This window comes from Triturus cristatus, chromosome 5_1 (genome assembly GCF_964204655.1).
Source record: "Triturus cristatus chromosome 5_1, aTriCri1.1, whole genome shotgun sequence".
Taxonomy (NCBI): Eukaryota; Metazoa; Chordata; class Amphibia; order Caudata; family Salamandridae; genus Triturus; species Triturus cristatus.
The window spans coordinates 703,888,362-705,000,178 of record NC_140587.1 but is presented as its reverse complement, the minus strand read 5'-3'; the positions used below and the strand labels follow the sequence as shown (position 1 = coordinate 705,000,178).

General features: G+C 44.9%; 1 protein-coding gene across 2 annotated transcripts; it reads right to left on the bottom strand.

The window, feature by feature from the left end:
• Positions 1-147,831: 147,831 nt before the first annotated feature.
• On the bottom strand, positions 147,832-814,196 carry NOL4 (nucleolar protein 4). 2 transcript variants are annotated; one of them, XM_085605683.1, is made up of 12 exons: positions 813,720-814,130; positions 812,262-812,709; positions 564,780-564,929; positions 523,554-523,665; positions 508,072-508,184; positions 482,191-482,323; positions 366,262-366,545; positions 348,883-349,062; positions 348,023-348,214; positions 265,955-266,068; positions 185,623-185,803; positions 147,832-149,673 (listed from the first exon to the last, which is right to left on the bottom strand). In XM_085605683.1, the coding sequence occupies exons 2-12, from the start codon at positions 812,577-812,579 to the stop codon at positions 149,480-149,482; spliced, it is 1,971 nt and encodes a 656-aa protein (XP_085461809.1). In that variant the 5' UTR covers positions 812,580-812,709; positions 813,720-814,130; the 3' UTR covers positions 147,832-149,479. The 2 variants fall into 2 exon arrangements, with proteins under 2 accessions (XP_085461809.1, XP_085461810.1); XM_085605684.1 differs by lacking the exon at positions 348,023-348,214 and having other exon boundaries at positions 813,720-814,196.
• Positions 814,197-1,111,817: the final 297,621 nt, after the last annotated feature.

Below are 1,111,817 nucleotides of genomic sequence, written 5' to 3'. Positions count from 1 at the left end.
GAAAGTGACGAGCAAGTTTATAGATTTAGGCCTGTTGCTGGCAAAGTAGAGAGATCACTGCACACTGGAAATCAGCGTGAGTGCCCACTTTTTGGCGGTGGAGAGCGGAATTACTCAAATGGGCGCTGAGCGAAAGCACAATCAGGCTTCAACAGGCCATGCGGACTAATAATGAAAAAACACTGGAGGCAGCGAGGGCGTGGGAAGCGCTGGTAGTTGCATTACAGGTACCTGAGGTGGGCTCGGAGGTTGGCTCAGCCTTGGAAACCCTGACGGGTTCGCCATGCCCCATGGGAGTAGTAGAATAACAATGGACATACCCTGTGGTACAACTGTCGGACTCCAATAGTAATAGGTTAGCCTGTACTGTATTGCTGTTACTGAGTTAACCATAACGGAGGGATTAGATGTTCCTACACTTCTGTGCTACAAGTAGTTCGGGCACAACGGTGGTATGGGGGGGCGGGGAGGGTGTAGGGTGAGGATGGGCTTTAGTTTTTCTATTATATTATTCAGTTGTTGTATCATTTTTTTTTCTGTGCTCTTGATTGCTAACGGGAACTGGACTTATAACCAAGCGGAGGGACAATACACTGCTGGGATAGGGATGCCTATAAGTTTGTAGTATGTCTTTGAGCCATATTGGCATTGACATTGGGACAATAAGGCAAGAGAGATGGCTGTGTCATAGAATGGATATTTGTAATAATGGGTTATTTGCAGTGCTTAATTTGTAAAATATGAAGTCCAGGTGCTCAAATGTTTGTTGGAGGCCACACCTACTTTCCCCTGACTCCACCCACTCCCTCCACTAGCTCCACCCACTTTATTGACTCCACCCACATCCTCAACTGGCACTGCTAAAAGTCAGACGTAATAGCCTACGCCGTTTATAACTGTACAGTAATTTAGAGGTAAAACTATTGATCTGTTCTGATAGCGCTGCATGGATTCTCAGCCAAATTAATTGAAAAATCTGCAACCCCTATCCTTCTTCCTCCTCCTTCATTACTTTGGATCTGCAGCCGCTGGTCCATGCCCTGGTCACAGTCATTGTAATCTTTTATGAAAGCATGGTCCCAGAAGGCTCAGCCATTGCCCCACCTTCCTGGCATCACATCCAGTTCCCTGCTTAACTATGCCTACAACTTCCCAGATTGTGCCACTGGATGATTTCCAAAGAGACCCACCTTCATGTGGATAAAATAATTATTAAAACATGTGAAAAACAAATATCTGGAGGTGGGGGCTTGAGCCTTAATAAAAATGGTAAGATATCCATTTACCACGTTACCAAACTAGTTACAGGCTTTATGTCCTTTTAGGGTATTGATATTGCATGCCTTGCTGCACAAAGTGCACATTGACAACTCTTGTGCCCCCTCCCCCCCCTAGTCCCACAGCACCACAGACATCAAGTATCTGGTCACCACATTACTGCCACACTCTGCTAACTCTGCTCAAGCTGTAAACAAGTGAGCAAATATCGCCTCGAGCTACATGTTGATGAAGTGAACTTAGACATTTCAAACACAAGAAATTAGTTGCCGGATTCAGCGTTTTGCTGGCGTAACTCATCATGATACAGTCAGTGATCTTAGGAACTGGCAGCTCACAGTTTCAAGGTGTATTTCACCACATTATTCCATGAATTTGGCCATCACCCCTCACGCCTAAGATTAGGGAATCCACATCAGACAAAATTGTTTGATTTACAGAATGCACAGCTTCTTGGAAATGCTAATTATTCTGAGAGTGAATAAGCATTGTTTTTAGTTATTTATAAATACATCATTGAGCAACGTGAACATATTTCCAAGGCATCAATGTCTCATTCATGGACAGAACAAGTAATCCGGCAATCACTGCAAAGGGTCAGACACAGAGCGAGGTGCAGGTGCTAGATTGTACAGATTCATACTTGGTATATGACTGAGAATATTGGCGTGCCGCTACCTTACTGTTGTAACAGTGCAGTCACACTGTGTCAATTAAAACTTAAGTTACCGGTCGGTTCGGGCGGCCCGGGCCGGGGCACACACACTGACTGACTCAGTCAGTGCCAGTGCACAGCCTGCAGCCTTACTTAGGCTGCTGCACAGCTTTATTTTAACTGAATCTTGCAACCCACCACAGGATGATGAAGATACAAGACACTTGGAGCAGCTACTGTCTGGGGTGGGTGGGCTGAACTCAGTACCTCTCTGTACTAGTGCAGGGCGCTCATGTACAGCAGAAGAACGAGGCTTTCTATTGACCTCAAGGGTGTTACTTTGCTATGTTTAGTTAAATATGTGCACTGGTCATCATGAAAGGAATGCTGCAGGGCGTAATTTAAAGAGAAGAACGTAAGCAAGCACCCTAACAGATCAAAGCACCTTCTCTTAGCTGACGCCCCTACCTTATGGTACTCTCCATAACTATACATTAGCTGGTTCAGTCGGTTATGGTACTTCAGGCAAAAAACATGGGTGTGACCGTGGAGCATATAATTTCTAAACTCCTTGTTGCAGACAACTTTTCCTTCCATTCTTTGTTAAACGACTGATAGAATTGTGCAACAGTAACATCTGTTGTTTTTACTGTACCTTGGGCCTGCTGCCAGGCCCTGCCTCCTGGTGACGAGCTGTTACTGGCGGCACTCACTGGCCAGAATCAGATTCAGTGAGTACTGTAGTTTGTAGTACTCGCTGCTGGCAGCAGCTACGCCGGGCCCGGGCTGCTCCTCAACACCAACAAGTTACCAATGCAAGAGTACGTCGCACCGCAACAACGTAGTCTGGCCTGGCGGGCGTTCGCGCTTGCTACTGGTGCTAGTTAAATTTCACTTAGACTGACTAACTTACTTTCACTATTCTATTAGAACTTTTTTAGTGAACCCAACCGATGCTGCTGAACGGTCGTTGGTTCACCCCTGAAAACGTGAATGACCACGATGACTCGGACAGTGGTGGTGAGCCTGAGGCAGTGCGGGTATGCTGGAGTGTGGCAAAGCAGCGAATGAGCGCGCATTACAATGTGAAAACATCTGCACACGCTGCTTGCCACGCACAGCCCCAACCCCTGCAGATTTGTTGAACCAAAAGTAAAACTGAATCCAGGCAGCCCGGGCCGGCCTGTGCAACGCAACTTCAAACTAAGGGTCGCTGGTCCGTGGCCGCCGGCCAGCCTCGCCACCATCATCATTAGACATCATCAACATAAAACATATTTTTCTCAAGAGATGATTAGGCCTGCCGCCCTCATCTGGTGCTAAACTCTAGTCTCCGAGTCCACCTCAACGTCTCCAACGTCGTCCAGGTCACGCTACTGGCTACTTTGAACAGCGGAGGCGGCCGTTGAGCCACGATACGTGCAGGTGCGGTGGGGAGGTATGGCCGTGCGGGTATGCAGGTATGCTGGGGCATGGCAAAAGCAGAGAATGCGCGCGCATTGCATGCAATCTGAAAAAAATCTGCGCATGCTGCCGCGCACAGCCCCAACCCCCACAGAAGACCAGGCGCCCTGCCCAACTCAGTGTCCCGCCCACTGATCCGCGGCGCGGCTGCTGTGGCGCCAGTGCCTGATTGAGAAGAAGTTAACTCTTGAAGAACAGTGAGTGAGAAGAACTTTAAACTAACTTAAAGGTTGTGAAGACAGAATCGGAGTCACAAAGTAGAAGTGAAACAACAAGTTCTCCAACATCACCAGTCTCTGATCAACAACACAACCAGCACGTAACACAGCAGCAGCACTTCTTACGGGAGAGCAGCACAGCACACACTCTGTGCCACTGATTATAAATCAATTACTGACGTGCACTAAATGCGTGTAGCCCCGGCCCTGATAATTAAGTGCCGGTGCTAAGCACCGGCAAGCACCGGCACAAATTAAGCACTGGTTATTTGTCAGATGTTATTTGAAAACTAATAAAAATATATTTTTTTTTAAAAAGGCATTGGTGTTTCCATGATTGGCATATCTGAGTTACTAGTAAGTCCCTAGTACAGTGCACTGAGAGTGCCAGGGCCTGTAATTCAAATGCTCCTAGTGGGCCTGCTGCACTGATAGTGCCACCCACAGAAGTAGCCCTGTAAAGGTAACTCAGACCTGCCACTGTAGAGTCTGTGTGCAGTTTGTAACTGCCAGCTTAACCTGGCAAGTGCACCCACTTGCCAAGCCCCAATCTTCCCTTTCCTTACATATAAGGTACCCCTGTGGGCAGGGTGATGTGTATGTTAACGGTAGGACATGTACTGATGTATGTGGCATGTCCTGGTTGTGAATTACAGTGTAATTAGTTTTTCACTTTGGAAAGACTATCTGTCCCATAGGGTAGAATGGGAGTTTTGCTTATGGCATTTTAAAAGCAAAACTTCCCATTGGGACTAGATAGGGAAATGGAATTTACTATGTCTGGACTCAGAATGTAAAAATGCATCTTTTAGTAAAGATGATTTTTATGTTCTGTGTTTGAAAGTACCACTTTTAGAAAGTGGGAATTTTCTTGCTTAGCCATCCTGTGTGCCTCTGTTGGTTGGTGGATTGACTATCTGGCTTTTGAATGACAGGGGCTGGGGATGTGCATTCTCTCTCAGACGGCCCCAGGGGGGGGGCGTTGATGTGTGTCCTGCCTTTCCTAAATCAGTCAGGGCTGGGCTGAATAGACCTGGGCTGCATTCAGAGTAGTGGGAAGAAGTTTCACTAGTACCTGAATAGGCCTGGTCTGCATTTAGAGTTGGGGGAGAAGATTTCCCTTGCACCTGAAGAGGCCCTGTCTGTCTTGGACAATGCGGTCTCCACCTCCTACTGGGAAGCTGGGCAGAGAAGATCAAACTGGTTTGGACTAAGCCCAGACACTCTCTGCCTGAGAGAACAAAGGAATTTTGAGTATAAATGTTGGGGCCCAGACCCCAGAACTTTAGCACTCGCTGGAATCAAGAAACCTGACAAGAAGAAGAGCTGGAAGAGCTGCCAGGAGGAGTACTGCCCCCTTGTGTGTTGTGACTGTGTTGAGTTGGCCTGCAGTTCCTGCTTCTGCCTTGGGCAGTGAAAGGACTGGACTAAACGTTCTTTACTTGTGCTGAGTATCTCCAAGGGCTTGAAGTAGAGCTTGCCTCTTGTTCTGAAGTCTCAGGGATTTCAAAGACTTCACCAACCTCTGGGTACCGCTCCTAGATGCCACAGAGAGGGGAAAAGCAACCAGCTCCGTAACTGACTCCGTCACTGGCTCCATGTCCTGAAGGCACCGCAGAGGGCACCGCAGAGGGCACCGCTGCGTCTCTCACCGCAACCCTGATTTCACCATCGACAACGACCGCCGCCACCATCAAGCCGCTGCTTGCACCGTGAACTGTAGGGTCGTATTCCAGCTAATGTACTCCATTTTATATTCCACTAATAGTGAATAATATTACTCACTATTTGTATAATAATTTTTTTTACAGAAACCAGGCAAGTGGAGCTCCAACCAGTGTCCTTTAGGAAGAGTTGCCCCTGTGTTCCAGGCACTGATTTTACCACCTATGAGGCAAGGGGTCGCAAAAGCAGTGCCAGGGGTAGCAAGGGTCAAGCCAGGGGTCACATCTGCGACCCCTAAATGACATCAATGAGGACATCGCAGTGCTTAATTTGAGCCGGTGGTTATTTTTGGGGGCTGGCACTTATTTTTCTACATCAGATATTTACCCTGTACAAGAGAGAGAAAAACACAAACGGACTCATTTACAAGCCAATTGCACCGCTAGTACATTACTTTTTAGACCCACCAGCGGCACAGTCTACTTGCCCATATTTACAAGGCCACGTAAAGTCATCCTGCATGACTTTCAATAGACGTGTAAATAGGGGCCCCTTTCACGCATTACTCTGTGTGAAATGGGTGTTGCTATGGGTGCTGCTGTGGGTGCTCCCATGCAACTTCCTTGGAATCCGACACATTCCCAGAATTGCAATGTGTCATAAAAATGGGAATGCGTAAGAGTGGCGAAACAAGGAGAAATACTTTTATTTCTCCTCGTTTTTTGCTCCTTCTGTGTGTGCTGCGAAGGAGCATAACACCATTAATGATTGTCTTTGTGTAGAAAGGTGTCTCTTCCTGTGCAACAATAATCTTCCCTGCAAAGCAGGCACACTACCACAATGGTGTCTGCGTTGGTGCACGGCGGACGTTTGTGCACCAGCGCAGAATAGGAGGACAGTCATATGCCGTAGAGACGCCGCATTTCTGCCCTTTTATTTTGACGCACCAGCAGGTAGGCTTGCTGCGCTGCCGTGCATCAAAATATTGTAAATGAGGCCGCAGATTGGAAAGACGATCCGAAGAGAAAGACGGCAAAACCATCACAAAGGGAAACAGTTGGAACCTGCAAGAGCGAGATAACTGGCAGGAAGAGTCTGGTAGTGGATTAAAGACTACCCGCCTTGTTATTCAGGGCCCCTGCGTTTAATTGCACCGACGGCCGCCTTCTGAGCAGGGCTTCGTGCACCGGCACTCTTTCTTTCACAAATGAAGCAATAACAAAACATGACTATAGAGCTCCATTCGTACCCGTTTGAAAGTTGGTTTGTAATTACATGAGCGTGCTCAGTTAAAGCCTTGCATTAGGGTCTTCAGCTGCTTTTCAAACTCCCTGGAGTCACTGTCAGTTCTGTAGAGCAAGGAAGGTAAACAAACGCATGCTGCAGAAACGGCAGCGCCACGGACTGCCGTACACCTTGCTTCAGCCCTCTCCGTTCTCCGGGTGGCAGCAGGCGGGGACTCCTGGAAAGGAGGGTTGGTCAGAGTCTGGTTGAAAGCCAGAGGAGCAGCAGGCGGTCGGTGGTGCAGGTGCTCACCCTGTTGTTTATTTAACGACGCCGGCAGCTGCTCAATTACAAGAGACGTTGTTCGGCAGGTGGTTGCCAGGTGCAGACGCCAACGTCCCAGGTAGAACTGTGCTAACGGGCCGTTCATTATCTGGCTGCTATTACGTCTTTTGTGGGCTGTGACTGATAGACAGCACGATCTGTGCAGTTCAACTTTAAACCATACTTGGGAAAGAAAAGGCACACAGGTGACGCAGTGCTGTGGCGAAGGCACCGGAACAACGAGCAGCGTAGTGACGAAATTGCGACTCATTCCAGCTGACGGGTTACTGATGATTTCTTACGCACCCAGATGGCAGCATGCCAACTTACTGCCGTCCAATGGACTGCTAATGTATAATCTATTTCCTTGAGTCATTTGCATACGGTAACTGCTATTGGTGTCTAATAAAGACCTTTGGTTCAAGATATTAATTTTTGGAACTTTTAATTTCAGTTTCCATACCGGTATCAATGAATACAACAATTAATTATAGATAACAGTAACTGCTCTACTGGTTGCCCCGGTGTTTAGATCAAGCTCATGTTCAATGTACACACAACTTAAAACACACGTATACACCACCATTTTGTAAGGACGATAACATTAGACCATATAAATTGTGGGAGCTGATCTTAAATGCACTGGAATCTGGGCTTGTACTAACTCGTGTTGTGCTTACAATGTCCTCCATCTTGTTGTTTTCTCTCATTCCACTTTAAGTATCGCAAGACTGGTACTAATAGGCTGAAAACGGGTCCCAGATACCTCTTTGTTGTGTACCAAGGACGCTTCAACCGTCCCAGTTATGGGCATAAAAGGTATCCATAGCCTTGCCGAACTAACTGTGAGAATGTCAGCACATTCAATGTAATGCTACCAGGAGAGAATCCCTCAAATGTAGTCTGTATACATTGTTTCTTATTTCTTGTTCTCTATTGTTGCATATGAGAAATGTGTTATGTTAATTTAATTTATATAATGCACAAGAATCACTGAATATATGACTGTCTTTGTCTAAAGTTATATAAAAGGACATAGATTTCTCTGGCAAACAGCACTCCCCTTTTCCCACTCGCAGAAGGTGAATCTATGTCGGATTTTCATAGAAGTGAATTGAGTTCTTTGTACTAATGACTTATATGCTTGCTGCTAAATCGCCTAAAGACATATATTTTTTGTAACCTGCATATGATTCTTTATATAAAGCATTGAACCTACAACCCTGGTCTCTAATTCTTATTTGAATGTTTATCACCTATTACTGAATTTAAAGGAGAGACGACGCCAGCCGGAGAGTACCAAAGTCCGTATTAAGACTACACCACTCCCGGTCCTTGTTGTTGGTGCGCCCCATGAATCGTATTGAGGAGTAGAGAAAGTGCGCCCACAGAGCTGGTAGCAGAGGTGATGGTTTCGATTGGAGCAAACCCAAATTGACAATTTAATTGACTACAGAACCGGGTACTGCACCTTCATGGTCCAGACAGCTTGTCCCATGATCTAAATTGGCCCAGTCCGAGCCTGATCCTGGTTCCGGAAAGATGAGGTTACTGGAGGAGAGCAATGACGTGGGTACCAATAGGGGTTGCATGCAAAACGTGAAAATGAATTAGTTGTGGAATAGTGCATGTTGGAAACTGTTTAACAAGATGAGAGGCAACACACTTATGAACAATATGCTTAGGGTGTCAATTCAATATAAAAGTGAAATACAATTCAATTCAATACTCTGGTTGTTGGAAAACAAGTTTGTTGTTTATTATTCCTTTTTTTTTTCCTATCACAATTGATTAGACGATGCAGCCAACGCGTTTCGCCCTACAAGCACAGGCTTCTTCAGGGCACTCTAACTCATGTATCACCGATCTAATTCCTCATATGTGGTAAGCTAAACCGCTAATCACGCCCTTCAACTTGTGTTTCACACTTCTATATTGACACCCTAAGCATATTGTTTATAAGTGTATTGCCTCTCATCTTGTTGAATTGTTTGTAGTCAATCAATGGCCATGTGGCAGCTGGCCATTTGAGGTGGGCAACACTGAGATAAAGGGAACTTTATGAGTGACTAAGTTGGTTGGTGCAGTGGCGCCGCTATTTTCTCGTGTTGGAAACTGTAGTTGGCACATAGTGGTGGAATGCAGTGGATGAAATTTAAGAACAGTTATTATGTTGCTGTGATTGTTAAACTTGTCGGAGCAATAGTTATTGTGGTTCTGATGATATTTTTGGCCTTTTGAAGGAGGTACCTAAAGTTAGAACATTGAACTGGTGAACTTGCCAGCTAGGTGAGGTGTACTGTGAGCTGCTATCAGATACACCAAATCAGAGACGTCATCTTTTCTTGCATGAGTGCATTAATGGAGCTCGGTGCTGGTTCGTTCCTTGGTGCACAGGGAGTTGACATGCCAAGTAAAGTGACTTTCACAGGTCAAAAGTTCACTATTGTATGAAAGTAGGTAGTATTCTTGTAAAAACTTTTGCATAGTTGAAGCAGGCAAATGTTGAAAAAGATGTTTCAGAAGCAGTCTGGTGGCATCGGAGCCTTGGAGCCTTGCGTCACTAAGGCGCTGTGCAGTGATTGGCTAGCAGATATGTAGCTGTGGTGTAATTGTGTGACCTTTGACAGAGATACACTGGTATTGGTGGGAGAACTGTAAGCTTGTTGGTGTGAAAAAGGTGGGAGTTTGAACCAAGAAGGGAGTGAGAAAGTGTTGGAATGGGGAATCGCTTGTCAAAGAAGAAGAGGAAAGCAAATAGAGAGGAAAAGTTTCCTCCAGAAGGCACTCCAGCCAGGGAAATGGCAGCAAAGAAAGGGTTACACACATGCATGTGGCTTAACCAATGGCCCAAATATACCTCTAAGGACAGGCAACCCTGATTCCCATTGAATGGTACTTTTTACATCCCTCGAATAGAGAATATGAGGACGAGAATATATGATTTGAAGCCACAACCTAGGCCCACACAATTTAAAGCCCTAAACTTGTTGGAACAGATGGCAAACAAAAAGAAAGAAATATGTATTCAAAATACGCAGAAGCATTCATTCCTGGAGCAGCGCGCAGGATGAGGAAAGGCAGAGGAAGTGGAGAAAGGAAGGTATAGAGGCTGTTGGGGTCCACCCCCTGCTATAAAGCAAAGAGAAGGAAAGGGAAAGGGGATGAAAACAGAAAGCGAGGAGGAAGATGCTATCATGGACAAACTAGTAAGCATAAGACTACCCCCATATAATGTGGCAGCCGCAAACCTGAATAATGCTGCCCTGTTGTTGACTGAAACAGAAACAGCTGCATAGCCACCAATAGAGTCCTGCACACCTCCAAGTTATTCAGATTTTGCTGTTTTGACTGTTGCCCAGACCCCTGTGTCTGTCGCAATAAGCACCTTGCCGTCATCAAGTACCCTGACCGTTCCCCGGCTGAGGCATCTGTTAGTACCATCCAAAATCAACTGATCCCAAGTATACCTCAGGACTCGTCACTGAGACCTGGAGGGATTACATTAGTTCTGTGTGGAAATGTACCCAAAAGTGAGCACACTGGTGCAGGGTCACCCTCTTGTCCACGGGTCCAAAGACCAACAAAATAGAGATCGGCACTGGAGTTGAAATAAAATAACAAGTTTATTAATTACTCATGAGTGGGACCACATCCACACAACACTCTCAAGTGCTGCAGGAGATAGTACATTGAACTCACAAACCATCGTTCTTATATACTGGTTTTCAGCAATGTAAGCATGTGGACAGAAATGTAAAGAACAAGTTTAGAAATAGCTATCAGCAAACAAGGGCAGATGGATGACTACGTGGTCAGCAGATAGGGAGGGGAGCAGGAATGCTTATGGCAGCAGAAAACAGTCAACAGATAACATCTGAGACCAGGTGCACTGGCAGCTACAAACCCCCAGCACATACATTGCTTAGCCATGTCAGGAGGTCAACTAAAATAGATGACACAAGCAGAGTGAAAAGGCAAACAGCAGAGTACGAAAGAATTACAAAGGAAACGAAATGGACACCACAGCCAAAATGGCTGTTGCTTATGCTAATGAAAATATTACACGTTTCCACAGACGACCCTTTTAGCATAAGCTAAGGCATTTTCTTATCTCTTCAAAGGGGTACGATACACATAATTTCATAGATTTCTCGTTCTATTGCTAAACGGGTATTTGCATTTTGGACATTCGTTTTAGATGGTACATAAGTAGTACAAGTGGAAATACAGAGGGGACAGAGTATTGGCCCACATTGAATACATAAACAACAAGAGAAGAGAATTGCAATAATTATGAACAAGGCCAACAATATTTTCGGACCCCATACAGAAAATATGTTCCAGAACCATCCAGTCCAAGTCCATGTTCCTGAGTCTTGATGTATCTCAGTGGCTATTTTATGCATTTTGGAAATTACATCATAAACAGAAGGAGCGTGGTCAGGGATGAACACGCAGCAGCTACTCCTGATAATGCGACATGCTCCACCACGATCAGCTAAGATTACATCTAGCACCATTCTATTTTGCAAAGTCACAATTCTCGTAATTTGGAGTTCTTCTATAATATTTCCAAGAGGCATTGCTGTTTGATTAGTCACTGCCTCTACCACTCGGGTCAAGTGTCGTATTTTCCTACTGTTTAAGGCTGCACCAACAAAGAAAAAGTGTCCCAAATTAAAGTCAACATATGCTGTAATACAGTGTCAGTTTGATCCACTTCATCATTATTTATAGTTCTTTTGAATCGGTTCAAGGAAATGTCATTAAACAATTTTTGATCTTTATGATAAGATGCAGGTGCTAAGAACACAGGAGGAAGCAAGAAGGACACATAGCACATTCCAGACCATCCAATTGGTAGATGATAGTAACCTTTACTTCCACTAATGAAATAAGTGTTATGTGAGGATAGAAAACTGCTATTGTCGTCCCAGTTGTATTTAATACTGTAGTACAGTCACTTTTTTTGCCACAACTGCTCACACAAAGATTTGCTCAGGCTCTAGTAACAGCGATAACAGGAGGCCCGTTACCCTTGGCCGTTTAAGTGTTGGGGAAAACATAGCTTGTGGAGGAATCTCCTTTGTGATACTCCTCCCTTTCCCATACAGTTCCTTTGGCTTGTGGGTCCCCTTCCTCATCGGGGTAACAAGCCTTATTTAGTTTCGCATTAAGTCCTCCTACATCAGCTAGAGTAATGTTACTAATTTCAGAGGTTCACAACAGCGCAAACCAGGCTCTACAGGAGCCATTATGCGAGAATGGCAAGGGAATGAAAGTCGTTCCTCCCTTCTTCTGATGGGCTGGCATTATTCCACATACCCAGCAGTTGGTAGTGTTAGTAGCATTATGAGTAGGGCTCCCGGTTTTATGGTATTTATTTTCTTAACATTTCCGTCTGTATTTATCCATATTTATTTTTTGGTCAATTTTTCTGTATTTATCCACATTTATTTGTGTTGCAAGCAAAAGAAGACGCTGCAGCTAGTATTTTTCCACATTTATTTAATTAGACAATGCACACTCGAACTCGGTTTTTATAGGTGTATATATATATATATATATATATATATCAGTTGAATTGCTCCCCTGGCAGGGCTGCCTCCTCGTAGCCTCTGGTCAGAAAACACAAACACGGACCAACTTCTTCGTGCGATAATTTATTAGCTTAACTGCAAGTTTGTCGCCATAACGTTTCGGCTCCCCTTGAGCCTTGTTCACATGACAACATGCAAATACAAAACACTTCCTTAAATAGGAAGAATGGTACTCTGCACGTGATATGGTTCAACATGGATATAGAAAGCAGACTTCAGAAGTACAAGTCAAGAACCAAGACATGAATTTTGTACATAGGAGTGCCTTACAAAATCACAATATTATCTTAATCATGACATGCAGACATCACATTATATTTGGTATAATACCAACAGGAATTCAAGCAAAAATAATTTTTTTATATATATATATTGATGAATTTGATGCTGATGTAAATAGTCAAATCTATATATATATGTCAAATTAAATAAACATAATACATTCACTTGAAAACTTTGCCATTGTAGGACAAGAACATGTGTATTTCTAGAGACTTTGACGACATTGAGGCTCTTTCTGGTTGTTTTTTGCCTTTATGCCGTCTGGTCCCCGGACATTAGTACAAACTATTCAGAGTACAGACTGAGGGAGTCCCTAAGTCCTAGTTATCCATATGGTCTGTACAGCTTAACCCCGGTTAGGACTTCTGATCTACAACTTTATCAACTGTAAACACCCTTCACTTCATAGCAAAAGTAGTCCAGGGAACAGCGTGCAAGTGGCCTCAAGCTGCTTGTACCCGTTACATGAGCCGGCATTTCACTTTAAGTGATTTGCCCAGAATCACGGGATGGGTAAGTAAACACCAAGACTCAAATTGTACTTTAATTCCTCCCATTTCTTCATGCTTGACATGAGCGCCAGTCTGATTACACAAGATCACTCTAATTTCTACAGGCACTGGTAAATCAAGTTATTTGCCCAGGATCACCGGATGGTGAGCAGATTCAGAGATTTAGGCCTGGTTACTCACTTCAAGATAAATAAAAGGGCTCCCCGTGAAGGCCCAGTCTAAAGGGTTTAACCAAATGAGAGAGCCCTACTTGCCTATGCCCTTAAGCTGTCCCTTATTGGCAACAGTTTGAAGTTATTAAGAACTCCAGTAGAGGAACGACACTGTGTAGGACTCGAAGCCAGAGGGGATTTTTTTGTGGTGATGCTAGAGAGGTGTTGTAAATAAACCCTATTGCTTAAACAATTTTTTAGTGGGTCGGGACAGCACCCTGCGTTATGAATGTTGGCACAGGCACTCGAGGTGATATAATGACCTTTGCCCTCCTGGTATCGCTCTGTGCCCCCTGCACTCGACTTTGCGAATTGTCCAGGTTGAAAGTTTCCTTAGTGTCCTTTACTTGGCCGTAACATCACTAAGCCAGACACTGTGATGGCCCACGCCCACGCTGTGATTTTAGAGTGTCCCAGGGTCCCCTCCCCACTTACCCATGGTGCTCCCTCCTTTTCCTTTCTAGCGATCCACACAGGCACCATGTCCAGAGAAAGAGCCAGCTAATTCCAGCCTAAACAGCCGAGAGTGTGCATTCAAAAAAGCTGATAAGTGCTCCTGGCCTGCTGCTGTCAGGGCGGTAGAGGCTCCCTGGAAACAAATCAGTCTCACTCAGCAGGGGAGTGCTTAGGGTGATTTAGATGGAAGAATAGTGTGCAGGAGAATCTGGCATCGGTTTCAAATTTCTTCATGCAGCCCCTGTGAACCTCAGACACCGATTGACACATCGCCGGTTTGTCAGTATTTTTCCGTGTCTATTTATAAATACAGACAAAGGAAAAAATGTTTTCCGCCTGTATTTATGTGTATAAATCTGTTTAAACGGAAAACCGGGAGCCCTAATTATGAGTATGATGCAACATTTGTATGAAAGTGTTATTAAGATATGACATTCGGTGCTTCTTTTCATGATAGGGAAGAGTGAAATAATAATGTTCAGTGGGGACAGGAGTAGTAGCAGTCAGTAAGTTTCGAGCCAGAGTTACTTCCTCCACAACCCACATTATCACAGCAATGATGACAGCAGTCAGAGTTAGTCCAGTGATGAACATTGTTCATTTGCTACAGATTTTTGCAGCACTCGATTTCTTCTCCTCAGGCATGTTCATCTTGTCAGCAAATAACAAAACAGATGATTCCCTAAGGTCCTGGGCGGGCGTTGGTTTCTTCACTAACGTTGAGACGAGTAGTCACTAAAAGGCTACCCCCCTTTGTAGTCAGTCTTTAACCACCCAGGACAATGGCTCAAACAGTTTCTTTTTGTGATGAAGTGTTTTTCTTCCTGGATCGAAGCAGATATCTAGATGCACCAGGGATCGTGTGGTCCGGGAAGACTTCCCGGGAAGACTTCCTCAGGCCCTTCAGGTGATGCAGCTCGTCCTTTCTCGGTAACCAGAATGTCGCGGTAATCTTTCAGCGCAGTACATTCCACCAAGGTGAACTGAACTTTTCGGCAATGGCTGGCATGGACCCAGTTCTTCCTGTTGGTTACTCGCACTGCAGTTCTGGTAGCAAGAAGGACCTGCTCTGGGCCACGCCACCGAGGTGCCAAGCTGTTCGTTCGATGCAAGATTTTTGTCAGGACGAAGTCACCAGGACGCAGCTTGTCCTTCACGTTGCAACCTGTCTGGAAGAGCTTCCCGCACCTGTTGATAAATAGAAGACAAGCTGTCAGTTAACTGGGACAAATAGTCACTATACATGGGGAACATCATGTGTATATGCGAGGCTTAGGGACCCTCCCAAATATTCATGGGCCTTCCAAAGACAATTTCATGCGGCGTAAGTCCAGATCGTGTATGTGGTATTGACCTGATAGAAAGCAAGGCTAGGGGCAGTTCATCAGGCCATTTCAAACATGTGGAAGCCTGTATTTTAGCTAATTTCAGGGTGGAGTTGTAACGCTCCATCAGGCCTGCTGATTGTGGGTGAAAAGCGGCATAACATTTCTGCTTAATCCCCAACCCTTTCATTACATATTCTACAACTTGCCCTATGAAATGAGGTCTGTTGTCACTCCATGGGACCCGACAAATGCCGAATCAAGGAAAGAACTCCTTTAGGAGAACTGTATTGTCTTTAGTAGCATATGCCTCCATCCATTTACTGAAGGCGCAAACTACTATTAAGACGTATTTAAGATTGTTACAACACTCAAACTGAATGTAGTCCATTTGTAGGACCTCAAAAGGTGCAGTTGGTGTCACAAACCCTCCTGATGGAGTTTGCGTTCCCTTTCTAGGATTATGCTGGAGACAGAGCAGACAAGACTGGACTATCTTTTTAGCAGTGCTGGCAATATAAGGATGATCCCAAACTTGCATAAGTTGTATTACCATTGAGAATGCACCAACTTGTGCCGGCCCATGTGCCATGTGAATCAAAGGGTATAAGTATGCTGTGGGTAACTTCCATTTGGGAATATCTTTATTCCTCCAGAAGCCCTCATCATCCAGTGTTCCCTCCTTAGACCATTGGTCTAGTTCGTCAACAGAGGCAGATTGTTGCATGTCCAGCACTTTCTGCCTGGCATCATGCCAACGTTCAGCTTGTGACTTCACCACATACCTAGATGTGAGACTTCGCTGCATTGCGGTGTCACTAGCTGTGTGATCCGCAAAGGCATTCCCTGCTCCTTTTTTATCAGTCACTTTCTTGTGTGCACTACACTTAACAATTGCCACTTTCTTAGGATAGGTTAGGGAAGTAAGAAGATTATGCTCTAATTATCCATTCACTATCTGTGTCCCATGTGAGGTGAGGAAGCCCCTTTCTTTCCATAAGCGACCAAAATTGTGTGCCACCCCGAATGTGTACTGGCTATCAGCAAAAATAAGGCATTCTGACATTCAGTAGTCCATGGGAGGGGCATCGGAGTGTCTTTAGTCAAAAGGGCCAACAAAGGTTTAATAATGTGCGAAAAACTGGGGATCCACAGCCTACAAAAAGAAGCAAGGCCAATCAGTGCACGGACATCCTTCTGAGTACGGGGCACAGGAGTGTCTAAAATGGTCTGAATGCGATCTGGTGTGAGTGCACGTCCCTCCTTAGACAGGACGTGACCAATATAGGTAACCTTCTGTCTACAATATTGCAATTTCTTTTGCAAGACTTTGTGATTATGGGAGGCAAGAAATGAGAACAATAACAGCGTTCCTTCTTCACACTGCTCAGGAGTATCTGCAGCTAACAAAATATCATCGACATATTGGATAAGGGCCACTCCCTTTGGTACAGGAAAGGAATCAAGCTGCCTTTTTAATGCCTTACTGTAAATGCTAGGACTCTCTGTATAGCCCTGTGGAGCTCTACAGAACCGGAAGGATCTATTTTTCATTGTAAATCCAAATAGATAGCGGCTTTCAGGGTGAATGGGTATTGAGAAAAATACGTTCTTTAAGTCGATCACCGAAAATGTAGTGGCAGTGGGAGGGACCATAGTCAGAAGGGTTGTGACATCAGAAACTACCGGATATTGGGGCACTACAATTTTATTAACCTCCCGCAAATCAATAATGAATCTGTAAATTTTAGTGTCAGTGTCTTTTTTTCAAAATAGGAAGGATAGGGCTATTGCAAGTATTGTAGGGGGACTTCTTCCACTACCCCCACTTTAATCAAATCCTGAACAATACCTGCTAGTGCTTCTTCATCCTCTCGGGATATTTTGTATTGGGGCAGACGAGGCAATGAAACGCCTTTCTTTACTTGGATGTGCACAGGTGGAATTTCAATTTGACCCACATCAGTATCTAATATAGCCCACAAAGTACAAGGTAGGGACGCCAGAGCGACATCCTCATTGATAAGACAAGATCTCTCAACCATTGGATAATTGTCATTTAAAATAACACGCACACCTTCAGGAGAACAACGTATCGTAGCACGAAAATATTTAAGCATATCGATACCCACAATGTTGTCTGGCGTGTTAAGGGAAAGCAAAAATGGACATGCTGCAGTGAATTTGTCAAGTCCGAATTCAAGTGGTTGTGAAAGCGGGCTAGGTGTAGGTGTTCCATCGAACCCTATCGATGTTATCATTGTGCCAGACTGGGGAGCCCTAGGAACCAATCTTTTAGTCAGAGCACTATGGGTAGCCCCTGTCTCAACCAGAAAACGACCAGTAGATCCCAAGACATTTGCGTCAACACAAGGACCCATTTGATCTACTGGCACCTCAACCGGTCCCTTACCCCATCCTAGGCATCCCTATGCGTAGTCGGAATCTGCAAGTGCATCAGCAGAATAATCAGACATTTGGTATTGATTTCTTCTATCAATAGTGTTAGAGTAATTTGGTCCTTGCTCAACTGACTCAAACCTAGGACAAGCTCCTGTACCTCCCCTGTTTCCTGAATTCCCTGAGCATCCTCTCATACTTCCCCTTCCCCGCTGGTACTGTTGACCTCGCAAAAGATGGGGTCGGGCAAAGCAGCTTTAAGAGCCATAACATCTTCTCTACTCCAAGGAGTGTAAGCTCAATTATATATAAAATATCCCTGTGCATCATCTGAAGTTTTATCATCATTTGTTCCCGCACCCTTCGGAAGAACATACAGGGGTGCAGCTTAACACATTGGTTTCATAACAGAGCTTCACTACTACTGGGTTTGTCCGCATCTACCGAAGCATCTACTTTGTTTGCCTGAGATTACCTGCTTCTGCAACTTTATTTTTCCTAGCTAATTCTTGCTCCTTTCGTAAACGCAATGTTTCATTTCATAATTTGACCACTCGTCTAATCATGTCAGGTAAGTTCGAAAAAAGGAAAGTCCCATCTACTAACTGTTTATAATCAGTACTTATATCATCTGGCTCTGTTTCATTAGAAATATGCCGCCAACCATAAATTACCTCCCAAGAGAATTTTTCTACGAATTAAAATTGGTCTATATCTTTCCACTGTTGAACCATAGCTACAAGGATCGATGCAGTATTATTCCGATGAGCTTCCTCTCTAGCTGCGGTTTTTAATGTATCTTTTTCTGCTTTAGTCAAAGTAGAGCGAGTCTGTAGCCCACTTTGCTTGTCTTTATCTTTATCTTCTGAAGAAGAAAGCTCCTCGCCAGAAGCCTCATCCTCAGGGGCACTTGGAGCGGGGAATTCATACAGGGTGGGGGTCGTTCTAATGGGATGCAATCATCCTGAGGTGTATTACGTAGTGGATAGATAGGGCGCCTAATAGAATACTGGCCATTTACCTCTAATCGACCTTCTCTATCTTCCTTTTCTATGTTTTCCTTAATTTCTTTGTCTTTTAATTCCACCGCTTTTTGATATATCGTTTTTCGCTGCTCTTTCTCTGCTATAGCTTCCGCTCTCTTCAATCTCTCCTGTACTTCTTTATCCCACATATGTACACAATCAAACATATCCTGTCTACTTTTTCTTTTAGATAAACAGTGTTCTACATATTGAACCTTTTTAAAATCGAATGACCCATTTACTGGCCATTGTAAATCAGACTCTTTGTGTATTTGTTCCTCAATAAACCATACATTAAGGGAGAAATACCGTATTTGATATACATCTCTCTATTTGGGGTCCCCCCTGGAGGAGCCGGTTGACTTTGCTCTAAAGCTATCTTTGTACCATAAGAGCAGCAACACCACTTACAGAGTGTGCTGACAACAAGTACAAGTATATGTAAAATATTACTATTCCAAACAAATATTCCAAAAGGAGAAAAATCTCCACATTACCTGCTTCCAGTCTTTGCAAAGAATGAATACTAAAACTAAACCAAAAAAACAAACCAAGCAAATCAAGAGTGCCTCTTCAGCGACCTTACCAAACAGAAGTCTCCAACTCCCACCTGCCGATCTCTGGTCGACCTAATGGTCACTGCAGAATACGCCAAAGAAAGCCCCAGTCGAGACCGGCCACCACCCAGAGGGCCAAATCGGGAAAACCGGAAAAGTCACATCGGCCTGCAAAGACAAAGGTCTCCTCATGCAGTGCGTATCCTCAGTAATATTTCAATCCTCCATCGAGACCACTCCTTCGGACGGCCGTGTCTCCGATGGGGACCCACGTGTCGGGCACCAACTGTGGAAATGTAGCCAAAAGTGAGCACACTGGTGCAGGGTCACTCTCTTGTCCACGGGTCCAAAGACCAACAAAATAGAGATCCGCACTGGAGTGGAAATAAAATAAGAAGTTTATTAATCACTCATGAGTGGGACCACATCCACGCAACACTCTCAAGTGCTGCAGGAGGTAGTACACTGAACTCACAAACCATCGTTTTTATATACTGGTTTTCTGCAATGTAACCATGTGGACAGAAATGGAAAGAACAATCAGATGTCAATAACCTGATACCAAAGGATGACGAAAGCATGGAAGCCTTCCAGGAGCGCAAAAATCTGCTTTGTAGCGCAATCGACCTTGGCATGGCAGACTAAACTAAATAATTTGTGCTCTTTTGTCACAAAAGAAACGGGTGTGCTCTATCCGTACTAACACAAGCCCATGGGGAGACTAAGTGCCCCGTTGGTTACTTCTCAGCTACTCTTAATCAAGTGGCTGCAGCGTTGCCTGGATGTTTCAAAGCAGTTGCAGTGGTGAGCCTTAGCATATAGCAGGCTGAAGGGATTCTGAAAGGCTACCCATTAATTGACATCGTTCCCCACTCCATCGAGATCCTCATGACAAGCATAGAAGCTAACATTTGACAAATAGCCGCGTAATCTGCTATGAGAAAATCATTTTGGCAGCGGAAAATGTGTCTATCCAGAGATGTAATGCACTAAACCGTGCTTCTCTGTTACCAACTCCGGAGGGAGATGATAATAATAATAATAATACTGGATTTTATAAAGCGCGAACAGCTACCTCACGAGGAGGTGTCCCGGCGCTAGAGGAACCACAGAAGTCCTGGGGCAGAGATAGAAGACCTAGCGTGGCTGGGAGAAGAGCCAGGTCTTTAGCATCTTCTTAAAGCAGGGTTCAGATGGAGCCTGCTGGATTGCTTGAGGTAGGGAGTTCCACAGAACGGAGACGTTTGCTGAAAAGGTACGACCGCCAAGGCGGGCCTTTTTTGCTCGTGGGACAACCAGTAGGACACGGTCATTTGACCGCAATGCACGGTTTTGGGAATATCTTGGAAGGCGTTTTTTTAGGTAAAGTGGGCAGGAGCCATGCAAAGATCTGAACGCAAGCGTCAGAGCTTTGAATTTTATCCGGTTGACCACAGGGAGCCAGTGCAGGGTTCGAAGATGCGGAGAGACTGACTGCTTGAAAGGAATTCGCAGTAGCAGCCTCGCAGCCGCGTTTTGAACTACCTGCAGTTTATGGGTTAGGAATTTTGGGAGGCCCAGGTATAGACCATTGGCATAGTCAAGCCGTGAGGTGACCGTTGCATGGACTACCATTTTTCTGCAGCTCTCTGGTAGAAGTTTAAGAAATTTTCGGAGGTTTCTTAGTTTACTTAAACAGCAACCAGCCACTTGTTGGATATGGGAAGTGAAAGACATTTTATCATCCCATCTCACTCCAAGGTTTTTTGCCGAGTGACTGGGCAAGGGGGGGGGGGCCCATCTCCACCGGCCACCATAGCTCTGGGGCGGGGGTGGGACCCTTACCGAAAAAGATAACTTCGGTTTTATTGGCATTTAGTTTTAGTTTGTTAATATTCATCCAGTGAGCAATGTCCTGGAGACAGCCTTTAAAGTTTGCGAAGGATTCCTGTGTCATCTCAGAGTATGGAAATACCAACTGGGTGTCGTCGGCATAAGAAATTGCCTTAACACCCCAGTTGGCAATTAGCGTAAAAAGGGGGGCCAGATAGATATTGAACAAGAGAGGGCTGAGGGCCGAGCCCTGCGGGACTCCACAGTTGAGGGTTTTAGGTGTGGAAGAAATCGTCCCAAGTGCCACCTTCTGCGTTCTCTGAGATAGATAGGAGTTTATCCACCTCAACGCGTTGTCTTGAATGCCTATCTCTGCCAGCCGGCTGAGTAGTCTAGCGTGGTCCACCGTATCGAAGGCGGCCGACAGATCCAGGAGTACCAGCATAGCTGAACTTCCTGCATCCATCGACCACCTCACTGACTCGGCTACCTCTAGGAGCGCTGTTTCTGTGCTGAAACCGGGTCGAAAGCCAGATTGAGTTTCATGGAGAATGTTGTTGGTTTCCACAAATTTACTCAATTGGCGTTGTATCACTTTTTCCAGCATTTTTCCCGGGGCGGCTAGAAGGGATATTGGGCGGAGATTCGTGAGGTCATCTGGGTCCCCGTTTGGTTTTTTCTTTAGGGGAAGGAGAGTGGCATGCTTCCAAACGTCAGGGAAGATTCCTGACGTGATGGAAGAATTCCAGATACTTTGAAGTGTGGGCGCTACAGAGTCCGCTATGGCACTCCATAGTTTAGCAGGACAGGGGTCATCAGGGGAGCCGGATTTACAGCGGCTGAGTTCTTGCCTCACCTCGTTCAGAGGGATATGCGCGAACTGGGTGAGGGTTTCTCCTGTCTCGCCATTGTTCGCTGTGTCCTGTTTCACAGTACTTATTACTGGGCCAAAGGAGTCATATACTTTCTTAATTTTATGATCGAAGTATTCTGAAATTTGCTCGCAAAGTAATGGTGTGGGAACAACCTCTCTTTCAATGCATTGAGGTTTGAGGAAGGACTGTACTACTTTAAAAACTTGTTTGCTGGACTGTTCTGCCTGTATAATCGAGTCCGCGTAGAAGCGCTTTTTATTATTCCTAATGGCTTTTCGGAATTTTTTTGATGCTTCCTTATATCTAGTTTTTTCTTCTAAGCCGTAGTTTTCTCTCCAGAGTCTTTCCAGTTTTTTTACAAGCAGCTTTCTCCTCTCTAAGTTCCTGCGTAAACCAGGGAGCTGAGGGGGATTCTCTTTTTGACCACGATTGCATCAGCGTCGACAATTTGTCGACAAAACTGGGACTCGATATACTGGATGTCCCCTTACTGAATCTGACCATACCCTCTTTGTTGATGGGTCTTGTCTGAGGGACCAAAGCAGCATTTTAATGGATGCTTATGCTGTGTGTACATTGAGCGGGGTTGTGAAAGTATCTTACTTGGGCCATGCCGCGCCTGCACAGGTGGCTGAATTAATTGCCCTTACCAGAGCCTGCTGCACCTCAGAGGGCTCGCGAGTCACTATTTATACTGACAGCCAGTTTGGATTCGAAGTTGTGTACGATTTTGGTCAGTTGTGGTCGCAGGAAGGGTTTTTGGTGTAAGCTGGCACCCCTATTAAGAATGGACTGTACGTTTCAAATCTATTAGAAGCTTTACAAATGCCAAAGGAGATCGTTATGGTGAAGTGTGCTGCACATAAGAGCGGTAAGGATTTCATCACCAGAGGGCAATCGTTCTGCAGATGAGATTGACCGATACTTTGCTCTTAAGTCCAGCACCTTCCATTTGGATGAACCATGTTATGCAGAAGGAGAAATTGTATCCAACATGTTGCTGAATACCATACTTACATTTAACAAGTTGAGGGAACTATAGTACACTATCCAAGAGTTAAAAAAGGCAAAATGAGAAAGGATGGGATGAGTAGGAGATGCAAGTGCCATTTGGGTATCTGGAGAGGGAGAACCAGTTCTCCTTGATTCCCTCCTGCCTGCAATGTTACAGCACATGCATGGTCTGACCCATGTGGGTAGAGATAGGATAGTGTCCACTTTTCACACCTGTTGGCGCAAACCCGAATCCCCATGCCAGTTCAACTAAAATTGGATCAAGGAACCCGTTTCAAGCGCAATATAATGCAGTTGTTATGTACAGCTTTAGGGATTGACCAGAGATTCCACTGCAGCTACAGAGGCATCTTGTGCTGTCAAAAGACTTAACTGTATGATCAAAGCTAAATTGGCCAAAGCTTGTGCCGCCACATCCCTGAAGTGACTTGACGCTCTTCCTTTATTGATCATGAGCATCCAAAGTACCCCATGTAAAAGGACTGGCTTGTCATCCAGTGAGGTGCTGATGGGAGGAGCCTTGTGAATACCCTCTGACCAAGCATCCACCCGTGTGAATATCACACATGACCTGGTCCTCGTATACTGCAAGTGATTGTCTGATGTGGTGTGTTCTATCTCTCAATAACACAAAAAAGAAGTAGGAGTGAACGAAATTACGCTATAAAGTTGAGTGGCAAGAGTTGTCTGTTTGAAAAACTGACCTCACCCACAATTTTGAGGCATGCTTCATCATAGGGCTTGCTAAACAACACCACTGCGCAGACCAATGCCTGGAGTGAAGAAAAAGTGAGAGGGAAGACAATACAAACATAAAGAAAAGTATGGATCAATAAAGAAAATTATAAGTGCAGATTATAGAGTTTAAAACTGGCTCAGGAATATCCACTTTACTACTTTATTCCCGGATTTCCCAGTCAGGATTAAAATAGAATGAAGGATGGTGGTGATAGGGCTGATTAGTACCCTTTAACGCCTCCTATCTGCATGTATGTCAACATGCTTCTGCCGGTTATCGTGTCTTTGTGATATTCGTCAGGACCAAAAGATCCCCTCTATGTTACCCTCCTTTCCTACCTTACTTCAGTAGTTCGAGGTTAGACCCGCTTTGGTCAAGAGTTGTGTAATCACACTGCCGTAGTACCTGTAGGTGGAAATATAATCGTATAAAGAGGTAGTCCGTGTAAATCATGTCATATGCAAACACGATAGTGCCAATAATATTGCCCACTGCCAGTGCAAAATAAACCATGGGGTCTAGTTTGCATGCTCCCCTGATTCACCTAGGTTCACGTTCATGTATTTACCTGTATGTTGTAGAACAAGATATAGAGTTCACAACAGACACTATGTAAAGGCCATGTGATGACAGGGTACTGCGCTAAACTGGATAAAACACCGATACCCGCAAATACACTGGATAATAGATTTCTCTATGCAGAAATAATGAATACTATTTTATCAGATGTAGACCATGTTTTGCATGGATGGCCTGTACCCCACGACCTAGGGCATCCACAGATCACCCCTGTGTTGCCTTGCATGGGTGCATGTCAGTGAAAGGGGAAGTCCCAGGGTTTCCACAGGGTGGGGGACTATAGCAATCCATAGGATTGCTTTTCCTCAGGTGCACAAGGCATTCAGCATTCCCTTGCCTTTGCTGGCAGGTGTTTGTGCAGTGTGTACAGATCAGGGAAGGAACCCCAAAGGTGTAGGGGTGATGGAACCCACGTCCTGTTCCTCATGTTTCAGGGATCATTGGGATTATCCCCACCATGGTCTTCCACGCATGAGTGCCAGGTTGGGGGGAGCCATAGGGCTCTCTGAGCCCCAGTGTTAGGGTGCCCAGATATTTAAAGCCAAAAACTGTGACATTGCTCAAAAATTGGAGGAGGACTAGAGTTTTGCATCCACCGAGTGGTTCAGAATGAATGCGGTCATCAACATAGAAACACAGACGAGGCACTAAGGAAATTAATCAAATGAAATTTTTAAACCCAGTATCATACCTGTTAATTAAATTGTTTTCTGATAACAGCTGCTAACGAGTCCATCTTTGAAACACATATAAATGTGTCTCCCACGGCTTTCAGTTGACCCAAATTTGAACCAAATTATCCAAACTTTCAGCTGGGGAAAAACCAGGACTGTCCTGGCTAATTTTAGATGCCAGGTCACTATGCCCAGTGTGAAGTCATGGCTGGTTACTTACCAGTAAGCGTCATTACTCTGAATCACTGGCCTCCCTGTCACAGTAATTTACCTTCTGAGTAGATGCTCTTCCCACCAAAATAATCACCAAGTAGATGAGAAACACCTGTTTCTCATCCCTTTTGTGATGTCACTCAATACATTTTGTCACCAGGTATAAATAATAGTGCAATCACCAAACTCACCTCCTGAATTCCCCAAGCCTAGCTACATTGAAGCTGAAACCCAGGGAGGGAGGGATGGGAAACTGGATTGTGACGGGGAGGTCGTTAACTCAGAGTAATGAAGCTTACCATAAGTAACCAGACATTACCTCCTCGTTGGACCTCCCTGTCACAGTCAATAATCCCTGTACCCTCAACCACTGATGAACTGTGGGCTTCTCACTCGCCAGGAGTACATGCAACTCAGTTTGTAAGGTCTCTATCCCTGACTGTGGCAAAAAAACCTTCCTCAGATCTGTTCCGAAGTGACCACCAATGAACAGCAGATCGTGAGATTGAATCAACTGGGACTTCTCTTGGTTTATCTGTAGCCTGTGTTGTGTCACCACTCTGCACACCTCGGTCTCCACTTCAGCCTTACAAAAAGAAGATGACCAAATTAACCAGTTTTCCAGATACAGGAAGATTTAAATTCCCTTTGAATGCAAATATCCCACCAGTGGTGCAAACACTTTTGTAAACACTCTGAGGGAATAAGAAAGCCAAAAGGTAGTACCTGCAACTTATAGTTTTCTCTGTTCACATACAAACTTAAATACTTCTGTGAAACTGGATGGAATGCCACATGCAGATAAGTGTATTTTAGATCGATAGATGTCAAGAAGTCACCTATTGACAAGAACTGCAGGATCATCACCAAGGTCAACATCTTGAACCTTTAGTGGGGTATGAACATGTTCACTGATTTGAGATCCAGAACCAGTCTGAAGTCCCCGTTTCGTTTGGTTACCAGAAAGAGGATTGAGTAAGTTCATTCTCATTTCTGGTCTTCTGGAACCCTCACAATTGCCTTTTCCAGTAGCAATGTCTGCTCTCAAGAAAGCAGGGCCTCTTTTTTTACAAGTGACACTGGTACAGGGGTTATGCAAAAATGTTGTGAGGGAAAATCCTGGAATTCTATTTTATAACCTTCCCGAATAGTCAGTAGCATCCAAATGTCCTTTCTTGACTCCTTCTATACCTTCCAGAAAAACTTGAGGTGTCCTCCAACTAGCATAGTTTCCTGTACAGTGACATAGTCAGGACTTCTGGTTTGACAGACCTGGAGCCGAAGAACTTAGCTGCTGAATCTGCTCATTTTCAATGGGGATACACTTCTGCCGTTTCTTAGCTGTGAAGGGTTTTGGAGAACAGGAAAATGGCGCTCAAGCAGGAAAACGAACAGGTAAAATGAGAAGAGAGAAGAATTAATGCTTTACGGTACAAACAGGTTAGGGGAAGACCCAAAACCGCTGTGTAAGGTGTGGGCGAGAGCCCATGCCAGAACAATTATAGACAATTCCTGTGCACATGTTACTACTGGGTAAGATAATCACAGAAAGAACAACAAAGTTCAGACATCAATGTGAAGTAAGTGTTGTTTTAATTCAAGATGAGTCCATCAAAATAAAGGGCGCCAGCCGACACGTGTTTCGTCAACAGAAAATTTTCCGTGACTCTTCAGGGCAAGATGTCAAAATGGCATCTAGAGAATCCAAAGTACAATACGGAAATTCGAATAAAAAGCCGGTTCACGGAGGTCGGTAAGACCAAGTAGCGAAGGCCTGGTATAGGCGAATAGGAACAGGGATATCAGGCTGACATCCTAACTTAACCTGAAAGGATGGCCCAAACTCCCTTGAGAATTGGAAAATATTGTCATGGTGGTTATTGAACCGGACAACAAATTTCTATCCTCAGTAGATTTCTTAATCATAGTCTCTAACTGATCCCTAAACAGCTGAGAGACAGAAAAAGGGATTTTCATCAGTAAATTCTTCTTCGATACCTCCACTTTCATAGGCCTCATCCAAAGCTGCCACCGAAGAACCTACAGCAGCTTTAGCTGCACTCAAGGAATTATAGGAGAGATTTGCCAAAAAGCGCACCTGCTGCTCCATTGGTGCCAAATTGTCCGTAATGTTTACAATCTGTTGTACTAGGTCTGCTAGGCTTTCAAAGTCCTTCATCAATGACAGTACAACATTGCTGGAATAAGCTGCTGCCTGCTAGTGAAATTTGATGGTTCATAGGCTCTATTAATAGCCAAATCAATCATTTTATCAACAGCATCGGAAGAAACTGCATCCTACGAAATAATTGTACCTTGAGTGGACAGGTCTGTCATCAAGGAATCCACTGTTACCATTGTCAGGAATTCTTCTGCAAAACCTTGAAGAGGATACCGCTATGAAACAAAGCGTGGAAAGGAACGTTCATCTAGGTCATTCCATTTTCCTTCCAAAACATTCTGGACTGCTTTATGCTGTGGAAATGATTCTGGCTCCTTTCTCTGATAATGACCAAAAGAAAAAAATCTTCAATCTCATCGATGGCCGGGGACTCAGGGACAGCCCTATTATTCCTAATATACTATAAAATGTCATTTAAATCATTACCCTGAATAAATCTCCCCTTGACTTTCTCCTGCACATTACCATCATCTTCATCTGGAGGGTCTGGGGTATCCTGGTGGACTTTTTAAGAAAACAGACAAATCCCTTACTTTAAATACCTCAGCTTGTTTAATCTTAAGCTGGAAGCCTGCCATGGTAGGGATAACTTGAGAGGGCTCCCCCTTCTTCTCTGTCTCCAAATTCCAAATGCTTTTACCTTGACGCTCGTTTGCCTTTTTCCGTTGTGAATGGATCAATGACATAAGACTGTTGAAAACAATATCGATTCACAACAGCATCGGAACAAAATATGGTTTACAAAAATACCTCCATCATATACTTGATTAACAACAATACAAATATTGATGACCGAAATATCGCTGTTAAAAATACCTATTTCTAGTTACATCGAAATCACAAATATATTAAACAAAAATATTGTTACCTAAAAATAAATCTATAAAAAGTCAAAATTATCAAAAAAGCACAATATCAACTACACTATTATCGCAAAAGAAAAGCCAACTATTACAAAATAATATAATTACTCCATTTTTCTTTAAACGACAAATACAATTAAGCTCTACATAAATCAATAAATTATCTAACTACATTTTTTAACATTTATAGCAATAAAATACCTTTTAAACACATAATAAATAAAAATAAATTTCAAAACATCAAAGAATTAACAAACAAAAACTACTTTCTACAATTGAAGTAATATAGAAAAAATAAACATTAATAAATTAAATAAAACATAATACATCCAAAGTAACACAAAAAAACTGGAATATACTTTTCACATGAAAACAGAAACACTAATTTGCATTCAACATAAAAGGTAATAAACTGATAAAACACAATTCAAACTAAATGAACAATAACCAATAAAAACAACCCTAAGGCAGACTAACCAATACAAATAGGAAATTCATTAAAAAAAATATGTAAAAGGACCAGAAAATTTGCCCCAAAAATATTAAAGCTGCAAGACAATGACAATCCGCCGGATTGCCAAAAGAAAACAAAAAGAAGAAAAACTACATTCAGTAAGTAAAACATTATTTTTTAGTTGACAGAAACAAATGTAAAAACTGAAATAACTAACCAAAGTTTCTATTTTTATTTATCTACCAAACTCTAGGTACTACTGAAAAAGTACAACATTATCTACATCAACAAAATCCAACAAGCAAACACCTGGAAAAAGGCACATAAAAAGTAAGTCAAATCAAACCACTTCTAAATATCAGATACACCTTACCTGCAAAAACTAAAACTAAAAGCCCTTATTCCCTACAAACTACCCATAAATAAACATTTAAAATATAAATAATACAACTTCCCCCCCCCCAACAGATTATAAACCACCTGATTCACTGGATTTCCTCCAGTACCCTCCTTTTTTTTTTTTTTTTAAAGAAACCCTTATTTGACTTCAAAGAGTTACAGACATGGGCCTACAACCCCTTGGGCCGGCCGCTAATTAGTATGAGACGTGTAATTTCACCGTTGTACAGATTTGTCAATCAAAAGATCCCGTCAGTCCATCAGCACTCCAAGTGAAGGCAGCAGCAGTAGTTGAGTAACAATATTAAATACGGTTTCATCTTTCAATTTAAAACTTATAAACATTACACACAAACAAGGCAATATGCATTGTGAATATCAGGACGCGCTCCCCGGGGTAGGAAATCAATGACCTGCGGCAGAGAAGGGAGGGGGGCCTGGGAACAGAGGAAAAATCAAACTGTAACCTACTCATAACCTAACAGATGAGGAATGTTCAGCTAGCGGGACAAAGGAACATCCAATACAATTGCCAGAGGAGGGGCACAGATGTCTCCGCGATAAGAATTCCACGGACCCCATACCGTAGTCCATTTCCTAGGCTTGCCTCTCGCTACATACACCGTCTTTTCTCTAAACATGCACCAATCCATATTCTCCTTCCACACCGAGACCGTGGGCGGCCTCTGGGAACCCCATAACTGTGCGATGTTGCGTTTAGCCACCATATTTCCCAAAGTCGCCCACTGCGTCTGTGCCACATTATAATCGTTTGGCTCCCACACGTTCAGCAGACATCTCCTAGCTTCTGGAAACAGAGCAACATGAGTGACCTCTTCCATTACAGCATGCACCCGACGCCAAAAGCGAGCCACCTCAGGGCATTCCCATATGACGTGAAGGAAAGTACCCAGCGAACCACAGCCACGCTTGCACATCCCATCCACGGAGAAACCCATGCGCATCAGGCGGGGACCAGTGACATACACTCTATGGAGTATCTTTAGTTGTACGAACCGAAGGCGGGCCGGAATTGCCACCTCCCTCGGGGAGGCTATTGCCGAGACCCAGTCCTCATCATCTAATTCCAAACCGTCAGCCACCCAGACCTCCCTCAAGTGGGTCAACAGGTCTGCCCGTTCGTTGATAAGCTTTTTATAGATCAAGGAGATTGTGCTGTCAGGCACGTAGCCATCGAGCACCCTGTCCTCCAGTGGGGAATTTTCCGGGATAGCAGTAGCATCAGGGAAAACCGAGCACAACGCATGACGGACCTGAGCATACCGGAAGTACTCCCTATCGTTCAGCTTATATTCCGCTTTCAGCATTTCAAACGTTTTAAACTTCCCTTTCACCCAAAGATCACTCACCTTACATATGCCAATCATATCCCATTTCTCAAATCCTTTAGTTTTCCACAAACAGCCCAGCCTTTCTGAAGCATACAGTGGAGTCGCTCTAGTCAGGCGGTCCCTCCAACCCATCGCAGCATTCGCAGCATGCCACACACGTACCGCTATCTTTGTTGGGCCTGTCAACTGCACACCAGGAGACTTCGAATAGAGTGCTCTATTATAATCCCCCCCAGGCAATAGTATTTTATCCATCTCGAACGCCGGGTTCAGGGCCGGTCCGTACATCCCGTGGTTCACCACCACCAATTGGGACGCCCAATAGTATCGCTTGATATCGGGGAGTGCAATACCCCCATCATACCAAGGGAGTGTCAATTTTGTGAGAGCGATTCGCGATCGCCCGTCCCAAAACAACTGCCGCTGCAAACTCTCCACCTCACGGAAATAGCGGGCCGGTATGACGTCGAGTGTATTTTGCAGTGCATACAGGAATCGTGGTAGCGACATCATTTTAAACAACGCCGCACGTCCGAGCGGCGAAAGCGGAAGCCGTCACCAACCCGAGACGTCGGCCCTCAGTCGTTGGAGTTGGGGGAGTAAGTTCCGCTCATAACGGGCCACAGGGTCTAATGTTATGAATACTCCCAAGTATTTAAACCCTGACTGCGAAATCTGGATAGGGCAGCCACGCGGAAGGAGAGGAGCATCACCTGAGAGAACATAGACGCATGACTTGGCCCAGTTAATGACCAAGCCGGAGTTACGACCAAATGAGTTCAGAACATCAACTAGTACAATTAAAGACTGCCGGGGAGATGTGAGGTACAGGAGAATGTCATCCGCATAAAGAGAGATGCGGTCCTCAAATTCAGGCATCCACCTTATGCCGCGAAATGAGGGCTCCCATCGTAACCAGGCAGCCAGAGGTTCCATGGCAAGTGCGAAGAGGAGGGGCGACAACGGACAACCCTGCCGCGCGCCTCTTCCCAACGCGAAGGGTGTCGACACTCTGCCATTCACCACTACCTGAGCCAACGGTTCCTCATACAACAACTTTACCCAACCGATAAACCCGGGTCCAAAACCAAATTTCGCGAGCGCCGCCCAAAGATACGGCCATTCTAGAGTATCAAACGCCATTGTGGCATCCAAGGACGCCAAAACGGCCGGTTCACGTATGTACGCCGCTCTGGCGAGCACTCCATGAAGACGCCTCAGGTTCAGAGCCGTATTACGGTGAGGTATGAAACCGGACTGGTCCGGATGGATCAAGTCGCCAACGACCCTAACCAGACGATTAGCTAAAACCTTAGGCAGAATTTTGGGCTCAGCATTTAACAGTGAGATGGGCCTGTAAGAAATACACCGATCCCGTGGCTTCCCCTCCTTGTGAATCACGACTATTGTAGCGAGAAGCTGATCATAGGGGATGGAGCCCACGTCACGTGCTTCAAGAAACATTTCGCAGAGATGAGGTGCCATCTTGTCCGGACGCAATTTATACAGTTCGATGGGAAGGCCATTGGGACCCATGGCCTTGCCAGAAGCGACCGAGCGAATAGCCAAAGCAATCTCATCAGGCGACAACGTCGCATCCATCAGTACCCTATCCGCTTCTGACAAAGACGGCAACGCAATATCTCTCAGCAACAGATGAGAGTCATCCTCAAGGCAATCCGAGACTGGAGAATATACTTCGCGGAAATAAGTCGCGAAACATTCAACAATTTCCACAGGGTCAGTCACACGCACGCCATCCGTTCTCTCAATAACCGGCACCACTCGACTCGCTCTCTCTTTCCTGTCCAACCATGCAATCAATTTTCCAGCCTTATCCCCCACATCGTTTAAGCGCCCTTGTTGCTCTCTACTCATCACTTTGGCAGCATCAGTAACCAACGCTCTATAGTCAAGCTGCTTGAGACTGAGAACGTACAACTTATCATTCGTAACACCCAGCTCCAGGTCCCCCTCCAACTTGGCTATTTCGTTTTCAAGGAGGACCACCTCTTCAGTCTTGCTTTTCTTGGAGTGGGAAATTAGAGAAAGAGCTTGCCCACGGATCACTGTTTTGAAGGCTTCCCATAACGAGACAGCAGATGATACTGACCCCACATTTTCATTGAAATAGCGTTCAAGAGACTTGACCAGGTCCGCCCGGATTTTAGGATTACGCAGGTACCAAGGGTTAATCGGTGCTACCCTCCCCTCAGCCCCGGGGGTGACCTCAATGTGCAACAGTAGTGGGGAGTGATCAGAAATACCCCGGGCCAGATGTCTTACTTCCCTAACCATCACAGCTTGTGCCGCCGGCATAAGGACATAATCAAGTCTCAATAAACTTCCATGAGCCCCTTAGTGGAAAGTGTATTGCGCCTGCCCCAGGTGCATTAATCTCCAGCAGTCTATCAGTCCGAGGGTATCTATAAACCCACTCAGCCAGGCCTGTGCCCCAGGGAGATCCCTGGGAGGGTGACGATCCGCTCTACCGGATACGACAGAATTAAAATCGCCCCCCATCACCAGAACCCCCCCGTGAGTCTCAAGACCATTCGCCCCAAATCAGCGAAAGTTACGGTCTGCAATCCTGGTGGGACATAAACAGAAACGAGCGAGACGGTTCTGCCCTCCCATCGGCCTACAAGTGCAGCATACCGCCCTCTGTCATCATGAATCATATCGTCTACCTCCAACGGGAGAGAGGCTCTAATCAAGATGCCCACCCCCCGCGAGCCAGAAGTGAAACCAGAATGAACAACGAGACGATATCCCCGCCTATTCATAGCATGGCAAGAATTCCCAATTAGATGCGTTTCCTGCAGAAAGACAATTTCTGGCGACAGCCGTTTCAAAAACTGCAGCACTACTCCACGTTTAATCCTGTCCCCCAATCCATTCACATTCCATGAGAGTACTCTCAATCCCCTACCCCCATCCCAACCCCACGCACAACTCCCTCCCCCCAGAGAACACGACCCCAACCACCCGTCGTATAGCGTTACGTTGCCTTGTAGAACATTCAAACATTCCCCAACTCCCCCCCTCCCCACCAACATTTCCGTTACAACTCCCCCCTCCCTGCACCCCTGCGTGAGCCCATGTAGCCCCCCCAACTTGCAGTGTGCCTGTCGCCCTAGCATTAACTAATCTACAAAAAAGAAACCCCAGAGGAGGAAAGAGCCTCACTAAGCACCCCACAACCCCCGGGCATTTAAGGATAAGGCACTGAATAGAAACATCGAACCAAAATATGGAAGTGTCATCGCAATGTTCAGTCACCGGGAACCAAGAGTCTATTCCTGTCCAGCCAAGCCCACTCCGTTCTCCTCGGTCTGTCCCTCTCGACTTCGTCGCTGGGGCAGGGTATCAAGCCAATCTCCAACCTCCTCCGGCCGATCGAAGAAATGTGCCCGATCCTCAAACTCAACACGCAACCTGGCCGGAAAGAGCATCGCATATTTCAGTTCCATGTCTCTCAGTCGCCGTTTAACACCCCTGAACCCCTGTCGCTGCCTTTGGACCGATTGTGTGAAGTCCGGGTAGAAACTTATATTAGTGTTCTCAAACTTCGTCGGCCCACTCACCCTCGAGGCCTGCAGGAGAGCGTCCCTGTCCCTAAAATGAAAAATTCTGGCAATGATGGGCCGTGGGGGAGCGCCCGTTTTCGGCTTACCACCCGGAACTCTATGGGCCCGCTCGACCGCAAAGAATTTACTCAATCCTTTGGGTGCGAGATGGTTGATCACGAGGTCTTCCACGAAGAGGTCAGCCGCAGGGACCTCTGATTTCTCCGGCACCCCTATTATGCGCACATTATTCCGCCGAGCCCTACTTTCAAAATCCTCCAGCCGACGGACAGACAAATCATTAGACGTCAAACTATAGTATACAGTATCCCTCTAGACCTAAATTGCTTTTACTTTGTTGTGGGTTTACATGGAAAAAAGGCAACAACTGTGTGTTTATATTTTATCTATTTTATTCATTTTTTAATTTCTTTTCACTTTTTTAATTTCTTTTTTTACATTGTTCTCTCATATCGGTAAAATTCATCTCTTATCACAGAAAAGCAAACTATACAAAGTTAATTATTACTCCTCTGTGTATGCACAGCTCTATTTTCACTATGCCCACATATGTAGCAAGTATTTACAAATGCTTTAACATGAGAGAACTAAAATTGTACAAAATAGGAAACAAGGTTTTTATCAAAACATACAAGTCTCAACATTAATTTAAAAAATATCCCCACACCGATCACACCTCTAAGCATACTACATGCATGTCACTTTCATACATAACATTCACCCTACACCCCAGAGAGGCACGAATGTGCTCAAAAATGGCCAAACAGGGGTAAACTGCTCGGCACTCTAATGTTATGCTGGACACTGGGGTGTGTCACACAAGCTGGTCGACGCACGTTTCGGTGGCTTAATCTTCTTTGGATGCCACCTTCCTCAGGACCTGTTGCTACGTGTTTTTTATCACGGGCAAGGATGGGGAAACTGGTTTTCTGAAAGTCAATTGGATAATGTTAAAAACATGTTTTAGCCTAATATTACCATGTCTGTATCCCACAGGAGAATATACCATTTATCTCCAATATATAGAGTTAAAAAGAGTTTTCTTTACTATCAAGTTCGCAATAGTGCCACTGATTTTCATTCTCTCTAGGTTATATAAAGAACAGGTTTTAAGGAAATAGTAGGAGTGGATAAAACAGAAGAAGAAAGAAAGAACATGGATTCCTAACAGCCCCAGTTCTGCAACAGTTCTCATATATATCTAGAGACATTGTCACTTTATTCAGCTTGTTAGTATTTTGTGTGATAATACGGACTAACTTCTCCTTGTTCGTTCTGACTCTGAAAAGTAAAAGGCAATGTGGTCTACCTGTTCAGTATCGATGTTTTGATAGCAGTACTCGTTTTCTGTGGTAGTTTATCGTATAATTACTTTTTATATTCTTGATTTAACTGATACTGTGAAAAGATTTTTTCATATTGTCAGTGATTTGAGCTTATTATATTTATACACTCTTATCTTATATGTCCCAATCTTGCATAAGTTATATATACCTTGGTCGGACTGAATCTATATCTTCAGGTTCAGAAACGATGAGTCATCACGTGGTAGATGTTACGGGTCTTATCTCAGGGGGGCACAATTAGGATCAACCGTCATGTAGTCATTTTGTGCCTGCATATAACGATAAAAGTTGGAAGTGGTTACTATTTGCAATCGAGATTTCCAGGCAATGTGGAATAAGTTATCTGTTCCGTTCTTAGAAGATCGATCTATTTTTTAGTGACCTACTTGATCTATGCATGTCCTATTAACTCTCCCTTGTGATATTTTCTTTTTTCTTTTCCTTCCTCACAAGCCTCAGCGTTTGTAGATATCTGCATGGGGGTTGATGGTGCCCTTCTTATTAGTTGCCCTGGTCAGTAGTATGACAAAAAAGGAAATAATCACATTATATGGAGGCCTAATTAAAGTGACCTTGCAAACGAGTCCCGCGGTTGTTCGGAACTCTCAACTGTAGCGACAAACGCTGGCCATTATCTTTTTCGCTCATTGTGAGCAATATACAGTCTCTCCCCCACTCGCTCCCGCTGACGTCAGTTAAAAAGGTTTTACTTATATTGGTTGTCATGTTTACTCACCACCTAGAGTGGGAGGGTGTCTCACACACATCACAGACAGCACTTCTTCATCATTCTGGCTGTTCTAATCTTATTGCTGTCTTCGAAATGCAGATAGGATAGGACTAAGTTCCACTAGGAGGCTACTAACTATACAGTCTCTCAACAGGGCATCTTACCTGCCGATAATGGCATCTGTCCTACAGTCAAAATTCCCGACGTGGACCGGCTCCGATACACTGGCAAACGATGCTGTTGCCTTTTTATATTCTTGGTGGTCGTGATACAAGGTTGCTAATGCTAATCACCTGTGGCGCACTGTGGCGCGTTACGTAACGTAATTACTGACGCCCTCTACTCGTTAGTAACTGTGCTACTAGCGGTTCCATCTTGGAGTGGCGATTTAAGAGATGAAGTCTGTATAGATTATTTTGGTCTTTAAAATGTTACAGACCATTAATACTATTATTTGCCCGATATTTCAGGGATACAAAAAACAGGGGGTTAACTGTCATACTCATGTATTCGTGTTGCGCGATTTCATAATATGTCAGCCACCCATTTTTCCTTCGCGGAACATAGCCGCCATCTTGAACCGGGGTAATGGCGACTTCATAATATGTTAACTACTTAATTTGTATCGCGGAGCATGGCCGCCATCATAGGCCGGGGCAGAACTGGTTTGTTTGTTTCAAATGATCTATTTACTCTTGGTGATTCTGTCGAAGTACTGTGCGGTACATGGCCGCCATCTCAAGCAGGGCCAATGATTGTATACATATATTAAAATTCGACAGAGTGTAGGAGATACGTTAGGCACAGCACATACAGAACGCCTTAATCAAGGATCTTCATTTTTATATGCAAACAACCAAAATGCATATTTTCATATAGATACAAATGCCCCTCATTGCTTACACGGTCTCTCAATACCACCGTGTATATATTTGTACGTAGTGGGGTGACATATGCCATAGTAAACATTGCCATACCTTCCATGGATGCATTCAAAACTGCAACAGTCACCACATCCATATAGGTTCTCTGGTAGTTAGCAAAGGCCAAGAACACAAAACCGAGACCCTGTATATGATGCAAAAAGAGAGCCCCTATCTTGTGTGCCATATTATTTCTTCGTTTAGACCAGTTTTGACTGTATCCAGGGTGTAGATCCAATTACGTCCGCAGATTACGGACCTCGGTTTGCAGGTCAGACTCGACGTTGTCAGACCCAAGGATTTGACCGTTTCATTCGTTTGTGAAAGGTCCGCTCTGACTAGTTTAACGTCGATCAAAACCGTGTCCAATTTATGGGCCAAGGTGTCGAATTGCTGTCCGACCGCCGCTTTCATCTCATCGATGGCACCCATGACGTCCTGCAATGTTAGCTCCGTAGACGATCCCGGGCCATCCTTGGATCTCTCCGGTGACTTATGCAGGCCACTAGGGGACCCTTTTGACTGGGCATGGCGGTCCATAGCTTGGGTATAAGCTCCCCGCCTAGTCGTCTTGGATTTTTGTTTATCTCCGTCCAATCTAGCCGCCATTGTCTGATGGTCGCCAAGGTTGTCGTCCACCAACGCGATTAGTGATCCCCGGAGAGCCGATCTAGGGAGCCTCGGCGATCACGAAAGGTAGTCCAGACTAGTGTCCAAGATCCAGGCAGGATACCCGATCTTCCCACTATAAATGTGTGCTGACAATCCAGGGCCCCTCAGTCAGTTTCAGCGAGGAGACCCGAAACCGAAAGTGAAAGTATGGGGTGCGCACCGGCCCGGGTCCTGCATGCCGTTGTTGTTCACTTTCTGCCCGGGCACCATGCCAACTCGAATCCGGGGCAAGGTCAGGAGTAGGCCGCCAACTTAAAGTCGATGCTATCCCGGTTTCTGAAGTCCGATTTGAATTTGGACAACGGGTATCACCTCCGCGTAGGTTCGCCTGTAGAAGCCCGTCGATAGAATCAGGATATATTCAGGATAGACGTGGGAGGTTGTGGAGGCCCTCGGGAGGCCTGTGCCTACGCGGCCATCTTGGTTGCGTGCTAGGCTCCTCCTCTCTCCAGTACCCTCATTGTCTCTCTCTGGGGAATGTTGGTGTACAGGGCCTCGATGTCTAGGCCTAGTAGGAATTCGCTGTCTGGCTAGAAATCCATCTCTTTTATGACATTAAGGATATCCCGGGTGTCTAGTAGGTAGGCTGGTAGTTTTTGGACCAGAGGTCTTAATGACTACATTCCTTGGCACGCCCTGAGTAGGTAGGGGCCTGCCCCACTAATAGGCCCTTGGGACAAAATCCTATCACTAAATGAAAATAACAATAGATATCCCCGTAGCCTATATATGGGGAGCTCACAATTATTCCACCATTTAAAGGTCCGTTGTGAATGAGATTACATGATAGGTGGTGAAAAAAGATAAAACCTCCTTTTCATATAGAGGTGCCGATTAGGATCCTGGAAAAAATTTCCCCGTACGACTCGTATCCGGTCCTTTTACCGTACGAATCGTACAAGTGCCGCACAAACTGCCAAGTACGATTCGCATGGGAAAAAGTCCATACGAATCGCATTGGGAATAATTCCCCACACGTCCTCGGGTCGGAAAATGTGTCCGACACGTCCCCGGACGATTTACCATACAAATGTGAAAAGTGAAGTCCGACTGCGCAAGTACGATCCATCCCGTGCGTCCGATGTTACAACCGTATGGAAAATGCACCGTACGGACCGAACTCCCATAGCAACCATGGAGACATGTGCCCGCATACGCGCCGAACACCCCCCCAGCCCCCGTGAGTACATGCCGTACCCCCCCCAGCCCCCGTGAGTACGCGCCGAACCCACCCGTGTATGTACACCCGTGTACGTACGAGTCGAACCCCCACCCATGTATGTACACCCATGTACGTACGAGTCGTACCCCCACCCGTGTATGTACACCCGTGTACGTACGAGTCGTACCCCACCCGTGTATGTACACCCGTGTACGTACGAGTCGAACCCCCACCCGTGTATGTACACCCGTGTACGTACGAGTCGTACCCCCACCCGTGTATGTATGGTTCGACTCATACGTACACGGGTGTACATACACGGGTGGGTTCGGCGCGTACTCACGGGGGCTGGGGGGGTACGGCACGTACCGGGCCCCCTAATCTGGTCGTTTCGCGGCATACTTCGCTTTTCCGGCACTTTTTGGGTGCCGTAAAAATATTGCCGTCCGGACTACTGTCGGTTCGATTCGTACTTCCTGGGTCGTGAAACGCTGCCTGAAAGCGTCCCGACGTCACGTCGGAGCATTCCCGGATCACATTCGTATGTATATTTTCATCGGTCGGTGTTTTGTACGACTCGTACGGAAATGGTGTTTCCGTGTGAATCGTACTTCCATGTTTGTAATGTTATTGTCCCGGGTACGAGTCGGACGGAGAAAACGCTCCGACCGACTGTTCGTACCCGGTTTTTCCAGGATCCTAATCGGCACCATAGTGTCCTGAGAGGCATGAAGCAGTAATTTTTACCCTCTAAAATGCCTCTTACAGTGTTCATGGTACATCCAGCATCAGGTAGGGCAACAAGAGATAGTGAGTGGCTGATTGGAATGGGCTCCTGTGTTAGTGAAAACAGTGGACATCTCATCACTAATTTTGGGGGGGGAACCCACACATAAGGGGTGTCCATCTGACGCTCAACGTATAATACTCATCGCTTCCTCTTGTTCCCTCGGAAATGAGTAGGGCATGTCTGTATTAAGTTTTTACTGCCCCGCCACTTTTTTAGTGTGATTTTAGAGATAGATTTGAACCCTTCATTTATTTAATACAGCACGCTTTCACTATTTGTGGCCAATATTTCTCGCCACATATACCAACATGGATCGAACTGAAACTTCTCCAAACTTAGAACTATGGGCACCGTTAGCACGGCGGGCATAGCCTTGGGAAATGGGAGCACCCACAATGCATGCAGCGGTCCCAGAGACACAATTAGGATGCGACCGCCACACTGGCGGGCGCATGCCGCATTGTTAACATTGCGGCGGGCGGTGCAGAAAGCACCGCCCGCCACAATGCCAAGAAGGCATGTCGTGCACTTCCATGCACAACATGGCAGGCACCGCGCGGTGCCTGCCATGTTGTGCATGGAACTGCAGGGGATACCATAGATACCCCCCATGTGCACCCCTCACCTCCCAGGATCCCTGGGGGCCCGTTATGGGCCCCCAATGGCAAAAACCACCTGCCTGCATAATAATATGGATGGCGGTGTCTACCAGACACCGACACTATATAAAATGCTTTTCTGCCCGGTAGGCAATTGGGCGGATTGCCTACCGGCGGAAAACCGGCGGACGGTCTTCCCGTCTTCCGGGTTCCCCCCCACCATGGTAATGTGCCCGGGGGGAAATCCTAAGCATGCGGAGGTTTTTGGCAGGCAGATCGCCACCACCATACGGGCGGTGGCGATCCGCCCGTTATCCTAATGGTCCCTTAAGTGTTGTTTCGATAGAACCAGGACGCTAAGCGTCCCTCAGCCCACGCCGCTGGCAGCATGCATATCATCACGACAGACACGTGACCAGAAACCCCCCGCACCAGGAAAACATTTAGTAAGATCTCTCTCGCTGCTCTACTGTATCTCTACACCGCGGGAGCAGGCGAGCTGTCTACAGGAGGAGTACCCACCTTGAATTAGTAAGGAGTCGGGGCATTTCAGAATGGGATGCTACCGGTACCGCATGTGCACTAATGGGGAAGCTCCGCCCACCCGGGGCCATACATTTGAAGGCTCTCTCAGTGCCACAACCAGGGGTGAGGCATTTTCCAAGCACAATATCTCGAGGCGGATAAGTGCATGTCCAAGTACATAACAGCTTGATACAGTTTTTTGGCCATTATGGGGGCATATGCATGTCTTAGTACATTTTGGCTTGACTTTGGGTATAATTAAAACAATTTTGACCACAATGTACTCTGCATTTTGGCCATCAGGGGACACTCATTTGACAAGCGATGCTTACAACCACCACAGAGGTGATAACTAACACGCCTCTGAAACCCAACAGGATGTACTACTACCATTATCGTTAACTACGACTATGTTTTCTTTGTCTTTCCAACTTCTTCTTCCATTAGAGTGTGACTACAGGGGGACTCTCCTTGCCTCCCGCTAATTTTAGCATTGGTTAGGGGTAAACTCAGTAAATCAGGACACACTACAGACCGCATGTTTGAATGTACAACATCGTTCTTTGGTGCATTAAGTTGCATTGATCTACATCTACCCTGTGGGTAGGATAAAACTTATTGTTAATTACAAGCGACCAGCTTGACTCCTTAAAGAGGAACACGACAGGGGTGAATCGACTCCATTGTGTGGAGGAGCTTATGTTTTTACTATGTCTTTGTTAACTTTGAACCACGAAGGGGAACCTAATTTATTGAACACCGTTTCTGTTCTGTTGGCTCCTGTCCTCTTGTCCCCCCTTTAGTATACCAGCAGAGTACAGTCGAGGGGATGTTTTGGAGCCAGAACCCTCCTATCTCAGATTTTGAGGTGAGAGGTACATAAATATAATAATTCTGGGAACGGTAGAGTCCTAAGGAAGGCCGGCGTGCCCCTGAATGAGGGGCGCATATTCACGTCCGAAACATGTAGACGATTTGGCAGTAAGGAGGGGTGTAAGGAGCACATTACATCTCCCAATCACCACCATCCTTCACGTTTTTAATCCTGGCCGGAGGGTCCAGGAATAAAGTATAGGCACAGTGACACCTCTGAGCTAGTTTTAACCCACACTGCACTTTTCATTTCCAGTGATCCCAGTAACTTTAGACTTTATTGTTTTTCTTTTATGTTGTGGTTGTCTTCCCCCACCCTATTGCTCCACCCCAGGCGTTGGCTGCGCAGGGGTGTTTGGTAGCAGCCCTATAATGAAGCATTTCACACGACTGTGTGAGGGAGGGCAGTATTAAGTCACACAGCACGTGCCACCACAAAGAATAGAGACACTGTTTTTATCACTCCCTACTCCTTTAGGTGTTTGAAAGTATTGTCAGGGGGTCTGGAGTAGACGAGTCCATTACCCTCAACCCTCCCTTTTGTGTGAATTATGACATTTACTATTCCCACTCCAATCTAAACCATTTAGGGGAATATTTGGACACTAAAGTGGTCACATTACCTATTTCCAGTCTAATTGAAATTAATTTTTTTAAGTTTCTGAACACTAAGGTCCTGATTTAGTTCTTGGAGGTCTTACCACCATCCTGCCATGGTGGCGGTCCCAAGTACTCCATCGAGTTGACGGCAGCCTGCCTGCCATATTTAGATGTTGCAGCAATAAACAGGAGACCGCCGCGCCTGCAGTCCTGTCTGCTGGCTAGCAGTACTCTGTCGACGTCAGGCCGGCGGGATTGCTCCGATTTAGATGTTCCCGTTGTACTGGCAGTGTCCTGGTGGCGAAGTCCTGACGTAATGGGGCAATTGTGGTGTGGAGACAGGCAAGTACTACTTATTAACATCTCAATACACATATATGTTGTGTATATGTCAATATGTTCATGTATGTAATGTGTACTGGCCATTGTTTTTACATATAGGGGCCGATTCCGATGGCCGGTCGGACAGCTGTCCATAGCTTTACCGTGCGACCGACACGTACCCGGAGCCGGTCCATCCTGTATAGGAAGTACGATGCGCATAACTGCCAAAAACACGACCGACACGTAGGCTGTGAATCAAGCCCCATTCTCCGTCCGAGCCGTAACTCATAAAGAGGAACCGTGTCGCCCGGAAGCAGTATCCATAGCAGTTTCCGGCATGACAAGTACGATGCGTACTTCCTACGCGCCAGACGGGTCGTCACGTACGGCACGTCACAGCATCTGGAAAACAAGCATATCAGCTACGATTCGCGCCACAAATCAATTCATGGCTACGAGATGGACCAGCTTGCAGCGGGTACGAGACGGAGCAACAAGCAGCGTGTATGACACAATCACAACATGAATCCCATTGCGCAGGTCATACCAGTACTCTCCATCTATGACCGAATCAGGGACCAACGGCGCAGGCGGTAAGTCAGACACCTACCACATAAACAAATGACACGTACCCGCAAAATGGAACACACACACACAGGGGATCCATATCCTGGCCACTAACAACAGGCCACCATAGGGGTTGCATGGCCAGCCCCCCTGCCACCCCCACCCATAGGGACTATGTTGCCCATCACCCCTGCCACCCCCACCCATAGTGCTTATGTTGCCCATTACCCCTGCCACCCCCACTCACAGGGGACCTGTTGCCCATCACCCCTGCCACCCCCACTCACAGGGGACCTGTTGCCCATCACCCCTGCCGCCCCCACTCAGAGGGACTATGTTGCCCATCACCCATGCCACCCACACTCACAGGGGACCTGTTGCTCATCACTACTGCCACCCCACCCATAGGGACTAGTTTGCCCATCACCCCTGCCACCCCCACCCAAATGACACGTACCCACAAAATGGCACACACACACAGGGGATCCATATCCTGGCCACGAACAACAGGCCACCATAGGGGTTGCATGGCCAGCACCCCTGCCACCCCCACCCATAGGGACTATGTTGCCCATCACCCCTGCCACCCCCACTCACAGGGCTTATGTTGCCCATCACCCCTGCCACCCACACCAATAGTGCATATGTTGCCCATCACCCCTGCCACCCCCACTCACAGGGGACCTGTTGCCCATCACCCCTGCCACCCCCACTCACAGGGACTATGTTGCCCATCAACCCCGCCACCCCCACTCACAGGGGACCTGTTGCTCATCACTACTGTCACCCCCACCCATAGGGACTATGTTGCCCATCACCCCTGCTGCCCCCACCCATAGTGCTTATGTTGCCCATCACCCCTGCCACCCCCACTCACAGGGCTTATGTTGCCCATCACCCCTGCCACCCACACCCATAGTGCTTATGTTGCCCATCACCCCTGCCACCCCCACTCACAGGGCTTATGTTGCCCATCACCCCTGCCACCCACACCCATAGTGCTTATGTTGCCCATCACCCCTGCCACCCACACCCATAGTGCTTATGTTGCCCATCACCCCTGCCACCCCCACTCACAGGGCTTATGTTGCCCATCACCCCTGCCACCCCCACTTACAGGGACTATGTTGCCCATCACCCCTGCCACCCCCACTCACAGGGGACCTGTTGCTCATCACTACTGCCACCCCCACCCAGAGGGACTATGTTGCCCATCACCCCTGCCACCCCCACCCATAGTGCTTATGTTGCCAATCACCCCTGCCACCCCCAGCCATAGGATGGGTGATGCGCAACACATCCAGCATACGCCAACATCAGGTATGTCCGCAAAATACATCCCCCATGACATAATGACAACAGTCTGTGACAAATGCCCACAACAGTGATTATGGCTACGAGCATACAATGTAAGTAACAGCACATGTGTGACCAACACATGAGTGTGACATACACAAGGCAAGCATCACCAGAGCACTGTGGCAATGTAAAAGAACACCCCCTCACTGTGTACAGCAGAAGTTAAGTGGGGGCTCACAAAATGCTGCAGATGTCGAGCATTGTGGTGATGGGGACCAAACCCCCCTCAACACAGTGCCCAAAAGGTAAGTGTCATCATGGTCAAAGCTGCAAATAACAAACAGCATGTATGATCCCTGCTCCCAACACATCAAATACTTCTGGGGCACACTAGTGGTTGTGTCCCATACAGACAGAGATGTGGTGAGGCTAACAGTGCTCTGAAAACATAACACTCTCAGCTGTGTGTAGACAAGCACAACACATGGGGGCTAACAATGCACACAGCGTACAATGACACAACAGCAGAAGTGAGCATCACCAAGCATGCACACATCTCGAAAATTGACACACCAATCATAACAACATGTGTAGACTGTAGGTGTCAGCTCACAAACTCACATTCCATGCCAGCAATGGCACCCAACAACCAGGATGAATGTGCACAATGATGTGAAATGACTCACAGGGACAGCAGGGAAAATCACAGAAACAGCATCCAGACCAAGGCCCACAACAGCAATAACAATGCACTGGTGCAGATGCACAAACAGGCAAACTCACACTGCACATCGGCCACAACATGTGTGTGTGTGTGTCACAGTATCCCCAGGCAACTACACAACATATGAGGGGGGCTGAACCACAGTGACACAGATGTGGACACAGTGCCATACAAAAGTAAACCATCATTGGGACACCCTCAGTGGGCAATCAGGCGTTGAGAGATAAGAGGAAGCACAACAGACACATGTGACACAAGCTGGAATGAACACAAACTAACACAGCAAGAGATTGACACACAACACCACTACCCCCAGGGAACAGACAGTGGTGTGACACAAGCATGCATGACACCTCCACTGTGATGACAAAGGCAGATGTCGTACAAACTGGGAAACCCAGACACGTGTCCTGTGCCACAAACGTACATCACACATACACAAACACAAATCACTCAGCATGGCCCCTCATCCATGATCAAACGGGAGCTAGGGGACCATACATGCAAACATTCACATCAGTCCACCATCAACACCACACACCTGAACTGCAACAATGTGTATCTGTGAAGTCCACATGGACAGGTGACATTGCACATGCACCTATGACAAACACAGTAATGTTGCCAGGAACTAAGGTGCACACACACATCACACAAGGACTGTTTACAACCCTGGGGAATGACAGACATACTGCACAGTATGCGGTACATGGCATGACCTCAAAGCTCATGTAACCTTTAGAATCACTGCCACAGTCCCAGGACTATGCAGATGCCAAGGAGGAACACAAGGCACCCATGCTGACACCTGCCAGCATCGCTGCCATGAACCCGACAATTGGGAGCAGTCACACACACATACAAATGTCTCAATCACTGAAAACTACCACCCAGAGACAACTACATGATATTGCGAACAAACCTTGAGGAACCCTGACTGTGTCCCATCTGTGTCTGACAACATCATCACCACTCAGAACTGACAAATCACAATGATGATACACCAATTAACAGGAGTGTGTCATGCACCCACACATCTGGTAGCCCATTGGAAAAGTAGTGGGATGAACCCAGTACTACTCAGCAAGCATCGACAACAGGAACATATCAAGGGAACCCTGTCTGTGTATGAACAGGAATGTGGACACACACACATGCACATACAACACACACCATGGGCCCAGGCCATGTCACTGGACAACACACTAACTTGAGGGGACACAACTCCTGTGGGAGCCCAGCTGTGCCAAACATATTCAACGCAAGTCCCACTCATGTCTGCAGAACACTTGGTCAGTCAGCCATCAGTTACCACACAATGAAGGCTCTGGTCACAACAGCCTGGGTACGGGAGTCTCCCCTAAGTCAGCTTCACATACCCAAAACATATGTCTAGAAAGTTGCACAGAGGACCCAGTTACTCCTATTACAATGATGCCCACACCTGTAGGGTCAGTAGTGATAGTGATGAGCACGAAGTATGTGGAAGTGACAATTTGGACAATGGTAAGCACATCATATGTGCAGGGGTGCAAGCCACAGATGTGACCATGCCAATGAAATACTCACAGAGAGATGTACACAAATAGTTGATCCAGACACACCCAGGTAGCTGCAAAGGATGACATGGATACCCATCAGAATAGGATACATATCACATGGACCACAGGGAGTACCTCACATCAACACATCAGTATGCAACATTGTAAACCAAGCATTACAGGTGCAAGGGCATGTAAAACAACATCAACATGATGTACAGCTAAATCAAGTTCACAGGGACAAAGTAAAAAGCTTTATTCAGCATATGAAAAGTGAAACGTCTGTTCCAACAAAAGGCCAATGGCCAGTCCATGTCCAAATGGCAAGGAGTGAACTAGAGTGACAAATTCAGTATATGAAATGCTAAACGTCTGCGCAACCAAAAGGCCAATGGCCAGTCCATGTCCAAATGGCATGGAGTGAACTAGAGTGACAACTGTCACACCTTGCTTGCCTGCACTGCTAAGGACCGGGGTCATCCCCTCGGAGGGGCATACATGGGGGCAGGCCAGGCACCGCAGGGACAGGATCAGGGCGCAGCAGAAGGAGGCAGTGAAGAGGTGGGGGATGCAGGCGAGACACTTGCAACTGCAGTGGAGCTGACTGAAGTGGTGGGTGCTGTCACAACTGTGGGGCACAAGTCAGATGGGGTGGGTGCCGGCACAACTCCAGTGGGCAGGTCAGATGGAGTGGATTGGCTCACCACTGCAGTGCCCAAATCAGACAGGGTGGTCATGGACTCCAAAGCAGTGCCTACATCCATGGGAGCGGAATGGGGGACAGGTGAGGTCGGCAGGGCAGGGGGGGGGACATGGTCCCCACATCAGTGGCCTCAACTATCTGACCAGGTGTGGAGGAGCAAGTGCTAGGGGGGAATGGCCTTAGCATTTTGGGGATGGTCTATCTGTGTGTGGGGGAACCCAGGCAGGGAGTGGCGGCCTGGGGGATGGAGGACAGAGACCTTGCCTTGGAGCTGCGAGCTGGCGTGGGGGTCTTGCTCTTCTTGCGTCAGGGGGACTTGCGAGGTGGGCATCTCGGTCTGACTGCGCCTGGAGGAGGGTGTCCTGGTGTGAGGGGCACTCCCTTCTGTGTGTGGGGACTTCCTCTTCCCCTTGTAATCAGGATCTGCTGGGTCGGTGGGGAAGAGGCTATGGTCTCAGAGGAAGAGCTTCTGGGGGATGGGGTTGCAGGTGAGGCAAGGGAAGGGGGCTGGGAGGGAGAGGTCTCGGAGGACTGTGGAGTGGTTGTGGATGACTGTGTGTGTGTCAGCAAACCAGCCCCTGTGAGTGTGGAATCAGTCCCCTGCGCTTGCTTGTGTGAACGTCTAGCCCTTGGTTTGGGGGTTTCTGTGCTTGGGACAGGTAGTGTGCTAGGAATCGTGGGCGCTGCAGTGGTAGGAGGGGTGTGGGACTGTTGGAGGAGGGACACTGCTGCCGTCAGGGAGGAGGCCACGGACTGGTTGGTCCTCTGTAGGGCAGATATGCCCGAGGAAATGCCCTCCATGAATGACACCAGTTGTGTCAACAGACCTGTGTGTACATGGAGGACCTTCAGCATCGACGTCTGCCCTACATGGATCTGTCTAAGTAAGTCCACAGACTCCTCACTCAGGGCAGCAGGGGACACAGGGGCAGGGGGTGCGGTGCCTGGCACTAAAGAGACATGCTCACGAACACGGGAGCCCACAGGGACCTCTGGGATGGGAGCCGATGGGAGGGGGGTGGTGGTGGTGGTGGTGGTGGCGGTGGCGGAGACAGCCTCACTAGCTGGGGTTTGGTGGCTGCTGACACCGGCCTCCACAGGGGAGTCATCATCAGAGCTGCTGTGGCCTTCAGCTGGGGGGGGTTGGTGCTGACGACTCCTCTGTGTGGCTCAACTCGCCCTCCGTGCCACTGGGTCCACCTGACTCCTCTCCTTCTCTCCCTGTAAGGCTCTGTGGCTCCTCCTGGTCCGTGGAGCTGTCCCCTCCTGTGGCCGTGGACGTATTTGAATCGAAATAGGAAGTAACAGAACTACATCAGTCACCTGCACCAACTGCACACACCACAGTGAGTACATCACATCACAGGGCAAGCCCTGGCATCATCAGCTGAACACAGCTCAAAATGCCAACACTGTTTAGGATGAGACAAATGTAATTCTCAACATCAACCATGGCACACATATCCCTCCTTGACTTTCACACATATGTCCGTTGCATGTTGGATGCTAACACACCAATGTGCCAACATGCACCACCCACACATTAGTTGTACATGCAAGTGAACATGTAGGAGTATGTCACTAGACCCACAGTACATCTCTTGCGACTGACTCAGTACAGGTCTCCGGATGAAGGGATGGGCAGAGACTCATTTCACATGTTTGGGATGCATGCCAGCAACACACACTATGATTTACTCATGTCCTGATGGGCAAGGCCACAATAGGGTGCATGGTGCACACTTGAACACAACGCAGGCTCACTCATAGCAAGTTCAATGCCATGGCACTAGGATGCCCTGAAAGTCAGTCAACACTGTCTCCTGTCACAGGGGCAGGGCATCCAGACAACAACAATATGCACTGACTCACAATCCTAGCTCAGGGGTAAATCTGACTCTGCAGATGACCAGCGCACTTGCCCATCCCATGCAAACAACATATCCAGGACCCAGAAGACCCCACATCATGAAAATCATTCATATGAGTCTCAGCAAACACAAATCCATGTACATTGACACATCACAGTCTGCCATGCATATAACCCAGCTGCATGAGGGGCATAGTTGCATACACCATTGTGCGCAGTCAGATGATCACACACTGGATGTGTGCTGTGATGTGTCCATTCAGGTGGTGTGTACTCCACACTAGGGTAGTACTGCTAACTAGTGTTTGTGTAGGTGTTTTGCTACATGTTTTGTGCATGTGTATTGCATTTCTCTCCTGTTCGTCTGTGCTTTTGACTGTATCTTGTCTGTCCTTCCCAGTGTACTTTGCCTGTTGTGTGGTCAACACTGACCCCCAACACCCAGAAGCCAACACCAGTGTGGAAGTTGAGAATTCCCATCAACTGATGTACCACACAACCCTGGACTTCCATTCTCCAACACATCGTGAGCGTGTGTCCACTGTTACGTAGAATTACCGTGCAACTAGTGTGGAATAAACGTGTTGCTGATGTGTAATGAACCTGTGCTACGCTTTGTTATGTGCGTTGTCTGTCTTCCCACATCTGAGTGACAGCTGCTTACCTCACCTGTGGACTTGTTACCACTGACTGTGCTTGGTGTTGTGTCTGTGCATGCCAATGTGTTTCAGGTCAACATCATTGTGTGTGATGAGTAACATGGCCATGGTGAGTATGTGTTGTGTTGCCATAGAGGTGTGTCTCCCTCACATGTGTCACATCCCCATGACTCACGTTACGTTGGTCACATTGTTACAGTATTTGGCACGCACTGTGTTGTGTAGCAGATCGACTTCGCCCTGAACATGACAAGTTGGAATCACAACAGAGGCAAGTATGGTGTACTGGTGAGTTTATTCACAAACATGTGTGAGTGAAGTGCATAGGATGGTGGGTGCTGTATAGTGGTTTGGGAATCCAAAGTTCACATTGGAGTTGGAAGTGCTGGTAGATGAAATGTCCAGAGTAAAGTCCACAGTCGTCTGCTACATTGGCCCAACATGAACCCTCCATGTCATGTGGGCGAGTTGTGTGCGATTGGACAAGGTAAACGGGTTGCGCACAGAGAACATTGTCCAGAACAGGTTTAAAGGCCCTGGGGGATGTGCTGGGTCATCTGCCTCTCACATGTCCTTCTTCAGACGACCCCTCTTCTTCCGGGGGGGGGGGATCCTCATGTGAAGGCCTCTGCAGTGCAAGGGACTCTCTGCCAGAGTCCTCCTCCCTCCCTGTGGCGCTGGCAGATGGTGTTGCGACAGATATTGTGGGCACACAGGGGGGTGGGGACAGGTTGGTGTTGATCTGGCGGAGGCATTGTAGTATGTCCCGATGCACCGCAGTAAGGGCATCCCACTTTGCCTCCATGCGGGCATGGTGGGTGACCTGCTCATGTTGCATGTCCTTGAGGATCCCCACTACCTGGCCAAATCCTCCGGTGCTATCCTGGTACGCATCTAAGATGTGTGGCAGTTGGGGGTCATCATGCAGTCCAGGCCCCATTGCAAGGCGCGTCCTTTGCCTCCCACCCCTCCCAGCACCCCTCTCCACACGGGCAGGACCAGCGGTGGTACGCACAGGTGACACTGGGACCCCTTGGGTGGTGTTGCTGGTGGTGTTGGCTGTAGCTTCCGGGGGGTCCTGTGTCCCTGTGCTGTGGGTGTTAATTGTCCTTGGTCTGTCCGTGATGGCGGGCGTGCCCTGTCGGTGTCCAGATGCTGGAGGCGTGGGTACAGGGGGGCAGATGTTGCTGCTGCTGGTGCTGCATGATGACTCACACCGGAGGGGCCAGGTTGGTCGTCGTCATCCGAAGAGGACAGTGAGAGAGTCAGACCAGAGAGCTCACTGTCCACCAGAGTCTGGGGCGGGGTATCCTCGTCATTTGGCACTGGGTGCCCAGCACGACCTGTGTTTGAAAGAGGCACACAATGTGATTTATGTTTCTACATGCATCGTTGGTTCACAAACATGACCCTTATCTACTTTTCAAACAGATTTATGCCTGTACACTGCTTTTTCCCAGCTTGTCACAGACAGAGTTTGATCTTGTTTTTGGCCATTTGCCAGCATGGCCTTGTGTTCCCCACAACAGAGCCCAGTGTCAGACATCTTGTCAGTCCCTTCCCACTCCCTGTGAGGCGAGTATGGTTCAGGTTGATCTTTCTGTGCCATGTGGGTGGGTGTAGGTTGTCTGTGACTGCGAGTACCATCATACTCTTGGCTACACCCCCCTTCCCAGCATACCCATGCTTCCTCCCTCTTGACTCTGCTTCTGTGTGAGGGGGTATGACATCAATGGCAAGATGGCTGACTGTGAAATCCTGGTGTTTGTTTGGCTACCAGTCCCAGCATGGCCTTGTGCTACCCACAACAGAACCCAGTGTCAGACATCTTGTCAGTCCCTTCCCACTCCCTGTGAGGCGAGTATGGTTCAGGTTGATCTTTCTGTGCCATGTGGGTGGGTGTAGGTTGTCTGTGACTGCGAGTCCCATCATACTCTTGGCTATACCCCCCTTCTCAGCATACCCATGCTTCCTCCCTCTTGACTCTGCTTCCCTGTGAGGGGGTATGCCATCAATGGCAAGATGGCTGACTGTGAAATCCTGGTGTTTGTTTGGCTACCAGTCCCAGCATGGCCTTGTGCTCCCCACAACAGAGCCCAGTGTCAGACATCTTGTCAGTCCCTTCCCACTCCCTGTGAGGCGAGTATGGCTCAGGTTGATCTTTCTGTGCCATGTGGGTGGGTGTAGGTTGTCTGTGACTGCCGGTCCCATCATACTCTTGGCTACACCCCCCTTCCCAGCATACCCATGCTTCCTCCCTCTTGACTCTGCTTCCCTGTGAAGGGGTGTGACATCAATGGCAAGATGGCTGACTGTGAAATCCTGGTGTTTGTTTGGCTACCAGTCCCAGCATGGCCTTGTGCTACCCACAACAGAACCCAGTGTCAGACATCTTGTCAGTCCCTTCCCACTCCCTGTGAGGCGAGTATGGTTCAGGTTGATCTTTCTGTGCCATGTGGGTGGGTGTAGGTTGTCTGTGACTGCGAGTCCCATCATACTCTTAGCTACACCCCCTTCCCAGCATACCCATGCTTCCTCCCTCTTGACTCTGCTTCCCTGTGAGGGAGTGTGACATCAATGGCAAGATGGCTGACTGTGAAATCCTGGTGTTTGTTTGGCTACCAGGCCCAGCATGGCCTTGTGCTCCCCACAACAGAGCCCAGTGTCAGACATCTTGTCAGTCCCTTCCCACTCCCTATGAGGCGAGTATGGTTCAGGTTGATCTTTCTGTGCCATGTGGGTGGGTGTAGATTGTCTGTGACTGCGAGTCCCATCATACTCTTGGCTACACCCCCTTTCCCAGCATACCCATGCTTCCTCCCTCTTGACTCTGCTTCCCTGTGAGGGGGTATGACATCAATGGCAAGATGGCTGACTGTGAAATCCTGGTGTTTGTTTGGCTACCAGTCCCAGCATGGCCTTGTGCTCCCCACAACAGAGCTCAGTGTCAGACATCTTGTCAGTCCCTTCCCACTCCCTGTGAGACGAGTATGGTTCAGGTTGATCTTTCTGTGCCATGTGGGTGGGTGTAGGTTGTCTGTGACTGCAAGTCCCATCATACTCTTGGCTACACCCCCCTTCCCAGCATACCCATGCTTCCTCCCTCTTGACTCTGCATCCCTGTGAAGGGGTGTGACATCAATGGCAAGATGGCTGACTGTGAAATCCTGGTGTTTGTTTGGCTACCAGTCCCAGCATGGCCTTGTGCTACCCACAACAGAACCCAGTGTCAGACATCTTGTCAGTCCCTTCCCACTCCCTGTGAGGCGAGTATGGTTCAGGTTGATCTTTCTGTGCCATGTGGGTGGGTGTAGGTTGTCTGTGACTGCGAGTCCCATCATACTCTTGGCTACACCCCCCTTCTCAGCATACCCATGCTTCCTCCCTCTTGACTCTGCTTCCCTGTGAGGGGGTATGCCATCAATGGCAAGATGGCTGACTGTGAAATCCTGGTGTTTGTTTGGCTACCAGTCCCAGCATGGCCTTGTGCTCCCCACAACAGAGCCCAGTGTCAGACATCTTGTCAGTCCCTTCCCACTCCCTGTGAGGCGAGTATGGCTCAGGTTGATCTTTCTGTGCCATGTGGGTGGGTGTAGGTTGTCTGTGACTGCCGGTCCCATCATACTCTTGGCTACACCCCCCTTCCCAGCATACCCATGCTTCCTCCCTCTTGACTCTGCTTCCCTGTGAAGGGGTGTGACATCAATGGCAAGATGGCTGACTGTGAAATCCTGGTGTTTGTTTGGCTACCAGTCCCAGCATGGCCTTGTGCTACCCACAACAGAACCCAGTGTCAGACATCTTGTCAGTCCCTTCCCACTCCCTGTGAGGCGAGTATGGTTCAGGTTGATCTTTCTGTGCCATGTGGGTGGGTGTAGGTTGTCTGTGACTGCGAGTCCCATCATACTCTTAGCTACACCCCCTTCCCAGCATACCCATGCTTCCTCCCTCTTGACTCTGCTTCCCTGTGAGGGAGTGTGACATCAATGGCAAGATGGCTGACTGTGAAATCCTGGTGTTTGTTTGGCTACCAGGCCCAGCATGGCCTTGTGCTCCCCACAACAGAGCCCAGTGTCAGACATCTTGTCAGTCCCTTCCCACTCCCTGTGAGGCGAGTATGGTTCAGGTTGATCTTTCTGTGCCATGTGGGTGGGTGTAGATTGTCTGTGACTGCGAGTCCCATCATACTCTTGGCTACACCCCCTTTCCCAGCATACCCATGCTTCCTCCCTCTTGACTCTGCTTCCCTGTGAGGGGGTATGACATCAATGGCAAGATGGCTGACTGTGAAATCCTGGTGTTTGTTTGGCTACCAGTCCCAGCATGGCCTTGTGCTCCCCACAACAGAGCTCAGTGTCAGACATCTTGTCAGTCCCTTCCCACTCCCTGTGAGACGAGTATGGTTCAGGTTGATCTTTCTGTGCCATGTGGGTGGGTGTAGGTTGTCTGTGACTGCAAGTCCCATCATACTCTTGGCTACACCCCCCTTCCCAGCATACCCATGCTTCCTCCCTCTTGACTCTGCTTCCCTGTGAAGGGGTGTGACATCAATGGCAAGATGGCTGACTGTGAAATCCTGGTGTTTGTTTGGCTACCAGTCCCAGCATGGCCTTGTGCTACCCACAACAGAACCCAGTGTCAGACATCTTGTCAGTCCCTTCCCACTCCCTGTGAGGCGAGTATGGTTCAGGTTGATCTTTCTGTGCCATGTGGGTGGGTGTAGGTTGTCTGTGACTGCGAGTCCCATCATACTCTTAGCTACACCCCCTTCCCAGCATACCCATGCTTCCTCCCTCTTGACTCTGGTTCCCTGTGAGGTGGTGTGACATCAATGGCAAGATGGCTGACTGTGAAATCCTGGTGTTTGTTTGGCTACCAGTCCCAGCACGGCCTTGTGCTCCCCACAACAGAGCCCAGTGTCAGACATCTTGTCAGTCCCTTCCCACTCCCTGTGAGGCGAGTATGGTTCAGGTTGATCTTTCTGTGCCATGTGGGTGGGTGTAGGTCAGAGGTCTTCAAACTTTTGGATGCCGAGACCCCCCTGTCAACATTTTGAGGCGTAAGGACCCCCTCCTGACAAAAATGTCTAAACCTGTTGACTAAATTGCGTGGGATGAAAATGTAAATGAGGTTATGTGATGCCGCGTATTTTGGGATAGCATTACCTCATTATTTTGATATTTGTTACACACAGTAACGCTGAGGAAAGATTTCACCCAATCAGTACCCATTTATAACCAAAATACAGCAATTATCATCAGAAAGATTTCAAGTCAACCTTTGTTAAGGGCCTTCCACTCTGCAGCAGTACGCGCTGCCACATTAGAAGCTCACCTGGTCCTGACCGGAAGAAGCAGGGGTCCCTTAAAACCCTGGCGGTTTTGTGTAGAGTTAAGCCGTTTACCCATGCAGCTTTCCTCTCACCCCCTCCCTTCCATCCCTCTCTCCTCTCCTAACCCTGGATCCCTCTCTCACTTTGCAGGTCATTTTCTTTCACCCCTTTTTACAACTTCTGAACTCTCCCCATTCAACCTCTCACTTCACCTTTAATCACCTCTTGCCATTCTGTCCTTTCACTGCCCTCATCTCTAACAGTCTCTCACATTTATCTCATGGCCTCTCTGGCCCTGTCACCTCCCGTGCCCCTCAGCACTTCTCATTCACCTCGTCTCTTCATTCAAATTTTTGTCTATTTGTATCTTACACCTGTCCAGTCCCCCCATTCCTCTTTCACATCTCCCCTTTGTTCTAACAGAAGCCCTCACCTTTGGATCACACTCACTTCTTGCGTGTCCACACTTCTCTTCGGCAATTCACATTTCTCCTCATCCCTGACCTCTTCAATCAAATTCTCTCACTCCCTTGCTGTCCTTTCTCATTTTGGGTGCGGATGCAAGTTCAGAATGGGATGAATGAATGTATGATTACTGATGGGCTTGTTTGAGTGAGTTGCATATTGAGTAGTGAGGGGGACAGGTGAGTGAAGTGTCACATGAGTGCAGGATGAGTAGTGTACTCGTGTGACTGCAGGTTGAGGTATAGTGTGAGCAGGACAAGTGCATTTTGAGTGCAGAGTGATCACTGTGAGTGCAAGGTGAGCGGGTGAATGGTGCAAGTGCATGGTGATCAGTGTGAGTGCATTGTGATTGCTGTGAGTGCAAGGTGAGCGTGACAATAAAGGGCGAGAATAAGGAATGAGTTGTCTGAATGCAGGGTGCATTCCCAGACCCATGAAGTAACTCAGCATGTTATTGACGGGGGCGTAGACTTTAAGATCTAAGTTAAACTATTGCGGCATTAATCGGGGATCGAGGGTGAAGGAAATAAATAATGTGCTGATCCTGCAACAAACTTCCAGTCCTATGGTTAGGGTTACCAGCAGATTATTTTGATGGCCCAGTCGGTACAAAAAAAAGCTGTCACCTAAAGCGGTATTTTCAGCGCTTATCTGTGCATACTTCCCAGGGCCGGCTTTAGTGCTGGTGGTGCCCTGTGCGACAATGTTTGTTGGGGCCCCCCCAATGACCACCCCCACCCTGGATTCTCTCACTAGCACCCTTTAACAGTGACCAAGTCTCCATAACCCCACACTCTCAGATGCATTGAATTAGTTATATAGTGCCACTCATACCAGTGTAGGGTGTCCGAGCACTTTGCATCACACACACATTACACAGAGACAATCAATCATACGTGTGTAAATCAGTGTATAGGAAATGTTACATAAGCCAAAGGACTAAAAGTATAGGAGTCGCATGTCATCCATACTGGTAGGCAGTATAGTTCAGGAGTGCTTGGTGTGGAGAAGCACAAACTCAGAGTCGAAAAAGAAACAGCATAGTTGGGAGTTTCCTTTAATAATAAGAATTGATTTCTAGCCAAATTAACCCTTTTTGCAACATTAATCAATGGTCTAATAATGTATTCTTTGTAGTGTGCATGCTGTTCTAGGATGAAAGTTAATAGCTCACTATTCTATATTAGGACTTTAAGTTATAAATTGCAAGTAAAAAAAGGATGTCTCTTTTGAAAGCAGTAACCTGCTGATCTCTTCACATCATACCCACTCTGTAATCTACTTGGTACACGTTCTTTGCAGCAGGCATATTAACCCTCTGCACTAACTTCACCTAAGTCCAAACCTCAACTATACAAAATGCTGACCTCTCTCCAGTGAGATAATTAATCACACGAGTTATCTTGACATTTATGTGAGGCCTGGTAATTGCGGGGGAAAGAAACGCTGCAGCAGGTGCTTCAAAAGCACAATAAACTTTCACACACGGCGCCCCCAAGAAGCCAACTTTGTATTCCTTTCCATGAAATGCATTCTCACACTACGGCAGTGAATGTAAAATCCAAATGTAAGGAATAGGCACAGTGGGGACCCAGGGGGTACTGGAACCAGCAAAAAAACCTAAGCCTTTGTAACCAGTTTACAAAGGCATGTTAAAATGCAAATGGTCTTTAAAGACCTGTGAAAACACGGTGCCGGAGATAGGAATCCAGACACTGCCCAGCTGAGCCCCCAGCAGCTCAAGTTTCACTGCAGCAGCCCGGGCTGAGACACAGGACGGGGGAAGTGTGGGGGGGGGGGCTGAAGCCCTTGGGCCTGGGCAGAAGTGTGACTGGGAAGGCGCGACCCCCTTTGCATCACTCCACGGCCCCCCTGGGGGTCGCGCCCCACAGTTTGAAGACCCCTGGTGTAGGTTGTCTGTGACTGCGAGTCCCATCATACTCCTGGCTACACCCCCCTTCCCAGCATACCCATGCTTCCTCCCTCTTGACTCTGCTTCCCTGTTAGGGGGTATGACATCAATGGCAAGATGGCTGACTGTGAAATCCTGGTGTTTGTTTGGCTACCAGTCCCAGCATGGCCTTGTGCTCCCCACAACAGAGCCCAGTATCAGACATCTTGTCAGTCCCTTCCCACTCCCTGTGAGGCGAGTATGGTTCAGGTTGATCTTTCTGTGCCATGTGGGTGGGTGTAGGTTGTCTGTGACTGCGAGTCCCATCATACTCTTGGCTACACCCCCCTTCCCAGCATACCCATGCTTCCTCCCTCTTGACTCTGCTTCCCTGTGAAGGGGTGTGACATCAATGGCAAGATGGCTGACTGTGAAATCCTGGTGTTTGTTTGGCTACCAGTCCCAGCATGGCCTTGTGCTACCCACAACAGAACCCAGTGTCAGACATCTTGTCAGTCCCTTCCCACTCCCTGTGAGGCGAGTATGGTTCAGGTTGATCTTTCTGTGCCATGTGGGTGGGTGTAGGTTGTCTGTGACTGCGAGTCCCATCATACTCTTGGCTACACCCCCTTCCCAGCATACCCATGCTTCCTCCCTCTTGACTCTGCTTCCCTGTTAGGGGGTATGACATCAATGGCAAGATGGCTGACTGTGAAATCCTGGTGTTTGTTTGGCTACCAGTCCCAGCATGGTCTTGTGCTCCCCACAACAGAGCCCAGTATCAGACATCTTGTCAGTCCCTTCCCACTCCCTGTGAGGCGAGTATGGTTCAGGTTGATCTTTCTGTGCAATGTGGGTGGGTGTAGGTTGTCTGTGACTGCGAGTCTCATCATACTCTTGGCTACACCCCCCTTCCCAGCATACCCATGCTTCCTCCCTCTTGACTCTGCTTCTCTGTGAAGGGGTGTGACATCAATGGCAAGATGGCTGACTGTGAAATCCTGGTGTTTGTTTGGCTACAAGTCCCAAGTGAGCCCCGGTGCTTCACACAGCAGCACCCAGTACGGGGTATCTTTTGCTGATATTTCAATGAGGTGTGTGTCAATGCATTGTACCTGGTGAGTTGTGTGGAGTTTGTGTTGGGGGGGGGGTGTCTCCCCATGCTGATTAGTATGGTCAGGGCTGTCAGTCCTCCTTCCCATCATGAAACATGCTTCCATTGTAGGGCGTGCAAGTTGTCTTTCAGGATGTCAGTCAGTGGTGTCCTACTTCTGATTTGCACACAAGCCCTAGCAGGGCCTTGTGCTCCCCACAGCAGGAGCCAGTATCAGCCATCTTGTCAGTCATTTTCCACTCCCTGTGATGTGGGCATGTTTCAGAGGGGTCTTGATGGGCCAATCAGGAGGGGGAGCATTATCTGTGACTACAGGCCCCATCATGCTTTTGTCTACACTCACTTCACCTGCATCCTCACTATTCCTTCCTGACAGTCAGCTGCACTGTGAGGTGGTGTGTTTGTGGTGGCAAACTGTCTGGCTGGATGTATTTGGCTTAGTGCCAGTGGCTTGCTCTATTTGTTTGTAGGTTGGTGCATGAGATGGCAGGTATTGTGTTTGTGTGACTGGCATACACATCTTGGGTTGATTATCTATTGGTTAGTGTAGGCTTGCTTGGGGTGCATGGTTTCACTGTCCCCTTGCCACACAATCTTGGGTATGTTGTTTGTGTACTCAAACAAATGTGGCTCTACTCTGATGATCTCGCCTACCAGCACTTCTAACTCACTATCTGTGAACTTTGGATTCTTCTTTGGAGGCATGGTGATGGGTGGTGGTGGTGAGGGATGTGTGTGTGAGGGTGCAAGTGATGTTGATTTGGTGTTGGTTTTGCTGTGTGTATGTGTGTGTGTGGTTTTGTATGAGGTGCTGATGGTGTGTGAGTTGTGAGTGTGTCTGTGGTTGCTGTGTTCTGGTGTTTGCTGCTGGCTGTGTCTCCTGTTTGCAAGGGATGATGGTAGTGATTGTAGTCCTTTATATAGTTGGAATTGTGGGTGTGTCTTTGTCCAATTAATATTTTTGGGGTATTTATTGGCTTAGTCATTGCTTGTTTGGTCCTTTTTTGAGTTTTTTTCTTTGTGTTTTGTGGGCTTGAAGGAGACGTTCATGTGACGGAAACAGATGCTGCTGTTGTCTCGTGCAGGCTTCTCCGCCTCGTTCACGCTGCAGGTATTCTGTGTTTGGTACACGTCGTTCGCGGCGGTCTCTATTACTTGTGTGCCTGGTTGTCTGTGCATGTCGGTCGTGCGGCTTGGTCTCCGTGCGAGTCGGTCTGGTTTTACACGCATTGCATCGTACTGCGCTAATCATACATCGCGGGTACGGGTCGGTCGGGTTAATTCCGGGTTCGTGTCGGTCGGTGAAAATCGCGTTGGTTTTCCGTCCGGATCACTATTTTCCCTCCGGCTCGGTCATACGGCTTGTATTCAGTACGTGTCGGTTGTAATTCACTCGCGTTGCATCGTACTGCATGGGTCGTACGGCGCTGGTCCATGTTGGTCGGTATTCGGTCCGGGTCCGTGTCGGTCGGTTTGTTTTGCGGCCGAAATCGACCCAATAGTGTTTCACACATATTCACACGATTGACTGTACACGCACACCCACCACAAAAGCCTACCTTAGAATCAAGCGACAGCGAGGTGGCTGAGTGTCGTGGTCAAGGAGCAGCAGCGCAGCGAGGATCTGGACAATGGCATTGAAGAGAGAATCGGTGGTGGGACCCCGAAAAAGGTGAGTATTCAACTCTTTTTCTTTGTTTCACCCAACCTTAGTTTGGAGGTTTCCCCACCACAGTTGTCTTGGATGGAAAGGTACTTTATAATCTGGACTGCAGGAATCTTGGTGGGACTCCTTCCAATAGTCGCTTCAGCCTCTGATGCCGTCGATGCTGAAGACAGATCCTGGCGGAGTCCGCTGGACCGCAGTGGTCTTCCCTCAAATGCCCAGCCAAAATCTAAATCGAGCGTGCGGACTGCCAAGACGGCAGGCAGGAAGACCACCAAAAAAGTAACGGCGGGACCATTCCCGGCAAGATCTAAATCAGGCTCTAAATTTAACATATATTTAACACACCCGTGAAAAAAATTATTGTATTGAAATAATATTAATTAAAAATATCTATAAAAAAGTCATAAATATTTTGTATTTAAAACATTTATTAAAAGCTTACAAATCACACAATAATATGAAATTATATAACAAAAAGTAAAGTATTATTTAGTATATGAAATTCATATAAAATAATAAGCCTCACACACAATTAATAAAAAGTACATTAAAACACAACAAATAACTAAATATAGAAACAAAATACAGCCATCTTAATGAAAAAGATAAAATTATACAAAACTATGAATAATAAAAAAAATGTTTCATATACTATATAAAAAATAACATAAAAGTAAACCTATATAAATACACAGATATTGTATAATTCATTTAGTTCTCCTTCAACACATTTAGAAGCAATATTGTTCAAATAAATACATCTTTTTTTATCAAATATAAAAAGATTTCTAATTGAAAAGTAATAATGAAAAAGCTGTGAAATATTAATTAATATAAATATTTATAAATGATCTGCACCTGATATATTTAAATCTAAATATTGTTTTTCTAATGATTAAAATTATTAACAAAAGTAAAAATAAAGATAAAAATCTAATTAAAAAAAAATACATACATTTGTATACAATAAAATAAATGAATAAAATGTAATATAAAGCCATAAATATAAAATCCCTAACAAAATATATTAAAAATTTGACACAAAAATATCTGTAAAAGCTCATTAAAATCAAACATTTAAAATGTTGTCAAGATATATCAATAACGATAACATAAATATGAGAAAAGAGCAAACTAATATAACAACAAAAAAGGATGCCTAATTAAAAAAAAGAACACTATTTTTTTATAAAATAGAAAATATTACATTGAAAATTACACATTTAATTTTCAAAAAATGTCATATTATAACTGATGCATCAAATTTTACATATAAAATCATACAAACATATTTAAAAAATCTCTCCACCCTTATCCCGCTCCTATAACATTATAAAACTCATAAAAAGCACAAAATTCCTCTAATTAATACTTTAAACAATTAATTATAATACTTACAAATTATATTAAATGAATTATTAATGAAAAATTAACAAACTAATAAACATACAATACTAATTAAATACTACAAAAGCATAATAATATAATGATGCTGAATGCAATCATAATTTTGAAAACTATATTTGTACAACGATATTTAAAACGATACTTAAAACAATATTCTTACCGTCAAAATTTCTGCCAAAATATTTTTGACATCACAATATTGTTGACACAATATTTTTGTTTCACAATATTTTGTATTCAATATTTTGTCCAAACACCTTATGATTATGGAAAGGCACTGCAAGACTTTCTTAAATAAGTGGTTGCCAAGAAACCACTAACCAATGATCTGCCCAAAATCTGGCCTATGAAAGAAAATCCTGTTTGTTCTTGCAACCATATGCTGCTTAGGAACAACCAATCATGAAACCCAAAAAGCAGACCATAAGCCTACCCTGTTGCTACTTACAAGAGAGCATAATGCCGATCCCCGAGTGACACTGAGAGCCCCACTCCCTGCACTCCCTTGCACCGTGCAGGTCTCTTCTTCGACCGTTAAACAGATACCGAAAAGCAAGGATCGCTCATGGTGAACAAGAACCAAACTACATTTACCCCCTGAATGGCTCCACTTAGGTAGTAGCTCTCACTTCTGGAGTGGGCTGTCGCTGGGTCTTTTGTTCATTACCTCTTACAGACAGCTAAGTTATCACTCCGGCAAAAACAAAAAGAAATACATACTTACCATCTACTTGGCGTCCTCACTGGAGAAGAACCTTAGAGTAAAAGGAGCTAAAGGTGGAAAATGTATTGGAAACCTCATCATTAAATGCATACATATGGGGTGTGTGTCCTAATCATGCAAACAGTTTGGTAGTTTTGCATCTACTGGGAAAACAAATATATTCAGGCACTGTCTACTAAATATTTACATATCTCTCTTAATCTTCTCAGATCCAGAAAAAGCTTATGGGCCAAAGTAACACCAAGCTTGCAAGATTCTTTCTGACGATTTTCCACTCCACTGATGTGAGCATTGAAGAAAGACAGGCAGCTGTTCAGTGCTCTTAGACCCATCTGGGAGACTCTGATCCATCATTGATGAAACTTGGGTAAGGAGGGTGGCCAGCAATCTGTTGACGAATGTTTGGTAGAACTTGAGTATATGCAAGTGTATCATTTTCACTGGGTGTCTGATATGAATCAATTGAGAAATAAAGTGAGCACTTGGCAGTAGAATATGGTGACCATGATCTTGATTGGTGTGTTAACTTAATAAAGGGGGCAATCGCAGTTGAAGGGAGAAGTTCACAACACAATAATGAACTTCGTTTTATCCTTGTAGGTACGCTGACGATGTGTGTCTAATAAGGGCAAGTATTGCCACTGACCGGTTCCCTACCACATAATGATTATACTAGGAGAGAAGTGCTAAGAAGATATTATAAGGGATATGCATCCTGATGCATCCATATGGATGTCATCGGCCCTATCGGGCGGTATTTAAGGGCTGGAACATGTTGGTACAGCAGATAGAGTAATGGAGATGTTGCTTCTCCCATATACCCTTTAATTCCCTACCAATTGGGACCCAGGTGGGGCAGTTTTTACAACTTTTTGGGATTCCCAATAAGGTCCCTTCTCCAATTCCTATCTTCTTCTTTTTCTTTCCTTATTCGCCTTGGGGAGATCTGGCCCAAAATGTTTGGGGATATGTTTTTCGCTACCCATGTTCTGAGTCCTTTTCGTGTAGTGAGTTTTATAGATTTCTTGGGAGAGCGAGGAAAGGCGGAATCTCTTCTCCATTCTGTTTGTTTGAATCAGACTCTGATAGAGACCTAGAGTTAATTCTGCATGTTGTGGCAGCAGCTAAACGTTCAAAGTGCTAGAGAGTAAATACCCATCCTGAATTATGGCAAGCATGTGTAGCAAGCCTGGTTACCTCCAAGTTGAGTCTTTAGACTCCCCCAAAAAATAGTTCTCATATGTCTGCTAAAATGCCACATACTCCTAAGGAGGAAGAGACTTGATGGCAAAGCGGCGAATATGTCATCTATAATTTTCAGGTTGGATATGACGTTCATAAACATACCTCCTTTTTTATTCCCCTCTTTTGTGACACCCCACTCCGCTATATGACCTTCAGTTGACCATTAGTTGCATTTCCTCTTCTATTACACACAGACACAGTTCCCCCCTCTCTCTCTCTCTCTCTTGCTCCCTCCTTCTGTCTCTCTCTCTCTCTCCTTCTGTCTCTCTCTTTCTCTCTCTCTCTCTCTCTCTCTATCTCTCCCTCCCTCTCCCTCCTTCTCTCTCTCTCTCTCTCTCTCTCCTTCTGTCTCTCTCTTTCTATCTCTCTCTCTACTTCCATCTCTGCACCATAACGCAGTAATGGAGATTTCTTAGGTCTGGCATTGGCCAAAACCTTCTGAGTTTCCTAAAATTATATGTATAACACACTTACTTAAAGGTGCTTTCAGTTAGCTCTCTTCATCCATTGGTCTTTTGTTGTGTCATTCATATTTTGCTTCCTCTCACTACAGCAAACAGCATGGGACAGTAGGTCAGCCTTCTTCAGCCACCGGTGAAGTTCAATATGAGTGACTGCATTTTGCCCTTGGTGCCAGTGTTTGTGTTTTTACTTATCTCTCTAGTGTTGCCTGTGTGATAGCAGGACACTTTCTACCAGCGCTTCAAGCCCAGTGCACATTCTAGGTTTATCAGCTCCTATCTCCTGTTAGTGCTATTGTGTAAATTCTTTGATGGTGTCTATTTGAAACATATCTTTATAAATGTATCTTCTTTCTATTATCAGTGCAATGAAGTGCATTTATACCTACTCTTTTATGTCACGCTGGTAAGTATTTTATTTGATGGCTACAGTTATATCTGTTAACCAATTTAGTCTCTATGTCCTGCCTGTATGGCTTTGTAACCTATCTATCTATCTATCTATCTATCTATCTATCTATCTATCTATCTATCTATCTATCTATCTATCTATCTATCTATCTATCTATCTATCTATCTATCTATCTATCTATCTATCTATCTATCTATCTATCTATCTATCTATCTATCTATCTATTTATCTTTAGGCAATCATCTCTATTTATGCACCCTTCTCTATCAATCCAACCCTCTCTATATAGCTATATCTGTCTTTGTCCGATATCTATTTGTTTTTGCATATCTAGCTATCTATTTATGCAACCCTCTCTATTTATGCAACATTCTCTATTTTTGCAATCCTCTCTACTAAGCTATCCACATATGCATCCATCTCTATGCAAATGTCTGTCTGTCTATCCATCTGCCTTTGCAAACCTCTCTATTTATCTACCCTTTCAACCCTCCCTATCAATATGTAATAAAGATTAACTTAAATATTTTTTTTTTAAATAGCAAAGGCAAGAGTCTGCCAGACAATGGCAGAAAATTTGAAGCATTTTAGATCTGGTGTTAACCAAGACCTTTTGACTTTGCTAAAATGATGTGCATAACATAGTTGTTTTTAGAAGTCTTCTGCCAGACTTCATCCATTAGTCTGTTGTGGCATCATTTACATTTTTCTTGCACCCACTCCATCACACATGTTGAGTCTATAGGTCAGCCCACTTAAGCCATTGACTGACTTTACCGTAAGTTACGGCATGCGGCCCTTCAGAAGGAGCACACCCTCACACAAAAGAGTTCCCTTCAGTTACAGGGACTATTAATGTATGCTTTTTTTGAGTTTGAGGATGGCCCAGCAGCTTCCCCAACAATAAAGGTTTACAAAAATCATGAGAGAATACGACAAGTATTTCCAAAAGGCTGGCGGCCAGGGCCAAACATTTTTGCTTTGCCACTGCTTCTTTTCTTATCTGTCTTCTCCGCTCCCACTCTGTCTCCCAGCCTGCATCGTACTCTGCTCCAATCCTGCAACTCCCATTGATATTAACAGTGTTACTGGCCCACACTGAGCATATCACTCTGATTGCTAGAGCAGATCCTGCCATTAGCTAGCTGTCCTTCGGGGTGTGTTTGTACAGTGCTCTGGCAGCAGCACAGCAGGGAGGAGGGCAGTCATTAACCTAAATTGATTTTTACTTCTGTCTTTACAGTGCAACTGTCACCTGACCTTTTAACCTACACCAAGGGTATTGTACAGTTCTTTTCTTCCACACAAATAATTATCTATTCCTATGCTGTCTACGTGTAATGCTTCACATTACCATACAACATTCTTTTAAAGCCAGATCTATAAGCATGTTCAATGCTTGTTCAATCAATCAATCAAAATAGCTTTATTCGATTTAGAAATAAATCATAAAAGCGCATAAAATAATATACATATCCAATTAATTTACATAACACGTTAAGAACACACAGTCCATTAGATAATTACATCACATCAACATAATTTAAAAGCCTGAATTCCAGATATACCCAATTATTTTACATAATAAAACATACCTTTAAAATGAGGCAGCAAACATTTTAACATTTCATTACATAGGCTTTTATTAAATGTGTCAGGAACTTTATAGGCCTATGACAGTTTCACATAGAATTCCTGAACATAATGACAGTTCTTAAGAATAAGGCAACAGGCCTCATGAAAATTTCAGTATCCAGGGTTTGAAGCTTCAGAAAAGCTATACAACATTGTCTCAAACCTAGTGTTTTCAAAATAGGAATTATAAACCATTTCCTAGGGATTGAATAAAATTTACAAAATAGGACAGTGTGAATGGTAGATTGACTAGATGTATCGTCACATGGACATGGCACCAAGTTTCTCGACCAATCATTAACGGTTGGGTGACTGATAAGTCTGAAAAAAAGTCCCCAGACGAAAACGAGTCAGGAGCATTCGTTCAAAGCTACCCAGAACTTGCACCAGATATGGCTGAATGCCCGAACATGATAACATCAATTGATTATTCATGACAGTTACCTTTTTACTTTCTTTAGACCATCTCTTGTCTTGTAATTGGACCAGACAATCTACTTTCAATGCCTTTCTTGAGATACAAGCCATACTTTCAGGATTCTCAAAATATTCAGGATGGCCGATTTCACTAGCCAGAAGTTTGATATAACAAAGCCAGGGAATGGAGGAAACCTTATCCAGTTTCAAACAATCCTTAATGATGTCTCAATTGAAACTGGTCTCCTTAGACACCCACACCCTAGCAACATTGGGCTAATTCTAATCACATCCGAAATGAGTGGCAAATAAAAGTAGCAGTTGAGCTTGGGACAACCAGCAGATACCTTGTAAATGTATTCTCGGTCAGCTGCAGTGATTGCACATGCACAAAGCCCCATATACCTGCTCCATACAGGGCTATCGATAAACACTTTGACTTATAAATTTGTGATAGTTGAGGGACTGGTCTGCAACCTAATTTTCTGGCAAAATTAATCACAGCCCCTATAGCTCTGGAGAACAGCAGCAGACCCCATACTGTCAAAGTTAATCCCCAAATATGAGAATTTGGTAGTACGTTCAATTTTGTTATTATTAATAAAAATCTCACAGTACTTAGTGGTCTTCTTCCCACATTTCATTATATATGTTTTACTGGTATTCACGCTCAGACCCCTATCTTGCATAAAGGTATTGAAATTGGTCACTGTTCTTTGGAGCCCTATTTTAGTCCGTGCCATTAAAACAGCGAAATCCGCGTAAAGTAATACTGGAACTGGACTGTTGTTAATAATTGGGTGATCCTGACGATGATCTATTAAATACTGGCCGAGGCCATTAATATATAAAGTAAAAAGACAAGGAGCGAGGACACAACCTTGCCTCACTTCTTTTCTAATTGGAAATTTATCTGAGCATTCACCCTGCTTCCCAAACCTAACCCTCGCCCCTGCATCTCTATACAATTCTCTCATAAAAAATATTAATGACGAGTCAACGCTCATCTCCTCGAGTACATTCCACAACATCTCATGTCTCACACAGTCAAACGCAGAGCTAAGGTCTACGAATGACAAGAAGAGCCTTCCCTCCTTCGCCTGAGTGTATTTACTTATTATCAGGCTTAAGTTTAACCCCTGCTCAATGGTCCCAAGACCTGAACGAAACCCATACTGCAGGTTTGAAAGGACACTAGTCTCATCTGCCCAGGTCTGTAATTTATGTAGAATAACCCGCCCCACCACTTTGAGGTGGGAATCTAACAGAGAGATAGGACGATAGCATGTGGGTTCAATGCTTGTTAATTTGATTGGTCATTGATCGATACAGATGACTATAGGTGATGAATACAAAAAATAGCCATTGTTCAGTTAACTAGCTTCATAACTAAAACTTAGACCCTACAGGTGTCTGTCACATTCGGAACTTCCAAAGTTCAGCATTTATTTACTGAGAACTTTTCCCATGCCACTAAAATAACATTTGACCAAATAAACTGGCAGCTCTGATAAAAACAAAAGAAACGTTCCCATGTGTCATTTTACCATTTTTGGGCATCTGCACTCTAGACTGAGCCTGACACAATAACAAAGCCCCACTAAATTATCGTAAACCCTATGTATAATACTTCTACAACACAGCTGTTGACAAGTAGCCTTCTCAATCACTTGTGGTCTCCCTTCATGCAGCAAGAGAATGAATGAGGAAGTCATCCACGAATGTGAATTCTTCCTTCCAAAAACAAGGCAAAGGTAGAAGCCCTGCTCTAACAAGATAGAAGCTTGGGAAGATTACCCTTATATAAGTTAATTTTGTCGTGTTTTATTTTATTTTTCAGTTTTTAATGCAGTGCAGACTTGGCCCAGAGGCATTAGAGCATTTATAAGGGACCAAGAAGTAAGTTCTGGATAACAAACATCATAAAACAACCGATTATCACAAGAAAAACAAGAAGCAAGCAGTTCATACCAGCAAGTATGCTAACTATGATTGAAAATCGGCATCAGACCAAGAAAGCAGAGGGAAAAAACATTTAGTAACAGGAAATACAGGAGAAGCAAGCAACGATCCCTACTTTAACCAAAGTGCTTCTCAAATAATGAGATTTTGTGTTACCCTTTGAATGTGGAGCAAGAAGCTGGTGGGAGGGAGTTCCAAAGCCTTGTTGCACTATCAGAGAATGTCTGTCTCATGCAACTTTCTTAACTGACAGTTGGAGGTTCGATAACACAGGAACAGGACTCTGTGTTTTTTGATCCTCGTTGAGCTCAAGAGACTTTCAGTTTTCCAAGCAGGTAGAAGGGCTTGGACCTATGGAGGACTTTATTAGTAAGGTATGCCATCTTAAACTGGGCTCTTGAATCTATGGGCAGCCATTGCACGGTGCAAAGAATAGGAGAGATGTGGTCCAATTCCCTGTGGCCTGACCCAAAGCAGGCAACTGCATGGAGCAGTGCTCTCAGAGGAGCTAGATGTGCTTTAGGAAGACCAGGGAAGAGTGAGTTACCATAATTTAGCCTGGAAAGAACCAGTGCGTGGACCACAGGTGGCAAGTCTTGCTCAGACATGAACTGCCTTACGTCGCAAAGCAGTCTTGGCTGCTGGCATGTGCTCTGGTACCTGGCTTAAATTTGTCTCTTGGGGTCTATGCAGCTGTCAAGGATAAAGCCCAATTAAGTGATATTTTCCACAATGGCCAGACTGCTGTTTAGGGTACAGAAAGATTCCAGCCACTCTTGGATAGATTAGTGAAAAATTGGGTTGAGTTTTAACTGGAGGGTGGTCATCCTTTTTTACCATATGGAAGGTGGTGGAGAGAAGAAAGATTTCTTCAGGGGAAAATATCTTCAGGTAGATATGAGTTTCACCTGAATATTGATGGTAATTCCAGATTGATTTTCTCAAAATGTTACCAAGACGTTAAAGATATAGATAAACCAGAGTTGAGGAGAGGATAGAGCCCTGGGGACTCCTTGTTGTTAAGTTGATTCTGCCCGAGACAGGGCTCCCTATTTTTACTATTTATGAACCGTTAGACACATTGGAGTCAAACCACTTAGGACTAGCCCATTGCTGTCCATCCGTTCCTTCAGGTTACTAATCAGAGTGTGATGGTTCACTGTATTGAAGGTTGCTGAAAGGTCCAGGGGCACAAGTAAACAGGCTTTGCATGAGTCTGAGGAGGTGGAAAGAGTTGTCCACATATTTGCAGAAGGGCTGTTCCATGCCAATGAATGAATCAATTTGTATATTTATACAGCATGGGTAATCACCCATGAGGGTATCCAGGCGCTGTCCATGGGTACGGAGATTATGTGATTTGCCCAGAATCACGGGATGTTGATCTGATGCAAAGACGCAAACCCGGATCCCCAGCTCCTGATCCGGCAGCCCTGGCTGCTGTGCCACATCCTCTCCCTGCCTGAAGCCAGATTGGAAAACAATGAGGAGGTTCTTGGGCTGGATTTAGAGTGATAGCTTTGATGCTACACAGATTTCTAAAACATTTGCTTGAAAAAGTATTGAAATCTGTATAACATTGTTTAGGCCACTGGTGTAGGCATTTGGGCTGTTTTAGGATGGGTAAGACCTGATCGATTTTTAGACTGTTGGGGAAAACACCTTGATTCAGTGAGGAATTCACTACGGAGGATCAGTATGGAAGCAGCGTCTGCCATTTCCTTGCCCAGTGAGCCAGGCAAAGCATCGGAGAGGTGAAATCAGGCTTGACCTTAGTTAAAGTTTCCAGTAACTTTGATTCATCGATTGTGTTAAACTGTGACCAGGACCACTGGGCTTTGTGGGTTAGTATGCAATCCTCTGGGATAGTGGATTTGATTGTTCAATAGACTACTTTCTCTGGAACGGAAATTGCAAAATTTTCACTTTGTGATGCTGGTGTGGAGACTGTTCAAGAGGAAGAGTGCGAGTTTGATTGTTTGATGATATTAGACAGTAGCTTTGGGAGATGTTTAGCAGTGTCAGGCATGGAGCTCATGTGGCTAAATTTAGCTCTAAAGATGTTTGATTTGTAGTTTTACCTAGCGGCCCAGAGAATAGTAGGGTTCAAGGTTTTTTCAAGATGCTTTAGATTTCTTCTTTCGGTAAATTGGTCCTTTGGGAACGACGGACGAGAAGGCTTATGTTGTTCACTCTTCCGTTTCAGTACAGCATATTCATTAATTAGGTTTCCCGTGCAGCTGTTGTCTGTGGAATTGATGTCCCACTCAGGATCAGGAGTAGGAAGAATGACCTGAGCCTTGTTAGCCAGGTTGTTCATGCCAGTGTTTTTAGTGTCACACAACCATGATTTTTCTCACTTGAATTGGGCCAAGGCTTTTTGGTAGGCAACAAATAACTTGAAAGGAATTTGCAGTTAGTCAGACAAATCCACAGAAATGGGGTCTTGAGATGTCGGAAGTTTGCCCTTGCAGGTAATGAGGTCAGGAAGAGAGCCTCTGTAGTGTGTTGTCTTCATTGTCCCATAGAAAAGAAAAGAACGGATTAACAGGTTTGTTGTTATCTTCACCTCAGTGAGGATTTAAGTCTCTGAGAAAGATCAGAGCCACAGAGCATATCAGCTGTCATGATATAAACTCAATACATTCCTCTGCAAACGTTTTTATCATCAGAAGGGTGGTATATGATTATCGTTCTAAGATTGTAGGTCTTGCAGGACCAAATTTGAAAAAATAGGCATTAATAAGAAGGGATGTTAGCAGTTGGCAGTAGTTTAAGCTAAGCGTGTGCTCGTATAAATTACTGTGACACCACCAGTTTATCTAATTTTACAGTCACAGCAGATTATGGAATAATGTAGTGAGAGAAGAAGGTCTAGGACATGTTTGAAGCATCATTCAGCCAAATTTCTGTGAGGACCAGGAAATGAAGGCTGATGTACACATTTGTATTTGAAAGCTCCGGTTTAACTGTGGATCGGCAATTGTGTAGCATACATCATAGAGTTCAGAGAGTGGTCTTGGAGACTGGACAGTTTGGGTATTTAATATGAACCTGAATGAGGTTGATGAGTCCCTAACTCTTGGTTGAAGGGTATGATTGGGAAGGTCTGTGGTTCTGGATGTTTGGGATGGAGAATGCATCTTGAGCCCAGTTATGGATGGGCTTCTTGGGTGTCTTGATGTTCCCATAGCTTTTGATAAAATTATCATCATCCAGTGCAGAATGTTTTCTGTTGGGTCTAAGTTCACGGTTTCTTCTAGCTAGATTGACACCTAGGGGCTGTTCTTTGGGGAGTGAGTTCAGGTGAAATGTTTAAGTTAGTTGTTTGCGATGAGGGTGAAATCTGAGAAGAAAGTTTAGTAGTAGTGGGGGCTTGGTATTTGTGAGAGAATGGCTATTCTCCACTTCGCATACAGAGAGAATCTTGATTTAATTAAAGACAATGGAGGCTAACATTATACAATATCCTTTTATTGCTGCCCCATCATGCAGCCCTTTAAAGAACATAAAATACATCATAAACAAAACATTAATTTCTTAGAACTTTCAAGACAGTATATAACTCCACATTACTAAGCACAGTCCTCTTTTAGGCTATGACGAAAAACAGAAGATGCTCCTTGCTTTGACTGAAAAGTATTATTACTACAATGAGTTATCTGAAAGATAGAAGAAACCAAGTGATACCACAAAAAATTACTTAATTATTAAGGGAGTCAATAATGGTCGAAGCTAATAACGAACCTGACATTCATGTTTGTTTTCTACAGACATTGGACCGGACTGCAGCTGGTGCCTTTGTCATAATGACCATAACAATTTTGTATGGTTTTAAATTTTATTATTCTTCACTAATCGTCAGCAGAGTGACAACGTTAGAGGTCCTGATGAATGCCGCAAACTTTTAGTCATTTGGCAGAAACATGTTGACCGTTGACGATTAGGACATTTTTTCAGTCCTGTACATCACTTTCTTTTTAATCCTAGCCCACGGAGACATTTATTAAATTTCTTTTTGTCACCCAGGAGCTAGTTTTAATACACCTTTTTGCTCTTTATTTGCACTCTACCCCCCACTCCCAGTGCCTAAATTGGTAACCTTCTAAAAGACCTCACTCTCCTCTCCATTTTGAGAGTTGTAACCCACACTGTATACCTTGCGGTTGCAGTGTGCAAGAGGGGACCCAATGATGAAGCATGTCACCCTTGGGTGAGTGAGGGTTCTCGTCTTTAAAAGATAAGACTCCCCCTTCTCTCATCAGCATCCCATTACTTTGTTTGAGGAATAAACTATTAATATTGTTACACTTATTGATTATACCCATTTATAGATCCTATCAATCAATTCATGTCTGACATACAAAACAATCAAAATATCAGTCCAGTAAAGCTTATGTACATCAATGCTTGTAGATGTAATGAACAATTTAGCCCCAGTGGGCCAATAATTAATATACCTCATATATATATTTCATACAAGTGTACAACAAACGGTTCCACCCCAGTGGGCAGTAGATTCCACAGTAATGTTCGAATGCCTGGCCTGAATTTAAGAAAGTGCACCTCACCTAAAATGTGAAAAATGAAAAAAGTTAGTGATGATAAAACTGTTTAAAAAGCAGACAATTTCAGCAATAATTTTCAACAAAGACTTTTTTTCAAAATTATTTTAGCCAGACTTATTTACACATTGGAAGTAGTAAAGTTACTGAATTTTAATATCGTAGATGTACCGCTAACTCCTCACTTGAATTTAATCCTAAAAAAGTCATAGTTTCCAGATCAATAATATATCTAGACTCTAACTGGCGTAATGCCAGTTGTCTGTTTCCACCCCTTACATTAATTGGAACAGCGTCAATAACCACCATTCTTAGAAGTTTTTCATCTTGAAGATGATGGTCAAAGAAATGTCGGGCAACTGGATATTGTCTGTTGTTGTGACGTATCGCCCTGACATGTTCCAGTGCGCGTTTCTTTGCACAGTGAATCGTATTGCTAATATAGGCTTTGTTGCAGGGACAGATCAATGCATACATGCAATACATGGTGCTACACGTTAGGGCTTTCTTGATTATACATTCCCTCTCCATGCTTGCTATGACAAGTGTTGTACAGTCAATACTATTACTGCATACACAGTATCCCTTATGGAGAACTACTACGCGCTAAGCGCATTTGTAGTTCAGAAAGTAGTTATGTGAAAGAGAAAGAAATAATGGTCCACCGTTTTAAAGAAAGAGGATACAATACTAAAACTAAATCAGAGGCATGTAACAGAGTAGAATTAGTAACTCGTACACAATTGCTACATCCACCAAATTGTCAAACCAGTGCTGACAAACTGAGGTTTATTACTACTTACTCGGGACAAGCTCAAGATATTCGCCAAATACTTAAAAAACATTGGCATATCTTGCTAACTCATGTCAATCTTCGAAACCATCTTAACAGTTGTCCACAAATCACGTTTCAGAAAAGTAAATCACTCTGAGACGAATTGAGTCCTAACCATGTGATCCGGAAGGGTGATAACATTTGTACTAGCCAACCAGGCTTTCGATGTTGCAAGAAATGCAAGGCATGCAATAATAGTATTGACTGTACAACACTTGTCATAGCAAGCATGGAGAGGGAATTTATAATCAAGAAAGCCCTAACGTGTAACACCATGTATTGCATTTATGCATTGATCTGTCCCTGCAACAAAGCCTTTATTGGCAGTACAATTCACTGTGCAAAGAAACGCGTACTAGAACATGTCAGGGCGATACGTCACAACAACAGACAATATCCAGTTGCCTGACATTTCTTTGACCATCATCTTCAAGATGAAAAACTTCTAAGAATGGTGGATATTGACGCTGTTCCAATTAATGTAAGGGGTGGAAACAGACAACTGGCATTACGCCAGTTAGAGTCTAGATATATTATTGATCTGGAAACTATGACTCCTTTACGATTAAATTCAAGTGAGGAGTTAGCGGTACATCTACGATATTAAAATTCAGTAACTTTACTACTTCCAATGTGTAAATAAGTCTGGCTAAAATAATTTTGAAAAAAAGTCTTTGTTAAACATTATTGCTGAAATTGTCTGCTTTTTAAACAGTTTTATCATCACTAACTTTTTTCATTTTTCACATTTTAGGTGAGGTGCACTTTCTTAAATTCAGGCCAGGCATTCGAACAGTACTGTGGAATCTACTGCCCGCTGGGGCGGAACCGTTTGTTGTACACTTGTATGAAATATATATATGAGGTATATTGATTATTGGCCCACTGGGGCTAAATTGTTCATTACATCTACAAGCATTGATGTAAATAAGCTTTACTGGACTGATATTTTGATTGTTTTGTATGTCAGACATGAATTGATTGATAGGATTTATAAATGGGTATAATCAATAACTTTTTTAGTTTGAAATCAAGAGGAGAGTGAGGAACTAGAATAGCTAGTTCGTTTCCCCAAGGGATATGTAGTAATCAAGATGAGCTAGCTACAAGGTAGGTGTACGTGTTATATGTGTTTGTTTTGGAATAAGAAACGCTTGGTTTTCTTATGAAAGCCTCACCCACCAACCTAGTTGGTGGCATGCTTCATCATCGGGCCCCACCTGAGGCACCGAGTGTGCCTCAGGTGTGCTACGACGCCTGGTTACAGCGGAGCAGGTTTTGTGTCAAGTGAGTGTGCAGAGGGGGTGTATTGAGTGGGGTTTTAAAATACAGTCCTAGAGGTCCCAAAAGATTACTTTATTAGTGGGCCCTGGGCAGGGTTAAAAACAAGGCTTTTAGACGTGGTTGGAGAGACTTATGGTCTCCCACGTCCAGTGCGGTCAACTAGTTTCAGCCAGGCCTTATTAATTATAACTGGCTTTCTTCAGGACCTATGTGTGAGGGGGTGAAACAAGGAACTCCCATGTTGTCAGTGCCTTTATGTGGAGCACACGCTAAGGTGCTATAATTGTAGGAGGAGGTTTTCCTCTCGGTTTGTACCTGGAAGGAAAGGGACGAGACAAACACATAAACATATAAAATTTGTAACACGTAGTTTTTAGAGGCACATGATGTGTGGTGGCGAAGCCATGGTGCCTGAATGTGAGCGAATCAATCGACCGTGAATTTGCGGGAGTGTCGGTTGTGTGGCATAGGCCGGATAGTCATGCTATGCGATAGCGGTGCTAGTACCTGTAAGCGAGTAAAATATTATGATGACCAAGGTAAAGGTAATTCCTGATTAGAAGGAGAAAGCTTACTTCCTAAATTCGGAGGACCAACTTCATGAGTCTCCGGCGGGGGTCCGAGACGCTTATGCACTCTGGGAGGGAGGGGGGTTTGAGAGGGAGAGAGGGTTAAGAGGGTTAAGGGGAGAAAAAATCACTACGAGCGGTAAATAATGCGCATTCAGGAGAAGCCAGAGGCTATATCCTGGTGGCGGTACCGCGAGTGAGCATGGTTCTCCCCACTTACTTGGCGTTGTCTCTGGATCCTCTGGATCACCTGCTGTGTCCGGCCCGGAGCTCCGTGGATGCGGAAGCCGTGTGCCGGTGTGGCTTAAGTATGCATTGGCAAAATTGAGCAAGTGGCCAGGAGGAAAAAATATATAGGGAAAATAAATTCACAATAGAGGGCGGAATATTCCTCTATTGGTAGTACATAGTCCTGTTCTTCATACGCAAGCAATTCAACAAAAGAAACAATCACATACCAAAGATCACATAATTTAATTAGTGTAATCTAGGGATTACTTCATCCAGATTAAAGGTTTTTTTTTCTATGCAACGGACATATTTACATACATATACAAAAGACATGTTTTACACACATATATAACACTTATGTACAAAATGGCAAAAGGGAAAACACAGAATGTTAAGAATAGTAGTACGAATAAATAGCAACAAAATCAAGTTCCTAGCACCCAAATTATTGGAAAGGTAGTGTTCACCTATAACCTATAGGTAATACACTAGGAGGAAGTCTTATAAACACAATTGGCTCTAGGGTCACTACAGAGCCTCAATCAAAAAATTGTGCATGAATTCTTCTTAGAATAAATCATATAATTTTCTCATCAGACTCCTGGAAACAAAGTCTGTCGACGCGGGCGCGTTTCGGCCAAATGAAACATCACGGCCTCCTCAGGACAGGGGTGAAGAAAAGTGACCAGAATTCCATCTGTCAGCACTAATCCAAAAGAAATAAATCCAACTGCGGCAGAGGGGAGGAGCAACTCTTTGATCCCAATCAAAGGCACATCTCCAGGACCTCAAATAAACTATGTGGTGCCAACTTCATTAGGGAGACATAAATCTTCACACTAACGGGGACCGGCACGGACTAACGGACCTTACTTCGTCGTCTTGGCACGCTTATGCACTCTGGGAGGGAGGGGGGTTTGAGAGGGAGAGAGGGTTAAGAGGGTTAAGGGGAGAAAAAATCATTACAAGCGGTAAATAATGTGCATTCAGGAGAAGCCAGAGGCTATATCCTGGTGGCGGTACCGCGAGTGAGCATGGTTCTCCCCACTTACTTGGCGTTGTCTCTGGATCCTCTGGATCACCTGCTGTGTCCGGCCCGGAGCTCCGTGGATGCAGAAGCCGTGTGCCGGTGTGGCTTAAGTATGCATTGGAGCGCCGCAGCTGGAAATCGTTTACGCGGGGCGTGGCTCCCATCTGAGTAGCGTCATGAGGAAAGCGTCTGTGGTGGGAAGAGTAAACACAGAAGACACACTCCTATGGCATGCGAGTTCTAAAAAATAGAATCCAAGGTTGCCAGGATGTGAAGGCTAAAATTAAAAAGTAACAAGTAAGAAATGCGTGGTGTCGCTAAAGCGGCCCATGATGGTTTGCCTGGCAAACGGAAGGGGGTTTCCCAGGGCTGTGATGTTTGGGAGGCCATTGTTCATTAGAATGCTCTAACGACTAAGGAAAAAAGGAGAATGCTACCCCATGTGGAAGACGGGGGTAGAGAATGCCTGACAGTAAAAATGAGGACCGGGTGCATGTCCTGCCCCAAGTTAATGCGGGGGTGCCAGGGCTTGCTAGTGCATGTGATGTCACAAATGGTGGTGACTCTGAGAGCTATGACATACGATAGGTGTTATGTCTTGTGTATCAATTTATGTAAATGCGTGTGGCGGTGCCAGGAGAAGAAAGCCAGTGCTCAGCGACTGAGGCTACTCCACGGTATATTGTCATTCAGCCCATGGGTATGGGTTGAAAGTGTGTAGATCCAGCATTGCTCTTTGGTGAGGAGTGTTTTTTCATTGTTGGTCTGGTTGACTGGAATTTGTTCAATGACCGTCCATCGCAGATCATTGGGTATGTGCCCTAGTTGTAGATAGTGGTCCATGAGTCTACTGTTGGTCTTTTTGCAACGGATCGTGCTCCTGTGTTCCACAATTCTTGTCCGTACCTTTCTTGTGGTCATCCCCACGTATCGCAGTTTGCATGGACACTCTATGAGGTATATCAAGTTAGTGAAGTTGCAGTTAGTGTGTTTTAGTTGGTGCCATGTTTTGCCTGGCTCCAGGTTGAGGGTTTTGCTGTGTCCTGTGAGGTGGCAGACGCTGTAGTCACTGCAGGGGTAGTGCCCGACCACATTGGGTAGGCCCCATGCTGCTTGTAGTGTGTTTCTAGGCGGGGGTGTGGTAACCCTAGGGCGGGTTGACACTAGCTGGTCCTTTAAACTGCTAGATTTCTTGTAAGCAAACAATGGTTGGGTCCAGTTTCTGTTGCCGGTGCTTATTATTCTCCAATTTTTGCGAATAATTCTGGCCACTTGGTTGGATATACCGTTGTATGTTGTGACACAGGTCAGGGGAGTTGTCGTCTCCGGTCGTCTGGTTTCTTCCAGGAGTGCGTCTCGGTTCTGATTCCTAGCGCGCTTCCTGGTGGTTTCAATTATCCTCTTCGGGTATCCCCGTTCCTGCAGTTTATAATCAATAACTGTCACGATGTTAATAGTGCCACATCGATTCAATCATTTAATCATTTAGGATGGTATAAAAACTTTAAAGTCCAGTTATATCTGAAGAATATATGACAGTACTAAGATGGCTGACATGTTTTTTGGAGAAACTCACTTTGTGTTATAATTGTCCTTTTACTATGTTTAGTGCACTAATGAAACAAATAAAAAAGATACTGTCACTGCGTGACCCTCAGCGTGACCAAGGCGAAAGCTGAAGCGCTTTGCTGGTGCAGTCAGTATTATCTATACACTGCATTTCCAAGGTGTCCTTGCATTTTTGTTATACATTTTTGTTATATATTGTTTGGGGTGAAAAATATATTTTGGTTTAATTTAAGTAGTTGTTTTATGTGTTTTTGTACATTTATAAGTGATTATTTAGTCACTTTGGCAATATTATTGTCATTGATATTGTGCGTTTTGATATTTTTGACATATTATATTTTTATTTAAAGGTAACAATATTTTTGTATCCGATATTTTTTTGTTTTTAGAATTAAATCGTTTTTTATTAGCAGAACACAGAGTATGACAATACAGCGCATCTGTGCCTACAACCCAAGGGGCGGGCTGCAAGAAAATCAAAGAGAGAGAAAACAGGACTACGGACCCGAAAGATCCAGCATCTCTTTAACACAGCATGCCGCCTACAACCCACATGGTGCCGGCCGCGTTCAACAAAGAATAGCAGTAGACAAGTGCATTGCAACAAACAATGCTACTTAAAGATCCTAACAGCCTGGCAAACGCCTGAGAATGTAACAAAGACACATTGAAGCCCTTTTAGGGTGCGTAAGTCTGCTTTTTAGACAACAAAAAAGAAGAAAAACAAGCCTAAGGGCAACTAAGAAAAACAGACACCCCCTCCCCGCCACCTCCCCTCCTCTCTCTCGGTGAGCTAGTTCGCTGCCAAATGATCCTATAGGATCCCCCACAAGTATTGCCAGAGCCCTGGACAACTAGAGGGTTCGTCAAAAGTCATACTAGCTAGCTTCCCTCCTGGCTCTCATGGATCAGCTTAAGAGGCCTCAAATAGGCCAGGCAAGACAGCTCTTGGAACTCCAAGGATAGGATTGAGATAAAAGGGGCCCAGACCTTGGAATATGCGGACAGGTCCCCATAGACATGCGCTCCATACCCAGAAGGGACCACAGTTGCAACAGCCTTTGAGAGTGGTCAGGGATCCTGTCCGTCTTCCAGCCCGCCAACAAGACCCGGTGCGCAGCATTCAGAGCCAGGGCAATCTGCCTGCCTCTAACTGAGCGCAAGGGGAAGGTCAGCGCGTTGGGCAGCCCCAAGATAGTGTAAGTGGGGAGTCTCGGAATGGCAGTGTCAAAGGCCTTGTCAATTTCGTCGAGGATCTTCTCCCAGTACCTCGAAAGCTTTGGACAGTTCCACAATAGATGCAATAGGGTACCAGGGCTTCCACAGCCACGCCAACAAAGCTGTCACATTGAGAGTTCCACTTAGTGAGGCGAGCCGGGGTATAGTACCAGTAGGATACAATTGTGAGTGTGTAAAAAGGTGTGACCTATAAAAAATATCCTCCCATTCCTTATCAGAGAAGGTGCGACCTATTTAAGCCTCCCACCGCCTTTGTCCCACAGAGCGAACTCCCTGAGCACCCGGTGTCAGAAAGGTATAGAGTTCGGAGATAAGTTTGCAATCATCCTTTTTCAGGAAGAGCCATTTCTCAAACAGAAGCATTGGTCTGCTAACTAGGGGACGGACCAAGCGACCGGTAACCCAATGCAGCACTTGTGTATAGAAGAAAAGGTTTGAACCCCCCCAGGCTACAAACCTCCCGGAGCCCCTCAAAGTAAATAGGACCCTGCAAGTTAAACAAGTGTCCCAAACGCTTACACCCACCCTACACCCACCGTTTGCCCGCACTCCTGTCCATCCCCGGAGGGAAAGCGGGATTAAAAAAATTGGGGACATGGGGTAAGGGAAAGGGGTGAGATTGGGCGGCTTAGCCACCCTATCCCAAACTGTCATGGTGGGCTGGGTAACAGGTGATGAGTGAAGTCCCCAGTAGCGAGCATATCGAGGCAGCCATACCTCTCTCCAGATGTGACGACCTGCTACCGTCTGGTCCATGAACACCCAGTGCTTTTCTGTCATAGGACGGTTCCATTCTATAAGATGACGCAGTAGCGAGGCCTGGAAGTAGCGAGTGAAATTAGGCAGGGCTAAACCGCCTTCTTTCTTCGGCCGTTGTAGCAAAGTTTTCTGCAGCTTGGGTGAGGTCGGGCCCCGAATGAAGCGTTTAACCTCTGTCTGGATGTGTGAGAGTGTCTGCGGCGGGGTAGCAAGGGGAGTGTCTAGAAAAGGTACAAGGCTTGTGGCAAAACATTTGTTCTCACCGCGGGCAGTTGCCCAAACCACGACAGGGGAAGGCGCCGCCAATGGTCGAGGTCTTTCCGGATGCGATAGAGTAGAATGCTATAGTTCACCTCCGCTGTCTTAGCCAGACTGCTATGGAGGACTAGTCCCAGGTAAGTGATACCCTCTGTCACCCAGTCAAAGTCAAATTGGGTTTGCAGCGTGTTCACGGTAGTATGTTTCGTGGTAAGGTTCAAGATCTGTGATTTCTGCAAATTTATTTTAAAGCCAGAGACTAGGCTGAAGGCCTGCAACGCTGTTACTATAGCCGGCATAGAAGTCAGGGGGTGAGCCATAGAAAAAAGACATCATCAGCATACAAACTGATTAAATGGCGGTCCGCACCAAAAGGGACACCCTGCGCCTGCGGGTCGTTCAGGAGTCGCTGAGCAAAGGGCTCCATATAGAGAGCGAAGGGCAGCGGGGAGAGAGGGCACCCTTGCCTGGTGTCCCTCTCCACTGCAAAATCCCTCAAAAGAACACCATTGACCCTGACCGCAGCAACAGGAGCACTATAGATACTAGCAACCCATTTACGAAAGTTAGGCCCCACGCCGAAACACTCCAGCGTAGCAAACAGATATGGCCAGTGCACCCGGTCAAAGGCCTTTTCGGCGTCCACTGCCAGAAGGACAGCCTCCTCCCTCGACCTGTGCACCTTATCAATCAGATGGCATAACCGTTTTGTGTTATCTCCACATTGCCTATTTGGTATAAAGCCCGACTGATCCGGATCAACCAGACCGGGCATGAGAGGGCTAAGTCGATGGGCCAAGATACTCGAGAATAACTTTGAATCTATATTCAGCAGGGAGATTGGCCTGTCCATGTCAGCAAAGGAATTGAACAGCCGGTTGAGCAATGGGGCTAATTCCACGCAATAGGTCTTATAGAAAAGGGCGCTAAAGCCATCCGGTCCAGGCGCTTTTAGAGGCTTCAGCCGTGCAATAGCAGAAACCACTTCTTCGATTCAGATAGGAGCCTCCAACCCATCCGCTTCAAGAGACGGTAGAGGAGTAACTCCTGTGCCATGTAAGTATTCTAAAGGGTCAGTCCAATGACTGGGTTCGGCAGCACAGAGGTTTGCATAAAAAGCCCGAAAGGCCGCCGCAATTTCAGTCATCTGTGACCTCCAAGCCCTGGGCCCCTCGTATCGTTTTTACCGCCTGAGCCTGCTGTTGACTGCGGAGGCAATGTGCCAGCATGCGACCACCTCTATTAGAGACCACAAACTATTTATGTTTCACTGTGAATTCGGCTCTATCAAGATCTAATGTCTTCAGTTGGAGCCGTTCTTTTTCCAACTGGCGCCACACACGGGGGGCACCCGTGCGTTTGTGTATAGCCTCGAGTTCCTTGACGCGGTCCTCAAGGGCCTGTCTCTTAATGCGCCTATCTTTATTGTCATAGGCCGCTTAAGCAATGAGAGCCCCCCTAGCAACTAGCTTAAGCGCTTCCCAGACAGAGGCCAAGGATGTGGAACCGTCGTCGATTGCTAAATAGTCAGTCAGTGTGTGGTGGAGATCCTCTACCACTGACGGAGACCTTAGAAGGGAGTCTCGTAAGTGTCAGTGCGGTGAGGACTTTGGCTCGAGCGGGAGGCGCAAGGATAGAGTGATGGGTGCATGGTCCGACAGGGAGTGGGTTCGAACGTGCAGGCTTGGGTACACGCCTCCAGTGACCAGGAAGTGGTCCAAACGGGCGTACGATTTATGGGCAGCAGAGTAAAAGGAGTAATCCTGTTCATCGGTGTGCAGGCAGCGCCAGGCATCTCTAATCCCGCTATCATCAAGCCACGCCCTCCCGGTCTCGGATATGGTGCCAGCACCTCTGGATCTCAGACAAGAGCGGTCCATCCCTGCATTCATAACTAAATTCAAGTCCCCCCTACCCCCACCAGGGGATCAGGAGTGTGAAGAATCTCTGCCAGGGCGGTCAATAGAAACTTCTCTTGGTGCTCATTAGGGGAGTATAGTGAGGCTATAGTAATGCTGGAGGAACCCAGGCGTAGTCACATCGTGAGAAGGCGTCCCTTGATCTCTGCCATTGTGCCCACCACCGAACCTCGAAAGCATCTGAAAAGCAAGATAGCCACCCACCCCTAATGTTTCCCCAAAGACCAAAACTGTAATGGGAACCCTCTATGTTGCATGCGGTGTGTATCACTATGGAGAAGGTGGGTTTCTTGGAGCAGGCACACATCCCTTTCTGTATGTTCAAGTAACGAAAGCACTGCCTTCCTTTTAGTGGGGTTGTTAAGACCTCTGACGTTGAGCTATCCACTTGAACTGCCACCAGCTAGGATAAACCCACCCAGTCCTGTGACCAAAGCAGCAGGATCAACAAGGGGAAGCACATCCCAGAGGGGGGTGCTGGTGCAGAAACAGCTGAACAAGCCCTGACCAACGATTCTTAGAAAAAAAGCCCACCAGAGAGAGGTCCCACCAACCCAAAAACAAAAAAAAGGAATCCCAGAACAAGAAAACAACAACAAAGAAAAACATACCAAGTCCATTTTGAAAGGTGGGCAGACGACGGAGGGTACTGCTAAAGGAGTGACCAGCAGCCTCAGGAGGAAGCCCAGAAGTCCCTCCGCTCCCACCGACCCACAGGTGAAAGAAGAAAACAGCCCCTAAGGCATGTTACACTCAATTGATATTGTCCAAAGGTCCCCCTTCTGCGCCAGCCAGAGTCTGAAGAATGGCAGACCGCTCCGTGATGATGGTGGCCGTGTCCGGGCAAAGACATTCCAGCTCTTGGCCCACCCTGGGGCCGCACCTGGGAGGCCTCTGTGTACCCTGTTCTACAGTGTCTGAGTGGGAGGGCAGATCGTCAAGAGACAGGTTCAGGATCTTACAAGCCTCAGAAAGTGAAGGGACCTGGTGTAGCTTTCCGTCCAGCCTGAAGATGATGCAAAAAGGGTAGCCCCAGGCATATGAGATATTTTTCGAGCGAAGGTGGTTAATGATAGGATGGAAGTCTCTTCTCTTCTGGAGAGTGCTAGCTGAGGAGTATGGTCCCTGAATTGCAATGGTTGGCAAGCGCGGGCCGCTTTTAAGATCTCCTCCTTCACTGTGAAGCTGTGGACGCATATTAGGATATCCGCTGGAGGGCGATTCCGTGGGCGGGGTGGGCCAACACAGTGGCAATGATCAATCTTGACAGAGGACTCTGCCGAGGCGCCCAAAATGGTGCAAAAAAAAAGATCCTGGACAAAGCCCTCAAGGTCCTCGCCCTCCGCACCCGTTGGGTTCGCATGGATGCGGATATTATTCCTCCGTGACCTGTTCTCCAGTTCCTCGGAGTGCGTTTGGAGGTCTAATTGTTGGTCCCGCAGCCAGAAGACTTCTTGTTAGAGCGTCGCTATTTCCTCGTCCCTAGCGATCGCGGTACCCTCGAGCGCGGCCACCCGCTCTCCCACTGCATCCACATCTCACTGTACTTCCCGGAGATCCGCCTGCAAGTCCGTCTTGACCACCAAGATGTCTTCCCTTTGGGATGCGAATAAGGCTGCCAGGAACTCCCTTGTAACTGCGCCTTCGGGGCCCTCCCCTATGTGCACCGCACCAGAACTAGAGGCATCCCCCGTAGACTTCAGTAGGAGTTCCCGGACAGATCTATCCTTTTTGTTTTCCCTGCTGCCATTGTGTGAGTAGTATGCCGAGCCAACCGGGCAGAGTGCTGGACCTCCAGAAGGGGGAGCGTCAGTGCTCACTGTGTGACGGGGGAGTGCGTGAGCCAGGTTCCGTGGAACCATCATGGAAGGCCCACCTCCGATGGAAATAAAGAGCTGACCCTGTGAGGTACCACCGCTGAGACCGGGATCCAAGCACCGCAATCGCCTCTAAGGTATCGTCCCACCAGGCGGGCCCTAGTGCCAGTAGTCTCTGCAATGCATCAATGTCCGCCACAAATTTGGCTAGGAGAAAGCCCAAAGGGAAGCAGGATGGGCAACAAGATCCAGTCCCCCCTACTCCCAGGAGGCCTCACCTGCAATTAGGCCTGATGTGGCACCTCCAGTCCACCTGTGCTGAGTGGCTTCCCCCTCCTCAAAGCATACCCATCGCTGAGGGTGGGCTTCCAGGCCACCCCCGATTGCTCTCATGAGTGCTGTCCTCGTCTCTTGCGGGCTCAGTCTTACAGTCAGCCCCCAGGTGGGCCGTGAAGAGAAGTGCGTAGTGCGGGTGTGCCAGAGACCCCACAGGGCAGGAAGGGCTGGCCGTAACAGGGGCCCACTCTGACAAAGCCGCCGTATCCAGTTGGGCCCGCTCGCTCCAGGGGTCTGATGCAGGCCCTCTCTGTGGCCCGCAAGAGTGCGTGAGCTCCGGCGGCCGGCACAGGCCCAGACGTAGGCCCCATCGGGGACCGGGCACACCGCTCCTCCAGGCAGCAGCGAAATGATGCGGAGGGTAGACCTCTCAGGGTCGCGGTGCGATGCCTGCCCGAGAGTGCATCCAGAGGCACAACAGCCAAAATGATGAGCGACCGCCGTGTTCAGCCCCAGGCAATCTGCACAGCAGGCCCAGCGCCTCTCTGCTCACCGCGTCGGGCCTTCCAGGCTGCCGAAGTGCCCCAAAGTCAGCGATTCCGGGCGGCCAGGGCGCCCGCGGTTCACTGCCCCCGGCGCCGATCAATCCTGGCGGCGTGATTGTGGAATCTGGTCGCTGAGGCTGCTATAGGCGATGCTGTAGGCCGGCGGGAGCGGAGCGCAAGTAGAGTGCGACCGCTCACACCGCCATCTTGGTGTCATACACCCCTATTTTTTTGTTTTTGGTACAGTTAAAAATCGATATTTTTAGCAATTATATTTTTGCTCTCGATATTTGTGCTATTACTAGTTAAATATAGGAAATCTATACTTTTTATGATCGATTTTGAATTTCCGATAATTGTGTCTATCAATATTGTATGCATTGATGTTATGTCAGTTAATTCAATGGCGATAAGTCCTGCTCTGACTCTAGTGGTTAACAAAAATTTGAAACCCTCAGGGATAGTCATGGATAACTTGGTAGTGGAGTTTTTGTGCCACCAGATTTCCAGGTAAGATTGTTATGTGTTTAAATTTGCTATTCCTGATCTTGACATTCAAAATATACATGCCACCAAGCAATACCTATGCAGCTCCCCTCCCTCATCAAACCCTCCATGAAACACACATTTGCCTTACTGTAGTGGCCATCAAACACAGCAGTCAGTGCAACAGTACCAAGACAGCAAGAGCAACATCAAACAGAAAGGAGGAATAGTGACTGAAAATCAAGATATTCAATATCAGAATCGCTGTCAACTTCCAGGTTAGTAGTCTTATTCATCAATATCAGCTTCTCCTTTTCATCCATCTCTGACAGGATTCTCTAGGTCTTTACCTGGAAAGATATTCTCAATTTTGCTGGTTCGTGTTAGATGCCATTTGCTTAGATTTTCTTTAACGTTGTCAATCATTTGAGCTTTCATCTATTGTACATAGTCGTGCTGCTGAAGTCAGAAGTTAAGAAAAATGGACCTCCACAGTTATGGATTTGTCCGGGTGATGTATTACTTAAGAGAAAAGTTTAACATGGTGTAATTCCTAGGAGGTAGAAAGGGGAAATGGTGAGTGCTTTCACAATCTGCATACTCTTTGGTAAACTGGTGTCGAGCACCACCCAATTTAGAGGTCAGTACACCAGTTTGGATTCCCCTTAGCCCCAATGGGATGAAATGTACTGCACCCCCTTTGGAGAAAAGGGTAACAGACAAGTGTCTCTCACTCTTCTTTATGAAGAGTTAGGTTCCCACAGAGTCCTAGTATTATGAGTCGAACAACCCTGCAAGAGTTACTCCTACTTGCAAGGGTGTATATACATATATATGAGGGTGTGTGAACCCTCATCCCAGACCCTAACAAAAATAGGCATATACAGCTGTGGGTATTTTATAACAAAAGGTTATGTATTAACCTCTACTTCAGCCGGTTTTTGTTCTATCTCTGTAACTCATTGATTGACTCTAACCAGCACCTGTGAACTATATGGCACAATAAGGTCAAACTCAGATTTAGTTTCTTACCTTTGCAAATGTATAAGGATATTTATAGTGGTAAGAGTTGGTACCTGTTCTGCCCATGTGACACTCCCAGAGCATATCCGGGTATGGATCCTACCACCTTATTGCCCAGGTGGCACAGACACAAAGGTCACATTGTCCAGGATGGAATAACATTCCCATAGATGCTCTTCACATTCAGGCCATTGCACTATAGGGTGTTGATCGAGGTAACAGGGTCTCAACAAGATATTAATCTTCACCTATTTACCTCGCTGTATCGTACATTTTTAATTTTGTTGTATAAGAAATACTCTGCAGGAGATTTTTAAAAAAAGTTGCGCAAAACAGCGCAGCACCCCATGACGTTGCGTGACAGGGAGGGAGCAAGAGAGCCCCATATCTTCAGAGAAATGGCTCTCTCCTCCACTTTCCCTTGCGCCTGCACTGATTTCAGCTGCCATGCGCCATGCACACACCTTAGCGCCGCAGTGCTACGGTGTGTGCATGAGTATAGCATAGGTTTTGTACAGGAAGGGTACCCTTCCTGCACAAAACACTATGCAAGGCACGATGCAAAGCTTTTCCCACTTTGCATCTGTGCAGCAGAGTGCAGCACGCATGGAAAGTCCGAAAACCACGGAGTAATGAAAGCTTTTCTCCTGCTAGCGTCTCCTTTGAATGGTGATAACTTTTGGCGCCAAACCATGTTTACAAATATTTGTAAATATGGTTTTGCGTCAAAAGACATGGGTGGCTGCATGGGACCGCTCATGTACTACCCATGTCACGCCCCCTCGGTGCAAAGAAACGCAAAGCAGTGCATCGCAGTGCTTTGCACTACTTACAGGGTACTTTCCAGCGCAAAAAGAAAATAGCAAAACATACATTTGCAATGGTTAGCGTCACTTCTGTGACACTAAACCAGCGTAAAAGTTTTGAACATCTGCCCCTCTGTGTTATTGAGAACACTAAAAACTGAAAAATTACCCAAAAAAAATACAGGCGAGGAAAGCATAGGTCCAAAGGGTGGCACGGGAGGGGGAACCAAAGACGATTTGAGGATGTCAACTCGCTACAAAAAGAAACAGAGATAACAACTAAACACAGCAATGGGGCTGACACACAGGATGTTGTGAATGACAATGATTTAAAAATTGTTAACCTTTCAAACAGAACACTTGATACTGATGAGGAAAAACTACTCTGTAAGGGTCTTAACTTCTGTCCGACCCAGGATGGTGACTTAGTAGATTTACATGTTGACCTGTTTAAATTTATCAGAACTGTTAAATTAAAAGACTTTTTTCATGAGAAAATGCCCTCTTTATCTATGTCCACTCATACATCAACACCTACAGCACATACTGTAGCTGACATCAAGAACATACAACGTTTAGTTTTCTTGGAGGGAGATGAAGATGTTAATATACAGTCAATTCTTGATGAATTGAACATAACAGAGAACCTTAACACGGAGAGAGGCCTTAAGCCCAAATCCAAGTTTACACCATCGTCATCCTACCATCCAAATATTGACTTTTTTTGAAAAAGTTACTGAAGGAATACACACAATGGAGACACCCAATAGGTCCAGGATCAGGCCCCCCACACAATCTGACCTCCGGCGAAAGAAATGCCCTCACCAGACCTCAGAATGATCAGAATATTGTTATCAGGGAGGCAGATAAAGGGAGTATTGTTGTTGTGATGAACACTTCAGACTACATGGGTGAAATCATGTGGCAACTTAACAACATTGACTGCTATGAAAGGGTTGAGAACAACCCCATGGGTGAACTCACCAGGGACATAAACATGAAATTGACAGAATAGAAAGACATTTGTTTGTTATCTGACAATGAATACCGATATCTGAAGGTGGAAAGCCCCAAACACCCCTGTATTTATATCCTTAACAAGATACACACGGAAGGGACCTTCCCCCCCCGGGTAGGCCAATCATTTCAGGTGTAGGCTCCCCGACTGAGAAGCTTTCAGAATATGTGGACCTCAAACTGCATTCACATGTATTTAATTTGCCTTCCTATATTCATGACAGTAAGGATATCTTGACCAAATTCAAAGACTTTTGCTGGTCCTAGTCTACTAGACCTACTCTTTGTGACCGTTGATGTGTTTAGTTTATATACTTGCATTGAACACAGCTATGGACTCTCGGCGGTCAGATCCTTCCTTGACAGGGAGGGTGGTAATTGTTATGAACATAATGGAATGATACTTGAGATAATTGAGCTGATCCTGATGAGGAACTACTTTCTTCATGACGGCACTTGGTACCATCAAAAGCAGGGCACTGCCATGGGTTCCATGTTTGCTCCTTCGTACACCTGCCTCTTCATGGGGTGTTACGAGAGGGAGCATGCCTGGGGCAACTGTGCCTCCCCCTGGAGTGAACACATTGTATTCTGGGGGAGGTACATCAATGATATTATCTGTCTGTGGTCAGGATCAGAGGCTTCCCTGCATGATTACCTCACATACCTTAACAGTAACCCTTTCAATGTTAGCCTTACCATGGAATTCCACCCTGACAAAATGAATTACCTTGATCTACACTTTTATATCAAAGAAGGAGTGGTACACAGCTCCCTCTATCGCAAAGACATGGCCTGTAACAGAATATTACATGTGAACAGCGCCCATGCCAGCTCTGTAATTCGCAAAATACCCTTTGGTGAGATGGTCAGAATCAGGCGCAATTGCAGTGATGAAGAGACATTCACGAGGAACTTCACTGAGGAAAAAAAGAGATTTGGGGCCAATGGCTACACTGCTAAGACCCTTCACACAGCAGAAAAAAGGGCATACACCCTCAAACAAGAATCCACCCTATCTGAACGGACTTCAAACAGGATTGAGGGTGAAAATAACAGGAAGGTACGCTTCATAACCCAATATACATCCCACAGCGAGGAGATTTTTAGGTTGTTCAAACACAACTGGCATCTGCTATAAGAAATCCCCAGCCTCAAGGGCAATATCAGCAACAACCCCTGTATCACATTCAGAAAAGGGTCTACCCTCAAAACTAGGCTGTGCCCCAGTTATGTCACAACCACTAATAAGACAGGCAATTGGCTGCCAGAGAAGCCCAGCGAGTTTTACACCTGCACTTCCTGCAACATCTGCAAATTTGGGGTTAACAAAACCAAGAATTTCAATCACAATGGATCAAGTGAACACAAGATTAAACAGTTCATTAACTGTAATTCTGCCTTTGTGGTGTGTATATAATTGGTTGCCCATGTAACCTGAATTACGTTGGCAGTACAAATAGAAACCTCAAACTCCGTATTCAGGGACATCGGAGGGCCATACTGAATGGCGATACCAGATACCCCCTTGCAGAACACTTTGCGAGAACTCACCCTGGAGATTACACGTTCTGGTTCTATGGTATTGAACTTAAGGAATCAAGAAAGAGGGGTGGCAATAGGGAACTCCATCTCAGACAGTGTGAGGCTAAGTGGCTATGTAGGCTACACACTGTCACACTTGGGCACAACACTGATAATGAGATGCACTTCCTTCTCGATGACAACCCATTGCACCCTTCGCATAGCCTAGTTGACATGGCTTCATGATAATTTCATCTGTTAGCATTAATGATGTCATTGGTTGTTCAACTCTGTCTATATGTTATTGATTATTCTATTCTGCCTACATGTACCAGTTACCAAACTGCTATGACTCCATACTGCAACAATCTTTAATAACATGTTATTGTCCTTTGTGCCACTCACAACACTTTGGCGATTGATTTGCAATGTTTCATATCTCTTAATGATGTATCAGAAACACCAATTGAAAGTGAGACTGTATCAATTGTTCTGACTCTGATACTGAGTTTGTTCTTACACTGATTCCTGTGTATTCATAATTCTGTCAAGTACGACCCCACATGTCAGGCAGAGGTTTGCATTCTGTCTCTAGTATGTCTCATGAATGTGTTACCTGTCTCCTAAATTCTTCTCAACTATTAGTTACTTTCCCAGCGTGCTTCTAACACTCGATTTGAGCGCCATTGGATTTCCTCCACTCAGATACCTGGTACTCTACAGGGCATACCGGTCCCCGGGTTTTCACTCCCTTTGGCCATATTTATGCAACCGCTTACACGCATCTGATTGGACCATCATAATGGGTTAATACCCAGTGTTGAGATCACTTAAACGGACGGACTACAACTAAGACCTTATTTTTGGTCTTTGTTTTTACCTTCTCTCGTTCGAATTTTTAATCTCTGCGGACTAATATTACCACTTTGGGAATATCAGACACCCGCTTTGGCCTTTACCTAGCCCCCTCTCTTTTTTAGGTCTCACCTGAGCCAGCGCATGCGCTGCGCTGGTGAGACTTTTAGTAAGGGCTTCCGAAAATGCTACCACTGTGGCCTAGAGCTTGCGTGCACGCGTGCGTGCACGTGCGCAGCCGCAAGCTTTCAGCGCCCGAGGAGCCATCTGGAGCGCGATTACTTTTGCTGCTGCCCCGCGGGCACCACTCGCGTGCAGCGGCTTTCACTTTTGCCGCCGCGCGTGCACGCGCACCACTCACGTGTTTTTTTTTTATTTTACAGCGCGAAATCTAACTTTTCTTTCAGTGCCTGTTTTAATTAGCAGCTCTCTGTCAGTGGACATCACACTTTTTACAGTGACATGGACTTTGTTAGAAACCATTTTTCCTGTCTGCTATTCCCCGCATTTGTTAGCTATGGTCCCTACCACTGTCCGCTAGACCCTCCTTTTGTGTCTGCTCCCTTTTCTGCCGTTAACGTGTTACTGTTATTGCTGAATCCCGCCCTGTTGGCTCACTCTCTGGTATTTAGTCGCTCTTTGTTATAAGTTCTCTGTTTGCCATAGCTCTTTAACTCTCAGGGGCTCTTTTCCTCTCTGCAGAACTTTTTTTTATGAAGGGTCATTTACTCTCCATGATCCCTTTCCTTTGCTAGAAGTACCCCTCTCTTTAGTGTGCTGTTGCCCATTCGATGCAGCTGATCACCGGTCCAAATGTCCCTCTTATCGTTAATGTGAACTTAACTCTCCTTGGTTCTTTTTTCCATTAGATTACTTTAACTCTCCCTTCTCTCCGGTGAGTTCTTCAGTTGCATTGAGTCTCTACCCATAAGCTTCTCCCAAATCTCGGGTTCGTTGCTACCTACAAAGATATATCTTAGGGCCAACGAGCCCGAGTCCTAGTTTGCCTCTTTACCTTCATGTGCGGGCTGTTTCCATGTTATTGGGTCGTTTCCTCCCTTAATTTATCTTTACTTGCCCCAGAGTCCTTTCTTATCAACTGTATACAGCTCCCTACAATGAGCTCTTAACTCCTTGATACTTCCTTTCTTCAATTATGTCTGTGCCAGAGTCCTGCCCGATTCTCACCTGTATTGAAATTACTAGGTCCCCGCGATCTTAATGTTTGATTAGAATGAAACAGGCTTTTAAAGGTACAGTAATGTACTACAAATTACCTGCAATTTAGCATTAGCTGAGGAAACGGCTTTCGATTCATGATGTGTTATAAAGTGTCGAACTATAGTATTTGGCCATACATACACTTTAAGAGTAAAAAGTGTCACTCTCTCTAAAATGTAAACTTACATATGCAGAAAAATCTAAACGTACATATGTAGAACTTGAGAAACTTCCCTGTTAAGTAAGTCACCCTAATGACCACAAAATCTACATGTATCTACCAGTTAATGGACCTAAAATGAGCTTTGGCTCCAACTCTCTTTATCATAGTATTATTGCATGTTTGAGTTATCCCCTTTCTCAGAAACAAATACCAGTCATTTGTTTATATTTTGAGATCCTGAAGCGACCAGAAGCTGGTACTGCAAAATGTATTTTTAGTACAATGTAATGAACTAGATGTCTTATGGTTAGTTTGGACTGGTTCTCCTGCGGCACAATGCGATGTGAACGATGCAAAAAATGGGATCAAACATTTTTCGCAAGCAAAAGGAGTTTTACAGTAATGTGGATGCTAGCTAGCGCTGAACCTCTTTGAGTAGTGTGAGGCTCTTGAAAATGTATGTGACAACGGGAACAGCACAAATAGCCCTATGATTCTGCGGTTACATCAAGTAACGTGACTTGACTTAGCTTTGCATGTGGGACCAGCACCTAATTGTGTGATATTTCCACTTGCAGTAGGTGTACTTTGCGTGAAAATGATACTCTTACACAATGTACCACTGGGCAATCATCTGCATAAACAGACCTGAACCCCAAGGTGCATCTTGAATAAAAAATAAATGAAGAAACTGTTTGCTCTCTTTTCTCCATGGTGTAAACCTAAATTGTACCTAGATTGCATTTAGCGTTACATTGTATGTGTTTCATGGTTAATGACTTCATCAGCACTCAACAGGTAGTAAATTCGAGGTAGCTCAAATTTTGGATTGCTCGCCTTTTTGTATATCTGTAACAATGTATTTATTTTTAACATGACAATTTGGACTTCCTTTGCTTTAATGATCATTTAAGACTAGTTTAGACTGCTCTACAAGTCCCTTGAAGTGAATTCTTCTTGTATTTGCAGTTTTAAGTGTGTGTATCATATGTGGAAAGAATAACATTTTTTGCTGGTTTTGCCAATGTTCTAGTGGCTTAGGCGCCAAACGTGGCAGTGGGGCACGAGGTATTTACAAGACCAGATAAACCAGCACCATGGGCATTGAGATATTTACTATGGGAGTGAAGTATTTAACAGGGCTATTAAATTACCTCCTATTCAACACCTCATTATGAATGGCTCAGTGCTTGGGCCTATATTTATTGCACCCAGTGAAGTCTGGGTCGGAATTTATTGGTTGCCGTAAATAACAGCCAAATATAATTTTACCCCTGACAATGAGTAATAACATACATATTTTTGGGCTTACCACACCAGACTCTCCAAGACCTTGTAATTATCGGGTATCTGGGTATGCTTTTATCAGGCCTGACCTGCGGAAACACATCGGGGAAAACTACGGGTAGGTCATGTTAGCCTTCAAACGTTCCACGCCTTCTGTTAAATACAGGAACAGCAGTAACCGCGCATACCGGAATTATGAGGCCTTCATCTAATGAGGGACTCTGAGTTTACATTCTAACAAGCATTGGCATAGCCAATAGGTCTCACATTTGGGACCCTATAAGTGTTTAGCCATGCAACAGTTGATGTTGTTGCACTAAGGATATTGTGATGGATAACTAAACGCTTATAAGGTCCCAAAAGCGAGACCTATTGGCTATGCCAATGCTTGTTACTTTTTTCATTGGTTCTTGCCCTCATAATATGGCAGCTCTACAGCACTTTCTTTTTAAAACAGAGTGATTACCTATCAAAGATTCCCCTGGAATAGGGAAATCGGATTTCCTCACTTCTGATTGCCATAATCCGCGCTCTAGGCTATGTTTCTCGCCTTCGCACTAGCATGTAGTCACAACCTCGCTTTTGACGTCAATTACGACCACATCCCTTCTGGAACCTCTCCTTGAAATATGACATGGCGCCAACTTTCCTTTTCACCTACTTGGATGTGACACCGTCAACTTGAAGGTAAGGGGACTTGAGGGGGTGCGCAGTTCTTTAATCTCTCCATGACCTTGCGGTGTTGGGGATGTACTTGACCTGGGAGAGATGGACCCCTATAGACTTACCAACCGGTAAGCCCATCACGCAAGTTTTACAGTTTTATACGGCTGGATACAATCGGCTACCAAGACGGCGCGGCCAAAGTCTTTAGTCCATTAAGGTTTCCCTTCCAAGTTTCCCTTAATTTTTCCTCTGTTTGCACGTTGGCTACCCATACCCTCCAGTAATTGTACCCGCCTTTTTATACTTGTACATGACCGGAGGCCTGAGGATATTCTTTCACTTCAACTTTGGACTAGCCTGGTCTCCCTACATTACCGATACACAGGGGCACATGCTGCCTTTACTTAGGGTCGCCATAATCAGTGGGTTCACTTATGTTTATATTTAGGCACTCGTTACATTTCATCATGACAACCCGTGTTTATTTTCACATTAATGCATACTTTTTCATTGTACTTCCTGAGTTTTGTCATTGATTAAATTTTTTAGATTTGTTTTTAGGCCGACCTTGGGACATCCCGAATGCTTCCAGTGTCAATGCCTGGAATACCTACCTCACTCATCCTTTGCATTTCTTTGTTTTACCTTAGGTGAGGATTAATTTCCCCTGATTGTTTTCCATTATTCTTTTTGCAACTGCTCGAACTTCCTTGTAAATATTCACCTACCCTCTATTATCTTTTATGGATTACAGACCTCTTTGGTATAGGCCTTACCTGGCTCTTCTTACATCCTACATTGCGCCCACTAGACTCGTGTAGAGCGCATACCCATGTAGCGACCATACTTCATTGTAAAAGATACTCGCCTAATGAGGTGAGACATTATTCTCCGTCCGTTAACAGATCTTGCCGGCATTCGCCTTAGCCGTCTAGGTGGAGTGCACGGATCTATTGTCTTGCTCCTTTTCATTAGCCTCCTCTCTCTTTCTCGTCACTCTTCAGCCGCCGAACTTATTTTAGGCCTTTACTTGTGCATACTTCTACCTGTTAGTGAATATTACACACCATGGCTCCCCCTCCCGACTCCAGCTGGTTTTTAACCTTTGTATGACTCACGGCCTATGCCTTCGTCTAAACACACAGCCAGGATTTACACAACCTGTACGTGCACCTCACTTCCTAGTTTTTAGATAAACTAATTCTTTACTTCTGTTTTTTTGTTCTATCCTTTGCTCTACACTGGTTTATTTCACTTATCACACTCCGCGATACCGGGGCACCGTCAGAGGAGTGAGCACAAGTGCATTGAGCCCGCCAGTCACCTCGAGGAGGCCATACTTTGGCACTATTCAGTTACAGGTACCACTGACCTGTGACTCAGAAGAAGGGTGAGTTAATTACCTTCCCTCAAAGGGTGCTTACAAAATTAGCAATTTATTAATTCTTACTAGGTCCTGAAGAAAGCCCTCCGACCCCTCCAGGGCAATTAAATGGGGCTGAAACATGTCGATCTGACCTTTCACTAGTACCACCCGGTGTTATAGAACAGTAACATTTCTATATACAAACCACCATTCTTTTAACCTTGCCACCTCTTCTTTTGAGTAAAGTGTGTTTAAGAGGGAGAGCGAAGCAATTTTAACTCACTCAATTTTCCATTTTTTCACCTAATCTCTGATCACTACTGTCAAAACCAGTGGGTCAACCTCCAGGTGGAGGGCAGCCTTTTACAAAAATAAAACCCGATGATGATGCTTTCACGTTCTAAGAGAAGTGGAGAATCAAGATATACCGCTCTGGATGCTCCTGTACGTGAATGAGGGTTTTTAAAGTTGATTACCATATCTGACCCTGGGATTACAGGTACAAGTGATCCATTCCCCCATTGATTCTTTACTTTGCATAGGATGCTGAATGGATCACAGCTTCTTCCTCCCTCCTTTGATTACACAACACTCCGCGATACAACATGGAGTGCACTGTAAATACTTAGCATTGACCTTTTTTCTTCATGTATTTTAATTGTGATGTCATTGTGTTTTGCTTCTTTATTTTCCTGTACATGGTAAACTTGTGTCTTTCTCTACCCTTTCCTTCTTCCCTTCTGTTTTGTAATATATTTCATAATTTAAATTTATTTTTATGTTACTTTCAGCCCTGTTGAAGTTCCCCTTGTGAGAACGAAATGCGTTGGCTGACTATAAAACTCCAATTTCGTGAGAATTAACCGATTGAAAATAAAGACTCATTTTGAAACTCAATATTGACTTTCTGGACTTCGTTACTTGGCGCACGCCCAACCCCTGCCTTTATTATTGACTCATGTGTGCACTTTAGTAAGCTCATTATTTGCACTCCTTTAGTTGTACCTGATTTAGATTTAGGGCCTTATTACAAATACAGCAGTCCTCAAGACCGCCGTACTCGTGGTGGTGGTTCATTATTCTAAATGTGGCGGTCGGACCCCCACAAGACTGCTGGCTCTGTTGGGATCCAGGATCCCGCTGGGCAGGTGGTCTGCAACCGGCCTAAATATGCTGGTGGTGCCGGCGAGCATATTACGAGTTTCCTTTTCACTGCACTTTTCATTGCGGTAGCCCACCCACTATGAAAAGGGTTGCAGAGAGCAACTACGGAGGCCCTAACAGGGTCGGCTGCCAGATTTGAGCCTGAGGGTGCATGTGGGGGAGCACATGTGCCCCCCTGTAACTGCACCCCCATTCTTGTACAGCATGGCATGCATGCCACACCGTGCAGGAACGTGCTGCAGGCACTGTCACAGTGCGGGCTGTATGTTAGGCTCTCCTTTGAGCCTAACAGCCCACCGCTGTGAGATCGCCGCAGCAGTGCCCGAGTTGGATTACATTCTTAAGCTGGCAGGCGGGCGCACTACGGGCTTGGCGGACCTCCAATCGGCGCAGCGGTGGCGGGCCGACAGGAGGACCACCAAACTCTTAATAAGGTCCTTAGTGCTGATCGAAGGTTTGAAGGGTTATGATTGGGACATACAGTCTTCACAGTGTTCTTTGGTGAGACAGGTAACCCGGTTGACCAGCAGCCAACAAAGAGACTTAATACCAGCGACGGCCGGTATAGGGCGTGTTACTGGGGCGGTGACGTGGGGCAGAGGAGGGGCAGGGTGGGGGGTTGCAAAATGCGGCATGCGGCCGATTGCAGATAAGTTACGAAAACAATAAATAAAACAAATTTCGTTGCGCGTGCAGCATCGCCAAATGCGATGCAGCGCGTGCAACAAAATTTGTTTTCTTTATTTTTTTCGTAACTTACCTGCAATCGGCCGTATGCCGCATTTTGCAACCCCCCACCCTGCCCCTCCTCTGCCCCACATCACCGCCCCGGTAACACGTCCTATACGTGCCGTCGCTGCTTAATACTAGACGATCAACTGACGTCCAGTGTGATCCTGTGACAGTTGAAGTACCAGACTTTTCAGAAACAGGTATTTGAGCAATGAGCGATATTCTGATGAAATAGGTCACCCCAGACCTACCACCCCCCCCCCCCCCCAAGAGTATAATGGTTCAGGTGACTGCTGACTTTGCAGATTCAAAGATGACAAAAAATCAGAAAAGATTAACATTTTGTCAAATTCTTGCCATTGCAATAAGCATACCGAGCTGCAGCATGTGTATCCCAGCCTAGAAGAAACTTATAGATCAAAAAATGGCTCATCTATCACAGATCTGGCTCTAATGCTGAATAGGTGCAAAGAGCCATCCTCTTCGCTCGTAGTTTCAGTTTTGAAATGGATGCTCTTTACATACATTTTGACATGTTTGAGGTCAAGGAAAAGGTAGAATTGCTATACAGGCTTCTGCATCATAAAAATGTATGGCATTGGGACTGTGGTGTTGGGGGAGATAATTCACTAAAAAGCAAATTTAATAAATAACAGCTATATGCACAATGATTAACATGTAATTTAAAATGAAATGACATGCAGTTTAACTGTGCAAAATGGACTAAGCAGATATACTTATTAGAACTAAGTTTATAAATGTTCCAGCAAGGTTTCCTTTCAACTAGAAACCAAATTGACATGCTGAAACGTACACAATAGAAAAAGCTTGACCATCTTCTGACATCTTTAGAAATGTTTGCCAAATTTGCAGAATGTTCTTATTAAACAAATGTTTAATGCTTTGCTAAAGAAACACTTTATTGTGATAACAAGACTTCCTATTTCTCATACACCACATGTAATTATTTCTTGTTCGTATTAATTAAATGCATTGCTGTACAATATATTGCAAGCTGATGTTTCTTCTTTTATATAGTTCATTGTTAACACAATGAAATCAAAAACATTAGAAGGTTAGAATGTGATCGCTGCCTGTGGGAAAGGAGGTATATGAATCAAAAGGCCTCATATGTAGAACACAGTAACAACCTTCATAATAACACTTTGCAGGCTTCAATGGTGGGAAAGGAACAGAGGAACTAGCTCTCAGATGAATGCTGCAGACTGATGGGATCCGAAGAGGAGAAGCCTGCTGCACCTTGCAACTTTCTTTTTGCCTTTTTATATTAGTGCCTGTTCATAGAGTAGACACTCATTATGCGCAGCTATTCCCAGACACCCTTTCCATTCCCTTGTCCTCGACTGAATGATATTCTACTATTGATTCAAAATACAGCTTACTATTGCATCCGCAGGCTTATTTGCCTAATTGGTGAGACTCTATTGAGTTTCATGAACTACTCTTTATGGGAAGTTCTGCTGCTTTGTTTGAAGTTTGAGCTCATGCTCTCTTTATCTCACTCTTTTTCCTTTGAACTTGAACTCTTAATGAATTTTGCTATTTCCAATTCTGGTCTTTTCCTTTAGAATAGGGTATTTTTCGTTTATTGAATGCGCTTGATGCATTATTTGATAATTTCTTCTAGCCATACTTTTTATGATATTTCTGTAAACTTACTTGACCTAAACAACTAATAAGAATAAAAAGCATTTTTTTAATCTCTTAATGAGAAAAAAAGCTTTTAAAACTAATTCAAACTGTCATGAGTGACTGAACTTAGAGAGGTAATTTGTGATTTAACTTATTATGATGCATAACTCTTAACTCAAAACATGGTGGCAAAGGTCCATCGCCTGAAGAGATTATATTCCAAAACCAGCGCAGATCAGAGCTTAACCCTGTAAGTGATGGTAAGAAAAAGGTTGAACCATACTACTTAAATATGCCCAACTCTGTGCCATCTGTATGATTGTCATCAGTGTCTCAAATACCATCAAAGAGAGCATCTCTCTCAATCTTTGAATGCTTTTAAGCAGTGCCCTGCACCCCAGACCTGCAATGATAACATGAGTTTTTGCAAAATCACCAAAACAAGAATATCTGAAGCAGGCTCTCACAATGTGTCCCAAAAGAACTGCAAACAACTTCCCAACCGACCTACATTACATAGACTTGATTGTTCACTCCTCTGTGGTGGAGAGGACCAATCCTTATTGGCTATTGCTGTGATTGCACTGATGGTGTTTACTTGGAGACTATATGGGAGAGGGTTGACAAAAGTATGCAGCTGTGTGAGATACAGATGTTTGCTACATTTACCTATGAATGTCAAAGCGTGTTTCCATTCTTTCTAAACTGCCTGGACCCATTCCACCAACTGGTCACCAAACAGATTAAATACCAGAGGCGCAACTAGAGCCAAAGTTGGGGGGAGGGGCTAAGAAGAAATGTCGGGGGGGGGGGTTGATTCTTCAAGCACTAGGCAGAGTAGAGCACCTGCAGGGCCTTTAAGAAGGGGTGAAAAACAGCAATGTCTCATTAACAAGCGATTGGTCTTTTAAAGACCTGTGAAGTACTTGGGTGCGGCTGTGTGTGTGCCCGGGAAGCTGTCTCATCCCGGGCTGACACACACGATGGGGAGGGCTGAAGCCCTTTGAGTCCAATAGGCGTTGCGCACCTGCTAAATACGGCATTAATTTCAAAGACTGCACTGTTCTGTCCTGCAGTTATTTACCATTCTTTAGCAGCTGGGGTGAAACTGACTGGGATGGTTCATATCAGAGGTTCAAGCATGAATCTGCTGTTGTTTGAAAGCATTGGGAAACAGGCGACCTTCAAGCTGTGTCCTGATGAGCTTTAGGTAGGTATTTGCTATCCATGTCTAGATTATCTTTAGCAGGTTTTGAATCACTGAATGTCGTTCATAAGGGAGATTTTGAGTTAGAGTTAGGTGTCATCACTGTACTAGTAGTTCTTGATGTTATCAGTGAAGATTGCTTCTAGAGCATCAGAATGTGAGATCAACACATGCATGTTTCTTTGGTGTGCATCAGTGCATGAGGGTTGACTGGAGGCTGCATAGAGGTGGGGTAGGATCAGGAGGCATAGGTCAGTTCTGTCGCTGTTGAGCAGGACATCTTCGACTACTTGAAAACAGCTGTCTCTGTAATGCAGCATTGTCTGAAGCATGACTAGTAGTCCTTTAAAAGGTTGTTGTGACTGATCTGTTCCTGTAGCTGAATTGAGGCTACTTATTTGATGATTTGTCCTATAAAAGCTAAGTGGGTGGCGGGTGGAACTTGGTGAGATCATCTTGGTCCAAGTTTAGTTTATTCAGTACTGGGGGGATCTGTACAGTATTGAAGGCATCTGGTTATTGAGGAGTGGTATAAGGACATCTCCTCAAAGAAATGTAATGATGGAAGGAGGTAGAAAGTCATTTAGTGAGCTGAGGAGGTTGAGTTCCGCATGCAATAGGAAATAGTAGGCAGTCGACTTCATGGGTCATGGAAGGTGGAGTTGATATCTGTTTTGTATTTTCATTATGGGATCTGATTTTGTTGATCTTGTCAGTGAAGAAGTGGTTGATGGCATTGCATGTGCCAACTGAGGGTGGGATTGGTGGACCTAGTAAAAGACTGAGTTAGTGCTTGACATTATTGAAGAGTGCTTAGCTTCTGTTGACTCTTTTGTTGATAATAATCTTGTAGATGGAGATTGTCCCATCTTCAATTCTTTCATCGTCACAAAAAGTACTGCAGTAACTGGACTCTTACCTGTGTACAGTCCTGTAGTAAAATAACGTCAACATTCAAGCAATGTGCCCCAAGAAAGGTCCTTATGCTATCTCTATGTCCATCTCTGACTGACACATGAGTGTAGGGATCTTCACCAGTACTGAGGTGTATGGAAACAAGCCCAGGTGGGGCACAGGCAGGTTTTAATGGAAGTCGGCTTGCAGGTGAGGCAAAGCTCAGCAAAGAATGCCATTAGCGGCTACTGACCATTCAAACTGAGATTTAAAAAAATGCCTACTCCAAAGAGCATGCAGTGAGCGAGCTCCAACAGCCAAAGGAGGTTTCCACTAGAAAACACAGCAAACGAAAGACCCAAATGGGTGTACAATAACTGACGAAACATCTTAGGTTTTATAGGTATTTGCGAAGGGACTATTCTGAAATCTTCCAATTCTTTGGTGAAGAAGTAATCATAGCACTTTGAGCAGCCCTGAGCATCCCCAACCGGATTCACATTGTTTTTGTGAATTCAAGTGTGCCATGTACGAGGTTACTTATTGTTTTAATCATGTTTATTTAGGGATTTGACCCTTTGATGCATCAGTATCTTTGTGTGTATTCTGTAAATCAAAAATGGCAAGTGGTGGTGCAGGTCATCATTGAAGTGGCAGTGCCCTCTCAGATCTGTGAGTACATACACTGTATTAGCACAGGGTGAAGAAGGTCGGTGAAGAAGGTCGGTATTGTGGGCGAACTGTGTGTGGGTGATGATTATGCTGATTAGGGGATGTATGAAGTGTGATCAGCTACTTGGGGAAAGAAGTATCTTGGGGCTGAACAGGAAGGAGTAGCTGAAATTAACAACTCTGGTAATCCCCCCAAAATTATATGATGTTAAAAAATAAGAAAGTCTTCAGTTGTCGCCTAAAGGTGAACAGGTCGCTTTACACATGTAAAGGTAACAGTAGGGCACTGTGTGGAATCTGGAGCGAGGGCATGGTGGAGCCAGGCAAAGTTGCAGCCTAACCAGTAATGCACACGCTGTCTTCCCAGTGTTGTACAGTAGAAAGGTAGGTCACAGTACATCGACAAGGTGCCCACAATCAACCTTAAATGAATGTGCATGTTGATCATAGAGGACAACAGCAGGTGCCTTGTTTGCTGAACACCCAGTAAGCGAAGTGTTTGGATTCCTAGGAGAAAACAAACAAAGGCCCATTTCACGCAACACAGAGCAGCATGGTAAGCTTGAATAGGAGAAAGTTGAACTGGAATATATTTACAAAGATATGGTGCAGGAAGATGTGTCTTCCGGCACAAAAACTATTCTTAGATGCATACTCCTCATTGTATGTGTGCTACAGAATGCATGAAGTACAGAGGAGAAATAAAGATATTTCTCCTTCTTACTGCAGCCTCGGGTAGGTCCACCATTTTGGCACGAACCCAGGTTTACAGACTTCAGTAAATCCAGGTTTGCATCAAAATACAAGGGTCGTTGCATGGGAATGCCCATTCTCCATCCATGTTATTCCTGTTACCCATGTTGTTCCTGTTTTAATTAGGGATACGCCAAAAAAGTGTGGCATCCTTGATGCTAAATCTTAATGAAGCTGGCCCGATATATCTCTTCCAGAAGGATGAGCAACAGCTTATGAGGTAATGGTGCTTGTATAGCTGGGGGCTTTGCTGTTGTCTGTTGAACCTTTGGACACCAGACTGGTGGCCGAATACAATGGGTGGGCCTCCTGTTCCGGTGGAAAAGGCAAAAAATGTCGAAGTGATTATTGACTTGAAACTTTCTTTTGATGATCATGTTAGCAGGGTTGTCTCATCCTGTTTTTGTATGCTTAAATTTCTCCGTAGAATCAAATTACTCCTCCCAGAAGACTGCCTGAAAACTGCAGTCACTGCGCTCATTCTGTCACGGCTGGATTATTGCAACAGTCTCTACATTAACATCCAGAAAAAACATCTGTCCAGACTCCAGATCGTGCAGAATGCGGCAGCCAGGATGCTCACTGGTACACCCAGGTTTATCTCAGTAAGGGCGAGACACAGAACTCTTCACTGGCTCCCTCTGGCACTACGGATTCAGTTTAAGGCCATGTGTATAGTCTTCAAAGCCCTTAATGGCATGGGCCCCGATTTTCTGAAACACTCAATACAGTGGTATGTTCTGGGGAGAGCTTTGCGCTCCCTGCAAACTAAACTCGCTATTCTCCCCCGCTATAAAAAAACTAAAAAAACTAGCTGGGGTGGTAGGAGTTTTCGCTACTGTGCCATTAAGGCATGGAACAGCCTTCCTTTCCATTTCAGGAACTCAACAGAACTTTTTCCCTTCAGGAAGGGACTAAAAACTTGGCTATTTACCTAAATGATCTTCTCAGCCAATTGTCATAGTTTCCTCTTTGGTAGGTAGTGTACAGCGCCAGGACACCTCAGGGTAACAGAGCGCTTTAAAAATTTCAGTACCATAACATAGACTAAGCACATATTGCTTCTTGCTGTGCTGTCCGGCATCCCAGGGAAAGGGCAGGAATGGGCTGAATTTATCCAATACGGTACATTCCTGTCCTTACCCCGTGTGCTGGCTCCGTTTTGGCAGCATAACACCACACAAAAACAATCCTGAGACGCTTTTTCCTCTTTCTATGTATGCTGCATTCACACATAGACAGAGGAAAAAACAAGGAGAAATAAATAAAAAAAATCCTCGTTCTGCCTCTCCTGGGGAGGTGTATCTTTTTGGTGCATTCCCAGGTTTACTAGTCCTTGTAAATTCTGGAATGCATAAAATAGAATGGGAGTTGCATGGGAACACTGACCACAATGCTCACGGAACGCCTTTCTTGTTCAGAGTAAGGCAGCGCCACGATTTGCTCTATAGCATTACTCCAGATTTTTGAAGCCATTCAAAGCCATGCAAAGTGGCTTTGCGTGACTCAATAAATCTGACTTAGAGGTTTGCGTTGTGCATGTACCACGTTGCATGGTGCAAGCAGGATGTAAATCACTCATAAATACACCCCTTAGTGTGTTCGTATCCTTCCTTCTGGAGAGCCCTGGTAACATTTTCTTTATATTTTACCCTGCGGCGGCAGGGGCTGTACATAAACCTCTGAGTATGACACGCAGCCATCTTACAAGCATGCTTCATTTTTTTAATACAAACTAGAATGTTTTCTGGGTGTGCCAGTCAGAATGGAGACACTTGGATTTTTACATTGCATATATCAAGTATCCATAGCATATTAAAACATTGGCCAGTTAGTGTACCTGCCCCGTATATATACTGCCAAAACTAGACCCACATAAAGAGGGGGTACCACCCAGGGGTAAGGATATAGTGTATTTAGTGAGAAAGCGAGGTTGTAGATGCTTGGCCTATATTTTTGTATCTAGACCAATTAAACAAATTGAAACATCAGCGAATGCCAGTATTTTTTCCTTCAGTTTCTAAACTTAAAATAGCAATTTTAAAACATTTTAATGGGTGTTTTAGAGATGTAGAAAACCATTCCTAAATAGAAACGCAATTGCCATATTCTAAAAGAAAAAAGAGATTTAATTGAAACCCTTGCTCAAGTACTAGCTCTCGGCCCTTCTAGAATCTCAAAACATTAACAAACGGCCAGTATTTCTCAGTTAGAAAAGTGCCATCCTTATCCTTATAACAGCCGAACAAGAATGTGATTCCATGGATACAGAAAGTGGAAATCTGACAGAGGTTATGTACATGGTTCTTAGCAACACCTACTCAGGGAGCCTGTAACTCTTTAGAGAACTAAATAATATTAGCAAATTAAGTATATACACATAAAAAGCAAGATCTAAAATTAAAAAGTTCTAAGAGCTCTGTAAATATCAAGAAACTTGAAATTGGAGGCAAAAATTAGGGTGGTGTTCTTAGCTTGAGTCTTGAGAGGAGCAAGTACAGCAAAAAGTAGTATGGATGATTGCTTGCCTCCTTTCTGCATTATTGCACGATGCATTAGGAGCCAAAAAAGGATACATGATATGCTAGTGTTTATCATATCACTTTGGGTCATATTTATGGGTCCTTTTGCATCGCTCTTGCACCATGCAATGTGGTGCAAGAGCGATGCATATGAAAAATTAGAATTATGAAGCCACACAAGGCCACCTCGCTTGGCCCTGAGTGCCTTGATAAATCTAGCACAATCTAACACAACGCAGCTCAAATTATTGTGTTGCGTTACTCTGCACCAGAGAGGCATTTACATGGGTGCAACATCCACTGATTTAGACATATTCCCAGATTTATAAGAGCAGATAAACCTGGGAATGCACTAAAAAGATGTGCCTCCCCAGGAGAGGTGCAACGAGAAAAAAGAACTTTATTTCTCCTCGTTTTTTCCTCTTTCTATCTGTGCTGCATGCTGCAGCTCACATAGAAAATTGAAAATGCCTCTCTGGATTGTTTCTGTGCTGGTTTCCTGCACAAAAACAATCCTGCATGCAGCGCAGGCACCCTTGCACCATGGTGCCCATTTGTCTTTTAGAAATAAAACCCAATTGTGAAAAGCTCCAACCTTCCCATTCAAATTAAAATGTAGATTTTTGTATATTGTTTTTTTAGTGAGTTAAAAAAAATATGCCATAATTTGAGTATACTTGTTTCTGTAGTTTTTTTTTTTGGGAGGGGGGAGTTTCAAATTGTAGGAATTGCTTCGGCAGGGGTCGCCAGCTTCCAACAGTGATTCAGTGGGGGGTCCACAGAATCCAAAATGTTAAGGACCGCTGATTTATGCGCTTAGACTGATATACTCGATTGAAGGATACATTAGGCCTTGTTATTTGGACATTTGCTCTTAGCATCTCCATCAGTCAGAGAGAAAGATTGTATTCTCATGAATTTGAACAGAGACGTTTTAGTACAGTTTTTTGGTCACCAGAGGGCAGTGTTGAATAGGGCAAAGTTCCGAAGACTCGAAAGCTCATGTATGAGGTTTTTATATAGGGGAAGAATGGTTCATAGACTTTCTTTTTTACGCTTCCGGCATCCTATGTAACATCATAAGTACCTTAGCGGCAGTTTACTTAAGGGTAAAACTGCTTTACCGTGTTCTTTAACTACATGAAAAGGTCAAAGTATCCTTATAAAGGCAAGTATTAAAAAAACATCTATTTCAATACCTAGAGTGCTGAGCTCAGCAGGGAGTATACCAGACACACTTTTTTTTCAAAATAGTGCTAAATGGTGCATGCTGAACTTGTAGATAAGTGTTTAGAGACACTACGGGGCAGATTTACTAGATTCTCAGAGAGCGCAGTGCTCTCTAGCGCTGGCGCAGAAATATGCTGCAGTGCGCCCAGACACACCTTTGCACCATAGTGTAAGGATGTCTTCGTGAGTCTAGCATAGGTTTTGTACTGGAAGGGAAACCTTCCAGTACAAAATACCATGCTTAGAGTAACTTGAAATCTTTTCCGACTTTGTATGTGTGCTGTGCAGTGCACAAAACATACAAAGTCAGAAAAGAAAGCAGAAATTAAAAGATTTCTCCTTCATAACGCCTATTTGAACCAGGCACTATTTTCTCACGCTAAACCCTGTCAACATTTTTAAGTAAATAGGGCTTAGCGTCAGAAATCATGCGTAGTTGCATGTGAACGCCACCCATGGTAGGCCCACTTAGCGCTAAGTAAGGCAAAGAGGCTTTGCGTTACTTTCGAGTTATCTTCCAGCGGAAAACAGGTTTTACGCTGGAAAGTAAATAGGCAAACAAAGATTACGCACCATTTTGCATCACTTTTGTGATGAAAACACAGTGGGAAATCTTAGTAAATAGATCCCTTTAGAGCTTTTTTTGCCTTTTTTAAGTGATTGAAACTATGAATAGTAAACTAGCATTTACTGTATTGTGCAGTTCAAAATAGTTAGCAAATGCCATTCCCATTAATATATATTCACTGAAAAAGAAAAGGTTAAAATGAAGTTATGGTGAGCCTCGGTTTTAAGACCTTAACGTATGGCTTAAGTAAAAAAACCTTCAGACTTTCAATGGAAATACACACTTAGGGCCTCATTTACACACTTTTGACACACGGCTGTGCATCAAAGCAAAAAGGCAGGAATGCTCCGTTGCTACAAGATACGGTGCATTCCTGTCCTTCCCCCCTGGGCGGGCGCACAAACACCAGCCATGCACCAACGCAGGCACCTTTGCGTCACGTTGCAAGGTTGCCTGCATTGTGGGGATGATTGTTTTCGTGCAGGTAGGGATACCATTCTGCACAAAAACAATCATTGATGAAATGAGGAGAAATAAAAGTACTTCTCCTCGTTGTGCCACTCCTACCCCTCCCTTGGAGAGGCACAGGATTCTGACACATTCCCAGGTTCATGATTCATCGTAAATCTGGGAATGCTTCAGATTCCAATAGTGTTGCGTGGGAACACCCACAGCAACACCCATGGAACACACCTTCCACACATTATTCTGCACGAAAGGGGCACATATTTACAAGGCCATGGTAAGCCATGTAAAGTGGCTTTACGTGACATTGTAAATATGCTGCAGCACATTGTACCACTGGAGCGTCAAAAAAAAGACTCTCCGGCGGCGCAAACGTACCACTACTGCCTCGTAAATGAGGCCCTTAAAGTGCAGCTATATAAACTATAACTTTCATTCCCGTCATGCACTGCTTATGACCTTACATATTACATCACCCATGACCTTACATGTGACATCACCCATGACATTTTATATGACATCATTGGGTATATCACAGCTGAGGATTTGAGAATCCTGCCATAAAAATAAATTTTTAATGCTTGGGGTCAGGGTAGGTTTTATTGCTTTGGCCACGCGCTGCATGGGCCCGTGGCCCAGGGTAAGCCCATCCTGCCCCCTTAATCGATTTTTGTTTTTATTTTCTCCAACATGGTGCTTAGTGCACAGCACTGGGTATTGGCAGTTGCAACAGATATTTTTCTATGACAGTCGGCCAATCAGTGTGCTGAGGCTTCACAAACCCGCAGCTGGCTTCACAAACCCGAGCTGGCTTCGCAAACCCGCAGCTGGCTTCACAAACCCGCAGCTGGCTTCGCAAACCCGCTGCTGGCTTCGCAAACCCGCTGCTGGCTTCACAAACCCGCTGCTGACTTCACAAACCCTCATTGGGTGGTGGAAAAAAAAATTCAACTTAGTCCAAAATTGTGCCTTCATTTTTTTTAATTGGGTTTGCATATCCTCCATTACATAGTCCAAATATCTCGAAAATGTAACCTCTTTATGTCCAGACCTAAGCACTTCATAAGTGCATCTCTCAAACCACTGAGCGGATGTACACCAAACAAAGCACAGCTGCTTCCTTGAGTAAAGTTATACTTTCATGCCAAGTTCGGTGTAATTTTGCTTGGCCTTTTTTCTGTATCGAGGCTCAAAGAATCCTATAGGAGTTAAACTTGCCATGAAGAACCCAAAGTGTATCCACTTATATTTTTTTTCTTTTAAGTATCATGTAGATTTGTTGAACTGCACCAAAGTTGTTTATCAAAACAAAAAGGACTTTGCAATGGAGTATCTGACCCACATAAGTACCTGTGCTATTATATATATGGGAAAAAGTATCCCCTGCTGTACAGTACAATTACATTGCAATTCAACAAGGAGTTCTGTAACAATATAGAGGAAAGAGCCTGTAGGTCGAGTTCCTTTATAAGGTCATGGAACTCTGAGGTGACTAGGTACATCTTCAAAATGCACGTCAGAGGGTATCTTATTCCGTATTATGCATGGTTACACCATCACCCTTCAGTCCTTCCTGTCTTGCAGTTTCATATAAAACGAGATAGTATAGTTGCCGAAATGAACATTAAAAGCAGAAGTTAATGCAAATCAAACCCATTAAACAGCTGCTAGTAATTTGTTGCAAAAATATATCAGAACCAGTTTAACACTAGCCAGATCGCAACGGTGAGGCTGATAATGAGTAGATAAATGCAGAGATATTCTATTTTTCCTGTAATGACCTTTAGTGTGCAAAAAATAAATGTTCCTGTGAATGTCACAAGTTGCTTGTAATAAGGAAATTAGACAAAGGCGTTTTATGCGCGGATAGCAGGCTCTCCAGTTCAGTCAGTTCAGTATACTTATTCGACTCTTGTGTATTATATATATACTGCACAATGCCATTTGCAGTGGTTCAGATGTATGTCCTACTGAAAAGGCATTTTTTGATTTGCCTATAGCGTTTGATTCTGCAGATGCATGTTCACGAAACTTGGCAAATCACTAGGGCAGTCAACCTATGTCAATTGCCAATTTTCCAGCAAATCTTTGCAGGTGAAAAAACCTATGGGCCTAATTCACAAAGATAAACCTATATTTCAGACTAAGTTTATCTTTGTGAATTGAGCCCATAAACGTTAGGTCTAAATTTACCATTGTGAATTTGGGCCTTAGGGAGGAGAGGGTGAAAAAGGAATTCATTTCCCGTTGTAGCTCCTATAAGGAATTTTGCTCGAACCACTGAGCAAATTTGCAACAGATTTGGCAACAAAGTAGAACTTCACACAGAAGTCAAGCTTTTTTTTTTTAATCCTCATATGCCTCAAGAAAAGATAACCAGATTCCATTTGCACACCTAACTGGACATAGCCGTGGCCCTCTGTGCTTGCGTGCTGGAAAAACCGGAAACAGGAAGGGGAGGAGAGGATGCTCAGCTCTATCGCTTTATGGCCCGGGTTTTTGAGAGCATCGCAATCCACCTCGCCTTCCCGCTTTTCTCTCCACCGCATTCCCCCAAGCGTCTGAGCGCTGAACAGGAAGCATCAAATGGAGAAATGCCAAGGTAGCCGGACGAGGCTTAGCAGGCGTAATCATCGGATATTAGAAAGTGTTTGCTGCTCACAGAAGTCAAGCTTTTGTAGATTTTGTGTTAATTTGTTCAGTAGTTTTTGTGATATAAGCATTGAAAAAGTTGCTGAGTAGGCTTTAAATGTTAACATTTTTGTATCTCTGCTGTTTTAACTCTTGAGCCGTGACTCGTGGATCTTGTTAACCACATTTTTAATTCTTTATGAAATATAATTGGCTTGGACTGGGGTTCTGATTTTTTCAGCCATCTTGAACTCATGTGTTTCATGCTGTGGCAAATGTGACTGCCATTTTGTGAAAAATCACATGATGGATGTGACTTGCGAGTTTCAAACAGAGTGAAAAAATAGCAAAACAGCATGTTATGGACAGGAATAGGGATGTGGGCAGTAGAGGATAGCCCCCCAGAGCAGTTTGAGTGTGCTCAGCCCTCTTTGCGCACAGCTGCGGTTGGGTGCATGCAGAGCATTAGGTGCAGGCTGGCCTCTGGCTGTGCACAGCAGTGGTTGGGCACCTATGGCAGGTTGGAACCAGGGCCTGGCTGCATGACCTGCACTTTACGGGTTGCACGTTCGCAATAGGTTGGGTCGCCACAGGTAGGGATTGACAAGTAGGCACAGCATAAAACAATAAAATTCACAGAAAAAAAACTACAAGTGAAAAATAAGTTATGGCTCTGACTAAATTGTGAAAAACCACTGAACTTCACTAGTTATGGTCATCAACACACACCATAAATCGTGCCATCTGCCAGGCTCATAATACCAATTTGTAAATGGCACAGTCACACAAAAACAGCTATGATAAAAACAATGTGGCAGTTGGTTATGGCATGTCTTGTGCGTGTTGATAAGCATTAATCTTCCTCTTCAGACAAGACAAGAGCTATAAAATTATGAAAAAGTTTTTAATTAAACACATTTTATTGAAGTTTTGTATACATAAAATTACAGACTTTCTTCCTTGTGTCGCAAAAAGGGGTCATGCCCACCGGAGGGCGGATGCGACACCCCGCTGTAATATCCACAAACCAAGCCTTGTGTCGATGAGATAACCAAAGAAACCGCCACTCCAAGGTTGCATACAGTGACTTTATTTTACTCAGCGTAAAGAAACGCTACCAACGCGTGTCAGCTCTACGAGCCTTTCTCAAGGATGAGTAATGCTCGTAGAGCTGGAACGCTACTACAATTGTTTATTTGAGTCAGGTGCAGAAATACTGAAAGTTAATTTGCTTTAGTCCCTGATTTATTTCCTCTTTGCAGTCAGAAATCCCTTTGAATATTGTCTTCTAAAAAGATCTTACTCTGAACATTTATGGGGCTTGATGACTTGCAACTTTGTCTAGTCGCTCCTCCGGGCATAGTCACTCCCCTACAATTAGCATGGCCGTGGTGAGGGAGCTTCCCCTCCCCTTTTAAAGAAAGGAGGTACCCCTGGCCGGTCTTTAATACAACCACTGTTTCTGGACTCAGGAAAGACTTGGGGGGAGGAAAACAAAAAGGAGATTGTGGAGGCCTCTTAGCAGAGGATTGATTTGAGAGACCCAAGAACTTGCAATCAGCGAGTTAGAAGCCAAGTAAGTTGAGTAATATTGCCTTCCTTGTTGAACTTTTCTCTATTCTTCTGCCCCATGTGTTGGAGGGTATTTTTGAGACATTAAGACATTAAACCCTTCGGAGAAGAAGCTCAGTTAGAGGTTCTAATAGATAGGTGGATTGAATAAAGGAGTCTAAGTCGATCTGGCTGCCTTTTGCTCAGGTGAGGGCTGAGATTCAGGCAGAAGGTAGGGGGGCGAAGGAGTATATATCCTGAGTGTGTGAAGCAGACTGGCCCTTTGATCCGTGTCGGATTGGCTGGTTATTTAAGGACAACTTAAGCGCCACAAGTGCCAAAGAGTAAAAGGGCCTCCCTGCTACCAAGAAAATGCCCAGGTTACCCACAGAGGAATAAGACAGGGAGGCCATTCCCTGCTAAGAAAATGTCGCTTTGCCTCCCTACTGAAGGTCTGGCAGAGGGAAGGTCAAATGCAAGCTTGCCTGAAGATTTAACAGTGGGATAATGGCAATGGTAGACAAAAGCATCTTGCATCAACTTGAGACATCCCTCCCAGGACAACCCCCACCCCAGTTCGGGAAAAGCCTTGTGGTGGAGAGCAGGAGAGTTGGATGAGCAAACTCTTCAAGGAGATACTGTGGTGCAGGAGTCATCAACAGAGGGCACCTCAGCTGGGCAGGCACAGACTTAATCTTCAGGCCTTTAGAGTCCCAGAAGGAGGGGGCATTACGTTCTATTCTGTCTTCATTATATGGCATCCAATGGTGGGCCGGGAGCCAAAAACAAGGTGACAGGCTCGCCGCGTGCATATCACGCTCTCATGAATAAGGAAGTGGCTGACTCCAGTCAGGCTAAGAACGCGAGATGGGACAAGAATATGAGAGCTCCCCTTAACCTACCATCAATGGATTTTGGGAAATATTCTAGGTGTAATAAAAACCAGACCGAACAAGAGTCAGGTACACTCAAGGTTACAGGCAAGATTGATAATCCAGACACTTGAATGCCTCAAGCATCTCAAATGTTCCAAATTCCTAGGTCTGTGCCTAACCGACACAGTATTAGAGTCAGCTGAGATTGTTGCTCAAGCAACAGCTCAGAGCTCTAGCTTTAAAACTGAATCTTTGCTTACTACTATACTGAGGGATATACAGGAGATGAAACATACTCAAAGCTCTTTTGCCTCTTCACTGAGCATGATTCCAATTTGTAGGTCTTTCCGGATAATACCTTTGAGACGTCAAGCTGCCAGATGGAGCTTCGGCTTTTGATACCCTTGTTTGAAGCAAGCTACACTATTGCATCCTGTCAGACTTAAGGTGTTGGTAAATGGAAGGTTCAAGATCAAAAACAGAGGTACATTTCTAAAACGGAGGTTGGGTATTGAAGAGAGGAGAGAAATATGACACTGGAGATTGCGCGATTATGTCTAGGGAGGTCCCTAGTTCCTTTACGTCAAAATCTAATATTTGTCTCCTATGAATAGGTTTAGCGTCCTATGAATGTGAATGGTTTGAATAATAGAAGGAAATGCCAAGCAATCATGACCTGGCTAAATAAATAAAAATCATCTATAGTATTCCTTCAGGTGACACACATAGACAAGGAAAAGCTAAAGCTATTTAAATTGGCCCCCTTCCAATGGATGCAGCATTCTACTTCCTCTGCGGCTCACTATATTGGCCAGCAAGAGGTTTAGGGGCAATATACTAAATCGCTCACAGATAAAACCAGAAGATGGGTGATTGTAGAGATTTAACAAAAGATCAAGTACCAATTACATTAGTCTCTGTATGGGCTAATCCTTGATGAGCCAGAACTATCCAGTGGCCGCTGCTATAATTGCTTAGTGGTGGGAGGAGGGCTAAATAGAACCAAAATTAAAAGCACGATTAAAAATAATGAAAATTACACTTACCTGCAGCTCCCACAGCCGCCGCCTTGCTTCTCTCCTCTGGTCCTGGACTCTGACTAAGCAGGCTCCTAGATGACAAATCCCAGCACTTCTCTCATGCTGGGAATACTATTCCCAACACGAGAGAAGCACTGGGATTGGTCAGAGTGGCATTGTTTGCCGCTCAGACAGTGCATTGGAGTCTGGGGTGTTTTTCCAAACTTAAGTGCTCATGTCTGTTTGGCCGGCCTAAAACGCCTGGCCAAACAGCCATTCGCACTTAAAAGTGCCCACCACTCCTCCCTCTGCCGTGCCTGTCGGACAGGATTGCCTGGCCCCGTTGAAGACTCGTGTCGTCAGCTGTTGGACAGGCAAAAAAAATTATAATAAAATGCTTTTATTTAATTTTATTTTTCCTTCTTTTAGCAACGGGGCGGTGCTACTTCGCCATTACAGAGGAGCCGCCCCTGGATCTATCTATGACTTGATTTTTCACTTAGTGAGGGTTATTTTTTGAAGAAATGGGAAGAGGATCAGCTCTTTGTTGCAGACAATAGAGGCTCTTCATCGCTGGCAAGTGTCTGGAAGGCACATAAGATAACAATGAGGGGGAGGTTATAACAGTTGAAGGCACTCAGAAAGATCCAGAATTATTCATTCGAAACCCTCTCCAGTGCACTCTAGCTAGCTGAAACTAGAGGATACCCCCTGCAAAATAAGCAGAAATGTTTACACAGAGAGTCAACTAAGAAGGAACTTCAGGATTTCATGCTGGAAAATCAAATCATCTGTGCACAGACATAGGGTTATCAGCTATACGAGAAGGGAGAATTTAGTAGTAGGTTACTGGCTTGGCCACTTGGACCCAAACAGAGAGAAATAGTATCACTAGAAAAAAGACCCCAGAACAGGGATTATGGAAGTGTACAGTGACGCATATAATCTGTCTTTGTTGAGCGCTTTCGTAAAATATATGTGTAATATTTAAATTCCACGGATGAGGTTTTTATTATTTCTTTAGGTCAGGCTCAAATATCGTCACTGGCAGCAGAAGTAGTTGAAAACCTCCTTCACCCAATAGAAGTAGAAGAAGCAGTGAAGGTGATAAAAGAGCTCCCAAGATGTGCGGCCCCCATGAGAGGATAGATATCCATCTGAATGGGACTATTTTGTGCTCAAGTGTTTGAATAATCAATATCTCCAGAGGCACTAGACAAGGATGTCCGCTGTCGCCTTTATTTTTTGTCTTTTATTGAACCCCTAGCCTCTGATTTGAGGAGATTTGAAGGTTTTAGAGCTTCCATTCCTGATTCTCCCAGACTAAAATTCTATGCTGATGCTTTGGTCTTATACCTTCAGCCAGACCCTACAGCTATTAATACACTTTTTCAGCTATCAAAAAATTTTTCAACTTCTGCAGTATATAGAATTAATACAACTAAAACAGATGTTCATTTTTAATGCTGATGTGGAATCACTACCAGAATTTCGCCAGTGGGTCCACAGCACAGACCCTATTCGATACTTGGGGGCATATTTATCAACCAATCCCGCAGCGCAGCAAGTCACCTTGATGCGCTGCATGATAGGGAAAGGGCAAAAATGCACCATACTTAACATCTTTTCCCTGCATTGGCGCACAATGTGCTGTCTGGCATCATTGCACCATGGTGCAAGGGTGCCTTCATTGTAAGTAGGCTTATTTTCGTGCAGGAAACGACACCTTCCTGCACAAAAACAATCCTAGGAGGTATTTTCCTCTTTTTATGTGTGCTGTCTAATGCTGCACACGTAGAAAGATGAAACAACGAGGAGGAACAAAGATATTTCTCCTTGTTGCGCCTCTGGTGGGGAGTTGCACAATTCTGACGCATTCCTAGGTCTACCACTCTTGGTAAATTTGGGAATTCGTCAGAATAACTGGGTGGATGCGTGGGATCACCCACATTCCACTCATGTAACGCCCTCATCACACAGTGTAACTCAAGGCAGCGACTTGCGCTGCCTCGCCTTACGCTAGATTTACCAAGCCACGCAGGGTGGCCTTGTGTGGCTTGATAATCTTATTGTAGGATTCTGGGACAAGATTATAATGTTAATATGCACTGTTGTAGGAACCCCCGTTTTGCCGGACCCTAAATCAATCCTTTTAGGTAGGTCCAGACATTTAGGTCTGGAGACTAGAATAATCTGTGAGCGTGGCGGTAAACGTCAATTTTAATAGCTCGCTCGCTGATAGCTACTTATTGGAAATCATGGACACCACCAGACTTTCACTGTGGCTTAATCAGCAATATACAGTTTATTATAAGGAGTACATGTTAAAAAGGTGGAAGGGAGTGAAAAGATTTTTAAGAATTGGTAATGTTTTATGTACTTTCCCGAATACACTTTAAGGAATTGATTTAGCAGACTCACGCTTCCAATTTGTTAATCTGTTGGGATTATAGATAGCTGCACTTTCTCTCCGCACGTTAAATAGAATAATTCATTGCACTTTAACTGCGATTTTGCACTCATCTACAACTTCCGATATAAAATGCCTTACTTATTTTCTTCTGCATATTTCTTTATCTTCAATCACGATTGCTGGGGAAGAGTTACAAGACTTTACTTACATATTCTGCTGCAAAGGTAGGTGCATTTGGTGTGATATTATTTTTGGAATTATATGGTAATTCCTTTGCCAGTAGCTTTAGGTAGTATCAGAGGAGGCGTAGTAAATCCCCTTTATTTGTTTCAAGATTGCAGACGAGGTTTTGGCAGCTGGAAGTGAAAAGTTACAGGACTTTCCTTACATGAGGCAAAAGTAGGTGTGTTTGGTGTAAGACTATTTTTAGAACTGAATGGTCATTCTTTTGTCAGTGGTAATACTGGGTATCAGAGGAGGCCTGAATTTCCCTTTCATTATTCAAGTTTCATTTGATTCCCTATTCCTTCTATGAAAATGGTTTGCTATTTTTTTCCTCTCAAAATGACTCTTTTGACTGTGACTTTTTGAAATCTTTTGCTTTCTATATAAACCATTTGAATGTAAATGGTTGAAGGAACAGATATCATTACAAGGAACTATTTTCTTGTTTTTCCCCATTCTCAATTTTTGTACCTTTCTATAATTATTTTTCTGCCATAACCTTTGACCCCCATGTCTGCTTTTCTTCATTTTTTCTTAATTTTGCAAATGAATTTTAAACAGTTTATTTAAACATATTGTGACATTATATGTTCTTTATTTTTTACTGCATTGATGTTATGGCTGGTTTGTTATGCATAGCACCTACATCTAATTTCTGTCTGTCATTTTCCTCAGGCCTTGCTCTCTAGGATGAGGAGAGGTGACCTGTTTTGAAACCTATTTACCTTTGTGAACTGGGGGCCATTCACCAATAGTCCGGTTTCACATATCTCTTTTCAGCGAGTGGTGAGATAAGATTTGGTTGTTTTAATGAACATTTGTCTTACAGAATTGACGGTGTAAAGATGGAGTTCTGTTCTCGGTGTAAGTGGCACACATTTAGGGCCTTGTGCCAGCTCCTCCTGTGACAGTTCTCCTGTCCAGCTTGCCAGCAGTCTGCTACCCTCTACTGCCTGTCTACCTGCTGCCCTCCATTTGTGTCTCCTCTACTCCTTTCTTGCTCAATTTAGCTTTTCCTGGTCGTTTTCCTCCCCTTTGTTTTGCCTTTTTCTACTTGTCTTTCTGCCTTCTGTTGTCTTTTCTGCTTGTTTTCTGCCCTCCGTTTTGCCTTTTCTGCAAATTTTTCTGCCCACAGTTTTGCCTTTTCTGCTCACTTTTCTGCCCTCTCTTTTGCCTTTTCTGCTAGTTTTTGTCCTCTGTTTTGCCCTCTTCTGCTCTGTTTTGCCTTTTCTGCTCCCTGCTCTGCCTTTTCTGCTTGTTTTTGTGACCTGTTTTGCCTTTTTCTGCTAGTGTCTTCCCTTTTCCTGCCATTTCCCTTCTCCCGCCACTTCCCTTCTTCTACCACCCTGCACCCCGCCCTTCTGCCAGAACCTACTCAATGGAGGCCGCAGCGTGACACCATTGAGCGGGTCCTTGTGCCAGCTCCCCCTACAGCACTTCTCCTGTCCAGTTTGCCATCAGTCCCCTACCCTCTGCTGCCCATCTATCTGCTGCCCTCTGCTAGTGTCTTGCTGTTTTGCCATTTCTAATCAATTTTCTGCCCTCTGTTTTGCCTTTCTGCTCGTTTTTCTGCCCTCTGTTTTGCCATTTCAGCTTGGTTTTTTTACCTCCGTTTTGCCTTTTCTGCTAGTTTCTCTGCCCTCTGTTTTGGCCTTTTCTGCTCTGTTTTGCCTTTTCTACTAGTTGTCCTACTCTCTATTTTGCCATGCCTTTCTCTACTCATTTTCTACCCTCTGTTTGGCCTTTTCTGCTAGTTTTCTGTTCTTTGTTTTCCCTTTTCTGCTTGTTTTTCTGCCCTCTGTTTTGCCTTTTATACCCACTCATTTTTCTGCCCTCTGTTTTGCCTTTTCTGCTCGTCTCTTCCTGCTGTTTCCTCAAGACCTGGCTTTTTGATGGAGACCTCGCATCCCAATGCCCAGATACCCTCAGTGGTGACTGCTGCGCTCTACAAATGTTGATTGATTGAGCCAAACTTCCTTCTCTGGGGAAAAGATGACCTGGTGAGTCCATTTAGGAGACCTAACTTGATACCTACATCGTAGAAAATATTATTGAGAGCCTAGCTAATAGAAGAGATTTATTTTTAGATTTGTAGCCTTCATATAGTGTGTAGGGCAAGAATGGTCATCTTCGTTAAATGAAGTTGAAGCATGAAAGACAGCACACAACATAAATTACATAAAGTCGAAGACATCTTTGTCAAAGTTTTGAGATGCTTTTATAGACTTACACTAGATATTGGGAGTTAAAGGAGGGAGTGGGAAAATATGACACTGCAGGGACATCTGAGGGACCGTGTGATCTAAATGTACCACAACATACACTATGTAATGGTTTTGAATACTAGTGGCTGTCAAGACTCCAAGCTCAGACATTTTTAGAAAGGTGACCATTGGGTTCCAAGGATGTCCTTGTGGGTATCACCAGCATAGAAGCTGGACTATACCCTCCTGCAATTTGAATCAGGTGAGGTGAAGGTAAATCAAATTTGTTCCCATGTCCCCAAAGCTACTTCAAGAGAGATGGTCTCAGAACACCTAGACAGGTCAGTAGTTTTTTTCCAAATAGGAAGTTGGCTTGGTAGCGAAGTATAATGTTTAAATATAATGCAAAAGAAATTACAGCAAAAATATCAACTATTAACATATCGATAAGGTAGGTATATGTATGTACGAATATGTTTAATGTACTTAACTCTACATACATGTACCTTGACAAAATAAATATTTTTTTTTTTTTTTTTGAAAACCTTTATTGATATTTCAATCAATTACACGTATGGGCCTACAACCCCCGGGGCCGGCCGCTAAACAGTCAGGATAACAGAAAGCAAATCTATCACAGTCAGCACCTCGGGGTGCAAAATCTCGACGTTAGCATACTCTCAGTCTCTGAACGGCCCAAGTAGGAGACAAGGATAATAAAGGTTTACATTTTATAATAGAAGAGGATGGAAGGATCAGGCGCCAAACAGTTTCCCAGCAGCGAAAAATGGCAGGCAGAATGATGAACGTAAACAATAAACAGCAGTCTATCTAGGCAATGGCGCTGAAACAGGAAGTTCAGGATATGAAAGATTGACACGGCCATTTGCGCCTGAGACCCCCCTGCCCCAAGACCCAGGAAACTCCACGGAAATTATGGCACTCCGGAAACAGCAGTGATTAACAACAAAGGAGTTCTACCATGCTGATCCCAGAAAAAGACAGAGAAGAATAAGAGAAGAAAAGGAGGCCATAGAAAAAAGGGGTTAAAGACTAAAGAATCCCCCCCCCAACCCCCCACCCTGCACCTCTGCAGATGAGTACGGCCCCCCCCCCCCAGCAGTGTGCCTGTCGCCCCTGAACCAGACCCGAAATATAGAAGAAACAGAGAAAAAGAGTAGGAAAAGAACCCCCACCAGACGGGGGGGTAGAGAGAGTATTAATAAACTTGAGGAGGGCCTGTAAAACACGTCCCCGGCTTCTCCCTCCCGCACCATACGTTTTCCCGCAAAGCATACAATACAGAACACGAAATCGACCCTGTCAAAGTGAAGTAAGGAGCATTACGCACTTGGTACACTAACAGTTATGCCGTGAGAGCACACAACGCCCGAGCCCGCCCGCCTAGTAGATGACCATCTCTGAAGGGTCAGCCTCATCCTTGGCCACTCTTTGCAAACCCACCCATGCATACCCCTCGTCCCAGTGCCATGTCCAGTGTTACCAGGAAGAAAAGCGTCCAATAAAGATCAGGAAGCGACACACACAAGTAGGGTAGAGGGATCTGAAGGTCGACACAATCAGCTCTATGGAGGGTCATCTTTCCCAGTGCTGAGCCAGGATTTACACTGCACACCAGGCCCAGGAAGGCGGAATCAGGCAGAGTAGGCGACCGTTCCTTGGATGGTGCCTGAGTCGTCGGAGGCCGCGCACGGGACAAGGCCACCACCCCCCACTCAGGTCCGAAACCTCCGGAACAGACCAGATCCACAGCCAGCTGATCGCACGTTAATATACTGTCCGGAGAGTCCAGGCGTGCACTATTCACAGGGGCGGCCACTACACTGTCCCCTCGTGCGCGGTGTAAGAAGTCCCAGTGTACCTGGGGATAGGCAGGCGGCAGCTGTTCCAACGCTGATGTCACTCCATCGAGCTTGCTCCCCAACACCCAGGCGCCGTGAACCAAGGTGGAATGAAGGGCACCGAGGGCCTCGAGAAGTTCACCGTACCCCAGTACAGCTCCCGGCGCTTGCTCCGCTACGCTCCTCAGAGGCGCACCCTCCCAATCCTGCTGCAACCCAGTGTACAGGATAGTGGACACTGTCCTACTAAAATGGCCGCTGGGTAGATCCAACCCAGATCGGGACCGGGACTCAGGCCCAAGCGCCTCGGGTTCCATGTCGCTGGAAACAGGGTTCCGGGGGCAGGCAAATGATGTGTCCGGTGTGTGGTCACGGGCCACAGTTGTCCCCACCACGGACCAGCGCCCGCGAAAATCCGGGAGCAGCCCGCGAGAATCGGGGCGAGTCACGGGCGGCGTCCGGGCAGCTCATCGGCGAAGGCTGAGGCAATCACTGGAGAGTCTTGGAGTGGCCACCTCGGGCACGCACCCGTTCCGCTACGCGTAGTGGTAGGAACGACCACGGAGAAACGCAGGCCGACATTCGCACCACTCCGGCAGTCCGACTCCACCCAGTCACCGAAGGCCGCTGTTGTTACACTGCCGCCCGGCCACGGCGTCCACTCGAGGTCCCGGCTCCAGGGCTGCACAGGCCGCAAACTTCAGACGGACATTTCTCCGGCGGTATCGCTGCCAGAAACTTCGGGGTCACACGGTCGGTTGCCGCTCGCGTTCACCAACACGGGCAGATAGCGCAGGCTAAGGATCTCGTGCAGGATATCTGTGCGGGGTGCGGAGGTTCACGGAGCCGGGAGCCTACGCTGCCATCCCGGTCGCCATCTTGGCTCCTCCTCCAAAAAAAAATAAAAAATATTTTCAAGGTACGCATATGTGTAGTTAAATGCAGTAAAGTTATATTTACCAGTATATACTGTTGATATTTTTGTAATGATATTCTTGTAGTAGGCTATTTCTGTAGTTGATATTCTGAAATTCAATCACAAAGACACTGCTCAGACATCCTAAAAAAGGTGATGGGACTGTAGATGCCCCAGCTATCTGTAGGAGAACAAGAGTTGTCCTGTGAAGGCTTCTCCTAGTGGGAAATCCCTGAAGGTGCTTCTGGTGTTAAGTGGAAAGTGTCTCAGTGTCCCTGAGGAAACAGGCAGAGTGATTTGCCCATGCATCTCTGTAGAGGTGAGGGTTGCATCCCTGCAGCGCAGACACCCTTGCAAAATAACGCAAGGATGCTAGTTCTGAGGCATGGCAGCCAATTGTGCGCCAGGGCAGGGGAAAGCACAAGGGTGCATCATATTGTTGTTAATGTGACGCATCCCTGTGCTTTGAAAACAACGCAGCACGGTGCAGCTAAATGGCTTGCGGCATCGCACCATTTTCTTGTAGATGAGGCCCCGAGGCTCTCTCTGTGTACAGATAGTACAGGCAGGCCCCAGATTAGAAATGGCAGCTACAATGTCAATCTTCGAGTCAATCAGACAACACCTGCCCACTGGCAGGACTAGTGAAAATAGAGCCTGCATCCTGCCTTTTACTTTCCTCTGGACTACTTGAACTGTCATCTCTGGGTCAGTACCCTCCCAGCTCATCTTTGAGGGTCCTGAGCCACAGTTACAATCCCCTACTTAAACCAAAAAAAACTCGGGGCTTATTTACAAGCCCTTTGCGCTGCCAGTCTATCACTTTTTTGATGCACCGGCACCGCAATGAACTTGCCCCATATTTCCAAGGCCACGCAAAGTCACCCTGCGTGACTTTTCATGGCCTTGTAAATATGGGCCATTTTCACGCATACTCTGTGTGAAAGGGGTGTTGCTGTGGGTGTTTCCCCGCAACTTCCATGGAACTTGACGCATTCCTAGATTTACATCATTTGATAAAACTGGGAATGCGTCAAAATGGCAGTGTAAAACTGCACACACAGGCTGCAATGATAGGCCTGAGGCACGTTTGAAGGGCTAATAAAGTAGGTGGCATAATGAGTGCTGCAAGCCCACTAGAAGCATTTAATATACAGGCCCTGGATATACATAGTACCACTATATTAGGGACTTACAAGTAAATTAAATGTGCCAATTTGTGTATGCCAATTTCACAATTTTTAAAGGAGAAAGCACAAGCACTTTAGCACTGGTTAGCAGTGTAAAGAGTGTCCTAAGGTCAACAAATTCAGAAAACAGAAGGAGTGAAGGCAAAAGCGGGCCTATGTAAAAGTCCCTATTGCCATCAGAGTATCACTATTTTGACACTCCAGTTGCGATATACCCTGCACCACATTTGCATAGTGGCATCAAGCCACTCCTTGTGGCTTAACGCCGCTTTGTAAATATGCTACCCTTTCACGCAGGTATCTGCATGAAAGGGGCGTGCAATGGGTGTTGCTGTGGGCGTTCCACCGCAACACCCATTGCCTTTTGAAGCTGCCCCAAGGTAGCACCAAAAACTAATGCCATGCAGCACTCATAGAAAGAGCAAAAATCCATTTATGATTGTTTGTGTGCAGGAAGGTGTCCCTTCCTGCACATAAACAATCATTATATAATGACGATGTGTTACTTCTGTGCATGCTGCAGAATACAGCACACATAGAAAGTAACTAATAGCCAGAATGGATTGTTTATAATCAATCATTCCCTGCAATGCAGACACCCTTGCACTATCGTGCAAGGGTGCCTGCTTTGGTGCTAGGCAGCTACATTTAGCATCAACACTAAGGGAAACACAGGGGTACGCCTTATTCTTGTGAATACAGCACATCCCTGAGTTTTGAAAATGTCTGAGCACGATGCTGCCAAATTTGGCGCCGCTCAGTGCAACGACATTTTATTGTAAATATGTCCCAAGGTTTGGTGATGACCTGGCAGAGAGGGCCATGTCCATCAATTGTCATGCAAGCTAACATAGATTTGGAACAAGAAATTGAAGAACATGTAAGTGAAGTATCTGATGATGTGGATTCAGTCGAAGTGATGAATTCCAATGAAATATGGACTAGTAGTAGACATTTGATATTACATTTCTTCACTGGTCATTGATTAACTTGGGTTTATATATTGGTTTATGTATTTACCTTGGTTTTCAGAATTCAACAAATGTGTATCTTGACATCAGTTATTAACATAATTTCTGTTCACAAGAATTTAATACAGTCACTGGATTGTATAGTTTTATTCTACTAACTTATATAGTAGATACAATTATTGTTTGTTAAATGTTATAATGTATACATCCTTAATTGTATCCAATTTTTGCCAGCATTCACTGTTACTCTGTTCAGTCCACCACTACTCAACTATCTTAAACTTTCTGGGTTACAACTTTGCCCACGAGTGTATATATTATTTATTGTCATTATCTAATTTTAAAAGCAAATATTTAACTGTATGCTTTGGCCCTATCCTTTCATAGTCTTCATGGTATTGCTGTACCTATATTCTTTTCAAATACAGTCTTACTTCAGTATATCTCAATCTGCACTGTCATCATAGGCTAACATATGAAATGTTTAAGCAACACGCACTTAAGGCACACAAACAAAATAACAAAAGGTCACCTTGTTCTGATAATTTTTTCAGAAATCAGTCCTATGGAGCCCCACTGACTTACAATGCAGTTAGCCTTATTTTTATCAGTCAGATGTTTAGACGTGTAATATGACACATGCCCTAATATTGATGGTCACTATATCAACGTGACCTTTTGCAAGTGTGCATTCCAAATAATATAAACATTTGTATATCTTAGTGTTTTATTAGTGTTTCAAATGTATTTTTTAAAATTTATTATCTGATAAAATAACATTAGCTTTTGACTCTTGAAAGGCGATGTACAAAATGAATGCTTTCGAAATAAGCGTATTCACGCAAAAAGTATATGTTTGATATTTTGCATCTATATACACATTCATAGCTTTAAAATAAGAAGCTATGATGATGTTTGGAAATTACTCACATTGCACACAAACTGACTTAGCCTGAGTTGATATGTTGTTCTTACCTTCACAGGTTGACAATTGCACTGTGACCACAAAATACATTTGTTCTTATGAGTTCTTTGCTGACAGAGTTATTATTACACTTACACGTAGTGATGGAGACAATGCCATAATGCTTTATCATGTGTCAAATTATCCTTTTTTGAAAATATAAATGTTGAAGTTATGTATTCTACACAGGGTATGTTGTTCCACACTAATTATGATATAGAAATTATATTATATTTGAACAACTATTTATGGAATCAGTAACATTATTTCACATAAACACACTCATCATCCAGGAAAGTCACATGCACAATACGATCATCATGGCACTTGTATTACCTGAGGAATGAGCTGTAAGTCATGAATGGACTGTCTTTTTTTGTTAACAAGACATGATGTTGAAACTCTGGTACGTTAGAACCATGATTACAACCACATGACAATGCATATTTGTATTATCCATTCTTATTCAACATGAACAGAGTAATTTTGATTTTTCAACATCAATTAAATACACGTATTTGTTTAGGCATCACAAATTGTTCCTGCAGTGTCAGTTTTCTGGATTGTTTTAAAAATACTAGTTATAACTTGAATGTAATGTGTAGTTTGACTGGAAAGGCATCAACAACACATATGGATGGCCTACCTGACGCCAAGGACCTCAAAGTCGCAACATAGGGCTGCTTTTTTATTTGAGAATTATAAGATACACAATTATCCATTACTGTTGCTTTGTCAATCCTAAAAAGGAATTTGTGTTGGCTCTTCTTACAAAAAGTTATGCAAACACACTTACAAAACTTTAAGAATGAGGTCATGAGTGTTTAAATAACCTCATGGAGGCACACACAGCCAGGAAGGCTTCAATTGTTTATTGGAAGAAGTTAATGTTTAATATTTGAAAAACAATCAAAATGTGGTTCTCCCGAAAACTTTTCCCATTGATGATCTGTTCCTCTGTCAACACATTGTTGTCACTTTCTTCTTCCACTTTGCTCCTGTTGTTTCTCACCCACTTTGAACAAACGTACCTCATTTAAAATTGCTAGACTTTTTAAACAAATTATTTATTTTGAACTTAACTTCCCAGTTTGTTGATTTTTTAGGTGAGCAGCTAATTTTTTGCAAATTTAGAAAAGCCATTATATACTTAGGTCCAGATTTTCAAAGGGTTTGCATCATTGTTTTAAGACACAGTGCGGCATATGTACAATAGAATGACAGAGCGTGGCGTTAAGCAAAACTTGCTAACGCCATGCTCCACCATTTATTTACAAAGATACGGTGCACCCCTGCGTTTCCTCTAGCGCTGGTGCTGAATTGAGCTGCCTAGTGGGGGAATGATTGTTTATGCGCAGGTAGGTGTCCCTTCCTGCACATAAACAATCACAAATGGCAATTTGTAACTCCTATGTGTGCTGCATTGTGCAGCACACATAGAAGTTGCAAATCGTAATTTTTTTTATTATTGTTAATGTGCAGGAAGGGACACTTTCCTGCACATAAACAATCATTCATGGCATTTCTGTTTCTATGTGTGCTGCATTGTGCAGCACACATAAAAACAGGAAAAACGAGGAAAAAATTAAGCATTTCTCCATGTTAAGACCAGGTTTGCCTCAAGTAAGTACAACTTCAAATGGGCCAATGCTACTTGCCAGGCCGACTGCTGCCCAAATTGCCCGAGTATAGTGGAAACGGAGCCCCACTTCATGCTATTCTGTCCCTCATACACGAAGGTCCGAAATAAAATGACTGGTGGCTGTATGTAAGCACATGGGTGTGAGACACTATTGGGAAGCGGAGAGACTCTTCAAAAGTGACACTAGAGAGCCATTAGCTTTTGCGGTCTCTAAGTACTTGTATATCACTTGGGCATTAAGAAAGAAGGCTATTTGTAACTTTGAATCCCGTTAGAGAATTGCCTTATCTTCCCTCCCATCAAGTGTTTATGATTTGTTGCACATATTTATTCTGCTAACCCTTTCCTTCTGTATAGCCACCATGATAGCTATTTTGCACATTCTCCCTGTTATGACTACTTGAATATATTATGATTGATTGGAATGCTTCCCACCAAGATGTACAATTTGTTACCACGCCACGTCTACAATTTGTTTTTAGGACGACGTCCCGTCTTTTTCAGTTTTGATCTCGTCGCAATGTTTTTTTAACCGCTTTTATAGTAAGGCTCCTGTACCTTGATGTCTTATGTTTTTATGTTGTATAACTTTTTAAATTATCTAAAATGTATCTTCCTTGTATTGATCTGATGTGTTTTATGGGCTGTGCCCGAAATAAACAATTACTTCTAAGTATAACTTGTGCCCTAAGGTAACTATAAATTGCACCCTCTTCATGCTCAGCTAATTACCCCACCTATTACATCACTCATGCCACATCCTCTAACATCACTGATAACATCACTGAAACACTTAAAATAACATCATGATGACAAGAATGTGCATAGCGGGGGCGTAAGTAATAGTTACCTTAGGGCATGAGTTATATACACTAGAGATAAATATAACTTGTGAATTTCAGTGTTTTATTTTTTTAGTTTAAACATGTGGTTTATATATGTATATAAATGTGTGTGTGTGTTTATATGTATATAATGTCACTTTAACCTTTTTTTCAGAAATTTGTAAACACACAGTCACATAATTCACAATTATAATATAATTTATAAAATGAAACACATACCACAGTGGCCTCCTTGGATTTTTGGAAATTATGAGACCACTTTTATCTTTGATATGTAAACTGTCCACCCACACTTTTCTGGTTGTAGGATTAAGAAAATACACACCTGTGGGATTATGATTACTTTGATGTTGGCATAAAATGATTTGTGCGAACTATATGTTCAAACTACCAATACTGGTAAAATAAGCACAAGTGTGAGAGTAGGTAAGGCATTAAACCTTTACATACAACACTGCTTACAATGATCCTTATTTAGTTGTGGAACAAAATGTGCCAACACAATTTTGCAAGGATTTATCAGCTATTACAAAAAGATGATCATTGCTAGACCTTGCACCTTGGCGTGAGTCTCCCTTCCACTTTTTGTCGCTGTGCCTCATGTGTTTTGCTGGTGTTAGCTGCTCAGAGCACTGTGCCACTGCCAACCAGTGCCACAGTGCAAGTGCTCCCTATTTAAAATGTATATGTTGGTTGGATTCCATGATTGGCTCATTTTGTTTACTGTCAGACCCCAGTAAAGTGCACCAGGAGTGGCCAGGGCTTGTAAATACAAATGTCGCTGGTGGGCTTGCAGCACTGGTTGTGCCACCCACAGAAGCGGCCTGGTAAAATGTGTCTAAGGTCTGCCATTGCAGAACCTGCGTGCAGTCTGGTACTGTCATGCTGACTGGGCAAGTGCACCCACTTCTCAGTCCCTAAACCTTCCCTTAACTTCATATTAGTCACCCCTATGGTAGGCCCAAGGGCAGGGTGCATTGTAAGCATAAGGTAGGACAAGCCCTGATGTGTGTGGCATGTCCTAATAGTGAATTACAGCCATTTTTGTTTTTCACTATTGCAAGGCTACCTGTTCCCATAGGCCAGAATGGGCTGTTAGAATTGTTACATCCTAGGATCCTAACAGACCCAGGGAACATGGTACAAATTCGAGTTTAGTATGCCTGAACTCAGAATAATAAAATACATCTTTTAGTAAAGTTTATTTTAATATTCTGTGTTTGCAAATAACACTTTTAGAGAGTTGGTATTTGCTTGCCTAACCATTTCAGCCCACCTCTGCTATGATGTGTATCTGCCTGTCTGGTTTTTGTGAGTGACAGGGCTGGGGAAACCCAGAGGGCAGGGCTAGGTAGCCTGGTGGTGAATAGAGAGATTGACATCCAGATGGGTGGGAGGAGTGTACCTGGACTCTGAATAGGGCTGTGCTCTGCCACCACAATGCTGGCTCCACCTCCTGTGGAGTGGCTGATGTCTCTGCCCTGCACCCTGAATAGAAAGTCAGAGTCATGTCAACAAAGTGCTCAGGAACTGGTTTGGACTGGGCAAAGGCCCCTCTACCCCAGAGGAACAAAGGAATTAGGGGTATAAGTATTGCGACTCTGCTCCCAAGAAATTAGATCCTGCTTGACAAGAAGAACCTCTGCCTGAGGAGAAGGAACTGGGAAAGCTGTAAGGAGGAGTACTGTCCCTGATCTGGGGGATTGGCTTGCAGTGGTTGCCTTGCTGCTGAAGGAGAGGAGAAAGACTTCAAAGACTTTATTTCAACTTGTGCTTAAAAACATCTCCAAGGGCTTGGAATAGAGCTTGACTCCTGCTGAAGTCTCAGGAACAACAGACTTCACCCCCCAGCTCCCCAAAGTTCTTTGCAAGTGCCTGCTGCTGTTGTTGGGCCTTCTGAGGGACTGCGTGTCGCAAGGAGCTGGAAGCGCGACTCAAGGAGGAGAAGTGTGCCGCTGTCGGAGCTGTTGTTGTCGCATCACGTAAAGGGTGTCGCCGCTGCAGCATCGCATCGAGCGGAAGCGTCTCGCAACGCCGAAGAAGTGTGTCGCCATCGTAGCTGATGCATCGCACCGCATCAAGAGAAGAGTCTTGCATCGAGGAAGAAGCGTGTCGCCATCGCAGCCATCGTAGCTGTCGCATTGCACCACATCAAGAAAAGCGCCTTGCATCCACGGAGAAGCGTGCCGCCGTCGGAGCTGCTGTCGTCGCATCGCGTAAAGGGGTGTCGCCGCTGCAACATCGCATCGAGCGGAAGCGTCTCGCAAACGTCAGAGAAGAGTGCCGCTGCCAAGGCCGCTGTCGTCGCATCGCGTAAAGGGTGACGCCGCTGTAGCTGACGCATCGACTCGAGTCTTCTCGCAACATCGGAGAAGCGTAACGCATCTGGAAGATCTTCACGTCTTTATTTCTTTGCACCAAAAACTTCACTGCATCAACATCGTTGCAACACTTTCGTTGCCCTTAAGAGAACTAAGCAAAATTCTACCATCTAAAGTAACAGTATTGTGTATTTTTGTCGTTTAATGGTCTTGTGGTAACTCTATATAAAGAATCCTTATTTTTAATATAAAACCTGTGTGGTGTCCATTTGTAGTGTTGTCACTTGGTTACTGTATGTGTTCACAAATGCTTAACCTATAACGCTCTGAGATAAGCCTTGTCTGCTCGCGCCAAGCTACCTAGAGGGTGAGCAGGGGTTATTTTAGGAGTGTAACCCCTTATCCTGACTAGAGGAAAGGTTCCCTGCTTGTCACAAGTACCTACGTGGGCCAACCAGAGAACCCGGATTCTAACAATCATGGTGCATAGCTTATTGGCCATTGTGGTAATCCACTATTTTGTATTGCTATAACAGGAATAAATGACTTTTATATAGTGCCTATATATGAAGGGTAAAGACCCATGATATTGCAGATTTGAATGTTTGGTTATTATTCTAGTCAGGGTAAATATTTCAGATTTTTATTATGAACAACATGACATGGTTGACGTGATCAAAAATGTATTTCTAAGTTCAATAAATGCGTCACTATATGTAAATCTGTATTTCTCAATAACAATAAAAATATATTATGTATTAAATATCAGAGACTCATTTCTGGAGAGATGAAAAACATGATGAAACATAAGGGAAAAATAGACACACAAATGTCCGTACTTTTTTCTTTCCGACAAGGTAAGGCTTTCAGAAGAGTAAAATGTAAAAGTTATTAATTAAACAACGAAAATACAATAAGTGCTACAATAAATGTTTACAAACATAAAATTTCAAATTACCATTATCTAAGATGAAAGCTTGAGGAAAACAATATACGGGCAAAAAATACACTGTAACGTCAATACAGAACATGCATATTGAAAGGGAAAAGATAGCATAATGGCAATAACAGGACCAAGGGAATAACTGGTCATGAAAGTTAATTGGAAAAGATGCCATGATGGCAATAACATGACTAAGAGAATAACTGGTCATGAAAATCTCACTAATGTTAATTTAGCTACCTTGAGATGCACAATAGGGATTCCTACAGCTTCATTCTCTGATGATTCAGCATGTCTGCTCCTCACGATGTGCTGGAGGAACATACATAGGAGTTTGTATGACCAATGCTGAAGCACCAGAAGAAGTTGTAGACCGCATAGTACCTAAAACATCACTGAGTGCACTGAAGACTATAGTGGAATCTCTGGTAAGGGTCTTCTGTGTTTGACAACATTGCTGTGGAGGCCATTCATGATCAAGATGATGGATTCCATCTGAACCTCCGGTCCAATGATTGGGCAGAGATGTTCTCTAGCTGCTTTTCTACAGCACTACTAACAGAAGGAGAAGGCAGGGGTTTGCTTTTCTCCTTCATGATTTTAGCAATGTCATCTAGAAAATCATCAATTCCCAGGAGCCATGAATGAGTGTTTTTAACACCTGAGCCAATGTCTTGTTGGAGCTCAGACAACTCTGGACTCCTTCAAGAGTGTCCGTCAATGTCTCCATCCCTGACTTGACCTCTTCTACCAGCCTTTGCTGTGTTCTGTTGACTTTCAGCTTGAACTTTACTTCTGTCTTTTCTTCATCTGCAGGAACACGCTGAGCTGATGTTGGTTGGGAAGAAGTCTTTCTGGTTCATTTGGAGACCCACGCATGTTGTTGCCATTTGGTAAGATGGGAGGCAAACCATAATAATGAAACATTTGTTATGTTTGGATTTTAATAAATTGTGTACACATTTTTAAGATATATACAAAACCATAATATAAAACTTAATCATTTACATATTTTGTAAACCATTGAAGCATTACGCAAACATATTCAATTAATTGCAACTAATTAACATTATAACAACCATGCAGCTATATACAAGCATGACATCAGGGGCCACTTTTACAAATTTTTGGTTTGGTTTACCACATAGTTCGTTCTTCACACAAAGCACAGCACATTATTTTGTCCCTTTACAACGAACAGCAAATATCTATTTGTGTTGCTATTTCAGAAAAAGAAAAGCAGCACTGCCTTGCCTTATGTTTTGCCAGGGAGGCACTCCATGGGTGGTGCATGGACATTTGAGCGCATATACATGTAGATTTTGACACACATCCATATCAACAAATACTTGTAGAAATGGGTTTGCATAAAAATCCTGCACCTGTATGAGGCTGAGATAACCATGACAATATATTTGCAAAAGACTGTGGGCCTTATTTATGGAGGCCTGTGTCACTTTTGCGCCGCTGTTGCGTCACTTTTAGTGATGCAGTGGTGGCGTAAATAATGCGCCATGTTGTGTCATATTCACAAAGTTACGCATCTTGAACGATGCTTCACTTTGTAAACCCCTGCGCTACATTATACCTGCGTCAGGTGTAATGTATGCAGGGTGGGCATTTTCCCGTAAGAAAGGGTCGTAGGAGTGGGCCAGTGAATCTATAAGATTTCACTGCGCCACTTCTAGGATGCCAATGCATCAAAACCATATGCATGCCTCAGGCAGGTGTAAGGGTGACGCAGGCCCTTTCACATGGGGCTTGCCCCATGTGAAAGGAACATTGCTGGAGTTGCATCACGCTTCCGACACAACTCCAGCAATGCGCCACTGTTGCGCCGACAGATGTTGTATTGCTCAAGGGTGCCTGCATTGGTGCAAGACAGCACAAATGTGCCAGTGTATGGAAAGAGCAGGACTGAACAATGTTTGTGAATACATTGTGCAGTTGTGCTCTCTACAGGTGACCCTAAACAGCACATGATCAAACATGATCCCTCTAGCCAGATTTGCTTGCTCCACAGTGTGTGACAACTTATTTAAAATTAAGAAGTTATGTGTGCAAGGGAGAAAGAATCAAGACAGAGCTAGGTATGGTACATTTTGTTTTAAGATGATGTATTGATTGGTCCGTCAATGAAAGGTTAATCAAAAACAAAATATGGTGGTTTTGAATGCAGCACAAGGAAAACATTTATAATTACTTGCACATTGCTGGGGAACACTGTAATGGTAAAAAACATTTGATTTCAAATCACTTCATAGCCAAACTAGTTCTTAATGTCATAAATGTTGTGATTTAGGAGAACAAGTACTATATTAATCCGAAACATATGTTCACATGAAAACAGTGTAAGAACAGATTGAACCTCGATTGACATGATACATTAAGATGAGAGAAGACTCAATTACAGTTACCATGGCCTGTCATGGATGTGTAGTCAAGGTATGTCAAAGCTTTATTATATATTACACAGAGATGATCAGATAATTACCATATGTATTAGTTTCAGGGACCGCTGTGCACATGTTAGTAGTATCACACATATTAAACAGGCAATGCTCCATTTGGAATACATAACACAGAAACAATGTATCATAATAAATTATGTAATCAATCTACAAGGACCAAGAAAGCATACTTTAAAGACTAATTTGCATAATGTGAATTTAAGTCAACTAACTACAAATATAAAATTCAAAACACACATTTGTGACCTTGTATGTTCAAGATGAGCCCACTGCCTTACTAAGAGCAGGTCTCGTGATGAAGAAGAAACTATAAAAAGCTATTTAAAGACAAACAGCATAGGAAATAGTACATGCACATTGAAATACATCTAAATCTATTAAACATAGATTGAAAACTTTATGAAGAATTTTGAGTAATGAAATTGTGACTTACTTTGTGAGTGAGCAAACAAATCTTGGTAGTCTCCAATAAGACATCATAATAACATATCCTTGAAATAATATGAGCATCACAGAGATCAATGAAGAAGAGATAAGAAAAAGCTAAGCAAGAGGATTCATTTCCACCATCCATCTGCACAGGAAGTGACATCATTGGATTTTCCATCATCCATCTGCATAGGAAGTGACATTACTGGATTTCCCATCACCCATCTGCTCAGGAAGCGATATCACTGCTTTCCCATCATCCATCTACACAGGAAGTGACATCAGCTTTTTTCCCAACAAACTGTCTTTAAAAGAAGAAGCCAAACAAGAGGACTCATGTTGAGCATCCATTTGCACATGAAGTGACACCACTGGATTTTCTGTCATCCTGCCACATAGGAAGTGACATCACTCCTCCCCCTCCCAGGACCAACTTAATAATGGCTGCCGCACAAACGCGCAGCAGATGTGCACAGCGGGTATACCACTGGAGTGCCAAAAAGAAGCCTGTCTGGCCTGTCTGTGCCTTGGCCACACCTAGCGCCAGGGACCCTGGTCCTCCCCACTTCCACTGCTACCCCACTGCAACTCTCCATGCCCTCAACCTCGGCTACGGCTTCCTAAGCTTTGACCTCACTGCACCAACCAACACTGATGGAACTTTCTCCTGCGCTTCCTGCAAGTTTTCATGCAATTACCCACACCAAACACTCACCGTACCTGCACTGACAGCACCCAACACCTCACTCTCTCACCATCACACAGTCTTGCAACCACCCACACAACAGTGCTTACTTGCATGCTCCTCAACACCCGCTCACTCATCAAACACACCACAGAGATCTGGAACCTGCTACTTGACAATGCCTGGATCTACTTTTCCTCATGGAAACCTGGCTGAATCCTGCATCAGCACCTGACATTGCCACATCCATCCTTCCCCAGCTACAAGATCGCAAGGTAGGCAGACTTCACAAGCCCAGAAGCAGAATCACCATCATACACAAGAATACCGTGAGCTACACCACCTCCATAGACACCTCATCCTCCAACTTGAAACAGCTGTTGTTCAAGCTCCATGTCACAGCTAACTTCACCCTAAGTGGTGCTCTTAACTACAGAGCACCTGGCCTGCATACCAACTTCACCAACACCATCATAGACTTTATCGTACCACTCACTCTCAACACTAGCAATTACATCCTACTCAGAGACCCTAACTTCCACATGGATGACCACACTGACCTCAACTCAGAAGCACTCATCAAAAGCTTTGGAAGGCTTGGCCTCACCCACTGAATGAAGGGACCTACCCACATCGCCGGACATCTCCTGGATCCTATTTTCACCTCCTTCACCAACGTCCGAGTCAAAGACCCCACACCAGTCTCCTAGACAGACCACGCTCTTATCAAGTTCAGCATCCCCATCCTGACCCAATGCACACGCACCACTGCCAGACCAGCCTGCCAAAACTACAGCAGTATCAATGACAATGACTGGAACACTGCCCTCAACACCCACCGACCCAAACACAGGATCAGTCTCCTCAAAGCCAGTAAGAATTTCAAAAATATGATCACCTCCAGCGCCGACTCCCTGGTGAGTGTCAAACACAGCAATACAACAATATCTAGACCCCAGGTCAGTTGGCACACAGAGGAACTCAGGCTGATGAAAGACCACTGCAAACAACTGGAGTGCAAATGGAGAATGAGCAAGGAAAGTCAGACAGGAGACTTTCAAATCTGTCTTGAGACGCTATAACCAAATGATCTTTACCACCAAAAGTGCCGCTCCTGCAGACTTCATTGATGCCAGTACTAACAAAAGCAAAGAAATCTTCATCATTGTGAAGGATTTCACCTAATCGACATCCACCTCCAACTGGATCACCCTCTTGCAGATCCCTGCAACAATTACTTAATTCTTCAGCAACTAAATCATCGCCATGTACAGCAAATTCAACCTGCAACCAGATCCGACAGACTTTGCCAAAAGCCTCCTGATCTCATCCAAAGAAACACTGCTAACCACATGGCCCGTCATTACCACCATAAGTCCATCCACTCAGGAGCCCCATCAGACCCCTGACCCCATCACGCCTACTCCAGAGAACTGCAACCCATCAGCGCCATGCTCACACTCAGTCTGAACTCCTCCACTTCTTCTCCCACTGCTGAAGAAACCCTCTGCTGACCCTTCAAGGCTCACCAACTATAGATCAATCTCTCTGCTACCATTCCTGGCTAAGGTCTTTTAGAACATCATCAACAGACACCTCACTGAATACCCCAATGACCACCAACTCTTCAACACTACTCAGTTTGGTTTCAGACCCCACCACAGCATGGAAACTGCCCTCATCACTGCCATGGATGACATCAACATGACCCTGAACAGAGTAGACATGACAGCCCCCATCCTCTTGGACCTCTCTGCAGAGTCTGACATGATCTCCCACCCCATCCTCATCCAAAGCCTACATAACTTTGGAGTGCAAGGACATGCACTCCGATGGATCTGCACCTTCTTGATTGGAAGGACCCAGCCAGTTAGCCTGGCACAAACACCTTGGACGCCTGCAACCTCATCTGCAGAGTTCCGCAAGGATCCTTCTTGAACCTGACCATCTTCAGCGCATACATGGTCCCTCTAGTCAGCTTCATCTGCTCTCACAACATCAACGACCCTCTCTCATGCTGACGACAACACAGTTCATTCCCTCCCTTAAGGACAAGAAGCCCAGTACCGATTAAGTTCAATGCCTGCATGACTGAAATCGCCCACTCTATGAAGACTAACTTTCTGAAGCTGAACACCGACAAGAGCAAAATCGTGATCTTCGGGAAGAGTACTTCATTGTGGGACTTCACCTGTTAACCAACAATGCTAGACTTGACACCCATCCCCACCAACCACGGCAAGAACCTTGGGATTGTCACTGACAGCAAACTCAACATGACAATCAATGCCATCACAGCCTCATGCCTAAATCCCCAAAGATGCTGAGGAAGTTTATCAAATGGCTCCCAATCAGCTCCCAGGAAACCATCATGCATGCCCTTGTCACAAGCAAGCTGGACTACAGAAACATCTTCTATGCTGCAAACAATCAGTACTCAATGGCCATAATCAATCGCAACCTCCCATGCCGCAGTCACTTCACATTACATTTGAAGAAGCTCCAGTGGCTTCCCATACACAAACCAACAAAATTTAAACTCCTCACTCACACTTTTAAGGCACTATATAACACCGGCCCACCATACCTCAACAATTGCATCTGCTTTCATAAAGCTTCCAGACACCTCAGCTTGTCCGGACTCCTATGTGCACACCTCCCACGCATGCAGAAAATTAGATCCAGCGGTCCAGCCTTCACCTATAACACTCTTAAAGTGTGAAATGGCCTGCCGCTACACATAAGAGGCTCCTCCTCACTTCTTGAATTCCACAAGAAGCTGAAAACCTGGCTTTTCAAGTATTCCCACTAGGCCCTAGGTTTGGCTAGACTCACAGAAGGCAAAGCACCAGAATACCCTACCAGGTGATAATACGCTCTACAAATCTGTAAAACATAACAATGCATGACTGTTGGAAATGACAGCATACTTGGTATGGGTTGAGTGCCAGGCGATGCCATGCCCCCCAGAAACGCCAACAGCCACACACAACTCCGATGAGGAGCCACCTGATTGGCGATTCCCTGGTCACGTGAGACGGGGAGGTCTTGGTGGTCATCTTAGTGCCAGGTGCGGAGCCGCGCCTCGCTTAACAATCGATTCTTCCTCTAAACTAGCAACATTACATTTATCGCCCGATGTTCTCAGTCCTGTATTTCTAATAATCCTGCTTTCTTCTTTTTGTGCATCGCGGCAAGGGCCGCTCCAAGGCACTGAACCGTACCTTGCAATTCAAAAGGAACTAAGATAAGTTGGTTGTGATCAACAAGCGTGCTAGCGCATTGGCTTGCATGTAAAGCGCTTTTGCAAGACTTTCTGCTTTAAATATATTGCTTGGGAAATCCTTTATTTTACCACGAAGCTCTGCATTTCGGATTGTTACTTACATGGTTGTGGGTGTGTGAAACCAAGAGCCTTATTACCAAGAGCTTTATTACCAAGAGCCTTATTACCAAGAGCCTTATTACCAAGAGCTTTATCGTTCCTATGTTTTCCTGACCTCAAGCGATCTTAAGGCCATGTAATACCGAGCAATTCATTGGTATACTTTGTGGCTTGGCATTTCTATTCCTTTTTGATGTGTTTGCAGAAGTGTGTATGGAAAGGATTATAGAGTGAGTGAGCGGGTGAGAGTTTCCCCCACATACCCAGCATTGTGCTTGCATTGTGCTGGGCTCTGACTTAAGAGTTCCAGACCCCTTCTTATGCTCTGATTCCAAGAGCTTCTCCTGCTTCCTGAGTCCTTCCTACCCATCTAGGAACCTGAGTTAGATGTGTTTGGTCTTGAATTCTACGACAAGGCATCACGAACCAGCATGTACCATTAAGTTCCTGAACACTACTCAATTCACATAGTTCCAGGTAAAGGCTTCATGTGTTTATAGGTCACTATATAGTACACCATTAGTAGTATAGCTTATTTTCGTACACTTTTCTCTTTTGCAGGATCACGCGAGTCTCAGGCATATAGATCCTTCCACTTGGTATACGACACAGCAGTTTGCAAGCCTGCACCCGAGGGCGGACATTCGAGAAGTTTCTCTTCCCCCACTTACCTTGTTTTCTTCCTCCGTTTCCCCTCTGTGCTTCCTCCTAGTGGGACGTTTCTCGCTCATCATGGTGAGTTGCAGGGGGACAGCGGAGGACCGGACATCGGAACATCACTCCTGCTGGTTACGACATATACAGGTCAGTGTTGCTTTGGTTTCCTACATAAAACTAAGCTGTCTGAAAATAATGCACTCAATACATACTTACCTTATGCCAAACATAACACTAAATACAAAGTGCTTTAGAAAGTGCCAATTTAAAAAATTGTACATTATGGTCAGAGCAAATACCTCCGAATACCTGTATGTGGTAAATTCAGACTTAATAAGGACAAATTAGAGTTTTACATTTACCCTGACTTATTGGTAAGGTCTTGAGATCGTCAGTGTCTGTCACCTCGACTGCAGCAAACAACTCTGATCTAATGAATGCTGTCTAAGCTTCTACCTTAGGTTAAAGTTCTCATGGATTTCTGGTCCTCCACCTGTGCTCTTTGCAGCCTTCAGATTCCTGGCCAGTTTCTCACTAGTCCTCTGTGCTTATGATCAGGCCACCTTTTCTTGCATTGAACTACAGTCCTTTATATTGGTACTACAGCAGTAATTGTATCCACAATTAATTTCCATAAAGCATCATTCTTAGATAAGGATAATTTTGAGGCGACAAATAGATACTTTTCTTGCTTTGTCGTGTCACCAATTTAAATGTAATTTTCCTCTTCTGTAAAGTTTACTTTTCTCTTACTGCTACCCTCCAGAACAGCACCTCCATCAATTCCAAGATCCTCCTGGAGGTTAACGTCCTCATTCTTTGACATGTTCACAAATTGGAAAATGATGAACTAGAATGTCATCTTTTGTTGTAAAAAGTGACACAAATGCCTCTTGTGTGACAGAAATGCCTTTGAGTGGCAACTGTCTTGCATAATCCTTTTTGCCACTGAAAAGAGTCTTGCATCTTTGGTTATCAGTGTCTATTGGAGGTACTAGAGGCAAAGGCTTGCCCCCACTGGCATGAAGAGGGCCCACAGAGATAATGCAGAGTGCAGTGGTTAGTCCTCAGAGACGTTGCTGTTACATCTTAGCTTTAGTTGTTGCAGGCAGAATGTGCTACTTTTCCCCCTGAATCATACTCTGTTTGCATATCTGTTTCCAGAGGAAGTGGCCAGTCCACATGACTCCGATCAATGGACAGGATGAAGACTTTTACTTGAGCCTTCGGCTTCAGGTCCAAGCACTTTAGCCATGATCAATGCCACATTAAAAGACTGGTGTTTATTGTTCCAGGAGCCAAGTCACTGACGTTCCTGGACAATAGCACTTTGTGCTCCATAGCTTCCTTGCCCAGGTTGAGCATGAACTCTCAGTACTCTTCATGGGCACATTCCAAGACCAGGATTGCAAAGCAGTCAACACATGCCAGAGACAGAGACCATGGCTTGCCATAATGGCATTGACCTGTTACAGGGATATCTTCTTTCCATGCATCTGGCAGGGGGCTCCACAGGGGACTCATCCATATAGAAGGACCAGCAGGTGGGACTGGGATAAGGTCAAGGCTGGTACCTGGATTTGTACTGTAGTGGCAGCTAACCTAGCAGTTCTGGTGTCTAAGGGTGACCCTCAGGCTTTCAGAGCAGCACCAAGGACTGTGGAAGCTGTACCCGGACAGATATCGGCTGCAATGTAGTCAGTGGGAGCTGCACTGGCACCTTGAGAAGAGGGATCATTGGTCTCTGTGGCTTTCAACTTTGCACTCAGTGCATCCCAGAAGGAGTCTGAGGAAAATGTGGAGGACAATATGGTGGAAAACCCTGCTCTTGGCTCAAAGGGAGGATGGGAGGCTTCCGATGCCTCCTGGTCTGAAGGTTCAGATGTAGCATAAGCAACCTGATCTGAAGGAAGAAAGAGATAGAGGGGGGAAACAGCAAGAAAAGACCCAAAATAAATGACCCAAAAAACCCTGGGTGAGGTTATGCTAGGAAGTTGGTAATTGTGACAGAAGCAAGTTGCAATCAGCATTGATGGCTGGAAAAAAGAAACTTGAGAGGGCACGGATACATGCATGAATGGAGGTTCTCCCATGTGATAGACACATGGATACATTGTACAGGCATGTGAAAGCTCTGTATTAAACAGACGATGAAGCAATTTAAGGTCCCTCCTTTAAATGGCAGGGATTCACATAGGCTGAGAATTGGAAAGAACCAAGACACAAGGGTAGCTATTTTACATATTTATTAGTCAGGCCTGTCTGAACTCAAATACCCTTACTAGACTGGAGGGTAATTCATTTAGCTTCTCCACATTAATGCTGCTGTGACTTCCACAATGTTAACAGTTCAAATGCTTCCTTACAAAAAGGGCCTAAAGGGCAAGTTTTTTGGGGTTTAGCTCTCATTGCTGAATGGGTGTGAACAAACTGCGGTGACTGCTCATATTCACTGCAAGGGTGTACTGTAGAAACCTTGGTGTACCGTTTACCTTGGCTACAGTAACCTACAGGGTAAAAGACCAGTTATTGACACACAAGCAATGTCTTAGTTTAAAACAAGGGATACATTTGGTGTCAGTATAGGTTGTATTTTATTTTTAGTAGCTCCTTTCCACTAATTGAGTTTTCTGTCCGACAAAAGTCATCTGAAAGCTTTTGATAGGGTGGAGTAAATCCCACAGAACATTACTGACATAATTTTACAAGTTGGTGTATTTAGTGGGGGGAAATATTTAATTGCCAAATAATTCCTTATTCTAAGGTATTGCTGAATATTTTCATTCAAGGCTCAGCACAAATACTTGCAAGTGTTCAAAACGTGAAGTGAGGAAGATCACGTAAATATATTAATGTACACTTGTAATAGGGGGATTTCTCAGCCTTTCCACTTTCATTTCTTTCTTGGACACACCAGTAAGAAAAAAAGTTTTCAGAACTACGTTTCAGAGAAATTGAGCCTAGATCAGCAGCGGAATGCTTGTTGCTGGCTGTCATCATTTTGATCTTAGAAGCTTTAGCTTGAGACTGTTCTGAGGTTCTAGAGAATGCTGCTGATCGGAGTGGAATTGCTAGTTTACTGGAGTCATGGAAGCAAAAGTTAGACTGTAAAATGCTTTGGGAAATTAGCAAATCAGATAGCAGCTGGTTTAATGTATTGCAACACCATTTTAATCCTTGCTACAAGCAGTCAGAGTTGCTGGAGATCTTTTGCGACAATTCTTGAATGAAAATAACTTGGAATACCTGCAGTGTAACAGAAAAGCATCATGCGTCAAGGCTAGGCCTCTATTCTCTGAGAGTATCTAGGCTCACTTACTGATCGCCAAAGTAAATCATGATGTCTCTCCTTTCACTTTATTTTATTTATTCCAAGACTGAATCATAAGGAAGAGTTTGTATGAGATATATATCCCACTAAATTTATTTAATGAGAAAATCATCAATAAGACCCATTTGCTGATTTCATTTTAAGTGGCTCATATTGATACAAACAACCAAAAGTGAAATCAGCAAATGAGTTAGGCGTTGAGCTGAGGAGAGAACATTATATATTTTAAGCATGGCCACAGAAAATTAATTGATGAGATGATCAGGTTGATTAGATCAGAATAAGGGAATAACCATCTTTGGATCTGACAGATTTGATAAGTCGTGAAATCAGCATATAATACTAAAACTCTGCATATTCATTAGCGTTAGACTGGTAATCCAGAAGTATGACAATACCGTTGATGGTCTGATCATGGACACTCCATACTGTGATTTTTTTTATTGATTGGAGGATCAAGCCTGAGTTTTATGAACATCCCTATGAAGCCTAGAAATTACATTTAGCCAAAACGTTTGTCATATATGTTGCCTTATATGTCCTTTATAACCTCCCCCACCTTTATTGGGCATTTGCTCTTTTCTATATATCATTATTGATTTGTAAAAGCTGATGCATTTATTTATGAATTTACAAAAATGTACATTACACGCAGTACATCTAGGGAGTAGGTGTGGCCTAATAGCCAAAGCAGCCAAATTTTGAATGGTGGAACCAGGTTTGAGTACCAATGTAGGCTCAACATCGTGTTATTCTGGGCAAATCACTTATTTTCCCTGTGACTAAATGTAATAAAATGCTTCTTTTTGCATGATCACCCACAAGTTGTTGGACTTATGTGACTGTTTTTTTAACTTTGAAGTTGCCCTGAGTCCTGCCACACAGGCCTCATTGCCACTGCTCCGACCCTTAAAAAGGTATGTGTCTAATTGGCTCACCCTCAGTTGGCATAAGTTAACTTACTTATAAATTCCTAGTATATGGAACCAGGAGCCCCAAGGGCCTGTAAGTTAATGTCTCTCTCGTAGACTGCATGACTTATTGTGCTACCACGAGTGTGACAAAGAAAAGCATGACTCCCACCCTGCCATTGCTGGCTAGCACGGCGGTTTTTACACTGCTAACTCGACTTTGCCATCTAAAGTATTGGCAAAGCCCAATAACCTCTTTTTAATATTTACAAGTCACCCCTAAAGCAGACCTAATGAGCCCTAAAGGCAGGGTGCATCATATTAAAAAGTTAGACGTGTTCCTTACCTTAATATGTCTTGACGGTAAAAATCAAATGTTGTTTTCCCTGTGAATAGGCTAGTAGCCCCATTGGTGGATACAGAGTTGCATGCTGACAACTCAGCAGGGCTAACTTCTGAATGGGACTACTAAATATGATTTTTAAGGTATAAAAAGATTTATGGCACTAACTCCAACTTGATTGTCAAGTTGAATTTAACTTTTGTTGAACTCAAGACAGCCTTCTGCCCTCCTGGGGCAGGTGTGAATGACTCTCAGGAAGGAATAGAAAGCGACTGCAGTTGGAAGAGGTATGGCCTCCTCCTGGCAGGAAGGCCAAACAGGATGTGAGCTCTAGCCACAAATGAGAGGGGCTACTCTTTTGTTTTAAAAGACAGACTGGCACCCGCAACAAGGACAGGGAAGGAGATGCCATACCGTTTTTTCCGTGGGCATGTAGCCCACACTCAGCCATAACTCTGTTATGGGTTTGAGAGTCCACATGCCAAGAGAAGTGTTCTGGCATGATGGGAGTAGGCAGAATGACGCAATCTGGGCTAGCTAGATGTCACACTTCATAGGTGAGAAGGGAACTGGTAGCCATTTGTGGCCGCATCCCTGGGGGAAAGAACTGGGCATAAAAGTTACACCCAGACCTCAGCTAATGTCTGAATTTGAGAGAAGATTGAAGAAGGACTGCCCTGATGTTCCATGGACACAGCAGAGGCAGGCTGCACCAAAGACTGGACTGCACCTGCTGATCCTTGGGATAGCAAAGAGTGGACTGTGCTTGTTGTGCCTTTCTCAAGGAAAATTTGTTCCAGAGCCCCAGTCCAAAGAAGTGCCTCCAAGAGTCCCTTGGCTGACTTCCTGTTACAGCTACAGGGCCACAAAAGCTGATGAAGCCTGCTTTGGTGACTTGGTAGTGAAGAACGCCTTATTTATCACCTGAACTTGAAAATCTGTGATTTATTTTTTCTTTAAAAATTCATATCTTCGGAAACCTCAACTGGATTTCTGTTGTTATTTAAAATTAAAAATACAACCTATTTTTTTATAAATTGGTGTCAGGTTTTTATTATGTATTTTCTTCTTATTAATCTTAATGATTTGCATGTGTTCCTTGCAGGACTGCTCAGAGCAGGTCTGCTCAGCAGGACTGCTCAGGACTGCTTAGGGCCACAGAAACTCAGGGTTAAGAAAGGGTTTTTCAAACAAACCTGACTAGACCCAATACGGATTTGTACCTTTATTGCACAGTGAGGTTGCACCACCATACCATATAATAAACCATTTTCCTCACACATAAAAGAAAAGAAAAAATAATCTGACCTTATGAAATGCAATCTAAAGTGCTCTAATGCCCTTGTCCAACTTTGCGCTATATAAAACTTCAAAAGTAATGTACATGTTGTATGTTTTGATAGTATGCTTCTAGTTCAGTTATTCATGTATTCATTTGAATACATGGTTGCTTAGGAGAAAACAGAATAGCTTTAGATTTTCACATGAGTGCGCATGTGAAGTCCCACATTATTTCTCTCACCTTACATCGTGACACGAGGTTTATTTTTCCCAAATAAACATTCAAAATGGTTTATAATAGCCTTTTATAGCCCTCTTGTGGAGGGAGATGGGGACTTGATCAACATTCCAGTTACCAGAACAGCGGCTTCGAGGCGCGCCATCCAAGGCCTCCTGACTCTTTTTGTCTCATAATTCCCAGAAGAGACATATTTAAGCTTTACTTTGCAGACAACCTTGCAAACTGGCCAAACATAAACATAAATGAAGTGCAAGTACAAACGTGTTGATTCTACTGAAATACTGACCCGAAGTTTAAAATTACGCATGTAGGTAATGTAAAAATGTCCTCTACAGATTAGGATGCCACTTTTCATAATATTTACCTTTATTGTAAGACGTTCATTACTATTTTACTATTTCCCAGATTTTTGCAATTATTTTGTTTAATTTATTCTGAACTAAACTGGCTTAAAATAACACTTTCATGGTAATAGTGTGGGCATATTGTGAGTGTGTGTTTGTGGCAAAAAGATGACAGTAAATAAATACACAGTGCAGTCTCTGTCATTGTTATGTATCCAATACACACTATCCCCAGGTAATTTGAGTAGACGTATGGATGACGACTCGTTTGTTCCCTGAGACCATCACTGCTAAGTTGATCTTTACCTGTACTTTGCAAAGGGCCACAAGAAATCTACTGATTGTATTTACATAATATTTGCTGAAACATATCACCTTGAGATCAAATTCAATCAAAAATATGAATGAATCTGACTTAAGATAAACAGCAGATTTATTAAACTATGGGGTACATAAACAAATATTCCTTGCAATGCAGGCACCTTTGCACTATGACAGGGCTGAGCCATATTTTTGTGTAAATACAACGCATCCCTGCATTTTGAGGATGTTGCAGTGCGGCGTTTCCAAATTTGGCGCAGCTCATTGCTCCAACATTTCCCGGTAAATATGCCCCTATGTTTTCAACATCAAGTAATTGAGGAAAGAATTTATGATGTTGTCTATCCCTAATCAGAATTTATCTTAAGAATATATGAATGGGATCGGATGTCTGAAGTAATTTAGATAGTCTTTAAAATATTTTACATGTAGATGTGTGATATATAACATGAAGTTACATTATATATTTTCTGTAATAAATGACTTCTATATTAAAGAATATGTAGAACTTTTGTATACTAATATATAATCTATCACAGATATTCATGATTTCTCAGTGAATCCATTTAGTGGGGTACATTTCATCTTTATAACTTTCTCTATGATTCAATCTTGGAATAAATGAAACAAAGTGATAGGCGAGACATCATGATCTAATTTGAAGATCCCGGTAACTTGACACTACTGCCCTCTTCTTTTTTGTACAGCGCATTTCCATCCATTCTATCCACTATCTTAAATGAACAAAGGGTTATTACTACAAATAAGAGTCTTTTCTCGTGGCCTTTGAACATTCTATGCTTTGAATTTAACCTATTTAAAGACGTTTTGTCCCTCTAATGAATTGAACTGTTTAGTACATTTTTGGTGAGTGCTCTTTTCGTTTTTAGTTTATGCACTGTGGTGCGAAATGGCAAATAGTCTGTGCATTGTATTTGATTTCAAATATATGCCAAAAAGGTCAAATATAGAATTGTTTGACTTTCATCAGTTTTTTTTTTAAATTGTTTGAAATAATAAATGTAACTTTCTTATTTTCTTTGTAAGATCAGACTTGCTATAAGACGAAATACATTTATGCACAAGGTGGTTTGTAACATAACGTATTTTTCTTGTAGAAATAAACATGCTGCTCCAATGTCATCTTGCTTTATCCCAGATAAGCTAACACTTGAAAATGTGCTGACAAAATAGTATTTGTTGCTGAAAACCTATTCTTGGAGCAGGTATCAATTGGCGAGTTGTTAACACAAACCAAAGCCATTGTGACATGTGCCAGGTATTCCTAGAGAAGTGCATGCCTACTTTTTTTTTGAGTAGTGGAAATAACCCACTGCATTCCTTTGCCCACTGCATTCATTTGCCCATATTTTTAGGTCTTGCCTACAGACAGCTTTTAGCTGTCTGTTATCGAAGACTTATTGTGGACAATACTAACACTTACAATGCCGGGCCATTGCTTACCATTGTGAGGCCTTCTTGGCAGTCTCGTTCGCTTGCTTCTTATTTAATGGTTTTCCTTCTTCTTCTTTGGATTGTGCCTCCCCTGGAGCATAGCTTCTTTAACATACTTTGGGCTGGATGGACTGTATACTTACATTGCTCATATTCAATAAATTAATTGATTTGTTTTCATTTCAGCACTTTATAAGCATGCATGGTATTTCTTGCTCTCTCGTTGAGTACTGCTTCTCCATCAAATACCTACCCCGCACACTCCATGTACCTCCACCAATAACTTGTCCACTGCTTCCCTCCACCACTCCCTTGCCAGCTTTTTTGCTTTTTATTGTATTAATTGCTCCCCTCCTCAAGTGACTCACCTGCTCTCCCTGTTGACTTCTCCCCCATTGACTACACATTTGCTTCCTTACTCCTCTTACTAGAATCCTAACAAAAAACATTTTGGAGGGTCCTAAGAGAGGGATGAGTGTAGGTTGCCATAAAACTCATACAGTTGGGTTGGGTTGTGAAGGGCCCATTTCTGGCTAAACAATATACCCTGATAGAAGAGTAAATGTGAGATTGACTACTGTGTCTGTTGTGGCTCAAAAGAGAAATGTATGGTTCCAGGTGGTTTGAAAGAAGCTTCGAGTTGAATAAGTATACATAACATTTGCAGACGTCTGGTGCTGAGTTAACCATTTTAGGTCTGGCATTCGCCAAGACTTTTTACTTTTACTAAAATTATATTTAAAAGGTCAGTGATGTATTTATGTCATGAGTGTTACCCCAATTGCGCAAGTAGGATGAACAGACAACAACCTTGCTCTTGGTGGGGCAATCTGTGTGTATCTTGAATGTAGCCTGCTCCTTTGACTGATTTGACCATGTGCTCCTGTTATTAAATAATAACCCATCCTGTTTGAATGGCATGAATCCTGCCTGTCTCCCGCGCCTGATGGACTTCTATGGATTGCTACCCTCTATCTGTTGGCAGCCAACACCTGGGCACTTACCTCAGCACTTACCCAGCAATAGAGGGCCGTTTGCTCCCCCACTTCCATTGGCGGCTGCCTCGGAGCAGGGGTCGTGGGGTGAGGGTGTGGAAAAAAAAACCTTGCCACCGCCTCTCCTCCGTTCTCTTCTCTTGGCACTTGCAGCATGGAACGGAAGCACCCAGAATCCCAGACCCTCCCAGCCAATCACGACGGTGCTGTCACCAACATTACAGCAGCATTGTGATTGGTCTGAGAGCTGTGGTTCGGCGCTCAGACAGGGGTGGAAGGCTGTGCCTGTTCTCCATCCAGGCTGTGCATCACAGCCCGGTGGAGAACATGCAAAGTGCGCATGACGGTTTGGCCGACCCAAGAGGGCCGACCAAACTGTCATGCGCACTTAGAGAGTGCGAACCACTCTTCTCTATGCTCTGGCCTGCCCAGCCCAGCCCTGCCCCGCCCTAACCTGAGTCAGAGTTCGCACTGAAAAATAAAATGATAATAACGTCATGTTATATTTTTATTTTTTTGCACTGCTCAAAGAGCAGTGGGGCGATGTTCCTCCGGCTTAGTGGAGGAGCCGCCACTGGCCACTACAGTTATAAAACGACACATGTACATGGTGGATTTCTTCAAACTTTAACTTTCCAAATAATATTCTAATGTTTGAGAACAGTAGACATAAATCTGTTTATTTTAAGCAAACAAAACATCGGAAAATGAAACCAGCCCTCGTTTTGTTTCACTGAAAAATTTGTGAAGATTGGCTCACAGCTTAGAGGCGTTTCAGTGTTTGACTGCATACAGAATCTTTAAAATACTCACATTTCAATAGCTTTTCACATTTATATTTACCAACAGTATCACAAAAGTTCCCTCTTTTTACGTAACTGTAATCAACGTTACTTCTAAAAACACACGAGAAAAAAGCAGGGCAATTTCCACAGTTACAAGAAAAGTGCACATGACTTGGTCACAATCACAGCCAGTACTCTGAAAACTAGATGTAACAATTATATATAAAATATCACTGATGCCTTAAACTCATTGTCAAAAAATCGAATTACGCATATTTTTTTTTCCACATGAAATAAGGCAAATTCAGGAATGCACAAGGAACCTGATATTCAACAGAAGCTAAAACATCTGAAACGCATATCACACTAGCCAAGAATCAAAATACTTCTCTACTAACACATAAAAATAGGCTTGCCTTAGTGCACAAAGAAATACCATTCATGTGTATGAAGATTTTTAAAAATTGAAACGAATGAGCTGTGGGGACTAGGACAGGAGACGGGATATCAGCATTTGTGGCACCATCGTCCATTTTCAGTTTTTATACAGTACTGTCCCGAGACGGGTGAGGAAACTACGGTTCACACCAGAAGCGTGACATGGCCTTTTCTAAAGAATTTTTGTGTAAAACGAAAACTATACACAAGAGTGCAAATTTTCAGATTGTCACTTGCAACCTCTTCAACATTCAGTCATCTACATCCATTCGCTAACAAGAAGGACATTGTCAGTACATAACAGCAGCAGCAGCGATCATGGATCTCAACAAGCTAGATGACTGTGGAATGCATTTGTCTGTGATATGTATTTAGCTGTTGAGAAAAAAAATCCTTCATTGCTTTAAAAAAAAAACCAAAAAAAAAAAAAACAGAGGAAATAAATTACGTCACTGAAGTAAAAATAGTACGAGTTTAAAAGAAATCCATGTTATGGTCATGGATGTGGATGTGGGTTTACCCAGCATACAAGTTCATTTGCACCACAAGATTGTGCGGTCCATGGTGAAGATTAGGGTGAATCTAGCTCCTTTGAGCATTTTTGGAGGACCATTGAAGGCAACCGTGAAAGGAAAAAATCAGAATGAAGAAAAAATGTGCCTTTTCATATAAAATCAATTAAAATTTTATATATAAAACCCACGATCCTTAGATGTGTCTCTTAGCAGCAGGAACTTCTGGCAGCAGCGTGCCGTATACTGCAGTAGCACATTGCACGAATATTGCACTTGGATCGCGAACTTGGACTGAATGGCACTTCCTCTGCGTGTTCACATGATTTCATCCGCAGCCACGTTTTCCAATATCCAAGGTGACGCGCTTTATGGAAAAGTGAGGGTGGTAGGACGCATGGCAGTACCTCAAAAAGGTTAGAGGTCGAATATCTCTTGAGCCCTGGCATCACTTCCTGGATCAGACAGAAACAGTATGGCATTGTGGCGTTTGACTCGACTAGAAAAAAAACTGTGCGGCGACTTGAAATGTCACAGAGCTTATCAATACGTTAGTTCTTGCGGGCTCAGTTCTGCTGTAAGATTAGGGTTTCCAGTTCATCAGCTGATCGCAGCAAGAATGCGGCAGAGTCGCGGTAACCCGCCACCAGCTGCCGCACTGCATTTACTTCAGTTGGGTTGAGCTGGGCTCTAGAGTTGTTGTTGCTAGTGGATCCTGAGCTGGGCACTACCTGCTTCTTCATGCTGAGATCTGTTGGACCTAAAAATGACAAAAAGCAAGAGTGACAGGGTCAGAGTTTAGTGCTCAATGAAATGTCATTATGCCACTGTATTGTGGCGATTAGCGGTCTTAGCAATTGTGGCCTAGCTTCCCAGCCTGGCAGTATCGGAATTAGATTTAAGAGGTAATCATTTGAAAGAGAAATGAATGTGATTAGATTGCAGCTAATGGTCATAATAATGACGGCCTAGCAAGATAATGTATGCAAATCTTCTTTATTGCGTTGGCCTCCATTTTTCACACACACACAGTGCAGTATGTAATTCAGTTGTCCATCCAGTAGGTTTCACTGTTGCTAATAACAAATTAACACGCAGGACACATGTAAGAGATATCATGCAACACACTTGGCCGTTGTATTAAAATTGTAAAGGTTATAGCAGAGTAGTGAGGAACAGCATCTGTTTCTACAGCACTAAAACATCCTTGTTGTATGTTGAGTACGTATGTATCATAGTGTGTTGTTCCGGATTGCTTCATGCATAGAACTATATTTTATGAAGATTTTAAAAGCCCATAAAATAAATCTGGTCTGCTAGCATGTAAATGTTAAAACAGCATACAATAAGTATTCTGAAAAATAATGAAGGACCGATATATCCATGCACAAATTCATAGCCACTAACATTAACACTCTAACCTTTCAATCACGGAACTCCATGAATGTCTTTGAGGAGTAATTTTACAGCATGCATGAGGAGAAGGTTGATATTATTCTCTCTCTTTTTGAGCAAAAACGTGGTAGGGCGCATTTACATAATCAACCCAGGCCATTTTATTTGTGGTTTCACTACAGACAACTCCAGCTGACTGTCACAAAACGCATTTTATACAATACTCAACAGGGCCAATCCTTGCTCAAGGTTAGATGGCTTTCGTGCCAATCTCAGTTGCTTTGCTATTTATTAGGGGCTTTCCTCCCTATTCTGTGTTTCATCCACTCACATGAGCTTTTTGGTTTTACAGTTGTTAGACTTATCATTCATCCTGTTCCAAATGCAGTAAGTACTGTGTTTTTAAACAAGCATGCCACCTTGGGAAAGCAGATCCTGCTTTGTACTGTTCTGCTCTCTGTTTCTCAGTTCATGAACCTCATCTCTTCAAACACTCCGATTGTCCCACCGTGCAAAGAGAGCTGCACTTTTGTTCACTGTGGCATTAAAGCTAACTCAGGAATATCACGTATACAAGGAGATGCATTTAAGGCCTACACCCGTAGTGTTACCCCGTCTAGAGAGCATCTCAGCACACCTTTCGATGAGGTCCACCATCTCACAAGTGTGGACAGATTTCTGTTTTCCAAAACGATCCACTAACAGCTTATTGGAGTTGGGCTTCCCTGTCTCTATTTCTTTCCCAAAGTTACACAACAGTCCACAGGAATGTTTTTCTGAATCAAAATGCTGACAGACACCAAATAGGGTATGGGATCAAATGTTATCAGAGTTCTGTTGTGGCCTGTCAGCTAAAGGGGGTGTAGACACCTGATTGACCACTGGGTGCTGGAGGCTGATTAGCTCTTCACACTGGTGTAACGAAACTCGAGGGGGCCTCCGGGCTCAATCAGGAGCTCTGCAGCCCGAGTGCTGTGCTGAGGGGGACCCCTGGAGCTTGGGGCCCCCCCTGCACCACAGGGGCTGCAGGGGCCTGTGCTACGCCCCTGGCTCTTCAGTGTGAAGGGCAGTGACTGCCCCCAAGGAGGAGACATAAAAGGGCTTCTCGACTTCTGTATGGACTCCTTTGCTCTTTTCACTGGCATGTTATTGCGTCCTCCAGAGGAAGTGCTTGTTTTTTTCAGTGCACAGCAGGAAGATGGCACAATGCTTCATGATGCCATCTTTCACAGTTAGAGCAGTGCTACTGTTCCATTTCAAAACCACATTCACCTATTAAGAAGCAGTGGCAATGCCAATTGGTCTTGTTTGTATGTAAATACACCAGTGAGAGCGATTGGCACTGCCAATGTTTGTTGCACACTTTGCTTTGCAGTGTAAACGTTTCTCACTCATGCTTCTAGGCTCCAACTTTGAGCCTGAGAACAAGAAGCATGTAATGGGGGCTGTCTCCTCTCCTTCTGCTCTGACGCTGCTCACTTATGCCCGCCTAAGTGCACCTTTCCAAGGGTGGTATGGGAATAACTTTCTGGACCTGGGGCATGCCATGAAGTGTGCAGAAGCTCCTGCTGTGGCTACCATGCAACATGCTATGGCCATTTTAAATATTTAATAGGTTTACACGATGCCTCTTCGCATAATTAACTCCAAAATACCAAAAGATGTCACATGGTTTTATGCCACTAGTGATAAGGGTTATTTGTCCCCAATTTGATAGTTTGTGACATCCAGGAATCTTTATCTTCAGCTACGGGAACCGTGTCACAACAAACAGGGAGCAGAGACACATCTGCCATTACCCATCCGATTATGGCCTAGCTTGCTGGTAGAACCTAAAGTTGAGTAAGATCAATACTAGTCAAGAAGTTATTCTGATGTAGGACAGATGAAGCAGATAACTAAAGTCACTGGTATAGGAAACTTCTCTCGAGGAAATGTAAGCTGCCTTCTTCAGAACACCAAAGCTGCTGCAAGTATGAAGCAAATTCTAAGCCATCCCACAAAGTTCTGAGTCAAGGGGACGAAAGGTCACAGGATACCTGTCGTTTCACTATTCACTAGAATGTACTCAGACTTTTGGCATTAGGTCTTTAAATGTAGACTTCTCTAGATTTATTTTGGTTTTACATTGGTAATAAGACAAAAGGGGGCCTTTGTTTGACTTGTTCTTGCCATCACAAACTATGTTGAGTTTGTTATATTAGAATTTGAGCATTAGGAGTCGGGAATAGTTCTAAATCTTCTAATATTATGTCATCAAACATCACATGATCTAGCTAAATCAAGGAATGCGCTCATATTTTCATTTATTCACTTGGTGAAAAAGGTATGGGCTTCCAAATCCAACATGGGGAATGTCTGGGATTATTGGACTCGTTTCTGGACCAAGTTTTAAGATCATATATTTCAAACCTATAAATATGCTGTTTTCAGTGTTTTTTAACATAAAGAGAAACGTGAGGTCTTCTTGCATGAAATTAACATTTCTCTAACTAACGTGACGCTAATTTTAACAAATCCATCTCACAAACTAACGTGGGAAATTGAACAAAGGATTTGATGTGCGCAATGGAAACGATCCCACAGTAGCCTGGTCAGAGAGACCCCAACATCAAAGCCTCTTTTTCACTTTTAGTTAAAGAAATACAGACCCTCGTTAATTAAACTTTGTACGAGGACTCGTGCAAGGCAACGCAATGCAAATATTACTTACTCTTTTAAAGGACTGCCCACGCAACATTATGTTGCATTAACGCCCGTGCCAAGTTTAGTAAATGAGATTCACAGTTTTGTTAATTTTTATACAGGTTTTTTGCTCCACAGGCTATAGGTCCAGAGTGCCTACCAGATGCTACAATGTCCTCTGGTTTAAAACTTCACTTTTTTTTTAGTTACAGGTTCCTCTCTTCAGATTCTATTAAGAGATCTCATGAAGGGGGTTGAGACTCAGGGGCAGATTTAACAATACTTTGTGCCAGTGCAAAAACACAACACGTGACACAGGCTGGCAGAGTTGTTGGTATTTGTGCTGGAAAGTAAGCAAGACAGCGCTTTGATCTACTTTACGTCAAGGGAGAATAACTTAAGTGACACATGGGTGTGCACATTCTACCACCCACGGTTTTTGATGCAAAGCGCTTTGTGCTAGCAATGCTAGCGAGGGCTCAGCGCCAAAAAGTAACGCTTGCTCCAGGCAGGCGTAAACAAGGAGAACTCTTTCAATTTATGTTAATGTTTCAAACATTGAATGTGTGCTACATTATACAACCCTAATTAAATGTGTGCAAATCTTTAAACTTTGTCTAAGCATAGTGTTTTGTATTGGAATGGTTCCCTTCCGGCTAGGTAGCCTCACTGGGGAACGCTAGGGTAGACATGGCTCTGTTATGCTCTCTCCCCCAATGCAAAGCACCATAACACACCAAGGGGCATATTATCAAGAAACGGCGTTAAAATTATCGCAGAAAACTGCCGCTAAAGCGGCGATAATTTTAACGCCGTGCTTTTTAATATGCCCCCAACTTTGGTTATTGCTCTGTGTTGTGCTAGAAATGAGTAAATGTGCATCTTAATTTGCTTTCAGAACATGCCGCAGTTTGCTACAACATGCTTTTATCCACGGAACAGCCAAGATAAAGTATGACATTATTTGTATACAAAGATTGGATGTTCACATTTATAGGGGATCAGGGGAAATATAGTGCTTTTCAAAATATGTTTAACCAAACACATACTACTTTTTTTTTTTTTTTTTTGAAAAACCTTTATTTTATATCAGTTTCACAGCTATTCAGCCGACATCCCGGAGGTACGGCAGCTTGAGAGGTTCAACACATGCTTGCGTCCACATATCACTGACAGGAGAGCCAAAGGTTCTATTTTGCATAAACATAAATACAACCCTAAACACAAGCAAGGCGAAAGGTACTGTAAACACCAAGGGCCTCATGTAGGTAAATAAATTTTACCGGTTCTTAAATACCGAGCCGTACCGAATCGGTAAATTAGAATCGGTAAGTTATATGTAGGTAAAAATTCGGTAACAGTTACCGATTCGGTAACATTCGGTAATCACGAATCGGAATTCACCGAATCGGTAAATACCGAGGTGGTATTTACCGAATCGGAAAATACCGAGGTGGTATTTACCGAATCGGAAAATACCGAGGTGGTATTTACCGAATCGGAAAATACCGAATCGGTATGTACGGATTCGGTAAATAAAATCACATGACTTGACGAAACAGCTAATCCTGTGCAACGACAGCCCACCCAACCAGGAAGTGCCCACACCCAGGCAGGTGTACATAATTAGCCGAAGTGGCCACACCCAGGCAGGTGTACATAATTAGCCGACCCTGGAGAGGCTTGGAGTGCAGAAGAGAGGCAGGGAGCCGTTGCATGTGCGAGCGGGTAAACGAACAGCATGTCCAGCCAGAGAACACAGAAAGACGGAGGGGAAAGGAGGAGGAAGCTGAAATTTAGCCCCAAGGAACTCCAGGTGCTGGTGGAGGAGGTGGTGAAGCAGCACCAGAAGCTGTTTGGAAGGCAATCCCTGCAAGTGCCTGAGGCGGAAAAGCGCAACATATGGCTGGCCATCCAGGCGCAGGTCAATGCTGTGGGAGTGACCCACAGGGACATTGAGGTCCTCAAAAAGCGCTGGTATGACCTGAGGATTGTAACCAAGAGGAAGATGGGCGACATCCAGAAGGAGGCCAGCCAGACCGGAGGTGGAACCAACAGGGCACCTGCCCTCACCGAACTGGAGGAGCTGGTGGCGGCCACAATCCAGCAGGAGAGCGTCGTGGGTCTTGGGGACGCCGACAGCTCTGCCAGAGCCGCAACACACCAAGGTAAGACGAAAGCACAGCAATGTAGCCCCCCCTACCCCTATCCCACATCCCCCATTGTGAAACGAGAATCACACTGCAGTCCACACGTGTCAGTGCAGACAGGCAATGCATTCCGGGAGATGTAGTCAGGGCAACACTAACCATGACGTAAATGTTACAGGGCAACAAGGCATGTCACGCACTCGAGGCACAAGGAGACAGAGGACATATTGGAATGTGAAATGTTTTATTGTGACGCTTGCAATGCAGCCCTTCGGGGACACTGAGCCAATGTTGTATTTCTGTCCACAGATGTGACATCATGCAGGACAGGGCATGCTGCAGGAGAGACGGCACACCGGCCACAAGTATCACCTCTAGCCAGCACCAGTTCAGACCAGGGAGCAGGCCCACTGGCAGCCGCACCACCAACACAGCCAGCCTCGCCGCACCCAGAGCCAGCATCACCTCACCGAGAGCCAGCATCACCACAACCAGAGCCAGCATCACCACAACCAGAGCCAGCATCGCCACTCATGTTCGATTCACCGGCCACATCTCCGCTTGCAGGTGTGAGAATGAGGAGGCGTCCAGCAGCCAGGCTACGAGCCTTAGACACCTCGTCAGACGACAGCATGGGCCCAGAAGACCGCACCGGGCCCCAGGAAGGGAGCCATGCCACTGTGCCCCACACCTCACAGGCAGCACAGACGGGAGCAAGAGGGCGCCGCAGGTCGCGTGTCCAGAGTCCACCAGCACCCACTGACGGCCATGGTGTCTTCTTGGGTCTCGAGGGCCAAATGTTGAAGCAACAGCGCCTGCAATCAAAGGCAGTCATGTCAGTCCAGAGGCACATGCGGGTGATGAGGACAACATTAGTCAACATGGACAGTAACATTAGCGGCATGGCTGCGGGCATTCGGGACATGTCCCAGTCAATCCAGCAGTTGTGCAGCAAATTAGATGCTGACATCGAAGCACGGCGCCGGGAACGCCAGAGAAGGGACACTACCAGCAGGGCACTCAACCGTCTGGCAACTGCGACTTCTCTACTGTGCCGGCGCTCTGTGACGATGCAGGAGGGCCTAACACAGTGCTGCAGCGACCTGTCTCGGGGGATGGTGCAGGTGACAAGTGCACTAGGGGTGCTATTGACTAGTCAGGCGTCGACAACTGCTGCAGGGGATGCTGCGGAGAGCATCGACACCAGCAGCAGCATCACACCCCCCGTCCCAGAAGCACGCAGGAGCAGCAGGCGGCTTGGGGTTGGCTCTAGTGAGGATGCACAGGCCGTGCAATCCACCACTGCAGCGCGTATGCGCAAACATTGATGTAGCCCTGCTAAGCCACTTCCCATTGGGTGACGTAACCCTGGACATACTCCTTGTATAGATGGTATATTGCCTGATTGGCCTGTTCATGTGTTCATGGCGTGGTGCCACATTAAAACTACGTCAGTATTTCTCACAACTCGCTGTGTCCCCTCACTTACTCAGAAATAGTTGCATGTGATCTCTGCCCGTCTCTCTCTCCCATCGATTGCAGTTGGCACTCTAGCTGCGTTGCCCTCTGGCTGGCCTGACTCATCCTCGTTGTCCTCAAAATATGTTAGTTCCACATCTGTACCTTTTTTCGTGGCAAGGTTGTGCAGCATTGCACAAGTGGCAATAATCTTGCAGCAGGTGATGGGTTTGTACTGGCGTGCGCCTCCGCTCTTGTGCAGGCAGCGGAACCTGCTCTTCAGTAGTCCAAACGTGCGCTCCACCACATTGCGTGTTGTTTTATGTGCCACGTTGTATCGTCTCTCACTCTGGGTTGCTGGGTGTAGGTAGGGAGTGAGGATGAATGACCGGCATGCATATGCACTGTCGCCTGGATGAGTAAAAGGGAACCATCAGTAACATGCCTCTATACACTATGATTTGCAGGTTTCAAGGGGCGTCACTGTTATTTACCTAGCAGGTATCCCTCTCCGAATTCTCCGGCACTCAGTCGTGTGTAGATCCCACTATTCTGGAAGATGTAAGAGTCGTGGGTGCTCCCAGGAAACTTTGCAACAATATCTGTGATGATGTTCCCTGCATCACAGATCACCTGCACATTGATGGAGTGGGTGGACTTCCTGTTCCTGTAGATGTGCTCTGTATCAGCTGGTGGACAGATTGGGATGTGTGTACCATCAATACAGCCGATGACATGGGGGAACTGTGCCATGTGATAAAAGTCTGTTTTTGTTTTCTGCAGTGCAGCCTGTGTGTTTGGGAAGCTTATGTAGTGGTGCATTCTCTGCATCATGGCATCCAGGAACTTCCTGAAGAAACGTGACAGGCAACTCTGGGATACCCCACCCACCGCAGCTATCACCACCTGATAACTGCCGGATGCCAACAGATGTAGGCTGCAGAGCACCTGCACATGTGGGGGTATGGCGTGCGCCCTTCTTATTGGCTGGTCCAGGAGTGGGTGAAGGTCCCTGATTAAGTCCATGATGGTTTCGGGGTGTAGCCTGTACCTCTCATGTATCTCTGCATCAGTCAGCTGGAATAGTGTGATGCGCTGTCTGTAGATTTGTTCCTCCCGTCGCCACACCCTCAGTCCTGCTGCCTGTAGACGTAGGCACCTTGCAATGACGTACATGGCGGCCATGTTGTCCACGCTGTTGCATTTTGGGTTTGCCTATATGCATTGTTGATGGTTACCACCTGCTTTCAATCCGTGTTAATTACCGACTCTTATTTACCGATTTTCCTGGATTTCTTAATTACCGAGTGCTCCTACATGTCATTTTAAATTTTACCACTTCATATTTACCACTTCATGTTTACCGAATCGTTAATTATGTATTCGGTAAATCTGATTCGGTATTTTGGAATTCGGTAAATATGAATCGGTATTTACCGCCTCATATTTACCGAAAAGTGGTTTTTGGACTCCTACATCTCACTTGTCTGAATACCGGTCGGTAACGGCATATTTACCGAAAATCGGCCGTTACCGACCGGTATTTGGCTACCTACATGAGGCCCCAAGAGAGGTTCCCATCAGGGGGGACGAGCCCCATCACGTCCAACAGGCACTGATCTATAGTAAGGGAAAGGAGGGAAAGGCAGAGACTCCAGAAACAATCACATATCAGCGGGAAAGTCAAAGCCGGAAAAGGACTAAGGGGAAAGTTGCTCCTCAGGCGGATCCGGGTCGGGGGGGCAGGCATATGTCCCCTCTGTACTGGTTCCATGGCCCCCACACAGCATGCCATTTCCGAGGGCGCCCCCGAGCACAATACACTGTCTTCTCCCTAAACATGCTCCAGTCCATGTTTTCCATCCACGCTGTCAATGTGGGCGGCCTATTGGAGCCCCACAGCCGAGCGATATCGCGCTTGGCTACCATGTTCCCCAGGGTCACCCACTGAGTCTGTGCCGCGTTGTGGTCAGTAGGACTCCAGACGTTCAGGAGACAACATCGCGCCTCAGGCTGCATAACAATTCCTGTCACCTCCCCCATCACCTCATGGACTTGCCTCCAGAACTCCATAATCGCACTGCATTCCCAAATAATATGGAGGAAGGTACCCACCATACCACAGCCTCTCTTACATAGGCCCTCCTCAGAAAAACCCATGTGAACCAACCTGGGCCCCGTCACGTAGACCCTATGGAGTATTTTTAGCTGCACCAGCCGCAGGCGCGCGGGGATAGCGACCTCTTTGGGAGAAGAAACTGCGTACTGCCAATCCTCATCATCTAGTTCAAGGCCGTCCCTTATCCATTGGGCGCGCAACCCTAGGAGAAGATCCGCCCGAACATTGATAAGCTTCTTATAAATGAGCGAAATCGTGCTCTCTGGCATGTGACCATCCAGGATCCGATCCTCCAACGGGGAGGACTCGGGCACCTTCTCCCCCTCCACATGGACTGACCGCAAGGCGTGGCGCACTTGTGCATATCAGAAGGACTCCGTGCTCCCCAGCTCGTATTCCTTCTGCAGCTCCTCGAACGACTTTATCTTACCCTTAACCAAAAGGTCTCCAACCCTGGATATGCCGATCAAATCCCATTTCTCGAACCCTTTTGTGCGCCAAAGCTTCCCCAGAATCTCGGAGTCGAACAGAGGGGTGGCAAGGGTAAGCTTACCCCTCCAGCCCAGCGAGTCCGTCGCCACCTTCCACACATGGACGGCCACTCTGGTGGGCCCCGTGAGGGTGAGGTTCGACGATTTCGAATACAACGCTCTGTGGTAATTACCCCCACGGAGCAACCAGCGATCCATGGCGAAGCCAGGGCTGAGCGCCGGACCATAGACACCATGGTTAATCGCGCTCAACTGGGTGGCCCAGTAATAACGTCGAATGTCTGGAAGCGCGATACCACCGTCGTACCACGGAAGCGTCAACTTAGCGACTGCGATACGCGGACGCCCGTCCCATAAGAGCGCACGCTGGTGGCTTTCGATCTCACGGAAATAGCTGGCCGGGACCAGGTCAAGAGTATTCTGCAGGGCATAGAGGAAACGGGGAAGGGACATCATTTTAAACAGTGCAGCGCGGCCAAGGAGGGAGAGCGGCAATCGCCGCCAGCCCGCCACATCCCGCCGCAGACGCACCAAGGGAGGGAGCAAGTTCTTCTCGTAGCGCAAGATGGGGTCGGTGGAAATGTAGATCCCCAAATACAAAAAGCCCTGCTGGGCTATCTGGATCGAACAGTTACGCGGAACAGGCGGGACATCCCCACACAGGACGTACAAGTGTGACTTCCCCCAATTAATGACTAGGCCCGAGTTTCTACCGAAAGATGTCAAGACGTCACAAACCAGTATCAGAGATTTCTTAGGCGAGGCAAGATATAACAGAATGTCATCAGCGTAGAGTGAAATACGGTCTTCGTGGTCAGGCGACCAGCGAAGCCCACGTATATCCGGGTGCCACCGTATCCACGCCGCCAACGGCTCAAGAGCAAGGGCAAACAGCAACGGCGACAGGGGGCAACCCTGCCGGGTGCCTCTCCCGAGCTCGAAAGGTGCCGACGCCCGCCCGTTCACCACGACGCTTGCAAGAGGCCCCTCATAGAGCAGCCTCACCCACCCCACGAATCCAGGCCCGAAGCCGAATTTGGCCAGCACCGCCCACAAGTATGCCCACTCTACCGTGTCAAAGGCCATCGTGGCGTCAAGGGACGCCACAATAGCCGGCTCTCGTATCGTACCCGTCCTGGCAATCACTCCGTGGAGGCGTCTAAGGTTTAGTGCAGTGTTACGGTGCGGGATAAAGCCCGACTGATCCGGGTGGATCAAGTCGCCAAGTACCCGGACCAGGCGGTTCGCGAGAATCTTGGCAAGAATTTTCGGCTCGACGTTGAGGAGCGAGATCGGCCGATAGGAGCCACACCTATCCCGGGGCTTTCCGTCTTTATGTATTACCACGATCGTCGCTAGCCGTTGATCGAGCGGAAGAAACCCGTTCCTCCGCGCCTCCACGAACATGGCGGTCAAGTGAGGAGCAAACTTATCCGGACAAAGCTTGTACAGCTCTACCGGCAGACTATTTGGGCCCGAAGCCTTGCCGGAGCGCAACGCACGGATAGCACCTGCCACTTCGTCTACAGTGATATCACCATCGAGGTCCTCCCTATCAATGGCGGAAAGGCAGGGCAGAGCGATGTCACGCAGAAGATCACACGAGTCCTCAGTCGATCTTTCCGAGACCGAGGCGTATACCGTACGAAAATAGTCTGAGAAACACCGGACTATACCGTCGGGATCAGTGACAACCTCTCCCCCATCCGTCAACAACTCCGGCACCACACGATTAACACGCTCCTTTTTGTCCAGCCATGCCAGCAATTTCCCGGCCTTATCTCCAACCTCATACAACCGCCCCTGCTGCTCCCTGTGAAGGGTCTTGGCGGCATTTGTCACCAGATCCCTATACTCCAATTGCTTCAGGCTCAAATTGTGCAGCGTGGACGTCTCAACATCCCCTTCCAAGGCCAACTCTAAAGCCGCTATCTCGTCCTCCACTTGTATCACCTCGGCATCTCTCCGCCGCTTGGCAGCCACTACCAGGGACAAGGCGTCTCCTCTCAGTACAGCCTTAGAAGCCTCCCACAAGGACACCGCAGAGTCAACTGAGCCCTGGTTTTCTCGAAAGTAGTGGTCAACTGTCTTCAGCAACGCGCTGCGCAGCTTGGGGTCCTGAAAGTACCAGGGGTTAACGGGAGCCACCCTGCCCCCCGGCCCATGTCCAGACGTGCCCACACCGGTGAATGATCTGATATGCCCCGTGCCATGTGCCTAACCTCAGTTACCAAAGAGGCGTGTGCCGCCAGAGTGAGCAGATAATCAATCCGGGAGAGACTCCCGTGGGCCCCGGAGTGGAAGGTGTATTGTCGCTGAGTGGGGTGCCGCAGCCTCCAACAATCTACCAAGCCAAAAGTATCAATAAAGTCGGGAAGCCACTTCTGAGCCCCGCCGGTGTCTCTGGGCGGGTGCCTATCTAGCATTCCAGAACCAACCGCATTGAAGTCCCCTCCCACCACCAGCATCCCTTCGGGGAGTTCCAACAAGGCCTTGCCCAGATCAGCAAACGTGGAGGCCTGCAAGGCAGGAGGAACATAAACAGAAACCAAAACCAACGTTCTGCCCTCCCACCTCCCCGACACGGCCACAAAGCGCCCCCTATCATCAGCAATGGTGGAGTCAACCTCAAATGGTAGGGAAGCTCTGACAAGTATGCCCGCACCCCTGGAGCCCGAGGAAAACCCCGAGTGAGCAATGAATTTATAGCCCTTTCTGTTAAGCGCATAACACATATTCCCTATAAGGTGGGTCTCCTGCAAGAGGACCACGTCTGGCAAGGTCCGTTTAAAAAATTGCAGGACTATCCCCCGTTTTATACGGTCCCCTAAGCCATTAACACTCCAGCTGAGTACGTTTAAGCCCCTATCCCCCATCCCTGAACACAAAGAGACCTCCCCCCCCCCCAGAGAACCACAATCGGACAATTCTAACAGTCATTGCTACGCCTTGCAAGAAAAAACAACAACCCCAAACAACAACCCCAACATCCTGAAACCCCCCCCCACCCTGCACCCCTGCGTCAGCTTACAAAGCCCCCCCAACTTGCAGTGTGCCTGTCGCCCTACCAAAAACAAATCTACAAAAAGCACCCCAAGGGAGGAAAGAGCCCCTATCTTCCCCCCGCCGCCCTCCCATTACTGCAATAAGGTGCGAGTCACTGTCCAGGGCTGAATCGAAACAGGCCAGCACCGAGGGTATCACTTCTGTCCATCCCGGTCGCCTTCCACCCCATCCACGCTGTCCCGGCCGGGCTGTCGCCGAGGGAGTGCATCCAGCCAGTCCCCTGCCATGTCCGGCGATTCGAAGAAGAAAGTCCGATCCTCATATACCACACGCAGCTTAGCGGGAAAAAGCATGGCATACTTCAGGTCCATATCCCTAAGCCGCCGCTTCACCCCCAGGAAACTTTGCCTTTGTTTCTGCACCATCTGGGTGAAATCAGGGTAAAAGCTCACAGAGGCATTTTGAAAAGGCACCGGGCCTGTCACCCTCGATGCTTGCAGGATAGCGTCCCGATCTCGAAAGTGGAAGATCCGGGCGACAATCGGCCGCGGGGGGGGCTCCCACCTTAGGCCGTCCGCCAGGCACTCGGTGAGCCCGCTCCACCGTGAAAAACTTGCCGAGGCCCTTCGGCGCAAGATGATTCACCACCAGGTCCTCGACGAGGAGGTCCACGGAGAGCTCCTCCGAAGTTTCTGGGACCCCAATAATGCGCACATTATTGCGCCGGGCCCGACCTTCAAAGTCCTCGAGCCGGCGAGCAGAGAGGTCATTCGCGGTTCGTAGCTTGCGGACCTCAGCCTGGAGTTCCGAGACATCGTCCGCGAGGCCAGTAGTCTTGAGGTCCAGGGACTTGACCCGTTCATTGGTTTTCCCCAGGTCAGCGCGAATCAAGTTGACATCGACCAAAATCATGTCCACCTTGTGCGCCAGGGTCTCGAACTGTCGCCCAATCGAAGATTGCATCCCATCTATCGCCCCCTTGATATCCTGCAATGATAACTCCGAGGCTGGGGATGAATCGGCCTTCTGTGCTTCCAGCGACTGTCCCGATCCACCAGGCGACTCCTTCTGCTGGGCATAGCGATCCATATTGTTGGATTGGATATAGCCTCCCCGCCTGGTAGTCTTAGACTTCGACCTGTCTGCCTCCGATTTGGTCGACATCTCGGACAGCAGGACGGTCAGTCGCAAGAGGACGTCCCTCACTCAGGTAGAGGAGACAGGTACGACTAGGTCTTCAACAGCCAGTCAGGACCGGGTGGAGGTCTTCCAGACAACAGAGGATCTGCATGACGCACTCCCAACCCGGAGCAAACAAAGGGCGAGAAAGCGAAAGTGAAAGTGCCACGGCATCCGTCCGTCAGTTCACACCTCCCAAGGCCGCTGTTGTTCAATTAGTGGCCGGGCATCCTGCCAACGCAAGCCCCTGGCATCCTTCGGAGGTAGGCCGCAATCTTCCGCCGTGCACAACTTCGGTCCCCGGTGGGCGATCTTGGCCCGGACAACGTCAATCGCCCCAGCTGTGACTCATCTGCAGGATTCCGTGCATGAAAATCAGGATTTAGGACAGGATGAGTGCCGGAGGCCGCGAGGGTAGCGGGAGCTCAAGGCTCACGCGGCCATCTCGGTCAAGCGCTAAGCTCCTCCCCCACATACTACTTTTAAAACAATAGAGAAAGAGATTCAACATTATTTTTACATCACTGTCTTTAATAAAGTCAAGCCTTTTTGACTGTTCGGGTCTTCTGTCCAGACTCATTCACGTGTGTTTCTCAAATGGGAAAAAACATTTTTTAACTAGCCCATGGCCATTATACGAACTTGTGCTGCTTTTTTAAAAAAAAAGTATCTTCTGGGACCACAACAGAAGAAGAAGGTAGCCTCCCTGCTCCCCCGGCTTAGAGACTGCCAGTATGATTCCCAAAGTGAAATGTGTCCCACAGGGAATGCTTACCAATCAGATACCAACCCCTTTAAGGTGTCCATTTGTGATCAATGATTTGTGACCCCGGTTATAGTCGCAAAGCAGCCATACATTCCATTACAACTGCCAAACTGATGGGTCGGTGCCGTTTTCTCATCCCCTCCTATTTGTGTTTCATAATAGACATAAAATCACTTTTAAGGGTCAGAAGACAGACACGTACAAATATTTTTACAGGTCGAAAACAGCAGATTCGCAGAATCAGCCCATTTGCGAACGCAAAAAGGCTTTTTTACATATACAATGCCCAAATAGTGATTCAGTAACTTGTTACTAAATCGCAATTTGGGTTTTGTGAGTCAGTATTAGGAAGGGGCGTGTTAAGGGAGTCTCGCAGGTCGCAAAACATTTGCATTTTACCGTGTACTTCAAGTAGGTGGTAACCCAGTCGCAAACAGGAAAGGGTCCCCCGGAGACCCCTTCCTCATTGTGAATGGTTGAGAAAAAGTTGTCTAAGAGCAGGCAGTGGTACCAGAGACCACTGCCTACTCTTAAAAAATGAAACTGAAACATTTCCTTTTACTTTTTGAAACACATCCTGTTTTCCTTTAAGAAAAATGGGCTGCATTTAAAAAAAAAAAAATTGCTTTATTTAAAAGCAAACACAGACATGTTGGTCTGGTGTCTCCAGCAGTCCACCATCCATGGGTCTTTAGCAATTCCCAACAGGTCTCAAACTGCGACCCACCTCATGAATATTAATGAGTTAGGTCTATTTGCAACCAACTGTGAATCACAAATGAAACTCTAAAGAGTTTCATGTATTTGAAGTTGCGATTTCCTAATTGCGATTTGCACGGAATCGCAATTAGGAACTCGCAATTTCGTACATATGGCCCTTTGACTCATAAAAACATTTTTGAAGATTTCAAAACACTCTTTTACAATTGCTTATCATGTGATCTTGAGCACTGAGTTTACGACTGTCAAACTGTTTTGTACATTGGTCCCTTAGATCACTTTTTTGAAACTTTCAAAGTATTGTGCTGCTAGCATTCTGAAGCACAAGGCAGCCACTTATAAAGACAACAAGCATTTACAATGCAATGGTCTCGGCATTGTTAAAGTTAGAGCTATTGTCATTTCTGATGACATTATTTTTGTTTATGTTTTTGTTTTTAAAACATTTAAAGAAACGGCATTGTTAAATACAATGCCAATAGCTTAATCACTCTCAAATGTGAGACCTTTTGCATTTGCACCCACACAGAGAGCCACACACACAAAGCCACCCACACACACAGAGCCACCCACACACAAATAGAGCCACCCACACACAAATAGAGCCACCCCCAGAGCCACCTACACACACAGTTACCCACACACAGAGCCACCTTGCATAGAGCCACCTACAAAAAAAGCCACACACACAGAGCCGCCCACACACACAGAGCCGCCCTCCCACACACACAGAGCCTCCCACACACACAGAGCCTCCCACACACACAGAGTTGCCAGATTACTCAGTGTTAGAATGACAATGTTTCCGGGCCTGATTTTTAATCATGAAATCAACGGTTTCTACAAACCAAGTCATACACTGTTTTTAAATGCATAGCCCAATACTGTAGTGCTTGTGTACAGTCAACATGGAATGACCGGACTACCAGTTTAATTCGCGCAGACGTAGGGCCTTCTGGTACTTGTAGTAAGGCAAGTGAGGCATGTCCACCGCTCAAATTAATTTCATATTTCCCCACTAATCGTGCTTGGATTCTGGAGTAGCGTGCTACCCGGCGATAAGCACTTGAACACCTCTTAAGGGGTAGACCCCTGAGGGGGAACCGGAGAGTGCCGGGGACAAGGGACTCTAGATAGCTAAAGGCCCATGCACCCCCAAACCAGAGTGCCAGGCCGCAGCTGGCTAGCTGGCCGGCAATCCAGAGCCCGCGCCCCCCAGGGCAGGCCAGAGCAAGCACCAGTGTCACCCGCGACCACTCGGTGGGGTGGGTGGCGGAGGCATGTGGGTAGGAGGGGGGCATGAACGACTCACCGGCAACCTCCCTCAATGCTCCCACAGTCCTGGGGCAAAGCGAGCACGACGCAAGATGACAAGTACAGACGACGAGTTGAGATGGTGTGTCCGGCACGAAGAGAGGCAAACCCCTAGGTTTGTTTGCACTTTGCAGTTAATTGTTCGTGATGTTTTTCCCTCCTTCACTTACAGATTAACGCGGACACTTCCACTACTTTGAAAAACAAACGCCTCTCTGCGTGGCTTCCCGCCGGTGAGGGCGCGTTGCACCAGGGATCCCCATTGTCATGCGGGAATGTGCGAGGGACTAATCTACTCGAGGAGGCCAGCCGATGGGGGGAAAATGGCTGCATCGCACCACGCGAGTCTACAGCGTCTTGCTCATGCTGTCTGCACGCGCCAGTAGGCTCTCTGATTGGTTGACAAGGTCCACCAATCACAGTGCTTATTTGGTAGTTGCCAACCAATCAGAGAGCCGACTGGCGCGTGTTCAGTGAGTCCATCACTAGGACCTATATTGAAACAAAAAACAAAGAACACCAATGGGGTAAGTGCTAGGTTATGCCATATACAGATCAAAAGGGCTTTTGAACTACCCACTGCTGGGTAGAGACACAATTAAAAGTATTGTAACATTGGTACAGGGCGGCACTTACCTAATTTGGTTGATGTAGTTACCGCTTCTGTCCGGGGCTATTTTAGCCAGAGGTATGCATGCTAACCCAACCTGGAAAGGGGAATAGGTGGTGTCAGCAAGGGAGAAAGAGGAGAGCAGAGATCCGACAGAGCTCCGATATTCATTACTCAGAAATGGGGTAAACAGAGGGCGTCTGTTTTGTTCAAACGGAAGTACAGATATGGCCAGGATGATATCATAATGAGGGTCTGCTCTTAAAGGAGCTGTGTACAGAGTGACGTGTCACGGCAATATAGTGTAGCGTCAAAACAACCCCCCTATGTGTAACCCGGGGTAAGACTGCAACTATCCAAGGTGAACTCATGGATAAACCCAGGGAGGCTGCGCATGAGTGGACCCAGACAAGGTATGGGTGCCATTTGAGGGGGAGAAACCAGAAGGAACTGTGACCATACAAGTGAAAGCGAGAAGTGAAAACTGGAGCATCCATGTAGAGATAGAAGCCCCATTGTAGGACAGTGGAATGGCGAGCTTGCAGTGGCTCTGGGGAGCGTGTAAGAAGCTCCGGATAGGATGCTCAACCTTAATGGGGGCCCTGCACATGGGCAAGTGAATGCGGGGCCCAGTCGGGGAGTGCGTGGCACGACAAAGCGCTTCAATGGTGCGGTCAAGGCTAGGGTAGTTAAGCCGCCGCAGCAAGGAAAGTGAACTGGGGGATGTTCCCTGTCTACAAGTCTTGAGGCACGGCAAAGCCTAGACCAAGTAGGTCGCGGTTCAAGCAAGCCAGGGATTGTAACGCAACCCGGGCAAAATAGGCGAAGTAACTTACCGCTCTGATGTAGCGGTGTCTCTCTAGTGTGCGTCCAACCAGCAGGATACTCTGAGAAACAACTTGTTGTTTATTACGGCGCGTCCACTTCCGTGTAGATAAACCGGGGTGCTTGGGATTTGTAGTTTTTGAAAGCGCGCGCCAAGGGAAATGTAGTCCCAGCACGAGAAGGAAAACATCGATTAAATATCAGCATAGGGCACTGAACTCGATATAAGATGTAATGCAATAAGCTGGTCCAGTTGGAAATGGCTCATGAAAAAAACCATGATCAGCATAATGATATGTCGGCATGGGGCACTCAACTCGGGGTGAAACTGAAAGCTGGTCCAGGCGGAACCAGCTGCTGAAAAGAATATGGTCGGCTATGACCAAGGTCTAAATTGCATGTACAGCATTTCTGGGAGATAAATTGTTTAGCAAAATATTTTTTCTACAATTGAATAAAAACTGAATACCAATTTAAAAAACAGCCTCAAATTAGCCTGCAAAGTATCTAGGTTAGAGCCTCATTTAAAAGAATCGCAGATGGTCAGGCCCTTTTGCATAAGGCGTCTTCTTCACAGGATAGGCAGACAGGCAACAACATTCAAACACCAAAAGAATAACTTTCAAAGCTGCATGAAAATAAAATAAACCCCTGAACTAAACATAACCGGACCATAAATTAGAACAGTGGTCATTTCTGTAACTCATACTACCTAGAAGAAGCCCTTTTCAGCACTGTGCTGCCTCTCCATGCCCCTGGGTATTAATTAACACCTATGTCAACAGGGACGGACAACTCCAAATATGAAGCAGTATCAGTGACTTACCTTCCCTGCTGCTCTACCCCATTAGGAGTCGTCGAGGGAGCCTAGGGCTGGGAACAGAACAAGGGAGGGTATTCGGGTGTATGCAGTCTGTCCTTCACGTTAAGAGTCAGGGTAGCAATGTGATATAACGACGAGACAAGAGAACGAGGATGCAAGTTGGTGCAGAGGTCTCAATAAGATAAGAACACGAGAGAACAGTAAGCCCCAGTTGGGAATAACTCACAGCATTCGGAAACCGTAATCCTCTGACGGGGTTCAGGCTTCAGCAAGAAGATCGAGCATAAGAGAGGACTCAAAGGCAGACAGGACAGCAACTGGAACCATGGGGGTAGCAGGTCTCCATAATGGAGCAGTTGCAGATCAATTGACATTCGGCATAAAATATTGGCTCAGAACTATTACTCTTGGTATGGGTAAACTCTTTTGCATGTGATGGCAAGGATCATGAGAGCTCAACAGGCACTAAATATAGGTTATGGAACGGAATAGGGGACAGAAAGGCCTGTTCCCCGGTCTGTGGGAAGATGGTCAGTCGGGCCCTGTGAAAGGAACCCCCTCACCTAGGTGTGACCCTTTGTGGGGGGGTAAAATCGGGAGGGGGCGATATGCCCCAATAAAGTCACTAGGGAAGGGGTCGTCTCTCAACCGCTAGAAAGAGGAGGATGCAAATGTTCTCGTGTGAGATAATAGTTGCTTTTCGGAAGAGGGGCAGGCACCGGTAGTACCCCTATGGTGGGATTGTGGATCCTTCCTTTATGTGAAAGAGAGGCTATGCCGAGGGTGCGCTGGCCCTGGGGTCTTTGCAAATGGATTTTATACAAATGGAGACCCTGGTCTAGGGAGGGACTAAGCGATGCGGACACTAGGGTGCGGCGTGCATTGCCGGGGGGTGGGGGGTGCTGCTGCCAGAAAATACTCCAAGAGTCTGTCCGGTTCTGTGTGAGTGTGTGAGGAGAACAGAGCAACTGCTCCAAGGCCCGGCCCACCTCCCAGCATTCCGGCCAGCCATTGGCTGCCACACTCACCAGACTGCACACGCTGCCCAATCAAAGGGCTCGGTGGAAGCTTAAGCGTCAAAGATACGCAAGGCCGCTGTGGCACACCCGACGACACGGACAGAGGTAGAGCGAAAGATAGCAAGAAAGGGCAACAGAGCAAGAAGATATACATTTTCAAAGTCGATAATGGCATGTGTTTTAACAAGAAGGCGGCACCAGACACGGGAGCCGACAGCAGGCTGAGAGGACGCCAGGAACCCCACCGCCTTTCTCCGAGGTGAAGCAGAAATGCCTCGGAGAAAGGAAGCGGCGGTTTCGGATTCGGGGGCGTGTTTTTCTTTTTCTCTCCTCTTGCCATTGGCTGGAGGAGAGAAAAACATGCCCAGCGAAAAGTAACAAAAAAACACGCCCCCGAATCCGAAAAGGACGGGGCTTGTTTTGCGAGACGAGCCTCTTCTCCAGCATTTAAGAGGCCAGCCAATGGAGAAGAGGAGAGAAGAGGGGCGGGTTCAAGCCCCTCTTCTCCAAGTCATTAAATCTCGCGAGCGAGACTGCGCAAGCGCAGCCTTCGCTAGCCGAGACCTAAAAAGGCTGTAACACAAAGGACTGATACACGGCCTTCTCTTTCAAGTGAGCATCCCAAATGGGACCAAAGTAACAGAAACATATCACCTCTTCAGAACATTCCTGAATCTGGAAGAATTTCTGCAGTAAGAAAAAAAATTCGGTCTGACTTTCGAGGAAAGAGAACTAGAGGACACTGCTACTTAGGAATTGGAATTGCTCTCCAGAGATCAGTTATCTGGCCTCCTGTTCACAGCTACAGGAACACAAAAGGAAGTGAAATGTCACCCTGTGGAGCCCTCGTCAGCCACTGCCTATTGCCGTGCACCACGGACGGAAAATGAGAACCGAAAACGTGACAAAGGCCAAACACAGCACTTTGGACTGGTGTGAGGCAAAGAATCTATTCTTGCGACGAAGCAAAATCAACAGCTGTTAAATCTGACTTTCTCCACTTTGGAACTTTTGGCACCACAACAGTAGATTTCTCTGGGCGCTCATCAATGGCGTATCTGACTCGGAGATACTGTTCTGGGGTTTGCCTTTCTGCCTGACCCTGCTGAAGGAGTTTGAGGAGTGGAAATGTAACAAAGTCCTAAGGTAAGAATTTGAACGGGTGTGACCCCCTCCACCCCCCAGGATTACCTGACCTTTGCTCTATTGCAGTCGGTCTGAAATCACAGCTAGGTCTCAGTCTAGCACAAACATCGACTCTGGCGTGCTCTGTCTTCTTGGGACTTTTTAACTGACAAAAAACTATATCTATAGCTCCCCTTTAGTTTGTTTTTAAACAATTGTAGGACTGTTTGCCAATTGCATTTTTATAGATTGTTAGTATAGGAATTGTATTGTGTTGCAGTCTTAAGTGTATTCTCTTCACATTGGATAAGTATCTATTAAAACGTGCTACTTTTGCAGCTTTTTGCACCAGTTTTTATTTCTATCTTCTTGAATTCCAAAAATCAATGCACAGTAGTTATCTTCAAATTAAAAAGATGCAAATCCTTAAAATCAACATTTATTAGGGGAGTGACTGTGAAGGTCGACAAAAGGTCACTCGACCCAACAACAATCCCCTGAATTAAAGTCATGCCTCAATGAAATTATCTGTTGGCCAAAAGCACTGCAATGCGGTGGTGAATCAAATACCAACAAAGTGTGCTGCTCAGTCGTAGTGTCAGACCACCTATTAGCTGGAAATTCACAGAGGACTAATGGGCCTCTCTGACCTCAAGCCAGAGAAACATGGCAGCTGTCCAGTGCCCAGTGCGGAGATGACAGCACCATGAGTGCCCAATGACGGCACATGACAGAAGAGTTTCCATACACTGAAGGGCACTTATTATAGAGCGGAATGATGGCCAGCCCCATGAGACCTTGCTTGTAGGTATAAAGGGAGGTCATAGAGATGCAGAGATTGGAGCATCTGCTTAAGCAAGCCACACTGGGAGGGGGCTGCTAGGGCAACTTGGTGAGGCCCGACAGAGAGATGAGGAGACCACACGGGGTATATTAGCAAGGGCAATATCGCCGCTTTAGCGGGACCTTTTCCTGTTAAAGCGGTGATAATTCTATCGCCCTATCAGCAAGCTGTCGCTAACAGCAGTTAGCGACAGCTTTCTGACGAAAGCGACCGGTTTAGGTGTCGCTTTGCATGTCAGCGATCTTTATCGCTAATGACATGCAAAGTAGTTGTTCACGACCAACAGACCTGGTAAACAGCTGCTAACAGGCCTATCGCCTATTAGCAAGGAGGCCCGGGCCCCGGTTAGTGACGTGAAAAGTAGCGCTAACTGGGGTCATCGCCGTTTTTTTAACACCTGCTATTTTCCTGACTTAACAATACCTAACATGGGTGGTGGATCATGCTGATACGACCACAGGGTCGTATCAGCAAGGTTTTCCCCCTTCCCCATGCAACATCGCTGGTTTTGTCGCGATGTTGGCCCGTCCCTCCCGCTATTGCTGGAATATTTATCGCCATAGCGCTAATTGTTGCTAATACAGCGTCAGCGTGGTGATAGATTCCAGCGATAGCTGGCAATAAAAAACTTCGCGCTAAGTGCGGTCTGCGATATTTATCGCAGTTTGTTGCTAATATGGCCCCACACATTTCCTGGAGAGTGGCATCACAAGGCCAACTAAACCAGTAAGGTACAATGCGAATGAAGCGCTGACTCAGCACAACAAAACAGACATATTGCAGAAGCCAATACAAAAGGAGAGAGAAAGGAACAATATACATCTACAGAGACTGGGCTGGACTTGTGTATCACCACAGACTGAGGAGGGATGTAAGCAAGTGAGCCCAAGCAGTGCATTTGACTCCGGATGGTAAACCTGGCATATTGTGGGTAAGAACAAACTTACTGGAGGTGGAGAGGCAGGTACACTCGGTCATGCTAAACCAAACGTACCTCCTGGACATTTAAGGAAGTGGTGTGTGCTGTGCCTATGCAGGGTGGCACGGGGCGATGCAGCCATGACATCCTAATATGGATGCTCCTGGACCCTTGAAAGCTAAATTGCTGTCTGCTTGGTGGGGACTACCCAGCTAGGTATATTGGGCTAAAATGAGTTTATTTTTGGATTACTGCAGAGAGATTGACTGGAGGCCTGGGAAGAGGAAAGTGGAGGTCCTGGTAATAACTAAGGCATCCAATTTGGAAGATTTAGAACGCCAGCCTACCACTGGAGAGGGTCACATCATGGTGAATGATAAAGCCTGCCAGTATACTAAAAATAAAGTTATACAGTATACATTGGGGGTGGAAGGCACCGTTACAGAGGCTGCTGGACCCTCACTGAGCAGTCAGATGGATGCAAATACTCACTCCAAGATGCCTATTCTGAAAGCAAGAACCAAATCCTGCTCAGTCCTTGAGCACAAAATAGATACCATGTCCATGGAGATGACCTTCATAAGATCCTATTTTAAGAAAGCAGCAGCGAAAGCAAGGGCGAATGAGAAGGCAGTGAGTCACTCGCAGGTAATATGAAAGATATGCAGGTTACCATCATGAAGTTGCAAGAAAACACTCACAGCCTGGAGGCGAGGGAAAAGTATGCCAAGGGAAGGCCTAGATGAAACAACCTCCATTTCCCAGAGTGGTTGGAGAGCATCTCGCTGGAGTTGGTTCTACGGCCATGGATAACTGAAACCCTCCAGCCTAAAGGGCTTTCCAACCTCTTCTCAGATGAGAGGGCTCATTGGGCCCTGATGTCACAGAACTAGATGCACTGCTGGTAGTTATCATAGCTCGTTTTCTAAACTTCCAAGAAAGGGATTTGGTCCTGCAGGGAAGACAAAGTGGGGGCATTCCCACTTTAAAGGTGTTAAAATTCAGGTGTTTCCAGATTCTGCACATGCTATTCAATTCCAAAGTTGTTTGGTTGAAGCTGTCAAGAAATGCCTTCCCAAACAGGGGCTGAAATCTATGTTATTCTTTCTTGCCAAACTGGTGCCCATTGATGGCTGACCCTAAATTATTGCATCCCCTGAAGTGGCCTGCCATTCGAGTTGGGAGGATACTTGTGCATACATAGCAGCATGCGAAGTACAGGAACCCAAACCTCAAATGGGACGTCATCTAATGTCCGCCACTTAGTGACACAGATGCTAGAGATATGTCCAAGCATGGACATGTGTTGGGCAATGATGAAGGAACACTGCATGCTGAACAAAATGTACTGAATACGAGGGGGTGAAGAATCCACAAAGAGAAGTTTTTTTGAGCAAGAAATTCACAAATGTCCCCTATTGGTATTGCCGGACACAGCAATGGTATGCCCGAGCCCTCGACACTAGGGAGAGATGAGGCACATCAATTGCCTGTGTCCTCCATACACTGAAGATTTTTGTTCAGTTTCTGGACACTGTTGGGTGTATTCTTATAAGGTTGAAGTTGCTGATGGTTAACATATGTTGGGGACATAGAGTGGTGTCATTGGGAAGGTACAAGTCAAAATCGTGGAACTGTGTAGTTTTGTGTTTAGATCTACAGGTGACACAGCAGATTTAATGGTGGGGGAATCACATATCTAAAAAAGAATGACTTGTCTAATCGCATTGGTTAGATGGCGGAAAAGGTCAAGATAATAACATGGAATGTATTTAAGATGAATAATTATAAAAAAAATGCCACAGAGCTCTTGCCTATTTGAAACACCAGTGAGTGGAAACAACCTCCCTACAAGAGGCACACCTAAAATTAGTGGAATACACCTAAATGATGAAAACATGGAGGGGAGATGTACATTTGTTCTCATATCCCTCCTGTTCAAGAGGGGCATCGATATGGGTCACTACAGGGGGGAAACCCATGAGGGCACCAGTATGTTTGCTTGGTTAGTGAATATATCTTCAGCATCCCTAATATTTCTACCCAAGTTGATGGAGGTCGTGGTTCCGTGCTTAGACACCCCAATGTTGTGCTTATGAGACTTTAATTGTGTAACATATGGAGAAATGGATAGAAGGTCACCTAAAATAGAATGAATCCGCCCGCCTGACTGTGCAACTGAGGAAGATGACTGAAAGACTGTAGGTTGTAGATATATGGTGGGAGCATCAACCCTTGATAAGATTTACTCTTTCTTTTCAAGACCCACAAAATGACTACATATTTGAATTAAGTGATACAGACGGAAGCATATTATATAGGCAGACCTTGTCAGACCACTCTCCCCACTGCCTGCTGTATATTTGGCAATGTGCCAGACCAAGGGTACCTACCTAGTGAATGAGACTAGGGCCTTTACAAGATGCCAACTTCCAGGAGGATATCTGGCTAATCTTAATTGATTATTTCCAAATTAACTAGGAAACTGTGTCCTCCTGGCAAAAGAATGGAACATATTACAAATGTAAAAGGAGCACATGCAGGGGGAGGATTTATGGGATGTGTAGGCAGGTGCAAACAGACATAGATAAGCTCAATGTGAAGGTGTCCACAAGCAAATGGAGGTAGTGCAGGGGCTGGAATTCAATGAACTGGTAGAATGAGAAGTGTGGGGAATTTGATGAGTTCTCACACATGCGGTACCACCAACGTTATATAGTGAAGGAGACTGATCCGAAGACTACTGGTTTGGATCCTACACAAAGACATCAAAAGACACCCCAATGTACTGATAACAGATCACAATGGGTGTCTACATGGTATTTAGAAGGGAATCAATAGGGTATTTTATGATTTGCTGAGAAACTTGTACACTTGGGCTGGTTGTGATCCTGCCGCACCAGACTGCACACCACAGAAGGCACTGGATGCCTGAATTTGTTGTTGTCATCTTTGGAAAATATGAAACATTGGAAGACTGGACTGGACTGGATGGAATCTATACAGAATTCTCTCAAATGTAAGCTACTGGGCTGAAAATTGATCGTATTGTGCTGCTAGGGGTGGTATTGATTCCTTAGTTTGAGAACCCTCACTAACCTCCCTGAGAAGCCTGTGACTGCTGGCCTCGCATCAACTGAGAGTCAGATGCGGAAAGGGATATACTTGGCTCAGTTTGCAGAGCCATAGTAAGAGACCATGGGCAGCAGTGGCACAATGCCTTAACCCCCACAGTTGTGGCCCAATAGCCCCTTCCTGTCCTATGGCCTCCTGAATAGGGTCTGCCAATTGCTATTGAACATTTACTTAATGCAATATGATTCACATTGAATTGGTCACTTGGGCATTATGTTTTTATGCTTATTGTTGCTTCATTGATTTGTGCAGGTCTAAACTGAATGTTGCTTGCATTATATTTGAATAATGAATTTTTCTAATTTTAACTTATTATTCTATGTTTTACACTCATTATTTTGCCCACTAGGGCTAGACTGATGGCAAGCCTGATATTGACAATGATAAGATGACCATTAAAACCATACATACGATCATTTATAGACATCAAAACACACAGACTGTTTTTTTAACTGCTAATAAGCTGATCTAGTAGCACAGAAAATAATTGATGATTATTTTTTTTTTTAAATCTAATATTGAATAAACGTAATTTAATAAAATTAAATCAACATTTAAGCTTTCATTTAACTAATAAAAGTCAAAAGTAAAAAATTAAATAAAAACCAAATGCTGATGGGTTGGGTATTTTAAGTGTTTAAAACTTAATGTTTATATATTAATGCACATATTTAAAATATTTTATTATGCAATGAACATTCAATCTAACGAGTTAATGTTCTCTAACATTTTATTTGAACTGTTCTGGGATAATAATGCATATTTTAACTCATTAACCGAGGTGGAAATTCCACCGCGGTGCGGCCGTTTAGCAGAGTGGGTGGGGCCGCATCGGCCAAAGGACGTGCGCAGCACTATGGAGGTAGTGCTCACGACGGCCGTTGGCCGACGAACGTACGCAACGGGTTAAGTTATTTCACATTTACAGTAGTACATATATATATATATATATATATATATATATATATCACTGATGACATCACTGATGACATCATCCATGTGAAAATCTGATGCACCTCCTCACACCCGAATATAACCTTTGATACACTCACTCTAAAATACAGACTACCATTTTCGAAACCATAGACACACCAATACCAGTTACTATTTACACACTCACTGATTCCTAGGTCTACATACACATCCACTCATTCACCCATACAGTCACTTATACATGCAGTCACTCATCAATATAACACTATCATATGCACTCATACACCTATACAGACACTCACACACGGCCACTCATCCAGTTACTCACACACCTAGTCAGTCATGCAAAGAATCAATCACACTTTACTCACCTATACAGTTATACACACCACCTCACTTATTCATACAGATACTAACGCATACTTACTCTCTTATACAATCACCGACATAAGCACACACTCATCCATACAGCCACTCTCACAATCACTGACTCTCACATATAGTCATTTATATACTCCAACTCTCACATACACTGCCTTTTACATATGTAGTTACTTGGACATGTAACACTGAAACATCCATTCACTCACCAACACACCCATACACACACTCACCCACCCATACAGCTGTTTCCACATGCACTCTTGAACCCATTCACCCAGTGAATCAACCACTCACACATCTATGCACAGAGTCACACAGTTGGCTAGTTGGCCCCCAGGGACCCTCAGTATTCAAGGGGACTTAATCCCCCAACTTAGAACGCACCAGGGGGCGCGTTTGCAGAGTGCTGCAGGGAGAGGGCAGGGCCTCCGGCAAGTTCCCTGTTTCTTTTTTTTCTCCGTATATTATGGGAGGGGGGCTGCGTGGTCCCCCTTCTCTGGGCCACTTTTGGCCCCGGGGACCCCATCCCCGGGGCCTGTGCATTTTCTTTTTATTAAAAATCATACGGGAAGGGGGCCGCTTGGCCCCCATTTCCTGGGCCACTATTGGCCATGGGGACCCCATCCCCCGGTGCCCGGCCATTTTCTTTTTAATTAATGCAGTGGGGGGGCGTGTAGCCCCCCACCCGGGCCACTCCTGGCCCCGGGGACCCCATCCTCAGGGCCGGCCCTTGCGTTGGGGACCATGGGGGGAGCCCCAATGCCCCACGGTCCCGCCGGCTCCCCGCCTCCTGCAGGAGCCAGCATTGTTTTTAAGCAAGGGGAGCTGCTAACATGCAGATCCCCTTGCTCAAAAGCAATCTGCTTTGCTTCATTGAAGCAAAGCAGAGTTTGCTATGACAGGGCGGAATCCTCACGGCTCCTTCCCTGCCATTGCAAACGGCAATGTCCCGGGGGTGGGCACCCCGGGACATTGCAGGAGTCGGCCCTGGGGGGTGGCGGTCCTCAGGGCCATCAAGGGCTCCTGGAGGGGGGCTGCGTGGCCCCCCTCCCAAGTCGTTAAAGTTCCGGGGAGGTGGTGGTCCCTGGGGCAGCGTGGGGGTGATTGGGACCCCCCACACATTTGTTTTTTAAAGCCCCGGGTAGGTGGCAGTCCCCGGGGCTGCGGGGGGCCGCAGTGCCTCCGCATACAATTAAATAAGCCCCCGGGAAGGTGGCGGTCCCCTGGGCAGCAGGGGCTCCCGCAGGACCCAGCAAATTAATTGGTGAGTGCCCCCGGGACCTTTCCCACCCGGGGGCTTTCCAAAACAAAGCGCTTCGTTTTATTTTCTCGGCCGGATTCACGACCCCAGCACGAATTCAGCTGATTTTGTTTTTTTAATGCTTTTTTTGACCCTGGTGGTCCTTGTGGAACCCCCTGACAGGCCTAGGGGGTCAGGGTGTTTGTACCCTGCCCCCTTTTCTTGTTTTTTAACCTGTATTTCACTGTTTTCTTGTGACTCGGTTCCACTGAGTCACAAGATGGCTGCCAACACTTCCTGGTTTGGAGTGTTGGCAGCCAATCAGAGTGAAGCTCGTGCCCAGGAGGGTTCGCGAACCCTCCTCGGTGCTCAGATATCGAAACTTTTCTTTTTTAATTTCTCAGGAACTACTGAACGGATTTACATCATTTGAAACAAGACCTGTTCTTTTTGCCAAATTTGGTGTAATTCCGTTCAGAAGTTCGGGCTGTAGCTTTGTCTAAAGTTCCTATGGAAATTAACATGGGGAAAGCGCATTTTGGGACCCCCCTTTTTTCTCGGCCCCCGCTTGACGAATCACCCCAAAACTTTCAAGACAGGAGCTGACCAGAGCGCCCCATTAGTTTTGAAGATTTCGCAAAGATTCGTCAACCGGCGCCAAATATATTGGCAAAAGAAAAAACGCTTTTTGAATAGAAACAAGGTCATAACTATAGCTACCTACTGTCAAGCGCCAGTAGGTAATATGCATATATATATGTATATATGGTATTGTTTTGACTTATTCTGGGTGCTCCCTTGTGTATGGACAAAGCTAAACCTCTCTGAAGAGCTATATTCATAGAGAAACACTTGTAAGGGATTGCTTTATTCATTCCAGGTTGGCTTGGATGGTATTTTACCAATACAAAGCTGTTATAGTGTGTCTGGAGTGGTAAAAGGCTTCTGCTATTTTACAGCTCAGCGTAAATGGCATTGTGCTAATTTTATGCTTGAAGACTTTGCAGTAGAAATGGGAAAAGACTTAGGGCCCGATTACCATCATGGGGGTCAGACTGCAGCGTCAAGCTGGCGTCAACCCGACCACCGAATTACAATAAGACCGCTGGGCTGGTGGGGTGCCGGTGGTGGCTCAGTGTCAGTGGCATGCTACGGCTCACATAGTAAGCCGGAAGCAATGCCACAGCACTGCATTGCCTCCACTGTCATGCGTGCACTGGTAGCAAGCACAACATTGCAGGCATAGGGGAGCACAACATGTGCCCCACCACAATGCCTAATGGGCAAACAACCCCGGTGGCCCTGGTTGAGCCCTCTTTGTTGTCTTACCGCCAACCTGTTCATGGCAGGGTCCCCGCCATCAACAGCTCATCGGCAAGGCAGTTCGTCATCTGCATGGCAGTTCCGGAATCTGTACTTCTTTGGCAAACTGCTGCCTTCCCCACCACCACCTCGTCAGGATCCAGGATCCAGGATCCTGGCGGTGGTCTTCTGTCTGGCTGCTGGTGCTCAGACTGGTGGAATTGCGATCCACAGGCTGGCGGATGTCCGACTGCTGAAGCCTCTTTCGGGCCATTTGTCCCTAGCTTGGTGTGGATGGCACTGTGCTAATCCTATGCATACAAACTTTGCTAGAAAAGTATACATTTGAGGTGAGCACATTCAGAGTGTCGCTGATGTTGTAGGGTGCTCTATACAGGACCTGCTCTCTACCTAAACTTTGGAAGTACCCAGAGTTCACTGCTTCTTTTTTGCATTATTTATGTGCCACACTATGCCTTAAAGAGTATTGCTTTATGCATATATTTATATATAGCTTTAAATATATATATATATATCTACATATATATATATGTGTGTGTTTCTTTTTAAAAATAGTAAACTTTATTATATTTCTCTATACATTCTCACAGTAGCAGATATTTTTACCAGCAGATGAAAAGTAGCCGTACTCTTGTAAATTCTTTTGCAGAAAGCTCTCCTCTCAGAAGTGGTGAATATAAAAAAGTGAAGGGTTACATCTAGCTGTAGGAAGAGATCTACATGTGAGTAAATATATATTTGGATATTTATCTTTGTGAATTGGGCCTAAGAATATTTTTACCTGACGCTGATGCACTCTGTTAATTTTTTATAGAAAAAAACTATAATGCTATTATGTCCATGACTTCCTGTTTCAATTGCTCAAACTTAATCGTACCCTTATGCTGCTGTATTGGCTGTAATTTATTTAGGATCTCTGATAGGTCTGCAATAGATCTACCTATGTTTCCATACTTCCAAGCAATCATGTGTTATATTCTCATTTACATTCCTGATGTTTATGCTTTTATTACCAAGCAAACTCAAAAAAGAGTGGATAAGGACCACTTCCATGATGTTCTCTGGAGACTCTTAACAAATAGGTCTGAGCAGTTAATTCATAAATTACGAATCAATATATCCCAAGAGGATATTTGAGCATTAAGATCCCCCACAGGATGTAGTTTTAGTTTAGAAAATCTACCAGCTTAGTTTGAATTTTTGATTGTACTGCAATCAGATTACTTTTTTAAGAAATGTCCAGAAGAAGATAAAAATTAAATGCAATACATGGATTTGGTTTCTATATCAATTGTAGGTCAATTCCTATGGAACAAATTAATTTGTTTTTGTTCATTACCAAATCAATCAAGTGTATGGTCAATCCTCTGATTGTGTTTTCCCAAAGATTACTGAGAAGAGAACACTTGTGTTAAGCAAACAATGGAGGATACAAAATATGTCGAAAATCCTAGATCAATTTAGCATACATTTACACTATGAAAGAGGTGTATGCATGAAATGTCACACAGATCAATAGATTCACTATAAACATGATTTATGCATGTACTAAACAAGTGTTTCTTTAGCCTGGTTCTTGCTTTCTCACATGACACTGTTTGTGTGCCCATGAAATGGCCAAGCTTCTTTTTTCAACATGAGGCACAGAGTCAGACTGATTTGCATATGGCCATGTCTGAATTGGGGTGGTGGAGTGAGCTAAAGAATGATGATGGATTAAACCCAGATCAATTGACTGGGGGAGAGTGTTTGATTTGCTCAGGCGCTCCGTCCATCATCCCCTCTTTGGTATCGCTTTGTTTGCCCTAAGTTGGCAGGGTATGCCCAGACGTGGGTCCCTTGCTCACTTTGCCACTGGATTCAAGATAGCCTGGCTGATGAGGGTTATGAACCCAAAACCGGTCTCAGGATGCTTGTTTCCGGTCCAGGGAAGATATGGCTTGGCAGTTCGGGCTGGACTGTTCCCATGAGGCACAGGGTCAGACTGATTTGCATATGGCCATGTCTGAACTGGGGTGGTGGAGTGAGCTAAAGAATGATGATGGATTAAACCCAGATCAGTTGACTGGGGGTGAGTATTTGATTTGCTCAGGTGCTCCGTAAATCATCCCCTCTTTGGTATCACTTTGTTTGCCCTAAGTTGGCAGGGTATACCAAGACATGGGTCCCTTACTCATTTTGCCACTGGATTCAAGATAGCCTGGCTGATGAGGGTTATGAACCCGAAACCGGTCCCAGGATGATTATTTCTGGTCCAGGGAAGACATGGCTTGGCAGTTTGGGCTGGACTGTTCCCATGAGGCACAGGGTCAGACTGATTTGCATATGGCCATGTCTGAACTGGGGTGGTGGAGTGAGCTAAAGAATGATGATGGATTAAACCCAGATCAATTGACTGGGGGTGAGTGTTTGATTTGCTCAGGCGCTCCGTCCATCATCCCCTCTTTGGTATCGCTTTGTTCGCCCTAAGTTGGTAGGGTATGCCCAGACGTGGGTTCCTTGCTCACTTTGCCACTGGATTCAAGATAGCCTGGCTGATGAGGGTTATGAACCCGAAACCGGTCCCAGGATGCTTGTTTCCGGTCCAGGGAAGACATGCTGGGCAGTTTGGGCTGGACTGTTCCCATGAGGCACAGGGTCAGACTGATTTGCATATGGTCATGTCTGAACTGGGGTGGTGGAGTGAGCTAAAGAATGATGATGGATTAAACACAGATCAGTTGACTGGGGGTGAGGGTTTGATTTGCTCAGGCGCTCCGTCTCTTTGGTATCTCTTTTTTCATCACGTACAGACATTCAAGTTTCAACACATAGTCTGAATTAATTTACCATTGGATTGAAAGTCTCTGTTTCTTTTGTAACATTGTCAGTACAAGAATCTATCATTGCCTGGTTGAAACCTTACATGCCTTGTTTTTTGTGTGTGATTCAGTGGGTATGTCTATGCGTGCTTTTTGTCTTCACTAAGCCGTTAGCTTCCACTGTTTTTCTAGGAGCCTCTGCTGTTATAGCTCATTTATTTTCATTTAGAAGGCATATCTTTCAGGGGTTTTGAACTTCCATAACTTTGCCATTATATTTCCTTTCTTGGTCAACTCAATTGTTCTTAAAATAATCAATTTCTGGTTACATTTAATTAGATTCACTGAAAAGGTTTGAAAATATGTCCTCTTGCCACCTGAGCACATCTAAATGGTTATGATGCTTTGGATCTAAATTTGTTTTACCCCTATCCTAATCGGTATCATTACTTTTACTCATTTGTGTAGGAACATCAATTCTACTCAGATTATATTGACCTTGGTTTAGTAGTTCACCACACTCTTCCCTTTGAACTTGTTGCTATGCTAAGTTTCAATTTACTTTTCCAATTTTTAGCAATTGTAATATACAAGTTATTCTCAGAGGTGACTTCATCCAGCTCTCTACCCATCAACTTGGCTTTCATTGATACAATCATATGCAGAGCTCGGTAAAAGTCTAGGGACTGATTGTCCATAAGTTGAAACTGATAATGTTGCAAGCCTAAAAACGTTGAGTCCTCAAAATGTAACAAAGATTTTTTGATTACTAGATTAAAGTAATACATTTAAATATGTCAAAGAGCAACTACATAAAGAAGGTACTGAATGGCAAACAGTATATATTTCCTTACCCATACCTGGGTGTGGAACAGGGATATATGTTTTAAAAAATCATCCAACACATCTGCCAAAGTTAAATCATAAGTTGCTGTTGATGCCATGAGAACTTTTAAATCTAGAATGCCACCTGTTGATTGCTGATTTAACTTCAATAGACTGTCTTGACCTTTGATTTGCTGATAAGTCACCATCAAGATTTGTTTTCAGCAGAATCACTTATTTGTATTTTTTATCTTTTGTTTGCAAGAGTCAGTGGATTTGGATTGCTTTGTCCCAAAATTGACTTCAATAGATTTTAAATTAGATACGGTTTGGATTGGGCAAAAATTACCCGGTATTACCTTGAGTTCAAGATCATTTGGGTTGCTAAATCCTCCTTTATGTTCATATTTTATTACATTTTTCCTGGGTCGTATTTAACTCCTTGAAGCTCTGCCACCACTGAGTCTTTGAATTACATCTTGAAGGCTCTTTCCAAGAAATACATACATTTAAAAAAATTTAAATAGACATTTGGCCAGAATTCTAAGTCCCTGTCTCTCATCTCTTGGCAATAACATTTTTCTTATTTCTGGCACTGGAGGATCATTGATGCTGAAGAGGTGGAAGGCTCAATCGACAACCCAAAGGTGGTGGGGGAAATTCTAAACAGTGTCTGAAGTGCCATTATCCACTCAGGCGCCAACAATAATGTTATGATGCCTGGATCTACCCCTCAGCAGAAGGCTCTCTGGGTAAGTGCAAGAAAAAAACAGGGAGAAGAATACAACATGAAGAACAGTGCACTCTTCAGATTCTGGAAGGGCTAATTCAACACTGTGAACATGATTCATCGTCCCAGAAGATCTGGTGCGGTCACAACAATGGCAGATGATGTGCATTTTCAGCTCACACTTCTATTGGAGGAGAGATGGAATGAGCTTGATCTGCGGAAGGGGGCTTGTCCAGAATCATGGCGCTAAGCTTAAAATGACTTGCCTTTTGTACATCTTAATTTCTACTTTAGCTTTATATGTTGTACAGAGCACCTAAGATGGTGAGCATATCACTCATGTAGGGTGGATTGTTGGCAGTTATAGTTGTTACAGCAGGTGTTGTTTTTACAGAATGGGAACGATATGGACATAGTTCTTCAAAACTTTGATTAGATGTGCAGAAGCATGCCAGACATTCTTCAGCGGAGCCAGATGGGAGTCAGGAATGGTGGCAAGCAGGTCATTGCTGCCATCCAGGATGACGAAAAACCAAAGTTGGCATGTTGGTCTGAAAGTCTACTTTGGGTAGGTACGTTTTTTTTCTGTGGGGGGCGAATATCTGGCACCATGCTCTTAGTAATAAATCAATGTGGGTTTTGAAGAAGAGGTTGTTTTTTATGATGAATCAAAGACATTTTGTGTCTGTGGCAATTGTGGTGTTAATCAATCAAGGTTGACGCATGAAAGGTGCACTTGAATGCAGACTTGTTTGGAACTGTTGGTGATAAGGGTGAACTCAATCTTAGTGGGGTTCCATTTCAGGGAAGCACTTGGCATCCATAAATGGATGAGAGTCAAGCAATCTTTCAGGGGGTGACGTCCCTGCTCATGTAAACCAGTATTCTCTCCCCAAAGGCTTGATAAAATGGATGTAATTATCAGAATCTTTAAATAAAATGGATATGAGTTACAAAATGCAACAATCAAATTTGTCTGCATCACAAAGGTGTTTCATATTTTTGCAATTATTTTATATGATTAGCACCCTCCAATTGTTTGATGACTGTTGCTGTATGTAACGCGTAACGCGTGATGCAATGACAATGCACGGGCTTCTTAAATCTGACCCTGAGTGTCCTGCATCTACTATGACTGCCTTGCTGCATTGCAGAATTGTGATTGGCTTAGGGGAGCCTGTGAGATTCCGGACTCTTCAACAACGAGGAAGTAGAGACGGAGGTTGCTGCGTTGCGAGGAGGTAAGTGTTTTCTTTTTGAATATTTTGTCCCCCGCCGCGTTTTGCCCTTGACCCCTGTTTCCTGCCAGCCACAACTGGTTATCTCCTACTTGTTGAAAGCACAATCAAAATGAATACCAATTATCTATGAAAGTCCTGAAACAGGCCCTTTCAGACAAGACTTTGGACATCATGCCATAGCAATACAGCCACTTCCTAAAAGGATCAGGTGTGTCTTTTCGCGTTGAATAAGGCTTCATACCTAACATATGTTATCAAGCACATTTCCCCATCTTGCGCTTGAGGACACGTGATGTGGCGACTTGGCTAAACTTAGTAAGAACTAGATGCCATTAAAATATTGGCGCATTCCCTGCTGTGATCTCCGAGGTCCATAGGCCACTTTGTCTTCATCCCTAGGCTTCAGAAAAATAAACAGATACAAAGAAGAGTGAGGTGAGTATGGTCCATGGTTCACTTGAAGGCTCCACTGCTTGTGAGTTGCAGAACCTTTTCGCTTGGCAATCATACCTAACATGTGATACCACTATCGGTCACATGTATTTGATCCACACACAGTAGTGTACTTTTTCACACACTACAGCACGTAAAAACAAACTGGTACACAGACCACACACAGATACACATATAGGCCGCTAACACTGCTCACCATTGGTGGAAGCATCAGTCAAGTTGATGAGTCCTCCTCCTAAGCCCCTGTAACTATGGTAACTGTAGGTTCCATTTCCATTAATGTACAACACCTCCTGGGTGCTTGAGACAGCGGATGTTGAGAAGGTGACCTGGGTTGGTTCTTGCTTCAACTGTTTTTCAGCTACATCAGCTTCTTCCTGTAAAGACAAGGGTTGATTACAAGGTGACCGAACCTAGTTTTGTGGGTAAGATGAAGCACTGCAAATTCTTAAAGCATAGGTAATGGTTTGCAAATTAGTTCTCTGTTACAGAAAGATGGATGTTATCTTTCCCGTTAACATAACATGTTCTGCATAGTCACATAACAATACAAATAATTAATATTACATAATTATGACAGTTTATTATTAATAATATTAATATTATTGTATTCCTCTTTCTAGATGCATGGGGGAATGAAGGGAGCAGAAGGAGAAGGAGGAGGACAAAACACTGGGGCACCAGGGTTTCACGTGCCTTAAAGAAAGTTTAGTAGATGAATAGTTTAATTGAACAACTTCCAAAAGTTGTACAATTCCTGATCGAGAAAAGCATCTCATTAAGATGAGGCTCTGGAAGTGCATAAGAGGGCACAAAGGCATAACAGGGCCAGCTAAGAGGACTGTGCAGCAGCACTGTTATAGTAAGACTGTGATGACACGAGAGCCCATCAAAAGTTGTTGTATATGGTTGTGAAGTCGCAACAGTATTCAGAATACCCTCTGCGGCTGACTGCACTGTATTTATTTTTTGGGCATTTTTTCTGTATATATCCGCATTTATTTTTTCCTCAACCAAAAAACGACGCTGCAGTTAGTATTTTTCCACATTTATTTAAGGCTATCAACAGCTCAGTACTACCACAATTTATATTCACATTTTAATGCAAACTAATATGATCTTACAATAGTGTCAGTGTGTGTGGAAATCGGCCACAGTCATGTACTTGCCCTAGCCTTTAAGTGCAGTTACAACTTTGCAGCTGCCATAAGACATAGAAGGGGCCGTCATGGAGAAAATGATACTCATAAAATTTACTCTTTTAAGAGACCTGCCACAGTTTGCATGGAGCTAACAGAGATGAGGGATTGTCCCTCACTTGTGCAGAAACTGGCTTCTAAAAAAAAGTAAAAATATTAATACAATCGGGCTTTCAAAAGAACAAATATCCACAAATGAAGAAATCTTCGCGAGGCCGATGTGATACATGTTTTTTTACAGAGTGAGATGTTTTGGTACATTGAGACTCAAATAGGTCTGTGTGTTTTCACAAAACAGTGTACAGCTGTAGTATATTTTGTATTTCAACATATTACTTAATTTTTACAGTTCACTCCGACGTCTGGCTACAATCCCTCTTTTTTTCATTTCATGAAGTAACTTTCATTGCACAGCTTCTGGAACAGCTCCCGAGGCAGAGATAGACACCGACAGTATATGTGCTGGGTGCAGAGGGGCAGGTACAGTGTACTGCTCTGCACATGTGTTTTTGGGACGTGTTTGCGGTGCGCTGTGGACGTTGGGAGAGTGTACTTACCCAGCTTGGCTGTGAAGACGCAGTGACTGGAGTGTTTGCCGAGTTTGTGGCCAGATTGTTCTTGTAGCCAGGCGCGCAACACCCATTGGACTCACAGGGCTTCAGCCCTCCCCGTCGTGTGTGGCAGCCCGGGATGAGACAGCTTCCCGGCCACACAAAGCTGCACCCGAGCACTTCACAGGTTTTTACTTTTTTGCACTTTGGCCTTGTTGTGTCCTGGCCACACTGGAGTTGGTGAGCTTGTCCGTCAGTAGGTGCGGTGCCTGTTTGATGACTGTTTGGTCAAGATGGTGCTTGGTGGGGGCGAGGTGTACATTTGTGTTCAAGTCTGACATATCCACGACGCCCTGTTCAGAAGGATTCAAGCACTTTCTCTTCTGGATTGTTTAAGTGACCAGAAGCACACATGGCGTCAACGCACGAGAACAGATGCACATTGGGAACAAAGGTAGCACAATTAACCGATATGAAAACTATTTAACTCTAATCTTTGGTTCTGGAGGAGTGCGGTATTTGCTGCAAAGTGCTTCATCACCTCCTCAATTGTAGTAAGCGCTATACAATTACAATTTCCGGGTCCAATACTTAAAAAAAAAGTTAAAATAGCGTCTCAACAATTAATGTCTATTAGTGACACCCATGCACTTTATTTTATTCCACCGTTGTACCAAAGGAGAACACATTGCGTTATTACTTCCTGAGTTCTGATTAATATTTGACACAAATACCACATTTTTTTACATTCCTACAATGTCCAGTTTAGTTTAATTGATTGCGTTTTGTGTCCCCCAAAGGCTGTCTTCAGACAGCAAATAAACCCTGCGGCTCCCACCTGCGGTAAGTGTGTGGGCTAAGCTCAGAGTATAGGGTTTCACAGTGAGAATACAAGGGGGCTTTTGTAAGCCTCAGCTGCGTGTCTCGGTGCCACGCCCACTGTGTCCACGTGTACTTTCTTTCACACACTTCACATAATGTGGGACACCAGATTCAATCAGGCGCCTGGATGCCTTCATTGAGAGCGGTGCTAGGCGCGTGAGGGGAAGGAGGTGACAGAATCATAAACGTGCATTCATTTTGTAGCACAAGTTGTTAATATATGTTGATTCTTTCATTTAAATGATACTAGAGACGATGTGTGAGACTTTAGGAGAGCTAAAAAAACACTTAAAGCTGTGAAATAAATTTACTATAACAAACCCCCCTCCGAATTTTGACCTTCACTGGCGCTTATCACACTGAGGTCTGCTAGCCCATTTCTACGTCACACTTATAACCGCACTTCACCCCCACCCCTCCAACTCTCTTGTCTTTTAACACTTAGTTGGCTGTACGGTTGAGCAGTGTTCTTGTAGCGTCTGTTTCTTACCCCCCCCACACACACACTTTCTGCAATGCCCCCTTCTCTGGAATCCGGACGTCAAAGGGCAGCAGCCCAGACCTAAGGGGCGCATAGCAGTGTCTGGGGATGTGCGGTGCACACGCAGGCGCGCAACACCCATTGGACTCACAGGGCTTCAGCCCCCCACCCCGTCGTGTGTGGCAGCCCGGGATGAGACAGCTTCCCGGCGCACACAGCCGCACCCGGGCACTTCACAGGTCTTTAAAAGACCATTTGCATGTTAATGAGGCCTCGCTGTTGTTTCACCCCTTCTAAGAGCCCCTGCAGCTCCACTCTGCCTATGGCTTAAAAGATTCAGCCCCCGGGAACAGAGAACTGGTGATACATCCACACAGTGACGCCTGGCTCCAACCAGGATTGGCTCAGGGGGCACAGCAGCAGTTAAAAAACGACCCTAATTGGAAGGAATTTCCAGCAAACCACAAGCTGTAGGGCCCTGCAAGTGTTTTGTGTTACTGGTGGGCAGACACACCCCTAGAATCAGGGAGAGGGGCATGGCGAAGCAACTCAGCTGGAGCACGGCAGTGCAGCGAAATTTGGTAGTATTTTCCCGCTTTTAAATATAAATACAGACGAAGGAAAAAAATAATTCCGTCTGTATTTATATGTAAATATCCGTTTAAACGGAAAACCGGGAGCCCTAATTATAAGTCACTGCCTTTTCGAGCTCTACTCTCCCACTTTTCCTGCAATGAGAAGAAAGGTGGGAGGAGCAGAATACCAGCTGAAGCCTACATGTGAGAGCTTCGGAATGAGTGAGTCATTGCCTTGTTTGCTCTAATGGAATGAGTCTGGGAGAAGACATTAGGAACATAACAAAATTCTGTGTATGTTGGATGAAGCCACTAAGTGATCTGAGGGCCAGGGAGCGCACTGAAAACAGTCTTTTACATCAGCCATCTAGCAAAGGAGTCAAAGTAGATGGCAGGACACCCAGGGTCAGAGTTAAGAAGCCCTTGCATTGCCATTGCCTCACGCAAGGCGGCGCATGCAATGCAAGGGCTTCAGTGAGATTTACCAAACCACGCAAAGCCTCCTTGCGTGGTCCTGTCTGGCATAGTCAATCTGGAGCAACGCAAGGCAACTTTTGCGTTACTCTGCGCTATGAAGGCGTTCCATGGGTGGAGCGTAACTGTTCCCATGCATCCACCCATAGTCTTTGGTGCATTCCAAGGTGAGGCATAATGAGGAGAAACATCTTTATTTCTCCTTATTATTTTCTCTATTTGTGTGCATTCTGCAGCACACATAGATAGAGGAAAATGCATCAGAGCATTGTTTTGTGTTACTTCCTGCGCAAAACCAATCCTGCGCTTGGGCCCCTACATTAGCTCTATGCTGCACTCGGTGCTCCAAATTACAAATAAACAGAATGCTTCTGGAACCATAGATGACACCTTTTCTTATGCCTCACAAGTCCTTTTTATTGACTCTGGGCTTCAATTATTTTTCAATTGCTTTTTTGTATTATTTACATTAACGGTTTCCTTCACCATGTATATTACACCAATCCCTCAATACATTTCAAAAAAACATTTAACAATATATACAACACATATATACACTTTGTGATTTACAGCATAAAATTTTACACATATAAAACATATATAACGTCTTCTATTTCAGTTGTGACATTTCTTTAGGTTTACATACAAATTGAATCTACACTTTTTTTGTCCTACTATTTTACATGCATCCATCCATGGTCTTTGGTGCATTCCAAGGTGAGGCATAACGAGAAGAAATATCTTTATTTTTCTCATTATTTTCTCTATTTGTGTGCATTCTGCGGCACACATAGATAGAGGAAAATGCATCAGAGAATTGTTTTGTGTTCCTTCCTGGGTAAAAACCAATCCTGCTCTTGGGCCCCTACATTGGCTCTATGCTGCACTCAGTCCTATGCTATGTGTGGAAATCCGAATGCGCTGGAAGGTGATGCGGTGGTACTAAACAGGCGCTGCATCCATTGTTTTAGCCGCAGTCCAACAATGTGTTGATTCCTTCAGTCGCACAGCTAGTCCTTCATCGGAGTCAGTGCTGGGGTCTCAGACTTCAGAAACACGTAGGGATGAACACAGACTGTGGCGGTTTCTTCAGCCACAGGCAGGCGCTGCGTCAATTTCTTCGGCTGCATGCCAACAGTGTGTGAAAACTCTTCCCACATGATGGCGCTGCATCTAAAAAACAGGCACTAGAAGGGCGAAGCGTCGATTTTGAAGCTTTGTAGCTTTTTACAGAAGGAACAACCTTGGGGCGCGAGACTAGAATTGGCACCACTTTGCAGGTCAGAACTAAGCCTGTGTGTAGTTTGCGGAGTTTTGCTACAGAACACTCCGCGAAGTTACAAAAAACTCTGCGAAGTTCTGCAAGTGGCGGAGTGTAGTGCAAACTGCTGTTCATGCTGGTCTTCTTGCCGCTCTGGTAGAAATTCTACCCAATCAGCAGCTCGCGAACTTACAGTTCGCAAGCGCGAGCGGGGAAAAATCTCCGTTGCACAACACGAAGTGGAGTTTTCTGCACTCCGCAAGCTCCACGGAGTGAGGAGTGCAGAAGACTCCATGAACAGAGCGGAGTTCATCGCCCAGGCCGAGTCAGAACTCCCAGCAGTGGAGTTTAGGGATGCTGCAGGTGAAGTCTTTGATGGTCCTGAGACTTCTTAACAAGAGGCAAGCACACATAAGCCCTTGGAGAAACTTCACATGCAGGATACACAGCAAAGTCCAGTCCTTTTCTTCTCCAAAGCAGAAGCAGCAACTGCAGGCCAACCCAGCAAAGCAACACACAGAAAATGGACAGTACTCCTCCTTACAGCTCTTCAGCTCTTGTCCTTGGCAGAGTCTCCTCTTGATTCAGAAGTGTTCCAAAGGTCTGGGGTTTTAGGTCCAATACTTATACCCCTTTTGGCCTCTGAAGTAGGCATACTTCAAAGGATTGTCGTGGTAGTGCAAACGTTCTTGCCTTGCCTGGTCTTGGCTCTAGACACACTCCAGGGGGATGGAGACAACATTGAGAGGACAGACCCAGCCCTATTCAAGTGTCAGTGACAACTACCCACGGCTCTAGCTCAGGAAGGCCCAAAGATTTGCCGAACCTTGGCTTTATTAAAATTAATGAGGCAAGATTCTGTGCATTCTTGGGAATGACTATGAATCAGAGGATGAAGGACTACAAGAGACAGCTGACATCCAATGCTGCGTTCACAAAAGGCCGCCATGGTAGACAGTGTCTCTTACAGAGGCTACAATGATAACTGAAACAGAAGTGAGAAAAAGTATATGCTATGCCAAGAGACAAAATGTGCAGTACAAACTGTCTTTTTAGTGGAAAAACACACATTCGACCTATTCAAATCCTGTACTCAGGTTAACCAATATGTAATTGGAGCCTAGGCCTCTCTCTCAGTAGTACTTTTGAAGCTCTTTCTTGTTGATCACATAATGCCAAGGGCTCCGTTTGCTGGTGATAAAAAGGTCCAGGCTGTCATACCTTGCTTGTCTCTTCTCCTGCCGCCTGTCTCCCCCAGCCACCGCTGCCGTCCTTGCATCTTGGCGCGGCCGCAGTGAGGGGAGGACTACATCTCCCACCATCATTAGCGGCAGGAAGCCGCACACGCCTCTTCCGCGGCCGGAGGCGCATGTAACCTGATGAGAGCCCACGGGTCGCGGGACCACGCGCGGGTGGCGCCGGGCTAAGCCCGGCAAAGGGCAGGCCGTCTGTGGCCGTCAGGGTACAGAGGAGGCCGGGCTGGGCCAGCCCGTTAACATCTGTGATAAGGTGAGACATATTGACATAGCATGGGGAAGCATAAAACGATATCGGCCCTCAAACCTCCATCTGTGATCTCCATTGGATCTATGCTGACAGAAGCTGTTGATATTGTCTCGGCAGAGATCGAGCAAATGGAAAGGAGACTATCTATGAGTTTGCCGGCACTCAATCTACACGTTTTGGGCGGAGCGCAACTGGGTAACTCACCGACCTGCCATCCACTGACACCGGAAGTCCTGATTGCCACTCCTAGTCAGTGTGATTTGTCTTCTAAACCTCTTGAGACTGAGTATGTAAGCACCAACGTATACATAACTGACGCAGTCTGCCAATCGGGACGTCAAGATGATGCAAGTAGCGGGGACTTGTCCCACACTACTGCGGCCATCAAAATAGTGAGGGGTAAGGAGAATAAAGGAGTAATTAAACCCCCTATTTGTATTAGGAAAAAGTCACTCCGCTCGAAAACTCAACCAACCCCGCTAAGTATGTGGAAGCGCGGCCCGATTGTTGACATAATGGTCCTAAGGAGCAAACATTGAATAACTCTGAGGATATGACTGTGGATTTGACCACAGTTGCTGATGGTACTAATTCAGCTCTTATCCAAACCGATGCCATGATTGTATGTGGCTCTCAGGGAAGACTGGGCGATCCTTTTATTGACACCCTATCAAACTCAATCTATGATCAACTAAAAACACTAATGGATAAACAATTTAATGCTGTATTTAAATGGCTGGATAGACTGGAAAATTTGTTAAAAAGACTCGATAAAGGGAAAAACAATGTTAGCACTGTTGACAAAACCGCAGGGAGTACTAAACAAATGGGATCACCAACCCAGGCTATGCATAGGGTAACTAGTACTTCTTTGCCTCCCAAGGTTAACATTGTTTGTGATAAATGTGGTAATTCTAATGACAGCAATTTCCCTAAATCTTCCTTTTCATTGACATCTGTTCCAATTATAGTAAATGTTGGTAATGGTATTGTCAGTACTACCCAGTCTCAGATCTCAATACCAGCTACATTAGTTCCTCCAGCAACATTGGTGCCATTATCTACAGGCCGAGCAGTTGTCCTGAATGATACTCAGACTCTGGCCAAAGATACTCTTAATTTACCCCCTGAATCCTGCCCATATGTTATAATCTTAGCGGGCGTCCCTCCCTTGAAAAAGGACCAATCTGAATCTTGGGAACAACTTAAAAACAAGAGTATTGACTGGTTAACAAAATATAAAGGTCTAGGGATAGAGCACGCTAATGAGATCTTAATGGTGCGTCGCGTGGGTTGGGTAGGGTTCTCAGTAAAGAACATCCCAGGTGACTGCATAATTATTAATTTTAGACGCCCCCCTTTAGTGAAATGGATACTCCAAGCACAGGCTGATCATTACACTACCCCCACCAACATTCAATTGCTACCATTGGGTTTTTTCTATAAACCCCCATTAGGCCTTCGAGGCCCCCATAACCCCTTTATACCAACACAGGGCCCATTGAATAGGTTTACTGTTCTGCCCCGTTTAGAGAGTCCACGTAACCCTCCTCTGCCGACTTGGTATTCGCAGAACCGGTTCGCTGCATTGTCCGACCTGGAGAGTCAGGACTGACCATTAAACAGCCAACCGCTTTTTTCCCTTGAGGTAGCAGATCCTGCAATAATAAATGTAGACGCTAGTGACTCTACAGGCGCAGATCTGAATGTTCTAAGTTGGAACATAGCAGGTCTAAGATCTAAATTGAATTCTAAAGAGTGGGTTGACCTGGTTAATGTTTTTGACATTTTGATTTTCCAGGAAACGTGGTGTACAGACGAAGTGTTTTTAGAAGGGTATGCGTGTTACAATAGCATCGTAGATAAGCCAAAAACAGGGCGTCCATGTGGGGGGTTATCAATATGGGCAAAAACACTGGTTGAGGGTAGTATAAAACCTGTAAGAACAAATAATGCAAATATCCAAGCTATTATTTATACACGGGGGTCGTGATATGTTTAATTAATTTTTATAATAATGATTTTACGTCTCTGCCAAATATTAATTTTATTAAATTGTTTGAATTTATTGATGGATTAAATGATGAACAAAAATATGGTAAAATAAATGGAATTTTTTTAGCTGAGGATTTCAATGCTCGTCTGAGTAGCATTATTGATAACACTACTATTACCCCAGTTAGCGTGACCTCATGCAGAAGAGGGGAGCAACTTTTTAATTTTTTATCCCCTCGTAATTTGACTAATGTAATGGATAAATTTGGTGTAAACCCAATTCAAGGGCCACTGCCTACATATAGAGGACGTGGCAGTTCATCAATCATAGACTATGTTTTTATATCATCCACTTTGGAACAATTTTTAGTAAAGGCTGAGGTTCTACGTACTAGTCAGGAAGACCATAATCCCATTTTAACAACTATTAGGCTTTGTCCTAAATCTATTAGACAAAGGGAAATAGGGGCTAAAAATTTGCTGGTCTCTACTGACAAGCTTAGGCTGAGATGGAAGGGGATAGATAATAGAGCCCTCTTTGCACGCATGATAAGAACGCATTCCACACTTGTTGATACATGTTTGTCAATTGGCCCAACAGGCAGGGAGATTGTTGAGGCTTTTGGAGAATTATGCTCTGGCATCAAATTCATAATCTCCAATCCTATAAGCAATATAAATAAAAACCCGAGATGGTTCGACAATTGCTGCTCTCGGGCCAACAGAGACTTGCGCGTAGCATTAGCGGCCTCACCCAGGGATTCGAATTTAGTTAGATTATTAAGGGCCCGCTATAAGAAAGCCACTAAGATGCGCTCGGATGAATTATGGAAAGTACGCTGGGATAACTTGGCCAGGGCAGCTGATCTAAAGGACACAAATGGATTCTGGAAGGAAGTGAAAAATATGAGGTCCATGGACATAAACATTACCCCCATAAGCTGTAATATACCAAGCGAGCAATGGGAGGAGCATTTTGCGGGAATTTACACCGCCACCTCGCATACTTGTAACAACATCCCAAGTAAAGTCATGGAGGTTACCATAACAATATTTGAAGTTGAGGAAGCAATACACCAAAGTCTAGGGAAAAAAGCGCCAGGTCCGGATGGGCTTTCCATTGATCTAATAAAACATGAACCGGATTTTTGGGCCCCTCTTTTATGTAATGTTTTTAATAACCTGACTAATGCAACCATCCCAAGCACTTGGTCAACCAGTATTATAGTCCCTATATTTAAAAAAGGGGACCGATCCAACCCCAGCTGTTATCGCCCAATTTCCCTAATAGACAACACTCTGAAGATATTGGGCAGAGTTGTTTTCAATAGAAATAGGAATTGGGCAGAAAATAACTATATTTGAAATTGTTGCCAGCTGGGTTTTAGAAGTAATGTTGGAACACTGGAACAGTGCTTAAACTTGAATCTCATCTTGGGGAAATACACAGTTGCTAAAAAAGGTCCGCTTTATTTGGGTTTTATGGATCTATCCTCAGCATTTGATTTTGTAAATAGATCACGTTTATGGGAAATTCTTTTAAACTATGGGTTGGACGAAGCATTGGTCTATTCTTTGGCATATTTGCACAGGGATCTGAAGGCCCGGGTTAGAATAAGTAAAAATGGGGAAGTTTCTGGGGACATCACTGTTGTCCGAGGGGTCAGACAAGGTTGTGTTCTGGCCCCTCTGCTTTTTATTCTTTATATAAATGAATTGCACAACTCTCTTTCAAAAATTACCAGTGATGTACCCAAAATTAATGGTAAACTATTGCCCGTGCTTTTATACGCAGATGATGCGGTCCTTATGGGTCGCACGCACTTCGCACTTTAGTTATGGGATTTGTGTCTTTTATGGCAGATTTAGACCTCTGCACAAATTTTAAGAAATCTTATATAATGAGTTGTGGTCCTAAAAAACATCATACCAAATCAATCACAGTGGGCGGGGAACTATTGACATGCACAACCACTTTCCCCTACTTGGGTTTAGTTTTCTCAGAATCTGGCTCATGGAAAGCCCACCTGGCCCATGGAAGAAGTAAAATCGCTAAAGCGGTAAAATCTATTATCAGTCTTCGCCAACCAAGGCAATCTGAAGTAGTGGTAACATTGATCCAAATTTATAAATCACAATGTATACCGACGGCTACCTATGGAGCCGAAGTTTGGGGGCATGCTAATTGTGGTGGGATTCAAATAGAAGAAAATAGATTCTGTAGGAAAATTCTGGGTGCATTAATATCATCCACAAATTATATATGCCATAGGGAATTGAACCTACATTATGTGGAGGATTTTATCAGGTCACGCCCAGCGATATTCTGGTTGAAAATATGGCAGAACCCTGCAGCAATTTTAACAGAAGAAATAATAACAGACTGTCTCAAGTGTGATAAAGGTGGCCGCATACCATGGTTGGCTGCAGTGAAATAGAGTCTAGCTAGTGTGAGTATGGAGCATGCCTTTTCCTGCCCGTCAGCAGCAGAAGGCATAAACATAAGATCAACCAGGGGGGCACTGTACGACTTGTATCGCAAAGAAAGACAAGATGTTGAGCATGTTAGACCATCAATTGTTAGATATATGCCCCAACTGGAAAAATATTGTACCCAACATCACATGCCACAAGAATATCTTATGAAAAGCACAGGGAGATGGAAAAGAAGCCTACTTTATCGCCTCAGGGACGGAAGCATCAAATACTCACTTTGCTTCCCAATAGGCTTTAATAATAATCTAGAGCAAACGACCTGTCCCTGTGGCATTGGTGGCAAACAAACCCTGTTACATTTTTTACTTTTTTGTAAATTTTACGAAAAATACACTAAACAGTACCTTGTCCCATACTTCAGGGTCCATCCTATTACTGACTACGAACTTGCATACCTTGAGACATTAAGATTAGGAAGCGATGAGCTGATTTTTCGAGTAAGCACATTCCTCCAAGCCGCAGTGCGTTCCCGTGCCTCAATGTATGAATTTCTAATGTTGTATGTATCAATTACTCTGTTTAATTGTTATTTTTACATCCTAACGGCTGTTCTTAGCCTATACATCTCAGGATTCATCACCAAGTCACTGTGGTATGTTGGACTTTGATGCACTTTATGGGAAATTTATTACTGCACTTTATCTGAAACTTATGGCGGATTTGCACAAACTGTTATGATTCTTTTATATTTTTATAACTTTATTTTTAACTGTAAATTTTTAGATTGATTCAACCCCTTTTTTAGGTTTTGTTTTCAAAATATTACGTATTGCATGGATGATAATATATATTTATATGTTGATTTTTTGGGTGGAGATGAATTGTACTTTTATGGATATTTGTATCCGAAATAAAGAATATTTGATTGATTGATAATGCCAAGTAACAATTGCACTATCAATCATGTAGTTTTGTGTAGTCCTGGACATACTGCTCTCAAACACAAACCTGCACTCTGAAGTCTAAAGTTAATGATGGGAGGGGAGGTAACTGGGAATGCAATACATTTCTCATGACTGCATTCCACCCATCTCTGCTGTTGCCGGAGAGATGGAAACACAGTAAATTATCTAGTTATTTAGGACACTTTAACAGCATTACAATGTGATGTGTGTGCACCCTTGAAAATTCTGGCTCAGGCAGCCATGCTGAAGCTAGCTCAGGTATCAAGATAAATAAACAAAATAAATGCAGTTGTGTGGAAGGGAAGCATTTTTTCTATGAAAGCACACTTCTGACCAATCAAAACATGTACTCGTGGCTACCATCATGTAGGCGGAGCCCCTCTCTGTAGTACTCCCGAAAGCTCTTTATAGGTTGATTACATTATGTCCTGTGGCAGCTGTGCTGTTAAGGCAGACCTAAAAATGAGCACAATGAAAAAGGGACGTCAGGGAGCGCACACAGCGGTCCCACACACTTCTATCTCCTCCCCTGATGCCTGCAGCTGCAATTCACAGAGTGAGAACTAACCCTCAGAGACAATTTCCACTTTGAGAATGGGTTTCATACCCTTTCAGAAGTCTGTATGCTATTTGAGGATATCAACACCCCCCTGATCACAGAATAAGATGATATACTGGCTGCAGGTTCCTCCAATTTCCACTCTGTCATCTGATTCGACTCCAATGCATTCAACTCCACACCGGGATCCTCGGTGGCCATTTTGAACTGGCTCTTACCATTCCTCTGTGAACAAGTCAAAATCAGTCCCATCGACAAACTTTACACTAGCAACTTGAACCATCTTACAGGACTTCCAACAATAACAAGGGAGAATAGATAGTGAAGGAATACTTTGGTATACTGCTACTGGCACATGAAAGGAATTACTTTCTCCAATTCCTCTCCACTGGCTCCTGCCACCTTGATGTTCAGAACAGTGCTCTTCTGTGGGCTCCCCTGTCTTGCCATAAATTAAGCTTATAATCCTAGGGCAATTTCTACATGTAGAATCCAATGGTTTAGAATGAACACCTGGGTTATAACGGTTGGTAAAGCCCTCTGCATGAGTAATAGGCCAGAGCCACAGGGCCTTTAACAGCTGAAATAGCCTGAGGTAGGAAGATTATATAGCTCTTAGCACATTACACCGGCGGGTAGCATGTTCTACAAATAACCAGAGACAAACACAAAGCAAATACTGGAATGTTGGAGCAGAAGGTCTATACAAGCGGCGAGCCCCTGTTGTCTGTGAGCCACTTCAGTGCCTTCTGTGGAGCGCTCAGCAGTCTGATGCTCAAATATTTGGAAACAGAGCATGCAATTTGCTGATCACTCTGGCAGTAATTAATTCAATTAATTAGGCTCTCTAAAACAAGACCAGAGCAGGTTCTACACAGAGAAAATCAAGTCTGCCGAGCATAGTTCCCATTCTATCTTCCAGATCATGAAGTCTTTTACTTCACAGCTGTCCTGACAAATAGCTATCGCTCCCTCCCAAGAGCTCTGCAATGGGCTGGCAACATACTATGAAACCAAAATTTCTGATATTCAGAGAACTCTGCCGGCCCTGTCAGAGATCCCCCCATCTGTTGGTCTCCTTGATCCATCCAGGCTCAGCAATAGGCTTAATCAGTTTTAGCCCATTTGTTTGGGACAGCCCAGGGAAGTCATCCTGAAATGTAAATTAGGGTCTCCTATGGATGCACGTCCCCCTTTGCTGCTTTCTGAGGCAGTTGGTATTATCAATCCAGCGATCAACTCTATCTTCAATCCCTCCCTTGCGTCTGGGGTCCAGTGATGCACACAAGGGGTCAAGGGACTAATGGTGCAGGACAACTTGCAGGCTGGTGGCAAACTGTCATGGGACACAGCAAGCCACGGTGTACAGAGGGGCAATTCACAGGGGGCAGCAGTCTGCCCTGGCACTAAGCAAGACACAGGGGATAGCTAAAAGGAAAACATACGGAAAATATCGTCATGGTCAAAGATGGCAAATAGAGGTGATGCTGGTGATGGCAGGGTAGAAGCGATAGCTGCACACTGTCAGTTTTTAAGAAGTACATTTCAACTGTCCCTCCAAGAGGGTGTTCCCCACCTTGGAATATTTCTCCCTGCTCAACAAGCCAAATGCTTCCCAAAGATCTCAGTGGGGTCACCTGTCCTGCAAGCCTTTCCAAAAAGTTTTAATTTCCATTGATTTTAACCGAATATCCCCCTACAAAGAGCAGAATTCATCCTCCCGGGGGACATAACAAGTTGAGATATATGACCAATGTTTGAAGATAACTTCTTCAGCTGTCCTATACCTGGCTTGGAGCATGTACTTAATGACACACTATTCTTTCAGCATTTGTCTTTAGGGTCATGGCCTGAGACTAGCATGGACTGTACACTAATAAATGTGTACACAGGTTTTACAAAGTCAACCTTTCCATCCTGCATCCAAAAATAAGTCAACTCATGCTGGCTTGATGATCATCTTTAGGTTCGAGGTGCCTCATTGGCCCTCCGTACTGGTGTTTTCATCTACGGAGGCCTGAGAGCTACTGAAAGGGCAAACTAAACTATTTCTTTGTGCTTATGGTAATGGTTTATCGCCTTACTCCTCACTCTACTACAGGAAAAGTCCCCTCTGAGTTATTCAGGGGTCCTAATCCAAACACTTTCATGTTTCAGTCTTGGATGAGAGGAAACGACGAAGATGAAGTTCCTGATGTGTTGGCTCCTTGGAAAGATGTTCAAAATCTCAAGTCCATCAAGAGAAAGGAGAATTTTAATGTTAGGCACGCTGTTCCTCAAAGGTATCTGTGGGTGACAGAGTGAGGGTGTGTTTCCCTCAAAGGTTTGCTGTTACTAAATTCTCTCAACCTTTTAAAGTGACAAAACTGTTTCACAATGCTGTGAAGCTTAACGATGGGCGCATATGGGGGCAGATTTACAAGCCCCTTGCGCCATTTTTGCGTCATTTTAACATGGGAAAAGTGACGCAAAAGTGGCGCAAGGGGCTTGTAAATCTGCCCCATGGGATTTAGGCAGAATTGCTCCCATGCGTTCTTGTAGTCTGTCTAATGATGCCCCTGTGACACATTCTGATGTTACATCAACTTTACGCAGGAGCTCTCGCACTTCAAAAATCCCTGTAACTCTACAAGACTTTGTTTTACGATAAATGTTTTTTTTTACTTGTTCTTTAATAGTGTTGCGGGAAGATGTGTGGTATTCATATGTTGTTTATGTAATTCGTTCTTGAAGACTTTCAAGCTGTTGCTTTATTAGTGGAACCCTAAGGTCCTGGCAATATGCATCCTATGATCTGTTACCGGGAGCTCTGTTAGTCAGCCGCTGTTGGTGCTCTGTGCGGATAGGACGTTCCTGTTCACGAAGAACCTTCAATTAAAGAATAAATATTCCACTATGTGCTGTCCCTCTACCTCTTCGCAGCACCTCTTCCTCGATGCTTGTTTTAGACACTTCAACAGCCAACCCGCGCTTACTCATCTAGGACTTGGTTGATATAAAGGCATTATATTTGATCTTTCAGACACAATTTTTTACATGTTCTAATTATTTCAAGAGGTCAGCATAACATCAACTAAAATGCAAATGAATACAGTAACATTTTAACTTATGATAGTAGCACTGATGGTTAACAACTCATTAAACACAAACTAAACCGCATTATCGAAAGTCTTGCCAAACACTATTCTGCAGAGGGAATGGAGTCAGCCATCTCGGAGAGGGGTCGCATCAGAGAGTAACAGCAGTTGCATGCTTTGTTTAAAATATTTGTGTTGAACACACCCGGAGGGTTCTGTCTGTGGCATTTTGAGGCTAACACCTAGGGGCATATGTATCAACATCTCCATTTGCGATTCTCAAATAGCGATTTTTTGAGAATCGCTATTTGAGAATTGCAAAACGGGATGTATTTAAAAAATTGCACAACTTTTGCGATTTCTTAAAATTCCTTAATTGCGATTAGCAAATTGCGAAATCGCAATTAAGGAATACCTTCCCATTCATTCCTATGGGCCAGGAGGCCCATAGCTATGAATGGGAAGTCCTTCTCAATTTGCGATTCGCTATTTGCTAATCGCAAATTGAGAATAATTTCAAAGGTGCAAGGGTGTCATGATGACACCCTGATGCACCCCTGAAATCAGCATCTGTGCACATATGGCGCACATATATGCCCTAAGGGCATGTATGTGCACCACATGGCACTTTGAAATATGCAAAAAAGTGCATATTTCAAAGAAATCGCAATTTACCACCAACTTGAAGTTGGTGGTAATTTGCGATTTCTTAAGGAGAAATCGCACAACTTGGGTGCGTGTTACATTGCAATTAAGAAATCGCAATTTGCGATTTCTTAAATGCTTACGCAAACTTAAGAAATCGCAAATTTAGCGATTCCTTAAGATTGCGAGGCTGAAAAGCCTCATACATCTCCTTTTGCGATTTTGTATTCGCAAACGCTGTTTTTTTGCGATTCTCAGCGTTTGCGAATACAAAATCGGTTGATACATATGCCCCCTACTGTGCTTGTTCTAAGAATCGGCAGGCTATGGAAAGTTTAAACGCATGATTAAAAGTATTTTTCAGTAGAATTCCAACAGTGAAACACTAGCGAAGGATGCTTATTGGATTCCGACTGGTTCTGCTGAGCAGTGTGAGAAAATCTGCAGTGTTAAAACCTATGGCACAACTGGTTGTGCCTGCAGGAGTCAAACCGATTATGCAACTAACATGTTATTGATCTGTTTATAGTGCTCCACCCCGACTGCCCTTAACATTGTGAATGTTTTAATGATCTTTTAATGCCTATGCACACAACATGCACAAAAGCAGTTATGTACAGGCACAGGACGATGACAGTTCATGTTCTTGACATTGCATCCTCAGTTGCTAAGTAACCGCCTTCAAATAGAAAAGTAGGAAAAATGCCAGATGCTAATGTTCAGATGAGCACAAAATGACAAGGTTCATGACAATGGCTGCGGCTTTCCTACTGACAGTAGCCAGTTAAAGCATTTACCGAGGGTCCTTCAGCAATCACGTCAGCTGATAAATAACCCCCGGGGATGCAGGCCGCAAGCATATTATCACAATTATCACTGACATTTGAAAGCTGTGGTTCAATTTAGAAATGTTCTGCCTTGTGAAGTCCAGGTCATACATCCATTACAGCAGAGCAGGCATCCTTAAAATGGAGCACTCAAGGAGACGCTTCTCTGCTTGAGATGCTCTGGGCGCGGGACGTTGGGAGGCGAGGCATGGCTTCTGGCTGCTAGCGCTTCCAATGTGGAGGATCAGTCAGGTCTTGGCTAAGTACGCTTTGAATTCTCCAAAATGGGGCTTCTTTATGCTTAGCACCTATTTTTTGTTTAAATCTGTTTTTATTAGTTTTAATGAATAAAGCAGACATTCACATCACAGGTCATCATTTGCTTAGGCTACATCCACTCTTTTACAGCATACAGATTTAACTTTTTCATACATTTAATTTGTGCATAATAATCACAATGTACACATTAAGTACTCTGTCATTGTATCTTGCTGCGTGTAGTCCATTTGACCCCCATCTATAATGCCAGATGCTTAGCACCTATGATAGTAAACTGTTACCATCATCACCACCACAGGCATCTGTGCTGAGCTTTTAATTGCTATATTGCTTGATGCAGTGTACCCATCATAGGTCAAGGAGGACTGGAAAATTTTCAACAAAACTTAGCAAGCATTGGCAAAGCCAGTAGGTCTGGTTGGCTGTCAGCCTTTGAGCTTTGTCAATGGCTGTTCTGTTTTTTCATGGTCTTTGCAACACTTCATTGTTAGGGAAGCTTCTGGGTCCACTCAAAAAATATACATTGCTATAGTAGAGCTGGTTCCTGAATGGAACTACTTAGCGTGTAGATGCGCTTTTAGCGCAAGAGCAAAATGTGGTCACTTACGGTGAAGTTAGCCAGTGACTAATGTGGGCTGAGCCACTGCCCCATGCTGTATGCTATATAGTGCAGAAGAAAAGTGTAAGTGACACAATAAGAGATCAATGGATGATGAGTGCATTTTGAAAGCCCCTATAACTAAGTATATTATAAAAATTATTTTTGTAAAATCAAAAGCTTTTCCTAACAGCCAAGAATGGTCCCAGCGACTAAAATGTGTAATTTAGCTAAGAGCTTCAAGTCAGTTGTACATATCATTCCATTGTATTTAAGAAATTGCAGCCTTAAGATCTGGCAATATATAGAACAATCTCAGAGTCTCCTTAATAATAATAAAATAATATTAGTGAGTGCAATAATGGGTCGCCCTCCCAGATAATCCCAGTTCTCTCTCTTAGATACCTGCCTGGGCGGGTGACATCCCATTGCTTTATACAACCAAACTTAGAGGACATTGATTTAAATACATGTACATGCTTTAAAACTTGAGTCACCAAGGACCTTTCATTCTCTTATAATTTATTCCAGCACAGGGGGGATATTTTATTTTGGTCCTCTGCAGCCAGAGAATGGTACATCTTATTAAGAGAATCCCTGCCATATCAAGCCATGATGTAAGTCCTGCTCGCATCTTATTGGCTGAAACAGCACATTAGATAGGAGATTTAATGTAGCTTTATAATTCGATTCTCAATGTCATGCCAACATCTGCTAGAGCTCAAACCCTATGTAATAGGACACAATGTATTGACTTTGTTAAAGTGGAATGCTGAGCTGGTCTTTCTGGAATTCAAACTTGAAGACTCCGGGTCAGACAAGCTGTTAGTAGCACACTCTTAACTCAATGCGACATTTTATCACATCTCTTTAGCACAAAAGGGGGAAAATAAATCACTGAACAATGCTGAAGGTGATCTCCTTGGAGGGTCGGGCCTTTCCACTTGAGGACACCATGTACAGGGCATTATATAAAACACTACAGTTCATCATGGGTCCAGTGGCGTAGCAAGCGTGCCCTGGGCCGTATCACAACAAGCAAGAAATGCATACCTGGCGACAGGGTTGGACTGGGACAAAAAAAGAGGCCCGGGCACTAAAATTAAAGTAGCCCCATTAGTGAACCAGATAGATAAAAACGTGGCCTACATTTGCAAAAAGGGCAGTTTTAAACTTGTCAAGACGAGATGCGTTTGTAGTTTGTGATGTATGTGAGACATCTTGTATTTGTGTTTGCTGCAGGCAATGTTTGGTGTAATATCAGGGAAAATTACAGTAAATCTGGCTCATCAGGCCATAAAACAGGCCCTGCCTGGCAATTGGTTGAGCAGTAAAAGCCAACCACGAACTCCTCACATCACTGGGTCCGGTAGCCAATGCACCTGCTCCACTGACTATTATTTAGTGTCTTTGGCCCACATGCATTAACCTATTTTGCATTTGGAAACTGTGTGAATCACTACATTTGACCATTTGCGAATGCAAAATAGCCTTTCAAGATGTAGGAAGGACTTTGGCAGTGCTTTTGGGTTAATCACAATTTTTTGTGATTACCTAAGCACATATACCAATAATTTCCTAAATGTAAACTGGGCATTTAGAAAATGCTATTACCATCGACTCGATGGTAACCATGTGCAATTTTTGAAAATGCACAACAAAATTATTTTTCAAAGTGCTATGTAGTGCACACATACCCCCAGAGCATGTGTGCGCTTTACATGTGCACTTTTTTTTTTTGCAGGTCTTCAGGGGGGCCTTAGGACCTCAGGAATCCTTGGTTTTACATTTCCTAATTAGGTAACTGCAAATTCAGTAATGCAAAACCATTTGCACTTATGAATGAATGGAGTAGCATTTCCTAATAGCGATTCCCTAATTGCAATTGTGACTCTGTAGGAATCATTACTTACATACCATTTTGCATTCCCTAAATAGTGAGTACCTAACATTTTCGATTAAGGGAATGCAAAATGGAACTTTGATACGTGACCCATTTTTAAAAAAAAACTTTATTTATTGTTTTTCAATATTAAACAACAGGTTGCTGTTCTAATTCTCATTTGACAAATACACAATGCTTCAACATTATTGTACATTATTTACACGCCATGGCCACGTTTTTAACAGACGTTATCGCACTACATCTGTTTCTCAATAGACATACCCTCCTTGGCCATTGCGGGCAGATTTACAAGCCCCTTGCGCCTCCTCGCGCCGCTATTGGGTCACTTTTTTTGACACAACGGTGGCGCAAACAATGCAGCCAATTTACAACGTGATGCATCTAGGGAGATGCGTCACGTTGTAAAGCCCTGCGTCACATTATACATGCGTCAGGTATAATGTATGCAGGGTGGGCATTCCCACGCAAAAAGCCATGTAGAACTGACGCAGTGAAATTTACAACATTTCACTGCATGACTCTACGCCTACACTGCGTCAAAATCCCTACGCCTGCTCAGACCTGGCGTAAGGAATGACGCAGGGCTTTCTGAATGAGACTCCCCTATCTGTTGTGGCACATTGCTGGACTTACGCCACTTTCATGAGAAACTCCAGCAATGGGTCACATTTGGGTCAACAGATGCGTCAGAATTTCTGACGCATCTGTTAGTCCCTGCACCATGGGGCACTGTATTGTAACTACAGCACATTATATTGTGGCATAAGGACATTTGCCGCTGGCGCAAGGAAACTGACGCATCTATGCAGATGCGTCAGTTCCTTGTAAATCTGCCCCTGCATCTTTAAGGCGATATAATGGAGTCATTACCATGTGTGCTTGCGTTAGGGCAATCCTGCCCATCCACAGATGGAGACTCTTTCTAGAGATTGCAAATTGTGGGTGGTGTTCTTTTCTAGGAGGTATTGTTGCAGTGGCTGCCAGACGTCACGGGGTCTGGATGTGATAGGTTGTAACGTAGCATATAATTCGCTGTTTGCGTTGCAGTGGCTTAAGCTGTTTAGCCAAGCTTTTTGTTTTGGGGTGAATCTGCTGCCCCAGCCTTTTTGCCAGCAACAGGGCTATTGCGACAAACCGACGTACTGGCTTTGGGACCTCGCGCACATATCCCATCAGTGCCACTCCGGGCTGAGGCGTGATAGTAGAGTGCACCATCTACAATAAAACTGTGAAAATTTCCCTCCAAAAGCCGCCGATCTTGTCACAGTTCCAAGTCATGTGCGCAAAATTCTTATGTTGTGCAGGGCACTTGGGGAATGTGTGAGCAGGATTCGGATCAATTTTATGCAGTTTAGCTGGTGTCATGTATTCTCTCCATAAAAATGTAAAATTAATTAGTTTATGTCTATTGTTGAGGGATACCTTCCATGTCTGAGCGCAACAATATTCCCACTGAGGGTCTGGCAGCGGGTACCCGAGGTCCCGTTCCCATGCCTTGTGGAACTTGTTGTCCCTAGTTGGAACGAGAGCCATGCTGACCCTGTACAGTTGAGATATGAGATGTTCCCTCCAGAATTGGAGATTATTAGTGTTAATGGGGGTAATCTTTCGAGTTCTAATGGAAATCCAGAGATCTGGGATCGTAAAGCCCTCCGCAACCTACTAAGTATAAACTGATCCATGTATGGAGCCCCATGGAAGGGGGCGTCTTCCGTCCCTGAGTATACGTGCCCCCCACCCAGAAGAGGTCCCCCACTATGTTGAGAGAGTATTTTGTAAGTATGCACCGAACCAGCCCCTCTTGAGTGATGGGCAGCCATGGGTTATTAGCCAGAGGAATAGCCGAGGAGTACATGGATCATCAGCCTGCCAAAAGGGCCAGGTTTGTCCAGGCCCAGCTGGTCGTGGACACTGTTTGTATATCCTGGGGGTCTCTAGGGAGGCTCAGCGTTAGTACCGCGGCCAGGGGGGTTAGGTTATTTAGAAATTAGGGACACTAACCCCACCGTTCATATGGCAGGGTCATTGTGTCAGCTGGTCCTAAGTCTCCTACCCCCCAGACCAGCCTGGAGAGGGTGGTGCGTAGTTTTTGGAAAAACATATTGGTAAGTGGGAAGGGGATTTTGGGGAACAAATACAGGAATTTGGGCAGTACCACCATTTTGATGATGGCAACATGTCCAGTCACTGAAAGAGGGAGTTTTAGCCACATATCCACTTGTAACTCAAGTGTACTTAACGCTGGACCATAGTTCAGACATATTATCTGCTCGATCTCCCTATGTATATGTATTCCCAAATATTTAACAGATGTTTTGCACCATGTCAAGGGGAATTCGCAGTCCGTGCCCACCGTAGCAGTAGTTAAGGGGAACACTTCTGATTTATTCCAGTTGATGTGGAGCCCGATACCTGCCGAATCAGTTTACTTCTCTAGTTATTGATGCCAAGTTCTCACTGGGGTGGCGGACGTAGAGTATAATGTCGTCCACATAAAGTGTGAGCAGGACTGGACCCGTTTTAAATTGCAACCCTCTGTGAAGATGGCGTTCTTGTAAGTGCTGAATTAGGGGGCCGAGTGCAATAATGAAAAGTAGGAGAGATAGCGGGCTTCCCTGTCTCGTACCACGTGATAATGAAAAGGGAGGGGACAGGGTCCCGTTTATTCAGATATGAGCCGTGGGTTGTGTGTGGAGTAGTGCAATGAGCATTATAAAACCCTCTGGTATGCCCATCTTACGCAATGTGGCTAGTAGGAGCGGCCTCATAGGGAGTCAAATGCCTTTTCAACATCTAACAGTGTGGCAACCACCGGAACGTATGGCGAAATCCTGTGCAGTACCACAAATGAAGTGCACAGACTTAAGGCAGTTGATCTGTGCGGGACAAAACCTGACTGGGCTGGTGAGATTATTTGATCGAGTAGGAGAGACAGTCGCATCCCAATCATTTTTGCTAAGGATACATGTGACCCTTAGTTTTTTTTTACAGCAGAAATGTACAGACTGCAGCCCATCCATGTCGGCTAGGTGCGTTTTGTACGAATAACCATTATAACCAATGTTGGTATTTTTATATTTTTCTTTAAATCAAGAATGTGTTTCACAAGTTTCACAGAATCAACCTGTTGAAAGCATCTTGATGAAAAATTCCATTCTTCAGGCTGTTTCTTAGCTTTTAAGAGGGGTTCTCCCTCAAGTCTTCCTTCTATGCCCCTTGCACTATTCCCCCTCCCCCTAGACTTCTGTTTATTTTACAAACCGGCCACTCTCCTGCTTTATTTCGTTTTTTTAGCCACCCTCCTACTCCCCCTCCCACTTTAGTCCATATTTTTTTTACAAACTTCTTACCCCCTGATCCTGCATCACTCCCTTTTTACCCCTTACTCCTCATCCAGTTTCCCTCCTTTTTCATACATACCTTTCACGGCACTTTGCATTTTTTTACAAGCCCTTACTCAACCTTCTGCTTTATTCCCTTTTTTAATAAAAACCTTATTCCCCTCCTGATTTACTACCTTTTTTTAATAAACCCACTTACGCCCCCTCCTGCTGTACACCTGTTTTTTCTAAACCCCTAACCCTCCTCCGGCTTTACTCCCATTTTTTGCTTCTACTCTTGCTTTACTCCTTTTTTACAAACCCTTTACTCCACCTCCCCATCCACGTTAGTCTGTCCTGTATGCCCGCCCCCTTTTCTCTTCTTACCTCCTTGTCACACTGCCCTCTTCAAAAGAAAATGTATTACGTAATTTTATCTTTTCTCTAAAAGGAAGTTTTGTCAGCCTCTTTTCATCAGGCTTACAGTCTTCATTTTAAAAATTCGTCAAAATGTCGGATTAGCGTCCAAACCAGCATCTTTAGAAAGATGCAGCTCGTGCTTGGTGTGTCTGCCTTGACTGCCTACATTGAAAGCCTCTACTCACTTTACAGCTCTCATCCTCATCTAAATGCCCTTTCCATGCCCCACACAGATATCATTCAATCCCACTTTACGCTCTCCAAAGTGAAACGCCTCAATTGCACCCAAGCTAAGTCTACTTTACAAGATAAACATAGGTAAACCTGGCGATCCATAATCTAAATGGCCTGCTATTGTACCAACAATTGCATTTGCCTTCTATGCAGCCAATGTGTTTTTAAGTCAGGCTTGCCAGCAAAGCTCTCTGCATTACATGGTGCAACCAATTATTAAAAATATACATCGAGAGCTTTGCTTCCGCCCAGAGGAGTGTTACACTCTCACCTCACAGTATCGGCTTTTAGGGGGTATAAGTTAGCCTTCCAGGAAGTGCTTACATTGAAAGCAGGAGGGACTATTTTCCCTCTGAAAAGTATAGTCCGTCATCACAATGTTAGTCACCTTCAATTTTTTCTCTACAATTTGCGTTAATATTTTTTGTCACTTTTTCCCTAGCAGTGGCAAAGCCAATTTGGCAGGTTTTAATGTGATAAAAAGCATTCATGCACGCAATGCATGTACACAGCATTTGTAAATGCCTGTGTCTACATGTGTTGCCACATTAAAAAAAGACCTATTCGCTTTACCAGAGCTCGTTTTCATACGGTGGAGGAAGTTCATTAACCCTCCTACGAATTAATGTTGCCCCGTTAATCTAATAATTTGCACAAAGTCATTCCCTGTCAAATACAATACAAGATACAGATACAAAGGGGAATATTTATAAGCCCCTATCGTCACCACGTCACTTTTAGTGACGTTGTGGTGGTGATATGTGCTTTGCCTTATTCACAGTGTTTAACGCTGCCTTGTAAATGACGCATCCTTTATGCTGTACTTACCGTGAAAGGGGAGGGCAATGGGTGTTGCAGTGGGCGTTCCACCGAAACACCCGTTAATTTAGACGTTGGCCCCTATTTACAAGGGCAGCGTAAATAGGAGGCAGCATCAAAATTAAGACCAAGGAAAACCTGGTCTTAAACAGGCAAAAATACGAGAAATGCTATATTTTCCTCGTTTTTGCTGTTTCCATGTGTGCTGCGTTGTGCAGCACACATAGAAACAGCAAAAGCCCATTGATTGTTTATGTGCAGGAAGGTGACCCTTCCTGCACATAAACAATCTTTGGGGAAAAATGACATTTTGTAACTTCTATATGTGCTACATTAAGCAGCACACATATAAGTCACATAACACCATTTAAAGATCGGTTATGTGCAGGAGGGCACACCTTCCAGCACATAAACAATCTTTCCCTCAACGCAGACACCCTTGCACTATGGTGCAAGGGTGCCTGCGTTGGCGCTAGGCTGCTAAATTTAGCGCCAGCACAGGGGGAAACACAGACCTGCAAGATATTGTTGTAAATATGGTGCAGCCCTGCGTTTCTGAAGTGGCAGAGCGAGACATTAAGCCAAGGAGGCTAACGCCACGCTCCGCTACTTCGTTGTGAATATGCCCCATACTGCCAGGAATAACCCGAACCCTCCTTTTAAATGATTTCCATACTGTATGTTATGGAAAGACTTAATTTACTTCTATGCGAGGTCTATATCTTCACCTGCAGACAGCTATTCAGCTTCATCAATTAAAGATGATGCCTGCGTCGAAGCCAATAGGCTGAGAAAGATCATTCATCGCTCTTGCTCCGTGAGGCATGCATTGCACTTCTATTGAAGCGTCCATTTCTAAATCCATCAGGTAAGCCAAGCAAATTTTCTACCAAGATTATGGAATGTGCTGCAATGATTCCACTTTAAAATGTTCTGGAGGAAAATGCGTCCAGTGGGCCAGTCTTTTAATCTGTCAATCAGGATGCGGAACCTATACTGTCACAGAAATAGCCATGGTACAAGACCTAGTGCTCCTCTCATCCACTGTTGATCAGGGTAGTGGTACCTAATTGGGCCACTTTGAATAGCCTAGAATGTCATATGACGTAGTACTGCACTGCCATAATCATTTGGGCTGCTGTGCACCACTTTGTCATCAATGATTCCAGAGGAGAAGAGGTCTGCTTCTACTGTGAGGTTATAAAGGAGAGAACATATGAGCACAGTCAGGTCCCAGTTGCATGACAGAACCAGATGACAGATAATGGCAAGGAAATTACACGTCTGGTGGACTGATGAAAATACATATTTAGAATGTGACTTTTAATTTAAGCACACGTAATGTATTTAACGTTTATTGAGGTTAGGGGTTAAGAGGCTGAGGCACTGTGGAAACCAAAGCTCATTAATCAAGGGCACATTGCTGTTGTGTTTAGTACGTGGATGTGCAGGTGATTAATGGGAATATACATTAAGGAACATGTCCATTTTCTCAAGTTGGAAAACAGAGTCAGAAGTGAGCCAATCAGAAATTAAAGTTGGAGATCCAGGAACCAGTGAGAGTAGTACAGGGAATGGATTAACACCCCATGTGACATATATTTGAAGGATAATAAACCTGCGGTTAAAAATAAATTTCAGAGTCAGTTATCCTGGGTATGTGAGAATGTAATGAAGTAAGACAAGATGCTGTCATAGCAATGAACCGTATAATCCTTAATATATTTAACAAGGATATGAGCGAGTGGAATAGAGTTGAACTTTTAACATCACTGTTTAAATATATATACAGTAAATGAATTAATAATCTCTGAAAGACAGCGGTCGGAAGATAGACAGTGCTGAACAAATAAGCTTTAGTCAGTAAGATGAGATGTAGGCTCGAAGCCCCAGGATACCAATCCTTAGGGGAATAGTGTAGCTCTTTTATCATGAAAATGTTTACAATTTAGGAGAAAATTCTGCATGAGATGCAGGAAAACCGACAGCACTCTTGTTTCATTGTGTAAGAAAATACTTCCATAAACAAGATTCATTTTTTAAATTCAAAATATTTAACTTGAACATAGTGGAGAAACCTAGATTGAGTTAGAATAAATGTGCGAATGAACCCAGAAAGCTGACGCAAATCAATTCTCTTCGTGTGCAGCTCGAATTCACAGACTATTCGCGGAATGATGTGAGGATCGTGTCCAAGTAGAAGAAGAAGGTGCTGCTACTCACTTGATATGCCATCAAAGCGGTAATTATTGAACGCTATCAGCAAGTCTGATAAACAGAAATAATATGAATGTGTGTTTGTGTTTACTTGATGTAACAAAAGAGCAGTATTTCATCTATACACTTTCTATCAGGTGTAATTGAAGTAGGACCAATTCAGAACCCTTTATTAGAACATTGGAATGTTGGGAGCTCCATTGTAGACAATGGAGGGCTCCCTGCTTCTACGGGCAGAGCAACAGTCTAATGTCTTACAAAGGCCTCTCGGAGCTCGAGGGGAAATCCCCTTGCGGTTCGAGAGGTCTTTGTTTTATTTGTTAGAACATTCTGCCCTCCTGTGGCAGAATGTTCTAATAGCCTTATAGCCCTTCGTAGCAGGGCTATACCGCTATTAAAGTCCCGCTACCTTGTTAAAGTCACTCGCCTACGGCTCGGGCCTTTAACGCGGTAGCGGGCCTTTAATAGCCGGTATAGCCCGCTACGGCGGGCTATAAGGCTATATTAATGTTTCTGAAGAGTCCTGCCACTTTTTCAGATATCAGTTGACAGACGGTATCAGTAACGCAAAATATCAAGGCTATAGTATAAATAAAAAATAAATGAGACTGGCTAGATGGATGACATATGTATTCTCAGAAACTTAAATTCCTTACACATGGTACTTTCTGCTTATGTCAGTCAGCGTTTCAGTCAGCCGAATGATATGAATGTCATTATCAGAACTATGACGATGGAAGTCTAGAGCATCTGTGAACTGTATTGAAATAAGAACATTTACATCATTGTCTCAAGAAAGGCAAATATTTTCTAAATGGACAACTGTGGGAAATCAGTTAAATTTTAGTGTCACATGGTCTTCAAAATTGATGTGAAAATGTTCATGCTCCTTGAACCATAAATGCATGGTTGTGGTTCATGCTCTCCAATATACCTTATTTACCAAGCGATGCACATTCTACCACGCATGACATTACTGCGCCACTCAATCACTTTGAAACACCTGCTATCTGTCATTATATGTGTATGGTCATTTTTACATAATAATTTGTTTCCATTATCATCATAGTTCAGGTGCTTCTGTCATGTAAGTCTTTTTAACTTTTTACTTGTAGGCATCAATTTTTGGTATTTATGTATCGCCGTTTACCTTGATTGTATTTCTTTTTCACCAAATACAATAAAATATTTGAACATAAAAAGATGTTTTAATAGATTTTGTAATCCAGCGGCCTCTTTTGGAACCCAGTTCATGGAAGCTATATCTTTGAGTGACTGATAGGAAACCTCATCATGTCTGCATCTCTTTTATACCTTCATTTTCTCTTTTTTTTAAAGTTGAGGTCTTCTTTCATGGGAATGCTCTCCTGCTTGATGCAAACATGAAACTGACTGAATCGTTGGACTACTGTCTCTGCTAGGTTTGTGAGGGAAATATACATTTGTGTTCATCCATCCTTGTTTTTGTTTATCGTTGCTGCTCACATTAGACATGCCACTTACGAGTATGTTGTAATATATCCCTTAAGGTCCTCTTTATGTGGGACTTTTTTTTTTTATCCCTAAGCAATAATATTTGCACAGAGACCGGAATCATGAGTTTAGAAGCTATTATTGCATCCGTGCAATTATTCTCAGGTGAAATCAATTACCAGGAGAAAAAACGTCTGGTAAAGGTTATTCCCCATTTGGATGAAAAAACTTGTGATTGCAGGTATTAATTAATACGCCGGGTATCAGTATTTATCAGTCTTTATCCTGGCTGATAAATAACTCATCCTCCACCCGGGCATTCAGGGTCAATGTCTGCCTTTTGGTCAGACATTGAGTCCTGCCCACAGTGGCAATGGCGTAGCTAGGCCTTTTGCCACTTGTGACGGTCCCAGCCTTTGCCCCGCGGCAGCTGTAAGAGCGGGGGGCGGGGGTGGGGGGAAGCCGGCGCCCCCAAAACTCGTGCTACGCCACTGCACTGTGGCTAAGCAAAATAGTTGTTATTCTTATGCTATACACAAACACACACAAACGTATGCACACGCACACTCTCTCTCTCATGCCACTTTGTTTTCTACCATATCAGCAAATGAGATTGATGCGTATGATGTCCTGTGGGCTCCCATAAATGGAATACAAAACACATACCATAATTTGTATCCCTCTTTAGAATAAAAATAGTTCATACATCTCATTTATAGTGCAGTTGTGCACTTCAAATTTGAATGTTGCAGTGTTTTCTTATGTTATAATAAGACATCATGCCAGCTTAGCTTTTTTCTCCTACTGCATGGTTGTCGGGAGCAGTAGCTAATCGTATATGCAAGCTTCATGAAAACTCTATGGTGAACTGCATTACTGTAGCATGTAGAAACTCCCAATATTTGTGTATGTGCATTTTTTTTAGTCAGTTGTTATTTGGTGATTCCTACTGTTCCTAAAACTATACCAATACAAGAAAATCACATGATGCTGGCCTCTGTGGCCAAAGTTTCAGAACATTTTGTGCACCTAAATTGAATTCTGGTGCATATGTACAAGGAAATGGCACAGCACGGTGCTGCGGCAAATTTTGCAGAGCTGCGTCATTTAAAAAATGCAGGGATGCACCATATTTACAAGAATTAAGCGCACCCCTGTGATTTCCCTTGTGCTGGCGCTACAAATAGTTACCTAGCAGCAACACAGATGCTCCAAGGCTGGACTGGCCATGCTGGGCATCGAGCATTTACCCGGTAGGCTGGAGGCCATGGGGTTAATTTTCACCTTTTGGGCCTCTCTCACTGTAAGCTTGAATGGGACACAGTAATTTCAGCAGTGCAGTTCAATGAAAATACAAGCCTCAGTGCAGCTGAACGCAGCTGCCTGAGACTGTGAGATGACTGGTCCGACAAATTTTGCCAGGGCTGCTTTTGGCTCTCGGTCCGGCCCTGCCTCGCTCTATAGTGCAAGGATGCCTGCATTGCAGGGATGATTATTTATGTGCAGGAAGGGGTCCTTACTGCACATAAACAATTAGTAATGGCGATTTGCTTCTACTATGTATGCTGCACAATGCAGCACATCTAGAAGTAGCAAATTGCTATTATTTAATGATTGTTTTTGTGCAGGAAGGGGCACCTTCCTGGAGAAAAACAATCATTAATGGTGTTATGCTCTATGCAGCACACATAGAAAAAGCAAAAACAAGGAGAAATAGGAACATTTATCCTCGTTGCAGCAATCTAATGCCTGCTTTTGCATGGCGTTAGTTTTTGGACACATTCTCGTAAATCTGGGGCAGTGTCAAAAAGTAATGGGTGTTGTGGTGGAACGCCCACAGCAACACCCATTGCACGCCGCTTTCACACAGATACCTGCGTGAAAGTGTACCATATTTACAAAGCCGCATTAAGCCACAAAAAGTGGCTTAATGCCACTTTGTAAATATGGTGCAGGGCACTGCGCCACTGGAACGCCGACCAAAGTAATGTTCCGGTGGCGCATTTACCTTGTACAATTGCCTGAAAGTGTCATCTCTGAAAATGACAAATCAGGTCTGCCTATTTTTACAGTGCACATGAAAATTCCAGCTATGAAATGTCCACGAGGACTTTGTGAAAAGAGTCTGAAAATGGAAGTTCACGAGGTGAGGCAGTGAGTGACCAATGGAAGTGTTTGGAACACACCCACAAATTAAAATTGTGCACCCTGAACACCCCTATATTTTCAGGATGTGTAGGAGAAAGCATGTCTCTACATTGAAAATGTTTTCCCTAAGCTTGACAATTGTTTGAATGCAAATAATTAATACAAGTGTAACTACAGGAGGCAGGAATAGCGCAAATCTATGGTTACAACATTTTTGAGGGTTCTCCTAGGGGTTTAGAGAACCCCAAAATAAGAATATCTACTTACAATTAGGCCCAGGTAAAATTTGTGTTATGCAATCCCATGTAATTTCGGTAATAATGTGTTAGGCTTGTTTTGGGGGAAATTTCTGAAATCACCCTATTAAGTCACACATTCGTGGCAAAAATGAATGAGGAAATGAAAGCGAGCGCATGGTAACAAAGCGAATGACCAGAACACTAGTGGCTGCTGTTTGTGGCACTTGTTTTTTGTGCTAAAATAAAGTGTTAAATGCGGGTTTTCCATTTTGAGTAATTCCACATAATTTTGCATTGTTTTTCAGAAATGTCACAAAATTACGCAAAAACACATCTTTGAATTTTGCACACCCGTACTTACAAGTCGTAGATTTGCTCATATGTTTTAAGAATGGGCTCCCCTGTCTAGATTAAAACTGCCACTTCCTTTCATTTTAGCTACGTATTTGCTCACAAGTCGGTAGCATTAAGGTGGAATCTTGTGAGCCCTTTTAATTTCTTGGGCTTCTGAGCTATGATAAGGGTACTTAAAATGTAAATCAGTAATAATTCATTCTGTTTCTGGTAAAAAAAAAAGGGAAGCCATAAACTCGACCTGTTTCCACCACAGACCCACCAACTGTAAATTAATCTCACCCATGTTAATATTAAGAAAATACTGCTGAGCTTGAAATACTAAGATATCAGGGGCCTGGTGTACCAAAGGGTTTTGCCCTTTCTGTGTCTATAAGGGAATGAAATGATACATAAGGGCCCACGTTCACTCCTGAGCATATGATACTGAAAATCATGGGCATATTTATTTTGAGAATTCTAAAGTGTTGCCTGGTAATGCACCGTTCTTTAGGAAGAATGGAGCAAAATAGTTATACAAGTGTGATGAAAACAAACATTGGTAATGGCTAACGTATGTATGTATGTCTATGACACTTTTCAATTGCCTTGGTAACGCTGCAACAGTTGGGACAAATTCTGTATCTGATGCTGTGCCTGGTAACCAGTGCTTGATTTGTAAAAGTATGAGTGCTGGGTTTCCATATATTTGTTCACGAAGCTTTGACTCCATCTCATGCCTCCCTACTCCGCCACAAGTCTGTCCCTGAGGCTTTATCTCACTCCTACAGGTTCACTTTCATCCCTAATTTCTCCCTTGTCACTGTTTTCTCTTCTTTCGCTTTTGCCTTTGTTTGCCCTTTTTTGCCTTTCTCTTGCTTGTTCTAGATCACATTCTGATAGTGAAAAGGAAGTGACTGCCCCAATAAATGTGTACTGGTGTGCTCCACCTGCAACTGCCAGCTCATACTTAACCCCTTCGCTGCGGCGGAAATTCCGCCGCAGCGCTGGGGAGTGCGGGGGGGCAGCGCGGTGGCGCGGTGCTCATGACGGAGCCACTCCGTCATGAGCCACGGTTGGGCTGTGCTCATGACGGAGTGGTTCCGTCATGACTCCGCCCACAGCGCTAATCGCCCGCACAGGCGGGGAATTAGCGCTCGTGGGCGGCGCAGCCGCCAACGGCCGCAGCATGACGGAACCACTCCGTCATGAGCACACGGCAACCGTGGCTCATGACGGCGTGGTTCCGTTATGAGCACGGAACGAGTTAAACACCAAACTGCAGAAAAGTGTTTACAAATAAGAACAGCTATAATGCTTCCCTTCATCAAGTATCTGCCTCACTAAACCTTTTGTGCACTTATGTTTCACATAGGCTAGCAAAAGGGTCATTCTGAATGCAAATGACTGGCTTAGGTTCACGGAATCACTATCTGCTGATATTGATGATTATATGAGAAACTTATAACAGCAGAAAATGTATTTTAAGACTGTTAGACATGGCATCCTTGGCGTGGTTTATCCCACTAACCTTTTGCCTCCAACCCTCCTGTTTGCTCACTTCATTTTTGCTGCCTTAAGGAATCAGCACACTTTACCACTGCTGACCAATGCTAAAGTGCTTGTGCTCTCACCTTAAAACATGGTAGAATTGGCTTATACATAACTGGCATATTTAATTTACCTTTAAGTCCCTAGTAAAGTGGTACTATATGTGCCCAGGGCCTGTAACTTAAATGATACTAGTGACCCTGCAGCAATGATTGTGCCAACCACTGAAGTAGCACTTTAAACATGCCTCAGGCCTGCCATTGCAGCCTGTCTGGCCAGTTTTAAACTGCCATTGTGACCATTCAAAATAAATCCTTTGCCAGGCCCAAACCCTCCTTTTTAATACACATAAGTCACCCGTAGGGTAGGCCCTGGAAAGCCAAGAGGGCAGGGTACAATGTATTTAAAATGTTGGACCTGTACTTTTACGTTTTACATGTCCTGGTAGAGAAAAACTCTTACATTCGTTTTTCACTATTGCAAGGCCTACCTCTCCTATAGGATAGCATTGGAGTTACCTTATTACATTTAATAAGCTGTATTTTCTAAATTGGAACAGGTAAGCAGTTTATGCTTGGTGTCTTTGTAATTGTAAAGAAAGATCTTAATTTATGGTGAAGTCGGATGTTAAATAACAATTTTCAAAATGCCACTTTTAGAAAGTTGGTATTTTCCTGCCTTACCCATTTGGTGCCTGCAGCCTGTCTCTGGGTCACATGACTAGGTGTGGTTGACAGATGGGCTTTGTGTATTCCTCCTAGACAGCCACACACAATAGCGAGTTTAGATGTGCTTGGCTGGTCCATCACTGGCACGATGGGAGAGAGGAGCTGGGCCCAGCCCCGCTTACACTTGAATAGGTTGTGTCCTGCCTCCACTCAAAGGGCTTTAAACCCCCTGCAATTAACTTGGAGCCAGGCCCAGGAAGGCAGGGCATCTGTGCACTTGAAAAGGCTGCCTCTAGAAGCTTCTCCCCACTTCAAAGGCAACTCTGGGCCTTAATACTGGACCTCAGACACCAACCCTTCAGTACACTTCTCGGACTCCTGTGCTGCTGAGAGGGCTGCCACTCGGCTGGACTGTTGTTCTGAATGACTGCTGCCCTGCTGTGCTGACCTGCTGCCTTCTGGCCTGGGTAAGAAGTACTGGACCTGCATCTCTTGAACTGAGAACCCAAGAGTAGGACTAGTTGGCTGTCTCCTGATCTGAAACCTCAAGGACACAACATTCTTTCAACAACCTTGCATCCGCACTTGGACTCTTATCTGTGAGTCTACCCTGCTAAGTGGTACCACCCCAATCCTGGACCCTTGAAAGTGGGCTTAAGGTGCTCTGCCAGCCTCTGTGGATCCAGCTGAATTGATGCATCTCCTCTGCTGCTCAGCACAAACCCGAGCAGAACCAACACATTGCCACTGCTGCGCAGTCACTAAAGACCCAAATCACATCACAGCACATCAGAACAACCGCTGCGCGATGCATCCTCGGTGCAGCGCCTTGCATTTCTTGTTGACAGTAGCCTCAACAATTACATTAAACTCCACATCACAGCTTCCCGGAATCGATGCATCGCCTCAACCAGGCGACGCATCCTTGACGCTGGACACTGCATCACAAGCCCCGCCGATGGGATCCTCGATGACGCAGGACCTCACACCACAGCCTCCCCTCATCTCTGAACCGTTGCTTCACTTCGGCTGCGCAACGCATCTTTAATGAAGGTCCTAGCAATGTCCTGCAAACCAGGATATAAGGTAGTTTGCTCAGCTGACCTAACTGGGTCTCTGCAGTCGGCCTGTGCTCCACCACAGTCAGTCTGAACTTGTGACTTTTTCCCGGCCCAGCGTGACCAGATATCCACAGCTGACGCTTTGTGCTTTTTGGCACTATCTTCACTACAATCTTTGAACTTGAACATATCCGGTTCTACTGATTGGATTCTTGTCGTGTTGGTCTTGTTTTCTTTATTCAAAATAATTCTATTTTTCTAATTTGATATGAGATATTTTTTAGCATGTTATTTTCAATATATTACTGTTTGAAGTGTTGCACAAACACTTTACACATTGCTTCTAAGTTAAGCCTGATCGCTCTATGCCAAGTTACCAGAGGTTTGAGCACAGGCTAATTTAGGGTTGGCTTGTGCCTCACCCTGACAAGGATAGTGTTTGCTGCTTGACCAGGGCTCAAACCCAAGTCAACCAACAACCCAATTTCTTACAAAGGCCAGATCCTGAGCTGGTCGTACATTTAGGAAAAATTGGAAAAAGGGAGTTCACAGAAAAATCATGAGTTGGACATTGAGACTGTTAGGAAGAATCAAGTTAGTAGCTTTGTGGATATTCACAACTATTCCCAAAGAATTTCAAATTCTAATTCTACACCTACCCTTAGTAGAAGACGATGTTGCAGAATAGAGTTACACATAGAATTTCTCTACATGTTATGTAATAGATCTTCTGTTATAGCCCTTGGGGATGTTTGTGTATCCCAAGAAATATCTAATTAATGAAAAGTGGTACAAGACTACGTCTTACAGACATAGTAATTTTTGAACTTTTCTTTGTAGCCTCTGGCTGTCTATAATAAGTAAACATAGCTCAGTGTAACAAATCAGCTAAAAGAAGGCTGCTGTCATTTTATAAATTAACCTATGTGACCAAATTTTACCTGTTTTAACCTTTATCAATCCATACCGTTAGATGCAGTTGCTTACAGTAATTTCTGCTGTACCTTGATTTATTTCAAATACAATGTTACTCTCAATTTTAAACTAGTCCCGCAAACCCTACACCTGCATGCAAAATATCTGACAAAATGTCTTAGAAAGAGGACATTACAGCTTTGTGAGTTTGTGAGTGCAGTGTACTGACAGACCTGACATGGTGAGGTCATATTTGTAATGGTGTTATTGCTATGATTTGTTGGCTGCACTTACTTCTTCACGCTTGGTTATGCAGATGTATGATACACTTATTAAAGCTACACAAATTCAGACACTGGGAAGATTGGCAGTGCGTGATTAGTGTTGGCGCCATTTGGAGACAAGCTTTGCGCCTTCTTTGAACATACTATGCAAGATGCCTACGTTTAGTCAAGGAGCCTATATGTCCCACAAAGTCACAGGACTATCATGAGAGTTCTATACAATGACAGCCATTTTAAAGTCACAGAGTGTAAATTCTGCTTAGTACAGAGTGTCCATCCTCGGCAATTGAGATACATTATTGCTTCAGCCAGGACTACCAGAATCAAAAATAACATTGGAACAAGGTTCCAAGATTGAAAAAGATTGAACAAGCGACAGACAAATAGTCTTAGGAATCAGTTTCTGTGTAGGTTTGACTTTTGCTTCCAAAAGTACTGTTTCTTGAGCAATTATTTTCAGGATTATGAGCTCAGATTTACACACCTTGATTTGTCAATGTGAGATATGTAAAGGATCCTTATAACTTCACAGACCTTAATTATTTTTCTTTGACACACATATTACATGTGTATTTAATAAAATATAGCGATTTAGGCAGTGAAAGTGATTTGCTAGTTGCCAAGTGAACTTTATAATTTCAATGTGTGTTATTTACATTGCAGTTTATTAACCTGTAACTTTAAAAGAAATCCAGATCACACAGCGTGTTCTTCTAAGATTGGAGTTAGTAGTCTGTACTAATAAAAGTATAATATTAAATATTTCTGACATTCACTTTGAATATAACAATTGTGTTTCAGCTCTAAGAAGGCTCAGAGTTAAATCAAGTTTAGAGAGATGGAAACACAGAGATGTTCCAAAGGTATGTCAAATGCAATAGAACAGTGCTCCCCAAACTGTGGGTCATGACCCACTTGTGGGTTGTGAGCTGTGAAAGTCAAAGCTATAAATAAAGATAACTTTAAATTCTGTATTTATCCTGTAACATTGGCATATTTAAACAACAGAAGTCAAATGTCAGGCTATATCTTCTGGCAAGCATCTGCTTATTCTTTTATCAGGGGATTGGTATTTACTTTTATTTTTCTGATTGCAAAGTGAGGAGTTTTTAAAGCAAATTATAAGACAATCTTAGGATGTCTTTTTTTTGCAACATATAACAAAATGTAAATACTTGTCAAAGAACTGTATGCAGTCAGCAGTTAAGAAAGCAAAAATGTTTTTTTTTATTCTGAAGTTTGCTGGAAATAGGAATTTTAAAGGGATCAAAACAAATAAAGCCACTTTAATTTGGTATGCACAAATGATAAATATTCACAGAAACTTCATTTCCACTCATCATTTGTGTGCAATATACTTTTATCAGTAAAACTGTATGTCTGTGCAAAGCAAGCGGCCATTTCAATGAAAAATGTGCTGTCTGTAAATGACAGTGCGCTACCAAATAGTGCTTTAGTTAGACCCAAAACCCACCCTTCATGTCCATTAAAGGTAGGTGAGTCACTAGCATTTGCCATATTAAAAAGCGGGTTGTTGTTCTAAAACGTTTGGGAACCGTGCAATGGAAGACATTGGACGCTGGAGCAAGATTGATAAGACACTTACTCTTCTTAATTAAGTATCAATCCTCTACCATTGAAGGCAGTGCCCGGCAGAATGTCAAGCATTCATTTCCTTTCAATTTTAAACAACATATTCGTCGGTCGGTGCATGGTTTATAGTGGTTTTGAAGATGTGTGGAAATAGACATCGCTCCTGTTGGATCTGGACTATAAAGTTAGTGCTTTATGACAGGTACCTGTGAAAACTGCTTCGGTGCTTTTCTTTGACTGATTCGGTCTGTATAATTACAATATTGACCCTGACTGAGAAAACATTCTTAAGTTAATCACATTTAAAATGTCAAAAGTAGTAGCTTTAAGGACCAGTCTTCATTGAGTATTACTGTGAAGGTTCCCCTTTCGAGAAACAGCCTTTATCTCAAAGCTCGAACCACGCTGTGCCTTAACAGTGCGGTCAGAACACGGATGCGTCTTTACAATGTATTCCTTTAACACACAAGCCGTTAGAACGACTTGCCTTAAGGAAAGCATTGATGTTGGACCTTAAGTTTATCACTTTCCCTACTTTTGCACAGACTGGAGTTGCCATAGTAAATTATACTATTCCAACTCCAAGACTTTCCCTAAGGCAAGTCATTGTAACAGAACGCGTTGTAAAGGCGCTTTTGTTGTACGGATGGCGTTATTATGGCAGGCATGATTAATGCCTGCGTGGTTCCCACATACAACACTTATGGTGAAATTGGGCTCATTTGTTTTTTTGCAGGCACAGTTTAAACTTAATTTTCCTGTAAGTGACTGAAAATGATTGAATGGCCAAGGGCCAGGATAAACGGTAGCAGGGCAGCACCAGTATCCAAGAGTTTACTACACTTCTCTCAAGTGATCTTGAAGTGTCTGGATGGGCGACACCCTCCGGATTCCATCCACCTAGCTTACTGGCACATAACTAGAACTCTCAACTGTTGTTGGTATTAGTTCAGAAGAAGCATAGGTCATTTAGGCTACTGACTACAGTGAAAATTCCAAAATTTAGAATCTGAAAGGCAGTGACAATGCAACTGTCTAAATCATAGAGTCCGGGCACAACAGATTTTAATAATGCGAGCCCGCGAGTAACTTTTGTGCAGTTTAATGAGAATTTAGTAATTCATCTTGACTAAGGAAAGCTTTAAAGAACATGTGACAAGTCTCTTACCCTGCGTTTTGAATTATTTCCGCCTAGGTTAGTGGGAGCCAGTGGGTCAGGCGAGAGCGGCAGGACCTTAGCATGGCTGCCCGAAGTCCGACTGTACACGGAGGTTAACATATTAAGCATACAGAACTCCTGGAGTTCAGCAAACTGCAAAAATAATGAACATTCTATCGGGGAAATTGTGTTGTGAGAGGATTGGTCTTCAAAGTTGAAATGTGACGATTATGGTTTTTATCACTTGCTTCATTTTGGAAGAAGGGCTGCTTTCCAGCAATTAAACCTATTAGATTCTCGTGCTGGGGTACAGCAACTGGTTAGGTCCGCCAAAATAAATAATATAGACTGTGCAGGGGATTCTTAAATCGCTGCTGGGACATTATATTTGATATGTGCAGGGCAGAAATGGTCATTAAAAGTCAAGGCCTAATTTAGTCAAACTTTATCTGTTGAATTAGCAGAGCCGTATAACCACACATGGTCGCATATAGATCATATGAGTTAATGGCACAACTGGCCCCCCAGTGGAACCCATGTGTCTGATACAAAGACAGGCTTGCCGGCATCTCTTTGTCAGGAGAAGCTACATCAGTCCAATGCTTCCGTCACCTCAGCTACACCAGAGACGAAGTCTCCATGGTCTAACATGTTGCAGACTGCACAGAGGGCCTGCAGTGTCAGAGCTGCTGGGCTGCCCAGGTACTCAAAATGAGAGCGACAGATGTTCAGGGGTAGATTCAGCGCTTACATGTGGTATCATAGCTGTCCATGTGACCTCCTTCTTTGACAGAAACAGTGAGCTCTTAACTCTGCAATCTAGAGTACATCTTAACTATACCCAGGTGAGATAGCTGGGCTTTTCAGATTATTTTAAACTGGATCATGGTCCATAAAACAGTGTTATCACCGTGCCACAGTATGTTCATTATTTTTATACTGCAGTTTATTAAAGGAAGGTGCGCATTCTTATAAAGCACTCACATTCATGATACATGAATGATAGTAAACTGCAGTTTTCTCAAAATGTAAAGGCAGAGACTTGTAAATTCAAGTGAGGGAAATACATACTCCAGTACGTCTACCTCTTTTCCTTTGAGGGAATCATATTATGGTCTTATTATTAACGACTATGGAATTGACTAAAGATTGTAATACATTCCAATTGTTTATGAACTATGATCATATTTTTCTGCTTTGTCTTAATTTTGTTCTTCATTCTTTTTTTCGTCTTCCTCTTGTGGGTATTATCCCTAAAACTGGTAAAATCTGTACCACAGTCATGTGACAGCAAGGTAACTGCACTGACACTGATTAATGTGTCCAATATTAAAGATAAGCAATTTATAATCCTATTAGGAGACGTGTGGCCAAATACAAACATATCTTTACCATTAGCTGCAACTGCCTAACCTAGGGTTTCAGAAACGTGTCCCAGAGGTGACTAGATTGCAATCCTCAAGATTCAGGAATTCCATCCCGGGTGAAGGTTCCAATCAGAGACGCAGGGTCCTATAGAGGATGCTTTTACCTAAAGCTAACCCTAAAGTAAGAGAAAGACTCCTCCTTTTGCCTGTAGGATGATCCTGTGCTTCGCCAAAAAAAAATTCAGAGCCAAGTTGTTAGACCTGGCATTTCTTGGCGTGATTACCTCTGACTTTTTGCCTCAACCTCCTCTATTTTTAACTGGCTTAGATGCTTTGGGCACTTTGCCACTGCTGATCAGTGTCAAAGTGCAAGTGCTCCCTGTATAAAGTGTAATGGTAATTGGTTGTCCATGATTGGTATGTTTGCCTTACTAGTAAAGTCCCTAGTAAAGTGCACTACGTGTGCCAGGGCTGGTAATGCAACTGCTACTAGTGGGCCGGCAGCACTAATTGTGCCACCCACACAAGTAGCCTTAAAGAGGGAACTCAGGCCTGCCACTGCAGTGCCTGCGCGCAGTTTGTTAAACTGCCTTGTCCTGACAGTGAAATAATCTCCATTTCGTTTTTCACTGTGGAAAGGCCATCTTGCCCATAGGATGGAATGGGGAGGCTGTGTAATATGTTTTCCAGCCTAACTTCCCAAAGGCTTAAGATGGAGAGGTGAAGTTTAGTGTGCCTGAACTCACAATGTAATAACACATCTTTTTATGGAGGTGGTTTTTGCATTGTGTGTTTAGAAGCCACTCATTTAGAAGTAGCTGGGTTTTTGTGCTCTAAACATTTCTGTGTGTCTCTGCCTGGTTGTGATTGACTGTCTGGATTTGAAAGTGATAGGACGTGGGGAATGTCTTGACCCAGGGGAGGAGGTGAGACAGCAACAGGCTGACCTGCATCTGGAGTGTAGGGGGAGGAGTAGCCCCTAGAAGTGAAGAGGCCTGGGTTGCTGCCATAAAACAATTGTCCCATGTCCTGCTGCGTGATTGAGAATCCGGACCCCGACTAATCAAAGGAAGAAGGTGTCACTGGCAGAGAGGCACCCAGAAGTGGTTTGAACAGGGGTCAGTGCCCCCCTAAACACAGAGACTTCAAAGACATTTAGGGGTATAACTATGAGAGCTGAAGCCCCTGAACTTTGGATAAATGGCTTGATCAAGACTGAACAAGACTGAAGCTACTTCGTGGTCAAGTGGAACCTTTGCCAAGGAAGAAACAACTGAAGAGACTGAAGGAAAGGACGGACCCTTGCTATGTGTCTGGAGCTGGCCTACAGTTTGCTGTTTTAACCATGGAGAGGCTAGAGGGACTTTGCTGTGTGCTGTGTCCCCCTGCTTGAAAGGACTTTGCTGTGCTGTAACTTATCTCCAAGGGCCCAAGGTGAGCTGGCTCCCTGTTGCAGAAATCAGGAAGCAAAAGTTTCCAGGAGAGTCTCAGCGACTCTGTGTGTTTGTGCTTTTGGCAGCCTGAGTCCTTCGTGGGGATTGTCCTGTTATTGTGTGAACTGGAATCCAAGTGAGTCTCAGCGACGCTGTGTGCATGTGCTTTGTGCAGCCTAAGACCTTTGTGAGGATTGCCTTGTTATCGTGCACCCGGAGTCCATGTGAGTCTCAGCGACGCTGTTTGCGTGTGCTTTGTGCAGCCTGAGACCTTCGTGAGGATTGCCTTGTTATCGTGCACCCGTAGTTAAAGTGAGTCTCAGCGATGCTGTGTGCGTGTGCTTCGTGCAGCCTGAGACCTTTGTGAGGAGTGCCCGGTGATCGTGCACCCAAAACTCAAGTGAGTCTCAGCGACGCTGTGTGTGTGTGCCCTGTGGCAGCCTGAGATCTTCGTAGCAGCAGCGGACCGGAAGCCCCGGAGGAACTGAACCACCGGCCCGAGCCCGTCATTGCCAGAGCGGGACCTCAAGCCAACCTCGTCAAGGGAGGGCCCGAGTCCCACTGCCCGGAATTCACAAAGATTGCATCGGAGGCCCAAGTCGATGGAAGAGGAGAGGAGAGTGAGGTCGCAACCCCGCCAAGTAACATGTGTCGACTCCTGGGCCGGGGTACAGGCTCGGAGGGAGACGCTCTCGGCCTCTCCCATTCCTGCAGCGCGAGCCTCTGCTTCGGCTCGTATCGAGGCCCATACTTGCCAAAGGAGTGTCAATAACAGGGCCTGGGTGCGAGCTGCGCTTATTGTTACACCACACCGGTGTGGGGGCAACTGTTGACAGAGGCTGATTGCGAGTCAGCACAAGTGGCAGAGAGACCGCCTAAGGCACCGTGATCGGTGCTGGAGTGTATTACGTGATGGAGCAGGTAAAGCAAAATTTTGTATACCTCCTCTATTTGCATGAAAATACCAATTATATAACCTACTTATTATAATTTTACTAACGGTTTGCTGTGTTAAACTAAACCAACCATTTGCATACACCAATTACACGTGGGACTTGCTATTTGCATGGCAAAATCACTTTAATAACTAAATAATGTAAGCATATTAATAGTAGTACATGTGGTAATAGGATATCGCATGATTTATGTTGCTTTTGTGATGTTTGCGTTCCTGTTTTGGATCGTAAAGGTGAGTATCATTGCTTTAAATGTCGCTAAAAGCTATAAAAATACTAATACATAAAGGGATTAGTGAGGGTTTAACATTAGAATCTTAATTTCTTTGTATTAATTATTCTTTTGTGTTTGTTTCACTTAAGTTGACATTTGGGCCAACCAAAATATGGCATCCGAAATGGAGTTCAGAAGTGGCCACCGTCTTGTGAGCGCGATGCCTACTGCGCAGACTCGGATGGCTCCGTGAACTTCCCGACGACCCCAAGTCACAGTGTTCCTGGTCAAGGATAGGAGCATGGAAGACTGCCAAACTTCAGTCAGTAAAATCTGGTCTAAATGAACAATTGGGACATACAAGCAAATCTTCAACAATGTTGCATAAGGGCAACACTGACAGAGGAAATGAACCAGCAAAATCCATGAGAACCTCATAGAATAAAAATCGGACGTTCCCCAACCAGCCAATCACCGACTTTCTTAGCCTAAAAAATGTTTCATGTTATCTCGAAATTTATTATAAAAAGAGTAGTAGAGTAGGGAGGGTCGTTCTAGGCATTCCGCCGTTTCGATGACTGCACACCTCTATCGACCCCATAGACGATGACAGATGCTTGCACGATTTCTGGTCCTTTGGAGATCTTTGGGACTGTAATGTGCTGAGCAAAGAATTTTCGGACTTTGAGCTCTGGCCTGCTTTATTTGGACAATTTAACGGCTAAATTTGGTTATGCAGAGCCAAATGAATTAGAGAAAAATCCAGATAGCAAGAATAGGTAAATATAAAATGTCATGCGATTTGTATTAATTGAATAAAATTCTAAACTTTGACAATAAATGCTAATAATAATTGCAAATAATATTTAGATAAATATGATTAACAGAAAATTACGGGTTTGTGGGTTGTCAATGAAAAGAGTAAAGGATTCTGAGTTTAAAATGTGTTTTAGCTGGTTCTAAATCACCATCAACCAATCCAATTAATTGGTCCGTCGACCAAGTGGTGGAGTGCCTTTATGTTCAGGATTAGGAATCTATAGGTGGTGAATGCTAATGTATATTCTGTAAAATAACTTTTCTTCCCTATAGGCAATAAGGTACCCCCCCACATGTCCAGCGCGAAACCATCGTCCCTCCTGTGTGCAGACCCGTGAGTGGAAAACGTGTGAGTGTTGGTGTTATGGGCTCCACCAATGAATGCGTGTGAGAATGAGCTAGTGTGACAACGGGTCTGTGACGCAAGAAGGGATAGTTGTAAAATTTGCCTCCTTCTTTCACTCTTTTTCCCCGGTATCGCGCTGGATCATACGCATTGCATTATTTCTGCATAACGAAGTACCTGATTGTCGTATTACACATTGTATCATTTTTGCATAACGAACTACTTGATTAGTGTATTACGCATTGCATTATTCCTGCATAACGGACTACCCGATTAGTGTATTATGCATGGCATTATTTTTGCATAACAAACTACCTGATTGTCGTATGACACATTGCATTGTTTCTCCATAATGAACTACCTGATTAGCGTATTACGCATTGCATTATTCCTGCATAACGAACTACCTGATTAGTGTATTATGCATTGCATTATTTCTGCATAACGGAGTACCTGATTGTTGCGTTACGCATTGCATTATTTTTACTATTGCAAAGTGCCTGATTGTTGCGTTACGCATTGCATTATTTTTACATTGCAAAGTGCCTGATTCTAGCATTACGAACTGCATAACGTTGTATTAGGACTACAGTGGAACGTTTAGAAGTGCTCATTAATATCGCCAGAACTTACAAGGGCTGGTTGGCCTAACAACTGGCCAAAAGGAATATTACAAATACGCATATATTGTATTTATATCGTAGGGTCTTGTCTTATATCTTTTTATATATATTTACACTTGTTTTCTATGAAACTAGTGTGGAGTCCATTTGTCGTGTCATCATTGGGTTGCTGTGAGCGTGATTGCAAATACTTTACACATTTGCCTTGAAGATAAGCCTGGCTGCTCGTGCCAAGCTACCAAGGGGGTGAGCAGGGGCTATCTCAGAAGATGTTCTTCCTTTCCCTGACGTGGAACCGAGGGTCCCTATTTGGCCTAAGGTACCGACCTCAGCCAACCAGGGATCTTGGGTCTAACACAAGTAGTGTCCTGTATTGAAAGGAAAAATCGTCAAGCTGAAGAAAGTACCTTTAAAACACCCAATCAGTAAAGCGTTATTGAGAGACCCAATAAAGAAACAATCAGTGCATTCTCAATTTATTTATTTACTTGCTAGACCTAGGCTACACTACTTTTTTATTTTTTTACATATATTGTGCAGACAATGGCCAATGTCACATAATTATGCTAACTCCTCAAATCTACTGGAAAATCTTCAAAAAGCATATCAATACACAGACCTATAGCATGTGGCCTGTGCCATGTAACATTTCCTGCCAGTCCGTAAGTGCTTGGATGTTTTAGCACATACTTTCACCATCCAGCTGCAAGTCCCAGAATGCAATGTGCAGTCAGCTAAAAAGCCGGCAATGGTTCAATGTAGTGTCCTGGGAACGTGTCACTGCAGCCTCCTCTTCAGCAGGGCTGTCCCTACACTAGAACCCACCCATCAACCCATAGGCGTGCTTGAGGAGAATTGTATTAATTTCTCCTCGTTTTTTTTCATTATTACGTGTGTGCTGCCTTCTGCAGGATGCATACTAGGAGGAAAAATGTCTTAAAGCATAATTTTTGTGTATGAAGGGACCCCTTCCTGCACGAAAGTTATGCTGACCAGAGCGCAGACACCCTTGCACTATGGCGCACCTGTTTTGCTGCATGGCACCCACAAGAGTGCCAGCGCAGGGAGAGGGCAGACCTGCGCCACTTCTAAGGAGATACGGTGCAGTTCTGCTCTCTCTCGCCCATACACGCAACATAGCGATTTTACTTGCTGCGCTGCATTGCGTGAACTCTTTGTGACACCTGGCAACTTTTTCTATTTATTTTGTATACAAGTTTTCCTCCAGTTATAGACCCGAACAGCTAGGCTTCAGCACAAAAACACTCTCCAGCACCCCAATATGCAGTTTGTCTCTTGCTTTCCGTCTAACCAGTTTTTTTTAAGATAAAGTCAATAACACTTAGCGAAAACAGCCACAGAAGAAAGACTACAGGCCCTAACCATTCACTCATCTGAAAAGAAAAGCCCTCCTCGAGCTGGTTACATCTAGGTTGTAGTTTAGATATTCATGACATTCTTGCAGGACAGGCTTGCAAGCATTGGGCTCCGGATTGCGTCTTCCTCTCTTAATGGCGCTGCGGGCTGCACCCGGCTCTGAGCAGCTGGACAGCTCCAGTGTTAACAAAAGCGTGTTTGAAAAGCCTTCCCCTAGCAGCAACCCCGTGTTACCTGGCAACAGCATGAGACACCGCTCGCTGGCCAAAGGCAGAGCATTAAGGGAACCTCGCTAATCGGAATGCTTTAAAAGTGAATATTTTGACATTAGCCCTAAATTGAATGCGGAAGCTGCGGTGTCTCCTAAGTGGCAGACAGCGCTGGTGCACTTCAGAAGCTTTGCATTAGCGCCGAACTTTCCTTCCCTCTGCAGCGAGACCCTGCAGCCAGCAGCTCTATTCAGGCTGCTGCTATGACAACTGTCCCGAGGCAAATGTCAGGTCAGCTCCCAGCGCACGTATATGGGCTGTAATTGCTTTGTCAGAGACCTAATAACTGCTCCCCTCTGCGCCCGGAAATGCTGAGATCACCGCTGCTGAAATTACGTAATGAGGAGGACTTCTGTGCACCCCACGCCGACCGAAACAAAAAAATAGCTTTGGCAAAGCCAAAAATCTATTCTTGGGGACATATCCGCTCTGCCTACGCCTATGGCTCCTACTGTACAACATCGGCATGGTCAAAAGGAAAACAAGCATGGGCAAAGCCAATAGGTTTGTCATTTCTTTTAGACATGTTACACACAGTGGCGGCTGCCTTCAATAAAAAAATGGTAAGGCGCAACTCCCCATAGACTAGGACCTGGAGCGGAAGTGCGACCGCTGCAGCACTTCTCCCTTCCATGAGCAGGAAAAGGAAGGACTTCATTCCTGCTTGTGGAACGGAACTCCAACCAATCCTGGGGCTGCTTTCATAATGTGAAAGCAGCTCCAGGATTGGTAGGTGCAGGCTCACCCAGTGCTCATTTAAATGCTGGGGGCCTGTGCCAGCAATTCCCAGGCTGTTTTACAGCCTTTGGATTGGTGGGTCTACACTGCGTATGTCAGATAGGACGCCTGTAGACAGCTGGCCAATCCGTCATGCGTACTGTAGACCAGTGCTGTAATCCTGCATTTGCAGAATTGAGCCCCGCCTCCTCTCTCTCGTGCTGTACACAGCATGAGCCGGTGCGGTGGCAAATAAATAAAATAGCATTGAAATGCCATTTTATTTATTTGTGTTTGCCTGCTGCGCTCGCAGCAGGCAGGTGACGCTCCTCCGCTCCTGAGGTGGAGCTGCCCCTGGTTACACAGCAGCGTGGGCTGCTGTAAAACATGACAAAGTAAAATAAGGGTTATGACTCTGCCAGCGTTGACCACCTCGTAACGCTTTTTTCTTTAAGCCATGGTGCACAGTAGCCCAAGCTGCTGCGCAATGTGTTTAAAAATATTTTAAACAGATCCAAATAGCACTCACATCAGCAGGAGACATTTGGCTTGGCTTAATGTTTTTTGAGGGGAAGGGGGCAGGGGAACTGTGAGGGAGGAGATGGGGGTTAGTAACACAATGGACATGGGGAGGAGCGTGGGAAGCAAGCAACATGAGGGAGGTGTGGGGAGGAGGGAGGAAGCAGCAACACCATGGAGTGCAGGGGGTGCAAGCAACACGAGGGAGGTGTGGGGAGGAGGGAGGAAGCAGCAACACCATGGAGTGCAGGGGGTGCAAGCAACACGAGGGAGGTGTGGGGAGGAGGGAGGAAGCAGCAACACCATGGAGTGCAGGGGGTGCAAGCAACACGAGGGAGGTGTGGGAAGCAGAGAGGTTGCAGCACCACAACGGAGGGCGGGTAGGGGGTCAAGCAACATGAGAAGAAATGAACAGCAACAGATTGGACAGGGGGGGTGGAGGGTAAGAACATGGACGGTGGGAGGAGGGAGGAACTGGAGACACATGCACTTGTAGAGTACATGTAAATTCTTTTTAAGAAAGTATCTGCAGGAGCTTGCAGCCAGTGGAAGGACACTGGCCGCAGACAGTAAACTGTACTTAGTCCATGCTCCACAACAGGGACAAATACTTGAATACCCAGCAGGAAGTAGAAGGCGAGCAGGAGGCGGTGACCAATACTAGGTAACATGTGTATTTAAAAAAAAAAAAAACATAACATAAGTATTTTTTTAAAGTACACGATTACCCGTAGGCGTCTTGACGCTGAATAACAGATGTTTATTGTTACCTAACTCAATGGTACTCATTTTATCGACCTCAGATGGATGAAAGGCTGAGTGGACCCGCCAGGATTTTAACCTGTGACCATGAGGTCGAACACAGGCCCCTGCAGTGGCTGCTTTAGTCCACTGAGCCACCAGACCCGGATAAGGTAAGGAAACAAGAGTTTCATCAAAGCTTCTCAATGGTAAGTAATGGGGGGAGAGAAGCCCATGAGGGCTGCAGGTGGAAAACACAAGCACTCTCACTGAGTGCTTAAGCGAAAAGATAAAAAGTAGTCCCTAATAGTGAATAATGGATGTTCACAAATAAAGAGGCTATACTGCAAGAGAGGGACAAACACAAGATGAACAAGGCGAGCCATCGAATAAGAAGCAAGCAAATGAGACCGACAAAGTCAACCAATGGTAAACAATGGTGCAACTTTAAAGCCATTGTAAGTACTGGGTAAGCTGACAATAGGTCTTTTGCAACCAGACGTATGCTTGATCTAATACAGGCACGTCATTAGGAGGAATTCAGTGCATGCCACAACGATCAACCACAAACCACCCCCTCCTAAAAAAAGCACCCTCTCTTATCTGCCTTGCTGACTCCTTTAAAAATCAGCATATTAGTTAAACTATTTCTATGGTCTATGATTTGATAGTTTGTGCTCTGCCATGTACATATATCTGATATTTGGATTTTATAGTATGCCTTTCTTTTCCACTTTTTCCGTGTCTTTCTTGATCTCTTTTGTCTCTTGTGACCAGTGCATGCTTGATTAGCATTTTGGCAAGTGGTGGCATGGTGTAAGGATAACAAAACATTTTTGACTAGTGCATTTACATGCACTTTGTTGTAAGACGGTGCATGGTGAAAACAACTTTTATCACTGTATGATGAAAAACAGATTTGCGGAGGTGGTAATGTGTGACAAAAATGTTTTTACATATTTGTTGTATTGTGTTTTGTTGTGGTGGTGATGGGTTATGTTGGTGTTTGTATTGTATTTCCTGTTCTTGCAGTGTTGTGTTGTGCTGTGGCTGTTATAGTGTGTTCTGTTTTGAATGCTTTTCGTGCTGTGCCTTTGTTTTCATGATTGTATGCCACTTTTAATTATGGTTTTATGCTATGTTCTATTGTTTATGTTAGAGATGTCAACACATTCTACTACATATCCAGCCAAAATCAGCACATTCCTTCAAATTTCAGTAACAAACAACCATTTACCAACGTTTAAGGTTTACTGCTTTTCTATCTTTTAAACTATTTAAGATATCAGTCAGTCCTTAAACGTGGTAGAGGTCTATCTTACAGTAGCGCTTCAAGCGCACACTTTATGTGACACTATCAAACTGTTGTTCATGTGAGATGCCCCTGTTCTACATGAGAATAAATGTTTAATTTATGTACTCTTGAACGAGAAGTGCCCTACTGAAGAAGGGTTGGAGGGTATGAGGTTGGTGGGTGGATTCTCAGAAGGAGTAATGTGGGGAAAGGGAACAGACACTTTCTTGTTGTCACCTACACTTGGACTTAGCTATCTGTTGTCGAAGGCCTATTCTGATTAATAAAATTCACATGGTGAGCTTTGGGTCAGCCCCTTACTAATGGCCAGATGCTTTCTTGTCTGTCACTTCCCAGCCCCTCAATAAATAGATGTCCTACCTATGCTTGTGTTTGTCCCACCCACGGAGCATTTCGGTCTCACAGTGTTTTAATAGGATGACATGTATCCTTCCACTGCTGATGCCATGCCTTGCATTGCAGTACATACCAGGGACTATTTTCTTTCGCTTTCTATTTTTTCCTACTCCCCTACCCCCAACCACTTTCTATCTTTTCCTACTCCCCTACCCCCACCCACTTTCTATCTTTTCCTACTCCCCTACCCCCAACCACCTAATCCCTTCTTTTTATTAGAAAACACACAGGCACTAAAGGTAACTTGGCCCCGACAGCCCCCTCTTGTTCTGACTGCTGCCTCCCATTGTATCAGGGGAAGGCAATTGAAAAATATGTTTTAATCATTTCGAAATGGCCTCCTATGCCCCAGTATGTGCACGCATGTGCAGCAAGCACCTTTGAATACATTTCTCATGTGTTAAGAACATCTCTGCAAAGATGGCTGCCACAGATGGATGCACATCTCTGGCGTCCAACTAGGTGAGAAAGAAGGATTTGGCATTTCCAATATGTTTCAGGGGCAAGACTATTGCTTTGCTAATGCTTGTTCTTCTATTGAGTCACTGCTACTCAGGTAACCAGTGCAAGCATTAGTCACATGAATCCTTCTTAAAGATTTCTTTAAAAACAGATTATTTTTGCAAGTCGCATGCAACTCCCAGAACCTCACATTACAAGTGCAGGAGTTCATGGGTGGAGAGCAGGTCAATGCCCAGGTAAGAACAACAGTCAGAGGCAAGAGATGGCAGCACTCTGTACTTGGGGTTGCTTCAGTGGTTGCACTTGAGTGATAGATTGTGTATTAATGTTTAATAAAAGGATTTGGGGGTTTCCCCTAGACCTGCCCTGAGAAAACAGAATACAAAATAGGGGGCTAAATAGTACATTTTAGAACAAAGTTTCCAAAAACAATTGCTTGAAATGATTTTAAAGGGAATTGTGAAGGGGCACTTATAAAATATTTCAATTTTTGAATGTACATCGTGCTTTTGCAGTAGTGAATACCACAGGTGCATTATACACTGACCACATTTAACTGAGCGCCTAGCACCCGATGTCAATAATCATATATGAAGGAGTTTCCGTCACTTATCAAGATTTATGCCCCATCAGTGACTTAAATCTCCTGCGCTGGCTGTTTGAGAAGGAGATATTTAATTCATATGTTCGATATAATACTGGCTTGAACGGTGCGAATAAAAGAAATGAGTACATAAGCACACACACACCCACCCACACTCTCTCTCGTATACTTTTGGAAGTAGCAGCACAAATTCCTTTACAAACACAATAAGTTATCCTATTGCTCCAAACAACACGTAGTAGAGCGGGTTCCTGAAACAATATTTTCTGTAAAAGTATGCTGAAAGAAGCAATTTATATTGATGTATCCGAATTTTATTGACTCTATTTTCTAGGTTCAATGTGGTCTGCGGTTTCCTTGGACGTCACAAACATTAACGTGTATTGTGCTGTGACATTTGGGTTTACCCAAGCTATTGAATTGATGGCAAGTGGAGGTGCAGCTGAGCAGGAGCGCTATAGGAAAACGCAGTTTTTCCTTACCAAGGCGCCATTTAGTCTGGCAGATCAGAAGTATACAAAGAAGTGTTTGACTTGTTTGGCCAGAGGCTTACAGATGTGTAGATTCAGTGAGAGCTATCCAACAAGATATCCGACCATTCTTAGCAAAAAACAAAAGTAGACATCTTTGTCTCCACTGTAATTGCAGAGAAGGGAACAATTTCAGTCACACGAAGTGCTGAAATTGGGCCCAATGTTTTACTCAGAAGCCTGTGGCCAATGCTACCCAAGGTCGGGAAGCAGCATACCAAGCGACATAGTCTTGATTCCACTTCATGCCTCTTTAACCCACTGATATACACTCCTTACCCCTTTATCCCACTCTTGCAGGTTCCTGCTTTCTCCGCTTGTTACCATTTTACCGTCTCTATCTTCCTCCTTCTTTCCCCCTTTTGCTTTTCTCTGTCTTGCTCTGGGTCAAATTCTGATGAGGAAAATTAAGTGCCGGCAATGCTTAATTTTTGCCTGTGGTTTCTGGTGCTCGGCACCGGCACTTAATTGTCAGCACCGGCATTTATGACAGTCTACAACATGGTGGTGCTGTCAGTCTACTTTAGATTTCAACAAAGCAACAGTTGTTTATTCATTCTATATATACGAAAATTACTTATACCTGCCACCCAAGCCATTCTTATAGCTTTGGGCCCCTGGAATAGTCTGAATTGTCACACTTGTAGGCTAGTGGTTGTGTTGGTACTGTCACTGGCAGAGCCGGAAGAAGCAATGGGTGGTGCAAGCTGCATTGATCTCCTGACCTGGGCCCTGGCACTTAATGTTTTACAAATTAAGCACTGATGAGTGCTGGTCTTCAAATTGAGTGCTATTGAACCCTACCTGCAACCAGGGGCTCAAAATAAGCACTGGTTACATGTGCCTAAACCATTAAACACCTAGGCCCTGATTATGATGCCGGTCTGAGCACACACGAACAGGCCGTCTGTGGCTGACCGACTACCAACAGCCTTCGGTTCGACCACTGCATTTCAATGCAGATGGTTGGACCCTAAGCGGTCGGGCGAAGTCCTCCGCCAACGACACGATCATCTGATTCCCATGGGGCAGCAGTCAGAATTGCAATCCAGAATGGAGGCGGTGCCGAGGCAGGCACTGCCATCGGGATTACAATATCCCTTTCCGACAGCCATTTCATGTCTCTAAAACTGCCAAGAAAAGGCTGTCAGAAACGGCTTTGGGGGCCCCAAACAGGGCTCCTGTCCATCGTGGGCCACATGTAGTACCCCCACTCACCTTCATGCACCATGGTGCATGGCACACGTGCATGGATGTGCAGGAAGTGCTTCTTTGCAAGGTGGCTTGTGCTATGACCCTTTTCCTGAGCCGCAGCACAAGCCGCTGTATAAAGGAGCACTTTGCAACCGCAAGCTCGGCGGTCGCATCCTAATACGGAAGTCGGACAGCCACCTGCTTGTCGGCCGGTCTTCTGACCACTGTGATAGCGGGTGGCGGTCCAACTGCCTTCTATTGTAACCAGCCCCTTAGTGTGCACCCCATGGATTTTGGATAGTAACGAGAACACAGTTCATGAGTTGCTGCACAGTTCCAAGATTAAAGTGAGAAGCTTTGGCATGTGCACCAGAATTTATTGCTCTTTAAACATATTGGAACCAGTCATGAAGGGAATGTAGGCACACATTTGGAAGGACGTGCTCGCAGAGCCTCTTTAAGTCATATTCAAGCACAAGGACATAAATATTCAGCCAATTAGACAAGAAAAACATTTATGTGAAGGACAGGGTTCTATCTCTGCAAAGACATACATTGTACTCGTATTTACATGGCACTTTTCCTACCCCTCATTCGGCCTAAGGTGCTTTTCTGGGTGGCCCAAGTGCATCATTTATGTAGTCCTTCTGTGAGGTAAATCTAATGAAACTTAAAAAACCTCTACATCATGAAAATAATTCTGATATGTTCCCAGCACGTGACAAATTTCACCCCCTCTTAACCATGCAGTACAGTCCCCCAAAACAATTCTAACTGTATAAACATAACTGTAAATTTGGCTCTCAAATGAGATTGAGGCCCGTTATTTAAGTGGATTATCCCATTAAAGTGAATAAAGAATAAAACATATTTTTGGGGCGTGATGCAGGTTTTCAAAGAGGGGGGACCCAAATGAAGCCTACATAGGCATAATGCTTTTTAGGGTGATCTATGTTAATAAGAGGTTGACATCCGCCAAAAGAGGGTGAGCCGACAGATATGCAGGTGCTAGGGACATCGACTACGTCTCAGGCCTCGCTTCACACCCATGAACACTCTCAGCTCATACCCAATCAATGGAGTTCCCTAATCCTCGGAATACTTCCACCCATTCCAGTAAGCAAATCCTGGACACTCCAACAATGACCAACAAAAAAAAAAATTCTGTCTGAAATCCACATTACTTTTCATAGTGCTAGGGCTAAAGTTATGAGATATGTAACTACGATTCAGATGCATTTGTGAAGCCTATCGGCATCCACTGAGTACATTGCGCCATTTTGCTTTTCTCTGTCTTGCTCTGGGTCAAATTCTGATGAGGAAAATTAAGTGCCGGCAATGCTTAACTTTTGCCTGTGGTTTCTGGTGCTCGGCACCGGCACTTAATTGTCAGCACCGGCATTTATGACAGTCTACAACATGGTGGTGCTGTCAGTCTCCTTTAGATTTCAACAAAGCAACAGTTGTTTATTCATTCTATATATACGAAAATTACTTATACCTGCCACCCAAGCCATTCTTATAGCTTTGGGCCCCTGGAATAGTCTGAATTGTCACACTTGTAGGCTAGTGGTTGTGTTGGTACTGTCACTGGCAGAGCCGGAAGAAGCAATGGGTGGTGCAAGCTGCATTGATCTCCTGACCTGGGCCCTGGCACTTAATGTTTTACAAATTAAGCACTGATGAGTGCTGGTCTTCAAATTGAGTGCTATTGAACCCTACCTGCAACCAGGGGCTCAAAATAAGCACTGGTTACATGTGCCTAAACCATTAAACACCTAGGCCCTGATTATGATGCCGGTCTGAGCACACACGAACAGGCCGTCTGTGGCTGACCGACTACCAACAGCCTTCGGTTCGACCACTGCATTTCAATGCAGATGGTTGAACCCTAAGCGGTCGGGCGAAGTCCTCCGCCAACGACACGATCATCTGATTCCCATGGGGCAGCAGTCAGAATTGCAATCCAGAATGGAGGCGGTGCCGAGGCAGGCACTGCCATCGGGATTACAATATCCCTTTCCGACAGCCATTTCATGTCTCTAAAACTGCCAAGAAAAGGCTGTCAGAAACGGCTTTGGGGGCCCCAAACAGGGCTCCTGTCCATCGTGGGCCACATGTAGTACCCCCACTCACCTTCATGCACCATGGTGCATGGCACACGTGCATGGATGAGCAGGAAGTGCTTCTTTGCAAGGTGGCTTGTGCTATGACCCTTTTCCTGAGCCGCAGCACAAGCCGCTGTATAAAGGAGCACTTTGCAACCGCAAGCTCGGCGGTCGCATCCTAATACGGAAGTCGGACAGCCACCTGCTTGTCGGCCGGTCTTCTGACCACTGTGATAGCGGGTGGCGGTCCAACTGCCTTCTATTGTAACCAGCCCCTTAGTGTGCGCCCCATGGATTTTGGATAGTAACGAGAACACAGTTCATGAGTTGCTGCACAGTTCCAAGATTAAAGTGAGAAGCTTTGGCATGTGCACCAGAATTTATTGCTCTTTAAACATATTGGAACCAGTCATGAAGGGAATGTAGGCACACATTTGGAAGGACGTGCTCGCAGAGCCTCTTTAAGTCATATTCAAGCACAAGGACATAAATATTCAGCCAATTAGACAAGAAAAACATTTATGTGAAGGACAGGGTTCTATCTCTGCAAAGACATACATTGTACTCGTATTTACATGGCACTTTTCCTACCCCTCATTCGGCCTAAGGTGCTTTTCTGGGTGGCCCAAGTGCATCATTTATGTAGTCCTTCTGTGAGGTAAATCTAATGAAACTTAAAAAACCTCTACATCATGAAAATAATTCTGATATGTTCCCAGCACGTGACAAATTTCACCCCCTCTTAACCATGCAGTACAGTCCCCCAAAACAATTCTAACTGTATAAACATAACTGTAAATTTGGCTCTCAAATGAGATTGAGGCCCGTTATTTAAGTGGATTATCCCATTAAAGTGAATAAAGAATAAAACATATTTTTGGGGCGTGATGCAGGTTTTCAAAGAGGGGGGACCCAAATGAAGCCTACATAGGCATAATGCTTTTTAGGGTGATCTATGTTAATAAGAGGTTGACATCCGCCAAAAGAGGGTGAGCCGACAGATATGCAGGTGCTAGGGACATCGACTACGTCTCAGGCCTCGCTTCACACCCATGAACACTCTCAGCTCATACCCAATCAATGGAGTTCCCTAATCCTCGGAATACTTCCACCCATTCCAGTAAGCAAATCCTGGACACTCCAACAATGACCAACAAAAAAAAAAATTCTGTCTGAAATCCACATTACTTTTCATAGTGCTAGGGCTAAAGTTATGAGATATGTAACTACGATTCAGATGCATTTGTGAAGCCTATCGGCATCCACTGAGTACATTGCGCCACACATATCATGAAACGGAGGATACCTCTGAAGAATACCCGCAAGCATTTCTCTGATTCCCAGAATCCTGGCTTCCAGACCATCGGTGGACAGGGCAGAGGTCTCATGTTGGATATTTTTATCGACGGGAGTGGACAGCAGAAGAGACCTGAGGATGCCCCTTTGGGGTGTCGTCTTTCTGTCCTTAGGAACCCTGATCTCAGCTTTCTCATCCAGGGGTAACCACCAGTTCACTGTTCACAGTTATCTTAAATTGTTGATATTAGCAACTGCACAGAAAGCAACACATAGTGGATAACACACGGCGCCATTTGTCATGCGATACATGAATGTATGTGCCATGCCCTAAATGCATGCCTGCTCACTGACATCAAGGTGGGCTTTTATGTAGGGAAACAGGCAACTGCCTTTCTGAAACTGAAAGGCTGTCTCTCTGCCGCAAGGACAAATTAGATTTGAAATCATAAAGCCATTCTTCTTTTTCTAAAGAAGTCACAAAATTCATTAACCTCTGACCTAGGGCATACCGCGTTTAAATGCAGGGTTTAACGTTTATGTGCAGTAAATTGTCCTTGAGCACTGGGCAGCATCTGTTCCTACACACACCACTTCTGCTCTGGCTCCCACTTTCGTCCAATGGGGTCTTGGTGGGTAGATGACCACAGAAGGTCTCTTCCTGTGTTTCGCAGGGGAGTGGGGGTGCCAGATTAAAACAGGGTTTGATTGGTTGTGGTTTAAGACGGGGCAGGGTAAAGTGACATTTAGGGCTAGGCCAAGAGGGTATAGGGCCTCTTAAGCGAAAGGTGGGTAGCGAGCCAGACCTGTTGGTAGGCCTTAGGTTTTTGTAAATGGCTATAAGAAATGGGCATGGCTTGGGGCCTTTTGTGGTGATGCTGATTAAAAGTGGGGGGTTTACATGCTGGTCAGGTAGCCTTAATGGGTCAGGTGCATGTTTATATACACACAGATATTTTAAAGATATTTGTAAAGCTAAAATAAGTGGAAAGTTCCAGCCACTAATGGTGTATTGTGTAGCAGATGCTCCAATTTTCGGAACCAGGGTCTGGGGATGTAGTTATGGTTGGTCCCGTTAGTGGTCGGGTGGGATCAGCTCAAGTGGTGGGAAATGTCACTAGTTAAGAAGTCAGGATGAGGTTTGGTTACAAGATATTGGCATAGAGGGCATGTGGCAATGAGTGAAACTCGTTGGTAAAGGGGAATGGGGTTTAGCGGTGGTGGAAGAAGGTTTGGGGGGTGGACATAAATGTATAGCGAGGTTAAAATAGTTAGCCAATAAGGCTTGTGCCAGGGTTGTACTATTACATATGTGCATCAGCCTAATTTAAGCAGCCTTTTTCACACTACAGTGGTGTTTTTCATGGTTTCACTCTGTCGCACCCGGAGCTGGCTATGAGTGGGTCTTCGAACCAGTGGAGAACCAGCAGCCACACAGCGGACCAGAGGCGGGGGCTGCAACGCAACTGGCTCAAGCCCTGTTTGTGAAATACCTGAGTCACATGAGGCAAAGTTTCCAAGGCAGAGACTAAGCAGTGCTACACAGCCTGGAAAGGCGAGTATGCCTTTTTAGAGCCAGAGTAGGGCGGGATTAGCTGTAGTAGGCTGTCAGGGACAGAACTGGACCTTGACTGTCCCTAGCCACAGCATTGAAAGGCAGGGGCCAAAGCAGACTATCAGCTGAGCCCTTGATGCGACCGACCCATCAGCACGTGCTGTCCCAGTGAAGAGGGCCTTGGCTAGCAGTTGGTGAGAAGGGCACAGCAGCAGTAGCCCTATGCAGCCCTGACAAGGGTATCAGAGTGTGGCTGACCAAGGTCACGTAGGCGAGAGGTAGAGGACTACATCAGCAAGCCAGGGTGGTCCCCGATTCAGGCTGCCCCAGGGGCTCTTAGAAGAAAAGCACTCGTGGGGAGGTATGGGCATGCTGTATTGCATGATGGGGTGGTTTGTTGCTAGCAGTGAAGCACCTGCAGGACGGTGCTTGTGGACAAGGAGATGGACTCACATCAGGACCAAGGGGGGGAAACGGCCCCTGAAGATGGTGCTTGCTTGTCACTTTTAGGCACTAGTACATATTTTAAGGATACATTTTAAGATTGTATTTTATCACTGTTTTTTATAGAAATGCACAATTGAAAAATCACACTTGGTTAATGTTGCTTGGTCATGGAACTTTGCAATACACTTATATAACATTATAGCATAGTTTCCCTTTAAAAATAGGTGAATTCTCATACTTGTATGAATTCTTACAGCATGAGATGGGCAGTCATATATGCAGCGATCAAACAGAGGTTTGAGACTCGATGTGACTAAAATATAATTTTGTGGAAAAAACCGACATACCTTCTTGAATACAAGAATAAAGCTTGTATGCAATGACATTTTCGGCTAACCCGTGAAGAACCATCGATGACATGTTTATGAGCCACTTTCCAATGCCTGCAGTTTATTGTTTTATGCAACTTATATAGCGCCTGATAGCCTACTGTGTACGTCGATTCTAAACCAGGGCTTTCTGAGCAAGTTCGAATACCAATTCTTAAATACAAAAAACCCAAGGTTGCCTGTAATATATACGCTCCCCAAGATTCATAAAAGTCTTGAGAAACCCCCAGGGCGTCCCATTGTTTCCGGATGCGGGTCCATTCTGGAGCCACTTGGCCACTATGTCAACTTCTTCATTAAAGATTTCGTTCCCAACACCAACTGCTATATCCGTGACAGCATGGCAATGATAAATATGATAGAGAACCATCCATATGATCCTGAATCTAATACCCTATGCACCTTGGATGTTGAATCCCTTTATACTAATATACCGCAAAGGGATTCCTTACTCGTCATTGAAACCATTCTCAACCAAAGACCTCGCCCCCATGCAGTTCCGCCCAATTTTATATTGAAACTACTGGAAGTATGCATAACTAGGAACTTCTTCACCTTTGAAGATCAGTTCTTTCAACAGGTTAAAGGCACTTCCATGGGTGCAATTTTTGCACCTAATTTGGCTATTCTTTACATGGACGCACTGGAAATGGGACATATACTTACCACTGATAATCCTTTTTCGTCATGTATTTATAAGTGGAAGAGATACATAGACGACATATTCATGATTTGGCAGGCCGATGAGAATCTACTTGCGCCTTTTCTCCACTGGCTAAATAATAACTGCGGTGGTCTTAAATTTACCCTGTCACACGACAAAGAATCAATTCCCTTCCTTGATCTGACAATCAAGCATACGGATGGCTATCTAATAACTAGCCTCTTCCGTAAGCCCACTGAACGAAATACTTTACTTAGCTATAACAGCAGCCACCCTCGTGCCTTAAGAGATTCCCTGCCCTTTTCACAATTTTTGAGAATTCGCAGAAACTGCTACTTAAATACAGATTACTTTCATGAAGCTAAAATACTCTGCCAAAAACTGCTTAAAAGGGGCTACCCCCGTAGATGAGTGCGTAATTCTATGAAACGTGCATGGTATTGTCCCCGTGAAACTCTTTTAGAACCCAAAACCAAACCTGATTCCAATCGACTGGTCTGTCTCACGACATTCTCCACAGTCTCTAGTGTTATACGTAAAATTGGCCAATCTTGAACGCGGGCAATCTTTGCCTCGAACGTCCTTTGTTTGCATTCAAGAAAAACAAAAACATTAAAGACCACCTGGTCCGTGCAGCTCTACCTATAATTGCAAAGAAGAGTACTATGAACACTTTGAATGAGCTCTGGTCACTTCCACCATTAACTGGTCATGCTAAATGTGGGAACTGTGTTGTATGCTCATTGACTATTGAATGTAAAGAGTTTGTTTTTAGTGACATCAGAAACAAACTAAAATTGTTTACTAATTGTAATTCTACCAATGTCATTTATGCGATCTTTTGCCCGTGCGACAAAATCTATGTCGGTCAAACTACACAAAAGATCCGCCTACGAATTTCTCAACATAGGAGCAGAATCCGTTGTAAAATTCTCACAGCCCCCCTGGTTGAACATTTTCTAGAAAAGAACCACTCTGAGGACCAACTTCGCTGGACTGTGATCTCTGTCGTAAAGCTACCACCTAGGGGAGGTGACATTACCAAAATTCTAAACAAAGAAGAGCTCAAATGGATCCTTAAAACTGATAGCCTGAACACGGGATTGAATCGACTTGAGGATTGGACTACCATTACTTGATCCCTAAGTACATTCTCCCTCCAATTCTCCGATGCTCTGTGTGATTCCATCTAACCACCGTTATGTACAAATTATGTGCTAATGTAAATTCTTTCTCCCATTCTGTAACTTTCTGATCCTTAGAATGTTATCCCTTAACTTTCTGAGGTTCGTATTTTAACTGTACCCCTTGCACACTTTTCGTTTTTCTTTTCATCTTTTTGCAACTCAACCAATATATAACCTTACTGGTCCTTACTCCTTTTAGAACCTCTGTCTAATTAATTAATTTCTACTCCGTTTAATTTTCACATCCAGTTGGATGCCTTACTCACCCCTTGCCTTACTGAATCTACCTTTTTTTCTCTTTTCAATTTTGTCACTTCGATATTTTAACTGTCCTTCTGTTTCCTGTACTACACGCTCACCTATTCTATCTTATGTCTCCTCCTTGTCAGACATTGTTCTAAGTCTAATATATAGCCTTCATTGTATGATGCTTGACTTCATGTAATACTTAACTCACTATCTCAAGATGGCCGCTATGTTTACAATTCTGTCCGAGTCCCTTCACTCTTTCCATGATTTAGACGTAGCCCGGCCCACTATCACGCTTTAATACACTCGTGCACCCGTTGTTTGTTAGCAGCCGTACTGACGGTACATTGCTCCCGCATCGCCGGATTGTCCCACTATCGTACTAACTTTGGTGAGTGTGCCTTGCCCTTCCTCATCTGCGTTCCAGCCCTCCTTACTATCCGCACTTATCCTATAACTATGTCATCATTCCTTATTTTCGCAGTAACTTCCACGAGTTTTCGCCGACCTCTGTCAATTTAATTTAAGACGAGGTACACAATATCATTGCCCATCGGCTACGTTTCTCGTTTCATACCAACAGTAAGTTTTTACATTCCTTTCACGCTTAGCGCCCACGCTCAACACACATTGGTTTATTTATAATTATATAATTCGTCCCCTTGGTTTCCTCCAGATATCGTCCCTGATACAACCGCTGCTGCGGTAAGCGCCCTGTTCCTCTTCAATTGGTATTCTCACTCTGCTTCACTGGATTAATTCCCGTTCTAAGGCTGTAACGAGCACATTTTTAGGCATCTTTCACCCGATACCTTCACAACCTCGTATAGCATGTACTCTAATGCACACGCCCTGGCTGATAATTGTTCTCACGCCTGCCACACCGGCTTTAGCTCCGAAGCACGATTCATGCTTGACCACCATCTCAACAATGTTATGGTTCTGACTCATAAATATTGATTGTCAATAGCTACTTGTATAAATGCTATAACGTTTAGAGTTTTAAATCTTACTCTGTAATGTTTTACTATCGACTTGCCTTAATAATGTTCTGCACATGCGTTGATATCCACGTGATTGCTCCTCCTTCCTCTCTGAAATCACTATTAGCACATTGTACATTACGTAACGTGTAGGTTTTTAGTTGTCACCATTTTAATTCTTGACTCGCAAGAGTCCTTAATGTTCATAATCCCTTCTCCCTCTTCCTTCCCTTTCTCTTCAAGGTTATTCAGGTTGTACCTTACAGGCATTATTGTCTTTTGTCCTGATGATGATCCTTGCATTTCCTTAATAGGATCGAAACGCCGTCGACACTCACAAATACCCGATATGTTGTAAAAACCTTAACTGTGACACATAAGGGTGTTGTTCGTATTGTTTGTTTCTCCATTTTTATGCTACCTATAACAAACTATGTTTCATGCCTGAACCTTTTGCTTCTTTGTTCTAATGTATGTACTGGACACAGGCGTGTGTCCCACTTTATGAATCTTTGAAATTTTTGATATTATTACTATATTAGTAAAACTCATGACCTCTGTCCGGCTGGACAAGTCTCTCAAAATATAAGTACTGATTGGGTCCTTATTTATCACTACTGCTACTCTTTTCTTTCTAGGGACTATTGTTGCTTAGAATTACTTAATTCCCAGTGTCCCTGGTTGACTTTTTTCTGGGTGCCCTTGTTGTTACTAAAAATACTGTGTACGTCGAAGCACATGATCGGGCGGGTATTACGGTACAGTCGGGAGCGGTGGGGGAGAGGGATTTATAGGTTGGGAGGGTGTTCATTTGTTGATGTAAACGGTGTGAAAAGTGTTTTTAAATTCCAGCAGGGGTGTTGATGGTCCTCATTAGCGTTTGTTGTTAGCCTTAGTATATCACTGTGCGCCTTGCAGATAAGGTATTTATTTACTCCACTCTTCACTCGCGTGTGGAATTCAAGCCTGATGCGATGTAGTGTTGCTGCCTATGTACTTCTCAGTGCTTAATTTGAGCCAGTGGTTTCCGTGCTCGGCACCAGCACTTAATTGCCGGTACACCGGTACTTATGACAGACGGCCACATAGTGGCGCTGTTTGTGTGTTTTAGAAATGAGCAAAACATCAGTCGCTTATTAATTTAATATACATTAAAAAACCGGCGACCCAAGCCAATCTTACAGCTTTTGGGGCCATGAATAGTTTGAAGTGCCACGCTTGAAGGAGTTTGGTGTTGTAGGTGTGTTTGTACTGTCATTGGCAGCGCTGGCCGCGGGAATGGGTGGTGCAAGCTACAGAGGGCTCCTGACCACAGCCCTGGCGCTTCTTTATTTGCAAGTTAAGCACTGGTGCTTCTAAGAATGGTATCCAGAGTCTGTGCATCAGGGGCTGTCTGGGAGCTCCTGCCATAGATGGGCACGGCATGCCGCCTGTAAGCAATCTTTACACACAAAACTCTACATCCTTCAGACTCCTTGGCAGGGGTTACTCGGTGCTGTACCCGGGGCATCAGGCTTTATGGCTTGATTAAGAATGGGACTAAGGGGGTGGCACCAGCCGTTGTTCTGTGTGTACTCTTTACACTCAACACACCTGGCTGCTTTGCACGAGCATCAGCCTCATTCACTGGTTGAAGTGCATTAAAACAAGCATTTCCAATGCAATAGGTCTCGCATTTACGCGAGTTTCAGCTATTGACATTGCAAATAACAATGCCTTTTATGGCGGTTGCGCCGATCCCCGGGGCTTGGAGGAGTAGGGGGGTCGCCATGCGCACTGATGACCCGGTGCCGCACCTCCTCAGAGCGACCAATGGCTGCCCGGTGGGGGCGCGAACCGGAAGCACTTTAGTGCTTCCGGTTCAGCGTGATTCCAATACGTTGGGGAAGGCCGGTTTTGAATGGTCTGCCCTGCACACCCCCCCTTAAAAGGGGGCGAGGGGAGCGGGAACAGTCTATTGTTCTCTTGCGCCCCCAGACAGCGTACCCGGGCCATCAGAGGCCCGTAATTTGCTTTTCTCTCTTTGTGTTGCAGGTTACGAGAGAAGCCAGGACGGTTCAGGAGAGAAGCTTTTCGGTGGAGTCCGAGCGGGGGAGCTGCGGTTTGTTCGCCGGAAAAGCGCAGTCGGAATTGTGGTCTTTCGCCGGAGCGGCAGAGCAGCGGGAGTGCTCGGGACATCAGCTGTTGCTATTTGCCAGGTGAACGAGTGCACAGTCTAAAGGGGGTGTCCGCGTCTGGGGCACGTCCTAGTATTTTCAGCTGTAAACTGGTTGCGAGGTTACCGGGCGAACGCGCAAATAGTTTTAACGCGTCTGGAGCGCGCCCAAGTATTTTCTGTTGTTTACTAGTTGCTAGGTTTTCCAGGTTAACGTGCGCATTAATTTTAACACGTCTGGAGCGGTCCATCAGCTGGTGCTGGTTTCTGTTGTTTACTGGTGCCTAGGTTTTCCAGGTTAACGCGCGCACTGTTTTAACACGTCTGGAGCGCATCCAAATATTTCTGATTTAACTGGTTGCTAGGGCGCAGACGGGCTACGAGGGTGGTCTGACCAGCTGGGAGCATTATGGGGACATCAGCTGGTACCGGGGGAACACGTGCACAGCCTTTTTTAACATGTTTGGAGCATTTTGTTGTAGCAGGTGGCTAAAGGGCAAAATGGGCGGTATTTTGATCTAGTGTATGGTGGTCAGCTGAGGCAAATACAGCATGATAAGGCGACGCGCTACAACGTGGTCCGGTGCTGCTAGGTACTGGTAATTTTTAGTACCTCCTAAGACTTTTTCTCTGCCTTTACCCAAAAGAAGTAGGCCCAGGTCTGGCAAGAAAGGGCAAAAGAATGCCACAGGCCCTGCACCTAGGGAGGAGATGCCCCAGCCTACTGTCCCCATGCCAAGCCCGCAGGGCAATGTGGAGCCTTCAACGCCAACACCCACGTTGCCGGCAGGAGTCCAGCACAGGCTCCATTGGTCCCTCCATCGAGGGGCAGAAGGGGGGGCACGCCTTCCCAGCCAGACATAGTGACCAATCTGGCGGCAGTACTCCCGTGGCTTGAGACGGTAGGAAATTGGTCCCCGGCAGCGGGGGCATCAGGCAGCTGGGGCGATGCAATGGAGAAGGCCAAACAAATAATAGCACAGCTGGGGAAAGCAATGCCAAATGCGGGGCCGGCAGTACCGGAGGGCGGTGCTACCCCCCCTGGGCGCAGTGCCAGTAGGTGGTGGAGGTACAGTACCGAAGGAGGCTGACACAGCAGCACCAGCAGGTATAAATAAACCATTGCCACCATTAGGTTTGGGGGAACTGCACTCATCTAGAGAACAGTTGGGGTGGCATTTGTCTCAGGAAACAAAGGAAAAGATCTGTAAGGGTGCATATGTTAGCATTTTTTCTCTGTTAATAGATGAGGCAGAGAGGGAGGAGGCGAAGAAAAACAAAGAGTGGACGCACCCTAGGGAGTGGGCGAACATAATCTTAAAATATAGGGTGGAAGAAAATTTGGCTAATTGGGTGCAGGGCTTTACTATCTACATGGCAATCATGCTCAAGCGTTTTCCAGCGGTAGGGTCAGAGATGGTGTGTTACCAGAACAGAATCACTGCCGCTCATGTCTCACAGGGGGGCAACGGGTGGAAGGAATATGATAAGGAATTTAGAGGGGCAAAGGCACAGGATACATCTTTGGGATGGAGTCAGACGGACATGTTTATTCATCTGAAACACTTGGGTCAGGGGCAATCTGACAACCTCAGGGGGCAGGCGCAGGACAATGTTAGGTTCCAACCCTTTCATGCAGGCGCCTTGGGGAATGCGGGGGGCACCTCAGGAAAGGCGGGGTGCAAAGGAAAAAAGGGTGTGTGTTTTGATTTCAATAGACGAACCTGTAATAAAGCCGCAGGCACATGTAGGTTCAAGCACAGCTGTGGTTTCTGTCGTAACACATCCCTCCCCGAATCTAAGTCCTTCAAAAAATCCAGGGAAAAAGGAGTTAAAAACAGGAATGAGAACGCGCCCCTTGGTTGCACATGTACAATTGCCCGGATGCTGCAAGGACGATTAGGGAGGGTTTTTTAGAAGGCTTTAGGATCCCGGCGCCGGGTTACATGGGGTGGCACACTGCAGGAACCAAATCTCAGTCAGGTGCAACGAGGGTGTAGCAGCAGCAAAAATTGAGAAGGAAGTGAGGCTGGGCAGAGTGGCAGGCCCATTTGACGCTGTCCCAATGAAAGATTTTGTCTGCTCACCACTGGGGGTGGTTCCTAAGAAGGTGCAGGGTGAGTTCCGCTTAATCCATAATCTTTCGGCACCCAGGAGGAGTTTGTTGAACAAGGCGATTTCAGATACATTGTGTAGGGTAAAATATGCATCCTTTGATCAGGCAGTGGACATGCTTAGAAGTTTGGATCAAGGGACGTTGCTGGGGAAGTCTGACATTGAGTCAGCTTTCGGGCTTACTGCCAGTGCACCCACTGGATTTTCACCTGCCGGGTTTCCAATTTCAGGGGAAGTATTACGTGGACAAGTGTATACCAATGGGTTGTTCAGTCTCCTGTGCTTACTTTGAGAAGTTTAGCTCTTTCTTGGAGTGGGTTTTCAGGCGGGATACAGGCCACCAATGGGTATTACATTACCTCGATGATTTCCTCTTCTTGGGGGCGCCAGGATCGGGGGATTGCAGGGCAGCATTAGTGAGGTTCTGCGCTCTCATGCATGAGTTCAGGTAAGACAGTGGGCCCTAGACCAAAGATCGAATTCCTAGGAATTGAGTTGGATTCAGTGCAGGGGGTGTCTAAGCTGCCGGCGAAGAAGGTGACTGATTTTGGGATAGCCTTACAGCACTGCCTTACTAGGGAAAAGGTCACTCTGCATCAGTTGCAGCAAGTAGTGGGACAATTGAATTTTGCACTGTGCATAATTCCAATGGCATGTCCTTTCTCCCGCACCATCACACAGGCTATGTCAGGACTCAAGGAGAAGCACCATCACACCAGACTATCCAGCAAGGTCAAGCAGGATATTCTCATTTGGAATGCATTTCTGCACGATTTCAATGGTAGGGTGGTGTGGCCTAGCCCACCCAGGTCCAGTCCCGATTTGGGGTTGATGACCGACGCGGCAGGTAGCAAAGGGTTCGGTGCTATTCTGGGGTCTGACTGGATAGCGCAGCGCTGGCGGGCTGGTGGATAGACTCAGGGCTCACAAGTAACATAAGCTTCCTTGAGCTCTTCCCCATCCTGATGACACTGTTTGTTTGGGCAAAACATTTGAGAGATCAGTCTGTGATATTCTGGTCAGATAACATGGCGGTGGTGGAATGTATTAACAATCAGGCGGTAAAGTGCAAAATGATCCTGCGATTATTAAAAGAGATTGTATTACAGTGTATGAAATTGAATGCACTCTTTAGAGCCAAACACGTGCCAGGAGTATTAAATCATGCCGCTGATTCTTTATCTCGTTTTAAGATGCAGGCATTCAGGTCCCACCTCCCAGAAGCAGCAGAGAACCCAACACCTTTCCCAGAACAGCTTGGTGCCCCCCCGTTATTGGACCTTGTGGCAGCTAGCCTAGCACCCAGGACCAGGAGAGCTTACGAAGGGGTGTTCTGGTCATTTTGTCAGTTCTTGGGGGATAGTTGGGAACAAAAGTGGCATGATCCAGGGTTGGTGGTTGCTTATCGGAGGTTCATGAGGGATGAGGGGCGCTCAGTAGCGGGGGCCAGGCTTCACATTAAGGCCAGCTCCTTTTTTGCTAAGGCAAAGGGAAAAGGGGATCCAACAAGAAAGTTCATAGTGCGCCAGGCTTTGAAGGGGTGGCAGCGCTTGCAAGGGGTGCAGCCTGATAAAAGAAGACCCATAGAGTTGCTAACACTAGCTTAACTACTGGAAGCTCTGCCGCGGGTCTGTAACTCGGAAAGGGAGGTTACTTTGTTCCAAGCAGCATTCTGCCTGGCATTTTATGGCACTTTCAGGATAGGGGAGCTGGTGGCAAGGAACAAAAGGGACTGGAAGAGAGGACTGCAAGAGGACATGTGCAAATAAAGGGGGACTCGGTACTGATGTCCTTAACTAGGTCCAAGACTGATCAGGGAGGAAGGGGCGAGAGCATAGTGCCTCACAGGATTGTAAGTGGTACATGTTGCCCCTTTGCCGGACTAGAGGCCTTCATGGCACAGCGGACATGGGTCACAGCAGGGCCGCTTTTAGTACATGTGGACGGTTCACCCCTCACTGTCTTCCAGTTCAAGAGGGTCATGGGTTTGGCAATGCGAAATGCTGGCTTGGATTCATCTAGCTTTGGGACCCACTTCTTTAGGATTGGGGCTCTCGCGGAGGCAGTGGCCAGGGGTTTTAAAGAAGAGCAGGTTAAGAGGATTGGTAGGTGGTCCTCTAACTGTTACAAGTGCTATGTGCGGCTGCATATGCTTTAGGCAGTAGTGGGGAAATGCACTGACGGTTGGTTCTGTTTCTTGCAGTTTTTTTATCCTGTGACTCAGGGTAGAAGCTTGCATTGGTACACCATCACGATGGAAGGATGTCACATTGTCAACGGGCAGCACAGGTTATGGCCCAAATTCACTCTTGGGTCCAAGAACATCAGGAAATCTGGTTAATTGGTCATTCATATGTCCGTCGTTTAAAAACGTTCTTTTCAGGGGCCCATGAGGCCAGGGCGTGGCATTTGGGAGCAAAAAGTAGTGTTTCATGGACAGGGTGGACTACGTGTTAGGCAATTCAGAGAGCTGGTGAACCGCCCTTTAAAAGAAAGTAAGGGACCACCTGCAATCTGGATACTGCATTTAGGGGGTAACGACTTGGTACACCTGGGGCAGAGGGTGCTCGTTGAGGAACTGCTCACTGAGGTGGGATGGTTGGCAAAAAGGTGCCCCGATGCCATGATAGTCTGGTCTCACATGATCCCAAGGTTCCAGTGGAGAGGGGGTGAGTCAGTGCGAGCGTTGAATCACGCAATAAAGCAGATCAACACGAAGTTTGAGAAGTTGTTCAGGACCACTAAACTGAAGTAAATTGGACATGGGTACATCCGGGCGATCAGTTCTTTTTGCAGGATGGGGTCCACCTCTCGTCTAAAGGGAATCAGGCATTCATGGAGGACATCCTAGCATGGTTGTAGGGCGCAAGGCGCAGGACATGACCGCCTAGTGAGCTGAGGGGGAGGCCAGATAGTCGGGCAACTATGCTGGCCTATGGCAGTAAGGTCATGATTGATAAGCATAGTCTTCGGTCCTTAGCGGCCAGCACCATGGAACTCCAGGGGCAGTGACAGCCGGTCGGTAGGCTGAAGGGGTTCGGCGGCCAGGGGAGTCACTCTTTCCAGTAGGCTGGTCAGCCACCCTCGCACACGCATGCACATCAGGGCGCAAGTATGCAGAATTGCAGCCCCCGTCATGGAGTTAAGGCTCAGGGCATAGGGGGGGCCTGGGGGAATATCTCAGTCTGATAAGCGTCTCCTACGCAAGCTTACTCCGGTGGAGTCTTTGTAGTTTACCGGGATCTGGGGCTGCCAGTCATTGACCTTGCCGTAGGCTCTAGCGGGGACACGCAGAAAGTAAAGTATATACGTTTAGATTACGGTAGGAATGGTTATGTACTAGAAACATGTTAAGGTTAGTCAAGTGACATTGTGTATCTATTAATGTATCTGGACTTTCTGTGTAATTGTACATAACGTAAATAATAAGTAATGTTTTAATTATGTAATAAATACGGCCGGGGGTTACTCCCCCTAATCCAAAAGAGTGTGGTTTGAAATGCTTGCCTTGGAGGAGGGAGGGAGTCCACATCCAAGGGCGGTCATGGGTCTTAAAATAAAAGGGGACTTAGGCAGTACTAGGCCATAATGTGAGCCACATTTTTGGAACATTTTCTTACAGGTGGAGGAGAGGTGTAGAGCAGGCAAAATAACTCCCCCAATACCACTTTGGAAAGCCAGCTTCAGTAGAGATTTATTGTTTTTGTTTCATACTCTCTTGTTCGTTGACCCCCTACTTTCAGCTAAGAGCTTGGGATGAGAGGACTCTGTTGTTTAATGATGGCTACTCTCCTACTCCAGAGTTTGGGGGCCAGGAGTGAAGACCATGGTTTTCGATCAGACTTTTGTCGAAGCAAACAGAACTACAGGGTCACCGTTGAAGGTGTACCATTAAGACAAAAAAGCTTTAGTCTGGATTGCTTCTAATGAAAGGCAAGACCAGGCGCTGTGCTATCATTAGAGAGTATATCTTAATAGCTCTACAAGACGTAAATCCTGTCTGTCATTTGAAAACCTGTCACCGGACACCGAAGCTAACATGGTTGTCGGAGTGCCCTTGTTGATATCATCAATTTCATATCCTCTAGTGACATAAGTCACTCTTCCTTCTTCTACCAAAGAACACGCGCCCTCACCTGCCTTTCGTTCCCAGTTGGATTTCTGTACCTTCCGTTTACACGCGTTACCAAGCGACAGCCCAACCTTACACCATGTGTTTGACGTACACGAAAGTGGAAGTTGACTAGTGGTTGGAGGCCCTAATGACATAAAAGACAGACTAGCTTAGGGGCGTTCACGACTAAACCGTGGTTAACGTAGCGGCCATCTTACAATGTAGGCCTCAGTTGAATCGGCTACCATAAACAACTATGAGCAGAACAAGTCGGTTGATAAGAAACTTCCGTTAGTAATGTTATTAGTTAAGTGACTGTGTTTAAATATGGATAACATAATCAGCGATCTATCGTTAGTAACCTTTAGCCATGTATCTTTTTGCAGTCGACAAAGATAGATTTAGCTATACTGAAAAAAGCTACGGCCACCTCAATGCACATTTTGCTTTTCACGGTACAGTGTTTTTGACGCTGCTCATTGCCAAGGCTGCAGAAACACGCCAATCCGCTGTATGAGTTCTGCAGACAGATAACCCTCTCTTCCAATGGGAGCTGATAATAATAAAGGAGGACGTAACCCAAGACCACGAGCTCCTGAGGACGTGGTAGCGGGCGGGGGCAGGTCATAGACTTGCTTTTTCTCATCTGGATACTTTAGGGTCACTAACATTCCTACGGGCAAGACGCCTAGTGAGGCTGGAATGGTAGATGGACGGTTGGAGGCTTCGGGTTTGGTTAGAATTTATAGCTTTCTTCTTTAACTGCTGAGGGGAGCAAAAAGAGTCTGAGCCTGCTGCAGTGTTGGTAGTACCCCTCTTACGTTATCCCCAGCTACTTCCTGGCCCAGTCCTTTAAATGGCCAGTAACTGAACAATGTTACTTTAGAAGGGTCATAGCACTGAGTGGTGTCTGCACAGTGAGGCAAAAGGTTGAGGAATAGCGGCAAAGTGATTGTGGCATTGCCTAGTTTCACAGTCCAAAACAAGCCACGCCAGAGAAATAAAAGGCGTGGCAGCATAAGCTCCAAATAAAGTTACGGCGCGGCTAACTTTGCCCTCCGCCTCCGGAAGCCCATATAAAATGAAGAGCGCAACTGTGGGAAAAGGATAAACAAGGCGGAAGAGACGGGGATTAGTGACTTGCCCAGAATCAAAGAACGGTGAGCCGACTCCGAGACTGCTGATGCCGTGCAGGGTCCCCGGGAGCTTCCAAGATGATCTGGAGCCGACAGAGGGAGGGAGGGAGGGAAAGTGAAAGCGCGCCATGCGCGCGCTGTGCTGAAACGCCAAGGGAAGGAGGGAAAGTGAAAGCGCGCCATGCACGCGCTTTGCTGAAACGCCGCAAGCCCTAGGCGTGCACATCGCCTGCCTGGGCAGGCATGGCGAGCAGGAGACAGGGAGGCAACAAAACATGCCTCCCTCCCAATGAAAATCACGCATTTTGGACCCACGCCAATTAGAAGCATGGTTGGAGCTTCCACCCACGCTTAGGAAGAGAAATCGACGACAATAGATCTCGCAAGCATGCAGTGCATGCGCTGCGTCACTAGGTGAGTCCTAAAAAAGTATGGGAATTGTGATGCTCTGTGCAATGGGGGTGGGGTGAGTGGGCATGGTCAAAGACATGGCTAAAACATCAAAATATTCTGTAACTTTTTTCTGTCTTTCACCTTCAGGTTACTACATATAAAATACGCACAGCTTAGATGAAAATTAAATGCAAGTGATGTTAATCAGTGGGAAATGGACAATCGCTCATAATGAACCCTCTATTAATTAATGCACTGAGCCACAGAATTGAATCCGGGTTGGTGCCGTCGAAAATAGTGTCTTGTGTATGTTTAGTGCTACAAGGTCCCAGTCTGTGACAGAAAGCACTGTGCGCATTTAAGTCAGCATTTTAAACTTGCATTACACACAGTATAAGAAAGGCTGCTACGAACTTTTTAAAAAGGATTAAGATAAAGTGCTTCCAAAAAATAGATTTTAGTAATACCCAGTATGTATGTAGTGCAGTTGTTGTTTTACAACGGTCTTATAAAAACACACAGTTCACAGCTTAGCTGGTATCTCCCTGGCACCTCTCAAAAAAAGTAAAAGCGTGTCATCAGGAAGCTTCACGTGATTCCATTTGATTCAAGCCAATATCGGCTGCAATGCACCCTTTACATTTGCAGATTCACCAGTTGTGAACATTTACATTTCTTTCAGGGAAGCAGACACCCTGGTAAGAAGGCTAGTTTCCCCATCTGCACCCCGTTTGCTGTCACAGCACTACAGTGGCGGCTCGCAGAGGGAGTGCAGCGGGCGGTGGGGAGGGGCAGGGGCAGTGTGGGGGGGGGGTAGTGGAGTTGGACATACGACGGCCAGGAGTAAAGTAAGTAAATAAATAAATAAAACTATTTACCTTGTGCTCGCTGCATTGCCAGCTCGGGGATGCAGCGAGCAGAAGGTAAATAGTTTTATCCATTTATTTACTTACTTTACTCCTGGCCGTCGTATGTCTGACTCCACTACCCACCCCCCCACTGCCCCTCCCCGCCCCACAGCACTCCCTCTGCGAACTGCCTCTGCAGCACTAGATAGACTCCCTCCCGTCCGCTTCAGCTTAAGCATTTCAACCGTCTGAATTAACCGCCTGGGACGGTTGTTTTTTCCACAGAGTAGGGGAATTGTTTTTCTAAAACTAAAAATCATGGGCACCCGTGCCCCTCCGATTCTCCCCACTTCGATCACTGACCTCATTACTGGTGCAAACACAAAAAAAAATAACGCAAAAGCTATTTTTTTCAACTTGAAAGTAGGTGACAGGGTGAGGGGAAGCATAGACTTGCTTCTTCTCATCTGGATACTTTAGGGTCGCTAACATTCCTACGGGCAAGACGCCTAGTGAGGCTGGAATGGTAGATGGACGGTTGGAGGCTTCGGGTTTGGTTAGAATTTATAGCTTTCTTCTTTATCTGCTGAGGGGAGCAAAAGGAGTCTGAGCCTGCTAAAGTGTTGGTAGTACCCCTCTTACGTTATCCCCAGCTACTTCCTGGCCCAGTCCTTTAAATGGCCAGTAACTGAACAATGTTACTTTAGAAGGGTCATAACACTGAGTGGTGTCTGTACAGTGAGGCAAAAGGTTGAGAAATAGCGGCAAAGTGATTGTGGCATTGCCTAGTTTCACAGTCCGAAACAAGCCGCGCCAGAGAAATAAAAGGCGTGGCAGCATAAGCTCCAAATAAAGTTACGGCGTGGCTAGCTTTGCCCTCCGCCTCCGGAAGCCCATATAAAATGAAGAGCGCAACTGTGGGAAAAGGATAAACAAGACGGAAGAGACGGGGATTAGTGACTTGCCCAGAATCAAAGAACAGTGAGCCGACTCCGAGACTGCTGATGCCGTGCAGGGTCCCAGGGAGCTTCCGAGATGATCTGGAGCCGACAGGGGGAGAGAGGGAAAGTGAAAGCGTGCCATGCGCGCTCTGTGCTGAAACGCCAAGGGAAGGAGGGAAAGTGTAAGCGAGCCATGCGCGCGCTGTGCTGAAACGCCGCAAGCCCTACGTGTGCACATCGCCTGTCTGGGCAGGCATGGCGAGCAGGAGACAGGGAGGCAACAAAACATGCCTCCCTCCCAATGAAAATCACGCATTTTGGACCCACGCCAATTAGAAGCATGGTTGGAGCTTCCATACCCGCTTAGGAAGAGAAATCGACGACAATAGATCTTGCAAGCGTGCAGTGCATGCGCTGCGTCACTAGGTGAGACCTAAAAAAGTGATGCTCTGTGCAATGGGGGTGGGGTGAGTGGGCTTGGTCAAAGACATGGCTAAAACATCAAAATATTCTGTAACTTTTTTCGGCTTTCACCTTCAGGTTACTACATATAAAATACGCACAGCTTAGATGAAAATTAAATGCAAGTGATGTTAATCAGTGGGAAATGGACAATCGCTCATAATGAACCCTCTATTAATTAATGCACTGTGCCACAGAATTGAATCCGGGTTGGTGCCGTCGAAAATAGTGACTTGTGTATGTTTAGTGCTACAAGGTCCCAGTCTGTGACAGAAAGCACTGTGCGCATTTAAGTCATAATTTTAAATTTGCATTACACACAGTATAAGAAAGGCTGCTACGAACTTTTCAAAAAGGATTAAGATAAAGTGCTTCCAAAAAATAGATTTTAGTAATACCCAGTATGTATGTAGTGCAGTTGTTGTTTTACAACGGTCTTTCAATAACACACAGTTCACAGCTTAGCTGGTATCTCCCTGACACCTCTCAAAACAAGCATTTGCAATGCAATAGGTCTCGCATTTACTCGAGTTTAAGCTATTGGCATTATAAATGACAATGTGTTTTATTTATGTTCCAAAACCAAAACATAAATAAAAGGCATTGTCATTTACAATGCCAACAGCTCAAACTCACGTAAATGCGAGACCTGTTGCATTGCAAATGCTTGTTGCTTTATTTCCTTCTAACAAAAGCGTTGTACTGTTTCCAACCACATAACAGGTCGTGGTTGGGGACAAGGGGGAGGGAAAAAAGATAGAGGAAGGAGAGCGTGACAGCTGGACAAGGAGGGCGTAATGAACAATGAAGAAAACACGATGGTGGGCAACTGATAGTTTATGAGGAAATATTGCACGAATCTGTCTTTGATGAACATAGAAGTATATTTTTCTCCCATTCAACAACATGTGCCCTCCACCGCCCCTCCCCAGTCTCCTCATGTAGAGGATGTTGTTGAGCATTTTAGTTTGTAGGCAAAAGTGTTTTGATAGTTAGGCTGCTGGAATGCACGACGACAAATACTTCCTCGATAGCCTTGCGACTGACACTCTAATAGGGATGACGGACTTTCTGCCAAGCAACTAAAACGTGTAAAAATAATCCATAGCTGTTGCAAGTTACTTCTGTTGCGGCCAGAGAGATGCTAACTTGTTACTGAGCATGGCCTCGTGACTGAAAAACGTGTCAGTATTTCCCAGCAAAGAAAGCTTCCAGGCAAAGGGTCTTGTTTACATTGTCTCCAGTACGTGTATGCCGGCGGGATGCTTGACATGCCTGAGTCATGCTAAAGACAGAACGAAATAAAGCGGGATTCCCTTAAAAACACAACTGTGGCAATTAATGACTCAACCCCTGACAAGACAATAAACGCTAATCCTCTCCCAATTGGCGTCCTGGAGCTCATTACTTCCACGACTGCGCCTGTAAGTGCTGGTCGTTGAACGGTGCATCGGGTTACATTGTAACAAATTCACGGAAGAGGCACGTACCTGTTGGACTCCGGCAATTGTGTTGTAGGAATGCAGAACCAGCAGCAACGGAGCATGGACGTTTTTTCCTTTGAAAAGTTCAGGAGCTGGCAATAAACAACAAGCTGTCGCCATTGTGAGGGAAGTGGGATAAGGGAGGGGGTGGCAAATGGTGAGCTCATTTCGCGGCCGCTTTGATGTTCTCATCAAAGCGGCCGTGAAATGAGCTTTTGTAAACGGGGGATTTGAAAGTGCAAACTAGTGCTTTCAGGCTGCAAAATGGTGCGCGCGCCCGGCGCTCATGCACTGTATTTGGAGGCCTGAAAAGCACTGTTTGCACTTCCAGATCCCCCTTTTACAAAAGCTCTCGCGAGAGCAGCGCTAAAGCGCTGTCTCAGGGGAGACCTAAAAAGTAAAAGCATGTCATCAGGAAGCTTCAAGTGATTCCATTTGATTCAAGCCAATATCGGCTGCAATGCACCCTTTACATTTGCAGATTCACCAGTTGTGAACATTTACATTACTTTCAGGGAAGCAGACACCCTGGTAAGAAGGCTAGTTTCCCCATCTGCACCCCGTTTGCTGTCACAGCACTACAGTGGCGGCTCGCAGAGGGAGTGCAGCGGGCGGTGGGGAGGGGCAGGGGCAGTGTGGGGGGGGGGTAGTGGAGTTGGACATAGGACGGCCAGGAGTAAAGTAAGTAAATAAATAAATAAAACTATTTACCTTGTGCTCGCTGCATTGCCAGCTCGGGGATGCAGCGAGCAGAAGGTAAATAGTTTTATCCATTTATTTACTTACTTTACTCCTGGCCGTCGTATGTCTGACTCCACTACCCCCCCCCCCACACTGCCCCTCCCCGCCCCACAGCACTCCCTCTGCGAACTGCCTCTGCAGCACTAGATAGACTCCCTCCCGTCTGCTTCAGCTTAAGCATTTCAACCGTCGGAATTAACCGCCCGGGACGGTTGTTTTTTCCACACAGAGTAGGGGAATTGTTTTTCTAAAACTAAAAATCATGGGCACCCGTGCCCCTCCGATTCTCCCCACTTCGATCACTGACCTCATTACTGGTGCAAACACACAAAAAAATAATGCAAAAGCTATTTTTTTCAACTTGAAAGTAGGTGACAGGGTGAGGGGAAGCAAAAGAGATTGGTTGGGGGGACGAAACAGATGGTGTAAGCAACACAGGGGGAGTGGAAGCAACAAGGAGGGCACGGGAGGGCGGAAGCAACATGAGGGACTGGCAGGGAAGGGGCAGAGTAGTGACAGAACAACAGCAATGGGGTTGAGGGAAGAAGCAATAGGCAAGAAAGCAGTGTGAATGAAGGGAACACACAAAAGCACATCACGGGACCATGAGAAAAGCACACAGGCAAGTAAGCAGCTCAGAGAAAGGAAGAGAAGCACACCAGGGAGACAGCTGGAAACAACATACAGTCTTGTGGAATGCTTAAATAAAAGGGAAAAAAGTAGCATCTGAAAAAGGTAAGGACACAGTAATACATCCATGCTCCAGGGGCGGGAAAAAGATGGAGAGCCCAAACGCTTTAACTAATAAGACACAAGCAAATGATAGTGAGAATAAAGCCAACCAATGGTAGGAATTTAATCAAACTAAACTAATATGGTCTTCAAGGTTTTATGTAAGATACATTGATATTTGAAGCAGTCTTTGCCTCTTAAACATTAGCAATCACATTCTTTACGGATAAGGCTCTGAATAGTGTGTGTCAAATTACTTGCTGTAGTAGAATCAGCACATTACAGGACATGGTTGCTACTATGCCCCGATACAGAGGGTCGGGGCATATAGCGCCCTTAAACATGATCGTAATTGCTGGCTTACATTTTGTAGTTTAGAATCATGCTTTCATCACTACACATTAAAAATTGTTTCAGCACTGCCCAGACCCCTGCGAGAGCTAACTCCACAATTATGGCAAAGGGAAAGCTTCATAAATGATACAGATGTGCAAAGATTGAACATTCACCTGTAAAACTGGGAAACTTCACCCTTTCTGAAGGTGGGCAAAGATTCCTGATTTTTCCCCACTTTGCTCAAGATAGTGTTTTGTGATGACTTCCTGTAGTCTGACCACGAAGAATAAGACACCTGGCCTTGGGTGGCTGTAGTGGCACACCCAAGAAAAATTAGTAGCTCTGAGTTAGCGCATTTAATCAGTCATTCAGCAGCAGCTCCTTACTACTGAGCAGCAACAGTCCACCTGCTGCTGCCTGTACACTTGAGTGGGAGTTGGAATACTTTCCTGCAACTCCAATAGCCCGCTTAAACTGTCTGTTTTCTAAAACTTTGCGGACTTTACACTTAATGAAGCACCAAAGTTTAAAGAATATTTACATTAAGTTTTGAAGCAGCAAACATTCCACACCACAAGTAAACCACAAGTAAATATATGTCTATAATGCAGGGAAATCTGCAATCCCGGGTGGGAACCTCTGTCTCTAATTTCCCTATAATAAGCGACTTGTGACACACCTAGTCGCTGATTATATACCAAAGATGTCAGAACTCAACTTTAATGAGTTATCGCAGTCAAGTTCTGATGTCACAATGCCTGCTTGCCAGAGCCATCAGCCCAGTTTAAAGGCAGAACAGGTCACGGAGCAGCTGTTTAAAGCAACGAAAATGAAACATTGCTTTTCTTTTTTCTGCTTTATTTTTCTAGTTTACAGTGAATATCAGAAAGAACATGATAAGATGTTTTGCATTCCTTAGCTAATTATAGAAAAGTTGGAGTATTTCTGCATGTTTCTACACATTACGAGCTACTGCAGCTTTTTTTTTTAAAGCTGTCTTGCACTGTACTGTTTCTAATATCTTTTTTTGCAACAAATATCTAGCAGGTTTTTGCAGTGTCTAATTTTGCATTAGAGGTTCTAGTTTTATTACTCCTGTTTGCGGATATACTCCCTCTTTCATATGGGAGAACTACGTACCAAGGGTTTGAGTGGGTTACAGGAAAGGTGATGGTGTGACCATGTATTATATGGGATAAAGTCCCCCCTGGTCCCCTCGGAGTTCCATGACATTATAAAGGAATACAACCATCGGCCTTGTTCCTCTATATGGTTATGAACCTACTCAGTGACTTGCAATATTCCTATAATGCATCCCTTAAACATGTAGTGGTACTATATAGCGCAAAACTTGCTACAGAATACTGGAGCGCTTTCTTATAAAAAAAACCATGACAAGGGAGAGGAATCAGGATTCTGCGAAGCAGCAAGTAAGGGGAGAATGAAGTAATCTTGTCTGGCCAGCGTATCTAGGAGCCGGCACTTACTGACAGTCAATGTTATGCTCCTTTAAGAAGGAAAAGGTTTGACTTCTGCTCTCCTTCTTTGCGGACCTCTTCATATCACGCCTGGGATTTCATGAATCTTTGAGTGATGAGGCAATGTTAGAGCTCACCTTTCGCACAAGTCTTTTTTCTCTTCTGTCTGCAAATGGCCCAGCAATGGGTTCATGAGTAACGGCTATGTAAACGTGTGGCACCATTTGCTAAATCAGGAAACCTATAGCTCAACAGTTCCATACACATCAGATCAGGGCTGTCACTAAGATTATGAGTATATGAAGCGTTTTTTGGGAAAAGGTGTATCGCTTTTTGCTGCTCCTTAAATGGATAGACTGAGATTGAGTCAGCACGATTTAGTGGAAGAATACAGTACTGCAGAAAATAGGCCCTTTCCAAGATGATGCTCCCACTGAACAATAGTGGCATAGCGAGGGGGGCGGGCACGAGTTTTGGGGCGGCGGCCTCCCTCCAGCTCTTACCTGCTGTCTCGGGCAGCAATCACCCGTGACCCCCACACTCCTGCTCCTCAGTGTGGAGGTCGGTGGGGGGGCACTCCGAGGAATCACCAGCATCCCCCCGCTCCTCAATGTGGCGGCTACGGGGCAGTAAATGCAGGGACCGCCCTGGGCGATCAATGGTCTAGCTACACTACTGATGAACAATACAGGTTCCTTTTTGATTTGTTTTTATTGTAATCTTTTGATTAATAAAATTAATCTCCTACTATCCACTACTGAATACTCATAGTTAAAAAAAAAACAGTGATGAAGGGAATGCTTGAATTAATCTCAGCCACTGGTTACGCGTGGCTGCACGCCAGTCCATTCTTTCTTTTGCCCACCATGCCACCTCAGACTGGAACCAGTCATTTTCAAATCAACCTTGGCCCTGCTCCGATAGGAACAACCCAGCCCAAAATGCCTGACTAGGCACCCTCTCAAAAGAAACACAAGCAACCCCAACATCGGTTTCGGCCTAGTTGGGCCACTTCAGTAGAGCGTAGCTTAAGTCCAATGGCAAAGAGCGCACTGGAGACACATCTGGGCATGACTGTTGCACTAAAAGCATTGCACTGAAGAAAACATAAAATGATGGGTGGAATGCTTCAATTAATCTCAGCCACAGGTCATTAATCAGGCCACAACCTAGTTCATTGTTTTTTTCCCACCATGCAGAAGCCAGAATGCCATAGAGCATTTTCATAGGTATGAGCACCCCTGAGACCTTTAAATCTGAAGCTAACAGATGCATCGCTTGGTTGAGAGAGCTGGCCTTCCCAACGAAAGCCTAATGCAGCTAATGGCCAATAACAGCGGGCTGGTGTACGGCCTAGTTCGGACCGCGCACTCCTTGCAGCGCAACCTCAATACTACTGATCCTGATGCAGTGTGTAAATAAAAAGCATGAGGCCTGAGCATCCCACTGTTACATACACAATGCAGCGGATCGACACGCCACATAGAAAAAAGCGCGTGTCGCTGATCCGCTTCAAGTGAAAATACAAATATAACAGTGCAGGCCCGTGCACTACATAGGAAAACGTAGTCTCTGCACCTTACATGTAATCCATAACTGCACTCATAGCACCAGTGTATTAAATGGGCCGGTACTGTCCGGTACTGAGTAACTGCACTTTTTTATTTTGAGAGGGAGAGTACAGGCACGTCTCAAGAGAAATGCAATACTTTGAATTGGAAAATACCGGCACTTCTAAGAAACAAGCAGGTACTATTGTACCGAGTACCTGCACTTCTATTTTTCCATTTCAAGCACTGCATAGCACTGATCAAAAGAAGGTAAAGGGAGCCCGAAGAACTGGGCACCAAAACAACAGGAAGTGAAAGCGGTGGCAGTGTATCTTATGTGAGAAGGGGCGGTTTCTCCGTAAGAGAAATAAAGAAAAAGGCTTGGGTGGAGTGCCAGGAGTTTATAGCGGTTCCAATATATCAGGGTAGTAAGGGGATGAGGAAGGAGATAAGGGAATATTTACTTACATTCTCACATAGTACATTCTGCAGGATGCACTTTTTAGGTCAAGCGGTCACTATTCAACTAAAACATGGGTTCCACTCTGCTGTCTGCCTACACACACCCCTGCTGATATAAAAAACAAACAAACACAAAGGCATCAAATGGAAGGCCCAGAAAGAGCACGGTACCTGCGGTCTCTCCAGTCGCATCCTCTTTGCCGCGTTCCTACTTTCACTGTCGCACGCCGCGGCCAGGATGTTCTCCGCTACTGCTGAGGTGAGGTGGGAGGGAATAGGTCGTGACTAAAGAAGGAAAGGAGAAATAAAACATTAATATTCTCGTTCCCTGACCAATGGCTCTTGCACTGGCGGTGTGTCGTACGAGCAGAAGGGTTGAATCACTGAACTGTCTGCAATACGACATGAAAGGGCAAATACAGTAACGATTAAAGATGGCGGCGAGGGGAAGGGGAAGGCTGCGGCTGCGGCTGCTGCACAGATCTATCAGGGAGAACTGTCTTGGTTCCATTGTCCGGTGCATTCAATCTGCCTCATTACGCTGCGTTTTGAAGAGACAGTGGAATATCCACTTTGTGGCTGCCAAACACTAGCTGTCCGCACCTCCCCAACGCCGCTGGGACGGCTTTTATCCTTTACACTACGTGACAGAACCGAGCCGCTCTCAGGCCTGGAAGCGCAAGTGGTCCGGTCACAACATCATTCATAGTATAGAGAAGTGTCAGAACGGGTCAGGGTCGACTCAATCGTGAGACTACGGCAGGAATATTAACAGACTCGGTTACAATGGGATGTGCTGAAAGAAATCACATTCAGAAATAAAAAAAAACACAACCATGAAATAAAAACATTGAAACATCTCACTTGTTCCATCAAATACTGTCTCATTCTATTTTTTGTTTAATATGGTAGACCCTACAAAGGAGGACATGTCACCTTCACTGCCCTGAGAGATCAGTAGCGCTTGTGCAAGCTACCTGCATATTTTATTTCATAAGCATTTTTCCAATACCAGCTCCGTCGCTGGGTTCGAGACTGACAAGATCATTCTAGTCTTTTTGCCCATGCCACATATATACCCATAACTATCTTATCTATTAAGGTGACAAAATTCACTAAGATTGAATTCTAGTTCAAATAGGTAACACCTGCAGAGTTTCAAAGTAACACCAAATATCTGAAGGTGCCCAGAGGACCCCAGAGCTGCTCCTGAAGTTGTGCACGAGTTTACAATCACCACTAGCAGTGTGGGTGTCTCTCTAACATGGGTCTGTGCTGTCATCCTGTGGTTCCAGTGCAGTCACTTCCTTTGGTCCCTGTAACAGGACACTCAACAGAATGTCACCAATTTCAGCACCAAGGCTGACCCTATATCCATCACCTGTGGCATTGCTTAACCTGGGCGTTCCTCAGTGTGGAATGCAGTGATTCATCACTTACAACGCTTTGTTACATGCTTCCAAGGAGGAATTGGCCCTCTACTCCGTGGTCGTAAACCAACAACCACTGTGGGAGCGGCAGCACCTGAAGGATCATGACCATGCACGTTATTCTGTATCTATCATCATGACAGGTATTCATCAGCTTAAGGACTTGATCAGCCAGCTGATCAAACATTTACTTGACACTCATAAGCTAAACCCAGATTTCAACATTGGCTACATAATCCTGGTGATAAAAAGAATAGTGTTATTAAAGTTGCAGTTCGAACGATGTCTGTTTGTTGAACATTTGAGGTGGACTTGGTGTGGGGTGTTATTGGTGCTCTGGGGCCTTAGTGCTGCCTTTGAAACAGTGTATCACTCAACAATACTTCCTCTGTTTTCTGACACAAGCTTCCACGCGCGCAGTGTCCCTGTCTCTGGGTGTTTCTATCCTTGAGGTTACCAGTCCTATATTTCATCACCTTAGATAGGCCTGTCTTTGGACCTTACCTGCCCTAGGACCACTGTCCCTGAATTCCTAGACCACATGCGTTTTATTAGGAGGATTCGAGGTGTGTCTTATTCTGAAAGAAAGCCTTTTGCATTTTAGAACGCTATCTGTGTTGTCAGGTCAAAATCAGGGAACCGGCTGGCGGCATGCCTCATCTGCCTTGCCTGTGTGCTTTTCGCTGCCTCAGCGTCTCGCCGTCCGTACCCTTAACTGAGCTGAAAAGGCTCAGCTCAGGTTTCCCCAGTGAGTGATGCCTTCTGACATGGAGGGTTGTGGTTAAGTGAGATGTGGTCTGAACTGTGTTTTTGTATGGGACAATGTAGTGGGTTAAGTTCATGGGTGGATGATAGGCTATGGTATGGGGAGCTGTTGTGAGATGTTGTGTAATGTGATGTAGTGCAGTCGGCTGTCATCAAAGATAGTGTCAGGTGATATGGTGTTGTCTGATGGGTTTTCGTGGTTCAGTGGTGGTTGTTACAGTAGAGTAATGGTGGTGTGGGGTGATATGATGTGATCAGTGAGGGATGATATTTTGTGACGCGATATTGTTAGGTAACTTATAGTGTGGTACAATATGTGGTATACTGTGACAAGGTAAGGCATAATGTGGTATGGTCAGATGGGTGCCATATAATGTTTTACTGAGTGGTGTTAGGTGGTGTGCTGTCCTGATATGTGTTGAAAAGTTGTAAGGTACAGTATGATGTGACTGATGTTCACCAGTGTGTTTTGAAGACAGTGGTGGGATCTGGTGTGCTCAAACGTGTAATGGAGTGATGTATTCTATGCTTCCAAGTGGATTTATGTGGTCTAATCTAGTGTGATATGGAATGGAATAATTGTAGTATTATTTGGTGTAATGAGGTGTTGCGTGGTGTAATGTGAGATGGAGTGATGAAGTTTGTCATGGAGTAGTCTCAGATAGTGTGGTGTATTGAGGCCTGGTGTCATTTGCTAAGGTGAAGTGTTACATGGTGTGGTGGAATAAAGACAATCTGCTAGTGGGAGATGTGGTGTCATGTGATATGGTGTGGTTTTTGTGGTATACTGTGGTGTGTTGATGAATGGCATGGTATTATTCAATGTGGTTGATATAAAGATCTGTTTGGTGTGCTGTGGTACATTGGGCTTTGTTGATGTGGAGTGAAGTGTGGTGCTATGTAAAATAGTATGATATGAATGGTGTAGCGTGGTGTTATACAGTGTGGTGTGGAGGGATGTGGGGGGTGAGGGGCTGCATGTTGTACATTGCTTGATTTGTTGTGTAGTGACTAGGTGTGGAGTGTAATTGGCTAGTGTACTGTGATGTGGTAAGAAGTGACGTAGTGCAAGCTATTCATAAATAATACAGTATAATGTGGTGCAGCATGTATGGTGTGGTATGGTGTCATCTTGTGTGTCACAGAGTAATGTTCAGTGATGTGGTGTAGAATTTTGTTGAGAGTTGTATGTAAAGTGATTTGGTATGTTATGGTGTGCTATGATGGTTGTTGGGAACATTATGTAGTGGTGTGATATGACAAAGTGTAGAATATGGTCTAATGGAATAGATTTGTATGGTATGTTTAGATCTAATTTGAAGCATTATGGTGCAGTGTTGTGGTTTTGTCAGGTGTGCTGTGCTATGGTTCGCAGTGTGTAAGATATTGGGTTACTGGTTGAAGAGGGTGTGAAACCCTTCTTAAGCAGTAACCACAATTCTTTTCAGGGGGAAGTCACAAGTAAACGCTAAATTAACCTATGCTGAACCCTCGATTAGCTTGGCACAGACGAGTTAGACTTAATTCAGGAGCAATGTGTAAAGTATTTGTACAACACTTTAAACAGTAACACAGTGACAACACACCACAAATAGAGCCCACAACAGAGTTAGATGAATAGAGTAATATTTAATAAATAAAACAAGACCAGAAAGAGCCCACAGCCGGTGTTGCCGCGCATTCCAGTATTACTGTCTTTAGTACACCTCATGCTTTTTTTTTGTGCCGCCATTCCATTCCTGTCTCTTTTTCCCACTCTTACAGATTCTTTTTCATCCCAACAATCTTCCCTTTGTCACCGCTTTCCTATTTTGAATCTTTGTTTTTCTGGTTTCACCATTTTCAGCCTTTCTCTCTCTCTTGCTCTTGGTCAAAGTCTAATAGTAAAAAATAAGGCCTGGTCTAATAAAAAGAGTGCCGGTGTCCGCCACCTGTAACCACCTTCAGAAATTAAACACAGGTCTGAAGCCTGCATATTAGAAGCAAACCTTCTAAAGAGCTATTCAGGATCTACATCAAACTAATACATTTTTCACCCCAAGCACCTCCACCACCCCACTGCAAAAGCTATGGAACGACAGACTGTCCGTCCGACTGGAATAAAGTCACTACTCTTCAGGCCAGTTTACACTGATGGATAGATATTCAGGAAAAAAAAACTCTGCTTGAAAACTATCTTTGAGTTATTTTGAGTCTCTGAGCCATTGATAAAGATTGGAAATTATCTAAAATATTCTGCTCCAGACGATGACTCCAGGTTAACCAAATTGGATCTGCCTGTCTTCACCCCCATGATCAATAAGCTGGCAAATCTCTCACTGAACTGAAGGGCAGTACATAAAATGTTGTATTTTCTTAACACTGTTCCCACCCGGAAGTAAATCACTTCCCCAGCAACTTTCAGTCCAATCTCTTTCTCCTCAGGTGATAGAGACCCCCTTTAGGAATATTGTCGGTTCGAGAAGGAGACCACCTTTATGAATATTGACAGTCTGAAATGTAGGCTACCCTTGTGAATATTGGCCAAAACTGCTCAAGCCCAGAGAACAGCACCAAACCTGTTCATTGAGTCCGCTCAATCTTTGGTACCATTCAATGCCATCAACCGCAGTACCTTTGTCTTTCATCTCTCTGAGACTTGTACAGTGGTTGTCCTCATCTGTAGGTAGAATCTCGCATTAAATAAAGCTATTTTGCTACCCATCGTTCCTTACATCTAACTAGAGCGCACAGCATGTGACAAGAATTATTGTGTATTTAACAATTAAGGGCATAAGACAAAGACATTCAACATTTTTCAAGGTGATCAAAGTAGTACCCAAGGAACTCATGCTCATTGTAAACTATCAGGCGCTATCTTTGTAAGAAATATTTACGACCAGTAGACGAGCTACAAAATAATACACGCTTTGTGAAGACCCTCGTACAAAATGGGATTTTATTACATTCAGCTGAGCTGAGCACAACAATCGTGAACACTGGCTGCCCTTAGGGCTCGAGTAAACACGCATACAATTCTGATCTCTTTTATTGAGGCAGAATGGTAGCTGTGGGCTTTAGACACACTATGCTAGTGGCGGAAAAGTCCAGAATAAGACGTCTGTTTGAAGGTGTTCTTGGATGAAAACGCCTGAGAGTCCTTGTCCATTGCTAGGCAACAAAAGTGTATTTCTTTGAATGATACAGCATGCAGCCTTCTAAAAAGTACACAGATGGGTATTCTAAAGGCAATGAGCCCTTTCCACCAGGTTAAGCACATTGTAACAGATGCTTCCTAAACACTGTACATAAGAGTCATTTGCAAACATGGATTCAGTATAGGGTGTCATTCTATCTAACCTGGATTCACTCTTCTCAGTTACGGGCCCCGTGTTTGTGCTTCGGAATGCAAGTGGCATTGGTAAATAAGGATTGACAAAGCAAACAGGTCTGGCCTTGGTAATCATGCATTTTTCTTAATTTATTTTGTTTGCAAATATATGCAATAAACATTGAAAGTATAAATGCTTTACAAAGTACAAATGCTACCTTTTAAAGGTGGCATGAATATGCTTGAAAAAAATCAAGCACTGTAAAAAAGTTTTTTAAAAATCATGACACAGAAAAATAAATGGAAGTGGAGATTGGGCAACCTGACCAGGCACTGAAATGGACGGCCTTTTAGGGGGATAAGTACAATTGCAAGAGCAAAATGCTGTCACTCACATGAAGAGAGCGAATGGGTGAAGTAGGCTGACCACTGTCTTATGCTGTAGCCGCAGTGGGCAGAAATAAAATGTGAATGTCACTTGAACAGACCAATAGATGAAGATGGCTGATCAAAAGCCCTTCTTTGTATATTACATACTGGCAGTCGCCAGTAGGTAGTTATAGTTATGACTAAGTTTCCTTAGGAAGAGCGTTTTTTCATTTGCCAAATTCTTTGGCGTCATGTGACGAATCATCGCGAAATTTTCAAAACGAATGTGCCACTTACTTCAGGTGCTGTTTTGAAAGTTGTGGGGTGATCCATCAAGCGGGGGCCAAGAAAAAGGGGGGGGCAGAATGCTTTATCTTCATGGTAATTTCCATAGGAAACTTTAGACACGGCTACAGCCCGTACTGCTGAGCGGAATTATACCAAAGTTAGCAAAAAGTTAGCTCTTAGTCTAATAAGCACTCTTTTTGTTAAATGGTGTGAATCCGTTCAGTAGTTCCTGAGAAATTTTAGGATTTCTCAGATATACAACTGTGGCCGCGGTGGATCCCCGAACCCTCCCGAGATCTGATTGGCTGCCAACACTTAAAACCATGAAGTGTTGGCAGCCATCTGGTGACTCAGTTGAACCGAGTCACAAGAAAAAACAATTTGAAAAAAAGGGGGCAGGGTAGAAACACCCTGACCCCCTAGGCCTGTAACAGGAGGGCTAGTTGGCCCCCAAAGACCCTCAAGAGCCAAGGGGACTTCATCACCCAAATAGTAGTGCGCCAGGAGGTGCGTTCGCAGAGTGGGGGGGAAGGGAGCGTGGCCTGCTATCAGATCACAGCAATCCTGCTGTATAGGACTTACTGGAGGTAGTAGGAGGGGTAGTTGGCCCCAAGGACGTCCTTGGGGGCCAACTACTGTGGGGTTACCTCCAGACAGTCCGACACAGCAGGATTGCTGAGAAGTTTTCAGAGGCCATGCCCCCTTTCTCCACAACTCTGCAAATGTGCCTCCCAGTGTACTACTAGTTGGGGGATAAAGTCCCCTTGTCTCCAGAGGGAGCCAGAGGGCCAAGAAGTCCTATGCAGCAGAATTCCTGAGAGCTGCTCGGAGGACCAGACCCCTTTCTCCACCACTCTGCAAAAGTGTCTGCTAGTCAAAAAGCCTTAGAAATTCACAAAATAAACAAAGGTTATAGGGACGTTATAGTTAGGAATTAGCATTTAAAAATCCTTAGACATTCACCAAAAAAAACAAATGTTACAAGGATATTACAGTTAGCAAAGAGAATTTTAAAAAACTTAAAAATTCACAAAAAAACCAAAGGTTACAGGGACGTTATTGTTAGGGTCAGATTTTACTCATACAAAACCATTGAAATTTAGGCGTTAATGCTTTCTGAGTAAACTATAACTCACGCCCCCGCAATGCACTGCTCATGACCTCACATATTACATCATTCATGACATGGTCAGTGACATCACTGATGACATCGCTCATGACATCCCAAATGACATCACTGATGACATCAGTGATGACTTCATACTTGACTGTGAGTGTTTTTAAAAAGTTTATGAGTGTTAAATATGTATACCATGGTGTATTGGTGAATCAGTGGGTGTATGAGTGACTGCATGGATGACTGAGTGGGTGCTTGACTGACTGTATAAGTAAGCGATTAGGTGTCTCAGTGAATGGAGTAAGTAAATGGAAAAAGCAGGAGGAAGCAAGTTTGAAGAAGTGTGTCCAGAAGGACCACCAATGGTCAAAATGATTTACAGATTATGAGAGCAAATAATCAGGGTAGATGCTGTGTCCAAGCAAGCTTATTACTAAGCTTGAATACTGGGAGAGGACCCCCATTTCCCCCTCTGAGTGTGAATGTCTACACTGCTTTAAACATTGACATAGAGAATGGATATCATGTGCTATACCAAATATAAAGGTCAGCTGTTATTGCTGGCATTGCAGTAAAAACCTACCCCAATGTGCCTAATCAGATGCTCAAATGGGACCAGATAGAAGTTGAAAAGTGTAGTGCTCAATGCACAGCCTTCTGCAATATCATTACAAACTGGTTGAAACTTAGAATGAAAAAGGGGCCACTGTTTGTGTGCGCTCTTGAAGAAAAGAGAAGTGCCAGTCACCCGCTCTCCATAGAAGGGTAAAGAGGTAGGGGTAAAAGATAGAATCAAATGCAGGTGATAGGTCAAGGAGAAGCAAAACACCTGGTTCACCTCAGGCAAGAAGGATATGTAGATCATCAAGAGCAGCATTCATTCCTATCAGCCTTTCTACCCACAGGGTCTGTGGGTAGAAAGCAGGGCACCTTGATCAAGTGCTCTAGTTCTACAGCTCATTATGGACCATGAGACTGTGAAAGCAGTGGTTAGGGAGGGGTAAGACTGCTGATAGGGAGGTTTCAGTGATTTTGCTTCCGTTGATGTGAGGGGGCAGGCAGGCGGGCTGAGAAGGCCATGAGAGAGCTGGGAATGAAAATCTGGATTTTGGTATGATTGGACTAGACATGGAGGGCCATTGATAAATCTTTTCCTCATTTTCAAAGATAAAAATGATAGTGTCGTGTGAGCACTTAGTAGAGTAGGTAACACGCTGTGATAAGCATATAGAAAGGCAAGAGTTAAATAAATCAAGGGTAACTTCAGTCTCACGTCATTATTAACATTAAAATCTCCTAATAAAACAAATGAGCAAGTATTAAAGAAAAAAAGGCAGAATAAGATCAATCAATCTGGTAGATTTTGAAGGACAATGCCACTTCAAAGACAAATATTTGCCCTTTTATTGAACAAAGGATCTCCTAAAAAGTTAACCTTAAAATAGGATTTGTAGTCGAAATTTGTAGGATATCAGAGACATCATCAGTAGATGAATAATCATTGATCCAAGATTGAGTATTATGGCTACATTTGCTTAGCTGTTTGTAGGAAATGCTCAAAACATCAATAAGTGTCTTAACCAGAGAGTGAATGTTCATTAAACTATATGAGATAAGGTCTGCGGGGGTAATGTCTGAGGAATATGGCATTTGGTGAGAGGGGGGTTCTGACTCAGATTAGCAAATTTTAGTACTACAACCCCATCACCAATGAGAGAATGAAATGAATCCTTTGTATAATTATAATTCCTCCTCATAACGTATGGTAGTTGTGTGGCATACACCCATCTTGGTAATCCATCCATCTGTCCATCTGCCCATCTGTCCCGGCCATCAATCCATCCGTCCATCCATCCATTCATCCATCCATCCATCCATCCATCCATCCATCCATCCATCCTGTAGAGAGTGAAGATGCTGGCAGTTGTAAACTAGAGATACTGAGCATCGCGAGGCACAGGGAGCCGCTGTGCTCCCACATCTGTTAGCAAATGAGAGAGCAGAAGTGTAGAAGTGCAGCATCGCGGATTTTCTAACTAACAGGTTGAGTGTCATAACATGTACCAGGAGGCCATATCCCTCACTCATTTTAAGCTTTCAAATACTACCCAATTTGTTTAGATAAGTCATTACATCTACCAGGACGTATAAGTAGACAAACTCTTATTTACAACCAACATACTTTGGCTGAAACTAGTATGAATACGTTTTTCATAATCTAAAAGTTATGAAATGTAGCACTTAGAACACAAATACAGGTCTCCTCAAACAAGGAACTGATTCATTTATATACAGCAGAATTAGAAAGGTAGCAATGTGCAGCTCAATTCTCTCTACATCCATAGGGGCTTATTTACGAGCCCTTGTGTCACTTTTGTGCCGCCGGTGAGTCACTTTTTGTGACGCACCAGCGGCGTAAAAAATGTTGCGTCATATTTACAAAGTGGCGCATCTCGGTAGATGCGTCACTTTGTAAACCCCTGTGCCACATTATACCTGTATAATGTATGCAGGGTGGGCGTTCCGACGCAAGTAAGCCTCGTAGAAGTGACACAGTGAAATCTATGAGATTTCACTGCGCCACTTTTAGGATGCAAATGCGTCAATATCTAACGCCTGCCTCATAGCAGGCGTAAGACTGATGCAGGCACATTTGAAATGGGACTGGCCCATGTGAAATGACCCATTGCTGAAGTTGAGTCACTTTTGTGACACACTCCAGCAATGCGTAATTTGTGCGCCTACAGATACGTCAGAAATACTGACGTATCTGTAGCTCCTTGCAACATGATGTGTCATACTGTAAATATGACGCATCCAGCATGTCGCAAGGAGGGCGCAGTGAAAAGTGACGCATCCCTGTTTTCATGCAGCGATGCATCACTTTTCATAAATGAGGCCCATAGTTCTTAGGGCATACATCCTTATTCTACTCCCAGACCACTATTTCGCAATATGTCAGTGGGCTGCGTGTTCAGCTATTTTATTATATGACACTGAAGGACATCTTCTCCAAGGAGTATTAAGGCTTTTCACAGAGATTAGCTCCATACTTCAGAGCTGGTGAAAAACTCGTGCACGATGCACACACTGTGGAGGGACAAAGAAGCGTGACAGAGGCATGAGCATCCAAGCCTTGATGGCAGTTGGAGCTGGGGCTTGGTGTTCTTCATGGACAGAATTCATAAATGGCTTTTCTACCAAGGCGCGTGAATGGGACAGTGTAGGCAGATGGCTTCAACAATAGACGCCTGGAGACAAGCTCTTGAGGAACACTGTGTGAGATTGGAGATTCTCTAAACAATTTTATTTTAGTATGGTGGGTGTTACCGTTTGCATCATAATTTCCACATCACTGGTTGAATATTTAAAGTGCCTCACAGGATATATGATAGAGAGACAGGAGCAGTTTGTCCATACCATTAGCAAGAGTAGAAGATAACGCTGGGGCCAATGATGTCCTACCCTCCCGACGGAAGGGATTCTGAATCGATGAATGCCCCTTGGTTAGAGTTTGATCACTGCGCAAGGGCAACGGATGTCATTTCTCCTCACTGCACATTGGTGTGTATACTGTTCACATCTATGAAAAGACGAGCATGACTTTGAACATGATAATTCTGCCACAGTTTATTACCATTCACAGGGTTGAGGCAAACAATATCATTAGGTCTGGTTTGACAGTGCAGCTGTTGCCAGCTGTAATGTGATCAACCTTAAAAATGAGTTTTCAGGAGTGCTACAGAGAGGGGCTTTGGCTCCACCCACATGGTGGTAGCTAGGATTACATGTTTTGATTTGGCAGAAGTTGTGTACTTCCAGAAAAAAGTGCTTCCCGTCCATGCACTATTTATTTGGGTTGTTTATCCAGTTGCTTGAGCCAGCAGTATGGCTGTCTGAGCTTGAATGTTCAGGGGCAGAACCATGGCATTGTAATACTGTTGTCTTCGATAACTAGATCATTTATGGTGTTTGTTTTTCTCTGGGAACAGGACATATGGGTGGAGGGCAATCACGAGGAATGTATTATAGTTCCAGTATCATCCCATACCAAGAAGACACATGGACCCTTAGATTATGACAATATCTAGAATTATCCATGGGAGTCCTTAAAGCTACAAAACCCTGTACAAGAGGGAGATTTCACACACTCACAGCTTTTGCCTTGATTTTAAGATAAAGTGCCTTGATAAGGGTTTGCAAACAATTAGCACTACATCTGCTGCAAATTATCATAGCTGATTTCATATACTATTTGCTTACTATGTGATAGGTGGTTTAATTCCTACCCACCATATAATACTGATGATCTGTAAAGAGTACAGAAAGCGTCTGTCACTGCGGGCCATCATTGGAATGTGTCAGACTTTAGTTACATCCCATGATGTAAACTAAGAGGATTGGACTTTTGTTATGCTATGTTATGTTATCTGTATTTGTAAAGCACTCTATCAACGTGAGGGTTTCCTGGCATTGTGCAGGTGTATGAGGCTTGCCCCAGGAGCAAGAGATCTTACTCAAAGACCCCGGTCTTCAACTTCTTGTGGAATTCAAAAACAGAGGAGGAGGCTCTAATGTGTAGATGGAGGTTGTTCTGTACTTTAGAAGTGATGTACTAGAAGGCTCATCCTCCGGTTCTGCTTTTGTGAATGTGAGAAATGCGTGCTAGAAAGAGTCCGGCTGAACAGAGATGCATGGAAGGTTGATGGAAGAGAATGTGGTTGTGCAGGTAAGCTGGGCCTATGCTGTGTAGAGCTTTGTACGTGTGGGTGAGGAGTTTGAACTGTTCATGTTTGTGTATTGGAAGCCAGTGGAGCGCCCTCAGGTGTGGTATGATATGAGATTAGCGTAGGAGTCTGGCTGTTGCAGTCTATATGGTCTGAAGTCTCTTTGTGAGATCGTTAGTGACCCATGTGTAGAGAGAGTTCCTATAGTGCCTGCTGGTGATGAGGGCCCGGGTGACAATCATACTGGTGTTTTGTGATAGACACTTGTAGATTGTTTCAGCATCCTCAGAGTGTGGATGCAGGATGCTGTGACGACATTGACCTGGGAAGACATGTCTAGTTTGTTATCGACTATGATCCAGAGGTTTCTTGCCTGTAGGCTGGCTTTGGCACCAAGGTCTGTAGGCCACAAGGTGGAGTCCCACGGTGATGCATCCTTTCTGAAAATTACCACTTCTGTCTTGTCGGTGTTCAGCTTGAGGCATTTGGACTTCATCCACATGGCCACTTTGGTCAAGCAGGTGGTGAATTTCATTTGTGTGTTGGGGGATTGTCTGAGAGGAGGATGTTGATGTTGTGGACAGGCATGATATCGGCCAGTAGGATCATGAAGATAGTGGGGCTGAGTGAGGAGCCTTGAGGTACTCCACAGGTGCGTTCTCTTTCTTCAGAGAAGTAAGGTGCAGGTTCACTGTTTGAGATCTTCTGGTTAATAATGAGCCGATCCATTGGAGGGCGGGTCCCTAAATGCCAGCCCTGTGCAGCTGTCTGCTCAGGAATGGGTGTGAGACCATGTCAAACGCTGCAAAAGATCCAGTAGGATGAGGGCCACAGTTTTTTGACTGCTTAAGATCATCCGGATGCCATCTGTTGCTTATATGACAGCTGTCTCTGTGCTGTGGTTGGATCTGAATCTTGATTGTGTGGTGTTGAGGATATGATTGTTGAAGAGGTGTTTGGTGAGGCACTGTTGATGGCTTTCTCCAGGACCTGGGCTTGGCATAGTAGGAGGGAGATTGGTCAGTAATTTGCAAGCTTGTCCAGGTCTTCTGAAGGCTTCTTCAGTACAGCATTGGCAGCTATGTGCTTCCAGACTTCCGAGAATGTGACTATATCAATGAAAGTGTTCAATATGAGAGCAAGGGCTTTGCTGATGGGGTTAAGTCCATTTTTTAAAGGCATGGTGCTGGTTTGTTTATCATGATGTTATTGAATATGATGAATACAGGGTCCAGAATGTGGTTTTAGCACAGTGGGTGGGTTTGGTTACGTGTTGTGTGAGTCTAATGTTTCCAAAGCTTTCGAGGAGGGCGACTGAGTTGAGGTCGGTGAGGTCCTCTAAGTGAAAGTTGAGGTGAGGCGACGAAGTCCATTATGTTGCTGGTAAAATTAATGCTGTGTACTTACAGTTTTTAGGTCCGGGTGCCGCACATGGTGAAGTTTACTGTGATTCACAGCTGGAAGGAGAGGTGCTCTATGTAATTGGATTCGGTGTCGCTGGAAGTGCTGTTGGCGGTCTTATATGACGATCTTATATCCAGTGGAGATGGCAGTGGCTATGTCCAGTGATGATGCTGGGGTTAGCCAAGTCACTTATGTTAATTCATGAGGAAGTGGAGTTGTGGGACCCCGTCGTCCAACAGGTCCCAGATCTCTGTTGTATGTGTTGAGGAGCATGGATGAATGTTAGGTGTGGGTGGAGATTGGTTAGAGCATGCCTGCGTGAGTGGTGTGCTGGATACTGTTGGTGCGGTACTGGTGGGTATTGGAGATGTACGTGTGGGCATGAGAATGCAGGTGAAGAGGCTGGAGGCGCAGGCGAAGGGACGTGTTGTGTGGTGCGGCAGAAGTGCTGCCAGCGGCTTCCACGGTTGATAAACGTGGCTGGGTAGCGGTGTGTCAGGGGAGGACCAGGGTTCCTGGCACTCAGGGTGGTTGAGGTGCAGTGGAAGTGCAGACTGGTACAGAGGGGCTTGCCTTACAGTATGCCTTCAACGTTGAGGCCACCATGAAGAAGCTCCTGTGTAGGAGAGGAGTGCAAGAGCAGCAGTGGGGAGCCCTGAAGGCAGGAGGCAGAAGAGTAAGGAGCACAGGAGGAGGAGTGCAGGAAAACAGCACCGAAACATGAGGCAGAGAAGCAACGTAGGAAAGACAGAGAGAAGAAGCACAACAAAACGGGTCAAAGACAGAATGCATTTTTTCTACTGCGGCATACAGTGGGAGTTTCTCCCCTATTTTTTTGTTTTATCTATCTTATCACTGTATTGATTGTATGGAGTCATCTCCATTGGTGATCTATTACTCATACAGGCTTCAAGAGACAATTCAAGTTGCTTGTAATTAGTTCATATAATTGCAACAACAGTAATAATTAGTCCTATTCTTATTGCTATTACTGTAAGTTATTAATGTAACGTTTAACTATTATTATTGTCTTTTTTTTTTATTTGTTTTTATTGCAACACCACACAACCATCTTTAGACATAGTCATCAGATGAATGTTACATGCTACCCATGGGGCTATTTCACTAGTTACATCATGACAGTCTATCATTATTGTCTTTAATTATTAGCAATTACACTGATAATAATTTTGATGATAATATTGACGGTGATGATTATTATTACTGTTGTTATTTTTGCTATTATTATTTCTAATGCCAATACAATCGTTTTTAGGTCGAGCCTAGAGTCAGCGCACATGTGCTGCTCTGCGAGACTTGTTGCAGTGGAGTATGGAATAGAAGCCCCGCACACTCTCCATCCATATTTGTCATTATCTTGTGTCATTGTCCTTCGCAAATGCTGGCTTCTGATTCCTTAATAGGGTAGTTAGTCCCGCCATAGTACCGCCTTTTCTTCATTTGTAACCTCCCTTGGCGACTGGCCCTTTTACTTCGCTTGTTACACGGTACGCCTTCTTTAGTCTGTGAGCACTATTTTCATTAATGAGTTTCTCTTACTGCAGGCAGCACATGGGTGTCTGCTTTCAAAACCAAAACAGGCGCCCGCTTTCACTTTTACCCAGGTGCCCAGCATTATCTCAATCCCCCATCCACCTTTGTCGCCTTTGTGTATGTTTCCCCCCCCACCAACCAGACCTAAAGCCGTGCCTCCTCCACGTCTACATTGTCGCTATCCTTGCTAGTCTAAGTGAGAAATGAAGTGGGCTGTGTTTGCTCTTTCTGGGAGTCATACCTACTACGACTTGTAGGGCGCAGACATATCCCAGCAACAGGCACAAAACGCAACGAGCTATCCCCCGCTTTCCAGTTTCAGATGACCCCTTTCTTGCTTTGCGCAGCAGTGTGTTCACTGCAGCACCTTCCGCTTTTTAAGAATTTTCTCTTTTTTTCTGAGATTGTATTTTAAACTTGCTTAGTAGAATTGGGGCTAATGTGCACAATTTCAGGCACACAGTTGGTTCTAGCTTGACCCAGGGAGGGAGGTGGTCACTGTGGGAAACTCTTCCCCATTTCTCTGTAAGTGGTCGGGTGGATAAAGCCCCGTACCGGAGGGCAGGGCCGGACTGTCTACCGGGCGTTTTGGCATGCTGCCGAGCTGGGGGCGGATTTCGCTGATGGGGACCTGCGTGTGCTGAACGAAATTTGTTTTGCTTTGTTTATTTCGAAGCACACGCAGGTCTCCATCAACAAAATTAGCCTCCACTGCACTGACATCAGCCCCCAGCTCGGCAGCATGCCAAAACGCCCAGTAGGCAGTTCGGCCCTGCCGGAGGGTGGATGGCCAACATAGGTCAGATAAAGGATTACTAGCAGGGTGACTAGTCCCACCCACCTGCTGCCTCTCCATTTCCTTGTGCGTCCCCAGTCACTACTGCTGAGATAAGTGCAGAAGAGGAGCGTCAGCCCTAGGTTCACCCCAGCCATGACTGCGGGGGTACCCCTGCTTCCGACCACCCGGCTGGCGTGGACAAACGTGCCGTATCAGATATTGTAGGGCTTTATTTGTGCCGGAGGTGGGCACCAGCAGGGATAAAAAAGGAACCTGCTAAAGTAGCAGAAAGAGAAGTAGAGTGGTGGAAGAGAGAGGCATGACATGGAATCAAGACTAGGGGGGCTTGGCCCTGGAATACTAATATTATTATTATTTTCTTACAAATTAATCACTGCAGCTGTGTATATGAGGGAAGCTTGCATTGCAGCCGCTGGTGGTGTTAAGTAAGAGATGCATCCACCACAGTCACGTGTTTTGCAAATGTCCTTTGCTGACAGCAAAGTGTTTTTATCCTTTGCACGCTCTATTGTAGAAGCTTTGTGTGTGAAGGACGCTTGCCTAACGACCTCCAGTGATGTTTCTTTAAGGGAGCCATACATACTGTGCTCTGCTTATATGGAAGACTCAAGATTTCCTGTAGCATCTCCCTCCAGGGCCGGATTCCCACAGCTGTATGCATTTTGCACACATAAGTGAGGTCACTGCAGAGATGGTAGCGAGTGTGAGTGCAAAATCAACCGTGTTTTCCACACTATGTGAATTTTCACTTTTAAATGGATTTACACATAGATCTGACTTACCACAGCATGATTTAATATCTGTGCTATTAACGCCCTAAAGGGGGACACTGGGGGTGTTTCTGGGTGGTAAGAAACGCAAATGTTGATATAGACTTACATATTCCTATACATACATAAAACTTCATAGGCAGTTCTACCCTCTGAAAACATCTGTATGGTACTGCATCCCCTGTCACTACATCGTCTGACAGAACGCCCCCTTCCACTACATTACTCGCCATTATCTCATCTTTGGTGGTGGGAGGCCCCCAATCTATATTTTTTATTAAAATTTCCTTTAACCTGTTTTTATGTTTATGTTTACTTAAATAATCCCTACACCTATTTTATGTAACTTATATTTGACAATGTATGTCAGGCGATATAGTGGAGGAAATGTAGGGGGCCTGTACCCTCAATATGGTCAGAGATTTACTCCTGGTAACGCAGAAACAGGAGGTGGCGGGAGCAACCCCAAACTTGGGGGGAAGAAAAAGAAAAAAGTTAGCTAAGAAAAACACACTTATGTATTCAGTTTTCTCAAATGGAAATGATTTCTCTTAATTGTTTTGTAATGCACTGGCTTATGAATAGCACTGTTGTTGAGGGAATAGTCAGCCAGATCTAAGAACTGCCTTGTTTCTGAGTCATTCAGACACATCTGTTCCATTTCCAGATGTGTCAATGTTAACATGTTGGAACTCCTCAAAAGTTGTAGCACTAGGTGCCTCCTAGGTAGAACTAAAGGATTCTTTGTAAAAAGAGAGAAAGACAGAAATCTGCTCCAAAGGTAGCAGTAAACCAATGGGTGTCTTTGTGCTGTTCTAGTGAATTGAGCCAAATAAGTCCAAGGTAAACATTTTGTTGTATTAAACATTAATTGGTACTTGTAAATTGATTTACCAAAGCATAACATTTTGTCATATCACACAAACAGAAAGCCTGCAGTATTTTTATACTTTCTATTATTTAGTTCATAATATTTGATAGTTTTGGAACTATACTGTTTCTGGTCTTTTGCAGCTCTCCATCTGTTTCATCTGAACAATGTTATATTTGTAATTCCTTTTGAAATTTACCATGGCTTTTTACATGTTTAATATCTCCAGATATAAATATAATAGGTCGAATTCCCAAATAATGTACTAAGGGGCATATGTATCAAAATCTCCATTTGCGAATCTCAAATAGCGATTTTTTGAGAATCGCTATTTGAGAATTGCAAATAGCAAGATGTATTTAAAAATTCGCACATATTTTGTGAATTCTTAATATTCCTTAATTGCGATTAGCAAATTGCAAAATCGCAATTAAAGAATACCTTCCCATTCATTCCTATGGGCCAGGAGGCCCATAGCAATGAATGGGAAGTCATTCTCAAACTGCGGATCGCAATTTGCTAATCGCAAATTGAGAATAATTTCAAAGGGTGTCATGATGACACCCTGATGCACCCCTGAAATTAGCATGTGTGCACATATGGCGCACATACATGCCCTAAGGGCATGTATGTGCGCCCCATGGCACTTTGAAAAATGCCAAAAAGTGAATTTTTCAAAGAAATCGCAAATTACCACCAACTTGAAGTTGGTGGTAATTTGCGATTTCTTAAGGAGAAATCGCACAACTTGGGTGCGTGTTACATAGCATTTAAGGAATCGCAATTTGCGATTCCTTAAATGCTTACGCAAAAATAAGAAATCGCAAAATTGGCGATTCCTTAATAATGCAATGCTAAAATGGCTCATACATCTCATTTTGCGATTTTGTATTCGCAAACGCTGTTTTTTTGCGAATCGCAGCGTTTGCGAATACAAAATCGTTTGATACATATGCCCCTCTGTACCTCTGTACTTTGTTAGTCACAACCCTTTTCATTAGTGTGCATGGAAAGCTGTATGTATTAGGAGCAGGTTTCTTGATGTCCTTCTAGGAAACAATTGTATGATGAAGAGGTGCTTCCAAAGGGGAATATTTTTTTTAGACCATTTAGAATCAAATACATTTTCTTTGAAAATATTTGGTAGATACAGTTAAATGCGGAGCCTGGGATCTCAAGGTAGCAAAGACATTTTTCCTTTTTAATTTAATGTACAAGAGATAATTAGAAACCCAACAAAACAACCATTAGTAAATACATATACATTACACAGTGATTTATACTAACTGAATTGGACTAACTGACTGTCTTTTTAGGTTGAGTCTAGCGGCAGCGTGCATGAGCTACTCGCTCTGAGAGGCATGCTCTATTAGCGTATGCACTGGAAGCCCTGCCCACTCTCCGCCTATATTTGTCATTGTCTTGAGTCATTGCCCTTCGTAAATGCTGGCTTCTGATTCGTAAATAAGCTTGTTAGTCCCTCTTTGGTGCCGCCTTGTCTATATTTGTTACTGCCCATAACGACTAGACTTTTTACTTGGCTTGTTACACGGTCTGCATTATAAGTGGGTGAGCACTATTTTGTTTATTGACACTTTTTGGGACAATGGAGGCCGCTTTTCTTATAGAGCGCTATGCAACTCTAACTTGCATGCTGAGCGTGGCGCCCGATTTAGGGAAACCGCGCTCAGTTAAAAAAAGTTTTTTAACTTCAATGTTGAGCACGGCGCCCGCTTCACGGACACCACCTTCTGTTTATTTTTTTAAACTTGAATACTGAGCGTGGCGCCTGCTTCAGGGACACCGCGCTCGGTTTCATTTAAAAAAAAAAACACTTTAATAATGAGCGCGGCACCCGCTTCAGGGACAATGCGCTCTGTGTTTTTTTTTTTTACTTTAATAGTGAGCGTGGCGTCCGCTTCACGGACATCACGCTCTGCAATACAATAGGGAGTCCTATTTCATTGTAAATGCTTGTTCTTTCTTCCCATGAAATAAGGCCGGGAGTTTGGTTGGCTTACCACCAGTTCAGAGTAGCTCCTGATGGACAAATCCTGAAATAACCAAAAGCAAGTCATCAACTCACAGCCTCTAAAATATGCTCCAGATGATCACAACAAGCTTCTTAGAGCTGTTTGAAAATGCCATGAAACAAGTGGGTTCCAGTAAAAGTTAAGTAAAATGTATTCCCCTGACACAATCTGTTTCAGTGTGGTCTGTCACCGGAAGTCAAGACAAGCATTTGCAATGCAATCGATCTCGCCTTTGGGACCTTATACTTTAAAAGTGAGTGCAAACACGCAATTTAAATTAATCCAATTTAATTATGTACACAAAACATACTTGACCCCAAGGGTGTTACACAGGATTTACCCGGAGCGATCGGGGCAATGTCCCCGGTGTGGAGAAGCAGATGCTGAGTTCATGCCCTGAGCTGCAGGGGTACTGGGCGACAGTTCTTGAGGCACTGAGGGGAGCGACAGGTTGGGAGATAGCCGGGGAGATACGGGTGGTACTGCTGGGGTTGCCATTACGACCCAAAAAGAAGAATCTCAGTTGGAAGCTGGTCCTTTTAGGGTTGGTACTCGCAAAGAGACGGATTGCCGGATCATGGATAGGCCACCGTCTGCCCAGTGTGTGACAGTGGGTGCGGGATGTGCAGGAGTGGGCGACAGTTAAGGTGATTCGAATGCAGCAGACCCGACGGGATGAGAGTTTAGAAGAAGACGTCCAGGCCTGGAGGGCTATGGTGGCAGAGCTGATAAATACAGATATGGACGGAACAGTTGGTGACATGACCGAGAGAAGTGTACACTCAGGGCGGGAGACAGAAGGTAGGGAAGAGATGAGAGAGGTGGAGTAGCATGGTTATACCAGCAGGGGCAACAGACATAGAGAGACAAGGCCCGTCAAGGTATGTTATACGGATTATCCATCAGACATGGATGGGGGGTGGGGGGTAGTTTTGTTGAGGGAAAGGAGGTGGGAGGGAAGACAGGGTAACTGTTTCTTCGAGTTGAAGCCCGGGGGTGTGGGCCATGACAGAGGTTCTAAGGGGTGTTCATGACTGAGGCATTATATAAAAGATGTATACAAGAGAAGTAGGAGGAAGGGACACCTGGGGAAAAGTTTGTATAGCATTGTTGTTGTACATGATGCATGCCTTACGAGATTTGAAAGGTGCCCACTAGATGTGATATACCCCTGGCATGGTAAATGCTGATATTTGTACAACCTGTGTGTTCAAAAAAGGTCAATAAAGATATATATATAAAAAAGGCAGTTGCCAGAAATGTTTTAAAAAGATAGTCCCTCAGCAGAAAGCAATTCTGGTATTTTACTGACCTCTGCTGGTCGTTTTCTATAAAGACAGTTAAATAGAGGCAGTTGAACAGAAAAAAAGTCCCTAAGCGGAAGCAGACAAGTCCTAGGGCTGATCTCCAGAGCCCACAAAGTACATACACATATAAGTATATAATAAGTATATACTAAAGTATATACAAGATGTCTCTTCAAGATGGCTTGAAGAAAGCACCCACTGATCACTTTCTGAAGAGAGCACAAAAAGGGTGTATGTTCCTCGAGGAGAATACAGCGAGTGTACGCTCCGCGAGCAGAAAGATCACAAAGAGAGCATACACTCTTGGAACAGAATACAAAGTCTTCGTCTAGCAGCCCTGCAAATCTGGATTCGGCCACATTATTACTTGAGTGCTGATTACCTACCTCACATGTCCCTACCTGCATGAATTTTGCCATATAACACCTGCCCCAAATTATCCAGCAAAAATGCATGAATTCCAAGTTTTGAAACTCAGAAAGGTGTGCAACTTACGCACCCTGGAAATAATATATCCAAAAGTGTCCGTTTTTAGGGGGTGAACAGTTACCACCCAGGATTGTGAGGATATTTGAATGAGCCACATAATGGTAATCATAATTACAATATTTGGGATAGCAGGTATTACCACGAATATAGGAATTATTCGAGGGCTTGTAATCGAGGGCTAAGTATTTACACTGACACTCTAGGTGATGTGCCACACAATGTAGTGATCCTGTTTCGAATTGGGGTGTCTAGCAGCCTTACATGAATTCCATTATATCATTACAATTACATTGTTTGAAATGTACATCAGCACATTATTGTTGACATTTACTTTTGCACATCCAAAATTACATTTACATTGTCAACATTTGCATTGTCATTTTAGCTGAGTGTTACTTAGGGGTTTGGCTTATTATTATTAATATTAGAGACTTGTAAGGCGCACAGCTACCCTTAGGGGTTTCCTGGCACATGACAGAAAGGGAGGATGCAGAAGCAAAGTAGGCGGATTAAAAAAGCCAGGTCTGGAGGAGCCTAGCGCTTGACCAAGATGGCCGCGTGAGCCTTGAGCTCCCGCTACCCTCGCGCCCTCCGGCAATCATCCTGTCCTAAATCCTGGTTTTCATGCACGGAATCCTGCAGATGAGTCACAGCTGGGGCGATTGACGTTGCCCGGGCTGAGATCGCCCACCGGGGACCGAAGTTGTGCATGGCGGAAGATTGCGGCCTACCTCCGAAGGATGCCAGGGGCTTGCGTTGGCAGGATGCCCGGCCACTAATTGAACAACAGCGGCCTAGGGAGGTGTGAACTGATGGACCGATGCCGCTGCACTTTCAGTTTCGCTTTCTCGCCCTTTGTCTGCGCCGGGTTGGGAGTGCTTCATGCAGATCCTCTGTTGTCTGGAAGACCTCCACTCGGTCCTGACTGGCTGCTGAAGTCCGAGTTGACCCTGTTTCCTCTTGCTGAGTGAGGGACTTCCATTTGCGACTGACCGTCCTGCAGATCGAGATGTCGACCAAATCGGAGGCAGACAGGTCGAAGTCCAAGACTACCAGGCGGGGAGGCTATACCCAATCCAACAATATGGATCGCTATGCCCAGCAGAAAGGGTCCCCTGGTGGATCGGGACAGTCGCTGGAAGCACAGAAGGCCGATTCGCCCCCAGCCTCTGAGTTATCATTGCAGGATATCAAGGGGGCGATAGATGGGATGCAAACATCGATTGGGCGACAGTTTGAGGCCCTGGCGCACAAGGTGGACACAATTTTGGTAGATGTCAACTTGATTCGCGCGGACCTGGGCAAAACCAATGAGCGGGTCAAGTCCCTGGACCTCAAGACTACTGGCCTCGCGGACGATGTCTCGGAACTCCAGGCTGAGGTTCTTAAGTTACGAACCGCGAATGACCTCTCCGCCCGCCGGCTGGAAGACTTTGAAGGTCGGGCCCGGCGCAACAATGTGCGCCTTATTGGGGTCCCGGAGACTTCAGAGGAGCACTCCGTGGATTTACTTGTCGAGGACTTGGTGGTGAATCATCTTGCGCCTAAGGGCCTCGGCAGGTTTTTTGCGGTGGAGCGGGCCCACTAAGTGCCTGGCGGACGGCCTAAGGTGGGAGCCCCCCCCCGCGGCCGATTGTAGCCCGGATCTTTAATTTCCGGGATCGGGACGCTATCCTGCAAGCATCGAGGGTGACAGGCCCGGTGCCTTTTCAGAATGCCTCCGTGAGCTTCTATCCTGACTTCACTCAGATGGTGCAGAAACAGAGGCAAAGTTTCTTGGGGGTGAAGCGGCGGCTTCGGGAGATGGACTTGAAGTATGCTATGCTTTTCCCCGCCAGGTTACGTGTGGTGTATGACGATCGGACTTTCTTCTTCGAATCACCGGACATGGCAGGGGACTGGTTGGATGCGCTCCCGCGGCGACAGCCTGGCCGGGACAGCGTGGATGGAGCGGAAGGCGACCGAGATGGCCAGAAGTGATATCTCCGGTGTCGGCTGGTTTTTGATTCAGCTCCGGACAGTGACTCGCATCTTACTGCAGTAATGGGAGGGCGGCGGGGGGAAGATAGGAGCTCTTTCCTCCCTTGAGGTACTTTTTGTAGATTTGTTTTTTGATAGGGCGACAGGCACACTGCAAGTTGGGGGGCTGAGTAAGCTGACGCAGGGGTGCAGGGAGGGGGGGGATTCGGGATGTGGGGGCTGTTGTTGGGGGTTGTTTCTTTTTTCTTGCAAGGCGTAACAATGGTTGTCAGTATTGTCCGATCGTGGTTCTACGGGGGGGGGTGGAGGTCTCTTTGTGTTCAGGGATGGGGGATAGGGGCTTAAACATAATTAGCTGGAATGTTAATGGCTTAGGGGATCGTATTAAACGGGGGATAGTCCTGCAATTCCTGAAACGGACCTCGCCAGATGTGGTCCTCCTGCAGGAGACCCACCTTATAGGGAATATGTGTTATGCACTTAACAGAAAGGGTTACAAATTCATTGCTCACTCGGGGTTCTCCACGGGCTCCAGGGGTGCAGGCATACTCGTCAGAGCTTCCCTACCATTTGAGGTTGACTTCACCATTGCTGATGACAGGGGGCGCTTTGTGGCTGTGGCGGGGAGGTGGGAGGGTAGAACGTTGGTATTGGTTTCTGTTTATGTCCCTCCAGCCCTGCAGGCCTCCACGTTTGCTGATCTGGGCAAGGCCTTGTTGGAACTCCCCGAAGGGATGCTAGTGGTGGGAGGGGACTTCAATGTGGTTGGTTCTGAGATGCTCGATAGGCACCCGCCCAGAGACATCGGGGGTACTCAGAAGTGGCTTCCCGACTTTATAGATACTTTTGGTCTGGTAGATTGTTGGAGGCTACGGCACCCCACTCAGAGACAATATACCTTTCATTCCGGGGCCCACGGGAGTCTCTCTCGGATTGATTATTTGCTCACTCTGGCTGCCCACGCCTCTTTGGTATCTGAGGCTAGGCACATGGCACGGGGCATATCTGATCATTCACCGGTGTGGGCTCGTCTTGATAGTGGCCGGGTGGTGGGGGGCAGGGTGGCTCCCATTAACCCCTGGTACTTTCGTGACCCCAAGATGCGCAGTGCGTTGCTGAAGACAGTTGACCACTATTTTCAAGAAAATCAGGGTTCAGTTGACTCTGCGGTGTCCCTATGGGAAGCTTTTAAGACTGTATTGAGAGGGGGGGCCCTTTCCTTGGTAGTGGCCGCCAAGCGGCGGAGAGACGCTGAGGTGACACAAGTAGAGGACGAGATAGCGGCTTTAGAAGTGGCCTTGGGAGAGGATGTTGCAACGGCCACACTGCATAATTTGAGCTTGAAGCAATTGGAATATAGGGACCTGGTGACGAACGCTGCCAAGACCCTTAATAGGGAGCAGCAGGGTCGATTGTACGATGTTGGCGATAAGGCCGGGAAATTGCTGGCGTGGTTGGATAAAAAAGAGCGTGTTAATCGCGTGGTGCCGGAGTTGTCGACGGACGGGGGAGAGGTTGTCACTGACCCCGACGGTATAGTTCAGTGTTTCTCGGACTATTTTCGTACGGTATACACCTCGGTCTCGGACAGGCCCACTGAGGACTCGTGTGACCTTCTGCGAGACATCACTTTGCCCTGTCTTTCTGCCATTGATAGGGATGACCTCGATGGGGATATAACTGTAGATGAAGTGGCGTGTGCTATCCGTGCGTTGCGCTCCGGTAAGGCTTCGGGCCCAAATGGTTTGCCGATTGAGCTGTACAAGCTCCATCCGGATAAGTTGGCTCCTCACCTGCGCGCCATGTATGTGGAGGCGCGGGTGAATGGGTTTCTTCCGCTCGATTAACGGCTGGCGACGATTGTGGTAATACATAAAGACGGTAAGCCCCGGGACAAGTGTGGCTCCTATCGGCCGATATCGCTTCTCAACGCCGAGCCGAAAATCCTTGCTAAGATCCTTGCTAACCGCCTGGTCCGGGTGCTTGGCGACTTGATCCACCCGGATCAGTCGGGCTTTATCCCGCACCGTAACACTGCACTGAATCTTAGACGCCTCCATGGAGTGATTGCTAGGACAGGCACGATGCGAGAGCCAGCTATTGTGGCGTCCCTCGATGCCACGATGGCCTTTGATACGGTGGAGTGGGCATACCTGTGGGCTGTGCTAGCCAAGTTTGGCTTTGGGCCTGGATTTGTAGGCTGGGTGAGGTTGCTCTATGAGGGGCCTCTTGCTAGCGTCGTGGTGAACGGGCGGGCGTCGGCACCGTTCGAGCTTGGGAGAGGCACCCGGCAGGGCTGTCCCCTGTCGCCGCTGTTGTTTGCCCTTACTCTTGAGCCGCTGGCGGCGTGGATACGGTGGCATCCGGATATACGTGGGATTCGTTGGTCGCCTGACCACGAAGACCGTATTTCACTTTACGCCGACGACATTCTGCTATATCTCGCCTCGCCTAAGAAATCTCTGATAGTGGTCTGTGACGTCTTGACTTCTTTCGGTAGGAACTCTGGTCTTGTCATTAATTGGGGTAAGTCATACTTGTACGTCCTGTGTGGGGATGTCCCGCCTGTCCCGCGCAACTGCTCGATCCAGATAGCCCAGCAGGGCTTTTTGTACTTGGGGATCTATATTTCCACCGACCCCATTTTACGATACGAGAAGAACTTGCTCCCTCCCTTGGCACGTTTGCGGCGGGACGTGGCGGGCTGGCGGCGGTTGCCGCTTTCCCTCCTTGGCCGCGCTGCTTTGTTCAAAATGATGTCTCTCCGCCGTTTCCTCTATGCCCTGCAGAATACCCTTGACTTGGTCCCGGCCAGCTACTTTCGTGAGGTCGAAAGCCACCAGCGCGCGCTATTGTGGGAAGGGCGTCCGCGTGTAGCGATTGCTAAGTTGACGCTCCCGTGGTACGACGGTGGTATCGCGCTTCCAGACATTCTACGTTATTATTGGGCCACCCAGTTGAGCGCGATTAACCATGGTGTATATGGTCCGGCGCTGAGCCCTGGCTTCGCCATGGACCGATGGTTGCTGCGTGGGGGTAATTACCACAGAGCGTTGTACTCGAAGTCGTCGGACTCAACCCTTACGGGGCCCACCAGGGTGGCCGTGCATGTATGGAAGGTGGCGACGGATTCCCTGGGCTGGAAGGGTAAGCTTACCCTTGCCACCCCTTTGTTTGACTCCGATATTCTGGGAAAGCTTTGGCATACAAAAGGGTTTGCGAAGTGGGACCTGATCGGTATATCCAGGGTTGGAGACCTTTTGGTTAAGGGTAGGATAAAGTCATTCGAGGAGCTGCAGAAGGAATATGAGCTAGGGAACTCGGAGTTCTTCCGCTACGCCCAAGTGTGCCACGCCTTGCGGTCAGTCCTGGTAGAAGGGGAGAAGGTGCCTGAGTCCTCCCCGTTAGAGGATCGGATCTTGGATGGCCATATGCCAGAGAGTACGATCTCGCTCATTTATAAGAAACTTATTAATGTTCGGGCGGATCTACTTCTAGGGTTGCGTGGCCAATGGATCAGGGATGGCCTTGAACTGGATGACGAGGATTGGCAGTATGCAGTTTCTTCTCCCAAAGAGGTCGCGATCCCCGCGCGCCTGCGGCTGGTGCAGCTTAAAATACTCCATAGGGTCTACGTGACGGGGCCTAGGCTGGTTCATATGGGTTTCTCTGAGGAGGGCTTATGTAAGAGGGGCTGTGGTATGGTGGGCACCTTCCTGCATATTATTTGGGAATGCGGTGTGATCCTGGAGTTTTGGAGGCGAGTTCACGAGGTGATGGGGGAGGTGACGGGCATCGTCATGCAGCCTGAGGCGCGGTGCTGTCTCCTGAATGTCTGGGGTCCTACTGACCACGACGCGGCGCAGACTCAATGGGTGACCCTAGGGAATATGGTAGCCAAGCGCGACATCGCACGTCTGTGGGGCTCTAATAGGCCACCTACATTGACAGCGTGGATGGAAAACATGGATTGGTGCATGTTTAGGGAGAAGACAGTGTATTGTGCTCGAGGGCGCCCTCGGAAATGGCACTCTGTATGGGGGCGATGGAACCAGTACAGAGGGGGCATATGCCTGCCCCCAGACCCGGACCCGCCCGAGGAGCAGCTCTCCCCTTAGCCTTTTTCTCCGGCTTCGACCTCCTTGCTGATATGTGTTTGTCCTCTTGAGTCCCTGCATTCCCCTCCTTTCCCTTATTATAAACCTGTGTCTGTTGGACGAAACGGGGCTCGCTCCCCCTGTTGGGAACCCTTTTGGTGCTTAGAGTAATTATCGCCTTGCTTGTGTTTTGGTTTGGATTTGTGTTTATTTAAAACAGAACCTTTGACTACCCTGTCAGTGATATGTGGACGCTCGTATGTGTTGTGTTTCTAAAGCTGCCGTACCTCCGGGTTGTCGGCTGAATAGCTGTGTCACTGATTTGCGAAATAAAGGTTTTGGAAAAAAAAAAAAAAAAAGCCAGGTCTTCAGGCCCTTGCAAAAAGCAAGCAAAGATGTGCAGTTCCTCAGGGAGTCTGGGAGAGAGTTCCAAAGTTTCGGCCCTAGATACACAAAAGAGTGTCCTTTCATGTGGGACAGACAGAACCTTGGTACTGTTAACAAGGCCCATTGTGAAGATCGAGAAGCATGGCAAGGGAGAACCAGATCCTGAATGTAGTTAGGTCTGACCCAGGCTTTCGCCTTGAGCATATAGTGCTTTAAATTTGATGCGGTTCAAAATCGTAAGCCGGAGTAATTCATGAAAGAGATCCGAGACTGAGGTAAATTTGGGCAACTGATAAAGAAGCCTGGCAGCAGACTTCTGCACTAGCTGTAGTTGACAGATAGTAATTTTATCAGCTCCCAAATACAGCACGTGGCCATAATCAAGACAGGAGATGATAAGAGCTTGGATCCTCATCCTTTACGCCAAGACGGAGATCAACAAAATAATCTTTTTAAGCCACTTGAGCACTGCAAAGCAGGTGGACATCACCTTAGCTGCTTGGCTTGGATAACGAATCATCCAAAAGGAAGCCCAGGTTCTTAACTTTGAAGATGGCATGGGCAAAGCACCCAAGGAAGCAGGTCTATGTAGTGGGCCCCAGAGAGCAGGATTCATGTCCGGAATCATGACCTCAGTTTTATCCCTATTGAGATTGAGTAAGTTGCTATGCATTCAAGTGGATGGAGACCCATGATTCTGAGCAGATGACGTGAAGTGAGAGTGAAGATCTGAGTGTCATCTGCGTAAGAAACAAGGGACAGCCTGCTGCTCTCTACCTTATCTACCAAAGGGCAGATGTAGATGTTAAATAATATCAGGCTCAACACAGAGCCCCTCGGAACTCCAGAAGAAAGCGCTTGGGACTTGGACCTGGCAGTAGAAGAGAATACCTGAAAAGACCAATCTTTAAGAAAAGATCCGAACCACAGCCATCAAGACCAAGTGCCATCAGTCTTTCCATTCGAATAAAGTGAGACACTGTGTCAAAGGCAAACCTAAGATCTAACAAGATGAGCGCAGCTGTTTCTCCCTCATCCAAGCGCTGATTTAGAAGATCTGTTACCCCCAAGAGGGTAGATTCAGTAAAATGTCCAGCCCTAAAGCCAGACTGAGAAAGGTGAAGAAAATTCTGAGCTGGCCGTTATCATGTTTCTCCAGAATCTGGGAGGAAATGGGCAACAGAGAAATTGGGTGGAAATTAGATGGATTAGCTGGGTCAGATGAACTTTTTTTTAAAAGAGCAAGGACCATATCACGTTTCCACTCCTGAGGGACACCCCTTCACATAGGGAGGCATTAAGAAGATCCATAATTATTGATAGTAGGCTGGAGCATGTGAGGTGGTAAGGGATCCAAGGGGGAACCAGACTTGGACTGAAGAATACATTTCACAGATGTAATGTCCAAAGGGAACCCTATATTAAGTTTAGGTGATTGACTGGGGGTGATCTGAGAGCCTTGGCAAGCATCAAGGGAGTCATTCTGCGTGTCAGAAATTGCAACAGTATCGTTTCGTTGTAATCCCTGTAAGTAGTCACTTGTCCATTGGGAGTGAATCTTTTCCATGTTTTGAATAAAGAAAAGAGCAAGCTCCTCACGTTGGATTTCAGAAAGCAGAGGAGAGGAAGACAAATTCAAGGGTCAAATAATTATGGTTAGAGATGGCGCTCTGGGGTTACAATTAGGGGCTGGTGGTTAGGGGTATGGTATGGGTTGGGCAGACGGTGTAAGGGTTAGTGATCAGGGCTAGGGTTAGGTTAGATCTTGGCGTTAGGGACAGAATTAAAGATTTACGTTATGGCAACTCAAGATGTGAATAGACTTACAATGTAAATTGCGCTGATGTGGTGGTATAATATATGTAAATTATTTAATTCTGATGTGATGTAGTAGTGGGGTGAAGTGAAAGTAGATATAAATATTCACAGCATAGTGGTTGTAGGTTTAATGACATATATTAATGGTGCACATTACATGTGGCAATTATCTCAGCATCATAAGCACAGTCTGCCCGTTATATACCTCCATTCACTCCCTTGTAGGTGTATTACTAAATAGGGAAAGGTATGCTGCTCTCAGGTGCTGCCTGACATCCCAAAGGGGACTGGTTTGAAGCAGAGCAGCTGAGCCGTATTCTGCTAGCATCTCTAGTGTTTTTCCTTGTTTATGCTGCTGCAGTTACATCATCATTACACTTGTGACCTGGTGCGGCACACAACAGATGGCAGCTGACACCAATGCTTTCCTACAATGTTCCAGAAGCGACCGCCTTCACATGTGCTGACACAGTCCATCTGAGATGTTTGATTGTGATATGCACTTAGATATGTGGTGGTACGGGAACCTCTGTAACACCTCCTCATCAGGTTGTGATACAGGGTAACCTTCCATAGCAGCAAATGCATCCACTCCAGGATTACTATAGTAGGAAAATTGACTGTTCTTTGCACCAGATATTTCTGATGTTGGACTGATCTGAACTTTGGCTGCATCTTTGGAGTAGCTGGCCTTCAAAACAACACTTCCCTTCCATGTAAGCTGCCTGCTGTGCCATGTTTGTGCATAGAGTGCCAGTAATTCTCATGGCATTTCTATTCTGGCTGAGCTGCTCTGATGTGATTCATCGGTAGAACAGGAACAACAGTGGACCTATATATTTTATGATAATTAAGTCAGCTGTATACTACCAAAATGCTGCAATTTGGTTAGCTCCTAGCCGGTTGATTGCTACAGAAACAATTCATAGCTAGTACCCGAGACAAGCTTATTATAGCATCCACGCACACAGTGTTTAATTTGAGCCTGTGATTACCGGTGCTCAGCACCGGCACTTAATTGTGAACACCGGCAGTTATGACTGTCTGCCACATGGTAGCGCTCTCTGTATGAATTAGAGATGAGCAGAACAACAGCTGCTTATTAATTCAATATACATAAAAAATTATTAATTCCTGCCACCCAAGCCATTCTTATAGCTCTGGGGGACTGGAATAGTCATAGTTATCAGACTTGTAGGAGTGTTTTTGTTAATAGTTGCTTAGGTATTGTTGTCGGCAGGGCTGGCAAGTGGTATGGGGGTGGTTAAAGCTGCAGTGGCCTCCTAACGAGGGCCTTGGCACATATTTTATTACAAATTAGGCACTTCACCACGTAGCACTATGCCATCTTAACAGCTACCTGCAGAAATCACAGAGTTTTAATAAAGATCTAGAGTGTTCAACTAGCATATAAAAAAGTACCTCAACTGTGAGGCATGCTGCTGGAGAATAACTAATTAGAATCAATTACTTTTCTGTGCAGTACTCTGAATATGTACATAAAAATGGTTCTCATCTCTCCTGAAATGATTCACTGAAAACATTCCTTTTGATGTGTTTGTAATATGTATTTATTGTGTTCTCAGTTGGTGAAAATTGTGAATTCACGACAGTTTCAATGTGTTTTAAAAGAGTTGCCTTAAACGTTTTTATAAAACATTATGTATATTTATATTTAAATGTGTTGTATTATTTTCTCATATTTAATTTTCACACAGGAACACCTTCCTGCACAAAACAAATCCTTAAAGTAATTTTCCTCTTTCTGTGTGTGCTCATGAAAAGAGGCAATACGAAGGAGAAATAAGGATGTATTTCTCCTCGTTACATTTCACTTGGAAAGGCGTAGCATTTTGATGCATTCCCAGGTTTGCATATCTTGTAAATCGAAGAATCCGCAAAATCCATGGCTGGATGTATGGAAAAGCCCATCCTCCACCCATGGAACACCTCCCAACTTGAAATGTAACATAACACAGTGCAAGTGTCTGCCTTGCATTACATTTCTTTACACCTTGAGTGACGTAAGGACAATGCAAAGATTTCATAAATATGGGCCCTAGTTTGAAATAACATAATTCATCTGTTGCTTCTCCTTCGGCACATGCTATGCTCTAGCACTGTATGTCTTCGGTTACTGCATACTTAATTGTGCACAGTGGCACATTTGCCATAAAAATTTAGGACGCCTTGGAAATAAGGCTAATTAATGACCTAAATTAGTATTCCTAGTTCTTTATGAGGTGAGAATGCTGTTCACACCACTGTGATTGCTAGTTTGAGGAAAAGCATTTTACATTTTAAATGACTACATCTCATGTATGGTGTCCTATATTGTAAAACTTATCTCCTTATTGATGTGCTGCTCCACTTAAGGCTATATACAACTAAAATTGAAAAATTAAGCTTTGGAACATCATTATTAGAGTATTAACTGATGCGCTCATCACCGTTTCGTTTTCTGCTACTAAGATGTCACTCAAATGTTGACCCTACCCCTGGCAATGTTCAGTGGCTCCTTGATCACTTCTGCACTTCTGTGCCATATGACCAACAAAATAAATTATTTGTGACCACACCTAGAACTGCTGCACTATCCAGCATGTGATGCATGGCATTAAGACAAGCACAGCAGTTACTCTAGCTTTCAAAATGCCGTCACTGCAGTCAGTAAACAGATAATGTTTTATCACGTATTGTCAGGTCAATGACTGTTGTAGCAACAGGATGATGGCTGGGCCAGCCAACAGTTGCAATTGAATATTACCTCCTCGCCCCTCTTCCTTGTCCCAGTCCTTACCTAATGAGCATTCTTTCCATGTACAGACATTGTGACCTCACCAAGTCAAACATAAATCCTTCTCATCCTTCCAATATGGCTCCTCCTGTTACTAGAAACCTCCCATGACCTAGAAAAGGAGGAAGTTAACCTTCCTGTTCAGGACAAGGTCTACCTACCCTTCACCTTTATCGCTCAGTGAGAATTGTTTTATTATTTCTCTTCCATTTGTGTAACTGGTAACCAGATCTAGTGATTTCTTTTGTTGAAATACCATAAGAGAGCAACAAGGTCATTGCAATATAGCTCCAAGCTACATTACAAGGACCGTGATACAACTCCATGACAAAAATCTAAAAAATCTTTATTGTATGTCTAAGTTATTCAGGATCTGCCTTAGCTTACTTGTTCAAGCCCATGAATGACAGACAGCACTCACCTAAAAATCATTGTTGCATTAGCTAGTGCAATCATAGATCCGCCTTAAAACTGAACAATGAAAAGGCACCATGAGAAGGGACATTGCTCAAATTCTTCTAGAGCTTACTATGTGAAACTTGAGCTATCCCCTTCTCGAATTCTAATGATGGGGGGCATTCAACTAATGAATGAAAAAATAGTTACTTTTGTTTCTTTGGTGAGAGAAAATCCACCAGCCCCCTAAAAATACCCTTACCACTCTATACCACTACCTACCCCTAAACCCTAAACATACCTTTACCACTCTATACCACTACCCACCCCATAACCCTAAAAACACCCTTACCACCCTATACCACTATCCTCCCAAATCCTAAAAATACCGTTATGACTCTATACCACTACCCAACCATAAACCCTAAAAGTACCCTTACCACCCTATGAGGGTAAAGACTGCATGGTAAAAGCTGTTTACCCTCATACATAATTTGGCCTTTTCCAAAACGTTTGCCCACTAACAAGATGTTGATTTCATTCTTCAATACCAGAGAAAGGAGTTAGAAAGCCTTCAATATCATTGGACACTGCGGACCGTTTTGAGGCATGAGTGGAAAGAGGAAGAAAAGCATTGCTTCTCTCGTTTTCATGCCATACGATATCTGCTGAAGATCTTTGTTGGCAAATTTCCATTCATAGTGAAAGTTGATTCCCTAATGGCTGACCTTTCTTCACAGTGGACAGTCATTTTAGAAGAGGACTAGCCTGCAGAATCAGTAGATAAGATGGGCAAAGTAGTCAAAACAACATACTTTGTCTCAAACTTCCATTTTGAGCTTCAGCTTACACTACCTATACAGTTCAGTCATTACTAGAGGACTTTCAAAGGCTGCCTAGCAGGGTGCAGATTTCAGTTTAACTCTATTAATTAAGCAGCACCAGATCCGATCATTGTAATGTCTTCTTTGATTCGGTATGTGCAGCTGGTGCTGCAGCAGGGTCTTCAATTGCAGCTAGAAGGTACATATGAATGAGGTCATGGAATGTAGACACTACCCAGAATAATGTGCTTATGCAGCGTCCATTCACTGACTCAAAATTGTTTGGTTCCCAACTAGAGGAACTAGTAAAGAAAGTGAAGAGGACCTTCAAGCAAAGACTGTTTTTGCAATGCGGGAGGGCTTTAATAAAGCTTTTCCTCATAGAAACTCTGGTTAGTCCTTTCGAGAAATGTGGCACAGCTGTCGATGTCCTACTTTTGATAAGTACCAACTCCAGTCAGCAGTAGCTGCCAGTTCAACCTCTCCTCCTGCAAAAGCATACCTTTTCCCCAATCCTTCCACAGCTTCCTGTGTGTGTGTAGGAATTATTTATCTCTTGTAGGCATGGAGATCATCAGAAATGCATCAGACATTTTAGACATTCCCAATGGATAGGGTATTCAATTTCTAGATCCCCCAGAAAATTAGTTTTATCACACACCTCTTCCTACTCGACCTCTTTGTGGACAGGCTTTCGTAAGGGGGATTCAGGAATTGTTGGACAAAAAGCAATTATTCAGGTCCCATCAGCTCTGAAGGGCACATGGGAAATCTATTAATTTTCTGGTTCTAAAAGCATCAGGAAACGTCATGCCTGTATTGTATTAGAAAACAGTAAATTCTTTCATGCCGTAAGTGACTTTTTACATGACTTCCCTGCAGGCCATTTGCCCTTCATAAAAACTGGAGATCTCCCAATGTCTTCAGACCTGCTGGACTCAGACCTCAACTTACAATCCACCAACCATCACAGAAGTACTTACAATCCTGTGCTCAGCAATAAAAAATTTTAATCCTACATTCTTCCATTCGGTTTCACTTCAATCCCAAAGGTTTTTACAAAGCTCTTAACACCATTGGTGGTATGATTAATTGCAAGTCTTTCCACATTTAGATGCAAATACGCTCTTCTTTTTTAGGTTTATTAGCATGTCCATAAATATCTTAGGAGAGAAGGAGAAGCATCATGTGTCCAGAACCCACTCAGCTTCCAAACATATATCAACAAAAATCAAAAGAGAGTGGAATCATGTGTTCTGCAGAATCCCTTTTGGAAAAATCTGAGTGACCCTCAATAGTTATTTTCGATCAATGGTATATGCTTTGCCACTGACCTACTAGTAGCTGGTAGCATCATCATTGGGTCTTATTTCCTCCACCAAGAGGTAATCTCTCTAATCAAAGAGATTAGTTGGGATCCGCATCAGAATAATTAATTCAAAATTACCTCTTATCTAGATGAAAATGAGTTATTAAGTGCCTAGATAGGGACAAGGTTGAAAAGGAAGAAATTGGATGTGCATTTGAGATATATAATGTGTCTTTCACATCACATAGGAAAAACAGGTCTACATATTTCAGCCCACCTGCGCCCCAATGGGTCGGCGACTTATGTCAGGACTGATTGAATGGGGGATCCCTTTATTACCCAAGCTAGGTGGAACACTGTCCCCTGGATTTTATGTGGTCCAGTTCAATTTGTTCCAGATGTGGAAAAAGCACTGGTCTCTGCTGAAATGAGAAAAGACAGACAACATAGAATGTAGGCTTATCTGTCTTAATTCAGTACATTCGTATATACATTAAGGCATGCATTGTGCCCCCGATGGGTGCCAGTCGGAGCATTAAGTGTATCATCATGATATTGATACCTCGTGTTTATATTCAGTTCATTAGGAAATTAGTGCATTGCTTTTGCGCCGTATCCCTGTTCCCCTCTTATTTAGGTAAACCATCTTTTTTTGTCTTTTTGTAAGATGTTATCTGCTAAGGTGTAAGATATGGAATAACTCACTGATCCTGAATCGATTCATCTCGTAAACCCTCTATACAGTAAACCGTTATTGACTTACTTTTTGAAGATGCATGGTTATATACTATTCATATCTGGGAGCACACATTGTTTGTTCCACCAGCCATCTATCTCATGCTGTTGTCAATCATGAACTTCTCAAGATAAATATAACATGTTGTCAATCAAGAGCTTATCAAGGTAAATATAATGTGTTGTCCATGTGTGTGCGACAGCAATAGAGACTATGCGGTAATATACTTTTACATGCGCATGGATCAATACACTGGAGAGATACCTTAATTTTACCAGTGTTATATGGCCATTAGGGTCATTGTCGACATAGCTCTCCTCCATGTAAAGGTCTCTCTCCAAGTGTGTGTTTGAACAACATGCATCCCCATAATATCAAAGCACGAGTTTCCAGCAGTGCAGCTGTGTTTTTGTCTAGGTGCTAGGGACTGAACAGAACAGAATAACAAGGGACATTGTTTATCAACCTTGCACATCGTGTTCAGACTAAACTCCAGGAACTAGCAGAGAACACGAAAGGCAGACAGTTCACATGTGAAAGGCATAAACAGAGTCTTGCAAAATAAAGGCATGTAGTAACGTGCTCAAAAGCAGCACCATGGCAGCAGAGCTCAGACTAACTTAGCAATGTCGACAATGACCCTAATGGCCATATAACACCAGTAATGTAAGCAGGACCACTTTATCCTTCTTGGATTTCACAATTTTTGCAGAGGGTACTCACCTATGTAGTAGAACCTATCACAAACTGACAGATAAGAATAACTTACTTCAATTCGAGAGCTTTCATCTATGTTCCCTAAAAGAGAACCTACCCTACAGTCAATATCTACCTTTAAGATGCAACTGCAGCAAGAAACATTATATCAGAGTACAGGCAAAAGCACCAGCAAACGTGAATTCAGAAATTACCCAGTAAGCATTGGAAATAAATGCTACAAATGAGCAAAAAACCAACACAGTGACATACTGCTAATAGAAAAACAATTAACAGACAATGAAGAAAAAGTGACCTGTATCACAACATTCAGTGCTGCATCCAACCATGTAAAAAAACGAATCCAGAAAAATTGGAGCATTATCCCCACAGGCACTTTCGATTGGCCGAAACCACGATTTGCCTACAAGAGAGAGAAGCTTGAAAGACATACTTGTCTACATTTGACCTAAGGTGAGGCAGGACAAGAAACCATCACCACCGCAGGGGGTCTTCCCCCTGTCGTTGCCACCACCCATGTGGTAAATGCTCTGTATGCCACTTGACTACAGCTACAAAAATGATAGATCTAAAGATGGATGCCAAGTGAAAACTGAGGAGACATACCAATTGTAAAAGCTCCCATGTAATATATGTGATCACATGCCCCTGCAATTTGTGCTATATTGGAATGACCTGCAGAAAGGTCAAAACCCATATCTGTGAGCATAGAAGTAACATCAGGTGCAAAACCTCCACCACAAAGTAGAGTACCCACTTCCTTTCTGTAGGACATTGTGCAAATGATATTCATTGGGCAGTACTGGAGACCCTGGAACATGTCGACACAAATGCAGAAAGGAACCTATTGTAAAAGGATCAACAATGGATTTACCATCTGGGAACCTTTACTAATAGGCTCAATGATAATATTCCATGAAATCAAGTCACAAGATGAACATGGCTCTATAAAAACATGAGAATCTTGAAGATTTCTCTATGAAATTAGAGGATCAGAAAAAATTACAATGGGAGAGCTTGCAATACCTTTTGGCCACTCTATCAACATTGGACAGGAGTCATTGACCAATACCTTTGAGGGACAAAGACTAGCCCCACAGCAAACAAGTGGAGGCATCTCCATACGAAAAGAAATTTACAAGACTGAGAGGGTGATGAGATTAACATCAGCCGCTTACCCTTAATAACCATAAACATTTGTATTCTGAACCAAGAGGCACACACATTTTATAGGAAGAACATGTAATTCAGCATAGTAATAAATTCCTAAAATAGAGATACAAATACTTATCTTGATACCATCCAGTGGGATAATAAATGTACCTCGACATTCATACACCACAAGTTATTCTACTCATACACTTTTTATTTCCTTACTCAACAGGACCCCTGATGACAAATGAAAACTCGACGAAACACTTGTAGATTTTACACAATGCAGGGCTACGTTATATGGATGCATTTATTTGTGACTTTATTTACCACTCTAATAACATTCTGTATTCCCTTTTCTTTTAAGGAAGGCGGCCATACCCTCTCCCCCCCTGAGCCTATCTGGCCCATTAAAAAAAAGAACAGGTATTTTCTTAAAACTGATAATGTTTAGTTTCATAAACCTGTGTATTGAATAACACAGTCATTGAATGTTTCCCACAGAGTCCTTTTTGCAAGAATAGATCTTTTATAAAAAAACACTTCTTATAAAAAACTAACTAATTAAAACATTGGGAACAGACTCCTCAGCGTATGTCGAAGCTCCCACTTAAGGATAGTATATAACCATGTATCTTCAATAAATAAAGCAATTACTGTTTTCTATATGAAGGGTTTCTGAGATGAATAGATTCAAAACTGGTGAGTTATTCAATATCTTACACCTTAGCAGATAACATCTTACAAAGAGACAAAAAAAGATGGTTTACCTAAACAAGAGGGGAACAGGGATACGGTGCAAAAGCAATGCACAAATATGCTAATGAACTGAATGGAAACACGAGGTATCAATATCATGATGCTACACTTAATGCTCCGACTGGCACCCATCGGGGGTACAATGCATGCCTTAATGTATATACGAATGTACTGAATTAAGACAGATTTGCCTACATTGTATGTTGTCTGTCTTTTCTCATGTCAGCGGAAAACAGTGCTTTCTCCACATCCAGAACGAATTGAAGGGGACCACAAAAAAACCAGGGAACAGTGTTCCACCTGGCATTGGAAATAAAGGGATCCCCCTATTCTATTGGTCCTGACAAAAGCCGCAGACCCATTGGGGCGCAGGTGAGCTGAAACATGTAAACCTGTTTATCCTATGTGATGAGAGGGACACATTTTATATCTCAAATGCACATCTACTTTCTTCCTTTTTAACCTTACCCCTATCTAGGCTCTTAATACATCATTTTCATCTAGATAAGAGGTAATTTTAAATGTTTAATTCTGATACGGATACCAACTAATCTCTCCGATCAGAGAGATTACCTCCTGGTGGTAGAACAAATTCCCGATGATGACGCTACCAGCTACTAGTACGTCAATGGCAAAGCATATACTATTGACTGAAAATAACTGTTTAGGGTCCCACAGATTATTCCAAAAGGGATTCCTCAGAACACATGATCCCACTCTCTTTTGGCCTATCAGCATGTAACAGAAGTTTGCAATATCTTTGGTGTGGGGAAAGCAAGGGAACAAAAGCAGATGGCTTGTCTTTACTCCCTTCTGGGCACTAGCTCTTCAACAGCCAGGGAATGGATGAGGGTACAGGGCAACATGGCCACAAGATTGACTGTTCTCCCTTGTGCACATCCACACTTGCATTCTTTAGGGAACCACCTCCTACAATTTTGGGGTCCCAGGATTACAAGAGCAAAGTAACAGGGACATCAGTGGTTCACAATCCCTTCAGTGATGAGTGAGTTAGGACAATATAGAAAGAGGTTTTCCGTTAAATGCTCTACCTCCCAAGGTGGTGACAACAGTTGCCAGCGAAGGAAGGTGGGGCAACTTTGGATAACAATTCTGCTTTGGGCTTGTGGAGTTGGGATCAAAGAAAGACTCTGTCCATATGTAAAGTCCAGTTGGTTTTGTTTCACTGTGCTGCTTTTTTGAAAAGTCAGAATGTAAAGATCCGAACAGAGAATCAGGTTGTGCTATCACAAGTCAGTCATCAAGGGAGGCTGTAATAATTATGTTGCCCCAGGGCCTTCTTTATACTCTTCCCCAATTCCTCCGATACTAAATGTTTTGCAGAAAACATAGAAATCTCATGCAGAAGTGCTACTGAGTATAATGTGGAACCGTCATCCATAGTACCCTCTCATTCACCAATTATCAACTCAACCGCATTGCATCATTCCCATAGTTCTGTCTACATAAAGGTGTATGGAAGGTGTGAAGGTGAACATTCAGGGCTTACGATGATCATTAGAAGTACTATCCTACATTCATCAGACTTGACCTTCATCCACCTTAAAATCATATTTTCACCACTGGAAGAATATTGAGAGGTGGCATATATCGAAAAAACACGAAAGCCTGCATCTTGTGACCCATCAAAAATGTGGGATTAGTTAAAGGGATGGGTTTTGTTGGATCTAGCACTTTCCAATATTGTTAAGGCCTTTAGAGGCCCACAGTCTGGCCTACAGATTTCTGTTTTAGAGGTCAGGACATGGAGGAATTTCTTTTTATGCAGAACGGTTATTCATTCTCCAGTTCCATCTGGAGATTTACCTCTGGTTCTTCAAGATTGTAGTACCCACCGTTTGAACCACTAATGTCAGTAGAGTTTTGTTTTTAGTGGCAATATCTTCAAGCAGAAGGCGGGAAGGATGGAGGCTCTGTTAAGCTCAGAACCCTTTCCAAGATTGTTTTCAGGTAAGGTGGTTTTGCATCACGGTCTTAATTTTATTCTGAAACTCATTTCTCTTTTCGCTGTATTCAGGATTTCATATTGCCCATCTCTTTTCTGTCTCCGATTTCAAAAGAAGAGGAAAAACTACATGCACTTGATGTACATAGAGAGCTATCTGTCTAATTGTCTAGAACAGCTTCTTTTAGAAGAGTACATTTTCTGTTTTTCACTTTCAGCTTATAAGCAAGACTTGCTGCCTTCTTTGGAAACTTAAAGCAAGTTTAAAACCGATCATGATAATTTCCTATGAAAAAGATGCTAAATCCCACCGTACTCCCCCCTACACAGTCAATGCAGATAAACCCGGGGGCCGGGGGGGGGAGTTAAGATGGAAGCGGGATTCAGTTCCTTGGGCATCATTTAAAATAGCTTCAGTGACTGGCATTTGCAATCCTGTCACCTTGTCGTCCCCTCATACTTTCATTATTCACTAATAACTTCAACTTGGGGGAGATGTTTCATTCAGTTTTGGATCAAATGTTTTGGATTCAGTTGTGAACACTAATCTGAAGTGAGTAAATCAGTTTGTGTGCATTTATTCTGGAGTGTGCAACAGTTAGTGTGGTACATCCATGGTCACCAAATACCTTAGGTTTGAGTATAGTGTTCACTAGGTAAGGACTAGAATGAGAAAGACAGATGAGGAGGTAATGTCGCAGTTACCAGTTATCTTCATTGCTCTAGTGTCTTGCTATTACAAGAAGTATTTCCCCTTAGCATCCTTCTAGTAAGGGCCATGGGAGGGATCTACTTAGAGGAGGAGCCATATTGATAGAGTGAGAAGGATTTGTTTTTAGGACCATGACAAGGAAGACCATGACTCGCATTAATGAAGATTGCTGGTAAGTAACCAGGCCAATTCACCTTATGTGTACACCAAATTTGAATTTCACTTTGTATTGTTTTTAACATTTTTTGTTTTAATTCTAATGTTTTGCTTTTCATACTTTGTTTTAATCTAGCTATATTTAGTAGGTGGAATATATGATCACACATACAGAATGTATTGATTTTTATTTAATGATCTATTCTTGAATCTTTAAAATTTCATTGTCATGCTGCATTAACATTATGGGTTGTAAGAGCTGGTTTTCTTTTTGTAAAAGGCAGTGCACCATATCCATAGAAATATTTGTGCTGCACTGGGTTAATGCACTGAGAACAAAGGTAATTGGGTTTGCGGAATTATTAGCAATGTTGTCAGCCGTATTAAATAACGATCCGTTCCAAAAGGGCAAATTAGCATCAACATAACAACCATCTAAATATGGCCTCAAATGAATGACAAACACACACACACCTGCGTTAAAAACCTTTGCCCCCAAACTGAAAATCACGGGGAACTTCAGAGAAACCTAAGCAATGGCTAATTTGCTCTATGTGCACCAGAGGACATATACATATTCAATAGGGACGAAAAGGCTGTCAGATTAGAGTGTGAATGGGTAAACACGTGTCACATGACACAAACCATGAACAAAATAGATTGCCACGTGGGATTTTTCTTGATATTGTAACTGAAATGGAAAAGCAAAATACCTGCTCGGCGGAGACTATAAGCACAGTGCCGGTCTCCAAAACTCTGCTCAGAAGATCGCGCCGGTGCAATTAAATGTCTAGACTCAGCAACACAGTTCTGTTTCAGCTCTCAGGCACCACTCAACTATTTTGGTGAAAATAACTGTGAAAGAAGAGATATGTAGTACCTAAAGGAGACTGACACAAGATACCTCCCAGAGTACAATAGGAGCTCAATGCAGTGCTCTGCAGTGCATTGTGGCAACCTATAGCCTAAAAGCCTGCTCCGAGGGCTATGTCGGTTGTTCTAGCTCCTGAATATGAGGGTGATGGCCTTTAACAGAAGGTATAGCCCAAAACAGAAGGGATATATATTAACAGAAAGACAAACATTGTTTGAGCAGAAGACTTATACCAGGCATTATAAGTCTAGAGCCACTTCATGTCTTCAATGGAGGTCTTAACATTCCAATGCTCTAATATAGCCTTATAGCCCGCCGTAGCGGGCTTTCCCAGCTTATAAAGGCCCGCTCCAGCATTAAACAAGGGAGTGGAACTTTAATGCCAGTATAACACAGCTATGGAGGGCTATGAGGCTATTAGAACATTACGCCACTACAGGGCAGAATGTTCTAACAAATAAAACAAAGGCTTCAGGGAGCCTGATAGGATTGAAATCCCCTAGGGCTCTGTGAGGGTTTTGTTCACAGGAACAGCAGTGAAGGACAACATCAGAATGTTGGAACTCTGTGCTCCTACCGGCCATCAGAAGCCGGGAGCATTCCATTGTTTTCAATGGAGCTCCCAACATTCCAATGTTTTTTTGTTTTTTTCAAAAACAGATTAGCATATGTTGGTAAAAGGCTCCAGATCTATGAAGGACTACACAAGAGTGGGAGAAAAGTGAGGAATAGGAATGAGGAGGGAGCAGGAGACAATATAAAAGGGTAGTAAAGGACAAGGTTACGCTAGCATTTTATCGATAATAGAGAGCCAATGGGGAAAATAGGCACATTTACCAGTGGTAGTCTAGCACATTGCTGACTAACAGTACTCACTGGCCATGAAAGCCCCTGTACATTAAACTTAATAATTCTGCTGAAAGTGCTAGACATGTTAGCTGTTTTGCAAAATTTTACCAACACTGCCTCTTTCCCATATGATTCCTGGCCCCATGCCTGGTATGATGGCCAACCATCCACTTCTTTACTTAGTAAATCTCTATATGACCCGCATAATCAATATCAAGCACACACAGTTTATAGCTGAGGGAGAAAAATGGCAGACAAAAGGGTCACAAAGAGGTCGGTTCTCTGCTATATGCTAATCATTATGCCATCCATAAGAACTTAGGGCCTGATTTAAATCTTGGCGGACAGATTACCCTGTCAACAAGTTGCAGATATCCTGTCTGCCGAAATATACATCCATTATATCCTATGGGATTTATATTACAACATATGGGTACTCTGTCACCGTTGTGATAGAGTAACCCGTCGCCAAGATTTGAATCAGGGCATTAGTTATGTGCATCAAATCCTAACAACTGAGAAAGATTACTGAAATACTTCCTAGCAAACACTGCAAGTTTGAGACTACCATGCGTATGCTTCCAGCTTCAACAAATCTGCAGAGGTGGCCCGTCATTAAGGGCCCTGTCCCCGCTACCTTTTGCAAAGCATGATGAGTATCTATCAGGCTAAGCAAAGGCTAGCATGACAGACACTTACCATGGTCAGACATCAGGGTCAGACAGCTGGGCACTTTACATGTGCAAAATGTGCAGACGCCTGGCAGAATGAGCCAGACATTGCTGGGCTGAAGATTTCCCAGCCCTGAGGGCGTGCCCTCATAAGCTCAGAAAAGTATTTTGAGAGCCTCCCCCTCATGATGACAGAGAATGTTACTAATAGACTCAGACCTCGGCACTTCAGGTGTAAGCCCTGAAGTGCTCAGGGCCGACTGTCTATCAGGAAACAAAAAGCCTCAGGGAACCACCTAGGCCTTTTGTGCTTCTCCTTCCTTCCACCCAATGTCACTGCCATGGCCAGTTAGACCTTGTTGAATGCTGGAAGCTTGTGTGTAAGTAGGAAAGCATGTGTATGTGAACATGTGTGCTTATGAATGGTGGGTGTATAGGTGCTTGTTTTTGAATTGATGGATGTGAGTGAGTGTGCATGTGGATGTGGATGTGTGTGCTTTTGTGGAAGAAAGCGTGCATGTATGTGCCTGCCCTGCCACTGCTGCACATTATGGGCCACACTGCAGATCTGACATATTCAATTCAATCAGAAATATCCTGCTCGGTCAAAGAGGTAAGCTAGAGAACATACCAGTGAATGTTACTATAAAGCAAAATATATATATATCTTAGGGGTATAGGATCCAAAATGTCCAATGGTAGGGTCATACAAAAATCAAGAACAAAGACAAGGAAAAATGGCACATAGCTGAGAATGCAACTGAGGAACAACCTATACAGGTCTTCCAAACTTTTGATTGGACAGGTCTAGCTTTCCAAGAGCAGGAGGGAGGTAAATGAAAGGAAAGCCACATTGGAGGTTGTGCCCATAAGTGCAAATACAAAGAGGGACTCTCATTGAACACAGCCTGAATATGAGAATGTATAAAAATATCACAGCAATAGACATACATAGCTTCTGCCTACAAGCACAGGATTTTAAGATGTCACTCATGGTCTATGGCAGTAAGCCTCCTTACACAAGTGCACAAGGGGTAGCAGGCAGCACAATCATAAGTTGTTATGCCCCATCAAGTGACAACAGCTGCTTTGTGAAACATATATAACACACAAGCAAATATAGACACAATTCCACAAGCATGAGCAGTTAGACTATAGAATGGTTCAAATACCAAGAAACGTTATTTCTGATTCTGAGCCAAGATTTTCTGCTGACGCACATGCGAGGATCTCTTACAATAAAATCTGAATTTGTAACAAACATCATCAAGGCAATATGCATCCCTTACCGCATTACTATATGATAAGGGTTGCTACAAATTGGCAAATAATTGGCAAATAACGCTGACTATGTGCAATCATTATAACCATGTGGGACCAAAGTCAAGTGGCTTGAAGACATACGTAACATGTTGCGTCCCTCCATATCTCTTGATATTTTATATTTATTAAAGACGTTGTGTAGAACCGAATAGGAGCAAAGAAATGCTGACAACAATATGAAAACAGAAATGTTGCATTGTTAAGATTTCAAACAGAAATGCACAATTACACAATTCACCACACTCTTATTTCCTGATCTTACTCATTGAACACCAGTAGCCACCAGTAGCCTCTCCCAACTCCACACCCTCCTCCCCAAAAAGCCTCACACAGAATACGTATGCATGTATCTGCACTCCAACACTCACTCTTCTCCACATGGACTGCCATCCACAACACTGTAGATCTTTTCGCTCTTAGATGCTACAACACAAACACACACTATCATATCCAACAATATCCTCACAGACGACTCCAAAACAAAGCTCCACCTTGTACATGCTGTGAGAAACCATGATCTGTTTGCGGTGTCCCCCTCCCCCACATTGACTACTAGATGCTGGTTATCTGACTCTGAGTGTGCCCTGGACTCTGCTAATCAGGCCCAGGACCAGTGCTTTGATTAAAAGTACACAGCAGTTAGGTATAATTACAGTTAGTACTGACAACCTACCTGTACATTCCCAGTATTTGGTAGGGCATGTAGGTCTAGAGGCCCAGGAGATTTAGTGTACTTAAATAGGCACTACTGTGGTGCCTGCTGTCATTTGAAAAGCCAGTCCTGCCTTGCAGACTGCTTTTAAACTTAAAGTATGTGCAAATTCAACTTTGGAATTAAAAGTACTTCTAAAGTCTCAAACTACCTTATTTTTTACATATAAGCCACCCCTAAGGTCTCCCCTGGGTGCCCCAGCGGAAGGGTGACTTGTAACCATAAGCAGTGACATCATAGAAGATGTTGTATATGCCCTGGTAAGGACAAAAATGTCAGTTGTGTTTTTCCCCAATTGTATCTCAATGGCTCAATAGGCTAACATGGGTACACATTAGTAAAGTATAACTATTGAAACAAAGGAGCTAAATCTATACTTCAAAGTAGCACAACAATAGGAAAAATCCAACAACTTGCCACTGTTAGATTTAATATGACAGAAAAGAAGTTATAGAGCTTTCTTTTATGTAAGCCAAAATCCAGCCTACCAGCAGCCCCGCTCTGATTGGTCAGCTTCTGCCAGGCTGAGCCAAACTGTCTTAATGAGGTGTGAAGTGGCCTGACTAGAGACAACGGATTTCCCGTTGGAGGAGAACTGCAAACTGCAGAGCAAAAGGCAGGATGGGGGTGAAGTAGCCAAACTGGTCTTCAAAGAGGAAATGACAGTCTAGGGCAGCAAATTCTGCACCCCCATCCAGAGAGAAGCCCCTTTAATTATATTAGCAGAGGGTCTGAAAGGAGTGTTAGGGAAATTTAGCCACACCAGTTGGATGGCTTAGCCAGATCTTTACCTCCAGGAGAAAGTTTCTCTCTTTTGGATTTTGGAAGAATAATTCTTTCTGGGTTAAGATAATGCCACACTTTGAAGGAAGTGGTCATCCCTAAGGGTGGCACCCTGCTTGTCGCCCAGGAAAACTGGATAAAAAATAGAAGAGCAGCCTAGCGACTCAGATCCCTGCCTGAAACTGCAAGGAGAAGAAGGAATGCCCTGCCAGAACTCTGGCCTGCGCCCAAAGGATTACACTCATAAGGACCGCACCTGGTGCACACCTGGAACTACAGCCTTAAGGACTTTGCCTTGCTTCAGAAAGTGGAAAGAGTGGACTCCCTGAAAGCAACAGGTTTAAAGAGCTCCCCTACACCATCTCCCCCAAAACGTCCCAAGCCTGGAGTGGACTTTTAAGGATTGGCCAGGTGCATTGGGGGAATTGTAGTCCCAACATCCCGAGGACTATCTCACAGATTCTAGACCACTTGATTGGTGTTGTGGACACTTTGAACCCTCAAGGAGACCTTCTTAAAGGAGATCCGTAAGTATGGAGAATTTTTGTCAAAAAGCTCCATAATGTGATCGACATCTCAAGCCGCCGTTATGAAACTGTGACCCAGCCTGGATTTAAGGTTTGTCCCACTAAAAGCTCCAGAGCTTAAGGCTTCACGGATTTCACCTAGGCCTCACACTCAACCAAGCTGCCGCCGTCAACTCGAACCCTGGCCTGGCGAGGATCCTCGCTCTTTGCTGAGAGAAAAATGTCTGAAAAAAACAACTAAGGGAGAAGGTACATTTTTGACTGAGGCCTCCCGCTTAGTGTATCCGACCAGGGTTCTATTGCGGTAGGCCTCACACTTTGACTTTGTCCCTGACAAGCACGACCAGATGTCCCAAAGAGGCGCTTCGGGCTTTAAAGCACTAGAATGTGTTTATTCTTCAGAAATTCATATCTCCGGGTCCCTACATTGGATTTTTGTTGTTTTGGTGTCTATTTGTTAATAAAAATATAAGCTATTTTTATAAATGGGTGTTGGATTTGTATTGTGTTTTACTTATTAAATGTATTGGTGTTTTCAAATGCTTTACACACCTGTCTCCTAACTTAGGCCTGCCTGCTCATTGCCAGCTAACAAGGGTTGAGCAAGAGAGTAATTTATTGAGACCTTGACTGGACCTTTCATTGTGTTTGTGGCTAGTGGTAGGTCCCTTCTTATCACTACTAATGAACCACTTTCCAAAACATGGCCACTAAGTTCAAATCCACATGCTCCCTCCACACACATGTTACAGAATGGCCCTGTCTCAGGACACCATATACCTCCACAAATCCCGCCAATTTTGCACCTACAACAGAGGGTTATTGAGGACATAAAATGTAGAATGGCAGCTGCAAAGCAGATATCAAGAACTAACAAAATCATGCTATAATCTTTCAATAGCATTATACTTTTTTCAACTATGTCAAGTGTGGGAATCACTGACATTCCATTCTCATGACAACTCCCTTTCCTTGCTGACCTTTCCTTCTTTCTGCCCAGGTGCACATCCATGTGAGAATTCACTGGGTTATCCTGGGTTCCTCAGAACCAGGGCTACTTCTATTACAAATGCAAAAACAATTGATGGACAGAATGCAGAGAAATGTCATACATTCACCCCAGTACAGAGATCTGGGCCTAAATCCATCGTTTTTTGCTTCCCATGCCATTCAAGTTTGAACCCAGCCATATGCAAATCAGTCTTAACCCTGCGCCCAATGGGAACAGTCCAGTCCGACCTGCCAGGCCAGGTCCTCCCTTGACTGCAAACAAGCATCCTAGGACCGGTTTCAGGGTTTCACCCCTCATCAGTCAGGATAGCTTGACTCCAGTGGCATGGAGAGCACAGGACCTACGTCTGGGCATATCCGTCCCACTCGGGGTGACAAATGCAAAAACAACAATTGATGGATAGAATGCAGAGCAATGTCATACATTCACCTCGTTTTCTTGCTCCCCATGCCATTCCAGGTTGAACCCAGCTGTATGCAAATCAGTCTTGACCTTGCACCTTATTACAAAACAATATTGGTTCTGTTGGATCAATGATTTCAAATATTTAAAAACATATCTGGCGATGTCTAACAATCGTCCCACACATAAACAAAGGTTGTGCACTTCCATACCATAGGTGGAATGTATATTGTTATAATAGTTAGAAACACTTTATAAGCAATATATCTTTAGACAAATTGCTCCATACATAGTGACCGTAGAAGAAGTGCTCATGCAGTGTGTAATTACAAGTGGAATTACAAGTGAACAAAAACACTTGAAGATGTTTAAATAGTTATAGCCTGGATGCATCCAGTGGAAATGTCCTTCCCTTAGACAAGTACACAGTTCCGCTTTTCTGCATATATGTGTCCCACTTCGATTATGTTGTCCAGGCATATTCACATTTCTTTATCAATGTTTTGACACTTTGCAACTAACCCAATGTCCAAATGCATAGGCTTTATCCGTAATAAACATTAGGTTCCAATGAAGGTCGCCTGTAATGACGCAACACATTTCAAGAGATCACAGTTAGAAATTGGGTCTCTATTTGGCTGAGGTCTTCACCCTGCCCAAGTAGTGACCACAATCCTAGTCAGGGTAAGCTAGATACACACTTTAAATGTATCAGTGCTCACCCTATGGTAGCATGGCATAGAGAAGGCAGGCTTAACTTAAGAGGCAAAATGTAAAGTATTGGTGAAACATACACACACACAGTAACACAATGAAAACACCACAAAATTCTCCACACAGGATAAGAAGAATAGATAATATTTACCAGAGTAAAATAAGGCCAATCAGACAAAAATCTAATAAGTAGAAGATGCGCTATTAATTTTTTTAAATTAAATCCCAAAACAGTGCTTAGAAGTCAATAGCGCTAAAAGGTTACTTGAGGTTGCGCTGGACTGGTGTAAATCCAAATTTCAGGCTGACTATGATGGAGGGCAGGCCAGCTACAGGACCCAAGCACTTTCCGCAGAGAAATTACCTTGGATGAAGAAAAGCATCGTCATTGAGAGTCTGATACATTTATTTATTTATTTATTTATTTATGTGTCTTATATAGCGCCTGAATCACCCCATACGGGGTATCTCTGCGCTGAGACTGCTTGTGGCCATTACAAAGAGGATTAGAACAGTTCCGTTTTCAGAAGTTTTCTAAAGGCTAGGAAATTTGTACACTGGCGCATCTGTATAGGGAGTTGATTCCAGTACCGGGGGGCTAGGTGAGAGAAAGCTTTGCCTCCCATACGTGCCAATTTGATGCGGAGAGAAGTGCTTGATGGCTAGACCTAAGGGGCCTGGTCGGTGTATATTTGACCAACTTTTGGGATAGATAGCTGGGGCCCATGTTGCGTAATGATTTATACACCATGCAGCAAATCTTAAACTTGACTCTCTTTTTTATTGGAAGTCAGTGGAGTCTGCGGAGAAGAGGAGCAGAGGGTGTTCTAGGAGGTGCGTTGCTCACTAGGCAGGCTGCAGTATTCTGGACTATCTGAAGTTTATTTATGGATTTTTCTTTCGCAGAGATCAGTAGGTCATTACAGTAATCCAGGCGACTGATAATCAGTGCCTGGGTTAGTGTTTCTCGGGTAGCTGATGGTAGTAAAGGAAAAACCCTTCGAAGAGTGCCAAGAGTATGAAAGCAAGTCCTGGCTGTGATGTTTACATGTTCCTCTAGTGTTAAATCCTGATCAATTCGCACTTCTAGATTTTTTACTGTCTGCTTTGGGGGCGGGGTTGGTCCTAATTCCTCTGGCCCCCAATTAGGAGACCATCTTAATTTTGAGTCTCCGAATAACATGATCTCTGATTTTTCGGTGTTCAATTGTAGGAAATGATCCCTCATCCATTGTGCGATGCCTTTCATTCCTTCCGAAAAGATGTCTTGAATGTGTGTATTTGATTTGTCGAAGAAAAGAAGGAGTTGTGTGTCATCGGCGTACGAAATGGGAGTGAAGCCTGGTTTCCTTAGTAGTCCTGCCAAGGGGGTGACATAGATATTGAATAATGTGGGGCTCAAGCAGGAGCCCTGTGGGACCCCTTTGGTGATGATGGTGGTCTGTGAGCGATATGGGCCGAGGTTGATTGTTTGTGTCTTGTTGGTTAGAAAATCAGTTGGCGAGCTCAAGGCTTTACCCCGGATACCTATATCCTTGAGGCGTGTGAGCAAGACCTGGTGGGATATGGTGTCGAAGGCTGCCGACAGGTCGAGCAGCACCAAAAGCACTGCCCGACCATTGTCCGCTGCCATTCGGATGTTATCAGTAACCTCCACCAGTGTTGACTTTGTACTATGCTTTGGGCGAAAGTCGGACTGTGATTGGTCGAGGCGATGGGTGGATTCAATAAACTCAGATAGGTGTTTGTTTATATGTTTTTCTAAGAGTTTGCTGTATAGAGGAAGCAGAGAGATGGGGCGGTAGTTAGTGACATCCTCTGGTGTAATCTTCGGATTTTTCCTTATAGGAATAATCTGTGCTGCTTTCCACTCGGTTGGGAGGGTGCCTTCTTCCATGGAACTGTTAAGAATTGAACATATAGGCCTAGCAAGAGTATTGGACAAAGTGGCAGAGATCTTGTCAGGAAGAGGGTCTAATGGCGAACCAGATTTGGCGCTTTTTAAGAGAGAGTCTACTTAGTGAGAACTGGGAAGGCTTCTAGGGTGTGGGAATCTGCAGCAGTGGATGGTAGAACTATGTGGGGGTCTGAGTGATGAGCGGAAACAGAGGTGATTTTTTGGTATATTTTTTCAATTTTCTGGGAGAGGTGATTCGCAATGTTATCACTGAGACTTTGCGATGGAGCTTCTTCGGTATTACATGCTCTAGGATTAGTGAATGAGTTTAGTATCTGGAACAAAGTACGGGAGGAATTTTCTGCTTTATTGATCTGTTGAGCAATGTGTGATTTGTGAGTTAGTTTCAAATTTTTGTAGTAGGCCGCTAATGTACTTTTGTATCGATTTGTATCCAATAGGTTGTGTGAGAGGCGCCAAGTACGTTCTAATTTTTTGCAAAGGCATTTTTCTGTTCTGAGGGTGGGGGAGTACCATGGAGCATGAGTGCGTTTGTGAGGATTCAATTGGGGCTTTAAAGGGGCTGAGTGATTTATGGTGTCGAGAAGGTTGGTAGTTAAGGACGATAATCTTTCCTCTGTGCTATCAGATTCTTCATAAAGGGGTGAGATGAAAGATTCCTGGAAGGATTGTGGTGTGATTTTATGCCACTGTCTGTATTTCCTGGTGGGTTTGGTTTTGGGGCCATCACCTCCGTGTCGGCCCTGGATAGTAAAGTCAATCATATAATGATCAGACCACTCAAGGGGACTAGTGGTTTTGTAAATTATGTTGGGAGAATTAATTCCAGTAGTTGGGACGGGAAGTTGGATAGGGGCCCAGGAGGTTGATATACCAGGGCACCTTTCCAGCAGAGTTGTGGATGTATATCTGCTCTGAAGATTAATATCTTCATGGTATCGCTGCAGTGTTGATCAATAATAGATATCTTTATGGGGTCTTTATATATTATTGCTAGTCCTTCTCCTGCTTTGAGGGGTCTGTCTTGTCTTAGGATATGGTAGCCCTCTGGGAGTGCGATGGCAATGTTGGGATTAGAGTGGGGCTTAATCCATGTCTCTGTCAGAAACCCAATGTGGGGAAGAGTGGAGGATAGCAAATCCCAAATGTTCACGGAATGTTTAGGTAAGGAGCGAACATTAGCCAAGAAACAATTCCAGTCTCTGTTATTTTGATGGACCGAATTCAGGGGCTCATGCTGTACCCTGTTATCTTGTGTAAGCTTAGTGGCTTGGTGGGGCGTAACTGTGTCAGTTCTGATTCACACAGTCGAGTCTATGCATCAAAGTTAAGCCTCGCAGTCAGGTCCTTGAATCAGCACTGCTTCAGAGTCGACCCTTACTATCTGGACCTCGGATCGTTGATATGTCATCATTGAGCCAGGCAGGGATGTCTAAGGATCGGCACTGCGTTAGCGTGGAAGGGCACTGTGATGGATCCAATTGGAGCAGTGGTGACAATGCGTCAGTTTTGTAAAAAATTAGCTGCACAACCTAGTTCTGAGGCCCATGTCTGAAGGAGGCCCCCAGGTAAGGGTATGACTCACAGATGGATGAGTCTAGCAGCACCAGCAGAAATGCAGGAATACTTTTGTGTCCCTAAGACTTCAGAATACAGGATTCAAGCCAGCAAACCCTTGGAGATACTCTGGGTTCAAGTAAGATGGGTCCAGCCCTTGTCCTCAGCAGGGCGGAGATCAGCAAGGGCAGCTCAGCACAGCAGTGAAGAGGTTCCTTGGAACAGTCAGTCTTTCCTCCTTGTTCTTCATGGGTCCAGTAGCGTACTGTTTTGGTAGGGTCAGAGCCCCAGTACTTATACCCAAATGTGTCTTTGAAGTGGGGGGTGACTTCAAAGCAGCTCTTTGAAGTGCACAGTTCCTCTTTCATACCAGCCCTGACTGCCAGGCTATCTGTGGGGGTAACCAGCCCTTTGTGTAGGGAACAGGACATAGCCTATTCGGATGTAAGTGACCCTCTCCCCTTCCTACCCAGGAAGGCTATCAGAATGCAGATATATGCAGACAAGTCTTTTGTCACACCCACCCTTCCTGTGTTTGTGGCTATCTAGAGGGAATGCACAAAGTCAAGCTGTTACCCACCCTAGATGTGTACTGGAGACAGGCTGCAGGCGCACAGAGGTAAGTTACGAGCAGAGAAATCTCCACTTTCTAAAAGTGGCATTTATAAAATAGTAATGTTAAATCCAATGTTGCCACTAAAGAGGATGTATCATTACCTTTCTAAAGATACCAAACATGATTTAGCTACTCCTTTAGGATCAGCAATTACCGCTTAAAAGTGTTTCAACGAATTCACAATACTAGCCTATGTGAGGCATAGGCCTCACAGTAGTGAAAAACTAATTTAGCTGTTTGTCACAACCAGGACATGTAAAACTTAAAAGTACTTGTCCTACCTTTTAGTTACACAGCACCCTGCCCTTAGGGCTACACTGGGCCTATTTTAGGGGTGACATACGAGTAATAAAAGGGGAGTTTAAGGCTTGGCAAGTGATTTAAAATGCCAAGTCGAATCAGCAGTAAATGGCACACACAGGCACTTTAATGACAGGCTTGAGACAGGTTTGAGATCCTACTTGAATGGGTGGCACAAACAGTGCTGTCAACCCACTAGTAGCATTCAGATTACAGACCCTGGGGATATGGTATCCACTTTACAAGGGACTTATAAGTAAACTAAATATGCCAATCAGGTATACACCAATGTCACCATGTTTAGGGGAGAAACACATGCACTTTAGCACTGGTTAGCAGTGGTAAAGTGCTCAGAGTCCTAAAGCCAGCAAAAAGATACAGCACAAAGTGGAGGTAATCAGGCAAAAAGTTGGGGGAAGACCACCCTAAGGATGACATGTCTAACCATCACCTCTCATGTTTTAATAACCAATTCATTATGGAAGCCATGTGATGTATGAAAGTGGTCAGAAAATGACTAGAGATGATGTACACAAAATAGTTGGATTGGTAAGGTATTACCCAAGGAGCTTTCAAATGTGCACACCACAGGGCTGGCATTCCTTTCCGTTTATTATGCAGGGTGTCTCCTTTAACTGTCCTAAAAAAAAGACCTGACTAGATGTAGGAATTCAACACATATGTATTCAGATTGAAACTTCAACAATATATGCAAATTCGCCTGAACTACATAACCGAAATGGGGCACATAGATTCAGTAAATTGGATCTGTGTACTTACCCAATTAAAGGACATTTGTATTGGATGTAGCCAGGCTATAACAAATTAACAATTTTGAAGTGTTTTTGTTCACACATATTTCCATACTGCACAAGCACTGCGTCTATTGTCACTAAGCACAGAGCACCTTCTCTGAAGATATAATGCTTTTGAAGTGCTGTTAATTAATATGGACATGATGGATCATTTTTATAAATGCAAAATCAATTAAATTAACATTTAGAAATAAAACAAGAAGTCACATTTTTAAAAGTCAAATAGGAGCACAAGGCCTCCATATCTACCCAGGTTAAGTTAGAAATGCTTATGAATTCAGTTTTTCTTTCTTTTTATTCTACTGACCATAGGTCAACATTTTTACTATTGTGAAGATGTGCAGGTTCAATGATGAAATGTGCTGAACCAACATGGTTTAATACAAAAAGATAGTTTTCGGCCTTCCCAGAAACATATTTTTCATAGAATACAATAGAGTATTAAACAATTTAGTTACATTTTACTTAAATGTTTTTTCATGAATTAGATTTGTAAGTCAGAATCTGTAAGAAAAAGATGATTTAATTTATGGAATGACAGACCTAACTGTGAACTATTTAGTTGTTTGCATTAGGAGCCAGTGGGAACCAAACCACAGCTTGTACAATGTTGTCAACAATGTTACATATAACACTTCATATTTGTGAGTCTTTGTTTCAACACACCGTAGACGGTGGAAGATATTCGTTCCCATGAAGACATTATGCCTGTATTGGCTAAAGAATTGGATTGTTGCAACATTTGTTTTAGATGTAGATATGAACGTGTTATATTAGTGTGTGTCCCTAGACTAGAAATCATCATCTTCTTCATACACACTCTAAACGCTTTGATTTTCTATTCCTTTGAAGACCCAGACTCTCAACGCTCTGAAGCACATGCTTTGAGCAGAATCTAAGCTAAACTTCTGAGACTTTCTGAATTTCGTGAACTTCTCTTTTTGAGTAGTGCTATTTAAATTGCCTAAAGTTTATGCTTTCACCTCTTGTTTTAGAACTCTTTATGGGTTCAAGATACCTTTTTCATCCTAAGTTCAAGAATATGGATGTATTTCATATGGAAAACACTTAATGCTTTATGTTCTGGATTATTATTTGAAAGGAATTCATTGATGATTAATAAAGAAATACATTTTGAATCGTAAACTAAATATTTATCACAGTCCAATGCTCTACCAAATCTGGAAGCAGAGGAACGGTCTACGTAGTGAGAAAGAGGAGCTACAAAATTTAAAAAGTACCTAAGGTAGATAAAAGCTCAATGCATGTAAGCCCAAAGGCCGAGTATGAAGACTGATGGAGTGTGGTTTTCTGAGTCGGTTGCAGGAGCCGAATTGAAGGTGTGAGGGTTAATAGGGTTATGCGTTGCAATTTGTGTTGGTTATTGTGATTTGTTTAAGCGCTGATGTGTTGAACTGAATTAAGGTTTGAGATTTATGTGTTTTTGTTGAATAAAAGATAAAGAGGTTATTGGATAAGAAGTAGTCTAAGATCCCGGTATAGATAATTAAACAGAGTTGATTTTGGTATTTTTGTCTGTTAATGATTTGAATTGCAGGCCGTGAGATGTTGTACACTGCACAATTGAAACAGGGATTGTAACAGATTGCTGTGACTGCACTAATATTGATCAGAGTTAGTGGCACCTGATGCACAAAGGTGACACTGCATTGATTAGGTGATATCTTCATGGTCGAGATTCCATTGGTGTGCGTCAAAGTCTTCGTTAATTGAGAAAAGTCAGTGGGTGTAAAAAACAAAAAATTCTTGTTGTTGAATTCTTCTATCTGAATTCTTTAGAAGAAGCAGGCAAAGACTGTTATTTTATGTGCATAAAAATTGTAAAATTGAAGCTGTGTGAGTGTATGAAGAAATTGTAAAAGAGGGTGAGTTGATGCAATGAGCAGGTTGTTCAGCAGCTCAAGGAGCCGTAGGAGGAGCTTGAGTGACAGGCTTTATCCCAACTTCACACAATTCAAAGATTGTGGTCGGGACACACCCACAGACTATTCAGTCATTAGAAGGATAGAGATTAGTCTTTACAAAACATATGACACAGGTTGAGACAAACTTGTTAGAAGATGGGATTTTTTTCCCCATGGTTTGAGGAAGCTAGCACCAAGACAGAATGTGTGGGATATTCGGACGTTAGTCAGAATGAGGAAACAGAGAGACCAATAAATGTCCAGAAATTAAAAAATAGAATTAGAGGATGTTTGTAACTGGATTAAATTAACCACTATCAATCAAAAAGAATTGATTTGTGTATGCAAGGAGAGCAGCTACAATACACAAAAAACTGACTTAACTAGCAAATAATTATGAAGTAGATCTTTGATGGTGGGGAACATGGCGGCCGCTAGTTAGAGCCGGCCACAGGCTCTCTCTACTACTCCCGGCAAAAACAAATGTCTACTTACCGGTGTGGTTGTGAAGGGTCCCGAAGGTCAGTGTAGTGTTGCGGTAATGCGAAGCCCCTGACTTTCGGTCTATTTCGTCGTTTTTCTCTGTCCCTCGGGATTCCGCGATGACGGTTGGCTTTCCCTTGGCCCGGCAACAGCGGGGCCGTCGTGAGGCAGTGTGTGGGTGGAGGCTGTGACGCGGCTTGGCAGAGGCCGGCGTGCCACAGCAAGAATCGGCTTCTGGGGCAGCGGGGGCCGTGGAGCAGTGGTGTGTACTCCGGCCCACAACCCTCCAACTAGGCTCCATTCCAGCAGCAATATTAGAGCGGCAAGTGGGGCAAAAGTGGAAGATGCTGTACAGAGTCCCCCAATGACCCCGGTAAGAAGGAGGAGGAAGGGGAATTGGGGGTTTTGGGACCAGGCAACTGCGGGAGTGGTCCTATTTCAGAGAATTTGCAGGCCACAAGGAAAAAGGATCTGCCTGAGGCATCTATTGGAGGGTTAAATAGGTGTACCCTAAGAAGTGGGAGACACCCCGTCAGTATAACAAAAAATCCCACAGAAAAACTTTGATGCCCGGTCATCTCGCACTCGCCCCCGCCCTCACAAACAAAAAAGCATCTGCAGAAAAAACACCTCTGTCTATTGGCAGAAGGCAGCCCAGAAGTAAGCCTGAAAATATTTAAATCACACCCCCACTTCGTTCTTATTTTAAGGTCCAAGAGCAGTCTACCCTGCCTACTCAGTCTATCTCCATTGCTATGGCAGCTACGGCTGCTTGTTCTACTTCCACGTATAGCCCTGAGCTGCTCGGGCATGCAAGAGTTATGGATAATCCCGCTCCCAGTGGGGCTGGGAACAACACTCTTTGCCTTGAAAACAGGTTTACACTTCTGGCAGCAATAGAAGAGGACGGCACCCGATCTCAACGTAACCTCAGCTCTGAGAGCCCCCAAGCCAGATTCTTGAACAGAAAGAAGGGCCTAGCTCAATGGCCACAGCTGCCAGCCTGGGGGAGCACTCCTCCACAGAGGGTCTTCTAGCTACTCTGCTAACGGATATAAGGGAAAAGTTTGCAGTCTCCGAACTTAATCAGCAAAAGATCCAGGTGGCATGTGAAGTGCTAGAAGGCAAGATAAATAACATTATGGAAAGAGTCGGAGCAATGGAGGTAGCCTTTGAGGACCTCTCAAAACAAGTGGACACTAACAAGATTGAGATCATGAAGTTAAAGGATAGCGACAGAGAACTTCGAGATAAACTAGAAACCTTGGAAAATAGTGCCAGAAGGAACAACTTCAGGATCTTGAGTGTCCCAGAAGATCTTGAGGGAGGGGACATAAGGAGTTTTGTCATCAACCTTCTTGGAGAATTTTATGTCGATATAGAGAAGCAGACTTTGGAAGATGACATCCAGAGGGTACACCGAGACCCGTTTTCTAAAAAAACAGGGAGGAAAAACCAGAGAAGGATCCTAGTAAACTGCAAGACGTGTTTAATTAAAGAAAAGATCCTATCCTGGGGGCTCAAATTAGGAGCGTATAAGAAAAGAGAGTAGTCTTTCCGCATCAGGTCAGATATATCATGCGCCACACAAGCTAGGCAATGGGATCTAGGGAAGTTTATACAAGATCTGAGGGGGTTAAGTGCCACCGCCATCCTCCGGTTCCCTGCCTTCCTAAAGGTGATGTGGAACAATAGAATGTATAATTTCATGGACCCCTACGAAGTCAGCTCCCTGATCGCACAGATTAAAGCACATCTAAAAGATAAGTCCTAAATTCTGCCGTGATGTTGTGAGAGATTCCGAAGTAGAGGTACCCTTCGGTATACCTCTAGTCCTTTGGGATGGTTTCCTGGGGTGGATGGGTTGGGAGGAAGGGGTGGGGGGTCACACGCAAAAAGAAAATACAAAAAATGAACACATTTTGTACTGGCACTGGGTGGGGGAGCATGTGGGAAAAAAGAAAAAAAAATTGTCCTCATTTATCAATAAGACTCAAGTACACTTAAGTGTGTTGTATCAACCCGCTATCCTTTCAAACACATGTAGCACTCTTAGGCCTTTCAGGTCAGTTTGCATTCATCTATACTTCCCATGAAAGATTTAGTTAGGCCTAAGAAGCTGAAAATTCTATCATGGAATGTAAATGGCCTTAGGGTCCCTTCCCAAAAAAAAAAAAAATCCTAGAGTATTTGAGACTTTCTGATAGCGAGGTCATGCCCCCTACATCCCAGCCACAATATGCCAGTCATTATAGCGCGGAAGCTTTGCTTAGTATGAGGTCTTTGGGAACTGATTGTCGCTCGCACCTCTATCATGCCACGGAGCTTCCAGTGATCTGTCCAAGGTGCAAACAAACCCTCAAACCTACTCAGGTTTGGGATGTGAAGCAGGATTACTGTATGTTTTTGCTAAATTGCAGGTCCTTGCCAAAACACAGGGTGGAAATTGCCCTTTTGTTAGAGGAACGCATGCCAGATGCAGTTGGTCTCACTGAAACGTGGCTTGCGTCGGACTCTGACCCTGTCTTAGTGACAGCCCTCCCTCCAGGCTTCCAAATTACTCGGCTGGATCGTCCTGAAGGGCGAGGAGGAGGCCTAGCCATTATATATAAAGAGCAATTCCACTGTCGAGTAATTTCTGAAGTAATTCCAGAATGCGAGAGCTTAGCATTCAGTCTGGAATTTTCCCCTAACAACTGCTTCTCAGGTAGGTCATATATCCCCCCCCGGGACCCCCTAAACAGTTTCACAATCTTCTTCCGTCGATTGTGGCTGAACGGGTTAGCACTGCCTCTAATTATACTCTGCTAGGGGACCTTAATTTTCATTTTGATAATATTCTGGACCGCACTGCTATGACACTTGTTGACGATCTAGCTGCACTACAATTAGTTCAACGAGTGGAAACACCTACTCACATCAAGGGCCACTTACTGGACCCTGTGTTCAGTAACTGTACAGACCTTGTGGCCGGGTTGCCTATTTCCCTCCCTGGCACTGACCATCTACTTGTGCCTTTTACCTGGACCACATTCGAGCCACTCCCCTCTACACCCACTGTAAGGAATGCCAGATCTTGGGCGCGGCTACCCGTCGATGCCTGGGCAAGTAGATTAGCGATTGACCAGCCCTCTTACAATGAGGACCCATGCTTGGCCAATCAGGAATATGAAGACTGGATCACACAATCCCTTGAAGCCACTCTCCCCTTGGGTAAAATCACGTTGAAACGTTCTCATAAGACGGCCCCCTGGTATTCAGAGGCGCTTAGGGAAAAGAAACGCCACTGCAGGAAAATAGAAAGACGGTGGCGTTTAGACTACTCCTTGGAGGAAAAAGCCCGATATAGAGAGGCAATTAAAATCTACAAAACCGAGGTTAAAGTTGCCCAATCTGTATACTTCTCTGATAAAATCATACAAGCCAAGTCCAAGCCTAAGGAAATTTTTCAAATATTGAAAAATCTTACTAAACTTCCCTCTTCTAGCATGCATCAGGACATAACAACAGCCCACTACAATGACTTGGCAGAATTTTCCCACCAGAAAGTTAATAAAATCTATTCATCTTTCCCCTCTATAGCAATGGCTCCCATAGGTCAGGGCCAGACAAATTTGGGGGATACTCCATCTCAATCCTTGACAACATTGAATCACTTTCCACCACTAGACCCTGAATCTTTGGATTCCATAGCCCGCAAGGTAAAATCTGGGTCTCCGTGTGATCCAGCACCTCCAGAAGTCATGATGTTGGCATCCCAGGTTATCCTACCGCCCATCATGGACCTCCTGAATGCCTCCATCATCTCTGGTACTGTTCCTCCTGCCTGCAAGCGGGCCATGGTTCGGGCCCTGCTAAAAAAATCCTAATCTGGACCCTACTGATTTCAGTAACTACCGTCCGATTTCTCTACTCCCATGGGTGAGCAAAATTCTCGAGAGATACATCAACCTTCATCTGGTGAATTTTCTCGAGAACAACCAGCTGTTAGACGCCACCCAGACGGGTTTCAGACCCAGACATGGAACAGAGACTGCCCTACTGGCAGTCACTGAGGAAACCAGAAAAATCTTGGATCAAGGGGGAGCAGTGGTAGTGATCCTCCTTGATCTAAGTGCGGCATTCGATACGGTCAGCCACGACACCCTGCTGAGCCGCCTCTCGAGTGTCGGAATAGTTGATGGAGCATGGCTATGGCTCAATTCCTTTTTGAGTGACAGATCCTTCCAAGTTTTTGATGGAGATACAGTATCCACGAGCAGACCCTTGAGGTGCGGAGTCCCACAGGGCTCCTCCTTAAGCCCTGCGCTTTTTAACATCTACATGAGACCACTGGCCGAGATTGTCCGTCCGTTTGGGGTTAAAATAATTTCTTACGCGGACGACAGCTAGTGGTCTCCTTGGCGCAGGAGACTGGCCTGTCATCTTCAGGTGGGCTAACAAAATGCTTACAGGAGGTAAAGGGATGGATGACTTCCTCCTCCCTTAAGCTCAATGGGGACAAAACTGAGCTGATGCTCCTGGGTCCCACAAATCCCACCTTTTTCAGCTCCTTGTGGCCCTCTTGTTTAGGTACTCCCCCTATAACCAAGGACAATATTAAGAGCCTTGGGGTTTGGCTTGACAAAACCCTCTCATTTAACACCCAGGCTACTAAACTCTCGGCTACCTGCTTCGGACTTCTTAGGATGTTGAAGAAAGTCCTCCCTCTTCTACCTGTGGAGGCAAAGCAGGTGGCCATTCAAGGCTTGATTCAGTCCCGTTTGGACTTTAATAATGTCCTTTATCTCGGGGCCCCGGAATACACCTTGCGCAAACTACAGATAGTCCAGAATTGTGCGGCTCGCACACTGCTCCAGCTGCCGCGCAGACAGTCAGCCAAACCTGGACTGAGCAGGCTGCATTGGCTTCCACTGCGACAAAGAATCACCTTCAAGGCCATGTGTATTTCTCACCAGGCCTTTTGGGACACAGGACCGATGATTGTCCGGGACCTAGTAAAACAGTACCAACCCAGCAGAGACCTCCGCTCTAGCCAGGCATGTATGGCCACAGTCCCCAGAATAAAAAAGGTAAGAGCTGGCGGCAGGACGTTCGCCTACAATGCCACCAAGACATGGAATTCACTCCCTTTTTATCTTAGGTCCAATTCCAATCTCTTCTCTTTTCGAAAACAGCTGAAGACTTTTTTGTTTAATGCCCCTCATTAACTTCCTGCTATTCTTTTTCCTTCCTCTGGCAAGCAACTCACTCTGGTCTCTAGCGCTTGGACGCCTCTGGGCAGCAACCGCACTATATAAATTTACTTTTCATTTCATTTCCTGGTACAGGCGTCGCATCTGCGCAAGGAGGAGTGGGTGGAAATACTTAAAAAACAGAAATGGTTGGAACATTGCGTTTGCACCACATGTTCAGTGAAAGGGGTTGCCCTTCTCTTTAAAAGATTCACCCAAGCCATCCTTGGAGACTGTGCTGGCGACCCGCTCGGTAGGTACGCACTAGCCAGGGCCAAAATCAATTGTTCTTGGGTGACCTTTGTGGGCTATTACGGCCCTAATTTAGACAACCTGGTCCCGCTACGTGCTTTACTCCTTCAGCTGGTCGACATTAGAGAGCCTATTATACTGGGTGGAGATTTTAACGTAGTCCTGGATCCACTACAGGATTCAACCTCTAGGAAAGTAATGGCCGCAACTCACAATATGAGAGCTGCCCTGAAACAGTTGATGATAGATTTGGGCCTTTCAGATATCTGTAGAGTGATGGGAAGTAAGGCTGGGACATCAGGGGGAAACTTCACTTTCCATAACAAAAAATGTGGCCATCGTTCTAGGATCGATTTCTTTTTGGTCGACTCCTTTATTGGCAAGAACACGACAAGGGTCACCCATGTCGCTGAACATTTGTCTGACCATTCTGCCATTATCATGGAAATCCCCCTTGTGAGCAGACCCCACTCTTGCAGGTGGATCCTAAATTGCTCTTTACTTTTGGAACCATCGGCAACCGATAAGCTGAAAACTGCCACTAAGGAGTTTTTTATATTTAACGTGGATTCAGCCCCCTCACACATTGTATGGGATAAGTATAAAGCTTTTCTAAGAGGAATTTTAACTGCCTTGTCTGCTGCCCAAAACAAGAAAGTCAGAGAAGATATTAGTGCACTTGAAGCTGCAGTACATATTAACCAGTTAGTGCTAGAACAAACACCCAATAGGCTAAATGTAATACAAAAACTACATTTGGCAAAAACTGAGCTTGCCGACTATCTTGAAGGAATAGTCAGGAGGAAATGGGAATCCAACAGGCTGTCCCATCATGAATATGGGGAGGGGTGCAGCAAATTGCTTGCATGGAAAGCAAAAGCTGATCAGTCTAGGCATCTGATAAAAGATCTTAGATGTTCAAACTCCGGTAATATCATCTCCGAGGATATTGAGATTGAGAACGCTTTTGCCCAGTTATTCCAAGGTCTCTACAACAGTAAGTGGACAACTCTTGGAGGAGTTCCTCTTAGACCTGGAACTCCCTATGCTTCATGGCCCAGAGAAAGACAACTTAAACAGCCCCATTGGTCTGGAGGAAACCCTTCATACCATCAGCACCCTAAAAAAAAGGGAAAGCCGCGGGACCCGACTCTATTCCCAATGAAATCTATACTATTTTAAAAGTAGACCTTGCCCCAATATTGCTCCAGTTGTTTAACTCTGCCTTTATATCTGGCCAGGACCTCCCTTCATCCTAGGATGAAGCCACCATAACCATCCTCCTGAAACAGAATAAGAACCCGAGGTCCTGTGAGTCTTCCAGGCCTATTTCTCTGCTTAATAGTGACCATAAAATATTCACCCAGATTCTTACTAAACGTCTAGAAAAGGTGGCACGATCACTAATTCATTCCGACCAAATAGGCTTTATGAAGGGAAAGCAACTCCATGAGTTAACACATGATTTGATTAGGGTGATAGATATGGCAAGAGAATATGGGATCCTGTTGGCAGTAATGACCTTTGGCGCTGCGAAGGACTTCGATAGGGTCAGCCGGCCTTTTTCATACAAAATGATTCAACGTTTTAATCTTGGGGAGGTCTTCTTAGCAGCGGTCAGGGTCCTATATACAAATCCGTCGCCTAGGGTCCTGGTTAATGGGAATCTAACTAAAGCCAATAAAAATTGGTAGGGGAACCAGACAGGGATGCCCTCTCTCCCCCTACTCTTTAACCTTTACATCGAACCATTGGCATGTACATTAAGGGCATGTCGGAATATTCACCCCTTCGTTTGTAATGGTTGGGTGAAAAAAATTGGGCTATATGCAGACGATCTAATGATCCTGACGGGAACTTCAGCACTCACTTCCTGTGATATGGGAGCAGCTGGAGGGCTTTGGCAGAGTATCTGAATATTCCATCAACCAACAAAAAAACGAACTAATGAAATGGAACACCCCCTATAGGAGCGATTTAACGAAACAGGAGGTAAGATATTTGGGAGTCCTAATAATACACAATGTAGAGAAGATAGGCCAGGTGAATTTTGATAAAGTAGTTGTGGGAGTTAAATCACAGCTACGTGCATTGGGTGCTCTCCCACTTTCTTTCTTGGGTAGATCAAATCTCCTAAAATGTCAATCCTCCCAAAGTTTACTTTCTTCTTTAATGCCATCCCATTAGAATTTAGGAAGATCTGGTTTAAGAAGGTGCAGGGAGAGTTTTCTAGTTTTATTTGGGGAAATAAAAGACCTAGGGCCTCATGTAGGTAAATAAATTTTACCGGTTCGTAAATACCGAGCCGTACCGAATCGGTAAATTAGAATCGGTAAGTTATATGTAGGTAAAAATTCGGTAACAGTTACCGATTCGGTAACAGTCGGTAATTACGAATCGGAATACACCGAATCGGTAAATACCGAGGTGGAATCCACCGATTCGGTAAATACCGAGGTGGAATCCACCGATTCGGTAAATACCGAGGTGGTATTTAGCGATTCGGAAAATACCGAGGATACTACCACCTACCCTTAACCAAGTAGCCAATATCACAATCATGCCATCATAGAAGGTCTCTCAGGCTTGAATAGGGGACCCCATACCTCAAAGATCAGCTCAGTGAAATCACATCACAGGAGCATCAGGAGTCTCCTCGCAGGAAGGCTCGCCTTCGGTCTGAATAATAAACATGATGTCTGTGATATTAAAAGCACCAACTTTCAGGTATGTGCAGCTGCGCGTGTGCCATGGCTAAATCGTGGGTCGAACAACCCAGAGTGGAAAACATGCATTGTGTAAAATTCCAGACTGTGTGTCACAGCATGTACAGACCAAGGTCGCTGCGCAGTGCTTGGGATGGGAACAACATAATGCACTCGTCTGAAGGAATTTTCGAGTCATCAGTTTATTCAAGAAAGAACATGTAAACGCAGTGTCGTGTGCAAAGACACAAATATGGCTACATAACATTCAACGCGGTCATGCCAACTGAACAATGCATGTTCGTATGCAGGGAGAACTCGCTACACGCCCCCTTGAGCGAAGCAATATGTAATAGGCAAGAAAAGAGAGAAAGCAGAGTTCAGTTTGGTCAGAGCAGGACAGGGCATAACCAATGCAGCGCCAAAGTCCTACAGTCCAATTAATTGCAGCATACAATTGTAAAAAACACAATGCATATATAGTAAACAACTCAAGCAGACCATCAGGAAGAGAAAAACGAGAAATAAAAGAAATGAATGTCGCGCCAGGGTGCTGTCCAGTAGCACAGGCGCAATGGACGACTATCCAGTCAATCCATGAATGTATAGGCAGCATATGTGGCCACGGCTTCCAACAGCCAATCGTTTTCAGGGCCACTAAAAGTCTCAGCCATCCAATTGAGTAAAGAAAAGGAACATACGTGTGCTCCAAACAACGGAGCCTCTAGCACAATCTGAGGGCACCCGGAATGTTCCTCCAAATAGCTCATGGACAAGAAGTCGTAGGCTGCCGCTGAGATGTCCCAATTACCCAGGATACCAAGCGCCGCTCCACACTCCATGATCCGGACACCATAACAGGACAACTCGTGAGACACTAAGGGCCGCATCAGTCGATCGAAATCCGGCACCGGAGACAGCATGTTGGTCAAGCACAAATCCAGAGGCCATTCAAAGGGACAATCCAGGCAGTGCAATACAGGTTGTACGCAGGTGAAGTAGGAATACCTGAAGGATAATCCATAAGCCAGGCTCAAAGTCGCCAATGGCAAAGTACCATAGAAGTCAAGCATCCTATCACGAAGAAGATGCAGACGGGACAGGCGCTCGTGTGGCACAGAAGGAGCAGCCATTCCGTAGTATGAAAAGTTACAGCAGCACACCTTCCACCAGCGCCAGATGCAGCGGAACACCTCCAAAGATGCTCGGCAACAGTGAATGTGAAATGCCGAAATTACACAAATAATAGTGTGGAAGGAGGTCACGAGACCCGAGCCCCACATGTTCACACAAATTGAGCCCGGCCGGTCGTGGACGAGGCATTGATAATACATTGGATCAAAGAGCCGAAATGCAGGGGGAGGTCAGTATTCAGAAGCGCCTGTTCCTCAGTGCGCGTAGTAGCAACGTGAAGGACAAATATTTCACGAGGGAAGTCAGAGGCACCTGTTTGTGGGACAATGGAGCTCTATTCTGCTCAACTAGTTGGACTCTGCTTTCAAGGTTGGAATCGAAGGTCAGATGGAAACATCCCGCCGCCCATGCGGGGGTGGAATGAGAACAGTATTGCAGCAGACAACTTCATGCGAGACAGTTATGTACGGGATTACCACTCACATCCCGCAGCAAACATCATTTATCATATTTAAATGAATACCGTTTGCAAGCACAGCGAAAGAAGGTGTAATCACAGGCACTGGGATACCTCGTAGGACGCACGCCGAAATCGGGGCTTGTACATTGCATGCGCCGTGTACTTGCATGTGCCCATTGTCTCATGCATGAATCCTAGGAGTGAGAGTGCTAGTGCTAATATCTATAACGGCTTAGGCCTTCTCCATGTTCGCTTGGTCAATGGCTCTCAGTCTGGAGGCCGCCTCACTGTGCGACAACTTGCAGACCTCGTTGTAAATAGCATACGCGCACCTTTTAGTTCTGCCACCCACGGGACCTTTCACAATAACATTCCATTCGGTATGCACATTGATGGAGTGGGTGGACTTCCTGATCCTGTAGATGTGCTCTGTGTCAGCTGGTGGACAGAGTGGGATGTGTGTCCCATCAATGCAGCCAATGTAATGGGGGAATGAATTCCTGAAGGAACGGGACAGGCAACTCTGGGATACACCACCCACCGCAGCTGTCACCACCTGCGAAATGCCGGATGCCAGCAGATGTGGGCTGCAGAGCACCTGCACATGTGGGGGTATGGCGTGCGCCCTTCTTATTGGCTGGTCCAGGAGTGGGTGTAGGTCCCTGCTTAAGTCCATGATGGTTTCGGGGTGTAGCCTGTACCTCTCATGTATCTCTGCATCAGTCAGCTGGAATAGTGTGATGCGCTGTCTGTGGATGCGTTCCTTCCGTCGCCAAACCCTCAGTCCTGCTGCCTGTAGACGTAGGCGCATTGCAATGACGTGCATGGCTGCCAGGCTGTCCACGCTGTTGCATTTTGGGATTGCTGAGCTGCACTGCTGTTGGTTACCACCTGCTTTCCTTCCGTGTTAATTACCGACTCTTATTTACCGATTTTCCTGGATTTCTTATTTACCGAGTGCTCCTACATGTCATTTTGATTATTTCCACTTCATATTTACCACTTCATGTTTACCGATTCGTTAATTATGTATTCGGTAACTATGAATCGGTATTTACCGCCTCATATTTACCGAAAAGTGGTTTTTGGACTCCTACATCTCACTTGTCTGTATACCGGTCGGTAACGGCATATTTACCGAAATTCGGCCGTTACCGACCGGTATTTCGCTACCTACATGAGGCCCCTAGAATCTCTCTTGAAGAAGTTCAGAAGGAAGAAAGAACAGGGAGGTATCGCCAGTCCAGATCTCTACCAATACTGCTGCGCTTTCCATCTGAAGAACTTCCAACCGTTGTTGTTGGGAAGCTCCTGCTAGTCTCCACTCTTCAGGGCCCTTACGGTGAGCTCTCCGCATCAAGCACATTTCTTCCTTCTGAAGTTTGGTCATCCCAAATTCTTTAAGAAGGTGAGGTTAAAGGTCCTTTTAGCGGCATCTAAGGTCTGGTATCAGGTGAGAGCGGCTTTACAAATACCTTACTACTGTGATGCAGCGCCTATCTGGGACTCTCCTGGTACTCCGGATTGTCTATTGGATGCACTCGCAGCCCCACTTCGAGGCTGTGGCATCCTCAGGTGGGGGCAGCTTATTGTTGATAATAAACTAATTTCATGGCAGCGTCTTTCAGAGATCTCTGAAAATTCGGTCTCAAAATTCAAATACTATCAACTTCTAAGCTGGGTTAAAGCACTGGGGGAGGAGGGTAAAGGGAACATGGATTTGGCTTTCAAGATTTGTCTACTGTCCACTCCACGGAAAGAAGATGCAGAGTGGTTTTGGATGCTATTTCAAAATGTAGAAGAGATTCAAAACCCATTTCCAGAGATCTGGAGGAGGGAACTGCCAGGCGAAGACCTCGAATCCTTAGGGCAAGTATCTATGTCTCATTTGTGGTCAAAAGTGAAATCTGCGCCTTAAGGAAGAACCATCTTTTTACTGTCCATAAGGCATACTGGACGCCACAGAAACTATCGAAGCTGGGGAATGGCATATTGAAGATCTGCTCGAAATGTGGAGGAAACAACGCAAACGAGGCCCATATGTTTTGCCAGTGTCCCTCAATCCAGTTTTTCTGGCAGAAAGTGGGTAAGATTCTCTCAGGTAAAATGGGCCTCTAGATAAGGATGAGTTTAGCTCTTATGATGTTTGGAGTGGCCCGGGGGGGGGGGGTAGCTAGTTGGGGTCTCCTCAGAACCCATAAAGCTCTCATCTTTGTTTTTATCCTCATTGCACGAAGTGAGCTGTGTGTTAAGTGGATCCTCCCTTGTCCCCCTAATGGGGAACGAATGGATTTGTTCCATTCAAAAGGTCTTGCATCTTGACCGGGCTAATACACTTGTCAAGAAAATTTAATTTTGAGAACTTTGGGACAACAGGTTTAAGTTTTATGTCTCCAGTCTATCTCACTGAGCATGGAATCCCTCAAATTCTCCCCCTGTATCAGGTTTTCTTGGGCTTTTTCTCTCTTCACTTTATTTTTCCTGTTTATTTCTACCTACTTGTTTCTGCATGACGTATGTTTAAGCTTTTCTTCAAACCTTATGGTCCAATGATTAACTGTATGCTAGACAGGTTGCGCTAGTGTTTGGGTCACCTACTCTTCGCACCTGTATTTAGAGGAGTCAGTGCCACTGTCCATCCAGGAGGTATCATCTTCTCTGGCCCCGGGATACTTCTATCCCTCCTCCCTTGTGGAGAGACCGGGTGCTCCACTGCCTCTTTCTGGTTTGGTCTGACTTTGACTTTCTGAACCCAGAGCATTTTGACAAATGAGGACTAAAAATTTAAAAAAATGAAGTAGATCCTTCAAAAAGTGCCTCATTACAGAAAAGTTTTAGAATGCTAATAGATGACGAATCGATTGAAACCATGCGTTCTTCAGGAATGCGTTTCCACATTGTTGAATTAGTAGAAATTTTTCGCAAATAGAGTGATTTGAAAAATTATACTTTAAATGGGCGAAGAGACATGAAAAGAAAAAGAGTCAGGCAGAAACAGCTGAGGCTAAGCAAAAGTCACTTCTGGGTTCTCCAAATGATCAAAGAACTTCAGGATTTCCATTGAGAGAGATACCAGGTGGAGGGTACGTACATGTGCCTTGGATTAGAGGAGACTAGGCATTGTTTACAAACAATTTCCCCAAATTGAGAGAAAGTCCAATGCAATGGTATACGCAGATTGAAAGGTTTTTCATGATTTCAAAACTGCTGTGGATTTATTTGAACACCTTCTTTGACATTGTTGACTCAAATGATTTGTGGGCTGAATGCAAAGTTGCCGTACATTGGCCAGATGCTGAGCCACCAAGAGAATCTCGTACAAATCCACCATCACCAGTTGTAATGAATTCATGCAATGAGTTGATTACTTTTTTGAAGGGCAGAGTGCTTCCGAAAGGTTGGATTCTGTGAGGTTGAATAGAATTCAGCAGGAGGTAAAAGAATCCGTGCATGATTATTATGAAAGATTGTTAAAGGCATTTCAGCAGCATACAGGTCAGAAGCATCTTGAACCTGCTGATATGGGATTCTTTATTTTGCAGTTTGTGATTGGTTTGAGACCGGAGATTATTCAGCACATACAGCAAAATGTGATTTGTTGGCAGACTAAGCCATTAGATGAGATCTTGAAATATGCAAAGTATTGTAGTGATGAACAAGTGATGAAGCAGAAACTAAATAAAGAGAAATTCATGCAGGCTCAAACAAAATGAGCACAGAAAGGTTTTCAAAGTTAGTCTTGTGCAACAAATGTTAGTGCATTAAGAGTAGTGCTATGATTTGAGCCCAGGGGACTGGGTAGTCATAAATAAGCATGTGAGAAAGTCCTGTCACAAGGTGGAAAGGTCCATTTTAGGTGATTTTAATCACGAATACTGCTGTTAAGAGTGCCAGAGTGCCAAATTTTGTGCACGCTTCAACACCCAGAGAACATGAGATCCATACAAAGAAATTGTGTTCTGTAAGTCAGAACCGAGAACACCAGTGCATGTTTGATCACACTTGGCATAACAGCAAAGAAGGGGTGAAGAATGAAAGACAGGTGAAGTAAATCAGTTTCCTGATATCTCACAGAGTTGCATTGGAGACAATGGGGAAAGGGAAAGAGTAAATAATGCAGCAACAGTAACAGTCGAGACACTTTAGTTCAACAAGAAGATCCAGGTGAAGGCACCAGCATTGTGTCAAGACCAGAAAGAACTCTTAGTGCTGAATGGCCAAGCGAAAGAAGCTGAGATTAAGTGTGTCAATTGGATAAGTTCCACCCACAATCACTTAAGAAACAGAGTCAAGTGGTATATGCGACACTATAAGGGATCGAGTGCCAAAGAAATTCAAAAGAACAAGAGTACCTAGTTGAAGGTATTCTGCACCTGAATATTCTTATTCAAGTCCAAATTTGTGTCAAATGCTCCAATTTCAGATTTACTTGAATAGAGGAGAGAATTACTTGAACCCCCTTGAAACTGATGATTTTAAAGACTGAAAAGAAAAACCCAGTTGTTGACAAACTCATTAAATGAACTGTGCAAAAAGTCTAAAAGTTTAAAAATTAAAGAAGATTGCCTAGGCTCCAGGCTGCCGTAGAAGACTAGGGATAACATTTTAAAAGAACTCAGGTTAGGGTTATGAAAGGCAATACAAAGACTGTTGTAAATAGAATTGCAACAAACTATCTGAATTACAAAGTAAAAGAAGAAGAATAACTGCTTGCAAAATAATAACAAATATTTTAACTTGCTGCTAAACTTGTTGTTTAAGAGATTTGACTTTGGATAAACAAATGTATTCAAACCAGAACTAGGTGCAAGAGTACTGTATAAATTACATTTCTAGCAATTGTATTAGTAGCTATAGCATTATTTTTGGTCATATATGTTACACCTGACAAAGAGAAATCTGAAATTTCATCCACTAACATGACACTCACAGGATGTAGATGAGTTGAAAGTCTAATTTGTAGACTATCTGAAAGAACACTATTAAACTAACGATTATTCTAGATTAGAGTAAGAATATACACGTGCTATGAATGCTAAGGATTGGTATGTGTGTGCACATTTGCCTTCCTTGGCTGAGGAGGAAGTCACATACCATCACATTCCTTTGTCTTAAGCAATTTCATGCAGCATGCATTTACACTCAAAAGGGAAAGAAATGGGGACTGCTTGGTCTTATTTTAGACCCTATCTTCCTATTAACTATGTTAAAGCATTTGAAAATAATTTAACCTGCTTGATGAGACCATTAGAGAAAACATATATCATGATGTTAGAAAAAAGACGATCACACATTGCACATAATAAGACTCCAAGTGAGGATGTTTTAAGGATGCATGGAAAAAGAAAGAAGAAGATTTTAGGAAGACAATGACTTACCCAGAATTAAGGCTAAACAAGAGACAAAAAGGACAGTATGTGTTTTCAAAAGAACATTTCCAAATAGGAAGAGGCATGTAGGGATAAAAAATTGTGAACATACATTACAATTATCAGGAGGAGCATGCCCAAATTTACAGGTTGACGAACCAGCAATACCAGGAGTTTATTCTATATGTGAACAAGACATATTTTAAATTACCAACTGATTGGGATGGTATTTGCTATTTAGCCTTACTGTTTCCTAAGATGTATCATGTAAATAGTTTCAAGGCTTGAACAATGACACCTGCACGCAGCTATATTAGAAGTATAAATGAGGTAACACAATTGGTGTGAGAATATTTGGAGCTATTATTCCAGCTGTGGCAGTAAAATTAAATGATGAGAAAATTAGAAAGCTTTCAATAGTAGTAGACAGGCTTGCAACCAGGACATCTAGAGCTTTATTAGTCACAAACACTGAACTAGTAGCAGTTAGATCTATGGTTTTGTGGAACAGATATGCTTTAGACATCGTGCTGGCAGAAAGAGGCAGAGTCTGTAAGATTTTGAAGTCAGAATATTGTTGCACCTACGTACCTGACAAAAGTAAGAAAATTGAAGAGTACGCAAAGAACATTTCAAACATAAAACTGGACCTGGAACCCTTAGAAATCACTAGTATGGTAAAAAGCTCCACACAAGGAGTTTCTGCAATAGGAAACTGGATTACAACATCAGGACGAGGTATCCTCAAAACCATATTAATACCTGTATTAATCATAGTTGTTTGTTTCCTGACTTCACTAGGAATATAAAAAGCTATTAAATCTTTGCTACAAAAGAGAAGAAATAGGGAAATAAATAGGCAAATAAGAAAGGATTTAGAACTAAGTGACCACATTAACAAAAAATATAACAAACTAAAGGAGAGGGAAAACTTGAAACAAAAAAGGCAAATGTGCAGCAGCAGTATCGCCCACTTTTAACAGAACTCAACAGAAGATGAGAGTGAATTGTAAATTAATCTGTGAATATTGTGATGAATATAAGCATCAAACTGGGGAAGGACAAAGAACATTTTTATGAATGCAAATTAATGACATTAACAAGTCGAATTAACCTGTAGGCCTAAAACGAAAAGTCACATTTTTAAAAGGCAAAAGAGAGCACTAGGATGCCATATCTGCCCATGTTAAGTTAGACATGCTTTTGACCACAGTTTTTCTTTTTTTTTCCTTACCTTAGGGCAACACTCTTTGTAATGTGAAGAGGTAAAGAGTTTAATGAGGAAATGTGCTGAGCCAACATGATTTAAAAGAAAAAGATAGTTGTCAGCCTTCCCAGAAGCATATGTTTCATAAAATACAATAGAGCATTAAATAATGTAAAGTCAGACTATGGGAGAAAGAGATGATTACATTTATGGAATGACAGACCCATGAACCATTTTGTTTTGTGCATTAGGAGCTAATCAGAATCAAACCATGACTTGTACAATGTTGTCAATAAAGTTACATATAACACTTAATATTTGTGAGGCTTTGTTTCAACACAGCGTGGACGGTGGAAGATATCTGTTCCCACGAAGACATTAGCTGACGAGTTGGATTGTTGTAACATTTGTTTTAGTTGTAGATATCAAAATTTTATATTATTGCGTGTTTCTAGACTAGAGACCTCATCAGCTTCTCCATACACACTCTAGATGATTTGAGTTTCTAATCATTTGAAGAGCCAGAATCTCTATGCTCTGAAGCTTTATGCTTTCAGCAGAATCTATGCCATTATCTGAGATTCTACTGAATATTCTGACCTTCTCTTTATGAGAAGTGCTAATAAAATTGCTTAAACCTCTATGCTTCCACCTCTTATTGTAGAACTCTTTATGGGTTCAAGATACCTTTCTCATCCCATGATTTGGAATAGGGATTAATTTCATATGGAACATGCTTAATGCTTCATGTTCTGTATTGTTATTTGAAAATAATTCATTGATGATTAATAAAGAAATACTTACTAAAGATTTTAATAAAACCCTTTAAACTTTCATAAAAATCTCATAATTGATTCCGAAATAATTGACATCTAACTGTGATGAGTAATTTGAATTTTGAATTGCAGTTTAAGATTAATTCTATACCTGCATCCAAGTTCCGGAGACCAAGGGCCAAGTAAGAGCAGGGACTTTATATTTAGGTATGCTGAGACATAAATTTTGAATTGTAAACCAAGTATTTATTAAGGTCCCATGTTACACCAGACATTATACATTCCACCCATTGTAGTGTACATATGGGTGAACTGTTAGAAACTCCCAATAGAATAATTTAAAATATTTAAAATAGTTGATCCAACAGAACCACTATTGTTTATGTACCCTGTGCACACTAGCTCTTTGTGCACCTCACTACCAGTGAGGATTCTCTATGGCTGTCTCCTTGGAGCACTCTTCTTCACCCTAAATACAAACACTATCTGAGATCGTATATATCTTTTTTGGTTTCTCCTACCATATTTTGTGACACTCAAATCTACTTGTTCACAAACTCATCCTGTGTTCATTAATTAATGTACCATTGCCATCTGCTAAATAGTCACCAGCTTCTTTATTATAGACCCTGCAAGTACCAGAATTATCTACTTCTCTTTGGCCACTGCGCACAAACCATTCTATCTCACATGCCTTTCCCTCTCAACAGAACAATATCTTCTAACTAAGCCCACAATTTGAACTCAATTCAGAAGTGAAACGTAGCTGACCACCGTCATCACCTTGGGGAAATTTCTTACCATTATAACCTGCTCAATTTTAGTCACCTTTCACTCAAATCAAGACACCCTGATCAATTCTCTATTACTCGGTAAAATGAAATATTGCCACATATTTATCATGAACCTCTTCACTACTTCTTCAATACCATATAAAAGGTGCTGCACTTTGTTACTTCTACCTGTTTAACATCATTGAGTCAACACCACTTCTCCGTCAGGTATGGCGGAACACAGAACTCAAGAGATCCCTTTACAGATTGTTCATATTTGTTTTTAACTCCATCCAAGAAGTGGACTACTCACTTTAAGCATACAACCTTTTACACACATTCTCTGTATTATGTTATATGTGCTTTGTTAAGTGCAATGTTTAGCAACAGGTACCTCATATCATTTAAAGTGGGATAGAGCACCAACGTATCACACATAGATAGATTGGTGGGCGTTTTCAAAATGCATCTTAATGTCAATTTGTCCTCAGTATTTCTAGGTTGATGCAGGAGTGTTTCCACAAGTTTCCACAAGCATGGTGCATGTACTCAGAATGCCTCTTTTCAGCAATTGGCTTTCTTGTATTCAGGGATAAAAGTAAGCTGCTGATGATTCAAACAGAGTGAACTTGCAGGCAAGTATGAAATAAGCTCCTTGTGTCAGAAAGGAGGACGATGCTTCTTAACAGCCTATGTTCCAGGCATAAGAACTTGAAATATCACCCAGTCCAGGCATCTAATTGCCGTAGGTACATGCTCCTAGGCCTAGAGGGTTCTGCTAATGCAGATGGCTGTGGCCTGGTGCTCTGGGCACGTCATGAGCAGTCATGCCATTAGTCATGGCATAGAGTGTGACAAAGGTGGAGGGTGATCTGTGCTGATGTGCAAGTGGCTGCCACTGGCTTGTTCTTTGTCTTCATTATTGTGGAGATGGGTGTGACTGTCTACATGTCTCCATATGATGTACACACTACTCCTCACTTGAATCTGACCATGCTGCCATGTTTGGTATAGTTATTTGTGTCTTATATTTTTTTCTGCAACACAGGCCATTGTGGCAGGTTATGACACTGGGAGCTGTGTTTTCCTCTTCTCCACCTAGTTAGATTGGACAGGTTCATCAACAAGATCTTGTTTTTCTTTAAAGTCCTAATTTTCTACTTGGTTTCACGCAATAGGTCAACATTGTGTGACTGTAGTTCCTCTGTTAGGACATTCACCTCATCAGGGAGAAATTGAAGTCCCTAACCCTGCCATCTGATGAATGACTTAGCAGGAGGCCCGTACTCATGACTATTCTCTCATACATACTGATATGCGTTCTCAATTGATTCATGTGCTGTAAGAGTCATATTATGATACATGGTTTTGTGGCTTCACATAGGCGAACGGACAGCCAGTAGGAGCGAAGGAAAGAGAAATGCAATGTTAGTGTAATACTAAGCATAAAACATGTATGACATTGATGATGTCCAAATAAAAAAGTGCAGGCGCAAACTTCAAGATGAAGGGTGGTTCATGAAGTCTGCTAAATTCCAATTTCATGTCTCATAGGATGATGGATATGACCATTCAGGACACTTGCGGATGCATGGCCTAGACTGCTGGCAGGGCTAGTGAACCTCCATGAACAACTACAATGCAGAGAAGCAATAACACTTCACTGGAAATAGGCATAGGTGAACTACTGATGGCAATGGCAAAAATACACTCAGTAGCCATGAACATCAGTTGTAGGAAAGGGAAGAGGCCAGAGGGTCAATAACAGACCAAGCAGAATGGTAGCCCCATTGCATTATTAAAAGTGGGCCCATGAGCAGCCTCTGTATGACAGCAGAGTGTATAAAATAGGTCCAGCACAGGAGCACATTGTGGGGACAATTTTTGGGGATACTCCTGAATAGGCAGGACTACCTTATATTCTCACTTCTCTCTATACTGGTGCAAATGTTCACTGATAAGTACCTCAGACAACCAGAGTGGGAACAATAAAAGGTGCAATAAAATTTGACACAGCACTCCACAATGACAAAAGCGTAATTCAAATGTGGAGAGGGTTCTAAATCTGCCATGCCCAATAACTCAAAATGTGTCTGCTACATTGAAAGAGGAAATAGCACAAATGTCCTAGCTAGAAGCCTAAATAAAAAGTTAAACATATTGTGGCTTTTCAGCTATACTCTGTGGTACATTGGTAGAAACAGACACAACATTTTAGAATATTTGAGAAACACTAGAAAAGGGCATCACAAGAATCCAAAGTTGCGGTGGGTGGGTCGCCTAGTATCAGAGACTGGGCAATTGACATGGATAGAGCCATGATAGCCAAGAAAGATGTCTCCAAGCACAGGGGATGCCCTAAAAAGTGGGATCGCATGTGGGCAGCGTGGAACAAATATAGGGGGGACATTTGCTTGTCTCCAACAGTGGAACTGCGACATAGGGAAGAAAGATTATACGTCGAAGTTGATATGGTGGGGAAGTCACCGGTCTAGGAGTAAAATATGCTATTATTGTAATGTAAATCCATATATCCTCAGTGTATACCTAATGTAGGTGGGAACTGTAATGCATTGCTGTGCTGTTTGTTATATTCATTAATAAAATAGTTTATAAGAAAAAAAGAATCCAAAGTTGCTGAGGGTAGTCGATGGTGAAAACCTGAAGAGATTGGTGGAATTTCTTACAAAACAGGCAAAAACTTGATCTAAAAGGGCACCTTTATTGTATTGTATTGAGGCTTTTATATAGCACTTACTACACCCATGTGGGGCATTGAAGTGCTTGCTTACATTAGTAGCACGCTACATCATATACGGTTTGTGGTTGGAAGGATGTTATTTTTGTTTTGAGGCTATATGGAAAGTGTTTCCATGTTGTGCGTGATGACCAGCGAGGTGTGGTTATTGATATGGGATGCAACGAGGAGGAGTGTGTAGGATGATGAAGTGTAAGAGACAGGCACGTAGTTTGTTTTCAGCATGCAGGTAGCTTTGAACAGCTAGGCAGGTCCCTTTATGGTATTTCATATCATATAGTCTGCTTAGCTGGTATGCTGCACTTGGTTGTCCAATCTGAGATTGTGTGTATTGTTGTGGTCCTGAGATGGCATAGTTGGAGGGAGGGAAAAGTGGAGAGATCTGTTGGGATGGACATTTTTATTATCATTCAATATCTGAGTGTCTTTGTAAAATGTAAAGAAACAGTCAGATTGTATAGATATTTGGGACCTGCAGTGAATGGACTATAATAAAGTCCTCCAAAAGGTGATGTTTGGCTGTACAGTGCTGGTGATGGACAACTCTCACAGGAGATATGTTGTTTGTGAATTTTTACTATAGTTTACTTAGGTATAAGTTTAAATTGGTTGCTAACTGCTGTGTATTATGGGTTTAGTATTACTGTGGCCCATAACTATTAAATATGGAAGAACCTTACTATATAATACCACATCGAACCATAGGTCAGACCTTTTTTTGCTTACCTGTGTAATGAAAGCTGTTTGCCGATTTGGTTAATTCCAATTCATAGGTTGTAAGCTGAGGATTGCTCTGAGGATGCAATTGTTTTCTCGGCTCTTCTGAGCTGTATATGCTCCTGGGTGCTTCTAATGCTGGCTGGATGCGAGTTCCAGAGCTTGGCGGCTTGTACTGAGAACGCAGTGCCTCCTATGAAATTATTATGTTATGGCATGATAAGTGGTACAGGCCTGGAGTGCAGTGTTCTGTTTGGTGTGTATTGCTTCATTTGAACTTGTAGGTATAGTGGTCCTTTTCCTCACAAGGCTCTGTGGACAATGCAGAGTAACTTGAACATTACCCTTTTAGCTATAGATAGCCTGTGGAGCAAGTGCCGGACTAGAGTTATGCTTTCTCTTATCTGAAGGTGGAGAAGAAGCCTTGCAGCAGCATTTTGGATGGATTCTATATTGCATATAATGGGTGGAGATGTGCTAAGGTATAGGCTGTTGGCATAATCAAGCTTGAAGATTATGAGCGTGAGGATGGCTTGCAGTTCATGCTGGTATGCAAGGTATGGAAAGATCAGGTGTAGTGTTTTCATTGTGTAGAACACACTCTTTGTAAGATTGACAGCATGTGGAATCCAGGATAGGTGTGATTCCATGGATATTTCTAGGTTTCTAACTTCTCTTCATGGTGTCGGAGGGGCTTAACGTGCCTTGAGCCATAATGCGGCAGGCTGGTAGTTTTACCATTGTCCACATGTTACAATCTCTGTCTTTTCAGTATTGAGCATTATATGGTTGTCATCATCCATGTGATTGAAGCAGGAAGGCAGTCATCAAGTTTTAAATTGTAGATGTGTTTGGGGCTATCAATTTAAAAATGATTTGGGTGTTCTCGGCATAGTTGTAACAGACGAGGTTGTATGATTTAATCAGATTTGGTAAGGGATTTATGTAAATGTTGAATAATAGAGGGTATATTATGTGCCCCTTGAGAACATTACAGTGTGTGAGGAAGTCCTGTGAAAGGATGTAGGGACACTACACTTTTTCTGTCTATGAGATAAGAAGCAATCCATTGTAAAGCATTTGTATGCATTCTGATATTGAGAAGTCTTTGCAGTAGTGTGTGGTGGTGGACAGTGTCAAATGCAGCTGATAAACCCAGAAGCGATAAGACAAGTGCTCCATTTTGCCCACTGTGAGTTTTAGATCACCCAGATGGATATGATGGCTGACTCTGTGCCTCTGCCTGGTCTGAAACTGGACTGTTAGTCTGACAGTAAGTCATAATGTTTGGTTAAGTTAGAGAGTTAAGTAAACGCTGCTTTCTCAAATATATTTCTTAAGAATTGTCCATTTGATATAGGCCTGTAGTTTGCTAGTTCAGATGGCTGGAGGTTTTTCTTTTTGAGGAGAGGTCTGATGTAGGTGGTTTTGAGCTCAGGTGGGAATGATCCTAGTTTCAGAGACCTCTTCTGCACAGATTGACGGTGAGCCTGATGGTCTGGCTGCATGATAATATTGAAGAAATCTTTTTGTGCTAGGATACTGAAAATATGCGTTGATGGATGGCTACTGGTGTCTACCGTTGTGGTGCTTAGGTTATGCACTGTTGTGGTGAGGTCTGGGTTTTCTTTAAGATAATTTTCAATCTTTGTATTTTTTTGTATTAATTCATTGGTGACTGGGTCACAGGAGTCTTGTGATTGGGGTTTTTGTGTGTTTATGCATAATTCTGTTAGAATTTTATGATTTTCCTTGTAAGGGCAGTGGACTTCAGTTATGGGTCTCGAATAATAATATTTGTATGGTTCTTATTGCTCTTTTGTGGATTTTGTTATAGTGCCATAGCGTAATTTTGTCTGTTTCATCTCTTGATTTCCTCCATTTGCGTTGTACTATTTGAGTTGTGTTTTCATTCTTTGGATGCTGTCATCAACCTGTGTGATGTTCCTTTTGTAGTCAAATTTGGATGAGGTTTTGATTCCTATCTGTTTGTCCAGTGTAGTGGAGATCCAGTTGTAGAAAGTGTGCTTGCCTTTTGAGCCACATGTTTATCTGGGGTTTTTCAAGGTAGGTGTTGAGTTGCCGGATGGCTAGTGTGTAGATATTGAAGATGAGGATGTTGTGGTTCCTCCAGCTTACGGGAGTTGTCTGTAGCTATGGCTTGTCCTGAGGGTGTAAGTATGACATCTAGCATGTGTCCTGCTCAGTGAGTTGGGCCAGAAATGATCTGTTGTAGGTTAAAGGCTTCAAGGCTGGTTGTGATTGCTGTGGTTAAAATCTTTTTACGAAACCAAATTTTGAGGTCCCCTAGAAGATATAGGTTGGGTGGGCCAGATGGATGTTGGTTACTGTATCAAGTAGGAGATCTTCAATGTTGACATTGCTGTGGGGTGGTCTATTTATTAAGAAGAAGGAATAGGTATTAGTTGGAGTAGGGGGGCGTCTTATTATCAAAGATTCACAGCCACCCATGTTGGGATTTTTCACTGATTGTTATTTGTAGCCATTTTTATGGATAACAGCTAGGCTTCTCCAATTTTGCCAACATGATTGTTGTTTATGATGTGATAATCAGGAGAGATGACTTTATTTCATTTGGGTGTCAAATCTTCGCTAAGCCATGTTTCTGTAATGAAGGTGAGGTCCGGTGTTGTTTCTGAGAGCAGGATCTTGCATTAAAGAATAGGCATTTTAGTTATTGTGTTTCTTTCTTCATATCCTGTAACAAGGTTGGTGGTGGAAATGGTATTTTGATGTGGCTGGCTTGGGGGTGAATTGTGCTTGCGGCTTTTGGTGGCGGTGGAAGGGAGGTTGTTTGGTTAGAGAAATGTGTATGTTAAGATATGTGTGAGTGGTGGATCATGGTGTTGTAACTTCTGTGTTGTCTGGTGATTTGTGGAGAATTTTGGGGGTTGTTGTGGGAAGCCATTTTACACAAACACTTCTGAAATTGCCATAGAGAAGTGAAGTTCTGGACTCAACAGGTTAAATTACTTTTCTATGGATTCCTATAGAGCTGAAAGAGATAGGCATGTGATCCCTTTTCGTTGAGTCATTTGGCCGTTACTGGGCAGTAGCCTGTGTGGTTATTGTTGTTAACTATTACTTAGACAATGCCATTACTGATTCATGCCATTGACCACTGCTGCTCTCCTCCTCTGTGTTTGGTTGAAGGTGTGAGTAGAAAGTTGCACCTTTCAGGACATTCTATTGCTCCATCCGATGCACTAATTCTCTATAGAATCTGTTTCTGGAGATGTGGGTTTTCCCACCTGCTAGTGCTGGCAGGGAGTAACAGTCTGCTTACAAGAACATATCAGGTGTACAAGAGAGCATTCTGTGTATACACTGACCTCACAATTGGACTTTATTTTATCCTAGAACTAGCTTGTAACTAAATAATTACTCAGGCAATATATCCCTAGGAAATATTTACTGTCTACTCTTTAAGTATACTCCCTTTGAGTTTGACGATTCTGTTGCGTCCATGCTCCCCAAAAGCAGACCCATCCATCTCTATTTCCCTGTGCCCAGTTCATTAGCATCTGGTATAAATGTGGGTACCAACACAATCTTGGCCAACTTTACACTTGAATTGAATTTCAGAGCCCATACAAGCAATAGCCACTTCATCCTAATCCCTGCTGAGGACGTCACCATGAAGGTAGGTAAAGAAGAGTTCTCCAGTGGCATCACATCTATCATAATAATATGCTACTATGCATTTAAAGGAACATTGACAGGTAGTTAGGTGTGGTGGTAAAACGACCATGGTACACTAGGTATTCTTTTTACATAAAACAGGCGCAACAGAGATTGTGTAATTTCAACATGCATTCACATGTTCCAAACAATGCATGTGAAAGCTGTAGCCCACACAGCCCACATTTTCTGCCTATCATTGTAGCCTCAGAGGTTGACAGTAATGCATTGTATCGTCAGTATGAGAGAGCAGCAAAGTGCTTCTAAGCCATATGCCCAGCTCTGTGGTTTTCCAGTGACGGTACTGTGGAAAATATATGCATGTAAGATACACAGGATGCTGTTGCCCACTTTTGCCTCCATAGTCTTCGTCTCCATCTTGAGCGCGCCTATATTTTCTCTGCCATACAACACAGCAAATTACAATTGCCCAAGGCGTTTATTTTTTTCATTTGATGAACAAAGGGAATAAATTTAAGAAAGATGAAAGGATAAAAGAAAAAAAAATCTGACCTGACAATACTGTGGATAAAAAAGACACTAAGATGAAAAAAATGATAATAGTGTCATGGGTTCACGTATGAAGGAGGGTTTGGATGGAAACTAAAGCTGGGTTGTACGTCAAAACTCACCATCTCAAAACCACTTCTTTTCATCCGCCTGCAGGACTTGAGGTAAGTGCGTATGCGTTTCCTGGCGCGCTCCTGGTACTCAGGGAACTGCCGCCTGCATGAGTCAATGATAGCCTGGATCTTTTCTTTGGGCTGCTTAGAGATTGGGACCATGCGGTCCAAGTTTTCATCTACAAACAGCCTGACAAACATCTGCGGGCAAGAGGGAGACAGAGGAGAAGGGATTGGAGGGACTGCTCTCGTCTCTTTCTCACTTCCCCTCCTGATCCCTGCCACAGAAAGTGTCTCCTGTGCATGCCCGGAAGCCCTTTTATTGGGGAATTTGTAGCCCATCAAATTCTCCTATTAAGGGCGTACAGTTACGGACTGATAAGAGAGGCAAAAAAAAAAAGAATGTCCTTATTTTGTGGGTTACAAAATAAACCATGGCTAGCTGTAAAAATAATATTATATTGGAATTAGGTGCACTGTATTTGGTATTCACTATTGTATCAGGTTATTCGGAATATGATCATTTTTCTGTTACACCATGCACATTTACAAAAGACTTGATTCAGTACTGAAAAAAGCTAGGATAGAACTGGCAATGCATTATGAGATTCATGTAATCAACAGGATATGTTTGCAAACATTCACAACCCTTCTTAGAGGGGTATGAAACTGGCACCAGCCCTCACTATCCACCATCAATCACTGCCGAACTAGAGCTAGTGGGTGAGAGCATAGTGTACTTTAGAGCCCTTGGGTGAATTACTGCAATCAATAAGGCGTTTAAACCTTTGGAAAGGCTGGTAAGTAGCAATGTGAATTTAAAATGGGAAGCAGAGGCACAGTACTTCGGCAAATGAAGAAAGACTCACATTAAAAGCCTTCAAGCGCTCGGTCTCGACCCCATCGCCTTCATTAAGTCTGTCACTGTCATCAGGCTCATCATGGTCGTCGTCATCATCATCTCCTCGATTTAAGGAAAGGTCTTCCACACCTTCCCCAACGCTCTCATTCTTGCCTGAATCATAGCTCGACAAACTGTGAGCGGGAGACTGGGGAAAGGGAGAAGGTGGAGTTGAACTTCCAAATAAATATTACATCCCCTGGTACCATAGAAAACACTTTCTCACCAACTAAGTAATTATGTGTTATTTTTGTGATCATATACATTACAATGCCATAAAAAACAAGAGCGTGGAAAGCTAATAGGTCTCTCATGTGACACTGATTTATTTTACCAATGCTTTTTTTCCTCAGATGACCGCATTGTGTGTATCATATGGTTTATCTTTTCTTTTAAGAAATATCATGCAAAGATGGCCACAAAACTGCATGCGTAAGCTTGTCAGCCATCTTGGAATGAATTTCTTACAACAAATGAAAAAAACATCCCAACATGGCCACTGTGCACATTTTAAATCCATTCAAATGTGGCTATTGGCTGATACAGAGGAAGGGTGCTGTGACAGTGTGAGGGGGTAGGAGGGTAAGTGGATCAGAGGGGGTAATATTTTACAAAGTCAGCAGGAGCATGGAGGGGGAGAGGATCAGGGAGTAACACAGAAAAGGGGAGAAAAAAGTCCATCATCCACTGCAATGCAAAGTTGTGACATCATCATCGGAAGGATACAGTTAATCCAATCAAAACAGTGAGATTAAAATGGTCCTCGGTCAGGACTAACACAAGAAAAGGGAGGAAGCCATTGAATCAGGAGCCGGAAACTGAGAGGTAAGAAAGCTATTGAATCATGAGCACCAGGCAGACACAAAGCCCCCTCCAAGTCAATTTTTGATACAATGGTTTTGTTTTCTAACAGACAGCTGTAGGCACAAGCTAAAAGTGAGCAAACACACTGTTTTGTATTGTTAAAACATTCTGAGTAAGTTCAGAGTTCCTTTCCTGGATTGTTTTAAAGCAAAAATGAGCAAACACTGCTTTGCAAATTCTGGGAAATTTCAATGTTATTTTCCCTTGCCGTTTTAAAGCAGATTATTTTCAAAACAGTCTTTTCAGGAGAGCCATTGACAACAAAGGGACAGCACTAGCTGTACCAATCTGGCTGCAGAAAGCGCCATCTCTTTTTGTGAGTGCTAATGTGGTCAATACAGGGCCAGGGCATTTATCTGATGATTACCCTGACTATGCATTATGGTTTTAGTGATTTCTCAGAGTTGCCACTTACTACAAGTAAAACCACAGCAGAATTTGTATTTAGAGCTTGAACCTTAAACAACGTGAAACCGCACAGGAGTAAGTCATCATAAAAACGTGCATCTCCAATTAAAATGTTCTCATATGATTCATAAATAACATAAATGTCTTAATAAATATGTATATGAATAAAACCTCATCCTACATTTTTATAGCGAACACAGAAATTTTCTCTTAAAAAGAGGTAAAAACCAATTTAAAAAAGGCAGACTTCTAATAATCCAATAAGAAGCTTTTGACGGCAACCATAAATCTCCCTCAGGCAAAAGTCACAACTAAAAAACGCATATCCGTTAAAAGTGCCGCTGTTGCACATGGTTTCGGTTGACGCATTTAAAAAAAATAAAGCAGCCTTAAGATAGTTTTATGAAGGGTCTCCATAGAGCTCTGCACACATTCAAGCCTGATGCGCTGGCTTTGCCAGTGCTTCTTTTACGTAGACAATTATGGCAATGCTTATTATTTTACAAGCAATCGATTAGTTAAGAGGGGTCCCGCCCCCATCGTGTGATAATGGATTGCACTGGACGATTTGAGGCTGCTTCTGCAACAGCACACTAATTTATAAAGCTATAAGACCTAGATATCTAGGCAAAATGATGATCTTAATCTTCTCCAAAATAGTTCTTGTAAAATCCTCCAGCCAAAGGGGATGCGCAGCTTTAGGCATGGTATTGGAAACGCTGGGAGATGATGGGACTTCCCCAGATCCAACAGCATTGTTATTAGAATTCAGTGCGGCTGTTTGGCGGGCTTCCTTTTGACAGCTCCCCTAGTGGGTCTTCTCTCCATAAGGGGACTGATGTGATTCCCTTGGGAGCCTGTAATGTGCAAGTGGTGCCTTAGGTCCTCCTCCTCTGTGGGCCTGCCAGGACTAGGTAAGGAGATATGCGGATCAGACATACCAGACACACCACCAAAATAACCTGTGGTCAGCGACAGCCGTCTCTCAGTGAGATTTAGCTCCGTAGACACAACCCCTATTGCTCTTTGCAGCATCTTATCGATGGACGTTGTTTTGGGAGTGATGGGTGTTAGGGCATGTTTCCCTTGGCAGGTCTTTTTCCCCATGGCTGACCTATACAGGTCCTTATTAGACTTGTTATTAGACTTGTTAGTCGTCATTCGACTGTGAAGTCTCTGTGAGGTCTCTGGAGTTCTCCCGTGAGCCACCGATCTAGAGGATTCACCATAGCCTTATCTTTGAAATTAATAGTATCAGGCCATTATGACACTGCACATTGAGAGAGGTGGGGTCAAACAAAGTGTATTGGAAAGTGTTGGTCACTCACCCCTTGGCACTTAATCAGGGACGCGGATAGAAGGGGATAGAAGAAGAGTGAGCCAGCACTACAGGATCCCCACGATGATTGATAAGTGCGACTGGGCACAGACTGCACCCTAGCGTGGTCTCTTTAACCATCTATAATGTCTGCCAGGAAGGGTCCATGCATGGATCTGTTTGCGCTGTATGCCAGAGGTCAAAACCTACGCAGGGTAGATTAAGTGTTAACAGAGATAGGTGAAAGAGCCCCACACAATACCCCCTGCAGGAGTCTCCCAGGGATTTGCAGGCCTTTCACATCTGCCACGGAGAGGGGGTGAGGAAAGGGGGGCGCCCACTGCAACACGAGCCCCCGTGTGGTGAGGCTCTGCAGCGTGCACTGCGCCACCCAATGCACCTCCCCCTTAGTGCTCACCGGTCAAGGCGAGTAGGCAGGGACGCACGTCGTTGCACCAAGTTCCAATGCCCCCTCAGGAGGGTGGTCCAGTTGAAGACACAGTCCAAGCCAGTAGAGATGCAGGTGGATATCGGGCATGGAATGCTGGAGGCGGAGGCTTGAAGTACTAGTCACCAGGACCCTGCTGTAACATCAATTAATGGAGGCTTCTCAGCAAGGGGGGACTACAAGGACACGGTAGGGCAGCCCCAAGAGCCCCAACAGTAGGGCCCTAGGAAGGAGACCAATTCAAGGAGGGGGCCTAATCAACCCTCAATCATCTCCAGAGGTGGAAGGCCCGGTGTGCCCACCCTTAAGACGGGCATGCCACTCTGCAAAATCCCCCGAGCTGGCCTCCAGGTCCCTGCCACAAGGAAAAGGAGCGTCTTTCACCAAATACCATGGCAGGCACTCCCACAAGGGGATGCTGCTGCTCCGTGCACCAGATCGGCACCAGACCGCCTCACCAGTCTCTACAGTTACAGGCGGTCAATGACTGCCAATAGCAGCTCCGCAACTCTGATTGGTGGTGCTCTGACACTTGAATACCTTTCAAAGGGACAAGCACTGGGAGAAGAGCCTCCTGCCAAATGTATTTCAGCTTGGGACCCAATTAGACAGAGGAAGCTTTTTTTGTCCATTGTTTATTTTATTTTTTATGGCCAAGGCATTTGGTGATCTTTGGGTGATTAATGAGTTGTTCTGCAGGCCGATGGGAATAAGAGTATCATCCATGCTCATAGGAAATGGACTTGATTCTTAGCACCTGCCTAGGAGGGAGCATTCACACACTGAACAGTGACAATGACCGAAATAAGCCTTATCGACTGACGCAACTTAGTATATGATTTGATGAAACTGCAATTCAAATAGATACCTGTTAACTCCAATCACACTGGAATGATGACTTCCATGTCAAGGGCATGTTGGTACCATATGCCCATTCTTCAAGTATTTTAAGGGAATGGTGTGGTCCACTACATTAGCTTTCATGAGGTACAATATTATGTGGGTAAATTGTTTGCCTTCATTAAGGGTAATAAGACGTTCTTCACTAAATGTGGCAGGAGTGGTTTTAACAACTCTAATTGGTCTAAATGGAAACGAGTTACTCTTAAAATATTGTGATTTGTTCAGTGTGTCGTCGACTTTATTTTGTAAACTCTTTCTCAACAGCACAAGGTTCAAATGGTAAACTGGGGCTTTAATTTTTTTAAACTATGTTAATGATATTTTCCATAATAATGGGTTTGATTGATTTAATTATGTTATACTCCACCGCAGGAGCAGTGGAGGTGGTAGATGTAAATTCTGGACCAGCCAGGAATGCTTCTCAGATTTTTGCAATTTTTGATTCAGCGAAAGGCTTTAGAACTTTGCGGTGCTGTTGGGTAACAATTAGGTTATTTGTAATCTGTAATTGTCTGAAAATAGTAAAAGTTGTCTTTGCCTGATTTATTGCTTTATTGTTGGATAGGAAAGAAGGCTTTTTCTCATCTGATGGCCTTATAGTACGGTTTGCTGTGCATTTTGCAGTATTCTCATACGAATATGCTATTCTGATTGAGATGTTTGCATATTCGTTCCTATGCACACAGTGCCATAGGATCCAAGATGGGCTTATAAGGCCCCAACAGATAAGGAGTTGCTTGTGTTCCTGTACAGAGGGCACCTAGCCTAGCAGTTCAGGCTGGACAGTTGGGACTAGAGCAAGCCCAAAGCTGATAGACATATTGTAGGTCTCTGGCTGAAGCGGCATAGTAAGTAAACAATAGTCTGGAATTTGACCAGGGCAATTGCCAAATGACTGAGAATTTTTGCAAGCATTCCACTCATCACTCCTGTGTATTCCTTCTTTTAGCTTAAACACTTATTTTTGGCTTTCATGCTATTAATTTGTTTTTACTTTATCTGATGCTACTTAGAATTGCCTCCGGATCTGTAAAGTTATTATTGTCAGAAGCAAAAGAGTTTTAATTATCCTTTTAATCATCACTCCTTCTATTATTACATTGTTTCTATGCATTGGATTGCATTGTCGCATTACTGTTTGAAAGCACAAGGCGGCCAAGGTCGCCCATCATAATCTAGGAGCCATGTATCGTCATCCAATAAAGCACATGCTTCCCAACTGCTTCCTTGCATTTCTCTCTTGAATTATTGTTCGTTCTCTAGTCATTTCCTGAAACGAATATGTTGTCTAATTTCTCAGAAATGCCTCACATACTGACAATCACACTTATATCTATCTTCTTCCTGATTCTTAATCACAATACCTTCGAAGGTCACAAAGGGTGACTTTAACGTGATGTTTTTACCTTTGTCAACGAGTGAAGATAACTTTGCAGAACAGTCATTAAGACGTTTCCTTCCATAGCTCTCGTCTGGATGGGGTCAATGTCAGAGCGCCGAAAACATTTCTCACCATTAATACATTCTATGTTTTTGTTTTGCAATTTGACTCGTCTTTTCTTTCCACATTTCCTATCACTGGGCACCTGGGATACCATTTAGACATGCCAAGGTTATGTGGTATTTTTCTTTGTGTATGTTGTGCAGGATAATGAAGGTGGTTTGACAAGAAGACCAGTTGCACTCGAACATTAGCTGCAAACCAAGAGCGAGCTATCCAAACCAGATATTACACAAACCAACTGTATATTTGGAATAGCTGTAGTGTTGTTATTAAATGCTGACCATAGAGGAAATAGAGCTCCAGAAATGGTGGTAGGATGGAAATATTTGATTATTACATAAAACAAGAAAAAATGTTTTGGCAAGCATGGTGTAAAAATGCTCTAACCTCCTGATAAGAGAGCCTGCAAGTGTACATTATGTGTACCATACACAACTAGGGTGACAATGGACAAACTAGACAAAAGGTACCTCACAGACCTACAGCACAGCATGCAAACGGTCCATTCTACAGGTTCGAGGAAGGAAGTGCGGTAGAGCTATTTGGTATGCACCTGTACCCTCACCCCGGCTCTGGGGAGACCATATGACCCCTATCTCCCTTGGCTTCCAACTGAAGGCCCCACCAAACAGAATAGATATCTTTTTTAGTTCACTACACCCTCCATTGACATTATTAACCTGCTAGGGGTTGGGGGCAGTTTGAGGTACAGTCTTTATCCAGGCGCATTGTGGACACAGGGACGTATATTTTGTCCCAAAACTTATTAGAAGAAAAACAATTGATCTTTTTAACTTTTTTCTCTCTTTTTTTCTGGCGACTCTTGCCCCCTCCCACCCTCCCCTGCCTTTGCCCTGCCTCACCGCCTTACCGAGCTTACCTAAGCCGGCCGCCACTGCAGGGTAGTCGAACCCTTTACAAATAACAATAAAAATCTAGCATTTATTGTTATCCTTTACAATCCACGTTTTTTAACAATATTTTGGACAGTATTGCAACCCCTTTAGTGCTTATAACATGTTATAAAATTGTTCTCTATCCACTTCTGCGTCAAACAAACCTCTTGATATTTTCTCCAGTGTGTGTGTGTGTGCCAACATTATAATCTTAGATTTCTTCCTCCTAAGAAATTCAGGCAGCTTGACTCTTCATGTTCCATTTTGAAGGTTATTAATAATCTAACTACATATTAATAATTTCCACAAGGCTGGGACAATTTGAAACTTATGTGCGTGTGTGTGTTAAACAGTCTGAGAATGTTTAATGATAACAGAAAATCCTTACCTATAGATCTCTGTCATTTAACATACTTTTGCTTACAAAATTCGTCATTCCACTGTTTCCCATCCCCTTCTGGATCCTAGGCAAACCCTCTTTGCTCAATCAGGCCCAGACTGTCTGTAGCGGGCACTGGGTGTTTTCCCAGTGGACCGGAAGGGTGGGGGCCAGCTTTGGACCGGTGGGGGCTATTTTTGTTACTGGAGACCGATTTTGCAGCAGTGCTGCAATATCGCCCCCCTGAAACAAAAGCAACAGCAGTGTTTCTGCCCAGCATACCCCTCCCCCCTTTTAATTTTTTTCACTTTTTCATCTCCAGTCTAAGGCTGTGCTGGCTGCGGGTGGGCCAAGAGCCACCACAGATTGTGAGCTTATCAGCCAGATAGGCGGGGGTGCCGGGTGTGATGACTTTGTAGATGATGCAGCTGATTTGGAGATGGTGTGGGCTGGCAAGGGCAGCCAGTGGAGTTCAACAAAGGTGGGGGAGATTTGGTCATATTTCTTCAGGCCATTGTAGAGATGTTCTGCTGCATGTAGGATGCCCTTTAAGGGGGCCAATGTGGAGCCTGGGAAGCCATGGAGGAGGGCATTGCCATCATTCAGATGCAAAAGTATATGGGTTTGAACGTCAGTCTTGAAGTCGCTCTCTGGAGCAATGGTTTCACTTTGTTTAGTAGAGAGAGCTGGTATCAGGCCATCTTTGTTTTCTTGGTGGTGTTTTTTTTCTTGAATGTGAGAATGTGTGAATGGCGAGTAAAAATGAGAGATCTGCTACTCAGTGAAATTTGGGGTTCGAATCAGTTTGGGTTCAAGTCATTGAGGCAGGTTTGGCAATGTGGTTGCTTGCTGCTCTTGGCAAACAGCGGGAGTTCTATTTTAGTTGTGTTACGCTTCAGGTAGGTGATGTATCAGAAAAACAATGGTTCACTGTAGTTTCATTTTTATAATACAAACATGTATTTTCTAGTTGATGACAGCGCTATCCACTTGTCAATATCCTAATCTAGCGTTCACATACATAAAGAAAGTGCAAGTGTGAGAAATAAGTGAAAAAAGTGCATTCCAAACGAGTAAAAAGACGTATGACTCTTCAATCCTTCAATTACTTCTAGGCTTAGGGTCAGTAGGTAGGGTCTATATAGTCTATAGTTGACGGCGTCTTGACCTCTGGTTGTTAGGAGGTCATCATCAGAACAAAATAAGTTTAAATTAGGGTGCAGGGTTTTAGTTCGTATGGCATTCGGAGGGGAATGGGTAGATGGGCTAGTATTTAGGGCAGGGAGGTATGGGTGGGTTTTAGGGCAGTGGAAGGGGTTAGGATAGTTTAAGGGACAGCGCGGGGTAGGGAGGGGTGGGGCAGTGTAGGGTTTTAGGCCTAAGGGAAGTGCGAGGAGAATGGGTAGTTGGGGAAGTTTTTAGGACTGGGAGGGGGGTCGGGTAGGTTTTAGGGCAGTGGAAGTGGTTGGAGTAGTTTAAGGGACAGTGCAGGGGGTGCGGGGGGGTCAGGGCAATGTAAGTTAGGTGCAGGGTTTTAGGCCTAAGGGCAGTGGGAGGGGAATAGGTAGTTGGGTTAGTTTTTTGGGCAGGGTAGGGGTAGGTTTTAGGGCGGTGAAAGGGGTTGGGATAGTTAAAGGGACAGCGCAGGGCGGGGGGCGGGTAGTGTAGGGTTTTTGGCCTTAAGGCACTGAGAAGGAAATGGGTAGTTGAGGTCGTTTTTAGGGCTAGGAGGGTGTTGGAGTAGGCTTTAGGGCAGTGGAAGGGGTTGGGGTAGTTTAAGGGTCAGTGCAATGGGGCAGGGTAGTGTAAGTTAGGGTGCAGGGTTTTAAGCCTTAGGGCAGTGGAATTGGAATGGGTAGTTGAGTTAGTTTTTAGTTCAAAAATCAATTGGGTGGGAGAAAGAAGGGCTCAGATCCACTCAGCTTCCTTATTTCAATATCCAAAAAATCAATGGTAGAGTGGATCACTGGTCCTGGGAAACCAGGGTATTGCATGGACAGTACATTGTACCGTATAAGAAACCCTCATTCACGTTTTAGTTGGGATCGAGATTAGCGGTATATCTTGATTCTCCGCTGACTGTGGTCTTCAACGTGATCGCATAATCATTGGGTCAATCCAATGCTTCCTCCACCCGGAGGCTTTTAACCACTGGTTAATCACAGTAGTGATCGTGAATCAAAAAAAGAGGGATGAGGTGATCGTGATGAAAGAAAAAGTGTATTAAAATTCTCGTAAAACCAGTAGATTTTTTTATTGGTACTGGGTTCGAGACCAAGATAAAAAAGTATTGACGTTGTGCACGTATCTGACTGATTATGGTCAAGTGCACTGGTTAAAAACTGTGTCCAAAAAAGGTCGACATGTTTCAGCCCTCGTCAGCCCAAAAGGGTCTAGCGGGCTTTCTTCAGGACCTGGTGCAGAATGGGGGCCCGTGCTATGGGCTCCCTTGTGGATGTGCAGGAAAATTATCCAATTTGAAAGCACATTCAATCTTAATCCAATGGATTGAAAAAATGTTTGTGGGAGGAAGGGAAGAAAGAAAGAAGGAAAAAGCATAAAATCATTGCGAATTCATTCTATATGCAATCATAAAATGGCAAAGCTTTGTTAAAAGGAGACCCCCAGTGGGGAACCCCTGGTATGGCAAAGTTCGTCCCTCCTTTACTAGTAAGATGCAGATCTCGTACACAATCCATTTTGTCATATCCCAAAGCAATAGTATTTGATACTCCGACCAACTCCTCATGTCACAAACGATGTGTGTGCTCAATACACCCCTATGCGTCAAGTGAGGCTGAGGGGTTTTTCTTTCATCACGATCACCTCACCCCTCTTTTTTTGATTCACGATCACTACTGTGATTAACCAGTGGTTAAAAGCCTCCGGGTGGAGGAAGCATTGGATTGACCCAATGATTATGCGATCACGTTGAAGACCACAGTCAGCGGAGAATCAAGATATACCGCTAATCTCGATCCCAACTAAAACGTGAATGAGGGTTTCTTATACGGTACAATGTACTGTCCATGCAATACCCTGGTTTCCCAGGACCAGTGATCCACTCTACCATTGATTTTTTGAGTTAGTTTTTAGGGCTGGGGAGACGTGTAGGTTTTAGGGCAGTGGAAGGGGTTGGGGTAGTTTAAGAGACAGCGTGGGCGGGTTAGTGTAGGGTTTTAGGCCTTAGGGCAGTGAGAGGGGAATGGGTAGTTGGGGTAGTATTTAGTGTTGATGGGGTCGGTAGGTTTTAGGGCAGTGGAAGAGGTTGGGGTAGTTAATGGGACCGTGCGGGGATAGGGGTGGGGGTTGGTCAGGGGGAGAATGGGGTAGTGGCTACCTTAGTCACACATACCCCTTTACCATTCAAGCCTATACCACACACAAAATTTTGTGGTAAAGGAATGCGTGGTTAAGATGCATTTGTGGTTGGGCTGCGTGGTAGAGGCACACGTGGTAAAACCATTCGTGCTTCTATCATACAACTGGCCCCAGTAGTGCACATGGTTTGCTTCAGGGAGCCAAATGCTTTTTGGCAAGCCTCTGTCCAAATCGCATTTCTGGGCTGCTTCTTCAAAGTCAGCTCAGTTAGGAGGGCAACAATGGTGCTATAACCCTTGACAAACCTCCTATAGTACCGAGTAAGGCCCAAGAATGCTCTGACCTCAGTCTTGGTTTTGGGGGGCTCTCAGGCCATGATGGTTTCTAGCTTGGCCTGAAGGGGTTGCACCTCCCCCCTGCCAACCAGGTGTCCCATGTACACTACAGACCCCTGCCCTAACTGGGACTTACTGGCCTTCATAGTCAGGGCTGCCTGTTGCAGGGCCTGAAGCACTTCACGAAGATGGCAGAGGCGGTTCTCCCAACTGCTACATAAGACAGCTATGTAGTCCAGGTAGGCAGCAGAGAAGGCCTCCAAACCAGCCTCTGGAAGGTGGCAGGGGCTTCTTTAGTCCAAAGTGCAGCACCCTAAACTGATAGTGGCCTTCTGGAGTAGAGAAGGCTGACCTCTCCTTGGTTCCCTCTGTTAGGGATATCTGCCAGTATCTTGTTGTAAGATCAAAGGTACTCAAGTACTGGCCGGCCCCCAACCTACCATTGAGCTCATCCGCCCAAGGGATAGGATGAGCTCAGAATTGAGCCCTCTGTATTCCACACAGAACCTCAGTTCAGGTGTGTGCCGGGGGGCAGCTTTTGGTACCAGAACCACAGGACTGGACCAGGGGCTACTGGAGGGTTCTCTTCCCCCAACTCCAGCATCTTACGAGATTTCCCTCTTGATGCTTGTCCTCACCTTATCTTACAACCTGTAAGATTTATTCTTGACAGGGAGGTTGTCCCCTGTTTCCACATCATTGGTACATAGATCGGTAATTCCAGACGTGTAGGGAGAAGAGAGAGGAGTACTGTTCCAACACTTGGCAATAGTCCATCTGATGTTCAGGAGTCAGAGTGGGGGAAAGGATTACACTTTCCACAGACCCGCCCTTCTGCTTGGAGGCCCAGAGTTGAGGGAAAGATGTGTTCTCCTCTTCCTCTGCCCCATCCGTCACCATCAGCATGTGGAGCTTCGACCTCTCAAAGTGTGGCTTGAAGGGATTGATGTGAAGCACCTGGGGGGTTGCCTAGTGGTCTTAAGGTCCACCACATAAGTGACCTTACCCTTCTTCTCAATTACCTCATAAGCCCCAGTCCAGCAGTCATAAAGGGCACTGAGCTCCTCAGGTTCCATGACCCACACTTTCTGACCAGGCTGTAATTCCACAGTGGTAGAATTTTGGTCATACCACTCCTTCATTACAGCCTGGCTGGCTTCCAAGTTATCTGAAGCTTGCATCCTCAAAATAGTCAATTGGCTAAGAAAGGCCAGAATGTAGCTTACTAAATTCTGAGGAACTTTCATGGGAGCTTGCTCCCACCCTTCCTTCACCAAACTGAGAGGTCTCCTGACAGGGTAACCGTGCAGAAGATCAAAGTGGATAAAGCCCACTCCATTCTGTGGTACTTCCCTGTAGGAAAACAACTCCCAATTGTTCCTCAGGCCATTAGGCATACTTCTGTTCATTCCCTTTAGGGCCCTGTTAAATCTCTCAACAAGGCCATTTGTCTGGGGGTGGTAAGGTGTGGAGGACTTGTAAGTAGCCCCACACTTTTTCCACATTGACTGCATATATGCAGACGTGAAGTTTGTGCTCCTGTCAGTCACAATTTCCGTGGGGAAACCCACTCGGGTAAAACTCCCCATCAGCGCCTTTGCCAACGTAGGTGCAATGGTGGTCCCCAGAGGAATTGCTTCTGGGTACAGGGTGGCATGATCCAGCAGAACCTGGAAGAACCAGTTGCCTGAGGCAGTCTGGGGATCCATAGGCCCAACAATGACAATGCCTACCCTTTCAAAGGGGTTGCCAATGATGGGTAGTGGTTCCAGGGGAGATTTGAGCTTTTTCACTGTCTTCCCACTAGCCTGCAGAGCACAGAGGTTCTACAGAAAGCATCTGAGGATGTTCTGATCTTAGGTCAACAGAAATGTGGGGCAAGACTTACAAATGTCTTGTCTTGGCCCAAGAGCCCTGCCAGGGGTATTTAATGAGCAAGCTCCAGTAGAAAGGGCCTACCTGTAGCACTGGAGGACACTCGGGCTCTAAATGTCCCATGCACAGGAGCCTTAGGCTCACTGTAAAGGAGGTTGTCCTCCTAGTAAATGTGATAGCTCCCAGACACATCACCTGCTGCTTTGTATTCGGCCTGGCGCCTCATACCCTCAAGGGTTGGGCACTCACTCTGTGCCCTACAGAACTCCTCCCTGGTGGGTCCTCCTTTAACATGGAAATCAGGAGGTGTAGACAGGTCACCAAGGGGATCAATGTCCTCCTGAGTGGACTCTGGGGTGGCCACTGCAGGTGCCCCATCCATCTCACTGGGGGTACATTCAGCAGCTGGTTTCCCACACCCTCTGCCTTTCCCCTTTTTAGCAGCTGGCTGGGCATTATTCCAGGCAGCAGCCCTTTATGACTTCCTTCCCAGGCAGTCATGGACCTTGACGTTGGACAGATCCACTTAGGTAACCCCAACATCTCCACATGAGCCTTGAGCTCCACTTCTTTCCAGATAGTGTGTTCAAGATCATTACCCAACAAACAGTTCACAGGCCTTGCAGGGCTCACTGCAACTTTAAGAAGACCAGTAACCCCCCCCACCGCCACTCAAATAGAACAAAGGCCACGGGACAGTGACCCTCCCTGCTGTCAGTCACAACCACTTGGTGGAATGCATTACCTGCTCTGGGGATACCGTCTGGCATCGGTGTTTCTCAGAGCCTCAACACCTTGCTCATTAATGCTGACTCATTGTCTATACTTTGTAGTATTTGATGCCACATGGATCTTAGAAACCATCTCGCTGTCACCCAGGGACACTAGGGTAACCCCACTAAACTCCTCCCCATTAACTGAGACAAACTCCTCCCCCAGCACTATGCTAGCCCCCACTGGGTTCTTACCTCCATTGTGAGGGTGCACTCTTTTTGGACAGTTGGGATGCCCTTTCTAGTGTCCATACTCACCGCACTCATAGCACTTGGGAGTTTTAGACTGCTGACTTTTGTCAGGGTAGTTTTGTTTCTGGTGGTCAGACTGAGAATGAGAAGCAGACCCTTTCCCTGTGAGACATTTTGGGGGCCTTTAGACTCCTTATTTTTATCTCCCCCCTCTTTCTTCTCTTGGGAACTTTGACCACCCTTTTGGGAGTACCCCCAGGTACCTTCCTGGACACTGGTGCTGACCCAAATGACCGCTTCCTCAACATGCTTCCTAGAGTCGGTCATCATGCTATCCCCCAGATGTTGACGCAGCTCTGGGAAACAATTGTCAACAATGTGCTCCTTCAAAAATAGGTTGTACAACCCTTCAGAATCATCAACCTTGCTGCCTCTCACTCAGCCCTTCTGTGCCTTATCAGCGTAGTCAAGGAAATCCACCCATGTCTGTGTAGAGAGTTTGTGACTGGCCCTGAACCGAAGTCTGTACCTCTCAGGTGTCAAACCAAATTTCTTGACTAAAATGGCCTTCCTGGCCGTGTAGTTGGTCTAGCCCCCCCACCTCTAATGTAAGGCGTGTATCCCTCCCCACAGTGGGCACGTACCACCAAAACTAACCCCACCCCCCCAAGAACTTCTCTGGGACCCTGTGCACTTTCTTTTAAAGCCACTTCATAGGCTGCCATTCATTTATATATGTCATCCCCCACATTGTAACTAGGCACCATATCTTTGGGAATATGAAACCTGGGCTACTGTGAGGACACTGCAGGTATGCTGCCTCAATTATAGCTGTTGCTGGACCCCACTTGTAGGACTCTTATGTCCAGCTCTCTTAGGCTGTGCTCATGGGCCATCCTCCTCTCCTCCATCACCAGCCTTTTCTCCTCAATGGCTTAGTCCTTTTCTAATTTGGAAAGCTCAAATTTCAATTTCCTCTCCTGTTTCCTGTCCTCAAGCTTCTCTGGGGACAAATTCCTTGATGAGACACTGCTCCCTGCTCTGGGAAAAACTACTACAGCTGGCAAGTTGTTGGCCATTTCAACAGGCAGACCCAAACCCACATTGGCATCTAGAGTCAGCTCCTCACCCTTGTCAGAAATTTCCCACTCCTTGTCCAGGTCATCACCCACTGCACCTAGGGACTCTGCCCAGGCCCTTAGGGCTTTCTGCAGGTGCACCGTCCTGGTGAACCCCCTCAGTGAGACATGAGATTTCTTGCAAAAGACCTTTATCTGATACACAGTATAAGACTCCAACTGGGCCAGATCAAATTCTACAACTTCAGGTGCAGGTGCTGCCTCTCCAGATTGAGACATATTTTAGCAGAAAAAATCAAAAGCCAAATCAGGGAGAATTGAAAATTAAAAAATGGCAATTAGTACAGGCAGACAAAACATTTGCCAGCCAGGAGAACAAGGTTTGAATTGGTCTAAGTATATAGTTGTAGTGAACACTAAATTACTATAAGGTATTACACAAACACAAGCTCTATCCTAACCACTGATCACCAATGTTATAAATGGGGTCTCTAATTGGCAGAGGTTTGCACCCTGTCCAAGTAGAGACCACCACCCTAGTCAGGGTAGGTCAGATACACACCCTAAATTAACCTGTGCTCACCCCGTGTTAGCTTGGCACAGACCAGTCAGGATGCATGTAAGAGGCAATGTATAAAGAATTTGTGTAACACTTAAATTACACCCCAAAAAGATTCCACACAGGGTTAATAAAATAGAAAATATTTATCTGAGTAAACCAAGATTACAAAAATCCAATAAGTATAAGTCGAGATAAGAAGTTTTAAAGATCAAATGTGAAAACAGTGCTTAGAAGTCACTAGCGGTCAAAAGGTTACTTGAGGTCGCGAGGGACCAGTGCCCATTCAAAGTTCAGGCTGACAGCGAAGGAGGGCAGGCCAGCTACAGAACCCATCCAGGGTCTGCTGAAAAAGTACCTTGTATGGAGCAAAGCGTTCATGTTGAGGGTGCGATGCATCGATCTTTTCCACGCAGTCGGGTCACTGCATCATCATCAGTCTCCGTTGAAATTAAGGCAATGCGACGTCGTCAAGCCGCACAGAGCATCGTAATTGAGCCGCACAGGCTGTGATTCTTCGTCATTGAGCAGTCTCAATGTCGAATGGCGATGTGGTGGAAATTTGCACCCAGTGGAGGCAATGCGTAAGTTTTTGCAGAAATCAGCTGCAGAACCCACTTCTTAGGCCCAGGACTAGAGGGGACACCTCAGGCAAGGGTAGGACTCACAGATGGCAGAGTCCAGCAACACAGCAGGATTGCATGAAGTATTTTGTGTCCCTGAGACTTCCAAAAACAGGAGGAAAGCTAGCAAGCCCTTGGGGCCACTCTGGGTTCAAGTGAGAGGGTCCAATCCTTGTCCTTAGAAGGGCAGAGATCAGCGGACAGCAGGACTTCTCAGCCAAGCAGAGAAGCAGCTCCTAAGAACAGTTAGTCACAGCAAAGTGGCAATTCTTTCAGCAGTGTTATGTTATGTTAATAACACTTATATAGCATGCAAATACCACTGGTCTCTTGGTACATTTCCTTTAGTGAGAAATGATGCTAAATTCATTGACATCACTTCCTTTAGAGCGAGATGCTGGGAAATGCAGTTATGTTACTTTCTGTGCAGATGGAAGCTAGAATGAAGTCCGCTTCACTGGCTTTTAAAAAATATATATGGTTTTGGTAGAAACACGTTATGTCATTTCCTGTAGAGATGGATGCTGGAAATACAGTGATGTAGCTTTCTGTGGAGGCGGAGCATGGGGAATCTAGGAAATAGACTTTTATTCTGTTTGTGTTATTGATAGCATAGTTAAAACAGAAGTGACAGTGCAGCATCTTCTTGCTCTACACTCAGTAAAAAAAGACCCCATTCAGAATAACTTTAGGAACGGCTGGATTTTAGATATATGCTGCCACCTGGACTGCTGGGAACTCAGGGAGTCATTTCTGGCCGAGTTGGTGTTTTGTCATCTCCTCGATCTCAAACTGAAATTGGCAATATATATAAGGATTGAACCCAGTTTAGGAGCTGAATAGAATTCTTCACTAAAACATTATGGTTATTTTATTTGTAATTCAAATCAAAGGTTTACAAGTTTCTAGGTAAGTAAGTAAATAGATGAATTTGCAATAACAATATCAGACCTTGGCTACTTAGGGGCAGATTTACAAGAAACTGATATCCCTGCGCCTCCATACGAAACGTTTGCGCCACCATGGATGCGCCGTATTTATAATACGGCGCATCATGGCGCAAGGATTGATAGATGCGTCAGAAATTCTGACACATCTGTTGACCCAAAAGTGACACATTGCTGGAGTTGTTCATGAAAGTGACGCAACTCCAGCAATGCACCACAGCAGATAGGTGAGTTCCATTTAAAAAGCCTTGCGTCACTCCTTACGCCTGGTCTGAGCAGACGTAGAGATTTTGACACAGTGAGGCATAGAGTGACGCAATGAAATGTTGTAAATTTCACTGCGTCAGTTCTACATGGCTTTTTGCGTGGGAACGCCCACCCTACATATATTACACCTGACGCAGATATAATTTGACACAGGGCTTTACAACGTGATGCATCTCCCTAGATGCGTCATGTTGTAAATGCGCTACAATGTGGCACATTGTTTAAGCTGCCGCTTCGTCACAAAAAGTGATGCAACGGTAGTGCAAAAGTGTTGCAAGGGCCTTGTAAATCTGCCCCGTAATGTTTTGTGAAAAAGTTAGCTTAATTTTTTATTAGTAAGTTAAGGCATGATGGAGCTGAAAGAAGTGACAGGCTGGGAATCCATGGAGGCTCACAGTAGGTGACACTTCCAATCTAATCCACTGGACCCCATAATTTGGAATAAACAACAAATAGCCCCCTTAAAAATACCTTATGAATTTCCATTGGACAACAATAAATAAAAACATCTCAACGTGCTGCGGCTTGAGTCTACGTAGCCAGGGTCACAATGCAGATGCTGTGGGTATGTACATGCATATGGATGTCTCTGTCTGCCTAGCCTTTTCATATTTCACACTACTTGCCTTTCTTTCACAGAGAGTGAGCCTCCTTACCTTATTTCCGTTTTCCTGTGTTTCTGTCTCCATCTTGATGTCAGGCATCAGTAGGCTATTGTACGTGCTCTTCTCGTTAAGGCTCTGTTCTTCTATTCTGCATTCAGAGTTTGGCTGAGAAGAGACAGGAATGTCACTCAAGTTCAGAGGCTGCTCGTCTGGCTCCAACTTTGCCTGACCGTTAGTTGTGGGCTCGGTCGTCTCCTCCTGTGTTTCCCCTGGAGTAGTGGAGTTGGGTTGTCCAATGGACTCATGGCCATTAACACTCTCGGGAGCTGAATCATCTGTTAAGAAGGAGAAACACAAACATATTGCCTGTCAAATAACTGGTAGCTGGCACCTTGACATCGATCAAACATATAACAAAATTGATTTCTGGAATTCAAAGTTTTCCAATTTGCTACAGGTGAAACAGAGCCTGACCCCCCAGGACTTGCCCTCTTGCTAGATTGTGGTGGGTTACCACTCCATGGCTACTCTCCAGAACGGATCCTCCTCCCCCCACCCCAAGTGCAATGTCTCTATGTGGATGTGGAAATGGTGTACTCCATCTCAACAAGAAGAGGCCAATGCACCGATGACACTACCTCCATCTTCCTCACATTTCTCCAATGCATACTTGCTTTCACCCGCCAGCACCTGTTCCAACCTCCATGTGATATCTTCATGCACCTTCATCAAAGGTTACTGCATGACTGTTAAAAAGAGAGCTGTAGTCACCACAATGGAATGAAAGACTACACTCGTGGAGAAGTGTGGCTCAATGGTTAGAGCGGCAGACCCTGATGCGGGACCAGGGTTCAATTCCCGCCTCGGCGGCTCTTGGATTCAATTTCCCTGGACCTGATAATTCTTGCCTCGGTGCCTATTCTAATCATGGGTCCAACTGTGCAACTCTGGACAATAGCTTGCTTAATCTCCACAACGGCCCCCACAGCGCTAGGACGCCTGGCTTCACCTTGGGGGACATCTCACAGGAAAACCAGGAAGGGTTCCACAGCGGTATGAATACAGTGCTACGAGACCCCTGGGTAGAAGTGCGCTATATAAGTACAAATACATTTACTCCATGGAGTACCATCTTCTTATGAGGAGTAGTACATGTTAACCACAGCTGTCCATTCTATTTATCACCCTTACCACTGTAGATACTCAGCTCTTCTGCTAGATATGACACTATCATGTGAATGGGTACACTGTGGCTCAAAGGGCAGGCAAGGAGTGGTTTTGGAATTTTTGTTTCAGTTTCAGGCTTTCTGCATGTCAAGGGTAAACAAGTGCTACATGTGGCTCAGCTGGCTTTTCGAGCAGGATTTGACACTGCAATGTAAAATAGTATACTGACAGCCCTTTCATGGGCAATTTTCCAGTGCAGTTTCTTGTAGGGGTAAAGCTAGCCAAGTAACCCCTACATGCTTTTAAATATTTTTCCCACTTTATTTCCAATATGTAGATCACTTGATTACATTACTTTTTATTATTAGTTATTAAAAGGTTTGTACTATGCAGTCTGTTTTGTTGGAAAAAAGCTTGTATTTGTTTTCAAGTTGTTTGTATAATATATATATTAAAAGGAATGCATTTGCTTTACAGGCCCTAAACCCGTAGAATGTATATGACATAAATTCCAGATAAACATACAGTAACACAGTCTTATTCCAAGTTTCATTAATCTCCCACTCTGCTGTAACCTCCAAACCTACCTGGCCTTTTTCATGACATTTTTAAGGATCCAAGAACAACATTTTATTATCTGTGTTTAAAAAGTACTTCAGACATACAGTTCTACAACTTAAGGGTAAAAACAAATACCATGTGACCTTCAATGGACCTCTGAATAAAGTTTCCACAAAAGTGGATTCAATGACATGAAAGAAGAAGTAATAAACATAACATCATTGTTGTTCAAAAATGGCCTTAGTAAAACAAAAAAAAGTAGTAAATGACTGGGCCAAATGTGAATCTTAGTACACAATTCATAAGCCAAAGTAAAAGGGCATTTGAACAATTTGATCAAGCATAATATTCACCTGATGGCGATGGATACAATTGAGAAACAAGATGCTTCAGATGAAGGGTAGGCCTTGATGACACTCTGAGCATTAGTCAGAAAAGTAGAATGAGCCAGGTAACAGAAAAGAAAGGAGGAATGGCCAACACCCTAGCATGCAGTACAAAGGTAACAGACAGAGGGTTTCCCTAAGAAAAAATATTCCACCATCATTTTAACAGATGGCATCCAAATATCTTTGATGGATGTTCTCCTAATTAGTTTAGACTCAGTTTTGTCAACTATTATGCTAATTTCAGGAATAAGCGATTGAGCGACACTACAAAATTCCTTCGGCAGAAAAAGTCTACTATTTACATTTGCTGGTGTAATGTTTTAGTTGAAATAATATTTGCTTTGTAACATGAACATTTTGCAATTGAAACGTAAATACTGTGATGTACAGAACTGGTGTTTTCCTGGCATAGGCCGAACAAGGCATCAACTAGGTCTTGACTCCATCTTCGACTTCGAATGAACAATGTTTTCACTTCTCATCGCCACTACATGCAGTAAAATGTGCACTGTTGCTTTGCGTAGACATGCTGTTCCTGAAGAGCCTGGGGGGAAGTCTTCCTGCTCTGTATACTGTAGGTGTATTCATTCAAAAGGCTTCTATTGTTCATGAAACCAGATTTGTGCTCACATGTCTGACAACACTAGGTCAGAGGAGATTCCTCAAGATTGATTTAGGGGAATAGAGCTAGGATGGTGGTATTACATAATATTTTGTAATGATGTATTATGATTTGAAGGTGTGGTGATACATTTGCTCACCCTATGTTGATTGTGCAATTTCCATTGCTTTCTATAGTACATTTTGTTATAGAACGGATGTGTTTTCGGGCTCAGCCCGATGATCGTTTGGTCTCTTTCCTGTGCCCTAGAGAAGCTGTCCAATTTTTTTTATTGATTTGCTGTATATTCTGGACTTAAACTATTTTTCAGATTTTGCCATGCTGCATCTATTTTAAATGATTTATGAGCCTTATGCTTATGATTAAAATATTCATTTCATTTAACGTTCCTATATTTTTACCTTCTCTACTGCACTTTGATATTTTAATAAACCTTCACGGTTTCTAAATTACTGATCTCGAGCCTCTTTGAGTCAAGGTTTATTTTTATTGATTGCTATATGAAATGCTGTTTGACTCTTATCTTTAGTTACACATTTCCTCATGGTTCCTTGAGGACAAGAGCATGCCAGGCCAAGCATCTGACGTTTTATTTCGAACATGTCAGACTATCAGAAACAGTGCTACCAACTTTCAGGGCTTTCTAAAATGCGTCCTTGTTCCTAGGCCTTGACCTGAGGCAGCAAACAGCCAATAATGCTAGCAAACCTCTCAGAATTGGTTAGTCACCACTGGTGATTCTTTCTGTAATGCATGGCTCTCACAAACAGCCACTAGAGTTAACACTACATTCTAAATCTGGTTATTCACTGATATGAAGTAGCAAAAGTGGGTAACGAATGTTGTTAGCCCCGCTTCAATGTCATGAATTAATTCCAGACTGCTTTGACAGGCCTCTCTGAGAACCTGTCAGAGCAGCACTGCCTCTCTGCTCTGTGGGAGGGAAGTGGGCACAGGTTAGAGAGAGGGTTGAAAGGCACTGAAGGTGGTGTGTTGGGTGACTGGAAACTAGAGAGTGTTTTTAACATTCGGGCCAGGGACGAAAAGCCATAATATGTATGGCTTCCCTTTACTCCTTTGCACCTGCGTAGCAACTTAAAGCAGGGTCAGATAATGTTGGGGGCTATACATAGCATAAAATATATGGGTAAACAATGAATATGTTTTTCATCACTGGGTTCTGCATGACATCATAGACAACTTTGCTTTTGTTGCCTATTTAAGGTCAACCAGAACCTGTGAAAACATCCCCATTATTCATTATTTCCCATCTGTGAATTTATATTTTATTTATGGCTTCCATAGGAACCCGTTATTGTTTACACCAGATTCTAAATCTGATAATTCACTGCTATGACTTGGATACAGTTGATAACAAAACCCGTTACCCACAGTTGCTGTGCCATAAAGGCCTTCCAGTCTATGTAGACAGGTCTCTCTGCAGTGTGGCTTGCCTGGTTTGACTGAAAGCAGAAAGGAGGTTGAAAGAAGGTAGGGAAGGTAGTAGAGTTTGGTTAATGATTGCAGATCAGTTATTTTATTTCAAATTTGGGACAGGGAGGAGAGGCTATACTATGTATGGGTCCCACTTCACTCCTTTGCCTTGGCCTAGCAGTTATTGTATTCCCACGTGTTCCCCTATGGGGAAACACGACTGAAAGCGATAGAAATAGATCTCCATACATCTATCCGTAACTTACTTCGTCAAGAGTCCTTCCCCGCCGGCACACCTACTTGGCTTCGGTTCCCGGCTTTCGCGTTGGTATTGCGAAGGTGCCGGGTTTTTGTACTTCCGTATTCTCTGTGACACTGATTGGTAGGCGCTAGTTGGCGCGGTCACTATGACGTAATGGCACACATTACGTGTAGAGGATCATGGGACTTATAGTATTTAACTATGTCGGTAAAATCCAACAGAAAGCTAGATGTCTATATGCGGACATATTGTCACTGTCTTTCATCTGTATACATAAGGGCACTCAGTCATTCTAAAGCGCAATTCTTACGCGTCTAATTCAGTTTGTTGTATTTGAATGGTAAGTTATGGAATTCAAGGTATGTTTCTATGCTCTCTGACAGCGTAAAAATTTTTTTTACAAATAGAAAACACGTTTGATTAAACAAAACTATACATAAGTTTGTAATGTTTTAAGGAAATCGCCACTTGTATATATTGATATCAAATGGCTCTTGTTGATTGGTGGGCGCCAGTTGATGTACCGAGTATAATATACTGCCGAACGTTAAGTTCAGAGGATTATGGGAATTGTAGTATCCCACTAGAAAGAACAACTTGTACAAAGCCTATTGTGCATGAGTGTCACTGATTATATATCTTATCGGAAGATGACTGTTTCGGAATATACCCTTCTTGATTAGTTCTAAAAAAAAGGTCTTACTATTATGAGGTATCTCTAGTCCCCTTAGAATGGCCATTGGGGGTATGTGACAGGAGCTATTCCGTTCGTAGTGTTCACTGAGGTTTAACTCGTATAGGGACTGACACAGTGCGCTAAGATATACGATGATCACATTCATATATCTTTCGTCATGGATCAGAGGTATGATGCCTAGGATGGTATATTCTGGTACTGCTTTTTAGAAATGAATGTACAATTATATGACCACCTTGTTAAGGTTCCTAAGTTGGATATATAGTCTCAACATCACTCAAATGGGATACATCTTAACGTACAGGTATAAGGCCTGATTGTAATTAAATTCATTTCCTTCATCTGGTTAATTGGTTCCAAGGTATACAGTCATTTAGGCCCCTTTCGTGAGTTTTTAATCGGTGAACCCATCATTGTTCACGTTCCAGAAGTTTGCGTTGTAGGTTATTTACATTTTTAACTTTCTCTATAATGGTCCACTTGATCTCTGTATCCTTATGTTTTTTATCATTATAGTGTGCAGTAAGTTTAGTCGCTGTTATTGCACGTCGTATTGTGCTTCTATGTTCGCTAATGCGCACTTTTACTTTACGACTCGTCATCCCAATATACATTAGGTCACATGGGCACTTGATCATATAGATCACTGATTCAGAATTACAATTGGTATGTGATCTTTGTTCCCATGGTGAATGTAATCCTAGTTCTATTGTTTTAGTGTGTTCTGTGAAAGGGCATGCTACACATGAGCCACATGGATAGTGTCCAGTGACCTGGGGCGTTCTCCAAAGGGTTAGTTGATTAGTTGTTTTTGGTGTAAATGTATCAGTATGTACTAGTACATCTCTCAGACTTGTGTTCTTTTTAAATGAGAACATTGGTTTCTCAAATGATATTGTGTTAGATGTCAAAATGGACCACTTCTTGTTTATTATCTTCTTAAGATCATTAGAAGATGAATTATATGTGGTAACACATATCAATTGGTCAGACTGTTTCTTTACGTGTGTTTCCAAAAGAGCCTCTCTTGGTGTGTTACGGGCTCTCTTGTTTGCTCTATCTACAATCCTAGCAGGGTACATCTTTTGTTTAAGTTTGTTGGTAAGGATAACTGCTTCCTTTTTGTATGTTTCAAGATCAGAGCAGTTTCTACGTACCCTCAAAAACTGACCTACAGGTAGATTTTCCCTTAGTGAGCGTGGATGTGCGCTATCAATTCTAAGTAGGCTGTTCTTGTCTGTAGCTTTTGTGAACAGAGAGTTCTTAAGAGTACCTTCACTAGCTGTGAAGATTACGTCTAGAAATGATATTCTTTCTCTGTTCATTGTCATTGTGAAATGGAGGTGAGGATTCAAACTATTGATCCATGTCTTGAAATTATTGAGACTGGTCATATCTCCTTTCCAGATCAGAAGGACATCATCAATATATCTATACCAATAACGTATATTGGCGGAAAATGGGTTCTGTGTCCATATGTATTGATCTTCAAAAAACTCCACATATAGAGAGGCCAGGCTCGGGGCGAATGTACTGCCCATCGAAGTGCCGTGGGTTTGGAGATATATCTGGTTTTCAAACTTGAAGAAGTTTTCTGTGAGTGCCAAATGGATAAGGGTGGTGATCCATTCAATTGGTGCCGCCCATGGCCATTCTTCTTGTTTGAGAATTTCTTCAATTACCCTAATACTCTCAGCCTGAGGTATGTTTGTATATAATGCCTCAACGTCAAGGCTGACCAAGATGTTCTCGTCTGGGTTATATTGTATTTTTTCCAGTAGATTGAAGAGGTGCTTAGTATCCTGAACATAGGATTTGATCTTAGTTACAAGAGGACGTAGAAACCAGTCTGTGTATTTGGATAAAGGTTCGAGAAGGGACCCTATCCCAGAGACAATTGGTCTGCCTGGCGGTGGTGTTTTCCCTTTGTGTATTTTCGGGATTGTGTAGAATAATGGTATTCTTGGATCCTCCTGATTTAGAAAGTCATGTTCCTTTTTGGTAATCCACTCTTTATCTAATGCGTTCGCTGTCAGTGTAGAGATGGTAGTTTTAATCCGTTGTGTGGGATCTCTATTGATCTTTTTATAGTACCTAGTGTCTGCTAGTAAATTCATACAAGCAGTCCTGTAGGCGCTAGTACTTTGGATGACCGTGGCTCCACCCTTATCCGCCGGTTTTATGATTATGTCCGTCCTGGATTGAAGAGTGGTCAAAGCCTCTCGTTCTTTTTTGCTTAAGTTGTTGAATGTATTCTTCCTGATTTGGAGTAGTTCCACTTCCTTCGTCACTGCTTCTTCAAAGGCGAGTACCTCTGGGGGCATCATGTTGGTTGGAGGATAAAAAGTAGATTTACACCTTAAATTTGTGTGGGTCTTATCCTCTTGTGGATCCTCTTTGTCCCTAAAGAATGTTTTTAACCGGATCTTCCTGAAGAAATCTCCCAATTCACAGCGTAAACGGAATTTATCCAAGTGTGATGTGGGTACAAACCCCAAGCCCTTTTCTAGGACTGTTTCTTCGTCAGTGGTAAGGGTGATGTCTGTCAAATTTACCACTAGTCTCTCATATTGCTCGTTCCTGGTTGTTGGTCCCTGGTATTGCTCCTTGTATTCATGGTGCTCCGGTCTTCTTCCCATTGGACTCTTTTGTTCCCTCTTCTTCCACGTCTGCCTCTCCTGCCGCCCTGTCCTAAAAAACGTTGGTTAAAATCGGGCTGATAGTATGGACCCATAGGGAATTAGGCGGGGCCATGGAATGGGATTGGACCAAAAGGGGCGGGCCATGGGTACATCTGCTGGTGTCCATATCTTTGATTGTAATTGCCTCTTCGTTGTCTTCTACCCCTGCCTCGCCAGCTATTATTTGATCCATCACTAGACCAGTCGTCATATTCAGAGTCCGATGATATCGTCTGTTCACTATGTGCTGAACCTGAGTCCGAATTCTCCTGACCTTTATAATCGTCTCGAATGTATGGATAGACTTTTTCGTGACTAAACTTTTTTAGGTCTTTCTGTAGTTTATTGATTTTGCTTTGCATGAGATAATCTTTATGTTCACTTATCTCATTATTCACTTCTTCAAGCTTCTTCTTGTATAAGGATAGTTTTATCTCAGTCATCAATGAATCCTCGCTTATTTTGATTTTAATCATTAGAGCGTCTGCTAGGCGCTTGGCTGTATTAATAATTAAAATAAGCCAATCGCGTGACCATCTCCATGCGATGAGAGACCATTCCTTCTTAAATTGTGGATCTTCAAGAAAGATCCTAGGTGCATTAGTAACAAGTAATCCCGTTGGTGCTGTATTGCCTCTGAGGTACTCTGTCATAATCGCTCCATGTAACAAAATTTTCATTTGGTTACACTTTAATTCTTTTAGTTCATCCCAATTCTGGGCCTGGGAAAGGTTCTGACTGATGTTCGTGTCCGATAATAGTGAAGGTCCCGCTAAAATGGCAGATGCTATATCATCTGAATAGCCAATTCCAAATTGTTCTGCCATATTTATACAGATAGATAATGTATTCTATCTTTATGATTTTTTTTTTAAAAAGTGGCGTTGTCTGGAGCGTAAAATGAGTGTTAAGGCATATGAGGAATATCAGAGAGATATAGTGAGTTATCTTACAGATGATTTTTGTTAGTAAACCCTACAGCTGTGCGCTGCGCTAATCATATATTCACATTAAGGGCTAAATGAAAAAACTTTTTCCAATGCCTAGAAGGGTAAAGAGGATTCAGAGTTAGAGTAACTCCTCCTATTTATAATCAATTAGTCACTTTAAATTACTCTAACAGACCAACAGTGGTTGATATGGATGCACTATAGTGGAAAGAGATGTGAAGGATTTAGGTAAGGTAATCTCTTTTTCCTCACCAAAAGGTGAGCAAGGAAAATCTTCCTTTTTGTTTAGTTACCCTCACACACCCTAGTGGTGTCATGCTTCATCATCGGGTCACCCCGACGCCTATAAGTCGGGGTGGGCTCAACCACAGTGTTGGGAGCTCTTGTTAGACCTACACCTACTTCAGGGCAAAACATAACATCCTCAAGAGCCAGTTTGCTATGAGTATTTGAAACTTGATTGCATTAATTATAGCCTCCCTCAGCTCAGTGAAATATAGAATTATAGAAGGGTAACAGAGTTATGGGGATGTTTTTCACAGATGGGTCCTAAGTTACATCAAGTAGACAATGAGAGTAAAGCCCAACTTGCCTGTAATGTCACTTTAAACCCTGGGGTGAAAAACATCCCCGTAACTCACAGTCATCCATTTATAATGTTATGTTATGTATGCCCCCAAAATCAACGGTGCCTGCTTATAACTAGGCCTGGGCGAAGCACTACGCTACGCTCGCGTAGTTTGCGAAGTTCGCGCTACTTCGCACTACGCGAACTGCACGTAGCACAGTGCGAACACGCGTAGCGTAGTGTTGCGTAGTGCTGCGGTCATTTTTTGCTTGCTCGCGGTCCTCAACGTCAAGTTGGCGACCGCGAGACAAGCAAAATGACATCCTGGCGAGACTTTTTCCTTGTTCGCGATCGCGAGCATGGAAAATAAACCTCCCGGCGAGATTCCCAACGCGAGGAGGTCAGGTTTCTCATTGCGAGGGGTCGCGTATGCTCGCGACCGCTCGCGATGAGAAACTACCAGTTCGCGTTGAGAAAGCTGCCGCTCGAGTAAAAATCTACTCGAGCAGCAGAAAACTACAGCTCGCACTGTGCAAGATGCCATTTTCAATGATTGCACAGTGCCGGTTGCTTGTCCGCACTGTGCAATCATTGAAAACAACATCTTGCACAGTGCGAACATGTTACTACGCAGTTCGCGCAGTGCTACGCGTAGCTCGCGTAGTGCGAACTTCACTTTGCGTAGCTTCGCGAAGTGCTACTTCGCGAACTACGCCCACCCTTAGAATACATACGCGATCCAGAAAATCTCTCACGGTGTTTCCTTACATTTCCCTTACCTACTTGGGGTCATAACATTAGGGTTTGACTATAGAGCTACCCCTAGATGCATTTCGGTCCCCTGAGACACAGAAACCCTTCAAGACTTTGGTAAGGAAGTTTTCTTTGAATTTTTCTGCACAAACCATTATAAGGAGGGATAATGATAATCGTACATGACTAGAGACTATCATTATTTTATTCACAAGCACGGTGTGAGTGTTGAGTGAGTGCGAGGTATAGAGCGTTTTTATCAGGAATATATAGACTTGCTGACAAGAATCAATTGCCAGTTTTTGAGTAAAATTGCCACCACACTAATCATCTGTCAAGTAAAAATATTATGTGAAGATACGGATATGAGTGGCACATGTTTGGAAAGAATTGATTACCACTATGTCATAGACACAATTTGGCACGTGTGGTTTTTTGTTTATTTCCAAAGCACGCGTTTTGAGACACAGCATTATAGAAATACTATGACTATATCGTACAAATGTATGTTGTTTTGTTTCTTTGTTGTTTGTTCTTCTCTTTGCAGATGGAGGATGACACATGATTGATAAATAATCAATTACTGACACAAGGAGCAGCTACTCTGCCCTTGCACTACGCACAGGATAGGGAACCCCCCTTTGTCCTGTCTCCTAGGGAGGCCTACTTTGCCCTGAAGAAAGTCCTGGACCTTTTCGACCATTATTGGACTGAAACATGTTGGCACTAGGGTCTTAGGACCATAAGACTTCCAATAAGACCCAATATTCTTTTTTAGTAACCCAGACAGACCCAAAAATAAAGGGATACCGGGGATCTGTCTGAGGTGTTTTAATCTTTCAGCCCCCCCAGGTCATAAACTTCTAACAAGAGCTCCCAACACTGTGGTTGAGCCCACCCCGACTTATAGGCGTCGGGGTGACCCGATGATGAAGCATGACACCACTAGGGTGTGTGAGGGTAACTAAACAAAAAGGAAGATTTTCCTTGCTCACCTTTTGGTGAGGAAAAAGAGATTACCTTACCTAAATCCTTCACATCTCTTCCCACTATAGTGCATCCATATCAACCACTGTTGGTCTGTTAGAGTAATTTAAAGTGACTAGTAGGTCTGCGAATACCACGAACACCCAACCACGTCATTAATATTTCTTAACACTCTTTGACAACCACTGTCCCCAAACCACATGCAATTGTACATTGGAGTATCACCTTTACTCCTCATTCTTGACTTTCCCTTCCCTTCATAATCCCTCTTCCCCCTGCCCTCATTCTAGTCATTTATTTTCTGCTTTCTTTTCTCTATACTATTTTCAAGTTAAATATTTTCTTCCTGGTCAAATATCTATCAAATCTGAATAATGTTTTCAAAATAATGTATATCCTGACAAAATGTCTATAGAAAACTGTGAACAGCAGATATACAACAAAAGTGCAAAGAGTGTAGGTCATATCTGTCCTGATAAAGACCCTATAATTGTGTCTAAATAGCTGAAACACAAATGAACCAGCATAAGCACTGAGTAGAGCTTATCAAAAGTACATCTTCAATGTGATTTGTCTATCAATTACTGTCACTTATGAAGTCATTTTTGAGTAATATATATTAATTATGCGATTATTTTAATTGTCTGTTGAGTCGATTTTACACACTATTGTTGCTTTTTGGAAACCCATGTAATTACCATGCAATGTGAAATATCCTTTAGATTGCCCATTACAGTTTCAAAGATGTGCTAATGGACTACTTTTGTGTGATGCAATCTTCTTCCACTTCCTTTTCTTTTCTCTGTCAATTAAATGTCCGTCTGAACTAATAAAAGGTGTTCTAAACTAAATCTCTGTGCATAGAGTCGACAACTATGAAAATGGTGGTTGAATAATTTTACCTTTATATTTTAGCATGTCATGTTCCCAGGTGCCCACCAGGGTACACGGTTACCATCTATATTCCTATTCATTTGTAGCACCAGTGTTTGAGGACTTTTGCATCCACAGTCATAGAACCAAAATAAGATGTTGGTTTGCACTTGCCAAGGACTCCAATTGTCAGACACAAAATGAAATCTATGCAGTTTGGCTCCATTTTACAGTGTAAGTTGAAGTGTACAAATAACCTGAGGAAAGTGCATAATGCTTCTTTACACTTATGTCCGTGGTCATATGTACATAGAAAAAGTAAATAACTCTAAAATAATTTGAGAATGCGTAAACCTAGATCCCTCTAACACTCGATCCATCTGCATGATGTAAGTAGACAAACACCAACAAATAAATGTTCAACATGAAAGTCTAAATATAGGAAATACATATGGTTGCTGGATAGATAAAGGTAGACCGATACCTTTAATTTGCAAGACCATTACACCATTTTCTCAAAATATTGGAGAATAATTGCGTCCTCCTGCCCTAAAGCCCAATTCACAAAGGCAAAGTGAGACGAAAGTCTAACTTTACTACTTTCTGTAATCACAACGAGCATTTACTGCTGGTAAATGTCCTTTGTGAATACACAAAGTCGTAAAGTTAGACTTTCGTCTCACTTTACCTTTGTGAATCGGGCCCAGTGGCTTTATGTGGCTATAGTGGGCCATACAGCACACAGTGCTTGAAAAATGAATGCTTGCAGAAGAAATGTAAAGGCACCCTGACACAAAACATTATCTGCTTGTTTTAATGTACACATTCAAGTAAACGACTGAGGTTCTCCTCGTAATTAATACACCCCAATAATCCTCACCTATTTAACATTCGCTGTGCCAGAGGCAGTACCCAACACCCTGTGAGAAGGGCAATAAACAGAAAGTATCAAACATTCATATGCATTTTCTAGCAATGGCTCCAATGATGTAATATCACATGAAATAGCCAACGCTGGGTTCTAATGTTTCCCTGTTTCCGTCTCAGAAGAATATGGATCAGTCTTCTTTAGAGCACTGCCAGGTGTCGGCCTGCTATCCGGATCTATTGGTGGCACTACAGATCAAGGACTATTGTCATTTAAATGATAATCGATACTCCTCTGCTACAGGAGTACATTTTCTTACTTGGAAGCCAATAAGAAACACACGAATCAAAGGCTAAAAGGTTCTGCAGCACAGCTGATCCAAAGTGTACATTCACTCAGGATTATATAGTAAGTCACTGAGTTACAGGAGGTGTAGGGAGATGAGCAGATTGCAGCTCTTCAGACTTCTTTTTTTATATAACTTGTTTTTATTACTTTTTTAGAGAAACAATACAAGCATATCACAGGCCTCATATAGCACAATCAGAGACGTTTGATTATTTTAACATACAGGCCACAAATCCAAGTTTGCAATAGTAACCCCCCCCCCACCCACTCCCCACTCGCAGCCACAAATGTACACTTGTTGCTCATTATGTACATGCTCATCAGCTTTGTCCATTAAGATGCGAGGTTAATGGCTTGGGAATCAGGTCCTGTAGGACTGCACTGATGGAGTCGTTGGACCCAAGACATACAATGCTGAACATCAGGTCCTGGACATGTCTAAAACCATGAGTGGAGTATGGGTTTGGTCATGGGAGGAGCTGGGTATAGGTTTGGTCATGGGAGGAGTGGGGGAGGGAGGGGGTAAAGTGATCTGATAAGCTATCACTTGGTACATCGACATGTTTGGGACGGACTGCTATCCTGGCAAGCTATATAATCATTTGCATAACACACAGTTATCCTCGGTACGCCTTCCCAATCTGCATACTTGCATTTTAACTGCATTATAATCTTGCACATTCGCACCTTATCTGCAAATTGACAATCAGTTGTATCATTTGCACGAATGGGTAAATTGACATGTAGGGACGGGCTGCTAGGGAAATTGTCATGAACTGCTCCAAATCCCGTCAAGCAATGTAAACATCGGCTTAACACACAGTTATCGTTGTTCGCCTTCCCAGCCTGCCCACTGGCCCTTTAACCGCATCTTAATTTTACTCATTGGTACTCTATCCTCAAATTTACAAGTGTTGTATAGTAAATTCTATTTATGCTTTTAAAGCAGGAAATGAAAAAGTTAGTCCATGGTCGATAATTACTTTTGGATTGCAGGTAGGCGTTGTGGTACATACGACTTTTCAGAGCCATTCCAAACTGTGCATACAGCTATTTTTATTTGTGATTATTATTATGACAGGTAGCAAATAATGCAATTGTTTTTCAATCAAGAAATTAAATGGTTTGCTACTGATGGATACGTTTTTTAACCTTTTTAGGTAAATATTTTATAAGGTATGGTTCTAGTAATGGTTATGGTTTTAACTGACTAATAGACTACACTATTCATTCATTCAGCTTTATCCATTTAAGTCTTGTGTTTTGATCCATGGCCCCCAAATTCTGTGATATCTGTGCGGAGACCCATGTGCCAGGTACACAGCTTTATCTGCCAATGCACAGACGTCTATTCCCCTTTGCCAATGTGCCAGCGTAGGGGAGCTGCTTTCCCAACAGCTAGCGATATCCCGTTTGGCTATGAGGGTAATGGCCACTACAGCCTTGGAACCAGGCGTACTCTTCACACTTCTTAACTGAGACATATACCACATCAAGGGCACACCCACTCGGAGAGCATGGTTTTCAATGTGTACCCCAGCTTCTTTGAGCTAGAGCTCTCCTGGAAACCCCGATTCAAAGAGACACAGCTGAGCACTTCAGTAGAGATTAAATGATGTTAGATATGGAAAGGCTTTCAGTTCATATGCAAAATGTATCTATTTACTGCTGCTCATCTGGCATAGAGTAAGATCTAGAGATGAGAAGAAAAGACGATTGAGTGACAAACGTGTAACGAAAGCAGGGTACCAATAGAGTAGCTTTAATGCATATTTATTCCTTCATAAATAGTAAGTAAACGAGAGAGACAACATGTGTTGCACTACAATGTGCTTCATCAAGGCTTAGGGTAAGAAGATTCATGGTATGTTCTATTCACCACCAGGTTCAGCTGTACTTTTAATCCATTTGAATTAGTGTAGAAGGGATAGCGCTCCACAGACACAGCACTTCTAAGTCACAGGTAGCAGTTACAACCACAGCAATTTCAGGACTAGAGATTAGTCATTTTCGATCCTGTTAGCATTCACTAGCTTGATAAATAGGCTCCTTTGCAGTAGCCTGTAGCATAAAACCTCACAAAGTTAAACCTGGCCTTCTTTCATCCAATTTCTAGGGTTCAGGAATTCTTTATCATTTTCTCTGGTGAATAAAACTCTTGCACACACACACTTGCTGGCTATGATTAAAGAGGGTGATGTCCCAACCTCGAGCCTTAAACAGCTGTATGAGACAGGGATGCCCATTATCCCCATTAAGTGTCACTCTAACCATAGAGTCTCTAACATTTTGGAGATGACAGGACCCGCTTATCACTGTACTCCGGTGGATGGACACACGAGACAAGCATATATGCTTGGATGCATATGATGTCCTCCTTTATATTGCAGTCCAAGACACCCCTTAAAAGAGACTACAGTATATTCTAGGGGTATTTGGCAAATAGTCTTGTTTTGCGGGATTGATGAGATCAGTGCTAATCCCTGTGACTGGCTGGACTCCAGCAGGGCACGCTGATTGCCTTTTCCATATAGATCTGCACTGGTTTAAGTAACTAGGAATATAAATCCTGAATTTCAGGGAATACTTTAACAAGGAACATTTATCAATCAAAGGTCCACACACAATTCAAGACAGATGTAACCATTTCCGCAGTCATGGGGGGGAGTTGTGCTGAGAGCTACAAAATTATTACCCTCCCAAATAAGTGTTACAAAACACACTGTTTTGGGCGCCGTGTGTTTTCTCTAAATTGGATGCTAGTCTCCACACCTTACTGTGTGATAACAGGCTTCATCAGTTTCCATAATCAAAGCACAGTACAGTGTATTATGGGGAGTATGCGGCTACCCGACATGCAGATGTGCTACTGGGCATCTCATCCTGCAGTAATAAATAAATAGGCCTTTATGCAGCAGCAAGAGCCCTCCCAAAGAGTGGACCACTATGCGTTGGGTGCTCAGGGATGACACAGGTGCTCTATGGTGGCAAAATACAATCCAGTCTCCCTGGTCCCAACAGAGCAGTGGTACAGGTCTGGAATGTAACCAACCACATGACATTTGAAATGGGAGGGAGTCTTTACTAAAAGTGCTCCTCATGGGTCAGCAAACTCCTACTTCTTCTCAGACTTATGCAGGGGTTTTGCGCCTGGGAGAAGGTAGGGACCGACCCTTGGAGATGCGTGGAGAGGGAGGGAAAGTGTTATGCTAGATACTGGCTGATTTTGAATTGGCACCCAATGAAATGCTCAAAAACATGTAATTTTCACACACACCTTAAGACAAAGTTCATCTTGAGGATGATATACAAGAGTGCTTGCCTTTAGAAGAAAGGGCACTAAAGAACATCTACTGTAAAAAGTTATTTCAATGATAAACAAGACCCAAATCAACAACTCCTCAAACACAATGGATAGACTGAGATGTAAGTGGCTGGTTGGCATCAACCCTATTGATGACTTAGATTGGGAGGAGGAGTTGGTGTACACAAGGAAAGTAGCAATTTGTCCTGGATTTAGATATGTGCAGTACACAATTATACACTGTTTATATTATACTGGAACAAATCTGCAATTATTTGGTAAAAGTAGCAGACAACCTGTGCTTGAGAGGATGTATTTGAAGAGGCACATTCATTCATATTATAAGTTTGTACCCTAAGTTGCAGATGTTCTGGCCAGCAACTACGAGATGTTTAACTAGGACAATTTTATATCAGTACATTTGACTCCAAAACGGCTGTTATTGGGGTCCAGGGAGGCCAGGCTCCACGAGACACATTGGCTCCAAGGGAATGTGGGACTGCTGGTGGCACAGAGAGACGTCTCTAGATTCAGAGATAGTAAAGATGTTTCTATGGTGGAGGATCAGTGTTCTAACATGGATTGATGCATGGCTGCAGAAAAGGTGGTCTACACTGGCAGGGGTTATCCTAAGTAATTTGATAACTTTTGGACTCATTGGAAAAATTTTATGGTTTGGACCGAATGAAATAACATCTGTGTTTTTACTGGCCCTGGCTGTAAGGTTTTGGCTCCTTACCACTAAAACTCTTTAATATGTGAGTATGCTGTGACCAGTATTACGCCTACTATGTGTTTAACTGGACCAAGGCGTGCATTTAAACACCTATGGTTGTATAAAACAGCTCACAACTTTATGTTGCCGCTGTTATATTTTATTTTAAGTTGTTCTATGTTTCATGGGTAAAATCAACAAAAATTGATGAGAAAAAGCAATCTTTGCCTCAATAATTGTGAAATTAAGATTGGTGCTAATCACAGGTAGGTTAACTCCAGCAGAAAGACAGCACTTTCAACTTCCTACACACGATCCTTAACCATGGTCTTTTCTTAAAGATTTAGAACAACCGTCCAAGAGATGATATTAGCATTTAGTGTCTCTTTTGACCATTTGGCAGTCTAATGTTGAATGGCTTGGCCTCAATATCTACCGTCCACCCTCCTCCAGATCCTTAATCTGAACGCAGGAAGCTGCCTTACAGGGACAGCACAAGAGGGTGCCATATTGCAATCATTGGCCTTGTTGCATGCTAAGTCGGAAGGCTGCGGACAACAACACAAAAATAATAAATTGCCTGAAGCCCTGAAAATCCTTGTTCTGGAGCTACCCTCCTCAAGTCCCAAACTCAGCTACAACCAACCTCCAGGCTCATACTGAGCATTCCCTGACACTTTTCCAACGTCCTGAGGTCCTCTGATATCTTTGCCCACCCTTGATAAGTCAGAAAACTCACTGCTAAACGTCAGGCTTCAGTGGCTGTACACATCAAAGTCTTTCATGGACCCTTTTGATTGCCACACAGACGTCTCTCTGAGAGTGATGTCTTTGGGGGTGTAACACAACTTGGTGATGTTTATACTGTGGGAAGAGACATGATCTGACTCTGCTTGACATGGTGGAGGAAATCACTTCAACTACAGCTGTTCTTTTCATTTTCTATATATTACCTGTGCCTATGTTCTGTCTTTCACTCCCCCACACGTATGAGCGGCCCTTCAGTCCTCCTTCTAGTGTTTATCCCTCTCTTCCCTTTCTTTATTCTCTCATTTTATCATCACTCTCATATTCTCACCCACCACATCTATTAGATTTGCTATGTTTCTGTATGTCTGTCCATATATCATACCAACTTTTCATTCTGTCTCCCTCCCTCTGTCTCTCTCATTCTACAAACCCCTCTATCTATTTTAATCCCCGCCTATATCATCCTCCCTCCCATTATTTTGCCTTTCTTGTTTTCCATCTCTTTTTTACTGTCTCTCTCTCTCTGATTTTCCCCATTTGCATCGCCCCTGCACTATTTCCCTTCCTCTCTCTTAGTCTATAAACTCCCCCTCTTTCTCACTCCTCTGACTCCCGCATATACTCTATCCTTCATTCTTTTTCTTCCTCCCATGTCCTTATTCCTCACTCTCTCAATTTGAATTGCCTCTTTGAGTTTTACTTCAGTTCTTTTTTCTTTCTTAAAAATTCTCCCTTTCTTCAATTGTGTTTTCTCATGCCAGTTACCCTCATTTCCCTCTAGCCCTTGAACTTGTTTGTGTCCCACACCTAATGTTATATTCCGTTGTGTCCAATTTACTTGCTTGCTGCCGTCAGTAGCTACCTGCTTTATCAAACCTTGACATTTGCAGAAGACCGTTCTCTGTAGACATTACATAGATTCCTGTCCTTGTGGTGCTATCAGGTCTGCAGCTCCCAAAGGTTATTTAGGAAATTGGAGGGCCTTCTACCTTTAGTAGAGAGCAGACCACAAGAACGTTTGATTGTTGAGTCATAAGGGCTAATCCACCTTTTTCCGGAGGAATTTTTAGGAACAGTGGAGAATACATAGGTGTCATTTCTTTGACCATGCTATACCTTTCTTTGGGTTTACTCTGGAACATCAGAACTAAGAAGTGTGCATGAGGTCGTGTCCATCTTTCCCTTATTATTACTGACCAGGAAACATCTAACATCCTCTTCAGCAACCAGCCTTCACTTTGTCATTCACTGTTCTTTTTCTCTCTTTCCATTGCCCTTCTCTCTACTTTTGCTTCTACCCTTCCCTATTTCTACCAATCCCTTGTTCTACCCTTCTCTCCACTTAGTCTGTCCTCACTTTATCTTTTCCTTGGCTGTTTCCCTCTCTCCTTTCTCCTTCTCGCACTCTCTCAATGTGCTTTTCTATAATTATTTACCTCCCCTCTGGCCTCTTTTCCTCTCTTCTCTCCTCAATTATTTATCCCTCTCTCCTCTCTGTTTGTCTCTACTCTCCACTCTTATTTCCTTCAGTCTCTGTATCTCTCTTAGTCTCTGTATCTCTCTTTATCGCTCCACTGCTCTCACCTCTCCTTTTGCCCCAACATAGAGGGTGGATTCATTTTTTCACTGCTACTTTGTCAAAATCGAATTTTCCTTTTAGTCATTTCTATGTCATATGTAACATTATTTTAGTCCTTAGTGTTTTATTTCTGAAGTTCCATCACTCTTCGCTGTGCACAGCACTCACTCCATTCCATAAACGGATGGAATTTCATTGGACTGAATCTTCCAATCTAACATCTGGCATGTCACTACACAGTTTTTAAACCAAGAAAGCTGGCACTGTCATCAACCACCCCTATCCACATCGTTATGGCCTGCTGCGAGGGACCAAAGCTAAAGTACCCCGCCTAAGGCTTCTTAATTGTGCAGCTCAAAAGCATCATAAGCTCCCGAGGACTCAGTCACCTCCTGATACCTGGGGTCGGAGGAGATGCGCCAGGCTGTGCCTCCTCTGCCAGGCCATTGTCATTCGGCCCATGACGATTGACTTGCATGGCTCTGTGGCTTGATGAGGGTCACAGCCAAGCTGTAGCAGCCTTTCGGGTTGTGCGCCAACAGGAAAGTCGGCCCAGGTATGTGGACCTGCTTTTCCATTTCTGATTGGCCTTGGGTGGGCCAGGATCTTCCTTGGGTGGGCCTGGCCTACCTGGCCCACCCTCTAGAACCGGGCCTGAATATAACACATTCCTGCCCTCTCCCTGTCAGACAGCGCAGCAAAGTATCTGGTTGCACTGCATTGTGTGACGTGTTGATAAATCTGACCACAGTACTTACAGGTGAGTGGGAGTGTTGTGTGTGTGTGTGGAGGGATAGTAAAATTAAGGAGAGGCAAGAAACTACATGCAGGAAGCGGTATAAAGAGGGTGCTGAAGAGGAAAGTGATGACTTGTGAAATTTGCAGGTGGAGGATTTCAGAAAGATGAGGGGCTCAAAAATGGAACAGGTTTTTAACATAATGCGAGACTGCAGAGGGAACTGGAACTGGCGCGTGCTGAAGGGAAGAATAGGAGTGATTGAGACACGCTGAAGACCACTAATCCTTCTGCAAAACCTTATAAGGGTCTAATTTGCATATTATATTTTCAATTCTTATTATTTACAACAAAATCATTGTTACTCATTTATGATATTGCCAGTAAGCATTGGGATAGCATTGGGAAAGCGAATAGGCCTAGCTTGTTTTTGGTGCCTGTCTTATATCATGTGACATGGTGGGATACTGTATTACAATTTCCGTCTGTTTTTCTGTACAGTATGTATGTAAAGCGCTCTGATACCTACGGGTCAAGCTAGCGCTATATAAAACTTTTAAAATAAAATAAAAATAAATACAGAAATCTCATAGAGAGGCATTAATATACTGGTGGGTGGCACGCTATGGGAAGTACAGGGTTTTAGTTTTAAATGTTTTAAGCCACGCCCTCTTTACATGATAGGCCACACCTCTTGGAAAGGAGTCCAAGTAATGCTTCTTAGGCCATGCGCCTTTTATAGACCCTCAAAACCCAGCACACACTGCAAAGTTTGCATCCATAAAGAGAGGATTCACAATATTTCAATGTGTGTTGTTCAGCGGACACCTTTTGTGGGTGATAGTAGATCGACGCTAGATTTCGCAACCACACAGCTTTCTATTCGTAAATCTCGGCCTTGATTCGAATACCTTTTGGCTAGTTTTTCAGGTTTCCGCCACTTGAGGGCAGTATATAAAAGAGCATTGGGCGTCCTCACAAACTAGCGTAGGGAAATGTATGTCTCATGCTAAGCAGTGTATATGACGTTACTAATGAATATAAAAGTGTGCAATGTTAACTTTAAATGCCAGCTGCCCCGGCAGAATGCATGGCGTTAAAAGCTCTAAACCTCCCATGACAGTCCACTGTGGACTTCCGCGTTCCACAAGACCTAAAAAAAGACCTCGTTCAAATGTTTTTAGCAGACAAGCTGACAAGACTGTCGAACGCCGAATCCTCCTCTTCGTCTTAAATACCAGTGTTTGTAGCAGGCCACTTCTATCACTGTGGAGGCGAACCTCCCTCGAGCGAGGGGCAACCTTTCCTTCTTTGTGCAGCCGGGGATTAGCCTGACGTCCCTAAAATTCTCTCCAGTGCGCAGTAAGAGCTAATCTTTTCAGCGCGAGACAGGGGACAGGGTTACTATGGAAACGGTGCACAATCCTGCAACGGGACTGCTCTGCTGAGACTAGGCGCGGACGATGACAGTGAAGCATGCTCTCGGGTATCCTTCGGAACCCAGTCCTCGAGGACCACGTTCTCCAGCGAGTTTACTTCCGGTCCGGCAGTCTGGATATCTGGTGCTACCCCGCAAGGTATATCAGTACTCGGAAGCTGTCATTCACTGAGCGGCACAGTCTCCGGCTTCTCTGTTACTTCAGATTTTAAAAATACTCTATTGTTCCCAATGTGAGACCACAAAAGCAATCTTTTAAGCTCTGTTTGGTAGTTATTGATTCCATTTGAAAGAATGCAACACAGAAGCGTATCACAGCTCCATACATCACAACATTTGGAAACAGAATAGAATAGAGGGAAATATTGAAAACAAGCACTGGCATAGCCAATAGGTCTCGCTTTTGGGGCCTTATAAGTGTTTAGCCATGCAACAGTTGATGTTGTTGCACCAAGGATATTGTGCTGCATAACTAAATACTTACAAGGTCCCAAAAGCGAGACCTATTGGCTATGCCAATGCTTGTTGCATTTGTCACCCAGAGTGGGACAGGTATGCCCAGACGTGGGTCCCGTGCTCTCCATGCCACTGGAATCAAGCTATCCTGGCTGAAGAGGGCCGAAACCGGTCCTAGGATGCTTGTTTCAAGTCCAGGGAGGACCTGGCTTGGCAGTTCAGGCTGGACTGTTCCCATGAGCTACAGGGTCAAGACTGATTTGCATATGGCTTGGTTCAAACTGGAACGGCATGGTGAGCAAAAAAACGATGGATTTAGGCCCCGATCTCTGTACTGGGGTGAATGTATGACATTGTTCTGCATTCTGTCCATCAACTGTTGTATTTGCACCAATCTAGATAATGGCAGGTAAAATGCATCACTTGCACATGAGCAGGTCAGACAAGAGCCTAAGATTGATGGACCCATCAAGATTTGAATACTGCAGGGTAACAGATCGGCCAGGTCTGGCCATCAGAAGAAGGTAAGTACAGGCTCTATTGTCAAATACATGGTTCAACATTTGACTCCCTGGCCAAGAAGGATCTAGAAACTAGTAAAGAAGAAAAAAAACAAGATCCAGGTTTATAACATTTGCGGAGGGCTACTCTCTCCTCCCTTGATACTACTGGACATACATTACAAAGAATGTTGAGCAGCTGCTGAAAACAAACCTTACTGGAGAAGAAAACCTGTCTGCTTTCTGAAAAACTGGACTATGGCTCTCAGGAGCAATGACTGATCGTCAGCGAAGAGCAGAGCTAAGCTGACTGAAGGACCTGTGAGGGACATCCCGTTGGACAACAACTGCTCCAGAGCCATAAGGGCACACCAGGAAGCAAGGCAAGCTGCATGACGCCATCTATGTCCATGAGAGGTCTTCACATCTTCAGAATGGGAGACGGGTGAACCTGCTGAGCCAGGCTGGGTGCGGCGCGCAGGAGACAGAGGAGGAACTGGGCGAGAGGGCCCACTAAGTAGGGAGTAAGCCACCCCCCCCAGCCCGCCCCCAGCTCCACGCGATGGGGGTTTTTTCCAAGTGGGCGTAGGCCTCGCGCGCGAGGCAGCAAGGGGGGGGAAGGCTCCGACGGGCGGCCACTAGAATGCTGCCCTGCTGATGTCCCACTGCGTGGGACGCGGGCAGCGGCATTCCGAGTACTGATATACCTTGCGGGGTAGCACCAGATATCCAGACTGCCGGACCGGAAGTAAACTCGCTGGAGAACGTGGTCCTCGAGGACTGGGTTCCGAAGGATACCCGAGAGCATGCTTCACTGTCATCGTCCGCGCCTAGTCTCAGCAGAGCAGTCCCGTTGCAGGATTGTGCACCGTTTCCATAGTAACCCTGTCCCCTGTCTCGCGCTCAAAAGATTAGCTCTTACTGCGCACTGGAGAGAATTTTAGGGACGTCAGGCTAATCCCCGGCTGCACAAAGAAGGAAAGGTTGCCCCTCGCTCGAGGGAGGTTCGCCTCCACAGTGATAGAAGTGGCCTGCTACAAACACTGGTATTTAAGACGAAGAGGAGGATTCGGCGTTCGACAGTCTTGTCAGCTTGTCTGCTAAAAACATTTGAACGAGGTCTTTTTTTAGGTCTTGTGGAACGCGGAAGTCCACAGTGGACTGTCATGGGAGGTTTAGAGCTTTTAACGCCATGCATTCTGCCGGGGCAGCTGGCATTTAAAGTTAACATTGCACACTTTTATATTCATTAGTAACGTCATATACACTGCTTAGCATGAGACACATGCGCCGCATCGCGATCGGGACACGATGTCCAGTCATGCCGGGGGTCGTCGCCACGCTGTCTTTGTCCGTCGTGGTTATTAAGGTGAGCCAGGGTGTTAGTGTGTCGTCCCTGTCTCTTGCCCGGAGTACCTCCGGCGGTTGTGGTTTCAGGCTCTACCGGGTATTAGCCATTGGTGGCGTGGTGTGAGAGTCCCCGGTGGTGACCCCCGAGGTTATGGTGTGTCCGTGAACCTTTCAGGCGGTTTGAGTGCACGTCCGGCGGGGCGGGGGACAAAGAGGCGCAGGTCGTAAGACTGGCGGGGGATCAGGCTCGCTACTTGCAGCCAGCATTCGCGCCGCGTTCTGAAAGCGTCTGTATGCTTGCCTCGGTTCAGGAAGTGTCCCTGTGCTGGAAGAAGGGGTGTTTTCAGTCCACTAATTGGCTTGAACGCCGCACTTTCGTTTGTGTAAGTGACTGGCACGCGAGAACGTTCGTCCGCGGGGCCGGCGGCAGATTTACCACATTCTGAGTGTTCGTATCCCCGGGAGCTCGGATTCCCAAAGTCCTGATCACCAGAGCTCTGATTCGCTGCGCTCTGACCCCCGGAGGTCGATCTCTTACTCCGATTTGTTATCGCGGAGCTTTGCCCCGCGACGAAGCGATCCCTGCGAGTTGGCTTGGCGGCTCTCCCTCTCCCTCCCCCGTGAATGGCTCGAGCGGAACTCAGGTCTGGCTCCGCAGGTCCCTGAGGCGGGATTAGCAGCAGGAGGACTCACCCGGCCTCTCTCGCCACTGCCTGCCATGGTCCCGCCGCGCACAGCAGGCTGTCCCTTCCTCTCCTGGCCGCGTTTCCACTCCTTACCCTGTTCGGGACCGCAAACAACCGGCATTTATGTAGCGCTTCATGTTCCATTGCGAGGCGTAGCGCATGAGCACACAAGTAGTACAACACACAGACAGGGTTTGCATAGCTGGAAGGGTGTTTGCTGAATCCTTTGTTATGAACCTTGTGGGCGTGCTTTGAAGTAGCCGGCTAGTGACGAGTGAGGTGCTGTGATCTTGGTGTGTAGCGCCTACCTGTGTGACGGAGGAAAGAAGTGCCAGAGTCAGGCGCGCAAAGGTGTAATTGTAGTTAGCTGGTGGTAATGGTTTACTTTGCAGGTCGCGAGTTGTGCTTATGAGTTCTTTGTGTCTTCCAATTTATCTCCCATGATGCCTCCTGCGTTTGGGGTAATGGTCCTGAGGGCCTGGTATAGAGATCACTGAAGTACTTGCTAAAGGGCACAGTACACTCCAAACCATCTCCTCGAGTGATTCTTTTCTATCGACGCGTCCTGGTGGGTCCCCGCTTACCAGCGATTGGCCGCTTTCGGATCGCTTCTCTTCCCGCGCCTGAATATGTAATGTAATGCACTGCACGGCACTTCTGGAGGAGGTCCCTGTAATTGGTGGCCGGCCCCGTCGGCATTGTTGCGGTCTCCTTTGTTCCGCGGGACACGTTGTCCACATCGCGCATTGGGTCTGTGTGTGCAGATGTTGTAGGATGTGGCGCCGGAGCACTGGATGGTTTTTTATGGCCGCTGAGGGGCAAAGGGGGTGGCAAGAGGCCGCGGCCAGCCTCGCACTGCCCTGCGGGCCAGCTCGGTCATTGTTACCTTTTCTTCTCTTCTCTGCTCCAGTTTGTACCTCCCAATGTGTTGACCCACCGTTGAAAACCGCTCATGCTCCCTACACGCGTGGCACACTGCTTCCCTAGTCACAGCAGTGCGCGTTCTAGCCTCCACACTGTTGCGTCAGCAAAAATGCCTGCACACGTACTTTCCCGTGCCTGAAAATTCAGTTCTTCCTCTACAACCTGCGCCGCTCCTCCTGGCCACGCGAATGGGTTAGCGTGTTATTGGTACAGCGTCGCTTCCCTCCCGTTGGAGGTAAACAGTACAGGGTCGTTTTCGGTCGGCCGCAGGGCAGTTGCGGGGTAAGCTTGGTTTGTTTTGTGGTAGGCGGGGTAGGGAGGACTGGATAAGGGGCCCCTTCACGCCGATGGTCCCTGTACCTGCCCAGCGCGCGATTGATTTAGGTAACGCGCGGGAAAGGAGTGTTCGCTGGCACCTTTCACCCCTTGTACGCTTGCGGGGAGGGAGCGCTGGAGTTTGCCGGGGGTTACTGTACGCTGGCCGCGTGAGATTTCCGGCCGGTCACCTGCACCGCCGTCGTTTAATGCGGCGGGAACCCGTGGGGGGGGCGCTGCCACACCTGAGGGCCGCTTGGGGCTGGAGTGCTACTTGCCCAGCTCGAGTGATTAGTGAAGTGCCCGGCGGCGGTTCCATGCGGGGGTAGGGTGCCCCCCCTTGTCAAGGTTGATCGATCGGTGAGTGGTTCGCCAGCATGGTCAGGGGTAGCATGATAAGCGTGGGGGGGGACCACATTGGGAAACCGGTGCGGGAACCGGCGCAGGTTGGTACCAGATTGGGTGGCGAGGAGTTGCTGGCCTGAGTTGGCCAGCATAGGCCCTACTATGGCTACTCAGCGAGGATAGTTCTGTCTTCCTCTATCTAAGCAGGTCTACGTTTGCCTTGGTTGTTTGGAGGTATACGCGGGGGTGGCCGGCAGTCAATTTTTGCGATTTGGGCATTAAGGGGGGCACAGAGTACAACAGCGAATTGTTGGGTGCACACACTGACTGGAGCGGGGACATTCTGCCACAATGATGCTAACAAAGATTTAATAGCAGGTTGTTGTGTACGCCTATGGCGCAGGGAATGGCACCATCGCTGTGGCGACAGTGGTCTGCGATTCAATAGTGGGATGTGTGCATGCATGCAATGTTATCTTGGGCGGAAGTGGGTTCATTCTCCCAACAGCGAGTGTTGAGGGCACGCCCTGATTTGAGGCGTTATGAATAGTTGTCATGGGCCCGCTGTAACGACCATCTGTGCCTCAGGAAATCTGGCATGGGCAAGGGATGCCACTTGTAGGGAACAGTGACCTACTGACCTATCTACATCAGGCGCACTCTGTAATCTGTTGGGGACACGTCCGTTGCAGCGGGCAACTGAAACAGTAGCTTGTTAGTGGGCGGCGTAAGGCTAGGGCAGTCGACCTTTCAATCTGAGATGACCGGTTTTGCGCCCGATGTTCGTTTATTCAAAGGAATATATTCTGTGCAACGTTATTAGTGCCCTTGTAAAGCGCTTGCGCTATTTATGAGCCTGTGACATGAAACCCCTTGTATTTGCATCCTCTGTGCAGCATATCTGAGGCAGTGTCGGGTTGTAGTCTCAGACTAAACAGACTGCTGGAAAGTGTCAGCGGGGGCCCGCTTATACTCCTCATATGACTAAGGCTTCTATTGAGTTCCCGCCTTCAATGTCGAATGTAACTACCCCTCATCGACCATCGGGGGGGGGGGCGATGTTGCGCGTTGGCTCAGGGAAAATCTGCGAGGCTTGGTAGTGTTGCTCGTTGAGCCACTGGCACTTGCTGAGGTTTGTGAGTAGGCTGCAGTCAGGCAACCTCAGGAGCAGATGAATATGCTGCAGAAACCTGCATTTTCACGCAGCGTGATTGGCCTATCTGGAATAGACCCTGCGAGATTCTCGGGCCTGTTTTTGCGCAAAGGGTGGTGCACTTTGCTGTGGAGGTGCTTGCTTCACGCCCTCTACTGAGAAGGCCTTCTCACGGAAGCCGCTTCCGGTGGCCATGGTTTACTTAGTGTTAAAGTGCGGTGAAGTTTGCTAGGTGTCACAATTTGTTAACCTTTTGTGCAGTGTGTGACTCATAGAGTCTACATATACATTGTTAAATTTGATGGGTTTCACCCTTATCCAAGGACAATCTTCGGCTCTCCCTCACTATTAAAGATCCGTCTATGGCTCTTGGCCAGGAAGGAGGTGTGATTTCTCGGTTATTGCCAGAGTGGGACAGGCAGGCAGACCTAGTGTGTGAGTTCGTGTGTGGCTAAGTACAACATCTAGCAGTATCTACTGCTTTACCAGCCTCTTGTGTAAGTCGTTCCTTTGCCTGGCAGTATGAAAACAGCTGGTGTAAGGTTTCTTTCAAATCAGTCATAGTGGCAGCTCAGTCTATACAGCAAGTCAGCAGCCTGCGCTGTTTTGAGACAAGCTAAAGGCCTGGGGTTTGTAGGGCATACAGAACATCGTGCAGGTATTTATTACTGTGAGTTCCACGCTTAAGTCAGGAGATGCTGCCGCCTTTCATCTAGCCTTGCGATTTTGAAAGAGCTGCTGTAATGTTTTCTGCAACTCAGTCATAGTGGCAGCTAGTTTATACAGGAAGTCATCAGCCTGAGCTGTTTGGAGACAAGTGGATTGCCTGGTTTGGGTGTCATACGTAACATTTTAAGGTTATTCTCCCTGTTCCACAGAAGGCCAGGGAAAGCACAGAGTGACATGGTCTACCGAAACTTAGCCGGGCTTGCCGCTTCTGCGACCTTGTGAGGTTTGTTTATGTATTGTATGAAGGGGACAGAGGCAGTCACTGTTTGATAGGCGCCAGGGCTTGCTGACATTTAAGTGCATTGTGTGCTGGAATCTAAGAAGCAGGTCAATTTAGTAAGCGCAAGGAGCTCGGGGGGCGTTCCTAGCTCTAAAAGGAAAGTTGAGACAACCAGGTTAACTTTTAGTGCAAGGCCACGTTTGGTGGGGCAATTGCAGGCGTAAAGCATTAAGCCGGACAGCCCTGGGAATTAGGCAGGCGTACGTTTGGCTAAGTTTTTTGTTCAAACTGAGGGAGCATATCGACCACAGATAACCGTGGAACCAGAAAAAGCGTTACAATGCTGTTGATTTCCGGTAGAATGCTGTCGGATAGGCTTCAGGGATAAGGCCATGACCTTCTGGAAGGGGCATTCTTCTTCGACCGGTGTCGAACTGGGAAAGGAAGTAAGGGGGGCTGGATAACTCTTTATTCATCCTGCGTTGGCACATCTTGCCGGGAGTGATTGTCAAAGGTTTTGCCTTCAGCCAGCCTAGGTTAACACCCATCCACTCCAAGCTAATTGTTCCTGGTGGTATTGGGCCGCAGTTGCACAGCCCAGTATTTGGCCCCTGGGGTTGTCAGTGTCGTGAATTTCTACGATTCACTGAACTAGAGGTGTGGCCGGGTTTTACACGAGCAGAAGTTTGGGAGTGCAAACCTCCACCTAGGGGGTGGCAGGCGGAATCCGATGAACTACTTCGAACGGTTCACAGCACTGCACGTGGGAGAGTGTCAATGACCTGTGCATACTTTAACCTGACACCCATGACTGGCATGCCCTCAGCTACATGGTAATAATTGAGAGAGCGACCATACCTCTTGAATTTGCTTTTAAACTTTCTAGTAAGGGAAAGGGCTTAACACCTCCACAGACAGTTGACATGTTAACGGGCAAGGCTAGCGGAAAGCCAGATGTAATGTCGTCATTTAAAGCACGGAATTTGGTATGGGTTACGCTGTCCCAGTAGAGAGTACGGATAGAATGGGACTACCAGCGGGACTAGTATAAGACGAGCGTCAAATTTAATGTAACTTTATTTGCAAGTAGAAAGCCCAAAACGAGGAGATGTTGCTAAGATAGGGGTCAGTTGCAGTAAACGACAGGATAATAGATGTGAAAGGAAGAAAATTGAGATACCCGTGATGTCAGCTTGTGTTATATACGTAGGTAAAGTGGTTGATTCACACGTCACCTTCACCCTGCTTTTGTGCTGTAGCCGGGGGGAACAAAATTCCAAGCCTGGAAGGCACCTAATTTGGCCGAGTGGAAAATCAGAATAGGATTGCAGGTCCATAGCGCCTATTTCACTATGCCTTGTTTCCCATGCCATATTCTCCAGCCTGAGACACAGTTAGGTGTTGCTCCTCTCGCTCATCCTCTCCTTGGAGCCAGGGAGGTGGGTTTGGTCCTCGAGCCGAGAGATGTATTCGTCGGCAGCTCAGTCAGTCAGATTGGCTTTATCCGGAGCCATGATAAAAGCCGCCATCTGGCAGTCACGTTTAATGTTGTCCTGCCGAGAAATCATGCACCCCTCGCAGTAGCGGCAGCAAGTCAGGAGCCTTGACGCTATCTATACTTCACCTTGGTAGACTCGATGGGGGCGCTTTCAGCCATGATTCAGTTCTGGCGCCATAGGTAGGTGCTAGATCTTTCCATATTACGTTAAGAAGATCTGCAGGGGCATCGCAAAGGAAGTTAGGAACACCAGTGACGTCTAAACTGAACGGCAGTGGGGCAACAAGACATCCTTGGTAGTCTCCTGGGTAATGTTGCGAATTAATGCTGTCATGTACGGGTTGTAGAACAGGACCCATAGTTTAGCATACTAAAGCTGGCTCGCAGGGGCAGGGCACCTATAACAGCGAAGGGAGGAAGGGGGGCTCTGGCAGCGACGGTAGCCTCCCCAGAGCTGTGGCGGAGTTACAGGGCGATCTGGATGCAGACTGGTACAGTAAGGGTACCTCTGCGACAGGCGGTACAGTAAGGGTACCCCTGTCCGGCACAGTAAGGGTGCCCGAGCCAAGGTCCAGGAGCCGAAGGGGGTTCTGGGAAGACCGCGACGGCGCCCCGTTAGTCCTTCGGGTGGTTGGGGGGCCTGACCAACCGGGGGTGGCCACAACACGCTCCGCCCCTGTCGGAAGGGGCGGGAGTAGGAGGCAGATCACGTGACCCAGTGGATGATCTGCAGATAGTTATGTGCCACACTGCCGGGCATCGACCCACCGTGTGTGCTGGCTCACCAGGCGGGCGGGCAGCAAGGGGCTGCCTGCCCTGGATCGCCCGTAAGATAACCCAATTTTATTATCATACTGTGTTGTATGAAATAAACCTGCAGCAGTTCTTCACCCACAAATAAAGTGTCAGTGTAATCTTTGGGTGATGTCTGTGTATGCGTGTTGACTGAAGCGGATGACGGTGTGGTCACTATGCCGCTGCCCGCGTCCCACGCAGTGGGACATCAGCAGGGCAGCATTCTAGTGGCCGCCCGTCGGAGCCTTCCCCCCCCCTTGCTGCCTCGCGCGCGAGGCCTACGCCCACTTGGAAAAAACCCCCATCGCGTGGAGCTGGGGGCGGGCTGGGGGGGGTGGCTTACTCCCTACTTAGTGGGCCCTCTCGCCCAGTTCCTCCTCTGTCTCCTGCGCGCCGCACCCAGCCTGGACACGCGTTATCCCACCCTTTCCTCTTACCCCGCGTGTCAGGCTCAGCGCGTTATTGGAATGTTTAATTTTTCTTTTTTGCGTTGCAGGTGGAGTTACAGGGCGATCTGGATGCAGACTGGTACAGTAAGGGTACCTCTGCGACAGGCGGTACAGTAAGGGTACCCCTGTCCGGCACAGTAAGGGTGCCCGAGCCAAGGTCCAGGAGCCGAAGGGGGTTCTGGGAAGACCGCGACGGCGCCCCGTTAGTCCTTCGGGCGGTTGGGGGGCCTGACCAACCGGGGGTGGCCACAACACGCTCCGCCCCTGTCGGAAGGGGCGGGAGTAGGAGGCAGATCACGTGACCCAGTGGATGATCTGCAGATAGTTATGTGCCACACTGCCGGGCATCGACCCACCGTGTGTGCTGGCTCACCAGGCGGGCGGGCAGCAAGGGGCTGCCTGCCCTGGATCGCCCGTAAGATAACCCAATTTTATTATCATACTGTGTTGTATGAAATAAACCTGCAGCAGTTCTTCACCCACAAATAAAGTGTCAGTGTAATCTTTGGGTGATGTCTGTGTATGCGTGTTGACTGAAGCGGATGACGGTGTGGTCACTAGCTGTCATTCACTGAGCGGCACAGTCTCCGGCTTCTCTGTTACTTCAGATTTTAAAAATACTCTATTGTTCCCAATGTGAGACCACAAAAGCAATCTTTTAAGCTCTGTTTGGTAGTTATTGATTCCATTTGAAAGAATGCAACACAGAAGCGTATCACAGCTCCATACATCACAACATTTGGAAACAGAATAGAATAGAGGGAAATATTGAAAACAAGCACTGGCATAGCCAATAGGTCTCGCTTTTGGGGCCTTATAAGTGTTTAGCCATGCAACAGTTGATGTTGTTGCACCAAGGATATTGTGCTGCATAACTAAATACTTACAAGGTCCCAAAAGCGAGACCTATTGGCTATGCCAATGCTTGTTGCATTTGTCACCCAGAGTGGGACAGGTATGCCCAGACGTGGGTCCCGTGCTCTCCATGCCACTGGAATCAAGCTATCCTGGCTGAAGAGGGCCGAAACCGGTCCTAGGATGCTTGTTTCAAGTCCAGGGAGGACCTGGCTTGGCAGTTCAGGCTGGACTGTTCCCATGAGCTACAGGGTCAAGACTGATTTGCATATGGCTTGGTTCAAACTGGAACGGCATGGTGAGCAAAAAAACGATGGATTTAGGCCCCGATCTCTGTACTGGGGTGAATGTATGACATTGTTCTGCATTCTGTCCATCAACTGTTGTATTTGCACCAATCTAGATAATGGCAGGTAAAATGCATCACTTGCACATGAGCAGGTCAGACAAGAGCCTAAGATTGATGGACCCATCAAGATTTGAATACTGCAGGGTAACAGATCGGCCAGGTCTGGCCATCAGAAGAAGGTAAGTACAGGCTCTATTGTCAAATACATGGTTCAACATTTGACTCCCTGGCCAAGAAGGATCTAGAAACTAGTAAAGAAGAAAAAAAACAAGATCCAGGTTTATAACATTTGCGGAGGGCTACTCTCTCCTCCCTTGATACTACTGGACATACATTACAAAGAATGTTGAGCAGCTGCTGAAAACAAACCTTACTGGAGAAGAAAACCTGTCTGCTTTCTGAAAAACTGGACTATGGCTCTCAGGAGCAATGACTGATCGTCAGCGAAGAGCAGAGCTAAGCTGACTGAAGGACCTGTGAGGGACATCCCGTTGGACAACAACTGCTCCAGAGCCATAAGGGCACACCAGGAAGCAAGGCAAGCTGCATGACGCCATCTATGTCCATGAGAGGTCTTCACATCTTCAGAATGGGAGACGGGTGAACCTGCTGAGCCTACCGCTTTCATGCTCTCTGTGTGCCATCTATACTTCCCTAATTGCTCATGAGGTCCTAAAGAAATCTCAACTTTGTTACCAGGCCTGGTGATCCACCTGGATAGCTAGAGAAGACAGCCAAGATTCGAACCTCTGCCCTGACCCTAATACCAACCCAGTTTCCAGCTGGTCTCTCAGGTGTTTGTTGGTGGCTCTGGTGACTAACACGTTGGGTACAACAATGGTGAACAGGCATCCTTGCCAGTCAAAAGTCCTCATTTTATAGTATAGTGTGCACTGGACTTTGGTTTCCAACTGGTGGTGTCTCTATTATCGGTGAGTGGACACTGGGTCACAGGACATAATCAAGAAGTCCCAAAGACATTGTTTTGTTCTTATAAGGGGTGCACACTTCACTCATTGGATGGTGCATTCTGATTGCCACTTCTGGGTTCTGTAGGTGTATTTGTTTTGTAGGAGTTGAACTGGACACATTCCATGGTGTATATCTGAACTCTCATCGAACTTAAATCCCATTTGTAGAAACTCCAAAAATTCTACTTTTTGTACCCTTGGTTTGTAGATGCGCATATTCCTTGGGGTGTAGTTGCAGAAGTGGCTACTGCTTTCCAATGTCAGAGCATTTCTGAACATGTGTTTGGATCCTAAATCTTACCCATAAGTATGATGTAGGGAATAGGGTTCATTCAGGTGAAACTGCATTCCAAGTGCTTAGAAGTTACTGATGATGAATCTCAGACACAGAAGGTGCTAGGCGCTTCCGGTTTTCACTGATTCTCCAAATTTGATGTGCAGATTACTGTTCTTATGTTAAATTAAAGTTCTTATCTTTATGCACTTACTACACTTTGACCTTATTAACTGTCATCTTCTGCAGTTCTGTATTCTCATGGAGTACGTACTGACGTGCAGCCGGCACGAGGCACCAGCAAACACTTCCAGGGTGAAACTCGAAGTGACTAGGATCTTCTCCATGGCAGTTCAGTAGTTATCAAAAAAACAAATGTGTCCATTAGAAGAACCGACTGGTGTGGACATCTGCATGGTTTCTAAAGGTCACACCTTGGAATTGCCCGGGTTCAGCTCACCCATCATCCTTCCGAGATCATTAACATGAATACTGTTAAGCGGGGTAATAAAAAAACATCTGCAATCACTGCCTAAAAGCGATTCACTTGCGTAAGCATTTTAAATGATCATTTAAAATGTAGAAATGTGTGACACATGCATTGCAGTGTGGGCTGCTATAGTCTAATAGCTACCTCTGTCGGAGAGTTTCCGGGTATATTCAGGAAGCCTCACTATAAATTGTTGTCTTATGCTCTCGATCTGTCTCTCGGCCACTGAATGGGCAAATACCGGCAATAGGGATACTTAACATGTGACGTTAGGTTAATTCTTACCTCACAATATAGAAAATGCATGCCAACATGGGCTTTCTAGCTGGTAAACCATGCCATGGCAGAAAGTCCAAAGTCACTTGCATTAACTATCGATTTAATCACTAGGTTCTGAGATGGGGTCTTATATTATTATTAAATTCTGGCTTTCGGACAGCTACTTAAGGAAGAAGAAAAATCTTAACGGAACAGTTGATCGCGTGCTGCCACCTAGTGGTAAAGAGGTTTTGAAAGCTCGTGGATCGCCGTCAAGAGATGCCGGAGGTCCTCACATTTATCAAATAATTTTGCGGGATGGCAAAAACATGAAAATCGATGAGCTCAGTAAAATGAGCAACTACTGGGCCCTAAAAAAAGAAATAATAATAAAAAAAAGCTTAAAAACGGGGAGCAAGGGGGTGGGGACAGGGGCCCATGCAGCAACAAGCATTTACACAGCCACGCAATCGCGATCAAGTGCCATATGGCGCCTCTGCTCGTTAGTGCATGCCCGCGCACATGCACGCAAGCTGTAGGCCGGCCATGGTAGCATTTTTTGAAGCCCAAAAAAGCTTAAAAACGGGGAGCATGGGGGGTGGGGACAGGGGCCCATGCAGCAACAAGCATTAACACCGCCGTGCGATCGCGATCAAGCGCCATATGGCGCCTCTGCTCGTTAGCGCGTGCCCGCGCACATGCACGCAAGCTGTAGGCCGGCCATGGTAGCATTTTTTGATGCCCTTACTAAAAGTCTCGCCAGGTCAGCGCATGCGCTGTGTCAGACGAGACCTAAAAATGAGGAATTTATTTACCCTATTGGGTTACGCTGATTCTCCAAATTTGATGTGCAGATTACTGTTCTTATGTTAAATTAAAGTTCTTATCTGTATGCACTTACTACACTTTGACCTTATTAACTGTCATCTTCTGCAGTTCTGTATTCTCATGGAGTACGCACTGACATGCAGCCGGCACGAGGCACCAGCAAACACTTCCAGGGTGAAACTCGAAGTGACTAGGATCTTCTCCATGGCAGTTCAGTAGTTATCAAAAAAACAAATGTGTCCATTAGAAGAACCGACTGGTGTGGACATCTGCATGGTTTCTAAAGGTCACACCTTGGAATTGCCCGGGTTCAGCTCACCCATCATCCTTCCGAGATCATTAACATGAATACTGTTAAGCGGGGTAATAAAAAAACATCTGCAATCACTGCCTAAAAGCGATTCACTTGCGTAAGCATTTTAAATGATCATTTAAAATGTAGAAATGTGTGACACATGCATTGCAGTGTGGGCTGCTATAGTCTAATAGCTACCTCTGTCGGAGAGTTTCCGGGTATATTCAGGAAGCCTCACTATAAATTGTTGTCTTATGCTCTCGATCTGTCTCTCGGCCACTGAATGGGCAAATACCGGCAATAGGGATACTTAACATGTGACGTTAGGTTAATTCTTACCTCACAATATAGAAAATGCATGCCAACATGGGCTTTCTAGCTGGTAAACCATGCCATGGCAGAAAGTCCAAAGTCACTTGCATTAACTATCAATTTAATCACTAGGTTCTGAGATGGGGTCTTATATTATTATTAAATTCTGGCTTTCGGACAGCTACTTAAGGAAGAAGAAAAATCTTTACGGAACAGTTGATCGCGTGCTGCCACCTAGTGGTAAAGAGGTTTTGAAAGCTCGTGGATCGCCGTCAAGAGATGCCGGAGGTCCTCACATTTATCAAATAATTTTGCGGGATGGCAAAAACATGAAAATGGATGAGCTCAGTAAAATGAGCAACTACTGGGCCCTAAAAAAAGAAATAATAATAAAAAAAAGCTTAAAAACGGGGAGCAAGGGGGTGGGGACAGGGGCCCATGCAGCAACAAGCATTTACACGGCCACGCAATCGCGATCAAGTGCCATATGGCGCCTCTGCTCGTTAGTGCATGCCCGCGCACATGCACGCAAGCTGTAGGCCGGCCATGGTAGCATTTTTTGAAGCCCAAAAAAGCTTAAAAACGGGGAGCATGGGGGGTGGGGACAGGGGCCCAAGCAGCAACAAGCATTAACACCGCCGTGCGATCGCGATCAAGCGCCATATGGCGCCTCTGCTCGTTAGCGCGTGCCCGCGCACATGCACGCAAGCTGTAGGCCGGCCATGGTAGCATTTTTTGATGCCCTTACTAAAAGTCTCGCCAGGTCAGCGCATGCGCTGTGTCAGACGAGACCTAAAAATGAGGAATTTATTTACCCTATTGGGTTACGCTGAAGTGGTGGCAGTTTTAGGTAGTAGACAGCTAAAATAAAGCATTTTTTGCCTAAAAAAGCGGGAGTCTTCCTCCTGAATCGGGTGTGTTTGGGGTTGAAGACTCAGACTGGCAGAGAAAATTGGACTGGGCACCAAAATTAAAATGACCCGTTAGTAAATTAGTTAGCTAAAAAAGTGGCTAATGTTTGCAAATTGGGGCAGTTTTGAACTTGTAAAGATACGCTGTATAAATGTTTTGCAAGGCAAAGAACACCGGATGAAATTGGGCTTGGCACAGGCAATGTTTGTTTCAATATCTGGGAAATGAACAATAAAAAATGCCCCAGCAGACTACAACAGGCCCACAAATAGCCAAAAAAACGGCCCATGCACTGGCCTGTCAGGCCAGCAGGTTAGGAACTGCCTGATTGCCCTATAGCCAGTCTGACACCTGGTGTATTGGTATGCATGCAGCTCAGTGGTGCAGCAAGGGCATCATGATGCAAGCAATGAAATTACTCCCACCGCCCTTCACATATATCTAGAAGTAAGGCAAAACACATGCACCTTGGGCGGTAAGAACACATAGAGACACTGTATTAATTTAGTCACAGTGGGCCAGATGTACAAATATTTGGTATCAATATACTGGAAGCAAATGGGAGCCATTAAAGTTTTTTAAGAACCAACCTATGAACCAATAGGTCACTTCTTAAAAATCCTAATCGCAGTGGGTCATAATCTGACCTACCTCATGAAAATTAATAAGGCAGTTCACAAATTGTGACTCCCTACAACTGGAGGCTGCCACACGGGTGGTGGCCTGCTGGGGTTTGCAGAGCACTCTATCTGTAATTGCCTGTCAGTAAACTAAACTCTTTTTTAAAATGCAGCTGGTTTTCCCTTAATGGGACTCAGTTTAAAAAGAAACGTTTACTATTTTTGTTTGTTTAAGAGTTTGCAGTGTTCACTTGGACTACCACATACTCTTCAACAAACTTTGTTTTACATTCACAAATGAAGAGGAATCCAAGGGGACCACATTTCCTTTTTACATATGCATTACCATCCCATTTGACATGTTGGCAAAAATATCCATATTTTGTGACCAGATTTTATTTGCAAAACATTGATACATTAGATATTTCTCTAGGACAGGTTGTTCCAACAAGTAGCCCGTGAGCTACTAGCAGCTCTCCAGCTACCTGTAAGTAGCTCTCCTGTGTGCAGCATATTCTAATATGTTATGTTATCCTCCATTTATAGCGCGCACGGCTACTCGGAAGTGTCCCGGCGCGGAAGCCAAATGGTGGAGGCAGAGAGGGGCGGACCAGGCTGGAAGATTACTTGAATAACAGAGTTTTTGAACAGCCTGAGGTCGCCGGTGTTCCGCAGTTCAAAGGGCAGGGCATTCCAAGACATGGCTGCTCTGACAGAGAGGGAGCTGCCTCCCATTCTTACCAGGCGGTACCTGGGAACAAGAGCGAGGCATTGACCTGTGGAACGTAGATGTCGGGACGGCACATAAAACGTGAACCGACTTCTGAGACACTGAGGCCCAGCCTTGTAAAGCGCACCATGGGCAAGCGTAAGCGTAAGAGCTTTGAACAGAATACGTTGGTCAACCGGGAGCCAGTGCAGGTCCCGTAGAAGCTGCCTCGCACTGAACCTTCCCGGTATACCCAGTAAGGCTCTGGCCACCGCGTTCTGGACAATCTGCAGCTTTTTTAGCTGATTTGCCAGGAGACCGATGTACAAGGCATTGGCGTAGTCCAGACGTGAGAGGATGAGGGCACGGGTCACCATTTCTTTGGCCACTCTGGGCAAAAGTGGCGCTAGCCATTTAAACACTTCCGCCAGACAGTTTTTGGTGATAACCGGGGAGAAATCAGTTTTCCTCCACGTGAAGAGGAGCTGGGTATCATCAGCATAGGCTATGATCTTAGCGCCCAGCTCCTCTGACAAATAAATAACGGGCGTCATATAGACACTGAACAGAAGAGGGCTCAATGTTGATCCCTGGGGAACCCCTGTCATCAGGCTTCGCGGAGATGAGGCGAAGGGCGGCAGCCAGACTTGCTGTGTTCTGTTGGCAAGAAAAGATTTAGTCCCCTCCCACACCTGGCCAGAGATGCCAATGTGGGACAACCGTGCCAAAAGTTGACGGTGTGGCACGGTGTCGAATGCGGCAGAGAGGTCTAGTAACACCAGAGCCGCACTGCCGCCTGCATCCAGGCACTCTTTAATAGCCTCCGACACGTCAACTAGGGCCGTCTCAGTGCTATGGGAGGACCTAAAGCCCGACTGAGCGGGGTGGAGGGCGCCAGAGCTCTCAACAAACTCAGAGAGCTGTTTGTGAGCAGCCTTCTCGCACACCTTAGCCACCGCCGGGAGGAGTGAGATTGGGTGGTAGCAGGGTTAAGTGAGGATTTTTTCAACAAAGGGAGGAGTTTTGACTGCTTCCACTCAGATGGAACAGTGGCGTCCATGAGGGACAGATTGACAATTTTGTTGACTTCAGGGTTGACCACCTCCGCCACCGCCGCCAATAACCTAGCTCAGTAGGGGTCCGAAGGAGAGCGTTCTAGTTTTTTACAGGTCTTTTAGATCCTTAGAGAACCAGGGTTGGGACTGGGATTTTCTCGCTCTTTTATGACCCAGGGGTGTGGAAAAATGCTCCACTGCTCTAGACAGCCAGTTATTGAATCCCCCGACTGCCTCCAACAGACCCCCTATGGTACCAGGGTGGGTATCCATCAGGACTCAGGCTCAATGCGAGGAGGCGGTCTCGCCACCAAAGTCTTTGTAGCAGAACAGGATGGCTTAATGGTCCAAGAGAATTGAATTAAAAAATGATCGGACCAAGAGACAGGGAGAGGCTCCTGTACAACAAACGGAAAGTTGGAGCAGACCCCATCAATGGTATGACCCCCACTATTGGAAGGGGAGTTAATCCATTGAGTCAGCTGGGCAAGATCCAAGGACTCATTAAAAGCACGTGTCTCAGAAGCCTCTCTACAGACAAAGGGAATATTAAAGTCAGCGAGCAGTAGATAGTTAGAATAGTGCAAAGCTGTGGGCACAATGGCTTAATCCAAAGCTTTTAAAAAGGCGTTCGGGGGCCCGGGGGGACGATATACAAGCGTGGCTCCCAGTAAAAAATGAGGAGAAATGGTAAGGGAGAAATCCAGCGCTTCACCCTCCCTAATGTCCTGTGACTGTCCCAAAGTGAGAGTCCAATTATCCCTGAAAACTACCACCACCCCACCTCCTTTGCCTTTTTTGCGGTCGACCCTTGTGATTTTAAACCCTGCAGGGATAGCCAAGGCAATGACCGTGGCTGAGCACTCATTAAGCCAGGTCTCTGATATAAATAACAGGTCTAGCTTGTTATGTACCAAACGTATCAAATAAATTAAACATTTTCACTTTGTTGAATTAACATACATATACCAAAATTGAAAGTGTATATTGGAGACAAAACTGCTTTTTTTCAGAACTCAGTAAATGATATTTGGAGAAAAATGGCAGTATTTTCAAAATGTATTTGAAGCTGATATTTGAGTGATATATCATGTGGCATTAGAGATACTTTTTACAAATGTTACTATCTTGGTGCCACAGACATTGCAGATATGGCTGTTGTATGTTGCCCATGTAGAGGCATCCCACATTGACAAATCTATTTTTACATTTCTGGTGGCAACCATGCTTGATGCACTGAGGTAATCACTCGTAGTAATCTTCCATATGGTGGCTACAAATGTAATCTTGTCGGATGTGGTCACTATTACAACCCTAATAATATTAGTAGCTCTCGATTAGTTTAATTGAACGTCAGCAGCTTTTATTATAGAAAAGGCTGGGGACCCCTGTTCTAGGACATAGAAAGTAATGACCGACTATAATGAAGAATCTTGTGCCATCCGTGATTCATGTCATACACAAACAAAAGGAGGACAATGTATGAGGATGAAGACATGGGAGATTTCAATACAGACCACATTTTACTTTCTAAGACAAAGGAAGAGGGGATAGCAAGAGAGCTTAAATGCCAACAGGCCCGGACCAGTTAGGAGACTCCAGATTTTTACAGCCAAAAAGGGATTTAATTTATCTTTCTACCTCCAAAAATGGACCCCACTTAACTGCAAGACAATAGGGAAAATAAATGTTTGTAGACAATTTCCAACTTTTAAAAGATTCACAAAAGGTCTCAGATGTGCTCCGGGAAATGTACGTGTGGTAGATTCCCTGTAGTCTTATTTGTTCTTTCTTTCATAAATGCACATCAGCTCGCTCTGGGGCCTCATCAGCTGCCATGTCACTGGCTATTAGCTCATGCAGGCCTCAGTGAGAGGCATCTGCCAGCCAATAGCAGTGGTTCTCAGCACAGCGCCCTCTGGAGCTACATTGATGCAATAGGAGATTGATACGTGACATAGTGGATTTTAGCTCACTGAACAGTTTGGGTTCATACTGTTCTCCCTTTTAGCCCCCCCAAAAAATCAAGAGGCAGGTTATTTGCTTTGTGCCCCATTTGTCTAACTACAAATTCAAAGAGAAAAAGAATACATCTTAATGTTTTCTTTCAAATTACAAATAGGCACTGTCATCAAAACAAAAATTCTTAGTTCCTACTCCCCCAGTTCAGGTGTGCCATGTTATTCCCTCTTTTGTAAAAGCAGGATGTCTTGGCGCGAGGTTTGGCTGAAGTTGGCATGCTTCAGCTCATACCATGAGACTAGAGGCGTGGCTTCCATTGTTGCAGCAGGTGCAGTACCCCACTGACGCCTGCTTATTGCTCTAAACAACTGCCTGAGACTGACATGAGCTCTCCCTCGCACGCAGTGTGATGGTGCCCTTCTTAGTCATCTCAGTCAATCTGGCACCCACTTTTGCACCCTTTACTAAAACGGAATTTGAAATGAGTGCTGTGTTTTCAGAATATCTGTAGATAAATACAATATTTGCTGCTGGTCCAGTACCTACCCCTCATATTCTGTTTTGTCTTCACCACGATGCACAGTTCTCACCCAGCTGGACATTAAAAAGGATCTACTTAGCAAGTAAACACAATGATATGTTGCTCAGCTCAATGTTGGCAGCAAGCCCGGCGATAAGAAAATTCAGCGCCATAGAATAAGGACCTCTTAAATCCCCTAATGCAACCCTAATCACTTCTCAGACCTACATAAATATTCCCTCAGGGGCCAGTGCGGTGTTCAGTCTGTGCACGCAGAGGAGAACTATAGTTCTTGTCAATTTGTTCATTTTAATTGCCTACACCAGTGTGGCTGCTGATGGGAAGGGGCATCCTCTTGCGTGCACCCCTCAGCCTCAGAGAACAAATCAGGGAGCAACAACGTGTTTCTTTATAGCTCTTTTCCCATACTGATGCACTATAAGTAACAGGTGTTATTATTACCCTATTTAATGGTAGTCGATTTAGCTTCCTTAGCAGGATGGAACGCAGAGCTGGCCTTCCCAGAGTTCAAATGTACTACTTCAAAATCTCACAGATGTCAGCAACACGAGTCTAAGCCCCTGAGACATCTTGAGCAATACTGATCAGGTCCAGAGCTGTAACAACTGAGTTCATGTGTAACAATACTGAGCAGGTCCAGAGCTGTAACAACTGAGTTTATGTGTAACAATACTGAGCAGGTCCAGAGCTGTAACAACTGACTTCATGTGTAACAATACTGATCAGGTCCAGAGCTGTAACAACTGAGTTCATGCGTAACAATACTGATCAGGTCCAGAGCTGTAACAACTGAGTTTATGTGTAACAATACTGAGCAGGTCCAGAGCTGTAACAACTGACTTCATGTGTAACAATACTGATCAGGTCCAGAGCTGTAACAACTGAGTTCATGTGTAACAATACTGATCAGGTCCAGAGCTGTAACAACTGAGTTCATGTGTAACAATACTGATCAGGTCCAGAGCTGTAACAACTGTGTTCATGTGTAACAATACTGAGCAGGTCCAGAGCTGTAACAACTGAGTTCATGTGTAACAATACTGAGCAGGTCCAGAGCTGTAACAACTGAGTTCATGTGTAACAATACTGATCAGGTCCAGAGCTGTAACAACTGTGTTCATGTGTAACAATACTGAGCAGGTCCAGAGCTGTAACAACTGAGTTCATGTGTAACAATACTGATCAGGTCCAGAGCTGTAACAACTGCGTTCATGTGTAACAATACTGATCAGGTCCAGAGCTGTAACAACTGTGTTCATGTGTAACAATACTGATCAGGTCCAGAGCTGTAACAACTGACTTCATGTGTAACAATACTGAGAAGGTCCAGAGCTGTAAACAACGCAGCTTGCATGTAATAATACTGTCCATTGTCAAGAGCAGTAACAACCCTGTTCATGTGTAACAATGCTGACCAGGGTCAAGTGCTGAGCAGCTCTATTCACATTCAACAATACTGATGAGGGGCAAGAGATGTGCATGTCTAGTAGCACTGTTCAGGGTCAAGTGTGGCACCAACACTCTTCACATCTAACAACACTGTGCAGGTTCAAGAGCTGTAAAGACTGATGTTCAGTCTCAAAGTTCAACCACGCCGATGAGGGTCAAGAGATGTGACAGTCCTGTGCATGTCTAACAATACAGTTCAGGGTCAAGAGCTTCAGCAACACTGTTCAGGGGTACAGGACTGTTCGGGGTAAGTACGGTTCCTTATTTTTCAGACCCTTTGCTGCTGTGGCATGAAGACTATAACGAAAATGCGCCGGTGTGGTTTCATATCTTCTCTCTGGAGCACAAGGTCAGGAGCTGAGGCCAGTCTGTCTAAAGTGACCCCTTCTGGTGACAGTGTGGCACCTTGTGCTTCAGGAGCTTGCCACCCATTCCAAACCCAAATCAGCCCAGGTGGGGCTAGGCCTCTCCGTTGATGGCGGTTCTATGCATTAGCAGGCATGTGCAGAAGCATACAGATCTAATACACCCCAACTGTGTGGCATGCTTGAAGTGAGCTGGTGGTAGGGAGACACAGCCGGAAGCCTGCACTGGAAGAGCGCTTCATGGCTTGCAAATGGAGGAAGTCTTTTAACTGCGGTAAATTTTGCACCCTTTAGCAGACACTAAAAGCAAACACTAAGCATTATTAAACAACATATTGTGAATACATAATAAGCTTTGAGTGAATGATGCATATGTTGCTACTCTAATTTGGCAGGCAACACACACTTCAGCGACTGATATGTAGCGGACCTCAATAAATCTAATGCAGTCACTCAGTTACCTGTGGCTGTGATATCTGCGATGTATATCAGTGTGTTTAGGGGAGTTACTCGGTAAATGTTAGCTGTGTGCTCCAACACAGGCCCTTGTTGTTCATTCGCCCAATTCTACAGTGACAACATGTAGGCAACTGTTACTATTTCCAGCAACTCTGCACCAGCATGCTATCAGGAACACACATCGGTAAAGCCAACAGGTCTGGCTTTAATGTGCGAACACATGCAAACACAGACATTGACAAGTGCACTTTGCATGCACAAATGCTGTTTATCACATTAAGGCCTGCAGCTTGTCCTACTGGCAATGCTTTGAAAAAAGTACCAAAAATGGATTGTTTGTCTTATAGAATGCATAGAGGAGTTAAAAATTATCAGTAAAAACTAGTGTGAAGACTGAATGTACTTTCAAATGTAAAGGACCATCTCATGCAACTCAAGGGAAGGTCATTCTGAAAAGTGGAATGCTACACCAAACCAAATAGCCAAGAGCGTGAGAGAATAAATACTCTTCTGGATTGAGCCAAAGTTCACTCTATGGGTATTTTGAAGAACTGGTAACAGTACGTCACGCCAAGAATTGCACTATCAAGCCAGGCCTATGAGACTGCACCACCCACAAAATGACTGACTGGGAGACCTGCAATCTTAATTACAATGGAAACAAGAATCAACAATATATTCGAGTTGACACAGAAATCATTTCATTTTCACACTGAACTGCTTATGGCTCTCCTTGATGTCCATCACCATACCTATCCACTCTCAGCAAATTCCCTACTTAGATCATGACATTGACCCATTGTGTTTGTTGGCTGTGTATTGTATTGGGACCGCAAGTGGTCCAGCACATACCCCTCGATGAATGGCAGTTCAGAACAGACCCAATAAAGGTATGTAGGCTGCACTGGACAGCAGGCTGCTAATGTCCACCTCTTTTTCAAAGGAAGCAATAGTAACCGCTTCAGGGATACACATCCTCTGAACACAATGCTCTTAACAATACTTTTCAACAATCTCCAAAATCACTTTTGACCACAATGACCAAAAATTGATTTTTGTTTCGAAAAGTCAGGGGCTCTTATCAATACTACCCCAAACTCCATGAAATAACTAGCACTACCTTCAAAAAGTAATACGATGACTAAAAAGAGAAAGCACGAGAAAGACCTTCTGGCGTGTAAAAAGTATGGAAAGTAGGTAGAACATGTCTTCTCTAGCTCATGTGCCTTGGAGATATATGTACACTGCTTAAAGTCAACCTCTTGTTAATGGGCCATCTGTACAACAGATTCCGAAACCATCTATGGTAATGTGAGTAGTGGCTAGAAGAAATAATAAGCGACCACTTTTGGAACAAATCAGTTTTGCACATGGATCAGAGAAGAGCCTGATATGTTTTGTACAAGAAGATCCTTCATATCTTGGTGGCACCTTCTTTGGCTTCATTCGTGCACACAAAGGAAGCCAAAACTAGGAAAGCATACCTGCCGAGCACAGTGCGAGCCTTCGAAGATGCAGCCATGCCAAGAGACTCGGTGACATTCTCCTCAAAGGGACAACTGCGAATCTTTGAAATTTAGAAACATGAGTACACATGTGCAAGTCTTTATCAATGTGTATGTGATTGCAAACAGCCCTTTATCTTCATTTGTGTATATCTCCTGGGTATTGTAGAAGTAAACAAAGGCACCATTTCATACCAAGCAGTAAAACTAAAAATTCTGTTGCAGGTCATTTCCGGTTTCCATCCTCTAGAAATACCATGGATAAATATGCGTACCACTTTGAAATATTTTCATCAGTTGATTGATTGTATTCATATCACACACTCTCAAATTGCCAACCGACTTGATACATTAACCCAGCAGGTGTAATGTTCCACCTTTGGGCAGATAATATAGGCAGCAGGGTGTTGGAAATCTACTCAACATACATTTTGTGTGATGGTAAGAACTATACACACACAATGTAATCTTCAGATTAGGGGAAAGTGTAGATTCGTCATACAACTGATTTAGGTTGCAAAGAAAGAGCAACTAATTCACACCTTTTGCTTATTTGTTAGATCTGGCTTGGCAGCGAAGCTGTCTGAATGACCTATTTTTACCAATGCGTGAAAACATACATTGAATTGGCTTTAGTTCTGCTCAGAGGAGTACTCATCCCTCACCTCATGCTGCTGTCTGTTTGGTGTGTCATTGTCTCTCCTATGGAGTGCTTGCATCGCAATGCACAAAGGACCACTTTATTTCTCAAAATGACATAGAATCATAGCACATTCGATTGTAAATATCAGAGATGCATTGTGTGAAAAAACAATTGTTTTTGTTTTGTGTTTTTACAGCACTAGTCTTTGTTAATGTTTTAGTCAGGGTTTAAGTTACAAGCCAGCGCTATTGGCTTTGCCGGTGCCTGTAACTATATTTTATTTAGTGTACTATAAACATTAATTAATATTGCTGGACAGTAGAAACAAGCTGCACAATGAAAGATAAAACCCTACATCATTAGCATTCATACAGAAAGTGCACCCTAAATATCCCAGATATGACTGGACAGATCATAATCTTCTTATTAACCAATACACACCTTTAATAAATCAGAAAGGCTAATATTTATTAGTAGTGATAGATAATAAACCCAGATCACCATAACTCCTGCCACTGACACCAGAGCCGTCCTGGCCATTTGACCATTTTTACATTTCCCTGGTAGGCTGGAGGCTTGTGGGCTGATTTAAGAATAGGATGGGCTGCTGTGACCCAACTGCGCCCCGTGGCACTACTGTAATCATGCCCCCCTACAGCCTGGGACTAGTTTAATCATTTTTACCATGGCTGGTTTTGGTTTCCACTTTGGCTCTGAAATGACACATCCCAGAACCAAACACAATCAGTGTCCAGATTCTGAAAGGGCTACAAGGCTGTACACATGGTAGAATGACACTATGCAATGCCAAAACATAAAGTACCCAGTGCTTATTTTGAGCAGGTGCTTACAGGCAGGGACCACTATTATTCCGTTTTAGAGACCAGCACTTTTTTTACCTCAACAAACTTTGATGCAGAGAAAAGGACTGAAAAACACAAAAGGGATAAAGAAGGAGGAAGATGAAGATGCAAAACAGAGGCAAGTAAGAAGCAGGGATGCAAAAGAAGCTGCAATAGTGAGATAAAGAGACAGAGAGCATCTGGCGGTGGATGAAAGAGGCATGAGGTAGAATCAAGGCTGCGCAGCTTTGGTACTCGCCGCCCTGTCCTTCGATGGCAAACCTTGGGGCTCCAGCACTTATTCTTTTACAAACTAAGTGCCAGATTTACAAGCCGCTTGCGCCACTTTTGCGTCACTTCTCCCATGTTAAAAGTGACGCAAAAGTGGCGCAAAGGGCTTGTAAATCTCCCCCTAAGGGGACAAAACGCAACACAACACAAGATGGCAATGGTACTCCTGAGGCTTTTTCAAGAGGTATAAAACACGAAACAAGCACAGCACAGCGCAAACTCAAGGTAGAACAATCATATACAGAACAGTCCTTTTAAAAAAAATATGCAGCTCTGTGTAGGCTTGGTATGTATCATTTAGAGTGAATTAAAACCGATTAGAACACTACAAAATGTACTAGTGGGTGGTAATTACAACAAGAATTGTTACAGCAAGCTAATCCACTGCAAACTCCACAGGCAGCCAACTGCCAAAAAGAGCACTACCCCGGCTACATCAGACGAAACCAATCAAGGCATTCAAAGCTTCCTGCATCGCACATCCTACCCAATTACTGCTATTTCCATATATTTATGGAAGCTTTTAAGCTTTGACATTCCCTGTAGCACGTCAGAACAGGAATGCCTCATGTGGCACACGTCACCACAGCGCCAACAGCGACACGCGACGCATTTCAATTTACCAGCGTAGCAGTAGAATAAATCCCAAGGGGCAGATTTATGTTTCCTGGCGCAGCCCTGCAAATCAGCAGGGATGCGCCAGGAAAGATGCGTCATGCAAGTTTACCCTTGCGCCACCACAGATGCGCCGCATTTACAATGCAGCGCATCGTGGCGCAAGGATAAACAGATGCGTGACGCATCTGATGGCATAAGGGCGGCGCATTGCTGGAGTCGTGTCGCAAGCACGACGCAACTCCAGCAATGCTCAGGGGCTGCCCATACCGAACATGCTGCGTCATGCCTCACGCCTGCTTCAAGCAGGCGCAGGATTTTGACGCAGCAGCGTCAGAAAAGTGACTGAGTGAAATCTTGTAGATTTCACTGCGTCACTTTTCCGAGGCTTTTTCCGATGGAACGCCCACCTTGCATACATTAAACCTGACGCAGGTTTAATGTAGCGCAGGGCTTTACAACGTGACGCATCTCCCTAGATGCGTCACGTTGTAAATAAGGCGCAACATGGCGCATGGTTTACGCCGCCGCTGCGTCACAAAAGTGACGTAACGGCGGCGTAAAAGTGGCGCAAGTCTAACATAAATCTGCCCCCAAGTGTGCAAGCCTCCTAATCCACAGATAGTTTCAGGACCCTAGGCAGCGGATCAGTAAGGGGGCTATGAAATTTAGGAATATGGGCATTCCACACGCTGGGTTCGAAACAAAATACTGTTATAATCTGAGCGCACTGGGCCCTTAATACTGCTACCCTTGGACTTGCCGCATGAGTGATTGCTAAGTCCTCAGGCCTCACTCAGGCCAGGACCTTACTAACTGTGAGAGAGGTGAGCTAAATTAAATCGTAAATCTCACCAAACTGTGCCGAGGACCCCATTGTTTTGCGTTGTAGACCAGACGTTGCTGTCTGAAGCTAATGCCAGCTTGGGGAGTCAAATGAAGAACACAACCATCCCAGACAGAAACATTGCAGCACAAATGTTGTCTTTTTTGGTCTGGAGTCATAAAAGACTTTTTCATTTTACTAAAATTATATGTGTCAAATACATACATATAGGGTTTTTTTGTCAACTCTCTTCTTCCATAGGCTAGTTATTGTGTCATTCACTGTTTTCTTCCACCCACTAGATCATACAGCATGGGGCAGTGGGTCGGCCCACTTTAGCTATTGGCTTACTTCACTGAGAGCGACAGCATTCTTCACATGCTGCACAGTTACATTCAAAGTAGTTTCCATGATTACCGGAGACTAGTATGGCAATGCGTGACTTTTGAAACCAACAAATATATTTCTGCTAATAGTCAGTTTTTATAGATCAATGAAGGCAAAGCAGTTTTCCCAACAATAAAGTTTTACAAAAACCTTGACAAAACAAAACAAACATTGGCAAAGAAAAAAGACTGGTGGCCAAAGCCAAACATATTGCCTTTGCCAGTGCTTGTTTTATAGGTGAGGAAATCAGCTATCGATAGACACACAGATATGTCTGCCCTGAGCGCAAAACACATAACAGACAAGTCCTGAGACTCGTGCAGAAGGTAGAATATTCAGTGGGAGGGCAATGGAAAAGCAAAGAAGTGTAATACCGCTGATCGCCAAAACAGTCCCAAGAAGAAATCCCATTTGGCAGTGCCTGCGTCAGGTGAGGGTTCGCATACGAAGCAGGTGCCAGGTGTTAAGAGACACAATTGATACTTAAACAGTCAAGGAATGCTGCAATTACATGTAGGATTCTGAATTGCAAATGGCTGCCAAGGGTGACTCTAGGAATCAAATCCTTGCTTTGGAGCTACCAACTGTTTGTACGCTAAGGTATAAGATATAACAGTAAGATAGAAACTACAAATGCCAACATGCACAGTGAAGCTGGCTAAAGATATCACACACTGGATGGGCATGTGTCCCAAGATGTCATAATGCAGTGTGTGAGTAGCTCATACATCTTTCTGTTTCCTTTTCATTATTTGGCCTATGGTCCACCATTAGCAATGGGAAAAGTAAAACTGAAAGCCCCCGAATCGAAACAATAAAACCGCGGGTGCAGGAGGTGGGTGCCTGAGGAGGGAGACTTCCTATAAGAGCAGTGCAAGCAACGCATGTACCATTAGATAGGAGGCAACCAGAAGGTAGCGCCGACTCTAGAGAGCTATGCGCTGCTCCGTCTTCTTCATCACAATGGCATCCAAACTTCCCATACTTATTGCAAAAACTTAAGAAACCTGATTTCTTTCGGAAAAAAGGGAAGTGTTGGTACATAAAGAGGGCTTCCTCAGGATTAATGGAGCAGTCATTTTATGTCAACAGACCAAGGTAGAGAGGCAACAAGCCAGACGGATTTGCAGAACTGTAGTAACCACATGCTCTTAATAAACACTGCTTACATGTTGAATAGACCATACAAGCTTTTCCTATGAGAAAAAAATAATTATAGAATCGTATTGCCAAGAAAGTAGAAAAAACAAGGAAAGAGCCTGTGTGTGGATCCGTCCTGGTCAAAGTCTCTTTAGACTTTGTTTATTTACCGTTATTGTGATATGAGTGCCTACTCAATGAACAGCTGAACTAGTAGTACACATACTTAGGATGTTGATATTTAAATATGCAAAAATGTCAACTACTTATACACGACTGCTTAAGGAAAAGTACATATGTGACATTTAATTAATCTGGTTTTAATCAGCTTAAGAAAACAATCAATTTAGTTTGTAAATTTTATGTCTCAGAAATATCCAGTAGGGATGCAAGAAAACCACCGAAGCAACCAATGGAGAACAGGCTTCCCTGGGCTCAGTGAATTCTAACCCTGCGAGTTTTCACTGTCATATATCAACAAGCTTCCATCAGCTCGGGCTGGCTTGGACTGAAACAGCCTGCCTCCAAAGTCTGTCAAGACAAAGTCAAGGCCGAGAGGCAATTCTACACAACTAGAGGCTGATTTCAAACTTTTGGTAAAGCTACAATTTGGTGGGCTCAGGCATCTTCACTGTTCCTCCATGTGGTCCCTTAACTGGCCTCACCTGGAATCAGGTCAGTAAGTGACACGATCTTAGTGCCATCCAATAATCATATTACAGAAAGTGCCCTAAGACGCATCAGGCATTAGAAGAGGCCGCAGATGCTTGTACAGCCCCTCTGATAATAATGACCAACCAGCGCACGTTTTGAGGCTGACATCATCAAACTGCAGCATTCCATCATTTGCATGGGGGAGTGTCCCCACACAAATGAGGGAACGGTTCCCCTTTGTACCTGTACCATATTATACATGAGAGTTAGAGGAACCCCCTCAAACATCTTCTTGCAGGCAGGTGCAGTATGGCACTGCACCCGTTTGCAGGGGTATGCCTTATCCTCTTCAAACAGAGGCCGGTTCGCCTCCAGTAAAAGACAGAGCTGTCAGGGCCATTTGGGAGGAACGGGAATTAGGATGGTTGGGGACCTCTTAGAGGGCGACATCTTTTAATCATTTAAGACACTTAGGTAGATTTTCCTGCTACTTCAATTGCACCTATGGCATTTCTGGCAATTGCCTTAAGGAACGTTTGGGTCGGGATTCTATTCAGCGCCCTGCGTCCCTGATATTGGACTATCTCAGGCTGTGGGGTATTTATAGGGGGGCTGTCTCCAATCTATATCAAATCGTTATTGACAATGTTTGCTCTCTGGACACACACACCGCTTATAGGGTTTACTGGTTGGAGCGCCTGGGCACAGAATATTCATATGAGGACTGGAGGGAGGGAAGCACATCTGAAATATAGTCCTATTTCAAGATGCTCTATAACTGGTACTGGACGCAGTATAAACTGTGCAGAGCCTGGTTACTGTTGACGGATGCCTGTTGGTGCTTTTCCTCTGCTGCGTGTGACTTGTTTCATGTCTTATGATCCTGTTTGATCTGGTAACCTACTGGCACTCTGTATGGCAGACCCTCCTCTCCACTAGCTACATTCCCTTTAGGACTTTGCCATGGTGGCCTGTTACATGCTTCTACGGTCATGGATGATGCGCCCTCTCATTGGTGGTGGTGGCTGTCAACAGACCTCATGGTGGCCAAAATCTGTATCATCCGCCATTGGCATTCACCCCAGGTGCCCACTCCCTGGGAATGGGTCACAGAGTTGTACTGGTGGGCCACGTATGAACGGTGAGTCTATAAACTCCAGGATCACTTACATGTATTTGAGGAGGTATGGGGTCATTTCTTCCATCTGGAAAGATTCTATATTTGTGTTACTGGGGGGGTTCTCATTGGACCCGTTCACCCTGGACTTTGAGCCCCATGATCTCTATTCTAAGGGGGTACACGTGTGGGCCGTCCGTCATGGGTCACTGTATTGGCTCGTTACGGGGGCACTCATATAGCTGTCTCTGTCCACTGGTGCGGAGGGGTGGTTCCACAGCTGGTTGGGGTTATCTGTGCTCATGTCACAATATGTGGGAGCATGGTTGATACTGGGCTCGATGTTGATGTGGCGGCAGGTGGGTGGGACGGTGCCGGTTGGTTTGTAGTACTCCTTAACATGACTGAGGTGGACATGCTGATTAGTGACGCACCCAATTAGTTTGTTTTTTGATGCTGTATATGCTCCTTTACTAATGTATTTGGCTTTGTATCTTACCTGTTTGTACTATTGCTTTTCCTAACGATTCCTGTTGTGCTCTCACTAGAGTATGTACATGTTATGGGATAGTAGCAGGTTCTGCCTGTGAAACTCTGATAATCTGAATAAAGAAATGTTCAAATAAAAAAAAGGCAGCTGCAATTTCAAACCACAGCCATCCTTCACTACTCTCTTCAGTGTAAGAGCAAACTGTCGGAGTTCGTTCTTGCATTTTGTGTAACCAGGTTGCACAGCCCTTGTCTCTGCCGGGCACACCTAGTTAACGGTGCATCATAGTACAAGCAGCAACAGTGCTCCCATTATGAAATTCTAGGTTAAAAACTCAGATTGACAGTATTCAAAAAGGTTGTGCAAGAGGAGGTGCTTGTTGTTGGTTTTGTAAACTGTACACCTCGTCAATGATTTTTCAGAGAAAAGTTACATTTGAAACAGGACAGAAGTCATTAGGTTTGAGTGGTAGAGACTTAATACTGAACTGATTTTTATTCTTCATACCCAGCCTCATTTGTCTGATGTTCAAGGACTAATGAGAAAATAAACAAGATTTTTTTTTGTATAGATGAAAAAATACCACATTTCAGCTACCATACATTACTAGTCCCAGCATATGATCCTCTAACATAATCAAGTAGCAACTGTGTGAATTCACTTCTTTGAGATTTTAGTAATATACAAGAACTTCAACCCTTCTCTATATTGCATAGCTATTATTCAGTATTGAAGCCTCAAATTGTACTTCATAACTTGAAACCAGTTTTATTCACTCCTAATTTTGAGTTATGAAAGTGAGTTCAAATATGAACATTGTTGACTGAATTGTATCTTTAATCCAAATGCCAAATCTTTAGTTGGAAAACACTAACATCATTTAGACGTTTTTGATCCCTGAGGAACGGACAAGTTATATTTTGTGAAGTGACTAAACTTGTTTTGGCAAACTAGCAAAGTAACATCTTTAAAAAGATGTAAAACTGTTGCTCGACTCTGACCAATGATTTGAAATTTAGAAAATGTAAAAGTTGAGTCAAGCATAAAGAAAATACATTTGAAAATTCAAAGGTGGTTCATCTATTCATATATTGTACTATATTACACAACACTATACTATGCTACAATATACCATTCTATACTATACTGTACTAGGCTATCCTATTCTATACTATACTATACTGTACTGTACTATACTGTACTATGCTATCCTAGTCTATACTATATCAATCAATCAATCAGGAATTTGTGAAGTGCGCTACTCACTTCTGAGGGTCTCAACCGCTACTATGCTATGCTGTACTGTACTATGCTATCCTATACTATACTGTACTATCCTATCCTATACTTTACTATACTATGCAATACTATACTATACTATACAATACTGTACTATGCTATCCTATTCTATACTATCCTATCCTGTCCTATACTATACTATACTATACAATACCATACTGTACTATGCTATCCTATTCTATACTATACTATACTATTGTATACACAGAATTACAGAACACATCAAGACTATACAATAGGAAGTGCAGCCACAGATAAATAGCCTAAAAATTGGTCAAATGTTTTGTACATTTTAAATCAAATACAAGCCCGTCATTACTGTGGACTTGGGGATAGCTACAGAAGTTCAGTGCAGAGTGTTCTGTATTTCAGACACATCATCTAGCATACAATGAAAATAAACAGACAGTGCTGGCAGGGACCTGTTGCATGCGTTAAGAATCTGGCCTTCCTTGGGAGACAAGTTGCTCCTGTGCGACAAGTGGTAGAGTCATAAAGGAAGTAGTTTTGAAAAGGCTTTTCTGTTTTACAATTCCTAGAGGACACTTCGAAAACCACAAATGACTCATCCGAGATGGGCAATGTTACCTGCATCAGCCTAACAGAAGTGACTTTTTCCTCAATGAACAAAGTGGTGAAAACAAGATTCTTAAATGTGAAATATCTTAGAAGGATCTTGCCTTTTCTTAGCATTCAACACAGAGCTCAAACTGTGCTGGCTCTTTTGTTTGCAAGACTATATTACGTCAAAGGGATATATTTATCACTGCTGACTATCTAATCTACCATGTATAGTGACTATGGAATGCACAAGCAGGTATCCTTCTAGGACTCAGAAGGTGGGTTCATGTAACACTAATATTGTCATCCAGACAAAAACACAGAGATACCAGGTTTTCTCACTCTACCCTTTTCCCAGCCAATTTATATTTGATGGCAATCCAGAAAAGAAAAATTGGACATATGCTGTACTATACTATACTGTACCAGGCTATCCTATTCTATACTATACTATACTGTACTATGCTATCCTAGTCTAGATACAGGTCTTTCGCCAAGTATAGTACACACTCGCTACCACACCTAGGCAGGCACAGGATCATCCTCCCTTTAGAATATTAAAGACAATATTCCTAACTACCAACTATTTCCCAAAATAAAATATGCAGAGCGGCTGTGTCTTGGCACCAAGAGGTCCTATGCAAGGCATACATTGCACTTTGTAACATACAGAGATTATAACATATCAGTGGACCTTGAGTATGTCACTCCTATAAATTATCCTCTGCTTTTCTGTGTCTAAGTAAACAGCATTAAGGTTTAAATTTACTGTCATGACAAAACTTTAACCTGAAGTAGGACAAAACAATACTTCAAACTGCAATTTTAGAGGAAGGGAAGACATAAAAGCTATCTGCCGGGGTTGACTAGCCAGTGGAGGTTGAGTGCAGCTACACCCCTTTTTGCCTGTCTGTGGTTAGCTGTGTGTGGCTGGATGGCTGCAGGACAAGGACGAAGGACATGCGCTTTGGACAACCTCCACTGCACATGTCCTTCAGCTATGTGGTATGTGATCCGATACTCACCAAAAGTCACTAAAACATAATGACTAATGTGAGGTTATCGTTAGCTTTAATTACAAAACCTAAACATAGATTTAAAATAAACCACGGAAAGTTAAAGAAATGTTTGCAAGTTGTAATTAGGAATACCATTCATCACTGACACAACAACCATGCAAACCATAACGTGCACATTACATTTAATTGAGATTTAAAGAATTCAAGATTTCCTTAATCGATATTTGAAACTTCAGAGAAAGTGTTAACTCTTTCAAGCCAACCTAGAGCATTCTTAAGAACTTGCATCTCCAAAACTTCTGAAAGGATATACACCAATTTAATGAACTCACAATATCTGTAGAAACCTTCTAATTTCATGCCAAGCTTGGCGTAAATTAATTAATTGGTTTTTACCGTAGGTGCAAACAAAAATTCCTAAAGAAACTATCACAGGAAAATGCAACAATTCGACCGTCTTCGTTAACATATTCCCCCCCTGCACAGATCTTTACATAAATTGGCATGCCGAACCATAGCTGAATACGCCAATCGATTGCTAGTTTTGGTGCAAATCTGTCCATGGGTCAAATGTTAAAAGCAAATTGAAAAAAAATGTCTATGGAAAGTGTGTCTTAACCATAACTACACTGTGTATATGTATATATATATATATTCATGACTTGTTTCACCATTCATTTCTATATGCCTCCATATCTCCACCTGCCCACTTGGCGAAAAAAATGGGCGGCACAACCGTTTATGCTATTTTATATCTGTGATTGGCCTATGCATTTTGGCAAAGCCTTCAACTGGACCATAGAGTTCTGAAGACAAACTGCTCCATTTTAAAGTGTAAATGTGCAAATAGTCCCTTTTCACTTTTTAAAAACAACTAGACTGTGTCATAGAATAATAGATGTCCTTTTAACTCTGCCATTTTTCACCTCATTCTTTTACCAATTCTGTTTACAAATTCTTTATAATACACCATCATTGAACTAATAAAGACATCTCTTCTATTGAATTTTTGTATCATAACATGGAAGAGAGCACGATTATGCAATAATTTTAAATTCACTAGTACTTCTACATCATTTTTGACACATCATTTTTTTCATTTGATAAATCCACTTACCGCCTCTGTGTGGTTAGCTATACGTGAGTCAAAGTTACCATAGGAAAAGTGATTTTTGTTTGGCTAATAACTTTGGCACTGTTTGACAAATCTTTGTGAAACTTTCCCAATAAATAGTTTCACCCACCTCAGCTCTTTCCTAGAAAGTTTCAGGTGATCCGCGAAGCGGGGCCAGAAAAAAGGAGGGGGTTCTCAAACTACTTTTTCCCCCATGCAATTTTACATAGGAAAAATTAGTCAAGGATACAGAGAAATTGGCTGAATAGCCAGCGTACTTCTTGAGATTTACTGCAAATGTATTCAGAAGTTTTTGAGAAATTAAGGTACAAAATGTACAGATATATTGACAGTTGATCTTACGGCGCAGAATTGAATTCACAACAAGGGGCATACTTTGTCAGACAATCTTACCGCAGGCTCGGGTACAGCAGAAGGTCTCTCCCCGCCGCCGCAGCCTTCCACATCGGCACGGCTGCAGTGAGGGAGGGACCACGGGTCCCACGGGCCTCCGCGGCAGGAAGCCGCCACCGCCAGCGCACATTTCCCGCCAGGAGGCGTTTAAATATTGAGGAGAGTCCCGGCGGAGCGGGCGCAGAATTGAATTCACAACAAGGGGCATACTTTGTCAGACAATCTTACCGCAGGCTCGGGTACAGCAGAAGGTCTCTCCCCGCCGCCGCAGCCTCCCACATCAGCGCGGCCGCAGTGAGGGAGGGACCACAAGTCCCACGAGCCTCCGCGGCAGGAAGCCGCCACCGCCAGCGCACATTTCCCGCCAGGAGGCGTTTAAATATCGAGGAGAGCACCCGCGTCGCGGGATCGCGCGCGGGGCGCGCCGTCTGAGGCCGTCGGAGGACGAAGGAGGTCGGGCCGGGCCACCCCCCCTGATGTGGTCAGAGAACGCATAGCTGAAACGTATAGTACTGTGCCATCCATTGTGCATTTAGAGCGTATGTACTGTGGACTACATATGATCTTGTGGTAATATAAGTACTAATCAGGGTAAAGGAGGAACGTTCATTATACTATCAGTCATGGTTAGACGCGGAGCCAAAGCATCAGCTGATCTAGCCTGTAATACAATTGACACGTACCTGGTAAAAGCGGTTAGTGCTCTTACCCAGGAAATAGACCGCATAGAAAAAAGACTGTCCTTGGGCTCAAACGTACCACCTCCAATTAACCAAGGTAACCAAAGCTATTTCGGTAATAATTAAGCACCCATAGCCTTGACTATCACCGAAGGTGATGACGTTAATGACAGCATTCCCCTGAATATTTCTAATTCCCCCAGACTGTTCGTTACAGAAGTCAGTCCTGTTTCACCAATATCTCCATCGGGAAACAAAAAAGGGGCACGGAAAAAAACTACGGGGCCAGGTATTGCGTCTAAGAAAAGGGGGGAAAAATTAACAACTACTGAGAATAAGGTTATTACACGTACAAGGGCTAACCAAAGTCCCATGGAAACCTTTAACTCAGAAGCTATTTGTGAGAAAATAGCTGAGCTTATAAGGCCATTATATGAAAAAGTGGACAATTTAGCCAGGGAGGTAGATAAATTAAGAGGAGCCATTAATAAAGCGGGGTTGTGTGTTCCACCAAATATAGGAATAGAAGCTCCTATTATATCAATGGGTACTGATGAAAGGAATATAGATGCCCCTAACACCACCAAAGGTAAGACCCCCATAAGTCAGCTGCAGGGGGGCCCACTCAATAGCCCTCATTAATTAGTGGAAGGGAATCTAACAGAAAGAGCCAATCAGAGAGGACAATCTAATGTAAATATTGCACCTATGGAACAAGCATGTATGGAGAAGGATGTCTCTAAGACTTCAACAAATGTTGGAAAGCTGCCACCTTGCATTAATTTGCCCCCGGAATGCAGTCCGTACGTAGCAGTACTAGTGAATATTCCCAAGCTAAGAAATTGGCAGGTTGAGAACCACGATACATTGAAGAATAAAACGCTTCATTGGTTAGCCAATAAATGTAACTTCCCTATGGAAGGGGCCAGTCAGATTATATTAGCGCAAAGAGTAAGTTGGATAGGTCCCCTTAGAATTTTTTTTGAGGGGGATTGTGTTGTAATAAATTTTAAAACCTGCTCCTGGGCTAAAAATACTCTTAATAACGCCCCGTTACCCTCTGCATGGGAATGTAACACCACTTTATTACCATTAGGCTATTTTTATAGGCACTTATTGGAACCTAGTTACCCAATGAACCTCAATTTTGCAAACGATGGTGAAACCATGCTATAATTTTCCTATTCCCACACATAATAGATTTAAAGTTCTCGAATCCCTGGAGGACAATGATTGACACATTTTTCCCAAAGGCTCCGCTCATGATAGTAACCCTCTTAGCCCTGTAATAAATGAAGCACTCAGAGCTGAGAAGGGAGAGGCAATTTGTGATAATCAGGCTACCTGACACACATCTAATATGGCAGAAGCCGTACATTTATCTACTGTCTTTGAACTAACTACAGTAGAAGCTGGTAGTGTAACTGACGGTTTTAAATCTACTTGTACCACAAGGAATGGAAATACGGATGATATTCCCTCAAATTTAGTAACCTCTGAAGATATGACAAATGGTTGTACAACCGCCAATCCCGATCTGGTCCTAGGTCTCAGCGTAGTCACCTGGAATATAGCAGGCATAAACAGGAAACTGGACTCCCCCTTCTGGAATGATTTTATTATTATAGGCTATGACATAATATGCCTTCAAGAAACCTGGCGAGAGGAGCCTATTTTTATTGAGGGTTACACCTCATACTGCTTGAATGCAGTCAACTCTACTATTGGCAGGGCAAAGGGAGGTCTTCTATTGTTGATATCTACTAAACTCAATTCCTGCAAAATTAGAAGTTGTATCCCAGTGGATGTCCACTCGCAGGTGCTATGTCTTGAGTTCAATAAAGGTAAAAATTTAGGTTTGATTAACTATTATAACAACATCTTTACCGCAGAGAGAGGTAAAATCTTGACGCCATTGGATAAGGAAATAGAGAGGGCACTGGAGCTTTTAGGCAATCAGTCGGTTATTTTGTGGGTGGGAGATTTCAACATAAGCCCATGTACGTTTGCCATGAGGGACCTATGTGGGTTAAGAAGGGAGAGCGGAAATAAACAGGAAGTTGATAATTTACATTTTCCACATTGTACGTATGGTATGGCCTTAAATAATATGATAGCAAAACACGATTTGGATATGTTAAGCTGCACGAAAAACAGAGAAAATATCAATTGCCCTACTTTTACAGGAAGAGATGCTAACACTTATATTGATCATATTTTGCTTTCTAACAACATTGCTTACTCTAATCTATGGGTTATTGAGCAAGTACTAAGCGATCACAATAGCATTTCTATATCACTGCACTGTTGGGGTAATAAATTAAGAAATGATAGTAACTATATTAACTCTGTTGAAGCTGTAAGACCAAATGGAATGAGGATCAGGTGGTCAAGGATTGTCCCACATAAATTACTTGAGGAGTTGCTGGAGAAATGCAGCAAGGAAATAGAGTATTGCCTTGGCGAGGAAGTCAACTCGTATAATTTACTAAATAATGTACTTTTGATTAATGAAATGACAGATAGTTTACTGACCAGGAAACATAATGGGAGAAAAGAAATTAACATAGGTTGGTTCGATAAAAGTTGTACTCACGCTTTGCATGATCTAAAAGTAGCTTTGAGCACTAAACCTCGTAACCCCACTAACGTCAAAAGCTGTAGAGTTAATTATAAACTATCCCTTGCCAAGAGGAAAAGAGAATTACAAGAAGAGGCTTGGGACAACCTTAATTTAGCCGCAGACACAAAAAATAGTAAACTTTATTGGGAGACTATTAATAGCTCCTTTTTAAAAAATGACAGAATCCCAGAGTTATCTTCACATGTAGATTGTAATTCGTGGATGGAACATTTTTTAAACATTTTTAACCCTGGTGGGATTGTTTTAGATTCATTATTGGATAAGGATCTTTCCTGGCCCAGGCTACCGCTGGATATAAGCCTTGACGAGGTTTTCGAGGGATTAAATAACAGCAAAGGTGGTAAAGCCCCCGGCCCAGATGGGGTTCCTTTGGATCTCTATAAATCCGAACCGCATCTGTGGGCCCCTCTTTTAACCAGATTTTTTAATGCAACGGCAGAGGGTCAGTTACCTATCTCTTGGGGCCAGTCTTTAATTATTCCTCTTTTTAAAAAAGGCTCCAAGTCTGAGGCAAGTAATTACCGCCCTATTTCTTTACTGGATTCCTCTATCAAAATTCTGAGTAAAATAATGTTAAAAAGACTTGAAACATGGGCCACAGACAATTCAATTTTATCAAAGGCACAATATGGCTTCATGAAAGGCCTGGGTACTTTGGAGCAGTGTGTTAATCTTGACCTCTTGATCAACAAATATACTGTTGCCAAGGAAGGGAATCTGTTCCTCTGCTTCGCAGACCTGAGCAGCGCTTTTGATCTTGTGGATCACGAAATCCTGTGGGACATCCTGTTAGAACTTGACGCCCCAAAGGAGTGCGTTTATTTTCTGGCACGGCTCTATTCACAATTATCGTGTAAGGTCTGTTATGGACCTCAGGGAGAGTGCACACCATTTTTTAAAGTTGCAAGAGGCATCCGACAGGGTTGCGTATTAGCACCGTTTTTATTTTCCTTATTTATTAATCAAATTGATTCAATTTTATGTAAGCTACCCTCGGATGCCCCTATTATAGATGGGAGCGCTACTCCAATCCTATTGTACGCCGACGACGCCGTACTTTTATCAAGAACACAGGTTGGGCTACAGCGCCTTATAGATAGATTCGTGCTATTCATTAATGATAGAAAATTGGTAGTTAATAAGACCAAGACTTTTGCAATGGCTTGTGGTAGGAAAGTCAAATCAACTACCACTACCTTTTATATTGATAAAGCCAAGATTCAAACGGTCAAATGGTTTTGCTACCTAGGTATAACATTTTCAGGAGATGGGAAATGGATACACGAGGATGAAAATGTTAGAACAAAGATGAATAGAAATACCAACAGTATTTTTAGATTTGCCGCTAAATTGGGTCAAAGGAGGATAAAAGAAATGATGGCAATCTACAATGCCAGGTGTATTTCATCGGCACTATACGGGGCGGGTGTGTAGGGTCACCATTGCGTGAATGCACTACAGAATGATGAAAACAAATTTAAAAAAAAACTATTATGTGTTCCCCCATCAGCATCTACCCTGTTAATTCACAAGGAAGTAGGTATAGACCATGTTGCGGATCTGGCTGCATTACGCCCATTATTACTTTGGCGCTCCATTTGGTCTAAAAATGAAACGATCTTCACACAATTAATTATCAAAGATTGTTTGAGGCTAGATAACTCATCATGTATACCCTGGCTGAGCTATATTTAGTATTGGTTTAACCTTTTATTTGATTGTAATATCCGTTTGAACCCTGAGGCTTCCGCGCTGATATCTAAGAAAGACCTAAAATTGAAGTTCCTTTCATACAAGAATGCGGCCAGAGAGAAGCAGTCCAGAAATTTAACAACTACTGTATTCTATAGGGATTTGAATTTGAGAAAAGGTCTCCAGGCCTACCTTACTTTGGTCACACGTAATTCCCATCGTTTTGTTTTAACTCGTATAAGGCTGGGGATGGTACACCATTTAGTTTCATTCCCACATATGAAAATAAGATCCGATATTATGTGCCCTTGCGATAATGTTTCGAAACAAAGCTGTTGCCATTTTTTACTGTTTAGTAAATTTTATAGTCATTTTAGGAAGTTTTATCTTAAACCTATTTTTTTAAAATATAATGTTCGGTCCACCAAATCTGCATTGAATCTACTAACAACTCTGGAAAGCCCTGATATCTGCTTTCCTACTGCATCTTATGTGTTAAAATGTGTATCTACAAGGAAGTCTATAACCTGTCCTGTGTAGCCCCCACTGCTCTGCGTATTTTGCACAATTATCATGTACTGTTAGTAATTTTTATGTATTCTAAATCCTGAGCTCTTTTTGGATGCATATCACACTTTATTATTCTCTCTTTTGGCTTTTTGCACCTTATATGCACAGTTATTGCACACTTGTCACTTTATGTGAAATTTGCACCTTATTTCTGAAGGTTTTTCTGTTTTGTATGGAAAATGGTCAAATCTATATACAAATATAGTGTGCATTTTGAAGAAGGCCTTTTCACACGCTATGTAACTCTATTTTAATGTTTTTATTATTTGTCTTGCTTATATGGTTGTATTTTACCAACCGAATAAAGCTTTGAAATTGAATTGATCTTACGGGATTCCTGTGGGAGTCCCACAGGACCTGAATTGTAAAATTGGAGCGATCTGATTGGTTGCGAGTGTTTTTATCCCATTTGCAACCTTGATCAAGCGGGTTTCACTCGTAGGAGCGAGTGATCTGTATGGCCGGTCGCAACATGAAAGAAGATCCTGCACCTGCCATTACAGGACATGGGGACTCGGGCAGTGTGCAGTGTAGCGTTACTTGGATTCTCTGCCCCTTATAGGGGAATCCCCGAGGGGCAACAGCTGGGGCCGAAAATGAAAATCAATTGGGGCCTTTTTGCGATCTTGCAGGAGCCAGTGCAGACCCCAGTCTGCTCCCACGAGAGTCCGAGTGTATCCCGTGGAATAAAATAAACAGAAAAAATAAAAAGATGTGTGGGGGGGTGTGGCCTGATGGCTAAAGGCATGGCGCGGATTGGCCACTCATGGGGCCTGGCCAACCGAACGGAGTGCAGAGCCTTCGGACAACCGTATCCTGTGCACAGTGTGGAGTTGTACACAGGGCCTGATCTTGGCCAGGCCCTATGGCCAAATCCATGCATGCAGCTGACCCCCTACTGCGCATGGCCGTAGGCCCTGTGGCCAACCCCCCATGGTCAGTCAACACCCCCACAAGTGTCCATCTGGCCACAGACACCCACCCCTCTTCTTTTAAATAAAAAAAAAATCGTGTTCCTTCAGGAGTCCCACTGGACTACACAGGCGCTGCGCAGAGTTCAGTAGGACTCCTGTGGACCTTGATGAACCCCCAAATGGTATTTTTCATTTTTTATTCCTCGGAGGGAACCTCGGGCACAAGGTCTAGGGCTTCCGAACATCCCTACCTTGTCCACTTATACATATTTTTTAGGACTTGGGGCATGAATCCTTGAACTCTTTCATAGCGGCTGCAACATATTTCTTCCTGTTGTGGCAGCCAATCACATTGCCCGGTCCCACAGGACTCCAGCGAACTTGACCAATCAGAATTCTCTTTTTGTTGTTTATTTCCCCTTTGGAAATTGATTGCATGGAAAGAAAGGGATTTGGGACCCTTCTTTTTTCTCAGCCCCCACTAGCCGGATCAGGTGAAAACCTTACAGAAACAAGCTGAGTTGGAGTAACTTTTTTTTCAGTTTTGTGAAGATTTGTGTAATGACGCTATAGTTATTAGCGGTGAACAACCTTTACAACGCAACTGTTACAACGCACTACACTTACAACGAAATTTTTACAACGCAACATCCACTACAACGCATTCCATTACATAGCATGACACTACAACGCATGTTTAAAAACTACCTTTACAACGCATTCCATTACATCGCATACTACCTTTACAACGCATACCATTACAACGCAATCCAACACTTACCCTACTGTTGCACCCCCTGGAGTTAGAATAGTCATTTTTACCCCTATACTATGCGTTGTAATGGTATGCGTTGTAAAGGTAGTATGCGATGTAATGGAATGCGTTGTAAAGGTAGTTTTTAAACATGCGTTGTAGTGTCATGCTATGTAATGGAATGCGTTGTAGTGGATGTTGCGTTGTAAAAAATGCCTTGTAAGTGCATGCGTTGTAAAAGTGTGCGTTGTAACGACATACATCCGTTATTAGCAAAACAAAAATCACTCTTCCTATGGACATTCTTACCTTACGCTCTTCTATTCCTGGTTTGTTCCACCGTTTACAACTGATACCATTCTTAATACATTTTCTGTGCTCATGACCACATTGAACCCCTTCATTGAAATCAATTAATGAGCACTCCGTATACTGCGTTTTCCCTGCTTGAAACTGTTTTATTTTAAGAATACATATTTAGTAACAGTATAAAGTAAACAAGATATGTATATTTTAACTGTCTAGATACGTCAGGTCCCGGATCCAGGCTGTTGCATTTACATGCAGAAAAAGTGCTTGAATAGTTTATAATTCTTTTAGAATATTTTAGAAGGGGCGGAGACTGGGCGGAGTCTGGGAGGCCGTTCTGCTCTGATTTCAACCGTAGGTGCATTTCGGATGGCTGGCAGAGAGTGCCAGTGGGTACTGCGTGGCTATTTTTTAATGCAGACCCAGATGTCCTGCTCCAGGTCCCCATCAGTGGTGACCAAAGATGTGCATAAGTAGAGAGACGGAATGGACTTTAAGGATGACTCCCCCCTCTCTGCCTATACATCAGTGCCACGCATTTAAAATAACTTTTGTGCTCACTTTCACTGTCTTTTATTTTTTCAGGCAGTGACCTGCTCGTTGCCTAGTTAATGGGCATAGTTTTGTAAACCACATATTACTGTAGGAAGGAAATATCTCCGTATACCTATGGGGATACAAAAGCACTCATGCATGAACACAAGGCTGCAGTAAAACAGATGAGAAGAGCAGGTATCAAAACGGAAGTGTGCTGGAGGCGTGCTCTTCGGCATTCTGTCAACCATAGAGTTGGCACGCCGTCAGATGCTCTCATTAGTCTACAGTGAGCGCCATGTTTATTGTTTTGACAGGGAAATGCTCAGCGGCATCTTCCGGATTTATGGAAGAAGCCATTACTTGCACAAAAAACACGTGTAAAAATAAGACACGAAGACCAAACCTGGTTTGGGATGACGGAAAAACCCAGACTACCTCCGGATTTCCTAAAACAGGTCATCTCCGTTGTGCAGACCTCCTCGTGAAAAGGACAAGCAATGGGAATACACAAACAATGTCACCGCCGTAGTAAGGTAAAGTTTCTTAAACCATAATCCATCATTTTGCATAGAATAATTTACAACAGGTATAAAATCACAGTTAGCTCCCTTGCATCCTTGCAATAAGCCCTTAGTTTCTTCATAATTCTTAGTTTAACACTCCAACATCATGTTTAACATTTTACATTTTTTGTTATATTTCAGTTATAGCCAAACCTGTTCAATCAAAATATGTTTTGTCTCCTCGTTTTATGTTTTTTTTCAAAACTCTTTTTATTGGCATTTGTAATAAAAACATTGCATACATTATCACAATTGGAAATGCAGTAGGTGTGGGCCCGTGAACAGGAGTATACAGACACTTCATTTGTGGTCAGCAGAACTCGCAGGTCTCCTCGTTTTATGTTATCTGGGATATATTCTCCTTGAAATCCGTGAGTGTCTATAATTCAGAATCATTTCACTAAAGAACATTTTAACGTTGCTACGTTTGTGGATGGAATATTACGTGTTGATTTTGCATTTCTATGTCACATATTTTATTGCAATATCAAACTGTGTTTTCATCCTCTTATTAACACAATATTTACTTAGTCTGCCAACAATGACGGCGTTATCGCATGATGCCCAGCCACCCCTGCAATAACTCTTACTTAAAGAGGGGGTGGGGGGCATCCAATAGTGACCAATGGATGAAGCAGCTGAAATCCAGCCAGGTTAGAGTTGCTGTTGGACACTGAGAGAACATGGCAGCTGGGCTCCAGGAATGGACTCTCCAAGGGAATACACCACTAACAAGAAGCTGTTTGAGTTTATGATACACACACTCTGTGCTCCTGAGCACCTTCTCACTTAAGGCAACAGAACACTGAAGACAGAATGTAACAAATACATCCATAATATGCCACACACCACGCTATCAAGTCGCTTTCAGCTAACGAATCGCTAAGGAGGCAACCCAATTTCAAACCAAACCTACTCATTAAATAAAACATTGCTTGCATGTCCGGCAGAGCTCAGATATCATGCATAGACTAACAGGCTCATTTAGAATCTGGCGGGTGGCCCTCTGGCACGCAGGCAAGGTCAACGGACATCATGGCCTCAGCTCCCCTGGCAGGCGATCTCCTTAGACGTGACTGATCGTTTCCACATAGGAGCGACTGCTAAAATCTAATTTTTTCATACAATTTGCCTTGGTTAACAATTTAGAAAATGTGCCTGACGTTACAAAATGTTTTTAACTTTATTACATCTGTAGAAGAGAAAATTTAAAAAAAACATAGAAAAATGATTCTGTAAAATGTGACAAATAAATAACCTAGCTTTAACCATAGGGGAAGATGCGTTTTGAGTGTGTAAAAAATAAAATGAATGTGCAGCTTGAAAAGAAAGTTGTGGGTTCTCATACCTAATGTGCTACTACGACTAGGCCTGAAAAATATTTTGTCGACTTCTGCTTGACATTATAATAGGATGCCTTTCAGCAATTGCTGATCTTATCCTCTAACTGTAAAATTGTTCATCACTTTAAATGCTGTTCTAAGAGAAATGTATTACTTGTTTCCTCACACCATATTTATTTTGCTTTCTTACACCATATGATTTCCTTATTTCAATAAACAATGTATTCTGCTATATACTTTATATTGAATAGAGTATTAGCAATGTTGAACTTTCTGAAGATATTGGTTTGCATGCTCTCATCAAGACTTATTGATAGAAATCTGTCATTGTCTTAGACTAGTCCTTTGTCCTCACAATGGGATACTGACAACAATTAACAGAATAGGCTTGCAAAGGTTCTCATGAGAACCTTCCTTCATGTATCTAGTGCAAGACACATTAGAAACAGGAATGAATGGGAAGGTATTCCTTAATTGCGAATTGCAATTTGCGATTGGCAATTTAGGAATATGTAGGAATCGCAATTATTATTGCGAAACCTATATACACTGCATTTTGCGATTCCATAATAGCGAATCGGTAAAATTCACTATGATGGAATCGCAAAAGCAATGCTTGATAATTCTGGCCCTTAGATTCTAAACTTAATAAGCAGTCATGCCCAGAGTCCCAGGTGATCAGATTCAGAAGTTTGGCATCCAAGATTCAAAGGCATTTTTAACAGGCGGGATCCTAATTCATACTTCATTGTTATGTTATGTTATGTTAGATCTACTTATATAGCGCACGACTCACCCGGGGGCATCTCGGCGCTGCTTAGAGACAGACCTGAAACTGGGAAATCAGACCATTCAAACTTAAAACAGGTAAGCTTTTAGTTGTTTCCTAAATATACTGTTGATGAAAATTTCACGCAGAGCAATAGGTAGTTTATTCCAGTATCTTGGAGCAAGATAAGAAAAAGCTTTACCTCCTGTACGACTAAGAAAGGAATTATTTCAGGAACGTTTTTCAGGTCACATCTACACATCTCTCCCGAGCACTCTGGATCATCAAATCAAAGAGCATTTTCAGGAGGTAATTCATACAACATACAGGCATTATTTCCTGCCAGACTTATTTTTGAGGGATTGTTTTGGAAATGTATTGTGATAGTGTTGCAAGATTTTCCTAAATATATTTGTTAGCACAAACGACCACACATATTTCCAGAGCACAATTCAAGGCCACGAGATAACAAGCATTGGCAAAGCCAATATGCTTTGCCTAAGCAAGATCATTTTGCTTTGTCAATGTTATTTTAAGGCATGTTGCACAGCAGTGTGGTCTGCTGTAAAACGTGGCTTAAAGTGAAGAAAAAAAAGTGCTATGACGCATCAGTGTTGACCACATGAAAGCGCTTTTTTTAACCAAGTGTGGGGACGGGGGCATAGGAGGGAGGTGTAGTTTAGAATGTAGGGAGCAGCAGCAACAGACTGCGGGGAGTGGAGCAACATTATGGAGGTACGGGGGAGAAGGGTGGGAGCACCAACAATAGAAGGGGAGGAGGGAACCCCCCTTAATTTCACCATCCCTAAAAATGAACGATTCCTTGTGTTATGTAACTTGTGCTCATGTAAAGCACTCTAATATCTGGGGTAGAGTTTACGCTATATAAAACTGCAAAATACTGAAACAAAACAAAAGCAATATGAGGGAGGCGCAGGGGAGGAGGGCGAGAGCAGCAGCACAAGAGGCAGCGTGAGGAGGGCAGAGGGACAGGCAACACGAGGGAGGGGCGGGAGATGGACTGCAGACATGCAGTCTTCAAAAGTGAATGTCCAAAAGTTAATAAAAAAGTACCTGCTGGAGCATGCAGCCAGTGGAAAAACACTGACCGCAGACAGGAATCTGTACTAGGTCCATGCTCCATGGTAGGGACAAACACTGGAAGTGCAGGGAGGAAGCAGGAAAGAGCAGGAAATGCTGACCAATCAGAAGCACGGAAACAAGAGTGACGTGGAACCCAACCAATGGTAAGTAATGGTAAGTAATAGGCGGGCTCCAGCCAGTTTTTAATGGATATCACTGACAGCAACACATAAACCTAAAAACCCTTAGAAAATAAGTAAAATAAGAATGCTAGCAAAAAATAAGCACTATAAATGTACTACTGGAGCAGTCAAAATTAACATTTTACCAAACTTTTCATGAAAGAACTCGGAAATTTGTATTTACGGCAGTATCAAAGGACTCTATTTCTGAAAAAGAAACCGATAAGGTTTGATTATGCATTTTTGCCTCATGTAGGCACTTGGCGACAGTGAATGGAAGTTGGTGTTCTGCTGAATGTTAAATTGCTGACTTGACAACAGGAACCCTGGTATGGATTTAGAGAAACACTGCTTCCAAGATAAATACAGGTAATTAAGACTGCCTCATTCATCAAGCAGCACAACGGGCCAGAAACCCAGTGAGCAGTGTGCTGTGCAGGGGGAGGGTTCCTTCACAGTGATGCTGCTGGAGATGCATGAAGAGGGGCTATGATTAATTAATTTGTGTGCTGTAACTCAGCGCAAACCCGCCGTTCCATTAGTGCCCCACCGTGAGGATTTCTCTCATGGAAGACTTAGTCATGGTGACCAGCATCGAATGTATTATCGTTTTTTTGTGCCAGAATGTGTATTCAAGACATCAATATAGTCACATTATGAGGATCGGGAGCACATAGAGTTTTATAATGTACAACCAGTTCTGGAAGCCAGTATTTGTTTAAAGAGCATTAATAACTTGGATGATGAACAAAGATACTTAGCAAACACATGGGACTGGAAATAGAGAGGAGGTGTGTTTGGTTACTGGTTAAAAGCCTTATAATCAGCAATGCAAAGGGCCAAATGTAGAAAGGGGCAGCAGATGGAACCAAGGGGAGGGATGGCAAGCGTCGGATTAACCAAAGCTTGATGGGAAGAAAGGGAGGAGGAGGAGATGTCAGTCGCAGCGGGGTAAACATGGCGTTCATTCCATTGGGCCTTGGGGCAAAAGATGTGGCAGTAGCTCGTTGCAAAGAGTACACCAGGCAGCAATGCCCTCTTGATGTATCTTTCAAACATGATAGAAACACGAGCTTGGAAAGAGTTGTGGTCTGGTGGTTAACCTCTTCTGTGCCCATGACGAGATAGTCTCGTCATGGAGCACGGTCGCGCTGTGCCCATGACGAGACTATCTCGTCATGAACCCCACCCACTAATGAAACGCCCGGCACAGGAGGGGGAAAGGGCATGGCCTAGAAGGGGTTAAGCTGCTGACCTTGAAAAGTTTGACCTGGGTTCTAATCCTGGCTTTAGCACTGGACTTAAAGTCACGCCATTCTGAGAAAATCATTTAGGGCCTGATTTAGAGTTCAGGGTACAGGTTATCCGTCATAAATATGTTGGATATCACCTCCACCGTATTACAAGTGCCATTGGATATAATGAACTTCCAACACCGTTCTGACACAGTGGACGGGATCTCTGTCATGTTTGTGATGAAGCAACCCATCCATTGGATTCTAAATCAGGCCCTTAATCTACTAGAAATCTGTATGGAATATAATGTACAATAGCTAGATTTGTTCTATATAAATCTCAATAACTACTATGAGTCATCTCTAGAATAGAGCAAATGAGAATTCAAAAGTATAATATCTGTACAAACAACTTTAAGGCTGCACTGCGGTGGGTGGGTCGCTTGCTCCTAGAGGACAGGTCAGCATGCACAATTCATGAAAGAAATGGTGAGATTCAAATCGGACTTCGGGAGTGGCATTAAGTAATGGCGACGAGGAGTGTGCAGAGAGTAGGAATATTTAGCAAATCCTAACCATTTTACTCCAAGCAATCAATATTGAACAACAGCAATATTGTTTCACAAAGTGCCCAAGGGGTGCAGTGGGAATGTGTAGCCTCTTTTTGCACCTCTGGGGTGAGGATGAGTGTTAGTAGCAGGAGTAACAGAGAGCGAAGGTAACTGTGAGTGAGAATGAGTGATTCAGAGTAAGCAAGAATAACTATGAATGAGTATAAGTGAAAAATTACGAGGGAGTGCCAGTAAGAGTGAATGTGAGTGATAATAAATGCAAGTAAATGAGTGAGAGTGACAATGAGGGAGTGAGAGTAAGAGTGAGTGCCCAGAAGTGTGACCAATTGAGAAAGAATGAGTGAATCAAAGTACGAATGAGGACGAGCATGTGAATGTGAATGAGTGAGAATGACTAAGAGGGAGTAATACAGAGTGCAAGAGAGTAAATAAGAATGAATGGGTATGAGTGAGAGTGAGTGAATGTAAGTGAGTGTGAGAAATGTGGTGTTATGCTTGTGAACCTGCGGTTCACCATGCCATAGCACAGGTTATTCTTGTCTTATTGAGGCACAAATACTTGTGCTTGCATACTGGAGGTAATTTTTAGCACAAGAGGCACCTCACACACAATGGTGGCGCTGGCATATTGGAGATAATGTCATAAAGGCACAAACTGCAAAAAATGCTGGTATGCTTGAGGAAACTTGGCATGGGAAACCCCATAGAAACTGCTAGCACTAGCACAGTGGAGGATATTCTTGGCATAAGCGAGGAAAATCATGGGGAAATGGCCGGATCAATGCGGGCAGGACGACGCGTGCCATTTTCCCGCAAGCGTAACCACACTTGCCTGAACCACGCATCTGGCAGATAGCGGTCTAGTGTTCAGGATGGGCAGGAGAAGAAAAGGAAGCATAGGAACAGGAAGCTCCAGACACAGACAGGTAAGTGGGGCTGGGGCCAGGTTTGGGGACGGGGGTAGTTTTTAGGGGTGGGGTCGCTTTTAGGGCTCGGGGGGGTCTGAGTACTTTTGGGAAGGGGGCAGGGTTTTAGGGCTCAGGACAGGGGAGGGAGCCGGGCTAGTCTTAATTGCTGGAGTTGGGTTTGGGTGGAGTTTTTAAGAGTGAGGGCGGTTTTAGGGCTCCAGGGGGGAGTAATGGTAGATTTTTTAATTGGGGACAGGGTTTTAGGCCTCAGGGCAGTGGAAGGGGTTTTGGGTAGTTTTATGAACAGCGCAGGGGTACGTTTTAGGGCTCAGGGCAGGGTGTCTGGGGTCGGGGTAGTTTATGGTAGGGGTAGGGTTCTAGGCCTCAGGGCAGGGGGGGGAAGGGGTAGTTTTAAGGCCTGGGTGTGGGGGCGAGGTAGGGGGATAGAATTTAGGGCTTATGGAGGGCGGTCAGGATAGTGGCGATTTTAACCTTGCATACTCCCTTACTACTGATGCTTTTACAACGAAATTGCGTGGTAAAGGCATAAATGAAGAAATGAATGAATGAGTGAATAACTGTTTATAGTTATAAGCTAATTAAAAACCGTCACAATATTTTACAATTAATACAAGATTAAATGTGATTGCAATAAGATACATCGTCTTTCTAATTGATTCCTGCACGTTATTTTGTAATTAATACAAATAAATAGAACTTGTTTAAAATTAAATACTTTGTGTTTAAAATTAATCAGTTTTCTAAAATGCGCTAGTTGATATTGCAAGAATACAGGATAATAAAGTGTTCTTCGTCACAGCATGCTGTTATTACATTTCCTTCGATTGATACCAATCTTAATAATCTCGATCGTTGCAAAGTGGCACTTGCATCAGTATCAAAAATTAAATACTAGTTTTAATTTATACAGAGTATCAGAGTCCCATACTTATGTAGATGCTATATTGTTGTCTTTAATCACAGTCAGCTATTTGTTGAAGCAGAGTCCCTCATACTTGTGTAAACTCCTTGGAATTCTGTTTGATTACTTTATCGTAGGATTGTAAAAACTTCAAAAGTTTACACTTTAGCTGAGGGTCTGTGGAGTCGAGGCTCCTCATGATAGCTGTTCTGCAGGTACGAATCCCCCTCTCATTAAATAATCGCTTTAGGAGTATAAGGCGTGCATTATTTAGTATGGGACATATGCATATCAAATGCAAAAAATTCGTGGACCAGGCTGCGTGGTAGAGGCACACGTGGTTTAGCCATGCGTGCCTCTGTCATACAACCAAAATCATGGCATAAGGGAGGAAGAAACCAAGACAAAATGCTGGCCCTAACAGAGTTAGGTAATTTTAGACGTAAGAGTCCCCCATAATATATGGATGATGTTAATGGCAAAATGTTAACACTGGCATATTTGTGCATAGTTTAAGGCATTAGGAGACACCCAGTTTCATTGGCTTTGCACAGCATAAAAGACCTTGAATATTTAGTGTGTACCCTTTCAGAGCCTATGTTTGTTAAGCAAATTATGTGAAAACTGTACTTTAAATGCATTATTTGATCTAATTCTTTTCACATTTTTCTTGGGGGGTGGGAGGGAAGCCTCTGAAGCCCCTAGAAGAGGCTGGCTAAATTGGTTGCTACAATTCAGGGCAATTGTTACACCCAATCCCATTCTAAGATCATGTTACCTAAAACATGCGGTATCTAAAACAGACATTTGTTTGTGTTGTGCTGTTATATGAACCCCTAGGGTGTTGAGGATGTACTGGACACATCCTCAGCACCGGTGCTAAGGACATGTCCAGTACGTCCTAGCACCCACCCGCATGGGAGGTGCTTGCACTGCCTCCATGGGCTCCCCGCCACCTGCCCCCACCAGGAGTGGCAGAGGAAGTGCTTCCGCTGCCACCCCCAACCACTCCATCGTGATCTTTATATATCAGCGTGTGCACTGTGCACCAGTGTTATCAACAGGCACCAGGGATGCGTTAGAAGCCAATTCCTTCCAGCGCATCAGCCGAGTAGGACATTAAGGTAAGTCCTCTCGCCTGGTGGGGGATTGGAAGCAGGAGAGACACTGGAGGAAAGGAAAGAGTTTTTCCTTTCCCCTTATGTCTCTCCAAAGTGAATTCCTGCTGTGGGATCGTGGATGGGACCGTAATTGTGCAGCAGGAATACACCACTAGACACCAGGGCAGCTGTTTTTGGTGGAGGGAGTGGCCCCTTGGGCAAGGGTCGCTCATTGTTTATGAGACCATCGTTTGGCTGTCTTCTGCCCCTGCCCCCTTCTGGGCTGATTGACTATTTTTTAAGCCGACCTGATCCCAGGGGTGGGAGGGAGGATAAAAAGCCACTAGACACCAGGGTTTTGTTTACTTATGTGTATGGGGAGCTCCCCTTGAAGGAAACAATTTTCCTTTGTTACCGCCCTGCCACTTCCCAACAATTGTTAGGCCGATCTGCCCCCCGGCGGGGGGGGGAGGGAGACCCACTAGACACAGGGGAAATAAATCATTACTTTTATTGGGAGTGACCAGGTTGTGCAAGGGTCACTCCCCAATTTGGGAATACATGTTTTGCTTGGTTTCTGGGGGGGGGGGGCAGGTCAGCCATTTGTTAGGCCAATCTGCTTCCAAGGGGTGCGGAAACCCACTAGACACCAGGGGATTTTATTTAGGGAATTGGGGATTGGCCCCTTGGGCAAAGGTCACTCCCCAAACAAGAATGAAACATGTTTTGGCTGCTTTCCACCCACTAGGGGCAGATCAGCCACTTTTTTGGCTGATCTGCCTCCAAGGATTCGTTTTATTTATGCATGTTTGGGCAAGGGTTGCTTCCCCAAAAAATATTGGGCCATGTTTTGGCTGTTTACACCCCGCTGGGAGCAGAGTAGACATTGTTTAGGCTAATCTGCCTGCAAAGGTGGTGGGAAACCACTAGACACCAGGGATTTTGTATTTATGCATGTTGGTGAACGGCCGATTGGGCAAGGGTCACTTCCCAAAAATACTGGGACACCTTTTGGCTGTGTTCGACCCTTCTTTGGGTATATCATCCAGTTTTCAGGCCGATCCGTCCCCCAGGGGAGCTGAAAACAACTAGACACCAGGGAAGATGTATTTAAAGATGTTGGGGGAGTGGCCCCTTCGGCAAAGGGCACTTCCCAGTATTTCCCACACACGTTCTTTGTTTTCAGTTGGCAGATTTCAGAATATCATATTTTTTTGTAGACCTATCTGCCCATGGGGGTGGCGGAAAACCATTGGACACCAGGGAAACACATTGTTGTTTGCTGAACAAGCGTTTAGCTGGTGGTATGTGGGGACTAGCATGTGCCTGACTGTTAACGTTTGTCTGGTGGTGTGCGAACTGGTGTTTGGCTTGAGTTTGACTGGCAGCTGGAGTAAGGGTCACTCTCCACTGGGGTACCAATTTTTGCTGTTTTGTGCCCACCCTTGGGGGCAGATCAGACAGTTGTGACGCTGATCTGCCCCCACGGGCAGACTTCATTGTGTTTTCTGATCTTAGCTGTTTTATTTCTTGTCATCCATTGCATTTGTCAACTTAATGTTTTATTTCCTTTTTATTGTACTTCAAAGTTTTTTATTTTCTTGGTGGCAATCCCTACTTGCAGTTTCAGCTTTGGTAGATCTGTAGCTTGTGTTGTTACATGTGTTTGCCAAGAAAATGTTATTTGTACTGTTTACTTCAAATGAGTATCATTGCCCTGTATGAGTGTGTTTTTTTAAAGTGGCATAATAATTGCAGCATATTTAGCTTCTATTTTATTGTGTGTCAAATTCACTTTGGATTTGCGCAAGATATGTATTGTGTTGTTTTGTGTGTCATTTTCTTTTGTTTTTGTCTAGTGGAATATCATTGGTGTTTGCTGTGTCTGTGCAGAGTAGGTGCAGTTGATCCTCAGTCTAGCTCAGGGTTTTCCAACTAGTAGCTCCCCAGCTACCTGTAAGTAGCTCTCTTGTGTACATCACAGCCTACTAAATAAGAGCTTTTACTAGGTTGAATTAATGTATGAATGCCAAAACTGTGTATTCAAGACAAAAATGTGTGCATTTTCATGACTCATAAGTTGATGTTTGGAGAAAAAAAGCAGAATTTTCGAAAAAAATTTAAAACTGATTTTTGAGTGCTAAATCATGTGGGAAGACTTATTTTAATATTATTACTTTCAGGCCAGGGGCATTGCAGCTGTGGATGGTACGTGTAACTCATGTAGAGACATTCCAAATTGACAAAGCCTTTTTGACATTACTGATGGCAACCCAGTCTGGCGCACTGAGGTGATCACTGCTAGTAATCTTGCAAAAGCTGTTTCTGGCAAGTAAGAGGTATTTTTTGGAGTATAAAGTTCATTGTGTGGTTTCTATTGATAGCTTTTTCTAGATATTTACTGTTTGATACAGTCACAGTTTGTTGAGTTGGAATTTGACACAGTGGTGTTTATTGTTGTTTTGCTGTTGTGCTTCATTAGTAAGCATTATGTCTGCCCGTAGACTGACTGCCCAGCAGGTTGTTGGTTTGCTTTTTGAATCTGCATCTGAACATGGCTCTGAGACTGTGCATCTGAGGCAGAGGATCAAGTGAAAGATTCTGGCAGTGAATTTTCTGCTGATGAATCCACAATTAGTGCTAATGAAGTGCCACTTTTAGAGGAGGACACTGATATGTCAGTAGTGCAGCAAGAGCAAGCTGGACTGCAGCCAGGGGGTGGGTGGAAGGCTGAACCTTGGGTTGCCCATAATATGTTGCACCCTGTTTTGCCAACCTTTAGTGGTGTTGCTTTTATTTTTTATTTTTATCACTACAGAGCACTTTTTGCCTATCACTTTTTTCCAACTGTTTATTGATGATATGTTTTTGGATGATATTGTTGAGCAGACTGATTTGTATGCAGAACAGTTTTTGCGGGGTAACAGTGCCACACTTAAGATCCACTTAAGAGCTACCAGGTGAGCTCCCCCAAATCTCCATGAGATTAAGCAGTTCTGGGGTTTAACTTTGTTGATGGGATTGCTAAGAAAGGCATCGCTGTCTTTATGTTGATCTATTAGTCCATTTATGGCAACTGCTATATTTCCGGCAATCATGAGCAGAGAATAATATTTACTTCTGCAGCGGATGCTGCATTTTGTAGATAATGCTACGGCATTGCCACAAGATCACCCTGATTGTGACAGTCTCTTCAAGAATCAACCTGTTCTTGACCATTTAGTAGATCATTGTGGATCACTGGGGATGAGTCTCTGGTCCTGTTCAAAGTCTGCTTGGATTTTGGAAAATGCATTCTCAGCAAGAGAGCATGTTATGGTATTAGGATAAATATATTGTGTGAAAGTGCCACTGTATATGTGTATAACTTCATGGTGTACAAGGGTAGGGATTTTTCAGTTGACCTCCCCACTTGCCCTTCCACTTTTGGAGCCAGTGAACATATTGTGTGGGATCTTGCCAGAGGAATTTTTAAAAATGGTCACCATTTATATGTAGACAATTTCTACACATGTGTGCAATTATTGAAGGAATTGTTCAAGCTTGGCACTGTGGCATGTGTCACAGTCTGCTCTAACCATAAATGTTACCCAAAGGATCTTCTGTGTAAAAAGTTTCAAAGGAGGCCGAGCAGTGCCTTGCGTAGTAACAAACCTCCTGCTTTCAGAGAGATGTCCACATGCTCGCAACTATTCATGATGAAAGCACTTTAACTGTTTGGGGTCAAGTAGCAGATGTGTACATACCTATGTACTTTTAGACTAAAACACGCATATAGGAGGTGTAGATAGAGTAGATCAAAGGGTTGACACTCACAGTGCTGCTCAATATTCCTACATCTGGTACAAGAAGTTGGCTGTTCATTTGTTTCATTTGGCATCCTTCAATGTTTATGTTGTTTTCAAAGATTGCTCTCCAGATTCCAAGACGAGTTTTGTACAGTTTTAGCAGTCTGTAATAGGCAGCTCTGTTGCAGTTAAGCAGGCAAGAATTCCTTGAGTCAGAGTGGTGGAGGATGTGGCTCGATTGAAAGATCACCTCTTTCCTGAATACATTCCTCTAACACCTAACAAAAGACGTTCCTTGTTGGAGATGTAGAGTCTGTGTCCGAAGAGGAGTACGAAACATATAGGGGTGTACTCACGAAGGGACACTCATACTTGGCTTGATCTGTCCCTTTGCGAGGACTCCCCTTGATGTTAGCTTGATCCATTCATGCTGTGGGCACAAGGCCCAGCCACACAAGTGAGGCAGCGTTTTTATTTGGATAAGTGAGTGAAAGATGGATGGTAGGAATTGTGTGCATTTCTGCTGATTCTAATTCATGTCACAGAAATGCAAGGACAATGTACAATATTAGGCAAAGTTTGAGGTTTGCAGGGCATCAATCAATCAATCAATCAAAGAGGATTTGAAAAGCACAGCTTTGAGGTTTGCAAAGGCTTCTGGTTAGGAAAAACTGGTGGGAGCTACACAAGTTACCTCACTCTGGATTACCTTAAGTGTCTATTGTTCAAAATGTACTAGTTTGCTAGGCTTCCCTGATTGCAGGGTGACCTATGGCCCAAAACTAGGCACATTGCAAAAAAGGGTCAGTTATCAGTGGAAAAATGTGATGTGTTCATGTTGTGTTGTAAGACGTTTGCTGTTGTGGGCACTAGCCCTATCTACACAAGTGAGGTACCATTTTTATTGGGAGACTTGGAGAAAATATAGGTGATAAGAAATGTGTTGCTCCCTGTAGATTCCAGAACTTTCCACCAAAGAAATGTGTGGAAAATGTGTTTTTTAGTCAAGATTTGAGGTTTGCAAGGGCTTCTGGGTAGGAAAACGTGGTGGGAGACGCCCTCCCTGTATTCTCCTAGGACTGGATTTTAAAAATGTGCAGGTGTGCTAGGTTTTCCTAAGGCTCAAAATCCACAGCTATGCACATTGCAAAAGAAGGGTCAGTTTTCAGTGGAAAATGTGATGTAGCCATGTTGTGTTTTGGGGCCTTTCCTGTTGTGGGCGCTAGCCCTACCTACATAAGTGAGGTACCAGTTTTATCAGGAGTCTTGGGGAAATTGTAGGTGGTAGGAAATTGCTCCCTGCAGATTCCAGAACTTTGCATTACAGAAATTAAGGAAAATGTGTTTTTAGTTAAAGTTTGAGGTTTGCAAGAGCTGCTGAGTAAGAAAACCTGTGTAGAGCCACACAAGTCACCACACCCTGGATGTCCCTGTTGCCTAGTTTTGAAAAATGTGCAGGTCTGCTAAATTTCCCTAGGTGCTGGCTGAGCTAGGGCCCAAAGTCCACAGATGGCCACAATGCAAAAAAGTGTGAAGTTTCAGTGGACCCACACAAGTGAGGTACCATTTTTATTGGGAGACTTTGGGGAATGCTAGGTGGTATGAAATGTGTAGCTCCCCACATATATCAGAAGTTTTAATCACAGAAATGTGAGGTAAAAGTGTGTTTTTAGTCATACTTTGAGGTTTGCAATGGCTTCAATGGTAGGAAAAACTGGTGGGAACCACACAAGTCACTGCAGCCCGGATTCCCCTAGATGTCTAGTTTTCCAAATTTACAGGTTTACTAGGTTTCCCTAGGTGTCGACTGAGCTAGGCGCTAGGCCTACCTAAGTATGTGAGGTACCATTTTTATCAGGTAATTTGTGGGAATATAGAATAGTAGAACATTTGTTATTACCAATTGTATTTCTCTGCATTTGAGCCATCCAAATGTAAGCTAGTGCGTAAGAAAGAAGACATTTTGAAAAATGCTCTCTGAATCACATGCTGGTATGGGTACCCATAAATTCGGAGATGTACAAATAACCACTGGTCCTAAACTCCATAACTAGTGTCTGTTTCAGAAATACATAGTTTTCCTTGATACCCATTACTTAGTCTTTATATTTTGACATATGAATTGCTCCATACCTTGTCCACAATGATAAACTATTTTAAGGTGCAGTTAAGCTGTTGACTCTGGGTACCTCGGGTTCTTGGAAAACCTGTAATCCCTATATATACCAGCAACCAGAAGGGTCTAGTGGACATAATGTTATATTGCTTTTGTAATTTGGTCATTGTGACAAGAATTTACAAATTAAAACTTTGTCACAAATAGAAAATGTTTTCTACTCATTTTTAATATGAAACAGGAAAATACTAATAGAAATAAAGACATTTCACCTTGTTACACCTGTCCTGGGGAGGCGTAGCATTTTGATGTATTACGGGTCCAGCACTAATGGTAAACCTGGGAATGCACCAAAATCCATGGATGGATGCATTGGAACACCCATGCTCCATCCATGCAATGCCTCCCTGGGGCAGAGTAACGCCAAACAGTGATTTGTGCTGCTTGCGTTACTCCAGATTTATCAAGTCATGCATGGCCATGCAAGGTGGCTTTGTGTGGCTTCATAAATCTGACTTTAGTGTTACGTCGCCCTTGCGCCCCCTTGCATGGCGCAAGGGCGACAAAACACTCTGATAAATATGGGCCTTAGTTCCGCTGGGAAATCCTTTGAGGGATCTACATAAGTACCCTCTTGCTGAACTCCGAATTCCCTCTACTTTTCAGAAATATATAGATTTCCAGAATTGCCCATAGGTTTCAAAAACGTGAAGCAAGTTGAAAGCACAAAAATTAGGGAAATTGGGATACCTCTTTGAAAAATCCCAAACTGTGTTAGAAAAAGAGTTTTTTTTAATCAGCTCTGCATGTTCTTATAAGCTACGAGATGGTGACTTTAGCATAGCATACCTTTTGATGATGCCCATTTTTCCAAAAAAGGCCAACATTTAGCTATATTTTGGCTATTTGTTCAGTCCGCTTTAGGGGAATCATCAAACCCTGGGTACTTTTGGAATCCACTAGATGCGGGGAAAAAGGACGCTAATTTGGCATGGATACCTTATGTCGAAAAAACTTTATAGAGGCCTGAGTGTGAACTACACCAAATAGACATAAAAGGGTTTAACAGTGTAAAGGGAAAAGGCTTAGCATCCAAGGGGTTAAATCATGCAGTTATTATGGAACTTCAGCAATGCCAATTACTGAGATGTTATCGGGGTTAAGATCATGTTGAACGACTTCCTGAGAAGATTCAAAGTCATGGATAATATGACGCCACGTCCAGTGACGTCGCTAATGTCAAAGGGAATGTGACGTAACTTCCACTAGCCCGGCCATTTTGGTGATTTGAGGTCCATGCCAACTGCCTTCTGTAGAAAAACATGGCGCAGATTGGTTGTTAGGACGCAACGTTATAGCCCTTCCAAACAGGCCTTTTGGTATGGATTTGGTGTTTCAATGTATACTAAGAACATGCAAATTCCGGCATTATATCACATATACACATTATATTCTCTATTGCACTGTGCATTATTTTGCACTAGCAATCAAAATGCTATACTTTCTCTGAAGTGTTACGTTTCTGCTGTACAAGCAAGGCAACATTCAAAATGTATATAAACAAATATGAAAATAGGTGTTTATATTCAAATGAGTAATTCATGTTTACTAAGTAAACTTGTCAACTATACACATGGAACAATAAGGAGAGTAATTATCAAGTTAAACCAGACCGAACGTTCAGGGAAGGGTGCCACCTTGTGGCCAAACAGCAGAACACAGTTGAAAATGCTAAATTATGTGAACTGTCACTCACCCTTTCAGACTGTGATTGTTCATGAGACTGCTTGCGGCAGTTCTTACGCTGTTAAAAAAACAGAGTAAGTACTGGGGCCCAGAGTTTTCCCTAGGAACCTGCCACTGCCACTGCCAAATGCCAGACTTGCAAACTGCCAAACCTGCCTATTCTTTATTCCTCATCACCCTATACTGCCTGTATCTTTATCCCACTCTTGCAATCTCCTTTTCATGCCTGCTTTTTCCCATTGTCAATGTTTTCCGACCCTTCTTTTCCTCAATCATCCTACCTTTTGCTTGCTCTGGGTCAAATTCTGAAAATAAAAAATATGCCCATCCCCAAACAAGAGCGGCGATGCCCACCACCTGTTGCAATCACCACACATTAAACTTTTTCCATTTTCAGAACGAAACTTATTAAAGGCATGCGCCCATCAAGCTTTATAACTGAAATCCTGTTAGTACTCTGTCCCTTTTCGTGTTTTTTAAACTATGTTGTTTAAAAACCTCTTTATTTTTATTGGACATATCCCCCCACCCCCGTCCAGTGACTCTAGCAAGTGCAAAGCAACATTCAGGGTCTAACATGGCTTTTGTATCTGGAGTCACAAGGGAGGCTATGAATTAAGGCAACCCACCATTTTGAATCATAAACCCAGTGGATAAGAGCTCACCCACACGCCACGTCAGCATCTCTGGGCCCAGTTACATACTTTAGAGCCTGGCACCCAAACTGAAGGCATTCAACAACAAACCCTACGTGGTGTAGCATACTACCCATGTAGGTAATCACTTCAGTGCCTTAGATGGGTGTAGTAAGCACTTTATAAATGTTGTAATACAGTACAAGACAATACAACCCACCAAGTAACTTCGACTAGCAGGAAGGCAACTACAGCATTCAAAAGTTATGATTACATACCCCAGTGTAACAAGAAATCTAAAGTAGGAGTTTGTTTTTGAAAAGCAAAAAACTAATGGCTCCCTCAAAATGGCAGCTGTCTCCCACACTGTGGGGCTTGATTACTTTTTTTTTCTGTCACACACTGTCTGGCTTTTGCTTGTGGCGATGGAAAGAAAAAAGAGGACATCACACCATCCACTTTAAGTAGGGTAGGCGGTGTAATGCCCGTCCTCCAGCAGTCCCTACTGCATCGGGCCATCAAAGCTTACAGTCCGCCCATCTTTGAGGCTGGCGCACTAAGAGTTTGGTAGGCAGGATACTCATTTGCATGTGCAAGGGAGAACCCTGTCCACCAAACTTTAAATCAGCCCCTTACTTTTGATTCATCAGCAGCCTGCACGTTCGACCTCAGCCCCAGGACTGGGCTCTGTAGTGAAGTACCGCATCCTGCTAGTGCCATCCACAGCAACCGTTTCTTTTTTATTGGGTTCCCCCCTCAACCATTGTATGCTCTCAACACCCCACTTACAAAGCCATTTTCAGACATAACAGTACCTAATTATCAAAAATGGTAGCCTCTATGCCTGAAGGAGTTCACATATGAAAGCCTTGCTGACACCCACATTATATTACCCACCATTGCTCAATATCATGCAATTGGAACTCTCACATAAGGGGTGGGAAGTGGGCGAATTAAGACTTGGTTTGCCTTGAAAGTTTGTGAATGCCCACAAATACATCAATGTGTGGCTATTCACAAATATCTCTCTGACCCTTTCCCACCCATGAAATGGTCAGTGAATAGTTAGAGTAAAATCCCTTCCCAGGGTGGGCATGGGACCAGAGCACCCTCGAGCTGGCCGTGGAATTAGGAGAAGAGGTTTTTCCATGGGGGAATATGTTTACTCGGTAGGGAGCAAAACAGGAAAACAATGTACAATTGCACAGCCTTGCTGCCTTTTCCCAATGCAGAATTGTGCTATTCATACTTTTCCATACTGGGGAAATACTTGTGCAGAAACAAGTCACATGACTCGCCCAGGAGTATTCCTGGACAGCTTTGATGTTTTGTGAATAGCCAAAACTTGTAAATATACACGTCAATAGGAGTTCCTGTACTGGTGTAAAATGATGGCGTTCCTTTGTGAATCCTACTCTGTGACTTTAAATGGTTAGTACTGATAGGAGTGGTGCTTTCAAGCTGAGGACAGCGTAGAATGTCCGCTTCAAAACTTATGTTACTACTTCTTCATCTTACTTTGTGGATACATGTATTAATTGCATATCCTAACAGTTACACATTCAACATTTAGGGGCAAATTAACCAAAGAGCTGCGTCGCCCTTGCGCCACACAACAGGGCGCAAGAGAGACTCAACTCTTAAGTTAGAGTTATCTTGATAAATCTAGAGTAACGCAACGCAACGCAGCACAAATCGCTGCGTTGCGTTACTCTGCCGCAGGGTTGTGTTATATGGGTGGAGCGTGGATGCTCCCACGCATCCTGCTATGGAATTTGCCACATTCCCAGATTTACCATTACTGGTAGACCTAGGAATGTGTCAAAATGCTATGCATCCACAGGGGAGGCATTACGAGGAGAAATATCTGTATTTCTCCTCGTGTTTTCCTCTCCCTATGTGCGCTGCATCCTGCAGCACATGTTGAAAAAGGAAAATGCCTCAGGGGATTGTTTTTGCGCAGGGAGGTGTCCCTTTCTGCAAGAAAACAATCCTGCTTACAACGCAGGCACCCTTGCACCACTGCGCAAAGGTGCCTGCATTGGCGCTAGGCTGCACATTGTGCGCCAGTGCAGGAAAAAGACAGGAATGTGCTGTATAATGTTAAACGCCACTCATTCCTGCACTTTCCCTATCATGCAGTGTAGTGCAGCGAGGTAGCTTGCTACGCTGCACTGCATGATTTTTTTCATAAGTATGCCCCTTACTTTCGCAATCTCCCCGCTGGATTATATATTGCCTATTAAAGCAGTACAGCTCATTTGTAAAGGGCCATACAGGTTGTTAAAGGCCCTCTGAGTTATAGGCCGGAATAACATGCAAGGGCCTATAACGAGGAAGACCTGTAATAAATGGTACAGCAGAGGCATTATGGCTAAAGCACTATTAGGACATTCCATCCACTGAGGATAGAATATTCCAAAATCAACAGGGAGAAACGCAAGAACAAGCATTGGACTGTTGGAGTAGATCCATTATACCGGTCCAGTGACAATCCTTCATCTTCAATGAAGCCACCAACATTCCAATGTTCTGATTAAGGAATACTGCCAGCACCTATGTACAATGACAGCTGTTAATTATCCTACACCGCAAATATGAACCCGAGCAGTAGGGGAAGGCCCACAATGAGGGTGGAAATTGACAGCTATTTATATCCTTCATGTAGGAGAAGTGCAAGTATTAGCATCCTCTCCCAAGAGGTGAATTGAGCGGAATGGTTGAGGAGAAAGCACTTCTCTGTACTGCTAAAGGAGGAACTCTGATCAGAAGCTGCTTTCACTGCCCCTCTGTGAAAGCCCCTTCCCTTGTTTTTTAAAGTGGCTATGCAAGCTCAAATGCTGTAGAATAGTGGAAAACAAACAAAAGAAAGTCTTTTTTCACTTTTCTGTCATTTGCTACAGCTTTAAAGAAAGACTGCCATGCTTCTGATCCTAGAGCTGCTGCTGCAGCAGTACAGGGGAGCCGTTTGTGGGAAGAAGGCACATTAGACAGGGATGAGTTGCACGTGGGAGCAGGAATGAGACCCACCATCAAAAGGCAAGTCGACGATCTGAGAACTGGAAAGTTCCCTTTTGTGGACCTGTAATAGTAAATATAGCTCACATATGAAGCCTTCTGATTGGCCCCTCCCAGCCCTTCCTCATTCTCCAGTGTTTTGGCTCATTCTTCCTTCCTCCCACCCGTCTCTCTTGATGCTTCCCAGCCAAGGTACTGAAAAAGATTATCAACAAGTAACTCACAATACACCTAGAACAAAACCAGCTACTCAACGCCTCCCAATCTGGCTTTCGCAGCACTCACAGTACTGAGCCCACCTTGATTGCAGCCAATGACAACATCTCTACCCACCTCGACAGAGAGGAAACAGCAGCTCTGATCCTCTTCAACCTCTCGGCAGCCTTCAACACAATATCCCAACACACGTTGATCAAAAGACTCCACCACATCAGCATCCAAGGGGACTGACTTAGATGGATCATCTCCGTCCTGACCAGAAGAACACACCTACCACCTTTCACCTCTGAACCCAAGAATATCATCTGTGGCGTACCCCAGGCTCATTCCTCAGCCCCAAGCTATTTAACACTTACATGACACCGCTGGTCAACATCAGATCTTATGGTCTCACCATAATATCTTACGCAGATGACACCCAACTCATCCTCTCATTCACCAATGACCCCACCACCACCAGGACCAACTTCCAGAATTGCATGACAAGCATCGCCGACCGGACGAATAACAACTGTCTGAAGCTGAACACGGACAAGGTGGAAGCCCTGATCTTAGGCAACAACAGCAACCCATGAAAAGACCCCTGGTGGCCATTAGACCTAGGACCCGTACCCACATCATCCGACCATGCCAGAAACCTCGGAATCATCATTGATAACACACTCTTCATGAAATCACAGATCAACGCCGTCTCCTCCGCCTGCTTTCTCACTCTGCGCATGCTATGTAAGATCTTCAAGTGACTACCCCTGCACACGAGACGCACTGTGACACAGGCCCTCCTCACCAGTCGACTGGACAATGGCAATGCTCTCTACATTGGAATCGCTCACAACTCCTACTGAGCTTTCAATCCATACAGAATGCCGCAGCAAGACTCATCCTCGACCTCCGTGATGAACCCACATCACATCCACCTCAGGGAACTCCACTACACTCCACATACAGAAGAGATGCCAATTCAAGCTGCTGACCCACGCACATAAATCTCTTCACAACCAAGGACCTGCCTACATTAACCACCACCTGAACTGCCACCAACTGTCGAGAAGATTACGTTATTCCTCCCCATTACTTGCCCACACTACCTGCATCTACCGAAGCAGAAGTGGAGGAGGCTTCTTTCCCTACATCACAGGAAAGGCCTGGAACAGCCTCCCCACGCAGCTCCGGACCATCACCTCTCTTCCTGAATACCAAAGGGCCCCCAAAACCTGGTTTTTTGCATGAGCCTTCTTGGACCTGCAAGTGCCTGGATACCCTATCGGATGATTAGCTGCACTTTATAAATTCTCATTGATTGATTGACTGATTCATGCTGCCCCCCCCCCTCATTAGTTTTCCCCTGTTAAAACTCCTGGTGACTTTTCATCAGTTCCACAGGGGCTGGTTTTTTTTAACTACACATTTTTGGTTTTCATAGAAACAAAAGCAGGACTATATTGAAGACTCATTTGCCTTCCCAACAGACCTTTCTTATGTCTCTGTGAAATAAAGGTTGGATGGCAAGAGAGCCTCAATAGAGTCCCCCATTTTTTCTCTGTCCTAGATATAAGATAATAATAATAATAAAAGCTTTGATGCCCCAACCTTCATTTCACATCAAATGTAAAATAGATCTAAAATTGGGGTAATGGGCCTTCAAAATACTCCTACTTTCATTTCTTACATTGCACATGTTCTGTCTTTACTGTGTAAACACATTCATAGACAAGCAGGCACAACTGCATACTTGTCCTTGCCTGTGTTCCCATATTGTGTTAGAAAAATAAACCCAAATCTATTGCTAGATTAGCTGTTTACCCTTCCCTTTTCATGATGGTCTGAATCATCAAAGATTTCCACACACTAATTATGTTGAATTAGATGTGTAACAATGGATATCAATCCATGTGGGTTCATGAATCAATGAAATGCCACCTGTTCTAAGAAGCAACTCAAACACTAGGGAGTCCCAGTCACTCAAGCTCTTGTAAACACAACTGACAGAAAGTGGCATTTTGTTCTACCAGTTGACTAAAAACATGCAGTATTATCAAAACAAAAGTGACAAACTCTTTTCAACTCAAACACCTTATTAACCACATAGTCTCACCGCATGACACACTGTTATCAAAAGCACAATGGTTCTTGATTGTGCAAAAGAATGATATAGATTTCTCATAATTTGTCTCACTGCTGTCCACATTGTGTACACTTTACAAAATCAGTTCAAGTACATTTTCTGTTGCCTTAAGTTTTGCCTGACAACGGTCAAGGCTTACATGAAAACAGATTAAATGTTCTAAAAGTTTACATTCACAATTCTATAAAGCGTCTGACTGAACAGACCTTCACCTCCTTCAAAAGTTGTATCAAAAGTGTGATATTTTGTTCTACGCGCCATCTGCTCTCTACGCACTGCTTTATGTAACTCTACAGCTGCGCAGATTTACAGGCCATACTTCAACCAAAATTGCTGATGATATGGTTCAAGGCCAGTGTGTGGCATTGTCGTCACAGAAAAGTCATAGAGTGCTTGAGTGGCTAAATAGTGCTTCTCTTAGCTTAGCCGCCTGGCTTCTCTCTAACAAGCAGTACATCGATTCAGGAACACACAAGCTACATTATTTGCCTAAGCGGAAATATATCACAAAAGGTACAGTCATCATGAAAAAGATAACATAAGGTCAATGTAACAAAAGAGGGACCCTCCAAAATCAAGAAAAAGTATGGTAAGGCAAATTATGAGCAGGCAGCAGTATCTCTGTGAACATTATATCTAATTTATATAGACAAATGTAATGAGGAGGAACAAATTAAGCTAAGCAAAAGGGAAGAAAGATCGGCACACATAGATGGTGCTTCTGGGATGTCTTGGACTCTTAATGTACCACATTTCCTCTGCATCTGAGCTCATAGTGGGCATGTACCATGTATTGTCTTTTCAATATCGCTGATATTGTGCCTTCTGGTGGTGAACCAGGCAGACTCTCCTCACATATTTTTCATTGTTTACCATTTCCTTGTCATTCTGTGGATAAGACATTCTTATCTATTTCATCATACCTATCTTACTGTTTGTACACTGAGAGATTTATGTTACCCTTTTTTTTACAAATGAGTATTAATATCCTGATTTAATTTTTTGAGTTGTTATCTTCATCAAACCACCAAATTCTTTATACCCTTTTACAACTTCAACTTTAAACCCTTCGCCTTAAGCCCTTCACTCATAAACATTACACCCATCTCACTTAAGTCTTTCACCCTGATGTAAAAAACATTTTCCATATTTTATTACTGATATATTTTTTCATTGTAACATTTACAATGAAATGACAAATAATGAGATGATCTATGATTAAATGATATCCTGCGAGGAAATGTCCACAAGGAAATTGATCCACAATAAAATAGATGCGACCAAACTGTATATTCCTGAAGAAGTTTACATTTCTGACATAAATTTACCACATGACAATGTAGAAATATGTCTTTAATATTTATGTAGGAAATGGGTGTCAATATATAGGTCAGAGCAAATGTGCTTTTATTAAATGTGCAAAAAGAGAAAAATGCTGCTTATTTATGCAGAAAGTTCCCATTTCTGCTGTTCTTCCACTGCTAGGCCTCAATATTTTCTGTTATTCCTTCCTTTCCTTTTAATAAAAAGAAATGACTTTTTGTAAATGATGATTAAATGTTATAATTAAACGTTAGAACTTAACATCTTCGTGGAATGTGCTGTTTGCTGCAAAATATATTTCTTTCCTTCCTCACACCATATTACTTTATCGTATTTTAGATAGTTACCTCTGCCACATGCTTATAATGAACAAGTATACTGCTATAGAATGGGGTCTAATGATCTAACCAGGACATGCCAGATATTAATATTTAATTTCATAGAGCATCCTATTGTTACACAGTAGGCTTGCAGAGGTTCTCAGAATAACCTTCCTAGATGTATCTTTTTGCAAATCGCTGTAACAACATTCAAATAACATCATGTTGACATGGACGTTTACCACAGGAATTGAGAGAGAAAACGACGGCCATCAGAAGGTCCTTTTTCTATTGGCTAGAGATAATCCAACATATAGAGTTTGCAGCATGTTTTGTGCTTTTCGATATAGAATGTGTTCCTAGTTAAAGAGGCAATGCATTCTGTGCACATCTCCCCCAGCCATGCACTCTAGCACTTGACTGTGCTACTCTTGCCTGAAATTGCTGTGAGCTACTGCTAACAGTGATTTTCTGTTATTCTGATTACTTTTTGGAGACTTTCTCCATAATGATCCTAGCAACTGCTTTGATTATTTCCTTCTACCTGTGTTAAAGGTTGCTGCTGCAGTTGGTAGGGAACTCTGCTGAGTGTCCAGGATTACTCTTTATGGGGAGTTTGACCTTTCATAGCTATTAGACTGTTGCTCCAAATGTTCTTTTCCTCTTTTGCAAAAGGAGCTCTTTATTGGTTCTGGCTGGGATAGGTTAGGTCCTTCAGTTTAAGATAGGGATTAACTCCTTTATGGAACACGCTGTTATTTTGCATGCTAATTTTAACCAGATTTTTTTGATATTTCGGCAAACTGACTTATTTGACTAACCTAAATATACAGTCAAAAATGCAGATGAATCTTTTGAAGCGAACATAAACAATTTAAGACTTCACCAAACCTCTCATCATTGACTGAACAATAAATGCAATAAGTTGATTATTTATTGAAAAATGTAATTGGGTTGTGCTCCATTCTAGCACGGTCAAAAAGAACAGATAATAGACAAGATGCTGAACAATGCAAATATTCACCCCCCAGTCAACAGATCTGGGTTTAATCCATAATTTTTTTGCCTACCACGCCACCCTGCTCCTTATGGGAACAGTCCATTCCGAACTGCCAAGCAAGGTCCCCCCTGGACCAGAAACAAGCATTCTAGGACCGATTTCGGGGTCTCACCCCTCATCTGCCAGGATAGCTTGAATCCAGTGGTACAGTGCCCACAGGACCAATATCTGGGCATACCCTTCCCACCCAGGGTGACAAAAGCAAAAAGGACAGATGATAGACGGAATGCTGAACAATGCAAACATTCACCCCCAGTGAACAGATCTGGGTTAAAACTGACATGGTGGCAAAGATCGATCTGAAGAGGTGTGGAAATTAGAGATTCTCTTAGTAAGTTTCAAGGTGGAACTGTGTTTATATATATTTGTATTCGATTTCTGCGCTCGCATTTTCGTTCCAGTTTTTGTTGGCAGTGTTGTCCAGTTTAGCTGATTTCTAGATGTTTTGGTGACATTAGACAAGCAGGGACACAGAGCAGACAGGAGGACAATGGGGGCACCAGACTGACACTCTGGACGGGAAACGGGCCACTACAACTCAGCCGTTTCCACGCATAACCATAACCATGCATGCATTACAACGCATGCGTGGTTACAACGAAAAGCCTTTACCACGCATACCTTTACTACGAAATTCGTAGTAAAGGAATGTGTGCTAAAGTTAAAAGAAAAAAAAGGGGGGTTGGGGGGTCTCACCCCCAAAAAAAGCGTGGAACAAAAAAAGAGGGCTTGGGGGGGGCACCCCCCAAAATAAAATATTTAAAAAACGCACCTGTTTCCATCAATTAAAGAGAGATGTGGAGGCAATCGGCTTCGTTAGAGGAAACGGAAGGGGGAATGAGGGGGTGGTGTCACACAGGGGTAAATTTAAAGGGAAGATTTTTAGTGTGATATCCTTTAACATGAAAATGCCATTAACATGAATAATTTAACAACGAAAATCGTTGTAAAAGTATGCGTGTTAATGGCATTTTCGTGGTAAAGGATATGCGTGATGATGGCATTCGCGTTGTAACGCATGCGTGGTAAAGGCATGCGTTACAACGGAATGCGTTGTAAAGGCATACAACCACTCTGGACACTGGTCATCATCATTTCTTGCAACAGGGAGGGACAGGAAGTGAATGCACAAAGGGCATTTGGATTGGAGAGAGGATGGGTGACGTGTTGTGAGGCTAGCTCTACCTGGAATATATGACTACATGTCTAGAAAGGGAAAACTGGAATAAAACAACGTAGCTCACCAGCTAACTAGTCAGTGTATTTGTGCAAGAGAGACTCTGGTGGTTTGAGTGGGACTTTTGAAGATCTCACAAGATGGTGCAGGCTTTCTAGAACAAGAACGAATAAGTCATTCCTAGTATAAGTTCCACAAATGTGGAAATTGTGTCTTGATTGACATCAACCTTCTGGAGTCTCTAAACACTAGGCAACCTGTTAAGCGGTGGAGAAGATGGTCAGGGGGGGTATAGTTCACGAAGTGGAGCATTTCAAAGTAAAAGATGACCATGCTGATAAGGAATGGGTGGGTTCCTGAGACAAGTAGTAACCAATCTCCTGATAATTTCCACAACACAAGGATTGTGCCCTGAACTCTTGCCCTGTTAGCTACAGGAAACAAGTGAAGCTGGACTTGAGCCTGTGTGATGTGATGCAAGATAATAAGCTCGAGAATCAGACACGCTGCAGACTCTCTAAAACGTATAATTAATTTGTATGTCAAACCTGCAAGCAAGATTGTGTACAAAGTGCAGCAACAGGTCAGCCTCTGGGACACCAGACCATTTTAAAAGGAGCCCACCACCATGTGTGTCTCTGGGCTGATAAGAGGTGGTTGCAAAATTGATGAAGCATAAATAGTCAGTTCCATCCTTAATACAGGGATATTACAAACCATAGGTCTAGTGCAAGTATTTCCCTGGAAACAAAATAAGGCCTGCCTTCTGCACTGTGTTAGGGGAGCCTGTCCGTGCAGATCCTATATGGGACTGAATTCATACTGCCCACTACAGACCTGCAAAGGATGTTTCCTGGCAAACAGTTACTGTAGAAGTTATAGGTCACCTAGAAAATTACGATCTTGCCTGTTTGCCTATTTCTTTATGAATACAGTAAAATGAGAACTAGTTCTAATTTATTTATTTACTCATTTGTATTGCGCAATGAATCATCCCCAGGAGGATCTCTCGGCGCATGAAAGAGGAGCACACTATTGCGGAGGAAACATTAGAATAGCCAGGTCTTAAGCAGCTTTTTAAAATGGCAGAAATTGGTACAGGCGCGAATCTCATCCGGCAGGGTATTCCACTGAGTGGGGGCTAAGTACGAAAATGTCCGTCCACCCACCCTGGCCTTCCTGATTCTCCGTACACAGAGCAGATTACGGCTGTAGGAAGGTGGATATCTGACTATGGTTACCCCCAATTTTTTGCCTAGTGTCTAGCTGGTTTTTCGACTTAGTTGGCCTGAGATCCTGCCATTCAGGGTCTCAGGCTGTCTGCTCTCTCTTTAAAATGGACTCCATGTACCCTAGGTACATTCCCAATTGGTAAGGATCACCTTATTGGACCCTGTACAGAGTACCCTAGGTACCCAGGGCATAGGTGTACCCTAGGCCTCCCAGGGGCTGCAGCATGTATTATGCCACCCCTGGTCTGGCCTTCCAATCAGACACAACTGGCTGATCACTCAGCTGGGGCAAGGTCGTGTAATCACCCCTTGCTTAGATATAGTATGCCTATATCTGCCCTTATATATAGACACATGTGTACCTATCAGTCACTCCTATGGCAGGCCTTAACAATCCTGGAGGCAGAGTGCTTGGTAACATGTGAGATGGTGCTCTAGCATGAGCTGAGCCTGTCTGCAGCTTTCGGAACCATGTCCTTATAGCTGTTCTATGATATAGCCTACCATATACTCTTAAAGTGCCTTATAATCTTAAACGGTTATGGTAACTATGGGTGGGCTGTATCAAAACATGTCGTGTAAGGTGTCTAACACTTTGGAATAATACCCCCATACCATTTCTGGTGATGAGGATATTATTCCTCCCTTCTAGAGGGAGAGACATGTTAAAATCGTACTTTGCTGTGTAATCTCTGACCAAAGCCTCAGCATCACAAAATGGATGCTGCTGCCACAGACACAAGTCTGACCTCCTGCTGCTGGGAGTGATCCCAGCCAGGGAGGCCTGGACAATAGGTTTCCTGCTTGGGGAGGTGCTAGCACCTCCCCAGACAGCCTTTACTTGGGTACTCCGGTGCTCATCAGGATAGTGACTATCCTAGTGTCTAGTTTTCAAGTCTCAACTTCCTAGCTACTCCGGAAGTGTCCTAAATCTACCGTTTTCTAAACTGTACTATTGCTATTGACTTTTACGCATTACGCGTGAGTGTTTCCACTCTGCACACGAATCCCGTGGGCCTCCCACTTCCTAACTAACGCTAGTGTAGTGTAGCCCCAGCGATTCCCTAGGCCTAGGCCTATTCTATTTCCGTGACAGTGGTTCTTATACCACTTACTTAGTATATGGTTTGCGTGGCCCCTAGGGCCTAACTGTATTACTTACCAGTGTGACTTACTGTATGCATTAATAAGACTGTGTTGTACTTACCTCTAATCTCATAAAGAGTGCTGAGGGTTTGCTTAGAATAAATACACTTTATTTTATATATATATCTGTTGTGGTGTCCTTTCATTTGGTATTCAAGGGATTATATATGGTATCACAGCCGGCTTCACATGCCATTCAGAGTTTAGCCTAAGACTGCTCTTGTCCATGCTACCACTAGGATAGCTGGTCTATAAGGTTGACTTTACAACCAATCACCATAAGGGTATTTGGACTGATATAAGGTGTACACTATAACTAGTGACATCATACATCAGGCCAACTTCTCACAACGGCTACTGGATCTCAGCAATCGTGTGGGTTGATACCGTTCAAGCTTCTTCATCAGGTAGGCTGGACCCATCCCATGAAGGGATTTAAAAACCAGACATAACAGTTTAAAAATTGACCTTTTTTTAATGGGGAGCCAATGTAGTTGGTGCCGGAGGGGTAGCGAGGGGGTCCGTGCCTGCTTGTTAAGGACAAGACGGGCCGCCGTAATTTGGACCACCTGTAATTTGGCGGCCAGGTCCTCCCTCATCCCGACCAGCAGTGAATTGCCATCATCCAGTTGACTAACCAGGAGCGACCGGATAAGAGTCTGTCTGGCCATAAACGGAATCTACGGAAAGATCCTTCTAAGCATTCGCATGGTTACAAAGCAGGTGCCTGCCACCGATTTTACCTGCTCATCCATTGATAGGTTGTTGTCAATTTTTATGCCCAGATTTTTGGCCCATCCTCTGGGGGCGGGCACATCTCCTAGCTCTGATGGCCACCAATCAGGGGTCCACATCTCCTTCGCTTTACCATATAGGACTATCTCGGTCTTAGAGGAGTTGAGCTGGAGAAAGTTCTTCTTCATACACCTCGCTATGCTGGTCATACAGTGTCTAAATTTAAGTCTAGTGACCGCAGGACTCTTCTCAATAGGGACTATCACCTGGGTGTCATCAGCATAAGATATGGTTGCAAACCCACAATTTCTAATAATTGAAGCTAGAGGAGCCACATATATGTTGAACAAGGTGGGGCTCAAAACCGAGCCCTGTGGAACCCCCTTGTCAACAATAGTGGTTTGAGAAATAAAGGCCCCGAGCTGGACACATTGAGTTCTGTCCGCCAGAAAGGTCTGGATCCATTTAAAGGCCCCGCCTCTGACACCAATCTCTCGCAACCGGTCCAAAAGAATCTGATGGGGGATGGTGTCAAAGGCAGCCGGCAGATCCAACAGCACCAACATGACAGGGATGTTGTTGAGAATCCTCATAAACCTTTCGACCTCTCCGTTGGCTTGAGGTCACTGTGGGTCAATGCGACGGTGCCGTATCCCATGCTGATGTAGGAATTCACAGAACTCATTGCCCTGGAACGGGGGCCCATTGTCACTTTTGATTTCATCCAGACACCCAAACTTTGCAAAGATCTTTTCAAGCACTGGGGCAACTCGTGAGAAAACAGTGGAGCTGATGACCTCTATGATGGGATATTTTGAGTAGCTGTTGATCAGGGCCTAGGTCGTCCGGCCATCTGGGAAACTCCCAAAATCGATGCTCACCTTCTCCCATTGGACCTTCCCATGTTCTTCTGTCTGGATGGGTGCTGGTCTCTCTGATGCACTCGTCACCTGGCATGCTGGGCATCTTCTGACTGCCTCTTCGACTGGGGCTTCAAGCCCAGGAACCAAACTTTTTCCCTCATGCGGGCTTCATCTTTTCTATTCCTTGGTGTCCCCTGTGAGCCAACTGCATTGCCTGGTGCTGTAGGGCTGCCAGGATGATGATTCGAGAACCTCTCAGTAGGATCACCCCCCCCTGACTCACGCTCAGTTTGTTACGGATCTTCCACATTTGCATGAGGGTCTCCTTTTCGGGGCCCGCCCAGGAGCTGGTGGACTGCAAGAAACGGTGCCAGTGTCCTCCTTGGACAGCCACATGGACTTTGGTGATTACCGGGTCCCCCCCTGCTGCCAGGGCCACATCTTCCAGCGTTAGCACTTTTGGGCACGTGATGGTGGAGATCATGTTCAAACGTGCTTCTATTGCCTCTGCGTCTGACTCATCTCCTCTGCCACCTTGCCTGCCAGGTGCCTCGAGAGGAAGTTGGCGGGGTTCTTGGCACCGGGCCGATAGGCCACTTCCATCTTGTACTGTTGGAGACCAATAAACCACCGCACAATCTGCGTGGGCGGATGTAGTGCTGATCCTCTGAACAGCGGTACTAATGGTTGGTGGTCCATGATGACCCTAAATGGTTGGCCGAAGATGTATAAGTGGAAATGGCGGCATGCCCACCAGATGGCTAGGGCCTCCCTCTCAATTTGCGCATAGTGCCTTCCAGTGGGTGAGAGCGCCTTGCTGGCGTAATCTAGGGCTGCCCATCTTCCCGGTTCCTGTTCTTGCGTGAGAACGGCCCGAGGCCTACTGGGCTGGCATCCACTAGCATCTAAGTTTGTTTGGCGGGGTCAAAATACACCAGCGTAGTGTGGTCAAGGAGGGCATTCTTGACTTCTTGGATCACTGCTTCCTCCGACGTCCCCTTTTGCCAAATGGCGTCAGTGCGTTTTAGGTTCTGGAGTGGCTCCGCGATGGTGGCCAGATTGGGGATGAATTGGCCACAATACGTACCCATCCCAGGGAAGCTTCGTACCTCTGATACAGTTAGTGGAGCTGGGGCGTCCTTGATCGCCTGGGACTTCCATGGGTCCACTTGGATCCCCTCTTGCTTAAAGGTGTACCCGAAGAATTCTATTTGCTTCTGGAAGAACAGGCACTTTTCTCTGTGGAGGGTGACGCCATGGTCCTGGAGCCTCTTCAGTGTAGCTCTTAGGTGTTTGTAAATCTCATCCGCGGTTCTTGAGTGCTTGAGAAGTTCATCACTCACGTTCAGTGCTCCTGGCGAACTAATCAGGTTCTCCTTCACTGCTTACTGGAATACTTCTACTGCTGACGATATCCTGAAGTTAAGGCGTTTATACCGTCGTAGTCCCAGGTGGGTACTGAACATAGTAATGTAGCGGCTCTCCTTCGCCAGTACCAGCTTGTGGTAGCCGGCATTCAGATCCAGCTTAGAAAACATCTGTGGACTCCTCTTCCCTTTGCCTGGATTGTCGCAATTTGAACCGCTCAAAGACTGGTTTCAGTTGGGGGTCAAAATGCGTGTTGGGCGCTATCACTGCTGCTTCATAATCATTCGGGGCTCCAACATTTGGGAGGTGCTTGAAGAGTAAGTACACTTCTTCCCCATCATAGTGGAGCAGGAGCGATCTCTTGACTGCCCCATCTGTCTCTCTGGTGGCGATGAAATAGTTCTCAAGATGGCCGAGCCACGTCTTCCACCTGGGGGATGCTGTGGTGGGGTCGGCTGCCTCCCTAAATGGGGGCATGACGCCTGTGGGAGGGTGTTGTGCCATTACGCGGACTGGGGCCTGGTTCTCCTCTACGTTGTCCCCATTTTGTCTTCTGGCGGTGTCCCTGCACCACGTGGTGTTGGTTCTGCAGGGCCTTATGTGTGCACCTCTGCTGGCTGTGGTGCTGTTCTCAGGGCTACACAGGCACGCTGTAATTGGATGCTTGTGCCTAAGCTGTAGATGTGGCTCCTCCTCCCCACACGGGCGTTGCACTGAATGGCCGCGAGGGTGGTCCGGCGCGGACCTTGCGCTGTGAGGGACCTGGTTTGCTAAACACGTGCCCTGCTGACTCGCCGGTGATGCGCACGGCCGAGTATGGGGCCTGACGGCGTATCGGTTCCAACCGCTTTCCTTGCCTGGTTGTGGGGCACTACTGCCCCCTCGCGGGTGGTGTACTTGGTGGTGGGCCACTCACGGCACTGCCGCAGCCGGTTGTACGCCGACGGGGCTGTCTCGGTTGCTTTTCCCCTGCCGCGGGGAACCGGAGCGTGGATTTGGCTCCGCTCCTCGTCGCCAGTGTAAAGAGCCTGAGGGTGCTATCTTAGGGCCCTGCGTGCCTTGCTGTAACGCTGCCGCAGCGTGCAGTGAAAACCACACCACACTCGAGCAGTTGGGTGAGGATTGACCTTGTGCGTTCACGTCCCCTTTTATTAGCGCGCTCCGCCCTTCCGGCGTGAGCGCGTAGGTGCTACATTCCGGCGTGGGCCGGCACAGTCAGCTAGACCGCTGACTCATTACACTTAGCACAAACAACGAATAGCTTGGGGGAGACCAACACTATTGCAGAAGGGCTGGGTCCAGGCTAGGTTTTCTGGATGCCCTCTAGTTATGTATATAATTTCCGTCCAGTTTCATTGTGAATAAATATATCCTAGGGGGATATCCTGAAAAACCAGTCTTTCTGGTCCTATGATAGACACTTGCAACCTAGGGGGCAGATTTACAAGCCCCTTGCAACACTTTTGCGCAGCCATTGCGTCACTTTTTGTGACGCAGCAGTGGCATAAACAATGCGCCACGTTGCAGCCCATTTACAACGTGATGCATCTAGAGAGATGCGTCACGTTGTAAAACCCCGCTCCACATTATACCTGCATCAGGTATAATGTATGCAGGGTGGGCGCTCCTACGCAAAAAGCCATGTAGAACTGACACTGCGTCACTCTACGCGTTCACTGCATCAAAATCCCTACACCTGCTAAGACCAGTCGTAAGGAATGATGTAGGGCTTTTTGAATGGGTCTCACCTATCTGTTGTGACGCAGTGCTGGAGTTGCGTCACTTTCATGAGCAGCTCCAGCAATGCGTCACTTTTGAGCCAACAGATGCGTCAGAATTACTGACGCATCTGTTAATCCTTGCGCCATGGAGCACTGTATTGTAAATATAGCGCATCCATGGTGGCGCAAGGACATTTGGCGCTGGCGCAAGGAAATTAAACCATCCATGCATATGCGTCAGTTCGTTGTAAATGAGGCCTTTGATGTTGAAGAAAGTTAGGGCAGAAATGCAGGCACCTGGCACAGTCACCACCCACAAATCTAACTGGTACTTTACTCTTTTGGAAAATAGGTCTTGACTCTGGGGCATTTTTTAAGCTTTTCCTAACTACTCTTACATTCACTTTGTTAAAATCTGTAATGAAGTAATGCCCTTCTTGTGCTAGAATGCAACCATTTTAGTAAAGATGGACAAATGTAGTTTCCCAGACATTTAGAATGGAGACTATCATCCACCTTTTACCCTAGTCTTCTTCCAAGACAGTCATTATGAAATCCACCCACTTAAGTGTTATTGCACACACTTGGGGGCATATCAGCAACACCCGGCGATAATTATCGCTCAGCGCTCTTAGCGTGAGGATAATTATCGCCAGGTAACATGGATTTTTATCGCTGAGATAGCGTACTATTAGCAACGCTTATCTCCTCAGCGATAAAAATCCTCACGCTAACTGCCTAACGTGAGATTATCGCTGGAAACCCAGCGATAATCTCACGAAATGTGGCGTTAGCTTGCTGATAGGGACTCACAAACTTAGCCATGATATCCTCCTTCCATAGGATATCATGTTTAAGTCAGTCCTGAAGCAGGCGTAAGGAAAGTAGCGATAACAGGGGTTATCACAACTTTTCTTGCCGCTATGCTTCATAGCGTGGGCTTGATGATAGGAGAAATGTCGCTTAGCGATATTTCTCCTGTCATGTTAGGTCAGGAACGCCCACTTTGCATTTCATTAGAGATGAAAAGCTGGGCGTTAGGAATCCCCACGCTAAAGCAAGGTTTCACGCGTTAGCGTGGCCTTGCTAATTAGGCGATAAATTTATCACCGCTTTTCGGCTGAAAACGGCCGCAAAAGCGGCGATAATTTTTAATCGCCAGCTTGTAAATATGCCCCTTGGTTTCTTCTTCAGTAACCTAGGGGCATATCAGCAACACCCGGTGATAATTATCGCTCAGCGCTCTTAGCGTGAGTATAATTATCGCCGGGTAACGTGGATTTTTATCGCTGAGATAGCGTGCTATTTGCAACGCTTATCTCCTCAGCGATAAAAATCCTCACGCTAACTGCCTAACGAGAGATTGGTAAACACCCAAAATATCGATTCCAAAATATCGACTGCCCAGAATATCGAAGTTAAAATATAGAGTGGACAGAATATCGACTCATCAAAATATAGATAGGTCAGAACATCGAAATTGGGGTACCAAATATCGATTACCAAAATATAGACCTTAAAAATATCGAATACCATAATATCGAATTTTAAAATATAGATTACCATAATATCGATTTTTTTTTTGTGTTATGTATGGTAGTATATGTGTTAAAATGATGTATTATTTTTGTAATGTATGTTTAATTTATTTCAACAAATGAATGTTATGTAATTTAATTATTGCGTCATTTAATTCCGTAGCGGGTTGTGGGTTTATAGGGGAATAGGGTGGGAAGTAATTTAATTATGTTTAATTAAATGTTAATTATATTTATATGTTTTGATAATTAATTAATTGATAATTTATTTTTATTAATTGGTAATTAATTTATATAAATTGATTAATTGATAATTATGTTAATTGTATTTGTTATTAATAGGAGCGGGTTGTGGGTTTGTAGGGGAATTGGGTGGGAAGTAAATTAATTGTAATAAAGTAAATAATTAATTTTTTATTTATGTGTATTGATAATTAATTGATAATTAATTAATAATTGGTAATTAATTTGTATTAATGGGTAAATAATTTGTATGAATTGCTAAATAATTTTTATTATTTGCAAAATTATTTTTATTAATTGATTAATTGATAATGTTAATTGTATTTTTTATTATTGGGAGTGGATTGTGGGTTTATAGGGGAATTGGGTGGGAAGTAAATTAATTGTAATAAAGTAAATTTTTTATTTATGTGTATTGATAATTGATAATTAACTACCTCGAAACACGTGTCCAGGGATGGCTAAATGCAACATATACTTTTTTCTTTTTACACATCGTGGCATAGGCGTACCCGCCGTCGCCACTACATTCACCACAGTCCTTTGGAGCAACTTGCTGGTGTGACGAGCAGTGTGCGACCAACTTGTGTTCAAATTATTACGGCTCCCGTGAGCTATCGGGCTGACGAGCCCTGGTTCTGCACCTGCGCGCCATGAGAGGTATTTGACCTGTTTTAATTACATTTTGGCAGTCCACTCGGCACCCCTTTACATTGTCCTGCTCCCTGCTGACGAGAGGCAACTACCTCGAAACACGTGTCCAGGGATGGCTAAATGCAACATATACTTTTTTCTTTTTACACATCGTGGCATAGGCGTACCCGCCGTCGCCACTACATTCACCACAGTCCTTTGGAGCAACTTGCTGGTGTGACGAGCAGTGTGCGACCAACTTGTGTTCAAATTATTACGGCTCCCGTGAGCTATCGGGCTGACGAGCCCTGGTTCTGCACCTGCGCGCCATGAGAGGTATTTGACCTGTTTTAATTACATTTTGGCAGTCCACTCGGCACCCCTTTACATTGTCCTGCTCCCTGCTGACGAGAGGCAACTACCTCGAAACACGTGTCCAGGGATGGCTAAATGCAACATATACTTTTTTCTTTTTACACATCGTGGCATAGGCGTACCCGCCGTCGCCACTACATTCACCACAGTCCTTTGGAGCAACTTGCTGGTGTGACGAGCAGTGTGCGACCAACTTGTGTTCAATGTATGGTAGTATATGTGTTAAAATGATGTATTATTTTTGTAATGTATGTTTAATTTATTTCAACAAATGAATGTTATGTAATTTAATTATTGCGTCATTTAATTCCGTAGCGGGTTGTGGGTTTATAGGGGAATAGGGTGGGAAGTAATTTAATTATGTTTAATTAAATGTTAATTATATTTATATGTTTTGATAATTAATTAATTGATAATTTATTTTTATTAATTGGTAATTAATTTATATAAATTGATTAATTGATAATTATGTTAATTGTATTTGTTATTAATAGGAGCGGGTTGTGGGTTTGTAGGGGAATTGGGTGGGAAGTAAATTAATTGTAATAAAGTAAATAATTAATTTTGTATTTATGTGTATTGATAATTAATTGATAATTAATTAATAATTGGTAATTAATTTGTATTAATGGGTAAATAATTTGTATGAATTGCTAAATAATTTTTATTATTTGCAAAATTATTTTTATTAATTGATTAATTGATAATGTTAATTGTATTTTTTATTATTGGGAGTGGATTGTGGGTTTATAGGGGAATTGGGTGGGAAGTAAATTAATTGTAATAAAGTAAATTTTTTATTTATGTGTATTGATAATTGATAATTAATTTGTAATTGGTAATTAATTATTATTAATTGGTAATACATTTTATCAATTGATAATTAATATTTTTAAATGGTAATTAATTGTTATTAATTGGTAATTATTTTTAATTAACTTTTTATCGGTATTGATAATTAATGTCATCTTATTTTTAATTTAAATTATTACTTTCCCTACTTTTGCACTCTCAGGAGTGGGAATAGTATTTTTTACCCTCTGCTATCCAACTCTTTCCCTACTGGTGCACTCATTGGAGTGGGAATAGTAATTTTTACCCTCCTGCTATCCAACGCTTTCCCTACTGTTGCACTCTTTGGAGTGGGAATAGCAATTTTTACCCTCCCGCTATCCAACGCTTTCCCTACTGTTGCACTCACTGGAGTGGGAATAGTAATTTTTACCCCTGCGCTATCCAACGTTTTCCCTAGTGTTGCACTCTCTGGAGTGGGAATAGTAATTGTTACCCTCCCGCTATCCAACGCTTTCCCTACTGTTGCACTCGCTGGAGTGGGAATAGTAATTTTTACCTCTACGCTATCCAACACTTTCCCTACTGTTGCACTCTCTGGAGTGGGAATAGTAATTCTTACCCCTACGCTATCCAACCCTTTCCCCGCTTTTGCACTCTCTGCAGTGGGAATAGTAATTGTTACCCTCCCGCTATCCAACACTTTCCCTACTGTTGCACTCTCTGGAGTGGGAATAGTAATTGTTACCCTCCCACTATCCAACGCTTTCCCTACTGTTGCACTCACTGGAGTGGGAATAGTAATTTTTACCCCTGCGCTATCCAACGCTTTCCTTAGTGTTGCACTCTCTGGAGTGGGAATAGTAATTGTTACCCTCCCGCTATCCAACGCTTTCCCTACTGTTGCACTGTTTGGAGTTGGAATAGTAATTTTTACCCCTACGCTATCCAACGTTTTCCCTACTGTTGCACTCACTGGAGTGGGAATAGTAATTTTTACCCCTACGCTATCCAACGCTTTCCCTACTGGTGCACTCACTGGAGTGGGAATAGTAATTTTTACACTCTCAGGTGCCGATTAGGATCCTGGAAAAAATTTCCCCAACCGAATTGAATCTGGACTTTTTTCCGTACAAATGGTAAAAGCGCCGTACAAATTGCCAAGTACGATTCGTATGGGAAAAAGTCCATACAAATCGCATTGGGAAAATTCCCCCACACGTCCTCGGGTCGGGATAAGTCTCCGACACGTCCCCGGACATTTTTACGTACAAATGGGAAAACTGAAGTCCCAATGCGCAATTACGATCCGTCCCATCCGTCCGATTGTACAACTGTATGGAAAAAAGACCGTCCGGAGCGAACTCCCATAGCAACCATGGAGATGTCCAAACAAGTGCCTGGTACGCGCCGTACCCCCCCCCCCCGCCCCCCGTATGTTCGCGCCGTACCCCCAGCCACCCCGCGGATGGGCGCGCCGTATCCCCAGCCCCCCGTATGTATGGAGCGTACCCCCCAGCCCCCCGTATGTACGGAGCGTACCCCCACCCCCATATGTACGGTGCGGACCCCCAGCGCATAGCGCTGGGGGTCCTCACCGTACATACGGGGGTGGGGGTACGCTCCGTACATATGGGGGTGGGGGTATGCTCCGTACATACGGGGGCTGGGGGGTACGGGGGTACGCTCCGTACATACAGGGGGCTGGGGGGTACGCTCCGTACATACGGGGGTGGGGGTACGCTCCGTACATACGGGGGTGGGGGTATGCTCCGTACATACGGGGGTGGGGGTACGCTCCGTACATACGGGGGGCTGGGGGGTACGGGGGTACGCTCCGTACATACGGGGGGCGGGGGGGGGGGTATGGCGCGTACCGGGCCCCCTAATCAGATCGCATCGCTGCGTACTTAGCTTTTCCGGCACTTTTTAGGTGCCGTAAAAATTTTCCCATCCGGACTGCAGTCGGTGCGAATCGTAATTGCTGGTACATAAAAACATGCCTAACTCCGTCCGGACGTCACGTCCGCGGTGTCCCGGATCACATTTGTATGTATTTTTCTGTCGGTTGGTCTTTTTTCCGAATCGTACGGGAATGGTGTTTCCGTACGAATCGTAATTGCATGTTTGTAAAGTTTTACAACCCGGTACGAGTCGGACGGAGAAAAAGCTCCGACCCACGGTTTGTACCGGGTTTTTCCAGGATCGTAATCGGCCCCTCAGTATCCAACAAAATCTCGACTTTTTTAAATTACTAATATTATGTTTACATTTTAAGCTTTTTTATATTATATTATGTATGTTTTATTTAATTGTTTTTAATATTTAATTAATTTCATATTATTTTTAATACATTTAAAAAATTCGATATTTTGGCTAACTATATTTTGAAAGTCTATATTTTGGAATCGATATTTTAGTACTTACCTGTTTGTAGATAGGGAGTCGATATTCTGTCCCTCGATATTTTGGTGTCGATTTTTTGTATAGTCGATATTTTGTCCCTCGATATTTAGTCACTGAACCCGTGAGATTATCGCTGGAAACCCAGCGATAATCTCACGAAATGTGGCGTTAGCTTGCTGATAGGGACTCACAAACTTAGCCATGATATCCTCCTTCCATAGGATATCATGGCTAAGTCAGTCCTGAAGCAGGCGTAAGGAAAGTAGCGATAACAGGGGTTATCACTACTTTTCTTGCCGCTATGCTTCATAGCGTGGGGCTTGATGATAGGAGAAATGTCGCTTAGCCACATTTCTCCTGTCATGTTAGGTCAGGAACACCCACTTTGCATCTCATTAGAGATGCAAAGCTGGGAGTTAGGAATCCCCACGCTAAAGCAAGATTTCACGCGTTAGCATGGCCTTGCTAATGAGGCGATAAAATTATCGCTGCTTTTCGGCCGAAAACGGCCGCAAAAGCGGCGATAACTTTTTATCGCCAGCATGTAAATATGCCCCATAGACTCTTCGACTCTGAACTCTATAATTTCTCTAACTTGGTCAAAATAACTATTTAATAAAATGTTCGATCTCCATCAATCAATTGAAGCCACGCCACTAAGATGACTAAGTCTAAAAATAGGGTGTGGCGCAATCTGTCGCCAGAATGCCTAACCTCTGTACTTCAGATGCCCAACCTATATTATAGTCAAAGCATAAATGAGGTGGTTTCCACGTTCAAGTCGGCCTTGACGGAGGCCTTTGATGTTATTGCTCCTTTGAAAAGCGCTAACCATGCCAGGAAAGCAGTAACGGCCAAATGGTCCCTCATGAGCTGCAGTTACACAAGAGAGATTGCAAATCGTCTAGAGACGCTTGCGCATGACTGGAATAGATAGAAGTGGATAACTCAAGTTTAAAAAATATTTTTAAAAGCTATCATAAACTGAGTGGCCAGGCTCCAGTGCTTATTTTTCAACCAGGATTGTGGAAAGCAAAACCTTACAAAGCAACTCTAAAAGATTGCCAGAGAGTTAGCACATCCCAGAATTTGCAGGCAACCCACACCTGTCTCTTTAGCCTTTTGCACAAACATAGCTTCATATTTCAAGGATAAAATCAATGTTATTTTTGCCTCCCATTTGGTTCTTGTCTCCCTCGCTTTAGAGATGACCCCACCCAGCATCCTCTGCTTCTTCGGGCACTTTTGATCCCCCACAAATTCACGCTGAGAAGAATACTAAGCCCATGACCAAATCAGGGTGTCCACTTGATGTATGCCCTCACTATATTTTCTCACAATTTGCGTCTTTCTTAATCCTTAGCTTAGCGATTCGCTCAATAATTCCTTGGGGGCAGGGGAGGGCCCTGCGGTTGGAAACACGCGCTGGCGCTCCCACTGCTAAAGCAAGCAGAAGCAGATATCCTCACACGACAAATTACCGACCCATCTCTCCTCTTCCATATTGGGTGAAAACTATAGAGAAGATATTAATTCTCAACTTCTTCTCTACTTAGAAGAGAACAATCAGCCGGATATTTCTCAGACAGGTTTCAGAGCTAATCATAGCACAGAAACTGGTCATGATAGAGAACGCCAGGCTTACTGTGGATGGGATTTAATCTGCTATTCTCATCCTGTTGAACTTCTCTACAACCTTTGATACTGTATCCCATACCGTCCTCATCAAACGGTTGCATGGGAACGGTCTCCAGTCAACTAGATCTAAGTCTTCACCTGTATCATGTCTCATTCCAGAAGGCTCAGATTTTAGCCCCACACTCCTTAATAGTTATCTGACCCTTCTAGTGGACATAGTGAGAGCAAAGGGGTTTAACATTACATCTTACACTGATGATATTCAGATATTATATCTCTAGTTGACAGCACTGATTCCTTCAGATGCAATCTACTAGAATGCCTGACTTCAGTACCTAAGCGGATGAAGGATCGGAGATAAAATGGAGGTGATTTTGTTGGCAAGGCAGAGTCTCTTTGGAATGACTCCTAATGGCCCACTAAACTTGGAACACCTCACAACCCCAAGAAAGTGGTAAGGAACTTAGGGATCCTATCAAACAATTTGCTACTGCGGGGGAGCAGGTTGTCTGTCTGTAGTTCATGCTGTGGCCTTTGCCTTCTGTGTAAAATCTTCTATTGGCTTCCTATTCAGCGTCAGAAAAACCTTGTCCAGGCATGTGGTTTCAGCTGTTTAGGTTATGGCAACAAACTATAAGTTGGCATGGTGGATTTTCTCTTTTCTCCCCTCCAAATAATTCAGAAGCTAGTGCCTACTTGATAGGCAATATTCCCAGGAGAGCTGCAGTAACCCTCACCCTTCAGTCTTTTCACTACTTACCAGTTCGTAAGAGTGCTGTTTTTAAGTTGCTCTGCCGTACTCACAGAGTACTATAAGCGACTGGCCTACTTATTTTGAGGAAAAGAGTATTCTTTCACAAACCAGTTGGTCCCATAGATCAGACAATCAGGTAGTGATCGCAACATGGAGAATTGGAGTGGCTGTTCACTCACATATGTTGCAGCTGCTCACAGAAATGCCCTCTCCCTGGAACATGAATGTGTCCATCTGTAACGAAACTGGTGCTCATGTAAAGCGCTGATACCGGATGTCTCAGGTCTAGTTTGCGCTATATAATACTCTAAAAAAATAAAACGGCTTACCACTAATCTGTTATTCAGGAAACGCCTTAAGATCTTTGTTTTCCCAAAGTAATTTCTGTTTGCTCTCTTCTCCTTTTTTGTGCTCTTGATCTGTTCCTATTCTGGTCTGAGTGGACTTAGGGCTGGGATAGCCTTTCAGAAATGAGTTAGCACTCAACAAATCTGCTCAGAAAATAAACTTGCATGTACACGACTGCCAGTAAAGAGCCAATTCTCAATTTTCCTAGCACATGTACTGCACTTACAGAAAACTATCTATATAAAGATTGATGGCTAGTACTTGGCCCTGGTTATATTCTGAGGAGCACGGGCATTGACATCTTAAAGTTTTAATGCAAATCGAAACACAAGAAACTAGGATGATAGAAAATATATTCTATAGAACTAAAAAAATATATATTGTCAACTACCAGAATTATTTGCCTATTAACAAAAATGTGTATCGCACACTTAAAACAAGAATTGAAAACACAATAGATCTAGGCTTGGCAAGCTGGTGCTGGGTTAGAGAAATGGTGCCCACCCCTTCTCCTTCCTGGCTGCTATATTTTGGAGCAAGTTGCCTCTCGCAGCTCGCCAGACCGCTAACTACCCACTTTTACAAAACAGCTCAAAATCAGTTTTTTCTTTATTGTCTATAAAATGTCTTTCTGATTCGGGATGAGCCACTATAGCACTATGGCACTCTTTACAGGGTAACAACCACGCAGTAAAAAATCAAAGTATCAAAACATTACAGAACATGGTTACAAATGTTTTTTTACTGCAAACAAATGCCACAAAAAAAACAAAAAGAAGAAAACTTGTCATCTGATGCTTGAAATAAAAATATTACATTTAAGAAAAAACACGACATATAATTTGAAAAGAACAGTATGGGGACTTCATAACAGCTCCTGTATGTAAAACATGTAAAGAAATCCTTTTTAGTTTAAAACAGCATCATACGAAAATATGATTGCTAGATTTGCACACAAAAAAAAAATATATTTATATATATACATATATATATATATATATTTTTTTTTCCTTTGGACTACTGGATACTGAAGACATAGTTTAAACACACAAATTATAAAGAATTTAAAGAAAGAAGCGACAGCAAAGAAAGTACTGGCACACCAGCATTGGTATAGATACACCTTTTTTCAGATGTGCCACATGCCTGCAAGCGAGTCAATGGCTGTAGTGGGCTGCCCTACTTACCCCATGCTTTATCCATGCTGTGTGGTGGCAGAAGCAACATGTGGATGTCAGCTGAACAGATCAGTAGATGAAGAGAGCTGATCTATTGCCCCTCTATGTATGTATACAAACATGCATCTTTTTTTCTTATTTTTTGGAATTACATGAAGCTGGCGAGACAACCAAAGTATCCTCAGCCATTCATAAATATGTTGGTGGAAGATGCGATACAAATGCATGGATATTAGCAACATCTGTACGCTTCAACTCCCCATACTCCTTTATGTTTCTCTTTTGTTCGCTGTGACGTCTTGTTTGTCTGGATGCCAACTGGCCAGTGAGTAAAGGATGTTTATTCTATGTGTCCAATGCTGTATCAAAACGTTTAATCGGATCGTAAAAAATCATTCAAACATTCAAGGAATAGTTCTTAGCTTTATTGGCTAAATATTGGAGCAAGAAATAACATTTTAATAGCATTTCTAATTACAAAGCAGCACAGCAGATAATTAGCAGCTTAATTGGATTTCCTATAAAGAACATGGCTTTGCATACCATTTTTCAAAGCAAAATGTTTCCTTTTTGTGCTAAAAGAAATTATTAATGGACCAATTCACACTGTTCTAAGTTAGTGTTCTGCATTTACAGCATGTTGGAATCAAGGCTATCTGTGCTTCCGGTGGATGGTAACCAAGGTTACCACCCACCATGAGTGCCTGCCCCCACCATGCAGAGCAGAGAGGAGTTTATCTGTGTGGTCTGCCGGCTGGAGAATCTTGCCAGCCAAGCATGCCACTTAGCTCCGATGTGTGGGTTGAACCACACTTCCAGTTGTTTGTGTGCATGTGAATGCAGCCCTGCTCACTTACTGTGCCAGCTTCAGGTGCCATGTTGGCTACTAAGGAGTTAGCTAGGCTGTTGGAGGCATTATCATTAGGTCTCCACAAGATGTGATGCTCTAGGGGTCCCTAGGGGATCCTATTAAAATGTTGTGCTTAAAGCGCTCAAGAGACCCACTTCCTGTGCATATTACCCTCCTCTGTCCCCAAGCAGAGGAGCCTTGGGAGCAAATTACATTGGTGGTTAGGAAAATAACAGCATTTGGGAAAATGGGTCATTTTGGACCTGAGAGTCCCTTTGAGGAGAAGGGGTGAGTCGTAGACCCTCACAAAACGCGTGCTGCAGGGACATGCTAGTGCACATCCAGCAGCATGGCTGCTGCTCTTCATGGCTGCATTCTAGGGGTCCTCCGGGCCATCAGTTTCAGGGTGCTGGGACATCCCCTAATATGAAGGTTTTACAGAGGGGTTCCTTGGAGTGTCTGCAAAATGCGTTTGTCGTCCCCCTTAGAGAGGTGCAAACTGTAGACCCCTTTCCGTGTGCAGTCAGCAATCTGACCCGCCGTTGGCTTGGACCAAGTTTAGTAATACATCATGGTCGTGGCCATCCAAACAATCTCGTCTGCATGGAGATCACCTATATGCACATGAAGGCACATCCACTCTTCAATACAACAGAAGAGCCCTGCTGCTGCCTGGTGTATGACACAAGGATCCAGAAGACCCTTTCTCTACCAGCAAACTGTGTGGGGAGTACAAGTGCTGCTATATCGCACTTTGCTGCTTTGATCGACTGTGTACGCCTCATACTTTTTACATTACATGGATCCTTATTACTTGCAGGATAAAGAGAAAGAGGATAGAAAGCTAGATGAACCTTAGAGTCAAAGTATGGAATCATATAATGAGAGATGTCAAAAACAAATTAAAAAAGACTCTATTTACAAAGTTTTTTTCTGTGAAAAAGCGTGCCTTACTCCTGGACATTCAGGAGTAAGTATTGCTAAAGTCAGGGGAAATATATAGCAATTTATAGAAAAATATTTGTCAGTCTAGGGTATATAAGCTGGGGGAAGGCTGGAAGTGGGTGGATATGATAGCTCGCAGCGGCAGAAAGTCTTTCAATTATGTTTATAAATCTTTCTTGTAACCATGACTGCAATGCTGCACACTGAAAGGTTAACTAAAATAATGTGACCAACTCGCCCACGTATGAACAAGGTGTCCTTGTCTTCGAGTTCATCCTGTCAATCACTTCTTAAATTCTCAAGATGGCCATCATACTGGAAAAACAAAGCTCCATAAAGGAAGGAAATGTTACATCATGATCCTATGGCACCCCTTACCCCATGGAATCATAACAGATGTAACAATGATTCCTAAGCTGCTATTGGCTTCCGAGAAGGTACACGAATGTCTACATTACACTGCTGCATTACCTCCCTGGAAAATGTAAATTCTGTGTAATGGTCTCTCGGACTAGAGCCTAAAAATCACTCCAGATTGATGGTTTTTGGCGAATTTTAGCAGTCAACAACTCAAGTTCTAGGATAGCAGCAAGGATAATAGACATCCTTGAGGGGTTCTCCTTCTAAGGACAAGGACTAAGATTAAAAAAACATTAAAAGATACATGGGCAAAGAGGTAGGTGGATAGCCATCAGACTATACACACTTCTCACCCGATACCGCTCTTTCTAGTGTGCTTAAGAGGTAGCTCCATTCTATCTGATTGTCCACCTTTATGGCATTGAAAGGACAGCTCTGCCCTTGCAGTCATCCCTAGCCTGGCAGAGGAGATGCAGGAGCTTCTGGTGTTGTCTACCATAGCAAATGTGAGGCCTGAGCCTTCTTGGTCTTGCAGTGTTCATTTGGAAAGCTGTGTTCTCCAGGTGCCTTCCCAGTACTCATATCACCGATGGGCTTCCCTATCCCTTCTCCCGAAATGTAGCCACTTAGGGACACCATTCGTTCCTCAACTAAATGCAGCAGTAAAATGCCTGGCAGGAATTGTCCTCTCGGGTAGGAAGTACAGTCGCGCTTGGATTTGTAACGTTTTGAGACAAAACAATGAGAATTCTCCAAGAATATCTCCCAGATAGGTCCGAGAGCTTCCCCTGCTGCACATTTGGCCGGCACTGTTGATTTGCCCTCCTGTTTTTGCAGCTGAAGTGCCCGTAGTCGGTCCACCTTATCCCCCTGTTCATGCTTTTGTTTCAAACAATGGAAAGCAGAGTTAGGTTGCATCATGAAGTGTGTTTTAGGTTTGTAGTTTGCCCTGGTCAGGTCTTGGGATATCTGATCAGAGGTGAATCATAGTAATGTTTAGTCAGTGCTCTAACAGAAGCTTCAAGCTCTGCCTGATTATCCAGACATTTTTGTTTCTGTTCCACTGAGTCTCTTGAGATGAGACCACTGAAACAGGCCTTACTGGCTACCAACAATGTTTGGTCTGAGGACACATAACCCTCAATATCTTGAAGAACATTCGCCAGGTGTACTCACAATGGTTTCTTATTTTCCTGGCCCATACATGTACGAGATCATGGGCCAATTACAGGGCAGCAGTGTTACAAAACCACGGCCAAGTAGCAGTCAAACCAGGCAATGATATGAAAGTCCACCCATAAGGAAGTCACACTATTTCACTAACGCTAAAGCCGCATAAAAAGCACACAAAAAAAATCAATGCAGGTGGAAATGCTGTATACACACAACACAAAAGTGTAACTTCAGTCCTGCAGAAGCAAAAGTTGCCATAAGTCTCTAAGCGAGAGGTTAGTGAGCAGATCATGTAACAGACCTGGATTAGGCCTGCCCAAATTATCCAGGAATGGGTCCACCATCATTTTCCAGGCCCCCCTATAATCAAAGTCAGGCTACATCATTCCACGAGAGCCCTTGGCAGGCGTGAGCAAACAGATAATTTTTGACCACTGAGGAGCATACACAAAGCTCATCACAAGTGTTACAACTTGGACAAACAGAGATCCAAGCTAAAAAGAACTGACCACCATCCTTCTACAAGCTGTGTGCTATCACTGGTAATGATTTCTAAATAGGATAGCCACACCACCTTACCAGTGAGCAGTGGTAAGTGAGGGCCCCTCACCAGATCATCCCTTATTGTGGAAGCGTTAAATGCCCAACCCAATCCCATTTCAGTTTCTCATCTTCGTACGGAAGAAAGTGAGTCTCCTGTAACAACACAATGTCATGCAACTGTATGGCTAAATAGGTGAATATCTTCTGGTGTTTTATGCAGTGTGTGGGCCCACTGACATTCAGTGTAAATATACATAGGCTCCTATGTGTCGCCGCAGGTGATGTTGTACTTATGCCCACAGGATCAATTTGATGGGTATGGGAAGAATGGGCATGTCAAGGGGGCCAACAGTATAAGTAGGGAGGCAAAGCCTGGAGATGTAGTTGTTGATGATGTGGTTTACTTAGGTGGCACTACTAGATGCAGAATAAAACATGTGTAGTGTTGGAAATGTCATATTTGATGCACAAATCAGATGAACATAGCCTAAACAAAGAGAAGTGTTCTAGAGGGTATGGACTCCAAGTATTGATTGTGCTACAGGAGGTAAGGGAGGTGGCGAGACATACCTGAGGAAGAGGAAAACTGTGCAGGAAGATTCAAAACAACAACAAAAAAGGACAAATCTCACAACAGCTAGCAATCAATATGTCTTCAAACACTAAATATTAATAAGCATTCACCTACTGCCAAAGCTGTCTGCATGACGAACAGTAGTGGGTGCAGTTGTTATGACCATAGCAGGCTGCCCAACCTAGGCATATGGCGCTACAACCTGGAAGGCCAATGTTCAGCACAATCTGTCTAAGTAGATTGGTCCAGAGAGGCCACTATCATGAGTTTGAGATCAGTGCGGGTTTCAAAGATAGTCCAGGGCTAATGACTTTGATTGAAACACGAAACACGCGAAAAGCTGTACTCCCGAGATGTCACCAGGCCCCAGCTAGGTATTCAAGAAGATGCCTGTGAGTACATAGAAGGTAAATATCAGGTATGTACATGGGTGTTGACTGCAAAGGGTCATTAAGGCTTGTAAGGTGATCTGGATTTGTCCCTATCTCTATCTGTCAAAGCCCTCCAATTTCATTACGATGTTGCCTACCTTTTCGCCTCAGACTTCTGTCTGTCTCTGCTGCCAGAGTCTTGTCTTTAGAGGCAAGGTTGGTCAGGACCTAGAAAATGAGTCACTGGTAGTCACAACGTGTGCAATGATCCTTTTCCAAAAGATTAAAGAAACCTCTCCAGATAATCTGACTCACAGAATTCGCTATTCGGGCCATGCATGTTGATCAACATGGTGACCAGGTCCAGCAATCCATACCTAACGTCTCTTTTTTTCTGAAGAGGCTGCATGGTCAAGAAACATCTTCCTCTTTATGTTGGTCTCATGGAAAAAACAGCCAAGATGTACACGTTAGGATTTTCAAAACAAAGGGACACTTCTTATGCGTTATGGCCATTGCGTTCTAGTGAGCCTGTTGGTGATGGAGCATGCAGGCTCACATAGGCCTTTGGTGGACGTCTCATTTCAACTCTGTGGCCTTGCAAAAACTATAAAGGAAGTGAAAAGGTGATGAAGAGCAATGAAAGGGGTAAGGGGCTCAGACAAGCCATTCCATTTCTGCCATCAAAGGCACCTGGGATATCTAATATTCTATTACTGCCCATCTGTTCATATCCTTTAGATCCACAGTTTTCTTATAAAGCTCAACAGGTCATAATCGCAACCCTGCATTCTGCTCATCACTTCAAGCATATCTTCAGAAGCGATAAGAGGGCATTCCACTGAATCTGATAGTTTGGGATGCAAAAATGTCAGCTCGGATAGACTAGAGATCAGAGTTTGTGTCTGCCACATTGTTCTATTAAACTATAAGAGAACTTTTTTGTTAAAGAAAGTTCTTTCAAGATGTTTTTAATTATGCCTTTGACAGGTTGTTGTGGTCTTGGGACTCCAGATCCTTCCTCAGCTGACCAGCGACTGCTTTTGAGAACTGCAATTGCTTCTGGTGCTTCTGTTGTGATGTGTGAACCAACAGACAGTGGTTTCTTAGTGCACTCCCCTGGTATGCTGCAAAATAAAGAGGTCCCCAGGTGTAGTCCACTAATAGAGGCCGCCTCATCCAACCAGTCGGGCAAGATTCCGGGTGCCCTGGGTCAGACCATGAAAAAAGCACATCACTCACTTCAATCCGAGCAAAGGACACAGTTCTACCAACTGGAGTGAGAGGGTGGATACAGTTGGCAGCAGATGCAGCTGTACCAGTGTTAAGAAAAGTAGGACTTATTGGTCATCAATGCCCAGAAATATGGGGCCTGAATGCATCAATGGAAAGGTCTGTCAGTCAGGTAGATGGGCTGCTGGGCCAGGGCGATTAAAAAATGCCCCTGATTCCCAAACCGTTACTCACATTGGTGCGGTCCAATCAGAATGCACAAGAGCATTCTTGTCCCTTGGCGTGGCCATAGCAGCAGCAGTGGTCTTCCAACATGAGAGTTGAAACTCCGACAGCACTCCTCAGTGCCCTAGGCGGACATCAGTACACTGCTTCTGCTTCTTTCCTTCTGTGGTCCCCATCACCAGAACCAGACAGCAACACTCTCTATGGTCACGGCTGCCCCTGGATCACCATTATCCATGGTTCACCAGTCTGGTGGGGGCACAGCTCTGGCCAGGCAATGCGTTAGCCGAGGGAGGGGAAATCTATCCTTTTCTATAGATATTCTCCCCTGTACCACAATACCAGGATTTCCACACCTCTAGTATATTCTGCTCCACCAGTTCTTTGACAGCACTGCAGTTGTGGTGGAAGATGTCACCCATAATGCTCGTCGGGTGTAGGTAGGTGGATGGGTCGATCACAGCATAGATGAATGGCAGCCACCTTAAGCGCGGCTACGTTCCACATCTTGTAAGCATCACTCTTGAAACTATGGCCTGCACAAAGGTAGGCCAATCTCTGCAACACCGGCTTTGTGTAACTCGAATGAAATGATGTGACCCAATTTAGTGCCAAAACTATTTCCGCAAGAGGCTGCACACAGGACGAAGACATGACGTAAAGAAGAGCATTTAGGCAATTAAAAAATAATGAACTATTGAAATTGACTTAATTTTGTTGTCATATGTAACTAACTATATTAACTACAAATGTAAAGAAAATTACTTAGAGAATATTTTTTTATGGGGAAATATAGAAATGGCAAACAAATTGTACTACATTTTTTCAGCCGTATCACTTATCATCAGAAGTATGTCTGAAGCAGAAAGGGCAAATAAAATGTATGGGGTAGCTTAAAAACAAAGGGGCTCATTTATGAGTCCTTGCGTCACTTTTGCGCCGCCGGTGCGTCACTTTTTGTGACGGCCCAGCAATGCAAAAATTGGACCTTGTTGCACCATATTTACAAAGTGACGCATCTCGGTAGATGCGTCACTTTGTAAACCCCTGCACTACAATATACCTGCATCAGGTATAATGTATGCAGGGTGGGCGTTCCCACATAAGTAAGCATCGTAGAAGTGACGCAGTGAAATCTATGAGATTTCACTGCGCCACTTCTTGGGTGCAAATGCGTCAATATCTTACGCCTGCCTCACAGCAGGCATAAGACTGACGCAGGCCCTTTCACATGGGGCTTGCCCCATGTGAAAGGACACATTGCTGGAGTTGCGTCACTTTTGTGACACACTCCAGCAATGCGTCACTTTTGCACCTACAGATACGTTCAGAAATACTGACGTAACTGTAACTCCTTGCGACATGATGCGTCATACTGTAAATATGACGCATCCATCATGTCGCAAGGAGGGCGCACTGAGAAGTGACGCATCGCAGCTTTCAAGCAGCGATGCGTCACTTCTCATAAATGAGGCCCAAAATACGGTGGGAGTCGCAAGGAAAAAAACTTGAAAAATTAGACCAAATAAATATTTACTGGTGGAGAAGGCAACGAGAGAAAATAACGGAAGTAAAATGTGACAGAAGTGGACAGGCAGTAGAAGGAAGAGAAAATCTCTAACAATCTTCTTTAAAAAGTTAATTATGTATGTACCCTGTGTGTGTTACCTCTTAAGAGATGGCCGCATATTTATAAAGCAAGCACTCACCATCTTGTTGGTTGTGAACATTCTGAGGACTCTGTATTCTCTCTTCAAGGTTGGAGCTGAGGTCGGAGTTCACGGCTGACATTCTGGTAGAATCACTCATGTCAAACTCGTCGCTTTCTATTGAACTTTCGTCCTGTAATTGTGAAATGCCCTTATTTTATTCACCGGAAGTATTAAGCTGGCAGAGTCACATTGTCCTTGTAAAAACATGGCCACCGGAGGGTCTTCCTTAAAGGAAGGTAACTGAGGGTGTTACCAATAAGCATTTTCAACTTCCAAAGTTTATAAAGTTCATAATCAGCATGCAACTCGCCTAATCCCACATTGTAAAAGGAAAGGAAAACCTTGACGACCAGCAAAATATATCATCCTTTCTGTCACTAAAGGACTGTCGGAGTAGAAAAAATACAAGTTTTGTATTCTACTCATGGCAACTGGAAACTTCAAAAACAATTTTGTTTAAGACCTACAGGCTAATCCCATTGTCAGACATTCCGTTTTAATGAATACTAATTTCACGCTCAGTTGGCCGAAAGTGAATATTTCGTTTCTTTTTTTTTGCACATGTTAGAAATTAGTTTAGTAACCTGTGGGTCTGTTCCCAGGACATATTGTCAATGGAAACTGCACAAGGGTTTGTGAACATACTCAAAGCTAATTTAGATCTTTCAAAAACCAGTATTATACAAATAATTTGTACCTGTTAAAATCAGCATTATATTGGCCAAAAGCAGAGTTCATAATCTACAAAAGACCCATTTTTGAAGGGGTACTTACTAGGGCAAAGGAAACAGAAAAGCTAAGAGTTGTTAAGAACATTTGACAATTTAGAGGTAGCCCTGCCTTCGTCATCACACTCATCACGACTTGTTCCTGTGTGTTACTGGTCATTTACAATAGCTTCCTGCTCATGAGAACTATCATGTCTTCACTGGCCAGGAAAAAAGCATGGCATTTCTAGAGAGTTGTATTTATTTGAACGATATAAACATACTTATTAAATTTAAAAATGCAATAACAGTCTAGCCATGATGCATTCCGGGCACCTTATCTTTAACTGCTTATTGTGTATGTAAGTTGATAAACATATACCACAGATAGCAAGGACAAATTTACAATTGGACAGCTACTGACACAAATAGGTCTTTACAAGATGTGTGGCTGCATAATTATTCCACCAGCCAGAGATGCAGAAAATGATCTTGCAAACCACCTGAGATAAGAAAGTGGGTACATTTGACTGTTATCCTAAACTGAAAAATGAGGCTGGACAGTCATATTAGGTGAAGAAAATGGCGACCTTCAACAGCCATATTAGCTGAACTAGTTAGTGTCCTTTGTTTTCTGCAACAGTTTGGCCAACTTTATTAATGTATTCCTACAGCTCTTATTCAAATATATGTGATCTCTAGATCTGGGTTTACGTAGTCCTTTTAGACTGTATATCAATTACAGCTCAACACAAAAAGTTTCTATGATCACTGGAATAATCAGATCTGATATAATCAGATATACATACCCTCCGACTGAGGAAATCTAGTACACAATTTGAGCACCATGATAATCACTTACAACATGACACCAGTGTTATTTTTATTGTGTGGACCCTTTATTAAACAGGTCTAGATTCAGTGATCGAAATATGGATTGGATTCTCCATCAAAGAGAATATAAATTAAGCTTCAAAATGTAGTCACATATCTTTGGTATGAATGATTACATTCATGGGGGAAATGATGATTCAAGCCGTTAAACGACCACCTTTCACAAAGCCATGCAATAATGCCTAAATTAACCATAGTGATAGTGATATTGTGCTTAGATGACCTGCCCTTTCGATAGATACATTAAGGAATGTATCTATCGATAGATACATTAGATACATTAAGGAATGAAGAAAATTATGAAACCGTCGGATCAATATTTTTGGCGGTCCAAGATTAAAGAACAAATCAAGATTTATGTATCAAATTACTCTAACTGTGTAAGATCTTAAACAGAACACAACCCTGGACCATAATATCGCAGGATTTCATTGTGTAACTGCCAAGATCATAGAGGCATAATACCTTATAGTAGTCCAGGAATACTTTACTAAGCAATTTGTTTACCCTCAAAACGGTTCCAACAAAGCCTGAACTAGCAAGAGTCTTTTTTTAACAATATCGTCAAACTCCAAGGTCTTCTGGGATAATTATTATGCGCAAAGGTACTCACTGTATTTTCAGATTTTGGATTCTTCTTTTGAAATGTTTGGAAACAGTATCCTTCAAATTCACCAGTTACCATCCACAAAAAAGTGGACCGATAGAAAGGTTAAGCTATGCAATTGAATTATATCTCAGATATTTGCTCATGAATTACTGGGAAGATTATGTTCAGTGGGTGTCAATAGGAAAATTTGCACATATCTTCTTGCACAAATCCCTGGAGTGTTTACCTTTCTTTATCACCCACAGCTTACACATATTACCTCAAACATTGTCTCCCACACTATCCCTTCAGTAACACAATAATTACATAACATCAAATCTGTTAATTGCTAAACCCATCAGTATCCCCTACAGGCTAAAGTACAATACAAACGCTTCACTGATAATCATCACTGACTTGCTCCACAGTACCAATTAGGAGATACAGTCTGGATGTCAACACATGTCTGGTCCATTTCTGGGTTCCACTCTAGGTTCAACTTCAAATTAGTAGTACCCTTTACCATTCTTAATGGATGAGTTCCTCACAGTCCAGTGGTGGCTACCACAAAACTAAAGTGGGGCGGTACATGAGATTAGGTTAATAATAAGTTTTGAAAAAACCTACCTGTCTTGCCGTCGACGCTGATGCTGCCGGCTGCTTCAGTTCTTCTCTCCTTCCGGCAGTCACTGGAGCACAAAGCACAGGCTGCCCATCCAATCCAGACGTTGCTCTCATGCTATACCAAGCATGAGACCAGTGTGGAGAATGGCCTGAGTGGGCTGGTCCGAAGCTCACTTAGGCACACGGAGCCTGCGGCTTTTCTCCAACCCGGCTGTCAACACAGATGGGTTGGAGAAACCTAAGTACCCATGACTGTTTGACCGGCCTAAGACGGCCGGCCAAACAGACATACACACTTTACTGTGTCCATTACTCCTCCTCCCTGTCATGGCCCATCCTCACCCCACCCAAGACTCCCTGGCTCAGTCATTCAGCAGAAAATAAAATTATATTATTGTTTTATTATCATTTTATTTTTCGCTGACTGACTGACCAGTGGGGCGATGCTCCTCCGCCATTACAGAGGAGCCGCCCCTGGTTCCTCTGCCCTTTAGCTGTATTTGCTAGCAAACTGAAGCACACACCCGACACTTGACTATGTCCGCTGTAAAACCAGATATGTCCAGATCTGCAGGTCCTCCTCCACTCTGTGATAGTGGGAAGGTCTCCAGAGTATGAAGTGGAGGCCATCCTTGACTCCTATTTCCATCAAGGTCGACTCTAGCATTTAGTGGCTTGGAAAGGGTGTGAAGTCTCAGAGAAATCCTAAGAACCTACCAACGTTTTGCATTCTTTTTAATTAGAGGTCAGACCTCACCTCAAACAGCCTAACAAACCTGATTTGTGTCTTCTCCCTCAGGAGAAGGGTCATCTGGATTGGGGTATTGTTTGGAAATAGGTGCAGCAAACTTATTGAAAGATTCATGTTACTAGAAATAGGACATGATGAGTATGACAGACAGGGAGGTGGAGACTGCATTGCAGAACCTTAGTCCCCAGCGGAGAGCAAGTGAAATGGTAAATGTTCAGGAAGCTGACAGCACTAAAGACCGCTGAGTGCCGAAAATACAGGTAGTGCCACGAAGATCACTGTTTCGGATCTTTATATAACAGCACAAAGTCCTATAATGATGCAGAAAAAGGCTGCATTTATTTTTGGAAATGTATAAAATGCAAATGTTCCAGTGCAAAAGTGAAAACTGGTGAGTGATGTCAGTCGTCCGCATGCAAACGCTGCTCCCAGCTCTGTGGCTTTGTCAAATCTTGAATGAATGTTTTTATTTTTCCGTGGGCTTTAGGACTTTCCTAAATGTCAGGAAATTCATTTATACTTCACCCAGGTAAACAAGTTCATATCAAAGATGTGCTGTAAATGTTTTCATTATCTTTTGGCTGCATTGAGGTACTAGGGGTCTAACCACAGGAGGCAATCTTTTTAATTCACAGTACTTTACTATTGATGTATGCTTTCCTGGATGATAGGGGACTAGGTAAATGCACGCCATGAAGCTAGCTTCTGGTTTTAACAAATTGTATTTGCACTGTTGCACATTGTTCTTAACTGAATAACTGGTTTTTAAACTTCACTCTTACTTGTGGTGCTTGATTGCTGCTTATTCCGTGGTCCCCGGTCCATCACGGCGAACAGTGCCGATTGTACAGAGGGACAAACGTGACTCCGCCCACACTGCTCCTCACTTCCTGCCCCCGGGTATAAGAAACAGATGGCTTGCCGGCACAAGGCAAGCCCGTCTGCGCCCGTCCGCGACTTGATCGCGGCCGGCGCTGGCCATGCTGCCGGTAGTGGGAGAAGCGAGGCTATATGTTGGACTCGAGACAATCTGTTGTGTCTTCAAGGCTCAACTTCTTCAGGGTCACACCAGATCAATCTAGCTAAGTCCCCACTGCCGCATAGCTGTGGCATATGCGGTCAGATCTTGAATCAGGTCAAGGTTTCCAGTATGGGAAAGGTACCTCCCTGGGGCTTGGCGAACGAGTGCAACGATAAAATCAATGCGTGCCTCGTCAATTGTAGATCATTGCCCGAGCATGCAGAGGATGTCTGGTCAATATTAACAGAGGCTATTTGGGATGTTATGTTCTTAACTGAAACCTGGCTAAACACGGATGCGGTGACAACAATCGCACTAGCTATCCCACCAGGCTTCAAAATGTGCTATGCCAATCAAGAAGGCGGGAAAAGGGGGGGATATTATTTTTAAAGACTCGTGGGAGCTAGTGTCCTCTACCCCTCTCCATATACAGGGCATTGAAGGTCTTAATTTCTGTATACAAATCAACCCCTCTTCCGCCCTCGTGGGCATTCTTATCTATAGACCTCCAGACTGTGCAGCAACTGCGTCGCAGACTCTGTGCAATTTTATTGCTAAAAAATCGGTAGTGTATACCAATTTAATGGCCCTGGGAGATTTTAATCTGCACATGAACGACCCGAATTGTGTACAAGCAGCGCAACTGGTCTCGTCCTTACCAGGTGCCAATCTCATACAACGGGTGTCCTCCCCGACGCATATAGCGTGGGCACACCTTGGATTTAGTCTTCTCTAATATTACTACCATCGATATGGAGACTCCGTACCCTTTGGTTTGGTCAGATCATTATCTGATCTCTTTTTTGATTACTCTGTCCAAACCGGGTCAAGTTAAGGGCACTCGATCTATTCAAAAAAGAAATTGGAATAACCTGACAGAAGCTTCATTAAGCCCTGTTCTGCAGGATAACTACCCCCGCCTATCTCCTGACCCCAATACAGATGCAGCTGCTAAACATCAATGGATTGCCACTGCTGTGAAGTCAGTCGCGCCGGTCAGAGTAATGAAATCCATTAGACTGTCCCCCTCTGCTCCCTGGTTCTCTAATGCCCTCAAAGAAACAAAAAGTAGGTGCAAAAAATTTGAACACCAGTGGAGGCTGTGCTACTGCACTTTAGCTAAGGGAACTTACAAAAAAGCACTAAAAGATTTTCATAAGGCACTAAAAGCAGCCAGGCGGAACTATATTGTTTCGCGCATCCATAACGCAGACCACTCCAGTAGAGAGGTTTTTAAAGTAGTCCAAACCTTTTTCAAACCCAAGGCGATAGAGACTGAAGTGATACCGTCCCTAGCTTTGTGTGAAAAAATTGCTAGTTATTTTGATAATAAAATTTTAAAGGTCTACGACTCCTGCTCGACTTCTGAGCCAACTGAGAAAGCGGATATATCCCCGGGTGCAGTGGAGGTACCTCCGCTCACTAACTTCACACCGATCTCGCCTCAGGATGCTTTAGCTGAAATCCAAAAGTGCCGTTCAGGCGCCCCAGATGATCCATGCCCTTCTAAATTGTGGATAATGTTATCTCTTTCCCTGACGGGCGGGCTACTTCACATATGGAACACCTCTCTGGACACGGGCATCTTTCCTGATAGATGGAAACATGCAACACTTCTCCCTCTGAGAAAGAAACCAAATGGTGACCCAGAAGACCTTAGCAACCTTAGACCTATCTCTCTGCTCCCCGCCCTAGGAAAAATGTTGGAGAAGCTGGTCCAGCGTCAACTGACCACTTTTATTGAGCAGAATGGCACTTTGCACGACACACAATCTGGCTTCCGGGTGGGATTCAGCATGGAGACCGCTCTTCTTGAGGTGGCAGAGTGGTAAGTTGGTCGTTGGATTCAGGGGCATCAGCACTGCTGGTGCTCCTGGATCTGTCCGCTGCATTCGACACTGTCGACCACACCATACTGATCCATAGACTACAAGATGTGGGCTTTGGTGGGAAAGTGCTGACCTGGTTGACATCCTATCTGAGCGGTCGTACTCAGAGAGTTGCCCTTCAGCCATTTTAATCTAAACCAAAACAGATCTTGTGCGGTGTCCCCCAGGGCTCAGCTTTGAGCCCTCTACTTTTTAATCTCGACCTAGCTCCACTGTTTTTTCCTACGCTGACGACACCCAGTTGGTTTTTCCGTTTAAGGAGCGGACAGTAGATGCCTTCAAGAACTTCAAAGGCGAGACATAGCACTATGGATGAACTCAAATAAGTTAAAACTTAACGCTGGGAAGACAGAAGTTTTGTTCTTCGGTAAGGGCCAACTGCCAGATTCAGATCTATGGTGGCCATCAGGAATGGATCCACCACCATCCCCTGCCACACGTATCTGAAATTTAGGGGTAAGATGGGAGGCGGACCTTTCCTTTTCAGCCCAAATACAGCAGGTCTCTGCAACTTGCTTTAGTAAACTAAAAAATCTCCGGAAAGTTTTACATTTCCTACAGGAAGATTGCCGCAAATCAGTAGTACATGCCACAGTTACATCTAGTCTAGACTACGCAAATGGCCTGTATCTTGGCCTCCCCAAATACGCCATTTGCCGGCATCAGATGATACAGAATGCGGCTGCGAGACTGGTTCGACACCATGTCTCTCCGCATCTTCAGGAACTCCACTTTCTCCCAGTGGAAAAAAGAATTCAATTCAAGGCCATGACGTTGGCCTACCGGGCCCTTAACGGAAAATGCCCTGGTTACCTGAAGGAAAGACTGTGTCTCTATAAGCAAAACCGTGCGTTGAGATCTAATTCTCATAACTTGCTGCGTACCCCATGCTTTGCGAAAACACGCCTGGGTGGCAGAGCATTCACAGTCAGAACTGCTTCACTGTGGAATGCCCTACCAGGGTCCCTGCGGCAGGCTAATTCAGAAACCTGTTTTAGAAAGGCCTTGAAGACGTGGCTCTTTAGGGCAGATTAATATGGGTTGTTAATACCGGAGCTCTTTCAGAACGCAATTGCCTGCTGCTTCACCGCCGGGACACCCCTGTTTGGGGTAGCTGTCACGCTTTATAAGCTCCAGTATTATTATTATTATTATTATTATTATTATTATTATAGTGAAGTGTATGTCAGAGTGGATGTTGCATGATCTTGCCTCATGAGATTGAAGCACAGATTTTGTTTTGTTTTATTTAGTCTAGAGTTTCACAATCCCTTTTTTGGAGGGTTGCATAAATGGTATTGGAGTCATCCAGTCCGGGATGTAATGGATTTGGACTAAATGAAGGTGGTGACCCGACAATTTTAGGGAGAGTAGTAGCAGATCTTCCTGAGTAGGATTGATTTGCTAGCCAATAAAAACGTTCTTCAGGATATTCGCTGATTGATATCAAGTTGTGGGTGGGGAGTCATCTTGACAAGTTGGCTAAGTGCATTGAAGTGGTGCATTCTGTCTTTCAGCAAAAAGAGAACAACAGTATTTTAGTCAAAGGACAATCTCGTTCATTAAAAACGTGTATTCCAGGAAGGAGGTGATATCTGTTTGATTCAATTTCTTAAATCCCCTTTTATGATCCAGTTGTAGGTTACTGAAATCAGCATATATATAGAATAACAAAAGATGTTTTTTTTCAGTTGCATTAACAAGAGTTTGCGTGCAAGCCTTGAACACCAGTGGGGAGAATAAAAACCTCTGTGTTACTCCATGTGTCATCTTATTAAAGTGGGCATTTGTGGACCAATTCTAACATGATAGTTCCTCCCCACGAAGAAGCATTGGGTCCATTTTAGGACCCTATAAGAGATACAAAAATATTAGTAGATGATAATTCATTCTGTCCTATGTTGCCAATAAGGCCACTGTGCCATCTGGTTACTGCCCCAGGGAAGTTAATAGGTCTTCTTTGATATTTGGTAAGCCTATTCCTATTCTTGGAAGTGGAGGAAATTGAATCAAAAGAAATGGTGGTACGTCTTCTTTGTTCATGTTTGATTTTCAGATTCTCTGCATTTTTAAGATGAAGTCTTTTAAGGTGAAGGGGTCTGAGGTGATTTTGGGGTCATCATTTTGTCAGTTCTTGGGGAGGAGAGGTGGGGTTGCAACCAATTCCTGGTATATTTTGAACTGCTCTGATGTTGGGTTGGGAGTTTCTGTAACTTGAGTGATATAATACAGCACCCTTACCTATCCATTTCATTGCAGGTTTTTAGACTCTCCTGTTTGTGAATAGTCTCTGGTCAGACTCACACTTGATTTTACATTTTCTTTCATAATTTGGACAGGTTTGCCTTTTTTCAGCTATATGGGGGCTAAAATATCCTGTTATGCTGTGATGTTTGATTGAAGAGATGCCCATAATTGATCAGGAAGGGCTCTTGTTGGAGCAGCTATCCCTGGACCTTATTTAGTTTGGTGGACGGGATACTCCATCACAAGTGATGGGTATTAGATCCTGGCATAGTATTTAAATCCGGTAGCATTGCTCAGGTGGACTGGGGGTGGGTGGCGGGCCCTTTTCCCTGAGCCTTCTTAGGCCCTGGGGACCCATCCTCCGGGACTGATTGCTGTTTTTTATGGTTCACATCTCTTAACTGTATTTCATGAAAAAACAAAATAGCATACAGGGAGTGCACGAGCACTCCATCATGAAGCTACATACATCTTATCCCAACAAGATCCCAATGGAATTCCCTCCACTCTACCGATTCCCCCCCCCCCCCCCCCCTCGGAGTACTCACAGGCAATTTCTTTTACCCTGTAAGGCACTTCGTAACACTGGTGGGCTCGTCCTGATTGGCAGCTTCAGAGGGTGTACGGGTATCGGCCTCTGTTAATCGCAGCAAGCGTCGGTATCTAGGGGACTTACTTGCACTAGCACTATTATTGGCTGCTTTGCACTTTGTACCAGTCCTGATCAGCCGCGGCTGTTAAACGCCGATTGTGTGGAGGGCTGACATTTCTTCTCTCGGCTCCTCACTTCGGCCGTGCAGTTTCCGCTTTCTTTGCGGCATTAGCGGTCTAGTTTGCCGTAAAAGCAGATGCAAACTAGCACGTGCAGGCGATAGCGGTAGGACCTGAGTGTTTTACCCGGTTTTAAACTTCTAAACCATTTGTTGTTTAGCTTGCAATTAGTTTTAACATTTTGTGTACCTTTGCTCTGCTGCTAATTTCTACTTACTTGCACTAGCACTCTTATTGGCTGCTTTCCACTTTGTACCAGTCTTGGTCTGTCGCGACTGGTAAACACCAATTGTGTGGAAGGGTGATGTTTCTTCTCTGGGCTCCTCACTTCCGCCTGAGGTTTCCGCTTTCTTTGTGGAGTTAGCGGTCTAGTTTGCCATAAAAGCAGATGCAAACTGACACGCGCAGCGCAGCGGGAGTGCCGCTGGCACGCCTAAGGCAAGCCTGCGCCTGTCAGCGTCCCGGAGGTGTCTGCCACGGATTGTAATGCCCAGTTTACCACGGGTAAGTCTATTCCACTATGCTACAGGGACTCGCTACTTCATGCAATAACCACCATGTCAGTGTAGTGTAGCTGACTTGAGCTCAGCGGTAGACTTCTGCTGCAATACGTGCAGCTGGTTTCTTCCCCAGGCCAGAGCACCCATCCCTGAGACCCTCCCTGGAGACAATAGGGGCAAAAATACTCTGAAAACTCAGGGCATTAATGCTGTTCTGGTAAACTGTCGTTCCAAGCAAAAACATGCAGCACACATCTATGACTTACTTTTAGATGAACAACCAGATTTTTTATTTCTCACTGAGACATGGCTTTCTGATGCCTCTAATCCTACTATCACCATGGCCTTACAGGCTACAACATTCTTAGGAAGGACAGATCTAGGAGGAAGTGGGGGGGGGCGTTGCCATAATTTATAAGCAGGATTTAGATTGCTCCCTGCTTTCCACAGAAACCATTGAGTGCACAGAGTTTTTAGGGTTTCACTGTATTATGTCCCCTCATCAGAGCATCTCTGGGTTTCTAATCTACAGACCCCGGGGTGCTATCAGTAATTTTATTACCTCGTTAAATTCAGCCATTTCCTCTTTGTTCCTAAAATATAACAATTGCCCTATTCTGGGTGATTTTAACATACATATGGATAACGTTAAAGATCCCCATGCTACTCTCTTATTGGAGACGTTGCATACTTTTAAGGTGCTCCCAACCATCTCCTCGGCCACTCATGAGAAGAGGCATACCCTGGACCAAATCTTTCACTTCCTGTTAAAATTTGACATCCCCTACTCTGTCACTGCTCCACCGGTGATTATTGAGCACATGACCTCCAACTATAGGGCATTTCACAAAATATCTGTCCCAAAGTTAGCAGAGGCTCTCAATCGCTCCTCACCTATGCTGTCGAGCACCACTGATCTGGATGCTCTTCGAATAGACTCTTGGCTTCGTACTAACATCGAGGCTGCTGCCCCGGTTGTTACCCGCTCCTCTAAGAGGTCAGCCCTCTCGGCTCCCTGGTTCAGTAATCTCCTTAGAGAAAGTCAAAGGAATTGTAGGAAAAAAGAACGGAAATAGCGCAAATCCTACCTTCCTGAGGACAGGAAGGTTTACAAAGATAGCCTAAAAACTTACCATACACTTGTAAAAAGAGCCAAAATTAACTTCGTTCAATCTAAGATCGATAATGCCCAGAACAAAAGTAAAGACATTTTTAGGATAGCCAAATCTTTTATTTCACCGAAGGCCGGCTCTACGGTAGGGCCTTGCACAGAGGACATCTGGCTTCCACCTTTCTCCTCCCCGGTCCCTGCCATCAATGTTGGTGTCCCCCAGGGCTCCATCCTCAGCCCTACCGTTTTTAATACTTATCTTTCTCCCTTGGCATCCTTGGTAGAGGAAGTGGGCGCTAAGATTGTTTCTTATGCTGACAACACTCAGCTTATTTTCTCGTGTGATAAAGGCTTAGACTTTGACGGGGCAAAGATCAATTCCTGCCTCTCGAAGATTTTCAACTGGCTTAGGGTTAATCAGCTCAAGTGTAACCCGGATAAAACGGAAGTGGTTTTCTTCGGAAAACTAAAAACACCCGATTGGAGTTCCTGGTGGCCCAAGGATCTGCCGCTCCCGCCCGCTGATAAAGAGAAAGTAAAAAACCTGGGAATAATCATAGAAAAAACATTGTGAATGCGTTCTCAGATCCAATATCTTTCTGGTGCATGCTTCAGTATACTCCGAATGCGAAAAACTATTTTGCCGCTTCTACCGCTGGAGAGTAGAAGGACTGTCGTGCAGGCTCTTGTGACATCTAAGCTTGACTACGTCAACTGCCTGTACCTTGGTCCTTCTAAATCCTTGACCCAGCGTCTGCAAGTGGCTCAAAACGCGGCGGCCAGCGCCATCGTGAGATCAAGACCTAGAGCTAGTATGACCCCAATTCTCAAATCTTTACACTGGCTCCGCATTAAAGAGCAGATTGACTTTAAAGCTATGAGCATCTTTTTTAAAGCCTTCCACAAGGTGGGAGCGCGGTACTTAATTTAACGAGCTAACCATTACTCTACATCCATACCCTTGCGTTCTTCTACCGCCAATCTGGCCATTGTGCCCAAAACAAGCCTTGCTCGCACTGGCGGTAGATCTTTCAGCTTTCTGGGTGCAAAACTATGGAATTACCTGCCGGAGTTTCTGAGGCTTGACACAATCCTACTTCCTTTTAGAAAGAATTTTATAAAATGGCTGTTTAATCAGTAATTGGCTTTATTCCCTCCGCTGTCTACGCACCAGGACACTCTAGCTTGAGTAGCTGTGTGCTTTATTATATACTGTATTTCATTTCATGATAATTCTCTAAATTGTGTGGATAGCCGGGCGATGAATGGGCGCCATATAAGAGTCACTCTTGGAGGTGAGTGTAAGGGTAATTTTCTCCATTCCCAGGATTCCCAGAATATACTATAAACGGTAGAGCCAACCCAGCTGTGTCAGGATTTTGTCAGTGCCCCAGTCTGCTAGGATGTTCTGAAGAGCGACTCCTAATGCAAGACCAATATGTAGCCCTCTACAGGATTTAAGCAGAAACATGTGAGCATTTGGGAGCCCTAGGATAGAATATTCAGGGAATTGTGGGAGCTGTGTTTTCAGGTGGGGGTCTATGTCTGTGGGAATTGTGTTCCAGTACTGTGTGAGTTTGGGGAAGTCCAAAAGCAAGTGAAATAGTGTCCCAGGGGATCCACAACCTCTCTACCAGTTTGTGCCCCATGTAGGGTTGCCTCTGTAGAGGCGTACTGGGGTCGGATACCAATATGTTGCTATTTTGGTGCCCGTCTTGATGCTAGCTGTGCTAAATGCTGCGTGTTGCATACTATAGGATATACCCTCCCACGCTTTCTGTGTCAGTTGTCACCCCAGTTCCAGCTCCCAACCCCTCTGTCTTAGATGGTGGGATGGCTTGTAGTAGTATACTATAGAGTTCTGTGATAAGACGCTTATCTTATCGTGACCAACCACTTCTCGAAGGAGGTAAGGGGCCGTTGTGCCCGTGTGCACTATAGGATGTGTTAGCCAATGTTGGACCTGAAGGTAGTGCATTCTCTCCAACTATGGCAGTGCGTTAGCTGTATGCAGATGGCCAAAGGGGAGAGGACCTTCCTAGTCAAAAAGGTGACCAATAGAACAGCACCCTGCTAGTTGCCACAGCTGGAACACACTCTGGCCAAGTCCCAGTGTGAAGTCAGTGTTATCTATAATTGGTTTTAAAGCACGGCTCCCTCCCCAAACCTCTTTTAGCCCCATGGACCCCATGCCTCGTGGTAGTCCATTTTTTTAAGAGGGGCAGCGTGGTCCCCCTCCCAGAGTCTTATTAGGGCCTGGGTACTCCATCCCCTGGGCACTTATTTTATTAAAAAGAGGAGGGGGCTGCGCAGCTCCCCTCCCCAAGCCTTACTAAGCCCTGGATGTCTGACTAAAAAGTATTTTTTAGTCGACTCCTCCCATTAGCATTGTGCTTAAGTGAGCATTTGCGGCACCATTTTGCATTTCAGTCACCATTTTAATGATGATCGAAACTAACTTCTGTCTTACTTTGCAGCCTCAGCAGAAAACAGCCCCGATATTTTGTGTATCCCTTCAAGAGCTGAGTTTCGCTGTCCTAATTAATGTATTATCGTACCACTGCATACCTCTGTTGTTAGATAGGCCTGTTCTCATACTTACAGTGGCAGGCACAAGCAGAGTAACCTTGAAGTCGAGAAAGTATGTACCCGATCTCAGGAGCGTAGCTCATCCCCCTGAGCCTCCTCTGTTAGCCTACTCCGGCTGGAAAATTCCAGTTTGGGCGGGTCTTCTTGGGTATTGGAAATGTATAATATCTGATGTTATGTTGGTGGGGGTCAGTCACTCTGCAGCTGTCTAAGGAGATTGGTCAGACTGGACTCCGCTTGAGTGAATTCTAATAAAATAACTTGGTTTGTATTCTCTACTGTCTGACTGACTCTTCATTTGTGTGGAAGGCTGAGAAGTGGTCGCGAGTGACCCGGGTGGCCCTAATCGGGTCACTTCCTTCAGTTGGCACCCGAACAGGGACCCCATTGAGTGAGTGACCCTTCTTTACCCGCGGACGGGTGAGGAGGACGGGGCCACGTTGGGTCGGATGGGCGGATTGGGGATCCCTGCATGATAGAGCTTAGTACTCACAGCTGCCCCGCCTGTCTGATCGGGCCGTGCCTCACTCAGTGGTCATTCTGACTAGGGTCCTGAAAGGCGAGACCCTTGGATCTGACCGTTTGGTCCGAAGAGTCGGCAGTGGAGAATAACTTTGTTTGACCTGTGTGCACCAGGTGAGTTTGTTTGGTTTTGTTTGTGGCTGTGATGCCACTTTTTTTTGTGTTTTGTACAGTCTGAGGATCGTCTTTGGACAAGTGCTTGAATTTGTTTGGGTTCTTTGTGAAAATGGTATAGTTCTGATCTGAATTTGGTGAGGTCTGTGGACCAATTTTGGTAAGACATTTGCAAATATCTGTTTGGCATAGGTAGAGAAAAAGCTTTTTGTTTCAAGATGCCATGTTTCAGTAAATTGTTTTGTGTGAGTTGTCGGTGTTGTTCTAGTCATGCTCGATTGGAAGAGTGTCAGCCTGCACCTCCAGAAGGCACTCCAAACTTCGACATGTACGTTAAGCATGGCCTTGGCCCTATTATGTTTAGTACGTTATGGCACAAATATACAAGGGACAATGCGGAGCTTCCGTGGCCATTGATGGGCACATTTGATGAACAAAAGCATAATTTCCCGCAGGATAAATTGTTTGCGAAGAGAAGTAGGAAGACCATGTTTGACTCCCTTAGAACGTGGCAAAAGGAAGCTAAACAGAGACGAATATAAGCAGAAAAGGAGGCTAGGAAAGGAAGGATGCAGACAGTGACTCAGAAAGCTGTTGCATATGATAAAGAAAAGACTGAGAAGGGGATAGAGTGTGCTGACAGGAGATTTCGATTGCAATGTGAAAGGTCTTATGTGGCTCGAGAGGGTGATGATGCGTTTGTGGAGGAGTTGTTGAAAGCCTGACCTCCGCCTCCATATGCCCCCCAGAGAATATACCCTACGGTGCCACAGCCCTGGTTGTCTGTTTCTTCTGCTTCTGCTGTTTCTGTCTCTTCTGTTGCTGACCCAGCTGCTTTGGCTGCCGCGCTTCCGGCTGTTTCTGTGGCTTCGCCTGCCGCGCCTGCGATGACTGTTGGTCTCCCTGCTACTCCTATTGTGTCAGCGCCACTTCTCTCCCCAGCCCTCACCCCCACAACGCAACCATTGGCGACCTTGGTGCCTGTCTATTCAGTCACCACTCCTTCCCTTATCCTCCATTCCCCGTCGGTATTGGGTAGCGGGACACCTGTAAGGGGAGTGGGGGACAGGGACTGGGTGGCTGCTAGAGAGCGACTGGGGCAGAAGTAGATACGATCAGATGTGGAGAAGAGGAGAAAAAGGAGGAGGCCAATAAGGCAGCTCAGTGGCTCGTAACCCCATTTACAGCGTAGAGGATGTGTGGGAAGTAATGAAAGACTATGAGCCTTTGGTCCAGCAGCATGCCCTTAAGCATATGCTGGCTACTCTAATTGGGCTTTGGGAACAATGTTTTAATGAGGCAGCGCCACAGATCATTTATGATATTAAGGACCATGTCTATGTGGCTGACATGGCACCGTGTGACGTGTTTGGTAATGTTGCAGCGATGGTTGCCTACCGTCCTAGGCTACTTGATAAGAGTCTGAAGACAGTGTCTCAGTTTCCGATGAGGGAGGTGCATCCCATATATCATCCAGAAATACCAGAGCAACAAGATCAACATGATGTCGTTGTCAGGCCAAAGATGGAGGCTCAGTTCTTTGAACAATGGGTTTACACTCCTTGGAAGAGGAGTGAGGTTTTATCTCTTAAGATTCAGTTGTCCGACCCCAGGAAAAATCCCACAGCATATTATAAGGAACTGACTGAAGCAGCTTCTTCGACTGTAATGACGCTTGCCTAAATCGAAATGTTTTTTGGTTTGATGGTACCTGTCGACATTTGGAGAAAGGTTCACACGCATGATCATGTTGTGGAATTAGGTGGTACCTGGGTGCAGATTAAAGAATGGGACAAAGACAGGAAACCCAGGGAAAAGCCTAAGGCTGAGATTTTAGCTTTACCTGGCCGAAATATTACGTATATGCATTCCCTTATTCAACCGAGGAGGGTAGATTGGGATAAGTTATCGGCATGTCGCCAGAAGAAAGATGAAAGTGTGTCTGATTTTTTCACTTGGTTTGAGGATGTGTTTTTGGATTTTAGTGGACCGGATTTGTCAGTGGAAGGGGGAGTCCGGCTGTTCGTTAATAGATTTGTTACCAACATGCTTCCTGAGACTGCGACTCGGTTGCAGGCTTCAGAGAGTACTTGGACTACTTCCTCCCCTTCTGTGATACTGAGTATGGCGCAATACTATGAGCATAGGGAGAATGATGATAAAGACAAGGTAGAAATGAAGAATATGGAATTGAGGATGAAGGTGTTGTTACAGCAGGCGTCATGGGGCAATGGCAGAGGGCGTGGTGCTGGTCCGGCCCGGCAGCTTCCTCGTAACAGTAGGAATGCTACGTCGGTGGGGCCGAATCAGTGCGCATACTGTAAGGAGGAGGGGCACTGGTGCAGTGATTGTCCGCTGTTATTGCAGAAAGTTGCGGTTCCCAGAGGACGGGGTTCTCATGGACGGGGCCGTGGAGCAAGTGATCAGGTTGAAGTCAGAGTGGACGAGGTGACAGGGATGTCTCACGTTTAGGACAGCCAGGGACAGGGTCAGGGACCAGTTCAGATACCTGTAGATCAGCGCGGTCCTTATGTCACCGCGGATTTGCAAGGGTCGGTGAAGAAATTCTTGGTGGATACAGCTGCAATGAATAGCTCTGTTTCTCGGTCGCTGGTCCCCGGGGCAGCTCTGTCTGGCCAAAATAATGTTTCAGTAGGTTTTTCAGGCATACCGGTTGTGAGCCCCATTTCCAAACCTCTTGCCTTCACTATCGGTCCCTTTCCTGTGGACTCGCAATTCTTATTAACATCTAATTGCGGTGAAAATTTTATGGGTCTAGACTTATTGAAGAAGTTGCATGCGTCAATTTTCTGCTCTCCAGAGGGTGTCTATTTGAGGATGAGACCAAATGTGACCAGTTCCAAGCATTGTCTGTACAAAGATGCGCCCCTTCCTGCTGAGTATAAAGATGTGCCACCCACTTTGTGGGCGTCGGGTGATATGGATGTGGGACTCTTGCAAATTTCTCCAGTTTGCATCATAGTTAAGGATAACGCTATCTTGCCCCGTATTCCCCAGTACAAGATTCCTCAGGTGGGGGAGCGAGCTTTGCTATGAATAATACACAATCTGATTGAGTCGGGAGTAGTTGAGGAGACTGCGGCGAATGTGTGTAACAGCCCTATTCTTCCTTTTCTTAAAAAGGCATCCCCAGACTCCCCCGATGACAATGCAGCTGTTTATTGTTTTGTGATTGATATGCGTTCAGTTAACAAGATAGTGGTTCCTCTGTTCCCGGTGGTCCCTGACATTATTGCCCTCCTCACAATGATTCCTTCCTCTGCCAAATTCTTCTCTGTTATTGATTTGAAAAATGCGTTCTTTAGCATACCAATTCACCCCGATAGCAGTTATTTATTTGGTTTTACGCAGGCTGGCAGAAGTTTTAGATTCTGTCGTGCTCCTCAGGGCTATCCTGAGAGCCCTACTATATATAGCCAAGCTTTGAAAGCTCAATTGGATTATCTCACGCTTTCACCAGGTAATGTGTATTGCTTCAATATGTGGATGACATACTAATTGCTTCTGACACTGAACAGGGATGCAAGGACAGTACGGTTTAGTTGTTGCTCCATTTGGCTCACCATGGACATAAAGTGTCCCTTTCCAAATTTCAATATTGTCGACAGGAGGTCACCTATTTAGATCACCTTCTGTCGAAGGAGGGTAGGAGATTGACACCTGAGCGCCTTAGCGCCATTGTTAAAATGCCCATCCCTACAACCCAGAGGGATGTACGCGCCTTCATTGGCATCACTTCCTACTGTCGTCATTGGATCGCTAACTACTCGTTACTAATAAAGTGTCGATTAGCACTAACCACTAAAGATGTGCATGAATGATATATTACTGTCCCTACCGTTTTCTTTGGAAGCGGGGATGATACAACGCTCCCAACAGGCAGAAACGCGGTATAACGATAAGCAACAGAAGTGCTTTTCAAATAGGGGTAATTGTGACAAACACAACCATGTGTGGTATGGTGGAAGCTGGTATGAGTGCCCTTGGCTCACACCTGCCAATCCGCATCACAACATTTATTGTCCAGTGAGGCGAATAATGAACCTAGTGCTCTGACGAATTTGCCACGACACAGCATTGGCAATGAAAAATGTTGGCCTACTTTGACATGGTTTGCAATATGCAGTGCTTTTAACTTGAGTAAGCTCACGATCGTGAATAAAGCAAATCTAACTGTGAGTCTTATCTCAATTTTAATTGATGGAACACATTGTCCTTCGCAAATCACGGGGTTCTTTGTTTCGTGGTAGTTAATTTTTCCTTTCTGCTCTTTCTGTCTCCCTACTGGACACGATTCTGTGTTTTCAGTGAGTGGGCAACCAATGATGATAAACGTGGGCATTCTGGTGAGAACCTGCTGGTAGCCTCCCTGTTGTTGCGTATGTGAGGTGCCCACTCACTCTTTCACTTATTATTTTTTGTAAGTGTTCTTCACTCCCATGTTGTGGGGTAGAGTACATATATGTGGATTGACTGATTGCAGTTTATTGTTAAGACACTTAAATTGGGTGTTCTAGGATTGGCCTAAACTGAACATATTGCCAGAGATTGGTTGGAGGTAGATATCCTCACATGAGAAGCCTTTCCTGAGAAGAAAAAATGATTTACTCTCTTCAAAGCCAGGCCTTTATTGTATTGATGATTGATGAGTGGAGGGCGGTCTGGCTGGTTTTCTCTCTCTAAAGCTCCTTGTTATGAAGACCTACCGTTTTCTTACCTGGGGAGCTGAGAGGCAAGGTTCCAACTGTTTACCATAGTGAATATTAATTTCCATACTGATGCCATGAATATGACATATGCTGATTATGATACTGTGTTCGAATATATACGTGTTCACCAAGGGTTTATTCCAGGAGAGCAAGGGACCCCTGATACATTGTCTCCTACAGTCTGCATGAAAGTATGCAAGACTGAAGAAATTGTAACATGGCTTCAAAATGAAATGCTGGACTTCCTGGGCTTCAATGATACTGAATACTTTAGGTCTTTTCAGATGTGCAATATTACTCAGGATGAGGCAATACGGGTGCCAGTAGTTAACACAACAGCCAGTTTTTGTGTTCAAGGCTTTGGGAATGTTGATGTGGGAAAGAGTATTTGCAATTATACTTATAAGTTGAGCACGACCAATAGCCCACCTTTACTTCCGCCACATAATGTGTATTTTGTTTGTGGGTCCCAAGCTTATGTGTGGCTTCCTAGCGGGTGGTCCAGCATATGTTATGTCTCTTCCCTCCTTCCTTCGGTGTATATAGCACCGTCCACCTACAATAAGGATCATCAATTGCAGCGTAGGGATATCCATCTATCCCGTATTAGAAGGGTCATCAATACAGAAGACATTGATCAGACAGACACTAATTTGCAGCAATTTACTGATGCTATGAAGGGTATTGTTCCTTTTTTGGGCCCTATGTCCAATAGCCTTAATATTCGTCGCCTCACCAGGGTGGTCGAAGGAGTAATAAATACAACAGCTGGAATTTTGACTACTGTTACAGCTGAGCTCCAGGCTACGAGAATCGTTGCCCTTCAAAACCGGAGGGTGTTAGTCATCATCCTTGCTGATCGGGGTGGGACATGCAGTGGCATCTGCAGTAGTTGCTGTGTATACATACCGGACCACGCTCCAAATGTATATGCTGCAATACAGAAGTTGCACAAGCTTGTATCTGACATTCATCAAGAGAATGGTACCTGGACTTTCTCTGGTTGGTTCTGGAGTCTTTTCACATCCTGGGGTTGGAAAATACTCGTTTTCCTAGTAGCAACAGTTGGTATCATCTTAACATGCTGTCTATGCATACATTGCCTTCCTGCCTGTTGTGCTTGTTGTATGAAAATGTTAACACCTTGTCCCAAAGTTCCGGTCCAAAACGCTAAGTCCACCGCTATGATGATACAGGATATCAAGACATCATGTCCATAGACGAGGGCATTTTCGAATATTGTTGTTAGATGTCCAGACTCGATCATGTTAGTTATTGTGCCTTGCAGAGAGTTATTGCTGTAGACTGCAGCAAAAGTAGTTAGCAAATGCTAAAATGGGGGTCTGTCGGACTGGAAAGTATTTTCGGTCGACTCCTCCTATTAGCATTGTGCTTAAGTTAGCATTTGCGGCACCATTTTTCATTTCAGACGCCATTTTAATGATGATCGAAACTAACTCCTGTCTTACTTAGCAGCCTCAGCAGAAAACAGCCCCGATATTTTATGTATCGTCAAGCGGGGGCCGAGAAGAAAGGGGGGTCCCAAAAGGCATTTTCTCCATGTTAATTTCCATAGGAAACTTTTGTTGCGGCTACAACCCGAACTGCTGAACGGAATTACACCAAATTTGGCATAGATGTAGCTTTTTGTCCAGAGTGTACTCTTTGATTTAAATGGTGTAAATCCGTTCAGTATTTCCTGAGAATTTCAATAATTAGAACCGAGTCACAAGAAAAAAGGTGAAAAAAACCAAGATATAGGGGCAGGGTAGAAACACACTTTCCCCCTAGGCCTGTTCAGGGGATCCCACAGGGACCCCCAGGGCCAAACATATGTTCAGCAGAATTCGCCTAGGATCCGCGAATCCCATTGAAAAAAGAAAAAAAAACAAAGCCCGGTCTCCCGCGCTATGTTGCTTTTAAACCCCCGGGTGGGCCAGGTCCCGGAGCAATATTTGATTGTTATGCAGAGGCCCGTGGGGGCTCCCGCAGCCCCGTCGACCGTCACTTCACCGGGGCTTTTCTTAAAAAATGCGTGGGGTGGCTCCTGCATAATGTAATTATGAGCGGGGGGCCTCGCAGGCCCCACCAAACCCCGGGGACCGCCACCTCCCGGGGCAAACTTTAATTATGGGCGGGTTCCGTATGCCCCCCTCCAGGAGCCCTACATGGCCCTGGGGACTGCTACCCCCCCATGGCTGGCTCCAGCAATGTCCTGGAGTGCCCACCCCCAGGACATTGCAGTTTGCTATGGCCTGTCATGGCAAACACTGCTTTGCTTCATGGAAGCAAGAGCAGGAAACCTGCTCTCGCTTCCATGAAGCAAAGTAGATTTGCTTTTGGGCAAAGGGAGCTGCATGTCAGCAGCTCCCTTTGTCCAAAAGCAATGCCGGCTCCCGCAGGAGGCGGGGAGCCGGCAGGGACCGTGAGGACATTGGGATTCCCCCTGCGGTCCCCAACATGAGGCTAGGACTCAGGGAATGGGGTTCCTGGGGCCAAAAGTGGCCCAGGGAAGGGAGGGCCATGCTGCCCCCGTGAAAACAATAAACAAAAAAAAAGAGGCAATGCCCCGGGGGATGGGGTCCCCGGGGTCAAAAATGGCCTCAAGAGGGGGGCCGCGCGACCCCCTCCTTTAAATTATTTTTTTAAACTGATAAATAAGTGGCCAAGCCCCGGGGGATGGGGTCACCGGGGCCGAAATCGGCCTCGGGAGGGTGGCCGTGTGGCCGTGTGGCCTCCTTCCCGTTTCAAAAAATAATAATTTTAAAAAATGTCACAGGCCCTGGGGATGAGGTCGCCAGACCCATAAAATATTGAGAGAAGGGGGGCCACACAGCCCCCCTTCTAACAAAAATAACTGAGAAAAAAAGCCAGCATATCACCTGAGGCCCCACCCCCTCCCTGCACCACACTGCAAATGCACCTCCTGGCACGTTCTGGGTTGAGGGATTAAGTCCCCTAGATCCTTAAGGGTCCATAGGGGTCAACTAGCCCACCAGGTACCTCCAGTAATCCCTACACAGTGGGATTGCTGAGAGGTGGTCCAAGGCCACACTCCTTTTTACACCACTCTGCAAATGCACCTCTTGGCGCACTGCTGGTGGGACGATGAGGTCCTCTTGTGTCCTGAGGACCTCAGGACTAAAGTGGACTTCATCCCCTGAGCAGCAGTGCGCCAGGAGGCGCGTTTGCAGAGTGGTGTAAAAAGGGGTGTGGCCTCGGACTACTCTCTGCAATCCAGCTGTGTGGGGCTCACTAGAGATAAAAGGAGGGCTAGTTGGACCCGAGGGACCCTCAGGGGGCAAGGGGACTTCATCCCCCAACCAAGAGCATGCCAGGAGGCGTGTTAGTAGAGTGGTGCAGAAAGGGGGCGTTGTCTGTGTCCACCTCTCAGCAATCTCACTATCTGGGACTTACTAGAGGTGTCAGGTAGGCTAGTTGCCCCCTAAGGACCCCCAGCATCGAAGGGGACTTTAATCCCCATCCAAGAAAGTGCCAGGGAGCACGTTTGCAGAATGGTGGGCAAAGGGGGCGTGGCCTCCTATGAAAACTTAACAATGTTGCTGTGTGGGACTTACTGGAGGTAAAAGGAGGGGTAGTTGGCCCCCAAGGACGTCCTTGGGGGCCATCTACCCTTCCTGTTACCTCCAGTAAGTCCCACACAGTGGTATTGCTAAGAGGTCTTTGGAGGCCACTCCCCCCTTTCTCCACCACTGGACAAACGCACCTCCTGGCACACTGCGGGTTGGGGGATGAAGTCCACTTTACTCCTGAGGGACTTTGAGGGCCAAGAAGCCCTCCTGGTACCTCCTGTAAGTCCTACGCAGTGGAATTCCTGAGCGGTGCCCAGAGGCCCAGCCCCCTTTCTGCACCACTCTGCTAACGCGACTACTACGTTATAGTTAGAAATTGGAATTTTAAAAAACCTTAGAAATTCACTGAAGAAACCATAGGTTTCAGGGACGTTATAGTTAGTAATTAGCATTTCAAAAACCTTTGAAATTCACTGAAAAAAACATAGGTTTCAGGGACGTTATAGTTAGTAATTAGCATTTGAAAAACCTTTGAAATTCACTGAAAAAAACATAGGTTTCAGGGACGTTATAGTTAGTAATTAGCATTTAAAAAACCTTAGAAATTCACTGAAAAAAACATAGGTTTCAGTGACGTTATAGTTAGTAATTAGCATTTTTAAAAACCTTAGAAATTCACAGAAAAATCCACAGATTTCAGGGACGTTGTAGTTAGTTGGACATTTCACTCGTACAAAACCAGAGAAATGTCACCTTTATAGTTAGTTGAGCTAACTATAACTCGCGCACCCGCAATGCAATGCTGATGACATCACATATTACATCATTCATGACATGGTCAGTGACATCACTGATGACATCATCCAGTGACAGTGGGTTTCTGAAAAGTTTAAGTATGCTATATATATATATATATATATATATATATATATATATATATATATAATACGCCAAGGTGTATTGAGGAATGAGTGGGTATATGATTGTCTGAATGGATGATTTAGTAGGTGCGTGACTGACTGTATAAGTGAGTGATTAAACGTGTCTTAGTGAATGCATGGGTTAGTGTCTAATCTGTGTGAATATCTGTAGCAGTCTTTCACTTGGTGTGTAAGTGACTGCATGGGTTGGTGAGTAGCTACATGACTGTCTATATGGGTTAATGATTGGTTGGCTGAGTACCTGTATGGGTGCCTGAGTGTCTGTGTGGGTGGGTGTGGGGTGTGTGACTCCCTATATGGATGTGTAAGTAGGCGATTCACTGGGTGAATGAGTTCATGAGTACATTGTGAGGGGCTGTATGGGTGGGTGAGTGTGTGTATGGCTGTGTTGGTGAGTGAATGGATGTCTCAGTGGTACATGTGTGAGTAACTACTACATATGTGCAAGGCAGTATATGTGAGTGTTGGAGCATATAAGTGACTATATGTGAGAGTGAGTGATTGTGAGAGTGGCTGTATGGATGAGTGTGTGCTTGTGTCAGTGATTATAGAAAAGCATAAGTATGTGTTAGTATCTGTATGAATAAGTGAGGTGGTGTGTGTGTATATCTGTATAATAAGTAAATCGCAGTGTGATTGATTCTTTGGGTGACTGACTAGGTAAGTGAGTAACTCTAAGCGGTGAATGGCGCTGTGTGAGTATTTGTATAGGTGTATGAGTGCATATATCAGTGGCTGTATTGATGAGTGACTGCGTGTATGAGTGATTGTATGGGTGAGTGGATGTGTTTGTAGACCTATGAATCAGTGAGTGGGTATGTACTAACTGGTATTGGTGTGTCTATGGTTTCAAGAATGGTAGTCTGCATTTTAGAGTAGGTGTATGAAAGGTTATATTAGGGTGTGAGGAGGTGCATCAGATATTAAGTGGATGATGTCATCAGTGATGTCATTTGAGATGTCATCAGTGATTTCATCAGTGATGTCACTGACCATGTCATGAGTGATGTAATATGCGACATCATCAGCAGTGCATTGTGGGGGCGCGAGTTATAGTTCGCTCAACTAACTATATCGGCCAAATTTCTCTAGTTTTGTATGAGTGAAATGTCCAACTAACTATAACGTCCCTATTTTTTTTTCTTTTTTGTTACTTTCCCTCCCTGTGAAGAGTTCCAGGGTCCGACTGCTGGTTGGCTCGGCCTTGAAATAGGGGCTCTGCAGCCCTGATTCGGACCTCATTAAATCCTGCAGTGCTGCTTGAATAAGGAGAGGCAGCACTGCAGGAGAGTCTAAACCAAGTTAACTTCTGTCTCGAGAGGGCCGGTTGAAATGTGAACCTGCACAACACTGATTAATGTGGAGGTTCACCTGTCCCTGCCTTAAAAACTGGGACATTTTTGTGTTTTCGAAGAAAGTGTCGGGATGCTGCGACTGTCCTGGCAAATCCGGGACCTCTGGTCACCCTACTTTGTATATATAGGTGAATGTATCCTTCTGCGCATGTCAGTCTGATGAGTCCATGTGGTGTAAATGTCTGTTTGTGAATGCATGGTGCACGATTGTGTGTCGGACGGTGTGCATGGTGCATATGTGTGTGCGTGTGTGTGTGTTGCATGATGCGTATAGTGGTGATGATGACAGCCCCTGGCATCTTGCAGTTGTTTCCTGAGGATCTGTTGATGACACTGACATTGCGGATCTATTTATAAAAAATCTTGAGAGTACTGCCCCTAAAACCTGCCTGTCTAAAGTTAGGCCCACTCACTTTGGTCACGCTTGGTAAAAATTCGGCACAGCTATCATCACTCGATCACTTTGGTAGTTCACGCACGGGCACTGCCAGGGTGATCTCTGGAGCAGGAGAAACACACTATAGTTTTGCGAGCTATCATGCCGGATGCCGTGCAGTGCTTTTAGAATCTCACAAAGGTTTGAAAGTAGAATATCTATCTGAAGACTGCTGATGGTAACACTCTTTAAGTTCAAACGTATTTTTACCTTGCACTCAGTACACATGCCATCGCCTACAACCTTCATGGAGGCACTTTTTTGTATTAAAAAGCAAATAATTCTGGATGGTTTCCATTTTAACGTGGCAGGATTGCTCTACCTCAGAGGGAACACACACGCACACCTCACTCAAACACAATTGAAATAATCTTTTTTTTTAAAACACACCAGGCTTCATATTTTTCTTTTTCAGGAGTAACATAAAGTCAGCGCCTATTTTTCAAGCATTCAGACACGTCCGCTGAGGCTCTCCAGTGCTCGCGCGCTGAAAACTCCAACCCGTGGCATATATTCCAATGGTGATGACATAACTTGGAGGGCAGTTGTCTTACCTCGTCCTGCTGTGCATTCAGTAGCTGCAGCTTCATGTGCTTCATGTAGGCCATGGTAATTGGCATGTTGTAATCTATCATGCTGGTCACCAACGCGGGGGGCTTCCCGTTGTCTGCAAAGAGACCAGAGCTTGGTGAATGAATATTCAATGAGGGGAAGTCCAGCTACACTCGAAGACTATTATTTTTCGATAAAAGTTCCCTTCAGTTTGATATTTTCTGAAAACGGGAAGGGTCTTCTAAGAAGCCTGTTATATATAAAACCGCATCCCAGTCAGAAAAAAAGCAAATGGAAAAAGCCGCCAGTGCAGAACTGCAACAAGCCTGCAGGGGACCTAACACATGCAAGGAAAATGTGGCCCTCTATTCTACACGCTACTAAAAGGTGGCCATAACTGGTGTACTGTGGGCCCCTCACACTCCTGGACCCCCAGTCTATTGCACATGCGTCACAAATGATTATCATGCCGCACCACAAGTGCCAGAAGTCTCACAAGCCTTTCCCGCCCTCTGCTCGCGCCCAATGACGCACATGTAAACTAATCCCATGCTGCGCATGCGCACTTTCAACCCCAACCAAGCAGGCAGCAGCAATGGACACCATGACAGGCAGTGACCAGCAGTGAACGCTAATGAGCTAGTGGTCCCCCTGCTGGGGGCGGGGTCAGTACTGACGCTTTCTGCAAGCCAAAGATGCCTGTGAAAATGACCCTACCGTCACTACAACGGATTAAACAGAAACAGATGAGTAATACTCCAACACATCCCCTGTATCATACAAGCCCTCTGCACTTTTCCTTGACTCTGCTGCCGTTTAGATCTAATGAAGAATTTGCCATATACGTAGTGGTGGATTTGGGTGATGTAATGATATACACCTTCTGGTCATTACTTATTCTTAATGAATTGAATGAGAAAGAATCTACTCAGATTAATGGAATTACCGGTAGATAATTAAAATGTTGAATTGTTCTAGCACATTTCAACATAGCGCTGTTTGCATACTACTGTTGTGTAGCTGTCTCCTTCGCCTGATACTTGGTATCTCCTAAGTCTTCTTTCTTTGCAATGGGACTCTCAGTGCTTGGCGATTATAGTGAAAGCATGTGCACTTCTTTCTGGCATCGGGACTCTAGACCCCATCTTGCTAAGTAACACTGCCCCCCAAACACGCACACATAAGTATGTGATCTTGATGTTACAAGTCACAGAGGAGCTCTGTGGCTATGTAGAGGCACAGGTCCACTAGACGAGTACCTTTATCAAGTCCAAGAACTCCTGAGTGACTTTCAGCGTTCTCATTACATATGTTTGGGGCTACTTTATTCATTTAAGAACATAGTGTTCTGTATGTGTGGTTTCATGCCTCATCTGTCACTCTCTAGCCTCTGGTGTAATGTTGCTAGCGCTAAATGCCTAGTGCCATCTTATAGATTTTTTTTTCTATGGTGCTAGTTCCAGTTGTGCTCCACCATCCCATCATGCTGAGAATTAAATGAATATGCAGCAACCCCATCGATTTGCAAAAAATACAACTGGAAAGTAAAAACAGATTCCTAGCAAGGGGATACAAGAGTAGGACCATAGATGCAGCCATCAATAAAACCAAGAGTTTAGATAGAAATGCACTTCTAAAACCGAAACAAACCGATCTAAAAAATCAAAAAGAAACACTACAATTGAGAGTCATTACAGCTTACAATTTGAAAAACAAATCTATAAAGAATATTGTACAGCGCAATTGGCCAATAATGTTAAGTGACCCTGTCATAGGAGGTACTTTACCCAAAACCTTGGGGATAACATACAGGAGGGCTCCGTCCATGAGAGGCAGCCGAGTCAAGAGCAGCCCAGAGGCTGTAGAACAAAAAATGTGGCTTACACAAAGTAAGGGCTTCATGAAATGTAAAAACTGTAAGGCTTGTCAGTACGGTGTAAATACAAAAACATACAAAACACCGTTTTGCAAAAAAGAAGAGGAAATTGTACATTCTCTGCATTTTAAAACTGACCACACTATATATATCTCAGAATGCTCATGTAATCTAAGATATGTAGGGAGTACTAAACTCCCTGCAAATAAAAGAATTTTACAACATCTCAGGGCGATTACAAATCGAGATCCAACCTACCCTGTAGCCAGACATTTCCAAGAAGTCCATAACAATTACCTCCAACACCTCCCCTACTATCTCATAGACTCTGTACCAAAAAATAGAAGGGGAGGTGACAGAGAGGGTGCACTGCGCAGATTAGAAACAAGATATATTTTAAATCTCGATAGTAAATCCCCGGGAGGTCTAAACACCATAGAAGATCTTTATACATGTATATAACTGATCCCTCCCAAAGCCCAGAATATAATATGGGTGGTGTCAATGATCATCTAGGAAAACATCTTCAGTTTTAAACTACGGTTTTAAGTCTGGTCTTATAAAATGATGCATAGAAACCGATAACCCAGCTGCAGCTATAAACAATGGATGAACGGAGGATTGCAAATATAAATGAACACTGTACAATAAAATAATGAAGGCTGCCGCTTGACCTTAACCATTAATACATTGTTTTTTTTAGAAAGTTTGTTATTTGCACATTTAGAGGTGTTGTTTACATTATTTAAAGGTCACTATTAGGACTCTATTCCCAATTTTGAGAAAGTGGGTTATATTTCGGCACTAGCACTTTACACATATTTTTATTTTTGGGGACAGCCCACGACAGGAAACATAGCTTCAATGACAAACCAAGTTGAACCGGTTCCATAAAACTGCATCTATGCAAAAATGTCATGAAATAAGTTTAATTGGAAAACTATAATGTTTTTTACGTTGTTTTAACATATTAATTGTTATAGCAATTTTAAAAACAATTTTAGGAACTATGGTTTTTTATTTGCTAATCATTGATTCATATTTCCATGTATATAACTTTGCTGCTAAGGTATTTAATATTTATATATTTATTAACATATATTTATTTGTATTTATGGAATGGGTAAATGCAAATGGAATGATGATACAATCAAAGTAGGGAAAAAGAAGCTGTGATCCAAACGGCTTCCAGCTAGTCATAAATAATCAAGGGAGAATGGATCACTTGTTGCTGGCACCAGGGTTCAGGTGGTTGTATCTGATATAGGTAAAAAACCCTCAATCACGTCAAGATATGTATGGGCGGTATATCTTGGTTCTCCGCCTTTAAATACGTGATAGCATCATCATTGGGTTTATTCCATGCATCCTCCAACCCGGAGGGAACCACTGAATTCTCCAGTAGTGATCAGGGAAAAAAATGATAAAATAAAAAAGTGAGGAGTGCTCAAGTGAGTGATTAAAAAGAAGTGTTCCTCATGCTACCTATAAAAAAGTCTTTATTCTGATAGGTGCTTGGGAAGCGTTAAAAAGGTCAAATTGCAGATAGGATTTGTGATGAATCCTCTGCGATATTAAACGTAGTGAACGGTCGACATGTTTCAGCTCTTGTAAAGCCCAGAGGAGGGTCAGGGAGCTTTCTTCAGGACCTCAGGTGAATAAAGTGAATTTTTTTTTTTTTTTTTTTTTTTTTTTTTTTTTTTATCAATTACATGTAGAAGTTCCAATGTCAATTCAGATGGACTTCGTCAGGATTAGTACCTATATACAGAAAAAAAACGGGGGAAAAAGAGGGGAAGTGGATAAGAGCGTCCTTAGTAATTGTAAGGGGTAGAAATCGCCAAAGGAGCTGCAAAATTTACGTAATTTGAACAATATGAAAGCAACTATAAATGGCAAGCCTTTATATACTTTTGGTATACATTTTGATCAGCAAGTGAAGTTTTGAACTATCGCTCTTACTAGGAGAACCTAAATCGCAATGCCCTGGGGAGACAGCGACTGGTAGATGGATGTTAGACATACAACAAATATTAGACATACATCAAATATTTATTCATGAAGCGGGGGCGGGTAGGACTGCTCGAGAATAAGGCAGTATATAATGTTAGTGGTTACGTGCTAGTCCGCAAGGAGACCCTTAGTGAGCAATACCAGAGGCGATTAGGGGTTATTCTGTCTGCGTTTGTCTAAGGTTGCGGCTGTGAATGTTAAATTAAACACGTAAAGCATCAATGGTGAAGTTTAGTGCGCGCTTCATGAGGAGTCATCTGAAAGCTGCTGATTCTAATATGCTTCTAGTACAGACTAGGCGTTCAATTTGACTAAAGAAAAATACCTGATATTTTCACAGTACGAGCTCCGTACGAAGATACAGGCAGCGTTAATACTATGCAAATAAAGACAAGAAGAGACCGCACATTACAAGGGAGATTCAACAGAATAACGTTACGTGTCTTCATGGTTGTGTTGAAGTAGAGGGCTCCGTACCGCATTGGTCCGCTACGACTTGTGCTGACTCTGGTTTCCTGTATGCACATGAAGGCTAGGGGTGTGTCTTAAATAGTGAGATAAGCTGAAGTAGAAAGAGGACTGGTGCGGGCCGTGTCAGTGCCTATACAACTTTATTCAGTCATGTGAGATGGACACAGATATGGTTGGTGAGGTGTAAAAGCAACCGTTATCGTTGTAATTTCTCGTGGTATGCAGAGAGTACAATGAGCTGATGGTGGGCTCTGAGTATCACATGGAGTGTGAAGAGACCCGATATTTCTAAATATCGTGGAGAAAGGGGGGCAAGGTGGGAATCTCAACCTAGCCCTGATGGGATGAAATATAGTGCCTTTACAACTTTATTCAGTAATGTGGAATGGGCACAGATATGGTTGGTGAGATGTTAAAGCAGCCGTTATCGTTGTAGTTTCTCGTTGTATATAGAGAGTACAATGAGCTGATGGTGGGCTCTGAGTATCACATGGAGTGTGAAGAGACCCGATATTTCTAAATACCGTGGAGAATAGGGGGGGGGGGAATTCTCAACCTAGCCTAGTTGGGATGCAATGTAGAGGTGTGATGTAAGCCCTATCTCTGTTTACAATGACATACTCAGCCATGGAATATCGTCATTCAGTCCCATGATGTTAGTTTGAAGGCGGTGAACCCATCTTTGTTCTTTCTGGAAGAGTAATTTCTCTGCATTGGATGTTTTGGATACAAGTGTTTCAAGAATTATCCATCTCAGTTCATTGACAGTGTGTGGATGTTCAATGTAGTGCGAACTCAATATGGTAGTTCCTCGTCCGCATTTGACGTTACTTCGGTGTTCGCATATTCTTTGTTTGATCTTACGGCAAGTCATTCCAATGTACCTAAGAGCACATGGGCAGGTTATCATGTAAATTACATGTGTCGTGTTACAGTTGGTATGTTGTCTCATCGTCCAGGTCAATTTTGGTGATAAGATGACAGTTTTGGTAGTTTCCGTCAAGGAACAAACAGAACAATTGCCACATGGGAAGTGGCCAGTGACTGGGGGTAGGGACCACAAGGTACTCTGACTTGGATTAGGTTTGACGTCTGGTGGACGTGTGTGTACCAAAATGTCTTTATAGTTACGAGTTCGTCTATTGGCAAACATGGGTTTGGACCAAGTGAGGTTGCCAGACGTGATGATACGCCAGTTTTTGTTGATGATTTTCTTGACTGAGTTTGTTACAGTACTGTAGGTAGTGACACAGGTCAATTTTTCAGCAGATGTGACTTGCGGTGTTAACTCTAGGAGGCTTTCTCTTGGCTGGTTACGAGCCCTCTTCTGGCATTTTTTGATTATTTTTTCAGGGTAGTTTCGTTTCCTGAGTTTGTTCGAAAGGTCTTGTGCTTGCATTTTATACTCACTGAGTTCACTACAATTCCTTTTGAGACGAAGGAATTGGCTGTAAGGCAGATTTTCTCGTAGTGGACGCGGGTGAAAGCTGTTGAAAGAGAGCAGGCTGTTCTTAGCCGTTGTTTTAAAGAAGGTCTTAGTCTTAATGGTGTCATTTTCAACGTAGATGGTGAGATCTAAAAAGTCCAAGTGTTCCTTATCTGCGTCAAAGGTAAACTTGAGGCAAGGGTCTTGAATATTCATCCAGTCGTGAAATTCTTGTAAGTTGGTTTTGGTACCTTCCCAGAGCATGATGACATCATCTATATACCTTTTCCAGAAAAGGATTCTTGGGAGGAAGGGGTTGGTGTCATTTAATATGTAGGTACTCTCAAAATTGCTCACGTAGAGGCCTGCCACGCTTGGAGCGAAGGTACTTCCCATGGAAGTACCGTGGCATTGTTGGTAGAGAGTACCTTCATATTCGAAAAAGTTTTCAGTCAGGTCCAGTCTGCAGCATTCTAAGACAAAGTGTCTAGGCGTATGGTATAGCCATTCTTGTTGGAACAGTAGATCTTCCAGGGTGTCCAGGGTGGCTTGTTGTGGTAGGCTCGTATAAAGACTTTCTATATCGAGTCCTACAAGCAGCATTGTTTCACTGGAGAAACTCTTGTCTGTTAGGTAATTGAGAAGATCACGTGTATCTTTGAGGTAGGTGGGTGTCCGTTGGACCATGGGTTTTAAGAATTGGTCAGCAAATTGGGACAGGGGTTCCAGAACTGAGCCAATCCCAGATACTATAGGACGACCAGGTGGAGGTTTTCTTGCTTTGTGCACTTTCGGAAGAGAATAGAAGTATGGCGTTCGTGGGAGAGTGGTACGTAAAAAAGAAGCTTCGTTCTTTGAGATCCACCTATTTGTCTCAGCTTCTTCAACCATAAGATTGATAGTTCGTTGTAATCTGGGTGTGGGATCTTCTGTTATTATTTTGTAAAATTTATCGTCAGATAGTAGCTCTTGACATTGTGCGTGGTAGCCTTCTTTATTGAGAATGACAATGCCTCCGCCTTTATCGGCGGGTTTGATGATGATGTTTGGGTGTGTTTTTAGTTCTTCCAATGCCTTTTTCTCTTTGTTTGTGGTATTCATAAACGGTTTTCTGACTGTCTCACCAAGTTGATTGATTTCCTTCATGACTGCTTGTTCAAACGTTTGAATCACAACTGGGACTTGATGTTGTGCTGGACAAAAAGTTGACTTGGGTCTCAGAGAGGTGTCTCCTCTGTTGGTATTATCTTCTTTACCCTGAAAGAAGGCTTTCAGTTTCAGTGTTCTGCAAAAATGGGCCACTTCACTTTGCAGTTTAAAAATGTCCAGTGGTGGGGTGGGTACGAAGCCAAGACCTTTGTTTAGTACAGATTCTTGTTCTTCTGTAAGTAGAGTATCGGAGATGTTGAAGATTAGTGAGTCGTGCTTGTGCTCGGTTTGTCTTTGTTCAAGTTGGACATGCTCCTGGTTAGTATTTGCCTTTCTTGGTCTAACCATGTCACGCCTCTCCTCCTTCCTCTCTGGTTGGACCGGCCTCTCCCTAAAAAAGACGGTGGTTGTTGAGGGAAGGGTCCCATATAGGGACCTAATGGAGATGGTACTGTTTGGTAAGGATTCATCCATCCTTGGTAATTTTGGACAAATGGATGAAAAAGAGGAGGTGGGTGTTCACCAAAGGTTGGGTTTCGCCAGGTGTTTGGTCTGCGTCTCAGTTGGCGTCTGTTGGAACCTCTATGGTTACGTTGTTGTGTGGTATCTTTTCCACTGTAATCTGAATTGTTAGAAGAGTTGGCACTGGATTCGTTGTCAGATTGGTAGTTAGGTGCTACAAAATCGTCTCTACTGTATGGATGCATTTTCTCTGTGGAAAAGCGTTTCAGATCTTTACTCAGTTTTTGAATTTTGTTTTGCGTCAAATATTCCTTCGTCTCGTTCATCTCACGGTTAATCTCTTCTAATTTCTTTTTGTATACAGTAATATGTACCATGTTTTTGAGTTTCGCCTCACTTAGTTGGATCTTAATCGTGAGGGCTTCAGTTAGTCTTGTCGCGGTTTTAATTATGAGGACGAGGTAGTCTCTGGTGCACTTCCATGAGATGGCTGACCAGTCTTTTCTGAAGGCTAAATCTTGCAGAAAAATTCTAGGAGCATTGTGGACCCAGAGGCCTCTGGGTGCAGCGTTTGCGCGCAAGTACTCCGTCATGATGACGCCATGGATAGCGGTTTTTACCTGTTCCTTCTTGTCTTCGGATAATGTTTCCCAGTCATTGTTTTGTGCTAGGGTTTGCGTTAGGTCTCCATCTTGTAAGAAAGATGAGGGGGCAGCAAGGATGGCGTTGATTTCATCCAAAGAGTAACTTAAGCCTAAGTTCTCTGCCATCTTCTGGGGAAGGGAGGGGCAAGATAAGATCGAGTGATCCATTCTCCCTTGATTATTTATGACTAGCTGGAAGCCGTTTGGATCACAGCTTCTTTTTCCCTACTTTGATTGTATCATATTTAGCAGCGCACAGCTGTGGGAATCATCCCTTTATTCCTGTATTTACAAGGAATAACCAGATCTCAGTTACTGTCAACCTCGATCTTATCTTGCCCCTCCCTTCCCCAGAAGATGGCAGAGAACTTAGGCTTAAGTTACTCTTTGGATGAAATCAACGCCATCCTTGCTGCCCCCTCATCTTTCTTACAAGATGGAGACCTAACGCAAACCCTAGCACAAAACAATGACTGGGAAACATTATCCGAAGACAAGAAGGAACAGGTAAAAACCGCTATCCATGGCGTCATCATGACGGAGTACTTGCGCGCAAACGCTGCACCCAGAGGCCTCTGGGTCCACAATGCTCCTAGAATTTTTCTGCAAGATTTAGCCTTCAGAAAAGACTGGTCAGCCATCTCATGGAAGTGCACCAGAGACTACCTCGTCCTCATAATTAAAACCGCGACAAGACTAACTGAAGCCCTCACGATTAAGATCCAACTAAGTGAGGCGAAACTCAAAAACATGGTACATATTACTGTATACAAAAAGAAATTAGAAGAGATTAACCGTGAGATGAACGAGACGAAGGAATATTTGACGCAAAACAAAATTCAAAAACTGAGTAAAGATCTGAAACGCTTTTCCACAGAGAAAATGCATCCATACAGTAGAGACGATTTTGTAGCACCTAACTACCAATCTGACAACGAATCCAGTGCCAACTCTTCTAACAATTCAGATTACAGTGGAGAAGATACCACACAACAACGTAACCATAGAGGTTCCAACAGACGCCAACTGAGACGCAGACCAAACACCTGGCGAAACCCAACCTTTGGTGAACACCCACCTCCTCTTTTTCATCCATTTGTCCAAAATTACCAAGGATGGATGAATCCTTACCAAACAGTACCACCTCCATTAGGTCCCTATATGGGACCCTTCCCTCAACAACCACCGTCTTTTTTAGGGAGAGGCCGGTCCAACCAGAGAGGAAGGAGGAGAGGCGTGACATGGTTAGACCAAGAAAGGCAAATACTAACCAGGAGCATGTCCAACTTGAACAAAGACAAACCGAGCACAAGCACGACTCACTAATCTTCAACATCTCCGATACTCTACTTACAGAAGAACAAGAATCTGTACTAAACAAAGGTCTTGGCTTCGTACCCACCCCACCACTGGACATTTTTAAACTGCAAAGTGAAGTGGCCCATTTTTGCAGAACACTGAAACTGAAAGCCTTCTTTCAGGGTAAAGAAGATAATACCAACAGAGGAGACACCTCTCTGAGACCCAAGTCAACTTTTTGTCCAGCACAACATCAAGTCCCAGTTGAGATTCAAACGTTTGAACAAGCAGTCATGAAGGAAATCAATCAACTTGGTGAGACAGTCAGAAAACCGTTTATGAATACCACAAACAAAGAGAAAAAGGCATTGGAAGAACTAAAAACACACCCAAACATCATCATCAAACCCGCCGATAAAGGCGGAGGCATTGTCATTCTCAATAAAGAAGGCTACCACGCACAATGTCAAGAGCTACTATCTGACGATAAATTTTACAAAATAATAACAGAAGATCCCACACCCAGATTACAACGAACTATCAATCTTATGGTTGAAGAAGCTGAGACAAATAGGTGGATCTCAAAGAACGAAGCTTCTTTTTTACGTACCACTCTCCCACGAACGCCATACTTCTATTCTCTTCCGAAAGTGCACAAAGCAAGAAAACCTCCACCTGGTCGTCCTATAGTATCTGGGATTGGCTCAGTTCTGGAACCCCTGTCCCAATTTGCTGACCAATTCTTATAACCCATGGTCCAACGGACACCCACCTACCTCAAAGATACACGTGATCTTCTCAATTACCTAACAGACAAGAGTTTCTCCAGTGAAACAATGCTGCTTGTAGGACTCGATATAGAAAGTCTTTATACGAGCCTACCACAACAAGCCACCCTGGACACCCTGGAAGATCTACTGTTCCAACAAGAATGGCTATACCATACGCCTAGACACTTTGTCTTAGAATGCTGCAGACTGGCCCTGACTGAAAACTTTTTCGAATATGAAGGTACTCTCTACCAACAATGCCACGGTACTTCCATGGGAAGTACCTTCGCTCCAAGCGTGGCAGGCCTCTACGTGAGCAATTTTGAGAGTACCTACATATTAAATGACACCAACCCCTTCCTCCCAAGAATCCTTTTCTGGAAAAGGTATATAGATGATGTCATCATGCTCTGGGAAGGTACCGAAACCAACTTACAAGAATTTCACGACTGGATGAATATTCAAGACCCTTGCCTCAAGTTTACCTTTGACGCAGATAAGGAACACTTGGACTTTTTAGATCTCACCATCTACGTTGAAAATGACACCATTAAGACTAAGACCTTCTTTAAAACAACGGCTAAGAACAGCCTGCTCTCTTTCAACAGCTTTCACCCGCGTCCACTACGAGAAAATCTGCCTTACAGCCAATTCCTTCGTCTCAAAAGGAATTGTAGTGAACTCAGTGAGTATAAAATGCAAGCACAAGACCTTTCGAACAAACTCAGGAAACGAAACTACCCTGAAAAAATAATCAAAAAATGCCAGAAGAGGGCTCGTAACCAGCCAAGAGAAAGCCTCCTAGAGTTAACACCGCAAGTCACATCTGCTGAAAAATTGACCTGTGTCACTACCTACAGTACTGTAACAAACTCAGTCAAGAAAATCATCAACAAAAACTGGCGTATCATCACGTCTGGCAACCTCACTTGGTCCAAACCCATGTTTGCCAATAGACGAACTCGTAACTATAAAGACATTTTGGTACACACACGTCCACCAGACGTCAAACCTAATCCAAGTCAGAGTACCTTGTGGTCCCTACCCCCAGTCACTGGCCACTTCCCATGTGGCAATTGTTCTGTTTGTTCCTTGACGGAAACTACCAAAACTGTCATCTTATCACCAAAATTGACCTGGACGATGAGACAACATACCAACTGTAACACGACACATGTAATTTACATGATAACCTGCCCATGTGCTCTTAGGTACATTGGAATGACTTGCCGTAAGATCAAACAAAGAATATGCGAACACCGAAGTAACGTCAAATGCGGACGAGGAACTACCAAATTGAGTTCGCACTACATTGAACATCCACACACTGTCAATGAACTGAGATGGATAATTCTTGAAACACTTGTATCCAAAACATCCAATGCAGAGAAATTACTCTTCCAGAAAGAACAAAGATGGGTTCACCGCCTTCAAACTAACATCATGGGACTGAATGACGATATTCCATGGCTGAGTATGTCATTGTAAACAGAGATAGGGCTTACATCACACCTCTACATTGCATCCCAACTAGGCTAGGTTGAGAATTTCCCCCCCCCTATTCTCCACGGTATTTAGAAATATCGGGTCTCTTCACACTCCATGTGATACTCAGAGCCCACCATCAGCTCATTGTACTCTCTATATACAACGAGAAACTACAACGATAACGGCTGCTTTAACATCTCACCAACCATATCTGTGCCCATTCCACATTACTGAATAAAGTTGTAAAGGCACTATATTTCATCCCATCAGGGCTAGGTTGAGATTCCCACCTTGCCCCCCTTTCTCCACGATATTTAGAAATATCGGGTCTCTTCACACTCCATGTGATACTCAGAGCCCACCATCAGCTCATTGTACTCTCTGCATACCACGAGAAATTACAACGATAACGGTTGCTTTTACACCTCACCAACCATATCTGTGTCCATCTCACATGACTGAATAAAGTTGTATAGGCACTGACACGGCCCGCACCAGTCCTCTTTCTACTTCAGCTTATCTCACTATTTAAGACACACCCCTAGCCTTCATGTGCATACAGGAAACCAGAGTCAGCACAAGTCGTAGCGGACCAATGCGGTACGGAGCCCTCTACTTCAACACAACCATGAAGACACGTAACGTTATTCTGTTGAATCTCCCTTGTAATGTGCGGTCTCTTCTTGTCTTTATTTGCATAGTATTAACGCTGCCTGTATCTTCGTACGGAGCTCGTACTGTGAAAATATCAGGTATTTTTCTTTAGTCAAATTGAACGCCTAGTCTGTACTAGAAGCATATTAGAATCAGCAGCTTTCAGATGACTCCTCATGAAGCGCGCGCTAAACTTCACCATTGATGCTTTACGTGTTTAATTTAACATTCACAGCCGCAACCTTAGACAAACGCAGACAGAATAACCCCTAATCGCCTCTGGTATTGCTCACTAAGGGTCTCCTTGCGGACTAGCACGTAACCACTAACATTATATACTGCCTTATTCTCGAGCAGTCCTACCCGCCCCCGCTTCATGAATAAATATTTGTTGTATGTCTAATATTTGTTGTATGTCTAACATCCATCTACCAGTCGCTGTCTCCCCAGGGCATTGCGATTTAGGTTCTCCTAGTAAGAGCGATGGTTCAAAACTTCACTTGCTGATCAAAATGTATACCAAAAGTATATAAAGACTTGCCATTTATAGTTGCTTTCATATTGTTCAAATTACGTCAATTTTGCAGCTCCTTTGGCGATTTCTACCCCTTACAATTACTAAGGACGCTCTTATCCACTTCCCCTCTTTTTCCCCCGTTTTTTTCTGTATATAGGTACTAATCCTGACGAAGTCCATCTGAATTGACATTGGAACTTCTACATGTAATTGATAAAAAAAAAAATTTTCAATTCACTTTATTCACCTGAGGTCCTGAAGAAAGCTCCCTGACCCTCCTCTGGGCTTTACAAGAGCTGAAACATGTCGACCGTCCACTACGTTTAATATCGCAGAGGATTCATCACAAATCCTATCTGCAATTTGACCTTTTTAACGCTTCCCCAGCACCTATCAGAATAAAGACTTTTTTATAGGTAGCATGAGGAACACTTCTTTTTAATCACTCACTTGAGCACTCCTCACTTTTTTATTTTATCATTTTTTCCCCTGATCACTACTGGAGAATTCAGTGGTTCCCTCCGGGTTGGAGGATGCATGGAATAAACCCAATGATGATGCTATCACGTATTTAAAGGCGGAGAACCAAGATATACCGCCCATACATATCTTGACGTGATTGAGGGTTTTTTACCTATATCAGATACAACCACCTGAACCCTGGTGCCAGCAACAAGTGATCCATTCTCCCTTGATTATAAATGCAAATGGATACAATGCCACAAAATAAAAAAATGTTAAGCAATTAATGAAATACTAAATTAATATAAAATAAGTACCAAGTTGCAACATGGGAAAATTGTTTAACTTTGAAACTAGAACGTTTGCCAACACAAGTATGTTTTCTCTGTCTATTGGGCAAGTATCGCAACTTTTCACAAGCACTGTCACTTTAAAGAGGGAAAAAATGCCGATGAGCGTTGTCATGTGATCAAGGTCCAGGAAGGACCGAAACGCGTCATGGCCGACTAAAGAATACACTACTGATTGAGCACTGAAACGTGGTCCGTGCCTGCTTTCTTAACCTGGAAGGATGTACGGCGTGAAGCAGCGTTCGTGAATATATATATATATATATATATATATATATACATATACACACACACATACACATATATATATATTTCTCAGCCCATTAAATGACGGGATTAGGACAATAACAGTCTCCATTTTCTATTAAAATGCATTTAAATTGATATTGTTGAGACAAACTGTAGGAAACTGGCACTCATTCATAGGGTTATGACGCTTGAAATAAAGGTCACCTAAGCATCAACATAAGGCCATACATGTTGGTACATCTACAGCCAGTACATCCAAGTCACTACATTGACCGCCAATATATCATCCACATAAGTTTGTAATGTTTTTTCATCACTACTCCGAGCCCAAAACATCATTCTACACCATGTTTTTCCTGTTTATTTTGCCACATTTCGTTAAATAATTATTGCCTTTCTTAAACGTAATTAGACCTTTTTGATAACTGGTCCCAGCAGAATTACCAGGCCACTCACAATGAAGGCCATAGAAGGAAAGAGGCAACAACCTGCCAAGTGCCTACTGGTGGCTAGCTCCTCTCTGCCCACCTCATGAGGAGCCTCTCAAAGGGGTTGGATCAGGAAAAGAGGGCAACAGTCTTGAGGAGGGGAGCATGTTGAATGAACAACCCTTTCTGGGTGAGCCGTGGCCCATACATCCAATTTCAGCCTCGGATAAATTCTGAACTCCTCTTTCTATGTAGTCTGTGACTTAAAGCCTCTGTTCTTGACGTTCTAGAAGCGCTTAATTTGTGCCAGGCTTTCTGGTGCTTGACACCGAAACTTATTGCTTAACACCAGCATGTGTTTATGACTGCCCACCACATGGTGACGCTCTCAGTCTATTTTTAAAGGAGCACTTTTGCAGATGGTTTAAAAATGCAATATACATTAGAAAGATAATACTAGCAGCACATCCATGTCATTCGTTAAGGTTTGGGTGACCTGAAATAGTGCAATTTGTCACATTTGTAGCAATGTGATTGTTAACAGTCAGTATTGGTACTACCATTTGGCCACGCGCTGGCACAGGCAGTGGAAGGTACAAGCTGCCATGACCTCCTTTAAAATACCTTGGGCCTTTGGCACTTTATTTATTTATTATATAAATTGAGTATTGCACTCTAGATCCTTTTTCACTTTCTCTTTCTTTAAACTTCGCCTAGCATTAGAGTGGCTAATTCCCTTTCCCTCTAAGGGCTGACCAATCACTGCTGCGGGACCCCGCCGCTGACATGGCTGACATTGAGGCCACTGAACTTCCACAACAGAGGTTGTCTCTTGGCCCAAAAGAAGATGAGTTTCTTCCTCCAGTGCCATTTATTGGAATACAAAATTCATGCCATACGATCCATATTCATTCATTCCCCTTTTTGTGAGTCACTTGCTCCGGGACGTAGATAAACACGAGATATTCTTTTCAATGCACAATTTGTGTCTTTTTCTGCATGTTAACTCCCTGTTTTACACCAGAATGCACCTCTGCTGAGAAGTGCTGGCACTCGCCCTTCAAAATGAAAGAAATGCAGTACTCAGTCCCTGACAGTACCTGCCCATTTAAAGCACTTCTCTGAGTGAAGCAAGACAGTCTCAAGTGAAGCAAGAAAATGTAAAGGATAATTGAAAAGCACGAAGTTATAACAAGCTAAACAAGTGCATTTGACACCAATCCTACCTTTGTGCTCGGCACCATCTGGGTTTAAATGCATTCTCTTCTGACACTCCGAGCAGCTCATTAGAAACCGTGTCACTGCCTCCCTCGGCAGGAAGGCGTACGTCTCGGAGATCTGCAGTGAAGAGGAAGATGTAGGTGTTAGTACAATACAAACAGGGGGAACACGAGTTAACATAAACTGATTACTGCGCCAGGCATGCGGTGAAGCGCATATCACCATAATGCCAGGCGGCACAATGAAAGCATGTTCTTCAAACCCAGCACTACATCGAGGAACAGCAGCCTAATCCGACTGCGTGTTCCCTAATGACTGCCTACACTACGGTGGCGACGTGGACACACCAATCTCTCACTGGCATTTCAGGCGCGTTCTGCCTTTCAGATTTACAGTTAGCACTTACAATTATGATGCGATATTACCAATAGCAGAAATCCAACAATGGCAGCTCTCCCGTCTTTTACGAGGAGGGTTGCCACCTTTGTTAGAAAAAAACATGCTGGCCGTTTGTTTACTATCCTAGGATAGGCAATAACTGGTAGGTGAAAAAGAACGGGTGAAAAAACGTATATCAAGATTCTTTTGCACCATGGCATTATCTCTGTTTGCTTTAAGAACCATCCTGAAACAAGTTCTCGAATACTTCTTATAACTGATTTCTTTTTTTTTTTTTTTTTGAAAACCTTTATTTCGAAATTCAGGACACAGCTATTCAGCCGACAGCCCGAAGGTTCAGCAGCATTGCAAGTTAGATACAGTAATGCGTCCCGGATACAGTACGAAGAGTGATGCAAAGGTCCAATTTTAAATAAACACAGAAAAAACACACAACAAACCCCAGCAAGGCAGAACATTGAAATCCCATGGCGAAAGCCCCCAGGGGAGGCAGGGCCCCACTCATCTACTAAGTATAAGACTGTGTGCGGAGGAAGAAGGGGAACAGCAGAGGCCCAGAACAGGTACCAAAACCAAACTGTGCTGGAAGGTAGGTCAGGGGGAAAGCTGTTCCTCGGGAGGTTCCAGATCCGGGGCAAGACATATTCCCCCCCTGTATTGGTTCCACCGCCCCCAGATGGCATGCCACTTCCGGGGGCGACCTCTAGAGCAGTAGACCGCCTTCTCCCTAAACATGCTCCAATCCATGTTCTCCTTCCACGCGGTCAGTGTAGGGGGACCCGAGGAGCCCCATAATCGCGCGATATCCCTCTTAGCCACCATGTTACCCAGAGTCACCCATTGGGTCTGTGCCTCATCGAGATCAGTGGGCCCCCAAACGTTCAGGAGGCAACACCGCGCCTCCGGCTGTACCACAATGCCCGTCACCTCCCCCATAACTGCATGGACTCTCCTCCAGAACTCCACAATGACCCCACATTCCCAAATGATGTGCAGGAAAGTACCCACCATACCACATCCCCTTCTGCACAGGCCATCCTCTGAGAATCCCATGTGGACCAGCCTTGGCCCCGTAACATACACCCGGTGCAGTATTTTAAGCTGCACCAGCCTCAGACGCGACGGGATCGCAACCTCCTTAGGCGAAGAAACCGCTGACTGCCAGTCCTCATTATCCAACTCGAGGCCATCCCTGGTCCACTGTTCTCTCAGCCCCAATAGCAAGTCTGCCCGGACGTTTATCAACTTCTTATATATGAGCGAAATCGTGCTCTCGGGCATATGACCATCAAGGACTCGGTCCTCAAGGGGAGAGGACTCCGGCACCTTCTCACCCTCCACTAGGACTGATCGAAGGGCGTGACGAAGCTGGATATACCTAAAATACTCTGAAGGCCCTAGCTCAAACTCAGTCTGCAACTCCTCGAAAGACTTCACCCTCCCCTTATGCATCACATCCCCCACCTTGGATATCCCTATCAGATCCCACTTATCAAAGCCCTTCGTATGCCAGAGTCTTCCCAACCTTTCCGATTCAAACAATGGGGTAGCGAGGGTTAGCCTGTCCTTCCAGCCCAGCGAGTCGGTCGCCATCTTCCATACGCGCACCGCCACACCTGTGGGCCCCGTGAGGGACGAGTCTAGGGACCGCGAATACAACGCCCTGTAGTAGTTGCCGCCGCGCAGCAGCCACCTATCCATGGCATACCCAGGGCTGAGGGCAGGGCCGTAAAACCCATGGTTGATCGCGCTCAACTGCGTGGCCCAGTAGTACCGTCGGATGTCTGGGAGCGCAATGCCCCCATCGTACCATGGGAGCGTCAACTTTGAAATAGCTATTCGCGGCCGCCCATCCCACAGCAACGTCCTTTGGAGGCCTTCGACCTCCCGAAAGTATTTAGCCGGTACCCAGTCCAAGGTGTTCTGGAGGGCGTAGAGGAAGCGGGGAAGAGACATCATTTTGAACAGGGCCGCACGCCCAACAAGGGAGAGCGGCAGCCTCCGCCAACCTTCAACATCTCGCCTCAAGCGTGCCAAGGGGGGGAGCAGGTTCCTCTCATAGCGCACAACCGGATCCATGGATATAAAAATCCCCAAATACACAAAACCTTGCTGGGCAACCTGTATCGAACATGTTCTAGGGATCGGTGGGACCTCGCCACTAAGAACGTACAAGTACGATTTGCCCCAATTAATCACAAGCCCCGAGTTCCTACCGAACGATGCGAGTACGTCACAGACCACTATAAGTGACTTCTTTGGTGAGGCAAGATACAGCAGGATATCGTCGGCATAAAGCGAAATACGGTCCTCGTGATCAGGCGACCACCGAAGGCCCCGTATATCCGGGTGCCAACGTATCCACGCAGCCAACGGTTCAATAATGGGATAAGTGGTGCAGCTTTGAATTTGTTGTAATAAAATTCAAATGCCCCCTTCGTGGAACTGTGAGAGATTCTCAAACAATGCTGAGTTCAGTTAGTGGGAGTCACTAAAACTTTAAGGATAAGAAATAAACATTCACTTTTTATTGAGCTTTTAGTGTTCGTGTCCTTGTTTATCTTTTCAGTGAGAGCTCTGACACACTGATGAATCACAAGAAGAACCACTTTAATAAACTATACATTCTGATGGAATCACTGGCCATTTTGCCAGCTAATGGAACAAGGAATTTCGGCCAGGAAGGTGGTGATGCGGGGGGGGGGGGGGTACGGGGGTGAGGCGGGGTTCTCAGCCAATATAAAAAGAAGGCAAAGTGAACTTTGACTGGTGCACAATGGACAAAAAGAAAAACTCTTGATCTCAAAACATTTCCTCTGAGCTTACGATTCCCTACATGTTTCCTTTCCGGTTGGAAACCTCTTGTCTTTGAGCCGTGTGCAAGACCAAAACACTAGGTTGACATACACCGTGTTACTTATTTTAATACAACGTTTATCACGTGCGGATTCTTGGGCCTTGGCTGAGAAGCAGAGGTAAAGAACAGAAGTGCATAGGAGCAGGGCAGGCATTCAATAGTTTACGATTGCAAAATAATATTCTACTGTCTGCAGTGCGGGCAGGAGAAGGCTCTAAAGACCCCATGCTGCAGCCGTGTTACTAGCTGCCAAACAATTACTGCAACCTGCAAAGAGATGAATGAAGGCAAGGGTTAGGTCACAGTACTCCTCCAATCACAGGAACAGACACAGTGGTACGGGATGACAGGGGAGCTACACAGTAGTGTTCAGTTGCAGTACTGGAGAGGCAGTCCTGCCACGTATCATGCATCAGGTGTGACGCTAACGCATTTCAGTGTGGTGCTCCGCATCACCGCACTAAAATGCATTGTCACGCATAATGCAATAGTCTCAGATGTCAAAGAAAGCACACTGCAAACAGTAGTAGCTGCGCGTTCTAGTGCCTGTGCTGGCTGCTCCCACAGGCTTCGGGCAGTTTCACCAGCTGAGCAGGCTCTCTTAGCCTCACAGTGGCAGGCAGTCAGTGCTGCTACAATGTATCTAACTGATTTCCGCTGCGCGGCGGTGCTGAGTGACAGTCTCAGACTGGCCGTAGCGCCACAAGGATGTGACGTCACACGTCCTGCTAACATCGCGCAAAGTTATGTTTGATGAGGCCTCTGCTGCTAACTGGCTCGTCGTCATCTTGCAGAGCCTGACTGTTTTGCGGGCCTGGCTGCGTTCGCTCACACCACACTGCTGTTCGCACCTCAGACCTGTCCTGCCCTGCAGTCAGGCCCCTGTAGCACAGCGGGGACTAGGCGTAATTAGGCCGATGACACCACTTTCACTCTTGTGGCCGGAAGACCCTGAGCGGTCTCCGGCCGTTTATTTATCCCCTCGGGTCGAGCCCGCCCCGAGGGGTGTAGGGATGCGAGAAAAATGCAACACTGTAATAGAGAGCCCGGGTGGCTCTCTACATCCCTCCTTTCTTTCAGTTCTGGACCACCAAGTCCTCCCAATTTATGGGAACGTATATACAAAGTCTTTTAGTCTCTGATTGGGCGCAGGATTCGGCCGGACACCATATTTCTGGCTCCGGGAGCTGGAACCTACCAGCAGATTGGATGAAGTGCTCTCAGATGACTCAGTTGGGGTGTCTTGATGGGTCAACCTGGCGGCATCCTCGTCGGGGTGACTCCAGCGACGGACTCCCCACGCTTGGGGAGACAGGGGGGAAAGAGCTCGGAAGTGTATCTTGATAGTCGGATACTTCTTGGCCCGGCTCCCTCTCGGACGCCCTTTTGAAGCTGGACACATTCCTTGTTACGAAGTGCTGTCCTTTTTGGGCAGTGACCATGGTCCCTTGAATGCCCAGCATGGTCCACACTTCTGGCTCGTAGGGCGTCCGAAACTTCCAACCGGGGTGTTGGTCTTTGATCACTACCCAGTCTCCCACCTTTAGCTGAGGTTCTTGCGCCCTGCGTGCTTCGCTGGCTTTCCGGTTTGTCATCTCCCTCCTTGCTTAGATCGCCTCATCGTCCCGCTCCACAGGCACCCATGTTGGATCCGACGGGATGCTGTTTCGTGGGGCCCGCTTTAACAGTAGATGAGCCGGAGCACACTTGGTTGTGCTGTGAGGGGTGTGTCGATACACGCCAAGGAATTGGTCGAGAGCTGTCTCGGCGTCTTCTCCTTCATCCACAGCGATGCGCAGCGCTCGGTTGAGTGTCCGCATCAGACGTTCCACTTCCCCGTTTGCTTGGGGCCATAACGGGGTGATCTTTCGGTGTCGAACTGCCTTGTTCTCAAGGTACTCTTGGAATTCTCGGCCCCGGAATGGAGGTCCGTTGTCGGATTTTACCTCTTCAGGCAGCCCCATCATTGCAAAAATCCGGTCCAGGACCCTCTTCACCTGTGGAAATGCTGTTGACGTTACTACTTCAACAATGGGGAACTTTGAGAATGAGTCAACCATGACCAGCATGTGACGTCCATCTGGGAAACTCCCAAAATCTAGGCTGATGTGTGTCCAGGGGGCCTTGCTCGGTTCTTCAGTGATTACAGATGCAGGTGCGGGATCTTCTCCGGTGATCGTACAGGCGTGGCAATGCCTCACCATTTCCTCCACCATGGAGTTCATCGCGGGGAACCAGACCTTGCTTCGCAGCCTGCCCTTTGTCTTCGCCATCCCTTTGTGGCCAATGTGTGCCAGTGAGAGGACCCGTTTCTGCAACTTCTCTGGGACTACTATCAGGTGCCCTCTTAAAACAACTCTTTGTTCCCCCACACTGAGTTCATGGCGGACTTGCCAGAGCTGTTGTCGGGCGTGACTGACTTCGGGCTGGAGGACGCGGGCTTCATCCATGAAGTGTGCCCATCCATTGTTCTCCAGCGCCTCTCTCACTCGGGACAGCGTGTGGTCTTCCTGGGTGGCCCAGGCAATTTCCTTGAGCGTCATGGCAGTGGGACACGCCACTTGCGACACCATGTTTACGAACGCCTCAGTGTTGCAAACCTCCGCTGATGGATCTGAGGGCGACGCCGATTCGGGGTGCCGGGATAGATAATCAGCTGGGTTTTGGGCACCGGGAAGGTAGATGACCTTGTAGTTGTATGACTGCAGCTGCACTGCCCATCGTTCAATTCTCGGGGATGCCAGCCGGGATGAGCCTGCAAAAAGTGGGAGTAGGGGCTTGTGGTCTGTCACAACGTTGACCTCCTGGCCGCACAGATACAAGTGGAAATGTTGGCACGCCCACTTGATTGCCAATGCCTCCCTCTCGATTTGAGCATATCTGGCCTCCGTATGGTGAGGGATTTGCTCGCGTAGGCAACCGGTCTCCAGATCTCAGGCCCGTGTTCCTGAAGGAGGACTGCTCTCAGGCCCACTGGGCTGGCATCGACGACCAGTCCTGTGCGCCGCCTTGGATGGAAATAGGCCATCAGCGTCTGGCCCAATAGCCCCTCTTTGATGTCATTGAACGCCTTATTGGCAGCCCCGGTCCACTCCCATTTGTGATCATGACGTGTGAAGGTCCGGAGCGGTTCCGACATGGCAGCAAGGTTTGGAATGAAACGCCCGCAGTAGGTGGCCATGCCGAGAAAACTCCTCACTTCGGTGGGGTTCTTCGGTGTGTTGGCTGTGCGGATGGCTGCAGCCTTCTTGGGGTCCACAAGGAGTCCCTCTCGGGTGAAGGTATACCCGAAGAAGTCAACCGTTTCTTGATAGAAAGAACACTTGGACCTGTGCAGGGTTAAACCGCAGTCTGCTAGTCTCGCCTCGGAGATGATTGTGGTGGTCCTCTAGCATGTATGAGAACACTAGTATATCATCACTAAGGTTGATCACACCTTGCTGCCCAGACAGTGCTTCCCTGATGGCATTCTGGAAGACTTCGGCTGCCGATGATACCCCAAAGCTGAGCCTCTTATACCTTGGGAGACCAACGTGCGTCGAGAAGGTGGTGATATACCTGCTCTCGGGCTCCAGTTCCAGCTGATGATAGCCAGCATTTAAGTCTAGCTTAGAGAACCACTTGGCTCCATTTAGGTCTGCCACTATGTCATCCATTGTGGGAGTGATGTGGCGTTCTCTCTTCACGGCCGTATTTGGCAGCCTCATGTCAACGCACCAGGCTGCTTGGGTTTGGAAGCCACAACCAGCGTGGACACCCATGGGGTTGGGCCAGAGACCTTTTCAATCACATCGAGGTGTTCAAGCTTTTTCAGCTCTTCCTCCACATGCGGGCGAAGATTGAATGGCACCCTCTGGTGCCTGAGAGCCACAGGTCTTACAGAGGGGTCGATGTGAAGTTTGAACTTCTTGCCCTTGAGCTTCCCCAGTCCTTTGAAGAGAGCCGGGAATTCCTTCAACATCGCTTCAGCGTGGGAGTCGTGGACCTGGTTGGCAGAGAAGATGAGTCCCAAGTCCTCAGCTGTGTGGCAGCTGAGCAGTGTCCCTTTTCGTCCCTCGGTGATGTGGAACCTGATCTCAGTGGCGTAGCTTCCGCTTGTGACTTTGGCCTGAATGACTCCTCGGAGAGGAAGCGGATCAGTCCCTCCGTATGCATAGTTTCGAGCCTTGGAGGGCGCAAGCGGTGGTCGAGGTGACAGGCGATCATATTGTTCGGAGTCCATCACATTGACGGACGCGCCGGTGCCAATGAGGGCTTGTACATCAGTGCTTTCAACTGAGACGGAGCACATGGGAGGTGGTCTTCGGCGACAGTCAGTTCTACAGACGTACGACACCACAAACACTTCCTCGTCATCATCTTCATACACCGGGCGTCATTCCTGTGGCTGGTCCTCCACGATCGCTGGTGAATCGTCGAGAGAGAGCTGGCGAATCCTTTGTGGCATGCCTCTGAGCCTCGACGAGGTTTGTCTGAACCGTCCGCCGTGGCACACTTAGGCGTAATGGTTCAGCCTCCCTCAGCGGGAACACGTTTTCCCTTTTGCCCAACAGAGAGCCGTCACGGGGTGATCTTCTCCACAGTATCCGCACGGCCCTCCTGGTGACAGCCTGGGCGCTTGTCGAGTCGCGGTGGGGCGTCTTTGGATTGCTTCACCCCTCTCCTCTTTGATCGGCGGGTGCCTGGGCGCATGCGAGACAGCAACGGGCGTGCGAAGGGCGACTTCCATTTCCTCCGCTCGGATGTCCGACAGTTCATGGGAGCGGGCCAGGACCAGGATCTCGTCCAGCGAGATCCCTGGCTGACGAAGGATCAGTTTCTGCAGGAGTTTGGAGTGGCATCCCAGGATTATTTGGTCCCGTATCTCCTCCCGGTGGTCTGTGAACATGCACGAGGTGGACAGCCGGCGTAGCCGTGCATAGAACATGTCGACAGACTCTGAGTCCAACTGTCACGCTCTTCTCAACTTGAAGTTTTCGAAATCGGGGTTGAATAGGGGGTCAAAGTGCCTGTTGAGTGCGGCGACCGCCGCATCATAGTCGTCATTTCCTGTGTTGGGGAGCGTCTCGAAGAGGTCATATATCTCCGCGCCTCCCTAGTAGATAAGAAACGACCGTTTCACGGTGCCGTCTGTTTCCCTTGTCCCTTTGAATTAGTGGTTGAGCCGTCCAACCCACGCTTTCCATCTTGGTGCAGTTGTGGCAGGGTCTGAGGCTTCACTGAAAGGGGGTAGAGGTGCGATCTCTGTGTGGCTGTGTCCTGGGGGAGGCGCATTGGCACCCCCAACTGGATTGTTTCCCCCATCTTGCCGGGCAGCAGCGCCAGCCGCCGGAGGGTTGCTCATCGCGACCGTATGTTGATGCGCAAGTGCGAGGGTGTGGCTTGGGAGCTGGAGATCCGGTCCTGGGCGTGCGTGTCACCAAGTGGCTGCGTGCTTCAGAGTGTTCCAAGGAGTCACTGTCGTGCAGTAGGTGATTCGCCCTTGGTGTAGGCCAGTAGAGAGGGGCCAGGTAATCGACTCAGGCTACAGTCCTCATTGTCCCGTGATTACCCTTTTCTTTCTCTTCTTTTTTTTTGCTTTACAGTGTGGGAGCGCACGTAGTCCACAGCCTACACCCCTCTCCCGCCGGAACCAGAGGTGCAGATCCCCCAGATTGGATGCACACGGCAGTGTCCTCTCACTGTGGTAGCAGGGTTGTGCCTGGTGACCTTCCTATGCTGTGGGAAGATGACCCAGAGTGTTGTTCAGATTGAGGACAGGCAGCTGGCAGGGCAGCCCAGTATTGGGGGCCACGCAGGAAGAGGGCAGGTGGGGGAGCCGAGCGCTCCAATAGAGGGTCCAACGCAGCACCCACGAGGCAGGGGGCGAGAGCAGACGTGCTCCTGAGGGCTGCAGCGAGTAGGGAGCAGATGGGGCGGCCCGGCCGCAGCGAGACACACAGTGATTCAGCGCTAGCGCGGCAGGCACTTACCCCACGTGACCGCAGGCCGCAGTGAGCACCGCCAGCTGACCGCGCTCCCGCAGAGCAGGGAGACGCGTGGGCGGGCACAGGCTGAGAGGCAGAGTCAGCAAGGACAGCGGTGCAGCTCTGGACGCCGCCGAGCCTCCAGGGTCAGCCGGCAGTAGTAGACATTGGCTGGTGTAGGGCAGAGCGGGTGGGCTCCGCGAGCTGACTGCAGGTAACCGGGCAGGTGGGCAGGCACGTGTGGTGTGCAACCGGCCTCGTCACCAGTGTAGTGCAGTGGGGCCTAGGCGTAATTAGGCCGCAGCAGCGCGATAATCAAAGACACGATGACACCACTTTCACTCTTGTGGCCGGAAGACCCCGAGCGGTCTCCGCCGTTTATTTATCCCCTCGGGTCGAGCCCGCCCGAGGGGTGTAGGGATGCGTGAAAACTGCAAAACTGTAATAGAGAGCCCGGGTGGCTCTCTACATCCCCCACACTGGGACAGGACAGGCCCAGGAACTAATAATGGCAATGCTGTTGACGTTACTACTTCGACAATGGGGAACTTTGAGAATGAGTCAACCATGACCAGCCTGTGACGTCCATCTGGGAAACTCACAAAATCTAGGCTGATGTGTGTCCAGGGGGCCTTGCTCGGTTCTTCAGTGATAACAGATGCAGGTGCGGGATCTCCTCCGGTGATCGTACAGGCGTTTTTATTTGAGAGGAGCCCGGGCCGGCCAACTCGAGGGTACTGGGTGGGTGAGGGAGAGGGCCCTGCTGTATCATGCAGTCAGGAGACCACGGTCCGGTGAGAGGGACGGTCCTCACCGGTATAGAGAATCACACCGGGCCGGCTGGGTAAGCATGAGGGCAGAGAAAGAACAGAACAAGTCGAGGGGATTCACACATTCCCCCCCCAGCAAGCATGATGTGGGCAGCCAGCACAGAGATAAGCAAACCAGGCATCCGGCACGTGAGGAAATGGAGCTGCTCTTGCTGGCAGCAGGCAGGCCATCACTGCAACTAAATTCAAGCAAGCAAGTGTGCACCTGGCCCTGAAATCACGGGCATAAATTAAAATCGGAAATAAAGTTCAAAATGTGCTTTGGCTTACCTTGCCTGGCTTCCTTCAAATTCCGCCCACACATCACGACCCCTGTCACCCGTACTACCTCCCAGCCACACACAGACTTCACTTCAGACTGTAGACAACACACACTGGCAGATTGCACGGAAAGTCGGAGGCCATTGAAATAATTATTCAACGTGGGCAAAAGATAATGTCCACAGCTGAATTCAGAAAAAAATGCACAACAGATAGTGCTCGGCCGAGACAGGCTTGTTTCAATATCTTTATGAATGGTTACACACCGATTTTGGAGTAATATATTGCCTGCATAGGTAGAACGCACTCTACGCGCCCTTAAAAAGTCCTAGTAATGCACAGCACTTTGATGCGCTATGTTCGTTGCATATATGTCCTAAGTATCTGAAAGCCTCCACTTTTGCGCTCTTTGTTGTTGCGCCTTGATGTGGTATGTGTCGCTGAGCACGTGACAAATGAGAAGGAAATGTGTTGTGTGACCACTGCACTAAACGGTGTCTTGCATGCCGAGCGTGGAGTGAGCAAATGAGTGAGAGCTCAAGTCAAAGCCGTTACCGAAATGCCATAGGTCTCTGCAGGTAAACACTGCCTTTAATTACAGCAGTGCTTTTGAATTGAGCCTTTGTGCACTTGACATGAGTTCAAGTTACATTACACAAGGTCAAATTAACCTTTTAAAGCACTTTACCCGGTTTTCGGTCTCTAGATTCTCTTTCAGTCTGTTTGCCCTGTGTTTATAATTGTAAGTGCCAATTCACCCATACCTTTGTGCCCCATTTCTGTGTCTCTACGTTTCAGTGTGGGTTCCCTGTGCCTCTCTACCCTTTGTCTGTATTGAGTTGTAGTAGAGATTCTCAATGCACAAATGGTTGTAATTTGTGATATTTCTATGTTTCACTTATTTTCATTGCCTCATTTTGCACTCTAGAAAGTGTCACTCGTACTCATTGAAATGTCACTCACAATGACACTGAAATTATTAAAATGTCACACATGGCAATCTGAAACCTTGGCAGCTATGGAGAGGAGCAGTCACACTCACCTCTAGCCCTGTGGCATGACTCCAGTATGCAGTTCAATGTGCAATGCTGGACATGCACTGCATACATGTACATGGCATTTCCATGTTGCTTCGCTACTTTTCGTGCCAAATTTATTCCCATTTCTATGAAATGCTGAAACCTGTAGGCACTGCCTACTCCGGCTACGTTCTGTTCGCTGCTGACTCATGACGGTCGTGTAGGTTACGTTACTGTAGTGTAGTAGCATACACCATCCTTTCTTAGACATCAGCATTGACCCTCCTCAGTAGTGTCAGTAACACAGTACCCTCCACATGGTGTCAGGACCACAGTACCCTCCTCTGTAGTGTCAGTACCACAGTAACCTCCACAAGGTGTCAGTACCACAGTACCCTCCTCATGGTGTCAGGACCACAGTACCCTTTGATGGTGTCACTACCACAGTACCCTCACCAGTGGTGTCAGTACCACAGTACCCTCCTGATGGTGTCAGTACCGCAGTACCCTCCGAAGTAGTGTCAGTACCACAGTACCCTCCTCATGGTGTCAGTACCACAGTACCCTCCTAAGTAGTGTCAGTACCACAGTACCCTCCTCATTGGTGTCAGTACCCTGCTCATGGTGTCAGTGCCACAGTACCCTCCTCAGTAGTGTCAGTACCACAGTACCCTTCACATGGTGTCAGTACCACAGTCCTCTCCTCATGGTGTCAGTACCACCGTACCCTCCTCATGGGGTCAGTACCATAGTACCCTCCTCATTGGTGTCAGTACCCTCCACATGGTGTCAGTGCAACAGTACCCTCCTCAGTAGTGTCAGTACCACAGTACCCTCCTCAGTAGTGTCAGTACCACAATACCCTCCTCATGGTGCCAGTACCACAGTACCCTCCTTATGGTGTCATTACCACAGTACCCTCCTCATGGTGTCAGTACCAAAGTACCGTCCTAAGGAGTGTCAGTACCACAGTACCCTCCTCATGGTGCCAGTACCACAGTACCCTCCTAAGTAGTGTCAGAACCACAGTACCCTCCTAAGTGGCGTCAGTACCACAGTACCCTCCTCAGTAGTGGCAGTACCACAGTACCCTCCTAAGTAGTGTCATTACCACAGTACCCTCCTCATGGTATCAGTACCACAGTACCCTCCTAATTAGTGTCAGTACCACAGTACCCTCCTCAGTAGTGTCAGTACCACAGTACCCTACATGGTGGCAGTACCACAGTACCCTCCTCATGGTGTCAGTACCACAGTACCCTCCTCATTGGTGTCAGTACCCTCCTCATGGCGTCAGTGCCACAGTACCCTCAACATGGTGTCAGTACCACAGTACCCTCCTCGTGGAGTCAGTACCAACAGTACCCTCCTCATGGTGTCAGTACCACAGTACCCTCCTTATGGTGTCAGTACCACAGTACCCTCCTCATGGTGCCAGTACCACAGTACACTCCTTATGGTGTCAGTACCACAGTACCCTACTCATGGAGTCAGTACCACAGTACTCTTTTCATGGTGCCACTACCACAGTACCCTCCTAAGTAGTGTCAGTACCACAGTACCCTCCTTATGGTGTCAGTACCACAGTACCCTCCTCATGGTGTCAGTACCACAGTTCCCTCCTAAGGAGTGTCATTACCACAGGACCCTCTTCATGGTGCCAGTACCACAGTACCCTCCGTATGGTGTCAGTACCACAGTACCCTACTCATGGTGTCAGTACCACAGTACTCTTTTCATGGTGTCACTACCACAGTACCCTCCTAAGTAGTGTCAGTACCACAGTACCCTCCTTATGGTGTCAGTACCACAGTACCCTCCTCATGGTGTCAGTACCACAGTTCCCTCCTAAGGAGTGTCATTACCACAGGACCCTCTTCATGGTGCCAGTACCACAGTACCCTACTCATGGTGTCAGTACCACAGTACTCTTTTCATGGTGTCACTACCACAGTACCCTCCTAAGTAGTGTCAGTACCACAGTACCCTCCTTATGGTGTCAGTACCACAGTGCCCTCCTCACGGTGTCAGCACCACAGTACCCTCCCCACGGTGTTAGTACCACAGTACCCTCCCCATGGTGCCACTACCACAGTACCCTCCTCATGATGTCAGTACCACAGTACCGTACCCATGGTGTCAGTACCACAGTACCCTCCTAAATAGTGTCAGTACCACAGTACCCTCCTAAGTAGTGTCAGTACCGCAGTACCCCCCTCATGGTGCCGGTACCACAGTTCCCTCCCCATGGTGCCAGTACCACAGTACGCTCCTAAGTAGTGTCAGTACCACAGGACCCTACTCATGGTGTCAGTACCACAGTACCCTCCTCATGGTGTCAGTACCACAGTGCCCTCCTCATGGTGTCAGTACCACAGTATCCTCCTTATAGTGTCAGTACTACAGTACCCTCCTAATGGTTTCAGTACCACAGTACTCTCCTCATGGTGTCAGTACCACAGTTCCCTCCTAAGGAGTGTCATTACCACAGGACCCTCTTCATGGTGCCAGTACCACAGTACCCTACTCATGGTGTCAGTACCACAGTACTCTTTTCATGGTGTCACTACCACAGTACCCTCCTAAGTAGTGTCAGTACCACAGTACCCTCCTTATGGTGTCAGTACCACAGTACCCTCCTCATGGTGTCAGTACCACAGTTCCCTCCTAAGGAGTGTCATTACCACAGGACCCTCTTCATGGTGCCAGTACCACAGTACCCTACTCATGGTGTCAGTACCACAGTACTCTTTTCATGGTGTCACTACCACAGTACCCTCCTAAGTAGTGTCAGTACCACAGTACCCTCCTTATGGTGTCAGTACCACAGTGCCCTCCTCACGGTGTCAGCACCACAGTACCCTCCCCACGGTGTTAGTACCACAGTACCCTCCCCATGGTGCCACTACCACAGTACCCTCCTCATGATGTCAGTACCACAGTACCGTACCCATGGTGTCAGTACCACAGTACCCTCCTAAGTAGTGTCAGTACCACAATACCCTCCTAAGTAGTGTCAGTACCGCAGTACCCCCCTCATGGTGCCGGTACCACAGTTCCCTCCCCATGGTGCCAGTACCACAGTACGCTCCTAAGTAGTGTCAGTACCACAGGACTCTACTCATGGTGTCAGTACCACAGTACCCTCCTCATGGTGTCAGTACCACAGTGCCCTCCTCATGGTGTCAGTACCACAGTACCCTCCTTATAGTGTCAGTACTACAGTACCCTCCTAATGGTTTCAGTACCACAGTACTCTCCTCATGTTGTCAGGGCCACAGTACCCTCCCCATGGAATCAGTACCACAGTACCCTCCTCATGGTGTCAGTACCCTCTTCATGGTGTCAGTACCACAGTGTCCTCCTCATGGTGTCAGTACAACAGTACCCTCCTCATTGTGTCAGGGCCACAGTACCCTCCTCATGGTGTCAGTACCACAGTACCCTCCTAAGTAGTGTAAGTACCACAGTACCCTCCTCATGGTGCCAGTACCACAGTGTCCTTCTCATGGTATCAGTACCACAGTACCCTCCTCAGTGGTGCCAGAACCACAGTGTCCTTCTCATGGTGTCAATACCACAGTACCCTCCTCATGGTGTCAGAACCCGCCTCATGGTGTCAGTACCACAGTCCCCTCCTCATTGGTGTCAGTACACTCCTCATGGTGTCAGTACCACAGTACCCTCCTTATGGTGTCAGTACCACAGTACCCTCCTCATGGTGCCAATACCACTGTACCCTCCTTATGGTGTCAGTACCACAGTACCCACCTCATGGTGCCAGTACCACAGTACCCTACTCATGGTGTCAGTACCACAGTACTCTTTTCATGGTGTCACTAGCACAGTACCCTCCTCATGGTGCCAGTACCACAGTACCCTCCTAAGAAGTGTCAGAACCACAGTACCCTCCTTATGGTGCCAGTACCACAGTACCCTCCTCATGGTGTCAGTACCACAGTCCCCTCCTAAGGAGTGTCATTACCACAGGACCCTCTTCATGATGCCAGTACCACAGTACCCTCCTTATGGTGTCAGTACCACAGTACCCTTCTGAGTAGTGTCAGTACCACAGTACCCTCCTAAGTAGTGTCAGTACCACAGTGCCCTCCTCACGGTGTCAGTACCACAGTACCCTCCCCATGGGGCCACTACCACAGTACCCTCCCCATGATGTCAGTACCACAGTACCATGCCCATGGTGTCAGTACCACAGTACCCTCCTAAGTAGTGTCAGTACTGCAGCACCCCCCTCATGGTGCCAGTACCACAGTTCCCTCCCCATGGTGCCAGTACCACAGTACGCTCCTAAGTAGTGGCAGTACCGCAGTACCCTCCTTATGGTGTGAGTACCACAGTACCCTACACATGGTGTCAGTACCACAGGACCCTACTCATGGTGTCAGTACCACAGTACCCTCCTTGGTGTCAGTACCACAGTGCCCTCCTCATGGTGTCAGTACCACAGTACCCTCCTAAGTAGTGTCAGTACCCCAGTACCCTCCTCATAGTGCCAGTACCACAGTATCCTCCTTCTGGTGTCAGTACCACAGTGCCCTCCTCATTGGTGTCAGTACCACAGTTCCCTCCTCATTGGTGTCAGTACACTCCTCATGGTGTCAGTACCACAGTACCCTCTTTATGGTGTCAGTACCACAGTACCCTCCTCATGGTGCCAGTACCACAGTACCCTCCTTATGGTGTCAGTACCACAGTACCCTCCTCATGGTGCCAGTACCACAGTACCCTACTCATCGTGTCAGTACCACAGTACTCTTTTCATGGTGTCACTAGCACAGTACCCTCCTAAGTAGTGTCAGTACCACAGTACCCTCCTAAGAAGTGTCAGAACCACAGTACCCTCCTTATGGTGTCAGTACCACAGTACCCTCCTCATGGTGTCAGTACCACAGTCCCCTCCTAAGGAGTGTCATTACCACAGGACCCTCTACATGGTGCCAGTACCACAGTACCCTCCTTATGGTGTCAGTACCACAGTACCCTTCTGAGTAGTGTCAGTACCACAGTACCCTCCTAAGTAGTGTCAGTACCACAGTGCCCTCCTCACGGTGTCAGTACCACAGTACCCTCCCCATGGTGCCACTACCACAGTACCCTCCTCATGATGTCAGTACCACAGCACCGTGCCCATGGTGTCAGTACCACAGTACCCTCCTATGTAGTGTCAGTACTGCAGTACCCCCCTCATGGTGCCAGTACCACAGTTCCCTCCCCATGGTGCCAGTACCACAGTACGCTTCTAAGTAGTGTCAGTACCGCAGTACTCTCCTTATGGTGTGAGTACCACAGTACCCTACACATGGTGTCAGTACCACAGGACCCTACTCATGGTGTCAGTACCATAGTACCCTCTTCATGGTGTCAGTACCACAGTGCCCTCCTCATGGTGTCAGTACCACAGTACCCTCCTAAGTAGTGTCAGTACCACAGTACCCTCCTCATGGTGCCAGTACCACAGTGCCCTCCTCATTGGTGTCAGGGCCACAGTACCCTCCTCATGGTGTCAGTACCACAGTACCCTCTTAGTAGTGTCAGTACCACGGTACACTCCTCATGGTGTCAGTACCACAGTACTCGCCTCATGGTGTCAGTACCACAGTACCCTACTCATGGGATCAGTGCCTCAGTACCCTCCTTATGCTGTCAGTACCACAGTACCCTCCTGATGGTGCCTGTACCCCAGTACCCTCCTAAGTAGTGCCAGTACCACAGTACCCTCCTCATGGTGCCAGTACCACAGTACCCTCCTTATGGTGTCAGTACACAGTACCCTCCTCTTTGGTGTCAGTACCAGAGTACCCTCCTCACGGTGTCAGTACCACAATACCCTCCCCATGGTGCCAGTGCCACAGACCCCTCCTCATGGTATCAGTACCACGGTGCCCTCCTCATGGTTTCAGTACCACAGTACCCTCCTCATTGGTGTCAGTACTACATTAACCTCCTCGTGGTGTCAGTGCCACAGTACCCTCCTCATGGTGTCAGTACCCTCCTCATGGTGTCAGAACCACATTGTCCTCCTCATGGTGTCAGTACAACAGTCCCCTCCTCATGGTGTCAGTACCACAGTACCCTCCTCATGGTGTCAGTAGCACAGTACCCTCCTAAGTAGTGTCATTACCACAGTACCTTCCGTATGGTGTCAGTACCACAGTACCCTCCTCATTGTGTCAGGGCCACAGTACCCTCCTCATGGTGTCAGTACCACAGTACCCTCCTCATGGTGTCAGTACCACAGTCCCCTCCTCATGGTGTCAGTACCACAGTTGAGCCAAAGTAATATACAGGGTACACAATTTCCTTATGAAGACTGGCCACAACCATCACGCCTTGCCCGCAATCCGTATAGGACCATGAAATGTTGCAACATACTCCAAGCTGTAGGAGGTGCCCAGTTGTAGCCCTTGTATGAAACGCCAACCTGTACAGACCTGTGCATGCCTTGGCTGGTAGGCTGTCCGATAGAATAAGACACTGGTGGGGCTGGAGGCTATACAGTCCTCCTCTGTACTACTAGGTTGCTAAAGTAATGTTTGAAGTACTTCTTTTTGCAGTTTCAATGTCCTCATGTAGTTTCCTTAGGCTCTTGTTTCTTGAAGATTATGTTTCCACAGTTTCTTCAACTCTTCACTTAACACACGTAGGTTCCTCCTCAAATAATCATCGCCATAAAATATTGTAGTAAAATGACATCCAGTAGTCCAGGGTAAATTATGTGAGATGTTTATTTAAGTAGATAAAAGCCCCTCCAGGAGCAGCCTTCCTGCTGCTCAGCCCATTCTCCATCTGACTCTCTCGCTCAACCAACATTCCACTGCATCGCCATACACCAACATTCCACACACTCAGTCACACTGGCAAGCAGCAGGTATAACAGCAGTACCAAGGATACCAAGAGGAACTGAGCCAGGAGGGCCAGGACCAGAGCAAGAAGGATCAGTACCAAGACGACCAGGGGCAGGCTTGGGATTACAAGGAGGGCCATGACCATAGGACGAGAGACACAGAGTATCAGTTGGCGCAGAAAGACTAGTACCTGGGGGTAGCAGGACCAGGGTGAGGAAGATCAGGAGAACCACAATAGCTCGAGCCAGGAAGACTACGGAGACTGAACCTGGGGGTATAGGAGGACCAGCACCATAATGACGAGGCTCAGAAGGACCCAGACAAAGAGAACCAGGACCAAGATGGCCCAGGCGATTAGATGCAGTGCTAGAAGAATCACGAGTACAAGACACAGGGCCAAGAAGACAAGAGCGAAGATGGGAAGGCCTAAGAGGACCAGAACACAAGATGGCAGGGGGACCGATGGGGACAGCTGGACCAGACCAGGAATCGGATGAGCAGGGTCACAAGAATGGAGAGAGCTCATTGACACGAGAGAGTGAGCAATAATTCCAGCAAATAACCCAGGAGCATACCGCAAAAGAACTTGAAGATATGGAGTCGATTCTAGGTGAACCTTTATTTTCTAAATATCTGTTTGGTGCTCCTGCAGATGAACCTGCAGTATTATCAACATCACTACTGTCTTCTTACCTCCAGGATAGATGGTGATATTCAAAGGGCAATTCTAAGACACTGGTAGCGTTTGCACCAATCGCTGTCTGGAACAAAATGCCTTGAGTTAAAGATCATCATAGTCTCTATCAAAGCACAAATTAAAGCAAGAATCATCAGTGAAGATAACTGCTCATCATACAAGTCACCAACGTCACTGCCAATGCCCGAAATAACTCTTGCTTATGCCCATTACAACTTTTGCGATGGACACAACTGGCTTGATGAACACGAACATCCTTATGAGATTAGCTTTCAGATGATGAAAGATAACACCATCAACCCATCTCCCAGAAAATCAACAGCAGTCTTGATTGTGTCAGCCATCTTCTGGCCTGTTTCCAGACATCCTTTACACAGCAAAGTCAAGGAAAGGACAAGAGTATGTGAAACTAAGCCACATTTCATTCATTCATTCATTCATGGAAGCTTTATTGCGGTTATTACAGCCAAAAAAGCACATTAAAAAACATACATCATATAAAATTCATGATAAATATAGAATCTTAAAATAGATTAAAATATAAACATATTTGAATAAAATGGTGTCAGTACCACAGTACGGGGCTGGGCTAGGACGCCAGAGCAGGGGAGGAGTGGTTTGCCCTCCTCTAAATGCACAAGACGATTTGGCCGGCCAAACTATCATGCGCACTTGGCATGTTCTCCAGTGGGCTGTGTTGCACAGCCCCATGGAGAACATGCCCAGGCTCCCAGGCACTGCCTGAGCGTCCAAACAGGGCACTCAGACCAATCCGTGTTGTGATTGGCTGGGAGAGTCCAGAAGCCTGGGTGGTTCCGGTGCGTCCAGCACACCTTCCTTCCAGGACAGAGGAGAGTCGTGTGGAGTCGTGCGGCGGCGGGAGAGGTGTCGCGGTGGACAAGGTACGTTTTTTTTTATTTTTTATCCCTCCCCTGCGCATCACCACCCATGTTCCGAGCAGCTGCCACTGGGGGAAAGTTTGCATTATAACTCATACTGTGCTAGTTTTGACTCACATAAACTTTAAGAATTTCCCACAAAACATCAGGAGTGTCGCCTGGTAGTCCAGTGGTCAGTATAATGATTGGCAAGCAAGGGACCATCAGGATGGATATGTTATCAGAGGGGTTCAAAGTTGCAAAGCAAAATCGTTTTTTTTATTTGCAAGCTTCACGAAGTGTGTTGTCTTGAAAAAAGCAACAACAGAAGCCCTTCTCTCAGGCGAGAAACTGTTGCGACTGCACCAACCATCTGGGCAGGTTAGTGTGTGGGCTGCATCGCTCGGCGACCATTTTCAGTTTCAGGCTCTAACACCCAAAGAAAGCCCTGCCACTGTTTCCTACCAGCTCTCAAGCATCCTGTTTGGCAGGTGTTTTTTGGGAAGGTGTGCATGCCTGTACAGGAGAGTAGGGGTGTTGATGTGCAGGTTGAGGGTTCACTGTTGAAACACGAATGTGCTTTCATTTTGGAAGGGTGCTACGTGTTAGACGACACAGAATCTTAAAATCATGGCTTTTCTGTTACACCAACTCGTCCCAGAAAACCGCTCCCTTCTCCTTCTTGTCTCTCACTAACAGAGACAAGGATTGGTGGGCCACCTTGGGTCAATTTCAAACCCTGAGGCGGTCCCTCACCCTTCTGTGCACATCGGCTAGCACTTGAACAGCAGCGCGCATGGGACATCTCTCCCTGAAAATATCTGTGGGCCCTGCGACCCTAACCACCTGCCCCTCCATGCAACCCCCCCTTTCCCCGATTAGGCCAGGCAGTTCATAAATATCAGCTGTACTGAACATTATTATGGGAAGATCTACTCTAATGAGTAAGTAGGACTTGGTTTATCCGTGTTCAACTACAAGCTATTTTTACCAATTCCCAGAGTGCCTTCTCGTTGGCACATTACCCGTAATAGCGCTTCCCAGCTTCTTATATTCGACTTAACAACCATTTTTTCTTCTCGTTGCAGTTTAGGTCATCAGAACGGGGAGTAACTCACGATCATTTTACCGCTGTCTCCATGTGACGTCTTCGGCATTCAGTCCAATAACACGTAAACAGGAATGGTTTGCTTTCATGTCACATGCAAGGAGCTGGCGAAATAATCATGGATTCCCCGTGGTGCCCCCTGGCAGGGGGCTGCTTTCCATTTCATGAAATGGCTGCTCAGATTCTGCTCGTGGGCAGCTATCTGCACTTCATTAATACATTCAAGAGTTCATCTACTTGGATCTCTCAGAGGGTAAATGAATGGGTCCCAACTACAGCCTGTTTGGCATCATTTGACCATAAATGTTGTGTATTTGTTAACAGTCCCTAAAATTCTCGAAGGAATGCGGGGCTGGGATACTTTTATGTTTTTTTGCTATGTTTCTCACGCCTATAGTATAAGATTTTTTAGGTCGCTCCTGACCCAGCGCATGCGCTGGTCTGGCGAAACATTTTGTGAGGGCTCCAAAAAGTGCTACCAGGCCAGCCTAGAGCTACAGTGCATGTGCACGGGCTCGAGCGCTGCGCTTGACCGCAATTTAGGTCGCGCCTGACCAGCGCATGCGCTGGTCTGGCGAGACATTTTGTGAGGGCTCCAAAAAGTGCTACCAGGCCAGCCTAGAGCTACAGTGCATGTGCACGGGCTCGAGCGCTGCGCTTGACCGCAATTTAGGTCGCGCCTGACCAGCGCATGCGCTGGTCTGGCGAGACATTTTGTGAGGGCTCCAAAAAGTGCTACCAGGCCAGCCTAGAGCTACAGTGCATGTGCGCGGGCTCGCGCGCCGCGCTTGACCGCAATTACTTTCACTTTCACGGCCGCACGGCCGCTTTGATGTTCTCCGTGAGGCTTCAATAGATTGCAACAGTTAAAACAAGCATTGGCATAGCCAATAGGTCTCGCTCTTGGGACTTTATAAGTGTTTAGTTATGCAACTGTTGCATGGCTAAACACTTATAAGGTCCCAAAAGCGAGACCTATTGGCTATGCCAATGCTTGTTTGTTTTATACTCAGCACTAGATTAGTCGCTAATAATCAAGGTTTCACTAGGATAACAAGTCCAGTTTAACAGTTGTGGCAGTTACATTTGAGCAGATATTGATTAAAATGCTAATTAACATTCACATTCCCTGGCTGTCGCAATGTCCCTCGTGCCTCTCTCCCTTAACAACTGTGCACTTTAATATTTTTTGGGAGAGGCCTTTTAAGGTTGGTAAAATCTTTCACTTCATCTGCCCATTGTTTCGCCATTATGATTATGCAGGTGGGAGCTTTGATCTGCCACACCTTAAGCTGAAGTCTACTATACTCAATATATTATTGTGTTACAGTCTGAATACTATTATATGAGCTTCCAAGGTGGACATCATTCTCCTCTAATATCGTCTATTTTACTATTAAAAAAAAATGCAATGAATTTTGTTTAAAAAAAATAATTTTGGAGTTGGGAGACCCGCTGTCAGACTTTTCATAGGGTCCTGTGAGGGAGACCTGCAATTACTTCATGCGGGGGCATATGTATCAAGCGAATTTTTAGTCGCAAACGCTGCGATTCGCAAAATACAGCGTTTGCGATTGAAAATTCGCAAAACGGGATGTATTAGGCAAATTCCCAACGCAAATTTAAGGAATCGCTAATTTAGCGATTTCTTAAGTTTGCGTAAGCATTTAAGAAATCGCAAATTGCGATTTCTTAAATGAAATGTAACACTCACCAAAGGATTGCGATTAATCCTTAAGAAATCGCAAATTACCACCAACTACTAGTTGGTGTTAATTTGCAAATTCTTTTAAAAATGCACGTTTTGTAATTTTACAAAGTGCCACGTGACGCACATACATGCCCTTAGGGCATGTATGTGCGCCATATGACCACACATGCTAATTTCAGGGGTGTATCAGGGTGTCATCTTGACACCCTTGCACCTTTGAAATTATTCTCAAATTGCGATTAGCAAATTGCGATTCGCAATTTGAGAATTACTTCCCATACATTCCTATGGGTCTCCTGGCCCATAGGAATGAATGGGCAGGTATTCCTTAATTGCGATTTCGCAATTTGCTAATCGCAATTAAGGAATTTTAAGAAATCGCAAAAATTTTGCAATTTTTTAAATACATCCCGTTTTGCAATTCTCAAATAGCGATTCCTTAAAAATCGCTATTTGAGAATCGCAAATGGTGATGTTGATACATATGCCCCCCGGTGATATCTTTGCAACCAGGGCTGCCAGCTGATTGCAGAAAGAACTGAGACAGCCGTATAACTCATAGGCTTGTTGTTAGTTTGGGGAGGAGAGAAAATCCATCTCCTTGTCACATGATCCCCATGGCAAACCTTCCAACCCCTGGGGAGCTGTGATGCCTTATACACAAGGATTTCCCCATGTTCTAATATGGTTTATCCCAAGTTCCTTTATAAGATCTTGACTCCTGAAGCATGGGCTCAACTTCTGTAGTTTTATAACATGAGCAGACACAAGGAGTTGCTTGCAAGACTCCCATAAAAACAGGGCTCTAACACTGGGACCCTGGCAGGTATGGGTTCAATTCTCTCTATATCTGCCCTTATTGTAAAATGACGACCTTCATGGTAAGTGTCGCGATACAATGCAAACAGATGTGGTCCAGTATCCCAGACAAGCAGTGTGACCATCTGATACACCATAATCCCAGATTACACCTGAAAAGTAAAACCAGTCACCTTCAGCGATCTGCAACGTGGATCATAGGAATTTAAACATTTCTCTATAGGTTCCAGAATCTTTTTTTTTTAGAATGGGACCAACACGTGGCGCAACAGGCAGTGGGAGTAGCTGAAGCCAAATCCATCTATGATATTGTTGGCATTGCTGCTTGTACCTGCATTTGAAGCTCTTCGTGAAACTCCTTCGCCGTGGTGGTGGCGTGACCAGAGACCTCCCCTTAAGCTACCACGTGTAGAGAGGACTAGCCTCTTCAGTCTCAACCTGCAGCCCCAGGTCTAGAACCAGGGCCAGGAAGGCGCTAACTGAAAAAACCCACAAATGCGTCATCGGACGGCTCGACAGTTATGGAAGTAATGGGAAGAAACCATATTTCGGCGTTTTTGTTTGCTCCCACCAAAAAGAACTACCATTGTAAAGAAAAATCAGTATCTCGCTCCCAGTGAATCCACAGTCTGTGCCATTTCTAGATAGAGGTACTTTTCTGTGCTTTGAAGTCTAGAATATTTCTTTAGTCCGCTCTCAGTTTCATGCTCTTTCTCACCTTACATGTGATCAGACCAGGTTTCATCGAGATTTTTCAGTCCAAGACTTTTATCGCTGGACATATGAGTGGTCATTTTACTCCAATAGGTTGTCAGTCCTGGTTTGGTAGAATTTTCCTCTTCAATGACAAGTCCAACTTTTTGAGTGTTTTTGCTGTTTACATGTATCCTGCATTTTTACCCATCCTTCTCCTGGCACTATCACGTCAGATGACCATGACTGATCCAAGAGTTTCTATTTTAACTCTACCGCACGGCTGAGTAACACAGCTCACGCCTGTGAGACAAGAACACACTCAGCCCCTGGCATCCATTGCTCACTCAGAAGCATGCTTGTCGCACTGAAAGCAATCTTCACAACAACTTGTCCATTTGTTCATTAATGCGCACAATTCCATCACTGGAATGAAAATCGCACTGCATTTCTTGTTTACTAGAAAGGCATTATAGTAAGTCATGGCTGGTGCTCCTAATTAGCTATTGATCGCTTCGTACTACAGCGGATACCCTCGCAGGAGTTTCTGATGCAACATCATTTTTTTAAAAAATTTCAAAACACTTCTTCACTCCTGGAAGATTCCATAATATGAATTAGGTGATAAACCACCAGAAGGCGAGCAGGATTTTTTAAATCAAGCTATAGGCTTTCACAAAAATTCACAACACCAAACACCAATACTGCAAAGCTGTTGTTCTTCTGCTCTTCCAATGCAAGGGCTATCTCCTGAGATCCAACAAGGGTGAATTAGATGTTCCCTTCTCTAAAAAGTATTGATTTTCAAGAGGCGGCAAGGAGCAAGCACAATAACTACAGGCATACCACAAATCACAATGTAATGTTGGTGCTGCCTAATGATCCCCTTCAGACGTCGCATGTTACTGCCTTCATACCATCCTTCTAGGCGTGTGGTGTTTTTGTAGCATATGCACAAAAATAACGCCTTTCACCATTTAGTGAAAGAGAAAGGCCCTTTTCCATGCCCTTAAGTGTGCAATATAACATAGGGACTGCGCAACAAAGCCGTCACAATGTTGCTCGCATAGAGCAAACAATCAAAATGCGCATCATATTTAACCTTCTGCCTTACTCCAGGTTAAGTGGCATTTCACACTCAATTACATGGTCCAGCTCTATGGTGAGATACAAGCAACCTCAATGTACGCTTTTTTGCGTGCGCGCTTTAGTTATAGAAATGGCGTCCAGCTATGCCAGCCAGATTTAGCATACATCTAATTAAAAACTATATTTCATAACGCAGTCACAAACAACAATCAGGCCCTGTATAATGCTCCATGTGCTGCACCACGCGCAGTGTCTGGAAATGGGTTGCGACAAGGCCCACTGAGGTAGCGCAGTGCAGGCTGAAACAGGGGCATAACGAGGCAGGGGTCTTGTTGAAGAGCATGAGACCTGCGAAGATAGTGCATGCAAAGCCCAACCACAACAAACATGGCTGCACTTGGTTCAAAAAGGACACAACCCCACACCTACCAGCACATGTATTTCATACAGGGAATCCTGCCTGCCACCTATTGCAACTGGCTGAATGTAATGATCAAATGTGCCAGACAATCAAACAAGGTTCATTAATTTTCCTAGCTTTAAAGAGCCCATGCTAACTCTGCTGAAGTTCTGAGTACAACTGATGTGCGGGCTGTGGCCTCCCCTCTAGCACCCTTCCCCACATGCGCAGACACAAACTGTCCATAATGCATTACCAAAACACAAATTACATTAAATTCGACAGCCAATGTACCTCACGCATAGCCTTCCACCATAACAAACCCCACCCCTCCATCCCAGCCCCCTCCAATGGATTACAGATTCAGCCCTCTTGTGTGCGAAAGGCCACCGTGCGCCGTCTATGGGGCCCTACACTCAAACGAGGAAGCTGCTATTTGCTGCATATTGAATGAAGTGATCAAGAAGCGCAAGTAATTCTGGGATGTAATTACTAGGTTGTGGTAAAATTGCACGTTCCGTGTTACATTTTTCTGAAGATTGTAATAATCAAGCTCCTGGCCTCTATGCGCGCCTGTTTAAATACCTCTTCATTTGCTGGTGTGCTTCGGAGTTAGAGCCCACCATGGCAAATTCAAAATGCATTAAGCAACCGGTGCATTAGGAGCCTATTCAATGCTCCTTGGTTATATTAAGTCATATTTTGTTATATTGCACTTCAAAAGAGCCCTACACGCCACATATGGTCTATTGACGCCAATACAGAGATCTGTTGTGACCAGGTGCTTGTGCTGTACATTAAAAATCAAAAAGCCAGTATTTAAATTTTTTCTTAAAACAGTTACCCGTGGGTATACTGCAAGTATAGTGGGAGCCCCACCCCCTTTTAGATGGAATTCCCATCAGCCTTTGTGATTTGTTAGTAGGTTGGTTTCACCCCTGGCAGTTTTCACCACGCCTCCCTAAAGTCAGGGCCAGACTGTACAGTTGAGAATTCAGGAACTTCCTGGTGGAGCTTGATATGGGGCTGAATGGCCTACAAAGAACAATAATTGCCCCATTATGGCCATAATCCACTGCAAGTGCCTGGAAAAAGTCGGCAGCCATGTGCTCTCCCTGCAGGCGACATATGAAACAATGCTACAGTACATTTGCATACAGCATGTGTGTTAAAGTTCTCCTAACAATTAAATGGAAATGAGCTTGCTACCACTCATATAAAGCGTCAAAAATGCCGTCTACTGTGTCAAGAGAATTATTATTTTTTTTTTTAAAAGAACCCTAACCCACTAACCTAGTAACTGGCATGCTTCATCATAAGGTTCCCACCCAAGACGCCTAGTGCATCTCAGGTGTGCTGCGATGCCTAAATTACAGTGGAGCAGATCTTTTCTTAATTCGTGAGGTGTGAGTAAGTTCAAACTGCCATAAAGTGATCTGTCCCTTAAGGATGTTTTAATTGTAGATACCTTGGGTATGGTTAAAATTGGTGATTGTGGATGAGATGTGAGATTCTAATGGTCTCCCACATCCCAGGTCGACATGTTTCAGCCAAATATACGTGCTTGCTGGCTCACAATGACTTTCGTCACGACCAGGTTGCTAGGAAAAAAACGTATACCTATAGCACCATGTGCCACCATTATGTCTGAATAGTACCTTTTTATTATAGTCACCCTCGAGTATTGCAAACATTGGTGAAAATCATAAGTTACAAACCATAAGCAATAATATTGCATGCCTTAGCGCGCATCCAACCACTGGCTAGGTTTTTACAAAGGAAAGAAAAACGAGCTTATCTCAACTTCTCACTTTCTTGTTTTGTTTTCTTGTTAAAGTTCTCACTCATGAGTGACCTGAGAAGGACCTTGGAGCATGAGTCCGCTCAGCCGTCTGCAGAAAAAAACCAGAGAGGAAGAAGAAGGCATGGCTACCATCTGTCTCTGCTGTGCCACAATGTATTCTGTACAGTCACTGGTGAAAAGATCATACAGATATAAGAGCAAAGAGCTGTAGCCACCCAGTCTGTCAAGTTTCCTTGTTGATTGCCCAAATAAATGGAGACTCCCCCAGTAGCCACAGCACATGTGAAAGGAATACATGTATCCTTAAGAATGTCCCAGTTAGGATGCCTAAGAAGAATGAAAGGTGCAGGTGAGCCTTGCTGTTCAGTTGGTTATTCTTCACGAGGATGTTAGAATTTCTCAGTCATTAATGTCTCTGACTGGGTGAGGACCACTGAAGGATAACTCTACTTTTGTTTAATGGTTTGATTGAAGCAGTTTCTTTTTTTCTAACAAAGGCAGGGATTTTCTATCAAGAATTGTTCGTGTTCTGTTAAGGGCAGCTGAGGATAGAAACACTTTTTAGCACCATTCACCATCAAAGGTTATCACAGCAACTTTCAGTGCAGCATGTACATTGAATATTGGACTATCATCTTGTTGCCAATCACCTAGAGATTTAAGATGGTGTCAATGTATGAGGCACATATGAAGCCTGCTCATGGAGGAAAGCGACTTATGTTTAATTAAGAGACTCATAGGCCAGGGGTAGAAGGCAACAAATCAGTAGCCTTAATGGATATCAGAGGCACCAAACATCTTGTTTGGTAGCCAATGAGGGTGGAAGAGGCTGCCGGCCTTACTTCTAGCTGTGACCACTGTGGTCATTGCTGTCACCTGAGCATATAAGAAATGGTTAGTCGGTGACATTATACCAACGCTTAGCATGTGCAGGTCAACTGATTCAATACAGCATTCGGCTGTGAAATTCTGGTACGCCTAGAGCACAGCAGTATCAAGACAGAATAAAGAGTCAGAAATTGACGGAAGACATCATCAGGCCCCAGACCACAGTCTTGAAAGCGTGCCATAGATAGGATGATTTAGATGGCAATTTTTAAGAAAACATAAATCTATCAATGTAAGCCACGGATTTGTTGGACCTTGCAATACAAATTCCACCTAGGTGCCTTCAGGTGAACTTTATGGTATACGCAACAGCATCCTTTAAATGTAGCCTGCATTATGAGTCGAACTGTCATCACTCATTCATTCTGCAATTACCTAAAACATTACTAGAGAATTCTGACTCTAAGCGCATTTTCCTTTTACAACCTCACATAAGACTGTGTCCCTTTGGCAAACTGATGAAAGTTAACAGGGTCCGATGAAAGACCATGTTGAGTAGCAGACAAGAGATTGTGCGGCTCCCCACATCAAGCACCCTGGCAGTACTTTCATCACTCAAGGTAGAAGGAGTGCTTAGACACCTTTCCACCGGCAAACAGCCACGTGATAGCTTCAGAGATTCCAAGCAATAGTGCAGCAGACCGATACGACGTGTGGATACTAACAAAGGATAATTCCTATTGTGCATTTCAGTCGGTATTTGTTCCTATTGTCTTCAATCATCATAGCAATGAAAATCTTTGACATACTCAGGTCTTTCATTCTTCCTGAGTAGCACATTCTACCACGGCGGATCCAGCATCCAGACTGAAAATGGCGGTGCCGTCTGGATCATCTTGCGTCTATCATGGTTCATTGAGGATAGTGGGCTTCAGGAACAACCATGTTACCAAGCTTTTCCTGAATTTCGGGAAAACCTGTTCAAGTCTAAGATGGAGTGGAAGAGAGTTCCAGAGGGTGAGCCTTGTGATTGAACAGATCTCCAACAGAATCACGTGGAGAGGAAAGTAGGTCTAAGTCCCTTTAATTATCTGATAGGTTTGGTTGTTTAAAGGGAATGAGGATCTCTGTTACTTTCGCTGTCTGGATGATGCGCCTGATTTTTAGTTTTAGTTTTATCTGTAGCCAGTGGAGGGCTGGAAATGCAGTGGTAAACGGCTCAGTTCTTTGCAAGGATTATTTAAACAGCTTAATCCTGGGACATTGCAGCTTGCAGGTGGTTGTAGCCACTAGACTGGTGAAGATAAAATGGCAGGAATCCAGTCTAGGCATTGTTATTGTCACGGCAAGTGCAAAGCAGTGTGGTCGTTGCAACAAAGGTGGGCTCCCCACGGACTGGGTGTCCATGGTACAAATGGGACAAAAGCCATGTTAGAATCCAATGTGACACCAAGTTCTCACACTTTATCAGACGTCTTTGAGAGAAACGAGCCAGTTAAGTGGAAAACCAAAAGCAACAGTGCAAATAAGCAGAATCTTGGACTTAGAAGCGTTGAGACGAGGATATCATCCTCACCCAGTCTTTGCTATGAGAGGGCCAATACGCTGTGGCGGCACTGTGGAATCAGTGATGCCAACCGTGATCCGTGCTCAGTGATGTGACATGGCGGAGTATGATTACATTCAGCTTGCGAACAACAATGCAACAGCAACACAAAATACTCTGATACATTTGTGTGAAATACAACATTCTCGGGGGACCACATAGATTGGCAGGATCGAGCAGGGCCGTACTTCCTATCGATGGCCTTTTATTTTGTGTCTGCAATCCTACAGGTGCTGTACATTGCTTTGCCTCTCCTATCCTACCAGATATAAAACCCAGATGACCAGTGTGATAGGGCTTCACCAGCACTAGCAAAGGAAAGTCAGAGGCGACTAACCCAGAGGGCCAGCAGGTACTCTACAGTGGCAGTGACTAAGTAAGGGCAGGTTCCAGAGCCCGACATTAACTGCCCGAGTAAAGCATTACAATACACAAACAAGCACTAGTAACTAAACCCACGCGGAAGACTGTTTTCTGGAGACTAGGCCGAGGCATACTTTTTGTACATTCTTTCATTGTCAACAATTGTAGAGTACCCCTCTGAGCTCATTGCATGTTCCATGCTCTGCCTCTTGGCTGAGTTATGCACACTATATGGAAATACACAGACTATTGACTATCAATAACAGAACAATAAACCATAGGAATGAAGCACAATCCCCAAGGCACCATGGGAAAAAGAACCAGGAAGAGAGGAACTGTAGTCAACCTGTGTCCCTGCAGAGGTCGGTAATTCACTGCACCTGCGCCGGCATCTTCTGTTTTGTTATCCATTTTGCTGCTGGCAGCAGCTGCTAATTAAGAATCCCCAATTCAGCTATTTTTTTGCTATTTCCAGTGATCTGGTGTAGGAGCGCTCTTACTTTGTTTGGTTTTAATTGCTTTGTTTTCAGTGGGTGGTAGCACCTGCGTAATTTCGCCCAAATCACAGGCCTCGATGAGTGCCCCGGAGTCACCAAGTGAGAGGGAGTTGCGAAGACTCGACAATGGATTTTTGCACCAGACGCCCGCCCCCCCCCCCCCCCCCCCCGACAGACACCCTTCACTCCACACCAGCCCAGGAAACCCCAAACATTGCAAGAAAAGCAGCAGCATTCGAATGATGGTTCCAATTGTGATCTACTGAAAAGAATCAAACACTTAAAGAAGTGGCACCAAAGTCAGTATCATTATTCGTCTTCAGCTGAAAAGATTGATTTCCACTCACCCCAAAAATCCTGTGAACAATACGTGTTGCAATGGATGAGAAATCCTGCTCAGGTTGAAAATAACCATAACAAAAACACTGCCTTTCCTAACTCCTTTGCCAAGTGATATAAACTCTGTCTCACAAACTGTGCCAGTCAAATGATGACGATCAACATACTGTGCTGTGGAATATATCCCTGGGCATTCCTGTACCAGAGATAATGCCAATGGGGAGCTCTACGCCACCAGGGGTGAGAAAGCTCCTCCGTTTAAACGGAGGAGCATCACCCTACTAACCAAAATGCCCCAAAAAAGCCCCAGAGATAAAAAATAAAATGGTAATAAAGTTTGTTTATTACCATTTTATTTTTCATCCATGCATCCCGAACCGAGTGTCAGGACAGGGTGGGGTCGGCTGAGTGACAGCAGCAGGGAGGAGGGTGGGCTGTCTGGGCACTTCGAAGTGCTCATGTCTCTTTGACCGGCTGTCTTGTAATAGCCAGCCAGACATGCGCACTTTGAAAACTTAAACCCAGCTGTCTTATGACTATCCGCGGTCGGTAGTAGGAGTAACTGCAGGGCGGTGACGTGGGGAGGAGGAGGGGCAGGGTGGGGGGTAGTAAACTATGGATTACGGAGGTTTACAGGTAAGTTAACATATAAATTAATAAAACAAATGTCGTTGCGTGCACAGCATCCCCAAATGCGATGCTGTGCACGCAACAAAATTTGTTTTATTAATTTATATGTTAACTTACCTGTAAACCTCCGCAATCCATAGTTTACTACCCCCCACCCTGCCCCTCCCCACGTCACCGCCCTGCAGTTACTCCTACTACCGACCGCGGCTGCTTATGACAGCTGGGTTAGACCAAGCCCAGGCCTCCACTGTCCTCAGGGGTGCAGAGAGAGACAGCTCCCTCCAATCCTGGCGCTGCTCTCATGCTGATTAACAGCATGAGAGCAGCACAAGGATTGATTAGGGGAGTTGTTGAGGGTCGTGCACTGGAGGAAGAGACGAGGAGATAAAACCGGACCGGAGCATGGAAGACGTTCGTGCAGGTAAGTATGTTTTTATTTATTTTCTTTATTTAATGTGTCCCCGACTCACCACTCTCTATTGCTGCCAGCCGCAACTGCACGCTATGCTAGGCGCATCAGCATGACAGCACAATAAACGCTTTAAAAACAATGGCTACTATAGACATGAGAATATCTACTATATATAAGAATGTACACATGAAATAAATACTACAAGCATGCTCTTCACAGTAAATATGCTCAGGGAACTGTTACTTTACAGCAGCATGTCTGCTCGTCAGTTACTCTTCGCAAAAAGCTGCTCTGAGAATTACTGTACCATGAAAAACCTGCACATCAGTGCCTTTGCATAGAACACTGACCCATCATGCAGTGTGCAGGAATGACAACTATTTGCTCCCAATGGCCTGAGCCATGCACGAATGTGACGATATACACCTGACGATATAGATGAATGTGACGATATAGACTAATGTGACGATATAGACGCGCGATAAATCGGCACACAAGTGATCTCGAGAGGAGATCTTGACATAGTCAGTGTCTGGTCCTACAATCTGCATAGAGCTAAATACCCAAGCCTGCTGGAGAAACAGCAGATGGGGTGCTGACCCTACTGGTAGGCTAATGTCGTAGTCATGACATATGTGGAATCTTGCAGTTGAGGTTCCATAAGGAATGTTGATGTGGGGATTATTTTATTGTCAGTTGAGAGCTGGACCTGGCGTGGGGAAGTCACTCCATGGCCGGCTGAATAAAGCTTGATAATCTTTTATTACAAGAGATAGCAGTTTTTAGGTCTCGGCTAGCGAAGGCTGCGCTTGCGCAGTCTCGCTCGCGAGATTTAATGACTTTGAGAAGAGGGGCTTGCACCCGCCCCTCTTCTCTCCTGTTCTCCATTGGCTGGCCTCTTAAATGCTGGCCAGCCACTGGAGAAGAGGTCCAGTCACTCCGTTGAAGCCCCGTCCTTTTCGGATCGGGGGGCGTGTTTTTTGCGAGAAGTCTCAGGGACGAGACAACAGCAAAACACGCCCCCAAATCCGAAAAGGACGTGGCGTTTCTCCGAGGCATTTTCTGCTGTGCCTCGGAGAAAGGCGGTGGTGTCCCGGCGTTGCTCCCTCACCTGATCTCCTTCGTCATCAACGATTACCAGCCCGGAGGCTGCATCGTCTCGCACCTGGACCCCATCCACATCTTCGAAAGGCCCATCGTTTCTGTGTCCGTCTTCAGCGACTCGGCGCTGTGGTTCGGCTCACCTGATATCCTTGTTTTGCTATCGGGATCCGCACCGTGCTTTGGACGCCTTTCCCTCTTGTGCCTTCGGAGCTGGCATTTCCCCGGACTCGCAGTGATCCCGCCGGAGATGGGGTTGGTTACAGACTCCCACGCTGGCTTCTGCGTGGTGTCTCCGGTCTTGCTGTTTAGGCCCAGCTCGCCCGGCAGCCTATTGCCTTCCTCCGCCATCCTTACCGGAAGTAGATCTCGCCCGCCACCGGCTCCTAAGGCACCGGAAAACAGACAGCACAGACTGGGATGGTGGTCCTTTTCTGAAAACATAGACACCTCCCCGTGATTCCTCCTGGTTACAAACGACGCCCACATGCGGCGTACATACGCCATTCAGGTAACAGACATAGATCATGACTGCTGACCGTCCGCACACTGGTAAGTCTGATATGATTTTCCTAGCTTTCCCCTGACACTAATTTTTGCTTATTTATTTCCCCCGATGCACTAACGGACCTCTATATGTCCGATCGCGCTCTCCATGATTCCGTTCTTGGGAGGAGCGGACATCACTTAACGGTCCGCCTATCTCCCACCTTACTATGCTCTCAGCTCCTTAAAGCCACTCATGGCAGATTCACTGCTTACTTAATATCCCGGGAGCTGCACCAAAGGACCCCGATACTTCCGATCGCGCTCGACGCCATCACGTTCTCAAAGCGCTTCATGGCAGACTCACAGAGCTGCAACCATGCCATCGGGACACGCCACCGGCCTAGCGGGGCCCCTGGAAACTCCTCATCTATGTTTAAAATCCCCGGGAGGCAGACTTATGGATCTAAATGTGTTTGAGCCCAATCTACTCGATAACGTTTTGTGAAAAGTGGACTTTAACAGACAGTCCGCCAAGCTTTTATCTCACCATGATCTAAATCTCTCACTTCCTCGGAAGGCTCATCCTGAGAACTGCATATTTTCCCTTCGCTGTAAAAGTAATTTTAAACCGAGTGCATATAAAGAGTCACCGGTTGTGAGACCGGCCCCTCCGGCGAACGCCTTTCCAACACCGGTTTAACGGGGCACCGTAGTGATCTATAAAACGCCCGCACCTAACGTTAGCATCATTAATGCCCTCAAATTCGAAACGACGAGGCACTGAGTGGCCTGACTGTACACACTAATATGAATGTCAGAGCAACTATTTTACGAATCACAATTTGTGTTTGACTGTTTTAATTGGATAAAAAAACGGAGAAATGCTTATCTATGTTCTAGATTAACATTGTTGAAAGATTTTTCAATCCATTTAATCCTGATTGGAACTACAAGACCTGACATGAACTTGTACAAAAGGTATATCAAATGTATGCAATTATGTCTGCTCACGTTGTCCGAACCAAGAGCACAAACATGTTTATCTCTAAGACCTATAACACAATGTAAGGTTCATTCTGGCTCGCGTTAATGTATGCCCTGCATGCCATCACCAATGCATATGGGACTAGCGTGATTGACCTATACCCCACTAAACATGGCTTATTTGGATAATGAACGCATGCACAAAATTACGAAGCAATCATTTGTAACACTCGCAATCCTGTCACTAAATCTTGCACTCTGTCCTCTCAGTAACTCCTTGAATTTGGAATGCCAGCACCAGAGCTAAGCATGCATAAAATATGTAGCAGTTTTTCATGACACTCACAACCTTGTCACTAAATCTTCCACCTGACAGGCCCGGGTGAGTACGGGCACTCTCCTCAGGCCTGGAGAAGTTCCGGTACTCAGAAGAACAAGCATTTACAATGCAATGGTCTCGGCATTGGTTACGTTAGAGCTATTGGCATTGCTCATGACAATGCCGTTTCTTTACATGTTTTAAAAACAAAAACATAAACAAAAATAATGTCATGAGCAATGCCAATAGCTCTAACTTTACCAATGCCGAGACCATTGCATTGTAAATGCTTGTTTAAAACATACTGTCGAATATTGAATGTATGTATATTACCCCAATCTTCTGTTTTCAAAACAGTGTAATGTAAAGCGCTCTGATACCCTCTTGGGTCATGTTCGCGATATATAAAGCTTTATAAATAAATAAATAAATACTCCTGCGGGGAGTTCAGTGGTGCATAACATGCACATGAGAGAGCTTCCGTTAGAAGGGAACCCCAGCTGGAGGCCCATTGGCCACAGGGATATGGAACACACAGCCACAGTATGCATTCAAGTTGGCAAACTTGACGTGGCTTGGTTGGTGAGGCTGATATTGGCTAAGGAGCGGTAAGAGGGGAGAGATATATGGACAAACATATAAGGCATTTGTTTAACCTAAGGATGCCATATAGTCTGTACTCAATTTACTACAAGAACTGGATTTCAAATTGGTATTTAGGACCTGGTTTAATAATTAGGAAATCAGCACTTGATCCCCAGACCAGCTGAACATGCCACATTGTCACGGACAGACACAGGCTTTCATAATTTAATAAATCTACAGGCAAACATTTCCCTAAAAAAGATTTTATGGAAAATATATACTTGGGAAATGCATTTTTGAAGGAGAGTTCGCAATTGATCTGTTGTGCAGCTTTTTTCTCGCGCATAACTTAATTTTGAAGCTCGTAAAGTTGTCAACTTTAAAAAAAAAAAAGTCTGAAGTTGGTGAAGACCATACTTTGGCAACTTCGTATGCTCCTGCACACGATGTGGGAAAAACAAGAAAGGAAAGAGAAGTGGACAGGGAAGTAAAAACAGAAGGCATCACATCGACCAATACTGGAAGGCACCTCTTAAGATAGGAAAAGTAAGAGGCTGTTAATATTCATGGTGTTCATTACAAGAATGGTCAAGCCAGTGGGGAAAAACTCAAGAGAGATCCAAATAAACCGAAAACTTATATAAAGATAAAAATGGATTGGTCTGGGTCATTGAATTGTCAGAACAAAAGCTGCAGAGACCACGGGTAAAGCAACGGCTAACAATCAAGTACTGGTTTGTCAATGGGCGAAGATAATTTCATGCTACTAAGTAAAACAAGGACTTGAAAAAGAAACTTTACAAGATGAAGAGTTATAGGGCCAGATCACAAAACATTTTCGACTGGCGCTATTACATTTATTTGGTGGTATACATGGCACTGCAAGGGGCCAATACATTCTACCATAAAATTAAGGCAGAATTCTGGAGGGGTAATGTGTGATAAGAATATGTGTGCATATTTAAGTAGACAGGCTTTATTTGGGGTTCAGAAATAACACCACAGCACAGTATTACAGTAACAAATCACAATAAGAGCAACACAACAAAGCAACAACTACACAGAAAATATACAACGCAACAACTCAATACAATGCACCAAAAATACTACAAAACAGCTAAGTAACAACACAGCACAACAGTACAACAACACCTCAAAGAAATGCAGGATATCTACGAAACACACCAAAACAACAACACAACACAATACAGCAACAGAAAAAGCACAACAACACAAATTTACAACTATTGTTAAGCTGTGTTATGGTTGCGTGATCTAGTGCTGTGGTGCCGTGCTGTGATTTTGTTTTTGTTCTGTTTTATTGTGCTGTTCCCCATTATGTTTTCTTGTTCTATTTTGCTTTGTATTAAGTTACTGTGTTGAGTTGTGCTCTGTAGTTACTTTATAAACATCAACAAATGCTGTTACATTTCGAATCAAAAGCACTACATTCCTACAACCATTTGCCACTGTCTGGTAACAGCGCACCCTTTTCAAGTACATAAAACGCCAATCAGCCTAAAACTGTGACAGATACCACGCTTTAAATGAGCCCTTCCAGTGCTGACTTCATGTGATCCAACCCATATCCTCTTCAGCACAGATCCATAGTTCTCCACTGGAAGGAAACAATATCTCAGAATTCATTCTCTTTGTTAGCCCCTCCCAGCCTTAACACAACTAAAAGGCCACATATGCTGAGTGCATCCCAGTCAATTGTTATTTTGCATAAGATGCTACCGCTTTTTGGATCCAGCCATATGCAAATTAATTTTGACCCTGCTCCAGTTCAGGCTGGACTGCTCCTATTGGAGCAGGGTGAAGACTGATGTGCATATGCCTGGTTCCAAACTGAGGTGGCATGGTGGGCAAAAAACAATGGACTGGAGTGCAGCCCTGAGCGATTGTCAGTGGATGACATTATTTCAAGCATTTCAGCCATCACCTTGTTGTTACAATTGATGTCCGAAGTGTGACGGGTATGCCCGTGCTCAATGCACCACTGCAACCAAGCTACACCCAATTGAAGAGCCCCAATAACTGCAAAACTGGTCTTTTGTTGCTTGCGTTCCGATTCAGGGAGGACCCAGCCTGACAGTTCAGGCCGGACTGTTTCTACTCGAGCAGGGCCAAGACTGATTTGCATATGGCTGAGTTTCAACTGAGGTGGCATAGTAGGCGAGAAATGATGCATTGATGTGTGGCCTTGAGCAACTGCCAGTGGTTGAGATTAATTCAAGCATTCCATCAACCAACCTTTGTTGCAATTGATGTCCTAAGTCAAGGGTCTGCCCAGACGTGGGTCCCATCCACACAGTGCTGCTGAAACCATGCTACTCCCAAATGAGAAGCCCCAATCAGGGTGAGACCAGTCTTCGGTTGCTTGTATTCCGGTTCAGGGAGGACCTGTCATTGCAGTTCAGGCTGGATTGTTCCTATTGGAGCAGGGTCAAGACTGATTTGCATATGGTTTTGTTCAAAGTGAAGGGGCACAGTGGGCGAAAAACAATGGCCTGGAGTGTGGCCCTAGTCATTGCCAGTGGCTGAGATTAATTTAACCATTCCATCCATCACCTTATTGTTGTTGCAGCTGATGCCCTAAGTGTGACAGGTATGCCCAGCCCTGGGTCCCATGCTCACTGTACCACTGGAACCGAGCTACACCCCACTAAAGAGTCCCAATCAGGGTGAAACCGGTCAAGGGCTGCTTGTGTTCCAGTTCAGGAAGGAACTGGTGTAGCAGTTTGGGCTGAGCAGTGTCAAGACTTGCATATGGCTGGGTTCAAGCTGAGGTGGCATGGTGGATGAAAAAAATGGATGGGAGTGCAGCCTCGACCCATTGCTAGTGGTTGAGAATGAGATTTATTCAAGCGTTCCATCCATCTTCTTCTTGTTGCAGCTGAATTCAATTATGACCAACAATAAAAATCAGTGATTTCCACAGGTTTGACTGGTCGTGAGCATTTATTTAAGGAAGGGGTCTTTTGGACACTGAATCAAGTGTGTGAGTCCCAAGACTCTCCAGTGTATGTTATACAGCATACTTCAAACTGTGACAGGACGTAATAACTAGGGACCAGATTTATCAAAGGATTTAATTGCCCTTCCCCTTGCAAGGTGACGCAAGGGCACAGCAATCCTTAAGTCAGATTTACCAAGCCGCGCTAAGCTACCCTGCATGGGCCTGCATTGAGTGGTACATCTGGAGTAACGCAAGGCAGCGCAAGTCGCGGCCTTGTGTTACTCTGCACCAGGGAGGTGTTACATGGGTGCAGAGTTGGAGGTTTTGTGCAGGAAGGTGTCCCGTCCTGCGCAAAAATAATCCTGCCTGTCACCCCCTTGCACCATGGTACAAGGGAGCCTGCATTGGCGCTTGGCAGCACACAGTACGCTTGTACAGATAGAAAGCAGGAATGCACCATATGTTGGTAAATATGGCGCATTCCTTCCCTCTCTATTAGACGCAGAGCATTACGTTGTCTTGCTGCGTTGAGCTGCGACTAATTATGATAAATCTGGCCCTAGTTTTCCATTCTTTCCAGTAGAACCACCAGAACTCACTCCATTAACCCAGATGGTATGCAGCGCAAATACAGGATGAAGGGTTTCCAAAGTGTACAATGTGTTTACAGAGGTTGGCATGAAAGGCAGATTTGGGCACAGAAATTCAGGAAAACAATAGTGACAAAATGAGGCTCTAAAAGCTAGAGACAGACGCTAGTATGCGTTTATTAATATAATTTACTGCACCTCAGAATTCCTGCAGAGCGCGGAGCGCGCAGTATGCCCAGAGTGCTGATTCTGTGCTATTCCACGTGCTGTTTTTGAATTTTTAAGTTTTTGTTTAGCATGGCAATTTACAATGCGGCGCACCGTGGCGCTCGGATGGGCAGATGCGTGGCGCATCCCCCGTCGGAAAGGTGACGCATTGCTGAAGTCGCGTCACAAGCACAACGCAGCTCCAGCAAGGCTCGGGGTGCCCCTATCCCTAACATGCTGCGTTCAATCCTTACGCCCGCTTCAAGCAGGCGCAGGGTTTTGACGCAGCATGGCCTTAAAAGTGACTGAGTGAAATCTTGTAGATTTCACTCAGCCACTTTTAGGAGGCGTTCCTGTGACGGAACGCCCCTCCCTTGCGCCAGAACGCCTACATGTGGCGCAGGGCTTTACAACGTGACGCATCTCCCAGATGCGTCACGTTGTAAATACCCCGCAGCATGGTGCTGGCTTTACGCCGCCGCTGCGTCACAAAAGTAACGCAACGGCGGCGTAAAAGAGGTGCAAGGGGCTTGTAAATCTGCCCCTTAGTGTTTTATGTAACACTACAGCCCTGCAGTGCATTTCTTCTTGTGATATATATGGGGCCCCCTGGGAGCATACTGGGAGCACACCTTGTCGAGGACTAGCTACCCAGATGATACTGTTGAATTTAATAGAGATGCATTAGATGAATTAGACCTGCAGGTTTAGTGAGGAGTATAGTGAATGTTAAACAACTAGGGATAATATACACACAGAACTCCTAATATTCAATGAGTTTTGTTTGAACGTATGTCATTGGAGCAGTGAGCGATTTGCAACAAAAAGCAACGTCTGCTGGGATAACTCTATTAATTGTATCACCGGGATGGCACAAAATAAAGTGGTTGAGAGATGTAAAAGCTTTACTTATCGATCTTGGATTAAGTGAAGCATGGGATGATAGATCCTCTCCTCCAAAGGCAACTCTAAAGACTTTATATTGGAATTGGGTTATGTCCCGAACATATGTTGACCAGTCATTGGGAAAACTTTCGGAGGACTTTTTGAAGTTCAAGGACCTACCCATTCGGGAACTCTATCTGGACATTATTGAGAAACCGTTTGATAGAGCCCTCTATTTCAAGTTTAGAGTTGGGACTCTCCCACTAAGAGCCTTCACAGCACGATGGAAATTTCCGGCTCAGACAACTGCCTTTTTCCCTTTTTGTATAACTAGCACTGAGACCCTAGCGCACTTTCTGTTCCAATGCCCGGAGTATGTAAAACCCAGACAAAAGTGGCTTAAAGCACTGTGTCGGCTCTTAGGTACTAGGTCACATATTGAGGCCTTGCGTATCTTAACGTCAGATTCACGCCCACTATATGTCTGTGGTTTATCTAAATTTTTATCATGGGCCTGGTATTTACGTAGCAAAAGGCTTAAATCTAATGTTTAATTGTTTTTTATTGTCAATTTGTATTAATTGCTTTTAATTTGTGTAGAATGTATGTACCCCTTCGCTAAAAACTTATGAAATTTAGTGATTGTTGTAAATCTTTTTTAAAAGAAAAAAAACTTATTTATATCCAGCTTTTATGATATGTTTTATCGAAATAAAGCCTTTTTGACTTGACTTGACTTGAACTCTATTAATTTGTTTGTTTATGTTTGAAAATGTATAAATAAAGTTATTTTGAAAAGTCTAGAAGAGCTACTATACTGCTCTCTCTTGTCCCTGCACTTCTCTCACAGCTGAATGCTGCTGGTCAGTGCACCCTGTCGAGTGACTATCACCCGAACAGAGCAATTTTCATACATACCCCACCCCAAACAACAATGACGCCACCAACCTATTGTGCGTTTCATCTCACGTGCTGGAGACTGGTCGCGGCAGACATGTTTCAGGAAGTCCCAGGGTGCCGGGTTCCTCACACTTACCGCTTTGTAGGTCCTCTTCTGGCCTGCGTGCTTCCGGATCTGTTCTCCATTCGGCCCCGTCTCCACGTGCATGGAGTAGATGATGTCAAAGAAGTCTTCCACCACAGCCACGCGCCTCAAAGACAGCTTTTCATCAATGCCCACGCCATCCTGGAAAAGCAAGACAGTGCAGGCTGAATGGACGGCCAAGCATCAAAATACAGTATAAATATGAAAAACAGGTGGGTTGAAACAGGAATCTGGCAGCGCACATTTCCAAACTTAAGGAACACATCCTAGACGGAAATACAATATATGCAGTGCCTGTGGTTTGTACTGCTGAATATCGAAACCCCCAGAATATCGGCCGACAAGAATAGCATCAACACAATATTGAGGGGCAAAATATCCGAAGGTAGGCGCCTATGAGGAAGTATACATTTATTATTCTTAATTCCACATCAACGTATATCTCGAGGATATATATATCGTCAAGGTACAAATATGTGGAATTAGGTATAAAAAATGGTACATAATTAGCTGTCAATCTCTCAGTTTCGATATATTCTGTGCCATTGATATTCTGGTTTCGATATTCAGGTTGCACACCTGTTCTGAGGTTTTATGTGATATAAGGCAAGCACAAGGGACTGCAATCCTTCTGAGGGCTTCAGGAAGTATTAATATACTAAGAGGATTTTTGCTAAAGTAGTGTAGTTTTGTCACTCAGAAATCTGCCATCCTAATTGTTGACGCATCATGCCATGAGGAGGCGTGGTTTTGTGTTTAACTTCAGAGAAGTTTTCAGGCATGGCCAAAGTGGGCTCTGGCCCAGGGCCCCAGCCTTTCAGGGGTGCCCCTGATAGAGCCAGCTCTCTTCGGCAGAGTCTTGCCCTGATGACCTTGAGTTAGGCATAAACTGATTATTTTGCAGACCGTTTTCGTTTAATTTATTTTTAATATGGGTGATGTGTAAGAGTCTATTACAAACATTTTGCAGAGAAATGTTGTGTTTATGCTTCATGCAACATCCATAAAAAAGTCTTTTTTAGATCAAAACAGGACCTCACTCACGAGAAATGACGTCACAGAGATTATCTGCAGAACTATTAGTGAGCTGCTGCTGTGTAACAATATTGAAAACACGTCACTATACCTGAATGTTAAACACATTGAGGGTTTGGTTGAGTGAGCTTTCACACCCATAGGGACCTGGTCAAAGAGGGCATGACATAGCTGAAATGGGATCCTACATTCAAAGCGGTTCCCAGACAGGGGCCCCCAAAATACATTTGGCCAGTGCCGGCTTTAGCGCTGGTGGCGCCCTGTGCGACAATGTCTGATGGCGCCCCCCCAATGACCACCTCTACCGCAGATTCCCTCACTAGCACCCTTTACCAGTGCCTCTCAAGTCTCCATAACCACTGTGTCTCAGATTTAGTTTAATAGCACCATTCATACCTGTGTAAGGTGTCTGAACACTTTACATCACACATACATTGCACAGACACAATCAATCAGGGATGTGTAAATCAGTGTATAGGAAATGTTACATCAGACAGGACTACAAGGTGTAGTGTAGGAGTGACATGTCATCTATACTGGTAGGCAATATAGTTTGCGTCCTTATTCTGGAAAAGCATAAATTTAGAATTTAAAATGTAACGTCATTGTTAGGGGTTCTTTTTAATAATAAGAATTGTTTTCTACCCAAATGAACCCTTTTTTCACAAGATTAGGATGATGAAAGATTGGGCAAAAACCATATAGCTCTAACATATACCTTGCAGTTTGCAGCAGCTATTTGATGACAGTTAATAGCTCAATGTTCTATATTAGGAGTGTGACTTATAAATGACAAGTAACAAAAGGAGCTCTCTTACAGAAGCAGTAACCCACTGACCTATTTACATTATATGCACTTTGTTATTCCTATGGTGCACACTGTTAGCAGCAGGCATTTTAACCCTCTGCACTACGTTAGTGCAGAGGGTTAAAACTTCCACTAGACAAACCTCCGGTCTCTTTTCAGGAAGACGATTAATCCCAGGAGCTATCTTGACATTTTAATTGATGCCAGATAATTGCTGAAGGCCAGGAACGCGGCAGCAGGTCCTTTAACAATGATAAGATACTTTAAAAAATGACGCCACCACCCCAAGTCAACGCCCGGTGCGGCCGCACTGATCGCACCGCCCTAGAACCTTAATATGTCTCTGTTTAAGTTGCTGACTTTAGGCATCTTATCCAGTGTCTGGCAGTTTAATTAATAGTGTGTGAGTCTGGGTAAATCACTAAACTCCCAGTGCTAGATTGACAATTGGCAACCTGTGAAGTGTAGAGACTGTCATTTGTGAGGTATAATGTGAGTGCGTAACACCAAATGTGCACAAAAACTCACTTAAAAGTATGGATCTTGGACTGTCTTTACTTCACAGTACTGAAGATATAGGTGGGAACCGATATAAGCAGCACCTTCTCTTTCTCGCCCTTACAATCGCCAAAAGGGATATTGCTCAGTTATGGAAGGGTACTTCTCCACCGACAATAGGAAAGTGGCAAGGATAATTAGACAATTGTATGGGTGCAGAGATGGCGGTTTTTCAAGCGAGGGGCTGCCCCCAAAAACATAGAAAAATTTGGTCTTGGTGGTCCACATACCGGGGCATTGATCTACCCCATCTCCCATCACAATCCCCATTACAATAGCCCCATGGGAGGTTTGCAGACCATAATGTACAATGTATTGTTTCATCTCTTTGGGTATGCAGGGGTATTGAAATTTGCATGCCAATGTAGGTGGGATGGGAAAGTCTACGCATCGTTTTCAGTGTTTGTTTGTTTGTTATGTATACAAATTGTACCCATTGATATTTCCACGTCTGATAACCATTTTATTATATTGTCTTCATGTGGATTATGTCGGGCTTTGCCCACGTGGTACTCTCAAAATCCAATAAAATTATGTTAAAAAAAAAGTATGGATCTTGTAGTGTCCCAAAATGTTCCAGTAATGTGCAGTGCTCTGCTGCTATCCAGCTACGTTCGTGCTGTGCAAATGCATGGGATACCCAAGGCACTTCTTACTGCTTCTCACTTCCAAGTCTCAAGATTGGGTGGAGATTTGACCCTTCTTTCTTCTTCGATGAATCATTCTGCTTGGCAGTCCTCTTCCCTTCCATGCTTCCCCATTACCATCTTCTCCTGCACTGCTTAAAAACCTAGATTTGCCCGATATAAATACCCGCTACAGTGCATGTCCAGAGACCTTCAAGGCACAACTCTTTGTCTACATTGCTATGCCTGCTGCCCCTGGTCCCTGAATATGTTAAGCACTGCCCTGACCGGATTGGTGTGCAGCAGTTGCATGCAACACCTCTGCTTCCAGTGTTATGTCATAGTGTGAGTGCATTTATCAAAACCACATAAAGAGAGAGAAGGAGGTTAGGCCACCGTACGCCCCTCCGGAGAATAAATCAAATCACATAAACGGGTACGGTAGCATCAATGAAAGCGAAAGAGAAACACAAACTCTATCTTGTTACCTAACAATTCTAGGAACAGATAGGAAATCAACGTTTTGGGACTTCTGCCGCACTTATGAGAAAGGTCATCCTTTATGGAAGAGGAAACCTCAAACACATAATAGTTTCATGCTTCATCATCATCATCATCATCCTCTCCCCACCCCGATAGGTAGGTACCACCAGGCGGACTCAACCTCCTCGAAGACCTAAGTGGAAGGAGGGAGTTCTTGAATAAGACTAACTGGACACAGACAGGATCCAGATTGATGCTCCCGTACCCGTTTATGTGGTTTGATGTGAGTGCATTGAATCATCTAACCCTGGGCACCCAAGCGGAGAAAGAAGAGGAAGAGGATGTTGCACTGAGGTGTAAAGATATAAACAAATGTCAATGCATCCATAAAATGCTACAAAGCATTGCTATGATTCTGATGTGCGCCCCTTAAAGTCAAAAAATCTAAATGTCATACTGCACTTTGGGTAACCATACTCCCAGGGGAGTGTGAACTTTACCACATGCTTTCTGTTAGTCCATTTCTCAAAGAGGTGAGACATCGACGAAGCTCTCACTCTAAACCTTCAGTAGTTTGCATTTAATGTTAGCTCACATGCTATACTGCTTGCCAGTGTTGACCAATCCGAGGAATTGGGCGTCAAAGACCATCAACACCACTCAATTTCCACTGGCACACAAATGCCAAGCTGTCATAGTGTGCATCGAGCGAACACATCAGCCAAACTATAACTTACATATGAAATTGCGATGACTCACTGTAGGTGCAGACTGATGTCAAGATTATAGCTATTCAAGTGCAGATAACTAGCGCTGCAGTATTATGACGACAACCATATAGAATAGGTACATTTCAGCACATATATCTGAAACAGAGTTGCCTTTTGTTTGAGGTAGTCAAAGTCCAAAAAGGATCACACTGCTTCCAAATGTGGTTCTCATCACCCTCCTATGATTATGTTTTGTGGGCAGGATATCACTGGACCATGATGCTGTTCCCTCACAACCATGTGATTTAACCAAGCTCACAACTGACAAAAACATCAATTCTGCACAATCTTTCAGAAACCTAAATGTTCATATAGAATGAGGCACTTTACAAACCTAGTGAGTTCCAATAAAACAATTAGAACTCATAATAAACTGTGTAGAAGGGTGGTTAGATTAGGTTATGGACATGGAACCCCTTGGCCTTCAGTCTGCTGTTTGTTGTGGTCTCACCAGTGTTCATGCAGAGCCTAATTAGTTTATTGTGTTGCTAAGTCCACAAGACCTTTAGCCCTGGATACTGTGTCTCACTCCGATGTAATCTGGGAGGCCATCTTATCATTATTCACTCTTCTTTGCCATGGCAGGTTGGCTGTAAAAGGTGAATCTAGATTTTACAACTTCAGGCATAGCAATCATGCCATTGCTTAGCATCATAACTTTTCTTTACAATTAGAGTGACCACCTCACTCCAAGTAACTACTGACACTGTCTCCCGTCCAGACATTTCATCTACAGATCACTGTATTCATGTGTGCTAGTTTAATTATTTAAATCGAAGTAAAACAAGACTACAACACCCAGAATGCATTTTGTGATCACACAAATTTAGGACTGTGGCGAATGTTCCCAGAGGCCTGGACAAAGAAGGTCACCCTATTTACAATGTAATTTCCTCTGAGCTGATGGTTCTGTTTACTTCCCTAATTTGATCACAGTAACATATTTGACAGTTGTACAAGGGAATAGTATAGGGCTGTGGAATTACTCCAAGACCCTTCTCCGTGTAGAGGTCCCAGATAAGGATTCACATTCTAACAAAATCAGTAACTGTAATGCCTTTAACAACAAGGCAACTTACTCAATAATGCGCTCCTTGGGTTGAGAAAGATGATCCTAGATTCTTAATTATTACCATTGTCCCCCCAGGGTTAGGTCAGTACACTACTGTGAAAAGCAGTCTCTTTCAGTGGTGGAGCGCAGACTGACCGGCCACTCCAGTAGCTGAACCCGAAGCACAGCAGGCCGATGCTGATTCAACTCCGACCCGCCCTCCCTCCCCGAGCACAACAAATGCCACATAGGGGATTTTGTAGGGTAGGAGGTGCGATTCATCAATAAATAGCGTACCACAATTACTGTTGTTTTTCTGGCATTGTACGTAGCTGCATTTAAGTTACTTGGCAGAGGGGAATAGAGAGTGGAGGCAGAGGGCAGAACATGTACACCCAGTTGATGGCAAGAAGAAAGTGAGACTGATCAGCTTGCTGATGATGGTACCTAGTTAAGTTAACTACCAATTGGTTAAATCCCCTTGATATAATAATTGATGGGAAGAAAAAGGTGGGAAAATGGGCCCAACATGTTCACAGTAGGCCATGAGTTCCATGACAGCTAGCAGTATTATGGAATTCCAGTGTCTATGTGGTGTTCAGGAGGGTCAAGTGTGAGCAGAGCCCATGTAACTGAATCACACATGTGCTTCTTGATGTGACTGCCACCTTGGTGGCAAGTGCAAAACAGACAAACATTAATCAAGACTTTCCCTGCCCGGTTTTAGGGCGTGTTCTCATGGCTGCCCAACACAAGGGACTGATGGCCGCCATATTTAAGCTGAGTACGGTATAGCATTTTTAAGGACTATATGCACTCCCATTGCATGCATCATGTCATTACGTATATGTTTGTGTGATGAATTATGATTTGGTGACATGACCTAGGAGTCAAGCCATGAATGGTGGCTACAGGGTTCCAGGGAACCCACATTCTATGGCTGACACTCACACTAGAGCTGCCTGATCAGTTTACTGAATCCCATCTGAATGGGATACTGGAGTTGGTCAGTTCTGCCAGGCATCCCCATGCTTCACTGTACTTGCCATAGTTCTGTAAAATGCATGTTCATCTTGAACATGAATTTGTTTAACATCACATAACATAACATCAGTTCATGGTTTGGAGAACATTGGCCACGGAGGACAAAACCCAGGCATGAATTAAAGCAAGTGTGCATGTATGTCTGTGTGTGCTTGTGTGTGTTTGTGCACATGTGAGACAGCAGCTTATTGCTACTGGCATCTGTTTCTCTTAAGTCTTTGAGTGCAACAGGCATGTGTTTGTGCCCTCTATCACGCAACAAATGCATTCCAAAGCAGCCACAATGCTGGTTGGGCACAGACCTGCGTGGGCCAAGACAAAGGCTAGCTCACCGGAACAGCCACAGCCAGGATCTGCTGACATAGGACTAGTTAGGGGCCTCAGGTCTCCTTGATAAAGGCTAACTCTTGAACCCTGGTGTCCCTGCCCCCCCCAGATTCCCAAACTCTATGGAAATTAGCAAGCACCACACAACTAGCTATTTCACATTACGTTTCTCTCCAATTCTGAGCCCTTTAGATACAGTTTTCAACCAAAGAGAGGAAGCAGGAAGGCCTGCCTGGGCCTTCAGGTAAATAAATGTATTTTAAAAAGTATTGCATAAAGGCCAGCCGTTCCTAGCCATGCTCCAGAACAGAGTACTGACAGCACACCAGCAAAGGGACAGCGAATAAGTAGACTGTCACCTTGGTAGAGTCAGAAGCAATAGGTCAAACACTCACTTGTCACAGACAGCAGAACCATCACATGCTCAGCTCTCTGATCCCGTGCTCTTTGTAGAACTATCCCTCACCTGTCACTGACAGCAGCAGTAGAGCCATGATTGAAATTTGCGTCGCCAGGATGGGGCCCCCTCACTAATTCACACTCAATCGCAGTTGCTCACAAACACACTTACACACACACACAGGCTCACAATCAAACAGAGCAGCAACACTGGATTTGGGTTTACTTACCTTGCTTCCTCTGCTTGCAGCTCCTCCATGACAGCAACAGGACAGAAATCCAGTGTTTGACACAGGAGTCAGAAAGACATGATTCCTACTCAGGGAAGAGGAACCAGACAGAGCTGCAGGGCCATAATTAACAAGGGGAAGCTCTACATCAAGCAATGTACCAGCTGAAATCCCACCTCCAACAGAAGCGGGACAAGGCTTGACATTCCTGCCTTGCTGCTCCACAGGGACTCCCCTTGCGCACAGGGATGAGCTGATTAGTGCCCAATTTGAGCAGATAAAATGTGCTGCTGGAGGCATATGCAGTATGTCTGCTAAATAATAAGGATTGTGCCTCTGTGAGAAGTCTGTGGTGGAATTACACTCCTCGCACATGCAAATCCAGACATCCATTGTGAGTGTTGTCTTCTTAATCAGCACTGTAGGAAGCTGGCTCTGAATATGATATTGTCACTAGTGGTAATACCGTGCACAGAATCCAGGGGTTCTGCAAAAGTGTGCAGGGCTCAATGTAAAACCCAAAGTGCTCTATTAGTGGTAGGCTGGGTGAGCAGCCTTAGGCCTAACACAGAGGAGTATACAACATTTTTTGCACAACACTGCATAACAGTGATAAATAATGGGCATCTGACTCAATAAGGAGATCCATACCAATTTTAGAAAAATATACTTTGTATTTTATTTTAGGACCAAGGTCTTTGTAATCAGGTAAGTATGTTTTTAATTAAAAATACTTTCACTTTGAAAAATCGACACTTTGAAACTTTTCAATGCAGTCCAATGTTATCCTATAGGGAAAACAATATTGCGGTAAAACATGTAGGTATTAAACTTACAATCCAAGTCTTCGGGGTCATGAGTCAGTAAGGGCCAGGGGTCAGGTAAGTACCAAAATTGAACCACCAGCAGCACAGGGGCGGCTGGATGCAGAGGTCAAATTATGAGTTCGATACAATGCTTTCCAATGGAGACAGGGAGTGCCGTGAGCCACACTGTCTGCAGGTAAGTAGATCGGTTGCAGGGGCCAAGGTTTTGAGGTTTGGTTAAGCACAGGGGGATGCAAAGCTGCAGAAACATACACCCCCAGCGGCACAGGGGTGGCCAGCCGGCTCCAGGATGCAAATTCAATGTCGGGTGCCCAATGCTTTTCAATAGGGATTCTTCTTCTGGCAAAGAGCCTTCAGCATGGCACTGGGGGAAGACCAATGACCGCAGAGGTAAGTTGGGATATAGGGGTCATAGGGGCACCATCGGTTCAGCTCACCAAGTCCCAGGGGCTTCAGATGCAGGGGTGCCTTCTGACGTTGGATTCTTCTTATCGTAGCCGGTTGCGGTCGGGGTGAGCTTCTGGATTCACACTGCAGGAGCCGTGGTGGAGGGCAGGGGAGGTCAGCCAACACTGGAAATGAGGTCAGGATCGCTGGGGAGACTTCACTGCACGGGTGAGCATCTCGGACTCGGGCCATGGGCGTCGGATGCATCATTGTGCTGTGGAGCTCGAGTTGTCGAGTTCCAAGCCCATGTACTTTCAATGGCTTCCCTGGCACATATTACGGAAATGGCCCCCAATATTGTAGGGAAATATCTGCTCATGCAGTTATGCCCTCACAGTAATAATAGTGCGCCCTGCCTCAAGGCTGTGAGGCCTGCCAGAGGGGTGACTAACCAATGCCTACAGACAGAGGCAGTGCTGGTTGGCATGGTACCCAGGGAGGGTGCCATGTCCAGTTTGCTGTTTTCTCTCTCACAGGGGCATGCAGGCTGCAAGGCAAAGGCATGGTCCCAGAGGATCCTCTTCAGCTTCCAGGCCTAGGTCCCCCAGGGTACCATTTACTAGGGACTTACAGGGGATAGAAGTACCAATTGGGGTTTGTTTTAGGGAAGAAGCACTGGCACATGGGACCTTATTGGCAAGAACCAGGGCTGGACTGGCCGTAGCGGGCATCAGGTGTTTCCCTGGGAGATGGGAAGAGTGGGGGCTGATTTTGCAGTTGTGGGGGCTAACTTGGTGACTGGGGGCCGGTTTTGCAGCGGTGCTGCTATATCGGCCCCCAGTAGCAGAAGCAGTAGGGGGGCTGGCCTGTCAACATTGACAGGGCTGCTTTATGTTACCAGTCTGGCCCTAGCAGGAACACTGTCACTAAATTTCAAACCACATCAAAAAAGTAAAAAGTGGGGGGCTAACCATACACAAGAGGCACTTTCTCACAAGCACTTTGCAGATGGATCATCACTCATCCCCCTCAGAACCTTCCTACTCCTGTCCTCATGAGCCTGGAGAGTGCTGCCCTGCACACAGGTAATGTTCACGAAAACACATGATGTTTTCGTGAACACTGCTAAATAAAATTAATAGTAGGGTAGTAATGAGGGCATTGAGAGCTATAGCATCACACAGGGCGCAGCTGGACCCCAGAGCCACGAATTTCAGCACAGGAAGGCTGTCCTGCCACGCTCACACTTTTTCTTTGCAGTCATATCTGAGGTAGACACTTTGCAATGTATGCAATATCTGCAAGCAAATGTTTGATTTACTCTGTGTGTTTCCATACTTAACTTAAACATCATATGCATTTACCTGTCACTATAATGCAGTAAATATTTCAGGCAATGCATGTACATATATCTGACATTTTATTGTGCATTTTACATCTGAGTTTGAGGGAATTCTGCTGCTGGTATGTAGTGTGGTGTTACTTAGAAGAGGTAACAGTAGTGTGGGGGCAGATATTGATCTCTTGCTGGTGAAGTTGCACATGCTGCTAGGGGTTCCACGAGGACCGCAGCCAGCGTCACTTTGTTTCATACATCCTGTACACACAGGAGCAGTCCTTAATTTGCAAAAACCACAGTGCAATGGCCGAAGGTATTTCACAGGAGTCCACTGCAGCGGGTACCACCCACAGCTTCTGCCACTGCTTCCAAATGCCACTGAGTGTTACCTACTAGCAAACAGGCTCAATTAAGTGTGACATTTTGGACTAGTCAGGTCATCTCAATCCATGGGCATTGCTTTGAAGTGCTCATTTTATCTTTTTTTTAAAAGTATATTACACGCATCACTGATAGAAAATCAGAGGCCTCATGTGGTGGACTCTCATAAATATTATGTGCTGGTGTTTAGAAATAAGAGCCCTGGCAAATACTGGCACAAATTAAGCACCGCACTGGAGGTACTTTTCCATAGTGGTCAGCCTCCGTGTAGACGGTCTTCATGTGGAAAGCAGAAAGGTGATGCACCTTATAACTGTGTCCTACAGAGTGGAATACCCAGCTCCCCAAGTCTACTGAATGGGCAATAGGTTGCTAAAACTGATCGCAATCAAACGCCTACAGTTTAAACTGAGACCTTTACAGAGTTTATCGATGCTTTCAAAAGCAGTCCACCAATTGTCTAAGTATGTTGCAGCAGCCAAGATTACCCAGGCAACAAATGTGGCGATTTGCTGCAGTTTATTTGGTGATTGCACGTCTGAACTGCAACAATATAACAGAGCAACTATGACATTTCATAGTCAGGCCTTCCCTGGAAAACAGTAAACACCAAGGTGCCTCATGCAAGAAGCCAGGCATGAGCTGGTTGGAAGGTTGGGGGACAGCAACACAGATCTGTAAGCACAGGGAGCCTGAGGGAGAGCTAAGGGTGAAAACATAAATGTAAGGGCTGACTGAAGGTAATAGGGAGTGAAGGGCTGAGGAGAGGGAAAGAGAGAGACAGCACAGGGACAAAGATGGGGCTACTATGTCATTGGGAGGGGAAAAGAAGCAATTACAGCAGTGTGTAGGAAAAGAAGAGAAAAAGGGGTAAAGGATGGAAAAGGTGGGATAAGAGCAGAAAGAACGAAAAACCCAAGGAAAGGAAGGGAGTGAAGTAAGAGAAATAACTGACAGCAATAGGATGAAATAATAGAAAAAGTGTAGGAAAGTAAAGGGAATTTGTGGGTTGACGGGAGGAGAATGGTGGAGAGGAATAGCAGAAATTAAATTGAAGCAAAGAGCAGAGATGAAGAAGTAAATATAAAGGGAAGACAAATAAGTGAGGAAAGACACTGGAAGAGAGTGAGGGAGCAAGGAAGGGCTTTGTTTTGAAGCATATAGAAAGAAAGGGCCGAGGAGATAATGAGAGGCAGGGAAATAAAAGTAGATTGAAGGGGCTGTGGAAGAAAATAATTACTTTTGAAGGAGAAGAAGAAACAGAAAAAATATTTCAAGTAAAAAATGCTAGACATAGAGTCAAGGCCTAACATTGCACATTCCACCAATGATGGTTTACTTGCAGCAAAATGAAAGCGACTCCGCCAAAAAATAGGGAGTAGGTTTACCAACACCTGCATCGGCGCTCAAGCAGCACAATGCAATGTTGCACTGCTTGCAGGCCTTTATAGTGTGGTAAATAGGTGCTATGTGTTGTGTCCCTTTTGGAGCAGAAAACTATGCTGTGAAAGCTGGGGTCTAGTGCTACAGTTCAATGGAAGATTATGGTGCATAACACTGCCTGATTTTGGGACGGCTGGAGTCTGCCGTGACAGTCTAATGGAAGATTATGGCACAGTAACCTGCCTGATTTCCTCAAGACTTTCCAAAAAGGTATTATGGTGCAATAAAATGTTTGACTGTGAGATGATTGAGTGTTTGAGCGTGTTAAATCTGTCAGCCTGTTGGGGGGGGGGGGGTTCTTCCCCAAAACCTTTTGCCTTACTCCTCCAATGTTGCTGATCTCATTTTTGTTGGCCTTAGGACTCTGTGCACTTTACCACTGCAAACCAGTGCCAAAGTGCTCATTCCCTTACACCCAATAGGCACATGTAGATTACTTATAAGGTCCTAGTACAATGGTAATACATCTACCCAGGGTCTGTAAATTAAGTACTACTAGTGGGCCCGCAGCACTGATTGTGCCACCCATTTTAGTAGCCCAGTAACATGTCTCAGGACTGCCATTGTAGCCTGTATGTGCAGTTTAAAGTCCCATTTTGACCTGGCAAAATAAACCTGTTGTCAGGCCTAAACCTTCCTTTTTAATACATATAAGTCATTCTAGGGTAGGCCCTAAACAGCCCGTAGGGCAGGGTGCAGTGTATTCGAACAGTTGGGCATGTACTTTTAACTTTTACATGTCTTGGAAGTGAAAAACTCTTAAATTCGTTTTTCACTACTGCAAGGCCTGCCTTTCCCATAGGATAACATTGGGTTAACGTATTATATCTAATATAAATTGTAATTTAAAATCTTCTTTAATGGTAAAGTCGGATTTTAAGTCACAATTCTAAAAATGCCACTTTTAGAAAGTGCCAATTTCTTTTGTTCCATCCATTTGGCGCCTGAAGTCTGTGTCCTTGGTCACATGACTAGGTGTAGCTGTCAGTTAGTCTATGTGTATTGCTCCCAGACAGTGAGACAAAGGTGTTGTCAGGATGGGCCATCTCCGACTTGATGCGGAGGAGGAGTTGCCACCTACCACATTTGTACATCACAAAGGCTATTTTGTCTTTTGTAACCTCTGACATGCTGGTGCTAGGACAGGGAGGCAGGAAATTCCAAACACCTCTAGGGGTGGAAAACTCCACAACTTTCTCATATTTCAAAATGGGCACAAGGTATAAATAATGGACCCTCAGACCCAACTTTTCAGTACATCTCTGGACCTGTGGAAGACTCAGAAGCATTGCCGTACTACTCTGCAAGGACTGCTACTCTGCTGTTCTGCTGCCTGAGTGAAAAGGACTAGACCTGCATCTTGATCCCAGAACCACCATAGTCACTCCAAGGGCTATTTGGCTGGCCTCCTGATGGGAGCTTCAGGGACAGAAAAGGCTCCAGACACTTTAAACTTAGCACCAGGAATATGTCTGCTGTTAGTTCTACCCCCAAGTTGAGCCACACAGACTCTGGACCCTTGGAAGTGGGGCTCTGCTGCACAGCTGTGGTCCTGTGGGCAGAACTGCTGCAGCGCAACACATCTCCAATGCCAGATCTCTCATCACAGCCCAAAGCTTCCTCGGAACCGTCGCTGCGTGATGCATCCGCGACACAGGACTTCGCATTGCAAGCCTCTCGTTGATGACATCCTAGACGATGACGCAGGACTTCACATCACAGCCCTCAGCTTCCCCTGAACCACCGCTGCATTACGTATCCTCAACGCAGGACCTTGCATTGCAAGCCTCTCATCAATGGCATCCTCAATGATGATGCAGCACCCCACATCGCTGCACCACAGCCTCCTCGGAACTGCTGCTACGCAATGCACCCCTACGGGGATCTCAAATGCTCTGCAAACCAGGATGTGAAGTATTTTGTTCAGCGGGCCTAACTTGGTTCTTGTATCTGTCTCACACTCCATCGTGGTGAGCCTGAACTTGTATCTTTGTCACAGTATGGTGCAACCAGATAACCATAGTTGCCGCTTTGTGCTTTTAGGCACTATTTACATTTAAAGTTTAAAATTGCATATCGCCAGTTCTACAGATTTGACTTTTGTTGTTTGGGACTCAAATAATTAATTACATTTAACTCTATTTGTCTAAATTGGTGTAGAGTTTTTGTTGTGTTGTGTTTTCTTTTTATTACTGTTTGAAGTGCTACATAAATACTTTACACATTGCCTCAAAATTAAGCTTGACTGCTATTGTGCCAAGCTACCAGAATATCAAGCACAAGTTAATTTGGGGTTTGCTTGTATTTCACCCTACCAGAGATTGTGGTTGCTGCTTTAGTAGGGCCCCCCCCCTCAACCAATATCCCAATTTCCAACAGAGTGTGACAGTGTAATGGGCATTATGGAATCATAAACTGGCACATGCATCAAAGCTTTTTGCGATCGCAAATGGTGCGATTCGCACAAATCGCCCGTTTGTGATTGCAAAATTAGCTTTTGCGATGCATCAAGGGTCAAGGCCCTCACAATTTGAGAATTCGCAATTAATTGCGAGTTCTCAAATTGCGATTGCATTTAAGGAATCGCATTTTGCGATTCCTTAAATGCAATGCAAGAACAACTTTGAAGTAGCGATTTTGCTACTAGGGGGCGCAAATTACCATGAAGTTGATCTTCATGGTAATTTGCAAAAACTCTGAAAAATGTACTAACGTGCATTTTTCAAAGTTGTAGGTTACACACACACATGTCCTTGGGACATGTATGTGCCCAACATTTGTGCACAGATCAATTTCAGGGGTGCAACAGGGTGTCCTTTTGACACCCTTGCACCCTTGAAATTGCATGAGCAATTTGCGAGTACCAATTGCGAGTCCTTAATTGCAAATCCTTAATATTCGCAATTAAGGTCTCGCAAAATCCTAGCTTGATGCATGTGCCTGTTGGTGCCTATCTTTATGTAACTGGGGGTCTGATGTAAGATATAGATTTTAAACATGGATTTTGACACTTGCATGTCATTTTTACAACCATCTGTTGGCTTGCATATGTTATATCAGTTTGTTATTTTGTATAATTCAAATAATTGTATGTATTTTAGTGAGACTGTTAGTGCATTTTCTATTAATTTCATATGTACTAGAGATATTTTTATTTCATTTCTTTGGTTCACCACCTTCTTTATCACTGCTCATTATGTTGTTTATTATAAAGAAACTAATTGTCATGATTATGTTGCAACAATAACTAAGTCAAGGCTTCAGAGGTGCCCTTTGTCACTTCCTGTGGTGTCGTGAATAATAATGTTAATTTGTTTCTGTCAAGTTAGGCCCTTGTACACCTGGGGCTTTAGGTTGTTGGTTACCAGTCTGGTAATCCCAAACAGTTGTTCAAATTCGAATAGGAAGTCTAAAAGTAGACCACCTCTTTTAGGATATATCGAGGGAAGAGGCACTGACCTGATCACGCTCCACTACAAAACACCGGTGTACCAAGCCCAGAAAATTGAGCTATCAGGGGGAAGCAGACCAGCCAGAAGTGCCAAAGAGCTGCTGTTGAAACCACCCATCTTTCGGAAGAAGAAAACGTATGACAGAGCTTTCTCCGGCGCAGCCCCCAGAATCTGGAACTCTCTACCTCCAAACATTAGAAAAATTCCAAATACAGCAAAATTCAAGAGGGAGGCGAAGATCTTCCTAATGAGCAAGTTCCTTCCGTAGGCAAGACTGCTCATCACCAACACCTGATATAGGAGCTACCGACACAGAACAACAATGTATGTAGAGATAAGGTCACCAATTTGCCGAGAATAGGTTCTACGAAACAGTACTATTCGGGACTTGCTTTCAGGTAGAAAGTCACGATAAAAGACACATCGGAACCATTAATACTGGAAAACTGTTACACCTTCTACACTAGTTAGCTTTCAAAAATTGCTATCTGAACACAAGAAGAAAGACTTGTGCAGGAACCTCTGACTGATAAGACACTCCTGCTATCAAAACTGTACATAGATGTTATTGCTTCTTTACTAGATGTTCGCAGTCCTACCTCATGTAACTGTGAAGCGCTCTGATACCCAAGGGTCATGTTCGCGCTATATAAAACTCTATAAATAAAATAAATAAAATAAAATAAATCTTATGTTAGACTTGGGAATACTTGTTATGTTACCATCTTTCCTATAGCAAATTTCTACCATTTGTATGATTGTTCTGATCCAAATGTAAGGTTTGTATGTTGTACTCTCACATGAAGTAGACGCTGTCAGCCATGTAAGATCTTTTAGTACCTTTATTCCAGTTGTACAGCAAGTAGGTTCACAGGTACATCAAACAGGTAGAACAAGTAACTGGATAAGGTAAGTAGGGTAGCCCAGTGGTCAGTCCTTGGTACAATGTCACAGCAAACACCTTTGATGTATCAAACCCCCTTGGTGGTATCTAACCCCACCAGGAGCAGCCTGCCTGCTGCTCAGCCCATCTGTAACTGTCAAACCTCTCCCAGTCAGACTCCCAACGTTCTATGCATCACAGCATTCTCAACATTCTACTCCAAACACACACTGTGGCTGATCAGCAGGTGAACTGGTAAACTGCAAGATATGAAAATACTATGCAGGGCATAACATTGTAGCCAGTACCCTATCCAAAGCCTGAGACAGTATTCCCCATAAAACAGATTTGTGATGAACTGTGCCTTAAAATGCACTTATCTTTGGTGTTGGATACTAAACAGGGTCCCAAATTGTCAAAACGACCTGTTTCAATCCAAAAGCCATCTGTGCACCATTAACAAATGTCTCCATTGGAAGATCCCTCATTTGTGAGTATCCAAAAAAGTCAATGGCAATGGGAAAGAAAAAATATAGTTTCCCCTACGTTCTTTGCAATTGAACCCCAGCATTTCCTGAGTTGAGATGAGGCACACAGGGCAGCTTTAGAGGACTTCATCCACCAGAGCTTACAGACTTGCACCCGTCAAAGACAATACATTCACTTATCTCACACAACCTGCTTGTTTGTTTGTTTGCGGTGTGGGGAGGGAAAACATCTGCCCAGACTACTCTTCCCTCCACATCTCAGAATCTGTATTTATCTATCAAGGGTTTCTCTGTCACTATCTCTCTCCCACACACACATGTATATTCACAAGGTTCACAACTGCCCACTGCCGATGGCCCCACCCGTTTTATCTATGACCCCCCTTTTGCGCACTCTTAAAAACCCCTTCTAGAGACACATCTGATGGTTGAGCCACTAATTTAGCCCAATATGGATGCATGTCCATCCACTGGAATAACTGCCTGTAGGAAAGTAGGATGTGCTTCTTATGGTTACCCCCACTTTTTGCTTGATGTTGCACTGTTTTTGACTAGTCTGACTGGGATCCTGCTAATCAGGACCCCAATCTATCTGCTGTTTCCTTTAAATTGTTATACATGTACTTTGGTACACTCCAGATTGGATACTGGGGTAACCTTATAAGTCCCTAGTATATGGTACCCATGTACCCAGGGCATAGGTACCCCAGAGGCCTCCCATGGGCTGAAGCATGTATTATGTCACCCAAGAGAGGCCATGCAAAAATGAAACTACAGGTCTGCTACTGCAACCTGTGTATGCGGGTGCTTGCACCACTTACTTTAGATATAGGGTCACTATATCTACATGTCACTACACTTAAAACTTATAAGTCACCCCTATAGCAGACCTTATCAATCCTGAAGGCAGGGTGCTGGGTTTTAAGTGAAAGGGTGCCCCTGCATGTGCAGAGCCCCTCTGCAGCCTTCGGAGACTATTCTCCCAGGTTGTCTGTGACTCAGCCGGACATATAGGTAGAGGAGATTATAACCTCGCGGTAAATGCTATCTCAAAAACGGCTGCATAGAAACATATCATGTTTGGTATCAAACACCTTGGAATCATACCTCCACACCGGTAACCGGTGACCACCTCCCACACAGGATTTAGTGTATTGGTGCTGGGTGGGTGCACTCTGAGAGTGCCTGAAAGTCTGCACCTGGGGCACATTTGGTGTCCCTGTGCATAGTCCAGCTCAAACCAGTTCTGGGAGCCATTGGCTTCTGCTCTGGTGCGAATCTGGACAAAGGACATGGGAGTAACCTCCCCTATGTCCTGCCCCTCCCCTAGGAGGGTCCCATGAATAAGTCCAACCCTCTCCTGTGGGTACAAAAGGGCTTACCTGACTGTAGCTCTTTAGATTTTACTTGGACAAGATTCTACAAGAAGAATCCACTGACCTTCGACTGTCTGGACACTCTGGACTTCACTGGACTTCGACTGGGCCCGACTTCATCCCCCTCTCTATCCAAAGCTTTGTCTGTGCCCTCGTTCCATGCAGGACCAGTGGTGCACTAAGGACAACTGAAGAATCTCCCTTGGGGTGAAGGAGTCACTCCCTGCATTCGTAGGCACCTCAACGCAACTGACTTGTCTGCTGCTCCTGAGCTCCTGTGGACTCTGAAGATTCCAGCAACACAGGAGGTGGGATACGAAGGTCCCTGAGGTTGATCTGCCCTCTCAGGAAGTTTGAGGCTAGTATCCCTCGTGGGGACTGCATAACCTGAACCCCTGTGCACTGCGTCTATTTGCAGTTGCATATGCTTGTTAGCAATTCCCAAGCTTGTGCATTGGACTTCGTGTAGTCCAGACCCTGAGCAGTATTTACACCAAAGAACTCCGGCTTCCTCACATTGAGTGCTCTGTGGGCTGGTACTAGACAATCTTGCTCGAGGTCCCCTCGCGTCTCCTAGTCATTCGCCTGTGGGTCCTCCTGAAGGTCATCTTGATTTCTGTTGGGCTTCTCTGGTTGCTCCAGGCGTGCCCTGACTCCCCATTGCTTGGTGAGTCCCCTGGACCTTGCTGGTCCACACCGTAACCTTCTTGACCTTCCTGTGTGGGTTGCTTTTGCCAAGGCTTGTTGGTGATCTGGCCGGATACCGACCCCTCAGCACTCAACATCCTTTATGGTACAGCTCGCAACTGGCAACTGGTCATCATCAACGTTTCCTGGTCCTTGTGGCTGCAGAGTCAAGCATCCCTTCTTTGCACCAGAAGCACTCGACATCGGTGGGCATTCGTCTACCGAGCCCCTGGTCTCTCTGAAGTGACCCAGACTCTGTCCCTCTGCTTTCAGGTACCTTCCTTCTAGAATCCAGGCTTGGATTCCACCGGACCCTTTTCACCTTCACGGCAGCAGCACTTCTTTGAAGCCTTCCATAGAGAATGACAGCGGTTTCCAGCGCCACTTCAGCCCTATGCACCCGGCTCCTCTGGGATAGGTAACTCTGGTACTATGGTATCCACGGGTGGGGTGGCTCTCCAACCTCTTATGTTCTGAAGGGTTACCTTGAAGTCCTCCTAGAAGGGTCCTTAAACTGTAAAATTGCAACTGCAACTTCCCCCTAGGATTGTACGGAGCCCGCGGTCGTGTTAGCACACTGCACCCGTCCTCCATGGGGTACCTAGCTACTCACCTTGATTGGTTCCTTGGGGTCCCAGCGATTCTACGTGCTCCAGACATTGTCTTGACCTGAGTCTTGGTTGTTATACCACTATTTTAGTATATGGTTTGGTCTCCCCCTGGAGCCCACTGTGTATTGTGCTAGCTACAACTGTTATATTTACCTTCTATTGGGTGCTTTGTGTTCTATCCTCATGTAAAGGATACTAGAGAGTGTTATATTAATAAATAATTTTTTTTATATAACTACTGTGTGGTTCTCCTTTCATTTAATTAATTCAGGAGGCGATATTCTGGTAAAACAAGCCTCATTCAAGATTAAGCCTGAAGGTTGCTCTCCACAGCTACCACTAGGATAGCTTTCTGAAGGTTATCTTTGACCTCATACATCATAAGGGTCGTTTGGACTGGTACTAGGTGCCCACTTTAATTAGTGGACATCATATACTAGGCCAACTACTCACACTACCTATCTGTCTACTTACCTGTGCTGCAGTGTGTCAACATCCATCCACCTACCACACCAAGCTGTGGCACTGGCAGACGCATGGAAAAGGACTTTCAAGGGACAGCCAGGGACCCTGGAAACTGGGGATGTTTTGATAAACGGAAAATCAGAGGTGAGGCCCTTGGATGAGACAAGAGAATAAAAGGGGAAAGTGAGTCACGGGTAGAGAGGACTTTCACACACAGAGGGCCAGTGTGGAAATGTGTAATATTTTACTTTAGCATAAGCGAGAGCCATTTTGGCTGTGGTGTCCATTTTGTTTCCTTCGTAACTCTCCCATCCTCTGCTGCTCGTCTTTTCACTCTGCTTGTGTTATCTATTTTAGTTGACTTCCTGACTCAGCTAAAAGCAATGTATGTGCTGAGGGTTTGTAGCTGCCAGTGCACCCGGTCTCAGATGTTAACTGTCGACAATTTACTGCTGCCATAAGCATTCCTGCTCCCCCTCCCACTTTTCTGACCATGTAGTTATTCATCTGCCCTTGTTTGCCGATAACTATTTCTAAAACTTGTTCTTCCTATTTCTGTTCACATGCTTACATTGCAGAAAACCTGTATAAAAGGGATAACGGTTTGTGAATTCAGTGTACTACCTCATGCAGCACTTGAAAGTGTTGTGTGGATGTGGTCCCACTCATGAGTGATTAATAACCTTGTTATTTATTCCAACTCCAGTGCCGATGTCTATTTTGTTGGTCTCTGGACCCGTGGACAAAAAGGAGAGACAACCTATGATAGAGAGGCAGTGAGGAAACATCCCAGAGTGACAAAAGCCCATTAGCACCTAAATCAGGAACAGTACACCCCACGAGAGAAAAAAAAGAATAACAAAGACCATGATAGATAGGCTTTGACATGCAACCACTTAGGTCATTTGGAAGACCACAAGTTCAATCACCTCTACAATGCAACACCTAGCTGACATAGGAGAGGAATGTAAGGCCTAAACCAGCCATGAAGAGAACGACATGAGGATAACCAGTGACATAGCTATCACATGGGCAAGGCTAAAGGTTAGCAGGATCTGTCCCCACAACCCTAGCAGGACCACTGTTGGGGAAATCCTCATCTTGCAAACCACATAACCCACACTTACTCAGGCCAGGGGGAGCGTGAATGAATCTGCGTCTTCGTCAGAAAGACCCTCTGTTGGGTAAAACCCACAATCACGTTCATGAATCTGCCCACAAACCCCAAAGCACCAATAGCCCAGGGGACTGGCAAAAGTTGCACTATTCATAAACTAGAGCATAACATAGCATAAAATAACACAGCTCAATAGCTATAATCCACTGATCAGAGATGTTTAACTCGCCAAAGTATCTGGACCATGATATCAGCATTGATAATTTGGGACAATGGTTGCAGAAAAGTCGATCCACTTACATATGTCCCTGTTGAGCGTAAGAATGTTTCTACATTCTTTAATAAAAGTGTACTGTTCAGTGGCGGCCAGCACAGATTGGGGCGGAGGGGCGGGTAGGGGTTGTAAAAAATAAAAGAAGAAATACGTACCTTTTGCCGCATCTCTCCTCCGTTTTCTCTACCAAAAGGAACCAGGAAGCACACCCAGGCTCCCCTGACCAATCACAACACTGCAATGAAATGTTGAGATTGGTGAGCACCCAGGCTACCTCGACCAATCACAACGTTGCAATGAGGCGTTGTGATTGGTCTGAGCGCTGTGGTTCGGCCCTCATCGGCCGGTCTGAGAGGGCCGGTCAAACATGCATGAGCACTTAGGAGTAGGCAAACCACTCCTCCCATGCTCCTCTGTCATCTGAGCCAGCCCCTCCTAAAATGCAAAGCTGCAGTAGAAGTAAACATAAAATGATAATAACCTCGAGTTATTATCATTTTATGTTTCCTTTCTTTCACTGCTGCAAAGCAGCGCGGTGACGCTCCTCCGCCTTAGCGGAGGAGGCGCCATTGGTACTGTTCCAGAAGTCTGTTTTAGGCCTTATGTAGTTCATTGCCTTCAGAGCTCAGAATCCTATTTTGCTGCAGATTTAATTTAAAGGCAATTGAGGCGTGCGCAAAGATAATCTGATTTCTTTGGACTCGATTTTTTGGAGAATTGGGTCAGGTTTAAGGACAGCTAAAATGCTCTTTCGGTGTAGGGTGAAAGCAGTGTGTGTAGACGTGCTTCCTTTACTTTCTTAATGTGGTTGTAAGGCACTGTGGCAGATTTTGACAACAGAAATGTCAATGATGCATGGATCAAAGGTGAACAAGTGGAAAACGCCATCAAAAAGAGAACCTTGCCTCCTGACCACCTTCAGTTACTGAAGACATCTTTGATTTTATTACCGCTGTTGCCGCTTTTGCTGGCTTTTGCTTGGCCTTGGTTCAAACGTCGATCAAGATGTCCACAACAGTCTTACAAATGTGGATATCAAACTGCAAAAGCTCAGTACTGAACAAGGTGTTCTGACTCAGCCTACAGCATGACCTCGTGTGACAGCTGTCTTGTACCTCGTGTCTAAAGACTGAACACATCCGGGTCAAGATGAAGTGTTGTCTCCGAAACAGATCTTAAACACAAGGTCAGCGAGGAACAACATCAGCTCACATGCAGATCAATTCTTACCATCTCCATTCCAAACGTGTCTAAACACCCAACATCTTTCATGCATTATATTGTATGACAGTAACCTGCATCCACTTCATGGTTGTACCACTACATCACTTACCAGTTACACATATAAAAAATGAATCTAAAAGTTAATAGAGTTAGGTAGATGATGTAAAGTTAAAAATTAAATAGTATGCTTACCATAATGATGTAGTGGTAAGTGATAAACTGGATGTGATATAATTTTTCAACACCTAGTCAGGAGTAGTAAACGATACCTAAATACAAATGTCGGTCAATATTAGTGACCTCGATAGAGGGCCTGACCATGAGTGCGAGGGTATTGGATTGCTATTTATTGCATTCCAATAAGTAATGATACCATCGGGGTGAGTTAATTCCTCCAATTACAATTTCATCTTTGAAAATGAAGCATAACATGCAGATCTTGCTGCTTACCACACTGAAAGTCCCAGTATTTTTTAGTCCTTTTTCCCCAGTAAATATCAGCAGGTTTGACCTGATAAAATTAACTTATGAAAATTGTACGGTGTGGTGTTTGGTCCAAAACTCATAATTGCAATATGTGAGGTTACTGCAGTTACCACACGTATCGCAATTAACTATCACTTGGAATCAGGGCATGAGGATTTTACAACCTTTCCTTTACAAACCATATACAGATCCGACGCATTATCAAACCTAACACATGATGCGGGTGAATTACATACTCGTTTGAAAATGTCAGGCATCTATCATACCAGACATGATCAAATGCATGTAGGACTAGAGTGCTTCTCCTTTTCAATGGGAAACAGGTTGTTTGGACATTTTAAGAGTGAAATCACTCGTACAGTGCGCAATTTAAATGTCAACCGACACAACTGACATCCTGTGGAATGACGACTATAGGGGTAAATGTTTTAATTACATGTTATGACATGTCAAATGTACCTACTTGAGGAAATTTTAGATCATCACTGTCTGTTACGGGTATGATCTCCAATGTCTATGGCATGGCTATGCTCTGCTAGGCAGGGGTCGGAGTTCATTAGCCATGTGATGTCTGTCCCAGACACCTTGGCAACCAGTGCTATTACTCTGCTTTGTGGCAGAGAACAATCACAGAAAACACCCACTCTGTAATGGGGCACTTAGAAAATGGGCTGAGTGGCCCCTTCTCCTGCTTGACCAACGAGTTCCTGGTCTTCTAGGTGCAAATGTGTCAGCTGAGCAGATTTTGGCCGGGGAGAGGGGCCAAAGGAGAGGGTTTCAAATTCCCCAGGAAGCCCATCTATACCAATGAGGTTGTGTGAGACATGCCTCTTGCTGTCCCCTAACACCACACAGAACTAAACCAGCCAAGGGTGGATGATATTCTTTGAGGTGCTTCCCCTGGTGCTACCAGTGTTGCATTACAAAAAGGTAACACCTTGCCAGTGGTGGAAGCAGTGGACTTCATTTCCATGTGAAATGCACTCATGCACGTGAAGTGCACTAGAGGTTAGAGAAACCCAGTAGATTTCTCCTGTGGCAGACTCTTTGCCACCAGAAGAGTACCCCTGTGAGAACTGCAGATCCTTTACCACATACGCTGCTGCTGCCATATGCAAACAGGGATTGCTATTCACCGGCAGGCTGATGCTCTTTACACAATGAGGGCTTAAGTTTGGCATATCGCAGAGTCAACGTGCGGAGGGCCAGAAGTGGCACTATACTCAATATAGGGGCATATCCTTGTGAGTGCTGAGTCTCCTTTTCAGAAACCACAAACTATCCCCCTGCTCAGAGGTGGCAGAAGATGAGGTGGGTTGGGAGTAGGCAAGGTGCATCTTCAACCCACCGTCTCTCAAAGATTCAACATACCCTTGATCGATGGTTGATAATACGCGGTGAGCCATTTGTGTAACTCACGAAGAATCAGACTAAGGAATCCAATTGGAAGGGTGGAATAAGGAAAAAGGGCCGGGGAAATGGCCCTTCACATAACCATGTAAGAGATGTCTTCGACAGTAGGAATTTGCTGCAACCGCGTGTGCCAGATCATGACAAATCGGGTGCTTGTGGTGATAGAATGCAGTCAAAACAAACCTGTGGGATGACATTAGCAAGCCTCTTCCTGATAATTACAGCTGTAAAGGTCCTTGCAGATCCATGGCAACGCTTTGCACAAGGACAGCACACAATTGTTGACCTTGATAAAACCACTTCTCCCTTCTCCTTTTTGTTCCATTTCGAGTTTAAACTGTTGTTTTATTTGTATTTATTCCCAGCAACAGAGCATTTTTTTAAATAGTTTTATATATGGTAAGTTTAAATGGCCTACAAAGGTTACAAACAACATACATCACACACAGCTGCGCCACTAACAACCAGGAATATGTAGCATAGGCGTTCCTACTGTTAAAAATGATCTTCCATTTCAATTTCAAACACACTAGGTCTACAAACTCAAGTAACGACAAGGAAGGGGCTGACATATAAACGGACAGGTGTTCAATCTACTGAAGGTCAATTGTAGAAGAGTCTGAGGTGAAGGAATGGACAGGGATAGAATTTGGGGTGTATAGCGCTTACTGCTCGCATGAGAACATTTCATCAACACATCCTTTACACAGCAACAATATTGAGCGACACAGGACATTCACAGAATAGGGTGTATACATAGAGATGGTGATAGAATTAGATGGATAATGACAATTCAAATTCATACATTTATTCAGGGCCGGCTTTAGGGCAGTGCGACCGGTGTGGTCGCAATGGGCGCTGACCTGTGGAGGGGGCACTGACTTTGGGGGGGGGGGCGCTGTGTTTAGCAATACTTGTGATTGGAGAGATAAGAGACACTTTTGCCCGGTGGTGATGAGAGAATCCGAGGAGGCGGGTGCCAAAAAGTATTGTTGCACCGGGCGCCACCAGCGCTAAAGCTGGCCCTGATTTAATCAATACACATCTATACCAGGGCAGAAATTGTGTACGATTGTTTTATTTTTTGAGCTTTTGTATGAGGAGTTGTTCCTAGATGGCAGTTTCGAACTATGTGAGCCGAGGGATAGAACGCAATTCTGTAGGAAGAGGCTGCTATTGTAGCGACAGTAGCGGGTGGAAGGGTTGCGGAGGGGCGGGGGAAGGGGTACAAAATAAAAACACCTCCTTGCTGCATCTCTCCTCCATCGTCCCTTGTTGTCTTTCCAAGGCCTGAACCAGAAAGCACACAGGATCCCTCCCCTAAGCCAATAGCGTTGTGATTGGTCTGAATGCCGTGGTTTGGCGCTCAGACGGGGAATGGGAGCCTGGGCATGTTCCTTACCAGACTGTGTAATGCAGCCTGGTGGGGAACATGAAAACTGCGCATGACTGTTTGGCCGTCCCAAGACGGCCGGCCAAACAGTCATGTGCACTTGGAGTGTGCAAACCACTCCTCCCCCTGTGCCAGCCAGCCCAGCACGCCCTAAACCAGCCCCGAACCTACGAAAAATAAAATGATAATAATGGCGTTATTATCATGTTATTTTTCCTGCTATGAGAGCAGTGGGGAGATGCTCCTCCGCCTTAGCAGGGGAGCCGCTCTTGTGTAGTGACCTCAATACATGAAAGGATTGGAATCTTTAATCTTGAATGTGAAAAGTTTTTTAGAGGCTCAGCTTAAGTTGGGAGTAGAGATGCACCTGGGTAAGGTTTGTGATGTCATAGGAGCAGAGCCGTTGATGGATTTGAGGACTGGGATAAGAAACAAGATGACGGCCAGCTGGTTTCATGACAACACTGGAAGATAGTATATCTGGAAAGACCTATAGATTTCTTGGGGTAAAATCTAGAACTTTTTCCCAGAGAGTGAAAGATCAGAACCTTACAGTAATCAAGTTTGCTGAGAACTAATGTGGAGATCAGTGTCGTGGTTATGGGAATGGAATGTCAGTCTGATTTTCCATACATTCAATAGTTGAAAATAGGCTGCTCTAGCTGTGTTGGCTAAGAGCATCTTCAGGTTCATTAAGGGATTGATCTGTACTGCAAGGTTTCTGCTTGAGGATGTAGTGTCAGGCTGTCTGCAGGAGAAAAAGTGGAATATGGGACGGAGGCAGATACCTCTATATCGTCCCACTGCCTTTTGGCTAGGTTCGCACTACAGAAACACCGCATGCATGCATGCATACTTACATGTACCGATGCAGCAAAAAATAGATTATTTACGTTTTGGGTGCATTTAACGGCTGAGTGGAAGATAGGTGATTGTGGTGGGCAGAAGCTATGAACGTGGACATGTGAGAGAAGGTGTTTTCTATGAAACGCAACACATGGAATCCTGATTGTAGTGTGTCAAGTAGGTTGTGAGTAGTGAGAAAGGAGGTGAGGTGATGAAAGACTGTTTACATTTTTAGGTCGAGCCTAGCGCAGCACGCATGCGCTGCCCTAGGAGAGGGCCTCTTGGAATCACTTCAGACTTTCATAAAACTCGTGTGTGTGGCGGCCTCCAGCTTGCGGGAGCGAGCAGGGGCGCGCAGGGTGCCATCTGTTCTGTATAATGCTTCCAAGGGTCACTTTCGTGGCCGTGCTTGTTATTTGCCTGTTCCCTCCACTCTTTTCATATGTGTCCTCTCTCCTTTTCTTTATAGGGGCCCAGGCCTGCTCTAGTCTTCCGTTGAGGCCTCACTCCTTCCCGGTTTCACTTCTGGGGCCTCACGCCTTCCCTGTTTCTCTTCTGGGGTCTTACGCCTTCCCTGTTTCTCTTCTGGGGCATCACGTCTGCCCCTTTCTCTGTCGGGGCCTCCCAGTGTCTCTAATCCCAGGTGCAGCCTCACTCCTGCAGTTTGCGGCAGCTGATAGCTGCGCCTGTGCCTTCGGTCTCCCTGTGGGAAGTGGCTCCATCCTCAGGGCTCCTGGGGGCCAGGTTTTTATGGGACTAATAATGTATCCCCTGGGGCGTGAGACCTAAGGCACAGCAGAGCTTCCAACACATTCCAGAGCTCAGGCTGCCCAGGGCATTAGAAGGCCAAATGTCCAACTCTGGCCCAGCAAAAATGCAGGGTTAGGGAAAGATGGCAGGTGAGAACCTGGGAGTCTGCTGGAGACGTGTAAGGGAGCTCTCTGGGTCTGCAGCAGCTTCTTTCTGCAGGGCCTGTCCATTGTGTGTTCGAGGGTTACCCACCCCACCCTCGTGCATGCCCTGTACTCCTAGCAAGGCCCCAGCCCGCATGGTTTGCAGGGTTTGCTCTGACCCCAGGGGCCTTGTGAGAGCTCCCTGGTCCTGCACAGAGTGTCCGTGACTGTCAGTGTAGTCCTGCATCGTACAGGTGCTCCAGACATAAAGGGCTGTCTGCGCATGCCGCAGGCTGCCTGTGAGTGCAGTGTCGAGCTGAGGTGTGGTCAGATGATAGATTGTCATGGTATGTAATTGTAACCTAAAAACCATTTGCGTGGCCTTGACTGCGCGTCACTCATGGCGACGGATAGGTGATGTGTGGTGGCCACAAACGGCTAATCTTTTCCCTTGATCAAGAACCCTCCCTCCTGAAAGTCCTTTCAGAACCGCTCTGGCACCAGTGCCAGGGGGCACCAGGCTGTTTGCTTGACGCAGATACGTTGTTTTCCGGCTCCGTGGGTGGGTCTAGTGGGCACCCCTTCGGTGAACAGGGCATGGCACAGGGTGGTGCGGTGGCACCCTGCCAGAGAGAGCTCCTCCTCGGGGTCTGTGGCGCGCCCTTGCGGTCATTGGTGTAGGTAGAGTGTGGTGCGCCCATAAAAGTCTGGCTCCGGTTCATTACCATCTTCCACCCACAGTAATAATGTATAGAGTTTACGAGCCGCGCATCCCATCCCTGGGCGGGCCCCCTCAGACTGCACCCTCTGTGGCCGATTAACCACTCTGCGCTTAAATGACGGGACTGCACCATGGGTAGATCAGATCTTATGCCGTACTCTGTAGTATGCGCCGTCCAAGCAGCAGAGCACCAAATCAGGGCTCCCCCTACGCCTGTTTTTTCCATCATATGCCATGCGTTTGTTTTATGGTGGAGCAAACCACTTTCTGGTTTCGGTGCATTTTTTGGGATGAGCAATGTTATATGCAGTAGTCATTTTGCCATTTTAATACCTTTTTTGGCATGTGTTTTTAGTCTTGTTAAAAAACAATGTAATCGTTTTTCATGGCAGCACAAAGTTGTTGCATGCCGGAAGTGAGTTGTCGCATGGTTGCCGCTTGCTTTCAGGCCTAGAAAGGGGCCCTTGGCCACATCCAGCCCCGTCAAGCGGAGGTACTAAGCTGATCCAGATGGGCCCTCACCAGGGGCCACAGTCGCCTCCTCTGTGTGTTTGTGTGGGTATCAGGCCCGGTTTCCTGCTCGCTGCTCCAGTGGCCGAGGGGAAGCGGTAATGTCTTCCCTAAGTAAACGGGTTTATGTATTCACGGATTCATGGTGTACCGAGCTGCTTTAAATTAAAACTGAGCACCTCCGCGGGCCAGGGAGGATCGGGGCTGCTTTCGGGATCCGAGAGGATCCCTTAGGAGCCTGTTACAGCGCGCAACTCCTGACCCTAAAGAGAGGGAAGGTTCAAGGTACCTACAGTTTATCAGGCTGTCCGTAGGCCCCTTGTTAGTGCTACTAACTAAAGACAGAGAAGGATCCGAGATACTGTTAGGGTCTCCCTAGGCTCTTGTTAGCGCAGATACTAATAACAAAGTGAGGATCAGGTACTGTCAGGGTCTGAGACACTTCCTAGGGCTCTTGTTAGCACAGATACTAATACTAAAGTCAAATGGAGGATCAGGTACTGTCAGGGTATGAGACACCTCCTAGGGCTCTTGTTAGCACAGATACTAATAATACAAACAAGGGGAGAATCAGGTACTGTCAAGGTATGAGACACTCCCTAGGGCTCTTGTTAGTGCAGATACTAATACTAAAGACAAAGGGAGGATCAGGTACTGTCAGGGTTCGAGATACTCCCTAGGGCTCTTGTTAGCACAGATACTAATACTAAAGACAAAGGGAGGATCAGGTACTGTCAGGGAGGATATGAGACACTCCCTAGGGCTCTTGTTAGCACAGATACTACTACTAAAGACAAAGGGAGTATCAGGTACTGTCAGGGTATGAGACACTCCCTAGGGCTCTTGTTAGCGCAGATACTAATACTAAAGAAAAGGGGAGAATCAGGTACTGTCAGGGAATGAGACACTCCCTAGGGCTCTTGTTAGCGCAGGTACTAATACTAAAGACAAAGGGAGGATCAAGTACTGTCAGGGTCTGAGACACTCCTTAGGGCTCTTGTTAGCGCAGGTACTAATACTAAAGACACAGGAAGGATCAGGTACTGTCAGGGTCTGAGACACTCCCAAGGGCTCTTGTTAGCACAGATACTAATACTAAAGACAAAGAGAGAATCAGGTTCTGTCAGGGAGGGTATGAGACACTCCCTAGGGCTCTTGTTAGCACAGATACTAATACTAATGACAAAGAGAGGATCAGCTACTGTCAGGAAGGGTATGAGGCACTTCCTACGGCTCTTGTTAGCGCTGCTCTAGGAGAGAGCCTCTTGGAATCACTCCAGACTTTCATAAAACTTCTGTGTGTGGCGGCCTTCAGCTTCCAGGAGCGAGCAGGGGCGCGCAGGGTGCCATCTGTTCTGTATCATTGTTATTTGCCTGTTCCCTCCACTCTTTTCATATGTTTCCTCTCTACTTTTCTTTATCTTTGCACTCTCCACTCTCTTCACATAACCCCACCTCCTTTGCATATTCTTATCTCGCCATCTATATACCTCTTGCCTCCCCTTTATTTTTATGTCCTTCCTTTCTCTGCCTCTCTTAATATTTGCTCTGTCAGTATACCTTTTCTTCCTCTTTCTTTGCATGCATCTCCTTCCCCTCTCACCTTGTATTCCCTCATTCTGAGGATCCATTAATCCCTGCACAAGTGCTTTCTCATTCTCAATCCCGGGATATCTCCCCAGGGCAGGGATTAGGGTAGAGACCTGGCCTCTGTTCTGCCCACAGAGAGCACACCGCAGTGCCCCGCCCTTCTCACCCACACACCCTCTCCCTCTCCCAGGGCATGGCTTTGCCTTCAAGCTGACACCTGTTGGAGCAGGCTGATCAGAAATTAGCTTTTTCTTCGACATTTTGCCCAGCCACCGGAGGCATGCGGACATTTCACAGGCAGCCACTGAAGAGCGCGCTCTGGGAGCAGACACCAGCCCTCAAGAATGAATCACCCCTGGTGCTGCCCTGCCTGATGCCAGGTATGTGACAGAGTCCTGTACGGAGCACTGAGGCCACTCAGAGACGCCGTAATGTACGCCACTGCTCTCAACAAGGGGCAAGGGTGCCATGGGCACTGATGCAATAATGGAAACGGCCCAACTATTCCCTCCTTTTATAGTTAAAAACATCTAAACTTTGTTTCTGAATCACGGTTGAGGAAGAGCACACTTTCAATGTAAACAATACACAATAAAGTCCACAAAGCCAGCTTCGATATTCTTTTTTTATTCATGGTTAAAGATCCAACAAAAAACTGTCAACACACGTTGCTCTTTCTGACTGTGGATCTTCAGGGTGAGATAACTTTTTATTTATCACACTGAACTGCTAATGCACTAAATCTTTGTCTATATGTGTTTTTACATACAGTCACATCGCAATCAAGCTGCATGTGCTCCACATATAGGGTGATGTCGCTCATGAACATCTAATAGCGGTTGTCATGTACAATTTGGTTGCAATGGGCACCTCTGACCTGGTGCCACTGCACCTGCTGAACTACTGATAGTTACATCCCTTTTCCTCTTACAAAGTCAAACAGTACCTGAGCTCTCGCACGAAAACCCTTTTCTACACACAGTATGTACACCGTGAACCTGCTCCCGAAACCAAACATGGGGCCCTCCCTCGAGCGCTTACAACCATCGTTCTCTGCTCACAGACAGACAACTACATACAATTTCTGATGTCACAGAGACAGTATTCCAAATGCACTCTTCTGCTGTCTCCATGCCCAGACCCTAAAGTTTCTCAATTCCACCGTTTCTTCACATGGCACACGTGCACATAACATTATTATACTTTCATTACATTTGCATGTCAGCCCATCCTTGGTGTGTAGCCTTTCACCACTGCACATAAAGTAGCAGTAGATGATGTAGCACCCAGAATAATGTGCTGCATGGCTAAATACTTATGAGGTCCAAATGGCGAGACCTATTGGCTATGCCAATGCTTGTTAAAGAATTTGAACAGGTAGGCAGGGTGGTAGTGTGTTGTTCTAGTAGGCGAGAGACCAGTGAAGCCATGAAGCAAGGACCGTGGCTTATTAAAAGAATTACTGAATTGAGATTCCGGGCAGGATAGTACAGGAGAGGACAATGCCAGTATTTTGATTAATTGGGGACTGAAAGGGTAAGATGGAGTGTACCAGGGGTTGTTATACTTCAGAAAATGAAACAATTCAGCTAGAAATATGCGAAAGAAGATAGGAAGTATGGCATAATTAATAAGAAGTCTGGGAAAGATGAAGAAGAAGGAATTTTCCTCCTTCTTCTCCAACAAAATCACTGCTCTAGGAAACGATCTTAGATCCGCCACCTACTACCAATCTCCACCGCCTCTGCCTCATCTCTCCGCGCTGACCCCCCCAGACCTCACCCAAAAACCAAGCGCACTGATCCAACTTCAAGGTTTATGACGAACATGCCGTCTCGGAAATTCTATCCTCCTTAAACCCGAAAAACAACTTCAATGACCCTCTCCCCTCTAACTGCCTAGCCGCCGCCTCTCAGGCTATCATCCCGAGTTGGACTGTAATAATCAATGCCTCCCTCCTACAGGGATCGATACCTGACTAGCCGGCCAAGTCACCCCCATCTTAAAAAAGGCCGACGCTGGCCGACGCTGGATCCCGCTTCCCCGGACAACTACAGACCTATATCTAATATACCACTCCTAGCTAAAGTTCTGGAGAAATGTGTGCAACAGCAGCTGAGCCAACACATCACCAACTTCCATCTACTAGACGACTTCCAATCCGGGTTCAGACCTGGGCACAGCACTGAAACTACCCTCCTCCACATCGTGAATGATGCCATCCAAGCCCTCGACCAAGGCAAAACCTGTCTCCTAATTCTCCTAGATCTATCCTCGGCTTTCGATACGGTCAACCACGAAAAACTCCTTGAACGCCTCAAATCAGGACGGGACTGGATGGCCCCGTTCTTGAATGCTTTAGGTCCTTCCTCCAGAACCACTCACAGAGATTCCTAATCAACGGTACTTTGTCCGTTCCCTCTTCGATCAAGGATGGAGTCCCCCAAGGATCAACCCTGTCCCCTACTCTCTTCAACCTTTACCTTGAAACGCTCGCTGAAGTGCTTTGCACCACCAATATTTCCTACCACATGTTTGCTGACGACACCCAGATCTACATAAAAATGTCTTCTCCTGAAGACATTCTTTCCCTAAATGAGGCATTAAAGCTGACTGTCCATTGGCTCACCTCTAACCAGCTCAAACTTAACGCCAAAAAAATGAACTACTTCTAATCTCCCCACCCAAAACCAACCCTGACATTCAGGAATGGATCAAGTCGGTCACCGCGCTAAACTGCCCACCAACCATAATGGACTCCGCTAAATCCCTTAGAATAACCCTAGAACGCAATTAAATATGCGTGGCCACACCAACTTGATGGCCAAAACAGCCAGATTTCACCTGAGCTATCTAAGAAACCTGAAACCTTTCTTGGACACTCCCGACCTTAAAATGGCAATTCAGGCACTAGTCATCTCCAGACTGGAATATGGATGCTCTACCCTCACTGGTCTACCCAAGATCTCCCTGGCCCCATTAAAAGCCTGCCTCAACGCTGCCGCCAGACTCCTAACAGGTTCAAAGAAATTCGACCACATCTCTCCACACCTTAATGCCTTGAACTGGCTTCCTCTCGAGGCCAGAATCCAACTTAAGCTGGCTTGCATCACTCAATTTCCCTGCTTTTCACGCCCAGAAACTCGTACTATCTGGAGGAGCCAGAAACTCCCGGTCCACCAGAGACCTCCTGCTCCAACCAGCACGCTTGCGAGAAGAAAAAAACATACAATCGGGCCTTCTCTGGTGCCGCACCTAGAATTTGAAACTCACTCCCGCCTGCCATTAGAAGAATTCCATGTCTGGCTTGTTTCAAAAAGGAGGCTAAAACATTCCTAATGGGCAAATTCCTCTCCTAACTCTTGCATTACAGTCACCTCAGCGACTTTGTTCTACCTCCCATCACGGCCTCACCATGGGTTTTCTGGATGATTTCCACCCGACACCTCTGGGCATCCCAACCTGGGATCTTAGACCGCTTGTTTCTTGTAAGATGTATCTACCTGTTTTTATCTCAAATGTATACTCCCTGGGATCTGAGACCGCTTGAGTCTGGTAAAAAGTATCTATCTATGTTTTCCCTAATGTATTCAGCCCTCCTATGCCTCTTGTATACCTCATGTCAATCCTGCAAAGCGGTCTCATAACCTTGTGGGTCTAGTTCACTCTATAAAACACAAAATAAATAAATAAGGAAATGGGCTTGACAGTATTGTTGCAAAAATGTTAAGATCTTTGAGGAGAAGAGGCTAAATTATCAGTGAAGAGGAAATAACGTTTGAAAGGAGCACAAGGGGGGGGGGGGGAGAAGAGCATGTCATGTGTTGATTTGCCTTTGAGGGTAAGCCTGTAGTGAAGAGATGAGGACCTGTAAGAGGGTTTTGCATTTGTGAAGATAGATGTGAGGGTAGTTAGGACTTTTGGATGATATGCATCCTTCACTCTGTCCACGCCATCCTGCCAACAACAGGGCACACAAGTTATTTCATCCTTGAAGATCACAGAAGCTTGTAGAAAACATCTAGCTTTCTACAGGTAGTATGTCTTGCCGCAGCAGCATCTAAATATTAAACCATTCCCTTGTTGATGTGCTTTATATTATTATTATTTTCGTTATTATTAGTAGTATTAATCTGAAACACACACCCCCTTCTTATAACTGTTCTGAGGCTAATGCAATCTGTGTGCTCCAAACGTTATGGCTCTGTAACATAGCTCCACTACTGAATTAGCCCTTTCCTAAAGCTAGTAACCAGCTCCTTGGTTTGCAACAACCTCCTGATTACTTCTGGACTTCTTTCCTTAGCTCATTGCTCAAGGTTGATGACCATGTGGAGCAGCTGTCTTCAAACTGGGGGGCAGGCCCCCCTAGTGAGGCCTTAAGTGGCCCCAGGGGGGCACCAGGCTCTGACCAAAAGAAGCATTATACTGATAGCAGTGTTTTTTTAAAGTGGGAATTAAATGAGCAGCAGTAATCGCTCTCTAATGGGCCATAACTAACATCTTTTGTCATTTATATCCTAGCTGGGAGTTTGTGTCAAAAAGGAAGGGTCTCTGAATATTCTTGAAACACCCCACCCCCATTTCTAATAGTCACACTGTGGATACTTTTCGATGTTAGTAAGGCCTGCCTGACCAGAATAGTATGTTTGGCAATCATGCATTTGGTTGCATTTTTAAAATGGTAACTACATTTTCCTGCAATGTTTATATATGTTATGTGTTTAAATAAGTCAAGACTTATTTAAACATTGCCAATTTAATAGAACAATTGTGAAAAATGAAGAGGAGGGCCCGATGAATTTTCTTTCCCCCTCTCCCCCTCCCCTTTCTCACCCCCCCCCCCCAGTGGGCATGGCATTAAAAAGTTTAAGGATCATTGATATAGAGACTGATTACATGCACTACGTTAAATTGCAATCCCTGAACAAACAGCCATTTGCGCTTGGATCGTAATAAGTGGTACGATGTTTACCGTACTCATTATTTACAAGGAGTGACAAAGATAACATCCAACAATACATTTTAATAGATGAAGCCTGTCAGTATTTAACAAGGAAAAGGTCTAGTATGTACAGGGAAATGCAGACTATGATGCAATAAACACCAAAATCTGCATGTTGTTCACCAAAAACTGAGAATATGCTATAATTATCACATCTCCTAGATTCTGAACACCTTGGTGTCTGATTTATTAATTGAATGTGACAATTAACGCGCCTTACAGGGCCTAGTCATAATCGGGTTCTAAATTGTTAATCTCTTACCTCTTCACCTCTTTCCTTCCTTTACGAAGGGCAGAAATGCAGAATGACAAACCTTGAAAAAACATGCACAGAAAATGTAAAGGTTTCTGGGAAGTCTTAAATGATATGCTGGGTTAATACTTAAGAAATGCAGTTTTGCATTGCTTTTTGGGTTACAGCTGCTTCTTGTGACAACTCATGATTTGCCTAGTCAGACAGGTTTAGTGCTGCCATCATGTGGGCCAGAAGGATGAGCCGGAATTACTGCACGCTCCATGATGTGTTCAAGTGCATTGCTTACAGCCTCTGACCACAAAAAAGAGTTTAGCTCCTTAGGAAAGATAACTGTACCCGGCAAAGGAAAACCGTACTCACTATAGGACGGTAACTTTACCTACTGAAGGCACCTAACTGTATCTATGAGTGCAGTGCTTAATTTGTAAAACAAAATACATGCCAGGGCCCTCATCAGGAGGCCACTGCAGCTTGCTTCACCCATTGCCCTTGCCAGGGTTACAAATGACAATTCAGACTAATCCAGGTCCTCAAAACTGTAAGAATGGCTTGCGAGATAGCTAATAGTAATTTTTAATATAGCCTTATAGCCTGCCATAGCGGGCTATACCGGCTATTAAAGGCCCGCTCCAGTGTTCGGCGAGGGCCTTTAACAAGGGAGCGGGACTTTAACAGCCGGTATAGCCCAGCTACGAAGGGATATAAGGCTATTAGAACATTCTGCCACTAGAGGGCATAATGTTCTAACAAATAAAACAAAGGCTTCAGGGAGCGCGAGGGGATTGAAATCCCCTCAGGCTCCCTGATGCCTTTGTTCACAGCCACAGCTGTGAACAAACAAACATTGGAATGTTGGAGCTCCGGGCTTATACCAGCCATTATAAGCCCGGAGCTACTCCATTGTTTTCAATGGAGCTCCCAACATTCCAATGTTCTATTATATATTATATTAATAATAAACTGTTGTCTGCTGGTCTCTAAATTAGACAGACAGCCCCACCATGTGGCAGCTGTAAAAAGTGCCAGTGTTGACAATTCAGTGCCAGTGTTGAGAACCAGAAACCACCGGCTGAAATTAAGCACTGCATTAGTAGGATCCCTGCACAGGACACAATTACCAGAAAAAACAGCCATACCACAGCTTGTTGGGCTCTCATCCCAGAAAAAATATGAAAGATACAAGCAGGAGTTTGTCAAACTAAATGAAATTACTAAACTACTCTACTTGCAGAAAACATCTTACCTGAACGAGCCTCAGCAAACATACCTTAAGACAGTTAAAGACTCTAACCGTTTAACAATCTGAATGAGCTTAAATAATGAAAGTATACACGTGCCAGAGATCGCTTAGGGCACCGCAAACTTCAGCCTTGCCTTGACCCTAACAACCATAACCTGTTTTGCCAGCAGGGTAATAAGTGATCGTACATTCAGAAACTACAAACAGTATTTAGTACAGTTCTCATATGACTCAGGATTTAAGGAAGAAATGTGTACGAAGATGTAGTAAGTCACTCTGCAACTAGGAGACAGCATTATTGCTTTAATTCACAATATTACATTCAGACAGCATCATGCAATGCTTCTGGGGGTATAGCTGTCTGATGACAGGTAAAACACTTTTGTAGATCACCTGTGAAAGGAAAAATCTTTGCATGTAATACTGAGAACATTAGTGACTTATTTAAAAATTCAAAAGAGGAGTAAAGTTGTTCCAGCATCTTTAAAGAAGACATCTCAGGAATAATGAATCAGAACTATAGCACTTCTTGTTCTCAGACTGACAGACGCACAATCTCCTTTTCTGCATATTGTAAGCATATTGAAATGCTACGGGGCTACACACAGAATTCTGTGAGAGGAAAATTTTAAACCATACTGCGTCTGCTCCTTCGCTAAGGCAGAGGAGATTCGCCCCACTGCTTTAAAGCAGTGCAAAGGAAAAATAAAATGCTAATAACAGAGCAGAATTATCATTTTATTTTTTGTATTCCAGTTGCAGCCAGGTTAGGTAGAGCGGGGCTGGGCTCCGTGGACACAGAGGGAGAAGAAGTGATTGCTGCACCTTAAGTGCGCATGATGTTTTGGCCGTCCGTCTTGGGCCAGCCGGACCATCATGCGCACTTTGCATGTTCTCCACAAAGCTGTATTGCACAGCGTGGGTGGAGATCATGCAAAGCCTCCCAGCCTCTCTCTGGCGCTCAGACCAATCACAATGCTGCTGTAAGGCAGCTTTGTGATTGGTCAGGGGAGTCTGGGAGCCTGGGTGCTGCCTGGTTCCTGCATCAGAGGAGAGGAGGCGGCTTGCAACGGCGACCAGCAGGTAAGTTTTCTTTTTTATTTCATTTTTTTCCCTATAACCCCCCACCTTCCCCGCCCCCTGCCACCATTCCCTACTAGCCGCCACTGAAACCGTATGGATCTGTAATGATCATAAACAATTGTGGACAAAGACCTTGAGTTTGGTTCCCATTTTCTCTTGCTCTGTGGGTGATAATATAGGTGGGTGTACATACTGCATTTTTATAAATTACTTTATATAAACCTGGTGTGAAACATACTAGAAGCGGATGTGAGGCAAATGACTAGAGGTGGATAACAAGGCACTTTGGGATTTCTCCTCATTTGAATCCCTTCTAGATCCAGAGAGTAGAGATTCCATTGAATGTTTTAGTGATAATTGTAATGAATAGAACTTGAAAAAAATATGTTATGGGGAAGTAGATATATATATATATATATTATTTACTGGCGGTCGCCAGTAGATAGTTATAGTTAGGACCGTTTCCATAGGAAATCTCAAAATTCTATTTTGAATAACTTTGGCGCCGGTTGACGAATCCTCGCGAAATTTTCAAAACTAATGGGGCGCTCCGCTCAGCTCCTACCCTGAAAGTCTCGGCGGGATTCGTCAAGCGGGGGCCGAGAAAAAAGGGGGGTCCCAAAACGCGTTTTCCCCATGCATTTTCCCATAGTACCTTTAGTCGAAGGTACAGCCCAAACGGCTGAACAGAATTACTTGAAATTTGGCAAAGAGGTAGTCCTCAGGTCAGGGATGTGCCTTTTGCATATATGGAGTCAATCTGTTCTGTAGTTCCTGAGAAAATTGCAGTTAAAGTACATAAATATCTATAGCAGCGCACCGTGCGCGCACCGTGTGCGCACCCTAACGTGCGCGAGCGTAATTCTGATTGGTGGTTAAATGTCAGTCAACGTTCGAATCGGTCGAAATCAGGAAGTGTCGGCCGCCATTTTGTTTGTTTTGAGTGCGAGAGTGAAAAAGGAAGGTGGCGAACGTGAAAAGGGGGCAGGGTAGAGAGTTCCTGACCCCCTAGCCTTTTTCAGGGGGTCCCTGAAGGACCCCGAAGGCAGAAAAAAACATTTAAATTTTTTTTTTTTAAATCGCGGGGTGCGCACACGGTGCGCGCGGTGCGCGCACAGTGAAAAACCAAAAAAAAAAAAAATTACCATTTAAAAAACCGTACAAATTCACTGAAAAAACCATAGGTTTCACACACGTTATAGTTAGGAATTAGCATTTAAAAAACCTTGCAGAGAGTGCATTCACCCCCAAAGTCAACAACAGCATGACCATAGCAGGTGTATCTGTAGAGAGTGCATTCACCCCCGACGTCAACAGCAGCATGACCATAACAGGTGTGTCTGTAGAGAGTGCATTCACCCCCAACGTCAATAGCAGCATGACCAACACAGATGTATCTGTAGAGAGTGCATTCACCCCCAACACCAACAGCAGCATGTCCAACACAGGTGTATCTGTAGAGAGTGCATTCACCCCCAAAGTCAACAACAGCATGACCATAGCAGGTGTATCTGTAAAAAACCTTAGGTTTCACACATGTTATAGTTAGGTGGATATTTCACTCGTAAAAAAACAATGAAATTCCCCCGTTATAGTTAGTTCAGATAACTATAACTCGCGCGACCGCTAATCTATCAAAAGGATGATGTCAACAATGATGTAATGAGTGATGCCACTGACCATGTCATGAGTGATGTAATATGTGACGTCATCAGCAGTGGATTGCGGTCGCGCGAGTTATAGTTATCTGAACTAACTATAACGGGGGAATTTCATTGGTTTTTTACGAGTGAAATGTCCACCTAACTATAATATGTGTGAAACCTATGGTTTTTTAAGTGAATTTGCAAGGTTTTTTAAATGCTAATTCCTAACTATAACGTGTGTGAAACCGATGTTTTTTTCAGTGAATATATAGATATATATTTATATATATATATATCCATACACTAAGTCCAATGAGGCGCACACTCGGAAAGATGATTTGTTCGTGCCTAAAAACTTTAATACTCAGATGCTATGCGTTTTGACAGTAACACTGTCTTGATCATATACTTCCCATAACATATTTTTTGAAAATCCTGAAAAAGGTGGATCAGACAATGTTTTCTTTCCACCACCGAAATGCGTCAACTATTTTGCACAATCCTAAAGTGCAGAAAGATTTTACATGACATGAGACACTGATTTATGTATTATACAGTGACAGTACCAGTGGATATATACTTGTTTAAAAGGCTAACGATTTGTGCCTAGTGTTCAATTCTTCCTTGTAATTGTGTTTGTGTATTTATGTCCTGCTTACGTTATATAATTTATATAAACAAATAATTAATATGGTTTTAATAATAAATCCATGTTATATTTTGTATATAGGTGTTTCACAGCGCTCTTATGATTCCTTTGCATATATGATGTTTTGAGGGTTGCGGAAGTGTGAATGCAAGTGACAGTATAGGGTTCTCACCAGGAAGAATATGTCCTTTTTTGCTTTAGACCGCACAATACACCTGGATTGTAAGAATATACAGGATGTCCAATCTTTAGTCTGGTATTTTTTTATTTTTTTTCTGTTTGGTTAACCCAAGATCCTGAACTGTAGTGCTGCATCCCTCTTTTGCAAATCTCTTCCAGATGTACATTCTGCATAATACTGCTATTTCTATGCCATCCACCACTCACTGTGTCTCTCTATGAATCATCACTTCTTTTTAATCACTTCATCAATAGTGAATTGATTGTATGACCCCTATTCGCCATTGTTAGACCTGTCAGCCCTTTGGGTGGTCCCTCCTCATCATTATTTATTTTGTCCCACTTTTGCCTCAAACCCTGTTTGAATTTTTCCTTTTTGGGAACCACCAGACTTTTTAGTGTTGCTGCAGATTCAGGGAGCCATTTTATCTACCCCTGAAACTTCTGTCTGAGGGCCTGGAGCACAAAATGGTGGCCACCTGTGACATCACCAGCATCCACTGGAACCTACTAGCACCTTCCAGAACATTCCAGAACCCTGTGACAGTTGGAGGCGGTTTAGAATGTTGGGAAGCTAAGACAGAGAGTTGGCAGTTGGAGCTGGCAGTTGGCACCTGACTGGTGAAGAGTGAGCAGCAGAAACCTGAAGGAGGAAGGAGTGAGGCAGCAGGGGTGGAAACTTGTGCCTGGAGTGGGGTCCATAAACCCACCCTTGATACTAGTCCCTACTGACTGAGCCCAGCCTGGAGCCCTGTGTGGGAAGAAGCAAGAAAAAACCATCTTAAGGACCTGGACAGCAGGAACAGGCCTTAGAAACCAAGAACAGCAAGATCCTGACCTGGATACTGGTTTCCCTGGAGCCTGACGTCGAGTAGCCTGGAGACCTGGAGCCCGAGGTGGAGAAGCGGCGCTGACTGGAAAAGCAGACGTCGTACCCGGAGCCGCCAGAGACCGAGAGAGGGCGCCGACGGAGGTCGTAGAGAGTACCAGAGGTCGAGGAGGAAGTCACCCGAGGTCGAGTGAGCGGCGTCATCGGAGGAGTGAAGTCCGCCCTCCGGAGTCGTCGGAGACCGAGGTGAAGCGTGCCGGAGGTCGGGAGTGGAGGTCGCACTCCGGAGTCGCCGGAACCTGAGAGAATCGTGCCGGAGGTCGGGAGTGGAGGTCGCACTCCGGAGTCGCCGGAACCTGAGGAGAGGAGCACCGGAGGTCGGGAGTGGAGATCGCACTCCGGAGCCGCCGGAAGTCGACATCGAGCCAAGGCCGGCCGACGTCATCGAAACTGAGGTCGCCATCGGACCGGAGCCGCCCAAAGTCGACATCGAGTCAAGACTGCCCGACGCCATCGAATCGGAGGTCGAGATCGAGCCGAGGCCGCCGACATCGAACCGGAACCGCCTACCGGCGTCGTCAAGAACTGACATTGTGCCGAGGCCGCCGACATCGAACCGGAACCGCCTCACGGCGTCGACACGACTCCAGCGGCGTCGGAGCTTCAGAAAAAGGGCAGTAAGTGGAATAGAGGGCGCCAAAGGCCCTGTGGAATCCTAAGAGACTACTCTAGGGGTTAGAGAGGTGCTGGAACCAGCTGGACTGTGCCAGGGGTGAGCTGAGACTAATTTAGAGGGGTTGTGTAGGGTGAGAGAGCCAGGTCTCTGGTATTCCCCCCTTGATCTACCTCAGTTTAGGCCTCAGCCTTGTCCAAGCCAGGGAGTAGACACCCTCAAGCCTTCCACATCCCCACAAGCTGTGCCTGGGCCAAATCAGCCCATGGTAATCTCAAATGTGATCTGATTATATGAGTGTCACTGTCAGCTTTTAATTATTTATTGAGGGCACTGTATTTATTGTATTTAACCTATTTATTGCTTCACTGTATTTATTGTTCCACAGTATTTATTGATGCACAATATTTAGTGGTTTACAGTATTTATTGCCTCAGAATATTTAATTGCCTGTATGTATTGCACTTATATTTATGCCTTCCTTATTTATGATCACCCCTATTTATTGAATCATTAAGCCAGTATTTATTTGACCTGCACTATTTAAAAAGTTTTGTATATTGTGATTGTTATTTATTTATCCAATCAGCAACTAAGAGAAAAAGAAGATAAAGGAAGATATTTTCATAATTTTTACGGTGTAGAGTCGTTTTTGGAACGGATGCACGCATGGTTATTGTTTGGGTATGTCGTATGCTTAGCACGGAGCCTGATTCCTGACCACTCGAGCCAAGCTACCACAGTGTGTCTGGGAGAACACCACCACCCTTCCAGTGTGGGAGTGTTTTTCTAACATAATTGGTGTTCAGTGGTGGGATAGAGCTGTGCCTACGTATACTCAACAATAACTGTGGGTAGTCCATAGGCCTACACCGGGAGTTTTCTCAAAGCGGCCTTCCTAATTGTGGGTTTTTGTTTTTTTCCAAATTTACTCTGGTGGTGGGAGGAGGTATTATTAAAGGTACCCCCCTGCATTGTTACTGCAAATAACTGTCCTCTGACCTGAGTGGGCAAGATGGAGTTTGTACTAGAAAATTTAGAAACGTACACTGTGGCCCAACTCAGGGAGTTTTGCCAGCGGGAGGGGGTGTATTGTCCCCCAGGAGCAAAGAAGGGTGCACTCCAAACCAGCTTAAGGGCTTGGGGGGAGGCACGCCGAGAAAGCAAGGCTGAGGAGGAGGACAGGGATAGAGAGCCCGACAGTGAGGGAGCTGGTTTGTACCAACCGGAGGTGGGGAACCTGTCAGCGGGGCCCAGGACACTTTCCAGGAAGGGCAGCAGTGCCTCTAGCGGTGGCTTGTCTGAAGTGGAGTTAACAGACCGGAGGGAGAAAAGGCAGCTCACATGGGACTTAGCAAGGCTGGAGAAAGAGAAAGAGGAACAGAGGATGGCTCATGAGATAAGGCTGAAAGAAATAGATCTTCAGATCCTGAGAATCGGGGCACACCCTGTACCCAACGGTGGCAGCAAAGACCAAGAAAGAGAGTTCACCAGGGAACCCAAACCCTACCTACCAAAGGACATAGTAGCTAGCTATGGGGCGGGTGATGATATCGCCAAGTGGCTAGCGGCCTATGAGGTCTCGTTAAGGGCCCATGGGGTTCCAGAGAAGTACTGGGGTGGGGGATTGTACAAGTACATGCCTCCAGCTGGTAGGGATGCTTTATTGGCCCTCGAAGAGGATGAGCAGACCCACTACCCCACCATGAAACTGGCGCTCATAAGAAAGTTTGGACTAACACCCGAAAAGTACAGACAGAAGTTCAGGGGTAGTCACAAACTGGGCACACAGAATTGGGTGGACTTCCTGGACTATGCAAAGAAGGCACTAGAGGGTTGGATTCAGGGCAGTGAAGTGAGGAACTACGAGGGGTTGTTTGACCTAGTACTGAAGGAACACCTGCTCGAGAAATGTTTCCCTGAACTGCGGCAACACCTGGTGGATAGCAAGCTGACCAGTCCCCGGAAGCTTGCTGAGGAGGCGGACATTTGGGCTAGTACCCGGGTGTCCACAAGGGGGACTGGAGGGGATACTCAAAAGGCCGGACAGGGCGCCCCCCAGAAGAAAGAGGGAGGGGAAAAGAAAAAGGAGTTCTCCAAAGGCCCCCAAAACAACTTCCAAGGAAAGGGAACAGGATTCACCCCTAGGGCTAACCCACCCAGAAACCCTAATCCTGGCCAGAGTCAGCAGCCAAGGGTTGTCCATTGCTACGAGTGCGGTGGCGTTGGACACTATAAAGGAGATCCGAAGTGCTTGAAACGACCACCCCCTCCCATTGGAGGAAAGACCCCCGGAGTAGCTAGTGTAGTGCTCGGGGAGGAGATGCCCTTAACTAAGGGAAGGGAGTGGGCGGGTGTCACTTTAGTGTCCCTGGGAGAACGGGAGATGGTTCCCAAGATCCAGGTGCCCGCAAATACCGCAAAGTATGGGCAGTGGGTCACCATCAACGGCCAAAGAGGGGAGGCTCTGAGAGACACAGGAGCCAGTATGACTATGGTGCGTAGCCAACTGGTGTCTCCAGAGCAGGTAATTCCCGATGTACTCCACCCAGCCGCGATGGCTGACGGCAGAACAGGCCACTATCCCGTGGCCGAGGTTCCCTTTGAATGGGGGGGTGTTGCAGGTTCACTTCGAGTTGCCGTAAGCCCTGCCGTGCCAGTCGATTGTCTGCTGGGGAATGACATGGAGCACAACGCTTGGAAGGAGGTGGAATACCGGACTCACACTGAGATGCTGGGTACACCTGACTGGGCCTGTGTTAGCACAAGGTCCGCGACTACCCGAAGAGGGAGTTCATTTCGGCTGGAGCCTGGAACAAAGGCCCAGCCAGCTGCCAGTCAAGGGAAGAACCGAGGACAGGAGGAGCCTGCCTCGGCGTCCCCTCCCCGTAGGACGGATAGGCCACCGGAGGTGGTGGACCAGGAGTCTGCGGTGGGGGACGTTACCAACCTGGAGGACCTACCCATCCCGGCCGAGTGGCACGTGGAGGGAGGCCCGTCCAGGGAGGAATTCTGCCAGGGCCAGAGGGAGTGCCCTACCCTTGAGGGGCTGAGGCGACAGGCCGAAGCCCAGGCAGCAGGGAACGTTGAAGGGAACTACAGTGTTTACTGGGAGGATGGCCTCCCCTACAGTGAACCCAAGGCACCCCTACACGGATCGTCACGAGCCTTGGTAGTCCCTCAACGTTATCGAGCCTTCCTTCTGGAGTTGGCTCACGAGATACCATTGGCAGGACACCTGGGGCAAGACAAGACCTTCGCCCGTCTTGTCCCACACTTTTATTGGCCTCAGATGAAAGTGTCGTCCGATACCTACTGCCGGACATGTGTGTCTTGCCAAGCCAGTGGGAAAACAGGGGTGAAGCTGAAAGCTCCCCTGGAACCACTTCCTGTCGTTAGCACCCCCTTTGAAAGGGTGGGCATCGACATTGTGGGTCCGTTAGATCCACCGACTACAGCTGGTCACAGGTTTATCCTGGTTCTGGTGGATCATGCCACACGGTACCCAGAGGCAATACCTCTGAGGACCATAACAGCACCTGTTGTGGCTAGGGCCCTGATGGGAATCTTTACCCGAGTGGGTTTTCCCAAGGAAGTTGTGTCCGACAGGGGGACCAACTTCATGTCAGCGTACATGCGGGCCATGTGGAAGGAGTGTGGAGTGACATACCGGTTCACCACTCCTTACCACCCCCAGACAAATGGTCTGGTGGAGAGGTTTAACAAAACCTTGAAGGGCATGATCAGAAGTCTGCCTGAAAGCCTGCGGAGGAAATGGGACGTCCTCCTACCCTGTTTACTTTTTTCCTACAGGGAAGTGCCACAGAAGGGAGTGGGCTTCAGCCCCTTCGAGCTTCTGTATGGGCACCCTGTACGTCGACCTCTCAACCTGGTGAGAGACGGATGGGAAAGAACTCCCAGAAAGCTTCCCCAGGATGTGGTGAGCTACATGCTGGCCTTCCGGAGCCAAATGGCTAAGTTGTGGAAGCAAGCTTCTGACAACTTGGAAGCCAGCCAAGCAGTGATGAAGGCGTGGTATGACCACAATGCTCACCCGGTGGAGTTGGAGCCTGGCCAGAAGGTGTGGGTGATCGAACCGGGAGAGCTTAGTGCCCTCCAGGATCGCTGGTCAGGACCCTTTGAGGTGTTGGAGAAGAAGGGTAAGGCTACCTACTTGGTGGACCTGAAGACCCCTCGTCAGCCCCTGCGGGTGCTGCATGCCAACCGCCTCAAACCCCACCACGAGAGGCCCGAAGTCATCTTGATGATGGTGACTGACGGAGGAGAGGACGTGGAAAGCGAGCCTCTCCCTGATCTGTTTGCGTCTCAAGAGAAGGATGGGTCGGTGGAGGGAGTGATTCTCTCCCCATCTCTAACTCCTGAACAGCAGGAGGACTGTCGCCAGGTCCTGGGGCAGTACTCTTCGTTGTTCTCCCTTGTCCCGGGTAGGACTCACCTGTGCGTCCATGACGTGGACACAGGAGACAGCCCACCTGTGAAGTCCAAGATCTACCGGATGTCAGACAAGGTGAAGGCCAGCATTCATAGTAAAGTCACTAAGATGCTGGAGCTAGGAGTGATCTAACCTTCTAGCAGCCCCTGGTCCAGTCCGGTGGTGTTAGTACCAAAAGCTGCACCACCGGGTGCCCAACCAGAACTGAGGTTCTGTGTGGACTATCGGGGACTGAATTCAGTGACCAAAACGGATGCTCATCCGATCCCTAGGGCGGATGAATTGATTGACCGGCTGGGAGATGCCCAATATCTAAGTACCTTTGACCTTACTTCAGGGTACTGGCAGATCTCTTTGACTGATGGAGCAAGGGAAAGGTCAGCCTTCTCCACGCCCAATGGCCACTACCAGTTCTGTGTGATGCCCTTTGGGCTCAAGAACGCACCTGCCACGTTTCAGCGCCTGGTAAACCAGATCCTCACCGGAATGGAGAGTTTCTCTGCTGCTTATCTGGATGACATAGCCGTCTTCAGTAACAGCTGGGAGGATCACTTGCGTCACCTGCAAGCTGTTCTCCAGGCCCTGAGACAAGCTGGATTGACGATCAAGGCCAGCAAGTGCCAGATCGGGCAGGGGTCGGTAGTGTACCTTGGACACTTGGTGGGTAGGGGAGCGGTGCAACCCCTCCAGGCGAAGATCGAGGCCATCATGGCCTGGGAACCCCCCAAGACACAGACTGAGGTCCGAGCATTTTTGGGCCTCACGGGATATTACCGCCGCTTCGTGAAGGGGTACGGTACCATCGTAGCCCCCCTCACGGAGCTCACGTCCAAGAAACAACCTCGACGGGTAGTCTGGACGGAGGCTTGTCAGCAGGCCTTTGTGAGATTGAAGAAAGCCATGTGCGAGACCCCGGTCTTAAGGGCCCCAGACTTTTCCAAGGAGTTCATTGTCCAGACAGATGCATCAGAACATGGCATTGGGGCAGTGTTATCGCAACTCAACGAAGAGGGTCTGGATCAACCCGTGGTCTTCCTATCCCGGAGACTACTTCCCAGGGAACAGAAGTGGAGTGCAATAGAGCGTGAAGCCTTTGCAGTGGTATGGGCTCTGAAGAAGTTGCGGCCATATCTGTTTGGCTCGCACTTCCTAGTTCAGACCGACCACCGACCCCTTCGTTGGCTGATGCAGATGAAGGGGGAGAATCCCAAGTTGTTGAGGTGGTCTATTTCCCTACAGGGAATGGACTTTCAGGTGGAACATCGGCCTGGAGTGGACCACGCCAATGCAGACGGTCTCTCAAGGTATTTCCGCCTTAGTGATGAGAACTCCCAAGGGGTTGGGTAGCTCTCCCCACTTTCAGCTGGGGGGGACGCGTGTTAGACCTGTCAGCCCTTTGGGTGGTCCCTCCTCATCATTATTTATTTTGTCCCACTTTTGCCTCAAACCCTGTTTGAATTTTTCCTTTTTGGGAACCACCAGACTTTTTAGTGTTGCTGCAGATTCAGGGAGCCATTTTATCTACCCCTGAAACTTCTGTCTGAGGGCCTGGAGCACAAAATGGTGGCCACCTGTGACATCACCAGCATCCACTGGAACCTACTAGCACCTTCCAGAACATTCCAGAACCCTGTGACAGTTGGAGGCGGTTTAGAATGTTGGGAAGCTAAGACAGAGAGTTGGCAGTTGGAGCTGGCAGTTGGCACCTGACTGGTGAAGAGTGAGCAGCAGAAACCTGAAGGAGGAAGGAGTGAGGCAGCAGGGGTGGAAACTTGTGCCTGGAGTGGGGTCCATAAACCCACCCTTGATACTAGTCCCTACTGACTGAGCCCAGCCTGGAGCCCTGTGTGGGAAGAAGCAAGAAAAAACCATCTTAAGGACCTGGACAGCAGGAACAGGCCTTAGAAACCAAGAACAGCAAGATCCTGACCTGGATACTGGTTTCCCTGGAGCCTGACGTCGAGTAGCCTGGAGACCTGGAGCCCGAGGTGGAGAAGCGGCGCTGACTGGAAAAGCAGACGTCGTACCCGGAGCCGCCAGAGACCGAGAGAGGGCGCCGACGGAGGTCGTAGAGAGTACCAGAGGTCGAGGAGGAAGTCACCCGAGGTCGAGTGAGCGGCGTCATCGGAGGAGTGAAGTCCGCCCTCCGGAGTCGTCGGAGACCGAGGTGAAGCGTGCCGGAGGTCAGGAGTGGAGGTCGCACTCCGGAGTCGCCGGAACCTGAGAGAATCGTGCCGGAGGTCGGGAGTGGAGGTCGCACTCCGGAGTCGCCGGAACCTGAGGAGAGGAGCACCGGAGGTCGGGAGTGGAGATCGCACTCCGGAGCCGCCGGAAGTCGACATCGAGCCAAGGCCGGCCGACGTCATCGAAACTGAGGTCGCCATCGGACCGGAGCCGCCCAAAGTCGACATCGAGTCAAGACTGCCCGACGCCATCGAATCGGAGGTCGAGATCGAGCCGAGGCCGCCGACATCGAACCGGAACCGCCTACCGGCGTCGTCAAGAACTGACATTGTGCCGAGGCCGCCGACATCGAACCGGAACCGCCTCACGGCGTCGACACGACTCCAGCGGCGTCGGAGCTTCAGAAAAAGGGCAGTAAGTGGAATAGAGGGCGCCAAAGGCCCTGTGGAATCCTAAGAGACTACTCTAGGGGTTAGAGAGGTGCTGGAACCAGCTGGACTGTGCCAGGGGTGAGCTGAGACTAATTTAGAGGGGTTGTGTAGGGTGAGAGAGCCAGGTCTCTGGTATTCCCCCCTTGATCTACCTCAGTTTAGGCCTCAGCCTTGTCCAAGCCAGGGAGTAGACACCCTCAAGCCTTCCACATCCCCACAAGCTGTGCCTGGGCCAAATCAGCCCATGGTAATCTCAAATGTGATCTGATTATATGAGTGTCACTGTCAGCTTTTAATTATTTATTGAGGGCACTGTATTTATTGTATTTAACCTATTTATTGCTTCACTGTATTTATTGTTCCACAGTATTTATTGATGCACAATATTTAGTGGTTTACAGTATTTATTGCCTCAGAATATTTAATTGCCTGTATGTATTGCACTTATATTTATGCCTTCCTTATTTATGATCACCCCTATTTATTGAATCATTAAGCCAGTATTTATTTGGCCTGCACTATTTAAAAAGTTTTGTATATTGTGATTGTTATTTATTTATCCAATCAGCAACTAAGAGAAAAAGAAGATAAAGGAAGATATTTTCATAATTTTTACGGTGTAGAGTCGTTTTTGGAACGGATGCGCGCATGGTTATTGTTTGGGTATGTCGTATGCTTAGCACGGAGCCTGATTCCTGACCACTCGAGCCAAGCTACCACAGTGTGTCTGGGAGAACACCACCACCCTTCCAGTGTGGGAGTGTTTTTCTAACAGCCATCATTCACTTTATCCTGACTTCTTCAATTCTCACATTAACAAATCAATATACAGTCTTGATAACAGTCCATTAAGTACCACATGTTGTGTTTTAAAATATAAGATGGATCTGACGTATAGTGGCAACAATGAGCATCGCGATGTTAAAGCTAATCTATTTTACATAAATACTGGTGGTTCTGTGTCATATTGTATACTGACTTTGGATTTCAAATGTGCTCCCTAATTTGTTCTGTGAATCTAAACAAAAAGACTCTTAATTGAAGAGTTGTTACTTTTAGGTCTGGCTTTCAGTTCAGCTGTCAATTTGCCCTGTTGCTAACAATATATACAGAGTGAGCCTCTTTCAACCATTGGCTTTCTTCGAGCAACCTCTTTCAGCCACTGACTTGAGATTCTGCCAATGTCTTGGCTCAGCGCAGCGGTGTTTTCATGTCCAACCTGATGCTTTTTGCTCTTTGCGTTTATCCTTCTGCTTACACTTACATTGATCGGGATGGAGGCGACTTTAAAACTCCAGCCCTCCCTCTTTGCTTTTGCTGCCTTGCTCCTATGTGCCTTGATCCTAGTGCTAACACTACCTGCGTTAGCACATTTAATGAAGACCTGTTGGCTTTGCCAGTGCTTGTTTTGCATCTTACGATCTGGATCCTCAAGCACGAAGATATGAAAATGATTTTTGTTCAAACAATGTCATTAAATATGTTCCTGTGGAAACCTGCCATCATCTACCATTATCCTGCAGCTGAAAGAAATGTTGGTAGCCCAATCTGACCATTTTAATTACAAAAGGCATAAAAAGATGTACAAGCGTTCAAGAATTGTGTAGAAAGACAGCCAACCCCCTAAGTAGTCTTTTTTTCAGTGTTTTAAAGTGTCTGTGAAGCACACTGGGTGGACATAATTAAAAGGCGGGACGCTGTAGCACATGATGGAGAACTTTGTCCTATAATGCAGCTGCAGCTCTGAATGAAAAAACAGCACCGACAATGCCAGATTTGCACCTGCAAAAAGAGCAGTTGAGAAAATGTTCAGCAACGGTGCCAAATCTGGTGTAAAAACCTGGCACATATACAGAAAATCTGAGTTTTGTAACCGTGATATGTAATGTATTTAGTTGTAGTGGCAGATCCTCTACAAGAATGGGGTGCTTCACACTATTGGTGCAAGTGAAATAGTTCTCTCAGGCGGTCAACAGCAGCATGACGATAGCAGGTGTATCTGTAGAGTGCCTTCACCCCCAACGTCAAAAGCAGCATGACCATAGAAGGTGTATCTGTAGAGAGTGCATTCACCCCCAAAGTCAACAACAGCATGACCATAGCAGGTGTATCTGTAGAGAGTGCATTCACCCCCAACGTCAACAGCAGCATGACCATAACAGGTGTATCTGTAGAGTGCATTGACCCCCGACGTCAACAGCAGCATGACGATAACAGGTGTATCTGTAGAGAGTGCATTCACCCCCAAAGTCAAAAACAGCAGGACCATAGCAGGTGTATCTGTAGAGAGTGCATTCACCCCCAACGTCAACAGCAGCATGACCATAACAGGTGTATCTGTAGAGAGTGCATCCACCCCCAAAGTCAACAACAGCATGACCATAGCAGGTGTATCTGTAGAGAGTGCATTGACCCCCGACGTCAACAGCAGCATGACGATAACAGGTGTATCTGTAGAGAGTGCATTCACCCCCAAAGTCAACAACAGCAGGACCATAGCAGGTGTATCTGTAGAGAGTGCATTGACCCCCGACGTCAAAAGCAGCATGATCATAGCAGGTGTATCTGTAGAGTGCCTTCACCCCCAACGTCAAAAGCAGCATGACCATAGCAGGTGTATATGTAGAGAGTGCATTCACCCCCCAAGTCAACAGCAGCATGACCATAACAGGTGTATCTGTAGAGAGTGCATTCACCTCCAACGTCAACAACAGCATGACCATAGCAGGTGTATCTGTAGAGAGTGCATTCACCCCCAAAGTCAACAACAGCATGACCATAGCAGGTGTATCTGTAGAGAGTGCATTCACCCCCAACGTCAACAGCAGCATGACCATAACAGGTGTATCTGTAGAGAGTGCATTCACCCCCAACGTCAACAACAGCAGGACCATAGCAGGTGTATCTGTAGAGAGTGCATTGACCCCCGACGTCAACAGCAGCATGACGATAACAGGTGTATCTGTAGAGGGTGCATTCACCCCCAACGTCAACAGAAGCATGACCATAGCAGGTGTATCAGTAGAAAGTGCATTCACCCCCAACGGCAACAGCAGCAAGACCATAGCAGGGGTATCTGTAGAGAGTGCATTCACCCCCAATGTCAACAGCAGCATGACCATAGCAGGTGTATCTGTAAAGAGTGCATTCACCCCCAAAGTCAACAACAGCATGACCATAGCAGGTGTGTCTGTAAAGAGTGCATTGACCCCCGACGTCAACAGCAGCATGACCATAACAGGTGTATCTGTAGAGAGTGCATTCACCCCCAACGTCAACAGCAGCATGACCATAACAGGTGTATCTGTAGAGAGTGCATTCACCCCCAAAGTCAACAGCAGCATGACCATAGCAGGTGTATCAGTAGAGAGTGCATTCACCCCCAACGTCAACAGCAGCATGACCATAGCAGGTGTATCTGCAGAGAGTGCATTCACCCCCAACGTCAACAGCAGCATGACCATAGCAGGTGTATCTGTAGAGAGTGCATTCACCCCCAAAGTCAACAGCAGCATGACCAACACAGGTGTATCTGTAGAGAGTGCATTCACCCCCAACGTCAACAGCAGCATGACCATAACAGGTGTATCAGTAGAGAGTGCATTCACCCCCAACGTCAACAGCAGCATGACCATAGCAGGTGTATCTGTAGAGGGTGCATTCACCCCCAACGTCAACAGCAGCATGACCATAACAGGTGTATCTGTAGAGAGTGCATTCACCCACAACTTCAACAGCAGCATGTCCAACACAGGTGTATCTTTAGAGAGTGCATTCATCACCAACTTCAATAGCAGCATGACCAACACAGGTGTATCTGTAGAGAGTGCATTCACCCGCAATGTCAACAGCAGCATGACCATAACAGGTGTATCTGTAGATAGTGCATTCACCCCCAACGTCAACAACAGCATGGCCATAACAGGTGTATCTGTAGAGAGTGCATTCACCCCCAATGTCTACAACAGCATGACCATAGCAGGTGTATCTGTAGAGAGTGCATTCACCCCCTACGTCAACAACAGCATGACCATAGCAGGTGTATCTGTAGAGAGTGCATTCACCCCCAAAGTCAACAAACGCATGACCATAGCAGGTGTATCTGTAGAGAGTGCATTCACCCCCAACGTCAACAACAGCATGACCATAACAGGTGTATCTGTAGAGAGTGCATTCACCCTCAACATCAACAACAGCATAACCATAGCAGGTGTATCTGTAGAGAGTGCATTCACCCCCAACATCAACAACAGCATGACCAACACAGGTGTATCTGTAGAGAGTGCATTCACCCTCAACGTCAACAGCAGCATGACCATAGCAGGTGTATCTGTAGAGAGTGCATTCACCCCCAATGTCAACAACAGCATGACCATAGCAGGTGTATGTGTAGAGAATGCATTCACCCCCAAAGTCAACAACAGCATGACAATAACAGGTGTATCTGTAGAGAGTGCATTCACCCTCAACGTCAACAACAGCATGACCATAACAGGTGTATCTGTAGAGAGTGCATTCACCCCCAACGTCAACAACAGCATGACCATAACAGGTGTATCTGTAGAGAGTGCATTCACCCCCAACGTCAACCACAGCATGACCATAGCAGGTGTATCTGTAGAGAGTGCATTCACCCCCGATGTCAACAACAGCATGACCATAGCAGGTGTATCTGTAGAGAGTGCATTCACCCCCAACGTCAACAGCAGCATGACCATAGCAGGTGTATCTGTAGAGAGTGCATTCACCCCCAAAGTCAACAACAGCATGACCATAGCAGGTGTATCTGTAGAGAGTGCATTCACCCCCAACTCTTTTCACTATTCACAGATAATTTTTTTTTTTTTAAACGCATTGTTCTGTAATTCAGTAGTCAATATACCCACTTTTGATGAATGAAAAGCTGGGCTGGCCAATCAGGATTTGAACCTGTGAGCAAAGAGTTAAACACAGATCCTTGAGGTGGGTTCATTAATCCAGTGAACCACCAGAAAGGCATGCACAGAACAAGTAGAAAAGGGCCCAACACACGTGAACTTAGATGCGAGCAAAGAAGCCCAGTGAGTTAAAGAGTTTTGCTGGCTTAGTCTGTGATCTGCAGATCACACGTTTCAATGCTGGTTGATGAATTATGTCCAGTGAAATTGGGTAATAGTGCCAGAAAAAATTGGAAACAACAGAAGCGGAGTATAACGTGCTATATATAAAAACAATTGTTTGTAAGTAAATAGCGAAGCAAGTATATACTTTGGATAGGAGATTGTACATGTTGGTGTGTCTACAGACAGCGCTAGCAGCCAGACAGAACTCATGTCCTCACCTGACACAACACAGAGGGTGGGCTGCGGGTTAGGTCCCTTCAGCCATTGGCTTGTTAGAGTCAACCCCATCAGTCTTTGCTTGCTTGAAGGGTGTTTCATATTTTGTTTCAGCTCATGAGCATTAAACAGGTATAGATTTTGGAATGGTAACTGGAAAACGCGCCCATGCCCCGCATTGTATATAGCGCACGCAATGTAAATAGCAGTTGAATACCATCTTATTTAAAGCTTGATTTTTAAAATACTTCAAACAGTAGGTGACACTGAGAACAGAAGCCATGTCATTGCCTGTCCACTCACATCTTTGAAATGACTCATTGGTGAAGCTAAAGGGCAACTGAATTCAAGGAAATCCTTACACTGTGTGATCTGCCCCAGGGACCCAGGAGTTTGCAGATAGGCCCTGGCAGGGCTGCTTTCTGAATAGTGCATGCTAAAGCCTATTCGTAAAAACTAAAAGAAGACATTGGGTACTCATGCGGGCAGCAAGCTCCAACATAAACCAGCAAACATGTCACAAAAGTGGTTGGTCGCTCCTCGAGGGTAGATCCAGTGACACACATTTCGAAAATACACAAGCATATTGTTGACATTTTTGGTTCTGTTGATGTCATAGACACTGCACAGGGATTTCACATTGCAGATTCATATTTCAACATCAATGAATCATAAAAAGAATTGATTTCAAAAGGACAGTCAAAAAGGTATAAGCTACAACTGCCAATTACTGAATCATGAACCTTTCTCTATTCAAGTATTTTGGATGCATATTTAGAAAGTCTCAAAAGGTCTAACCCTTTCGCCACTGCCGCAACGGTGGAAGTGGATCCAAGCGAAAGACTGTGCACAGCTTCCTCTGTTTGAGGATGGCTGGCATACCAAATTGTCATCCTAACTGTAAGACTCCAGCAATTGCAGAGTGTTCTGATGCTGAAGACTACAACCACACCTGGTAAAGCCAAACAAAAACTTAAACACACTGTGTAGCCCAACCACATTACAACAACACTAAAAGTTTTCCTATATTCTGATAAACATAAATCATAATGATTTGTGATTGTGCAAACAGGTTGTGGGTATGCGTATTTCATAAAAAGATTGTGGGTATAGAGACCTCTGAGACTTGCCCACACTGGTTCCTGCTTAGATCTACCCCTCCCTCCCTGTTCAGAATGAGGCTTTGCAGCGATCTATTTCCAATAAAGACTTCGGGGCGTATTATCAAGAAACGGCGTTAAGATTATCGCCGCTTTAGCGGCAGAAAACTGCCGCTAAAGCGGTGATAATGGGCTTGATAATATGCCCTTGAGAATTCCCATAGAATCCCAGGTTCTGGTGTCAACATGGGCTCCTATTGGAATTCTCAATTTTAACGCCGTGCTTGATAATATGCCCCTAAATCCTTCAGACGTTCTAAAGGTGAATCTAAGCCCTGCTTGCTCTGACTGGGCTGGTGTTCTTGTAGACACATGTTTTCGCAGTGCATCTGTGCACATGTATGCATTCTTCATGCCCTTGTGCATACGGTGTATGGTGCAAGAGTGAGGGTTTCGCAAATGAAATGAAGGGCAATCCGAGGCACTGAAGGCAGCATCCTTTGGACCACTGGGTCCACCTGCTTCAGTGTATCTGCCTCACGGGCTCCTTGTTGCTTCTTCATCCAATCAATCTGGGTCGCGGTAGCTCCACAGTATGCGTTTCCCCAAAGAAACTATGATTATGTTCCTTTCATGGAGACACGAGGTATAGAACATACAATTAGCTTGCCTTGCAAGAGTGGTTTCTGAAAGCAGGGCTGCCTTCAAAATTTTACATTATGGGAGGCAAAAAGAAAAATATAGTTATTTTTAGGATGTGGGTGGAAATTGTTCCTGAGAACAAAGGGCACCCGGGAACCGAGTGTGGGCCAACCTACATCTAGTTGCAACCTAAGACACTACACCCTTTCTGCAGATTTCAGAGAGACTTCTAGTAACAATCTACTGATCTGCAGCCTTTCTAAGGAACTTCAGAGGGACCTTCAGTAATGACCTGTGGTACTGCACTGTCTCTGCTGGCTTCAAAGGAACCTCCTGGAATGAACCAAGGCAAAACAACCCTTCTGCAGATTTCAGAAGAACCTCTAGCAAGGGCCTGAGGCCCTGCCCTCTTTCTGCTCACTTCAGAGGGAAGTCTTGCTACAATCTGAGGTACTGCACCCTTGTGCAGCTGGCAGCCTTTGGAGAAAGGAGCAGATAAATAAATCACTTTTAGGGGAGGGTTCTGGTGTCATCAGCATAAACACTATGGCCCTGATTCGTGACAAAAGTAGGAGAAATACGTACATAGGTCTCCATCTCAACCTGAACGTCCCTTCTTTTCCTACTTTTTTCTATTCACAAACCTTTTCTGGAGCGCACCTGGAAAGTTGAGCCAGGCAGATTTTCCCTGTCTACACCCATCTTTCCACTGCCTCTTCAATCATTTAATACACTAGTCAATTCATCTATCTTTTAATGAACTCATTAACCTGTTTTTTTGGCCTTCCCTAGCACCTGTCCTGGTTGTCTGCTTCCTCCTCCTGCTTTCCGCAATCAGTGGCGGGACACCTCCACCGGAGGTAGCTGTGCGCTCTACAAGCCTCAAAATAAATAAATCAACCAATCCTCTATCTATAAACTCAGCCTACTATTCATGCAGTCACTGACGCATTTGTCAATCAATGTACTCACTCATCCATTTGACCATTGACTCGTTTAAAACATTACTCCCCTCACAACCATACACACAGCTCAGCCAATTAATAAAGAATGACTTTCATTTAGAACATGACAAAACATATTGGCTCTGCCAGTGCTTGTTTTAAATTACTCACCCAACAAGCAGAATACAGCAGAAATCCTCCAGGTTGGAAAAGTGCATAAACGGATGCCATCCCCAAATCAGGTGAAATTTTACGTTATTACATTTTAGAGGATGTGGGATGGCCTTTTTAAGTGTTCAACCGGTATCACAGATAATGTTTCTGGAGGCAGTGGAGAGCAATCTCTTACGCAGCATTTGACAGTGCTCGGCGCATTTCAGCATAATCGACCTGTCATATTCTTCGAGCCTGCTGTGCTACCTTTCACCCCATCTACTCTGATCCTGTGTTGTTCGCACTCAGGAACAGTGTCAACACAATGCCTGCACATTGTCTCTTAGGCTTCAGTTAGGAGAGACAGGATTCTGAAGGCTGGAATCTATTCCAGATTCACAAATGGGGCAGATGCCATCCCATTTCCTTTTGGAATCCACTCCAGGCCTAGGGCTGGCTTGCTACATAGATGAAGTTTTGAAGAGGCGTCTTTGTTTACTAGCTGTATCTGTGGCACCTTGTGTCCAATATTCATGTGAATTTTCTCCTACATGCCCATGGGTCTCTACCCTTTACTCAGCCAAAGAGACACCTGGTGTTATATGATTAGCATGAGAAGGTCCTCTGATTACAGCCTGTCAGATTTGTCCGAAACTGAGCACCTACTGGTTTACTTAAAATCAGCCGCAGCTCGTGTAGTTAAGAACGGTGAGGTCTAGAGGGAGCCGGGGGGTTGCGGGGGCAGATGAGACTTCAGGGCCCGACATGGTGGTAGCTATTCCGCTAGGTTTCTCCATCATCAGGACAGATCGCAAAAACAAAAAAGCAGGCGGGCTAGCTATTGTCTATAGGAACCACATGAAAGCCTCCTTCAACGAGATTGCCTCCGGAGCCAGTTGCGAACTGCTTTCATTTCAATTAGGTATCAATCATACGTATTCCTTTAACGGAATGTTGATTTATCGCCCCCTAACTTTCTTCAAACCCTGGGTCATCTACTTGAACACAAAGTCAGATTCCAGGACTATACCATTCTCGGGGACCTACATTTTCACTTAGATAAACTATGTGATAAGTATTCAACTGTCCTTATGGACCTTCTATCCAGTGTAGGCCTGGCACAGCTGATTGAAGGTCCTACTCACAGAGCTGGACATTTGCTTGACGCTGTTTTCTCTGACTGTCCGCTTCTGAAATTTAAAGGTACCATGCAACTATTGCTGTCAGACCATGCAGCAGTTGGGCTAACTCTCACACTGCCCCCCACTGTTGATACTAGGCCATCATTAACTAAAAGCCACAGGCGCTTCCAGTGGCACCGCCTGGATAAAAATGAGTTTAACTCTCAACTTAGCCTGAGCAGACCTCACTTATCCCTAGATCCAGAGATAGCAGCTCTAGAATACCACGATTGGATTGGTCCGGCAGTTCTGGAGACAGTTCCTCAACAAACTGGGAAAATTACCAGGACTGCACCCACCGAACCCTGGTTCTCAGAAGAGCTAAGACTTCTAAAAAGGCATTGCCGCAGGCAAGAAAGGCGCTGGAGGCGCAATTATGATTCAAAGGAAAAAGAGCGCTATAGGGAATTAATATCCAAGTACAAAGGAACGATCCACACTGCAAAAATTAAGTACTTTTCAGAAAAGATTGAAAATGCCAAGAATAATCCTAAAGAACTGTTTGCCACAGTCCAAAAACTCAGCCAAGTGCAAGCCCACAAAGATAATACACCGGAGCAAGCCTTCTGTGATACCTTGGCTTCCACCTTCTGCAGTAAGGTTCGCTGCATCTATGATAAATTTACTCAGGTTCCAACTCATGACGCAGGATGACTGGATTTATATGTTTCCAAGAACTCCAGTAGTCCTGACTACGCGTATCTCTCAGAGATTCCACCTATAACGCACGACCAGGTCACTAAACTTCTTTCTGTCGCCAAATCTGGTTCACCATTGGACCCTTGTCCTCCTAAGATTCCTCTCTCTGCAATCGAGCCATTAGTCGGCCATCTCACAGAAGTATTCAATCTAGTTCTTAAAACTGGCATTTTCCCAAAAAAATGGAAAAAGACCTCAATTCTTTCCCAATTATAAAAAAACAATTTGGGTAAAGCAGACCCAGGCAACTATCGTCCCATTTCCCGCTTGCCGCTACCGGCGAAAATGCTCGAAAAACCGTTCACCAAGTATTAACTTCTTTTATCCTTAACAATGACATTTTGGATCCATCTCAATACGGTTTCCGACGTGGTCATAGCACCGAGCTTGCATTGATCACAGCGTCTGAAGAAATCAGGCGCTCTGTGGATAAGAGAGGTATGGCGGCATTGATCCTGCTGGATCTCTCAGCAGCGTTTGATTTGGTGGACCATGGCCTTCTACTACATCACCTGCAAGAAATAGGCATTGTTGGTACTGCATTATCATTGTTTAATTCTTTCCTCTCGGACCGGGAACAATTTGTGGAGATGGACGGTCTCAGCTCTCAGAGCTTCAAACTTCCGTGTGGGGTTCCACAGGGCTCATCTTTAAGCCCCACTCTTTTTTAATCTTTACGTAGTCCCCCTGGCCAGGCTTATCAAATCCTACGGATTTGCTATGGTGTCATGCGCTGATGACACCCAGATTATAGTATCCATCTCAGATGACTCTCGAAACACAGTCCATAACTTTCACGCCTGTATAGGACAGGTTAGTAGATGGATGTCAGAGAACTGTCTTAAGCTGAACTCGAATAAGACAGAGGTTCTCCTTTTTGGCAGAGATGTCTCTTTCTGGTCTCCCGATTGGTGGCCTATGGAACTAGGCCCTCTTCCCTCACCAGTCGCCAAAGCAAAAAACCTGGGTGTCATCTTCGACACCACTCTGTCATTTTCCCACCACATGAATGCAATCACTTCAGCTGCCTGGTATTCTCTGAAGATCCTGAGCAAAGTCTTCCCTTTCATACCACTGGACCTGCAGAAAACAGTGGTTTCCGCCCTAGTTCTATCAAAGCAGGACTATTGTAACGGCCTTCTGATTGGTGTTAACAAAGCCCTCCTGGTTAAATTGCAGGTCATACAGAACTTGGCCGCCCTTCTGCTTTTTAGTTTGCCAAAATATTCCTCTGCAAAGGCGGTCCGTAATACATTACACTGGCTCCGAATAGAAAAACGGATCAACTTTAAGGCACTTTGCATTGCATTTAGGGCATTGCACAACCAGGGTCCTGCATTTCTGATTGACCACTTTCGCACACCAAGCAGAATACTGCGGTCCTCCTCACTTATGTTGGTGGAGGCTCCCAAAGCAAGACTGTCTAACTGGGGGGATAAAAGCTTTTTAAATATCACTCCCAGATTGTGGAATCAGATGCCTCTCACTCTTAAAAACTCCCCTGACCTGCTCTCTTTTAGGAAGGGTCTAAAGACCTGGCTCTTCAAGGCATAACTTTAGTATATTTCTGTCACTGTAATCATTCAGCACTTTTTACCTCATGGCTTCTGGAGGGGGTCGTCAAGCGCCTAGATGCCTTTGGGTATTAGCTGTGCTATATAAATATATAAACAAATAAATAAATACATTTCAACAGACGATGAGGGAAAAGTAATTTTTTATTTAATGTTCCCTCGTCGCCTGTCGAAATCCCCCCTCACACTGCCCCATCGCTCTTTCCTGCATGAGCCGTGGCTGCTTATAAACCAACAAGACAATTCTAATAAATCCCCTACGCAAATAGCCTTGAAGACCAGGATATATTCCTCGATCAATCAAATTAGAGCATCGAGCCTCAAAGTTAAACCAGCAAATGCATTCTACTGCTCCACCTGTGTTCCCAGTCCCATGGCTCCATAGATTTCACTGTGTAATGGCCATGGACAACTGGTAAGAGAAAGAACTGTCAACGCTCCTACGTGTTCAGCCACTGTGGTGCCTCGGATGTGGTCAAATGCTCTTCTGTATCCTATCCCCATCACTCCAAGTCATCTGAATGGCCATACCCCCTTATCTCCAGCTCATTTCAGAGCCCAGTTGGAAAAAGCCAAATCCTCTTTGCTACTGAGAGATTCTGTACCTTCATCTCCATCATTAGACTCTTGCAAGACCTAGGAGTGTAAATCTTAGCTGCTGCTAATTCATGAATCCATTGGGGGAGAATATCTTTATTGAAAGGGTCAACACCAATCGAGACCTAAGACATGTAAGCAAAAAATGTACACAACAAATAAAAATATATAATAAAAATAAAAAATAAAAATATGAAGACTCTCCCTTCGGTATGTATACATTTATTCGAGTGGGTACCTCAATGTGCATGAAACATGACATGACTGCTCACATCACCAATAGCATGACACTTGCATTTCTGGCATGTATATATGGCATGTATATGGCTTATCCTTAAGCGTCCTATCCCTCACTCATTTTTGCTTCAAACTCATGCATAGGCGCAGCGACAAAAAGAGAACAACTCTGGTCCTCACATACTGCCATCCATGCACTCCCACTGAGGAGCGTGCTATCCCTCCACAAACCATCTCAGCAGCTCATCGAGGTAAGAAGAACTTTACAAATCTTCACGTAAGGAATAATTTAAACTTTTTGTACAAGGCTGTAATAATCGGAATGGAAAACACACACACGGAATTATTGAATCAAGCATGTTAGAAAGTAGCACTGCAAGCCTTGTCTAAGCTCTGAAAGAGTTTACCGGATATTAAAACACCTCACTTCTAATATTTTATGCTCAGCAAATTATAAGAGCACCCTTTACATACTGGTCAGTGGTCACCCCTGCTCAGCCAATCAGAAGCCTAAATGCCATCATTACCTACTGTTTGTACCTGAATTCTAATCCGGCCTGAATGGAAAGTACATAGCAGAAAGAGAAACTGAATGGAAATGCAGAGCGAGGTCTGATGGAGAGATGCTAATATCCGTGGCGTAAAACGTCTACAGCACGTAGCAGATAATTTCATGCGCACCGTCCCTGACGCATGCGTACCTCGGATATCTAGACTGTATAGGAATCATTTCGCCATGCTTTGTCTTAGGTTTAGCCATCTATCAAGCCGAATGAAACCAAATTACAATGCTATCTCATTAGGAGCTGGCAACTGACAGGGCGAAATGGGGGATGTGGCGATTCAATGGTGGGGGAGGATGGGGCAGGGTGGCACTCAGAGCGACCGTCCTGTTCAGTGTCTGGGACTCTGTTTATGCTGGCGGCTCCTCCGATTAGGCGAAGGAGCGTCGCACCACTGCATAGCAGCAGTGACAGAAAGGAAAAATAAAGTGATAATAACTTGATGTTATTATCTTTTTATTAGTTCATTCTGCAGCATCTTGGCTGGGAGGGGTGGGTCTGCTCTGCTCACAGGGCAGGGGAGGAGTGTTGAGAACTTTGTAAGTGCGCATGACGCTTTGGCCACCCGTCTCGGTTGGCCAATGCGTCCTGTGCACTTCGCATGTTCTCCACCCAGGCTGAATTGCAGCCTGGGTGGAGAACATGCCCAGGCCTCCATTCCCTGGCTCAGCACCAAAGCGCTCAGACATATCACAACACTGTATTGCAGCATTGTGATTTGGCTCAGGGAAGCCTGGTGCTTCCTGCTAGTCCCGGACGCGAAGGGGAGACAACGTGGGAGAGACATGGCGACAATGTACGTTGTTTTTTCTTTTTTTTCTTTTCTTACAACACCCTCACTCCCCCGCCCCGCCACCCCCAGTCCGTGCCGACTGCCACTGTGCAGCTCTCTGCGATCTTTTGCGAGCTGCTGTAGTTATGTCCCCTGCCTTTCCCCCAGTTAAAGTTATTTCTTACTTCTTTATCCTGTGCCTGACTGCATAGTGCCTAAACAGACTGGGATGGTCGCCACAGTTCCCAGTGGCTGGGAAGGGGAATGGGAGGGGACTTGCGGGCTATAGTCTTTGGTCGGGTCTACTCCTCAAGATTCAGCAACAGTTGCAGCTTGGGAATTAGCCTGGTGGTCGTGAGCCGGCTGCGCAGGGCCGCAGTGCGTAACGTGGGCCCCTGCAGCTCCTGAGGGACAAAGAGGCCCCGTAACACTTCAGGGGGGCCTTATTCAGCCCAAGGCCAATTAATATAAGTGCAATATTGAAGACTCTGGCAACTCAGTTCACATTATGCGGGGGGCATTGTTTTGTTGTACGCAATTGCAGGGCACATGGTGCCAACAAGCAAATACACAATCAGTGCCAGTAGATCAAGGTGGCCAGTGCAACCTTTCATTATGGCAGGTGTTACAGAAGAGAGACTGAGTTCAATAGCAGCACTGATCAAGAAGCGAGCTTGAAGGCCCTAGCAACATGCCTCACATATCATGAAAACTAGTATGTCACCTCAGCAATTGGCCCAGGCTAGATTGCAGGGCTCGAAGTGTGAGGCTCCACATGTTGGGGGCTGCAGCGAGCACTGTACCAGCAGGGAGACTGTAGTATCTTCATGTAAGGTTATTACTGTTCTCCTGTGTCTTGTAACTAGCTGCTCAGCCAGTGTGAGAGTTCCATGTGGAATGTTGACGTGACTGGAATGTTGGAGGTTGGTGTGGTGTGAGACAGTTGAGAGGATGGGCTGAGCTCAATTGGCGACGAGTTGGACTAAAGAAACCCTGCGTGTAACCTGAACAGACTGGCGTGTAACTAAACTGGTGTGATTTCAAGAAATTAGATATAAAGAAAAGAAACTCCTCATTTGGCGATTCTATCTGGCAACGTGAGCCCCACCAGTGACCACAACACCGGTCGCCCAAACATTTGTGTGCCAGGTGGAGTGAGGAGGAGTGGAGCTGCATGTTGTTCCCTAGTGCAGCACAGAGGTTTGCCTCAGTCCTGTGTCTACTCCAAGGTGTTGAGTCCCAGAGCCTCCTTGTGGGTGTCTTCGCGACCAAGATTGGTGTCTTTTGAAGGCTGCTGGCCCCTGTGACAGTCGTGTAAGAGTAGTGCCTGCAGTCTCTGTGTGTTGAACCGTGGGGGAGTTGTCACCGGAAGAGGTGTCTCTGGTGAGGAGTGCTACTAACCCCAGATCTCAGTGTGGTACTGCTAATCAACTTTTCTACGTTTACTTCAAAAAGTAATTCTTCATCAAAGCTGTCTACGCTTGGAGAAGAAACTATTCCACAATAATGTCTACTGTGCCACAACCAAAGAAGTTTGTTCAAAAAGTAACAAGTGACAGCGTAAGGGATGCGGTAAAATGCAAGCTGCCAAGTTTTAAGGAAGCTAGCGGGTCAGTTCAAGTCTTCCCTTGCATTGGGTTTGGATGTGTGATTTGTTTTTTAGCGCTCCTCTGTGTTAGCGCTACACCTGAGTGATCAATACATGAGCCAGTGTCATGTTTTGGGTATTGGCATCAGCGAACTGTGTTAGTTGGGAAAGCGATGCTTCTTGAGAGCACTGTGTCCTGCTGCCGTTGTGCGTCTTGCCTCGTTTTTGTGACATTTTGAAATTGGTTCGCCTCCGTGTAGGTGCAGGACTTGAAGAGCCCAACTAGTGCGTGTTCACCCCATTTTTGCTTGAGTACAGCGAAAAACAGACTGTTCATATGTTCATCTGCTGTTTGCTCTAGAGAATTGCTCGAGAATCTGCCTGTCGCACTTGTGAGCCAACTAGGTGAGACTCTTTTGGTTTTCATGCTAAACTATGTGGTCGTTTTTTTTTCCCTACGGTGTGGCCACTAGAGTAGCAGTTACGCTCTGTTATGAATTTAAAATAATGCTCGCGCCTTACCAGGTTAGTGGAGTCACGCGGAGCAGTTCAGGAGTCTTCCATGACGTCTTCTTTTCTTCCCGGTTTTCCATGATGCCTAAGGACGTTTTAATGCAAGAGCGCGCCGTGACCCACTCGGCGTGCGTCTCCTTAGCGTGCCGCCATCTTGGAGTTGGTGGATCCAAGTTTTTTTTGCATCCCGGGTTAATGAAAGAGCCCGCCAGTACTCTGCCAACCATTGTTCAATCAATAAAGTTTTGGAAGCACTTCAGCAGCGTCATGACGTGAGGACCTTCTTTCTCAACATGGAGTGTTCGTCTTTTCAGTTCATCGCTCGAGTAGTGAGTCCTGTTATTCATGTCACCAGATACTCGACTCCGGTTCTTTCTATCTTCTGTGGACATTTTAGCTACTGCTGCCATCTGCTGTCATGTACTTCGATTTGCTGGCAAGTACTATGTTTCGTTCAAGCACTGATGTACTTCGGTTTCAGTGGGTACTGTGTCGGTTGCAGAATACTTTCTTCTGGGATGTCACCAAGTACTGTCACATGTCTGTCTAATCATCGCGCTGACAGGCACACCAGTGTCATTTTAAGCTTACAGTGGTTATTTTTAACTCTGGTGGTGGTCATTCAACATTTTTTTTAAAAAATGTAGTGTATTTCGAATGCCATGTTGTGTGCTTTTTGTGTAGTTTAATTACAACTGTATTTTCATGTAGGTATGTTCTCTTAAACTTCAGGATGAGTTTCTGGATGTGTTTGCAACATATCAAATCTTTGTTGTAGTGCTTCTAAGGGTTATAACAGAGTTGTGTTTTTTTTCAGCGCGATTGGTCCTGTGAGGCGCTTGACGTTTTTAAGGATATTTCTAATTTGTCATGTCTGTAGCGTGTATTAGTCACTTTGTGCTTCACGTTGTCTACGATTCTGTGTGTTGGTCATGCTGTGACTCACTTGTCGGTGCATAGGGGGTGTTAGTCCCACCTATTATATTAGTAATGGGTGTCAGTCCTGTAGCGTGTATTAGTCACTTTGTGCTTCACGTTGTCTACGATGCTGTGTGTTGATCATGCTGTGACTCACTTGTCGGTGCATAGGGGGTGTTAGTCCCACCTATTATATAAGTAATGGGTGTCAGTCCCATATACTTAGTGTTTAGGGGGTGTGAGTCCCACCTAGGTCATTGTTAATGGGTGTTAGTCCCATTTACTCAGGGTTTAGGGGGTGATAGTCCCACCTATGTTTTAGTGTTAGGTTTTAATCCCATTTACTCAGTTTTCAGGTGGTGTGAGTCCCACCTAGGTCATTGTTAATGGGTGTTAGTCCCATTTACTCAGGGTTTAGGGGGTGATAGTCCCACCTATGTTTTAGTGTTAGGTTTTAATCCCATTTACTCAGTTTTCAGGTGGTATTAGTACCACTTCCGCATCAATATGTAGAGTACTTGTTGTGGTTTTCTACTGTGATTATTTGCTTGTTGTTCCATATGTATCTTATGTGGTGTCTTTTCAATTTCTGTTTGGGAGTTTAACGTTCTTTTTGTGTCTTATTAAAAGAGGAGGTTGGTGATAGTGTGTGAGTTTAATGTTCTCTTTGGTGTCTTATTATAAGAGGAGGATGGTGATAGTTCATTCTTATTTTGTCATCCTTTTCTTATCCTTTTTCTTCCATTTTATAGTCTGGTTCCCTTTCGTGGTATAGTTTATTCATCTTACCCTTGGGTTTTGGACTATTTATCTCTTGTTTATATTTTGTGTATAGTTGTTTTGAACTTTGAGTATTGTTTGTTTCATTTTCAATTGTAAAGAAGGGAGATATTGTAGTATCTTCATGTAAGGTTATTACTGTTCTCCTGTATCTTGTAACTAGCTGCTCAGCCAGTGTGAGAGTTCCATGTGGAATGTTGACGTGACTGGAATGTTGGAGGTTGGTGTGGTGTGAGACAGTTGAGAGGATGGGCTGAGCTCAATTGGCGACGAGTTGGACTAAAGAAACCCTGCGTGTAACCTGAACAGACTGGCGTGTAACTAAACTGGTGTGATTTCAAGAAATTAGATATAAAGAAAAGAAACTCCTCATTTGCCGATTCTATCTGGCAACGTGAGCCCCACCAGTGACCACAACACCGGTCGCCCAAACCTTTGTGTGCCAGGTGGAGTGAGGAGGAGTGGAGCTGCATGTTGTTCCCTAGTGCAGCACAGAGGTTTGCCTCAGTCCTGTGTCTACTCCAAGGTGTTGAGTCCCAGAGCCTCCTTGTGGGTGTCTTCGCGACCAAGATTGGTGTCTTTTGAAGGCTGCTGGCCCCTGTGACAGTCGTGTAAGAGTAGTGCCTGCAGTCTCTGTGTGTTGAACCGTGGGGGAGTTGTCACCGGAAGAGGTGTCTCTGGTGAGGAGTGCTACTAACCCCAGATCTCAGTGTGGTACTGCTAATCAACTTTTCTACGTTTACTTCAAAAAGTAATTCTTCATCAAAGCTGTCTACGCTTGGAGAAGAAACTATTCCACAATAATGTCTACTGTGCCACAACCAAAGAAGTTTGTTCAAAAAGTAACAAGTGACAGCGTAAGGGATGCGGTAAAATGCAAGCTGCCAAGTTTTAAGGAAGCTAGCGGGTCAGTTCAAGTCTTCCCTTGCATTGGGTTTGGATGTGTGATTTGTTTTTGAGCGCTCCTCTGTGTTAGCGCTACACCTGAGTGATCAATACATGAGCCAGTGTCATGTTTTGGGTATTGGCATCAGCGAACTGTGTTAGTTGGGAAAGCGATGCTTCTTGAGAGCACTGTGTCCTGCTGCCGTTGTGCGTCTTGCCTCGTTTTTGTGACATTTTGAAATTGGTTCGCCTCCGTGTAGGTGCAGGACTTGAAGAGCCCAACTAGTGCGTGTTCACCCCATTTTTGCTTGAGTACAGCGAAAAACAGACTGTTCATATGTTCATCTGCTGTTTGCTCTAGAGAATTGCTCGAGAATCTGCCTGTCGCACTTGTGAGCCAACTAGGTGAGACTCTTTTGGTTTTCATGGTAAACTATGTGGTCGTTTTTTTTTCCCTACGGTGTGGCCGCTAGAGTAGCAGTTACGCTCTGTTATGAATTTAAAATAATGCTCGCGCCTTACCAGGTTAGTGGAGTCACGCGGAGCAGTTCAGGAGTCTTCCATGACGTCTTCTTTTCTTCCCGGTTTTCCATGATGCCTAAGGACGTTTTAATGCAAGAGCGCGCCGTGACCCACTCGGCGTGCGTCTCCTTAGCGTGCCGCCATCTTGGAGTTGGTGGATCCAAGTTTTTTTTGCATCCTGGGTAATGAAAGAGCCCGCCAGTACTCTGCCAACCATTGTTCAATCAATAAAGTTTTGGAAGCACTTCAGCAGCGTCATGACGTGAGGACCTTCTTTCTCAACATGGAGTGTTCGTCTTTTCAGTTCATCGCTCGAGTAGTGAGTCCTGTTATTCATGTCACCACACACTCGACTCCGGTTCTTTCTATCTTCTGTGGACATTTTAGCTACTGCTGCCATCTGCTGTCATGTACTTCGATTTGCTGGCAAGTACTATGTTTCGTTCAAGCACTGATGTACTTCGGTTTCAGTGGGTACTGTGTCGGTTGCAGAATACTTTCTTCTGGGATGTCACCAAGTACTGTCACACGTCTGTCTAATCATCGCGCTGACAGGCACACCAGTGTCATTTTAAGCTTACAGTGGTTATTTTTAACTCTGGTGGTGGTCATTCAACATTTTTTTTTTAAAATGTAGTGTATTTCGAATGCCATGTTGTGTGCTTTTTGTGTAGTTTAATTACAACTGTATTTTCATGTAGGTATGTTCTCTTAAACTTCAGGATGAGTTTCTGGATGTGTTTGCAACATATCACATCTTTGTTGTAGTGCTTCTAAGGGTTATTACAGAGTTGTGTTTTTTTTCAGCGCGATTGGTCCTGTGAGGCGCTTGACGTTTTTAAGGATATTTCTAATTTGTCATGTCTGTAGCGTGTATTAGTCACTTTGTGCTTCACGTTGTCTACGATTCTGTGTGTTGGTCATGCTGTGACTCACTTGTCGGTGCATAGGGGGTGTTAGTCCCACCTATTATATTAGTAATGGGTGTCAGTCCTGTAGCGTGTATTAGTCACTTTGTGCTTCACGTTGTCTACGATGCTGTGTGTTGATCATGCTGTGACTCACTTGTCGGTGCATAGGGGGTGTTAGTCCCACCTATTATATAAGTAATGGGTGTCAGTCCCATATACTTAGTGTTTAGGGGGTGTTAGTCCCACCTATTAAGTTAGTAATGGGTGTTAGTCCCATATACTTAGTGTTTAGGGGGTGTTAGTCCCACCTAGGTCATTGTTATTGGGTGTTAGTCCCATATACTTAGTGTTTAGGGGGTGTGAGTCCCACCTAGGTCATTGTTAATGGGTGTTAGTCCCATTTACTCAGGGTTTAGGGGGTGATAGTCCCACCTATGTTTTAGTGTTAGGTTTTAATCCCATTTACTCAGTTTTCAGGTGGTATTAGTACCACTTCCGCATCAATATGTAGAGTACTTGTTGTCGTTTTCTACTGTGATTATTTGCTTGTTGTTCCATATGTATCTTATGTGGTGTCTTTTCAATTTCTGTTTGTGAGTTTAACGTTCTTTTTGTGTCTTATTAAAAGAGGAGGTTGGTGATAGTGTGTGAGTTTAATGTTCTCTTTGGTGTCTTATTATAAGAGGAGGATGGTGATAGTTCATTCTTATTTTGTCATCCTTTTCTTATCCTTTTTCTTCCATTTTATAGTCTGGTTCCCTTTCGTGGTATAGTTTATTCATCTTACCCTTGGGTTTTGGACTATTTATCTCTTGTTTATATTTTGTGTATAGTTGTTTTGAACTTTGAGTATTGTTTGTTTCATTTTCAATTGTAAAGAAGGGAGATATTGTAGTATCTTCATGTAAGGTTATTACTGTTCTCCTGTATCTTGTAACTAGCTGCTCAGCCAGTGTGAGAGTTCCATGTGGAATGTTGACGTGACTGGAATGTTGGAGGTTGGTGTGGTGTGAGACAGTTGAGAGGATGGGCTGAGCAGCTAGCAGGCTGCTCCTGGTGGGGCTAACCTATGGACTTTACTAACTTAATAAATATACTAAATATCTATCCTGGCTACGTCTGCTGTGTCACATCAACCTATGGAACCAGGTCACTTCAGAGACACTGACACTTAAAGTGTGAGACTGAGAGACAGACAGAAGCATCTGTATTGCGTAACACTATCTCATCATTGTGTCGCAGCGGGAATGCTAACACAATGCATTAATCTCACTTGCCACGAGCAACACTTGGCAGAGTTGGTTTTAAGAGTGGAGTGTCTCTGTTCTTCTCCTTCTTGTAGTGTATCTACAATGTGCAAAGCGCACAGACGTTAGCAGTTGACTTGGTCAACACTTTATCAACTACAAAAATTATAAACTAAAATAAGAAAATTAAAAAAGGACCAGATCTGATTTAAGAACATGTAGTGTCCTGCTGCACACGTTCTAGTGTCTCAGCAGGCACCAGTTTTACAACCCACTCCTTTGAGGTCTGGCCACACACTGCCCCCACGGCCATCCACCATAGAGTGACGTGACCCTGCAAATATAAGGGCCCGGTGCATGTGCTCATGGGCCGTGGCAAGTTTAGTAACCCTACACTGTGTCAGCCGTCTACTCATTTACTAAGTATGTGGGCCTAGAGCCCACAACGTTACAATGGCGACTATGGGTTCTGACTCTTTGGCGTGCCACCTAAGAGGTCACCCCCGTGATTGAGTGATCGAGGTCTGTACTACTGCTGCTACCTGCCGCTGGAAGTGGGAATGACGCCCCTAGAAGAGGGTGCGCCGTGGCCTTGCCATGAAGGAGGAGTGAGGGAGACTACTCACGTCCTATGAGTTGCCGCTACCGCTGCCATACACCTGCTGCGAGGCTGAGTAATGTGGCGAGCAGCGCAAAGATGCCACTGTAGAGCTAGAGGAATGATGCTGCCGTCAGATGTGCCCGGACCCTCTGCCACTGCCAACTACCAGGGTGACCGGCGAGGCTCTTTGGCAAGAGGAGAAGTGGGTCAGAAGGAAACGGCCCTGCGGTGCTCCCTGCATCCAGGGCTGTTTCTGGGATTTTTGGGGCCCTGGGCTGAAAGGGAATGTGCGAGGCCCCTCTAATTTGCATACGTGACATATTCAGGGCTCTGGAAGCTGTTTGTGCAGACTCCTCCTGAGGCACAACTCCTCCTCTCAGCCACCTACAAGCACCTCATTTACATCCCTTTCAGGCTGAATGTGTGAGATTTGCTTGGGGGCTGAGAGATAAAACTGTGGGGTGCTGAAGTGCTGACAATGGACATCCTGCAGTGTCTCTGGATGGGCAGCCCGAGAGGAAGCCGAATTGCAGGACAAAAGTGCAAAATGCATTACCTTGCAACTGGGACACCATCCCTAAGAGGCTCAGGGAGGGCCCCCTCCCTTTCACGGGCCCAATTGCAAAGAGACGCCTTTCTTTCAATTAAATCGGCAGGAGTACAAGAGGGCTGGTGGTGAGTTAAACTGGTGCGGGCCCCATGCTGGTGGGCTGAGTGTGAGGCCCTGGGAGCTGCCCACACTGTCCATGCCTAGTGCCAGCCCTGCCTGCATCCACCTGCTAGATACTTTGCTGTTAGGACTGCCACCTACACAAGTCTCCTTTCGTGCTCAGGCAGTCAATGCCGTGAAGGAGAAGTGACCCACCACCTTCTTGGTGAGCGGCGTGAGAGACAGCAACCCTGTCACTCCAAAGCAGGCTGAGGAGCAGGCAGGTGGAACCCCTGCACCGACATTCCCTGCACCCGCAGCAGCACTGTGGAGCTGCTTCCTCGCACACAGGTCAAGCCCATTAGGGGCACGAATAGTGCTCCACCAGCCAACACTCACCCCCGCAAGAGCCTCCAGTACCGGTGTAGGCACACACACAGCCCCAGTGCAGCCCACAAGCAGTTCCGTAGCAACCCAACCAAGGGGCCTCCCCACAGCGTGAGAGATGAACTTGATATTGCCCCACCAACAGATTCCAAAATGTAACAAGGCCCAACAAGGCAAGGTTAGACAACAGAAACTTCCACAAGTCACTCCACACTTACATGGTTTTCAGCGGGTAAAACTTCGCAATAGACTCCGACCACGCTCCTGACGGACCCTTCGAACTTTTAAAACTTCCCACAAACTGTCCACAGCATCAGTTGAGTGGAACAGATTCAAACCATGGACATGTTTCCACCGGTAGGCTGCCAGAGTGCTACTGATGTATCCCAGGCAGCATTTCATGTTTTTAAACACTCAGCTTAAATTATGGATGCTGACAAAGATGTCATGTTGCAGTCTGGGCCATCAGCCCCATGTCCACTGCTGGTCCGCTGACTGATTATAGATACTGATGGACCGTGGCGTTCATTTTATTGTTTTCTCCTACAGGTTGAACTTCTGTTTGTTTTTGTTTAAATAAAATTTGGGAGGAATGTATTCAGCTGTGCACATCCTAGTGTCTCAGTAGGCACCAGTTTTTACAGCCACTCGTTTGAGGGCTGGTCACAAACACCCCATACCCATCCACCACAGATGTCACGAGTGACGTGACCCTGCCAAAAAAAGGGCCCAGGTGCACGTCAGGGGCGCAACTAGACTCAAACTTCGGGGTGCTAACATGTGGATTAATGGAGGCAGAGACATCATAAGATCCTAGGCAATATTTAATTTCACCATACCTCCTTTTATTTCATTATTGCACAATGGCGGCATCTTGAAATACGTGAGCCCTGCATAAAAACATCTTGTATTTGATTTAATAATCTATAAAGCTTCTACAAGTATAATAAGAATGTAGGCTACATTTAGGGTGCACATGACAACTGTCTTGCCTCTTGGGGGCTTATTTATGGGATTTGGGCATAAGGCAGCACAGCAAGGCACCTTGCTGCATTGCCCTACGCCAAAGTGAAAGGGCAGGAATGCATTGTATTTATGCAATATGGTGCATTCCTGTCCTTTCTCCCTGCACTGGCGCCATTTCTGCAGCCTAGCGGCAACGTAGCCACCTTTGCACCACGGTGTAAGGATGCCTGCACTGCATGCAGGATTGTTTTTTGTGTTGGAAGGGACACCTTCCTGCACACAAACAATCCTAAGAGGCGTTTTCGTCTTTTTATTTGTACTCGCCCACCTCTATGTAAAAGGTATCAATATTGATATAAATATTTTCAAATGTTTTTTATTGTATTTAGATCGCATTTCAAACCGCTTTTGTCATGATGCTATATATTTGTTTTATGTTGCACTGCGCTGTATGATTGGTCTCCGGCCACTAAGAGAATAGAAGAAACGACTACAAATATTTATGTTGTAAGGCCATGCACAATTCAAATTTCCTGCAAGTTTTCTTCCCAATGGAATATCCTCCAGGCATATCCCTATCTTTCTCTAAATTGCCCAGTGATGGGCACTTACGGTGCAGCTCTTACTACAATGAGAGTGTTGCAGGGTGTCACTGTTGTTTATTTGGGGATGAGAGCAGCTTTGGTCACTGCTGCTGCTTTTACAACTCCTCCATGGACCAAATGAGCGTTGCTTAAGCAGAGCAGGGAGAATGAAAAGCGGGCACCCTTCTGCCCAATGGGTGTTGCGCGCCTGGTTGCGCGCTTGGGGCCAGTTTTCAGTGCTTTAAATAGGAAAATAGAAGTGCCGTACTCTCAAATTAAAAGTATTGCATTTCTCTTGAGAAGTGGCGGTACACCCCCTCTCAAAATAAAAAAGTGCTGGTACTCCGTACCGGTCAGTACCGGCCCATTTAAAGCACTGCCGTCAGTGCTTAATTTGTGCCGGTGCTTTCCGGTGCTTAGCACCGGCAGTTATATCTCAGGGCCAGGTCTATTGAATTTTTTTCCCCTGGGCCCAGTAATTATTCAAAATAAATGTACATACCTGTCCTGTTCCCAATTCGGTTCGGATTTCGGCGTGGTATGTCAGCAGAGAACGGCCCACCCAGGTCCAGGCATGATGACTGCATCACGTTAGTGATGTCAGCAGCGCACGCATGTCTTTCATCAAAGAGCGTCGTCACGTTCTGTTTGGATAATTTGGCTGAGGGCAGGCTGATATTGAGGTGGGGGCAAGGCAAGCTGGGAAAGTTGAGGACGTGCTGCTGAGGCTTGATAGATGTGGTACTAATGGCCATCGCAGCTGTCCAGAGGCCCACCATTTTTCCAGTTTTGCGATATATTCTCGGGGCGCTGTAACCTGTTAGCGCTTAGCCGGACTCCACTGAGGAGGAATTTAATGCTTTGCTGCAGTTAGAGCCTTTTAAGCGCGAAAACAGCAAAAAAATTCCCAGAGGCCCGCACGGATTAATAATTCCTTATCCCGGAATTGAATTCAAGCAGCTGCAGGCACTAAAGGTGAGTTTGCCCCGTTTTTCACAGCTACCTTTTACATAGGGTACTCCAGAGCACAGTTTTTGCAGCATAGTAGTGCGTGCCACCACAGTTCCCAAAAACGGAAGTTGTAATCCCAACGGCTATTGAAGTCGGAACATACAAGAACTGGTGCACTGAGAACATGAAGTTTTATAAATATGAGCATGCCAAAAAGAATTTCTATACTCATACACTTTTCCTGTATACCCATTCCTGCTTCGTTGACTTTCCCAGGAAGCATGCGCACTGGCACCTTTGCCCAGCTGATCGCAGCCTTCTTTTGTAAAATCAGCAGTTATTTCTCTTTAGCCCATCCAGAACTCCCAGAAAAGCTATAAACTTTCAAAGACAAAATTTGCGCTGCTTCTTCCAAGAGCTCGCAACAGGCGCCTCCTGCTGTTCATTTCAAATAAGCTTTAATGAAAAGGTGAGGGTAGCTGCCCTTTTGAAAAGACACCTTTCGATTTCCAAATGAACTCAAATGTGTACTGTTTTAGAACCTGGCTGCAGCACTCTTTAAGAAAGAGTTGTCTAATATGATGTTAATGACGGGGTCAGTTGCTCGCAAATCCGCCATTCTCACAGCTTATTTGAAGAGAGTTAGTAGAGGGTGTATGGTCTATCAACATTCATGTTTCATTGCTTCCAGAACCGTGAAAGTGTATAAGATGTAAAACTGAATGGACCATTGTTTTTATACAGGCAGTGCAGTGGTAGATGCATTGTTTTTATATTATACTGATCCTTCGTTTTTGAGATTTGTCTGCGCCAAGGAGAGAGCTGGTAGCTACCGAAGCTTGTTATGCTTACAGATTGTTCTACATTTCTGATGGCAACAGCAAGCGACCCCCACCTTTTGTTCTACCCTCTTGACTTAAAATAGGAGGGTAGATAGTCTCCAAAACATGGGAGAGAAAGGAAAAAGCGCTATGAAACCCAAAAAAAGCCCCCAAGAATGATCACACCTACTTGAAATTAACATAAAACAAAAAAACTGGATGCAGTTTTTCTTGAGAGCACATTACTAATCACAACTTCCTTGGACTAACCACTAACCTTGCGTTCTAGATCAATGCTTAAAAACATCTTTCCACACCCTAAATCCCACCAGCCAATAGATTAATCCATAATGTATGTCCAAAATGAGTGTGCTGCAGCCAAACTCGTATTCATGTTAGCAAACCACTAACTACAATGACCATAGTGAAATATAAACGTTGATTTTTCATGTTTTATGAGAATTTTGACAGTACTTGTGTCTAAGGCTTTTCGTTTTTAGGTCTCGCCTGAGACAGCGCTTTAGCGCTGCTCTGGCGAGACTTATAGTAAGCGAGTTTTGGAAGTGCAAACAGTGCTTTTCAGGCCTCCAAATACAGTGCATGTGCGCCGGCGGCGCGCACCATTTGGCAGCCTGAAAAGCACTGCCTGATCACTTCGCGGCCCCTTTGATGTCCTCAGTGAGCCGCGCGGCCACTGAGGACATCAAAGTGCACACCATTTGCACTGTGCCCGCCCCCACTCCCCCCTCCCACTCCCTCCTCGTCAACTTCAGTGCGCAGCCCTGCTCTCCGCTCCCCCGCCTGGAATGCGCTCCTGTAACAGCTCCCCCGCCCCCAAGCGCGCGCGCGCCACGCTCCATAACGAGATAAAAGGATTACTCTGGTCAGCTGTGATTTTCTACGTCTTGCCTACCAGACAATATTTAGGTGCGTGTTTCCTTTTTTCTCATTCTAAATCCATTTTTCCCTAGGTGCATCCCCCACCCCAGCTAACACCTCTCTTCTCTCTGCTTCTTTAAAGCCCCTGAGTTTTCTTTCTTCTTCTAATTCACCTTTTCTCTTCTCATTCCGTTTATATCTCCCATCTGCCATTAGCACCTTCCTAATATCAGTAAAACGTGTCTTTATTTCCCCTGCTGCTAAACACACTTGGACTCATTTCTTTGTTACTGCTATTTTGCTCAATGCTCACTTTGTGTTCTCTCTCATGTCCTCTGCGCCCAGTCGATGCTGCTGTGAGGATTCGAGCAAGGAATTTCCAAGTAGATGCTGAAGAGGGCATCGTGGGTCTTTTCTGAGTACTATAAAGTTCCTTTTAAGTTTGGTGCAAAGAATCCGAGTGCACATCTCCAGGGCCGCCTAAGCATTTGCCAACCAGATGAGCTTTCTCGAGGCTTTGATATGGTAATGTTTGTTAGCGTCTCCGAATCTAGAGCTCTGTCTGCCTGGACTTGTGTTTACAAGTAAGCAGAGCTCCGTTGCGTGACCAGGTCACAGCAAGAAAAGCCGGCACACCTTGCATTATAAAAAAAAGGGGCGCTGCATTCCTACACTGCCCCAGCTTTTCACTGCCTCTCCTTGTCCGTGTCTTTACGCCCGGCACATAAACAACCAGCCCGCGGGAGTGTCCCCAGACAGCTTGCAGGACACAAATCTCCTATTTCTTTGTTTGTGTGCTTGATTGTCATGTGGCACATTACGTAAACTTTGCACCAGTGCAAAAGAATTGCACATTGATTTTACACGATATTTGTTCCTTGCTTCACTCGGAATTAAACAAAGAGGTTTTCCTGCAATCATGTTTTTGGAAAGATGTTTGCATTGGGCCAAAAATGGAGTAAAGTGTTTTGCTCTATTTTTGTTACTTGTAAGATGGAAATGTGCAAACAGGAGGCTAGCCATCACTGGTGCAGACACAATTTTGACCCAGTCATTTCCAGATAACATAGACTGCAGGGGTGAAATGTAGCCATTTACACTTGCACCTGGACACACGCTAACTGTATAATCTGTAAATATCGGTGAAAAATGGAACCAGAACCATTAAACCAACATCACTGTAATTCGACCTAGGTTTTACGCCATATATTTTGCTTGTTATTATCTGCATATTTCCACCAGAACAAAAAGCAAATGAAATAAATAGAATGTTCTCATTTTTTTGATTTTAAATAAAGAAGAAGATAAATGCATTTTGCTCCCATTTTGAACTGTAAAAGATGAGACGATGTTTGAGGGAAAAACAGTTTGCATTATCTCAGATTGCATAAACTCCTTTTTGTCTTAAGCAAAAAGATTTAATGAAATAACATTTGGAGTCAAATCTGCTTTTCTCCAGTCCCTGCTATACAAGAAGGAAAACGGTGTAAGTTGCTTGCCACACACTGCTGCACGCCGCACAATGCTACACGAAACACTGCTGCACGCCACACACTGCTGCACGCCTCACACTGCTGCACGCCTCACACTGCTGCACGCCTCACACTGCTGCACGCCGCACACTGCTGCACGCCGCACACTGCTGCACGCCGCACACTGCTGCATGCCACACACTGCTGCACGTCACACACTGCTGCACGCCGCACACTGCTGCATGCCACACACTGCTGCATTACTCACTGCTGCATGCTGCACGACACTGCTGCACGCAGCACACTGCTGCACGCCGCTGCACGCCACACACTGCTGCATGCCTCACACTGCTACACGAAACACTGCTGCACGCCACACACTGCTGCATGCCGCACACTGCTGCATGCCGCACACTGCTGCACGCCGCACACTGCTGCACGCTGCACACTGCTGCACGCCGCACACTGCTGCACGCCGCACACTGCTGCACGCCGCACACTGCTGCACGCCGCACACTGCTGCATGCCGCACACTGCTGCACGCCGCACACTGCTGCACGCCGCACACTGCTGCATGCCGCACACTGCTGCATGCCGCACACTGCTGCACGCCGCACACTGCTGCACGCCGCACACTGCTTTTATGCGAGTTTATGCTACTGACATTGTAAATGACAATGCCTTTTATTTGTTTTAAAACCAAAACATAAATAAAAGGCATTGTAATTTTACAATGCCAATAGCTCAAACTCTTATAAATGTGAGACCTATTGCATTGCAAATGCTTGTTTTCATATGCATACATTCTGTCCCTTTACGGGAATCTATTGTTGCCGGAAAATAAGGTGAAGAGCTTGAGCATGGTTATTTCAACAAAGTTTTGTTTACAAATAGTAGCCATTGTGCTCCTGATTGACTTTTTTTTGTTTCTTCATAGATTTTTTTCTTTTTTAAAAAGAGATGGTATTTCTTGTATACCACCTACAAACGGCATTATGCCGGTAGGAATGTTGGCCCTACAGATCGACAGCCTTCAATCTACTGAGTGTGTTGTTAAGTTGTAAGGAATGTAGGGGAGCAAAGAATCATGGCAGTTTGATACTCTTCTCATATTGTAATAGCTATCAGTCCCTGAAATAAAGAGTAACTTAACAAAAACCCTATCTATGGCAAATGTAAACTCACATTGGTTTATTTGTATTTTTCAGTGCTGCATTATACAACTAGGGATAGTACCCATGATTAAGATTTCAACTTGTATTGAGCACTCCATATTTAAACCGTAGCAGAGCAGTTGACCAATTTTAATATAATATAGCAGAAATTGCAACCTAATCACAGAGATGGGTCCCTCGGCTACAATATAGCATATGAGAGAAATTGGGTTGATGGTTGAGTAGTGGGAAAGTTTCCTCGAGAAACAGCCACAATCTTTTATAGGGTGACCCACAAAAAGTCATTATATTAGCCTGTGCCTAATGCCAGAGACGATAGTCTTTGCTGTCCTAGTAATTAGAAAACACATTAAAAAATGTTACAAATTATAAATGAAATGTAACATGAACATTTGTTTCTCATCACTAACACATACTTCAGAAGGTCAATGCATATGGTGTGTTTAAGGGACTGTGGATGGTGTTTGCGCACAGTGTGGGTGTTTGGATATTTAGATGGAATGTGCCAAGGGGTTCTCTGAAGCTTCAAATGATCATTTTCATTCCATGTGTTTGTAACTGGTACAAAAAATAAAAAAGCAGTTAGCTAAAACACAGAACCGTTTGAGGGTCAAACATGATGTAGGCCACTTGGCAGTAATCAATTATACGCCACAGTGCCCTTGTGCTTGTTATAGGTGATTTCTACTGTGTTCATGTAGTGCTGAGGGCTCTGACTCGATCTAGTGGGTAGCAGGAATTCTCTTCTATCTCTACTCCTAGTGAGAAGGTAGGTCTTCTACTTCAATAGAGAGCTGTAAAAGGTGGTTGGGTATTAACCTTGGGGAAGCGTAGTGGTGGAAGTGGGTCTTTATCTGATGAGATCAGGGACCCATCCTGAAAATTCTGCAGCACACTGATCACTGCCGAGCTTTCTTGGATAGCTCTCCTCAGGCGATGTGAGTCACAGTTGGGAGGAAAGATCTTTCTTCTTGTAGTCAGTCGCTCCCTGAAATTCTGATTGGGTATTAAATGTGTCTTTCAGCAGTGTTAGTTGTGGCTGTGGGTGGAGCCAGTGGAGGAAGTGGGTGGGGCCAGTAGAGGAAGTGGGTGGAGAAAATAAAGGATGTGGGTGTGGTCTCCTAAATAAAATTGAGCACCTGCACTTAATATTTTACAAATTAAGCACTGACTGCCGTGTACTCATTTACTAAGTATGTGCGCCTAGGGCCCTCAACTTTACAGACTGCTAGCAATTTCCCCTCAGCTTAACGGAAATTGATTTTTAAAAAAAGCTCATGCAGATGACAACCTACAGTTTTAGGGGATTAAAGGAGTGCCTTGCATTGTGCGCCACAATCCCAGAAATCAATGGGGCTTATTTACAAGTCCTTTGCGCCACCGGTGCGTCACGTTTTATGTGATAAAAAGTGACGCACCGGGGGCGCAAGGGGCTTGTAAATCTGCCCGTGTGTTTTGCAGAAGAAAGGTATATCATATGAAGTGACTAACGAACTCCAGAAAGGACACGTTTTCTATTAAACAATTCTGTTGTCTCTCAATTGTCATCCTTTGTCGCCCCCATGTGCAGATAATGTGCATGTGCCGTACGGTAGTGACTGCGCAGCCTCTAGCAACCGCAGAACGGAGGAAAGCGTAATGCAGTCCTATTATAGAAGGTAGCCGAGTGCGAGGGTCCTACAGGTCCGAGAAAACGGATCTAGCCATAAACATCAAGCACAAAGCCCGGGCTCGAACCATTGTGCTGGCTAGTGGTCTCTGCCTGCGTCGATACTCTGCTAAAAAAAAAATCAATCTTTAAAATCAATTTATTCTGTTAACTTGTCTCCTTCGTTCCTATCCCCCCTCCCCGATAACACTGGACACGCTCAATGCCAACGTTCTTGACCCGTGAGCTCAGTGGCACCACTTTTACAGGTGTCTATAAAATGCCACCTTCCTGCAAGGAATATATTGTGTGCTGTCTGAGAAACACGTGCCGCCCTTGAGCTAAAATGCTCCATGTGCTGCTTTGGCCAAGCGTCATCTTTCTCGAGACTCTCCGGAATAGGGCGTGTTCGGAATGAAAACCGGTGCCACCATGAAACGGGCCGTCCTTTTTCAGTGGCCGCAGCGCCGCGGGCCCGGCCGCAGCGCTGCGTGCGCTCGGGCTGGTGGCTCCGGGAGGCCTGCCTGTGGGCGTGGGCTGGCAGCTGTCTCAGGTTGCCCATCCAGGTGCGGCTGTGCTGCACAGACCAAGGTGTCTCCATGGGAACACTTGGGGCCTGGGAGCACCGAGAGGGGAGTCACAGGGGAGGAGGGAGAGACGCAGGGCGGCACAGGCGAGAGAGCCAAATACTGGCAGAGTTTCAGCACACTGTAAATGTCGCACAGCTCTCATGCGAGCTCATTTGCAGGGTCAAAACGTAGCCCTACAGTTATTTTATTTTTGTATTTAAAAGATGACCAGCCGCCCTCACTATTTACTATTTCAAAGCAAACTGTAACGTGTACCAAGAATTTGATTGGCTGAGGCGGAGAGCTAAGGTGCCTTCATTTGCGAAGAAACACCAGCGGTCCAACTCAGGGTACATCGACCCCAGAATGATGACAGGCCGAGTGGTCCAACTGAGCCTGAAAAACCTGTGACCCGTGCAGTGGGCACAGTAGTTTGTGGCATTATCTGTGTTTAAATAAGATTCAATCACTAGCCCTAGAGTTACAACCTCGCTGATCAGCATCCCTGTCATTCAACAGGCACGCACCGTGCAACGCCTCAATGGAACATGCTCGTGAGCTTTGCAACAACGCATGCTCCAGGCATGTATCCATTCAAGCGCTAAGAGGCGATGCCACACTAGTGGCAGACGAGTGTTACGCTAACACACTGGTAACATGACACCTCTCAAGAAGAACATATGTGACAATCTGTCACTTTGTAATGTGGGGCACCGCACGCGAGTGGGCCTACTAGACGTTCTGCCGCACTGCATCTAGCTTGGTTAATATTTTCGAGGGGCAACCGGAAGTCGACGGGGTGAGTCCCACAAATGAGCTACTGCTGAACTGAAGCAGGGGTGGAGGGTGGGCTGATGAGATGGCTGGGCGGTGTAGAGAGGTTGCCCGGGAGCCGCCAAGGCCTTCCGCCTGCCACACTCAGCCCTGCTCGGCTCCCCCGCCGGTGTAAAACCGCAAGAGCAGCAAGCCGACGGTGGGACAAGCAGAGGGTGGGAGGCGGGGGAGTGCAGCGGCCTGTCCTCTTCCTCACCCTTCCTCCTCCCTGCAGCCTGCTTCACTGCTGCCGCTGCTGCCCTGGAGGTATTTCACGGTTCCCATGGAAACACGGGAGGTGGCTCCCCCTCTCTGCCCTGTGTGAGAGTCTCTGCGAGGCGGCCGGGGGCCTGCAGCCTGTCGCTCCGTGTTGTGATACAAGGGCAGGTTATAGGCAACCGCAGGCCGCGGTGGGAGGCCCGGGTCGGCCGACCATGCAGCACGTACATACACAGGCGCTAACACACAAGTGCTGAACTGCAACTGCAGGGCCTGGTGTGCACGGAGTTTGACACTGCAGTGCCAACCCGCCCGAGCCGCAGAGGGAGGAACAGCCTGCACGCACTACACAGGGAGATGTGATCAACCAGGACAAACAGCCTTCCCCATCTGGCAAAAAGAATGAACGATCACCCTTTCTACTCTCCTTCCCACGAGTGTTTGCTCAAACGCATTAAAAGTTGAATCATGTTCTGAACTAAGGGGGATGTTTTCCAAATGGGCAGTCTGACAGATATTGCTGGTCAAATGCAGAACTGTAGTTCTAAAATGGCTGCTGGATCTTTTTGTGGGATGGGAGAGAAAAACCCTAGCTGACAGGGTTGGACTGGGACTGAAAATAAAAGTGACCTTTCTAGTGAACCAGACAGCTCAAAAAGTGAGCCATGTTTGCAAACTGAGTCAGTTTTGAACTTTAAAAGACATTCTGTAATAGGTGTTTTGCAAGGTTTCGGAGACTACCCTGATTTCTGCTTGCTGAAGGCAACTTTTGTTTTAAATCAGAAATATCATCAGTAAAGTGACCCGGCAAACCATAAAACAGGTCCACAACCAGCCAAAAGACTAGCCCATGCACTGAGCTGTCAGATTGCCTGATTGCCCTATTGGCCAATCTGATCCTGCTAGCAGGTATCAAAAGCAGCGGCTAAGGTGATCATACAGTGACAGCTCCAGCAAGACACGCACCACAGTCCTTCCAAGTACGCCATTACAAAAGGGGCAGCTGTTCATTGTGAAACTAACTTTGTTACCTATTCCTTGTATTTTCCCATATTAACAAAAATGTTGTGGTGAGGCAGATACTCAAACCTGGTTCTAAAGAGACAAGTTTGGCAGCCCAGGCCATTAGGCCACATCTCCTCATTAATGTGCTGGCGTTTGTGGGCTTCATACAGCTCTGTTTAAACAAAAGAAACCCTTCCCCAACTTTCTTAGCCCCTCAAATTTGGGTCAATTGTTTCCCCCAGAGAATAGACCTCCAGACACACTTAGATTACTTTTCAGCACTAGTTTACCATCCGCACGAATCACTCCGGAAGGAATTATCAATCCAAAAATCAAACAATTAAATCACTTGCCAAACGCACAAAGTCATATCCTGTGAAAATATCACGAAGGTAAAGAAGGACTTACACCACTCGAACAAGAGTGGCATCCATCGTGAAATAGGTCCATTCTCCGCGCGCACCACCGCCCATGCGAGCAGCCGGGGCTCTGGCCAGCGACCTTACCGAGCCCTCTGCCCGCTCCCTTCGCACAGGCTCGGCAGTGGAGCGAGCGGGATGACAAGGTCCCGGTGACGAGCAGCGCTGCGGGGGACAGCAGGGGACAGCGGGTCGGAGCCCGCCGGCGGCCCTACTGACCCTACTGACCACAGCTGGCGCGGAGGCAGCGGCACATCTAGGAAGGCAGCTTGGAGGACGGATACTTGAGCTACTACAGCCTCTATGACTCCACCTTCCTCCTCCAATTCTGCAACGGAACTTTGAGTGTGGATCTTACTTAAGACGCATTAAGTGCATTCAGTGCTGCTGCTTGCCACAGGAACACAGGCCCCAGAAGTCTTTGCTCCCTGGAAGGAGGCAGGACCACTAACACGCTAGAAAAGTGCCTACTGTTTCCTGTGGCGTCGGATGCATTTACCTCTGCTGCTTGCCACAGGACTACAGGCCATAGGACCACAGGCCCCAGAAGTCTTGCCCCCTGAAGGGAGGGAGGACCACCAACACGCTACAAAAGCACCTTCTGTTTCCCGTGGCGCAGGACGCATTTACCGCCGCTACTTGCCACAGGACTACAGGCCACAGAGGTCTTTGCTCTCTGGAGGGCGAGAAGACCATCAACGTGTTACAAAAGTGCCTTCTGTTTCCCCCAGCGTGGGACGCATTTACCGCGTCATAGACTGTTTTTTGCCCGCCGTGAGGGAAACGGCCAACGAAGACTTCATTTCCTAGCAGCCCCAGCCCAGGCGCCGGACACCAGCGTCACCAGGCAGCGCCAGGGCTGCATTAAAGCAGAGCCGGTGCTCCGCAGAGCGTGCGTGGGCGTGCGCCGGGCTAAGCCCGGGCAAAGGGCAGGCTGTCTGTGGCCGTCAGGGGTCAAAGGAGGCCGGGACGGGCCATCCCTCTAAGCGGGACATACCGCGTTCGGACTTGGACTGTTTTCTGGTAATCTTTCAGTATGTTGTTCAGTCAAAGTTAGGCTTTTAAGTGATTATTTCATATGATTCACTGTTACAGTGTTTTTAATGGTGTTATTGTTAACTTCTTAAAGACCACTACCCTTTGTAAATTGTGAAGTACTGGGATATTACTATCCTAAACGATTAAGCATTGTACGTGTTGCATTATGGGCAAAACAAATCCTCCAACCTCTCGCCCTCTCACACGACAAAAAGCAGCCCTAATACCCCCAGTTCCGAGTTTAACGGCTATAGATAAAATGTTACAAAAAACAATAGGGGTGGTAGCATCGGCTATTGAGAATACCGAAAGACGCCTTTCCCTTACTCCAGCTATACCCCCCTTTTGCCGTCTGAGAATATATCTCTAGCCACTTGTAATTCACCTGACTCATTGTTAGCTTCCTCCTTTGCTGAGCTCCCTCGCACACAGGTTGTGCAAGATGTTAGCTATCCTACTAATTTGGTCACTGAGACAGCTCCTAAGGTGATTAAAAAGGCACCTAAGCACCGCCCCAGAAATAAGAAATCAAAAACGAAAAAAATATCACAGAAGACTAATACATCTGCCCTAGACACCTCTCAGGATGATTTAGGCACCCCTTTCTCCACTTTAGCACCCCCGGTCTGGGCCACTCACTTATTGATCGATCTCCAGGCCCAAATGGAACAGCTTATCAAATCTCAGTTTAAAATCTTGATGAGTAGAATTGATAAAGTAGTCTCATTGATTAACAATAAGAGTCATGAGGGTGAACAGTTGCCCATACGCACTGGGAACAACTCTGCGATATTGGCTGCATGTAACATTGACCAGGTGGTTCAGGGCCCTAGTCCTAATGAAGGGTCTCGATCTGACGTCCAGGCACAAGGATCGGCATCAATGAACACGAGACGCACCCCTAACAACATTGGTCCCGGCCCTGACACCCGTCTCATGGTGCACCCGGATAAAGTTACTCTTCCCACTCTAGACCCACCCATATTCCAAAAATTCACCAGTAAGCAGCAGCCGGAGGGGGGTCCGGCGCCTCAAAAGCCCAACATTAATTTTTCAAAAAATGGAAATCGACAATCATTATTTTACCCTCAGTTACCACCCGAGGCTTCTCCGTACGTGGTGGTATTAACCGGTGTCCCTCCGCTGTCGGGCGAACGAGGCGAAACATACACCGCGCTGAAGAATAAAATCACTTCGTGGTTAAACAGACATAGACCATTAATGAGATCGGGTCAGGGGGAAATACTATTTGTTAGAAGAGTTACTTGGCTGGGGACCAAACCAAAAGATATTGGAGGGGAGTGCGTGATTGTTAATTTTAGGGATCCTGGAGTAGTCAAGCACATCCTTGATCGGGGAGGATCCTGTCAAACGGGTGCAATTATTCCACTTCCTTTGGGGTACTTCTACTCTCGGGAAATAGTATCAGGGGGAATTGAACCAACTCATTTTCATCAAGGTGGCCTGGAGGGGGAATATAATATACCCACAGCCAATGGATTTAGTGCCTTGAATAATGTAGATTGACTATTTCACTCATTGGGGTCTAAAAAAACAAATTCCAACGTAGCTGAGTGCCCCGTGGAGGTTTCTGGGGTTAAGGAAGTAGGTCTGGGAAAAATCCCCTTAAGCCCAGGTGCAGATATAAGCTTGTCAAGAGATGGATTTGAACTGGAGAATTCTGCAGGGACTCCTTCTATCAACATGCCCTCTTCCACCTCACCCAGTCCTCATAGGGTGGAACCCCCAAGATCATTATTAGGATCCTGGAATGTAGCAGGGCTGTGATCTAAGCTATGCAATCCAGAATGGGGTGAGTTGGTGGATCAGTATGATCTGTGCTTGTTCCAAGAAACCTGGATGGTGTCTGCCCCCACAAGGGTGGGATTTGCAACATTCCATCTACCCGCTGTACAGGGACCTAGAGGAAGACCTTCGGGGGGACTGTGCATCTGGGTCTCTACGCACCTGGGGTGTACAGTGAAAGTAATAGATTCTCATTCCCTGGACATTCTCTCTATCGTCCTTAAATTTATGGATGGCTCGAAGGTGATGGTTGCTAACATATATTTGCGTCTTACCCCCCACGAGCTGGGGCTATCTATGTTAGAGGCTCTTGACGAACTTCTTTCATTTTCTTCACCATCAACACAGAGAATTATCGGGGGTGACTTTGTCACTTCAAACCTCTTGTGGAGATCCCCTCTGTAACCTTAGAGCCCTTAAAAGTTTGTCTTCTGGGAAGGCTCCGGGATTGCATAGAATCCCAGGAGATCTATTTCTGAGTGAGCAGAAGGTTTGGGTTCCCTACATCTGGTTATACTTTAATGCCATCTTACATGGCATGGAAATTCCACAAACTTGGTTGGGGGCCAAGATCATTCCCATCTATAAAAAGGCATCCCCACTTGATCCGGCTAATTACCGTCCCATTAGCCTCATTGATATCTTGCAGAAACTGTTTGCCCGCCTTTTACTAATGAGGTTGCAGTGCTGGATGGACGATCAACACATCCTGACCTCCCTCCAAGTGGGCTTTCGTGCTAAGGTCTCTACTATCGACTAACTGTTTAGACTTCAATTGGTCTATTGGAAGACGGTGACTCTGGGGGCTGGTAGCCTGTACTTGATCTTTGTAGATCTTCGATCTGCATTTGATTTGGTACAGAGGGATAAGCTCTGGGCCATACTGATAGAGATGGGTGCCCCAGCATACCTGTGCCAATTGTTCAAACATCTACATCAAGGCACCTTTGCGAGGGTGAGGTATGGGAGAAATGGCGAGCTTTCTGCCCCCTTTCCGGTGGAAAGGGGAGTGAGGCAGGGGTGCGTGTTGGCCCCTACTCTCTTCTCTTTGTTTCTTAATGGATTAATTGACCATCTTTTGGGGGTGAGGGATTTAGATTCTCCTAGCTTAGCAGGCCGCAAGATACCAGCCCTGATGTTCGCTGATGACACCCTTTTGTTATCAAAATCCTCTATGGGTATTCAGCCAACACTGGAGGCGATCTGCTTTTTTTGCAAGACAAGAAATCTGGAGATCAACCTCACCAAAATCAAATTCATGGCCTTTAATGCAAAATCATCTAATTGTCCCCACCCCCATTTGGATGGCACGGTGTTGGAAAGAGTCTCCACCTTTGACTATTTAGAAGTAACACTGAACGATAAGATGGGTTGGGGGTCGCAGATGGCCAAGGAAAACATGAAGTTGGCCCAATCCTCTGGTGGTATCTTAAAGGTCCATAAAGAGTGTTCACTTAAAACCCTGGGACCCCCTTTAGAAATATACAAGGCCCAGGCGAGAGGTGGGGCGCTCTATGGGGTAGAGCTATGGGGCCATCTTAGCGCCACCCCCTTGTCCATCACTGAGAATAGCTTTATTAGGCATCTATTGAGTCTCCCGCAGAGCACACCTCTGATTCCTTTACGGTTAGATCTGGGACTGGCCCCCATACAGGGGATCATTTCGAACCGACCTGTGATGTACTGGAGGCGACTCTGGGCTACCCCAGAGCTGCTAAGCTACCGCGATGACCTAAGGGATTTAATGACCATAAGGGGGGTAGGGAAAATCCCCTGGCTAAAATATGTTAAGCAGCTCTGCTATGCACTGGGTAGGGAAGACATTTGGCTCTCTCCGGAGCAGACATGTCCTTTGATGCCTAAAAGGGTGTTGGTCAACTTAATCAATATCGAATGGATCTTGTATGTTCTATTCCATCCCTGGGCAAGTTGACCAACAGATTTCTGGAGGTGAAGGATACTTTCCGCTTTGAGAAACTCCTGGATGACATTCAGCCCTCACTGGCGAAGAAACTTTATGTCCAATTTAGACATGGGACACTTCCACTGAGGGCAGTGACAAACAAGTGGTCAATCGCTTCACACGTTTCTAGCTCATGCTCGGGATGTGATGGTTGTGAAGAGACGGATCTGCATGTTCTGCTCTTCTGCCCTCTTTACACCAGGGCTAGAGCTAAATGGATTGTCCAGCTTCGTAAGTCACTGGGTCTCAGGGATTACAGGGAAGCATTTAGAATATTTAAATACGACACCACCCCCCTGATTGTCTTTGCGACCTCTAGATACCTCTGGGCCATGTGGTGCGCCAGAGGCGCAAAAATTAAAAAACAATTATCTGTTACGCCCGCGTTACCACAGACCCAGCATATCACAGGGATTCCCTGATATTAACTTGTGAAGGGATTGATTTTACTTTTTTATCTGTTATGTTTTAAATTGCATAGGATTATTTCCTGGTTTTATACTTGCATTTAAAAACTATTTTAGGAGTATTCCTCTTCATCATGAATATATTGCATTGTGGGATATTGGTATGTTTTATTTAAATCTTTGTAAACATGTGCTTTTATGGTTTTTAGCCGATAATAAAGCTTTTTTGACTCACTGACTGACTGACTTTTCAGCACTCAGAAATAATCTTGGAGCTCCAGTATTTTCTGCACATTTATGAGTTAAATTTAATCTGAACGCCTTCACGCTTTGCTGGGTGGGCAGTCTGTCACACAATGGGCCTTCTAGAGGCACAGTCATAGTACATTGATTATATTGGTGTATCTGGAATAGAAATCACACTGTTTCTTCATTTGTGAAGGTGAGGGGAGGTATCTCCTGGGTTCCATAATCCCACCTATTTCCACCTTTGGCGTTTGCCACTTCTGCATCACAACTATACGGTCCCTTAACCAACCTCACCACCACCTTATAACCTTTAGCTATGCACCAAAGCTCCCCTGCCAGTAGCCCTCTCCTCACCTCTGTCCTTGCAAACATAGGACCCAATAAAGACAAAAATGGCTTCCAAATAAATCACCGTGTAACCACAGATAGGCCACCCCAAATCATCATGCCCTGGTATGGTGCACTCTCCAATAGTATTAGACCAGGCTTCTCCAACAGTTAGCTCATAAGCTACTGGTAGTTATCCAGCTACCTGTAAGTAGCTCACCAGTGTGTAGCTCAGTGTACAAAATTATAAACTTTGTTTACTTGGTTGAATCAATGTATGTAAAAAATTGAAAAGCATGTATTCGAGATAAAAATGTGTGTATTTTCAAAACTCCTAAGATAATGTTTGAAGAAAAATGGCTGGATTTCCAAAATATATTTAAAGTTGATATCTGAGTAATAAATCATGCAGCATTGGGAGGCTTATTACTCATATTATTTCATTGGTGCTAGGGTCATTGAAGCTTTGGGTGCTATGTATCACCTACGTAGAGGCATTCCACGTTGACAATTACTTTTTTATATTGCTGCTGGCAACGCTGCTAGAAGCTGTGAGGTGATCACTACTGTAATCTTGCTTATGGTGGCAACTAATGTAATTTTGTCTGATGTGGTCAATTTTACAGCACTAATAATATTAGTAGCTGAGGATGATTTTCATTGAACGTAAGTAGCTCTTATTACTGAAAAGGTTGAAGTCCCCTGTATTAGTCCCTGTGGTTTCGGGCTGGCTAGGATGCATCACAGCCAGTCAGAATCCACCGTTCCAAATAGGATAAGTATGATACACTTGCCCGATAACTTGTGCTCACCCTCTGGTAGCTTGGCACTAATCAGTCAGGCTTATCCTCAGGTCTCTAGTGTAAAGGACTGGCACAACACCACCCTCGCAACACATTGTGTATGCTAAAAAAAGACTACACACTGTATGTTTAAACACTTGTCTGTGTATTACACACACACACACACTCAAATCAAAACAAGACACACATTGTATATACACTCTACATGTATACACAATTTTCAACCTTCTCTATTGAAATCAAAACGAAACACACATTGTGTATACACGTTACTGTTATATGCAATTATCTGACTTTCCCATTAATAGAAAGGTCAAACAGTCACAGGTCTTTGACTGCGCCTCGTGACCCAGCACCACAGTCATTCAACTCCACCAGCCAAGGATGCACATCGTCCCAGCTGGTGCCCCATTGAATTGACAGTCGGAACCACCTAACACAGAAATAAACAGTTATTTAGTTTCATCCATCCGGGTTAGAACTCCAGGCGCATGACGAGACCTGCACGAGTGCGTGATCGCGATCCCTTCCATAGACAAAAGGTTGTGATGCAGGAAGCTGGCACGGTTCGCTTCCAATTCTGGAGAAATGTTTTCCCCTCAAGTGGAGGTGTGACCTGTCATACCCTCTGAAAATTAGCTGTAGGTGCCCACAAGGCTCACGAAACCCCTTAGGCCTCGTCATGGTGTTCTCCACAACAAAGCACCTTGTGGTGTGGGCCCAGGGAGAGGGAGCCAAATACCTCGGACAGAGGCCGCAATGTCAGGCACTGTCATCCTCATGACCTGGAGGCCGAAGACAGTCTCAGCTCCCAGCTCAGGTTCCCCCAACACCCCTTGGACACCACATTCTCTGGAGCTCAAGCTATCACAGGGCCCCTGGTTGCAAGCATGGGTCCATCAGACTCTGCAAGCTTCCCCCGCACTCCTAAAACTCTTCACATCCTGGCACCTCAGGTGGCTGACGATCTGTACGTGTACACTCCTCTGCATAGCGTGATGATTGTGTACATGAGGACGGTCAATGTCCCAACCAGGATCACTTCCACCTGTCTCAGCCACACCCCAAGCAGTCTAATGATCTCATGTAGACAGTGAGATCCTTTGTGTCCCTGGGATCCAGTGGACAGGAGCCCAGCTCACAGGCCCTTGGAGAGTACTTCGGGACCCAGGCCACGCCAATTGGCATTTAGCAGAAGGCTATCAATGTCCGGGCAAAATCCACCAAATGATAGTCCACTTCCTTGAGCACGACAAGCTCCAGGCCACCACAAGTCTGCGGATAGTCCAGTTGCAGTCCCTCCTGCCCTAATGAATCCTCGTGTCGATGTCCCAGCGTCGAACCAGCGTGGTATGGCTCCAAATCCAAACCCGCCTCTAGCTTCTGAGGCCAGAGTCCTAGTAGTTATACCCACAATGGCCTCTGAAGACACAATCAGTTAAAAAGACCACCCTTGAAATGCACAGATCCTCTCTAAATTTTGTCCTGTCTGCCATCACAATCTTAAGTGGGGCCAAGAGCCTGCCCCTTGGAATGCAGGTGACAATTCTATCCCCACGTAACCATCCAAGAAAGGCTCCTCAGAGTCAGGGTTCCGCAGTTAACCTTGAACCCCTAGTTTTTGGCCTATTTCCAGGAATGCACAGATGTGGCTGTCCCCCTAGCACGGATGTATGACGTTACAACGCACACTTTTACAACGCATGCACTTACAACGCATTTTTTACAACGCATAATCCATTACAACGCATGACATTACAACGCATGACACTACAACGCATTTTTAAAAAATACCTTTACAACGCATTGCCATTACAACGCATACTACCTTTACAACGCATACCATTACAACGCATTATATTAAATTACATTTAAGGTAAGTATTAGATAGTATAGGGGTAAAAATTACTATTCTAACTCCAGGGGGTGCAACAGTAGGGTAAGTGTTGGATAGTATAGGGGTAAAAATTACTATTCTAACTCCAGGGGGTGCATCAGTAGGGTAAGTGTTGGATAGTATAGGGGTAAAAATTACTATTCTAACTCCAGGGGGTGCAACAGTAGGGTAAGTGTTGGATAGTGTAGGGGTAAAAATTACTATTCTAACTCCAAGGGGTGCAACAGTAGGGTAAGTGTTGGATAGTATAGGGGTAACAATTACTATTCTAACTCCAGGGGGTGCATCAGTAGGGTAAGTGTTGGATAGTATAGGGGTAAAAATTACTATTCTAACTCCAGGGGGGGGCATCAGTAGGGTAAGTGTTGGATAGTATAGGGGTAAAAATTACTATTCTAACTCCAGGGGGTGCATCAGTAGGGTAAGTGTTGGATAGTATAGGGGTAAAAATTACTATTCTAACTCCAGGGGGTGCATCAGTAGGGTAAGTGTTGGATAGTATAGGGGTAAAAATTACTATTCTAACTCCAGGGGGTGCATCAGTAGGGTAAGTGTTGGATAGTATAGGGGTAAAAATTACTATTCTAACTCCAGGGGGTGCATCAGTAGGGTAAGTGTTGGATAGTATAGGGGTAAAAATTACTATTCTAACTCCAGGGGGTGCATCAGTAGGGTAAGTGTTGGATAGTATAGGGGTAAAAATTACTATTCTAACTCCAGGGGGTGCAACAGTAGGGTAAGTGTTGGATAGTGTAGTGTAATATTATGCGTTGTAATGGTATGCGTTGTAATGGTAGTATGCGTTGTAATGGAATGCGTTGTAAAGGTAGTTTTTAAAAATGCGTTGTAATGGTATGCGTTGTAATGTCATGCGTTGTAATGGATTATGCGTTGTAAAAAATGCGTTGTAAAGGTAGTGCGTTGTAAAAGTTGCGTTGTAAAGGTTGTTCCCCCCCTAGCACCCAATGGTAAATTAGAAGACAGACCGACAGGCACACAGAGCCACAAACTTGGAAATGTCCACTTTCCTGAAGTGATATTTCCATCACTGTAATCCCGAACCCACTACCAGAAAGGATTTGGCATTACAAACTCATTGAACCCAATCACTATACTGCTACTGTTCTGCCTGTAGGAAACACTGCTCAATAGCCTTTCCCTACATCCTCTCATGCTAATACAATGTGAGAAACAGGCCCAGCTGTACTGAATACACTACCCGGTGCCATTCACGACCCTTGCATGTAACGCTCACACACACACGCCCAACTTCTTTCCAACACCGCGCCCTGTCACCAGGAAGAACTCTGATATAGCAAGAGACATGAAGAACCTTGGCACATAGCTTTTTAAATGGCAAGCAGAGTAACAGTAGCCCATGCACATAGGCCCCACCAGGGCAAACCTGTGGCACAGTCGATGAACTAACTCTGTGAATGGCACAACCAAGCGGCAAACCCATGGTGGCGCATACAAGTTACATGTCCCATGTATAGGTCTTTCCCATTGACAAGGGACTTACAGCTAACTCGAATCAGTTAATTATACACACATGAATCGTCAGTATGTATATGATGAGCACAGTGCTTTGGCAATTAGTAATTACACAACTGCTCTCAAGAGGCCCGCCCATTCATTCCTCCAGTCACTCAGCTACCACCACTCTGAAGAAGCTCTCCAGACATCCAAAACATTGATAACTTAGAAACATCTCCAAGGCCTGAACCCAGATCAGAGAGATCAGGTTCACTGATGACCCATGGAAATAGCAAGAGCCAGCCCAGCTACACTAAAAACCTAGTCAATTTGAACATCTGTCATACAAGAACATCTTCTATCCAATGGTCACTGCGTTTTCCTGCAAATCTGTCACTACAAATTAGCCTGGGAGTAGGCAGAAATGGAGGTATTACGCACCCTCAGTAACTTCGCCTCATAGAAACAGTGGACGGTAAAAGATGGGTGAACATTCCTACAGCACAAACATTCATTGGCACCTTATGAATGTTCTGAATGGTACTGGGCACCACATACAAATGTCAAAGTATACTTTTACAAAGCATGCTTTTAGTGGATGCTGTGTGTGGACAGTAGGGTGTGATGACCTGCACCTAGAAACCCTTGTATATAAAGCTATACAAATGCAGCTGGTTAGTTAAATCGCTTTTTTTCCAACTGCACTCTACAGTGCCCATTACTGGTGTGTATTTAGCTGTATTTACCGACTACCAGCTTTTACTATTTTTTTCAATTTTAGATCAATAAAAACACAAAGTACATTCTACATTTAAACTGACAAAATAACACCACTGGCAATTAACATGTTGCAGATATCTCTTTAAAGAATATTCCAATAAAAATAACAAAATACAAAAATAAAGAAATTTGAACATAGCTCCCTTCATAATAAATTATTATAATGATGTTGTTTTAAAAAGAAATGCAATAGAGATTGTGATAGGAATGTTGTTAGAATATCAGAAATGAATTGGTTTATGTGTGGGCCTTTTTAAGGTTTCATGATATTTCCATTCTATTCATTATGTGTTTTTTTTTAATAATTACTGCTCACTGAGCTTCATAAGGATACAGGGAAGTTGAGTTGTCCCTTTAAGCTCACGGCAGGTTTATTTAGCCCTTCATCCTTCAAAGGTTAATAAACAAAATTGAGATTTTGGGATGGAAAAAAATAGCACTCTATTGTTATAGTATTACAAACAGGAAACACTTGCTTAAATAATAGTGGAGGGAGACAACTCAAATGGGTTGGTAACATCTGTTTACGTCCATTGCTTATAAGTAACTCTTTACTGTCTAGCTTCTGAGATCCCTGTACTGACCTTTTGTGGCGAAGACAGGGAGGGCAGCGCTTACAAGCTATTCCATCTGAAGCCTCAAATATAAGATACTTGGGTAAAATGTGTCAATTAAGGCTTTTAAGACCATTATCGAGATCTACAAAGGGGCACAGTGGGGTGTTAATGTATCTTTTCAATGGACAGGATTCAGATGTAAACTAGGAAAGAGTAATTATATATGAGTGCACAAACTTCAAGGTTGCCAGAGTGAATACATTGTTGTGTAACATACACATGAAGCATGGTAAATGTGTTGGACTCCAGGACGCGTAGCCTGCTAAGCTTTTGTCACCATGACCCCACTTCCCTATCCTTTCATCAACCTACAAACCAACCATGTAGAAGAGGGATAACTTAAATATGGAACATCTACATCAGGCTTCTCCAACGCTTAGTTTGTGAGCTAATGGTAGCTCTCCAGGTAATGTAAGTAGCTCTCCTGTGTGCAGGCCAGAACACTACATTTGAAGCTTTTGCTTGGTTGAAGTATACCAACATTTAGAGTGTACAGTTGAGCCAAAAATGTGTTTATTTTCAGAACTCATAAGCTGATCCTTGGAGAAAAATGGCTGAGTTTCCAAAATATATTTAAGGCTGATGTTTGAGGGATAAATCATGAAACACTGGGAAAATCTTTTACAAATGTTATTATCATGGTGCCAGAGGCATTGCAACTCTGGCTGTTAGGTATACCAATGTAAAGGAATTACGGGGCATATCAGCAACAACCGGCGATAATTATCGCTAAGCGCACGGATAATTATCGCCGGCTAGCATGGATTTTTATCGCTGAGATAGCGTGCTATTAGCAACGCTTATCTAAAAAGCGATAAAAATCCTAGCGCTAACTGCCAAACGTGAGATTATCGCTGAAAACCCAGCGATAATCTCACGAAGTTTGGCGATAGCTTGCTGATAGAGCCTCACATACTTAGCCATGATATCCACCTTACATAGGATATCATGGCTAAATCAGTTTCAAAGCAGGTGTAAGGAAAGTAGCAATAACAGAGATTATCGCTACTTTTCTTGTCGCTATGCTGCTTTGCGTGAGGCTTAATAATAGGAGAAATGTCGCTCACATTTCTCCTGTTATCCTGGGGAGGAACGCCCACTTTGCATCTCATTAGAGATGCAAAGATGGGCGTTAGGAATTCAGGCGCTAAGGCAAGGTTTCACGCGATAGAATGACCTTGCTAATATAGAGATAAAATTATCGCAGCTTTTCGGCGGAAAACGGACGCAAAAGCGGCGATAATTTTATATCGCCGCCTTGTAGATATGCCCCTATATATTGACAAAGCATTATATACTCTGCGGCTTACAACCATGCCTGCTGGGCTGAGGTGATAACTGGTAGCAATCTTGCATATGGTGGCCACTAATGTAAACTTGTTTAATGTGGTCGCTATTTCAATACTAATAACATAAGTAGCTCTCAATGAGTTTCATTGAACATAAGTAGCTCTTACTTCAGAAAAGGTTGAAGACCCCTGGTCTACATGCACATAACGTCGCATCACAGCAACATAATAAGTAAAGAGGCCTCCAAACATCAATGCCCACCACATGCCGAGCAAAGAAGCTCATGGCTCGCTAGTAGTGGAGAAACAGGGCAACGTTCTTTGATATGCACATCCAGACACATAATGCTCCACTCAGATCCAAAAAAGGATCTATACCCTGTCATTCCATATTCCATTACAGAGCAATACATTATTGCATCATAACCTTGAGGATGTATCTCAAGTATATAGTATCGCAAAACCAGTGGGTCACAAAGGTTTAGAACCATAGCCCACTTTTTAGAATGAGAAACTTTCACGACCCACCTACCTTTAATGGACATGAGGAGGGGTGAGTTTTGAATGTAACTAATGCATTGTGTGTAGCACATTTTCATTTACAGACCATGCATTTTCCATTGAAATGGCCACTTACTTTGCACAGATATACAGGTTTACTGATAAAACTATATAGGATACAACACTCAAATGATAATTTGTGGAAATGGAGTTTCTGAGAATATTTGTCATTTATGTATCAGTAATTAAAGTGGCTTTATTTGTTTTGATCCTAATAAAATATCTGTTTTCAGCACACTTCAAAATTACAAAAATAAATAAATTACAAAAAAATTATATAATCTTCATTTCATTTACAGGTACTTACACTTTTATGTGTGTCATAAAAAAGAAGTTCCTAAGATTGTCCCATACTTCACATTAAAAACTCCTCTCCCTTTGCAGTCAGCGAAAGAAAAGTAAACCCCAGTCCAATGTTAAAAGAATAAGCAGCAACATCAGAAGACCTACCCTGACATTTGGACTCTGTTGTTGACGCACGCAAATGTGATGAGCGCAGAAAACTGACTTGTAGGTGATTTTATCACGCAGCAGTTTATACACAAATTAGGGAAAAGAAACATTCGAGAGATGGGAATGAGTAACCTTTCCAAAATTACGTAAATGCAAATCTTAAAGATCCTGTTCCCAGACACATTATGCTGCCTGGCACTTATTTAAGGGTGCTATATGGCGGATCAAAGCTAGAACCCAAATTCACTCCGACCTCGACGACTGTATCTATCTGGCACGTGGCGAACTCGGCCCTCGGCTGGAGGGGTAGACTTACACAAGCAACACCATTGTTTGATTCGTGTCGCCTAAGTCTGCTTTGGCGTCAGCCCTGGTTTGATAAATGGGATTTGATTGGATTGTCAAAGGTAGGCAATATATGGGTAGGGGGCACAAGAATGCCTTTTGGTCACCTGCAGCGGAAATTTGACTTGCATGAGAACTAAACTTTCCACTACCTTCAGGTGCTTAGTGCACTGGTTGTGCCACCCATGGACCCTTCACCCAGGCAATGCACTCTGCCATTGCAGGCTGCGTACCTTGGTGCAGGAAATTCCGAAGAGTCGACATGGCACACAGCCCTGTGTGCCATGCCACCCATACACTGCATAAAATATCGGTAAGTCACCCCACACTGCAGGCCTTTAGCCACAAGGCAGTGTGCACTATATCCTATGTGTGGTCATATCAGCATGAGCAGATATGCCCCTACAATGTCCAGTCCATTCTGTGATGTTGTAAGTGCACAAGGAAGCCATAAGGAGTACATGGGCTGGGTAGTTGCCTAGCTCCATAATGACTTCGCTGATTTCTAAGATGTTTGGTACCAAACGTCTTGTCTTAATAAATCCTCACTGATGCCAGTGTTGGATTTATTCATAAATTCACACAGGAAACCTAACACAGGTGTGTTCTCTGGTCGGTTTTCACAAGCCTGCCACCACCAGACATGTTTCTGACCTCACGGGCTGAGAGCCAGCGCTCTCAGAGGACAGGAACATAGCCTCCTCTGGGTGGAGATATGCCACACCTCCTCTAGGACAGGATGTCCTTCCTGAGCAGGAAGCTTCAAAGGAAATCCTTTGAAATCCAACCCAGGAACCTCCAAATAGTGAGGGAGGCCAAGCCCCCTTTCCTGGTCCAACTATGGCGGGAGGAAAGGCAGGGAAATTAGTTAGATGAGCAGGAGGGTCAGCACGTAGCCTACACCATCCCAAGGGCAGGGCAGGCAATGTGAACCCTTCTCCTAAATTTCCACCATCTTTGAATGGTCGAGAAGCCTCCAATCAGGATTAGGGTAGTGCCCCTTCCCACTGGAAGAGGTACTCAAAGGGTGTAGATGCCCTAAAGGTAAGTAGCCCAAGGGCTACTACCTGTCTCCCCTTGTAACGCCCCTAAATCCAATATTTAGGTGGCACCCAAAACCTGAATTTCAGATACATCAGACCAAAGGAGACTAGGACAAAGAAGACCCGCTGCACAAGAACTGAAGCCCTGCTTCAGAAGAAAAAGACGTCAAACCCTGACAGCTGCACCAACGACTCAACAATCGCTGGCTGGTGTGTCATACTGAACCTGCAAGGACTCCAAGAATCCCAGAACACCTAAAACACTTGATAAATCACTGAGAAGCTCCCTTGGAGTGAAGGTATCTCTCCCCTGCACCCCACAGGCACCGATCCTGTGAAGTCCTGTTTGTTGACTTGCTAATCCCTGACGACCTCAATGCAGCACCGAAGCAAAAAGAGGTACAACAGCTCCGGAGGGTCAGATCTACCTCTTTACAAGGTTTGGAGGCACCTGGACCTACCGGAGCCATGGTGTACCAATACGCAGGGTAACTGACCCCCAATGGCAAACACTGAGATGAAGAGTCCACTCCAGACTCCCAAAGCACCAGAAGCAAGCACCTATCTAGGGATGTTGAGACACCCAAGATCCACTTCCTGAATGGCCCAGCTGTCCCGAGATCGCCTCTCCAAGTTGCCAGCTCCTGACCGTGAGGACCTCTAGGTGCACAACACCCAGCTGACCTGTTCGCTCTGCATCCGGCCCCACCGGCCCTAGCACTGACTAACCTGCTGTGGTCCCCAGACCCTTACGATCTCCTCCTTTGAAGGAGCCTCCTCTGACTTACCTCGTTACTCCATCTGTGCAGTGCGTCTTCAAGTTCCCCCCTTCGTCTTTGCGAACCTATTTCCAAGACCCTCAGCACTCTGCTTTCGCCCAATCCGGGACGCTCCCGAACTTCTTCTGCTGAAACTATGGACCTAGTCCCGACATCGACCTAAAACAAGAAGGTGAACTTTGTGAAAGTATTATCTGATTTTCTATACATTTTTCAGCTTTTTCCGCATTACTTCCTATGATGCGTAACTGCGCATAAATGTGATATATTTTGCGAACTTTGAAAAATCGTAACTCCAAAAGTACTTACCTTTGAACTGTGTTCTTGGTCTTAAAAATTACATAAAAAGCAAATGTATTTGCATAAATTGGTCTCTGATTTATTCTTGAGTGTGTGTCTCATATATTGTAAACCCAGGCGGGTAACACCGCACCGCCAGCAGAGTGGACAGAGTTTTGCCTACTCCGCATTCCGTTGCGAACGCGGAGTTTAGGCAAAACTCGACTCCGTGGCGGAATGGAGTTAGCCGGCCCCTTCACCCTCCCAAAGTAATTATAATGTAAAAAAAAAAGGCACTTATCTGCTGTGGCTGCCTCCACCTTGCCATGGCCGCAGTCCTTCCTCGTCCTCGCCGTCCTTCTTCTAAGATAACCCCTACGTTCTACGTCTTGCGCACGTGCATGACATACAACGTAGGTGTTATTCACCTAAACTGCTTGCCCACACTACCACACTACCACAAAAAGAGCCTTAGAATTATCTGCTTTTACCTTTGGATACCATTTCGCGATCCACTGGACTATCTGCACTGTGTACTTCGTTTTAGTACACTATATAGACAGCCAGCTTCCTACAGGCTGGCCGTGGGAATCCATTCCAAAGCCCTGCTGGACCCACATTTATGCCTTTAGGAAATCCCTGCTTGTTCACATCGGTACAGTAGTCCCACGCTTGTGTAAATTAAGTGAGGCAAGAAAGGGAGCCATAATCATTAAAAGCAGTACCTACCCACACATTGCAAGGAAAGCGAGGCCGAGTCATACCATTGTTTGGTTGTCACCCTAGTTGAATGTTGAAGAGATGTATCTTGGAATAGCTGGGTGGCAGGTTGGCAAAAATTCTTACCTCTAACATCCTTCACAGTCATGCTTCAGTGGATCTCGCTGCCACTCCCACCTGTCTTCATTGTGTTGTGGTGAGACGACACAGTTGTAACTAGCTTACTTTTGTGGCAATTGTTCAATAATGTAACTTAAGAATAGAAAGGTCTGTTGAATTGAAAAGGTTAAGTGTTTTAATTTCATGATGTGAAAGAAGTGATTTTAATTCTCACTTTTGTACTGTGCTATTACCATGAAAAGAGACATTGTGCTAAGAGAGGGTATGGTCACATTTTGTTAAGAATAGATATGAAAAGTATTTTTGGAAAATCAATTTTGCTAAAGCCCGAAAATATACATTTGTGCAAGTGAACCTATTCAGAAAATGTGCATGGATTGAAATTGCAAAGAACTGAAAATGAGAAAAACACTGAAAATGTATAACAAATATTACCCGACAAAAGTGTGCACAACCGACAACAGTGAGCGCTGAAAGAAAGCGGACTACAATATTACCTTATAAGAAAGCAGCAATAAAGCACTGTCCCGGGCTTGATAAAAACTGTCATCACACAAGACCAATATTCGACAAATGATCTCTGGTCATATAATTCACCATCAAAGTTGAAACCTTTAAGAATACGATCGGTCAGTCACCCATGAGATTTTCCAAAACAATACCACCACCCATACAACACCAGATTGTATAACCCTCAGTCCAATAATAGAAACTATAGCCATATCGACCATGAGCATCCATATTTCATCACCCCTACCATGCAGTGCCCAGTCAGCTGTACATAAGACCAGTTTAACAACTTCAAGGCAAATTAGGTGGAAGGTCACAAGCCTCTCAACAGTGCTTTAAGGTGCCAGATCACGATAAAAAGCCACCAATCATCCCTCTGCTAAAAACCACGACTGCAGATGTCAGTGACATTGCAAACTTTCATCACATTCATTGTGTCTTGAAGGGAAAAAGGTGATTGTAGTATCTTAATAAGGCCGCAGACAGCTTCGTTGGTAAATGCGATGTTCATTCCTTCTTACAAGATAGGTCTTATCACTTCAAGCCCCAGGTTGAATCTGCCGTTCAGATTCCACCCGGTTACATAGAATTCAGAACATAGAATATACAGTGCAAGTTCTAACATTAACGTAACTAACACGCTACAATTAAAGGTATACTTACTACATTACTACACATCCTTCCCCTTCAAAAAATTAAAAAACAGAAAACAAAGAAATTAATCACAAACAAAATCACTCAAATGCGCAGGTTTCTTAACAACTCTACCACGCGCAGTTCTTACAGTATCAGATGTAACACACCCCTCTGTTGTTAAAGAGGTTCCAATGCACTCATGTTGAGTCAAATTATTAGAATCAACATGACCATTAGAAGAAACCTCCCCAAACGAAGAAGGTTGAAATACATTCGGAGTGAAATTATCAACAACTGAATCATTAAAATTTTGCAAAGAATCATCCACCTTGACAGTTTGAGGACAAGAGGTTGAACAAGAATCACAATCCAACATCCACCAAAATAACCTCTGATCTGGTATGACCTCAATCTCATTAGTTGAATTTTTACTCACAGCTAAACGATTCATATGCCAAATTTCATTGTTGTCAAGAACAACTGTATTATTGTTAATTTTAACAATTTGATGTGGTCGGCTAAACTTACTACTTCCCTTAGGAGTTTTTTTAGCAAGTTTAACACGTACCCACTGGCCAACACAAAGATTACACGGTTTACACCCATGCTTTGAATCAAAATAAGACTTATTTTTACGTTGAGACACTTCAATATGTGTTTGATATCATCCCAATCTAAATGAATACATGAATTTCTATTCATCCAACTTGGATTTTCCTTAGAAAATGGAATTCTACTCCTCATAATGGAAAAAGGACTACACCCAATTGAAGGATGACTAGTAACTCTATAGGACCATAACATTTTCTTTAACTCACTTTCCCAAGATAAGTTAGATTTGTTAGACAACTGAATAATACCTTTAATTACTCTGTTAATCCTCTCCACCACACTATTTCCGGTAGGATTATATAGTGCAGCAAATTTTTGTTCAATTCCAGAAGCACGTAAATACTGCTTCATTTCATCAGATTTAAATTGTACACCATTATCCGTTAAAATACAGGCAGGAAAACCTTCTCTAATGAATACAGAATCCAAAAATGTAATTACAGACTTTGAGTTTATGCGATCTACCAAAGTTAACTCAAACCACTTAGAAAATATATCCACAAGTACAATTACATATTTAGTGGAACCATCATGCCAAGAAATAGGCCCCATAAAATCCAAACTAAGTTCTTGCCAAGGAGCCTTTGGACAATGTACAGGAAAAGAAGGAGGATTAAGTGTTTTATGAGTTTTGTCTGCAACTTCACAATGTACACAGTCTCTAACCAAACGTTCAACAGCAACGTCCACACCAGGCCACCAATACAAAGCTTTAACTCTCTGTTTAGTTCTAGTGATACCAGAGTGACCTTCATGGCACAATTTGATAATCTTTTCTCTTAACGATGAAGGAGGCACAACTTTATCTCCTCTCAACAAAAATGCATCATTAATACTCAACTCATTCCTGACTTCCCAGAATCCTCTGATTTCATTAGTAATATTCTTTTTGTCAACAGTGTGCCAACCCGCAACAACTTTGGCTTTGATTTCTTGAATAATGGTATCATCATTCTCAGCCGCTGACCAATCCGACTGTTCAATACATCCCTGAAAAATATCTACAAACGAAACACTGGCTACTGAAAATTCATTCCAAGGATTGCTATCCAGTTCAGTTAAAGGTAGAGACATTCTACTTAGAAAATCAGCAGTTCTATTTTGAACACCAGGAAGATACTTAATAGTATACGAGAAATCTTGTAACCTCATAGAGAGTCTGGCAATCCTAGCAGTAGCTCTAGATAACCCTTCCGTAGTAAGAAGTTTGGTCAAGGGCTTATGGTCAGATCTTAATGTAAAACTCCTACCCCACAAGAATTTTCTAAAGTGTTCTAAAGCCCAAACACATGCAAGAGTTTCCCTCTCAATAACGGAATACTTTTCTTCCGATGGGGACAAAGACCTAGAGGCGAAACCAATGACTACCTCTTTGTTGTTTTCAGAAATCTGGGTAAGTACAGCACCCAACCCCTTGGCGCTTGCATCGGTGGTGACTATTGTATCCGCTGAAGGATCAAAACCCTGCAAATATGGAGCTTTGCCAATTGCTTCCTTAATGGACAAAAATGCCCTCTGACACTCAGGTGACCACTCAAAACTAACTTTGTTTTTCAACAAGAGTCTCATAGGATGTGTTTTTTCTAAAAAATGTTGGACAAACTTAGAATAAAACTCAGCTAACCCTAAAAATGACCTTAAGTCATCCTTAGAGTTAGGAGCAGGGGCATCAATAATAGCACTGATAAGTTTGGCTTTAGGTTTAATTCCCTGATCACTTACTTCATGACCTAAGTAAGTTACACTTCTTTCAGCGAATTTACATTTAGAAATTTCACCCGTCAAACCTTTTGACATCAAAGCTTTCAAAACAGATCTTAATCTCTCATCATGTTCAGTTTTGTTTCTGCCCATAATAAGAATATCATCTTGAAAAAAGGTAATGCCAGACATATCACCAAATAATTGATTCATTAATCTCTGAAAGACAGCGGCTGCAGAAGCCAAACCAAATGGCATTCTGCAAAATTGGAAACACCCAAAGGGAGTGGCAAACGAAGTAAGACTTCTGCACGAAGAATGAAGCTCAATTTGGTGATACGCTGCAGAAAGATCGATCGTGGAAAACCACTTGGAACCACTTGTTAATGAAAGCATTTCATCAATTCTTGGTAATGGAAACTCATCTACGATAATATTCTCATTTAAGTTCCGTAGGTCAACACACAAACAAATTTTTCCATTGGCACGCCTGGCAACTACCAATGGAGAAACCCATTCAGAAGCTTCTATAGGTTCAATAATTCCAGCGCTAAGTAACTTGTTCAATTCAAGCTTAACTTCTTCCCTAACAATTAAGGGTATGTTGCGTGCCTTAAAAATTTTAGGAACAGCAGAGGGTTTTAATCTGATAAGGTGTGTAAACCCCTCAAGCTTGCCAATTTTCCCATTAAAGACCTCATCGAATTCATTAATCACCCAAGATTTAGTGTCTGAACTATCGCCAGCCACCAACACTTGTTCTGGACTATTGGGATTAAGGATAATACTAAGTGCTTTTTGGTCCTTCCAACCTAAGACTGAAGGACCATCAAATGCAATGTACAGTTTGCAAACTGCGTGTCTTCCTTTGAATTGAAATTTACGTTTTCTGAAACCTATTATATTTATTTTCTCCCCTGTAAAACTTTCAGGAGAAATGTCAGGAGGTTCTAAATGTGGACCCAGAACATTAATAAACTTCTCCTCCCAAATAGGTTTAGCTATAATTGTGAACGGGGAACCTGAGTCAGCAGCCACCTGCAAAGGTATACCCCCAAAGTTAATAACACACAAAGGTTTATTCTTATCGGAGCTTGTAATGTTAATAACAATAGTTTTCTTTTGACTAGTAGAAGAATTATGAGAACATTGATCCTCATCAGCATCACTATCTGAAGAATCTGAATTTTCTGTAAGGCAAGCAATTTGACTAGATTTCTTAATAACTTTCTTTCTATTACAAACTTTGGCTAAATGACCCATGATTCCACAATTTAAGCATTTTGAAGACCTAGCATAGCACTTCTCAGAACTAGCATTATGTTTAGAGCTACCACATCTATAACAAGCAAAATTCCCTTGGTATTTAGAAGTACTCTTTTTAGAAGGATTGTGGTTTACAGAATGTTTATCATAAGAATTGCTCTTCTCCTTTTGCTTTGAAGAAATCAAGTTAACAGCGGGTTTTTCCGTACTTTCAGTAATTGCCTTTGCACTTCTCTCTGACAACTCTGCTTTTTTTATTAAAGTAGTAATATCCTTCAAACTGGAGTCTCCTTCAATCCATAGTTTATCTTGAATACTTTTATTCTTTTGACAGACAACCAATTGATCTCTAATCATGTCATCATGAAGAATGCCGAATTTGCATGGAATCGCCAAAATTTTAAGTGAAGAAATGTAATCCTCAATGGTTTCGTTTTGTTGTTGTTTCTTTTTATAGAATGTACGTCTGGAGATTGCAACACAAACAATAGGTGCAAAGTAATTATCTAAATCCAGAATTGCACATTTAAAAGTATCAACATCTCCAGCCCTTTCCGCTTTTTGCATTTGATTATAAATTCTTAAACCTTCAGGTCCAAGACAATACATAAGGATTCTTTTTTTCCTTTCAGGCGAGAGAATACCACTATTATCTTCCAATGTTGCAATGTAATTAAGTAAATACTCTTTCCAATCGATCCATTTGACAGGTGGTTCCCCAGGACTTGTGAGGAACTCTTTCGGAGTATTTAAGTTAACTCCAACAACTACATTGTTTACTACATTGGAGACAGCAGACGAGGTTTCTGCATTCCTTTCCATTTCTCTCTATTATTAAAATGAAACAAAAAAAACAAAAAAAAAAAAACTAACCAGAAATCCTGGAGCTTGATGGAAACACTTACTGTTCAACTGTGAAGAAATCCAACTCAGCGAGGAGAAAAACGCTTTAACCTCGCAGATTCCCGATGTTGCTAGGGAACTGAAGACAACAAAGCTTTGTTTGACAGAAAACAATATGGCGGCACGTAGAGGTCACGCAGCGTGACCCGGATAACGCCCCACAATGCCTTGCGTCGCTTAGTTGCATGCGACGACTGCCACAGAACGCCGCGTTTGAAGAATGCCAGCGAGAGAGCGCTCGAGACCAGCAACGGTAACTAGATTTAACTGCAATCAAATATTTCTTTGAAATACAGAATCTAGTTAAAATGTAGAAGAAAGCACTCACGATATTTGCCAGCAAAGTTGAACAGTTCGTTAAATTTCTTTCCGCCGAATAAAACAGAGAAAGAAAAAAAAACGAATTTCCAGAAAAATTTTTCTTGTCTCGAAGGAAACGCCAACGTGAGATACGAATAATCCCTCAGATCGTCGCCAATTTCTGTAGTATCTTAATAAGGCCGCAGACAGCTTCGTTGGTAAATGCGATGTTTATTCCTTCTTACAAGATAGGTCTTATCACTTCAAGCCCCAGGTTGAATCTGCCGTTCAGATTCCACCCGGTTACATAGAATTCAGAACATAGAATATACAGTGCAAGTTCTAACATTAACGTAACTAACACGCTACAATTAAAGGTATACTTACTACATTACTACAGTGATCCTAGATAGTCTCTGATCTTGGAAAGAGATAAGCTCAGCAAAGTCAATGGTGCAGTGAAGGCTTGTTCACTTACACTTTGGGCAAACTGGAATTAAACAAATGCGACTGAAATGCACAAGACATTAATGAGAGATCTAGATTAAAACCACCCAGAAGTTCTGATCAGACAAGCCTGTTAGAGGCATACTGCGCTGTTTTTTAATAGTTTCGTTGAAGTTTAATTTTTGTAAACAACGTAAACACAAAACAGTGCAGTAAAGAGGTGTTCTTCCTTCCATGATTAGAAATATATAAAAGAGAACAAAGACATGCTTTATAATAAAATTGCTAGAAAATCGAGACATATAGTGCAATGTTGATCACACATTCTGTCTCTATACCTCACTCCAGCAGGAGTGCATACAGCCAAAAAAAAGTCCTTTCATCCTGTGTAGCCGTGATATTGTGCAACCGCCACTCCAATAGCTGCTCCACCAAAGCTTAATTTCAGAACTTCAGCTGAGGAATCAACACGTTTCGGCTGAGCACCAGCCTTGTTCACTTTTCCTTCAGGTTGCGGACAGTCATTCACTATGTGTGCTTGAGCTCAACGATGTGCGGATCCACTGCAATGGATCCACAGTGGACGAGCAAAATGGAATGTACATACATTTTGAGCCTTAATTTCTCAAAAATGTCTGAACAGATTTAAACTAAGTCACAAAAAGTACAGTTTATGATCTCAAGATCTAGTTTTCTGCCAAATTTGGTGACATTCTATTCAACTGTTTTTGCGGTATCGCTTTTCAATTTTCCTATGAAAAATTGCATGGGGAAACGCGTTTTGGCACCACCACCCATTTTCACGGCCCCGCATGATGGATCACCCCAAAACCTTTCAGGGAAAAGGTGAGGTGGATGAGACCTTTTCAGTGGCATAGCAAGGGGGGGCAGGGGAGGCGGTACGCCCTGGGCGGCATGAGTTTTGGGGGCAGCAGCTTCACCCCCCCGCTCTTACATTCGGCCGCCGCGGGCAGCAAACGTATGGGCCGCCACGTGCGGCATAAGGCCGAGCTGCGCCACTGGACCTCTCTTTGGGAAAATGTAGTCAATATTCATCAACCTGCACCAATTACTTAGCAAACCAAAAATCAATTTTCTATGTAAAGGTGGTCCTAACTATAAAAAGCTAGTGGTGACCGCTAGTTGACAATAGCATATTATGCACTGCACGTCTCCAAATATGGCTTTAGCAATTTTATTTGTTTAATGTGCGCATGTTTCAATGAAAGCGATATTATTAAAACCAGGATGCAAGCGGCTAAATTTGACCAGTGTGGTGAAATCACAATGGCAAGACTTCCTGACTATTAGAAGAGGGTTGTAAAAAATTTTTTTTCAAGTCAGGTCTGCTCTTACTGTGGAAATAAACTCATGTTTCACTTTTGCACTGTTGTAATAAATGTCTGAATGTGTGTTTATTAGTACAGCAACTCTAAATGTGTTATGCAACCACATATATACGCGTGTGTGAGTGTGTGTGTGATCTGTGCTAGACATGGGATATACACTATAGTTAGTACACTAAACTAGAACCGGCAAATTTCAGGGGTTGTAATCAGCCATGGTACATATATGTGCAATTAATAGTAAATCTATACTTATTTATGCTCACCTTCCCCTGTGGTAGCCAATATTCCGCCTATGCCATTTTTGTATGACGATATTAAAAACAGTATTCTGGTAGGAGGGTGCTCTACATTGAGTGGGCCCAAGAAACAAACTCAGGGGCATATCAACAAGCAGGCGATAAAAAATTATCGCCGGATTTGCGGCCGTTTTCGGACGAAAAGCGGCGATAATTTTATCGCCTAATCAGCAAGGCCACGCTAACGCGTGAAACCTTGCTTTAGCGTCAGCATTCCTAACGCCCAGCTTTGCATCTCTAATGAGATGCAAAGTGGGCGTTCCTGACCTGGCATGACAGGAGAAATGTCGCTAAGCGACATTTCTCCTATCAGCAAGCCTAACGCTATGAAGCATAGCGTCAGGAAAAGTAGCGATAACACCTGTTATCGCTACTTTCCTAACACCTGCTTCAGGACTGACTTAGCCATGATATCCTATGGAAGGAGGATATCATGGCTAAGTTTGTGAGTCCCTATCAACAAGCTAACGTGAGATTATCGCTGGGTTTCCAGCGATAATCTCACGTTAGCCAGTTAGCGCTAGGATTTTTATAGCTGATGAGATAAGCCTTGCTAATAGCACGCTATCTCAGCGATAAAAATCGGCGCTAGCCGGCGATAATTATCCGAGCGCTAAGTGCGCTCAGCGATAATTATCGCCGGTTGTTGTTGATATGCCCCTTAATCTATTAAAAATCCGTGCAGCAAGGCTTGTCCTAACTACAAACATTCAGATCAGATCACACCCACGCTGGAAAAAAGAGTCCACTTCAAGCTGCTGTTTATGACACACAAGCTGTAGGGGGTAGGGCGCCACAATACCTCAATCAGCTGATTCACCACCAAGGAGGGACTGGCAATGAAGTCGGGGATGGACAATAGAACCATAGCAGCAGTGCACAACTAAAAAGGCCTCAGAGGCAAAGCTCGAGGGGTACGAGGCCCAGGAGCACCCCTGAAGTTGAGGCCTACCCTGAAACAACGAGAGAACTAAATACCACCCTCTTGTGCCATTCCCTCCTGGCACAACAAATTCCTGCCTTCAAAATTTTGTAATCCCTCACCAACAGGGTCTGGCAGAAAATGTCTGGATCCCACCATCCACATGACAGATGATATCACCCTCCCTGAAGCCCCAAACACCCCACAGAAGACCTAGAATACACGTAAAATCCATGAATATACTACATTCTTTTTTCACTACTCTGCATGTCATGTTCTCTCTGTTACCTTTACCACAGCCTCCATTTGACACCAAGTGGTGCCTACAAAAGCAGAGGTCAATAATATAAAAATAAACTCTCAGAATAAACATGTCAATAGTACTTATTATATGTAACAGAATTTTACGAGCCCTTTAGACTTGCGCAGGGTTATGAATACCGCCTAATTGCGGAATTAATTTGCCCGTGCTGCGTGCATCTGTTCTGCGATTTGTTCCTGCTGATTGGGCGCCTGCCCCAGAACGTTTGCACTAGTGACGCAGTGAACGTTCTTTAAAAGTGGCAGATTAGAGGTTAGCTGCCTTGAAAATGCGTAGGCCAAGCGGATTTCTGCTCTGCCACCCCAAGCGCCCTCTGTTCCAGCGTGGTGACGGGTGCCAATGAACGTGCCAGTGCAGAGGGCACACCAATAATGGGCGCAAGTTTGAAGAGTGAAGCTGTGCTAGCCAAGAAATGTGACTGCATTTCACCACTGTCGCCTCAATGCCCCGCCTTCCTTCTGGGACAAGTCGGCTGTTTGTCCTCCGAGGATTCAGTACTGAATCAGGCAGCTTATTGGGCCGCTAAATTGTGTATTGTAAGACACACAGGGAAAGTCTTGCTCGGCTGGATATATGCCTGAGCCAAAAAGTCTCAGACAATAAATTATGATTTTTCTGCTAGTTGTTTCAAAGATGTTGGCACTCTACCCTGCCTTCATTAGGGATCTGCTGCACAAAGAGCGATTTGCCATTCATGCTTGCACATTGCAAAATTATTTACTCACACGCTGTATCCCAGTATGCTGTGATACTATGTGAGAGTAAGTTTGTTCCCCGGGTTAGGGAGAGTCTTTCAAGGCAGGCTGCCCTGGAGAGTTTGTGCAAATCCACAAACTTGTGGGTTGGGGGGTACTCACAAACCTTGTTTTGGTCAACTCTAACCTTTCAAAAGGCCAGAGATTTAATCCGGTTAAGGGAAGAAGTCAATCCATTTCACTGATGGGAGCGGGAAAGAGCACCCCCATAAGTGTACGGGGAGGGAGCAATGCTTAATTTGTAAAAAAAAAAAAAAAAAGTGCCAGGGCCCTCGCCAGTAGGCCACTTCATATGGCACCACCCATTGCCACTTCCATCACTCTGCCAATCCCAGTACCAACACAACTACTGACCATCACACCCCTACAAGTGTGACAATTCAGACTATTCCAGGCTCTCAAAGCTATAAGAATGGCTTGGGCAGCAAGTAGAAGTCACTGTAATTGTATATTGAATTAATACACAACTGATGTTCTGCTCTTCTCTTAATTAAACAGACAGTGCCACCACGTGGCAGACTCTTATAAGTACCAGTGCTGACAATTAAGTGCCAGTGCCAAGCACAGGACACCACTGGCTCAAATTAAGCACTGAGAGGTAGAGTAAAGTAACACTTGTATTCCCTATTAGGCCAACTTTAACTAAAGTAATACGATGTTCTTGATTTTAATCTCATTTTAGAGTTTAGCTGCTGGGCTTGGATGGAGTATTTTGTAGGATGATTTGGGGCCAATTCACGACGGATACGAAAAGCACATTTAAACTTATATATATGCCTAGTTTATGAGTGTTATATGTGTTTTCTTACTTACAAAACCCATGTTGTGCACCTCACTGTGTATGTCTGAACAAAATACGATATGAACATTCATTGCTAAATTATGCAGATTTTTTTCTAGCCCTGCGTTAGCACAGTCTTCACAAAGAGTTAATAAGCATAAATATGGTTATGAAATGTATGGAGTTCTCTTTTACAATTCTTTTTTCACTGTGCATACGTTTATTTTGAACAACTCTCCTGCCTGTACACAGCCAGTGAAAATTAGTCCCTTTGGTGCATTTTGCAACACTTTTTGCAGCGCTTCTGTCACAACTATTCAGTTATATGTCTTATGTGCAAGTAAATTCTAAATGTTTGTTAAAGCCAGCAGTGTCGGTGCCAAAGGGTGCTGGTGCCAACCTCCTTTGCACTGGATATTCCCAGACCACCACTTTGACACTCCCATATCCATGCTAATGCCGTGTGCCATATCATTTCTACCTAAATACCCACATCTAATTTTGACACACATGCTTGGGGACATTTTCTGTTGGTGCACAATGCTATGCCAACATTAGGCCAATAAACGTACAAGGACTCCAGGCAGGTACATAAAAAAAACTTGGAGGCCAATCAAGTATCTGCAGGGCTACTTCCTGGTTCACACGAATGAGAGCTTATGTGTGCCTAAATTCTCTCTTTTTAGTCATTAGACAAACCACAACTTCTAGCAGGCAGATTGCTGCTGACTTACTACATGGCAGGATGAAAGGCTCTCTCTTGCCCCCAGTGCACCTTGCAGCTATGTACCTTCTATGGGGCTTCAGTGGAGAACATCATGGGAGTTCAAAAAGCCTATGTGCCCTTGAGCAGCAACCGGCCCTACCCGACTTGGGCATAACCATCTCTCTCCCAAGGCGCAGACAGAAACTGTTTAGCAAGAAGAGACAGAGAACAATGATAGACACCGATGGAGACACGCAGTTGTCTTAAGAGTTCTCCAGCCTCAAATATACCTTCCTCCTCTGCAGCCCTTTCTCAGTCCTAGGGTCCTATTGTGGGTTGGTAGGCCACTGAAAAGAGCCCTTAACACCGGATCACTATCTAAGGACCTGCTTTTACAATCCGTATGCTAAGTAAGAAGGTATTGTCAATTTCATGGCAATCTCCAAAACCCTGACGTGTGCTTAATTCAATTCAGTAATTGATGCTGGCAACTGGCATGTAATCATAGTGCCACCATCTATTGGATTGTACTGGTGTGTTGTAAAACAGGGACAATGCTGCAAAAGCAGAGGAGCACAATGCAAAGACAGGAGTCGGGTGGTCCAGGTGGGAGAGAGGACCACGTTAGAGGCCATCTACTTGTGTGGGGTGTGGAGTGTGGAATCTCAGAGGTGGCGCTGTTGGAGCCCCTTTATCTGCCTGTTTCTTATTATTTATTAGTAAGGTGGTTTCAGAGGGACAGAGATGTGACATTCATTGCTGAGAAGGGACTCCTGGGGGAAGGATCAATAGAAGGCAAGATGAGGACATTGTGTGGGCATGGAGCACGGACGTGATGGCTAAAGAGCAGTTTCATGAAAAATGAAACATTGGGCGTACTGCAGTGATGATCTGGGATGTCACTGAGGTGGTGGATTTCTCTCAGTGATGGAATTGGGGTTGATAGCATCAAACTGACTTCATCAGAATTAAGGCCAACTACCAGGACACCCCCTTTCACATGAAACAACATTTTGATACTCCAGTAGCCCATCATCATCCATGTGGTGTCTCATAGGAGGAGTTTGAATAATATGGAGAAAGAAATCGTGCTGTGAGGGTTTCATGGTTGATGCCTCGTGCCCTTCCAGAAGTACAGAACTGGTCCATACCCTCCACCGAAACGTGTCTGGCTCATGTAAACGTCATGCAAGTTGGTCCTTTTTCCTGTAGGCTAGAGAAATTATCACAACACTGTCCATACTGCAGGTTGTAAAGGGACCTAACCTCTACACGACGTGTCCTAGGCGATTCATACGTTATCTTTTAACCTCCAATATTGTTAATTCTGCTACATCTCCATTCCCATATCTTCAACATTCCTAGCAGTTTCTCTTTGTCAGAATGCTACATATTATTCATGACCTGAGGTGCACTGTAAGAGTGTTGTGCAGAGAAACGTTTAATGCGTCAGAAGGTGACACATTACAAAGTAAGCTAATTTCTTTAAGAATCAATGCATACCGCTAAGGCACTGCTATACATAGCTGCCTAGGTTTCAGATTTCTATGTGCGACATTTTCATAATTTCAGTGTAATTATGAGTGACATTTCAACGAGTCTGGGTGACACTTTTTCGCAAGCAAAATCAAGCAATGAAGACGAGGGAAACATATAAATATCAGAAATTACACCCATTTGAGCAACGAGAAACTCTAAGAAGATCTTAAAACTGCCGCAAAGCACCAGAAATGGAAGGACACTAACCAGAGACAGACTGCACTAACGGACTGCCTTCCTTCTACCGCTTCTCCCGCACTCTCGTGAGCAAAATCAAACAATGCAGTCCATGGAAAAAGAAACATATCAGAAACTTCACCCATTTGAGCAACAAGAAACTCTAGATCTTGCAACTGGTGCAAAGCACCTGATCTTTGCAGCATGAATTTTATCCCTCTGCTCAACTTTATGATAAGTCAAAACTGCTACTAGACAAAACTCTGATAGCTTTCCAGCAGGAACATTAATCATCAGTTAACTTTGAAGTTTTTATTGTTGTGTGAAAACTGGACCCACAAGTAACTCTCCCTCTCCAGTAGCAGCTTGTACACCCATAAGTTATGTCTAAGCACAACACCCCATCCCTCACCTTAGCTGCAGGTGCGGCTGAACCACAAGTAACAAAAGGCTCTCTGTGTGGCAAAAGCAATAACCCACTGAGCTAGCTACATAAAATACATTTTGGTGCTATCAAGGTACACATTCTTTGCTGCAGGCATGGTAATCCTCTGTACTACTATATGGTGACTCATAGACAACTCAAAACTGCCACTAGAAAAAACTCCAATCTCTCTCCAGCAGGTCCTTGACTTACTAAGAATTACTGTCAGTGCTGGGAAAAATGTCTGCTGCCTCTGGCTGCTTCGAGCTGGATCCAGTCTGTGAAATCACAATATCCTGGGCTAAAACAGACGGTGTGTCCATGGGTGCTGACTTCTTGGCTGTGACGTTAGACCCCCAGGCCCCCATCTGCACAAAGAGACCTAACGATTCTATAAACAGCAGGACACTGACAGATATTTCCACTCATAAACATGGAAGACGGACTCAAGTATGAAACGTGTCAACATATATGCAAGAAATTGCAAATAAATGGGTCGTTTCTAGAGATATACAAGGATTTATTTAGTAGCAGTCACAGAGTCAGTGAAATGATTACGCTGCACTGTCTGACACTGCCACTCACTAATTTGAGAGGCAAGCCAGCCCGGCAATTCGCTTTTTGGATGGCTCCACCAGTTCTGGCCGCAAAGACTCAGACATCAGCCAGTGTGCTGCTAGGGCAGGATTCTTCAGAGTCAGGCTCAGCACAGCAGCAGCTGAACAGTCAGTGCTGTGCTGCCCTGGGCTCCAGCGGCCACCATGGTCCGTGGGTTGGGTCCGGCCATTGCAGGAGCATCTTGATATTGAAATATGACCGCAGCAGTGCGAGCAGCTCTTCCATTTGTCACAGATAAACTTGTGATCTGCATGCGTAGCCACCCACAGTCCATCCCATTGGCCACAAGCAGCAGCAGGACGTGATGTACCACCTCTCCTTACGTCAGCAGAATCAACCAATGGCAGGCTGAATTGTTACATTGTACCACTTGAGCCAAGGCTCAGACAGCCAGCCCGCCCCCAAGCCTGCCGGAAGCAGCACGCAAACCATGGCACACTGCCACTCCAGCTCTAAGTTTCAGTCAACATTATAATTAGCAGCACTATAGCTTGACAGCAGAGGTAGGATCTATGCCTATTATGCGTGACATTGCATTTCAGTGTAGGGATGCAGACCACCACATTGAAATGTGTTAGTCTAACACCTGATGCGTGGCACTTGGCAGTGCAGGCTTCTCAGCCCACCTATAAAGGTACCTGCTGGACGAATTTACACACACTCAGATTCATATGATGGGAAATGAGTTAACTATGCGAACATGAATATAATAAAGACTTCAATGTTTTATGCTATGAAATCATGTCATCTCATCTCATGTCAAGCTTTTTTCTGTTTGTCAATTGCACAGAGCTGTAAGTTGCCCTCAGGGTGTATCGCTTGGTCAAGAGAGGAGGCGGAGTCAAATGGAGTCAGGAAAGAAGTGAAAAAAGACAGAGAAGAAGTAAAGCACCTGGTGAATAGAACAATCTTCCCCGAAACACTGGTATATCACTGAATGCAGCAGTAGAACATTGTGGGTAGCTGGTTGGGAAGGAGGGAGCAGGAAAGAGAATCATGGAGACATCAGTGGATTAATAGTGAACGGGATCAAAGTATTATCAAGGGTTGCGAATAATAGTCGTTTTTCATAGAGATACTTGTGCAAGCCACAAGAGCCCCAGTGAGAATGAGGCTGCGTCTTGCCTCCCCACAAGATCTGAAGTCAGTGCTACTCTCTTTAATCAAAACATGAAGCTGTTAACAGTCATGACTAGATGCAATGTTTAAAGTTATACACTAAAAGCTTAATATGTGCAAGTCTTGCTTTCCCCAGCAGTCACCCTCTGAAATGGACTATCACGGTAGAAGGCTGGTTCCCTGCCTATAGGTATTCATGCAAAGATGGTCAGAAGTTGTATCTTTAAAGAGGAATTTGAGCTGGCTTTATAGCATAAGCAAGACACTTTTCACTTGGAACCCTTCCCCACTGGACACTTTAAGTCAACTGACAGCTATATGCCTTGAAGGGAGATTGTAAGCGATACGATATGAGAGGAAATGCAAAGCATTAATTGCCCTACTGGTCTTCTATAATTACTATTTTATCCTCTGGTGGAAAAATTCAGATGCCCCTTAGACTGTAGGACTATTTTCCTCTAACTAAACATTGGAAGATGCTGGCACTTTCTTGGGAAGAAACCATGGTATAGTTGGGCCTCCTCTCACTTCTCTCTTCTGAGTCAGACTCAACTATTGGAGCTCTCCATCCCAGTGGAAGTTAGCACAGATCGGGGGTGGCGGGGTTGGGGAGGGTGAAGAAGAAAAAATATGCTTACCGCTTCAAAGCCTCGTCTCTCCTCCACTTCTCTTCCCAATGAGTCCCAGAATGAAATGAGGAAGCACACAGACTCCTATAAGCCAATCACAACGCTGCTGTCACCTGCATAATAGCAGCGTCATGATTGGTCTGAGCACCACGGTTCCGTGTTCAGATGGAGACTATGAGCCTGTGTATGTTCTCCACCCAGCCTGTGCATTACAGCCTGGTTGAGAACATGCTAAGTGCGCATGACTGTTTGGTCGACCCAAGACAGCTGGCTAAACCGTCATGCGCTCTTAGAAAGTGCCTCAACCACTCCTCCCCCTGCTCTGTGAGCAGCCCAGCACCGCCACTCCCCACAAAGTTGCCTCAGCAGAGAAAAATAAAATGATAATAATCTATTGTTATCATTTTAATTTTCCTTTTTTACACTGCTGAAAAGCAGTGGGGCGACGCTCCTCCGCCTTAGCACAGGAGCCGCCGCTGCTCCATCCACCTAAGATCTAGGCCTAGATTAAACAGTGCCTGCACCTTCAGTAGCTTTTCCTGCTTCAAGAACACATGGTCCTGCTACACTGATGCTGCCCGTGGCTCCCCTAAACTGAAAGAACAAGAGCTAGTTCCTCTGTCCATATAGGGTCAGGTGTCCCTCACCTTCATCATGGGATCTGCAATGTTGTAGATGTCAACTTCCCTTGGTGACTTTCCTGTGCCGGGCCTCTCGAGTTGTTGCAGTGTTGTTTGCCTCGCCAGATTGTATCAGGACTTATTAGACAGCACATTTTGAGACATCAGATCAAATTGAACCCTGTATCCAGATCAGCCTGCTGATACTATGAGCTAGACATTATTTGAAAAGCAGCAAGCTAACCACAGCTATGAGTCACAACGCATGTTGTGTACCACTGTCGTCTTTTGATAGAGAGGCCATTTCTGTCGTGGTTTGACGGTCCCTGCCACCCAGAGCTGTTGGTCCTGTGTGGCTTGGCATACCTTTTACCAGCGTGCCCTAAAGAAGATACGGCTCTACTTATAACACACGTGCATTCTTAAAACAGGGGCATGTTCATTAACAAGCCTATTGCCTTCAGGCATTTTACTGCCACTCCTTGTTCAGCTATTACTTAACTACCTGAGGTCAACCAATGACCCCTTTCTCTTCATAAGATTCTAGAAGATCTCCCAGCAGTCACCAGATCCAGATTTTAGGGTGTTTGGCCATTCATATTGTCTGTGTGCCTAAGTGAGTTCAGTCTTTCTGCCTGAGATGAGCTTCCCCCCAATATAAGCTATTTATTTATTCCAAGACCCACTCAGGTCATGCCTGCCTCAGGGCCTTATTTCCTTCTTTTAGGATGCCCTTCAACCCCCTGGAAAGTAGCTGAGATACAAGCAATGCACAATGATACAAGCAATGAGAAGGCTATCGAATGGTTATAGGATATCAATATGAGACATGTGAGAAGCAAACTGTAAAGGTTGGGTGCAGCAACACTTTGCGGGGGTAAAATACTAAAACAAGCTTTTATCAGGCAAGAATGAAGCAACAACCTTAAAATAAACAAAGCAGGATAAAATATTGAAATAGCACACGAGGTGTAGGCAAGATAAAAAATGTACAGAAAAATAACCAAGTTATGAGATACGAGCATGAATAACTCGAACTGGACCAAGCATTGGAGCAGGCTGGACGTAATAGCTTCACACGCTGAAGTAAGACACTGTTTAGTTGATTAACCAACTAAAAGGGAATTTTGGAGAAACTTAGTTGCTTTGATCATTAAGATGCAGGGTTGATGTTTTTTTCCCAATAGTCTCCACAGTGTGAAAAAACTTAGTATAAGACTTTAGGATTGAAATATTTCTTTGTGAAGAACCAAGCAAGTCATTCTCGCAAAGGAGTGCCACCCGGTCATTGACTGGTTCTTCTGTGGCTAATTCCCTGGAATTTCATTTAATTCTTGATTCTCAGTAGGACTTAGACAGTACCCCTCATCTTTTCTTCAGAAAGTCACAAGAGAACCGATACAAGTGAGAATCTCTGAGTAGGTGTTTGCATGAAAGCATGTGTGCTGAACACTGTTGGCGCACCGCATCAAGTTCATGACCAGCGTCACAGCAATGTATGAGCCACAGAATCAGTAGGAAGGGAATGGTTTGGGTCTATCAGGAGCATATGGGGTGCCAGGTAAGTGAGGTGTGTACTTTGGCACTTTCCTGTATCTTACTCTGACCTGGGAAACTGATCAGAAATAGGCGTGCTGTTCTTGTTCACAACATAGCACTGCACAACTCCTCCCACTGGGTGTTCACTAGGTCTGGAACGGAAGAAACGCCCATTGTCTAAATTAGTCATTTTGGATCTAGAACAAAGCCTTCAAACAAAATCTGTGTTACATAATACAGTTTCTGGCCCTGAGGGCTAAAAGAAATACTCTAAATTGATAGAGTCAGCACTGGATGAAGAGATACAGCTAAATACCTTTAAATTGAAGCAAGAGCGCCCCCTCTGCCCCATGGTGCACACTCCTACTATGAGAAACCAAATTGGGCTGTAAAAAACTTAAATGAGAGCGGCGCAGAGACTATTCCATTTCAGCCAGACAGGAACTGAAAGAGGCACTAAATAATTATAATAAATAGATAATTTCTGCTAAAACCGATTTTTTTTCGAATAAGATTTGGATGGCAGAGAACTCCTCCAAAAAGATCCGCCTCCTACCACCCCAAAATGTGCCACAGCATCCATTCACAATTTATAGGACCTGGCCAATAGTTTCACTTTTTGGAGAAAAAAAAGAACACCATTATTTTTTAGACTTTGATGATATGGCGTTAAGGTTCCATCTTCTCAACCACAACCTCTGAAGGCAAGTGTTGAGTCAGACCTTGGCATAACCTCAGATAGATTGCCAGATACAGTCCTATTTGCAAACTGTAAGGTGTCACCTCTTATCCTACGGTTGGAGCATTTGGAACCCCTCACATTAGATCAATTCACAAGAATTGCCATGTCAATCTCATCAGGATCTCCCCTTGATCCCTCCCCCCAGATCACTGGAAAGAGGCTACTCATGTACTCGCGCCTTTCCTTTGCTAGAAATCCATTATTATAGTTTAGTAAATGGCTCTATTCCATCTGATTGAAAAAATGTGTTGATAGTACCTCTGCTGAAGAAACCTAATGCAGATCCAAATGTCCTCTCCAACTTCAGGCCAATTAGAAATACAGGAATCACCTGTTCTCTGTGTTTAGGGAACAAAGTCAGATTCTTGGCCCAGGCCAGTCTGGTTTCTGACCATCACACATCACTGAAGCAGCTTTGCTGTCAGTGCTGGATGATCTGCGTCCGTCAACAGGCCTAAGCAAAAGTCACAGAGAACTCAGAATGTGGTGGCTAAACTGGCCTTAAGGCTTCCCCGCTATGCTTCTGTCTCTTTTTTGCTCTTGACAATCTACAGCGGCTCCCGGTGCACAAGAGATCCTCTTCAAATGTCTTTATCAAGTGTTCACAGCTGTGCATGGGAAAGGCCCTTCCTATCTTTGGACTAAATTTAAATATGTATGTGCCCGCTTGCCCTCTGTGCTTCAAAGATTCCAGCCTGCTGTGCATCCCACAATTCAAACGGCCCACTACAGTGGTAAGGCCTTCTCAATAGCAGCAGCAAAACCTTGGAATAATCTCCCTGTTAAACTCTATAAATCAGGGGATATGCTGCACTTTTGGAACTTCTTAAAAACACAGCTATACAGGCTCTAATATTCAACTGTGTCTTAGTAGTGGTTCTCTCACCACCAGGACGCCTTTCTTGGGTATTTGCAAGCTCAACAAAAAGAATAACATAAAATGTGTCTATATCTAAGTACTTGGAATAGTCACTATCTGTGATACACTTTAGTGGTGAAGCTAGGACAGTAAACTAATCCACTCAAGTAAAGATGAGGGGACAACAAACAATTCCACCACAGTGGTTGATTCATAATCCTTTGCTTTGTTGTCCTTCCAGCCATTCTTTTCTTTTTCTTGCGGGGGGGGGGGGGGGGGATGCAGGGGGTCTTCCTTACCCTGGATTGCATAGGATCAGCAGTTTTCAACTTAAATTGCCACTGTAGAGAATAATAGGTATACAGCAGCAAAGAAAAATTATTCCGCTGGCACTCATTAAGTCCAGCCGGGCAAAACATTTCTCACCCAATCCCAAAAGGGTATGCATGTGGGTGATGGGGAGGTGCTCCAACCCACTGTTCTTTCTGTCAATAATCAGTGTGGACCTGAAGGCTGAGTGGCCATCATTAGCTTTAAATTCTTCAGCACTGTACAGAGAAGTGATACCACTACATGGCCTGCCTAAAGAATCTGTGGGTGAATCTTAGCTTCATAATGATGCCTTTTTTTAGCGCAGCAAGAGCCAAGCGCCTGTTTTTTACACCTGCAGGGCATAAAGTGAATTAATTTAACCCAATATTTCTTCAGACAGCACAGCTCAGAAACAGAAAGAGGGAAACCTTTCTCACAGTTTTCAAGCGATACTATCTGGAAACAGAGCACTTACTGAGAGAAATATTGGGTTAAATGAATTCACTTTACACACTGCAGGTGCATAAAACAGGCATTTCGCTCTGTGCTGTACCAGTAAAGCCCATCACGATGCGGTCCCAGGAGTCCAACAAATAGGAGACCAACATTTGATGCTGGAAGTTTATTGTAATAGGAAGGAAAGCAGAGTGGCTTCGGTGGAATGCATGTATTTATTTATGTTTAATTTTTGTATTTAAAGATTGGTCAGTGTGTCTTATCTTTGAATGCAAGTCGCACTGGGATTACAATCACAGAATGAGGAGCGCGAGGGATACAATCGCAAGAAGATGAGCAGTCATGCTTTCACCAGGGCCCAAACAGCAACACACTGAAGCAGTTCAGAGTCCTAACAGCATCAGACTGAAGCAGTTCAGAGTTCAATCAGCATCACACTGAGGCAGTTCAGAGCCCAAACAGAGACACACTGAAGCAGTTCAGAGTCCAAACAGCATCACACTGAAGCAGTTCAGGGTCCAAACAGCATCACACTAAAGCAGTTCAGAGTTCAAACAGCATCAGACTGAAGAAGCTCAGGGTCCAATTAGCATAACACAGAAGCTGTTCAGAGTTCTAACCGCATCAGACTGAAGCAGTTCAGAGTCCAATCAGCATCACACTGAAGCAGTTCAGGGCCCAAACAGAGACACACTGAAGCAGTTCAGAGTCCAAACAGCATCACACTGAAGCAGTTCAGGGTGCAAACAGCATCACACTGAAGCAGTTCAGAGTCCTAACAGCATCAGACTGAAGCAGTTCAGAGTCCAATCAGCATCACACTGAAGCAGTTCAGGGCCCAAACAGAGACACACTGAAGCAGTTCAGAGTCCAAACAGCATCACACTGAAGCAGTTCAGGGTGCAAACAGCATCACACTGAAGCAGTTCAGGGTGCAAACAGCATCAGACTGAAGCAGTTCAGAGTCCAATCAGCATCACACTGAAGCAGTTCAGGGCCCAAACAGAGACACACTGAAGCAGTTCAGAGTCCAAACAGCTTCACACTGAAGCAGTTCAGGGCGCAAACAGCATCACACTGAAGCAGTTGAGGGTGCAAACAGCATCAGACTGAAGCAGTTCAGGTCCCAATCAGCATAACACTGAAGCAGTACAGAGTTCAAACAGCATTCCACTGAAGCAGTTCAGGGTTCAAACAGCATCACACTGAAGCAGTTCAGGGTCCAAACAGCCTCACACTAAAGCAGTTCAGAGTTCAAACCGCATCAGACTGAAACAGCTCTGGGTCCAATTAGTATAACACAGAAGCAGTTCAGAGTTCAAACAGCATCCGACTGAAGCAGTTCAAGGTCCATACAACAACACACTGAAGCAGTTTGTTGGTGCTGTCAACATCAAGCTATAAGCAGCAAGAAAACCATGAATCGTAGCACAGCGAAGGCGCTCTGCGCACTGAATATTGCGAGCGAGCATCGAGGGCTGCAGTACAAAGCTGTTTCTATGACGTTTTCAATGCTACAATCTGATCTCACGCTGGCTGTTGTGGGCAAGTAAACCAACAAACAAGAAACGACCAACGGAGTCACTGAGAGCAGCAAAGCCACATCCTGCTACAAAATGGTAAACTACACTTGTTGTTGTGCGAGTGAATCCCCCACATGCAGAGGCACATAGGAGCATTGCTTTGCTCACTTTTTTCTAACAAATCAGAAATTAAGAGAGAATTTTTCTCACATAATTTGTCTCATAAAGTTATTTTTAAATGAATATTTTTGCGCAATGCGCCTGGCTACTCATGTTTCCTGGGAGGCTGCTGTTGACACCCCCACAATAAGAGCCTCATTTACAGAAGCACAGAAATTGTGGTTATGCCTAAAATGTCTGAATCTCTCTCCACACCTATGGTGGCTGGCCCAGTGAATCATTCGATGGCAAGCGTCTTGCCAGCAGACATTCCTCCAGTTACTACAACAGGCCTGCCAAGGGTCCTAAATGTTATTCAATTATAGTCAGGGTCACTGACATTATGCAGCAGGGGAGGACCAAATTATGCAGTGGGGTTGACTAAGCTATGTGACAAGAAAAGGCAAATAATGCAGCATGATGCAGCCACTGTGATAATACTTCTTTAGTTTGACATATTACATGTTAACACTGTTGGGGCACAGGTTTTAGCTTAAAAATACCAGACTAACACCCAAATACAGAAATAAGAAACTGAAAGGTGGCCAGTGAGCCATTGCCTTCCATTGCGCAGCAACACATGTTGCTGTGTTTTTAGTAACGTTTGATCCTTTTGAAATAGAAACAATTTTTTTATTAAATTCTACAAATTGAGTCACAGATAATGGAGAATGTGGCAAACGCAGAAAATCCACAATTATGCGACAATACGCCTCAGCTCCACAAAGTCTCACAGTTCCAGTCTCCCTGATTAGAGTTAGCCCAAACACACTGCAGGTGAGAAAGAATTGCTGTGTGTGAATGATGTAGCACTCTTACTTTCTCCTGAGTAGTAAAATCTGGCAAGTTAATAGAGCTAAAATGGAGGGTTTTCTGATAAATACAAGAAAAGTGGACTTTGATTTAGATAATTTTTAGATTTCCTGAAAATGATGTCAGTCAGTGAGGGTCTTCGGAATTCAGGTTAGTGTATGTATGTGATAATCTGTACGAAAACTATGACATGTTTGAGCTTCATTTCAAACGTTTGTGAATGAGATTGAACAAGATTTTAGGAAAAGATGTTATATTTCACTATCACTAGTCGGCATAATCAACCTCGTAAAAATGGTTATATTGCCTCAAAGTTTGTTTTCGTTCAGATGCCTCACTTGTTATTTGGAGAACATATTTTAAAGGAAATTGCACAGAATGATTTTACCTGTCATCTGGGCAAATAAATTCCTTATAGTTTTAAGAAGGAGACTGCTCACTGTTGGATCTTGGCTGCTGGGCGTTCCCTGAATTTCAATGATACTTTCTGGCGACTTCTGCACCTCCTAACCACAGACTGGTTACCCTTTAGACAGGAGGGTATTTTTTCCAGAAAAGTTTAATCAAATTATTTTGGTGTTCTACTTTTTTTTAATGTTGTGTTCTAGTGGGCAGCTGTTACCTGTGAGTCTCCTATGATCATGGTGAAATGAGGACATAGATGCTGGAAGGTAAATAACAAGTCCTCTTTAATGCCACCTTATCCATCGTCTCACCCAGTGATCAACTACCACTCACCTCCAGATTTCTAGATAAGAGAACTCAAGTCATACCACACATCTTTCTGGGTTAAACTAATGAAACAAGCAAAACTTAGCCTGAACTTACAATAAAAGTATACATGAAAAATACACACAATTGACAGCAATATTTACACATAATCTTTAAAATACCCAGGTTTCATTGGATCCCTTGTTGAGGCTGAAGCCAGATGAGAAAGATGCCATTCTATTTTAATCAGTTTGATCTTGAACAGTTCCCTAGTTGTTTGGTCTAACAACAGAACCTGGTTGATTAGTCAAAATGACAGCCCTGCTAAGGTTCCATATCTTGTAAGCTTCAGTCTTAAGTGCATTTCTAAAACTCTTAACAAGGTGTTTAGGTTTTGTGAATTTAGATCATGATCTTGAATCCACTGTAGCATAGATCATAACCCACTCACCAATAGCCACAATCCAAAACTACCTTCCCAATAGCATGCCTTTCTTCAAAACTTCCTTTCCTCTCCTTCACTTTACACATTTCACGTTGCTCCTGAACATTTTCCAATGACACCTGCACCCAACACTTACACCAGACATCCATCCAGGAGCTATTTGGAATTTGGTTTTCTCCAGAGTTCAAAAGGAGACTTTCCTGTGGTAGAGTGTGGGGCTAATCTTTACACAACCAGGCAAGACTGTATTTTTTTCGTCCAGCCTAATGCATTTGACCTTGCCATCTGATAGCTCCCCTTTCAGATCCTATTGAATCTCTCTACCATTCAATGGGTTTGTTGATGATAAGAAGTCTTTCTATGAGTAATTCCATAGGACTTAAGAAAACTCTCCATTTCTTGAGGGCAAAATTAAACTCCATTGTCGGTTATGATACTTTTAGACACCCCTTCCCTTTGGAACAAGTATTTTTAGAAAATGTACAACTGCTCCTGAATATGTGTCTGAAACACAAGCAATCTCATGCCACCTCAAAAATAGGTCAACCATCACAAAAAAATATGGCGTGTCATTCTCACCTCTCGGACCTACTAGATACATGGCTATGTCCTGCCAAGGTCCAACAAGCAAACTCCTATAAGCCATGGATAGAATTCTTATCTTGCATATTTTATCACTTTACCTACATTCAAAACATTCACAAAGTTTCCTTTCAATCTGCAGATCCAAACCCAGCCACCAGAAATTTTCCCAGACTCTTCCCTTGGTTTTTACCATCCCCAAATGACCTTCATTAGCAATGTTAAATACTTTATCACGTAAGCAACTGAGGGTAACTAATCCTTCCCCTCTGAAAAAAATCCTTTTTCAAAAAGATAATTAATCTTTTATCATCCAAGTGGGTTTAACCAACTCATTTACACCATTCTTTATCAGCCATAATTTTCTCAATAATTAACGAAACTGTGAGAGGATCACGTCCTTCTCTAATTCCGCTTTCCATTCGCCCTGCAAATTACTTCCATAAATAATGGCATACAGACTTTCATTATTCCACACTTCACCATCAAGACCTACATCCTCCTTACTACTAATCACTACAAACCTCAAGAACAGTCTGCAATACAATTCTCCACACCTGGAATATAATCAATTGAAAATGAGAACTCCTGCAGTTTCATGATTCATTTCTAAATTCCTGCCGAAATCATATCCAAGCCTTTTTTTCATACAAATTTCCCTTAAAGGATTGTGGTCGTTGCAGACAAAGAAGGGAGCATCCCACACAAAATGTATACATTTCTTGATAGCAAAACAAACAGCAAGCACCTCCTTTTCAATTACGGAATAATTTGCCTCTGGCTATTTAGATTCTTGGGAGGCACATGCAAAATGTTTTGCCTGCCCTTCAATATTTTGCTTCAACACTGTGCCCAAACGCTTTGTACTGACATCCATAAAGAGTATTGATTTTTCCCCAAGGAACAAAAACACTCAAATCAGGAGCATTCTTCAAATTCAATTTGTTAGTTCAAACTCTTTCTCACACTCCTCAGACCATATAAACTCTACATTCTTCCTACATAAAGGTCTCATTATTTTGATACTATCGGACAAATGTTAAAAATAGTGAGCATAGAATTAGACTATACCCAAAAACGACAGTATTTCATCCTTATTTCAAGGAACACAAAGATTACATTTTGAGTTAATCAACACCTTTTTGGGTCTGACCTCATCCTTGGTTATGTAGTGTCCACCAATAATTATTTCATCCTTTCCTAGTACACATTTTTCAAAATTCAACTTTAAAACTGACTCCTTGAATTTCTAGAGAACTGCATACACGCTTTTATTATGATCTTCCCAATTCCAGGCAAAAATAAAATCATCATCTTGGAAACAATGCACTTCTTTTAAATTTTCAAGAATAGATTGCATCACCCTATGGAAGACTGAAGAAGGCCAGGCTAAACCAAAAGGCATTCTGAGAAATCTAAAAGAGCCCATAGGTGTAATAAAACTTGTAAGTTCTTAAGAATCAGGATGTAATCTTATATCATAGTATGCTGACTTTAAATCTATGTGCCAAAGATTTGGCGACAGACATTATGGACATCTGTGAGATGTAGGTGAATGGGAATTTATCTATCTCTATTTCTTTGGTAAGCTTTCTGAAATCTATATGAACTCCTATAGCCCCATTTGCTTTTCTAGCTCCTACTATTGGAGTCAACCACTCTCTTGCCTTTACAGGAGCAATGTCACCCGATCTTTGAAGATTCTCCAACTCACCACACAAAGAGTCCTCCTACCTGTGGTGGCTACCGGATATGCCCCAAGATTTAGTTTAATATAGTTTGAACATCCTTTGACAAATCCAATTTTTGTTTTGAATTCTTCAGAAAACATATTTTCAAAGTTTACACACCCTGCATCTGATGGACACACACATGTGGCTCAGCATTCGGTTCCAAATATACCCCCAGTTATTTTTGGTGGAGCCACCCTACAATGTTGTCCCCTTTAATCAATACATAAATCTTCCCTGGAACAATATGATTCTAAACTTCTACTGTACCTTTTCTTCATGATTTCCAGCTCTCCACACAAAGCCTTATAGCCCCACTTGCCTTTCTAGCTAATACTATCGGAGCCAACCACTCCATTGCCTCTAAAGAGGCAATGATGCCAAATCTTTGCAGATTCTCCATCTCATTACACATTGTGCCATACATACAATACGGAAGGACACACATCAAATGAGTGGTTTCTACAGGAAGTGTGCCTTGTTTATTTCTTCTTTCTTTCCTCTTGCAGAGCTGAGCCATATTTTCTTTTTATGGCGCTGTAAATTTGACCAAAACAGTCCATGAAGATAAGAGGGATACTCTACCCCTTTCGACAGAAGAATGAGGGCATAGAGCAGCCTGCGATGCCCCCTAATCCACCTGTGCCAAGACTCAGTTAAAAACAAGACTTCTGGACAAAATCATGCAGTGTTGAGGCAGTGACTATTAAGTTACCATCATGCATTGCCAGTGAAATGAGGACAATGATGCTGGAAGGTAAGTAACAAGTACTCTTTAATGTTTCTGCACCCACCGGTCCGTGCTCAACTGCCACTTACCCCCCATCCCGCGATCTAGAACAGAGAACTCCCAGAGATGCCCCACATGGCTTTCTAGACCACTTTCTGTGGGATATTCTTGGGATGGCAGTTGTTCATTTATAGTTAGTGGCTGAGGCGATTAAAGCAGCTCATCTCCTTGCCTTGCTGCTTCTTGTGCTTTATTTCAATGATGGAGGAAAATTACCCTTTTTTATTTGCTCCAGGGTTCCAGGATACAAAACGGTTTAGAAGATTGCGTTAAAACTGTTAGATCTATATGTCAAATGTACTTTTTTGGGGGAAGTGTATTTTAAAATTATAGTTATGGAATACATTACCATGATGGCATGGAAGTGGACAGAGGCCATGTCTGGAAATTAGAACAACAATTATGTACCCTTTTCTGATTTTGTGGGCAGTTTCGAATTGGGAGCAGGATACTTCTTTTTAAAGTTCTTGAAACAGAGAACTTATTTCAGGGGAAAGAAGAGAAACTGAGAAAAGCATAAAACTTGATTTTTCAGCCATCTTCACATAGGGTTGTGTTAGAAGGGCGACCTCCGGGGAGTCAGATGGTGTTGGACTGACCACTCCGAGAGGCACCGTTCCATAAGGAAGCAGCCGAGCGCCGCTGAGAAGCCTCCTGGGCGAGGTCCTTCTCCTAGGATCGAACAGCCAAGTAATCCCTTCCCACCACAAAGGGACACAACCAGGGTATCAATGCTCACAAGTCGTTTATCAGAATTGAGGGTAGGTCTCCGTGGCAATATTTACAGGCAGATCAAGGGATCCAAAAGAGTCTCAGGGTTTGGTTAGGAACGGGGGTAGCGGGACAGTCTCAGTATCAGCCCGGGACGTCGTCCGCAGGGTTCGAGGGGTCGCTTCGGTGAGGTCGAGCCGCGACGAGGTCAGCAGGGCTCCTGTGGTTGCTTCAGCGAGGTCGAGCCGCGACACGGTCAGCAGGGCTCCGATGTTCCGTGAGGGTCTTCTTCTCAGCAAGGGGGAGCCGCGACGCAGTCAGCAGGGCTCGAGTTCTCAGTTACAGGCAATGAGTCTCTCTCCGTAGGGTCAGCCGCGATCCGATCAGCAGGGCTCTGGACTCCAGGATACAACTACTGTCTTGGTTGTGGGTTGCCCCAGATATATGGCTGGAGCCCTTTGATGTCCGGACCCTCGCGCCGGGGGTGCCGGAGGGGCCGGGATGAGAGAGTCCAGACACCCAGCGGGGGGTGGAGCCATCGCCCAGGGAAGCCGGGGGGGCGATCGGACCCAGGCGTCGGGGGCCGGCGGGAGGCCCCATCGAAACTCCCCTCCTCCGGGATCTGTGGAGTGGCCACTCAACCCCATTGGGTCGGGTCTTGGCGCCTTGATGTTGGGGCTTCGCAGAGACCGAGGCCCGGGCGGGCCGCGTCGCGAAGGCTGGTGCGGGTAGCGGGGTACAAGCTCAGGGGGCCCGAAGGGTTGGGGTTGCCCCCGTTTGGTCTGGTAGGAGGGTTCGGGACCACGCCACGAGGCCGGGTCCAACAGGCGTCCCCCCCAGCGGAAGGCAGGGAGAGTCACCCATCTTCTTGGGTGTTCTCCTCGCCGAGGCGGAAGAAGCGGGATAGGCCGTCGGCGTTGGCGTGGTCGTTGCCGGGCCGATGGTCTACAGTGAAGTCCATCCCCTGCAGAGAGATGGACCATCGCAACAACTTTGGGTTCTCGCCTCTCATCTGCATTAACCACCGCAAGGGCCGGTGGTCGGTTTGGACCCGGAAGTGGGTGCCGAAGAGGTAGGGCCGGAGCTTCTTGAGGGCCCACACCACGGCGAAGGCCTCTCGTTCAATGGTGCTCCATCTTTGCTCCCGGGGCAGCAGGCGCCGGCTGATGAAGGCCACCGGCTGGTCAATCCCCTCAGAGTTCACTTGGGACAAGACAGCCCCGACTCCGTATTCCGAGGCATCAGTCTGTACCACAAACTCTTTGCTGTAGTCGGGAGCTTGTAGCACGGGGGCAGTACACATCGCTGTCTTGAGGGTCTCGAAGGCCGCCTGACAGAGGGGCGTCCAGTGCACCTTCTTTGGTTGCTTCTTTGAGGTGAGCTCCGTGAGGGGGCCCACAATGCTTCCGTAGTTCTTAATGAACCGCCTGTAATAGCCCGTGAGTCCCAGGAAGGCCCTCACAGCGGTTTGGGTGGCTGGGGGCTCCCAGGCCATGATGGTGTCGATCTTTGGCTGGAGGGGAGCCACATGGCCGCTCCCCACTTGATGTCCCAGATAGGTTACGGATCCTTGGCCTATCTGACATTTGCTGGCTTTTATTGTGAGCCCGGCCCTTTGGAGGGCGGTCAGAACCTCCCAGAGGTGCCTCAGGTGTTCGGCCCAGTGGCTGCTGAACACCGCAATATCGTCCAGGTAGGCGGCGCTGAACGCTTCTAGGCCGGCCAGTACCTTGTTCACTAATCTTTGGAAGGTCGCCGGGGCATTCTTCATGCCGAAGGGCATCACTCGGAAGTGGTAGTGGCCATCGGGGGTGGAGAAAGCAGAACGCTCTTGGGCGCCCGGGGTGAGCCTGATCTGCCAGTATCCGGCGGTGAGGTCAAAGGTGCTAAGGTAGCGGGCTGCTCCTAGGCGGTCGATAAGTTCATCTGTCCGAGGAATGGGATGGGCATCGGTTTTGGTGACGGCATTTAATCCCCGATAGTCCACGCAAAACCGGAGCTCCGGGGTGGTGCCCGGGGCGGCAGCTTTCGGCACCAGGACCACAGGGCTGGCCCAGGGACTGTCGGAGGCCTCGATGACCCCCAGGGCCAACATCTTGGAGACCTCGGCGTGGATGCAGGCCCGCACCCGGTCAGGGACTCGGTAGGCTCGGTGTCGCACGGGGGTGCTGTCCCCGATGTCGACGTCGTGGACGCACCATCGGGTGACTCCGGGAGTGAGGGAGAAGAGAGCAGCGAAGTGATGCAGCAGTCCTTGACACTCTTGGCGCTGCTCCGCAGTCAGGGTGGCGGAGAGGATGACTCCCTCTACGGAGCCGTCCTTTTCGGAGGTTCTCAGGAGGTCAGGTAGGGGCTCGGAGTCGTCCTCGGCCCCATCGTCCGTAGCCATCAGCAGGCTAAGTTCCGTTCGGGCAAAGTGAGGTTTGAGCCTGTTGGCGTGGAGAACCCAGAGGGGGTTCCTGGGGGACTCCATGTCCACCAGGTAGATGACGGGGCTCTTTTTCTCTACCACCTTGAAGGGCCCGGTCCATTTGTCCTGGAGAGCACAAGGGTCAACGGGCGACATGACCCAGACCTGCTGGCCTGGCTCGAACTCGATGGAGGAGGCGTTCTGATCATACCAGCGTTTCATTTCCTCCTGGCTGGCCTCGAGGTTGGCTTCGGCCAGTTCCCTGAATTTCCGGGTTTGATTCCGCAGGGTCAGGAGGTACCGGTAGACGTCGGGCGGAGCATCCTGGACGGTAGTCTCCCAGCCTTCTTTGACCAGGCTGAGGGGGCCCCGGACAGGGTGTCCGTACAAGAGTTCGAAGGGGCTGAACCCCAGAGACTTCTGTGGGACCTCCCGATAGGCAAACAGGAGGCAGGGCAGCAGGACGTCCCATTTGCGTCTTAGGGGCTCCTCCAGGCCCTTGATCATCCCTTTCAATGTCCTGTTAAATCGTTCGACTAGTCCGTTCCCCTGGGGGTGGTACGGGGTGGTGAACTTGTAGGTGACCCCGCATTGTTGCCACAGGGACCGCATATATTTTGAGATGAAGTTCGTGCCTCAGTCGCTCACAACCTCCCGGGGGAAACCCACTCTGGAGAATATTCCCATTAAGGCCCGGCCCACTAAGGGGGCCGTCACTGTTCGGAGAGGGATGGCTTCAGGGTATCGGGTGGCATGATCGACCAGGACGAGGATGAAGCGATGCCCTTGGGAGGTTCGGGGGTCCAGAGGCCCCACGATGTCGATCCCTACCCGCTCGAACGGGGTGTTTACTATTGGAAAGGGTTGGAGAGGGGCTTTGACTTTTCCCCCACTCTTCCCGCTGGCTTGGCAGGTCGGGCAGGTGCGGCAATGATTGTCCACGTCCTTCCACATTCCGGGCCAGTAGAAGTGGGTCACCAGGCGGCTGTAGGTTTTGTCTTGCCCCAGGTGCCCGGCGAGGGGCACATCATGCGCCAGATTGAGGAGGAAGTCTCGGAATCGGAGGGGGACCACCAGCACTCGGCCGGCCCCCAGTTCTGCGGTCTTCTGCTCGCTGTAGAGAAGGTCATTGTCCCAATAGACCCAGTGGGTCCCCGTTTGCTCCCCGGTGGCCTGGGCGGCCGCTTGCTGTCGGGTCCCTTCGAGGGAGGGGCAGGTTTTCTGTTCTTGGCGGAACTGCTCCCTGGTGGGGCCACCTTCTTGGCACCATTGGGCGAGTTCGGGTAGGTCGCCGAGCGCGGCGACCTCGTCCGGGGGGATTTCTGGCGGCCCGGACTGAGCGTCGGCTTCTTCTTCGATGGATGGGGTGGCGGTTTGGGCCACTCCGGCTCTTCGGGGGGAGCAGGTATGCTCGGCTGGATGGCCCGGGCGGTCGTGGACCGGGTGGTTGCGCAAACCCACTCGGGCAGTCCCAGCATTCCCAAATGCTCTCGGCGCTCGACGTGGGCCCAGGGGGAACTTTCCAGGTCATTCCCCAGGAGGCAGTCTACGGGGGCGTCGTCGCGGACGGTCACCTTCAGCATGCTCGACACTCCCCCCCACTCGAAGGGAATCCGGGCCATCTGGCACAAGCTCTCGGTGTTGTCTGCCGACCGGACGGGGCACAGTACATTAGGCATGATCTGTTCGGGGGTCACCAAGTGGCAACGGACAGCTGTCACGCTGGCTCCGGTGTCGCGGAGGGCTTCGGCCCGGCGTCCATTAATGGTGACCCACTGTTGGTACTTCTGGGTGTTGCTCGGGATGGGAGCCCGGGGCCCCATTTCCCGGCTGCCCAGGCATACCAAGGTCATGGCGGCGGGTTCCCATTCGGTTGGCTCTGCGTCGTCGTTCTCTTCATCTTCTCCCCCTTCTCCCAGGGCCGCGGCCGCCAACTGGCGGGGGGGTGGCCAGGTGGTCCCGGCTCGTCGGTTCACGGGGCAGGTCGGGTCACTGGCATAGTGCCCTGGCTGTTGGCAGTTGTAGCACGTTACCGTCGGTCGAGGCCCTGGTCGGGCTAGGGGGGTCCCTCTTCGGGCGAGGGACGGGGATGTGCGGTTCGGGGGTGGTCCCCGGGGAGGACTCCGGGGCGGCCCTGCTGGAAAGTCTCTGTTTCGGTTCGATCCCCCTCCTCTGCCGCGCTGGCGGGGGGGCCCCGGGTTGTTCCGCTGGTACTCCCCCATCGAGTTCCGAGGGACCCGGGTGTTCACCCATCGATCGGCCTCGGCGGCGAGCTTCCGCGGCTCGGTCAGCTTGCTGTCGAGGAGGTGTTGTCTCAGCTCGATGAAGCAGTTGTTGGAGAGGTGCTCCCATACAATGAGGTTGAACAGCTGTTCGTAGGAGGTGACTTTGCTGCCCTTGATCCACCCTTCCAGGGCTCTGCTGAAAAAGTCTATGTATTCCATCCAGGTGGTACCGGGGAGCTTCCTGCAGTCCCGGAAGCGCTGGCGGTACATCTCTGGGGTGAGACCATAACGGGTGAGCAGGGCCTCCTTCATATGGTCATAAGAGGTCATCACCGCGTCTGGGAGCTGTAGCAGGGTATCTCTGCCTTCGCTGAGGAACCGTCCCCATAGGCCGGCACCCCAATCTTTCCGGGGTACCCGATGGGCGGTCATGGCTACCTCGTAGGCCTTGAACCATTGTTGGATGTCGTTGTTCTTGTAGTACTCTTTGACGACATCCTTGGGGATATGTACCTTCGCTTCGGCCTGCGGAGGGTTGTCCCTGTTTCCGGGGGCGCCGGTCTCTCCATTTTTGGACTTAATTTCAAGTTCTTTAAGGCCCCGCTCATGCTCGAGGGTTAGCCTCCTCTCTTCCAGTTCTCGGTGCCGTTTTTTCTCCTCTATTTCTTCTTGCAACCGTAGTTGCTCTAGGGCCAATTTATTTTCTGCTAGTAGGAGTTCGCCGTCCAGGCGGAGTCGGGCGAGCTCTAACTCGTGGGTCCGGACCCTCTCCCGTTCTCGCATCTCTTCCGGGGAGAGGCCGGTCTCCATGCTAGTTCTTCTCCCATCTGCTGGGGCTGCGGCTGGTTGCTGGTGCACGCTTGGGGGAACAACCTTTACAACGCAACTTTTACAACGCACTACACTTACAACACATTTTTTACAACGCACAATCCATTACAACGCATGACATTACAACGCATGACACTACAACGCATTTTTAAAAACTACCTTTACAACGCATTCCATTACAACGCATACTACCATTACAATGCATACCATTACAACGCATAATATTACACTACACTATCCAACACTTACCCTACTGTTGCACTCCCTGGAGTTAGAATAGTAATTTTTACCCCTATACTATCCAACACTTACCCTACTGTTGCACCCCCTGGAGTTAGAATAGTAATTTTTACCCCTATACTATCCAACACTTACCCTACTGTTGCACCCCCTGGAGTTAGAATAGTAATTTTAACCCCTATACTACCCAACACTTACCCTACTGTTGCACCCCCTGGAGTTAGAATAGTAATTTTTACCCCTATACTATCCAACACTTACCCTACTGTTGCACCCCCTGGAGTTAGAATAGTAATTTTAACCCCTATACTATCCAACACTTTCCCTACTGTTGCACCCCCTGGAGTTAGAATAGTAATTTTTACCCCTATACTATCCAACACTTACCCTACTGTTGCACCCCCTGGAGTTAGAATAGTAATTTTTACCCCTATACTATCCAACACTTACCCTACTGTTGCACCCCCTGGAGTTAGAAAAGTAATTTTTACCCCTATACTATCTAATACTTACCTTAAATGCAATTTAATATTATGCGTTGTAATGGTATGCGTTGTAATGGTAGTATGCGTTGTAATGGAATGCGTTGTAAAGGTAGTTTTTAAAAATGCGTTGTAGTGTCATGCGTTGTAATGTCATGCGTTGTAATGGATTGTGCGTTGTAAAAAATACGTTGTAAGTGCATGCGTTGTAAAAGTGTGCGTTGTAACGTCATACATCCGCACGCTTGGCACCGGGTTTTCTTCGGTTTGGGGGGAAGCCGCTTCGGGCTCTACCCAGGCCCTTAGGGCTTTCTGCATGTCTTCTTTTGTGTTTAATCCGGTGGTCGCGATGCCTTTGTCTTTACAAAACTGTTTTAGTTCCTTATGGGTATATTCCTCCAATCGTTCTTGTTGGAACTCCGCGGTTGGGATGGTCTCTTGGTTGCTCATAGTTTCTCTGTGTCTGGGTAGGTAGTGGGTGAGTTACTCGCTGTACGATTTGCGTCGGGCTCGGATCGCACCGCTGGCCACCAATGTTAGAAGGGCGACCTCCGCGGAGTCAGATAGTGTTGGACTGACCACCCTGAGAGGCACCGTTCCGTAAGGAAGCAGCCGAGCGCCGCTGAGAAGCCTCCTGGGCGAGGTCCTTCTCCTAGGATCGAACAGCCAAGTAATCCCCTCCCACCACAAAGGGACACAACCAGGGTATCAATGCTCACAAGTCGTTTATCAGAATTGAGGGTAGGTCTCCGTGGCAATATTTACAGGCGGATCAAGGGATCCAAAAGAGTCTCAGGGTTTGGTTAGGAACGGGGGTAGCGGGACAGTCTCAGTATCAGCCCAGGACGTCGTCCGCAGGGTTCGAGGGGTCGCTTCCGTGAGGTCGAGCCGCGACGAGGTCAGCAGGGCTCCGGTGGTTGCTTCAGCGAGGTCGAGCCGCGACGAGGTCAGCAGGGCTCCGATGTTCCGTGAGGGTCTTCTTCTCAGCAAGGGGGAGCCGCGACGCAGTCAGCAGGGCTTGAGTTCTCAGTTACAGGCAATGAGTCTCTCTCCGTAGGGTCAGCCGCGATCCGATCAGCAGGGCTCTGGACTCCAGGATACAACTACTGTCTTGGTTGTGGGTTGCCCCAGATATATGGCTGGAGCCCTTTGATGTCCGGACCCTCGCGCCAGGGGGGCCGGAGGGGCCGGGATGAGAGAGTCCAGACACCCAGCGGGGGGTGGAGCCATTGCCCAGGGAGGCCGGCGGGCGATCGGACCCAGGCGTCGGGGGCCGGCGGGAGGCCCCATCAAAACTCCCCTCCTCCGGGATCTGTGGAGTGGTCACTTGACCCCCTTGGGTCGGGTCTTGGCGCCTTGATGTTGGGGCTTCGCAGGGACCGAGGCCCGGGCGGGCCGCGTCGCGAAGGCTGGTGCGGGTAGCGGGGTACAAGCTCGGGGGGCCCCGAAGGGTTGGGGTTGCGCCCGTTTGGTCTGGTAGGAGGGTTCGGGACCACGCTACGAGGCCGGGTCCAACAGGTTGCATCTCTGGCTTTTGAAGATTTCTATCTGACCCACCTGGCCATTCTGCTATACGAGCAATATGGGCAAAAATGACTGAGGAAACATGGCTCAAGTTAAACTCAGACATGCATCTGTTATCTGTCAGACCAGACCTATAATTGAATACTCGAAAGCACAATAAATGGGAACATGCTAAATCTGCAAATATTACTATTCATCCAAAGGCACACATAGGTGCTCAGGATTCTTTTAGATGTGCAGGAAAGCCCAACGGCATGTTACACTACATATACTGATACTTAGAGGTTTATAGCTGGGGGATCTGGCCACTAGGCATGGACATTGACAATACTAACTTGTTTTTCTATAGAGCTTCCTAAAGCACATTTGCCATTATGAAAGATATTAATATCCAATATATTCAGCATTTTTTACTGTACATAAAATGGACTTACATTTTGCAAGACAGGAAATCATAATTGAAAAACCTGACTATCCCCACTCAGACTTATGTATTGTATAAAGCATTGGTAAAGAAGATATACAACTCAACGTTTTGCAAGTGTTTTTTTTTTCATTCCTAAGTGACGAGTTAGCAAAGTCAGAAGCAACAGATGACCTCTAGAAAGAAGACTTTCCTCAAAAACTTTTTTTGCCCTAAATCTGACTGTTCCTCTCTGGGGTCAAAAGGAAGCCAAGCTTTTAGTCAACAGCTCTAAAAATTCTCCAATCCCTGTGAACCTTTCTTTATCCTGGCCCACAAGGGTAGATCTGTTTGAAGACTGCAATTGCTTTACATAAGGCTGAAACATGTTGACCATCACTTAAGGTAGAATTATTTCCTTGTTGTCTTAATCTACAATAGGGTACCCCTAATACAATTATTTCAGGCTCCACCACCATGTAGTTGTAATTCACTTGTTGCCTTTGGGATCCTATTCTCCTTCAGGGTTTCAGACAGTGTGCTTATACACTATAAGTCACATTGATAGAGACACCCACAAGCTACAAGCATAGATCCAGATAACAAATCCTGCTAAAAAAAACTCCCTCATTTTTGTGGTGAGCTTGCCCGTGCTTAACATCACTGTGCAAGAGCAGTAAGCAGGCCCACTGATGAAGCATGCCACCCATGGGAGGGTGAGGGCCCTGGTCCTTTAACACAATAGTAATATTTTGAACGTTTTCACAAAATACCTGGTTCGTGATACTTACTTTTTGCTTTAGGCCTGCATTGTAATCCTCCCAGAGTAATATTTGTATCTTTGGATTGTTCTTTTGGGAACATTTATGCTATTTGATGATTTTCTTCTCACTCCTTTTGAGATATGTAGATTAAAGTGTTAGTGTTTTCAAGCTAAACCAATGCCCATATTGCTGCATAATTTCTGAGAAGGCACTACTTGATTTGCTCACCATATCAATATGTGGGTTATTTTTTTTAACTAAACCTTGTTGCTAAATGGCTTTTAGTTGTGATGGAGCCAACAGGCCTGTGTACACTTTTGAAGGACTGGCTATGTATAGCGTAGGGTTCTCCATAGCTACTGGTAGCCTGCCAGTACCCTGGAAGTAGCTCCCTATAGTGCAGCCTAGCATCGCAAGTAATTCAGAGGGTCTAGCAGTTTTAAAGATGACAGCACTACATATGTCTGTACCCTCAAATAGTGAGTTTTTTGTTACAAAAAGTAAGACACTCTCTGTGTGTATAAACCCAATATGGAATGTACGAATTTGATAGAAAACTCATTTTGGAAAACTGATATGCAAATGTTTGAAAACAAAAGGATTAAAAATACAAAAATATATTTAAAATTGTTCTTTGAATAATAGTTCAAACCGAGCTAGGGATGTTTGTAGCTGTTAGTATTTCCTTTATACCAGTGCACATCTTCTTTAGCACCTGTTATTTCATTAGTCATGTGGAAGCATTTTATATTGATAAAGCCTTTGCTGACATTGCTGTTAGTAACTCTTCACTGTTTTGTATGTGTTGGGAGGTTGCTGTTCTTCTACAATATTGAGTTTAAAATATCGTCCAGAAAAAATATTGCATCCAGAATACTGGCTATCACAAAATCATGAAGGTAAGTATTTATAGAAGAGTTTAATTTTATTTAAATGCTTAAGTTCACATCTATTTATCTTGAAGATATGTGCACCTTCAAGGTATATAGATGTGGAGTTAAAAATAGTAAATCTATACTTACATATTTATGTATACTTTCATGGTTGTATTATTCATATTCTGGTTTTGATATTTTGGCGTGATGCAATTTTTTGCCACTTGATATTGTGACATACATCTGAGAGGTCACTACTATTAATTCTGCAAGGTGCGGTCAATATAGTGATTGTATTTGATGTGGTCACTACTGCAGGAATAGTCAAAGCCATTAGTAGCTCAGAACTATTTTAATAGATCAGATGTAGCTCTTGTTATAGATAAGAGTGGAGACCCTAGTATAGTGTCTTCTGTGATTTCAAGATTCAAATTTGCAAATTTCATTATTTCTTCTAATGAATGTTCTTCTGGTAACACCAAATAATATTCCTCTAAAAAAGGCTGTGCATACAAAATGCATCCTGCACAGTGTTGCTAATGACGAAAACAAACACAGTAGATACAGTGTCAGTATTCTGACTTAAAGTGCTAGTAAGAACCTAGCTGGAAACTCTGGTGCTATATTTCGGATTAGGATAAACAGTATTGGGGAGATCTGAAGATGCTGATTTGCCATAAGTGGAAATTTAGGGAAAAAACAGAAGCAGAGAATGCTTTTGCAAGGGATGATGCCGAATATAAGTAAGACAAAATGCTACATACTGACTGGCTGACCCTGTACAGGCTAATGTTCCCAATCAAAGCAAGTCAGCAATGAAACATCTCACAGATATTTGCTCAAACTTTCATAATCTCACTCCGCTCCTGGGACAGATCTGCATATTCCACCCTCTCACACCCACAGAACAGCCTCTATGACTTCTCACAAAGTTCACTACAGTCTGACAGGAAATTAACACAGAATCTAAGAATTCCAAAGAGCACTTTTTTCTCGTTTTCACAACAGGTACGCTTTTCATACTACAGCTACTCAGTGAGCTCCAGAAGATGTTATTGAATTTGGCAATGACCTACTCCCTCTTACACGCACAACCCTTGACCTCATTAAAGGGTGTTCTGATATCCTCACGCAATATATTTTATACATCATCAAATGACCTTTTACTTTATGATTTCTTTCCGAAGTTCTAAAAACAAAATTAACCACACCAGTGTCAAAGTAGTGAAACCTGATCCAGTGAACTTAAGTAACTTTTTGGCTGACCTGATCAATACAGTAGACTTCTCTGGGGGATCGGGAGAGGGGATCATGCCAACTAGGCAACATGGCAAACATGCATCTTTAAAGCGCTGGCCGAAGTCCCCATAATGAATCAAAATTATTTTTATGTGCACATAATGGGTCCCCGTCATCAGTGGAGATTGACCCCCCACATTACAACAGCTATAAAAAGAGCTCTGGTGACTGCTGAAACATGACAACAGAGATCTAGCTGCCACTGGAGCTGAGGAGAGCAGAGGCTACACAAGTGTTTGCATGAACAACATGAGCCACGGGATAGTGTGAATATACGGGGGCATTGAAGGTGGTGAGGCGTCTGAAGAAAGGACCAATAGGTGCTCACTCCTCGGAGGACGATTGTGGAGCAGGGCTTGGCAGGAGGTGGGTCATGGCAGGGGAGCCAGAGCCTGAGGGGAGAGGCAGTGCATCGCTGCAGAGCAAGAGACTGGGATACTGGCAGATGCCAGAGCTAGCCAGCACAGTTGCACTGGAGACAGGCATGCCACTGGGGGGGGGGGGGAGGGGGGAACAAGGAGGCAAGAACTAAAATGTGTTGCAGCTGACAATTGCCGCCTTCCCTTGGGCCACGACTAGTGAGAAGCCTGCAGAGACAGTAAATCCTGTACCTGAAGTGGTGGCCGCAGCGAACAGACACTGCTAGAGATGGGGCTTGCAGGGTATCCCAGCGACAAGAAGATCAGAACAGTGGGAGATTCCACCTACAGGATAATTGACCTGCTAGGGCCTCCCTGCACTCAAGGGTATGATTGCAAGGAAGTGAACCACTCTAAAAATGTCCAATACATGGGTGCAGTGGAATAGGCCAGAGGAGAAGTTGGGCACTTGCCCCATTTGCTGAGGGCGCACCGTACGCTACTTAGGGTACAACCTCAAGTATAGCACCACAAGATGCAGCTGGACAATGAAACGGTCTCAGGTACTCGAGCTCAATGAATCCTTGGTGGAAGAAGAGGAGAACAGTTCAAGTGAGAGAAACAAAATTAACATCTTATAGAAAATGGTTGATGATGGACAACAACGCTTGAGAGGCTTGACTGTACATTGTGCACAAATCAAGAAGTAGGGACTGCTGCTCTTAACAAGCATTGGCATAGCCAATAGGTCTCGCCTTTGGGACCTTATAAGTGTTTAGCAATGCAACAGTTGCATAACTAAATACTTATAAGGTTCCAAAAGCGAGAACTACTGGCTATGCAAAGCGGCCGCGAAAGTGAAAGTAATCGCGGTAAAGCACGGGCGCGCGCGCCGCGCACATGCACTGCAGCTCTAGGCTGGCCTGGTAGCACTTTTTGGAGCCCTCTTAATAAGTCTCGCCAGACCAGCGCATGCGCTGGGTCAGGCGAGACCTAAAAAGGGAAGTATGACATGGGGCACTGGGGCGACAGACCTTTCTGCAGTTGTAGAAGCAGGCAGTAGCAGCCAGTGTTGTGGAGGAGTGGAGGGCGGGGCGGGCGGGCAGCGGAGAAGCCATAACTGGAAGCAGGCAGTTTTAAGCTTGTATATTGTAAAAGTGCAGTTGGGATTCAGAACAAGGTTTTTTCCGGTGGTTTGTGATGTTTACATACATAGGACATCACGTCCTGCCGCAGCTGAAGGATTCATTTACAGGCTGACCTCCCATGCCTGCTTTGTTGCACTGAACCACCTTGGGTTCAGTGACGGAAGCCTGCTGAGGTCACTAGCTTCTGGCACCTGACCGTCATTGCCCAATGGAACTGTCCTGACAAGTACAGGGCTTAGAGAGCCCATACATGATAATACATTGCACAACACTTTTACCCCTACACTAGGAATTGGAATGCCATTGTGTCATCCACTTCTCATGTACTTCTTGACCAGTGAAGCACAGCCCCTGCCATGGAGGCGGGTGACATTTCTATTCTCTGTCTGCCCTGCGCATTCTCCTTCATCAACCACTTGCGAGTGCAGAATCCTCCATAAGGGAATGTCCAACAGGCGCAGATCTCCGTACTTGATCAAGTGAATTAGCAATGCAGTGTGACCTGGAATCTTTCGCACTCCCGGGCAAGCCTCAAATACAGATTTTACACTGGGGGCAGGTTTGGGCATGAAAGCACTTTGGGCATGTTTAATGCAGCTGGCACACATGTAAATTTATTATGTGAATTGGCACATGTGCCAAATGTACTTTTTCCCAATCACCATCTGAACAAATTGGTATAAATATTTGTTGACTCTGCCCCCTACGTATTTACTTTGGGGAAGTCACTGAAAGTCAGGTAAGTGGCTGTCATAAGTAGCATACCTATCAGAATATAAACAGGTATTTGTAGGGGAGAAGGAAAAGAGGACAAAAGTATTGTTCCTCCAATGTACCATCTGACAGGAGACCGCATGCAGTAAATCAGCATTAATTCATTCAGTGGTACAGATTTTTAACCAAGTATGTCTGAAATAATCAGAGTGTGTACTCAGATAAGATGGCAGTGCACTAATATGGAAAAGAGTAATCATGGCTTTCTGATATGTGACAATAAAGACCATCAACAGAGATAAACCCACAATGGCGTGGATGATTGGAATTTCACAATTTATGGCAAATGTAGATGCTGAGGAGTGCACATGATGCTTTGACCGAATATAAACTGTCCCAGGAGAAGTTTCTCTTGCATATTGTGTAGAGGTGTCATCAATTTTCAAATTTTTAAAAGTGGTGACTATCCACATTTTGCAGTGACAAGCAACTTTGTTAGGCTGCAAAATGCATCTCAACATAGTGTGATACATTAAAATAAGTATAATTCCCAGGCTTATCAGTCTGCCTATATTGTACTACTCAAGAAATCATAAGTCATCTTTTAGTGATTTTAAAATAATGCAACTCCAGAAGTGATCAGTAATGGCCGACTGCTATGGTTGGTTGAAGATTTGACTCCCCTTTTTTATGGCAATTCTGTAAATCCCATCATGAACGTGTGTAATATTCCCAAAAAACGCAGTTTTATCAGGGAGAAAATAATATAATCCCACAAAGCATCAGCAAAAAAAGATACATCTGTTTGAATGGGTAAATGAATCTCTGTCAGAATGTGAATGACTTCATGCATGACCCTTTCCTCACATGGACCTGATGTACAAAGCATTTTGTGATCGCAAACACTCCAGCTCGATGTCTGTGACTGCAAAAATGCTTTTTGCAATGTGCTAAACCCATTTTCGGAGTAAGGTCACCGTTGTGAGGATTTGCTATTTGGTTTACTGTTGGCGTCCCTTTCAAATCGTGATTCATATCCATATGAATAAATAGTTTTGGACCGAAAAAGTGGTTGTAAATCATTGAAAAGATCCCCTTGATGGGGTGTTATCTCATTAGCACTTCCACTCTGTAAATGTTTAAAAAATAGTTTCTTGGGAAAAATTGTTTCTTGGGAAGTGGGCAAAAATTGTTTCTTGGGAAGTAGGTAATGGTCCACACGGCCACTGCCAATTTTAAAAGAAACTTTATTTAAAAAAATGGGGAAAAACTACTCTTCTTTTAAAACTCAGTTCAGTTTCCTTTAAGGAACTTACTTTTCTTCATCATATCAGGCTTTGACCAAGAGCACGAGAGATAAACACAATATTATAAAAGGAATAGGGAGAGAAAGACAGTAAAACAGTGACAAAGGTAGAAAGCAGGGATGAAAAAAAAGCTGCAAGAGTAAAATAAAGGGGCTGAAAGTGTCGCATGGTGGAAGGAAGGGGGATGAGGTGGAATCAAGACTATGCAGCCTTGGTACTCGGCAGTCTTGAAATTCGTCAGCATTGGCTGGAGGCATGAAAGAAGAACTTTGGGCATTACTTTTTATTTTATAAATTAAGCACTGTTCTAGTGGTTACTGGAAAATAGGTCATCATGGTTCACAACTTTGGGAGGTATAGGGGCATATTCTCAAGCTCCTATTGCCACGGGAACGTCACTTTTTCTGACGTTCCCGTGGTGATAGGGTCAGCGCCTTATTCACAAGGCAGTGTTAAAGCCACTTAACGAACCCTGCCTTGTGAATAAGGCCCCTTTCATGCTAAACTTAGCGCGTAAGGGGCTTACAGTGGGTGTTGCGGTGGGCGTTCCACCACAACACCCATTGTACACGATGCTGCCCCCTATTCTCAAGGGCAGCGTTAAATGGTGGCAGCGCCGAACTTAAGACCAGGAAAATCCTGATCTTAAGTAGGTGAAACGAGGAGAAATGCTTTATTTCTTCTCGTTTTTGCATTTTCTATGTGTACTGCCTTGTGCAGCACACATGGAAAATGCAAAATGCCATGGTGTGTTCATGTACAGGAAGGTGTACCTTCCTGTACATAAACAAACCTTTTTTAAAAATGCTGTTTTGTAACTTACATGTGTGCTGCATGAAGCTGCACACATGTAGGTTACAAACTGACATTTCCGGTTTGTTTATGTGCAGGAAGGGACACCTTCCTGTACATAAACAAACCTTCCTGCTTGCAGACAACCTTGCACTCTGGTGCAAGGGTGCCTGCGTTGGCGCTAAGTTGTGAAACATAGCGCCATCGCAGGGGGAAACGCCAGGCTGCACCACATTCTTGAGAATAGGGTGCAGCCTCGCATTTCTGAAGTGGCGATGAGAGGCATTAAGCCAAGGAGGCTAACGCCTCTCACTGCCACTTCATTGAGAATATCCCCCATAGTGTAGTCTCCACTGGCATCCCATAGAGAACCAGGGTGACAATTCTCTCTCTAATGGCAGGGATGATACTGTAGGATGATTTGGAGTTAGAGTCCAATGATAGTTTCATGCTTATTGGGGGCAAAATCATTCTGACGATTTCGTTTTTAGGCACTGGAAAATGCAATGTTATTTAACAAAAATACAAAGATAACTTTGCAGACAATTTTATGTTGGATTTTGGGAGAATTGAAATCGAGTTACAGAACACTGGTAGTTCTTTTATTGTCAATCTGGAATATTTGCATGCTGATTGTGCACATTGTATAGCGTTAGAATTTGGATAAAGATGTAATTCAATTGAAGATTGCAGTTGTCTATGGAGAACAACGAAGTAAACAAAGAGTTCAGACAACATTATGTGTCTGACAAGGTTTCTTTCAGACTAAATTGTCAAACGCTTAGCAAGAGGATGTGTGCTGGATGGTTTTCGAGGAAGCAATTCTATAGATCAGACTACATCTCCAATGGGTATGTCACCAGAGTATTGAGGCCTAAAATACTGTGTCCTAAATATCAATTACAAATATACAGGAGGAAATAGTGGAAAATCTACATCCAATGGAGATATATATTTGTAAATGGTATTTACGCCACAACACGTATGTCAGACAATATTTTTGTTATCGATACTCTTTTTCCCACGAGTTATCGAAAGCATACATGCACTTGCAGATCCTTTGTATCATTTGTGCTGCTGCAAAGGCCTGTAGACCCCAGTTTTGCCTCCGTTCTCAAATACTGTGACTATATTTGAAAGAAAATGGCATATTAAACATTTAAAGAATGGCTGCTGGCATAACCGCCAACAAGCCGTGTGCACCTTATCCTTTTGTGGAGGTCACTCTGAGTGCCTTGGAAGATAATGCTGTAATGACGCAGAGGGTATTAGCGACACCACTGAGTTTGGTTATTGCCCGATGCAGTGCTATTTCATCTGGTTTGACATGGTCAGATTTGTGTTGGATTAACCAATGGTCTGTGCAGTAATTTTGCATGAGTTGTAATCCCGATTCAAGTGAAACCTTCACCATGTTCCCGAATTAGGATTAGCAGAATGATAAGTATAAGTCCCTCTATATCATACACACACACACAGAGGGAATGAGTTACAAAGATTTTGCCAATAAGGAGGTATGACAGTGTGAACTACTCTTCTATTACTCCTGACTCACACCCGAATTTCAGGACTAAGCCTACTCCTGGGGCCCGATCGTACAAGAATTTGTTGAGATTTAGGGCCTGATTTTGAATTTCGCGAACAGAGCATGTACCGACGCCATGGATGAGTACTCTACTCCTGTCATGGCGATGGTGCTCCACTCACCAAATTTAGGGATGTACGCCACCCAGGAGACATCTCTTGCATTTCCAGGAACAGCCATCATGGTGGTTCCTGTAAATGTATTGAACGTTTGACAGGTAGCTCCATCAACATGTCAGAACCGTCTGTCAAATTTTCATCATTTTTTATTTTCAAAAACAAAAGCCCAAAGCAGGATTTTGTTGATGGAAAAAAGGAAAACAATGACTTAACTCATCATGGGAGTTTTCTCTCATAGTGAGGGGGTCATTAAAGATTTTTGCTTTCACCTATCGCCACATTTTGACAGTATGTGAAAGCAAGAACTGGCCATGTGTTTGCCCACTCTACATTGGACGGATGGACACAATGGCCAAACCTCCAATGGCCCTTACTCCGTCAGGCCATCTGAGGTGTATGTAGGTGGAGGAGACCGAGTAGTCTCTGCAGTCTACCTACTGAAGTTCCGGCTGACTCTAAATGAGGCAGGCAGAACTTTGCTTTTGCGGAGAGGGTACTCCGTCACCTTTGTGACGGAGTAACCACTCTTCCAAATGCTAAATCAGCCCCTTACTCTTGAAATAGTTGGTTTATTACTGAGTTCCAAGAATAAGTCAGTAGAAGTGACCTATTCCTGGATTTTATTAATAAGCCAGAAATTACTCCAAGAATAAGTCAGCAAAATTAATGTAAATCTGGCCAACACTGTTGTTATATTCTGTTTTTACATATTTAACTGTTATTATATATTTACACTTTGTGTTAATTACATAAGCAGTGTGCATCTTTCATATGACATTCTATATTCCATTTGGATTGCTCCAATCTACATTCCACTGGTTGTCTTAGTTGCCACTGGAGATCAACCTCTGAGGATGTAAGCCGTGCTGCCAATAAACCAACCCTCAATTTAATTGTATTTTATTGAAATTCTTACAACTGTTTAACAATATTCGTATTTATAATCAGTTTCTTTACACCGGCTTGGGCAGGCAGACACAAAAGACGACATTTTGTACTCAATATACAATCCTTTATTTGTGCCAAAAATCAGACATATTGGCTTTGTCAGTGCAAGTTTTAAATGTCATTGTCTCTGAATTCTGAAAAAGCCCACTAATTTTAAACCTATTTTATTTTCTTATAGATTTAACACGGTTCAAGGACTAAAGTGAGGCAGCATTGTTTCAAAAACACAATTTTCATGAATATTCATGCGAGAAAGTTAATTGTTCAACACACTCCAATTTTGTAAAATTTTCACAAGAAATGCATTCTCTTGTATATCGTTTTAAAAACAATTTGGGTTAAAATCCCTAAACTTTTTCCGCAAACATCATTTTGGAACATCACAGTATGACGTCATACAGAAACTTCAGAGCATTCTAACACCTCCAAGACCGTGAATAAGCCACTGTTTACCTACATTTCCTCTTTCAATTACATCCGATTCCCTACTATTGTGCCAGTGATTCCGGTGGGGCTCACCAGCACTCACTGTGGGCATCGGAGCTTATTGTTTCATTGTCAGACTTTGACCCAGTGCAAAAGACAGAAAAAGTTAGAAAAAAGAGAAAGTATGCAAAATAGAAAGAAATACATAGCATGGTAAAGGGAGAAGACAGAGATTAAAAAGAACATGAAAGAGCGATATAAATAGAGAGAACTGTAAGGTGGTGGAAGAAAGAAGTATGAGGTAGAATCAAGATTGGGCAGCCTTGGTATTCTGCAACCTCTGTATTTGTCTGCACCGGCAGCGCACTCCAAGGAAAAACTTTATCCAGCTCTACTTATATGTTTTGACAAATTAAGGACCAGCCAAGTACACATGATTTAGAGTCGCTGAGCTGCCCTGATTTCCAGTGGTGGCCTGTGCAGGTAAGAGCAGTGGGTCAGAGGGGGCGTGGCCGGGAGGGGGGGTGGAAGTGACAAACAACAGAATAGGGAAATAAAATAAATAAAAACACTTACCTTGCACTCGCCGCATCACCGACTGCGATGCGGCGAGCGCAAGGTGAGTGGTTTTATTTATTATATATTTTCTTTTCTCCGTCATTTGTCACCTACACTCCCCTTCCCCTGCCCGTGCCTCACCCCACTGCGCTTACCTGCACAGGCAGCCACTGCAGAATTTCACCCTATGTAACTATGTCACTGTTCGGCGTTACCCAACAAGAGATAAGAATTATTGGCCTGAATCATAAACCTTTGTTTCATTTTTTTTTTATCAATTGTTCAGGCTTTTTTCCTAGACTTGTTTTTCAATTATAACTGGAATTTCATGCCTGATTAAGACACAGTCTCATTAACCATGAATTTGTGATGACATGGCCTTAGAATTCTCCTGCCTTCTAACGAATTTCAGTAGTAAACCATGAGCATGTCACACTTGGTCGCAGTAAACTCTTTGTGAATAGGGCGCATTGCGTTGTATGTAAGATGTGTCATCAGTAACCTTCTGATGTATTGCCAGGGGTTCATTGTAAATGATGGTACTATTATACATTTTATGGAGCTTCAAAAGGGAAAAATTGGGACGATCTCAAATCTTTTGGTGAATTAGTGACCAATACAGCTGCACTAAGCACCATTTCAGATGAACTAATTCACTTGTCTTACAACATTTCCACTTGTCATGATGAATGGGGACATGAATGAAGGCCTCTTCAACATTAGAACAGCACAACTTTGATTTTCTGAGAGAGATCCGTGCAAAGCAACTAAGAACATTCACACAAAGGGCCTCATTCTACAAATCCCTGGTGGCAAAAGTCAGAAATCTACCCTGCAAGGTTTGCTGTAATGTCTGGAGTAGATTGCTAACTGTTCACGAGTATACTGAATCCTAGAGTACTCATAACTCACACAATATAAGCATGCATATTTCCAGCAGAGGAAAAATATGTGTTGGTGGATCATGTGGAAATCAGAAATTGCACACTGGATTTTTTTTCTTCAAAAATGTTGTTTCTTATACACAGTAATTGGGCCGAATGCCTTCCTTTCTCCACCCTAAAAAGGCACTTGTTCCCATATTTAGCAATAGTTTATGCAGGTTTTCATGGTTAATAACTATTACCAAAATGTTTGTGGCTACTCACAAATTTAGGACTGTATTGGTCGTAGGTGCATTTTGCAGGGTGACATGTCCCCCACTCCTTCCCCCAATGGTGAAAAATACACAGTCCTGGTGGATTTTCTGCACTGAGCTTTTAGTAAATTTCTCTTATCCTGATTCTATCAATCAGAATAGAATTTTGAATCACAAATGACTTTTTAGTACACTTTGTTATACTTAGGCGCGTCAGAACCTAAGTGAATGGGATTCAAACTCTTGGATTTTTGTAGGCCAATTTGGATTGGCCCACCCTTCAAAATAAAATATTTTTCACTTGTATGACATATTTCGTTTCTTTCTATCCTTGCCACAAAGAGAAATCTGTGTTGCCCTGTTCACATGCTGGCATCATTTCAAAGAAAATGTCAAACACGCAGAGGACCCCCTTGCCTTCATGCTCCACAAGCAATCCCTGTTCTTGCTGGGAAAAATACTTTTTTCTCACATATAGGAGGGAACCTAGAAGGCAATATGGTCATACTAAAATTACAGTTAACCCACAAATAGGAATGAAGGTGACAGCAAATGCTTTTCTGATATTGTTCACTTGAGAAAGTAAACGTTTTGAGTGGCCAAACATTTTAATAAAATAAAATGTGTGTCACAATCCTGAGGGACTTCTGTGGGAGTCCCAAGCGACTCCTGAGGAACTCGGAAAACGAATTACAAAACCAAAATGTTGGGTAGGCGTCCATGGGGATAGGCCTCCCACAGGCAGCCTGGTTCAGGGTCTGGCCTCAGGTCTGACCCTGCGCCCAACTCCACTCCATGCACGGCCATATGGCCATACGCGGCGGGGCTTCGGCTTCCCGCAGGAGTTTGAGTATGGTAATAATATCTTACTTTGCAATAAAGAAACCCTAGAAATTCAACTAAAAAAACAAAGGTTAGAGTGATGTTGTAGTTAGGTGAATATGTCAGTTACAATGTAACATTTTAAACTAAAAAAACACTGAAATTCACCAGCCATAGTTTACTGAGCCAACTAGAACTTAGGCCTCACCATGCTCTGCTTATGAGCTCACAGCTTGCATTACTCATGAAATGCTCATAGCCACGATTGATGACATCACTGATAACATGTCAAATTACATCATTGATGACAACACTGGGCATGGAGGTAGCACAAGTTCTAGTTAGTTCAGTAAATGGTGAATTTCAATTTTTTGTTTAGCTTAAAATGTTATGTTTTATGTGCACAATCCTAGAATCACTTTTTTCTTTATAACATCACAACGCTTCTATTTTAGGGCGTTATATGTATTAATAACAATGCATACATTGTGCACTGCCACTGTCTGTCTATATCACAACATAGGCTTGAGTCAAGACAAAGCGGCAATGCCATATGAACAAGGAACAAGCACCCTGTAACAGCCAGGGCGCACAGTCCCTGTACGCAGCGCAGCTCCATGGGTACAGAAAGCTGGCGCACATGCCCACTTTACATAATACAGCCCCAGATACCACAAGGATTTCTAAAGCTGTCAAAGGCCTAAATGTCAGTGACACCGTGGTTCTTCTTCTAATAATGGCAAAAGAAAAGACAATAGGCCAGCATGCGAATGAGGATGAAGAAAAGGCTGCTTGAGCATGGGGGTGCCCCATGGTAATGGAGGGGACCACAGGCAGTAAGCTCGTTTACTTCAAGGGTAAATCTGCCCAACAAAGAGAACTTCTAAGAAGGTGCAATAAAGAGAAATTGCAGAAAGATATCACTGCATGTCCCACAGCTGAAAGAAGCCAATCTCCACATGAGATTTCACCTTCCTCTAGATTGTCTGGGCCAATTACAATCATTTTAGTTTTCACTATTAATGCAAGGTACAGTCTAACTAGCTCCCAGCATCAAACACTTTCTAATTCCTATGATCTTCGGGATCATTTAGGATTAGCCTGTGGCACAGAAAGACATTTGTTTTTCAAACGCTTATCAAACAATTTTTATCAGCGCTGAGCCGAAGGTATCAATCAACTCTTTTGTATTCTTCAATGTCAGAAAACAGACATACAGGACAAATTAACAAACCTTACAAAAATCAAAAGTTGAACAATTTTTATTCCAGGAGTTCCTTGGCTCTGAAATCTAAATGGCCCAGCTTCCCTAAAATAATCGGTATACAGACAGATCTGGGTTGCCTATTATTGTCATTCGTAATACATGTGAAAGGTTCTTGGCACTGTTCCAGAAGGCTGGATCTTGTACTGCCGGCAGTGGCCAACCATTAAGATGCAGATGCCCCCGCTCCGTAGGGTTTAAAGATTTTGATGCAGCCAAGCCCTAGCCCTCAGCATTTCTGTGGACTTTAAAGATAGATGATACAATGCTAAACTAGACCTTTGATACTGGACATAAATGCCAACATGAATAATTGTTAAAACCTAGCTCACCAAGAGAATTAAAGATAAGAAAAATATATTCTGTCACCCCAATATCTAAAAGCCTTTGAGCTTCATCTGAATTGACTTATTAACTTTATCATCAATAATTGTTATCAATGTTTTCCTTCTTTATACTTTTAGACTACCCCTAGCAGCATTTGGTAAATGTAGTGGTGTCAAGTACAACTTTATTTCGATTTTTTAAAAAAACATAAAAAGTACACAATAACAAGACTTCAAAAGTAAAATACAAACAATGTGCAAAAGTCCATAAAAACACATTAAAGTAAATTACAATACAAATTATTTTAAGTGATTAAAACCAAATTTCATCAGGGTACATTAAAATGAAATAACACGCAAAGCATCTCCACACTAAAGTAATTTCCAGGGGGACAAAAAACACAATACATTACAAAATTCCAAATTTAAAAGGGACTAAAACTGCTAAGAAATAAAAGCTAAAAAATGCTCAACACATAATCCTTTCAAGGAATATTAAAATAAACGATACAAAAAATAATTCCTATCATTCATGGATCATTCAGCACATATGGAGGCACGAATAAAACTAATGATGGCGTGGAAAACAGATTCAAACGATAAACATTGTAGAAATTGAAGAATCTATCTTGCATATCGACATCCAAAACAGCTTGTAGTGGTGAGTTTTTCCATGTGGACACCCTGGCAAAACAATTGTGATCTTGAACATCCCTACAAGACTCACTGCAAACAGTAGGAATCATCTTTTCGTAAGGTAAAAACTGTTGCATATCTAGTGTGCGTCAGTCCCTTTGTCTAGGATCATGACTTGGCTTTCAAAGTACATGGGATTTTGTAAACAACGTCTCATTCGCTGTGACTTGCAAAAGCGTGTCAACAAAACACTGCAGAAGGTAGACAAGCACTAATGAGGAAGAAGGTCATTTGTTCATCGTAGAAAACAATGACGACAAATAAATCATGAGCTTATTACCAGTGTCATCTCGTTTGTGGTGCTACCAAAGCAACGCATCGACAATTGTAATTTACCCTCACTATGCAGGCACCTAAGATCAGGAAAGGAACAGCAAACATTATCGCTTCCCTTCAGAAACATGGTACATGCGTGTGCCAACCACAGAGATCTTGGGGATGGTGACAGTAGCCGCGGCCCGTGCAGGTAAGTGCGGTGGGGCTGGTTAGGAGGGGGATTTCGACAGATGACCACGAGGGTAAAATTAAATAAATAAATAATTTTCCCTCGCCGTCTGCCGAAATCTCCCCTCGCCCACCCGGCCCACCGCTCTTATCTGCAAGGGTCGCGGCTGGGTAACAGTAACTACCTGAATATTGTGATATTGTTATATTAATATACTTGAAGAAGGTCCATTCGCGGCTGGGTAACAGTAACTACCTGAATATTGTGATATTGTTATATTAATATACTTGAAGAAGGTCCAATTCCCATTCACATGATTTCCATTTGGATTTCTAAGCCATTTCAGAGTGACTGTGACAATGTAGGATATTCACTTAGCTGTAAGTGGATCTATGCTTAGGGAATGAAAGATGGATACGGTAAACCACTACTAACATTCACATATAACGCAGGTTAGTACAATAATAAAAAAGCCAAATTCAGTATTCACAGATGGCCATGCTATTAAAGCAGCAATTTATTTAGTCCGATCCCTGCAGTCAGTGTAATTGATCAACTTAGGAGGTAAATCAGTACCAGAAGGTCAGGGACTGGGAAAGCCAGATAGCAAGCTTAAAAACAAAAACAATGCACTCACCATCAGCCAAGAGTTTAATGTTGATGATAACCACATCTTGTACACAGAGGAACAGAGACTTCGGCATAAGATAACATGTGAAGGAAGCTGCTGGACACGAAAATGAACACCAGCAATCTCAGAACAAGTACACATCAATGCCCCTCTACTTGTTTTATTTGTTTAAACAAAAAAAAACATGTTTAAAGGTTTTTTTTTAACTAAAGAGAAAAAACAACTTTGCCAACAATAGGTCATTAGCACGATTACAACGCAGAGAATGTCCAAGTACATAACATGTTAGAGTCAAAAACCACATAAGAGTGAGATGTGTTATGCCATAAATGTCAGGACTACGGCATAGGAGACAGCATAAGTAGTGATACTGGCTGGTATTATCATCAGCAAGCCCAGGTAGCCCCTCAATTCAGTCCATAGCATTGTCTCCAGGGTCCCAAGCCTTATAAATCTGCTTCTGGAGCCTCTGCCGGAGTAAACGTCATTCCTGCCGCCAAGCACCTATCCAAGTTACAGCCCTATGGGCCATATTATCAGAAGTGTCCCTGGGGCATGATGGGCATGTGCACCCACTCTTTGCACCTGTGGGAGACTTTGATATTACAGAAGGGGACTCAGAAACATCTGTAACTCCCACCGAAATACAGATCATGGCTGCGATATATGTGCACCGGTGCGATCTTAACCCCTTCCCTGCTCATGACGGAACCACTCCGTCATGAGCCACGGGCGCCGTGTGCTCATGACGGAGTGGTTCCGTCATGCTGTGGCCGTTGGCGGCCGTGCCGCCCACGCGGCACTGATTCCCCGCCTGTGCGGGCGATCAATGCAAGTGGGCGGAGTCGTGACGGAACCACTCCGTCATGAGCACAGCGCGCCCGTGGCTCATGACGGAGTGGTTCCGTCACGAGCATGGCGGCGCCGCAAACACCCCAAACCCCCCCAGCACTGCGGCAAAATTCGTGCCGCGGTGAAGGGGTTAAGGAGGCATACCCTCATTTGTATGGGGGTGTGGTCCCATGCAAATGAGGGAATCATTAGCCTGTATACTCAAGCTTTATTGTAGACACTGGTACAGACGTAAAGAGGCTGGCAGGAAGTGCACCCGTTGTGTGCCACATGCCGGTGGCGCACAGTCAGTGCACCCCCCCAATGGAGCCCCTCGGACATCCAACGGTAAGAGGAAAAGGGAGCCCCGGGCACCTCCAAGGCACCTCCCAGCTGGCGGGTGAAATAACTCACTACACCCACCTGCAGGGGGATATCTGCCCCCCGCCAAATGCAGGCTGGGTCGCTGCCTGTGCAGTGAAAGGCACATCAACATTTTCAAATAGCAAGTCCACCTCTTACGAATCCGCTATCCCAAAAGCAGGTGTAACTTCGTGGCTGCGCTGGGGGAAATGAATTAATTGTGATAGGGCACACTGACTTAGTCTGCGCTTGGCGCCCGCAGTTAAAGGTGCACCACAGCAAAGGGCAGTGCACCTTTTCTGTACTATGGGCCCACAGCATTATCCCAAGTATCTCTTGACTACCCAAAACCCTAGCTATTTCCCTTCATGCCTCTATCAGTCCCACATTCCACAGCAGTTTAGAGTATCTTACGGACCCGTTCGCCCCAAATGCTTAGTATCAATACTCTGAAATCCAGGGGTATGTAGATGTAAGTGACCCTTTCTACGAAGCCTTTAACGTCTACCCATCTGGATCTCAGGGCATCTCCATAAGGCGTGCATGGACGTGCCAGTCAGGTTACACCCTCTCAGGCTGAGATCGCTGACTATTTTGCTAAATTGTTGCAAATCCATTAATGTGTACTATAAACTGTGCAAACCTTTGTATTATACCACCTTAAACCCATGATTAAATGAAGGTAGACAGCTAGACATTACAGTCTGCTAGATGATGTAAATATGAGTGTGTAGTAAATATCTGGAAATTCAGCTCTGTTGAAATAAAAAGTAATTCCTTTCAAGAAGAACAACTGAGATCTACATTGTCCCCTAATTCAAAATGCTCAAATACCGTTCATTGATTGAACAGTGATGTGCAGGGTCTTTCTATTAGTTTATGTGTAATCCAAGGTCCAGGGAAGACAATGGAGATTATAATCAAGTTAGACCACAGGATTAGAAAACATACGGCCTGATTATGAGTTTGGCGGACAGGCTTACTCCGTCACGTGTGACGGATATCCCGGCCGCCAAATGACAATTCTGTTATATTCTATGGAACTTGTAATACAGCGGATGGAATATCCGTCACGTTTGGGACGGAGTCTCCCATCCGCCAAGATCCAAATCAGGCCCATAATCATACACTATAAACAATCTTCAGTTGCAGCAACTCTTGAATGTGTGATTGGAGCATAGCAACATGCACCTCTGGCACAGGAGGGAACACGTGTTTCAGCAAATCAAACATTGACAGCCTTGAGAACAAGCATTGCCAGTGCCAATGCTGCCTAGCTTTAATGTGATGCACCGTGCTCGCTCACAGGCACACCGCTCCCACTCACTCGCATGGGTAGATTTTTCTTACCTCTGGTGTACTGGAAAGAGGAGTGAGAACCGGGAAAGAAGGTCAGCCGGCTGTGGTGCGATGGATCATGGGCATAACTAACAGTGCATGATAAGAGAATGAAGCATGTGAGAGAGTACTTAGTGCTGAAGCAGAGAGATGAGATACCCAGGACAAGTGCCAGCAAGTGCCTAGTGCACCATGCAAAGTGCCTTAAACATGAGCCGTTTATTCACTGTGGAGGAAGCCCGAATGGGATTTAACAGAAGTGCCCTTAGGTACATTAAGTAAGAAACATGTCAGCTGCAGTTTGCACAATCTAAAGGCAACTGATACGATATTTACGCAAGCCGAGCAAGAGTGCCTTCTTGAGATCCAAATGGGATGAGATAGATGCCTGAATCACCAACCTTCTCCCTTCAACTCACAAGCAAGGAGAAGTGGTTCTTTAGCTCATACCAGCGATCCTGTTGACACATAGAGAGAAAGACACTTCAACACTGATAGTAACACTAACATTTTTGCTCATTGTAGCAGAGGCTGGGAGTGGGATCAGAGTCTGTGGCTACCAATAGGAGGTCCAAGTCTAAGGATAATTTCCTAGAACCAACACCTCCATTTTATTGAAACTCAGCTTCAATCAAATGTCATTGGTCATCACACATGTAATTATAGCAAGACTACCACACTGTTGTATCATGAGACTACCACATTGTTGTATCATGAACCGAATATCAACAGCTTAGTTATAAAAAAGACAAAGCCAAATGAACGAATTAAAGCAACTAAAGGTGTAAAGTAAGGGTTAAAAAATCCACAAAGTGCAAATAATTCTTATTTAATCAATGTCCAGTGTGTTTACTAAAAGAAAATGTATAATAATTCACGCACAGCTAACTATTAAACATAAAATTACATATAAACACAATGAAATTGAAATCTCTTTAGTACCACCTGTACTAGAGATCTATGTATCTGCCGCTGAGTTGTCAATGTAAAGGCCTTTCTTCTTGCATTAGTCAGAGAGTTCAAAATATAACCCCCCTCTCTGGACCATTTGTCAAAGAATTCACCATGTAATTTCAGGATATTGAGGTAAAGTAGTCCAAATCTGACTCACTGAAGTGTTGTGGGCTAGAAACTCAAACATGAGAAAAACACACAAATAACTAGTAATAAATGAATGTGTAACCAATGCCTTTTCTTTAAACAGTGAACGTATTTTACTCTGAATACTGTACTCAAAATGACAAATATTTACAAGACTTCAGGAAAAAAATTACAAAATCGAAGGCCTTTTATGGGGCCTCATCGATTATCCGGGGTAAAATCACGCACAGTAAAGAAATATCACATATAACTAACCCTGTAAATATAATCTGTTCCTGTTATCATTGAGGTATAATGTGGCAATTTTCAACCTAGCACGCTTTAATCCTTACAATCAGCAATGCTCCTCTATAAGCCTACTGGAAAACATGAAGCTGTTTTTAATCAAAAAGTTTGAACCTATGGGCTTTGTCAAATTGTTAAAAATGTAAAGTGAGAGGGCAGCATTCGTTGTCGCCACATTTAGGGCCTCTTATAAAAAAGGTTTTTAGCATTGGCAATCAGAGATCTTGCGAATGCTAAAACATATATTTTTTTAAATGTAAAAGGCTTTCCAAATTGTTAAATGAGTTTAGAAATAATTTCAGAATCCCTCTTTGGAAGGGGCGTGTTTTGAACGTCCCTTCCAAATAGTGATTTCGACTCTGGACGAGTCAAGGTTTTCCAACCATAATTCGGTCACTAAACATTAAAAAGTTACTGACTCCCAAGTTGGGTGGTGGTAACTGATTTGCAAAGGGGAAGAGGTCCCTTTTAGACCCCTTCCCTTTTGTGAATCTCGAAAACACATTTCAGGGAGAGTTGGTAGTTGTACGTATAGGACAACTTTGACTCAGTGAAACTTTGGGGAATTGTTTTCTTTTTTAAATGCAGTCCTGTTTCCTTTGAGGAAAATGGGCTGCATTTAAAACAAAAGTTTTTTTGTAGTTAAACAAAATAACAGACATGGTGGTCTGATGAACACTGGTGGCTACTATCCATTCGATCTGCCTAAGGATTAGTAATTTGGCAGGTTGTTCTGTGACCCCATGTGATTTGCTACTTTGTCAACGGACCTATAAGTGCATACTATTTCATCCGCAAAAAGTTTGTGCTTAATTTGTGATCGCTTTTTGCAAGTGAAATAATAGTACTTGATGCCCTTAATACTCAATGAAGCAAGCCTGTGGGCTTTAAAATGAAAACAACTAAACATAACCATACAGTCTCTGCCTAGAGGGACCCTCATATATTTACGCAGACCCAAAGTATAAATTAACTTAAATATTACCTCTTCTCACAAGACACCAAGCATTTTCTGTGGTCAGGCCTTAAAAGGACTTCTATTCCAAACCCCTTCCCACTGAATTTGTCAGAGATCACAATTTAAAACCCACTCATATTGTATTTGGTAAATAATCCAAAATGTAAAGCTCCTTCCCTTGGTGTTTGAAATGGTTGACCCCATTGTTAACTCCTTCAGTGCCCATGACGAGATGGTCTCGTCATGGAGCGCGGTTGCGCTGTGCCCATGACGAGACTATCTTGTCATGAACCCCGCCCGCTAATGAAAGGGCCGGCACAGGGCGGGGAAAGGGCGGGGCACTGAAGGGGTTAAACCACTTTGTGTTGTTTTTGACAGAGGGTTCACAATGTAACAACTCTTTCTATTGCTTTTGTCAGAGGTTTCACAATGTACAGATCCTTCAATATGGGGCTTAGCAAGGTGTTCACAATAATAAACTCCTTTGTGTTGTATTTGTCAGAGAGTTCAGAATGTGAAACTCATTCCTATTGTGTTCAGAGGCAGTCAGAGGTTACTTGACTCAACAGCGTCAACGAGGGTCTTCACCCTGGCATCCTGGGACATCCGCACACCAGACCTTCTAAAAGGGTACCAGGTGCCCCCTTTGGCATATATCTGTAGGAGTAAGTAGGACGAGCAGCCTAGGGTTGATTCGGGGAGGCGCTGTGAGTGGGACAATCAGAGGGGATGTGGTCCGTCGGCTAGACTGACGACTTTGGTACTGGAAACCAGGGTTCGAGCCTCAGGGTCGCGTCCACATCCTGTGATTCGGGGATAATCACTTAATCTCCCCGTGCCTGAATGTGTAATGTAAATACGGTGCTCATGTAAAGCGCTCCAATACCTTCGGGTCGAGTTCGCGCTATTTAAATATGCACAAAAAACACAGCAAAGCACAACATTAACCAGGGCTGGACTGGCTATAGCAGGCACCTTGCGTATCCCCAGTGCGCGGCCACGGGGGGGGGGAGTGGGAGGGGGGTTGATACTGGCGCCTGTAACAAAAGCAGCAGTGGTGAAACGGGAGTGGTGCTTTCCACTAGCACCCCCAAACCCTCCCCCCTCCAGGGCCGGCCGAGCTTTACCCAGGGCCGGTTTCGGTTCCCAGTCCGGCCGTGACGCTAACACTCGATCATTCAAGGTCTACTCTATGAATCAATCCAGAGCTTTTTCTTTAAAAAGATGAAGTACCTTAATACACAAATAACTAAATATTACAATCAAAATGACAAATATTTGAAGATGTAAAATGGAATCTCAAATTGGAAATGCTCCTACGAGGGCCGTTCTGATTAACCAGAGTACAAATCATGTACCTTAAGAAATATGACATGGAGTGACTAACCCTGGCAATGTAGTCTGCTCTCATCATCTGTGAGGTGCTCACAGTCAAGAATGTTAAGTCTACACACTATGTCAAGTTGCTCATTACGTAAAATGAGAGGCCTGCTGCTTTTGTCAACACATTTACCGTTCAATAAAGCAAGCATATTGGCTGTAAATTGAATATATACATGACCATATACTACCCGCCTAGAGAAAATCATCATACAATTCAGCCCGACTGAACATTATTTACTTATTTATATTTATTTAACGGTATTATATAGCTCACGTGCACTGAAAGAGATAGGATGTGCCTTTCACAGTAACAGTAACTAGAAACAGTAACTAGTCTTACAACTAACGAAATATGAACCAATGATAGATAAGCAAGGGAAAGAGTGGAGGGAGGGATTTGAGCCTTCTGGAGACACCAAGCAGACCTAAAACATTTAAACAATAAACCCCTTTCTATTGCGTTTGTCAGAAAACGACATTGTAAAACCCATTCCTACTGTACTTGTCACATAGTTCAAAATGTAAAGCCTCTTTCTTTTCTGATGTTTGGGAGTTCACAATGTAAAACCTATTCATACTGCATTTTATTTGTTATATTATGTATTTAGGGTTTTTATTAACCACCCTATTTGGTGGTCTCCAAGCACGCATGTGGATGCAAGTGTGTGAGTGAGAGGCAGAATGTATAGAAATGGGTCTCATCCAATCCATACACTAAGATGTGGTTTAATAGCCCCACTAGAGAGGAAATGCCAATGTCATGGCATCAGGTATGCAGACGTGCATAGCCCTGGTGCAAAGAGGCATCCGGCCTTAGGCGCATCACTTCCATGTCATCAGCCTTCCACGAAGCCCCACTTAAAGCCAAACAGAGGACCAGGCTCCCCCCAGAAATTTCTATTCAACTAGCAACTGCCTCTGCTTACTCACCGCTTCCCTTCCACCATTAACCAAATGGCAGCACCAGGAAGGGCTGGTCAGCAATCCTTTGCTTGGAAGGTTACACAGACTTTCTAAAGTCAGCCATGTCTTCATCCCTACACACTTTTTTGTCTAGAGTCTCTCCCTCCTCTTCAGGAATGCAGGAAATACACTTCCTCTGTCTGGGGGCCGTTTCACAACCTTCATCTTTTGCCATGCGAGACCAGGGGCAATCCAAAATGGATCCCACTGGTAACAGCATTAATACACACTCACAAACAATATGCAGTCATGCTGCTTCACGCCATACATGCACACGTACTTGCCATTCACACAGGGATTTCAGCACAGGGTCCACTCATGCACACATACGTGGAGCTTTACTTGAACAGGCCTGTATCCCTACCACCTATTCTACTGCTGATCACTAAAAACACAGTGCACCGTCATCACCACTGTACGTGGTCAAGGACACAGATGCTAATCCTATGCCCAGAAAAGGCTATGCTTTTTGTGCCCGTCAGACCCAGGCTCTGTGCATAAATGCCGGACATACGTCTGCAGTGTGCATGCAGGAGTTTGTGTGTGCACAGGTAAAATGAATTGAGGATACCAGATTCACTTACCTCTGATTCTCTGAGGTCAGGGGTACACATCCTTTACCTTGAGGGCGACATAGCCATTACAACACTGACATCAAAATAAACTCCCACGTTCCCAGTCTCCGGTGTTGTAAGAGGCAGGATTCCCAGATTCTGAGGCCATTTGAAGGGAGCAAAGACAAGTTCTCCACATGCTAGAGACAGCCACTGCATTCCTTTCATCACCACCATGCCTCATGAACTCATCCTATGCCAGGAATGGCCACCAAAACCTCAGGGATGGTGCCCATCATGCCAGGGACGGTGATTACATGCAAGGGGTGACCAGCGTCCTGCCATAGATGCCTGCCACCATGAAGGTAATGACCACAGGCTGGCATTGAAGGCCACCATCATGCAAGGAAGAGCAACAATTGGCCATGGACGGTCGTCATCAAGCACTCATTGTTGCCATGATGGCAGGGATGTTTGCCCTCATGAGGGTGTCCGCCACAGTGATAATTACCTTGCAAAGGAAGGCCACAGTACACTAAAGATGACTCTTCTCACATTAGTAATGACCACCATCATGCCAGGGAGATGCCCAACATTCTATAAATCGGTACAAAAGGGGGTGGTGATGGACGGAGTATCAGAACCAATCAAACACTCACACCCAGTCAACAGATCTGGGTTTGATCCATCACCGTTCTTTAGCCCACTCTGCCACCCCAGTTCAGACATGGCCATATGCAAATCAGTCTTGCTCACTTTGCCACTGGATTCAATCAAGCCTGGCTGAAGACGGCTGAAATGCCAGAAACCGGTCCTAGGAAGCTTGTTTCCGGTCCAGGGAAGGCATGGCTTGGCAGTTCGGGCTGGACTGTTCCCATGAGGCACAGGGTCAGACTGATTTGCATATAACCATGTCTGAACTGGGGTGGCAGAGTGGGCTAAAGAACGGTGATGGATCAAACCCAGATCTGTTGACTGGGTGTGAGTGTTTGATTGGTTCTGATGCTCCGTCCATCACCACCCCCTTTTGTACCGCAACATTCTATGAATGTCCCCTATAAGGGAAGAAAGTTTGCCACAATAAATCAAGGCATGGCAACCGTAAAGCCAGGGATAGCCACAATATGCCAAGAATGTCCCCCTTCATGCCTGGCACATGTTTACCCATACACATGCATATGCAGACATACACATACGCAGAATGCACAGGCTAAAGCACATAAACACAGACATACATTCAATAACATATTCATAAATGCACATAAATAACATGCACTCCCCTGCTTGCATTCAAAGACTCCCTTCACAAGACTGTTCCTCATCCATAGTCCACGGCTCTGGGCCCTGGTGCAGGTGGAGTTCAGATGAGAAGTCCAGTGCTGGAACTGTGTGTGAGCTCCGTGCACATCCAGCACCATCAGTGCAGGTAGGTCAGTCATTGATGCCAAAGAGTGTGGGGAATGCCAGCAGGGACAAGAGGGTTGACATTTTCTAATTTATCCTTCCCAGCCCCACATTATCTCTTTGGGGGGAGGGGCTGCTGCTGCTGTCTGTCAGGATCAGCCATCCGATGGGAGGAGGTGATAGGCTCCTGAGCAACCTTTGCCTGCCCTGAGGGTACCTTCAGCATCGCTCTGCATAGGTAAAACCATTTTCCTACATTTACATGCACGCTGTGCTTGCGGAAGGAAGGCTGAGGCTTTCCTACACACTTCACCCACACATTGCCGATATGCATGATGCAGGTGCAGTAACCAAGCTGATGGCCTCAACTCAGTTGGACCATCACCTTACGTATTGTGGCAACTGGGGGGTCATGTTTGTCAAATGTGGTGGGTCTGTCATGAAATTAAACATTTATAAATTGTACAAAGGCTGCGTATGACCACACTCATAGAATTGACAAAGTCTTGGGCAGTCCCTCTGTGAACCAAATATAGAATAAATATGTGTACATCGAGGACAGATTTCCTCCTATCCCAATGATTGTTCAGGGCTATATCATGTTTCCTATTTCAGTATTTTAGTGTTTCCACATTTAAGACATTTTATTCACAACTTCACTCCAGTAGGTATCACTGTATGATATCAATCAGGCATTTTAATTTTTTTTTAATGTTATCTTGAGTAACTTATAGCATACCACATGCCAGCAAAGTAGCCTGCTGCCGCTAAACCAGGCATGCAAGAATGGCTATAGAGAAGTCCTTGTGGGAATTAATCACCCACAGATGCTCATCAATTCCTGTACTCTCAGAGGGAGCGGCGGTATTCATCAGCTCGGTGCGGTTATGTTATATTGATTTGTATAGCGCACTAATCACCTGAGAGGGCATCCAGGCGAGAGTGTATCCAGTGGACAGAGCAGGAAAGGCTGAATGGATCTTTCTAAATGAGAAATAGTGAGTGCTAGGTAGTATAGCAGTAATGCACAATTTGGGACACATTGAATTGAACCCTCTGCTCCCAATTTAGCCATTGAAAAGAACAGAAGGGAGGGGAGTGATGTGATAAAACTGCGTTATGGTCTAGAATCATGCTGCTACATTTTTAATCCTCTGGATGTGGCCCAAGGAGACAAGCCAGGGACCGTATTAGACAATGTGGTGCATTTTCCTTGTTAACGCCGGGCGCACCTTTCAAATGGTGTGCTCGACGTTAACAAGAAGAGTGCACCGTATTAGATTGAAGGTGCCCCGGAGGGGAAGCATCCATTACAACGAAATCATTACAACGACCTACCTTTACAACGCAACTGTTATAACACAACTGCCTTTACATCACATGCCATTACAATGCATGCCAGTACAACGCATGTCACTACAATGCATGCCATTACAACGCATCCATTACAACGCATGCCATTACAACGCATTATAAGGTAAGTAATGGAGATTCTTTTAGTATTAGGGTGGGCATGGGTTTTGGGGTACATGGGAATAGTAATTTTTACCCCTACACTATCCAACACTTTCCCTACAGTTGCACTCACTGGAGTGGGAATAGTAATTTTTACCCATACACTAGCCAACACTTAGTCATTTTTACCCTACACTATCTATCACTTACCCTACTATTGCCCTAAAAGTATTATGCTTTGTAATGGTATGCGTTGTAATGGAATGCGTTGTAATGGTAGTTTTTAAAAATACGTTGTAATGGCATGCGTTGTAAAATTATGCAATGTAATAGTAGTTGCGATGTAAAGACTGCGTTGTAAAAGCATGCGTTGTAACGTCATATATTCGCCCCAGGGCAGCCACAAACTCATAATGCCCTGAGGGCAGCAAATTAAGGTAAAATAAGGAGCAGCTTTGAAGCAGCCCCTCCATGTTTCACTGTGCAGGCGGCAACATGCCTGCACTTTTAAGAGGGATGAGAGATTCACTTGCAGGCAGGTGCAGTTAGGCACTGCACCCGCCTGAAAGGAGATGTCTGGGGGCTCTATAGGACTACCTTCACCCCCTCCAGATGGCTGCCATCAGTGGAAGCACTGACACTGCGCCACCTTCTAGGTGACGCACTGTCAGCGCGCCTCCTGACAGCTTCTTTACCTTTCCACCCACATCAATAATAGAGATTCCCTCGTCTATAAAGAGATTCCCTCATTTGCATGGGTCCATGCCCACATGCAAGTGAGGGAATGCACTCTGATGATAGTGCTGGCACTATTTGTGCACCAGCATTTCTGTAGTGCAGAAGGGGCCACACAAGCGTCTGCTGCCCCTTTTGTAATACCAAAGTGCCCTGGGGGCACACAAAGTGGGCGCCAGCACCCGTTGCACCCACAGGGCACTTTGAATAATACAGCCCCAGGCCATCAGAATAAATGTTTCTACTGAAATCAAAGCATGATGCAATAACACCACTAACAACTGAGAGGTACGAGGAAAAGGGCAAAAGTAGATCGGTTTTTCTGATGCAATCACCTTCTTAACATTTGTTAGAGTTCAGGCTTTCCATCCAGAAGGCTTTTCAGTGCAGAAATAAATAAGCCTTTCTTAATGCAGACAATTTCTGCTTGTCCAATCAGTTACCCCTTTGGATGGTGAGTAACTTGTCTGTCCTATAGTGAATCTTGGGGAGATTTTCAGGACTGGCTTGACAATGCAGGTATTGTCTGACCTAATGTCATACACAAAAAGCTTTAAGAAGCACAGCTGAGAGAGGGACTTTGGCTCAGTCCACAATATTCCTGCCAACTGGTTGAGATTAAGCAGAAGTTGTGTGTTTCTGGTGAAAAAGAGTGCTTGTTTTGCAGAGATTATGCTTAGTAGGGTATAACTGATTTGGTTATCTTGACAAGCCAGTGATCAAGGCTGTAGACCTGATTGGTTCACTGGGATAAGATATATCAGATGCTAAAGGTCTGAGCTGTACATTATGAAGGTTTATGACAAAGGCAGTAGTCCTGAACTATTTATAGTGAAACACATGTTAAAGTCAATAGGCCTTACGGGTGGATTGTTACACTGTGTTAAAAGCCGGAGACGAGAATTTTCTAACAAGGATTTCCAGTGTTAACCTAGGAAGGTGTGGGTTCTGGTTACCCCTTCTAACAAACCCTGTCCTTTTGGAATTTGATTCTTTTTTTAAGCTTGGCTTCACAGAGCAGACAGACTTATGTGCGAGCCTGAAAAAGAGTTGTACTAAAGAAGGGTTATGTCTCCGCCATATGTATATGCCCACATGTTAATCTTCTACTCTACAAGCATTTGATTGAAAAGTATTTGTGTTAGTCCACCTAAGAAGTAGTTCCATTGTGCTTAACTGATAGATACATTGTTAAAGCAAACCCCCGGTCAAAAACAGTAGAAAGGGCTTTGCATTGTGTAACACAGTGATCAATACAGTAGGCAGGGATTTCATGTTGTTAACTCTCTGACATGTATAATCAGAAGGTTTTTTATATTGAGCTGATTGCTGAAAACTGTACGAAGTGGCTTTATGGTGTGAACTCTCTGACAAATCCAGTAAAAAGGGGTTTTACATTATGAAATCCTAGCAAAACACTATAGAGAGTGACCTATCATTGTGAACCATCTGACAAATGCAATAGGGAGGGGTTGTGAACTTTAACAATGTTTCTGAAGTTTTCCCGTTGTCTTTCCCACATCCACGTCTGGATGCACCAGAACTGTGCCATAATGGTAAAAAAATATGTTGCTCTTAGATCCTGTAAACCCATCCTCTTTCTCCCTTTTATGCCCAAAACATTTAGGCCAGTCAGTGAACTAAGCCCTAAATCTGGGTGTGAGTTGATCTCACACTCTTTTGCAATGACACCATTGGACTCAGATTTCCAAAACACTGGAGGAGAAAAAGCAGTGACCGACAAATCTGGCTGCTAGTTTGTGTATATGGAAGTGAGAATTATGAAAAGGAGATCACATAAAGCAAGGCTTAAAAGCTCTCGATTGGCTGCCATTGGAAATGAAAATTAAGTTTAAAGTTTCCTGCTAAATCCAAAAAACATATTGGAAGAAAGGTCCGAGGTACATAAAAGCTTGCCCAATTCCACCCCAACCGGGAATCTCCAGTAAGCTCTGAACTTGACTTTATAGGCAGACTTCCTCATTCTGTTATTCAGAAAACTCCTGAAAGTGGAGCTATCTGGCCACACCAGTTACATAAGGGCACGATTCTCCCTACTCCTCCCTCTTCTCCTCTCAACTCCTCCTCCATCCTTATCTCTTTCCTTCTTTCATTATTACTGTTAAGATTGTTTATACTCTTTGCAGCAGCAATGCTGATGCCGAGCTGGCACCACCCCACAAACTTTCTAACTGTGAGTTTACAGCCTCCTGCCACACTCTTCTGTAAGTTTTTTTATTCTCCTCAGCCATTTCCAGAATGTATGCTTTCCTCCTCTTTTTTCGTAAAACCAATAAAGAGATTTCTATTTATAAAAAGTGGAGGTATTCAATGTAGTCTACGATTAAATCATAGATTTTGTGCGAGTGAATGGGAAACAACCGCCAATGACCATGTCTTGCTTCTAGTTGGACTTCCATTACACCACAATTGTTGACATCAATGAGAAAGGCAAATACATCTGAAGTACACTTGAGGCGACATGTGGTGCTGTATAAAACTCAGAAGTAAATAAATTACTAAATGAACATATGAAACTGATGTCTGAGACCTAAGACTGTAATACAGGTGTGCTCTAGGACGTACGTCTGCAGTCTGCACCTTTGAGGTTTTTGTCACCTGAGTGACAGTTTGGCCTTCTGATCCTGTGCAGTGTCTAACCCAGGCTTCTACAACGCTTCGTTTGTGAGCTACTTGTAGCTCTCCAGGTAATGTTAGTAGCTCTCCTGTGTGCAGGCCAGAACACTACATTTGAAGCTTTTGCTTGGTTGAATTATTATAAGTATACCAACATTTAGAGTGCACAGTTGAGACAAAGATGTGTTTATTTTCAGAACTCATAAGCTGATCCTTGGAGAAAAATGGCTGAGTTTCCAAAATATATTTAAGGCTGATATTTAAGGGATTAACACATGAAACACTGGGAAAATCTTTTACAAATGTTATTATCATGGTGCCAGATGCATTGCAACTCTGGCTGTTATGTATACCAATGTAAAGGAATTACGTATTGACAAAGCATTATATACTCTGTGGCTTGCAACCATGCCTGCTGGGCTGAGGTGATAACTGGTAGCAATCTTGCATATGGTGGCCACTAATGTAAACTTGTTTAATGTGGTCGCTATTACAATACTAATAATATTAGTAGCTCTCAATGAGTTTCATTGAACATAAGAGTCTCTTACTTCAGAAAAGGTTGAAGACCCCTGGTCTAACCTGAGAAATAGCTCTGCTGCCTAAAGCCTGTGATTTTGAAACTTGAGTAACTTTTCTGTTCCCATCTCGCCATTATGAGGCGATTAGCTGTAATCTCATATGATTTTCAGTAATACTGTATGAATGATACACTTGAAAGAGACAAGATGATAAAATGAAACGATGTAGAAGGAAGAAGGGAATCGATTACTTTGTAGCCATTTTCTTATGGGGTTATGGATGTAAAATGTGTTCAAAATGATCTGCAGAGAGGTGGTGATAACACATCAAAACACCCCTGGAGAGGGTTGGATTCACCAGCAGACCATGAGTTGTGAATGAATCCATGAGAGTCATCTTAGATCTTTGTGGATTCATGATTTTAAATTGTTCTTTAGGGTTAAAATTCCTAATGTTCCTTCTTGATCGCTTTGCACCATTGGCCAGAGCAATGCAGACCAAGGAATATACCCCATTGCTTTAAAAGTTCACCGACCACTACTTGTCCATGCAGTGATCAAGAACTTGCAATGGAAAGCGAACTACTATTCATAATGGTGTGCCTTTGGGTAGTCACAAATGTAGGAATGCACTTCTCACACTGATCTGGATCCTTCCCATACAATCAAAAAGATCTGGCATAAGAAGTGCATAAAGTGTGAGGAAGGGCACTTATCAGTCGAGTTTTTGCACCATCTGCAATCTACACAGCAGACGATCGAGTTACAATGAGTTTCAATAATTGATCCTTGAAATGATTACAGCTTGGACCACCGTTTTACAATAGTACTTTCAGTCAGGTTCAGGTTTCAGGTTTCATACGTCTTTATTTCGATTGTTATATCATAAAAGACAATTACATAAAAAGATATAAAGAACAATCAATCATACATGCAAATTATTTAAAACACCATATTAGTGCATAGCAATGCACAATTTAAGAAAGAATTAAACAGTATTTAAAGACGCAGTATAAAGTGAAGTAAAACCCAATGTTAAAATTAAAAAACCAGGATAATTAAGAATGTCTGGCTCTAATAGCCCAAGCCCACCCTAGGTACTTTGCTACCCCAATTACAACCAATTCTGAGGTGTTAGTTCTTAGGGCCCACAATGCCTCTATGCATCCTCTGATGTTCATCTGTTGGAAGATAGGCCTAATCCATTTGTTCCTTGGGGCATGATAAGCGGGACAAGCAAAGAAGAAGTGGCCCACACTCTCCTTTTGATCGTTACACCAGGGGCAGTACTCATTCGAACTACCAGCCCATTTTTTGGAAAAAGACTTTACTGGCAAACAACCTACTCTAAACTGATGGTATAATTTTTTGTCCAGACTCTTGGTGATAACATCCCAATAATTCTCCAGAGAGGGATCTAATTTATGCACCAGAAATCTGCCAGAGAGGGAAGCGCCATCGGAACACACAACGGATTGATGTCTAACTGATGCCCAGTACAGTAACTTGAAGGCTTGCTTTGAAGGGAAAACAGAACTCCCCGCGGAATCCCACAGTTGGATAAGACCCATTTCATCCAGGATTTTTTTCACTTCACGGAACCAAGGGATATTGCTAGAACCCAGGATAGATCTTACTTCCGCAAGTTCAATAGCAAACAAACTTAGATCCGGCGATGTCCAAATCCGTCTCCACAGCGCAACCAACCGATATCGTGCCATCTCTTTGATAGACTTACAGCCCATGTCCAACAAGAGAGGTTTGATTGGAGTGGATTGGGGTAGTCCTACCAGATTACGCAAAAAATTGTTTTGGACTGTTACCAAAGGGGATAGGTCCAAAAAACCCCACAGGTCGGCCCCATACAGTATAGCTGAACTAATTTTTGCATCATAGATCTTAAGTGCCGGTATTACCCTTTTGGTAAGAGACATTTTTTGCTCCTGGATCAAACAGCCCGTAAGGCGTGCACATTTTAAGCGAAGAACATCAACCTGGGGCTTCCAACGTAGCCGAGAGTCTAGAGTTACTCCTAAATAAGTCATAACTTCCACCTGTTCCAGACCCACACCATTCATACTTACACAACTCTTTATGGGGCGATTTTTTGTTAGAACCATAAATTTAGTCTTGATCACATTTATTTGCAGATCGTTTAATTTACAAAAATCCTCAAATCTGTTTAAGGCCGTTTGGAGGCCCTTACGCGTCTTTGATAGGATTAAAGTGTCATCTGCAAAGATGAGCAAGGGAAATTTAGTCCCGCCCGGGGTAGGTTCATCAGTAGGAGTGTCTGCAAAGAACTTCACCACCTGGACAATAAACAGTAAGAAGAGGGTAGGTGCTAAAACGCACCCCTGGCGGACACCCCGTGTTACGGGGAAACTACCCGTCACCTGCCCTTGACCTCCCCACCTCACCCTAGCAAAATTGCCCTTGTGTAATCTTACCAAGAGTTCAAGGAGTTCTTGTGGCATTCCTAAGGAGCCCAGAACAGCCCGCAATTTTGCCATGGGCACCAGATCGAAGGCGGACTTTAGATCCACAAAGGCGGCGTAGATAGACCCGCCGCCCAACAGCACCACCTTCCAGTATATCAGAATAAATCTGAAGACCTGGTCAATGGTGCTGGTGCCTGATCTAAGGCCAGCCTGCATCGGAGAAAGGATACTCTCCGACTCCATCCACCCCTGAACCCTGGCAAGGACCATCCTGGCAACAATTTTTTGGAGGGAGTCAATGAAACTAATGGGGCGATAGTTTCCGGGAGCCGAGCGGTCCCCCTTTTTAAATATAGGAAGAATTTCCACCCCCTTCCAGGACTCAGGGATCCTAGCCCCCTTAGCAATGGCATTTGTGAGCTGAGTAACGTAAGGAACTCAAAGGTGGGGGTCGATTTTAAATAAGTCTGCCGGGATGCAGTCCATCCCAGGGGCTTTCCCCGCTTGAACCGAACAAAGTGCAGTCTTGGAGTCATCATTCGTAAACACCAGGGAATGACAGGGGGGGGGGGGGGGGGGCGGCAAAGGCGCGCAAATCCCCGGGTCATCAAGAGGATTATAGTCTAGGTCCCTTAACTGGGTTGAATAAATTCCACTCATGCTTCTGCTGGTACATGGTTTGCAGTGGTTTGGGAGTCGGGGTTTCTGCCCCATTTCACGACTTCCCAAAACTTAGTCTGGTTAGACGAAAGGCAAGCCTCAAGCAAGTTTGTCCAGTGGGCTTCGTCCCACTCCCTCTTCGCCTCCCACTGGACCTTTTTATACCATTGGCGAGCCATTTTAATATCAGTGGTCACCCTAGACTTGATGGTTTTTATTAGCTCACTATGAGCTTCCCTGCATTTTTAGGTCTCGCCTTGCTATCGCGTAAGCGATCGCAAAGCGAGACTATAGGGGCTTTTAAAAGTGCTCCCAAAAAGCGGATTGCATTGCTAGCACGCGCACAATCACGCGCTTGGTGCCACCATGCACTCCGCTTTTTGGGAGCACTTCAAAGGGTTTGCTCCCCCGCCCCCAAGCGCGCGCTCGCGCGCCACGCTCCGCCGGGCTTGTTCTTTCGGCATGCAATCAGGCAAGCTGCTGGGCAGCCCCGTAACTTCCCTGTAAGACCCGTGGGGTCCTAGCGTTTTCCCTTTCCGCCGGATTCGCCATCTTCCAGGTAACGCGGTGCGAGATGGTGCTCCGCTAATTTGAGTAATTTAGCTGAAAACTGCTACATTTGTACACTGCTTGCATGTAACATTTGAGGGAGATTATCCGAATTCCTATAGATGGTAGGGGTGGTAGTATTTTGGTGTCTTGCAGGTATTGGGTTGTAGAACGGTGGGCCACCCGTTTTAGAATTTGTCGCCTGTTGCCCATCAGGATTCTTTATATTTTAAACGTGTTACAGTTAGGATCCATATGAGCAATAAAGTCAATTTCTACTCCATCACGTCCTCTTTCCCGTTGAACATGTTTATTGATCTGTTTCTGGTGTCTTTTTACTAGACTTTAGGTCGTGTTTTGTGAGCCTGTCTACGCATAGGGAGGCCACCAGACTAATTTGCTTTATGGCTCAGCAAAGACTTGTTAGTTATTCTCTCCCGCTTGTTAAATTTTGAGGCACGCACGTCGCACGGGGAGAGATTTCCCCAGAATTACAGGCTGCTTCTGCCGCCCTCAAGACTCGATCCTAGTTCCCCACTTTAAGGTCGGCCGTTCTAGCCGTTAAGCCACATCAGTCTGGCAAACTTGGCCGTTCTAGCCGTTAAGCCACATCGGTCTGTCAAACTTACATCGTAAAACCTGAGGATTGCCTCTAGGAGGAGTGGGTACTGTACATAGACCTTATTCAGAAAAGTACTAGTGAATTGTACAAGACACCTCATTTACTTTACACTCTTGAATTCACTTTACACTCTCGATAAATCCACGGTGGACCACTTGCTTCTGTTGAAAGCAGCTCTTCTCCAAACCTGTCAGTGTTCTCGTCGTGGCATCGTCGGGTTGCATCCATTATAAATGCAGTGCCATATCTCCTGTGGACGCCATAACTGCGGTTCGCAGGGGACAGGACTACAGGTCCCAGACTGCCTTCTTGCCAGGAAGAGGAGCTTAAATGTAGCCATAATTCCGCGCGCCCGGGTATAGACTTGGCCAACAGGGGGCCCTTCATCCCAAGGAAGAGACTGGGCCGCGCCTTTCGGTGTCGGCGTCTTCGGGTGAGGTGGGTCGGAAAATCTCTCCACCGATTAAGCGAGTTTGTAATAAAACTTCTAAGGAGGCAGTTAATATAGCTCTTCTACCAGAGTCATTTTATGTTGTGCGGACTCTGCAGACTGGGGGGGAGGTATTTGTTGAGTATTGAAGTGGAGGTTAATCAAACGAAGCCTCGCGAACCTACTTACCCTTTACTTACGGCAAAAACCAGAAAGTGACTTAAGCTTGTACCGAACTCTGCAGTTAATTCAGGCCCCCCAAATGTTTGGGAGGGGAAGCTCAGCTGAACCTATTTTCCGATTATAATCTCATCCTTTGGATACTTAGTTGGATGGCTTTCTCCAGAAAACTGAATTGGTAATAAGAAGCTCCTTGTGTGATTGTTTGCAACGTCTGACTAAAATGGAAAACAACACAGTCCTCGAATTACAGGTTTATTTAAATACCGTCACGAATCAGACAGGATCAAACAGCAGTCGGCGTGGCGCTGAGCTACCACTTGCCTGCCCTCACCTCTCTGGGTCTCACAGGGGGCCCGGAAAGTGCTCCCTTAGGGAAACCTGGATGTAAGAAATCATCTGTGCTATTGGACAAGCCTTCATTTGTTTCCCCTGAATCTTCTACTAACCGTGGTAAAGAATATACACCTAAAGGGGTCACAGGTCCCTCTATATTCTCTTCCTTCATACAGGCGGCCCATGTGACTGGTGGTGGGAGCAGCCCCTAACTAGTAACCTCCTTTTTTGGGGGGCTTTGCATACCTCGTTTGTGTTTGGTGTCTGGTGACATTTGAAAGTGGTGGGCGTAACAGTTAAGGATGACTTGAGGAGCCAGCGAGCACTGCATTTTCATTTACTTTCGCCTTATTATTTTGAAGACTGTGCACCCCCATAATGGGGGTCCCATCACACCCATTTGCAAAGAATCACAATTACAACAGGAGTACATGACCACTGCCCTGTGCTCTCTACAGAGAGGCCAAGGATTGGATGGGCATGTATTCCGAACACATTTTTGACTGACTGGCACACACTGTGAGAAACTCGCAGTGCTTTCAGCCTCAGCTCTAGAGCTCTCAATTGCAGCATAATACGTAGTGCTGCTGGTGTGACTCTGTTCAAAGGATGGGTGTCAGGAATTAACAAGCATTTGCAATGCAATAGGTCTTGCAGTTGTGAGAGATTAGGCTATTGGCATTGTAAATGACAATGCCTTATTTGTGTTTTAAAAACCAACACGTAAATAAAAGGCATTGCCATTTGCAAGGCCAATAGCTCAAACTCTCACAACTGCGAGACCTATTGCATTGCAAATGCTTGTTTATTATACCATTTCCTACTAGAACTAGGAGTTTTTAGTTTCCATAGTTTAGGTGGTAAGGTAAGGAGGGCCTTGAGTTTAATAAAACACTGCTCGTGCAAATCACTAATCCGGTGGATAACACCCTCGTGCGGAGATAGGTTCGCTATGGCATTCAAGGTAGATGATACTTCCAATGATATGCCGTTAAGCAGGGTGGGGTCCTCCACAACCCTGCTCCATTTAACCCTTCTTCTATCATTGGTTAGGATAGCCTCGGCAGTGATGCACGAGGCTACAGGGGATCTAACAAGTCCACCAGGGAGCTTTATACTTAAGGACAAGGGGTTATGATCACTCTCGGGACGGTCCATGACAGCCATGTCTTCCAAGAGAGACCAATACTCTATTTTAACCAGAGGGTAATCAATTCTACTTTGGCTAACCCCATTGTCAAATGTGGATTTACCAGCCTTGTCAGATATCGTGCGACCATTAGCCGCTCTCAGACCCCACTCCAAACACAGTCCTGCCCAATGCAGAGCCGCTTCTGTGGCCTTTTTGATATTATTTAATGACAGGGATGGGATATTCCACACAGCATCCTCCTCAGACCCCAAATCCTCATCATCGCTTAACAGGGGTTCGAAAGTACAACTTAGATCCCCCCCAATAAGTATTAATTTATCCCTCCCAATAAGGTCAAGGTAAGAATCCAGCTCCTCTAAGATGACCGGACATCGCCCACCGGGATGTCCTCGAGCATATATATTAATAACAATGATTTCCCGATGTTTCTCCTTGATTAACTTAATTCCCAGAAGATCGGGTTATTAACCGAAATTTCCACTGGTCTATAACTAATGGACTGCTTAACCCAGATTACCAGGCCCCCGGAAGCTCTACCCCTAGTACCCTTGGTTGCTGGTTTAAAAAAATTAAGAAAGCCTTCCCGAAATACCGGTTCAGGGGCCCAACTCTCTTGAAATAATAAGATATCATAGCTGTCTATGAAATCTGTCTAGTCTTCTGAGCCAATTCGTCCCTTTAGGCCAGCGATATTCCATGAGGCTATTTTAAGTGAAGAGTCCAGCATGGTTGGAGCAGCTCGATTCATGTCCCCATGCTCTGATATTGTCTCCCCACCCTCGGGTGGTGGAAAACCAACCGACGAACCACCCCCTAGCGCTCGCTCGGGGACCTTGACCGACTCATGAAGCCCATCACCCTCACTGGATAGGCATGCAACCCCAATAGTGGGGATGCTACAATAACTCCCTCTGCCAGGTTCGGGGCTAAGTCAATCGATATCCTCCAGGCCAGAGAGTGGTTCGAAGCGGTTGTGTAATTGGGGAAAAAAAGGTGAGTATGGAAACCTAACAACCGGTACACTCCCAACATTTCTTCTGGACATTAGGGGGTTAAAAAAGGGCACTGTGTTTCTTTTGGGTTAAAAATAACTGAGGCCTAAAGACTGCACATCGCCCATCCTCCCAAATCTAGCATCCCTACATATATAATCCGCCACCCAAGGGTCCCTGAAATTTATCACAATGCAATCCCCCTCCAGGTCCTTCGGACAGTGCCCCACCCAATGTACTCTCCTCACACTTAATATTTCTGTGCCAGAGGACGGAGGAAGGGGTCTGTTTTTATTTAACCAAAAGACCACCTTGTTTTTTAGATCCCCATAGGATTCAGTTGTATCTTCCCTTAGGGTTGAGACACCTGTTAAGACAATCGTATAAGGAGTGGCCTCAGGGGGTAAATCAGTGCAGGGGGACCCTGTTTGTTAAACTTCTGTGGGGCCACAACGGAATTAGTTTGATTATTATGATGGCTCCCCTGTACTCTAGTGCTTGACTTAGTATGTGAGATCGACTTGGGGCCACCCCTTGAAGAATTCAAAACAGGGGCAGCAGCAGTGAATTTAGAGGTGCTTGGTTTGGGCAATGTGGTAGGTTTGGAGCTAACCTTCGTGGTGGGCAAAACTTGTGCAGCCGCACCTGCTTTGCTATTAGATGTTATATTAGTATTTGAGCTCCCTCCCCTAGTGGCCACGCCTACAGAGTTGGTTAAGACAGTTCGGGTATTAGATTGTTTAGCAGTAGCTGGAAGGGACTGCTTGATAGTACCTACGGCTCCTTGGGGGTTTAGGATATCAGATAAAGTGGATGATACCTTTTGTGCATTTATTAGCTTATTTAACATGCCCATGTTACCATTAACCAGGTTCTCAAGAGCGTCCAGTTTCAAATTCATAAGTCTAGTGCGCTCTAATAGGGGAAGCATAAGTGTTTTTAATAATATTTCTATTTCGCTCATAAGGCCATCATCTTTACAATTGTTACTGGAACTGGTAGCCAAGTTCCTCGATGATTCGTAGGGGGAAATAGGAGAATTACTTGTGATCATAGGGGGCTGATGACAAGTAATAGTTTCCGGAGCACTGGTGGGCTGGAGTGTGCTATTTACTTTCGGGATTTTAGTTACAACCCCTCTCTGGCGGCCCTTCCTTCTCTTTCTCTTTCCAGGTATGTTCATCAGTGAGTCCCCGTTAGTAGAGTCCAGTAAGGCTGGGCTTTCTGAATGCACACTATCCCCTCCCCCACTACCAGGCGAAACACTGGTGTGGGAGTTGCTAACTGATGAATTCAAAGACTCCCCCTCCACCACGGGATGAACATCCACCAGGACGGGAACCGATAACTGGATGGCGCTCATAGCGGGTGCTTCGGGGCTTGGCGCTAAGGCAATGCAATCTAAAGATGAGCGTTTCCCAGTAATAAGATCTAGAGAAAGCCGTTTCTCCGCAAAGGCTATCTCCTTTTCCAAAATGCCCGTTGCTTTAATTAGAAAGGCATCTAGGGGTCCAGATACCACCCCACTGGATGTCTGCAAATTCACAGAACGTTCTTTCACTGAACGTAAGGGCATGTTTTATAGGGGGACTAAAACACCCAGGGATGGTAAAAAATTTTTTTTTTTTTTAAAACAGCAAAAATCCACAATACCACCCTGTAGACAAAATGAGGCTATGGTACAGACACAACAAAACAGATCAAGGGGGTGGCCCAACCCTACCACGACCGACCACGGACGGCCACAGACGGTCCCGCCCTTGTCCCGGGCTTGTCCCGGGACGCTCCCGTGCGCTCCCACGCAGCGGAAGCAGACGCCACTAATATAGGAAGTATGTGACGCACAGGGGGCGGGGTTAGCCGGGAGAGGGGGTCAGGTGATTCAGATTGGCCAGGCAGGGACTCCTGGGAGATGGAGTCCCTGCGAAGACGCTCGCAGCCCTGCAGCGATGCCCCAAGACTCCCCAGTCGTCACAGCCACTGCACAAGCACAAGTCACCCGCCAACTTTCTCTGCGATGCGGGACCCGAGAAGCAGGTCCGGCGAGCAGTGGGGCAGCAAACTAAACAAAAGTCCAACACAGGATTCGAAGAAGCAAAGGTCCGTGTAGCAGAAGGTCCAGGCAGCAAAAGGTCCCGCGGATGTAGGGGCAGGGAAACTCTTTAACATCAACCTGTGTGCAGGGGGCGGGGCTAGCCGGGAGAGCGGGCCAGGTGATGCAGATTGGCCAGGCAGGGACTCCTTGGAGATGGAGTCCCTGCGAATACGCTCGCAGCCCTGCAGCGATGCCCCAAGACTCCCCAGTCGTCACAGCCACTGCACAAGCACAAGTCCCCGCCAACTTTCTCTGCAATGCGGGACCCACGAAGCGGGTCCGGCGAGCAGTTGGGCAGCAAACTAAACAACAGCCCAACACAGGATTCCAAGAAGCAAAGGTCCGTGTAGCAGAAGGTCCAGTCAAAAGGTATACTTTGTGAAAAATACACATTAGTCATGGCAAGTAGCTGAGGCTTTCTTAAATTTCCTAGATAAGTAAAGGGAATCATCAAAAACCACACAAAAGGCTGCAAGCAGATGAGACCAAAATAGGAAGAGCATCTAGTTCTTGAGTAAAACCTTTAAACATCAGAATCTCTGTTTTATCACCACCACTGAAGCTAAGTAAACTTTAAATCTAGATTGGACCTCTGTAATAACATGGGCATTGTCTGAAAAAGACAGAAACCAAATAAGACTTAATAAGAAGAGCAAGACAGTAATATTAAGTTCAAAGAGAGTGGAACAATGCATGAAAGCCTTTTGAGACCAGAGTGAAAGGATGGTTAGGGAACAGCTTTTTCTGTAGAAGAAAAGCAACTGAAGCCTGCAAGTGCTGGGTCTCGATTGCCATCCTGTGCCTGGCAATAGTTCCAGATCTTGTGAGAGACTGTGTCTTTAACAAGTTTAAACAAGTCACACAAGACATTATGTGCTGATTTAATTTCAGATGCATAGTGTTAGACCTGTCAGCCTTAGGGTGGTCTTTTTAAAAACGTTTTGCCTTTGTGCCGGCTGTTTTACTTAATTTGTTTTGTACGCCTTAGGACTGCTAACCAATACTAAAGTGCTTGTGCTGTCTCCTTTAAACATGGTAAAATTGTCTTACACCCAACAAGCACATTTAATTTACTAGTAACTTCCTAGTAAAGTTGTGCTACAGGTACCCAGGGCCTGTACATTAAATGCTACTCGTGGGTCTGCAGCACTAATTGTGCCACCCACTTAAGTAGTCTTTTCAAACATGTCCCAGGGGCACCATTGCAGCCTGTGTGTGCAGTTTTTAACTGCCATTTTGACCTAGCAATATAAAAATGTGCCAGGCCTAGAAATTCCTTGTTATTACAAATATATATAAGCACCCCTAGAGTAGGCTTTAAACATCCTAAATTGCAAGGAGTATTATATTTAAAAAGTCGGAGGTGTACTTTTAAATGTCACATGACCTGGTAGTGAAAAACTCCGTAATTTGTTTTTCATTACTGCAAGGCCTACCTCTCTCATATGATAATATTGGGTTACCTGATTACTTTTGTATAGAAGCAGGTAGGAATATCACATTTAGTGTCTGATGAATTGTAATTTCAAACGCTCTGTAAAGATAAAGTTGAATTTTAAGTCACAATTCTGAAAATGGCACTTTGAGAAAGTTGGCATTTTCTTGTCCTGGGCATTTGGTGCTTACAGTCTGTTCTTGGGTCACATGACTAGGTGTAGCTGCCAGTTGGCCTTTGTGTATTCCTGGCAGACAGAATTACAATAGAGGATCTGGGTGTTGGTAGGATGGGTAATCTCTGGCAGACTGGAGGGCAGCGGCGTCATCTACCATACTTGCACTTCAAAGGCACTGGACCAGCTCAAACACAAAGGACTTCACACTAGCCTATTCTGCCCCCAGATGGGTTAGGACCAGGGCAGTGGCAGGAAATTGCAGATACTTCTGTAGGAAGAAAGCTCTAGAAGCTTCTCCCACTTCAAAGTGGGACCTGTGGATACTACAGAAGAAGGATGCCCTGCTGTCTTGCTGCATGAGACATGTCCTGCTTTCTGAGAAGGATCTCTGGACGTGAACCTTTCATCTCAGGCTGAAGTGACTTCAAGGGTTAGCTTACTGGCCTCCTGTTCTGAGCTATAGGGGCATAACAAGCTCCAAAGGCCTTCCTGCATCTGCACAAATGACCTGCTGCCTGGACCTGCAACCGTAACTCCCTGAGTCCTGCTGGCCTCTGCTGGAGTGAGATCCTGATGCCCAAAAGGTAACCTCCCAGGTCTTGGACCCTTAGTGTGGCATCAGTTGAGCTCCTCCTTGAAGAGAAGGAGAAATCTTGACGTTTTGGGCTCTTCCTGACCACAAACAAGTCCATTCACACCAAGATCTTGCCATCCCTGGCTGCCGCAAGCGCAAAGCTCCAGTGAACCCAACTCTTTGCGCTAAAGTGACAGCCAGCGATGACCAGCAATGCAAGATCTGTACTTTGAGCTCAAGCATCAACAGCCTGCAGCGTACGCCAAAGTGAATCTCCAGCAATGACTTACCAGGATGCCTGACAGGAGCGATGACTGCCCAAGTCCCCCAGCCTGCCCTTCGTGTTACAGCGGTGACCACCAGCAATGCTCTCCCTGTCCTCGCAGCCTCCTCCTTCCTGCTGGACTTTAGAATGTAACTTTTTCAGTGGGACTAGCCTAATCCCTGTATCCGGCCCAAGCTTCATCGTGGGCTGCCTGAACCTGTGACTTTCACCCGGTCTCTCACAACCAGATAACAGAGATAAGCGATAATGAAGAAAAAGGAGTTTTAGTCAACTAAAATATTTGCCTAAGATCACACAATTTAAGCGGGTAAGCTGCGATTTATCCAGGTTCTCTGGTTTCACTTTGTACAAATCAGCCATTAAACGGGTATCTATTTGTCTTTCCTTTTTATGTTAACATTGCATCTTTACCCTTTTGCATTTTTCTGCAGTTTTCATATAGCGCGAACTCGACCTGAAAGTGCTGGAGCGCTTTAGTAAGCACCAGTTGCATTACTCAAAGTCACAGTCATTTTCTATAGGCACAGGAAGAAACAGTGATCTGTCCAGAATCACAGGATGATGAGCCGATGCCTCAACCTAGTTCCCCAGTTCTAAAGTCAGCAGCTCTGGCAGTAACGCCACATCCTGGGTACAGTGAGGGTGTCAGGCAGAAGTCACTTCAAAGCACGGCTCGTTGTGGGCTCAAGGTTCCAACAGGCCCTCGAGCTGAGCCAGAGCCAGGCTTCAGGCTTGAGCCTGGCTCGAGCTTCGTGCATGTGTGAGACCAGGGAGAACTTCGCCCGAGAAGCTTACTACAGGGACAGTGCATCTACAAGACAAAGTAAGGTCATATAGTGCCACAAGAGAAGATTTGCAGAGTATGTCAAAGTCCACATGCTTTTTTTTAGAGGGAAAGGAGGACGTACAAAGGGCACATTTTTGCTAGTGACAGCCAATCATCGCACCGTTCCTGGGTGTTACACTTAACCCAGGTTAGTGCTGAATAGATGACTGGCAGTCTCCCTTGGAAGGAAGCATAAACGGTTAAATTTTCGTTATTTGTAACTACTATATATGAACGGTTGTCTAAATACTACTTTTTAGTTGGCTATAATATATATGGAACTTATTTATGTTGTGATCCATAATAAGAATCTTGTGAGGAAATCTTGTTGTTATACTGCGGGAACAAACAGGAGCTTTGGGGTTGTTTATTGACCCATGGAGGCTTCCAATTACAGCCATCAGCCCTCTAAAGGCCAACCTAGTGTGAAAAAATGACGTGTGTTGAAGGGCAGCCCAGGAGTGATGATAGCTGAGTAGTAGGCAGGTCTCCTCTTAAGAGCGACGCAGAGTGCTACCTGCATACAAGTTCCATGCACTTTAAACTGTATTGCCCAAGTAGGATATTAATGGTGTTTACAACGGTGGTTGTTTGTCTGAGAGTACATGATCGAGCAGTATGTTTGCTAACTGTTTTCCCAGTCAGACGTGCTTAGTTTTCACATCTACCGCTTTCCTTATAAAGTAACTGCCAGTTACAAGACGATAGTGCAAACGCACAACACCGCGCCTTCCTGCACATCCTGTTCGCCAGCCCTGCACGTGGGAAGATATCGCGAGAGCACAAAGCAGCTTCAGGACCGGCACAGCACCCGCCATGCAGTGATGCTGTAAATCACTGTCAGCACCTGGACAGCTCCGCGCGTCAAGCGCACCAGCGAGGCAGACACAGCCTCCATTTAAGAGCGTGTGGGAAACTCTGGCGGGTAAATATAGTTATAAGGAGAGCACAAGATGAACTAAGGTGAATAAAGTACACCTGCCTATAGAATATTCTAGAAAGGATTTTAGGTGAAATTGTCAAATAAAACGAACCAATGGAGTACTATTGAATACAATGGCAAGAACTGGTAGACTGCCGACAAACAATACCTAAAGGGAACTATTCACCGTGTATGTTAAACGCTTTTTTACATTTCGGTTGCTAATAAATGTATACGTCTGATCCTTAAGAACATCTCCCCACGTGAGCTACTCCTAAAATGTTTACACAGAAAACGATGACACTGAGGCCCAATGTTTATAAACAACGTGCTGAAGGTCGGACAGCTCTGAGATTGTTTTTATTGTTAGCTTCACGGTTATACTCTAAGTCTAAGTGTAGAGGGGTAGCCGAGGGTACATGCGTACTGCCAAGAAGTTGGCCCCGACAGAAATACGCTAAACTCGTCCTGGTGTCATTTTCAGGCCACATTCTGCAGCACTTGCTCGTTGTCTGCTTTCCTTCCGAAAAGCAACGTGCAGGCGAGGAGGGAGCTTTGTTATAAATTCCAGCGGGGCCCATCATATGCACACATTATATATTGACAATAAACCATATGTGGTGAATCAATGTACAGGAAACGTTCCATAAGACAGTGAGGGTTGCGAGGTGTAGTAGTCACATGCCCTTCATTAGCTCACTGCACTGTATTAGAAGGATCACAGTTTTTGAACTGCAAGTAACAAGGATCTTGGTGTTAAAGGCAGTAACCCACTTACCTGGCTACAATAAATAAATATCTATCGATTATTTGCATATTACACGATGTGCTTTGCAGGAGACATATTAACCATCTATGCTACTTTGATTAAAAACCAGTACTAGCTAAAACAGAGATCTATCCAGCTAATACGTTAACCTCCAGAACTATCTTTACATTTTTATCATTACCTGAGTCTTTCTGGGCACACAAAGATCTCTACAGCAAGTGCCTTAACCTCATAAGATATTTTAAAAGGCAAACTTTGCAAACAATTGAACAAGAATAGATATTCCAAATTTCTTCTTGTTGCCAATTTCTTCCTGGTGGACTTAACATAAATAAATGTATAAGTTGAGGTCCATTGGGGCGACATTACTTATTTGGCATAAACGCCGACACAAAATCTAATTTGTTAAATCTCATAGTACGGTCATTGACGTCATTTGGGAGTAGTCAGGGGTCGCAGCTGTGACCTCTAGCTTGCTTCCTGCTACTCCTGGCACTTTCTTTGTGACCGCTGGCCGCAGAGGGGGCAAATGTTTAGCCCCCTCTTGGGACAGGGGTCGCAAAGGAAGTGCCAGGAGTAGTAGGAAGCAAGCTAGAGGTCACAACTGTGACCGCTAACTTCTCCCAAATGCATCAATGAATGCGCTCAAGTGCACTCATGATAGACCTGCTAATTATACGTGTGAGGTCTCCAGATCTGAAGTCACTTTTTTATGTGATGTCACTTCCTGTAAGGTCATGGGCTGTGATGTCACATCCTGCAGTGTAACGCACCATGATGTCACACGTCTTGAAGTCATGCATCAAGATGTCACTTACACACTGCCTATCTTGGTTAGTCCCCCCACTTCTTTTTGTAGGCCCTGATGGGTTGCTAGTGTATAACATACCGCAGCTGAGCTCTATTTAGTAATAGCTAAAAAGCATGTGATGCGAGTGGCGGCGCAGATTACTTAAAATGATACAGTCAATGAATCAAGGGTTAATTAGCACTTGCAACCATTTAACTAGTTTTGAAAATGACAGTCCTCCCTCGGGCAAAAATGTGACTATCCTGTGGCACAAGAAAAACTAACAAGTATTTGCAAAGCCAATAGGTTGCGCCTTTCAGTGGTGTTTGCCCACCTTTTTAGCTTTGCCAATACTTTTTGCTGATACTGTTCTGCATCAGGGAAAAAGAAAATACTTGTCTGCTAATACACAAGAGCATGTATCCTTACGCATGTGTATGTATCCTTATGGGAGCTCTAGTGTGATGACGTCGGCACGTGCGTTAGTCATGATGTGGCAGCAATCATTTTTTAGTTTTAATGTACTGTTCCAAGTTGGTGGACGCATATCCACCCTGCAGTGGTAACTTGAAAAGGAGCAATCGGCGACAAATCGCAGCTGCCAAGCCCTCCAAACTCCAAGAAAGAAAAAATGATACTAATAAACAGTGCTTTAAGTGGGAAAAAAATAGTGCAGGTACACATTTAAATGTGGCAAGTGGGCGGGGCTAGGGGCGGGGCTAAAGGCAAGACATGTGAAGCTTATTGACATATACTAGTTGCAGCACATACCAAAACACGAAAAATGTGTTTCTATAAACAAAACAGGTTAATTTGTTATATAAAACTAAAGTCAATCACAGTGATATTATAACATTTCCTTATTTTGTAATATTTCTCTCCTTTTTCTCTCACACAAAAACACGCACACACAAGCAGACAAACATAAGCAGACACACGCAAAAGAATCAGGTCGGATTAAAGCCCTTTCAACCTCCTTACCTCCCATGACTTTCCTCATTGTGCTATCACTGAGCTGCCTCCATTCCTTGCAACACAGCATGACGCAAACACCCGCATATCATGCAAATGAGCCCACGCTGAATAGTTCAGCGGGGGCTCAGCTCAGGGCTATAAAAGGTCTTTGGCTGTCAAAAAGACAGGTTACCACCAATAGCGTCCAATGCGCCTACCCTTCATAATAGGGTGACCAACCGTCTGTAAATTTCACGGACAGTCCGTAATTTCGGCCGTCTGTCTGTTGTCCGTGAAGGATTCTTTAACGGACGCCATTTGTCCGAAATTTTAACCAGGCACCGGTCACACCACCCTAAAGCCGGCACAGCTTCCACCCACCTCCCTGCTTGACTCCGATGCTGTTGAGGTCGGGTGTAACAGACTCCGATGCTGTACCAAAGCTCAGATCCCCAGCAGCATTTGGAGAGGCGGGGGGGGGGGGGGGGGGGAATGGCAACCCTCACACCTTCAGCCCTTGATGAGCTGTTAAGAGGTGCTTGAAGGTGACTGAGAGGGAGGGGCTGCAGCTTCAGGCACAGGGGCATCTATTCAGATGCAAACAGACCTGAATGCGTCATGTCTCTGCAATTTAGAGGGGCTCCCTTTCTGCCCAGGGCCCCAAACATCCTAGAACCGGCCCTGATTACCCTGAGGCAGCACGTGGTTCTCTTCACAGAGCTTAATTACTGTCACTAAATTGTAAGCAAACCTCAGTTCTTCAAACATGCAGTCTATAATGTAATAAAATAAAGAAATGGCACAATAGCACCCACACTGATGAACAAAGTATGGAGGACAATCAGTTAAATCAGTTCTCTTGAGTATCTCCTTTAAGTACTGTACATCACAGTGGGGGATGGCAAAACTAACATTTTGGAAAGAGAGCCTGTCTTCTCGTTGTCTTGTCCAGGAGGGGGTGAGGAGCCCTACCCCACCCTGGAAGAGACCAAGATGATACTAGAATACTGCATGCCCACCCTGGTGGATCCTGTTCCCCCTCCTGTGATGGCTCCTGCCCCCTCCCCCCCAGTGATGGCTCCTGTCCCCCCATGTGGTGGTTCCTGTCCCCCCCTGCCTGTGATGGCTCCTGTCCCCCCTGTGGTGGATCCTGTCTCCGCCCTGGGTGGCTTCTGTCACAGTCCTGGAATGGCTCCTGCAGCGAGGGTGAAGTTCTTGATGGGCCTCTTCTCAAAAAGGCTCAGCTCAAAATTAATATGAAAAGGTGGGCGAGTGAGTAAGTGAAGGGATGGGTGGATGGCTGGATGAATTAGTGAAAGGGTGAATGGATGAATGAAAGATTGAATAGATGGATAATGAGAGAGAATGGATGGATTAATGAGTGAGTGGAAGGATGGATGAGAGAAAGGGTAAATAGCTGGATGTATAGGTGGAATGGTAGCTGGATGGGTAAAAGTGTGGATGGATGAGTGAAAGGATGGATGGGTTGATGAATTGATAAGTGCAAGGGTGAATGGATGGACGGATGAGTGAAAGGGTGGATGTAAGGATGGATGAGTGAGTGAAAGGGAGGGTAGATGGACAAACGGATGAATAGATGAGTGAAGGAGTGAAAGGATAAATGGATGAGAGAAAGGATGGATGAGTGATAGGGTCAATGGATGGATTCATGAGTGGATGAGTAGATGGATGGGTGGGTGGATGGAAGGAAGGATGGCTAAGTGAAAGGGTCGATGGAGAGAGAAAGGGGGGATGGATGGATGACTGAAAGGGTGGATGGGTGGAAGGATGAGTGACTGGGTGGATGGATGGATGAGTTAGTGAAAGGATGGCTGGATGGGTGAAAGGGTAAGTGAATGGATGGATGGGTAGAAGTGTGGATGGATGAGTGAAATGATAGATGGAAGGATACATGATGGATAGGTTTGCAAATGGTTGAATATGTTTGGATATGGCTGGGCTTACTTATATATTATTGCGCGACCTCCTCTGATGTGTCTGTAAAACGTACCTATTGTCCTGAAGTTTTGTCCTGAATTTTGACCTCCGGTCCTGAATTTGTGTCCTGAATTTTGACCCTTTGTCCTGAATTTTTACACTCACCGTCCTGAATTTGCACCAATGCCAGTTGGTCACCCTACTTCATGAGTACCGGTACTCTCCATGGCAGTAGATAAAAAAATAAGAAGTGCTGGTACTCAGTGCCTGTGAGTACCGGCCCATTTAAAGAAAACAAGGCAATGACATCTTACAGAGCTACAGTAAACAAAGAGCAACCTGGCACGTGGATAGTTGTGAAAATACGAATACCGCTCTTAATTGACCAATGAAACTTTTTCAAAATATCGGTAAATGGCGAAAACACAAAATTCTCTTTCAGTCGAAACACTGACTGCAGAAAGCAGGCCTCCCAAAAAGGTTTTAAGTGAATGCGCGCAAGAAAAGCAGAGGTGTTTAGTGGAGAGCAGAGAGTGCCTCACAAATTATTTCCAGATATAGCGTCATAGCAACAGCTGACCTAACGCTGACTGTGAGCATTTATCATCTCATTCCTGGTTGAAAGAAGTTCTGTCACATTTCACTCAGGGCGAGAAAAGGAGCATTTTAATCTAGGGTGAAGCGCAATTCTTTGGAAAGCTTGGGTAAAAATTCAGGTCTTTAAAAAACCTCCCCACACGATTGCAGCCTCCCCTAAGAAGCGTCATTAGGAGCTGTTATTGGAGCGTTGTAATTGACGGGGGATTATTGACCACGCAGCTGCCCCTAATTACAGATCTTTACGTCCTTTTGCTGCTGTTCGGTTGGTGACCTACTGGTGACGTTGGACAGGCCCTGTCACTGCAGTCTGGGCACAGAGGAGTGTTGTTACGGTGCCTCGCAGCAGCTGGATCCGGAAGTGCGACTGCGGAGGCTGGCTTGAATCTAAAGTCATGTTTTTGTTTTGTTTTATTTTGTATTACCTGTGGCTATTTTGGAGATGTTAAAAAAAGTTTATTAGATATGTTTTTTTTCGCAGAACTAATAAACATCATTATTTTCAAAGCGTAAAAGAGCTCACAAGATTTTGTAATACGTGAAAGGGCACGGACTAGGTAGACTGTGTTTTTCTTTTGTCATGCTTCTGTTTGGACACAGGAAGGTGATTGGGCCTCTGATTCTATCACGTGACAAGAAGGTCAAAGGACGCCTGTCCAGGAGGGTGCCTATACTGCCACTGCCCCTATGGACAGCACACTGGCCTTAGACTAGTTGGACCTTGTTTGTTAGTTCCTGTGATAACAACCTCTCCCTGTGCCTGCCTAATTTATTTACGTATTGTTTTTGTTAATTGCCCAATCCTCCACTCGACTCCTGGTGATTTCTCATATTAGGACAGCAGGGATCCGAATAATGTACCTGTTACTGCTGAGTGAGTCTGGGACGGTAGAATCCGCAGGCTGTCACCATTCACCCTGCCAGCGCCAGCAAAATGCCCAGAGAAAGGATTATCTCAAAACAGTAAATAGTGTTCACATCTTATGTTTATTTTGTGGCTCTGAGTGCGTTGTTCCAGGGGAGGGAGCTGTGGCGCAGGCCTGAACGCAGGAGGAAGCACTCACGGCTCAACTCACCTTGCATTTGCCCTCAGTTTTGTGAAAAAAACCTATCCCACGTACATTGCTGTGAGACAGGACACCTATCTTCTCGCTGTACCCAAACCGAAACTGCTGCTGTTGACCAATTATCACATACAATTATTTACATGTTTACTGCCTAGAACTCTGTCAGGCTTGGGGTTCAGTCATCCAACAGAAGCAGTGGGCTAGGGAAGGAGGAGGGATTGGGTATGAGCAACAGAGGAGGTTTGGAGGGGAGGGTTGGGAATGTGAGGGGAAAACTGCACATGGAGGAGAAAGCAGAAAAACACATGCACCCCTAGTGTGTACTGAAAATAAAAGAAAAGATAGTGCTCTTGTGCAGAGTTGTAGAAGGATGCAAATCATTCAGACAAAAGGTTAGTAAATGGGCTACGCTTAGTTAGGGCAGCGATAAAAACATGACGAGGAACGCAACATGGACTCCATTTAGGGGTTGCCAGGGGTCGCACCTGTGACCCCTGCCTTGCAATACCTGGCACTGCCTTTGCGACCCTGGCCTCAAAGGTGACAAAATCAGTGCCAGGCACACAGGGGCAACTCGTCCGTACGGACATTGGTTGGGGCACCCCTTTCCTTGTTTGCCGTCAGCTTTTTTTTATTACACAAATAGTGAATGATACTTATATTATTCACTATTAATGTAGTAAAAAATTGGAGTACAATTGGCTGGAATATGACCCTTTCATAACCCTCCCTGGCAGCTAAGTAAAAAATGCTTTTAAATGTATGTTGTGTACATGTTTGCGAGAGTGTGTTTATTTTAGAGACAGCATGTGTATGTGTGCATGTGTGCGTGTAAGTGTGTGAGTGAAGGAAGAGGTCAAATGGCACGAGATCTCGCTTCCGCTACCTCTGGCATTATGGTGAATTGACGTCCATGGAAAGCAAGCCATCATGTAACAAGCAAGCACATGAAAGTGACAATACAGCCAACCAGTGGTACGCAATGGGCAGGCTCCCAGGTGTGGCCGGTACAGGTAAGGGCGGTGGGGAGGGACAGGAGCGGGGGAAGGCGACAGATGACGGAAGAAAAAAATAAATAAAACCACTTACCTTACACTTGCCGCAGCGCTGAGTCAGCGATGCGGCGAGCGCAAGGTAAGTAGTTTTCTTTTGTTTTAATTTTATTTTCAGTATTCCATCGTCTGTCGACTCCCCATCCCCCGACCCACCCCACTGCTCTTACCTGTAACAGCCATGCCTGCAAGCTCCATGCCCTTGTATAGTCTTGGTAAGCCCACAGTATGCCTTTTGCAACCAGGCAGGTCTGTTGTTTGGGGGGCTGGACCTAAAAAGGTGCAACTCACTACCCCTCCCAGTTTTGGAATAGTCTATTTTGTTAGCGTCCATAACTGCACAGGTGGTGAACACCCAGCAACAACAACCCAGTCCTGGACGGCCGCAGAACATTCGAAAGTTTGCTAACAGCAGCAAACTTTAGAATGTTCTGCGGCCATCCAGGACTAATAATAAATAAAAATAACACAATAGATTTATTTTGTGCTCAGCCACACATGACAACAAAACAATATGTTTGGTTGTCAACATAACACATTAATATGGCCAAGAAGGTTTCACAAACTGCTAAGGACAAGAGTAATTTAATACGTGTTCACAGAATCTGGAGAGGATAAATGAAGGGAACACCCAGGAGGGAAGAATCATATACTGATGCAGAGGGATTTAGGGCATTCAAGAGGATGCGTTTGTTGTTAAATTAATTATAGAAAGCCATTGTAGTGACTTCAAGGTCACAAAGATGTTATCGTGAAACTTCTTTCTAGCACCAAGTAATTGTTGGAGATGCGCTAAATAAAAATAACGTAACATCAGGCTTGTCTTGGAATCCTTTATCACTTGCAGGTGAAAGAATTGATATTTTGTCATTCAAAGGTAGAATGACATAGTGTGGTAAGGTCAGATATTGATGGAGGTTTCCATTACTAGCTGCTAATCCACTGGGGCTGATATGGAGGTTTGTTAGAGAAGCAGGAAGTAGGAAGTCTGGTCACAAATCTAATTTGACTTTGAGTCATTTTTAGGTCTCGCGCCTGCGTTGCAGTGCGCAGCCCTGCTCGTGCAGCGAGAGACCTCTTGAGGGAGGTTTGAAAATGTACCTAGGAATCGCACACGCTCGTGCGTGTTCTTTTCCTTTTATGGCACGCTATTGGCTTTTGCGTGCGTCTTTTTATCAAAGACAGCACGCAATTGGGCAAAGCCGGTCGGATTGCTCCGCCCCTGGCCTATTGGTGTCTATTACGTGCACCGTCTGTCACGCGGTTTCAATTATTGTGCCCAGTCACGGGCGCGATAATTGAAACCACATGGCTCGCTGTGGCGCGCGCTCGCACCACTCACGGGCTTCTTCTTTTTTGGATCCATTTTCCAGTGGCTGTATCTGTTTTACACAAACTATTTTTCTCTGGAAGGTAGGCAGGATAGCGTCAATGATCTGCTATTCATCTGCTATCAAACTAGACAAAATTATTACTTATTGGAGAATACATTTTGAATGAGTATGAAAGGCTGAATGTGCACTATTTTCTATAGTGCTGGGTGAGTTTGTATTTACGGTTTATAAAAGTCAAAATAGCCTGAAAATAATGCCACAGAACGTGCCACATAATTTGTCATTAACTGCTTAATTTAAAACATTATTTGCCTCAGCATTGATGCACAATTTAGTTGGTTCTTTTTCATAATATTTACCTTCGAGGCTGCACAATTCCGGTAACCCAGACTATTCCCCACTTCCCTCTTTCTACCCTATACCTTTCTTGTCTCGAGACTCGTGTGCCACTGCCACGTTCATATCCCGTTTATCCCTCAAAGCTTTGAATGTGGCTTCGCACACGTTATGCCCTATAAAATCCCCAAACAAGACGCCTCGCAGTATCAGCCGGGCTTCTGGGCAGGATCGGACTGAGACAGAAAATAGGCCGGGCACTAAAATAAATTAGATAGCTGTAAAAGTGGCCAAAGTTTGCACATTGGGGCGAGGTTGAGCTTGTAAAAACACGCTGTGTTATGTGTTTGCAAGGTATGGAAGACTGAAGGGATGTGAGGCAATGTTTGTTTTAATTACAGTGAAATCATTTATATAGCGCTTCCCAGCCCTGGCAAGGCGCTAGCTAAAGCATTTCGAGGACAGGTGGTTGCAAATTACTCTGTGGTCGGTTCCAGAGATCATATCTACATTACCTGTCTGGAAGCAGCACTGATCTCCCCCCCCCAATTATTTAATACCAGAATTACTGAACACACGCGTCCTGACAGAGCTCTGTTTACAGTATTTGTATTTGGTTTCCAGTAGTAGCCCTGCAGCCGGGGTCCCCTCCTCCTTTGCAGCCCTCTACACCTGTATCAGGTGCTCCGCCTCTACCCTCCACAGCTCAGCCACCTTTGACCTCTGCCCCCGTACACGGGGCAGCAGGGCCTGATCTCACCCAGCCCTCCCATTCCACCACAGCAGAGGGTTCTCTCTCTCACAACTTTCCCCACTCCCCCGGGCCTGCCAGCTGTGCCCGGCCAGGATGGCACCCACTCACCCTATGACATAGGCCAGGATGCTAAGCTGCACCAGCCTGTTCATCAGCCCCACCTTCCGGCTATTGATCAGTATGATGCGGGGGTGTCGTACTCGAAGACGAAGCCGTAGAGCTGCGCGCAGCATGAGGAGCCACCGCCCGCCATCCTGCCCGGTGCCTGCTCCCCGGACCCGGCAGTCATATGATGAGGCTGAGCTCCGTGCCAGGAGCACGTGGAGGCGGAGGAGGAAGAGGAGGGCGGAGCGGCTGCCCCGGCAGGAGGGCCGGGAACTTCCATGCACCGTGGCCTCACCGCAGAGACACGCACCTGAGCCGGGGGGGCGACCACGCGGCATCCTGTGGGGTAAACACCGTTAACGCACGGTGTCCAGAGGAAGAGGGGGCGGAGCGGGCGCTGCACCGGGCGAACTTCCACACAAGCACACCCACCTTTCATGAGGTGGCAACTGTTGTCTTAGTAGAATGGCGGTTGTTTGTTCATGTCTTGAGACTCTGGGAGGAAGGGTCGTTGCTTGCACCTGGCTAGGATTTTGGATAAAATGCTCTGTTATGTTTGGCACCATGACAAGCGTGTGTGCTTGCTTTAAGTAAACTTATAAGAATAGTTTAGAGTACTTCCTTTATTTTCCATTTCAAGCGGGAGAAAGTACCAGCATTTTCGGATTTATTTTCCTTCATTTCGTTTACTGGCCTTGACATGACAGCGTTGGCTTTATTGATAACTTGCTGGCCGGGTCTGTCATGTGCTCACCCTGTGTGCTTCCTCCCCACTTCCCTCCGTGATGTGCTCACCCATGTGTACTCCTCCCCACTTCCCTCCGTGATGTGCTCACTCTGTGTGCTTCCTCCCCACTTCTCTCCATGATGTGCTCACCCTTGTGTGCTTCCTCCCACTTCCCTCTGTGATGTGCTCACCCATGTGTGCTTCCTCCCCACTTCTCTCCATAATGTGCTCACCCATGTGTACGCCTCCCCACTTCCCTCCGTGATGTGCTCACTCTGTGTGCTTCCTCCCCACTTCTCTCCATGATGTGCTCACCCATGTGTGCTTCCTCCCACTTCCCTCCGTCATGTGCTCACCCTGTATGCTTCCTCCCCACTTCCCTCCGTCATGTGCTCACCCATGTGTACTCCTCCCCACTTCCCATCCGTGACGTGCTCACCCTGTGTGCTTCCTCACACTTTCCTCCGTCATGTACTCACCCATGTGTGCTTCCTCCCCACTTCCCTCTGTCATGTGCTCACCCTGTGTGCTTCCTCCCCACTTCCCTCCGTGATGTGCTCACCCATGTGTGCTTCCTCCCACTTCCCTCCATCATGTACTCACCCTGTGTGCTTCCTCCCCACTTCACTCTGTGATGTGCTCACACTGTCTGGCTCCTCCCCACTTCCCTCTGTGATGTGCTCACCCATGTGTACTCCTCCCCACTTCACTCCGTGATGTGCTCACCCATGTGTACTCCTCCCCACTTCCCTCCATGATGTGCTCACCCTTGTGTGCTTCCTCCCCACTTCCCTCTGTGATGTGCTCACCCATGTATACTCCTCCCCACTTCCCTCCGTGATGTGCTCGCCCTTGTGTGCTTCCTACCCACTTCCCTCTGTGATGTGCTCACCCATGTGTGCTTCCTCCCCACTTCCCTCCGTCATGTGCTCACCCTGTGTGCTTCCTCCCCACTTCCCTCCATCATGTGCTCACCCTGTGTGCTTCCTCCCCACTTCCCTCCGTGATGTGCTCAACCTTGTTTGCTTCCTCCCCACTGTCCCTCCTCGCCCTTCATCCTGCACCTCCAAGTCCAACCCACCTCTCTAGCATCTCCTCTCCTGTACCAGGGCACAGTTTTACACCTCACATCCTCTCCTCTCTTCCCATTAGCTTAATTTCCCACAAAATTGGATTTACTTCAAGTAAATAAAAGGCATTGTCATTAGGTTTGGATTTTATGTGGTGCAACGAGGGACCTCAATCGATGGTCGGCGGCCATTTCGTGATCCTACTTCACCATCCTCTCACAAGCGGCCATCTTGTCTTTGTCTGCTCGGGACACGGGGCCTTCATGCAGGAGCTGGTTTAATCCCAAGCCCGCGATCGGGCCAGGGCTAGACTGACTTCTATCGCTATGGTTTATGGACGGGCTGGCCTGGGACTGGAACTGTATGTATGTTTTGCGCGCACTCGTCGCGACTTGTATCCCTTCGCTTAAACTGCGGTGCCATGGTATCTTCGCATGCCGTTTTTTGGCGTAGAGGGCTCTCAGTGTGTGGGGGCCATAACTGGCTGATGGTTCGGGGCGCTCTGGTGTCCCGTGGGCTCCTCCCCACCTTCTTTTCTGTTTTCTTCCCTTCTTTACTCTGTTCCTACTTTCTCTCTTCTCTATATTTCGGGTTCATTGGGCGACAGGCACTATGCTGGGGGGGGGGGGTAGGCCGTAGCCTCCGCATTGGTGTAGGGTGGGGGGGTAATACTCTGTTCTTAATTAGTTCTATGGGCCTTTCTTCTTTTATGTCTCTGTGCTCTACTTTCTTCGATTCGGGGTCCGGGTGTGGGGTGGATCGAGTGGGGGCGGCTCTGGAGGGGCGCGTACTTGCTCATGTGACTATCCTGATATATCTCTGCACCGCCTCACTGTTTGAGATTTTACTTCCATTGTTGTTCTTACTGATGTTGCTGCTCGCCCGTGTGGTGAAGCTATCTTGCGGACTCGAATCTCCTTTGCTCTTATCCTTCATTGACTTTTTTCTCTGATAAAATTATCAAAAAAACTTAAAATTAACCTTCACCTCTCCTTCCCCGGGTTTCAAAGATATCTCCAGTATGTGACTCATAACCTGTTGTTAATCCTGACCGTTGACGCACGGGGGCTGTAATGTGGGTATCAGTGCTTTACTGTATCGTGGCCGGCCTGACGGTTGTAGGCCCGTATTTGTTCTTTTAAGATGCACGAATAAAGGTTTTTAAAAAAAAAAAAAAAAAAAAAAAAGGCATTGTCATTTACAATGCAAATACCTCGAACACTAGTAAATGCGAGACCTATTGCATTGCAAATGCTTGTATAATTCTGCAGTGAATAACACGCGTTTGATGTTAGTGCTAGGGCTGACTGTCTGACTCAAGCCAAATGGAGGGCTACGGATTGTATGACCAGCAATGAAGAGTAGTAGTTCGGTCACTGGCCCATTGAGTTTCAGGAATATCCTTGCAATACATTAATTATTGGCAGGTTGCTAGGGATTGGTACTGGTTTTGCTTTTTGTTGATGCCTAGAATTTGAATGTGGTGCACATGGGAGTAGAAGAGGATGACAAGTTTGCCTTTGGTTTTCAGAAGAGAATAGAGGCTGATACTGAACATAAATGTTGAACTGGAGATCCTTGCAGGAATCGTGATGAAAACTATTTGGAAAGTTGGAAAAGAAAGGTGTCTTATGTAAGTCAGAGAGATTGGCAATAGAGAATGATGCAAAACTGAGGAAGGAAGAGGCTGAGAATCCTGCTACTCTGAGAAAGAGGAAGAGTGATATCATGGTCTATGGTACTGAAGGCCGTGCAACGGTGCAGAAATATTAGCTGACATGTCTTGCCTTTGAAGGCTGATTGAAAAGTGTCATACGCCTTCCTGAGGATGGTTGGTTGGTACTTTGGTGCTTGTTCTTGCAAGATGTCAAACTGCACAAGAAGAGAAGGCTGTAATTACCAAGGTGAGCCTGGAGTTAGGAAAAAATGCTTTCCCTAAGATCCTGGAAGCAGCGGAAAGGGTGGATGCAGGCATCTAATCGTTGGTGGAGGTTGAGTCTTGTGTGTTTATCTTGAAAAACACAATTATGGCTTGTTTGACTGTGATTGGAAGAGAGCTGTTTTGTTAGTGGAGTGATACCTGAATGGGGATAAGATGTACACAAACCTGCTAATTACTTCATCGGATTAGATGTCATTGCGTGAAGAGCTGATCCAAAGAATTGTTTTATAGTACAAGGCCACATGTGCTCAGTATGTCGCCAGATGGATTTAACACTTCTGCATTTCTGGTTGATGGCTCTAAAGAATTTATCAAAGAAGATGTACTGCTGGGTTACTGAAGGGAGCGACCATGTTTGAGGTTTGGAGGCTAATATTTCTGAAGGAGTGCAGCCTGACTAGTTAGGAGGAGCCATGCAGAAATGCTGAGGTTTATGAAAGTTGTCAGAAAAAAGTGTTAAGTATAGGTCTTTGGGGGATCCGCTTCAGCACATAGTTAAGCGTTGTGACTTAATGAATTTGACAAGGAAGACATATGAAATTTTAAGTGTAGATAATTATATTGTCAAAAGATAGATAGCCAACATTGTGAGTAAGGTGTCTGTTAGAATGGAGCAGTTCTGTGACACTCAGGAATGTTGGGGACATCCTTGAACCTTATTTCTGTGAAGAAGATGTAGTTGAAGTTCTGGTGGGATATGAAATATTGGGTTTCAGGTTTGTTTCTAGTGACTGGCCTGCTGCTCAAAAGGTGCCTCTCAGGTGGTAAGCAAGCAGGCTGAGTTGTTTTTTATTTTTCAGTGTATACATAAGTTTTTCTACGGATCACTGACATAATATTAATCCATACAATATGGAAACACAATAAAAAATATGTTTACCTAGCTGGCCGCCTGTCACGGGGCCAAAAACCCAGGTGACCCCCCTTGAAAAGCCAGGTCTTTTTGTGATAGGCAATTATGATGTCGCCTCAATACGTTTTGGGCCCTTGCCTGTCACGGGTACTTGGGCCTCCCACACGAGTGAGGCACCGATTTTATCGGGAGACCTAGAAGAACGCTGGGTGGTAGGAAATTTGTGTCAGCCCGGTGATGCCACAACTTTCCCACACAAAAATGTGTGGAAAAAGTGATTTTTTCAGCTAAATTTTAGGTTTGTAGGGGATTCTGCTAAAGAAAACGCTGGGGGATCCACACAAACCATACCTCCCTGGAATCCCCGGGGTGTCTCGTTCTCAGAAATGTGTGGGTTTGGTAGGTTTCCCTAAGCACTAGCTGTGCTAGGACACAAAATCCAGAAGTAGGCACATTCCACAAAAAAGTCTGTGCCTCGTGGGCTTTCTGCCGCCCTGGGGAGGGGAAAAATCGGGGGCTATTGCCCCGATATGCCCCCAAAAGGGGCAGAAAGACTGGCTATTTTGTTTGGGTGGGTGGGGACATTGGGATGCCCATTCTGGGCAGCCCCCACCCCTACATATAAAAAAAGCCAGCATAATCGCTGCCACCTCTGGGCTCTCTGCCCCCCCGGGGGGGCAGATCAGAGGCTACTGCCCCTATCTAACCTCCTGGGGGGGGGGCAGAAAGACTGTGGCATTGTTCGTGGTGGTCGGGCATTGGTATGCCCATTCTGGGCAGCCCCCGCCCGAACTTTGGAGAAAAAAAAATTCCTGTGCCTAGTGGGCTTTCTGCCCCCCCCCCCCAGGGGGGCACATAAGGGGCTATTTCCCCATCTGCCTTCCAGGAGGGGCAGAAAGACAGTAGCATTTTTTCTTTTGGGTGGGGGTATTTGAATGCCCATTCTGGGTAGCCCCCACCCCTACGTATATATAAAAAAAATCCCTGGGGCCTAGTGGGCTTTCTGCCCCCCCCCCCAGGGGGCAGATCAGGGGCTATTGCCCCCATCTGCCTCCTGGGAAGGGCATAAAGTCTTATTCTTACTTTGGGGGGGTAGGGTGGGGGCTTTGGCATGCCCATTCTATGCAGCCCCCACCCCTGGAGCAATGGCCATTGCCTAATGGGCCGCTCCCCCTCCCTTGTGCCTAGTGGGTGGATCCCTGTTTGGGGATCACCCCCCTGGGGATCTTAAACATAAGATTAGCCTTTGAACTTAAATTTGATATTGTTTTTGTTAAGGCTTGTTTGTTTTTTCTTGGTTTCTCTTTTGAGTGATCTTGCCTTTTGCTCTTTAGTATGCAGACTACATGTAAGGCACAGTTCCACATGTAAATACCCAGGAAAATTTACATCATTTAGACTAATGGGTAGAATCATATGAGAAATCACTTTGACTTTACTCTGTTGTGTATATATAATGCTATATATAATTTGCCTTTGTTAATGTAGAGTGGCAAGGAAGTAAAGAGATAAGGAGGTAATTTAAAATAAATAGAAGTATAAATAAATTATTTGTTCTAAGTTTGCAGCTCATGGATGGTCGTAGGGTGCTCATCATATGAAGTCTATGGCAGCATAGGTGTCCATGTGTAAGTGAGCTACTGTACCAGTGAGTGGTCTGTGCTAAATGTAACTTGGCCATCACCAATGAAGGTCAGGCAAGTTCTAGGTTAGAAGATTTCCTGAAGCTTAGTCTTTGTAGCATGTTATTGTTGTGAAACATGATATAAGGCACCTAGCCAAATGTCTTGCTTTTCAAAAAAAGCGGACATATCTTAAATGAAACACAACATCCTACTAACTGCACTTTTATATGCAGATGCTGCCTACTTTCGTGACAATTCATATTGTATTGTAGATTTGATACATGGAAAAAACCCAATAAAGTTTGTTTAAAAAAAAAAAATCCTACTAACTGCACTTTAAGCACAACCATCACAGTGGTGCACACAAATGCACCACAGTTAAAAGCATAGTTTAAATAAATAGAATCTTGGGGGCGTGGCCGACTGCCGGGCATGGACGACGTGAGCTGAATGAGCTCCGTCCCCAGCCCCGACACTTTGCAAATTATCCTGTCAATTTCGACACCGCCAGCAGCGGAACACCAAAGGAGTATAACGGCGGCTGGACGAGCTTATATCTGCCGGAAAAATCCGCAAAATTGGCCAGGAGCTCTGGGCGGCCATCGGAGGCGGATAGCACGGGCGGAGCCACAAGCCAGCCGCCTGTGCATGATCCAAGATGGCGGCTGGCGGCACCTTATTTCCGCAACACTGTGTAAATCAACAGGGGTCGACTACACAATGAATATGAGGGGGTATGTGTGCGACCACTAGCGATTCTTCCCCCCTCTGCCTGCGGCGAGCGCTCAGGAGAGCACCCTACTAAGGTGGCTGACTGCGGGACCAGAGCGGCTGGGACCAGTACATAGCCTGGGACCTGACTGGCTAACCTGCGGGGACCCCGCTGCAACCTGGGAGTATAACCAGCGACTCCCTTTGATTCACCCCCGCCTAACACTGGCGAGGACTGACGGGACCTGGCCCGGGATGCTATGTGTGTCCCCCAGGGGCATAGAGAGTGCGTGGCGGCGGGGAGGCTGGGCACACCTTTGTGAGCGCTGTGGGCCCGGGGAAAAAGCTGGCACATTGCTGTTTTCCCGGCAGAGCTCTGTGCTGGATTATCCCCGAGCACGCAGGTGCTACTATCTGGGACCCGAAACGCGTCACTTCGCGCCTTAGGGGTGGCGGCGCCCCTGTGAATTGCATCCCTGATGCCTCTAAGAGAGATTGCTACAGTACGCCACACTGCTCCAACGAAAGAGCGGAGTCGCCAACTCGAGGAGGCGTAGGACCTGAGGTGGGGAGGGCGTCACTTACCACTGTAGGTAGTACACTACGATATTCATGGCTCTTTCCCCGCTACCATACCTGTTGTAGCCGCTGACTCTGCCGTGGGTGGTCTGCCACCCGGACATACTGTTTAGCACTGTTCTGGCCCTTCTGCACTGTTGGGTGCGATCTGTGCTGTTGACCCTTGTCGCATCCAGCTAGAGAGGACAATACCAATCATATATACGGCCTGAGGCAACGACCTGCCATCCCCTGGCGCCTGAGCAACCTGGAGCAGAGATGCGTGGGAACCCGAAGAGGCACCATGGGGCGCCCTAAAGCCAAACCAGAGGATGCCACGATGGACAACGCAACGCAATGCTCTACCGGTGGAGACCCCTTTAGTCCCTTGGATAACGAGGTTATCCCACCTACGGGAATGGACCTCATGATGCTAAATTGGACTTGACACTAAAAGAAGTCCGGGACTCTCGAACGGCGCTGGAAACTCGCATGGACACGATGTCAATGGGCCTCACCCTTTTACAAGCTGATCACAAAAAGCTGGCCGAGAAAGTCAGATCGAACAAGCTGGCCTTGGACGATCTTATCCCACAACAAACGCTGCACTCCACGCACCTCGAAGACCTCAAACGCCAGCTCCGGGGACTGCAAGACAGGGTGGAGGACGCAGAGGGGAGGTTCCATCGCAACAATGTGCACATTTTGGGGATTCCGGAATGCAGCGAGGGGTCTGATCCCACGCGGTTCGTGGAAGACTGGCTCAGGGATAAGGTTGCCACAACGGGACTTACACCTCTTTACAGTGTGGAGAGAGCACACCGAGTGCCGCCCAGACCGGGTGTGCCTCCCCGCCCGCTGATAGCACACATTCTTAATTACAAAGATCGTGACACTGTCTTGAAGGCTGCCCGGGAGAATGCGCCAGTGAAATTTGAAAATAGAACTATCTCAATCTACCCAAATTTCACCCCGGCGGTCCAGAGGGCACGAGCGACGTTCCTAGAGGTAAAGAAAAGATAGCGCGACCACAGCCTGAAGTACGCCCTGCTCTTCCCGGCATGCCTAAAGGTGATCTATAATCACAAATGATACTTTTTTGAAACTCCTGAAGAAGCAGCGGAATGGGTCGAAGTCACTCTCACACCGGATCTCTCTCAGGACCCGCTCCTGCAGAATCATTCCAGCACCGCTGCGACACGGCAGGATCCGGGCATACATGGGTCTGGCCGTGGTCTTGGGAGTCTCTCCTCGATAGCAGCAGCAACGTTGGAGCAAATCAGCACCAGCCAAGAAAATGCGCTACTCACGGCGGCCGTCCTGGCTGCGCATGATGCTCAGACAGTCAACGAAGTGGAACATATATCAGACACTAACACAATATGCTCGGAGTCGGATGCCAGCCAACCACTATTTCCCTCGATCACAGCGCAGATGGCGAATGACTTTTGACTTTGATGGGGTGCCCTGCGGTGGTAAAGTATGCAACAGTGCATGATGTGGAGTCATGATGTTAAGACTTGCTGATACGGCCCTGGTTGCATGAGCTTCCTGGGGCACAATTCTACTGTTATGTAGGGTTGTTTGTTTTAGTGCAGGTATGGCCTTCACCCCCCGAGTGACTGTGTGGTTTTATTCAACTAGTGTTGCCCATGTTGGGCTAATGGTATTGGTTTGGTCCTCTATAGTTTTACAAGGGGAACCTAGTGTTGGGATGTTATTGGGGGGTTATGTGCTCAGATCCCTCTGTACATGTTATAGTAGGGCCTCTGTAGCGGGTTCTACCCATACAAGAAGTTGTTCCTATGGCGGCGTCACCTAATACATATACACTTTGTACATGGAATGTGCGCGGACTGGGCTCTATCCACAAGAGGCACAGAGTCTTGGCGCAAATTAATAGACGGAGAATCTCCATTGCATGTTTACAGGAAACGCACCTTAATGGGGAAGAAGCGACTAAGTTACAAAAGAAATGGTGGGGACAATTATTTGCCACTCATTATTCAGCTTTCTCAGGGGGGGGTTGATATGGATGAGGAATACAGTGCCATTCACAATGTTGGAACAAAAAATAGATAGTAACAGTAGATATGTTCTACTGCATGGTTTGCTAGATGGGAGTCATGTGGTGCTGGGTTGTATATATGCGCCCAACACTGAACAAGACAAATACCTGGCTGCACTTAGTGCAGTTTTAACTGACTGGGCCGGTTACCAATGGATACTGGGCGGGGATTTTAACGCTGTGTTAGATATTGCCTTGGATAGATCCCACCCTCCACTACACGCTACTGAGAGCAGGAGACAAGCGGAAGCACTTTATGGATGGGCACAGGGATGGGAGCTGAGAGATGCCTGGAGAGCAAAGCACAAGGGACACAGGGAATACACATTTTACTCCCCACCGCACGGCTTGCACACTCGAATAGACCGTTTTCTGTGCTCCACCACATTGTTGGACTCCGTCACATCGGCACTCCACATGGGGAAAACACTGTTGGATCACAATCCGGTGGAGCTACAGATACAATGGGGTAAGATACCTACACCGATCCCCACATGGAGATTGCAGCCAGACATGTTAGAAGACCAGGTTTTCCGGGCGGCCCCGACAGAGACGATAAAACAATATTTTGAGGTGAATGTGGGTACTGCTAGCTGCCGGCAGATAGAATGGGACGCTTTCAAGACGACAATGCGGGGAGTGGCCATCAGTACTAGAGTTGGGGTAAGGCAGGCGAACATTGACAGACTCAAGAAAATAGAGGACGACCTGGCCGTACTGGGAGGGGAGGCAGCAGGAACATGCGACCAACTCACACAACTGCGCGAGGCCAATACACAATATGCTGAACTATTAGAGGAGCTTAGAGTAGTGGACTACCAACTGTATACCTAAATGCAACACTCGCAAGCAGACAAATCCAGACCACTGCTAGCGTGCTTGATACATAACGCCCCTGCTCCCATCCCAATAACGCATATACTTAACAGCGCTGGGGAAGAGGTCAACACACAAATGGACATCAACATTACATTCAGAGACTATTATGCACTCCTTTATGCCCCTCCTACACCGCAGACCACGGCCCCTTTTGACGAATCTTTTGATGGTATTTGTATGACCCAACTCACACAGGATCAACAAGATGACCTGGCGCACCCCATAACGGGCGCGGAAATCCGGAACGCCATTAAAGCCGTGCCGTGTAATAAGACTCCTGGGAATGACGGGTTCCCGGCTGACTTTTACGTCACGTTTGCTGACATCCTGGTGCCCCATCTGCAAACCCTTTACCAAGAATCTCTCACAGGCAACGGCTTACCGCACACCACATTACAGGCACTGGTGGTCTCGTTGCTGAAAACAGATAGAAACGCCCTGCACATACACAATTACAGACCCTTGTAGCTTCTTAATACAGACTACAAAATCCTCAGCCGCCTCTTGGCCCCCCGACTTAACCAATTTATCCCCCTACTCATACACCAGGACCAGTGCGGCTTTGTGCCAGGCCGCAGCACGGCCCTTAATATCAGGCGCTTGCATCAGATTATGATGGGTACGCACCCCTCGGGCAGCAAAGAGGGCTGCATCTCCCTAGACCTTAGACAAGCGTTCGACTCGCTAACATGAGATTAGATGTTTCGTGCCCTAGAGTGCTACAGCATACCACAGACATACCTAGCATGGGTGCGTTTGTTGTACACCAACTCTACTGCACGGGCCCGTACTGGCTGTCATATTTCAGGCCCATATGTGGTTGCCCAGGGAACGCAGCAGGGCTGCCCCTTATCCCCTTTGTTGTTTATTTTAGCACTGGAGCCCCTACTGCACAAGCTTCGCGCTGTTGTGTCCCCTCGGGGTGTGATCCGTGGCACTGCGACCCACATTGTCTCTGCCTACGCAGATGATATAATTCTCTACCTGAAGGACCTGAGTACCGAACTAGACCCTATCCCAGAAATATTCAATGCCTTCAGTGCAATATCAGGCCTTACCATTAATGAATCTAAGTCCCATGCATATAACTTCGGTGCTGAGCGGGAGGAGGGACCTGTACGGTTCGCCCCTTGGGAATTCCAAACCGCGCATTGTTACCTTCAAATATATGGGCATACATATTTACCGTAACACCCAGGACCTGCTCGACGGAAACCTGGGTAGAGCACTCACGGCGCTTAAGTCTCAGGTTCAGTTTTGGACCTCCTTACCTTTGTCAATAGCTGGCAGAGTAGCCATTACAAAAATGGTAATGTTACCACGGTTGATATATTTTTTTACCAACCTCCCGCTGCCTATACCCACAAAGACCTTTAAGCTAATGAATACCCTTTTGACAGACCTTATTTGGGACACGGTGACAACATCGTATTAGTCTAGCAAAACTGCAATTATCTACCACCCAGGGTGGCATGGGGTCCCGGATCTAAGGGCATATAACTATGCATGTCACCTACAGTGGCTTGCATACTGGTTAGCGGGGCGGAACCTACACATGCTGGAATTGAAGGACAGAGACAAAAATAAAGGACTTATTCACAGGCTATTATTGCCCCATGCTCCAATATCACCAGCCTTACCGCACTTACTTCGGTTGGCGGTCGGTTCCTGGTGCAGAGCTCTGAGATATATTAGCAAAACAACACCGTTCGCCCGTAATATACCTTTACTTGGTATACCTACTAGATCGGGCACGCTCTCCAGGATGACATTTTAATGTCACATGCAGAATTCATGCAGACGCATGGCATGTCTGCCACATTGTTTCTCCTGCACGCTCACGTAACCCACTATATTCGCACCACATGGGGACCCACGGGGGCTGAGCCGCCTACGAACGCACTTCTCACACTGCAGTACATGATGGGCAACGGTGCCCAGCTAGTAAAGTGGCTGACCCACGGGATCAGGAGAGAGAAAAAGCGCTCTTTACTGGCAACGCGAAAACAAATGGGAGGGGGATGTTGGTCGCCCGTTTTCGGACAAAGAAAAGAGCAGGATCCTGGAATTCCCTAAAAAGGTGTCGAGGAACTCTAAATTTGAATTCATACAGCTAATGGTGCTCCATAGAGCGTACCTGACCCGCGGCGCCTACAAGCTATGTTTCCGGGCACGACGGATGAATGCCCGCGATGCCGAGCGTCACAGACGGGCTTACTACACATGCTATGGTCATGTCCCAAACTGGGTCATTATTGGGAAAAGGTTTGTGTCAGTCTCGAGGCGGTGGTCCCGTCCCTCCCATATGACTCCTTAGAATATTGGATCCTGGGATTGGGCCCCCGCGCCAAGAAAGGAAACCCCTCCTCGCGTTTTGTTCATCTTGCGCTTCTTCTGGCCAAACATACGGTCACCACCCTCTGGAAATCAACTAGACCCCCATCTCCAATGGAGTGGCATGCCGAGGTGCTTCGATGGGGGGGAGCAGAGGGAGCAGAGTTAAGCAGGGAGGAATACAGGGGGCTAAGACGTACACCTATTTCAATGGAGTGGCACGCACTGTTGAATGTTTTTGCTGCGCTGAATGTTGAAGACTGATGACCGCGCACCACCTTAGGGACTGAGTTACACTGAGTAAGCTTGCGCAGGTAGCGCAAGCCACCGACTCTGTATCATGCATTTGTGTACTGGCAAAAACCACTGACGGGCCAGAATGAAACGGTGTACATTACCGCCGCACTGCATACACTGGAACATGACAGGAGTTAGGATACACTGAAATAGAATAGGATCTGAGCACGGGGAGGGTTCGGGGAGGGGGGTAAGATATATATTTTTTTTGTTGTTGCTATAAGTTCTGATTTAATTTTTTGGACATTATGGATCGTATGTTGATCCAATAGTCCACCCATTGATGCGATAATGATGGAAAAGCCCTGCGTTCGCCTTGGAGCAGGACTGCTGTGATATGGATGCCTGGAGTGAACTTATGGACGAATGGAACAATGATCTGGCGTGCCTATTGGGTTTGTCATTTATTACTATTGTTTATTGCAAAACGATGACTTAAATGGACATACTATTGCTGGTTAATATACTGATAAAAGCGTCCTTATGTGTTTTTGTACCATCTAATGTCTGACCTTTTAAAACCAATAAAAACATTGATTTTTTTTTTTTAAATCAAATCTTCTGCACCACGCGTAACTCTCTGTGTTGCAGTTGTCACTATTCGACAAGCAGCTTGGTGCGTCACCTAGTCTCACTTCCATGACAGGAAACAAAGAAAGACCACAACGTCCTAAACATTTTCGGCTTAGGCATGATAATGCAGAACCAGCATGTACAATTTTCTAGCTTCTAAAGGCATTCTATAAAATGTAAGTACTGTATTCTGTATTCTGTTTCTGATGGCATCAAAGTGTATAATTGGATAACGGGAGTAGTGTCCGGAGACAGTAAAATTAGAAAAATATCCTCATATATGCATGTGATGGTTACTCCTACAAACCGATGTTATCATTTTTACAATATTGACCATTAACACGATTTTGAATGCTGACACCGCCAATAACATTTTAGTGCTATGACTTTATTCGATTTTTCAGAACCATTTTGAGATATAAGCAATAGTCTACTGACAGAGGGCCCGTCTTACCCTACCTGAATATCGAGGTTTAAATACAGTGCTTCAAAAGTGCGAAAAGAGAAGTAAAGAACCCTGGGCAGCTTCCAAGTTTTAAGTGGAGAGCACTTTTTTACAGACCACTCTACAAAATCACATTCTCCTCTAAAGGCCTTATTTCAAGTTTGGTGGTACGAATGCCGTAGGACTGCATCCCCCCCAGCCAGCAGCCCATGGCGTAGGCGGTCCAAAGATTGCCGTATTACAAGTTGACAATGGGGCCGGCAGTGTGGGTGAGGGGATCTTGCAGCAGTGGTGAGAACTTTTCACAAATATATTAATGCCTGTTTGTGCATTCCGGCTGCAGATGTGTCAGATGCACACATATGCATGATATTTGTGTAAAAATACCATGTACCTATTACCGGGGCTCAGCCCATATGTGGGCAGTCTTGGCAATGGGAACATGGTTCAAAAAAGACTCACCTGTAGATCGCCACCAACAGGATCATAATTCTCAGTATTAAGATCCTGCTGGGAAGGGGGGACCTGGAGGAAGAGATCTGCCTTAAAGAAGAAGAAAGGGGTGAGTATGTACCCCAAATCCTTTGTTACCAACACCCTGAAGCAGGCGGTTGAACCACTGCTGTCAGCTTGAGGAACAAGCAACTTGTAATACAGATGGTGGTGCAGCTCCCCTGCACCACCCTATGGTGGCTGTCTATCCCCAAACACGCACCTGGGGGACGGTGGCCTGCTGGCGGTCTCTTTGGTCCAACGGCGGTCTTCGCAAAGCCGATCCGCCCCACTTGTAATACGATGGTTGGACCCCCGAGCTCGGACCATCACCGCCGATACAGAGGTCCATGGGACCGCCAAACTCGTAATAAGAACCTAAATCTATTCACCTCATATGTCTATCTATATAAACATATATTCACTGTAAAAAAAACACTAAAGGGGTGTTATATTAAGAGACAATGTCATCTAAAACAAAACATTTTAAACTAATAAAATGACTGAAATTCACCAGTTATAAATATCTCAACTTACTATAACTCATGCCCTAAAAAGAACTATAATTTGCACCCTTGCAATCTGCCATGATTCTCCAGAGGGCTGCCCTGGAGCTCATAGTAGACCCACGGACCACAGAAGCCCTAAAAAAACATGCTTTTTTATATTTGGCCCAGGGTGTCAGGTTACCCCTACCCTGCCCCCCCCCATATTTTATTATATTTCATTTTGTAAGACTCAGGAACCGAGTACCCAAATCTTAAGTTGACTGCCACAACTTTTCCTTCTGGTTGTGCAGCCGCGGGCAGGCGGTGGGGCCGCATGGGTGGGATTTCAAGGGACGTTGCAGAGGGGAAATTAATTAATTATTTAATTTTCCCTCTGCATCGTCCCTCGAAATCCCCCCCACGTGGCCCCACCACTCCACCAATGTGCGGACTGCAGCTGTGGTTCTGGCCAGCCAATGACAACGTGTGCTTGAGCTCGTACATCTGCAGATCCAACTCCGTGGTGAAACCGCAGCATAAAAACCAGGGCCGAGAAAAAGGGAAGTCCCAAAACGCTCTTTCCCATGCAAATTTATCGTATGAACTCCAGACTCAGATGCAGCAAAAACTTCTGAATTGACTTACACCAAAATTGGCAGAAAGCTAGATCTTTAACCAGATAGTGTGTTCTTGTGGTTTGGTGTAAATCCATTTAGTAGCTTTCGATAAGTTAAGGTTTAAAATGTATAGATATCTAGAAACGAGGTACTCCAGAGGTGCACCTCTGGGATTCCTGCAGGTCCACGTGAGCAAAAAAGCAATCTGATTGGCTGGCCGCAATGGAGAAAAATGTTGTGGCTGACATTGCAGGACTGGAGGGCTTGTCCCCTTTGTGTTTCTTGTTTGCCTGATTCTGCAGTCATATCTGTCTAGGTTTTGAGGAATGCATGCTTTTGTTGGGGATAATGTGCTAAAATTGCAAATGTGTTTTATGCAACAAAATGTATTATTATAAATCAAATTTTAAATGCAAAGTATGGAAATTAAAAACATGAATTCTGTGTGCTTTTCTTTTGCACAATGTCAGACAGTGTAACTTTTTGCTGGGAGGTTTCCGTGTTTGTAGTGTTTTATTTTTACACACTGGGGAAGATTGAGTGGTTGATACTTTTGCCATGGATGGACCTGCAAAGGTAAGCTTGTCAGGTGTGCCGATTATTGGTTTAAGATCAGCATTTTCATTGTGAAAGCATTATTTAACCAGCTCAGAAAGAAAGGTGATATGCTGGGCCTAATTAATGTTGGTAAGTTGCCTCCGACCGACACCGTTTCATGGACGGAATTGACCGACCATAGGCCGGCGGTTCCGACCGCGCAATTAGGATGCGACCGCACATGGTGCAGTCACAAACTTACATTTTCCAATGGGAGCTTGTGCGGTGGGCCGAAATCGCCCGCAGCACTAGCTCCTATTGAAAATTTGATGTTTTTAAACATCCCTGCACCGTTTGGCAGTCACCACACAGTGCAGGGGCATTTAGGGGTGGCAGGCAAATGGGGGAGGGCCAGGGGCAAAGGAGTCCTGCTAGGGCCCCCCAAAGTCAGTTTTTGACAGCCAATCCATGTCAGAAAGGCTGACATGAATTGACTGTAGGAAACCAACATCATAAACCTGACGGTGAGATGCCATCCTTAAGGGATTATGAGTGCATTCCGACTGGCTGACGGCTCCTTGAGCCTGTCAGAACTGCATCGGATTCCCCGATCGGTTTAAACTACAGCCGCCGTCATCATAATACGGCGGTCGGACTTTAAACCTACCATGTCGGTCGGAAAGCCCGGCTGTAGTTATCTTTTTAAAATTGTTTAGAAAAGTTACATTTCCTGCAAATGAATCCAGCCCTGTGAATTACTGGAAATAATTGGACCTCATTTACGTGAAATACAGCTTTGAAAGCACTAACAAACATTCAATATCCCAAGTAATATGCACATCTCTCTCTCTTTCTATAAATTTATCTATATATGTGTGTGTGTGTGTATATTTATACAAATAAATGAAATGTGGCAATTGAGTGTAAGTCAATTTCCCCATGTTTAAAGCAAAGAACATAAGCACTTTATCACTGGTTAGCAGTGGTAAAGTGTGCAGAGTCCTAAAAGCCAACAAAATAGGTACATAAAACAGGAGGGTGAAGGCAAAATAGTTTTGTGATGACCCTGCAGAAAGGGCAAATTCCAACAAATAACATATGAACATACACACAATGGGAATGATAAACATATTGCTCATACCTCACTTGCATTTGTTACCAGCTTATTTCATGACTGCATTAACATCTCAGTGCTCATTTATTTCAGCCTGCACCTCTGGAAAGGGTTTAAATTCAACAGTTCCTATTCCAATATATAGGGGTTCAGAAGTGCCTCACTTTTGTCTTGAATAAAACATTTTAGAGCACCCCTGAAAATAGCCACCACCACTGCTCACACGGAAATAGATCCCAAGGCAGAACAATCGAACACTCAACATTTCTTTTCTTTCTTTTTTCTAACTCCTTCATCTTGTATTGATGATATAAGTTTGTTTCTCTCCAACGTACTGGGAGAGTTGAGGAGGGGCAAGGAAGTGGGTGGAGAAAGGGATGGAGGGGCACAAGGAGAGGAAGTTTCAAGTACCGAGATATACTGAATGTTTTTCGCTCTGTTTATCCTGACGGCTATACCTCTCACTTTTTTATTTTATTTAAATGTGTTTATTGGTTAACATCTTGGCCATATATACATAAAAGGAAGATATTTTTTCACTTACACAACTACAATATCTGGACAATCAGTAAACAAAAATATACATTACATAAAATCTGCACTTTCTGTGCGTCTATGCATTTCCAATTCCACCATTGGGGACACCACAGGATAACCTCAATATTTATTCCAGTGCGACCATTTCCGGTCCCATTTTTTGGGGCACCCCCTTGCTAGCAAGACTTCCGTTTCCGCCAGCATGCATCTGTCAAGCTCTTTCGCCCACATTTGAACGCGTGGTGTGGTTACTACCCCCCACCCTCTCGCTATCTCCCGTTAAACTAATGTGTATCCTAGCGTCGTGAATTGCTTTTCCACTTCAGTGAGGTCGGTTGCCTCCCAAATATTTAACAATCCCAGTTGTGGCATTAATACAATCTCCTTATTTAAGGCTGTCTGCATGTGCTCCGAGGACTCCTCCCAGAGGGTACGTATCTTTGGGCAGCTCCACAGAGTGTGGTAAAATGTGGCCTGTTGACCACATCCCCGCAGGCAGAGGTCGTCAGGTCTGGAACCTATTTTTGCTAGGGTCTGTCCTGTCATATACGAGTGGTGCAGTACCCTAAGTTGAATCAACCTAAATTTAAGTGTGATGGCAGCCTCTCGAGGGGACATGAGGGCCTCCTGCCAGTCCTCGTCGCTAATCAATGCCAAATCGCACTGCCATCGCTCCCTGAGTCTCGGAAAAATGTCCGGGAGGTTATTGTATAACTGCTTATATGTTAGAGATATTGCTTTCGATTTAAGGGCCCATCTAACAGCCTGTCTTCAAGTGGTGAGGATTCCGGTATGTCTGTAAGGGACGGAAAGGCCGCCGTAAGAGCATGCTAAATTTGCAGATATCTATACGTTTCTCCCTGAGCCAGGTGGTACTGTTTCTGGAGGTCCTCAAATGTAAGCATAGCCCCCTTGCTAACCAGTTCTTTTACTGCCGAGATACCTATGAGGTTCCACTTGTCAAACCCGGGCTGGTAGCACAGCATGCCCAGTTTCTGTGTATACCAAAGTGGCGCTACCTTTGTGAGGATGCCAGCCCACCCCAGGCAGGAATGTACTGTACGCAAGATCTCTAACGTGTGTAGGGTGGGCCCAAAGAATCTCCCCCTATTTTTCCTATCACTAGTATACAGGGCCCCCAAGTAGACGGATCGGTCAGTTTGGTATGGGTCAAGAGCATATGCAGGGTCATCCGGGGGACGGTATCTCCAATGATTGACAGTTACTAATTGTGCTGCCCAATAATAGAGTTGCAGGTCGGGAAGCGCGATTCCTCCATCATACCAGCTTTTAGTCAGCTTCTTCAATGCCACCCTTGGGATCTTCCCATCCCACAACAACGTACGGACCTCTCCCTCCACCGCTTTGAAATATGAGTCCGGAACTCTGTGTGGGCAGTTGTGAAGGATATACAGGAAGCGAGGGAGGGCCAGCATCTTAAAGAGCGCAGCCCGCCCCAGCAGTGAAAGTGGAAGGGACCTCCAATGTTTCACGTCCGCTCACAATCTAGCCAAGGGGGGGGCCAAGTTGGAGCTGTAAAAGAGATTTGGGTCTGACGTGACGAAAACCCCCAAGTATCGAAACTCATCCTCCGCTACCACTATGGCACAGCCTGCCGGAAGTCTAGGAACCTTGCCCCGCAACATAAACAATACAGAATTATGCCAGTTGATCGCATACAAATTGTGAAGATGTCAATCACCACCGATATAGATTTGTATGGGGAAGCCAGGTACAGCAGTATATCATCCGCATATAGGGATATTAGATCTTCTACTTCGTCCACCCACCTCAACCCTCGGATCATAACATCTCGGCGTACCCAAGCCGCAAGGGGCTCCAGTAAAAGAGAAAATATCAACAGGGACAGAGGGCATCTCTGTCTAGTGCCTCTTTTTAGCCTAACTGTCCGGGACGTATGACCGTTTACCCTCACTTGTCCCAAAACAACTCTGTATAGCAACTGAACCCAGGCTATAAACTTGGGACCCAGACCCACCCTTTCCAAAACTTCAAACATGTACGGCCATTCTATGGAGTCAAAGGCCATTGAAGCGTCGAGAGACAGCAACGCGGCATCCTCCCCAATGTATTTCCTACGGGCCATCACGTTATGTAGGTGCCTTAGGTTGAGGGCCGTATTCCTTCCAGGCATAAACCCAGACTGATCTGGATGGATTAATGTTGTGATAACCGCCACCAGCCTGTTGGCTAGAACTTTTGCTAATACCTTTGCCTCCACATTAATCAGCGAGATTGGCCTATAGGAGCCACAGATGTCCGCTGGCTTGCCCGGCTTTTGAATCACTACAATAGTGGCCAATCTTTGATCCACTGGCAGCCGGCCCACCTCCAGGCTCTCCTCATACATGGCCTTTAAATGCGATATTGTACGAGAGGCAGTGACTTTTAGAAATTCAACCGGGATGCCATTGGGCCCCATCGCCTTCCTCGATTTAATCTGTCCTATAGCTTTGCCAATTTCCTCATCTGAGAGATCCTCATCTAGGGTCTCCCTTTCTGCCTCTGAGAGGGCCAGTACGTCACTGTCTCGGAGTCGCTGGTGTGAGTCCTCAGCCGTGTAGTGAGTAGATGGGGAATATACCTTTTCTAGACGAGCAGCGAATTCCTCCGCTATTTTACGCATGTGTGTCACGGTGTCACCTCCTAATGTTGTCAACTTATGTACCCATCTCGATCCCTGTTCCCGCCTCTCTAACCAAGCCAGTGTCCTGCCCACCCTATCTCCCATTTCATATATTTATGTGCTGGGTGTGACGATGCTTAGCTATCATGTGTTCCCTGGTTTTTATCCGATACTCGTCCTGCTTCAGTAGAAGCATATGAGCAGTGTCAGGCAAAGGATTCTGTGCATGTACCCGCTTTAGGTCCAGAAGGTCAGTTTCAGCCTGTACCAAAAGCTCGCGTTTCTTAGCGATGTATCCCATCTTCAAAGATAAAGCCTGCCCTTTCAGAACTACCTTGTATGCCTCCCACATTATCTGAGCGGATGCAACCGAGCCCATATTTTCGGTGAAGTAATTCTCTGTTTGTGTGCGAAGTTCCTCTCTAATGTCTGGTATGTGTAAAAGCCATGGATTAAGAACGATAGTGGTGCGTGCCTGCCTTTCCCAATGTGTGTATTCCACCCAGACCGGGGAGTGGTCAGATATGCCCCTCGGTAGAACTTGGGACTTGACAAAATTTCCCACCGATGACAGGTGTGTAAGGAAATAATCAATATGTGATAAGCTTTGGTGCATATTAGAGAAAAATGTGAATAGCTTGTCCGTGGGCTAGAGCGCTCGACCTACATCTACCAGTCCGAGTGGCGTCGTAAAGTCAGCCATTAATGCATTGGATTTCGCTGTTGACCTCAGTGGATAGCTATCGACTGTGTCATCGAACGTCATATTATAATCGCCTCGAATAATTAATGTGCCTTCCTGGAGTCCCAGCAGCCTACCTCCAAGGTCTTCCAAAGCTATCTTACCCAGAGCGGGCGGCAGATAAACTGAGATTATGTTGACTCTCCTACCATCCCATTGGGCCTCCACTCCTGCGAACCTCCCCGCCGGATCCCCCATACTCTACAAACTATGAGAGGTATGGTCTTCCTTAACAAAATTGCCGTCCCCCTTGACCTCAAGGTGTAATCTGCATGGACCAGGAGTTTATACCCCCATCTAGTGAGGGCCTTAGTCTTCTGCCCCACCACGTGTGTCTCTTGCAGCAAAACCACGTCAGGAGAATGCCGCTTCAAATACTGTTGCACTATCCCTCTCTTGATCTTGTCCCCCATCACGTTAACATTCCAAGTCAGTACGGAAAGTATCCAATCTCTATCCCCCCATCCCTAGTCACAAAATGATCAACAAATAAAAGGATCAGAACGGTCGGAGAGAGAAAATTTAACATCTTGTCCAGTATTGATCGTCCCAACTGCATCATGGCCACTTCACACGCGAAGATCGTTGACCAATCCAACATACCAATTAAACAATGAACCTTCAAACACCCCCCTCCCCCCACCCCTCAACATCCACCCCCCTCCCTGCCCGGTTGATTTAGAACTACCCACTCCCAAACATGGCAGAGTGCCTCTCTCCCCCCCTGAAATGCTGAAAATGCACGGGGTGTTTTTAACCCCCCTCCCCGCATGTGCACATCACAATTAACTTGTGTTTTAGCCATCCACAATTAATAGTGTCTAATCCCTTTCAGATCACATCAGTGAAACCCATCAATCTGCACCATTGCACTGGGTCCCCTTTTTTAGAAGTCTCGCAATGATGGTATATCCACCCCTCCCCCATTCCCCCCTACTTGCGCTTTCAGTTGGGCGTGAGCTCTCCATCCTTGTATCTCAGGTTACTCAGTCCTGATACTTCAGCTGACTTTCTTCCTCTGCTGAGCCATTGTTTGCCACCTCCATACGGATACCTCTGTGCTGGCCAGGTCTACCAGGGCGGTCTCTTCTTTGGCTTCCCACCGTGCTCCAGCCTTCCATCCATTCCCAGACTGCCTCTGGTGAGTCAAAAAACCACGACTTGCCGTCCGACTCCACTCTCAGCCGTGCAGGAAAGAGCATTGCGTACTTCACCTCCCGATCTCGCAGTTCCTTCTTCACCGCCTGAAAGCTGCGCCGTTGGGCCTGAACCTTGGCCTTGAAATCAGGAAAGAAAGCCACCTCATAGTTATCTATCTTCAGAGGGGATTGGAGCGTGCAGTCTGCAGGATAATGTCCCTATCTTGATAATTGAACACTCGAGCAATAAGGGGCCTCGGGGGTGCTCCTGGTTTTGGTCTACCCCCTGGTACCCTATGGGCTCTTTCAATAGAAAAATAGTTGGACAAAGTCTTGTGCTTTAAGTGCTTCGTGGTGAGATCTTCCACATACAGGTCTGCTGCCAGCCCCTCCGTTCTCTCCGGGACCCCTAAAATACGGATGTTATTGGAGCGGGCCCGGCCTGCGTAATCATCGAGCTGCTGCGACATCCTCTCCTGCTTCTTCTGCATTTCGAGCATTTGCGTTTGCAGTTCCGACGTATCCGTCTGTAGGGCGCTAGTGACTATCTTGAGCTCCTTGACCTTTTCGTCCATCTTCCGGAAGTCCGCTCTGATTAGAGAGACCTCCACTGTGACCAAGTCCAACGAAGCACGCACCCCATTAATAGCCGCCATAACATCATGTAGAGTTCACAAGACGGCGCAATGTGCCTAAGTCAGCTGTGGGACTGGAATGCGCATGAGTCCAATTGTGGGCATGTGTTCAGGCTACTATCGCTACTGGTGCCGGACATGCGGGGAGGGGAGGGCAGGGTGGGGTACAGTTTTTTCTTTATATTTTAGTTGGGTTATTGGCAATGTATTGTGCATTGATAGATTTGAGTACTCAGGGTAGGCTGTAATTGGACACTGGATGAGGGACCAAAAGCTGGAAGCATTCGCACTGGGTTGCAACAGTCGATTCAATTGCAAAGGTTAAAATACTCACATGATGCTTCGACACTGTAACTGTGTATTCTACTATGCTGTCTGAGACTGTATGTCATTATGCCACGTATGATTATGATATCGTATTATGTTTTGTTGTTTATTTGAATGGTTCTGTAAAATCAATAAAAAACAGATTTAAAAAATAAATAAATAAATAACATCATGTAGAGTTGGCTCCGGGCCTTGTTTAGAGGCAGCTGCCCCACCGTCCTTCTCCAATTGCGGCGATTCACCTCTTTCTCCTGTTTTGGACCATGCAAATTTAGCTAGCTGTTTTTGGGCATTGGCCTTAGGACCCTTCCCTCCCGTCGCCATGGCTGCGCGTCGACAGGTGACCGACTGGGTGGAGGCACAGGGCAACTCCGTAAGGATAGCCGCAAACCGTTGGTGGGAGTGACTGAGTTTGTGCGTATCACTTCTGGAGCCGCCGCCCCGTTATCACAGCCCCGAGTGCCGATTGTCCAAGCTGGACCTCTCCACTCGTTGCGATGATCGTCGTTATGGTGTATTTGGCTGCACCAACTTCCTGTGTGAGGCGTCCCCTTCCTCTGTTCGTGCCGCTCGAGTGCAATGGTCTCTTGATGGCTAGAGCTGTCAGCACCTCTCCTCGACAATACAAACCGAGCACTGAGCGCCCTTTTGGCTCCAACTCCAGCTCCCACAGCAGCAATCTGTCCGCAATTAGTTGGGGAGGCTCATGAGTCACGGCACGGCACCCCACTTCAAGAGCAGTCCTGCAATGCACACTCAGCCACTTCTGTGACCCCTTAGGAAATAGCATTTATCCACTGCACCGTGACAGTCTAAATATAGGGAGCCTTCAGGACTAATCACCTTCAGTCTAGGGTGCCCCTCATAGCCTTCATTTGCCGCAGCGTACAAGGTATCCGTTCCCAGTGTATGCCCCAGAGTCTCTTCGGCAGAGCAATGTCAGCCCAGTCCACACGCCCCTAGTCCCAGTGAGGGCTGTAAACCAGTCTTGTGTCGCACGTGAAATCCAAACCCAATCCAGCGGCTGCTGCTTTCACTTTGGCTATGCCAACACGCCAACCCGGGCTTTCAATAAGGGCCCCCCAGACTTAAGTGCTTGAATATAGTCCACCACACCTCGGGGCAAAGGTGCCAACTTCCTTTTATGCAGGCAGCGCCCGCCACCACCAGGAGTACATCAACCTTCTCCGTGAAGGGTCACATATGTCGCGGGCCTTTCAGCGCGGCACCGTCTTCAGCTGCCAGATGCGCCACTACTATTGAGCGCGGGGGCCACAGTTGCCACAGGCAGCCTCTCGTATATATGCCACAATTCAATGTAGAATGTCAGGCCTCTCTGTCCCCAGTCTGTCTGATCCGCAGACCGCCCGTCAAAGTCGTGGGGCCCAGCGGGCCGCGCCGCCGGGGCCTCGGGTAGTAAGGCCCACCACCTCCCTCGTGCCGGGTCTCCAGGCGGTGCCCACCTCTCACATCGTCCTCCTCACTACTGTGCAGCAGCTCTCGCCAGTTCACCGCTCCACCTCCCACAGCGTCTATAAATCTCCTGGGGCACCAGACCTTGGTTTACTCGCCGCCTCAAAGCCTCAGTCCACCACATAAGATGGCCGCCATTACCGCCGCAGCAGTGTCACTTAGAAAAGGGCCCAGATCTCCGCACCACAACTCCGGAATTCGCCAGCATCAGCCCCAAATGTAAGGGGGATAATCTCGCACCTCCACAGCTATTTTTTTGGTGTGGATGGCATAAGATAGGTCAGGATGCAGTGCGGGAAGACGGGAGCTCACCTAGGCAGCGGCCATTCTCGGTGGCTGCTAGTCACGCCCCCATACCTCTCACTTTTGACAGTGGATTAATTGATATGGTCTTAGATTTACTAATTTAGATACTTGTAAAAGGGCATTCCCATTGGTGGGTGATTTCCTTACAGCTTTCTTTATGTCTATATACCTATAGTAATTGCCATAATACAGTTTTGCTAATGTAGGAAAAATAATACAAATTATTAATATAAAAAAAGACAGCATACAGGAATGCCATACTTTTGTCATAAAAACAAAATGTTACAGCTCTAGTTGTTCATTAGAACACTGCAGTGAAGCTACAGTAGAACACTGGGAAATCAAAGTTCAAATTACTTTATTCGGTTTAAAATCATCAAAGTACATATAAAACCATAAATTAAAATCATCTCTACAAATTTCAGACAAACAATATAAAACCACACAAATGCAGTTTAAAAAAAAAGTTAACATGTCTATAATGTGTCATTGCCTATATCAGATCTTTAAAAAGTCATAACATATTTTTATCAATAAGGGCTTCCATCTCATACCAAACACATCAAAAAACAGTTGATTGAGAAGGCAATTGGACCATGTGTCAGTTTTAGGATTCGTTGGGCATCCTGGAAACGCAGAATCCCAATATTCAGATATATCGGGCGTATCCACCTCCGACGCAAGGCTTTATACCCCGGACAAAAAAAATGGATTTTGTGGTCCACTGTTTTGGCAACCAGGTTGCAAGCACGGCACATGCTAGAAACATGCTCTTTGACCCATTTGCTTCTAAATGCCTTCAGAGGTAAACAACCTTGGCAGAACTTTACATAAAGGCTTTTAGCTAAGGGTGATGTGATGGTGTCCAGATATAATTCAAATTGAGAGGTCGGTGTAAAGTCAAGGAACTACTCCATTAGCTGCCCAAGTGTCCCCTAGTACTGTGCTGATTATATACAAAGACCTAGTAGGTCTACTTCACAAGAGCAATTACCGGCTTACCAATATTCTTAGGATTTTCCCACAAAATGGATAAACCCAACTTGTTGAACGATTTGTAAATAAAATGCAACCACAGAACCTTCATGGCTCCACCCATTCTCAACAACTCCTGCACGGCTTCCTTATATACCAAGAGTTCAGGGGTTGACCAAATGCAAGCCCAGCATAAGAAAGGCTTCAGCTGTGCCAAATCAGAAATACGTCTAGCTCCTAAGTCATAATAAAGAAATAAAGAGGAAGGAGGGGAGTACTCGTTGGTACCCTGATCAGTGATCTAACAAAATTATTTTCGGCTACCAACAGTTTCTAAGGATCAGTGTACCCCCACATCTTGGCTCCAAAGAGTGCTGCACCCCTCAAGGGCAAGAGAGATTAAACAGGAAGAGGTCCTCTTTTGTAATCAAAGAATAGCATTAGATCTGTGGTCAATCAGACAGGAACTTTTGGTGATTTGCTGTTCCCAATTGAATTTATCTGACAATATAACCCCTAAGTAATCGAAGCAAAAGACTCTCAAGGGTCTCTTTTGCTACCTTTACTAAGCTGCTTCTAGCTAAACATTTGACAAAAACTATATACTTCATTTTAGCAGCATTTAATTCAAGGCCCCTTGCCACACAAAACTAAAAGAACTTGCCAATTAAATTCTGAAGCCCATGAGGGGTTTTTGAAATTAATAACGAATCATCCGCGAAGTCGAGGATGGGGATTTGTTTCTCTATTCAGAACAGGGGAATCATTTATACAGGCCAGTGGTGCCTCAGCCATATCATTAATATATAGTGTATACAAAATAGGTACACAGACACACCTCTGGCAGACCCCATGTGAAATGGAAAAATGGGCAGTCAATTCATCTTCTCTCCCTCGATGAACCTGAGTGTAGTTCTTGTCATACAGCCTTGCAGCAAGAGCAACCAAACTGACAGGGACCCGCAATTCTGTAAGCACCCTCCAAAGATTCTCGCGGGGCACCAGTTCAAAAGCAGCCCTCAAATCTACAAAAGCCACATATTGTCTTTGGTTGCTAAGCACCACATATTTCCAATATAAAATTGCGAACATGAACACTTGGTCCAAGGTGCTCGTATTAGCCTGGAAACCCACTTGGAGTGTGGACAAAGCACATTCATCATCAATCAAATGCTGCAACTTGTCTAAAACCTTCTAGAGAAAACTTACTGCAGGTTGTGTATTAAGCGTATAGGCCTATAATTAACTGGTTTAGTTGAATCTGTCTTATAGAACACTAGTATTATTTCTGCCCCCCTCCACGTATCAGGTATTTCGCCTCCCGCAACTATCGCGTTAGATAGCGAGCTAATGTAAGTGGCCCAAACCTCAGGATGGGATTTATATAAGCCCTCGGGTATCCGATAAGGGCCAGGGGCTTTAGCTGGCTTGAGTCTTTTAATTGCTGAAACAGTATCATCCGAACTGAAGAATGCTACGTCAGCAATCTCTCTACGGGCTACGTTAGAGCCAGTCTCAATAGGGCCACCCATTCCCTCACCTAATAGTGGAATATTTGAATTTTCAGGGCCATACAACATAGTAAACTTTTTAACTCATCTTTCAAGCTCAATATGATAATGGTGAGTATGTTCATTATCAAGGGTCCTTTGTGCCATTATATGCCAAAACAATCTAGTGTCTCTAGTTCTAATAGCATGCAGCAGATCCTGCCAATTGTTTTCCTCCCATTCCCATTTAGCTGTAGCCTAAGCTGCCTTATACTGTAAATGTATTTCTCGAATATCAATACATCTGCGCTCTTTGACAGCCTCTATCAGCTTTACTTTGACCAGCTTGCACTCAGCATTAAACCATTTAGGGTCCCTCTGGCGGGGTGCATGCAAATTGACAATTTCTTATAAAAGATATTTGCAACTTATAGAAAAGATGCCCATGAATGTCCAAGATTAGATCTGTAGTTGCAGGTGTTCTTTCATAGATAGATAAAACCCAAACCAATGAAAAATGTCAGCTTTTAGCCTTGGGTTCACCAATACTCGCAGCCAAGACACCTTCCTAAAATCATTTGCTATAACAGCCCCGGAACTGGAGTTAAATAAGTGATCAGGTTTCTTGTAAGAGGACCCCCAGACAAAAACATAACAAAAAGATTGTGATCACTATCAGTGCGTTTTATAACTATCATATCCTTGAAAAGTTCCCAAAGATGTACATCAAGAAGGACGTAATCAATTACACTTGTACAGGCGTCCCTTTTAAATGTTGGAAATTGATTCATATCAGAGCGTGTTCGCCCGTCTAATTATCTAAGGCCCCGCCCAACAACAATGGAAGCAAGTTGAAGTGTTGTAGCGGAGAAATCAAGGAGAGGTTTACCGGACACACATGGTACCTTGCATAGCTCGTCTTCTTGCTCAATTAAAATATTAAGAGCTGAAGACGGCTCAAAGGCCACCTTCAAATTACCCGCAACCACTATTTTCGCTAGCGGCTGATGACTATCCAAACATTCATCAAGCAAAGCCAGGACAGGTGATTCATTGTGGGGGGTTACTGATCTGGCGTAAATATTAAATATTGCCACATCCAGCCCAGATTAATATTTAAACAATGCCCCCATTAAGTCGGGAGAATCAATTATCATTGCCATATGCAGACATGCAATATACTTTTTTACCAGAATAAGCAATCTCCCTTTTGCCCACCCAAATTTATCCCTCGACAAATAATTTCTCTACTGCCCATGTCTCCTGAAATACACAAACATCATAGACGCCTATGAACGTAAGACAATCAGAGTCACTACTTCAGCCAAATTCCAAGAGATCATAGAAAATCCCCCTCGTGCTTCTGTTATCTGCAGCAGATTTCTTGGTTCTGATCATTCCTCGAGAAGTGTCATATCATCACAAGCAACAGTACCCGCACCTACCACATGAGACTTGAGGCTTTCAGCCTCAATGTCACCATTGGCAATCCCAAGTGATGGTCAATCGTTATCTGCCAGTCCGGAGAAAGAGGAAAAGCGATATAGGTGGGCACAGAATGTGGCATAGCCTTGGGGATGGGGGGCCCGCCCCAAATCTGGGCAGATTAGTCCTCCAAACAATGGGTGGGCAGTAAAAATATCCCAGGGGAAGTGCTCAAATCCTCTTCTTATTATGTACAGCTGGGTTCATCCTTTGCAAGTGGGATCTCACAAAACTGTGATCCCTAAAATTAACCACAATGCAATGTCTATGCATGACTTTGTGCGATGTGCCAACCCAACCCACTCTTCGTGCCATTATAATACCAGCACCCTCAAGGGTAGAGCCCGAGTCGATCCCTATAGTGTCTACTACAAACTTACACTATGTGACTTCTGGTGTAACTGGCGTGCAAGCCGGTACTGTAAAGCCTGTGTCTGGTAACCACTTCCAGACGAGGGACCCTCCTTGTAGGGACCTGGGCATAATCAATCATTTGCATCTTCCACCTGAATGCGCACCCCATGTTGTTATTCTTGCAGGCATTCCACCACTGGCCCCAGAATCTCTGGCAGATTGGGAGAGTCTAAAACGTTCTAGCAGATGACATTTTAATGGTACTGGGGAATCAATTGACAGGTTGCTGCTGTTGTTGGGAGTACATGATTTACTCAGAATATCAAACTTTATTCACATATGGCTGAACAAGATATTGTGATCTGATTGAAAATGTGCTCTCATTTTAGCTTCATGAGCACATTCCACTACCCCTAATAGAAAATGATGAGGAAACCGTTTTTGCTCAAACATGGTTCATCAAACTCCAGCAAATAGTCACCACTTTTCAGAAGGTAAAAGTGTTGAACTGTTTTTCTGGGGGGTTATATTTTGTGCATATATAACAATAGTTAATATGCCTTTTCACAATTGATTCTGCATATACAGGCTGAATTAATGTAATTACAGTTTAAACAACTTTCATATGATGTTTAAAAGTGTATTTATTAATGTTTTAGTTATGCCAAATGTTCCTGTGAGATACATCTTAGACAAGATGGATGCCATCTCTATCACGCGCATCTGAGCCCCCCTGCAAACATCTTCTACCCACAGGCTGCTCAGAGCACGGTCAAGCTGACATGTAGGGGTTTTTTGCCACTGTTATGATTACAATGCTTTTGATTACCTTTTCTCTGTTTCCTATGACTTTTTGCGCTTCAAGGTCCCTTACACTGATTTCCTTTGTGAATACAAGTCCATTCATTGCCTGAAAGTTGATTTTTTTTTAAATGTTTCATATTAGGTAGAACATCTCCGGATGGTAATATAATACAGGACACTGAATAATTTATTTTAGAGATACTGCTTATCTGTTAAAGTACTGATATGTATTTTTTTCATGTGTTCTAAGTTTCTAAAGAATTGATATTTTTGCTCACACCATGATGATTTCACAGTTTTCCTACTTTATTAAGCAATAATTGTGTATAAGAACCCCTTGATTTAGGAAGGGAGCTAGAAGGCTTACCTGTTAACTAAGGATGATGCCCAACGTACTTTTGATGTTGCTGCTCCTTTGGTACTTAAAAATAATTTCTGACTTTGCATACTCTGTATAACTTTGTACCTGAGAGCTTTTATGGCATTAACCCTGTCTGCTTATTTTTGAATTTTGTAAAAAAAAAACCTAACTTTTCATTTATCTACAACTCAGTTATTAAGTGGGCCCCCTTACTTATTTGAACTGTTTCCCCTGCTAATTGATGTTTAAGAATGCATTACCACACAAATTAATCTATGGGAAAATTGGATGCAGTAAAATGTTGGGGTGACTACCTTGTGGAGTGTCCAAATGTTGGGGTACAGTTTTGCTCCCATAAAGCAGAGGACTCCCCAGAATGTGTGAATGAACACAACAAACAAAAAACTCTCAAAAAGAGGCTTTTACGGCGAGCTCCCATTGGACCAACGTATGGCCACGATTGTGGTAGTTCCAAAAGTAGGTAAGCCTGCCGATCAGTGTACCTCCTATCGTCCCATTTCACTGCTCAACGCAGAGGCCAAGATCCTTGCGAAGCTGCTGGCCAGTAGACTGACGCCGCACCTGTCCAAGATTGTCCACCCTGATCAGTCAGGCTTTATGCCCGGCAGAAGTACATCCCATAACCTGAGGCGCCTCCACGGGGTGCTGGCCCGGGCGGACCGATTGCGTGAGCCGGCGGTGCTTCTCTCTTTGGACGCGCGTATGGCATTCGATATGGTTGAATGGCCCTTTCTTTTCGCAGTATTGTTGCATCTAGACTTTGGGCCCAAATTCTGTGCCTGGGTCCGGCTTCTATATACTAACCCAGTAGCCCATGTCACGGCCAATGGACATATGTCAGAGGACTTCCCCCTGACGCGTGGTACGCGCCAGGGCTGTCCTTTGTCGCCATTGCTCTTTGCCTTGGTGCTTGAACCTTTTGCGGCTTGGATACGCTGGGAGCCCACGATACGGGGCCTCAGGTGGTCTGACGACAGGGAGGACCGCGTCTCCCTGTACGCGGATGACGTGCTGCTGTACCTGTCCTCCCCTAGACGTTCTATCTTAGCACTGCTTAATATTTGTGAGGTCTTTGGTAGAGCGTCTGGCTACACGATTAACTGGTCGAAATCCGTCCTGTTCGTATTGTATGGCCCTCCCCCGCTGTTGCCGGCGGGGTATCCACTCCGCGTGGCGGACGGATCGTTCAAATACTTGGGTGTCCACATTACGCTAGACCAGGCGGAGTTTTTCCGGCACAATCTTAGTCCCCCTATGGACCGCCTCAAGCGGGACGTGCATCACTGGGGAGCGCTGCCACTGACCCTGTTGGGGAGAGCGGAGCTCTTCAAAATGATGGCATTGCCACGGTTCCTATACGCGCTGGAGAACACACCGTATCCGGTTCCGACGGCCTACTTCCGTGCGATTGCGGAGCAAGTCTTTAGCCTTTTATGGGGCAACAAGCCGGCACGAATTGCGCTGTCTGAACTAGTTTGTGGGTGGTACGATGGGGTAATTGCACTCCCGGACATTCAACTCTACTACTGGGCGGCTCAGCTGAAGGTCATTAATCAATGGCTCCATGCGCCACAGTCGGACCCGGCATTTAAGGCGGATAGAGATATCTTGGGCGAGAGGGGCATGCTGTCGCCACTATATGACGGGAGACTGGCGCTGACGTTGATTGGCCCTCTGCGGCAGACTGTGTCTATCTGGCATGCGGCTCAGGCCAAATTGGGGTGGCGGGGGTCCTGATGCGACTCACGCCGCTCTGGGATACGAAGCAGTTAGGACGGTTGAGGGATAGTAAAGGATTCGATGGTTGGGACAACATTGGGATTTCAGTGATAGGCGATATGTGGGAAAGGGGGGCAGTCATCTCGTTTGCACGCTTGCAGCAGCAATATGACCTGGCTCCCTCGGAATGATTCCGGTACGTCCAGATCAAACATGCCCTAAACGCAAAGCTGGCTCCCGGCGGGGAGGTTCCAGAGGCGTCCCCATTGGAGGACAGGCTGCTGACGGAATATATGCCTAAGAAGGTTACGTCCTTCACGTACCGCAAGCTTATCAATAACATGCCGGACCTCATGGGGCCCTTGCGGGGAAGTGGGCTGATGAGATCGGCAAATTTGATGACCCGGAATGGCGCGAGGCGTTAGGATCGCCGCGCGAGGCGGGTATACCGTCGCGGCTGCGGCTGGTGCAGCTCCGAATTTTGCACCGATCATACTATACCAGACACTTGTTGCACAAAATGGGCAGAGCGCCGCACCCCTTCTGCATGCGTGGTTGTGGAGAGGAAGGCACTTTTTACCATACCATTTGGGAATGTCCTGCAATCCAAGACTTCTGGCGGCGGGTGATGCGAACAATGTCACAGGCGTGCAGCGTATCGTTGGTACCGGAACCCCGGCGCTGCTTACTGAATGTGTGGGAGCCCAACGACCTCAGTCGCCAGGCCCAGGGCTGGGCCACGCTGGGGATCACGACGGCGAAAAGGAACATAGCCCAAAAGTGGGGGGTGGGGGAGGTCCCTTCACTGACTGTATGGGGGAGAGATATGGACGTGGCCATGTTTGCCGAGCGCTCAGCGTTTCATAGGCGGGGTTGCCCCCGCAAGTGGGACAAGGTATGGGGGGCATGGAACAAATTTAGGGGAAACATATGTGACCCACCGCCAGCGCCACATGATGACACCTCTGATTCAGACTGATGCAGTAGATTCTGGGGCGGCGATGGGAGAAGCTGATGCTGGCTGGGGACTATATTGCCGATATACTGTTTCTACCCGGGGTGTACAGTGGGCTGTTGTACTGTCAAAGGATGGGAACACAATGCATAGTCAAGTGTCTTGTTGTTTTGTTCATAGCAAAAATAAAATGTTTTTTTGATAAAGAGGCTTTTACTAGAATACATTTCAATGGGGACCATAACCCCTTGTCCTGTAATGGCTGCTACAACATTTTGTCCTTGTTGCGGTCAGCCACTCGTGGGGTGGAGGATCCCGTGTGACAACCACAACATGCTGCAGGGGTCAGAGTATGAAGACTCTGCACCATTTTATATTTGTTCAATTCATTTTTAAGATGCCGCGACCACGTCTCTGAGTCTTATAATGGCTACCACAATATATTGTTCCTGTTGTGGCCAGCCAATCTGGTTTGACTAGTCCCCTTTTAAATGGTCAAACAGAGCACATCTGGGTACCAACAGTCAACATAAGCCAAACTTTTTAACCCCCTCTTTAAACATTAATTTCTCAAAAACGGCTGAATGGATCTACATCAAATGGCAAAAAGCACTCTTCCTCAGAAAAGTTCTAACTTTGTGCCAAATTTGGAGTAATGCCACTCACCTGTTTTTTTGAGACAACAAAATTTCCTTCAGGAATTAACATTGGAAACTGCACTTATGGGATGCCCTCCTCTTTCTTGAACCTCACTTAATTAATCAGCGCAAAGCTTTCCAAGAAGGAGCAGAGGTAGCTGGTTTGTTTGAGTAGATTTGTCAAACAGAGCAAAGTTATTAGCAAAACAAAAAATGTTCTTCCTATGTAAACTCTGACTTAACTTTTAAGTACATAGTGGTGATCACCACTGTGTAATATAACAATGACAATAAGTTTATTGTGTGATTACTTAAAATCATTGCAAGGCATATAAAAATGTGGCAAGAGACACTTTAAAAATTACATTAATTTACAAAACGTATTTAATATTTTACAAACAGGGGGCATCATAGGTATATAATGGGGCAGTCGAGAGATGAGAAGTGCTTAAGGTGTGTGCAGGGTATGGGAGATATGGGTGATCTGGCGCTGTAGGTAAAGTGCAGGCCCAAGCCAGAAGGTAGCATGACGCTTGACCAGGGAAGGGTGTAAAACTAAAGTGTCAGGTGCAATTCCCGGGAAAGTGCAAGGATGCTAGAATTGGAGCGCTGAGCACACTGCTCAGGAGTACATGCAGGGTATGAAAGTTATGTGGGCTGCACTGGAACTACTGGAGTGGAGCACGCCGAAGTCAAGGGGTGATAACGTGGTACTTGACCGCACAGTGGCATGAAGTACCAGCAAAGTGTGGTGCACGAGGTGCTGATGGCATATGTGGATGCAGGGGAAGACCAAGGTGGTATATAGTGTCCCTAGAAGAGCCATATAATTGTAGAAGAAAACAGCTTTAATTAAGAATGATTATTGTAAAACGTGCCACTCTGTGAGACTCTGCTCTTGATGGAAGGTAGACGGCTTGGCTACTATGGTGGTTGATTTGTCCTGTTACTTAACTGATTGCGGGCTAGCGAAATACATTTCCCAAATTTAGCCATTTCGATCACTGTTGCCAAAGAATATAGAAGGGGAACAGCTCTTTAACTAAGCCCCATGCTGTAGAAATATGGGCCTGAGTAAAGTTCGACAAGCCTGTAACAAGGCAGGGCAGCAAAGTAGTAAGTGTGCTAAGGATTCTCTTCTATAGTTGCACAATTGACAGCCAGTAATGGTCTCAAATGCTCTCCAAGATGGATTTAATTCCCTAATTGGAAGTGGGACTAGTCTTGCTGATAGGGTTAGCTTTAGGGCATGTTTACTCAAAGCTTGGTGGAAATGGAGTATGGCTTGGGTATTCAATTGTGGCGATGTCAAAAACTTGTTTGGGACTGTGGCTAGGAGGGCTTCTGTGTCCAATTCACATGACCGCCGGTACAGTTGTTTCCCTATTGCACTTTTTATGCATAAATAGCTGATTGCATTTGTGTCTCACTTTTCCACCAGAAGTTGCAAGAGCTCTGTTGCTATAATAATAATAAGCTAGTGCTACATTAGTTGACTAGGGATTATTAGCACTTGTGAAGATAATTTTTATTGTCGACTTCATGGAGTTATCTGGGGTGGCCTTGCCTGGAAGTAATACCTTGCCAGGGCGGCCGGGTTTTCTAGATTTTATTGCACTAGCCCGAATTCCAACCTGATCAAGGTGTTTCTTGAGTGCTTCGGGAGGTGAAATAATTTCTTGTAGGCTGTGCATGGATCTTTTCAAAGGCAGTTACCAATTTGCCTGGAAATGCTTGCTGTGCATAATTGAGCGCAGGGAGCAGCTTGGCGGACACCACCCTCCGGATGGCGGTGATCGTTGGACTATCGAGCGTGGCGTTTAGTTTGCACAGAGAATACATAACTATTCTTGCCTTGCTTTTTATTTTAAGTGCAGATTTGGGTGCCCGGTTTCACATAGCCAGGCTCCCAGTGTAATATACATATGTATATGTATATGTGTGTATGTAGCTTTTATATACATATTTACCTTCATGATATTTGATAGCTGATATTGTGGCTAAAATATTTTTGTAGCACAATAATTTTGTACTCAGTTTTCTGCCATTTATTCAAGCCAGGTATACATTTAGATTTAGTAAGTGTCATGGAAGATAAGTGGTCTATGTGCAAACTCGCACCTTCTATCAACATAATCTATGAGGGGATATCAAGTACTGAGATCAGTTCTATGTTTTATTTAAAGTGTTTGTTACTTTTCCCATGGAGGACAGATCTTAAGCTTTTTTCCATACTAGTGCCATTAAGCGCACACTAGTATGAACGCAAACTTCAAGTATTGAACAGTAGATAATGTAGTCACTTGATATTTATGATTGACCAACTGTTATATTATGTATATAGACATGTAAGTGTGCCTTTAATCCTGTTGTTGTCTTTGGAATGTTATCTGTTCACTCGAGTCTCTGAGCGACGTTCCAGGTGAGACAGTTGCTGGAAATGAGCCTGAAACAGTCGCACAGAGATGCTAGTGCGGACTTCTTTTAATGAGAATATTAAACTGGAGAACGTGACCTTTCTTCGTGGAGGAGACCTTATGTGTTATGTTATGTTATGTACATGCATGGCTGCCCCAGTAACAGGGTGTCCCAGCGCTAAATCTAACAGAGCAGAAAGGTGAGGAAGCTAGTGGTTGGAGAAAAGCCACTTCTTGATCATTTTCCTGAAAGCCCAATAGTCGTGCCTACTACGGGCAGCAAGAGGGATGGAACTCCAAAGGGCAGGTGCCAGTGCCATGAACGAGCGCCGCCCTGCTCTTGTCTGCGCACCCGCAGGACACAGGCCAAATGCAGGTCTGTGGAGCGTAAGGCTCAGGCCGGGACATACAGCGAGCACAGCTCTCTCAAAATTTGCGGACCCAGGCCATACAGGATCTTGTGTGTCATACACAGAATCTTGAAGGGGACTCTTGGCTCTTTAGGCAGCCAGTGGAGCGGTGAAGAAGGTCTAAAACACGGTAATACTTAGGAAGTGAAAAGAGCGTGTGGGCAACTGAGTTCTGTGCTCGTTGAAGTCTTTTGGTCACAGCTTTGTTAACACCAAGTAGTAACCCGTTGCAGTAATCTAGCTGAGACAGCAAGGTCGATTGGACAATCATCTTTCGGGTCCGTACGTCAAAAAATCCCAAAATGGGTTTCAGGCCGCGTAAGAGACCAAAGCAAGTACCCGCCACTGTCTTAGTGTGCCCCTCAAACGAGAGGGTGCTGTCCACCAATACTCCCAGGTTCTTGACCACAGATTTTGGTTGGGGGGTTTCCAAGGGCAACCATTGATTGGCCCATAGATGGGTATTTTGGCCCACCAGGAGCACTTCTGACTTGGTGGAATTCAGTTGCAAGTAGTTATCCGCCATCCATTCAGAGATGGCCGTAAGGTCGTCTTGGAATTTTGCCTGATCCTGCTTGGAGTTGCTGGAAAAGGTGAACACCAATTGGCTTCCATCAACTTATGATACAATGGCGATGTTCTGGGCTTTGGCCAAGAGGGCCGGAGGGCGGACGTAAATATTAAATAGAGTGGGGATCAAGGCAGATGCAACATGAATTGGCGACGAGACTTTAAATAAGAAGTCATCACGTAAGAACCCATTATAGACGTGCTTGTTTCATTACTGCCTTGAAGACGAGCATATATTTTGGCCTCTCCCAGGTGTAACCCTTGTATTCTGTGATGTCACCTAGCAGTATCACTTGCTGGAGGAAATGGAGACTGAGTTGGGATATTTTCTGAACCAAAATCAGTATCTATACCCAGAAAGGACAAACTTCAGGGTACTCCCATCAGGTGGGCGTCATGGTTCGATATTGCATATTTATGTCAGTTCTCAAAGCAGTGAGAGAGTTTGCACGCCTAGGGTGGCCAAAAGAAATAGGATAGTCTCTGGTACAATTACCAGGGACATCCCCTAGTTCCCAAAGCCCAACACCAATGTGTTGTAGCCCACTCCCTCGAACAGGTCCAATCAATCCCAACGAAACTAAGAGGTTTACTCTCAGTTTTCTTTCGCTGGCCCTGGCCTTTAGAGACACTATATCTCATTGCAGAATAAGTCAATGTATTTAGGGTTTTTTTCTGTATCATGTTTTGTCTTCTCAAAGCATCTCTCCAGTCGAGCGTTTATCAAATGTACTGGCTCTAAAAGGCCCTTGTTTCTAAACAATAAAAATAAAACGTTAGTCCTCTCGCCATGGGTGTCCATAAATTCATACCTTTGCCTAATAAAATAACTTTCATGCTAGAGACACTGGTCGCACACGTGACGGCCACAGAAAAAGACGCTACTCGCCGATGACGGTGCTACTGGGGAAATGCTCGCATCTCTGACAGGCACTGTTCAAGATAACCTGCTTTTACCTTGACTCGACTAACACGCTGTCTTGTATTTTTCACAAATCCCTCTTGAGGCGTTCTTTACACTCATCTCACTTCTTCCCATGCCTGCTTTTCATCTAGCAACCAAAGGTGGCAGGACTTCCTCGGTTCAGCTCCCAGGCAAAAGACAAGCAATCTCTGTCAACGTATTCCCAGCCTCGGGGGCGCTATCACGCCAACGCTTGTTTTACTAGCCTTGCTGTCCTTCTGCTGTGACGCTCACGACCTTACGGCGGCTACCTCCACAGGATCGTCCTATATAGGTACCTTCGTAGTTGACTGAATCACACACCACTACGATTTTGTAGCATCTTACACATAAATATGATTGATAGATTTCACAGGCTTTCCAAGGAAAATAATGTTGCCCACACAAATAAGAAACAAGTCGAAACCCCAGCAATGCCGACCTGGTAGAATATGGTCATCAAAGGCGACACTGAACGTCTAACCTCTGAGTCTCTAAGAGACTTTCTGTCATTAAAAGCAAGTATTTAATTAGCCCCAGCCTGTCCTCTCCCCTTCTCCCTTTCGCTTTATCGCAGTGGTAATGATGTCTAATTATCAGCAGCACTGGATTACAGCGCCATCAGGGTCACATCACGCGGCTGACAGCAGAACTGTGATGCAAGCCTCTCGCTCTGCGCCTGCAGGAGACAGACCTCATGAAAGAAGAACCCTGACCAAGGCGGGGCTCGCGACGCGTCCTTGGAACCTCCGGGTGTGAACGTCATTGTGCGTGACGCCGGCTCGTGCTACTGTGCGTGACGCCGCTTCGTGCCATTGTGGGTGAACACGGCTCGTGCCCAGGCATCGCTGGTGCACTTCAAACCTTATTTCAAAGACATTAGTTCGTCTTCCTATAGAGATGGGCAGCTGTTTTTAAGGGCTCAAGTGAAACGTGGTACATTTAATCGGGAAGCTACGCCTCCAAAGGAGGAAAGAAATATAATAGTCAATTAATTCCTGTCTAAGTTGCAGACGAAATACCTTTGTGAGACGGGTCTTTCAAATCACAAGCACATTTTCATATCAAAAGAAGTCGCAAATCATAATGCAGTTGATTGGTTCTAAAAAGGCAATCTATTATGGTTGGATGCATGAAGGATGACAGATAAAACCCAGTGTTTGTTGCTAGAAGACCCTTAGTGTGGCGAGGTTTGAGCACAGGGCACCCCTACTCCTGTTCTGTTTGTACTCTTTGTCCAAGACAGCTGATGTGCGCTAATCGTTTTAGGGTGCTCTAGTGGCCCGGGTGCGAACCTTGGAATCTGGATCACAACTCTGTTTTGAATACTTGGCCCAAAAGTGGTGTGATGCTGGCAGTGGTCGAAGTGCATTAAAAAAAAAAAGTATGGCAACTGTGATGTTGTGCACAATAGGGCTGGGGTTAGTGATCATTGGGACGGGGTGAAAGATGTGGCGAGAAAATATATTTTCTTTAACTTTTTTCGGCTTTTCACCTTCAGATAAATACATATAAAATAAAGCATAGCTTAAATAAAAATAAATGCAGGTTAGGTTAATCAAAGGGAAATGCACTTTCGTACATTATGAATCTTCTATAGTTAATGTGTTGCAGAGATCTGTGTCTGTAACGAGAGAGCCACAGAAGTGAATCTTGATTGGTGCAGTGGAAAATAATGACTTGTGTATGTTTAATGCTATGAGGTCCCAGGCTGTAACAGAAAGCACTGTAAATATGTAAGTCATTATTTCAAACTTGCATTGCACACAGTATAAGATAGGCTGCTACAAAATTCACAAAAACGTTTGAGACAAAAACGTACTTCTAAAATCTAGATTTTAGTAATACCCAGACTGTACATAGCGCAATTTTTCTTTTATAACTGTCCTTTAAACACACACACTTCACAGCTCAACTGGTAACTTCCTTGCAGTACCAATCAAAAAGAATACATCTGTGTTATCAGGAAGCTTCAAGTAGTTCCATCAATTAAAGCCAATACCAGCAGTCAAGCAGACTTTACATTTACACATTGGCCAGTTGCGCACAGTTACATTTCCTTAGAGCAAGCAGGCACCCGGGCAAGAAGGCTTTTTTAGCTGTTTGCTCCTCCCTCGTTTTCACAGCACAGCCTTACATTTCAGCAGAAGCGTTTCAACTTTTGGAATTAACCGCCCTGGGACAGTTGTATTTTCACAAAAAGTAGTGGTCTTACTCATAACGAATGAAATCCTAGACCAAAAATCCTTCATAAAATTACAAAGAACTTCAACCTTTATGTAAGGAACATGGTTAAGGAGCAAGCAAACACACTGAACTAGAAAACTATGCGGCGTAAATGAGGATCCATAAATCTGAATATTTAACCTTCTTAAAAAATACTCCAACCCCAAACTAACTGATGAAAAAAATATTGTTTTATCCTCAACCAGAATGCAGACCCTGCTTTCCACCCACTTCTAAATTTAAAAAAAGAAACCGTCAGTAGGGAGTTTCTACTAAGCCCATATGCACAACTGAAGGAAACATTACTCATCAGATAAAGGTTCAGCAACAATAGCAGTAAAGGCAAGGTCCTCTTCGCGTGTTAAAAAATAACACTAAGAGCCTGATCACGATTTTGGCGGATGGGTTACTCCATCATAAATGTGACAGATATTCTGTCCACCCAATTACAATTCCATTATATCCTATGGAAATTGTAATTTGGCAAATGGGATATCCGTTACATTTGTGACGGAGTAACCCATCCGCCAAGAACGTAATCTGGCCCTAAATCAGACCTGACTGGGGATATCTGGCACCCCTGCAGCCCGTTTTGGAAACGGGATTACAGAGGCTTGGGAAAAGAACAAATGGACGACTTCGCCAGTCGGTGAGAACTAGGAATGCATTCAGGTACTGGGTCTGCAAACCAGCCTTTTCCAAGGCAATATCAACCAAGCTAAAGTCAGACTGTCATTTTCTAAGAAACAACTCAAAAATTCAATTCACACCAACAAACTCCTCCACAAAAACAGTTGGATCAGAAATTAGTTTTACATGCTTATTGGACTAGAGAATAAGTGGGTTTCGGATCAGGTCTTCCACATAATGGCTTCCGATCAAAAGCATACACAACACTAAAATACTGATTATACTGGCAAAGTATACAAGAAACTGCATTACATCTCAATGCAGAACAAATAGACACATTTATTACCCAGCTCAATGGTAATCATTAAATCGACTTGAAAGGAAAAAAGGCTGAGTTGGCCCTACAAGGATTCAAACTTGGGCTCCTCATATTGCAAGGATAGCACTGGAGAGACTCAACCCATTACAACCCAACATAAATATGAATATATTTATGTGAGATATTGGGGGATCTGTGGTGTTATAAAAAAAGCAACCAGCATATAAACATGTTGTTCCTTCTTTAGGGCATAATTATGTGTAATTCTTTCCACTAAGAAGTCACATGCGCACATACTATAGAAAGGGTTGTCCCCAGCGCAGCTCAGCTGCAAATTCATGCTTGCTCTGCGGATAACGCTTTAGTGAATGACAGACTGGTTGTTTGAAGCCACTAGTCTGCCTTTCACCATGTAGGTGGGAACCCTGCATGCATTTTGAAATAGGGGCACAGATGCCCCTACAGGCAAATGCTGTAACTGCACCTGACTGCAGGGGGATATCTGGGGGATGATCCATAGGACCCCCTTTGACCACTTCCAAGGGACTGCCCTCAGGGGGCACGCTGACTACGTCACCTCAATGTGGTGCAGTCAGTACGCATTCTGACAGCTACCTTGCCTTGTGCCCACATCCATAATGCAGTGCAGGGTAGAGGCAAAGTGATTCCTCCTTTACATGGTGCCACCCCCTCATGCAAATGAAGGAACATCTTTTTAAGATTTCACCATAAGGAAGCAGGCACAATCTGCATAACAGAAAGGGCCAAGCAAGAGTCCGCCAACCCTTTTGTAATGCCAGAGTGCCTCGTGGATGCAAAAAGCAGGGCCCCAGCGGCACTTTGATGATATGGCATCAGAAATTTGAATCTGCTGCTTCACAATTCACTGTGCAGGTGGCAAACTGGCCTGCATTAGAAAAGGGGGCAAGGATACCAGTGGGTGGGTGTAGTAAGTTACAGCACCTGTCAGCAAAGGGATGTTTGAATGCTTTCTCCCTTCGAAAGAGTGCACTCAGGAGGCATACCTCTATATAGAAAACTGTCAGTGTGCCCCCTGAAGGTCTCTTTGCCTCTGCACCCACATCTGTCACATGGCACAGGTACTGAGGCAAAGAGTTTCTTTATTTTCATGGAGCAGCACCCCTATGCAAATGAAGGAACACCTCCTTGTGACAGTGCCAGCGTGATCTGTATTACAGAAGCTGCCACAAAAGCAACTGTGACCTCCTTCTGTAACACAATAAGTGTCTAGATGTCGTAAAAAACATGCACACACGTGGTGCACCCAGGGCCACTTTTGATAATTCGGCCTCAGATCTATTGCCCATTTCTTTGAATATTTTACATCTCCACCTAAGCTACATGCCAAATATGAATGATATATAGCTTGGAAAGAGAGAGGCACGGCTGGTCTTTCTGTTGTTATGAATATGGTGGCATGCCTATGGGCGCTTCATGAGGTAATTGGAGACAGCAAGCAAAGATATAGGGCACATCATACTGGAATTTTCATATTTTACAATGGTGGGGAGATAAGGAAAAGCAAAACACAGTAAAGATGTTTCCATGGTAAATGTAGCTGGTAAGGTAAATGGAAGTGAAATCTGTTTCCATGTGTTCACCAGTGCTAGCAGTGTTGCTAAGATGCAGAAATTCTTGTTGGTTCACCATCTGGATAGCAGATTCAAGGGCAGAGGAGATGTTCATAGAGACAGGGCTTTTAAGAACAGTTGAACTTTGAGCTGTATATCAATAAAGGGCAAAAGTCTTCAGTGAGAAGACTAAAGCAGTGGTTTAAGAGAAGACAATATGTTCTACCAGTATGATTATGAGGAATTAAAGACTGCAGTATGTATTGCCATATAAGTATATAATGACCTGTCTTTGAAAGGTACAACTCCCCTGAGTATGGTCCTCTCATACAGAACAGCACCCACCAGCCTAGACAGAACCCTTCCTTCTCTACTTCCATCTCCACCATATATTTCAACAGTTGTTCAGGCGTGTTTCAGGTTGCTGCAGAGAGAAGGAAGCCATGCTTGCATGTGTGACCCAGTAGCAGCCAGGGGCTTGGCGGTTGGACCTATTCCACCGACACAAGAAAGCTGTCTGTTCTGGAAGATTTGAGCCAAACAAGGGTTTGTACCAGAGTCAAAATGGAGCAAATCCATTTTGTGTCATGCTTGTTTGTGTTATTTGGAATGGAACAAACAGGTTTTTCCCAAAACGTAGATAGTTCATAAAATAACGCATTGTTGCACTGACCAAAAAAAGGAAAAAAGATCCCAGCTACAGGTTGCCACAAAAGAGGGTGGAAAGGAAAGGAAGCTCGAAGCACCTCGGTGAGTAAGGAGTGTGACGTGCTCCTTCCACTAAGGACTTGTGCCAGAGGCCCTCCACCGAAGAGACTCTCCCTCCTCCTTGTAGTCATTTGGAACCAACTGCTTAATTGCACAAGCGTGAGTCCTTCTGCTTTAACTATTGTCTGTACAGTGAGTGTAGCATCACGTTACATAAGGCAGCAGAGCAAGTGAGTGAGTGAGTGAGTGAGTGAACAAAATGAGTGAGACAAAAGTGAGATAGTAATATATACATAATAGAACCTAAATTAAATGAATGACCTTTATTATAGGGCTTATTCTATAGTATGTAGTTTCACCCACACACATGATGGGGACTCCACTGCTTGGGCACTGCATATGCATGTATTTGTGCAGTTGTGCTATACTGGCCACAGGTTTATGCACTGCAAATTGATACATTATTGCCACTTTCAGTGTGAGCAAAGGTTTGCACTCATGGCTTCTGAATTTAGTGCAACTAAGCTGTCACTAAGCTTAGGGCTTGATTTAGACTTTGATGGAGAGGGTATTCCATCGCAACGGGGTATCTTCTCTGCCTTAGCGGTGTTCCGGAAGCCTCACTTAGAGTCAGGCACAACTTTAGTGGGTAGACGGCGGAGACCACTCTGTCTCTGCCACCTACATACACCTCCAACAGTCAACAGTCCGACGGAGTAAGGGTCATCGGAGGTTTGGCCGTGTGTTCACCCACCCTATTTAGAGTGGGAGAGCACATGGCCAGTTTTCACTATCCGTCACCACCAGATAAAACCTTGCAGTAAGGGGCAGTGAAAACTCCAAAATTGTCCCCATGCAACGTGAGAATCTCCCATGGCGTGGAGGTAATTTTTTGTTTTTTTTTCCCAAAATGAAAATCCCACAAAAAGGCTATTGGAGAGAGGATTCCCTCCTAGACAAGTTAAACAGGGAAGAACAAGAGCATGGTTTTACCCGAGAGAAGGTTTGCTTCAACCTCTGACACGAAATTCCAAAAAAGAAAAATTCATTTTTGTGAGTAGCTTCAGTACGGCTAGTAATGGCATTAGAAACATTGTCAACAAGTATTGGGATGTAATAAAAGATCCCCTACAACAATCAAAGAAACTCGTGTTCTCTTTCGAAGAGGTTCCAGCAATAAAGATCCTGTGGCCAGCGCTGCCTGCCTATTTGCAGACAACCAACTCTCAGATCCCAGTAGGCCCTACCACCGCTGGTCATTGTAAATGGGCCAATGTAGTGCATGCAGTTGTCTGTAGGCTAAATGTTTTGAGCACAATGATGTAAAATACGGTTTAAAAACCTTCACTAATTGTAACACAAGTGGTGTGATATATGTACAGGGCCGACTTTGGTGCTGGTGGCACCCAGTGCGAGACTTGTTTTGGCAGCCCTCAATTACCTCCTTCGCCACTGATTCCATCACTACCACCCTCCAATAGTGTCCCTTAAACCTCCATAGCCCCTCTCTAACATGGATTTCATTTGTTTTATAGCGCTACACATATGAGTGTAGGGTATCGGAGCACTTTACATCACACACCTTATACGAAGACAAAGAATTATACATGTTTAGATCAGTCCACAATAATGTTGCATAAGACAACAAGGGTTACAAGGTGTAGGAATGAATCACATGTCACCCATACTATTAGGCAGCATATGTTGAGTGTTTTGGTCTGGAGAAGCACAAACTAAGGATTTAAACTGTACAACAGTGGTTTGGGTTGGCTATACTAATAAGAATGTATTTCTACCCCAAGAAATTCCTTTTAGCAATATTAGGATAAAGGATGACTGTAGAAAAAAACATAACGTTCTAACCTATACCATACAGCTTGCATACATCTCTTTGGTGAGAGTTCATTGGCCACTGTGCTGCATTAGGATTGTAACTAATAAACTGCAGGTAACAAAAGGATGTCTGTTACAAAAGCATTGACCTACTGTGCTATCCTCCTAAAATACAGTTCTGTGTCCTGCATGGTACACGCTCTTTGCAGCAGGCATATTTACCTCTCTGCAGTACCTTTTGATGCCACTAGACAAAACTTCTATCTCTCTCCAGCAGGAACATTATTCAACCGCGTTATCTTGACATTTTTAATGCTGCCTGAAAACTGCCGGACAAGCAAGGAACTCTGCAGAAGGTGCTTTTAAATGCCCAAATTAGTTCTACACACAGCCTTCCCGCACAACGTCAGCACCAGGTGCGGCTGCTCCAGTCACACAGTCCTAAAGCCGGCCCCGTATCAACAAAATAGTATCCACACAATCTTATCTAAATCAGTCAGACAATTCAAAAGATCAAAGCACATATTTTACATCACTGGAGCAGAATTAAATGTGGAACCCCTGAAGCTCAACTAGGCCAAAAGACATTCTATGGCAGAATATTGAACTTGTGACCCCTAGTCACAGAGGAGGTTACACCAACTAAAGCAGCTGCACTAACTATTTATGAACTTAATTGGATTGACTCAGTGACGTTCGTTGACCAGTGCCTAAATGAAAAGGATGTGTGGAGGCAAGCTGCACTACTATCAAACCATAAAGCTCAATTGTACTGTATATATTTTTTTTTTAATGTATATTTTTTTTTATATGTAATGTGTAACATGCAATGTTTTCATTCATAGTGGGTATCTGAAATGTGCTCACTTCATTTCTGAAATCTTATTTCTTCATCAACAGTCACCTGAATATGGTGTCCATAATTGCCGCAATTGGCCGGAGATCCTCTCTTAATAATACATTCACCCAGAATTGGACAGAGTTAATGAGGCTGTCTGGCTGGTCGTATCAGACAATTACATCTTTTTGAACCTGTAATCATTTTTAAAGAAAGAAAGCAAGACATTTCTTAAAGGTACACATTTTTACAAAAGACACACATTTCTTGTATTTTTTGTATATTTAATATTTTTTTCTCTTTATGGTATGAGATACACAAATCCTTTAGTCATTCTGTCATTCGCACATTAGAGGACTATCACTATGCATACTGAGGTGCAATCATTCGTCCAATTCCTCAGTCTTTTTTCCATTTCATTTGTAGTTTGCATTAGAAGAAGAAACTAATCGTTGCCCTGCACCTTGCTTTACATTTCAATAGATGGGGCAAAGCAGTACAAGAAATTAATTACAATTGTTACGATTTTCTTGTGTTTTTTAGTTAAGCCTTGAAAGATCTGTTTTATTTTAGGACTGTGGGTAGGCAAGGTGAGCTCTCCTCTTAAATAGAGAGACGCGTGCGTGTGTGCTCGGGGAGTCAGGCGTGTTTGCACATGAAATGACAGCGCAGGTGAATTTCTCCTGTCATCACATGACAACACCCAGTTATATAGCTAACGCAAGTAATCTTAATATTCCCAATTTTTATTTTTTATATATACCCTAATAGAATTGGTAGGAATGTATTTCACCACCAATGGAGTGACTTGAAACATTTTTTCCTTTAACGAATACTTGTTACTCACTTTAGCAAGGTTATGAATACAATCTTACCTTGGCATACCCAGCGGAAGTTTTCAATGTTTTCACAGTGTTTAGCAATTTTGTCTCAATTTTTATCTCTTTTGTCATCAATTCTTTTGATGTACACACTATTGTAAGTGCCTCTATTGCTTTTGGGTTAGTTGATTTAACCTCTATGTTTACGGGATATGCAATTCTCCTGTAGTGAGCCCTCTTATTTGCTGTTGCTCAATGCACATGATTAAAATATATACATTGTTGCCATATCATTAAGATACTCAGCCAGTATTTCCTCATTCAACGTTTTTATGTATTGCTTTCGTAAGGAGCATCATAATTCCTTTTTATGTACATGTATTATTGCTGATATGCCGCCTGTGTTTGGTTTAATGATCAAACTATCAACTCTTTGACATGTGCCTCCCTGATTTTGCCCAATTTATGCCCATACATTGAACATATTTGTGTTTCTTTATATTATGCAAACCAAATCCAGTAAGAACCTCTTCTATATTTTTCTCTACATATTAGATGCGCTCAAATCTTTTAACCATTATGTAGAAGACATTGTATAGCCACACCCGAGTCAAATTTATCTAAGTTTATTTCATTTTTCAAAATTATAGACGCCTATGGATTTGCACCATCGTTTCTCTGACTCTACAATTACCTACTTTGAGGTAAGACTGTTACCCTGTTGACATGATATATGCTGATTCAAATTACCACAACTTTAATAGGTGTTTTATTACATTGTAGGATGGTAGCATCTTGTTGTCCTGATGAAGGCTCTGCCCTTAAATAGCTAATTGAGGGTTGAAACGTCCACACTTTTAATCTGTTGGCTGGATATTCATTGTATAATTGATGAGCCTGAACTAACACTGTAGTCAGTGTATCAAAATGTCACTTGGAGCACCTACACGTTTTCCTAATGTTCATAAAAGAGAATACAATTTGTGAGTTTGTTCTAATCGAATCACCTTGGTAACTTTGATTTATTCAGGGGCTTATTGCTTGCTCAGGGAAAACCCTTAACTATGATTTAGTGGTTCTTCCACGCCTAAAGGCATAATTAGATATTTGCATAGCAAAATATATACAGCAGATATCGAGCAAGGAAGGAGCTATTTTAACACAGAACATGATCTGTAGTCATTTAGGTGCATTCTAATTGAATCCCCTTAAGCACAGTTGGCAAAGTTGGTAGCACTCCAACCACATTTACAATGCTGGGAACTGCAATGGTTTCAGCATGAGAAGGAATGATTTGATGACTCTCTGCAGCCTTGGGCAAACTACGCCAAAGAGAAGTAAAGGAGCAGAGTGGCCATACGGTTTGTCGAAGTGCTGCTGTGCACTATGATGCATATACAAACATACACCTCACTGCGGCGAAACTTTGTTGATGTGTGCCTGACCCAAACAACTTCTGTTCTTCAGCCGTGTGTAATGCACAAATGAGGTACAAATTCTCCTTGGGCAAGGCCCTTCCTTTAGTATTATTATGGCAGAAAATATCTTTCTGATTGGAAACTTGGGTCAATGGATGCACTTTAGCAAGAACAAAGGACTGGAAGACCAACTTGAAAACACGGATGCGCTGAGTTGCAGCCAATTAGTGAACACTCATCTCATACATACACACATACACAAGAGGTTGCACACAACCTTCAGACAGTACTTCAGACACACTTTAGTAGTGCAACCCCAGCCATGGTCAGATCATTTACTGTCATATTGCTTCCCTCTAACATTGAACAACCAGTTGGACATTGACCTATTTTCTTAGGAAAATAAAGTACAAAATCGACTTCATAATGACTACAGCACACTCAGGTCTCATTAAAAGCTTGCAATCTGAAAATAACAACAGCACACAAAAATAACTCTCTAGAAAAGGAAAAGACAGAAATCGCTGAACACAGCACCCAAAAGACAACATAACATAGCGCACCTCATCCTAAAAAGAGAGAGGCGAGAAATAAAAAGACGGAACACATCAACTTCATCAAAGGAGTCACCAATCAGAAGAAAGTACCTTTCAACATTTGATAGGAACAAACCCAGGGTGCCATCTTCTGAAACATCCTTGTCCGCTCCACATCCGCTCAACTCAAAAATATTGCAAAGAACCATAGACAATTTTCCAATTGAACTCACTCAAAATCTGAGAGGCAAATAACCTAATATACTTCCCTTAGTTTCCCCCAACCCTCCATCTCAACCTGGATAAAATGATCTCTTTAAATTATCAAATCAACGGTACTGAAGGGTGAGATTACATCACCAAAGAGATTAAAGATTTCAACTCACCTATAGGAATTTTTCCATGCATTTGCTTCTACTATCATGGAAATCATAATGTTTCTCCTCACAAAGAAAGGCTTTGCAATTCTAATGGAGGCAATTGTCATCCTATACCCAAAGAAAACCCATGTCTGCTATAGAGGCACTAGGCAGCAATCTCAAATCTCTGTCTCTTATAACACTCTAGAGAAGGAAATCACAAGACAACTATAGGCATGTGTAGAACAACAAAACCTACTCGAAGGCCATGTTTCAGACTTCCAACCTACCACAACACATGCTAAAACTAAAGTTGAGAACAACTAAGAAGACATCTTTGCCATCTTGGATGGGAACACAAAACCGCTTTTAGACATTTTTACATTATTATACGATGGAAGTTTAATGTTGGTATTTGTATAGTATGATCCTAGCCTGGTAGCTTAGCTTAGTACATTTCAACTCAGATTCACACATTCCAAAGTGAACAGCTTAGCTACTGGACCACATCTCCTACAAGGCACTTTGCTAAAAAGATTGGGAGAGTAGATAGGACACTAATAGGGTTTTACTGCAATTCTATGTCAGGACAGGAGGCTCCGATTATTCTATCCCTCTCGCAAAGGGAGAGGACAGTTTAAGAAAGGTCGCTTCGGTGAACGGGGGAAAGGCGTAGCACAGAAGGGGAGGCCAGATCTGTAGAAATGCGTCCGTGGCCAGGGCTTCCGGATCCGGCCTCCAGCTGAAGAACCGAGGAAGCTGAGTGTTGAGGCGAGAAGCAAACAGGTCGATGTGACACTGGCCCCAAACCCGACAAAGAGAACGGAATATGCGAGGCTGAAGCCTCCAATCGCTGAAATCCCGAAGGTGACGCGAATGCCAGTCCGCTATCTGATTGTTGCGACCGGGAAGATATTCGGCAATAACAGTGATCTTCTTTTGCAGACAAAAATGCCAAAAGTCTTTGGCGATTTCCGCTAATATCCTGGATCTCGTTTCGCCCAACTTGTTGACATAACGAACCGCGGACACATTGTTCATGCGGAGAAGAATGCAACAGTTGGATCGAAGGGGAGTGAAACAACTGATCGCAAAGGACCCCGCCATGAGTTTCAGACAATTGATGTGGAGAGTCAACTCGTGAGGAGACCACCGACCCCCGTCGATATTGGACCGCACCGGGCTCCCCAGCCCCACAGGCTGGCATCGGACTCTATCACAGGCTTCCATGTGGTCCAACCACCATTGCATCTCCCACCTCGCTTCCTCTGAGAGAGGAATTTGATCGGAATAGCGAAGGCCGTTCTGGAGATGACGGATCTTCAATCGTTGAAGCGCCCTGTAATGCAGAGGGCCCGGGAAAATCGCCTGAATCGAAGACGCCAATAGACCGACTACACGTGCTATAGATCTCAACGATACAGTCTGTTTGGAGATAATCGAAGCCAACTCCCTTTTGATGTAGCGAATCTTCTGATTGGGTAAAAGAAGCTGACAGGTCAGAGAATTGACCTGGAAACCTAGAAAGTCTATCACTTGAGATGGGGTGAAAACAGATTTCTGAGGATTCACCAGAAATCCCAGAGATTGTAACAGGTTGATCGACCCTTCCAGATGTGAAATCAACTTGCGTGGACAATCTTCCATGATCAGAATGTCGTCCAAGTAAATAATCATGCGGACACCGCGAGCGCGTAAGCATTCCACGACTGGCTTCAGAAGCTTCGTGAAGCACCAGGGAGCTGACGAGAGGCCGAATTGGAGAACCCTGTATTCGAACTAGTCCCCCTGCCATTGGAACTGAAGAAACCGACGATGGGGGCTGAAGACTGGAATCGACAAATACGCATCTTGGAGATCTAGGCGAACCATCCAATCCCCCTCCCGGAGAAGATCTCGCAACAGATGGATCCCTTCCATCTTGAAATGGCGGTAAACTACCCCTCCGTTGAATTCCTTTAGATTGAGAACCAAACGGGATCCGCCCCCTCGTTTCTGAACCAGAAACACCGTGCTCACAAAACCTCTTGGATGACGGGTAGTTCGAAGGATTGCCCCTTTTGCGATAAGGGAGTCTATTTCTGCTGAAATGATCTCCTGATCCTGAAGGGAGAAAAACAACGGGGTTGGAGGGAGGATTGGGGGCTTGGGCTGGTAAAACTCTATCTTGTAACCCTGAACCGTTTCCAGCACCCAAGCATCGTTGGAGATTAGATGCCAATTGTAGAGAAAAAATTGGATCCTGCCCCCAAAACCACCTCGGAAGCTGGAATCAACCTCACCTGAGGTGTTGGAGTCCTGGTGACCTCCTTGGTGTCCACCGAAGCGACCTTTCTTAAACTGTCCTCTCCCTTTGCGAGAGGGATAGAATAATCCTCGCCTCCTTGTCCTTTATAGAATTGAAAATTCTTGTCACGTATGTTCGCAAATTTTGAATCATTCCTCAACAGTCACAGTTAACCTCTGGCCACTGTCTCTGTTGAATCCTCCAGGTGACAAGGTTCATGCAACACCACCCATGGATACACAATTTCACACTCCCTATACCATATTTACAGGCACTCACTGGCTCAAAAAATTCAACAATACCACTTCCAATTCCTGATGCTTTCAGACAACAGAAAAATCCATCTCTGGCATCAATGGTGAGCCAGACCAGCACCATACACTGTCCGGACCAGTTAAGGGTAGGCTTTCTCTACCTCCATCCAGGATGCCAGTCAATCTCATCCACATTACTCATAAGGTGTTTTGGTGCAAGGATCCAGGATATCTGCAGAATCTTGCATCCATCTACATACTGAATAGAAACCTCTACTTGTCCACAATGCACTGTCCACTATTAGAAGTACAAACTGCACAGGAACGGGTCGAGATAAAGGATCCAAGACTTGGGATTGACCTAAGCACATTCTTCAGGGAAGACCTATATTACCTTCGCTTAAGGAAACTCAAGAGTTCTCAACGAGTCGAAAACATATTCATCTGGGAACTGCGATCTCTAAACAAGTTGAACCTGTAACTGGATACACATCTGACATCTCGATCTGGTAGGAGTCCACCTGCTTAAAATGCACAGTGCATTCTTCCCTTCATTGTCCACCCACTGCTCATTAACCCGCACTAGCCTCACACTCAAGGACACAGGAACAACGTTGATCTTTAATTTATGTGGAACATATAATAGGATGCTATATATTTCACCTGTGTGTGCGTGTGCGCGCGCGCGCGCGCGCAAGCGCACTTGTCTTGCATGACAAGGCGCTCAGAGGAGACTTCAATACAATATTTTAGAGCTGTAAGAAAACTTTAGGGAAATAAATCCTTAAATAATTAAGAGTGGTGAGCAGAAAGACAAACGGAGTTATATCCATCAAGGGAAAACAAAGAGAACCCAAAAGCTTCTAGGGTTTCATCAAATAGTTTGCCACTCATTAGACCGTCTTTGACAATGGTCCTGTTAACACTAGACATATTGTGACCTCTCCATATGCCTGGCCTAAATTATACTTAGACGATTTGCAGTGAATGATAGTTCAAGACTGCAAAGTAGCAGAAAAGGGGGAAGCCCATGGCTGGGATTAACAAGTGTAAGTACTTGACAGAATACCATGGCATTAGTTTATTGATTAAAAAAAAAGTCTGCAGTAAAAATTTTTTTTTAAAAAAGATGGATAGACCAAAAAGTTGAAACATGAAAGTAGAAGAGTAGAAAGTGGTCTAAAAACAGTAGACTTTGCAAAAAGTGGTGAAAAATACCTTGATTCGGGTTAGAGTGCGGGTTGAGCTTAGGCAGGCGTTTAGGGGTAAGTTTAGGTTCTGTTTAGGGGTAAGAGATCGGCCAGGAAATAGGGTGTGGGGTGTAAAGTAAGCTCTTGAGGTTTGGTTTCCTACAAGATCATTATTTGAAATAGGAAGTGCATTGCCCCTTTATCGATAACCAACGCTCTGCAGTTCGAAGATGTTAAAACTTTTGTATAAAAAAGTTCTTATATGATGCCTCTGACCAACTCTAAGGATACGAAACACTGTAAAATATGCAAACAAGAAAAATGGACAACATCGAGTGGGGGTCAAACTGCCTTTCAGTCGTCACTTTGCAATTGCACCGGAAAGGGGTGGAGAAGTCCCTGGTGAAAAGGGCAATACAAATGGTGTGTTCTTACCTCATCATATACTTTGAAGGAAAAGGCCACAGCAGACTTGTTGACACTCACTGCTAAACTGAGTGACAGACTAAGGGGTGAACACCTACAGAAGCTGAAGGCCAATGCCCTTACAAGGGCAACATTGTTAAGTGAGGGGGCAGCTAAGGGTAGTAAATGCGACCTGTTTCTGCCTGCAGCCTCTCTGGAGTTCTTTACAGCCCCTGTGACAGACCCGACCAATTGACTGTTTTACAGGTAATCCTGTGCTTCGCACTTGCTAAGGGCAGAAGCTGATTGTTCGTGACTGCTCATAATTTCGTTCACTACTGCCAAACTGCTACCTCGAATTTATGGATGTTTAGAAAACAAATAATCCAGTGCTCCACCAGAAGGGTTAGAGTTCATTATGTCTCGCCATATGATGTCACCAAGTTCAAAGGGATAAATGATGTCACTTGTGCTAAAACCATGATTTTGGTGAAGTGATTTCGGAGGAGTTTTCTTGCAGGTTGCTACCCTTAGCTGAGAAGTAGTATCTTGTTTCTATTTATGGTAAACTCATCCTGGCTTTTCGGCCAATAGCACGTTGCGTTACATTTTTCCAACATAAATGTGGGCCAAAAAATCCAAGCATGCAAAGCAGTGTTGGTTAGAAAAAAGGTCTGGCTGGAAATGTCATATTACACAGCACGGCTTGGCAGGTATGCACAACATACCGGATCTCACTGTCCCAGGGCACTCTCAGGTGCTTCCACATAGAAATTAAAGCAAATAATCACAGGGTTTGACTGGGACAGAATTAAAAGTGGCCTACATTAGTAAATCACATAGCTTAAATGAAATTAAATGAAATAGCAATTTGTAAAGCTCTCTACTACCCGAAGGTGTCTAGCCACTAAGATTCTCGCATGAGAGAAGAAGAGAGCTAATAGAAAGACCTGGTAGAGAGAGTAACATGCAGGAGGATGTAACGTACCGGACTTGCCGCAACTATTTGTTGAAGAGACAAGTTTTTAAAGTCTTGTGGAAAGCCAAGAAGGTGGATTTTTTTTCAAATCCAAGGGCATAGAGTTCCAGAGATTGGCCATTCACACTACGAACCTTCGGCCAACCCTAGTAGCTTTTTTGACTTTGGGAGTAATCAGATCGTCAAAGGATGCAGACCTTAAAGTTCTTGACGGCACATACCACTGAAAGTATTGCCTCCGAGATTCAGGCTGTTGTGGTGCAGGGCCTTAAAAGCAATGCAAAGAGATTTTAACTCCACCCGTTTTTTGACCGGGAGCCAGAGGAGTGCAGGGAAAGTTGTGAGACCGATTGATACTTGAGGATCTCAAGAAGTAACCTAATTGCCGCATTTTGAATCATTTGTAGTTTATGTAGAGATGTTTTATGCGCATTAAGGAGTAGTGCACTACAATATTCAATTTTAGAGAAAATAAGTGCAGTGATCGCTGCTTTATGCAGGTCTAAAAGAATGAAAGGAAAGATCTTTCCGAGAGTTTTGAACAACAGAAAACAGGAGGAGGTGATGGAATTTACATGTCCTTCAAAGGAGAGTTTGTTGTGAAACTGGACTCCCAGATTTTTTACTTTGGTAATGGGGTCGGAAGTGTTCCAAGTTCATGTGGCCACAAGTTTGGAGACCAGAATGATGTTTGACTGCCGAATAACAGAACCTCGGTTTTGTCCGAGTTCAGTTTCAGACAATTGTTCATCATCCATCAACCTATCTGTTGCATGCAGTCATGAAAACAAGAGGCCGTCCTACCGGGATTCTCTGAGACCAACACCACAATTCGGGTGTTGTCAGCTTATGCAACTACTGTGAATTCGTAGGTTTTAATCAAATTAGCTAAGGGGTAACATACAAATTAAAAAGGGTAGGACTCAAGGCTGAGCGTTGAGGGACCCCACAGTGTAATGCAAAAGAGGGGGATCTAAGGCCATTCAGTTCCACAAATTGCTCTCAGTCCAAGAGAAAAGACTAAAGGAGCTTGAGAGCCTTGTGGGACACATTTGCAAATCAAGGCAGTTTTAAACTTGGAAACCACTTGGTACGGGTGTTTTGAAAGATAGGGGAGACTAAGTGCATAGGAGCTTGCATCAGGCAATGTTTGTGGAAGCATTAGGAAATCAACAGTAGAAAGCATTGGAAAGGCCAATAGGTCTGGCTTTAAAGGAATGCTGCATGGTAATGTGAAGCATTACGTTTAAATAGCATGGGAATAGGCATGTATTTGTATGGGAGCAAAGAACTATAGAATAATATTGGTATAGGTCAAAAGGTTAGGTGAGAGTTGGACTTTCAAGCCAGACCTAAAATTCCATGAAGGTTGACTGCCCGCCTCCCACCTGTGCTGCTTCAGGAGAAAACCAACATAATTGATCTAGTAATCTAAGACACTTTAATACATTCCAGTGACATATGTGTGCCCCTGAATGTTCAAGCTCAGGCAGCTGTATAAATAAAATGATCACATCTGGGTGGAGGGCAAGCACTATTTTGTGGATGCACACAACTTCTGCCCAATCAAAACATGTACTCCTGGCTCTAAACATGCAGGCGGAGCCTAAACATCTCTCTAGTGATGATCACATAATTGCCTGGCGACAGCTGCGTTGCCAAGCCAGCCTCAGAAACCGGCCCACTAGACCATAAAGCAGGCCCAAAAACAACAGAAAACAGCCTGAACACATGCCACCGTTCATGCTAGAGGACTGGTGCCATTCGTGCTGCGCACACAACAAGTCATGCAATGCCCAGCAGCAGCACTGGGTTCATGGGCTGCGTTCCCGTTGGCACAGGACACATCGGCCCAGCACTGCAGTCAATCCCATAAAGGAGACACTGCACACCCAGAGCCGACACCATGAATCCTATACGCCGCCACGCAGTCTCCCGCCATCTCGCAGACGTCCCATCTGCAGCCAGTGGCAGTGCCCCCTCTCTTCAGCCCTCATCCTGCCTCCAGCCCCCGCAGAACACTGGCAGATGCCACGCAGGCAGCTCCGAGCGCTGCGCACCGGGCAGGGCACGGCTCGGGCTGGCAGGACCCACAATAGATCCCGTCTAACCAATGGAAGCCGGGGCACCGGGTCTTCAACGCCCCAGCGAGGCAGACGAAGTGCCACTGGTTTCAAAATGGAACCGGGAGGACGGACGGGATGGGGGAGGACAAGAAAGCAAGGAGTGAAGGGGACAGAAGTGATATAGACGTGTGGTAAAAATATGAGAAAACAAAGACAAGGCATAGCGGGGCCTTGCGGGGCTCCCCTCAGGATGAACGATACCAGTGTGGCGAGAAGCTCTGGACGGTGGGACAAAGGGGCCCAGAACTGAGAGAAAAGGGACCTCACCCCTAGCATTGTTGGGCTGTGGGGAGTAGAGCAGGTGGGCTCTGCCCCCCTCCCACCCCCCATCCCCTCACAGAGGGGCACAGAGCCCAGTGGAGTAGCTGGGTTGTGGCCCAGGGGCACATGTTTCGTGGAGTGGTTGATGCACTTACCGTGGTCTTGACCGGCACGTAGAGCACATGCTTGCCGCCCGCCGTGGGCTCTCCGGGGCCAGCCAGCTGGAAACCCTTGGACTTCACCCAGAACTTGAACTTGGCGTTGTCTGCGGTGCCAGTCTCCGCGCCGCGCAGCAGCTGCGCGATGCGCTCGCACTTGCGCCGGGTCACGGTCTTGGTCTTGCCCGAGTCGCCGTAGGTCCGCAGACACCAATCCTGGAAGTGGCGCTGCATGTCCCACTCCGGGCCCTCCATGAGGCGGGCCAGGCGGCCCGGGGACCGATCCCAGAGCTGAGGGCCGGCTCGGCTGCTCATGGGCTGCAGCTGGCACGTCCCGTCGGCGGAGCTCAGACACTCGGTATCTCTAGGCGACCATCCCTCCGCCAAGCGATGCGCAGGCTTGCCGGCCCGTCGCTAGAGCTGCCTCCGCCAGAAGGGTGTCTGTCTAAAGACAAAACAACAACAAAAACAGTGAACTCAGCTTTTTTCAACTGGTGTTTAATTAGCACAACATATTTTTTCAATGTGTCCCGCAGTCTGATCCATTACAGATATTGTCAACTATTGGACCGGTCTCCTGAGGAAAAATACATATGTTGTTTTATTTATCCAGTTATTTCTTCCTGCTTCCCTCCCTTGCTCAGTTCTCGACGGCCTCGCGCTGGCCCAGGGCTGAATTCCCTAATCTGCTTGTCCAGGCCCTCTGCTTGCGGCGGGCATCTGGCCAAACAAGCCTCAGCGCACAGGATGCACAGAAGGGCACGCCGGGCTCCGCAGCTCCGGCTCAACCTCCTGGAGCCGAGCCCTCCCTCCCTCCCTCTCACGCATTGTGCCTACTCTGAACAATGCCCGGCAGCCTGCAGGGGCACATAACAGAAACTTCTCACCTGCGGCGCGCATCGTCCCCCAGTGGCCCCTATTTGGAACCCCCGAATCTCACGTGATGGTACCCGCGAATGGGCCCATCCAGACATCCGCCCACCCCAAAGCATTTCATCGGAAATTTCGAACTGGAAGCACCTCCAGTATAACTGTGACAGGCTGAGGGGTGCGTGCGTGACAAGCCGGCGACGGCTCACGCCTTTGTCAGCTTCGGCGCAGCCTTTAAACTTTCCTACACGGCCCTCTTTTGTGTATCCCGCACCAAATGAACAATGCACTCCAGCGATGTACCAGGGGACGGTAGCCCTCTATTTCCTTCCGTTCAGTCCGTTTTTTTGGTAAATAAAAAAGAATCCACAGGGACTGACAATCCCAACATGGGCCGGGCGCACGATGCCTTCTGTTCCAGAATATCTACCCCCTCCCCTTAATTAAACATGCTTCTTTGGCATCAAACGCCCATTTCCAGATGTCTGCCCGGTGACCTTTTTAATCCTCGCCCCCCTCTCGCGCGCTGGCTCAGATTCGGCTCCTGCGTTAGAGCCCTCGGCTCCCCCTGTGTTTTTTTCTTACCAGGCTACGGTGGGCACCGGCTCCTCTCCTCAGGGGAAAGTCCTAGTGAGAAATGTGCGAGTTCCTCTTTCCGCTCCCAGCAGCAGGCAGGAGGCCGGCTGCTCCCCCGTCAGGCGTGTGATCCCATCCGTACAAAGCGCCGGGCCCCCATTGTTTCCTCCCGAGGACCCTTATTATAGGCTGCGGAGGGGGCGGTGAACCTGTCCGGCTCAGCTGCGGATGCTCACTGCCCTCAGAAGCAGGTGCCCGTCTCCCCGGCCCGTGCAGCACCGGCTCCCCTTCCTGCCACCCCCGGATGTGAAAGAAGGAAGGGGGTTATTATCTCGCCCCCCTGCGCACAATATTCAGGCCGTCCCGGCACTTGCAAAATGGCTCGTGCCTCCTCCTCCTCCCGGGCTGCCAGCAGTGTCTGCTCAGTGGTACAGGGGGGAGGTCTCGGCGGCTGGAGCCCGGGACTGACAGCGGCACGGGTACAGAGCGGCTCTCGAGTTCTAACTGCTGCCGCCTCTCGGAAGCCTTTCCCCTGCTGCCATCTGCTGGCCGCAGCGCGGCCCGGATGCCACACAGTGGCAATTCATCACTTTATTGTCTTGTACAAACAGAAGAGAGGTCTGGGACTGTAGGTGAATGTTAGCTGGCGAGATGGCACACATTAACAGACACATTACTGAGCAGACACGGTTACTTTACTCGGATAGTTTTGCAGTGTTCCGCCCAACTGCTATGGTGCTGCACCTCACACCAGGTAGGACAATGTCCTTTCACCTGAACCAGCAGTCACCCACCCACACTCCCCGCACAAATGCTAACAACGCCCTCAACACCCCCTCCCAACACATGCACCAAGAACGCTAACTCTCCTGCCCTAAACCACACACCATAGTAAACCTGCACATCAACTCCCACTCACATGCATGTTTTTCAACACATGATTACTCTGCAAACACAACCGAAATATGGGACCATCTGAGCAGCAATGCACCCAACATACTCTTCATCAGAGAGACCTGGCTCAACCTCTCATCAGCTCCAACATCACTATAATAATCCCATGGGCTTCAAGATCACACAACAGGACTGCCATCACAAGCCAGGAGGAGGATTCGCTGTCATCCACAAGGAATCCATCAAATGTAGAATATCCACGAGAACGCCACCTATTCATGGAACACCTGCCCTTCAAGCTGCAAATCTACAAAAAATTCATCCTAAATGGAACCTTTGCCTATTGATCACCCGGACCGCTAGTCACCTTTACCAACCTCATCTCAGACTTTATCACACTGCTCACCATGGGCTCCAGAGCCTACATTCTCATCAGTGACCTCAACTTTCACCTGGAAGACCATAATGACCCCTGCTCCACAGCACTCCTTGAAAGCTTGAGAAACTTCAGACTCACCCAGCAAGACACAGAACCAACACACACTGCAGGACCACACTAGACCTCATCTTCACAACAAGCAACAGCATCAAATATAACTCCACCATACAACTCACATGGACAGATCACTCCAAGGACCGACTCCTTGTGCGACCGTCTCTCCACGTGGCATGTTAATCAAGGATCTATGTTAAAGAAAAAAAGCCTTGCGGTAGATGGTTTTGTAACGCCTCCAGTTTGCAACTTACAAGATGTCACTACAATGAAATGCTCATATATGAACATATGGAACATTGAGGCCCCATAAAAGCATATATATAAGGATTACTTCCTGAACGACAAAACTTAAATTCGTATTGATGATGAGGGATATAAAAATGAATACTGAGGAGAGCGGTAACAATAGCCAGCATTAAAGGGTCGGCTATTATAATTGTATATCCAATATTGAAGAAATAGTGATAGTATTCCCTGGGTGTAGAAACTCTGGTCTGTTATCTGGCGGGTCCTGATGAAGGTGGTGCTCATCTTTTCTTTAAACCACCGAAACGCGTTGACCATTGCTATTCAGATGCTTTAAGTGGTGAAAGGAGATTGATACCATGTCTATGTCTCCGACTTTCCAGAGATATGTGGTTGTGAATGGAGTATGAATGTAGTTGAAGAGGTATGAATGTATGAGAGTTTGCTGTAATGTTTTGTTTGTTGTTTCTCTACCTGGGGTCATATGATGTTGAGATGTGAAAAGGTTATTATATTGTAAAGTGATGTATACTTGTTTAGAATATTTATTGTAAATGCTAACTTGATAAATTTTTTTATAGAAAAGTCATTTTGATAAAAGAAAGAAAATGAATAAACAAAGTTAAAAATCACAATTATGTACTTGGATTATGTCATGGCCTAATTGTATGTACAGCCCATGTTGAATTCAATTTGAATAAAAAAAGAAGAAATAGAGGTCACAAGGTAGCTTTCATAGTGTGTTTAGATCACTCCATCGTCCACTTCCAAATCAACACACCTCAAGTCAACACACCCTACCAGGTTCAGCATTCCAAGCCACAGCTGCAGCAAAATCACAGAAGTAGACTGGCTCAGCGCCCTCAGCACTGATCAGTCTAGCCCCACAGACAACCTCAACAAGGACATCAACAACTGGATCAAGAATTGTGTGGACCCCCTCGCACCCATCAAACCAGCAAGTGTACTAGATCAAACAAGCATGCCAGCTGGTACACAGAAGACCTCCAAGAAACCAAACAACACTGTAAACAGCTAGAAAGGAAATGGAGAGCCAGCCACAACACCACAGACCGGATTGCCTACAAGGCTGCACTCAGATGCTGTTACCAGCACATTAGAGACACCAAGAAAAAAGCATTAGTGGACCGTATCGAAGGAAGCTCCAATAGCTGCAAGGAGATCGTCTTGTTTATCAGGGATTCCACCTCGCCCTCAGGCACTGTCAGAACCGCAACTTCACACACCTCAGAGCACTCATCGCTATCCTACCCACCACCAACCAAGATGGCGACCTGACTGAATAGACAATTCTCATCAGAAAAGGACAACAGCAATCATGTGGAGCATCCATTCAGTAGCCCAAACGAAATCATGCTCCAACCACAGCTACAATCTAGGAACATCACAATCAGCACCACCCTGACCCACAGCAGCAACTTCCGACCCATCTCTCTGCTCCCCTATCCAGCCACAGTGATTGGGAAGGCCATTACTAAGCAATTCACAACCCACCTCAAATTTCACCATCTTCTAGACAACACACAATCAGGATTCAGAAAGAACCACAGCACAGAAACAGCACTCATGATGGCCACTGACGACTTCCGAAACACCCTGGACTAAGGAGAAACAGTGGTCCTCATCCTGATCAACCTCTCTGCGGCCTTCGACACTGTCTCCCACAACACCCTCATCAGAAGACTTCACAGGTTTGGCATACAAGGATCCACTCTCAAATGGATCTGTTCCTTCCTCATTGGAAGAAGCCAAAGGGCAGGCTGACACCCTTCACATCAGAGATTAAGAAGATGATATGCGGAACCCCAAATGGATTGTCCCTCAGCCCCCTCTTTTAAACATATACATGGCACCACTCGCCTACATCAGCCGATCACAAGACATCAGCGTCATCTTCTATGCTGATGACACCCAACTCATCCTCTCCCTGACAGACAAGACAAACACCACCAGAACCAGCATCACCAACTGCATGACCATGGTAGCAGACTGTATGCAAACCAACTTCCTGAAGATCATCTCTGACAAAACAAAAGTACTGGTCTTTGGCAATAAGACCTCCCCATGGGATTCCACCTAGTGGCTGTTGGAGCTAGGACCAACACCTACACCCACAGACAGCACAAGAAATCTAGGGATCTTCCAAGATGACAACATGATGGCTCCAGTCAATACAGTGTGCACCTCCTGCTTCCACATCCTACGCATGCTGCAAAAGATCTTCAAATACTTGCCTCTGAACACCAGACGTACCATCACACAAGCACTCATCACCAGTAGGCTCACCTACGGTAACACTCTCTACGCTGGAATCTCCAAACAACTCCTACACAGACCATCCAGAACTCAGTCGCAAGATTCATACTCGACTTCCCACACCACGCCACACCCACATCACACCGCAGCTCAGGAAGCTTCACTGCCTCTCAATTCAGAAGTACAGCCAATTCAAACATCTCATGCACACATACGTCACGGTCAGCCACACCACCACTCTCCACTGGACCGACCACCGATGCATCCACTTCTCCTACAAGAAACTCATCGCACACACCCAACCGCCGCAGATCCACCGAAGATGCTGGAGCAAAGTCACCACTGACCAGCTGACCGCCGCCCTCGCCCAGGGCCCCCCAGCCAACGCCTCGGACACCAACACTGCCGCCCGAAACCTCACACAGTGGATCAGCAACTGCGCCGACACCCTCGCCCCTATCAAGAACCCTCCGAACAAGCACAACAGCAGGAGAACCACCTGGTTCACCACAGACCTCAAGGACTACAAAAAATCCCGCCGAACTCTAGAGAAAGCCTGGCGCCAAGAATGGACTGCGGAAAACCTCGAGGCCCTTAAGACCGCCACGCGCAAACACCACCAGCTCATCCGCATTGCCAAGAGAACGGCCTTCAGAGAGCGCATAGACAACAATGCACACAACAGCAAGGAGCTCTTCAGCATCGTGAAGGAACTCTCCAACCCAAGCTCCAACTCCAACGACATCCCCCCCTCACAGGACCCCTGCAACTCCCTCGCGGCCTTCTTCCACCGCAAGATCGCCGAAATACACGACAGCTTCGCAAACCAGACGCCTCCACCAGCCGCAGAACCAACGCCCCCCACCGCCCTCCTCAGTCGCTGGATGCCCGTCAACACCGAAGACATCACCCAGATCATGAACAATCATCCACTCCGGCTCTCCATTCGACCCCTGCCCTCACCACATCTTCAACAAAGCAGACACCATCATCGCACCCCACCTCCGAGACATCATCAACAGCTCCTTCGAATCTGCCACCTTCCCTGAGAGTTGGAAACACGCTGAAATCAACGCCCTCCTTAAGAAGTTGACAGCAGACCCCAAGGACCTCAAGAATTTCCAGCCCATCTCCCTGCTCCCCTTCCCGGCGAAGGTCACCGAGAAAGCAGTCAACAAGCAACTGACCAACTTCCTCGAAACCAACGGCTCCCTCGACCCGTAACAATCTGGATTCCGCAGCAACCACAGCACCGAGACCGCCCTCATCGCCGCCACCGACGACATCAGAACCCTGCTCGACAACGGAGAAACCGCAGCCCTCATCCTCCTAGACCTCTCAGCTGCCTTCGACGCGGTCTGCCACCGCACCCTAAAAACACGTCTCCAAAACACAGGGATCCAGGGAAAGGCCCTGGACTGGATCTCCTCCTCCCTCACCGACAGAACCCAGAGAGTCCGCCTACCCCTGTTCCACTCAGAGGCCACCAAGATCATCTGCGGCGTACCCCAAGGCTCATCACTCAGCCCGACGCTCTTCAACATCTACATGAGCCCCATCGCCGACATCGTCCGCGCACACGACCTCAACATCATCTCCTATGCCGATGACACCCAGCTGATCCTCTCCCTGACCAGAGACCCAGTCACCGCCAAATCCAACTTCCAAGAAGGAATGAGGGCCGTCACCGAATGGATGAAGATCAGCCGCCTGAAACTGAACACAGACAAGACGGAGGTCCTCATCCTTGGACCATCCCCCTCCGCCTGGAACGACTCCTGGTGGCCCGCCGCCCTGGGCACAGCACCGACACCCACCGACCACGCATACAACCTAGGGTTCGTCCTGGACTTATCGCTCACTATGACCAATCAAGTCAACACCATCTCCTCCTCTTGCTTCAACACCCTCCGCATGCTACAAAAAATCTTCAAAGGGATCCCCACGGAAACAAGAAGGACTGTCACCCAAGCCCTCGTCACAAGCCGGCTCGACTATGGCAACGCACTCTATGCACGGACAACGGCCAAGCTACAGAAAAGACTGCAACGCATACAGAATGCCTCTGCACACCTCATCCTGGACATCCCCCGCCACAGCCACATCACCACCCACCTGAGAGACCTGCACTGGCTCCCCGTCAACAAGAGGATCACGTTCGAACTCCTCACCCACGCACACAAAGCGCTCCACAACGCCGGACCCGAATACCTCAACAAACGCCTCTCGTTCTATGCCCCGACTCGCCAACTCCGCTCAGCCAGCCTCGCCCTCGCCACCGTACCACGCACCAGAAGAACAACAACAGGCGGCAGATCCTTCTCCTACCTCGCCGCCAAGACCTGGAACTCCCTCCCCATCCACCTCCGATTGACCCAAGACCTTCTCACCTTCAGGAGACACTGCAAGACCTGGCTGTTTGAGCAGTAGCAGCACCCCCCCACCCTCAGCGCCTTTAGACCCTCACGGGTGAGTAGTGCGCTCTATAAATGTACTGATTGATTGATACAAAGCCCTACACAACACAAGACCAGAATACCTGAACAGCTGCATACACTTTGACCAACTCACCAGACACCTACACTCTGCCTCACTCTCACTCGCACACACACCCTGCATCTGCAAAAGCAAAACAGGAGGTCGCTCATTTTCCTACATCTCACCCAAGACTTGGAACGACCTCCCTCAGCACATCAGAGCTTCCGTCTCACTTATTGAGTTCCACAAGAAGCGGATGACCAGGCTCTTCATATGAGCACCTTGTGACCACTTACCTACACACCTTGCTGAAGCGCCTGGATACCCTTTTGGGTGGTTAGTGCTCTATACAAATCACCATACCATCACATAACAATGTAAAAACCGGTCCTCTAATACAATATCAAAATACCCCATCAATGCAAGTTGTAATCCTCTCAACATCCCACCCCTAAACCTCACGTTATTGCACTTTCCCCATTCCACAACTCATACAATCAATAACCTATAGTTGTTCATTATTCATGCATCTGTCCATACCAAGCCATTGGAGCATCTTTTAACCTTTGATCACTGCACCTTCTATTTTACAGTTACAAGGTAAACTCAATAATTGCAGTTCATTGGGCGTTCATTATGTCATGCATTCAATCCTTTTTATGGTGTGGCTTTACAGCGCAGCTGTCGCTACACAACCATGTGAGTACACCAGGAGAGGTGCTTTGGCTCTGCCCACATGTTGGGAGCCAAGGGTACATATTTTGATTGGGGAGAATTTGTGTGCTTACACAAAAAAGTCAGGCTCTCTACACATCTCTGATAACTTGTTAATTTATTTAGCTGCCTGAGAATGAACTTTCAAGGTCACTCACATGCTATAAAATTGTCTTAGATCATCAGATCACTCTTGGATGGTATTTTTCTCTGGCAAAATATAGATGGAAGGAGGGCAGTCATTAACCTACATGGATATTTAAATCTGGCTTGACAGTGCAACTGTCAACTGACTTTTTAACTTACACCAACATTAATCTACAGTTATTTGCTTCTACACAAGTACCTATTTTATTCCTATGGTATCTATCTGTAATGTTTAACATTACCATACCAACACAACAAGATGATGGATGGAGTGCTGAAACTTTTCAAACACTCACCCCAGTCACAGATCTGGGTTTAATCCATTGTTCTTTTGCTCACCATGCTCCCCCAGTTTTTACCCAGCCATATGCAAATCAGTATTGACCTCACACCCCATGGGAACAGTCCAGCCCGAACTGCCAAGCCAGTTCCTCCCTGGACCAGACACAAGCACCCTAGAACCGGTTTCGGGTATCACCCGTCATAAACCAGACTAGCTTGAATTCAGCGGCACAGTGAACAAGGGACCCACGGCTGGGCATGCCCCGAGATCTGACCCAGATCTCTGTACTGGGGTGAATGTTTGACATTGTTCAGCATTCTGGCCATCAACCGTTCTTTTTCCATTTGTCACCCCAAGTGGGATGGGTATGCCCAGACGTGGGTCCCATGCTCTTCATGCTACTGGAGTCAAGCTCGACTGGCTGATGAGGGGTGATACCCCAAAACCCATCCCAGGATGCTTGTTTCCAGTCCACGGGGACCTGGCCTGGCAGTTCGGGCTGGACTGTTCCTATGGGGAACATGGTCAAGAGTGATTTGCATATGGCTGGGTTTAAACTGAAATGGCACGGGGAGCAAAAAACAATGGATTTAGGCCCAGGTCTCTGTACTGGGGTGAATGTTTGGCATTTTTCAGCATTCTGTCCATCAACTGTTCTTTTTGCATTTGTCACCCCGAGTGGGACGGGTATGCCCAGACACGGGTCCCGTGCTCTCCATGCCACTTGAGTCAAGCTAGACTGGCTGATGAGGGGTGATACCCCAAACCGGTCTCAGGTTGCTTGTTTCCAGTCCAGGGAGGACCTGGCCTGGCAGTTCAAGCTGGACTGTTTCCATGGGGAACAGGGTCAAGACTAATTTGCATATGGCTAGGTTTAAACTTGAATGGCCTTGGAGCATAAAAATTATGAATTTAGGCCCAGATCTCTGTACTGGGGTGAATGTTTGATATTGTTCAGCATTCTGTCCATCAACTGTTCCTTTTGCATTTGTCACCCCAAGTGGGACGGGTATGCCCAGAAGTGGGTCCCTGCTGTCTATGCCACTGAAGTCAAGCTAGACTGGCTAATGAGGGGTGATACCCCAAAACTGGTCCCAGGGTGCTTGTTTCCAGTCAAGGGAGGACCTGGCCTAGCAGTTCGGGCTGGACTGTTCCCATCGGGAACAGGGTCAAGACTGATTTGCATATACCTGGGTTTAAACTGGCATGGCATGGGGAGCAAAAAACGATGGATTCAAATGTTTGTCATTGTTCAGCCTTCTGTCCATCAACTGGTCTTTTAACATTACCATACAATATTCTTTTTAAGCCAGACCTATTGAGATTGGCAATGCTTGTTTTGGTATTCGTTTACACTGCAGAAGTCTTTCTGAAATTGTCTTGAAATGCTCAGAGGCTACTCATGTCCAGTGCCTAAATTATTCACTAGTGATTAATGTTTCTCCTATGAGCATGTATTTTTTTCTACACCTGTCACAAAAAGATGATTCTAGAAAGAGCATGAAAAAAAACCAGATTGAAAGTATCTTATAAAGCTCCAAGGCCACTCATGTTCTCTGAACACTTAGGGCCCGATTACAATGTCATCAGGAATGCCTCCGAATCGGATTTGGCTTTTTCCGGATCCGATTCGTAGCCCTTTTTTCTGACCGAATCGTACACAGGTTCGGACAACCAAGTTTGATGTGAAGATCACGTACGCATCAACCGAATCGTTTCCCAACCCGATCCTGTCCATACAACTATTTCGTAGACGAATTGTGCCGTGCAATGGAGCCGGATTCCGAGCGAGCAAGTACGATGCACGATTCGGACAGCCGCATCGACTCGGTCTCAGCGAGACGAAACGGCTGTCAGAATCGTACTTCGGGGGGCCGTAGCAGGCCCCCCTTCACCTGAGGCCATACGAAGCTGTCACGGGAGAACCCATGGGTCCCCCCGATCCAAGCATGCACAGTGTGGCGGGCAACATGGGGTGCCTACTACAGGTTGTACGCTTTTCCCCACCCAACCCTTTTTAGGTCTCGCCTGACCCAGCGCATGCGCTGGGTCAGGCGAGACTTTTAGTAGGTGGGTTTGGAAAGTGCTACCCATATTTTTGTGCTGGCTACAAGCTTCAGTGCACGATGGCATGCACGCGCACAGCTGCTCCCCGCATTCCCCCCTTCCTTCGCGCCCAGCCATCTGCCTTTCCTGCGCCAGCCTTCAGCACCATGCCACTCCCCCCGCTGCTGAGCGCGCATCCCTAGCGTGCTTTAGCGCATCATCGCGATCACTTTCGCTTTACGAGTGATCGCGATCACTTTCGCTTTTACGGCCGCGCGGCGTTACTTTTACTGCCGCGCGGCCAATGCTTGTTCCTATGGGAGCCTGTGTACGCATCCAGTATACAGGCTCCCATAGAGTTCAATGAGAGTCCGAGCAAACCGAGTCCATAAGCATATGAATGCATCATACTCGCTCGTGCGGACTCCAGAAGCTCGATTCACTCGTAAAGCCCTACGAATCAGAGTCGTACGCAGGCCTTTACTAATGAGATCATATTCCGGCCCTTAGTAGTTAACTTCTTTTGCTACTCATGCTCTGATCATGTGGTCTGCTGCTATTCTGATCTGGTCAGTGCTGCTTGCATCATGTATTTTGAAAGCAGGATGATGACTAGTGTCCAGTGCTGAAACCGAGGGGAATCAAGTCTGATCTCGTATCCAGCCCTTATTATTGATCTGGATTCTACATCTGTTATGGCCCCAGTGAATATTACCATGTCCCCAGTCTTATTGTATCCAGGTGCAGTTTGTAATCTCCAGAACACATGCTGTTGCGCTTGCAGGGTAAAAACTCCAACTTATCTTTTCAGCTCGGCCTGGTGCATTGAAATGACTATCAGTAGCTCCCGTTGATGGACAAGGATGTGAGCTGTTGTATGTCAAATGATCACAGCTGGAACCTAAATCCTTGTTGCAAAACTCAGACATCCATCAGGGACGTGGAACTTGTCTAAGATTCAGGAGTGTTTTTGCCTCTCTGAAGCTTTTTATATAAAAGGTGTGGATCTTTTCACATCATGTATCTGTCCATGTGACTACATTAATAACAATTTATTTTGCATTTAGAAATAGGAGTTTAGAATGGTTCACTGATAGAATATCAATGTTAAAAATATTGATGTTCAAAATATCGGAAAAAAATATAGACTACAAAAATATCGACTCCCACACCTACACAGGTAAGTACAAAAATATTGAATCAAAAATATCGATGTAAAAAATATAGATGCAAAAAATATCGATTGAAATATATATATAAAATAAAATAATATATATTAAATATTAATGTTAACAAAATAAATCAAAATTAATATAATTTGTTCAAATAAACATAATAAAATAATAAACACACAAACATAATCATTTATACATATATATATATATATTTACCTTAAAATAGTGACTAATCTATTATCTTTAATTTATTTTAAAGCTTAACAATTATATAAAAATCAAATAAATATATATGTAAATAATTTAGAATATAAAAAAATCTAGAATAAATTAAAACATTAAACAATGAAAAAATATTTAAACTTAAATTTCCCAATACAATCAGTGCAACAGAAGGAAAAGTGTTGGATACCAAAATAATTAAATTTACTATTCCAACTCCAGTGAGTCAACAGTAGGGAAATTGTTGGATAGCGGAGGGGTACAAATTACTATTCCCACTACAAAGAGTGCAACAGTAGGGAAACTGTTGGATAGCAGAGGGGTAAAAATTACTATTTCCACTTCAGTGAGAGCAACAGTACGGAAAGTGTTGGATTTCAAAGGGGAAAAAATACGATTCCCACTCAAGTGAGTGCAACACTAGGGAAAGTGTTGGATAGCGGAGGGGTAAAAAGTACTATTCCCACTCCAGTGAGTGCAACAGTAGGGATAGTGTTGGATAGCGGAGGGGCGAAAATTAATATTCCTACTCCAGTAAGAGCAACAGTAAGGAAAGTGTTGGATAGCGGAGGGGTAAAAATTACCACTCCCACTCCACTGAGTGCAACAGTAGGATAAATGTTGGAAAGCAGAGAGGTAAACATTACTATTCCCACTCCAGTGGGTGCAACAGTAGGGAAAGTGCTGGATAGCAGAGGGGAAAAACTACTATTCCAACTCCAGTGAGTGCAACAGTAGGGAAAGTGTTGGATAGCGGAGCGGTAAAATTTTATGTTCTCACTCCAGTGAGAGCAACAGTAGGGAAAGTGTTGGATAGTGGAGAAGCAAAAATTACTATCACCACTCCAAACAGTTCAACAGTAGGGAAAATGTTGGATAGGGGAGGGGTAAAAATTACTTTTCCCACTTCAGTGAATGCAACAGTAGGATAAGTGTTGGATAGCGGTCGGGTAAAAAAATGCATTCCCATTCCAGTGAGTACAACAGTAGAGAAAGTGTTGGATAGCGAAGGGGTAAAAATTACTATTCCCACTCCAGAGAGTGCAACAGTAGGGAAAGTTTTGGATAGAGGAGGGGTAAAAATTACTATTCCCACTGCAGTGAATGCAACAGTAGGGAAAGTGTTGGATACTGGAGGAAAAAAATTGCTATTCACACTCAAACACCCAAAAAACTATATTAATTTTGGGAAAAAATAATAAACAATTATATATATATATATATATATATATATATATATAGATGGCAAGTTGAAAACATATGAGGATGCAATAAAAGCTAAAAAGCAAAGGAAAATCTTAAGAGACAAGAACGATTACGCAGAAGGGCGTATCCTAACGTACGCCAAATGCTTTGATTGGGCACAGAGGGATCTACAAGCTTTTCACCAACAAAGCCAACAAGAAGTTATTTCACCTGGATCAAGCTCTGACCTCAGCTCAGATACTGGAGTACAAAATCTGAGTGTCCCTTTACATGTGCGCCCACTAACTTATTTACACGAGTTTCAGATCCTGAAACAAAAGAAGGAGCAGGGTCCCGACGAGAAAATTACAGCAAGGGGCAGAGGGAGAGGAAGAGGAAACGGTCCCAGAAAAGGAAGAGGCAAAGGAACCATAAAAGACTCAGATTAAAAAAGAAAAGAGGAGGGGTATCCATTAACAAATCAATGATGGCCTTTGACAATATTGAAGCCTTTAATACAGTGACAATCAAAGAAATCAACTTACTACGTGATCAACCCTTGCAGAAACAACATGACAACTTAACAATGACACAAAGAAGGGCACTAACTAATCTAGCCAATGATGGTACTATAATTATCAAACCCTCAGATAAGGGAGGGAACGTAGTTCTAATGGATGTCACTCAATACAACGAGGAAGCATTAAGGCAAATGGGAGATATGGATTGCTATGAACCTATTGGTTGGGAGGAATACAGGTCATCTATCATCACATACCATGAATGGCTAAGGCAATGGTGGGTAGCAGGTCTAACTGATGATGGGGAATATCACCTCCTAAAAGCAGAAAATCCACGGGTACCCTGCTTCTATCTATTGCCGAAAATTCATAAACATCAAACTAGACCACCAGGGAGACCGATCGTGTCTTCAAATACATATCCCTATGGGAACACAAAGCCATGCTTGAACATATGATGCTTTACTGCCTAAATCAAAACATTTTTATCTTTGGCAAACAACTCTAGCGCCATAAGATCGGAACACCGATGGGCACCTGCTTTGCCCCCAGCCTAGCTAATCATTTTCTGGGCTGGTGGGAGGAGCAGCTGGTCTGGGTAGATGAAAATGACCAATACACCGAACACATCCCAATCTGGATCAGGTATATTGATGACCTGTTCCTGATTTGGGATGGATCACAAGATCTGGCACATCAATTCATAGAGAAACTGTCAAATAACAACCTAAATTTATCTTTCACGTATAACATTGGCAGTGAGTATTGTGAGTTCCTGGATGTCGCGATTAATATCGTGGACAATCAATTGGTTACTAGTCTGTTTAGAAAAAAGACCGCTGGAAATACACTCCTCCATGCTGCCAGTAACCATCCCATTACCCTGATTAACAGCATCCCATATGGGGAATTTCTCCGAGCACGTCGCAATTGTAGCTCTGAGGAGGGATACAATAAGGAACGCTAAACAATGGAACTCAGATTTGCACAACGTAGGCATAACACCAAAACTCTGTCCCAAGCGGCCAACAAAGTAGAGAAACTCAGTCGGAATGATGTACTATTTCAAAGTAAATCTCATGTCCCAACCACAAATAAAAAAGTGGTTCCTCACTTGATTACCACCTATAAAACGAGGTCTGGTGAAATCAGCCGAATCATGAAAAAGCATTGGGGCTTATTGGAAACTGACCCAGTCATAGGCAAATGCATTGGCAAAGCCCCACAAATAACATACAGAAAATCAGGATCCCTCAAGGACCAGCTGGTCCACAGCTATCCTAAGGAAACCAAACAAGAAAGCTGGCTAAGGTCCCCTAAAGGGTTTGTCAGGTGTGGCTCCTGTAAAGCCTGTAGAAATAGCAGGAGAAGAGATCACTTCATCAGTAGGGGCTCTAACGTCAAACAAATTATGACATTTATTACCTGCACCAGTGATTTGGTTATATATATCTTACAATGTCCCTGTGGTCTAAGGTATATTGGAAGCACTAAGTTGCAGTTAAAAAATAGAATTTTGCAGCACATGAGAGCAGTGACCAATCAAGATCTTAATTACCCCGTGGCGAGACATTTCTCAGAGAAACATCAAAGCAAAAATTCATCGAGAGAAACAATTAAGGGTGGCAGAATCTAAGTACATCATTGAGCTTGACACTAAAATGCCAGGAGGGCTAAATGGTGGAGAGGAGTTGGCCACCCATATCGGTCTAAAATTAATAATCATCTTGATATCGAGCATATGCATACCGCTCTCATCAGGGTATTAGACCTTTGATATCTGATTTTCGAATTTGTATTTTGATTATGAGGTTTTCCTGTTATCTGCTAGCCGTGTATATGGTGAAGATGCACAGCAATGGCTGTGCTATTATACAACAATTTCACTTTTAAGTAGGGGGTTTTGAGGTAGTAAGGGAGGGTTTTATACCTTGGATATCATTATTATGATAATCCTTCTACACCTGGTTTTGCCAAGTGGATGGTATGTATATTTTATCCTTATAATTGAATATCTTTTGAATTTTCAATGAATCCCTTGACAATGTATTAATTCAATCATTGTTGTACCTGCCGTTCCTATACATTCTCACTGTATATAATTTATTGCACTCACACATCTGCACTTTTCACTCATTTTTGTTATATGTAACATCTGCACACATGCTCAGTAACACATTCTGCCGTTAATGAATATGTACGTATACACATGACATTATACTGCTACTTTTGTGATGGGGTACATTACCTGGGAGTGCTGATGTTTTATGCTTGTTCTTTACTTGTATAGGGTACATTACCCAGGATTGATGAAGTTATGTATAATGTGGGTATTATACCCTACAAAAATGAATGCATTTACTTGAAGATGAATGTGCGTTATACATATTCTCTGTAATTTTGGGAGTCCGCAGTTTGGAATTTTATATCGCCTTCAATATAATTGTACAGTGTGAAATTTAGGAGATTGTAATATCCCACTACACTGATTAGCAATATATTACGTCCTGCGGCCAATTCACGACAAGTCTGCTTTTTATGTCTATGATTGAATTAGTAATGAATGCATTTTTGTCAGTCAAGCATAATACTTATGATTTACATTTAATCGGCATACTTATTTGATTTAATTGATTTTGATTTAGGTCAATATAATTGGTGGCATGTATTTTTGATCACGATTGTATACGGTTATAGTATGTCTTCTATCTCTATGAACTCCATTGAGTATTTCTATGGGAATTAGAACGTGCCAAATCAACTTGATAAAGGCAGCGCCGAAACGCGTTGTTTGTGTGCACAATAAATATTGTGTATAATCATCTGGTGTGCCGCTTGGTCTTTGCTGGAACCCCTGCATCGTCCTTCTAATTTGATTTATAGACGGCTGCTGCTGCCGTCGCTGGCATCTGCATCGACAGGCTGTGGATCGGCGTTCAGCAGCGAAACCCGGAAGCATATATATATATATCAAACCAACAAAGTTCACCCATTTCGGAGAGCCACTTTCAGGTAGGAGCAATTCTGTTTTATTGCAAAGGCTACAGCGTGTCTGAAAGGAAGTTTTTACAAATTCAGGAGCCTGACGCGTTTCATGCCACACAAGCATTTCATCAGAGGTAGTTCAATTAGCAAATGCAGAGCACAGGGCAGTACTTATCACATAAACCAACCGTCCCAGTGGGCGTCGGCTCTCGCTGAGCCTGCTGGTCTCAGTAGTGCCAATAATTCAACTCGAGTGAGCCGCTCTGCTTTTGTCAAAATAAAACATTGCAAAACCACAGTGGGTATTGAAAGAGTCCTTTTCAAAACAGGCTGCACTGTATAACTTCTGTAAAACGACCTCCTGTCCAAAAGCCGGTTGCCATGTGACTCCAGCCTGGTCCATCTCGTTTTTAGCAGGGCTTCTCCCACCACCGGGCCGGCCGTACAACTATCAAACCAACAAAGTTCACCCATTTAGGAGAGCCACTTTCAGGTAGGTGCAATTCCGTTTCATTGCAAAGGCTACAGCGTGTCTGAATGGAAGTTTTTACAAATTCAGGAGCCTGACGCGTTTCATGCCACACAAGCATTTCATCAGAGGCAGTTCAATTAGCAAATGCAGAGCGGAGGGTAGTACTTATCACATAAACCAACCGTCCCAGTGGGCGTCGGCTCTCGCTGAGCCTGCTGGTCTCAGTAGTGCCAATAATTCAACTCGAGTGAGCCGCTCTGCGTTTGTCAAAATAAAACATTGTAAAACTACAATGGGTGTTGAAAGAGTCCTTTTCAAAACAGGCTGCACTGTATAACTTCTGCAAAACGACCGCCTGTCCAAAAGCCGGTTGCCATGTCTCCAGCATGGTCTTGTTTTTTTTTAACACATTTTTATTAGAGGATTGTAATACAGTACATCACTTGGGTGAAGTATTCCGCACGGTCATGCCATAGTGGTGCAAGTCATATTATGATAAAACATTATCATACAGCATTTATCACAGCTTATCATTTGTTTACCTGGAAGCATACCCAGTATCATTCCTGCTTTCATTTTGTTACGTTATGAAGAAAAAACATCCATTATTGTCCATAACTAATTTTCATGGAGCTCTGACAGGAGACATCCTGGAACATGTTATTCTGTCCAGTAAGCACTGTATCAACATATAGCTTAACATAAGAATTTTAGAAAAAACAAAAAAATCTTACTAACTTCCCCTCACACTCCCTCCCCCCGCAGGTTCAGCGGATGAGATATTGTACAGTCGTATACATAGTCCAGTTCAGCACATTGTCTCTTTGTTATATACATTCATTAGTGTGCTGGCCTCCAGCAACCCTCCTGTGCATGTCACAGAGTTCTAGCTCCTCCTTGTTGCTGCCCAACTCAAGGCTCCTCAGAATACACACTAGGGACAGTATTCTAGTATGTCCAAAGCGCCAAGCTCCTCCATCAACAAATTCCATTCCATGGATATAGGCGTCCTACGCAATCCGCGCTGTTCCTCCCTTTTCAATTCCGCTCCCTCAGCCCTGCCCCACTTCAACAGCTCGTCAGACCAATCTTTCAATGCCGGTGGTCTAGTAGCTTTCCATTTCATTGTAATATTACGTTTGGCCAGAATGAGCGCCAAGTTGTTAAATTTGGTGACCGGACTGCCTTTCTTCCCTGTGGGGCCCAGCCCCAGCAGACAGTATTCCAGGCTGTCATTATTCCTCACTGGAGCTATACTTGTCAGTATCCCACAAACTGTCACCCAAGAGTGTCGTAATCGTGAACAGTTCCACAGCATGTGTATCAAATCCGCTGCCTGTAGTTGGCAACACGGGCACACGTCTGATGTGTCTGGGAACATGGTTTTCAACCTGCGCGGTGTCAAATAGGCTCTATGTAGGAGCATGAGTTGTATGAACTTGAATTTTGGTTTTCTCTACACCTTCCTGGGGTATTCCACCAGCACACTCCACTCCTTGTCACTAAGCGCCCGACCTATGTCCGTTTCCCACTTGTCACGCAGAGTCTGGAGGGACACCGCTACCACTGTGCGAATGCCTTTGTATAGCCACCTTGTAAGGTGCCAACCATTACCCATCAAATGCTGCATTGTAATCAATGTATGCGTGGCTGGTTCTACCCCCTAGGTGCCTGCCCCTATCCCAGATCAGTTCAATCAGCATGGAGGAGAGCAATTTAAACGGCTTGGATGTGACTCCAGCCTAGTCCATCTCGTTTTTGGCAGGGCTTCTCCCACGACCGGGTCGGCCGTACAACTTTCAAACCAACAAAGTTCATCCATTTAGGCTCCTGAATTTGTAAAGACTTCTTTCAGACACGCTGTAGCCTTTGCAATAAAACGAAATTGCACCCACCTGAAAGTGGCCCTCCTAAATGGGTGAACTTTGTTGGTTTGATATATATATATATATATATATATATATTCACTGAAAAAAACATAGGTTTCAGGCACGTTATAGCTAGGAATTAGCATTTAAAAAACCTTAGAAATTCACTGAAAAAACCATAGGTTTCAGGGGCGTTATAGTTAGCTGGACTTTTCACTCGTACAAAACCATAGAAATTCCCCCGTTATAGTTAGTTCAGCTAACTATAACTCACGCGCCCGCAATGCACTGCTGATGACGTCACATATTACATCACTCATGACATGGTCAGTGACATGACTCATGACATCACTGATGACCTCTCAAATGACATCACTGATGACATCACTGATGACATCAGCCAGTGAATGTGTGTTTTTCTGAAAATTATATATGTATTTCTCAAGGTCGATGGAAGAATAAATGGGTATATAAGTTCTAAATGGATGATTTGTTTTTGAAAGATTGATTGTATAACTGACTGATTAAGTGTATCTTAGTGAGTACATGGCTTAGTGAGTAATGTTTAAATATGTAAATATCTGTATCAGTCTCTCACTTTGTGTATAAGTGGCTGCATGGGTTGGTGAGTAGCTACATGAGTGTCTATATAGGTTATTTGTTGGTTTTTTGAGTATCAGTATAAGTGTCTGATGTCTGTATGGTTCGGTGGGGGTATTACGTAGTGCATAGGTGCATGAATGAGTGACTCACTGTTTGTATGTGTTGAAGACAGCATGTGTGCAGGACTGTATGGGTGGATGAGTGTGTGCATGGGTGTGTTAGTGAGTGAATGACTGTCTCAATAGTGTCTCTATGAGTAACTACATATGTTTTAAACTAGTATATGTGACTATTGGTGTATATAAGTGAGTATATGTGAGAGTGAGAGCTTGAAAGAGTTCCTGTATGAATAAGTATGTGTTTCTATAAGTGATTGTTAAAAAGACTAAGTATGTGTAAGTTTCTGTAGAAGTAAGTGTGGTGGTGTGTGTATAACTGTATATGCAGGTAAACAGATGTTTGATTCTTTATTAGCATGAGTGACTATGTGTGTGAGTAACTTTATGGATGAGTGGCGTTGTGTAACAGGATGTATAGGTGTATGAGTACATATGATGAGTGAGTACATGTATGAGTGACTGTATAGGACTGTTGGTGAATGAGTGGATGTGGATCTTACAATTACTGAATAGGTTGTTGTAACTGGTATTGGTATGTCCATTGTTTTGAAAATTTTAATTTCTATTTTTGAATGTGTGTATCAAAGGTTATATTAGGGGGAGAGGAGGTCTGCCACTCTTTCACAAGGATGATGTCATCAGTGATGTCATCAGTGATGTCATCAGTGATGTCACAGACCATGTCATGAGTGATGTAATATATGACGTCATCAGCAGTGCATTGCGGGTGCGCGAGTTATAGTTAGCTGAACTAACTATAACGGGGGAATTTCTATGGTCTTGTACGAGTGAAAAGTCCAGCTAACTATAACGCCCCTGAAACCTATGGTTTTTTCAGTGAATTTCTAAGGTGTTTTAAATGCTAATTCCTAGCTATAACGTGCCTGAAACCTATGTTTTTTTCAGTGAATTTCAAAGGTTTTTTAAATGCTAATTTCTAGCTATGCCTACAGAGATAGGACATGTGAAGAAAGAAGGAAAAACGCACAGAAAGAAAAAAAAGAAATGCAGAAAGAAGCAACAGAAGTCCTCAAAGACGAAGAAAAGTGCAGGAAGAAGTATAATGTGCAGAAAGAACAAACAGAAGAGCAGAAACAAGCCTTGTTGCAAATCATCCTGTACCCTCAACTTTTTCAGACGGATACTGGTGGTAACTGAGTCTGACTAACCAGTCCTAGAGCCAGTGCTATGTTAAAAGACACTCAGAATACAGTGAAAACACCTACATACACTAGGGCACACTATGTGTTGGGATCCCCCTGTGATTAGCATGACCTCCTCTGTAAGCCCCTGGTATATAATAGGGCAGGGGATTAAAACTACCTCTTAAAACGCACCACAGGGCGTGTTTGAACACGTCATCTCATGCCCCGTCCCCTCCCTTCCTCACTGTGTAAACACGCCCTGTAGCCGTTTTAAATTGGGAGATTAAGTCCCCTTGAATCCTGAGGGTCCCTAGGGTCCAACTAGACCACTAGGTCCAGTAAGCGCCACAGAGCTGCGTTGCAGAGAGGTGTAAAAAAGTGGCACGGCCTGCACCACCTCTCTGCAACGCAGAGCAGTGGTGCTTACTGGAAGCACCTGGTGGGCTAGTTGGACCCCAGGGTCCCTCAGGATTGAAAGGGAATTATTTCCCCAACTTAAAAATGCGCCACAGGGCCTGTGGGCTTTCTGAGTTGAGAGATTAAGTCCCCTTGAATCCTAAGGGTCCCTAGGGTCAAACTAGCCCACTTGGTACCTCCAGTAAGCGCCACAGAGCTGCGTTGCATGGAGGTGTAAAAAGGGGCGTGGCCTCAGAACACCTGTCTGCAACGCAGCTCCCTGGCGCATACTGGAGATATCTGTTGGGCTAGTTGGCCCTCAGGGACCCTCAGTATTGAAGGGGAATTAATTCCTCAACTTACAACTGGCCAGGGGGCGCGTTTGCAGAGTGCTGCAAGGAGGGGGCGTGGCCTCCGGCGCGATGCCGGTCTTTTATTTATTTATTTTTAAGAAGGAGGGCTGTGTGGCCCCCTTTCTTTTTCTAATTTATTAGCCCTGGGGACCCCATCCCCCAGGGCCTGCACCCTAATTTTTTTTGTTGAAAAAAATTAATTTGGCCCTCCCAAGGCCTTAATCGGCCCCGGGGACCCCAACCCCCAGGTCATGGCCTTTTTTTATTTTTTTATTCTTTAGGAGGGGGGCTGTGTTGCCCCCCTCCTCAGGCCACTTATGCCCCCATCCCCCGGGGCCGGCCTTTGTTTTTTAATTAAAAAAATATATATATATTTATAGAAACACCTAGGACATGCTGGACAAACCGTATGTACCTATCACCATGACGATTTGCATGATATTCATTAAAAGGCGACTATGCATACAATGAATCCACGTAGAATGTATTCACACCGCTAGTGAAGCTCTGACATGTCTGACACCCTACCGTGCCTAATCCCGGCGCCCCCGCTGGTGGGTACTCTCCAAGTAGACACCCTTGTCGTTTATTTATACAAACATGGGTAGCTATTGACGGGCACATTGACGGGCACATGTAATACACATGCACACCAAGCCATTCAAATGGGATTCGACAAAAATTCGACCAAACTATGCAAGAAACCCCCTCACGGTAAATAAAACACACATCCACCACCGGATGTGTAATACTTTTTATTTTACTCTCTGGAAAGGAGACAAACCTCACTTGAGAATCACAGCGTGCTCCTGGCTGAGCCCAATGCTGTGTTACACCCACCAGTGCCCGCCGAGTGCCACACACCTCTGTGTTGTATTCCACCAGCTAGTGCGTATGCTATGACACTCTCTAGCCCATGTGCACTGTAACACCACCCCGTGAATATGTCATGCCACACTTGCCTTCACACGGGTTATATTGCCCCATCGAACGTGCCTTCCTCGATGCCTATGTTATAAAGCACAGCGCTATGCCATACATATTACAATCTGGGATCCATATCTTTGTCACAGTGCATATGCAATGTTACACTACCCAGCACATATTTTATATTACAACTTTAGAGACTACTTAGGTTACACAACACTGCCCTGTGCATATTATACTCCAAGGCGCATATCACATAGCAAGCGCTAGTGCCTGTGCTATCTCGCGCTATCCAATGAATCTGTCATTGCGCACAATATATTGCATTCACGCCCCGGTTCATCTTATATCACACTTTATGGTGCATAGTTTATACCATCTACTATATCTAGTTTTCTTTTTCAATCTTTCTCTCAGGACTATGTTCATTAGAACACTGCGTCCACCTACCCTTTAACGGGCATTACATTTTGTGATGGGGGGTGGAGGGTCAGGGGATGTTTCTGCCAAGTGAGCCCGGAGTCACAGTCCCAAACGTCCTCTTCTTCCTGAATAAAAGTGAGATTATGCTGCATACTTGTTCATATTTTAAGTAGTTCGCACAGACACACATTTTAAAAACAATAAAGTTCCTAATACCCACCTTCTATGAACAGTTAGCTTGCTGCCCCATCCACCTCCTCCCTATCCTCTGTTGTCTGAATCCATGGACTAGCCTCCTCCCTCCTACCATGCATGGTCTGATGTGCTGCCACTGCCCTGCATTTAGCATGATGTACCAGTCCACTCATCCTGCCCTCCATTGCCCAATTCTATGGCCCATCATTGACCTCCTGCTTAGCCTCTGTGCTTTGCTTGCTGCCCCTATTCTCCTTCCCCCTGCACTCCGATGTCTTTGTGCATGCCCCTGCTCCATCCTTTTTGACCACCATGTTCCATGGACCTGCCACTCTGAGTGTTCTGTTGAGCTGCCACTCCCCTACCACCTGCCTAGCATTGTCAGATGACTGTAACCTGTCCCTGCCACCTCCACCCTGCCTGTCCACATGCCTTGCCCCTATCCCCTTCCTCCTGTCCTCCATGGTCCATTTTACTGCCACACCCTTCTGCCCTCCCTGGTCTGTTGTGCTGCAACTGCTCCTCCTGCCTGCCCTGCGCGGTCTGTTGTGAGGCCCCTTCCCCTGAACTCTCTTGTCTGTGCCCAGGTCCTGACCCTCCCTTTTATCCTCCATGGTCCTTTGTGCATGCCCCTGCACCCTCCTTCTTGCCCATCATAGCCATTGTGCTGCCACTAACCCTCCTGCTTGCCATGCATGGTCTTCTGTACTACCATGGCCACTCTCACCTTCCCTGTGTGGTCAGCTAGCTGCTCCTGACCCCCTCCCACCTTCCCTCCATGGTCTGTGTGTATGCCATCATAGTCTCACTGTTGCTCTCCATGGTGTGTCTTGTTTCTAGTGCCCATCCTGCCTGACCTCCATGGTCATCTTGCTGCTCCTGCCCTGCCCCCTTGCCCCCAGCCCTCTGTTTCCATGTGCAGACCCCTATTCCCTCCCTCCTGGATTGTCGGTTCCATTGTAATGCCCCTGATCCGTCCCTCCTGCCCTTTATGGTCTGTCATGCTGCAGCTTTCTCTCTTGTCTGTCCATTATGGTCAGCTAGCTACCATTGCCTCTTTCCCCTCTGTTGTCTGTTGTCCATGTGCATGGTCCTGTCCCCTCCCTATTGCTTTCTATGGACTGTTGTGCTGCACTCCCGTCCCGCATGCCCTGTGTGGTGTATTGTGCTGCTGCAAACCCTGATGCCTGCCCTGTAGGGTCAGTTTGGTGCACCTCTCAATGTCCCTTCTGTCCTCTGTTATCCGAGTCCATGTCCCTACCCCAATTCCTCCTGTCTTCCATGATCCAATGTACCATACTTGCGAACATTTTGAACTTGGTAAGAGGGAGATTTTGAAATAAAACTGGGGTATTGATTTTCCCCTTTCAGTTACATTGAAAAAGAGAAGATTGTAGGCAGGAAACAGATCAAGTAAAGCCCATTTGAGCTTAAAAACATTGGACGTTTCCTGGCTGAAACGGGTCTGTTGGCATGTATGGTTGTATGACCACTGCCTCTTCCTTCTGCCCACAATGGTCTATTATGTTGCCACAGCCTCTCTTGCCAGTCCTGTATTGTTGGTTTGTTGCCCCTGCCCCCCTTTCCACTGCCCTCCATAGTCTGTTGTGCTGCCACTGCCCTTTCCTGCCTGCCTAGTGTGGTCAAATAATTGCCTCTGCACTCTCCTACCTGCCTTCAATTTTCAGAGTCCGTGCCCCTGGCCTCTGCCTCTCAACAGTATCCCAATGAACAACTAGATTGCTAACATTCTATATTTATTACAAAAGTGTGGAATGCCTGATGTCATCTTGATGTAATCAAAACTGTAATGCCTAGAGCATTTCCTTTAGAAATTACATATTTGAGAGGGTCTTATTTGCATCAGAATTATGGTTAGTGCTCTAAAAAACTAAAATGAGGACATATTTTCTGAGTTTTCAAATAGCGACAAAGAACTTTTAATTTATTTGTAATCTTAGTTTTTTTATCCAGTTGACCACTTAATTAAATGTTGCATCCAAGGGGAGAGGGTGTGGTGTTACTTCCAGAGCTGCAGACTTTGCAACTGGGGAACCAGGTTGAAGTTTCTGCTTCAGCTCAACATTCTGTGATTCTGGTCAAATCACTTAATCTCCCCATGTCTACAACCAAAATGAATTTGATCTTGTGTGATGTAACCAATGTTCATGTAAGGCACTCCAATACCTGACAAGTCTGCACTATATAAAACTGCAAATACACAAAAAATAAGTGTTTTGCACACTTCTGTCATTGGGCTACATTTGGGCTACATCTGGGTGATATTTGGGCTACATTCGGGCTCTTTTGTCTCTGGTGGCCATTTTAGGAGATTTATTTGTTATGAAGTTTCCTAATTTCCTCATTTACTGCAGTCTCCTCAGTAGGAAATGCTTTCAGTTTTTTACTTTGATTCCATCAAGAAGGTATTCAGATATGTCACACATTTGTCATAAATTCTGAATGTTAGCACTCTAGTTGCTCATTAGATCACTGTAGTAAAGCTACTGCTCACCACGGAAGTCTGCTGCTAGTATTAGAAGTGCATGTTTCAGTCTGCATATCAGAATTTTTTAATGAAATAGAAGAGGATTTGAGAAGTCACTCAAAATGTGCCCTAATTTTTCTTTCTTCAGCACTAATCATAATTTCTATGGCAAAATGAACCCCCTCATTGTGTTCCTTTTTAAATTAAATGTTTTAAGTGTTACCAGTTTATTCCAATCAAGATGGCTTCAGGTGTGCCATACTTTTGTCATAAGTAAGACAGTAAGCGCTCTAGTTGTTCTTAAGAACACTCTGGGACATTCTGTCATTGGGCTATACTTGGGCTACATCTGGGTGATATTTGGTCTACATTTGGGCTCTTTTGTCTCTGGTGGCCATCTTGGGAGATTTATTTGTTATGAAGTTTCCTAATTTCCTCATTTACTGCAGTCTCCTCAGTAGGAAATACTTTCAGTTTTTTACTTTGATTCCATCAAGAAGGCATTCAGATGTGTCACACATTTTCCATAAATTCTGAATGTTAGCACTCTAGTTGCTCGTTAGATCACTGTAGTAAAGCTACTGCTCACCAGGCAAGTCTGCTGCTGGTATTCAAAGTGCATGTTTCAGTCTGCATGTCAGAATGTTTTTATGAAATAAAAGAGGATTTCAGAAGTCAAAATGTGCCCTAGTTTTTCTTTCTGCAGCACTAATCATAATTTATATGGCAAAATGAACCCCCTCATTTTGTTCCTTTGTAAATTAAATGTTTTAAGTGTTACCACTTTATTCCAATCAAGATGGCTTCAGGTGTGCCATACTTTTGTCATAAGTAAGACTGTTAGCGCTCTAGTTGTTCTTTAGAGCACTCTGGGAAGCTGCAGTAGAACACAAAGGAATCAACTGACAGTCTCTGCCCTTGTTGGATGTACATGTTTTACTGAGAATGTCAGACTTCATTCTTAAATGACTGAGAAAGATAATGTGAATTTACAGAAAATATGCTCTCAGTTTAGCTTATAGATCACCTTCCAAACCTCTTTGGGAAAAGTATGAGAAAATAGTTTTCTCTCAAACATGGTTCATGATATCACAGCAGAAGGCTTTTTCACATGGTAAAATCACCTTAGAACACACCACAATTCCTAAAATGAGTATGGTACCATCAACAAATGATTTATAATGTAACTAAAGTCTTAAAACCTTCTATTAACTGCAATGCTTTTTAATGAGGTGCTATCATGTATATTGGTCCCAAGATGGCTGCCAACACTTCTTGGATGAAGTACTGACAGCCAATCAGATCTCACGATGAGATGTGTGGTTAGGCCCCGCCCAGATATGTATGTGATTTTACTTTTGATTTTCTCAGGAACTACTGAACAGATTGACACCATATATGCAAAAGGCACATGCCTGACCTGAGGACTACCTCTTTGCCAAATTTCAAGTAATTCTGTTCAGCCGTTCGGGCTGTACCTTGGACTAAAGGTCCCTATGGAAAATTGCATGGGGAAAATGCGTTTTGGGACCCCCTTTTTTTCTCAGCCCCCGCTTGACGAATCCCCCCGAGACTTTCAGGGTAGGAGCAGAGCGGAGCGCCCCACCTATTTTGAAATTTCGCGAAGATTCGTCAACCGGCGCCAAAGTTATTCCAAATAGAATGTTGCAGATTTCCTATGGAAACACGGTCCTAACTATAACTATCTACTGGCGACCGCCAGTAGATAATATATATATATATATATATAAAGAACACATATTATAATAATAATTACATATAACATAAACCTACATATACTTTATAAAATAAAATAATAAATACATTTACAAAAAATAAATCTTTTAAACTACAAAATATTTACAAACAAAAAAATTAAGTAATACATAAATGTATTTATTTTATTTCCTACCCTATAACACCACACCAATGACTAAGCACTTCAACATTTTTAATTAAACATAATTAAAGCTTTATTTACACTTTGCCAACCACGATCTCTTAAAGACTTTACATGCTTGTGACTCTTGAAAATTAGTAAGATTTCTTTTTCTTTCAACCGTAAGTACTTTTATGTTGAACTTCGTTTGCACTAACTGTTAACACCATTATTGAGATTTCCTCAGCAATCCAGCCTACATCTGCCATATTAATGACATAATTGAGAATCTCGTTTTGTGAACATGCCTACAACAGAAGAACCACCTAGATCTTCTGCTTTTAATCTCAATTCGCCTAAAGAATTCTAACCTGATCCTGGTGAACCTAAACTACCATGGCTAGAATGGAAATAATATTTCTTAAATTATTTTGCTAATTTAGAGGATTGCAGCGGCGTTTTTTGCTCCTGAAAGAAAGAAAATAATCTTATTGTACTGCTTGGGTCCAGAAGATTTAAGATTCTACAATCAATTACAAAAACGTGACAGACCTGGGGGACGTTGATGTTTTTAGAAGTGCTTTATTAGACTTAGACGAACATTTTTTCCCACAGTATGCGAGGCTGTTATGAGACATGCTTTTTTCCAACGTGAAAAAGAGAAACACGAATCCATTGATGACTATGTTTCCGCACTAAAGAAATTAGCGATCACTTGCAATTTTGGTACTCTCCATGATAACCTCATCCGAGACCAAGTCATAATGTATACCAAAAACAAGTCGATTCAAGATAGACTTTGGGTAGATGGAGATTCTAGTCTTAAATACATTTTAACTATTGTCAAAAAAGCGGAACTTTCTGAACATTGTGCAAAAGTATCATTAGGAAGTACTAAGGTTGAGAGTAATGAATCAGTGAATACGATTTCTGATACAAAAAAGAAATTTGATCCCAAATCATCTCACATTAGTAAGAAAAACTTTAAAAAACAGGATCGCAGCACACATTAAAAAAATCCTAATTTTGCTTGTTACAGGTGCAGAAGTCCATCTCATTCTGCAAACTTTGATAAGTGCCCTGCTAGATTCGTAAAGTGTTCTGAATGTGGTCTAGTTGGACACTTTGCTAAAGCCTGTTTGTGCAAAGGTAAAAAAATGAGCAAAGGTAAGGTCTCTTGCATAAATGAGAGTGATGTGGAACAATCTTCTTCTGACAGTGATGACGATCATTCCATTGCAGTCAGAACAAAAACTAAGGTACTTAACGTCTCCAGTCAATCTAATAGTAAACCCATTTGCTGTGTTTCTTTTGGTGGTGTTTAGTTACAAGTCGCTGCTGATTCAGGTTCTCAGTACACAATTGTTGCTGAAAGTATTTGGGTTAAACATTTTGTTAATGTTATAGGAGATTATCTAGCTTCTCCTGACATATCCCCAGAAAGCTACACAGGTGAAAAAATTGACGTTATTGGTTTCAGTGAACTCATTTTTAGATTTAAAGGTAGACATGCCCTCTGCAAATTGTATGTAGCTCAGGATGGACCATCTGTTTTAGGGTGGAAAGACCAAAAGAAACTTAAAATCATACTAGATCCCAACAGCCCTGAACAAGTTCTTGTCGCATGTGATGCTGAGAATACTAGAAAATGGGTTCTCCTTGAATTTCCAGAAGTGTTTAATGGTACTACTATAGGCAAGTTAAAAGGTTTTTCCCATATGATTAGATTGAAACAAAATGCTTTGCCAAAAATACACAAAACATGCAATATTCCCTTCATTGTCAGGGATGAAGTCAAGGCAGAATTACAAAAATTACTAGATGCACGAATCATTGAACCCATCGAAGCATCTGAGTGGGTTTCACTTTTAGTCGTAGCCAGACATGCCAATGGCAAGGTTCTTTTGTGTGTAGATTTAAGAGGGTTAAATGACAATATCGTGGTCGACCAATTTCCTTTGCCCTGCATAGATGAAATGTTAATGCTAACCAGAGATGCTAAGTGGTTTTCCACTTTAGACCTTCCTAGCGCTTACCACCAGGTTCTTCTTAATTAAAAGTCCAAACATTTGACAGTCTTTCGTACGCCTTTTGGATTATACCAATTCAGACGCATGCCTTTTGGAATTACGTCGGCAGCAGCCGTTGTTCAAAGGTTAATGTTTGAACCTTTTGGCAACATAAAATAAGTCATTTTTTTTCAAGATGACATCTTAATCATGGGTAAATCAAGACAACATCATGATGAGGTGCTAAGAAAGATTTTATCTATTTTATCCTTGAAGGGTCTTACTGCTGAAATAAGCAAATGCAAATTTGATGAAAAAAGTTACTTATCTTGGACATGAAATCACTGACCAAGGCATTAAACCTAAACAAAAATTAGTTGAAGCAATCAGTCAAGCACCTCCGCCCTCTAATAAAGATTAATTACGTTAATTTTTAGGATTAGCAGAATTTTATTCTAAATTCGTGGAGAATTTTTCTGAACGCACACATGAAATGCGATCTTTGTTAAAAAACAAAAACAAATTTGAATGGACATTAGATTGCCAATGTGCCTTTGATGATATCAAACTTGCCATCAGTAAAGCGCCTAAACTACAAGCTTTTAATCCTACTGCTTCTACTTTTGTTACCACAGATGCCAGTGGCAAGGGTTTAGGCAGTGTTCTTTCCCAAAGAGATGATAGAGGTTTGGATATTGTTATTGCTTTTGCCTCCAGGACACTGTCTCCCACTGAACAGAAATACTCCGTAATTGAGAGGGAGACATTGGCCTGTGTTTGGGCTTTGGAGCACTTCCGGAAATTTCTGTGGGAAAGGAGATTTACGGTACGCACTGACAATAAACCATTGACTAAATTACTTACCTCAGATGGATTGTCCAGGGAATCGGCTAGAATAGCCTGACTTTCCATGCGTCTTCAAGACCTTAATTATGACGTGCAGTACGTTCCAGGAAAAAAATATATAACTGCAGATTTTCTTAGTAGGTTGTCTCTACCACTCAGAGAAATTGATTCTAATCCCTGGAATGACTTCTGTGTTGCTAGTATTTTTTCTACTAATGAAACTAAAGGGTTACAAGAATCTGAATGGGAACAAGCTGAGAAGATTGACGATACCCATAATTCAGTCAGAATCAAAGTTCAACATGGTTGGGGTTCTGTTAAACCCGAACTTCTTGGTGAAATGAAAGCCTTTTGAGAGGTCAGAAATGAATTGGACATTGATGGAATGTTCATTGTTAGAGGTGACAAAATGATTCCACCACTTTTTTTGAGAAACAAGATTATTTCCCTATGCCATGAAGGCCATAGTGGTATTACTTGCACTAAGAAAAATGTTAAAGCTTTATATTGGTGGCCAAAAATTGATTTAGAAACTGAAAGGTTTGTAAGATCTTGTAGTCATTGCGAAAGTGCTGATAAATCACAAAAAACTCTAAATCCCCCTTTTCAGCACTTCGGGTTGTCCTTCTCTTCCGTGGGATGAATTGGCGTTAGATATTATGGGTCCCATTGTTTGGAGTGATGGTTCAACCAAATATATTCTTGTACTTGTTGATCTTTTTTCTAAATGGTTTGAAGTAGTTGACAAAGCCAATACCACATGTGTCATTGACTTCTTAGGTGGTGGTTTTATACGTGAGGGTTTCTCCAAAAATATCCTCACTGACAATGGTGTGCAATTTAAGTCAGTTGAGATGAAACAATTTCTGGATATTGCTGGTATTTCACACACATTTTCTGCACTTTACCACCCTAGGGGCAATGGTGCCGTTGAGAGAGTCAACCGTGTTATCAAAGGGGTTCTGCAGTTGGCTATTCACGGTAAGAAAAATTTGGAGCATGAACTTATGAAAATGCTTTGGAATTACAGAGTTACTGGTCATGATTCTATTGGTGAGACTCCTTTTGGTGTTATGAGAGGTCGCATTCCACATTCAAAGGTCAATCCGGGATGGATGGACAAAAGCAAACAAGTAATATGGGATGTTGAGAAATTAAAAAGTTGTATTCTAGCTTTTCAACACAAAAACAAGAAAAACTTTGATAAAAACACGGTACCAGGAATGTTCATTTGTCTGTCGGACAACGGGTTCGTGTTAAATCTAGCAAGAGAGTAACTAAGGGTCAAAATAAGTTTGGTCCTCCAGTTCAATTTGTGAAACTTATGAAAAACACTGTCAAGCTATCTGATGGAAATGTACGTCATATGAGTCATTTATCCCTAGTTAAAAAAGATGTCACTCCTAGTGATCTCAAACAATTTGTATTGTCCCGCAACTATTGGTGGATTAATATTCATCCTGAGTGTTCTTCTTCTAATGTTATTTCTGATTTGTGTGTTCAGAGTGAGGATGGTCCTTCTGTTGCAGACTTTCCACCTTCTTTGGTTTCTTCAGAGGGCCTTATCCGCCTGAAAATTCTTCTGAACTTTGTTTGGGCAATGTTCCACAACAATCTCGTGAATTAAAGGTTAACACCTTTGGTAGAAACATTGTTAAACCAAAACGCTTTGATGATTATGTTTGTGAGTCTTAATACTTGTTTTTTGGGTTTTTTTCTGAAAGAAGGAGGATGTGTAGTATTGTGGTTAGTTTCTATGTCATTTCATTAGAATCATCTGATTCTTGAGAATGTAGAATCAGAACTATTCATTTGGTTCTGTGTGTTTATTTCTATGTCTTAGAATGTTTGTGTCAGATTAACTGGTCACTCGGCTTACTTGTATGATGCTGAGGGGTTGTCAAAATAAGGAATACATCTTCAGTTTACCTGCTTCCATCGTGATTACTACAAGAAGTCACCTAGAAGTACCTTCCGTCACCTGTGGTCTAGAAGGTGATCCCTGATGTTTTTTTGTTTCAAGCAACCTTGCCAGTGTCTGTTTCTCAGGCTCCAGAAACCTCTCTTTCCCCTTTTCCGAACTCGCCCCCGTGTATTTTGCCTGCATATCCATATCTGTTTTTGAACTGCTTTCTCTCTCCTCTCGCAGAAGTTGGATATTCTAGTTACTCGTCCCCAGCAAAATTCCCCACCTCTATCTGTTGGAACTGGTTGGTAGGGAAATGCCTTGTGAGGTTGTTAAAACATTTTCTGAATGTCCAATTTGGGTGACAAATAATTAGTGAGTGCTAATGATTTTCTTAATGGGTATAGCGGTGACCGATGAATTGATAAGGTTGCATTGAAAACAACTTTATGTAGAGGTTTAGAAGTGCATTTATTAACAAAGTTTAGTTTTGCCACATTTTCACAGAGTCACCAATTTATTAAAATGGATGCTGTTTCTGGTGTTTTGTTAATCTTGCTCCTGCTTATCACCCCTCCCAAGCAATGCCCCCCTGTGAGTCTTCTCTCCCCAGAGTTTTCTCGGAGCACAAGACACCGTGATGCAATTGGTTATTTTCCTTCAAGAACATGTATTGTGAATGAAACTTTCCATTGTGTTCCTAATGTAACTTTCCGAATGACTCCTCCACTGGAAGTACCGATGCAGGCTTGCTAGCACACTAGTATATGAGTATATGTTTGAGAGTGTTTCTATTCTGTTGTACATTTTTGACCTGCTGTTGCAGTGGAAGCTAATGGATGATTTCCTCTAGCTTAGAAATGTAATGACAATAATGATTCTGATTTGTCCAATATGTGTTTTCGCTAGTCATTCCATGCTGAATTTGCAGATTTTGCTTACTACTTATGCATAAAAGGTGTATAAAAATGCATGCATTTGGGGGTGAGCCAGATGACTTCCCTATTCCTCTGAGGACTTTGCCTGACTATTTAGAGCCTTTCTATTTTCCTCATTGAACACTGTCCACTTAGAGCGAGATTTTCCCTTTCCTACTGGAAATGCTGTTGGTTTCTTTATGATTTTATATTGATGTTATATTAAGAGCCTTTCATTTTCCCTTTAGGGATGTTATCTGTTACAATTATGATTTTTGCTGCTTATTGGACTTGGAATAATTCTGATTTCTGACTATGTATTCTGTGTCTGAGCCTTTATGGCATTGTAGTTTGCCTGTTTCTGCATTGCCTATTTTGAGAGTTTGTAATAAAACCCTTTAACCTTTTATTAATCTAAAACTCAGTTATTGAGTGGTCGCACCAGTCATTATTTACTTACTCCGCTAAATTGATTTTGTTGGCCTAAAGTAAAATGGGTGGTAACTCTTATTGCTGTATCAAGGTTGCAGGTGCCGAGCAGCCAGAGGTAAATTTTGGGGTGATTGAAATATTGGGGTACAGTAAAATATTGAAAGGAATATCCACTAACAGAATCCAACAAACTCAGTCATTTTGATTATACAGTAGAGATATTGTTCACTAGCCAGATAAGACACTCCATCTGACCATCTGTCTGTGGGGGAAAGCTGGATGATTATAATTATTCATACCTAATGGGTTCAACAGTGTATTCCAAAACTTTGAGATTGATTGATGAATTCATGGCTGAGATGATGATTTTGGGTAGTCCATGTACTATATTTCCTTTAAAGACTGATAATGGGTTACAGTGGGTAACTTCGAGAGGGGAATTAAATAGACCATTTCTGAGAAATAGCCAATCACTACCCTTGGGGGCGCTAGAGGGCACCCGACCAAGATGGCCGCACTCGTGTGAGGCTTTGGCGGCCTGGGAAAAATTATCCGATAATATCCTGCTCCCATGAACTGATTGGCCAGCAGAAAACGGGTATTCAACACCGGATTATAACCGCAATTGAATAAAGTGGTCAGAGCTACTTATATATCGCTAACTGATAAGCATTGACGAGCCTCACCCTGCTGCTGCGGGGGCAGAGTCAAGAGGACGCGGATGCGATACAGAGGTCGCGGCGTCAAGCTCTGCCGTCGTGATTAAAAGGAGCGGCCCCTTGCCTGCTGACCACGGGATATGGTGGTTTCGGTCGGGACACCCGCTGAGGTGCTGACGCCTGCAGCCACCCTGTGAGAGGCTTCGCTGGGCCAAGAGGGCTCGGCTTGACTGGAGCGCAGGTATGTGCAGTAACGGCGCTCGGTGACCGATCGCTCTGCCAGGCCACAAGGCAAGGACAGATTCACATTCGCCGGCAACTGGGGCTAACGTTACAGTGAATAAGTCACGCGGCGCCGAAGGTATGTCCCCGCAATGAAGGACGTGTGAAGGCGACCAGGGGTGGAAGGGCATAGTTGCAGCCTACTCGTGGACCTCAAGAGGACCCAATAAGGCTGGGAGGGCCCAATCCTACCGGTGTACAGGTACACTTGGCGCCGGCACCAGAAGCTTGACCGTGCTGCTGGGCCACAGTGCATGGGAAAGGAGACACATGACAGCACCGAAGGGGAAAAACATTTCAATAAAGAGGCCGTAGGTGGCGGCTGAGGAACATCCTGGCAACAAAAGTAACTGTAAAGACGGCGACGGTAGGCTGGGACGGGCTGGGGCAATCTTGGGTCCTAAGCGTAGATGATTGGAGGCCTGAGGGCGTGCGCTTAGACATCTGCGCCGCCTGACTGCATTGTGAAGGACCGGTGACCCGGGCCGCTATTGAGAGAGGAGACTGAGCACCATCCAGGCCTCAGGGGACATGCGGCCAGAGAAAACTGGCGGATAGCAAAGCGCCGCTGCTGACCCCGACTGGTCCGAACCTGGTCAGTGGTCGATCGGATCGCCACAGGCCTGAATCCTGGCCCGAATGCCCATATAGAGGAGGGCCTCCCGCCGCCACAAAGGGCTGCAGAAGAAATAGGGGAAACACAGGCATAGGACACATTCCTGATGTAGCGGCACTGTGCGCTTGACGGGAAGGAGAATTCTGAGATGATAACTCCTCACTCTTGAAGAAGCACAACTTGAAAGAAACTCCTAATGATTAAAGGCCATCTTTGAGTGTGCATAGTGTTGTTACAGAGGTATCAGAGACACAGGGGTGCCCCCTAGGACGTTATACTGTCGGAGCACCCCTACGACGAGCTTGCAGAACTCCACGGCCACTGAACTATACGCCCACATTTCCAAGGGTGCGCTGACGGGCCGCGGCTGGGCACGATGGGGAAAACCGACCCAAAACATTCGAGGCCTGCGGGATGCCAAGACATCAAGGCAAATCCAAGCAATTGCCTGCAGGGCAGCATGCGGATGACACACAACTTGAAGATGATGACCTTAAAGCACTGCTTGTCACCATGAAGCACAGTTTAACCTCCATAGAATCCAAAATGGACACTGTGTGCAACCGTATTTATTTTATGGCTCAAAAATTTGAAAAACACTACGCACGCATAGGAGAGATGGAGCACAGAATGTCAGATCTGGGGGATGCAGCTTCCTCCAAGGAAAAGCAATTGACACAAATAGATAAGCTACTAAAGGTCATGGCGGCCGAGAATGAAGAACTCAAGGCACACTCCCGACGCAACTACATCCGCGTTTTGGGTAAACAAGAGAGAGCCAACACTGGCAAAATGGAGGAATATGTTGAGAGGATTCTGCACGGCCTATTTGGCTCAGAGACTTTCTCGGCCCAGCTGGTGGTGGGAAGAGCGCACCAATCCTTGGGCCCCAGGCCCCCCCAGGGACGCCAGTCAGACCTGTCATTGCATGACTTCTCAATTATAGAGACTGGGACACGGCTGGAGACTGGCGAGAGCGAAATCATCTTTGACATATGATAGGCACACTGTTGCTCTATACCCAGACTTTACCTTGGCCGTTCAAGAGGCCAGAAAGAAATTTGCACTGGTGAAGGGGAAGCTGATGCAAGCACATATAGACTATGCTGTACCCTGCACGCCTGTGAGTCACACATCAGGGGAAACAGTACTTCTACACTACCCCGCAGCATGTATAGGACTACCTACGCAAACTGAAGAAGCAGAAATCGAACCAAGAAACTGACGACTCAGAGAATTGACCATCTTCACAGCTTTCTGATAATGATTGACTGCGTCTCAGAGGGATGGGCCGTGAGTAACAGAGTCCGGTGCTAAGAAATGAGAGCATTGTATTTACCAAGCTGGTCCAGGAATGTACAAGTTTTGCATTGCCACTGAACAGAATAATTTTAAATAAAAGATAGACTAGCATCTACTATGGGAAATGGATGTGCATAGTTTCCTGAATGCCAGGCACCTAGCTTCCTCTATATTCCAGACCGTAAAGAGGGGGGCAGCGGGTAAACCCGCCTTCTGACACTACTTACCCCCACAGGGTGAGCCCCTGGTCACAGTAGTGGTTTATTTACTTCCCCCCTGCATATATTTTTGTAAGACCCTCAGAAGAAAGTCCACCTTGAACCCTTATTGTCCACTTCTCCCACCCTCCCCCCTTCCCACTGCCGGAGAACAGAGCCTACCCCCTCTTCCCCCCTCCCCTTTCCACCCGCCCCACCCCCTCTTCCCCTTTTCCGCCTAATAAATTCTGAGCTCCCCTTTCTCCCGGTGAGATTTTTCCTCGTTCGCGATCATCAACATCAAGTTGGCGAGCACGAGCATGGAAAATAAACCATGGTAAGGTTTCTCATTGCGAGTCTGGACTAAGCATATATACAGCGGGTGTGTCTCAAAATGGTTGCGGGATCACAGATCTGTGGCGGGCAGGGGTACAATGTTTTCCTGTTGCCCCTGTTGGGCTTAGGGGAATGCTGTGCACGTCCTGGCACGAGCGGTGGGTGGGCAAAATCGCCTGTGATGGCAGTCGAGTATTGTCCGTGGGTGGGGGGAGGTGGGGTTTTCATTGGTTTAGTTGTTCTTCTGTGAATGGTTGTGGGGTTGCACCCAAGAGCGAGTCATTGCAGAAGAGAGCTGAGCCCTGGCGTGTCGCCAGACAGAAAATGCAAATATATGATTATGGTGGACGTAGCAAAGTTCATCAGTTGAAATTTTAGGAGTTTAGGCACCTGCACCAAACGACACAGGGTCCTTTCATTTCTTAAGCACCATGGCATAAAGATTGCTTGCCTGCAGGAGACACATTTGGATGACGCTGGGGCGGAGCGCATTGCTAAAAAATGGAGGGGGCAGGTGTTCCACTCGTCGTATCCGACTTATGCCAGGGTGTGTTGATTTGGGTGGCACCTGGGGCCCTGTTCACGCTAAAATATGCCGAAGCAGATGTATTGAGTTGATACGTGCTATTGCGGGGTAAGTTGGATGGTAAAGACATCAGAATATTAAACACCTATGCTCCTAATATTGATGACCCAAATTTCTTTGTGGCCTTACAGGATTTGAGTACTGTGGACTTGGATACTCCTCTTTTACGGTTGGGAGACTTTAATTGTGTGGTGGATCCAGACTTGGATAGATGCCCCCCTCGAAGGGGTACCAAGCCACGTATGACTAAGCAGCTGCAAAAACTAAAGCGCGACTTAGGCACCCGGGATGTTTGGAGGGAGCACCACCCGACCCAGAAAATGTTTACCTGTTTTACACCCACTCACAATATGCACAGTCATCTAGATAGGGTACTAGCAACAGAGCATCCAGTGTTTATGGACGGAGGTTGTACACCTGGCGTGTTTTTTGTCTGATTATGCGCCGGTGTGTTGCGCGGTGCGGTGGGCGACGGTGGAGCAGGGCCCTCGTAGATGGCAGCTCGCCACTGATATTCTGGAAGATCCGATTGGTAAAGGAGGCAATCTCGAGTGTGTTAATGGAGTATATATCCCTTAATTGGGCCACTGCTAGCACTAGAGCGCACAAGTGGGATGTGATGAAACCTGTGGTTAGAGGGCGGCGATGGGGCTGACTTATGGCGTCCGGAGGCAATTGTTATCTGAACTGCAGGACAGGGAGGAAATGTTGGCAGAACTTCAGTCAGGGTCACAAGGGCAAGGTGACTCCCAGGAACGAGAGCGTGCACTACGGAAACAGGTTGCAGACACCTGGGATAGGCTGTATAAATACACCCTTACGAAATATCGCCAGCGGCTACATGCGGAGGGCGATAAGTCTGGATGGTTATTGGCTTGGATATTGCGAAGGGAACAGTCCCCCCCCCATGGTCACTAGTCTTCGGGCACAGTCGGACGAGTTGGTTTATTCTCGGGCAGCTATGCTAGAGGTGTTCCGGCAGCACTTGCAGTCTGTGTATAGGGCTGACCCCCTGGTGGGCGCAGAACAATACGTCCCCTTTTTAGAGGGTCTGCTGATTTGGCAGATATCTGATGAGGTCAAGGTGGAACTGGATGCGCAGCTTATTGAGGAGGAGCTCAGGGAGGTGATACCCAACATACCCAGGGCCAAAGCTCCGGGAGGAGATGGGTTACTCATTGAGTATTACCAAGCATATTCAGCTATACTGACCCGGCCACTATAGCAAACTATTAATGAGTCCTTTGAGAGTGGAATGTTGCCCACTACGATGCGTGAGTGTGACATTTGTCTGATTCCAAAGTTAGGTGGCGATATACATGACCCGGCCGGATACCAACCCCTGACGATGATCAATTCAGATGTAAAAAATTTATGTAAAGTCCTATCCAAGCGGTTGGGTCCACATATGTGCCATCTGGTCCACGAGGACCAGTGCGGCTTTATCCCGGGCCGTAGTACGTCAATGAATATAAGGAGGCTGGTGCATGTCTTGCATGAGACGTAGGGAGCCCCGGGGCAGATGGCGTTGGTGTCCTTCGACCTTGAGAAAGCGTTCGACGCAGTGGATTGGAGGTACCAGCTCAAAATGCTTGAGAAGTTGGGATTGGCCCGCGATTTTGCAGATGGGTTGAAATACTATATACAAGCCCGTCTGTGTGTGTGCGAATGGGTCAAACCAAATCGGCGGAGTGGTTGTTGGGGCGGGGCACGCTACAGGGGTGCCCACTGTCGCCGCTGCTGTTTGCTCTGGCCATTGAGTCTATGGCAATATGGGCAAGGCAGGAAGTGGGCAACTGGGGCAAACAAATTGGGCAGAGTATGCATATTATCTCACTCTATGCGAATGATACATTGTTTTATGTTACATCCCCGCGTGAAGCAATACCACACCTGCTGAGGCTGATGGATAGGTTTGTGACTTACTCAGGACTGCACATAAATAGACCTAAATCCTTGGCATTCCCTCTAGCAGGACTGCGAGATAGGAAAGCAGAGGATCTGCCCAGTCTGGGATTGAGGTGGGAGATGGATCACTTTAGATATCTAGGGGTGCAGGTGTCTCATGGTGACACTCAGCTGCTCCAGCTGAACATGAGCAGGGTGGTGGAGTCGCTTAGGCACTCGGTAGAGTTCTGGAATGCGCTGCCGCTGTCCTTAATGGGAAGACTGGCTGTGGCAAAGAAGGTAATGCTGCTGAGATGCTTATATGCCTTGCAGAACACACTGTGCCTGATTCCTATTAACGTGCTTCGACAACTGAATCCGCTTCTGGTGACCCTGCTTTGGGCAGGGAAGCGTTGTAGAGTTGCACTGCAGGTACTCCAGAAACGGTATGAGGAGGGTGGTCTTGGAGTGCCCAGATTTGATCTTTATTATTATGTGGCACACTTACAGTATGCGGTGCAGGGGCAGGATGAGGGTGACCATTGGAAAAAGCGTTTGTTAGCTGGGCGAGTGCGGCCAGAGGATCTACCCATGCTCTTGATGGAGGGTGCGGGGGTGAGCACGGAGGCGCCATACATTGTTAGACAAACAGCATATATATGTCAGAAAATCTGGGCAGGCTCCCTTTCACCCAGAATTATCAGTTTGGCAGTTGGTTCCTGTGCGCAGGATAGTGGACAACATGTCTTTCCAGGCATGGACTGAGGGTGGCTGCAGGGTGTTGGCTGATCTATGTATCAATGATGCCTACCTTACATTTGAGCAGGCATGTGAGGGATTTGGTTTGGGTCAGGGACAATATCTCCAATACGCTGGTCTAATGAAAGTGGCTAAGATGACATTGCCCACATATGCGGATATGCCCCGGACCACTGAGACCTTGGACATTTTGTTAACGTGTGGAAGAGGGCGCAGTCCTGTGTCCTTGTAATATAAGGCTATGAGGGCTGACTCTGGGTCTTTGGCGTGCAGGGCTTGGGATGTTTGAAATGAAGACTTGCAGGCACCGTTATTGGAGAGGGAGTGGGCCAGAGTATGTACGCTAATGAGCAAGGTGTCCTGCAATGCCCGGTTCATGTTGCTGCACTATAATTTCCTGCAGCGGGTGTATATGACCCCGGTGATACTCCACTGTATTGATGTCTTCCATTCACATAAATGCCCTAGATATCATTGAACTCATGCTGGGTTTATGTATTTGGCGTGGGAATGTCCGGAAGTGCATCAGTATTGGCTTGAGGTAGTGGCACGGCTACGTGGAAGGGTGGGAATAGCGTTGGAGGCGAAGCCTGAGCAGTGCCTTCTAGGGCTGGTGCCACACAGTAAGAAGAGGAAGATGGGCAACAAATTATTGCAGCTGGCGCTGGTATTAGCTAAATGGCGGGTTGCCATTTGCTGGATGGGGGAGCGGGCTCCCTCTTTTGCAAACTGGTTGAGCGACGTGGGGGAGTGGTCCCTGGTGGAAGAACTACATATGAAAGCTTGCCACAGGGACAAAAAGTTGGATGAGGATATAGCAACTTGGAGAGAATTATGCAGAGAATCGTTAAACTTAACAAGGACAGAAAGTGATCAGGCTGCTGAGACAGATGGTGACGATAGTATGTAAGCGCAGGTGCGCGTGTCTCCCTAGCTGTATATGATGATGTGTCTTCTACTATGCCATTAAAAATTTAAAGTGTATTTGCCTGTGCTATGTGACCAGGGCTCTAATGTGTAAAATGTAAACAAGTCAATGGATATTGTCTCAAAGGATTCTGTATATGACCACTTAGTTTGTGGTGAAAAGTTATAAATGAAGTTTAAAAAAAGTTTTTTGTTCAGCTCCCCATTCCAAAAGAACTCCCTTCTTTTTAGAACAGTAATAGATAGGACTGTCTTGGAAACATCGTGAACAAAACGTTTGTAACATTTATTTGTGAATGTGAGGAAGTTTTGGATTTCTTTAATATTCAAAGCTCGTGGCCATTTTTATATTGCTCTATTCTTTTGTAGATCCATTTGTAATCCTTTATCTGATTTGCTGAATCCCAAGAAGGCCAAGCATGCGGTTCCAAAAATGCATTTCTTGAATTTAGCATACAATCCCTGTTTTCTGAGTTGTAGCAAAACTCCCTTACATGCCATCCTTGTTGGTTGAAATCTGATGTAATCCAAAAGAAGTCCATAGGTAGCCATGAAGTGGATTGTAAGTAAGAGGTTTATTAAGCTTAGTTGCAAGATGGTAAGTAGGATAACAAGATCAGTAGTTCAGCCCCACCAGGAGCAGCATCCTTTCTGCTCAGCCCACACACTTGAACTGTCTCTCTCTCCACTCCACCAGGCACTCCAGCAATCCACTACCTCATCAAGCATTCCAACATTCCACCCACATCACATTCATACTGGCTGAGCAGCAGAGAACACATAAGTAAGGGAAAGGATGCAAGGCAACATTACAAGTTACAACACAATCCTCTATTTTTTTTAAATAATTTCCCATTAATAAAGACTACAAATTAAGTATCTAAAATATCTCTGAACACATCATAAATAAAGTGTTGAAGAGCAGCATGCTTTTGAATATATTAAAAGGCATAATGAGCTACTTAAAGTGGCCATCCTGGGTAGAGAAAACTGTATTCCACATGCTTCCTCCTTTAATAAGAACCAGAGTGGAAGCCTCTTCAAGGTCTAATTTTGAGAAGATCCTCACAGACATGATCTGGTACAATAAAAGAAATACAAGTGAAAGTAGATCTCAATTCCAATAGTGATAATATTCAGCTCTCGGTAGTCTATGCAAGGGTTATAGTCCTCATCTGGTTTTGGAATGAAAAATATTGGTCCTCTAACAGGAGACACTGAGTGGACTTTCAATCCCTACTTTAAGCTCTCATCTAAATATGTCTTTTAAACAGCATTCCCCTTAGTAGTCAATGTATTTATTGTACCCCATGTAATGTTTGATTAAGGATTAGATCAATGGCACAATGGTAGATTTTCTGTGGTGACAATTCTTTTGCTATTCTTTTACGAAACACATTTGTAAACTTTTTAGAAGTAGCAGGAAGTAAATCCTCCTCTGTTCCCTGTTTTTGTGCTAAGCAAATGAAGGTCTAGGTATGCTGTAATGCTTCTCTACGTAAACAATCAGTTAGACAATACTCCAAAGACATACAGAAGTTTTCTGCCACCCAATGTCTGTGAGCTTTGTGAGGTTGAATCCATAATGCCTCTAACACCATGGGAAATGTGGCAGTGGGATGACATTAAAAATGAGTGACTCCACATGTCCGCTTTCAAGAACCATAAGAACAAGTTTCATCTCCCAGTGCAGATCTCATGAAATTAAAGGTTTTCTACGAATGCCTTGTGTTGCTTCTGCTACAGTCTTAGCTTGTAGCTCGGTCATTTGGCAATTTTTTTGATTGATAAAACAACCAGAGGCACCACTATCGATCAATACTCTGTTAACCTTAAGACCACTAGGAGTCATAATTTGCACAATCAGGTAAAAATGTATTTGTGCTTGTATGCAAACATTTGTATCAAAGATGCACTCACCTTGGGTTTGGAAGTCATAGGTGAGCAATCTAGTTTTCCTGTAACTGTTACCACTTGAGCACAATGCTTCCTTTGGTAACATAATTTAAGCACAGTCTTCATTTCTCTTTCTTCCCTGATGGTAAATTGTTTTGGACAGAAGCAACATGCATTAGTTTTTTTTATTTTTCTGTTCACCCTCTGTGAAGTTTATGAGAGGAATCATACTTCTTGAAAACACTCTCCATTCCTTTCCTTTCCTACACCCTCTTTGTTGTGCCTCAATTTTCAATGTTAGGTCACTTAAATCATCAGTAGTTGTTAGTTGGAGTGACTGCAACTTTCAGTTACCCTGATAAGCCATTGTAAAAGGTGACAGCAGCAGATTGATCCATCCAATTTGCTTCGGACCATAGTTGCTGAAAATCAGTAGTACACAAGATTATTTCTCTGAACCCTTACCTTAACAATAAAAGTTCCACATGTGTAGTTTGTTTCTCAAACCTTCTCATAATGTCAGAAGAGTTAATTACTAAATGAATGTTGTTGATTAAAAATGTGACCCAGGATACCTCCTTATTAGTCAGAGGCAAAAATATAAAACTTAGGGGCACATTATCAAGGCTTATACCGCCGCTTTTTCAGCACATAGCGCCGAAAAAGAGGCGATTTTTTTATCGTTTAATTAACAAGGACAGGCTAACAAGCGTTAGCGCGTGTTTCCTTGCTACTTTGCATGTCAGCGACCAATATTACTAATGACATGCAAAGTAGGCGTTCCTCTCCTAATCCTCATTGAATCCCTCACAAACACAGCATCGCCCTATTATCAATGCGGGGCCTGACCCGCGAAGCGATAATAAAAGCCGAGCTAACCGCGGTTATCGCTGGACCTTAACACCTGCTAAAAATGTGACTTAACTACCTCTTCAATGGAAGATGGATTGTTATGTTAAGTCCACACTTGAGCATCACCAAGCATTACACATATCGCAGGTTTTGTATCGCAGGAATCAGCCTGCTATCGCTGGTTTTTCCCGCTATCGCTGGATTTTACTTCGGCTGTGAGCAACGCGTTGTTAATATGCCGCTAACAGGGCGAGAAAATCCAGCGATATGCGGCGATTTAAAAAAAATGCACTAGCCTCGGTTTGCGATAATTATCGCACTATCTTGATAATATGCCCCTTAGTTTTGCGGAATCGATTAGAAATGCTTGGGGTCTGCTAAAGTAATGTAGTGTATATTGTGCTACGAATACCTTAAATCAATGAGGGGCATCCAAATACTTCTTCAGAGGGGTCAACCCCCAAACCACAATGTCAGATTGTAAAGGTTGGCCGTTGGATTGTAAACCATTGCAACAGTCATATGATGAAATATAGTTATTTTATTTTCATTTACCCCCCATATTATCAGTAATACAAATATAATCAATTACTGTACCTTGGCTCAAGCCCACAAAAGTAGGGGTCTGTTTGGATTGTTCACCTACAATTTTAGCTGTATTATGCAGTCCAAAGTTTTGCAGGGCATGTAGGAGTTTCAAACCCCTGTGATAAACAGCCTGAGTAAACAGTGTGTTATGCCTATCAACAACCGGTTCAAGCATTGTAGTATCAATACCTAATTTAGCATTAAAATACCCTCCTAACATGAAATTCATTTAATAAACTAACTGATCTAGATTGTAAAGTAGCTAAAATGCTAAATAAAATATCAGTCTGACACTGGGTTGTAGAAATTGATTAATCCAACAAAAAGACCTGACTGGTCCTTAGCATCCTACATAAAGAGTTTATCTTTTCAAAAACTCACAATTACTAGTCCACCCTGAGTAAATCCATCCCCTTTCTATTAAAAGGTGTGTGAAAAAAAGGTGTGGAGGATAGAAAGTACCTCACGTAAGTGTCACCAGGTGAGCTGCTGGTAGGTACTCACCAGTTATCCCGCGTTTCTCATCATCTATAACTTTATTATCTGTGAAAAAGAAAAGAAGCAGTGTCCCGTGCAAAGTATACAAGGTGAAGAAATTACCGTAAAGTATGCACAAAAAAATGTCTTGTGTCAAAAGTAATAGGACCCCGTATTGTGAGAAAGAGTAACCACTTTTCTCGAGATAAAATAGAGTTATGACTCACACGTCCCAATGTTATTCCCTGGTGTGAACCTACTCAAATTTAAAACCAGACTGCATGTTTCAGAACACTTTAAGATAGGCCAACTTGCTTCATTGCCATTCTTCTTTCTTGCAATTTCTTCAGGGCTCGGGCCAAACTTCACCTCACTGGATCTCAATTTTTAACCATGGGTGACAGGGGGTAGCCATCGCAATTCGTACTGGCTCCCCACCATGTTGAAAGGGTGTCCTTCACTTGTAAGATCCCTTGTGGCACAGTCCGTTGCCTCTTGTATACTGCGTTTCAGATGTGTATACCGCCGTATCTCATCCCAGCCTGTAAAAATTGATTACAAAAAATGTAACTTATTAATAAGAACAACCCATAAGATTATTATCCCTTGACGGTTACAAGTGACTTGGATTACCCTAAAAAACTTTGAAATGCGAATCATTGTTACCAACTCCCCAACGGTGCTCTGCAATAGCAGGAACAGAATAACTCTCAAAACCATCCCAAGTAATATCTTTCGATAACCAGGTTTTTTGGTCCTACAGATTGGATTGATAAGCAGCAACATTCCAACAGACTAATTGTATTGGATAGTCTTTCCCGTTAACAGTGTCCTGAGATAAAGATCTTGGAGTCAGACCAAGATGTGATCATATTGTTCTCAGATGTATTGCAATTTATTGATAGTCAATCAGTAACCTCGAGGCCCGAAAGGATGGAGAACCTGTTGGTAAGTGCGAGAGGCGATTGAACATCAGCAACCACAGTATTTGGTAAAGGTCGCTGGGGCACAAGCTCCACACTAGGTTGAAAGTATTTGTAAGAGAATATTAATACTCTTAGACACATGTGGCTCTGCCAGTTGTTACAGATGATCAGACAGCAAGTTAAACTTGGATATTGACAGTTAATAACAATACAGTCCCCCTTTAATTTCTTGACCGAACAGCCAATCCATCCACACTCCTGACAAACAAAATATCATCATATTCTGTTACATGAAAATTGGTGTTTTGATTTAACCAAAAACAGACCTTATTTTTAAGTTGGATAGTAGATTCCTCAACAGAAGGGGAAAAAGATGACAGATTTATCAAAAAAGCAATATATGGGCAGCAATCAGGGGGAAGATTTAAGGGTGACTGTTCTGCCATGTATGATTTTAATGGATCTCCTTGTTCATGCTCTGAAGTAATACACTAATCTTTTTGCTTTCTATGTAAGCAGCCTTCCTCAGTTTGGGACATCAGTGAGTCAGAGGAAGAGTCCTCTTGGCGTGCGGGGGTGTAACTTTAATAGAACCAACAGGCGAAGTCTGTGCGGGCCCTTCTTGGGTAACTGCAATATTTACAGTCTCAATAGACACAGCGCTGGTGGCCCCCAACCCTTTGTTATGCATCCTACTGAATTCTTGAATAGTTGATTCCATGGTCCTCAACCTCTCCACCAAGAGAGCCATGCAGGCCTTGATAATGACCTTGAATTGCTCAAGAAGCTGATCCAAAATGGGTTCAATATTATCATAGTAGAAGCTTCATGATGCACTATAACTGGGAAATCTTTTCCAGAACACTTTGCTGCTTTTTTATTTGTTATACAGACTCATTTTGGCTGTCTTTTCCTTCTTGCTTGAGGCCTTTCTACACTGACTTGTGAGAGTATTGAGTCATATGAACACACTCTCATATACAAACATTTCAAGTCCTCAGAATCAGCTGCTAAACCACTACCAATGTCCAAGGATTCCTAGGGTGGCTGATTATCATGGGGGAGTGACAAGAGTAACCGGATATTCACATAAATTGAGGGAAAGATGTCTTTCCGCAAGGTCTATCTCCTTAGAGATCACCCCGCCGTCTCTGGCCAGAAAGGAGTCCAGGGAAGTACAATTAGTTATTAGTCTCTTGATTGGTTGTATCTTTATCCTTGACCCCCAGCATCTTTCTCTTAACCATGATTGCTTTGATTAATAAAACGTTAAATAATGGGTCTCCGAAAGTAAAGTGTGCTCAGATAGAACCAGACAATCGGTTATGGAGGACACGTTAATACACCGGCCAATCCATAAATGAATATACTTGCAGTTGCTGCCCAGTCAAGGGTTGAAATAAGTCAATAGAGAGAGAAATTACCACTCATTTAAGGAGATTATTGAAACCTGGCGCCTAGAGAGGTGGCCCAGTCCAGCCTCTTTCAGGCAATGACGTAAAGTTAAAAAAAATATTGCTGACAAAAATATCAGCAAAAAAATATAAAGGACAGAAATGGCAATGTTATATATTTAGTATAAAAAATCTAAAATATTGATAACAAAAATATGGCAGACCAAGGTTTCCCTTAAAATAGGTAAGAACATTGAGTTTTAACCACTATACAATACATGAACTAAAAAAATATAGTAACTTTAAAAATAATATTACATTAAAAATACATTTATAATATGAACAAAATATGTCAAAAATATAACTTACAAACACAATATAACAAACACACCTTGAAATAACTGCAAACTATAATAAACATAGTAAAAAATAAATGTACTGCTAATAAAATTGATTATATTAACACACAATATATTTTATAAAACTTACAAAATATAGAATAAGAACAAAAAATAAATTAATATCAAAATGAAAAATAAAGTAAATAATACAGAATTGCATTGTTAACTTTCCAAATAAAAGAAACATTTATTGAAACAAAAAATCAGATTAAGAAAAATATGCATGGAAGAATACAATTCACTACTCCCACTCCAACCTGAGCAACAGGATTTGGAAGGGATCAGATTTACTATTGCCACTCCAACATAAGTTAGATTTACTGTTCCCACTCCAAGGTAAGCAACAGTAGGTAAGGTTTTATACATTAGAGGGGTCTAATCCACTATTCACATTCCAAACTGAGCAACCCTAGGGAAAGTGTTGAACTTTGGAGGGGTCAAATTCACTATTCCCACTCCAAATAGACCAACAATACAGAAAGTGCTGGAATTTGAAAGGGATAGATTTACTATTCTTACTCTGATGTAGGCAATAGTAGAGGAAGTTTTCAATTTTGGAACAACTGATCCCACTCCATTGTAAGCAACATGAGGGAAAATATTAAGCTTTAGAAAGCTCAGATTTAATTTTCTCTTTCCTAAATCAATGCAAAATAATTTACATGTATATAAATTAAGATAACATTTATTTCCATAAACACATTATAATTTAAAAAAAACCAATATGTAATGTATATACATAATGAAAAACAAGAAATTAACATATACAATTATACCTACAATTATATTTAAAATGAATTAAAAAATGTAAATTATGAATTTAAAATTCATCTCACTCCATGACTCTAACATTCCAAAAAACACAAAAATAAATAAAATAAACAACAATAACAGCAATACACGTTATTTAAAAATATAATAAAACAATCATATTATTTATTTTTAGAAAAGTAAGCATGATATAATTAATTAATATCCAAATTATTACATATATTCAACACAATCTTCAAATGAAACAATTAACAGGTAAAACAAATGTTTACTGTATTGCTAAATTCATCTATTAAATGATCCAAAAAGCATTTACATAAATTATCTAATTAACAAATGACAACTAATAAAAACCATTATAGTCAATTAGAAAATAAATATTTGAAAAACGTCCCTCTGTATTCGACTTACCCTGAGCTCTAGTATACAGGGTAGTGACACACCCAGATAGATACCCTCTCCAAATTCGTGAGCACATGAGGCATCAGTAGAAATGGCAAGATGTGAAATGCCTGTTAGTAATGGGCATCAGTTATGAAGGAATACTACATCAGAAGAAGCATAAAGAGGAAAGGGAGAAACAAAAAAGGTGTGGTAATGCAAGTGATGAATGAACTGAGCAGAGCGGGATCTTGACAACAAAGCAAGTTTTGAAGCATTCTTAAAATCAGCTAGAAGTACCACCCTCAGCTCTAACTTAGAAGGTAACCAATAATTTGTTCTTTGATTAAGGTGACTTTGCCAGTATCTGCATCTCAGCCCCTGCCTCTGTCGGTCCGTAATGCACCTCCTCCAAACTCACCCCCTTGCATTTTACCTACTTGCCCCTATCTGTTTTCGAGCTACTCTTTCTCTTCTCTTGCAAAGTTCGGACACTCTAGTTACTCAGCTTCTGATGGTTACATATGTCTAGGCTTTCCTGTTTTCAGTTTCTATTTTTGGTAAATTCTGGTGGATTTTTTCAGTGTTTTCCAGTGATTTCAATACCTTGAAAAAACAGTGGTTATTAGTGGTTACATATTTTCGCACAATTAAAAACAACAGAAACAGTGTTTTTCCAGTGTTTATTTAATGTTTTGCTTTTATGATTGCTTGTTTTCTGCATTGATAGTGCATGGTATATAGACAGTGTACTTACAGTGTATATGAAGTTCAAATAACTTAAATTTTTTCAAATCAAACTTATTATAGTACACTATACAATACTTCTTCAGTGAATCTTTGGTCATGCAGGTGGCTTTTTCCTTCCCATGTAAACTTTTTTCTCTGTGAAAAGGCCCTCTCAACATTGGCACTTGAGACGGGCAACATTAAATTAACCAGTGCACAATTTGGCAACTATGGCCACTGACATAGCTTTCCATGCCAATACTGATGGACCTGAAGATTGCGATTCTCTGGGAAAGGTTCTGCATATGCATTGAATTGGGTCCATATGCTCTCAGAGTTTTTGAAGCGGTCAAAAATGAAGTAGTACTTTTCAAAGTCCGGAGAAAATGTCCCTTTACGGAAGGGATCTAAAATGTGTGCAAAGTACAACAGTTAGACTTCAAATGGTGAGGATGATGAAGGGACTTTACTATGCAACATTGCATCCCATTTCTCATGCATTGGAAAATAAAATTTCCTGAAGTGCTCATCAGCATTTATTTGCTTACCAAGTGGCAAGCATTCTACCAATGAACATGTTGCAGTGCCAAAGTTACTAAAACTGTTCTCTAGCCTACTCTCAAGGAGATGTTTCACATCTACACCAATTACCAGGACTCCTAACTTTACTACTCCTAAACCGAGAAGAATCCCAACTTTAAGACTTTTGGTATTCACAGAAGGTATTTAGGAGTCCTAAAGTTAGGACTCCTAACTTTACTACTCCTAAACTGAGAAAAATCCTAACTTTAAGACTTTCGGTATTCACAGAAGGCATTTAGGAGTCCTAAAGTTAGGACTCCTAACTTCTGTGAATACCGAAATGAGTAAGTCCCTTCTGTGAATACCAACATGAGTAAGTGCCTTCTGTGAATACCAAAGTGGTAGTAAGTTTAGGATTCTGTCTTAAGTTAGTTCTGTGAATCGGGCCCAACATTTGGAAGCCTCTAAACAAAGAAAATAAAAACCTGAGTGGCAGGCTTGGAAGAGGCTGACATCGGGAGAAGGCAGGAAGTGGTGGACTGCAGGGCAGAGGATCACGAGCAGCAGGGCTAGGCTCACCATCAGGACTAAATCCATCAAAGGGATCTGGGTTACTAGGACCAAGAGGACCAGGAATACACACAATACCAGTAGGTCAAAGGGGACAAGGAGAACCAGGATCATATGGACAAGAAGAACTAGGGCTAAGTGGGCTAGATGAACTATAAGAACCAGGACTAGGAGGACCAGAAGGGCCAGGGGGGACCAGGAACTAGGACCAAATAGACCAGGATTGCTAGGACCAGGACGATCGGGACCAGGGGTAGCAGGACGACCAAGACCAATAGGATCAGTTCAAGACAGGAAGGAGAGGACCAGTAGGCTGAGGAATAGGCACAGAAGAAGCAAGACCAGGAAGCAGTACCAGAAGATGGAGGTGGTCCAAGGTATAGACTAAGAGGATGAGGAGGAGGACTTGGAGTAAGAGAAAAAAAGATGAGCATTAGACAGATGACCAGGGCAAGCAGAACCCTTACCAGAAGGAGTACAAGGATCAGAAGGACAGAACCAGGGCTAAAACCAGGAGGAGAAGAATCAGAATTAGGAAGAGAAGGGTCAAAGCAGGGCCAAGAGTATAAGGAGGGTCAGAAGAAAAGCCATGAAGAGGACAAGGAAACAGAGGAGAAGGGCCAGAAATAAGAGAAAAGGTAGGCGATGATCAAGAGGTAGAGGAGAAAGATCGAGGGGTGAGAATTGTGAAGACGAGAACAAGATTCAGGAGGAGGATGAGAAATAGAGGTAGGAGGGCAGGATTAGGAAGAGAAGGAACTCAATATTGTAGGCCACATATATACAGATCGGTCCTTAGTTACAGAAGACACACTTCTTATAAACAAATCTTAGTTACTCTTCTAAAAATAGACCCATTTGAGACCCCACCCTTTTCAGCCTTCTTAAAGCATTGCTCCTCCTCCCAAGCTATCTTAAAATCATCTCTGCTTTTGGATTTTGGATCTTAAGCACACCGAAACCGCTTTACCAAGAAAAGTTTCCTTGCTGCCAATCTCTTTGGGAACGGACTTTGTAAAAAATAATGCATAGACGATCTGTCATTGAATCCACCCTTTATGACTCCACCCCTCATAACTCCAGTCCCTGTCTGCTGTACCCTATTTATAGAATCCCAGAGTAAACCTTTTCCAGCACTGCTAGTACCTATCCACTGAGCATGTGGTAATGAGTGGTTTTTATTGAAGCTGATTATTTTACCTATGCATGTTGCATTGGTGTATTTGCTTCTGTTTTCAGAATAGCAGAGTAAATAGAAAGAGTGCTAGAAATTTTGAACAAGTGAAGAGCAGTGATTAGCATCTAAAGTTATATGAGTCAGCATACAGAATGCTTTCATTGCACAGATTCATGCCAGGAGTGAATGAGCATGAACAGGCGACAGACACTAAGGGCCTGATTACGAGCTCAGCGGTCTATGGTGGAGGTGCGGTGTCGTGAACTGCTGCACCAGTGGTCCGACCGTCGTTTTACGAGTGCTGCAGTCACACCATGAGGGGACCACTGCAACTGCCGGAGATGGCGGCGCAGCGGTCCTGAGGCCACAATGTGCTTGGCGAGCCTGCCATGAAAAGTGAGGCGGGGAGGAAACAGAGGGGGCATCAGGCTATGGGGATGTTGGCAGGGGGGCATATGGTGTGCCCTCCGTCTGCATACATGCCCAGTTCCTGCATGGCCAAACTCATAATCAGGCCCTAAGAAAAAAGAATGCCTCATGAAAGAACATGCCCTCATGACAGATTAAACTGCTCTGGAAATGCTAAGTGGCTTTTCATCTCCAGTGCTTAAGATCTTCTCTGAGCATTAAGAGTTGATTAGTGTTTCTCATCTGAACAAGTAGCAATAGGTTTCTTCAGCATCACTTCCTCTGATCTTGTAGTTGGTTTGACTTGTTTATAGTTTTCTGGCTGCATCATCTGATGATTGTCTGCTGAGTATGTGGTAAAGAAATTCTTCTAATGTGCAAACCATATTGATATATATTTATCTCTTCAGACATTGGTGGCAGTGAACATTCAATGGTTGACTTTCTATGAGTCTACCTATTGAGTGCTTTCCCTGCGATTAAGGCATGGCAAGAGTGAACATGCACAAACATGACAGTTACTCTGGTCACAAATGGAGGCCTCAAGAAAGAGCATGCCCACATGAGAGATTGAAACCATGTGCAGATACCGAGGAACTGCTTACATCTAGTGCTTAAGGTCTATTCTGAGCATGAGCTGGGGATTATGTTTAATTTCTGAACATGTAGTAACATACCTTTTCAGTGCCAACTGCTTTTTCGTGTAGTATGGTGGTATTTTGGCCTCATCAGACTTGCATGGGTTGCATATTTTGAGCATAAGCTGTTGATTAGTCTTTCTTCTCTGAGCATGTGTTAGTGAGCAGTTTCTATTGTAGCTGCTATATTATTGTCTTTACGTCTGTCCTTTGCCTGGCAGAATAAAGGGGAATAGCTATAGAAATCTGGTATCAGTGAACATTCAAGTGATGAATGTCTTTTGTGTGCTTTTCGATGACCTAAACCGTGCCAGGAGGAGATCGCATAAGCATGACATTAACACTGATCACAAAAGGATGAGTGAAGAAATAGCCTGCCCACGAGAAATCTTAAAATTTTATAAAAATGCTCAGCAGCTGCTAATCCAGTGCATAATATATTCCCTAAGCACATACTGGCGACTCAGGTGTTTCTTACCGGAACACATAGTAACGCATTTGTTCTACTACTCATGGTCTGATCATGAGGTTAGCTGTTATTTGAAGCTGGCCTGTTCTGCTTGCATTACATATTTATAGTAGTTTCCTCTATCTTCATTGTGACAACTATGATGCCATTGTCATGACAATAGAATGTAACTGTTTGAATGTCAGGAACCTAGTCAGTTCCTGGGAGCTGTGGAGGCAAACGGTCAATAAATACTTAGAGGCATATCAGCAAGGGCAGGCGATAATTATCGCTCAGCGCTCTTAGCGTGAGGATAATTATCGCCGGTCAACTCTGAATTTTATCGCGGAGATAGCGTGCTATTAGCAACGCTTATCTCCAAAGTGATCAAATTCAGAGCGCAAGCTGCCAAATGTGCGATTATCGCTGGAAATCCAGCGATAATCGCACAACTTTTGGCGATAGCTTGCTGATAGGGCCTCACATACTTAGCCATGATATCCACCTTCCATAGGATATCATGGCTATGTCAGTTTCAAAGCAGGCATAAGGAAAGTAGCGATAACAGGGGTTATCGCTACTTTTCTTGTCGCTATGCTGCTATGCGTGAGGCTTGATAATAGAAGAAATGTCGCTTAGCGACATTTCTCCCGTTATCCTGGGGAGGAACGCCCACTTTGCATCTCATTAGATATGCAAAGATGGGCATTAAGGGAAATGGCGATAAGGCAAGGTTTCACGCGATGGCGTGACCTTGCTGATAAGGCGATAAAATTATCGCCGCTTTTCGTCCGAAAACGGACGCAAAAGCGGTGATAATTTTTTATCGCCTGCTTGCTGATATGCCCCGAAGTCTCTTCACCTACCTGCCCCAGTGTGATTACTTCAATTTGGCGACTAGTTGGCTTACCCATTGGGAAGAAAGGAGATGTTGTAGTAGTTTCCTCTATCTTCATTGTGACAACAATGATGTAATTGTCATGACAATAGAATGTAACTGTTTGAATGTCAGGAACCTAGTCAGTTCCTGAGAGCTGTGGAGGCAAACGGTCAATAAATACAAAGTCTCTTCACCTACTTGCCCCAGTGTGGTTTCTTCAATATTTTTAGCATAGGGTGAAGTTTGACATCTTTCCTCTGAACATGTAGTCATTTGCTATTTTTACCGCATATGTTGGATTGGTGTTTTCACATCTGTTTTTAGCAAGGTAAAGTTAAGGAAAATAGAAGTAGAAATGTGGCATCTCTGAACATGCAGATTTTAGTGTCTTAAGTTTTTTTAGAACATTGGAATGTTGAACGCTCCTTTGAAGACAATGGAATGCTCCGGGCTTCTAATGGCTGGTAGAAGCCCGGAGCATCAACATTTTAATGTTTGTTCACAGCTGTTGCTGTGAACAAAGGCCTCACGAAGTCCGAGTGGATTTCAACCCCCTCAGACTCCATGAGGCCTTTGTTTCACAAAGTAGAACATTCTGCCCTCTAGGGGCGGAATGTTCTAATAGCCTTAGAGCCTTCTGTAGCAGGCTCTACCGGCCATTAAAAGCCCGCTCCCTTGTTAAAGGGCTTTGCCTTCGGCCTAGGCCTTTAACGCTGGAGCAGGCCTATAATGGCCAGTAGAGCCAGCTACGGAGGGCTCTGAGGCTATATAAGTCCACCCATGGAGTGCATTCAATGACACCAAGTCATACCAAGAGTGAATGAGCATGGACAAAAGACAATGATCAGAAAAGGATACCTCATGAAAGAACATGTGCATAAGACAGATTCATTTGTTTTTGAATGGTTCCATGGCTGCTTAAGTGCAGTGCTTAAGGTTTTTCTGAGATTGCTCCTGTGATTAATCCTTCTCCTCTGCACATGTTGTGACACATTTGTTATGTTACATCTCCTCTGATCATGCGATCTGCGGCTATTTTGGGCAGTTCAGAGTTACCTGGTTGCATGGCTTGCATTTAGTTATTTAACTGTGCCTACTGTACTTATCTAATTTTATGATTTGCTATTTTAATTTACATGTATCGTGTCTTTGCTCTTATGGGAGCTTTTTACGCTTTCGAATAAAGATTTTATTGATTGATTGATTTATACTGTATGCATTTCTGTCTTTAACATCATTCGGTTGCAGAAATGTGACATCAGCATACATGAGATGTTTAGTACCTCAAGTTGAAATAAACTGTGGAGTACTTTTTTTTCTACAAATTCATGCTAGACAAGAAAGAACAGGAGGCAGATACTGATCACAAAAGGATGCCTCATGAAAGAGCATCTCTGTAATACAGATTGTCTGCAGATGCTCAGACCGCTCTTGTCCAGTGATGGTGGTCTTATTATAGTAAGTACTGGTAAGAATTTTTCACCTTGACCATAGAGTTACAATTATTTTCTGCCATGTATGTTGTGGTGTGCTGCTCTGTTGGCCCGATGAGTCTCTTAGATGGTGTTTTAGAGCACAGGCTGATTATGACTGTGTTTCTTCTCTGACCTTGAGTTAATGCACTGTTTCTATGACATTTCCTCAGTTGGTGTATTTACTTTGTCTGCAGCTTGCTAGACTAAAGGGAAACACCAACAGAAATTTGCTGTCAGCGAACATACAGTGTTTTCTCATGAATGTTGCATGATTTCATTTACGAAATACTATTATTTCTTTGAATTCAGGCCAGAAGTGAATATGAATGAACACCTTGAAAGAACATACACACAAAACACTTTGAAATAATCTGCAAATTCTCAAGAGCTGCTCATGTCCACTGCTTAAGATCTTCTCTGACCATGCGCCGGTGAGTCATGTTCCCCCCTGACTGTGTATTTGTATGTTTCCTTTGCTATGCAAGCTGTGAACCTGAGGTCAGCTGTGTTTTTGACATGCTCAGAGTAGCTTCAGCTGCATATTTCAAATATAGGCTGATGATAGTTATCTCCCACCTGAGCATGTGTTAATGAGCCATGTCAATTGCATATGCCCTATTAGTGTATTTACTACTCTATTCACAAACTGCATTTTGTAGTACCTACAAATAGTGCAAACTAAAGTTTTATAAAATGCAATTTGTGTGCGCCCGTGGCTGACATTGTGGAAGGCTGTGGCCTTTCTCTGTTCCCCTATACAGATGATACCCACATCATCTTTTCGCTTTCATCAAAAAGGAAGGTTTCAACTCTGACACCTTGAACATCTGTCACCTGAAGGTAGCTACCTGGTTAAACAACAATTCTTTGAAACTTAATGGAGATAAGACAGAGGTGTTGAATCTGGGTGATAACCCCCAAACTCTGGCCAGATATCCTTGGCACTTCTCCAGCTCCTGTTCCTGTGGTTAAGAATTTTAATTTTATGGCTTGATGATGAGCTTTCTATGAAACTTCACATTTCTAAGTTAGCCACTACCTGTTTTGCTGTTTTAAAGTGGCTGGATAAAATTCTCTGGATATTACCATTCTTGGCACAGCAAACAGTAATTCAGGTCCTAATTCTATCTTGATGGGACTATGGTAATGTTCTTTATCTTGGGGCCTCCAAAAGCTCACTTAAACACCTACAGTTGGTCCAGAACACAGCTGCTAAACTGCTATATCATTTCCCTAAGCAGGCAGCCACGTCCAGCCTTCGTCGAAACCTCCACTGGTTGCCTGTGGAGAAACGTATCCAGTTCAAGGCTCTTTGCTACATGCATAAAGCGGTGTCAAATGTACCTGAAAACTACATGAGGTCATTGGTGACTCACTATCATCCCAGTTGTTCTCTTCGCTCCAGCAGTTGCATTCTGTGTGTTGTCTCCAGAATTAAAAGATCACATCAGGGAGGTCGTTCTTTTACTTACTATGGCATGCCCTTCCCGACTTGTCGAGAATATGCCCAAACCTTAGTGTTTTTATAAAATTACGTAAAATGTGACAGTTTTAATTATTTTCTGGATTCTGTTAAACACATCCTTATTCATGCCAGAGGCTGGGAAGCCCTATCGGGTAGCTGTGCACTTTATAAAACTAATAATGATAATAATAATTCACTAATATACATGTGTACATTTTCACCTCTCAAATCTTTTCTATGGGGAGATCTTCACACATGTAAGCTTACTACTCAGTAGTAAATGTGGGAGGGACTAGGGGGAAAAGGGGCTTCTTACACCTAAGGGCCCGATTACGATGCGGGCTGAAATGGCTCCCAACGTCGGTCGGAGCTCTTCAGACCGCATCGTAATCGGCTGGTCGGATTCCTTTCCGACAGAACTATTTTGATGGGGTCAGTCGGAAGGGAACCAAATCGGATTTCCGAATGACCTCTGACGGGCTCAGAGAGCCCGTCCGCCATTCGGAAAGCCTTCAAAAATCCCTCAGCTGTCTCTTTCCGGCTGAGGGATTATGATGGCAGATTCCCACAGCCTTTCTGTGCCGGCCTTCACGACACAGAGAAGCTTTGGGATTCTCTCTTTGGGGGTCCCCAGCAGGGCCCCCATGGGTGCAAGGCAGCTAAATGGCAGCCTAGGGGGCACCAATGGTGCCCCCCTGTTGATCCCTGCACCCGGTGGCAGGCACCTTGAGGTGCCTGCCACCGGGTGCAGGGTTGAGCTGCACCTCTGCTCTTTACAATGAGAGTATGCATTCCGTTCGGTCGCATCCTACTTGCTGGGCTGGAACAGACGACAGGAGGTCGTTCGGTTCAAGTTCCTAAACGATGTCGGACGGACCCCAGTCCATGAGGGATCATCGCCTATTTTCATCAGTACTCAGAGCTAATGATGATTAAGGCTCTCAGTTTTATGGTATTTTTTTTTTAACATTTCTGTCTGTATTTATCCATATCTATTTGTGGGCCATTTTATCCGTATTTATCCATATTTATTTTGTGTTTTGCGTATAAATGAAGGTGGAAAACTGTATATTTCCACATTTATTTAACTGATAGACGCACACTCACACTTTGATGTCTGTCATATTTTATCTATTATAGCTGCCAAATATTACATAACAATACATCCACTGGTAAATACTAGCATTATAGCACAAATGTATATTGACACATGCCATTATTTAAAGAAATGTCATCCTGTTTTTTTAATTTTCCATGCTGTTCATCTGCTCGGCTGTTGGGCTATAATTTATGAAAGTCAGCACGGAGAGTCATTTAAAAGCAGCAACATTTTCTGTATTTATCCACTTTTAAATATAAATGCAGACAGAAAACACATTGTTTTCCGTCTGTATTTATCTGTAAAATCAGTAAAAACTGAAAACAGGGAGCCTTAATGATGATACTCACAGCAGCAAAACAACTCAAACAAATGCTTTGGTCTGGTCAGAATATTTTCTTTACTCGAAATGTTTCTAGAGCCACGGCTCAACGTCAGAAGGAGATTTTAGATCCTAGACCTTCGCTACGATCCATGTATGCTCGTTACGGCCTTATTCATCCTTGCTTTTTCAAGGTCACCAATAAGGACAGTACTATAACTTTTGCAGATCCTGCAGACCTCAAGAAATTCATACATATGCACAAAGGAGAAGTCATGGAACTCAGTAATTCTTAAATGTTGCCTAGTCATTTATTTATATTTTAGTCTTTTGTAGGTCCCAAATCCCCCCTTGTTTTGATGTAGGTGTCTACTTTTAATAATGTCCTTTTAGTCCAATTTTCTCCTACTCCTTTTTCTGCTATGCAGTGAACTTTCTTTATGTAATTTTGCGCACTTGGTCTTCCACCATTTTCCACCTGATTCTTTATGGATGGATAAACATTATTTTTATTGTAAGTTTTTCTACTGTTTGTTCTCTAGTTCTTCGTGTTTTTCTCCATGAGTAATTTACAAATTGTGTCATGGAATGCTAACGTTCTCTGTAACCTGGTTAAGAAGCAAAGGGTATTATCTCACTTATCAAAATTAAATTGTCAAATTTCTTTATTACAAGAAACTCATCATAAGGAACAAGACATAGCTTCTGTACGCTGACAGTGAGTTGGGAGTGTTTTTAGATCCCCTGCTTTAAATAGCATAAATGGTGTCTTAATACTGTTTCATAAATTGTTAAGTATTCAGCTGTTGAATGAGTTTAAAGATGATGCTGGAAGATGGCTTTTGTTAGATATTAAGATGAATAATGCACAATTTTTGATTTGTCCAAATAGAGTAGATTTGCTATTCTAGAATGACTTTTCCTCTCTGCTATCATCCCATGCATTAGAGAATCTCATAGTAGTAATCAACTTTTGGACCCCTTTTTAGATCGTAAATCTCTGACTAGGTTTATTCCTACTAAAACGCACAGAGCCTTTCAGAGAACCATATCCTCTAGAGGATTAGTAGACGCCTGGAGAGTATCATATCCCGATGTCCTAGAATTTACTTTTTTTTCTTCTCCTGTTCATAATTCTCACTCTAGAATAGATTAGATATTTTTTACTCAGCATACTCTTCAATTCCTAACTCATGCTGAAATAGGATCAATGCTCAGTTCGGATCATGCTCATGTCATCGTAGATTTAGATTATCCTAACTCCATTCCCTCTACTCGCAGATGTAGATTTAACAACCCCATTTTGCTGGATAAACAATTTACAATATTTTTGCATGAGTTTTTTGCGAATAATCTTGCCCCAGACACACAGATGAATTTCATTTGGGATGCCTTCAAAGCAACCGCAAGGGTCTTTATAATATATTTTGTAGCAAAAAAAAGGAGGGCTCTTAGGGACTCTGTGCAACTTTTAGAACAGATTAAAGCTTTAGAACATGAGTATTTCTCCTATAATCGTAATGATACTTTATCTAAACGTATTAAGGCCAAACTGCAAAATAACAAACAATCCTTGGACAACGCCTGCGGTAGCCTGCTCTGTTTTAATGTAAAAATGTTTGGTGGTAGGAACAAGGCAGGCAAAACCTTGGCTAATTACCTCAAAATACGAAAGCAGAAATCTAAGACTGTTGCTATAACAGACACAGCCGGGATCAGGCATATTAATGACTCAAAACTATTTTAATGTTTCTCTGAATACTACACAAAGTTATATACTCCAGAATCCTCCCCTTCAACTGAACAATGAGATGCCTTTTTTCAATCAATTCCTAAACCTGGAGATAATATTTTAGATTTGTCTTCTCTTAACACTCCACTGTCCGAGCAAGAGATTTTATATGCCATCAACCAACTTCCAAAAAATAACCTCCCTGGACTATTGCTTTTCTGTACGTTTCTACTTACATTTCAACAACTTTTAATTCCTTAGTTATTCTTCTTAACGCTCATTGTTTGACCACAGGGAGGACACAAGGCTCTTTTTAATTCGTCCACATCCATAATCAAATCATCTTGCATTAATGGCCGCCGAGATACCCCATCATATGCATATCCTGACCTCTTTGTATGCCACTTTGGACACCTATTCCTTGTGAGCTGCCAAGGACTCCACATTTATTGAACCCTGAAACCTCAGGAATATTCAAGTTTTTCTTTCTATCACTTTCCTCATGTTCCCTTTTGAAACCTATCTTCACCTTCTGACAGGGACCAAATTCCTCGCCTTGTTCACTAACATCCTTCCTTTTGTTTCCCCAAAGGCTCCTCATGGCATTATGCACAGAATCCTTTATTTTCTTACCGACAAGCCTTTTAATTATTTCCGAATGAGTATCACCTGATGTAATATTACAATCACCATCAGACATTTTGCAAATATTATATAATCTTCTGATCAATCAAAATGATTTTAAAATAATGTAAAATATTGACACAGAAACCTAAACCAAAAGTAACTTTAAGATTCAAATGCCAAATTTCTACCTCACCCAAAAAAGAACTGCTTATCAATTTAACCGCTTCCATATATTATCCTAATATATGATTTTAACAACAAAAAAAACTCACCGTCCTTCCGATGTGCACAGCTGACCGGGGAAACTGTCAACTGACAAGGATTCCAGTGCGCGAGCACCTGTGCCCCATCGGCTGTAAAAAATGAAAACATCGCTTTATTTGACATGATGAGGCAATGTCAGCAACCAAAATACATTGCCACCCTCAGAAGTGCGACAGTGTTCAGGGATGTCCTCACAACTGCACGTGAGCACTTGGGCCGGCCAACAGGCACAGCATTAATGTCGAGAAAGAATATGGTGATTTGACCTTTTTGAAAATACAAATTAGTCTTCTTCTATTGCTCCCGCTAGAACGCAGCACTAAATCCGTTCTTAATCATTTGATTGAAATATTGCACAAGCTTTAACATTTAACATTCTCAAAGCTTCATCATACAGGCTCTAGCGTCTAATATTGGAGTGTGTTAGCTACCTGTATTATATTGTATTGAAATTGCATTTATATGGCGCTTACTAACCCTGACTACGCCTGTAAGGTGGAACTCCTCTGATATCAACTGATGTATGAACAGAAAGATGTTATGAGGCCATAACCTACTGATGCCCAACTAAGCGGCACCTATTTCATCTACCTGAGAAGTATAATATACTGTTTTGGTCGCTTAATTCGACTCTATGACACACAATGCAATCTGGAGTCGAGAGAGCGGCCATTCCCAATACTCATTGCAGCCTCCGGGCCAGGTCAGGTTCTCTGTGCCAGACCAACAGGGCTGGGAATATTGAGTAGCAGAGTTGATGGTTTTCCCTCCTTCAGGTCAGGCTGTAATTTGGATTTGTCTACGACATTGAGCATTGAGCATGTCCACTTATTAGCACTAAGATGTATAGAGGGAATGAGACTTATATCCTAAAAGCAGATCAAGAGTGGACACAAGCCTATTTTCCCCTCATGGCTTGGCAGGAGAAATCATCAGAAAATTCCCCTCAAATTTACCTTCTGGTTTCCAGTTACTGAGAAGAGTAGATGCCTTGATCGGTAGTGTGGCATGCACAATTAGTTGTGGCTGGCATCTACAGGGAGGGGGTGGCGGGCGCATGTGTAAATATTAATATTAAAAATAAAACTTACCTGAACCAACGTCCTCATCTAAGGACCTCTTCTGAGAAACTGGATGCTGCAGTGCGGGCACCAATCCTGGCGCTGCTCTCATGCTGTGACATGGGAGGGAACAAGGCGGGATGCTTTTTGGCTCAGCGACTCCGCGCACGGACTAACAGTCAAAGGGTGTCCACAATTGTAAATGCTCAGGGGGAGAGTCTGGAACGGGATTAGCTGATAGCTCGAGAGTTCCACCGTTTCTATGAGGAATTATATGTGGCGGAAGAAAACTCGAACACCGACATAGAACCATACCTGAATCATGCCCCCATTGACAAATTAGACCACCAACATGCCCTCACGCTGGAGAAAGACATACACCTATCCGAGGTTCTCACCGCAATATCCCGCCTACCGAATGGGAAGGCGCCAGAGCATGATGGTTATCTTCCAGAATTCTATAAACTGTTGTCCCCTGTCCTCGCTCCTACCCTCACACGATTGTTTAACTCTTTCAGTGATTTGGGTACCCTGACTGACACCATGGAACTTGCTACTATTACAGTCATACCCAAACCGGGGAAAGACCCAACGCAGTGCACATCATATAGACCTATTTCACTACTCAACGTCGAGGCAAAGATCTTTACCACAATCTTAGCAACGCGTCTGGCTCCAATGAGGCAGGGCCTCATTGGGTTTTAACCCAGAACGCAACTGTAGTGACTATACAAAAAGAATATGCCACCTATTAGACAAAGCTCAGTGAACTAAGACGCCAGCGCTACTATTCTCTATTCACCGAGAAGGCGTTTGATAGGGTGCATTGGCCTTATCTAAAAGCAGTCTTACAGTTTGTGGGCCTGGGGCTCCAATTTCTAAAATGGGTCTTAGCTGGATATGAGATGCCGCAGGCAAGGGTGCAAGTCAACCGGACAAAAACGCAAACCTTTTGTATCGAACAGGGAACCCGACAGGGTTGTCCCTTCTCCCTGCTCCTTTTTGCATTATATATGGAGTCATTTGCGGAACATGTCAGAGCTAATACAGAGATAGTGGGAATGAGGATGGGTGGCAGGGACAACAAGTTGGTGCATTACGCTGATGACGTCTTGGCGCTTCTGACAGATCCCCACCGGTCACTACCGAGCCTTGCCCAGGAGGTGGAAGCGTTTGAAGCGGTGTCTGGTTTTAAAATCAATGCACAGAAATCGCAACTTCTGAGCCTTACACTCCCAGCCGCGGAGATCGAGGTATTGTGGAATCTTTATCCAAACCCGTGGGCCTCACAAGGGGTCATATATCTGGGTTTGCACATCCCCCTATGGTGCGGCAAACCGCGGAGAGCAACTATGACCGCCTGCTAGCGCATATGTGTGCAGAGCTGGAAATATGGAAGGACTATACACTGTCCTGGCTTGAGAGGCTGGCGGCAGTAAAAATGATGTTCCTACCTAAGATCCTTTATGTGAGGCAGACCTTGCCTCTTACCCCCCCCCCCCCCCCAGTTCAGGTGCTACCGAAATTGCAACATCTGCTAGACCATTACATTTGGGCTGGGAAAAGGGCACAAATAGCCAAGAAGCTAACATACCTGCCACCTGCCTGCAGAGGACTTGGCCTCCCGATTCTTAAACATTATTATCAGGCGGCCCAGGTAAGGTATATGGTTGAATGGAAAAGACCCACCACAGAGAAGCACTGGTGCTTCATCGATCAGAATATCATGGGCATTCACATATGGAAGATTCCATGGCTTCCCAAAGCACACCGGCCGCAGGCTGCATATATTTCTCCGATTCTTCATGCCACCATCAGCGTCTGGGATGCAGTGGCAACTCCGAAGAAACTATCCACGAGGAACTCGCCGTTGATCCCAATTTTGGGTAACCCGGATTTTCCACCAGCACTTCATGGTTCAGCATACATGCCATGGCAACAAGCGAATTGTAAGAGGGTGGGTGACTTTTTTGACCACTTAGGCATTATGTCCTTTCGACAAATACAGGAGGGCTATGGGTTGCCACCGTTGGCACAATGGCAGTATACTCCGATCCGTCACTGGGTCACGGAACCAACACTGAAACCATACGCAAGCAGACTGTGGGGACCAGAGACCCGGGGTAGCCTCGCAGCGCAGCGCCGCCAGATACGCGCAGTGACTGACACCCACACCGTTACTACGCTGGTGTGGACCGGAAGTGCCGTGCCACTTCGGTCCCTTTATTTAAAGCTTTCTGGCCACGCCTGGCCAGAAAGTGATACATGGTGCGACGTGCTTCCGGGGCTCAACCTGAGACCCTCGGAGCACTAGAGCGCTACATCCCTTCCCAACTTGGATTTTTCAAACTAACTATGACAACCAGTTTAACATGCGAAATCTGCCAGTCTGTGATTTGGCCGTGGATTGGATCTAAGATTGTATTGCCACTTGCCTCTCGGAGGGATCTGGTCTCGAGAAGGTCCCGGTGATGGCAGAGGTGGATGTTCTGTAGTGTCCGGGGGCAGGCACGAGGTGTCGTTCGTGGCTGCATTCTCTCCTTCTTCCCTCGCTGCAGGTATGCCATCACTTGAGCTCTGTCCTTTTGGAGTGGGTATCGGCTTGAACCATGACACGTTGCGAGTCACTTCTTCTCCAGCTCGGCTGACTGTGATTGCTGTTCCTTTGGTTTCCTTGATGACCCAGGGTTCCGGTTCGAACGGAGTCTTGAACTTTCCTCCTGGCCTCCTTGTTCAGATCAGCACAGTTTCTCCTGGATTCAGGGTCTTTGTTTGGGCCCTCCTCTTGCGACTTGCCTTCTCGTTTGTCCTCCTTCTCCTTTCTTGGGTGTCTGCTGGTGAGTATGGTGCGGGAGCCCAATTGTCAGCCATGGGTAGTAAGTCTCTCCGAGGTCCGGCCAGCATCAATGCCCACGGTGACTGCATGGTGGTGCTGTGTGGTGTGCTGCGATACTCTCTTAAGAACGCTTGCAGTGCTTCTTCTGGGTCACTCCCTTCCGCGGAAGATATCCGCAGTACTTTGTTTATTGTCCTCATGAACCGTTCTACCTCGCCGTTGGCTTGTGGCCATTGCGGGGTGATTCGGTGATGTGTGATTCCAAGGTCGTTCATAAACTCTTTGAACTCGCTCCCCTGGAACGGGGGCCCGTTGTCCGTTTTGATGACCATCGGGATGCCGAATAAGGCAAAGGTTTTGCTGAGGATGGGGCGAATGTTCGCGAAGCTGGTTGATGCTGCCGTTTCCACTATGGGGTATTTAGTGTAGTTGTCCATTAGTACGACGGTGACCCTCCCATCCGGGAAACTGCCAAAGTCTAGGCTCAGCCATGACCATGGCGATGGGGCATGGTCCTCCGTGATTATTGGGGCTGGCACTTCGGGGCTGCTGGTGATTTGGCATGCTCGACACTCCCGCACGCAAGCTTCGATGTTCTCCTCCATGTTGGGGAACCATATCTTCTCCCGCATCCTCGCTTTCATTCTGCGGGTGCCTTGGTGGCCTTCGTGTGCCAGGGTGGTTGCTTTGTCTTGCAGCGCCTTGGGGATTACCACGCGAGTCCCTCTCAGTAGAAGGCCATTGTCAGCGCGGCTGAGGTCATCGTGAATCTTCCAGAATTGTTGCAGGCGTGTTCTGTCTGCTTCGTTCCACCCATTGGTATCCTTCAGGAAGTTTGCCCACGTTCCCGATTGTATTGCTTCTTTCACTCTCTTGACGACCGCATCACTGTCATAATGGGAGATGATGACGTCGGCGGTCAGTGCGCAGGGACATGCACCGGTTGCTAGCATGTTGATGAACTCTTCGGTCTGGACTTCCGGGTCTGTGTTGTGGGATCCTTCCGCGGAGGGGTGGCGAGACAGGAAATCCGCCGGGTTCCTCGCCCCCGGTCGGTACACTAGGTCCATTTGGTATTGTTGAACTTGGATCGCCCAGCGTTCAATCCTTGGCGGTGGGTGCGGTGCGGTGCCACGGAATAAGGGAATTAACGGTTGGTGATCTGTCACCATTCTGAACGGGTGACCAGATATGTAGAGGTGAAAGTGGGCGCAAGCCCATTTCACTGCCAGCGCCTCCCTCTCAATTTGCGAGTACCGCGACTCTGTCGCTGTCAGGGCTTTGCTTGCGAACGCCAACGGGGCCCACACCCCTGGTTCAGATTCTTGCGACAGGAAAGCTCCTAGGCCCACTGGGCTGGCATCAACAAGTATTTCGGTGGGTCTCGCGGTGTTGAAGTATGCCATCGTTGTGCTGTCTAATAGTGCTTCTTTGATCCGATGAAATGCTCCGTCTTCCGTTGCCGTCCATTTCCATGAGCTGTCTTTCTTCGTCAGATTTCTCAGGGGCTCTGCTATTGTGGCAAGATTGGGTATGAATCTGGCACAGTACTGTGCCATGCCCAAAAAGCTTCTTACTTCGGATGCGGTTGATGGTGCTGGGGCGTTCTTGATGGCATGTGATTTGCGGGGATCCACCTTAACTCCGTCTGAGTCAAATACGTATCCGAAGAACTCTATTGATCTCCTGAAGAACTGGCATTTGTCTTTGTGTAGCGTGACGCCATACTGTGCAAGTCTCAGGAGGGTGGCTTTCAGTCTTCGGTGGTGTTCCTCACTTGTTTGTGCGTAAATCAAGATATCGTCGCTGACATTCAGCACTCCGTCAAGTCCTGTCAGGAGTTCCTTAATTGTGTTCTGGAAGATTTCGGCTGCGGATGATATACCGAAATTTAGTCGCTTGTATCGTCTCAGCCCCAGGTGCGTTGAGAATGTGGTGATGTAGCGGCTCTCTTCCGCTAGCCGGAGCTGATGATATCCTGCGTTAAGGTCCAACTTGGAGAACCATTGGGCCCCATTCAGGTCTGCCAGGATGTCATCAACTGTTGGGGTGAGGTGCCGCTCCCGTCGAATAGCTTTGTTGGGGGCCCTCATATCGATGCAGATGCGGATTTTGCCTGGTTGGCGCGGCTTCTCGGCTATCACCATTGGGGATACCCACGGCGTCGGCCCCGATACCTTCTCAATCACCCCTTGTTCTTCAAGTTGGTTGAGTTCTTTTTCGACGGCTGCGCGCAAGTGGAATGGTATCCTTCTGTGCCTCAGGGCTACGGGCTGGATGGCGGGGTCGATGTGCAACTTGATCGGCGGTCGTTTGATTGTGCCGAGGCCTTTGAATAATGTGGGGAACATTTCTAGGATGTCTTCTGTTTGGAGTGCTTTGATGGCGTTTGCAAATGCAATGAGGCTGAGGTCTTCCGCTGTGTTGCTACTTACAAGCAGGTCTGCTTCCTGGTCTACTACATGGAACGTTGTCGTCACCTCATTGCCGTCCGCCTTTACTTGGACCGTCATCTTCCCTCGCAGCGGGAGGGGTTCTTGGCTGCCGTATGTTAGTATTCGCGCCTTCGAGGGGACTAGCTTGGGTCTTGGTTTCAGTGCTTTATAGTGTTGGATCCCCATGACATTCACGGTGGCTCCCGTGTCAATGACACCCGTCGCTGGGGATCCGTCGATGTGTATTTGGCATTTCGGCTGGGGTCTCCGCCTCTTCTTTAGCTCGCTTACGAACGACACGTAGTAGCATTCTTCTTCGTCCTCTGTGGATGTTTCGTCGAACTGGGATTGCCTCAGCGATCTGTGTGATCGAGACGACGTTGCGTCGTCTAGTGATAGCTGTCTCACGGCTCTTGTGATTGGTTTTCTCCCTGATGCCCCTCTTCCTCGGGAGCCACCCCTGCATACGCTTGCGAAGTGGTTGAGTATGCCGCATGTTGAGCATGTCTTGCCACGTGCCGGGCAGCCATCTTGGTTGTGTGCGTCTCGGCCACAGTATCCGCATGACGTTCGGCGTGGCGACCTAGTCGGCCATCCTCCTCTGCTTCCCCGACTGGTGTGGCGGACTGCATCCACCCTTTCTGTCTTCACTACGGTTCCTGCTTCTGCCCGCAGGTTCAGGGCTGCTTCCATTGCCGCTGCACGTGCTTCTGATAGCTCGTGGGATCTGGCCAGGATCAATATTTCTTCCAGTGTGATGCGCGGTTGCCTCAGAATGAGTGTTCTTAGGTGTTTGTTGCGGCAGCCCTGGATAAGCTGTGCGGTCACTTCTTTCTTTTCGTCATCATCCGTGCACGTGCTTATGAGATCTCTCAACCGTGCATGGAACGCATCCATGGTTTCTCCTTCCCTTTGTTTGGATTGGCGAAACTTGAATCGCTCATAGTGCGGGTTTAGCTTGGGGTCGAAATGTGCGTTCAGCGCGTTGACCGCCGCGTCGTAGTCATCGTCATCTCCCGTGTCCGGGAGGTGCTTGAATAATTTGTACAGTTCCGTGCCTCCAAAGTGTAACAACAGGGACCTCTTTACTTCGTTATCTTTTTCCCTAGTGGCAGTGAAGTAGTTATTGAGCTGCCCTAGCCACACAGCCCATCGGGGAGCTGCTGTCCCGGGGTCTATCAGTTCGCTGAAAGGTGGCAGTGCTTGGATCTGTGAGTGGGCTGATGGTATTGGCTGCTGTGTTCCGATGTTTACTGCTGGCGCCTGTGGTGCTGCTTGTTGAGCCTGGCCGGCTCCCCCAGATGCTCCTCCTGGATTTGAGGTCATTCTGATGCTGGGAGGTGGCTGGGCGCTTTTCTTTTGGGCGTCTTGTCTTTGCTCGTGTTTTTATTTGGTTGCTTGTTGTCTTTGCTCGTGTTTGTTGGTGTTTGTCTTGGGCTTGACTGCGTCGTTCCGTGGTGTGGTCGGCCGCCTCGCTGGGTCTCTATGGTGCTCGTTAGGCCTCGTGCTCTCCCAGGGCCTCTCTCTCCCTCGTGACGACGCCTCGCGTTCTCTGCGCATGCGCGCACTGCTGGGCCTGCTGCCGGGTCGCGTGGTTGTCTCTCAGCGAGCGTCTCTGCCTTGGGCCTTCCTGCCGTTGCTACCGCCGGTGCCGCACGCAGCTCCTTGCTCACGCTGCTTACCGGTGAGTGTAGTTTTGCTTCCGGTGGTTGCCGCCGTCGTCGGTGCTCCGCTCTGGTGCTGCAGCTGGGGCGACCGGGTCATCTGTTGCTCTGGCAGGTCATGCCGCCTGCTGGCGCCGTTTGGCTTACGGGCATCCCATCCTCGTCGCCAGTGTGGGGACCCGAGACCCGGTGTAGCCTCGCAGCGCAGCGCCGCCAGATACGCGCAGCGACTGACACCCACACCGTTACTACGCTGGTGTGGACCGGAAGTGCCGTGCCACTTCGGTCCCTTTATTTAAAGCTTTCTGGCCACGCCTGGCCAGAAAGTGATACATGGTGCGACGTGTGGATTCTTTATCCAAACCCGTGGGCCTCACAAGGGGTCATTTATCTGGGTTTGCACATCCCCCTATGGTGCGGCAAACCGCGGAGAGCAACTATGACCGCCTGCTAGCGCATATGTGTGCAGAGCTGGAAATATGGAAGGACTATACACTGTCCTGGCTTGAGAGGCTGGCGGCAGTAAAAATGATGTTCCTACCTAAGATCCTTTATGTGATGCAGACCTTGCCTCTTACCCCCCCCTCCCCCCCCCCAGTTCAGGTGCTACCGAAATTGCAACATCTGCTAGACCATTACATTTGGGCTGGGAAAAGGGCACAAATAGCCAAGAAGCTGACATACCTGCCACCTGCCTGCAGAGGACTTGGCCTCCCGATTCTTAAACATTATTATCAAGCGGCCCAGGTAAGGTATATGGTTGAATGGAAAAGACCCACCACAGAGAAGCACTGGTGCTTCATCGATCAGAATATCATGGGCATTCACATATGGAAGATTCCATGGCTTCCCAAAGCACACCGGCCGCAGGCTGCATATATTTCTCCGATTCTTCATGCCACCATCAGCGTCTGGGATGCAGTGGCAACTCCGAAGAAACTATCCACGAGGAACTCGCCGTTGATCCCAATTTTGGGTAACCCGGATTTTCCACCAGCACTTCATGGTTCAGCATACATGCCATGGCAACAAGCGAATTGTAAGAGGGTGGGTGACTTTTTTGACCACTTAGGCATTATGTCCTTTCGACAAATACAGGAGGGCTATGGGTTGCCACCGTTGGCACAATGGCAGTATACTCCGATCCGTCACTGGGTCACGCAACCAACACTGAAACCATACGCAAGCAGACCACTTTTGCCATTCGAAAGTGGCATATCACCAGACACACTGACAAGAAACTATTATCCGACATATACGCCTTCCTGACCACATCGCAATCACAAGTCAAAACGAAAGCGCAGGTGAGGTGGGAGAAGGAATGTGAGAGGCAGTTCACGCATAAGGAGTGGTTGGTCATACATAAACGAGCCAATACGTCAGCACGCTCAGCCGCAGGCAAGGGGACGCTGCTGCAGATAGCGCATTTACTGGTATCACACACCAGAGCGTACAGCACACTGGAAAAGGGGAAGCGACACTAAATGTTGGAGAGGGTGCGGGGACACACATCCTATGGCACTGTCCTAAAATACAGACATATTGGCAGGAGATCTTAAATGCTGTGGATGGAATATTTGATACCGAGCTCCCCAGGTTCCCGAGTTACATCCTCTTGGGTCTCCTCACTCTATTAACATACCCTCTTGGATATTTGAGAGGTCGTGCAATCACCCTCGCACTGTGCACAGCAAAGCAGGTTTTGTTAGCACGGTGGGTACGAATACGGTGCCGCACCACACAGACTGGTTACACAGCTTATGGGCGCTGTTACGAATGGAAAAGCTCACAGCGGCGGCAGAGAATCAGCTACCGTGCTTTGATAAAATATGGGGTCCCTGTATTAACTATCTTAGCAGGGAGTTCAGAGAGCTAACGTGCCAGATTTATCTTCGGCTGCTACGCTTGATACCGAAGAACCTGCTGCCGCGACGCAGTCCACAAGTGGCCCTGGATCTGGGGGCACTCTATAGCAACATCAATGGGTAGCTGGACAGTGTGACACCACATTGCTAACTAGTACCTAGACGACCTGCATGTTACTTCTCCCGTGCAAGAACCCCCCACTCCCCCCCCCCCATTTCTTTTTAGGTTATGTTATGTTCCTTTTGTTAGTTTGCATCTTTGAATTTTGTGTAATTGCATAGTTCCTCTTTGTCTCACCGGCCAGGTGGTTGTAGGTGAGAGTATTTGTGTATTATTTCTTTTTGAAATGGTATATAGAGTTCTCTCTTTGTTGCACTCCTGAAAACCAATAAAAGTCTTAAACATAAAGAATCTGAGCTTTATTGTGAATCTGGAAAAAACAATTCTGATGCCCGCCTAGAGTTTGAAGTTTCTGGGAGTCGTGTTGGACACTGTGAAGGTTCAAATCTGTTACCAGAGAGAGAGGTTACCAGGTGATAAAGCGAGATGTGATTCATTTGTTGAAATTAAACGTCATGAGTTTGAAAGAGTTGGCTTGATTGATTGTCCTGTTATCCTCTTTAATCCAAGCAGTTTTCTTAGATCCATCCCTCATACAGCCTTGTGGCTTCTAACAAATTCAGCTTTGTCGAGGGGTCTTTGGTAAAGGGACAAGCTGATTCTCTCAGAAGAAGGGAGGGAGGAGTTGATTTAGTGGATGGAAAACGTAGAGGCATGAAATGATCATGCAATTTTCGGAAAAGCCACAGGTTTTGCATTTGAATCGGATGTAAGCAATGTAGGATTGGGGCAACTTTGCTAGAGCAGGAAACAGGTGGGAAATGGAAAATAGAAGAAAAGAAGCAGCATATCAATGTCTTAGAAATGATAGCAAGATACTTGGCAATTCAAAGCAGGTGCAAGGCTGTCCAGTTCTATTGAGAAAAGACAACATGGCTTCAGTAAATTACATAATTAAATAGGGGTAATCAGGTCAAAGAAACTATCGGAGATTACAAAAGAGAGGTGGCTATTCTGTCTGAAACTCAAGATAAGTTTAAGGGCACAGTTTTTGCCAGGAAAGAAAAGTGTGTGGGGGGTGGGGGGGGGGTTCTGGGATTCACATCATCTGACAGATTTCATTGATTGGAGATTGAAAAGGGAGATGTATCTGAAAATGCAGGATATTTGGCTGGATATTTGACTTGTCAGAAGGAAAGGTTCTTCAGTTGGCACACAGATCAGGGCATTCAGTCACAACTGGAAGGAGTTGAAGGGCTATTCATTTCCACCACTTGCAATGATAAAGAGTGCTGGTACAGGTGAGAATGCAGAATTGTCAGATTGTTCTAGGGACTCCTTTTTTGACATCTCAGGCATGGTTCTTTTTCATCCTAGAACTGGCAATGGAAATTAAAAAAATATTTAGCTTTGTAAGGACATGGTAGAAGGTGAGGTGCGGGAGAAACATCCTCTTATAGAGTTGGGACTGTTCAGTGTTTCAGGTTGGAAGATTTCAAGAATTAGGGAAGATTTAAGGATGCTTCAAGGAGGCATTGGAGCTCCACACCAGGCCTTGGGCCCAAGAACCAGTAAGAGTAACAAAGTTGCCTGGAAGGTATGAGCATGCTGGTACTTGGCAAGGACCTTGTATCACAAGGAAGCTGATACCGCAATGCTAGCAAATTGTTTTGTTTGGGAAGGGGTTAAGTTATAGGACATTCAACTGCTATAGGTTGGCTATGGCAGTGGGATATTCTTTTTGGATTGTGTCTCAGTAGTGAGGAGTTTATTGATTTTTAGGGTAATGATTGAAATTGGCATAAAGAAGCTGCCTTGGTCTAGATATGAACGTTTATGGCATGTTGGCTTCATTTTGAAGCTATTTGAGACTTAACCTGAGAATATATTCTTAGCTCTTATAGAGCTACCATAGATACAGGCTCCTTACTGTGTCTCATGTCCATTAGAAGGGATGCTGACCTAACAGCAATGAGTTGAGTTATAATTCTGTCCAGTCTAATGGTGTGTTTTTCGAGATTTGGAAAAGAACTAAGACCATGCTGGAGTCCATTTTTTACCCAAAGCTTGACAACCATCTTGTTTTGTGTAGTGAGATCTATTAAAATTATAAGTGCAGGTTTCAGAAATATAGAAGAGCAGGTGTGGACCCGTTGTTGATTTCAATTGTGAAGTAGTCTGATCCTGTTACTTCGGCAACAATATTGATTAAAACAGTAATAAGGGAGGCAGGTGCTGACTTGGCAGTGTTTAAGGCACATCCCTGGAGGGGTGATATGGCCACTAAGGATTACTGTGCTAGAAGTAGATTTGAATAAATTACAAAGGCAGTTGGTAATTCAAATGCAGGAGTTTTTGGAAAGTTTTATTTTAAGCCAGTGGAGCATGTATTATGCTTTGCTATGAAAGAGCTTCAAACATAATGGTGGCTTCCTGCCTTGGCATAAAATGTTGATTCTCAAAGCCTGAGTGAAAAGAAAAATTGTGATTTCATCAAAGACAGGGAGACCAGCACTCCCTATTTTAAATTGGGTGGAAAGGCTTTTGTTTATTTATGCGGAAATATATGTATGGTATAACTGCATTTGTTAGGAGAGTGGACAGTGGAAAGTTTACAAATATTGTGCACATTTATTGAATGTTATGTATAATCAAACTTTGGAATTAAAGATGAAGGATTCACACATGAAATAATTCTTTTCAGAGAATCAATGAAGAACGTTTTGGAGTTCTTCTCTGCTACAAGCAGGGTGAAGATTTAATGTTTCATCTCCCTCAGCAGCACCCAAAACAGGGGGAAGATGGAGAAAGGGGGGCTTATATGGGGCTGCAGTGTTCTATTTCCTTTTTGTGTTCATTCTGGATTCTACAATCCAATGTTCTTTAAAGTGGTGCAGAGTGGTGAAAAAGGAATAATGCAAGCCTCCTTTGCTTTAATAAAATCACAATTCTCGTTTTACTCTGGCTTTGAGAAGCAGCGTTCACTGCTCAGTTGCTTTGAAAATAATATTCTAATGGTCCCATTTTCTCCTACGTTGCATGCAGTCTGTTGCCAGTATCATGCATAAATGGCTTCAAGGACCTATGCTCCTCCACAATACCTTCACGATTTGGATACTTTATTGGGAAGAGGGGATGACTATAGGTTGTTCCAACTTTGTACTAGAGTTTTGGATTGCCTTTTTAATGGAGCTGAAGGAACAGTGCACCTATCTTGAATCTGGGCAAAGAGTTGCCTTACATAGTTTGGCTTTAATCTGGTACCACAATATGGTGTAGCAGTAACAAGCAGCTGTTATTTTTTGTTGCCAAGGCAGGCGATGGTAGGCCAGTGGTAAGGAAAATCAATTAAACAGAACCACACACATTGCCCAAATGTGGCCGTTTATAATGATGAAAATGACACATCATCTTTTGCCTACATTTTACCCGTCATTGCCATCTATTTTATACATTACTGTTAAGTCACAAAATGTCACCAAAAACAATTATGTACCTTAGTATCAAAGGTAGAAAATCTTTTCCCCTTTTGACTTGTCTTACAGTTGTACACAATCTTGTCATCATAAAGTGAATTGGGTATTTTCGAAGGATAAAAACAAGCATGGTCAGGCCCAGTAGATCTCGCTTTTTTCCTAAAAATATTTCTACCTTATTTACCATTTTGTTTGTGTGGCTGTGCAAATTGATTAATGGCTGAATGCTGAACATGATTCTATGGTTAGATGAATGGAAGAATGAATGAGAGAGTACATATGTTAATTGGTAAGTGCAGCAAGGGAGGAATGGGTGAGTGAATACATGGGCATATGGTTGGATGAATAGATGAATGTATGGACGGATGAATGGGTGAACGCATATAGAATCAGTGGATGAATAGGTAAAACCATGGATGTGTGCATGAATGCCTAAAATCAAGTTGTTGAAAGTAGACTATTCTCCACTCCTTCTGCTGCTCACTAATCCATGAACCTACCAATTGATCCACCTATGCACCATTCACTCACTCATTCATCCATCCACGATCACAAGCATTCAGTCACTCACATAACTCCCACCTTTGGTGATGTGCCCATTCATACAACCCAAACACCCAAACAAACCCACCCATCACTTACCAAGCATGTTCCCTATAATAAGCCTGATCCATAGCTTTTGCAAACCAGTGTTTTGTTCATGGTCTTCATGATAAAAGCTCTGGCCGGGCCATATTTAAAAAAAGACCTATGAAGAGGCAAAAAGAAACAAGTCTGTTCAAGTCAAAGAGTACTCACTACTCTGTGAGGCATGAATACTGAGTATCAAAAGCAACTTTTCCAGTCCAACACTTATCTACCCTTGTAATGCGCTCAGTGTGAATTGAAAGGAACATCTCCAGTATAACAGCACTAATCCATGCATGTTCAATGGCATAATTCCCCTGTGAACCAAATTCTGTCTTTGTGGTAGAGGCCCTAATCAATGGATATCCATTGATAACTAATTAATGTCTCTTCTTCTCTTTACTCTGCCATGCTGAAGAGAAAGGGGGTAGTTGCATAAGTAACTTTCACTCGTGAGTACCAGACATGTATAATTTACTCTTGCACTTTTGAGTAACTTTACTACTTTTGTCTATTCACAAAATCTGATTGTAATGTTACTCAGAAGACTTACATGTCTCAACCCCCTGAAAAACTTTAAAGTGGAGGTTACCAAGGGGAAAAAAGAAACAGCAGCAGTCCAGAATGACACATGGACAACCACTGCGATGGCGACACTCTCCCACAGAAAACATTAGCGATAAGGACTTAAAATAAAACCTCATAGGAAATAATGTTAAATTAAATGAAATTATCTCAACAGTAAAACATGTAAATTAACCTCTTCAGTGCCCATGACGAGATAGTCTCGTCATGGAGCACAGTTGCGCTGTGCCCATGACGAGACTATCTCGTCAAGTACCCCGCCCGCTAATGTAATGCCCGGCACAGGGCGGGGAAAGGGCGGGGCACTGAAGGGGTTAATATAATTTAATGTAAATAAATATCTAAAAAATCATATAATTATTGTGCAATTATAAAATATTTTAACAACCTTTTTCGAATCTATAAATGAATGTGATTTTTTATGTTTAGAAATTCTTTATTAAATAGAATGTAGAACAGAAAGCATTTAGAAAATGTAAGAAGAAACATACTTAGGTCAATCCAAGCAGGTATCAAAAATAGAATATTATGAGATAATACACCAGTCCTATAAACAGAATGAAAAAAATGAACAGATAAAAATCATTTGCAATTAACATAGCTTATAATAGTAAACAAGAAAAGTAAAGATTGAATTGAAATATATAAACTTAATGCTAAACAAATGCATTGTAATCTTTTTTTTTTTTTAAAGGAAAAGAAAGAAAGTCAAAAGGGGGAAAAGAGCGAGAGAAAGAAAAGAAAGAGGGAAAAGAAGAGAAAAAGAGTGTAAGATTAAACTGCTATATATTATTATGGAGCAAACAAATTAACAATCTATGAAATAATAATAAAAATGTAATAAATGTCTAATTTCTATGGGGGTTCGTAATTAGTAACCATAGATATGGATTGAGCAGATTGCCTGGATAAAAATAAGGAAAGGGGCAACCATAATAAATCTTTTTCAATCAGTAAAGGAAAAGAGGTGGCATAAGTTTGATCCAATCCATGGTGATGACATACCAGAGTCCACCAGCCAATATAAGTAATTTAAGTAGTATCGCCCCAATTAGTTGTAAATATTTGTAAAGCAAGAGCAACAGTCTAGTCAATACATTTCCCGGCCATACCTTGGGAATGCCAAATGGGAGAAGAGCTTCCTAAAAAATGTGCAGTATGTCAAAAGGGATATTTGTAGACAAAATTTCATTAAGGTTATCCCAAATACGTAACCAAAGCTTTTTAACTAAAGGACAATCAAAAAACATATTTAGAAGGTCGCTTTTATCGTGAGCACACAAGACCAACATTTAGTATTGTTAGAAAGCTTGAATTTATATAAACTAGTAGGGGTTAAAACTATTCTGTTATAAAAGTGATATAATGTTTGGGTTGTGCTTGCTGAACAAAAAGAGGTATGAATCTTAGCCCATATTGACTTCCAGGTATGGACAGAAAACTCGTGTTAAAGATCTGTTTCTCACATTAGCTCTATTTTGGATTTTGTTTTAAACTTAGAGGAAACAGTAAAAAAATATATAACAGAGGCCTTCATTTGTGAAGAAAAATCTAGCGAGGAAGGGGGAGGTTGTGTGTTTGAATAAATAGCAGATTGTTGAGAAATATAAAGGAGAAGAAGAGGTTTGAGGCATTGATATTGAGAGACATAGTGAGAGGATATATTGTATTTTTCCTGGATGCCTGAGAAGTCTAACAGAGAACCATTAGAGAGTAGATGGTCTATGATTATAATCCCTTTATTGATCCATTTTTCCACGAGAGAACTCTATTATTTAATTTTATTTGTTTATTATACCAAATTGGAGTTTGTGAAATGTGTTTGAGGCATGAATTGGAAGAGATAATTAAAGGTTTAACAATAGCTACCAAATGGTGAAGTATTGGAAAAAGAAACGCCTTTGGGTGTTGAGAGATGCGAACCATCTCCCTGAAAGCAAATGCTGTAAATTGTAAGTGTTCTAGTTGACCCCACACGGTTGAGGAATATGTAGCAATTTTCGAGAGGGAAGTCCAGATATATTTCAATGTGAAGGACGAATAATATGACCTAAAATTGGGAAAGTTAACCCCGCCAGTATCTTTGGGTTGTTGAAGACGGGATAAGGAGATTCGAGGTTTGTGTTTGTTCCATAAAAAGTGAATCAAAGTATGGTTAATAGTTTTGAAAAAGGTGTGTGGAAGTGAAATCGAGAGCATAGACAAGTAAAAGTTCACAATTGGTAGCAACATAATTTTAATTGTAGCTAATCTACCCCACCACAACAGAAATAAAGGAGACCAACCCTCTATCAACAAAGTGATTTTTATCAAAATTTCATTTAGATTAATTTTAATAGTATCTTTAATGTTGTTTGAGTAGAGGATACCTAAGCATTTATTACATTTTGAGTTTCACTTGAACCCAGAATCTTTAAACATATCTGTTAGGCAATATGTATTTAGGGGCAGGATCTCTGATTTATCTATATTATCGATATCTATATAGAAACTGCAGAGTATGTATTTAATAGTAAAACAAACTCCGGTAAAGATGCATTAGGGATGAATAAATATAATAAAATATAATCTGCATATGCCATATATTTCATATTCAAACTTTTAAATTGGAAGCCTGAAAAGGCTAGGGATCGGTGAATTGTTTCTAAGGAGGGTTCCAGAGATAAAATGAATAAGAGTGGGGATAGAGGGCAACCCTGTCTTGTCCCTCTATTAAGAGGAAAATAGCTGACCCAAATAGAAGTAGATGGTTCAGAATATAGTAACTGAATGTATTGGAGAAAATGCCATTTCAATGCCCCAAACATAAATTCTCAATTCACCAGTCGAGTTATGGCAGCTAAAGGAGAGTTCAGTTTAGAGGCCAAGTGAATGATATTAAGTAAGGTTCTAGAATTGTCTGAAATAGATCTTCCCTTCACAAACCCCGACTGATGTGAGTCAACTAAATCAGGAATAACAGAGTTAATTCGGAGTGCCAATAATTTAGCAAAAATCTTACAGCCCATATTAATCAATGAGATAGGCTTGTAATTGCTACATAGAGAGAGATCTTCAAAGTATTGAATTTGTGTGTAAAGTGACATTCAGAAATCATGTGCACCTATAGTGGTGAAAGATCCTTTTGGTCAGAACCAAGAGAAAAGCCACCCCCCTATATAAGAATGCTGGCCATTGTATGAAGCAACTGAATATATACTTTCTGTATTTGAAGGCCCTTGGAAAAGGAGGAGAGGGGTGTTCATGTCTAATCATTAGTGAGAAAGAATCTAAGACATAATTTGGACCCAGAGTTGATTACGCATATATTTAGGCTTGGTAAGTACCGGAGGAACGGTTTAATGCATGGCCTCAAGCAATGTAAGGATAAACATTTGGACATATTGGGTCCACTCACCCCAATTTTTGATTTGGACAAGGAATGAATATATATCAAGGGCGAGTTAGTAGATTTGACATTACTAAGATTGGTGTCAGAGGGCAATATATTTATTGGGTAATGTGAATGCAGGCCTTATTGCTGAGGGTCAAAAGGCAGTATTACTAAGCATTAGGCAACATTAGATGATCTGGCCAGGAAGGGGTCCAGTGAAGAGGCAACACGTATCTTGTTCGATGAGGGAATGGTGAAGTCCCTAGGAAAATACATGACAACTTTTGCTGCTTTAGAGAAAGCACAGACATATATGAGAAAAGTGTATGACAAAAATAATCTATACGGCAGGGCAGGAAGGTGAGGGCAACCTTTCGGATAAGGATTCTTCCCACAAAGACGCAGTTGTGGAAGGAGGAGACTCTCAAAGGACTGGGTCCAGTATTCGAGTTTTGGACATGGTGAGCACAGAGAATATTTTTTTTTCCCATGGAAGGTTAGAGACAGGTTGAGAAACTCAGGATGGGTTGGCAAGGAATTATAGGGGATCCTTGGGCAAAGAAGCAGTGAAAGCCATATTTCATTGAATACGGCAATGCACTCTATGCAGGCACCATAAGCGAACTCATAAGAAGACTCCAGACGATACAGAATGCAGGAGCCAGACTGATCCTAAACCTGCCCAAGAGGACCACATCACCCAGCACCTGAGAGACCTCCATTGGCTCCACATCCAGACGAGATGCCAGTTCAAGCTACTGGCTCACGCCTACAAAGCCCTCCACAACCAGGGACCTGCATACTTGAACCAGCACCTAAACTTCCACCAACCATCCAGAAACCTCCCCTCCGTCAATGAATTTAGATATTTTACCTCTGTTTTCTATGGTGGCAATTTAGCACCATATTTATTCGCATCCGCTTGGCGGCTTTTTCTGATTGGTGAGACCTTTAAAGTGACTGTGCTGAAACTTCAAGCTTTAAGATCCGAGGAGGCCTACTTCACTTTTAGTAAATGTCGGAATAAGCGATACTACAACACAACAATTATTTTGCACAAAACAACTTGTATGTACTAGGACATGCTGATGAAGCTTCACAAAAGTTGTTGAAACAACTCTGGATACTATTAAGTGCTGGATAGCGTGTTAGCTAAAGTTACAGGGTGCTACAGTATCTTCCAAGAGGTGAGTGGATTGTTTTTGTTTTTTCCAGCTGAAAGGTCTAGTCTCAATAGGGTTGAATTCACAAAATATCCACACTCCCGAAGAAATATTCTGTGGTTACTAAGAAACTAGAGGGCAACATGGTGTCCTCAGTGGCGGCTCACAGAGGGGGGTGCTGTGGGGCGGCGGAGCGGGGCTTGGGAGGGCCAGGGTGGGGGGAGGGGTAGTTGAGTCGGACATACGACGGCCAGAAGTAAAGTAAGTAAATAAATACATTCAACTATTTACCTTGTGCTCCCCGAGTTGGCAATGCAACCAGCGCAAGGTAAATAGCTGTATTTATTTATTTACTTACTTAACTACTGGCCGTCTTTGTCCGACTCCATTACCCCCTCGCCCTTTCCCTCCCCCGCCTCACCGCCTGCAGCACTCCCTCTGCAAGCCGCCACTGGGTGTCCTTCAACACATACAAATAGAGGTCAATTGATGCAGTGCTGGACTACCCATCCACCTTTTCAAAAGATGTCTTACTGGAGCTCTCCCCGGTATGAATACATTTCAGACTATACCATTATTCATAGCAAGTGTCAAGGCGGGCATTACTTCATTACAGTCAGATAAGAACAACATGCTTTTTAGGATGACATAAACCCATAAGAGTAAAAAGCAGGTTGACTGATACCAGCTACGTGCTCTGTACTGCACAATACAACTGACTTCATACTAGTCTGCATTGAGAAGTTGTACCTATACCTGTTGTGCGATATGAGCCATTTCATCTGTGTTTGTGACTTATCACTGCAAACTTAAATGAAAATGGAACGATTCATATAGAAAAATAGTTTTTTTTTTAAATATGTATTTTATTGTTTTTTACAATAAAAACCTTCAAACGAAACACAAGGAAATACAGTATTCCATTAATCCACATATCAACCAATTATATGGACAAGCACACGCTCAACTAATCTATATAGTAGAGTCATCAAGTTCAGCCTATGGGTACAGACAAACAGCCTTTTTAACACAATTAAATTCACTTTACAAGATTATAAAATTAGAACATGCATCGCTCTTATGAAGCCTACTGCACTTGGATAAAAAAATTTGACTGTGCTATGAAATTTTTGCATAATTAAATCGACTTTAGTATACTGGGCCCATGTTGTATTCATAATGTGTAGTACGTTTTTTTTTGTGATACAGTCTTGTATGTGTTAGCTGTTTAGAATTGCACAAAGAAATGTTCGCGCTCACCAGGAGAATGGTTGAGAACACACACACTGACTGAAGGCATTACCTTACACTCAATGATTCCTTTTAACTACACTCAATGATTCCGTTTAACTACACTCATTGATTCCTTTTACATTCTGTAAGGTGCTGAAAAGCCTAACCTCAAATTTCTTTTTTTTTTTTTTACTTATTTTTATTGAACACTGCACAGATATCGCAGTACATGTTCATCATGCAGTTTACAGTATATCAGTAGTGGCTGATTATTAACGTTACATTTCAGGAGTCTATTTGAGAGTCTGTACTCTCCGCTCCATAGATTCATCGGTAGGCGCATATTAGCTATTTGGTATTTAAAGCCTTTCCCACCAAAAAGAAATGAGTGCAGCAATATTTGTTACAACTTAGGATAAGAAAAAGAATTGACAAAAAGAGCAGAACCTTGGCAGCGACTAGTGAGGGAACTCCATCCCATTGGTAATGTATGTATGTCGTCTAGGGCAGGGCTATCGAACGGCCACCATTATTTATCCAATGAAACAGAGGGTGATCATTATTACCCTTCGGTGAAGGCTATTTCTATATGTGGGGGTGTGGGTTGTCTCCATTCTCTGTCTTCGGTGTGCAGGTGGTATGGTTTGACGTCTGTATTGAGCCCTCCTCCCTCTCATTCTGGTCTTCAGTCGACTGCAAGCCCTCCAGCATGTGTTCCCAGTCTTCCAAATCACGCTCTGCATTCTCATTCGTACGCACAGCTTGCAACCTCAAATGTCTTCTAGTTTGCTTGCAGCCAACTTATTCTTGTGCAACTCTCAATAATGTTTAGTCAGATACAGTCTAATCCTGAGGCACATATGCAGTGCCATGTAAAACTGCACTGCTAGCCCGCACCCATACCTACAGGATCATATAGATATTAAACAGTGTCTGGAACAGAGGGTGCCGATGAATAGGCTCACAGCTGACAGTATTCTTGCACACAGTAAAGGCCCTCGATTACATGCCCCTTGCACCACCACTGCGTCACTGTTTTTGAAGCAGCGGCAGCGCAATCAGTGCTCCACACTGCGCCATATCTACAAACTGGCGCATTGGGTCCAATGCGTCAGTCTGTAGAGCCCTATGTCACATCATACCTGCACCAGGTAGAATGTATGTAGGGTAGGTGTTCCCACGCAAAAAGGCCACGTAGTACTAGTGCAGTGAAATGTACAAATTTCAATGAGTCACTATGATTTCACTGCGTCAAAATCCATATGCCTGCTCAGACAAGGCACAAGAATGACAATGGGACTCGCCTATGTGTTCTGACGCTGGATTTACAACTATTTTATGACCAACTCCAGCAATGGGTCACTTTTGCGCCAACAGATGTGTCAGAATGCCTGACGCATCTGGTAATCCTTGGGCCATTGAGCCCTGCACTGTAAATACAGCACATCCATGGTGTTGCAAGGACATTCGGCACACACGCAAGGAAACTGCCGCATCAATGCCGATGCATCAGTTACTTGTAAAGTACTCCCTAAATATCTACACAACTGCAGATAGCTCTTCGGGGCCAATTACGATGGTGGTTGTAGGCACCTCTGCGGTGCTGGCGGAAAACGTCCATTTAGTTACTCCTGCGGCAGTCCTAGCGACCGCCGTATTACAATGGGCAAGGATAGCCTAGTTCCCGTCTGTCGCGGAGTTTCCGGATCCGCCAGAATTTTCGTTCTTCAACGGTGGTGGAGGGAGCCAATAGAGAAACACCACCATGCGGAATGACGTTCTGACCGCTGGACAAATCACAATGGCTCAACCAGCCCATTAGAACGCAGCGGAGAAACCAGCCACTCGGAGACGGCGGAAGCACAACTGTGGGGATAGAAACTCAAATCCGAGACACCTCCACACGTTCCTGGCCACCATGGATCCTGCTGTACCTCCGCTGCTGTACCTCATCCACTATCAGCAGATAAGACGCCGTCATGGTCAACACCACAGGTAAGTCAATAACACATCCCCACATACAACCCCAACACACAACTGTTGTGCTGAAATACGTGTCCTGTCTACATCAGACACCCTGGTGGAGACAGGAACATATACCCCAGTGTAAGTACACATGTCCTGCACATCACAAATTGACACCTCTGCATCGGGGTCACCCATCCCCATAGAAATTATTGCAACTAGCGCAGTTGTGCCAGTCATGTCACCGCAGCCGTGAAGCCGCGGGAAAACCTGCCCACAATGTAGTAGGAGTCCAGGAAATTGTTCCAGACAAGAAAGACCAACATCACAACATCCACACCGCATGTGACATAAAAGAAGCAGCACTCAGCACAGCATATCTGCAGCAAGAGGTCATGTGCAGGGAACCTGTCCATAGTGACATCTCATTAGGATCATCCCCAATTGTATAGTAACATGAGTGTGGGGTGAGGCAAGAGTCCCTCCATAATGACAATAGTCATCATTGCACACAAATAAGGATCAGTCCAAATACAATGTGGAACAGAGGAGGGCAGATCAAGCAGGGTGTGTATGTGTATTTCACAGTAGTCCAACAAGGTGTTGGAATGAGTCAGTAAGCCCAGGTAGATGACACATCATATTAGACACCACTGCCGCACAATCGCAGATCACCACAGCCCCCAAGCAGACATTGATAGGCTCATCACATTCAATGGCAGATCATATCACACAATGACAGCCCATACCATGCAACACAGTAAGCAATTCCGGACTCAAACAGCAAACTCAAAGTAAGCACCACTGTGCATTTGACTCACAAGTGTACTGGTGCAATAAGTGACACCATGTGAGTATGTCCAGTACATCAACAACACTGACTACACTGCCAACTCACAGAACACCTACACACCATTACTCCACCTCAACAAAGGGAGCACCAACTACAAAGTAGTGAATGAATGCCCAAGTGTCAAGAAGAGTCCATCTTGACAGCAGGAAACTCTGACCTGAGACTCATGACAACCCTCCTCCTCCTCACACCTGCCTTCCACTCATGTGAATCAAAGTGAGTAATTGAAGAAATGAAGAGTCACTGTGCATATTAACAACCTTGGAACTGTTCACACTGCATGTCATGTCCTTCAGACAGCTCACACACTTAAACTTAGCCTCATACACATACCATAAGTCAGCAGCAATGGATGACAATAACTAAACTAGCCTAAAGTGGAGTGCACAGAACAGGAAACAAATGGAGATATTTGAAATACCATTTATACTTGACATGCAAGAGGTGCCACATATCACACTACACCTAGGCCATCAAATCGTACATGGGTGGCACAGTGATTGAAATTGAATGAAAGTAACATCTGTGCAATATCCCTGTGATACAACAATGCAAGCAATGCATTGGCCCAGGAATGATAGGAACTGTCATAAGCCATACAATGACCAGCCCCTCATCTGTGTCAACTATCTTGACATGTGTATGCCACCAGCACAACACTCATGGCTCATTGTGACACTGGCTGACTATCATACCAATCTCACACCTTCACTAATCCACACCTGTGAGAAGCACAGATAAAGGAGAAAATAATGTCCTGTGACTCTCCTGATAATCAATGCCACACCCTGGTGTGTATCTACAAATGTCAGAAGCCCACTCAGGGATGTCTGAACCAATGCTGATCACAAACCAATCGCCAAACACATGTATCACAAACAACATCCAAGAAGTCCAACAAGCTCAGCCATGTGCAGACCAACAATGGATAGGCAATGTGATCCTAGACAGCACCGGAATAGATAACATTTTTACTCTGGCCAACTGCGCAGACACCATCAGTCAAACCAATCAAAAAATACATGAACAAATGCCAATCATGAACCCCAACTGTGTTCAATAGAACAAATCTGCTAACACAGACATAGACACTACACCAGTTACAACGTGATCATGGTGTCAATGTGTAGCACAAGCATGCACATGCACACTCCTGACAAGTGACTGTTTAAATATAGGAGGCTATAGCACAATTGTGCACTCAAACAAGCTAATGAACAAAACTCTACATTGCTGCATGTGACATTCACACAAGAAATGCACACTACAAATTCAACACACATCTGAATGTATTTCAGTACGCAAACTCCTCACACACAATGTCATTCAAAAATAACATTAGACACACATGGACCTGTCAGTAGAAAGAGCCAACACAGGCCAAAGGCTGCATCCATCAACAACAAATACACAACTTATGCACATACAAAATCATCACATAGCAAACTCAGCTGGACATCAGGGGCACTTACACCAGGCAAGGACAAGGCAACATACACTGGCAGCAGTTCATGCACAGTGAGCAGTGTGTGAACACCAACAAAACCAGTATCACACATATCTGAGTGCTCCACCATGAACTTCAACATCACAAATCATCACAGATCACATCACACAAAGGATGGGTAGCATTACCTCAGCAAACACACATACACTTAAGCTATCACCTACTGCTGCACAACTCTGGAAAACACAGATGCATGGAACATGACTAGAGGACTGTGCAGGAAAAACATCTGCACTGTACATGAGCAACCACGACTGCAATCAAGTAGAAGAAAATAGCACATAACAAATTGTGAAACAGTCCTGATGGAAACATTGGTCCTGGACACAGATCATTCTCCCACAGTATAGTGTCACACTATGAAGTAGTGGGAAGGGTCACACACTGGCAATTCATGGGGTGCAAGATATTAGACTGAAGTGGTGTGTACATTAATATTGGACTGGTAAGGAGTGTACAGAGCAAAACCACATATAGGAGTAACTCACAATGTGTAGGCATTAAAAGCCCCTATTGGGGATGGTATGACGCTTAATACCACATAGTTGTACCAAAAAAGTGTAAAATGACATCAGTGTATGCGAAAAGTCACTTATAATGTCAGTTTGCCTGAGCAGGTCAGCACAGTGAGCACAAACGTAAGAAAGAGCCATGGCTGATCATCAAACCACAACACAGACATTGCAGTGACACACTCTGCATACTCACAACTGACAGCGACAACAAGTAGGTGTACCCCAGGACTGCAAGGTCATACCGACACACTGCACAGTCCTCAACCAACAACTCCTATATGTGCCCATACTCTAAAGCAGGTGTCTGATAATGTAAACAAACAGGCACTCATTACCTGGATCATACATGTGTGTAGGTGTCATGTTCAGGGGCACATCAGCACTTCAGCCAATGACAGGCCAATCACACTGTATGAGTACTCAAGATTAGGATAAGAGTAGATCATCACAGACAACCATCATTGCACCCTCAAGCCTCTGAGTCAAGAAGCACAAAAGTGGCTGTAACCTCTCGCAACCTCTGCAAAAGAATATTAAGTATAAGCCAATGTGAATGTGGCATATAGAGCATGTGTCAAATGAACATATACACATACATTGCACTGCATCATTAGCAAGGGCAGCGACAAAGCTCACAACATGAGTAACAGTCTTTATTACATAAACTCTGTATAGGCATCAAAAGTGCAAAACATCAAGGCCATTGGCCAGTCCAAATTTCAAGTCCGCACATGTGTGTATGAAAACTTGCACATCAAAAAGGTAACACAGTCCACTGCCATGGGAATCACCACAGGTCAGGGGCTTCGAATGCGCAGTCCAGGCACCGCTCTGGGAGAAATGGTGTGGGGAAGGGGCTTAGTTTCAACTTTGGGTTGAAGTTCAACTGGGAGGGGGCTGATTGTCAGGGCCAGTTGGAGGACTGGACCTGGGAGGAAGAGAACTGGCTGAGGTGGAGGGATCCATGGATGTGGGAGCCTGAGGGCTGCTTCGACCGGGTGGAGTGGTGGCACAGGAAGGGGGAGACATGCTGTGTGGTGGCTCGGTGGCTGAGATTGAATGTTGAGGGCTGGGTCTCAATTGTTTGGGGATCCGATATCCCACAAGTGTCTTGGCCGAAGTGAGAAGTGAGGTGGGCACAACAGCCTCACTCTTTCCCAAAGGTGTAGCAGGTGCAGGTGGCTCTCTCCATGGGGATTTGCTGGACCTGGTGGTAAGCTGGGGGTGGGCTTGACTTTTCCCCTGCATCCCCTGTTGTTGATGTACACTCCCCACTTTGCTCTCTTGTCCATGCTTCACAGGAGTGTGGGTGGGAGTCGACGTTTTGGGTGAAACTGCCTTCGGAATGTGTTTGGGCTTAGTTGTGGCAGGCACCACGTTCACCACAGACAGGGCAAGTGTTTGTGTGTCTGTGGGATCAGATGTGGGGATGGGAGTTCCCTTGGATGGCGATGATTTGGAGGAATGTGATGTGGATGCATGTTTTTTTTCCTTATGTCCCTGAGTGCCCTGTTGCGGGCTTTTTGTCTTGTGGCCATGTGTGCTCTTTTTGTGTTGTGGTGATCGTGTATGGTGTCTGGTACGCTTAGAGTGCTGATGTTTTGTGCTATGTGTAGATGACTGGGTGCCTGAGGGCCCAGGTGTGTTTGTGTGTACTCTGGTCAGGTGGGGGCACTGGCAGGGTGGTTTCCGAAGGAGCAGGAGCTGGACTTGGAGCCTGGGGCTGCTGAATGGCTGCCATCACTGTGGAGGACAAAGATTGGACAGTTTGGTGTGGGGCACCCACGTCCGAATGAATGCCCTTCATGAACCTGTGACAACTTGTTGCCATGATCCTGGAGGGCATTCCGGAGAGCAGTCTGACCCACACAGAGCTGCAGCAAAATATCTAAGGCCTCCACACTGAGGGCAGCAGGGGAGACAGGGGCAGGGGCAGCGGTGCCTGGGGGGAAGGAGACTCTACCCTTCTTAGGGCAGCGGGCACGGATATCACTTGGGGCGCCTCTGGGATGGTGGGCACTGGACGAGGTGTGGTAAAAGAAGATGCAGATCTGGAACTTCTGGTGCCCGCCAACATCGAGGAGTCACCACTGGACTGGGAAGATGTGGAAGTTGGTGTGTCCGGGCGGGAATCTTCCAGGGCACTCCTGTCCCCCTCCGAGGCGCTGGTCCCCTCAATGTCACAGATCTCCTGTGTCCCAGTCATGCCAGTAGCTTCCCCAATGCTGTCGGGCCCCTGTCCTTCCCTGCCCTCAGAAGATGGTCCAAGAGACAGAGACATAGGTTCAGTATAGTGCCATATTCACAAACATCATATGCAATACAAACTCCAACCCTGCAAATGAAACGCCCATGTTGAACTACTCCATGTACTTTCAGCATATGCCACATTTATGCAATAATCAGCTGATGCATGGAAACATGCTTAGTTGATAGTCATGCTCCATGTTGCGTTGACACAGCCAAAAAGCTGGGCCTGGGACTACCTGTAATCAGACATGCAATTGTCTGTAGGCACACCTACGTGCCTGTAGGTAAGATAGCTATACATCCAAACATGTTGTCTCAGTCACATATGAAGTATATTTCATGGAACACCACAGATACAAATTCTAAAATGTCGTTTTGCAAGGGAGATCATCTCCTGAAATTCACCTTGTTGGACTTTGAAGCACAACTACAGTTGTGCATTGGTGTCAGCTATGTAGATGTTACAATTTATTTGATGTGCACAGCACACATCTTCAAATGCACACTAACATGATGCTCACTGCTGTTCACTGCCAGTTGATGTCTCTGACTGTCAAAACTGTTAATATTCCGTTGGGTTCCTCAGGAGCAGTACCCTCAAGAATCCCACCTTCCAGCAGCCTTGACTCAAGCTTAACTGCACTGAGTATCAAAGTGGCTAGACGGGGGGAAGGGAATTAGGGTGGGTACTGTGGGGAGGAAGACCCTTGATTAACTTTCCTTTTGTGCTTCGTAAGCTCTTTGACTATATTTAACATGAGTTAAGCAATTACAACATACCTGTAAAAGAAAAGCAGGTTATGCATAGAACAGTTGCTGTGTACGTCTTCTCAGGCTTCACTTGCAATTTCTGTTCCTATGATTCTCAAGGATACAATGTTATGGCTAAACAACCATGTTTCAAAACGAAGCACACATTCATAGAAAGAGCCACGTGGCTTTTAGACACAATGTTTCCGTAATGATGTGCTTTAACCACTGTTAAATATCACAGTGCTACTTCCAACAACATTTTTGCAATACACAACACGTAACATATGCTAATGAGGCAGATTACTATTCAACCGCCCAAGGGAGCGCTTCAGCGCTATGTATCAGAGTTGAAAATATGCATATGTCCAGGAAGCGCTTCAGCGCGATGTGACACAATGCCAAAGTCATCAGGTATGCAAATGCCCCCAAGAGTGCCTCAGCGCGATTTGCCCAAAATGCCAGAATCATCAATATGTAAATGTCCAAAGAGCGCTTCAGCGCGATGTGCCAAGTTGCCAAAATCACCAAATATGTAAATGATCAAAGAGCACTTCAACGCGATGTGCAACAGTGCTAAAACTACCAAACAAGTAAATGCTCAAGGCAATATGCAACTTTCTTTCAAAATGCAAAATAACAAAAACAGCACGTAGTTCCTTTCCCAATACTGTTGGTTAAGAAAGGAACAATCCTACCTGATTGTAGCTGAGAGAGGATCTACAACCTGAGAAAAGAAAACAGAAGTCTTCTTTCTGCAACTGGAATCTTCTTTCAGCAACCGGAGAACAGGAACAGCTGCTGCTCAAGCTCAGGGTTCTCAATAACCAGCAATGAGAACAGGGTTCATGAATTAGCTTTCAGAACAGGGTGGTGGTCCCTATTAGCTTCCAGATTCCAGCTCACAGGTAAACTACTGGAGCTGAGAAGGGACAATAGGCCTTGATAACATCATAGTCTGCAACAAGCATTGGCACAGACAAGTGGCAAAGTCACAACAAGCATTGGCAAAAACAATAGAAAACAGTAAACAGATAACATCATAGTCTGCAACAAGCATTGGCAGAGACAAGTGGCAAAGTCACAACAAGCACTGGCAAAGACAATAGAAAACAGTAAACAGGTGCCAGACACGGTGCAGCAGGAAACTGACGTGGCAGAATCATGAAAGTCCACCCCATCAAAAGTGCTCATACCACCAGTCATGTGGGAGGCTCTGGATGCTGTCTGTGAAATTTACATGTCAAACGTGGTGCATGAATAGCAGCACTTGGTTCCCATGAGTCTTCGTCTGGACCATAGCCGTTCCATGAAACCAAACACCACAATTTTCTTTTTATGCATTTACTACCCTTTATACTGTGTACTTCATATTCTTCATGATATCCAACAAGGAGAGGTGGTGGACCTGCTTGTCGTTTGGTCTTTGCTGTTTTTAACAACGAAGTGTGAAACACAAGTTAGATTTTCATGGAAATTGGTAATTTTAATTTAAATGCTACTGGATTTACACATTTCTCGATCTCAAACAATAAATCGTGGATGGAATTTATATTTTGTTTTTAACTGAAAATTTCTTGTAGAGAACCAGACGAATTCACCAGTCTTATACTTTGGTCCCATTTTTCTTTTTTTATCAGCAAATCTTTTATAGTTTGTTTCTGATTTCTGTACGTTGCTTTACAAATGTTTTATAATAGCAGTCATTCCTTGTAATCTAGAGTTCAAAGATGGTATATTAGTTTGAGGTTGTGCTTACAGCAATGGAGCGTAATGTTGATGACAGCCGTGATTTGCGAAAAATGGTGATATGTTCGTGGAAGCGTGCTTTAAATTATTGTAGTTGAATTCAGCTTCCCAGAGGAGATTCACCCATGAGCTTTGTTGTTTAAATAAATAGCATCGTATATATTGTTTTAATACCTGGTTTACTCGGTCTGTTTGGCCATCCGATTCCGGATGGAAACTTGTGGACAAGTTTCTTTTATCTGTAAAGTGTTGCACTAAGCTTTCCATGCTTTTGAAGTAAATTGCGCCTCTCGATCAGAAGTAATAGTGTGAGGCAAGCCATGTAATCTTACTATGTTTTGAACCAGTAAGGTTACTAACTGAGTTGCTGTTGGCATTTTCTCACAAGCAATAAAGTGAGCCCTCTTTGACAGTCTGTCGACCACCACTCAAATGGTGGTTTTCCCTTGATCCTTGGGTAAGTCCACAATAAAGTCCATGGCTATATCTTCCCAGAGCCACGTTGGAGTTGGAAGGGGCTGCAATAATCCTTTTTTTGCGCTATGATCTCCTTTAGCTTGAGCACAAACGTCACATTGAGTTACATATTGGATAACATCTTGTCTCCAGGTAGGCCACCAGAAATGTCTTTGTACAAGCTCTTGGGTTTTTGCTATTCCTGGATGTCATGCTAATGGTTTTGTGTGACACCATTGTAAGACTTGTTTTTGTCATGATTTTGATGGAATATATAGGAGTGTTTTTTGAAACGGTAATCCTTGAACAATAGTTCTCGCTTTGTCTTTTTGTTGCCAAATTAAGATCTGTTTTAATGGCATACTTTTTTTTATGTCTTTAAAAAATGGTTCAGACATGGTAACTCTGATAATTTGTTCTTTTGGAATTATGGATGGAGGTGTGATTGCCTTTTTTGTTTTTTCTTCTGCTGTTTCGCATTGAGATAAAGCATCTGCTTTATTATTTATTTTGCCAGGTCTGAACGTTATAACAAAATTAAATTCTGCAAAGAATAAGGTCCAATGTAACTGTCAAGGTGTCAAAGCTCGTTATATCGTAAAAATTGGAGGTTACGATGGTCCGTATAGACAGTCACGTATGTTTTGCACCAAGAAGATAATGGCGCCATTCTTTAAAGGCGAGACAAATAGCCAACAGTTCTTTTTCTGCCACTGTATAGTTCATCTCAGCAGTTAAACATTTTTTGGATAGGAATGCAATGGGACGTAATTGGTTAGTTCATTCATCCTTTTGAGATAGAATTGCCCCAATTGCAGTGTCTGAAGCATCCGCTTCAATTATGAAAGGCTGATCGATGTCTGGATGATTTAAAACAGGGGCTGTTGTAAATGTAGTTTTAAGGGTTTGAAAGGCAGATTTGGTTTCTGGCGTCCATTGGAACGGAACATGTTTCCTTGCCAATTTTGTTAAAGGACTTGCTTTGCTGGAAAACTGCTTGATGAACCAATGATAAAAATTCGCGAATCCTGGAAATAGCTGGATATCTTTCACTGAGGTTGGTTCTGGCCAGTCTAATATTGCCTGAACTTTTCAGGGTGCCATTGGGATTCCTTGAGGTGACAATATGAAACCTAAGAATTCCACTTTGTAGGTGTGGAGTTCGCACTTGGATAGTTTACAGAACAGGCCATGTTAGTGCAGGGTGTTTAATACCAGTTTTACATCTTTCTCATGTTCAAAGACAGACTGTGAATCGATCAACAAATCATCACTGTAAGCGATGATGAACCTGTCAAGAAAATCTCGTAAGACATCATTTATAAAAAATGTAAACGCTGCAGGGGTGTTGCATAAGCAAAAGGGCATTATGCAGTATTCGAACAAGCCAAATGAGTTCGAAAAGTGGTGTTCCACTCGTCTCCGGCTCGGACATGTACGAGATGGTATGCCCCTCTCAGATCCAATTTGGTGTAAATAGTTGCTGATCTTACCTGGTCCAAGAGAACGGGGATAAGTGGCAAAGGATATTGTTTTTTAATCGTGATGTTATTTAAAATGCGATAGTCTATGCACGCGCGTAATTCCCCATTACTTTTGGGCACAAAAAACAGAGGTGACGCGGCCGGAGACTTGGAAGGGGGAATGAAACCATTCTTCAAAAATGTGTCTCGGTAGTCTCTAAGATGTTGGTTCTCTTGTTCAGTAAGTGCCTAGATCCTGCTTCAGGGAATCTTGGCACCAAGTACAAGGTCTATTTCACAATCGTATGTTCTGTGAGGGGGAAGGATCTCAGCACATTTCTCACAGAATACATCTCGGAACTCTTCATACACTGCAGGTAATTATATGTCCTGCTCCGCAGCTGTATCGATATAATGAGCAGTGGACTTGGTATAATCTTAAACTAAGAGTTTGGATGTATTTTCTTGTGGGTGTAAACATTCCTGTTGACACCATTCTGACTGAGAAGTAACACTTCTCTTAGACCAGTCTATTGTGGGATTATGGTCGGTCAACCAAGGCATCCCGAGGATGACACCAAATTGGGGAGCATCAATGATATCAAAGGACATTTCTTCCACGTGCGATCCTGAGTAAAACATGTCAAGGTTACTTTAATAGTAGAATGAGTAATCAGTCCAGAGGTTAATTGTTTTTTATTGCGATAGCGGCATCGATAAAGTTACCGGTGGCTACAGAATCCACCATGACCACCGCAGTTTTAGGCTCTTGCTGAGAAATGGTGAATTGTACGTTTAATACTAGATGGGGAACGGAGATTTGCAATTTGTTGGCAACAGATTGATCAGGAGGCAAAGATTTAGTACTCGAGAAAGTCTCCTGGCTGTTCCCCGAGTATTCTAGTTTCCCACTTTGGTCACAGTTGTATTTGACTTTGCTAAGCAGTCTTTGACAAAATGTCCTTTTTTTCCGCAATAAAGACATAGACCTTTTTTCCGAGACTCTTTTTCTTCCGAGGTTAAGGGATGTTGCATACCTCCAATCTCCAATGGTTCACTAGTATCCTGTGATACAAAGTGTGTTTTTTCTATAGGTCGAATAGAAGGACTGAACGCCAACAATTTTTTGTCTCCTTTACAATCTGAAACTCTGTGGTCTAACCAAAGACTTAAGGCTATTAGGTCTTCACATGTTCTAGGTTGAGGGTCTTTTGGAGCTATCAAATCTTTTAATTCGTCTCTTAGGCCTTGATAATGTAAGGCCGCCCTTTTGTCCTCTGGCTAATTTGTTTCTGCTATTAAGCGATGGAATTGGGTTAGATGATGGACCAGGTCTTTATTTCCCTGTTTGAGTTCTAATAACTCTCGATCAGCTGATCCTGTTATTGTTCTTCGGTCGAAGACCTTTTCAAATTCCGTTTTGAAGCGAGACCAACTATAAAGCAATGGGTCATCCGATTGCACAAGAGGGACTGCCCACATGGCAGCGTCCCCACTCAAATAAGAGATCAAGAAGGCGATTCGCGATTGAGCATCGCGGAAGGATGTGGGTTTAACCATATAGTGTAACTGCACTTGAGTTAAAAAGGTTTGAAATTTGTGGGGTTCACCTGCAAACCTTTACGGAGGTGCCAAAGGAACAGTCATTGGAACTGTTACCGATACTGCAGATGGATTTGAGCTACTGGCAGCAGCTACCTCAGGAGGACGAGACAGCGCTAGTTGTGTCTGTAAATGAGTGCCCCTATTAGCTAACACCGCAGTTTCCTGCCTAGCAGCTGGCCGTTCTTTCTGCATGGTTCCCAACATAGAACACAAATCTTCCAAGTTGGTCATCCCGAAGATACTGCTCAGGAGGAACCAATTTCGTGGGCTGGTTATTCTGTCAGAACTGGTAAAATTCCGTTGGGTTCCTCAGGAGAAGTACCCTCAAGAAGCCCACCTTCCAGCAGCCTTGACTCAAGCTTAACTGCACTGAGTATCAGAGTGGCTAGACGAGGGGAAGGGAATTTGGGTGGGTACTGCGGGGAGGGAGACCTGGAACGAGACGCTGTCCTTGATTAACTTTCCTTTCGTGCTTCGTAAACTCTTTGACTATATTTAACATGGGTTAAGCAATGACAACATACCTGTAAAAGAAAAGCAGGTTATGCATAGAACAGTCGTTGGGTACGTCTTCACTGGCAATTTCTGTTCCTATAATTCTTAAGGATAAGATTTTATGGCTAAACAACCATGTTTCAAAACGAAGCACACATTCATATAAGGAGCCACTTGGCTTTTAGACACAATGTTTCCGTAATGATGTGCTTTAACCACTGTTAAATATCACAGTAGTACTTCCAACCACCTTTTTGCAATACACAACACGTTGCATATGCTAATGAGGCAGATTAATATTCAAACGTCCAAGGGAGCGTTTCAGCGCTATGTATCAGAGTTCAAAATAGGCAAATGTTCAGGAAGTGCTTCAGCGCGATGTGACACAATGCCAAAGTCATCAGGTATGCAAATGCCGCCAAGAGCGCTTCAGCGCGATGTGCCCAAAATGCCAGAATCATCAATATGTAAATGTCCGAAGAGCGCTTCAGCGCAATGTACAACGTTGCCAAAATCACAAAACATGTAAATGACCAAAGAGCGCTTCAACGCGATGTACAAAAATGCCAACATCATCAAACATGTAAAACAGTGCCAACATTACCAAACATGTAAATGACTAAAGAGTGCTTCAGCGCGATGGACAACAGTGCCAAAACTACCAAACATGTAAATGCTCGAAAAGCGCTTCAGCAGGATATGCAACTTTCTTTCAAAATACAAAATAACAAAAACAACACGTAGTTCCTTTCACGATGCTGTTGGTTAAGAAAGGAATGATCCTACCTCATTGTAGCTGAGAGAGGATCTATAATCTGGGAAAAGAAAACAGAAGTCTTCTTGCTGCAAACAGAATCGTCTTTCAGCAACTGGAGAACAGGAACAACTGCTGCTCAAGCTCAGGGTCCTCAATAACGAGCAATGAGAACAGGATGTGGCCCCTATTTAAAAGGTTCAGGAAGAAGCTTCCAGAACAGGGTGTGGTCCCTATTAGCTTCCAGATTCCAGCTCACAGGTAAACTACTGGAGCTGAGAAGGGACAATAGGCCTTGATAACATCATATCTTGTCTGCAACAAGCATTGGCACTGACAAGTGGCAAAGTCACAACAAGCATTGGCAAAAACAATAGAAAACAGTAAACAAGTGCCAGACACGGTGAACCAGGAAACTGATGAGGCGGAATCATGACACTGACACTCACACTGCAGCATATGTCACAAGACCAAATCTTATTTGTTAATGAAGTGCAAATAAGCCCCACGTAACAATGTAGTCACATAGACAATGCACAATAGCATGAGAAATTATTGCAAGGCCTTCATAGGTTGTGACATGTCACATACCAACATCTCCACAAGTGCCTGACAGGCCCTCATTGATCCAAGGCAGGATAGTGTGTTCTGTAGATAAGGAAGTCGGTGGACTCCATTAGGACAGCTAATGTGTGAGAATACTAGGGTCTAGCATATGACATCCCTACATTGCCCTGACTAATGACATTGAGGACACATCAATGTGCCAAAATCTACTCACTGATTACAAGCATTAGCCACAACTTCACCATGCACTGATGCCCATGGACAGCCCTCCACAATGCACACATACTGAGGACTAACACTCTGAGTGAGCTTTACTCCTTATATCTTTCAAATTACTGTACAACAACTCAGCCACATCACAATTTGCAGTACCCACTGATCACATCCAACCACGTTAAGCCATAGTGCCAAAACAATTTCAGAATAGCCAGGTTCAGCTACATTGCAATGAAATCACAGAGTCTAACCATCCCAGTCATGTTGCCATGTGCAGAAATAGCAAATGCAAATCAGCCAATGCATCACTGCAATCATCACCATCTATCCCATCAGCACCTGTGTGCACTTGCTGTTACTGTGGCAGGAAATTACATCACGTTATGCCATGCTGCTGATATTAGGCTAATATGTTATGAAATGGTGCTGGCATCTTTATCATTGTGAAAAAAGGACCCATGGGACAGGTGTGACCTCTATCAACTCACTGCTCCCTGAGTCCACATCTGTGCATGTCTCTAGCCACTTACACATCATCACAGCACACACAAGCCTGAAAAGTGTACTGGGCTACACACTTCACACAATGAATGTTTCTGTGTAGGAAGGTCTCAGTTCTGACAACATTCACAAAATGTGAGATGAAAACATGGCAAGATGATTTGATATGACAACGTTCATGGATTTTACACATGAGAAACAAAATGTTGTACGAATACAGAACTGCTGCACTCAACACTGAGGCCACTTAGAAGCCATTGCATCACACTGGAGATATCACAGAGGTATGCACTTGCTCAGGGCTGGGATTCATGCAGTCACTCATACGCAAAGTCACACTTTGCACAATACTCACCCCCAACTTGCTGCTGATGGGCCCTCAAGAGTCCATCCAGCTCTGTTTGTGTCACTGGCAGGATGCGGGCCATTAGTTTTGTCATGCTCCTGCGCTCCAACCTGTCACTTCGAGGGACCAGCCCCAGCGTCATCTCAGCAATGTTTTTGCTCAGGCAGCAGATGTCATCCCACCTCTTGTGTCAGTGTGTATGTTGTTGGTTTGAGACACCCAGAGACCGCACCTTGCGGGCAATGGCCCTCCATATGGCCTTACGCTGATTGACCTTGAGCTGCAGGCATGGGAGACAAGAAGAGGAAGTTTCTGTAACACTGTGTTGTGTACCACTGTGTGACAATACAGGAGCATGAAAATACATAGCACACTAATACATCATTTGAGAGCAGAGCCCATAGAGCATGTCACATAGTACACTTGGATCAACCCATATCATAGCAATATATACATCTATGATGATGGACACACTACATGCCCAGCTCATACACATGCAGAGTGCCAGCACAGTAACCAATGTAAAAATGGGCCTCATCTGTGATGCACTATGTGAGGGAGCATGACGTACGATACACTGGAAATGATGTGTAGTGGTCAGACTCACTGTGTCATACACTACACACCCCTTAATGTCCTTGACCATTGCATAGTTACATGTGTCATGGTGGTCACATTTAGGTCCCCGATCTTGTATTCTCACACTTTTCTCACAAGGTGTAGTCCTGTCTTGTGTACTCCTCAGGCCTATGATATCTCATTAAGAAATAGGATGGTGGACAACACATATGTTTTACTGAGTCCTTTTGTTTGAAATTTGTTTATTGAATATAAGCAAAGACAAAACAAAAAAACAGAAAAGGGAAGGTATACACATGTCGCAGAATCAGAAGGACCAGGGTGGGAAAGGGACCAGATGCAGGGAGAAGGAGCAACAAAGAGATCTAAACCCCCACAATAGGACTAATGAGGCAAGGTGGAAGTACGAGTACAAATGCAATTGAGGTTCAACGCTGTCCCACAGTATAGGGGGCACTATAAAAAGAAGAAGGACCTTCATCCCACCCGTAGGGGAAGCCATGGAAGGGATCAGCAAAGATGAGCCTAGCTAAAGTCACATAGTCCGATATTAAAGTCCAGCAACCACCTATCCGAAGAGAAAGACCCTCCCCCAGGGGGGCAAAGTTAACAAGCTCTAATCAAAGCTAGGGTCCCCATCCTCCCAGAAACTATAACATACTCTGCGACAATATTAACACATTGTATCATGTATAAAACCGAAAACAATATAATACAAACAGAGAGTAGAGAGAAGAACCAAAAATAGAGAAGAGACGGAAGAGAAGAAAAGAACAGTGGAGGGAATGACCCGCCAAAGATGAGAAGAAGAGAAGAAAGGATAGATGTGAATGCGTCCAAGAAGTGGGGGGGAAGGGAAGAGATGAGCGAGAGGCTAAGGTAGTGCCTAGAAGACGGGAGGTTCCCAGGGTCAGTCCAGTCAGACCAATAGATTACTCCGGGGTTGCCGGCTTCGCGCCCCGCCGGAAGGGTTCCAAAGGGTCGTCAATTAGTTGAAAGGTCCGCAGTCGAGGGGGCATCAGTCGAGAATGTTCAGAGCTAGTGAGAAAGTGTATAAGCGGATGCCGAATGCTGTCAAAGCGTGTGTCTGTGTGGGTGAGACAGGCCGTGAGGAGCTCTAAGGACAAGACATCCCACAGTTGGAGAAACCATGCTGCAATGGGAGGGAGGTGAGGCCGCTTCCAGCAGGAGGTGATAGCCCCTCGCGCAGCTCCCAGTAAGTGAAGAATTAAATACCAAAGGGACGTAGACATGGCCTTCAATGCACCAGGACGAATGCCCAAGACTGCTAGGGACAGATCAGAAGGGATCGGTAAACCCACCAACTCCTTAATATGGCTGAGGACCTCTTTCCAGAACATGAGAAGACTCGGGCAGGACCACCAGATATGAAGGAAGTCCCCCTTTCCGGACGACAGCGCCAGCATGTTGGGGGAGTGACCGGGAACATCTGGTGGCAAGTGGGGGTGTAGTATCAACGGGCCATTAGTTTGTAAGTGGATTCACGCTGAGAGATGCTACATTACACTTTAGGGATGTCCGTCCATAAGTGGTCTCAAGCCTTTGGGGGGATGTCAGCTGCCAAGTCAGAAGCCCAGTGCACCTGGAGCCATGAGGAGAGAGCTGGCAAGAGTGTTGAAGGACGGAGTAGGTTTTAGAGATTAAGCCCCGAGAACCCTCAAATGTACGCACCAGGGTCTCGAAGGGAGTGAGCGGACGGGTCACCCCCTGGGAGTACCCCGGGGAAGTCAGCCAACGACGCAATTGACAATTTTGCATGCGCTCACTATCTGTCAGGTGAAAGAATTGCTTGCATTGATCAAAGGAGTGGAGGGCAGAACCCTAAAAGAAGTCCTGAAGCACTCGTCGACCTTCTATAGTCCACGCCGCAAAGCTCTGAGATTGCAAAGCAGGGGGAAAGGCAGGGTTGAGTGTCAGCGGAGTGTTAGGTGAAAGGAAAGTCGTATGGGCCCGAGAGAGCACCAATCGATCCCAGATTTCCAAAACCATTCTTGTTGGAGTCGCTATGTAGGCACTGCGTGGGCGCGCTCCGCGTGGGAGCCATGCCAGGTCCCATAGCAGTCTACATGCCACCGCACGGTCCATATGGAACCAGTGTTTTTCGCTTTCAGGGACAATCCATTCCGATATAACCCGGAGATGATAGGATCAGTAATAGTCCAACAAATTGGGGCAGGCCAGGTCACCCCGAGACCTGGGTAGCATAAGCAGTTTCTGAGAGAAGGGGGGCGGGATTTCCCCCAGATGAACTTGGTAAAATCCTGTTGTAAAGCCAACATGTCAGCATGTGGTATGGGAGTAGGAAGTGACTGAAATAGATAAAGAATTTTAGGGAGAAGGGACATTTTGACGGCATTAAGGCATCCCAGTCACACCAGGAGGAGGCCCTCCCAGCGGTGCATTTCATCACGGATGGACTTCCGGTACCTAGGCCAGTTAGAGGAGGACCAAGTCGCAAGAGTAGGGGTCAGGTCAAGACCCAGATAGTGGATGGACTCATCTGTCCATTGCACCGGGAGCAAGTCCCGCAAGCCCTGGACTTCGGAGGGTGAAAGAGTGAGATTGAGAGCATGAGATTTGGCAAGGTTAATCCGATAGCCCGATCAGACTCAAAGGACTTCAAGAGCCCAGCCAGTGCCGGAAGAGATGTTGAGGGAGAAGATAGAGACAGGAGCAGGTCGTCAGCAAAAAGAGAGGCTTTTTGCTTGGTACCCCCATACAGATACCCCGTATAGTCTGGTGGCAACGTATAGCGATGGCTGAGGACTCAACGACAAGCGCGAAAAGGAGAAGGGAGAGCAGACACCCCTGGTGAGTGCCTCGATGGATAGAGAAAGGAGTGGTGATGGTTCCGTTGAAGGGAACGCAGGTGGTAGGTTTCGCATAAGGGGCCATCAATTTAGGGATGGAACACGGCCCAAGCAAACCTTCAGGAGGACGGCCCGAAAGAACCCCAAATCCATGTGATCGAACGCCTTTTGGGCGTCGAGAGAGACCAGGCAAGCAGGGATATCTCTAATCCGTGATTTATCTAAAAGGTGAGCGATCCCCGTATGTTATCCGCTCCCTGATGGTGTTGAATAAACCCCACCTGATCCGGGTCTATGAGGCCTGGGAGATGAGGCTCCAAGCGATTAGCCAGGATTTTGGTGAATAACTTGGCGTCAGTATTTAAGAGAGCGATGGGGCGAAAGGAGGCCGCCAGAGTCGGGTCCTTGCCAGGTTTAGGAAAAAGCACAATTTCTGCTTCATTCATCTTAGGGGAGAGGCCGGTGTGATCAGTAAAGTTATTAAAGAGGTGGAGGAAATGGTCCCGCAGCTGTGGGCAGAAGATACGATAAAAAGTGACCGGAAGGCCGTTGGGACCCAGGGTTTTGCCCGTCAGCAGCTGTTTCAATTCTTTTGCAATTTTCTCGTGGGAGATAGGCTCATCAAGTGTCTCCCTGAAGTAGGGATCGATAGGGTCCCAAGGACAGGAGTCAAGAAACGGTGCAACCTCCTCTGGAGGACAATGATTACTGGCATACAGCTCAGAGTAGAAGCTCGTCAGAGTATGAGCCTTATCTGCCTCAGAGGTCGCCCATGATCCATCAGGTCTCTGAAGCTTCGCTATATGGGATCGAGCCGTTTGGACCCGTAGACGGCGAGCTAAGCAGGCCCCAACTTTATCACCACCCACGTAGTATTTCTGTTTAAGGTTAACAAGGAGAGTCTTGGAGCCTTATTGCTGCGCTGTAAGCGCAGTTGACAATGCAGGGTAGCCAGCCGCCGCTTATTAGCAAGGGAGGGACAAACATGATCCGTATGCTCCAAATCACTAATATCCCGGGAGAGGGTGGTTTCAACCAGTCGTGCCTCTATAGTCCTGGCAATGGAGATGGAGGTGATAACCCCCCTGATTGTAGCCTTAAAGGCATCCCAACGGATGTCCTCAGGAGTATTTGAGAGAGACTTGTCGCAAAGAAAGATTCAATCTCTTTGCGAATTTCCGCCACGTCCACTGGGTCGCGGAAGACTTGGGGGGCAAACGCCAGCGCGGGAGAGGTACGCTGTGGGCATCGGGAGCAAGGAGCGTAACCAGGACATGCGCGTGGCAAGAGATGGAAATGTCTGAGATATCTGCAGCGCACAGCAAGTGGGCCAAGGGAAGGGAGAGAAAAAAATAATCGATACGTGAATAAGAGCGATGGACGTGGGAGTAGAAGGAATAGTCCCGGGAGTCTGGATGGAGATATCTCCAGGCGTCTACCACTCCCAAGTCGGTGATGGCATTCCTCAATGGCGCTGACATCGCCCCAGCAATTTGGTGCACCTGCGCAGTGCGATCCAGGCCAGGGTCCCAGACCAAATTAAAATCCTTCCCAAGCACAACAGGGGTCGAGAGGGAACGTAGCAGAGACCAAAGGTGATGGTGCAGGAACATATCCTGTTTCTGATTAGACGCATATAATTAAAGGTGCAGGAATCCCGACCCCATACCATGTCAACTTTAAAATACCTCCCTCCAGTGTCAACTACAGTCTGGGCCGCCGTCGCGCGCCAGCCAGGTTTAAACACAATGACCACCCCACAAGTCTTAGTCGAGGAACATGCCCAGAATTGAGTAGGGTATTTGTGACGCAACATGAGGTGGATGTCCGAAGACAGCAAGTGGGTCTCCTGTAAGAAGATCACATTAGGGTCCTGGTGAAGAAGATAGTGCCACACCTGCCGGCGCTTGTTAGGGGAGTTGAGGCCCTTCATGTTAAGGGTCATGGTGAATGAGAGGAGGGGTAGCACGTTGCAGCCACATCAGTGGGTCCTAGGAACCCCCAAAACACACACCCAAACAGGCACTCTCCCAAAACACAGCAGGGAAAACACCCCAAGACCAAGAAAGAGGTAGCTCCCCAAGGTCGTACAAGGGAAGGAGAGGGGCACGCTGACAAGGCCAGTGACAGAGGGAATGGATAGGGCACAAAAGGACAGGGCCAGTCAGTCCCGAGCAACAGACACCATCCCACCTTACTTCCCCAGGGCAAAACCACATGGCAGAGGCAAGCAGGGACGCATCCAAAGGGAGCCCACAGAGGGGCGAAAAAAGAGGAGACGACAAAGGGAAGGAAAAGAAAAAAGAACAAACAGGCCAACTGGGCTAAGGCAGTAAAGAGTCCATTCGGAACAGCCCGGACTCCCGAAGATGGGGCATTCTTGAGAAGTCACTCTCCTATAGGACTCTGGAGAGGGGGGGCGGCAGACACGCAGAGGGCAGGGAGCCTCCGCTACCAGCCCCCCGCATAGCAATGGAAAATGCACAGCTTGGTTTGGCCTCCAGGCCCGGACGGAGGGCTCCAAGGACTGGACCCCGGGAGGAGCCCCAACAAGCACTGCTCTGCATGGAAGGCATCTAGTTCGTAAGAGATGGGGAGGCACTCAAGGAGTGAACATGGTTGATGGCGTCCTGCTTGGCTTGTGTGGAATCAAGGTCTCTCGAGAGGCGTCTGGAGCGAGGGGGAGGAACGGTGGACCACTCTGGCCGGAGCGAGCCCGCAGGGTGAGCGGTGAGGAAGAAAGATCTTCTGAATCCACAGGAAGACGGAAGAGACGCTGCGCCTCTTGTAAGGACCGAATAACTTGTCGTCGACCCTCCTAGATGAAAATCAGAGCAAAGGGATGACCCCACTGGTATTTAATCTCTAAGTCCCGCAATTTGTCAGTTACAGGTTTGAAGGCCTTCCTCCAGCGAAGCGTAGAAGGTGCAAGGTCCTGAAAAAGTTGTATAGAGAGCCCAATATAAGAAACCGCAAAGGATCCCCTGCACCTTACAAAGGATGGCTTCTTTGTCCGCAAAAAAGTGGACCCTTGTGATAATGTCCGAGTCAAAATTAGGACAGTTGTGGGGGCCAGGGACTCAGTGTGCTCTATCCAACATAGGTGGCGAGGTACCCTCACCCTCGTGGATGGCGTGCAGGTGGTCCGCTGTGTACGCCAAGATATCGGTCCCCTTCGTGCCCAATGGGACACCTCGAATGCGAAGGTTGTTCCGCCGACTGCGGTTTTCCAAGTCCTCTTGCTTCAACTGCAGGGAGATATTCTGATCCTCCAACTCGGACATCTTCTTCCAGAGGCCATCAATGTCCTCTGTCCTAGCATCCAGTGTCCTTTCAAGGCCATCAACCCTGTCACCAATCTCCACGAAATCTCTACGGACATCCTGCAACCCGACTTTGAAGTCCTGCCGGACAGAGCTGATTTCAGCCTTGATTTCCTGCAGGAAGGATGACATCTAAGCCTGGGTGATTGGTACTGCATGGGCGGATGAGCCCGAAGGCCCAGAAGAGGCAACGTGATCTTCCTGTGTAGATGGGGGCACCTTGGCCCACAAGGAGGTCACTGGATTGTCGCGGGAGGCCACCGTGTCAGTGTCCTTATTGCCTCTGTGTTTAGGGGCATGGTGACGGGGTCCCAAAGCCCCAAGGACCCAACCGGAGAAGATGTAGAGCGTAGCAGGCGGGACAATGCCAAGGAGGGGAGCCGGTGAAAGAGCCAAGAAGGAAGAGGCCACACAGCGTGCGGAAGGCCTGTGCAGCCACACACAGAATGCAGGAAAGCCTCCCAGGCATGGAGGGACAAGAGGAGAAAGAGGGAGGCCAGTGCACATGGCTGCCTATGTGGGTACTGCACAGATCAGTTCCCGGCTCCTTAGGACCAGCAAAGCCCCCAACCAAAGGGCAAAGCAGGTAGGATCAGTGGGGGTTACACACCCCAGGGGGGTAGGGACAGTCACTCGCCACACAGCGCAGGCCCCACCAAGTCACCACAGCCAGGTAAGGAGCAGCACAATCAGGTAAGTGTCCACAAAAGGTGTAAGAGTTCCAAGAGTTCCACAGATCACCCTTCAGGGGCGCAGGGCCCAGGAGGCAAGGGATGTGGGCCAAGCTCTGGCAGGGGGCCACTGGGAGTGCATGTATCCCTCCGCTCTGCACTACAAAGACCACGTTCCAGGAGGAGGACCAAGGCAAGGCCGGAGCCGGGAAGCGCCAGGCGCAGGCAGGGACGAAATGGCGGACTTGTAATCAAGAGGCCAACAAAGTCCATGCAGTTCAGGCGTAAATTCAGAGAGGGCCCCCCGTCCCGGTACCTGTACAGCACTAGCCGCAGTCTGACATATCCACAGGGCGTCCTCTCAGCTGGGCTCCACAGATCAGGGGGGCCACCATCCGTCTCTGCGGTCACCGGGGACTCCCAGTGGAACCAGCAGCGGCTGAGGGCACCAGGAGGTCGGCGTTTGGCAGTGACCTCACCGACTATACCAGCGCCGCTCACTCCCTCTCAAGACAGGTCCCAGGCACCAGCGGAGGCGTGCTGGCAGACGGGGCTCGAAATGGCGGCTGATGGGAGGCGGGACGGCTCCAACCAGGAGAAAGCAGCCATGGACGTCAGAGCGGTAACACAAGATTACAGCAAGGCAGCGGGGGTCAAGCCACCAAGGACCCCACCGCCGTCATCAGTTCCACTCCTCGAGTCCAAGGCAGAGCACTCAGCACCAGCCGAGACACAGTGGCAGCTGGGGCTCAAAATGGTGACCGTAGCATGTCAGGCTGAGACCGGCTAGAAAGTCCAGAGATGTAGGGCTCTCGAGGGGCTCCCGTAGCCCAGAACACCACCCAGGAGGTCCCAACAGGATTCGGACCTCGCACCAGCAGTGAGCGGGGTCCGGAGACCAAGAGCAAGGTAAAGGCGGGAGGTGCTGGAGCGGAGACTCAGTGGGACATGTCTCACTCCATGCATGCTCAGGCCACGCCCCCCTACTGAGTCCTTTTAGTGATGGGTTCTTGTAACATTGGGCAGTCACTGTGCAGGTCAGAGGGCCTTACACTGAGGATAAGCGTGGTCCATCACAGAAATCACAATCATGCACAATGAGAATGGAGAAACAGTGCATACACATGCGAGACTCAACACATCATTAGCAGATGTGTCATATGTGAATTAACACCAATAGTGATAGAGTTACGCATTGTACTCCTGTGCATAATGGACACATCGCCATGGGGTCAATTTGAAAGCAGTACACACATTATTCAGGAACCTCTGGCCAATCGACATTTGGAATGTCACAAATGAGCATATGAACACTTAATGGACTATGACATTACATGGCACAGGGAATGTGTGTTCAGAGTTCGAGTGTCTCAAATCAACAGTGCAACTGTATAACTGCTAAACCACAGTATGTCATTTCCATCATTAAATGCAGTCAGGGATCTGTGGAAATAAGGCTACACACCCCATTGACGTGAAGTCAGCATGCTAGGCAGTGTCTCACACATTTACATTACCCAGTCTCAGAACAACATGTGTGTCTTTTGGCTTAAATTGAGCTGCACAAGTGTCTTTGTTGCCATCCTCCCCACATACTCAAGCGCAATAAGTACTAGGTCATGTATGGACCATGCTGTTGGAAAAATATTGATGCATGAACATTGGTTTGCACTCACAGGCACATACAACTGTACAATAACATCATGTGAGCATTCTGAGCAATCTCAAACTTTTACTCAGACACTTACCAGTACCTCTGGAGCACCATATAGCCACCCATACTGGTCAAGGACCTCATCCACCAGGACCTCCAACTCCTCTGTGGTGAAGGGACGGGCCCTGATGTTCTCTGTTTGAGCCATGACTGTGCCCAGAGTAGAGGTACAGCAGCAGTTGGTGGTGATGAATGGCAGGCAGCAGTGTCTGAATGCAAGTAACATGTGTAGCTCTCTCACAGACATTTATAGGCCCCTAGGGTTGTTTCAGTGGTACTCTGCTGATGCAATTGGTCTGTCTGGTTTGCAACTTTCAATTGTATCCAATGCCTGTGACCGCAGTGGCGGTGCACGCCTACCGTGAGTTTAAAAAATGTATTGCACTACCGCGATGGCAGCTCCCATTGGCTGCAATGCCATTGGCATAGGCGGTGTCACACCATGGGGGCCAGGTGGTCTCTACTGCAATCCGGCATGTTTCAATTGTATCCAATGACCGTGACCGCAGTGGCAGAGCACGCCTACTGCGAGTTTCAAAACTGTATTGCACTACCGCGATAGTGGTTCCCATTGGCTGCAATGGCATTGGCATAAGCGGTGTCACACCGCGAGGGCCAGGTAGTGTCTACCGCAATCCGACATCTTTCAATTGTATCCAAAGACCGTGACCGCAGTGGTGGAACACCCCTACCGCTAGTTTCAAAACTGTATTGAACTACCGCGATGGCGGTTCCCATTGGCTGCAATGGCATTGGCATAGGTGGTGTCACACCGTGGGGGCCAGGTGGTGTCTACTGCAATCTGGCATCTTTCAAATGTATCCAATGAGCATGACCGCAGTGGCGGAGCAAGCCTACCACGAGTTTCAAAACTGTATTGCACTACCGCGATGGAGGTTCCCATTGGCTGAAATGGCATTGGCATAGGCGGAGTCATACTGGGGGCCAGTGCTGGGGAACATGGAGGATGAGGACATCATAAGGAAATTCCATCTGAATCGCCTTACCCTGATGACCGCACTGCATTACTTTGCCACTGGTTCGTTTCAGTACACGTTGGCCATCACCAGTGGGATGGGTCAAGCTATGTTCAGGATGGTGTGGCGTGAGGTCCTGTCCGCACTGTTGACCTACATGGACCGCTACATCCACTTTCCAAGGAGACATGAATTGGCTGATGTGAAGGGTGATTTTTATGACCATGGACACATACCTAATGTTGTTGGAGCCATTAACTGTACGCACGTTGGCCTATTTCCACCACAGGCATGTGAGCACATATACCGTAACAGGAAGCATTGCCATTCCATTAATGTGCAAGTGGTATGCCAAGCGGATATGATTATCTCCCATGTATGTGCCAAATTTCCAGTTTCTGCACATGACTCCTACATACTGCGTAACAGCATCATCCCACAATTGATGGAAAATCTGCATCTGGATCGTGCGTGGCTTGTCAATGAGTACGCTGAGTCAAGTAGTATGCTGTATGTGTCACATGCTGTTCTCATCAACTGTTTGTATTACAAAATTGGTCTGTGTATCTCACACCTAGGTGACTCTGTGTATCCCAACCAGCCTTGGTTGCTGAGCCCATTGAGGAATCCAAGGATCCCGGGGAAAGCCCGCTACAGTGATGCACATGGGAGGACACGTCGTGTAGTGGAGCGTGCTTTTGAGCTTCTAAAGTCTAGACTTCGGTGTCTGGACAAGTGTGGTGCTGCACTACTCTACTCTCCCCACAAGGTGTGTCAGATCATAGTTGCATGCTGCATGCTCCACAACCTGGCCTTGCACAAAGAGATCCTCCTGAGCCTGGACGATGATGAGCAGCAGATGCCCCCGCTGCAAATCCACACATGTCCAGTGACGATGATAGTGGAGAAGAGGAAGGTGTTGACCTGCGTCAACAGCTCATCAACAACTACTTCCCTTGAGTGTAAGTAACATTGTACAACAGTGACATTGTCTGTTGACTTTGCTGTTTGTGGCAAAGCATAGATGAGGTGTGTGGCTGCTGGCTCTTGTTGGCTCACTGCTAATGGCTGATGTGTGTGGCACAGTATATTGTTTTCCACTTACCTCATGTCTATGTTGATGGTGTTGGTCATTGTTATGTATGATGAGTCTTGTACGGCGTTGACTAGTGGTGTGTTTTTGCTGTAATGGCATCACCTGACAACTAAATGTCATCCTCTTGTGTCTTTCTAGGTTCCTTCACCCCATCAATGCCTTGTCACATTCAGAGCTTGTGGTACATTGGAATCAGAGTTGACATTGTACATACTGTGATAAACATGTAACTGACACAAAGGCATAGGTGTGTAAATAGTATTTATTTTTAATTAGATTGGGTTAAAATTAAAGTGGATGTTAGGAAATTTGTGCATAGTGAGTGTATGAATTGTCAGTGATGGTAAAGGAGACAAATACAGTAGTTCCCACATTAATGTAATCACACAGTCGAACAAACTCCTGCCATCAACATGGCAATGTGGGATAGGATAATCAACAAAGTCAATGTCCAGTGCAACACAGGTGCCATCATGGGTGGCTCAGCGACTTTGCTTTGGTTGGTGCTTTGCCACGTGATCCTCCTGTGGTGTTTTTCGGACGTCCCCTCTTGCGTTTGGCAGGGGGACCTCTGCTGCAGACTCAGAGGTGTCTGAGGAGTCATTGTCTTTCAACTCACCCGTCTCTGTGGCCAAAGCTGAGGTGGTGTTTGTTTCAGCAAGCTGGTCACTGGAGGGGGGTTGAGTCTTCATTTGAGCAGCATGTATGTCCCTCAGAACACCCACAAGCTGGCCAATGAGATGCACAAGTTGGCCCAATCGTGTGTCCATGGACCTCTGCAGCAGGCGGAGCTCACGCAGTTCTTTAATAACCTGGCCCATCTGTCCCTGGTTCTGTTGGTATGCACCAAGGACTCTTGCAACAGTGGCCAGGGCTTCTGTCTCAGTGTCCTCATGTGATTGTCCCCCAGTTGCCCTCCCACCTGCCCTGCTGACTCGGACTTGTAGGTTGGGAGTTGACGCACCCGCACACTCTCTCTAGCATCCTCGGCTTGTGTGGTGGTGTTGCTAACCACTGAGGCAGGGAGCAGTGGTGATGGTGGAGGTGGCTGCAGCACAGGTCGTTGTAGCAGGGGCCAGCACTGTGGTTGTCGCTGGTGTGTTGATTTTGGTGGTGGTGGTGGGGACAATGAGGCCCTGAGTAGGAGTGCGCCCTGGCAGTCCTGAGGAGCCAGGCTGTTCCTCCTCATCCAAGAAACTTAGAGAATCAGCATCGGAGAGTTCTCGTTCCGGGGTGGGGAGACTGGCTATGCTGCTTGCTGTTGCTTGGGGGATCTCCTGTTGAACAGAGGTTAGATTGTCAGTTAAGTGCACTCCACAAGCTTGGTGCAGACTTTTGGATGATACATTTGATACGCCAAACATTTTACATTGCAACTTCTTGGTATGGCTGAAAGATAATGAGCATCATGACATGATGTTGAGGTACATACATTACTTGTCATTAGTGTGACGTCTAAGTTGCAACCATGGAACACGTTCAGATAGTATGTTTCCAAGAACATGTCATCATCTACCAACTTGGTGCACATCAACTGGTTCAGCTAATCAAAAACTAGACAATTTAATATTTCAAATGTTCTTTCATATCATGTACTTTTGTTTGTTTGACAGATTGACCATGCATGTTTTGGGTTCATATGGGCATTCATGCTCTGACACCAGAACACTTACACATTGCATTCTGTACATTCTGTGTTGTGCATGATTGGGCCCTGAATTTACTTTACATGTGAGTTGGTGAGTCAAAGTGTAATTTATGTGACAGTTACATGCACTTAGCTGTCTGCACACTGGATGTAACATTTGGATCTATACAGAGTTGGCTGACATGTTAGGGATGTTGCGGTCATATGGCTCCATGCATTTTGAAAAGGATGAGTGCATGCACTGACTACCTACCTGTTAGGTAACACAGTGGAGGGAAATGGCTGCCACGTGGTTCTTGGGTGGGGGGGAGTGTTCCATCCTGCTCAGCTGTGGGACAAGGGTGCCTGGGGGGAGTTGTAGTGCTGGCTGCCTGTCCACAAACACCCCTCCCTGTTAAGATGGCTATCTCTCTGTGAAGTGGAGCAGAGGAAGGGAATAGATTACACATGGCTCTTGGTGTGGGGGGGTGTTCTATCTTGCTTAGGGGTGAGACAAGAGAGCATGAGAAGGCTACCTACCTGTAAATTTGAGGAGAGCAATGAAATGTCTGCCACATGGTTCTGGGTGGGGGAGTGTTCCATCTTGCTCAGCTGTGGGACAAGGGTGCCCGGTGGGAGTTGTAGTGCTGGCTGCCTGTACACATGCCCCCATGGAAATATTGCTAGCTACCTTTGAGGTGATTCAGAGGAAGGAAATGGTAGATATGTGAGACATGTGTTGGGAAGAGTGTGTTGTACATAAGTGCATTTAGGTCTAGGAAGTGTAACTTTCTAGCTGTGCAAGTCAGTACATGGCAGTGTAATGGGAGACATTTGTTGGTACTTATCAGCCTCCACTCCCGCGGCTATTCCTGTGAGACTCTCTGGATGCAGTATAGCAAGCACCTTCTCCTCCAATTCAGTGAATGTTAGTGGAGAAATGGGAGGGCCACCGCCAGTCCTCCGAGCCTTCTCATGGTTCCTGTTGGCACAGTATTTCACCCTGGTCTCTTGAGGTCATGCCACCTCCTCTTGATGTGACGCAGTGTGCACAGGGTGGTCCTACTGCATCGACTTTGTTGACTATCCTTTCCCACATTTGATTTTTTCTGACTACTGGTGTCTGTTGGACCATGCTTCAAAACAAATGTGGTTCTACTCTGATTATCTCATCTACCATCACTGACTACTCATTGTCTGTGAATTTTGGCATTTTTTCTGTGGCATGGTGTGTGATGTGCAAATGGGTGACAAGTGCAGGTGGGAAGGTGGTGGTGGAGATGTGTGAGGTGTGTGTTGGTGTTGTTGGTGTGGGTGGTTATGATGGTGTGATGTGTGAGGATTTGCCTCTCCTTTCTGGTGTTTAGCCCTTCACTTCTGGAGTTGTGCAAAGGATGCTGGCCAGGGAAGGGGTTGGGCTTATACTCCGCTATGTGGGTGTGTCCAAATGGAGTATTCATGTCAGGTTTGTTTTCTGTGTTGACCTGGGATTTGTATTTTTTATGCCATGGGGGGTGTCATTGGGGTGTGTCAAATGTTTTTGGAGGCAGCGGAAAACAATCAGCCACACTTGGTAGCCTTGTTATGTGGTTGCTTTCGACCGCCATTCTTCTTTCTGTGCAATCGCAGCTGTCTGAACGCAGGGATCGTTCCGCCAGCTCTGCCATTCATCTTTTCCCGTGACCGTGGCGGTCGGAAACAACTGATTGTTCCGCTTGCTCCACCATCTTATCATAATTTCACTTGCCGTCATTCCGCTTGTTGATCAGCGTTTTGGTGTTTTCCGCAGCATTTACGTCTGCCATGATCGGATTTTCTGGTTTTCCGGACGTTGCGGGCAGAGTTTTGTGGAATCCGACCGCCGCGATGAGATTTTTCAATCATTGCATCGTAATATGATCGCCGGTTTTGCCGCTGTTCATGCAGGCGTTTTTTTCCCGCAACCACGGCGGTTGGAGTGCTTTTCCGTCCGCCATCGTAATGATCCCCCTTGTTGGAAAGAAAAGTGATAAAACACCTACGTCATGAGATGGAGCTCCCCGACTTCAACCTCTTGGCTCAAAACCTTGGGGTGGTTCACCATGTCATTGACAGTGGAAAGGTCCAACATAAACAGAGTGCCCATATTCTTGACACTTGTTATGGACAGACTGTGATCTCACAACAAGAGTAAAACAGTCTTGGTTCCAAGCTTGACCTAAACTTAGACTGAAGCACATTCAAATAAATGTGACTTTACATGCTCTTGGTGCTGCATATTGATTGCATAAATGATGATGGATTAGCAAATATCCGTTTCACGTTAAGAGTGAGACAACAGATGCATTGTTGTGTTCCATTTTAGAGCTTGAGACAGGGAAAAGCATTTGGGCTCTTCCCAGGGCTTTCAATAGTGCAAATGACACTGGTCCCACAGATTCACATCTGCATGTGTGTATATTTCTATGTTTTGGAATTGCTGAAGAACAAACATTCCTGGCTAACAACTGAGCACTGTAAAGGCGGCAACATGGGGACGGGAATGGAGGGATAATGTAAATCTAGTGGAAGTGGTGACAAGTCAGTCTATCCAAGGTATTGTTTCTTGAGGTGCATTTTTTGTTTTTGCCTGAAGTTATGAGAGTAGGTGTTGTTTTGATTCTGGAGAGTATGTTGTCCAGGTTCCCAGGAGTGTCAACTGAGAAGGCTTGTTTTTCTTGTTTTCTCCTTCCTGCAGTGTTTAGTCTCTAATCTGGCAATGTCAGAGCTCCTCATCTGGATTTGACCTCTAGACATTGTTAATTTGTTAGGTAGAGAATCATCTTGGTGTAGAGGGCATTGTAAGTGCTGCAACTAATCTTGAAGCTTGGGAGTGGGCTTTAAGAGGGAGTCCAGTGTAGATTCTTTATCACAAGGATGGTGTGGTTGGATTTCTTTGGCTGCTTGATAAGCCATGCTGCAGCATGAAGGATGCCTTTCAAGGGGAATAAAAGTGGCCTCTGGGATGCTGTTGAATAGGGCATTGCCTTCATCTAGGTAGCAAAGGACTAGAACATGAGAAAAATATTTATAAGTTATATTGTGCGAAAAATCATTCCACTTTTTTCAAGAAAGAATTGGAACCAGGCTATTTTGGTCATAGCTAAATGTTCTTTGAGTGAGAAGTTTGAGTGGAGGGGGATTCCCAGGGATTCAGTTGGTGGATGAAGCCTGCTAGGTTTAGGATGGAGAGCGTGACTGAATAAAAGATTTTCAGTGATTGTTTGATGATGTTGGCAAATATAAGAAATTGGGTCTTCATAGTGTTTAGCATCAGGTAGGTTATTGGCATCCAGGGTAGGTTACCTTCGAGGCAGGCTTTGAGTCTCTGTATTTCAATGGTTAGAGAGATTATGAGATAGAGTTCTGAGTTGTCAGCTTTCTGGTGGATCTTGATGCTGCTGTCTGCAAGGATGGCTCCCAAGGGTTCAATATAAAGGTTGTTGTCATATATCTTTATTCGATTAAAAAAAAATCATAAAAGAAGTAATTTCCAACATTTCATACATATCACTCATATACCAGGTCAAATACGTAGTATAATATGATGATCCAGACCCGCACATAAAAATGACCTGAGTTTTACCTAACAACTGTTTTTTAAATTATTAAAATTAATCCAAACATAGTTATATTCTTTTGAATAACAATGTATGGTATTATAAAACACAATTAATTTGTAAAGCCCCAGGGACTTGAGTAGGGCAGTGACCATAAAATTTGTAAAGTGCAAAAGCTTTAGTCACTTTCTCTATTTCCTGGAAAGCATTGTTTGTAGGCACTATAAGTCATATGCCTATTCTAATTGAGATCACTAAAGTACAGTTTCAATCATGATGAAAATAAAGTGCTGGTGCATCAATTACAATATTGGTTTCAAAGGCGTTTTATGCATTAACACAAAAAATTATATAGTAAATGTATTAGGATAAAAGCGATGGTTAAAATAGTTATGTAAATAATAAAGTGCAAGTGTGTCGGTCATAAAATCAATTTCGAATACATGCTATACATAATCAAAAGATTATATACATAATATAAAATACTAAAATTAATAGATGAGATCAGTCGATAAGGTAGCTAATAAGTAAAAATTTCAGCCCATTTCTCTTTCGTATTAAATTGATAGCAAATAAATATCTACTGAGGCTAAAAACAATTTGCTGCGATGTGTCTGTTTTTAAAATGCGTAATGCTCCTAGATGTAATCTCAATCTCAGGTTAATACAAATAGGTCTTATTCATTTTTTTCTAGGGATTGAGTATGCTGGACAGAAAAAAAGTATGTGCGGATCGTTTTCTACAGCATTTTGTGTGCATAAAGTACAGATGGCCTCCTTATCATTATTACATGACCACTTGGCTATTTTAAATTTGGTCTGTAACACATCAAAGCAAAACTTCATGTATAAGGACTTTGCTAGTTAGGATTGTATTTTGTCCATGTAACCCTCAAACAGGGGAGCCGGTTTTATAGTTAAGAACTGTGAGGTCAGCCTTCCTACTTTCGAGCTAAGATGTATACCATCCTGGGTATACATCCAATAAGAATGTTTCAGCGCACTCTTTGAGTCACATGTCAGAGATTGAGGGTCGTCCCACTATCTGTTTAACCTTCACTTATAAAACCAGCAACGCACATGGTGAAGCCATGGAAGGGTTACATTATGGTCGAGTCCCAATATCTCGGTTAGCCCTTCTTTATAATGTTTAAGCTCTTGTATAGTCCACAAGCGTACCCAGAGTAATAAAGGTCTTAATACAGCTTGGGACTCAATTTGCCTAAGTTTTATATCTTGAATTATAAAGGTTGTAGATGATGGGTGACAAGTAGGAGTCCTATTCGACTCCCCAGCTGACAGCCATAGTTCGGGATCCAGCAGTTCCTATCAGGTTGCTGTTAGTTGATGAGGTTGAATGTGAACAATTGTAATATTATGCCAGTGAAGCCCATGTGAATTTTTAGGAAGTGGATCAATGCTGGATGGTCAACAGTGTTGAATGTTAGGGAGAGGCTGAGTGGAACCATAAGGGAGAGGCCATTTTTGCAGTTGAGAAAGAGGGCGTTATCAACTACTTGGGCTGTGTCTGTTTCAATACTGCATCATGGTCTGAATCCTGATTGAGTATTGAAGTAGGTTATTCTTGATTCTGTGCACATGTAGCTTGGCAGTGGCTGTCTTCTCAATGATTTTTTCCAAAATATGGGAGCCGTGTTGTAGGACAGAAGTTGGCAAGGTCAGCTGGATCTAACATAGGCTTCTTCAGCAGTTGGAAGATATGTCTGGTTCTTGAGACTGTCCTGGAAAGACCTGTTTTAGTCAGGTGTTGACAATATGGAGAAGGGGTGTGAGGCCTTCTCCTTCCAGAGACTTGATAATGGAGAAGGGAAGCACACCATATTTGTAAGAGGTGGCTTTGAGTGGGATCAGAATGCTGGCGAAGTCTGTGTGAGAGATACTATTGAATGTTGACCAATTAGTGGTGTGGCAGTTGAGTATAGGTCACAGTGCGGATGAAGGTGATGAACAGATTATGTTAGATCTGATTTTGTTGAGTTTCACAGCGGTAAATAGTATGGCAGCATTGCATCCATCAGTTGATGGTGGGATAGCAGGTTAAGGGGAGGGATTTGGCAAACTGTTTGACACCCTTATATAAGGCTTTGCTTCTTTTGATTGCACCATTGATGGGGTCTTGTAGTAGGCACCTTTAACTGTAGTGAGTATGGAACAAGGGTTGGAGAGGAATACTTTCAGAAGGATAAGTTCCTCCTAGCATTTTGATGTTCTCCATTTCTTCTCCGTTTGTCATGTGGCATGCTTATTTTTGATAAATTCTTGGACGTATCAGGGTGCTGGCACATTAGCCTTGTAGGTGCAAGTGTTTAGAGTAGCATATAATTCTACGTGGTTCTTCTGAGCGGTGTTGTAAATTTTGCAAAGGGTGTTGGCATCTGGAAGTGTCAGGGTAGGTTGATTAGTAATTTTTGGAGTTCTTCTAGATGGATATCCTTGAAGGAGCAGAAGAAAACTTTCTCCTTGTTCTATTGCCCTTCATGTTGGGGAGTGGCATGTGTGATGAAAATGGAGACCAGTCCAGGACAGGAGCGTGGGGCAGGCAGTGGATGTTGAAACATGCAGGCAGGATGAGATTGTGTGTGTTTGCTTTGACAAGAGATGGATTGCTGATGTGGTATTTTATTTTTAGGGTGTTGAGTAGACAGTCCAGGGCTTCCTTCATGGTTTTGGTGCTGGAGTCACAAGGCATAATGAAGTCTCTGAGGATGATGAGGTAAAACTGTTCAATGGAAGCACGGTCGATGTGGTCTCATATTTCGTCTCTGAAATTCTTGTGGTTTCTGGTTGGTCTATAGAGCTGTTTTGCAGGCTGCGAAAAGAATGCAGGAGAGGAAATCAAAAGACTTAGGGGCCTATTCACAAAATGCAATTTGCAGTACGTTAGTAGTACTACAGTACTACTACTAATGTACTATAAAATGCTATTCACAAACCGACATGTGGATATTTCGCCTCCACCTCTTTGCACCTACTGTGGTGTTTCTGCAAGCTAAGTATTCATTTTTGTAGTAATTGTTGGGGGGACAGAAGGGAGTGGCTAGAAAACTTACGAATAAAGGGTTAAGGGAGGAGTAAGAAAGGGTTCAGTGAGGGCTTGGTAGGGGATTAGGGTGGGATGTGCACCAGTCCACAAAAGAGCAAGCCCATTGCTTTTCACAAACTGCACTTCTAAAGTGACAACAGCCAAAAGGACACAAAACAATTGTAAAGACTTGGATAACCATTGTTAACCCCTTCCCCGCTCATGACGAAACCACTCCGTCATGAGCCACGGTTGCGCTGTGCTCATGACGGAGTGGTTCCGTCATGCTGCGGCCGTTGGCGGCCTCTCCGCCCACGTGGCGCTAATTCCCCGCCTGTGCGGGCGATTAGCGCAGTGGGCGGAGACGTGACGGAACCACTCCGTCATGAGCACAGCTCAACCGTGACTCGTGACGGAGTGGTTCCGTCACGAGCACAGTGGACCCGCAACTGCCCCCAAACCCCCCCAGCGCCGCGGCGGAATTCCTGCCGCGGCGAAGGGGTTAATGCAACACCCACCTACAGAAATCAATGGAAATAGGGACTTTAAAAAAACCCATAGGAAATAATTGCTAATCAAATTTCCTTATTTAAATTATTTGAAAATATTAGTAAATTTGGTTATGGATGAGGGGGCCTAGGATGGCAGACGCTCATTGATAAGCTCCGTGACACACTCCTTCGAATCCGTTATAATCCGCAACACAAGCAGCCACAACTTGTCTTCCAGGGTGAAGGGGCATATTTGCCATATCTCCTGCCCTCCTGGTAATTAATGGACATGACAGAAGGTGGCCTGGTGAAGTGGCTCATGGCAAGGCCCAGCCGAAGTGGAGGCGTAGCGAGACGAGCCGTGAAAGGGAGTTCGAATGCCAAATGCAACTACTGAGGTAACTACTTGAGGGTTGCAGAACAAGGCAGGCAAGCGTGCAGCCACCATTGCCCCTGAAGAGAAGTGGCAAGTGAGCAGCATGGCAGGGGTTGCCTGCAGCAATGTTTTGATGAAAGAGGGGCACTGTCCACACAGCTTTGCTGCTGCTGGAAGGACAGGAGCAGACCGGAAAGCTAACTATCTTTTGAAGTTCCGGAGTCCGGTGCAAGGGGGAGAACCATTACTGGTGGGTTAGTGGCTGGGGGAGGCTGATACTTCTGGGCCCACTGAAGAAGAGAAGGAACTTAAACAATCTGATATTAAAATCTATGAGGATGATGGAGGGAGATCAACTTCCTAGAGGCCTGTGAAATTCCGGTGTATCAGGAATGAGGTCCTGAGACGCTGAGGCCCGTGGCACTGTGAGAGCAAGTAGTGCAGCCTGAACGGGAGGTGATGGAGGGTCGCATCACAACAAGGAATGCCTGAGCTGAAGTGAGAGTTTGAGGAATGTGACCACTCCAAAGCAAATCCTAGGACTTGAGAGAGTCTGTAGATACAAAAGAGCTGGTATGTGTCAAGAGATTGTGCCTCTCAACAGGGGAAACACACACCTCCTGGCATAACAATTATAAAACCCACAGAAGAAAGTACAATGGGTAAAGGTTTGAAGGGATCACTCAGGAATCCAGTGAACCGGAGGGGTGGGGGGGGGAGTTTTTGTTGTGTTGTATTAAGTTATAGATCATTACCTGAATATGTATCTTACTATATTTGGCTGTTTTATCTAAATGAGTGACCAAAAAATCCTACATCACATAGTCTATTATACCGTCTGTAGTAATTATATATAAGGTATTACATATAAACTCATTACCTAGATGTCCCAGTTGTATATCGGATTGCTATGTCACTACCATGTACACCATTGACAACCTATTGGATACGAATGTACTAAGAAATTTGAAAATTCAATAAAACTGTATTTAAAAAAAAAAAAAAAGGTTTGAAATGATCGCTCGTCGCTGGGACAGATCAGGATTTCCTTTGGATTGAACTGACCCAAAGGGAACTAAAGTTTGCACCTGATCAGAACCAGCAGGCACCTAGTAAGAAGGGTCCTCTCCCAAGCACTCAATACCATGCCTAAATAAGGTTCCATGCCCAAGGTTGTTTGTACAGCCACATACTCTTTATTTATTTTCAGATTTCTGCAGTTCGCAGTCCTCCATTTCCCTGGCCAGATGTTCCCTAAAGGCATCTTGAGCCATGTTTTATCCATAGCGTGAGGTGACTAATTGAAGTAAAGATATCCAGTCTGCCCAACTTGTGACGAATGTCTCTCACCAATCAAAGCAATGGAATACAGAGGCCCATGTCACATCCATGGGAAATCTGGAGATCTCTTCTTAAATGCTTGGAAATCGATTTTACTCTATTAATGTTATTAAACGTAATTTGATTTGTAGAAAGTGTCCACTTTTTATGTCGAGCATTCGAGACCTCTTGTATATACTTTAGTATATGCTTATATGTGTATGTACTTTTTGGGGTCTGGAGATCAGCCTTAGGACTTGTCTGCTTCCGCTTATGGACTTTTTTTCTGTTCAACTGTCTCTATGTAACTGTCTTGATATTAAACGACCAGCAGTAAAATACCAGAATCACTTTAGCATTCTCTAGATTCCACTCCATCTAAATTGTCTTCCACGAGCATCCGTAGACAATAATATTTTTTTCAAATCTTGTAGTTTCAATGATATGACCACCGAAGGCCCGGATTTTATATTAAAAACAGAGCTTTGGACTATACCATTTCCTGCTGAAATGCAATATTTCTCCCCATTTGTTCCAGTACCTGGCGTGTCACGCTGTTTGGTGCTTACTTTCCTTCCATGTTAAAGAACAGTAGATGTTTCAGCACCCATAGCTAAATACATATAAGGTCCCAAAGGTGCGACCGATTGCATCGCAAATGCCTGGCCATACTTATCTGCAAGAGTCATTTAATGATCAGTTCTTCAGTCCTGAAACAAAACAACAACGTATGATTTTCGATTGGCGAAGATTAATGCAATCAATTTAGTAAAATTTTCTGTGCAATCTGGTGATGAGTTTTTATCATTCACTGGCAGGTGAAAACACATCGTGGAAGCAATGTTGGCACTAAATTTAAAATGCACAGGAATGTTTGTGATCGGTCTGCCTTATGTGTGCAGAAATCTATATGCACTCTGGAAATTTGCGAAATTTTGCAAATATCTTTTTTCTTCACATGAAACCATTTGCTGTGTCAAGTTGACACAGCAAATGGTTTCACATGAAAAAAAAAAGAATAAAGTTGACACTGTCAACTTTATTCTCTCAAACACCTACAAAAACGGGAAGCTCCATTGAATTTCTCCAAGCTTCTGCAGCACTTAGCTTTAGAATGCCATATGAGTGGCAAAGGCATTTTAACTGTATGCGAATGCGAAACAATTACAGCTGTGTGCGTGTAACCCTGAATAGGGCAATGTGTTTTCCTGAACACCAGTTTCACACTTCTAAGCAAGGCCACAGCTCATTTGCTATGTGCCAGTACGACTTCAGGCACGGCCACGTGAGCAGCAGCATGTGTGCACGCGCATGGGACATTTCAAGAAGCGAATCAAGCTTTCTCAATCACTTGCCAGTTTTACATATGGAGGTCGCTACTTTTACCTGCAGATTTCTCACTTAGACGAAGAAAAGGCTTCATGAATGGTGCCCAAATTGTTTCTAAGCATCAAGTTTGGCATGCACTTGAAAAACGTGAATTCATGTACACCTGAATGTAATTGTAATTCTTATTAAAAGCTGAACCTAAATGGTTTTTGAACTGACTAAACATATCAAACATATATCAGAGTAAACAAATCAAATATATAGCAAAAAAATCAAACATACATAAGACCAAACATGTTTCAGACCTACCTTTCCCCATTTCTCTTTTGTGTGGCATTTCAGTAAGATGTCATTGATTCACGAGTAACAATGAGACTTCCAGTATGCCGCTGCCCGCGTCACACGCAGGGGGACAACAGCAGGGCAGCCCTCTAGTGGCCACCTGTCGGAGCCTCCCCCCCTCCCCTGTCCATCTCTCTCGAGAGGCCGCGCCTTGGGGAGGGGGGGCCCCAATGGGTATTGCTGGGGGAGGCGGGCCACTGGTGCTGGGCGGGCTAGGCCCTACTTAAGCCCGCCGCCCCCGCAGATCGTCCTCTGCTTCCTGGGGTACACTCCTGTGCCGCGCGAGTTTTCCTGCTGGTCCGCCGCCGTCGTCGTCAGCAGTACGGTATGTCCATGCTCTTGCCTCCCCCCGGCCCCGTGCCTGGGTTAAGCCCGGGTAGTACAGGGGCCCTGTGGTCGGACACCACGGGGTGCGGAGGTGGTAGCACAAGGTCGGGGGCGGCAGGGTGGCGGGCAGGTTTCGTGCGCGGCCACAGCGGGATATGCGCGGGGCGGTTTTAGGACGGCCTGATGCCGGTCGCTCCTCCTGGTCTTGCGTCGGGTTTGTTACAATCCCGGTCCCCGGTGAGTTTTTGTGGGACATGAGCGAGAGCCGGTGGACGGAGCTCAGGGAGAACTTAGGCTTTGCATGCAGGAGGCCCCGGGTTCGGCTCTCGGCAACTCCAGACTTCTGCTAGCTTGGCTGTATGGTTGGGATGGGGACCCGTGTATCTGTCGGACGTGGTTATGGACTTAGCCTGACTACTGGGGGCCCCTTGTGGTGCAGGGGAAAAGGCGCGAAAGGGTTGCGTAAGTTAAAAGCCCCAAGTCATGTAATTCCCCAAGTACCTGAATATGTAATGGAAATACGGGCCATGTACAGAGCCCCGTGGCCGCGCCCACACCCGGTGTTTCTGGGCAAAACACTTAATCTCCCCCAGCCTGAATGCGTAATGTAAAGACGATGCAATGTACAGCACTTTTGAACTGGTGAGTGCAACTTTAGACAAGCCTGCTGGCATCATGATTTGTTTGTATACAAATACCATTTCCTGCAACGTCAATTTGAAGGTAGATAATTACCAGTACTATAGCAATTGTAAATATATTAGCAGTAGGCTAATGTGTGACATGAATAAACTGTTTACTTTCTGATATTGCAGCTGTAGGTTAACGTAGGGAATAATCACTCCTACTCCAAGATGCCGGAAAATCTTAGGTAGCGTCACACCGGAAGTATTGCTGGAGAAGTCGATGTACCCGTGACGCAAGGTACAGCTCGGGTGACTCTCGTCGACTAATACCTACCTACTGCCGCGTTGCAAAAAAGCGATGCATTCCTGTCGCAGTGCACAGACCGGGTGGCTTTACTTGTTGGAAGGCTGCACAGTGCACCTCGGTGAGGGGGTCGCAGTGCTGAACCGAGCCACAGGTGGCGACGCACACCTGGCAGTGTACGGGTCGGGCGGCTCTAGTTGGCGGAAGCCTGGTCACCATAGCCGCCGTTCAAGGGAAGAAATAGTGGAGAGCACAACAAGCTGCGACGCGCCCGTGACGCATTGTACAGCCCGGGTGGCTTTCGTCGGCGGAAGTCTACTCACAACACCGGTCCCTTTCGAATGGGTCACAGCACTCCAGGACCTGCGTGTCGAGATCCCGTGGGCGATGCGGTCCGCTGGCTGCACCGCCGAAACCAGGGTTCGAGCCTCGTGGCCGCGTCCATACCCGGTGATTCTGGGAGTTGTTGTTTTGCTTTTACCTCTAAGCTCCAGAAGCTGGGCACGCTAAGCACTCCTGAATGTGTCACACATGATGGGTCCGCTGGCATCTTTGCTCCACCCACACACATGACCCATTTACACACCAGAACACCCCAATCACACGATATTCAGATACTCTGATATCGAGGGAACATTCGATGCAAGACCTAGAGCGGTTCGAGCCCGGCCCCTAGCAAGACCTGGCACGCAGCCTCCAGTGTAAAATCAAACTTATACACAGGAGAATCCCTCGCTGAGACAAGGCGCCGTGACTCGGCCCAACACAGGCCTGGCGCCACGAGGTTCAGCCAGACAAAACAGCAACCGGAAGCAGGGAACTTGCAGAAGAGCACACTCGAAAAGAAATTAGCACAGATTTACAATTTAAAGTCAAACTAATGTTTGCCAGCCCTGTTATACTGCGCAAAGCTTCTATTCCGCGGCGGTTTTGACGCTATACACGTGACTACCGGGCATAAGCCTCCCCCTTTTCACTCGGAGATTCTGATTATTCGCTCTGTGGTTCCTTATACTGAGAGCCTCTCTTGTTGAGATTACTGCTTGTGCTGCATCTGTTGATTGCACAGACCCCCCAGTGATTTGATAGACGCCCCTTTTAGTGCCGTTTCAAGTTCTCCGGTGTGCGGTTAACTTTCCGCTCCGTCGCACGGTTTGTTGGTAGCCGTTGACTAGCAGTCTGAATTGTTGGTGGCACTGTGATGGATTTACCACTGTTGTGCTGTCCCAATAGCTTGATGGCGCTTTCTGATGGAGTCTTAAATGCGGTCCCTTGGTCGCTATCTGCCGTATGGGTCTCGATTAAACACGTTTGGTTGTTGCCAGTCCCAGCGACCATCATTTAAGTGCAACACTCGGGCGGTTAGGGGCCCTCTCGACAATATTTCCTTCTGCCGGCAGTCGATAGGGTCGCCATTAACGCTGTAGGTTTCCTTCTGCAGAGTCCTGTCCACTTTTGCCCGGGACTAGTTTGTTCGGCGTCTTCTGAGTGCTCGCGAGCCGAGGTTCAACGGCGCCTCCTGCGCCAGAGTGTGCTTGGGAACACAGGCATGTGCATGTTCGTGGAAGCGCCTGTCTTCCTAAGGGAAGGGTGGGGGTTGGAGTCCCTTATGTGGTCGGGCGGCTTTTCGACCGATTTTATGACCAGCATGAACGGTGTCATGTTGTTCTGCCTCCCCTAAGTGCTTAGGACGCTGGCACATGTATGCTGCACTGTCAGTTTGCCTAGAGTACCCATTGGATGGGTGCAAATGACAGTACCAGACCTCGGGGATTCAGGGGTGTATGTAGCGGAGGTATTTGGGAACGAGCCGTGGGTACCGGGTGTTAGACCGTCTCTAGACACTTTCGCGCTGAAGCACGCAGCAGATGAGCAAACTCCCTCTCTGAGTAGTTTCTCTTCCTGAGAGTTAACTGATCTTTGCCTTATACAGATAGCACTTCCAAGTAAACAGCACCATTGTGTTATTGGCATATGGAATAGCTGGGGTCCGGCCGAGATTCACAGCGCTCATCATAGGTGTGTCCTCCGAATTGAGGAAGAAGCGAAGAAGGACTCGTCTATTGCTACAAAAGTTAGTCGTGGAAACATAGGCCACCAGGGTTCAAGTCTCGTGGTCGCGTCCACAGCTGTGATTCGGGGCAAATTACTTAATCCCCCCGTGCTTCTATCTAACGTTAAATACGGTACTAGGCAAAGCGCTCAAATCCTTCGAGCCCGCACTGTATAAACATGCACAATAAGAACCCTACTGTTAGCGCATGTTGCGAACCTCTTAGGGGGGGTCGCGTCAAGGACAGAAACAGCTTTATGCAGGTAGCCTGCTCACCAGGCGCAGTCCACAGGTGGCATCTTTAATACGTGTCTTGCGCAGAGAACGAATTATACGGCATGTTTAGCAGGGTAAGCAAGGGCAAGAGGGGATGCACTTTCTTTACCAGGTGTAAGGCCAATTCCGACCCCCGTGTCGCCTCCCCACGCTTCTTTTAGGGAGAAGGCACTTGCCCCCCCCCCCGGCTGCGCGGGGGGCACGCAGCGGGCTGCGTGGTCCTGGGCAATGGATGCGATGCCACCGAATGCGGGAATGGGTAAGGTAAACACTGTACTAGGTAAAAGGCGTTTGTAGGCTAAAGCGCTCATTACACACTGTATCGGTCGGGTGTCCGGCGGCCTTTTGCCCATTGGGCATACTTTTCAATGGCAGCGGCCCTCGCGAGCAAAGTAAATGGCTGGGGGTACGGCCGGCAAGGAAGCCGCACACCCTGTGCCGGGGGAGCCGTTTCAGAGTCTTATGTAAGATATAGGCATTGTTGTCCAAACACCATGCGCATATTGGCCCTGCAATGTAATTCTTATGGTAGCCCACCACTGGTGGAACTACAATCCATGCAAGCAACCGATGGGGCAGTTCCCAAGCTCGAGTTGAGTCAGTGGTCTCTCTTAACTTGAAGGATGTTTCATTCCTGAAAGCCCTGAACCAGATGCCACCATCCCTATTCACACTATCGTCCCCAAGCTTTCCTTCGATTCCTGGCTTCATGTGGAATATGCATGGCTTTGATATTTCACGTACCCTTTGCCAGCCACTCGCGATTTTAATACGGAAGTAGACCTAGGCTGATGGTGATTAAGATAGTCATATGAGATCAAATATTGGTTAAATGTTTGGTTTCGGAATACTGATTTATTATTGTGAGTTCCGCGCTTAAGTCAAGAGATGCTGCTGCCTTTCATCTTTAGCCTTGCTATTCGGAAACAGCTGGTGTAATGTTTTCTTCAACTCACAGTCATAGTGGCAGCTTAGTCTATACAGGAAAGTCAGCAGCCTGAGCTGTTTTGAGACAATCGGAAGGCCTGGGTTTGTGTGTCATACATAACATCCTTAAGGTTATTCTTCCTGTTCCACAGGGAGGCGAGGTAAAGCCCAGAGTGACATGGTCTACCGAGTCTTAGCCTGGCTTGCCTCTTCTCCGACCTTTTGAAGTTCGTTTATGTAATTTATTAAGGTGACAGATGCTATCACAGTGGTTTGATACGCACCAGGGCCAGATGACATTAAAGTGCATTGTGTGCTGGAAACTAAGGATCTGGTCCATTTTTAGCAAGCACAAGGAGCGGTAAATATTTGGTGTCGCTCATAGATGCCCTGTGTTGGGTGAATGATATCTGAGAGCTGTACTCCTTCGTATGGGACATTGCCAAATAGTCAAGCCAATGACACATCTAGTGGTTATGGTGAAAAATCTCGAAAGTAATTTTGTTTAGGAATCAGAAAAAACAAAAAAAAAAAACAACACTGCTCTCTTTGATCCATTCTACAATATAAATGTGTTGGCGTGAAATGTTCACCCGGCCACGTCACAACCCCCAAGATTAAAACTACATGTGTTGTTCCCCAGGGATCCTTTAAATGGAAACACTTTGGTGGAACAAGGTTTACCACACTAGGTCCCGGATATGGGAACTCCCTACCTATAGAGATCAGGTCCTGCACAGACCTCATTACTTCCCGCAAACTCCTATAACTTGGCCAGTTAGGCAGGTATATGAGTAGCATACCACTCTAACAGGTTTCGGAGTAGCGCCAGGAAACCAACCTGGCACGTGTGCCCTACAAATTTAGCATAACATAACATAACAAATGTTTTTAGGAGCAGAACATAATGTGTTTATGCACAAACTGAGCGATTCCAAACCAGAGCTTGTGGAACCGCACAGGATGTTTCACAAGGCGACAGCAAGCCATGCTGTTGGAATTAAAAAAAAAAAAAAAATTCCACTATTTTGAAATTAATTAAATTAAAGTCAACAAGTTTAACGATATTTTGGACTAATACTTATGGTTAAAGGTGAGATAAGGTTACCTCGTTACAAAATCAATTCTAAGAAATTGTAGTTCAATCTGTATCAGTTTGATTTCTATAAAGATTAGTTCAAATTACATGTCGTCGTCAGGAAATAAACTTTAAATTTAGTAAATTTAAAAGTAGGATTGAACCGAAATATTTCAATAATATTTATCTTAGTTTGAGTTTATGAACTATTGAACAGCGAGGCTAGAATGAGACTCTATCATCTAATTTAATGTAACTTAATTTGCAAAACATTCAATAAATCCTGTATTTTCTGGTTAGTTAAGATAGACACCCAGAATGCCAGGTCATTATTGGCAGTAGAAAGGCTAAAACAAGGAGATGTTGCTGAGATATGGGTCATTATGAAGTAAACAATAGGAATAATACAATGTGAAAGGAAGCAAAAGTAGGGAGTAATGGCGGAAAGGTAAACATGGCAGAGTTAGCATTTTTATCGATTTTTTTTTCATTTATTTGTATTAGTATGCTGTAGGAAGGTGAAATTGTCTCAACTAATCATTTGCCAATAATGCTGTCACTAGCTAAGGTTGTGGCATTAACATTCAGAGCCAGTGACACGTAGCAGCCAGGGACAGTGAGCATATGTATTCCGTGTGCTGGGTGAGAGTACAAAGACAGAGGCTGTTGCCCCCTTACTGTCTGTTGTTCACAGCTTTTAAGTGCCCATCCCCGCATTAGATACCCGTGATGTCAGCTTGTGTTTATACACGTAAGGAAGGTAGTTAACTCACACGTTACCTTCATCTTGCTTTATTGTGCTGTAGCTGTTGGAAACACACTTCTAAGCCAGAAAGGACCCTAATTTGGCCAATTGAAAAATCATAATAGGATTTCATGTCCATAGACGCCAATTTCACCAAAGCCTTGTTACCCATGCCATATTTTCCAGCCTGAGAAACAGATTTAGGTGTTGCTCTCCTTCGCTCAGTCTTTCCTTGGAGCCCAGGGAGTTTGAAACGTTCACAAATTTTGGTCCTCGAGCTGAAAGATATGTATCCTTCAGAAGCATATTCTCATCTTTTTGTCAGTCAGCCATTTTGGCTTTAGCCGGAGTCATGATAAAAGGCGTCCATATAGCAGTCAGCGTCAAATATTTTGCCCTGCCAGACATCATGCAAACCCGAAGCAGCAGCAATTCGGGAACCATAACACTATCAATACATCACCTTTGTAGACAAAGTGGAAATTAAAACCATCTTCGTGCTAGGATAGAAACTCTGTTTTCTGAAAATACACCCACCTTTACCTGCAGAGAACATATCTTCCATTGTTTATAAAATTATGTTCAAGGAATGAAGGGTAGAGATGGTTTGAAGATTTAAAAAAAAAGCCATGGTTCAGTTCTTGCTCCATATGTAGGTTTTAGATCTTCACACAATTACGTTAGGAAGATCTGCAGTCGCATCGCTAAGAAAGTTAAGAACACCATTCACGTATAAGCTGAACAGCAGTGGGGCCAAAAGACATCCTTGCGTCAATTCGCTTCTTGTAGAAATCTCTTTTGTTAGTCTGCTCTGGGCTTCTGAGTAAAGTTGCAAAGTATTGCTGTTATTTACGGGTTACAGAACAGGAACCATAATTTAGCCCACTAAAGCTAGCTCGCATGGGCAGGGCACCTATAACAGCGAAGGGAGGAAGGGGGGGCTCTGGCAGCGACGGGGGCCTCCCCAGAGCTGTGGCGGAGTTACAGGGCGATCTGGAGGCAGAAGGGTACAGTAAGGGTACCTCTGCGACAGTCGGTACAGTAAGGGTACCCCTGTCCGGCACAGTAAGGGTGCCCGAGCCAAGGTCCGGGAGCCGAAGGAGGTTCTGGGAAGACCGCGACGGCGCCCCGTTAGTCCTTCTGGCGGTTGGGGGGCCTGACCAACCGGGGGTGTGCCATAACACGCTCCGCCCCCGTTAAAAGGGGCGGAAGTATTAGACAGATCACGTGATCCAAAGGAGGATCTGAAAAATATGCCGCACTGCAGGGCATCGACCCACCGTGCGTGCTGGCTCGCCCGTAAGATAACCCACTCTATCGTCATACTTATGTTGTATGAAATAAACCTGCAGCAGTTCTTCACCCATAACTAATGTGTCAGTGTAATCATTGGGTGGTGTCTGTGCTTACGTGTTGAGTGGAGCGGATGATGGTGTGGTCACTATGCCGCTGCCCGCGTCCCACGCAGGGGGACATCAGCAGGGCAGCCCTCTAGTGGCCATCTGTCGGAGCCTCCCCCCCCCCCCCGTCCACCTCTCGAGAGAGAGAGGCCGCGCCTTGGGGAGGGGAGGCCCCAATGGGCATTGCTGGGGGAGGCGGGCCACTGGTGCTGGGCGGGGCTAGGCCCTACTTAAGCCCGCCGCCCCCGCAGATCGTCCTCTGCTTCCTGGGGTACACTCCTGTGCCGCGCGATTTCCCACCCTTTCCGCTTACCCTGCGCGGCGTAAGCAGCGCGCAACTGGAATGTTATAATGTTTTTTCTTGTGTTGCAGGCGGAGTTACAGGGCAATCTGGAGGCAGAAGGGTACAGTAAGGGTACCTCTGCGACAGTCGGTACAGTAAGGGTACCCCTGTCCGGCGCAGTAAGGGTGCCCGAGCCAAGGTCGGGAGCCGAAGGAGGTTCTGGGAAGACCGCGACGGCGGCCCGTTAGTCCTTCGGGCGGTTGGGGGGCCTGACCAACCGGGGGTGTACCATAACATGCTCCGCCTCCGTTAAAAGGGGCGGGAGTATTAGACAGATCACGTGATCCAAAGGAGGATCTGAAAAATGTGCCGCACTGCCGGGCATCGACCCACCGTGCGTGCTGGCTCGCAAGGCGGGCGGAGCAGCGAGGGGCTGCTTGCCCTGGATCGCCCGTAAGATAACCCACTCTATCGTCATACTTATGTTGTATGAAATAAACCTGCAGCAGTTCTTCACCCATAACTAATGTGTCAGTGTAATCATTGGGTGATGTCTGTGCTTACGTGTTGAGTGGAGCGGATGACGGTGTGGTCACTATAGCACAGATGAACACTGAACTGTCTCTAGGCACTAAAGCTAGACTTGCGCAAGCAATCCCCAGAGCATTATTCCACTAATAGTCCTCTGCACAGAACGGTGTCTGCGATGGGCAATGCTTTAACAAGGACTGAAACGTGAAGTGAATGATGTTTGCAGAATATTAGTGAGGTCGAACCATAAGAGTGACGTCTGGGTAATGTGTACGTTTCACTTTCCCACACTTTCTGCACAAGGGGTCACGCCTATGACGTTTTCAATATATTTTCTGCTCGCGGATGGTGCTAAGACACAGTTTTAGCCTCACGGTCGTTCATTTAAACTCGATCAGCTTAAGGCCGGACACCCCATTCACTCACCAGATGTTACTCTTATGGTTCGACCCCACTAATGTTTTGCAAACATCATGCATGCATACCTGCGAGCTTACACTGTGCCACCAGGTGTCACACGATGTCGGCTCCCTTCACACGGTCACCAGGTGAGAAGCCAAAATCACATGGTGGCAGAGAAAACGAGCTAAAAACCACTATAATCAATGCATTTCTAGCTCGTTTTTGGAGGCTGTAAGCAGCAGATGTCCATTAAAAGGTGTGAAAACACCCCAGGGCATTGGGGACAGTATCGATGACCCTTTGCATTTTGGGGAGGGCATGGGGGCTTAGAGAGGGGCTGAGTGCCTCTTAAAAAGCTTCCGTCACCAGGCTCCGTCCCTCCAAGGCCCCACCCCCTCCTCATTTGGTGAAGTGATTTTGTAAGTTGGCAGGTTTGTGCACCTCATGTTTCAATACCAAGCGGCACATTTTTGGAGTTGTCGGAGTCAAGGAACACCTAGCCCATTGATGTTTGTTTCAACTTTTAATTTTGCTTGCGTATTATTACCCTGTGTTGATGTTAGTGTGCATTCCACCAATATTTATTTGAAGCTTCATAGGAGAATGTATCCCCTGAAGAAGGGCAGTGCCTGAAATGCACTGGGATTGACCAGATAAAATGATTAAATAATATGTGGAGGTTACTATTATTGATCACGTATCCTTGGATGAATATCTTTGCATCATGAACAATGATTAAAATTCAAACACAAAGTTAGTCTACCATTGAAGAGTTTTCATATAATTTACCTAAAGGATTATGAGGGATTTCCTCATCCGGGTGTGCACTTAGGGGATGCCATTCCCAGATTGTGAGGGTGCAACTGACTTACATTTATGCTTAGAATCAGAAGGTGATACCCTGGAGCACCCAACAAAGTCGATTAACCCTGATCGCAACATTGATTACGCATTTTTGGAGTGCATTGTCAATATTCCTGCATTAACAAGGACTGACCCAGCAGTGTTCCGGTGAACCCACAAGACACAACACAGATAGTCGCCAAGATGGGGAGAATGCAGGTCTGGAGCACTGCCGACAAAGGGATGAGACATTCGGCAGATGCCACGCCTCTTTTTCTGACAGAGGCAAAGGGTGCTCAGCTCTGGCACACATGGACCTGAGTGATTACCAGGTATGAGGCAGTGTCAAACACCCAAAGCCCTTGTCATTTACACCCAATCAGTGTCACCGACACATAAGAAGGCAACATTTTCTGAGAAGGAGAAATTACCCAATAGAGCAACTGATGCTGGGACCTGCACAGTCAATGCACTGGTGAATGGTTCTTAATCGTTCTCATATCTAGTGTGAGTGTGGAACGAGGGTGACATGAGTGGAGGGGAGACCCCAGATTTTGTATTCTGATGTTTCAAAAAAGTATAATTAAGTATTAAAGAAAATGCAGTTTAATTTCAAAATGATTTGCCAAATGTGAGTCTGATCATTCCAAGGGCTGAAATGGGGAACAGATGTTATTAGCAAGTACTTTCCAGCGCCCTGCAGGGTAGAGCTAGAAGTGAACCATTTAAAGTATGACAGTCCTGGTGAGAAGTGCCTAACCTCCTTTTCTAAAGGTGTGGCACTGCAGTGGTGAAGTGTTTGTACCATCCTTTCCTGTTCTATAACTGCATGTTTAAACAAAAATAAAAACCGGATATAATAGCTTGGATAAACATTATCCTTTGCAATTATTAAACAGCAGTCATCACCTGCATTAATTAAAACCACTAATAAAGAGTGTCACTTATTTATACCGATGCTGTCCATCAATGATAATACCTCTAGAGCATATTCAGTATAAAACAGCTTGTAGAGTTAGAACTGGTGCTCTCTTTGAAAATATATTAAGGTCGAGTTATGATATGACATTGTCATTCCAAATCTGTGTGTATTAACCCATGTTTTGCTTCTGCTGTGATAGAACTCTATCAGATAAACTGACCGCCTTATTTCAGACTGTGGAAGTAACATGGACTACTAGAAAAAACACCAAAAAGACACAGAAACAGCACCAGAAAAAATCCAGAAACATTGACAGACAATTCTCCTCAAATGGAAAGTCACTTTAACTGGAAAATATGAACCCAGCCTGAGTGCATTCATATACATCACACTGTGAGGGCAATTTTAAAAAGAAAGTACATTTTCTCTATAGTGCCAATTTGTACCAGATGCACTGGATGTAAGAACAGTGCTTACATCCATGTCACCAAATGGAGCATGTATTGTACATGAGATTCTAAAATAGATTATTATAGAATGTGTAATAGTAAAACAGAAATTTGCAATAATTCATATAATGGAATTAACCATTCTCTGCAGTCTTCCTTATTAATAAAGATTACATTTAAAATGTGTTCTAATGGGAAGTGGAAGCTTGAGGCAGGGGCTAATGTATTGGTAAGGTGAAAGGCAATGCATTAGAAATCTTTCCTCTGGAGCTTCTTGTATCTCCATGGCAATTTGAATAAAACGTGTAGCAGCTAGAAGAGTTTCCTACATGATAAAAGTAAATGTATGCTGTTTGCTAATAGGGATCTGAAAGTGCAATTATTGAATAATGCAGAATACAATTATGTTCCAATAACACAACCAAGCTTTATTGTGTTAATCTGATACAGGAATGTGTATGCAAGTTGTGCTCCCAGTGAATTGCAGACACCTCAAAGCCAAAATGTTGCACAGGGGAATGACATTGGCCTCATAGAAAGATCCTCTGAAAAAGTTTTTCGATGACTTTGAATCTAACAGTAATCGACAAGAATATTTAATTTGTTTTAATGACTGAAAGGTCATTATTTATTGAGTTGGCTCAAGAGGTCAGGGTTTTTATTGCCTGTTATTGGATGAAAGATTGTGCTTGCCAAACTTGATGTGGACTGTTTTTATATTGGAATTCGTTTGGAGTTCGTTAGTTTGCACAATAAAAGACACAGACAGGTAATTACCACTGGCCCCCCTTTAGCAATGTTTGATTTACAGAGGGGGGAGCAAATGATTTAGATAAGTATAACCTCTGAAATTGGGACTTTTGTGTCATGACTCCAAGAAGGGAGGGGAAGACCTTGGTGTAGCCACCGTGAATTATAAAAATGTCTTCAGGCATAAATTCATTATTTACATCTATCACAATATGGCAGAATGTGTGTGTGTGGGTGATACTGAGATAGTACATTAATTGTGAATATTTAAAATTTTAATTTAAGAATTGGACTTTTAAATGAATTGGAATGCATTTAGAATCTACAATTCATGCTGAATATGTGGATGTCTTATTACATTGGTTCCCTTGCTAAGTAATTTATCTTTGAAATGTATGCTCAACCTTCATAGGTGCAGTCTGCAAGCCACTGTCATTGAATTCAATGGGATATCAGCAGTCCAGGGCTAGTCAAAGAGCGGTGCACTTGAAAATTCCTGAGAATTCTGTATGAAAATGATTGTACTATGGAGAATACAGGTTGTGAGGGCAATGTTTGACAGAGCACAGGTGGAGTTCACCACATGTCAGAGGCAGAGCATTCCCAGTAGAAAAAAGGGAGAGAGAGAAACAGCATAGGAACCAACACTCCACTGGAACTCTTTTTATTAAATCAAGAAAGACTTTGGGCCATGTTATCAAGAACGGGCGATAATGCTTTAGCGGTAGGAAACTGCCACTAAAGCGGCGATAAGGGGCTTGATAATATGCCCCAGAGAATTCCAATAGAAGCCCAGGTTCTGGTGGGAAGGACATCAAACCTGGGCTTCTATTGGAATTCTCTAGGGCATATTATCAAGCCCCTTATCACCCCTTTAGTGGCAGCTTCCTGCTGCTAAACCAGCGATAATGTTATCGCTGTTCTTGATAATATGGTCCTTGCAGTCTAGGATGTTAGAAACAGTGTTTTATAACATATGAACAGTCAGCAATGAACTTTTAAAAGGGTTTCTTTGGAGTTGTGATTAAAGAGCAGTTAAAAGAAGATGAGATAATGACAGAAGTGCCATCACTCCTGTAAGCTGTGCAAGAAATCTTTAAAGCCACATAAGGAATGTAAACATTTAAGAATACCTTTATGAAATTTTCTATCAAAGATGACTATGTTGTTTAAAATAGCATGTTAGAAAAAACTTCTAAGCAACTCTGCAATAAAGAAGTAAATGACAAATAGTGTTTTGTTTGAATAAGTTAAAAAGTTGAAACAACAATAAGAATTAAGTGCTCAACAATGCTACTGAATAAAGTAAACAGCAATTAAGAGCGGAGGGTGTACAGTATTAAGCATTTAATGCACAGCAAAAACATTTGAATTTATATCTGAAATGAATAGCAAATCATATACAAGACAGAGAGAAGCCTGTGACCTAGAAGTTTTCTTTTCTTCCATTAAATATATTGAGTGGAACTTAACATTAAGTGAGTTGTTAAGAACCGAAACGTACTAATTGTATACATATTTGGCTGACAGTATGAAGTACAAATCGTCTGGAGAAGTTATTTAAGAAAATATTTTTTTGGTGAGGTAGGGTTTGTAAACTGCATGCATCTTTAGCAAATGTTGGGGTATATGTACAAGAATTGCCACTAACTAACGTTGGCGTTAGTTAGCGGCAATTTTCCTACCGCCTTCTACCGCTGAGAACTATCGCCATGGTACAGGCGTATTCACAATACGTTGCTACATGGCAATAGCTTCTCATCGCGGTGGGATTTGTCGACATTAACCTCTGCGTTACGGTGATAAAAATCTTGCCACAAATGTGAAAAAAGTGGCGGCCGGCCAGTCAGTGGCCAGAAACTGCACGCTAATCAGCGCAATGCCATTTTTTTCACATTTCGCAAGAAATTTAACTACAAAACGCCTGCGAAGTACCCAAAACACCACAAAACAAACAAAAAATAGCAGAAGAATCATCGAGGAAGCTAGGCCCAGTAATGCAGGAGAGAACAAACCCCCTAGCACCTCAAACAGCCAGAAGAACCAGTCAGAGACCAAGGGGAATAGGAAGGGGAAAACCAGGTTCAGCCAGCAGGAAAATGATATCCTGATTGCCGAGGTGACAGACAAACAACACTAGCCCCATGTTAGCTCCACTGTGTCATTGGGGACCAAAAAAGCAAAATGGCTTCATAGCCAAGGTGAGTGCTGTCGCAGAGGTCAAGAGGACAGTCACCACCTGCAAGAAGCACTGGCATGATGCTTAGTGCAAGACCAAGCAGAAACTGTTCAACAATCGCCAGGCAGCACTGCAGACCGGAGGTGGGAGTCCAGCGCCACAGAAGGAGCTGGATGCCTTGAAGGAACAGGTGTCCGCGGTCATCTGCAAGGAGTCGGTGGTTGGAGTCCAGGGACAGGATAGTGCTGAACATGACCAGCTACATCAGCAACAGGGTAAGTAACAACCAGGGACTGGGGGGACGGGTGTAATGGGGACCAATGTCAGTCATGTTCAACTAAATATCCCTCAGTGCACACCCACACAGACTGCTGATCTCTTTCCAGATACTTTGGTCCCTGGGGGTATAGCCACATATCACTTTAGTCATTGAATTTATTGAAAGACACATATTGGTGGTGTCACAGACTTGGAAATAGGCACAGAAAGGTAATCCAAAATATAGCAAAAAACAGATACATCAGACTCCAAAATAAGAGCAACATCAACAAGCAAAGGGGCATATTGACTAGAGAGGCGGCAGAGTGTCACATTGGCCTCCTTGCCTCAACACCACGCACATACAAATTGGCTACACAGGGCTGCATATCATGGGCAAAAGTGAGCTGGCCACCACTGATGGCAGCACACATGCACAATTGTGCACGGGTGTCTGAGTTGAGTTGAAGATTGTACATGTGCATGGAGGGGGTGCTCACTGCACATGCGCATTCTTGCACCCAACTCAGACACCCCTACACAATGGTGCATGTGTGCTGCCATCGGTGGTGGCCTGCTAACTTTTGCTCATGATCAGTCTCGTTCACGGGGCATCATCATATTGTTGTCAATGAGATGCAGCCCTGTGTAGCCAATTTGTTTGTGAGTGGTGTTGAGGCAAGGAGACAAATGTGACCCCCTGCTGCCTCTCCAGTCAATATGGCCCTTTGCTTGTTAATGAGATGCAGCCCTGTGTTTACCAAGTGACAAAGCATGTAGTGAGTCTGCATACTGGGAAGTTCTTGAGGACTTAAAAGTAGATCCTCAAATTATTGTCTTTTTAAGGAATCTTTATAGCAAGGCATCAGCTAGTGTACGCTTTGGAATAGGGTGGGAACGCACAGCTAACTTTCCCGTTAGAAGGGGGGTGAGGCAGGGCTGCGTGCTGGGCCCCCTTTCTTTTTTATTTCTATACTAACGGGCTAGGAGAAGCACTAGTTAGAACAACACGACTTTCCCCACGTTGCCGGCCGACCCATCCCGGTACTTCTTTATGCGGATGACGCAGTGGTGTTGGCAAGAACTCAAATTGCTCTCCAAAGGGTCCTTAATGGATTGGTTTTTATGAAGGATCTAGGCCTCAGCCTTAATATCTCAAAGACATATGTAATGGGATGTGGCTGTGGACCTATGCGAGTGAAGGCCATTTTTGTATAGGGGCAGAAATTAAGCTCAACCAAGAGTTTTTCATATTTGGGCGTTATGTTTAATCGTAACGAATCGTGGGCCCAAACTATAATTGCCAAAAAACTGATGCTTATCCGGAAAACGAACGCCTTGGTGGGGTTTTCTACGAAACTGGGCTGGAAACCCCCGGTGGAGCTGATACAAATCTACAAGGCAAGGTGTATCAGCTCCACAATGTACGGAGCAGGGGTTTGGGGACTAGCAAACACCACGCAGCTGCAACAAGTGGAGAATTCTTTTTTAAGATTTATATTATCCGTCCCCCTGAGTACATCAACTTTTGTTTTTCATGAAGAGCTGGGTCTCCCTTTTTCATCTGATCTAATTAAAATAGAACCAATACTATTGTGGCATAGTATCTGGATTATGGAGCAGACACAGTTAAACCGGGATATTTTCGCTGATTGTCTTAAATTAGATGGAGCCTTAAAAATACCGTGGATCAGCTTTGTTCGTGATTTTATGACTGTTTTAGGGCACCCAGAGTATTTTATAAACCCAAGCTCCTTGCAGAAGATCTCACGGGAAACATTAAAAAGAGAGGGGCTCTGCATGTTAGAAGAGGCCAGAGTGTCTAGCGAACTCACTAAGCCCACTGTTAACCATCATCAAATGATTTTAACAACTTTTGGAATGGAGCCATACCTGCCTTAAGTAACTGCTACCTTTGATAGAATGTTATTGGCTAGATGTAGGTAAAATACATTCCATAGAATGGTGTCGTGGCCCAAGATGAATGATTGGTCGAGACAACTTCCACCGTGTTCCTGCGATAACCAATCATGCCAGTCTACAATCCACACTGTTCTCTTCTGTAAATTTTACTGTGAATTAAGAAAAGTGTGGCTGGTCCCGCTCCTAAAAACTTATGGGCTAAGACAATGTCGTCCTGCTTTTTTAAAACTTCAGCTACTGGATAATGATCATGTAGTATGGAGACTTGCCATGTTTTTAAAGAGAGTATTTTTTTTTAGGAAAAGTTTAATTACCATTGACGAATTATAATCCTTGTTCGAATGCTTTTTAACTCTTTATGTAATAATATCGTACATTGTATGAAAGCATTTTGCACAACACGATAGCTGCTACTTTGTAATTTCTATTTATTTGAATGTAATGTAAAAATGATTTTTTAATTGTGCTTTTATGATTGTAAATTTGTAACAATCGAATAAAGCTTTATGAACTGAACTGAGTCTGCATACGATAAACACATGCATTGCCACAACATAGTGATTATGCACCCTTCTGTCTAAAAGGTGCATATTCCACAATGTACAAATTTAGCATACTTGAGGCCTAATGTGATGCTATACTATGAGCAGAAGGGATATGCTTCCAACAGTACAGTGCATGGACTATGCATATCAGGAATGTGTCCCAAAAATACTATCTACATATCTCGTCTGTGTGCCATGCTCACAGAACTATAATGTCCCTGTTAAGATGCATGATAAGTGAAGAAAGACACAAAGCAAGAATACCAATTTAGCACCAATGCATGTCAACTTGCTGCATGTCACCATCACCCCTTGAGTCAAAATGCACTCATCCACTCAAAAGTCTACACATGTGCCATACAGATAACCGTATACTACAGTAATCACAGTTCTGGTGTGACATGCCCATTACACCTTGATGTGCATGGAAACAAGTACTTGGGGAAAGTCAACAGTGGCAGTGAACAAATACGCAGTCATGTCTGTAAACATCCTCACACAAACAAAGGCATCCAATAATAATGAGAAGAACAGAATGTATCATCCATGTGTCCATCTGAGGGGCATATTCCCAAGCACACATCACCCTGCCAATCGCACCTGATGTTACGTTCGGGGGGTGATAGGGGTTGAGCACTACTAAGAAGCCAGTGTAAATCCACAGCCATGTAATCTAGGTCCACTTACACACTGTACGTGGTGTGAACGTTGAGGGTAATGGATGTTGTTTCTGCCTATCCACCCTGACACCCCCATAGAAAGTCACGCTACCCTGTATTCACAACGGTGAAGCCAAAAGGAGGGCAGTAAGCAATGTAGGCAAGGAAAACCATGACCCACAACATGCATAAAATTAAAATCCCAATTGCCAAAGCTGTTGCGGTTTACATGTGTACTGCATTGTGCAGCACTCATAGAAACAGCAATTAGTCAATAATTGCTAATGTGCCTGAAGGGGTCCCTCCTCAGCCATAACATTCTCGCCCTGAACCCAGGTACATTTGCACTACCCTGCAAAGCTGACTGTCTGTGTGCTGCACTGACAAGTCCCGTGCCAGTGCATGATGAAATGCATGCCTGCACCATAAACATGTAAACATGATGCAGGCCTCTGTCCCTGAAGTGGATGAGTGCGGAGTTTATGATTCAAGGAGCAGGTCTCAATCTGTCACTTCCTCGTATCCATACAACCTCTGATATGAGAAAGACATTAGCAGTCCAACCATGCACAAGTGTCCCAACTGTGACCAAGACCCATATTTCCTCCAGCTTGCAACCTCTCACGATTGTAAATGCACATAAATGCAAGGGTCACTGGGTGAAAGTGATATGGGGCAGTAAAACAGAAGCTGTACCATACCTGTAGATCAACATGCATCAATGAGAATGTCATTACTCACTTTGAATTGGCAACATTCACATGTATCTACACCTTTTTTATCATGGCAAATCAAGCATACCTCCCTGCCCATATCATGTGGCACATCACAGCAACCCAGAACAGTGTGATAGCCCTACTCATGCCACAACAACAATCATGTGGCATTGCCAACAGCAATGTGTGGTAGCAGGCAATCCACACCTCCAAAACTGAACAATCTTTAAAAAGATCATAGTGTACTGAGTAGGGGTGACTCTACAACACAATGCAGTGTACAGACACATAAATCAGAGTCAATCTGCATTGACAACAATGTGGTACAACCTGCACCACTGCCACTACTGAACAGAGGACACAACTGGTGCTACATGTGTGTAGAAAATGGCCACTCACATTTGGCATACTTGTAAACTGTATGAAAATAATTGACAACTATAATGTCACATCAGTGATGTTGCACAATGATTCACTATCCTGCATGTAATCGGTCTCTCCTCCTACACATTCTGAATGGACATTGTTATGTAGTCTGCTTGTAAAATGATCTAATGCATGATCATACTTGAGACACACATACAACAGCATCTCACCTTTACATTGTAGAGGGAGACACATCCCCTCCTGTACAGTCGCCTGTCCCACTTTTCAATGATGAAGATGAAGATATCTCCACCATTGACCAGGACACCCTCCAAGAGCTGCCCAACTCCATTGGCAGGCCATCTCAGGAAGCAGAGATATCCAGCAGCATCGTGGTAGCTTCACCCCCTGCACAATACACACAGCAAAAAGCACCCACCACCACTCCTGTCTTCCAGGACCTTGAGGACCCACTTCTAACATTTCAACGTCGTGCGGTAGAGGTACAGCAGGAGATGGCTGGTCAGGTGCGGGTGGGGTTTGACAGCCTGGAGGCCAAAATAGATGGGGTACGTGGGTGTCTCTGTCCCATTCGGGACCACTTAGAGTCCATCACAGGCACCCACAGTCCGCTCCATTCTCTCCAGCATTCCATGGCTGACATCGCTGGAGTACTGACTCAGAGACAAGAACTGTTCAGTCAAAGTGGCTCCAGCAATGTCACCAAGGAGTTGCGTCACATGAGAATTATCATGGAGAACATGGAGAGGATGCAAGCTTCACATTTGGCAGCCATGGCTGCATACCACAGAGACTGTGCTGGAGTCCTCCAAGCCCTGCAGCTTCTCATCACAGCAGTGCCGCCTCAATCTTTGGCACAGATAAATGATGCTGCACCTTCAACATCCACATCTCACCCCCCTTCTATGTCACACAGTGCCCCAGCCAATCCTCCATCACACACATGAGAGGTACATGACACATCAGAGGAGGAAGATGAGGAATCAACAATCTTGTAAAGAAGTCAGTGGTAGCATACATCTCTGTCAAATGGACTGTTTCTGCTTGGACCTGTGCCTAGAATCATGCCCCGGAACATCAGCTTCCACTGTCCCCTGAATCACTCTGCCACATTCACCTTGGACTTTGATATGGATTGCCATTTTGTGTGTTGTTCCCAATGACACTGCAATCAGCCTGCTGACAGAATTCTGCCTCTTCCTCAACATGTCTCTGCACATGTTCCCCACTGAACTCTGTATGACCCCCCGGGCATTCTCACAATGGTTTGTTGTTGCCCAAAGAACTGGGCTAGTCTACCACATCAGTCACTGCACATGTCAATAAGATTCATTGAGTCATTAAGATGTGTGTTGCCTGTGACCAATCATGTTTGAAATGTGCCAACAATGCATGGCCAGGGTAGCCATTAATACTAATCAAAGAACATCTGACAAAGGGAATATGCTTACTCTGTGTCCATGATAGGCAATGTGAGTGCCTGACATGTGTGACATAAACAATGCCCTGATCAGTTAGACCAGACTGTCTCCGAGAAAGAAATTTACTCCATGCCCATGATGTTGATTGTGACTTGGAACAATGCTGACGTCAGTGTACCGCCACATGAAGGGCCATATCTACAAGCCCTTATCGCCACCACAAAGTTACTTTTTCTGACGTTATGGTGGTGACAGCGGCATAGCCCTGGTTACGAGGCAGTGTTAAGCCACTTAACGTGGCTTAACGCTGCATTGTTAATAGGGCACCCTTTCATGCAACATTTAGTGTCAAAGGGGTGGGCAGTGGGTGTTGCGGTGGGCGTTCCACCACAACACCCATTCATTTTGACTCAGCCCTCTATGTACAAGGGCAGCGTACATAGGAGGCAGCACATACATTTAGAAAAAGCAAACTGCCATAGATTGTTTATGTACAGGAAGGGACACCTTCCTGTACATAAATGTTCTGTAAAAAAACATGCCATTTAGTGACTTATATGTGGGCATGAAGCAGCACACATAAAAGTGAGAAAAATACATTTTAGGATTGTTAACTTGCAGGAAGGGACACCTTTCTGCACATAAACAATCATCCCCTAAATGCAGAAACCTGCCTGCGTTTGTGCTACACTGCTAAATGTAGCACCAGCACAAGTGGGAAACGCAAGGCTGCACCATAATGTTGTATATATTGTGCAGCAGTGTGTTTCTGAAGTGGCGGAGAGAGGTGTTAATCCATGCCGGCTAACGCCTCCCTCTGCCACTTCCTCGTACATATCCCCAAAGTGTCTAACAATACATGATAAATATATACATTGAAGGACTACCCATAGTCAATGTGGTAGACAATGTGTGAAAAGATGTGTGTCGTGGCATGACACATGTAAAGTCAGTTCACTTAATATGTCACATATTCAAAATAGTTCTATCAAGCAGAAAGAGGAGGAATGATGTAGGAAAGCATAGCTCTGAAATTGATAATGGTTCCAAGACATGCCGAGGTTAGCTGTAACGCACATCACTACATCCCTCTCACAACACTTGCCAGATTGGTCACAGTGTTGTTCAAAATCTACATCGCTGTGCAGAAACATGTAAAGAGGTGTCAGAAGGACTTGTGAAGAATGATAAGCATACATTCCCTGCAGCCCCATGTGGAAAGTTAAGCTGTTGTGGAGACTGGTGAAATAAAAGATATGAAAAGGTGTCCGGACTCCATACCCACAGTATTCAAACAATGCGGTGCAAAGCACAATGCCCACAGTGCATCCCGTGTAAATCTGTCCAAGCTAAATAACCACATATGGTTAAATATTTGTCAGACCAATCAAAAACTATTTTCCCAAATGAACTTTGTTCCCCAAAACATCAATAGCTTTGTTAAAAACAAATCTCAAATGAGGTTTGTTGGTAACCTGTCCCTTGAAGATGCTGTAATCACAATTGTAGACATCAAAATTTATTGTGGGGGATGCATCTGTCGTGATCCACTATCAATCCAACATGACAGGTCCACACAGCAAAATAAAAAGGGAGCACAAAGCCTCAACCATTGGTAATTTATTTGTAACAAAACACTTGCAAACAAATCCACTAATTATTCTAACTAATCCTACACTACACTAACCTAACTTGTAATAACATCTAACTACACTAAACTAACTAGCTTACCTAAGACTATACACATAACAACATATCTTAAACATCAACCCACCACCCCCCTTATGGCACATCGTTGACGGCACAAAGACACCTTTTCCTATACATCAACAAAATACATACATACTAAACAAATATATATATTTTTGTATTTTTGTATTTTTTTATTAACAAGTCAAAAATCACATCAACCCCCCCACCCAAAGGAAATGGAAACTTAAACAAAAGCACTATAAAGAGAAAATCCTATAATTAATAAGCTACCTAACACTACATTATCCCTACACTAAATCTACACTTAACACTAACTAACTACTAAATCTGTTAACAGGGTGATACATAGGAGAGGGTAAATGTGGGACTGGACATGGTGGGAAATAGAACAACCATTGTCCATCAATAAAGGAGCCCCAGGGCCCCCTTAATGTCCATGAGGTGGCCCTTAATGTCATCCTGGTTTGGGTCAAGTCGGGCAACTCTGACGTTCAAACTGAACATTAGCCTCCTCTCCCTCTTTGTGAGGACAGACTCTTCCCAGTGTGCTAGAGCTCTGGAGGATGTCCCTGGTTGTGCACTCGGTGAGTGGGGAAGCCCCATGTAAGAAGATGGGGCTGCCGCACGTGGAGCAACTCCTGATGTACCTTGGACAGCTGACCTTATTCTTTGAGTGGGCAGATGAATTCCGGATGGGCCAGGGATTTGCTGGGTCTGGCTCTGGTGTGTTGACGATGCAGGCAGTGTTGTGTGTTTCTTATCAGCATTCATCGTACTGTCTGTGATGGACTTCCATCTGCCTGCAGGCCTTTCCTCCAGGTACCTCTTGGCCAATACCTTGTACCCCTTAGCCACACACCTGATGTGTTGATTACATTCCTTTCGGAGGAGGAACAGACACTGCTCTTCCGGGGACATGTTATCTGAAAAAATTAAATGATAATTGTCATGTTTCCTGACTCCAAGAACATGATGGCATAATGCAGATTTTCCACACCTATGAATAATGAGCCATAGCTTACGTGAACATCATCAAAAAGAACACGCAAATAGACACATGACCTGATAAATCACAAACACATCATAGCCGTATTCCGAATTAGATGGTCATGACAGGGAAACATCCTTTACCCCACATGTGTTACTCTGCAGTGCCATTACCCTGCAGTTTTTACACCGCAATATCTTTTACAGTGCAGGGCTGTACACCGCAAACTATTACAACACATTCCCCATTACAATGCCACAGTGGAGTTAGAATAGTAAATTGTGTTGTAATGGGGATGTGACCAATCTATTCCACATTATGTGACTGTTCCTGAGAAACTTGTTGAGGTTTATTCATGTCATTCATCCCTCTGCGACACCTACTCATGGGGGGATATGTACAAGGAAGTGGCAGAGAGGTGTGTTATCCTTCCTGGCTTAACGCCTCTCTCCGCCACTTCTGAAATGCAAAGCTTGTACATATGCCCCACTGTCTTGTGGTGATGGTAGTACATTCTAGTTATTTTTCAATAAGGTTGCATGTGGGCAGCTGTCAATAGTTCATGTCTGAATGCCACATCTCTTTGCATAATAATGATCAACAACAGATGTGACATGTTCAGTGCAACAAACTTATCATCATATACAACTGTCTCGAATTGAAAATGGTGGTAGCAGATCTGGAACCCTTGCACAATAATGTCAGGGCACATAGATGTTTGTGATGCTGTGTGATTGGCTCTATGACATAGCTGTGACATCACCCATATCATGCATTATGTGCTTGGACATAGCTATGGTGTTGTGAGTCATGTGATGCGTTGCAACACCAAGTTACAAATGGCAATTCTGTCCTCCCCTCCAGCATCACATGATGCTGATGTGCAATACCCTTGACTTGATGCAGCATCATCACACCAGAGGTGAATGTCATGTGATGCACATCCACACTGTGTACTACAAATACAGGGGCTGTAGCATTGCTTGCATATTTCAAGACATTACCTAGAGCTAGGGACGACACACTCACCTGTGGCGTGTGGGCCCATGAATGCAGTCACATCTCCTTGTGTGATCAAGGGTCTTCCTGCTGTTGGAAAAATGTGTAAGGTACAATTAATGGCATTAACATCACATTTGGCCACGCTGTTGCTAGCTAAACGGGCCATCGCCATGAAATGGCGAGACCCCCAAGGACCAACTAGAGAGGCATGGGCGGGAGCGGTGAGGAAATGGGCTGCGGTGGAGGAGGAAGCAATCAGGGAGGAGGAGGCGCGGGGGCGGAGAAAGTACCCACTAGCAATGGAATGGACCCAACTTCTCTTTCAATTCACCCAAGCCTGGCCCCCCACAGGAATGCACGTGACACCACGGTCGCCGCCCAGGGAGCCCCCCCCCCCATCCACCCCATCCACCCCCTCCAACACATTATGGTTGGCATTGGTGGTATGTGTCACTACATGTGAGCCTCTAACATCACACATTGCTGTGTGCGAGTCTGATGGTCTTGCTACACATATGTACTTGATCAACAGGCAGTCACTACTTGTCTATGATGTTTTCAAATCTGCATGCAATGCACAGCTATGGTTGCACATTCACATTGGAGTGTATGAATATCTGTAGATACAGAGGGGGACAGTGACGACAGTCTGAGGTTCGGCACTCATGGCTTCATTTTAACTAGATATGTCTATGCTTTTCCTGTATTGCTAGCCATTACATGGTGTGGCGGGGTAGCAGTGACAGAGTCGACAACCAGGCAAGGATGGTATAAAGAGGGTTTTATTTTGGACAATGTTTTCTTTTGTCGTGCTGCCCGTCGTGATGCTGTAGACGAGGGGGAGTCCGGCTTGTTCTTTCTTGGTAACTCCAGGCTGAGGGGAGGTGATGGTCGAGTCCTCGCTGAATATCTCCTTGGCGGTTCTAACCCTCGGGTAGGGGTTCCGGAGTGATTGGTTACCGAGGAAGAAAGAAAACGAGAAACCAAGTATTAGGACAAACGTCCTGCTCTGCTTACAACAGGGGCCGGGAGTGAAGGAAACCTAGTGCTCAAGTGCTCTGCTCTCTCCAGTACGTGCAAAAGGATTTGGTGCGTAGTGAGGATAGGGGGGGGATTCGCCAGACCGTACATACGGTATAATACTAAAGCGAGAGGTGTGCTCAGAGCGTAGGCGGTGCCTTTCTTCCCACCCAGCCCGCTACTTTCCCCCGTACCTGTTCGAGCCACGCTCCTCCCGTGGGAACGTGGTGGGGCGGCTCGAGGGGTCGTTGGCCTCCTGGCTTGTGGTGTTCGTCTCTGCTCGGCTCGGCTCTCGGTTCGTCGCTCTCTCCTCTTCTTCGCTCTTCCTCCCGACTCCTAATACTCCTCCGGTCCAACTCTCCTTCTGCCTCCAGGGAAACGCCGTCCGTCGACTTCCGGGATACCGCTGTCTTTATTCCACACCCCGCCGCAACGTCATCAGGGGGTGGGATTTCGTCGGACTGGAAGGCAAAATTAAAGGAGCCACGTTCCTCCTCTTGTGACCAGTCCTGTGACGGGTATGAATACCACCCGTCTGTTGTGTATGGCACTGCCGGTTGCTGTAGGGGAAGAGAAGGTGGTACATGTTCGACTTGTGAGCATGGTTTCCATGGGGTCGTATCCGCCTCGGTAGCGTTCTCTTCCCCGTCACACACCTCCCCCCTGGATTCTCCCGATCGGGGAGAGGAAAGACCCTGGACAGATAGTCTGCATTCCCATTGTCTTTCCCCCTCCTGTGGTGTACTGAAAAGGCGTACGGCTGGAGGGAGAGGAACCACCGGAGAATCCTAGGGTTCTGACTCCTATTCTGGTACATCCACCGAAGAGGTGCGTGATCTGTATAAAGAATGAACGGTTTGCCCTCCAGATAATACTGCAACTTGTCTACGGCCCATTTTATAGCTAGACACTCCCGTTCTATTGTAGGGTATTTGGACTCCCTTGGGAACAGCTTACGGCTGATAAACAACACCGGGTGTTCCAACCCGTCCTCCCCTTCCTGGGATAACACAGCCCCTATACCCAGCTCCAAGGCATCTGTGGCTAGTACAAAGGGTTTGGAAAAGTTGGGGGACACCAAAACAGGCTGAGTGGTGATCCTGGTTTTTAGATTTTCAAACGCTTTCAGGGCCTCGGGATTGGGATACTGGATCTCACGGGATTTTGCTCCTTTCCGAAGGAGGTCAGTGAGGGGGGCCGCTATGTCGGCAAATCGGGGGATAAAGCGACGGTAGTAGCCTATCAGCCCTAGGAATGCTCTTAAGTTTCTTTTGGACCTAGGAAAAGGGGTCTCTGCTATGGCCCTCACTTTGTTGTTTTGTGGGGTAATGGTGCCATCCCCTAACACAAAACCCAAGTAATTTACTCTGTGGAACGCTGCTCGGGACTTTTTAGCATTAATATGCAGACCTGCCCGTTGTAAGGCGGTAAGGATGGTCTGCAGGTGGGTTTAAGTGCTCCTCCCAGGTTTTGCTATAAATGACGATATCATCCAGATATGCTGAACTGAACGCGTGATAGGGCTGCAGTATGGTATTCATGAGGCGCTGGAATGTGGCAGGTGCCCCATGAAGGCCGAAGGGCAGAACCGTGAATTCGAACAGCCCTTCGTCCGTTATAAAGGCTGTTTTCTTTTGGTCTGTTTCTCGGAGGGGCACCTGCCAGTACCCCTTATGGGCCCTTCCATTCTCGCTTTCCTTTGCTTGCGATGGAAGGGAGTAGGAGCAATGCCCAGTCCCCTATGTTCAATCTTCGCAGCTTTGTCCCTCGGTCATAGTATTTCTTTTGCTTTTCCCTCTTCTGTTCCAGATTGGAAGATGCCAAGGTTCGTAGCTTTCCCAGTTGGGCCCGGAGCTGCTGTGTGTAGTCCAGCAGGGACTTCTGTTCTTGTTCCTCTTCCTTCTCCCAGGCGCCCTTCGTGATTTCCAGTAACGACCTCGGTTGTCTCCCATACAGCAGTTCAAATGCTGAGTACCCCAAGCTGCTCTGTTTCTGGGCCCTCAAGACGTATAGAGCCAACGGCAACAGTCGATCCCATTCAGCGCCTTCAGCAGAGAGCATCTTTTTCAGGGTGGATTTTAACGTCTGGTTGTACCTCTCGACGAGGCCATCGGTTTGTGGGTGGTATACCGAGGTACGCAGGTGACGTATGCCTAGCATTTTGCAGACCTCCTTCATTAGTTTAGACGTGAAGGGGGTGCCCTGGTCGGTAAGGACCTCTTTAGGGAAGCCAACCCTGGAGCACAGCTCGACAAACTTTTCGGCGACGTGTGCCGTTGTCGGGGTTCGTAGCGGGAACGCTTCGATGAACCGCGTTGCGTAATCCACAATCACAAGGGCATATACGTGGCCTCTTGATGATTTGGGCATCGGCCCTATCAAATCCATGCCGATTCGTTCAAACGGTCGTCCGATGGTGGGCAAGGGTTGAAGAGGCGCTGCCGGGGGCCGATGTACGTTCTGTCGCTGACATATCTCGCATCTCGTGCAATACTCTTGAACATCCCTGTAGATTCCTGGCCAATAGAAGTGCCGCAGGATACTATCGGTGGTCTTCTCTTTCCCGCTATGTCCTGCGGTGAGGTGGGTGTGGGCAAAGAAGAGCACTTGTTCCCGGAAGGACACGGGTACTAACAACTGGGATTCCCCCCCCTCTACTCCCTCCCTGTATAGGAGTTCTTTGGTTATTGTAAAGCGAGGGTCTCTTTTAGGCTCCTGATTCTGCGTGACATGGGCGCTCTCCCAAGCATTGAACAGAGTGGGGTCGCTTGCCTGCGCGAATCAGAAGCTACGGTCTAAGACCCACGGCTCTGGCGATAGAAGGGCAGCTACGGACTCAGGGTTGGATGAGGGGGAATAGACAGTGATCGCTTAAACAGCGACAGGAACCCTGGGTTATCCACCCCCAATATCACATCCTCAGGTAGGGAATCCACCACCCCCACCTTCACGGTACACGGCTCTGTATCGAGGGGAGTCAGGGTCACCTGGGCGAGGGGGTAGGGCCTAACGTCCCCGTGTACACAGCGTATGTGGACCCTTGCTCCTGGGACGTACTGAGTGGGGAGGACTAGCCGCCTTCGCACCACGGATTGCCTGCATTCTGAATCTAACAGGGCCTGTACCGTCAAACCGTTCATTCTTAGACTCACATAAAACGATGTTCCCATTTCGGCTGAGTACAGGACAGTCCTGGGGAGGTATCCGACCTCCATTGGTTCTTCGGAGGGTCTTTTCCGGGGACAGAGTCTCGCTATGTGGCCCCAGTCGCCACAGTCGAAACACTGGGGACCCCGTACCGGAGGTCCGTCTATCCTCATAGGCCTGGTTCGGGGAGGTTCAGGTGTAGGCTTCGGTTTTCGATCTGTTTTGATGGATGGTTGCCCTTTTGTACTTTTCTCAACGTCCCACCCTAGCGTCTTTGGTTGAGCTCGTGCGTAATTCGCTGCCATTTCGATGGCTTGTTCTAGTGTGAGTCCTGGGTGCTGTTTCAGCCATCGCTGGGTGGCATATGGCAGGGCTTCCATGAACTGTTCTAAATATATCTTGGTCATGACCTCCTCCTTGGTGCTGGAGGCCGGCCGTAGCCATTTATCTGCAGCCATCTTTAAACGAAAGAACAGAGTCTTAGGGTTCTCACCTGGGGTGCCCCGTTCCCTTCTGAACCGTAACCGACAGGCTTCCCTGTCCAGACCCAAGTGGTCCAAAATTACCTCCTTGATGGTCAGGTATGGTGCATTTCCTGTGGGGTTGGCCACTTGGTAGGCGAATTGCACCTCCCCTGATAACAGTGGGGCCAAAAAGAAAGGCCATTTTTCCTCAGGCCAACCCAAGGCCCTAGCGGCCCTCTCGAAGTTCATTAAGAAGACGTCTGGATCCTCCCCTGTGACATACTTCTGCAAGGCGATCCCTGACGGGTGTGGCACTGTTAACGGTCGGGTCTCCAAAGGAGTAGGTACAGTAGCGACTGGTCCAGTTTTCTGCAGGCTCTCAATGTGCGCCGTGATAGTGTTCTGAAACTCGTCCCGATCGGCTTGGGCCGACGTCATCTGCCTCTGCACGGCCCATTCCAGCTTCTCTTGACCCTTTATGAGATGTTGGATGAGCGCGTCCATCTCGGTACTACAGACGGACTGTGATGGTAATCCCACTTCTGACACCAGTTGTGGCGGGGTAGCAGTGACAGAGTCGACAACCAGGCCAGGATGGTATAAAGAGGGTTTTATTTTGGACAATGTTTTCTTTTGTCGTGCTGCCCGTCGCGATGCTGTAGACGAGGGGGAGTCCGGCTTGTTCTTTCTTGGTAACTCCAGGCTGAGGGGAGGTGATGGTCGAGTCCTCGCTGAATATCTCCTTGGCGGTTCTAACCCTCGGGTAGGGGTTCCGGAGTGATTGGTTACCGAGGAAGAAAGAAAACGAGAAACCAAGTATTAGGACAAACGTCCTGCTCTGCTTACAACAGGGGCCGGGAGTGAAGGAAACCTAGTGCTCAAGTGCTCTGCTCTCTCCTGTACGCGCAAAAGGATTTGGTGCATAGTGAGGGTAGGGGGGGGGGTTCGCCGGACCGTACATACGGTATAATACTAAAGCGAGAGGTGAGCTCAGAGCGTAGGCGGTGCCTTTCTTCCCACCCAGCCCGCTACTTTCCCCCGTACCTGTTCGAGCCACGCTCCTCCCGTGGGAACGTGGCGGGGCGGCTCGAGGGGTCGTTGGCCTCCTGGCTTGTGGTGTTCGTCTCTGCTCGGCTCGGCTCTCGGTTCGTCGCTCTCTCCTCTTCTTCGCTCTTCCTCCCGACTCCTAATACTCCTCCGCTCCAACTCTCCTTCTGCCTCCAGGGAAACGCCGTCCGTCGACTTCCGGGATACCGCTGTCTTTATTCCACACCCCGCCGCGACGTCATCAGGGGGCGGGATTTCGTCGGACTGGAAGGCAAAATTAAAGGAGCCACGTTCCTCCTCTTGTGACCAGTCCTGTGACGGGTATGGATACCACCCGTCTGTTGTGTATGGCACTGCTGGTTGCTGTAGGGGAAGAGAAGGTGGTACATGTTCGACTTGTGAGCATGGTTTCCATGGGGTCGTATCCGCCTCGGTAGCGTTCTCTTCCCCGTCACACATGGTCTCTGCTCTGTGTGCAATGACCATCTCCATTGACAGCATTACCTAAAAAGCTAGTCAAAACTATACATGGTGTGGGTCTGTTCTTGTGCACACAATGTTACATGAAAAGACATGCATGTCAGCAATGAGCTAATGTTATCATGTGTGTTACAATATGTGTTGGATGCACAGTTAACATTGTAAGTTAGTTTTGGTGTTGTCTCTACACATATCATTAGTACCCAATGGACTGCAATATCCTACAGACACAGATCAGATAATGCATACGTAAATGTGTGTAACAGATAGCATGAGGGAGCTGCATCCTCAGATTTATGCATAGCTCTGCATGACACACTGAGCCATGATGAAGCATGTTGCAGACCCAGCTTCACATTTGAACATGTCATTGGTACTTTGTAATGTCAAGGCTGCACTTTGCATGTCACAGTCCTTGCAAAAGTGACAATGCCTGTTAGCACGCGCAGTCCACATGTCCTGCAGGTCATACTGTGCCTTTGTATGAGACCCTGGTGTCTAGACACGGATGCTGCTGAGTTATAGCAGAGTGACTGGGATGACATTGCCTTTGTTGTACGTGATCTAGTGGTCCCATTTCCTTTGACTTATTGCATGAACAATGAACATTACCTGATGTCAAGTCTTGTCATTTTCTTGTTTTAACATCACTCACATGTGAAGTATGCATGCTTCAACTTGTTGTGATCATAATTGAAAGAGGGTACTGGTTATCTACAAATGTTAGTGTGCATTGCAGGACACACACCATGAGTACACTGATGTTGCAGGGTAGACATCCTATCCCTTTGAAGGTGCTTTGAATGTATGTAAGCAAGAGTATGTTGCACAGACCGTCACTGTCGAGGAGTAGGCCCATCTGCTCTGCTGGACTTGTGATGCCGGGGACATGCCATGAGGCAAATTGGAGTGCCCACTGCCATCCCCTGCATCAGTATTTTGAATTGCATAGTTTGCATTCCATGCTGTACCCTGGATTTGATTACCTGTGCTCACAAAGGATTGTGCTTTATTAGTCAGTGAGTAAGAGAGAGTGTTGTATATTGACGCCTGCTGTAGTATTGAGTTGTTAGTAATGGTTGTGAGTGAGGGAGAGGAGGACCAGGGGTTGTATCAGCAGATTATCCATAAACAAGCCTGCTTGTGCCTAACATTTTGACATGTTGATTTTCCTACACATTAACAGCATCATTGAAATTGACTTGCCTATACTTGACAGACTACACATCACCATGGTGTCATTGTCCTTGTCCTGTATATTGACTCCATGTTGTGACTGTCAGGGTGTATGGGTCAATGAAAAAGAACATGGGAGTTTCTTTACAGGCACGTTACACAAACCTGACGTCTCCTGTGCACATATTGTTGAGGGTGCATCATTGGCGCATGTGCCATGTTAGGCGTCAACCTTGACTTTTTGATGACTACTATGTTGGGACATCATCTGGCTACCTCATTGTTAGTCATTGTGCTGAGGGTGACTGAGAGTGAAAATCTTGTTTGCTAAAGATTGGACTCATTGGGTGCTCTTTAGACAGAGTCTAGGTGACAGTAGCACTGCTACCTAGTGCACTTGACTTACTGGGACAATTGTGGACCACATACATATGTATTGATGTACTTGTGCATGGTTTGACTTAGACTCTGCATGTATGCATGATGTGGTACGACATGCCAATGTACCCATGTGTGTGTCTGTTCCCAAACAACAAATATTCTTATTTCCGAATTTGTGCCTCAGATTGCTACACTTCACCAGGGGAGACATTTGTATGTACGACATGTGTTAAGGATGTGATTTGGATCGTTTGTATGCTCTTCCTATGCATGCTCCGTTCATCAAGAACACAGGCTGATGTTCGAAAAACTTTTGTTTTTATTTGTGGTCAGTTGGTGCTCCCTTCATTCGGCACTACTTGCAGAGCCATGATTTAGGTAAGCCCACTACATGGTGCATGGCTGACTGTGTTTTTTCATGTCAGCAAATTGTGCACTTTCACAAGTGAGATCAGGGTGATCTGTCATCTATTTGTACATATGGTGCTTGTGTTGTATTCAACATGTATGTGGCACAGCAGTATCATATGTTCTGTGTAATGTACTGCATTAATTAAAATCTGTGTTGGATGAGTTCTGCTAAATCTATATTACAAGAATGCCATAGTGGTTTGTGTTAGATGGCTCTTCCCTTGTTGGGCTGTCTTCCACATGTCTTGATTGATTTGCATTGTGTGGTTGTGTGCATTGTTTTGACCTGTTACAAGGTATGCCGTATTACTTTTTCTACCAGTGCATTGTCTCATATTTGAGCTACATGCTTGTGTACTTGAGGTGTGTGGTGTGTTCAGTTTGTACTTATCAACAAGCAGTCCATTCCCATAAGTGCCATTCTCAAACTGCTGGTTGATGACCGATTGGCAAAATATGTATGAGTTATGCACACTCCCAGGGAACTTAGCAACAACATTGATGAACAGGCCCAGGTGGTCCACAATTGCCTGAACGTTAATACGGTGTGTGTGCTTCCTGTTCCTGTATATGTGTGCAGTGTTCGCAGGAGGCCCAAGTAGGACATGGGTCCAGTCAATTGCCCCCAACTCATGCGGAAATCCAGCAATGTCATAGAAGCCTTGTTTGTTCTCAAGTTGTTCCTGTGCAGTGTTGGGGAAGTATAGATGCTGTGGCGTCAGGCTGATGATGGCATCCAAGACTTTGGGGAGGAACCTAGAGAAGGATGACAGTGAGACGCCACCCACTCTGGCAGTGGTTTGTTGGAAGGTACCAGAGGCCAACATGTGCAGCACTGCAAGTAGCTTTGCCTGCGGAGGGATGTTTGGGCAGCGCTGGTATGGTGCCTGCAGCCTTGGTGCTATCTGTGTGAGTATGCTTAAGATGGAGGTCCTTTTGAGCCTGTAGTGTGCTATCACGTCCTCTGGCCGGAGGTCTATCAGGGTAATGTATTGGCGGTAGACCCACTCTCTTCTTTGGTGCTGCCTCTGTGGTGGTCCTGGTGGCGGTGGCAGTGGTGGTGGTGGTTGTGGTCTTCTTCGGGCTCCAAGCTGCAGGAGTATTACCTCCATGGCATCATTAGGTGAACAAATTAGGCTCTGGATTTGTCTCCCTTATGTTCTGTTTTTTGCTCCATTTTTTAGACCAGATTTTTTCTGGTCTTAAAAACCAGCCGCTAACTGGCCTCAGCGGCATTTTTTTGGGAGTATCGCCGGACCCAACATTCATTGTAAATATCGCGAAGTAGGCTTAGTGGCAATTTTTTCACGGGAAAGCCCACCTTGCATATCATTTTCGTTGAGTCCCGCTAACAGAAGTGCCGATCTGAAAATCGCACGTTTACGCAGGAAAACTGCTGTTAACTGCGGTTAGCGGCAACTTCCAAATACGGCGATTAAAAAAAAGCCTCCATAGCATCAAAAAATGTATGCTACAGCGGTGTTAACTCGTTGTACATATGCCCCATTGGTTTATGTTTGCAGTGTTGATGTGCAATGATATTCATTCATAACATATTAGGTTAACGATCCCTGTTAAGAACTCCAAATTTCCATACTAGATAAAGTTTTTGTTTAGATTGAAAAAGGCACTTTCTAAAATAAAGTTTTTTATGCTGTTCTTTTACCTACGCTAATGGCATTTTTACAACACTTAACCTCATTTCACATTTACCCCTACAGAGAAGCTTAGGCCAGCTTACCCTCAGGCTTACCGAGAAAGTGAGACCCTTTCTCCTGTTTTATACCAACAGCACCAAGAAGCATAAAATGAGAAAGGTCTTAGCGCAAGACTTGGACTGCAGGAAAACACCCACATTGACTTATATGATCACATACCAAGGCTATAATCAAAGGGACCAGCTTCGCAAGTCATGAAGCACTTTCAAAATTGTAGGAGACATGAAGGAAAATACCTACATTGATTTTTATGATCACACACCAAAGCCAGAATCAAAGGGACCTGCTTCACAAGTCTTGAAGCACTTTTAAAATTGTACATGACATGAAGACTCCATCTGAAATTTCACTTTATCTGCCTCAAAATGCCTGTCCCCTGGGTTGTATAAGATGGTTTATCTGCTCAAATATCTGTGTGTGCTGCAAAATACTCCCTTTGAGGTGACAAAAAGCTTCTTCTGCACTGTGGATGGAGTGACACGCACATTGCTCTGGGGTGGGGGAGTTGCCCAGGAATGCCTTGTCTACTTTGACTAGACCACCCACTGAGGGGGAATTGCACTTCGGAACCTCCAGCTATACTATTAGGCTACTCAGTTATTAGTAACATTGACTGGGCCTTCTCCACACTGTAGGAACACTTGATGTTGGCAGATAGATGAGCGACAGACCCAGAGGGATACATTTGTTGGCTTTACAGAGGGAGGGACATGGCTCCCCACCGACAGATACCATTGTGAAGGTGTGGGGCGTGCAACTAAGGCCTTGGGTTGGAGTGACAAACTGACGTTGGAGACCCCCCAATGAAACTCTGAACAGCTTAGCAGCCTGAGGGAGATAGCAGGCTACAAAAAATGGGACGAACTGGTGCATCTCCAAACTACGAGACATCTGGCGAGACATTTTTGGATTACAGGTTGAATACTGACGGGGAGTCAAGAAACGACAACATATACTACGATGTTATGGGGCCCGCCTGACTGAAGACGCGGACAAAACTCTGCTAGAGTATAGAGTGCTGGGAACCCCTTGACACAACGCGCAGTATCTTAGATCAACTTCAGGCTCCTGCAAAATAGTCTCCCGCCGCTAATTGCACTGAGGGACAAGTGGGAGGATGGCATAGGCAAATTGGAGGATGATGATTGGGAGATGGTATGCTGATACACCGCAGAAGTAGCCATTACCTGGAACGTTCTTTGAAGATCTTGACTCCGTTTTACTGTGACTGGCCCTGAAAGCAGAACACTGTATCGTGGCCGGAGATTTCAACTTCCGGATGGATGATCCATCCGACGCGGCCGCTATTAAAATCTCAGAGGCTATGGCACCGCTGGGATTGTTCCCTTATCTGCAGGGGCCGACGCATGACAAGGGGCACACTCTGGACCAGGTTTTCTCGACTTCCCCTTTGGAGGTCCTAGATATTATCCCGGTACTATGGTCAGACCATTCGCTGGCTACATTTTCGATCAAAGGCACAGTTAAATCGGCTGTTGCCGCCCCACAGCAGCATGGTCGTACCCATAGGGCGTTCCATCGAGTGACCCCTGAGATGCTGGCTCAGGTTGCCCTAGATCACCCCTGCCCCCTCTCTGGCGACCTGACGAAGGATTTGGAGTCCTTGCAGGCATGGCTTTCTGACAGGCTCAACGATCTTGCCCCGGAACTGGCCCCCCGTCTTACTCCCAAACGAGTTTCCGCCCCTTGGTTCACCGCAGCACTGTCGGTTAGGCGGCAGCAGTGCAAGGTTGCTGAAAGAGCCTGGCGGGTAAAATATGACTCGGACGCTAAGTTGACCTATAAGAGCGCGGTTAAGGAGTATCACCGGGACATTCGCCTGGGTAAGAAAGCCTACCTGGCAGGGAGGATAGAAGCTGCCTCCAACTCCTGTAAGGAGATTTTCTCTATAGTTAGAGAATTTATTTCTCCACGGACTAACATCTTGGAGGAGAGACCATCTGATTCCTGGGCCTCTGATCTTGCTAGTTTTTTTACTAGCAAGATCCAACTTATACAGGATTCTTTTCCATCGGCTGTACCCGTGGAGCGATTTAATTCTGAGGCCAACCGATCGCTTCCGGCTTCGCCAGGCTTGACGCTGGGCGTATTTCCACCTATATCTGCGCCCGCCTCTCTAGCACTTCTGGGCAACTTGAAATCGGGCTCGCCCCTGGACCCATGCCCTGCTAAAATTCTAGCGAAATTGGCCGATGTGATTAATCCATTGGCCAACCCGCTATTGAATCTCTCGCTGAGTCAGGGAGTGGTTCCGCAGGCTTGGAAGCAGGCAATGGTCATCCCGCTGCTCAAAAAGCCTGGTCTGGATCCAAAGGCCCCAGTTAACTACCGGCCTATCTCTCTGCTGCCGGCTCTTTCGAAAGTTGTTGAAAAGCACGTGCAGACGGTGCTGTCCAATTTTCTAGAGTCGAATGAGATTCTGCATGCCACCCAGTCGGGTTTTCGCCCAAATCTCAGCACGGAGACTGCGCTCCTCGAGGTCTCAGAAACCATTAAAGGGGTTTTGGATACTGGGGGCAAAGCCATGCTGGTGATGCTGGACTTGTCGGCGGCTTTTGACACCGTCCCCCACGACGGTCTTCTCACAAGACTCTATGAGATTGGACTACGGGGGACGGTGTTTAGCTGGTTTTCCTCCTTTCTAGCGGGCCGCCGGCAAACTGTCTGGGCCTCGCCAGATTCTGCCGGGATGCCGCCTTTGGGAGTCGGGGTCCCTCAGGGCTCTATTTTGAGCCCGACCCTCTTTAATATCTTCATGACCCCTCTGGCGGCATTGGCGGAGTCGTTTGGAGCCCGGATTGTATCCTATGCAGACGACACCCAGCTCCTCTTCTCGTGCAAGAGAGGAGGAGACTTTGATGGGGAGAGTATCCGGGATTGCCTTGAGGCTGTGTTTCAATGGTTTCAACTGAACAGCCTCAAGTGCAATTCCGATAAGTCCGAGGTACTTTTCTTTGGGTGTGAAACGGAGCCAGATTGGCAGGCTTGGTGGCCTACCAATATGTTCCCCCCAACTTGTTCATCCCAAATGGCTAAGAACTTGGGGGTCAAGATGGACAAGGGGTTGACTATGAAGTCCCAGATCCTGGGAGTGTCGGGCACTTGTTTCGGCCTCCTTAGGATGCTACGGAGGTTTCTTCCCCTCTTATCGGAGGAGCACAGGAAGCTGACTGTGCAGGCCCTGATAGGCTCTAGGCTTGATTATTCAAATGCTCTGTACCTGGGCCTGCCAGAGTACCTGCTACAGCGGCTCCAAATTGTGCAGAATGCTGCGGCGAGAGCGATTTTTGGACCGAATAGACGCGCTAGTACTGCGGGTCTGCTCCAGACCCGCACTGGCTCCCAATCCGCAAGCGGATCGCCTTTAAGGCTCTGACCCTGACATATAAGGCCCTCCATGCGACGGGAGCAAAGTACCTCCAAAGGAGACTTGCCTTCTACCTACCGGCTCGCTCTCTGAGATCAGAATCCCTGTTTTTGGCGATCGTCCCGCGAGTGAAGAGAGCACGCCTGGGAGGTCGCTCCTTTGGACTACTGGCGCCACAGCTGTGGAACTCTCTGCCTCTTACACTTCGGGGAGCCACCAGCCTACTAGCTTTTAGAAAGGACCTCAAAACCTGGTTGTTCACCCAGTAGGTCTTGTTTTGCTTATTGTTTTCTTTCGGTCTGTGACATTTTCTCTTTTAATGTGTTATGTTAGTATACTGCAGCCTACCTTAAATAAAAGCGCCGGGACACTCTTTTTGAGTAGCCGTGCGCTCTATAAAAGCCATTTTAACATAACATAACATAACATAACATAACATAACATTACAGCAGTCTCATGACTGATCCAACTGAAGTAACTTCACAGGGCATATTATACCAGAGCACAGTTTTTCAGAATGGGGAGAACTGGGAAGCGATCAGTCCCTAAAGGGGTGCCGGCAGAGGGGTACCCTGCTCCACACACTATCCACTGACACTCGCCCCACAGTTAATGATCCTGGGTACCTAGAGAGAACAATCCCTTGACCGCTACTCGCATCTCTTTTGTAATGTTCTTTTAATATTGGGGGTCAGCAAGGCAGCTGTCTATACAGGAATGGAAGACCAACATGGATTGGTGCATGAGGGCCGAAAGACTGTTGTATCAGGTCAGGGGATGCACCCCGGAAGTTTGAAAAGATCTGGGGCCCATCGGAAATGGCAGATGAGGAGATCATATGGTTGATTGATAAGAGGCGGAGATGTCAGGCCAGGGGGTAACTGATGGGCCCTGCTGGGAATGGAAGGGGAGGTGCTCATTCATGCTTTGCTTGCTCCCGCACTGGGGCGCTCTTGACACAGCCCGGTTATACTTGGATTGAAACAGACTATGATGATAGCTTGACAACATGTCACTCCAAATTGTTATCTGTATGTTACCTTGCATGTCTTTGCATGAAAATTCAATACAAATATATATATTTTTTAATGAAATGTCTGTCCCTGTGTGACCTTATCGAACATCCTTATGATTACATAGATTAGATGACTTCGTTTCAGCTTGAAGCTTGACATCAAACAAATGGCAATGTAAAAATGTAATTCCCAGGTGACTTAAAAAAGTACAGTTTCAAAAGAAGAATCTATATGTTGAACATAATTAAATGTAGATTTTCAAGTGGAGAAATTTGAAAATGTTATGCGATGATGAATTAGTGGAGGAAGGAATGTGTCTATGCTAAGCTAAAGATAGCCATGGTACTGGTCTTTATTTAGGTGCTCGGTATGGACATTGGGGGTATTCATAGTCTGCAGACGTCTAGCAGCAGTGCTGTTTTGAGAAAACTAAACCTAATGTGCATTGAGTTTTTAGACGCTGAAAAATCCAGCAGAATGAGGTGGCCTAGCTGAATTGAACCGGGCAGTTCTAGCAGTGATCTAAAAATCTCTTTTTTAATAGTAATTAGGGCCATGGGGTAGAAAAAGTGTTGGGGGTTGGGTTCTAATATAAAGTAATGATGTACTCATTTGTGATCATTACTAATGTTCATTTGTTTTTCTTTGATTTCATTTGGTCTGTCTCCACATCCTTTCCCTTCTTTCCTTTTTCTTTCATGATAGCCTTTTACTTCTACCCCTGATTGTCTCTGTCATCTCTTTTATCTCTTTTTTTCTTATTTTCTTAGCAACTAATCTTAAGTGTCAGGGTATTCTGCCAGTAATCCATGCACTTGTATTATATTAATACAATATGATTCCAGCCTTGTTCCACATAACCTACAAATACATTATTCTTCCTTGCCCCAGATCATGTCTCTACAACATCCGCAAATAGCAGTTATCTATTATGAAATAGCGTAAATGTACATCTATTTTCCTTCTGATTTATATTGTCAAGATAGGGAGCCTAATAGATTGGACTGACAAACTTTAAAAAAAATGTTTTCTAATTGTCACATATTAAACTTATAACACATCCTAGAGCAATGGAACATTAGTCCTAAACGTTATCATCTGGCATTGTGCTGTCTGTTAGGTCTGTGTATTAAATCTGTTTGTTCCAGGTCACTTACAGACAGTGTGAGGAGCTCCCTTCGAACAGCACAATATGTTCAATACATACAGTAAATGGCAGTAGTTAATAGCATCTTCCATGACATTGTTAAACTGAACAAGTTACCTGGTGCTAACATATTCAGTAAGGCCACACTAGCACAATACAAGTTGTTCAAGTGATGTGCTGCGCATAGTGGTCATTTATAACCCCCATCCTGAAAATCAGCCTATGATGTTGCTAAGGGGGAGGGAGTTCCAAGACAGTCAAACAATACAACCATAGTGTAGTGTGGCAGAGGCTCAAGGGGGAATATTGTAGTATGTTTTGTCAGTTTAAGGGAGACCATATCCCACAACGTTGTGGCAACACGCCCACCTCTTGGACTCTTGCATTATGAGAGCTGTGTCTTCAGCTTCCACTCATTGCTAAACTCCTGGGGTGGCACTGGATTTTCACATAATTGCAATTCGGCATTTAGCCAGCAGCAGGATGAATCTGCATTCCATATTACTTCATTTTGTCCTTGCCACGGGTCCCAGTAGATAGGTCTCAGACTCTCAAATAACTTTCTTGATGGACAGGTGTAGTCAGATCCGGCACCTTTTACCAAGAATAAGTCAAGGACGGGCATGGCCACAACTTATGCATTAAAGTGCCCCTTCAGTATTGCAGCGCTGGGACATATCTTTCACAGTAGGGTACATTTTCTGGAAATGGTTAGCCATCAACTAATGATGGTCTAAAAATAGATTGAATCGTCTTAAACTGGTATTTATTGACAACTCACTTGGGTAATATCACCTTTTGCCAATCCACCTTCTGTTGTCTTGTGCCCAAATGTTCAGTTTAATTTGGCCTTTACACAACTGGAAAACTTCAAGTAATTTAGACAAGTACGTTTATCTACAGAAGCCTTCAACTCTTTGTGTTTTCGAGACAGAAATATATTTCTTTCACTGTTTACTTGGATGATGCCCTTAAATGTTTTATATCCACCAGCAGATATATAAAATCAAAATGTACAGACCTCTCTCTCAGTATCAGATCAGGCATATGCCCTGTGCTACTGGCTGACAGCTGAGGCCACCATTCCTACGAATGTCTTCAATGTGACATATGGCCCTTTCTGCACAGATAGTAAGATACTGAGCTTAAACAAGTTGGATAAGGTCACCAAACCTGAACAAACTGAATGTGTTTGTAAAACAATGATTCTCGGCAGCTATTTACCCTATATTTTCTTTCCATTTACATTTTTACCTGTGGAAAACAACTCTTGACCTTAAACACTAGTGATCTGTCACTCCAAAACACCTAAAACACAGGCACCTAACTTAGGCCTCTTTTGTAGCTTACCCAGCTAATCTTGGTGAGCCTGGAGACAGTGATTCCCATGTACAAGTTATGAAATTGTTGCAGGGATTCTGTTTGGAAACAGAACTGTGCCTGAGATCACAGAAGGTCAGAATTTAGGGACTGGGTCACTATACCACATCAGTTCCTATGGGCCCAAATCTGACTAGATCACAGTGCCCCACCTGCCCTCCTTACCTTCCCAGAGTAACAGGCGAATTGGCAATCTTGAACACCACATTCTAAGCCCCAAGGGAACCATGGAAACAGATCATTACCTTTCGCTTTTCACTCATGCATGTCCTTAATAAACAAAAGAAAGACACATGGAAAGCTTACAATATTTATTGAAACTATCATGCTCTATTATGAAGCAACTGTGCTATGATTAGGAAACATATACAACTGAGCTAAGTAATCAACATTACAAGCAAACTGTATACAATGAAGAAAAGCCCTGTCATGGCAAATTATATATTTGTCTAAGCCTATCCTCACTACGTGAGCACAAGAATATATCAATGATCTCGGGGATTAGAACCGGACCCCATACCTGGCATTTTATAGTTAGGTGGTCCGAATCATAAGTGTAAACTCACTTTACGCAAGACTGGGGCACCCGTTCCATGACCTGTGCCTCTGCAAGAATCCTCCTCTCTGTTTTCCAAAAGGCAAGTCTCAGTTTATATGATAAAAAGTGCTGTGTTGGAAAACAGCAGCTGTGCCATTGTTTTGAGTCTAAACGTTTGGAGATGTTGCTGACCAAACATCGCAAAATAGGGCACCATGCTGTTCGACCTTGTACGAAATGTTCGGAGTGAATCCCAAGAAGAAGAACTGAATAATAATAATAATATGTACAGCTTATTTAAAATAAAATATCATAGCACAAAATAAACAACATATGTGTGGCTGTGCAAAGCAAAAGTGGCCTAAAATGTGCAATTAGGCTTAATTCAGGAAGAACCAAGTGGACCCTAAAGGGAACTTACTTCAAAATGTATGCACCGAACATGGTGTTTCTATTGAAACAGTCAAAATACACAGGTCTTTATATATAGTCTTTTCATATAGTCTGTAAGTTATCTTGATGGAAGAGTTCAAAAGCTTGGTTACATATGATCACTAACTGTGAATGGCGCTGTTGCTGACAAGAGGCCTCTCATAGTAGAACTACCCTATAGCATACACCAACCTTCAGGCCCTAGTAACATATATCACAGTAACAGAGAGTTAGCAGGTATTTTCATTTTACTGCAAAGCTATCCCTCATGTTATCATGAGCTAAGGGTATTACATTTTGAATAGCTGAGTTTAGCTCAGATTTGACAGACCGTAGCGGGTTACACATCAAACCTACCACAAGGTGCTACCAAACGTACAGGATTTGGCATAAGATATAGAACTTTCAGCCTTTCGGGACAGCCAGTAAAGTTATTTATTACGCCTCACAGAATATACAGGTTCTGACCTCTGACAGCAGCATTGTAATGCAGTGCTTAGAATCTGCGACCTCAGACTGCAGAGATTTCTCACAACTTTAGGCCACAGACAGCAAAGTTATCTCTCAAGTAACAAAGTTACACGAGTCTGACGACCTGAGTAGCTGAACTAGGTTATATTTCTTCAAAGTCATAATTGATCAAAACTAACATAACTGAGAAATTTTCCAAGGATCATGATATAGCTTTCTATAAAAAAGGTAGGACTTTTTGTATGTCATCTGTGTGATGTGTGCAATGTATGCCACACCAATTTGTACACTTTAACTTTGTACACTTCATAATTGTGGTTGTGTGAATCTTTTAGTTATTTATTGAAAACTTTGCCAACTACAAGCATCTATGTGAAATTTGTGACTTTGTTGGTGATTGTAATCCACACAACATTAAAAAGCATTGACAATGCCACTAGTTATGGTTTATAAATGAAACGTCAATCATTTATCAGTTTAGGTACTCACTATGTCACTCTGTCTCTCATCCTTGTACAAATCAGCCTACCGACACACTCACCCACTTACACAACCACAATAAAATAAAAATACAAACTCAACAACATAAGCAAGAACAAATATAGAAATAAAAGTAGAAAAATGAAAACATGCTGCCACCTAAATATGGCGGGATATATTTGCAATATAAGGTTAAATTAAACACAGTAGAGAGTAGACTAGCCATCTTGTGATGGTATTCTACATAATGTATTACTGTATTAAAGTTCCAACATGTCTGCCACATTTAAAAACAATAATTTGGCCATGTTGGAATGGTGATACAATGATACATTATAACCAATATATTCAGTGATGGTCCTTTGGTTTAGAGGCAATGTTCATGGGGATAAGTGCAATAGAGATGAAATGAGTGGCAAACAAGTGACCTCTTAGCACCGTCCGAGGATCTGTAGTGTGCTCTAAAAGATGAAAATAGAAAGAGGAGACTGGAAGAAATAAAAGTAGGCCTATGAAAAGAGACATTTTCAATCTAAAGAAATATTCCACTGGGCCTTACTCTGAAGCACACTAATTTTCAAGCAGATGTGCTACTGTGATCAGCCAAATGCTGGCATACACAGAGAAATAGTGCCAATGGCCGAAGTGGGCTGACCCATTGACCATGCAGTATCCTGCCATGGATGGAAACCTAGTGTAAATGACTCTCATACAGACCAGTAGCAGAAGAGGGTTAACATATTCCCCTCTATGTATATGTATGAATTGCTTACAAGATCCAGGCAAACCATTAATCCTGTCAGATATTCAAAAGCAATTGTGGCAAGAATTATTACAGTGCAAATTTCTGTCCCCTGGGTTTGTCAAAAGGGGCACTCAACACCAAAGGTCTTGCCTTCTAATGTAACCTATGAGATTCCATGTAACACAAAACCTGTCTGCAGGCTTAAAAAGTGTCCAATAACAATCCACCCTCAAAGGTGTATTGGTTTTAACATGTGATTCATAAAAAATAAATCAGGCCTACTGCCTTTGTCATAACTTTTCTTCATAAACAAAAGAAATCACATTGCATTTGACATTATTTGTTTTCAATGAACCAATCAGGCCTACAGCCTTTATCGCTGGCTTTTCACCATAACCAATGTGAGCCTACTGTATTGAGGATAATCTTTCCCATAAGGCAATCAATCAATACAGTAATAAACGTAAAATATGCACAGAATTAGATAGCAAAAGATATGAAATCCCGCCTAAGAGCAACTAACAAAGAAACAATAGTGTAAATGTCTCCAATGGTTTGCTCAAGCGGATCACCAACACCAAAATCTTTGCCTACTACGGTAGTCAGTGAAATTTCATGGAACCAAATACTGGCCTACAGACCGTAGCACCCATCCTTAAAGGTTTATTGCCTTCATTCAGTTTGCAGAAAAAATACTATCCTAAGAAGCCTTAACAAGGATTATAGTGCAAATATTGTGTCCCCAGAGTGTATCAAAGAGTGTAATCAGCCCCCAAACCCTTGCCTACTCCGGTCATTTGTGAGATGCAATGGGTTGTAACCTGATGTTGTTATAATGCATGCTCTCCATGGTTTCCCTGTTCCCCGCTGCTCAGCCAGTGTGTGCATGATGTTGTTGAGTGTCTGAGCTGGAAGAGTGTCAGTTGCAGAGAGTGGGTTGAGTAGTTGGGATGCTGCTCCTGGAGGGGCAAATACATGTAACCTGCAACTTAAGAGATATCTTCTTCAGTTAATCTACCTTGTAAACCTACGTGGACCGGCTACTGACTCCTGCCTACAAGAGGCCATCTTTTATTTACAATACAATGTGACAAAATACTTTATGCAGAGTAAGAACAATCAACCCTTATATCCCTATTGACGTTTAAGTATGCCTTTCACAATTAATACATCAGGCCGACTGCCTTGATTGGAACTTTTCATAATAAACAGATCACACCTATAGACTTGATCATTGACTTGTTACCATAAGCAAACAGTCCTGCTGCATTAAGCACATCCTTTCCACTAAGGCAAAAAGTGCTTAACAAGCACTCTTTTTAAGTGGAAGCACACAGGTTCTGCCCAGTCAAATACTGTACATTACAGAATCAACTTGTGGGTGGGGCTAGGTCCCCTGGCTCAGTAGGGCAACTAAAACCTCTTTTACTGTTGATCACAAAAGGCCTGGCAGCAGCTACGCTGTTAACAAGGACTTAAAAGGACATTTTATCAGCAGAACGACATCACAGGAAACATTTTTGGTTGTGCCGGAAATACCCTAATCTTTGTTTTCATGCTTGTGTGTATTTGGCTCACCTTCCCTTTGCAAATGAAGCTGACGACTACCCACATTAGTTGTGAAAAAATGCTGCGACTAAATCAAGGTGGTCGAACCACTGAAGGCTCCATCCACATACTTAGCTCTACTTGAGGTCATCTTGGATTCTCAAGGCCAAAACAAGCTGAGCTTTCAAGTGGCTTCTGCCTACCCCCCATGCAGTGACATCACGCATAATGATTGGGCTCCCCTGCAGAAAGTGATGAAGGGCCCTTGATTATCCCATATGTCACAGATATTAATTGGTCTTGGGCTCAGTAAGATTCCTCCTGAAGAGTTGGGGGTCCATTAAATGGTTGGGGCACCCCTGCACCGCCGTGGCTGCGGGGGCCTGTGTTACACCCCTTCACCTATGCTCTAACCTGCACCAAGACACAACATTAACCATTGATGTAAAACAAGATAGAGAAATACATACCTGTCTTGTAGCTGAATTGTACATTATGAAATCAGAAAACCTGGAATCAATCCCTGCTTCCCCACTTGAGCAAACTGTGTGATCTTCAGAAAATATTTTATTTCACTGTGTCCCCTTTCATTCAGTCTAATATATGAAAGCACATTAAATACATTACTTCATTCTCAGTAAAAAAAAAACAGACGTGCCTCTTACTTCTCTAATGGCATTGTCATCAGGACTGTGGAGGAGAATGAATGTTTCTAAGTTCAGCCTTAAAAACCTATCAGTTTGAATGCATGCCTCTTGTTGCAGCGATATAATCTGATACAATAGGGTGAAACACTTCAGCATGTTAAAGAAATCCACTTTTTTGAATTTGTAAGAGACTTTATCACATTTTTACAAGGTGTTTTCGTGAGATTTACAAGCCAAACATTTTTATGGCTCGGCTCGTGCACTGGCTCTTAGAGTTAAGCCAGGACCCTTGCTCGGCTCTGGCTCAGCTCTCCCTGTTAACTTTTTGGCTCTCCACCTCCAGGAATAAACATGCGCCTGCAGAGAAAAAAGTAATACTTCTGGCTCCGAATATAATTCTGAAGAAGTGTGAATCACACTACACAGCTGTTTTTTTTAGTACTGGCTGCCTTGCAGCAGTGTTCTTCTGAGTCAGTTCTCTTATCCTCCTCATCTGGCTCTTTCTGACTCCTCATCCATGTTTGACTCCTGAACCTTCACCCTCATTTTTCACCCTCTTCTGAATTCTTTTGCACCTTTTCTTGCCTCCTTTTTTTCTCTTTCATATTTTTCTCTGTTTGTATTTTTTTTTGCCCGGCTGCATCAGCAGGTTTCAGGAGGTCAGCACTAATTATTTTGCCCACATGTATCCTCCATTGATGCTGGTGGCGAGGGCGACAGAATGGGCCTATCCAGGGAAGAGACAGATGACGGCCATGGGAGGGGAGGGGAGGGGGGGCATAAGCTATGGCGCATTCACCAGAAAACTGGTGTCCGGCGCACTAAAAGTCATGCATGCCACTTCTGGCTGAACATTATGGCCTTCGAGGGAGAAGGGCACCACCCTGTTCACGGTTTGAGAATGAGAATAATGTGATGAGATTCAGAGAGAAGAAGGAAGACTATGACAATATAAAAAACAAATGGAGTTTGAAACAGTGGTTTACTTATGGTTTGCATTCAAAATATCCATTTTGTAGACAGTGTGATGACACTGTCTCATTACAGCAAAACATTTATTATTGTTGGATTTTGTTTCATAACTTTTTTTAGCAACTCATGAAGTCTAGATAAGCTTTAATTTGACAGTCCGGGGTATGCAAGGAATGGCTGCACAGAGCTTGATCAGGCAGTGCCTCGGGAAGCTTTCAGATGCAAACCCCACCTCAGGCAAGTAAGATCAGAAACTAACAACGTATAGAAGGCTTCGCTTATGCAACATAGATGCTGATTTGTCAAGGAACACAGTGAGTGACCCGACGGAACTCTTATCCAAAGAACCAATGCTAACCACACGGCCATCATCAGACCAGAAAACACCCCAGCCAACATGAAGTTATCCACTCAGGGGCCCCATCAGATTCCGGCTCACACCACACCTACTCCAGAGGACTGCAACCCATAAGTGCTATGCTCACACCCATTTGGAATGCCTCCACCTCTTCCGTGACCTTGCCAGATGCTTGGAAACACAAACTGTTCTCCCTTTGCAGATGAAACCTTCAGCGAACACTTCAATGCTCACTGACTACAGGCCCATCTCCCTTCTACCATTCCCAGCCAAGATCTTAGAGAAAATCGACAATAGCCACCTCACCGAATACCTTAATGGACACAAACTACTCAACACCACTGCACAGAAACACCCCTTATTGCTAAAACAGATGACATCTGCTTGCCTGCAGGTAGTTATCTACAATGCCTTGAGTAGCCATATAATCATTGGAATACAATGCGCCATAGGAATGATTAAATGTGGCCATAATTTCCGCACTGCCAGATACTATCCCCCCTGTTACATCCCTAATCTGTGGATAAGATTCTTACTACTCTTGTCCTTTATTTGGAATGCCAAAAGGCACTCTATCTCCTTGCTATTTTCAAAGCACGCCAGGCATTTTGACTGATATTTCAAGCTTACTTGGTCCCAGATCCTTATTTTCAATTGCAATGCAGTCAGCCGATCAAAAGATCCAGATGCACCAGCAGAACCAATTTGAGACCTTTGATTAAAGCAATACTCGAATTCTAGATGAAGAACTTTATCCCACAGATGTCCCTCAATGGAACGATCCGCTCTGTCCTTGTGAATAGTGTAACTTTGGTAGGGCTGGCTGAACCCCTATTACGATGAATAAACTCACGAGCCCATAAAACTACTATAGGTCGAATCCATTAACGAATTCCTATCAAAGGTCCACCGCCGAGGCGTTACTGTATCAATCAGCTTACTTGAACATAACATACAAGGATAAGGAATTATGGTCTGACACTACCCTTGGATTGTTTTTAAAGGTCAAGGCAGGTAAGATGTTATGGCCAGCCAGAAACATGTCTAGACAAGATGATTTACTGTGTGGAATAGAACAGTACGTAAAGCCACATTCTTCCCTATGCCAAACTTGCCAAACCTGCCTCAATGCTTGAGTCTCAAGGATTTGTTTGAGTTCCACTCCGGACTTCAGCATACACCATTGGCTCAAATCAGGTGTTGCTGGTGTCTCCGTCTACGGGAGTATAGTCAAGTTAAAGTCCCCACACATAATAATTGGTTATTGCCAAAAACCAAGCTCTGCTAGGAGAAAGTTAAATGATGCAGGGTCATCATCATTTGGGCCCTCTATAGTGCAAATTGTAAAGAGTAGGTTACCATTAGCAATATTGGTAATCAGCCACTGCCCAGACTTATTCAGTTTAACCTGATGTGTGACCCACTTCTTTTTAAAGATGCTAAACGGAAGCATATGTAACCCTAGCAACCATGCACCCGCACAGAAAACAGGAGTGGCGGCCCGCGTTCAATACCTGCACACTAGCCTAGACATGACTGCACCCAAATGGCACACTATGCACTGGATACATCTTCCCTCAGTCAATTGATGTCTCTTTTTTGTTTTGACTTATTATTGGTTGTTAAAGGATTTGGTTGAAATATTATAAAAGAAAATATCTAATGAACAGGTACGGCATTTATATATATATGGATCTGTTTGTCCATGAAGCGTTATATGATGCAATTCAAGAGTTGAGTTCCAATATGAACAACATTCTCCTATAAGCATTGCAGTTTTTTCGCATTACTGACCGCTGTTATGAAAAGGCCTACCAAACACTTTTATTCTGGCCCTCGATTGGAGATAACAGAATGTGCGGGCCGTGGGTGCCCAGGACGATTAATAACTGCAAGAGCATTCTTATACTATGGGCACGAACGACACCATGACTATGAGAAGGAAATGGGTTGATCTCTCTGCAGTGTCATAAAACAAGAGTTGTTATTACGAACGCAATGCCTATCGATGCTTGACAACTTATGTAATGGGAAAGATAATATACAATAATAATGTTTATTTTATTTTTTTAAATGTGTGACCCACTCCTTACTCTTAGCCAGAAAAGCGAGCGCCCGCTTTGGAGCATCAATCCCGGCTGTAGCGGGAATATGAAAGCACAAAGAATATGTGGGTTTAAAGTAAGAAGTTCACCCTTAATATATTTGACCATTGTGACTTAGCACATGCCATTGGTGTTCCAGCTAAGCATATAAATCTCCTGGTTATGTGTGCCAAACATACTACCCATCAAAAACATAGTTTTCCCATGCATGAAAAGCAAATCCCGCTTAATGAATGCTATCTGCTTCCCTTTTCTTCTATTATAATCGTGAGACCCCCCTTGAGTGACTAGAAAATGTGAGACAATTCTTTGTGCCCAAACTATACCCCACCCCATCCCCAAACTCAAAGTCACACCCTAGCTAACCACCAGAGAGCCTCCGCCCCTTCTCTCCCATTTCTGTCTGGCTCTCCCACCAGAGAGCAGAACTTATATGGATTTGGTGTAAGACAGCACCAAATCCCCAAGCCCTCAGAATCCACAAAACACATTGGCAGTTGTGGTAGGTCTAACCCTGCAGCCTGCCCCGCTCCCCTCTACCAGTGAGTCAAAGAATACTCCATACTCCATCCCCTTTGATGATAAGGAATCATAATATTGAGAGCAAACAGAAACAGAGAAAAACTAAGATGACACCAGTCCAGCGAGTAGCCCACACACCATAGAAAAATACAATTCTCAAGTACCATTCATCACCATCCCAAGCCAGTCACTGAGCTGAGGAAACAATTGTTTAAACAAATGGATTCTGTAGCGACGAAGATTGTTGTCCTCATTGCCCTCTGGGATTCCCAGTACCCGTAGGTTGGTCCACCTCATACAATTTTCAATATCCTCTATCTTCCAAGAAATGTCCCTGATTTTTTTATCATGTTGAGCAACCTGGCATGTCGTGGCTTGGACTGATTCATTGAGGCAGCAATTTGTGATTCTAGATTATTCATTTGGCCATATAATACATTCATTTTTTTTTACATTTTCTGCATCACTACTTTCGTTTTGAGATGGAAAGTTTTTAGAGCCATCAAGTCCTTCAAATACACCTCCAAATGAAACCGAAGCAGATTATAAATTGATGAAAGAGAGGGAGAAGTATCCTCTGATCACAGGCCTGTGTTATTGGTACTGAAGTGAGACAAAGTTTGTCCTAGTGAGTCATTTTTAGAGGCAGGCAGAGAATCTCAAGACTATGCAGCACAAGAAACATAATCACTATTGACAGGACTATTCAAAAGGGCCCATGATTGATCTGCCACATTAATTGCATTTGTGGGAGTCAGTTCCACTCCCCTGGGGATCCCAGTGTAATTCCTCCTCATAATTTGAAGTGATTTCACCAGATATACCTGCAAACCCAAAATTACTTTTTATCTCCTTATCTGCCCTGGTCCTCTATGATTTAATAGATGGCAATGTTTGTGAGGGCAAAGCCCTCACCACCTGCTTGCACCGTGAGAGTGAACGCTACCGCCTTCTCTCCCACCACCTCTGAATCATGATCAGTGTCCTTGTCCAAACTGCCCAAGTAGCCATTCTCAGAAAAACCTGCAAAAGAAATGGCGGCTTCTAGGGCTCATAGACGATTGGGATCCACAGGGACAGATGCAACATGAACTCCCATTTGGGGGCCTACCGGAATTGGTATCCTTGACTCTGCTCCCATGCTTCCAGCCCAAGCACTTTTTCCAATAACCACCTGTACAGCACCCGTAATCTCCAACAGAGTTAGCACTTTTTAAAACAACCGTCCCAGAAGAAAGGACAATTGCAGCCTTGAGTTCTGGGTGTTCTGTAGATACTTTGGTCTCCTTGGGCTTTTTGGGCTTCAGATTGGGCTCCACAATGTCACCCTGAAGCATAGGCGACCTGTTAGCAAGAGCTTTGCCCCCTCAAAGCCTTATTGACCTTGGTATCTGTCACCACACCTCCCAAGGCTTCCGAAGTACGAGCCTCTAAAGTCCATCGGGATCACTGCAGGGCTCCTCCCCCCCCACCCCTACCAGCAGAGCAAGCGGCCAGGCACCTCGGGCCCCCGCCATCTGAGGGGAAACTACAGACAAAGACTCCACAAAGAACAGAAAGAGCAGAAAGAGTCGAGGCCCCTTCAGTGTCAGGAAGGTAAGGGCAGCTATGGCATGGGGCAGCGCAGCGATATGATCCGTACACCGCTGTAGAGTCGCCGGAATCTCTGCGGCATAGATGGTCAGACAGCTTAGAAATCTGCGCGGTAAGCGTGGAGCATGGACTGCCAGGTATATGCTGGCGTCCACTTCTCTCCCTGCTTAGGTCAGTCGATTTCCTTTCACCATTTCCTGCGTCTGTAATTATAACCGGGCCCCTACGAGGAATCTGGCCTTAATGTGTCGGGTACGCAGCAAAACCAACATCCGTCATCCAGTATGGGAGCAGGGTAGCCATGTCAGCACTGTGTCAGCCTCACGCTGCCATGTTTGCTTCCCAAATCCAAAACTGCTCAGAGCCAGGTGTGTGGTGATGGTGTGCTTTACACCTCTCCATAACATAACATAAAATAACATTACATAACATCTGAATGCAAAGTCTTCTGATGGTGGATCTGGTTACCTCTGAGAAGCAGAATAAGATTTGTGAGACACTTGCAAAGAATGACTAGTGATAGGATAAATGAACTAGAAATCAGGAAGAAAGTAATGTTACAAAGGGAGAGCAAAGCATCAAGTACAGAGTTTTGACGATGCAGTCCTCCTGAATAGTGATGGTGTGGTACACTTATATAGTGCATTTTTACAAGTTCGAAATTGCCCGGGCATATTTTCTGTCCAAATCCGACCCTGCTGACAAGTGCCTGCTGTGGGTACCCTATGTTCTTCCTCAGGGCAATAGGATCAGGGGGCTGAAATAAACAGTCTTGGGTGAGTCTAGTGCTTAATTTGTAAGAAAGTAGGTGCCAGGGCCCTATTCAGGAGTTTACTGCAGCTTGCAACACCCATTGCCCCTGCCTGCATTGCCAATGACAGTACCAACACAGCTACTAACCATCACACTCCTACAAGTGTGACAACTAAGACTATTCCAGGTCCTTAAAGCAATAAGAGTGGCTTGGTTGGCAGGTATTAGTAGTTGTAATGTATTTTAAATTAATAAGCAACTGTTGTTGTGCTTATCTCTAAATTAGCAAGCAGAGCCACCATGTGGCAGACTGTCATAAGTGCCAATGTTGACAATTAAGGGGCTGATTACGATGGTGTAACGAACCTGAATTACCCACCGCCATATTACGATGACGGTGGGTATCACGGCGGACGGAAAGTCCGTCCGACGCATATCCGCCGGTCGACAATCGTTACGATTGCCGGCTGGACGGAGCAGGGGCCCAAATATGGTGGCGGTGCCCAGCAGGCACCGCCATCCATATTAGGATGCAGAGCATTTGAAGGCCTTTCCATGGTGGCGATACCGCCATGGATGGGCTGGCGGGAATTTGCTTTGGCAGCCTGTTGCGGGCCCCTGGGGGTGTTGGGGGTGCACTTGGGGGGTACCTATGGTACCCCCTCCATGTCCATGCACAAGGTGGCAGGCACTGCGTGGTGCCTGCCACGTTGTGCATGGAAATGCACAACATGGCATTTTACCATTGCGGCGGGTGCTGCCGCCAGCCGCACCCGCCGTAATGTTAAAATGCCAGATGCGACCGCCGCGGTGGCGGTTGCATCATGATCAGGGGTGCGGGACCGCCACAAGGCAGGCGGCCCCGTTCCCGCTAGGATGGCGGGCGGACTCAGGTCCGCCCGCCATCCTAATGGGCCCCTAAGTCCCCTTGTGGGAGCATCGGGAACCACCAGCTCAAATTAAGCTGTGGGTGAGTCCCTCTGCCCCTGCAGCACTAGGGAAGGATACAGGCCTCCCACTAGCACCACAGCTGCAGCAAACAGTGCTACTAGCCCAGTCGTTGCATTTGTAAAAAGTGGTAAATGTGGTAGTGTACTTCGGGTGGCTGATGAACACTGCAGAGGAGAGCTAGGTTTGCCACTAGCTGCTAAGTGAGGGTGTACCGCAGACCTCGGAAACACATCACAGGTGCGAAATCTAGGATATGTATAACAATAACCCTCTCCCAATGCACAATGTAGAAACACCTACCCCACCTCTCTAGGAGCTGCTGTGGAACCAGCAAAGCCAATAACACCTGTAGGCCACAGCTCACCAAATATGGTTTCCGTACTGGCTGGAATCCACATTCTGCCGTGTGGAGACAACTTTTGGATACATTTGCCTGATGTACTATTTCCTCCAAAATTGTTTCAGATGGTCTTTTGGGGCTAATAAAGATGTGTAGGCCAAAATAGCTCCACATTTTGCATTATGTCTTCAAACTTCAATGATATACGGAATCTGAGTTTCCACCAATGCATAGCCCTAAATGTGTCAAACAAAATCATATAGGGGCATATTAGCAAGGGCTTGATCGCCGCTTTAGCGGCACTTTTTGCCGCTAAAGCGGCGATTTTTTTATCGCCCTTTCATCAAGCTGTCGCTAAGAGCAGTCAGCGATAGCTTCCAGGCGATAGCGACCGGTTTGGGGGCCGCTTTGCATGTCCGCGATATTTATCGCTAATGACATGCAAAGTGGGCGTACCCAAACTGGTAAAGACTGAAAGCAGTCGCTAACACAGCTATCGCCTATTACCAACGCAGGCGAAGCGATAGAAAAAATCACGCTAAGCGCGATTATCGCTGGTATTTAACACCTGCTGGAAACCTGACTTACCTGTATTCCTCAATGGGAGGTGGATCTTCAGGCTAAGTCCACCATGGCGTTAATGCGTGAATATCGCTGGATTTCCAGCGATATTCAGGCATTTCGCAGCTATGGCTGGATATTTTAGCACAGTGGAGATAAACATTGCTAATAGTATGTTTTCCCTGCTAAAATATCCAGCGATAGGCAGCGGTAAAAATAAACGCGCTAAGCGCTTTTTGCGATAAATATCGAATGTTATTGCTAATATGCCCCATAGTTTGTATGGGTGCACAAAGAGCAGGCCCGGGCTGGGGAACCAAAGCAGCGCTGGCAAAAATGTTCAAACCAGTTCCACTCCCTTCATCTCCTCGGGTTGTCGCCTCTCTCTCTCTCTCTCTAGCTCTCTCTCTCTCTCTCTTTTTCTCATCCCTTTCTTGTTCCCTTCCTCTCTATCTTTTCCCCTTAAAGCCTCCCTGTGCTTGCCTTTCAATCCCGGCCTCCAATGTCTTAGTACACTGGGGAAGTGCCCAGCGTGATGATGGGCCAGTCTGTCCCTGCCAAAGGGATATGTTTGTTTGAAAAAGCTTTTAAGTTCCAGCAGCGAAGTGTGAAAGCACCACAGCCGTGAAAGGGTTAGTGGATTGCCAGGCAAGGTTACATCTATGAAGAGTACAGAGAAAGGATGCACAACAATGTCTGCGTCGCAGCCACCCGGCACCAGAACGCCGGGGACCTTGGGGTTTTCATCTTACTTGTTCCTCAGCTGCGTGCTCAATAGCTCGTGCCCGTTTCTGTCTCCTCAAAGGTTGCCAGGCAACGGAGCTATATAGTCCTGGCAGCACACTTATCCCGAGCCTACCCTGATATCTGGGTCAGCCACCCCAGCAGCTGCGAGCCCGATCTGTTCTGCGGCCCGGGTGGGAAGCATCGCCCAAGCACGAGATAAAGAAACCTTCGGCCTCAAGGCCCGGCCTCGCCGGCCCGTCCAGATGACCCGTGTTCGAGTCCCTCTTGGGCCTACGATAACTTTTCAGTAGTTGTGAAAATGAGTCCACTTCTATTTTTGAAGTTCGATATAGGGGTATCCGCGACCATGGAGCACCAGGACGCTTTGTAATAAGAAAAAAATACTGCTATCTCACAATCTGTGGTTGTGTGTTAGCAGCTGATTTCTGCAACCCTCTACTTCTGCTGCTGTGTTTTCCACCTATTTTGTGGTAATGAATAAAGGCCCCCAATCCACATGCACGGTGTAATGGGAGAGCACTACTCATCTGTAATGTGAACCTGACATCACGACTTCGCTGTAGTATCGCGTTACCTAGTGCACTCGGTTTAGGCATTTCTGCCAAGTAATCTTTCATTCTCCGGCAGGTCAACCCGGTAATACGGAACCATGCAAGGCCTTCTCGTATTTAGTGCACTGTTGGGAGGCCGCGAGCGCAGAGCGTGTATTTCCAAAATCTCGCACGAGCGGGTAATAATTTATAAATGGTCATGTAGTAAGGGGAATGGGGAGCAGAGCTGAGGGTATCCACGTTATAAGAAATAAAGTACCCCGTCCGCACCGCTCAGCTTAGAGTTTCAGAATTTCTAACGGGGGTTACCCTCAGCTGCGATGAGTCAGTGGTCACAGACTTCACTGACTTGAAATATCCTTATAATGCAATAAGGGGGGTTTCCTTGACTATTGCTAGTGTACAAATAGCAGTGTTTGGAATGATCAGCTCCCTTGGAATGACGTCAAACCAGTAATTGTCCCAAATTCACAGAAATGCTATTGTCCTCATGAATTATTGATTTCAGCCCAGGAAAAATCGAAATATACCTGTACATGCTTTGCCAGTACTTCTGCACAATTAGCAATGCTGTAAACATTAAAAATCCACAGAATGGTGTCAGATCCGTTCTGTTTTTTCAAGCCCTGGTGCAAAGTCCAGCTGACCAGTTACAAATGGTTTCTGCTGTAAAGCCATATGTCGCTGTTGGATCCTGTAAACCCCATATGCAATCTGTGATTTATGATGCGAATCAATGGAAAGCTGAGCTTAGGTTTATGTGCAATGTAATACATCACCGGCACACTACATTTTCTGCTTCAATATTACTATTTTCAGGTTCCAGAGGCACTTATACCCCGCCCCCCAATATTGATGTTATTTACTAAGAGTTGTGGGTGCTTGTGTGGCATTGCACAATGTTGAGCTGCGTCTGCAGACTTTTGTCATGTTAAGTTAATCGATGTAAAGTGTTGTGTCACTTTGAGCTCTACGTAAAATCTTAGGGGCAGATTTACTAACCTTTCATGCAAAACATTGCAGCAAGCAAAGTTCCTGTGCTGGGTTGTGTGAAAAGGAATCAGCAGAAATGTTACACATTTATTTACAAAGATATGGAGCATTTCTGCTCTGTCCCTGCGATGGCGCACTTCAGGCAGCCTAGCGCCAATGCAGGCCTCTTTGCACAATAGTGCAAGGGTGGGTGCGTTACAGACCGGATTGTTTTTGTGGAGGAAGGGACACCTGCCTGCACACACACAATCCTTAAAGGCATTTTCTTCTTTCTATGTGCTGCAGAATGCAGCAGACGTGGAAAGAGGAAATAAAGGTATTTCTTCTCCTTACGTCTCACATGGGAAGGCATAGCATTTTGACACATTCCCAGGTTTACAAGTCGTTGTAAATCTGGCTATGTGCCAAAATCCATGGTCGGATGCGTGGGAACGCCCGTGCTCCACTCATGTTGAAATGTAACGTAACGCAGTGCAAGCAGCTGCTTTAAGATTCATTTCTTTAGAAGGCCTCTCAAATCAGGCCGTCTGTGGCTTTGTAAATATTACTGAAGCCTTTGTGTTGTTCTTGCATGACTCACGGACAGTGCAAAGGCCTCATAAATATGGCCCTTAGTAAATAACTCCCACTAGGACGGGAGGAGGCCAGGGCACATTGGTGCATATTAGTTGCAGAAGCTGTGGATAAGGGGAGGGACACACACACACGTACGCGCACGCACACCCGTACACACACACACACCGTTTCATACATACACATGCACTGCAGTTTTACACACACACACACACACACACTGCAGCTTCTGCAGCTTTTGGCTTGGTTCTGGGAGGCCTGTGAGTGTTACAGATAATAATGACAATGCTTTTCTGTCTTTTCACTTGCACATTACAACAGATGTTTCCCCCGGTCGTTTTATTTAGCTTTATAACCACACAGCACTGAAGATGCTGAAAGGAACTTTCCCGCTCCTAAAATAGATGTGCTCTGTAGTGGAATAATAATTTAGACACGCCTCCAGCGCCCCCTTGTGGCGCTTTCATTGTAGACTGCAAGAAAGTGTTTAGAGGAAAGTAGGCTCTGCGTACAAATGGGTCGGATTGTGTAAAGCTTGGCCGAGGGCTCTCTCTCTGCTCTTGGTGCTTGCGTTGTGGGGAATCTAAACATAGAGCTTTATCCAGTTCAGTATCCGGGCAATAAACAAATAAACTAAATTTACTATATTTATTATAACATAAGGTACATAAATTAGGGCTCCCAGTGGTATGGTATTTATTTTTTTAACATTTCCGTCTGTATTTATCCATATTTATTTTTTGTCAACTTTATCTGTATTTAACCATATTTATAATGGGTTTTTGTGAACAAAATAAAGTTGAAACTAGTATATTTTCGCATTTATTTAACCAATAAATAGGCAGTCACTCTTGAATGCCTGCCAGGTTTCGGTCATATGAACACCTGCAAAAGATCAATCAATGCACTTATATGAAAATATGCACATTTCAGTATCAGCCTTGTGCATAACTACTGCTGTTTTAGCCTCTTTACTAAAATTCCTTTTTGTTAACCCCCTTACCTATCAAGCACCCAATTTCTGTTTTTATCCACATGTAAAACTAAATCCAGACAAGAAAATTAATGGTTTTCTGTCTGTATTTATCTGTAAAAACGGAAAACAGGGAGCCTCATACATAACTAATATAATGTCCCTCACATTTAAAGGTAAAAGACATCACTTAAGGGTTAGTTTGAAGTTCTAACAGACAGCTCGCAAATATTGCATGCAAAACACGCACCAACTTTTTGTAACCTGTCTTTAATTTTGAAATGCCATCTACATTCTAATAGTTCGTGTCACAATATTTCCAGTCGCAGGGTGGTTCAAGATTATTAATTAGGCAGGTCACTATTTTGCCCGTCCTGTGATTGGCTACAAACACAGGGATGGCGGCCTGCAAGGAACAGCAGACCACTATCCCTGTGTTCGTATTCTCCTACAAGAAACACAAGTAGTCCATGTTCTGTATACAAACTGGTGCTGCTTACAAAAATGTTTCCCATTTTGAAAGACACAGGTGTGGGGGGCAGCTGCAGCTCCTCAGCCATGGTGGAGGAGCGTCGCCCCTCCCCCCCCCAAAAAATGGCAGGAAAGGAAAACTAAAACGATAATTAACTCTCATTTTATTTTTCCTTTCCTGCCTACTGCTGAGTCTTGGGGACGGGACCTGGGAGTGACAGGCACTGAGGGGAGTGGTAATCAGGGTCGGATGGATCGTAGCTGGCACGGGGCGTGTTCCCGGTGGACCGGAAGGGTGGGGGCTGGATTTGGACCAGTGGGAGCCATTTTTAGGTCTCGCTGAGACAGCGAAAGCTGTCTCTTTGAGACATTTTGTAAGTGGGTTTTTGAAAGTGCTTCCCATGGCATAGAGCTACAGTGCACGAGGCGTGCACGCGCGCAAAGCAGCCATATGGCTTTACGTCGCTCTCCCTCGTAGCTCCTCTCCGCCCCCTTCCCTGCTGCTATTTCACACCAGTTTGAACTCGTGCTTCTCTCCCCCCCCCCACCATCGCATCTCGCGCGTCCAATGCTTGTTTTAGGAGAGATTATACAAACATGAACTGCAGTTGTTACTATGGTGCGTTTCTTCATCTTTGTTCTTTTAAATCTATTCTTAATTCATTTCACTTGGGAGGTTGAACCTGAACCAATATTACTTTATCTAACCTTCAGTGTTGTTAAGTTTCCTTTAATGATGTGTGTTTGCATCAAGAAAGTGACTACCCTAATAATAAGAGGATTTCTATTATCTGAATAATCTGATGAATGCAGCAAAGTACTGTGTGAACGAATGCCTCCATAAGAAACCAAACAAATGCGCCGCCGCTTAGCGCATTACAAATATTCATGGTTTTTATTTCAGCAGCTGATTATTCCTACCATTAACAGCACATACATCACCCCCTCTCCCTTTCACCCAATATTATTCGCTGTGTTTCGGGATGCAGTAGAAGGGTAAATGTGCACACAGCAGCATGGCAGTTGTAGTCTGTGCAGGAATCATGGGTCTTGCAGTCACGAGACGTGGTCAAGCTGATGGCTGCTTCCCGTAAGGTAATGAGCACAACATCCGGTTTGCATTGCAAGCATCATGGGAATTGTAGTCACAAGACGTGGTGGCTGCCTCCTGGAAGGTAATGTGCACAATTTCAAGGTTTGCATTGCAATCGTTAGCGAGGTTTTTCAGTATAATTTCTTTATAAAACTGTTAATGTGATTGTCGATTCTAGGATTATTTAGCAGTAATGTGAGCAGTGAACGCGGAAAAGGCTGGGCTTGGAAACACCTTTCACACAAGCTGGAGGAGGCTTGTGATGTTTATTATATTGGGTGTATCAACTCTTATTATGCTTTCTCATCGCAGTTATTTATATACGCTTGCTCACCACGGCACTTTTAGTCTACTAGCTGTCTGGCACACTGGTCTCTCTTTGTATTTTCAAAGTCCTTATTTTACAGAAAATATAAACGTACATTTTATCTGTACGTTATTGGGACGTTTTTACTTATACTTTCTTTGTAACTAGTCAAGCTAACACAATATAACATTCTCTTCAGCTGAATGAAGTGCTCATCATTCAGCAAACCTATTTCATTTATTGGAAAGGCTTTTCATTAAACTGCTAAATTGTCATTGAATTGCTACCGTGTGTTGCTGTCAATAATGTGGCTTCATGGGTTTTCTGTTTTATCCTCCGGTGCATGCAGACATGCATGAAAAAAGGGTTAGATGTTTCAAACTATCTGTAATAAGACGTGTTGGGAGAATACTGTAGATTTTCCTCTTGTGTATTAGTAAGGAGTGTTAAAGCATAATTAACAGTTGCATGTGTTAGAGGCTGTGTGGGGAGTGATGAAGAGGTTGGTGGTGCATATGTGCTGTATTGATGGGGGAAGGCGTATGCAGGACCACTGGTATTATGTGGCATTGATAAGCGAAATTATGCAGCATGGTTGACACAATTATGTATTAAAAAAAGAAGCAAATTCTGCAAACTAGCGGTGAACACTGTAGCAGTGTTATTTTTTCTTTTTACCACCTATTTTGTCTTGGTAAAACTGCACCTCCTTAGTACTGTGACGTTGTGTAACTAGGGGGCTAAATCTGTTGCTGAAGCTATTGGCCTGGGTGATGTGTCTTACCCGATGAAACGTACTGTGTATGCTATTGATTTAGGCCAGCGAGTAGTAGCTATTTTGTATGAATTATGTCTTGTGATCATATGTGTGCCCTGGGTGAAGCATTTCCTATGTATAGATGTGTTATGTGATTAATAATTCTGTTCCCTCCAGATAAGTACACTGAATGATTTGTTCTGTATTTATTTTAAGATAATTCACAAGTTTGTGACATACGACACACAGCTCTGCTGTCTGATTTCTGACAAATACCTAGAAAAAAAGCTGCAAAGAATGTGTGCTAATCTAGAAATAATGACCAACCCTGTCAAAATGAGCATGGTCAGGTTGGCTGAGTGGCCCGTGGCCAAGGCAAGCTGTGGGACACTTTGTCTACTTTGTGCATGTTCAGATCAGCTTGTTCCGGTCCCGCACAGCCCAAAAGCTACCGCAAATGGCTCATTGTCATATAAAGAATGACCAAGGGCTGACACTGAGCATAGAGTGTGCCTTGAATATCCACCCTTCCCATTTGACCTCCTGCCCGAATTTAGGCTTTGTATGAGGCATAGCTGTAGTTTCAGTACAGCACCAATAAGCCTCCAGAGGATGAGGTTTAGGGAGATGTCTGCCAGCGGCAACATTTGGCAGTGGCTGCTATTTTTACTTCAGCAGTTCTGCAAAGACGATTGCAACCTCACCGCCCTAGGAAGGTTGACCGCGTCTTAATTTACAGCATGCAAGGTGAAGGTGAGGCATGCCAAGATCAATAATCTAGTGACTTCCTTTGCTGGTAAAGTAATTCCACCAATTTACTCTAGTCCACAGATTCACATGTTGCAAATTTTATGTATTTTATATAGCACATAATAGAAAATATACCTATTGGTGTTAAGGTATATTCAGTTGGTAAAGAGTTGATTGGCTAAGAATTGAAAGTTTCCAGTTGATGTAATAACTTTATTTTTTAATGTGTCCTAATTCTTGAGGTCATGCAATCACAACAGTAATTGATTATATTAATGTTATTTTATGCAATCAATGAGGGCAGGCCCAATTAAACTTTTATATGCCACTGTGGAATAGATGATCTTGGGTTTAAAATACTCTAAATATTCTTAAACAAGCATTGGCATAGCCAATAGGTCTCGCCGTTGGGACCTTATAAGTATTTAGCCATGCAACACCTGATGTTGTTGCACCAAGGATTTTGTGCTGGGTAACTAAACACTTTCTAAGGTCCCAAAGGCGAGACCTATTGGCTATGCCAATGCTTGTTGTTACTGGTGCCGGTTTTGCAGCAGAGCTGCAATATCGGCCCCATGTAACAAAAGACGCAAATGTAAATGTGCTTATATAGCGCCGAATCACCCCTAGGGGTATCTCAGCGCTGTACTCATACTGCTGTAGGAACCCTTCCTGGCTATCCGTGTGAAGTGTCCACTCCTGGGCACCCCCATGGTGAAGCCAGGCATCCCAGCGCTGTTGGGGCCGTTGTGGAGATTAAGCAAGCTATTGCCCAGAGTTGCAGCGTGGGACCCATGATTAGAATAGGCAGTGAGGGGAGAATATCAGGTCCGAGGAATTTATAGCCCGAGACCCTGCCGCGGCGGGAATCGAACCCTGGTCCCAGACCAGTGCTCTGCATTGAGGTCTGCCGCTCTAACCATTGAGCCACACTTCTCCACAGCAGTGTAGAAGCAGCAGCGTTTCCATCAGCACCCCCCATTTCCCCAATTTGCCCCGGGGCAGATACGAGTTAATTGCCAGGGCTGGTTTGTGTTCCCAGTCCAGCTGTGGTGGTAGTGCACTCCCATCACTGCGCATGATGGTTGGTCACCCGTCTCAGGCCGGCCGAACCGTCATGCGCAGTGTAAGCGCTCTCCAACCCAGCAACGCAGCTAGGTTGGAGAGAGCAGTCACAGACTCACAGTCTGTCCTGGAGCACAAATCAGGAACAGAAGAGCACGATGGGCACAGCTGAAGAGCAGAAGTGCGCAATGGGGACAGCTGCAGGTAAGTTTTGTTTTAATTATTTTGTTCACCCGTGACACTTGTACCCCATACCCCCGCCTACCCCCAAACCCCCCTCCACCCAGCCGCTCGTCAAGCACACCGGCCGCAACTGGTTAGGGGGACGGGGCGGAGGCATTGTCGTCTCACCCTGAGGCCACGCAATACCATACCCAACGAGGAAACTGTCCAACAGGGACAGCTTCACTTTTGTGAGTTACCGCTAACTTTTCCGAATCACAAATGTAGATATATATATATTAAGAAATGTCATTGTGTGATTGCAAACCCTGTGATTTTCCAAATCGCATCGTTTGAGAACGCAAAATCCGTTTGCACAAGCCCGCTAGTTCGCTGCACAATCACTTTGCAGCGGTTATTGTAACTGATGCAGCCTAAACAGAGGTAAGTCGATTTGTTTCACTTTAAACAAGTTATAAAGGGGCCATGCTGTTCCCATCTTAAAACTGTATTACCCCTTTAAAAAGAGCAAAGATGTAGCATTGGTTAGCAATCTCATATCCCTGGTGCAAAAATCATAGTATTACTGACATACGCTTGCGTGACCGAGAATGTGTTTGTGTCACTTCGAATCACAGAAGTAGAACATTTGTTGCAAAGGTCCAGTGGGCCTGTTTGCATAATTGGAGCCTGAGAGTCGCAGACTGTCTGAGAAAGAGCGCTATGTGAGAATGGCAACGTAAGGCCGAACAGCTCACATACGTATTGATAGGAGCAGTGCTTTAAATGGGCCGGTACTCCCCGGTACTGAGTACCGGCACTTCCGATTTTTTCTGCGCTCAGTACCGGCACTTCTCTGTCGTCAGGGAGAGTACCGGTACCCTGATCCACAGCACGGCAGGCGCAGGTTAGGTTGCTCCTCCAGGGCAGATTCCGCTCTACTTCAGAGGAGCATGTAATTATTTGTAATGGGTTAATCTGTTTTAGTGCCATAAACGCATTTCTCGTGTGTTTTGACATGTGCTGCAACTGTTACATAAGTCATTAGGTACGATCATATATTGCTCTTCGTCCCGCCCACTCGCCACGCCTCTATTCTAATGAGTACCAGCACTTATTTTTTCCCATTTAAAGCACTGGATAAGAGCATAGCCGCCATCCGGGAACACACCCAGCAATGTGACTGTATGCAGTCAAGAACACGGTTATCTGCGGTCGTGAGTTCGATCCCAGGCAAGCCAGGCCCATCCTCCCGGAGTTGGTAAATTGAGTGCTGTTAAGTTGGATAATTTTAACACGAGTTATTTACAGCCCTTAGACATGGCATAAGAAGTGTGATATGAAGTCCTACATACAAATGCAATCTTTGTTCTCATTACTCATGTTTACAAGTCAAGTCAAAAAGCTTTATTTCGATAAAAGAATTATCATAAAAGCATGTACATACAGACATATAAAAACAAGCAGACAATTCATCAAGGGAGCAATATTTACAAGAAGTCACAATAATTATGAAAATACTCTCCAACTTGGTAGCTTAATGACTAGTTATATAAATTCATTAAAAAGTGTTAAAATCAATTAAAAAGGTTAAAAAGGGGGATAAAAGTGCTATAGACAGAAATCATCTACTGGGACTAGTTAATTTACTTCTAATGATCCAAGACCAGCCCAGAAATTTGGCCACTGCACAAACTAGCATCAATCTTGTATCAGATTGTAGAATACGTAAAGCATCACGGTAGTTTGTAGTGCCCAGGAGGCGACAGGCAGGGCCTAGCCATTTCCTTCTTGGATTACTGTACGCTGGGCATTCAAACATAATATGGGCAATGCTTTCGACCTTCTCCACACAAATCAGACAAATATCAGGTGTCTGATGGGGAGGCTTCCATTTACTAGTGAACTCTCGGGTTGGAAGAATCTCTAGTCTGAACTGGAGATACAAAGATCTATCCCTTGGTTTTTGTACAAACTCGAGATAGGGCTCAAAGCAAATGGACTGCTTGTGGATGTAGAAAGCTTCAGTCAGCCTGCCAACATTAGAGTTGCTAAGATCCTCATTATCAATCCTGGCCCAATATGCTCTTTTAAGGTCCACCTTACTCACGGGGACACCATGTTCCCAGGCATCGTTTAGATCTAGTTGCTTTAAGGATTTTTTGATGTTACGGAGCCAGCTTATTTTATGGGAGCCTGGAGTGTTCATAATTTCTCTCAGGCCCTCAGAATATTTTTCTAGCTCCGGAGTGCGCCAAAGACGGGCCCAGAATAACAAAGGACGCAACCTAGCAATATCTTTGATCGAACGCCTACCCAGATCACTGAAAAGCGGTTTCAGAGGGGTTCCCCTAGGCATTGAGAGTAGATCTCTCATAAATTTGTTCTCGGACAAGGTGATGTCGTCAAGATTGTCAAAACCCCATAATTCGGCACCGTATAGGGCCGTACCAACTGCTTTGGCCTGATAGATCTCTAATGCGGGAGTGATTGGCTTACTCCTAGAGGATAGATGTTCTTTGGAAATCACTCCCGTGGCTCGTTTGAAATTTAGTAGCATCTTAGTAATATGGGGTCTCCAGCTTAAGGTGTCAGAAACTCTGATTCCTAGATAGTCAAATAATTTGACATATTCCAGGGGCGTTCCGTCAGACACGATAGATACGCTGGGTGATTTATGTGACTTAAAGGAGAGGAGCTTGGTTTTTGATGTGTTAATAGCTAAACCTCTCAATGAACAGAACAAATGAAACCTATCTAAGAGCTTCTGTAGGCCTTTTGGTGTCTTCGAAATCAAGAGGGTGTCGTCCGCAAAAAGAAGGGTGGGAACTTTTTCACCCGCCAGGGCGGGGGCGTCAGCTGGAACATCTTGTAAGAATTTCACCACTCCATTCACAAACAGGGAAAAGAGGGTGGGCGCCAATACACAGCCCTGGCGGACGCCTCTTTTAACTGGGATCTTATCAGTTTTCTGTGCCTGAGTTCCCCACCGGACCCTTGCAAAGTTACCCTTGTGTAGACGAACCAAAAGGTCCAGAAGAGGGGACGGCAAACCCATTTCCTGGAGGACAGACCAAAGACGGGCACGGCGGACCAGGTCAAAAGCAGATCTCAGATCTATGAAGGCCAAATGGAGGCTGCCCCTACCAATCGAAACAACCTTCCAGTGTAGCAAGAGCAGCCTGAAGACCTGGTCGATCGTGCTCGTCCTTGGTCTGAACCCAGCCTGAAAGTGTGAAAGAACACTATGCTCAGTAGCCCATGATAATATACGCTCCAGCAGAACCCTGCCAACGACTTTCTGACCAACGTCAATAAGACTTATTGGTCGGTAGTTGGCAGGATCCTCCCTGGAGCCCTTCTTATATATTGGTACTACTTCCGCTCCTTTCCATGATTCAGGGATGGGTGACCCCTTAAGGATGGCATTGAGTAAGATGGTAAAATAAACAGCCCATGATTTAGGATCGGAGCGGAACAAATCACCAGGCAGGCCGTCAGGACCTGGAGCTTTAGCTGGAACTAATCTATTGATGGCGGTCACAACTTCTACCTCTGTGAACAGGTCATAGTTGGTCAGGATGGGATCTGTTGGAGCAATTGGAGAAAATGTACTCAAGGTTTCATTATCTGTGCCCGAATAGAGGCTCGAGAAGTGAGCAAACCATTCATGGTTTGTGATGTGGTTAGAAATTACATCAGGGTCAGAGCCTCTTGAGTATCTGCACAGGTTCCAGAAAGTGACTCCATCCCTGGCTAAGCTAGCAGTTTTTAAAGCCTGCCAGTGAGATTCCTCCCAAGCAGACTTTGCTTTGATGACAGCCTTCCTATAGGCAGACCTGGCATATTTAATAAGGGAACAATCCTTAATTTTAATAGCGGATATAAGCTCCTTCTTACTTGACCTGCACTCAGAGTTAAACCAGGAGCCAGGTGACTTATATTTATTGGTTTTAGTTGTAGAAGAGGATATAAAAAGTGCTCCAATCAGCTCAGTGGTGGCAACATGAATAGATGTGGCCCTTGAACACTGGTCAGATTCCTCATAAGCTTCCCTAAGTTCAGCGGTTTTAGATAACAATATGTCTTTTATAGAATTAATTTTTTGTTCATCTAAGACGATTTTGGGCCATTTCAGGAACCTTTTGCAATTTGATGGAATAATATCTTTGGTGGACGATAGGGGACAGGGATCGGAAATAGCTTGGTCTGGTGGCCACAGGTTCTTTAGCGTTTACTAGCACTTCCCAAAGCGAGGTAAGACAGCAGTCTTAAGACACCACCACTTGGTGACATCAAATTACAACAAGCGTCATCCAAATGGCCTGTTTATTTTTTGTAAAATGCGATTTTGCCTGGAACACTAAAAACCCTTGCATAGTGAGGAGCAAATCTGGTTTCTATTAGCGATGACTGATGCTCTTGAAGTAGGCATTGTTAAGAAGTGAGTAATACTGCATTTCAGGAATTTCAGTAGGCAAGGGGGCAAAATGGTGCTACTCATTTTACGAGCTATCCATTATCTGTGTGCTATACAGTAACAAAGTGGAAGCCTTTTCAAATAGAACATGTTAGGGCAAATTGGTCTGAACAGACCATGCTCTGCCAAAGAACAAACTGAAGCTGACAGGAAACAAGGTTGACATTTGCAATCAGTGGATCGTTTCTCTTTTCTTGCACCTAAAGCCTGGAACAGACTTGTAACCAGCTGTCTTTTATATTTGTCACCATAGACAGTTTCATAGAGTCACACAAACAGGTATGTTCCACCTGTGACTGCACTTCTTTGCATTAGTCCAGCAATTAACAGCCACTGCCCTGAGCAGTCAATGTATGTAACCAACGGTGGCAGACCTTCCACTCACTGTTACAGAGGAAACATTCCAGCCATGAATGTGTGCACCAACATAGGCCGCCATTCCATAGCATTAAGCCAAAGCTGCATTCTCCAGCATGGACCTTGCCACTGCTAATCTGTCCCACTGTCTTTTTCCTGAGAAGGGAGTTCCTTTTCACTTTTTTCGACAGCAGAATTAAGTTTTGTATGCTCCAGACCATGGATGTTGATTCACCAAAATGCCATGGGTAGCAGCAGTGACATCACACCCTATGACTTCAACGACATCACAGGAAGTGACATCAAAGAACCTTTGACCTTAAACCCCAGGAAGTGATGCCATATGACCTTGACCCTGATGACATGACAATAACTGATATCAATTAAGCCTAGTGTATAACTCAAAGAGAAAATATATTGAAAAATGACAAGGAAACTCATGATTTAAAAAAACAAACTAATAGTGGCCATGCACACTGGTATTAAGCCATTTAGACTATACATTGACAATAATCTATGTTACTGGCTAGATTTACTACTTATAATTGTTTATAAGTTTTGATGTATGATTACTTGTAAGGAACTATCACATGTGACAAGTATAGAGGTGACTATTTTACTCAAACAAATTATTAGATGAGGCCTTGAGACATCATGAACTGTTTTGTAACCCTAATGTTTTAAGTCATAAATAAAATAAGACAAATACATAATACATAGAAGTACTTTGTACCTGGAACTATATCTCTGTATTGAACAGAACAGCTGTTGTAGGGAATCACTACACCTGAGGTGACTTTTATACCTATATTTATTTAGTAAAGGTCAAGCGTGATTTCGCTCCATGACAGCTCAAAGCCAACTGCCGGCACTCGAACATCAGGCTCTCCCCGTTACCACGGATACAACAGAATAAAAGAAATAAAGAACATTACGTGTCAACAACATACCATAATATGCTTGACCTTTAGATTACAACATATCTTCCCCCTTTAATTGTTCCCACAAATTCCAACCAGAGTATCCTTCACCCTCCCTCATGAACCCCACATTTCCAAAACAAGTATTACATCCCAAAATCCTTAAGACACATTGGAGGTCCCTTTATCCTTTGTGCTCTTCCACTCCCAATTCTTTCCCCTCTCACAAACTTACCATTTTGAGGCAACACTTATGGAACAGATATAGATGGAGGAACAGCAACAGGTGAAAGAAGTTCTGGTTGAGTGGACACAGACGCCCTCCTCACACTTGATGACGGAGTCCCAATGTCCCTGTTTTCACTTTTCTCATCCCCCCCATGGAAAACTCTCACACTCACTTTCACTGTGATCTCTCACCCGTCCTCTTGATCCAAACTTCACCACTCTCCTGTAATTTCTCTTCTGGCCATTATTGAGAACCAAGTAACGGTTGTAGACCTGTCGGACCTGAAAAGGTCCATGAAATTTGTTCAATCCTCTGGCAATCCTACCCGACCTAATCTTCACCCAATCACCTGGCACAATCTTGTCTCTCACGATCGTGCTCCGAACAGCAGGATCTGCTTCTTCCTCACCACCTTCCACACATTTAGAATCCTTTTCACCGTGAAGGAAGTGACTCAATTAGGGCCACCCGTGGCACACTCGACCTCCGCTAGCCTTCCAAGAAATGAAGAGTCGAAGACAAAGTAGAGAATGCAATCAAGCTGGTTTATTCACAAAGTGCACTGCAGTGGAGTCCAGTCTGACCAGCCCTAAAGAATGGCTGTTGAGGGACTGATTCTAACAAGCATAAGGTTACATTATGTATGTTACGAAGCCGACAAAGACCCACCTACCATGGAAAAGCACTGGCAGATGTCATAATACAATGGGGGTACAGAACAGACGCTTTGATTCCGCAGCCTTGCAAAAGTTATCTACTGCCCAAGGTCCTCTGGCTTATCCTCCCCACCAGACAGGTGGGAGAAGGCCTCTATCTAACCGGAAAGGCATGTGTTAATGAGAACACTTGCAAATGAAAGAAACCAAGATTCAGTATGTGGAATCCAAACTTACCAAGGAACATTTCTCGTAAATGATCAAGCAGCAGTTTCAATTATAATGCAAGATGGTGTCTACTAACGATAAAATGGTGGCACAGATGTCAACCTAACTTATATAGCGTCTGTATTTATTAATTGCGTACAAAAAGAATCAGGATGAGCTATATAAATGCTAACATAATACCAGGTAAAATACGAGTTATATGGCCGTAACACGTTTCAATTCTAACAGACCCTCCTTTTAGCATTTATAAGCTAATTTATTTGCGCTATCAGGTTAGGGTCTTTACAACTCTACAGGAGGAGACAGTATAGAAATACAAGCAACAGCATGTTATGTACGGATATATATATGTGCATAGCAAACGTATGAAAAGAATAACGAGTAGCAGGTCGTTGACAACCAAAATATCATTTGGAATATCATTCAGCAGAGAACATAAATAAAATAACACTAAATGTCATCAGTACACGTAATATCAGGAACAGAACCTGCAAGAGAAGTAGTTGAACCAAAAACACCCTCATCAATCTGCATAATAGTATCAAGCTCTTTTTGAAGCATTATTGTCGCATTCGTATCATGAACTGAGATCCTTTTGGGAGAGAGGTAAGTAGCAGAGTATGAGCAGCATAAAGGAAGGCACTGAATCAGAACACAGCAACAAATTAAGAGTACAATGAAATATATCACCTTTTCTAGAATCCAACCCCACCCACCAAACAAAGACCAGCTCAGGTTACCACTCTCCATTCCTCAAACATTTTCCAAGGTGTCTAAAATATGCTGAGTGATATTCCTTTTCATATTTGTGATACCAACCACACACTCCTCCCCTATTATTGCGCATGCCCCACCGCTCTTAGCTAAAATAAAATCGACCGCATATCTCGTTTGCTCAGAGTATATGCGCATACTTTCTAACTGAGTGGTGATGTCACATAGAACTGCTACTGTAGAATTAGACAGAATTTGCAATTTATACCCAAAGTACTCCCTAGCTCGTTCACCCCTGGCCATGGTGGTACCACCAAATGTAATAATAAAGGAAAGTATATATCCAAAAGTGATACTTGTTGACTTCTAAATCTGTAACACCCTCACAACATTATTTGGTCAATATTCTTTTGACCCATCTCGTATTTGCTTTACTATACCTGCAAGGTACCCCAAGAGGTAACACCATTCCCAAAGCCACATCCTCGGTGCCATTGTATGTATTGGAATATGTGTCATTAGATAAAAAATAGAAACCTGGGTGTGCATAAAGCGAACCTTTATAATCTACCTGAGCATATCTGGTATTCATTCCCTTCATACTGGAATCATTCTTCCTCACTAAGGGCATTATATTTTTTTGGGGGGGGGGCGTGGTCTGCAGCCCAAGATGGTGGTCGCTTAAGCGATGAGCTCCGGGCCGGGTCTTTACATCCGATTAATTATCCGACTCTTCCTACCTTGTCGGAAAGTGATTTGGCCGCAGATGAAATACCCAGACTGGCGGGCTGCCTCGATGGTGCTTTGTAGATGCCTTTGACCCCCCAGAGCGGTCTTGTGGGCGGTGGAGACTCCCGGCCTTACTGCGGCCCGCTGGGAGTGTGGAGCTGTGGACTGTCCTGTGGGCTGGCGGGGCTGCGGACGCCTGATCCTGGCTGCAGTGTCCACTCAGACCCCGGCTCTGGGTCTCCGATCCTTCATTGTCGCCGATTCCTTTGGTCGGAATCCTGCCAGGGCTTGCTGGGGAGCTCCGGGTTCCCGGCGCGCTAGTGCTGCTGTACCTGCTGCGGGGGAGCTCCCCTGGAAAGGCCCCAGTCGATTGCGGGACATTATCGCGCCACGGTCTCCAGCTGCGCCTGCATTGCTATACTGGCCGGGGTGTGGCTAGGAGAGCTGGATTGATACCCCCTGCATCCATGATGAGATCGAGGTGAGCATTGCTGCTGGGCGCTGTGGCAGCGGTTCCTTGGCCCCCCCTGCGCCGGGCGGCATCTGGAGCTTCCCCCCCCCGTACTGCTGGTTGGACTGGAGGGGCGCAGACCGTCAGGGTTGGTTGGTGTGCCCCCCCTCCTGTCTCCTACACTGGAGGTTACGGCGAGGCGATTCCTGTATATCTGTGGGGCCCGATCCTACCATGTGGCCACGGCGGAATCTTGACTAGGCCCGTGATGCCCAGCGCTGGATTGGGGTTGGAGGCGAGTTGGGACTGTGGTGAGTGGCCCGCCTTGGCGTGCTGGCTGAGGGAGCACCGGGCTGCGCAGTGGACTGACTAGACTGCTTGGCCTTCACACGCCGGGAGCTGCATGAAACCCTATTGACGCCATTTCTTCTGATGCCGTTCCGATGTGCTGGAGGGGTTCGCTGTTGTACGGGATATTGGCTGCCATACCCCGCCTGGGTACCCTGGGATGCCCTTGTGATTGAGTTGTGTGGCTTACCAGACACTGACTTGTATTGCTTGCTGGGGGTAGCTGCTTGTTCTCTGGCGAGGCTCTCCACCGTCTGAGGCGTAGACTCTGATATCCAATTACTGCTGCTGGGGGTTCACGGCGTGGCCCCTCCACCCCTCCGACTATGGGCAAGGGAAAGCCTAGGGCATCCACGAGGTCCGGGAGAGTGGGATCTCTCTCTCCGACTTCGGGCCATTCTTCTGCCCTGTCCCCACAAACGGAAGGAGCCGTGGAGACCAACACTTCGGAGGACAAGCTGGACATGATCTTATGGGAGATCCGTGATTCTCGCTCTGTGTTGGATGCGCAGTTGGGCGTGATCTCGGTAGATCTCAACCTATTGAAGGATGATCATAAGAAACTTGTTGAGATGGTTAAAACAGTTGAGCAGACGGTGGACACCGTGGTACCCCAGGTACAGGCCCATGAAGAGCAATTAAATCATATGCGCCAGCAGATCGACTCCCTCCAGGCACGGGCTGATGATGCGGAAGGCCGGGCAAGCCAGAACAACCTCCGGATCATGGGTCTGCCAGAGGGAACGGAAGGCTCTACGCCTACGGAATACATTGAGAACTGGTTGAAGTCTGCTGTGGCCCTGACCGGGCTGTCCGCGCACTCCACGGTCGAGCGGGCTCATCGGGTCCCCACACGCCGTCCAATTCTAGGCACCAACCCGCGTCCCATCTTGGCCAGGATTTTAAATTACAGGGATCGAGATCACCAACTGCAGGCGGCGAGAGATAATGGCCCACTACAGATTGATGATGCAAAGATCTCAATATTTCCAGATTACACCTTGGCAGTGCAGCGCAGAAGGTTTTCCTTTATGGAGGTGAAGGCACGTGCTCGGGCAGCGGGCCTGTTGTTTGCCTTATTATTTCCTGCAAAACTGAAAATCCTCTATAACCAGCGCTCCCTGTTTTTTGATACCCCTGACGGCGCATGGGAATGGCTGGACAAGACGTTCCCCGATGTCCAACGTTGTGAGACGTATGGGCTCCTCACTGACCAAATCCCAATGCCCCCCTCGGAGGCTTAAGAGGGGGCTTCTTACTCAAAGTTCAGTCTCCAGTTCAATGGTTCGTCAACAAGTGCTGGAGGGCAGGCGAAGGGCATTACACACTGCTTCAACTTTTCACATCACTCGCCCGGCTATCAGCCCTAGCCCGTCCGAGGGGTTGAATACGGACACTGACACCGATGGTAGCGTTGCACTGTTTCCTTCTGCGACCCCACGTCCTAGCAAGAATCTTCTAGCCTCAGCGGAGTCATAGTTCTTTGTCTTATAACATTGTGGGGTATGCTTAGCCTATTGTTGTCTTACTGTCCTGTTTGAAATGCTGTTGTTCATCATAGGCGCCTCTGCCCGACTGGTAGAACATCATGAGACTTGTATGCCAATATGACAGGTGGGAACAGATGAGCAACATCCCTGGCCCGGCCCGCGTTCTAGGCGCTTTAATGTGTTACTTACTGCTTTTGTGTGGCTGTTGATAGTGTTGGTGACCTTCCCCCAAAGGCGTTAACACTGGTTGAATGTGAAGCATGTTCACTTTGTTTTCACGGTTTGGTCGAACGATGTTTGGGCGTTGGGCCCAGTATTGGGATATTGTTGAGTTCGCTGTAACTATACCGCATGGTCTGGGGGTTGTGGGGGGGTGGGGTTGGGATCCGGGGGGGTTTCTCATTCCCTTTTGATGATGCCTGCTGTTAATTCTTATAAATTTGTCTCGTGGAACGTTCGAGGGATGGGTTCTATGCTGCGCAATTACATCGCTGGAAGTCACACATAATTTGCTTTGAAGAGACACATTTGATCCCCACTGAGACTACAAAACTACAAAGGAGATGGAGGGGTCAATTTTATGCAACGGCGTATTCGGCCTTTTCTAGAGGGGCTGCCATCTGGATCCGGGCGGGCAACCCTTCTCCCTTAATGAGAGCAAAATAGACGATCAGGGCCAGTTTGTCCTTCTGCTGGGAACGTTGGATGGTAGACAGGTAGTGCTGGGGTCCCTCTATGCACCAAATACGGATCAAGAGGCATTCTTTACATGGGTACCCGGGAACTTGCTGGCTGGTTCCATTTTCCGTGGCTTTTGGGTGGTGACTTAAATGCGGTGTTTGACATTAGTCTGGATCGTTCCCATCCCCCTTTATTTAACACTGCAGCGAGGGCGCAGGCCGTGACCATAACACATTGGGCACATGGCTGGAATTTATTAGACGTCTGGAGGGCGTTGCATGTGAACATGAGGGAATAGTCATTTTACTCTTACCCCCATAAGATGCACACACGTCTGGATTACTTTCTTTGCTCCCCAGATTTATCCTCTTCTATCAAACATTGTGAGTATCTGGACAAGACTATACCTGACCATAAGCCCATAGAATTACTGTTGATTTGGGGCCGTTCCCCTGCTCCAATTCCAACGTGGAGAATGCAGCCTGTACAATTGGAAGGCCAGGTATATCGGCCGCACTGACTACAGCTATTGATACATATTTTGTGGAGAATGAGGGTACTGCCTCGTCCAGATCTATCGAGTGGGAGGCCTTCAAAGTAACTGTACGTGGGGTTGCCATGGGGTCTTTGGCAGGATCGCGGAGGGAAACGATCAAGGACATCACTGACCTAGAAGGGGAATTGCAGGCCCTGGAGGTAGTGGCTCAGAGGACTGTAGACGGCGCAGAGCCACTACCGTCCACCAGGATTAAGTATGCAGAGTTGTTGGAGCGCTTACGTCTGAGAGATTTTAATGCCTACACACTACGTACACACTCCGAGGCGGATAGGGCAGGTACACTCTTGGCGAGACTAATCCAACCCACGGTGAGTCCTAACCCCATTTTAGCTGTGAATACAATTAATACCATATTAGTTACATCTCAGAGTGAGATCAATGCTGCGTTTCAGGAGTATTATGCTCTTTTGTATACCGCTCCATGTTTAGATGTCTCGGCTCCCACACTTTCCTTCTTGTCTGAGGTCCAGCTTCCCGCAGTTTCTGACTCAATTGCCAAAGACTTGGCTGCTCCGATTACTGCCACAGAGATCCGGGTGGCGATAAAGGCGTTGGCCAGAAACAAGACGCCGGGCTCTGACGGCCTCCCTGTGGAGTTTTATTCCACTTTTGCTGATAAGTTGGTCCCGAGGTTGTTGCAACTTTATACTGCTTCCTTGGAGGACGGGGTCCTGCCTCCTACTACCAGGGAGGCGATAGTCATGTCCTTATTAAAACCGGATAAGGCAGCAACTGATCATCTATTCTGAACACAGAATACAAGATACTCAGTAAGGTCTTGGCATCGCGGCTCCTTCCACTCCTTCCTCGCTTGATCCATACGGACCAATGTGGATTTATACCCCAATGCAGTACTTCTCTGAATATGCGCCGGCTCTATGCCCTAATACACGCAGCGTCCGCCACGTCCCCGCTTGCTGGTTGCTTATCTTTAGACGTGCGCCAGGCTTTTGATACTCTGAGCTGGCCGTATATGTTAGCGGTGTTGTCTAAATTTGGTCTGCCCCAGTCCTATTGTGCGTGGATTAAATTGTTGTAACGGCATGCGCTAGGATGGGTAGGACCATCTCTCCCTCTTATACAATATCCCGGGGTACGTGCCAGGGCTGCCCCTTATTCCCCATGCTTGTACTGGCCCTCGAACCTCTTGCGCAGTTCCTGCGTCAGATTATGCTCCCTTACGGCATCCCCTTGCGTTGGGTGATACATTCAGTATCATTATACGCAGATGACATGCTGATATATTTTCGAGATTTGGATTCTGATAAACGCATGATAGCTGCTGCCTTTTCTCGATTCGGGGAGATTTCTGGCCTGTGTCTTAACGCCTCTAAATCGGTCGCTTTTGCCTTCTATAATACCTGTGATTCTCCCACTCTACAATTTGGCCTGATGCACTTCCGAGTTGCGCCTGTCACTATTAAGTATTTGGGGATTAATGTCTATAGAACAAATGCCGATACTATAGATTTTTTTTTGGGAAAAAATTTATTGTGCAGAGAGTCAAAATTACAGACATGGGCCTACAACCACCAGGGCCGGCCGCTAGTTTGTGCCAGTCAATTACAAAGCGTCGCAGAGCAGCAACTGATCTCCAAAGGCACAGCAGGAATATAGAATTATTCTCGGCAACTCAAAAGTTAGACAGGATACAGACATTTTTAAATGTTGAGGAGAACTAAAAAAACAAACAAAAAACAAATCTCAAGGCGAGAAACAATCTAAATGGTGCCGAGCACCGACGGGGGGACCCCACCATACCAGATAAAGAATCAGGAGGTCAATAAAGTCATCCCGGGGGGGAGGTGAGGCAGCGGGGAAGTCAGACCCATCCACATAACAAGTACAATATTCCGGGAACCCCAGGATCAGGGGGACGGAGGAATGTCAGAAGTTTCTTCAAAAGGGGGCGTACAAATGTTACCTTGGTAGGCGTTCCATTGGCCCCAAATTTTACCCCACGCCCCAGGCTTGCCCCGAACCAGATATACCGTCTTCTCTCTGAACATGCACCAATCCATGTTCTCCTTCCACACTGACACGGCGGGAGGCCGTCGGGAACCCCAAAGCTGCGCGATATCCCTCTTTGCAATCATGTTCCCAGGTGCCGCCCACCGGGCCCGGGCAACGTTGTAGTCATTAGGCTCCCACACATTCAGCAGACATCGACGAGCCTCAGGCAACAGAGCGACCCCAGTGACATCCTCCATCACCGCATGCACACGGCGCCAATAAGCCGCGACCTCGCGACACTCCCAAAGGATATGAAGGAAGGTGGCACTCAATCCACAGCCGCTTACACAGCCCATCCGAAGAAAAACCCATCACAACCAACCGAGGACCCGTCACATACACACAGTGAAGAATTTTTAGCTGGACAAGACGGAGACGGGCCGGAATGGCGACCTCCTTCGGGGAGGACAGTGCGGACTGCCAGTCCTCGTCGTCCAACTCCAACCCGTCTCCGGTCCAGGCCTCCCAAAGATGCACAAGGAGGTCTACCCGATTATTAATTAACTTCTTATAAATTAAGGAAATCGTACCATTGGGCAGATGACCATCAAGTATACGGTCCTCGAGTGGGGAAGCCGCGGGGATCGTGGTACCTGCCCCAAAGGCCGACAGCAGAGCGTGGCGAACCTGTACGTACCTGAAGAACTCCCTCTCACTCAAATCATACTCACTCTGAAGCACCGCACCTTTCACCCAGAGGTCACCCACTCTGCTGATGCCAATCATATCCCAGTTCTCAAAGCCTTTCGTTGTCCAGAGGCATCCCAATCCGTCCGACGCAAACAAGGGGGTCGCTCGTGTCAGGCGCTCATTCCAACCCATGGCAACATTAGCATCCCTCCACACACGTACTGCAATCTTAGTGGGTCCCGTTAGGTTCCTCCCAGCCGCCCGAGAATAGAGTGCTCTGTTGAAGTCGCCACCAGGCAACTGATATTTATCCATCTCGAAAGCCGGATTCGGACCCGGTGCGTAAGTAGCATGGTTGATAGCGGACAGCTGGGAGGCCCAATAATACCTCCTGATATCCGGGAGCGCGATGCCCCCGTCGTACCAGGGGGAGTCAGTTTTGCGAGAGCTATACGAGCGCGACCATCCCAAATAAGTCTCCTCTGCAAACCCTCTACCTCCCGGAAATAAGCCGCCGGAATAATGTCAAAGGAGTTCTGGAGTGCGTAGAGAAATCGGGGCAGTGACATCATTTTAAAAAGTGCAGCTCGACCGAGTGGCGACAACGGCAACCTACGCCAGCGGGCCACATCCAACTTCAAGCGCCGAAGAGGAGGAAGGAGATTCTGCTCATGGCGGAACGCCGGGTCCAACGATACATAGACCCCCAAGTACTTGAAACCGGATTGCGAAATTTGGATGGGAAACCTATTCGGCAGGGGGGAAGGCCACCGGAAATGACATACACACAAGATTTGGACCAATTAATAGTCAACCCGGAGTTTTTCCCGAAAGAAGTGAGGACATCAAAAAGGACATTAAGGGATTCACGCGGGGAGGTGAGGTACAAGAGAATATCGTCGGCGTACAACGAGACTCGGTCCTCAAAGCCAGGGGCCCACTGAATACCCCTTATCGACGGTTCCCATCGGAGCCAGGCTGCGAGCGGTTCTAAAGCAAGAGCAAAGAGCAGGGGGGACAACGAACACCCCTGCCTAGTGCCCCTCCCGAGAGCGAAGGGCTGGGACACCCTCCCATTGACAACAACCTGAGCTAGCGGATCCGTATATAAAAGTCTCACCCAACTGATAAATCCCGCTCCGAAACCGAACTTCGCCAGTGCGGCCCAGAGGTATGGCCATTCGATCGTGTCAAAGGCCATCGTGGCGTCCAACGAAGCCATGATGGCCGGCTCGGAAAGAAACTCCGCCCTGGCGAGAACGCCATGCAAACGCCGCAGGTTGAGAGCAGTGTTCCGGTGGGGAATGAAACCGGACTGATCCGGATGAATCAAGTCACAGATAACAGCGAGTAAGCGATTAGCGAGGACCTTGGCAAGAATCTTCGGTTCCGCGTTTAATAGGGAAATGGGCCTGTATGAGGCACAACGATCACGAGGCTTGCCCTCCTAAGGAATCACAACTATGGTAGCCAGACGTTGGACACTAGGGAGGGAACCGAGCTCACGCGACTCCAAAAACATATCGCGGAGAAACGGCGCCACTTTATCAGGGCATAATTTGTACAATTCAATGGGCAAGCCATTGGGGCCCATAGCCTTACCAGTACGAAGGGAACGAATCGCGGCCGCGATCTCGTCGGCTGACAACGACGCATCCATGCATTCTCGATCCTCTTCAGACAGGCAAGGCAGCGCAATATCCCTCAACAGGGAACAAGAGTCAGCCACATCTCTGTCGGACACCGGGGAGTAGATCACACGAAAATAGTCAGCAAAACACTCCACAATCTCGCCAGGGTCAGTCACACGCACCCCGTCGGGGTTCTGAAGCACAGGGACCACACGATCCACTCTCTCCTTCTTATCAAGCCAAGCAATCAGTTTACCCGCCTTATCCCCGACATCATACAGTCTACCCTGCTGTTCCCTGTTCAATGTCTTGGCGGCATCAGTGACAAGGGATTTGTATTCAAACTGTTTCAAGCTAAGGGCATGAAGCCCCTCATGAGTAACACCCGAGTCTAGCTCAGCCTCCAACTCCAGTATTTCAGCCTCAAGCCCCGCGACCTCTCCATTCCTAGCTTTCTTGGTCTCAGCTATTAAAGAGAGGGCCTGGCCCCGTATGACCGTTTTAAAGGCTTCCCACAAGGACACTGAGGACAAGACAGACCCCTCGTTCTCCAAGAAGTAGTGGTCGAGCGACTTCAGGAGACTATCGCGAGTCTTAGGGCTACGGAGATGCCAAGGGTTAATGGGGGCGATCCGCCCCGCGGCCTGCATCCCCGTATCGAAATGCAGCCACACAGGGGAGTGATCGGAGATGCCCCGGGCCAAGTGTCGAACCTCACCAATGTGGGAGGCCTGGGCCGCGGGCATAAGGAAGTAATCAAGCCTGGAGAGACTCCCATGCGCCCCGGAGAGGAAGGTGTACTGACACTGCGTCGGGTGCATCAACCTCCAACAGTCCACCAGCCCAAAAGTGTCCAAGAACCCACCAAGCCATGATTGGGAAACGGGAAGGGCCCTGGGGGGATGACGATCCAGGTCGCCGGATAGCACCGAATTAAGGTCACCACCCATGAAGAGAAGACTATCCGGGAGTTCCAGCAACATCCGACCAACATCAGAGAAAGTGGAGGTCTGGAGGCCCGGGGGGACATATATCGTGACTAAAGAAAGGGTCCTACCCTCCCACCTCCCAGTTAGGGCGGCATAACGCCCTCTGTCGTCAAGGATGACGTTGTCAATCTCTAGTGGGAGGGAAGACCGAACAAGAATACCGACCCCCCTGGAACCGGTGGTGAACCCGGAGTGTGCAACCAGTCGGTATCCCCACCTATTCATAGCATGACACACATTGCCAACCAAATGCGTTTCCTGCAGGAGTACAACATCAGGCGCCAGACGACGCAAATATTGTAGTACAACACCCCGTTTGATACGATCCCTCAATCCATTGACGTTCCAAGTTAGCAACCTCAACCCACTACCCCCCATCCCCACAAAAGTAGCAGGAGTCTCCCCACAGAAAGCAGGACACCGGAAACAAGGAAAGAACAAATATGCCGCCTTGAGAGAAAAAAAAAACACCCCCAAACACAAACACCCCCACCAAAACCCGTTACAACTCCCCCCTCCCTGCACCCCTGCAAACTGTAAAACCACCCCAAAATGCAGTGTGCCTGTCGCCCTAACAATCCCATTCTACAAAAAGACCCCGGAGGAGGAGGAAGGCCAGCCACCACCCGCCACCCAGACGAGAGCTACTATAAAACAAGATATACAAGAGAGGTAGAACCCAACTGAGTAATGTCCGAGTATCAAGGTTAGGGACCGAAAAGTCAATTCTGTAGAGGCTCACCACCCTCGGCACCGCCAGAGTGCCCCGCTCGATCGCCCCGACCAGGCAGGGAATCCAACCAGTCACTCACATTGTCCGGTCGTTCAAAAAAGAAGGTCCGCTCCTCATGTTCCACTCGAAGCCTGGCAGGGAAGAGCATCGCATACTTCAAGCCCAGGTCCCGAAGACGTCGCTTAACCCCCTGAAAGCCCATCCTCTGTCTCTGAACGAGTTGAGTGAAGTCCGGGAAAAAATTGACTGAGGAGTTTTCGAATTTCACCGGGCCGTGCACCCTCGAGGCCTGCAAGATCGCATCTCGGTCCCTGAAATGGAAAAGCTTGGCGATGATAGGCCTCGGGGGAGCGCCAGGCCTAGGCTTACCGCCCGGGACACGATGTGCGCGCTCCACAGCAAAAAACTTGCTAAGTCCAGACGGGGCAAGATGGGTGAGGATTAGCTCTTCAATCAGGAGGTCGACAGAACGAGTCTCGGGATTCTCCGGAACACCTATGACGCGGATGTTGTTGCGTCTTGCCAGGTTCTCAAAATCATCCAACCGATGGGACATCAAGTCGTTTGCCGATTTCAGGGCGCCAAGGTCTATTCGAAGTTCCGACACATCGGCCGTGAGGCTGGAGGCCGTCAATTCCAACGACTTCACCTTCTCGTTAGTTTTGGACAGGTCAGCCCTGATTAAAGTGACATCGATGGCGACCGTGTCAAGTTTACGAGCCAGAGCCTCATACTGCTGGCCGATGGTCTCCTTCATACCGGTAATGGCACCCATAATGTCCTGCAGGGACAAATCGACAGGGACAGATGGGCCGTCTCCAGCATCCTCCGGGGTATTGCTGGAGAGCCCTGGGGATCCCTTGGCTTGAGTGTAGCGGTCCATAACATTCGTCTGGAACTGTCCCCCGCGAAGAGACGTCTTGTTCTTCAGCCTCTCGGGTTCACCCCTTCCCGTCATGGTGGAAGATGCACCCCGGAGGGGCCCGCAGGACCGAGTGAAAATGGCCGCCGGTCGGCCGGGCACCAACCAGCCGAGAAGCTGGGCCGTGGGGTCAGGAGAAAGTCCCGACTTGACTCAGTACTCCGTAGGGAGAAAGCAGTGATGACACCAGACTGGACTGGTCCCCGGCAGAGCGGAACAGACCCTCAATCAGACCGTGCCAGAAACCAAAAGCGAAACTGAAAGTGGGGGTACGCCCACTGGTGAGGTCCCAATGCCGTTGTTATTCAACTACGTCCCGGATCCACAGCTCGCCAAGTCCAGGGCACTGCCCCGAGATGGGCCTCGAAAGTTCAAAATGCTGTATTTTCGGTCCCCCAAGTCCGATTCAAATTCTGAAAGGAGTTATGGACTCAGTCTAGGTTCACCTTCAAAAGCCCGTCCAAGAAATCAGGATATCATCAGGATAAATTGCGAGGAGTGGCGAGGGTCCGGGGAGCCCTGTGCTCACGCAACCATCTTGGATGCGCGCTAAGCTCCTCCTCCGATACTATAGATTTTTAAACTTCTTGATATGCTGTTGTCATCGTTGATATGGGGGACGGGCAGGCACCGGTTGGCACTGTCTAAACTTCAGCTACCTAGTGCAGTGGGGGGCATGGGGGCACCTGATTTTAAAACGTATTGTGTAGTGGGACAGTTACAGTGGATGGCATATTAGTTGGCGGGTAAGAATTTATTTGAAATAGAGTACTCCCTGGAATTTTTGAAACGTGGAATTCTTCAATCACAGCTCTGTCCGGGGGCACAAAAGCTGCGTGATCCTCCTTACTTGCTGCACGTTGCATTACATTATTGGCAACAGGTGAAAAGACTGGCTAGGATGCCATTTCTATACGCCCCGAATATCCCCCTATGTGGACTGCCTACTAGGCGTGGGATACTTTCGATGAATCAAATACAGGGGTGGACACGAGAGGGGGTACAGACAGTCGGGGATTTATTTTTAGAGGGCCAATTGATGCCGCATGCTGAGTTTGCACGTACTTACTCAGTGCCTGAAACCTTGTTTCTCACGCATGCTGCAGTAGAGCGCTTCACTCGCACTTATTGGCATGCAGATCAAACAGAACCCCCAACTTTCCAATTGCTGAAATCGCTACACATTATGGGTCACGGCCGACACTTGGTGCGCTGGCTCTATCGAGGCTTGAGGGAACATTTACATGCTCCATTATTGCATCTTAGGCAGAAATGGGACTTGATATCAGGGCGGGAATTAGAAGATGGAGAGTGGTCTCAAATGCTAGAACATCCCCGGCGAGTCTCTCGGAATTGTTGTCTCAACACGATTCAATTATTTATATTACATAAAGCCTACCTTGCCCCGGCAACGAAACGAAAGATGTTTCCTACTGCGTCCTCGGCATGTCCGCGGTGTAAGACCACGGACGATGATTTCCTTCATATGATGAGGTATTGTCCGGTGCTGCGGGAGTTTTGGTCAGAGGTTGTTCAGAGGTGGCCGGTATTAACGGAGCGAACGCCATGGGACACGATTGAGGCCTGCCTTCTGGGACTTTTCCCTCTTCCTGAGAAGGCAAAATTGCTGCGCAGATTTGCGGGTTTGGCTTTGATGTTAGCTAAACACATGATAACACAGCGCTGGAAGTCCACTCTAGCGCCTCGTGCAGGCACTTGGCACGAAGAGGTGGGCAGATGGGTGGTTGCTGAGAGGGAGGCTTTGCAGCGCGAAGAGTACAGGGGACAGCGGAAGCGGGTGATTTCTTTGGACTGGGCTCACCTGGTGGAACAATTTAAGGCTGTCGAGGGTGATGACCCTGTAGAATCACAGAGTGGTGTGCGGGAAAATGGTACGGTTGTCTGACTGCTAACGATATAATCCCTGTACATGTTCTGCCCGGGCGCCTCCCGTTCCTTTCCCTTATCTCCGGCTCTGCTCCTTTCAACCCCCCCTTTTTTTCTTTTCTACCCTTCGGGGGGCCTCCCCCTTGTTTCCCCTAACCCCCTCCTTGCACACCCTTCCCTGAGGACCTCAGGCCTGATACGCACTGGACGCAGAAACATCAGCGTGGTGTATTGTCTCTGTGGCAGCGGTTAAGTTACTTGTTTAAGTTTGGGTATGGTTTGGGGTGGGATGTTTTGGGTGGGGGTGGTAAGGGGTACTGCAACTGATCGCACATATTAAGGTCGATATTCGATTTATGACTATATAGTTTGTACACTTATGTTGCAAATATTGTTGTACTTCATGAAGAGTGTCTCCACTCCACGTAGGCTTTGCCTATGTATGCAGACAAGATTTATGCCGACTTGTTATTTTGAAATATAATCCAATGCTTATCATGGATTGTGTGCACCTGTATGTTACTTGCAGTTCTCAATAAAAATATTAATTTTAAAAAAGGGCATTATATTTTTGAACAATAATAATCCAGAACAATTTATATATATGTAAGTGTTGGTACTATATATTATTGGGCAGCATGCAGGCTAATAACCTGCCTCTCAAGTAACTGTTAGGTCTTGATAATGCCAACCTGTTAGAGTGACATTTTGCTTTTCCATATACAGATTATCACAATACATATCAGGAGTACAGCCTGGGTACCCTGCCCCTCTCGGTTTTCTATAGTACAAGCAGGGGCCAGGATATGTCATACCAAATTCCCCCTTTACCTCTACGAAGTGGGGAGGACAAAAGTATGTATAGTTCACCAATGATAATGGATAAGCAGTCCATAAACTTGTAACAGAATCAGTGGGATAACAAGCGGTGTTATTGATGGAGCAGGGTTTTTACTCAAAAACCGAATACCTGTTTCATTTTCGCATGTTATAACTAAAAGTACTACTGATTAATTATTAAGTATTAAAAGTTTGTCAAATGTCGTCTAATCAACCTTATTAACAAGAGAATTACACGTGGGAATGCTATTGCATGGCTAAATAACAAGTGAACTAAGTTGGTGAGCAAACTGACAGAAAACGATGTTGCTTATGTGATGTTATGGTGTTTTGCGCTTATAATTAATATGCAATAATGGCTTTTGATGTCGCAAATGGCTAGATAAATACACACACATAAGGGTATTAGCAGGGGAATAACACTGTTTAATCATTTCCGTGCAGTAATTCTGTTTTATGTTTATTTTTGCTTAAGTTGTCCATTGTGGCCTGCCATAAAATGGCCACCACCCGCAGCCTGCATTGGAGTTGCTGGAAATTTACAGAAAGGCTTCACTCTGCCTGTGACCTTGCACCTCCGATGAACTGAAAAGCCATAAGCATGATGACAAGTCTGGGACATCTGCCAAAAGCCCCTGAAAGACGGAAAAGTTGATACGAACTCAGTGAACTCATTTTTGCAACAAATTCACCTAGTAGAGACATCCGTAAAAGTTGCAAATTAGTCATGAACGTTCAATTCTGCTATTCATTATTTGGGACAATCTATGCGTGAGAACAACCCGTAAAATATCGAAAAAGTACCAAGATGACATTATTTCCGCCATTCATCCGTTTTGAACAAAGAATTGTTACTTTATAGAATGTAAATTTTAGTATAAATAATAGTAGACTAGAGAGGTCTAGCGCCACTTCTTCCCGAGCTGATGATGCGAGGTCCCTATGCTGACGGAGAGGACGATGACTCTACATGACGACAGAAGACTCTAATTTTTCTACAGAGGACCGGTTCTGACTTAGGATCTGACATTTAGACAGAATAGGTAAATATGAGAGAAATTAATTTTGCATTTAATTGGCTTTTCAAGAAACTTTAGATAAATGAACAATCTGTTTGAATTTCTGTCTCGAGTGATTATTTCTGGTCATGTTTATTGATTTATTGTGTATTCTTTGAAATGCATTTTGCTAGATCCAAAAGCAACTAGCAGGTCGCATTGACCTCAAAGTACAGGCAGATTAGATAGAGCTCATGTGGAAGGTGTTTCTCCTTTACAGGGCACGGATAAAGTGATTAAGGGTGAATGTTGGTGTAATGGGCCCCACCAGCGTGTGATGTGTGTATGCGTGTGTGACTGTGAAATCAGTCCGTCCGTGGAAGTAGAGGGGATTCGGAAGCTCTGATCTGCACCAGTTTCTTGGTAGCAGAATGATGGTTAGCTATTGTCTTGATCTAGTGAAATTGCGTGTATATAGGCTTGTTGATTATTGATTGATGTTTGTACTAACACTATATGTTGAGTTGTGTTGAGTTTTATGTATTGTGAACGGCTTCTGGGACGTAGGGAGTCGGTGACAGTTCCGTAGTAGGGCAGAGGGAAGTGCTGCTCTCGGAATAGGCGGAATTGTTGGCCCTGTATGCAGGCAGGGGAAAACGTGTGACAATTGAAGTTGCACGTCGCATTGACTGGGTTCGACAAGGTAGCATCGCCGTGTGTTGCCATTAGAAACATATTTTCTGTGAGAGAGAAGTGTATATGATAGCGAAGATTATCTGTGAAACTCTGGTCTTAAGTCCCAGGGATCCGTAAGGTATTCCGTTAAAGCTTACCGCTGGAGAAGTAATAGGTATTCTCAGAGCTTGTTAGAAGGACAGGGCAGAGGTAAGCGCTGCTTTGTTAACGTGTGATATAATTCTGTAGTAGGACAGACTGTTCGCTGTTCTCGGGAAAGACAGAATTCTGTGTGAATGTACTACATTTTCTGGTGTGTAAGAGCGTGAATGAGAAGGCATTCTGGTTAATTGTGAAACTCTTAGGAACATTCCGGAGGGAAACAGTTAATTGATGCTTGTTAGAAGGGTAAAGTAGAGGGATGTGCTACTTTATCAACGGAAGTAACGATTCTGTAGTAGGGCAGAGGTAAGCGCTGCTCTCGGGAAAGGCAGAATTCTCGTGGGAAAGGTCTTTTGCTGTTCTGTGGCTAGCGAAGCAGACAATGGAGATGTTTGTACGTTGTAACTAACAGACTCGTAGAAGTTGAAACAAAGTCTACCAAGTAGTTTTGTAAAGGAGGGGTAGACAGAAGAGACAGGAGACAGGAGCAGAAGCGACTGCAGCGGCTGCTGACGTCAGGGAGACCGCGCTGTGATTGGACAGTGGGTTAGAACAGTGGAAGCGCAGAGATTGGTGCGTTAGTGTGAGTCGCGCTGGGATTCGCAGACTGAGTAAGTGACGTAGACGCTCCAGGATTGGTGCGTTAGTGTGAGTCGCGCTGGGATTCGCGGACTGAGTAAGTGACGTAGACGCTCCCGGATTGGTGCGTTGGTGTGAATCGCGCTGCAATTGGACAAAAGATCGTACAGCTGTAGTAAGAGTAAACAGCTAGTGGAAAAGAAGAAAGATGTATTACCATGCTGAGGAAAAGAAGAAAAAATCCTTGCTTAGTAAGGTTAAAACCTGGTTTGACAAGGATAAAGACATAGTGACAAGGGAAGGACAGTTATTGCCCCCGATAAGAACCCCGGCATCCTTCATGGTTGCGAAGTATGGGTATCATACCTGTATTTGATTAGATAACTGGGTAAAATACACTAAAGATGACGGAGTGTTAGCGTTCCCAGAACATGGTTTATTTAATCTGGCCATACTGAGGAATTTACGAGAGCAGATGATGAACCTAGAGCCTCGGCCTAGGCCGACGCAGTTTGAGGCATTAACGGAATGGGAAGATGAAATGCATGAACGAGAAAAGCAGAGGGGTGGGGGTAGCTACAGATACATGTTTGGGCGAAAGTATGATCGCGAAACCCATCATGACCGAATGAGAAGGTGGCGTGATGCTAGTATGACTGAGGGATTATATCCTGTAAGAACAGCAGAGGAATCAGGAGGGAGAAAATGTACAGAGAAAGCACATAATGTAGAGACCAGAAGATATGGGGCCAATGAGTTTGATGATGATATCTTAGAGGACATGCTCTACAAAAGACCACCCCCGTATAGAAGAGAACCGGAGGTAGGAACAGTAGTTACCCCAATGAGAAACACCCTGCGGATTATAAAAACAGAGGCTACAGCCCCTGAGTTGAAAAGCGGTTGTTCTCTGGCGGAAAGAGAAAGAGAAAGAGAAAGAGAGAGAGAAAGAGAGAGAGATAGAGAAAGAGAGAGAGATAGAGAGAGAGAGAGAGAGAGAGAGAGAGAAAGAGAGAGAGAAAGAGAGAGAGAAAGAGAGATAGAAAAAGAGAGAGAGAAAGAGAGATAGAAAGAGAGAATGAACTTGAAAATGAAAAGACCAGAGAACTAGCAAGAACTACATCTGAACTAACAGAGAAAATCAGGGAGCTGACTAAGAATCTTGAGGCTGTTACAGTGCCTGTGACAATAGGCCGGGTTATGCCGATTTTTGACAAGCAGAGGACGGGTGAAAATGGTTTGACGGTGCCATATGTGGGCAATAGGTTGATTGTACCTCCGGAGCAGGCAGAAATAAGAGTGGGAGAAACCCAGTGGAGAATAGGAGAAAATCAGTGGAGACATACCGTATGTGGAGGGGAAATGAGTGTGCAGACTAACTCAAGTTTGAATTCTGGATGTATGGAAGGGAACAGAGGATCAATTTTGGAACCGCAAAGGGTGACAGAACCAGGGGGTGCGGAAAAATCTGTGATAACTGCTGAAGATTTGAATGATTGGCTCAAAACATTACAGAAAAAGGAGAAAGAGTCACAGGGAATGGATGTAGCTAGGCTACGTATGGACATGGAAGAATTGATAGTAGGAACCATACCTACAGAAACACTGAAGAATTATCAGGAAGGGGAGATCCTCTTTTTATGTAAGAGTATCACATGGAGAGCAAAGAACATACACGACAGGTTGAAAGGAATAGCCAGTGAAGTGGGAATTGACATGGATAAGGTAAAAGCTTTACAGAAAACATACCGAGTGGATTTTTCAGACAAGGATATTGAGAATCTGAACAATGCAGGCCGAACAGGACAGATTAAGGAAATGATTGCCTTGTTAAGGAAATGGGGAGATGTATTAAGATGGAAAGACAGATGGTATCGAAAGCGAGAGGATGGAGTGGATAGAACCTACTCAGCATTTCCCCTAGCAGAAAAAGAGAAGGCAGTGACAGCTTATCCCATGAGAGAAATTCCAGGAGGAGGGTACGTACATGTCCCCTGGACCAGACAGGATATTTTATCATTTACGAATGATTTCCCTCGATTAAGGGAAAATCCTGTGGAGTGGTACAGACAAGTCGACAGATTTGTAAAGCTGTCAAAAGTACTGTGGATTGACCTGAATAGTCTGTTTGATATAATCGTACCAGCAGACCTGTGGGCAGAATGTAAAATAGTCATAGACTGGCCCACTAAGGAATACCCTAGAGATCAAAAAACAGGAGCCCCAGACCCGGAGGTAATGAAAAAGTACGAGCAGGTTATGGCCTTCTTGAAAAATAAAGGACCCCCCAAGGAGACAGACTGGGTTAAAATAGACCGAACACATCAGGAATTGAAAGAATCAGTCCATGCTTACTACGAAAGACTGATACTAGCTTTTAAGCAGTTCAGTGGAGATGAACATCTGGGTGACAAGGATCTGAGTCATTTTGTGTATAGATTTGTGTACGGTTTGCGGCCTGAAATCAGTGAAATGATACGGCAGCATACCGTGGATTGGCAGAGTAAGAAGATTGATGAGATTTTGAGACATGCAAAATACTTCAGTGATGAGATTGAGGCAAAGCAGAGGAAGCTAAAAGAAAAGGCAATGTGGGCACAGGTGAAAGTTGCAGAAAGACAGGAAGCTTAGCTGGTTGAACAGGCAAATAACCCAGGAAATAAACCCAGGTTTGGTCCAGGAAAAGGAAAAGGGAATATAGAGGAAACAAAGAAAAAGTTCCCCTGCCACAACTGTGGAAAATTGGGGCACTGGAAATCCGAGTGTAAGAATCCACCGTCCACTAACGATGATAATTCATCATTGAATTCGCAGGTGCAGAGTGAGGGGTGTGGTCAGCATCGGCAACAGCAGAAGGCTGATAAGCAGCAGAATCAGGTGCCAAAACCACCCTTGCCACAGAGAAAAGGATCTCAGAAGTACAGCCAAGAATCGGGGTTCTACGATGAAGAACAGGTAATCAAACCAAAACGCGCAAGCGCTGTATCTCAGTACTGGCTGAAAAATGAGGGAAGTGACTCTGAGGGAGACTTCTGATGGTGCCGAAGAGAGGAGGAGGAGTGCGTACTTGGCGCAACTCTGGAAATAGACCAGGCAGGACCTTTTGTAGATGGGAAAATTAATGGTGAAAGCATCACCTTCCTAGTTGATACTGGGGCCACGAGATCAACTGTCAGGTCAGCTGATATAAAGAATCTTCCTCTCTCGGACGAAGCGATCCAAGTGGTTGGTGTGTCCAACACACAGATCAAAACACTACTTACTGAACCAGTAAAGGTTAGAATAGGGAAATTTTCAGACATGCACCGATTCGTGGTGTGTGACACTAGTCCAGTGAACCTGTTAGGCAGGGATCTGCTGTGCAAAATGAATTGCACTATTTTCTGTACTCCAGATGGAATAACCTTTGAGACACCTGATGAGGATGTGCTATATAGAATGACCATGGATAACAGGGAATGTGAGGCTTTGGGAGCATATGCAATATTTAATCCTGATGCATTACCCCCAGAGTTGAAACAGACAGTGAAAGCAGCAGTTTGGGATTTTACTGGAGAAGATGTGGGCCTGATGAGAGATGTAGATCCAGTAAAGATTACTGTAAAAGAGGGAGTGGTTTACCCAAACATACCGCAATACCGATGGACACCTGAAATAATTGAAGGAATAACACCCTTAATTGAGAAGATGATCCAGCAAGGGGTGTTAAGAGAAATATTGAGCAGCCCATGTAATTCACCGATAATGGGACTGAAGAAACCTAATGGAAAGTTCAGAATAGTGCAAGATTTGAGAAAGATTAACAAGATTGTTGTGCCATGTTGTCCTATTGTGCCAAATCCATCAGTGATTTGTATCAGATTCCCCATGATGCAGAATGGTACACGGTAATTGATTTGTGTCATGCTTTCTTTTCAATCCCATTGCATCATGACAGCCAGCCAATATTTTCTTTTAGATTTGGAGAGCGGATTTTGGCATGGTGCTGAATTCCACAGGGGTATACAGAGAGCCCCTCAATATTTAATCAATTGCTAAAGAAATCTCTGGAAAGTCTGACAATGCCTGAAAATTCAGTTTTGGTCCAATATATTGATGACCTACTTGTGGCATCAAAAACACGTGAAGCTTGTGAAGTAGATACCATTGCATTACTGAATCACTTGGTAGATGGAGGATTAAAGGTATCTCCAGCCAAATTGCAGTTCTGTAAGAAAGAAGTCCAGTATCTGGGACACAATATTGAGAAAGGCCTGAGAAAAGTGACTATTGATAGAATCAAAATCATTAGGGGAATGAGAGCCCCAATGACACAAAGAGAGGTGAGAATGTTCCTGGGAATGGTGGGTTACTGTCGTCAGTGGATAAGTAATTTTTCCCTGATTGCCAAACCATTGATTAAATTGACCAAAAGTGAGGTAAAAGACCCATTAGAACTAAACCCAGAAGAAATGGCTGCATTCAGAGAGCTGAAAGACAGACTTTGTGAAGCTCCTGCCCTAGGGATGCCTGATTATGAAAAGGAATTTGAATTGTATTGTAGTGAGAGAAATGGATGTGCACTTTCAGTGTTAATTCAGAAACACGAACGTCTGAGAAGGCCAATTGCCTATTTCTCAGCAACTCTTGACCCAGTAGCTGTGGGTTTGCCAGGTTGCCTGAAAGCAGTAGCTGCTACCTGCAAAAGTCTGGAACAAAGTGAGGGAATCATAATGGGATACCCTGTACGGGTATTTGTACCTCATGATGTGGCAATCCATTTAACAAGGAGCCGGACACAGTTCATGTCTCATAGTCGGCTGACTAAATATGAGAAAGTCATTCTTGGTGCCACAAATGTAAGTCTGGAGAGATGTGTGAATGTGAATCCAGCAACATTGTTACCAGATGCTGAATGTGTGGGAGTGAGAAATGATGTTGATCATGATTGCCTGGATGTACTTGATTACTGCACAAAACCAAGGCCAGACATAAGAGATCTGCCATTGCCTGAAAGTGATCATGTGTTGTTTGTGGATGGATCTTGTCTGAGAACAGAGGAAGGAGTGTTGAGTGCTGCATATGCTGTGTGCAAAGTCTCGGAAGTTGTGGAAGCATCACCCTTGAAAGGAGTTAAATCTGCTCAAGTGGCAGAACTGGTGGCACTGACAAAAGCATGCAAGATTGGGAGAAGTGTGAGAGTGACTGTGATGACTGACAGCCAGTATGGCTTCGGGGTCGTCCATGATTTTGGCCAGCTATGGCTACAAAGAGGTTTCCTGACTTCAAGTGGAACCCCCATAAAGAATGCGGAAGTGGTTGGAAAACTGCTAGAGGCGATACAGCTGCCTAAAAAACTAGCCGTTGTAAAATGTGCTGCTCATGGTCAGGGTGACAATTTTGTAACAGTTGGTAACAAGTTTGCCAATGACATAGCACAATATTGTGCAAGGAACAATCACTCAATTAACAGGAGAAAAGAACGGGAAATGTCTTCTTGTTCATTAATGTTTACTAATGAAGTGGGGACATGGGAGGAAGTAAAACAGCTGCAGGATGAGGCAGAAGATGATGAAATGAGAGATTGGGTGAAGGCAGGTTGTGCACCTAGAGAAAAAGATCATGTGTGGGTCTATAGGAATGGAAGACCAGTCATGCCAAACAGCATGCTATCAACAATGGCAAGGATGTATCATGGCCAAGGACACTTGGGAAGGGATGCTATGATAAGAGCCTTTAAGCAAACCTGGTACAGTCCAAAGTTTAGACTGATAGCAGAAAGCCTCTGCCAGAGATGTCTGATATGTCAGCAATTCAATCCTGGAAAGAAAACAGTGGTGAGCCTAGGAACAATAGGCAGGGAGGGAGGACCCTTCACAAGAATACAGATAGACTTCATTGAAATGCCCCCAGTCAACAGGTTGAGGTATGTCCTGGTGGTGGTCTGTTTGTTCTCAAGGTGGGTGGAGGCGTACCCAACAAGAAGAAATGATGGGATAACAGTGGCCAAATTACTGTTAAGAGAATTCATCCCAAGGTATGGGTTCCCAGTAACCATTGAATCAGACAGAGGAGGACATTTTTATAATGAAATCATGGGTCTAATTTGTGAAGCATTGAGTGTACAGCAGAAGTTGCATTGTGCCTACCGTCCAGAGGCTTCTGGGGTTGTTGAGCAGATGAACGGTACTATCAAAAACAGAATTGGCAAAATGTGTTTGGCCACAGGAATGAAATGGCCCGATGTCTTGCCTCTAGTCCTGATGACCATTAGGTCTACTCCAGACAGAACAACAGGTTTGAGTCCACATGAAATTATCATGGGACGTGCTATGAGGCATGCATATGTACCAGTGAACAAGCTGATGACTATAACTGATGACATGATTTTGGATTACTGCAAAGGCCTGGCTGACGCAGTTCATTCTGTGTTTCACCAGGTTGGAGAAGACGCCACCACACTTGAAAAGAAACCAGCCCATGATCTGAGCCCAGGGGACTGGGTAAGGATAAAAGTCCACAGAAGAAGGAATTGCGTGGTTCCAAGGTGGGGAAGGCCAAGACAAGTCATCTTGACCACAACGACTGCTGTGAAGTGCGCTGGTGTGAAAAATTGGATACATGCAAGCCACACACTGAGAGTTCCAAATCCAAGAGATGGTACTGGAAAATAATACTTTGAAGAATCAGATTCCAGTGATGATGCAGATAGTGAGGCAGTAAGAAGGAAAAAGAATCCTGAAAGTGGGGAAAGCGAGTCAAGAGAAGCTTTCATCCCACCAGAAGAGGTTCTGAAAAGAACAGTGCAAACTGCAGAAGCGAGCTCAGACTCAGAAGAATTGCCTGAGGTTCCAATTGACAGTGACCAACACAAAAAGAAAGAAAGAAAAGAAAAGAACATTTCAACAGAAGAGACACCTGAATCACATGAAGAAATTGGACAAGTTCCACCTGAGATAAATATTGAAGAAAAAGGGACAGACAAAGACAGAGAGGGACAGATTGCGGAAAGCCCCCGAGGAGGTGTAGGGAACATCAACAACAAGCTAGGTGAAGGGACAAGTAGACAGCAAGAAGATTGCGTGTCGGAGACCCGAGGAGGGACAGAAGTAGGGAAATCTCAATTGGTGGAAAAAGAGACTGTTGGAGAAAAAGAAGTTATTAAAGAAAAGAAAGCTGTTAATGAACCAGTAGCAACTGAAACAGAGTCTGATGAAAGTGACAATGAGATTCATGGAGGACGAGTTCTGAGAAAGAGAACTTGGCTTGGAGAAAGAAACAATAAAGAAGGAAAGCAAAAGAGAAATGCTAAAGGTGATCTTTGGCTAAATAAGATAAAGAGACTAAGGTACAGACTGACACGAGTTAATTCTTCAAGAGCTGAACAAGTGAACGAAGTGTCAAGTCAGAATCCTACCAAGGAAGAAGAAGCAAAGATACCTGAGAGAACTAAAAGAGTAAGAAAACCAAACCAGAGGTACAAGTCACCGGAATGGACGTATGTGGCACTGCCTGAAGAAGGAGAAGAGGCGGACAGCCAAGGAAGTCCAGAGGAGGCTTTACTGAAGGAGGTTGCTGAAGAAGAAGCTGTGGGAATCCTGAGAGTTATCTTGTCCGACATTGGAGAAGAGACGGATGTTCAGGACCTGATACAGTTTGATAATAATGAAGAGACAGTGAAAAGTGATGAAAATCCAAATTGAGTGAATCCAAGAAAAATTCACTTTGAAAAGAGAAGAAGAAGTAATACTAAAATTAGTAGAGTTTAATAATCTGGTGGGTACTTGCTGCCCTTAAAAGTTCAGTAGAGGAGTAGAAGAGGCTAAGTCAAAAGACACGGTCAAATTAACAAAATGGCTAACACTGAGAATAGATGTACCTTTCTGAAAAGATGGTGCAAAATGTGCTGCTGCTATACAGGTTTATTAATGCTGCTTTGGAGCGTGCTCACTCTATTGATTTCATTTAGAGTCACTATAGACACTTTAGAAGGTCATACTGAGAACAAGACTAAAATAGGGAAGAGTCCATTAAAGGTAGTTCCGACAAGAACTAGTACTGTACATATACATAAAGATAGGTCAATTAATGATTTTTCTAGCAATGTTTTTTCTAAATTGTTGTATGAGTACGTAAAGACAATGGAAGTAAGGGATTGCTACGTCTGCATGCAGTTACCTGCCTCTGTTTCGGAAGGAGTGACTTATCATCATCTTCCGGCTACGTATGGAATTTCCTGTAGTGTGTTGATTAGTATATTTTACAAGTTAGGGAAATTAGACTATAATATGTCTAATGTAGATAATATTCTTGGGCAGTTGCCTATGAATAAAGCACTGAATCCTGCAAAAGAAGCTAACACTTTAGGTGAGATTTTTTTAGAAACCAAAGAATTAACTTTAGAATATGTTTTTAGAAATAATTTAACTTGCAGTTTGAAAGGAGAAGAAAAGAATTTCCTAGACATGGTTGAGAGAAGAAGGTTGAACATGCACAAGAAAGCAGAAGGGCATAAAATGAGTGATACAATGTGGGATATTGAGAAAGAAAAGGAGTTGAAAAATGGAGCCAGTCCAACTATGGCTATAGATGCCCCACAGAAAGGAAAACTGTGCATTACCAGGAAGAGATCCCAATATGATTATTATTTCATAGGGACTAGTGAGTGCCATGATACATACTTTATTGCAACCGGATGGGTATTTAGAGGAGGAGAAGATCCAGTTTTCCCGGGAGTGTATTATATTTGTGGGAACAAGGCTTATTACAGTTTGCCTGACCATTGGTTTGGTACATGTTATGTTGGCCTGGTCTTTCCAAAGATTTTTCACATGGATAGAGTAGATGATACTGAACATTCTAACACATTAACACGTTATAGAAGAGAAATGGACAGAAATTGTAGGAGATATTTTGGAGCTTTAATTCCAGCAGTGGGAATTTCTTTGAATGCATTTGGCATTCGGAAGCTATCAACAGTGGTGGATCGCTTGTCAACAAGCACCGCTGGAGGCTTTCTTTTGGTTAATACAGAAATGGTTGCTTTACGTGCAATGGCGATGCAAAATCGACTTGCCCTTGACATTCTTTTGGCAAAAGAGGGTAGAGTCTGTGGAATGCTGAAAGTTCAACATTGTACTTACATTCCTGATGAAATTAAAGATTTAAAAGTTTACATCAAAAATATTACTGATTTGCATGAAGAATTAGTACCACTGGAAGCTGAACGTATCTGGACTAAAATGGCTAACAAGATGATTGCTATTAAGAATTTTGTAGCTAAGATAGGTAGTACCATTTTTGGTAAGATTTTATTTCCATTAACTTGTGTAATAGTTGCATTATTGATCCTTAGATTAGGATGTATGTGTTGTAGATATAGAAGAAATAAAAAGAAAATCACAAAAGAAAATGTTAAAAAGAGACAAAATAAATCAGAAAGAGATCCACAAGAAATAGAACTAGAAGAGCTAAGAGAAAGCATGTATATAGAAACTAAAAAGGAAGATGAGATGGAAACTAGGGTCTAAAAACAAGAACAAGAAGATATTTCAAATTCTTCCAAAAGGGGAAACTAAATTGATTTTTGGGGTTTTGATTTTTGTGGTGATTATATATCACCAAAGGGGGGATTGATGGAGCAGGGTTTTTACTCAAAAACCGAATACCTGTTTCATTTTCACATGTTATAACTAAAAGTACTACTGATTAATTATTAAGTATTAAAAGTTTGTCAAATGTCGTCTAATCAACCTTATTAACAAGAGAATTACACGTGGGAATGCTATTGCATGGCTAAATAACAAGTGAACTAAGTTGGTGAGCAAACTGACAGAAAACGATGTTGCTTATGTGATGTTATGGTGTTTTGCGCTTATAATTAATATGCAATAATGGCTTTTGATGTCGCAAATGGCTAGATAAATACACACACATAAGGGTATTAGCAGGGGAATAACACTGTTTAATCATTTCCGTGCAGTAATTCTGTTTTATGTTTATTTTTGCTTAAGTTGTCCATTGTGGCCTGCCATAAAATGGCCACCACCCGCAGCCTGCATTGGAGTTGCTGGAAATTTACAGAAAGGCTTCACTCTGCCTGTGACCTTGCACCTCCGATGAACTGAAAAGCCATAAGCATGATGACAAGTCTGGGACATCTGCCAAAAGCCCCTGAAAGACGGAAAAGTTGATACGAACTCACAATGAACCCATTTTTGCAACAAATTCACCTAGTAGAGACATCCGTAAAAGTTGCGAATTAGTCATGAACGTTCAATTCTGCTATTCATTATTTGGGACAGTCTATGCGTGAGAACAACCCGTAAAATATCGAAAAAGTACCAAGATGACATTATTTCCGCCATTCATCCGTTTTGAACAAAGAATTGTTACTTTATAGAATGTAAATTTTAGTATAAATAATAGTAGACTAGAGAGGTCTAGCGCCACTTCTTCCCGAGCTGATGATGCGAGGTCCCTATGCTGACGGAGAGGACGATGACTCTACATGACAACAGAAGACTCTAATTTTTCTACAGAGGACCGGTTCTGACTTAGGATCTGACATTTAGACAGAATAGGTAAATATGAGAGAAATGAATTTTGCATTTAATTGGCTTTTCAAGAAACTTTAGATAAATGAACAATCTGTTTGAATTTCTGTCTCGAGTGATTATTTCTGGTCATGTTTATTGATTTATTGTGTATTCTTTGAAATGCATTTTGCTAGATCCAAAAGCAACTAGCAGGTCGCATTGACCTCAAAGTACAGGCAGATTAGATAGAGCTCATCTGGAAGGTGTTTCTCCTTTACAGGGCACGGATAAAGTGATTAAGGGTGAATGTTGGTGTAATGGGCCCCACCAGCGTGTGATGTGTGTATGCATGTGTGACTGTGAAATCATTCCATCCGTGGAAGTAGAGGGGATTCGGAAGCTCTGATCTGCACCATTATCTCCGAAAAATTTCCTGTGTGTGTCTAAGAAAACATTACTTTGCATAGCTCTTTTACTAAAATCTGAAGGAACAATCTGATATAGAACACATGAGGGGGTATCACCAGGACACCTCAATACCCAGAACATCCCCCTCCCGCCAATTGGAACAGCAGTATAAAAACAGCACAGAACACCTTCTTCCTGAACAACCAATCAAAACCTATCTACCCTGATCGCAGGGCAACAAAAGGCTGTTCAACTTCTGCAATGGGATGACCAAACAGATACATTTTTACTATAAAATTACAAATAGAATCACCAGAGAGAGATGTCACATAATGGAGCCAATGATGGAGAGGACACACAAACAAAAAAGAAAAACTTCAAAAAGATCAGGGTCCATCACAAGCCTCCCTGACAGGCATCTATTGTCCAATCCTCGGAGGTGCTATTGAGCACTTCACAGTGGAGCGACACTGTTGCAACCCATCTGCAAATGTTCACTGTTCTCAGGATATGGCACTCTCCCTCCTCTGGAAAGTATTCTCAGCTTATCCTGTCCTGCATCACAGGTAGTGCACCAATCTTCTGATCCATAGTCTAATAGGAAAAAACATAAACAAGGGGCATTTTCACGAATCTTATCCATAAAGTCCATCCCTGCTACACTCACTTTTCTTTTGGTGCATCATCATTCTGTCGAGGACGCAAATTGTACCTTGCTACTCCAGGCACTGTCTCATCATGGAGAAGAATCTGAAATTCAGGGAGTGTCGGGGACTGAGACTCTGGCTCCTGTGGAGACAATGAAGAGGAGGCCTGGGCAGGCCTTATTTATGAGGAGACTGCCGCATTCAGAAAAGCATCATTCTCCTCCTCCGTCTGCTCCCAAATCAGTTGGGCGTCAGAAAATGGGACAAAACGTGGGACCTTCTCCGTCTCGTGATTCCCTATTCCCTCGCGAACCCAACTATCATAGAGGAGAGGGAGTGGAACTCACCGACAATGTGATGAATGGATCCAATTCTTTCAGCCGTCCACTTTCAATGCCGTCCTTGTCACGATAAGAACCAAATAGGGTCACTTCCATCTCGGCTCCAAACTTTCTCGTCTCTGGAAGTTTTTAATTAAAATGTAGTCACCAGGCTGTATGGTGTGCCTGGGCCCCTCAGGTGCTGAAGGCAAGGCTTCATGTATCTGTTGGTAGATAGAATGCAAGCTTTTAGTTCAATCATACAAATAATCTACAAGCAGAGGATAATCAATTTCAGAAAACCTTTTCGGTCTAGGGACACCCCACACATTTGCGGGACGGCCTGAAAACCATCTCGTAAGGTGATAATCCTGTCCTAGAATGGGCTGTCATTCTAGTAGACAATAGAGCAAGGGGCAATGCATCTGGCCATTGCAATCCAGTACTTTCCTTAATCTTTGCCAATTTTAGCTTGAGAGTACCATTGTACTTCTCAACTGAAACTGATTTGCTGCATGAAATGTTTGCTTGATGTGCAGACCATCGCACCAACTGGATCACTCTCACATTAAAGTGACTTCCGTTGTCTCTCCAAATCAAACGTGGCAAGCCGTAGCGCAAGAAAAACTCCTTAACAAGAGCCTTTGCCGCTGCTATGGCTGTGTTCTCCTTAGTTGGGTGAGCCTTAATCCATTTACTGAATGCACAAACAACCACTAGCACATATTTCAAATTATTGACTCGTTCCATTTCGATATAATCCATCTGGAGTACCTCGAAAGGGAAGGAAGATGGTGCAAAATTACCAGAAGGTGTAGGGGTACCTTTTCCAGGATTGTGCTTCAAACAAATCATACAGGGCAGCAACTTTTGGTATATTTTCATTTCACCAAACAGGATCCAATAGCTTGCAAATTCCCTCTGCACTAATATGAGCTGGACCATGTGCCATTGTAACTACAGGAAATACATATGCATCTGGTAACATCCATCTTTGGTTCTAGGATTTATCAGTCCAACACCCCTCATCATCTAAATGACCCGTCCTCTCCTGCCACACTGCCAACTCCTTAACTGTTGCCTCACTCTGTATTTCTCTGACACTCTCTAGTGTATTCTCAAACATAGTAACTTCTGGTACCCATCTAGCAGGACCTGCCACAAACATTTTCGTTATCTTCGACCTGGCCATCTCTTTTGCTATCTGATCTGCAAACGCATTTCCCCTCACCGCATCATCAGTAATTGCTTTATGGGCACTACACTTCACTATTGCCAATCATTTGGGAAGGGTCAAGGCTGTCAAAAGCCTTTCTATCAACGGGCCATGCTGAATCTTGGTGCCATGTGAAGTCAAGAATCCTCTCTCTGCTCAGAGTCGCCCAAAATTATGGGCCACTCCGAAGGCATACTGGCTGTCAGTATAAATATTGGCAGTCAGTCATTCACTCAATTCACATGCTCACAAAAGGGCTATCAGCTCCGCAGCCTGCGCTGATTGGTAAGGAATATGTGATGTCTCTACTACAGTGCGCAGCATGGTAATGGCATACGCTGCTGTAGTGGTGACATCTGATAATTTAAAACAAGAGCCATCGACATATAGTTTCCCTTGTTGGTCAGGTAAGGGAACATTAGTCAAGTCCACCCGTCCCTTCATCTCTTCTTCAGTACAGAACAAACAATCATGGACATCTGTGTCCACATCTTCCGAAGGGAGGGGTAGTAACATGACTGGGCACAGATTGGCACATCTTTTGACTGTAACATGAGATGCAAATAGAGTCAATTCATAACCAGTCAGACGAGCACTGGTGAGGTGCTGCATCTTTGTCTTGTTCAAAAGTACATCCACAGCATGAGGTACCATTACTGTGAGATCATGATTAAGGACGAGCCCTGCAGAATGTCGAATAGAGACTGCCGCCGCAGCTCTTAAACAAATCAGGAGGGCTCTGGCTACAGGGTCAAGTGTAGCAGAAAAGTAAGCACATGGTCTCTGCTTACCTCCAAAGGCTTGTGTTAACACCGAAAGCGCACACCCGGCCATTTCATGTACATACAGCACAAAAGGCTTCTTATAATCAGGCATACCAAGCACAGGTGCAAGGCAAATCGCAACTTTTAATTGCTCAAAAACATGCTGACATTCATGCATACAGGGCAAGGGTTCATGCACAGCTTTAGTTGTTAGACAAAGCAGGGACTGTATTAACAAAGAATAAGAGGGTATCCAGTGTCGACAATACGAGGTGACAGGGACAGGCATCTTAACAATGGAATCGACTCATTCAGGTGTTAGCCTCCGACCCTCCTTCGACAGCAGGTGACCTAAATAGGTGACCTGCTGTTGACAATATTGGAACTTGGAAAGGGATACTTTATGTCCATAATTCCCCAAATACATTAATAATTTTACCATGGCATCCCGACAACCCTCTTCAGTATCGGAGGCTATCAAAATGTCATCCACATACTGCAATAGTACATTACCTGCGGGAAGAGAGAGAGAGATCAACTGACTTTTCAAGGCCTGGGTATAAATACTGGGACTTTCAGTATACCCCTGAGGAGCTCGACAGAATTGGAAGCTCCTACCGGCCAAGGCGAAGCCGAAAAGGTATCTGCTGTCTGCATGAATAGGAATACTAAAGAAAACATTTCTCAAATCAATCACAGAAAAGAATTTGGCTGTGGAAGGAATCATTGTCAAGAGAACAGTAATGTCTGAAACTACCGGAATCTGAGGGATTACTATTTAATTGACCTCCCGCAGATCACTCACAAAGCGATAAATATCAGGATGTGCATCAGGGGAATCCACAGGTGCCTTCTTCAGAATAGGGAGAATAGGCTATTGCATACATTCGCTTCTGTCTCCTCAACCACTCCCAATTTGATCAGGTTCTCTATAATCTGCATCAAACCCGTTCCCCAGCCTGTGATATTTTGTACTGGGGTATACGAGGGAGCACAGCATTGTCCTTGACCCTAATAGAAACTGATGGTATCTGCAACAACCCTACATCCGTATCCCCTGTAGCCCACAACAAGGACGGCACATCCTTAAATTCAACAGAAAGCAGTGCATCCTTTGCCAAACACTGTTTTGCACTAACCACATTAGGTCCAAGAGTCATATAAACACCATCCGGGGAACAATAAATGGTAGCATGTAACATCTTCAACAAATCCAAACCTAATACATTTTCCCCACAATTCGCCGTAAACACAAATGGGGAGTCCACAGTAAAAGGACCAACAGTCAAGGCAAGAGGTCTGGAAATGGGGCTCACAACCGGTACGCCTGAAAAACCTACCTAAACATTACGGACAGACAGGGCTGCCCCGGGGACCAGCGAACGAGAAACAGAGCTATTCATTGAGCCTGTATCCACCAAACATTTCTGTGCCGAACCATGCAAATCTGCTGTGAAATAAGGTCCACGCTGATCTACAGGAATTTGAACGGGTCCCCCTCCGTGTCCCCGGCTGTCCTAGCTATAGGACATCCCTGTAACTTCATCCATATCATAATCATAATGATAGTACTGCCTACCCCGGGGTCATCAAAATGGTTCTGCTCAGAACGACCCCACGAGGATGCACCAGCCTGAGCCTCATCCCGACCAACCTCACCACGGACCCTTCCACTTGACCCCGCCCTCTGGGCACTGCAATTTTCTGTAAGAAGTCTGGACACTCACTCTGCCAATCTCCCTCCTTTTTACAATACGCACACTGATTCAGCCCCAGAGGTGTGCTGCCTTTACTGGCACCCCATTACCTCTGATCCACACCAGTGCCTCGTCCCCTTCCGGACCCCCTTGCAACCTGCTGCATCAACACCTTTGTCTTCAAATCCTTACTCTTCTTTTCTACCCTGTACTTTTCCTTATTTTCTCAATGCTCATAGTATTGAGCCATACTTAAAATCACCGAAGGGGAGGAGGTAGTCCAAGTGCTCTCAGAGCTTGCAACCGAGCCGCGATCTCCGGAAGCAAATTCGTAACAAACCTGTTAACAAATAAACGAATACCACCTTCGACTGACAAATCTTTCCCACTGAAATCCAAGAACACCCCTTCAAACTGAGTAAAAAAATCAGACACGCTCTTCTCTTTCTTTTGACGACATGCCGTCAGCTTATCCCAATCTACTCGTCTGGGTGGGATAAGAGAATGCATATAGGTGATGATACGACTTGGCAAAGCCAGGATCTCAGCCCTAGGTGTTTCACCGGGTTTCCGCTCCATATCCTATCCCTTTATCTCACCCCATGTGGGACCCAATTCCACCCTGTGATCCTGCGTATGCACCTGCCTCCATATCTCCACCAGCACCCACAGCCCAAAAAACATCTCAATATCTGCTAAGGTCATAACTGACGAGGAGGCTGCCTTTGTTAACTCTTTATAATATGCTATAGGGTTCTTCCTAGGATCCGGTAGCTGACTCTTAAGAGCTAGCACCTCACTTCTCTTCCATGGGGTATTGACCCACTGTTCCTGAAAGTGAGCCGCTACCCGCTGTTGAACCACATCTCCTCTCTGGTTACTCTGCTCTGGGATCTCGGGATGGAAAATAGGATCCACCTCCCTCATCATGAATTGGGACACACTAGTCGGAGTTTGGTGATGTAATCTATCTCGATAACCAAGAAGTATCCCAACATTACTGAAAACATCTGTAGGGGCCATACCAGCGGAATATACACTGTCTCGAATGTCATAAATTATTTGGGGAGCTGTACCACCAAAACACTGTTCCCACAAACCAATCAATGTAGCCGACATATGCTTAAGGGCATGCTGCTGCACAAATGGCTCAAAATCTCTCATCACACTCCATATATCCTCCACACTATAAATCGGACTCCGATCCCATTGCACTGCCAGATTTGCTACCATCCTTTTCTCCCTATCACCCACATCAGATCGAATCAATACCCGCTTCATTCGCTTTCGTGCTGCCGTCCAATTCCCGTCATCGGAGCCACGTGCCGGTGTCCCAACACTACGCGACACAGGATGAAATGTCTGGAGAAGACACAAGAGATAAAGACACAGGTGACAATGTTAGCAATCTCTGGGTTATAGGTGTAAGGGAAGGAGTAGAAACATGAGCAGAAACAGCAGACACTGCGGGGTTGCCTGCAGTCACCACAGTCGCAGCTTGCGAAACCGGAGGGGAGACAAGAAGGCCTGGATCCGAAGCAGTCGAGTCCGCAGAAAGACTGGAGGGAGGCGGAGGAGCAACGGGGGACTGAGACAATGGAACAACAGGATATATTCTCTGCGGGGCATAGGGAGATGGGGGACGAGTTTCCAAAAGATCCTCCACAAAAGGATCATCATCCTCTCGAACAACATAGGACTTATTACATTGTAATCAAAACTTCCTATCTGCACACTCAATACCTTTTTCAGTTTGCTCTCTGTCGTAAGCTACAACTTTCTGAACCACTGTCTGCATTCCCTTCTTCCTAGACTTCTTCTCCGCCATATACGCCTCTGCTTAGCTTCCTTCTGCCATACCTGTAAAGTGTCAAACATCAACTGCCTACTTCTTTTAGCAAATAATTTGTCGGGCAAATAATTAAATTTTTGTTCATCAAAGGTACCATCCAGTGGCAACTGAAGCTCAGTATTGTCGCTTGTATACTTGCGCAATAATGTACGAAACATAATAGGGTCAATACCGTACTTCACATACATGTCAAAATTTGGAGTGCCTTCTGGAGACGCAGGCTGCCTCTCCTTCAGCCGATGCTCAGCAGAACAACAGCGGCACCCCAGACACCACACTTTACTCCAGCAAGGCATCCTAGCATCAGACACATTCACTATCCACTCAATCAACACACTCACACGCAATAAAACACACACAAACAAAGAACTTTCAAAAGCAGTCCTCAGACTGTGCCAAGACAAAGCAGTCCTCAGACTGCACCAAGACAAGTCAGTCCGCAGACTGCGCCAAGACAAGATAGGTTCTTGCCCCAGGCCTGTTCAAGAATAAGCCAAATTCAACAGGTGGCCTGGCAGAACGTTCAAAAACGGTATGTATCACAAGGGTCCACAGACCCACCAAGTTAACCAAGACGGCGCCATTTTCTTTTTCAAGAATCAAGACAAACTTACCTGGTGCACACAGGTCAAACAAGAATATTCTACACTGCCGACTCTTCCGACCAAACGGTCAGATCCAAGGGTTTCGCCTTTTCAGGACCCCAGCCGAGAGGACCACTAGACGAGGAGCTGCCCGATCAGACAGGTGGGGCGGCCACGAGAACCAAGCTCTATCATATGGGGATCCCCGATCCGACCAGACACAACCCGACCCTCACGACTCAACTACGGGTGGGATGGGTCACCTGGTGGAGACCCTCTGTTCTGGCGCCAACTGAAGGAAGTGACCCAATTAGGGCCACTCGGGTCACTCTCGATCTCCACTGGCCTTCTGAGAAATGAAGAGTCAAAGACGCAGTAGAGAATGCAATCAAGCTGGTTTATTCACAAAGTACACTGCAGTGGAGTACAGTCTGACCAGCCCTAAAGGATGGCTGTCAAGGGACTGACTCTAACAAGCATAAGGTTACATTATGTATGTTACGAAGCCCACAAAGACCTGCCTACCATGGAAAAGCACTGGTAGATGTCGGAATACAGTGGGGGTCCCAAATCGATTTTATCCACACTCAGTGTGGGAGGGTATGCTCAGACGTGAGTCCCTTGCTCATTGCACCATCAGGATTCAGGCAAGCCGGGCCGACGAAGGCTGTGATGCCAGAAACCGGTCCCCGGAAGCTTGTTTCCTTCCCAGTATAAGAATTGGCTTGGTAGTTTGGTTTGCCCTGTTCCCATCATGCACTGGGACAGGTACAGACTAATTTGCATGTAGCCAGGTTCTGAGCTGGGATGGTGCAGTGAGCTAAAAAACGGTGATGGATTAAAACCATGATCTCTTGACTTGGTAAGAGTATTCTGCATCATTCAGAAACTCTGTCCATCACCACCCCCTTTTTCCCAAATCGATTTTATCCACACTCAGTGTGGGAGGGTATGCTCAGACGTGAGTCCCTTGCTCATTGCACCATCAGGATTCAGGCAAGCCGGGCCGACGAAGGCTGTGATGCCAGAAACCGGTCCCCGGAAGCTTGTTTCCTTCCCAGTATAAGAATTGGCTTGGTAGTTTGGTTTGCCCTGTTCCCATCATGCACTGGGACAGGTACAGACTAATTTGCATGTAGCCAGGTTCTGAGCTGGGATGGTGCAGTGAGCTAAAAAACGGTGATGGATTAAAACCATGATCTCTTGACTTGGTAAGAGTATTCTGCATCATTCAGAAACTCTGTCCATCACCACCCCCTTTTTCCCAAATCGATTTTATCCACACTCAGTGTGGGAGGGTATGCTCAGACGTGAGTCCCTTGCTCATTGCACCATCAGGATTCAGGCAAGCCGGGCCGACGAAGGCTGTGATGCCAGAAACCGGTCCCCGGAAGCTTGTTTCCTTCCCAGTATAAGAATTGGCTTGGTAGTTTGGTTTGCCCTGTTCCCATCATGCACTGGGACAGGTACAGACTAATTTGCATGTAGCCAGGTTCTGAGCTGGGATGGTGCAGTGAGCTAAAAAACGGTGATGGATTAAAACCATGATCTCTTGACTTGGTAAGAGTATTCTGCATCATTCAGAAACTCTGTCCATCACCACCCCCTTTTTCCCAAATCGATTTTATCCACACTCAGTGTGGGAGGGTATGCTCAGACGTGAGTCCCTTGCTCATTGCACCATCAGGATTCAGGCAAGCCGGGCCGACGAAGGCTGTGATGCCAGAAACCGGTCCCCGGAAGCTTGTTTCCTTCCCAGTATAAGAATTGGCTTGGTAGTTTGGTTTGCCCTGTTCCCATCATGCACTGGGACAGGTACAGACTAATTTGCATGTAGCCAGGTTCTGAGCTGGGATGGTGCAGTGAGCTAAAAAACGGTGATGGATTAAAACCATGATCTCTTGACTTGGTAAGAGTATTCTGCATCATTCAGAAACTCTGTCCATCACCACCCCCTTTTTCCCAAATCGATTTTATCCACACTCAGTGTGGGAGGGTATGCTCAGACGTGAGTCCCTTGCTCATTGCACCATCAGGATTCAGGCAAGCCGGGCCGACGAAGGCTGTGATGCCAGAAACCGGTCCCCGGAAGCTTGTTTCCTTCCCAGTATAAGAATTGGCTTGGTAGTTTGGTTTGCCCTGTTCCCATCATGCACTGGGACAGGTACAGACTAATTTGCATGTAGCCAGGTTCTGAGCTGGGATGGTGCAGTGAGCTAAAAAACGGTGATGGATTAAAACCATGATCTCTTGACTTGGTAAGAGTATTCTGCATCATTCAGAAACTCTGTCCATCACCACCCCCTTTTTCCCAAATCGATTTTATCCACACTCAGTGTGGGAGGGTATGCTCAGACGTGAGTCCCTTGCTCATTGCACCATCAGGATTCAGGCAAGCCGGGCCGACGAAGGCTGTGATGCCAGAAACCGGTCCCCGGAAGCTTGTTTCCTTCCCAGTATAAGAATTGGCTTGGTAGTTTGGTTTGCCCTGTTCCCATCATGCACTGGGACAGGTACAGACTAATTTGCATGTAGCCAGGTTCTGAGCTGGGATGGTGCAGTGAGCTAAAAAACGGTGATGGATTAAAACCATGATCTCTTGACTTGGTAAGAGTATTCTGCATCATTCAGAAACTCTGTCCATCACCACCCCCTTTTTCCCAAATCGATTTTATCCACACTCAGTGTGGGAGGGTATGCTCAGACGTGAGTCCCTTGCTCATTGCACCATCAGGATTCAGGCAAGCCGGGCCGACGAAGGCTGTGATGCCAGAAACCGGTCCCCGGAAGCTTGTTTCCTTCCCAGTATAAGAATTGGCTTGGTAGTTTGGTTTGCCCTGTTCCCATCATGCACTGGGACAGGTACAGACTAATTTGCATGTAGCCAGGTTCTGAGCTGGGATGGTGCAGTGAGCTAAAAAACGGTGATGGATTAAAACCATGATCTCTTGACTTGGTAAGAGTATTCTGCATCATTCAGAAACTCTGTCCATCACCACCCCCTTTTTCCCAAGTGGAGTACAGTCTGACCAGCCCTAAAGGATGGCTGTCAAGGGACTGACTCTAACAAGCATAAGGTTACATTATGTATGTTACGAAGCCCACAAAGACCTGCCTACCATGGAAAAGCACTGGTAGATGTCGGAATACAGTGGGGGTACAGAACAGAAGTTTCGAGTCCACATCCTGGCAAAAGCTATCTACTGCCCAAGGTCGTCTGGCTTATTCTCCCCAACAGGTGGGATAAGGCCTCTATCTAACAGGAAAGGCATGCATTAATGAGAACACTTGCAAATTAAAGAACCCAAGATTCAGTATGTGGAATCGAAACTTACCAAGGATCAAGCAGCAGTTTCAATTATAATACAAGATGGCGTCTACTAACGATAAAATGATGGCACAGATGTCAACCTAACTTATATAGCGTCTGTAATTATTAATTGCGTATGCATACAAAAATAATTATTATGAACTAGCTATATAAATGCTAACATAATACCAGGTAAAATACGGGTTATATGGCTGTAACACGTTTCAATTCTAACAAACGTTCAACAGATTCCTCAACCCAAACGGAGACAACCTGGTATTAGGCTTCCTAACTCGCATCAACTTAAATGGAGAGGTTTTAACTGTGACGTTCTCTGTAGTGCGATACGCCCACACCAGATCTGAAACAGACCTTTCTACACTCAAACAATTTGCCACTGCCAACTGAATAGCCCCTTTGGCCATTCTGTTCACCCTCTCCACAATTCCATTGGCCTGGGGATTGTATAGAGTAGTACAAGAATGCTGCACACCGCATGCCCCCAAAAACTTTCCAGAGAAACGAACTGCGTTCCATTGTCAGTGATAAGACATATCGGATACCCTTCCTCCAGAAAGATTTCTGAAAGCACATCAATGGTAGAAGATGTGCTTAGCTCCACTATAAACCTGATTACCAGCCACCTTGAATGCACACCCAGCAACACAAAGGCAAACCTCTTTCCATGTCTTAACCCATCTAATGAACCTGTGAAATCCCAGCAAACCGTGTGCCATGCCTGACCTGGATCATGAATACTTCCAAAATCACTTTGAGAGCCAACCTTGAATCTTTTCTCATACTCAATGCACTCTGCACACCTCTCCAACCATTGAACCACCTCCTCATCCATCCCTGGCCACCAGAACTCAGCCCTGATTCTCTTGTTTGTCATTGTTTGCCCCAAATGTCCTTCATGAGTAATGGCAAACAACTTCCTTCGCACCCCGATGGGTGGGACAATCTTTTCTCCTCGAACCAACACACCATCCCCTACTATGGACAACTCTTCCAACACCTTTGCAAATGGTCTCAGGGATATTGGCAAGGTACTTTCCCTACGTGCCCCTTTTATCACTAAAACAGCAACCCCTTTTAACAAGTCATTCTGTGACATAGCATCCTTCCACTCATCTTCACTTACAGCACCCAATGACCACTGTACAATATCAATCACACAAGCCACTGTCCCTTCGCTGTCACTCCTCCTTACAGCTTACCTGTCCACATGTTCCCAATTCAAAGGAAAGCGTGAGAGACAGTCCTCTTGCACAATCCTCCAACCAGAAATGAACTCAAGAGCATAGTTGTATTCTTGTAGTCTCGCTGCTAATATAGCCAGCCTGGCCGACCCTTTGCCTGCTCTACCTGGAAAAAGAATTCTCATCAGTGGTTTGTGATCTGTTCTCAAAGTCACTTGAGTACCCCACACGTACATTCTGAAATGTTCCATTCCCCATTCTGCTGCCAACGCCTCCCTCTCAATTACAGAATAGTGACGTTCAGTAGGCATCAATTAGCGAGACACGAACACCACTGTTATTTCCCCTGCTGTCTGAACCTGGCTCAGAACCGCACCAATCCCACAGGCACTTGCATTAACTGTAACTATTGACTTACACTTTATGTCAAAGGGAACCAAAATCTCTGTCTCACATGTGTCCTTCTTTATATTGAGGAAGTACTCTTCCTGAATGGGAGACCAACTAATCTTCACGCCCTTTTTTAGCAGGAATTTCAAATCTTCGGTTTTAGAAACAAAGTTCTTTACAAATTTTGCATAGAACTCAATCAAATCTAAGAAAGGCCTCAGCAGGTCTCTGTCTTGAGGTGATGGTGGCAACCTAATAGCCCTCAACAAATCTTTTAGGTCTGATTCTATTAGCTGACATCATATGCCCCAAATATTCAATTTCCTCTGCAAGAAAAACACATTTCTCTCTTCTCAATGTTAATCCAGCCTCTATAATTTTGTTTAGAACCCGTTTTAATTCCAAGTTGTGATTCTCCTCAGTGTCACCAAACACAAGAATGTCATCTTGGAAATATATCACGTTCATCATGCCCTTGAACACCTTTGACTTCACTCTCTGAAAAACACTTGCAGCTGAACATAGGCCAAACAGCATGCGGGTAAACTGGAACGTGCCTTCCATAGTCATGAACGCTATCAGAGGCTTTGAATCATTGTGCAACTTGACCTGATGGCAAGCGTACTTAAGATCAAGTTTTGTAAAAAGAACTTAGCACCCTTGAGCGTTGACACAAGCTCATTGATATTGGTAATTAAAAATTGTCGGCTATGACACTCCTATTCAAACTTCGGAAGTTGACACAAAACCTTAGCTTACCATCAGCTTCCTGGGTAATGACTACTGGTGAAATCCAACTGAACACTTCCACAGGTTCTATTACCCCATTCTCCAACATTTCATCCAGCAATTTCTTCACATCCTCTCTAATCATTATGGGAACTCTTCTAACCTTATGCTGTACAGGTACGACATTTTCTTTTAACTTTATCTTATGCAGATAACCCTTCAACTGTCCCATTTCATTCCGAAACACCAACTCAGCATCCTTAACAATATCATCCAACTTCAAGTTCTCCGCTATAATTACCTGATTAGGTGCATGAGGGTTTATCACAATGTGTAGATCATACTGATGAACCCACCCTAAAATAGGTGGTCCAGACTCTGCCACATACACTTTCCTTGGGCATCAATTTTATATATGGCCACTCTGGTAAGCACATGTCTTTCAGAATGATCGTGTACAGTGAACCCGAATCTACCATTAGTGGACCCACTTCCCATTTAACTTAAAATCAGTTTTAGGCCTGTTGTTTCAATTTGGGCAGTTGTCATCTTCGCTGACATATAACATTTTGTCAGTAACCGCACACGCACTGCCAGGAAGTGCTTGCTCTGAAATGGCTGTCACTCTGCTCCTCCCTCCACCCCAACACATATGCACAAAGTGTCTCTTGCACCCGCTCTTCCTGCAATCCTTCCCTAAGGCAAAAAATGTTTTGCCTCAGTTGTGTGATTAAGGCTGCCACACCTCCCACACATCTTACTGCTAGATTTATTCCCTTGATAATTCTTATTTGACTTAACAACTATAGGCTCAGCTTTGCTGATGGGCCCTATTTCATGTTTTGTGGAATCCACCGCTCCCACTTCTACTTTCGATTCCGTCTTCTCCATCTCTCACATTCAATCTTCTGATTCCTCAACCATTTTTGCTATGGCTATTGCTTCCTTCAAAATTGGGCTCTTTGCTGCCCACAGCCTCTCTTGCATTTTGGGACTCTTACACTGCACTATCAATTGGTCTTGAATCATTTCCTCTGCCATCAAACCAAACTGACACATCATTGACAATTCCCTTAACCTAGTTACAAATTCATCTATCGATTCACCAGACCACTGAGGCTGAGTGTAAAATGTGTGCCTTCTCATTACCACATTTCTTTCTCTGATAAATCTGAACTCCAACTTCTTTCTAGCTTCCTCGTACACATCCAAATCCTGATGACACTCTAAGCATGGTAAGTATCTGAATATATGTTATCCTTCTTGTCCCAACACATTTAGTAACATTGCCCTTTTTCGACTTGGTCGAAATGCTAAACCATCTAGAGCCTCCAGATAATTTTCAAACTATCCAACCACTCTTCTAGCTCAATTGGTGGATCCCCAGGCTGTGACAAGAATGGTGGTGGTGGTGCTATGGCAGAAGTATTAATTTTTAGATATATACTAGGACTATTAACACACACAGACTACAATCTACTTCAAATTTTCGAAACAATTCCCTTCACACCATAAATTGTTTCAGGCTCCCCTTTAAAGCAAATTCAGTTCCAGGCTTCCTTGTTCAACTCCTGACGCTCAACGATCTTTCCTCTAATGTGTCTTGTAGACCTGCAATTACACCGAAGAGTCTCCAGAGGGCTGCTTCTCACCAATGCTCAACACAACCTCGGGAACGCATAGCAGGGTGTGCGCTCTACCATGCAGTCTAGAAAGCAGAAGTGCTGTACAGAAGCAAGCCAATCCCTTGGCTCGGTGATGTAAGGATTAATCTTTAAAAAACAAGCCTGAACCAGTGCAGTGTTTTGTTGAAATTAAATATAAACGTGGCCACGCCCCACTATGCTCCGATGCGCCTCTGTCTTCTCTCCTTATGCCAGCACCTTCCTTTGTGCCGCTGCACTCGCCTGTCATGCTCGGGCTTTAGAGTAGACCCGATGTACCACCAGATCCATTCCACCACTGTGCGCTCGTAATGGTAAGCGCTTTCCTCTATCCTTCACTTGAAACGCTTCCTCTCTGTCCCGCGCTGGCCCTTTCCTCCCACATGCCGCATGCTATGCTGGACCCAAGAGCGGTTACACCATGCGGGGCCGCAGTGCCGATTTTGAAGCTCTGAACCGCTACGATCAATATCCTGAATTATTCCTTTACTTAGTAGCCCGACTATGCTTAGTTTGGGAGCGTGTTGACTCACCATTAGGCTGGAGACAGTTTGATCGTCATTTCAAGAGTTTGATATTTCTGTTGCTCACCGCCTTCCTCCTTGGGTCCGTAATCCTGACCTCTTCACTCAGGATCTTGAAGTTCACGCCATGACCTCGCCATTGAGCTGGCAACTCGTCACCAAAATTATGTTGTAGGGAATCACAGCACCTTAGGTGATTTTCATACGTATAGTTATTTATCATAATGGTCAAGCATGACTTTGCTCTGCGCCACCTCAAAGCCAACTGCCTGCACTCGAACATCAGGCTCCCCCCGTTACCACGGATACAACAAAACAAAAGAAACAAAGAACATTACGTGTCAACAACATACCGTAATATGCTTGATCATTAGATTACAACAACTGACCCATCCTGGATCAGATTTAGGAAAGAAATGAAGACGTCATCTTTTTAAAGAAAGCTACTTTCATGCTATCACTTTCAATCTGCAGTAACATTGTAGAAACCAGCTATCCCTTCTATCACTCATTGACTTTGTATTTGCCTTTGACCCTTTCTGCTTCATAAATACCACAGACATGCATACAAGCTTATGCGTGCTGAACTTCTCAGACAGGCATCACTGCCGATGAACGCCCTTTGGTGTAAATTTGCTCTAACATAGTGTTATACCAGGTTTGTGAGCATAAATTCATGCTTGTGATTATAAAGCATTGGTTTACAATCATAAATATCTGTGCACCAAAATTCAACTTACGAACTCAACTACTTGTGATTCACACCAAAAGCATCCAAACCAAAAAAGCAGTTGAACGCTCAATTAGGAAGTGCACAGACAGAGAGGTACTAGCATGTAAAGTTACTCTACATTACCATCAAAATCTGAGAAAAGATTGGCATGGAGTGACAGAGAATATCATCATGAGCTGTTACCAAGTTTTCTTCCTCATGCTTACGGTGGTCAACAAAAGTGTCCATCTATGATGATTTGAACCTTTCTTTCACATTTTGGCTCTCTAGATGGGAAAGTTTTGATTAGCTTGCTCAGCTAAATAAATGGTTACATTCTTGTTACATTTGAAAGTCATCTTCTCCTTTCCTCATGATCCTGGACTCCAGCACATGCGTACTCCCTTTCCTTTACAATGTCATGTGAATCCTTCTGAAAATCTGTCAATGGGAAAATATATATTTGTGCCTTGCATTTGCCTGGTTAGCCTGCTTATTTTTTGGTTGCATGGGGGCACACTGAATGACCAAATCAGTGATTCACTGAAAATAAAGGGACATTAGGTGGGAATCTGATTCTAAAGTTAATTACCTCGTGGGTTTATTAAAAAATAGTATCATCACAAAAAGCAATAAAACAAAAAAATCAGCATAACTAAAAATATATGAATACATCGGCAAAACAGACTAACATAGAGTCCCTCTGTCAAGAAAGCCCAAAAGATAAATGGAAAACAACTTCTGGCTCTCCTTGCTACTTTAAGCTTAAATATTAGAACAACACTCTTTAAAACCAGGATCATTACTATGAGTATCACAACTATTTTTATTATTATACTTTTACCAATCTCATCAAACCATGAATCTATCTTTTTCCACATTCCAGGTTCTCTCTTTGGGTGAATCTCATTGACAATGTCTTTTACTATTATAAGAAATGTAAGTATAACACCAACTTCTCACTACATGTCAAACACCTCCCTCTTTAGCTAAAAGCATTTCTAATGCCATGCGATTTAGTAAAAGCATAGATCTTATTGGAAACGTTCTTCATTAATCTTAGGTAATATGCGGGCTGCACTTGTGAGACTACCGTCGTGCACAGCTCGGTAAACGTGCACAGGTAAGCAGGCACGGAGGGGAAATTGCAGCTTGCTATCATTTGTAGCTTTGTGTCATTCTATAAGATACAGACAAGTATGCGTACCGGGGCGTGGCTGCTGAGCCGAAGATGGTGGACGCGTGTGCTGGTTGCTCCGCGCCGGCCCTTTCTTTATCCTGCATCATCAGGCTCTGTCCAAGCCCCTTGGCCCGATTGCCATCAGGGAACATCATATAAAATACCATGGATGATACATGCCGATTGTGGACCCCTTTGTTGCCAGGATTGCGATCACTCTGGCTGGCACCATGAAGGGGGCCTTGCTGCGCACATTGGTGCCCGGGGCCTGAAACTATAGCCATGTCCGACAGGAGCGGTGGGTGTGACTGAGCAGCCCAAAGTCCATATCTGCTTGCAAGTGGGCACTGGAAAGCCGAGAGCAAAAAGGTGTGCAGCACTGTAAGCACTGGTGATTGGGGGGAGCCACATGGGAGAGCGGCCGTAGTCTCCAGCTGGCGACGCGGGCATTTGGTGTCCAGATTGGGTCCAGAGGAGGACTGAAGGGGGAGTGGGGGTGAGATTGTGGCCTGCACGTGAGTCATGTCAGACTCTGCTGCTTGGGACCAAGCTGTGACAGGGCGTGGCCACTGAGTCCGGTCCTGTGCGGACCACCGGATTGACAGCCCAGAGATCAGAGCTCCTGTGAAGAGGGGGACACCCCAGAGTGTTACTGAAGGGCCTGCAGTGTGCGGAGCGGGGTCCCCCGGTGAGCCGAGAAAGTGACGGCATCAGAGCGGGGGAAAGAGAGAGGATCTGGAGCCCTCCCCCTGAAGGTGGACTAAGCAGTGAGGAAATCTAGCCGGATACCTGTCCCACTGAGTGGGCCATGTGCAAGGGTTGGCAGGGCTCCTGGACCACCACATGCAGCCTGCTCCACCTGGAGTTGGACAGGGGTTGTGAGGTTTGCCTCCACCGATTGGTGCCGGAGGATGGGCCCACCTGGGTCTGCTGGGAGTGAGCATGGCAGGGTTAGACAGTGCTTGGACTGGCCAATACTTTGAATCCCCCCACTGGGTGGGTGGCTGTACCCTTGGTGGATCTCCTGTGCCTGGTACAGCCTGCCTGGAGACGGTTGGATGAAGTGAAGCCGGTGAACACTGAGGGGGCCCACTCTGAGACCAACTGCAGTGCGGGTTACATGGCGTGCATCACACCACAATAGACTGCTGTTCTAGATCCTTGAAGTGGCCAACAATTATAGAATCTGCCCTGAAGCGAACGCAACTCCGGAGATGCCCACCCAGCTCCTGCCGAGCCTGTGTACCTCCCGCATGCTACTGAAAGACTGCTGAGCTCCCCCTGTGTGAGGCCTCAGAGTGCTCATTCCCCCTGTCCTAGGGAGTTCAACTGGTTTGACTGCGATCGCCTCTGGCAGTTGAGAACATTGTGTCCCCTTAGCTACAATGCTGTGAGTGTTGACACTCCGGCAGTGGATGAATTACACAGGATCCTCAAACCCCTTAGTGACTACAACTCCTGCAAGCTCCATGCTTTCAATGGTTGCAGACAATAGGGCTGGCTCACACCGGCGGCCCTTACCATGGCACTGACCTTATTGGACCTGCCTCCACATGGGGATATCCCCCAGACAACCATGGGACTGTCCACCCAACCCATCCCAGCTGGGTCCATCAGTATAATCCTGATTGGGAAACCATGGACTAAGCAGACTGGGGCACTGACTGAACAGGGGGAGCAGTCCCAGTCCCAGCTTGTGGATTCCATGGACGTTGCACCTCCGACAGACTCCATCCATACCTGTAGGAAGGTGGATATCTGACTATGGTTACCTCCAAATTTTTGCCTAGTGTCTAGCTGGTTTTTCGACTTAGTTGGCCTGAGATCCTGCTATTCAGGGTCTCAGCCTGGCTGTTCTCTCTTTAAAATGGACTCCATGTACCCTAGGTACATACCCAATTGGTTGGATCACCCTGTCAGCCCCTGTACCAGTGTACACTAGGTACCCAGGGCATTGGTGTACCCAAGGCCTGCCAGGGGCTGAAGCATGTATTATGCCACCCCAGGCTTGGCCTAACAATTTGACACAACTGGCTGATCACTCAGCTGGGGTAAGTTGGTGTAATCACCTCTTACTTAGGTGTAGTATACCTATACCTAACCTTAAATGGGACACCTGGTAACCTATAAGTCACTCCTATGGCAGGCCTTAACAATCCTGAAGGCAGAGTGCTTGGTTCCATGTGAGATGGTGCTCTAGCATGAGCTGAGCCTGTCTGCAGTGGTCGGAACAACTTCCTTCTACTGTTTCCAGATATCGTCATACCATATACTCTTAAGTGCATTATGAACCTCGCGGTTAAATGCTATCTTTGGTTTGGCTTTATCAAAACATGTCGAGTAAGGTGTCATACGAATTGGAATACTAACCCCTCGCCAATTCTGGCGACGGGGTTAGCATTCCACCCTTCTAGAGGGACACGACATGTACAGTACCTGAAACCCGGGTAAAATCAGACATAGCCTCAGCTCCACAAAATGGATGCTGCCACCACAGACACAAGTCTGCCCTCCTGCTGCTGGGAGTCCTTCCAGCTTGGGAGGTGTGGACAAAGGGTTTCCTGCCAGGGGAGGTGCATGCACCACCCCAGACAGGATTTTGTGTATTGGTCAGGTAGGGCTTGAAAGAAACCAGACACGCCTGTGGCTCACAAGGAGCCTCGGTGCATATGCCAGTTCAAACCGGTCCTGGGGCACACCAGTCCCGGGCCTGGGGCGAGCTGGACAAAGGATTGGGGGTGTAACCACCCCCCTTCCTGGTCCCACCCATAGGGAGGGACCTAGCAGGTAGTCCGGCCCCTAGAATCCGCTTAAAGGTAGGAGCTGTGTCCTAAGACTTCAGACATCCTGGAATCAACTTAACACTAAGAAGAAGACGGGAACTTCGACGCTCTGCTGCACAGAGGACTGAAGCCAATCTCCCCTGTGGTCAGGGAGTGACCACCTTGCTAACGCAAGCACCATCCAGCGAATCAACGTCTGCTTTGCCGCCGCCTCCCGCCGGAGCCCGAGCCCAGAGACTGACAAGACCTGGACCTCCAGACCTCTCACCGCCCGATCCACAGTCCCTGAAAAGAAGAGACCCGTGGAGGCACCGAGACACGTGGAGCCAGCCATCTTGAAACGACCACGACAAGCTGACAAGTGCAACAACCGAGGCTCCCTCCAAGTTGTGCTTTGGGATCTGAGAAGCCCAACCCTCGAGCAGCATCTGCACCAAAGGTGAGCCCTCCAGCATCTCCACGATCTGCGTGGGGCCCTTCTGCATTTTGCCACTCGACGCGCCTAACCGGTTGCTGGCCCGCTGGCTAGTAGCCATCTTGGCAACGAACTCTACAAAATACACTGCTGGTCTGGTTGCTCCAGACTGGCCCTTGCTCCCCTCCAAAGGAGCAGTCCTTCTGACCTTGCTGGTCAGAACCATCAGCTTATTTCATCTCCTACAACAATTGCTTTTGCCAAGGCTTGTTTGCTTCGATCAAGTCCCCGACACCGCCGACAGTGAGAGCCTGCGTGGGACAGCTCGTGAACCGACTCCTGGACGTCGTCGACCTCCAGGGACCACGTGGCTGCAGAGACAAGCTACACCTTTCTTCCTGTTTGCACCCGACATTGCCTGGTACCCACCTGGTGCCACGCTGGTCACTGGCTAGTGACTGTGAACACTGTCCCCTCTGCTTACAGGTCTTCAACATCTCCGATCCACCCTTGGATCCACTGCATCTCTCCCGGACCGACCGCCTGCAGCATCTTTGTCTTCAAGCTCCACGGAACAGATAGAAGAAACCCGACGCACTTCGAGGCCTATGCACCCGCTTCCTGTGGGTGAGGTAAAGCTGGCACACCTGTGCCCAAGTGTAGTAATACATCTCTAGTGCCTGTGTTCCAAATCTTGAGTTCCTAGTCCATCCGGAAGATCCTCTTTGCAGTAACTTTGTACTTTTTACGCACCCATTGAAACCTATGGGAGCACGCGTGTGACTATTTGCTCTGCACACGCCACCCGTGGACCTCCTGGTCACTAACTGACGTTAGCTCCTTGTAGGCCCAGCGATTCTAGAGGCCCTAGGCCTTTTCCCTTTTCTGTTTGTGGTACTTATACCACTATTTTAGTATATGGTTTGAGCGGCCACCAGGGCCTATCCATATAAAGTGCAACTTCTGTGTATTCTACTGTAATCTTGTTTGACGATTTGTGCTCCTGTGCTCATAAAGAGACTAGGGGTTACTTTGAGAAATAAATACATATATATTTTGAATATATATCTGTGTGGTGTCCTTTCATTGGTATAAAAGGGGGTTGCATTTGGTAAAACAGCTGGCTTAACACGCTTCACGAGTTTAGCCTCAAAGACTGCTTAGCCTACGCTACCACTAGGGCAGCTAGTCCGAAAAGGTTGACTTACAACCACACCATAAGGGTTGCTTGGCATGGTACAAGGTGATCACTTTAACTAGTGAGCATCATATACCAGGCCAACTTCTCACATTGGTGAGCAGCGGTGGGATTTGAGCTTGCTGTGTTTTACCATTGTAATCTCTTGGTTACCAATTGAAAGATCACATAGGTACCTGTAGGTACATATAAAACAAGATTAGATATACATAAGTTCTACTGAACTTAGTTGTTGTAGAGCAAAGGGAGTAGCACACCCTGACTACAACTACTAGATAGGTTTAGTAGGTAAACCCAAGTGTAGGTAGATTGCAACACATCCACCCATACTTGAGAGCAATGGCCGGGGCAGAGGGGTCCACTGTACCCATCTCTGTTGAGAGTGACCCCCAGAGGGCACCATCCAGCTTTGCTACCCTTAACCAGAATGAGCTCAGGCATTTGGCAACTCTTAGAGGCCTTAAACAGCCCAAGAACCCTACCTCTGCTGAGCTCAGAGAACTCTTGCAAAATTATGAGAATCAGAGAGAACTCAAGAAAGCTTCCCAGTTAGCCCCCTTAGGGTCAGGAACAGGAGGCCCCCCTTCTGAAGATGCTACAGAGGTACCCAGTTCCAATAGTCACCCCTTAGATGGCAATAATACCACAGAGGATGAGAGTGATAAAGGTGCTGATACAGAAAGTAGTGATGATGAAGGGAGAACTAGCCCAGTGCCAAGTGTTATACTTGGCCCAGCTAAACTAAGGCTATTGGGGACTGACAGTGGGTTTACCCCATTGGATCTCCCCAGTGGACTTAACACAGGGCTTGGGAGGCAAAGGAATCGCTCAGGTGACTCCAATGCTTCTCATGGCTCTAGAGGCTCTCAAGGTCACTCCAGGAAAAGGATGACCACCCCTCAGAGGAGGGAACATGAGGCCAGAATGCAGGAAGCCCAGCTGAGGATCAGGAAGCAGGAGCTAGAAGTAGCCCTGATGGAAGAAAAACTGAGGAAGGCTAGGCAACCTAGAGAGAGAGGGTCTATACCCACTGGTGGCAGCATTGTCCCTAAGGACAAAGATAGGGTCTTTGATAATAGGAACCTGTCTAAGGTTGTGCCCCCCTACAAAAGTGGGGATGATATCCACAAATGGATAACTGCTCTTGAGAGAGCCTGCAAAGTACAGCAGGTTCCTGAAGACCAGTGGGCAGCAATCCTCTGGCTCTCCTTTGAAGGAAGAGGCAGAGACAGACTCCTCACTGTTAGGGAGGAGGATGTCAGAAATTACAGAGCCCTGAAGAGTGTCCTAGTTGATGGGTTAGGCTTAACCACTGAACAGTACAGGTTAATGTTCAGAGACACCCAGAAGACACCGACTCAGGACTGGTCTGAATATGTTGAATGTGCCACTAAGGCTTTGGAGGGTTGGTTGCTGGGAAGTAAGGTATCTGATTATACAGGATTGTACAATTTGATGATGAGAGAACAGATTTTAAGTAACTGTCAAAACCAGCTCCTCCATCAACACCTGGTAGACTCAGATTTGACCTCTCCCCAAGAATTGGGAAAGAGGGCAGATAAATGGGTCAGGACCAGGATCAGGCCTAAGAATCAGGGTGGTGACCAAAAGAAAGATACCACCAAACCTCAAGAGAAGGGAGGGGATAATGCAAAAGAGAAATCTTCCTCAGGGCCCCAAAACTCCACACAGGGTGGTGGGTCCCAAGCTCCCTCCGCTACCACAGGTAAAAAGCCTTACTGCCATGAGTGTAAAACTCCTGGGCATTGGAAAACTGACAGCAGTTGCCCAAGGGCTACAAACAAAACTGTTCCTCCAATTACTCCTGTCACACCACCTATTACTGTCAGCAGTAATCCCCTAGGTGGTGGGAGTGCCCCCAAAACTTTGGGTGGGTTTACTTGGGGAACACAGGGGGACCCTGGCTTAGCCAATTCCCCTGCAGCAGATACTCTTGTCTGTGATGGTGGCATGGGGTTTGCCAACTTCACTGCCTGTCCCAACACTTTGGGTAGGTACAGACAGGAGCCCTACATCAATGGTACAAAAGCTGAGGCCTACAGAGACACTGGAGCTAGCATCACAATGGTGGCCCATTGGCTAGTTCCCTCTGAGCAGCTTTTGCCTGGTTTCTCCTACCAGGTGACCAACATTGATGGCAAACAGAACAGTCATCCCATGGCAGAGGTATGTCTCAGCTGGGGAGGTGTCACTGGCCCTAAAAGGGTGGCAGTGTCCCCAACCTTGCCTGTAGACTGCTTATTGGGGAATGACTTAGAACTCTCAGCTTGGGCTGGAGTTGAACAAGACACCCATTCTAAAATGGTAGGCCTGTCACAAAAGGGTAGTGGGGTTGTGCCATTCACAACCCCTGTCCAAATAGATTTCCTCCCTGGAAAGGTTGGAAGGGCAGTGGTAGCCACAGCCCAGGCACAGACAGACTTCCCTGTAGAGACTGGCAGAGCTGTGACAGTCACAGCTCAAACACAAACTGAGTGCCCCCCTGAAAAGGTTGGCAAGGCTGTAATGGTCTCAGCCTATACTCAGACTGACATAGGTGTAGTGAAGCCTGAAACTATGGATCACTCCACACAAACAGAGAGTAGTGGGGAGGAAGAAAAGTCTCCCTCTCCCCAGACATTAGGAAAAAGTCAGCCTCCTCAGGGAGCTGACCTCACCCCTTGTGAAGGAACTGCCCCAGAGGTAGCCAGGCCTGGCCTGGCAGAGCCTCTGATGTCAGTGGCCCCTTCCAAGGTGGGACCCAGTCTGGTGCAGGTAGCCTGCCTCTCTCTACCCTGCCTCAGTCAGCCCAGGGCTGCAGAGGTCAGGGAGGCCAGTGGACCCCAAGAGGGCCCCTGTCCACAAGAACCCCCCCATAAAAAGAATGAGGATTGCCTGGCTAGTAGCCCTAGTCAGGTGATGGGTAAAAACATTCCTGAGGGATCTCCTTTACAGGTAGTTAGGGACCTCCCCCAGAGGGATTCTGTTGGGTACAGGCAAACATGGGACCTTAGGGCCCCAGACCTGACCTGTCCCTCCAGTAAGCCCACAAAAGGGACCCAGCCTCCAGCTTTAGGTAGCCAGAGGCTGACCCTGAGAGCACAGTGCAACTCAGTTAAGGAAAGAAAGGCATCCATGGTGGAGGGGGATTGGAGGAAGGTGAGGCCTCACTTTGAGGACACTCACTTCAGTACTCCATCTCAACACCAGCCTTTTACTTTGCCAAGACACACCAAAGGTAGAGATTCCCTATGGTGGAGACCCTCTGATACCCTTAGGGTGAGGGATTGCTTAGTGGACCATGAGACAGGGGGTAACCATGCCAGTGCTGGTTCCTCCTTATATGGCCACTTGGGCAATATAGGCTTACCTGGTCAAGGTCAGCCTTATCTCCCTTCGTTTGGGGGGGGGTTGTGTAGGAAGGTGGATATCTGACTATGGTTACCCCCAAATTTTTGCCTAGTGTCTAGCTGGTTTTTCGACTTAGTTGGCCTGAGATCCTGCTATTCAGGGTCTCAGCCTGGCTGTTCTCTCTTTAAAATGGACTCCATGTACCCTAGGTACATACCCAATTGGTTGGATCACCCTGTCAGCCCCTGTACCAGTGTACACTAGGTACCCAGGGCATTGGTGTACCCAAGGCCTGCCAGGGGCTGAAGCATGTATTATGCCACCCCAGGCTTGGCCTAACAATTTGACACAACTGGCTGATCACTCAGCTGGGGTAAGTTGGTGTAATCACCTCTTACTTAGGTGTAGTATACATATACCTAACCTTAAATGGGACACCTGGTAACCTATAAGTCACTCCTATGGCAGGCCTTAACAATCCTGAAGGCAGAGTGCTTGGTTCCATGTGAGATGGTGCTCTAGCATGAGCTGAGCCTGTCTGCAGTGGTCGGAACAACTTCCTTCTACTGTTTCCAGATATCGTCATACCATATACTCTTAAGTGCATTATGAACCTCGCGGTTAAATGCTATCTTTGGTTTGGCTTTATCAAAACATGTCGAGTAAGGTGTCATACGAATTGGAATACTAACCCCTCGCCAATTCTGGCGACGGGGTTAGCATTCCACCCTTCTAGAGGGACACGACATGTACAGTACCTGAAACCCGGGTAAAATCAGACATAGCCTCAGCTCCACAAAATGGATGCTGCCACCACAGACACAAGTCTGCCCTCCTGCTGCTGGGAGTCCTTCCAGCTTGGGAGGTGTGGACAAAGGGTTTCCTGCCAGGGGAGGTGCATGCACCACCCCAGACAGGATTTTGTGTATTGGTCAGGTAGGGCTTGAAAGAAACCAGACACGCCTGTGGCTCACAAGGAGCCTCGGTGCATATGCCAGTTCAAACCGGTCCTGGGGCACACCAGTCCCGGGCCTGGGGCGAGCTGGACAAAGGATTGGGGGTGTAACCACCCCCCTTCCTGGTCCCACCCATAGGGAGGGACCTAGCAGGTAGTCCGGCCCCTAGAATCCGCTTAAAGGTAGGAGCTGTGTCCTAAGACTTCAGACATCCTGGAATCAACTTAACACTAAGAAGAAGACGGGAACTTCGACGCTCTGCTGCACAGAGGACTGAAGCCAATCTCCCCTGTGGTCAGGGAGTGACCACCTTGCTAACGCAAGCACCATCCAGCGAATCAACGTCTGCTTTGCCGCTGCCTCCCGCCGGAGCCCGAGCCCAGAGACTGACAAGACCTGGACCTCCAGACCTCTCACCGCCCGATCCACAGTCCCTGAAAAGAAGAGACCCGTGGAGGCACCGAGACACGTGGAGCCAGCCATCTTGAAACGACCACGACAAGCTGACAAGTGCAACAACCGAGGCTCCCTCCAAGTTGTGCTTTGGGATCTGAGAAGCCCAACCCTCGAGCAGCATCTGCACCAAAGGTGAGCCCTCCAGCATCTCCACGATCTGCGTGGGGCCCTTCTGCAATTTGCCACTCGACGCGCCTAACCGGTTGCTGGCCCGCTGGCTAGTAGCCATCATGGCGACGAACTCTACGAAATACACCGCTGGTCTGGTTGCTCCAGACTGGCCCTTGCTCCCCTCCAAAGGAGCAGTCCTTCTGACCTTGCTGGTCAGAACCATCAGCTTATTTCATCTCCTACAACAATTGCTTTTGCCAAGGCTTGTTTGCTTTGATCAAGTCGCCGACACCGCCGACAGCGAGAGCCTGCGTGGGACAGCTCGTGAACCGACTCCTGGACGTCGTCGACCTCCAGGGACCACGTGGCTGCAGAGACAAGCTACACCTTTCTTCCTGTTTGCACCCGACATTGCCTGGTACCCACCTGGTGCCACGCTGGTCACTGGCTAGTGACTGTGAACACTGTCCCCTCTGCTTACAGGTCTTCAACATCTCCGATCCACCCTTGGATCCACTGCATCTCTCCCGGACCGACCGCCTGCAGCATCTTTGTCTTCAAGCTCCACGGAACAGATAGAAGAAACCCGACGCACTTCGAGGCCTATGCACCCGCTTCCTGTGGGTGAGGTAAAGCTGGCACACCTGTGCCCAAGTGTAGTAATACATCTCTAGTGCCTGTGTTCCAAATCTTGAGTTCCTAGTCCATCCGGAAGATCCTCTTTGCAGTAACTTTGTACTTTTTACGCACCCATTGAAACCTATGGGAGCACGCGTGTGACTATTTGCTCTGCACACGCCACCCGTGGACCTCCTGGTCACTAACTGACGTTAGCTCCTTGTAGGCCCAGCGATTCTAGAGGCCCTAGGCCTTTTCCCTTTTCTGTTCGTGGTACTTATACCACTATTTTAGTATATGGTTTGAGCGGCCACCAGGGCCTATCCATATAAAGTGCAACTTCTGTGTATTCTACTGTAATCTTGTTTGACGATTTGTGCTCCTGTGCTCATAAAGAGACTAGGGGTTACTTTGAGAAATAAATACATATATATTTTGAATATATATCTATGTGGTGTCCTTTCATTGGTATAAAAGGGGGTTGCATTTGGTAAAACAGCTGGCTTAACACGCTTCACGAGTTTAGCCTCAAAGACTGCTTAGCCTACGCTACCACTAGGGCAGCTAGTCCGAAAAGGTTGACTTACAACCACACCATAAGGGTTGCTTGGCATGGTACAAGGTGATCACTTTAACTAGTGAGCATCATATACCAGGCCAACTTCTCACAATACCCAACTACAATGAATACTTGCCACTATTGCAGACACCAAAGCGACTGTTCAACAAGATATTGGCATAGTGTCCGTGGACCTGGGCCAGTTGCAAGACAACCACAACAAATTAACGGACAGAGTAAAGGAGGTCAAGGCCTCGATGGGGGAGCTAAGACCAGAGAGCTAAAAACTGTCACACCAGATGGGAAAGTTGATGGATGGAGTGCAGGTCCTAGAGCGCAGGGCAGAAGATGCAGAGGAGCTCAACAGATGAAACTATATCCGAGTGGTTTGATTCCCTGAAGGTGCGGTGGGGGATGACATGGTGATCTATCTCGAACATTGGCTGCGGACGGAGGTCGCACTGAACAGCTTGTCTCCCTTCTTCACCCTTGAGCTTGTACACAGAGTACCAGTGCGCCCACTGGTACCAGGCTGCCCTCCCCGCCCAGTGGTGTCTAGGTTGCTCAACTACAGAGATAGGGACAAAATCCTGCAAAAGGCATGGACGGAGGACCCTTTCGCAGTAGCTAATAACAATGTGTCATGTTCCTGGGCTTCACCGCCGCTGTGCAGGCCAAAAGGGCCACCTTTTTGGAACACTATATCAACAATGACCTGATTGTGCTCGAACACTTATTTTCTGAAGGTCCTGTAGGCCAGGTAATCATATCTCTGGCCCAACGGCTGACATCTAAAGAGTACCAATCACATCAGGACCCCAGTGTCCAAATTTCAGTGTTTGTCAATATACCAACTTAATACCCCCACTAAATGGTGTGTACAGGGTAGAAAAAAAGGTCAGAAAGTACCTCACGTAAGCATCACCATGAGAGCTGCTGGTAGGTACTCACCAATTTGCTCGCGTTTTTATCATCATTAGTGTCTTTCTTTGACCGTGAATAGTAAAACATACGTCAAATGTAAATTTAGAAAGTGAGGAAAGAAGATAAAAAAGGAAGGAAGGTGTGAACAAATGCACAAACAGTGTCTTATTTTGTGCTGTCCTCTGAGACCCCATAGTGAAAAAAGAACATAAACTCACTTCTCCAAGCTAAAATGAGTTGGGACTCCTGGCAAATAAGCCTACTTTTTTTGGATGCCATCATGAGCCCACTCAGGTTAAAAAGTAAATACAATGTTGTAGACCACTTTAGTTATGGAAAGGCCAACGTTTCATTGTCAAATACCTTGCGGCAATTTCATCAGGGCTTGGGCTGGTCTTCACCTCACTATAGTTCTGAGCCAGGTAGTTGCCATTATCATTCATACCGGTAAACCACCTATGGGTGTATTCTCCAACCGTTAATCACACCCCTAGAAACTCCTTCAGTTGCAATTCGTCAACCGCATACGAACGCGAGTCCGGCTTCACTCCACCCACATTTCTGGAAGTCAAGAAGGCCCTCCAGAACAAAGGACTACGGTACTCCCTGCTGTTTCCCGCAAAACTCTGCATTATACTGGATGGTACTGTACACTTCTCCAAAGATCCTGGCACAGCATAGGAGAGGCTGGATGCCTATAAAGCAGGATCATTGCTCCAGAGGGCTCACTCCAAGCCAAAGGGCCCGCCGCAGGGTGAAGAGATGCGCTCGGGGAACTTCCTGTGGCAGGTCACTGAAGGGACTCTCCCCATCACAGACAGAACAGGAACGGAATGCTGCCCTGCAGGCAGTAGCTGAGATTGCGAGGACACAAGGGTTGGACTTGGAGACTGACACCGCATCTGAATGTGAATCCTTACTCTCAGGAACACATGGATGGTGCTGTCCTGCCTGTGGTGACCCCATGATCGGCGGTTTACCTCATCTGACAAGAACCTCCACAGGCTCACTGGCAAGACGGGGGCCGAGAGAGAAACTGGGATGGAGGCCTCCCTCAGGGGGAATAGTGGGGTCGGGGGGGGTAAGACCGTCATGGATATTCCTTATGAAAGCAGCAGTGGCACTCTGTCCCAGGGAACAAGTCTACAGATGCCTGGGTGCCCGGAGAATACACTTGAGTAGGGCTGGTGTTTCGAACCCCTGCACATGTCCATAGATAAAGAGGGCTGCTACGTCCTCCTTAAAGGCAGGCTGCTGGAGAGAGAAAATACCCTGGGAAGTATTTATGCCCCAAAGCAAAATCAGGTGGCCTTTCTGCATGCCCTCCTGGCCTTCCTGGCTTCCCTGTCAGCAGATGATCTCCTGTTAGGTGGCGACATCAACTGTGTGGCCAGCGTCAGATTCGACCGCTGCACCCGCCCACTAAGGGGTATGCCCACCATTAAGATGGAAGTGGGCCTCAGGGACAGGTTAGGTCACTAGGACTTAGCAGATGTTTGGGGGACACAACATGGGGATATCAGAGACTACTCATAATACTCCCCTATACACCAGCTACACACAAGGATAGAAACATTTGCCTGCGCACACAGACTTTGCCAACATGTGACAAACACTGAATATCTGGGGTATACTCTCTCAGAACATAGTCTCCTGCTACTGGGCTTTCAGCCTATAGGGGAGCGCCCACTGACCCCCACATGGTGGCTTAGAACCCTGGCCCGAGAAGATACTTGCTTTTGTGATTCTTTGGGGGACGCCAGCACAGAGCACTTTAAACAGAACCAGGGCTCGGCATCGGGCCTGGTCGAAAAGGAGGCGTTTAAAGTGGTAATTCGCGGTTATTGCCTGGGCCAATCGATCGGAGTATGAAAAGAACTGAACAGGGAACTCCAGACCACTGACAACAGACTACATGATGTAGATAATGCTTTGGGCACAGCCGTGTCGGCTCAGGACAGACTCCGAGAGGCCAGGGAGCAATACAATGCCACATTATAGTGCCAGTGGTGCCACAACTATAAGTTCTACATTGCATGAGCGCATGAGGAAGAAGGCTGGTCAGGTAGACTCTTAGCCTGGCTTATCAGGCCTGAATCTACGGGGTCACCCTTAACACATATCAGAACGGGCACTGGCAAGTAATTTTTCTCACTGGGAGCCATTAACTCCGCCTTTCGGGAATACTACAAACTGCTCTATGACTGCCTGGAACCGGTCACTCCTGAGACCCAGACAGCTTTTCTGAACAGACTGCCGCTGATGGACCTTCCCCGGGAGGCGAGGGAGGGTTTAGGAGGGCCGATCACCAGGCAAAAAATACGGTTTGCCTTGAATGAAATGCCAACAGTCAAAACCCCAGGCCCCAATGGCCTTGTTGGCCTTCTCGCAGCATTCTACTCATTGTTTCGGGATGTGCTGGCCCCGAAACTGGAATCCCTCTATGCAGACTCGCTGCAATTGGGCATGCTCCCAGACACCAGTCAGGCAGCCATAGTGGCCCCTCTCCTTAAGACCAAAACCCAGGGGCCCGATCCTCGGAGCTTCGGACCCTCTTCATGCTGAACACGGACTGCAAAATTCTTAGTAAAGTACTGGCTCTCCGGCTACTTCCACATATGCCCACGCTGATACATAATGACCAGAACGGATTCATACCGGCGCGCAACACCTCTCCTTTCATATAGATAGCCTATATATGTGCCCGAGCTGATGCAATAACTGTAGCCTAGAAACTATTCAGAGATTTCATAGCTAGATTTGGTTTCTTCTTTCAGATAGTGAGTGAAAAAAGGTACTCACCTCATTTCAACTCTAGTCTAGGAACTATGAAACGCTTTAGAAATCAAACACTAACTAATTCGTTGTGTTTATCACACTCAGGGAGAAATTTACTAAGATTTTATGCTGTATTTGCATCACAAAAGTGACGCAAATCAGCGCAAAATCTTTTTTTTCAATTTACTTTTATAAAGTGAAAGTAACACAAAGCAGCGCATAGCGCTGCTTTGCCTTACTAAGCACCAAATGGGAATGCCATGGGTGAAGCATGGGCGTTCCCATGCAACCACCCAAGGTTTCTGACACTAAACCCTATTTACTAATAAAAGTAGAAAGGGTTTAGCGTCAGAAAAACGCGCCCTTTTGAAGTAGGCACAAGGAAGGAGTAATGCTTTCATTTCTCCTTCCTTTTCCGACTTTGAACATGTGCTGCACTTTACAGCACGCATACAGAGGGAAAAGGGTTAAAGTATGTCTATGCTTAGTATTTTGCACTGGAAGGATACCCTTACAGTAAAAAACCTATGCTAGACTCACGGAGACACCCTTGCACCATGGCGCAAAGGTGTCTCCGTGGTGCACGCCAGCTGATTTCAGCTTCGGCGCTAGGGAAAGGGGAGGAGAGTGCCATATTTCTTTCTAGTGGTGTCTGGAGGGTGCGTGGGAAGGGATAAAGTCAAAAGCAGTGGGCCTGCTGCCCACGTCTGGGCAAACGCTCCATCTACGGTTATAACACATTCCTGCAACTCTTGGAGTAGTACAATCAGAATACAACCTCTTTTCATGCCGGGTATAGGTGATCTGCCCACTAATTCGAATGGGAAGTGCCCCATGTCCCATTCCTCTTTGATATAGAAATTCTACAAACTACATTCACATGGGCGTTTGATCTCGAAATGTGACGTCAGTACTCTGGGACTCAATTATTAAAAAATGGCCCGGCGCCGCAAGCCATTTTGCTGCACCGAGCTGCACCATTTTAAAATCAAAGGGATGCATCGTATTAACAACAATACGATGCATCCGTGTGCTTTCCCCTGCTCTGTCGCACAATTGTCATGCACCAGCGCAAGCACTCTTGCGTCATTTTGCAAGGGTGCCTGCGTTGCAGGAAAAGATGGGACACCGTCCTTCACAAAAACAATCATTGATGGCATCTTCCTTTTTCTATGCGTGCTGCTGCAGCATGCATAGAAAGAGGAAAAAAACTAGGAGAAATAAAAGTATTTCTCTTCATTGCACCCCTCCTATGCCTCCCCTGGGGAGGCGTAGGATCCCTATGCATTCCCAGCTTTACAAAACTTTGTAAATCTGGAAATGTGTCAGCTTCAATGGATGCTACAAGGAAACACCCACAGCAACACCCATGGAACACCACTTTCATGCAGAGTAATACGTGAAAAGGGCCCATATGTACAAGCCATGAAAAGTCATGCAGGGTGACTTTATGAGGCCTTGTAAATATGGGCAGGCCCCAGGCTCCACCGGTGTGTCAAAAAAAGTGACGCACTGGTGGCGCAATGGCCTGTGAATGAGGCCCTCCGTTTTTAGGTCTCGCCTGATTCAGCGCTTGCGCTGATCTGGCCGAGACATTTTGTAAACAGGCTTTTTCAAAGTGCTGCTGTGGCCTAAAGCTACAGTGCACGTGAACGTGCACGCGCGCCCTCCGTTGCACGCGATCGTAATCGCGATTGCGATCACTTTCACTTTCGCGGCAGTTTCGCGGCCGCGTTGCCAAAGCTTGTTTAAATGTTGCTGACAGACCTTGTTCGCTTCACTTCTCCTCTCCTGTTATCTCTCTGCTGTCTCTCTCCTGTCTCACTCGCTCTCTATCAAACCCTCTTTCCCGTTACTACTTCTCTTTTCTTCCCTATGTTACTTTGCATTATCCCTTCCCCCATTGTCCTCTTTCTTCTCTCTCACCTGCCTGCCATCTCTTTTCATGTTTTATCTCCCTGTCACCTCTCCCTACGCCATGTCCCCTCCTCTCTTTTGAATGCATTAAGTTTACCTCTTCCTCCCGTACCTCTTTCCTTCGCTCCTCCCTTCTCTGTCCACGCGTTCGCTCTTCCTCTCACCCTGACCTGTCTTCCCTTTCATGTCTCACCTCCTGTCGGTCAGAGAGACTCTTTCTTAGACAGACTCCGGTTCACCGCAGAGACTGGCCCCGTCAGCCACAGATGCCCGGTACTGCTCGCAATATTGTTACAGCTGTAAAAACGAGGTTAGCAAGCGGGTGAATACAAATTCTGCCCCTCCCCCCTTCCCCCCCCCATTAGGCATCGTATTGATCGAAGGTCATATAAATACTTGATAACCTTTCTAATTTACCGAGTACCATCGTGGTTTTGAAAATTTGTAAAAAATGTGAGACATACATAACTGAAGCTTTTTTTTTTCGAATGCACAACCAACTGATCATTCTAAAAGTAATCTAGAACATTCACTGAATGAATTGTAGACGAAAGCTTGAGTTTCCAAAGCTAAAACTGTTGCGTTTTTTGTATCTATATAAGTGCTATACTTCTGTGCTTTGTCACAGCTGTGATTCGGTGTTTCCAAAACCTCCTAAAAAGAGGATTTAAAGTGCTTTGAGTGGGCGCCGTGACTGTGGTGACTTTTTTCTGACCGACAGTTTTGCTCTTGCCTCGGGTTAATCCCGCATTTAAAAGGGAAACATGTTCATTGCCAGAAAACACTGTGGTGGGTCCAGTGCCTGCACTTAATTGCATTTAAAGTGCCTTTGTAATGTTATTGAGGTCTTGGGGAAGGGAGCTGGACAGCATATGAAAGGATAGTCCAGGTGTCATTGCTAAGGTATTTTTAGAGCCGTTCTGTATCGAGTTTCACTCGAGTAACTTTATTTATTGCTCAGCAGATTAGTGAACAGTTGGTTGTTCAATCAAAATCTAGATTGCCAGTTGTACTGCAGGCTGTATACATTATACCACGACGTATGTAGGATTTGAACTCTGCATAAGCACCTAGTTATTCAAGGCACTGAAAGGCCACCATTCTACCTTGTAGGGGACGATGCTGCTAAAATAAAGGTATCTCGGGTTGGAGGGGCTCTTTCGAAATTACATTACACAACACTTGTTTTAGGGATCCTAGACTATTTATCTGGTGCACACTGTGTGCTCATGGGGGTGATTAGTAATATGCGCAGGGGCTTGACCATATGGATGTAGAACTGATTGAGGCATTGTCAGTAAGCTGTGTACAAAGCACAGCCCTTGCGAGTACAACCCACGGTTTGCTCAAAATATTGTGTGTCAATAGCACCACTATTATTTGGATTCGATAACCTTAATGTTCAGTCGATGTTTTTTCCTTTGAACCCGAGTGTACGCATATAGACACAATTATTTTGTAGAGTAATCCCACGAAAAGTTTACTTTTTCAAAAGTAAAAAGTCCTAGATTATATTGTACTATTGACATTTGAAAAATGTGCATGCAGGGCTGGCCCAAGACCAGCTACCAACATATGGTACGCTCGTTTTTATTCATCTGTTACTTAAAATAGCATTTTGTTCTTGCTTGCTTTTTTGCCGCATCCAGGTGCGGTTTTTCCTCTAGCATGGCTTCCTAGTGGTTTCGTCCGCCTGGGGATGACCCTCCAAATACTCCTGAGGTTTGATCGCAGACTGGAGCCTGGTTCCGCCTGTAGCTTTGTGGGTATGGTTTTGTGCTGTGAGACGCCTTTCTGCTTGGTGGTTCTGTTTTATTGATTGTACCGTAGATACATATTATGGCATGTGAGAGGTGAGTGTAGAAGGCCTCATTGATTTGCTTTCACATCTTCTAAGTTGGTAGATCTGCTCAGTGCTCATTGGGTTAAAACCAACTGCCCTGTTGTAGTTGTGTTTGTGGCAGTCTGAGGTATAATAGATGTGGGCGTGGTGTCGTAAATAGTGCTATTTATGTTTTGAGTTGTGTGTCGCAACACATTAACGCCTCACATACTCCATCACTAATAACCCACCGTGATCACTAGACACTGGATATATGGGGGAGCCCTCAAGCATAGTTGAAGTGTGTGCACGCCTCTGCACCTTTCAGCAGGTAGAAATAATTCGAGGTCTATTGCTTATTCGTTTTCAGTTTCACGGACTCTAGATTTTATTTCTTGCTCCTGTACATTCCTTTGCTCTGCTTTTCGTCTGCTGAGTGAACTCGTGCATTTCCTGCCCCTCTGAGGTTAAAGTAGTTTGGGTAAAGGCTGCTCCAAGCCCTCTCCTCGCTGGCTGAGAGGTAATTGTTGGCATTCAGTTTTCACAGAGCTCGTCGCTCTGGTTCGCAAGCTTCCAGGGTATTTAACCCCTTCCCTGCTCATGACGGAGCCGCTCCGTCATGAGCCACGGTTGCCGTGTGCTCATGACGGAACGGTTCCGTCATGTTACGGCCGTTGGCGGCCGCTCCGCCTACGCGGCGCTGTTTCCCCGCCTGTGCGGGGGGACAACGCAAATGGGCGGAGTCATGACGGAACCGTTCCGTCATGAGCACAGCTCAACCGTGCCTCATGACGGAGCGGCTCCGTCATGAGCACAGCGCCACCGCGCTGCCCCCCCGCACCCCCCAGCACCGCGGCGGAATTCCCGCCGCGGTGAAAGGGTTAACTGATCTGTTTTTCCAGGATCTTTGTATGGATAACTGTAGCATATTAAAAACAAGCATTTGCAATGCACTAGGTCTCGCATTTGCGAGAGTTTAAGCTATTGGCCTTGTAAATGACAATTCCTTTTATTGATGTTTTAAAAACCAACACATAAATAAAAGGCATTGTCATTTACAATGCCAATAGCTCAAACTCTTGCAAATGCGAGACCTATTGCATTGCAAATGCTTGTTACCCTTAGGGAGGGAACTGGCCTTGCCTCAATCAATAGAATTTACCTTCTTCAGTTCACCTTGCTGGTATTTCCCATGGATTGTTAGTGAAAGTAGGACCAGCAGTATATTGGCAAGACTTATGAATATTCCCAAGTTTGTCATTTTACTGATTCACATTCTTATACAGTTCTGTACTGCACCTATCTCATACTTTACTAGGTTCAATGGTACCAACCCTACATACCCATTGAAACGTCAGATAATGATTATGAAGATTGAAAATTGATCATAGGGCTACGGAAATGTACAAAAATGACATGAATCATGGAGTGAACAGGTTGATGTACATTGAAATGTCTTGCGCTGCATAAATAGTATAAAAAGGAGGGAATGTGGATGAAAACTGCATATTTGCATGTAAACATTGTTACCATGCTTTCTTGTCTACTAATTAAGAAAAGGGGACTGCAGAGGAAAGAGATTCCAGGTACACTGTCACAAGTAAATCACATAACTACAATTAGGTTCCCAGGGACAGAGGTGTTGACCTCTAATTGCATCTCACAAATCTGCATATGAGAGATGCTCAAAGGATATTTATGTTGTTAGGAAGTAAGTCCTCACCAAACCAGGGGGTGGCATTCTTCATTATAGGGCTCCCTGTCACTTTGGTATTGGTGGTTACTAATGAGGGCTACACCCTGGAAGACGGGGGAGTCCTTCAGTTGTTCAGTTAGAGTAACTAAATGATGTCTTTAATGTGGATATAATTTTAATAGGAGCAGAGTGGATAGAAATGTGTGATCTAGAGCCACCCACTGGCGGACCATATTGTTGCACTAGTGTCCAGAGTGTGTAGGATTTAAAGTGCAGGGTAGTGTTTCAACACTGTAGAAAGGTCGACATGTTTATGCCTTAGTCAATGCCCAAAAGGGGTCAATAGGCTTTCTCCAGGTCCTAAACCTCTCTAAATAGTGTTCACTGAATAATATGAAATAGTAGAGGTTCCCTCTGGAACTCCCAAATTGGGTCTGAAATGCCATAACATTTGAATATTGGGAGAGTAATAACCCTCCATATGCCCAATGCCGCGTCTGCCATCGGCACCCGGCTTGCAAGTGGAGGACTATAAGAGGTTAGTACCTCTGTCCCTATGTAGACCATTCTAGTTATGCCATGCTTTCCTGCTCATGCGGACTTTGCTCAACAGAAAGTGCCAGTCATTGATGATTTACTCTTGTCTTTCATATCTGAGCTCTGGAAATGAGAGAGATCTAATGAGCTTTTTCAGCTGAAAAAGGTTTATATATTGTTAGATTTGAAGGTCCTCATCTCACTTCCTCATCACCTCAAACTCCAGCACCTGTGTCCTACCTTTCTTTCACGATGTCATGTGATTCCCGATGAATGTCTGTGTTATTGTGATGCCTTTGTTTTTGATAAAATTAAGGACTCGTAAATGATCCAGTCCGGGTTTTACATGAGATATAGCATAGCATGATGGGAAGTGTAAGAACGTAATGAACTCAAAAGCATAACTTTAATAGTACAACTGGTGAATAAGCTTAAAAGCACTTTTAAAGATTTACACTAGTATGTTTTTCTCGAGAATTATAGAGTTATGAAATGCTATGATTAGTATCGATTCTCCCACATGCTGATGTAGACCCAACATTTATTTTACAAAGTGCATCATCTATTTTTATTGTTGAAGGGTCAGCTTTAAAAGAAGCACCAATATGGCGCATTCTTAGGTCGAGAAAGGCAGCAAGACTGCCGAAACGCGTCCCTCTGTTGTTTATGTATCCAGTGGAACTAAGACAATAAATGGGAGAACCCCCACGACCACAAGCGCTAGCGGTAGCGCTATGTTGTGTGCACCACCTTCGATCTGGCAGCACGCCAGTAAAACCGCAACTGCTTGTTTGGAGAGATATATATATATATAAATATATATATATATATATATATTCACTGAAAAAACCATAGGTTTCACACATGTTATAGTTAGCGGAAATTTTACTGATAAAAAACCAGTGAAATTGCCCCGTTATAGTTACTGCTGGCAACTATAACTCACGCGACCGCAATCCTCTACTGATGCTAATACTGTATTTAGACACTTATTTGGCCATGTCTTCGTCCATACATTTTTAGCTATACATATATTACAAATATTTTTTTTTCATAAAGACACATATGTCATCAGCAGAGGATTGCGGTCGCGTGAGTTATAGTTGCCAGCAGTAACTATAACGGGGCAATTTCACTGGTTTTTTATCAGTAAAATTTCCGCTAACTATAACATGTGTGAAACCTATGGTTTTTTCAGTGAATTTGCAAGGTTTTTTAAATGCTAATTCCTAACTATAACGTGTGTGAAACCTATGGTTTTTTCAGTGAATTTGCAAGGTTTTTTAAATGCTAATTCCTAACTATAATATGTTTGATACCTATGGTTTTTCCAGTGTCTTTGCAAGATTTTTAAATTTCTAACTATAATGTGTGTGATTCCCAAATTCAGTGAATTTGTATTGTTTTTTAAATGCAAATTTTTTTTCTGTCATTTTTTGTAAGCCTTTTTATATAATAATATATGTACTATATCCTGCATTATGGAAAGGTTTTTTTTTTTAATGCATTTTTTTCCGTGCGCGTACGGTAAGCTGACGCTACGCGCTTGTAGGATACGCGTACGGTAAGCTGACGCTACGCGCTCTGGACGTCATTAGTGCTGCGCGCCTACGTGATACGTGCGTGCCGTACGCGTATACCCGGAAGCAACGTCGCGGTTACGCTGGGGCGTGTAATGCGCATGCGCGATACGTGATACGTGCGTGCCGTACGCGTATACCCGGAAGCAACGTCGCGGTTACGCAGGGGCGTGTAATGCGCATGCGCGAAAGTGACGTAAGCGCTGCGTAAGCGCACCGTAAGCGTCACGTGCGCGCACGGCAGGTCATGTGACTTACAAAGATCACTTTTTATTGGTTGAAATTACTTTCACTTCCAGAAACTTCCCACACCACACCCATTCCCCTCATTACTGCTTGAAAGAACACTTTTCATTGGTTGAAACTACTTTCAGTTCCAGATTCTTCACACACCACACCCATTCCCCTCATTTCTGCTTGTGATTCTCTAGGAGCAGGAGCTGGATTGACATTGGGATACAATGGCAGAACAGCAGACCTCTTCTGAGAGTGAGGCCAGCAGCACCACCATGATCCAGAGAAGGAGGAAACAAAAGACTTCTTTTGTATGGGAGTATTTCACTTTTCCAGAGGGGGAGAAAAAGGTGAATGCTCAATTGGTCACTTGCACACTTTGTGGTCGTGTTTTATCAAGAGGAAATCCAAGGAGGAAATATTCCTTTGGAAATCACTCTATGATGAGACACCTCCAGGACAGACACCCAAGGACCTTTGCTCGACATACTGGAGAAAACTCTTCAGTAAGTCACCAGAGCCCAGCCTCAGATGCTCAGCCGAGTACATCACCGGCAGCTCAGCTGAGCCCTTCCTCTGTTGTTGGAGCATCACCTTCTTCTTTTCCTTTGGACATCAACCCTCGATTTGGGAGTGTTGAAATGAGGTGTACAAAATGTGCTGGTCTTATTGTTTTTGGGGAGGTCAGTCTTCCCCTTATTAACAATAAGATAGACCAGCATGTTTGTAGACGCTCATAATACTCCCATTCTTTCTTTCCTCCATCCCTGTATGAACCCAACGGCTCTTATAAGAGCCAACCTTACCTCACAATTTTTTTATTTTTTTTTAAGCTTTCCTTTTTGCAAATTTTTTTTCGCCGTGCGCGCACGGTACGCGTAATTCCGCGAATTTCGCGGAATTTCGCAGAACCGTGCGCGTACGCTACGCGCATACGGCGATTTTTCGAAAAAAAAATACATTTCATTTTTGCCCTTGAGGGTCCTTCTGGGACCCCCTGACCAAGGCTAGGGGGTCAGGAACTGTCGAGCCTGCCCCCTTTTCACATTATCCACCTTTTTTATTCACCCCCCTGACAGTTCGAGAGAGAAAATGGCGGCCGCCGCTTCCTGGTTTCGACCGATTCGAATGTTTACTATGATCTAACAGCCAATCAGAATCGCGCTCGCGCACGCCACCGTACGCGTACCGTAAGCTTACCGTAAGCTTACCGTAAGCGCACGGTAAGCGCACCGTAAGCTGCCACAGATATATATATTGATTTAAAGGCTATTTTCTCAGGATCTACTGAACAGATTTACACCAAACCTACAAAAGGCACTTCCTTGACCTGAGGACTACCTCTCTGCCAAATTTCTAGTAATTCTGTTCAGCCGTTCGGGCTGTAGCCCTGTCTAAAGGTCCTATGGAAAAATGCATGGGAAAAACGCGTTTTGGGACCCCCCTTTTATCTCAGCCCCTGCTTGACGAATACCCCCGAGACTTTCAGGGTAGGAGCGGAGCGTAGCGCCCCACCTATTTTGAGAAATTCGCGAGGATTCGTCGACCGGCGCCAAAGTTATTCAAAATAGAATGTTGAGGTTTTCCTATGGAAAAGGGGTCCTAACTATAACTACCTACTGGCGACCGCCAGTAGGTAATGTATATATATATATATATATATATATATATATATATATATATATATATATATAAAATTGTGCTTTGCCTGTGCTTGGAGGGCCTTAATTTTCTGTTGCAGGGGATCCTCTGACCGGATCTGTGACTCACAGGCTATTCATTTTACTTTTGTATATAAACCCTTTCAGACTTTGTCATGTGTGCAGATTTTCTTTATCAAAGGTCCTATCTATTACAGTTGAATCAATCTCCTTCATTGACGATTTAGCTAACTCCTTCCAATGGTATCATTGGTGACAAAAAGTTATTGACGTGGTAAATCTCTCCTCAGTACTGGTTGTTTCAGTAAGAAGTCCAGAGGAACTTTTAAGAGGCAATGACGGCATTGAAGGTTACCCGTTTTCTCATTATATCAGAGATATAATTGTGGCGGCTGAAGAGAAATTGAAATAAGTCAGTTTATTGCTGAGCGCTATTCCACCAAATTACATATTTCCACTTGTTGACTGCATGGACACTGCCGCCAGGGCAAAAATAAAAATATGAAAAAATGCATCTGAAATTTTCCCTTAAGAGAGGAAGCAAGCTTGGGAGGCAGCTAATGAAAATAATGTTATAAAGGACTCTTTTCGGGCTCTTGCACACAAGGGTCAGTCTTATATGTCAGGATAACATTCCTAGTGAGACTAGCGTTTTTTAAATTAACTAAATTAACAATAAACAAGCATTACTCTAACAAACTTGCGGGTGGACAGTATATTGTTTTTCCACACAAACTTTCAGGTTCCCCCAAATATCTCAGGAGTTGGTTAACTTTGTGAATATCTGTGGGTATGAAAGGTGGTTGAAGCTATTCCCATCTATATCTGGTGGCTTATCTACTCTTATGTTGCATGAACCTGGGTTAACCGGTCCTTTTAATCCTGCCCGGTTTTATGATCATTACTAAAGAAGCTACTCATGCACTGAAAAGCAGACCAATTGGTGGACTTCCATTCTGATAAACAAGTCACTAAATTGTTAATATAGTTTGATCAAGTTAGCCACTGAAAATGTTGCGGCTATTAAAGTCAAAGGCAGGCTTTCAACCATTGTCATTTTTAATGTGCACTTCTGCCCTAATGTTGACAGGAGCATGGTTTATGGTTTGCAGTAGGCTGGAAGCTTTGAGCAGCTCTACCAGTCCCTTTGTGGTATTGCTTACATTCATAGCCCACTTAGCTTGTAACTGCACTGGGTTGTTCATTCTGAGATGTTTTGTTTAAAGTTAATGGTCCTGAGCAGGAGTGGGATAAAGGGAGAATTGGTGGCGAGATCTACTGGGATGGACTTTGTTACTATCATCACGTATCTGAATGTCATTGTGAGAGGCCAAGAAGCAGTTGCAGTTTGTAGCTAGTTAGGACCTGCAGTGATGGACTAAATTAAAATCTTGAACTTGTCAGCGGTGTCTGGCAGATCTTTTCAGTTATTCAATGCCTGTTCAGTTGGTGATGGGTGGTCCATTTGCTGTACTGGTTGTAGGAGACAGCCTGTAGCAGTTTTGTCTTATGTGAACGTAAGAGTGTCAAGCAGTAAAACTGAAATATTATGCAGCCTGTATGAATTACAATCCACTGCCCAACTGCTGAGTATTATGGGATCATTATTATTGCGGGTTATATGTTGTATTGGTATTATATATAGCACTTACTACCCCAAGCAAGGTGCTGTAGCGCTAGGCAGCAAGCCCAGAGCCCAGGGTTAGTAGTGTTGTTTTGGTTGTTCATTGTTGGTTATTGGCATAAGACTTGCGCTCTTAACGAAACAATGCCATGCATTTACACCAGCTCCTATATGATAGATTAAATTAATAGGAGTTAGCTGTGATCTTTAATGAGGGGGGCAAAGGGAGGAATCTGAATCATGCATTGGTTGGCAGTTTTAATAGATTAGCTACAGTAGATTAAGTGTAGTTAGATCGCAGGGGTATGACTTTGAAAATATTAGTTGTAATATTATCATAATCGTAAAAAACTTTATTTCGGTAACATGTGCCAGAAAAGTTGTACGTATACAATGCAATTAGATGAAATATTGCATATGTTAAAATAAAACCAACTAAGCACTTTTGTTATAGTATCATATAAGAAGAACTCAGTCCTCATTGCAAAGTTCACTTGTCAAGAATGCAATTAAATCGTCCAAGGAACAGTACATGGTATCTTATTGAGATATTGACTTAGTTCTAACCTCCATTCTGTGTAATGTCAAGAGGACACATTTAGAAAGTACAACTCAGTAAGTATTCAAAGTAGAACACTTATGTCATTATCTATTGATTATAACAGTACATCCTTGTAAATATTGTAAAGTGCCATGTGCAGACTCTAAAGAAAAGAAAGCGCGAAGTGCAAGGATGGAAAACCGTTGTGCAGTGTTGTTATACTTTATTAATTAATATCCCAATATTAGGAGTCATGTTTGAAACTAGCATTCCTCCGCTCAGAAGTAGTGCCAATGAAGCAGATTCTAATGATACAAAAATAGAAATAATCTGAGCAAACACATAATTCATTATCTATTGGGCATATGTATGCCTCCTTGAGGATATAGTAACGTGCTAAGTGCAAGCTCTGCAATAAAGTGCGGAATACAAAGATTGGAAGTCCCTATGTAATAACAGTATGATTTTTTAATTCATAAAAGAAATACTATAAAGCATACTTAAAAAATTGCAACAACTATTTCTTCAAAACGAAAGCAAAATTAAGCTTAAGAGGGGGTAAAATCCCCCTTGAATACATCAGATAAAAACTATAGTCTGTTGTCTTTACAGTTGAGTTAGTGTGGCTTTCCTCCTTTTAATCCACATCCTACCCAGAGATCTGGCAAGGGAGCAAGCATAAAGAGGTCTAGAATCAGCTCTAATAGTCTCAAGACTGCCACATAATTCTGTGTGCCCGTTTGTCTGCAGACTGGCTTGGTCCAAGTGGATCGTGGGCCAGAGTAGGTTACTCAGGCAAATAAAATGTGGGCTACAGTTTCGTTAGTATCTTTACAGGCTGGGCATAACAGAAATGTTGTAAATGTTACTGACCATTTGGCTGTAAATACTTTAAGAGGCAAAGATCCAACCCTAAATTGTGTATATATAGTGTCCTGTCAATTGGTTCTGTGATGGTGTTCAAATAGTGTTAAAAGACAAAAATGCACTGAAAATCAACAAATTCCCTTGACAGCGTACCTCTGTTGGCGTTTCATTCTGCACTGTCCATAGCCAGTATAATTTTTCAATTACTCTTTAGAGGGAACGGGCTCTGGTGTAATGGAATCCCATGCCTCTTGCAAGCCCAAAGAGAGTAACAGCTTCTTAATGTTCTTAAGCCAAGCTCTTTTGTGAAATATATCCTATTTAACTACTGCTTCCAAGGCTGCAGTATAAGGGGCTAATTCAGGTGTAATCCTTAGTTTCCTCCAGAATAGAAGTTGTGTTAATCTAGCCCAGTCTTGGATCAATTTTCTCCCCATGTCAAGTTTCAAGGGATATGTTGGTGTAGTAGATGGAAGGAGAACTAAATTACTCAAGAGTGTGTGCTCTGAACTGGTCATATCGATTAGATTGTTGAATCCCCAGAGTTCTGCCTCATACAGAGCAGTGCCCATGGCCATCAACTCATAAATCTGCAATGTAGGAGCTACTGGTTTGCTATACAATATGAAATGCTGTTCCAAAATAGCACCCACAATCTGTCTGTGTTTCAGGGTCCTTTTATCAACATGCAGCTTCCATGAGATATTAGCATATAGCTTGATTCCTTAGAAATCAGAAGCATCCATTCTTTCTAATTCAACTCCCCCCAGTGTCAGCTTCCCTCTGTAAGTTCTTATGTTTGTTGTTGGTCATATATTTAGTCTTTGTTGTATTAACCTCCAGGCCACGTAAAGAGCTACATTCCTGAAAACGATTCAGTAGATGTTGTAGCCCGCCAGGGTTTGAGATACTAATAAAGTGTCAGCAGCAAAGACTAGGGTACGTATTTTTACCTTAGTCCGCCGGATGCAAGGAAAGGAAGTGTACTACATCATTCAGGTACATGGAGAACAGAGTAGGGCTAACACACATCCTTGCTGGATGCCTTCCTTTGTTAACAAGAATTTGATCTGTGAGCTGTCTCTGCTTGCCCCATCGTATTCTGGAGAAATCGGCCTCATGGAAACGGATGACAAAAGATGAGATGTTAAGGGGAATCCCCATGACTTGCAGTACTCACCATAACTTCTGACGAGGTACCATATCAAAAGCAGACTTCAAGACGATGAAGGCCACGTATAGTGACCTCCGAGATTAACACAGTTTTCCAGTACAAAAGCAAGAATCAGAAAACCTGGTCAGTATGCAGTTTTTTCCTAACTCCAGCTTGTATGGGAGTTAACTTTTCTTATTCACCAATCCAGTCCTGAATTTTCACCAGTACCAAGCCAAGCAACAAAATACCTTCTGGATGGATTCAATTAAATTGATTGTTCTGTAGTTTGTAGGTAGGTTCCTGTCTCCCTGCTTATGGATAGGTACCAACTCAGGTCATTTCCAGGAGCCTGAGATTGGTGCTTCTCTTACGATTGTGTTGGACAGTGCGGAAATTTATTTAGACCAGTTATCTTTTTCGTAGCTAAAGATGTCCCCTTGTATTCCATCCGGCACTGGGCCTTGCCATGAACAATGGCATTTAAGTCAGGTTTAATATCACTAAGATTGAATACCAGGTCATCTTGCCCCTGGACTTCAAATAAATGCTGGACATCATGTTCAGGGATTTGTGTTTCATTGGTATACAAAGCTTTAAAATGATTAAACAAATCAAAAGGTGAGATGTGGTTAGTGGTTTTTGGTAGAGCCGCATTAGCCCTCCCCCATGTGACCAGGGGCCAAAATTTGCTTGAATCTCTGTTCAAACATGATATTTTAAGGCCCCTCCATCTCTTTTTGTCCCAGTCCCCTTTTGCTTTATGTTGGACTTGCTTGTATGCCTTCGATAAAGCACTTATTTAGCCCTGGTTCTTTGATCTTATAGCCAGGGTTAGTTGTTTCTGGTTTGTCTGCACTCCTTATTAAACAATGTAATGGGGTTATGAGAGCTCCTTTTAGAGTGTGAAAAAGGAGCTATAAACTACAACGCAATATGCTCAAAGAAACATGAATGTATACATGATGCTTCCTTTATGTTGTCATCCTCGGGCAGTATGGTATCTCGACTAGATGTAGCTAGCACCTTATAAATCAAGCCTAATGAGGGATAATGCATTGTGCTGCACAGCTAATTGGTGCCATTTAAGACAGCATTTGTCGTTTGTGGACTCAACGTCCAAAGTTGTGTGGCGCGGAAGAGCATCAGAGGGCAGCCTTTCGCAAACTGACAGCAAACTAAGGCATGGAAGGTCATGAACATTCTCGGTTCTTTCCCTGACTACCATGTCCTCCACATTATGCTGCAGTCTAAGATCAACCAGAACATAATCGTTATGGCTCGCACAATTAGGTTTATAATAAGTGAATACCCCTATCTGACTTGGTTCTTCCCTTGGTTGCCATAAGCCCAAGTCTAGAGTGAAGGCCATCATTTGCAGGGCTGCGTGTGTCAACTTTTTAACAAAGGCTAAGTCCAGTTGAGACCAGCCCATATCTCATCTTCTTCTCTAGGTAGCTTAATATCATCCCTAACTAGGGGTTCAAATGTAGTGTTAAAATCCCCTGCCAGAATCAGCTGTGATATTTCCTCTTTTCCCAATAGTTCTCAAACATTTGCAGTGTTTTAGACAATTTTCCTCCCTTGAACCCTCTTGCGTATATATTGAAAATATCAAAGCTGAGGTTCTTATGGGTCCTTAGTTGAATTCCCAAAATATCAGGGAATCAATAGCTAATTTCTTGGTGGTATAATTAAGTGAGGCTCTAATCCATATTAATAGCCCCCCAAATGGTTGCCCACAGAGATCTGAATTAGCTGGAATAGAGTAGTTTATGCACCAAGCCCTAAACACTAGATTGGTGCTCCATGCTTCCTGGAATAGGCTGATGTCGAACTTCTCTATGAAGTCATTCCAATGTGGTAAATCAGTTTTAGACTCCAGACCTGCCACATTCCAGGAAAAACACTTCAGCTATAGGTATTGTTTTAACTGAACAGGGTTCTACGGGAGAAGCTGCGTTAGAGGTAAATGTAACAATTTCATGGGCATTGCGTTGATCAGTGATTCCCTGTGCATTAAGGGAAATGGTGTTCAAGCTTGAATCCATTATTGCAGTAGTGTTGAACATCCACTCATAGAATGCCTAGAGGGTACTGCAGAAGGACTCTAATCAAGCACAGTGAATAAATAAAGAGGGAATGCTTGTTCTGCACAGTCAATCAAGTTCCCCCAATAGTGAGTTAATGGTGAAGTGGGTTTTGTGGTACAGTAGCCTGGTGATCTACTACCCATTGATATTTAAAGTAGATAATGGAATCTTTTGGGGGCTGATCCTGGCATCTAATGTTCCCCCAGCTGATACACTAATCTCCTGTCTGCAAAGGTTAATTCAATACAGTCTAAATTACAATTGCTTGCAGTTACGTCTTTTGGTGCTGAGGATGTCTTTCCTGATGATTGTTCTACAAACCCCTACATGTCGTAGCCAATGTGTAACCTTGTTCTTTTTGTGAGTTCACACCCTCATTCCTTGAATGGGAAAGGAGTTCTGTACATTGACCCTATAAATCTGGGGCACTGGTGACAAACCCCGGTGTTTGACTTGTTGCACTATCTTGTGCTTATTGTTGGGCTGGCGCCCATTACTATTCGCAGGCAACCCAGTCCTAATGTCGTTGCCAGAATTATATGTCTGGAACTTACCCGGGTTCCTCATAGAACTAGGTTCCCCAAAGAACTCAAGCCTCATAGTGTGCGAAGCAGAGCCTCTAACTTGCCTTCCTCGGGTTTCCTCATATCCTCCCAAAGTACTACATAATGTGAGTGGCCTCAGATAATCCTCTGGTGTTATGAACCCCAATGTACCCCAATGTAGCCCTAGGTAGTTACACAACCTTTTATATACATCTGTCCTACCACTGTTCTACATAATGGGTTTTGGCGCTGACCTTTTACCTAGTTAGGTGCTACATGACTGTCCTGTGGTTTTCTTTGAAAACTAGCCTCATGTATTATGCATGAGGATTCTCAGTATCACAGCAGGATTACCATCTTCTGCATAACAACTCCTTGTAAGGGTCACCTCTGTCGTCATCCTTGCCTGACATGCCCACAGTACACTTTTAGGTAGAACACCTGAGAGTACCTTTTAGGTATATAAGCACTACATCTTGGCTGGGTAAATTAGAGTAGAAAGACTTCCATGCTGACACACTGACGTGAGATGCTGAGGTCCTTGCATGCAGACTCTCCAGTCCAGTGGTCTGACATCGCTTGCCTGGTGTCCATCTCGAGAACAAGACGAGGTCCTTTGCTCTCCCACACCAGGTAATGGGGTTGGCTCTATTCTAATGGGATTCTTGGCTATACACCTACATAAATGCTAGGTACATTTAGGTACACCTAGTTAGGGTTTGCATCATACGATTACGCATTATAACTGTTATGTTTGTATATGCCTGCATATATTCATTGTTTTAGCACTATGGTAGAATTGTACCTTTTCCTTACTCAATTGGTGCTTATAACCGTATATATCTGTTTGTGTCTAACTAATGGTTATTGCAGCACAACTATTTTATAATAGAATGATGCTGGTTCAATAAATACTTATTGAAAACGTCCCCACCGTTTATTCTATGAATTTCTCTGAGACAAAGTAAGCACGAGTGACTGAGCGAAAAGTACTGTACTGTTTCCACAATCCCTGAGGGTCAGGGTTGTCATGTGCGATAGTTGTCAGAGACTATTCACTCCTTGGAAAGAGGGGCTCATAGTGGCACTGTGAGTTCGCTGGTCTACAGTGTAACATATCCTTTGGGGGTGCCAGTAATCAGTCTGGACTCCAATTCCTTAGTTTATGTTGTCTAAATGCACAGATCCTATATAGATTTGTAGGAACTACACGACATGGTTCCACCAATGTTGGTTTGATTCTTATTTAAAGGTCAAATCTGAGTAGTTCAGTCTTGCTTTCTCAGAGACCTCTTCTCACATATACCCAGAGACGTCTGGAGTGGGAAGGGAAAAATCCACCACCGCTGAGTAGGCATATCCTATGTATTGGATGTAGGTTTATTCAAGCTTGAAGGATTATAGTTCCCTACATTGTGCATAAAACCTTATCTCAATTTCCTGAGAGGGACCTGGAACAGAAGAACCTCTGCTTGTTGATATCCTGACAGCTTTCTTTTTAAACAGATTAGGAAGTGTTTGTGAAGCATGCTTCGGGTTCCCATCTGGACCCCCCTGGGACTCGTTATGTGGACTTTTAGTACCTGTGATAGATTCAACTTCTTCAGTCAACAGATCTATCTTATTAAGGGTACAGTTGTTCGATTTCTTTGCCACCTTGCTGTACTTAGCAGCTCCTTGCACGGGGTCAGTGTCTTTACGCTTTCCCATAATGACCAGGAGAAGGAGACAAGGATAATCATAAGGATCCAAAACACAATGCGAACAACAAAAAGAAAAGACAATTGAGCCACTATTTTACATAAATACAATGTCACTAATAACAGTGGTCAAAAGGCAAAGAAATATTTAGTCTCATGCGCTTGCCAGATTAGGCTAATTAAAAAACTAAAATTAGAATGATCATAAAATAGCATTCGATTGCTATGGGAGTGGGAGCTCTGTGCTCTTGTATGGTCAAAAAGAGGAAAAACAGCAGCTCATGGCAACTTCGCCACCAAGGCTTAGCAACACCTTATCTTAACCAGAAAGGATCCAAGTCACTTCCTCTTGAGAGTGGGCTAACTAGCTATAATACACAACTAATACAGACTTCAGAAAAATGGAGATTTGAAAGAAAAAAATGACAGTTCCTTTTGCACAGTGCCAAGGGGGGTGGCCAAGCCCAGCCTCTTCTGGGCTCCGACGGGTGCAGACAGACCTGCTCTTGACCCGGTCTTCACCCGGGCACATGCCCAGGCGCGTCCCACGCTGCAGGGGAGAAGTGGGAATGTCAAGCGCTTGGCCGGCGCTGTTTTACTCTCCCCACCTCCTCACAGTAGGGCTTCTGGGGCCTGTTGTCTCTGTCTCCATGAGGCGTGTCGCTGGCAAAGTGTCCCACACCGCGAGGGAGAAGCATGCTTTTCAAGCACCCGACCCGCACTGTTTCACTTGCCCACCTCCGCCTAGTAAGGTTTCTGGGGCCTGCAGTCTCTGCATTCCCGTTTGGCACCTCGCTGACACAGTGTCCCGCACCTTAGGGGAGTAGCAGGCTTTTCAAGCAGCTGACCAGTGCTGTTTCACTGCCCACCTCCTCACAGTAGGGCTTCGGGGGCCTATATTCTCTGCCTCAGTGTGGCGTCTCACTGGCAAAGTGTCCTGTGCTGCGGGGGGGGGGGCTTTTCAAGCACTGCAGCGCCACTGTTTCACTCCCCCCGCTTCCTCACAGTTAGGCTTCTATGGCTTGTAGTCTCTGCACCCCGTGTGGTGCATTCACTGGCAAAGTGTTCTGGGACACGGGGAAAAAGACGGCTTTCGAAGTTCCCGACCGGCACTGTTTCACTCCCCCCGCCTCCTCACAGAAGGGCATCTGGGGCCTGTTGTCTCTGCCCCTGTCAGCATCTCACTGGCAAAGCGTCCCACACCACGGGGGAGAAGTGGGCTTTTCAAGCGCCCGACAAGCGCTGTTTCACTCCTACCCTACCCCTGCCTCCTCACAGTTTGGCTTCTGGGGCCTGTAGTCTGTGCCCCCATTTGGCATCTTGCAAATGAGATGTGCGTAACTTGCACAGATACAATAATAGAGATTAAGGCAAAACATACATGTGACTTCGAGTAGGCCGTGCTTGGAGAGAGGAGGTATGCAGAGAATGGAAAGGAAGGACAGTGTCGTTTGAAAGGAAAAGATGAGTATCTAATCGTAAGTTTTAAGTCAAAGTCAATTTTCATGCAGGATTTTTAAATCCTCTCAAGGATCACAGTAAAAAATCTGCGATTTAATAGCAGTGAATACTAGTTGCATTCCACTAGATGGATTGCCCAATTTTATATTCAAACGTTGCCCATTTTTATGGCCTTGAATTTTGTATTTGCTCTTAAATATGTGGCGAAAAACAGATGAAAACTTCAACTACTTGGAGGAGAATTATTTTTCAGCCCACTGATTTAAAAAAAAGGGAAATTCCAAGGATACCAGAGCTTATCAACTTATTTCATTAGAGCCATTATGTAAAATATTTGCAAGGATTGTGCTTGAGGCACTCTAGCGCTGGGCTCAAGATGGAAACTTAATCACTGGTAAGCAAACTATGCCAGGCCTGGATATAAATCATCAGATTATTGCTGTGCATCATATTGTGCAAAAGTCCACCAATGAGGACAACCTCTTTGCTTCTTTGGTAGCTTTCTGAGAATCATTTGACAATGTCAATCAAAAGTTGCTGCGGGAAAAGTTACACAATTATAGTGTCAAGTTCTGACTATGTATGCGTACGAGCGCCTCGGGATCAGACCGGTGCTCAGATTGGGTCCACCCCTCAATACCCCCAATTCCACATACCATAAAGGCACAGAAGCTTGGAGTGATTGAGTGAGGGAAAGGGTAGTGGGGAAAGGAACTGCAAGGAAGGAGACCTGTAAAGAAAATATATAGACAATTAAGGTCTCCACTCTCACTGCAATTAGAAGATAACTTACATATGTAGCTTTGCTATGAAAAATACCTATCATATGGGGTGCTGCCTTATGGAATCAATGACTTTCTTTAAGCACCACATTTAGTCTCATGTATCCTTCCTTGCTGATATGTAAAAAATGCTGCAATACAAACGAATCACAAGTAAATTCACAACTCCTCATTCAAAACCTTTGTGGTAGTAGTGTAAGGCAGGCTATGTGCTACATAGAAATTCATACATACCATGCACACACTGTAAATCCCATGTATGTTTGTCAATGATGAATAGTCTCATCAACTAACCAAATAATGTCACCAAACATTAGATTCATAAAATCCTTTCTTTTCTGTGATGGGAAATATGCAGACAATGGACCAAAACCAGCAAAAAGCAAAAATGATAGTTACTCACAAAAGAAAATGTTAATTGCAAAGTGTTCATTTATCTCCCAAGTTCAAATATCACAAGGAAAAGACTCTCCTTACAAAAATAGAAGAACCAGTCTTGTATTTTGGAAGTCTAGGAAAAATTCAGGAAGTAAAAAATACCTATCATATGGGGTGCTGCCTTATGGAATCAATGACTTTCTTTAAGCACCACATTTAGTCTCATGTATCCTTCCTTGCTGATATGTAAAAAAATGCTGCAATACAAATGAATCACAAGTAAATTCACAACTCCTCATTCAAAACCTTTGTGGTACTAGTGTAAGGCAGGCTATGTGCTACATAGAAATTCATACATACCATGCACACACTGTAAATCCCATGTATGTTTGTCAATGATGAATAGTCTCATCAACTAACCAAAGAATGTCACCAAACATTAGATTCATAAAATCCTTTCTTTTCTGTGATGGGAAATATGCAGACAATGGACCAAAACCAGCAAAAAGCAAAAATGATAGTTACTCACAAAAGAAAATGTTAATTGCAAAGTGTTCATTTATCTCCCAAGTTCAAATGTCACAAGGAAAAGACTCTCCTTACAAAAATAGAAGAACCAGTCTTGCATTTTGGAAGTCTAGGAAAAATTCAGGAAGTAAAAAAAACACTCTGTGATTCAGTAGCACAACATTCTTAAAGTGAAATATCAAATAGTCACTTATCTGTATAATGTCAGAAGCCCAGCACGCTTTGCCAAACAGGATAAAAATTACAGCTCACAACTGGCTTGTAGAGTGCAGAAGGTCATGAGACTTCCACCAAGAAGAAATGAATTCAAATATATTAAGCACTCCTTGTGCTTCATAAAATGAAAACAAGCCAGCTGGTGTGTATCGAAGAACAAACAGAGAAACCCTTCCCTGGTACTTTAATTGGAAACTTGAGAACCACAGCAAAAGGCAGACCTCCTTTAGCCACCAAAATCCACAGTTCCTTTTACGGGTAAACATAGAAATGCTGCCAAAAATCCTCACTTCTTCGGCTCTACTCGTGAACAAAACTGACTTCCCAGGTGAATGGAATTACGCATGTCAACCTACGCAGGTACTCTATTTATAGTCACTCTCCCTCATGACTGATTGAGCTGTTCGCAATAGACCATGGGAGTTGTAGTGATATATATGCCTATAGAAGAAATAACATTGTATTACCTTTGCCTTTTATTGTGGGTTTCTTGAGCTTGAATATGAAACTTCAAGGCGCCTATGCCTGTCTTTTCCTGACAGTAAGCCCTCCTCCTAGGTACTGCTTTTAAACAGGCTTGGTTGGATTGGCCAAATGGAACGCCTTTACCAGTTGAGGAGTATGGATGTGATTGTCAGGTTCCCAAGAATCATCCTCACCTGTATATATCTTTCAAGACACCAGGTACCACAATCGTCCCCCTCTGAACTTTGAATCTAAGATGCAGCATGCCTCATACTCGCTTTGATCATCGCGTATCACCGGTGGCACTGCTTTCCTCTTGGCCGTCAATACTGGTTTAAGAACACTGCTATGAAACACTGGATGTATTCATAGGTTTTGTGACAATTTGAGTTTGTACGCCACAGGATTTACCTGCCTAAGCACTTCATAGGGGCCTATGTATCTTAGATGGAATATACTTCTGAACTTAAAACATATATTTCTTGTGGACAAACATACCCTGTCACCTGGCTGATATTGGGGCTCTGGACAATAATGACGATCTGTCCATCTCTTATATGGTTGTTTTGCTTGATTGAGATGTCTTTGTATCTTCTCTGTGCCGTGTATTTCTTTTACACATGACAGTATATTGGGTTGATTTGAGGTCTTCAAGGGTATGGAGACTGGCATAGTTTTTGGATGAAACCATTAATTTGCATAGAAAGGTGAGGCCCCAATGGAGCAGTGCCACGCATTATTGTATGAAAGTTCTGCTAACCACAAGAAAAACACCCAGGATATGGCAGCCTCTGTTGCATAACACCTTAAGTATTTTTTCAAAGTTTGATTTAGTCATTCTGTATGTCCATCTGTCTGTTGGAGAAAACTAGTGGAAAGAGCTGCTGATATCTTTAAAGCCTTATACCATGCCTGCCAGAATCAGGCTGAGAACTGAGGGCCCCTATCCGAAACGATGATCTGAGGTATTCCATGTAACATCACTACATGCTCCATTATCAACTGAGCTGTTTCCCCAGCTGTGGATAAGTTTTTACAGGGAACGAAATTACACATTTTGGTTAAACTGTCAATTATCACTAGTATGGTGGAATACCCTTGATCTTTTGGAAGTCCTGTAGCAAAATCCATACTAATGGTTTTCCATGGCTGGTTTGGAGTAGGCATAGGATATAGCAACCCTCAAGGTTTGGAATGATCAGTCTTTGCCTGTGCACCCACATCACATCTCTGTACCCAAAGCTTTATGTCTGAGGCCATCATTTTCCACCAGGAGTTTCATTGAACTAACTCCAGAGTCTTTGCAACCCTGGTGTGCCCAGCCAAAGGGAAAACGTGACACCAGTCAAAGGCTTTCAACTGGACCTTTCGTGGGTAAGAAGAGTTTTTTGTTATGAAACGGTAACCCTTGCTTGATGTTCCTCTGGGGATCTTGAGTAGCCCAATCCACCCAATAAGTGGGAGACCTGATCTTTCTAACAGAATACAGGAAATTGTTCACTGTTACCTCACACAAAACCTTTGATTGGGGCACAATACATTCAATGAGCCTCTCTTGTTGTGTACATGTTGAGTCCTGTCTTGACAAGGCATCCGCCTTACGATTATTACTCCCAGGGCAAAAAGTGACCATAAAATCAGTATAGGGAGCATAACCGAACATATTTTGGAATTTCTGGACTTATTTTTGAAACCATTGGTTTGAAATTTGCCCTCGTACATCAGGGACACGATGGACATTTTGAATAAACTACAGGATGTAGTATGGGAAGATAATCTTCTGTTCGTAACCCTAGATGTTGTATGTTTGTATACGTGTATCAAGAATGACAGGAGTAAACAGGCATTACAGCATTTTTTAAACCAGAGAAGTGCAAGTCATCTTGATCAATCAAAGATGATTATTGAAATGTGTGAACTGATCTTGACTAATAATTATTTCCTATTTGGAGGCGAGTGGTACCACCAGTTGAGAGGGACAGCGATGGGATCCAGGTTTGCTCCCTCTTATGCAAACCTATTTATGGGATGGTATGAGAGGGAGCATGCCTGGGCCAGAGGTGCTGCCAAATGGATTGATCTGATTGTTTTTTGGGGCAGATTCATTGATGACGTGTTGGTAATTTGGAGAGGAACTGTAATTGAATTGGAAGAGTATGTAGGTTACTTGAATCAGAATGATTTTAATGGCAAGTTCACCGCATGTCATCATTGCAATAGAATCTCATATTTGGAGGTAGAATTATTTGTACAAGACAACAGGATTCAAAGTAAATTGTTTAGAAAGGACACAGCTTCTAATTCTATTTTGAGGGCAGACAGTGCTCATCCCAGATCAGTTATTGAGGGGATTCCGTATGGTGAAATGATCAGATTGAGACTGAACTGCAGTCAGGATAAAAACTTTGTGACAGGGCTGACCGATTTACAAGACCGGTTAAGGAATAGAGGTTACTCGAAACAGAGTTTAGCTACTGCCAGGAGGAAAATGGAGGGGATTTCTAGGGTGAGAACGTTGGTAACAACCAAGAGGTCAAGTTCAAAGGAAAGACTGGCATTCATATCAACCTTTAGCAATGAAAAGAGTCAGATTTACAAGATTTTAAATAAGAATTGGGATTTGCTTAAAGGAGTGCCAGGTTTAGTAGGGGTGATCTCGGAGAAACCGATGATTTCATATAGAAACTGCCCGAACATAGGTAGCATGATTACCAGGAATTATGTTAAAAAATTGGAGGACAAAGGAGAAAAAAATTGGCTACCCATGCCTCCGAAAGGTTTCTATACATGCATTAATTGCAGCATTTGTGATTTAGGTCTGAACCGGACGCGATCATTCCAGTGCAATACAGTGAGATCATGGCGTATAAATGAGTTTATTAATTGCAACAGTACAGCGGTTGTGTATGTTATAGTATGCAACTGCTCAAAGATATACATTGGGAGCACTAAGCGTGTACTTAAATTACGTATACAGGAACATAGGAGGTCGATTGTAAACAAGGACATGAAATCCCCGATTTATCAACACATGTTTTTAGAGCATAATGAAAAGTTGTCTTTCAGGTTCCATGGGTTGCAAAGAATTACACAGAGTTCAAGGGGAGGCGACATAGAGCTATATTTAAGACAGCAGGAGGCGAGATGGATCAGCTGGTGCAGAGCAGTAAGCTCGGGTTTGAATAGTGATCATGAGCTACATTATTTTGTAATTTGAAGGAGTAAAAAGCCGTTTTTATGAGTAAAAGTTGAACTGCTGGAATTTTGATTGGAAGAAGGTGGCATGGTTGAATTGCGCATAGGATAATACATGAGATGCTTATATTAGTGGATTGATCTAGGAAAGTTGATAGCTCAAAAGGAACAGTGAGAATAGAAACAAGATCTAGGGTGAAGGTAGTGAGTTCGAGTCTTGAGGACGCCGAATAGAATTTTTAATCTGGAATCATCCAGGAAAACTGGTTTAATAATTAAGAACCACAAAAACCCCCTCCTTTTTTTGGAGAATTTTTCGGAGATTAAATAATATTTTTCGAAAAGTTGTAGAATTGTTTTTTGTATAGGCAAGGATTTTGGTTGAGGATTCTTTGACACGTTTGCTTGGGTTTTAAGAGAGGATCGTTTATAGCGTAATATAAAGGATGGTGACATAATGAATTGGCAGGGTGGTGAGTTCGATCCTTGAGGAGGGCTAAACCGAACTGGATTGGAAAAAGGGTAATAGTTCTGATTAGAACAATCAGCAAAGAATAAACATTAGAGTTAGAATTTTTCTAATTGGATTGGAGCGATCTAGCATATTAGCTTTTTATTCAGGGATATGCAATGTTATGCAGTATTCGGTTGACGGACCAGAGAGGGAACTGATTTATGCTAATTAGGGTTTAGAATGGAGATTCCATTGGTTAAAAGTCGCTTTTCAACACTAGCGTTGTTTGGTCAATGGTGGTGAATGGACCAGAGAGGGAACTGATTTATGATAACCAGGGTTAGGAATGGAGTAATTGCATTGGTTAAAAATCGTTTTCCAACACCAGCGTTGATTGGTTAATGGAGGCTTTTTAAGACAGTACTTCGGGCATGAACTTCACCGACGGGATTTATTGAGCCCCGGGCAGAAGAGAAGGTCTTTGAGATATAACGCTCTTGGTGAGTTGCGTGAAAGGACGTTATTGTTGTCATAAGGGATATTGGGCAGACGTTAGAGGATATTATATGGCATTATATGAAAGCTTAATATGTGGCGTTTTTTTATTATTTTAGCTACGATTATATTCGGAAGATGCTGGCATTTTGGATGAATTTTGCCTTTTATTAGAGGCATTTAACTTACATTGAGAAAGGTACGTTGTTCTTAATTCATGATGACAGTCTTGTGTTTAAAAAAAAAAAAAAAACTTTAAAAAGTTAAAAATAGGTGGAGAATGATTGATATTTTTGTTTTCTATAGATTGGTTATAATATCTGAGACAAGGACTGTTTTTCACATATCGTATCGATATCCATGATAGTTTTTGGTGAGTATAGATCACCTAGGGCTATGGTTGCATGGGGAAGTCATGGAGAGAGAGAAGTTCAAAATACAAATTTTGCTGTCTAACTTGTATATAGATAACACTGGTGGGAAGATGGATCCAATAGTTGAAGAAACGTGGATGCAACAAGAAAAAGCTGGGGGTAATAATTTCAGGACTCACATGGTCCAAGAATTGTCTGTAAAATTGGCATATGTGCGTCCTCTTGAACTCTGAATCAGTAAAATCTGAGGTTTGATATTAAAAATTGTTTGAGGTTGAAAAGCTTCAGGTGAATTAGGAAGTAGAAGATGTATAGTTGATAGGTGTTGCCTAGTGCAATATAAATTATGGGTTCAACAAACGTTGTGATATAGTAAAATCAAGTGAGAATAGAGTGAATTCATGTATTTGAAACAGAAAAATTGTTTTTGTATTGTTCAAATTATTTTGTAAAAACTTGTTTTTCTGTTTCTTTTGTACTCTTTACAGCCCTGAGGAAATCCTAAAGGTAGGATGAAACGCGTTGGCTTAACAAGGGCTAAGAGGTTGATAAAGCTTTGTGAAATGTATTTGGAAGACCAATATTTTGTGAATTATTGAATCATCATCAATTGAAGATACCACGTTTGTGATAAATAATGAAATTTAGAAGACAGAAGACTAGAGTTCATGGACTTTTTTATGGTGTTCCTTCCTCACAATATTTGATGACCATAAAATCATACTCTGCAAAAAAATGCATCCAACGCATTTGATGTTGAGATAGTTGTCTGGCATCTTTCATATATTTCAGATTTCTATGATCTGTATATACAGTCACTGAATGACTAGCCCCCGAGGTACTGTCTCGATTCACTTTTGATATGAAAAAAAGAGGAGAGGCTGAGGGAGACTGGGATGGACGAATAAAGCCGTTGGCAGTATAATGATCAAAGTATTCCCTAAGATGATGTGTTTCTGGCTCTGACAATGCATACACTTTACAAGACGGAATAGTACCTCTGGCTATCAGGTCAATCTTACAATCATATGTCCTATGCGGGGGAAGGGTCTCTGCTTTAGCTTTGCTGAACACATCTTGATGTATCTCGTAAAAGACGGGCAACTCCATGTCTTTTTCTGCTGCAGTGGCTATGTGTAGAATGTTACATAACACCGCTATATGCAACAACGAGGGTCTTACACACTTTTCTCTGCATTCAAGAGATTGAAAACTGACTGACTTTGTTTTTTCAATCTATTACCGGGTTATGTTTGCATAACCATGGTATGCCCAGAATCACCCCATACTGAAGGGCATCAATGATGTTCAGGACTATTTCCTCTGTGTGCTAATGTGATTCCGCCAAACCTGATAAAGAAAATGGCCAGTTTGTTTCACAATGGGACCCGATGTTAATGGTTTCCCTTCCACAGCAAGAACGGTTTCTGGTTTAGCCATCGGAATCTTAGACAATCCTAACTGCTCCACCAACCTTAGATCAATGAAATTGCCTGTAGCTCCTGAATCGATCATTACCAAGGTCTGAAAAGCCACATCCTTCTCTTGTATAGTCATGGGTACCAAAATATGGGATGTAGGGTCATTTGAGACTGGAAGAATTACAGAGAGTACACTCAATCAATCGGTTCTCTTTTTCTCACCCCAAGAATCCCTACTGGTGCTTTTTTCTCTTTCTACTACAGAGACTGTTACCTTTTTCTTCCCACTGCCTGAAAAGGGATCTTTTGGATTAACAGGGCATTCTCCCACAAAAAGTCCTTTTTTGTCACAATACATATACTGTCTATTTTGTCTACGAGCTTCCTTTTCTCTATTATGAAAAGGTCTTCAAATGTTTTTCTCAAAACTAGATACTTTCCTTTCCCCCTTCCTCTTGTCTGATACCCTGTCAGCCATTCAGTGATTTAATCTCAATGTCAAGTTTATAAGGTCTGTACAATTCATTGGCTGAAGTTCTATTTGAGCCAAGATGTCTTTGAGCTCTTCACTCAGGCCATGATAATACAGAGACATATGTTTTCCCTCTGGCCACGCTGTTTCTACAATCAAATGATTAAATGTAGTCAAATACGGTGACCAGGTCCTTTTTTACTCCTCGCAACTCCAGTAATTCTTTGTCTGCGCTAAACGTAGTGGTGCATCTGTCAAAGACTCTCTCAAATTCTTTTCTGAATTCATGCCAATCAGGTAAAACAGGATCATTAGACCTGACCAATGGAACTGCCCAAGTCGCTGCATCTCCTATCAAGTAAGAAATGGCAAATGCCATCCTGGAATGATTGGTAGGAAAGGAAGAAGGCTTGCAAGAGAAGTGCAGCAAAATCTGAGTCAGAAACACTTGAACCTTATTAGGGTCCCAAGCAGGGAGCTGCCAACGGAATGGGGGGTGGTACTGTCACTTTTATCTGAGGGGAACCCGTTGCTCTATCAAAGGGATTTTATTCAGTTTTTTCAATTTGGTCTCTCAAGGCAGGGGTTTCTGCTCTTGAAGCCACTAACTCCTGTTGATTGATAGCTAAAACCTGCTACACCTCATTCATGGATGCCATATCTGAACATGCACTGATCAAGAGGAGCTATATTCATGGGTGCGTAGTTATGATAAGTTCTGACTATGTATGGGTATGAGTTCATCGGGATCAGAACGATGCTCAAGTTGGTTCCACCCCTCAATACCCCCAGTTCCGCATACCATAAAGGCACAGAAACTTGGAGTGATTGAGTGAGGGAAAGGGTAGCGGGGAAAGGAATTGCAAGGAACAAGACCAGTAAAGAAAAGATAAAGACAATTAAGGTCTCCACTCTCACTGCTATTAGAAGCTAAGTTTTTTTTGACAATTCTTTTTTATTGGCATTTGCATAGACATTCCATACAGAGGCACATTTGGAATTACAATTGGTGTATAAGTATACGAGGCAGGAACACCCAGCCGCATCCCAGGCGGGCCTCTGGTCTCGCGGACCCATGGGGGTGCGTGTCGCTACTCTTTTTAAGCTGCAGACAGGTGTCCGGGGTCTGCGTCTGGGCATGCCCCACCAGTGACTGCTATTAGAAGCTAACTTATATATATTTTTTTACTAAGAAAAATATCCATTATAAGGGGTGCTGCCTTATGGAATCAATGACTTTCCTTAGGCACCACATTTAGTCCCATATATCCTTCCTTGGTGATATGCATAAAAATGCTGCAATACAAACGAATCACAAGTAAATAAAAAAATCTGCATTCAAAACCTTTGTGGTACTACTGTAAGGCAGGCTATGTGTTACATAGAAATTCATAAATACCATGCACACACTGTAAATCCCATGTATGTTTGTCAATGAAGAATATTCTCATCAACGAACCAAATGATGTCGCCAAACACTAGATTCCGAAAATCCTTTCTTTTCTGTGATGGGAAATATGCAGCCAATGGACTAAAATAAGCAAAAATCCTTTAGGTAAATGATAAATAAACACAAAAGAAAATGTTAATAGCAAAGTGTTAATTTATCTCCCAAGTTTAAATGGCACAAGGAAAAAACTCACCTTACAAAAATAGAAGAACCAGCCTTGTATTTTGGGAGTTTAGGAAAAAAGCAGGAAGTAAAACAAAACACTCTGTGATTCAGCAGCAAAACATTCTTAAAGTAAAAAATCAAATAGTAATTTATCTGTATAATGTCAGAAGCCATGCCTGCTTTGACAAACAGGATAAGAATTACAGCTAAACAGTTGTTCCTAGCAACAGGCTTGTAGAGTGAAAAAGGTCATGAGACTTCCAAGAAGAAGAAATAAATTCAAATAAATCAAGCACTCCTTCTGCTTCAGAAAATGAAAACACGCCAGCTGTTGTGTATTGAAGAACAAACAGAGAAATCCTTCCCTGGTACTTTTACAGGAAACTTGAGAATGACAGAAAAGGCAGACCTCCTTTAGCCACCAAAATCCACAATTCCTTTTACAGGAAAGCATAGAAATTGCTGCCAAAACCGGAAGCCATAAATCCTCCCTTCTTCAGCTCCATTCCAGAACAAAACTGGCTTCACAGGTGAATGAAATTATGCACATCAGCCTATGTGCAAGTACTCTATTCATAGTCACTCCCCCTCATGGCTGATTGAGCTGTTCACAATGGACCATGGAAGTTTTAGTGAAATATATGCCTGTAGAGGAAATAACATTGTATTACCTTTGCCTTTTATTGTGGGTTTCTTGAGCCTGAATATGAAACTTGAAGGTGCCTATGCCTGCCTTTTTCTGACATATAGTACCTCTCCACAAATACTACAGACCCTCCAGGATTTTGCAGTTTTGACATTTGCAATTAAATGCAAATTTGGAACTTTTGGGTGGGTTTGCTGATGAGCCCATCAGTGATAGTGTCTTAAGGTGCCTGTGTTGGCGGTAGGCAGCCAAAAGGCCGCCAGCACAAGGAAAGGACAGGAATGCGCGGTATTATGTGAAAATCGGAGCATTCCTGCCTTTTCCCTTTCACGCAGCATAGCACAGCAAGGTGGCTTGCTTTGCTGTGTGAAAGTTGAATAAATCTGCCCCTTAATATCGCAGTGGGAATTTTTAAAATAAAATTATGTTTTAAGAAAATAATGCTTTAAATATTGTCCATAATGTATGTTTTTTTAATGTCAGTTATGTTTATATGGACATATGTTTCTGAATAAACTGTTTCTTACTACTAATTGTACTAGTATAAGAGAAAATGTTAGGGTTTTGGTTTATAGTGAAGCTTTGATTCAGCGTTGAGGCCAGGGTTATGGTTAGGGTAAGAATTAGAGTTAGTTGTTGAGTTCTCTTTAGACTTAAATCTGGGGTTTGTAGTAAGGAAAATTACGATTAAAAAAAAGGATATTTAGGAGATGGGTAAAAATAGATTTGTGTTGTAATGAGGTTTCATATCAGCAGTCTCTTTCAAGTGTTGATAACACATTTTGCATTGAGGTTTCCTTGTAGTAATTTCTTTATATTGATATTTCTCTATAGTGGTTTCTAATTGAACATATGTTTTTCAGTGACACAGATCAAGCCTGTGGTACTCTGCTTTGAACTTTTGGATGTATATCAAGACTGTCACATCTTCACTTAATTTGTGCTGGGCTCAAGCCCCTATGAGAAGAGATAAAGAACTCTCAATCTGTTTTAGTAGTGGATTGGTAAACCTATTCCCACCCAAGTATGTAGGAGAGCAAGAGTGTGCAAAGTATTATGTCCTCATCAGGTTACAACTCAATGCAATTCCCATCCAGTTACCCTTAACAAAAACATGTAAAGCCTAGCCATGGGGAGAAGGGAATAATCCCAACAGAACCCCTCAAACAGTAGAACTCCGATAAAAGGAGCAAATAAAGATTGGAGTCTCAGAAGAAAAGGTCCGATACATTTTGTGTAAAGTTAGAGACTGACAGGTGAATGTTTGAAAATATATGTGACAAAAGTACAATTGACATAAGTTAAAATGTGGCCGCTCTGCCATAGTGCCTCAGACCCCTGGGACTGTGTAAAAACCACAATCAGCATGACATCTGTGTCAGCAGTACTAGGGAGGCACTTACTAACACCGCCGAGTCCACCATCAAAAAGACCTTGGGCTAGATGCACAAAGCATTTGCGATTCACAAATCAGTAGCAAGGGGCTTTGCAACTGAAAAAATGGCTATTTGTGATGTATGAAAGCCATTCTTTTTGGTGTTTTTTTTGCGATGTGACCATTTTGAGATGCGCTAATTTTTGCGACTCAAGTTTTTGAATCACAATTATATAATCTATAATTGCGACTTGAAAATTGTATGTCCAAGGCAGTCAAATTAGCGACTAGTAGCAAAAGAGCCTATTTGTACATGCTGATTACCACCAAATCAATTCAGGTAGTAACTGTGGAAACTACAAAAGCTGGCCCAGAATGCATCAGGGGCTGCATTGTATGTGATTGCGAGAAGGATACTTTTACAGACTGCTCAGCAGAGGAGGAAGCTGGGATAGAAGAGGATTTTCAGAGTCAGACTGACCATTTTCCAGCATCAACCTCAGTAAAGGTTTGGACATTAGAGAAAACTTGGGTACCCACTGTCAACAGTAGCCTACCATTCCCAGAAACATCCTGATTTTTCTCTGCTTTTTAGGTGGATTCATTTTCAGAATGGCAGTAATTCTCTCTTTGATACCTTCTCAACAGGATGTCCGAAATACAGGGCCTCTTTTTGACAGTACTGCAATTTGCTCAGTAACACCTTGTATCCATTCTCAGTCAAATTATTTAATATGACAATTATGTCTTGTTTACAGGCTTCTTGTGTACTTGATGCCATTAACAGGTTGTCAATGTACTGTACAAGACAGAGTTACAGGGCTCTCTGTGCATACTTGTGAAACTCAGCACTATGTCTAAAATTTATTTTGGAATTGGAACAAGAAAAGGAATTGGATTTCCTCGTGCAAAGGGACAGAAGAAAAATGCTTGACACAAATCGATCACGGTGAACCACTCTGCATCACACTGTATCTGAAATAGTATTATAGCCAGATTCAGTACCATGGGACAACATGGAACAACAATATTATTCATCTTTCTTAGATCCTGCATAGTTCTATACTTACCATTCACCTGCTGCAAGCCCATAATTGGCGAGTTACACGGGCTTCCTACTATCTCTTTCATAATCCCCTGTCGCATCATTGACTCAATCACAGGGGTAATTACAGCCACTGTCTCAAGTGTGAGATTGTATGTTGGTGTTCTTGGATACTCCGCATTAGGTTTAATCATTAATCTGATAGGTTCTAAACCTTTAATAAGTCTGACGATCTTTCCCTGAAAAATCCCACACGTCAGGTTTCACAATGTCTCTTTAATTTGGGAGGTAAGTTCTCTACTGTTCTCACAGGGAACAGCACAACTGCTGTCCCCTGTCTGGCCACTTTGAATTTAACATCCTCATCATGTGTTCAGAACTAGATACCCTTTGGTGTGCAGTAAATTGTGCAATTTAACTTGCACAAAAGAGTTGTCCATAACAAGTTTACAGGACTGGAATAACATATACCAAATTGGTAATCTTCTTCAAATGAACCTATTTTTACAGAGACTCTCTTTGACACAGGGCTAGTTATCTGTTTATTTATAACACCTACAACTTGGATCTCCAATCCTCAGAGGGGTAAGTCAGGGACATCTGATGTTCTACCAGTAAAATGGGTAGCTCCAGTGTCACTGAAAATTTATGCTTGGTGGCCATTTACCTCTCTTCATACCAATGGACCACTCGGGTCTACATCCAAGACTGCACCAAGCACACAATCTTCCTCACCTCTCAGGCACCATCATTGCAAGTGATCTGAATCAAAAATCTCATTCTCAAACATAGGGTACTGTTGAAATGGGTTCTGATTCTGGAAAGAATTATGGTTTGCTTTTGAAGTTTGATTCACATTAAACCTGAGATTACCCATGTTCTGCGGGGACATCAGAGCATGTAGCACTTGCATTAATGAGGCTTGTGACTGGTTTGTGTTTTGCATTTGCTGGCCCAGGATATTATGCATTTGGGCAGGATTCACATTCTGCATTTGCCCATCACTGACAACTCTATTTAGGTTCTGATGACACTCCCTCTTCCAGTGATCAAACGTACTACAATAATGACAGGGAGTCGATCACTTCAACATTGCAATATCTATGCCAGAATTCAAATTAAGTGGAACACCTCAACCTCTACTTTGTGGAAAACCATTCTACCTTGCACCACTTGACCTCCACTCTGATAACCAGCACCTTGCATTCCACCAACATTTCACACATATGGCTGATTTCGAAATGCCTTTTCTTGCAAGTGTTTCTGGGCAAGCATGAACTTCTGTTTAAGTCTCTTCTGCTTCAACTCTTGCTCACCACTACAGTACTTGGCATACTTCAGGATCTCATCTAACAGCTTAGTCTGCCAACAAATCACATTGAGTTGTATGTGCATATGGATCTCCGGGCACAAGCCAACTGAGACACAAAACTTCCTATACATTCCATTTCAGGGTTCTCTTGACGACTGTGCTGTTTAAACACTTGCAATAGCAATTCATAATAGACATGCACTGGTTTCCTAGCTTTCTGGGACATTCTGTTGGTCTTAAGCCAATCAATATCCCTTGAAGGGACCTTTCCATTCACTCATCATATTTTGTCATCACCATAGGGGATGGTGCTTGAGTATATGGATCCCTTGGGGGTTCTGTACATGGCCACTGGGTAACTACCTTACACTCAGTCCATAAATCACTTGGTATCACAATGTCAAAAAAGGTTTTCAGAGCCGTCCACAAAATGTTTGAAAACTCAACAATACTGTCAACCTGAGTGTGCCATTGGGCAGGATTCTCTTCCAATTTTGGGAAATTGTTCGTAAATGTCGCAAGATCACCCCGATTCCAAGGCACATGGACATACCCTCCACCTATTACTTCTCTCATAGGGATCGTCTGAGTCGTATTTCCATCTCAGGGTGCTGGAGGCAGTTTCCCATTCACCTCTACACTGTCTGGTTGCTTCTTTTTCTTTTCTTGTTTGTTTGCCCACTTACACTCCAATCTGTCAAAATCTCTCCATCTCTGAATGCATTTAACTAATTCGGCAATCTGTTATTTTCATCCCATAGTAATAATCGCTTTCACATCTAATTGTGCTATGAAACGTTTCTGCAAGGGATACTTTCTGGAAAGATTTTTGTCATTTTTCCCTGACAAGCCTGATGGTTTTTCCTGTGCCATAGCTGCATGCCTAGTGATCTGTTTACTCAAATATATTAACTTGTGTTCTTGGTACTGATTCAAATGTGAAATGTTCAAATATCCCCTAATAATTTCCTCCAAATCCACCTTCAATTTTCAATCTTCAATCTAAGGGCACAGTTCAGACTTGCATCGCTGATAACTCAGTTTTATCTGTCCCTCTATTGTCAGGGGACTCCTCAAGCCACGGGGGCAAAATGTAATTGGCAAATTGTTTCATACCACTGCGAGCAGTTGGAGTTGTGAAAACAAGTTTTGTTCCGTTTCTCTCACAGATTGTATGCTTGGTGGTGGGCTTCAAGGCATGATCTGTGAATTGAGTGACTTTGGGGAACAACCTTTTGTGGCCACTCCACCTACGGTTCCTTGGACTGCAGAAATCATAGCAAGAGCTACTTGGGTAGATGTAACAGGAATAGCTAAGGTCTGAGCTGATAGGAATTGTGGCACTGTAGCAGGAACAAACACAACCGAGGCTGTAACAACTGAGGCAACTATAGTTGCAGCTTTCTCAGTAGATGAAGCTGCAATGGAAACAATTGGAGGTGGTCCTCCAATATGAGTCACATTTGAGCCAATAGGGGCTGTGGCAACAGTACTACTTCTAGTGGTAACACCATCTTGTTTTATAGACAAAGCAACACAAGGTGGTGGATGTGAGGACAGTAAAGCATCTAAGAGATCATCACTAGAGTCACTATCAGTGCAGGACTTCTGTGCAACATCTGCATCTTCATTTCCTTCTTTATCTTCTTTTTAGGCTTTTCAGTCGTCAATGCGGGTTACATCCTAGCTCCCTCAACCATGCATTTCCTCAATCTAGGTTGTTCTTCATCCCACTTAGCATCTGTGTAATTAGGCATCCCTTTCTTAGCTCTCCACTGGTATTTCTCTTTCTCCTTTTCATGGGCAACTCGCTCCCCAGCTTTCAAAGCCTCATACTGTGCTGATCTAGGAGATGGTTCCATTTCATACAATGCTACCCTCAAGTTCTCAATGACGTTCAAATTAAATGTGCCATATTGTGGAAATCTTAGTGCTCCTTCTTTCTCAGTGATCTTATGACGTTGACAAAACTACAAACACAAGTTAAGACCTATATTTGTCACCATATAATATCCTGGTGTACCTTCCTGCGGAGCTTCCTCAAACCCAAGGACAGAAACTCTCACATCACCCTTCATTAAATCTCTAAAGCTCTGAAATATTTCATGATTACAATGATTTGGCCATGAAAATGAACAGTCTCAATTCAAATATGCAGTGTTTAATGTGAATCAAAAATTAAAGCAGATCGAAACATGCACCCAATCCCAGCACAGTTATTTTCTTTGTGGACCTATCACAGTGTGACATTTATTGACGCAACAGTTAATCTCAGCTAGACACTTCGCACCAACTGACCTATCTAGCATGATACCCTCTGATACAATCCTCACTCTCCATAGTGGATCACCCTCCTTAACAATTTTTCCGTACGTCAACTTCTACAAACTCTAAAGCCAGCACATTTAAAAAGCAACTCTTGTCTGCTCCACTAAGGAATTCAAAGTAATCATTGACACGAACAGCTGAAAACAACACTTTCCAACTTCTGCACACACACATAATGAAATCTCGACCAGCTGGAAATCACTCTGGCTAATGCAGCTTGCCACATTCAAAAATAAGGGCCTCTGTTCCTAAAGAGAAATCTAGAGTACTGACAGGTTATCCAAGATAGGGGCATATGTAAGGTGGCAGTCAGCAGGACTGTTTCATGTTGCCCTCACACATCCCAAAGGGATGTCATGCTTCATCATAGGGCTGTTGCTCCCCGTTGTACCAGCGCAACAATGCCCACTGGGTCCCCCGAAGGGTCACTTTGGCGGAGATCTTTTATTGGTATGCCATATGGTGAGTGCAAGGTAAAGTCTAGGTGGGGGGGGTTTTCATGTGTGATAGTGTGAGTTAAAAATGATCAGGGAGGCCCCTAACTACTTTTAATAACCGGCCTGCCCTGTCAGATTAAAAACCTTTCTCGGTAGATGCTACCAGTAGGGCCATAAAGTCCCTTTGGTAGGCTAGATGTGAGTTGCCTCATTGGGTTGCAACTCTAGTTGGTCAACATGTTTCACGGTGCTTATAGTCAGGAGGATCCGTGCACTTCGTCAGGACAGGAAACGTTTAGTGAATCTTCCTACCCCACAAAAATAACAAAAGGTGCCCTTCCAGTGGTACCTACTTATTTGGAGTTGGTTTTACATTCTGTCAGGAGAAAAAAGTGAAACAGAATTATCATGTTCCTGGCATAAGAATATCTTATTAACCAGGAGGTCAGGAGGACAGATTACAAAGTCAGGGGAAGATTTACTAAGATTTTACGCCATTTTTGTATCACAAAAGTGATGCAAATCGGCGCAAAATCTTTTTCCCCGATTTACTTTCCACTGCTAAACTTGTTTAGCGCTGGAAATAATGGAAAAGTAATGCAAAGCAGCGCATAGCACTGCTTTGCCTTACTTAGCGCCAAGGGGGCGCACTATGGGTGGAGCATGGGCATTCCCATGCAACCACTGAAGGTTTCTCACGCTAAACACAATTTACTAAACAAAGTAAACAGGGTTTAGCGTGAGAAAACTGCACCCTTTTAAAGTAGGCTCAAGGAAGGAGAAATGCTTTCGTTTCTCCTTCGCCTTCCGACTTTACATGTATGCTGTACTGTACAGCATACATACAAAGTGGGAAAAGGCTTCACATTAGTCTAAGCATAGTATTTTGTACTGGAAGGGTCCCTTTCCAGTACAAAACCTATACTAGACTCATGGAGACACCCTTGCACCATGGTGCAAAGGTGTCTGTGTGGCGCACGGCAGCTAATTTCAGCACCAGGGCAAGGGAGAGAGGAGGAGAGTGCCTTAGGTTAGGAAATTGGGTGCTCTCCTCCTCTCTCCTTTTCACGCAGCGCATTTGCGACAGCAGCGGCCGGCACGGATCGGAGTGGGGTAGAGGGGGTTTAAAAAAAAGAAAAAAACGTACCTGATTGCTACCTCCCTCCTCGTCTATCCTCCGTTGTCTCTTCAGGCCGGAACAGGGAAGCAGGAAGCACCCGGCTCCCAGACTGCCCATAGCCAATCACAACTCTTCAATGAAGCGCTGTGATTGGTCTGTGCAACATAGTTCAGTGCTCAGTCAGGGACTGGGGGCCTGGGCATTTTCTCCACACAGGCTGTAATGCAGCCTGTGTGGTGAACATGCAAAGTGGGCATGAATGTTTGGCTGGCCTGAAATTGCCGGCTAAGCATTCATGCACACTTGGAGTGAGTAAACCACTCCTCTCTTGGCCTGCTCTGTGAGAGCAGGGCATCCCTGTTTTGCCTGCAGAGCTGCCACAGCAGGGAAACATAAAATGATAATAACAACGAGTTTCCTTTATTTACACTGCTAAAAAGCAGTGGAAAGATGCCTCTCTGCATTCGTGGAGGAGCCACCACTGAGACTCAGTAGACCTCCCCGCGACAAGTCATCTCAGACACTGTCTCTAGTCCTGACATTTTGACCTACAGACTATTGCATTTAGGTGTGTTTGCCTAATTAGTTCAATGGAAGCAACATGAGAACAAAACAGCAAGAATGCATTAGGCTCACCCAAAAGTGGCTCCTGCTAAACTACCAAGCAAAATCTTTGATACTCACTGTCTCCCTTCTACTTACTCATATATTAGGAAAATCCTTCCTTAAAATTGCTGCATTCTGGAATTAACAGCTAGGAAGAAGGCTTCTTCCCCTTCCTCGGGAGGGCAGCTTTGGATATATTCATTTATTCCTTATTTCCTTTCCCCTAATCTCCTTCCACTTAGATCGTCCCTCTCCTTTTTGTCCAGCACTTCTCTCCCCTCCTACTCTCAAGCGGTCTCTCTCCTTCACTTCCTTTTAGCCTCTCCACCCTCCTCAGCTGGCAAGATGGCTAATGGAATAAAGCACTGGGTCCAGGCATCTGTGAGCTATCTGCAGCTCATAAGCATTGCTCCATTTCCTGGATTATTTGTGGCAGATGCCAGTCCTGGCTTTTTAGCAAAAAGCAATTGGCATGCTAAGATTTGTGTGTCCGCACTAATTTAGTTAGAGACAGTTACAACTCACAAAATTCAATGTCCTGTTGACTAAAAGGAATGCCTGGCAGAAGGTGTCACACATGACATGGGGCCACCGGGAAAATATGAATATTTTGGAGTTGTGACAAGGCTGACTCATCCTGTCATTCTTCCTTTTTTAATAAAATGAGCACAATACCTGCCAACTCAGATGGTGCCACCATGAAAAGTTTCAGCGCTCCGTCCATCATCTCCTTGTATTTGATTTGTTCACCCTAAGTTGGCAGGGCATGCCCAGACGAGGGTCCCTTGCTCACTTTGCCACTGGATTCAAGCTAGCCCCCCTGATGAGGGGTGTTACCCCGAAACCGGTCCCAGGATGCTTGGTTCCGATACAGGGAAGACCTGGCTTGGCAGTTTGGGCTGGACTGTTCCCATGAGGCACAGGGTCAAGACTGATTTGCATATGGCTGGGTCTGAACTGAGGTGGTGAAGTGAGCTAAAGAATGGTGATGGATTCAACCCAGATCTGTGACTGGGGGTGAGTGAAAAGTTTCAGCGCTCCTGCCATCATCTCCTTGTGTTTGTTTTGTTTGCCCTAAGTTGGCAGGGTATGCCCAGACGTGCGTCCCTTGCTCACTTTGCCACTGGATTCCAGGTAACCTGGCTGATGAGGGGTGTTACTCCGAAACCGGTCCCAGGATGCTTGGTTCTGGTTCAGGGAAGACTTGGCTAGGCAGCTCGGGCTGGACAGTTCCCATGAGGCACAGGGTCAAGACTGATTTGCATATGGCTGGGTCTGAACTGAGGTTGCGAAGTGAGCTAAAGAACGATGATGGATTCAACCCAGATCTGTGACTGGGTGTGAGTGTCTGAAGAGTTTCAGCGCTCCGTCCATCATCTCCTTATGTTTGCACTGCACTCTACTGCACTTTATGCCAATGCACTCTACACCGCTACAATCTACGCGACTCTACTCTGCATCACTCCACTCTATGCCACTGAACTCTACACCACTCTACTCTGCAGCACTCCACTCTATGCCACTGCACTCTACTTTACTCTGCACCACTCCACTCTAAGCCACTACACTCTACAACACTACACTCTATGCCACTCTACTCTAAACCACTCTACTCTACACCAGTCTACACCACTGCACTCTATGCCACTGCACTCTACGCCACTGTACGCTACACCACTGAACTCTATGCCACTCTAATGTGCACCACTGCGCTCTATGCCACCTCACTATAGGCCTCTCTAGTCTACTCTGCACCACTCTCATCTGTGCCCCTGCATTCTATGACGCTCCACTCTACAACACTCCATGCCACTCTCCTCTATGCCACAAACGTTTAGCCATGCTAAACAGAAGCCACACTGGTCTACACCATTGCTTAGCCACATTGGCAAAGCCAATAGCTCTTGCATAGGCAAGACATATTGGCTTTGCCAGTGTTTGGTTCCTTTTGCTGTGTTCTGATCTGTTGCTGTGCTCCAGTTTTCCTGTTGAATTCTCCATTGGTGACTTCACCAGCCAATCATCTGGTAATTCTGTTACTGAGGAAAGATGGGTGATTGGGGTGCACCAGAACACTATCGGTGGCAGCTGCTTTCTGTAATAAAAATATCCATCTGCCTTTGATCAGTGTGGAGTTCCTTCAGCATGGGACCAGTGTGAAGCGCCTAGGGGTCCCTCAAGTGTCTTCTCCCCAGCTATCATAATAAAATGAAATGACTGCACCAAACCCCAATAAACCAGTGACCATCCGCCTCCCACTGCCCATCTTCTTAACTGGGGGGTCCTGTGAAAGCAGTGTTGTCTGTGCACCACATTGCTCACTGTGCCTTGTTCCAGCCTGACCCAAGAATGAGTTTAAACTATAGTCTCTTGGGTCTGTAGAGAGTGACTGGGAGAATGTACAGTCCTCACTTATAGCCTCTGCACTCGAATGAAGATAGCCTTCATGTTATGTTTACATGCTCACTGGAGGTAACGCAGTGGGAAAAGGTGTCTGAGATCTACCTACGGAGAAACTACTAGTCACACAAGCCAAGAAGCAATGGGATGCCCTTCCCAGATCACATTACAGAAGCTTTGTGTGCTACAGCACTTATGGATAGCTGAACGCCATATGTGTATTACCAATTACAGCGTTAAAGAGGATATTCAATGCAAAGGAAAAAAACTGTTCTTTTTACCAAGTTCTACAGTGTTAACAATCAAAAGGAAAAGGGATTCCAGAATGCACCTTTGTTTGATGATGTCTGCATGTGTTTTGAGATCTATTGTATTGTATTGTGTTGTAATTGCATTTAAATAGCGCTTACTACCCCTGACAAAACAGCGAAGTCCTTTTTGGCGAGTACCACGCTACTCCGGAACCCATAAAGGATTAGTGGTGAATTAGTATAGTGTAAATATGAAACTAATCTGAGTGGTGGATATGATAGTCAGTTATTTGGATTGAGAAGGATAGTGGAGGGATTGAATAGGGAAAAAGGTTTGCATTTATATAGCGCTTGCTACCCTTGATGGGGTGTTGAAGCACTTTTTCAGCAAGTAGCACGCTATTTGGGAACCCATAAACGATTAGTGGTGAATTAGTGTGACATCATTCTCGAGAAGGCCTCCAGCATACAGGGCATAAATTCGAAAGATTACTCAAAATGAGTACACATGCATACCCTCTGTCTAGCTTCATTATATAATAGGCAGTGATAACTTTGAGCCAGTGACTGCAGGTGGGTCCCACCAGCACTCATTTTTTAGAACAAGTGCGCTTGTTTCTCCTGAACACACTGATCCAGAGCAAGCGAGAGAAAAACACATAAGTGCCAATAAAGGAGGAAGACAAAGACGGAAAAACTGTGACAGAAGGATAAAGGAGAGGGGAGAAAGAACCTGCAAGAGTGAGACTACGAGGCAGGGAGCGTCTGGTGGTGGATTATAGAGACATAAAGTGGAACGAAGACTGGAGTTTTGGTGTTCAGCATACTGACTTTGGACAGCGCAGGTCGCGGACTTGTGAACAAAAGTTTGGCGCCTGCATGTTAATAGGTTATCCCTTTGCATTGCATACGTTTCAGGTGCCAGCTTTAAAGGGTAGCTGGTGTATTTCATACAGCCGCACTGGTGTACTGTACACGCTTTTGACGGAATTTATGCCATGATCAGTAATTCGCAAATGCAATATCAGCACCCTGGACAGCGAGTCAAACTTTTGAGGGAACCTCTATTTCAGTGTGAGATCAGCAGCACAACTCCCCATGACTTCGGGGGGATCCACGCGCCACACCAATTTCCTGCTCGCGTTATCGAGGCATCTTCGTCATACTTTTAATCAGAATTGCAAATTAGAATCAAGGCCGCGAATACCGTTAGTTCGTTTCTAGGTGGATGCGTTTAATGGGACCTGGAAGTCACTGGAAGAATTTAGGACTGCGTGCGATGAAACGTCACTTGCTCGTGCAGGAAACCGCATGTTAGACTCAGCAAACGAGATGCATATCAGCCGCATGCAGGTATCTGTTTGGAGCAAAATGGACGATTGAGATCCTGGGTAATTCAGGGATAATCTATAAGGCAACTGGTATGTACTTACCCGAAGCCTCCACTGGGGGGAGTGTTTGCCTCTAGTATCGTGGGCAGTGGTAGGCTGTCAGGCGCCTGAGGGGTTTTTCAGCCCTGGCACAATCGATGCCAAACTCAGCCCTAAGTAAGGTTGGCCCAACATACAAAAGGCGTAGATTTAAAAGTGAAAACTCGACAGTGCATAGCGTAAGGTTGCACATATGGCGAACAAGTTTTGGAGGCATTAAAAGACACTACCATGTGAGTCGCGTAAAACAATGCTTTAGATGTTGTACATACTTGCATGTTATGTACGTACATTGGATAACCCATGTACATTTCCTTAACCCCAGGAGTACTCTTTCTATGTTGTGTATAAATTACACATAAGTAGAGGTAAGAAAAATGTAGATTTTCATATTTGTAACAGTACCGTTTTTCCAATTACAAAATATTTTCCATAAACGGATCCTCTTACTACACACTTCATGCAAAAACCGGGCAGAATGCCGTACTGTTTGACACATTTAAGTTAATTGCTGTTCCTCACTCTTTAGGAACGATCATCGCTGGTGACTGAAAGACTGAATCATTCTCGTTAGGTTTGCATTCAGAAAGGTTTTGCATATTTGCCTTTCATTCACAAGTTGTGATGGGTCCAGATGTTTGTTTTGGAAAGGGAATACAAAATTAGTTTTTTCCATTGTAGTGCAATTTGCCTCTCTAGTAGGCCTGGGCGAAAATTTCGTTCCGTTCGCAGAAATTGCGATAATTTGACATTTTCGCGTTCCGCGGAGAGCGCGAAAATGTCAAAATTTCAGCTTTCCGCAGCTTGGCGATAATTTGTTTCTTGCTCGCGCTGTAAAATAATACATTCTTGCGCGCGCGCGATCGCCTTACCTGAATCCCTGCGTTCGCTGACAAGTTTTCTTGATCCGGTCGCGTTCTCCATGAGATGTTGGATTGTTTTTAGCCATTTGCGCTGTCTCGCGACAGTTCGCGCCCGCAGTGACGTCATGCGTCGCGCGATCACGTCTTTCTTCTCGCGATCATGCACCGCGAGACAACTCAAAAAAAGATGGCCGCGCCCGCGAGCAACCACATAGGTAAGTTGGCGACCCGCAACCATGCAGAAAATCTCGCGAACATGCGGGAAAAAAAATTCCGCATCTTCGCGATATTTCCGCATGTTTGCGATAATTTTAAACATTTTCGCGATAATTTGCGAAAGTGGATTTCGCAAATTCCGCCCACCCCTACTCTCTAGACGCTGAGTCTTTTTACAATCAGAGGTCATAGAAAGGTCAGGTTCGGATAGAAATATGTTGATTATTTGGACTGTGAGTGATTTTGTAAGAAGTATGGACATTGGAGGTTTTTAGAACATAGGGGCTGCCAACAATCTGTTTGTTTACATGAGTAAATGTGTACCACCATGCCTTCCTTAGCCTCAGAAAGGAGGCGGGTAGCATAACAAATAATGATTCTCTGACCAGAACGTATCATTGTTGATGGTTGTACTACTGGAGTCTTCCATAAAATTCTGATCAAATGTGTGTTCTTGGTTGTGGATGGGTCCAAGTACCTTTACAGGAATCCAGGACGACAGGTCATGGTTGTGGATGGGTCCATGTACCTTTATAGGAATCCAAGATGACAGGTCATGGTTGTGGATGGGTCCAAGTACCTTCACAGGAATCCAGGACGACAGGTCATGGTTGTGGATGGGTCCATATACCTAGGTCATGGTTGTGTATGGGTCCAAGTACCTTTACAGGAATCCAGGATGACAGGTCATGGTTGTGGATGGGCCCAAGTACCTCTACAGGAATCCAGGACGACAGGTCATGGTTGTGGATGGGTCCATGTACCTTTATAGGAATCCAAGATGACAGGTCATGGTTGTGGATGGGTCCAAGTACCTTCACAGGAATCGAGGACGACAGGTCATGGTTGTGGATGGGTCCATATACCTAGGTCATGGTTGTGGATGGGTCCAAGTACCTTTACAGGAATCCAGGATGACAGGTCATGGTTGTGGATGGGTTCATGAACCTTATAGGAATCCAGGATGAAAGGTCATGGTTGTGGATGGGTGCAAGTACCTTTATAGGAATCCAGGATGACAGGTCATGATTGTGGATGGGTCCAAGTACCTTTATAGGAATCCAGGATGACAGGTCATGGTTGTGGATGGGTCCAAGTACCTTTACAGGAAGTCAGGATGACAGGTCATGGTTGTGGATGGGTCCATGTAACTAGGTCATGGTTGTGGATGGGTCCAAGTGCCTTTATAGGAATCCAGGACGACAGGTCATGGTTGTGGACGGGTCCAAGTACCTTTATAAGAATCCAGGACGACAGGTCATGGTTGTGGATGGGTCCAAGTACCTTTATAGGAATCCAGCATGGCAGGTCATGGTTGTGGATGGGTCCAATACCTTTACAGGAATCCAGGAAGACAGGTCATAGTTGTGGATGGGTCAATGTACTTTGGTCATGGTTGTGGATGGGACCAAGTACCTTTACAGGAAGTCAGGATGACAGGTCATGGTTGTGGATGGGTCCATGTAACTAGGTCATGGTTGTGGATGGGTTCAAGTGCCTTTATAGGAATCCAGGATGACAGGTCATGGTTGTGGATGGGTCCAAGTACCTTTATAAGAATCCAGGACAACAGGTCATGGTTGTAGATGGGTCCAAGTACCTTTATAGGAATCCAGGATGGCAGGTCATGGTTGTGGATGGGTCCAAGTACCTTTACAGGAATCCAGGAAGACAGGTCATAGTTGTGGATGGGTCCATGTACTTAGGTCATGGTTGTGGATGGGACCAAGTACCTTTCTAGGAATCCAGGATGACAGGTCATGGTTGTGGATGAGTCCAAGTACCTTTACAGGAACCCAGGACGACAGGTCATGTTTGTGGATGGGTCCAAGTACCTTTACAGGAACCCAGGACGACAGGTCATGGTTGTGGATGGGTCAATGTACCTTAACAGGAATCCATGACAACAGGTCATGGTTGTGGATGGGTCCAAGTACCTTTACAGGAAACCAGGACAACAGGTCATGGTTGTGGATGGGTCCAAGCACCTTTACAGGAATCCAGGACAACAGGTCATGGTTGTGGATGGGTCCAAGTACCTTTATACGAATCGAGGATGACAGGTCATGGTTGTGGATGGATACAGGTACCTTAACAGGAATCCAGGATGACAGGTCATGGTTGTGGATGGGTCCAAGTACCTTTATAGAAATCCAGGGTGACAGGTCATGGTTGTGGATGGGTCCAAGTACCTTTACAGTAATCTAGGATGACAATTCATGGTTGTGGATGGGTTCATGTACCTTTACCGGAATCCAGGGTGACAGGTCATGGTTGTGGATGGGTCCAAGTACCTTTATAGGAATCCAGGATGAGAGGTAATGGTTGTGGATGGGTCCACATACCTTTACAGGAACCCAGGACGACAGGTCATGGTTGTGGATGAGTCCAAGTACCTTTACAGGAATCCAGGATGACAGGTCATTGTTGTGGATGGGTCCAAGTACCTTTACAGCAATCCAGGACGACAGGTCATGGTTGTGGATGGGTCCAAGTACCTTTATAGGAATCCAGGACGACAGGTCATGGTTGTGGATGGGTCCAAGTACATTTACAGGAATCCAGGACGACAGGTCATGGTTGTGGATGGGTCCATGTACCTACGTCATGGTTGTGGATGGGTCCAAGTACCTTTATAGGAATCCAGGATGACAGGTCATGGTTGTGGATGGGTCCAACTACCTTTACAGGAATCCAGGACGACAGGTCATGGTTGTGGATGGGTCCGTGTACCTAGGTCATGGTTGTGGATGGGCCCAAGTACCTTTATAGGAATCCAGGATGACAGGTCATGGTTGTAGATGGGTCCAAGTACCTATACAGGAACCCTGGATGACAGGTAATGGTTGTAAATGGGTCCAAGTATCTTTACAGTAGTCCAGGACGACAGGTCATGGTTGTGGATGGGTCCATGTACCTAGGTCATGGTTGTGGATGGGTCCAAGTACCTTTATAGGAATCCAGGATGACAGGTCATGGTTGTGGATGGGTTCATGTATCTTTACAGGAATCCAGGACGACAGGTCGTGGTTGTGGATGGGTCCGAGTACTTTTATAGGAATCCAGGACAACAGGTCATGGTTGTGGATGGGTACAGGTACCTTAACAGGAATCCAGGATGACAGGTCATGGTTGTGGATGGGTCCAAGTACCTTTATAGGAATCCAGGGTGACAGGTCAAGGTTGTGGATGGGCCCAAGTACCTTTACAGGAATTCAGGATGGCAGGTCATGGTTGTGAATGGGCCCATGTACCTTTACAGGAATGCAGGATAACAGGTCATGGTTGTGGATGGGTCCAAGTACCTTTACAGGTATCCAGGATGACAGGTCATGGTTGTGGATGGGTCTAGGTACCTTTACAGGGAGCCAGGGTGACAGGTTATGGTTGTGGATGGGTCCAAGTACCTTTACAGGAATCCAGGATGACAGGTCATAGTTGTGGATGGGTCCAAGTACCTTTACAGGCATGCAGGATGACAGGTCATGGTTGTGGATAGGTCAATGTACCTATACAGGAATCCAGGATGACAGGTCATGGTTGTGGATGGGTCCATGTACCTTTACAGGAATCCAGGATGACAGGTCATGATAGTGGATGGGTCCAAGTACCTTAACAGGAATCCAGGATGACAGGTCATGGTTGTGGATGGGTCCATGTGCATTTATAGGAATCCAGGACGACAGGCCATGGTTGTGGATGGGAACAGGTACCTTAACAGGAATCCAGGATGACAGGTCATGGTTGTGGATGGGTCCAAGTACCTTTATAGGAATCCAAGGTGACAGGTCATAGTTGTGGATGGGTCCAAGTACCTTTACAGTAATCCAGGATGACAGGTCATGGTTGTGGATGGGTCCATGTACCTTTACAGGAATCCAGGATGACAGGTCATGGTTGTGGATGGGTCCAAGTACCTTTACAGGAATCCAGGATGGGAGGTCATGGTTGTGGATGGGTCCAAGTACCTTTACAGGAATCCAGGATGACAGGTCATGGTTGAGGTTGGGTACAGGTACCTTAACAGGAATCCAGGATGACAGGTCATGGTTGTGGATGGGTCCAAGTACCTTTACAGGTATCCAGGGTGACAGGTCATGTAGTTGAAATCAGCGGCCACAGTAATATCATGTAACTCCAAGTGTCTTGTATCTAATGCAGAAAACACAAACTATAGCTATTTAAATGTAATTAAAAATAGGTGGAAAGAAGGATTCCTTCATTGTTATTATTCTCCCCCTCCTGCATTGCAATGGCGAGCCACTGCCCTGTGGCTTCTGTGGAGTTTCTGTCACTTTTCCCCCACGTGAGCTCGACAACCGAGCAAGCTCACTGAGTGTCCATCCTCTTCAATGAATGGAGACACCTGAATTGTGCCCTAAGTTTGAGGTGATACCCAAAGTGCAGCCCTATTTTTATGAGCAGCCACGGCCCTCCCTACCAGGGCTTTGTGCGACTGGCAGTGCTGGCATCATGGCTGATAGTAAAGGAACAGGCCGTTTTTACCTGTTCCATTCAGTAAGAGTTGTCTCCTGGCCTTCCTTATGTAAACGGTCTGCACAGACTCATTTATCCTGGTTGTTTTACTTTGGTATAGTGTGGCACATGTATGGAGGTAGAATCTTCAGATCTATGTATGTTTGTGATGGATTGCAAGGTCTGTCTCCATGTCTGACAGAGTGCATGGTAAAGGCTGTATGGCTTTACACATGTTTGGCAACCCAGGCAGTGCCTGGCATTGTACAAGGGTGTACTAGTGTCTGATGACCCATGAGGCTGCAAATTTGCATTCCTTTCACTCCTGCCTTTGCAACAGTTGTTCCTTTGGCTGAGGGTGTCAGGCTGTCAGCTCTTTGTAGTTGCCGCACTGCCTGGGACAAAGCGCTCTCAACTCATCTCTCTTCACCTTACTCAATCTACATCTTTGAGATATGTGTCCTGCTGTCTGGCACCAATACAAATTCTGCATGCACAGATTAGACTCAGCACAGATCATGCACTGTTCTTATGTCTTGTAAGTTGATTATCCTCCAACCTTCAAAGGTAGCAAGAAAGCGGACTGGTCCGCCCCGACCACAGGTACTGGCAATTTACATCCAATACATTATTCTAGGATTTCTCTACACCCAAGGTAAATCTAAACCCAAGGGTAGCTGAGGAAACTGAGATTCAGGGGTAGCTTTCTGCTAGAGACTACCATCCTTCCAAGCTGGGGCAAACTTGGATCCAAGACTAAGTACTACTGTACCTGTGCTGTGCAAGGAAAGGCTGCTGACCGAGAACAAGGTGCTGGACTGCACCTTTCAAAAAGAGTGTTCACTTGCCAAGAGGTCCATAGCCCAGATAAAGTGATTGTCTGCTGAAGGAAAGCCAATGCTTGCCTTCAAGTTACCTCCAGAGGCCTTAGGGATTGTCTCAGATCCAACCTCAGATTCAGAGAGGTGACTAGGGGACACCTGGAATCCGGCTAGCTTGTATGGTTCTAAAGATTTTCATGACCCTTGTCCCCAGCTTTTTCTTTGACCAGAAACCATTCCTTCAAGCCTGTGGGCATCCCGGAACTAGCAATTCTCAGTTCCAAATGTCAGTGTCCAAGACTGATGGCCTTGAACCATCGTGTGCCGTAGCAGAAGGATTCTGTTGTACTGCCATCAGAACCAACCTTAATCCCCCAAAGATAATTCATGTACTAGTGGACTCCAGGTGACCGTGACCAGTCACTCGGCTCTAGTCATGGGATATTAACCCAATGTCCCAACAATTGATTTAGCATGGTAGGGTGGGTATTATTCATGTTGGGAGGAGGGTCTGCAGTCAGTTCATTAGGTCCTGAGTGTTTTAGGACGGTGCACTGAAACAACATAAAACTTCCAGTATCAGCAACTGAAGCTAAATCAAGAAATGGAAACAGAAAGATACATTTGGCTCTGTAATGTGGCAAGGTGGACCATTACCTCTTTGATGAATATCCTTACAGGACTGTGATTTTACTGCAACTTTTTACCTTGTCCTTTCAATAAGGACCACAATCTGTGTTCCTGGACTACAGACTTGGTCTTGGAGAACACCGACCCTTAAGTAACATTGTCCATTGACTACAACTTTCAAAATCTTTTTTTGTGCTTAGTCCTTAAGCACTATAGTAGTATTTGAAGTTGAGAGTTTTAGCTTTCTTTGCTAATTATCATTTCATGTACACAGTGCTTTAATTGTAATAGAATGAGTGCTGGGTTCCCAAAGCTCTGCTCTGAAACCTGCGAAAGCAATTAAATGTCAGTGCACGGAGTACCAAAGTTGTGTAGTCTTGAATATACCTCTTTAATTGACTACCAGACACTCCCTGTCTGTTTATCTTACTCTTACAAGTTCCTACTTTCTCCCTTTGTGTAGGTTTTTCCATTTTTCTTTTCCTCTGTCTTTTCACTTTGTTTGTTTTTCCCTCTCTTGCTTTCACTAAATGTCTGATGCCGAAAAAGAAGTGCCAGTCCCCCCGAAAAAAGTGCAGCTGCCCCTCACCAGCAACCAGTGGCTCAAACTGAGCACTGCATGTACATGTACAGTATAGTACATCACTTCTTGGTTATTCGGTTACAAAGGGTTATCAATGTGTTGATTATGTTCTGAGTGCCTAATTCACA

Bases quoted from the DNA above. Each gene is read 5' to 3' on its own strand.
- NOL4 (XM_085605683.1), bottom strand. From the start codon at position 812,579: ATGAGCAGCCGAGCCGGCCCTCAGCTCTGGGATCGGTCCCCGGGCCGC. The intron at 564,930-812,261 runs GTAAGTGCATCA...TTGCTTTTCCAG, and splicing joins ACGTGCCGGTCAAGACCACG to GATGGCGTGGGCATTGATGA. The intron at 185,804-265,954 runs GTACCGTGCTCT...TTGTCTTTACAG, and splicing joins TGCGACTGGAGAGACCGCAG to GAAGAAGCTGATGTAGCTGA.